The sequence below is a fragment of the Microplitis demolitor genome, chromosome 8 (assembly GCF_026212275.2).
Source record: "Microplitis demolitor isolate Queensland-Clemson2020A chromosome 8, iyMicDemo2.1a, whole genome shotgun sequence".
In the NCBI taxonomy this organism is placed as follows: Eukaryota; Metazoa; Arthropoda; class Insecta; order Hymenoptera; family Braconidae; genus Microplitis; species Microplitis demolitor.
The window spans coordinates 17317202-18305178 of NC_068552.1; the positions used below are offsets into that span (position 1 = coordinate 17317202).

At 33.2% G+C, this 987977-nt stretch overlaps 84 protein-coding genes, 3 long non-coding RNA genes and 1 other non-coding gene across 173 annotated transcripts; 47 read left to right on the plus strand and 41 right to left on the minus strand.

The window, feature by feature from the left end:
• Nucleotides 1-5365: 5365 nt before the first annotated feature.
• LOC103578880 (GATA zinc finger domain-containing protein 11) lies at nt 5366-10073 on the plus strand. The gene has a single exon (XM_053741291.1). It carries the CDS (start codon nt 7054-7056, stop codon nt 8629-8631), a length of 1578 nt encoding a protein of 525 aa, XP_053597266.1. The 5' UTR covers nt 5366-7053; the 3' UTR covers nt 8632-10073.
• Nucleotides 10074-14677: 4604 nt separating this feature from the next.
• LOC103578828 (autophagy-related protein 2 homolog B) lies at nt 14678-23353 on the minus strand. 3 transcript variants are annotated; one of them, XM_008560029.3, is made up of 7 exons: nt 22975-23353; nt 22065-22883; nt 21224-21853; nt 16528-21164; nt 16174-16448; nt 15800-16101; nt 14678-15672 (listed from the first exon to the last, which is right to left on the minus strand). In XM_008560029.3, the coding sequence occupies exons 2-7, from the start codon at nt 22236-22238 to the stop codon at nt 15433-15435; spliced, it is 6258 nt and encodes a 2085-aa protein (XP_008558251.1). In that variant the 5' UTR covers nt 22239-22883; nt 22975-23353; the 3' UTR covers nt 14678-15432. The 3 variants fall into 3 exon arrangements, with proteins under 3 accessions (XP_008558251.1, XP_008558252.1, XP_014298605.1); XM_008560030.3 differs by having other exon boundaries at nt 22065-22903; XM_014443119.2 differs by lacking the exon at nt 22975-23353 and having other exon boundaries at nt 22065-22953.
• A 428-nt stretch (nt 23354-23781) lies between these two features.
• LOC103578826 (transcriptional activator cubitus interruptus) lies at nt 23782-95222 on the plus strand. Of its 4 annotated transcripts, XM_008560025.2 has the most exons (14): nt 23782-25124; nt 25255-25499; nt 25603-26023; nt 26156-26321; nt 41516-41576; nt 42967-43265; nt 84267-84517; nt 84815-84916; nt 86777-86968; nt 88487-88734; nt 90208-90621; nt 90719-90883; nt 91558-92499; nt 92584-95222. In XM_008560025.2, exons 6-14 carry the CDS (start codon nt 43012-43014, stop codon nt 94312-94314), a joined length of 4299 nt encoding a protein of 1432 aa, XP_008558247.1. In that variant the 5' UTR covers nt 23782-25124; nt 25255-25499; nt 25603-26023; nt 26156-26321; nt 41516-41576; nt 42967-43011; the 3' UTR covers nt 94315-95222. The 4 variants fall into 4 exon arrangements, with proteins under 4 accessions (XP_008558247.1, XP_053597158.1, XP_053597157.1 ...); XM_053741183.1 differs by having other exon boundaries at nt 23782-25499; nt 84815-84904; nt 92584-95221; XM_053741182.1 differs by lacking the exon at nt 41516-41576 and having other exon boundaries at nt 23782-25499.
• Nucleotides 95223-95428: 206 nt separating this feature from the next.
• Nucleotides 95429-102881, minus strand: LOC103578825 (cingulin-like protein 1). Of its 3 annotated transcripts, XM_053741095.1 has the most exons (13): nt 102740-102881; nt 101485-101659; nt 101294-101392; nt 100250-100744; nt 99773-100163; nt 99307-99677; nt 98805-99239; nt 97866-98039; nt 97062-97795; nt 96896-96998; nt 96532-96826; nt 95807-96351; nt 95429-95540 (listed from the first exon to the last, which is right to left on the minus strand). In XM_053741095.1, exons 2-13 carry the CDS (start codon nt 101629-101631, stop codon nt 95487-95489), a joined length of 3843 nt encoding a protein of 1280 aa, XP_053597070.1. In that variant the 5' UTR covers nt 101632-101659; nt 102740-102881; the 3' UTR covers nt 95429-95486. The 3 variants fall into 3 exon arrangements, with proteins under 3 accessions (XP_053597070.1, XP_008558244.1, XP_053597069.1); XM_008560022.2 differs by having other exon boundaries at nt 95807-96826; XM_053741094.1 differs by having other exon boundaries at nt 95807-96826; nt 102697-102765.
• A 1529-nt stretch (nt 102882-104410) lies between these two features.
• LOC103578824 (U4/U6.U5 tri-snRNP-associated protein 2) lies at nt 104411-107390 on the plus strand. Of its 3 annotated transcripts, XM_053741168.1 has the most exons (10): nt 104411-104548; nt 104699-104977; nt 105080-105255; nt 105327-105552; nt 105754-106040; nt 106124-106252; nt 106329-106390; nt 106474-106696; nt 106796-106864; nt 107006-107015. In XM_053741168.1, exons 1-9 carry the CDS (start codon nt 104470-104472, stop codon nt 106847-106849), a joined length of 1515 nt encoding a protein of 504 aa, XP_053597143.1. In that variant the 5' UTR covers nt 104411-104469; the 3' UTR covers nt 106850-106864; nt 107006-107015. The 3 variants fall into 3 exon arrangements, with proteins under 3 accessions (XP_053597143.1, XP_008558242.1, XP_008558243.1); XM_008560020.3 differs by having other exon boundaries at nt 106796-107390; XM_008560021.3 differs by lacking the exons at nt 106796-106864; nt 107006-107015 and having other exon boundaries at nt 106458-106566.
• A 993-nt stretch (nt 107391-108383) lies between these two features.
• Nucleotides 108384-187423, plus strand: LOC103578822 (rap guanine nucleotide exchange factor 6). Of its 11 annotated transcripts, none has more exons than XM_053741031.1 (15): nt 108384-108702; nt 109070-109437; nt 124851-125399; nt 128357-128484; nt 129406-129489; nt 159782-159857; nt 173222-173317; nt 176262-176474; nt 176652-177004; nt 177300-177761; nt 177842-179901; nt 179977-180291; nt 181134-181250; nt 182053-182235; nt 184731-187423. In XM_053741031.1, the coding sequence occupies exons 3-15, from the start codon at nt 125331-125333 to the stop codon at nt 184760-184762; spliced, it is 4188 nt and encodes a 1395-aa protein (XP_053597006.1). In that variant the 5' UTR covers nt 108384-108702; nt 109070-109437; nt 124851-125330; the 3' UTR covers nt 184763-187423. The 11 variants fall into 11 exon arrangements, with proteins under 11 accessions (XP_053597006.1, XP_008558231.1, XP_053597008.1 ...); XM_008560009.3 differs by lacking the exon at nt 182053-182235 and adding an exon at nt 183076-183321; XM_053741033.1 differs by lacking the exon at nt 182053-182235.
• A 2503-nt stretch (nt 187424-189926) lies between these two features.
• LOC128667275 (uncharacterized) lies at nt 189927-239027 on the plus strand. Its single transcript, XM_053741468.1, has 5 exons — nt 189927-191262; nt 212061-212160; nt 221734-221867; nt 223772-223862; nt 238990-239027. The coding sequence occupies exons 2-5, from the start codon at nt 212071-212073 to the stop codon at nt 239014-239016; spliced, it is 342 nt and encodes a 113-aa protein (XP_053597443.1). The 5' UTR covers nt 189927-191262; nt 212061-212070; the 3' UTR covers nt 239017-239027.
• LOC103578373 (uncharacterized) lies at nt 218324-221104 on the minus strand. Of its 2 annotated transcripts, none has more exons than XM_008559451.3 (7): nt 220596-221104; nt 220393-220518; nt 220173-220293; nt 219935-220076; nt 219398-219581; nt 219173-219313; nt 218324-219109 (listed from the first exon to the last, which is right to left on the minus strand). In XM_008559451.3, the coding sequence occupies exons 1-7, from the start codon at nt 220975-220977 to the stop codon at nt 218904-218906; spliced, it is 1302 nt and encodes a 433-aa protein (XP_008557673.1). In that variant the 5' UTR covers nt 220978-221104; the 3' UTR covers nt 218324-218903. The 2 variants fall into 2 exon arrangements, with proteins under 2 accessions (XP_008557673.1, XP_053597442.1); XM_053741467.1 differs by having other exon boundaries at nt 220601-220745.
• Nucleotides 239028-246286: 7259 nt separating the features above from the next.
• LOC103578377 (uncharacterized) lies at nt 246287-404428 on the plus strand. The gene is made up of 14 exons (XM_053741581.1): nt 246287-249489; nt 249565-249691; nt 256421-256471; nt 321164-321223; nt 385036-385179; nt 392682-392891; nt 393048-393308; nt 398074-398190; nt 398442-398555; nt 398639-398782; nt 401506-401708; nt 402836-402987; nt 404086-404158; nt 404272-404428. Exons 1-14 carry the CDS (start codon nt 246287-246289, stop codon nt 404291-404293), a joined length of 4881 nt encoding a protein of 1626 aa, XP_053597556.1. The 3' UTR covers nt 404294-404428.
• On the minus strand, nt 403590-403662 carry Trnaf-gaa (transfer RNA phenylalanine (anticodon GAA)). Its single transcript has one exon. It is a non-coding gene; the product is annotated as a tRNA-Phe (tRNA).
• A 2131-nt stretch (nt 404429-406559) lies between the features above and the next one.
• Nucleotides 406560-418338, minus strand: LOC103578371 (uncharacterized). 5 transcript variants are annotated; one of them, XM_053741464.1, is made up of 24 exons: nt 418063-418338; nt 417632-417803; nt 417336-417559; nt 416465-416818; nt 415209-416310; nt 414866-414985; nt 413903-414769; nt 413575-413663; nt 412910-413058; nt 412384-412839; nt 412097-412311; nt 411870-411982; nt 411647-411791; nt 411466-411566; nt 411228-411403; nt 410875-411161; nt 410411-410802; nt 410127-410339; nt 409934-410059; nt 409606-409758; nt 409346-409495; nt 408902-409133; nt 408581-408760; nt 406560-407784 (listed from the first exon to the last, which is right to left on the minus strand). In XM_053741464.1, the coding sequence occupies exons 1-24, from the start codon at nt 418114-418116 to the stop codon at nt 407648-407650; spliced, it is 6207 nt and encodes a 2068-aa protein (XP_053597439.1). In that variant the 5' UTR covers nt 418117-418338; the 3' UTR covers nt 406560-407647. The 5 variants fall into 5 exon arrangements, with proteins under 5 accessions (XP_053597439.1, XP_053597438.1, XP_014298608.1 ...); XM_053741463.1 differs by having other exon boundaries at nt 414899-414985; nt 417336-417803; XM_014443122.2 differs by having other exon boundaries at nt 417336-417803.
• Nucleotides 418339-419440: 1102 nt separating this feature from the next.
• Nucleotides 419441-421907, minus strand: LOC103578370 (cytochrome c oxidase assembly protein COX18, mitochondrial). Of its 2 annotated transcripts, XR_549457.3 has the most exons (7): nt 421337-421907; nt 420555-420692; nt 420329-420476; nt 420136-420260; nt 419960-420070; nt 419566-419848; nt 419441-419482 (listed from the first exon to the last, which is right to left on the minus strand). XR_549457.3 is itself a non-coding variant. In XM_008559445.3 (6 exons), exons 1-6 carry the CDS (start codon nt 421784-421786, stop codon nt 419672-419674), a joined length of 1149 nt encoding a protein of 382 aa, XP_008557667.2. In that variant the 5' UTR covers nt 421787-421907; the 3' UTR covers nt 419522-419671. The 2 variants fall into 2 exon arrangements, 1 of the variants encoding a protein (XP_008557667.2); XM_008559445.3 differs by lacking the exon at nt 419441-419482 and having other exon boundaries at nt 419522-419848.
• A 500-nt stretch (nt 421908-422407) lies between these two features.
• Nucleotides 422408-424778, plus strand: LOC103578369 (uncharacterized). The gene is made up of 3 exons (XM_008559443.3): nt 422408-422674; nt 422979-424315; nt 424392-424778. The coding sequence occupies exons 2-3, from the start codon at nt 423041-423043 to the stop codon at nt 424599-424601; spliced, it is 1485 nt and encodes a 494-aa protein (XP_008557665.1). The 5' UTR covers nt 422408-422674; nt 422979-423040; the 3' UTR covers nt 424602-424778.
• Nucleotides 424779-424859: 81 nt separating this feature from the next.
• On the plus strand, nt 424860-427592 carry LOC103578368 (polyribonucleotide nucleotidyltransferase 1, mitochondrial). The gene is made up of 2 exons (XM_008559442.2): nt 424860-425037; nt 425130-427592. Exons 1-2 carry the CDS (start codon nt 424892-424894, stop codon nt 427258-427260), a joined length of 2277 nt encoding a protein of 758 aa, XP_008557664.1. The 5' UTR covers nt 424860-424891; the 3' UTR covers nt 427261-427592.
• Nucleotides 427593-431088: 3496 nt separating this feature from the next.
• Nucleotides 431089-432492, plus strand: LOC103578367 (ejaculatory bulb-specific protein 3-like). The gene is made up of 2 exons (XM_008559441.2): nt 431089-431345; nt 431922-432492. Exons 1-2 carry the CDS (start codon nt 431159-431161, stop codon nt 432113-432115), a joined length of 381 nt encoding a protein of 126 aa, XP_008557663.1. The 5' UTR covers nt 431089-431158; the 3' UTR covers nt 432116-432492.
• Nucleotides 432288-434554, minus strand: LOC103578366 (cyclin-dependent kinase 10). Its single transcript, XM_008559439.3, has 6 exons — nt 434365-434554; nt 433978-434132; nt 433309-433909; nt 432695-432991; nt 432484-432617; nt 432288-432379 (listed from the first exon to the last, which is right to left on the minus strand). The coding sequence occupies exons 1-6, from the start codon at nt 434375-434377 to the stop codon at nt 432344-432346; spliced, it is 1236 nt and encodes a 411-aa protein (XP_008557661.1). The 5' UTR covers nt 434378-434554; the 3' UTR covers nt 432288-432343.
• Nucleotides 434555-435028: 474 nt separating this feature from the next.
• Nucleotides 435029-436231, plus strand: LOC103578365 (uncharacterized). Its single transcript, XM_008559438.3, has 3 exons — nt 435029-435417; nt 435556-435678; nt 435955-436231. Exons 1-3 carry the CDS (start codon nt 435257-435259, stop codon nt 436130-436132), a joined length of 462 nt encoding a protein of 153 aa, XP_008557660.1. The 5' UTR covers nt 435029-435256; the 3' UTR covers nt 436133-436231.
• A 92-nt stretch (nt 436232-436323) lies between these two features.
• On the minus strand, nt 436324-450112 carry LOC103578363 (uncharacterized). The gene is made up of 12 exons (XM_053741582.1): nt 449834-450112; nt 448520-448677; nt 447498-447606; nt 444330-444572; nt 443619-443786; nt 443283-443450; nt 443034-443195; nt 442749-442956; nt 442538-442664; nt 440407-440615; nt 439099-440149; nt 436324-437563 (listed from the first exon to the last, which is right to left on the minus strand). The coding sequence occupies exons 4-12, from the start codon at nt 444536-444538 to the stop codon at nt 437349-437351; spliced, it is 2517 nt and encodes an 838-aa protein (XP_053597557.1). The 5' UTR covers nt 444539-444572; nt 447498-447606; nt 448520-448677; nt 449834-450112; the 3' UTR covers nt 436324-437348.
• Nucleotides 450113-453552: 3440 nt separating this feature from the next.
• On the plus strand, nt 453553-466090 carry LOC103578362 (myosin heavy chain 95F). 2 transcript variants are annotated; one of them, XM_008559428.2, is made up of 14 exons: nt 453553-453633; nt 459929-460119; nt 460284-460357; nt 460654-460783; nt 460859-461023; nt 461103-461515; nt 461608-463284; nt 463352-463657; nt 463750-463889; nt 464084-464131; nt 464434-464554; nt 464626-464743; nt 464812-465027; nt 465355-466090. In XM_008559428.2, exons 2-14 carry the CDS (start codon nt 459939-459941, stop codon nt 465504-465506), a joined length of 3741 nt encoding a protein of 1246 aa, XP_008557650.1. In that variant the 5' UTR covers nt 453553-453633; nt 459929-459938; the 3' UTR covers nt 465507-466090. The 2 variants fall into 2 exon arrangements, with proteins under 2 accessions (XP_008557650.1, XP_008557651.1); XM_008559429.2 differs by lacking the exon at nt 464084-464131.
• Nucleotides 466091-466171: 81 nt separating this feature from the next.
• On the minus strand, nt 466172-472567 carry LOC103578360 (fatty-acid amide hydrolase 2). 2 transcript variants are annotated; one of them, XM_008559423.2, is made up of 10 exons: nt 472479-472567; nt 468446-468616; nt 468141-468360; nt 467851-468068; nt 467660-467771; nt 467295-467593; nt 467135-467236; nt 466880-467047; nt 466348-466530; nt 466172-466272 (listed from the first exon to the last, which is right to left on the minus strand). In XM_008559423.2, exons 2-10 carry the CDS (start codon nt 468614-468616, stop codon nt 466177-466179), a joined length of 1569 nt encoding a protein of 522 aa, XP_008557645.1. In that variant the 5' UTR covers nt 472479-472567; the 3' UTR covers nt 466172-466176. The 2 variants fall into 2 exon arrangements, with proteins under 2 accessions (XP_008557645.1, XP_008557644.1); XM_008559422.2 differs by lacking the exon at nt 472479-472567 and adding an exon at nt 470530-471085.
• Nucleotides 471925-480123, minus strand: LOC103578361 (fatty-acid amide hydrolase 2-A). Of its 2 annotated transcripts, XM_008559424.3 has the most exons (12): nt 478537-478688; nt 477178-477530; nt 476816-476995; nt 476509-476728; nt 474937-475154; nt 474248-474359; nt 473998-474155; nt 473782-473922; nt 473595-473699; nt 473360-473527; nt 473094-473276; nt 471925-472604 (listed from the first exon to the last, which is right to left on the minus strand). In XM_008559424.3, the coding sequence occupies exons 2-12, from the start codon at nt 477238-477240 to the stop codon at nt 472497-472499; spliced, it is 1656 nt and encodes a 551-aa protein (XP_008557646.1). In that variant the 5' UTR covers nt 477241-477530; nt 478537-478688; the 3' UTR covers nt 471925-472496. The 2 variants fall into 2 exon arrangements, with proteins under 2 accessions (XP_008557646.1, XP_008557649.1); XM_008559427.3 differs by lacking the exons at nt 477178-477530; nt 478537-478688 and adding an exon at nt 479424-480123 and having other exon boundaries at nt 471926-472604.
• Nucleotides 480124-480767: 644 nt separating this feature from the next.
• On the minus strand, nt 480768-484873 carry LOC103578358 (MOB kinase activator-like 1). The gene is made up of 5 exons (XM_008559421.3): nt 484619-484873; nt 483784-483950; nt 483473-483700; nt 482976-483139; nt 480768-482878 (listed from the first exon to the last, which is right to left on the minus strand). Exons 1-5 carry the CDS (start codon nt 484630-484632, stop codon nt 482798-482800), a joined length of 654 nt encoding a protein of 217 aa, XP_008557643.1. The 5' UTR covers nt 484633-484873; the 3' UTR covers nt 480768-482797.
• A 118-nt stretch (nt 484874-484991) lies between these two features.
• Nucleotides 484992-489102, plus strand: LOC103578357 (TELO2-interacting protein 1 homolog). Its single transcript, XM_008559420.2, has 6 exons — nt 484992-485118; nt 485211-485471; nt 485865-486001; nt 486072-486249; nt 486332-486509; nt 486587-489102. The coding sequence occupies exons 2-6, from the start codon at nt 485281-485283 to the stop codon at nt 489029-489031; spliced, it is 3129 nt and encodes a 1042-aa protein (XP_008557642.1). The 5' UTR covers nt 484992-485118; nt 485211-485280; the 3' UTR covers nt 489032-489102.
• LOC103578356 (exosome complex component RRP42) lies at nt 489101-490633 on the minus strand. The gene is made up of 6 exons (XM_008559418.2): nt 490440-490633; nt 490152-490348; nt 489907-490072; nt 489626-489820; nt 489406-489561; nt 489101-489301 (listed from the first exon to the last, which is right to left on the minus strand). Exons 1-6 carry the CDS (start codon nt 490491-490493, stop codon nt 489197-489199), a joined length of 873 nt encoding a protein of 290 aa, XP_008557640.1. The 5' UTR covers nt 490494-490633; the 3' UTR covers nt 489101-489196.
• An 894-nt stretch (nt 490634-491527) lies between these two features.
• Nucleotides 491528-493004, plus strand: LOC103578355 (40-kDa huntingtin-associated protein). Its single transcript, XM_008559417.2, has 2 exons — nt 491528-491621; nt 491707-493004. The coding sequence occupies exon 2, from the start codon at nt 491783-491785 to the stop codon at nt 492692-492694; it is 912 nt and encodes a 303-aa protein (XP_008557639.1). The 5' UTR covers nt 491528-491621; nt 491707-491782; the 3' UTR covers nt 492695-493004.
• A 133-nt stretch (nt 493005-493137) lies between these two features.
• LOC106693818 (bladder cancer-associated protein) lies at nt 493138-494934 on the minus strand. Its single transcript, XM_014443071.2, has 2 exons — nt 494611-494934; nt 493138-494494 (listed from the first exon to the last, which is right to left on the minus strand). The coding sequence occupies exon 2, from the start codon at nt 494395-494397 to the stop codon at nt 494155-494157; it is 243 nt and encodes an 80-aa protein (XP_014298557.1). The 5' UTR covers nt 494398-494494; nt 494611-494934; the 3' UTR covers nt 493138-494154.
• A 158-nt stretch (nt 494935-495092) lies between these two features.
• Nucleotides 495093-496876, minus strand: LOC103578354 (pre-mRNA-splicing factor RBM22). The gene is made up of 3 exons (XM_008559416.3): nt 496682-496876; nt 496549-496602; nt 495093-496466 (listed from the first exon to the last, which is right to left on the minus strand). Exons 1-3 carry the CDS (start codon nt 496733-496735, stop codon nt 495330-495332), a joined length of 1245 nt encoding a protein of 414 aa, XP_008557638.1. The 5' UTR covers nt 496736-496876; the 3' UTR covers nt 495093-495329.
• A 1396-nt stretch (nt 496877-498272) lies between these two features.
• Nucleotides 498273-499167, minus strand: LOC103578353 (neurophysin 1). Its single transcript, XM_008559415.3, has 3 exons — nt 498775-499167; nt 498495-498699; nt 498273-498422 (listed from the first exon to the last, which is right to left on the minus strand). The coding sequence occupies exons 1-3, from the start codon at nt 498919-498921 to the stop codon at nt 498310-498312; spliced, it is 465 nt and encodes a 154-aa protein (XP_008557637.1). The 5' UTR covers nt 498922-499167; the 3' UTR covers nt 498273-498309.
• Nucleotides 499168-499253: 86 nt separating this feature from the next.
• Nucleotides 499254-501423, minus strand: LOC103578352 (rRNA N6-adenosine-methyltransferase ZCCHC4). The gene is made up of 4 exons (XM_008559413.1): nt 501273-501423; nt 500632-501176; nt 499864-500560; nt 499254-499788 (listed from the first exon to the last, which is right to left on the minus strand). The coding sequence occupies exons 1-4, from the start codon at nt 501331-501333 to the stop codon at nt 499292-499294; spliced, it is 1800 nt and encodes a 599-aa protein (XP_008557635.1). The 5' UTR covers nt 501334-501423; the 3' UTR covers nt 499254-499291.
• Nucleotides 501424-501513: 90 nt separating this feature from the next.
• Nucleotides 501514-503727, minus strand: LOC103578351 (isocitrate dehydrogenase [NADP] cytoplasmic). The gene is made up of 2 exons (XM_008559412.3): nt 503089-503727; nt 501514-502927 (listed from the first exon to the last, which is right to left on the minus strand). Exons 1-2 carry the CDS (start codon nt 503308-503310, stop codon nt 501716-501718), a joined length of 1434 nt encoding a protein of 477 aa, XP_008557634.1. The 5' UTR covers nt 503311-503727; the 3' UTR covers nt 501514-501715.
• Nucleotides 503728-504426: 699 nt separating this feature from the next.
• Nucleotides 504427-509771, plus strand: LOC103578350 (H(+)/Cl(-) exchange transporter 5). Of its 6 annotated transcripts, none has more exons than XM_008559409.3 (11): nt 504427-504794; nt 505447-505571; nt 506249-506426; nt 506490-506839; nt 506936-507097; nt 507172-507459; nt 507523-507705; nt 507784-507998; nt 508074-508634; nt 508708-509085; nt 509191-509771. In XM_008559409.3, exons 2-11 carry the CDS (start codon nt 505461-505463, stop codon nt 509279-509281), a joined length of 2517 nt encoding a protein of 838 aa, XP_008557631.1. In that variant the 5' UTR covers nt 504427-504794; nt 505447-505460; the 3' UTR covers nt 509282-509771. The 6 variants fall into 6 exon arrangements, with proteins under 6 accessions (XP_008557631.1, XP_008557632.1, XP_053596996.1 ...); XM_053741021.1 differs by lacking the exon at nt 504427-504794 and adding an exon at nt 504894-505057; XM_008559411.3 differs by lacking the exon at nt 504427-504794 and adding an exon at nt 505663-505934 and having other exon boundaries at nt 505485-505571.
• A 466-nt stretch (nt 509772-510237) lies between these two features.
• LOC103578349 (ADP-ribosylation factor 6) lies at nt 510238-515075 on the plus strand. Its single transcript, XM_008559408.3, has 5 exons — nt 510238-510461; nt 511174-511295; nt 511782-511885; nt 511970-512168; nt 512426-515075. The coding sequence occupies exons 2-5, from the start codon at nt 511214-511216 to the stop codon at nt 512566-512568; spliced, it is 528 nt and encodes a 175-aa protein (XP_008557630.1). The 5' UTR covers nt 510238-510461; nt 511174-511213; the 3' UTR covers nt 512569-515075.
• Nucleotides 510545-511132, minus strand: LOC103578348 (uncharacterized). The gene is made up of 2 exons (XR_549456.2): nt 510824-511132; nt 510545-510696 (listed from the first exon to the last, which is right to left on the minus strand). It is a non-coding gene; the product is annotated as an uncharacterized LOC103578348 (long non-coding RNA).
• A 2607-nt stretch (nt 515076-517682) lies between the features above and the next one.
• LOC103578347 (voltage-dependent calcium channel subunit alpha-2/delta-3) lies at nt 517683-528768 on the plus strand. 2 transcript variants are annotated; one of them, XM_008559405.3, is made up of 25 exons: nt 517683-518885; nt 519091-519296; nt 519981-520062; nt 520148-520258; nt 520401-520623; nt 520799-520930; nt 521000-521578; nt 521723-521859; nt 521958-522038; nt 522126-522206; nt 522312-522386; nt 522472-522486; nt 522639-522749; nt 522849-522920; nt 523273-523414; nt 523511-523732; nt 523804-523903; nt 524815-524847; nt 525387-525491; nt 525683-525795; nt 525868-526010; nt 526074-526237; nt 526580-526776; nt 526928-527216; nt 527759-528768. In XM_008559405.3, the coding sequence occupies exons 2-25, from the start codon at nt 519199-519201 to the stop codon at nt 528036-528038; spliced, it is 3585 nt and encodes a 1194-aa protein (XP_008557627.1). In that variant the 5' UTR covers nt 517683-518885; nt 519091-519198; the 3' UTR covers nt 528039-528768. The 2 variants fall into 2 exon arrangements, with proteins under 2 accessions (XP_008557627.1, XP_053597029.1); XM_053741054.1 differs by lacking the exon at nt 524815-524847.
• Nucleotides 528769-531619: 2851 nt separating this feature from the next.
• On the plus strand, nt 531620-533458 carry LOC103578346 (trans-1,2-dihydrobenzene-1,2-diol dehydrogenase). 2 transcript variants are annotated; one of them, XM_014443064.2, is made up of 4 exons: nt 531620-531915; nt 532239-532442; nt 532508-532799; nt 532882-533458. In XM_014443064.2, the coding sequence occupies exons 2-4, from the start codon at nt 532241-532243 to the stop codon at nt 533381-533383; spliced, it is 996 nt and encodes a 331-aa protein (XP_014298550.1). In that variant the 5' UTR covers nt 531620-531915; nt 532239-532240; the 3' UTR covers nt 533384-533458. The 2 variants fall into 2 exon arrangements, with proteins under 2 accessions (XP_014298550.1, XP_008557626.1); XM_008559404.3 differs by having other exon boundaries at nt 531641-531920.
• Nucleotides 533459-533539: 81 nt separating this feature from the next.
• On the plus strand, nt 533540-534774 carry LOC103578345 (uncharacterized). The gene is made up of 4 exons (XM_008559403.2): nt 533540-533791; nt 534113-534280; nt 534369-534492; nt 534569-534774. Exons 1-4 carry the CDS (start codon nt 533732-533734, stop codon nt 534637-534639), a joined length of 423 nt encoding a protein of 140 aa, XP_008557625.1. The 5' UTR covers nt 533540-533731; the 3' UTR covers nt 534640-534774.
• Nucleotides 534775-535045: 271 nt separating this feature from the next.
• On the plus strand, nt 535046-536685 carry LOC103578343 (uncharacterized). Its single transcript, XM_008559402.2, has 4 exons — nt 535046-535249; nt 535364-535537; nt 535918-536047; nt 536173-536685. The coding sequence occupies exons 1-4, from the start codon at nt 535187-535189 to the stop codon at nt 536244-536246; spliced, it is 441 nt and encodes a 146-aa protein (XP_008557624.1). The 5' UTR covers nt 535046-535186; the 3' UTR covers nt 536247-536685.
• Nucleotides 536686-537572: 887 nt separating this feature from the next.
• Nucleotides 537573-539294, plus strand: LOC103578342 (ribosome biogenesis protein NOP53). The gene is made up of 3 exons (XM_008559401.3): nt 537573-538480; nt 538552-539069; nt 539144-539294. The coding sequence occupies exons 1-3, from the start codon at nt 537671-537673 to the stop codon at nt 539223-539225; spliced, it is 1410 nt and encodes a 469-aa protein (XP_008557623.1). The 5' UTR covers nt 537573-537670; the 3' UTR covers nt 539226-539294.
• A 91-nt stretch (nt 539295-539385) lies between these two features.
• On the minus strand, nt 539386-540737 carry LOC103578376 (uncharacterized). Its single transcript, XM_008559456.3, has 2 exons — nt 540640-540737; nt 539386-540577 (listed from the first exon to the last, which is right to left on the minus strand). Exons 1-2 carry the CDS (start codon nt 540735-540737, stop codon nt 540298-540300), a joined length of 378 nt encoding a protein of 125 aa, XP_008557678.1. The 3' UTR covers nt 539386-540297.
• A 38-nt stretch (nt 540738-540775) lies between these two features.
• On the minus strand, nt 540776-546340 carry LOC103578375 (cilia- and flagella-associated protein 157). The gene is made up of 6 exons (XM_008559455.2): nt 546323-546340; nt 542242-542351; nt 541907-542178; nt 541678-541831; nt 540959-541536; nt 540776-540840 (listed from the first exon to the last, which is right to left on the minus strand). The coding sequence occupies exons 1-6, from the start codon at nt 546338-546340 to the stop codon at nt 540776-540778; spliced, it is 1197 nt and encodes a 398-aa protein (XP_008557677.2).
• LOC103578341 (protein sel-1 homolog 1) lies at nt 542605-546498 on the minus strand. Of its 2 annotated transcripts, none has more exons than XM_008559400.3 (6): nt 545840-546498; nt 545143-545755; nt 544365-545083; nt 544066-544294; nt 543583-543989; nt 542605-543518 (listed from the first exon to the last, which is right to left on the minus strand). In XM_008559400.3, the coding sequence occupies exons 2-6, from the start codon at nt 545582-545584 to the stop codon at nt 542997-542999; spliced, it is 2319 nt and encodes a 772-aa protein (XP_008557622.1). In that variant the 5' UTR covers nt 545585-545755; nt 545840-546498; the 3' UTR covers nt 542605-542996. The 2 variants fall into 2 exon arrangements, with proteins under 2 accessions (XP_008557622.1, XP_008557621.1); XM_008559399.3 differs by having other exon boundaries at nt 545143-545762.
• Nucleotides 546499-546708: 210 nt separating this feature from the next.
• On the plus strand, nt 546709-548820 carry LOC103578340 (glycosylated lysosomal membrane protein). The gene is made up of 5 exons (XM_008559398.3): nt 546709-546974; nt 547295-547552; nt 547619-548053; nt 548127-548407; nt 548486-548820. The coding sequence occupies exons 1-5, from the start codon at nt 546909-546911 to the stop codon at nt 548655-548657; spliced, it is 1212 nt and encodes a 403-aa protein (XP_008557620.1). The 5' UTR covers nt 546709-546908; the 3' UTR covers nt 548658-548820.
• A 2001-nt stretch (nt 548821-550821) lies between these two features.
• On the plus strand, nt 550822-578147 carry LOC103578339 (sodium channel protein para). Of its 4 annotated transcripts, XM_053741066.1 has the most exons (32): nt 550822-550910; nt 556002-556078; nt 556914-557344; nt 557425-557599; nt 560560-560715; nt 561214-561419; nt 561894-562022; nt 563614-563705; nt 563936-564148; nt 564270-564330; nt 564600-564909; nt 565064-565342; nt 566732-567160; nt 567259-567352; nt 567467-567535; nt 568003-568253; nt 568335-568508; nt 568584-568934; nt 569034-569268; nt 570180-570314; nt 570424-570556; nt 570630-570748; nt 570816-571087; nt 571166-571339; nt 571791-571913; nt 573016-573138; nt 574856-574978; nt 575199-575393; nt 575487-575732; nt 575825-576095; nt 576973-577277; nt 577361-578147. In XM_053741066.1, the coding sequence occupies exons 4-32, from the start codon at nt 557456-557458 to the stop codon at nt 578144-578146; spliced, it is 6198 nt and encodes a 2065-aa protein (XP_053597041.1). In that variant the 5' UTR covers nt 550822-550910; nt 556002-556078; nt 556914-557344; nt 557425-557455; the 3' UTR covers nt 578147. The 4 variants fall into 4 exon arrangements, with proteins under 4 accessions (XP_053597041.1, XP_053597042.1, XP_053597039.1 ...); XM_053741067.1 differs by lacking the exon at nt 573016-573138 and having other exon boundaries at nt 569034-569238; XM_053741064.1 differs by lacking the exon at nt 571791-571913 and having other exon boundaries at nt 569034-569238.
• Nucleotides 578148-584298: 6151 nt separating this feature from the next.
• LOC103578338 (U6 snRNA-associated Sm-like protein LSm2) lies at nt 584299-585771 on the minus strand. The gene is made up of 4 exons (XM_008559389.2): nt 585611-585771; nt 585442-585509; nt 585224-585314; nt 584299-584603 (listed from the first exon to the last, which is right to left on the minus strand). The coding sequence occupies exons 1-4, from the start codon at nt 585611-585613 to the stop codon at nt 584478-584480; spliced, it is 288 nt and encodes a 95-aa protein (XP_008557611.1). The 5' UTR covers nt 585614-585771; the 3' UTR covers nt 584299-584477.
• Nucleotides 585772-585826: 55 nt separating this feature from the next.
• Nucleotides 585827-589523, plus strand: LOC103578337 (putative ankyrin repeat protein RF_0381). 2 transcript variants are annotated; one of them, XM_008559387.3, is made up of 2 exons: nt 585827-585984; nt 587580-589523. In XM_008559387.3, exon 2 carries the CDS (start codon nt 587595-587597, stop codon nt 589452-589454), a length of 1860 nt encoding a protein of 619 aa, XP_008557609.1. In that variant the 5' UTR covers nt 585827-585984; nt 587580-587594; the 3' UTR covers nt 589455-589523. The 2 variants fall into 2 exon arrangements, with proteins under 2 accessions (XP_008557609.1, XP_008557610.1); XM_008559388.3 differs by having other exon boundaries at nt 585827-585975.
• A 149-nt stretch (nt 589524-589672) lies between these two features.
• On the minus strand, nt 589673-591471 carry LOC103578336 (protein CREG1). The gene is made up of 5 exons (XM_008559386.3): nt 590943-591471; nt 590714-590868; nt 590441-590560; nt 590277-590358; nt 589673-590205 (listed from the first exon to the last, which is right to left on the minus strand). The coding sequence occupies exons 1-5, from the start codon at nt 591301-591303 to the stop codon at nt 590033-590035; spliced, it is 891 nt and encodes a 296-aa protein (XP_008557608.1). The 5' UTR covers nt 591304-591471; the 3' UTR covers nt 589673-590032.
• Nucleotides 591472-592191: 720 nt separating this feature from the next.
• LOC103578334 (uncharacterized) lies at nt 592192-597300 on the plus strand. The gene is made up of 2 exons (XM_008559385.3): nt 592192-592927; nt 593220-597300. The coding sequence occupies exon 2, from the start codon at nt 593223-593225 to the stop codon at nt 597054-597056; it is 3834 nt and encodes a 1277-aa protein (XP_008557607.1). The 5' UTR covers nt 592192-592927; nt 593220-593222; the 3' UTR covers nt 597057-597300.
• Nucleotides 597301-597551: 251 nt separating this feature from the next.
• LOC103578332 (intersectin-1) lies at nt 597552-610936 on the minus strand. Of its 16 annotated transcripts, none has more exons than XM_053741152.1 (26): nt 610847-610936; nt 610611-610772; nt 610340-610437; nt 609859-609912; nt 609627-609780; nt 609413-609561; nt 609098-609352; nt 608802-608906; nt 608438-608512; nt 605587-608309; nt 605439-605510; nt 605153-605248; nt 604498-604638; nt 604287-604413; nt 603765-603929; nt 600806-600939; nt 600633-600739; nt 600490-600562; nt 600221-600427; nt 599892-600137; nt 599688-599825; nt 599398-599626; nt 599216-599290; nt 598916-598990; nt 598019-598192; nt 597552-597926 (listed from the first exon to the last, which is right to left on the minus strand). In XM_053741152.1, the coding sequence occupies exons 4-26, from the start codon at nt 609878-609880 to the stop codon at nt 597778-597780; spliced, it is 5691 nt and encodes a 1896-aa protein (XP_053597127.1). In that variant the 5' UTR covers nt 609881-609912; nt 610340-610437; nt 610611-610772; nt 610847-610936; the 3' UTR covers nt 597552-597777. The 16 variants fall into 16 exon arrangements, with proteins under 16 accessions (XP_053597127.1, XP_053597129.1, XP_053597130.1 ...); XM_053741154.1 differs by having other exon boundaries at nt 610611-610764; nt 610847-610932; XM_053741155.1 differs by having other exon boundaries at nt 610611-610764; nt 610829-610891.
• A 152-nt stretch (nt 610937-611088) lies between these two features.
• On the plus strand, nt 611089-619920 carry LOC103578333 (organic cation transporter protein). Of its 8 annotated transcripts, none has more exons than XM_014443084.2 (12): nt 611089-611325; nt 611416-611539; nt 616290-616332; nt 616412-616558; nt 616647-616914; nt 617199-617457; nt 617567-617735; nt 617818-618051; nt 618132-618346; nt 618455-618636; nt 618757-618893; nt 618981-619920. In XM_014443084.2, the coding sequence occupies exons 4-12, from the start codon at nt 616416-616418 to the stop codon at nt 619120-619122; spliced, it is 1749 nt and encodes a 582-aa protein (XP_014298570.1). In that variant the 5' UTR covers nt 611089-611325; nt 611416-611539; nt 616290-616332; nt 616412-616415; the 3' UTR covers nt 619123-619920. The 8 variants fall into 8 exon arrangements, with proteins under 8 accessions (XP_014298570.1, XP_008557602.1, XP_053597138.1 ...); XM_008559380.3 differs by adding an exon at nt 611604-611666 and having other exon boundaries at nt 616290-616558; nt 618981-619919; XM_053741163.1 differs by having other exon boundaries at nt 611419-611539; nt 616290-616558; nt 618981-619919.
• A 493-nt stretch (nt 619921-620413) lies between these two features.
• On the plus strand, nt 620414-623413 carry LOC103578330 (probable pyruvate dehydrogenase E1 component subunit alpha, mitochondrial). The gene is made up of 6 exons (XM_008559360.3): nt 620414-620661; nt 621500-621736; nt 621806-622024; nt 622096-622344; nt 622422-622670; nt 622755-623413. Exons 1-6 carry the CDS (start codon nt 620611-620613, stop codon nt 622938-622940), a joined length of 1191 nt encoding a protein of 396 aa, XP_008557582.1. The 5' UTR covers nt 620414-620610; the 3' UTR covers nt 622941-623413.
• A 559-nt stretch (nt 623414-623972) lies between these two features.
• LOC103578374 (uncharacterized) lies at nt 623973-627250 on the plus strand. Its single transcript, XM_053741583.1, has 10 exons — nt 623973-623976; nt 624060-624125; nt 624199-624360; nt 624923-625085; nt 625229-625350; nt 625405-625643; nt 625748-625956; nt 626022-626284; nt 626774-627061; nt 627140-627250. The coding sequence occupies exons 1-10, from the start codon at nt 623973-623975 to the stop codon at nt 627199-627201; spliced, it is 1578 nt and encodes a 525-aa protein (XP_053597558.1). The 3' UTR covers nt 627202-627250.
• Nucleotides 627251-628064: 814 nt separating this feature from the next.
• On the minus strand, nt 628065-641531 carry LOC103578329 (mothers against decapentaplegic homolog 6). Of its 5 annotated transcripts, XM_008559355.2 has the most exons (7): nt 640970-641260; nt 640712-640859; nt 638330-640219; nt 636839-636898; nt 636167-636271; nt 630677-630886; nt 628065-630354 (listed from the first exon to the last, which is right to left on the minus strand). In XM_008559355.2, exons 3-7 carry the CDS (start codon nt 639333-639335, stop codon nt 630014-630016), a joined length of 1722 nt encoding a protein of 573 aa, XP_008557577.1. In that variant the 5' UTR covers nt 639336-640219; nt 640712-640859; nt 640970-641260; the 3' UTR covers nt 628065-630013. The 5 variants fall into 5 exon arrangements, with proteins under 5 accessions (XP_008557577.1, XP_008557580.1, XP_008557579.1 ...); XM_008559358.2 differs by lacking the exons at nt 640712-640859; nt 640970-641260 and adding an exon at nt 641484-641531; XM_008559357.2 differs by lacking the exons at nt 640712-640859; nt 640970-641260 and adding an exon at nt 641312-641473.
• A 2969-nt stretch (nt 641532-644500) lies between these two features.
• LOC103578328 (xylulose kinase) lies at nt 644501-648095 on the plus strand. The gene is made up of 12 exons (XM_008559353.2): nt 644501-644899; nt 645476-645558; nt 645671-645824; nt 646006-646185; nt 646287-646388; nt 646502-646633; nt 646742-646895; nt 646978-647122; nt 647189-647478; nt 647566-647663; nt 647744-647884; nt 648004-648095. Exons 1-12 carry the CDS (start codon nt 644849-644851, stop codon nt 648073-648075), a joined length of 1602 nt encoding a protein of 533 aa, XP_008557575.1. The 5' UTR covers nt 644501-644848; the 3' UTR covers nt 648076-648095.
• Nucleotides 648096-648332: 237 nt separating this feature from the next.
• LOC103578327 (splicing factor 3A subunit 1) lies at nt 648333-651195 on the minus strand. 2 transcript variants are annotated; one of them, XM_008559350.3, is made up of 6 exons: nt 651140-651195; nt 650874-651023; nt 650455-650782; nt 649935-650376; nt 648526-649860; nt 648333-648434 (listed from the first exon to the last, which is right to left on the minus strand). In XM_008559350.3, exons 2-6 carry the CDS (start codon nt 650986-650988, stop codon nt 648333-648335), a joined length of 2322 nt encoding a protein of 773 aa, XP_008557572.1. In that variant the 5' UTR covers nt 650989-651023; nt 651140-651195. The 2 variants fall into 2 exon arrangements, with proteins under 2 accessions (XP_008557572.1, XP_053597384.1); XM_053741409.1 differs by having other exon boundaries at nt 651130-651148.
• Nucleotides 651196-651223: 28 nt separating this feature from the next.
• Nucleotides 651224-653178, plus strand: LOC103578326 (protein Peter pan). The gene is made up of 6 exons (XM_008559349.3): nt 651224-651342; nt 651466-651746; nt 651813-652089; nt 652151-652477; nt 652545-652893; nt 652986-653178. Exons 1-6 carry the CDS (start codon nt 651325-651327, stop codon nt 653129-653131), a joined length of 1398 nt encoding a protein of 465 aa, XP_008557571.1. The 5' UTR covers nt 651224-651324; the 3' UTR covers nt 653132-653178.
• Nucleotides 653179-653226: 48 nt separating this feature from the next.
• LOC103578325 (kinesin-related protein 4) lies at nt 653227-663117 on the minus strand. Of its 2 annotated transcripts, none has more exons than XM_014443117.2 (7): nt 662766-663117; nt 661453-662640; nt 661205-661388; nt 660897-661026; nt 654427-660825; nt 653952-654124; nt 653227-653573 (listed from the first exon to the last, which is right to left on the minus strand). In XM_014443117.2, the coding sequence occupies exons 1-7, from the start codon at nt 662917-662919 to the stop codon at nt 653498-653500; spliced, it is 8304 nt and encodes a 2767-aa protein (XP_014298603.1). In that variant the 5' UTR covers nt 662920-663117; the 3' UTR covers nt 653227-653497. The 2 variants fall into 2 exon arrangements, with proteins under 2 accessions (XP_014298603.1, XP_008557570.1); XM_008559348.3 differs by having other exon boundaries at nt 653227-653576.
• A 3030-nt stretch (nt 663118-666147) lies between these two features.
• On the plus strand, nt 666148-673283 carry LOC103578324 (titin). The gene is made up of 4 exons (XM_008559347.1): nt 666148-666616; nt 666711-670728; nt 670800-670943; nt 673003-673283. The coding sequence occupies exons 2-4, from the start codon at nt 666739-666741 to the stop codon at nt 673153-673155; spliced, it is 4287 nt and encodes a 1428-aa protein (XP_008557569.1). The 5' UTR covers nt 666148-666616; nt 666711-666738; the 3' UTR covers nt 673156-673283.
• Nucleotides 671182-672501, minus strand: LOC103578323 (U-scoloptoxin(11)-Sa2a-like). Its single transcript, XM_008559346.2, has 4 exons — nt 672297-672501; nt 671787-671969; nt 671518-671721; nt 671182-671415 (listed from the first exon to the last, which is right to left on the minus strand). Exons 1-4 carry the CDS (start codon nt 672402-672404, stop codon nt 671215-671217), a joined length of 696 nt encoding a protein of 231 aa, XP_008557568.1. The 5' UTR covers nt 672405-672501; the 3' UTR covers nt 671182-671214.
• Nucleotides 673284-674637: 1354 nt separating the features above from the next.
• Nucleotides 674638-685533, minus strand: LOC103580452 (supervillin). Of its 4 annotated transcripts, none has more exons than XM_014443102.2 (16): nt 685010-685533; nt 684313-684414; nt 684156-684230; nt 683969-684057; nt 683356-683482; nt 683024-683282; nt 680640-682046; nt 679604-680493; nt 678783-679531; nt 678387-678663; nt 678240-678281; nt 677975-678143; nt 677726-677883; nt 675420-677650; nt 675193-675348; nt 674638-674836 (listed from the first exon to the last, which is right to left on the minus strand). In XM_014443102.2, exons 2-16 carry the CDS (start codon nt 684410-684412, stop codon nt 674750-674752), a joined length of 6816 nt encoding a protein of 2271 aa, XP_014298588.1. In that variant the 5' UTR covers nt 684413-684414; nt 685010-685533; the 3' UTR covers nt 674638-674749. The 4 variants fall into 4 exon arrangements, with proteins under 4 accessions (XP_014298588.1, XP_014298585.1, XP_014298587.1 ...); XM_014443099.2 differs by having other exon boundaries at nt 683024-683297; XM_014443101.2 differs by lacking the exon at nt 685010-685533 and adding an exon at nt 684536-684642 and having other exon boundaries at nt 683024-683297.
• Nucleotides 685534-685912: 379 nt separating this feature from the next.
• On the plus strand, nt 685913-690534 carry LOC103578668 (probable WRKY transcription factor protein 1). Of its 2 annotated transcripts, XM_014443077.2 has the most exons (4): nt 685913-686115; nt 686280-686420; nt 686535-689503; nt 689579-690534. In XM_014443077.2, exons 2-4 carry the CDS (start codon nt 686300-686302, stop codon nt 689792-689794), a joined length of 3306 nt encoding a protein of 1101 aa, XP_014298563.1. In that variant the 5' UTR covers nt 685913-686115; nt 686280-686299; the 3' UTR covers nt 689795-690534. The 2 variants fall into 2 exon arrangements, with proteins under 2 accessions (XP_014298563.1, XP_008558038.1); XM_008559816.3 differs by having other exon boundaries at nt 686280-689503.
• A 691-nt stretch (nt 690535-691225) lies between these two features.
• On the minus strand, nt 691226-693823 carry LOC103578670 (uncharacterized). Its single transcript, XR_549471.3, has 3 exons — nt 693737-693823; nt 692936-693212; nt 691226-692857 (listed from the first exon to the last, which is right to left on the minus strand). It is a non-coding gene; the product is annotated as an uncharacterized LOC103578670 (long non-coding RNA).
• LOC103578669 (transcription factor kayak) lies at nt 693238-713555 on the plus strand. 5 transcript variants are annotated; one of them, XM_053741247.1, is made up of 4 exons: nt 693238-693809; nt 693919-694052; nt 711573-712007; nt 712072-713555. In XM_053741247.1, exons 2-4 carry the CDS (start codon nt 693924-693926, stop codon nt 712639-712641), a joined length of 1134 nt encoding a protein of 377 aa, XP_053597222.1. In that variant the 5' UTR covers nt 693238-693809; nt 693919-693923; the 3' UTR covers nt 712642-713555. The 5 variants fall into 5 exon arrangements, 4 of the variants coding, with proteins under 4 accessions (XP_053597222.1, XP_008558040.1, XP_008558039.1 ...); XR_549470.3 differs by lacking the exons at nt 693238-693809; nt 693919-694052 and adding an exon at nt 700108-700590 and having other exon boundaries at nt 712072-712717; nt 712858-713552; XM_008559818.3 differs by having other exon boundaries at nt 693239-694052; nt 712072-713554.
• Nucleotides 713556-714286: 731 nt separating this feature from the next.
• LOC103578671 (ribosome-releasing factor 2, mitochondrial) lies at nt 714287-717381 on the minus strand. Its single transcript, XM_008559821.3, has 4 exons — nt 716689-717381; nt 714844-716612; nt 714621-714767; nt 714287-714540 (listed from the first exon to the last, which is right to left on the minus strand). The coding sequence occupies exons 1-4, from the start codon at nt 716831-716833 to the stop codon at nt 714379-714381; spliced, it is 2223 nt and encodes a 740-aa protein (XP_008558043.1). The 5' UTR covers nt 716834-717381; the 3' UTR covers nt 714287-714378.
• Nucleotides 717382-718528: 1147 nt separating this feature from the next.
• On the plus strand, nt 718529-722359 carry LOC103578672 (neurochondrin homolog). Its single transcript, XM_008559822.3, has one exon. The coding sequence runs from the start codon at nt 719674-719676 to the stop codon at nt 721897-721899; it is 2226 nt and encodes a 741-aa protein (XP_008558044.2). The 5' UTR covers nt 718529-719673; the 3' UTR covers nt 721900-722359.
• Nucleotides 722360-723157: 798 nt separating this feature from the next.
• On the plus strand, nt 723158-723831 carry LOC103578673 (N-acylneuraminate-9-phosphatase). The gene is made up of 2 exons (XM_008559823.2): nt 723158-723566; nt 723644-723831. The coding sequence occupies exons 1-2, from the start codon at nt 723158-723160 to the stop codon at nt 723829-723831; spliced, it is 597 nt and encodes a 198-aa protein (XP_008558045.2).
• On the minus strand, nt 723832-728798 carry LOC103578699 (uncharacterized). The gene is made up of 8 exons (XM_008559857.2): nt 728723-728798; nt 728409-728632; nt 727475-727800; nt 727030-727360; nt 726290-726687; nt 725786-726148; nt 725387-725715; nt 723832-725293 (listed from the first exon to the last, which is right to left on the minus strand). Exons 1-8 carry the CDS (start codon nt 728760-728762, stop codon nt 724983-724985), a joined length of 2322 nt encoding a protein of 773 aa, XP_008558079.2. The 5' UTR covers nt 728763-728798; the 3' UTR covers nt 723832-724982.
• A 548-nt stretch (nt 728799-729346) lies between these two features.
• Nucleotides 729347-754502, minus strand: LOC103578675 (balbiani ring protein 3). Of its 3 annotated transcripts, none has more exons than XM_053741327.1 (8): nt 754438-754502; nt 740976-741127; nt 737181-737611; nt 735628-736427; nt 734907-735175; nt 732937-734733; nt 731837-732294; nt 729347-730660 (listed from the first exon to the last, which is right to left on the minus strand). In XM_053741327.1, exons 2-8 carry the CDS (start codon nt 741079-741081, stop codon nt 730487-730489), a joined length of 4035 nt encoding a protein of 1344 aa, XP_053597302.1. In that variant the 5' UTR covers nt 741082-741127; nt 754438-754502; the 3' UTR covers nt 729347-730486. The 3 variants fall into 3 exon arrangements, with proteins under 3 accessions (XP_053597302.1, XP_008558047.1, XP_008558048.1); XM_008559825.2 differs by lacking the exon at nt 754438-754502 and adding an exon at nt 750487-750727; XM_008559826.2 differs by lacking the exon at nt 754438-754502 and adding an exon at nt 744534-744606.
• Nucleotides 754503-755519: 1017 nt separating this feature from the next.
• LOC103578676 (protein SEC13 homolog) lies at nt 755520-756866 on the plus strand. Its single transcript, XM_008559827.1, has 3 exons — nt 755520-755911; nt 755992-756376; nt 756455-756866. The coding sequence occupies exons 1-3, from the start codon at nt 755670-755672 to the stop codon at nt 756761-756763; spliced, it is 936 nt and encodes a 311-aa protein (XP_008558049.1). The 5' UTR covers nt 755520-755669; the 3' UTR covers nt 756764-756866.
• An 89-nt stretch (nt 756867-756955) lies between these two features.
• LOC103578678 (SKI2 subunit of superkiller complex protein) lies at nt 756956-761111 on the minus strand. The gene is made up of 5 exons (XM_008559828.3): nt 760936-761111; nt 760528-760834; nt 757667-760453; nt 757411-757592; nt 756956-757285 (listed from the first exon to the last, which is right to left on the minus strand). Exons 1-5 carry the CDS (start codon nt 760966-760968, stop codon nt 756956-756958), a joined length of 3639 nt encoding a protein of 1212 aa, XP_008558050.1. The 5' UTR covers nt 760969-761111.
• A 234-nt stretch (nt 761112-761345) lies between these two features.
• On the plus strand, nt 761346-765146 carry LOC103578679 (condensin complex subunit 3). Its single transcript, XM_008559829.3, has 3 exons — nt 761346-761681; nt 762235-764793; nt 764862-765146. The coding sequence occupies exons 1-3, from the start codon at nt 761565-761567 to the stop codon at nt 765042-765044; spliced, it is 2859 nt and encodes a 952-aa protein (XP_008558051.1). The 5' UTR covers nt 761346-761564; the 3' UTR covers nt 765045-765146.
• Nucleotides 765147-765872: 726 nt separating this feature from the next.
• LOC103578680 (dynein axonemal assembly factor 10) lies at nt 765873-767965 on the plus strand. The gene is made up of 4 exons (XM_008559830.2): nt 765873-766234; nt 766299-766799; nt 767368-767465; nt 767537-767965. Exons 1-4 carry the CDS (start codon nt 765968-765970, stop codon nt 767742-767744), a joined length of 1074 nt encoding a protein of 357 aa, XP_008558052.1. The 5' UTR covers nt 765873-765967; the 3' UTR covers nt 767745-767965.
• A 102-nt stretch (nt 767966-768067) lies between these two features.
• Nucleotides 768068-794563, plus strand: LOC103578682 (DNA-directed RNA polymerases I, II, and III subunit RPABC3). The gene is made up of 4 exons (XM_008559832.2): nt 768068-768158; nt 778623-778706; nt 782650-782827; nt 794356-794563. The coding sequence occupies exons 1-4, from the start codon at nt 768086-768088 to the stop codon at nt 794471-794473; spliced, it is 453 nt and encodes a 150-aa protein (XP_008558054.1). The 5' UTR covers nt 768068-768085; the 3' UTR covers nt 794474-794563.
• LOC103578681 (uncharacterized) lies at nt 778713-780148 on the minus strand. Its single transcript, XR_549472.1, has 3 exons — nt 779941-780148; nt 779766-779867; nt 778713-779177 (listed from the first exon to the last, which is right to left on the minus strand). It is a non-coding gene; the product is annotated as an uncharacterized LOC103578681 (long non-coding RNA).
• Nucleotides 794564-799885: 5322 nt separating the features above from the next.
• LOC103578683 (uncharacterized) lies at nt 799886-809991 on the plus strand. Its single transcript, XM_053741105.1, has 19 exons — nt 799886-800021; nt 802398-802531; nt 803174-803259; nt 803575-803836; nt 803977-804106; nt 804175-804326; nt 804387-804662; nt 805031-805330; nt 805879-805974; nt 806056-806797; nt 806867-807426; nt 807552-807730; nt 808053-808192; nt 808320-808469; nt 808605-808694; nt 808773-809172; nt 809262-809443; nt 809511-809642; nt 809725-809991. The coding sequence occupies exons 2-19, from the start codon at nt 802456-802458 to the stop codon at nt 809915-809917; spliced, it is 4146 nt and encodes a 1381-aa protein (XP_053597080.1). The 5' UTR covers nt 799886-800021; nt 802398-802455; the 3' UTR covers nt 809918-809991.
• Nucleotides 809992-817441: 7450 nt separating this feature from the next.
• On the plus strand, nt 817442-827611 carry LOC103578684 (netrin receptor UNC5B-a). 3 transcript variants are annotated; one of them, XM_008559834.3, is made up of 12 exons: nt 817442-818104; nt 818923-819187; nt 819354-820040; nt 820143-820433; nt 821067-821234; nt 821559-821591; nt 821865-822029; nt 822354-822410; nt 822657-822800; nt 824171-824800; nt 825104-826127; nt 826356-827611. In XM_008559834.3, exons 2-12 carry the CDS (start codon nt 819079-819081, stop codon nt 826525-826527), a joined length of 3480 nt encoding a protein of 1159 aa, XP_008558056.1. In that variant the 5' UTR covers nt 817442-818104; nt 818923-819078; the 3' UTR covers nt 826528-827611. The 3 variants fall into 3 exon arrangements, with proteins under 3 accessions (XP_008558056.1, XP_008558057.1, XP_008558058.1); XM_008559835.3 differs by lacking the exon at nt 821559-821591; XM_008559836.3 differs by lacking the exon at nt 821559-821591 and having other exon boundaries at nt 821871-822029.
• Nucleotides 827612-841865: 14254 nt separating this feature from the next.
• On the plus strand, nt 841866-844299 carry LOC103578685 (uncharacterized). Its single transcript, XM_008559837.1, has 3 exons — nt 841866-842225; nt 843688-843849; nt 843937-844299. Exons 1-3 carry the CDS (start codon nt 842159-842161, stop codon nt 844146-844148), a joined length of 441 nt encoding a protein of 146 aa, XP_008558059.1. The 5' UTR covers nt 841866-842158; the 3' UTR covers nt 844149-844299.
• Nucleotides 844300-848078: 3779 nt separating this feature from the next.
• On the minus strand, nt 848079-854631 carry LOC103578686 (protein germ cell-less). Its single transcript, XM_008559838.2, has 8 exons — nt 854130-854631; nt 853161-853284; nt 852710-852806; nt 851986-852355; nt 851617-851889; nt 851142-851360; nt 850242-850332; nt 848079-850164 (listed from the first exon to the last, which is right to left on the minus strand). The coding sequence occupies exons 1-8, from the start codon at nt 854273-854275 to the stop codon at nt 850033-850035; spliced, it is 1452 nt and encodes a 483-aa protein (XP_008558060.1). The 5' UTR covers nt 854276-854631; the 3' UTR covers nt 848079-850032.
• A 642-nt stretch (nt 854632-855273) lies between these two features.
• LOC103578688 (endothelial zinc finger protein induced by tumor necrosis factor alpha) lies at nt 855274-859252 on the minus strand. Its single transcript, XM_008559839.3, has 9 exons — nt 858924-859252; nt 858486-858853; nt 858299-858408; nt 858085-858230; nt 857766-858020; nt 857168-857398; nt 856717-857091; nt 856483-856634; nt 855274-856068 (listed from the first exon to the last, which is right to left on the minus strand). The coding sequence occupies exons 1-9, from the start codon at nt 859248-859250 to the stop codon at nt 855894-855896; spliced, it is 2139 nt and encodes a 712-aa protein (XP_008558061.1). The 5' UTR covers nt 859251-859252; the 3' UTR covers nt 855274-855893.
• Nucleotides 859253-859692: 440 nt separating this feature from the next.
• LOC103578689 (probable glutamine--tRNA ligase) lies at nt 859693-863088 on the plus strand. The gene is made up of 6 exons (XM_053741480.1): nt 859693-859784; nt 860248-860449; nt 860549-860853; nt 860910-861130; nt 861200-862860; nt 862921-863088. Exons 2-6 carry the CDS (start codon nt 860339-860341, stop codon nt 862969-862971), a joined length of 2349 nt encoding a protein of 782 aa, XP_053597455.1. The 5' UTR covers nt 859693-859784; nt 860248-860338; the 3' UTR covers nt 862972-863088.
• LOC103578690 (parkin coregulated gene protein) lies at nt 863076-864028 on the minus strand. Its single transcript, XM_008559841.1, has 4 exons — nt 863927-864028; nt 863555-863867; nt 863318-863467; nt 863076-863236 (listed from the first exon to the last, which is right to left on the minus strand). The coding sequence occupies exons 1-4, from the start codon at nt 864026-864028 to the stop codon at nt 863076-863078; spliced, it is 726 nt and encodes a 241-aa protein (XP_008558063.1).
• Nucleotides 864029-864424: 396 nt separating this feature from the next.
• On the minus strand, nt 864425-869955 carry LOC103578691 (DNA-directed RNA polymerase III subunit RPC1). Its single transcript, XM_008559843.3, has 6 exons — nt 869316-869955; nt 868957-869089; nt 868543-868692; nt 867812-868483; nt 864789-867728; nt 864425-864707 (listed from the first exon to the last, which is right to left on the minus strand). The coding sequence occupies exons 1-6, from the start codon at nt 869357-869359 to the stop codon at nt 864495-864497; spliced, it is 4152 nt and encodes a 1383-aa protein (XP_008558065.1). The 5' UTR covers nt 869360-869955; the 3' UTR covers nt 864425-864494.
• A 104-nt stretch (nt 869956-870059) lies between these two features.
• LOC103578693 (50S ribosomal protein L27) lies at nt 870060-870946 on the plus strand. Its single transcript, XM_008559845.2, has 3 exons — nt 870060-870240; nt 870467-870633; nt 870710-870946. The coding sequence occupies exons 1-3, from the start codon at nt 870153-870155 to the stop codon at nt 870911-870913; spliced, it is 459 nt and encodes a 152-aa protein (XP_008558067.1). The 5' UTR covers nt 870060-870152; the 3' UTR covers nt 870914-870946.
• On the minus strand, nt 870908-872811 carry LOC103578692 (tRNA-splicing endonuclease subunit Sen34). Its single transcript, XM_008559844.3, has 5 exons — nt 872626-872811; nt 871835-872106; nt 871566-871776; nt 871349-871507; nt 870908-871177 (listed from the first exon to the last, which is right to left on the minus strand). Exons 1-5 carry the CDS (start codon nt 872675-872677, stop codon nt 870984-870986), a joined length of 888 nt encoding a protein of 295 aa, XP_008558066.1. The 5' UTR covers nt 872678-872811; the 3' UTR covers nt 870908-870983.
• Nucleotides 872812-872924: 113 nt separating this feature from the next.
• On the plus strand, nt 872925-877565 carry LOC103578694 (splicing factor 1). The gene is made up of 7 exons (XM_008559846.2): nt 872925-873243; nt 873312-873464; nt 874044-874119; nt 875488-875640; nt 875727-875833; nt 875904-876070; nt 876148-877565. Exons 1-7 carry the CDS (start codon nt 873060-873062, stop codon nt 877153-877155), a joined length of 1848 nt encoding a protein of 615 aa, XP_008558068.1. The 5' UTR covers nt 872925-873059; the 3' UTR covers nt 877156-877565.
• Nucleotides 877566-877738: 173 nt separating this feature from the next.
• On the plus strand, nt 877739-879167 carry LOC103578695 (uncharacterized). Its single transcript, XM_008559848.2, has 4 exons — nt 877739-877828; nt 878033-878380; nt 878468-878575; nt 878689-879167. The coding sequence occupies exons 2-4, from the start codon at nt 878040-878042 to the stop codon at nt 879092-879094; spliced, it is 855 nt and encodes a 284-aa protein (XP_008558070.1). The 5' UTR covers nt 877739-877828; nt 878033-878039; the 3' UTR covers nt 879095-879167.
• An 894-nt stretch (nt 879168-880061) lies between these two features.
• On the plus strand, nt 880062-885171 carry LOC103578696 (exostosin-1). 2 transcript variants are annotated; one of them, XM_008559850.3, is made up of 9 exons: nt 880062-880628; nt 880714-880969; nt 881607-882747; nt 882810-883011; nt 883089-883208; nt 883279-883509; nt 883651-883917; nt 884041-884291; nt 884438-885171. In XM_008559850.3, the coding sequence occupies exons 3-9, from the start codon at nt 881864-881866 to the stop codon at nt 884616-884618; spliced, it is 2136 nt and encodes a 711-aa protein (XP_008558072.1). In that variant the 5' UTR covers nt 880062-880628; nt 880714-880969; nt 881607-881863; the 3' UTR covers nt 884619-885171. The 2 variants fall into 2 exon arrangements, with proteins under 2 accessions (XP_008558072.1, XP_008558071.1); XM_008559849.3 differs by having other exon boundaries at nt 880062-880969.
• A 1815-nt stretch (nt 885172-886986) lies between these two features.
• LOC103578697 (mucin-5AC) lies at nt 886987-924490 on the plus strand. 5 transcript variants are annotated; one of them, XM_008559852.3, is made up of 17 exons: nt 888726-889222; nt 889316-889420; nt 910813-910987; nt 913038-913136; nt 914029-915859; nt 916704-916759; nt 917292-917437; nt 917544-917743; nt 917885-917928; nt 918091-918228; nt 918635-918673; nt 919265-919458; nt 921572-921797; nt 922217-922346; nt 922428-922735; nt 922807-923005; nt 923100-924490. In XM_008559852.3, exons 2-17 carry the CDS (start codon nt 889366-889368, stop codon nt 923256-923258), a joined length of 3999 nt encoding a protein of 1332 aa, XP_008558074.1. In that variant the 5' UTR covers nt 888726-889222; nt 889316-889365; the 3' UTR covers nt 923259-924490. The 5 variants fall into 5 exon arrangements, with proteins under 5 accessions (XP_053597189.1, XP_008558074.1, XP_008558077.1 ...); XM_008559853.3 differs by having other exon boundaries at nt 888730-888764; XM_053741213.1 differs by having other exon boundaries at nt 888751-888792.
• A 40571-nt stretch (nt 924491-965061) lies between these two features.
• Nucleotides 965062-972830, minus strand: LOC103572305 (B-cell lymphoma 6 protein homolog). The gene is made up of 4 exons (XM_008550836.2): nt 972538-972830; nt 969515-969747; nt 968998-969254; nt 965062-968912 (listed from the first exon to the last, which is right to left on the minus strand). Exons 2-4 carry the CDS (start codon nt 969707-969709, stop codon nt 967562-967564), a joined length of 1803 nt encoding a protein of 600 aa, XP_008549058.1. The 5' UTR covers nt 969710-969747; nt 972538-972830; the 3' UTR covers nt 965062-967561.
• Between the last annotated feature and the right edge of the window lie 15147 nt (nt 972831-987977).

Consider the following 987977-nt stretch of genomic DNA (forward strand, 5'->3'; position numbering starts at 1 on the left):
AAATGACTATCAAGTTTCTCGTCAAGAGCTTGCGGATCGTATTTTTTCCCATCCACGAAACCAATCAACCATTTTTTTATTCAATTTTTATATGAATAATGATAATAAAGACAGAAAAAGTTTTCAAGGGCTTCAATTAATTAGTAATTAAAGATTTATTCAATCTGTATATATATTTATATATGATCATATATATATGAGTATCCATATAGATATACAGTTAGAAGTATATTTTGAAATTCATGCGTTATTCATGAAGCAGAAAATCATGTATAATAAAAAAAAAATTGTCCCTGAATTTGATCATATATTCTTGCGTGTATGTTATGACTTTATAAATTTTTAAAAATAAAAGTTTGACACTGACCTAAAAATAAAAAGCTCCAATTTTTTTTTTAGGTCAAACACGTGTGTATTTTCAAACAAACGCGTACATGATAAATTTATTATTCCTGTGATTACTTTATAATTTATACAGAGGGTGGGGTCACTCAGCAAAAAGTACTGCGGGTAAAATGGGCTTCGAAAAATAAAAAAAAAATCTTCATTCAAATTAATATCAATTGCCGATTATTGTTGCAACTTTCTTTTTACATTTTTTACAAGAAATTTTTACGGCCCACATTACCCCACCATCTGTATACTGCCCATTTATAAAGTTCTAAAAACAATTTTATAGTTTTATTTTACTCCTCATATTTTTAAGATATTAAATATTTCATAGGCTCATTTTACCCCGTTTCCTTCTCGACAAATTGTTTTTTTTTTTTTTATCAAAGATTCAGTGTAATTGATAGCTCAATTAATAAAGCTGATGATTTAAAGAAGATTAAGAAGCCTCAAAAATAAAAATATTGTGATTATGAATAGTAAATAACGAGCGGGTAAAAAAAAATAATAAATAAGTGTGTTGATGTCGACAGGTGGCGATCGAAACACTTGGGCTGAGTTTAAAAAACACATATGTAGCTGAAATAAATGCGGCTAAAATCCATCGAGCATGTGATATACTGCATCGTATCGTAAAAAGATGAAGAGAATTCAAAAAGTTTTTTTAAGTACCCAATTGTACGTACATACTTTGAAATAAAGAGGGTGTGCCGAACATTCTTCTCTTTTTATTGCTTTTCTTTATTACAAAGACAGATATAGGCTGATAGATAGATATACGTATGTATATATGCCACCCCAACAGCTTATCATTGATGATCTTTCACGCTCGCTCGCCGCACAAAGGAATCATTTATTTCTAACTAGTCTTTTAGTCACGTGTTGCCGGATAATTTTATCGTTTGCGTTTGAGAATTATTGTTGAGAATTAGCATTAGATTTTCGGCTTGACGTATTTTCTCTCTACTCTTTTCTTTCTTTTATATCTTTATATCGTTATATATTTTTCTGTCACATAAATACGTGGCCCTATATAAAGTATTATATTAAGTACAGACGCAACCCTGTGTCTATTCAATTTTGACTATTCACTTTCACTTCGTCCTCTTGTTTCTGACATACACTAGATGAATACTTTTTCCTCTAAACTTCCGAGGCTTACATTAAATAAAGATAAAACTCTTAAACTATGATATGATTTACAACCGGATGGATTATGTCCGCCTCGAGTTCAAAGTAAGTACCTAGATAATTACTCACAATGACCGTCGCGACTAAGAATTTTGTATACAGTAATTGTGTCTTTATTATGCCGGCTGCTAATCAGCCATTACCTTACCGCGTAAAGTACTTTTAAAATTGATGCTAAGAAAACAATATAATAGAAGGTCATTAGAGTATTTGAAGGATTCTAAGAAAGTATACCTGCGATAAGATCGTTCAAGCATCTGTCTAGTCATGTTAATTAGCGGGGATTAAGTAAAATTTCCCTAAGACTTTATTGTTATGCATATATTTACAGTACCTCTACTTAAAGCGGAACGTAAAAATTTAAGTCGGCTAGACAAATTACACTAAATGCGGGCCTGAAATTAATATTTTAATTTTGAAATATAATTTATTTTTGTACGATAGTTTTGTAAAATGGATTTTACTTTTAATCATGTTGTTATTTTGAGATAATTTTATGAAAAAAATAAAAATAAGTAATCGAGTAATTGAATTGAATGATAAATAAAAATAAAACGGAGTATAAAAATAAATATGTGAGGAAAAAATAAACTACTTACATAATAACTTAATTATGTGTATTTATTTTTATCATTTGTGAAGAATTTAATTTTTTGAATAACGTTTGTGGGTCAAATTAAATATTTTTTTTTTTTTTTATTATGAGAAGTAAATTAACGTGAAAGGAAAAAAGTAGAGTGTAAATAAAAGTCATGGGATTTTTTTTTTATCAATAATATCGATCGTGATAAAAGTGAGAGGAAAAATGATAGTAATTTATCCAAGAGGAAGAAAAATAAGAAAAATTTCAATCGATTCCAAGTCTCGATACCGTTGTGAGTATAACGGAGTTGAGAATGTGTCCAGAAGCGATGGTAGTTTTATCCGCCGGCGATGAAACTCCGTTGGACGAAAATTAATCTTACCGGACGTCGTCGCACATTGCCTGTACCATTTTGCTCGCAATGGCATATCACCGATGACCATGTGAGGGGACGGTTTGGTTACTGTCGCTCGCACAACCACATTTAAACAACAACGGCAACAACAAAATACTCAATGCCACAGAGAGAGATATGAGATGAGATGAGATGAGAAACTTCTCTCCTCGGACTCAACTTTCCTGGTGGTAAATAAAGACCGGTCGATCGATTCTCCTCTCAAGCTTGTTGTCCCTCTCACACGCCCCTTGTCCAAGTTTCGCCGAGACAATTCTTGTTTCCCTGCCTCGCCCTCTTACCCTTTTTTTTTTTTTTTTTAAATACTTTTTTCTTTCTGTACTTCCTTCATTTTTCTTTTATTTAACTTTATTTTTTATTCCAATTCATACCCACCACATGCTTGAGAGACTTTAGTAATTTTATTTCGCAAAACTTTTCATTTCTTCCGAGTTACTTAGATAGGTCTTTAACCTATATAAAACTCAGTGAAGACCTTGATCTTGAAGCAACTTGCTTAAAGAGTGTATATAGTATTCAGTAGACGAGGGAGAGAGCGAAGCTGAGAAAACAAGTTAAGATGAGATAGAAGCAGAATAAAAGATTCTGCAAAGAGAAAAGGACACCGAGTAGAACAACAAGGATCGACTGATGACGATATACCTCATACTTTGGTTGCTCTCGTTCCGTAACTTCCGGTAAGGCGATCGGAGCGAGATGAAAAATTTTGCCAACCGTGGGGAAAGAGTCATATATACCTATACAAGATATATAATAAGTGAAGCAGAATGAGACCACGGCAGATGAGAGAACAAGTTGGATAAGAGCAAGAGCAAGAGGAAAAGGAAGAAAGGGGTGATATTGAGTTCGAGTTAGAGAAAGACGTAGAGTAGTTGCGAGTTCGGAAGTAACTCGTCCTCGTATCGAGTTACTCTCTCTTATGCCTCTTTCTCTCTCGACTCAACTTGTCTTCCACAGCCGCTATACCTCTTTTCCTTTCCTCTTTCAATTCTCTTTCTTTATAATTTCGTCTCACTCACGCTCAAACTCATCTCGGTATCTTCCGTCCTGGTTACAGAGATATGAATGAGATAACGGAAACAGTGAATGGATCATTGCGCCTGGAGTACCCACCAGAGAAATACATTCAATCGTCCTGCACACTATTATATACATTGTGTATGTGTAGATACATATATTATATTATATATGTTACGTATGTACATTTATAAAGTTGTAAATGTATTTATATATATATATATGTATCTGTATATGTAGTATATCTTTGTATTGCAGTTGCTTTCACTCTCATCGCCTACAATTTCCATTCATTTATTTCGAGTACGTTTTTTTATATACACTCTGTGTTTTATATATTTACTTATGTATATATGTATGTATATGTAGTATGTGGTATTGTAAAAAGAATGCGATACTTTTATTTTTCAAGTTCACCGATCTGACATTTTAACGTCAAGTACTTGGATTTATATGGCTCAATAGAAAAATAATAAACAAACAAATAAAATAAAAATAAAAATAAAAAAAAAGCTCAGGATATTAAGATATTACGGTAGAGTAATACACTTTAAATACAGTTATAAAAGAGACTATTATTTTTTTTTTGCGTTTACGAGGGGGAGTCAACTTTGTCACTTTTTAAGCGGCGTTTATTCGCTCACCCTCGTATACTTTATTATATATATGAGTGTATAAATGTGGATGTGTTGTATATATGTGTAGATGTATATAGAGAACGTGGTTTACAACAAATGCAAAGTTTACGTTCTGCACACGTGGGTGCAACTGAATTACTATTGCTATATACAATTATCGTTTAAAAATTTTCATTCAAACTATCACTCGGCAATTTTACTCTTTTATCTTTAACCCCTAAGCAATAAAAATAAAATCCCCTATCATCATACAGCAATAAAACAATTAAAGGCCAGAAAATCTCGGTAAATAAAATAAAAACGGCATAAATTGAATCTAGAGTAATAAATATATATATATATAAGGAAAAAAATATAACAATAAATAAGTAACTGTGTCAAGCACGTGTTGGAGTATAAAATAACGAGATAAAAAATATTTCTAGAAAAGATGAAGATAACTCGGTAAAGAAAAATAGAATAAAGAATAAAAGTAAAAGGCCCTGGGGTCTGGGGTCTGGGCTCTGGTCATCAGCATCAACATCAGAGACTGAGCTGTGTTATTTGAAATGGCCTCAGTAAATTTAGGAGCCTTTGCATGATTCCAGGAAATATAACCAGCAGGCGCGAGAGCGATCGTTGTTGGGGTTCGGGTGATTCAGCGGAGCCTCGGTGCGGGCTGTTGGCTCGGAAAGTCCGCGGGTTATTCGGGAATAGAGTGCCGACGATGGCAACGAGAACGACGAGCAAGGCAATGATGACAAGGCAGCAAGGGACGTAAGAGAGGTTCAACACAACGCGGGTAACGAGGGTTTAGTTAGAAAGAGAAAAATACATTGAGACAGAGTGAGTGGCACTCGGGGAATAAGGGGACAGAGCGCGACGCTTGGAAGGACCCGCGGGGTACTGGGAGGTGGAACGGAAAGGAAGAGAGGCCAGAGCAGCGGTTTGCTGGCAAAGAGGGGTGTGGGACGACGTCGGCGACGACAACGGCCGGGTGAAGAGGCGAACCGAGGGACAGGAGAGGCGCAGGGGGAGGGGGAGGAGGAAGAGGAGGCGGCGGTGATGGTGGGTAAAAGAGACGAGAGAGAGGTAACGGCGTCGCGAGTCCGCGGAAAGTCGGCGTCCACCGGCACAGTTGAGCGTCGCGATTCGTCGCGAGAGCATCGTCGAACGGCGCGAGCCTTGTCGCTCTTTTTTTCCCCTTCGCGGCAGTCTTTGTATCTTCCGCACACATACATACATTTATATACATTTATATATATCTATCTTGGTAACCTACTGACAATAGAAGACCAGAGGAGAAGATAAAGAATCACAAGGGCCGAGTGATAGGACATTATAGACGAAAGATAATTCAAGTTAAAATTATCAGAGACAACATATATATAAATTGAGCATTTGTGCGATTGAGCCAATCAGCGATTATCGAAGGGCAGCTAAGGCAAGTGCCGCCTAAGTGAAGGGGCAGGGGACGTGCCAACGAGCGAGTGAGCCAAAGAGAGGGACAGTAACTGCGTAAAGGACAAGGACAGAGGAGAGGGGGCAGCAGTTACTGCACGATATACAACACCCCCCGATGACGAACTCCGCAAGAGGGGATACAAGTTGGTGTATTAGAGAAACGTGTGTGCGTTAGTATAGGCCTCACACACCCGACAGTTTCAAATCAGTTCAGGTCGAGCAGTTACGGAGTGAACACTGACCCGACCGGTCACTGCTTAAATCGCTCCATCCTCGAGTTTAAATAAATCTTAAGTGCTTTCGCTTACTGAGTTTTACTTCAACACTATTGTGTCTAATATTTTCACCGGTTATTTTTCAACACCATCGCGTTGCATTATCGTGTCAACTTACAAAAATATATATATATTTATAATATCAAAAGACGTGTTGCAGTCGCGCTCTTTAAAACGGTCATCGTAAAAATTATTTCGCGACGCATTCCACGGTCTACGAACCTGGATTAGATTGTGTGCTGTGTGTGCGCGTGTATATTTTTTACTTAACTACACACTGGTGCCAAAGACAAGCCGAGTAGCAGTCGGGTGCTTTAGATGCTGATGCGACTGTTGTATAAGAGAGCTTTAGTAGTACGACGAACAGTGAGTAAAGAGAAATAGAACACGCGGGTGAGAGGAAACGATAATCTTATCGTATATGTGGTGTGTGTAGTGAGACGACGATACTCGTCTGGTTTATATGAAACAAAATATTATAATTATTTTATTTTTCTTAGCATCAGTGTACGATATCTTGGATCCTCGCGAGTGTTACCTTCTCTAAAACTGGTGATTTTTTTTGTTCATAATTAAAAGTGGTATTTTTTAAGTGAAAAACAGACAACAAGTGCCGGTCGTTACTAAACCTGGTGATTTTGTTTGTATTTTTTAGTTGCTGGTACCGTTGGTGCACCTCGTGGTACAGCAATAATATTGTTCCCGCGCTGACTTTCGATTGGCTGTTGTAAGGGGACGCGCGGAAGAGGAATCGGGAGTGCCGTTTTACGGGAGACTTTCCTCTCTTACTCCCCTATATACAAACCGCCTGGTGTCTGCTGTGGTGGGAGTTGTGTTCATTCATAAAAAACTCTTTATTACTGTGAGCGCATGTGCTATTCTACTACGTGGAAATATTCTCTCATCCCCCAGTTATTCACTATACTCTCTCTGTTACTTAAACTTGTGCGATTATCAAGTACATCGTTGGTACTCGCGAGTATTTAACATTTGTAGTGAGAGTTGTCGACACTTGTGTTTATCGGGTCTACCGCTACTGTTTATTTTTTAATTTTATGAGTAATTATTGAATTAATTATTGGTTGATAATTGTTCAGGACAATGAAGATGAAAAGCGACAGTGGAAAACCCGGCAAGCGGCCCTTGAGAGCCCTGACGAATGATGAAAAAGTCCTCGCTATTCAACGAGTCCATGACGGCGAGAGCAAAGCATCTGTCGCCCGCGATATCGGAGTACCTGAGTCCACACTCCGTGGGTGGTGCAAATCCGAGGAAAAAATCCGTAGTCTAGCTCGTAACTCATCGCCATCTGACAATGAGCGAAACTCGCCGCTGTCAGTGACCAGCAACCCAGCACCAGTTGCTCCAGTAAGCAGTTACTACAGTGAAGACAATGGCCCAGCTGCCAAAAAACTTAAAACTGACCATCAGTCAGCCAGAATATCGAGCTCTTCGTATGGAATAAATGAAAATCTTGAAAACAACGCGACAAGAATGTCAAATTTGACACAAACTGAGGCCGCGCAACTAGCAGCAGTCATGGCTCGGTTGAAAGAAGATCCCGCGATGCTTTTGCAACTCCAAGGGATGAGTTCGCCGTATGTTTTATCCCATTATGCCAACACCGTTTATGAGTATTCACTGCGGGAAGCTGCCAGACTAAAAAATAACAACAACAATAATAATATTTCCGCAAGTCTTGTTGCAAATGGTTTACAGTATTCTCTTGGTAGTAAAAATAAGAACATCAGTGGAGTTGCTAAACCAAACGGTACTCATGCCTTGAATTATGGACGCAGAAGTTTGCCATTATCTCTCGACGATCCAACGACTTTGGCTCCAGTGTCACCGAGAAAATCACCGGAACTGGGTCGCGAATCGAAAAACAAAATCAGAAATCCTGCGCCCAATAATCAGGCCAGAAATTACTCCAGCAATTTCAATAACAACAATTTGAATGCCATCAACAACAACAGCAATACCTTTAATACTAACAACAATAACATCATTACCGCCAACAACAACAACACTATCCTCAACAACAACAGCAATAGTTATGGATTGAATGATCAGATATTGAGGTACAAAATTGCACAGCAGCAGCAACAGGCTTTGGAGATCACACCAACTGCTGAAGCAAACTCGAAGAATATGAACCAACAGTTGCCGTTTTACGGTTGGTACCAGTCCAGCATAAATGAAATGCAGCCTGCAGTGACGTCTGCACCAACGCCTGCTGAAGATTCTACTCCAATAACGACACCAACTTCGACGCTGGCCAAAAAGCCACTCAACAGCAAGAATCGGGCAACTCTTGATCAAATATTTTTCAACAACAGTGTAAATGTTATGTCAAGTATCAATGCCACAGCTGGTGGTGCTAATGAGGACGCTGGCCACGAATCCGCTCGCGACAGCGATAAAGAAGACGACGATGAAGAAAACAAACCCGAACCTGTTGGTAAGGCAGAAGCTATTGAACACGCTAAGAAATTTTTGTCGTATCTTACGAAAAATATGAATCCTAATGTGACCTTGGTACAGATTTTGCAATTCCAAAAATTACTTGTACAAGTCGAGAATGCTGGCTCTAAATTAACTCGAAAACAAGTCAGAAAAAACTCGACTGTTGTTAGACATTCATCCGCGGGATTAGCATTGTCAATCAATAGCGAATAGAGTCACCGCATTATAACTTTATTTTTTTTTTTTTTATTTTGTAAAATATATTTGGTAAATTTAGTTTTTTTTTTTTTTTCGTGTGACTTTAATCGTTTATTCGAGCATGTAAATATTTAATCGGTAATAATTAATTAAATAATTAATTAATATAGCAATCCAATGATAAATTGTCATTAGTATTAAAAATGTAAATATTTTATTATTTTTCATTATTTATTTTGAATTATTTGTGCAAATATTTTCTTTGATTATCATATATAATTAATAAGTATGTAAATAATTATTTACATTTATTTTATTTTATTATTTGATCTATTATTATTATTATTATTATTATTATTATTATTATTATTATTATTATTATTGATTGCTAGGATTTATAATATCATGTCAATGATATAGTTTTTTTTTACCTCATTTAAAATGTAAATAGAATCATACCAAATTAACTGTACAATCATAAGTAATTTTAAATGAAAAAAATTTAGCGGTTAATTGAATAGTTAATTTATGTAAATAATAGTGATAACAAAGATTTAAAAAAAGAACGAGAAAAAAATATAATGATTTTAAAAGTTTTATAAATTTATATAAATCTAAATTAAAATAGTAATTTATCGATTATTATTTATATTTTATTTTCTCATTCTTTTTCAAGTTTATCAATCGCGACGGTTGTCTGTAAAGGTTGTTTTAATTTTCATTACTTTTCGATTATTATTTTATTAGTTTAATTAAGGGATTAATACTCTGATCTAGTATCCGATCGGGAAACTGGCTTCGATCTCTCACGTTTACTTAATTTTAGTAAATAGATATGCACCTGCATGGAGGAGACGGACACTGGTTTCCTGATCTGGTGCAAGTTATTGTACTTTGCAAAAAAAAATTTATAAAATTTAAAAAAAATTAAAAAATTAAGAAAAAAATTTAAAAATTAAAAAAAAAATTTAAAAATTAAAAAAAAAATTGGTCCAAAGCATCATATCAATAGTATTTAAATGATCGTCGTGATACTGATCTCGATTTCTCGTTTGATTAAAGTAACATGGCTGTATAGTAGTAAATACATGAGATGCGACTAGTTTAAACACTCACATACGTCAAGCACACGATTAAATATTCAGGTGTTACGTATACCTGATCAGGGAACTTGCTGGTCTCACAGGTGGTTAAGATCACGTTTACTAAATTTTAATAAATAAATATGCAACTGCTCTGGGGGATCGGACACTAGTTTTTTGGTCGGGTCGGGGGTGTTTACTTTACAAAAAAAATATATAAAATTACTCTATAAACATGAATTAGTAAATATTCATTGACTTCACTGACTCATGTTCAGAGAGTAAAAAAATATTTTTTTGAACCAAAATTATGAATTAAAAAAAAAAAATTTGCTCCAAAGCATCATATCAATAGTATTTGAATAACCGTCGTGACTACTGATCTCGATTTCTCGTTTGATTAAAGTAACATGGCTGTATAGTAGTAAATACATGAGATGCGACTAGTTTAAATACCGACACACGTATAATCACACACGATGTAACGTATACCTGATGTATATACAATACATATATACAGTATACACACACATCTAAGACGATAAAATACACAGACATACAAACAAGTACAACGAAACATGCAGACAAGTCACTTACCATTGCCAGCGGTCTCTTTAAAGTCTCGAACACAAGATGATCGCTGACAAATCTGGCACAGCCAAACCATGTGTGGAGCTCTGCATAAGACAGTACACTTGGTCTTACACTCATCGATACGAATTTCTGATAACAAAAGTTTAAATTTTTAAAATATAAATAATTATTATTATAATTTAAATATTGATTAATTAAAAATAAGAGATAAAAATATATTCGTAATAAAATATATATACATATATATATATATATATATATATATATATATATATATATATATATATATATATATATATTGGAATGTTGATGATTGTTTGTATATGATATTTTGAAAGAAAAAAAATTTATTGTAAAACTCGACGTGCTAACGCTTCACCAGCTATCATCTGTAAATTGTTAATTAACAGCAACTTTATTATGTAAATAGTTAATTATAATTGATGATTGTGTGATTAATTATTGTCATAATTATATTGGTGAGCGTTTTATTTAGCTTGTGAAAAGTAAAATTTAAAAAAATATAAAATATAAAAAAAAAAGTATAATAATAAAAAAAGTTATTGTAGATTAAAGAGAGAGTTGAATATAAAAATAAAATAATATAGAACGTCGAGTATATTTAAATGATAAATTATCATCATCAGTCAGCCAATTATCGAGTTTACAAATACATATGAATATATATTAATTGCAACTCGTGTATTTAAATTCAAATTATTTAATCAAATATTATTGAAGGTGTTCAGTTTTAAAAAAAACATGCTTTATTATATTTATTAATTTTTTTATCACCATTATCTTGTAGACTCGATGATTATTAATTATTATTATTCTGTATAAGATTTGATTGTTAATTAATTTGAGAGTAAAGAGTGTAATTAATATTATACTGTAATTTATGATGTGGAAACCAAAGCGATAATGTCTGCAAACATTTATTGTGAGGCATTTTATATGTAAATAATAATGGCATGTAAGCTGAGATTTAAATGCAAAGTCAAAAAATAGATAAAGGTACAGAGGTAAATCGATAATAGTTATTGTCAAAGTATAAAGGGTAAATTTTATTAAAGTCGTTAATTAATTTCAACAAAGTAATTGATAATTACTAATTGACGCAGTTATGCGATTAAGTAGTGATTACAAGGCAAGCGATATAAATATATAGCCATTTATTCTATATTTTCTTGGGTGAAATTTAAAATTGTACTTTAATAGCGATTTGTGTTGAGCGATTGCATAAATGGTTGAAAATACATTCCCTTATGATTTAAATAATCATTTTTTGTTTTAACTGACAATTACATTTTCTATGTGACAATTATTATTATTATTATTATTTTCGTCTGTTTATTCTGAATTTTATACTGATGAATGCCTTTGTATATTGTAAAAGTCAAAGTATTTATTTAAATAAATACATCGAGTTGCTGAAAATTTAACTAATATGTTTATTTATTTATTATTATTATTATTACCCACCTCATCCTTTATTTAAGTACACCGAAATAAATGAACTTTTTTAATTTTTAATTCTAATAAGTAATAAATTGACCAGATCTTTTTTTAATTTTGACATTTGAAAAATCATTTTGTATAATTTTAAATTATTAGTAGAGTTAAAAATAATATTTTGAAAATTATAACTACTAGTTAATGGATCAATTAGTATTTTTCAATAGACTATTAAAATAAGTAATTTACTATTATTTTATAGACCGTATTTATGGTAGTTCATTTCCGGTCTGCATATATAGTATATAAGTTTATGAATATAAGTAAAATTGAGGTAAGTGAGTCTTTGTTTTAAATTCAATATTCAAATTTTAGATAACAAAAAAAAAAAAGTTAATTATTATTTTAGATTTTTTACAAAATTCAAATTATTCAAAAATAAAATCCATAAATATTTTACCTGCTGACCTGACAAAAATATTAAAGGTCAGTAATTGCTTGTCATAAAAAAAGAATGAAGGTCAGGAATAAAAGGTAAACGAACGAGGATCATGAAAAAATAATTTCTATAAAATATATATATATATATAATTAAAATAAGAATTTAATTTACCTGAACAGCACATTCATTATCTCGAGCAAGTACGAGGGGTTTGCGGTCTGGATTTAAAGCATGATACTGTTTTCTAAACTTTTCGGCATGACATAACAGCAACTTTTCCTTCTCCGAAACAGTCCAGTAACTTCTCGTCAATTCCGGAAAAACAGAATTTGAAGCTGCGTCATCATCATCAAAAGTTGGCCAAGTCAACCGAATGAACCCCAAATCATAAAGTTTTTTTTCGTCGTTTATTTCTTGATCAGTGGGGTTTAAATCCTCATTTTCAGGCTCTTCAATCTTATTTGCGTCCTCAACGTCACCAAGATTCTGGTGCACCTGCTCCTGATACTCGTTTGATTCGTATTGATTGCACAACAGACTCCCCTCGTTTTCACCGGCGTCGAGGATATCCATTGTTGTTGGTGTTATTGCTATTATTATAATACTTTCTCCACTGTTTTTTGTTTCCCCTTATTGTCTGTACACCACGTGGCTATGATTCACTTACAGAAATATTACGGATGTTCGGTCACTCCCTTGTGAATGTTATTCTTATACATGAACTTTGATCTCAGTTGGAGGTCACGAAATTTCGTTTAATCCGAACCAAATACGAAACAGTAAACAAATAATGCATTGCCATGGCAATAAATCTCTTCTGGTGAATTCCCAATGTCATGAAGCATTATTTTAAATTTGTTTTACTCGGTTGATAATTATACGACAGTCGGTATTATCAAACTCTTAGAAAAAAGTTACCAATTGAAATCCCAGTAGCAGTAAATTTGATTAATCATTTATTCACTGATAGTAAAAGCTTCAATTAGAATTTACCATTCTTAGAAAAAAAAACTCTCCCATTATTGTGTAATAATTAAAAATTTGTTTAATATTTTCAATAATGTATTTTAAAAGTTGAAGAAATCGACTGTCAAACTTGAGTGAAACTGTTGTTGAAAAGCGTCCATTATTTCTAAATTTAATGGCAACGTTTGGCACCTGTGCGAATTTAGCGTCTCATCGAAGAAATTGCGTAATTAAATGGCCTGAATTGATAGGTCTACGTTAGGTCCGTATAGGTCCACCAAAATTATCCTTAGGTCCCCTATAGTTTTTTTATAAATAATTTTTGAAATTTTGCAAAGAAAAAAAATTTATTTTAGCACCTCATTCAAAAAGAAACCAATAAATTTGAACATTTTTGCATTCCTTATCATTAGGTCCGTATTGGTCTTTAGTTCTTCATGCTAAAATAAAATTTTTTTTTTTGCAAAATTTCAAAAATTATTTATAAAAAAACTATAGGGGACCTAACGATAATTTTGGTGGACCTATACGGACCTAACGTAGACCTATCAATTCAGGTTATTTTGATTTCGGAATTCCTTCGATGAGACGCTAAATTCGCACAGGTACATTTTATGTGCAATGTAGCAGATACTGACTGCCACTATTGGACCGCTAGGTTTGAACCATCCGAAAAATCAAAAATTCGCCCGGAATAACGAAGAAATCAACGACTTTCGGTTCAATCGAAATTTAGGGCATGGCTGAATATAAAATTTGGAATTTTTAAAGGTGCTCATTATTAGGAAATGATCTCAGGAACACGCTGGAAAAGGTTTTTTAGCAGATCTGCCCTTTGAACCATCCGAAAAATCAAAAATTCGCCCAGAATATCGAGGAAATTAAAGTCTGTCAATTCCATTGAAATTAGGGTCACGGCTGAATATAAAATTTAGGTTTTCTACGGTACTTTCCAGTAGGAAATCATCTTAGAAACATGCTGGGAACGTTTCTTTGGCAGATCTGCCCTTTGACCCACGTAAAAAATCAAAAATTCGTCTGAAATATCGATGAAATTAATATCGACAAACAAAAAATAACTAAAAATATGGACACGTATAAAATTAAAAAAGCTACAAGTGTAATCATTTTTTTTTTTTTTTTTTTTTTAATAATTTATCCTTTTTAAAAAATTTCAAAAATTATTAGACGGCGGCAAACTTCAGTATTATAATATTATGAGTGTGAATGTAGCTGACAGTAGTGAATTTAAAAAATTTTGATATAATTGAATTAAATGTAATTCGAATAGAATTTAAAAAATGCGCATTTATTAAATTTAAAAATTAGTTTGCGCATTTTTTTTATTTTTCCATTTTAAATTGTATAATTTGTTAACTTGTAGTTAAAAATTTGCCTCATATCTGCTACATTCAAACTCACAATATTTCGTATTGTATATTCAAATTAATTACCGCGAAATTTGAGGTCAGGTAATAATCTTATAAATTTTTTTCACATGTTTTTTTAATAACGCATTATAATTTTTGTGAATAAAAAATTTTAGTTACATTTTGATATCGGTAAAAAAACATCGTTTGAACAAAATTACATATGAGCGATGAGTCTTACCTTGCTTAATTAAAATTTTACACGTACATACATATATATTTATATTTATATAGATATTTTCCAATGTCTTTGAACTCTGTATGATTTATATTATTTATGTCAATATAAAGTATTTATATTTATATATATGTATATAACTAACATTATGTTATATATCGTACTATAACATCACTGGAATTTAGTTATTATGTTAAATAAATCCCCATCAGTTTTTACCAAAGTTCTGTCGCACCATTTTAATATTCACCGACTAATTTCAATAAAAAAAAATTTCGTCATGTGATAAAATAATTTTAGTTAATAAGTAAAATTTATTAGATCGAACTCGTTGATTTTTATTTTCTCTAACAATCAAATCAAACTTTGATTCAATTATCGACTTAAAAAATTTCAATTATTTATTATTAATAATCCTAATATTTAATTACTATCAAAATAATAACGATGCTAATAATAATTAATAAAAGTTTGCGCGATTTAAACGAGATACTGGAGCTCACTCGTGTTGACTTGATAATTTTGCAGATAAGCTTAAAAATTATAAACTTTAAATAATGGTAATAAAAAAATTCATCCTTATACATATATATATATCTATATATATATCGGTATCAATGACGTGGTGTATAAATATTACGGTAATATTTATCATGTCAATTATAATTAATTAACATCACGAGGATCCTGCCTCCACTTTTGAGCGGCTTCGCGTCTTGCGTCCGGCACCAATTGAGATCTCATACCGCCAAGTACATTACTCGTTGCTTCCGTTGCGAGTATTATTGGCTTAACAACCGTAGGTGGTATTTGTCGTAACACACCACCAACAGCTCCACTAACTCCTTTTTGTTCGTGTTCCTCACTTGCAACGCGCACCAATTGATTTGCGGTTTCACCTAAACCCTGAAAATTAAATATAAATAATTTTAAAAATGGTCACTCAGCATCCGAAATGGGAGCAGATTTCTAAATCTTCATTTCGACCATAATTGATATTATCCATAAAATTACTGATAAAAAAACAACGAACCTCTTTGACTAGCATATAAGCATTGGCCATTCCTTCTCGTATATCTAAAGGCTGGCTGTATCGCTTGCGTCGTCCCTTCTGACCTTTAGTTTTTCTACGTACACTGGGACCAGGACTGACCATATCGTAGGCCGTTTCAGCAGTACTCTGAATGACATGGACTAGCCTTGATGTCAGTTCGAGCGCAGCCATCGCCGTTGAAGTTGTAAAACTATTAGCTCCGCGCTGGAGACCTCGTACTATTCGTCCGTCTTTTTGATACTGCTCTATCGGGAGCCAGAATAAATCACGGAAGCCTTGAACTGGTTTAATATTCAATTAGAAAAAATATTATTTTAGATATTAAAATATATTGCACTTGATATGGTGCTTACACAGCTGAACTAGTGAATGCATTGGGCCGACTCCGCCTAATAAACTAGGCAGCTGATTCTTTTTGATATCCTGTAGCCATTCAGCCAACATGAACGCCATGAGTTTATCTATACCCAGTAACCCGTGACGGTGTGTCAGCCGTTTCAGTCTTAATTCAGAACAGTTAAGTTGTGCTAAGCCCATTAATAAACCTGCCATAGGACCGTGAGTGAGGTCCACTCGCTTTCCATGGTAATCTAATCTCACAAGTACTTCTGGCGCAAATATTACACTTCTAAAAATAACAATAATAATTAATTTAATTTATAAATTCAATCAATAATTAATTTAAATACATAAAAATAAACAATTACCGGAAATAAATTGGCTGACTGTCATCCTGTGACCCGCAGTTAGTTTTTATTTTAGTTTTGTTCTCTTTAATTGTCAATTCATCCTCCAAAAGTATCATCAAATTTTGATCAACGATACTATTGTCAATCGGATTCGTACTTTCTAATGATGACAGATCAGAAGTTTCTTCATTGACACTCATAACTGGTGGATGATGAGTCGGCGTACTCTGCTTGGAACCCGGGGATGACTGGGTGGTGCTGGGCCCATTAATGTTGTCCTGGCTTGCTTTCATGTTACCCGTCAACTCCGTAAAGAAATCAATAAAAAATAACAAACTGTCCTGGTCAATATTAAGTCGTAATGGCAAGAGACTCAATTTTAAACAGCACTCTTGAGCGCTGAATTTCGGATCCGGTCTTACGTGCACGGCTTTCATTGCAAACATATTTGCGTGAGTCTGTCTTGGTCGCGCTTCACTGCTGTACTGATACAAAAATTTGTTGATATGCGAAGAGGCCAATCTGTCACGTATTTCAATTTCACTTATCAGTAACACTTGTCGTGATGCTTCTGTCGTATTTTCAGGATAAGTTTCATGTTGGAATCTTACTTTGTTCAGTTGCAATTCCATAAGAACGTCATGCTGGCGACCAGGACCACCCTGAGTATACCAGTCTTTTGAAGATGATTTCGTTTTACCGCAAGGTGAATTTGGCGCACTACCAAATTTTACTTCATGCGGATTCATTTTACTGAAACCGACGACTGCCGATCGGCTGCGTACCGGGACCGAATTGTCGAACCGATAACCCGGATCATCTATTGTTACATTTTTTTTCTTGACCACTTGATGAGGGTTTCCGAAGTCCTTGCCGCCGTACATATGCCAGACTAGTGTCATCTCACACAGCGTGTACCTCAAAACGGGTGCGGGAAAATGTTTCGGAGCTTTTAGTAAATCTGTTTTACCTAATGGCACTGCAAAGTGATTATCTACAACCCGTATATACTCCTGACTAAGCCACCGAATCTCCGGAATACCGTGTCGAGGCATAATACCCGCGCCTGCTTCCTCTCCAAGTATACAAAAGTCTTCATCGGTATCATCAGACTCTGTACCACGTGCTGCGGGTGTTGTGTTATTATTACTATGATTATTATTCATTTCCGGTACCTGAGTAGCTGGATGCGGTTCATCGGGAAAGAAAAATACTTCCACTTGAGCCTTTTCTTCAGGTGATTTTTTACTCAAACTCGTAGTGCTGCCTCTCACAGTGTCTTCCATAGCTTCCTCCATCAAACTATTGACTCGTTCCTCTTGACTTTTGCTCAGCGTATTTATACTTTCTTCGCCCAGCAAACTTTCTTCGTCTCCCGAGCTGGGCACCGCGATGCTCTCGGTGCTGCCAATGTTGGGAGTAAGATCCCCGTCGCTGGCAAAGTAAGTGAGGAGCTGCATCAAAGCGCGACCTGAATCTGCGCAAGTACGCACATGCAGGACATTATTGCTTGCTCGTAGATCAACCCTCGGCGCTCCACCGTACATCTTTTCGTTCAATCTCAATGATAATTCAAACAGCCCCAGATCCATGACACCGACATAGTCGCGCTTGAGGTCCACATGATTGCCCAATTTTTCAGATAAAAAGAGCGCCACGTCCTCAGCAATGAACCGAAGCGTTGATGTGTTTGTTTTAGCGGCAATATTACTGGATACGCTGAAACTACCGAGTGTTATCATTGACCTCAGCGGAAGGAAAAGCGGTCTATAGTCCACCGCGCAGTTCCACAAATGCAGATGAAGTTCTGTGAGTACGCCCGGTGGTGAGTAGCCAGCAACAGGATGATCTATGACATCAAGACAGTCCGTCAATTGAGTGAACCAAGAAGTTTGTGCTGAACACATCCGATGTCTAAGTGTTGCGTTTCTTATTCCCACTGCAACTCGGAAAGTTTTTATGTGATGGGTCTGGTGTGCTGCTTGTATTCTCACTGCAACGGTCAGCATGTCCGCGTCTTCGGCAGCCTCAATATTTTCTTGTAGACCATTGTGACTCCGATAAATTGCCGGCTGGCAGTGACGAGGTATCACGCTATTTAGAGACCTCAGTGGCGGAGTTGTTGAGGGTATCGTCGTTATTCCACAGTGGTATAATGAAACATTTTTAATCATTGTGCAAACGTAGCCCAAGTTGCCGTTACCTTTGTAAGAATTAACACAAAATATTGTAGCATCCTCGACTCGGAGGATTAATTCGCCTTGCTGACCGGGAATAACATTCGACAGACCATCACGAACTGGTGTGTACATTGTTAAGAGACCCTGGTTGATGTTAAATGTCAATGACATTTTACTCTGTCCATTTTTCGGCGCTTTGTTTAAAGTCTGATTGAAACTTTTTCCTGCTGTTGAATGAAAGACGCCGTCGTCGTCACTGTCTGAATCTGAATTATATTGAATACCACTTTTGCACATGCTGAATTTCGGATAAATGGACTCTTGGAGCAGAGTAGAAGCCAGGTCAAGTCCACCGTGAGAGTCGGTGTTGGTGTACTTCGGTCTCGGTGCCGAAGGTTCCCAGAGAAAGAGATCAGTGTTTATTCTATTGTATATCTGCTCGTAGAGATGTTTCGAGGGAATTTGAACAGACAGACAAGGCAAGCTGATGTCAATCTGAACTCTTGACCCATGAGTACCTTCTTCCATAAATTCTAACATTTCTTGCCGATTTCCTGGGATTACAAGCTCCTCTCCTTCACGATGTTCATGATCGTCTTTGTTCGTGTGGCTCTGAGATTCACTGTGCGGAGTATCTGACTCGTGGATCACTCGCTTTGAACTAAAGGGCGACGGCTGGTGTCGCGGTGGCTGGCCCAAAGGTTCATCTAAACTAGATCCAGGTTCTTCTTCCGAGCTGTCTTCCAGCGGGCCACCAAGATGTTGAGGATAAATTGTAAAGACCATTCTTGGCCAGCCGAAACACTCGCCCTCTTGCGGCAACAGGCTGTCCTGTTTGTCATTGACATGGCTGTTGGCAATCTTCACCGGGATGTCCGAGTCTATTTCCGTGTACGTAAGCAGCACTTGCCGGCACTGTATCTCTTGTCGCGAGAGATAGTGAGCCTGAGTGTCCATCGACATGTGAAATTGTGCGTCATTTAGAGTCAGAGTTATAAAATCAGAGCGCACTGATCGTGTCCACCAGGGCGCGCGGCTCATATCATGTAGTGGCCTTAAATCTGGTACCGGAAATCTTACTTTGAATATAGCACGTGATGAAGAAACTTTAATATTAACCCGTGAATCCGATAGAATTGGGCTCTCGACGGCCTGATAGAACATCGCGTGCTGGTTCCAGGTGTCTTTGGCTGTCGACGATGGGTTGTAGGTACAAATTGGCTGGGGATTTAGTACCGATGATATTCTATCAATAATTGTTATGTCAACTTCACTCTGACATGGCTCCAATTGTATATCAATTTCTGTACGTGGATGAGCAAATCTTGTTGTTTGAGCATGACGAACTGCTTTCTCGGTGTATTTGAATCTCATACGAAAGTCGGTTGTGTTTAAAAGTCCAAAGTTGTCAGTAGCCGTTGACTTGTTGTCAAATGTCAGTAACTCAACGTACTCGACTTTTGGAGTTTCTGAATTATTGCTGGTGTCCACTAGACATTCGACTATTTCCAGTGTCGCAAGAGTCAAACTTCCAGCGATAGCTGATGCTTGGGGCGTAGTTTTCTCACTTCCCTCGACTACCAAAGGAGCGGCAAGTAATCTTATATGACTGAGCCGACATGCATCAAGAAAAATTTTAGCAGCTTTATCAAAATTTTTATTTCCATAACCGTCAGCTGCAAATATTCCAAGTTTATTAAAAAATTCTTCAGCCGCATTTTTCATCTGCTCAGTGCTGGCACAAGTGAGTCCACGACTTTCAATCCCCGTTGTAAGAATATCTTCATGGAGTAGTATTACTGCTATGGACGATACTCGTACGTGAAATTGTGACGTTTCTGCAGTAGGATCAGTGTCAGCATTAGCTCGATGTTTATGTGGCTTCGTGACATTTGTTACCGAACTTTTTGAGCTGATACTACTCGCGGAAATGCTTTCGTCCATACTGATGTTGTTTGTCGTTTGGGAATCACTCATTCCTCCCGGTAGCTTCATGGGTAAAAATTCATCCTCGTTATCAGACTCATCTAATGAGGCAGTTGACCATCCCTGGGTGTTGCGTAAATCCGTGGTACGCAGACCGTGAACAGGATGCAGTTGATGCATTAATTCTCTTTCGACTCGACTAAAATCACTACCAGCCATCGGTTTTTCTGTGCAAGTACGGGGTGCCACGTTACTGATGTCTTCAAGATCTGGAGAGGCCAGACCATGTCCCAGTTCCATCAAAACATGGACTTGACGTGGACTCAAAAACGATATGAAAGATCCCAGGGTTACTTCCAACTCAACTTTAGGACCCAGTATACCTTCACCCTGTTTTATTTTCAAACGGATCTCTTGACGGCCTGTTATCTTGGCGCACATAATAGGATTAGATTGACTCAACGTGTTTATTAAATTTCTATCTGGTGGCGTTGGTATGTTATGTTGCGTCGGCGATATTTGTGCGGATGAAAAATGTCCATCTGAATTCTAAAATAAAAAATTTAATTTTAGTATATTAAAAAGTCGATAAAAAAAAATATCAGTACCTTTGAATCAGGCGTTGAACCTCTGCTGGTTGTCATGACACTCCTGGAGAATGTTCTCGCTCTTGAAGGAAATTCGTCAGTATGAAAGGTGACACCTTCAAGATAAAAACGTTTTGTCGTAAATGCAGATACGACGTAACCTTTGGACTGGTTAGCGTCCAAATTAACGTTGCTGGGGTCAGAGCCAGCTTCATCAGAGTACTCTAAATTTTTAATACACATCTCAATGGCAACTCCAGTGGTAGAATCCAAGGGCACGTGTTCCAACCGTATTACCGTGTCAATAAAACGTACTCTTACACGACACAATATCGAGTCAATTGTCTGCGCAAATAATTCAACGCCTTCAAGCGGCTGTGCATTGTTACCTCCCGCATTATTAGCGTCTTGCTGTAAACACTCTTGTGCCAATTGCATACTCGATGTCATAGAACTCCACATTGACTCGAACATCGAGGTTCCCGTTTCGCTTCTTTGTCTCGGCTGTACTGTAATTTTTAGACCTTTGACCTCAACGTAACTCGCCTCGCTGAGTAATGCCGACCAGGGTATGCTGACAGACATTTCAGATATAAACCCGTCGACGAACTCCAACGGCAAGTGCTGCTGCTCTCCCATCTCATTAAGTGCCTGCGGGATGAAAAATAAAAATAATTTAAATTTAAAATTACAGTCAGTGGACAAAAAAAATTAAATTAAATTAAATTAATTGTGTCAATGCATTGATTACTTCAAGTAATTATTTATTTATGCACTTGGCGATTTTATTATAAAAAAAAAAAATAAAAATAATGAGTTGACGTAAGACGTCAGACTTTAAACAAAGAAAATTTTTATTTACCTGGACGTCAAGGCTGACATTGGTGACACGTCCAGTACCATTGTAAAGATCAACAGTAAGCTGATCAAGTGTAAGTTTTTCCTCCAAGAATTGTCCAAGATAACGTTGCAGTAAATATCGACATGCCCGTTTTTTTATGCTCTCCGACCAGGGAAATCGTACGAGCCAAGACATCGTTCAGTCCTGGCTTGCCAGTGTCAACAATAAAAATAAAAAATAGAGTAAAGTAAAGTAAAAAAAAATGGATTATCTCCCGTGATTAAGCATCGATAGTTTAGATTTATTTAAAATAATTAACATTTGCGTTGTTACGCAGCGTCGATTGTTATGCACGCGTAACACGCGCTCGAAAATATAATTCTGATAAATTCATATTCTCAACACGTGTTGTATTATTATTATTTGAGTTACGATTATGATTTGAGACAGATATAGTAGCAAACATAATAAAATATATGATAACAACACAACGAGCTGGTAACTGCGATTTAGATTTATAGAGTTTGAGTCGAAGTTGTGGTTCTAGTACAGAACCGAGAGTTTCAGCGACGTACGATGTGACTGATCAGTCAGAGACAGACGATTATTTATTACAGTACGACAGAGACCATTTAAATCCACAAACAATGCAATTAACTTGTGTTAATATTCTGTACTGTATATTTTATAGATGTGTGTGTGGATGTGTTGTATTGTTATATTATAACGGTGTTCCAGCTGTTTAATGTTTTTGTACCAAGTGACGCTCGTGTTAACCAACGACACAACATTATATACTTTGTTTCCTTTCCATTGATTTAAATCAGCTGATTTCCAAACCTGTAATAATATTTCCAAGGCTGTGAATGGTTAGAATCTATCATAGTATTAAACATTACTGGTTATGTGTGTATGTATAGATGGTATTTACTTTTGTTTCCTTTTTCTATCGATGTTAATTTCACGGCGCACGTTTACCAACTGCTGACTAACTGATATTTTTGTATACCTAAAAAAAAAAGATTTAAAAAATAACAAGAAAACAATGGATGGAAATAAATAACTAGTTGTACACGCGCGAAAAATTAAGTCACGTATTTTAGTCTATAAACATTAACACGTATGATATGAGAACTGATACTCGATATGACGGCATTGAGTCTGTATTTTATATGACTGGTGACTGATGACAATTTTGTACGCAGAGTAGAGGATGATTTTTAGAAAAAAAATAAGACAAAGGATTTATAAATCCCCTCTTTTCAGGCGGCCATTTCAAAAGAGATGTTTGAGCGCGTGCGCGAGAAATATGAAAATTAACGCGGGAATTTTCAAACCTATTGAAAACATATAATGCAAAAGATCGCGTCAAGTACGCACTTAAAAATTTTTGCAAGATAAAAAATGAATTTACTAGAATTAGCATAATATTCAATAATTTACTTGGAAAAATTGATTCTCGTATGATCGATAAAGAGCAGAGAGCATTTCTGCATGCATTCTAATTAATATAATTATTGACACAAGTAATTTTAAATGAAATGATTAAATTTCGATTTTGAAATTTCGCGCCGTTGGTGCTACTGCGCGTCGCTGTAGTCGACGTTCAAATGTTTGCTGGAGTGGGGGCGGTCGAATTAATCGCAAAATCGATTGCTGTGTATCAACTGGCGGTTCAATAGCGGCAGTTAGTATAATCGATAGTGGCAGCAGTAGTCCAGATCCTTCTTTACGTTTGAAATGAAACAGTATTGCAGTTACGTCGTGTAATTATCTATAAAATTCGTTGCTCATAGTTGTTGTTTAATTAAATTGTGGAGTGTTCATAAAATGTAAATTGTGCAAAGTGTCTGTGTTGTCGTTAAGTGTTGAGTGTCCAGTGGTAGTGTAAAGTGTTGCTGATGGCTGATGCTGACTTTCTAGTTCCTGAGCAAAATCATCTGGCATCGTCTGGTGGGGAAATAGCAGTTAAGTGACGTTTTTTAGCTGCAATACACTTGGAGCAATTTAATTCAAATCTCCAAGTGTATTAGGACACCCTTCTGCATATTATTTCCCCGCCAAGGTTTGTTCAAACACTAAAGTGTTTTTTTTTTTTTTTATATTTTTCTACCATATTCTGCCGCCATTTTATTTTGACGTACGAATTTTAATTTGGGTACATTCGGAACTGATAAAATAAAAAAATCGTCGAAGTTTGTTATTTCCATGAGACTGCGTCTCATTAATTTTATTTATTGGAAATGTTCATTACCGACACATGATAATCTGAATTTTTAAAATCGCCGCCATTATTACGGTCGACATTTTTATTGTCTCATTTTTTGGCAGTCGGGATTCAGGTTCGTTATAATCATGAGTTACTGCAAGATTTAATTGATTAATTACGCGACGATATTAAATATTAAATGTTCCAACAAATAAATTTAGTATCCAAGCTAATAAAATATAAAAGTATTATTAGGTAAGTAAGAGAATTAACTCATTATATTATATATAAATTAAAATGAATCGCTGATTATCAAGTGTTTTTAACTAATCTATTCTTACTTAAAAAAAAATTAATCTGAACAAAATGGTAATGAAATAAATTCAATTTGAATAAAAATTAAGCGCCGAGAAAGAAATAATGTCTGCAAAGTGTACGGAAGCTGACTCCATCTTCAAGGCAAACTTTCTCGTCTTCACAATCCGCGTTGTAGCGACCTCTTGCTGGAGTCTTTCACTACTTCAACTCCCACTGGAGTTCGGAGGCCCAGCCCATCGTAGCGAGGACTTTCTCTGGTGGGGACTCACTCGAGGAGAAGTGGTCCAGCATACGAGCGGAGGAGAGTCGACCGTGAAATTAAAACATGATGAGGGCTCTAGATTGAGACACGAGACGCTGAGAAGGAGAAAAGATCGCGAGGGAGAAGACTAAGAGCGAGGGCAGTCGATTGAACCGAGACGAGAAGGATTTCAAGGACGCATTCATCGATAATTTTGTCGGTGCTTGAGAATAAACGAAACAAAATTAGTTTTAGCAACGTCAGTCTAATATCTCTATACACCATAAAGATTTAATTTACCAACAAAAAAAATGTAATAATTTAATTGATTAATTAATTAAATGATTTAATTCAAAAAGTTGCGGGAAGAAAAATTGATTATATATAAAAATAATAAAAAAAGAATTAATTTTATTGCAAATTTTTATTCCTCGACACACTAGATGACGATAAAGAACAGCCAGACGAGGAGAGAAAAATTTCTAGATCCTCATCTCGAATTTCTTGTACTCGAGGAACCCCTGTGGTGTTTAGGACACCCGTGGGCACCTTTCGCCCCACGTCTCAGCCTGTTCTCTTTCACGGAACTAGTTGATAATCCTCGGAAGGATTGCCACGCGCGAACGCGGCCAAAAGGTTCACCCTCACAGCCCAATAATTCTGATCCTAAGCCACACATTTCTCCCACGTACGTTTTTACATACACACACTTGAAACTTTTAACAAAATTTCATCAAGTGAGAATTTTTTGCGCTTCCCGTTGTCTGATTCTTATTTATTTTATTTAATAGAACGCTCATGATCAAGTAGTCGAAGAATTCGTGACCATCGGGCCTGGAATCGGTCTGACTGAGGAGACTCTTCCGGACGATAGACCCAATTGACAGAACCCGAAAAGCCCGATCTATCGGAGATGAGCATGAGGACGCAGGCGAGCGTGAATAAGGGCTCTTTATGTATTACATACCATGGGATAAATTGTCCAGAAGTTTCCGTAGGCCGGCTCGCTTTGTAGGATTATGAGCCCGACTACGAGGAACGGGAACGAGCAACCACCAACAGCAATGGCTACCAGTTACAAATCACTGGGTACCAGTTACCAGTTGGCAGTTGCCACCTCGGTTGATCTCTGTTGGCCTCAATCCACTCGATCAATGTCTCCATGCCGTTCTCGTTAGTTTTTTATTGCTGCATTCATTCAAAAATATTATCGTAAGTGGAACTTAAATATTAATCAACTCTAAGCTTTATTTTTTGCTACATCACTCCCTTTTTCTCTTCACTAAATTCAAAACTATTTATTTAATAATTTATTAACACACTTTTTGTTATTTGTTTTTTTAGATCCATAAATTTAAAGAAATAACATGCGGAATTGACGGGTGAATTTTTATTTGATAGACCAGGACCACGTCCAATTAACAAGACCCTCGTGTTTGTCAACAGTTGACTTTGAATTTTGACACTGATGGAAAACCTGGATAATTACCCTGTAAAATCATAATGTCAGGTATGTAATACATGTATAAGTATATATATTTATATTATGTGCACGGAGGTTAAACGGTTGGAAACCCATAAATGCCAACATATCCTTCGTGCTAAGATTTTCTGTGAAATCCTTTTCACGCATTTGGTTCCACGGCAATACTACAGGCTTTTTCGATACTCGATCCTTGGACATGAGAATTAAAACCCCAAACGAATTGCTGCGAATGCGGAGCAAAACAAGGAAAGAAACATACTACAAGTATTTATAATATATGTAGAGTAAAAAAAGATGTCTGGTGTAGAGTGTAAAGCTAGGGCAATAGATTACAGCTCTCTTCTCCTCTTTTGAAGAAACCTTACAAAAGTTTCTGGCCATTATGCGGCGATTCATTCCTGCCACTGGACCTTTAACAATAGCCGACTTTAAGGCATTGTACGCGGGTGATTCGGAACAGGCTCTCTTTTTTCTCCATTTAAATTTTTTATTTTTCTTACACCAGTTCTCAGCACTCTCTCTATGTCCTTATTCACTAGCAACCTCTCGCCTCCATTTCATCCCACTGGATTTGTAGCTCCTAGTTGGACTTGATATTCAGCCTAGTCCGTTAGCAAGCTGGTACACAAAAATAAACCTGGTAACGTTTTTTTGAAACATATATTTTACGGAGATCTCGAAATTTCGGTAAACCTCAGTTCTGTATAGAAAAGCCCCATTCTTCTCTCCGTCTTCATCTCCATCCCTATCCTGTAGTATAGAGCCCGATGTCTTCATTAGCCGCATAGCGATGAGCATAAAGTCAAGCTCGTCGAAAGTCAGGGATTCCTAGCGGGTGGCTGCAACTCCAGCTACGCAATTTTCGTAGAATAAGCCGACAAGAATCTGGTTTTAGTTTGTCTCTCGTATCGTCCGAAAGCCGCTCATGCCTCTACTTGGGATTATCCGACATTCGGGAATAAACTTTTGGCAATAAAAAAAAGAGATGTTAAAAAAAAAGGAAGTATAAAGAAGATTTTAAATAGGCGGTTTAACTTAAGAATTTCTCACATCCATTCTCAGTAAATCCCTTGTGATATATGTATTTATTAAAATTCGTATTATAACTGCTTTGTGGATTCCGATGATATTTCTGTTGATACGAGTCAGATAATAATGTGTTGATGAGATACCTGAAGAAAAATATTTAAAAAATATAAAATAAAATAATATTTAGCTAGCAAAGAAAAATACAATAATAGTAAATATTAAAATAAAATAGATAAATACATAAATGTCAAAGTTATACTCGTAAAATCTATATAGAAGTACATTAAAAAGATCCGAGTGATTTACCTGCTTGTCATGGGTTCGGATCAGGCTTCTCTACGTTAGAATCTCTGTGTACTCAACAGTAGGAACACTCTTGACTGGTCGGCGACAAAACCAACGCGTTTATTATCCACCTGGACAACGACTAGACGTAGCGCTGTCGACTTTGAGGCTTCGTCTATACCGGAGACCAACTCATTGACAAACCGACAATAGGACCACCGCGAACAAGATCGATAGGCTGTAACACCCAGTTCTTAACTTGCCCAACAATGTCGATCTTCTTTCTTTCTCTTTTTTTTTATTGTTGTTACAACTTCCTGGCAGCGCGTTTTTTTCCAATATTACAATGAATTTTCGACAATGTGCCAACAAACTAGATCTTGTATACTTCTAACAAATGAAAAAATACTGAAATAATCTTGAAAGAAGCTAACAACTGACAAGATCTCTGCTTATTTTCGGATTGTCGTTCATACTCAATAATTCTATACATTGTCAATATTTAAAAAAGTATGAACAGAAAATAATAAGGATTACATTGTGCTGGAGAAATAACTTTTAAAATGATCATTAAAACCTGATGTTTATCATCATCATCATCAGGAACATCTATACAACATCCGTACTATAAATATTTGTATCTAAATATTTTTTACGTGTTAAATTAAAGTGTTTAACTATTATATTTATTTCACGGCGGTTGATTGGTCTTCTGGTCATTAATTTTATGATTAACTGGCGTGTATAGCAACCTGGTGGGTACACCAGCGTCAAGTGGCATATATTTGTTATGCGGGACCGGGATTTAAGAAGTTTTTGGGTGGGAAAAAAAAAATAGTTAAAAAAATAATAAAATAAAATTTCTAAGGTGATAGATGAAGATGATTGTAACTGGAAACTGGTTGGTTGTATTTGGTATGAAAGAGAGAACCAATGGATAGAGAATTGTATTTTGGTTGACCGCGCGAGTGGAAATAACAAGGAATTATAGTCCACGCCTATTTATCTTCCTCTTGAGAATGTCATTATTATTTATAATTTAATATAATTTATATATTTATAGGTATTTGGTTTTTAATATGTAGACAGCATGAGATGGTTAAAAATCTGGCGGAATTGATGCTGCGCAACGACGTTATTAACTAAAAAAGATATAAAACGTGTAAAAGCGTGACTATCGGTTTCACATCAGATGTTTGTATTTTATTTACTTACGGTAATAAAATGCGACACGCAGTGATTGCAGTATTGTCGGTGGCCGTTGTCGTTGGGAATTGACCGAGAAATCGAACTTGTGCCTCTGTAAGACGCAGTCTTGCTAGCAGGTACGCTACTGCATGTTGCTGGATTGATTTTCATGGTGTCGTTAAGTCTTGCTGCGTAAGTGTAAGCTCAAGTGCAATGGTATTGTGTAATTTAACATCTAAGTATATATATATACATATATATATATAATATATATACGTAATATGATGTATGAAAAAGTTTGTGGACGGCTGTGTACATCCGTGAAGGACTCGATTCTCGTTTGCGTTGGGACGATAATCTCGTTGGTCCCACGGCCAGGATGTGGTACGTCACCGGGTCCGGCAATTCGCCACAGCGGCTGGAGCAGGTTCAAGATGCGGCTCTGACTTGCACTCGCAGCTTGTACCCGTAGACCAATCGTCTGTGAGTGTAATTAGCGCCACTACGGTTCTTTGTCGACAATAACAAACTCTTATTCTTGTTGTTGTTGTTGTTATTATTATTATTGTTATTATTGGTGGTGTAGTTCATCTTCTTTTTCTCTTCTGGTGAGTAGTGGTAAGTTGTCGCAGTGGGATGTTGTATAGCAAATTTAGCGATATACTCGCCGTCATAAGAAATCAACGGCGATGTAATGACGTTTGTTAAGGCTTAAGCCAACGAAAAATCGTCGGCATTGTGTCTTTTGAAATCCTTTTTAAATTTAAATTTACCGGTTGCTTGTTGCCGATTGTTACCTTTTTAGGGTTCTGTTGAATTTTTTAGTTTCGCTCTTTTTTACATTTTTTTATTTTATTATATATTGTTATTATTATTATTGGTGCTGTTGTTGTTATTATATATGCGTTTTTAAAGGCATCTTATTAGTTTCTCCTGGCCCGGTTTTGGCGTTTGTGAATTTTGATAATTAAGTTTTAAGAATGAGAGTTAATTAAGAGATAAAAATGGCGGGTGTTGGTAAGCTTTTTGTACCGTGATTTGTTACGGATCGCCCCATAAAAAAATAAAAAATAAAAGAAGGTTTATTGTATATTGGATAGGTATAGGGTACACAAGAAAAGAGACGGTCAAGAGTCAGGTAAAAGTGATTTTCGATCGTCAGCAGCACAATAAAATACTCAATACCGCAATGAAATACGATTCTCACTGTGGCAAATTTAAAGTTGCATCAGCCAATTGAATTTATTTATAACACATACACATAAACGTATTAACGTATTTCTCAACACTTGAGCTATATCATGACAGAGGAGGCTAAAGGCAACCGGAGATTAATCAATTTTAGTTTTTCTCGCCAAGCGGAAACGTCGGGGGGTTGAGTAAATACGGAACAAAAGCAGCTGGATGACTTGCGTAGTTCTCGCGATTTAGATGCCTTGGGATAAATATCTCGCGAGCAGATATCTCAGTCTTGGTCTTGCTCTCGATTTTCTTCTTCTTCTTCTTCTTCTTCTTGGTCTTGGTCTCAGTCTTATGGTCATCGTCGTCTTGAGGCGTGCACAAACTTAGAGTAAAAAAACAGGGAAAACAATGTGAAGGAGCATCAGCAGCAGCAGCAGATACTCCTTGGGATGAAGAAACAAAACCCCAAGAACAAGAACAGTATATAGAGGTCTACTGGTGTTCTCTGATGCTCTCCTCTTATACTCTCATCCCATTCCACTTTACCAACACCGGCAAGTCGGCAAGTCGTAAACGTTTTCGTTCTTTCGTCGTTATGTTATATTCTCGAGTAAAGTAAGAGAGATCAGAGAAACGTAACTGCTCTGTAGACTACTCAACTGCTTTGCTCTCTGCTCAGTATATAGGATGATTTTACTTGGCTGTACAGCAAACCAAACCATCCTGTCCCATCTTCTCTCACTCTCGAGAGCCAAGAGTAAAGAACTACTTCATACCAACCGACAAAAACATACTTTTAACATGTGCCGTGGGGGAAAAATTCACTTCGGCATTCCAATCTTTATTGTACGTTGTTTCAAATGTAACAATAACGTTTCTTTATTATATCTCTTATTCTCGAGCTTACTTTTCGCAGTAAAAATACCAGATACACTTTTAAGGCAGTTATATTATGTACTCATACTTACACTCTTGCGTAGGGTTTTTTTTTTTATTTTAAAAAACGATTTGTAGAGTTTTACAGCTCGGTACAATACATGTCTGAATTTATGTAATAATTTAAAAACTATTTCACAAAATTAAATAATTACATTATTACGATAAATAAATCATTCATTTTTTCGTTGAAGCCATTAGCGCAATCTTTGGTTTCCATTTAAGGTCATCTGGATGCTTGAAGGCAGAAAGTTTAGCTTAGAGTATCGGTATTTAGTATTTTTCATCGGGCGTGAATCCAAGTGCGAATTTGCGTCCTCGCTAATTCGCTCCACCGCGTCCCGCACGAGAAATCTTGGGCTTATCTGGCAGAGATCTCGTTCCGAGGAGCCGTCGAGCTCCAATGTACAGCTCCCGACACCTACTACTCGCCGTGGTAAAGTCCCTGAGTAGAGAAGTGAAGAAGGAAGAGACTGTACATACATACAGTGGAACATACAGCAGCATCGGCAGCAACACCGGCATCACACACTTATACATCACACGAAATGGTGAACAGCATCTCGCTGGACAGGGGACCGAGATGAAGCAAGAACCGGGTGAAACTCACTTGGCTTTTGGTGTCTTGGTTGGATAAAGTCCAGTACAGGCGCAGGATGGAGTTCTTGGCCAGCAAGTTGAGACCACAGAGGGATCGTGCCGATCGCCAGTGAAGATAAGGCAAGCTTATAACCCTCGACTGGCTGCAGCTATTTCTCTGTGTCTTCGGAGCCTCCAGAGCACACCAGATAGCTATATATGTATATGGGAATATGCGTGTATGTGTTTTTATATATAAAAGAGTCGACTTGAGTTTAAAGTCGTAGCAGCCACTATTCTACTACTACTCTTCGGCAGGTAGTCTTGTAATTCATCGTGACTATGGAACCACGATCCCTGGCAATCTTTTTTAGCCTACACCCCCGTCGTTTTCTTTTGCGTTTGAAAAAAATAAATTTCTTCCATCTTTTTTTAGTTGAAATTTTTTTAACTTGTTGAGATCTTGGCTTCTAAATCTAAATTCTAAAGACTGGAACGAAGTGTGTAGTAGTCTGTAATAGAAAAGTATAGGCACTGATGAGGAATCTCGTTATCGCGATTACCGCGACCGTCTACAGCATTTTTTTAGGCATTTGTTTTCTTCATCTTAAAATCAAAGATCGGAGAGACAGAGAGAGGAAAAAATATGAAGAGAAAACACAAGAGGGAATCTGTACACGGTTCACTGTCTCATTTAGTTAGTTGGTTATTTTTTTATTTTATTTAAAAGATTGATAAAGTGACATGAAGAATTTTTCTACGAATTACAACTTTTTCCAAAACGTTTGAGATGAGACGTGATAATACAATTTACTGCTTAACACTCACTATGAATTTCTAGTTTCTAGTGAATAGAGAAGATGTTTTTTTCTTATATTTTTTTTATTTTCGGTGTTTTAAAGGCCCAGAGCTCGAGGTTTTTCGAGAAATCAACAGACTTGTGAAATCTTTTACACAAAAGATTAAATAGCTGACTACTTTATTATATATATATATATATATATATATATATATATATATATATATATATATATATGGGTTTTATACATATATATTATAAGATTATAACCGTAGAATGTGTAGGTCAATCAGTTTGCGTAGCTTTGTTATAAACAATCATTTCCGGTAGTTTGCCGTGCCCAAAAATAAAAATAGTGGGTAAAATCGTCTAATAATGATTAAGTGCCACAAACGATTTTCACGCTGTTCACCTGTCGTTTTCTCCGATTTCCAAATGCCTACTTTTTTAAAACACATACATATATAAATGTATAGGTATGCATACATGTATATCTGTATCTATGTACGTCGTTAATATTTTTTTTTCTTTGTTGCTTCGAAAATTGATGGCTAAATTTTGTTGTTAAACCGACAAAGAATTTCCGAGGAGAGAAACAAGAGTGACGCGTAACTAATCTACAGGATCTGAAAAATGGTCGATAATTACTGTGAAGTTAAGGCAACAAGTCAACCTTGTAATTTTTCACTGTGATCTCGTCTCATCTTCTCTTGCCTTTTGTGTTAAAATGCTCACTATACCAATACAACTCATAAATTCATGATGACTTCTAACTATTACCTTTCTTCAACCTTTTTACCTCAATTTTCATTCGCTCATTCATTTTTTCCGAGTATTTTACTTCATTTTTTAACGGAAAAAATTTTTGGGATACTAATTTACCTAACACGTGCCTTTATTTTTGCTTTTGTAAAATGTATATTTTTTTTTTTGACAGTGTGTTGTTTCTATCTGCGCTAATAAGCACAGAGGGTCCAAAAAATTTAAATCGTTAGAAAAGGGCCATGTCGTCAATAATTTTCCTAAATGTTACTTTTAGCTGTGTTGACAAACTTGGAACAAAAAAAATATTTAGTCTCATCACTGGCCATCTGATTGACTTCTGTAGCCAAAAATAGGATATTTTCAATTTAATATTTAGTGTAATAAATAAACCCCTACATTTGAATGATCTTAGTTAGCAAAAAATGAACAGCTTTTGAATTATTTTTTCAACAATTTCATTTAAAAAAAAAAAATAAAAATATGCACATGTAGAAAATTAAAGAAACTAAAGGTGCAATTTTTTTAAATATTTTTTTTTTTAATTTATCGTTTTGAAAAGTAATTCAAAAATTATTAGACGTCGACTAACTTTAGTATCATTACATTTACAGCGTAACAAAATCTAGGGTTAATCAAAAATATAAATTCAATTAAAAAACATTTTTATTTAAATTTTGAACAATATTGTTTGATGAATTTCCGCATTTTTGGCCTAATTTTCATTTCTTTTCACAGAAAATTCTTTTGCATCGAGAAAAAATATTAAAAAATCTTTAGATATGTCAAAAAATTTGATAATTCATTTGACTATCGTAAAAAGTGTTTCGCATGTCGTTCATGAGCTCGCGCATTTGGCGGCATAAGGAGGAGGGTCGTCAGATATATATCGTCGATCGAGGGACGCCTAGGCCCGTTTCCGCCGGCATTAATAATACGATATAGACGAGCAGAGTCGAGAGAATAAAGTTGTGTTAGAGTTAAGTCTTAAGCTTTAGCAGAACTGCTGTCATCCTCCCACCATAATCTGCTTGTTTTCGTGTGCAGACAGTAACACAGAAACCCACATCCACATCCATACATGCACCTACACTCTTATTCTCTACACAGCTATACCTCAGTCAACATACAGACGAGGGGATAATATACACGTATATATTACACGCGAACACGGCAATCAGGCCCTAGGACGTCTCTATATTCCCCTTATTTCAGGCACGTCGGTATTCTCGACCATGATTAGAGGACGTATATAACGCGCGCGGCGGCCAAAAAGCCGGCTACGGCAACAGCAAATCAGACTCTCAGCCATGTTGAGAGTGTAGAATTGAGTAGAATAAAATAAAATAAAATATAAGAAGTATAATATAAAGAAGTCGAGGCACAGCAATGCCTCTATCAAAGGGTATTGAGATGGAGCTAGTGAAAGAGTTTCTGTCGTATACACTACACAGGAATTAATGCTACCGCTGTTAAACTTCTCGCTGCGAATACCTGGGGGTCCGTTAAACGTTATAAATAATTCCCAACGTTAAAATATATATATATGTAAACTGAAATATATAAGCAACGTTAATTAAGATTCGATGGATTTAATTTATTATTTTTGTGTAGGCGTCAAAGGGATATCTATAAATTCTACAAGAATATGTAAAAAGTTAAAAATATATAAATAATTTAGATACACATAACATGTATATTTCCAAAGACACAAAATGTCCATTGAATAATCAACTGTGGATTAAGTCTCTTGATCTACCGTTTATATCTATTTGGATAAAAAAAAATTATTTATATACATAGAGATGTAGCAATAGGTGTCCCACTGTTAACTTTGAATATATAAATATAAATATATATTTATGTATGTATGTATATGTATATGTATGTGTATGTGAGATAAGGTATTTTCTCAAATTAACTCAATCAGCTCATTTAGCCAAGTGGAAAACGAGTTTCGCGAATGTGAAACGAACGGTACCGAGGCGTCTGGGACTACTCTAAAGCGAAAACCGGGATTAATTGAGTCATTAGTTACGAGTGTGTGCGCGGGCTTAAGCCCGGAGCATATATAGTAATACTCATTCTCACTATATATGTATATGTGAACATCGCGTCATAAGACAAAAGCAGCAGGGTGCAGATTGTACAGTAAATGTATAAGAATAATATATAAACAGTGTAGAGAGTAATATAAGATCCCAAGGATTGGAGAAATGGGTCTTGGAGTTGTCCGAAGTTTGCAGTTTGGTGATGTCTTCTCCCGTCGAGCCCTCACCTCTCCGTCTCTCAGGAGGTCTTCGCGTGGGGGCGAGGCCACCATGTTCCTTCAGGATCACCGCGTCTCACTTGGCTCTATCCCTGGTGCTTTCACGTTCTCTCGCTTTCGGCTCGCTGGCGCGCGAGTACCGGCCACCTTGGGGCGCCTCCGGGTGGCGAACGGACCAACCTGTCTGCCTCGCGCCACCTCCATCCCTTCCATGACTTCTCCATGGGCACCACAAAAGCCCTTTCTTCTCTTTTGATCCTCTTCCAACTCTCTTGCACTCGTTCGTCTTCTCAAACTCTTGTCCCCTTTACGTTTATTCACTCCCCTCAACGGAGAATTGCTCTTGCAATATTTTTATTCGCATTTCCACTCCTGGGCTCCACTCCACCTTCCCCAGATCTCCATAGTCACATAACTCTTACTCTCTCCCAAACTCCTGCACTCTCACTACACACACTAGTGTACCTATAGCAATGCAATGTAATTCTGGTATAGTATGATTCTGATGCTGCACGCAGACTGTACACACGATTCTTCCCGTTAACGATATCGTTAACCAACCGATACTTTTCTCGAGACCGGATCAATTTGATGGCATAAACTTATACTTGTTTACTTTTCGACGTGCGGTATTTTAAGGGGCTCTATATATACATATATATCAAAAGATGTGTTGGAGTTGGGCTCATGTATACCGCGATTAAACGTACGTCCGTGATATGTGCAAACACCAACAAAAAGTATACAAATAAATATAAATACACACGATATATATTTATATAGTTAGTTGGCTGGCTGGTTTATTATTATTAGCATCAGTAGAGTGTGACGATGAAGTAAATGGACAACACAAGGGAGAGGTGTTGAAGTGTGTCTCTCAAATGGTATATCTGAGGCGTCTCTATTAAGACCATCGTTACGCGTTGATGAGTGGGAAAGGCGTGTCGACCCAGACGATTAACGAGACTCTGTTTTCTACAATACTCGAGTCTTTACTTTACTCTACAGTCTAACATTATTAGGATATTTAAGAAGTTGAAATAGATAAAACAATAATGATTATTCAATCTTAACTATGTTGGATAAAGTCTTTTTCGCTGTAATTGCTGTCCGGTTGTCGTCTTTATTCTTTATCCACCAACCGCACCGCGTGTTCATTTTTCCCACGGCACTGGCACTGGTACTCTCCGCACCGGCAATAACGAATAACACTAACTGGACATATATCTTCGGCTATCTCTCCGGCTTGCCAGCTTGTTTTTGTCTCATTCCCAAAATCCCAGGCAACGAGCTACAAATTATCTCGTATATAGTAAGCTAAAGCACACCAGCGGTCAATAGTTAAAGATAAAAAAAAACTATAAGTCTCAATAAAAACTAAAAAGAGAAATTTAAAATCTATTTCTATTTCTATATAAATACATAAATATAAATATCTATATAATACAAGTGGATATCCTAATACTGATGCTGGTTTATTTTTCTTCGACCGACTTATATTTAAGTCCAGTGGAGTTTGTTGTATATATATATACATATATATTTAATACAGGATGTTAAAGTCGATATATAGGAACAAGAGCTAGCACCCTGCGTGTCGGTCCAGGCGGCTCCTTTCCTACCTGATGAGCGGGAGGGCCAACGAGACCAGAGGATGACGGGGCGCACGCACGTCACGCCAACGGCGGCGGTTTCAACGGCAACGGCGGCGGCGGGTCCGATCCTCAGATGAGTAGAGGCCCTTCTACTCAGTAGATCTGAGTTAGAGAGAAAGAGATGCAACCTCGGTTAATGAGCTTGGACCACGGGGGGGCTGAGAAATCGCGCTGCTCTTTGCTCTCAGCCCTTTTCTCTCTCTCTCTCACTTTAGGGAACTGACTAACTCCCCAAACCCCTTGTAGTTATATTATAGCTATATTCATCAGAGTACAGTGAAACCTACTCCGCTATAGATGCCCGTGCCACCCTCAGGGCCCGTTTGTTCCTCCGTTGTTCGGCGATGCCCTCCCGCTTACTCAAACCACTCATACACTTATATTTCTGGGAACCAACCACGCCTCGGGTTTCTCGGGCTCTTTTTGGGAAGGAAATAATGCAGTTCACATGCCAAAATCAACCTACAAATATACTTATTTACAACGCACACAATAATCTTTTAATTTATTTGGGTCTATATTTTTACAAGGATTTTAACTCATTCAAATATACATATATTATAATGCATATAAATGTGATTAAGCAAGACATTAGTATGTGAGATGATAAATTATTAGGTTGGAGTGCTACTTGACAGTAGGAAGATAACTAAATTTTTGGCAGAATCGCGGCAGATCAAAGCTGCTTTTAAAATTAGAGGACTAGGTAAAAAGCATCATCATCATCATCATCATCATCATCATCATCATCAGCGGCAGGACGACTGGCTGTAGAAGGATACGAATAAGATAACTGTTGAGTTTGAGAGTGGGGTTTATCTGACCAACAGGTACCAAGGTGGAAGGGTCCACGACGTCATTGGCTGCCCCACTCTAAACAAAGGGGAACAGCGATCGCGTTCGCGGACCCAAAGGGCCAGACTTACTCTCACGTCTTTCGATACGTGCATTAATGTTTCGCCAATAACATTACAAGTGAACACATATACATTTCTATATATATATATATATATATATATAGGTATCAAATGTTGATGGTAAAAATAGCACAAGTCGGGACAAGAGCTCTCGATTATATTTTTTAGCGAGGCTGTTAGCAAACTGGTGCTGTTTGTAATAAAAATCTTTGGCGTAGGCGAGTTAATTAGTTTTTGATGCCCGAAACCACTTATATTCTCTCCTACAGTGTCCTCAGCTTTAGACATTTTATTTAACTATATATTACTCGCTCGGGACCAGGTTGTGAAACTCAAGATGTAGATGAGCTTGAGTGAGACATCGTATACGACAATATTGATGTCGGCGATTCGAAACGGTCGCCTTTTATCGGAGGACACTAGGTAGAATAAGACTGAGAGAAAGCGAGTGCTGAGCTGTGTCTTCTCATTCTTCAGCAGTAGAGATCCCATATACCTATAACTATATTAAATAGTATAGGACATATACATATAGACACAGATTGGACGTAACGAGCGGCGCGATGTTGCCGAGTTGGCTGTTAATATATAAATGTGTGGTGATGTGATGGGTACGTAAGTGTGTGCGGGGTTTTTTTCATTGACACCGGATTACATGGGAGAGAACTTAACCGTCTTTATCATCATCATCATCATCATCATAATCATAATGATAATAATAATCAGAAGCATCAGTAACCACTTTTTATTAACCTAGTGTGCACGCAATGTAATGCCAGACTGATTGGCCGCGTCTTCGCGGGAGTGCATGAGCTTTTTGTTCCCGCCATTTTCCAGTGAGTGCCGCTCTTGGATACTTCTGTTGCTGCTGTTGCTGATGATGTTTGCACGTAAAATCATTTTATAACAGTGTTTGCAAGACTCATATAAAATATATATATATATATTTTTTTTTATGTATATAATCGTATATAGAGAAGAAGGATTTTCGCTCGCTCAGTCATTCGTTATTATCTGTCTTTTTTCTCGCTCAGACTCTTTCATGTCTGGGATCTCAGGAGTTGGCTGAGAACCAGTTCGGGACACGGATAAATGAGTAGTAGACAAAGACAACGAGGACAGGAAGATGATGAAGAAGAGAAAAAAAGAGGAGAGATATCGTGGTCGCTGTCGTCGAGCGAAAGGTCTCGCGATGCGGTCCAATTAGGGCGCGGTCCATTTAGAAAGAAACATCCGGTGTGCTAAATGGGACTCGGGAGTCCCACGAATCTGGCAAACTGTCGTTTCGCGCGCTCTCATTGGTCATCATAAGCTTATGCTGCGTTATGTTCCCCTTACCCTTTCCTCTGTAGCTCGTTCAACGGTAATTAGGTTGCTCAGCAAGACACTACAGCATCACAAGCTGACTTTATAACACACTGATGTCCCCACAACAGCGAACGGGCAAAATGAGACGAGGATGAGAGACTGCAGCCGTCTCTTGTCTCAATTCTACACCGAAATCAGCAAAATAATGAGCCGAAGTAAAGGTGGACCCAAGTGTTTTATTGTCGGCAAAGTGAGAACGTGAGTGAGAAACGGCTAAGTTATTTCTCATATTGACGACTCGAATGTGAGATGTGATTATTTCAGCAGACTTGGGTATCCGAGTGCTCTGGACCCTCAACTCAACTCAATACTAATGTAACCACATCAGAGACGATTGAGCATCACACAACCGTATCGTAAAAGGAATAAGAAAGAGCGAGAGAAAGAGAGGTGTGGCTGTCGACTCTTGTTCCTCTGGTTCTCGAGCAACAACACATAACACCGCAACGAGCCGACGGCCGCTAGTTAATGACTCTATATGCACTCTCTACTCCATTCGGGTCCCTCTCATTCGAGCGGCGTTGATTATTAGGTCCCAAAACCCGAACCAGACGATTATGGACACAAGGGCGCGTGTGAGACATTTCAGGAGAAAAGTGTGGGCGATTACGACTCTATTCCCAGTACCGCCTGTCTGATGACGGCTCACTAAAGACGACACACATATTTTCATTCATAATTACATTATTTTATTTGTATCCAAACATAAATAATAATAATCATTATAGTACACTATTTATGTCTATACATATATTCCTCGATGAAAAACTATATGTTTATTATTCCTCTTGTAAATATGTTTGTAGATGTGGTAGGTTGTCATTGCGGGAATGAAACGCAAGAAAAAAAAAACGTTAAATTAATGATTTTACAACTAAACTGAAGTTATAAACCAGTTTGTTCGGACGGACAAACACATGTTGATAGTAAACCGATGCAGTTAAGTCGCTCTGCTCGGCAGGACCGCATATTTAAAACTTTTTGGCTTAACTTATTTAAAGAACATGATATGTAGTCACTGCTGCAGTGCTGCTGCTAAGGCTGGTATTACCGCGAGTGCGCCAGAACAGTGAGTACATGTACAGCAAAACTTTGACAGCGTAATTCGATCCGCATTGTCTTACCCAAAAAGTTTACTTACGATTTCCGCTCTTTAACAAACGTCACGGGGAACCCGTGTCAACGCAACTGTTAAACAAGTGGTGATTATATACAGGCCCACACGTGTTCCTTGAAAAACTCAACAGTATACACAACAGACGCCGACTCCCGACGTCGTGTCGGCGGCCTAACGATACTTGAGGCCCGTGGAACTGCGAAAAACGGGAGGAGTTTCGTTGACAGAGGTTCAAGAAAAAGATTTCGAATTATTTTTTTTTATTTTACACTCTCTTTCGGCTTCTTTTAAAAACTCTTCCGGTTCTTTATTTTTTATTCTGTTCAATTTTACGATTTATCGGCTGTTTTCAAATTATTATAATTTTCAAAAATTATCCTTTTTTAATTTATTTTATAGAATTTATTAAATTTCATAGAAAAAATTTTTTTAAAAATTTGGAAAATGGGCAGAGCAGTCCCAAAACTCTCAGGCTCAAAGAGCTCAAAAAATATTTTATTTTGTGTCAGACTAAGAAATTAGTAATAATTTAAATTGAAATTCCTTTTGAAATATTGTTTGCAGGATTTAAAAACAGAATGATATTTTTGGGAATTAAATTTTCTAGAAAAAATTTGAAAAACCGTCGACCCTATGGATCAAATTCTAAAACTTCCCTCTATTTTTGAGCTCTAGAAAAGCATCATTATACTTTTTTCAAGCTCTCTGAAGCTCGAGGACTTCAAAATTCTATTTTCGAGAGTCAAGCTGAAAACAATAACTTCTCGTTTTAAAAAAACTCAAACTTTTTTAGCGGGAAGTTTAAAAATAAATTCGAAATTTTAAAAGACAGCTTTGTTACTCTCCGTTGTGTTACTACTGTGTCATGCCTCTCACATTTCGTCAGTTCAAGGCACGTTTTCGACGACACTAATACGTCGACATACAAAATTTCGGGTACATTAAAAAAAGAAAAAAAAATAAATAGACTCCTTTTTACCCAATCAGGTCACGGAAGTCGAAGTCAATCTTTGGCCTGCCGATGGTTACAATGGTGGTCGGCAACAAGAGTAATTTTTTATTTTAAAAGGATATTTTGACCACCGGAAGTAGCTGAGAGTACTAACAAGCTCCTTTTTTTTTCTTTTTACAGGAGCATTGGAATGTCACCCCTACTATTTCCGGGCTTTGGGTCTTGAAAGAAAAATTATCAGGTACATTGAATCATAATAATTTTTTATATTTTTACGAGCATCAGACGAGTTAGCGGATAATAGTTTCAATAATAGTTCGGTCATTGTACAGCGAACCGTAGAGAAATAAATTTCAAAACTGAAATACAACAAACTGCTATTATAATCGTGAAACGTGACGTATAAATATACGTATATATAAGAATAAGAATAGGACTATAGATATATGAGAAGACAAGTAAAGCGGAGCTGGTTGTTGAAGGACGAAGAGAGCAATAATAGAAAGCCGGGGAAGTGAAGAAGAATCAGTGGGTGCTAGTTGAGTTGTCGAGCTGACACGCGTTCTCGTGGCAATTGTCCCCTCTCTCGTTACTCACTCATCACCTCTTTCAGTCTCTCTCTCTTGCTCTCGTTACTCAATTCCTCCTTGATTCCCCACCAGCATTCTCCCTCCAGGTCTCCGGTCCTCTTCGTCAGCCTCCACAGATCCGAGAGCCCTGCAGAGTTCGCACTGGCGGTAACAGACTGAACCAACAACTTTGAACCTAATCGAGAAGAACCAAGAGCTGAGTCGGCCGAGCCCAATACCACTCGAATACAGTCGAGCTCGAGCAAGAGAGGAGCAGAGCGAAGCTACTTTTTACCCAGCTCTCTTTACTCTCTCGCTCTTATTTAGAGTTTTCCATTCTCCCAACATAACAGCGCCTCCACTCCACAACTAAACTCAACTCAACTCGGTAACTCGGTAACTTGGTGGTGTATCGTACAGTACCTACTCTCTACTCTGTCGTACGCCCACTGGTGCACGAGCAAGAACACGACCAGCAAACGCACGCCTCGCCGTATTATATAGTACTACTATACTCCATCTCCGGTCTTCGTGTATTGCTTACTGTCCTCCTCACTCTCACACAACTCACGACACCGTGTGCTGTTGGCAACCCCTCCGTCTTCTTGGACTACTCAGTACCACCATACCCGTCAGAGGATAAACACCGTGACACTCGCTCAATTCAAACTACACTTTGTTTTATCTTTATAAATAAATATATATACATATATATATTTTTTTGGTTTATATCTATGTCGTGTTAAAGACATTGAAGAAATAACAAAATAATTATTCAAATAAATAGTTAATTTAAATCGCGTCTCCGTCGGCAAAGTTTGAATTAGTGGCGGGATTTTTGAAATTTTGAAAATGTGATAAAGTGTAGGTGAATAATTAGTGCGAATAATTTATAATGATGGATAATTGGATTACGAGATAAAAATAGTGACTTGGACTGTTTAAAATTTTGGAGTTAATTTGAAAATTCAAATATTTAAATTTTATAAACATTTAAGTGGATATTATTTAAAATAAATAATGTTGAGTAAACAGAGGGACAATTCTTGATTATTGTTGAAGGAGCCTGGTATCTGGAGTTGCGATAACTTTTGGAGTAAGTACAAGATGCCGGAGAAGGAGGTGGCTTACCACCAGGAGACCTTTTCCCTGTTGCCGCCTGCACCTCCGCCGCACCACCCCCACTCGGCATTTCATGCGGCCTTTCACCCTCATCCTCATCATGGGCCGCCTCCGCCGCCGTTTCATCCGCACCATGGACCGCCCCCGCCACCCCATCCAGCAGTCACCGCAGCATGGGAACATCACGCGGCCGCGGCTGCTGCTGCAGCGGCTGCTTTCCACGCTCCTCCGCCTCATCCGTAAGTACTTTTGTTTATAATAATAATAATAACTGAAAATAGTTTTAATTTATGTCAGTTGGGCCATGAAATACCATGAGGAAAGTCTGGCAGAAAAATTAAATGTTTGACTTTACATGTTTGCTCAATTAAATGGATTACGGGATAAAGAATCGGTGATTTAGGTATTTTAGTAGACGGTATAAGTTTAAATGCGTTAGCGGATCTTAAATTGTAGAACGACGTGTAAACTCGTCGTTATAACGGCGATTTAGTTACTGAAAAGACACACGATGTCTTGGTGTTAATTCATAGGGACATATTTACTGAGAAAGAACAAGACCAAGACCGAGACCAACACTAAGACTAACACAGATCAAGACGAAGATGAGCTGAGAATGAGGAGAAGATGGTCTGTGTAAAACGTCGTAAAATCACCTCGAGTTATTGCTGCAACCGTCGGAATTCCTGTCGGTGGCTACCAAGGGGTAAATTTATTTGCTACACTAATATAACTTACACTGGGAAAATTCGCGGCGCCGAGTTTCGGGTGCTAAGAAAAACAACCGGATAATTTATAAAGCCCCGAAATTATAAACCAGAGGGGCGTTACTGTTACACATTTCTTTATCTTTTTGTTTCGCTTATTTTGGGTGGTAGGTGCATTAGGAATCGAGATCGAGATGGAGTAAAATACGCAGTGGGATTGACGCAGCGACGGGACTGAAACTCGTGTGATTCCGAGACGCGGTATCGATACTTTATTTTTACTCCAAACTAAAATGCGGCTCTTTATCTACTCGAACTTGCGCTGACTGGTTACTTTTTATTTAAAACACTTTTATTTATTACCTCAAGATATTTTTGCCTAGCGAGTGTAGAGCTGAGTGTAGAGCGCAGAGTATTTTAGTTCTCGCGGGACTTAGATACTCGGAAGTCATTTGATTTTCATTAAACCATTTATATTTAACCGTTTGAAATGAATTTAAAAAACGTGTCTTGTCTTGGTAGTTAAGCTGAAAATAATGGAGTAGGAATGAAAATTATTATTGACACTCAACATTCGTCCCCAGTTGATGCAAGTTATAATACACACCGTGGGTGTAAGTTTGCTCGTAAAACCAACAAGATATACATCTTATAAAGGGAATTCCCTTTTATTTACTCCTTGTACTCTCGTACATACGTATACATATGTCTCCCCATCTCCATGAATATCTTTATTGCGCAAATATATGTACAGTACATACATCCATACATTATATTTGTTGAGCCGTAAAACTGGCGTTGCACTGGATCTTGGTTTCTTGGACAAGATGAAGAACCGACTATGCGGGTTCTCTTCCAGTTCATCGAACGCCTCCTTATCCGACGGGAAATCCGTATCAAATATTTTATTTTCATTTTTATTCTTATCCTCTTATGTTGATGTACATATATACATATATAACAACACAATGCAACACAATAGCTCAGCTCAATATGTTGTGTACCTTCCACCTCATTCTCAATACCACTCTCAGCCCGATCATTTATTTAAATCTCATTAAAAAAATAAAATATAACGCTCGGTAAAAAATACATATATATAAACATCTTACATATGAAAATATATTTCGTGAATAGAAATATGATAGGTCAATTTTTCAACCGTACGGATGAATTCGTTGCCGAGGCATTGAATAACTGACCGAAGAACAACTGCGTGAAAGGGCTTTCTTTGCTAACATAACACGCGTTAAATAAATATAAAAAGATAATATAAAATATGTATATGTATGAGTATGTACACATATATGGGTATAAAGTAAATAGAGATGATATTTAATGTTCCGGGATCGCGATATCGAGCGGAGAATCGTGGAGAGCTACTGTGCCCGGTCAATCTTTTGTTGCTTCTTCTTTAGCTCGTGATATCATCGGTCTCTCACCTTCCACTTTATTCCACTGTGTTGGAATAAAAAGCTCACAGTATCTTCTCCTGTAACATGGTATGCCTACATATAAATATACATAAATATGTAGATAGATGTATGTGCATAAAGCGTAACAAGTTTAGCAGTCGCGGTGTTGGTTCTTTCGCGTTTGCTGGTCTATAGTTTGGGCCTTAACTTGTCTTGAGTTGGCTAGTGTGGAATGGAGTAAATACTCCAAGACTTATAAAATGTTGTTACGAACTGCGGAGTCTCCAGAGTACGGCATGGACGGCGATACGATCCTTGGCGTGCGATTTATCATCAGTCCACCGCGTCCATTGATAAATTCCACGCATTCATAACGTATACGGCACGACGTTAAAAGAGAAACTCTAAAAGAGAGTGAGAATTAAATAAAGAGAGAAGTAATAACGTTTGCGCTCGCAGTGTGTAACTTCATAGCTTACATATATATTTATATTTATGTTTATTTATGCACGTATGGATGTATATGTGAGAATATTTATACGTGTATGTATTTATTGTTGGAAAAGACACGCGATACTCTGAGGAATGATACGTCGCGATATACAATGACGTGACCTGAGTTGTATCGATGCGCGAGAAATGACTTGAGAAACACCGGCCTTTGTGTTTGTAAATACGCTTAAAAAAACTATGGCTCCTTTCAATTATCTCGTCATTAATCTCGAGACAATCAAGCATTCTCGAGTCGTTATGGCGTGATATATAATTAAATATTAGCTTATCTGAAAGAGTGTTTGTTGAATCAAATAGTTTGAATGTTTAACATTTTATTTATTTTTTCGTTCAGTAATAATATATATATGTATATATATAAGTCCTGGTGTTTATTTCTGAGATGAAAAAGTACAGAGAGAAGAGAGACGATAGGCGACCTCGATTATTATTTCGTAAAATGAAAATACCCTGACGTGTATTTTAGGATTTGAATTAACGAGAGATCGCACTTTTTTCTCTTTTGATTCAACAAAACGTTTCGTGATCTAATTACTTAAGTGAGACAATTAACCGATGGTACACGCTGATAAACTTGATTTTAAATCATCCCTAGGGGTGAATTAAAATGTCGGAGAAATTCAGACGCGTGCACGCACTTAATGTTAAAACGTGTTATGCTCATCCTACTACTTAATCTCTGTACCTTGGGTTATATTAAATATACATATATACATATACATTTAATATAAACGCAAAAGGATATCCTCGAGGACTTTATTCTCAGAAAGTTACGGTGCTTTAGTTGGACCAAGTCGTTTTGCTGCGTGTACTCTTGTCATCTTCTATGTGATTCATGTTGACAAGAAATATATATACATATATATAATTTTATATGTATATTCGGTTTAAAGTAAAAGAGCAAACCCAAAAGGAAACAGGATAGTTTGTCGACTTTTCTCTTTAAATTTCTTGAGAAATGTGCCAGCCATGTGGTACTTATTGTCTCATGTATATATATATATATATGTATATACATATACTCACATACATATATTTTTTTTTTATTTTTCAAGTATTTAGTCAGGCTACCAGTATAAACTTTCAAACCATTTTTTACTTTAGTTTCATTTTAAAAAGATAATAAAAAAAAAAAAAAGAAAAAAAAAAAATTTTAATGGGTTGATAATTAAAGTGCATTAATTGGATAGTGGAGATATGCAATGAGAGTTTAAACGAGTGGAGTAGATGAAATAAAAATTAAAAAGTGTGTCCGTGAGTGAGGGTAGTGGCTGTGTACGTTGAGAGAGTTCACATCACATAAAATCTCATAATGCCAGTTGTCCAAACAAACGTACGTTGGCAGTTGTTATGGCGTCTGGAATTTACCACTCAAGAATATCTTAGGCAGGACAGAACCAGCAGCCTAAAGACTGGGTGATTCAGATGGAATCACTGCATCCGCTATCATCATGATTGCGTCTTTAAATTTCTTACTCTTCCCTTACGCTCCATTACTGTGTACTAGAGTAGATACTACGTATGTACATTGCTGTGTACCACCAACACAGAGATCCTTCTTGATGAACATGCGGACCAACAAGTCGAAACGTCTTCATGAAGCTGAATTGCCTCATGAGTAATTGGAACATGAGCGACCAAAAAGTTTTAATGAACATTCTCGGTTATTTTTTTATTTTATTTCAATTTCTCAACTTACATATAGTTTCTTTCTTTCTTTCTTTCTTTCTTTCCTCAGCCTTGTTTTATTTTTTTACAAAAACCGCCGCCGAGTTCTTTACTCATCTCGCGCAATCGTAAAGATAACTACTCCATTAGTACTGGGTAAAAAGCATCCGCGTATAAAATTTTCGATTTTAAAATAGCACATACCTCCATTTACATATATATATATATATATATATATATATATATATATATATATATATATATATATATATATATATATATATATATATACATACATACATACATATGTCTACTCATATATTTATTATTAGCATTATTATTATTTGAAAGTTTAAAATTTATTCACTGTCAATAGCTTAATGACAGTTAGCTGACGGAAGTGATGAAATAAAAATTTTACGATTATTTTAATTATTTTTTTATTTTTTTAACACATAATATATTTTTACAATCTGTTATAAAGACATTTTAATACTTAAAATCCATTGCTAAATATTTCATCTCGGTAATTTTAATAAATATTTAATCCAAGTCAATGTCCGATTATATTTAAAAAAAAAAAATTAGAAGCTTTCATAAAAAATAAAATATAAATTGAGAGTCTTAGAGAGAGTTTCAGCAAAGTGAATACGCTTATAGTTACACACACACACACACACACACACACACACACACACACACACACACACACACACACACACACACACACACACACACACACACACACACACACACACACACACACACACACACACACACACACACACACACACACACACACACACACACACACACACACACACACACACACACACACACACACACACACACACACACACACACACACACACACACACACACACACACACACACACACACACACACCCTTACATGATCACAATAATAAAAGAACTCTGAATAAAGAATACGAAGCGTATCTGGGATGCTTTTGCCGCACGGTTGGGCGTGCATCCGATTATCTTTTGGTAACTCAATCTCTCCTCTTCGAACCACTTCACCGGTGGGTTCTCCCTCTCTTACCTTCTATAAATGACTCTATCCCTTTTTTTAGGACTACCCAGCATCAAAAATAAAAATCACATCGATTCCTCCCCCATCCTCCTCTTATGTATGTACTACAATCTTAAAACTCTTAGCTTTATTATTTATAGCCAAATAAAAAGCATTGCTGTCGATGTAAATTAAAATTATTGCACAAAAGTACTTGTAACTTGTAGTGCGTATCTCAAGTATTCTTATATGTACGTTCAAAATACATATACATCACACATGTTGCCAACGTACATTCATACTTCAATAAATATGTATAGATATATATAGATATATATACGGTGTCAAGTAAGACACAACATTCGAGCCCATCTCCCAGCAGGAGACGACGTCTTCATGTCTTTTTTTTCCACTCTTCTTCTTGTCAGGTGCGAGAACCCGATCGCAATAAGCCCGAAGAACAAGACGAGGATGAGGAAGAATATATAACTCGCGGCTTCTTTACTACTCTCATGTGATTATCCTGTTGGCAACTTTTCTCTCTACTCTCACTTATGCTCATTACCATTACCATTATCATTATTATTATTATCATTATACTTATATTAACTACATATCAGTGGACGATGATTTTATTAGCATAAATCACTATCAACTCATCGATTTATCAAACATAAACGTAAATAGACATAAATTTTACTTTGAACTTTATTCTACAGAATTATCCTCGGGTATGCGCTGTACGGTGTAGATACTTATACTTATACCTTATACAACTAAATAAACCAGACATTGAGACATACAATCGCGGATATATATTTTTAAAATGGTATCCAAGCAAAAGTTGACCTGTAGCCTCGCGTCCACGATTCGACGACGATCAACTTTGCAAACGGAGTAGCGCACGAAGATACGCCGTGAACTGGGCACGACCATGCATCATCCGGCCCAGACAAAACTCTCTCTTGATGTTATTTTATCCAACGAAACAAATCCTATTGGCTGGCCAACTTCAATTCTATATCATCTCTTTGCACATTTATTTCATTATTTTATCTTATTTAAACTTCTTCATGCCCGATCTTTGATGTACGGCCATACATGTTGGCCTCTTTAGTCCCCGGTGTGCCCACAACGCGCCGCCTCTGTCGTCTTTTTCTGGGCCTCGCGCATCCAGGCCCTACACAGTCGGTCTTTACACTTGACCTATCGCCAACTTCTTCAGCAAAGCTTTGACTGCGATATATCAAACTTGCTTTCAAATATTGTACCCAAAATCTTATTTTTCCTTTTCTTTGAATTTATTCCCACAATGCTGCATTAATAACTCGAGCACTTAAATGCACCTCAACTTGCAATAAAATTTGTTTAGTAAAATCTCAGTAACGTTTAACGTTAATGGTAATCCAGTCGTAACTTTGTTTACTCGAGTCCTCGGTACCTCTACTCTACTCGGTGAAATTGAGTATATAAGGGGATGTAAATAAAAGTAATTGTGTTTGTGGCCTTAGACCTCTCTTAAGAATACAGAGTACAGAGTATATATGTAATAACGCAAGTAAGAAAGACTATGGGAAATAAAAAATAGTGAATATAACAGACCAATAATGGTTTTTCTGACGGCTTTACTCTCTCGTCTGTGGGTATTAAAGCTACGAAAATAAAAAAAATGAGTTAAAAATCATACGGTGGATAAGATCTCTGGTATTCTCTTCCTCAGCTAGTGGACGCCGCTGTTCAAGGATAATTTAGTAATTACGGCCAGATGCTTGCCCCACGGGCAAATTTCACTGTCTCTCTCTCTCTCTCTCTCTCTCTCTCCATCTTTATCCCTTGCCTATTTCTTCTTAATTTCTTTCTTCCACACAACTCTATACTCTCTCGCTGACTGGTGATGATGCTGCCGCTTCTATTCTGCTGGTATATAATATACACAGTTTGTACGATGGTGTAATCGGTGGTGATTCCGCGTCTCATCTTCACATCGCCTTTTACTTTAACAACTAATCTATCCGACTATCCTTTAACTCGCACATCCAGTCCTTCCTTATTTTCTTCATCTCAGAAAACATATGCTTCATGAACACACCGACACGTGTTAGTTTAAACCATGATAAATTGTCGACAAACGAGGGTGTTCCTAAACTTAAATAAGTAGTTATCAAAGTCATTTTATAATTTACAACATCAACAATTTTTTTTTTCTTCCAATTACATTTTATACAAAAGTATAATTTGAATAAATTATAAAAGTTGAGCTGTGAATCGGGAGTTAACGAATCAAAGGATGGCTTAATGCTCCAAATGAAATTGAAATATTTAAGTGTAACAAATTTTACCTGCCGTCTCAAATCGGTAGAGCAGCTTTATCAGACGGCAGCGGCTGAGGATTACGGAAGATTTCACATGACACGGCGTAGTAGCAGAGATGAGTAGGATACGGAATAAGGCTGAGTAATATAAAGACGCGTTTATATATATATATATACAGAGAGCAAACAGAAACCAGGCGTGGTTGGGCATTAGCATTAACGCGAGCGAGCGAGGGCATTAATCAGGATTAAACGGGCTGACTCGTCGCGCCGCGGCCAGCAGCACACTTGAGACCAAAGACCAACAGCATCCTCAAACTCAAACCACCACACATTTTAGTTTAAGTGAAAGAGATTTTCGGTACGCCGAACACCTCCAAAACTTGTACTACTTTTTTATCTCTATTCTCCCGGTTGCTTACGTCTTTTATTTTCATTTACTTTTTTTTTTATTATTTTTGTTATTATTCTTGTTCTTTCGCTCTCGCAAGAAATGACTCGGACGTTCATTTGTCAAACTAAACCATCGTCCGCCACGAGATCCTTTCATCAGAATCGTTGCTTTAAGTCTTCAAAGAATCAAACAGCGACAGCCAACATGGATTATAAGAGTTTGCATAATTTTATAGTCGGAAAAAAATTTTTTTTTCTAAATGAAAGATTAATGACATGTAAGATAATTGCGTGTGATTTAAATGTTTTTATTTTTAAAAAAACATTTTTTTTTTTTTTAAATTTCATTCCTATTTTTTCGTGACAACTGTCGGTAGTTCGGGTTACCAATGATTGATGTTAAAAAATAAAATTAACGATGACACCATCATTGGTTTCTGTGTATTCTCATCATCAGTGTAATCATGATCGTCGTCATTTAATCACACATTGCCAGACAAATTCAATGCGAGCACTGTTATATTAGTGGTTTCTATTCATTTATTTATCAAGCGGCCAACAAGCATCGTAGAGAGCTCGTGAGTTCATTGATATCACTCAATTAATAAATATAAATAATTCCCTCTCGTGATACTGCTCAGCATCTCATGGCTCTGTACATCTGCTTTGGAATCTTAATTCGCGCTATTGATTTCACATAAATATTAATAGAAAATTCCCGCGTTATTTATTTATTAAAAGTGTAACTCAATACATCAATAGATTGTATGAGTGTCGAGCAGAGTGAGTTGTTAATAAAAATAAAGGATTGATGAAAAAATAAGACGGAGGATAATAAGAGCGACGTGTTGAGAGTAAGAAATATTTAACGAGTAACGATAATTTCTCGCACATTTTACCCCAGGGAGCCAAACAATTACCGTAAGTCGTTGACAGCCCGCAGAGTGAGAGCTGGGAATCACTCTCGAGAGACTGATGTATAAGAAGTAAAGATGAGTCGGATTGGAACCTGCTGCCTACCAAGAGTATTGAAGAACCGAGGACTTGAGACTTAAACCACCTTGCCGGCACCTCGAAACGCATAAAGCAAATATGGCGGCCATCAATCGCGTCTCGAGAACCTTGATGAAGACTACCTCCACGGGGTGTCTATTAATTTTCTTTCCACTTCCTCTTGCCACTCCAGTCGTTGTTCATTATATCATTACTTCATATTCCCAGGCCTTAATCTCTCTGTCTTCAAAAAAATTATCATTTTTTTTTCTTTTCAAAAAAAAAAAAAAAAAAAAAAAAGTAAATAAACTTTTCTTCCCAGTAGTTTTGGAACTCAATCTCAGGGTTTCTGATTAAAAAATATTTTGTTTTTTATTTTTATTTTTTGTTATCCACTTCTTCTCTCTATTTTGCCTCTGTTACATCCGCAATAATATTCCGTGGTGTAGCCGCGTGGCGCATTTATCTCACGGAATAAATCGTCGGTGATATTTTACCGTCGAAAGTCGACGCCTGGCTCCGGTTACGCTCCCCCGTACGATATTTCATTTCCATTGCTTTGCCTTTGACCGTTATTTATTTTTAATATTATATTAACATAATACAATATTTAATATTTTATTTCACTTCCACATATAAACATTTTGTTTTATATACGAACAGTACCATCAATAACAAACTTTTTTTTTCAAATAACCAGCCAATTAAAAATTCAAACTTTATACATATATTTTACTTTAATACTTCAAAGTACACATAATTTGACAAAAATTATCATCAAAGACTGAAATATATATATATATATATATATATTTACCTGCTCAATTAAAATATTTACTTTTTTATTTGATAATAATTTTTTTTTCCTATAAAAAATATATTATTCAACATTTATGAGAATTTAAAATTGAGCAGAAAAATATTTAAAAGTATCAGGGTGTGACGATCATCAAAAAAATATAAAAAAAAATTATTTGCGACACTTAAAACGTTACAATTATACATACAAATATATTTATATGTATACATGTATATATTTATAGGCTTAAAACGACATCACATCCCTGAATCCACAGAACAGGTTCTCGGGTGGAATGTACACATAATTTCCCGCGTTGATGCCAATAAAAGGAGCGGGTACAATTTTATAAGCGTGCCTTTTTAGCGCCTCCTTCTTCACAGCATGACACACGTACACACGCACGTAATGTCTACGTACACATTCATATGAATACAAGCATAACTTTAACAAAACAGTACAACGCAGAATGCATCGCACACATAATCCAGCCTCCCTTTTGCCGTATGCTTTTACGCGGTCGGTGTGCACGGCTATTCACACTCACTGTACGAGCATTAACGTCGCGAGTTTAATTCCATCCGGCCCTCGTACTCTTAGAACTACGCCATAAGCACTCCAGGTATAACCGGGAATCCCACGAGTTTATGGCACTCTCCATACTCTTTTATTGAACGACTTGAACGGTCTAATGGCGCTGCGTATCCAGATCCCGATTAGGATTTTCAAGATATCTTAGCGTGTTACGCGTTTATGTTACGTCGTATTTTACGTTTAATTAAAATAATTATTTTTAACAAACTTCTTCTGATAATTATAAACTTCCACGACACTAAAGAGAAAAAAAAAAAGAAAACAAATTTTATTCTGTAAAAAATATTAATTGGAACAAAGGATTTTTACAAAATTAGTTATTTCGTACTAACAATCTTATTAGTCGATAAAATAAATTAGTGTATAATAAAGACGCATTTCGCGGCAACCAACAAAGTAACTGACGGTCTTTGATCCTTGATACACTCGTTCTCGTCTCGCGGATACACAAGATCAACCAATTCCATATCAGTCAACTCTTCTTTCTCTTAATACGTCGTGTCGTTTCATTCCCGTGTCCGTGAGGCATTCGAGATATTTTTTAACCGGTCCCCAGCAATACAACTCCGCAGTATGTAATTTCTTACGGAAAAATCTTAATTTACTTTTATCTGCAGCACAAAACAACACAATACTTAGCTAAATATTTAAATCCATTATTTACAACAAATTAACAAGCTACAAATAATCGGATATATATTATTTGCTAAATATGAGTTACGGCTTAACATTATAGCCGGATTGTAGCGATCATAAGTAACGTATATTTAAACCCAGTAGAGCGAGAGAGAAAGTATGATTGGATAATGCTCATAGGGCTTATTATATCCGAGTACGGAACAATATAAATGTGTTCACTTACCTCTTATCTATACTATACTATACTACTATATACATATGTATATATCAAATAGTCTCTTATATTATACATTATTAGAGAGCTTCTAACAACCCACAATAACACACAACAACAACAAACCCAAAGTGGTACAAAGGAACGACCGGCGACGATAAAGTTGCAGATGAATTATTGAACGCGAGCGTTGATCAAAAGCCGCCGCGAAACCCGCGACAGCCAACAGTCTCAAGACGCGTGCACACCAACTTACCCTATCTATCTTTACTGCCATTTTTCTACCATCCCCTCATTACTAAAATACTTCAAATCCAAAATTAATTCCTGTCAATTACTCCAAAAAAAAAAAAAAAAAAAAAAAAAAAAAAAATGACTTGGTAATAAACGAACAAAGAAGATTTTCAAACAATGACAAGTAGATGAGCGGTGTAAAAAAATATATATATTTATTTAACCGTGATTGTTCATTTTATTAAAGTCTTTTTGCTTAGGATAATTGCGGCGGGTTATTTTAAATGAAAAAAGGCTAGGAGAGTTAGCAGCGGGATCGTGACGGGCTTAACGATCATAATCGTTGGAGTACACCCAGTGTATGTACAAGTGAGGGAGAAAAATACGAGTAGAATGAAAGACCCCTCTTAAGCTATTTCCCCTCGTCACTCAGCACCGGCAACAGGTGGCGGCATTATCCGCGCCACCGGCAATCGTTTGCTCTCGAGAGCTCTGCTGCTTCATCTCTTCTTTCTTCCTTGCTCTCTCACTCTCTTCATACATATATATCTATATATATTTATTTTTCTCTACTCTTTATCACGGAGCAGAGTGTTGTTAACGCACTTAACTTCTCTCATAGAGATCTCTTTTTCATTTTCCCCGTCTTTTATTTTATTTTTTTAAAAAATTCATTTCTTCTCTCCTTTTTTGCACCTTATGAGTTAGTCAAGTGTACGTCCGACAGGTGTTGCAATAATATCCTTTATATTTATTCAACAATTAACTTTTTGTTGTGGAATAAAAACACACGGCTCTAATGTGTAATTGTCGGTAAAACATATATTTTTATTTACTAGATTTAAAAAATTTATTTATTATTTTATATTTTTGTTTTCCATTTGTTAAATAAATAAATACTCAATTAAGTATTTAAAAATGTCCACTTGATGTTTTTGATGGCTGATAAAAAAAGGGAAAATTAAAAGTAAAAATTTTTTCGTCGAGTCATGCGTCAATTATTTATGAAATGTCTTGAGTTGTCTGTTAATTAAGCGGCGAACGAAACAATCGAGGTGCCCAAGCGCTAGTGTCCCCCTTGTGGTCGTGGACAAGAAGATGGAGTATGAGATGAAGAAGAAGATGAAGAATAAAAATAAAAAAGGAACATGGACAAGACGAAAATGAAGATTAAAAAAAATAGATATATAAAAATTTTAAATAAAGAAAAAGTAGACAGAGCGAGAATCTCGATGGTTCGCTCCGGGGGTTCGACGCCCCTCGACTCCCTCACCTAGTCTCTTTTCGTCTCACTACCCCCGCCCGATCAACTCTTGTTGTATTGGCTGGTTTTTCGAGAGTCACTCGATGATTATTAATCACATATCTCTTCTCCCGACGGAATAACTCGTGAAACCAGTACGGTATTGATCACGTTGTATCCTGTAATTAATTATAATATCGGCCTTGGAATATTAATTTATATTTAGTCGATAAAAAAAAATTTAATTTAATAACGTCCCGTTTTTCCGTCAGCACGAAAATTAAACCCAGCCTCTACTTTTAGCTTGAGAGTGTTTTGCTGCTATATGAACCAGAACGAATGATTCAACGTCACTGACTGTAATTATGACATCTAATTAAGTTTTTACTGACGCAGCTGATGCTTTGAGATCACAAAACCCGTCACTGTCTCGCGTCAACTTCCGCGGATTTTAAAATTTAAAGATACCTTTTACTGCGAACCCAATCAGAGGGAAAAAAAATAAGTAAAAGTAAATTACTTTTAAAATAATGAATGTCTTCGAGTCTGAAGCAGAAGGCATTGGAAAATAATGAACAAATTGAATGAAGAGCGTTAAATTTTCTACTCAGGCATCGCTGTTTTGTATACAAAATGTTAAATAAAATAAATAGCCGAGGGTAGAACCGAGGGATGAGGGGGTAAGAGAGCTGAAAATTAGCATTGGAACGTAGAGAAGTCTCGTTAGACGAGGTAGCCCTTTCGAGACGTCATTAGGGCACGGCACGTTAAACCGAATGGAGCAAACTAAGGAGGATCTGGAGAGCCCAGAGATCGGGATGACGATAGAGACTCGTCGTCGTCGCTCGAGGGAAACGACTGAGTACTCTCTTATAAGAGAAGACTGGAGAAGGTTGAATTGAATGCAGTCCATTGCATGCAGAACAGCACGCCAGTTTCAGAATAAAACCAACAGCTGACCAGACGAAGACCGATTGAGCTGTACTTGATCTTGAAACTCTTGCTCCAGTCCAATGTCTCGATACTGCCCTCTCTTTCGCTCTCGTTTGACGATCACCTGGTTTGCTGGAAGAGATACTGCACTGATTGTTCGATCACAGTCGGCCAGTGTCTGCCGGTAACGACGCCGTACTCTTTGACACAGCGGATAACAGAAAAAATTTAACACCGCTAATTAGCGATGCCTCTTTATATTCAACTCGCGTGATATCTTTTTCTTTTTTTTTGCGCTGACTGGTTCAAGTTCCTCGTTGTCTTGTACACTGGAAGACTTGATTCACGCGAGAATAAAGTTTACACGGAAAATATGTTTAACAGTATCAGCAAAACCTGTGAGATCTTGTATTATTATGTGCATTTATATGCTATACATTTTATATGGTCGATATTTATAAGAAGAAGAAGAAGAAGACGAAGAAAAGAAAGAAGGTTGTCGTGATTGTGAAAAAGAGGTTGTGGTGACGGTTGAATGTGTTAAGTTGCACTTGCGAATTGGATCTGTAAAACGAGATCGACGGTGCAATCTGTTACTACTGTATACCCGGTCGGTGCACGAACGTCCAAGTAAAGAGCACCAGACCATGCATCAGTATATATATATAAGTACAAGTGCGAGTACGAGTACGAGTAGTATACCTGGCACTACGTAACTCGGGTGTGCACGGCGTAGTCTCGTAATTACAGAGCACAACCCATTCAAATTTATAATGTCTTTGATAACTACCTTACCACTCCTCCAATCTCATTGACACTATTTTAAATATAGCAATTATATCGTTTTTCATAACCACACACCACACTGACAGTTTATTTTATTTGTCATTCGTTAATAATTGCTGGCCATTGCTCATTGTGACAATTAACGATGGTTTTAAAATACGATTTAATTTAAGATTAAAAGTATGAACTTAAATTTTTTTTTTTAATACATATGTAATTACTTCAAGAGGAAATGAATTATTAAATGGTAATGGAGAGATAAAAAAATGAAATAAAATGTGTGCATTAGGTTTGTTATTTCTGAGCAGTTCAAGTTATTATTTAACTGCTATAATATATTTTTTAAATACAAATGTATAATTAAATAAATTATATAACCACAGGCAGGGGTATTGTAAATAAATAAACGATTGTTATTGCTGACATGCAATAAGATATGCATATATATATTTATATTTGTATGGAATGGCGTAGCATCCATCTCGGGGCGATGCACCTGCATCTTAAGAATTACACGAGAGTAAGACAGAGTGTGTATAAAGAAGAGTTTAGAATGAACAAGACCCAGTGGGAAATAAACACAACAGCAAGAACAACACAATGAGGGGGATGATTGTGATCCGAGAGCTTGAGTAGTCTGTTGAACACGATAGAGCCATAGATCATCTCGATCGTGGGCTGAAGATGCTTCTTCTGCCTGTTCTTCTTTTTCTCCTTCTTCTTCTTCTTCAGTATCTTTAATTTTTTCCTTCCACTTTCTGCGGAATATCCCGCTCTTACGAACTACCGGTAAATTCCTGACTTATCGGCTATTAAACAGTCGATTTAATTAAATGTTAACAGCTCTGGGTCGAGGATTTACATCTAAATGTCTCGGGAATCTAATCGATAATGACTCGATGATTTATTTAAATAAATAGCCCGTTAAATTTTTATGTGGTTATAAATTTATTAATATTGTTTTGAGAACCGCTGATCCATTGTGATTATGACATCATTTATAATCTTTAGTACTTTACTCCCAGCTGGATTCTCATCCTCATCCACGGCTCATCATCGAGCATGATTTAGCCGCAGCCCTATCGATCAATCGATCTTTTCTTTATAACTCTTTCTCGATACAACTTCTTATCTCATAGCCTTTAATTCATATTAATAATGAGTAAATCATTGGGCTTTGATAATTTATCTTACTTTCGATATACATATATTTTTATATGCCAAAAATAGACGGACAAACAGTTCTTTTAATTTCTCTTTTGGTTGTCTTTCTTTATCGCACGCTTCAACGAAATCAACGTTGCCAAGTCTCGACTCCCGTCAGAAGATAATAATTTAATTGAGTCTTTAAATGAGTATGGGTAAAAAAAAAATATATTAACAATAACTGAATGAATATTTATTTTTTATAACACAAAATTTAAACATACTGTCGATTTAACGACATAAAAAATAAATCAACACACTAAAATAAATATGTTTACCACCTGCCTCTGTCGGACGAATCTTCGGCATGGAATCTTTGCACGCGAGTCCTTTGTTCCTCATCCATGATTTCTTATTTTATTTTTTTCCTGAAAAAAAGTAAAAAGGACTTTAAAGAAAAAGAAAAAAAATCCAGTGTAACAGGGTAATTGAGAAATCGTCGTACGAGTTTTAGGCCCAATGGGAATGGTATAAGTAGGGAGACGAATAAGAAGAGGCAGAAGATGAGTAAGAGTTTGAGATGAGGCAGAAGTCGAGGACGAGATAGAGAATGAAAGAAGGATAACTAACGAAGGCATGACTACACTTGTGTGTGTAGTGTAGCAAAAACAGAACCGAATGATCGTGTTGTATCTTTAAAGAAGTAAAAGTGGACTCCAGGGATGCGTCTACTGGGACCAGGCTCAGCAACGGCCAATTGATAATTCCCAAGTCCTCTCTTCAATTATAAATCATTAAAAACAACATCAATCATCGTCTCAATCTCAAGAATTTCGTCTTGAAAAAATTTAAATTCAATTTTTAATCATCTGCTCCGATATGTATTTACTTTGAGCTGATGTGAGGAAAAGTTGTTTTAATGTATTAATAAAATGGAGGTTATTTGCGGTAAAGTTGAGGTCAAGATAGCTGAATAGAGTACCAAGTTGCACGGTGGTAGGTTGTGACCTGTTGGTTTGCAGGAGCAAACCAACGAGCTGGACTCTGGTCACGCGCGCCGGCTGTAATCACGTCAGCGCAGTACCGAGGGTTCTTGATTGGCCCGTCCATCGTCCTCGTCCTCGTCCTCGTCTTAGTCGTCGTAGTCTTGGTCTTAGTCTTGGTCTTGGTCTTGGTCTGGTTGCATTGGTCTCATCCTTTCTTTTTGCATTCTCTTTTCACTTGTCCCATTCTCTCTACACACTTACACATGAGCACCGACTTCTCGTGCATCAAAAAGGACCACAGTGAGGAATTTTATCCATACCAGTCTCATTCCTTCTTCGTCTTATTTTATTATTTTTAAATCTATCCAACTCGCTTACTCGTGTCCCCTTTTTTTTTATCTCTGGACAATTTTTTGTCCCGGTCTTGGTCTTGCTCTCAGTCTCTCTCTTTCTCTGTTTCCCCTGCGTGGAAGCCGTCGGGCACAAATGAGGTTGTCGCGTCAGCGCGTGCGTTGAGTTGTTCCCTCCGGACTATTTGGAGGGAACTTGAACGAGTTTATTTTTCCTCTCACTCTATCCTATTCTCATCTTCGTTCCGCGTCGTTCGCGATTGTCTTAATTTTTTTTTATTTTCATCCTCATCCTCATCTTCATCTTATTTTATTAATACACACACTCATATATTTTTATAATTTTATTTTTAAACTTTCTCTCTGCCACTTAAACCATTTTATCTTGAAATATTTATTTTAAAATATTATAATCTAATATAATAAAGATATTCTATACTACAGACACTTTATAGTGTTCTCTCGTGTATTCTCAGTAATAGAGACTGTGATTCTCGCGGCATTAGACTAAAGTTGTACAAACCCATCAGCAGAATAAAATAAAATAAAATAAGACAGAGGCGAGAAATATTCACGCATGCCCAAGATGCCGAACATGGACTGTGGTGGCCGCGGGTTTATGAGGCCTCTGCCATAAAAAGGAGATGTAATACAACTTGCTTGGTATACTCTAAAATAAAAGTCTTAACCATAGCAGCAAAGCAAGACCAGAGAGTCGAGAGCAGTTCCTGTGGACCAAAACTCTTCGGGGCTTTCGACTGCCCGAGCCGCCTAAACCGCGTCATGAATTTTTACCCATTCGACAGCTTAATTATTTTGCTGGCAGCACTCAATAAAATATTGTCATTTCAATTAACTTATTTTAATAATTTAAATCCAGTTTCAGCTTCAGCTTCAGCTCCAACTCAAACTCTGACTCATGTTCAATATAAATAAATCTTAAATATTTACAAGCCACGTTTGGACAAACATTTAAAGTAGTTAATATATATTATCATTTAAAACCAAAATAAATAGCCCGAGAGTTAAGATAAACAAAACAGGATACATATTATAAGTTTGATATAATATTCACGATGTATAACTACATATTTACATGCTGGTATTCATCATCATGTGTAAAGGAAGAAATAAACCCAAGATAAAATGAGAAAGAGAGAAGTAATAACGATGAGGAAAAACTCCCAAGTTTCATTACGTCTCAAGTATAGGTTACATAAAAGATAGCATACCCACGAGGTTAAACAGGATGAAGCAGTTATGTGCTTGCGTGTCAGTACCTCCTGAGATATGGAAGAGAGTAAAGGACCGAGAGAAAATCAAAATGCTTTGCTTTGTATCTGCATATAAACTGCGAGTTTTTAACCGAGGGAGTTAAAAGCAGTCTACGGGCATGTGTTTGGACACACAATTCTTTATATGTACATATCTTTTGCTCAGATTCTTGTCTCTCTACTACAGAGCCAACACAACAATAACGAGTTGCAGCACATTTGTTGGTATACTGAATAATAACAAGTACAGTGCAAGTAAAGATACCAAAGAGGAGCTGAGTGCGTAAAGGAGAAAGAGTTACCACTATTATGCATAAACGCGAGATTGGGGCTCATTATCGGCACGCAGCTGCTTCAACCTTTGCTGCTGTTGATCCTGGTTCTTCCAAGGCTAATAAGCCGTCACAGCTTCTGTGCAAAGGGTCTCGGATCCCAGCAAATCTCTGGGTTCTAGTGTCCAGCATTTTTACTCGCTGTTGCTAATTTTATTAATGGGCCAGATTTATTTTAAAATATATGTGTTTAGTAGGAAAGTACACACTTGAATTGCATTGTACGAGCTGAGGCAAACGTGGGAGGTGTTATTCGAATACGTTTAGTGGTAGGTGCAAGTCAAGAAACCGGTAGTAAAGTTATTCGGAGAGCTTGAGTACGGGCGATCCTTGCAGATAAGGTCAGAAAGGTGTAACTTACTATGCTCTCGGATATATATGTATATATATTTTCTGTACATAATAATATATACATTTATACATACATTTAGATACCGTACAAGTGTGCGTTTGTAGATCCGTAATGTGCAACGCACACGATTAGCGGATTATTAATGTAAGTGGGTACGATCCTTTTCCCCGGTCTTTATCTTTACCACGATGCCATTTTTCTTGTATTTTATTTTATTTATTGTTTATATATATATATATGTATATACATATATATTTTTTTTTCATTTATCTGCATAACGAACCGTGTAAACGTATATTACAGATGTGTAATGTGTGTAAAAATGAATAAGCGGTTAATAAGTTCCTAAATGTGGCAGCGCTTATTGCAGCACAAGACACATTCTCAAGACAATGGAGACAGCTGAGTTGGGAAATGCTTTGTAGACACGTGTTGAGCACGAGGTTTTTTTATTTTACCTGACAGTAAAGCAGTTGGTTTTAAAATTGTCGATAGATTATTGGACGTGTTAAACTAGTATTTATTGTAATGCCAGACAAACAATAGGATTAAGGTGATAGAATTGATTTATCTTTGACAGTTTTGTTTTTATTATTATTTTTTATGTTCCCGTGAGACGACTTGAGCGGAATAGCTGAGCAGATATATATATATATATATATATGTATATATGAGGTATAGAGTAGGGAGGATAGAAAAGAGGAGACAAGTCGACTGATGACTTTACTTGTAACTTTAATCTTTGTTGTGGAATATCTATGTAAGAGGGAACTGACCGACCGCGCCTTTATTATATTCAAAGACACCTTTTTATTCTCCTTCTTATTATACTTAATCTTAACTTTTTTTTTTTACATTATTTAGTTTTTATCCCTCGTGTAACGTCTCAGCGTGAGATTAGTACCTTCTCTGTTCCACTCACACGCAATTTGCGCCGCTCGTAAGTTTTCGGGATTAGACTCTGGAGTCTAAGGTGTATTATTGACTGCAGACTTTCTTATTATGTATATATATACATTTATTTTTTTATTCCTTTCATTAAATATATTTCCTTATGTGTATTACATTAAGCTGCAGGAAAAAACTTGGAGGGCTTGCTAAATGCATCACGAATCCGCGAAGATCTTATTATCCTTTTATTTCTTAAGCGCTTTACCCAAATTCCTTTTGCGGCGTTCATCTTCTTCCTTTCAAATTATAATAACATAATAAATTTTTAAAATTAAAATGAAAAATACGCTTTTGGAGCTAATAATAAAAAAAAAAAAAAAGAAAAAAAAATGATAAATTAATTCTCAGAAAAAATAATAATTTTAAAAATAAGAAAATATTTCAGAGCGTCCTTGAGCCATTGTACCTGTCGTTTCTAAAACTGTTTCCTTTTATTTTTCTTTTTTCCTTCCACGAATTTTTAAAGTTCCGTTTTTCGAGTTCAAAGTACCCAGCCAAGTCTATCTCTGTATCTATGTATATATATATACACACATATATAATGTAGTAGAGTATAGAGTTGTAGTATATTGTCGTAGAATTTCATAATGTAAGCCCATACCAGACAGCAACAGAACTCTCCGGACTTGATGATGGTTATACATATAATACATAGTCGTGGGAATGAACCGGCCATGCGGATTTCGTCGGACAAAGGCAAGGCCGTTAGACTCGATCAGGCCCCTGGGCATTACGTTACGGTAACCAGTTTAGTGGGTGTATAAAACGCCTCTTGTCGTCTTCTTCACCTATACCATAAAATCTCGTATCACGACTCTATAAATTGTCTACTGCTTTAAACTCACATCCCCCAAAGACTTGGCCGATAGTGTCCGGAGCTCCGGAATCTCGATAGAGAGACAGAAGCAAATCTCTGGGTACCTTATTATTATTTTAAAAAAGTAATAATCCAAGCGGAGCATCGGCTGCACTATTGTGCCCAGCTGATTAAGTCTTTAAAACAATCAAGGCTCGAAATTTGGGTACGAGTGTGTGCAGAGTGAGAGTGTGTTGTCATCAATCAAAAGTAAAATTACGAATCGCTAAGGAGGATCGGCAGAATCGCTTACAATCTTACAACTATACGCTGCTGGGATATATACGTGATTTTGAGAACCTGTTACGGTCGTTCCGGACCCACCAAGGTGGTCTACAATTGAAGTAATAACTCAATTATCCTCTCTGAGGTACGTACCCGCCTATCTGCCTCTTTTACTCTCAAATCTCTCACTCCCTGCCTTCTTCCTCCGTTGTTTAATATCTCAGTCTCGCGTTTTCTCGGTTCGTCTCCCAGACTTGCTGGTTCTCGCGTCTCAGTCTCTCTCTCAGACTCCGTTTGCTTATGCTGCCGAGCATAATAATCCCTTCGATCCCATCACGATCTTTCCATCCACATATTATTAGGCTCGAACGCACGCCGCTCTTACTCATCCTACAGTCTTTTATACATATACACATTGATCAACATTTTTGTGTCTTCCGAAACAATGAATAACATTGTTCATCCAACAATTTATTTATCTCCATTAATACTCGATACTTAAAATCGTTACATTGTAAAATCCACAGTATAAATTATTATTTTATTTTATAAAATATATTGTTCCTGGTTGTTTCTGCTTCGTTCTTTAAACAAAAGTTCACTGACTCGGCGAATTTGTTCCCTTGTAACCCAAAACCTGCCAATAAATCCCGGAGGATCCGCACGACGAGAGAGACACTAAACTAGTACGTGCCGAGTATAAGGACATCCCGAGCGAATCGGATATCTCGCGTTCCGTGGAACCAGGTCCCTTATAATATTTATTTTCTCACTAAATGTGTAAGCCAACTTTAGTGAGGTCTCCAATCGACTGTGCCAAAAAAAATATATAAATATATTTATTTTTTACTCTCTTTTAAATACAAAAAGGAAAAAAGAAAAAAATAAGGCCAAAGCACATTGACCTCAGCTGGGTGGACAGGAAGGTTAAGCCAAAAGTCCCATCGATCATGGAGATACTGGACGCGGATACTCGATCTTATGAATTTCCAGTCCGCGTCATCGTGCAAAACCCCGTAGCAGTTTAATGTATGTTATATTTATGTGTATTATATACACACGGGGTACAGTATACTCTGGTAGTAAAGGCGAGTCGCATAAAACGTGGATATGCAGGCCTTGTGTGTCTGGACTCTCAGCACGACGACGTGGAATTATCCCGTCATAAGTGTTCCGTGAGCAGCAGAAAGAGTAGTAAGGTTCACTCGCTGCCATACCAGCCTCAACTTGTTGCGTGGGCGAATAAGCTCTCTCTCTCTCTCTCTCTTTCGCATCAGCTTCCTTAGCACACAGGGCCGTACCTACGACCTTTATTCACCCTAAATGGACCTAAATCTTCTTAAATACTCTACTCCTCGGAGTGAAACTCCTGGAGAACGAAACTGCGTATAGACAATTAGCGTGAAAAAGAATCGTCTAGTTACTTATTTAGCTATTTAGTGCCAATATGCACAATGAGTAGGCTTGTTACTCTTTCACCCCGAGGCTGATAAATTCTCCGTTGAAGTGCGTACCGTACGCAGGCGGCATCAGAGGCACGCGCAATCGTTGACGTCTCCATCTCGGGCCTCTCACCTCAGTCTTTTCGCTTTCACCCATTATTATTAACTCTATTCTTCAAGTTACTCCGTAACCAACCAGCATCCAAAGCAACCAAGGAGCAAAAAAAAAAGTTAAATAAAAAGCAGCGTAAATTCAAGACAAACAAACAAATAAACAAACATCTTTCTTATGGGATTTCGCGTGCAAACAGAACAATAACAAAGAGAAAGGGCACAGTACGTACACGGTTATTCGCAGGATCAATTCACCGCGCGTTTCGTCACGGATAGAACCAGCAGCAGCAGCAGCGAGTGGAGAAGACCAACTCCAGCAAAAGTATCGTGTGTGCACACACGTTACCTTGTCTTTATTCGTGTTGCTCTCCTTCTTGATTTCGCTGCTGCTGTTGCTGCTGGTTATACTCTACCTCTACCTCTATCCCTTCTCCATAAACCGCCCAATCCACGTTTGGTCGTCTCTCTCGTCTTCACGGACATTGTTAATCTGAGATCCTTGTCGCCGAAGCAATCTTCTTCCATCCCCGGAGTAAGACATTGAGCCACGGTCTCGTCTCGCTGTTAGAGTTGGTAGTGTTGTGTGTAGTGTGTAGAGTCCAGAGCTCAATCAGGGCTATGATGCCGAGAGCCAGGGCAATACAGCCAGAGCTGTGGTGTTGTAGTAGTGGGAGCCGGCAGCGCCATACACCGGGAACTGTATCCAAGCTGGGCCCTCTCGGCCGACTGGGTGGTCCTACCGCTTCAGTTGTGTTCGGACTCGCTTCAAGCCAACACTATACAACAAATCACATCATTTTTCGCTTTTCTCGGGCCCGAGTTACTGTCCGATTCAATTTACCGCGTAAACTCGCGATCGGGAACCCTGACCCAAGCTCATCTGATCTGACCCGAGTGTGCCCCGGATCGACCGAGGACTTGGTGCCTGTGAGTCTCACGCGGGAAAATTTAAAAAGCTGACACGTGTTACTGATGTCAGCTGTCAGTTGACAGTTTTTCACGTAAGGTAATAGTGCGAGGAAACAGTTTACGGACCACAAAATACTGAGTAGAGGGTCAGAGTATGAGTTTAAATGTCTGGTAAAACGGTGTAATCAATTGCCGTTGCTGCTGGTTTATTTGAAACGTTATATACCGGCTCGATAAAGTGGTTAGTGAGGAATTGATGTTGCAGTAATATCTATATATAAGAGACCCAGAGAATCGCCGTGGATTGAGGCTCAATCATACCTGATTGCTTGTACGTGAGCTGCGGACCACCGCGCTCACTCGCTCGTGGTACCAGTGGCCAATCTTCAATCGCCCTGGCGCATGCGCGCATTTATCTGTATGCAATAATATACACATGGACGTCAACCACTGTCCAATGAGCTGATCAACTCGAAAGTGACACACAACTAATTCGTGTTCATTGACATAAGATAAATAATAATAATAATAAATATACTCAAAGAATTTGTTCTTTGTTTATTTTATTTTTTTTCGGAGGATGACAATGTGAGATTTCGGAGCAGGCTGCAGGGTGAGTTGTAGAATTTGATTTTGTTTTTTTTTATTTTTTCTCAATCTACACTTGTATTGAGGCTCGTACTCAAGAGTTGCCCGAATAAGACGGAAGAATAATATTTTTTGGTCGTGGCCCGTTTTTCTCTTGTACCCGTCCTACCGACCATGAGCCACCTTTTCTCAGAGCATAGACACCGCAGGTACACGAGGACGTTTTTCATCTTCATTTATCTCATTCTAACACTCATATATTTATAATACCTCTCTGTTGTACCATCCGGGTCTAACCCCCCACCCCACCCGCACTTTTAAATTCCTGGTTTCTATTCCACTCCGAAAATAAAGAGTAGGAGGAAAAAAGACCAAAGACCCTTGGCCCTAAGGCCTTAAGCCAGCAGGTTGTGTTGCTTGTGGCTTTTAAATTCACAACGACCACCAGCTTACCAATACGACGACAAGGTGTGCACATTAATAACCATGTACATGTAGTGTAAAAGTTGTAGTTGTGGTTGTGGTTGTGGAAGTTTAGTGTGTAGCAATACTCGAATACTTTGGAGCAAGAAATATCTCTATTATTGTCATGGAGATGAGGTTATTGAGGAACGTGCGTAGTCACTCGTTTCTCTGTCCTCCTTCGACAATTATCCTCATGTTCTCCATCCACAATGTAAATCACGATAATACATAATAGGAGTAAGATAAATATATGGATGTATATATAATATAGGGGAGCAGAGTGACGAAATGTCTCTGAAGATTTTTCCCTTTCCCTTGGCACAGCAACAAGTGAGTTTAGCTGGTGGTGAGTGTATATTGAGACACGTATCGGCCCGTTAAAAAATAAAAGACAAAACGGTGAAATAAAAATAAATAAAACAACAACATTGAGCAAGACAAGAAGCGGATGATGAAGAGGTAGAAGCGAACAACGAAGGGAATTTAGCTCGTCAGGAGGGCCTATACGAATCCGGTCAGATATTTTTTTCCTACGTTCCATTCCGGCGGCGAGAAGCACCTCCCAAGGGGAACCAAAAGAGTAATATAAAGAGTTTACTGAGAAAGATAGATTAAGAGAGCGACCAGGAGAGACTTGTGGGGGGAGGGGAGGGGGGCAATCGTGTACACACGTACGGATGGACAGACATAACGCGGCGAAGAACCAGTTCTCTCATTTCATTGCGTTCGTTGTCCGATAATGACGCATAGCGTTTCTGCAGCTTATATATATATATATAAATATATATGTGCGTACCTTAGCGGTGGATTCACGAGCGTGAAACCCAGCGACTTGGGGCTTTTTGCGTCCACCTCATCGTAACTACTCTTGAGTACACACTCACACATACACATATACATTTATATGTATATATATATACATGTGTACATACACAAAGTGTTTGTAGATATATATAAATGGACAATGCCGAGAAATCGCTCGTCAGAAGCCAAACCACTGTGTCTAATCCCAATGATTTATGCCATTCGACTGACTATTTTTTCCAACTGAGCAATTAGCTCATTATTCGAATCGCGTTAATAGAGACGCTCATTTCAATTGAGCAATAAGGCCTACATAATTCAATTCAATACCTAATATTACTTGCAATTAGCATAATTCATCGATAAATTAATGCAGATTTTATTGTCGATTTAATTGTGAAAAAAAATTTATTTTTCCCCAATAAGGAGCGACTTTAATTAACGGAGTAATTAAAAAGATAGTTAACAGTTGATAATGATAAAAGTAATTGCTAACAAATGACTGGGTGTGATTATAATTGTAAAAAAAATGATGTATAATTTAATCGGAGCATAATTTGGTTTTATAATTTATATTTTTGGGCGATAAAAAAATGTAATTGCGCTACGAACTCATAACCAAGCGGCCAAGGACTCAACGCATCTTCCAGGTTGTTTGCTCTCCCTCGGATTTTACGGGCCGTACGACCTGGGCCGGACAATTACCGGTTGTTAAACTCGTGCAAGCCGCGCGCGCGATTCGCGAGGCTTTTTCTTGTCTTCCTTCAGCTCTCCTTAGAGTTAACTCCCCGCGGTATCTCACCATATGATACACACATACAGAGGACGACGAGGATGACGACGTAGAAGGCGCCCTTGGCGAGAGGATAAGAAGCCCATGACGCCATTACATACATGAGCGAAGATAGGAGAGAAATCCAGCCGGGATTCTTGCCACACTCGGCTCATCCACACATCACACAGCATACACACCAATTGGTTTCGTGTATCCTCAGCTAAAGAAATAAAATATAACCAGAGAATAAAGCGAAAGAAAGTATACAAGTATAAAGACGATGAAGAAATTACGTGAGCGGATCTCTTAATTCTGATGAGTCGGTATACAACCACTTTATACACACGAGAACGTTTGATTTCTCTGATATAATCCAGTGTTGGTTCATCGGCTGTATGCTCTGTCAGGGCTCACGGTAAATAAACTTTCAGATGAATAACAAAAAAATCCACGAGGGGAGTGTACGAAATGGCGTGGTTTATAGTAAACTTTGATAGGCCGGACTTGGGATCAGACAACCGGCAATTATCTTTACCAAACTAGAATCCCCGTGATTACACACTTACCATCATCTTTGATGCCTTGTTCCAGGTGCACTGTATTTTTTTAAAATAATTTAAATACAACTAATTAACGTTTACACGACATCGTTTCATCAGATTATGTTTAAAAAACAAAAATAATTATGTTATGCACAGCCCAAGCCCGTTATAAGCAACTTTCCCTATCGCGGTTTTCGTTACGACTTTGAAGCTCTCTCAGTCTCGGTCGCTCAAATTTCATGTCGACGATCGTTATAGAATTCATCACCGATCTTTCTTCGTTTTACGTGATTTCAATCGTTGCTTATAACAAGCGACTTGCAACAATTCACACACGTAACACACATGTAGAACGTGCTCAAAAACTGAGATAGAGGGCGAGCCTAAATTTTGGACTTCCCTTGCCAATAATTTTCTACCCTACAACTTTTGACGTTTGCTTTTACCGACTTTGGATTCTAATTCATAATTTTAAGCCCAACAGACACGTTAGCTATACTTTTTATTGCAAATATAAATTAAATACGGAAGTTGTTGTCATCATGTCATGCAAAAGCCTCTATTAGTATTAAGAAGGTAAAAATATATACTATTTATATATGTAACTACCGCGTATTATGGGTATTTAAGTACATCCGCAAACCATTAGCTGCTTAGCAATTCAATTTAAATATAGTTCTCAATTTTTTCTCAATACCGAGATTTATATATAAATGCATCTGATCACGATCGTTGGTTAAATAACAAAAAAAACCGTATAAAACCTTTTTGAGCGTTCGTTAGCCGGTTGTTCGATTCGAGCAGTTGAATCAGATACCGATTTCTGTGATATATCGAGACTTTAAAATATTCTACGGATTGTATGTAAATTCAATACAATTTTTGTTTTTTATTTACTTTTATTATTATTATTATTATTATTATTATTATTATTATTATTATTATTATTATTATTATGTTTTTTATTTATCAAACGCTGTCACTTTTATTTATGCACATTGACACCCTGCGTTAAAACGAGTAATTAAAATAAAAATAAATTATGCAAGACATATATTTCCTGGTGTAAGTTCGTTGACTCAAAACCCGTAAAAACTATAACGAACCACGTGCTCGCGGGTGACTGGTATCTTACTGGACAAGAGAGTAATAAAAATAAAGGATTCGTTGATGCATAACTAAGTCATTGAGACGCATTTCACCGGTTAATATTTTATTTAAAATCAAAGTAGTGGTAAAAGTTTGAGTAAAAGTCAAAAACAAAACCTCAATAATCAAAGCAGAGCTATTATATAAATATATAAATACAAACATAAAAGCAAAACATGAACGCGATCAAGGCGGAGCACGACACACGTTAGCGAACGAAGTTGTTTCCATTGTTTACTTGTTTTTGGGGACACGGAGAACAATAGCAAGAGCTGGGGATCCACACACCACCCGTTGATTATTCAGCTCCGCTCTCCCTTCTCGGCGAACAAGTCCTTTAACCCTTTACTTTGATTATCGAGAATAGGAAATTCATAAATATAAACCATTAAATAAATTAAATGGGTGCATCGATGCGTGGATTTCTTCAGCTATAACTCTGCGGTTAATAGTTTACAGTCTTCTGAACCCTTTCACTGTTTATCCCCGACCTGCGGAGCCATAAGTGAACGGCATTGACGTTCAACACGTTATTTACATTTTTTTATTTACTCATTACCACAGACATTGGAGCAGGCGTCGCGTATTGTCGAGTATTAATAAAGCAATAAACGGTTAACTTTTGATATCGAGAATAAAACGGAACGTGCTCCGTTTATACACTACCCAGTTTGCTCTGTATATTTAAGTACACTGTGGATGTGGACAATGAAGTCACTGGAGTGAGAAATACTTTAGACGGTTTGTTTGGTAAACCTTGGTGGATTGTTTGTCAAACAAACGTACGACGTTACGTCCGCAGTTTAAATAAAAAAGTCAACTTTAAATAAACCCTTTGATGATTTTTTTCACGATATTTCCAGATTAAATGTTTGGATCCGGCCTCTTGTCTTAAAATAGACTATATTTTTTTTATTGATATACATATGGAGGATATGTGGAGGAAAGTGGGTACAATGGACCATTTCAAAAATCAGCCATACAAATTTTTTTTTCAAAATTCTTTCATATCTATCATGATAATTTTTTTTTTTTAATTTTTTCCGCGAAGTTTTGTTAAAAAAATTTATTTTTTGAATAGTGTTCTATCATGTGCACACTCAGGAAAAAAATATTTTTCTGGTCTCAAATCGTCTGTTTAATTTTTTCTGTAAAATTTGATAAATGTAAATAATAATATATGTAAATATTATGAATTATGATAAACATATATTAGCTGAGTAAATTGGATGTTTAAGTTAGCGAGTTGCAGAGAGTAGGCGGCGTTGCTCGGCATCGTCAATAATATGAATAAAGAGTTTAAGACAATTCACCTCCTCACGTGTTGGTTCTGTTATTATCTTGAGTTTTACACTTATACTTACTCTTAACTCAGTAGTGTGTATCCTCTGATTGGTTTGCTGGCTACTGTAACTACTGGTGTCTTTACATTACATTATTACTTGTGTTTTATTCTCACCGGCAATGATCCGTGCAAGCGTGTGCGAGACGTTGTAAATATAGAGTTACGCACGCGACGTCCTCGATACGAGTTTGCGCCACGTGTTTAGCAGCTTGAGAGAACAAGTTGAGTAAAGATACTGAAAGAACCATAAGAACAAGACGACGAAAAATTTTAAGAGTAGACCAACGTACATTTTTTTTTATTTTTTGACTTTTAACGTCCGTACCCTCGATTATAACCAAACATTTTTCATTCTGTTGACTGTTTGCGGATATATATATAGAATGTATACACATATATATCTACATATGTGTGTATAATATGCCATAAGGCTTATTTCAAGTACTCTATACCACGAATTTTTAAACCATCCCAAACTTCCTGGTGTGCGTGTGCGATAGTTAGTCATCAGTTATTTGCTACTGCAGAGAACAGAATGAAGAACAAGAATAAGAATAAGCCAAAGAAGATAAAAAACGTTGTAGTGGTGGTAGTAGTAGAAAATGAAGAAGATGAAGAAGAAGAAGAAGAAGTGATGGTAGTAGTAGGAATGCCAGAAATTGAGAGAGAGGACGGGCGAAATAGGATGAGTTTTTTGCTCTGGGCATAATAGAGATCGCTTTTGGGTCTGTTGGCCTTTACAAGACGCCAGTTTATTTCACTATATATGTATACACATACATACACTTAAGTTGTCTAAATAAAAGCAACTTTATTTTTTATTTATCTAAAATCCTATCGACTACATAATCAAGGACCGCAAATCAAATAAATGACGGGCTCCTTTATTTCTTCATATTGCAAGATCCTGTATAATTTCTTAATCTTGGGCAATTCAATTTGATGCGCGTGAATCAAGGCTGAGTAGAGGGTCCACGGGTCTCTTTGTTACAGCTGGAGATCACAGACCGAGCGAATACTAAATCTTAATATAAAGTGTCTTGCTGCACTTTTTTTAAAGACTTGTAATAAAAAATAATAAAAAATTAGCGTTACGTCAAGCGGTAGATATATTTTCATTTTTTTTGTTGTTTATTTTAAATTGCATTTAAAATTATTTTTTATGGTACATTGTCTTTGCTGATAAAAGGTAAAAAAGGAAATAAAAAGCATTGTAACGACGAAGAACGACGGAAAGTGTCCTCGGAATACTTTAGAAGGAATGAAGTTGTCGGTTGATCGTACTCGCAGCTGGTTCTCATCCAGCGCTGATGCTGATGTTGCTGATGTGTTGTGTTGGTATGGTGTAGAGAGAAGTTTAAACGTGTGGGTAGAATATAGAGGAGCATGTACGCTAGTTAGTTAGACCCGTTGGCCGAGTTGGGAGTTATAAGTTGGGACTGGGCAGCGGCCGTCAGTGACTCCCAGGTAGACACGCACACATGCCCTTGAGCCGTTGATCCTTCTGTTGAGTTAAGCCCACAAGTGTGTGAGTGTCCATACAATAAATGTATCCGACATCCACACAGTGATATACATTTGTTTGAATGTGTGTGTGTCAAGTCTTCTCAACTCGGCGGCGTTACAACCAAGATGAACGAGAGTAGGAGAGAAAGATCGAAGAATAACTTGAGGATAAAAGAAAGGGATACATATTTGTTACGAGACGATGTCTCTCCCTGTCGTGGACGTGATTCGCCTTCGCGATCGAATAAAGACCTCCGCTACGTTGACTTTGTTTCCAGGGGATGTGGACGCGGTTGCTTATAAACCTTCTTCTCTTTCTTTCTTTCGTTCTTTCTCATTCTCATTCCCATTTAATTCGCATCGTCCACTTACAACAGCAACATCCCCATGTGTATCCCCATCCGTCTCTCACGTGCTATTCTACTTTCCGACTTATCCACTACACAGCGACTTTAAAAGCTTGATAAAATAAATAAAATAAAACACTAAAATATAAATAAAAAACAATGCTCGATCGATATCTCTCGGCATGTCTGTAAACCTTTATTTCTACTCTGTTATTATTTTTATCTCACATCGCGCGTGTTAGTAAAAGGCAATTTAAAACATGTTAAGATATATACATATATATTTTTACCGGATTATTTTTTTTACCCGGCGTTGTCTTTACATCCTCACCGACTTTTATATGTGTAATGTATGTATGGACTTTTTACCTTATAAATAACAACGTGTGTGCCTTTATTATGTGTTTTAATTTTGTTTTCCCGCCGCAGTAACCAGACAATTTTATTTAAGCTATAGAGTAATCATCAGCATATATGGATACCTATATACGTGAATTAAGTGCCTGTAAGGAACAGGAGGGAATGGAAAGTTTGAAATAAGAATAAGACTGAGTCCAAGACCGAGAACAAGACGAAGAAGAAGCACAACCGCGGTAGAATAAAGAAACGCGCTACGTAATTAGTGGCACTAACGAGCGACGCACTTCTTCTTCTGTTGCGTGCGCATTACCAACTGTAAATATATGTGCAAATATATGTGCAAGTACTATCTGGAGTGGTAGTGCACGCGTCCACTGTGTACACATGGATAATCATTATGATAATAATGATAATCATGATGATTATGATAATGATGATATTAATGGCGAAACAAACTAGACGATAGAACACTACGATATATATTGCGGTTCGCGGTATCAGTATAAATAAGACGTTAAATAAGGGAGGAATTTAATCAACATGATAATTATTATATTCAGCGAATAGAAGTTCAATTTCAATTGAGCGACATTATTTTTTGCTCCAATCTGAGCCTTAAATTGTCTGCACACATACACATGTTATATATTTGTGTGTGTGTGTGTGTGTGTGTGTGTGGATGTGTGCGCAAGAAGAAAGAGAAGGATTCTCGAGTTTGGAGACCGGTCTGGGTACATCGGTGAGTTTCTTTTCGAATGCAGTGGAGCATACGGGAGTGTAGAGAGAATGAGGAGCCGAAAAACACTACAGGCTCCATCCAGTACATCGAGGCCCGCGCCAACAGAGTCCAGTTTCAGCAACCGAAGACAGAGACAGAGGGAATTATTTATGGTAGTTGATAGAGATGCGGCCGGATGGAAGGACCTGGTTGTCTAATATAAGAGGACTCGAGGAGAAACAACAGAGAAAGATAAATACTAAGAGTGAGACAAGACCCACGCACAGGCATTCCGAATAATCTTTTGTTTTTATTTCTGCGTGAACCGTCCTCCGCTTTAGGCAATTTTAAAGCTTTTAAATTTCTTCGAAAAGCAAACTTTGGAGCTGGACCCAAAGAACTAAATCCACTGGAATTTTCTAAAAAATATAAAGGATTAAAGTAAAAGGTACAATTTAAAGTGTTAACAAAAAATAATAGCCAGCGGTCTTAATGGAATCGTTTCCGACTTTCCGGTCGGTCGGGCCGATTGAAATCAAGCTTAAGCTCAGCTCTCCTCAGTACATCTGAGAAACTATACACGATACTTTTGCAAAACTCTTCTATACACAGACGAGTACTTCACATACTCTTTACTCGACCTTCCACGGGCACTATACTCACCAAAGCGAAACAGCCAGAGTTTTTGTCGCCACTAATTGCCGAGACACCTTCTCCCCCGAGACTTACGGCCTTCATTTCCTCCACAGACTACAACTTTAATGACCGTCCGAATAATCACAGCAAAAATCAAACTACTCTTGGATTGCCGACATTAGCTCTTTAGTTTTATACTCAACATAAATAAATAAATAAACACACAACACACTTAACTTACCTCAGATGATATTATTTATTTCAGCTTTATACGTTTATAAATTTATATGTACATATATATAGGCCGGATAGATCGCCGTCCCTGCTATGCGTTTTACTTAACGCTCGAGATGGTGTCTTACATGCCTCGTACATTTACCCTCGCCATCAACCAAGATTACACGAGCACCTGCTCAATAAAATATCTCAACACATTTTTTACTGTCATTTATTATTCCTCTATACATGTACCGATTACATATATATTTATTATTATTATTTTTCCATACATCAATAATTATTTCGTCAGTACATAATAAAAGTGCTATTTATCAAGTTGTCAATATGAAATGAAATATTAAATAAATGTTAATAACTTAATTATGTCCCGGAGTGGAGGTCGAGGTCGTGGGCCAGTGGCGATAAAAATAACAAAACACTCAGTGCAGAATAAAAGAGATAACGGAAGGACGACAGACTAATGCAAGGGATGCATATACACGAGCGTAGGCGTTTTTTTACTTTTTTTTTCACTCTTCTTTTTCTCTCTTCAGCATCTTCTGCTCCTCTGGTTCTCGTGGAACCCCCCAGGGGGTTTTTTGCGGGGCGGGCCCCTAAGAGAGCCCAGTTCTCTTATTTATTACCCGGAATATTAAGTTACCCACGTTACCACGGGGCAGCAGCAGCGTTGACTATCGTCCCTCTCACAGAGTCAGCATCATCCGACTTGCATAAACTCTTTTCTTATATATATATATATATGTATATATATATTTATATACCTGTGTTACCACATCTTTACTTATTGGTTCCTCTCCACGTCTTACCTGGCGTATTCTCGTATCCACACTAACCCAGACTGGATGCTGAGTATGAGAATAAGACGGTTGGTTCAGTGTATCGTAATCGTGCATATACATATAGCTACAGGGAAAAAGAGCGTACAGGGGTTTTGTGGGAGTTTTATGCCCGTGGAAATAAGGAGAGAAGCCAAAGCGAGTGAGGCTATCGCCGGGACGGGATCTAAATTGATTTTAGATCTCGAAACTCGATTGCGCGATCGAGTAGCGCGCGTTAATTAAGAGATACACCGCCACTGACTCAATAAAGACCACTATCCAGCATCATCGAGCATACTCGCCGATTTATGAAATAATTATTATACCAACAGCAGCCCGATGTCCTTGTCGCTCGATCATCTTTAACATTCTTATCCGAACCGCCCGGTCTTTATTTATTCATGTGCCATATATATAAAACCCGACCGGGCGTAGTAATTGAGTTTTAAGACCTGCCGATCTGACTTTTAGTCGAATCCTCAGCACGGTAAAACAGTTTACGGTAAAACAAGTAGCCGGAGATCGGAGACCTGAAAGTCAAACCCAAACCCAGAGTCAGAGCCAGAGCCTGGATTCGCAGTAACGATCATAAATCTGCTCTCACTCTTTTGTCTTTAGAGAGGTCTTTCACTTTCTTTTTTACATACTCCTTTTGCTTCTCTTCAGCTCTTTCTACTCTACTGTATATATATATATATATATATATATATATATATATATATATATATATATATATATATATATAAATACAAATACGCATATATGTATACCTCGTGTACAATATATCAGCAGGCAAGTTGGCTGCAGCATCCAGCCAACGCGCCTCTTAACGTTCTTATCCAATTTCTTACAACCCCGTCCTCTCTCAACAGCAAACCATTATGCATCCATTTATTTCGCAGGCCAATGTCCTGTCATTAACCCCCTTTCAGCCGAAAAATATTTTTTTCCCACAGGTTTATTTACCAACTTATATTTACCAGCAAAAAAAAGTTATCAAATCTTTACATACATATATTTTTAAATATTTCCTATTTACTTTACGCGGCCTTGCGTCAGTAATCACGAGGTCGCAGCAAACCGTTCCGATATAATTTAATATACATTATGTACTGTATACATACATATATATTTATATTTGTTTTTACAATACATTATGAGTTTATAGACTTGTTGATGTGTAGAGTACGCGTGTTTGTGTGTCGAGGAAAAAAGTTGACTGCAGAATTGTGTGTATATATAAATAAATAGTCAGACGTGGATGTGCACACAAGCTCAGTCGATTTATATATATATAAAAATATATGTGCCGACGCCGTTGTTGGTCAAGTTCGCAACTCGATGCGCCGACCGGGTGGTAGTGGAGGTGTGTCGACAATCAAGATTACGTGGGCGGATACACGGGCAACCCAACGCCGCTGGCCTCCTCGCCCTCATCCGAGACCTAAAACCTCTTGCCATATACATACGTACATATATATTTTCTTCCCCTCGAATGATGCCCAGCTAAGTCTTCCTCCATCCTTTCTACACTACATCTCAACCCTCTGTTTATTTTTCCACATTGCAGACATGTTGCACTCATTCCTCAGCTTAAATAAAATACAGATGAATTTATAAAACAACTTATATATAAATTCACTACATTATTAAGTCATTTCAAAAATTAAAATATATTTATTTCAATCCATTGCTACATCCTTGAATAATTTTTGTTTAAATTTAAAAAAACGACTCGACTTGACTTTACTTAATTTATTTATTAATTAACAAAATTCATATAATATCAGCATATAAATAATTTATATACTTATGCAGCGACATTTAGTCCTTTTTAAAATTTATAAAGTTCATTAATTAATTACTTATAAACGTTAATTAATCAATATATTCGCATAATTATTACCAGCACAAATTTATCCTCCAGACAGTTGTGTTGATTTTATGCAATGGATTTTTTTTCACCATTTAATTTGTATAAATGGCTGATACTCGAGTATAAAGAAATACTGAGGCGCTATAAAGCACGACAGATCGCGCGCCCACATCTCTTCTCTTTCTTAATTAATTAATTAACCCCGTTACATACATATACACTGTATATACATAAATTTATATACAAATTTCACATATACATGTACACAAAATCCCCACACATGGACGGATGCAACAGCAGCAAAGAATTCCTGGGCTCACGGCAAACTCGTTCGATACCTGCTCCGCGATTTAGTCACTTGGCTGATCCTCTTCCCTTGCACGCAGCGATAAAAAGAATAAAACCAAGTTAAATATAAATAAAATAGGAATTCTCAGCGCCGCGGGAACAAAGATCCACAGACTACGTAGACAGAGGAGCAGAAAGTAAACTTTGGCTGCAGTGAGCTGCACAAAAGAGACAGAATCTCAAGATAAATTCATGAGCACGATTCCTGTACACACACAAGGGGGTGACTCGCGTGTCGAACGTGAATCCCAACACGTGAGTCCAAGTCCCGTCTCGCCCAATACAACCATAAGTATCTCTGGAAATAAGAAAAGACTTAACTTACATCGGCTTTTGCTTCTTTATACTAGTTCTCTTTATCACAACGACTTAGACTACGAGATCGCCGTGTCAATGAATTTAAACCAGACTCTGGCTCTGGTCACCCAACAAATAAATGATACTAAGTTTCTCTGGATCGTGTGTACGCATTTTATTACCGACAGCAATCAACAAAAAAAATAAATTTATCGCCTCATACCTAAGACATTTATTTTTAAAAAAATTGTTTACAATTCATTACACGACTAATGAATTAAATTTACCGTGAAAAAATTTATTTACTACTTTATAAATAATTGGCGCGGGTCGAAATGTCAAATGGCTGGTGTTGAAAACACGGTTCTTATTTTAAGTCTCAATATAGCCATTTATAATGTATTTATGTACACATGTACATCTGAAATGTATGTATAGAGCATGCATGTATTGACGAGTGTGTGGTACCTCTCACTTTCCCCGTTGGGTTTCGCGCGAAAGATCGGATCATCTGGTTCCCGGGAACGGAAGCCATTCTGCGAAGCTGAGCCGCTGTAAAACCAACTTTGAATAAAACTTTCCTCTTCTCTAATCCTTTCTTCAGCTTCTATTTATAAAATAAAATAAAATCGAATACAATACAATAATATGTATATATGATAGTATTTATGGTATGTCTTTGTAATGATCGGTGCTCGGTCAATAGAGTCATTAGTCACGGGTCTCATTTCTCCACGATCTCTTGAATTTAAGTCAGCAAGCGCTTAGCGTTCGCTCATTACACACATACCTACCAGAGCTTTAAAAAGATTTCTTTTGCGATCGCGTGTGTCTTTAATCTCCACATGCTTCTTACACTCAACGTACACCGATCACTTATTGCGAGTATCGTTGATCGTTTATTAGCGGTACAGCCCGGACACTGGAATCCCTCTAATTGGTTAATTTTTTAAAATCCTCTTTACGAGCTTGATAAATAATTATCGATACTTTATGTCCTCATTTTTTTAAAACATTTTTTTATACTAATTGCTTTATAACGATTTACTTTTTTTTTTGAAAGTTTTAAATCGTCTAAAAAAAAAATTAAAATTTAATAATGTGCTGGTAAGAATTACTGGTCTGAAATACATAATAACACAATTCTGTAATAATTTCCACCTCTCTTGGGCTTTCGCTGATGACTGTAGCCCAACTCAATGAATAATTCACGGAACAAGCGTGCACACATTTTTGCGCACGAATTACTTCATTAACGCGGCGTGGCATCCTCACACGCATATCGAATCCGTCGATCAAGAATCGTGTCTTGTTTTCCCACTAACTGCCGAGAGCATCCTCTGCCTCCTCCCCGTACTCTGGTCGTTACCCAGTATACAGCCTTAAGCCGCGACCACAGCTTACATAAATTAACTACTAAATAAATGTATATATACATATATAAGCAAATACTCCGTCTGCTTGTATTTATTTAAAATTTTTATCCGCAATTTGTACAAACATATTTTCCTCGATCTACGCTATTCATGTCCCCATGCTCGATACCAAATAGATCTTAATCATTTTATGGAGAATTTAACGATCGTGTTGAACGATAAATTATCGAGGAAAGGAAATCATTATCATCAACTACATCATCTTAGACTTTTTCATTTTTTTTTCTTTTTATCATCATCTCCGTAGCTCATTTTATCTTGTTCATTCTCTCTATAGGGATATAAATAAATATATGTATATCGAATATACTTAATAAAATCATTTTTAAAGACCGACTATAACTACATACTGGTTGTCCTCTTATTCATAATTCGGCTATTCGTATTCCGGTCGATTTTCGTCGCTTTATAATACATGTAATCCAGACAGAGCATGTTGGTAGCGATCGACCGACAACCAACTGAACGCCGATCCAATGAATAACCAAATAAATCGACATCAACGACGACGCACCTGCTTACTGGATTCGACGTATGATAATCATCTGGTGGCTAAAGAAACGATTTTAAATATTACCTGGTATTTAGTCATACACACACACACACACACACACACACACACACACACACATATTTATATATATAAAGAAAAATTTTTCGAGATTAATCTTTGGTGAATATATTTTTAATGCCGCCCACCGCGCAAAACCACAGATTGAGACATTAAAATGGCGGAAGATTGCCCGTGAGATTGGTTGCTATGTTAAAGGGTAAAGTGAGGAGAGGAGGACAGGGGGGTGGGAGGTGGTGATGGAGGGACCGGGGGTGTCTGGCCCGTGACGCTATTTGGTCAGCCGGTGGTCCGACAAGGAACAAAAAGAGTTATTAAAGTTTTTTATTACTTGTAACCAAATGACTGTATCATTTCTCATTATCTTAGAATTCATAATAACTCAAAAATCCTCAAGATCCTCATCCATCCACTTATTTTTAAATCGCGTAAAAAAAATAATTTACCTGGTATTAAATAAAATATCACTGAATAATATAATAAAAAAGTAAATATGGTAATTTAATAGCGTCCTTGGTATCATAATTAGCTAGATTATATTAAGGATCTTACAGGTATAATAAATAACCCGGTTAAGTACCTTAATTAATGCAATCCGCGGTGGCTTGTTAAATCCACCCAGTAGTATATTATATAGCATAGACGAATCTAAATTACGAGGCGCGTGTTTTCGCCCTGGCATCCTTATAATTGTGCGTAAACATCATCAACAATAATAACAACGACAGAGATATTTTTCCGTGCGAATAAACTACAAGTTATTTATACAAACAAGCTCACACTTTTGTGGCTTTGCTCGTTTGTTAAATTAGTAGTTTGTGTAGTTGCCAGCGAATAGTTTAGTGGAAGGATATTATAGACTTATAGGCTGGACATTTATTAGTTTTTTCTACCTCTCTTAATTTTACTAAATTCCCCGTCGGTTAAACTCTTCTCTTGGCATTATTATTAAAAGATTGCCTACTGGCCTCGTCTACCTGCTCGTCGCATTTGGATTAGCTGTAAAGACTGATCGGGATTATTAATATCTTTATTAACGAGGTGGAAAGTTCGTAACCAGTCACGGCACACTTGTCGATTTACTATTTACGGCACTGCAATAAAATTTCGCTGATAAAATAAATAGACAAATTTTCATCAAAAATTACCGAGAAATATGTAGATTCTGTAATTGCTAAGTAATTGAGATGAAAGAATAAATACATGTGTAGAAAAATTCACCAACTCAAAATTAAGCGCCATGGTTACAGATAAAGATAGATGCCCGTAGTTTCCGGTGTGTCGAGTTAACGACTAAAGTTTTGTTTGTTGTAATTTATTATTTTTATTTGTTTTAATATTTTTATTTTTATTTCTTGGTCTTAACTTGTCGAGGCCTTAAGACAAGAAGACAGAGCACGGTACGCATTAACGAGGCGAGGGTGTGCATTCGTGTGCGTGTACAACTCCCAAAGATACCAAATACATATATATAAAGAGTGAGATAGTGTGTAAGAAAGAGACTTGTGCACGAATCGAGTCATCTGGCACTCAGCAGGATTCGAAATAGAATCGGCTTGGTCTCTGTCTTAAAGTTCTCTCCGCTCTGCATACTCTTGCTGTCTGTTATATATATATATATATATATATATGTATGTATGTTAAGCAAAATGAATTAACAAAAAAAAGGCGACGAAGTAAAACAAACAAGAGGAAAAGAAAATTCAAGTCAAGCCAAGTCAAGTAAAGTCTGTAGTCGGGAACCAAAACGACGACATCACATCCAGTATGATGCTGGTGACTTTAGATGCTGCCGCTCTATGTAATCATGCACCCGGTCATACTCGTCACCAATTATCATATGACTTCTTATGTCAAATTATCATTTTTGTCCAACTTATCGCTTATTTGGATTTTATCCAAAAATTTTTAATAATCCGTCATTATCAATTTTTAACGAGGCGGGTTATTAATTATTGCTATTATTACAAATAAAGTTAGTGGACTATGCGCTGTTGGCAGCTGATTAATAGTGTGAACAAAATTAAAAAAAATGACCAACGAAAAAAGAAAAGGAAGTTTTTTATATTTTTTTATTAGCACATCCGGTTATTGAGTTAAGACTTGTCGATTGTCGTGCGAACATTCATTGGTTTATTGACCAACCAGCTAACGCCGGGGGGTTCTTCCTTAGTGGGTAAAGTGGGTAATCGAGATTTGTAGACTCTGGGTAAACATCAAACACCATCCACTGATGAGATTTTTTTTAAAAAATATCTTTACACAGCAAACTTTACAAGTAAATACAAATAAAATGTATGTAATATGTACATATACACTTGTAATTTATATATTTGCCTTTAAGAACTTGTGATTAAACAGTAGTAATAAGTACCAAGTAGTCAATAGTCTTGATACTTTTATCAAATTAAATAATTTAAGAACTCGTCTTGACTTTGTATTTAAAATTTTTTTTTTTTTTTTTATTATTTCGGAGCAATAATTTTTGACTCGAGACAGAAGATTGAGTCGGTCGACGGTGCGTCGAAAGAGATGAGAAATCCCAATAGTGGTTCGAGGTCTCGGGCGGATCTTTGAAGATTCACTTTAAGTAAGACACGCGCCATTTGCATGGATTTCGCGCGTGTCCAATCGTCATCTCTCAAATTACTTTCTTGCTCTTATTCATTTTATTCTTCAGCCTAGTACCTCTATATATATATATGCTTAAACAATATATCAGACTTCTCGACACACAACAAAAAGCTTAATTTCCCCACAAATACAACTAAATATTTATGTTTTTTGTCTCAAACGTCACGCGTTGACGACGTATTCCCTCAACATCACCAGAATTATTAAACAAGACACGCTCACCTTCACTCCTCTCATCGCGTCTCTTTCCTTTCTTTCTACGAAGCCCGACCAGAATTAAATAACTAAATCTGACTCCTAATTTTTTAAATTTAAAAAAAAAATGAATGAAAAATTTGAAATAGTAATTTATTGAACCATTCATTTGTTACAGATTAACTGGAGGATCTCCAGCAATCGGCAGTGCAGGCAGTCCAGGGTGTGGAGCCGCAAGTGGTAACGGAGGTGGTGACCCAGGGACAGGAACACCCGGTGCAAACGGCACTGCGACCGGTGATTTCTTCCGTCGTAGTCATCCACTTTCAGACCATACGCCACTGCACCCAGCCTACCGTATTAACTACATGGACCACCTTTACCACCAGATACAGGCCTCTTCTCACAGTCCCAACGCCTCATTACACGGTAAACTATTTCACTATCATCAATCTCTATACCGAAATGTTATACATGACACGATAAAAAAATCTAGTCTATGTAGTTCAATATCTTCGTGACCACTCGACGACACTCGGATGTTCTCGAGTAGCTGATTGTAAACCCGCATATCCGCCGGAAGGCACGTGGATCGTTTTATTCTTACACTTCCTCTTTCTTTTTTTTTAAATTTAAATTCAAATTCAAAATCTAAAAAGTACTTGAAATTTAAAAAACAACAAAATCCTCCGTATTTATTTTTATTTATATTTTTATTTATTTCAGGGCTGGGTGGATTGGGGCCAGAGTATCTCATACACGCAGCAGGGCCAGCAAGTACCTTAGCGTCATCCGAGTTTCCTTTTTCCATCGATGGTAAGAGTCCAGGTAGTTTATCAATGATTAAACTATACCTTATACTTAAAACTCAGTACTATTTACATGAAGTGATAAAAAATTATCAGGAAAAATGTTAAATTCAGTGGAGTAGTTTACTTCAGTGGTTTTATCAGATAGCGAATTGAGTTAACTGACAAGACCTTTCACAGTAAAGCTCAAAATATACAGGTCCAAGGTATCAGAGAGTCGACAATGGGTGTAAATAAGAGGAAAGTACAAAAGGGAGTGGAAGTTGAGAATTCCAGACGTGCAAAGTTGAGATAGATTTTGATCTTGACTGAAACAGCGATATCGTAAGTAAGATAGGCTAATGTGTATGCTCATGGGAGCCAAAGATACCTGGGGAACAAGAGTCCAGGACACGACGCAGGTACAAGTTGCCAGAGTATGAGTTTGTTGCTGGTTTCTGATCCTCGTCTTACTTGACTTGACTACACTGCACTGTTAGTCCTGACTACTCGAGCTTATAGACCGAGTGCACGACCAGCAAAAGGGCAACCGAGAGAGAAAATGAAGAATAAAGAAGAAATGAGGCTCGTTAGTCGCCACCGTGCGCATAATTGAATCGACTCGAAGCGACACGACCTCATTAACACCTTACCTCGAGCAAGCTACAGGTTGTCTCACGTTTCCAATCCTCTAGTTGTTGCTGCTGTTGTTCCACGATCCTGAGATCGTTCATCACTTTCTCGCTTTCAACTGTCCTTTCAACTAGCCCCTACTAGGCTGCTCTACCTACCCTAGACTACACAGCCACTCTCCTTTGTAGTCTGACACACGAATTAATGTGTCAGGCTAGATCAATTTACACTTACGTTGCTCAACGACCAATCAAACTGCCGCCCGCAGAAAAAAAATTTAAATGGGTTTTACTTTTTAATTAAATTTATAAGCTAGCAGATAGATGAGGACTAGTGTAGCGTAGACGGGCTCGATGTGTGAAAAAAAGTATACTTCAAATAAAAGTTCTTTGTATATAAATATATACGTAGCCTTGGTAGCATGTGGCGAAGTATCACGACCTCGCAGTGCCGATCGGATTGGCCGATTGCACCAATTTACATGTCTTAATCCCCCGTGTGCTGGCTCCAGACTCGCTGTTGCTCCTGCTCAGCTTGCTCGCTCGCTACTCTGGGCGTGTTTCATGAATATGCGAGAACGAGGACCAACTCTTTAGTCCTCACCAAACATGAACAAGTTTAAAGTTTCAAATAAAAATAAAAATAAAAATAAAAATAATAACAACAACCAATGAATGTTTTTAATTGCAAAGGTCGAAGATCGAGGATTTATAATTTTAAAATGAGTTAATGTGGTGAGAAATATAATATACAGGAGGTTTACCACATCGGCAAACGGCCGGAAAGACGGCTATATCACGTTCCTGTAAACGTTTTCTCGGACCACCAGAGTGTGTCTTTTCTTCATACCTAAACCGCATCGAGAATAAGTCATCCACTAAAATTTCAACTTTTTACATCTTTTTAATATCATTTTTTTTAGCTCATTTGCCTCCTCCTTTATTCTCATTATTTCATAGGTGTTCTGTATCAACATTATTACGAAAAAGTGGTTTGCGCATTACGTTGTTGAGTCCGAGTCTGCGGTTTGTAAGCTAATGGATCTTAAAATCCCTGACCGCAGACCTGGGGTTCCCTCATACAATTTATAATTCACGATAATGTATCTCTTTACTAAAGTATAAAGACATTGGTGGACTTAACCACTGGTCATTCATTTTTCCTGACGATTTTTATTACTATTTATTTAATTACTTATATAAATTGCAAGTTGATTTGCATACTAATTGTCTGGCTATCATAATAAACCATCATTTTAAACTTTCAGCGTCTTCAAGACTGGGAAGCCCACGTGCCTCAGCAATAAGAGCGAGTCGCAAACGCGCATTGAGCAGTTCTCCGTACTCAGATCGGTTTGACATAGACAGCATGATCCGATTTAGCCCCAACAGCTTGGCATCGATCGTCAATGGATCGAGGAGTAGCAGCGCCAGCGGTAGTTACGGCCACCTTTCAGCCGGTAAGTCCATACTTATCTTGTTTATTTTATTTTTTTTCTCTTGCTTGTAATGCCGGCTAATTATCTGCATCCTGCTGTTTTAATTTTCATTTAAAAAAATTTAATATTAATGATAAAAATAATAAATGCGGCTAAATTGAGTGATTATAATATATTTATAATTATATTGAGTGTCTTGTTAAAGAGATTGATGCAATTATCGATACATTATTTGTAAATATAAAAAATACTGAGATTGGATTTTTTTTTCGAACTTTACTTCGCGATCTTCATCTTGGTCTTCATCTCTAACGAACCAGGCTCCGGTTAATGCTACAGCTGGGGATGTAATAATATAACTGACAGGCTTTTGATGCAGACATCAGTAGTTATAACGAGTCTTACGTCTCAGCTACCGTGACGAGTAGTCTAGCAGACTGCAGATCCCTTGATCGTTAAATTAAAAACAGCCAATAATCTCTTTGCTACTTTTATTCTCTTCCTTGCCAACTTGACAATATTTTAGTTCATCAAAAATTAAACCCTCGTAATCTAAATTTACTGCTGGTTTTTGTTTCAATTTATGGCTCTATTTAGTAGGAATAAAAGTGTAAAAAAATGAAAAATATTAAACAGTTTGGCGACTGCCAGATCATCTTTACTGACTTCCTGTTTCCTAAAAATGCTATTAAACTCTTTGATCGTTATTCTTTGTCAGGTCATTTACCTCAAATTATTTCTTTCTCTCTCTTGCAATTCCCCTTGTTGTTGATTTTAAAAATAAATCTCTGCGAGCAATATTTAAATTGACGTTTTTTAAAATAGAACATTGTTCAATTTTTTTTGTCGTGTACTCGTGTACTGGTGTCGCGCTAACAATATCAATATTATATGTCATTCCAATTTATAAATTACCCACTCATCTATTTGTCGACATCAAAAATTTTTCTCATTATTTTAATCAAATGTCACTTATAAATTTATTTTTCCACGCGGTGACATCAATTACACGTATTATCAAATATTTATTTAACGCGTTTCAGTTTTCAATTCTTTCTCAACAGAAACCACAAGAATTACATTATCTACATATATATATATATATATATTAAATATCAAATAACACTTCTGCGTATTGATAATAAAACACATCAATATTTTATTTCATACGATAAAATAATTATCTACCTACACCAGACAGTCGAACTATTCATCTCAACTCAGCTCTGTTATATTTTAATAAATAATAAAAATATAAACATATTTTTTTTTAAATAACATTGTAGCTAATAACCAATAAAATTAATCGTCAAGACTCAGCTCCCGAGTCTCAAGTCGAGGACAATAATAAGAGTTACTTAAATGTCTATTAAGATGCAGACTAGAGCTGTGAACCGGAAGTGTGTGGCGGTGCATCAGAATTAGTATCAATCACCTGAAAAAAAATTTATTGTTAAACTCTTTAATAAAATTACTAAATTAATGAATTATTTTAAAAGTAAATGACCATGATTATTAATTATTAATTTTATGTTTTAGCAATGAGTCCAGCACTGAGTATGCATCCAGGAATGGCACCACATATCCAGCAAATCCAAGCCCACCTCCTCCGTAGTGCAGCGGCCCTTCTTCCCCATCCCCTTCAGCCACCAGCTCCACCGCCACCTCATCCGCACGGACATCCACATTCTCACGGTCTCTCGCCGCACAGTCAGCTCTTCGTTCCGCCGCACTCAAGTGCCACGACGACGGTGGGTCCTCACGGTGTCCTGCCTTCTAAAACGGAGGTAAATATCAACCTGTCCAATAAATAAAACAATCAGTGGTACCCGGGTACCACTAGAGTACTCAAGTTACCTCAATAAATAATACGTTGAGTAGAGGAATAAAATTTAAATTGATTGCTCACGTTAAAGTGAGACACAGGCGTGATTGCGTACAGCAAACAAATCGTCGTTTTGGGCTTAACACGAGACCCACGGGCTTCCAGTACTACTTTATTGGTTAAGACTAAAGACTATACTGGGAAAGAGTAGAAGATCGTGTTACACTCACGGTCATCGGATTACTCAACCAATCTCATGTAAATTACTTACGCTATCCGTCGATTATTCTTCAATCTTTAATCTTAAATCTATAATTTTATTATTTTACTCTTTTTTATTATACACTTTTATAAATTTATAAATCGACGTACTTATGAAAAAACTTCCTAAGCCCCCTTATTATCGAAACTACTTTTTTATTTTAATTTTATGTTAGCAATTGCTAACATTGTCGTAATGCAAATTATCTTGACTTCCTACAAGATTATTTATAATTTTTAATTTAAAGGACAGTACCGCAAAAAAAAATTATGAAATATTTTTAGTATGTCCGTATTGGAACAAGTCTCCATTTAAATAAATAAATTAATTTTTCCAAACCCTACTGTAGCTCCAGTTTAAATTTAAAAACCAATTATTTTTATTTAAAGACAAAAAATTTGACACTTGACGGTATGCAAACTTCATAAACAGTTTAAAAAAAAAAATTAACTCAACAAAATTATTAGGAAACACTTGTAATGTACTGACTCACATTTTACTTTTTTTTACCATTAGCCTAAAAGATTTCAACCCTAAACAATCATATCTATATGATGCATATTTAAATATTTAAAAAAATAAAAAACTTGAGTTGAGAGTTTTTATGCTCAGACGTCAGAGTGCTCTATAAGACTACATAGCATGACTAAGTAAGATTAAAATAAAATAATAATGATACCTGGGTAAAGATCAAGAGTTCTTACATGTATGGTTACTTGTTCTCACGCAAAAAATTATTATATACACGTACATATATCCATTATATGTCTATATTGGGTAACAAGTAGTGTATAGTCAAGTGTGGTTGTTTTCTTCATATCATTTATATATACATATATATATGGTTGGTTCACCAGCACTTTATGGTGTCGACTCTATACTACCGAGGATCGATTAATATAAAGCTGTTACGGTCTTAAAGTTAGCACGTGGCTACGGCTAAGTGCTGAGGATAATTACTGAATTGCGTGTTGCAAATTAAACATATATATATTTATATATATATACTTTGACAAAGTAATTAACTCATGATGACAGAGTATTATTTATACAGGGTACTGAGTGTCAGAGACTTGAATTTAAATTCAGCTGTAACTTGTATTAAGTTGTTGGTGATGTTGATGTTGAAGCGGTGTATTTATTATAATAATTTATTTTTTTATTTAATTAAAGGGCACAGAGTCATGTAGAAAGGGATCTGACACGTCAAGCAGATCGATTGCCGCCGAAGCAGATACATCATCACGGAGGCAGACTAAAGTGAAGCGGGAACCGGCTACGACGACGACGGCCACTTCAACGACGCAGCCGCTCACGCATCCCCAGGGGCTAAGTCCCAGCGAGGACTTGAGGGACGAGCCGGGAGATTTTATTGAGACCAATTGCCACTGGCGAGACTGCGGTCTCGAGTTTCCAACTCAAGATGATCTCGTTAAGCACATCAACAATGACCATATTCATGCGAATAAAAAGAGCTTTGTTTGCGGATGGGAGGATTGTTCGAGAGAGGAAAAACCATTCAAGGCTCAGTACATGCTTGTTGTTCACATGAGACGGCATACAGGTGAAAAGCCTCACAAGTGCACGGTGAGTTTGTTTTTATCACAAAAGAAAATATTTTTTTATTTTTTTTTTTATATGTTGTAGATTAATAACTGGTATTTACTTTATTATATTTTTATAGTTTGAAGGCTGCTTTAAGGCGTACTCGAGACTTGAGAATTTAAAAACCCACTTGAGATCTCATACCGGTGAAAAACCTTATACTTGCGAGTATCCAGGTTGCAGTAAAGCTTTTAGTAATGCCAGTGATCGAGCTAAGCACCAAAATAGAACTCATTCTAATGAGGTAATTAATATTTCATTTAATAATCAAATTTTTACGTAAGAGTAATCACTGGATTACAGTAAAAAAAATTATAATTAATTACATATTAAATAGTAAAAGTAAAAGAATGTTATTAATTTTATTTTGTACTCAATTTGAAGTAAAAAATTCCACGTGGCAGTAGCAAAAATAAATTTTAGGGTAACATCAATAGAATTAATTATTATTTAAAAATTTGTGAACCGACTGCTAGTTTTTGAACTGTAAGCTTTGCTCATAGACGCAAAATTTAATTTCGATCTGATATAACTTACAAAAGCTATCGCGGTCAATATATATTTATATATATATATATAGATAAACTTTTGAACTAATAGTATATTTGGAAACTATTTAAATAAATTAGATACTATGGCAAGTTTTTGTCATGAGGGCAATGACAGCTACGAATTTTTATGTCAAAAATTTATCTAAAAATATATAAAAGAAATGAACTCCTGGGCACTTTATTTTTATTTAAAAAATAAATTTCTTGTGTAGTGTCAAATCAGCAATCTACAGTATTGCTATCAGTAGATCGTAGAAATAACTATTTATACATACTTTTATTGTGTTGAAATATAAAATATAATTTTTATTCAGTGAAAATTATTATGTTCAATTGAAATTTAATAAATTAATAATTTTTTTTTTAGAAACCGTATGTTTGTAAAGCGCCAGGATGTACTAAAAGATATACAGACCCATCGTCACTGCGAAAACACGTGAAAACAGTACACGGAGCTGAATTTTATGCAAATAAGAAACATAAGGGTGGCAATGATGGGGGAGGAAGCGACGAAGCGGGTGCTGGAGGTAACAGTCCAAGTAGGAGTGAAGATTTGCATCCGAAAACGCCGAGTCTGTCGAGTCCGAGTGTAAAATCTGAGAGCGAGGCCAATAGTCCTCCGGGAATGATTCAGCAGCAAGGAAGTCCTCTGGTTGGTGGATGCACCGACGAAATGGTGGGTGTTGGTGGTATGGCTGTCGACGGCGTGGTTCTAGACGAGCCTTGGAGCGAGGAACCAGATAATCTGGACATCGCGGACCTTCCAGTCGCTCTACGTGCGATGGTAGGAGGGATGGAGACCCAACAGGTACCTCCGCACTCGCGGAATCGCATGAAGGGTCGGCTTAATGTGAAGGCGATGCCTTCACTGGCACCGGGCGTCGGGATTCGTGGCACCCGGATCTCTGGACAGGCTTCTCAGGGAAACATCGGCGATCTGAATCGCAGAATCACGGATCTGAAAATGGAAGGTGGCAACACGCGGCAGACTAGTCTTGCTGACCTGCAATTGAGGCTGCAGCCTCTGAGCGAGCCTCGGCGTGACAGCAACAGCACTGTCAGCACTTACTATGGCAGCATGAGGTCTACGGACTTTGGTAGTCGGAGAAGTAGTCAAGCAAGTGCCGTAAGTGCTGTGAGAATCGGACCCGCGGGTCCCGGAAGCTTTTACGATCCAATTAGTCCGGGTACTTCGAGAAGGAGTAGTCAAATGAGTACCACTTCCGGCAGAATTAATCCTCCTGGGCCTCTTCAGACTCAATACAATACTAACAATCTTGTTGTGCAAACTCAGAACATGTCTTTACAGGTAATTTATTTTTATTTTTATTTTATTTATTTTATTTATTATTATTTTATAATAATTATTTTCTTTTTTGTCTGTGCTAATCAGGGAGTTCAAGGTATTCCTAGCGAGTGGACAGCAACCAGTCATTGTCTTCCTCAGCCATCCGGTGACCGTAGAATGTCCGAACCCACTCGTGGTTATCAAGCACAAAGAACCTCTCCACCAGTTCCACCGAGACCTAGATCAGCTCAACTACCCGAGCTCCATCCAAACCAAGAAGTCGTGCTGGATGAAGTGGGTGAGGGAGAGATGGTAGAGAACAAACTAGTTATTCCAGACGAGATGATGCAGTACCTGAATGAAGTTCAAGCTGGTGGCAACCAGATTAATTACCGCGGCAGTCCGCTGCCTATTTGCCAGTCACCGATTTGCACAAACCCTCTCCACTATCAGCGCCAGCAAAATTGTAACTACACCAATCAGCACAACCAACAGCAAACCTGCTATCCACCGCAGTCGCCTCAAGTCCAGCAGCAGCCGCAGCAGCAGATGCAAACAAACTGTCAAAATTACCAAGTACCCTCTCCAGCTTACTCGCATTGTCCCAGCTCACGTATGAGCCAGGCTTCCGGCTACTGCCCACCGCAAAACTACGGACAAGTTCAATCTTGCGGCTCTCAAATGCAGCCTAGTCCCGTGAGTCAAGTAATGTCACCGGGATCTCACTACGCGCCCAGTCAAATGAGTGACCAACCGATGACTTCTCCAGCAGCCGGTGCGCTGCCACCTCAGCACGGAATGCCACAGAATATCCAACAGACTTCTGCGCAATTGACTCGGAACTGCAATCAGCAGAACCACCAAGTCTACTATCAAACCTACGGCTGCCAAGGGCAAGTCAACACCAACTGCGCGGGCCAACAAGCTCATCCTCAAGCTCAAAACTGCTCTCCAGTCTCTCACTCGCCCGGTCTCGTCCAGCCTTGCACCCAAATCCGCAATTGCCCGCAGATGTCTCCCCACTGCACGCAAGTTCCAAGTCCCGGGGCGCGCATCAATATGCACAACACCCAGTGTGCTGGCCAGCAAACTCAGACCCAATGCAATCGAGTAAATAATCACGTCATGAATGACATCGCCGTAAGAAACGTTATTCCAGGTAATGACCAGCTACGTGACGTGAATATCAACAGTCCTGCTATAGGCCAGTGCCCGACAATGCAGCACTGTGCCCCAGGCGCTATAAAACCAATGCAAAATATGCAAATAAATCCAGGACAACCAGCACCAGCTTCATCTCCAGCCAACAATCTACAGTGCACTCAACTAGGCGCGAATTGCGTCCATCCAGGTATCGCCCACTCGCCGAGACATAATCATGCAAATCAACAACTCAATTTACCCAAAGGCATGACTCCAATCTGCGCAAGGCAAAATAATTGCCGGGTCCAGTCTCAATGTGGCTGCGAACCAGCAGCCACTCAGTGCGCCCACAACCAGTTCGGATGCAACTGCCAATGGAATTACTCCGAGTGCTTCAACGGCCACAACATGGGCGAGATCCAGTGCCGTGACATCAGCCAATCTCAGCAAGGCTCGCCCGCGAAACCTCCCCAGGGCATGAGACAGGATTCGTACCGCAGAACACTCGAGTATGTGCAGCAGTGTCGCAACTGGTCCGGCACCCAAATTCACGAGACCAACGTCTCCAGTTCCACTCATCCTCTGTCCCTTCCTCAGCCTCTGCCCGCGAGTTCCAACATGGTCGTCAACGACATGACCTCGTCCCTGAGCTCTCTTCTTGAGGAAAACAGATTTCTGCAAATGATTCAGTAAATTTTGTTTAGCTTGAGTCGTTTTATTTTACAATCGATAATCGATCATTATTATTATTGGTCTTGGGAATAAATATATTTTTTTTGACTACCTCCCGGTGGCCCATGTGCCTTCTACGCAACCCAGTGCCTTTATTAAATATTTATTACATTAAATACTAATAATTTTTTATAAAAATAACATTAATGATAACAATTGTAGTTTATTAAATTTCTAAAAAATACTTTAGATATTTTTATCTAGTGAAAGTAACCGTAAAATTTTATTGGAGTGAGAAATATTACGAATTATATTTTAAATAAAATGAATAATTACTCTACTGTACTGTAATAACATTTAAATTTATCGAGCTCAGTTAAGAGTGTACGATGTACGCTGTGATAAATATTAAAAATACAAATTATTATCTATTAAAAATAATAATAATAAGCTTTCTTTATATTATTGTAATGTTTACTAAGTAATTGATCAATTATTTTTATCATATTAATTGCATTTATGTAATTAATGTAGACACTGCAAGGCCAATATTAAATTTTAAGATGTAGATAAAATGTAGATCATATTTTTTTTTTTTTAATATTAACTCTTATATTAATTACAGTGAAACAATCACGTGTTAACATTTTCCATGGATCTATTGTACTAATTAATTAAAATGGTTTTAATTTTTTTTTTAATGAAAAAAGAAAAATTATTTCGTGGAAAATGTTTTTCGGAGAGTTAGAGACTTAGTACCTAGAGGTTTTCTTAAATTTTTATTAATATAATTTAATTTTAAGTGAATTTTATATTTACGTAGACAATAATTAATAATTAATTAATTAAAATATTTTGTGAATATTATACATATCTGTAAATCATTTTGTATCAATAGAATAGAATAGAATATAATAAATAAAATATTTTTAAAAATTAATATTAATTTATATTAATAACAAAATATGTATCTGAGGTATAGATAAATAATTTTTAAAAATGTTGTTAATTTTGTGAAAAATAAATTTGTAAACCTTTTAATGCTCCTTTTAAAACTTGCATTTTATTTATTTCAAGATTTAACTTTAAGTAAAAAATAATATATGTAATTAATAGTTGATTAAAATTAATTAATACATTTTAAAATCTTCACAAGAATTTTTTATACTTAATTATAATTATTATGTACGAAATTATTCTGTTGGATCGTTTGTGTCTTCTGTTGTTTTATTTGTAGGCTCTGCTGTCTGCGAACGGAAAATAGTACATTACACACCAAGGAAGGAAAGTTGGACATTCTAACCCCGGTCCGAATTAATCTGCGTCTAAAAGTTTAAATTTTAGCCTCTGTTCAAGGTAAGAAGGGCGCATGCGCTCATTTTTATCATTTGCTTACTGTGAAAAAAAATAACGACTTTCTTTCCTCTAAACAGGGCAGGTATTTAAACTTCCGGTGCAGATCTGGTGAAAAATATATCTGGTATTAAAGAAATGGAGGAATATTATAAATTACCTGATTAGTATTTAAAAAACTGGGTAGTGTAACAGAAGGCAGAACATCAGGCATTGGAGGTGGTGCTGGTGGTTCACCATAAGCTTCATGAAGTTCTTCGAGCCTGGTACTTAGAACAGAACCTCTGCGACTAGTGGCGCTCATTTTTTTCATTAACCAATCAGCTTGCTCTTCTAATCTTTTTAATCTAGCTGCACGTGATGCTAAAACTTCTTCTGGTGTTCGTGTTGGTTTTGATTGATTTGAATCTGATGCTGTGGCTGTTGTTGTTTCTGATGTTGATGTTTCAGGAGTTAAGGTTTCTGGTGTAGACATTACTGGAGTTGATGGATCTAGTGTTGATGTTTCTGGTGTAGATACTGATGTAGGTACTGATGAAGATGATTCATTACTTTTTTCATCTTCAACAACTGACTTATCAACTTCTTCACTGGGAACTTGATCTAATTTATCTTGCGTACCAAAAACGGTGATTCCACATGATGAATCAATGCCTTTATCAAACTGATTACTGGTATCCAGAGATAATGTAGACACTGAAGAAGCTGGGAAAGGACCAATTGAAAATACAGAAACAGAATTAATTATTTTCAGTGCCTCAGAGGTTATTTCATGCACATCAATGTCTGTGTGATCAGTATCTAAAACACAATGTGGTATGTCTGGTTGTTGAGTGTCCTGAGTAAGTATCAATGATTCTTGATCTTTCGTGTCCGCTTGGTTACCTGGACTTTCCATACATGCAGTTTTATAGTCACTCGCTTCATGCTCACTGTCATCGGCACTGTTTATCTGAATTAGATTCTGGATAACGTTGGCCAGCGCTTGGTCAAGTGGGTCCAGTTCCTCGACCCGTTCCTCGATGACAACTTCTTCTGTAGCAACTTCATGGTAATCAATAGTGTCAGGTGTTGGGGTTCTCTGTCGGTCTGGTGATGGTGGCTCGCTTTTAGTTTCTGATAATTCAGTGTCCGTTGGTTGTTCAGACTCAGTATCTGGTGTTGGTGTCCTTGGACTCTCCTTTAATTAAAATAAATTATCAAGTTAATAAATAAATAAATTAATTAATTAATTAAAAATTGATAAAACCTTTCTGGTCCTTCGACGGGAGCCAATTCTAAGTCTTTCATCCTTCGGAATATCGTCATCATCAGTATCATCACCACGTTCATCACTAAATCCACTTTCAGCACTAGAATATCATTAGTAATTAATTAATAAATAAAAATAAATATTAATTAAATAAATAAATTACCTATTGTTGAATGAATCATCAACAGCAAGAGCTTTACGCGCAGCAAATTCTCTCCTTAAATTTTTCCATTCTATTTCCGTATTACAATTTTTCTGACGCGCAGATTCCCATTTTTCCCGACAATACTCCAACTCTTGTTTCAATTCCTGCAGCATTATTCGTTTTTGTTGCAACTCATAGCGCAATATCTTCTCGTGAGTATGCAGCTGCTGATGTTGGGCCTGCATGCAGCCAACGATGTTCCAAGTCTTGCTCAATTCCTCCGAAACCATAGTAAGCCGCTTCTCCTGCTCGCCCAACTTGCTCTCTAAATGTAAATTCAACTGTTTCATCCGTCCCATTTCTTTTTCCAGACTCTTCTTTTCGAGAATCAGCTCTTTCAGACGGATGTAAGTTTTGCTGACGGATATCACGAGACGCGGACCCGTCGGAGTGTCGACGGACTTGTAGCAGACATTGGGGTCAGTGGACAAGGAAACTGGTTCAGATGAACCCGAGGTAGAGCCTTGGACTGCGTGACAGCTTAATAGTTCCAATAACACGCGCCAGACTTTGGGCAAATTATTTGCGATGTTTTCTTCCTGATCTTCGTCTTTCTTCTCTGTTTCAATGTCACTTGTTTTGGATTTATCACGACCTTCTACTTGTTCTACGAGGTCTAGTAGCAGTTTTGGTAAGGCTGCGGCTTCACTGCCTTCTTCACGTGCCATTTCACTGATTAATTCGTGATTTTCCTGGGTAATTAAATTTTATTAAGTACAGATTCAATTGTCAGTTGATAATTAATTATGTTTTAATAATTACCTGTAGTAATTGAGTTAGGCGATCAAGATCCATGTCAGCAGATGATGCGCTTAGTAGCATTTGTGAGAATAGACTATTGATAACACCCATTTGGTTTTGTAAATCACGGCAATCAGCTTTTGTCAATCCTAGTTGTGACTCGAGGTTCGATATTTCAGTGTCCTGTGTATCAATCTATGGGGAAAAAAGTTCATTTAGTAATTTTAAATATTTTTGAACCATTTGTTGTTTTAATTTTTCTGTTTATCATGATGTTCTCCATTAGGAGAAATCCTAAAAAGTCCTAAGAAAAAGTTTATTTTTGAGTTCAGACTCATATGAGGATAAATCAAGATGGGTGGACATGGGTGTAGATGCCCCTGTCTATGTCTTCCTGTGTAGAGAGGCCCGTAACTTTGCTCCTGTTAGGAATAATCTATCATAATACGAACGTTTTTCGTTCATTATGATGTCCTCTAGTAAGAGATACCCTAAAAAGTCCATGGAAAAATTTATTTTTTGAGTAATCGGCGTCGGGCAGATGCAGGCAGATGCGGGCAGATGAGACTGTCTATGTCTTTTTATCAAGAGTGGCTTGCAACTTTATTTAGGTTGGGAATAACCCTTCACAATACTAACGTTTTTTGTTCATTATGATGCTCTCTATTAGAAGAAACCCAGAAAAATCTTAGGAAAAGTTTTTTTTTTTAACTCATGACTCCAAGTCAGATCAGGAAGGATGACGTCTATGTATTTTTATGAAAAGTGGTCTCCAGCTTTTTTTTGTTGGGGATAACGACACAATCTAAACGATTTTGTTGTTTATATTGTGTGACACAGAATGAAATATGACTTCAAACTTAGTATGAAGGCCTTTAACTTTATCCTCGTCTGAAATCATCATGTTCCATCTCTGCCACACAATATACTGCAAGTCATTTAATTAAATTTGTTTTTTACCTTTTCTTGCGCCTTATTAAAATCTTCTTCCAAAGACTCCTTATCTTTTGTCAGATTCTTGAATTTATCTTTGAGATCAACCAGCTCTTTTGAGCAGGACTCCTTCAGCTCCGCAATAACTCTAATCCGCTCGTCGTACAGACGCTTCAATTTTTTTATATCTTCCATCTGGCGATCGTGCTCAGTCCTGAGGTCATCGGTTACGTCAATATCAAGTTTGTCATCACTAAGACCTGCTATTATCTGTGATAGCATATTTTTCAATCCATTAATTTTTTCCTCGCGTTTACCAAAAGCCTCGCGACTTTTATTAGCAATTATCTTCAAAGTTTCAATGCGCCGGGCATTATTTTCCGGCTCACACTCTAAATGATAACGTAAATCGTCTATTTTTTCAATCTGCTGCCTTATACACGCTCTTAGCTCATCAGAAACCTAGCAAATAAACATAAAAAAATTAATAATCAAATCAATCATCAATCTGCTTATTTATCATAGTTACCTTCAGTACATCAGCAAGTCTTTCAGCATCAAGATGCACAGAGTTAGGTCCCTGCAAATTATTTTTCCAGCCTTCGATTCCTGTAATTCCTGTAGTTGAAGTTGAAGCAGTCGAATCCTCCATCGTCGTCGTCCCAACAGAAAAGGTTTCACTTTTTCTTGACGCATTTTCCGCTTGACTTTTCAATAAATCCAATACTCGCGATGTCTCTGAATGTGCTTCCTTCTCAGCATCCAACTCACGTCTCAGTCGGTCCATTTCTGATGAAACTGCTGCTATTGCACGTTGTCTAGCTTCGCGTTTCATACTTAAATCTTTTTTAAATTCTTCTAAACTAGGACGTTCATTTATGTCTGATTCTATTGATGTTTCTATTCAACAAAAATACATAAAATTTATAACATCTAATTAACTTGAACGCTAGTTCCAATTATTAGAAAAAAAGATAATAAGAATGAGAAATTACCAGGATCTAAAACAGTATCAGTATGTTCTGTTTTTTTGACACCTTCAACAATATCATTCAGTCTTTGAATCTCTCGCAAAGCCTCTTCAAATGCCTCAGTTTGTTTCTTCTTACTAATTATTTCTTCTTGAAGCGTAGCGCGTAATTTACAAGTCTCTTTGTCCTTCAATGCAACAGTCTCCTCTCTCACACATTCCGCTTTCTTCAAATCACTTTCCAAATCTTTAATTCGCATTGTGGCAGTGTCTTTTTCCATATGGAATGCATCCAACTGCTCAGTCAGTCTCGATGTCTCCAATTTTAATGAATCGAAATCACGTTTTATTTCTTCAAGATTTTTTTCTTTTTCACTCAAACGCGACTCGATTTTCTCACAATTACTTCTCGACATCTGTACCAACAAAAACATTAACATTATCATTTTCATAGAAAAACAAACAAATAATTATTTATAATAATTTAAAAAAAACTTCTTACATCATAATCCCTCTTAAGATTTTCAAATCTTTTCTTCTGTCTCTCAACTTCACTTTCATATTTTTCTGGCTCCAGTACGTTTTCCATCAACTGTATCCTGTCTATAGCTTTCTGACATTCGCGTTTATCATTTTCGTCTTTTTCTCTATGCAAATTTTTGCAACACCTTAAATCACCCGTAGCTCCAAAATTTTTAATAAAATTTTCTATGGCTTCAATTCTACTCAGAAGCTGATTATTTAATTCCGTCTGACTGCAACCGTCGACATGCGATACTTCAGTCTTGAGATTTTCTTTTTCTTCCCTCGCTTTGTTTAACTCTGCGTACAATTTTTCCAGCTGCGTCAAAAGTGCGCTGTGTGCTGAAGCCAATTGCTGATTAGCAGCCGCTAAATGTGAAACTGTACGCGTTAATTCCATAGCTTCTTGATTAACTGATGGTGCACTTGCTGTATAATCTGATTGCCAACCAGTCATTTGTGCAGCATACGTCAACTACAAATAAAACTTCTTGTATATATAAGTGTATTAACTGAAAGCCCACTTTGTTATCACGAAATTCAAAAACAATAATAATTATTATAATAAAAAATAGTAAATCAAAGACTTGTTATTCACTTGGAAGACAATCGCAGACTGAAGAGTCAAAACTGTCGAGCAAAGTACAAAGAATAAAAATGAATAAGAGACGGGGACAATGAGCCAAAATGGCACGTGATCTGATCGACTATCGTGGAAATGAATTTTCGTAGCTATGACTCAGCATAAAGACTCAAACTACAGAGCAAAGACTCTGCTTCATTTTTTGGATATATGCCAATACTAAATTGCTGAGTTTTTATTTTTTATTATTAATAATCTTGTTACCATAGTATTAACTACTAATTAAATTACAAACTACCGACATGTACTACAAGTTTATTCAATTTAGCAGAGCCAGAAGCTATGGACCAGTACATAAATAGTATCCAATCGAGATTAAGTCAATGACCGTTTAAATAAATTTGTTCGATAGTATTTAATTGTATATTAAATACAAATTACCAAAGTCTCACGTGGATGGCATAGACTTGAGATATTTGGCGCCGATGGTCTCTGCTGCCACCACTCTTCATTTCTTATGCTTCTACGTAATTGTGCTTCCTGTTATTTGAATGAATAATCAACAACAAATAAATACCGAATAATCTATATAAATTTTACTATTATTAAACAACAATAATAAGTTTTTATACTTGGCCTTGAAGATTTGAAGACTCATCGATAGTTTCAGACGCTCGCGAAGTTCCAGGTGTATATCCAGCCCCCGTATAAAATGGTGGTGGTAATGGTGGCGGCTCATAATTATAAGGGTTATTGTGTAAGCTGCCACTTACTCCCATTATCAATCGTTAATCGTTCGTTATCGGACTAAAAAAAATTTTATCGTCTATATTTATTTATTTATTTATTTGTTCGATAATTAGAAGTTTTATTTGCGAAGCCTGGTGGATTTTTAAATTTACTGCAGACAAATAATAAATACTTTAATAACCGGATGCTTTATTTTTTCAATACGCATATCAAATGAGTTATTTTTGGCTATTGAAAACACACTCCGATGACGACAACACTCGATTTGCTCTACTTGCCCAGTTTATCGTAACTTTGATTGGCAAGCATCTTGTTCTTTGTCAATAGAGCTTGCGTTTACTTTTTTCATCGTTAAGCTTAGCAATAATAATAATAATAATTACTATTATTATTATAATTAGAATATAGTCATTACTATTTTTTTTTTTTTACACACAAAGAAAAATATTGTATTCTAAAAAAAAATTTTAGATATTAGGATAATAAATACCGTGAACTTGAAATGAGCAAATTTGACAGAGGGTAGTTTGGACACCCGAAAAAATAAAATTTTGGATTTTTAAGATAAGGTCTAAACTACCCTGAGTTGGTTGACTAGCAGTAATAATTAAAAATGATTTGCTGGGTTTTCAAAATTGCAAGTTTAAAGACAGAATGTCTCTTCTGGAAAGTAAAAATTTTTGAATTTTCTCGATATACCAAGCAAATATTTCTGAAAAATAATTTTTGAATTTTCTTTTCCTTTTTTTTTTATAAAGATGAAAGGAGAAAAAAAATAAAATGAAACATTATTTAAAAGTGCCTGACACGTGCAAGAGGCCATGGGAAATGTATATAAATAGTTGGTTGATTCTAAATAAGATAAATATAGAATTTTCGTATGAAAACAAAAGAGATTGCTTTTAATACTATTTATGTATTTTAAAAAACAACTCATACTTCCGCCTTTAATTTTTTATTTTTTCTATATTAACACTATATTATATAAATTTTGTATTTTATAGTTTGTAACTCGAGACTTAATTTAATTCAAATATATTCATTTATTGTAGCTTATAATTAATAAAAATTATGTATATTTTAATGAAATTTACAATTAATTTTAAAAAAACACACAAAACACTTGAAGAAACTCACGATGGAAATATTCACATGAATAAAAAGATATTTATTTGTTGTCGTAATCAAACTTAAAAAGTGTCAAGATTTAATACTAAGTATATAAAATATGATATTTGTTGAAGATTTTAGAGCGAGATCTCGCGGTGGTACTGGTACACCTTGCTGGCTTTTAGCCAGTAACCAGCTTCCAGTTTCATTTCAACCAGCATCTCTCTGCAGCTCTATAAATATCTCTTGTAAAACTTTTAAGAAAATACAGACGAATAACGAGCTAAAGACCGACATCTAGTGTCTTCTAGAGCTCTAATATCGAATCCAACAGAGCAATTGGAAGTCCAAGTTTAAAGTCAAATTTTACGTTCAAAATTTATCAGTTGAGTCTGAATTAAAAAAAAAAATTTTATGTATTAAATGCGCGAAACTTCTAGAAATAAATTCAAATAGCGATCTATAAAAAAATCTATTGGAATTGGGGCAGTATTTACTTATTTTAAATCCAAGCCAAATAACAAATTTATTTATTTTTAGATTTAAAAGTTTATCGATTAGTTTAGGACACTGTTTGTATTAAATAAATTATTTAATGAAACGTTCAAACATGTATTCAAGGAAAAGAAATTATTTATTAATTATCAATAATTATTTATTTTTTTATTTGAATTTTAAAAAAGCGCGGGAGATTTAATGACATTCAGGATGAATTAAAGTCCAAAATTAATTACTTGCAATGTCGCTCAGCGGTGGAAAATAAAAATAAAAATTTATCAAATTTATATAAATATTTTTATTTACATTTGCTAGCGATTTTTTTATGAGTAGTTCAGTGTTTTTTTTTTCGGTAGTAGTTCGGTGTTCGCCACTAGATCACGCCTTCAATTTTTCGTGTCCCTGGTAAGTAACTCATATGAGAATTATTAGATTCCGTTTAATATGAGTAATTTGCCGTATGAATATTTAAGGGAATTTTTAAAGTAGAAACAGAAAAAGATTACCTTGGGCAATATTTGTCATAGAAGAAATGAAAAAATATATTTTAATTTATCTATTCACATTTACAAAACATATATTATAACTCACAGCAAAACTTAATTCAGGCAAATCGTCAAGTACCTCAGTAAAAGATGGTGGAGATGTTTCTAGATGGTGGAAAATAGTCGTTTGGGCTATTTGGAGTTTTTAGTTAAAAAAAACTAATTTTCGTGGAGTAAATCAAAGTCTCTTAACTTTATCAAGAAAACAATAACCTGAACTACAATTAATGACATATAGCTGTTATTACTTAAATTTATACGTTTCTGAAGCTTTCCTAATTGAAAGAAACGATTTGCAATGTTAAATACCCCTAAGAAGGGTGGTTCAAATATATTCAAAGTTTTCAAAAGCATTAAAAAGTATTTAAAATTTTATTTTTCTAATCGTTTCAAATCGTTCCTTAATCATTACGTTTAAGTTGTTTATCATCTGTTTAGCTGTATTAGTCAAACAATTTTTATAATGTTTGAGTTAATGACTTTAAAAAACAATTTTTTTCTTTAATTAATTTTACAAAAAATCGATGTTTAAAATCGTTTAGAAAAAAAAATAATCGATATCTTTTAGTTAATCTGAAGGCTTACAATCAGTTTAAAAAATCGACAATCGAAACAAAAACTTCGATTGTTCGATTAATCGATTTCCATTGCGCATCACTACTATACCGATATACTTACCTATAGGTACCGCCAGCTCCGTCCCGTGCTTAAGTTATGGCTTCAAAAACATCAGTAATTAGTTTAAAAAGAAAATTTTCTGACCGCAATAGTGATTCAGAAAATGAAAGTGATAGTGAGTATGACAATTAAAAATTGTCTAATTAAAATAATAATACTGAAATACCTCCAGTATATCAGAACGCTTTAGAACTTTGGAGGTTAGGTCCATAACCTAGCATGTAAATAAAACACTTCATATATTTATTTATTATTTTTTTTTTAGATTACAGTTTGGCCTACAAAAGTAAATCAGATGCACCACGTCTTTGCCCATATCTTGATACTATCAATAGACAATTCTTGGACTTTGATTTTGAAAAATTGTGTTCCGTTTCACTGTCTCGTATAAACGTCTACGCTTGTTTAGTATGTGGGAAATATTTCCAAGGAAGAGGAACAAATACTCATGCTTACACTCACAGTGTAGCAGAAAGTCATCATGTATTTTTAAATCTTCATACGTTGAAATTTTACTGTCTACCTGATAATTATGAAATCGTTGGTAAGTAATTTACTCCATTCATCTACATCCTGCTCATATTACCCAGAGTTTCGTAAATTATAAATATAAATATAAATGTAATTTAATTATTTAATTTTACAGATTCATCGTTGGATGACATCAAGTATGTTTTAAATCCAACCTTTGGAAAAGATCAAATAGCGCAGCTTGATACGAGTGACAAGCAGTCGAGAGCGATTGATGGATCAATGTACTCTCCGGGTATCGTTGGATTGAATAATATCAAAGCCAATGACTATTGTAATGTTATCTTACAGGTATAGTGTTGATATTATATTCAAATCCTTGATGTCTTGAATTTATTATTCATGAAATTAATTTTTTTTAGGCATTATCTCACGTAACTCCTCTGAGAAATTATTTTTTACGTGAGTCAAATTACTCACATGTGAAAAGACCTCCTGGAGACTCGTCGTATCTTCTTGTGCAGAGATTCGGCGAGTTAATGAGAAAACTATGGAACCCACGTAATTTTAAAGCACACGTTAGTCCTCATGAAATGCTCCAAGCTGTCGTCTTGTGGAGTAAAAAGTGTTTTCAGTTTACTGAGCAAAGTAAGTTATTGATAATAATATTTATTATTTATTTTACTCTGAAACAAAATCAAGCTTTCATTTATAAATTATAGACTGTGTATTTTAAATAATACTTTTTTTTTTCAACAAAATCGTAAACTTTTAAGTAGAATAGAAACTATAGATTTGTATATGATATTTTACTTTTAATTATGATAATTTATTTTCGATTTATTTCAGGTGATCCAATTGATTTCCTGTCGTGGTTTCTGAATGCGCTGCATATCGCATTGAATGGAAGTAAAAAAGGTGACTCTAGTATTATCTACAAGACGTTTTTGGGCCAAATGAGAATATATACTAGAAAAATTCCGCCACTTGAATTAGAGGAGAGCCAAAGAAGTGAATTATTGAACACTGTTGAGTACGGAGAGACTGTTACGGAAAGTCCGTTTTTGTATTTAACATGCGATTTACCTCCACCGCCGCTTTTCAAGGATCCCTTTGACGAAAATATGATACCTCAGGTACTTAAATTATTAAATATTTACTCTACAATTTATCTTCAATTTTATTTTCATTTTAATAATGTTACTTAATTATTATTCAGGTCAATTTGTACTCTCTTCTCAATAAATTTAATGCAGTCACGGAAAAAGAGTACAAAACTTATAAAGAAAATTTCATGAAGAGATTCGAAATCACAGAACTGCCACCTTATCTTATACTTTACATAAAAGTAAGCATTCTTAGTAATTGAATAAATAAATTAATTAATTAACAAAAATTAATTATATTTTTATGTTTAATTTCAGAGATTTACCAAGAACACTTTTTTCGTGGAAAAAAATCCTACGATCGTTAATTTTCCTGTCAAGTAAGTTTCTATTTAATTTTTTCAATTATTAAATAATAATTATTCATGATAATAATTATTTAAATAGTTTTTCGCAATTGCAGAAACGTTGATTTTGGTGATATTTTGACGCCGGAAGTAAAAGCGAGACATCCGTACACAGTTTATGACTTGGTTGCAAATATTGTCCATGACGGTGAGCCAGGTCAGGGAACCTATAGAGTTCATATTTTACATCGTGCTACTGGTCAGTGGTATGAAATGCAAGATCTCCATGTCACGCAGAGTTTACCGCAGATGATAACACTCAGTGAGGCTTACATACAAGTAATTATTACATTGAATATTAATACTTTACTCTATTCCGATTTTTATATAAATTATATGTTGATGAATTAATTAATTGGTAAAAATTATTTGTTTCAGATTTATGAACTAAGAAAAAGTGACAGTCCGGAGAATGGGATTGTGGTTAAATGATGACTGAGTGAATCTGTATGTTTAAATAAAATTTAAAAAATTTTATACAATTCATGAGTTAACGTTTGATTTTAATTTAACATTTAAAAAAGACTTGAATTATTGTTTGATATTTATTAGTAAAGAATTTTATGTTTAAATAATTCATACTTGCAGTAGATTAAAGGAACACTCTTTGGAATTCAAACCCAACCCGCGATATGTTCCAATACTTACTGGTTGGACGGAAAAAAGCCGCGCGTGCCGAGTGTCGGTGCATGAGGAAACCCAGTACATGATACTGCCCATAGATATATTTACGAGTAGATAACTTATCAACGTGCATTTCTGATCTGTAGAGAGACGTAGAGTGTGCGGAATAATAATAAATATCGAAAATATTGTGCTTTAAAAATTAATAAAGTAAGAGATACATTTTGAAAAAACTATTATTGTTTTTAACAATGAAGTTTCAGGTAAAAATTATCTTGGAAAACAAGACGAGGAAATTAGTAGGCGATTCAAAAGTTGATATTTATATCATTGAGAAACCTCCAAAAATTAGAACCAGCTAAAAAGATGTCTTTTGGCTATAAAAAAAATCGGTATTTTAATTTTTGAAAGCCAAGAAAATTCGTGATTTTTTTACATTGAAAATTAATCTAAAAAATTTCTCTATTTGTAAATTTTTTTTCAAATCTTGATAACGCTTGCAAAAATTTTCCACTAAAAATTAATCAGATACCAGACTTATATAAACGAACTATCATTAATATACTAATCTGAAATCACAACAATTACAAACAAACATGTTTACTATTATTATTTTTTTGTATAATTACTTAATTTCACAATCGGTGTCAAGTACAATTAACAATAATTTTATATTTACGACTACAAATAATTAAATTAGATTTAATTGTCAAAGTTGACTAAATAATAAAATGAGTATGAATGTAGCAGACATAGCACAAATTTAAAATTATAAATAATTGACAAAATAATATTTATAAAAAATGCACTTATTAATTTCAAAATTTTTTAAATGCGCATTTTTTTAAAATTTAATTTTATTAATTATTTACTCTATTAATAATTTTAAATTTGTCTGATGTCTGCTACATTCACACTCATAATTATAAAAATAAAAAATTGACCTCATTAATAAACTTGATAATTAAAATTTATAAAAAAAATTTTAAGTCGCAGTAATTAAACTAAAATTGAGGATGTGAAACGTAAGATAATTTATTTTAATTTTATTTGCATTAATAAAATTATCTGAAAATTAAATTTCTCGTCTCGACGTTAAATTAATTAAATTACAATAATAATCATACACATATATATATACATATATAGAAGTATACAAGCATAAGCATAAGAAGTCACTGGAACATTCGAGCATGCTCCCCAGTTCAAATTCAAACCGAGTACCGAAACCCGTCACCTCGGCGCTGTATTCAAATTTTCCCGCGTGGAGGGGAGAGCTAAAAGTGTATCGAATTGGAGGGAGAAAAGCGTCGCGCCAAACGAGTCTCGATGGACGGGGCACGACGGCAGCCGGCCACGCGAAGTTGTTCCGAACACTCAATATCTCCAAGTGTAACTTTGCCTGTCTCAACATACGCGCGTTTTATTATTTATCTAAGTAAATACAATTCATTATCATTACCACAATTAATAACCTCTCTCAGCTTATCTCCGTAATTTTAAATTTAAAAATAAAAGTATTAAATAAAAAGTCAGTTATAAAAACCGTTAGCTTCATGTAATAGAGTGAAACTTTTTTAGTGTCGTGAGTGTGTTGTGATGTGAATATTTGTGGATTAGCCGATTTGTTACTCACTATTATTTTAAATTTCCCGGTCTCGGTAAGTCTACTTCTACTCTAGTTATTTATTTTAAATCTAAAACTGGCATTCTTTCTTTTCTTTTTTTTTTTTTTTTTTTTTTTTGCACAATGAGTATCATTAATTTTTTATTTCCTAGTCAAGCTCTTTTCTCACAAGGTGTTCTAAAGATGTTGCCATTCATGATATTTAAAAAAACTCATGTTATCATGATCTTTTTTTAAATGTTTTTTTATCATCTAAAATCGTGTGAGAAATTTGCTTACTATGAATATATATATTCGCCATTGTGAGTTAAATTTTTATAACCAGATGTGAAATCGAGTTTGATATTCAAATTTGAATAAATATTAGGCATAAGTATTATATTTAGATCTCGATGTTTCAGTATAATGCAATCTTACGACAATGACAGCAGAGCTAGTATTGTGTTTATATTGTACCCTATAACTTAACAAACGAGCGTCCACACTCTGGTCTTGTCTACTCCTGGTCTTGTCCTACTCGTTGTATGGTCGTAGTCCCGGGCCCCAGCACAAGCACAAGCGTACAACAAAACCGATACCTGTTTCACGCGATACGAGTTTAAGTAGAGAAGACGAGAGATGAGAGAGCAAGGTATAAAGTAAGCGGACCAGAGGTAAAAAAAGTATCAAAATCCTGTGGCTGGGAGGCCGTAAAAAAGATACGACCATCGCAGTCAAGGAAGAAGAGTAACAGCAGAGCAGAGCAGAGCTGATGAAGGCTGCCAGAGGTGTAAGTTAATTTGATATTCGATGCTGTAGGTTTTTAGTTCCACTTATCTTCAAACTCACGTGCTGCTGATGCATTATATTATTTTTTATCCGGAAGTTTTATTGATGTGTTTTGAATGTTCGGTTATTGATGATCGAGTAAATGGTTCTCTATTGGGACGAAGCGGAGGAAACAAGTGTCTAGGATGTTAAAAAAAAACGTATAGGGCAGGTGGCAGGTGCGTTTCGATTATGGTTTATAGTTTGCTGCATATATATCCATATATGTATAATATGTGTATGTAGATGTGTAATGACAGTAATAGTAATGTATATTGATGTAACGTTCTTTCATTGAGAGCATTCTGACATACGCTATTTAAGTAAGCTATCATAGAGTATTATGCAAGTCTTTTAATTGAATGTTGGAGAGAATCTGGAGTACTGGAATGAGAAAGGAAAAAATTTAATGAGTATCTACGTGAGCTTGAATACTTTTAAAAATACTAGAGTAAAATGATAATCCAGTTCATTTAATGATGGTGAATAATTATCCCGACTCAAAATACAAATTTTAGTTTAGTCCTCAAAAACCTCATTGAAAACTGTGAGACTTAAATCTGAATTTGTTTTTTGACTGGGGTAAGTATTATTGACTCAAGTTGATGCACTAAGTGAATTTTTGGTATTGAATGGCTTTATTTAACTTGACAGACATTCTGATGTCCATGTACTCCATTTTTTATCCTGGGGTAATATTTAAGGACGCAAGGATGGGAAATATTTATGTCTGGATACAAGTATGTTGAATTGACTGCAGCTCGTCTTGAGTTCGCCGTTAGGTGACCGGGGAAAAGATACTATACGGAGGCTCGGTTGAATAGAATCCTTGAGTTCTATGGACCAGTGCAATAGCCATTAGATAGAACTGCTTGATGGTTGTTGCTATTACGGGCTCTGCTGCTGGGACCTTTTTAAAAAATCTCCAGACAATCTATTGACGTCAAACTACTGCTACATTTATTTTTTATGTCTAGACGTAGATGTCTATTAAAATACGTGTTCAATTTTTATTTGGCTTTCGATTGTGTTAGCAGATCTTGTGCGCACTTGTTTCTTTTATTATTTCTATGGATGTACATCCATGTTTTTAATTTTATTTTTTGTAACCGTTGATTTGTAAACGTGCTAGAAAAGTTATTATCCCACAATTAATAATTGTTATCACAAGATCTATTTAGTACAGTGCGGAGTTAATTTATTGTTGTTATTGTACTTTTTTTCTTCAAAACAACCACGTGTGACTTGGGTATGGTTGCTAGAGTATGTACGTTATATTTATATGTTTTTCTCTAACGGAACTGGGCCAGGAGGTCGGGAAGAACGTAATCGGAACTTCGTGTCGTTAAATGCGAGGCTTTTAAGGATGGGAGAGTTTGATATAAAAATACTGAGGGGTGTAGTAAGTTTTTAAACATTGCATTTGGAATATATTATACATATATATGTACACACATTTATATATATATATATATATATATTTTTTTTTTTTTATACTACAGCACATTACACTAGTTGTTCTATCGCATTGGGGCGCGGATGGTTTCAAGTATCGTAGCGCGACGGTATTACAAATATATGTATATGTATATATATTTATATATAAATATAGAGGTATGTAGTAAAGAAGTAAAAAGAAAAAGAGTCTTCACGGTCGGTTGATCAGGAAGGCAGTGTAGGGACACTGGGTTGGAAGATAAATGAGTGTATGCATAGTTACTGGTGATGTTTTGTTTGACGGAGGTGAGAGGAAACAGGAGGATGAGGCCAGACCGAATACAATAGACACAACTGAGGGCTACTCTCATTTATGTAATGCATCTAGAGACAATATACGCATGCCATCAGCGCGAACTATTCTTGATTATGACGACGCAGTGACGGTGAATCCGTCATACATGATCTGTGTGCAAATTCCTGTTCGCGGTTTCCATGCTTTCAAAGAAATGTAATTTATGGATATTGTTTGACAATTAATGTACCTGAAGATCGGAATGTTTTTCGTGAAACGAAAATAAAAAAACGTAATGAAAAGTAGGAAATCTACTGGGTCTAGAGTTTTAAATGTTTCGTACACGCGCTAATATGTCAGCCGAAAATTGTAGGCCACCCCGAACTACCCCTTAAGCAGTCAAATTACATAAATTTTTAATTTCGTTGCGCGAAAAACGTTCTGATCTTCAGGTACATAAAAATTAAACATATATTCAATTGAGTTATTGCTTATTTTTTTAATTTTACTGCCGGGTTTTGTTTACGTACTTTTATTGTCACGGAAATAATTTTTTATGAGTACTGTTATCTCGCGGCAGTAATGATAATTGATTATTTATGGGTTTAAAATAACTTAAATTACTCAATAGTAATAATAAAGTTTAAGGTAATTATTGTTAGTGGCAATTATTAGGCATTTATTATTCGTTTGAAGAATGATTCATTCAAGTGTAACCAAGAGAAGAAACTAAAACGATTTTTTATCTGGCTGAAAATACTTGACTATTAGTCAGTAGTAAACTTCTCAGAAAATAGTATTCCCGCGGCTGGAATCTCCTGCACCGACTCATTATTTTTTTTTTTCAAACTAATTCTTATCATTACGATAATATATAACGAGCTCGCCCTTTTATTTAAACGGTTATCTCACTAAATGCACCTTTTTGTTTGTCTTCTTCGATTTATGTTTATTTATTTTTTTTTCTTTCCGCCTTTTTTATCTTTGTTTTGTTGAACATTTTTTACTGTCAACCAGTGCAGTCGCCACAGTTGTCATTATAGTGCTGCAGACGATGTGCAATATTTATTTGCCGTTACGCCACCTGTTTCTTCTCCGGACACTCTGTTATTTTTTTTTTTAAATTATTTTCTGTCAAAACTTTTGTGCTGCTACACGTTCACGAGTTAATTCGCCTTGTCTTTATTGTTTTCATTAAACAGACACATACTTTTTTTAATGCACATTATTATTAATATTATAATAACATATGACATCTTTTAAAGATGCTCTAGAGAAAGTAATGTGTTTTGTTACACATACATTCATATGTATGTTACTTTTACACCTGTGTTTACGATATTCATTTTCTCTTTACTTAGATTCCTGTGTCCTCTTTACTGCGCTGATTTTTTTCTATCCTTCATAGGTATTTAATAAATATTTTCCAATAAAATATATCAACATGATTTTTGTAGCTCATTATATAAGTTATAGTTACGTCACAACTATAAAAAATATGTAAATATATACGTAGGTTGAAATGTTAAAAAATGAAAGTTGGTGATGACAAAAGTGTTAACACATTTGAAGCTTAGACAAGTGAACGTATACAGAAATATCATGTGTATAAATATCCTTGCATATATATACATATATATATATATATGTTCAAGTAAATTTTCGAGGTCGCTGAAGACCCCTTGGCGGAAGCCGCCGCCGCCACAGGTGAAACAATCTCGATTTGCGTCTTCAGATCTTTTTATTTTTTAAATAACTTTGAAAAAAGCATTTTTTTTGACTGAAGATTCCGAGACTTCCGGTCGAAAACCTCTTCCGGCTTAGAGAGTCACGCATACTTGTGTTCTTTAGGAATTTGTTGAAAAGATTTATTTATTTATTTACGTCCGTTTGTAGTTATTTTGTTTTGTTTTTATTCATGAAAACAAAGTTTTGTTTGTTAACTTTTTGGTTTATTGGGTCTGAAATTTTTTTCGTGTATTTTTGTAATGAATATTCGTTTCCAGTAAATAACTTTTGACGGCAATTCATTCAATTATGTTTTGACGCGTACCCAAAAGTTAAATAGAGAGAAATGAGAGGTAACACGAACACGAGGGTTTAATATTCGTGATGCGCATATCCAAGGGGTTTGTGTCAATTTTCGGGCAATTTCACGCCTATTTCCTTATTCCCGCATCAAATCCTGGCAAGTAGAAGCTTACGAATAAAAATAAAATAAAAATTTTAACGTTATATGTGCGGAGAGAGGCAAGGGCTGATGGTTGATCTTTCACTGTTGGTTTCTGTTGTGAGAATCCCATCTATCCTTGTGTCGTTTAGTGTCGTATATATACGACGAGGGGAAAATGCATTCCACGGTTGGTGAACTTTCAACCGGATGTTTTAGATTGTAAAGAAAAAAATAAAAAATGCCAGTTATCCCGCCCGAAGGGTTCGGGTTCACTTAACGATAACAGACAGGGTGTGATGTTATACTCTCAAGTCATATATATATATATATGTATACTCTCGATCATCACCGCTATATGTTCTCAAAGATTTACCCTATCTCGAAATTGACATCGATTGATTCACAGCCCTCTTGACTCTTGAGTGTCACCCAATATTAAATTTCATTAACAGAAAACTCATCTAAAAATTTTATCATTTTACGGAAAATAAATATTTTAATTGAGTTTTATCGTGAGATTAATTTTTAAATACACGAAAAAGTATTTAATTCAAATTGATTGCCGTAACACGTCTCAAAATTTCAAAGCAACATTTCAAAGTCAAATTTCGTGCAAAACAAATTTTTTTTTTTAACTTCAATAATTATTGACGTCAGATTCTTAGGAAAACTTACAAGGGCCTCTAAAATTCTTAAAAATAGTGAGTGGACGAATTAAAATTCCTTTCCAACCAGGAAATCCTTCAACTTGCCTATAAGGTCAGATCAATTCATTTTTTATTTATCAAAAGAAATAAAAGTTTATTACTCGATATTCTAACGGTCTTAATTTTATTTTTAACTGTTAACTTGTATGAACACATTAAAAGTACCTTTTTTATTTATTTTCTAAATTTATGCTTGCGATGAGTTGGTATTAACGTCACTGCACGTGCGGATAATTGCACTGCAATTATATAGAGTCAAGTTGATGTTATCTAGGTTCTGTATTATATATATATATATATATATATATATCTGTACATCAAGAGAGTGCCGGGTGTTGCAATGAGGAACCGGAAGTAAAACGATCGAGCGACTTGTGTATGCACGATCACGTAGGATCAGTCAGGTTGATCGTACTGAGAACACGAGTGCTGAATTCAAGAGTTTATTTCGCTCAGACAAAGACTATCTTCTAATAAAGTATACATATATATATGTATGTATGTATGTAAGAAGCTAGACAGATCCTCATTTACACTTTAGACTTAACACCTTATCTACTATGACTCTAATGATTGTTCTTGTTCTCAGTTGATCGATCGCTGGCACACGCGAGTATGAGGTCGCGACCTTCTGAAATTTCTAGTTGACTAATGTCGAAGTTCAAATTGATCTTAAAATTACTCCGTCTTCAGTCTCAATTTATCTTGATGACTTTTGCACAATTAAATTATTTAAGCAGTCACCTAAATTTCAAATTTAAATCTAATATATTCAAAATTTGATAAATTACATATTTGTCATATTTATACTTTATCGCAAACAGTATCCTCTGACAATTTAATTATTTTCGTTAGTACACAAACTGTTAATTGAATATTATAATTACATTTTATGTTTTAACGTTAATTGTCTAGTCACGTCCTCGATAATTTAATTTATTGCATAAATGAAACGACAAAAGGCCTTTTTTAATATTTATCTTTAATTAAAAGCAACCGAATTAACTAAAAACCCTAAATATTTATAAATATTGTCGTCATAAAATGTATCTTTACGGTTCCACGCGGAAGCAATCAAATATATTTCACATAATTATCATCTAAAATATAATTTTTGCGCAGGTGGTAACACCTGACCCTCCTGACAGGTGTTTTAACCCCAAAAATACGCAGCTCAACCCTTATTCACCATAGCTCTTGCCATATAAATATGTATGTACAGTTTTATATATTTTTTTCAGTTGCAAATTTTTTTTTGAGCCGCAAAAGTGCTTAGAAATTGGAATTTATTGCCAGTGATATATAAAAATAAATAAATAAATAAATGAAATTAAGAGTGCAAAGGAAACGTTGGCGGATGCATCACACGCAAGCGGTTTTAAAAAAATCGAGAGTACGCTCGGGAAGGAAAGAAGAACGCTTTCATGGTTGTTTCCGAACAGAAGCCGTACACCATATGTCGGAGAATATGGTCCCATGCCTTGCATATTCTACATACACTCAGTGTGTATATGCAAACAGCGTCCATGCTGCCCTCCATACAATACTTATTCCTCCACTTCCAAACGTCTCACTCATCCACCCAGTAAACTCCACATTAAACTCAATTCTACACAAGTTTAATTCTATTCGTATGGCTGGTATCTATATCGGCCATTCTGTTTTCTGTTTGGGCACGGTTTGTTGCTCAACGAAGTACAGTAACTGGTGTAAAGTAAAGACAACTTTAGTTTGCTCCATAATGATAATATGTACCTATATAGTATACGCAAACCACGCTTCGGAAAGTAATATAATAGAAGGAAAGTATATATTGTACATATATTACCCGATACTTATGTTACCATCACTCTTGTTATGTCTTTTGTCTCTTGTCTGTTGTCTTGTTTTACTTGTCTACCGTCTGCTCTGTTCGCTGATATAATGTAAGTAAAGTAAAGCAAAGGTTTACCTGGCGTAGTGCACTGCACTGACGAATCCAAGTATGTAGAAAGAGCGAACCTATGCCTGCTTATACTATGCCTCCGAGCAGCTTGAAACGCGATCCGTATAAAAAGACATGCACGCGCGAAGCTTTATTCATGCTCGTTCGATTATATCCAGCTGTTTTATCGATTTTTACGTTGATATATAGACTCGTCACCACTCGTCAGACAGTCCTTTATGTGACGTAACATGAGTTTGCTGTATATACGCGAATATGTAAACAAAAAACGCCGCTGAGGCCAGTGAACTTGTTTTTTGATTTTCCCTTAACGCCAGACAATTAAAATTCTTCTATTCATGATAAAAAATCCTGGGTTTGTTTTTATTTTTTTAGTTTGAGTCGAAATGAAATGAAAATGGGGCTTCATTTGATTATGGCACGCAGGTGACGACATCGTGGGTCTTTTTGTTCTACTCTACTATTATTTTTCCCAGACCCAGTTGTACGGTTGTTGCTTTTTTTCATATTTTTTGTATTATATTATATTTTATTCGATATATAGCAGTAGGTATAATGTAATAAGTAATAACACACATCAAGAGCCTGTTGTCAGTATTTGGATGATATGATGTTGACGGTAGCACGTCAATTTGGACATTGTGCGTATATGCATGTCACCTCGACGTAATGTGTAACGAAATATATATATAAATATGTATAATACAATATGTGCAATATAATCAGTTGTATTTTAGTGGAATGTTTGTGCAATATACGACAGACAAAACGTTCATGGTAATAATAATTTACAGTGAGAACTATCTCACGCATCTGAGTGACTGATGTATGCATATTTTTTTTTTTTTTTTTTTTTATTTCATTATTTCGGTTTAGTAGGTATAAAAGTGAATATGTTGATACTTTTGTTTGCCGACCTTTTGAGTCCTTGTATTTATTATAGTTCGCAGATCGTATTCCGCTTTGTTTAATTTATAAAACCGGCTGTTCTATAAATGAAAAAAAAAAAATATAAATTATTTTCGAGTGTTTAAATTTTTGCATTATTCATCATATTGATTTATGGTTTGAAAGCCTGATGGGAACGATTTTTTAAAAATTAATTTGCTGATTTGAACCGTCGTTGGGGCAGGCAATCCATTAAGCAGAAACAATAGAAATTAATTAATTAAATTGATAATTAATTTTTTCCATAATTAAAATAATAAGAGAAAAAAAATGAGATTATTAATCGAACTCTTCCGCTCGGCTGCTTTCGATTCGTCATTATCACGTCCGACTTTCATCAGTCGTGTGTCAAATTGCCGAGATTATGATGGATAAATATCGCACGGATAAGAAAGTTTGTGAGAGATATGTGGCTGGTTAATAGACACCGATCCCGCAAGTTCCGACTCATTCGATACTATTATATTTGGTTGATAGTTTTTAAAAGAAAACTTCCGTGAGATTTAAAGCTAGATACACTTGTTATGTTTTGTTGGCACAGACTGTGTGCCAATTCACATCATATATTTTTTATCAGCGCTAGATCACACATCAGTCTAAGTAGGGATATATATGTATATATATGTAACGTACATACTCCAGAGAAAATATATACCTGATGAATAACATCTTGGCAGGTGTTTCGGATAATTTTTGTTGAGTCAGCTTACTTGGGTTTTTTTTTGTAGTAAAAAAGTGGCTAATATGGGCTTAAAAAAATTAAATGGCTGTCAGTCCTGCATAAAAGAAATTGAAAAAGATCCTTATGAAAAATTTTCTAGGCTAGGGTGACATTGCAACCTGCTCACTAAAAATTCTCTCGACGTTTTTGTATCCATATAACTCCTCCCAAGGGTAATTTTATTTTTACTTACCTTTATCTTCTCATATTCTACAGGATAAATATTTTTAACGCGTGATCGGAAATTAAATTTAAAATTACATCTCATAAATTTTATTACACTAAATTCGATTTGCGCGAAACCCTTTGAGGATTTATCGTATTATTTTTCATTGAAATAGATTTTTTTTTCATTTTATTTCCAAAGATTGAAAGCAAACATTCAAATAAAGGGAAAATTTTTTTCCATCCATCAATGGAAGATTGTGGTAACGCGAAATGTAGTTTCGCACGTCCCACTAGGAAATTCGAATTAATAGAGTGTTATGTTGATAAAAAAAAGAAACTACCGCGTAGATAAATTACAGCAGAGTAGAAGAACAGGGACAGGGACAATCCCGTAGGTTTAGTTAATGAGGATGTAACGTGCATACAACGTTTTACACGCGTAATGTGTGGGCAGCTGTGGCAATATATTAAACAGCCGCAAACTTTTCCCGTTCATCACCGCTTTTTCCACGGTTACCATTTTGCTCACCCCGCGAACCCATTTACACATCGTGTGGGATTATTTTGACACGCGGCACTGCAAGTGATTGAGTAACTGAACAGCTCTACTCCAGAAGTTCTATAAGTCAAAGGTTTAAACTTATGATTCCATAAACTTATACTCCGAGTTATCGATTCTAAAAGTAACTTGTATTGGTTATCAATGAAAAAAATATCGTGGTCTTAAGAAATCGAGAAAGTGTCGTGTAATTTAATCGCCGGAGATTAAGTATCACTTTTATTTTCTATCACATTTGATTATACAGCAGACGTATACGTTTGTATGCAGATGTCTGTAATGTAATCATTAATGATTTCTGGTGGCTAATAGAGCTGATACTTAAATCGCGTGGTACTGACACGCAAAACTAAACTAGTAATTGGTGGTGCGGTAAAACCACATCTAAATGCCATATATACTAGCTGCAGATCTTTGCAGACTTGGACTCTCTCAACCAAATCCATTTCCCGTTCTACTTTACGCTCGAGAATATAAAACGTTCAATTTCGATCCACGTGACAATCTCTTCTCTTCTTTTATATTCTAATCCCCTTTTATTAATTAAATTTTTTTCCCTGTTCAAACTTGAATTTTTCTGCTTAATTATATATGACCGCGTCTTGAATGTTACGGTTCTCTATTCGATTTCTATTTCACTGGATGGGTAATTTATTCTTCATACATTTACCTTTGAATATGTATGCATAACACTTGTAATCCATGATATTGTTAATGTTTCAATAAATTTATGTAAAAGTAAACGCGAGAAAATTATATATTTATAAATATAAAATGTAATAGTTATATGGAAGTGTCGTGTTTATATCTACGTCTGTGTATAAATTGTATGTATATATAATAGGGATGATGCTGGTTGTAGTTTTCGTGGTCAACGTGCCGAGTCGCGATCACGGTGCCGTGAATTGCTTAAAGCTGGATACCGTAAACCGAATCTCCTCTACGGAAGAAACGGGTTTCCATTTCCTGAGTACGTAATTTTATATATGTGCTCTTTGTTTAACATTTTAAACGGTTTAAGATCATATTTTATAATTTAAATTTGCAATGCTAATTATTTATTTATCTATGCACATTATTTTAAGTATTCAGTTTGTTTCAGTGGGTCAGTTTAAAAATAATAAATGCTGCCTCTTTACATTAACTTTAAAATGCCTACACAGTTTTCATAAATATCAGAAAATAATCTTGCGTAAAGTCATATTATTATTTTTCAACATCCATAAAAATAAATAACACTTTAATTGAATTCTTATCTTAAAACATGACTAATCTTATTTATATTTTTCCAATTATATTAATCATCGATAAATTTTTCTTGAAAGTAATTTAGGTCATCGGAAAACGTCATTGAGGATAATTAAAAAATGTCACAATCGTTGCAAATTTAATATTAAATAATTAAAGGAGAATAATATTCGAGTTCCGGTAGTGAGATTTAAGTCTCGGCTCGTTAGGCATCACCGACACGCCTTGTGTCGTCACTGGATCCCTCATCACAACTGAAACAATGGTCCAGTCAAAACGAAAACTCTTTATTCTAAACGCCAGAACAATGTCGTTTTTACGTAACTGAAAATTTAAACCGGGTCATACGCGCGATCATAGCTAAGTCACTAAATTCAATGCGAAATAGCATATTTTATAAATAGACATAAATTTATATATAAACATGTTGCGAGATACCACATGAATAAGATGAGGAAATAATACTCGAGTAGAGATGCTTCGATCGACCTTTCTTATCTCTTCGTACATACGCTCCATGACAGTGCAGATCATAATGTCAAGAGTTATCTACACATGTTTCGGATATTCAAACGACTGCACGATTCTCTTTCAATGTTACTAAGCTTACACTGTAAAAAAGTGGTGTAAAAATGGACTTCTTTTAACACCGTTTTCGGGGGTAAATTTAACACCGATAACCTCAACGTGGACTTACGCCGTTTTTTTACAGTGTAGATGTCTGGCGCCCACACAAAGAAATTTTCTGACAAATCTAGACTATTGTTATAGATCTGGCGCCCATGCGCTCTGGCGTAAATTTGATTTTCTGTTTTTCTATTCGCTTTTTTCTCATTTCTTCTCTGAACAAAATAATAAAAATACGATTTGTGAGTATTTTCATTTTTGCAAAAATTCCTTGACGATAAAAAAAATTTTTCAGGAATATAATAAACATAAAAAAAAAATGTTTATTTTTATGTTTACTTTTCATTCGCAGCAACACAAAGCTCCTTGATTTTACTGCCTGCGATAATAATCGCTCGTGTACTTCTTTCAAGTACGCCCTTTGAGATACTCAACTGCTGTAAGTACTTTGTGTACATATATCAGGTTCTGCCAGTATAAGTACAGGTATAGGTACTGGTAAAGGTATATTACATCCAAAGATATACAGATATCTATGTAGTTGAGTTAAGGTCGTTGGTTGTTGGGTTGATGGATATCCAGGCCGCGCAAGTCAGACCAGCAGTTAAATAAACTAGCGTTGATTTCGAATGGTATATTTCTGGTGCAAATAGACTGCGGAATTGCTGCTGTATTCTTGGATTATATTGATCGTTTTAAAGCTTATTAACTATTTTCAAACTGTTTTATTTAGATTATTTTCATTTTACTGCTTTATATACTGAAACTTAGTCCTCCTTTTTTTATTGATATTTAAGAGTTATATGGAGACAGCTATTTAGTTTATTATGTCTAGGTAAAAACGTGCTGAGTTATAAATAAATTTATACGTATAGATTCGAGTATACTTGAAAAATTTTTCGATAGGAACTACACGAGTTATTGTAATGAAAAGATTCGCGGTATACATATTACAAGAGGTGTACATAAGAGGTGGGTACAATGTCCTACATACTGAGTGTATTTTAGCTGGTGACTTGAATTTACGTCCCTCTGGGTAAAAAGACGTCAAGTACGTTATCAATCGTGTTGAAACTGGGTTTTTGAATCATGGTTATTTTAGAAATTCTTATTAATATCTTTTACATTTATTTCTCTTACAATGGAGCCAATTGTTTTCTCTTGATGACACTTGAAATAAAGGCAAATAATAGTTTGCTGGAGTTTTTTTATTTTATGGAGATGCTTTGATGACGAGAGAAGAGTTATGAAGTATTCTTTAACAGTTGTAGAATAATTCTTATGGTTTATACTTCTCATGAAGAGAGTTTATGAACGAGACGCAAACTCAGCAAGTTTCTGGTAGAAAAGATGAAAATTAAAGAAAAAAACTAAAAGTAAATGGTTGTGGATGCTAAATTGAACTCGACTGATGCAAAATTAAACAAACAGTTTCTACTGAAAGTATTGGATTGTTAAAACATTTCTTGAATTCTTTTGACGAATCGGCTTGTTAGGTATTCAAACGTTTAATTTATGAGATTTGTTTGTATACTTTTTATTATTTGGAAAAAATATTAAATATTTATTTAACTATTTTAGCGATTCAGTAAAGTTGTGACTATGTTATGATTAAAAATTCAAATTCACGAGTTATTATAACTTTTTTTTTATCATGGTCTGTTTTTTCCGCAAGAATAATCATAATTTTAGCTGCAGTTTTTTGTCAAATGAGTTGATAGTATTTCTCTCGAGAATTATTTCCTCCAGAGACTACTGGAGTCTGCATTAAATTTGTTGTATCGTATCTTAGCTGGAGAATTTCGAGGTGAATTTGTACACTGTCGATAATAATCTGAAATTGCTTTTGGATTGAAAATACATCCGAGATAGTTGGTGTCTATTGTCAACTCCCCAGCGGCATTTTTAAAATAAAATATTTGACAATGAAGAAACGCTCTGAATTAAACATAATATTATATATAGACTCGGTAGATTAAAAGATTATTTTGTTAGCGAATGTAGCTACTAAACTCGTCGCAAAAATAAAACTCCCAATTACACTGATTATTTATCTTAGACCTCAAAGATATATGTTGTTTTTATATCGCATTAATGTGTATATATACATGTAGTTAAATAGAATTTCTAATGTTTAAATTTAGCAATGCACGTGCAGCTGAGCATTATACAGTAGCTAACTGGACACGTAGTCAGATCTATCTTTAAACGTTTGCAATTTAAATGGTTAGTTGTAAAGCCACAAAGTCGCGCGCTAGACGAGAAAATCCGACGCAATTTCCGCACGTCAGCGGAAACTACCGAAAAAGTGCGGATAGTATGGAAAAAAGGCTTGAGTGGAATCGAGAGTTGGGCTCTGTCGAGTAAAGTAGAATTATAGGATAAAAAATAAAAAATGAGGCTTACAAAATAAAAGAAAAAGCCGCGTAAAAGCTTAAACGGCTGCGCCATAAATTTTACTCGTCATGATCTCTCGTGATATTACGAAAAAATATCGTACCGTCACTGCACTACACCAGTGTTAGGGTACGAGATGTTGACTGACTTTTAGCGGCATGAATTTCACCCAGATATGAATCTGCAATTTTTACTCGAGATTAAAGTGAGTTGCTATTACACAGCCAGGTCGTTGACCTATCTCAGTCACAATTCATATGACACATTTATGGGTTAACGTTAATCGATAATTCTCAAGTTTGTCGGATATTAACCTCGTGTCACTCTACATTGATTTCCTTACACTTGATTAATTTTTACCTGAATACATTTATGTAATTTATGTCATCTACTAAATTATTTATTATAATTTTTTTTTTTTGCTAAATTTGAGTGTTTCGAATTAAATTTCATGGATTTTATGTAAAAGTCTTTTTTAAAAAATTAATAACCGAAATACATCAAATTCGAAGTTTTATTTTATTCACGATCGATTATTCAATTGTTCACGAAGTTTATCGGAAATATTTCTACTTTTATTATATTTTTTTAATATTGAAGCTGGATTTCAAGGAGTTCAAAGCTCTCTTTCAGAATTTCATCAATAAATAATTTTAAAAATACTGCAAATTTCTCCTGCCTGAAAAATAATCCCATTAATATTTCTATAATTATACATACATACGTATGTATATTTCCAAAACTAGTTGTATAGTGGCACATATTTCAAAAAAATTTAATATAAACCTTTCGAATTAAATTGACTTTCGACAATTTACTGCCTCGAAATTGAAACGCGACGTAAACAGTTAACTTTTAATTAACCACCACAAAAATAACGAGATTCTAGTTTAGGAAAAATGCCACTACATCAACTATTCATTAATTACTCGAGCGTTAACCAACCATTTCGAGCTCTTATATTTTTTTTTAAACCAGGCCTGAGTTAAGAATCAAATTAATTTCAATTAAGCCCAAAGTAGCTACGACTTGATGGAAAACCCAATGCGCCGTGAATGAAGAAACGAACAAGAACCCAGCGCAGTATTTCACGTAAGACATACGAGGTGAATAAAACGCGTACAGCAGGAATCCCACAATAATTCACGACTCTTAGGATGGTTACTTGGGTACAAAGAGCCTCCGTATTCACATTGCATTGGGTAGGTCGAGTCACTGATTCTTCTAAAGTGGTTCCACAACTAACGCATATGCATTACATATACTATAGTAGTAGAATACTAAAGTATGTGTGTATATACTGTCTTTATAATATAATCCACAACTTGAAAGCAGTCACCGGTGTACAGCAGGGTGTATACGTATGACCTCGACGTGTAGCTCTCAAGGTAGATCGGAGTGCGCGACGTCACGCGGTTCATCCAAGGTCGGATGATGAACCACGTCCGATAATATATATAAATATACATACACATATATATTTTTCCATTAATTTATACTCATTAATTAACGTTCATACTCATATTCTTATACTTTTCTATCTTATCCCATTATTCGACTCGTCATATGTCATTGTCTATCATGATTTATTCTATTTCAGTGTTTCGTTGTGATAAGCAGCTCGCGGCTGGATCCTAAAGCTCTCTGGTGCTAAAACCACTTGATAATAATTATTTTTCGTGTAGAAGTTGATGTAGACGAGGCACCTTTGGTGATTATCATTCGGGCGTACGAGTTGTACGAATGAGAGCGCAGAATATAAGAAGGAAGCTGTAGATAAAAAGACCGTTAACCTTCCGTTTGGTCGATACTCAACAGCAACCTCGTTTGTGCTTACAAACGAGTTATTTAAAAATTACTTTTCATATTAATTTTGGTACTAAATATTCTTATGTTAATTGCAGTCGCGGTTTATGCGCGAGTTGATTTACTTTTCTTGTTTTTTAGAGGTAATTTTTGAAAGTAATCGTCTGAGTGGGAGCTAAACTTAGCAGGGGTTGTAAATAAAATAATAACTTGGTGAATTTAAATTGCAAATGCGTGGATGATGAGTAAGAGTTGCCGCTGAAAGGACAACTCTTTGTTCTTATGACTCATCGATGTCTAACTTATACTAAACATGTCTTCAACGCTTTGTGTTGGTGTTACAGGTCCGCCAAACCGTAGTGCAGCAGAATGTGATCGATCCATGGAGGGAACTATCGACAGGATCTTGATCTTCAGTTCAACAATCATGCAATAAGCAATTTCGCCGGGTACAGAATCGTCTGAGGATCCAGTAGTCAAAATAAAAGTAAAGTCAGAGGCGTCACGAGTGACCTGGATCGCATGCAATGTTGAAACGGCGATTGTCTGAGTGAAAGTGTCGTGACCCGGGTGAGCCGGGCTCTTCCTTTTTAAATTTCACATTTGTTTTATTTATTTATTTATTTATTGTATTTGTTTTTAAAATCTCCTCATTGAGAAATGCATGAAATTGCTAACGATCAAAGCTACTGATTAAACTAGAAACGAGACGACAAGCCGATTAATTATGAAAGCTTACAAGAACCAGTTCAAAATATCTAATGCATATGATTTAAAGTTTGATTGTAAAGTTGGAGAGTGACATAGCGAGTGTGTGAAAGAGTATGACGGACTATTTGGATTCACATTTTGTCCGGGCGCTCTGCCGTGATCCAGACAGAAGGACTCTACAAGTAAGTTTTATATTTATGGATACATATATATTTTATTAATAGACTTTTTATTTAAATTTATTCATTTAGGATATTGGAAAAGTTATCATCTATAATTCTTATTTCATATTTTTTACCGGCATTTGACTCTAGTAGAGCTAATAAATATTGTGGTCGATATTGTGCACTCAAACCCCCCGGACTAATTAACAATACCCAGGCTATAGTTATATCATGTACAGTAGAAGCCAATCATGAAAGCCGATATCGGTTGCCAAAACCCTCAAATTCGCTGTATGCTATTCACTTTATGGCATTTTGGCTTTTTTATTTTTTTATTTTAATTCCGTATGCCCCATTCCCGTAAATTACTTCAATAAAACAATAAATCATCCGTTTTATCTATCAATAAAAAATACACATTTGCTTTTAGTCACTAAAGAAATAATCTGCAGAGAGATAATCTCAAGTATTAATTTATTTTTTAAAAATATATTATTCATCATTGCTGCGAATTATCGTACTAATTATTAATTGCGTCAGACGCTCTTTAATTTTTTATTTAACGTAAAATTGTAGAGTTTAATGTGTATGGGGTAGAATTAAATAGCTAAAGTATAGAATTATTATAGAACTTTAGCTAAATTATATATTTTATTAAAATCATGCACAATATATTTTTAATTTTATAGAATTGACGTCAGCGCCCCCATTTAAGTAAGAAGTTGAATCATAAATGTCGTTGCGTAATCATTTTTAGATTTAATTATAATTTTTTGGTCACTTTAGGGCCAGTTTTGAACACTTGGAAACTTTAAATAAAATCATTTGCAAAAGACGCAATAACATATTCAATTTTTTCAATATTTTTAAAAATACTGTTATCCCACTATCAGAATGAAAATTTCATTTTATTCTTTTTCATTGATTAAAATAAAATATTAAATGTCCAAAAATAGAGCAGTGGCCACAAATGGTACCTTTATCCCATAGTCAGTTGAAATATTTAGTCTAATTATTTTTATTTAAATTTTAAATCTACAATTTTTTTCGCTGGGTCCATGTTGAAACATTTGATATTTTTTTTGTCAGTCATTCATATTGATATGAAATAATCATTCGGTGACTACGCAGTATAGAAATAGCATCCAAAAGTCACAGTCATCGAATTTTTTTTTCAACAGACCTGTTTTGTCTTTTCTTCTTCTATTTTTGCTGCTAAAGTCTGAAATCTTTAAATGACGACAACTCAATTCGATAACTTTTATTTGCATTCGTCAAAAGTTCCTTGTTCCTGTTTACATAAAATTCCACCCGGGAGCGATAAATACTTTCAAATATTGCTAATGAATAAAAGAGGATATATTTAAAAAATATGCACCTGATGTTGGATTGTCGGATAATAAACACTCTTAGTACGATGAATATAAACCTGCTTGAGTCTGTAGTCTGTACTCTGTACGGAATGCGTGTTATGCGAGTGAAGACCAAGATGAAAATATATATACGTAACGGTACAAATATCCGACGTACTTGCTGTGTATCTTCTATATTTATATTTATATATATATTTTGTTTAACTTTAAACGATGCGAAGCTTTCACGTACACATGCCGCGTCAATTTGTCGAAAATTGTGATGATTGTGTAATTTTCTAGTTAAAACATCTCTGTTTTATCATATAAGTATACATAAATAATCTTCATTCAAGGATCAACCTTTCAATTCAATTTAGCTGCATCAACTCAACTTTGTATAATATAACGTTCTCACTTAATGAGATACAATCTCAAACTTCAAGGTCGCCGAGTACTCGTTTTGTTCCACATTTGGTGGATATCTCTCTTGGTAAAAAGACAGAGACTAAATAAAAAATACATTTAAATAAGAAATGTCAAAATAAAGTTACAATTTCAGTAAATGTTAACGTAAATGGTATATTTACGGCAACTTTATTCCTTTTTTACTGACAACATGACACTTTTATTTGCTAAGTTTCGCTGGACGTTCAAAACAAAATAAAATATTACGAGACTGGAACAAAGTAGACCATTTGGCGCCACTTCGTACTTCTTTTCCGTGACTTATTTTATTTTTTTCATTTTCTCTGATATATTTTTCAACAATAGAGTGCATAGAACATATAGCAGGCATATAATTATTTTTATTTATAAACATAAATATATATTTATAAATATACAGTATGAGTTGTACGGGCTATTGACTCTTTGTATTTGTACACCGGTTTTATTACCTCGATAAGAGTGTACCTGATATGCAAGTTTGTTATAATTCTTCTCGAGTCTCTCGACTGGAGAGTTGATAACAAAAAATAAAAAAACCCTTGATTTCTGCATAAGACGTAAAACTAGATTGTAAAATGTAATTACATTTTATAGTAAAATTATACGATGATAATGAGAGAGCACGGCAATATCTGATAATATTTAAACATTAATCTAAAAGATGTAACCTGGATGGTAACGAGGGAAATTAAAGTGTATTAGTTACATAAAAATTTAAGTATGCAAGTGATAGTACATATTAATAATGTAATTCAAAACTATGCATATACTAGTTTGCGCGTTTTGAATTCATCTAAACATTACACGCGACTGTGTGTAAAAAGTATGCGGCAAAAGTATAGTAAGTAAGAGTTTGTTCAGTTCGATCGGGTGATTTATCCAGCGGGTAAAATATGCAAATAAAAGAGTATTTAGTTATACATATATATGGAGGACGAAGTACGCGGTTGATATATATAAAGGAACAAGTCGCGTTTAAGTCGTAGCCTTTCGATCGGTATTATATGTACATACTTATAGTTTATACTGTAGTTTTATATAGAATGCACCACGCGAGGTCGCATGTCTCTTGACACTCGGTGTAATGCCTGTTAAATATATACTGAAGAAATATATATATAGCTATCTTGTATATTTGTTTTAGCTAACCATTTTGTTTTACTCTGATTTCAGGATCTTCAAATTATTTACTATGGACTTCTTGGACTGGAAGCCTTGCGACCTTGTAGAGATTCGATTTTACGAGAACTATGCAAAGTTGTGCGATATGAAAGACATTACGCCAATCATGTTCTTTATTAGTGAGTATTTCGTTATATTTTATAATTTTTTTAGCTTTATACTAAAGTTGTTTTTATTTAGTCCATTCATTGAATGATAAATGACAGGATAGAAGTACCATTTTTGGTCACTTTAAAAATTTAAATAAAACAATTTGTAAAAGACGCAGTGACATAATTAGTTTTTGAAACAAGTGCAAAGACACTTGTCCTACAACTGCAATGAAAATTTTATTTTATACTTCATCATTAATTAAATAGAGTATTAAATGTCCAAAAATGGTGCAGTGGCCGCAAATGGTACTTCTACCCCATCTGAATTTAACAGAGCAATGTCTTCTATAGTTCTCTTTTTCAAGCCTGTAAATTATTTTTCGTTACGGATCATAGCTTAAATTTTTCTCAAAATTTATGTAATTGAGCCTTCTGTTGAATTTTAAAAGATTTTTACACTCAAAAAGTGACGGTAAATGTTTTTTTTTATTACGGACAAAAATTTTCTTTAAAAAATGTCGTTTTTTTAAAAATTTTGATTTATATCAGAAAAAATGTCTTTGAGTTCTCAATTATTGTATGAACGCTACTAAAATCCATTACTTCCTTTGAGGATGAGAAAAAGGTGGCCGATGTTTTCACTTTGAGGTAAAAAAATTTTTCAGCTGAAATCTAAAAATTTAGTCGAAGTGAAACATCACACCTACCGCCACCTATCGATGGAAACTCGTAAGAGAACTCTGTATTGCCGACTTGAGATAAATACCGACAGTTGCTGCCCGAGAAATTTTAAAGTGCGTTCATTTGCCACCAGGCGACGCGGTCTGTCGGAAAATAAATCTCTAGTTTCAAATAAAATTCTTGTATTGAGTTTTCTGGGCACATTTATTTTAAAGTCGCGACTGATTTCCATATAAAATTGATGTGAATATAAAATAAATTTTACAGCACGGGTGAATTGGCAACGAGTTGGTATATTCTGCTGTCTGGATCAGTATTCATCGATGGGTCCATGTTTCTTCCTCGTTCAAGGTAAGAAACTTTTGATATTTATTTATCCATATTTTCAAAAAATAGTATGATCTATAAATTAAATAGCAAAGCTGTTACATCGCGGTAAATCTATTAGTAGACATTTTCCATGTCTAAATATAAATTAAAAGTTATATTTAATATAAATGCATCTAAACTTGAACACGGGAGCTTTTGTAAAGGTGTTATGTATAATTATTAACGGGGTTACGGTCGTGGTATTTCTGGGTTTCGTTCCCCCTCGTACTGAGGAAATCCTTATTAATTCCGCAACCTCGATTCGTAATTCATGACATAAGCCCAGCAAATTTTATACGAATAACTATAATACACTTCTTCCATAGATTGTTATGCAACTTTCCTGATATGAAACCGGGCCTTCTTTTATTGTGAATTACACAATACCTATAAAATAATTTTTTACAAAGAAAAAATATTTGTAAAGCAATTTTTAAATTGATTCAGTGTCTCGGGCCACCGGTCATCGTAAATAGGATTCTAGAACAGGATGCCAGATCAACTTGATTTCAATTAAATTCCAGTTTCTGGACTGTCCGTTGCTTATTAAATTAGCAAGTGCGTTAAGCTATAGCTGTATAGGTATGCTGCAAACTTCGTTTCATTGTGGAAGTAAAAAATAATAATAGTAATGATAATAAAAATAATAATAATATGATAGAGAATAATGAAACTTGGGTTACCCGGCGACAGACGGTGCTGGTTCTAAGCTAGTTATTATAATAACGCGAAGCTATGTATATATATATATATATATATATATATATATATATATATATATATATATATGTATCATATGTATACATATAGTTTGATTAAAAGAACCGTGTGTCGGAGCAAGAAGAGGGAATGAATCCGTATGAATAAAATGAAAACGGGATATGCCGTGCGTTTAAAAGTAAAGTTGTGGTAGTTTCCGAGGCTTCAAAGTGTTTGAGTTAGTGGTAGTATTAAACTAAAAGTGTATGGAGTAGATGAGGTAGGCATAGCACGAGCTCGATGAAATTCCATGTACCGTGAGCACGAGACGCGGATTAAAAAAGAGACTACTAACTCGTAGCAGTGCCTCAGAGAGGCTGTAAGCTTTATAAATTTCTCGATCGAATCCTTGCTGTCGTATATATAAAAGCTACAGGGATTTAAATACACATATATATCTATATATGTGCATATATATTTGTATTTGCATTTGCATTTATATGCGATGCAGGGTTTTAGTGTGGATATGTAAAAGTGATAGAAAGCAGGGAGAAATGTTGAGAAAGAGACTAGAGTGGTGTGCATATTTGTTTGTCAACGACATCAGTTCTACATGAGCCGGTTCCCGGGCTACAGCGTTACGGGTTTATTTCTTTCTTTATTTTTTAAACAAATTCCTTTTTCATTCTTTCGCGAAATAAAATAAAGGATTTAGCTTGGGCTGTTGTGTGAGTAGACACAATTGCGCTTGTTTCACAAAACTGTACCTACAGTAATATGCTAAATAAAAGTACATTTGACGTTATTGTTGTTGTTCATTGGTAAAGAGGTAAAACGCCACCGACGCATTTCACACGGTGAGTCGAACCGTGTCGTGGAATCGACCGTGAGAAAGAGGAAGTCATAGAGAGAACTTTTTAGTGAGAGGGATATATGCTATTAGAATCATATGTAGGAGGATAAAGACCAAATTGAGGATAAAGAGAGGACTAGAGAAAGACCCGGTGGTGAGTCCGATAGTTGATGGGGATTAATGTAATGTGTAATGCCACGTAATGTTGTATAATGAATGATTGTGTGCGGAACAGGTTAACTATATAAAGACAAAGTTAAAAGTTTAAGGAAAGGGAAGAAGATGCGCTTATTGTACCTCCGGGACTTGGTATGCACACATCGCGGGGTATAATACGGCTACGGAGAACAAATTACGGGCATAAAGGTGATATGCTCGCATGAGGTGATCCACGAATTTGTGTCCCGTGACGAATCAGCAATAGATCAAAAAGACTCTGCCGGTTCAGTTGAGCAAGCCCGACTCTTAGCTGCTGATGCTCAAATGCTCGCATGTCCACTGGCCCGTGTCATCCACCCGTCGTATATATTTTTCGCGAGCGACACAACCATCTTCTATATCCTCAGTCCCCTATACTGATATTCTGGAGTACGTCTTGCTGACTACGACTGTCTGATCGCCGGTACGGGTGGAACTCGTTCTGGCGGGTTCGTAGTTTGTTTGTGTTTAAATAAGTGTGTATAGAGGTTGTTGTTGTTGCATACCGAAAGATTGCGACCAGTGACCCGTGAATAAAATGCGCTTAACGACAGAGAGAATATATATATCTGAGTAGTCGAGTCAAGTGTACGGATAAAGGTTGGGAGTGAGACGGAGTAAAAGAGACGAAGACTAGAGGAGGAGAAGCTGGGGGCGAAGGAGGAGGAAGAGGTTGCCAGTGAGGTTGAGAGAGAGCGAGGGACCGGGGGAGTGACGCCCAACGAGCTTGCCGAAGGATCGCCGCTGCATTCCGCTGCTACTCCTGCTCGCTCGCGACTCAACTCGGTGCGCGGATCGTGCTCCTAGTGGCAATCAGTTACTACGGTGTACAGTGGGAGAAGAGAAGGGACATCGTCAACACGAGTGTTAGTACTCATACCTACACTCAGTCTATTTAAATATTATTATAGACAGGTATCGGTATGAGGAGTTTTACGTTTTATTGCAATTTATAACTTCGTCATCGTCATCGTCATCGTCATCACATGTGTGTGATTACGAGTAGCAGGTACACGCACGATTATTATCGGAAACACCTTGAGCAACCACATGATTGACTGCTAGCAATGCGAGTTTAAGTTTTATCAACTTGTTGGTTGTTGGCTGTGTTGTTGTTGCTGTTGTTGTTGATGTTGATGTTATTGCTGGTGTAGTAGTGTTTGGAGTACAGAGTATAAGAGAATTAAGTTCTATGTACTGCAGTTATAATACAATCTCTTCGCCGGTCGCTTTCACCAATGCGCGACTGTTTAGTTTGTTAGCTGACTGTTAGTCTACGACGACGTCTTTACGACGAGAGTTTATGTATCAGTTGGCTAAGAGAATCTGTGCTGAAGAGTAAGTAGTTTTGCTACTTGCTCAAGTTTCATTTCTTCATTGACATCGAGGTCAGGACATAAGTTTCTAATACTCTGAAAAAAAATAAGAAGAAAATAATAATTTAGTTATCGATCACGTCAAGTATTTTACGTTATTGGATTAAATTATTTTAAGCTCTGAATAATAATAAAGATTAAAAAGTTTAACCAGACTTTTATAAATCGAGGACGAAGGATAAAAATGTTTGCTCAGTGAGTTCGGTGATAATTGCCGGTACTGAAGTGTCAGTGAATAAATAAAATATCCACCGCGACTATTAGCGGTTTAAGTTTTTGTCGGGATAAATATCTTTGAGAGCAGAGGGTGGATAAAACCGGCAAGCTGGATGCGACCGACGGCGCCCCGCCCCTTCCTCCCCCGCCTGACATTACTGTCACTCAGGATGACCGGTGAGCATTTTATAAATTTTATTTTCTCTATGCTTATTTTTACATACGTCGATATCAGTATGTTCGCTAAAAAGAGCCACGTTTAAATATTGTGAGCTCGTATCATTGGATAAATGCACGAGCACGTGTTATATATTTATATATCTATATATGCATGGAAAATATAAAAATTCCGTCACGTATTTAATAAAATCTATGCATACATTAATAATAACACGTCTCGATAAGATTATCATAAATTTTTGTTGCTGTTATTATCATTATTTATGATAAATTTAGTTTATAGAATGTTGTAATGGTAAATTACACTTCTTGAAGAGTAATCTACTACCGGCTGTAAAACAAGCACGCAATAATCATTATAAGTATAAAGAGCGAGAGAGGAAAAAAGCGGAATAGAAATAGACAGAGGAGCTGTAGAACTTAGAGAAATGATCAAGTCCCGGTTTTCCATTATCTCAACGTCCACAATTTTAAATTCCGCAAATAGCCGTCTTATAATACTGTATATACATATACAGTACACTAGATCCTCAGCACTATTATTTAAAGGATAATAAGCCGGCTGCAATAATCAACTCTCTCTCACTCTTTTTATTTAATTTCTTGCTCTTTTATTTTATTTTATTTTATTATAAAAGCAAAGTAATCTCACCGCGACCCAGTAATGAAATTCTTGCGGTACAAAGCAATGAGTACATATATAACAACTCGCGAACATTAAATGTTACTCATCGTCATCTAGATGCTTTGGTCATATCGCATAAACTCGAGAAAAGATAAACGAAACATTGAAACCGCATAAATGTACATAAAGTTTAACCTGCTACTGCTGCTACTGGTTCTGGTACTACTTATACTTTGCCGACAACTCTCTTAATATATAACTTTTCCGTCAGATCTCTCTTATAAAACAACTAAACTCGGAGTAGAGTATCAATTTATTTAATGCTCGAGCAGAGGCTCGTCGTTTATGTGCCAGCAGGTTGTGTTTAGCAACGGCACCCAATTCTCCTGAGGAAATACCTTCAGCCATCATTTAAAACTTATCTTCCTCATGCTATTACTCGTATATACATAACGTACAAGTTATCACATGCCACATCAAAGTTTAACTTCACTATCGTCTATACATTTTTTATTAAAAAAACTTACGTCAGTTTTAATGCCTCATTGCTCATCACCGTTGCTAACATAAAAAAAAAAAAATCGGATTTTTTGGCGCTAAAAATTTTTACTTGCCCTGATAAATTTTTCGTATTTTTAATTGAAAACGAAAAAAATTTCTTGCGCCAAAAAATCCTTTTTATCTGCGAATAAAAAAAATTCACAAGATAAAATTTTTACCAAATTTTCATTTGAATATTTTTTCTTTAAAACATTGAGCTTAACTACAAAGCAAATTATCGATTTCCGATCGCCGGTGAATAGAACAAAACGTCTATTATCCGCGGCAAGATAAAACCCAGTACATATTCATAGAATATGTACGAATTCACAAGCTTCCATAGAGATCTAGGGATAAGTATAATTTTCTTTGCATGGTTTAATTCGATAATGAGGAAGGCCATTTTAATTATAATAATAAATGCGATTATTAATCGCGGTTTTTATTAAAACCATAAATAATTTAATTAGCAAAAGTTATTGAGGATTTATAATGATGATAAATGAAGCTAAGATTTATTTATCATCTCAAGGCAAATAATATAAATGTTGTAGATAAAAATTCAAAAGCGAATCCAATTTATCAGGTTGGCGCCAAGTGTATAAATAAAGTCAAGCTCTCTCGTTCAATTCAGACGGTGATTAATGCATCAAGTCTCGTCCGATAGATATTCCATTCAATTTTTTTCTTTTCTTTCTTATTTTCTTCTCTCTCTGGCTTGATACTGTAGAGTAACGAGCACGACCACGGCAACAGCCATTCATTGATCTCAGTGTGTGCTAATATCTAAAACTTTGTGTTTGTATGTTTATTTTCGTCTTTGTGTTATCCAACGCCCACGTATCTCATGACGTTCGTCAAGATACCAATGGGTAAATTTGCAACCCCTGTAATAATAGACGTTTTGCGTTGTTTCCACCGACAACAAATTTAATACCAATGACAGTGACAGTCGTAGGGTAGGGGTAGGGGTAGGGATAGTAGAGATGCTGATGGTTTGAGATCAACCCATCCTCGCTAATACCACTCGTCTGTCGCCCACTCACAGATATCATATTCATGAATTATGCAGACTCGGCATATAGATGTATCCAGCAAGGACGTCATAATAATAAATAGTTTTCGTGTCGTCAAAACGAGTCTGAGTATCGTGTAATTGATAAAATTATTTTTAATTATATTAATTTTTAGTCTATTAATATTAATTGTAGACAATTTTTTATCTCAAGATTATCATTTTTAACACGTCGGTATTTTAATTGGAGAAATTTTCCACCATGGGAAATATTTTGTCGCACTTTTACTTTTTTTTTTTTTAACTCATAGTTTTAACGAGTCGTTTACTTTTTCTTTTTACTTACAATTTGTTATCTTCTATTTATTTATTTTTATTTTCGCTTAATTGAACAATCTCTTTTATTCATTTAATCAAGTATTTAAGGCCATTTGTTATTCTATTTATTGTGCCAGCGTTAAAATAAATTAAATAAGCCGTATTATTATTATATATAATAGCAGATTGAATTGACCAAGTCATACGTCAAAAACTCTCACACGAGGCTTTCTCTTTGTCATGTTTAATGCCTTTAATATAAATGGAATATCTTTTTAACAAGATACTTTTTTCACTTGCTTGAATATTCTTACACACTTTATTTATAGAAAATGTTTCTGATAAACTCTCGTTGCTTTTAAACCGGAATATACTATTCCCAAAAAAGATTATCACTTTCTCTGTCAAACGCGATGGTTTCTACTCGCGACTTTTACAAGTGTCAGTATGAATTTTAATTATTCTCATTTAAACTTTTGCTCGCTGAAAAAATTTTTTTTTTCTCGTAATAAAAAAAAAAAAAGTCATTATTTGGCCTCATTTAAACATCCTCACAAGGTTTTCTATACATAATTTTCCTCTTTTTTTTTTTTTTTTATCGATTTTCAAACAAGACAAAAGCTCATACGTATTTTATTCATAGGAAAAATGCAACATTTGCAATGTGTGATTCACTCGCACTAAAATAAACTGCATTGCGGAAAAATTTGTGCCAAGAGAAAAATTCACATAAAATCATAGACATTAAAGATTTTTTTTTATTTATTTATTAATTCAAGGAAAAATATTCAGAAAAGAAATCCTTGACATTCATTTAAAATAATACTAAAAAAAACGTTAGCATAATAGTAACAAAGTTGATAAATCCTATAGCAATGTTTCACGTCGTTTACTTCCAACGGATTTACTTGCTAACAATCTAATTAATTAATTTGTCCAATTTAATTTAACTACAGTGAAACAAAAGAGTAAAAAGAGTAACTGAGCAGTGTTTTCAAAAAGAATTTGAAACTTGTGTGCTGACATGGCTCTGAAATCCCACCGATCGATCAACGTGACAGATCGGTAAAAAAAAAAATAAAACTTCCTCTTTCGTGTTTAGTTTCCTCATTCTTTATTTCTTCGTATTGTGCTTTCTCCACCTTATAAGTCTATATATACTTTTATATATCTAAAGTCGAAGAAAAGTTAAGACTCATTCAAAGTTTTACTCGGTAATTTGTAGCACGTGCAGAGTACGATGAACTTTTTTTCTCAGCATCCGTCCACTAGAAAAAACAAACTTTTCCAATATTCTCTCAAGTCGTGCCCGCGAATGCTAAATTATTCTTACTTTCAATTTGTATACCGAGTAAAGCTCTCGACAACTTAGTAAGTAACAAAGTAAGTAAGTAAGCAGACTATTTCACCCTCATCCGAAATATAAAAAAAGTTTACGGTATATTAGCATCACATTAGCGACACCCGACAATAATATAAATATTTTAAAAACTTTTTAGCGTCAACTTTAAAATAAAAAAAAAAATTACCCATTTAATTTCATCGACATTTAACTCCAATATAAATAAATTACAGGTTTTAATGTCATCACGTCATATACCATCCATGTGTATTTTAAAGAGCGCGCACGTCATAAAAACGTACGCTACAACATATATATTTTGATATGTTATCGTGATTAAACGTCTTATCTTGCTACGACATACTTTGAGGATCAGATGACTCAAGTAATGTTACCAAGCGAATTAAAACTCATGTCGTCGTACTTTTATATTTTCTTTTTTCACAAAACCTATGACGTAATAATACATGTAGCAAAAGCGCAACGATGCACAGCAGTACGCACGATCGAGCACGAAAGACTATAGTAAATCGATATCTGATAAATAGGCCAGCGTTAAAATATATAAAACAATCTATATTTTTTATTTTATCGCCCTTTATCTACATTTTTTATTTCAATTTTTTTTTTTTGCTTATCAATGTAGTTGTTTTTGTTGTTGTTGTTATTATTATTAGTAGCATTGTGGTGAAAATTTTATTTAAAACAGCTTTTTCTCATTCGATTCCTCTTATGAATAACCAGATATTATAGACACTGACCCGATGACCCTAGATGCTGACCCTCGGAATACCTCTGATGATAATAAGTCGTGCGTGATACTTGGTCTCAACTTTTTTACTGTCCTCAATCCAAAACTACACATTCCAACAATATATATGTAGACATACACATATATATTTATATATATGACAATACTTTTACCTCATTCACGATACTACCTCTCTCTTATAAAAACTCAATACTACAGCGAGCATAACTTGCGTGTACACATGAACGTAGCACTCTCATGTTTTCATCATCATCATCATCGTATACGTGAGAATGAGAATGAGAATAAATATATAAGAATGTAATGGCAGGCATGAGTGATTAAATAATATTATTATCGGTTTATTCTAAGTCTAAAACTCATTCCGAGAGCAACAAAAAATATTTAATGCCCGAATAATCTGAAACTCATCATAATACTCGTGAGTATCAGCCGGACTATTACTGATTTAGTGCTCGGATATCCAATCCGTCTTTTTATTTTGGACAAAAAATAAATTAGATTTAAGTGTCTCGAGGACCCAAGAGACTGGGATTATTTTTTACTCGGGCAGATAGACTCGGTCCATTAAATACGGCTATTAAAGTTACTACAGTTTTATTAATTTAAAAGATCTGGAGATCGCCGCCGATGAGGGGAAAATAATTTTGTTGGGAATAAACTTTACTTGCTGAAGAAAATATGAATAATACCGTGGGTAATATAAACCTGGCATAATACTTTTACTATAGTTTAGTACCCGTAGATTAAGTTGTGCTCGCGATATATACGGGAGAGACAATACGTTGGGGAACGGCAGGTGGATTTGTGGTGAGGGATGGAAATATAGTGATAGTAGAACTTGAGAGTAACGGGAAAGTTGCGTTATATATAATATTATATATATATCGCCAGGAGATACTTAACGATGTTATATAGCTGCTGACAATGAGGAGGCTTACGATGATGTGTATTCACTGGTTTATATACATTTAAATCCGATCCCTATAGGGCTTATAGTTATGAATCCACGGTCTGTTGCTTCTCGAGATTGTCCAATGGCGCGCGAAATCTTCTTTTCAGCTCGTCGAAAAATCACGTCTTTCATATTTATTTATATAATACATACATTGGTATATTTACTGTCTGTTGAATATCTTGGAGGTTTGGCTACACTAGACCAGTATACTTTTTATTTTCATTCTTCGCTTTATCGCCTCGGGCGCACTCATTGTTATGCTAAAAGGTCATAATTCTGTTTTATTGTAATCTTTTTTATTTTTTAACATATTTATATATATTTTTATAGTTTTTTTTAGCATGGAATATTAACAAAATTTTTTAGCATAGTGAATTATTAGTACACGCGGACGAGCGATGAATTTATCCGACATTCCACATGATTGATTGGATATTCTGGGCTCGCTTCTGATCGATAGAGATTCCGTACAAGAGAAGCGAACGTTCTCTTGGTGTCCCTGAACGCGTTTGCAGAATATTATCGTCCATTCTCGTGGGGAATACATATATAGATATAGATATAGATATGTAATATAGTAAATATGTGTATTCACGTTATAACGTGGGTCTGCAAATCGCTCCCACAGTACTGCGTATTTTGCAGAACCTCATGAAGTTGGGAAACGCCTTGTACAGCTTCATAAGTACTTTGCAGTTGTTGCTTGAAAGGAAAGTTTTGTAATTACAGGCATTGAGAAAACTTGCTGCTCTAACTGCACTCGAGAGTTTTAAATGTTATTAACGTCCACTTTAGGACAGGCTACTAAAACTAATACAATTTATAATTTTTAATTTATTTATCTCCTATCTATTGGCTATTTCTTCACTTTGCATAAATTTACCCATCAGCAAAAGTTTTATTAATTTTTATTGTGTACCGTCTGTCAGTAAAACTTTCTAATGAAAGTTATTTTACCGACTCGCGGTATAAAATAAATTCGCTCATATCTCTCATCGATAAGGCAGGTGCTTTTTTTCTGCTCCGCTTCTACCCTGGCTTACGGCAATGAAGTTGTTTCTGGTTCTGATTCTGATTGAAGTCTGATCTTGATCATGCAGATAGATATGTAGAAAAAATAAATATTTAATGGACAATTAACAAAAAGTAATCCCTTGTTGGGAACAGATGTTTTACCCCTTTGATTTAGTAATACGGAGGGTAATATTATATTCATTGGCACCGATGGCAGGCGCAATCACAGCCACACACGTCGACAATAAGCCGTGAAGGACCTTTAGAAATTGTAGAACCCTCGAGCGTAGTCAGTATTATTCTCTTCTCCTTTTGAAGTCCTCTCAATCCTAACACACTACACCATCATTTTGTCTCGACACACAATTGGATTATGTCTGCCCACCCTGTGTGCTGATAATAATCTTTGATAATAATAATTAGCGATATATTAACACGATACATGGCCTATAATTTAAAAATTTACCAACCAGCGCATCTAATTAGCTAAATTTAACAGAAACTTTCGACATAAATATCATGGAGGGAAAGTGTTGCATTAAAAGTTTGTACCAACAACTCAAATAAAAGCGTCATGCAAGGGTACTTTAATTATTAATTACGTCGCGTGCACTTTAATGAGAACAGGAGCTGTGTGACAGTCCCGCGAGACGTTAATAAATGTGTCTCCGCAAATATATTTCCATGTGCATACACAGTTACAAACGTATTCATTCAACAGGACAATGGTCCTTGAAGTAAAAGGATCGTATGTATCAAAATAAACCCTTTCTGTATCTTGAGGTTGGTTAATGCTCCCCAAGTCCCCGTCCCATAATTTGAATCCTCATATACTCGGCATTAGTTTAGATTTCTCTTGACCGCATGCGATGCGGTTTTAGCCATATCAGCTTTTATGTTTTTTCAATCTACGTTTCCTTGGAAAATTAATTACTTATAGCGAGGGCGGGTATGTGTGTTGTGTGGGCGCCAATCAATTGTGTAACTTATATACTGTGTGTCATATAAGCCACTATACGCAGCGTATGTCATCTTCTTTAGTTGATAAAGTTTACTTGTGAAACTTCTTAAGATCGACGGGTTGTCAACTGCAGTCCGGCTTCCGGGTTCGTCGCACTCGCCCCTCAGTTCCTATACTGCGTCACTAGTCATCCAGACATGATTGACTTTGCACGATGAGACACCGTAAAATGGGCTCGGTAGATATAGATGAGTGTCCTCTATACTCTAGGTCGAGCCCTCTCTATATTATCACGGTTTATATATATATAGAGAGTTTTTTTTTGTCACTCGGTGGTTCGTTAAATTTTTTTATCGTCTCCGATGTTGTTTTATGGCGTATTCGAAAGCGTCGGATGCCAGACGCCATGTCGAATTAATCGATCCATGCGTTGGAATATAAATGAAGGTAAAAATAAAAAAATTTGGATATATATATATATATATAAATATATCTATGTGTATAGTGGTTGAAATATTTGTCCGAGAGAAGGCTGAATGCCAGATGTGCATGTGGGATGTATATAGATGTAGAGATGTGTAGATGAGGATGAGGACGAGGATGGATGGATGGTACAGTAACTTGGTCCTCTTGATGTGCAGTACGAGAGGACACTCACTCGCTGGTTTAGCATTTGGGCGGGTTTGAGTGTTGGCTGTTTGATGGTGATGGAGAGTCGCGGGCTTTGGCTGAACCGGCACTACCACCATGTCATATCAGGAGGGTCGATATCTGCATCGGCATCGCCATCGACATCGGTATATTTTAACGTGTAAGACCACTTTTGCTGTTGTGCAGTGTACTCTCTGAGACACGTACACCACATCATAGCTTTGCTTGCACAAAATCCAGCTCTCGGATATTCTGCTGAAACCTCGGCTCGGCGTCCTGTTCGCTCGTATTTGTCGTCAAAGTCTAGTCGACCGGCGTAATTAAACGACCCTCTAACTTACAAGGAGATGAAACGCGTGCTCCTAAGGTATTAAATCCTTTGATTGCTCCACTTGTAATTTACGAACCTGGATATTAAATTTTAAAGCGTGCAACCAAGTCATTAATTTGCTTAATTTTTAATTTGTATCAAAATTTGTTTACCAGAAATTTTCTTCTCGAACAAACGATGGAAAATAACAGTCGAATGTTAAACTATTTCGTCTAACGCCTTTTCACGGAAATTATAGTATCGATCAATCGTAAAATGATGGCTGTGAAAAGGCACATTATTAAATGGGCATAAGTATCCACAATTTTACAAGATGATTATACAATAGCCATAGGAAATCGAAAATGATGAAATGCTTTTCGTTAAATCATTAATCATCTCTTAATTCTTTTATTCCTATAATAGAATCTATTTAATTTCCGTTGCTTTTTATAAAAACTAATCCAGAAAAAGAAAAGTAATTCATAAATTCACAAATATATATTGCATCTTATCGATCGGTATACTCTTTTTTACATCGATGATGACGGTCGATCAAACTTTTACCCACGAGGACAGGGACATAGCCATCATCACTTTTTAACATCATGCTCTGAATTTATACGGGTACTCATACATAAATATGATTCTGTACTGCTTCGCACGAGTCAATGCCCCCAAGCTTATCTGTATATATTAAATACGTTATTAATACAACGACAACTTTCATGTCCATGTACATAATTTGACACATCGACCCATCATCTACCACTACCATTTCACGCTTACACCTGCCTCAATACCTTTATATACAACTCACTCACACTCGAACCTGCGCTCATCCAAAGGAATACGACATAACACATAATAATCGAGAAAGCCTCATCAGTCGCGAATCCCAGCTCTCGCCGCTTTCGGGAACTCGCTCGCTTCCTTTCGTCGGTTACTTTTTTTTTAAGGCAGATGCTGCCAAAGTATCCGTTCGTAGCTTTACTCCCTAAACCAGCGAATTACGAGTAGAGGGTCCTGTGTACTAGAACGCTGGAAAATTCCAGACTATTTTCATCCACCATTTTCTTACCAATTCTTATCCTACGATTTATTTTTTTTTTAATTTATTATTAAACCGCTTGCATCTCCCTTTAATTTTTCCTTACTCTTAATTGAATCAAATCGTTTTTTTACCACTCGATAATTAAACTAATTCGATTTTTTATTTGCTCATTAAAATTTTTTGAGTTGCAACGAAAGTGGATTCAAATTAATTAGAATTAACTCATTAGCTGCACGCAGTCATACAAGTAATGAAATACATATTTCAAATTATATATTATTTATTTATTTATAAATATATATATATATATATATATATATATATATATATATATATATATATATATAATAAATAAATTTTTTATTCAGAACTTTCACTCTCTTTATTATAACGATTTCTCTCGATAAATGCCGATATGTAAAAAAAAAAAATGTTCAATACAGACACAGCAATTAATCACGAGATGATCGATGTGAATATCCCAGATAAAAATACCGTCGCGTAAAAAAATTCCACGGTGATTTGTGCAATTTGTTGTTGGCTAACTAAAAACGTGCGGGAATTAATCGTTGATGAAGTTGCTAACTTGGCTTTGCTTGCTCAGTTTACTCAATCATGTGTTCAATCTATAAATCTCATACATACATATAAATGCATTTCGTCTGCACATATACCTACATATATGTATTATTCGTATTTATGTATAGTATTGCAGTAGACGAGAAACTGGGCGCCAAGTTGCCGGACGAGGAAACGGAACCGGAAACGTTGTTATAAAGATCAGCGCTACCCGTATCGTTTCATTAAATGATAATATATTGTAGTAAAAAAAAAATATATAAATGAATGAATTAAATTTGCCCGAGTTTAAACTAGATTGGGAAGTAGGAACTTAATTAATTTTCTTAACGGGTATCCGTCGTTAATGAGTGCGCGCGTAAATTAGATTCCTGTTGCTCTCTGCTTCAGTCGCATCAGCTCTGCTACTCCGAGGAGCTCCGAGGATTAAATTGCAATAGTGCACTATAGTTGTTTATTAGTATCAACAAGTTAATTTGTCATACGCATGGATTTATAGCCAGCCTACCGTGTTTTCATTCGACTAAGTTTATTATAAAGCACTCGATGCATATAAGCTCTTTTTTATTATTTTCTACTATCTGGTTATTCTGCGATTCAAACTTAACATGGCATACACACGACCTTGCTCGTTAAATACGTCCGGCACGTATATACACTTGACGTCGTGTCAAGGTCATCAAAGCTCATTGTTAAACATATTTAAATTTTTTCCTGCGCTAAAATTAAAATTAATTTTTTAAATTTTAATACATAATTCACTCATTTATATATTTTACCCAAAAATATGTCAATATTTTACATACATGTAAATTTCAATTAACTTTATGACCAAATTCGCCAACGGAGCCCGACATCTGGGATTTAATTTAACACGTTGAAATAAAATAAACGAAAACATTTTTTTTTCTTTAAATTCCCTCGCGATTGTAATGACGTCAAAAAGAGCATAACAATGGAATCATTGTTATCCTAGCTTCAAACAGCTTTTCTAGAAACTTGAGAATGTGTAAGGACAACGCGACCTTCCGTCTAAGATCAGATAAACGTCTTGAAATTAAAATTGTATTCACTCCCTCATGAGGTAGTTCGTATTCGCACACAGTCCGCCAGTTTTATCTCACTCTAATACTCAGCTACCCGTCCTCTCTTTATTATCACGTGCGCTTTGTCGTCCTCGTACTCTACTCTGTTTAAATAAACTCGTACTCAAGTTCAAGTGACATGATCACACGACACGTTTAAATAAAAAATAATTAATATATATATATATATATATATATATATATATATACCGTGAAAATTAACGGGCATGTATGATCGTCACGCGTGAAAATCATGGGGGCTTTATTCGCGATACATTTTTATGACATGGACCAACAACGATGCTTGTATGCTCATGTGTAAGAAGTATTCTTACATTACTATGTTTATTCACCGAGAATAGTACGGTATTATGTATATGTACAGTAAAGATTACTGTAGTGTACAGAGTGTTACGTTATGTAGCAGTAGCAATTGCAAAAATAACGAAAGACTTTTTGTTCCGAGATCAGCCGCGAGAGAGCGTAATGTCGAAGCCGCGCTTGTTCATATTATTGGGAGTCCTATTCGTGGGAAGCTTAGTGTTGTTTGGAACACCGTGGCGCGAGTTTCGAGTTACCGCGCTTATATATAAATATATAAATATATTTAAATTTATTGAGCTTTTATTTGAAACACCCTCAAGCTGTCCTTCAGCTTCTTAGTTCGGTGCCATCCACTAGCACCATAAATATTATTACTATTTATATAAATATAAATATGGATATATTTACACACCCCCGTTTAATTACATCCGTTTGATATTTATTTATTTTTAATCCATTTTAAAATTATGTTGTACCGTTGGTACTTTTGTGACGTGAATAATAACAGTGTAGTGAAGATATATATTATTTTTACTCCACATGTCTATTGAGTTAATGACACTTTTTTCGCGGCCTGAAACGGAGCACGAGATTTATTTTTCCAGCATACGTATGTTTATATATTTTTAAAATTTGAATAGTAAGGGAGTGTATTAATAAATCGGCACAATTTCTCTCTCAACTTTTGTTTAAATAATTAATTAATTGTCGGAGCCGTAATTTTTATAATTATTGTTGATAACCCAGTGACACAATGGTAGAGGAATCTCCCTCGGAACAATTAAGGGAAAAAAAAATAATAACGACTGTCTAAAAGATTTATTAATTTATTATCGTCAGCTATTATTATTTAGTAAACATCAGGCGTCTACTTATCGGTATCGGTCTTTTTAAGTCTTGCTATTAATAGTGCAGCATTGTATTGCTTTTATTTTATTTTTTAAATCTTTAAGCGTTTGAATGGCCAAGTTAGTATAGAGAGTAAATTTATTGTCGATACTGTTGTTGAAATATAAATATATATAGCGAAAAGAAAAGAGAAATGAAAATAAAAAGTAATTAGCATGTGCATGAAGATAAAAAAAATTTGCTCTACTCCAGAAGAGCTGATGACAGTATGACCTGGATCGTTGTCGTCATGTGTCGAGTGTCAATTCCGAGATGTTCGATATTTTTTTTTTTTTTTTTTGAATTGTAACGCGAGAGCAATAATAAAAAATGAGAATGACAATAAGTAAAAAGTATGATACTACAATGCAAGTATTCTAGTCTACTTTACTATATACGTTATGTAAATATATATGTATTCTTATCATCATCCGAGTTGAGTGTTCTTCAGGTGCTTCTTAGAACTCTTGATGCACACAACAATCGCTTGTATCATTTATCTGCACAAGCTCAAAGTAATTTATCCTCCTTAAGTTTTTGACAAGTCTCAAAAATAATTAATCATAAAAATTGCATAACTTTTGAATAATAATCTCTCATGAAACGTTTCGTTGGCGAGCTGTTTTTTTTTTTTTGTAGATAATCTAATTATTATCATGACTGACCAAGTCAACTGTAGAGAAATTCATTGAAGCTTTGGCTGAAGCAATTTCTCGTCGCTAAATTCGATGTTACGCATAATCTATTGCTTCACAGTTGTCTGAACTTGAGACCATAAATCCGTTATATTCACATTTAATTTGTATTACATACTAAATAATAGTATTCGGCTCAGTACTATGACTAGACTGCTAATGTTACACATTAAATGCATGCTATTGTGCTAAAAAAATCTTAACACAGCTACAAATCCAGTACACGAAAAATATGTTATAAATATATCGATATGCGCGTACATACTCGAGTACATTTAAGCCGGATTATCGTCTCGATATCGACAACTAGGCATACATTTACTTCATCGCTCACCCGGAAACGAGATCTCATGCTCCTGCGATAGTCACAGGCACAGGCTGCCGATCCCGTTTGTCGTGTTCCCCTTTCATCCATCCTGAGTTCTCGCAATTCTCTGTATCAGACATAAGTATACGTATATATGTCTACGTCTTGCTCTTTCTCTTGGTCTGTGTCTACCTCTGTTCCTGTTTCTATGCAATATATCCACACATACACACTTATATATTTAATAAAATCCGTTGCCTAGAAAAGACGTTTGTGACGTAAAACGTAACGCACTTGTACTGGCATTGAGTTGATGCACGCACTCTTATTCAGCTTCTTTTGCTTCCTCTTTTACTTATAGAGAGCAAGATCTTCTGTGCAAGAACAAGAGTGTATACTAGTTCATACCAATACCTCCACAAATCAAAGGCAACACTTTGTGTGCATTTGTGTGCGTATGTGTGTATATAGAACCAGCGACTGGCTGTTTCCTTGCAACGGCCTGAGCGTGGAAAATTATTTTTATTTTTATTTTTCATCCACTTCCTATTTCACAGCAACTGAGGTTATTTTCTCATCTATTGCTCCTTATTCATCGTAAGCCTCTTGGGCTAGCAGCATTAATCTCTCGACGCTTCACGGGCACTTCGATCCTTCGATACCCGCTTTTCAAGTCCACACTAAGCCATATTCTTCCATATTTTTCCCACGAAATCGCACACAAAAAGATTGTGAGTTGAAAAAGGTTAAAGATGTCCGTAAAATTAATCCGAGGGTCTATTGAACTTTCATTGATAATTATCTGGGGTGAATAATGACGTCTGAGAAAATATGTAATTTAATAAACATCTTTTTGTTTACAAAAAATATTTTCAGCAGAATGATGGATAAATGGTGCGGCATTAAAGGGAGGATTTTATACAGCCAGCGAAAATTTACATATTACATATTTTGCTTCGATAAAAGAAAATGTATATATATTTATATAAATTTGAGCTTGAAAAATGATTATTTTCTTGAGCAATGTCAATATTTTCTCAGTAGTTTTGGTCAGGTTTAATTAATGGTCGGCGGAGCTGTTGCCGCTGGGTGATATTGACTTCCGGCCCTCGAGATATACGTTTGACGTGGATTGCATAAGGCAGATGTACATAACTATCCTCGTGTATTACATCTCTCTTTATATAGATATACATAAATATTAAGTATAATATATATATACATATATGCATTGCATGTACATATATATTTAAACAAGCAGAAATGGATTTGTACAGCGGTCGTTCTTTCACTCTCACTCGATTTTCTCTTAATTTATTTTTTACTTTACCACTTCCAATTTAAATAATGAGACATGTTTTCAGTAATCGTAATTCCAACGACAACTCTCGTCTGTCTTTTTCTTTGATGAAGACGAAAAATTCAGTCTTGCAATATCAGAGCTCACTTGGATATGGAATGGTGCAGAGTAAATAAAATATTTATATCCACATAAATATATAAGAGAAGAGAAACGCTTCTGTCATCATTATACAGAGGATTTATTATTATTTGCGTATTTATATTTTGCCAAGTTTGTACTTTTCCCGTTTCCTCACACGCTGAGCAATCGATACAGTAGATGTACAATAATTGAAAATTCCTCGACTCTATTCCATTTGAATTAAAATTATTGCGCTGTATAAATATATAATAAAATAGGTCGGAAAAAAAGTTAATAATTTCCATTTAAAAATCGATCCTAGTATCCATCATCATTAAATAAAACAAATTTAGCGTCCGACAGGTGCCTCTTGCTCTCAATAATTACTCGAGCCCTTGTTCTTTGAACCCGGTCGATTACTCGTGTAGCAACCGGCAACGAGGTCACGGGGAAAAAAATGCGTGCTAAGATATTAAAAAAGTATAACACCACACCCGCGTATCATCGGCTGGACGTTTTGACGTCCTTGCGCTCTTTCTGTTTGACTCGAAAAAAAACCACACGCACATATGATACGTTTTACAAATTCCAGATGTTTCTTACCACCAACTCTCTCTTTCGTTTGTATTTTCTGTTTATTTTACATCCTTCTTCCTTTCAAGCTTCCCTCTCACATTTTGTATACACACACCATATACTTGACTACTTCAACCCCCGATTCTTACATAATGCTTTTATAATACCCACGTTATGTACATTTCCATATAATCCAACAATCCGTACGCATACTAAATCACAAAAGCCCGTCGTACATTTTGAAGAAAACAAAAAAAAAAAAAAAAGAAAATCAATTGTTCAAAATTCTTTCGTAGCCGAAAACCCACCCGCTCTTTAGCTTCATTATTTACTCACACTCTTCATACACACACTCGTAAAATAAAGCGATAAGAGTTTAAGTTGGTCTGGAGATGGATGGAAGGAAAAATCCAAGAATCAATTTGTCTCATTTATAGGATATCTGGCTTTGAGAGATTAATATTAACAGCAAAGACTTCTTCTTCATTTATTTTACTTCGCTTCACTTCACTTGTTAACTTTAAATTGAGACACGGACAAATATATCTGTTTATAGTATAGAGGCGGCAATATCCTCACTGTAATACCGTGTTGAGAAACCTGATGAGGGGAATACAAGAGCAAAGTGAAGATGATCAAATGTTTTGAGTATTCAAGTTATGTGTCTGATAGTTATATATATAAATATACATACAGCTATATCTATCTTAGTATTGGTATATATATTATATGGAATGTTATTTACGTACACACACACATATATATATATATATATATATATAATATGGATTACCATGCTGCGTGGGTAGTAAACTCACTACCCTCCGCCAACAGATTCTCGTCAATTCATCATCCGTTTGTAGCATTATATTCTAGAGAGTATTACATTAGTATATATAGATAGGTATTTTATTCATTGATTATATATTTCACTGTATATATGTTTATATGCTTTGAGTTTGTTGGCGGCAAAGTTTTTATCCACAATAACGAGTATCGTGAATGAAATTTTGAAAAATGTTTGCTTGTAAAACAGGTTATTAATTATATATGTATATGTATATATACATAAATATATACACTAATGCAGGTATAATTATGCAGGCAGTGGGACAATTATATATTTAAATGTATGTCAGTTTGTATTATGATTTGAGATTGGGAACGAGTTGATGGTATTTTTATTTTGAATGCACTTTGTCAGCGGAGAGTAAAAAATATTATGTTTTACTTTTTGAAATATGATGGTATGAGTAACGTCAATGCATCATCTTTTGTATCTATCACTTCACAATTTCTTTTTACTGTACTTTTTTTTCTTTGTGAATAGAGGCTTTTTCTACATTATTTTATTTTTTCGTTGCGTCGAGGTGAAATCTCAAGTGCCTTTGTCTCAGTACGTTCAATCGATCGCATGAACTCGTTCAACTGGATTTTAAAAATGCCTATAGTACATGAGCGAATTTCATTTAAATATCAATAAATTAAATAAATTCAATTCTAAATAGGTTTTATATTTTTGCATCGATTTAGAGTGACTTTGTTCTTCTGTAAAATTGTGTAAATTGTTTAAGTAGCTTTTTTATGCTCCATTAGATCAATGAACACGGGCTGAAAAATTTAAAGATAAAGTGAATCGATTGTGAACGATGGAAAAAGGATAGCGTAAAGGAGATAAGAGATTAGAAGGAAAATTCTAGCTGACCCAGAGAGATTTACCGTCGGTGTATTGGGTATACTTTTCCTGATAGATATATATTTTTCATTCTACATTGATATAAATGATCCTCTTACCGTTACTTCTTAAACAGGTTTAGCAAAAAATATTTATTTAGTAATTTTGTTTTTTTTTTCCAACTCAATAAACTTTAATATAATTTCTAACTAATTTGCACGGAAATAAGTCGAGAAAATAAATTATAAATGAATAAACATAAAAAAGTATTTGTCGTGACGAAGCTTGAGCCAATTTTCTTAATTACTGACGACGTCAAAAAAGGACTAATGTAATGTAGAGAAAAAAAATTGAATTGGCCTATTAAGAGTAAAATGTGACTCGGATTTGACAATAAGATCAAAACCCGGATAGAGGAAATAAATCTCGTTACAATTAAAGACCTCACGACGAGGCCGAATGAATTAACGAGTAATTTTCTTTTTACATAAATTCCAAAGTCATTGGCTGTCATCCAAAATACTCTACTCGGTCCTTCTATAAACTCCCGTAGGACGAGCGACCCACAGCTTGAGCGAATGCAAACAAAAAATAGTTAAAGAGGGAAAAGACCCACGTCGTGAATCGTTATCGGTTTTTTCGAGTGGAACAGTTCACTCGGATTTCCTGGTACTTGAACGCTCGTAACACGTCCTGTGGATCCTCCTGGTAGTACTCTTCTATACTCTGCTTTCTCTCACTACACGTATGATCGTCTGCACGTACTGCGATATCGTCGCTCACCAGACTAAATCTCAGCCGTTTGCAATAATGAAATTGGAAGTACTTCTCATTCGTTACCTATATACAATACCAATACCAATACCAATGAAAATGAAAACGAAAATAAAAATGAAAAAAGAAAAAAGAAAAAATATATAAAACCTATATACCAAATCGCATTGAAACTTGCACTCTATTTTACATTCACTTTCACTATCATCAATTTTCAGTTCTTCATATTCATATCCATATATATTTTTCCAATCTTTTATTTTTTCATGCATTCACACATCTACTCAGCCTACGAAAATTAATATCACGGGATTACGTTATTACTTTTTTTTTTTTTTTTTTTTTTCATGAAAAATCTTGATAAGTTTCAAAAAAAAAAAATCAATTTCTTATATTAAGTGAATATGAAATATATACATGTATCTTAAAAGCAACCCACGGTGTCTGATGGAGGAACACATTGACGATGATGGCGTAACAAGATAATAGCTGTTGATCTCTTGAAGCAAATGCTAATTTTATTGAGAGTCACTGGTTGGTGTGGGTGTTTATTAATAGAGAACGCATTCGAGCGTTTGGATTTTCCATACCATGATAAAAGAATTTTTTTTTCTTTTATTCTCGTTATTTTTTTCCCTCCTGTTCTTCTATGTACACAGTACACAGTACATGTACATTCTCTGTAACCCTTGCGATGTGCTTTTCCTTTTTTTCTATTGTCGTTCACGGGAGCATGCGGAACCGCGACATGACGCTGTCGATTGCCTGCCCTATCAGCACAAGTTTCTCCTTTATAAACACATATCTATATATTTTCACCTTTTTTTCTCCTTCCGGAATTACGGAGCCCGGGATACGGCCGATACGGCAATTACACCTGACTACAATACTCCCAGGTACACGTGTGTATATAATGTATAAGATTGTTTGCTGTATAACGTCGTACACGCTTGACTGCATGGCATTTCACTGATGAGCTCTGCCAAGCTTTTCATTTACGTAACGATAATTAAATACCCGACATGTGTTGAGTTGGATCGCAATAACTAAAAATCATTTATGACATCAATAAACACGCATACGTTCACTTGGATCAACATTTTTATTTTAAAACTCTTTCTATTTTCTTTTTCTTTTTTTATTGTACTCTCAAAGACTCTTTTCATCCATTAACCTGATTCCGCTGGCCAATCACACACGTCACGGAACGAACCCTTGAGAGCTCAGCTACAGAATTATCCGTGTGCTCATATCATATCTCTCAAGTTGTCTGTATAATATCACATGAGTATACGGGCGGATTTTATTTTTTTTTTTTTCGATATTTAAACCATGAGATCATCCGCTATTTTTACTCGTACCCAAAAGAGAATTTTTATATAAATTCATAATTTTAAAAAATACAAAATTTATTTAAAATTTTTCATACGCCATCGCTGCTTACAAAGTTACCGTATTTAGTTTTATCAACCAAAGTTTTTCTATTTTTTCCCAAAGTAAATAACGCTTTGTCTAACCTACTTTGCATACTTAATTTAATAAGATGAATTCATTCGGCAAACTTTTTAAAACTACATTCTGAAACTTGATCAGCAGTAAATTTTATAATGAAAATTTTTTTATTAAAAACAATATATATATATATATATATATAAGATTTTGTTTTATATTGAAACAAAACATATTTCTCACGCAATACAATGTATGATTGTAAAAATGAGTATTGTATGGCTGATCAAGGGTACCTACATTCGACGGAATTGACGATGGGAATGCAGCTCGTTAGTGTTATATACCAGCAACACACACACATACACACACACACACACTTGACTCAGTATATCCCAGAGTTTGTTGTCATCTGTCCTCGCTTAATATAACGATTAAGCTTTTGATACAATAGAACGAGGTAGTTTACCTCTTCGAGGTCGCTGCAAGTATTACAGAGTACTCTAGTTCTCCGATAAAGTATTAGCAGGCAAACCAGCGCCTACATTTGCATACGCATATATATCTGCATAATAGTGTAGGAAGAAAATATAAAAATCTAAATAACAATAATAATAATAAAACAAGCGATTTGCAAGCCCACTTGTTATGTCTTTCGCTCCGTGGTCTGCTTCTCGACTCGTAAATGACGGAATAACATTGTATCGGTGCTTTTGTCCATAGGTATATGTATATATAAGTTGGTTAAATAAAACCGCTAGACTCTTTGCGAATACAAGTGCAGCTTTACTTGAGCACTTTATAATGCATCCTCGTTATCATTGCTCGAGGCGGTAAATAGACTTTGTTGTTTTTGTTTAAGAGTCTTGGGCGGTTTTTCTCGTGTCAGCCGACAATTTTCGCGGGGCCTCTTAAACTCGGCAGTCTATGATGTAGATGCTTCACTTATTCTCTGGTGGTTCTTACATTAATGGTTCTTGCCAAGTGTATATCGTGTTATGTATCTCCCGGGCAACTTGGATGGATATTACAGCCAGTATTTTCCACAAACTATGAGGTTAAATTAACTTGTACATCAATTGGCAGCCGACGATGAGTTTTAAGTTGTAGCGGGATGGATGGATGGATGGATGGATGGATGCTCTCCTCAGTGTGTCGGTTATGTTAGGATGCTCTTTACTTATACTTATAAAATGTACATAACTCAGTTTGCTTTTGCTTGCTTGCAAGTAAACAAAGAGGCTTGTAAGCTGGCTATAGTGTGTGCCGAAAGAGAAAGAAAGCTAGTGAGAGATCATTGTACCGGAAGACACGGTTCGTGAGGCCTGGTGTAAATTGAAATTATCTTATTTCGTTTCTCTTGAAGAATCTTTAAATCTTATTGTAGCCTTAAGCTGCATTTACGTGTACGTGTACGTGCACAGAAGGTTTGTAAGCAGAAGCACAAGCTGGAGCTGAAATAGAAGTAGAGATAATAAATAAAATACACAAAGACATCGAATAGAAGTAAATATTTGTTCCAATTGATGGTAGATTTTATTTAGTGTCGAGTGGGAGCAATGACGCTCGATATCAATGCTCCTTTCTATTCGATATCACACGTGTCTCGCTCAAGTGTAAAATACACTTGTCAGGATCTAGAAAAATACGACACAATGCACACCAGGGGCTGGATCTTTGCTTTTTCTTTGCTACTTTTTTATTTTTGCTTTATTTTTGTACGAGCAGACGAAACGATGCGACTTTATTGTCGCAATATGTATGTATTACATTAAACTTACGCGCTGGGTACTTGGCAAATAAGGAAAAGTTGATATAAAACTCACAAGAAACTAGAAATAATACCATCCAATGACGTTATTTTCTTATTAAAAATTTTATTTGCTATTCAATGAATACATAACTTTGTAATTTTTAAGTTTTTCTTGCAATGTAAAAATATTACCAAGTTAAATTAATTTTTTTCCCTGACAGATTTTTTATTCCTGACTCTTGGAGTGAATTTCCGTAGATAGAAAAAATATATTATAAAGAAATCATGGGTTGCGGATTATATGAAAATGTCAGAGCTAATGAAAACTGGCTGCGAGAGGTCTTTGTTGGTTAAAATTACAATTTTGTCTAGGTATAGACTCTGAATGTAGAATTCACAGTCCACAATTTTGTGAGTTGAACTACAATATACACGGAAGACTAGTGTAGGGTAGGATTTTTTACGTTTTTCCCTGTCAGGCAGATACCTGGGCGTGGACCCTGAGCAACTCGGAGTAAAAATAAAATAAATAGTATAAAAGAATTCGTAGAAAATCTCAGTGCAAGTAGACACTTTAGTTATGCACGTACAAAGTATAGACCGAGACAGGTAGACTCACAAATACCTGGAATGCCTGTAGTCTTAGATCCCCGAGGCTCTTTTTTTACTGTTTTTGTTTAGCTAATTTTTTTTTCTATGCCAAGCTACATACTGCACTACCGTACTCTAGACTAGGGACACTTGCATCAGTCTCCTCCATTGCCGCGGCAATAGCTTCTGAAATAAAACGAACCCGCTATAGATAAGTGACGTCCTATCGTAAGCTGCAAGGGTGTATAATACGTAGATAAAGGGAGTGTTGAGAAAAATAAAAAAAGTATCTGTAGAGTTGCTGCGTGTGCGCCTTCTCAGTACAGTAAAGATACTCTTGGAATAAAGAGTTGTTAGAGAAAGAGGAAAATTCAAGAGCTTTTCTTCAAACTCTTTGAATTTTTATAAGCTAGAAAAGCTGCTTCAAAGTCGTTTGTCTCCTCTCCATTCTTTTTAATAATTTTTACTACGGCATTTATTATTACTTTTTTTCTTCCTATCCCAAGTCCGAGGCATTCAACATTTTTAATTACAAACAAAAAAAAAAGTTGTGAAACAAAAAAAAAATATTCATATAATAAATTTACTGTTAGGTGTTGCAATGACTGTTCCGTTTGCTTGGTAGATAAAATAAAAAGTAAATAATAAAAGAGATTCATTTGTTATCGAGGAAAAGTATATACATAATATACATTAGCATGTGACAACGCAGAGAGCTGACACTGCTGCAGTAGTTCTCTTTTCCTTTTGTCTCACATTTATCATTGTCTTTTACTTTTCCTTGTATTCCCACTTGTCTTGATGGTGTGCATCAAATATATATCTATAACTATATCTGTTAAAGTTAACTTTGGCTTATATTACTGGAAGCTTGTGAGAACGATAGGGAGCACAAAAGTTGAGAGAGAAACGTATATAGTTGTGCGGTTTATAAAATGACACTGCGTAATATATTTTAGTGTCTCGAGAGGTAATTTTGTATTTTTTATTCCCACATGCAGACTGATTGATAAGTATATAATTTATATTCTGCAACGTCAAGTACTTTCTATTGGAAATGGATCATCGCCAAGTTGATTAAACCCAAGGAAATCTCCGCTGATGTAGATTTGGTTATAAACTTTTCCTCTGCTGATCGAGTTAAAACTAGACAATATAGCTGTTAGGAAAGATGGAGGCGATAGAGCGGAATCGAAATCGATTTCCATTTCTATTTTCATGCATCTGCAGAAAATAATTTTCGAGATAACATAAATAAGGGGATTAGTATTTTGGGCGAAATGCACAAGCACATGAACCAGGTGAGAAGTCCAAATGCTTCTCCACCTGTTCGTGGGCAAGTTAAGCGTTGGAACAGTTTTCATGGCGGTGGTAATTTTGAGGCTAATCCGACTAATGGTGATAGATGTCTCAGCCCGAAAAATAATCAAGAGCCCTACAGGGCTGTACCTAAAGCCGTTCAGGTACTTAGAAGTGAAAGTGTAGACCGAGGTCACCGAATTCAGCCGCCCCCACCACCGGCTTTTCCACGACGTCGTTTTTCTGTTTGGTGAGTTATTTATTCTTTAAGTTTTTTTTTTCACCTTATGATATATAGATTTGTTTTCTTATACACGAGTTCACTGCCAAGAGAATGCGTGGTGATAATAAGTTATACATAAAAATAATTGATGGGTTCAATTAAGAAAAAGAGGAATTAATTAAGCCCGAAAACATAGTGCGTATTGAGAATAATAAAAGCCTTAAATATATATATTAGGAAATAGTAGTGGAAGTAAAGACGGGCGAGTGAACTTTGCCAAGGGTAACTCTTGTCACATAGAGTACAAGGCCATCAGAGTAAACGAAACGATTGAGCAGAGTTATATCACGTCGACATAGTAAGTCTGTATTTATATATATGAATAGATGTATATATATATATAAATTTAGGGGTATTCAATTCGTAAAATGAATAAGGGGAGCAACGTAAATATTTTCTCATCACTCAAAGTGGACTGACTACTACGTGTATCAGTCGAAATAACTTTGTCAAGGGGTAAACTGCTGGTCGACGACGTTACAACACTTGCGACGTCGTTTTAATTTAAGTTAATGCTAGCAAACCAGGAAATTTGTTCGTTTCAACATCTATATTACAAAACAGTTAACCAGATGTTTTTTTTTTTGTCTATTTAAAAAGTTTTTACATTCTTTTATTTTACACGTTGATTTAAAAACCACAAAGCACATTTTTATATCTCAACTCACACTTGTGTTGAGCCACAACCGCGCCAGCATCAATCTCAAAGACCGGCCCGGAGATGAGAAAAATTTAAAAACGAGAAAGAATATAAATTTATGTACGTAAAAGAAGATTCTTCAGGGGGATGATTAATTTGCGAGGCGTTATGAAACCAGACAATTGTGCCAAGTTTTAAGTTTAATGTTTCGTGAAAACGGTTTAAGAACACTAGAAAATTTTAATACTACTTTTTAATCATTTTTTCCCTGAGAAAGTGTTTAATTATTATTTTTTTTTTTTTTTCATAGAATATATTATTAACTACATATCTAAGTTGGAAAATAATTTTCTCAGCGGAAGAAATTAAAAATTCAGTCACAGAATTAAAAAAAAAAACTAAATTTTGTGCAATTTAGAAAAGTATTTAAATTATTAAACCAAAAATATATTAAATTCCAAACTTTCGTAGAAATAAACTCCGATGTTTCTAGAAGTTTTTTTTTTGTCTCAGTGTATATAAATTGATTAGGTATATACGTGACAGTAATTCGTAATTAAGTTAAACATTTATATACACATATATAGATTTGAATTTATGGGAGTCAAGGCAACAGTTCAACGCTCGGAACTCTCAGTCCTAAACAAGATAATGGAATTGAATGGCATTGGACATCAACCCCCACTATCTCTAATCAACCCTCGTAGTTTCGACCACATGCACATGTGTGTTGAACCATTACGGGTAAATGCCTGGTTTGAGCTATTGTCTATGTATATTTTGTATATAGAATATAATAGTCTGTATACATATATATTTGAAGCTATTCAATGACCAAACGTATACTAGAGTGAGTATTGAAAAAAGCCCAGGCAACATCAACTGGCATATTGCGTTTCAATGTTTAGTGACGCATCGGACCGATCCCTGTAAATCCAACCCCCTATTAAATTAATTTTCCGATTGTCACCGGTGCTTTTAATGTTTGGAAGTATTTATCTTTGTTTGGCTTGTAAGTGCCGGAGCACCGAACCCATGGTCAATTTTAAGTTTATAGTCGATTCTACTTATTAATAGACAAGCCGTTTAATCGATTGTTGCCGAGAAATAGCCTCTGTGCTATATATATGTGCAGATGTGGAATGTGCTGGACTCTGGCTGGGGTATAATCAAATCATATGTCTGTCGGAACATGGTGGTTATATGGGTGATATAATTGAATAAATGCCGATTGCGTGTCTTGTTATTTTACATGTCGTGACGTTGAATTGCGCATTCGGGTTCTAATCTCACGTTGAATTTACGAATTACTTGTCGATATCTATTGAGTTATATTATTGACGTATTTAAACATATATGCCGAGATATGCAATGACGCGTGCATGATTATTGCAATCATATGCGAAAGCACTCGATAGCTTTATATATATATATATATATGTGTGTGTATATATATTAAGGACACATTAATTTTGATATTAATGACCGTCGAGTTGTTGATGATTTTAGGAGTGGCTTACTCAAGTATCAAATTGCGTGTTTGCTCTTACGTAATATGTATGTTGATTATAACAAAGCTATCGTTAAATTAACTATCGATATATAATTTTGTTTCCCTCATTTTTAAATTAAACAAAAAAATTTCGATAACTAAATTGCAGCTTTGACTTTCATAGATTTAAATTTTTTTGAGCTAAAATTTTATGAAAAATTGATCTGATTTTTTTTTTTTATGAAAAAAATAAAAATTACTTGTGACCTTATAAAATAAGATGTTCGCGAAACGAGTTCGCGTGATTAATTAATCTTCGTTTGCTGTCTATCGCTTCACAAACAAAAAGGTCACAGGCTTTTGTAATATTGTGAAAAAAATAAAAAGCAAAGGTATAAATTGTAATAAATATAAATTGAAAAAAAGGACAAATCTTAATGAAAGAAGAAAATAAATCTGTGGTTTTTTATTTCGAGCCTGATTCATTAAAACACAAGATTTATTGTCGTAAAAAGTAGCTGGAGTACGGTTGTTTGTGATGATAAGTATAGATAACATATTCATAATATATAACTGTGGTTTTGCTAACCTGGAAGAGGTTTCCAAATTTTCATAATATGCTAATAGAAACTGTAGTTGTAGGCACGCGGGGGTGTAGATCGTGACACAGCTCAAAACTCTGAGAAGTTGGTGGCTATTAACGTCGTCGCGACGCCCACTTTGTGGGTGTATATAATAGAACGCGTGCGAGAATCATGAAATTGCCTTGGGAGAAGAGACGGCGCCTCTGGTCTTTGCGCGTCGAGAGTCGAGACGCCGTTTTACTTTCACCATTATCCCTACACAATTATATACATATATATGTATATATATATACATATATTTGTACATATATACGTGTCTATTACGTCTACATATATACAGCGCTACACACTCAGAACACACATAACAGTACACTAGATGACATTGCGGCTAGTGGGCGAACTATTAGCGTATTATATGAATTTTGCGCTAACTAGAGGGTGCCGTTTACCCTTTATTTTAATACCCAGTGAACTGGCAACCACCCAGTTAACCAGCCACCCAGCCAGTTAGCAAATACACGCATGCCTATGTATAAACATATTTCATAATTATAATTATGATTATAAGTTTAGTCTGGGCTCTTTAATTCCTGATCGAATCCTACTCACCCCAAAACTTTTGACGCGCCCACGCAAATATTTCATCGCCTTATGCCTTATTCCCGATCCCTCATTTAAAACTGATGGTTGCCGCAAAAAGTTCCATCCAATTACGATAACATTTTCAATGGAAATAATTAACAAGATGCCCTTGGGGGCCAATCGTTTGTTTCAGCTTTGGCAAGCGGACGGGTGGCAGTGCCAGGAGACCCAACGAGTGCTTCGTTCTCGAGCCCTCCGAGATGATTGTCGTAAGTATTATATATTATTACATTATGCGCTTTTTTTCGAAGCTCTTCTCTATACGCTCAAATTCATTTGCGTTGATATTTAATTACATATTGTTTATATACTTAAGTACCGTTTTAATAATTTCAAGGTTCGAAAATTTCATTGTTTTGTTAATTTAAATATCAGACTGTTGTTTATTAATGCGATCTACTTAAGGTGTGAATATTTGTTTTTATTCAAATTTCCCGCCTTTAATAATCTCTTGATCACAGCAAAAACTAATAATTATAATTATGATTATAATTATTTAATTTTTTTTTTAATTAACAATAAATTTAATAATATGTGAACACAAGTTACACATATGCTTCACACTTTGGCTTTAAATGCAACGCAATATCCTATTTTCTCGGTATGGCTACCGTAGCGCGAACGAAATTATAAAAGTTTCTTCATTACAATTAAAACATAGCTTACATATGTACAATTACGGAATCGTAATTTTTTACTCATGTTATTCAGCTTATTTTAATGTTTGCAACCCAAATGCTAATTGACTATAAATAGACGTGTAATTTATAAATTGGTACACGACAATATGACGTCTAGCTGATGGTATGGCAGTAGTTTAAAAGTTTTAGCCGCAAATGCATATGAAGCATTAGGGAAAATCATCAAGTGGTAAACGTTGCCATCAAACTTCTGATGACATTCCTAAAGACATATCGCGGGCACGAAGAGACGTGACTTGAGACTAGACAGTTAATCAATATTGCCTCGTTGAGTTATGCCGATGTTGCCTTTACCTCCACGTTAATAATATAGATATAGATATATAGATATATGTGTGTGCATATGTATATAAAATAAGGCATGTATTTGTAAATATAACCGGGAACATGTTGAACGGATGAGATTGGTATTGGGTATTGAGGCTCTACTCTGTTTACTGGCATATGCAAAGACAGGCTTCAATACAAGGGCATATTGATTAATTCTGCTCTCATTAATAGCAAACAACGAGTAATTACATTCGAACACACTCAATCAGCTGTTTAAATATCTGATAATAATTCTATTATTATTGTTATTATTTAATAACTTGATTTACTTATAATTAATTGCTTTATACGTATTTCAATTTTGTCCGCGGTAAATATCTACACTGTGCTGCCATCTCTTTGAGGATCACAGGGGAATCTGCTGTACCGATAAAATTTTAAAATATTTTTATCCTCTTCACTTTACCGATTTTAATAATTAAATTTAAATTACACTGTAAAAAGAGCGGTGTTAAAGTGGGGTAAACTGCGTCTGCTTGGGGAATTAATTTTAAAGATTATAGAACACAAAAAATGTCAGTTCTTTATGAAAATTAATAAAAAATATCATTTATTAACAAGAATAGTGATCGAGGAAGTAAAAATATTCACAAAATAAAATATTTTAACACCCGTAAAAAATATCTACACCGGCGACGGCGTTATTTTTACACCGCTTTCGATGTTGAAATTTAACACCGCTGATTTTAACACCTACACCGCTTGGACTTACCCCGGTGATTTTTTACAGTGTAACGATTGACTCGGTTTCATTTTGATGGGAAATAAATTATTTTAAATTTTATCCCTAATAAAATTAATGTATATAGACGAATTTATGTGTAAGCTCAGAGGTATTTTCGATAAAATCAAGTGGATAAATTGCGTGGTTTTAGTCTGGTGAAATGGAATAAATCGTTTTAGTTTTGAATCGACGGGTGCGAAAGCTTGTTCCAGGTAATGCGATACGTTGCCACGAACCAATGAAACCATGGTATATATAATAATGCCGACGATCGAGTAGAGAGTGAACATGTACGTGGACGTGTTCATATATATATATAAATATATATGGGTACTTTTAGTGATGTAACGGTCGATCGGCGTGCACGGGATCGGGTGAGAGCGGCATTGGGCAAAATCAAACCAACCATGAAAATAAATTGATGAATTTTAAAAGAGCGATTTTATTTCACATTGTGCGGTGTTGTATACGCTATTATCAATTGTATACATTCATTGTTGCTGTGCTGAATACAAAACCATGGAAACATTAAATTGCTAAAAAATTTTCAATTATCAGCAAAATACATAAATATATACATTATAAATTGTAAAATGTGCAACAATAATGTAAACAGTAAAAAAAAATAAATCAAGTTGTAGAAAACGAACGTGATTGATTTAGCGAATTTGATTTAAGAAAAATCAGTAAAAAAAAGTCCGTGAAAAAAATCCGATGCGATATCAAGCAGGGATACGTGAGAAGCACAACAATGTTTTTATCCAATTGATCTTTTCTTTTCTTACAATAGGATTTTACGAGATTGCTATGGTATATTCTGTAAATTCGTATCCTATTTTATCGTATCCTCAAGACTTTTTAAGGTCCTGAGCAATCGCCATTGTTGAAAAAGCAAATATTTCTATTTTTATTTCAACTTCTGTATACAATGTGATACAATGTCTACAGCAGTACATGAAAAATATAATACAAAGCAAACGGAAGATAATAAAGTGAAGAAAAGTAAGAAATTAACTGTGGAACAAAGCAATGTCTGCGATGAAAAGTGATAAAACTGGGTTATGTGTAATAGCAAACGGGATGTTGACGTCGTTGTCTAGTGAGTCCTCTTCGATATGACTTCCTGTCGCCGCGACGCCTCGAATAATGTCAATCGTAGCAACCCAACACTACATACTACAACGCCTGCTACATACTGCAAACACAAATCAGAATTACACTTCTGCCCATTTGCTTATTTCTGCTATCGGCCAGCAGCTCTCAGATGCTCAAGCTTCCGTCAAAAACGAGCTACTGCAGTTTGCCAGCAGCAGAGTGTACGATCATTGTTCTCTTAAAATCAGCGATGCGCACGTGGGGTTTCGAGTATCACTCCAGTCTCCCCAGGGACTGTCCGGCTGTATGTTGATCGTAATTCTACCAGTACCAGTACCAGTACCAATACCAGTACCACTGCACTGATACAACAGTACTCACTAGTTATATATGTATATATGTACATATATACGCTCGTGAATCTCGTGATTGAAAATCTCGAGTTACTGTTATCCTGTGACCGCTGCCGGCTAGTAAACTTCTACCGCTGTATTGCTTTTCGTTCGTTCGAACCGAATTGTCGCCGGGTTTTTCATTACCATTGATTATTTATCGACAATCGTGTTGGTACCGCGTTGCACTGGTACCGTGTCACTCAGCGTCACGGTATTTTTTTTGTTCTTTTTCATTTCCTTTCTTTTTTTTTCGTTATACTGAAAAAAATGGTTTTACGGAAATATTAAAGGTAAAGTTTAATTAAATAAAAATGTTGGGTGAATTTTTTAGTTTTTTTGATATTTCGACTGGGATAGCAGTTGGATAGCATAAGTAAAGGTAAAAGGTCACACAAACATGAAGATTGAATGATGAAGAAAGACAAATACAGATATATAGATATACACATAAAATATTTCACAGTGGATAAACATTTAATTAAATTATAAGAGGAAGTATGTGTTTATTATATCCGTAGTTTGTGAGTTTAACAAACATCCCTGGATCCAGTGACTTTTCAGGGCTTGTGAACTTTAACCTCTGACCTCTGGTACCAGCATAACGTACACCGTAAATCCTCGCATTAAATATACATCCATAAGTACAACTAGTATAATACAAACAAACAGGAGAACGAGAGGTTAAAGTTGGACAAAATGGATGTATATTTTCTATTGGAGTTTAATGGAAGCTTGTGTTGATCTAGACGCGTTCATTCGACCCTCCAGTGACATCTAATTAAGGTAATCCCATTACTCATACGAGTTCTGTGTCATACTGTTCTCCACTGTGCTCTACTTGACACAACTCTGGATGGATGGACATATATATCTCTGGTCTCTGACTGACGAGTCGTCCGTCGAGTTTACCTTGGCATCCCGTCACGCTTGGATGGCTTCGATAATACCGCTGACGTCCTTGTCAGGTCGTTATTCTCTTTCGCCAGAAATATATCACGGAATTTCCTCGAGTAATATATATATATATATATATATATATATATATATATATATATATATATATATATATATATATATATATATATATATATATATATTTTGTCCATCCATGATACATAAATAAATATAAATCTAAATCTAAATATAAATATATATAAAAATAAGGAAGTAGTTACGAGGAGCAAGATATGAATCACAAAAATATAATGAGACGGAATAGTGATGATTAAAATAAAAAAAAAAAAGAAATATATATACATATATATATATATATAATGAGATAAGTTTTAGCTCTAATGAATATTTTATGTTGACATATTATTATATGGATTTTAATGATAATGAGGGGCTCAGAGAAGTTCCTTAGTGTATATCAAGGATTTGTTTATTTTTATCCTACTGGGAGCTTACGGCTGTGCATGATATCACTAGTGGGAAGAAATGAATGGAGTGAATACGAAATGAAAGATTTATGCCGCATGACCTTTCCGCGAATGTTTATCTCAAGTTTGTTTTCGGAGCGGAGTAAACGTCATGTGGCTTATTGTAAATATATATTAAACCTTTGGGAGTTTATGGTTATTAACATATAGGTAATGAACCCGAGTTACGTGATTCAAGAAGAGAAATGAGCTTATGAGCTTTATCAAAGGGAGCTAAGGGAGTGGATGCTACGGTGGAATATTGTATTTGCACAGAAACTTTCCGGAGTAACCAAACCGAAGTGAATGTAAGAGTGAACCGGAGGTTGAATATACGTGACGTGTAACTTTAAATTAGAAATAGTCGGTATGAATACAACGTAATATCATACTGTAAAATTTTTTCATATGAAATGCTATTTAAATTTTATTATTTAATAAAAATATGCGATAGTAAAATATGTGGATTGAGGAAGCACGTGATAAAAATATATACGAAAAATTACGTATCATTTTTATATAATAAATATTATATGTGATGAGTGATATATATATATACATATATAGATAAAAGAAGTGATTCATATGTTATATATATAAATATATGTTTTACTCATGGGGTTAGGATAAAATGTGCTGGCACATCCGTTGTGATTTTACGTACGTCATCCCGTGGGATCTACGACGTCACTTTTCGCACAACAAGAAATTCAGTCGCTTGTCCATTGAGTACTGGCGTCTAGTGAGGTTTGAACGGTAAACGGTTTATAGATGCATGAGAGGAAAAAATTGCGGTAGTAAGTAAAGTTAGAGGGGTAGTAAAAATATAAAATTTAAAATGTAGGATAAAAATCTAAAAGAGGTAGAAAGGAATTGAATGACGGTGACTTGGTGTCGATGGTACATAGACTAGACGGACGTGTCCATTACTGGGAATTCGATTTCTATCACGACGTTGAAACTCCATTACTATATTCTGCCGACGACGACGACGTCGAGGCTGAGGATGAGGACAAGGACGAGGACGAGAATGGGAACAGGAATGAGGTTGCGGGGACAAGGACGAACTGCTGGTACTTTGGGTAAAACTCCCTCGTGGGCTCTTGTGGCTTCTCGAAAGCACGCCGTCGAAAGCGCAGTATGTAGTGCTGTGTGTGTCAAGTGTGTGCACAAGTAGAGCGCCAGTCTTTATTATTGAATTCGAGGGTGAGAATTAGTTCAAGTGTTAATTTTTTATTTTAATTAATAAATTATTTCATTCAAATTTTTTATCGAAAAATTTATAATTTCAAACGAACGCTACTTTTTGTTAAAAATAATTTAATTCAAATTTTTTATTCTGATCCGTACAAACTAAATATTGACGCTTTTTATTCAAATTGGAACAAATTTACAAAGCTTTGTTTGTTGAAGAAAAAAAATTAAAAATTGAATCGATGATTTTTTTTTTATTGAAAATAATTTCATTTCATTTTTTTTTTTTTTTTTTTTTTTTTTATGTGAATTATTTGTTTATAAATTCAATATTGACGTGTTTAAATTAAAATAAAAAATTAAATTGGTGATTTTTCTTCTTTAAAAAAAAAAATAATTTAATAAAAGTTTTTTAGCTGTTGGATTGAAGTTGAAATAAAAAATTTTTAATTAAAAAGTAAGTGAAAGTTGACGATTTTCTAAGTATTTTAGTTTGACATTCCAAACAGTAATTATGATGCGATAAAAGGATTTTAAATTTAGAATTTAATTTTCGAGTATTTTACGGACGGCGATAATAATTATAATTATTACTATCTAGCTCGTAGTTACAGTAGATCGCTGACGCAAATAAATTAAATATATCTATTGAATTTATTTATTTATTTTTTTCACCTTGATGATTTATTATTTTATATATTTATTCGCAAATTTTATTACTGCGATAAATTTATTTACCCCTGACTAAAAAAATTCATCATAGTTTTATCGGTTTATCTACGTGTATTTATATGTAACAATAAATTTATTTTATTTTCCCGGAAGAAAGAAAAAATGACAGGATTTTTATATAACGATAGCCCAGGTTGTGTGTTATCTTGCGAATTTTCATCAAAAAAAAATATAATAAAATAAAAAATAAAAGGAGAAAGTAAATCCAGGTAAAGTTATGAGGCTCAAGCAATGTCCGATAGCTATTATTGGGGTCATACCCAAAAGTATATAATATATATTCACGGTTTAGTGTGTAACAGCTTTACTTCTGAAACGATAAAAGGGCGAACGGGAGAAGCCCAAAAATCCAAACAAATTTACCGCCTAATAAAGGCCAGTGTACAAAAAAATTTAAAGACTCAAAAAACAAATTATTTCCACTGGAATATCTAACAAAAAAACATTAAAACGCTACCGTAAATAAATCAACAATAATATATTACCACTGACTTTTTTTTCTGCCAAAATATTTCTGCTCGAGCTCCATTAGAGAGTGCATTAACTCGAGCTCCCACCCTCTGCGAGCTTTATCATAATTTTTAACTTCAACGTCCTTTTTCATTGTATCGTATCGTACTTAAAGTTGGGTATCCTTTTTATATCTTGTTTTTTTCCTCCGTATAAAATTCACTTTTACTTGGCCCCCCTTGACTCGAGTCGTATCGACTTGACTCCACCAAAGAGCCGCAAGTTCATTCATCGTACTCACTGCCGTAACGTAACTTCTGATGACTACACTGAGCTATATAACAACACGTTCCAAGACCCCACAACTTCCGGCGCCTTTTACTTAACGGCTAAAATATATTTGCGTCATTTTTAATTTCATTATTTCACGAAATCTCTTCAAGCAGTTTAATACATTGCGGTGCATAAATCCGTCACTATTTAAATGTTAAAAAAAAAATTACATATTTATTTAACCAAATAATTATTTAATAGACGTCAGACATATTTAATAAATGAAATTATTTGAATAGACGATAGAATAAATAATTGTTAGAACCCGGAAACAATTTATACAACAAAAGAGTCTTCTTTGAATTAAATCAACACTCTATCTATCGAGTTATCAAGCAAACAGACAACGCACGTCCTCTATCTCACAAACTTTAGCTTCTATACCACATATTAACGTACAAATAATCTCAAACAACTGTTTGTTGCTCTTGTCACTCCACTCGTTAAACCTGCGCGCAGATAATTACGTCACTTGCACCTGTTTCGAGAGTAAAAAAGGCCTCTTTAATATTTAATAGCTTGTACACTCATCTGTCCATAGCCGCACATGTCTGCATACTCATATACTCATATAATAAAACACTACACACATTGCTAGACATATAATACGTAACGCAATTCAATAAATGGGTTAATTAGCTCGTAAAAAAAATAAATAAATCAAACTCGAGTTTATTTTTTTCCCATTTAAAATTTCAGTAAGTAGTAAATTGAATTTGCCACGAAAGCTCCGAGTTTTTTAAATCAATACGCCTACGAAAATTAATTAAAAAATATGTAAATGATTAAAAGCAACATATATTACTGTACAATGTTTTTATAAAATTTTAGTGCGAGTGTACTATCGGTTGTGACACACGCGTGGGATGTGAGTGAGAGCGCACTCGATACACTTGAATTAAATTTTCTGTGTAGCTCTCTCGTCTATAATATTGGAGTTTTCTATATATTTATATGTATATATGGATGTATGTACATATATTTGTATACACATGTGATGTATAATGAATTGAAGTAGAGAAGTTCGCGCACGGTTGGACGTCCGTTACCCACACGATCGCGACCAGTGACTATCACATTAATATATATCTATATGTATATCTAAATATATATGTGTGTCTTTACCGGCATGACTTACATTATATTTTAGTTCGACTTTCCATTCATGCCTACGGCCACACGCGGTGCCAGTATTCGACTTTTGTTTTGCTCTATATCCATATCAATAAAAAAAAGTACTTACGTTATATATTACGTTCATGATAAATTTATTAGTAATTTAAAAGCTACTCGGATGAAAATTATTAAAAAGTATAATATCGTGTGTGTGTATATGAAATTTATATTTTCACATACGTTGTTGTTATCTTTATCATAAACTCACACAAACATGAATGAAAAAAAAAAAATAATAATAATAATAATAATAATAATAATAATAATAATAAGTAATGAAATAAAAAAATGAAAAATGCGTTGGCAGGAAGAGTAGAAAAAAAGTAAACTGTGAACTAAGCGTTCGGGCACACATCCGTGAAGGAGATAGTGACGTGCATTATCTCCTACGACGGAGAGGAAGTAAAGAGAGTATAGTTCTCAACTCTGCTGCTCGACTCGAGTCGACTTTACTCGAGACTTAATATTCACTCGCATCACATAACATATACATCCGAGTCAGTCCTATCCCAGTCGGTTTTCGTTCGTCGCGTTTGTACTTTACGTTCTGCTCTACTCTACTCTGTACTCAGTTTAGTGATCTGTGTTTTACTGCAGTGCCTTTACTTTAAAACTCGATATGTGACTAAATTTAACAGTAGCCGTTGTAAACTCTGGCCTATAATTATGATTATAGTCCCTCCACATGGTTGATGAAACAAAATCTGTGTATCACGTGTGAGAAAAGTAAAGGCGTTTAATAGTTTTCGGTAAACTTTAGATGAGGTTTTAAGGCCTTTATCTAAACTTGTTTCTCGGTTTAATTTTTAACTCACGCTTGGCTTTATTTTTTTAAGTGTACAAGATAAAAAATAAGAGATGAGGGTTGAGTTTTGGTCTTGAGAGATCGCTCCTGGTGGTTTTACACCGAGACATGTCTGACTACCTGCCATACCCTCGTTCGTACAACATACCCCTAACGATCCTGACGTACCCTCCACTTCCTGGAAGGACGCCTTGGCTCCCAAGTTCACTCTCGTTAAATAGTAACATTATATATTACATACAAATATACATATATATCATTTACTCCAATATGTTACTTACGTCTTCGATTCGACATTTGGTGTCTTTGAATTTTAAAAAATAAAAAAATTAATAATAGTAATTATTTTAAATTGAAATTTGACATCATTTTATTTTATAATAAATTTTAATAACGACTTAAATTCCCTTCTAAGTTTATTCACTAATATCTTTACTTAAGCAACGCGGGTGGTACCGAAAATAAACTACTCCAAGTGTAGAGTGTTCTGTGTAGACGACACTACGCGAATATTTATATATATATATGTTCCAGGTTTTTTATTCTTTTTGAGTTTAAAAGTACGGAGGATATTCCTCCATGAACACGACGAACAACGGAATGAGAAATTTTTAGCAGCTTGCGGTCGCGAAAATCTCGCTTGTTGTCGCGTCTCGTATCCCTCATCGCATTCCACATTCACCCCAGAGAGACTCGAGTTTAAAATTTAAACACACTGTGTCTGACGATATTATTCCGCATACTTATATATATTTATATTTTATGTACATAAATTTATAAAATTTTCTTGTCAAAAAATCTCAGTCCTCTCAAAGTTTTTTGAATTTTTCTTACATTACATCTCTAAAAACCTCTTGAAAATAATTTTACATTGACCGGTACCGTATCTGGTCTCAAGTCTCGAGTCTCGTGTTTTTGAATAGAGAGTAGAGGACCAAGAGATGTGTATATGTATCCCTGATACGATGAAGTAGACTTAAAACTCGGTAATCCACCACGACGTCTCGTTTCAATTGAGGTCTTGCAACACGTGTGCGCTTAGTTGTCCATGTCACGTGATTCCTTACTCACATTCATCCGTATTCGCTCCCAAGTTGAGTCTTTTTGTACAGTACACAGTCTGCAGTACTATACCTTGTGTATGTATGGATAGGAGTACTTGCATTTGTATTTGTACTTGTATTTGGTTCCCTCTACTTACTCACATCACTCGTTTCTGCCTCACACACTCACACACTCACTTACTCACTCACCACCTCCTCTACTCATCGTGAAATTTCGTATCGTCGAAAGTCCGTTGGGGATAGTGCACGTTGTTGGATTGTACCGTTAACACGATACAATGCTCACGATACCTTTCATATATTTATATATACTTCAAATTTAAAATCTTATTAGCTCGATAAAAAAGTTGTCGCGATAAATCGATTTACTGACCGCGAGACTATTTATAAATAAAAGCCAAGCTGTTAAATTTTATTTCAGAGAAATAGAGATTTAAAACTAATTAAAAATTATTTTTTTATCAAATAAAGTTTATAGTGATGTGATGAAAGCAGCAATTTATTAAAATGATTTTTTTTTGACGGCAATATATTGAAATAAGTGAAGTTGCGGTGGGTTTTAAGTTTTGCTTGTGTGTTACCTGAGCAAGAGATACTGATAGCGCCGAGTGAACTTTCGCCCGATGGAGGACACGCAGGATAGCTCGGTGATTTTTTTATTGACTGAGCATCGACCCAGAGAGGAGGGAAGATATTGAAGACACGTGTGACTCTAATAGAAAGTGACACTAAGTGAATAAATAACAACAACAAAAAAAATATAAATATAAGGAAACAAGTAATAAATTAAAGAGGATAAAAATGCTGAAGCACGTGGGACGTCCTACGGCGCGGCCGCGGTTTATCGTCTTGAGGAAGAAACGAGGACGTTCAGGCTCTAGAAGTTGGCCTGGCACCCCTTATACTCTCTCCATCGCTTCTTCCTCCGAGGTATGGGTATGGGTATGGGTATGGGTATATGATATAGTAGCTTGCTAAATTATACATACCGAGAGAAAATTTCCGCATTGCATTTGAATACTCTTCATTATGCATTCTTGCATAATAAACCCGTTTGTCAAAATTACTCCTCGGCTTTCCAATATCACCATCATTTTCTGATGCCAGTAATGAGCCTCTAAATTCTATCTGATTTGCATTCCCAAACTTACATAAATATTATTATTATTTAGTTTAATATTCAATATAATAAAGAATTAAGGATTCATTTGAATAACTTGAAGCAAATTTTCTAGAGGTTTAATTTATTTAAAAAGTTTCGTTATTATTTTTATTATTAAATATATACAATGCATGATTATGTGACAAAGAATGAATGTAAAAATAAAGCTTGCACTTTTGGGGACTGAGAATGAAAGAAAGAACATCGTTAGGGAGTTTAAAGTCACTGAGTAGTGGAGTCCGGATACGCGATGTAGAATAAAGACATGAACCCGCGGGCGTGTTCTTTTGTCAATGTCTGACGACACATTGTGCCGATACGGTGCTTTCGCCTCCACTCGCTGAAAAAGTATAATCATGTATGAATTATTTCTCTTTTAATAAAAATAACAAACTATTAATAAAACCACTTGATGGATAATAAAAGTCCATTGACTTTGTTAAAAAAATATTTTTTAAACGTTTTTTTTCTTCGATTCACAATAAAAACAATAATAATAATAAAAAAATAAGTAAATAAACAGTCAACGAAATTAACGGAATTTTTTTTCATACATTTGACCTCGGAACTTTTGTTCAACATTGATTATTTATAATTCCAGTGTGATGTTGCACTAACTCTGGCTGTTTAACATTCTTGGTAACATAAACATGTTCATATTGTACGCTGTTGTAGCCTACGGTCAGTTAACTGTTCAATAAATACTTTCCTGGCTTTAAATAAACACGAAAAAAAAAAAAAAAAAAAATTATGCGCCTGTTATTTTTAATTAGCAAATTTCACCCTCGAAGGGTCGGGAAAAAATTCAGTGGCGTTTGAATCGAGATAATTTTCGCTGGGTATGCCTACGAATAATATATAAGAGAGTCATACATTTAACTGTCTCCCTCGGGAGTCCGGCCCGGGAAAATAAAAACAAAACCACCTGCAGTGGTAGAGAATATGCGTGAACAGACTGTTGTAAATTGCGGAGGGAAAAATTGATGACCAACCCCTCGTTTCTTGAACCACATAGATGAAAACTGAGCTGCGGCGATACCTTCCAAGCTTTACTCCACGTTAAATTTATTAGAGCGGGTGTGGTTTGAGCGTTTGACCTCAAATCGACTGCAAAGCTCGTTTATCAAATCGCGAAAGGGTGAAGCGTCGAATAATCACTTTGCCATTCTCTTCATTTCCACTTGTCATAAAAAGCTTTCCCACCAAATTTACAAATTTAATTTTTTTTCTTTTTTTACAATTACGAAAATCAGCAGACAATAAATTGACAGAACTAAACCACCGCGGAACTAGGAAGAGTGAATGCGCGTAAAAAAAGTAAAGTAACAAAAAATACAAACAAGTGTTTGTAATAGTTTTTATCCAGCATTTATTACATTATAAGCAAGTACATTTTGAATGACGAGTATCTACAGGAAGTCCGGCCTACGAGTTCCGGTCCGACATACATTTGCCTCTCCCTCATTTTTATATTTTTTTTTATATAAAATATATAAATTCTCTTATACTTCTTGCCTCTAACTGTCTCCTGTAAAAAAATTTATCGCGATAAATTGCGCCTGTGCTGTAACTTATAAAACAAAACGCGGGTACTTTTATGGATTTATTTTATATGGAGGTTGATGTTAAGCCGGTGAATAAAGGCCTGGAAGGCTTGTCGACAATACAGGAGTTGTATCACTGTACCGAGAAAGTCGAGTGGAGAATATCAGAGATCACTCGTGAGGATCATCTGCTTTTATGTTCTATTCCCTTTATCATCTATATACTCTTCTATTCTGCAACTCACTAATCGGCTTACCCGCTCTACTCGTGGTCGAACAGAAACTCTCTATTGCCACGATAGAGATGTACTCCATCCATCTATACTTATAGATAAGTCTACTTGAAAGTTCAGTTAAGCTCAAATGCAAATGATAAATACAAACTTAAAATAAATCAATATATATATATATATATATCTAAATATATAAATACATCTATTGTTTCAGATCGACTATTCGGAAGTGCACGGAAGGATGCATCGACCTCCGCATCCTCATCCCATTGCCGACCATCGGCAGGTCAATTTGGTCTTCGACGATACGGTAATTATATTTTTCAAATAAAAATATATCTATAACACATATATATTAATATATTTCATTGTTATCCGCAACAGTACTGAATAGAATTGATAGATCAGTATATATTACCTTATATATTCTATTTATTTCACATCGCTTTCGATAAAACCACCAGGAATTGGATTTACGGTGAACAATTGACCGTTCAATAATAATTTTCCAATTCTATATCCCATTCAATTTTCATCTCACTTCTCATTTCAAAAATTTTATTTATTTATTATCCTTTTTTGTTATTATCTCCCGACCGCGGTTCATTTCCATTTTCATTTCCAGTCCATTGTTGTATTAAAAAAAAAAATACAAATATGAATATATACAAAGCTAAGTAGAAAAATGCATAGTAGGTAAATTTGTTTGAAATTGAAAATTTGAAAAATGTTAACATTTTTAGTTAAATTTAAAAAAGATCATTTGTCAAAATACATTAGTGACAGTACCTAAATAAATAGACAAGACAAAAAGGGAGATCAGATATAGCTTATGCTACAATTCTAGCATTTACATTTAAGTTTACTCGTTTGTTGAATGGGCGAATGATTTGGTAAGCATGCGTTCAGCTGTAGCTCTGGAAAAGTGAGAGAGTACAAAGAAATAGTGTACAATAAACAACTATATAACGGATCTCATTCGTTTGTAAATCATACTAAGGCCAGTGGTAGTTTTTTTTTTGCCTTCATGGCCACTTCTTCTTCTACTTCTACTTCAATTTCTTGTACCTCTCCCTGTATACTTTACCTCAAAGCAACACAATGTCCATTTTATCTTTCCCTCCCCTGTTTCTTTTTCCATCTCGTCTCATCGCAATTTATATTTTCCTTGGAAAAATCCCAAAACAATTTTCCAACCTTCATAAATCAAAAACTTGCAATTTATTTAAAATTACGTTTTTAAAATATTTTTAAAATTCAAATTCGTCAGTTCTTATCTCGACACTTGTTCCTAAAATAATAATAATTGTTATTGCAAAAAAAAGTTAATTAAAAAGGAAGCTACAGGTGGAGCCCTTAGAGAAAAGTGATGAGTAAATACGGCCCTGGTATTCCCAGCTCTACTCTAGGTCACATGACTCAACAAACGCGTTCGATGATTGGCCGAGACATCGTGGCAGCTCTGCGACGGCGCATTGTCACTATTGTCGTTCAGTTACTCACTACAGACTACACTATTAACTTTATTCTCGTTCTTACGTTACGTTCGTTAGTTTTCCTGGTGTATGTGTACGGTGTGTGCTGTGTAGTGTAACAAAACCCAACTCACAGACGGAAGGGGAACAAGACAAGACGAGACATTTCAGTTAATCAAATATCCGATTCATGTTCGTCTCTAATCATCACCATCACCATCACCATCGATAACCGCCATATAAATAAATATATAAACACCTAAAACAAAATATCATATTAAATATATATATATAAAATATAAAAATACATGTATGGTCAATGGGTCTCCTACACAAATGGCTACAAGGCACACAATGAAAGTTACACCCGGTTGATACTCACCAACACTATTTAAATTCCAGTCATACTAACAATCGTGTTGTAATTACCAAGTAAAGAGAGTTGTGAGTGAACTAGAGCGACAAGTTATTCATTTTACCTCCGTTAAAGTTATTGTTCATTTAAAATAATATTTTGTTATATTTATTAAATAAAATAAAGTTAAACAAAATGTAACTGCTGGGAAATCGCTGATTGATCATGTCGCTAATTTATTGTGGCTGTAGATGATATTTAGTCCTGGTGGTAAAATTGTCAAGTGACAGCGATGGATGCCTTTGGCATGTATCAAGTGAGTTATATATTTTTTTTATGCACATACATATTTTAATAATTATTTGTGTACATATATATTAATATATGTTGTAAGGAGGCGCGTAAATCTCGTGGCAGCTCAAAATGGCCTTGGCGAGTAGAGCCACGCTCCTTTCACGGTGAATGCTGTGTTATTCAGCATTTAATTCTGTGTCTGAATGTCCAATGCAGTGTGTAGTAGTGTAGAAACACACACACTGTACTATTGTTTATTTATTTATTTATCTTATCTAGATATCAGCTTCATTCACTTGACAATCGTGTTTACGTCCAGGGTGTCAATGGTTTTTTTAAACGAAATTTAAATTTAAGCATAGCAGTGTCATGTGATGTGGGAATATGCGATTCCGCATTCTTAGACTACTCGGTTACACACGAGCTGATGGTTGACAAGCTGTTTTGTTCCGAGCATGTAGGAGCAGCATGTGGGTGTGCTGCTCTCATCAATTGTCATCGTGTGTATATATATACATTAATTTCATTGGATTGTTTTTTTAAAATCTCGTGATGTCACGATGTCCAGGCGTCATAACCTAATCCGCCGAGTCCGATACGATGCACTCTCCAATCACGCCCATTCTTGGTATTTAAGTCGCCTCAATCGGTACAGTCGTCTTGCTTGTCTTTTTTTATTTATATATATATATATATATATATTTTTTTTTTTTTATTTTTTTATGCTAAAATTTAGCGGCTAAAGGTCACGTTTACTTGGGGGTCATTAAACGTCAACTTTGCTTGATTGTTTGGGAAATAAAATTTAAATAATAATTTATAATTACACTAGTATGTGTATTTAATTAAATGGTTTATGTAATAAAGAAAATTAAACGGCGATTTAAGTTTCATGTGTGCGTAAACACAATAAATTAAATTTATATGTATATAGATTGATATGACTGATGATTAATTGGCTGACAAAGCGATTGTAAAATGCATTGTCTTTATTGTGTGACTAAAAGTTCGGTATGATTTATGATACTCAGTTCTGTTCAGTAACAAAATTAAAAATGTCTTAGTGAAATAATTTTTTTATTTTATTGTTGAATGTAGAGGAGTTGCTAAATAATTATTTACTGTTTCAGTTCGCACCGGGCCTGACTGGCAGGCCGGAGCTCTACCAAAAGTCAAACAGAAGCAGCCATTCGAGTGACACGAGCTCGGCGTACAGCGGATCAGACACGATGACATCGGTTCAGGGATCTTTGGACGCAGACAACGACGAGGTCGACTTCTCTGGCCTCGTCGAGTCGATAGTAGACAGCGATGAGGAGGAAGATCTCGCTGAGAGCATGGATGTACGTAATTGATCACTTATCTCGAGTTGTTGTATTAAATTTAAGTTATAATAGTAGTAGTAGTAGGAGCCGTAATCATATAAAGTAATTTCTCAGAGTATAGAGCGCAGTTTAAAGTTTATTATAGAATTTAATGATGAGTTAAATGATTAATAACAATAATTTAATCGGTTCCAGAGCCTAACCGTTCGCGATACCGTGCGTGAGTGCCTGGAAAAAGACCCGGCGGAGCGAACTGAGGAAGACATCGAGATCCTGCTGGAATTCACGCAACATCTAAAGGCATTCACGAACATGACCTTGGCCGTGAGACGTGCACTCTGTGCGGTGATGGTATTTGCGGTGGTGGAGAGCGCCGGAATGATTGTGCTGACTGATGGGGAGGAATTAGATAGTTGGAGTGTACTGATAAATGGTGCTGTTGAAATAGAACACAGCAATGGTGAAATTGAGCAATTGCATCTTGGTGATAGTTTTGGAATTCTGCCAACAATGGAGCGATTGCTACATCGAGGAGTTATGCGGACCAAGTGAGTAAACAAATCTACTGTCTGCTCAGACTCAACTCAACTGGCATGTAGTCTTACTGGTCACGTTTAATTGTCATTACAATTGACTTTGATTTAAATAAATGTTTATTTTCTTATTCTTATTCTTCTTGTTCTGCTTCTCTTCCTTGTTATATTGATTATAAATTATATTGTGTACCAGTTAAACAGTCTGCTGTTGATATTGATGATGATAATGATGTAGATGTAGATGTAGATGTTTGAGAAACATGAGATAAAGTAGCTACAAATTGTTTTGACACTTTACTCGTTTTAGGTGCAATGACTGCCAATTTGTCTGTGTGACACAAGCTGATTATTTTCGAATCCAACATCAAGGGGAAGAAAATACGAGGCGACATGAAGAGAACGGCCGGGTGATTTTGGTAACCGAGTTAAGAGGAGCTCTTGACGGCGGCACCAGGCGCGGACATGTGGTGATCCGTGGGACACCTGAACGGCTTATGCTACAGCTTATCGAAGAAAACAGTATTACGGACCCGACGTACGTCGAAGACTTCCTGCTCACTCATCGAACGTTCATCGACAGCCCGCTGCTGGTCGCTGATCAATTACTCGAGTGGTTCGCACAGCCACAAGTTAAAGATCGCGTCGCACGTGTCGTACTGCTCTGGGTGAATAATCACTTTACGGACTTTGAAACAGATCCGGCGATGATGGAATTTTTAGAAGCATTCGAGGCAGGCCTTGAGCGTGAAAAAATGCAGGGTCAGCAGAGGTAAATTATTTATTACTTTTTTTAAAATTATCAATGATAATGATGATGATTCTTATCAACTTAATTAATATTTCTTTCAGATTATTGAACATTGCATGTGCAGCGAAAGCAAGAACGCGTAATATAACACTCGCGAGGCCGAACAGAGACGAAGTGTTGAACTTCAGTATACTCGGCGGCTACGAACGTGGATTTGGGATATTTATATCTAAAGTCGACAAGCACTCGAAGGCCGAAGACGTTGGACTTAAACGTGGTGACCAAATTTTAGAAGTCAATGGCCAACGTTTTGAGCACGTAAGTCACGCGAGGGCACTTGAAATATTACGTGGCTCAACGCATCTCAGTATTACCGTTAAATCAAATTTATTGGCATTCAAAGAAATGCTACAGATGCCAGATAACTCGCCACGGCCGCGTGGCAGAATAAATAAACCAGAAGTACCAAGAATACCAATAGATCCACGCGCGAGGCTGTCAACGCACGTGGATCCTCTGACACCCGGCGGGCAACTGAATCCAATGGTCGGTGGGGTGCCTCTGCTGATACCCGACAATAATGGATCGCCGTGCAAGGATTCGAAAAAAGAGCACAAGGGATTCATGACACTGGGACCAAAACGACGGTTTCAAAAAGCTCTGATGAAAATGAACATATTGCCAAAGAATATTATCAACGACGGTATGCATGCTGATGATTCCCTGGCACCGCCTCACACGCCACCAGGAACGGGACTACAAAATACCACAAATCTTTATCATTCTCGCAGCAATCCCGATTTAACGTCGATATACTGTTACGATGATCTAAGAGCGCCAGATTATCCTGAACACGTACTAAAAGTCTACAAAGCTGATCAGACTTGCAAATATCTCCTTGTCCACAAAGAAACAACGGCCCATGAAGTTGTCATGCTGGCATTGCAGGAGTTTGGTATCACTGAAAGCAGCTCTAATTTCTCGTTGGCTGAAGTAAGTGTCGCTGAAGGTGGAATGATTAAGCAGCGAAGGCTGCCAGATCAGCTGCAGAATTTGGCCGAGAGAATAGGATTAAGTTCCCGGTATTATTTAAAGACCAACGGTATCTCCGAGACACTGGTCGCTGATGAACAGGCGCCAGAGTTGGTGAGAGAATCTCAAGTACATTTTTTACAACTAAACGCCGTCGAAGTGGCCATCCAGTTAACGCTCCAGGACTTTAGTATATTCCGTCAGATAGAGTCCACGGAGTACGTTGACGATTTATTTGAACTTAAGAGCCGCTATGGGGTCCCGATGCTCAGTCAATTCGCGGAACTAGTCAACAGAGAAATGTTTTGGGTCGTCACAGAGGTTTGTTCTGAGCACAATCTCGTCAGACGGAGTAAAATAATAAAGCAATTTATAAAGATAGCACGTCAATGTAAAGAATGTAAAAATTTCAATTCCATGTTTGCTATCGTCTCGGGACTTGGCCACGGCGCAGTGTCACGTCTGCGCGCTTCCTGGGAAAAATTGCCCAGTAAATATCAAAGATTATTTAGTGATCTTCAAGAACTTATGGATCCAAGCAGAAATATGAGCAAATATCGTCAGCTGGTTGCTTCTGAACAGACACAGCCTCCAATAATTCCATTTTACCCGGTCGTAAAAAAGGATTTGACGTTCATACATCTGGGAAATGACTCGAGAGTCGAAAATCTCGTAAACTTTGAAAAATTGCGTATGATCGCCAAAGAAGTGAGGACACTGACAAATATGTGCTCGTCGCCGTACGATTTGTTGACGATGCTCGAGCGCGGGGGACAGCCTCCGAGTTCCGCGATGGTTGCGCTCAATCAAATGACGACGGGTAATCAGGGCGGACAGACGGCGACAGTTAAGCGACGCAAAAAATCCGCAGCGGCGCCAAATCCGAAAAAAATGTTTGAAGAAGCTCAGATGGTGAGACGGGTCAAGGCTTACTTGGCCAACATGAAGGTCACCACAGATGAGGAACGTTTGCACGCTTTGTCAGTTGACTGTGAACCACATGCGGGCGCGGTAGCTATCGCTGCGGCAGTTCCTCTATCAGGAAGTCGAGGTAGACGGCATCCTTCACCCACACTCTCTACTACTAGTAGTGCCAGTAGCACCAGTGAAGGCAGAAAAAGTATACAAGGTATTTAATTGATAAATTTCATTGATATTTTTTTTTTTTTTTATCAAGGAAATGAGTAAAATAAATTTATTTCAGGTACAAAATTCGGAGCAGCATCTCCACAAGCCGTACGAAAGATGCTGGCTCTATCAGATCCACACAAAACCCGACCTTACCAACCTAAACACTGTCCCGTGCTTCCAGTACCGGGTCTGGCTTTGCACTCGAGCGGACTGGAGCCGAGTCCCGGTGCGCCGAGAAGAGTAGGCTCTGGTAGCCGTATGCCGATGCACGAAAGGTCACACAGCGATACACCCTCGGGTTTGCCAGCTCCAGTTGATCTTAGCGCTGAAAGCAGCAGTGTCACTAGTCTTAGCAATTTACAACCTTTGAGAAAGACACTGACAAGTGGTAAGTCGTGATTTATTTACTCATTAACATATTTATACTCATCTAATAGTAAACCGCGGCTGATAAAAGTAAATAAATAAATAAATAACAACTCGAATCTAGTAAACCATAAACTAATCTAAAATAAAGTAAAATAAATAATTAGCTTAATCTAACAAATTAGGGAACGGCTTACACTTTTGTCTTGAACCATGGTGCACTTTCGTTGCTCGTTCATACACGGTTCGGATCGTACGTTCAAACGTTTCTTTATTATTATTCATTTTATTTATTTATTTTTTTTAATATATTTGTTCTGCACGTTGCACAATTGTTACGCAATTCATATATATTTATTTATTTAAATATATATTTTTAATGTTATTATTATTTAATATTAATATTCATATTAAATGTTTCATGTCATACATTTATAAGCCTTTAGCATCTTGATACCATTCACAACATATATACATATATATATATACATATATATTTTTAAAATCGAATTAAATCGTTTAAGGTCTGATGTTAATAAAATAAAAGTAATATGTGAGCATTGAGAGATAACGATCCGAATGTTGTCACCATGGGACATACATGTGGCGCTTTTAAATTGTCGTCAGGGCTATTAGTTAACTGTATTTACTATTGTATTACTCTGATTTATGATAATGATGATAGTATAAGTGATATATTATTATTATTATTATTTTATTATTATATTAGCATAACCAATATGAAAATAAATCAAAATAATAGATTAGATTAGATTAGATTAGACTATTAAGTATTAGAAGGAGGTGGTATTGGCTGGGCTGAAATAGTCTTGTGATAGAAGTATGTTGCCGACGTCTGCGTAGGTTCGGTGACGAGCAGTGACAGTGGTCACAGTACACAGTTGGATAGCCACAGCGGGAGCAGCGTCGAAGCTGGTGGGAGCCCTCCACCGCCCCAGAGACGGCATTTATCAATGCAAGGTATGTGACTCCGTGTACATCCACCACAAATATCATTTCTTTTTTTTTTTTTTTTAATTTATTTTTATTCTGCACTGAGAAAAAAATGACTTTTGGAAAAACAACTTTTTCTCGAGTAATAGATCGATATAAATTATTTCATTATTAATTCCATATTTAACGCGAAGGATCATTTTCTTGACAGAAGAAAATTTTAATTTATTTATACACAGAGAAAAATTTTTACTCGCCTCAAGAAAATTTTTACTTGAGCCAAGAAATTTTTTCTACTCCTAGGAAAATTTTTTTTTCAATTCATATATTGTAAAAAAAAAAAAAATAATAAAAAGATCAAGATCTTTTACCAAAAAAATATTAGATTAAGATTTTTTTTTGCTACGAATATACAATGATTCTAAAAGAATTTTTTTTCTCTCAGTGTCCGTGGAAACTATTTTTTTGTCTGAAAATAAATTTTTAATTGTCACGTCAAAATAATAGACTCCAGTAAAAAAAAAAAAAAAATTATCGTATGTCCCATGGCAGTTTTATTTTTCTGCCATTCGCGTGTTAATTATAAAATATATATACACATATATATAAAGCTTATTTTTGATCTGTCATTCTACTGCTTTTATGGTATTTGGTGTACATATTTGTCTACTTGTCAAACGAGTTGCTTAAATGCTTTGTCGAACTGCATATATCTAAACCGCGAATTTAAATAATTAACAAATCCCCCTGGGTAATTAATAACAATGAAGCCATAAAAAAATAAAAAGTGTAGAGTAGAGTAGTTGGGTTATTATAAAATGTGGTGCAGGATCGGTCCGAGGTGGATTGCCTCCGTTTCCCCACGCAGTAGCAGTGCTACCTCCGCTTCCAATCAACCATACGCATAATCATCATAATCAACAACAACATCATCATCATCATCATCTCCATCAACTTCAACATCATCATCATCATCATCAACAATCCCAACCACCGCCGCCACCCCCTCGAGGTGAGTCGACAATCCACCGGCATGCATCCTAAAATTTACACCTTACGGCTGCATAATCACTTACATCAAATAATAACTTGTCATCAATCACGCGTCGTTTATTCAACGCACCGAATTATAAATCTACACACAACCATAAACTATAAATATACATAAACATATACATATTTACACTCGTAACACATTTGTGGGACATAAACATAATCGCTTGGCTGAAGAGCTAGTTTGCGCACGCTAACAACCATGTAAATTATCATTATACAAGTTTGCTACTTGACTGAGTACTAGTTGGCTAAGTACTATTTCGTGTGCTGCCGTCTTGTCTTTTATTGTTTATATTATTTTTTTATTATATTAACAACTGCTGCCGCTGGTGCTGCTGCTGTGTCCAGGTGTGTATGTTGTGTGTTGACTGCTGTTACATATTTTTATTCAAATTATTATTATTATTATTATTATTATTATTACTATTTTTATTTTCTTTCTCATCTACTTTCTACTGAGGTGCTTTTCCAAGTCTTTAATTAATCTCGTAATGATATATTTTATTTTATCTAAAATCGATAATAAAAATCCGGTGAGTTGCTGGTGTGTGATAAAATATATAACGGGTTCTAATACTTTTGTTTACTTAAAAAAAAAAATCCTCTTAAACGGGACTACTCGGTGACTCGGTATCGTCGATGATCGATTAAGTAAATAAACTATATTTAAATAAATTTCTCGATTGTCGACTTAGTCATGGTCATGGTCATGGTGACTGGCTTGAACAAGGGACTTAATACTATAATTAAAAAAAAAAATATATGAAGAACAAGACCCAGAGTAAAGGGTTTTCAGGTTGCACAGGAGCTGGCATTGGACTTGGAACAGGACTGCCGGGGCCGATGCACCATAGCGCCGGCACGACTTCCTTTATGCTTGCCGGGAATAATTCGATGGTCCAGCGATCCACAGCTGTGGCAGGTCCTGGCCAGTGTCGGCAGCCACCTGCGTACAAAGTTGCCGCTCAGATGGCGAGATTACACAGGCTAGGTCGTGCCCACAGCCACGAAGGAGTCACTTATCGCACCAGCCACGAAGATGGTACTGCAGTAACGCTACATACACACTTATAACCTTCTTATTAATGTTTTTTACTTCACATAATTTCTCATTCATTTTTGAATAACACGCTCATCTCAGTATATATATATCTCATATATTTAGCGTCAGAAATAGTTTTTTTATTTTCGCGAGCTAAAGCTCCGGTAACGAATAATTACTATCAGCATATATTTATATTCTGTCGTATAAATATTACTCTATAACAAAAATCCGTTAGGTGATGGCCATCCAAGTGTAAACAATCTTTATTCCCGCTATTATTCTTTGCTGAGTATGCAGCAACTTTGTTCTTTATTATTTATTCTGAGGGTAATGATACTTAACGTCATTCCTTATTCATTATTTATATATATTTTTATTATTTTCCACTACTCTATTGTCTGGTCTAGTCTACTTTTTTTCATATATTTTAATTTTACTCTTTTTATTATTTGTTACAAGAGTTGTAAAAAATAATAATAATAATGTAAGGTATATTGTGCATAATATTATCACTCATGACCACGCATTTACAATCGCGAAATGATCGGATGCACTAAATGCTTGCGAATATATATAGACAAACATCACAGTCAGCGCATTTGCACTCACTTAATATATTTGATGCCTGCTTTGTATAGAAGACACACAAGATATTATATACTCTTAACACACTACGGAATAAGTAATTACTAATTTTTCTTTATATATATTTTTTTTTTTGCATTATTTATTTTATTTACTTTGCTAAAGTTAATTACTAATGCAAAGAGGGGTTTTATTTTTTTTTTAATGCCGACATGAATTTATTTTTTCAAAGGGCAGGAATAAAAGTTTTAAGTAAACGAATATTTAAAATAATTACAGTAGAAAATTGATGTTTATTTTTAAAACTTTTTTAATTTAAAAATTCATAAATTTATTAAAATTGTTTTTTTTTTTTTTTTTTTATTTTCTAGTTCAAAAAATTAAATTTTCTAGATTTTTTTTCCAAATTTAAATTCTAAGTTGATTAAAAAAAATAAATTTCTACTTCCTTTTAATAATTAAAGAATTTCCTTGACTGCAGTACACCTTTTTGTAATTAGTGATGCTATTTATCAGAGCCAGTTTTTAAATCCTAGATTTAATAAAATTATAGATTTGCTCATCAATATCAGTTGAAAATATTTACATGTATAAAAATCACAGATTTAATTAAATATCAGATCGAAAAACTGGCTCTTGATGCTTTACTTAGTCTGCATGCATACTCATTGTAATTAAATTACTCATAATTAAAAATTTATCAGTAAGTGTTTAAACATCATCCTTAAAAATTTTACATATATTTACAATAAACAAATTTATTATCACCACTATCAATAACCAGTACAATCATAATTGATTAATACGGTAATTTGTTCTAGATGACGACGAAGCTCAAGTGTCGGCAGTGTAAATGATCGATCTGCAATCAACAATTAAAGACCACTAATTGAACCAGTTAATCCTGACCGTCCTTCATTTGTTTGTTTGTTTATATTTTATTATTTTATACTAATTATTTTTTACTATTTATTTTTTTTTACTCGATTGAGTGGATGAGTAGTCAGACGAGTGAACGGATGGACATATCTATGAGTGATTGTATAAAATTGATAAGAGAATTTAACAAGAGTATGTGTATAAACAAATATATATATATATACATATTTAAAAATTATTAAAAAAAAGAAGAAAAAAAAATGCGAATAAATAATAACCGCATGTTATTTAGTGCTTCCTTGTACTCCGGACCATAACACGCATTGATCTATTATATTTCCTGTATGTGTCACGTACCCGACAATTCATCATATATGTATATGAATATATATTACGACTAATGTGTATTCATTTAGATAATTACGGGCGTAATGATTTAAGGAAAGGGAATGCCTACAAAAGTATGAAAAGAAAATTAAATAAAATATAATGATTGCTTTACTCTAGTACTGAATAAATATGAAGACGAACAAATTTAAATGAGTTTTGAAAATTCAAATTGATTTTTCTGATCATTTTACTATTTTTTTTTTTTTTTAAATGTTAATTTTAATTATTATTAAAACGTTTAAATATATATACATATATATAAATATATATATGTATATATATAAATGTGTAATAAATTGAATCCAAAGATGTTAAATATCCTTTTTAAATGCCGTAAAATAATTAAATCGGCGTCTGTATTATATTAATTTATAAGTTAGTTTATAAGTTAAAAGGAATGAAAAAATTATAGTATGTAAGTTGGTGTAAATAGATTAGCGTAGAATTAAGCTGACATAAATACTGATTATTATCATTAATATTATATGAAAAAAGAATGGAACAAAGTAATAAAGTATGAAAGCCCAGTAATGGCTTTTTATTTAATTTTTTTTTTAAATAAAATGAAAGATTAATTTAATAAGCGAAAAAAAAATTAAGAACGAAATTAAAGTGGTTGAAAGTCCTTGGTTTAATAATTAATGATATTTGATAATTAATGATTAATGAAGATGAGTGTAAAATTATTATGTGAAATTAATAATTTTGGTTACGTATACGATTGTTTAAATTTAACGGACCTAATTTTTGTCCGCGTTTGAGGAGTGATTGAGTCATGAACGGTGTCCACTGTTAATGTTATTATTGTTATTATTATTTGCTTTGTTTATTTTTAAGTGTCTGGTTTGGAAACGGTATTTATGGATTTAGAAAGTTGTAATGGATTATAAATTGCGGCAGTTATTGTTGATATTTTAATGCAAATATCGGAAACGATTTGATTTATAATATTTACATAATAATAGTGGGTGTTTTGAGTGGTAGTTTATTTATAATTTTTTATTATTCAGGGAAATTTAAATTTCGTGATTGGCGATTAAATCACAGTTAGTTAACATATTTAAATTACAGAACGTGGAATTACTGATTGAATTTTAATTATTAATCGTAATCATTATTTAATTAGCTGCTATTTTGTGTTGCACGAAAAAAATTTCATCTTCAGACCTAAATTTTTTTTTATTGAGATATTTTTGAAATTGTAGAGGTCTGTGTAGATTTAAATGAAGAAAAAATCACCAAGTTCAAATTTTGATTTTGAAAATATTTTTCAAATTTTTGGTTTAAAATTCATTGGAGCCAAAGTCAATTTAATGACTGATTAAATAAAAAATTTTTTTTCCAATTGCCTTATTTCGAATCATGTCTAAGCATGAGCTGCCTAATTACAGACACATTCAATTATAAGAAAATTAAATTTGAATTTGTTCTCATAATGATTTTTCAAAATTTGTTAATTGAAACTTTTTGTCTGACTTAAGTCTTGACTTCTATTCAAATATTCAGTGAATAAAAAAAAAATATATGAGGGCCATTAATCAAGACAATTAATATTTTCAAACTAGACACTTATATATAATTATATTATCTAATTTATTATAAAAAAAAAAATATATAAAATGCTCATAACACAGCGCACTTTGAATGTCATAAATAAAAATGATAAATAACATGACTTTAAAGGACACTGTTCGACTAGTCGATATGCCTATAAATATATATAAATATATATATACATCCTGGAATATTAAAAAATCAACATATTAAATTAATAAATATATATCTCTGTACATATCTCTATTCATCTTCACCGCAAAGTAAAAAGTTGAAAATAAATATTGAATTTCTGTCAGTATGAAACGTCATTGATTATATTAATATATATTAATATTTAATTGTACAGATGTAATTTAAATTTCATTATTAATAATACTCTAATAATAATAATTATTATTGTTATTAAGAGTTACAGCGACTAATCGCTTTTCATTTCATTCCAAATGCATTTATTATTAAATGACTTTTGAGTATTGAAATAAAATAATTTTTAAAATTAAACTCATCGTTCAATATCATTGAAACAATAATAATTTTTAATAAAACATCCTTCGCAAATATTTTAAACGATAAAAAAGTATGAAAAAAATAAATTTATAAAATTTATTAGCAAAAATGTCAGCCATTATTTTAATTGTAACAAAAATGAACAGTATCTTTTATAATTAATGCCGATGCAATCAATGACGACGTTCCTCTATACATATTATATATAAAAAATATATATATATATATATATATATATATATATATATATATAATAATAATATATATATATATATTATTTATATATATATATATATATATATATATATATATATATATATATATATATATATATATATATATATATATATATATATATATATATATATATATATAAATAATTATTTAAAAGTATAAAATACGTGTCGATAAAAAATAAAAATCCGTAGAATGCGAATTAATATGACTAAAGGATATATTTATATAAATATAGACAGGTTATATTATTAATTATTATTATTATTCTTCCACACGTTTTTATTAATTATTATTATTATATTATTTAATTTATATAAATGCCTGTTGGTTTTATTTATAACAATCAAGCGACTAGACGACAGTAACTTTCGAAAAAGATATTTGAATAAACACAAGATCTTTTGTATTTAATTTGTTTAATAAAACTCAAATCATAGTACAACATACGACTCTTATTTTTTATTTACCCACACTATATTCATTATTTATTTATTTATTCATTTACTTATTTAATTATACTGATTTTTTTATCAGCGCGGAGATAATTCTAGTGAAATTTAACTGCTTAGTAAAAATTACTTTCAATTACAGTAAACCTGGGGCATTTTTTTCTTTTTTGTTATAAAAATTACTTGAAGTGAAAAGTATTTTATTTAAAGTATTTTTTCAAAATTCATATGAGCACTGGGTAAAAAAATACTATTAAAAAGTTTCTAATTTTTTTACTTGAAAATTATCTGAAATAAAATATTTTAATTTATTTATAAAAGAAAGTTGATACTTATTTTTATTAATTTACATAAATAATTTTTTATTAATAAATAGTAGCAATAAATTATTAAGACACAAATGTATTTTATTAGATTCATTAATGAAGAATTTTTTTTTCACTGTAAAAATACAATTTTTATTTTACGCGGGAAAAAATTCAAATCGCTCCGAATTCAAAATTCAAAATTAATTTATTTTAGAGTCTCGCGATTTTAGTAAATTTTTTAATTAACACCAAATAAAATCCTGCTAAAAAAAATTTATTGACTATTTTTATACCAAAAAAACTTCGAAAGTCGAAAATTAAATTAAAAATTTTAAATAATTGTATTTTTTATACCGCACGTTAAATAATTACAGTATCGATTTCAACCTTCACTCCAATTATTTACATGCAACAATAAGTTTATCCCCATTACCTAAATTACATGTTAAACTCTCAAATTAATTGTTAAAACATCTTATTATTACCCAAGTGTCAGCTTCATGAAAATTATTAAACAAGCAGACGTAATTTTACATTTTTTCTTTGCCTATCACGAAAATACCCAAGGTTACTTTTAATTGCAAGTAATTTAAAAAAAAAAATATCCGTGTCGTTATCAATTCACCAAGTGAAATATATATAAATAATAAATTAATATTTATATTTTGTACGGTTAAATATTTTCTATGTCCATAGTTGTATATGGTGTAGATAAAATATATTAAATAAGTTCATGAGGCGTATCATTATGAGATAGCTGTTTATTTCTGTAAGGTTAATATCTACGTAAAAATGTATATCCACGTGCTGGAAAAAATTTTTTTTCCGCATCGCTAATTATATGTACTCAATAATCTTAATACAATATACTACTTATTGTAATAATATAATATAATACAATTACTGTGTACTCGATTACATATGAAACCGATGTCCTATCCTATTTATTTATTAAATCATCCATCAACGGTAAGTAATAAAAAAATAAATTTCATAATTATACTTTTAATTAAAAGCATGTAATTTTTTTTTCTTCAATTACCAACAAAAAAATGATAATAATATTCTAAAGACATAACTTAGCAATTAAACCCTAGACATAAAAGTACCCTCAGCATTATTTCCGCACTTGTTGTGAACCAGAGTCCTAGTGTGCGCGAGTACTAGTACCAGTACGTGAACATTGAACAAGTTTTGTTAGGTGGGTATAACGTCGGGTTGGTGAGTAACACCTGTTGCACGATCAGGCCATACTCAGACTAGCAACACATAGATATATATAGAGATAGATATAGATATATATACTAGACCAGATGAGAGGAGTTAAACCACTTGAGAAACTACTTTACTCGCGTTCGTTCACGTGATCGTCAATAAATAGATTTTTTATCTCGACCACCTCTTGGCTGGATCCTCAGCAGCCTCTTATGACCATTTTACACCCATTTAAACCGATAATGATAATTTATACAGTTAAAGTTGTGTTTATATTTAAAAATTGAAGGAAAAATATGAAAATGAAAATAAGCAGTAGTGTCAGTATTTGGTTGCTCGGACAGGGACTGAGATCATTCGTCGAGCCCCTACTTCCTCCGCAGCTGTCTCCTCTTCCTCCTCTTCCTTGTGAGCAAAGCGATATAACAGCAGAACGCGTCACTTGGCGGTTTGGTCTCTTGCTCTTTCACTCGTATCGTATCGTATAGTTGAGCTCAGCACACCTTCTGCTGGGTTTACGTTTTGCCGTTTCCCTCTCTACGTTTATATTTAATCCACTACACTACACTACACTACACTACTCTACCTTCCTTCCTACCTTACTACCAACCAACGACTCTAACTCCAACTCCAACTACTTTAATACTTGCTCCAAGTATCTACAACAGCAGACACGGCGATGCATCGTGCTGAGAGAAAGACCCACGGCCACGATTCAAATCGACTCCTAGTTGCTTTTAAATCTCAGCTACCATCGGTCTATTAGTTCGCGAGTGACCGCGACTCCGTTCGCGTTTAATTTTAAAAGAACAAAAAAAAACTCGATTCAAAAATTATTTTCCCAGTGCATTTTTAAATTTAATATATAAAAAAGTGAATTTATCGATTGTACCCATATCTTATCGCGTGTGAGTGTGTGAGGATCATTGAGCCCGACCCTGACCTCCGACTCGTCAAGGTCAGTTGCCAGCGAATTCTCTGGATCGGATGCACTGAATCCATACAATCCTGAGCCTTGCCATTGGATATCTTGTACTATATTTTATTTATATTGCCATTTTATATATATATATATAATTTTTATCACCACGTGGATTGAATTATACGTTAATTTAATTGCCATTATTTATCGTCCGCGTAAAAGGATATTTATGTATCGCGTAAGTTAATTTAGCAGCATCCAGCACAGGTGTGCGCTGATAACAAGTCCAATAAATATGTCATGTGTAAGTGATAACTGATAACAATAAGTACGATTACAATTGAAGGCGAGTGGTAAATGTGTGAGTGCGTGTGCGTGTGTGTATTTTTTAATTTAAGTAAATTTATAGTGCGTGTCAGGAAGACACTTGGGTGTTGCGTCTCGTGTATTGTAACGTCTGCAGGATCTCTTGCCTTGCAGTCGTTACTTCCGGTTGCCCGTGTGTAAATATATACGTTCGTACGTATGAATATAAATATAAATAAATAAATGTGAGGTGGACTTGGAACCTTGGGTTCGTGGGCAGAACACGCATCAACTCTTTAAATCGATCAATCGCTAGACTTTTATTCGATACTTTTTTACCGTAGAGAGATCGATAGACTTAGCAATTGTTCTTGTGTCGTTCATGTGCTCTTTGACTGTGCTAACGAGCCGAGAAATACCTGGAACACATAAATATACGTGCATATATATATAGTTATATACATTTATCGGCGCTCTGTAGTTCTGGATTTTTTTTTAGTGAACTAAAGTTTTTTTTTAAATATTCAAACGCTTGGTTCGCTGATGGAAATTTAATAAGGATATTAATCTCGTTATTATCCAGGTAATTTTACGATAATTTATAATTCATTAAAAAGCGGGGCAACATGGGCATGCATTAAAAAAAATTAATGTGGAGCGAAATGCTGCAAATTTTAAATTTGGTCTGAAAATCATCTTTAGTTTTTTTATCTCACAATAAAAATTATTCCGACATGAAATTTAATTTTTAAAAATTAAATTTATTGATCTTGATTCTATAATTTTACTCACTTTCATTGATCTGAATTTTACTTTGAATTATTGTCAAAATTTGAATTTCAATACAGAAAATTAAAAAATTATTTTTTTAACAATTTTGGGTGGCCCATTTTGCCCCATGGCTCTCATGTTGTCTCTATAGAGTTTAAAAAAAATATGTAGGGTCTCATTTCCCCCCGGTGTTCGATTTTGTCCGTCTGCTTCTGCATTGGCAAATGCAAACAGGAAAATATTATTCTGCGTTAAAGACTTAATAAATAAATTGATAAATGAATAATTATGGTTTCATAATTGAGTATATTAGTGTTAAATTGTAATATTACGTACACTTGTGATTTAAAACGTCGCGTTTAATGATAAATAGTTTATGTCCGTGTTTGGTCGAGGTCGAGTACTGTCCGAGCCCGCAATTCCTGATCAAGATGGAGAGAAAGCCCGGGAGTATTAAATGTACTCTTGTACATATAAATATATACATATATATATATATATAGTACCGACATGGAGGGCCGCGTACTACTTTTGAAGGTCTTACATATTATTACTCTCTCTCTCGATGTTTTATTTTATAAAATCTTGTTTGTTGTTGCATTTAATTTTTTTCGATTATCTTTTCTGCGATTGCGTCTTTATGCCCTAAGCGACCTTTCGGAAGGTCCTTGGGAACTTTATCGATGGTTATGCAGGTAGCAATCAACATTGATTGAGTTTATTGCTCAAGACTTTAGTTAAACTCTAAGCAATCCGACTATAAGTTAAATAAGTAAATTACAGCCAATTTCATTTTTTTTTTGCGAACTACGTATTTAATTTTTTTTTTCGAACGAATAAAATTTTCATATAAAAAATTAATTTAAACAGTTGGAGCAAAAAAATTTTTTTTAACAAACAGATTTAGAGATAAATAAATTTTTTTTTAATTGTTATAATAAAGCCCTAGGTTTATATCCGTTAGAGAAACGGGACGTAAGAAAATAAAATCTCGTGATGCACATCAGCGAGCACTTGTCTTATTCGCCAGCGCTTGTCTATCCGCAATACCGCGAGCTAAAATATAAAAAATATTAAGCTAAAGGATGAGAGAGTATAGTTTTATTTTATGGACAGCACAATGCTCAGAGAATTATTGAGACAATAAAAAAAAATAATAATAATAATAATAAGTAAATACATAAATACATGTTCTATGTACTGTGAAGATATTTTTACGTAAAGTTATTTCGTAATTTTTGATGAGAGGCATCGACCGGAACCGTCGATATTTTACAGTGATCGGTGGGAGGGGTAATCATTGATTTTTATTTATTTGTTATTTTCACTAAATGCCGGAGACAAAGTTACCGCAGAGCAAAAGATTACTGTGGAGAGGAAACGGAAACGGTGGTGGATTTTTGCGGAAAGTTACGTAGTAAGCTGTAATATATTCTTATATGGATTGCTGCAGGGCGTGAGTCTGTTGAATTAGCATAGCGAATCAGACCGAAGATCGGTCTCTGCTTGTAATATGCCTCGGTATATGTTTAACAACCATCGTCATTAGGCTGCGCCGTTACTGTGCTGGCAAATTGTGTGAACTTTACTATTATACATTTATTACTCTAATTATTTTGACTTTTTTATTTTTTACAAAATCTATTATGGGAATTTTAAAAAATTTCTACTGTCACTTTGTTATTTATGAAAAATTGCAAGTAAAAAAAAATTTTTATACAAAGTTTTATGTACTGTAGAAAATCGAAAGTGAATAGGAATTTTATTTAAATTTGAATTCACTCCATCACTCAGAGTTTCAGAGTTTCAAAAAAAATTAACCTGCATAGAAGTAAATAGAGAGTTTGACTTTTCAACGGAGTAATTTTTGAGTAGTCTGAATTTTATTTAAATTCGCATTCACTCCCATTCGAAGTTTTAAAATTAAAATAAACTCCTGGAGTAAATTTCACTCCGAGGGGATTAATTAAATAAACAGCCAATCGCTTCGCATTTACTCCGAATTCGCTCTGCAAATTTCTTACAGTGTAAAAATAAATAAATGAAAAAACTAAAAATTTTTTTTTTTTACTGAGGAATTTTTTATTTGTGAAAAAAATTGCAATAATTAAATTTTTTTTTCATCTATAAAAAAATACTCAGATTAAAAAAAAATTTATATTATGTGTTAATGGACGCATGAGTAGAATAAATAAATTTTAAATGACATAATAAAGAGTAAAAAATAATTATCCACATATTAAACTAATGAATCTTTATGTCGATCAGTTAAAAAATTTTTAGCATATCTGAGAAGCTAGTAAAGTATTTCGCAATAAAAATCTTATTAAATTTGATAAAAAAAAAAAAAAAACAAAGCTTGATAAGATAATAAAAATGAATAGGCTATATAAACAATGTGAATCGTTCGTAATAAACAATAAAAATATCATTACGTGTGCTAATGACCTGAGCACATATGGAGCCATAAAAATATTTAAGTTGCGCTCCATTATGAGAATGATAAAATCGGTGAAAAGAAAAGCATCATAGTGACTTAATATCTCAAGTGAATAATAAATTAAGTAAAATAAAAATAATAATATAACTAAATTGGCCGAACGACGTAGTCATGTGTTAACGGGTCGATCAATATCTTGCCCAGAACTCGTTACTATAAAATTTTCCACCGGGAAACCAGAGATCCTTATCTTGCCGATACTCATCAGCAAAAGCACACGTGTACTAGTTCCATAGGTTATTATTCCCGTAACCAGAGACACAGAACGCAAATAAAACCGTCAGCACGAAACCCCGTCATCATGTTTAATAATTCACCTAATATCTCGAGCTAAAAAGAAAAAAAATAATTTTTAAAAAAACTTATCTCCACACCTCCGCAGACATTAATCTCAGCTTTACGTGTCTGGCAATCTTTTAGATTTACTTTTGAAATAAAACTAAAAATAAAATAAAATTTAAATAAAAAGTATAGATATAATCCTGGTGCCTTGATTTAACAAACGTATTCACGTACTCGTGTACTTGGACTGTAAATCTTGTTTAATTAAACAAATCGTCTTTTTAACAATGCATTAATTGTCAGCTCAAAAAATATCTTTACTAGAATTTTTAACACCTGTCATATGTAAGGGAATGGCGGGCAAAACGGGTCTGCTGAGAAAATAATGGATTTTTTTCGGTGATTTTTTTTTTTGACTTCCATTCGAAACAAATAAATTTTTCAGTTGCCGTAGAGAAATTTTTTTTTTCAGGTACGCAAAACAAGCCACTTCCCAAAAAAAGATTCTTTTGTGTAATAAAAATGGCTACAATAAAATTGTTCATTAATTGAAGTGAGAGATTTTGAATTTTGTTAGAAAATTAAGATCCCGAAAAAATAAAATTATTGAAGATTAATTACTTATATAAAATGTCAACATAGCGAACGAGACACCGGATGTTTGTAGGGGTTGACTATAGATTAAAAATTTCTGAAAAAAAAATTTTGGGAAAAACAAATTTTTGGAGTAGTCCGTTTTTCCCGCCTTTTTCGTATGCATGTACAGTTTGTTTGCTACCTATAGTCTACAAACATTTCTTCACTTCTTGGTAAGCTCAATCGATATTTTAATTCCCTCAAACTTGTTTATGCATATATACATTTAATTGCATTAATGTACAATGTAGATGTAGAGAAGTATATCAAGAGATTCTTTAGTTCTTTAGAATACTTGGAACTCATCAAACAAACTAATTCGTAATATATATGTATAAAAGTTTAGAGGGCTGGCTAAATAAGGTACTGTGGGTATAATGGGTTTCGTTAATTTTTTTAAAAAAAGTTTCAATTTCAATTACTTTTGATAAACTTGCGGAAGGAAAGTTCTATTTATTTTCGCTTGTGAAATTTTTTTTGCGGTCCTAGAGGTTTGATTTATTTTCCAATAGCTTATTTGACGACCGACTGAAAACGTATTGAAGTCAAAAATTCACTACAGATTTTTATATTTCGTGAAAAATTATAATTTTTGAGTCTATTGAAAAAATTAAAAAACTTGGGAAATATGGAACTCGACTTTTGCATTTATTTCAGTTATTTATAAGTAATACAGATACCCAGAAGTTATGTTGCTAGATTTTTTCAAAAACTTTCTTCCAACGCTTTTATTATTGAAATATATTGCGTGATATTTTCCTCTTAAACTTACACGTGACTCATACCTTTGAAATTTTTTACTTTTTCACGGCTGTTCCATTTTTCCAAAAATGAAAAAAAATTTTTCTAATAGAAATCAAAATTCGTCTTTTTTTTTATAAACAAGGAAAGTATTAATGCAGTAATTCAGGATCTAAAAAGTTAATTTTTTAGCGTCCCCATTTTGTCGGGCTCTCCCCTCTAGACATCAATATAGAGTTGTGATGTGATCTTTTACAAACAATTGGCATATAGTGTTGTGGTATCTAGGAGACTCACTCTCAAGTTTATTAGTAGTAGAAGTAGTAGTAGTAGAAGAGTATGAGTGGTGGACATGGTGACAATGGTGGTTGGTGGAGGTGGTGTTAACCTGGTTGATAATGAGGACTCAAGAGAGGGTAACGGTGGTGTGGCGTTGTTTGTAAAGAGAGGGCTAGGGGTAAAGTTTTGCTGAGGGTAGAGGTAGAGGTAAGGATAGGAAGGGGTAGTTTTAACCCCTATTGCGCAGCCGTATTGAGTTTTATTCCATTTCTCTATAATAAACTCCCCTAACAGGACTCGGTAATCCAACAATTGTGGAACCACGACGACGCGGTTGACGACGCTAGTGATGACGACGGGTTAACTCTGTCAGTCAGTCTTCCTCGGACTCCGGTGGTTGTTGGTCCTCCTCACTCAGTAAAGACCGCGATGGCGCACCCTCGTGCCCGTCCTTTTGCGTCCGGCTTATGGCTCACCCGTGGTCAGTCGCGAGGAACGATCGGGGCATTTAAAATAAAGTAAAATGAAATAAAACAATACAACACAAAATAACATAACGTTAACGTCGAGGGCAAATTTAGTCGTCGAGTTATGTTTAAGTTTCGTTAAATAGGGGAATAGGGCGGAAAGGGTACGGAAACAACGGCTGACGAATCACGAGGGACACTCTGGCACTCTTTGGTACGTTGGTATCGAGTTGTGCCAGCCAGTTTTGTTGGTGCTACTCGTGCGATCGGCCACGCGTAGTGCCTTTCCGGTTTTCATTCTCACTAGTTTTATTTATATTTATATTTATACTTAAATTTATATTCAAATTTTTTTTTATTCAGTGAAATCGCCGCGTTCTAGGTCATTTTATTTTTCAAAAATTTGTGTAGTTGATAAAGGAAAAAAAAAAAAAAGAAATTTATATTAACCCACAGAGTTGCTGTGTCAGGGATTTTCATAAAACGATACGACTCCCAGTGTGCTGAGTTTTACTTTTTTATTAGACTTGTATCTCATTCGCAAAAGTTAGCAGCCGGTTAAAAGTATCGTACTGAGTATTATTATATTTATCATTATTATTATTATTATTATTATTATTATTGTCATTGTTTTATAAATTTTTTTTCTTGGCGATAATTTCGCGGCTGCAAGTTCTCGGCACGGGTTCGCGGTACAGCCGGACGGCGTATAACCTTGGAATCTCTCGTAAGTTCTTAAGATTCCTGTACTCGGAAACTTGAAGGAGGCTTAGAAGGCTTCCCACGAGACCCCGTTTCTCTCCTTTTCGTACGCAAGAAGGGACGTTGACGGGAGAAGGACAATCACTAGATGTGCGTCTCTTTGTTCGGTCGTCGACGAGAGCAAGGAGGATCTTAGAAAGTTCATCTTTGGATCTTTAGCTCAAAGAATAGACAATAGAACGTACAAGATCAGAAACCTTCATTCAAGAATAAACGACGCTAATATAATTTATTTGTTCATCATCATGGGAAATAAAATAACCGTCAAAGTAAAGTATTTAAACTCATAAAGAGAGGATGTGAAAAATAATTGATTGTCGGATGGATACTGACGGGTCTTGGCACTGGAAGAATTCACAGATGTGCAATTTATAATCGTGGATCTTGCAATGCCATCACTCGCTGGTATGCCTGTTCAGCCAACTAATATTCAAATTATAAATACACGGGTAAGGTGACATAAGTAATTCAAAGCCTCTCTTACGACAATATCAGTTTTATAAATTTAAATAAAAATTTTTAAAATTACATTCTTTATCAAATATTATTAATCTGTAAATTTTCTAATTAATATTTATTAATAAATAAAATTTACCGCCAATTATTTAACTCAGATAATTTTAAATCCTTTATAACTGTTTTTAAAGAGCACAAAACACTACTGCTTAAATAATGGTTATAATAATAATAATCATAAGTATTTTTAAATTCACGCAATAATATAATATTATTTAACTCCATTTCTTTCAGTTTCACCAACGGCTCAACTACTAAATTCGTTTTTAAATAAAATAAAATAAAATAAAATAAATTAAATTAAACATCTGCTCTGCTGGCTGCGGGTGTCCATAGATTACTCAGTCATTCACCTGGCTGATAACACTCACAACTAAAATTTATATTATTTAAATCTAAAGCTAACCAGAGCGGCCTCCAATGACTCATTTTTAAATTAAACTTGCTGTCCTTGGTTATTATCTAACATGTCGCACAATTACACAACATAAAAAAAAACCTAAAATAAAACATTTATATATATATATATATACATATATATAATGACTAGTCCATAAAGGGACAGACAATAAAACGTGAATGAGGGGATCGCCGGAAATAGTACACGCGCGACCTGGTATTCTCTAGCTCGTCGTTTACTCGAGCTCGGAAACTCTTTATTCAGGATGAGTGCCAAAGTAATACTTGCAATATTCACTCATTTAATACCCACACACACACACACACACACACACACACACACACACACACACATGCGATATCTATACTCACACATAAAATTGGCCATTGACGTAAAACCGCGCGACAGTAAAGCTTCCATATATCACCATTGATATACATCGGGTGTAAAGCCGCGTTATAAATATAAGCGAGGGTGAGTCGAACAAGGAAATAAAACCAAGTCGTAAGTACAATAATACTACGTGTCTTTAGAAATAGGGCTCTTCTCAATAATGATAATAATTACAGCACAGCTAAAGCATTTTAGATCGATAATGATCGCAATAATTCTCTTGGATTCTGTTCGTTATTTCTTACTGCACTGCAAGAGCTTGGTCTTAGTTAAACGTCAGTCGAGGCCCGTTTCGTTTCATTTGAATCAGATCTTTGTGCAGGTACTAGCACTAGTACTCTTTTATATACATATATATTTATATATTGTAGATAGAAGGTGCATGCAAGAGAGCGGAGTAAAGTGCCGGTCGATCGAATGGAGCTTATCTTATGGACGAATCAACGTCGTGGAAACAACGTTAATGTCGAGGCAGCTAACGCCGAATAACACCCTCGTGTGTTATACTCTATTGGAGAATATGCCGCGAGCACGCGGTTCTCTAATACCAATCTACACTCTACACTCTACACTCTACACTTTATACTCTCAGTAGTATTAAACACGTACACCAGTTTACTTTAAGCACATTACATTACGTTAGTGTGGCTAGCGCAGTATTATATACGTGGCTTACACACGGACTGGAGTGAGTTAGCGCGAGTTCGATATCCCAGCGCGATAACGACACCGGAAGCTCGCCGCTCGCGGCCGGCTCGAGCTATTTATCGAACCCGTTGCCATGCCAGCCCACGTGTACACACGTCGACTGGCTCGACAACCGACCTCCCATTGATCACCAACACGTAAATTCGCGTGTGCACCTGTGCTTACCTAAAAGACTCTGACAAATTTTCATTATTTCTCTTCATATACATACATACATATATACATACGTTTACAGGCTAATGTATATGCGATGGCAGTATGGGGTTTGTTTGAAATACTCAAGTTTGTAAACAAAATGTACGAGTGTGCTTGCAACAGCCAGCACATTGTTGGCCCTACTGGTACCACCACTTTCCCCAACAACTTCCTCAGCTAAATTAGTTGCCTGTGTAACTATAACTTACTGAATTATCCATCTCCATTCTACGCTCGCTTAACTTTTATTTATTTAAAAACATCAGAAAAAATCCCCATGAATTTAATAAAAAATAGTTAGCGAGGTGTGCTGAGACGCATTTTAATAACGGAAGTCCTGGGTGATGTCAGCGGAATTTATTTACTTTGGTTGAGGAATTCTGCGGATGAACGAGGGAATTCGCTGAGCTGTCGGTGGCTGGTTGTTCGAAGGCCGATTGTCTGGTGGCGATGGAGACCGACCGAGGTAGAGGATGAAAAGCAAGAGGACTTTGTCTGGTGTTACTGTTGCTGGTAAATTGGTGTCGGTGATGAGGACGACGTTCGTCTGGCAACCCGGGAATTAGGTAGGCGTAGTCAGATGAAACTAGAGCAGGGACAGGTGGCAGGTGGGCTTACCTGTGCTCTCTGTGAACTGCGGTGCTCTCAATGTGTGCACCCGATGCTCGTTTCCGTCTCGCGGCACACGAACCGTAAACTTACGGGCGTGCTTGCGTGACCAGTCATTCGAGTGGAAAAAAATAACCCGCTAAATTAAAGAACGTACATTTTTAGATCCAACTGCTCTCTGTCCTTCTGTAATTCTTCTATTCCTCGAATTAATGTTTATTATTTTTTTATTTTACTTTCGATTATCGATACACTTTTACTTGTCTCCAGTAATGACTTATTAATTTATACTATCACATTTATTTATTTTATTTTTATTATCTTAAGAGAACAAATATAATTCCCGGTATTTAAACCTTTCGATTAAAAAATGTAATATAAAAATAACAAGAAAAAGTGACGTATTGATATTTCCTGAATTCCCTTTCATTCATTGTTGAGTCACCTTCCACTTGGATTCTCCAGCCGTCTCGCTGTCTCGGGTACTCATCGACTACTCACCTCTACTCTCGTATCTCTCGTTTTGCATTCAAACATCTATACACTCAACTCGAGTATATACATACATATACATATATATATCCACAGATCCATTTAACAGCCAACGATAACTGCATACAAGTATTTTAAAGTTTATTTCTATTCCTATATACTTGTTACTCCGCTCCATTCTCTCCTATATATATAAATATATATATACACACAAGAAACATATAAGTTGAGCTGAAGTAAACTCGAGCATCAACTCTGACAGTCTTGGAAGGTTGTAGTACAGCGCCTGAAGACGAACTAACAAGTTAAGTCCCGAGTCTAAGCGTGTATGATATATAAAACGATAATTATATATCATCGTACTTGTACCGAGTGTACGACCGAGTGACCTAAGAACTCGACCCTTCTCTTTATCTTATTCACTTCACCCTTACCTCAGTCTCAGTCTCAGTCTCAGCCTCAGTCTATAGTTATCATCACAGCTCCAGCATCGTGAGAACTTTCCCCGCTTTCTCTGGTACTTACATGAGCAGAGTAAAGCTATAACGAGCACTCAAGATGTGCTAAAACAAAAATCTACTGTCAGATATAAATAAATTTGACATTTTTAAAATATTTTTTTTATGTCGCGATTCATTGAAGCAAAAATAAAAATAAGAAAAGAATATAATGAAAAACAAAGACAATCAGATACATAAATAATTAATTATTTTATTCAAATTACCGGCATATTTTTTTAAGCGATAACGGAGTTATGTTGGCATAGGGGACTAAATTGCTGCGTCGAGTACTTCAATAATGATACAACGTGAGTGACATTTGCGCATGCATAATAAACTCTCTATCGCATCCACATATAGATGGACACCTATACATGGAAAACCACCCACCACCCACTGGCTGCCACCCACCGGCTGTATCTGTACACCGATACATAGTATAGTTGTGACGAGTCAAGGAACCACGGTTGGGTGGAAAAAAAATCTATAGATATAGAGGAGTTTCTTTGGGCGGCACGCTATACACTTGGAAATGGACATCCACCGGTCGATATTCACCCTTCCTCATAATCGAGGAGCTACCTTGCCGTCTCTTTCTCTTTCTATACTTAACTAGTTTAGCTGAGCTTGTCCGCTAAGAAAGCACTACGCGTTCAGAACGAATGGACGTTAAAAAAATAAAAGTTGCTACCCAGTCTATCTATCAATCATTTCACCTAAAGAAGTATCAACTTACACAAAAGAGTAAGACGAAACGATAATCGAACGTCGAACAGTATTTTATTATTTATGTTATTCTTTTATACATAATTTTAGTGTCTGGTTATTTTTTTTATTTTTTATATAATAAATAAAAAAAATTCAACTCTGAACCTTCTGGAAATACTAGAAATTTGAAAATATTTATGAAAATTTTGAAAAGTTTTCAACTGCCAAAATTAATTTAAAAGTTGCGGATCGGAATATTTGTTTAGAAATTAATGATTATTAATTAAGATAAATAATAATTATGATAAATATTAAATTTATAGCGAAAATAAAGTATAAGACGATCATTGACATAAAAAAAAAGAAATAAATTACAACATATAAAAGACCTTTTGTGACATTTTCCGCTCTCGGAATCCGCGGATCGATATTTATGTTTATTTTTCTTGGGTTTTAATATTCACATTAAACCAACGATAAACTTGTTGGCTGTTATTTTTCTGTCCGATTATTATTTTTCACCCTCACTTGATATTTATTTTTATATTTCATTCGTGTGTACATTTATTTACCTTGCCTCGGCGAATGCAATCATGAATATATTAAATAAATATAAAATCGTGTGCATTTGATCGAATTCAAATCTACACTACATGACTAATCGAGTATCGGGATTCTCAAATCGTAATCATACATTACTCTTTTACATTAACGTCCATTCGATCATTACTATTATATATAGTTCTCAGATGACGATCGCTAAAGTGATTCTTCGATAGCGGCTTTAAAATAATAACTCAACTTAAATAATATATGCACTCGTTAGAATCATAAATATATGTATACTACATGTATTTACTATTTTTTTATGTATTTTTTTTACTGATCAAGACACACGCGTGAACACACAAACCTAGCACGTAACACGCCCCCGAAGGTATATACATGTACACACATCTATATATATTTATATATATATATATATTCAGAATGATGCGTGCAACTCTGTAATACGAATGTACATCGAGCCAACCTTCAGGCAAACTATTGATCCGTGATTAGTCACGCGATTCGCTCATATAAAACTATCGTTACTTATTTCTATCTATATTACATATTCCTATTTTGTTATATTTATGTTTATAAGACTATTTTTTGTCTTGTTGACGTTTTGCCTCATTTACTTTTTTATTACCGTCTAATTTAACCTGCAGTTTTAAATTAGAATTTTTTTATTTATTTTTATTTGACTTTTAATAGATCAGTGAGTAAATTTGCTGGCTTACGACCTTAGAAAATTTAGTATATATATATATATATATATATATATATATATAGAGGGAAGGTTTGACGGACGAATGAGGCTGCCAAGTGAATAAGCGACAAACCCTGACATCCAATTAGACCGGTGTGATCTTGGCCAAACAGGAAGTGTGGAACCTGCATTAACGTTGTGATGTGTGTTGTGTGGGGCTCAACAACGTGGGCTTTTGTGGACACATCCAAGCAACAATGTTAGACGTAATTTCAATGTTGATGTATTTCATTGCACCCCTGTTGTCTTCTAGTAAAGGAATGGCTGGCGATAGCAGGCAGTCCGGTCTTTTATGACGTAGTATTAAACTGTGAGTGTGGTAGTAAGGCCACCCTTAACTCACCCGTCTTGTGTGTTCCCTTGGGTTTATCACCTGGCATCGGCACCTCTAGGCCCGACCGACGCCGCGCCTCACGCTCGCCTTATCGGTAATGGTCTTATTTTTGGAATCTCCGCCCATTCTTCGCGTGACCCAACTATCCGAGTAGAGCTTTGCTTCTATACTCTATTGTAAAATTTATTCATTTTACTTTTTTACCCTAATTATCTCATACAATTAAATCCAACGTTTAAATTAATTTAGAGTTACAACTTTCGAATTTAACTCCTGGATATTTTTATTATCAGAAATAGGTTATAAAAGTGTTGTAATTCGTAAAATGTACATATATTTACATATTTATATGTAGAGGCCACGTATAATGCTTTTGCAGAGTACAGCTTATATATATATATATATATATATATATATCTATATCCATATATACTTTTTGAACACAAGAGTGTTGTTAAATCGTAAGAGGGTTGAAAGTTGTCTGGTGGTTTGTACTTGGCGTGACTTGCCGAGCGAATCGATAAGCCAAAAAGCTCCCCTCGCCCTCGTAGATTCTACTACCGCGACTCAACTCGTATCGCAGTTAACTCGGCCTCTACTCAGTCACGAGAATATTTGGTATTTACCTTATATCCAAATGGGTCCGCATTTTTTGACGAGCGGTCCGTTGCGCTCATAAAAGCTCTTCCGGACTTGCTTGAGTGCGTGAGTACCTATAAATATATGTATACCTATATATACAAAGTTAAGTACTGTGAGCTATAAGGTAGACCGAATAAGGGTGTAGTGGATATACAAGTACTTTTATTCGTTTCCCTCATGACGTTGCGAGACCTAAGAAAACGATCGAAAAGTCGAGGCCCTTTCATGGAACTCACGCTATATTATTATTACACGTATATATATCTGTATACATTATATACATACAAGTGGTATAGTTGCATCGTAATATTATTTCACCCTTTTATATATTTTTTTTTTACCTCCCCTAGTAACACAGTATAATTTTTCTAACTCAAGTATTATCGCGTTAAATCTATGCGAGTTATGATCTTATGACTTTGTCCGTACTGCACATTTTAAAAACATAAAATATAATTTTTATTACTTGTTTTATGTTGAAAAAAAATTATTTTTTATACACAATATTTAAATAAAGAAAAGGCGATAAAGAAAATACTGGGAAAATAATTGATCGCGGATAAGAGTTCGCTGTTAAAAAACTTACACGTCAGTCAGCAGTCACCAGTCGGCAGTCGGCAGTCATGGGTCATCAGTTATTACTGACAAACAATTTAAATGCATTAAAGATATTATAATAAGAATAATTGTATCGGCAAATGAACGTTCGTGTTCCAAGGTTTTTATTTTTCTAATGAAATATGCAAGACTTTCTGTTATTTGTCGGTCATAAAAAAACAAAAGTTACATTTTTCTTCCTTTTTTATTTCCGAGAAACTTATCACATATTTGCCATCACCGATAGCACTTGTGTATTCGCAGAAAACGAGTACATTTTTTTGCTTTTAGTTTAATGCTGCACGAACAATAATTGCGGCTACGTGGCTGTTTTTTATTTCGTACCACGTGTTACAACCTTTAGCGCTTGCATTATTTTATCCCTGTTTTTAAGTGATGAGTACAAACACTCTGAGTCACTCATTAATCATTAAATATTTATCAAAATAAGTATTCATATACATATACATATATATACTTATACTTATGTCACCACATATGTCTATAATACAGCAAATCATATTCGATTTCTCAAGTTTTATTTTAAAACTACTATAAATTTTAAATAAAATATATATAGAAAGGGTTGGAAAAAGGGGTTACCCTGAATTTCTTGTGAAAAAAAATTTTTTTTATATTTTCCAGAGCTTTAATTATAAATACGATTATTTTTAAACCCTATGCGATGTCGTGAACTAATTTTTGAAAACGATTTTATATAAAAAAAATTACTGAAATTTTTTCAGTAGTCAAAAATAATTTTTCGAGGCTACTCCACTTTGACTAAAAATAAAAAAATTTTTTTTTGAGAAAATAAACAATCAGTATTTTTTTTTTTTAATTAAAAAGGACTGAAAATAATGAAGATTTTAAAAAACGCATTTTTTTACTTAATGCCCTTAATTAGTCTAGCCCTTCGTGATATATAAATATTCTGGAATATTATCTGGGGAGTATTAATAAAATGCATTAGGCATACAAATGTATACATTAACTGAGGGAAAAAAAAATCTACAGCTGACAATGGCTGAGCTTCGAACCATCACCCTCGTACTTTTTATTACAATTTCCTGTTTTTTAACTGTCGCAATATTTTTAGCCATCATTTTACACTCGACTCACAACATACTTACAAATATATTGACAGATATGAAAGTTCATTATTTTTTTTTTTTACTATTATTATTTTTATTTATTTATTACACTTTTTCCAACAATATTTTAACCTGTCAGTTCGCGCTTGAGGTTTTGCGGTACAGGCCACCGCGTGCAGAAATAACAGCCGCGAGGTATGACGCCCACCTGCTTCCCGACAGTCTTGTCTTCAATAAGAAAAAAAATAATAAGAAAAAATAAAAAAAAAGCACCGATAATATTAAACCCGATTGTATCGGAACAGCAACAAAAGAGCTTGGATTTTAGTTGCGCTTCCGCAAATTTTTTTTCATCTTATTTCCTATCATTAAAAATAAATAAAAGTAAAGTTAAATAAAATCCAACAACGAAGTTGAGTATTTACCATGTGAAGTTTTTTCAGTGATTCCGCATTGCGGAAGACTCAACCGCCTAAATAATTACCATTTTTTTAGTAGAGTTGTCAGCACACATATTCTTAATACTTAATAGATAAAGTGTGTGCAGGAATAGGGACACGAAGAAGAAGACGAAGACGAAGAAGAAGAAGAGAGAGTTAGGGATTGAGGAGGAGGCAGACAATAGAATAAGAATATGCGTCTTCCGCAGTAGGATTATTTACAAAATATAGTTATATAGTTTAGTTGTAGAGGTGCCGTCAACACCACTAGGTATAGGCCGGTTGCCGGTTTCCGGTCCGTAGGATTAGCTACCGCCGGTCCCCGCAGTGCTGGCGCAGCGCCCTGACCTCAAAACACTGCTACGATCGATAGAAAACTTCCTTCCTACCAAACTACTACTAATGCTTTTATATACTTGTGTTTGTGTCAGTATTAAATATACATATATGTTTATATAGATTTATATGTATGTATACCCTCCGTGATGTAGAGCTACACACCCGATGTCTGGCCACTGTATAGGCCCATCCGACTGGCAATGTTGACGCTGACAATCTGCCTTTCCTACATACTGTTGTATATATATACATATTATATATGTGTATTTGTGTGTAGGTGAAACGCCCACGCAAACGGTTCAACACGCGAGATTTCGAGCGATCACCGCTAGACTCTGATCGATTCTCGAGCCGCGAGTTGCGCAGCTGAAATGAGCCACCCACGACTCTTTTTAACCCTCGTGTAAACTGATCTCATGCCAGCATTTATTTTTTGTAATAAAATATTAAAAATATTATGATTATTAAATAAAATAAAAAGGATGGTTAGTTTTTAAAGCTATCGGATGTTATGAAGATACCCCAGATTAACTTTGATACCGGTTTTAAATTTAATATTTTTTCATATTTTTTTCTCAGAGGGTTGCTTGTTAAATCGAGTGATGTGGCATTTAGGTAATGACCTTTAAGGGTAGATATTCATTGCTATTTATTTCGTTGACCATTTTAATTACTAATCGCTGAGTGGTAATTTTTTGAATTGTTTCATATTTTATGGAGATAGAGTATTATCGTGAAGGATTTGCGAGAGTTTAGTAATTTTTTTACGCGGAACAAAAAATAACAAGCTGACAAATTAGTGTCAATCTTGACATGATTTCACATTCGTCAGCGCAATTCGCTCTACTTCGGCGAGCGTCTGGGTCAAGTAATAGTTTGTTGCAAAGTAAAGGTCTTGGTTGATCTCTCAACCTACTTATCGATACGCCGGCACGTTATTTATTTAATCGATCCCAACACTGGCACATTCAACAGCCATTTAATATAATTACCGCCATTTAATCCTCCGTTTATAAATTTGGTAATTAAATAACTTCTACTTTACTCTCACTCACATAAAAATTATTTTCAATATAAGTTTCGGTGGAATACTAAATTGATATTAATCATTAATTTGTGAAGTTAATAAATCAGAAAACTTTCATTATCATATTTAAATCAATGCTAGGTACGACCCGGTACCATAAAACATTCTAAAACCTTCTGTCAGTGGTTACGATTCCTACTATTAAGTGAACCATAAATAATAACAAAAAAAAAATAATACCTGTAAAAAAAAAATTATTTTCAAAAAATTTTGACAGCAAACTCCAAATTTGAAATAGTTCAGAAATTTGAATTGATTATTTGTAAAACTTTCTAAAAATTTCTAAATGAAAAAAAATTTCAACTGAGTGACTTCTCAGTGACGTTTATCGAAATTTTTCAATAAAAAAAATTTGTTCCTAAAAATTTTAACAGCAAACTTCAAATTCCAGATAATTTCAAAATTTTAATTGATTCTTTGTAAAACTTTTGAAAAATTTCTAAATAAAATAAATTAACCTGAATACTTCTCAGTGACGTTTATCGAAATTTTTCAAATAAAAAAAATTCGATTATAAATTTTTGCCAGTCTCAAGAATATTTTTTGACTTTCATCAGAATTAGCAACGAGATCAAGAAATAAAAAAAAAATTTTTTTTCTCGAAATTATCAACTCGAAGTTCAGGATTTTCTAAAATTTTGAAATTTACTGACAGAATTTTTTTATGCAGATGATATTAAATATTAAATATACTAATTCAATGCACCAAATAAATAGACTGCATTATGCAACAGTCAATATTCAGTTATTATCATTATTATTCATATTATACGATAAAGAGTGATGTATTAAATTTATTAAACCGATTAAATCGTGATATGAATTGTTTTAACGTTAGGATTTTAATTCTAATTAATGCCGTACTGGCAGTCCGAGTGATTACTCTGCTTTATATTTTCCTGTATCGTGCAGTTAATTGTGCTGTAGTCTCTTTACTTTATATATATATGTGTGCATGTATATATATATGAGCATGAAGGTGAATAATAAAGTAAATTCATGCAACGCGACAAGTCAAAGGGGTTGATCGCCGTGTGCATATATGTTAACATCTTGGAACAAATACTAAACTCAAAGTACTAAAGTGGTTGATTTGCAAAAGCTCGTTATGCTTTTCACATACATGTTGCATTGAGTATGGGTGTGATGTGGGAAATGGTTTCACGTGTGGGTGTGTGAGTGTGTGGATGGATGAGGATCGAAGTGTGTGAGAGTAACTTAGCTGTACTGCGACACACGCAGGCGCCTGTTCATATAATGATAAGATTTTTTTTATGATATTACGTTATTATCATTCGCCAAGATGACGAGTGTAAATAACGTTTTTATAAATATACTTATTATTTTAATTATTTTAATTTGAAATTCTCTAATTAAATAATTTGAGTTTTTATTGAATAACGAAGAGAATTTAAGTCGAGCTGCCGCCGCGAGTTATTGAATGTAATTTAAGAAATATTAATTTAATAATTAACGATTTTTATTTTTTAAAATTTTTTAATTAAGATAAAATCAATTGATTGAATACTTGGAAAATTTTTAAGCAAAAGACAATTGATAGATTTAAAAAAAAAAACTTAGTAGATAATTTAAAAAAATTTTCCAAATTACTACTGATCAATTAATGGGTTTAATTAAATTTTCTTAGCAACTGTTTTAATATTTTAATTACACAGCAAAAATTCATAAGTACTGCCTACCCAATTAGTAAACTAGACTTTTTGAAAATAATGTTTATTAAAAAATAAAATATTTTATCATTAATAACTTTATTAATTATAATTTAAAAAATTGCACTTGTATACATTATTATAAAATGTAATTTGAGCTCTAAAAAAATATGACTTTTTTTTCAAGTGCGATTGCATTAATAATAAAAATAAATTTCATTAAATTTGATAAATTCGATTAGATATCAAATGATCGACTCAATTTAATTTAAAAAAAAAACTAATTAATTTATTTATATACAGGTTTTATGATTAATTCCAATGATTAATAATATTATCTGTTGGTTTATTTTTAAGACAACCGAAGATTGTAATAAATGATAATTTTTAATTAATTGACCCAAACAATTTATATAAATATATAGATATATCTATTACTAAACCTTTTAAATTACCCAGAGAAATTTTATAAAATTGGCTATTTCTATTTCGATAAATTTATTGAACATCTTTAGTTCCATCCATAAAATGAAATAATTCCGATAATTAAATTTTATTCAAATAAATGTTATTTTATTAAAGTATAAACCGGTATTAGATGCTGAAATTTCAGCATAATAAACCGATTACTCAATACATATATATCAAGTTATAACTTATATATATTTACAGACTCGTTCACTTTTCCTGGTCTTAAACTCGAAGAATTAACCAGCAGTAATCCAAGTCCTTGAAGTAGGTCTCTTTTATCGCTCGTTTTTCTTGCTAACCAAAATAAAATTCCCATTAAAAGCCAATCAATACGCTCACAACAATCGATAAATTAATCCAAATGTATAACATCTACTTTACATCCAACATCGTAAATTACTCGGCAACAAATCCAGATAACCGCAAAGTTTGTAAATAAATGAATATGTTTATATATGTAATTGCTGATTTATATCATTAAATATATCAGGAAAGCGTTTATATTATAAGCAAAATGTGAAAGTGAGGGTTTCTACAATTGCGAGTTTGTAATGAAGATGACTTGTACATCATACATCAAACCCATCATCATCATCAGCGCCATCATAATCATCATAATAATCTTACTATCATTATCATGATAAAAGCTTAGATTAGAAACTGCTGATGAGTTTAAAGAACCTGAAGGTGGGCATCGGGTATCTCGTAGCTCGGAGCTCGCTCGGAATCGCGGATTAAACCAAGAGCGCTATCCAATTGCGATCGGAGTTGAGCTTTGCATTAACTTTAGCATTAACTCTGGCATTAAGTTTACTTTCGAGCGAGCGTACGTATGAGATAGATCCGCGAGTGAGCACGCGAGATCACGAGCAGAAGCAGACGTAACGCGTAGGTAGCCAGCAAGATGGTAATATACCATCGGAATACAACAGTGTAATGTAGTAACGTATGTTGGATGTTGGTAGCGCGTTAATGATCCGTATCTTGGTCCCGTTAGTTCTATTCGCCCCCTCTAACCATTTTAATTCGTTGGTTTTCTTCCTCTTCTCCTTCTTCTACACTTAATACTATTTTTAATCTCAACTATTTTAATCGCCCAGTTTATGTTATGGGTTCTTAATTCAGCACAAAGACGCTAAAACGTTATAAATTTATTAAGGTAAAAAATATAAATAAATATTGAATCGTCCATCGTGGTTCAGCTAAGCTGCATAGTAAACTCGACGAGTGGCTCCGAACTAATACACCGAGTATCGACTTCCGAATGCAAATTATTGTCGGGCGAATGACTAACGTGGGAAGGGAAGCGGGCAATTACTCTTGCAGACGAATGTCTTGCTCGTGATTTTATAATACGGATTGAGATGCGAGGGCTTACTTATTATATTATATATTATTTCCTAAAAATAAAATATATGGAGTGCAGAGAGGAAATAAATTCATAGAAGCTCATTTAGTTGGTTGGTTGGTTGGTTACAGGATCTCGTTTGTCAACTCCCGAAGGAACGTATAAAGTATAAGTAGACGAGGAGCAAGAGCACCAAGACGACATTGACACCGCGGGGTTGTTTATCAAAGTCTGATGAGGACAAAAAGCTACTTCTGTTATAGCTGTGTGAGTGTACCTTTGCTGAGATATGTCGTAATGCTAACGATTCATTAGAAATAATTAGTTGGTAATTTCCACTTGCTTCGTTTCTTCACTCTGTGCAGTTAGTCTTCTTATATATCTATATATTTCTTCCTTGTCTTTATACCTACCCACCTACATATATTCTCATATTTATGTACACAGAAATATAGATACATTTTATTTAAACTCAACAAATTCTGTTTCTCGTCGGAAGTAAGGAGGTAACGGTGTGCTGTAAAATACCGTGTGCTGTCTAGTATTTTATACTGTATATTGTATATATATATAATTTATATATGTGTAAGAGTTTTAAAGCAAGTCGAGGTTATGCACATGCATTGTCTGAAAGATCGTGTGTACTCTTTGTTGTCCTAGGGCATCTCCTTTCGCTGGCTGGTTGACTGGCTGGGTCCTCTATTACTAGGATGCTACTGTTGTAACCTTGCTGGGTTTCCCACCAAAGCCATTAAACCACGGCGACGATGCCTTAACTTTAAGATCCTTGTTCTCTGATCAGCTCTATTGTCTACTAAGCTCAATTAATTTTATTTAATTAAATAATTACACAGATATTATTTAACCGGCGTTATTGTGTTGGCGCTAAAAGTTAAAAATTTATATCGAAAGTGCTGATTGTTAGTCGCTTTTTAAATAATTAAATATTTACGCGGTTGACTCCCATGGTAAATAAAATCAGCTTATGGCTTTTCAAAGTGACATTTTTTTTTCTCATATAAATTGATCAATTTTTTAGAACTTTTTTTATTTAATTTCATTTATTTATTTATTTTTTTTTTCAGATACCACGAGATGGGTCTGGTCGACCGGGAGAATCAGATGCAAGAGCTGCAATCCCAGAGACCAGGAAGGTCGAGGGATCTCTTTGGAGTCCAGCTTGAGGTGAGCGACCGTTTTCTTCTCAATCTTCTTAGCTCCTTATCGTTGCTCTGTGCAACCGCACAATCAACTCTGCACACAAACCCGTAGATATAGATATAGATATAGATATCGATATAGATGAGGAATATAAATACATAAATACACATACTTTGTATTACTCCCATAACCTAGGATATTTAGCCTCGGGCCTGAAAACGCCCACGTGTCGTTCCTCAATCTCTGTTCCGATCTCCATCCACGATCCACGTTACTATTCAGACAGCCCGTTCATCCTCATTTCACTAATAATTTTTATATTTTTACCACAATATTCTCATTTAATATCTACATAAACACAAAAAGTATCTTTCAAATTTTTCCGGGAGTTTGAGTTATTTAACCCAACCATGGACTGAAATATCACTCGCTCCACATTTAGCAAGTAAATAATTTATAATAATATATATCCTGAATTAATATCACACCCAGAATATTGTATTTATACATATATATACACATATATCTTTCAATTAATGAGAAGAGAGAAAGCCATTTAAGTTTCCTCAGCATTTCCGTCTTCAGGCGTTTGAGAAAATTTTATTTGCTAAAAGTGTTGAGAAGTTTTCAAATAAATGCGCGTATATGTTGTGTGCTGAAGAAAGACGAGTGAAATTGTTAGATCAGTTTACTATAGCACCTGTCTGAATGGGATATAACCTTAGTGGTTATTCATTCATGCAACAGTCAAGTGGTCTCGGGTTATATGAGAGGCCAACGGTCACTCTAGTATCGTCTGTAGATATGCACCTGGTCTCGTCTGTTTATATACATATATACAGTCATCATATAGTCGTTAGTGGGCCAGAATATCTACATACTTGCACACCAACTCAACTGAGTGTAGCCACAGTAGCCATAGCTATAGAATATAATACTCAAAGAGACTTATGACCTAGAATAAGAAACCCACTTGGTACTCGTACAGAGTATGAGCACTTGGGTCTCCTCTGAAATCGAATGAATCGAAGAAAGTAGGTTCGAGTATTATATTTTGCTACTCTTACTTATTCAACTCTCGGAATGTTTATGAATATCCTTTTATTTTCACTAATCAGTTTTCTTCTTATCATCATCATCATCATCATCATCATCATTATCATCATTATTATATTATACTGTTATTGTCATGGCGAATCTCGTTAACTGTGAATAATTTTTTATTGATGATTTCTATTTGACAAATTTGTTCCACTTATGTTTGCTAAATAAAAATAGAGAGTTAGGTTTTATTTATTTGTTTGTATTAAAGAGGTTATTTAAATAACTGTTTTAAATTGACATCTTGCTGACTAAATTATTAGATTACATTTGTATTTTTTTTATTTTTAATAATACTTGTCATTGACATAATTTTAGTGCTCTGAAGTCATCGGTATCAAGTTTGTCCATCGCTGTGTATAAACCAGTCGTTACCATTTACGTAAAAATAATAACACCAGTTTGTCCGGTACTCTATTTAACTTTGTGTATTTATTTATTTATTTATTTGGTATCGTGGGGTTTTATTTTGATGGATGTTACGTGGCAACAATGTAGTCTTGAGAAGAAGCTTGAGAAATAATAAATACAGAGGCTTACAATTATAATTTCGTAATGTTACGGAGCATTGCTACAGCTTAGTTTGTGGATCGGTCATCGCGGAATCTAGTCACGGGTCTGTAAGTGCGCACGCGTGGGTTTTCACTTTCGTGTTAATAATTATTCATTTTTACTATTATATTCTTTTATTATAATGATAATAATAATAATTATTATTGCAGTAATGATAAAACATAATGGCAGCGCGTGCGAGAATAAAATATCTTGCAGTAAAATAAAACCGACATAAAAGCTTACTGACTTCTCTCTATACTCATCATGCACGAATTATTCTTTCTCGATCGCGTGTCCGACGTAATTGCTCTGTTTCTACTTATGCACGGTCTCTTAATATAACCTATTCATAGCTAAATATCAAGATACTGATGTACTATTCCAAGTCTATAAATATAACAACTCAAACATAAACTGCCAGAGAAAGTTATTTTTTGCTAAATATATTTATCTTGTCATTAAATAAATACTTATTATCGTCTTAAAATTACTTGCTGGCCTTAAAGAGTCTTTACATTTATGTAAAAATATTTTTTCTCAACAATTTTCTCTTAAAAAAATTTTAGAAGCTTTGGAACCAAAGACGCGGAGTAGTTGAGTTTAAATAAAGCCAATAAATATATTTCGTAGCATAAATCTTATCAGAGCTCTTATAGGTGTATTACAAACATAGGTATCGATATAAATAGAATCTTATGAATATGTTTGAAAGCATATTGAACTCGTATCGAATAAAAATATCAATACAGGGCAGTATGCAAAATAACTTGGGTGGAATGTAAAGTCGCTCTACTTTCGCTGCAACGCGATTCTAGACTGAAAAGAGAGATTATATATTATATATTATATATATGTACACTAAAAGAAAGACATGTACAGAAGAGATTGTCAATTTACACTTGCAAACGTTACACTTCCCGTCAGTAGGAGAATCCGGTCGTCCTTTCATCTCGTCTTGAGTTACTTGTCTTTTGGTTGAGTGGGTGGTATGTTAGTGTTTTATATATATGGATATTATACATGTATATGTATATATATCAGAGTACAGTAACCGCACAGGTCGATGCATAAATCGCGTAAGCGGTTTAGTTCCTGGGAGAGCAAGTGCTATACCACCGCACAAACGACTTTGGAGGTGCACGATCTTGCAAAACGCAGCACACAATGTTGTTTTGCAAGACGTAATGGTGAAAGGTGGTCTCTTGAGTGTAACTTAAGTAGCCTTACTGATCGACAATCAATTGTAGCTCGTGCTCATAAATTTATTTATTATTTTTTTTGACTCATGACTTTCAAGTTCTCTATCATATCAGCAGCAAACGGCGCGAGGAAATAGAGACTTTGATATTGTAACTGAATTTTTAAAACACAAATTGCTTGACGTTGGAATAAATCTTTGGGTGCTAGTAAAGATACGACGAATAATGTGAATCTTTTCATGTGGTAATTTTATGTACGACATGACGGCGGTAGGAATATTATTTGAGTGTCTTGTCGATATTCCGCTCGTGTAATTTCACTAGTGGATGTAATGTCTGTGATGGATAGTGAGGATGAGCGAGCGGAGTAGGGAAGCAGTGGCTTCAATGAGAGAGAGTTTTTGAGAAATCTAAAAATGTGTGGGTATTTTTTATATTTTATAATGTGTGTGTGTGCTAAAAGACGATGGGATTGAGAGTCAACGTCCGCGAGTTTTGTGTCCGGACGTAACGTTTAAGGGCAAGGTAACCGACGGCATCAGACCGCAACCACGCAACCACTTCCAATACTTAATAGATAATGACGCTCTGAGAATAAAAGTGACTGACTGAGTGAGCGAGGGATTCATTTAGTTTTTTTTTAGCATTGAGGACTCTGACATCACGGATGTCCCGTGATCGGCCATTCGTTTTCAGAGAGAGTTCCCAATGCTGGCTGTGGATGAGGATAAAATTAAGGATAATTTTTTTTCATCCTGCTCGACGTCACCAGTTCCCACGGATACTGGTGAGAGTGTTGCTATTGGTTACCAGTCAGCATCGAGGCTTTATCGTCTTTATATGTACGAGCCAGGCTGTACATGAGCTGGAGACGCCGGAGATAGAGCAGAGTTTTGAAGTTCAGGCTTGAGAAGGTCGTCTAAGTCGAAGTCTCTTTACTTGGTTGAGAGATGAGTCGTTATGACGTAATCTCGTCGAAAGTAATTGCTGAGATCCAGCTAATGGTTTACTCGTAAGATTATGCGGTTTCTTCATTTTCCTGTCAAATATGTTTTTAGTTGCTTTTTTACACTTTTTTTTACAGAGATTGATTACTTGCGGTTGCTAAAATTAATTGCTTGTCGTCGTATAACATTACATATATATATCTTTTAGATTAAATTCGAAATAAGGATATTGTCACTTTAAATAGAATTATTACAGTTATTACTTTCTATACTGTAATTATATAGAAGACCTCAAATCACAATATCTAATTTAAATTTAGACAACCTCCTGTAAATCTTTAGTTTGAAATTTTTTACTTGTTTTTTATTAAGTCCCGTAATTTTTTTAAAAAACGTCAATTTTTTATTTTTGTAGTTATCGTCCATGAAGAACTACATAGATCCAAGTAATTAAAGATTTAGATCCGTATTACATATTATGAACTTAAATAATAATAAATTCATGTAAAAAAGAAAATTATGGCATAATACTGTTTAATAACACATAAGTAGTGTTAAATAAATAAAAATGATAAAATTATAATAATTAAACAACAAACATAACAAACATATTAAGACTGTATGGGTAAGAGTTGTTCCGCAAGAGCATTAGACCAAAGATAAACAAATTGCAAAGCGTAGGCGTGATGTTACCACTGGCATAAATAACTGTTACACGATGTAATCATCCTGGCAATGAAGGATCCGTCAAAAGATAAATCTAGTACACAACCCCATGATCGGTAACGTATAAACATAACACCCGGACGAATGCTGCAAACAAATATATATATATATATATATATATATATATGTATATATAATTGCATCAGTTTAATAGTTTACATCATAGAAACCGTGCGCTTAAGTGGAAATCGCGATCCGCATCCGGATTCAAAATAAGTTTCAACAGAATTCACAATGCACAATTCACAAATGGATAATGATAATAATGATAATAATTATAATCATAATAACAACAGTAATACCGATATAGAGGCTGATTGAGAATCAATGTCTGCGTCAGTCAGCGTAATGATTAGACCATTACACTTGATACAACATTTATATGTGCGCTCAAGCCCTTCGCTGGTCATCATTAAATGCATTTGCGTATGCATCTCCATTGTATATATATATATATATATATATATATATATATATATATATATATATATATATATTATATATATCTATATATGACTCGTGAAATAATAACAGTTTAATCGCATAGGAAATCGTGCCTATTCGGTGGCTAATTATGGCACGAGTACATTTTGAGATGATTATCATCGGGATAATCATCATCATTATCATCATCATCATCATTATTATGTTGATGTAAAGACAAGAAATCTACTAGGCTAGCAAATAAAAATACATATGAAAAACATAATGTTATTGTAGCTGTAACGTTATTTGGAATTCACCCACGGGCCGATGCGTACGTGAATTACGGTATACATGACCATATTAACTACACATATATATGTATATATATTGGATAGATTATTATCGTAATAAACAGGAAAGTGAATTTTACAGTGTGACCGCGGTTCGTTAGAGATACATTAAAACACATATGGTTTTGTAGTGTTTTGTCAGCGTGTAGAGCATGTGGATAAATTACTCGATGATATACTGCAATAATACAATAGTTAGTAAATTATAAGACTCCCATAGATCGTAAAGAGGCGTAATAATTATTAATACAAATATAAATCATAAGAATACTTTGTAGCAATAAAATTATGCTTAAAGTATTCATTCTATTTGCAGTAATATTATATATAATGCCTTTTCCGATTTATTGACGCAAATATATATTCGCTGTAAGAATGCAATAGAAGATATTTTAAAGGTATATTCATGAGCTATGGGATTCAGTTTATATTGTTGATATAATAGAAAATTTATTACAAGTGAATGAGTTATTCGCAGAAATAAATATGGTTTATTTTCTGAACCGTTTTTATGGAAATTCTTGTGTGAACTATTTTATTCATAATGTAATATATGTATATAGATATGTATTATCGTTTTATTTACGTAACACATAATATAGTAATTGAATTATCTAACGGTATTAATTGCGAAATATTTATTTTCCTAATTATACTTTGGAATAACGAATTTTTTTTTTTTTTCATTAAAATTCTATTACTTAATTTTTGCATTAACGATTTTTTCATTGTTCAAGTTTATATAAAATATTTGACGTATGATAAAGTAGATGTGCAGTAATCTAAGCAGGAAGTGCGGAAAAGATCTTAGCAACTGTGGATATTGAGCGGTAATATATTTTCTACATTATCAATGGTCAGCAAATTGAATAAATTACCCTGATAGCCAAGTTGGCGAGAAACTTGCAGTCGCAACTGGACACCAAGTTGACCGCCAAAAGTTGGCAATCATAAGTTGACGGTAAGTTTCCTTAAAATTTTCTCAGAAACTTGCATTCCAGTTGCGGCTCCATACTGGCGCCAACTTTCTAAGAAAGTTGGCGGTAACTTGTAGTCAAAAGTTGCAAAAGCTAAAGTTGTCGACAAATTGTCGTCAAGTTGGTCGGAATCTAATGAATGACCAACTTTTTCACGATCAACTCGTGCTATCAGGGTACACATCAAATTTTATTCTGTTAGCCAAGTTGGCAGCAGGATGATGACAGTCGACTTGTCGTCAAGTTGGTCGCAAACATTGGCGATTTCATAAGTTGCCTTCAATTATCCCAGAAAATTGCCGACAATTTGATCGCAACTAATTAACATCAACTTTCTCATCAGAAAGTAACTGTCAGGGCGAGATTATTAAAAGTCTTTCTTATCCATTTATCTAAAATTTTGTGTTTAATATTAATATTGAATTTATTTTTCTAAATAGACACTTTGCAATCGCCGATGTTACAATGATTCTCTTAAATAATTATTTACTCAATACTGTTTTTAGAGATAAAATTAATTGAATAGATTTTGTCGTCTGTAATTGCAATAGTGATTAATTTTTCTTGAATTTCAGTAACTTGCAACCAATTTATCGATTTAGTATGTACGTGATATTCAATTCCTGACTTAAGATCTAACGTTGAATTTTTAAGATGCTCTAAATTTTCTACAGTAAAGATCCGTACATGACCTGTAAATAAATGACAGTAAGAGCTGTACTTTATAGGAAAAATTTTAATTAAACATTGCGTACCCGTTTTAAATCCCAAAATCAAAATTTTTCCGTGTAATATGCCGGAAGTTACTAAATTTTTTGTGCCGAATTTTCGAAATGGGTGATAGATTCTCCACTTAGATCGGTGATCACAAATTATGAGACAACTGTTTCCTTTGGCTGCGAAATGTTTTTTTTTTATTACTATTACCTTACAAATGATTATAGAAATTATTGAAATTTGATAATAAAATAAAAACTAACCTGATTTCTGCAATATGACATTGGAAGTGAGAAAGACAAACTTCGGATTGCTACATTCATAAATAGAGGAATCATCAAAATATGTAACATTCTTTGGAAGCATAACAGTATATCCGTCGCCAGATGTTGAAATTGTGTAATTTTCCAAAGCTACATAATTATTGAACAACGCTACATAAATAATCTGTAATAAATTTAATTATTAACAAAGTATTAAATTTAAGAGAACCGAAGTACAATAAAGCAAATTATTTTTAGGTTTTCGTGACCATAGAAGAGATGATATATAAATATAAATAAATAAATATATATATACTTATTTATTCATTTATATATAGATGTTAAAAATTTTATATATTAACTTTTCTTTCGGATCATACATAATTTTAAATTTTATTATCTAACTGTCAGTTTGCCTGAAGATCTTCAAAATTTTAAGTTTTTTCTGAGTCTTATATTCTAGCTCGATTTTCACTACGTCACAAATCTTAGTTATTATTTTTTTTAAAAATTCATATATTTTATTAGCAACCTTACTTTTTTGTTTTCTATGTGTAATTTTTCGCAAAATCCTTTCGGTATACGAGTTATTGGATATTGTTTTATAACACCATCAGTATAATAATATTCATTAACAACGCCGTTGTCTATACCAAATAATTTATCGAATGTACCGACACTAAAAGATATCGTTATGATAAAAAAAAATATGTTTATTAAAGAATCTGAGCCATATCATCACAATTATTGAGTTTGAAACTAAAGGTTTTTTTACCTTAGAGCATCCGCCTCTGGTACCTTAAAGCTGATACTCGGAACTTCATTCATAGTAGAAACATTCAAAAATTTAATATAAAAAGGCCTAACAATTACAACCAAGAATAAGTCACCAGTAGCTGAAATTATTATAAATATTCATATACAAAAATTATCATTTTTTTTATTAGTCATAGGTAATAAACTAATATTATGGTTAAATAGAATTAAAATTTTACCAGGATACCAAAATTTAATGTCTTTTATACCATCATCAAAATTTACCGTATATGTGGGTTTGTTCATATTATTTGAATCGAAAACATAAACCTTTTTATGTTTAGTTCCAATAGCAAAATATTTTTCTAGAAAATACAAAATAACTATTATATTATATCTATTAAAGTAAAAAAATGGTTTATTAAGATGATTAATACTTTACCACACCTTGCAAACGAGGTAACTGCTTTAGAAAGAATTGTCGATTCAGAGAATTCATAATAGGCCTCGACTGAAACTCGAAGTTTCGAGAATATCATCCACTTTCTATACGAAATGTAAACAGTACGCCAAACCTCTAAGTCATCGAGTTCAAGATAATGTTCGAAAGAAAGCATTGGAAATAATCTTATAATCATAGAGGAGATTTGTTCTGATGGGATTTCATTCAAACATGCCTTCTTCCATATATCCGTTGTTTCAAGAATTTTATCGATTGTTTTTTTCCAATCGATATGAACTCTTCTTAGTTTTTCTAATATTATCGGATTATTTGTATTTCCAAAAATGCATTTAAATACATGCGAGTACAAAATTTCATCCATTTTATACTTTTTCTTCAAGTAATAACTCAATTATTATTTATATAGTAAAAATTGATTAGAAAGTTGGTGAAATAAAACCTACTAACTTTTTAGTGATTACTAAAATGACTTTTCATTCAAACAATAAGCAAAAAGTGCAGTGACATTTACTGAACGTTTAAATTGTATATAAACGCTTTTGTCGATTAGTCATTTTTTTTTTCTCGAACATTTATTATCACAATAACAAATATTCGAGCACATGATAATTGTCATTTTGTCGATAATGAGATCAAATTGATGCTATAATTTACATTCAAATGTCAATTTCAATGTTGTCAATACTATGAAAAAATTACACGTCTTAATATTTTCATACAAAGACAAAGAGGGGTAAAAATTCGAGAATATTTTTCTTTATATTTTTATTAACTTCTCTAAACCGTATTTGCATGCTATCTGGTGGTACGAATATATATTGAAAATGTCAAAAGTTGATGTCTATTGGAAATCAAATTGCTGGGAAATTTCGTTTTCCAACTGTCATCCTACTGCGGCTGCAGATTGACAGCCGTCTGCTGTCCATCTGACGGAAAAACTTTGAAATTACAAGTTTGTTGTCCAATTGACCCCAAATTGGCATTGTTTTTTTGGAAAGCAACGTTTGCTTTGCAGTTCTGTTTATTGAGGGATACTTTTGTTTGTTACTTTATTTAAATCAATTTTTGACATCAGTGTAATCAATTCATTCATATTCAATTGACTTATTTGTTGCAGGTTACTTCCTTACTACTCGAAGGTGAAAGAAGAAAACTAGCTGTCCTACAGAGAGAATTGCAGGTAGCACTTGCCGAAGGAGGGAGTGTTAAAGTGAAAGAAAAACAACGACAAGAACTAATCCACGCGATATCGTAAGTACCAGTTTTAATTTATTTTTAATTATGAGTCAAAAAAATTAGTGACTTACAGTCTTATAAACAATTCCGTCTGGCAGTATGAAAAAGCACTCAGAGATAAATTGCACTCTTGAAATAAATGACAAGTTGATTCGCAGCAACTTGTGTTTCCTTATTTTTTCTTATACTTCTTCTGGATCTTCTGCTCCTATTTCTCCTTTCACTCCTGCTTCCACTTTTCTTTTAGCTACTAGTTAAATTTACTGCTGCTAACTGGAAAGTATCAAGCAGTAAGTACTTGAGCGCGAATTGCAATGCTATATATGTATAGAGAAATCTTGTAAATTAAACTAGTCTGTGTTTTATATAGCCAGGCAAGAGGGACAAATAAATTTAATCCATAAAGCACAGTACGAAATTCGCTCACGGAAAATCATGGATATTGCTCTCTGCGCAGTGCTTACGTTCGCTATCTTCAACTTTTAAGTATTTATGAAATAAATATTATACCCGTTTTCATTTTTCTCCTTAATTCCTCTTTTGTTTTCTTTTTTTTTTGTTCAGTAATATAAAAATATACTGAGAGGTCTGGTGCAGGTTATGAATTTTACAAGGCTGCCTTTTTTCTCATCGTAATTGTCTAAGTTTCGTGAAAAAATAATTCTTTTAACCACGTTTAAAAGTTTCCTATTCGTAAATTATCAAAGTTACGACACGTTTTTACTGTGTTCTGAACCCATAAAGAAGGATTTTACAGATATTTTATATTTATATCCTTTTGTATCAAAGGATTATATTTTACCGGATAAAAAAATCTCGACGACGGTTCACAGGCGAAGTAAATAAACGTGACTGTGCGGATTGAAATGGGGGATGGGGTATTATAGTGCAGTGGAACCGAGACACGGAGCTTGGGATCACAGATTCTGCTATTAAATGTAGTATTAATCTGTGGTTGTACCGTACAAATCAAACGAGATTCAGTGAAGCTGTCTTTATCATTTCTAACGTAATCTCTCTTCAATTTCACTAATTCAACTGCTGGCCGTAAAGTGGACGTCTGGACTCACAAGATCAAAGAGCGATTCGCGTCGATCCAATTAAAATCCAGTTTATCCTGTGATCGGCTTTAAATGTCCGACCACCGGTATCAGTTGATTGGATTTGATAACATTATCATGGTTTAATTTTTACCTCAACTATCGCTACAATAATAAATATTAGAATACACTATTTAATTTAAATTTAAATCCAACGAATAAAAAGTCGCTTGAATTTGAAATTTAAAAATTTTTAGAAAAATATCCGAGCTTTTTTACTTTTTTTAATTGTGGATTTAAAAATAATTCTTTTTTATTTATACTTTTTTTTTTTTTTTTTTTTTTTTTTTTAATAGAGTCTAAAATTAGAAAAAAAGGAAGCTATTGATTTTAGACGAATTTTTAAGAATTGAATTTTCGTTGGCAAACAAGAACCATCTTCCCCATTCCGCCATATGGACATGTGCCACACATTCAATTTTGCTCGACCCTTGCTCATATTTTTTTTCTAACAATGTATTTAAGAAAAAACATTGGGGTTGTATTCGAGGGTATGTCACAAGTTAGCCTCAGAAAAAATAAAATTAAAATGATCGATCAGTAAAAAAATCAATAAATAAAAAAAAAATTGCTAGGTATCAAAATACTATTCTATTTAATTCGAAATTTTAAAATTTGAATCAAAAATTTTTTTAGTAAAAAAGCTACACTTCAAAAGTTGCCTTCGACTATTATCGATTTAAAATTTTAATTGAATACTAGGTACGACAATAGGTAATTTATATTGATAGCATTAAAATCCATGAACTCTTTCATTAAAAAACTATTGGTACAAAGACTTGTAGTATAAATTTTTAAACAATAGTAATTTATTTCCAGGAAAATCCAGGGCCAGCATGAGCAACTGGATAAAGAATATCGTATCCACGCCGCGGGAGTTATTCTCAGCAACACAAGGGGATCTGGCAAGGTACTTTTGTTATTTTTTACTACAATTTATCTTACTCTGATTACACTTGAACGTAAACTTTTGTCTTGCGAATTTGAAATTTGTTCTTCTATAAGCATAAACTACAAGACTATAAGAACAACTCTCATGATTAAATTGAATCACTCTTGAGACAATCTCATTTACTTTTCGTGACGTTGCTTTGTTAAACTTTAATATAAAAAGAATTGAGTTTCTATTCTCCCTGGACCAATAGTCTCACTAGTTCTACAACTACTACTTACTACGACCAACAATGCTCCTATTACTGTAGAGTCGACAATGCGGCCATTTCTTATCGCGAATCTAAAAAAAAGTCATGCAGTCTAGGTCACTTTCATCCATCCATCTATTTATCAATATATATACCAGATCTATTTTCCGGAGATTATTCGTGACGATAAGGTTTAAATTCGATTGTATACATTGCCAAGTCAATACCAATAAGAAAGCTAAGAAAAATTTAGATCGTTCGACTAGACAAACCCTAAGAATTTTCTCCCGCTTTTATTCTTTAACCTCTTCATAGACCCGACCCACAAAATTATTCCCATCACGTTCCGCCGACTCAGTTGGGATGCATTAGTTTTTCCTACATAGTGTACATACAAATATATATATACATATATATATATATATATATATATATATATATATATATATATATATATATATATATATAAGTATTTTCAAATGTGTGAGCAACAGACGCTCGGAAGGTCAGGAGCGTCCTTAAGACTTTTTTTTATTTTTTTTTATTATTTTTATCACGATCTTAAAATCGTGACTGAATTTTTTCTCAGCTCCGTTAAATGACTATTAGTAATCGTAATTGTGTACATTTAATCATTATTAATATTATTGTTGTTATTATCTTGTAAAGTGGAATGAAAATTGATTAGAGAAGTGAAAGAGACTAATTCCACTTTTGTGGTAATGTGTAATTTATTAAGACATCTTATTAAAAAGTATGATAATGACGATGGCTTAAACAAGTCTCGGTACTTAGAGTAATCTAACATTTTAATTAAAAATTCTTTTTTACTGGTCAAAAAAAAAAAAAAAAAAAAAAAAAAAAAAAATATGAGATGATGGTATAAAGAGAATGGTGGGCTGTAGGATGTGAGCTTGCGACAGTCACGCCACAGAGAACACGTTGTAGATTGTTACGCGCGTAAACGATCCTCGTCGACTAGAATAATTAATACTTTTTTTTATACCTCCAATTTTTTATTGCTAAACTAAATACACTTTTATTTTTTTGTTTTTTGTTTACTGATACTGCAATTATGTACTCAACAGTAATAAAGTAGAGTAAAACGGACTACCCAATAATTGTGTAAAAAATTATAAATTATAATTTATTGCTTTAATTTTTTTCTCCAACATTTTAACTCTCGAATTCTATGGCAGGTGATATTTTTCATAGAAACTGGCATGTGAATTTATACATGTTAAATTTTATTAAAAATACGAGAAAATTTTTTTTTCATTTTTTTAAGCCGCCCCATTTTACCGGTAAAATTTATTGACAGGAATCGAAAATTTCTTTTGTTTTCGTAGTTTATATCTGAGAAGTAAAAGATTAAGCGTGATCGAGATTAAAAAATACATTTCCGCAGCGTCCTATTATGCCCACCCTTCTATATATTTTTATTTTATTTCATTGGATTTTTTTCGGTGAGAAAAAGACGTATTACATGTAACATAGATTTTCCGAGGTACGGGCTCTCGATATTGTCGATATGTATTACGACAATAATTCCAGCGATTCCTTGAGAAAATTGACGATCCGTGAGTTTACGAGGGGATAATGAAAGATGTTGGAAGAAAGAAGAGTGAGAGAATGAAATAGATGGTGGGTAATTTTCCTTCCTCGAGTTTTTATCCCACCCAGCAGAACGAAAACTCATCATATTATTTTTATTACTTTTTTATTCTTAATATTTTTTCTATCTTGAGCTTTAGAGGAGCTATGATACTGTCGCCATTGTGCTGAGAAATATTCAACTCATGACAGAAAATACAATCGTACATTTCAGAGATTGCTCAGCTTTCTTTAAAATAACGATAAAGTTATATTTTATATTTTTAAAAATGAAAAGACATCTTCAAAAAGGACAAATAATAAATATCTCTCGAAGTATATAAAAGAATTTCTGGTTTTGACACTCGGCGTTTTTTCCACCACTTGCCCCATCTTTTCACGGCTTCTTCTCAAACTTTTTTTATTCCGAAAATGTACTGCACTACAACTAAAGTCAAGAGCGACATACGTTTTATAAATGTCCTTAAACGCGCGAACTTGTTCACTTTAAAAAATTTGTGTTTTTTTTTTTTTTTTTTTTTTTTCATATATTTAATGTTTTATATTTATAAAAATTTATGTAAATTATAAAAGTTGAGTTAACGATTTTCAAGTCGCAAATCATAAAATGAATTTTACATATGCCTCGGCATGATTAATACCTTGAGGGCTGGTTAAAAAAACGTTAAGTAAAGAAAGGGGATAGAAAAGTTTACGAGTGGTTTTAGCTGAGGGCGTTGGAGCTTCACATCTCAATGAGATTCGAATATGGGAAGAAGGAGAAGAAAAAGAAGAAAAACAAGTTAAGGATCAAGAGGAAGAAGGAGCGGAAGTCTATAAAAAAACGCAAAAGTTTAAAATATAAAAAACTTTTGGAGTTTAACCCTGTTTACGAGGTATCAGAGCGACGCGAGCCTGTCACTTAGTGAAGAGACTTACAAATGATCCTTGCGAATAAAGCAGTTGGGTTGAAAAAAAAAACAGCGATAATAAAAGCGAAACCAGTAACTGATGCTGTTTAAAATGTCCTGAGTGAGTGGGCAAAAAGAAGTGACGGAATTGGCGGAGGTGAAATGAAAAACAAGAGAGGAAAAAGCCAAGTTTTATGTTCTAGACATCGTCTCTTTCTTTTTATATATATGTATACATATATATTTATTTATATATATATATATATATATATATATATATATATATATGTATGTATGTCTGTGTTGAGGTGGCGTGCAACCCTCAGGCAATAAAGGGTGCACGCAAGTTTCTGTCTGAGGGGAGAAAGAAAAAAAGTAAAGTAAACTAGAAGGTGAGGGAAAGGTAGAAAAAAATAAAACAGAAGGTTAATAAAAAGAAAAAGTATGAAGGAACGTGCTGTATCGTCAGTAGATACCGAGTACCACGTACTACCGTTGTTCATCACATCTATTCTTCTTGGTTTTATTTTTTTACTTCTGCTCTCTGAAAGTTTATTAGTAGATGGGCTGCGGCGCAACCCGCAGTGCAGGAACCGCAGGAAACTTCCAACCGAGTCGATCATTTTTTTCTCCTATCATAAGTCTGTTATTTTATATTTTTATTTATTTTCATGTAATTAAAATTTTTAATCGATTTTTTATTTTTTTATTCCAAATAATTATTCAACCCGACGTTCGTCTCGAGTTATTGACCGGGTTTTCCACTATTTTCATCGCAACTTTTCCTCGTCTCTTGCCGGATTTTTTTATCTTGGGTAGTTTTTTTTTATCGTTGTTTTGCTTGCATATTAAGTAATGAATTTTCTATTGAGTAAATTTAATTTCTGTCTTTTATGGAAGACGATAAAACTTTATTTACTTTGTTATATTTTATGTTTTTTTTATTAACCGCTACTGTGCTCTCGCTGGTGGGGTGTCGTTCAGACAATCAAGACTGTACCTATAGTGTAGATAAACAAAGGGAGATAAATAGGTAAGTGGTACAGAACAAAACGATTCGTCTGAGTAGTTTCGATTTTCTTTTTTTTTTTTTATTCGTCTTAACTCTGAATGGAGATTGAAAAGGGTCGAGTTAGAAGATGGGAATTTATACATATTGTACATACATAGACATTTATGTGTATTTATATAAATGTATCAAGCAACGAGAGAATGTGACTGACAATAGACACCGGAAGATACATTTAGTAGCATCTTGAGTTGCTCTGGGGCACGTGAATGTCTCTTGTGTCAAAAGGACTAGACAAGTATTGAAGTTGAACAACTTTGAGTGAAGTGAAATAAATATGCGCAATAAATTTAAAGTTCACACGGTAATATATTTACTAAAAAAAAATTTATGACCAAGTAACCTGAGTACTGTGCGATAAATATTTGCCAAATATATTTAAGCAACTGAAGTTTTTCAATATCGAGAAACGAGTGGTTCAACATTCGGTTTATCTTTTTTATAGCCATTTCTTGGGGAGTTAAAATCCAAGAAATTTGCCGTAACGGCAATACGAGGCTTCGACTGAATAATCGATTGCAATGTCTGACTACTCTTGAGTATTTCTACTTGGAGAATCTCATCGAGAATGTGAGCCAGTAGAAACGGATATTCTACATCAGACCTTCTTGGAACTATACGAGTTTGAAATTTTTCCAACATTTAATTCAACCAAGCCAATATTTTTTTCTCCGAATCCAATAGCTTCCCGGTACTAAAATCCATAAAAAAAAAAAAAATAATAATCCAACCGTTCGTTTCATTAAACACCCAGCATTCTTTCATTTCCATTCACCCAAAGACACTAACCCACAAAGATCTCCAGAACTTTATTCTCTTGTTTGGTTTTTTTCATTTTAAAAAATATCAACAACTCACTTCCTTTATTTAGTCCATCTCGTTCTCTCTTCGGTCCCCCACCTTCTGGGGGATTCGATCGTCGAGCGAGTTCGCGAAACAGCCACCGAGGTCGGCAGCGCGAGCGTCGTATCCCCAGTAAACACTGAAAGTTGTCTGTGTGTGTTCTTCTCTGTCTGGGTAATGTGGACCGAGCATCAGTAGAGCCATTCAGGATCCTCCTCACCAGCACTAGCCCCAGCATCACCACCACCAGCAGCCCATTGGCTCTATACGAATACGCGCTCAGTTTCCTCGTCTGGTCTTTCTCGAGGATCCCACTAGCAGCTATCTCGTTTCAGTGGCACCCTCGTCTATCCATATCCGCTTTCTTGGTGGCTGTAATAGTAAAAGTAATAGTAATAGTAAGCTTGCGCGAGAACCACTGACGGTTTCGAATGCGCGCTGGCGGTGGGCTTAGTAGTGTGTAGTATCAGTACATCAATACAGAGACAGAAGTGGTGATGGTAGTGGTGATGGTGATGGTGAGGGTGAGAGTGTTAGTGAGTCCAATGGTGGTGGTAGTGGATAAGCAGTAGAGGGTGGATCACCCGCAAGTCGTGCGTTCACCTCGCGCCGCGACGACAGGGCGCCGTAACCTACCGCGAAAGGATATGCGAATACAAAATATAACAATTCTTATCTCATAAGCGAAAATGTGCTCTCAACTACTCGACTTTAAATGTAATTAACAATTTGTACTATTATTTCAGTGGTTAAATAACAGAATATTATTTCAGATGTGACTCTGTTACTAATGGATGGAATTTTCTGAGGAAAAATTTTGAGAACACGTGACTTTTTGTGGAATGTCGAGCGAAGTGGATGTTTGATTTTGCTGATTGTTACTTGGCTGTTTAACGAAACATATGGGTGCTCTTACAGATGTGTGTTATTAATTATTATTGTATATGCCGAGTGGGTGTGTGAAGATCTTTAATATGTAAATTAGTTTAGTGCAATTGCTCGTAGAGTTTGCCGTTAACCAGACGAGCGACATTCTCGTCTGCTAGGCTTACCTATAAAAGAGGATAGTGGGAGCTGCTCTGGCAGAAGCTTTTGGTGGAAAGGGCGTTTACCGCACGACGACCAACTGAAGGACGTCACGGGGTTAGTTCCCTCGTGACCGTGGTTAGTGACACACACCTCCCTCAATAATTATTACAACTTCTACAACTGTTACTATTGATAATTTATTTTTATTTATCAGACATATTTATATTTATATATATACACACAGTATATATTTGTTATTCATGTTAAAAAATTTGACGTTCCGATGAAAGTAGTTTGACAGAGTTTGTCTACAGACTCGTAGAAAGTGAGAAATGGGAGCCGGGAATGAAAAGTTGATTGATGAACGCGTGCCAGAATGAACTTAATTAATATTAATGATGAAAGGTGTCGGTAACATCGTATATTAAATAATAATTATCAGGGAGATCGAGGGTTAATTACGTGATACTGTTTAATTTATGATTTAGTCGATGAGTAAAGTAAACAAATAAGTAAATAAATTAAATGAAGGCATTGGTTAGTGATGTTTTAATGAGTTGTGTTTAATTGCCGTGACCGTGTTGTCGGTTCTGTTGCTCCCAAGTGATCAAAAGTAATAGCTATAACTTGGTTAATTTTTCTGCAAACACCCTTGGGAAATCAGTTTACACGATTACTATTGTGATCGAAGTTGTATCGCGGCAGTTATCGGAGCGAGGACGACAACGGGGAGATAAATAAAAGGACTAGTAATATGTGATGTTGTTTAAGTGCTTAAATGTTTATATATATGTATATATATATTGAGTCTAAGTGTTAAAGCTTTTTGTGTTACTCGTGCAACGATTTTTAAACGTGATTGCTAATAGTGATACTGTTTATTTTATTAAATATTTAATGTAAAGGGTTTTAGCGGAGCTATTTAAAGGTAAAGGAGTTAAGATAAGGTGGTTGGGGCTGCTCAGAGGTCACGTTAAGTGACGGTCTGAGAGTCAGCAGTTAAACACGAGGAGGTAGCAGTGAACACTCGTCGATTCGTTCGCTAAAATGAGACATGTGCGACGACCCTTAGCCCTCGAATCGATAAATCAACTTGTTCGTACACTTTTTACATGTACGAGTACAATATATGTATATGTATATATATGTATGTATGTAAATGTACATATACATGTAGATGTTGCGATTCAATGTCGGTTCAAGTTGGGTTTTATACGCGAAATATTCGGTTTCGTTGAAAGAGATGTCAAGTGTTTCAGCTTTTTTTCAACTCCCATAGACCGTAGAGTAGTTGAGTTCAGGGCTGATCTGAATAAGGCATTGAAATGATGCAAGAAAACCTAATATCCTCCGCGAGGAAATACACATTGGTAGAACCTTCGATCTTATCTCAGCATTTTGCTCTGCATATTTTATGTTCGTGTGTTATTTTACGTATATAGGAAGCTACGCTGAGTCAATTGATATACTTATCTTGCTCCATAAATTTTTCGCTTTGACGTCGGTACTATATCATGCTTAAGAAATAGAAAATTTTTAGCATTACTTCAAAATGCTTGAATTTATATTTGTAGTTTTCATGAAAGTACTTTTTTTTTCTTATGTTGTTGTCTAATGAATATTTTTATGGGCTTTTTTATGAATTGACGAGATTGGGGCAAAACTGGCTTATGGAGTTACCGTAATTTTATAGACGATGCTGGCGAAGTTTAAACGGAATTATAATAATTAATTAAATAAATTAAGTTGAAGATTTCTGATGGCAGTGATGTTGATGTTGATACAGATTTTAATTAGCAGTGAGTTTGTTGTCACTAATTAGGATCCTTGAACATTTGACTGATGAAAACTTCATGATCCATACATAAATTTGTATTTTATTGTTGTATGAATTTATGAATAGATTGAGTATAATTTAGATGGGGGTGTGAGATAGAAGAGAGTAAAGAATAAAAATAATAAGTAGGGTGGGTGTGCAGAAATAGGGGCAAGTGTGGTCTGCATTTGACACTCTAATTAAAATCTCCTATCCTTCAATCAGGGCTTACTTAAAGGGGAGTAAGTGTGTTGTAAGAGTATAAGAGTGAGAGTGAGGGCGAAAGATGCAGAGTTAAATAAGGGAGCTTTTCACTTGAAATCATGAATAGAAGGTAGATTAAAATTATAATGAGGTTATTCAATTAGTCAAGGCTATTTCTTAAAGATAATAAATCATAAGTTTTTGTTATTTAACATTTATACTGAGATAAATTTTTTTAGGTCATGTTTATCAGTTTTTTCCTGGCACTCTGTAGGATCTGTGAATTGAAAAATTTTAAATGGGAGAAAGAGGTTAAGACGTTAAATGTCCTCGAGCTAGAGAAAGAGTTAAATTTAATAGGAGTCTTCCTTGGAGTCTAATTAAAGAGCCATCACGCTTAATGATACTATCTGCTAAATTGATTCACTTTAATTTCCTGTACCAACAAGGAATTATGGGTTTATGGATTTTTACTCTGCGCTCTTTTAGGTTAAATAGTTATCAGTTTATTTATTTTTTTTCTTATCAGATTCATTTTAATATTCAGTTTGTTTACAAAATATACGAGCGATTTACATAATCCATCATTTTTACGGATATTAATATGAAAAACTGGAAAAAAGGGCCGCTCAAAAATTACCAACACTGAAGAGAAGATTTATTTGAGCCAAAGATATGTATATTTGGATATGGCCAAATAAATATTTAATTGTGAGAAAGATATAATATATTTGAGTAGTTTAATTGCGTGAAATAAGTGATTTATTTGTGTCAAAGTAATTATCAATTTGCTACAAATAAATAAGGTCTTCAAATATATGTATACTACCGCCAAATTTCGGGTTATTTGTCACAAATTTAATATCTTTGTCACAAATATATCAACTACTTACCACAAATAAATCATATATTTCTGTCAAATTATAAAATTATTTGAATCAACTGTCATATTTTGTTGTACCAAATATATTTATTTGTCATTATGAAATATTTGAAAAAATGCCACGAATAAATTGAATTATTTGGGGCAATTATTTATTTTTTTCAGTGAATGGAAATTTTTTCATTTAGAATACTTTAAGTCGTTGTTTGCTGGTTTTTTTTTAAATTTGAACTGCCTAAATTTGGGAATTATGGTCAAAAGTTGTAAAAGTGAGAAAATTGAGCCCCATTTTATAAATTTATCAATTTTTTTTTACACTTACTTTTCAATGATGTGACAAATCATGTTTTTATATAAATCTTACTTTAGACATTCTGGTATAAATATAAAAAAAAAAATTTTCTTTTCTATCTCTAGAAAAATTGTCGAAATTTTTTTTTGCTATAATAATTTTATCGGCAATAAAAAAAAAAATAGACAAATCGAAGTATAAAAAAAATTGAAATTATTAACGAAATATGAGATTTTATATGAACACAAAAGCAATAATAAAGTTGTCATAAAAAGTCAGAGGTCAAGCGGGCTTTGGAAATTGAAAGAAAAGAACAAACAGTTATTGGATCTTGAGATTCTAAGGTCGTTACTTTTCAAAAAAGAAAATATATAATTTTTCATGCGCAATTTTATAAAAAGTTACGGTGAAAAAATTTGTTATATTTAATAATTTATCATTTTGATGACGCAAGTTTACGTGACGAATTGTCGTAAATTTAAAAATCCATTCTGGTTCACGCTGGGCGACACACTACGGATTCCTTGATAAACCTCTCGAGTCTAGGGTTAGATGTATTTCCTTACGGGATAAAATAGAAGAGATTGTGGAGATAAAAGGAAAAAATAAGAATAAGAATACTAGAGAGTAAGAACAAGCGGACCCTTTTCGATTCCCAGGGGATCCTTGACCCAACTAAAATTAAAGGAAACAGGAGTGTATATGTTGGGAATAGCGTGAATCTACTTCCCGCTTTGTAACAGAAAAATTTATATCGCTTTTTTCCTACCGTTGGTTAATAATTTAGCTTGCTTCCATTTTTTTTATTTTTTCCATTATTTATTCTTTTGTAATCAACAATGACCCATCAAGTTTGTAATCACATTATACTAACATGATTTGTTTGCTACTCATCTCATATCTAATTCACTCATCCATATTTCCACCTCTACATACCCGCTCGTATCATTACTCATCGATTCAACCTCCACTTTATTTGCACTTCGTGAATCGCGATGAGCGGCAACAAAAAACACAAACAGCAGCAGAAATATGAACGGGAATAAAAATTTTAAAAAAAAGTTTGAATAGATCTAAAGTTGAAGTTTGAAAAAAATGAAAAGAAAAAAAAAATGTACGTAGATTTTTTACTCATGCAGGTCATCACCCGAGGCACTGAATATTTACGCAACTGGCATATAAAATTTTTTTTACTCGTGCGTAAGAATTACCGCCGCTGGCTGATATATTAATATGTCTGCTCATACGTGACTTAATTTTTTCACCTAGTTGTTTATTACCTTTGCCACTGGAGTGATTACACTGAAAATTTTAAATTAGATCACCATATCAAAGGGTAAAACTTAAATTACTGGGGGTAAAAAGTGTTTTACCCGATTCTCGGGCATAATTTCGAAGCTAGGAACCTAGATAGGAAATCTGTACTGCTACAGACAATTACTTGGTCACATATACGTGATATATGTTTCACGGATGCTTACACGCATGTGTAATATTCGTGTGCATATCATTTGTGGGCGTGGACTTGGGTATGGGTGCCGGTATGTTTGGATGAGCAACACGACATATCTAACGCGTGATAGAGATCATTATATGGTTATTTTAATGGTGTAGTCATCCACAATCTCGACTTTGTCTCGGGTGTCAATATAACGGATGAGTGTAACCGCGATTAGGCTGCAGAATGGATTTTGGTCTAGAGGTATTTCCAGTTGAGTACGATTCAATTTGACGTACAACAGACAATCGATAGTTGTGTGCTTTTGCATATGTTTCACTGGACTAAATTCTATTCTACTCTATACTCTCAATTGTTATCAGGCTTGTGGATACTCAACAACAGATTGATTTATATATTTTTTTATTTTATTGTTAAATCTTTATCGTTTTATTCAATCACCGGTTTCTGATTACTACTCACTGATTAACCAAATATACGATTTTATTACAACATTAATTAATATATATTTTGAATATTGATTTACGAGCTTTTATTAAATATCCATGTAAATTACATGAAATTCAATGGATATTTACTATTAATTGTTATGATTATGAGGGGATTAAACGTCAGTTTATATTTATGGGTTGTTATATTAATTCAGAAAATGGATGGTTATAATTTATATAAATTTAGGAAATTCAGTGAGTAAGTTGTTATAAACAGCAACAATAAGTTTACTAGCTCATTAATTCACGGGAGGCTCACTACTACAATTAATGTTGAGTAAAATAGCCTCCAGGTTGACCGCAATGTCTGCAACTACTGGCATTGCCCGGTCAGTGAGTTCGTGTTCTCTCAAGCTCGACGACTTGTAGCCTTGAGGCGGAATACGGATATCCCGGGTTTATATATCTGTTAAATTCAGCAACGTGCTTCCGAAATTAATTCGTTTATCTCTGGAATTTTTTTTTCCTTTGGCCTTTTAAATTTTATCGAATGCAAATGCTTGGAAATTTTTAAAATCGAATTTAAATTCAAATACTTGTACGTAGTTGGGTCAAAATTACTCGCAGTTGGACACTTAATTTAATAATTTAATCATTTGAGGATCAGAAGAAAAAAAAAAATTTCTTACGTCGAAATTGTGATCTTTGTTTTGTCAAAAAATGAATAAAAAAAAATGAACGACAGCCAGTCCTTGGAGTCTGACGATACTGAATTAGATTATTTAGCGCAGATGGGCTGTAAATTATATTAGGAAAGTTGAAAAAGTTTTTGGCGTTAAGTTGATATTGAAACGGTTAACGGATGGGTTGGTAGCTCGTAGAGTTGGCAAGAAACAGAAGTAGGCAAGTGTGAATTCCATTATTTGTAATATAGACATAAAACATAAATGTGGGGACGTGGAGCCAGTGGTTGTGGTGGTGAGGGTACGGGGTGTCGAGGGTGGAGTACAAAAGGTTGTTCAGCCAGGAAATTATAATGCGGTTGGCTGCCAAGTGGGTGGAGGATGTGTTGCAAGGGAAGAGAAGAGGACAAAGTCAAGGCGATAATGTCGATAGTGTAGAAGCAACTTGCCATGACGCCAAAAGTTTCAGAGTTTCTTACTCCTCTAACTTTACCCATGTCAGTCTAAAGATGGGACTTGAGCGGATGGAAGAGTCGTCGGCTGCACCCGTCCGATCGGGCGGGCTCTGTCTCAAAGCATAATACAACCTAAATTAAGGCTGGATGCGTTTCTGAGTTAGTGCTGCCGGAAAAGCTTCCTCGCTTTCTTGTTCCTTTGGTTCAATACAACTCAGACTACATAAAGATAGAAGTTGAGTCTGTTTGCCGTCTCAGCGAAACTTTTTCAATCTTACTAATTGCTTGACTTGTATTGTTATAAAGATTTATACTTTTGTGGGTGTTGTGTTCTTAAATAACTTCAATTGTTGTTCCGAATCGGCAGCCTAAAAGTACGTTACGTTGACCCAACAAAACTACGGGGCTACGGATTAATTTGTCCGGGAAAATAAATCAAATTATTTGAGAAACAAAAACTTATCTGGAATCCTATTGAAAGTATTTTTTATCGACAAAGACTTCTATCAATGATTCCAAGTGCTTTTATTTTGAATTGCCCCTAAGTTGTAAGAAATTTTTTTAGTTTCAACTCAACTCAAACTGTTAATAAAAATAAATTACGTTTTTTATTTCTACTATTTTTTTTTTTTTGTTTTTTTATGGTTTCTTATACGACAAATTATTGCTGGCGTTTAACTATTCTGATTCGCCGGCGCTTTATTGCTTGATTTAGTAAATGGTTCGTTGGTTAGGTCTTTCATTATCATTTTATGGAGAAGAGGCGGGTCAGATGGGCTTATCACGAAAAAAAACTTTTTTTTTCTAAATGCTAGAATTTTTTTTCAAAAATAAAAAAAAAATTATGAAAATTTTTGGGTACCGTAATTAACCCAACCCTCTCCTATTTCCTGTCAATATATCAACTGAATAATTAGCTACTACATATTTCATGTTATCATAATAAATAATTAACTTGCATTAATTATTTTTACATTATTAAACGATCATATGATTAAAAGTAAAATTAAAAATGAGCTAAATATAAACTCTAATTATTTAAATAATAAATTTTATTTTATTATCTGATAGTACACTCACTAAACCTGACAAACTAATGTACTCGTAATAAGTAATGGTAATAGTCACAAAGTAGCTTAATAGTTTGATCATTCAAATTTCAGAATGATGGAATAGTAAATGTTATTACGGAAGTATCGATATTAGCTGGAGTAGTAGCGATGTAGTAGTTTCTAATAATTATAATAATAATAAAATACGTGTTGTACGTAGTTGTGGTCGAGGTGATGATATAAAAACGAGTGAATTGTAATAGCGTTGAGTGAGACAATGCATTAATCGATAATCGATTTGCTGTAAAAGGCAAATGGGCTCTAATGACGCGTATGCGACTCGACGAGCTTCGACACCAGAGTTGAAGTTCATCGGCTTTTACTTTTTCATTATTATTATTTTTATATTCTCATATATTTTTATATCCGCACAAATCTATCGAAAAATTTTATTTCATTTTGATTATTCATACTTGTCCGTACGAGATAATTTTTTTTAGACGCCTCATTATTTGCTCCATTTAATTCTATGCCAGAAGTGTGATATATAAACTGACAAATAATTCTACGACTGAAAATTATTTTAAATTTGAACTTGATCACGCGGAAACAATATTTTAATCGATAGAAATATTAGAGTGCGATATATTTGCTATAATAAATTATTAAATTTAAAATTTGATTATTTATTCCGAAAGTGATGCGTTTTAAATATTATATTCTATGTAGAGGTGCATTAGTCTGTTGCCTGATGCTCTTCTGCTAATAATTTAAGCCGATTATTTTATAGAATATAATGTGAAAAAAGTAATAATTGATGAGCTGAGTCGAATACAAGTTTTGCGGAAAATTGAGTTGAGAGAAATTACGCGATACGTCCGGGTCGAGTACATCACTTGATATATATATATATATGAAAAGGTTCTCTGTAGATATAGATGTGCACAGAGTGAAAAAAGAGCAAGCATCTGAGTATAGTTGTAGGTATACATCTCAGATAAAATAGTTTTGTCTCGTTTGGTACATCGTCTTGCATTACATGAGGACTCCTGAGTGTTGAGCTTTTAGTTTCCACCCATTCTTCTTCCTTCCTACGTCATCTTGTCTCAGACTAGCTCTTCTTAGCTACTTCCAGTTTTCCCAACAACATACTTTTTATATATTTTATTTTATACTTCATTTCACCGTTTATATTTAGAAAAAAAAAAAATTACGACCCTGCCGGTCTGCACAATTAACATAAAAAAATATAATAATAATAACAACAACATTGTGTGTATTTTTCGTAACAAACTCCAGCAACCTGTTGGTAAAATGTATATTTAATCTGGATAAATTATTAAAGATGAAAAAATGTAGGCATGCTGGGGAAGATTTATTCTCGAATGAGGATGAGGCTAGACGGGTTTATGCGTGACCTCAACATCCATCTTCGATGTTGGTTGCTTTTCTATAGACCATAGACTCATCCATAATTCTTATTCCCACGGTAATAGTGGAGCAGGTATGACGTGGGAGGGCCACCGGTGTCCAGAATGTCCGGTTGGTTAACTTATTGCCCTCATCAACGCCTGATCCTGATGGGACATCGGGAATACCCCGAGTGCGGCACTGAATGTTGGTTGGGTTGATGGGGGGTGAACTTGAGCTTGGGCTCCATCAATCTTTCGGTATTTCTCCACCATATCCATGCCGAAGTTACACGGAGATTTTTATATTCTGCCGAGTTCGTCTATCAACCACTTTCTTCTTCTTCTTCTTCTTCTTCTTCTTCTTCTTCTTCTTTCTCCACAACTTCGTATTTTTATTTCAAAATAGCATAGTAATATCTCCTCGATCATTGTCATACTTAACATTACCCTGTAAACTAACATGGCGAAGTAAACCACCTTGAAAGCTCTTAAAACTTTTTAATGCTGCCAATTCACATGTTTATATTCATTAAATAGTCGCATAAAAATTCCAGGTCGTTAAGCGAGCTAAAAAATTTAAATAGCCTCAATTCAGAGTCTAATATAATGCATTTCTTACAATATAAAAAAAAAATTTATTATAAAATCTTTTAATTTTATTTTTTAAATTCACTAACTCGCTATTCAATACGAACTGAAAGCCTTTTTTTATTCCTTCTATCGAATTTTTTTTTATTTTCTATTTCCTTTTTTTTTTCATGAGGAAAATGCCGGACAGTGGATAGAGTGAAACTATAAAGCTGAGAGACTAGAGCGGCCGTGAGCCGAAGGATTCGGTGAATAAAAAAAATGCTGGGGTTTTCCAACGTTGCTGTTGTCATCGACGTAGAGCAGTACATATAGAACTGGTTATAGTACAGCAGTAAATGGACTCGTGTGTGTGCAATATCTAGATGCAATGCACGTTTATGCGGCTTCGTTGGATGATGGCTCGGAGCCAACGTTACAGAATAGCAAGGTGAACGTTCCAAAGTAGGATGACGACGACGACGGCAGCAGTAGTAACCGAGGGTAATCGACGTTCTCCAGGAAGCCCAGCTGTAGTTTCGTCGAGGCGTGTATAATTATCGAATCTTGAACACTGTGAAAGGACTAGGAGGTTTATACCGTGGCTTTTGCTCGGTTGTTAAGTAGACTGAGAGTTCTGAGGGTTTTGGACCCCCGTATATTGAGCTTACACGAGTGCTCGTTTACGTTACACAACTACACTGTGGCCATTCAGAGCCCCGGAAATAAATGAAAAGAAAAGGGCTGAGAGTGGTAAAGTTGAGGTTAAAGAGTTACAGGGTGTAAAGGCTTTCGGAAGTTTGAGAGTCTCCAATAGCCGGATTTCACCCGCCCAGGAACAAAAGACGTTTAATGACCACGAGTACGAAGCACTTTTTTTAACTCAAGTCCAACTGCGTTTTCACGATAATAAAGATCAAACTAATCCACAAAATACTGTCTTTAATATTCTGATTTATTGACGCAATCGATTTTTCTCAGTGTCTCCAAGAGTCCAGTTTCCGAGGCATCCTTTATTTTACCTAAAGATAATTTAACTTTGTATTTTTTATTGAACCAAAAGGATTCACGAAGTACTTTAGTCGTCTGCTAACTTTACCCCCGTGTCAAACGTGTTGTTTTTAATTGTTATTAGCGACTGGTCTCTCATTCTCGTTGGGTGCGCATTCGTCTTCAGTCTGAGCTCAGCAGTAATTTGTTCTTTTGAAACTTTAACGACTTGGAGAAAATTCTCCTGCTTTGCTTTAAAACTCGCTTTTCTTGTTTTATTATTATAACAGCAGGAGTAAACTTCTTACTCTGCAATTTTATCTTACCAATGCCTTTCAGAGATTACACATCATATTTGTAAAGCAGCTTGTTATTGTTACAAGCTTTTAAATGAATCCATCTACCAGCAGGTATAATATTTCAAACACCAAAGCTCTGCAAGAATTTTTATGGAAAGTTAACTTTGTGAATTATTAAATAACAATATTGTAATGCAAAGTTTTACAATTTTCCCGAGAGTTTTTTAATTGACGATGAACAATAAAATCGCAAGGTCCGTGGTACCGGAACTTGGTGGTGGTAAGATAATGCTGTTGCTTGCAAGTTCTATGAGCAGGTTTTAAATTAGTGCTTCTTTGGGTGTGGTTTTAACTCTCTATCTATCCATATCTCTGTCTCTATTTAATTTCACCTCTTTCTCTTCATCTTTCCAAGTCCTTCGTGGACTTCCGCATGAAAGCAGCCGTGATTCTCCAGGGATAAAAGTCTGTACAGTTGTTGAGTAAGAAAATAAGATGAAATAAAAAAACACAAGTTTTGAGCAAGTTAATAAATATGGAAATTATAAAACTCCGTTAATAGTAAACTTGAGGTGAGCTGAGAGTTTTAAAGAATACCCTGATAGCTTTTTCTGCCCACCATAACTATTATCTTTATTCAGAAACCCGCGAGTCAAGATAACGCGAACATTCGATATAAAAATAATCCTTTGAATGTAGTAAAGGAGCTATAATGATAATCCGAGAGTTTTAAAAGTAAGCCCAGTGACGTCAAAAGTACTTTTTAAATTCAAAGCTTTAGTCATTTAGTTAAATTTCAAAGTCGCATTCTCGAAAACTTTTTTGTTTAATGTCGACTATTTTAATGATGATGCGGTAACTGGCTGTACCACATAAAATAAATGAATGTGCATAGATGTGAATAAGTGAAACGGTGAATTAGGTCACCGGAATGGTTATATGGTAGATGCGACGGACGTATGAATCTGCGGTCCACGTGTATTAACATGTGCCCGTGTAGGATCAAATCCATCTGGGAAATTTAGGTCAGCTGGGTATTCTGTGGACAGTATATAGTTATATATTTTTTCATTTGATTTTGGCGTTTTTTTAAAATTTCTCTCCGTCCACGCATGCTGTCTTTTGTTCACTATTGGTTTTGGGAATTTGTTAATTAACGTCTATAAAACATATAACGGACTACTGCAACAGATCTGATCGAGTCTATACATCCTGATTGAAAACTGAGAGTACCGATCAATAACAAACACGCAAATCCCAGTGTTTCTACTACCACTACTAGATGTATAGTGTTGTGTACTCGGATTCGAAAACGTACGCGCAAACCATTGCCCAGTTTAAACTACGATAAATTGATAAATATATAGTCCGCTGAGAATTATATCACAAACTGTTTCAATGAATTTGATTATCATCTCATGTTTTGTTGCATTATTTTATTTCATTTTATCTCCCTCTCTCTTTATATAATTATTATTTTGCTACCCTGACATTTTAACATACATATACATGTATATATTATGACATTATCAATAATCGGCTTTAAACTATTTTCGAATGATTAATTTCTGGTGTTAAAAATATAAATGCCGCTGTGGATTTTCCTCTAGAAATTTTAATATATTTCAAAGCGTGACTTGAAAATCGCTGTCAAAATTTTATAAATCATAAAAATGTATACTGTTGTCATTAATTCTATAAAACGAATTTGTAAAAGGATTTTCCGAGCGGGAATTTTGAGTTGATTTTTTTAAACTGCGGATTTAAAATTTTTCGTGCGAGCTTATGTCTCCTCGAAATGACATTTATCTATTCTAATTAATTCGTTGCATATAAACTGAATGGACAAACTCTCCATCGTTAAAAAAGTTTTGCGCTAACAAGCTGGTCAAAATAGCTTAAACCGGCTTTTTGGTATACGGATACTATCCCAAGCGAGGTAACTTGCTAACGTCTAGTTAACCATAGCTGTACTCAAATATACGTAAATGCTCGGTTTTCGGTTAGTCCAGTTCGTGAACCCATTGCAAATTCCCTAGACCAAGATGCTTTGAGAATACCGACTGACATGTTTTGTGTAAAGATAGATTAGGAAGAGCAAACTTATAGTTGTTACAGACGAGACACTGGTGTATAAGACCTCTGCAAATACACCAACAAAATGAACAATTGGTACAATAGGGCTGCTTCGAATAATATGTACGTAACTATTAGCTTAATTGGGAATCGGAAATTTTACACTGGAAGTATAAAATTTTAAATAAAAATTTTGATTGAAATTCCGGGCGAGGTAGTTTGCTGTGTAAATTATTGAACATAAAGTTCATTAATTTACGTATCTATAGAATTTTTATTTTCGCTGCAGTATTATGTTTGCATACACGAGGCATTTATCTTAATCAGGAAATGAAAAATAGGTCATACATATGAAAATGTAAATAAATTAAATGGATGAGTTGGTTTTTCTTGTTTGCTGAAATGTCCTTTTGCATGAGAAAACATGTAGAAATTTACTTCAGCTTCGCTCGTAAAAAATATAAAACCGCTGTCGAGTAAGAAAATTTAAGGCGTCCAACAATTCAATTAAATCATTAGTTTACTCATGAGTAGATAAATCTAGTGATTGGACAAAAATTTATTCGGGCTTTACCGGAAATCGTTGGTAGTTTTCGAGGGGTTTCAGCTTTAGGGTGAGACTGTTTTCTCTGTATACATATATATATATATATAGGATACAGAGGGAACGGAAGTCACGAGAAAAGTCTTGTTACTATTGGGTTTGACGATGTGACAACGCGACAACATATAACAGTGATTCTTTTGAGGTATGCTGTTGACGGGAATGTTTTCTTTATATTTTTCACTCACTTCCGAGGTAAAGTATAAAATATTCATGGACAAAGACTTTGTGCGAGCGCAAAACAGAAAAAGCGTTCGGTTGTATGAATGAAATAGCTACGGAATTTTATTCATGTATATATATATATATATATATTTTTTTTTTTTTTTCATATATATATTTTTACATATGAGAAACGATGAAATATCAATTTCTCGCATGCATACGAGTTTTCTGGGAGGAAAATATCTACGGTCGTTTTATCAGCTATTTCCGTCTGTGTCATGGGCTCATATGCCATTGAGGTGACGGTTGTTTGTGCCTGATAGAAGATATTCACGTCAATTTATTGCAGTCATAAACATAAATTTATATTTTATTTATTTTCTGATAAAAAAAAAAAAGCATTAAAATCCTTTATTGCTAATATATATTGCCGTGGAATTATATTTTCATAAATTTTCTATCGATTTATATTTTATTACTCGAAAAAAATTTAGTTCTCATAATACCCGAAAAAAATAACCATTCAAGGATAAAAAATTTCGTATATAGGAATGAGTTCGAGGAAATGAGAAAAAAAATATATAGAAAAAAAGCATGTATTGAAAGCGTAGATGAACGAGTGTGTACCCAGGGGATCGAAAAAGTGGAGCATTTGTAGAGGCGGAAAAAAAAATTACATGTAATATCTCTGAGGGTGAAATGTATGATGTTTTCACATATCATCAAGTTCGTTGAAGGGTTTCTCGTTGCTATCAGCTATTTGCGTTATTTTACAAATGGGCAAGCAAGAGCCGGCCGAGCATATCGAATCTAGGAGTTCTCATTACCCAGTAATGAGTCCTAAGGCAGTAAATCTTGTACTGGTTTACGATAATCACCGGAACATCATAATGATACTGCACTGTAGTATGCTACACTATATTATTATATGAAGCACTCAGTGCTAGAGAATTATAGATCTACTCGAGAGAGATTTTCATTGAAGCGATCCTTATTAAGAAACCTCGTGAGCCCACACTGGAGAGGATTTCGTGATATAACTGAATTTCTCGATGCTTTTTGCTTATTACCGTCAAGTTCCTATTCATTAGATCACGTCGTTCTATTCGAGCCGTCATCTTGCACAAATACCCCCGTCATGTAAAATAGATTCTATTATTAATCTTTTTTACGAGCATAAGTAAAAAGTGGAGTTATGAGTTGGTTTTCCATTAGGACATAAATATTCTATAGATCATTCAAATGGAGTAGGTTTCGATTGAAATGGATTCTCGTATAGAAAACAAAAAATGAATGAATGAAGAGTAAAATAGGAAAAAAATAGTGGAAAAAGCTCGTGAAAGTCAATATACGCGGTGCAAACATAGATGACGTATGTGCCGCCGGAGGACCAACTGGTATAACGATCTCCCGCTGGATGACGTACGACATCACTGTGGAATTACCATGATATCGGTGCGCCGGATCGATAGATCAGTGGTCCCGGCGATTAATTGGGATTTAGACTGGGGATCCGGTGCAAGCGAGTAGATATTAGGATTGTATGTTGCTCGCTAGCTGGTTGGTTGGCAACCAGGCTGTTTGTTAGTCCGCTGCCCGACAGTTGCCGTAACTACTCCGGGGATATTCGTTTGCCGAACCGAAGCTCTGACATTTCCAAGTTCACATTATCGGGTTTAATCGGCTTTGCTGATTGGATCACGAACTAACTTGAATTTTGCCGAATATCGCGTTGAAATTATTGCTTGGCTTACATATTCAATGACTGAATAACTATCCAACTTCTCGCGCCGAGTCTTAATCATTCTGCTAGGTGTCAGGTATAGTAATGCTTGCTGGAGTTTGTTTATAAGATCGAAGGTTCCAAGATTCTCAGCAATTCTAATGATGAATTTCAATTTTTAGAAAATATTAATTAGTTTAGTTTTGGTGATATTAAGACTATTATTATGATTATGATTACGATTACGATTATGATTATGAATGAACTAGCAGCACATTGTGCTGGGGCAGTAATTAACTCGAGTTGATTTGTTGGTACGGGGAGCTTAGGATTAAGGATGAATGAAGTCTTATGTATATTGATAGCTAGAGCACAATCAGCACATAACGAGTCGTTTTACTGTTACTGCTACCGCCTCGTATGAAGAGAGAAGTATATAGGCATTGATATGAGCAACGCAAATGTTTGTTATATTTTACAGATAAGCTCGTTTGGGTGTGGCTGGGAAATTAATTTGAAGCAACGTCAATCTAGTGGACGTTGTCGACTGTGACAAGAGTACGCGATAAGAAATTAAACATGATTGACAATGACATTGACTGAATAGTGAATGTGTTACTTTATCATAACTGAAAATGAAAAAATCAAATCAAAGTGCATTTATTGATTAAGTATTTTATTGTTTATTTTTTTGTACTTTATTGGGTTAAAGTGCGCGGTAATGTAACGAAATTATAGTATTGGAAAATTATATAGAGCAAAAAATGTCTAGTGAGCCATTAGTTTGATTCAATTTTGACTAATTTGTGGTCATCACTCATGAAAATCAATCAGTAATTTATATATTTATTTATGGAGATATATTTAAATACATCAAAAAGTTTAGTTATATATTACGATATTAATGAAGAGCCCATTGGAATTGAAATGTTTATTTAAGTAAAATATTTGCCAGTAAATTGAATAAATTGCAGATTCTCTTGACTGAACTCGTTTCTATTGATACAGTAATTATTGGAAAATAAATTTATAAACGGATAATATACTTTGAAAGCTATATTTAACAAATAGTAGTAAAACAAATAAAAATGAAAGAAGAAATATCAGTCGAGTGTAAATTTAAAATCAACTTTATGCTGTTTACAAAAGCATGAAACTTTTTACGACAAAAAGCATTCTTCATAAATCCATTTGTGCGTCGAAAAAGGAGACGGCTACTGTGAGCAAAAAAAAATCTGTATGATAAAAAAGTTGAACAAGATCTTCTACTATCTGTCTTTAGAATTGAATCATTCTCTTTACTTGGCGTACGTTTGAACAGCAGATATTCTCTGAAGCACTGAATCGTAAAGTCGGAGAATCGATGAGAAAGTTATCGTCAAACTGAACGTGGTCCAGGGGAAGTCTAGATAGCAGCGAGAAGAGAATTATTCTGATAAAATATATAAATAGTAATAGTGATATTAATAATAATAATAATAATAATAATAATAATAATAGTATAAGTGGGCTTAATAGTTTCGCTTTGTTTATGTTGTTACGATAAATTGCTTCGAGTGCCTCGTAAGCCGCCACAGTGTGCGGATTGGGGCGAATCCTCGGCTACATCGGCGGAAGACCGTCGGTGGGGGCCGCAATGTCACAATCCGGTTCTGGAGAACCCCCTAATGGCACTATTCAAAATGAAAACGCCGGTGAAACACAGCAGCAGCAGCAACATCACCATCAATCAAATGGGCCCAATCAAAATGGCATTAAAGCAGCTGAATCAAAACCTGACTTATCGAATGGCTTTGAAAATCGTACAGTGGATTACGAGCGCATGGGATTGGAACGAAATCCGGCTGTATCGTTGCAACAGCCATCACAAACGGCAGCAGTATCTTCGCGTTTACAACAACAGTATCCACATTCAGAGGTTTCATCAATGGATTATCCATCAGTATCCCAAACAGGTATTTATCCCACTTCCGGGAGATTACAGTCAACAATGGGTCAACCAGAGGATCGACACCCTGTCGTCGCTGGACAACTTCCTGTACAACACCAGCAGTATCCATCAGACAAAGCTGGCTTGGAACACGCCCATGTATCTCAAACAGCTACTCAGACACTGCCAGTACAAATTCAGCCACACTTTGTACCGGATTTTGTACCCGATCAGAGTCAGTATCCACAAGCTCGCGGTCAATTTGAGGTCAGATCGCAGATGTACGCCCAGCAGGCGGGTCAATACGGCGATCGCGTCGGCTACGTGACAAGAGACGTCACGTACAGAGACTCATCGCTTTATGCTCACACTCAGGGTACCGGTAATCCGGTGTTTAGCGGACCAACTGGTGGTTATGTAACAGTCCAGCATAGTTCTCAGTTGCCATCGCAATCGGCAAGTCCGCAACCACCTGGTTTTTATCCGGGTGTTATAATGACGGCTCAACCCACAGTATCTCAGAGTTATGGTCAATTTGCTGGACAATCACAGTATACGTACAGTCAATATCCACAGACTTTGATGAATCCGATACCCTATAATCCGCATGCCCCTATCTACACGGCTCAACAGTTTAATCAACAAACTTCACCTAATCCCCAGAGATACTCCCAAGAGGTGTCTCAATATCAAGGTCAACCTATCATTCAGCCGATCGCACAAAACGTTATTGCATCGGGAACTGATAGATCTGTTAATAGTAATACAACACGAGGTCCTAAACCAATGGTACCCCCTCGCATTAATTCTAAGATCACCAGTGATTCGGGAAATCGAAAATCAATTACTGATATGCCAGTAATTAAACCCATGACTACTACTACTACTAATGCTAATACTCCTGGAGCTGGTATTAGTACAGCAAATACTGGCGTTGTTAATCAAAATGTGCCTCCTACATCACAGGAACCAGCAACTACACTTACAACGACCAATGCTGTTCCCGTATCAGACGCTCGATCTTTTCCAACTCCTGTTAATCAAACACCAAGAACACGCCAGGACGGGTTATACGTTGATTCAACCAATGATCAGTCAACGAGAGACACGATTGTCGACACGATAGCAAGCGACTGCGGTCTCTATGTGTCGCGCTCCGAACACCGCAAATCTGTATCTGTAGACGTGACTACAAGTTTTCCCAGACGAAATGACACTATTACTTTTACGTTCCCTGGAGATACGGGAGACACGTCGACGTTGACTGCACGGAAACCTCCGTCGGGGTTGACCGACAAAAAGTGGACTACAGAGAATAATCAAGTTTTTCAAAATGATTCTACTAAACGAATTGAACCAGTTCTCCGAGTATCCGCAATGCCCTACGATGTACGACAGGATAATAGAAAAAGCGTCATGTCTGATATAACAAATAGAAAACCATCCGAATGGGGGAACATTAGTCCAAATCAACGTCCAGTAATGCAGCAAGAAAACCGACGTTCAGATTATTTTGAAGAGCATCGACGTTCGCCAATGCCTGTAGTTATTGATCCGAAGCGGATTGAAGATGTGAGAAGATCGCCTATGCCATTCATGGCTGTTCGTGATAGTTCGTGCGAACGAGCTCCACAAAATAGTCCGTCATACGTCGCTAGTCAGAATTTTGAAAAAACACGTCAAGAATTGGTAATTTGGGCTGAGCAACGTCAGCGTCACGATGTCGAGCGCACTATGCTTCCGAATCAAATGTTCACAACGAGTCCTCGTTCACGAAACCCGTCCGAGGAACGCCGAGATCCCCGAGTGATGATGCCTCTTGACGAGCAGCAACGTGGCAAAGACATCAGAGTTCCCCAAGTTGCATTTCAGCCGATTCCTAACATCAGCCAGAACACGATAATGGAACAGCGTCGTCATCTTCGTCATGTTAGCGCGGATTTGACCAAACATATGGAGCTCTCTCGCAAGGATTTCGAGGATCAACCAATCACTGGCTCTGTAGCGAATCTCGGTCCTGGGATAAGTACTACATCGTCTCAACGTGCTAGTCCAAACTTGTGTCATCAGTTTCCTGCGTTAAGTGAAGCCAAGCTTGACACTAAGACGCTGCTGACTGTTGTAACAGATTTCAGTGGTGATAATCCGATGAAACCGCTTGAGCAGAGTGATCACATAATACACAGTCACAAGAAAAGCCACAATATATCTGCTTGTTTGTTAACACACAGTAAGAGCCAAGCTGAGAATCTTCAGTCTGCTTCGGGAGATTTGCTTACTGATAAAACTGAATACAATCATTCTCAGCAGCACCTACAACAACAGCAGCAGCAGCAGCAACAAATGCATAATCAACAAAGTCTTGATATGATTGCCGAGAAGCTTAGCCAATTTGAACGTCAACAAAGCGATCTTCAGGCACGACTCCAGTGTCTACAAAATCAAAATCAGCTTTTGGATCAAGTTGCTCAGTACCAGCACCATCAAACTGATTTGCAGTCACGCCTCCAGTGTCTGCAAGACCGACAGGCGACCGAAAAATCGATGCGCCAGGCTATAGAGTTACAGCAGAAAAACGTCTTCAACGACATGCATCACATGCAAATGAAAGCTTTCGCGGATCAAGCTATCGACCAGCAACAGCAGCAACATCATCATCAGTCCGAGCACAAGCAAATAATCGATCATCAGCATTTATTACACCGTAATTCTGGTAACGCATATCTGTCAGCCGCGGGTTTTACCAATCAAATGTGTCAATCACTGACATCCGATAGATTATCGCCTCGCATTCAAGTCGAGTCATCTGAGCTAGAGCGAGCATCGCAAATTACATTACCAACTAACTCACAGTTTGAAAGGAATGACGGGACACGCGGCTCCCAGCACCAGTATCGATTGATGTGCCAGTCGACTGCAGACGCGCCAGACAACATTGTTGCTAGTTGTCCTTCTTCTTCTTCTTCTTGCTCATCTTCCAACACAATAAACGTCACCTCTGCCAGCAGTCTCACCGCACCCACAGGGGTCACGTTTTCCGGGACTCTCAAGAAAGTACCGCCGGAGAAGCCTCCGAGGACTTCGCTCATTGTCCAGTCGCCCGAGGCAGAGGTAAAACAACCGCCAACCGGCAACAGTTATATTATATAATACCATCATATTATTCATACATTTATCTATATATATATATATATATATATACATATATACACACGTATAGACTTGAGACTCTAGACACATCCCTCTATACCCAGAAATAACAATGCATGCACACCTGTGAGGTTTTATCCCCAACAGTGTCTTTCGTTACTGAAAATCGAGAATGCTGAATAAACACTAACTCATACTGTTCCTTTGTAAGCTCTCGGTTGTATTATCTGGCAAACCTCAACCCGGAATGGTATTTATAGTCGAGCAGTACGTAAAATGAAACGGGAAAATGTAATTTATAAAATATATATATATAAAGTATAGAATGTAATAAGATTTAAAATGAAAAAATTTTGCGGTACGAAAATATATATTCTCGCGAATTTCGTTGCGAATGTCAGGTTATTATTCAAACTTCTCGACAGTGTAAATAGTTTTACATTTTCGTCTCTCCCTTCTATTCGGTATCTTGCTCTCGCTTTCACTCGGCCCCTTCTCGGCTGTATGTGCGCAGTTTAATACACATAAAAGCTGAATTGTTAAATGTCAAAAAATGCTCACACATTTTAAAAGAGTGTTTAAAGTTAACACGAGTGTCGGACAGTAAAAAAAAAATTATTTGACACATTTTTTTTCTTTTTTAATAATATTTTTTCGGCTTTGTGTCTCTAATACCCTCATTGTTCCTGCTGATCCTTTTTTGTCATTCGGTACTACTGAACAAACACATTATTTTAGTGACAATTCCACGTTATAATTTCAGTAGCTGTCGTCGGCGAGCTTGTATAGGGGCTCTACAAACCCATGAGTTTGTCGACGGCAGGAGAATAGCCGTTTAAATTTCAGCCGACGTTGCTCCGCAAAGCACTGGGCGGTACGCAGACAACGAGTTTGCGGACGTTATCAAGGGACGAAAGTGTTGCGCGAATGCGTTCTGTTCCATGAATTAAATATGAGCAAGTACTACCCGGTATGAGCAGAGCTCCAAAAGACCGAGGCGATGGCACACGTGCTAGTTTAAACCGTCCACTATCATTCGCTAAAATTCACAGACTCCCAGCTTAAATAAATTACCCGGTTAAATTAAAAATTATTAGATATACATATAAATATTTAAATACTTTTGTAACAGTCACAATAATAAGAATAATTATTTGAATAATTGAAGGGAGCTTTGCATAAACCACAAAAAGCTACTGACGGTTTTTTAAACCGTCGCTGTAACTCGGGGCTAATTCTCAAAGACCGAGAGTTTCACCAGAGTCTCCTTAGTCAAGACCGCGTGTACTAGCACAGTCTACGAGAATATTACATACCACTATAATTCTAATAAAATTTTACCCAGCTTCAAACTCATTAATTACAACTTAATTGTTACGATAATTATCATCATCCCCTTATACTACTTATGCTCATCCTCAATTTCTCAGATATAATTACAATAATTAACCATAATCATATTTTTTTATTGCAATAGCCTTATGATTTTCATTAGGATTTAAAAGTTATGTTTTTCATAACCCATTGCCATGGCCGTTGTAATATTTTAAAATAAAACACTTCATAGAATGGTGTCTCTACAAATGGATTTTTGTTCGGTGAAAGAGCTCATTAAAGATAACAGGGTCGAGAGTTCCGACGCAATTTCCCGTGAGCCATAATATAATCCTTCTTTGTTTCATCCTTCTTCGATAATAAATTATCTTCGAAAATTTTTATATTTAATATTTATATTAATTCTCATCCTTATCCTCATATTCATGTTGATCCCATGTACTGTAGATTTATATCCGAACTCGATAAGTTTATAATAAGTGTAATACAGAAAATTGTATCTTCGGTGCGGGTTATAAAACATGTGTGACAGAATATATTGACTCTCTTTTAACACGAACCGAGTCGAGTGTGCTCGGACACAAAAAGTTTGCGGAACGTCAATTTTAGTTGGAGCTTTTGAATAAGTGGCTGACGATGACGTAAGGTCTTGCTGGTTTATATATGTCTGTATATATCTGTATATATATGGAGGTGATATATGAAGCTAGCAAAGTGTATCAGATAGTCTGAGAGTACGTTTATTCACTTCAATAGGTCAATTACGTGTGGGTTCTTTGAAAGTTTCCTGAATGAAACTACGACTCACAGTGTTTTCATTAGCTTATAACCCTACGGGCACACTGTACACACAGTATAGTTGGCTCTTGAATTTTCTTTATTCACCGTGATGTTAATTATGTTTGCTTTGGCTTCAATACTATTATTCACGACATCTAGAGTTAGTTTAGAGTAGAGAGGATAGAGAGTAGAATGCAGGGAGTGATGGGTGGAGTGTGGAGGTAAAGAGTAAAGAGTAGAGGGTGCAGAGTGAAGGGTAGAGTGTGGAGGGTAGAGAATAGAGAATGGAGAGCAGAGAATATAGCGAGTGGTTGGCAAGGATTCCCGATGAGATGCGATAAGAATAAATTTCCCTTTAATCCAATCCAATTCAATCCAATGAAATCCAATCGTATCAATGCTTTGGGAATATTACCGGCAGCTGTAGTAAGAGGGGGGATGAGCAGCCCAATTGATCCAATTTCTTGAGAATATGTATAAGTTTTCGATATAAAAATAGTGGGTGAAAAATTTAACCGAGAAAAGTGGGATTAAACGAGGGAACAAGCGAGCTGGTAGCAGAGTGTAGTTAAGTGGAAAAGGCGTGCAATCGAGCGAACGAACAGGATAAATAATCGTAACGAAATAAAATCCTCGATAAGTGTAGAGCTGAATTAATGTTAAGAGGGTGGAGCTGGTGTATGCGCACGGGCAACTGTAAACCGGTCCTAGGGGTAAGAGAACTGATAAATAGAGCTCGTTCCCGGCTTTACAGACTTTATATATATACATACATACATACAGATATATTTTATGGATATATATGTGTATGCATACATATAGATGTAGTTAGCACACCCGGAGTGGCGATGAGTACACCGACAAGTATAAGATATCAAATGAAATGGTGAATCAAACAATCTCTTGACGCGAATTTGCATCTTTGCATCCGAGAGCTTCCATCAAGTTTAAGTTGTTTTTGTTATTCTGAATATTTTAAGTTGAAGGATCATGTTAGATTATTAACATGACTACATTTTTGCTTAATTATTTATTTAAATACTTGTCTGATCTTTTATTTAAATAAATTTTATCAGTAATTATTCTAAAAAAATGCAGCTTTGGCTTCTCGAATTTTTCATGCCCGAAAAAATTCTTAAATAAATTATTTTAATTATTTTTAAAGTAATGATACGTTAAATTAATTATCTAGGACCCAATAGAGGTTAATTAAAATTACAAGTACTGACATTATTTATGCACAATTTATAAAATAATTACTTTTGATTACTTATATATAAAAAAATATAGAGATAGAAATTTTCCGTTTTATTATTTTTGCTTCTTTATTTGTATTCAGATGGAATCGGGTTAACGGTGTAAATACGATTGCAGAGAATAGTAACCGCAAATATATTTCCGGACAAATTAGAAATGAAATGACTAGCAAAGCTAGAAAATAGAACGAGAAAAACCACAAAATCGACAGGTGCAAATGAAAACAAAGAGAATAATGCGAATCACATGTACAAATTTCTATAGACGGCTCTTGTGAAAATGCAACTGCTACTAGTATTGATGTTGATGTTGATGTTGGCGTTGTTGAGAGCCAAAAGTAACTATAGAGAGTCCAAATAAAAATATAAAATAAATAAAAAAATAATATGAAACAAAATATAACACAATAACTAGAGAGGCATCCGTTTTAATTTGCTCACTGTTGCACTAATATTTGCGTATGCCTGAAATAATTAGTAGCTCGCACACACCAGCGGCTATGTTGCTTCGGAATAAAATAACAAAAAAAATTCAAATTGCACATTGCATTACATTATCTTCGCACATGTGCGTGATTTGTATCCGCGTTAAAATTTCCCATTTAATATTTTTTACAACAACATTACTATCGCTATTGATTACCGACTTTTTTCGTCAGCGAGCGCCAACTTTTGAGTTGAAAAATAAAATAATGAAATGTAAAGTAAAGCAAAGCCAATCGTGCACATGAAACTGGACAAGCGCATTGACAGCCGAGTAGTAAAACAATGACATTGTAGATTGAACGGCAATAAAAATTCGATACGATCTCCTCTCGTAGCTCCATATATTTTTATATTACATACCACACATACTCTAATATCTCTACTCCGGATAACCCATAAAGCATCACTCAAACAAATTTTCCGTTACCCGGTTCAGACCAGCGGTTTAAACTGACGTTAGTTTAATTTTCCGTTGCGGTCTAAATATAAATTGAATTTGCTATTTATTTTCCAGAAATTAAATGGAAAATTAATTGAACACATATGCAAAACCACGTTCCTAATAGAAATAGGTTAATGTATGTGCACTCTGCAGTACACGTTATTGCTGGTGGGGTCGTACATCCAGATATAGATATAGATTTAGATGTAAATGTGCAAGTACGAGTGATATTTGTTGCATTGACAGAATAGTTGCGATATTGGTGAATACATGACAGTATTTTGCTTACTGTTAAATCATTTTAAATGACAATTTTATCGACTACTCGTAGGATTTTATATGTAAAAAGCACGCAAACGGGTTTCATCCGTGCAAGTCGTCGGTTGGATATTGATTACCTGTCGGCTATTTTTTTTTGCGCAACTCGCTTCTACTTTCATTCGTTCGTCAAATTTTGAATACATTTTTCGTACACTCTTTTCACTTTAATGTTATCACTACTTTGATTATTATTATTGTTATTATTATTATTTTATCGAGAATATCATAATTGAACTGCTGCGGTGTCAAAGTCCACCATGTTAGATAGATGTCCTGACAGTTAGTGGAGTAAGCGGATAATAAAATAGAAAAATTTCCTATTAAAGTCCCGGGTAAATATTGATCAGTAAAAATTTTTAACGTAAAGAATTAAGCAGCGCGGGTACTAAATTTGTTTAATTAAAAGTTGAGTCGGTTTGTTAATTATTTGGATCAACAATTTTATTGTTTGAATAGAGTTTTTTTATCGAGGTATTAGCGAGTCTGTTGTTACAGGGAACAAAAAGGTAGCTTTTCGTCATACGATAAGAAAGGGGTTGGGATAAAGTAGTGTATGGAGAGCAGAAAGTATGCCGCTGGGTACGTAATTACTAAAGTAGGTCGAGCACCTTGGGCACTTAATTTTCAACTCGGTAACGTCGATAATAGCAGGGCGAACTCCCGGGCAAATATTGGTACCGGCGTCACAACCTACAGATCACTGACTAATACTCCTCTATAACCAGGGCTACAAAAAGTATTAAACCCATTTGCATATGCCAACGGATTTTTATTTAAAGTAAACCTGTAAAAAATTCATACTCGAACGGTTCCTTTGTAGCGCCCGAGTACTTAATAAAAAAATACAGATACCAGTGTTACAAAAGACACTAAGATTATATCCCGTTTCAGTTTACACCTGACTGAATATTTATTTCCTAGCGACTCGTCTTAAAACTCCCAAGCCATAATACCAGCTATCTTCAATCTACAATCTTCAATCAACTTCTCAGTTTTAACTTTTAATGTAATCTCCTTCTGAATGAAAATCGATTCCAACGCATCATTAAATCACGACTGTAACAAGACAATATTTAAATGAAAAATTTATTCGATTCCTTTGATGACGTCAGACTATTCCCTTTGGTGTAATATCTCCGGTTGTTCTTAATTACAAACCGTCGAGAATATCATTTTGCAAATCTCAAGCTCAGCGCTCTAATCTAGCATAAGCATCCATACTCTTGTGCTTTCTCATCAAATACCAGTACAAGGAAAGTTATCGTCTCAGTTGGTTCGGTCTCCTAAGAATTGATGGTAGACCAACACGTTAAGGATAACCGTAATAATTGAACTAATTGCGAGATGCAATTATTCGGAATTAATTGGTATAAACCGCTTAATTATCACGTAGTACGAAACTACTCGAGGACACAGCGAATCGTAATGCTTGTGCAGACAGAGACACACAGAGGCAGAATGGCAGAGATAGTACTGGGGGGTTCTGGCTGTACATCGTATCACAGCAGACATTATATTGCATTCAGGCCTGGTCCTCTCTGTCCGTCATATAATGGAGATAACGAACCTGGTGCTCTCTCACTTGCGGCCGTTAAGTCACGAGGGACCGTACAGTCCAGGGTAATAGTAACGCTAACGGTAACAGTAACGGTAACGGTAACGGTTTGTCCGCCCTTGTCTAGTACTGTCTCGTATTGTATACATCGCATTCATCCCCTTCGGCCTATTTCTATCCTCCTTCTACCCTCATCCCTGATATACAATTTCACTACGTGCTCAACATGCTCGGGCTCACTCGTTTGTCCCGACGGATCAATAAAGATTTACGCGGGTCCCCGCGCTTCGTGACAGTAACACCAGGACATTTTTCTTCTACTCTGCCTATTAGCTTCAACATAATTACCCAAGTGTTTTTTTTTTTTTTTTATAATTTAGTAGCTCGGAGCTGATGTAAAATGATTTTTTGTTTCAGCAATAAATATTTATATCTACCAGGTTGTTTTATTAAATGTTTTTATTATTTTATCACTTGTTTTCAGTGAAGACTTATGAAAAATTATTTATTTGCAGAGCAACCGGAGCCAGCCTGCTATTGGACTAAAGCAAACACCGAAAGCAAGGGTAAGTTTTTTTAATATATTTTTATAACAATTCTTACCCCGTATCTCATATTTCTTTGGGACAATTTCCTGGCGTCTTGTTACTTGTTAACAATGTTTTTATTTTATTTTATAATATTGTTCTCTTGACAACAGAATAAATATTAAATGTATATATTATTAACAATAACGAGTGAGTTGGGCGTTTGACAAAAGTTCGAGTCCAAATTGCAAGTTTACAAGTTACAATTTACTCTGAAACACTGCGGGGCTAGACATTCTGTGGGCGGAGGCTGGTTTAAAATGAAATTATGCAGAGCAGCCGTCATGATTAATTCAAGGACTTGTCAAGTTTTCGCGTCGCGTCTCCTGTCTGTGGCTAGATCTGAGACAAACCACGAGACGGCAAGTTCGCGTTGCGAGTGCGCCGAAAAAATTATTTAGCGAGTGAAGAAAAAGTAAAAGGAGTAAAGTTTAAATTTAAACAAGAAAGGAATAGGTTGTGAGAAAAGCGACACGTAACCACTGACGTGAATTCAAATTCCTGCATGAGTGCCCTCACATTTTTCACCAAACAAAGCCGGTGTCTTCTGTACGAAGGTTCAACGATGTATAACTCTTTTTTACTCGCTTCTATATGTCTCTCACTACACACTTTATTTTTATATGAATATACATAGACACATATTTATATAGAATACAATAGTACTTTTTTTACAAACTAAACTCTTCAAGTAGTTTCTATAGTTTCGATCTGTTAAAACTTAATACCAAGAATGATGGAAAATATTTTCTCATTTTTTTTATGCAAAGTCATATTATTTTTTTACTTTTATGTCTTGAATTTCTCGTACTCGATACTCAAGAGTATTTCATTTATTTATTTTAGATAAATATAGAATAGATCTTTCTATATATATATTTATTTGTTTTCGAATTTTAAAACGGAGACAAACTATTTACTTTATAAAAATAATAAAAATGTTTTTTTATTGAGTATTGTTTGTACTATTGTTTCGATTCACTACACAGCATACTTTTTATTTTCTTAACTTATGATTGTGGGAATTTCAAATTTTCAAAAAAAAAAAAAAAAAAAAATGAAGTCATTGTTCAAGTCCAATTTTCAAAAGATTTTTTGAACTCGCCAAACGATTGTGACTTTCCATTTCATGAAAATTTCAGATTAATCGATGGAATAAATTTTGAAATATTCAAAAAATTTTAATTTTGAAAAGAATTTTTTTGAATTAATATAAAAATTATTTGAGTGATAAATTCTAAAGTCTAATCAAATCTGAATTTTAAAAAATCGCATTGAATGCTGCAATATTTGTCTGAATGGGTAAATTTTGAAAGTTCATTTACAGAAATTTTAAAAACTCGCGGAAGTGATCTAGAAAGTTTTCAAAATTTTTTGAAACAAATTTCAACTTTTGACACAAAATTCAAACTTTTAATAGTTAGATTTAAAAACGTTTTTATAAAAAACAAATTTGAATTAAAAGTAATAAGTCTTATAAATATAAATATAATACGACGTCAGCCAACAAACCCAGAGGAAATATTATGAAGAAAATGAATAATTAAAAGAGAAGATTGAATAAAAAATAATAACCAAGTTTCGCTCGGCGCAAAGAAGTAAAATGTCGGCGATTATTCAGTTCGCCAGGCTGGTACATTTCAACCAAGCTGTCATCCGTTTCATTTTCCGGCGCTCTTCTGAGTGTACCAGAATCCAAAATGTCTTTTTCACTTCATCATCTCTCACATATCATGTTTAACATTATAATTTATAATATCATACGTACATTTACTCCAAGTAAAGAGCAAGCATATCGTCTTTGTCTGGTACCTTTCCCACCGTTTCATATCACAAAGTTCTGCTATTTCATTATCATACCATTCGCCACCATGTTGAAATCTCTGTATGTACTACCAAAGAAAGTAGAGGCAAAGGGTTGAGAGTTAACATAAAATGTCTCCATATCAGTATATTTATAGTTTAAAGTTGCAAGTTGACAACTAAAAATATCAATAACATAAAATGTCTAACAAACGAACAATGTTAAATAATTTGTTTGTAAAATGCTAATTTACATTGGCTAGTACTGGATAATTGTGGATTGTTGCCACTGGCGAGGAATGTAAATGAGTAGCTGATGTACTGTGGCGTGTGTCCTTTGCGGGCCAACAAATTGGTACCCGGCTTGTAATTATCATTACAAATGGTACCCCCGGCGCCGGCATGTATATATACATATACATACATATATATATAGAATGCAAAGCAAGTATAGTCGCATTTCTGTATTATGCTCTTCTTGAGATTCTCCGCAATCATCTCTACCTCTGCCTCCACCTTCATCGCCATCTCTATTGCGACCTCAGCTCCTCCTTCTTGCCGTGAGTATCCTTGCGTTCGTAGAGTACCGTTACTCTCAGTTATGTGTTCATAGATATGCAAATGCTTTCAAACATACTAACGTTACCATAGTAATATTGTAATGTATGGATCCGCATGATTGGTTATTCCTCAGCAAACTAATACAAATTCAATAACCTTTTATTTATTCATATATTTCATATTTTTATAACAATATTACACTATTCATTTTTTAAAAACCAAATTATGTGTATAAACGTTCGAAGAAGAGTTCGGTAAAATGGGATTGATTTTTTTAATCGTGAATTCGTTAAATATTTTACTGTTTTGTAGCCTCGAAAAAATGGAAAAAAATTTCTTTATATTTTTAATAAAATTATTTATTTAATTGTAGAGTGTAAATAAATATTTTAGCCATTTATTTTTTTAATAATATTTTGTATGGCTTTTCTCTCTATGGTGAAAAAGTTATTGACTAAAAAAAAAAAATCTGTTCATTATAAAAAAAAGTTTTAATTAAAAATTTTGTTTAAATATGAAATGGAAAATTTACTCAAACATTCGTTGAAATGAATTAAAATAAATATTATCAAACGCGAGTGTTTGAAATTTACTGAGAAGAGTCTTTGCAATAAAATTATGTACTGCAAAGGATTTATGTTGAACGGATCAAGGTTTAATGAATGATAATAACCGCGATAAAAAAAATATCTGATGTAGCGGCTATCCTTTTGGAGTATTGAATGTTTTAATTGATATGCGAATGGCATTCTATTGGATGTATCGCTTTGTGAATAGTCCATCGATTGATTTGACCATCAACCAATTGTGCGCAGCCAGGAGTCAATGTCCTCTGCCAGAGGCGCGGGAACAAAAACATACAATAAAAGAATAAAAGAAAAAAAGAAATGAAAAATAAAGAGGACGAGTAGGAGTTGAGTTTGTAAACTGACGTGGGGATAAAAACACGCGGGAAACGTGGTTCGCCCATTCATCCATAGAATAGAGACGGAGTAAAAAACATAACGAGTGAGTAAGTGAGTAAGCGAGTGAGTGAGTAGCTCTCTGGCAGACTTTTTGTAACAAACCGAGCTTAAAGCTGATGTCTGTCAGACTTGGAGTATCAATGTGCGCGCATGTCTCTCAACACCCGCGAAAACTTTTCGTCGAGCCTGAAAAACATTATTTTATATTTTTAGAACCAATCGATTCTTATAAAAAGTAATTCAGAACTCAGAATAACTCGGGATAATTAAAAAATTTTCGTTCATTCAACTCTATGCTCATCCTTATTTTCATTCGCTGTTCATTTCTTATTTTTTTTAATCTCACTTTGAATTGACAAAAAACTCCCACGCAATACACACTCGTCTATTTTTCACATTCTACTTTGATATCTTTTTTTTATTTGACATTCATCCAGATCTATTTTATCGGATTACATACAATGCCTCTGTAAAGGGTTTTAACTCGTGTTTCTATTTTTTAATTAATTTATGTCACGCCGTGATACTAATGTGCCTTAGAATAAATCTCATTGTACTTTTTTTTCATTACTCGTTAATTATAGATCTGTTTTTTTTTTTTTTCTAAGCAACTTAGTTGTCACTAAAAGTCCTCCGGGAAATTCGTCCAAACGGTCAATTCCTGATATATATCACACGATTGGCACAGCCCCGAGCCATCGAATCTGTGGATAGTTCAGGCACTAGAGAAAGTTTTGGTCGTCTCGTCAGAGAGTTCGGAATCTGTTTGACAAGAGTGACGTATAACTGAAAATAACTTGTAATGTTTACTGACGTTAATGGAATTTTTTTTCGACTACTAAAAAAACCATCAAAACAGATATTTAAATTTTTATTTTCTTCATCTAAATATTCTGCATTTTGCTTTTTAAATTTGAGAATAAAAAAAATCTTGTAATCTGTTAAAAAGTATGAAATAAATAGTATGATTTATTATACTTTTTTATCTAAACTTTTAAGAAGCCACTCACGAGCCATTGTTGGAAAAAAAAAAGTTTAAAAATGTCTCTGCGGACTTATTTAGCTGTAATGTCTCTTCTCTAGCTGTGGAGCTAAACTCGACGAAAGTTTATCGTTTTAGCGTTAAAGTCTTCTCTTAAGTGATAAAACCCATGGTGTATTGGTGATGTTAGTAGCGCGAAAGTTCTTGAGTCAGACATAAACTTGATAAAATTACTTCTTGAACGATGTCAAATAGTTTTATCTCTTGCATTACGACAGTTATGATGGATTGAATCAACGACATTCATCCTCAGACACTTGAAAATAAATGATTGGTTTTAAAAATAAAAAACAACTTGTTTGTAATCAGAAGCTGATGAAATTTGATTGCGAGCTTGTAAATAATTTTTTTTTAGTTTGTTTAAAAAAAATTAATAAATCAAACGTTACTTTCCGGAGAGGAAGTTTCTCTATACAAGGTAAATTGGTTTTAGGCGAACGAGGGTCGAATAGACGTAAAGATCGATTGGTAGACTTATCGATAACTCTTATAGTACGTGGACTTTGTAGAATATTCAAGCTAAAGGTAACCGAGAATGAGAAAATGTTGGATCGTGCTTTGAAACTAGTCAATGCTGTTATATCTTAGCTGATGGTGCTTCTGCTTCTGGTTCTGCTTCCACTGAAGCTGCTGCTGATGGTGATTGTAATGGTACAAGTGGTGTTAGTGGTATGTGTGTATACCAACTTTAAACGCAACTCGTGTCTTGTTCAGACAGCTCAAGAATTCACCTGTTCACAGACTTGAAGAATTTCATCCCCGTCATTCTCTCTTACTCTCAAGTTGTTCTGTAGTACACCGGTGGGAGTACCCGTAGATGTAGATGTGGATGTGATGTAGATATAGATGTAGTTGCGGTGGATGTGTAGTTGCTGAAGCTGACTGCATTTTAATACCAGCAGCATGATATCCAACACAGATGTGCTCTGCCTTTCATATTTTATACATCCATCAAGAGAATATCGTGTCCGGAAATATATATTTTATATATGCATAAATCAGCATATATATTTAGTTTGTTTATTTATTTAATTTTATATTTTTGTTGCTACTTAGAACTTTTTATTCCATGGCAATATGTTTTTTTATTTGCAAACAATATTTACGTAATTTTGTTTGAAAATATTTTTATTAAAATTTAATATCGGAATACTTACTATATTAAATTTTCTGTGGGAAATATTTATATATAGGATTTTATTGAATCAAAAGTATTGATGAATTTTATAAAATTCAAAAACTCCTCGGTTCAAATTCTTGTATAGACGTGGGGCAAAATAAAATACGAAGAAAAATGTGTTCTGTCATTAAAATATTAAAAAATTGTCAACTTCTTATTGACATATAGAAAAAAAAAATTTTAAATTACCATTATAATGATTTTTAAATTTTTTGGCAAACTTGGCATGAAAGTAAAAATAATTGTAAAATTTGAATTTTTGAGTTTTCTGAAAAACATCAAAAATTGAAGTTGTGATAAATTGTAATAAATAAAAAAATTGATAAAAATCACATAAACACTTTGAATAATAAGGAGCAGCACGAGGTATAGGCAGTGCTCGAGCTCTCGTAAATACAAGTACGCAGACAACATCTCATTAGCAGTGAAATTTAAGTAGTGAATGTATCTAGAAAGTAATAACAAGAGTTTCAGAACGGTAAAGTTATAAGAGACGTTGATTATGGGGGAGAGTGCACGGCAGAATTGTGTAAAACTCGTGTTTGTTTACAGTTTGACAAAGAATTAAGAGTTTAAACTCGACTGGAATAGGTTTCGACATGGAGGCTGAGACGTTACCGAGTAATCGACTTTCCTGACCCAAATAAGCTGGGAGAGCTCTTCCTGAATCCTTTCTCATCCTTATCTTGCACTTCTTCAGCATATTCTTTTACTCATCTATTCAAGTTCTACTATCCTACAGTATCCCTTTCTAGTGCCACACATTTCCAACATATTCGTTGGTTTTCCGACAACCTGCATCACTTTTTATTCCAACTTCTCTTTTTTTCACTTATCCGACCGAAAGCGCCCTCTCCGCTTCTCTACCCGGTAATCCCACTCTCTTTGGCTCTTAACTCAGTGCTTTCATTTTTTTATTTTTTTTTTTTTACATTACTATTACTATTATTTTTATTCACTTTTTTCACCCGTCCGCCTGCATATTCGCCTCTGACTCTTGACGGAATTGAAAGTATATAGTTATAATGGTGCATTGACCCAAAACTTCAATATCCTCCGCTTTTTTAGGACAAAGAGAGTGTCGTGTACTTCAGAGCTGAATAAGTATCGGATTTTATCTGAAAAACATTTTAACGCCCGGTTATAATTCATGTGTTTAAATTTTTATATATTATTAAATATATTTAATGGAGAGGGCTGAGAAAAATTGGGTATCCATAAATTTTTTTTTAGAGGGACTTACAATGCCATAATGCCGGGAAATTGCTAAAAAAAATAATATTTTTTTACTTGACTGCCAAAAAATTTGGATGTAGATATCAAAATTATGATTTCTATCATCTGATTAGAAATTTTTTCGACCCAACCTATTTATTGAAAATAATTTTTATCAATTTTTTGAGAATACCTAATTTTGCCAAAAAATGAAAAAATATATTTTCAATGGTAATTATTCATTTTTTTTTTGCGTAAAAGAAGAGTCAAAAATAAAAGATTTAAAATATTCAGGATAAAATGAAGTTCACTTGTTACTTAGCGCTCATTTGCAAAGCCCTTTTCTATATGTATATAAACTATGATGTGAATTATGGCAAGGAAAGGGTGAATGATGAAGGAAACAGGATACATTTAGATAAAACGGATAACACAGACTTCATTTAAGAGGGAGGGGTAATAATAACACACTGGGAAAACTACCAAACTTAACGGATTAATTATTATATGAAAATTCCGCGCATGAATATTTCGACACCCATTTTCATGTATACATATATGTATATATATTTATATATATTGAGAGTGTTGGTAAACAGTACATGTACATGTATATTAATATGGATTTTGTACAGAGATTTAGCGTCACATGTACACTTTTATACGCTAGATTGATTTTCATTATTCCCGTCCTTTTAAATGCAACGAAATGAAAATAAAAAAAAAAAATTTATTTGGTTTGAGTAACAAATATAATCGTTTGTATTTCATTTATTCATAACCAAAAAAAAAAAAATTTGTGTAGTTACAAAACATATTTTATTTAATTTACTCGTTTTATCTGGTTTGATTTTATATTTCGCGGAGTGAAAATATTGATTGGAGTATTTTTAAAAATAATTTAGTAAGCCAAATTTAATGGATTATTTTATGGTCGTGAAATAATTGTTATGAAAAGGAAATAACAATATAATAAAATATTGTGGGGAAATAAATTTGACCGTAAACGACGTATAGAATAACAATGAAAATTCATGGATATATGAGAATGTTCTCTCTCTTAACATTGCGATATAACACTTACGGTTTTACTGATATGATCGTAATTGAATATGAAGCATCAGCAAAGTGCACATCAGGTGAGCATTTCATTGTAAAGCTCTATCAATAACCACGTAGTTTCTGCAAGCGCGCTGATATCCGCATTGTGGTTTAAACAATTGGATTTTAACATAAAAAGGTATTATATCCGGAGTTAATATATATTTATATATATATATATATATATATTTTATTATTGAAAGGAACAGTAGATTCCATATGCGGATTCGGTTAAATCCTGTGTATTCCGTCCTATTGAGAGAGAATAATCATTAAAGCTAATCTGATTATTAGATCATTGTGGTTGAATCATAACAGTGTGGTCACCCGTGACCTTATGCTTTGATACGCCCGAAATAGAGAGCGACACTGTTGTTAAGCAAAATAATTCAAACAATTTGTGGACATACATCGGTAGGGAAAATTTTCACGCTTTACTATTTTCTACTGAAAATATTTCAATATCTTATTGAAAGGAATTTATGTAAAATAGTTGACCAGCTTAGTTCAGATCTGAGCATTAAATTTTTTAAATAATTGTTTTTTAGTAATCTGACATGAAGACAATTAGAGTAAAAATAAGTCGGTGATATTCCTATTCAAAAATAATTTTTAAACTAACAAAAAATGTTGGAAAATCAAAAGTTGCGCAACTCAATTACTGCGTTGTAGTGAAAAAAAAAAAAAATAAATTAAAATTTTTTATGAACAGACGAAACCTCTCAGACAATTTGCCGAGAAGAAAAAAAGTCTCATAAGCTGTAGGCTATATGAGCCGACCTCAAAACTTGAGGCCATTTATTTAATCGTCTCTATTTTTTATTTCATAAACTAATAATAATGTTGTCCGCGTCACATTTAGCAAGTGAATACGGGAGCCAAGTAATTATTTATTAAAAATTCAGTGCTATTATTACACGAATTTAAATCAATATACTGGTAAGTACCTCCTACCATTATTTGTTTCAAGTTCTATCGAACTAGTACTTAATTTTAATTGATATCTATGTCTTTTATGCTTAGCAATAGATTCCACGCCTTTAACTTAATGCAAGTTATTATTAACTAAAAAAAATTATGATAACTTTATAATTGTAAAAATTCAAAGAGTAAAAATAATTCAAAAATTTCCCTTCGATAAATCAATATATGATTTTTTCAATAGGAAGTTAAAAGTCCTTCTAAACGAATACCAACATGACATATTTATTTTTGAAAGTTTAAAAAATGTACATATCAATTTATTTTATGAATTTAAATATATGTACATCTTTTGAATTAATAAAAATAACTATGTCATGTCAGTACTCAATTGAGAAGACTTTTTATTTTTCATAAAACCACACAATCAGAAAATATTGTTTCAAGAATTTATATACATAGTTATTGATTATTGATTGTTTGAATTACAATTATTCTTATAGGATTTTTTTTAAAGGGAAATTAAAAGTCCTCCCGAATGAGTACCAACATGACGTCCTTTTTTTGTTTAATATTTAAAACATACATATTTATAAATGTTTTTATACCTATGAAATAAAATATATGTATATTGTTAAAATATTAAATATAAGTAATGCTTGTTGGTATTCGTTTTAAAGAACATTGAATTATCTGTAAATGTATACATAAAATTAATTATTTTTAAATTGTTAATAATTATATTTATTTACATAAATTAATTACGGTAATAACTTACTTGACACCTAAAAATTATTTTGTCAATCGTCAGTTAGTTAATAATTAATTATCTCAATTTTTTCAACATAATTTTTAATTGATTATTCATATCAATGCTTTTAGTTAAATAGTATATATTATTTATATCCATTTCATTCCATTGATTCATATTTGTAATTAATTCAGTGATTATTTAATAAAAAAAATTAATCAACCTGTCAAGTTTGTTTACAAGTACGCCATTTTCAATAGATCAGCCTCTTTTAAAACGCGGGAAAATTTGAAATATTATTTTCCAAATAAATTGAGTAATTATTTTTATATTGAATAATTAAAAAATATTATTATAAAAAATAAATTACGCATTATTTTTTTTTTTGTGAAAAAAAAATTGCAATTTAAAAAATTTTTAAATTTACTCACTCTTCCCGCCATTTTCATTCGCTGCAGCAGTGCTCGTACATACTCGGCGCACAAATTAATTCACTTAACATATAAATACTCACTAAAAATAATAAACTGACACAAAAAACTAATCACTACATCACATCAATCACTTGAGAATATTAATTTCAATAAAACTCACAAATTTAAATACTTTAAATTTCCCACTAAAATTCCGACAACCAACATGGCGTAAAATAACACGAGAGCTAAGCCGGCACTGAATTTAATTTATTTTTAAACTGACACTCACTTACACACAATTTAAAAACTTTAAATATTCCTTATGACAAAAAATAATAATTTAAAAGTAACATTAAATTAATAATAAAGTGACACATTAATTTATTTAATTAATTATTTTAATATAACGCGTTTACATGAGATCGATGTCGAGACGCTCGATTCAACGGGAGACTGGCCCCGAGTATTTTGAAAGAAGCGTCAGGCGCACGCGCAACCCAATCTTTCCAGTACTGCGCAGTTCGTTCTAACCGACGCCACAACTGCAACTGTTTTGTATCCAACTTCATTTCGCTGCCATTTCAGTAATTCGGACCCTTTTTGCTCGTGAATAAATAATTAAAATTTACGGTTTTTTCGTTTAAATAAATTTTAACTCGTGTCTCTAAATATTCTCGACCATCCGATAGTCATTTCGTGATAATAATTTAGTCGGTACTCGAAATATAAATAGTCAAGAAAATAACTTAAATAACTCGCAGCATCTTTTACATTGTTCGGCTACCGGTGTTCATTGTCGTTCGCTACAAAAATTTATAATCCGTGTAAATTACTTTTATTAATTAAAATTTGTGAAAAAAAGTGTTTAAAAGTTGTCAGTGTTCATTAGTGCATAGTTGTTCATTTTTTTTTATTCAGTGATTAGTGTTAAAATAATTTTTTTTTTTTTTACATTTTTTTGTGCCGCCATTTTGAAAAAGTTTTTTTAAATTATTTTTTAAAATTACAAATCGCGTTTCGTGAGTGAGTGTTGAGTGTTTCATAAGTGAGTAGTGTTTTATAAGTAATATCAGTGTTTGGTTTGTGTGTATAATTTCAATCAGTGTACTTTATAATAAATAATTATGAAATTATTTAAATTTCGTTTTCGTGCTGAGCGATCGATTTTCCACAAAGCCGACTAATGTGAGTTTTTACGTTTTTTATTATAATAATGATTACTTACAATTATTGATTTTTTTTTTTAAGTCAAAAAATTCAAAAAAAAAAAAATTCGATGAAGCGAAAAAAAATAATATGATACATATTTATGACACTGGTTAGCGGATATCTAATAATTTTTGGACTTTTTATTAAAAAATAAATTATAAAAAAAAAAATATTTTTTGAAAAATTGCACTTGTAGTTTTTTAAATTTCCTATACGTGCATATTTTTAGTTTTTGTTTTTTTGTAATTGGTTTATTGAAAAAATAATCCGAAAATTACTAATTGTCTGCTAACTTTAGGATCATTACATATTTTAAATTAAGTTCCATTTTTATTGTCAAGTTTTCGTTCCTACATGTGTGAATATGACAAACATGAGACACTTTTTATATTTCATATAAAAAAATTAAATAATAAAAAAAGAAAAAGTAGACATTCTCTGAAAATTTTAAATGATACTGAAGATAGCCGATGACTCATTATTTTTTAATTTTTTTTTTAACGATAAATTATAGAAAAAAAAAATATTTAAAAATTTGCACTTATAGTTTTTGTAATTTCCTACATGTGCAATTTTTTTTTTTTTTTTTTCTGGTAAATGAATTGTTGAAAAAAAAAACTCAAAAATTTTTAGTTGTCTGCTAACTTCAGGATGATAAATTTTTATTGACTAAATGCGCACTTTTTTATTTTAATTTTTTTACTTACTTGCGAGTCAGTACTTTGGAAATAATATCTGTAGACTAATGGAATGATATAATCTGTCAGTTCAATTGGATGTGACTATTACCGATAACTTTTAATCTAAAATTCAAAAGTTACCCTCTTTATATTGTTGGGGTTTTTCGTGTGATTGGTCCATTGCTCCTCCGTTAACTTTTTATTCCCCTTCAAAATAATTGAGTACTTAATAATAGTAAAGTGGGTCCCACTGTTTGACCTTCGACAAATGGAGAAACCACAAAACCATTAGGTTAATTATGCAATTAATTGACTTTTATTAATTATATATCTTCTAAATTTATAGTGGAAATAAAATTATTCAATCAGCATTGGAAATTAATTGCGCAATTAATTTATCGAAGTCTAATTATTTTAAAATAACTCATTGATTTTCGTGACATTGTAGTAAAGTAAAACAACAATTTATCTGTACTACTGACTGATTTATTTAGAACCGGAAATCGTGGATAGAAATTTTGTATTCAAATGTAAATTTAGAAAAAAACAAAACGGTTTTTGGTAAAAAATTTAGGGAGTAATTTCGAGTCATTTATAATTTTTAGCCCTCATTACTTGGCCTAAATTTTTTCGTTTAATAGCGGAGATGAATAATAAATAAAGACTCCAGAGCAATAGAAGAGAAAAGGCCGAGTAATAGAAAATAGTTGAGCCGACGAATTAAATGAGAAACAGGGTAATGGCAGAGCTTAGCAGTCCGATATATAGTACGTTCTTTACTATCCAATGACGACCATTATCTTGCTCTGTTTCTCCGTTTCTGCTTGATGATACCATTATTTTTTTATTATTTTTATTTTCCTCACGACTATCAAACTTTACAAAAGAATAATCAAAAGAATATATAAAATGTATAAAACTTCGTTGGATATATATACATATACATATTTAATACCGCTTTGTTGCTGATTCTGATGCTGTATCGTCAATTTAAACGAGATGATGCAGGTATGAAAGCCATAAAAATAAAAAAATACGTAACTATTCATCCCCGAGGTGTAAGGAATATAAATTTTAGCGGGTTACTTTTTTTTCTTTAAGAATAAATTAATTTAAAAGTGTCATTATTAGTTGAAAGTACTTTAAAAACATCTAGATGTACTTGTTGAAATTTCAATGAGGTCAACATGGAGTTTAAGCTTTCGTAAAGAACGAAAGGAATTTTGGTATTGACCGAGCGATAGAGAGAGCTAGGGAGTTAAGGTTGCGATAAAAGCGCACTCGATATTTTTTATGTACCTTTTTTAGTACATAAAGAGAATGAGCGGAAAAGTCATTGACGATGTTCATTGAAGCTCATAGGGGGCGTTTCCATGTAAAGCTTTTTAAAGTTACTTACTGTTTTCTTTTAACTCTATCCACCTTTTTCAGTCTTTTTTACCTAACTCCGTCTATCTCAACTACTTTTTTTTCCGGCTTAATTACTCGACTGTTCTCGTTCTCAGTTGCAATTTGTTTGCGTCCCTTATTCGTTAATTTACTTTTTTTTTTTTTTCTTTATTTTCTGACTCTTTGTCTTATTTAACTCCTCTCGGTTAAGGACTACGGTGCGTTGCCAAGGAAGAAAAATAATTATTGCAACTCGTTCCAGCTTCCAAGACTGAAACTTTAAAACTGAGTCTATTCCCGTTTGAACTGGACAATGCGAGAAATTATTTTTTATTAATCTGAAAAAAATTTTCTCGGTTTTCATTAATCCTATTGAGTTAAAGTAAAATTAAATTAAATTTTTAAGTGCCGGTAAATTAAGTAAAAAAACTTAAAGTGAGATAAAAAGTAAATTTAATAAATTAAATATAAAAGTTTGTGATAAATTCACTCCTTATAGAAACGATCAAGTTTTAAAGTGCCGGCAAATTGCCAGATTGCAAACGTTTTGATGAAACGTCCCTTCCTAAAACTATTTCCACGTTCAAAGCTCAAAACTATACATCAAATATTAATCATCTCATCAAAGTCACAAATTATACGGAATGTACCTTTGCAATAATGAACATACTTGAAAGTTACATATTACTCAAGCTGTTAAATATCTCTATCAATATTAATATTTCAAAAGTTTTCAAATCAAACTCTTACTAACAGCTGATTAATAATTTTGAATTAATAATTAAAATAAAAATATTTTATTAAAAACACTCGAATTATCATAAACGTGACTAAAATTATAATAAATTATTATTTTACGGAGCGCAACAATAAAATCAGAACAGATAAATTAAAATTTTCGTATTATTGTTAACTACAGTAAAGTTTGCTTGTCAGAATTGATTATGAAACTTATCATCAATTTATCTAAATAGATTTGCATGATGAATATAAACTGTAAAGTTGAGCTCGGATTTCTGTTGGATGAGTTCACTTTCGTTTGAATCTAATTTGCGTATATAATGAACTCGTACCTGTTTCTTCTGTTCCTGCCGCCCACGCTGCCCTCGCGTTTTCTTCTCTTCTGTACCGACAGTCGCCAAGTCTTCTTTACTCCCTACCTAGTGTAGATAACACGGATTGTCGGTTATCTCACGCAGCTCAAAGATTCTCAGTCACTCATATCACGACTGCTGTCAAAATCAAACTCTATATTAAAAACATTTCAAATTAAAAAATCAATCACCTTGAAATAAATATATAAATTTAATTTCTAAAATCTTATAAAACTATTTGGTTTTTTTTTGTGTTTCATAATCTTTAAATAATTACCAGTTTTCGTTATCAAGTCGGAAAAAAATATTACTTTTGTAATTAAACTAATAATTTTGTCGTAAAAAAAGTTAATTACGTAAGTTTTTTAATTACACAATTAATAATTAGTTTATACTTATGGTAATATATTTCTGAGTAAAAATAGTTATTACCTTATTACCTTAAAAAAATTTTAATTATATAATAAAGTCATAAAATTCAAATACATTTTATTTGTAAATTTTTTTTCTATTCTCAAGTTGGTAAAAAAAATATCATACGCGTGTACGAAAGTAGTTTAGGGTCGAAATAAATTTTTTTTTCAAGTTCGAAGGGTTCTTATAATACGTAGCCAAATATATATCTATATATATATGTGTATCGGAGAATCGAATATAAGGAAGACGGAAAAAGAATAATATTAATGTTTAGTTTAAGAAGGGAGTGGAACTAAACCCATATCCCGACATTACACGTGAGTTGATGGAACCGTGAGCACAATATAAGCGGGACAGGGGGTAAAGGATGCGTGGGTGTTAGGCTGCTTTCAGAATGAGAGGTTCTCCATTTGGGTTTAGTTCTACTGGTTCTATACTACTGTAGCCTGTAGTCTGTAGTTGTGTTGTTAAAGTAAAGAGCCGGTGGTGGTAGTGGTTGCGCTCGCCGCCCGGTTACGGCGGTTACTACTTCCACGGTACTGTCACTTGTCAGTTGGCCGCGAGCGCTCGAACCGTAACGTTCATGTCATTACTGTTCATTTTTAACTATAGTCATTAAAACCTAAAGGTTTATGATCAAGTAAAATCCAATTAAGTAAACAAAACTCGATTGTCAATTTTAAATTATTTATTTATTCATTTTTTTAATAAAAATAAAGTCGGAGTTAATGTAGTTAATTTCAAAATTAGGCGGTTTTTGAATCGCCGTTCGAGCTACGCTCGAAATTACGTTTGTTTACATTTAAAACCCGGAAAATTTTCTGGCATGTGGTTTTAGTTTTATACATATTCGGAGCGGGAATTTAAAAAAAAAAAAATACCGGTGCGAATTGGTATTGCGCGGAAAAAAGTAATTATTGAGTGGCCGTGAATGCAATTGCTGCTAAATCGTACGTGATATATCCCAAGTGTCAACTGAGTTTATACACAAAATATAAGCGCTAAAGGGTGTGTTTACTTCCCGGAAGTTATTTGCAAGCTGTGTCAACTTCAATTATTATTTAGCTTACAGTGCATTTTTAAAAATTTTTTTTTAGCAGTGTTTTGTTGTTGTTTATTTTGTGTCCCAATATTGGAGTAGTTTTTTTTGTTAAGTTTTTTTTTAAATAAATAAATTTACGTGACATCTGTATTCTTATAGATTTGCCGGTGAGTTTTAATAAATATTTAATTTAATGACAATGATAAATTTGTTGTAATATTCGCTCCGTTCTCAATGGAGACACGATATAGCCGTGGGATTTTAAAATGTCGTCAGGGTCATACTGAGCCATTGACGAAGGTGGTTTGTGTATAAAGCCCGCGCCAATTTATCCCCGATGAAATACATATACAATAAAAAATAATAATCATAATAATGATGATAATAAATGCGTAGGCGACATTATACATATACATATATATGTATATGTAAATTTATCCCACGGCTCGTCGTTTATGATTTATTCACCAATTTATCGCTTTACGAGATTGTCAAAGTGTAGAAAATTTTACAAAACGTCAAAAATTGAAAACTTCTTTTTACTTTAAATAAAAAAAATTAACGTAGTTCATTGCAAGGGTAGTAATTTAAAATGTTTATATTTTTTTTTTGTACACTTTGACATGCAGGAGAAATGAAACTCATCGAGGAGAATATAATTTAATATTAAAGTTACAAAAGAAAATTTTTTACTGGCAAATGCAGGCAAACATTTATATTTATACATATTTTTCCGTATATATAACACATACACCTGTTGTAAATAAATTTATTCACTAAGGAATTTAAAAGTTATCCTTTCATCGTTTAAACTCAACCGTGAAAATGAATATAAAGTTAAACATTTGAATTATGCATTTTTTTGAATTTACTCCAAAGTCTTTGAGTTCGTTTTTTTCACTTAAATTATTATGAAATTACAATTGAGCAATTTTTTTTTATATTTAAATGAGAGTGGACGTTGCAGAGAGCATTCAAATTTTTTTTTAAACAAATTTAAAAAAATTTGCAAACATATATGCGATATATATTCAGTTACGTGACCATTGTCAGCTTGGGATTATTTAAAATCTAGGATATTAAATTCAAATCAGTACACCGTGAATTCACGCGATCTAAATCCTTTATTTGTATTTTTTTAAAAAAATAAATTTTTGGTAAATACTCAATACATCAATATAAACAACTGCGCCTTTTTATTACTCGTATTGCGCAATCAGACGCACGCGGTACGTCACATTTATTCGCGAGAGTTTAAGGTTGTATATATATATATACAATATACACATACATATATATGTTTCGTACATAATAATACGGCCTGGATACCGGTCTAACCATCAAGTCCATTGTCAGAGTTGAAAGCCGTTCTTTTATTTACCATCGTTTTTTATTTCCACCGGATGGATGTGCAGAATTTAAGATCGTTTCACTTCTCCCATGATTCGCATTCTCTGTTATTTCTTAGACCTATACCAGGCAATATATATTTACAAATAAAATAAAACAACTGATGCTGATTCTCATCACATCGCCAAACTAGGTATTCAAACGTCTGCGTTTGCCAGCGCGATTAATTCTCCACTTCTACTCAAATGACAAACATCTCCTCGACGAGTTATTCTCCTACCGCTATGCTTTCTCTATTTTATTATTATAAATATAAATACCAGTACCCTCGTACGAATATTAATCAGGAAATAATGTGTCGTCAAAACAAACTCCGAAAAAAATAAATATTTTTCTTTATTAAAATTTAATTTAATTTCCTGTATATGGCAATTAAGTTGAAACGACAGAGGTCGACTAATATTAATAAAATATTTTATATCAATTTATATGAAATATGAAAATACCAAACGAAGCATAACGTTGCAAAATTACTTGCGCGTGTATGTGCGCTCACAAATAACACAAATTGAAATTTTTCAAGCATAAAAAATTTAACAAAATCATCTTTCCAAAACTGTATGCATATGCATGCTTATATTCACTCAAATATATATGTATATATTTATGTGTGTGAAGAAAATCGATAGGTTACATTTGTTCATAAGGGCTCTTTAGAATTTTATTGTACTTTCCGTATTGTATGAGAGCTTATCAACTTTTAAATCGAGGCGATAAAATTTTATGTGCGCCGACTAAAAATGTATTTATAAATTTAAAATTGGAGTAGACTTTAATCTCGAAACAGAATCATTTGTACTGCATAGAACGAGTTTATAAAATATGGGAGTAAAAAATCGTAAACTTGATTTCAATGAATTTATTTATTTTTTTTTTTCGTCTGCTGTAGCGAAGTAATGAAAATAATTATAATGATGATGATAATGGTGATTATCATTAAGTTACATATCAGATTGATGCAATTGAAAAGTGCTTGAACTATTAAATGACCGGCTATGTGCCCGCGGATATCCGGCTCGGATTTCCGTACGAGTGTCGTATGTACACATCACGTATATTACATATAATTAATAATTCGGAGGACGGCATACTGCGCAGATTACGGACTACCCTTTTATTATATAGAAACCATACTTTTTATTCCATTCCGAGCGACAGATTTTTTTTTTATCCCCTGCGGCGGATGTTGTACTCTCAATTTCTATGGGGAACAATGGCGACACGCGTGAGTAATATGGCCTACGAAGAGTGTAAGTGTGTGTGAGCGTTGATGTATGGCGATTGAAATGATGAAATGAAAGAAGATGAGAAAGCATACCCGAAAAAATTCACCTGGGGCTCACGTTTCATAGAAATCAGCTTTTATGGGGTTAGAAAAATTAGTCTGCTTTCGATCTTGTTTTTTACTTTGTTCCTATACTATACTCCATTCAAGGCCTATTACTACACGCAAAAGCCATATATTGTATAGTATACAGTATATAATATATATGAAAATACTCCGTAAAGACGTAGTTTTTTATTTTTATTTTTTTTTTTAGTGTCGAGTTAAGAGCATGACCTCGAGATTAAATATTCTCGGAAGTAAGATTTAATATGATAGTGTTACAGTATTGATTCGTAGAAGGAATTATCAACTAATTCTTTATAAAGTCATACTTTTCTCTATTAAATAAAATACACATATATAATACCCAACACTTTTTAATATTTACTGAAGTAAATACACTCGCGTTGATCAAATAAAATTCTTCAGCCACACTTTAATAATATTAGTCCCTCGATTGTAGAGGAAAGTCTGTCTGAAAAAATGCTGCCCATCATTCTGCAGCTGGTCCATTCGTATTCGGTCTAAAGATTCCAAAATCAAGTTTTTTTTTTTTTAAATTATCCAAATAATATTTATTAACAATTTTTGTGATCAAATTCCGATAACTTACGAACCGTTAGTTTGACGAAGAAATTTATAAGAAACAAAATTTTCCTGATAAAAAAACGTACAAAAAAGGTCTTAATAATTTTTTTCATATCTCGATTATTTACCGAGATCAGAGGTCTTGAATGGGCGCCAAATTCATGCACTTTTTAAATTACAAAAATTTGAATACCGGCTTTATAATTTTTACATAAACTTATCAGTTTAATAAAAAATTTCAATAGAATTTAATTTCTCAATACCAAATTGTAGACATACTTAAACATATATACATATATATATAGCTATTTTATATTTAGTAACTCCCAACTAATATAGAACCATTGTACAGCCTGTAAAAAATTTCAGTCTATAAAATAATGATTTATGCGGTGTAGATTAAAAAAGTAAAAATTAAACCGTTATTTATTTAACGTGTAGACGGCTTTCATTGAGATCAATATTTGATCGTAATGCCCAAAGAGTAGTTGGATTTTACGACAGGCAATTTATATCCTCTCGGCAATAACATGTCCCAGGTGACACGCGTGAGTAACCACCGCCGGTACCAGTAGCTCTACGTACACTTCATATAAACTCACTCACATGTATATACATATATATAGATATATATTGTATCTATCTGATGTAGTTCGTCCTCGCTCTCCCCTGAATCTTGTTACGTAGTCAAATAACACGCATGTACTTGACGTCATATATATACATGAACAATATACATGTTCACTTACATTTGATACACATATGAAAGCTAAGACTGTATTTACTACGTACATATGTAACACGCGTGCAAGTATAAATGAACATATGCCGTACATATGAATATAGTGGTCTTTATATTAAAACGCGATCGGAGGTTACGAAGTGTATTATCGGTGTAACGAGCTCACGATCAACGCTTACGGCGCGAGAATACTAAGAAAATAAAAGTTATATCACTACATATCTATTTCTGCTCTACTTCTGATCATTATTCATTAGCTCAAGTATTAATTGATAGTAGAAATAGTATTCAAATTATTATTATAATTATAATTATAGTACATGTATACAGCCCGTTAAAAATTTATGACAATGGTAATTAATTATAATTTATGATAAGTATATATATGTATATATATATTTTTTTCTTATTATGGAGGTGTAATATTTTATTTTTATTGGACAAGAAACCGGTTTTATGATTATTTCAATAATTTTTATTCAGCTTTATGTCGGTATCTGTTATTCTTTTCTCGAGACCAGGGACCCATTTGTGTATCGCGGAATTCGATCGTCACTCTCTACTCTCTACTCTCACCTCTCACTGTACGCTTGAATTCATCTATTCGAATTCGAATATGAAACCGAAGGCAAACCCGGCACCCCTCGATACGATTCTGTTATAGAGATTTAAGGGAGCGAATTTCAGATCGAATCCAAGTACAGTTCGGTTAAAAATTTTATTACGCAATGAAAAATGAATTATTCTATTAAATAATAATTACTTGGAAATACTTTCACATTTTTTTATGGATAGTAATTTGTACTCGGTTGAGTGAGTTTTACATTTTTTGTTACCGACTTCCTAGGATCTGGTCTAGTCCGATGTGTAGTATATATATTTTACCACAGTGTTTATAGTGAGGTCATATCATATACTCGCCAGGAAGTTTTTGGGTAATGTATTACGTAAGGACAATTAGCTGACATGGAAGTTTCCAAGTGAAGACGTAGGATGTACAGGACGGTAGCTATGGCCCAAGACTCGGGTCTTGTATTCTGAATACTGACAAAGTGGATAACAAGTTGGGTTCATGGGTTCTGAGCACAAAGACTTGTACGCAAGTTTTTTAAAAACTATATAAATATACGTTGTCTAGGACAGGGACTAAGTATAGAGCTAGAGTACAGTATATTAGAGAATAGAGAGTAAAGTATAGAGAAGACTTTATGGTAAGAGAACTGAGTCTCAAGTATGTGGTGTTTATGAAAAAGTAATGAAGAGTATACTTGACAGTACAATGCCAGGGTGTTGAGAGCACAGAGATGCTTATAGAATTTTCCTAGCTATTTATATGTATTATATTTTACTTTTACATACTTATTTTACATATATTTTTTATTTGATAGTTTTAAAAACAATTATTATTGTCGTAATATTTCAAATCCACATTTACTGGCTTTTATTTGGGGATTAAAAAAAAATTTTTGAGTGAAAATTGAATACTGTAAATTTGTTAAACTTCACTAATAAATCTGTCGGGAAATCTGACAGAATATTTTTTACTTCACTGAAAAAAATAATTAACAAATTAACTTTATTTCTACTCATGCGAAATTTTATTTAAATAAAATAAATAACGAAATATGTTTGCAGAATTTCCGCTAGAATTCAATGATCAATTAAAAAAATAAAATTAATTGTCAATTATTTATTTTGCGTTTAAAAAACTGAATTTCGCAACGACAAATTTTTTTTTATCTGAAGGTATTTCTAAAAAAAAATTTTTTTTCTCTACCGAAATTTTCATAGGCGTAATTGGGTTAATTATCAATTCATTAACTCTGATTATCACGTTCATTATAATTGTGATCTATAAAATTCTCGTTAGTCTTTCTAAAAGTAAAAACTAAATTATGATTAAAAAAAAGAAACTTTGAGTGAATTTCGAGGTCTAAATTGAGTAAACTAATTCAATTTAATGGTCGAAGAATAAATTTTATAAAAAAGTTCGTTCGTATAATTTTATTTAAAAGAATTTTTAAAGCTTATAAGATTTAATAATCAAGTTTTCTCAATTCATTGACTACACGTATACTTTCTTGAAGCCAGCAACACCCAAGTTAACTTGTTTCTCACGATATGTAGCTACTACATGTTTAAATCCGTATATATATATGTCTAGAGAATATAAAACCCGACTAAACACACGGCTTCACTTATACTCTCGCTCAGTATTTATCTCGTCGCAATCCGTCCCTGTCATCCCGTTATCCACGGATTTAATCTTGACACAGAGAAAATAAAAACTGAAGTCTGTGTTATATTAGTGCACAAAAAAAAAATAAATATAGAAAAGGATAACGTTAACTTTGATAGAGTGTTTGGAATCTCTCCTTCAAAGACGAAACTCGTCGCCAGGACGACTAACGAGGATGTTATGTGAGATGAGTATGAAATTTTCGAGAGCTCGAGGGAGCCTCGAGAAGAAGAAAAAGTAAATTGGTCAATTATCACGTCAGGAAAATTCTTTATTTTATTTTCCTGCGTTACATCTTATTTTTATTTCTTCATTTAATTTCTTGGGTTCTTCTTCTCGAATAAATAAAGTCGAAAAATTATTATTCATAATTCATTTCAGTAAAAAAAAATTTTTTTTTAAATCACTTCTGGTATTTAAATATTTTAACGTCAGCGTTAATAGAAGTCAAGACACTTTTATTGGGTCACAGAAATTCCGCAAAGAATTTTAATTATATTAAATAAACATAAATACACATTTTTCATTTTGTTAAAATTAAAAACATTTTAAATTCTCGGGTTTCCCGGCTTATATTTCATATAAAATGTTATCGCGTTAATCAGTCACGAAAAATTTTTTAAAAAATAAAAACACATGATAAATTGTATTTTGATGCTAATTTCATAAATATATCATATTATATATTATTACTTATACGTGTGTAGCGTTTTCGAATGGATCTCAGCGGGCTAGAGGTCGCAGGGCACGAGAATTGTTTTAATTAATAGCTCGATCTCCATTTTCGTTTCTACGTCTGCCCAAAAATTCAAATTTAATACTAAACTTTTTATTAAAAAAACAAAAAAAACATTTTAAAACCGTTGATTGAAATATTCAATTTATACAGTTATCATAGCTCTATTGATTATCGGAATGTTTAATTGGTTTCTATAATAATTTTGCTGATATCAAGCTATTTCAGTCGACTGAAATTTAATCAATATGTTTTTTTTTTTTTTTTTTTTTTTATAAAATAAACCGTCAATTCAATTGAATAAGTTTCAAAATTAAAAAGTGCCTGTTACTCACAAAAAACATCAAACTAGATGTTTAATAGAGTTGATGCACTCGGAATTGAAGCCCAGATATGAATTTTTTTTTCACTCAGAAAAGAAAAATTGGAGGCTGGTTGGCTGATGTGAGTAGATCTGCATAAAAGGAGGATAATATTTTCCAGACCAAGTTTTGTTTAAGTTTTATAATATAATCTAAGCAAGAGTAAGATATAAATATGAATATAAATATACTTTTAATAAAAGTTTAAGCCATTCACTGCGCTTGCTTGATATTCTGTACCATGAACTAGTCCGAGCACGGCATATATCTCCGAGTTATAAACTAGACGAGATCGGCAACCGGTGATCTGTTCAAAGCCATTAAATTATTTGCATCACATCTAGAGCACCTACGTCTAGACAACCCAGACAACTTTGAGAAAGATAGTATCGTAAATAAATGAGTAAGCGTCGGCCTTAAAAGTAAAGGGTGTTTGGATCGATAATTATCGATTTGCACAGCGTACTCAGCAATAATTACCCATGGCGTGTCTGGACAGTCTCACATTTCTCAACTCCGCACTTAAGACCGAGTCTCAACTTATTCTCTGCTGTGTAATCATCACTTTTTGTTCATTATTTTCCGCAAATTGCTCTCGAGTACTGCATTTACTTACCCCATTGCATTAGCTGGACATTTTCAAACCAAAACATATACATTCAACTTTTTTGGCTGACAATATCTCTTTTAATAATCCCACGGCAGATTTTACTTCGCTTCTCTCTTCTATTCACTGTCGGTTACATTCATTACTCAATAAATATTTTTTCTGCGGTCTGTCTCTTGTGTTTCACTGACCGCGTTACACTTTGCGGTTGGGAGCTTCCGATATTCGTGAAAAAAAAAGTTAATACATGTATTTGCTTCATCGTAAATCATTTTTTGGCCTGTTTTCTTTTTATTTTAGGTTTAATATCGAGTTTCGGTTTCGAAAACTCGCCACAAACTGCTTAGGGCCGTTAAATGTTACTGCCGATCCGTGAAAAAAATTTAAGCGTAAAAGATACAAAGTTACTTTGTGTTCATTCAGCTGAAGATTTTAGCACGTAGGGTTCAAAAAATGGTAATGACGTTAAACAATACTATCAAGTGGCTTATTGGCGTGTTCTTAAGTTCAATGACCGTTGTCGCTTTCGTCTATGCCTATATATATTCATATATATAAGTATATCTATAGTTATAACTCAATACCCACCTTGGGGAAGCAAATGGGATAATCGATTGTTGGTAAGTCCCTTCCGGTTTCAGTGTACTGTATACTGTATACTATAAATATACATATATACATACATACATATATATCGTAACCTAGAATATAAGGATTGGTGACTCATTTACGGTTGGGCTTACAGCGTAATTGCAAAGGGAGAAGATTCGTATCTACGATCACTCAGCCGATGTGACTCAGCTGATAATTCTTCATTCCGACTCTCTCTAATCTCCATCCATCTTCATCTACAAAATCCACAGTAATTGCAATAGTGATAACAATCTTCGCTGAAATTCGGCAAATATTTTAAAAAAATATTCCACGTACTTTTTTTTGTTATTTTATTTGTGGGGTAAGAGTTTAATTACGGTGCGAAAGGCAACCGCAGGTTTTTATACCCGTTCTCCAGTGGCCGGTTTCTGTTTTAAAAAACCAGTTCATTGTCAAGGACCACCAGTCGGACAGTGATTTTTTATTTATTTTTTTTTTTTTTTCTGGGACCCAAAAGCGCCGACGAATCTTCACGCACCAGTTTCGTGCTCTGGATATTGCTCCATGCTGCTAGAGTTTGTTTATTAAAAATATTTTTTAGTCACACAGCGATTAGATAACCCGTGTTCTCGAGGGTGTTTAATTTTCTCCACTTGTTTGATCATTAAATAAATAGTTGTGTAAAAAATTAAATAATTTGTCTCGTACACTATTTATTATCGATAATGATACGAAACTATTATATTTAATGCTCTGCTTATGTGTACATTGGCTTATATTTGTACAAGATTATTTCAACGAGTTTCCGACGTAGCACATAAACGCCTCGCCAGAGTAAGCGATCGAGTTAAAAGATACAGCACAGATAAGCCATTTCCGGGGCGAAAACTTTGCTTAAGGTACACATGCATTCATATATATGTCTACTTTTTTTTTTCTTCCAAGTCTAAGTATAAAGTTCAAGCTAATTCTCTTTAGGTTCAACTTCTACATGACTTGCTAATTTTTATATATTCTTAGCACATTATGAATTTTATGTGTCCGTAAAAGTTTTTTAATGGCCTACGTAAATTAGCACGTGGAGAAAAATAATTTATTTGTTAAAAAAAAAAAAAAAAAAATGGTTACTAATTTTTTATCACGACAATATGTTTTTATTATTATGATTTTTTTTTGAGCTGCAGTACATTAAATGTTCATTGAATGTGCACTTAAAAAGTATGATATATTCTCAAGTTGAGTTTATTGTATACTGTTGGCAAAGGCGAGATAACGATAGAGGCATGACAATATGGAACTAGCGAATAGTAGAATGGAATAATAAAAGAAGTTACGTTTATGCTGGTAAGCGAATACTCTTATGTTCTATATCTATGTACACTGGGTTTGTGATATGAAAGACTGGCATAAGAGGACCGAGGATAGCGATGCCAGAGAAAGTGAGACGTGTTATAGTGGCAGCATTATGAGCATGCATATAACAATACTGTTATCCGGCGCCAGAGACGCCGGTTTGTTTTCTCTTGCTAGCTAAGTCTGATATGAATAAAAGCTTTATTACTTAGAGCGATTGTGAATTTCGAAGCTCGTGTCTATGAATAATATATATATTTTTCTAGAGCAATTATTTTTAAATTTAAAATAGTCGCGCGTAAAAGTTTCCAGACATGTTAATTTTTCTTTGATCTTTTATTAATCTAATATTCAAATTATAATTAAACGGGAGGGAATTTATAAATATTAAAGTCCATTGACTTGAAGTGGCGTGAAAGTTAATTAAGAACAAAAATTTAATAACTATTTGACGAAAAAAAAATTAATAGAGGATGGAAAAAAGTAATCTGACGAGACGATTCTAGTGCCAAAGCTATTCAGTCTATGGAATTATTTAGTCTGTGAAGGAGCAAGCGAGCAGTCCAAACACTCCCCCGCTTCGTAATTATTCTTTCGACAAGAGAGACGGAATAGTACGAATCGGCAGCAAACTCTCGTCCTCGCCCTTCGATAGCTCGTAGACATGCAGACCGTCATACCGTCGTAGTATCCCATAGTTTCGACGTTGCGTCCCTTCACTGGAATTTCCGCGCATACTGAAGATGACTCATCAGGACGATCGATCACGCTTGCATAGACTCCCGAGTTGAGCAGGGATACATTTATACCGAGAAATAAAATATAACTATCAAGATAAAGTAAAAGCTTTTATTTCGTCGTTAGCTATGATTTATTTTATCCGTTAACTTCTTTTTCTCAGACAGATGTAGACGTAGAAATAGACATATATTATTATTATTATTATTATTATTATTATTATTATTATTATTATTATTATTATTATTATTATTATTACTATTTGCTTTTACATTAGAGAAAAATTACTTGATAAAAAAGTTTTGCGCGGAAGTAAATTCAATGAAATTATTTACTAAATGTCTTAAAAAATTTGTTTTCCATAAGTTTGAAGTTCTTGTCGGTATTTTTTGTGAGGTACGAATTGGCTGGATGCCAGAGTGTTTAACGGAGCGAGTATGATGTCAAAGCAACGTGGAAAATCAGAAAAACGTTGACCATAGTCACCATGGTGTGGACGGAATAGAGGTGAGAGGAGAGAAGAGCCATCGCGCCGAATCCACATCACCAGACTAGATTCTGTGATGTGTGTTGGAGTGTAGAGGACGCCGTGGAGCTCGGGGATGTGCAGAACCAACAGGAGATCGATAGCATAAGAGCGTAGCTGAGAGAAGCAGAGAGAGTCTGTGTACAATTCCCGCCACGACCCGCGCAATCTCGTAAGCCCTGGACCTGTATTGGAGACTGTGTTGCCCTCTGTTGACAGTGTCAGACTCCCATCAACAGATTTTACACTGACCTGACAACATAAACCCTTTTATGTTTTTCTTTGGCTCTATTCATGCTCATATGCTCGTGTCCATTAATTTTTTCCGCTCACTTTTTATTTCGACCCATTCGTTATCAAGCTTCTGTACTTTTCATCATAACTTTTCCCATGTAACGTTTTAAACTTTCACCCCAGAATCGATGACATGTTCATTATTGGAACAAATTTTTCCCACTGCTAACTATACAGACTCCATGATATTGCAGTCAATATGCTCACAAATAAACCGTAAGCTTTTCAGAACTTCATTTCCTGTTCAATGATTAAAACTCACCGGATATTGGATTTTTGTACGCTAATACTAAACATCGCTATTGAAATTTTGCTGACAAACTATCAGAGTCAGCGACACAATAGAGTCAAAAAAAAAACTTGTAAAAATGTATTTTATTCGGTTACTTTCATAGAGAGGAAATGAAATTTTTGTGAGTGACTTTACTCATAATAGATGGCAGTAATCACGTGGCTCATCTCGTTCCTTTATACACTTCCCCCGATGCGGCCATGTGAGTAATGAAAATATTGATGCAGAGGATTGCTAACCCAGCCAGCCCTTAAACCAACCACCTATAAAATAACCAAGAGCTTCACTGCGCTTATATAAATTCTGGCCGCTGATGAAATTATCCTTTGGCTTAATAAACTCACCGTCTATCAAAACATTCTGTAATTTTATTTATTTTCTCTCCATAATAATAATTATTATTGTTATTATTATAAACACAATCGAATGTATAGTTATCAGTTTGATTTTGTGTGTTGATATAGCTTTGTAGTATCTTGACAAATGTTTATTCGAACAATTCACAGTTTATATATATGTAGAGAGTGAGAGAGAGAGAGAGAAAGAGAGTTATAGAGAAAATTTAACTGATGATGTTTATGTGTAATTCACAAAACGACTACTCCACAGGGAGTCAATACACAGATACAATATCTCGGGATATATAGAGAGCTTGGTAAACTATAAACTCAGTGAACTCTGGTAATACTCTACCAGCAAATAGTTACTCGTATGTTGCAATAGAAATTTTTTAGTATGTATTAAATATGCGTGTCCGGTAAAATTACTTCCGTTGTTATTTCTAGTCTAACTTGGTACCTCAAAGTTCATAAATATATACATATATATATGTGTTTATATATTTATATGCATTTAGACTTCAAAAGTTTTAAAATCTTATTCGCAGAAACACTTGTACAAAATAATTTCCTGCAATTTATCTCGATATTTTGCAGACACCTATTTAAAAATATCTTTGGCCTCATTGTAATTTAATAATAATTATTTATCATTAAAATTAAATTTACGAAGGTGAAAAATTATTTTAAAAAGTGTAAAAAAAAATTAAACTCAATTTACTTATTATTTACTTAAAATTTTTCTTTCCATTCGCAAATAAAGTTGTCGATTATTTCTCCAGTTTATTCTTACACGCAGAGGACCATGAAATTGTCACAATCCCCATAATTCAGAGTTAAAGTAATACTTTTATATTTTACAGTGAGTGCACAAAAGCATAAGAAATATTGTGAAAATTTTTTATAATCCCAGGTGTAATAAAACTTTACGATAAATAATTTATATTTTCTCTTCTTGGCAACAAAACTTTATGAGAATAAATCTTGAAGATAAAGTTGATAAAACAAGCATCAGATGAGTAAACAATTTATTTATTTGAATAAATTGACAATAGAAGCATTGATGCATATTTAAAATGCAGATAGATGATGATCAAATGAAGGATAAAAAGTAGTATATTTAACCTCGTGTCATATATTCAAGGCACAGTGTCGTCATTATTCACCGCCAAAATATCTTAGTGATGTACTTATTATTGTAATTATATATTTATCTCATGGACGATTGGATTATTCAACCAACAAATGTAGCGTAAGCTCATTGATCTGTCTGCTAACGTGTACCATCTTCACTCTCATCTTATCTACAAACATAATACACACACACATAGTAATGCACACATATGCACACATATGTAAACACAACAGCAAAGCACAGGACAGGAAGATAATTATTATTGCTATCATCTGCTGTCTCTCGTCGACACCCTCCCCCACATCCCGATGTCTCTTGCTCATAATTTATGTACAAGTATATTTATTCGACCGTATATATAGATATGTATATATATATATATCTATAAACATACATAACTAAATGACTTACGGATATGCATCGTAGAATAAAACATCGATCTTCCAAATCGATCCAAAATTAAATTTAAATTATTTTTAAAAAAATTTAAATAAGCAATTCATTAGAAGTAAAAGTGTAGCGCACGTGGTAATTTTTTTTTAACAGACACACGTCTTTTACCAAGTGATAGAATAGAATGCAGAGGCGCGAAATACCGTAGACTACACTTGACTACTAGTATAACGTATTTACGAGAATAGACGAGACTGGCATGAATACTATGCAACGTATTTCTAGTCAGGAATTTCGGGTGTTAGGAATAGTGAGCTTCACGGGTTTTATTACACAAACTTATCACGTTTAACGCAATAACCGTCAACATGTGGCTTTAGTAATATTTTTTTTTTTTTTGTTTACCGGACTATTTGTTAAGTTGTTTATAGACGTCTTAAATCCGGGCTCTTGTCGATTGAGAGTTTTATTGCAACATTTTATAAATAATATTTATTACTGAGTTAATATATATTTACTTTTATGATTATTACTTTTTTTTTTTACTGTAATAAATTATTTTTAATCACTCGAAATTCTATCAGCGTAAAAATTTATTGAAAATATTTTTTTATTGTTATTCAGCATTCAAATTACGTACAGAGAGAAGGCGGGAAAAATGGACCACCAAAAAAAATTTTTCCCGCTTTTTTTTTTAAATTTTATTCTAAATGAAATTTTCAAATTTTTTTATAAATACAAAAATAAATTTTTTTCAAAAATGACCCATTTTTCCCGGAAATGAAAAAGTTAATTTTAAGTAATTTCGACGGGTTTTCTCTGTCATTAAATAATAATTGTAGTACAAATTAAAATAGTTTGAATATTTTCACATGACTGACGTGATGCAAATTTAAATTTATGTTGATGTTGATGTTGATACTCGAGAGAAATCTCACTGCGGTCATTATGTTCTGTTAATATAATATGCACGAGTATGTAAAAGAATTACGAGTCGAGAGTGTACTTGCTAAGCAATGTAATGTCGCATTAGAAGCCCATGTTCATTTATGTTAGGCCATGTGAGGGCACACTCTGCTTCCGGAGATTCAATCACAGCCCAGTAGTTAGACCATGACCTAGCACCTCGTTTCTTCCCTTCCTTCGTATACCTTTACTCCATTCCTGAGGTTTTTTATTTTTTTTTTTTGTCCATGTATTATATATTACAACTCTTACATTTGATTACACGGTATACATAATAGATCCCAGCCATAGTACGTGAGTGAGGGACTTGTGACTCGAAAAAACATTTGAATTTTTATTTTTACATACATTATATATTACTTGTACCTTTACGGCGGTGTAGATGTTAATGTACATGCACAGTAAACGCGCAGATGACTTGTTAGAATCATTTTTTTTTGCTCAGCGATGAGAGCACGAGTGCATTGTTCGGAGAGAAAGAATTGCTGTGAATTACAATTAGCGCCATTGCAGGATAATTGAGCGTAACGAAATACTGCAATTTTAAATTGTCGTTATGTATATGATATTATATTATATATATTTGTAGCTGTTATTAATTATTTTTCGGGTCAGTGGTGGTATTAATACAGAGGAACAAACGAAAATAAAACGGCCATTTTCAATAGAATGCAATTAATTATATATTTTTTGTTACAATGAAAGTAAATTTAACGCTTGGAAAAATAAATTTATGTTTTACATTCAACGGGTTTGAATATTTGAATGCAATGTTAATTTAAAAATTTTTGAGTGTTAAAAAATGATAAAAAAGAGTAAAATAAAGTAGAGTAGAGTACAAAAGTATGCACACTGAGGGTGTATTGTAATACACAAGCTTGGGAATTTAAATTTCCAGGCCTGGAAGTTCGTACAATTTTTACTCGAGATTGTGTTGCTCGTGCGGTCTGCACACAAACTTTTATTTATTTTTCCTCTTTACTGATTTTTTATCTATTTCTCAGCTTTTATTACAGTCGAGACTTGGACAGCCGCCATTGTTATTATAAAAAAAAAAAAAAAAAAAAAAAAAAAATTAACAAAAAAAGTGGACTAGAAATTGGCCGTTTTTGTGTTTCACACACGAGTAAATAATATTTTATAATTTATCTAAAGTTCAGCTCGTGCCAACTTGTTGCTTGTTAAATAAAAAAAAGTATGAGTTTTTACAATAGAGCTGCCGGGTATTTTTAAATTCTTTTTTTTTTTAATTACTATAATCTCTCGTTTTATTTTTTATTCTTGAATAGACTAAAATGACAATCGCTGCTAAATTCAGATTTTTTTTTCCACTCGGTATTATTGCAGGTTCATTATAATCGCCTGTACTTTTCAAAACTTTTTTTAAATTTTTTATTTTCTCCCACTACTACTTCTACATTTATACTGGTATAAGTATAAGTTGATTTTTTTTTTACACTCTATTATAAATCCCAGTAGTTTTCAATAGCCTTGAGTGATAAAAATGGCGTCTTGAGTATATACATATATATATATATATATATACCACAGAAGCTTTCACGTTGAGTCTTGTTGACTGAAGAGCTTGGCCCTTTAGCCCTTAGGGATTGTAGGAGAGTAGTACTATTCAATCTTGGTTGCTCTTGCTTTACTACGACGGTTCATATATATACATATATATACTATATACATTTATATACACATGCAGATGTGCTATGAGCTTTCTCGGTAGTATGGGACCACAAAATACGTTCTTTTATATACTAAGACACTCTAAATAGGAAATATATGACTAAGACTAAAACTATATGACTACATTTTGATGAAAACTTAAGGGTATGGATGTGGATGTATAGGTTTTATGTGTCTGGAAGGTCTGGAAGTATCGGCGAATGGCGGTCTTGTGCTTGAGTGAATCACCCAAGCACCCGAGAATGAGGGTTGAATGCTGTCGTAGACGTCGAAATTTCAGCGAGTTAGAATTGTGCCAATAGAATCGAATCTAGACAGACATACAATCTTGTGTGTACTGTGCATGCACTTTCGGCTGTCGATACCAATCCTCCAGTACTCTATTTTGTATGTTCCTGCTCTGTCTGGCTCTATCTATTGTTCATCAAGACGTGTGACATGTGGAAAAATCAATTAGGAAATAGCTACGGGAAATGGGTGTCAAATTCAAAATTATTAAATTCATTTATTGATTTTAAAATATAAAATTTATATAAGACTGAAATTTTTTTTTATAGACAATTTTTTGACCTCTGAGCTGAACATTTTTTTAAAATATTTGACAAAAAAAAAAATTTATTTTCTGTTTTGACACAAAAACTACTAAACTTTTTTTTACTCAAAATTTTTGATTCAAAAATTTAATTTTTATGTAAATTAATTATTTAACGTAAACTTTCACCGAAAATATTCGGAGTTTCTAATTAAATCCCATTGAAAAAACTTTTTGTAAATAATGTACACTGAGATTGATGTAAACAATAGCATCATTGAAATAAAGTGTACGTGCGTAGTGAAAGAGTATGTGACGAGATTTAATGATGAGTTAAATAAAGTGTGAATCACCATGGAGAAACAGAAACAGTTCAAGGGCCAGACCTTCGACGCGATCACCGAACCGTAGCGTGTTGTAATAACGATACAAATACGAATAATATCATAAATATAATGCGAGTAAAAGCTGTACATTACACTCAGACAATCCAATCAAATCAAATCTCACAATCATACAGGATTTGATTGATGGAAATCACAGTGAGTATGTATCAGTAGCAGGTGCCTCAGCTACACTCCACTCCAGGCATCATTACATCTATAAAAGATCATTTCTCACGATTCAATTTTAAATGTCAAGGCTACAACAGATTACAACCCCTTAGGCTCTGATTGGTCTACAGCTGATGCAGTCGGAGATTGTCGGTATCGAAACCAAACGAGTTATGTCGAAATCGTTCTAGAGGCCTGTGCGCTGTAGTTTGAGCATAACATGTGGGGGAAATCCACTGGGAGATCTACATAATTCATTCCTACAGACGGATCGGCTCTATAATATAATACCACTCTGATATTAACACACATTGTATTAAAACAAGTTCCGACCGAGCTCTCGTTTTATTTACACCCAGAAAACCCTACGGCCATCCTATAAATTATTTTCACTGTATGCAATTTTAAAATCCATTACAGAATATTTTTTTATTTTTTTCTTTTTTAAAAATTTTATTTGCACTATCAAAAACTTGTAATTATTTTTTATTAGTAGCTTTGATGGTACAAAACACTTAATTGTTTATTTCTCAAATTTCTTAACTCAAAGTGAATCTTGTTAAATGTGATGCGCATAGCCTTTAATCTTGTGATCTCGAAAATGCGCAATTAACTCGAGCCCAAGGCGTCATGTCGACAGCTTGGTGAAGGAATTACGGTACGGAAGATGAGATAAGACATAAAACATTATATTAGGAGCGAGTGAGTGAATGAGTAAGTGAGTAAGTGATGTATGTAATGTGTACAGTGAGTATATTCTTGGAGGTCATTGAGGAAAATTAGTTCAATCGACGTGATTACACTTTAGTTATGTCACCAACGAATTTGTCTTCACGTCACTTTATAGTTTATTTATTATTTTTATTTTTTTAGCCTTCAAGTTTTTTATTTTAATTTTTTTTTAATTAAAATTTATTTGAATTTCAGTTTGTTTGTATACAGAAGTCGTTTAAAGATTTTTAATTAATTTTGTTGCGTCAATTTTATATGCAGAGTACGGAGTTACAATGTTACGGAAATGATGTCAAACAAATATATATATATATATATATAGTAGTTAGAAAACCGTATGGTAAATGTAAACGATATGAGGAATATATATTTTGTAAGCCAGCAGCTGTTTCAGAAAAAAAAAAAATTTCACGTGTGCGCTAGACACTTTTGCGGTTATACATAATATATATTTTTTAATAATATTAAATAAAAACCGACTGTGATATTTAAATCTCTATAGCGTCTTTAACGAAGTAGGAATATATTAAAATACGATAAAATTTATATTGCGAAATAAACAAATGTAATATATAGAATTTGAACGTTGAATTCGCTGGGTATAATTATATGTATAAAAGGATATTAGATGTGTGTGATTTTTGGCTCGAGTGACTGTGTAAGTGCGATTGGTATTCAGTGAATATATGAATGATTAATTAACACCTAATCAGTTGAATTCAAATTCCGGTACATGGGGCACGATCAATTATTAACGAGCCAATTAGCAGTTTTAGCCATGCTCGGTCCTGGCAATATATTTCGATGTGTAATATATTATTTTAAAAAACAGACTGCCGGCAATGTGTACTGTTGTAACTTTAGTTGAGAATTAGTTTATGCGCGCACAGCTGTCGGTCAATACAACACCCCGGCTTCATTATCTGCGTAATGTTTAATTACATTTAATGCTTAATGTGTTTTAACGTTTGAATTTAATTTGAATACAATTATACTCTATTATTTGAAATCAATATACATTGATATTAATAGTAATTAATATGATGAAAATTCAGTATAGAAAATCACAGTTTGTATGAAATTAAAGGATAAAAAATTTTTTAAAATTATATCTTTCAAGTTTTGACTCAAAATTTTTTTTTGAAATAACATTTTTAAAAAACTATTTTAAAAAAAGAAGAAATACTCATTTTTTTACTTTCAGAGAACTTTATAAATTCAAAAAAAAAAAAATAACGTCAAATTTGTGAATGAATACCTTTAATTTGATCTTTCCCTAAAATTTAAATTGCTGATAATATTAGTAAGATCATTACATTTCAAACAAACTGTCAACTTAAAAAGAAAAAGAAAAAAAAATTTTCTTTCACTTTGACATTTAATAACTTATAAAGTAACGATCATACGAAAACTCTAAGTATCTTTATAAAAAGTTCAAAGTACGCTCTATAAAAACGTGTAATCAGTTTTTTGCCAAAGAAATTTTTCTGTAGTAGGTAATGATCATTTTTTTATTCTATGCAAAAAAAAAAAATTACATACCATGAATACTTTAAGGCTTCCAGAGATTAGTTTACAAAAAAAAAAAAAGTAGATATTTATTTATCGATTATTTATGGTAAGCTGATGACAGTAAATTTAATATCTTAAAATACATTGTAGCGTAACAAGTGAGATTATATTGATCCTTCAGAGCACCTGGTAAACGTATCACGTAAAGTTTTACACACATGTTTACTTATAAAACCTGTGGCGCTTTCAACGTTGTTTGATCCCACCTATAAAAGTATCGTATCAGATTTGTCGTGATTTAATGCACATCAGGTTCTTTCCTTCGCCGATTACGATAAAGCGTTATATATTTATATATATATATATATATATTTTGTTATTCAATTCGATATCCCAAAACTATTTGCTCAGTAATTTGATTGTATAATCTGCGCTTGCCGATTTTAGTACGATGTTGGACATTTATTGCGGTAGTAACTGAGCCATTGAACTGAACCCAAAGTGCTCGTAAGTACCAATATACATCAGCTTAGATTGTTAGAACAACCGCACAAAGCGAATTGTATACAGCAGTACAATTACCACCGAGTTGATACTCTTGAAATCTCTTAACCTAACCGCGTTCCTCTTTACCTTTACTTGAATTCAATAAATCGATTTTATTGCTAACATTGTTTCAAATCCTCTTATTGTATTCCAACATCTCAAATTCTAATTGTCTATAACCTTATCATGTAGACATTTATAAGTTTCAACTAATAACAGAGCCTCTGAATTTCAAATTTTGAAATTTTAAAATTAAATATTTGATATACAAAAAATCTGAGTAACTTTGACTCGAAAAAAATTTGACATTCGAAATAATTGAAGTTATATTTTTGTCATAAAATTAACCGTCTGTTGATTACGTGTATGATAAAAATATTACTCAAGTCATGCCCAAAAAAAATTTTTTTTTTTCGCGGAAATATATACGGTGACAGGCCAAAATTAACCTGGTCGACTGTATTAAAATATTTATTTATTTCAAATCCTTGTTTACCTTGACACATATATGTATATTTATAAACTCACACTTGACAACAATTGAAATAAAACAAAAAAGTTATATATTTTTATGAAAAATTTTTATCAACGTGAGAGCATCGCGATAATCATCAAGTCATTTTGAAGATGTCGTACTACAGCTCTTTCTCAAAATTTTCAAAAGACTGCATTGCAATAGTGTTGACAAAAAAAGCTTGACGTTCTATGTTCCATGTTTGTGAAATAAGTTTTTTTTTCTTTTATTTTGAGTTTATTCATCCTCAAGTTCTTTTATACTTGGGCTCCTTCATTTCTGGCCTTATTTGTCATCGTGGAGTGGACTTTAGCTCGATGTTACTTCTGGTCTCTACACCAAACCCAACACTAGTTGCTATAGCACGAGACGAGCTGATGTTTAACTAAAATAAAAAACTGTCTCGCGTGCGCTTGCTCTGTCCTTATTCATTGCTATTTATTTTCAGATAGTTTATTCGGTTTCTCTTTCTCATTTATGTAGCATACCGCTGTCTAGACAGAGCTATTGGCGATGCGACAAACGATCGACAGACTACTCTATACTCTTTTTAAATATATTCTTCTATATACTGCCATCACACATCACATATCACTTCTATTCAAGGCCACGTCATCGACCGATCGATCCCGATTAATTTTACTTCGAATCATATATACATATAAATATATATATCTTGTCTAAAAAAATACAAAAAAAAAAAAAAAAACAAACTAAGTCTAGCGCAGAAAAATGGAGCGTAGAATTTTTTAATCAAAAGCTTCTGAATTTAAAGTCAGCACAAAAATTTTTTTTGCGGCAATTTAATTATTAGTAGAAAATAAATTTATCGAATAGTGACAGGCTTGAGAAAAATATAATGACCAATGACTAATGACCAGTTACACAACTTAACAATGTCCATTTAAATAATTATACAAGAATATCATAATATTTATGTGCGCTATTCAATATATGATTCAAATCAAATGACGTAATAGAATTATATGAAAAATATTGTGAAGATGAGAGCAATTGCTGTACGGTAGGGAGAGAAAAGCTGATAGAAGCTTCTCACTTTTTCCGCGAGATGGCCAATGAGAATATTTTGCGCGTGTAGGCACACGTAGACTAAAGTGAATAAATTTGATTTAATGATTCATTATTAAAAAATACTAGTACTCATAGATCACGAGGTGAAGTAGAAATTTTAAAAAAGTAATTAGAAGTGACAGCATGTAAAGAAACATCGCGGATTCTAAGCTTTGATATCAGTGTCCCGGTTGATTTATATTCCCATCGGTTTTATTTCCCATTGTACTACAAATAAGTGACGCCTGAGGACATGCAATGTAACAACAAGAGCCAAACGTTATGTAGGCCAACGGCAGAGTCACGGATTCAATGTTTGTAAGACTCGGAGATCGCCCACATCGAGATTTATACGAGTTTTTTTTTTATACATTTATTTATAAAACACAACCTCTTATTTACTTTAGAATAACAGGACTATTCATTTTTCATTATGACTTATATATTTTTGTCGATAAATTAATTTAATCGAACCAATTGTTTCAATGAAAAAAAAAAGTAAAGTAACTATTAAAAATATTTTTCCATCAAGTTGATGTAGAAAAAAATTCAATTTAATTATCGATAAAAGAACACAATCCCCGTGAAGGGAATATAAAATGAAGGGAAATAAAATAGAGTATTAATATAAAAAACTAAAAGGAAATAGGAAAGGGAAATAAAAACAAATCGATCGTAGAATTAATCGATAACAGTAGTATAACCGCGTGCTCACGTACAAAGATCGTTACCGTTACAATTGCGTCTAATGGCTGCAGTTTAATAAGAAACTGTTGGACACGTCTCGCCATGTCTGGAAAAACAGGCCGCGGGCGTTTTGCTTCTCGCGGTCCAAGTAAAGAGCAAGTCGAGTTGAGTGAAGCCACATCAAAGTTAAGAGTGCAGCAGACTCACAACTAAACGACATAAATAAATATATATATATATAACCATCGTCACAATTTTCGACGAAATTCTATTACGATTTTATATTTTTATATTTATTTCGATATATATTAATATAAGAACTGAGTACTTGGTCTACACATTTTCTTATGGTTTATCACAAATTTATTTTTTATTAAAAAAAAAATAATTGTCAACTTTTTATTCGAGTAAAATTTTTTCTAATCATTGGATTTTCAAATTTTCCATTCAAAAATTCTAGACCGTTCTTTTTCTCACTAGACTTATTTTGGTCGTTTTGAACTTAAATATATATTAGCGCGAAAAAAAAGTTTAAATTTGTTCCCCTCTCCCATGACTCTTGACAACACACGATAAAATATTTTCATAAAATATCCTTACGAATTCTTATCTAAGATTTTTAACGATGCATTAATTGTTTGCTACCGTAAAATATTAACTAAAAAATAAACTAGTTTATAAAACTTTTTTCTGGTTTTCTCTCAAGTGAAAATAAAAAAAGTCGTTAAATAGAGCTTACAGACAAGTAACGGCTATTATGTTTAAATTAGGAATTGCGGTAAACATGATGTACTGAGAATAAAATCCACAGCTAACGGATTTGCGGTTATCCATCAGCGTCTTTATTTTTCATCATCGTCAGATAATATTGTAGTTAATAATATATACAGCGTCATACTAAATATATGATAAACTCAGTCGTATATAGTTCGTAGGGAATAATATATAACCGTAAATGTTATAGCAAACTTAAAGTCAGTCACGTGCGACATGCGCTCTGGGACTTTAACTACATTAATATTATCGTAAGCACACACATAAATCTATACATAAATTCATATTTATATATGATACATATATGTTTTTATCGCAATGAGTGTAGTTTTAACAAATGCCCTCACTTCCTGTATTTTAAAATTTTCGCAATCTGAATACTCATCGAGAGTTTTAGCTCGTGTGCAAATAGCGCACATCGTTAAACTTTTATTACCTAATCTCAGTCCATACTTTTATTTACTACTCTATATATATCTAAAACCATAACTTTAAATTTTATTTTTTACTTTCCACTTTCATCCTTAAATTCACATTTCGCTTTCTGCTGATTATTAATTTCCATATTAATTTATAACAATAAAAAAAATATAAACGTATATATTTTCATAAATGCATACAAATAGAGATAAGATTCAGATACTGATGCCAGCGCGATTTGAACCGATTGAGTGGACCGTAACAAAGCCGGACCCACTTCCGGTCAATATGGGATTGGTCATATTTTTAACGGCTATTAGATATCTATATATATATCTTTATATTTATCATAAATAATAAATGATAATATAGCGCTTTTTAACACTACACTTATCCCCATTTCTCGAGATATCGAAGATTACGCGATTTAGTGCCGATTAATCCTAATAGCGATACAAACGTTCCTTTGTTTGTTTGTTTTGGAAATAGAGCCGATGCAAAGTCTGATGGGCCTCGAAGGCAAAGAGAAAGTTTTATAAATAAAGAAAATCCAACTTTCGAATTTGCGATGAGTGGCTTAGTTTAGCTTTATTACACACATACACACTCACACATTTATATTAAGTCTGACCAGTGGTGAGTCGGCTGTAGGACGCATAGATTAATTCGTTTAAGCTGCATCAGCTGAGCTCTTTTTGTTGTTGTTTTTATGCTGTGCTGGTTATCTTCATGTATTTGTGCCAATTATTAGCGTCACCGCGCCGCCGTATTAAGGCACAACAGCTGCATTGTACTTTCACGGGTTTGATAAATATCTTTATTCGTTTAATCCTCTTTTTGTAGAGAATTCATTTATAAAATTATAATTTTAATAATTGCACGCGTTAAATTGAGTCAAGTACCGTGTTTAACTAAAGTTATATTTTGTAGATTTATCTTAAAGGATAATTGTTTAAACTTGTTGGTTCTAAGTTGTGAAGAACGTCATGTGTTTCTGACGTGGGTTAGCGTGTAACTGAAAAGGGATGTCAGCATGGATAAACTTTTTAAACTTTAATGGGGCTGAAAATGCAAGCTCGTGCGGTATGTTTGGAGCAAAATATTATAAAAATAATTATTCATTACTTAATGCAGTATTGTGGACTAATTATACGGGTTTAATGCAAATTTAGTGTAAAATGGGCACATACAGCATCAAGACTATCGATGAAAAATTAAATCTTGGGTTACCGCGGAACGAATGAGGTCATTGTGCTTCTATTCTCTCTGAGTACTTTCGAGTGCACTCAGCTTGAGTCTCAAAGTAAGGGTGTTGCTAGGACTTGCAGTCTGCACCCTTTCATCTCGTGGTACTTTACACCCTCTTTTACTTCCAGTGACTATAAAGCGAATGAGTAGTTGTAGCGCAAGTAAAAGCTACACCACAGCTAAAGATATGTGGGACAATTTATAACATTCATTGTTACTCGCTGAAAAAAAAATCCTAACTATTACCATCTTGTGATAGGGAATGATTACCATCGTGTATGTGATAATAATTATCATACGTTTCTCGTATAGTAACAATTAATATTGCCGATAGTAGTAGTTACCATCTAGATCGTAATATTTCTTATGTCTGAAAAATTTTTAATTTTACCTTCTAAAATAGTAATGGTTATCATCACGGATAGGAATGGTTTCTATCTAGATACGAATGCTTACCATCTTCGATAGTAATAGTTAATGAGAATCATTAAAATGTAAGGATAAGAATAGTTACTTCGTTAAGATGTCAAGTATTACCACTTTTTTTTCAGCGTGTATAGTTTTAGTTTTTTTGTCATTTATTTATTTATAAAATTAACAACGAGCTGAGAATCTGATACTGGGTCGGTTTTGATTGTCGATTCTATTAGAACTTCATTTAAGAAATCAAACCAAATTTTTGATCAAAATATGCAGAAGTGACTTCATTTATTTTGACTTGTAAGTTTGAGTACCGGGTTTTAGAAATCAAGCGGCAAATTTTGAACTTTTTTCAAGAAATAAAATTTATCAATCACTTGAAGTCAATTTTTATTTTTATTTGAAATTCGTCTGAATAAATTGAACTTACACTAGGTCCAGAAATTTTTTTTTTTTGAAATAAAAAATATGTAAATAAAAAAAAAGAGACAATTGCGAAGTCATAGAGCGTAAAAATACACAAAAAAAGTTCAGCTATTATTGAATTTCGGAATTGAACATCAAAACAGATTTAGTATTTTTTTTTATCGCCAAATTGGCACTTAAATTTAAAAAGTATGAAATACTAGAACTAGAGTAAAAACGGCAATTGTTAAACAACCAAACGTTGAAATGGTGAAAAATATCAAGTTATTGAGGCAATCGTGCATCCACTTCATACAACGATAGCATATCCATATCTATATTCATATTTGTATGTATATATGTATCGACAGATGTATATACGTACTTTAAGTGCAGAAGTATACCTGGGGCAATAACTCTCGTTGTAAATTTGTATACAAGGGAAAGGGTATTTATCGCGGTGCTTGGTCGGGTAAACGAGTGCATACATCATCCATATTCCCCCACAATTTAGGATATGAGTAACGAACAACGAGTTAACTTTGTTCCTCTAGGGCTCTCGGCAACGTTTTATGATTTATTTACATAATATTGAGGCTACGAGTTTACGGTTTCATTTCTTATTTATCAGTATTTAGTACTCAATAAAAATAAATACCCACATAAATTTACATGTTATAAATTTAAATTTTTATTAGCAATAAAAATAGTATATAGTTTTAAAAAGTAATAAAAAAATGTAATATTTAAGTTGAGTAAATAAATATTAAGTGTAATAGGGTGATGTTTGATGTGGTGAGCGGCATTAAAAATTCATAAGTGATACTCGAGACTGGCAAGATGTAAAACGCAATGAAGGCTAAACCATTTGCATTGTAAAGTGAAACTGACGTGATGAAAATTAAGACAACATTTATTTATATTTTTATGTCTTTTTCGAGGTTTGTTTTTTTTCAAACAGCAGTTATTTTAATTTTATTTCTCATCTGGAGATTGCTGGTAAAATTAATTTTGCTCATTGCTCATTATAAGTAAATGTAGTTAAAATTTATCAGGTAGTTTTACGTTTTGCCACAGTCAAGTGATATTATAATTAATATAATTTGAACTGCTGCTCAAATACAAGAAATTTATATCATCTTCAATGCGACTTTATTACATTTTAATGCCCGTTGATATGCTCATTTAAATTAAATAACTTTTATTATTATATTAATTAACTTCATGATTTGAATTTGGTATTTTGAAATTACCGCTTATATACATTATAAATTATTTAGACGTTTTAATTACTCATAACGTGTTTCCATAATTTAAATTCATAGTTATGAAATTTAATTATTCAAGGAAATTATTCTGGTTTGTAATTACAAAATTTTTTTTTCTTCATTTTAATATTATTTTTTTTTTTTTTTTTTTGGTAACAATTTATTTTAATTTAAATAAATTTTTTATTTTTATTAAAATTATTTTTTTATACTTTCGGACTAATTCCCGTACAAAAAAAAATATATATGAGGGCAAATTTCGTATATGAAACATATATGCAATTTGCCCGCATATATACTTTTTTTGTATGGGTTAGAGGTGTCTCGAAAAATTATGAGTCGTTTGAAAAAAATTTTAAGGCCCCATTTTTCTCTCGTCATAAAATTTATTTTAAAAATATGATAAATAAATAAAAAAAAAAAAAAAATATTTGAATACTGACACCTTTAAGTAAATTTCAAAAACATGCAAACAGATAAAACGCCAGGTAGCAGCTGAAAACAAATTATTCGGTGTAAAATATATATAACATGAGTTATTATTTTTATGTCGTCTATTGCGACAGGGAATATCCGCAAACACCTGCTCTTCAATTAAGGACACAGACGATTAATTTTCCATGAAAGGGCCCGGCTTACCTCACTTTTCGCGTCATCCCAGTCCCCACCGTTCCTATCTAAATAGAATACAATAGTGCTTGATTCTCACGAGATCTACGGCTCTGGATATGGCACACACGCGATCGAATTATCTCGTCCATGAAATCGGTCCTCGGGGACTCCAGAACATTTACATACCAAAGTTAAAAAAAGTACACTAGCTTTAATTAATGTCCCAACCTTGGCCTTACTCTCGATCTTGATACCGCATCTTAATTGATCGTAATAACATCTCAAGTAATTAATAGTCTAATTTATATTTTGACACTTGTCATTTAGCATCCAGTATTATCTAAACATAACAGATCGTGAAAGATATGTCATAACACACATATATAAATATATATACATATATACACGTAGAATTTCCTTTTTTTCTTATAAAAGATATTCTCACTTTTTCTCTTGACTGCTCCCTTATTTAATCTAAAAATATATATCCAGTTTTCGAATGATACCGTCATGTTCACAAGCCTGAAATAATGATAAAAAAAATATATAAATAAAAATAAGCTTGTAGAAGGGAGTATATAAAAATATAAGTACAACTCGATAGTCGGACCAGACGTTTCCGATACAAGATTCAGCGCACAATGTGCATAATAAAATAAAATTCATGTCTTACATGCTTGTTTCTCGAGTCTCAAAGCATGATCTGACTTGATACGGTTTTGTTTAACGTTTCAATATAGAATTATATATTTTTATTCCTCATTCTCGGCTGTCTGTTATTCTTTCTCTCAAATGTTTTCGTATTTTATTTCTGTGAGCGCGTTAATGTTTTCCCAGTGTGCATATACGCGTCTCTTCTGATTGGACTCAACCTTTTACTCAAAAATCAACATCCGAACAAAGAGGGTGTAGGATTTTGATAATAGACCGATTAAGCCCAAGTTAATTCACGTCAGAATAAATAAACTTTGGGTTTGTTGATGCTTCTGATATCCGCTGCATTGACCGGCATGTCGATTTTTAGGATTTATATATTTTTGCGCCCACGTGCTCGATCGTGGGTGTGAGCATCGCAAGACAACCGGGCCTTGATGCTCTTACAACCGAGAGCTTCTATATTCTGTTCTATTGTATGGCTCGAGTATTGTTATATTATTTATTGTGACACGACATTGAATAAAAATAACTCAATATAGACATCTCTGTTTGAAATTGGAGTACTCATATTTACATATTTTTTTTCTTTGCATTCTTTGTTATTGAATTTTTGATGACGCGATGAATCACTTTCTCGCTGAGGCAAGAAAATAATTGTTAATTTGTTGTAAAAAATCAATTGTCTGTTTTCTGCGGAAGTAATAAAAATGCGACACATTCCTGATATTTTATTCGTACGAGCGTATTTTTAAAAATAATTGAGCTGAGTGTGGGTTAATTTGAATAAAATTGACCTTATACAGAGATGGATGACCATGAGATCCAGTCGACAGTGGAATCGATTCTCGGACCCGGGGTAAAGGTCGTCGACTGCGAGAAAAAGTCATCTGTGCAGGAAGAAGAAGTGCTGCTGATAAACGGCGTGCCGATAGCACTGGAGGGTCCCGATGGCATAGCAATTCGCGAGGCAATGCTGACCGGTCAGATACCGCCTTGTGATCTGCTCAATCAGATCCTCGTTAGGGCTGGAATTTTGAGGTAGCAAAAAATAATCTCTTTTATTTTCTAGTCTGTTATTTAAATATTTTTTTTTTGTCTAATTAAAATTGTAAAAGTGCAAACTTTGAGTATTTGAGTTGGGATTATTTTTTACTACCTCATAAATGGTAATAAGAAAAAGCTATAAATAATTTACAAGGGCTCCGGTGCGATTGGAGACGTCGTTGAGTGTAAAGTCAAGCGTGGTGACAAAGGAGGAGGTGACAGTAGCACGAGCGGGCAAGGTTGTAGACGAACGTAGTCGTGAGACCAAGGATAACAACTACTACACATCCTCGACAAGCGAAATCTGGGAGCCCGTCGGAATAATCCACCGGGCGAACAACAAAAATATTAAGCCGTTTGACAGCTCGGACGACTCGAGACCCAATTCTAACGCGAGCTCCGATCAGGGCTACACGACTCACAACAGCAGCACTCATGTGCTCAGAGAACGCGGTGGTGCTGCCGTTGGCTGTCCTATCTGCGAGGACAATGATCCTGATTGTGCGCAGCGCTGCCTCGGCGGACTCGCCGGACTCGGGGCCAAGGTACCGGGAGTGCAAACTACAACATCTGCGGTAAGCAACCCATATATTTAAACATCATCCTATCTCTACTTTTTATGCAACAATCCACCTTCCCGCGTGTCTTGTAATCTAATTACCAGTAATTAGGGCACGGTTAAAGCCCTTCTGTACGTCACTGTGTTCCACACGTTCACCGAACCGCGAACTTTAACTCCCATTTGCTATTTATATACATATACACATACATTTATAAATAAATATTCATATATATGTATATATAAGCACCAAAGTAGGTAAGAGGGTCCCAGTTATTTATTTATGTTTATGTTTTTTATTTTCATTACATTGCCTTCTACGATTTCAAATTTACATTCGCGTACTATTTTTATCCTCCGTCGAGCTTGGCTTGTAATTATACCATTTATTTTTTAAATCGTTTCTTTTGCACTTTCTCACTCTATTAATTCATTTAAATATATAATTTTATTTAATTTATTTCTGAACTGCTTGATCAATTTCTTACACGGAAAATGTTTCATTGTTTCAATTTGTGCAAACTGCTGCAATTTCAACCATGCCTACGTTACCTACGGCTACTAATGGATAAAATATCTATTTTATCTACGAACGGTATTGAATTTGAACGACCGCTGATAAGGTATCTAGTGTTGGTAAAATAGATGCGCGTTTTATCAAGAGTTGGTGAGTGAACTCTTATGATAAAGTAGAATTTTACTAAAGATTTGGTAGATTGCAACGTAACTCTCTAGATAATTAATTTTGTGGTTTCCATTCATCGGGACATAGATGCCTACTTTTACTTGAAACAGTAAATTTGAATGTTGAATTAGCTATTAATTTTTGAAAATCATGTGAAGTGAATTTATGAATCGTATAGAGAAGAAATCACACAAATGACTTTGTCTTATTCTGTATTGAAATTGATGTCAGGATAAAAAAATATTTATGATGCATAAAACTCTGTCATAAGGATATTCCCTGATGACATGTAGAGAAATATGTGGGAAGTCATCTCAGTGAAAGACGAATGTAACGTGTAAAGACACGGTGGCAGATCGCGAATTTCAAAGTGCCAGAAATGCGACAGCAGGAGAGACGTGATCAGCCTACGACGTGCTTCATCATACTGAAATTTCAGTCACCATTCTCCTTCTCCATCCCCGAACTAAACTCGAGGCCGTATGTTACAACCAACACCGACGTTCCGACATTTCCCTTACATCCCTCTGCTTCCACCAAAAATTTTGTCTCCCATGAAATTTATCGCCTGGCAACACATCTTTCACTCTCGTCTCTTACACTTTCAACACCTCTGTCATCCCTTTTTATATTTTCTATTCATCTGAGCCCTATAACCGCAATTTGTCTGTCATGAATTTTATAAAAAAAACCAAACGCTCGGTCCAGGTTGTTTCGAATTGTCATACATATTTAATATCATCGTTACTGAAAATACGGATATTTGTTCGCCAATAATTAAAAATAAATAAGGAACACGCCCGAGCATTTTGGTTTAACCAATAAGATAAATACAAACAGACAAAATAAATTACGCTGTCGTTGGTGAACTATTTTCACAGATGATAGTTATTTTCCATTTATACAAACGAATGCCCACTATGCAGCGTACACCCGACCGAGCACCCGTAGAATTGAGAAACCGATCGATAAATCCAATTAAATTTGGCAACAGTCGCATCATCGAATGAACAAGCGAGATGAGATGAGATGAGATGAGTTGAGTTGACTCGAAATGAGAGACGAGAACAAGGACACCATCAACCTGACACCCAACGAATTGCATTTTATGCATCCAACCCCTCAACTATCACAAACCAACTTACTTTCATACAACATACATATACCATACATTTCAGAATTAACGTTTTTTCCTTCTCTTTCAACCTGTCCTCTACTCACCGCTATCCGCAAAGTTTAACCAGACCCTCGAATTCGCTTCCCAACTTTTTTTCCATTCTCACGTGATGCAAATAAAAACGCAGGGGAAATCTGTTTTACTGCGCTTTCGGTTATTAAACTTATCCACTAACCTACTCTTCGCTCTCCATTTAGATTGTCTCGAAAAAAAAAAAAAAAATATTAAATAAACGCAATCTCATTTCATATAAAAAAAAAAAAAAAAAATATTCTAAATAAATTGCTGCGGAAAAATTTTCAACGAAATGTTTATTATATTTTACTTGAATATCGCCTCTTCTAGTTTATGAATCTATTTATAAAATCAATTGCGCATTGGAGGGCAAGAGCTCAAGAGACTCTACCCGAGTAGACTAGTAACATTCTCCGTTATTCCATTGCACTGATTACATACTCGTACTCCCGTATTACTTGCATTTGTTAATTAAATTTATAATTAAAAACAAAATTAAAAAAAAAAAAAACTCGTGTAAATTTATAAAAGTTGTGATAGTTATTCGTTCCACGGCATAGTCTGGTATCTACACATAAATATCTATCTATATACAGAAGCTATTGTCCAATCGTCTGTTTGCGGTATCGCTGGATCCATCATACGGCGTTGAGCATCGGGATTGCAAATTTTCGTTAAAATCCGCACGCATATCGACGAGCTGGATAACCCTCAACTGACAACCCACGAGTCAGCGACGATCACTCAGGATTGTTGTGTGTCGTCGACAAAGCGTCAACCAGTAACATTTCAGTGCTTGTGTTGTCGTTACATTTCCCGAGCTATAATCGAAATCAAGAGAGAGGGAAAGGTTGATAGAATCAGCAATCCTCATCCTCATCCTCGTCCTCGTTCTCATGGTTGATGGTATATGACATTTATATCTATGCCTATATCTATATAAATACATATGTACATATATATCAGGGCATAGAGGTTCCATATCCATCAATAGACTAGGACAATCAAATTTCATCGGTCCGCATTCGAGTACATTTGATTAAACTAATACGCGATACAAGTGTTGTGGCACGTGTGCGTTATTGACAATAGTCTTGTGGGTTTACTGACAGTTGTGTAATATATATTTATATATACGAGGGACATAAAAAATAGCTATTTATAAAAATGGGACAAGAAAATGAACCGGATGCATTACCGACTGCGTATGGTGTTATGATAGCTGTCATCACGGGTCTGCTTGGTTACGTTTTGTGGGTGAGTTTTTGATAAATTTATTTCTGATCCATGTTCTACTGAATATTAACAACTGCGGGCCATGTAATAGGACGGTTTTATCGTAGCAGAGAGTGGGTTGCTGCAGAGAAAGTAAAGGCATTAACTTCAAGTACATAGACACGTTTATGAGTATATGCTGCCCATGTGCGCGGATCTATTTCTGCCATGGCATCTCTAAAGCTGAACGAGAGAATAAGTAAGATGTCTGGTGTTTTTAGCAGGCGTAATTTTCACTTGACATTAGCTTCTGAAAAACGTCTAGAGGTTTTTTTACTGAACGATTGAATGCGCGGCGAGATTAGCATTAATGGATTATTCATTAGATACTTTTTTGATGATCTGAGTGTTTTAAGTGGAGCCAGTAACTTTGTTATGAGTATGAGGGATATAAGGGAACGCCATCAATAAGTGATATTACAATTTCGTAACAGCAAATTGCTAGGGAATTCAATTGAGAGATTATACATTTCAAGCTGATAGGCTACGGCGAATGAGATATAAAGCAGATTGAATTAATTTAGAGATTGAGATGTGATATAAATGAAACTGGAGTTGCCGAGTGTCGAAGTTGAGGGATAGATTGAGAGTTTGTGAACTCCATAGCATGGCTCAACTCCAACAGCACCGACAGTGATGCTATTTTATAGCCGCCGTCAGTAAGAGATAGGGAATTTTAGTTTCATTGATCACTCAGTCCTCAGGATTAAACATTCTGAGTTATTTGCACCGTGTCCTTTTAATTTCTGTGATCATAAACCATCACCGCAGCTGTTTAGGTATTTTCGATTACATGTTACCATTTGCTTCCAATTTCGGCTGATATAAATGCACAATTTGAATTGCTGTATGTGGAAGAAAAGTACCAATAACAACGATAGCTCATCACCATCCCAAAACTCGTACATCTCCAATTAAATTCTCCAATCAGCAGGCAAACGTTCGATTTAAATCTCGTTTTAACGCTCAAATATCATCGTTATTTATTTATTTTATATTTTTGTTTTCACTTTTCTCTCGTTCCACCGCCAATATATTTCGATCAATAATTTTGTGCATAAAGCAATTAATTCGCGTCACGAATCAACAGCATAAAATGAATGTATATATGCCTGTATATCTATATATATGTGTGATTGGATTTGCTATGGAATTATTAGATTGAATGGATAGGACGCAGTATGAATGTTTACTCATTCATCGCCATCTGATGGGTGTTAAACATGAGCCGACTGTTACTCAAACTAAAAATGCTGGTACTGAACTGGAGTTGGTAACAGTAGATATTTTCGTAAAATTTCTATGTCTACAGAGCAAGTGAGTAAGATTATTTGTCAATATGAAAAATAAATTTAAAAACTGAAAATTTAGTGAATTCGTTGGAATGGAATCTGTGAAAAAGAATGGAAACGTAGACATAGATGCTCGAGGGAGTGCAGAAATAGGTGCAAGGAGTAATAGTAATAGTAAGAGGAATGTCACGATGGGGGTAGAGGTTCCAAGCAGGCGTCTGTAGGTCTTAAGTTTACGAGCGAGTGGCGCGAGATCCAATAGATGAGATTACGGTTTTGCGCTTGAGCTCCAACACCACCCGCCACTTATTCTCTTCTTTTTTCACCTCTTCTGCTCGCTACACAATTCACGGCTCTAGTTTACGAGCCAACTTGGCTTCTGAGGAGAACAAGAAGAACGTAAAGTCGTGAACCAAAATAAAAAAAATATAGAACAAGATATTCCCCGGTCTATTACGGTTTCTCTTTCGCAAAGCCTTGTCGATTTTCGTGAACGTCTAGGTTCTTTCGCTCCCTTTATTTATTTTGTTACAAGTATATCTTAGTTTGTAGCAAGTATTGATTTATTTAAACTCAACATCAAGACATATCTTCGTCTGTATTGTAATTTTCGCGCACATCCTTCTCCAAGACGTCAATTTGATGTTTCAAAAATCTTATCTGCCGTAAAAGTTTACCCCCGATGCTGCAGTTACATTCGTCTACTGGAGAAGATTCTTCTTCACTGCTGTCTTGGCATTTCCTGTGCCCATTTCTTCTTCCACTCTGAATTAAACACTCGAGTTATTAACCATAATACATTAATCAACCAATTAATCAATAAAAAAAAATACATACTTGGTCCATATTCGATTGAGAATTTCGAGGTACAATTTTTTGTATCATGTCACGCAAATCTTGATTCCGCTTAAATTCCTTGAACTTGCGATCTCTCCATCGATCATCTCGGGACTTTTTCAAAAGCTTATTCTTCATTTTCGGCTGGAAAATAATTTACAAAAAAAATTTAATCCAGCTAGATAAATAAATTAGTAACCTACTTGAGTCCACGGAAAATTTCCATTGAGATTCTTGTTAATATTGACGTTATACTGGCTGTCGAAATTATCAGCATCCGCAGCAGATTGTGGAAATAACTGGATTCCATAATCATTCAAATCAAATTCGCTATCCTCAAAAAAACGTCTCCCGTTGTCGTTAAGAGAATTTTTATCACTCAACTGAGCGATGGAATTCAATAAAGGTGCCATCGATGAAATTAGCTGGGCATTCATCGAATCATCGAGGCAATAAACTGCGTAGAAAATATTCATAACTATTTTATTCACTTATTATTGAATTGAAAAAAAAAAAAAAAATAATAAAAATATTATCTATTAATATCAGTTCTATTTAAATGAAATATCTGTTCACTCACCGTGCCCCGAAATTGATAGAAGTGCACCGAACAATAATAATTGTAGAATCGAAACCATTCGGATCCGTATTTACAAGCAATAATAGAGTGAAATTCAAAACCACATACAATACCAATTAAAACCTTTACTTTCGCTCATGTATGGAGAGAAACTATCGAATCTAAAGTTTGCATCAACGTAATTACCGTCTATCTGGCCACTGGTAACCATCAACTATCATCCATAAACCAAAAAGAGCTCGGTGTTTAAATAATACTCTCACAATACAATCTATTGTTTATATATAACTTTAAACAACAGTTACCGCATTCATATATAGAGTAAATTTGTGAAAACATTTTTAACCATGTTGTTATTTCATTTTTTACGTTCACGTCTTGGTTATGCTCACAAACACTATTATCACAATCTGCCGCAGCAGAGTATATATAAACCGTGGATAAATGAATTTTTCCGGTTATTTTATAACAAGGCGACTATTTAATTGGGAAATATATCCGATGCTATCCGTAGCTAGGCTACCACTGTAAAAATCTTTACCCGTTTTTTTTCTTCGTTATTAAAACAATATTCAGTTATTGCTCTGCATATTTTATTGCTGGAATATAGAAGCTCAATAATTTTATCCTGTAATAGGATACCGGTAGCTCGCATTAATACATTACTAACGCACACATCTATTGAGCACATTAGAGTATGTTTAATGTACGTAATGTGTATTATAACAGCGGAAAGAGTAAATATATTAATTACCAGCTTCATTATTCCACAGTAAATAGTCATGTTCCCAAAAGTAAATACTCACTATTTGATATAATGTTATTATGTAAAAAGCTCTAGTGAATTATACATAATATATTTGATATTAGTCATTAATTATAGACACTGACTATTTTAATTATTTAAAACAAAAGTTTAATTTTGATTTTTGAATTTTGCTAAAGTAAATTAACGTTAGTTAATTTTTGTGATATGCAGTGTTGTAAATTTTGGTCACGATGAAATTATTGTAATTAGCTCACATTCGAGAGTCTGTAAAATCGTTTGAAAACTGAAGAGTGTAGTGGTTGGTAACGAGAAAGAGAGAGAGAGATGGAGGTAGAGGGCGACGTCCCCTTTCACACAGAACTCGAGTTCAATTGGGTACCCACATTTACACCTACCAGCTACCAGTGCTTTCCAAACTCCGAAACTTTTGTTGGTATTCCCATTAAAAGTTTCATTGAACAGACCTGACCCGTAATATCATGGCCTTATGCCATTCTCTACTCAGCAAATTGCAAATCCACCGTTTTATCACTTGGACCAACGATTTTACTTGTTTGGGCCAATACTTATTGTCAAATGGCTATTTATATTTAAAAGTAATTTGAGTATGATTTGCGATTTAGCATAAATATGAGCTGATTGATGTGCGGTTTAGTTTTTTGCAGTTGGTTATTTTTACGTACATCAAAAACGAAGCCTGTGTTACTTCCGCTTTGAAAACAGGCGATTATAGAAAGGACACTATAAATCTGATGCATAGAATCTTTATTTTTGGTCCGAAAAAAACCGGTCGGACTCGACAAAAATGCAGATCTGTTAGAAATTTAGTGACGTTAAAGATACGTTGAAAGTTTATGGGAGAGCTTTTTAGATTTTTATTTAATAACATAGAGTGAAAAATTAAATCGAACTAGAAATATTTTATGGTTTGAGGATTTTTAAATATTTATTTTTATTTTCGTTAAATAAATGGAAATGGTGAACCAATTGACATTGTCAGGTAAATTTTTTGACAGCCGTAGTCTATAATTTTAACGTGAATTGAATACATTGATGTTCCTTTGTAATTTTACCGTTCAATTGTTTTTTATTGGTGTAAAACGATGCGATAAAGTTCCATGTGCTAACGAATTTACTGTCACTTAGCCAATTTTAGTTAAACTGCGAAATAAAAAAATTTTACTACATTGTCCATCTCTATAAGAACAAATAAAATACAACTTATTATCAAAAAATATTAATAATTTTTGTTATCAAAATAAATTTTTATCATTGTAATTCAGATCCCTTATCAGGGTTCTCAAAAATTTTCAATTATACATCGCTAACTTAAAATTAAAAATTTAAAAAAATATATTTTAATGTCATCAGTTGAAATTTTAATTTATCTCAATTTAATTTATTTCTCAATTATTTTAGTATAGAAACTGAAACCCACGAACTACAAAAACGAGCCGTTAATTCATCAGCGCGACAACCAGATCAAGTATTTCTTTGTGAATCTATTAATAAAGTTATTCAGAAGCTGTTTTAGATTCAAAAATTGAATTCATTTCAGTGGTAAATTTTAGCATCTCAAAGTACTTGATCGGAATTCCTTTTGTTCTGACTCAAAAAAAATTACTTTTATCTCTCACATGTCCTCGTTCTTCACGAACTAACTCGTTTCCCTCTTATAGATCTTGTAGAATGTGAATATAATAGTCATCTAAAGCTTTTTTTATTCCCTTGGATCTTTAATTCATGGACTTCTTCTAACGTGGCCTACTTTGAACCTTAAATGTACTATCTATTTTATTTATAACAGTCTTTACATTTCCTAATTATATTTAAATTAACACTAGTATAGATTTGACAAAATAGATTTTTTTCAAGTTCAAATTTAGCGCCTGTAACTCCCTCCCAAATTTGGTAGTGCGCTAAACCCACACTAGGGCGCGTATGAGTCCTGTCGCTACTCGTGGCCAGACACTTGCTCTAGAGGTTACAAGAAACGTAAAGCTTAAGTTTAATTTTCTTACAATTTAATTTATCAGATCTTTTTGAAAAAAATGCAACAGATCAATGGTAACTTTATATTCTGAATAATTCATTACTATATTTTCCAATCAAATAAGTGCGGTGATAGGTCGCAAACTTATTGCCCAATAAACACTTTCTTATTTTCTATTAACCACAACAATGGATCGTATAGATAACGTTCAATTTTAAGTTTTAATAACTCGATACTCTTAAAAGGACACTAATTACTTTACAAATCGTCGGTCGATGTTGACATGAATAATTAAAAAAATTATTAGTTGGGTTGCATGGGTAATAAAATGATAAATTATTAACCATAAACCTTGACAATTAACCTCTGTACAATATATATGTACATACTTATTTATTTATGTGCGTTAATAGTGTTTGATTAAAAAGTTTAAACATTAAAGTATGCGAATTATACAACTTAGAAGCATTTACGCTCAATGATCAGAATAATTCGGTTAATTGGAAGATTTTAATTGAACGTTAAATTTATTCCTATCCGTGAAGCTCAACAAATAGTTATTAAATTTTATATTTGTATTAAATATTTTTCTTTTTGATAAAATTTTATTTGTATTCATTATAAAAAAAAATCGGCTACTGCTGTTCTAAAAATATCAATTAAATTTATTATTTCTGCTGCGATGAATATCAATTTATTTTATTATTTCAATAAATAACATTTTATTTAAATGTTCCGACTCGTCAATAACTGTTTGATGTTGTCGGCAAATAAAAATGTTTATCTTCATTTACTTGATGTTAAATTCTGTGTTTTATTAAGTTAATTACGGAAATTGAAAAAAAAATATTTACAAACAAATGTCCAACTAATTTTTTTTTCCGGTTCTTTTTTTTTTTTTTTTTTTTTTTTTTTCATAAAAAATATTAATAAATTTAATATTGTATTAAACACTCGAATATTAAAATTTAAAAATATTTTCCAAGTGTTTTTATGCTTGTAAATAGCATTAAAATTTTCGAAATAGTTCAAAGAAGAAATTAAATTTTTTCAAAGCAACTAATTCAAGCAATTTTGAGAAAAAAAAAAATGACCATCTAAAAAAGGCGGCGTCTCGCTCATTACGCGACCGACGTAGAGTTAATGAGATTTAATATTTACATTCACAGAATCAACAAATGTTACTAAAATATTTAAAAAAATTTCTCTTAATTTCATAAAATCGTAAAACATATATTTAATTCGAAAGATTAAAAATTTTTTACTTCGCACTTGTAATTATTTTTGAATATAAACGCGAACTGAAAGCTTTTTTCAAATATTTGACTACTTCTTTAATAAATTATCTTCCATTTTACATTTTATACATCAACTAAACTCGCATCTATTTTAAGAAACAATAATGATAATTCTTGATATAAATCCATTTCATTCCAAAAACAAGTAACACACGAAATAAATTTAAATTTTCGCTTTGCATCGTCAATCACTTTAACAAGTTATAGATGTAGAAAATAAATTTAACATTTTCTCATTTCTTTCATTGGCAATTCCGTTTTATGCACAATTTTTATACTGTTTGAAGTTGTATGTTTTTATATATATTTGATTTACGCAGAATGTAAAAAAAATATTTTCTCATAGAACATAAAAACGTAATGTTTAATTTATTTTTTAGTAAACATAAAAAATAATTAAATAAAAATAATGTTATTAAATAGTTCCATCGAGTTTGCCATGGCTGACGTAATTATAAGGCAAGTAATCGAGAAATATATAAAATTACGATAAGAGTAATAATGCTAACAGTTATTACGATGTCTGAAGTTAGTAATAAAATACCTCCGATAAAACTTGACCGTGTCGTTTGAATTTAGTGTAATTATAATTATTAAATTGATAAAAAAAAAAAAAAAAAAAAAAAAAAAAAGAGTAATCATCTTTACGAAATTATCAGTAAATTAAAATCTTGTGAATAATTCCAGGGAAGCAAATAAAAATTTTTTCATTAATAATTTTAGACACCATGTAAAAAAAATTTTTTTTTTTTTACTGTGTGCTTATCACGAGCCCTTCCCGACTGCTTTAATATCCTATTTCAGCTTTTTCACGTACGCTGAAAAATAAAAAACAAGATAGTAAAAAGCTTACTATATATGAGTAAAAAATACGAGCGATATTGCGATGCTCAAAGAAAATAGAAAATGTTGCAGCAGGTACTTGCAGTATCAGGAGCTGGAGCAGCAACAGTAGTAGTAGAAGTAGTAGTAGTAGTAGTAGTAGTAATAGTGGTAGATAGAGTCAGTATAAAGAGTCATACGCTTTAGCAGCAGCACTATATACCGTCAGCGGTCACAGTTAGAGGCTAAGACCTGGATTACGTCTGCTCTGAATAGGAAATTAAGTATTTGCTCTCTGCAACATCAAAATGTCTGAGGATTAACGAACCGCATTAACTTGAATCTTTTAAGCTTTCTTCATATCCTTTATGAACAAATATTTTCCGTTCATAAAAACTTATTTTTTTATTCATCCATTTTATTATTTTCTCTCCATAAATAACGAAAAAATTAAAGAAAAAAAAAACATAATGTAGTGGAGTATTACGGAAATCCTGATTACTCTATTAACATGCCTATAAATTTATAAAACTCATTGCGTCAGTGACTGCATAAATTTTTGTGTAAATAAAACCGGTGTTTTATTTAAAAAAATATTTATTAAGTTAATCAATAATTAAATAAATCAGTAATTTATTACAGACTACTATTTAAATATCGTACCACATCTGAATTTAATTATAATAATTATCTTGATCCTTGTTTTCATAATTATCTGGGTCGGAGGACTTAGCGACACGAGTTTGACCGATAATTGTTTTGGTATTCATTAAATGAATATTTCTCAACGGACTTGTCTCAGTCTCTTTCTCCGTCTCATTATCTTTCTCTTCCTCTAGTGGTTCTGGTAATTCATTTGGAATAATTCCAAGTCGTTGTTTTAAATTAATGGGTAATTTTAACGTCCAAAAACTCGGACCGATAATAAAAATTGGTGATAATGTTCTTGTTCTCGTGTTCCGCAATTCCAATGTCAGATTATCTGTTCGATTATGAGCTCTTCTTAATCTAGAATCTTTCTTAGAGTTATCAGCAACCTCATTAGTCAGCACTCTGGCAGCCTCAGTGGGTCCACTGGTAATTTGCGGAGCCGATAGTCCAGAACCAGAATTATCAATAGACATTGGAAGAAAACGATTGGATGATATTTCCCTGAGGAATTGCTCTGGTGGCGAGGATACGCTCATACCCCACCGATCGCTTGAAAAATTATTCGCTGGTTCGAATAACTTTTCATCTTTATTCACTATTTCTTCTTCTTCTTCTTCTTCTTCTTTATCAACTTCTTTGCTTTCGTATTTTCTTCCTTCTTCTCCTTCTGCCTCCCCACGATTTATTTTAAAATTTTTTTCAAGCCCCACGCCTTTACGGTCTTTAAATTTACTTTCGTCTCCATCATCGGCCCTCGATATTGCCATCAAAAAATCCACCGGGGGATTTTTCATACTCATGCCCCACCGACCACTTTGGTACTCAATTCTTTCATCTTGGGTTAACCCATTGGCTTGAGAAGTTCCTGACTTAGAAGAAGAATTATCGAATTTCTCAAAGTCTAATTTCTTGCTTAAAGTTCGTCGTGCCTCTGTCGAGTATTTACCCGCACCTCCAACCCCACTCCCACTTCCACCCTTTACCTTCTTATCCTTTGCAAGTGTATTTGAAGAAAAATCTATTTCCGATAAATTCACTTCCCCTTTTACACTTGATTCATTTTTATCAACATAAGTTAAATTTTTCATTTTTTCTTTACTATTTTCCTCAACATTTTTCCACTTTTCTAATCGTTTTTTAGTCAACTCTTGCATTTCTTCATCCCACTCATCTTTTTTATTTTCTTCCTCATTACTCTGTAGCTTTATTTCCCTCTCCCACACTGGGGGTGGCCTAAAAATTAACCCAATTAATTTATCTGTCGACTTTCCCAACCCCCAAACTTACTTAGTGCCGTCGTCTTGCTCCAGCGGTTTCAATGTGTAATTTTTCAGCCAGTCAATATGGTTTTTAAATTTTGAATTGGCCAAATTTCTCCTCAACTGTCTCGACTCGATAAATTCTGTAATAATTATATAATTAATTAAAATTTTAATTACCTCGATATCGAATGCCCACTCTAATTATTCAGACGTTTAATTTACTCAATATTTGAGCAGGTTTAATTGATAAAAAAGACTAGTCCCTAGTGAGTATTTTACAGCTGAGTAAACGACTTCTTATTGAGTGGGTCGTGATCTCTCTCGTCTGAAGAATACGTGAGCTCCTGACTCCAGTAGAATAAGAAAATTTAATGTCAGACAAAAAACCCAAGTGAAAGGTAAACGGTAATCAATTGTATCAATAGATCAGTGACTCATAAACGACCTTTGAAATTTTCACTAAAGACAATTTTATAATTTATTAATTATAACTATGCACCAATAAATGTAAAATCAAAACATTTCAATTTCCGAGTCGGTATTAATCAGTTCAATCGGAAACTATTACGCAAAATTTAATCGTTACACTGTGAAAAATTTCCAACAAATTTTACTATGGGTGCATTGTAACACCGGACCATACGAAAACTGGTACAAAATTTACAAGTGTCCCATAGTAAACGGTATGCGCAGACGACACAATTGGGACCTATGCGCATACGTTTACTATGGGACACTTGTAAATTTTGTATCAGTTTTCTTATGGTCCGGGGTTACAATGCACCCATAGTAAAATTTAATGGGAATTTTTCACAGTGTACCAATAAAATCGTGAATTTATGATAAAAGCTTCATAATCATAATCAGGCATAGATCTCACAGTCGCAAATAACTCACCAGCGCTCACTTGAGCTCGTCATACATTTTTTATATTCTTCCGCTCTCGTCTACACGTCTCGGTTCAAAACTGATGCATGTATACATATACATTGCACTATTTTCCACTTGTCTTCGCAGCATTTAATAATTTTATGTTCGCACGCTCTTGCATGTTAATTTATTACTACGTTTTCATGTCCTCCAAAACTGTACTTATATTTTGCCTATTTACTATTTCCTTTTCCTTCTTCTTTGTTCTATTAGAACTACAACAATGACAACGACAAAATATTTTTTTGTTGTAACGAGAAAAAAAGTTAAAAGTTGTATTTACTCTGGGGTTTCGTTATTTTAAGCGACTCAAGGGGTATGAATAAAATTATCCTGTGTATCGTGAAATCAATATCCTACTACAGCTTTACGTCAATGTCTTACGTCGTCTTATACACATCAAGTATCACAAAAAGTTGTTCCACTATGTTTATTTTTAAAAGGGATACTTTATTGCGAGCATGTACAAGTTTAAGCTGTTGTTATGATGATGGCTACATTTATATTTTTATTTTATGGTAGTCCATATTTTAAGATGGTCATTGAATAAATATATTTATGAAAAACAAGTCATAAATAAATTTAATAAATTTGAGGATAAAGTACTTATCAATAATTCTGTATTACGAAATCCATTTCCGTGATATTTTATTCTATTAATTTTTCATTTTATAAATATTTCATTAATATATTAATATTTTATTCTAAGGAGTCATAAGAATATATAAAGGATATTCGAGTAAAATTACCAAATTCTCATTTTACGGTTTACAGATCTAGTAAATTCTTTAGTATATAAAATGATCACTCCGAAAATTCAAGTAATTTTTTTTATTTTATTTTAGATTTTTTTTAATCAACGTCTTGATTAAAATGAAATAAAAATTTTAAAAAATTTCATTACAAATATTTATTGCCAGTAAAATCATTCACATAAAAAATTAATTAAATTTTTCAAAATCATTAACTCACGTCTGATTCAACTAAAAAAAAAATTTTAGAATGACCATTTGACCTCATCAGTGTAAAAAAAAAAATTTTTACATGAATAATTTTATTTGCTCAAAAATCGAGAATGTTCATTTTGCCTCAAATGTACAATTCGCTCAACTAAAAAATTGAAAATTTATATAAATTAACAAGATTGTCATTTTTTAAAATATTTTTTTATTTTGCCTGACACAAAGTTTATTTAATTTCATTTTGTCCAAAGCTCCCAAATTTCACACACAAATATTTGAATTTAAAAAGAATAAATCACATCATCCGATTACAAAGTGATGCATAATCTAACTAATTTATTAAAATATGAGCGCGAATGTGTAAATGGCATTGAAATAATCAGCTTACCGGGTAAATCCTCCGAATAGGGAGCCGAAGTTGTTAACAAAAGGACGTCAAAAGTGATGAGTGCGGTAATCCATGCGCGATAACTGTGTCTTGCATTCATCTTGATCACCAGAGTAGAGTGCAGTCCGTAGTATACACATATTTATTAACTTATACTATACATTATAGTTATATATATATATATATATATATATATATATATATATATGTATGCATGTATGGATTATATTGAAAGCAAGTGGGAGAGTTTATAGTGTAATCAAAAGCACGAGCCACGATCTATGTTAATATCTTGACTGTAGACGTACCGAGATACCATTTCGATCATGACAATTTATAAATTTTAACTGCCAGTAAAAAAACTTTTATATTATGTTTTTAATTAATAAACAGCAGTTATATTTTTTAACGACATAAAGTAAATAAATAAACAACTTTGTTGAGAAAATAAATATATATTTATTATTATATTATGAGTTATTAATTTTTAAGAGATATATTGAAACTAAATCGTCCTGAATTTATATCATTTTTATTTATCTTAAAAAAAAAAGTTATATATTTTATATTTTTTACGCCCGATAAAAGTTTAAATAAATATTTTTATGTTTCGAATTTATATTTTGAATGAACGATTATTTTTATTTTTTTTTTTTTTAACGGTAGAGTTAAATTTAGTGAGCTGACGAGGAAACGCGTCAACGAGAATCGATAGTTCGATATGAAAAAATAGTCAATAAAAATTTTTAAACTTCGTGACTGATAAATTACGCGTTTTTATTTGGAGCGCGAAAAATAAAAAAAAATGTATATTTCGTATAATTCAGTAGTAAAAATTGAGTTGACATAAAAAATGCAGGAGATATTGGATGTAGTATTGATTTTTTTTACTAAAACGGAAGACCATTTCGGTGTAAGAATAAGTTTCATGTAAGAAAAGTTTGAAGGCGATTCTCAATTGGACCATGATTCCATACACTTTGAAACTCAATCTTCTTGGCGCGCTCCACTTGAGATTTATGTTCGTGAGAGCATATCGAGGACTTTTGATATTTGACAAAGACGTGTCGTCTTGCTATTGTCCTCTGACACTGTATACTACAACATCTTTCGGATCCGATGAAATTCTTTACTGAAGAATTTACAATTTGCGATCTACGGAGACATAGAGATCTAATTTAAAACAATACGCCAAATTATACCATTGTCATGTGAACCAATTTCGTTTTATAAATAAATAAAAACACAAATTTATTTTTTTTTTCAAACGTCGCAGAACTCAAATATCAAAAATATAAAAACTATATGTATATATATGATAATATAAATTTTTGAGTCATGCGTATCGAAAAATATTTGTATGAAAAAGTCATTATTAGACTTTTCACTCCATTTACATACTCAAGAAATAAACCAAACTTTTCATATTAAAAAAAAAAAAAATGGTCGAATTCGAGCGTCCGAAAAAAAAAAAAAATTCTGACAGAAGTAAATTGTGCGCATGAGTCTGCTGGCTATATCTAAATAAATTAAAAAAATTAATCTCATATATTTAAAATTCTTATTTATAATTCGTCCATTATCCCTTCGCATAATTAACATAATGCATAAATCTATCGAGGGAGAAGGCAAAGGATTATAATAAAAAAAGTACAGGAGTAAAAAAAAAATTATGAACCTTCAGAACTTTAGTAGTATAGTAATTAGCATACTGGTAACGTCATGTTGGCTAAAAGGTTTGCTTATAAAATTTTCGCGTAGTTAATATGTATGATAAATATTAAGTATAAATTATTTTAAGCAGCCGGCATTTTTTAATTATTACTGACGATCAATTAAATTATGTTTTTATCGACTATCGCGGTAATGCCACCGTGCATTTGGATCGATGTCATATATATACTAGAAATAATTTATTGATGATAAAAACTTGAAATTAATCTTGATAACTTAATTTATATTTCGATTGACATAAAATATTTGATTGTTACAGAATGTAAAATATATTCGATGAAAATCAATTAAAATGTCATTTATATTAATAGTGTGTGGTTTTTGGTTTCGACATTCATGTTAATTTCCTTTGTGCGCAAGCTCTTGTCGAAAAATTGAAAAACTATCAATATTCATTTGACGATATTCGTTATAAAAATAAAACAGCTAACTCATCAAATGCAATTATTATAAAATAACAATGAGTTTGTATAAAAAAAACGCAAACCAAATTTACCCATACCTATATATATTGATATAGTTTGATGAATAGTAAAGATAAGCGTGACAGTTTGATCGAATTGTTCTTCCATTATTTATTGTCCTTCTGACCGGTCTAAAATTCAAAAGCTATGATTCATTGCATATTCATATGTGTGTGCATGATTTAGCATAAAAAATAGTTTCAGGTATAGGTAAAATTAAAAAAGTAAATTAGTTATTTATAAAAGCCGGATCCAACATGACTGACATTACATATTAGACATTAATAATAAATTTTCCAATTATGACCGACGCCGTTATTCCCGAGTCCATTTGAACCGACCAACAATACACTGATCGATACCCATAGACAGTTCGCATTCCTTTTTCAACGTCCAATTTATTTTTCATCTCTCAGCACTAAATCCTTCTATCGACCAGCAACTCGCTGACAATCGCGTATCAAAACATCACGAACTTTATGACTACTTTATAATCGTACATTTTTATACTCAACATAAGAAGATTATTACCATTTCTATAGTTTTCTTCCCTACCTATTTTCATTTACTGATTCAACAATAGCTGAAACAATATAGCCCGAAAAATATAAAATATATGTCATCATAAAACTGCACATTCAAACCTATTCTTGTCTCGATAAAAAATTCTTTACATCATTACTTTTTTAAATCCTTGTAAAATTTATCACTAATTAAATTTTGCCTTTAATATTTCCGTTACAACAGTATTAATAAAAGTAACTTCCAACTTTCCAAATCCGAAGAAATTTTAGTGTCACGTGGGCTTGATAATTCCAAAATTGGCTAACTTTATAAATATATATATATATATATATATATATATATATATATATATATATATATATATATATATATATATGACTCATTTAAGCGTACGTACTAGCATTCTGCCAAAAAATGTCGTCTAAGAAATTCCATTGAAAATACAAAGAAGCGTTCTTCTACCTAATATACCAAAGATCTCCAAACATCCACCGGACACTTTAATTTTGATCAGGATCAACTGTTTTTTAAATTTTTTTTACGAAAGCTTGTGGATCAATTTCCATAAATAACTCACCAAATTTACTCTAAAATACAATTTTATTTACAAATTGTTAAGAATAGAAAAGAAATCTTTATATTTTTGAATTGCTACAGGCAAATATTTAAATAATAATGTAGCATTAAATTTAAAAAATCGAAGTTAAACTTCTTGAAGTACAACAAGACATACAATTTAAAGTTGTATTGGATAAAAATTTTCCGTAATTTCGTTCAACAAAGTCTCATATTTCTTGTCCTTATATAAATAGAAAAAAATAGTTGACAATTATATAGACAGATTTGAAAAGTTGAAAAGTATAAGTCTTTAAATCTCAATGTATATGTCTGTTCATTTAGCTTTCGGCGATGTTTCAGGGAAGCGTATCGAGGTATAACCACACCTCGGGCAATGGCATAAATCTCTTGAACGTAGCGTACATAATGCCTCACATAATACCCCTTGTGTTTACACTCACGTGTATGTACGTGTAGTTTCATCCAAGTGCGCGAGTATGTGGGTGGTTGGACGTACAGGTAGATGCTTGTGTGTTGACTTGTCCCCAGTGCTCACTCGCTGGGAACTCTAGAACGTTAACGTGGCCCCTGCTGTCTGGTTTATTAGCTCGCTGCTGCGTACGTTGTACGGGAAAATTATTGCCCATGTTCGATTTTGAAATTAACTGAGATTGCTAAAGACCCAGTCCATACAGTCCACGAGCATTTATAATTATAAATTATTGTTCGAATAAAATTAATGACCCTTTTTATTTATATTTTCATTTATTTTTTGTTACAGCCGACAATATTTGGTACCGTAGCATCAGACCTTAATCCTAAGGATGGCAACAGTCGAAGGGTAAGTAGCTTTTTTTAAATAATGGCTCAAAAATTCTTTAATAAACCCTAGACTTATGATAAAATAAAAAAAAATGTATATTTATATACATTAATTATTTGACGAGACATTTGAAATATTAAAAGTCATATAATAGGTTCATGCACGGAATAAATTTGTCTCAAGCGAGTAATGAGTAAAAATCGTCGCCAAGTTTACTTCTCTCGAGTCTGTGCTATAACACGCGTTGATACGCGCTCCTGGTTACTCTGAAGGTTAGGATAATTAAAAGTTATAGCCATATCAAGTACCCGAGTTTTCACCGTGTGATGATGATTTTTTTTTTTTTTTTTCACATTTATTATTTTTAATTTTGCCCTAATTGTCAAGAATTTTTAATTTTAATTAAATTTACAAGCATACTTTTTTTCTATGTACGCAAAAAAAAAATTTTGTTTAATTTGCGAAATACTAAATTATTACTCGACTACATACTCGGCTATTAATTATTTCATAATTATTATAATTACCGAGGGGACGAACTATGAATGTATAGTTTTAATTAGAGAGGAAAATAAAAAAAAAATAAGTTTGAATTATTTTCAAAGGTAAAGTTGTGTAGCGGTAATTTTTCGATGGTCGTTATCGGTTGTCATCTGGGTATTGATAGACAGGGAGAAAAGACCGAGTGAGTGAGAGGTAGCAAGCGACGATGTCGAAATTAACGATCGTCGAGTAGACCGTGTGCGATGGGTAGTTTGTAACAATTAGTAGATGAGATAATGCAACGGCTGTCTCTTCTGGTATCTATCGGCCGACCGAATACTCGATACACTTGCACTCCTGCTATATCGTTGGCATCGATACCAAGTCCACGATCCATCGATTTCGTGATATGGCCCTTGAGAACTATCGTTCCCAATTCTCGGTTCACCCAAGCATCCTCTGGATCTCTCAAGTACTCTTGATGTCTATATAGTATCAATAGTCCTTAATGTCCGTACACGTCTATTAGTCTTGTAATTACACAAAAAATTTACCGATACAATAACCAACTAGTTCAATAAAAACAACTTTCTGTTTTATTTCGTCTGCATATGGAGTTAAGAGGCTGACAAAATGATCCGGTTCAAAATTTAGTCTACGAATTTTTGAAAAAATATTTTTACGGATTTGGATTTATTTAATTATTTTATTTCGTTGAATTTAAAAGCAATTGTTCTAGAGAATTCCCACAAGATTAATGGCAGGGATAGTGGTAATAAACATCTTTATTATCCAACTAAAAGAGATGCAGTGTCTAGCTTAGGGCAACGTAAATGGAGATAATAAATCGCGTAGAATCACAACTAAATTTTAAGTCTATTCTATTGTATTTAAACCATTTATCCCAAAAATGTGAAGAAAATTCTTCATTGCTTTACATTGGAAGAAAATTTCAATTACATAACCCACAATTTTTTTTTTTATCTGTAATTAAATTACATGAATAAAATGGAGCTGTTGAAACCACTTACAACAGAGAACCTGTTAAATGTATCACAAACACGTAATTTTACAAACGATTGCGTCGAGTACAAGGGCAGTATAACAAATAGCCCGAAAACATTATCAGGTATGCGGTCGAAACGTAACGAGCATTGAGTTTAGTGCACCGACGCTACCAATAGAGGTCAGTGCGTCCACGGCGCGCCATTAGTCGCGTCACCGTCGGGCATTAGAGTAGAGCGTAACCTATTGTCGTTGGCGTAAATCCGTCCGACAGTTTGTTCCTACTTAATTGCCTCATCAGACATGAGATAATCCAGAGAGGACAACGTTCAATGACGATGGGGACTACGACGGTGATGACGATCACGATAATAATGATACGGGCAAGAAGATAACCAAAGATGATGGCTTATAGACGTATATTGTGAGTCATTACTCAGCCTGATAACAGATTAGGATTAAGCTCTGCAGTATGTTTGTCTCAATCTTAAACTTTGATCCCTATTTATCTTGCGAGTAATGAAACAATAGCGTCTCCCTTTGTCACTTTCAGGAGCTATGTTTTGCGCTAATGCATTGTTCGCACTAATTACGCACATCTATTAATACTTTTAGTGTTTATATTTATACAAACTGTTTGTTTAGGAAAATTCCTGGGCATTGAGTTGATTCGCCCCCAAGCGATAAATTAATTGAATGTCGTTAAATTACAAGAGCAAGTACAAATGCTGTTAGATAACCAGAGGAGTATTAAATCCTCGGGTGGTCGCGTGGTGGCTTCTTAAACTTCTTATTACTTTGTTTCTCTTTTTGTCTAAGAAGGAAAATCTTCTTTGGGTCTTTCTCTCCTACTGGCACGTCATCATGAAAAGATGAAAATGTTAAACGATAAATTAAAGAGGCTCACGAAAAGCCGAGGAAAATGAGGGCGAAACTTTGGTCTTTGCCCGGTGGCGAAAACAACACAACTACATTTACACTTGCTGTTTAAGTTACTTTTTACCAAAAACTTTTTTATTTTCTCTTTACTTTATCCCTTGAGCACTGTAGTAGTCTACTTTCTCTTTTCCATTTATGAAAACTTGTAATTACAGCACTAAATTTGCATACATGTATTTAGGAACTCTTTGTGTCTGAGTGCTCAACACATTAGTTCAAGGATTTTTACCATCAAGATTTAAATTTTGCTAAATTGTTTAAGGGATTCAAAAAGGCGTTTAAACTTTTTCTTATTAAATTGAAATGTTGTGGATAACTTTGTAATTTGTATTTACTTAGAACATTTCGATACTCATTATCGCTTTTTGTCGATGATAATATATGTATATATATATATATATTTTTTTTTTTTTCGAGTTTTCGATTTTCTTGGATATACTTCACGCCAAGGAGAAAAAAGTAAAGAGACGTAACAGCTGCCGCTGCCAGGCAATTTCCCTCGACGAGTACCTCCGTGACTTCCTACTACTATTTAATACATATATGTATGTATATATATTCTTTCTTGTCATATTATGACAAAGAGCTCGATGCTATCGGTAAATTCTTACCAAACTTTTTTGCAATTCATAATATTTTTTACTGACACTAAAAGTTCACATAATATCACTTAATTATTATTTTATAATAATAAGTACTCATATTTTTCAAATCTAAGCTACTCATATATTTTAGGACGAATATATTATCGGGAATTCAATAAACCCAGTGGATGTTTGACCGACGTAATTTTAAACTGGAATAATTTGTCAGTCAATTAACCCGCGGAAAAAATCTATTTATTTTTTTATGGTATTTAGTTGGGGTGTTTTACAAAAAATATATGTATGTATTTACAACCTATGAATATACAGTGAAAAAAAGAGAAAAAAAACTATTGAATAATATTAGCTATTATTACCGTGTAATTTATTAAGTCGCGGGGAAATTTGTTGAACTCTCCCGTCGTTTCGCGCGAAGATTTATTGAGCAATATGTCCTGGCGTGTATAATAACTCCACTTTTATGTTAGTTTATTTATTTATTTATTTGTAACTGCTAGCAATGTTAAGTTGAGCTCATGACTATGACTCACGTCTCGTCCTAATGCGAATAAAATTACCATTTGAATGCCAGTTGATAGCACAATCCACATTATTTCACCCCACGGTAATTGAGAACTGATGGTTTATTTACTTCCGTTTGTTTATCGCATCGTTTTTATTTACAAAAGACACTATTTTGTTTTTTCTCCATTTTCGTACAAACTGAAAATTTACTCGACTTATTTTATTTACAAAAAAAAAATCACACCCGATTATTTTAAAAAATAAATAACTTTATCTGCAGTCTGGAAATTTTATCTCTCTATTTAAAATAAATATTGAATATATTTTTTTGTAATGAAATAAATGAAAGGTATTCAGGCAGTCAAAATATTTTTTTTTTTTTTTTCAAGTTAGATTTTTTTATTCGCTTTCACAGTTCAAAAAATTAATCCATGGTAAAATAAAAAGCTCTTTCTAAATTTGAATTAAAAAAAATTAAATTTACCAACTGACATAATAATTTTTTAAATTTTAAAAATACTGAAAATTGAATTTTTATTTTTTTACTTTTTTTTTTTCATTATGAAAAATTTTACTACACAAAAAAAATTGACCTCAAATTATAAAATATAAAATTTTTGGAAGTGGCGCAGAATCGAAATTTCGCGCGCGACCTCTTAAATTTATTTATATCAGCTCTGAAAAGTGAGATCGAAAAACAAAAAAAAATTTTCGAGCGATTCATATGTATTTAGCATAAATGAGCATGATAATAAATAATACACCACAGAGTAAGTCATGAAGCATAGTTTAAAAAAGTTTGGAGTTAACAGAGCGCAGGTGATGGTTGTAGCAAGTGCGTTTAGCCGGTGATTGTGATGCTGATGCTGATGTTGATGCTGATGATGATGATGAGGATGATGATGATACAGTTAGGTCGGGGGTGTGCACGTGTGTAGCTGGTCGTAGCCAGTGGGTACCGGCATTTAGCTGCGGGCATCAAGGTAATTTGTCATCTGTAGTGAAACCGACGTGGGGCAGCGATCTGCTCGTTTGATGGGCCTAGATTAATTAGCTTAGCTTCGAGAGAGTTTGATGATGCAGACTACCAACAATTTCACGAGTTTGGGTGCCTGGTGCACGATACTCCCGTGTTACACGTGAATTCCCAAGCTTATATTATATATCCATACATTAACTTATGCAAGCATGTAATCCGATTAATCCACATTTAAGTGAGTTTATAAAATAAAAATCTTCAGTGTTTACAGCGGTGTGTAGTATCCAGACACTAACAGAAATAAAAATAACAAAAAGTATACTTTAATCTGTTAGTTTGCAATTCCGATTTCTTTTAACACAAAATAACGTGCATACATATGTTGAAATAAAAAAAATGTTTTAACAAAAAAATATATAAATGAAATACATTTCGCAGAGGCTTTAGTGCTTGACGAAGTGGAAGATACGTTGCAATGTTCACCACCATTTTCTCCCTTTGTTTTATTTTTCTACCAATTTCCACTTTACTCTGCTCTACTCTACTCCACTCCACTCCACTCTGCTCTACTCTATTCCACACAACACCAGATACAGCAATTCACCAGTTGGCAATCGTCGAATTTCAAGAACGATTTTGGCTTTGTTCTATCCAACAGCTGTAATAGATCTGAACGATATTCCACAATCCGAAATACACACACATACACACACACACACACGCTGAATATCAGAGAGAGCTACTGATTAAACACAATCTAATTTTATCCTCTTAAACTACACTATTGTGTACTCGTTTTCTCTGTTTTAATTCCGCGACAAATACTAATACTTTGTCTGCATTACGTAGTTACGTAATTTTTAATCTCACCTTGGAATAAAATGTCAGAAGACTGAAATAGACTAGAGTGAAATAGAGAGCTATTGATACGGAATTTTCGACAAAATGAATGGTTTTAAAATAACAAGTAAAGTTGACGGAATTAAAATAGTTTTTAACGGCATTGACTTTGAGCTTTTTCTGTTAGAAACAAGTTACAAGATAGTTGTAAGACCTGGGGTTGGATTTCTTTGTCAACAAAGTTGGATTAGACCGAAAGGAGAAAATGGGTTATTTATTATTAAAATAAATTTTGTGACAAAGTAAAAAGCCGGGATATTTCGAGAGTTTTTCCAACAGCTTTTACCGTTTGATCATGTATATCTTAACGTTAAACCAAGGGATTACGGGGTTTTAAATATTACCTTATAATTTAACTCTCTGCTCGTGAATATTCAAATATATTCAGGCATTTAGTAAAATATTAATGTCTAGTTTGAATAAAAGAGAAATAAAAATTAAATAAATGGTAAGCTTTTAGATTCATTTAAACGATCAGTTTAAAATCGTCTGATAAATTATTTTTAAGTAATTTAGTTGGAAAATAGAGAATAGGGAATAGAAAATAAATGGTTTTATTTATTTTATTTTTCCGATAGTTAAAACATCGGATCTGATTTTCAAAAAGTTATGCGTTAACTTTTAACTTTCGAGCTTCAACTTGCGGTGGGATAACGCATGGGTGAGTATTGGAGGATGCAAATTGAAAACCAATACCTCGAGTCCTCTGTGTGGTAGAGGCTGCATGAAAGGCTCAAGTTATCGCGTGAAATCGTCAAGAAGACGTGCGATTTGACTACAAGAGCGCAAGTAAAATAATATATATACATGTACATGTATAAAAGTGAGTGAGTGATGAAAATCAGAGAAGCAAGTAACTGAAGCAAGATGAATTGATGCAGATGCTAGCAAGAAAGACAGATCACTATATAGATTGTAAAGTACAAGAGTGGTCGAGGCTAAAGTGCTTCGGGTCGGTTGCCATTAAAGATTCGCCAAGCTGTTCGATACATTGAAAGTAAATCCGATGGGTAACTTGGGTAGCAACTATTCTGGCAGCTACCACGGCGACGAAAGTGTCTTTCTTGAAACAGTCTGACTGGCACTCGATAATTCCGAATGTCGATAATACTTTAAGATTTAAATTCCAAGGGAATAAAAAATCCTGATAAACTGACACAGATGTCACACATTAGGTCAAATTTAAAGTGACAAAGAGTACTTTTAATCCCTGGTGTGTTTCAACCTGAAAACTCAGTCCAATGAAAAACCTGCTGAAATTTTTCTAAAAATTACTGTGTTATTTTTAGTACGAAATTTGAATAGAGAAGTGAATAAAATAATAATTACTTTGAGATTATGACGGGTTAATTTGCAGACTAAAGTAGAGTTGTTGCAGAAGTTGCATTACAACCACAAGATCTACCTCAAAACAGTTTCTGTTGGGGCTGCAGAATAAATATTCGGGTATCTTGTTTGCAGCCCCTTGCTCCTTCGAGACAACTTTTTTGTCACGTTTATTTTTCTCACCATCTATATTTAGTTGGCAATGCGACCACTATTACACCGCCTCTGCCACTATTATCACCACAACGTTTATACAATATTTAGTATATATAGAGTGTATTAAACTCACTGACAGAAACTTCATGGCAAACTTTCGTCGGCAAACCCGTCTGCAATTTTGTAACGTCCAACTTGCACGTTCATCTACACCGCACCGTTCTCAGCACAGAATCGCTTAACTTTAGTGGAGTTGATGCTTTCCCAGTTACAAGTAGTGTAAGGGCAAAGAGATTGCGAGTGTAAAGACAGACATGAAGAAAGGCATTCGCGGTGTAAATACTCCGAGGAATGTTAAAGACATCTTACTTACAAGTTGGATTGGATTATCAGCAGAAAAAGAAGTTGTATTTGTACTAAAAATTATAAAACGTCGAAACAGTTTTCCGCTCAACTGAACGGTATAAAAAATAAATGGAACTAAAATGAAGCCATTAAACGTTATTTCAAGTTGACTGATTGAATCGCGGCAAGGTAAGAGCTACGGACATCCGACCACGATTTTGCCAACCTCCCGAGCGATTTAGCGGACGATTGTCTTACGGTCGGTCGAATGCCGTGGTGCTTCGCCGGATATTCAATTCCCCGCTTTTGTCCTGCTGGATTGAGAAGCGTGACTCGAGAACAATGGAGCTCAGTAGACTTGCCCGGCTACGACGACGATGAGATTCGCTTTCATCCTGTAGATGCATAGAGAGAGTATTGCCGATTAGTCGAACTGATTAAACAACCTCCTCCAATATCATTAAATTTAAATGATGTATTCACCGCCTCGGGCAACACTGTGTCCTATGTAGTCTAGAGTACATACAATATATATTCAGTCACATACACCAACCTCGGTGTTTTATATTTTGTTGTGACATGCTAACCAATTTATATTCACTGAATTAATGCGAAAGTGGTTAATTATAACGTAGCTATGAAAATTGCCAGGGACATGGATGGAGGATACTGGGCGGGCTGGATCTACCTCTGGCCACAATGCATTTCTCTCTTGGCACGTGCACAGGAAGTACCGAGAACGTAATTAAGCACGGCAATATATATTCCTAAAGGGGGCCTAGTAGCTGCTGGTTCAAGTAGTGACTCGACCTCTTGTCTTTCGGCTCCATCTCGGCATTAAAGAGATGGAGCAAGTGAGACAAATAGAGGATCTCTGACGGTATGAGAGTCGAGTGGTTGATGTCTGTTTTAGAAGCATCAAAAGCTGGATATAACAACAACTTGAACTACATGCACTGGGTAAAAACAACGGCACATATACAGACCAGCTCCTCGGCTCGCCAGTATCCGAGTCAGTTCTTCAGTGCACTCGATCTTGGAGTCATAACCGCAAGCTTTACTCGCTGATCACCCAGATACTAAATTGTCTTCTGTCAACCTCGTCTAATCTCAGAAGTAATCTTCCTGTCGAGAGCAACTTGGCCTTGCATCTCGACGCAATATTTCCAACAGAGTTTCTCTCTTCGCTCATTCCTTCCTTCGCTTCTTCGCAACTCTACTTACTCCTCGTTTGACTATTCACCTTGAGTTTGCTTACTACTCAATAACATCCTCCTTCTCAGTTACGCAGAGCGCATGTACTTTACTGACATGTTGTATGTACCAAGTGCATGTTGTAAACCCAACTCTTGAATCGTAAAATCCCACACACGTTTCGGTAATAAGTAATGCAAGATTGATACGACCAAGTATCAATTATGTGATACGATCTTTTTTTATGTTGCAACCAAGATTGATCGATTTAACGACAGATGACAACCTCAATGCCATTGTACCCCGATATCGTTCGTAAAAAAGTTTATGTCACACGTTAAGTCTAGTTATCGATTTCAACACCATCATCTAAGTTTACGAATTTTTTTTTCTTTTTGATATATGTTAAGTTCAGATCAAAACCAGACGCTGAATTTTTTTTATATTTTTCATATCGGTAACAATTTTATACTACCTTACAATGATTTTTTTTAACCCCGTTAAGAAAATCGTTGGAGTCTTTTGGAAAAATGTTCGCATAGAAGTGGAAACAAATTTTTTTTTCTCGAGAATTTCTTGTAGGGTGACGAGTCTTGATTTTCTATAGATTTTTAATTTTTCGCTAACAAAATCGATTTTCAATAAATTCGAAAAGTTATTGTTTTGACCCAATTTTTTTTTTTTTTTAATATATAATTATCATTTTAGTAAGTTGTTTTAGAGGTTTATTATTCATTTTATTTTCGTTCATCCAACGAACGAGAGATTATTTGGCTGAGAAATATTTGCAGTCGTGCGATATGAGGTTTGCACATTTCAAGTCCTAAGTACTTACTGAAAGTGCTATATATACATATATATATATATATATATATATATATATATATATATATATATATATATATATATATATATATATATATATATATATATATGAATAAAGAGATGCCTGAGTCAAGTGGCATCTTCTCAACGACGGAGAAATCCGCCCGGCTATTGGTGTGCACATCTACTTACTATACCCACTAGTTTATATATAACTCAACCCGACTCATTTTATACAGCCCCCGTGACTCGTGATTGCGTCTGCCTCTGACGTTACTGACTTTCAATAAAGTCTCATATAATAATAACAAAAATTTTCATTAAACGTATTTAATTATTCTATAGAATATAAGATAATATTATCTATCACAGAGAACCGCAAAAAAGCAATTAGTAAATTCAAAGTTTTATGAAACTTTAAGTAAATTAAAAATAAAAGTTATTTAAATTTAAAATTCCCGAGTAGACTTTTAGCAACTTGTAGGTGTAATTCATTTACACTTTTAAACCGCTTCTTCAAAGACTTACAACTATAATCTTCTGTAAAATCTAATTGAAGTTTATTATTTATTATTTTTTTAATTATAATTGTAATTGGGATCCTATAATGGCTGCACGGAGGATGTTATAATCCATTTTTTCATCCTGAAAATGAACTGAAGTAACTTTAATTCATTGGCAGGATATATGTATGGGGAATTAGATAAAAGAGATGAGCTTACAAGCGTACAGTAGATAGATCAGTGAGACGTAACTATATATAATAGAGTCTCGTTTTCATTCAACCGTATTTCCGTTATTCATTTGTCTCTTTTCAATCTAAAATACGGTTTATCTCCCTGCTGATTTAAAAACCTTCGAAACTGGAATATAATCTTTTATTTGAAACGATATTAATTTTCATTTTATACCAAATCGCTTTCCCAATTTCGAAAGACCGTATCCTGAATTTGAAACTTTTCGATGTAAAAGAGGGAAAATATTGAATTGCATGAAAAATCGATTGCTAATTAGATCTGACGCGATGTTTGGCGACATATTGAAAATGCACTGAAAATTTAATTGCAATGAAATTTTCGGGTGAAACTTTTAGGATCGAGTTTTGATTTTCGAAATAGCTTAATACAAATTGGAAAAAGCTAGTTATTGTGAATAAATCAAGCCGAAATAAGTGAGCTTTCCGAAAAGAATAAATTGGAGCCGAGACGTCGATTTGGTAAAGATTTATCAGTTCTAGAATCCGCCTCTTGCGGTCCATTAGATTCGCAAATAACCTGTCGTGAAAGCCACGAATTCACAAACGGAAAATCATTCCTTTATTTTTGTTTTTTCATTTATTTCTAGCTCCTTTGTTCCTGGGTTTCTTTTATTATGATTCCAATGGGTTTGCTCTATTTTTTCTTTTTCGTTTACATTTAAATTAAACTCGTTTAATTATCAAGGATTAAGAGCTGATCCGCTAATTGTTGAATCAAAAGAATATGAATAAATAAATACGAGGGATTTTAACCAGTAACTAAAAATTTACAAAATGGATTTCTAGGCTGTTTTTGTTGGAGATTTTTTATTTTTACATTTTAGCATTTTGTCTATTTGAGTGACGTTAATACGTATCATACGGATTACGTGGATTTAAACATGAGAATAAAGACAACATGAATGCAAACGAGAGAGCCGAAATGATGGTGGGTGTATGTGTGTGTGTGTTTGAGTGCGTGGATTCAGTACGGCAGGAATTTAAATGAATACATCCCCCGTACATGTTTCATCGAATTTTTATCGGTTTCTGTATCTTTTTTCCTTTCTATGTATATCTAATATAATTATATTTTTACGATCAACACAATGTACTCGAAAAGCTTCTATTTATTTGTTTTCATTCGAATCATCAATGGAAACCGCATCCGGAAAATAGAATCACGGATTTCTTCCACGAAACCGTTTGAATTCCCTCAATTCGAAATAATTGGAAATTGAAGCCGGTTATCAAAAAATATTTAACGTTTTTCAATAAAATTATTTTGTGTAATATAAATATTTAAATCGTAAATGTCGAACAGTAAAAGTACCAGTGTCTCGCTAATAAAATTAGCAAACCAGCAAGAGAAAGAGAATTCTTTCACACAACACAATTCTTTTAATTTTCTTTCTCAGAATTTTTATCGCTGTTTTTTGTAAAGTCGACGCCAGTTTAATTCGTTGCCGGTCCAGTTTTTTCTGCCTTTAATCTCCTTTTTAAGTGAGTAAAGGTATCGTTTTTTTTTTTTTTTTATTCACTTCTTTTTTCGCTCCCGCTGTTACCTTTTCCTGATGTTCTATTCGTCTGCACTTGTACCTCTGATTTAAGCTATTTTGAAATTCCCTCAGTAAACAAAAAAAAATATAAAACAAATGGAAACAAGCATAAATGAATAATTATAAAAAGAAAAACAAAAAAAAATGTGCATAGCTTTGTTTTTTAATGAAATTCAGCATCAAAGTTCATTTAATGATTTATTTCAACAATTTTCGACTCGTTTGCCATCAGATGGAATTTCGTAATTAACAAGCTGGCGACCCATTATTGCCGCGATAGCTTGCCGGTGTTTTTTCAGGGCCAACAGTGAAACTCGGTCTGCCTATCGTTAACATGTCAAAATTTCTCTCTAACGGGCAATCTATCGCGACAAACGGTTTCCGTCGTTGATCGACCGCTGACGGAACCTATTTTTCGACGCGTCGAGCTTATCCGGCTTGCAATCAAGCGCAAGCTATAGTCGCGCCACCATCGAGGACGGACATTTCCGGGCAGGGTGGTACAACTATCGACACATTTCTTTTTCGCTTTTGTTCGAAAAATAATAAATTCGGCATATGAAAAATGGACCTTCTCTATTGTCCGTCACCCACTTCTTCCAATATATCTCTCGCTGTTGCTTCCAAAACTAGTTACATTTATGTCCAAAATATCTACATCTATATCCATGACCTGATGCTAACACACATAGATACATATATATATATATATATATATATATATATATATATATATATATATATATATATATATATATATATATATATATATATATATGTATATATATATATATATATTTACATAGAGGACGAAAGGAAACATGAAATTCTTGAATTTTTAATTTTCATATTCGTCAAATTCGACGAGTGAAACGACAAATCATCAGTAATTCTCTTGTCTGTTCTATATATTTTCTTTATTTCCAGGCAGTATAAACTCGTTCTCTGAGTTTACTCCTATCCACACAGGATTCGGTAGCAATGGATATTTTTCATGAATAGAAAAATTTATTTTTTTTCCTGCAGTATTTCTATTTCTATTTAAATTTTTTTTTCCTTTCCTTTCTTTATTATTTTTTTCAATGCTTCCATCATAAATATAAAATGATGCACTCACTTTTATATCACATGTTAACTTTCAGATATATACTACTGACACGAAGTCTATTTATCTATCATTCTCTGTAAGATATGAAATTGCTGAATGTTTTTATTATTATTATTATGATTTTTTTTTTAAATATAAAGAAATAAAATAAAAGCAGTGAGAGAAAAACAAGTTATGAAGACCCGCCTACCGCCTCTTGATCCTCTTTCCCCATTAATGCATCCCGCAGTCTCTTTGTAAGTCACCGCAGGGGAATAGAAAAATAATAAATTTAAGTTTCGTTGAAAACTTTGGTTTTAAAATGATATTAGCCGTCGGCGCGGGTATCAGAACGACGAGTAGCGACAGTCAGGGAGAAAACAGAGAGCAAGATGTTGTCAACAGAAAAAGGTGAACATGAAACGCGAAGAGAAGGAGCTCAGGAGAAAGAGTCAGAGGCCCAAAGAGGAGGCATCTCTCGACATACAGAGAGTACAAAGTAATGATAAACTTTTAAACAAGTCCCACGACCGGTGAAAAACTTTCTTTCATTCTTTCTTTCTTTATTTATTTTTCTTGCATTCCGTTTTTAAAACTTTGTTTTTTTTTTTTTTTTATTTTTTTCGTTTATTTTCCTAACGGAGTGACGGGGAACTACCGAACTCGTGGTTGCTTTTCTCAATGCTCCTTCTACTCAGACAACTTGCTCGTTTCTCTTTTCATCGGCAAGTTTTGTCGCGTCTCGGGAAATTCATCCACAGTCCAGCAGAAGCCTTCAGGGATTTTACGGACGAACGTAACAGTTTTCGGGACTTTCAGTCGCTTGGCTTCAACTGCTAGATCCTCCGAGTGGTTACAAAACGAACCTATGACTCAATCTTATTACTATTTTTTTGCTCCAAAAACTTTCAAATTTTATGTTTTTTTATTTTTACCGATTCTTGCGAAAAGTAAACGGAAAAAAGTGCAATAAACTCGATATCTGATACTTGTAACGACATTTTTAAACTTTGCTTGTTAGCTATTGAATAGTTGTAAAAGCATATGATTATTTGACAGCTTCAAAATCAAACCGTCGTCTCTTTCGTTTCATACAACGTTCCATTAGTAATAAGTCCTGGTAATTAGCTAATTGCAACATATAATGAACTTACTCTTCAAAGTAACCGCTTAACCAACTTTGGATACTTTGTAAAACATTTCGTAAACAAGAGGAAACAAAATAAATAAATAAACCAGTAAGAGCTTTTCAACAGTTTTATTAAGCAAGAACATAAAATAAATAAAAATGCATAAATAAAAAAGTTTTTGAAACTACAGTGTAATCATATGGTAAAACTAAATTCATATAAACCAAAAAGTTTATATGAATTTCACTCGTAACTGATGTGCATAAAATTGAATTTTCTGTTAGCAGCCGTCGGACGTCTTTTCGCTCTTTTTTTTTTGATACCCCAACGGCGAAAAGAAGGCATTCCGAAAAAGAAGGTACGATTCACGAATAATAATATATCAGGATGATGCAGGCAGGCAAGTCGATTTCAAGCCAAAATTATAAAAGTTTCTGCGGGACATGAGTCTACGACGTAGACATACATGCAAGCCAACCAATATTTTTCGATAGTATCATCAGAACACACGCTCTTTCTAGTTCTTATTTTATTTTTTTATCTTTTTCTTTATCACTTTCTTATCTGTCAGTTCTCAATTTTCCGATCAGACTTTTTTCTTTATTCAACTTTTGGCGAGGGCGTCGGACTTGACAACTGAATAAAATATTTTACAGAAATATTATAAAATTTAAATTCTTGAAAAAATTCCAAACATTTGCCGTTACTTGGTGACATCTAAAATATTAAAATTTACATTTTACGACTCGAAACTTTTATGGTAAACGCTTAGCAACAGTTGTTGCGTAATTTGCCAGATAAAAAAAAATAAAAAAAGACGGGACTAGTTTTAGTAGCGATTGTTTCGAGTTTAACGAAAATTTCTTTAGCCATTGAAAATACAGTATCTAAATTGTTTCCGTCTGTTTACAAACCGAGACACGTCGGTTGTGAAACAGTGTCACCAGATCTCGGAAGCACTTTCCCGACTGTCCAGTCAGTATCTCTATTTATTTATTTTTTTTCATTTATCTACCAGACAGAGTTTACCAAAAAGTTCAAATGAGAAAAGCTTTTCCATTTTCTTCTCAAACAACCAAACGCCACAATGCAATTCTTCCCACTTTCCGAACTACAAAGCTTTCTTCAATTTATATTTTTTTTTTCTCACGAGATTAAATGGTCAGCAATAAAGACACGTGTGTATCTCGGCTATCTCTCTCTGTCTGAAAAAAGAAAAAAGAAAAAAAAAATTAATTAATTTGATGTGTACGTGATGCAGCCGATGCCGAAGTTTTATTTCTTAGCAAATAGAAAGTTGATGGAAAGCTTTTCAGATTGAGCTACTCGTGAGTGATAGCTTGACCCAGAACCATAAGAATCCAAGTACCAGAGAGCTGGATGGATATCTGTAAAAGGGCAAGTCACTGCTCACATTCCCTCGGGCGCTATTTGAATCTTGATGACCTGCAATCATTTCCTTGTACTCTTAGCACAGTGTGTCTTCTAAAATTTATGCGCATTTCCACCAGTTGGAAACTTACAAGAGCGAAATTGCCCGGGGGATTAATCAAAGGGGAGATCCATCAAATATGTTGCCATGCTTCAATTACAACTTGACTCGTGACTTGCCAAGCCCTCGAACCCAAACCTTTGACAGACGGATTCAAGTATTTTGAGCATATAGAGTAAAGCTTCTGATAATGGAGACGTCTAAAACTATATGCAGCAGTCTTGCTAGGGTGGATGCTACAGAATAGAGAAGAGTTTTAAGTGAAGCCTGAAAAGTCGTACTTTACGTTGCTGTATGGATAATCCAAAGTGGTCACAGCGTGACGGTTGATACATGGCGGGTCAGACAGGACATTGGTCAACTGGACATGGATATATCGCACCGGCTGTATTACTGTTTCACACTGGGCTCTCTACCTACATTTGTATAGATATATATGTCTATTATATATACATAGCCCGCAGTTCACAGAAATCCTCTACTTTGTCGCCAGAATCTACAGCGACATTATTTAAAAGCAATGCAGATGAGCTCCGTAGCACAAATGCTTGAAGCTTTTCACCAACCCGACTCTCAGCTCTTTAAACTTCTCTCATGCATGTTACAGATACCATCTATAGACATTTCATCGGGCTAATGCAATGCTTTAAATATTTTTCATTCATGTGTTTGTTGGAAAGATAAAAAATTGCGTCCAGTTTACTAAAACAGTTAACTTTAATTAATGGTCGCTGTGCTGTGGCAAAAAGAAAGAGAAAAAAAAAAGCAATGAACCCCGTAAGACATGTCGGAGCAGATGTTTTGAAGGGATATTCTGCGAAAGCAAAATCCTGAGTGGTTAAGTCTGCTATTGTTGGGTACACGAGTTTTGCTGTAAAGACACGAGGAAAAGAAGAAGTAAAATAAGAAAAGAGGTCGTTGAAAAAGCTTTAGCTTTAGCTTTCGTTTTAGAATTGCTGCTGCGGAGTTCATGACTTTGTCCGGTAATTGGAGATCCTTAACGATCCTCCTCTCGAAGTAACAGGCACTCAGTATCTATTTCCTATGAGTGAGATTCGGTATCGTCAAGAGTTGTGAAGAAAAGAACACACTTACCGTTTTAGTAATTGTTTTTCTCCGGTATCTTGATTGGAGCAACGGTATTTCAACTTTTTTACCTTACAAAAAACATGCACGGAAACCTGATACACTTTTACAGCATATGCTCGTTTTTTGTCTGCCGTTTTATCGTTTTTCGATGGAATAACAATCTTTTGCCATCATTACACAGCTTTATGTCTTATTAAAAATTACTCTTTGTTTTCCTTCAATATTTTTCGCATCCATAATTCCGGTGTCTTTTCGATAAGCCGCGCACTGGGTTAGAGGTCAAGAGGCGTGGGTAAGATTTATCTGGTTACAGACGGAATGAACAAGGTTACCCTCTTTTGCCATAGAAATGCTGCAGTACTCAGCTGCAGTCTTAATGCACTAAATCACGGTTCGCTCTCGGTTGGCTATTACACTCCTCTATCTCACTATTCCCAGCACTTTGGTATCTCTTCTTGATTCCCCGAGCAGAGATCGAGGGAAGCCCCGAGCCCTCGGCTGAACCAACTGGTTCTAACATTTGTGTTATACCTTAAAGGTATTCTCAAAATTACCTCAGAAACTCGGAGAATCCATTAAACTTTTGGAAGATTGATACAAAATTTAAATGATTCAACGACAAAGTCAAGAGTTACTTCAACTTTCTTGGGTCCGCCGAAATTCAAGACAAATTTTAATAGTTAATTCACAAGAAAAAGTTTATTTGTTAGTTACATTTCAGTGGTCGCTGAATTCAATTGAAATGAATTTTAGGACAGCGTCTACGAACCACGAGGTCTTGACCTACTCTAATACATGAAACTTAGATCTGGGCTTATTCAGTGACGCTGAATCTTTTCCATGTAAACTCAACTTTTACTTTATTTGTTTCCTACCCTCTTTGTGTTACTGCTTCCATCTATACTCTCTTTCTACTCATGTCAGCAATTTTAGCTAAAGTGCATTTTTCTTTACAACCGACTTTAATCCGAAGATTGTCTAGACCTCTACTAAAAATTGATTTAAATCCATGTTCCGCTAAAATTCATTCGCAAAATTATTGATCCCACAAAGCATATAAGAATTAACAACAAAAGCCACTTTAATCCAACTCTTAAATGTATACTCATTTTTAAAAAACACTTCTAAATGACAAATACAGATTGATTATTATGTCATAATCATAACGATCAAGTGGGATGACAATAAAGGAACAAAAATTACGAAATTATAACGGTTCCACAGACAGCAAAGACCTTTCTCTCTATATGGGCTTGCTGCACAATCGGTTGCAGAATTCTCGGAAGCTCAGATCCTTTGTTTGACACGAAGCGCTTGGCAAATGAAAATTAATTGCTCTCAAGTACTAAATTGCAGTCGTATATGCTTGCGTAAGGATCCAAGTGTTTATACATATATATGTATATACATATACATATATAAACATTTATATATACACATACTTGGTTACCCATACATCCTTGGTGTACTTTGGTTTCAACAAAAAATTAACAGTCCTTCAAAGCAATTATCTTTTGTTGTACGTCATGTACGTCAACACGTAACTCGAACGAATCGTTAGCATTTGTGTGGTCCACAGCACGAGATATTTACACAATTGGGCATTAAATGTGAATACACAATTAACAATTAATAATTATCTACGGCAGAGCAGTGTTATCCAACACTGAATAAATATGTATAGTTAATGTAGAAATTGGTGATAATATCTCCGGAGCACGAACATGGAGTTTCTTGTTAGTAGTATGGACATAGAGTCATTCAATAGTTTATCAAATTAAGGGATGTTCGAAAGGGTTTATGAGCTTAGCAAAACCAGGCCATCAGAATGCATTAACGATACGTTAGAGCACGGCGAACATCGTGCTCTCTACGGATACACACACTCAAGACTATCACACTCTGTTTCTTGTTCAGCTTCTGATCCCGGTGGACATCTCCGGAGCAGTCTCTTTCGACATAATCCCTGGCAATCTCCTTAGAAACGACTGTAACTCTTATAATCCTGTATTATATGTCTTGTGCACTCAATATCGATATATAATGCACGGAGAAACTCTGACAGCTATGACCTAGAGAGCATTAGTTATTTATATATAAATGATCAGAAAAGAGAAAAAAAAAATGAGGCAACTAATTTACATGTGGAATTTAATAACCAGCTTGAAGCTAGAGTCTTGTAGCGGTGGCGGTGACTGCGTAGACAAGTTTTAGAGAAGCTTTTAGCCCTGGCTATCATCTCCAGGCAACTCTAATGGTGTCAACCAACAATCGTGTTAGCCGTACTATACAGGACAGCCCTCGTGTGCTGAACGAGATATCCCTGTTTTAAATGGACGTTGGCGAGAGTAATGAAGCCATCCTGGAAACTAGCCTCTACCTCTACCTCTACCTCTTCCTCTACTTCTGCATCTGATTCTGCCCAGCCTCTGCTGTTACCTCAGTATCCCTGGCAGTGGCTCTTTTACCCTCGATCTCCACCCGTCTATCCATCTCTCTCGTTCTCTTATCCGTTCAATCTGGAATTTATATATCCACAAGCACGTTCATGAGAATCGTGGCCCCGTGAAACTCAATCGTGTTCCATTTTAACGCTCGATACCAACGCCTGCTGCGTTTACCCCAATAGCTTACACGACATGCGTGATAATCTCGAATTAATCAAATTAGAAACAGGGCATTTGAAATAGTTCTCTCACCACCATCGCGATTATACGTTACAGTCTATTAAAATAGTAACATCAAGAACTTGTGCTAACAGATATTGATTGGACATTTGATCAAATAATCCTGTGTAAGCTACTTTTACGCGCTGATGTTTCGACCCAACATATCAACAGATTCTTGCTGAGGCGAGCCAATTTAATGCTACGGTAATTATCATTTTCGCCACAAATATTTAGCAATCAAATGAACCAGGCTCCGAACTTCGACTCAGACTTATACTCAGACTCAGACTCTGGGGTACGGTTTCATAGAACACAGGAGTTTGAAATCGCTTGAAGGCTTCATGTACACAGGGTGCTTTTAACACCAGTCCGACAAGTGAGCCTGGTTCTCTCTCGACTCTGGCAGTGTCCCGGGGCTGTGTGACTATAAATTCGAAGATAATGATCGCAGTACGTCTACGTCCGCAGAATCTACAGCGCGCTATGGGAGTAATAACTTATCCAACGTACCACAGTACCACTGGTGCCACTGTTCTAGTGCAAGCACGGATCTGCTTTGGTTCGTTCATACGCACCATACATTCGTTGGTTATACACATTGTTAGCACATGTATGGAGCCTCGGTGGATGCCAGCGACGCGCCCGTTTGCGCTCCAGAGCTCTCTCGTGCATTCGTACCTTCGTACTCGTGGGCTCGTACATCCATCCCGCTATATATATTCCGGTAGAATGGCATTACGTGCGATACGACAGTAGTCCGGATGTTGGCCAGCATGAGAACAATTTATGGGACGCCTCAGCATAGGAAGACCCATTGTCACACCTATTTTTACGCGTATGCATGTACCTATGGATTGATTGTTTGCACGGGCATAAAAATCTATTCCGACCGTTTGTCATAAGCCCTTGACAAATATCATCGTTGAGTGATTACTGGACGTATTTATTGCCTACGGAGTGCACTAGAGCCAGTTATTTTCGTTTTTTTTTTTTTTTTTTTTTTTTCATCATCAGTAAGTGAATTTCCCTTTTTGTTCCTGGAAATTAAATTTATAAAATGGAAAATGGTATACGGATACGACGTTTCTCTCTATTGAGTTCGCAGATTATATTCTGGCGTACGGCCAATTTAAACACAAATGTAAATTAAATTAACTAGAAACCAAGAGATAACGGAGTTTCGAGCTCAAGTACCGGCATTCAATTGACACGAAATTTTACTTCGACAGTTCTTGATTGCGAGAAAGGGCTTGAGTGTTGAGATTATAATTGTTTAATAAATGCACAAAGTTCTCGATACTAAATGATAAAAATCCACCACCTAATTTTTTTATTCAATTGCCAAATAAATAATTATATTATTTATTTAATTTATCAGGTAATCTAGAGGTTAAGTTTTTTTTTAATCTGCATTTGCGTGTAAAATTAACGTCGTTTTGTGGAAAACAGAGTACAGGTAATGAGGTTTCTACTTTTAGTTTTTTTTGGGTCTCATTCTTCTCTTTTGTTTTCTATAAAATTAATTGTCCCAGACTACAGGGCTGCTCACTCGTAAACTAGAGATGGTTAAAAAGTTCAACCCTCTAGATGGCTTTACCTCCCGTCAAATTTAAGTGACGGTGAGCGTATGTTAATATAAGACTTAAGTTCAAACGCGAGGTGTAAAAAAAATTAAAACCAAAGAAAATCGTTGGTACGAAAAAAAAAAAACTTTAAAACTTCGGCCATTCTTTATTAATGATCTTATTCTAATTGAGCTCCTATTAATATTGATGATTAATCTCCCCACTGAAAACTTAACATAACTTTAAAAAAGTTCACCCTAGTGTCAAGTAATAAATGAATTTTTTTTTTCCGACATTGTATCAAAGATTAAAGTTTATATACACGTCGGTATCAAATGCAAGATCATACAATTTTTGAAATACGTGTTTGCTTTTTCCGTTGAAATATATATAATTTTTTTTTTTCAATACTTTCATTCTTCGAGCCGGTAGCAGGATTTTGGCTGGTGTCCAAAGTGGAAATTAAATCCGAGTATCGGAATAAAGAAACAAACTTTAAAAAATTTTTAAAAATTCAACGTTTCAGTAGTCACTTGACTAAAGATTTTAAAATAATAACACAAGTACCGAGGGTAAGTCGAATGTACTTGCAGTCATTTAACATTATCTTACGAATAATAACCCCCCAGCGCCGAGATACTTGCGCTGGCATCTATGAATTTACAACCATGAATTTACAGGTGTTCTCTGTATATAATACATCACTCGACATTTCTACTCCGGTGCATATAAATCCTAGGTTGTTAACGGTTCGCTCGGAGAATATCCCTACCCAGTTGTGGAATATCATATTCAAAGCTTGCATATACCGTTACTTGAATAGTAGAATATATATTTGCAATGTTAGGTTCAAACTCATGGCTACTGAGCTATCCTATGGCTTCTTATGACAGAGCTTTCTCCCAGCGTTTTACTCGCTATATAAACACACACACATACACACGGATATATATGTCTATATGTTATACACATATATAGATGGATGAATAAGCAAGGAAACACGACCTTGCATTCGCGATTACCCCCGCGGCATTGACTGTGAAACCCTATTATGTTTGTTATCATTATGAGAGATGTTTGTGTGCCTCTGATGTCTCGGATATTTCCTTACTATGATTAATAAACAAGAGATTATATTTATTATCTCAGGCTATACCAACATCTTCGGGTATTTTATTAAAAAAAAAAAAAAAAAAAAAAAAAAATTACTGATTTATACAATGGAAAAAGGACGATGTTAAAAATGGACTCAGTTTAACACCACGTGGTGTTAAAATGAAATAACGCCGGTATAGACGGTGTTAAATCGGTGTAAAAAAAATCCACGTCTAAAAATTAGAAAAGAAAAATGTATGACATGATCCTGAAGTTAGCAGATGATTAAAAATTTTTGAAAATTTTTTTTCAACAAATCAACTGCAAAAAAAAAAATCTAAAAAAATGCACATGTAGAAAATTCAAAAAACTACAGGTGCAATTTTTTAAAATATTTTTTTTTTTAAGTTTAGAGCCTGGAAAAAAAATTCAAAAATTATTAAACGTCAGCTAACTTCAGTATCATGGGTATTACATATAAAAAAATGACATAATTTGAAGCCCACTGAACACCGTACACCGTAAAAAATTTAAGACCTACACCGCCTGAACTTACCCCGATTTTTTTTTACAATGTAAAATTTTTTATTCGGAAAATTTAAAACTAGTTATGGTAAAAGCAATGGCAATGAATGCAAATCAGGTGTAAAGTTAATTGAGTAATTATTATGAGACTTTTGGTGACGGAAAAAGAGTGGGAGAAATAAGAATAAGAGTCGAGGTTAGAATTGATGGAGATGAAGATGGAAATAAGGAAAGGAAGTAATTGCAGGAACTTTTTATATTTTATAGTAAAATATTAAGTTTCTTGATGAAACTCGGACTATATTTGTTGTATCTATAGGTTATTTTTGATTTAGTGTACGCGTTGGTGATGTATATAGTGGACGCGCGCAAGAACATAACGCACGCGCGGTGCCATCAGTTAAGCTAGGGGTGGCACCCCGTGGAATGAGGATCCAGACTAGTCAGTTCCGTCTTGTCTTCACATCGGGAAAACCGGATATTCGCGATCACCCAGGTCATAAACTCTCGAGTTATCGGATACAACCGGCACATTCGAGAGCTTGTGAAACAATTTCAGCCGTTAATTTTCGGGATTCTAAGTGGTTTGTTGTGATTATTATTAATTGTGATAATTGAGATTCTTGTGTGCTCTCGACAGTATGAACCAACAAAATGTGATTTATTGTTAAGTTTTAATAATAATTATTTAAGAGGTATAGTTTGTCGTTGATGGGAGTGTGGCAATCGAGGAAAATTTAATCGGAAAGTTTTAAAAGCGCTGTTGATTTTTTACCTCATGTTGTTTAGAATTTATATTGTCCCTCGGGCTTCAATCAGCTTCAAACTTTTCATTACGATGTCCGTAACACGAAACTAATCAATTTTATTAATCTCCAACAATAATCAGAATATGTCGTAAATCCGATAATGATACATTTTATGGTCCAGTGCTTGATAAAAATCATAAAAATTTTTCTTCTTTAGTTTTATCAAATACATTTTTCTCACCTTGAATTATCGGATTTCAAAAAAATGATTAAATTTATCAAGTACAATTACCGTAAATAAAAAAATTTATTAAATTTAATAAAGTAGTTGGTAATTTAATTTTCAAAAAGTTTAAGTATGAAAAATCTTTAATACCATCAGGACAAAAGTATTTTCAAGTTTAACTACAACAATGTATAGTAAGAAAACCAAAAAATAACGTGAGTTAAAATGCAGAGGATCGGACACAAACTCAATTTTTCTCAGTGAAAATTTTCCTCAACAAATTTCCGCTGAGTTGAATGAAAATCAAAGTTTTATAACTAAAAGATGTCTCTTTTACCCCAAGTCTCACCTTATTTATCTTCTCGACTCTGCCTTAAACTTTCTTCACTTTATTTTATTTAACCATCCTTTTCCTTCCCTGCTCTTCAGTCTTGACTCTTTACCCTCATCCATTTTTTTATGTTTAACTTTTTTCGTCCAATGTCCTCGTTGAATAATCCATGTTTTAATGCAACTTACCAACGTTCGTTGCGTTCATTACAAACTTAATTTCCGAGCTCTTTGTCCCGGCTAATAATTTAAAGGAAACGTGTCTCTACTTAATAAAATTTTCAAACATTTGAAGTCCCAAATTTTAAATTAAAAAAATAAAATTACTCTCTAGCCGAGCGAGCATAAGGCTTAAGAGTTGAATTACTCTCAGTGATAAAAGTACTGAGTTCCATTGATCTTTTGTTAGTTCTCTTAGTGTTCCGCGAATAAATTACAAAGATGTATAAGAGATAGAAAGGAGGACAGGGTGGTCGGTAAATCAAATGCTAACTCAATTGGCACTAAAGTGCTCTCAATACCCGTGGAAAACGAATCAAAAGCTAATATTAAATAAAGTCAACATTTCACCAGACTTTTATTTATTTTACCTTTCATTATCTATCACATCAAGTCATTCTATTATTAATTTGCCCAATAAGTCACTCGGGACCAAAAATTATTCGAATAATTTCGTTGAAAAAAAATTAGCATTCAAAATTAATTACGCGGGAAAATTACGTATTTCAAACTTCGCTCCGCTGTATAATTTTAAATCATGGCAAGAAAAGAAAATATTTTTTTTTTACAAAAAAAGTTTAAAAAAAGTCTATGAATCGTAATGCGTAAAACGTGAACGGGTTACGTGATTCAATAATGCGGTCTTGTGAAAACCATTCTACCTTATTTCACTTCATATCTGATATATTTCCGTACACTCCGAGTTCATGTACTTATTTCAATTTATCTCACGCGACAGATGAAAAAACTCGGGCCTTCATAAACTCTAGTAGACTAAAAAAATAATAAGTAAATATATATTTTAAAATACAAAATAAAAATTCATAAAAAAATATATATATATTTGTGTTTTTAAAATTTACAATCTCTTGCGAACGGAGCTTTCAATCGATGATATTTATTTAGCTCTGAATGATTTTCTCAAGTCAAATACAGTTTGTGTAAATAGATAAGCCTTTTGCTGATAAATTACTTTTTCTTTCGAAATATTTGTATTTGTATTTATATATAAATATATATGTATACAAAATATAGATATATTATAAACATTTCTCTTATACTCACAGACTCTTGAACTATATTTTATTTTTATTTATAAAAACTGAGCTAGTAAAGTCTCGAATCAACTCATGCCTTACAACATCAGAGATTGCGCAGGAAAAAAAGCTCTTGTACTCCACTCATCCACTGGCTTCGTTACTCCATAAAATTTGTGCTTAAAAAATAAAAACAGAAGGATAAAATAAAATGAAATATACTTAGCATCATATTCTTTGGCAATTTCATCCTTGGATTTATTCTCATTGACCTGAATTACGAGAGACAGTCGTCGCTTATACGGAGATACAGTCGGGAAATAAAAATTAGCAGCTGACGTATTTGTCTAAACCAGTGTAAAATGAGACCCGTAAAGTAGGTAAAGTATCCAGCCCTCGGTGGCAGCAGTGAAGAGGGAAACGGCTTTGACAAGGAAAACCGCAAAGCAGCGCCCAATGGCTAGCTGCGTTCTGTTACACCTTACTCTCGTCTATCTATCCATTTGCCAACAGCACACTCACCGAGAGTACACTAGTTGTTGAGTAGAGGTATAGAGGATAACTATTTGCTCAAGTTTCTCTCTTCCATTTGACCTTTTACCTTTTGCTGAACTTTATTCAACACATGTTTCCATTTTAAAACATTCACTTAATTTCTCTATTTACTCATCAACACTTGCCGTAATAATAATTATAATAATTTTTAGTCAAAATCTTGTTCTCGATCTCTGTAAGACTCAGAATTTTTTTTATTTTTGTTCAAAATAAATTACTAAAGCCCATAGAGCTTTGATAATTATTCCTTTCAATTTTAATTAATCTTTAAATATTTTCTAAGAGCACTGATGTACATCTGGAAGTCACCTCTCTGACTTTTGAAGTAATGAGAAATTATTATGAATCTGTGACTCAAAGTAAGACGCATGTATAATAGATGACTTGAGAAAAAAATCTCTTATGTAATTTGAATTTTAATTTAAGTAGAGTAGAGAGAAACGAATAGTGAAGTTTATTGACACTGAATTGGTGCGCTCGGTCCAAGTCGCTCATAAGGGTTGCAAATTAATTCGGTACTTTACATACGACATTTGGCGTCTGGGCTGCCAGTACGTAGCGCAACACTTGCGGTAACATATACTGAATTCAGTTGCTGGTTAGAGTTATCGTTGTCAGTTATGTGAGCAAACAGAACAGAATTGTAGTTTTAAATAAATTCAGAAGACTAAAAAGTAAACTTATAACTTGCATTGTAGCAACACGTGGTCCAACACAACTGGCGAACTCCGAACCCACTAAATTCCATTGCCGATTTATTTTTCTGGCTCTGATGTTTAAAAATAAATAAATAAATTAATTAAAAATTTGTTAATAAAAATAATACCGCGGGAATTTATAGTGAGTTGCAAATTTAAAAATATTAAATTAAAAATTCTCAAACGTGTAGCGAGTTGAGATAAAAGAGCTGAGATTTTTTTTTTATTTTTAATTCCAAACATTTTTGTTGCCGGAAGCTTGTATACAGTAGACTGGCTATGAAACTAAATTACTGGGCGAATTCACCAGCAGTAACCGGAAGGTGTCATACTTAAAATTCCTCTTATATCTCGGTCTGTGGAGTATTTTATTTTATGCTTTCATATAAATTGACAAAGACTTGGTTTAAAAAAAAAATGAATAAATGAAATCATTAGGGTGCATAGAAAATGCGCATATTTATGAGCTTTGATAGTTGTCTAAGAAAGCAGAGCAAATAAACACTAGAGTTAATTAAATAGCTTGATGTCACAGCCACCGTAGCTTTTGTTGTCGTGTTGTGTCTAGCTTGGTGGCCTGAAGCTACGCAAGCAATGCCAGTGGCACCATATCCAAGAGCCCAAGTTAAGACCGACGTGAGGACTGGGGCTGGAGGCAGAGGGAGACCGCGTAGTCAAACGATTCAGTTCCACGATCTGGGAGATTCCGCTGATGCAAATTGTCGAGACTTCCGGGATGCCGTATCCAGAGTGTACAATATCACCTCACTAGTCTAATACTATTGGGTACTCGCTCTTAGCATCTATACAGAGACTGTAATGGAGGATTCTATGACCTATGTATGCTTTATTACAGCATCCATACATAGGGTACTTTGTGAATCCTGCATCAGCGAGAAACGTCCGGCAAACAGTTGTAGAGCATACTCTTCCTTTATCCTACATCTAAATCCTTCTCTCTTCATCTCAAACAATATCCAGACAAAACTGTCTCTCTCTCACTCGGAAACTCTCTCTTTGCCACAACGATTACTCTGATTGTCGGATGCAGAATCTCCAGAGCGGAATATATGCGGCGAAGCGTATATCTAACCAGTACTTTGAATTCCCTAGATGAATATCGTTGTGGGAAATCGAGAGAATTTCATTACGATAGATCCTAAGGTGAACTGATTTCATAAAAATATTTTTTTGTTTTACCAGTAAATTATTACTGTTATTATTTTAGTTTAATTTCGAAGTAGAGATTAAATTATAAATTTAAATGTTTGGAAATTTTCTGGTACCACGGATTAATGTATAAAATAAATGATATTTATTAGATTTTTACGCACGATTGACTCAAATTTCGTTAATAGACTGACTGGTATAGTAGCTAAACAGAATCGCTCATAGTTAATTAGTTTTCACTCACATCAATGAGTAATTTGTCTTCATTTCACTCACTCGCTCATATGGGGGCTATGAATTTACTCGAGAAGCCGGATACAATTCCCGCATTACTGAAACCCCTTTTGTATATCGCGATTTCAATGACTGAACATATTCAGACCGAGATACAGCCTGACTAATTGCGCTCGCGAATTCAACTCCGGAATCCGGCACCTTCGGTATTCGCTCTTTCATTTTATTTGCAATTATTAGATACATTTTATTAAATTCATGCCCAGCATTAATTCCCGCTTTCACTGGAAAAATTATTCGCTACTTCGAAATTTTGTTAATAAATTTCGTGGTATGGCAATTAATTGATACTCTCATTGTCATGAGACTTTTATATGTAGCCGTTTGATAGAATTTTTCATAACTTTTATTATTTTGATAGAATTCTTTGAGTTTTGTTTGCACAAAAAAATACAATTTTTTCAGTGCAATTCAATTTTCGAGGCATTTTTATATATTTATATATATTTTTTTTTTATTGTGAGTTTATATTTATTGTATATAAATTTTTTTTTATTCAGCTTACATCGTGATAGATATTTTTATTTTTTTTTTTTATAAAAAAAATTTTATAAGTCTTGAATACAAAAAATGTATATATATGACATGGAACACATATTTTTTGGATTAAAAAGAGGACATATTAAAACGGATCTAAAATATTTTTTTTTCTAATCAAATTTTTTCATTAAATTTCATATTTAATTTTAATAATGAAATACAACTCATATATAATATCGATCAAAATTTCCATAAATCCGCAATTACATAAAATACTGAAAAAAAATGTCATTAAATTTGTCAGAGTGAAAGCCTTAAATTTGAATAGCAATTGAAAATAATTACAAAATATATTATTGAAATCCTAATTTCCTCGGGATAAAATTAATTTCCGTAGTAATTAATTGATGTTAATTCAATATTGCACCGAAATTAACTCTCATGTTTTAAAATTAAATTCAAACATCAATAATGAATGAAATTGGAAATTAAGTATTATTTTTGCTGTATAAAAATGATGATCCCGTATCGTGAAAACAGTCCATATTGATAATAACAATAATAATAAAATAACATAATGAAATCGTTAAAAATCGATCGAGTGCGCACGCATTGAACAGTTAATCGGGGCGTTGCAAATCGGCGATAGCATAAAATCCATCGAACCGTTGGTTTCATTTAATTTTCCGCAGATGTCCTTTTATTCGAGCACATTATTTACTATATATATACATACCTATATATCTCAATAACTGTATGTAAATTCAAACCTCTCTCTCAACATACCTGCTAATTTTCCTGCCATCAACTTGATTTTCAAACGTCCAATAAATAAAATAGAACAACCTAAAATAAATATACAAATAAAAGGAACAAATTCAATCAACACAAAACATCAACAATAAATGTCATTAATTAACTCACTATTTTATTTACAATTCATCCATATTTCGTTATTTAAAACTGTACACAGATCTACAAGCCGCAATAAGAGTCCATGAAACGATATCAATCCTCGTCAAAGGGACGATTGAAAACGTAAAACAAAAAAAATTAAAATAAAAATAAAGGGAATAGTGTCGAATTAAATACTCTAGCGCTTTGGCTTTATTCAAACGTGACATTTTTGTCCAGTCTATTTGAAACAAAAAAAAAAAGCCAAGAACGCTTATGGATCTCTCGAAACGGTGAACATAAAACTGAAAATTTTCCGGTCTCGGACCATCGACTCGCCGATCGTTAACGTGTGATATTTCCCACGGGCTCAGTCAGATCGTTAATTTTTCCCGATACCTTTTTCACACTTGCAAATTATTCTTGACACCCGACCATTTCTCATCTGTATCTGTAGCACATACATATGAATACTCATATATTATAACTTATAACATAAAATTAATGATCACTTCGATATCTCATTTTTTTTCTAAATTATTTATCTAATTATTATTATTATTATCTAGACTCGAGTTTTTGGATATTTGAAAATTTTAAATTACGTGTAACTTCTTCGAGATAAAAAAAAATTTCCAAACGATTGATTGCAAATTTCATCATCCAATTGCAACGAATACTCATTTCATATCTACATGTATAAATAATGAATGGTATTGTAACTAAAATTGTAACATGTTTTCCTCTGATATTTTCCCTGTTTACTTAGCAATCCATGTTTTATTATGAAAATATTAGCAATGCATAAAATTATTAATAACGATCGAAAAAAAACGATAGTAAACTAAAACAAATATTGTGAATGGTAGTGCCGAGGACATAAAAACCAAAGTAATCATATCGAGTAAGTGAATGGAGAGGCAAATTTGCTCATGGTTTACTGGCAATTATTGTCATACGTTTACTATATTTTCGTGATAATTAATTGATATCGTAATCCGTTGTTGGTGCGTTAACCGAAAAGAGGGTCACTCTACAAGCATATCCGCTATCAGTATCAATTCCTATACACGCACATATATACGTACATATATAATATGTAGTATATACATATACATATATATATATATATACATTATTCATTATAAATACATAGGAATGTTTGAATTGGAATGAAGAAAATCTCATTAGAAATTCCGATAGAGAAATAGCTAGAGGATGTTAGTAATCACAAATACACTAATGCGATGTTTTATGCAAACATAATTTGCCAAAGTTCCTCTAAGCAGTTCAGCAAAGTATAATCAATTTTCTCATTTCCACTCGTTACCTGGTTTATACTTTTCATTTTTTTCGCTCTACAACTTTCATAATTTTTTTTCCAGCTTACCATTAAATTCAATAAAATCTAATCTAATTCCGCGATAAATAAAAACCTGACTTTCATAATTGATTTTTTCCTTTGTCTGCGGGTATGCGATGAGCGAAAAGTGTTTTTTCATATTGTTTCGTCGTTAAAAACAAAAAAGTAATAATAAAAATGTTGGATTAGATTCGTGCGTAGTTAAACGCTTGAAAAGCTGGTGTGTAGGCCAGTAAATTATTGAAGAGCCATTTTTAACACATGAAAGCTCGTGTCCCTTGCGACTCCCGAAAAATTCACTGGGACTTTTATAGACACGGGGGTGATATTTACGAGTATTTTTACTATTAATGCACACTCGTGAGAGAAAGGCCATTCGTAGGTGATAAACAACGCCTAGTTTTTTATCGAATCGATCGATCGAGCAGTCGCCCTCTTCCCCTTCTCCCTTTTCTATTCAACATTTTTCTCTCTCGCTAACTCGAGCTCAATGTTCGCTTGTACATTTCTATGTTCGATGATATTTTTCTCATGGTGTTTGGACACTTGGCTCACAACTTGTCGTATTTTTCATTATAAATTTTTTCATCACTCGATGTCTTCAGTGCACTCTGTCATGTTATTTGTTAACATTGTAAATGTAATTTATCGCGATGTATTTTCGGCAACAAATCACTTTTTAAGTACAGTAATATTTTATTTGAATCGCTGTATTACCAAACTTTTGTTATTTCGTACGAATTTTATCAAACCAAACTAAATAAATTTAACGTCTATAAAAAATAAATAAACTCATAAAACTTGTGCACAATGCGGCTGAAAACAATCGAGTGTTATTATTCGATTATTGAACGAAAAATAATATAAACGATTCAGTCTTCACTCGAATCCACTGGAGCTTTCGATTATCAATAGATTTTTTTTTTTTTAAGTATTCATTCGTTTGTTTTAGATTTAAATATATACCAGTACAGTGTTCTACTCCAGGTGATTTTTATTAAAATTATTTTAACAAATAAAATTAACCAGTGACAGTTATTGTGACTTTTAAAATATTTAACCCAAGTAAAAATTAAATTATCCGTCGACCCATTTTTTTCTATTGTTTTTTTAAAAATAATCTTGACACTTATTGATCCTGTCTATAAAATAACACGTGTCCTTAAAAAAAAAAAAATCATAAATTTTATCTCAGGACCAAGTGAAGAATTAAATTAAAATAAATTATGAATTATAATTAATTTCGGAATTAATATTAAGGATTAAGGAGCGTGGGCTGTATTAAAAATAGGGGCGGGAATTTGATCAAAATTTCAAAGACAGCTGATGATAGTGAAAGAAGACAAGTAAAAAATATTTCAATAAGTGCTGAAATAAAAATAATTAAGGGAAATTTGGTGAGGTGACCTTCGGCTGAAAGCAGTGACATTACTGACTGTTTATAAAAGAAATTGTTGGATAAAACCAATTGGCGATCGACGTCAGTGATGACTGAAGTGAGGTGGCGTTCGGGCCGTGGTGTTAAGCTCTCACCGGATAAATGTGCGCGATGTATTTTTACGCCAGCAAGCTGACTGCGGCGGCACTGAGCGCGGGTCTGCGGGGAGGCGGCGGCAGCGGAGGACATTCCACAAACACCGGCGCGGTCTGTCGCTGCCATGAGACATCAGCTAATGAAACAAGTGTTAACAAAATTAGCAATGTCGCCCCCGCGGAATTACGATCCCCGGGCCCGTCGTTACGTCAGCTGGGCAATTTTTCACCGCCGCCATCGTCAAAATCGACGCAACGCCCTCCTCAGCAAAATTATCACCCGAAGTCGAACATGAGCGCGGCCATTTCATCCCCGGGATTTGGGCCCACGACCTCGGAACATGTTTTTGTGACTGCCAATATTGAGCATCGCAGTAATCATCATCAGCACCATCGTCATCGTAGTAAACACAAGGTATAATTATATATTTACGTCGGACTGAGATATTTATAAAAAAAGGTTTAAATTTATTTGAACTCGAGAAAAAAAAATTAACAAAAAAAAAGTCATCTTTTCAGTAATTAAATTTGAATTTTTCATTGAAATTTGAAAAACTGGCAAAAAAATTTTTACCATATAGACAATCAATTTTTCTGCATGTTCATAAAATTCAGTAGCTAATTAAGAAATTGAGATTTTTGGGGTAATTTCATAGCAAAAATTATTTTCGTGTTAAAAATATGATACCTTGAGTGATGTAATAATCACAACAAAGCTTTTGTAGTTCACTTCACCTTTTCTAAAATCGTAGTAACTTTAATTATATCGGCAATTGTTAAATAACTGTCTTTCGTCTAGGAAACTTGTATTTCGATGATAAACATGGCTCAGTAAATTACGTAGTGAGATGATGACGAGTTACACGTCGTCTGGATAGATACAGTTGGGTGGCAGGTGACGTAAATTTGTATATACAACCCCAATTAAGAGAAAGCAAACTTCGTCACAAGGACTATACATGATTAATATAAGAGACTCTTATACAATCAGAAGTTACAAGATTTCTGTATAAAACCTTTGTAAATTATTCCGTGCTATTGTACCTCAAGATAGCTTACTACATACAATTCAGGCGTTTTGAAGACGTTTCAAGTAAACAATGTTTACTTACTGCGCTTCTATCTCTATATATTTTCATTTATTCGATTAATTTTATTGTTTAGTTTTTATTTAAATTCGATATAAATCAAGTAGTCAAATTTTGAAAACCCGATTAAATTAAATTGTGAGACATATATATTTTTGATGTACGTGTGATGTGATAACCCAGGCCTATAACCGCAGTATAAAAAAAAAATAAAGCATCAGGCGTTCTGGCACTTAATAGGATTAAGGAAATTGCTTTCTCATTTTTGACGGCAAGCTGAAAGTATCGTTAAGAGATTTTACTACTTACCTCTTGCTACATTTCCTTCTAACTGAATTTTTTTTTTACTACACACAATTTACTCTTTTTGCTTTCCTCCGCGAATTCACTTATTTACCTATTATATCGCGTGGAAATAAAGTTTTATGTTTAACCTTACTATTAGAGCATAAAACAAAGATTAATAATTTAGTATTTACTCAAAAGTTTGGGTAAGAAGTATATATATATACATATTTATCCTACTGTTATTCCTGGGTTTCATATTTATTCAGTATATTTTATAGACATTTCAAGTAGACGAGAAATACTCATGAGTCAAAACATACGATGTTGTTTTTAGAGCGAAAAAATGTTTTTGCTCAATGTCATAAAATTTTCTCCATTAGATTTATTTTCTCCATTTTTTTTTTTTTTAAATCTGAAGATTTTAATACACAAATTAATGATTATTTTTTCTTTTACTGAATTTTTTTAACTCTTATAAAAAATAATTTGTCAGAAAAACTGTAGTACGCAAAAGGTCAACTACCCCTGTGACAATATTATCTTAACACATTTTTTTTTTTTATGCGCGATGCTGTACTGTACAACACATGGTATTTTTCCGCAGAAAATTAACTCAGCTCGTTGTACGGATCACAGAGTACATGAACTGCGTCAATAGCTACGGACAATTAACTACTGAGTTGTAGGGTCATTGTAGTGTCATTGAAAGAAAAAAAGAAAAAAATTTAGGGGAAAAAACACGAGGTAGATGAAAAAAAATTCATTCTGTGCACTAATGACGAGCTTACGCTCAAAAACTCAACCTTAGAGTCAATAATTCGTCATATATATATTCATATATTTTTTTTCCTGGATAATTTTTTTTTTCATTATTGACTTCTACAAATAAAGAAAATATTCACGATCAAAACTATTGAAATTCATCTGAATGGACATGATTGACAATAAAGAATGCGTTCCTTATTTTTCATTCTCTCCGAACATTATACATATTTATACAGCTTTCGTACTCTGAAGCAACACATTTCTCATCAGCAATCTACAATCTAAAAAATCAATAAATATTTATTTGAAATGAAGATTTAATGCCGGTTCGGCAAACTTTTCAATACTACAATTTACCCTCGCAATCTGCTGAACGAAAAAAAAACATTGCCATTAATATAAAAATATTCCTCTTCATTTTTTTAGTAGGGAAAATTCTGCTGATTTCAGACAATTATGCAAAAGAGATCCCGAAATCTATTCCGAGCCCTTAAGTATTTTTTTCTACCCAGTCGTCAGCAGGAAGGGGCTATCGAAATTACGGAGGCAGACCACGAAATCGGGCGGCTCTGCGGTGTACTCACAAACTGGCCATAAAACCAACTTCGGTCTCGGGTAGGTTATTGAATGAAGCCTTATGAGTGGTTTCCTTGATCTCCGTCATGAGATTCGATACAGATTTACCGAAACACAGCTCGCCCCAGGCTGTGGATTATGATGGCACATAGATCGCATTGCTACTGTCCTTCACTCGGATCAAATTTACATTCCAGAGCTCCAGTATTAAACCCAAAACTATTCTTGAACGATCCATAAGCCCGGTAAAACTGAATTTTCCTTTCCCAAATTTAATAGCATCGTATCAATTGTCGTAATAAAATATGATCAATGTAAATTTTAAAATAAAATTATTTTTTTTAGAGCGGAAATATTTTACGAGTTTATTTGAATAAATGAAAGTATCTGGCGGAGGATTTCTATCACCTGAGTCAAGGTTCAAGACTAAAGATCCAAGATTTAAGGGCTCGGTTTAATTACTTGTAACACGAAAAGCTCCCGGTCATATAAATCAGACAAGCCCCGAGCGAGGGAACGGAATTGTTCATTGAGTTATTATCCAATCGTAATCAATCCCTGACAAAGGGTTAGTGTCTCGAATGTGTCGCTGAGTAGAATTGAGGCCAGACCAGGCGAGACCGAGTGGAGGAACTGTATGCACAGAATGTTAGGTCCGATCCTTTGTGTTCGACACCTTTGGAATAGTGTCGGTGGCATCTGCGTTCATTCCCGTTTGGGTCGTGCTCCATCTGGAACGCCGGGCATTCAATGAGAGAATGGCTTTGAACCTTCTGCCGAGCGATACGCTCGTTATAATCAAGTTGAGTGAGACTTAGTTACCTGTATCAAACCACCAGCGTGTTTAGTTGATGCACATTCGCTTCTTGTCGAGCTGTACATACATATAAACACACATATAATTCATGTATACACACATCGTGAGGACAACGAGCTTCCGGCAGCGGAAGCTTGCAGTTCCTAGTTTTGGAACTTTCATCATTATACGCCGAAGCTCATGTCAATAGATTATGTGTTGCTGGCATCATTATTGCCGCTCCTGGTGATGCTTCAGTTGTCTTCCTTTTCTTTAGATCCCCATCAAACTTCTCTTTATAGACACTGAACATTGATGCTGAGCTTCATAATCTTCAATCATTCTCCGCATTACGTAATTAATTCAAGAGTTACGTATTATCATGTGGTTTAATTTGTTATGCTCTAGGAACTTTCAAGCGCATTAATTAATTCCATCATAATTATCTATTTTTTTTTTTTTTTTTTTTGCCCTCATTCATTTATTTTCATATAATTTATGAGTTTAATTTGCACAATGCGCAAAGTTAGTCTTCCACATTCACTTGATCGACAAATTTTTCAAACACAAAATTGCTTTTGTGCTGATTGATTTATCGGTACCAATAGTTTGGAAAAATAATGATCTATGTAAATTTCATCGCATTTTTCTACTTCGCGACCCGAAATTTTTTGAAAAGGAAAAAGTTTATTTTCGGCTTATTGTTGCCCGTGAATTTTCGGTAGGGATCAATAACCGCTTATTCAATAGCTTAGACTGATAGAATTTATAAAAAATTACCAGAAATAAATCTAATAAAAAAATTTGTTAGATTTAGATAAAACAGAAAATAGTGTATCCATAAATCAGTATTAAGGTAACCCTCTGGGAAAATAGGCACAGTAAATTTGATGTAGCAATTTGAACGAAAAATGTATTGAATTTATATAAGTTATCACGGGAATTGTAGGTTATAACTTTTTAAAACATTTTTCGTATTTCAGATCTGATGTAGCGTAGATTGAAAGTATTGGAAAATGGTTGATTTTTAATTCAGATTGACTTAAAGAATCAGATTGCCGAAGCGTTAAACGTACATCTCGATTCAGTTTCAGTCTTTCGTTTCGATATAAATTTGAATTGCAAAAAGTGATCAGTATATGTACTCCCGGCAGTGTCTGCTAGGGTGGTGCTTGCTCCCAATCTTTATCCTATGAATGGAAAACGCTTTGAACTGGAAGTAGATATTCGTCTCCACTCTTCCTCTCCCCTTTTATATACAATTCCTTCATTTCGATTATCCACTTTTATTTCAAATTCAATCCTACCTGTGAGTGAATTTGAATTTTTTGACACTTTCGAATCACGGCACAGTTTATATTGAAATAAAGGGGAAGTCCAGACAAAGACTCCGATAAATTTTAATTTTAAAATATGTGTTAATACACTTTGAAAAATTCCTATTAAATTTTACTACGGGTGCATTGTAACACCGGACCATACGAAAACTGGTACAAAATTTACAAGTGTCCCATAGTAAACGTATGCGCAGACGACACGATTGGGACCTATGCGCGTACCGTTTACTATGGAACACTTGTAAATTTTGTACCAGTTTTTTTATGGTCTGGTGTTACAATGCACCCATAGCAAAATTGGTTGGAAATTTTTCACCGTGTAGATTAAAGTGAAAGTTAAAATTTTTAACTGACAGACGCCAAAATGGTGACAAAAAAACTTCTGCTGTAGGTATTATCTCCAGTCGTTTTTAATTGCGCCGTGTAATTACAATAAAAAGATAACTAAAAACTAGAGTCTGGTTGTTTTAAGTTAAGGCGAGTTTTTATTTCCTACACAACAGAATCACATGTCTAATTTTTACTCTCTTTTTTCTACTCTACCCTACACTTTTTGCATCTGTCTTTCTCAAGCTTTAATACCGTAGAACCGCGAATAATTTTACTAACAAAACCATAAAATTACGACTAAAACACGTACTTATTTTTTATCATTCGTCATTCGGAATTTTTATCTCGTTTATTAGCGCAAAAAAAATCTACATGAAATATAAATTAATAAAAATATACGAATGTAACTATTTCCATTAGAAGAATAAATTTTTTTTTTTGAGCAGACGACTGCGATGACACGATGGCGAAAGAGATGAAGAGAAGCGCCAGGAAGAAAATAAACGAGTTTTAAAAGTTTTATATTGCCGTAAACGAGTTACGCAACGACAGTTTTCAACTGTCAGTAAATTTAATTGGGCTTTAGTTAATTCGTTGAGTTATCGTTAGTACTTGTTGAGAATGATTAATTTACCTAGTGAATATAAGGAGTTGTCTGTATTTTATTTCATCATTCAAAACCCCGTGTAGGTACAAGAGTTTCTATTGTTCGGAACTCTTATACTTAAACTCGATAATTGTTTAGACTAAAGTATAATTTTGTTAAATATAGTTACCGACAAGACCTATTACCTCTGCGATATCAAATTACGATGGTTAGAAAATTCAAGTTATAATTTATAAATTAGACGTTTCAAGAAATTGATAACGCAAAGTTTATTAACTCTTTAGTTATAAGAGACTCGTATTCCCTCGAGTGCGTGTTACGTCATTGTAAGTCTGTAAATTACGGGAAAACTTGAAAGAACTTTGGCATGAGCTTTACTTTAGCTTCCTTACTCACTCACTTACTTACTTCCTGAGTCGTGATAAACGTAATTAACCCGCATCTTGAGTCTCTTGTCTGAGAAGATGGCGCCCATCACATCTGCGACGATGATGTCTAAATTTATTAGATGACAGCGGGATTAATTTGATAGATTCTGCATTATATCATTAATTATGTCACTATTTGATAATGAATAGTGATTATTATTATTATTATTATTCAGTAAAAGTTTTTGAATTTTTCATTTTGCCTTTTAGAGAGAGTGAGGGAATGACATAAAAGAGTAATAAAAGTAGGGACTGAAAGCTGAGGTGACAGCAGACTGGAAAATCTTTAAATACGAGACAACAAAGGGATCAAAAGTAGGAAGAGAAGTGTGAAACATAAATAAAAAATGAAGTAAAGTAAAAAGAGGATAGTGTGGAAGAGTCACTTTTCTAAAGACAGGAAAATAGTCACCTCAATATCGCTGCCAGCGAGACTTGTTTTCCGATTGCAAATGTTCCTCCTCTAAGGAAAAACTAGTGCCGGATTTTCTGAGATTCCAGTGAGTGGACCGAATTGCACGACTTGATGATGTATAAAAAAAAAAATAGTGTGAGCAGAAAAAAATGTCTTACAATCTCTTGGTCTCAATTTTTTTTGCATACATTATATCCTTTTATCAGTAAGCCGGGTAGAGTGGCTCAGAGATAAACACCGGGTATTAAGATTGAGGGATAAATGGGTGAGCAGATTTTCATCAAGTTCCGTGACTTGCATAAGCTACTAGTCTGAATCTCGGTATAAAAATAAATTGTGTACAATACATTCGGTTGGTCATTAATTCAAATCAACTTTAAAATGAAACTCATCAATAAAAATTATTAAACAATAGTAAAATTAACAAACAAAGTTATATAAAGATATGACGAATTTTAATATAGATATTGATATTGATTGCTGTGTGAAGACAGTTTTGAATTTTTCATTTGGTGAACACAAAGCAAAAATGAATACGTCACTTGTTTTTCTGGCGTTTAATCTGTGGATCGGCAATTAATTCACAAGAATCTCGGAGTAACGATGAGACGTGACAAATCATTTGGTACAAACGGGACATGATAAAAAATAAAGAGACAGGAAAAAAGAGTTTCATTTATCGAGCTTCGGGGACTGGGGTGCGAGAGATTCTTTTGAATGGGCAGCGTGTAGCAGCAATGTGTCAGCGAAGTAGGTGTCGAGGATGAGGCGAGCTGCTATCGGAAATTAGGAAGGGGTGAACGCCAAAGGGTGATAGACGTGTCAAACGGATGACAAATTACCCTCAACGGACACCTCAGGCATCTATGGATCCTTGTGTCCCTCTTTCGCTTCCTACTTATTCCTCTCTAAGCTCCAGACGTCCATGGCCGTCTTTGTCTTTGTCTTTATCTTCATCTTTGTCTTGGTCTTTATCTTTGTCTCGTCGCTTTAACAATTAAAGACTAAACATTTGAACTGTTGAACTTCATGAGTAATTACTAAGACAGTTGAATATAAAAGAAATGAAATAAATTTGTCAAGAATAAAAGATATCCAAATACAAGTAATTTTTATGACGTACCCTTTGCATAGTAATGAGGGTACTAACGAGGTCTATTCATATTCTCTAGAACCCCTGGAGACTACGATCTAGACTGAGAGAGCATCGGGCTAAACTATACTACACTAGGCTAAACCAGATGAGAAGAGAAGAGAAGAGCAGAGAAGAGAACAGAGCAGTTGGTCGGCTGGATCCCTTTTACACGGGTCTAAATCGTTAAATGCGTCTCAAAGGTACGAGAAGAGAATCGACGTCAGCAACACCATGTTCCCTCGTTCACCGATAATTCTACAGTTTACACATGCTCTCAATGATTAATTTAATTAACATACACGCTGGGTTCTGCTCGAGGCTTGTTGATGATCGATCCGAATAATCAATACAATCTCATCAGAATTTTCGAACTGACTAAATATAACTTAACATCCGAAGCTTTTAACGTTTTTACCTGCTCTCATTAGCTTTTATTGGTAATTCAGCTTATTCAGTCCACTTGTCCTCTTGTCCTTCTATTGAGACTTATTTTTTGACAGCATAAAGACGGATTTTTTTTATTAAAAAAATTTAAGCCATTAAATCACTTAAATTATTTCCAGTTATTTATCTCAATTTTCTTTCATCCGGGAAAATAAGCTTGTCATCATATTTCCAGAGGATTCGTTGAATGCCTCCGCTGATGTCGCTTCAGCCTCAGAAAGAGAAAAAGGAAAAATTTTCTGTTTAGTTGAGAATAATAGCTCGAGTTCTTAATATATTTCTTCAGGTAGTATCTCCATAAACCCACTTTTCTATGGAATTTAATGAAATTTCGGTTACTCATAAAGAATAATCTTCTTTTTGCGAATTACTATAATCGGAATTTTTCCCCGTTACATAGATAAGATATTCATATTCAAAGTTGGCGCTTTTTTTCATGTCTTCAATATAGAGTTGACCAGAGGTTACAAATTTTACGTCATAACTTGAAAACTTTTCAATATATTTTTCCGAAGAAAAACTGATTTATAAATTAATTTTTTGCAAATATTTTGAATGAAAATAAAAAAAGAATTTGTGCCATCCAATTTGTTGAAAAGATAAAAATTTATGGAATATACGAGTTTAAACTTTGCTGGGCAAGTAGAGGGAATGCCGTGAGTATGAAATGTAAGAGTTCATTTTTAGATGAAAAGTATGAAAACTTAACAAATAAATATGCCAGGAAAATTATATTTACTGTGCTGACTATTTTGTTCAATTTGAAATAATTATTTGAGATTCATTAATATTTTTCAATCAAATTTCTTTTTGGTCTACTGAATTTTTTCGTATTTTGTTTGCGTTGTTCTTTATTTACTATTTTTTTTAATATTTCAACATAGCGGATCACAATTGGATTTTATTTTATTATTTTCCCGACGTTATATATCGTTGTTATATTTTTCATAACACGTTATTTGTATTGTCGTCATAAGTCACAATATAATCAAATCACTTTATGAAATGTGCAGTGAGGATATTCTTTTCATTTTAAGCTCAAAAAACAGGTTATATAATATAACATTCCACGTTTACTACATTTAATATAATTTATTATTGAAAAAAAAATGCTTACTAAAATAAAATAATAAAATTTAAGAAATATTCATGACATGAATTTTATATTCGCGTATGTTATCAAAAGGAATTTCCATCGGGACGAGTATAGTGAGGAGCTTTCTTGTTCTGACTTATCGGTAGATGCTCGGAAAAGGAGCGCGGGGAGGGGATGTTGAGGTTAGCTTCTATTTTTCTCACCGAACCGGGCTTAGAGCCAAGTTCTTGAGCCTCAAAAGAAAGAAAATGACCGAAATAGAAAAAGAAAAAAAAATAATAATAATAAAAGAACTAGCAGCTATTTCGAATAGTCACTGGAACAAAGCGCCAAATATCTCAAAATTTCCATTTTGCTTATATTATATAATACTTGTATAAAGAATTTGAAAAAAGATATATTTTTTTACATGAAACTTTTTTATGAATTCAATTTCAAATTCCGCGGCACTTTTTCTTTTGCAAACATTTTCCTGGATTATTTTTTTTAGTGAGTTAATTTCCATTTACTATGCAGATAATATTTCTGACATTAACTTTCTTACCTGTCTCAACATTTTTTTTTCTCTTTTTGGTCGTTTTTTTTTTTTTTCATCATCATTTCCCTCATCTTGCACGGTTTTTGCCTTTTTTGACTTGAGGTTTCTCAAGTCCTCAAGTGGATACAACCTCCGGAAAACTCTTGACAGGACGACGCCTGAGGGAACTGCATATTTTAACCAGCATCTCGCTCTTCTTATGAAGCCGTGTCTGATGATCAAGAGAAAGAGCGAAAAAGCGTTAAACATGATTGCAAGTTCTTTATATACATATATTTTAACTCGTTATTTATCATTCCAGACTTGAGAAAAGCAACATTACTTACGTGAAATATTAATATTCAAGAAATTTTATCTAAAAACTAAATTTGCTATCATTGAAAAAAGAAAAAAAAAGTAGTAAAATAATTTGAAAGTATAAAAATTTTCAGTCTATTTATTTTTTAATAACTCGATAGATGAAAAATTTTATGATAAGGATTTCCAAAGTAACTGAATTGACGGAAAAAAAAATGAACCGTGACGAGAGCTAACGACATTGGAACATTCCGTAGGTTTCCCGCAGAAAATTACACTCGAAGTAATTTCCTCAGCGAGACATTTCCTCAATTTGAAGATTTCTCGTAGTTTGCAGGCTTCGTCGTCTGAAATCTGCTTTATTGGTTCCCTACTTCTGAACTTAACTTCCTTACAAAATGTCTCTTTTAAATCTTTTTAGCTATGATTTGACGAATTCCGACTTTTTTTCCAAACAACTTTGATAAAAAAATCTAATTTTGTCCACTTGACCTTTTTCCTTCGCTTATTTATATTTTTCATTCGAAAAGATCCAAATACCCAAGCAAATTGATTTATTTTCTTGTTTGCTTTATTTGTTATCGAATAATATTTTCCTTACAAAAAAAAATAATAATAATAAATCCAGCCAATAAACCATTTTTAAGTGAGGTATAAAGTTAAGATGTTTATTGTCTTAAAGTAGTAGAAAGAAGTAATGACAAAGGCATTAAATTTACAAAAGCTAAGGCAACTTGAGTTGCTTGCTAAGTGATGTAGAAAGATAGGGAGTTAAAATACTTAAAATAAAGAGCTGAAATACAGTAACAAAATAAAAAATATTACAAGCTTAGTGCACTTGAAGAATAATCATCAAGTTGAGAGAAGAATCAAGTTGCGCAAGCTTTATGGCCGCTATATATTTTCATTCACACAAAAGCCTTAATTTAATGCACTCTAAAGTAACTGACGCAAACACACCAAGTCCAGGAGTAGAGTTCATGAAGACAAAACGCGTACTAACATTTAAACGGATTTGTAAGTCATAGAAGAATTCAAAGTGTTTAATGTTTGCTCCACTAGAATTCCAGTTATTTATAGTTTGCATTTGTATGTTTGTATACAAACTTATTCATATCTACTACAACATCTTTTGTGTGCATCATATACAAATTTATAGCGCGAAAACTCGAGCATGAGATCTTGATTTGAAATCTCATTGATATGCCAGCGAATAATGAATACAAAAAGAATAACCGTGAGGGAAAAATGAAGGCAACTTTTTCATGGGATAAAATATTCGTTGATAAGTCTTGACATCGTCGAAAGGTTTTTTTTTATCGTTTATAACTGCAAGCTGAGTTATTTATGATAAATGTTTGAAAACTGTGGTTTCACTTTTTCTTTATCTTCGTCTTCGTTTCTCTACTACTGCTACACTCTATCATATAATTCAACGGGATGCTGACTCGATAAAGGTTTTTAAAAATGATAAGTATTAAGTTCGGGATTATAAATATAAATCATGAGCTTACGAGAAATTACTAGAAAAAGGTGGTGCATTTAAGTGACGTTGGAAAAGTTGGTTTTAGAAAAATCTATCGAAGATTTTTCAATGACAACTAAAGTACTCTGCTGTGTACTAATGAGTTGGTAAAGTTCTTTACAACTTTATTTATAAAAATAAATAAATTATTAACACAATGACCTGCGCAGAAAATTCTTTTGAAAAACTTGACGGCAGTTTCTATTTTATATATATATATTTTTTTTTGTTATCAAGTTTAAAAATCATATTTATTTTTATCAACTCACAATAGAAAATCTCTGACTAATTTTATTTTTATACTGAATAGAAACGAAGACGACAATAACAAACACGACAAATAAGTAACATTATTCTTGTACTTCTTTACAAGTAACATTCATTGTTGGTACAAACTTGTTTTTCAATTTTTACTTTACTTCCGATCGTAACTCTGCAGTCCCTTCGTCCGTCTTCTCTCCAAGCTCCTCGTAAAATAAATAGCTCGTGTTATTCGACAAATTTGTAAGCACAAACGCCTCTGGTACACTTCCGTACTTTAAACTGTAGCTCTAATAAAATTAAACCCTGTCCTCGGCGATATTTCTTCTAGTCTTCGACACTCACCCGGAATCATCGTCTCGGAAAGCAAAAAACCCGAAAAATAAAACATAACTTAACGCTAGAAAATTATCTATCCAATTTATCGTTAGTCCAACTCAACTTAGAAAAGTAAAAAAAGCGTAAATAAGAAACGGTTTGGAAAGCCATTGATACACAAAGGAAAAATCACTTGCTCGACAAAGATAAAGATCGAGAAACCCGTGTTATCAGAAGCTGAGAGTACATAGCTGATACAGCTCATGGCAATCTATTGAACTCAAGTACTGTACCGGGTGAAGAAAAAGTGCGAAAGAATATCGAGATCCAACGGATTCTGAGACGGAACCAACTATAGGATATCTCGTCCCCCGACTCGCCGAATTCTTCAGGTCACTTCGAGTTTCCCATCCCAATCGATTGCTCCAGACCCTTGAACTAAATTCGGTTACCAAAGGATCCAAAGACCCTTCAGGCTTCAGCATCGGCGCCAATCCTCTCGATCTACCGACTTTCTTTCCAGTACATGACCCCAAGATCAAACACCATTTCCAGGTTATCAGATTTCCTTTCATTGTCCCCCGCCCCCACTTCAAGCAACTCGACGACCCCCTTGTTGACGGACCCATTTCTCTGTCTCAACTCGACAATAACAACAAACAAACATCACTTCAAAAATGAACCCGTAATCCAACACCATCTAGCTCTAGGAAAAAAAATGCATTTTTTTGCCGTTTCTTGAATTTTTTCATCTCAACTAAATATTTAGTTACTAGTTACGAGTTCTATACAGAGCCGAGCACGCAGTTATGCGCCAAGACCCACTCGTCATCACATAAACTTTGTATTTGATTATACGGGAATGGGCTGAGGATAAGACGAAAGTCAGCATTTAGCGGGAAATTCAGTTACGCTTCGTATAACAGGGTTAGTTTTCAGACACTCACTAGTTTTCATCCTCGTGCTCATACACAGTCATAGCCATAGTCATAGTCGTGGTCGTTGTCATTGTCGTTATATCCACGAAACACGGTAGTCTACACTACTCTTCTTCTTCTTCTTCTTCTATTCGTTCTTATTCTCTTCTATTTATACTGAGCTACACTATGAAACTACGCTCAGCAATGCCGCACGCAAACTTTACAAATTGAGTTAGTTTATACGACATTCCAATTACCTGTAAACTTTCATAGCTACGACCAAGTGATATCATTTCTCTGAAACACGCTTAAAGTTGTCTATTTTATAATATTTTATTGTTTACTTAAAGTTAAGTCTACACGAATTTTTCCCACAGCAATATTTGCAATAATGCCAATGAAAGCACGCATAGGTGATGCTGCAATTAAACTGCCGATGTTAATTACTCAGTCAATAATAGTCCGAATCTTTGATCAAGACAACTGTTATGTCACCATCAATGTACTACAAACACCGGTTATTGTCTCTATGTAATCGTGCAACTGACACCGGGTTAAGATCTTGTCATTTCCAATGTTCACTTACCCCATGGCATGCTCTCTATTATCTGTCAATAACTGATAATATAATTTCCCGTCAGTTACTGTAAATACTGACACTGATACTGAAACTATTACATAAACAATGTTTTCAAAATTTCCTATTTATTATTCATTATATTCAGTCTTGAACCAATGAATAAACTTTGAAATACGCCGAGGGATTCGCCGAGGAAATAGTTTGTGCTCGAATTGAATTTATATTTGTTTAAAATACTAAATGTTTAGCAACAGAACTCGAAGACAGAATAGTCGTCATCACTTATAGAATAAACAATGACCGTCAAGCACAAGGGACTGCTGCCGAGGATATGTATATATATATATATATACCTATATATAGATAAACTACAATTGAAGAGCTAGAAACAGTGGTGGTATCGAGGGAGTTGAGACGACGGTACGTATAGTTGGACGAAATCGTACCAATCGTCCTCTCAACAGTCTGAGAAACCGATCTTCTCTCCAAGTGGTCGATCCGCCATACCGACCGTAATTCAAATTTGCATACTATCAGAAATGCATCACAGACGAAACCGCACATAAACCCCACTATCGGCCCTCTGTTCTTGCATAATAAACCAAGGATTTACGAGAGAGTATACCGTGAGATCTAGAAACCATCGTTTCAACTCTATCTCTCTCTCCTTCTCTTTTATTGTCTCTATCGCTCTTTCACTTATTTCCTACCTCACCCAGTTCCCTTATATCCTTTCAGTGTCCTCTTATCTAAGATGTCTCTAGCAAGCAGCCTCGATCCCTTTGTTTCTGTGCATCGCCAACACTCGCTCAAGTCTTCTATACACACCCGTAAATATAACCGGCTATAAAGTCATGCATATTCTGATTATTATATAAAATTTTAATAATATGCCCTTTTGAAGTAAGCATCCGGTGTCTGAGATCTGAGACAATAATATATTACTTCGGATTCACTTGATGAGTTTAGAATTGTTGGTCATGTTGATAATTATATCAAGATATTACTGAGGAAACTTTTGGGAACATAACCCTCTTATCCTTCTCCTTTGGTTACAATTTATACGTTGTACCAGTTGGATTTGGTGGTGTGTGTTTGAATAATTATTATTATCCTCTATTAAGGAACAACGAGGATGTCTGCTGCGACGATGGGGATATCATTTGCGCTCACTGGGAATTAATAGCAGATTAGTGGATTCGCGAAATTAGATTTTAAAGTCAAATAACTGATACATATGTATTTGGGAGTGGGTGATAATCGTGAGATCTACTCATGTTAAACGTGATTATGTATATACATCATTAAGTTATTGGGATTAATTATTCATACGAGTATTTAGTCGATATTACACTTCTAAATTGATAATAACCGTAATATACAATTAGGTATTTCTGAACACATTTATCGGCTTAATATTTTCATACCAAAAAATAAGATTTTGATTACAGATTCGAAAAATGGAATTAGTTTTGAAAAATATCAAAAACTCCTCTTATTATTTAATTTTTATAGCAAAGAGTAAAATCAAAATATCAAAATTTTGTTTTTTCAAAATTCCTAATTTCGCGCAGCCTAACCAGTAGATAATATCATATATGGTCAGACAAACTCCGAGACTGTCGGTGAATTGATAAAATATTTAAAATAACTGAGGTTTTATTGGACATATTTGTTACAGAAATATGACATTGAATGACTCAATGACTATAGTGTTGAAAAATATTGCATTTTATTTAAATATCAAGTAGAAAATATCACTTGCATCAGCTGAACATGTTTATTGCTCTGATAAAGTTTAAATCACATTGTGTATCGCTAAAAAATATCAATTGTTGCGGTACTTTGGCAAAGTAGGAACGAGAGAAGACAAAATATAAATAAAAAGTAAAAGTTCGCGTTCCCATTCAAACAAGACAGATAATGGCATGAGATGGAATTTTAAGATTTATTTATAAACTTTTCTCGCAAAAGTTGCTTCGAGAATTCGACTACATCAGCATGACATGCGAATCCATTTTTCCCATCCTAGCGCTATTAAACAGTATTTAAAATTTTTTTTTGTTCATTTACTGGGATTTCCTTTGATGCATTCTGTTTACGAAAAAGCTCGTTATCGCAGATGAACGTTATGTGATTTAATTAAGCTCTGAATAGAAATGGTTTTTGAAATAGAAATGCTTTAATGGATGAAAAGCTAAACAGATAAAGCCAAAAGTAGATTAAGTTAAAGTTTCAAACTAGTCGGGGCGAATTATTAACATTGTGATGGTCACGTTATCAAATAGACGTTTTATGAGAAAAGAGAAAGAGAACCATAGGAAAAGGTAAATGGAATGATGTTCGTAAACTAGTACCAATGTGTTTATTATCACATCCAGTCAGTACTATAAACCGCAACATTGTCTCTCATGAAAGATAATGCTCAGCTGCGTAAAACCAGTCGTGCGATGAATTTTATTGCCATTCTCTCCAAGGCTTTAATCACTACCCCACTCTAACGAGTATCAAAATAGATTGTTTGTGTTAACTGTCGGATGAATTGAACGATAACTGACGATTTGTACTGGACATTTCGTCCAGTTCATGCAACTGTTCTGAATTTACATCCACGGTTTATTTCAATTTTACACTCCAACTCTTGTCAACAACGTCCGTTTTTTATATTTTTTTATTTTTCACTACATCGTTACATAGCAACTAATTTTTCTCGTTGTTTTTTTTTAATTATTGAAACAGGAAAAAATATTAAGTTCTAATTTTTTTTTTAATTTCAAATCTACGCAGATTTTTAAAAATTGTAGAAATAAAATTTTTTAGGTTATGAAATTTTTTCTAAAGTCAAAATTTTGAATTTTCGAAAATTTTGTTAGAAGAAAAGTGTAAGATTACTGAAATTATGCAAGTATGTTTGTTTCTTTTTTTTTTTTGTTTTTTCAAATTTGTAAAATAAGAAAATGACAAAGTGTTGAAATGAAAACGGAAATGCAAAAGTTAAAATTAACGCCATTGCTGAGTAACCAGAACTTGGTCGTGTAAAATAATATCGCAACTTGAGGATCTCCAATTTCGTTGTTTCATTTTGGGAAAAAAAAAAATTACTTATTGATTTAGTAACTTTTCAGTTTGTATTTAATTGACTTTGTTGTCAGGACTTAATTATACTTGAAATAGCGTTTAAAAAAAAAATACTATAGAATAATAAAAGTAACAATAGACTGTAAGCTGCTAATAAGTTATTTTTAAGAAAGGAATTTAATCTTTTGATAAATTAAATTTATGTTAATGACTGAATATTTTAATTTTAAATAAAATAAATACAATACCCGGATTTGAAAGTCAATAAATAAGTTCTTAGCGCTGTTGTTATTATTTATAATTAAAATAATGGGTAATAAAGTATAAATGCCAGTGACTGTTGTTTATTCTGCAGCCAATAGCTCTTACGAGTGATCGTTTTGATTCCGAACCATTAGCGCCCATACAAAAGACACAAAAGAAACAAAAACAAGATAAAATAAAATAAAAAAATACGATACAGTACTTTAGTGTCACGCTTCAATAGCACAAAGCCTTTTTCCTTGAAAGAGGATAAGAATTTTATTTCGTCTATTTATTTATTTTTTTTCTTCCCTACCAAATGGAAATCCACTCTAAGAAATTTGACCTGCATTTCATTTATTAACTTATTTATTTATTTCACAATTCTATTTCAAATCACCAGTTTATTACATAATTTAAGTCACCCAGTAAATCATCCGACGAAAATGTCATTTCCCACCCTCTTTCAAAGTTCGCGCGCAAACTTATTATTCTCCAAGAATTCCCAAGTTATATATTTACAAAGCACTTTGCATTTGAACAAATGATTAATTTCAGCCTTTTTTTTTTGTTTCAGGTGAGCATCAGCCGATATTTTATTTTCTATTCCAAAAATGCCGAAGATTATTTATTTTTTATTTTTTTACCTCTTGACTTGGAAACAAAAAAATAGATCATGAAAATAACAGCGGAGGGTAAAATAAATGAACAATATGCTAGCGAGATGCTAAAATATATTTATTTTGATGGAGGGTTAAGTTGTAAGTAAATGAATTTTTTTTTTCCACTAAATGAATTTCCAGTGGTTGAAAGCTCTTGAGTAAAATACCAAAAACACTCATGCATAAAGTAATAAAATTTATCCATACATATACATGTGATACAGCATACATTTATGAAAACACATGTTGTTGAAAAAATAACGCGTTGCTGGTGAGTAACGACGTCGCGTGTAATATCAATTTTAGCAAAAATGGGTTAATTGAATTGTCCTTTTACTGTTAGCATTCTCGAGCAAACATTTTAAACAATATTTCAGTGCTCTACGGTTTTAAATTTTTACCATAGAAACGTACATATTTTCACATCTCTGCCAAAATATAAAATACATGTCTAGTTTTTGTTGTCGTTTATAAAAAGTTTTTTTTTTTTCATTTTCACGGTAACAGAAAAATTTATTCTCTTGTAAAAATCATTTTTTAAATTTTCATAGAGAATTTTATGCACTGAAAATTTTTCAAAAGAATGTCAAATTTTTCCGTCAATTTAAAAATTTTTGGTTTTAGTAGAAGTCAGTTATGGGAAATTTCAATTTTTTTGAGGCTACTTGTGGCTTTGATAAAAAAAAATCACATTCAGTTTGAAAATGGGCGGGAAATAGCTAAAAATTTAATTGATCTCTAGTTCGGTTTTGCGCAAAAAGATGCAGAGCTACGAAGAGAAATAAATGGAACAGTGAAACAAAGAAAGGGTATAGAAGTGGATAGTGTGTGTCATACTATACTTTTCAATATCACGGCTCACAAATCTAACCTCCAACTCGTAAAGGAGCACGACAGTAAGAAATAAAGAAATGTGTTCCAAAATACATGTACGATTGCTATGACTACGACTGTGGGAACCTTTGGTATATATTCGAAGAATTTCACCACTGAAGCCGAAGCGTCTAACTCTTCTCTATACGTCCCATTGGTTTCCATTGGTTCGCCGCCTTTATTTTCAGCTCGCACTCCGTGCATTCAACGTTGCGTTGTAAAGAAAAGAAAACTACAGAATACGCTTCGCAGGACAAATCCCTTGATATATGGTCCGACAGTCGTATATGTACTTCCGGACGGAATCATCAATTTTATTTTTTGCCCCTTTTTTTTAATACTTTTTCGCGTTGATTATGTAGACCCTACAAGTCCATGAACAAAATTTATTACACAGACACAAATTTTTTGCCTCATTTTCATTCAAAGCAGATTTGGTCATCAGAAAATCTTTAAAGTACCTCTCAGATTTGTTCATTAAAATTTTAATTTTTTTTGGTAATGTAGTTTTTGAAATTTTGCGGTTGCTGAACATTACAAGGCAAATTGTTAAACTGAAGCGGCGTGTTTTAACAAAGCTGATTAGCAATTCACGCAGACAGCAGTTCACCGTAAAGTTTTATAACAAAAAAAGTTAAAATTCTAACATCCGGACTGAGGTTAAAAAAAAACAAAGTTAAAAAAAAAAAAAGAAACACAACTTTACCAGAATCCTGAGTCAGGAAAAATGCCCGAGGGTCGTAAAAAATATTTTTCTTTCTTCTTCAACGGTTTCATTGCTCGATGTTATTTTTTTTTCATCAACTAGTAAAATTTTTTCAGTTAACAATGCGGAGGTTAATTCCCTTGTAAATCAGACACTTGAGGACTATTAATTTCCGACAATTGCGGAAACTTTTTCGCATAATCTCATTAGAATACACAAGTTCAAGTGTAATTGTCGTAATTTAAAAGTTTTAGTGTCGGAATTTTTTCCCATGAGCATTTACGCCACACGAGTAATTGTTTAGTAAATTGAGTACGAAACAGGGGAGCTGCTCGACCAACGGATGATGTCCGAGTAGTTAGCACACGATCTCTCACTCATGGTCTCGGAAGGATTTGGGTCGAGAGAGAAAACGGTGTGTGGTTGGGTGGATGCGCATCGGCTCGTGTCAATTACCTTGATATCGGTGACACAGTAGCAATTGGATGTCGATGATCCTGTCCATCCATTCAGACTGCCTGTTCGTTCACCCTTGGGACACACACCCCACAATCATACGCTATAACCTGCCACACATGTACTGTCAAACTTTATAATCCGATCGAACATCAATGCCGCCCAACAAACAGCAGTCTTTTCATTTTTTTTCAATGTCTCTCCACAAAACATTTCATTTCAAGCCCGTCAAAAAAAATTCCAGTCTCCCTATTTGCCTCAATTATCTCATTATATAATCTGCAACGAACGCTGCTTCGAAATTGAACAAAAAAATTCAAGCCAATCCACTTTCTGAAATAAAAAAAGCTCTGAAATATTTCAAATGAATAAATGGAGGGCCATAAATAGCCGGATATTGAGCAATTGGAAATTGGCAACTGGAGTACACTTGGAAAAAAAAAGAAAAGGCTTAAGCCGAGAGACACTGATCCCTCTCTTTCACTTGACGTCAAACACACCCGGCGGATGTATACATGAGCCCACGGATAGTGTCACGGTGGATCTAGGTCGTCGAGCCAGCGAATCCAATCGAACCTAGACTTTAACGATAAGCCGGTGCACGGACGATGTTATCGACAGCTCACGTCCGTGGAAACACTGCTGATCGGTACCGTCAACACAAGTTACCAATACAAGTAGCCGTCCACCTACTGGGGCAGCGCCCCATCCGCAGAGTACATTATTTAGCGGCTGTATATACTCGGCTGTCGTTACCTTCACCGAAACCCAGCGTCTTGTATCCGTAGCCCAAGATAAAACCCTCTATCCAGATAAATACTATTTGATGCGAAAACCCACCCTGTTATAACAATAATAGTGAAAATAATATTAGTTTATCAGTTTTCCCACAGTAAGCTTTCTCGCTCAGAAGGGCTTTTATGTGTCATTTTATTATTCTCACGCCCGCGTTTAGGCATTACATAAAGCCTGCACGTATATCGAATATCATTTGGGGCGAAGGTGTCGTCTGAACGTCGAGAACAGTCCTGAGGATTGTCATCAAGTCTGTCGTCGAATATTTTAATACTTTTTTTTTCACCTCACCCATGCACATGCTCGCGTTTTCCACATCCTCTTGTGCCTCATTCCACTTACAAGGTTAGCAGGCGCAGTCACTGCTACTGCTACTGCGTGGGATCCTGACGGGAGAAAGAGAACAAGAAGAAGTATAGGATCCCAAGCACACCGAGCTACTCCCGGATGCATAATGCAGACCCTGGGGTCGCCCATCTGCCCCAACCTTCTCCCCAATCCTCCTGTCCCTGCTCCCGTTCTCTTACTTTCCTCACTCTGTACAGTTCCTTCCGCTCACACTCTCAGTAGAAACCACCAGTCCAACCTCACCTCGTGACCAGGCTGTGAACTAACACCACCGGCTTTACTAACTCATCCTACAGATATACCTCTAGCTCTTGTTCTGGTTCCCTTCCATCGCCACGGTGGCTTACGTGCTCTACATTTGCTTGTCCGCATGCCAGCATCACCGCCGACACTACCATCGTCTACCAGACACCAGCATCACCATCACTAAACTCAAATGTAACCCACGTTGTTCACTCTTTTCTTCATCCATCAGCCACTACCCCAACTCTTTTGCTTCCTGCTTCCTCACTTATACCCACTCGTACTCGCTCAACTATAAGTCACGGAATATGAAATTGGAAAGAGTTTAGACGACGAGTCATGAGAGATATCATGTCGATAAGAAAGGAATAACAAAAAGATGGTAAAGTTTGAGCATAAAGAGATTCAGATTTTCTTAAAAATAAACCCAAGACTTCTTGTCGGAGGATACTTGATGTATTCAAATGTAAAAAAACAGGAAAAGGGATAACGATGTCAGGACGAGGAAAATATTATTCCACGGATAAATGTTCGGATAGATATGCAGACATCTTTTTCGCTGACCTCGTTAGTTAATGGTCGGATTACAGCAATAAAAATAAAAGGAGAGTAAAATAAGTATCAAACAAATTCGATCGTTAATTTTTTTACGGCTTCATGAATACAAATACCTGTTTATTAATTAAAACAATATTTACTGGCGCGAAAATAAACATCAAAGTACGGAAAATTTCTACGCTGTTAATGGACTCTTTTAATGTCATTTTTCTAAGACCGGGGATTAATAGTTACAGTGTTTGTCAACAAACATGTTGTTGAGAAAGTAAATAAAGGCAGGAGAAAAAATGTAAGGAGAATTTAATGGATCCGAGAATATCGTCCGAGGCTTCGAGTGGTTTTATTCTATTAGCCAACACCATCAGTCTTTCGGATAGCATTTTCATGGTTGAAAGGTTGAAATCTCCTATGTACCGCAAGCCTCGAGTCCCGGCGCTCCTTCACCTACACTCTTGGTATTTCCCGTGTTCGTTTATACTTTAGTGAGCTCACTGGACAAGACAAATAGTCCTCTTCATCTTGCTACGCTTTTCTAAATTTCCTCGTACGTTACACAGTACTTCCTTTTTTTTTTATTTTTATTTTTATTTTTTTTTATCACAACTATTATTATTTCTACTTCCCTCGGACTTGGCAGTCGCCGCGATCCATTTATCCAATAGCCCAAAGCAGGGCTCACTAAAGTGCAACTTGTCCGATAAAATTACAACCGGCTATTCGGCTATCAAGACAACCATCTTAAGTAACAATATCCAGCACAAAAGCACAAAACTTTATTCTTTATATGACTCTTTATCGTTACAAATTTATCGACACAAATAATCCCGCAGACTGACTTTCGCCGCGATCACGTTTCACTCTTATCTTATCTCAATTACCGATGGCGGTTTTACCTCCTGCATTATGCACTCACACGTTCGCTGTAAGGCCATCACGTATCAAGAGAATCGGAAAAAAGTTGTTACGATCAGTTGCGTGTTCAGTCTACCACCTGCCAACAGAAATCTTGCCGATACTTTTTTTTTTAAATCCTCTATGCAGCCCACAAACAAACTTACGAGCATCATATGCTGCTTTATCGGCAACGTGCTTGTTACCATTATTCCCAAAAGACAACGTGTCTGACTACACATCGATCTCTACTACTACCTCTACTTTTACTGCACTCGTTTAATTCAACTTTATCTCAAACTTGCTCGCTCTCAAGTATTAACAGGAAGATAAATAAATAATCAGTTTGGCCGTTCAAAATTCCACTTTTAAAACTTATATACAAAACCAAAAATTTATTGGATGTATTGTCAAAATTTATTAACTTTCAATAAAAGACTTTCGTGTACTCAAAACGTGACGTCGCATTCGTGGTCTGGGAACTATTTATCACGATTATCGAATGCAAATTCATAAACCGCCAATTGAAATTCAAGTAACCATTCAATACAATTGGCGGTAATTTTAATGCAGAACAATTGAAAGCCAGGAATTTCTTGAAATTATCTAAGATGGGCGTAGATGTACGCGCGGTAGTAAATTTTCGACAAAGTTCTAGTCAGTAATCGTTGAATAATGGAACAGCGCTGATAATAGCCGGAGGACTAGTGTGAGCAGATATACGTATACATTTTGATGGGAAAGGCGCCTTTGGACTGGGTATGCACTATAAGGAATAAGAAACTCGACGGGAGGTACAAGGGTGTTAATCGCGGTGACTAAACTCAGGACACTTTATCTGACGGAAATCAGCGGGTCTGCCTTATCATCGGGCTACAAACTCTCCCATGATTATCCTCGGGCAGTATCCATATAAGCCGGACTACTCTACCAGTTCCTAATACACACAACATATATGTATATTAGACACACATGGGCATAGATATAGAGTACAGACACATGCCCACACACGTACATTATAGCAGACAAGAATTTACTGCAGTCATATACTATAAAATTACGTAGAGTTATCTGCCCTGTTTAAATTCCGGACACGTTTATTTTAGTAATTCATATTGACACAAACAATTGAAAATAATTGTAAAGCAATGTTTGGATTATGCATATAACCATCATAGCTAAACCATAGTGAACGTGTAGCGGTTAGTTTGTTTGACAATCTCAGTGATGTAGAGCGCGAAATTTAATTGAATGGGTAAAGCGCCATTGAAAGCAACCCCCGTCTCTGACGTAAAAATTTCTGAATCAAGATATAATTTTCAATATTTACGATACTGCGTTCGCATTAATTATTAAATACTCTGTGCTCACATAAATTGATTTAAAAATATTGTTAATTACAACCTAGTTGGCTAATACGATTTACCGAGAATTTTATCAGCATTGTGTACATTTTATTTAATATATTATAGATAGGATGTATAATGAATAATATGTAGCCTGGTGTAGACACGTGCAGGAGGTTGAGTAGGTTATACATGTGAAGAGGATGATGCATATCTCGTTGAATGCTTCAGCACGAACACGAAGGAATGAAGTGGTATGAGAAAAGAGGCCAAAGAGAAAGACCCTCTCTAAAGCGTCAAAGCATCGTTCCGGTCGTAGATTCCTCTATGATGCACTAGAGTTACTTTTACATAACTATATCGCTACTCCCACTGCTATTGCTACTGATACTGATACTGATACTGATACTGATACTCATATATTTACGTTACGCCAAATAGATAAAAAACTACAGGAATTATTTTCAGGCCATCTTTTATCAACTGAAAGGATTCATTGGATTGATTTAATTTTCCGCGATTATTATTCTCAATAAAATTGTGCATTTAGATAGTTCGAGTGTGTAATTACTAATTAGTAATTACTAAGCTTAAGAATAGACTTAATTAATTGCTTAGCTATCTGGGCAGTATGAAAATTAAATTTCGAATAAAAATTCTCAACAAAAAACTGTAAAAAAATTTCAAAGAGAATTTAACTCCGGAAGTTTTGGAAAATATTAATTATGAAAAAAACTCCGCAGAATATATTTCTATTAAAAAAGTTAAAACTCCGGTCCGAAGAGAATGCGGGTTGAGATAAAATTTGCGTCACTCCGAAATCACTCCTTAAAAAAAAATATCCCTATTTACTCCACATGCAGAGTGATTTTTTTTTCATGCTCTGGAAGTCCGAGTAACGAAATAAATTCGAATTGAAATAAAATCCGTATTTTCTCCTGATTTTGTACAGTGTATAGTAGCTTATATTTTTAAAATATTGGCTTTGTTGGACTCTGTGTGTTGAAAAATGCATTCAGCCACTACTACTATTCTAAAGATAATAGTGCATTGTAGTTGAGTTTTTTATATTTCCAGTATTTCTTTTCTTTTCAATTTGAAATCATACTTTCAGTACTGTACTCTTTCGTAATTGTCTATTTAAAATATTTTCTCGAGTAGTTTAATTATTTGAGCTTTTATTTTAAAATAAATTATGATGCTGATAATTATTATTCAACATTTAATATTCAAAAATTAAAAAAAAAAACGCTAACAAAGACCTGAAAAAATAATTAGTAAGAGAAATAAATGAATGTAATAAATAGTGACCTAAAACCTTGACGAAAGCTCGCATTTAAAAGTGCATTACGATATTCGCGAACAAGTACGAAGGTACTCGACCTTTTTCCCGTTATCTTAACTTCGACTCATACTACTCCGTCTGCCCTTATCTTTATCCACTTTGTAACTTGGTCACAAATTGCAAGTCGAATAATATCGCCCGTTCATTCGTCGGTTCCTTCACTCGCTTACTTTTAGACTCTGCACCTTGGAAAACTTTTAAATTCAACAACCACCTTGTTCCTAGATCCCGTGAGATCCCCCAATAACCGCGGCGAGTATGAATATTACATTGGCCTACCCGGCAAACAAATTGCATTTCATTCTCGAGTGGAAGATTGTTTAAAGCAGTCACGAAGAAAAATACTAACAATAAGCGACTGAAATTGTATTGCATTTCTATCCTGTTATATATATTTCTTACCTCTACCTCTATCTCCTTCCCAGTTATTTTTATTTTTTACTCAACATTTTTCCAATTTCTTTAAAATCCTTATGCGGTAAATTTTATATGAACTCTTGAAAGCCGTTGCAAGAAATTAAATATTCACTTTAATATTTTAGTCTTAAAAAAAAAAAAAACTTTACTGAATTTTTGATCAATATTTTGGTCATTATTAATATTATATTCAAGTTTTACGCGATTACTGACCTCATTTAATTTATACTAGCATTAATAAATTATAATAAATTATTATTATCATCATTTTTAATGAAAAGTTCGTAATTCAAGTCTCGATTCATTATCACAATGATTATTTTAGCTTTCGAACTTGGCTGATTTTCAACATACCAGCAGAATGTGGAAAAGGGATCAAGTAGAAAGAGAAAATGGGATCATTTCTCACGTATAAATTCTCTCTCATGTTCCGCGAATACTACTGCAACAACGTGTCTGCTTTTTTTTTTTTTGTTACACATTTTTTTTTATTTTAAACTCTTTTCAACAAAACTCGGCCGTCTCCCATGAGATTGAAAAAAAGAACTAGAGACTTGCATAGAGGCAAGTTTCTCAGATGACTTTAAAGCTCGGCAAACACGTCTCGTTGGACCTCCTCTAGTGAAAAGTACACCAGAAAAAAGAGAAATATATGTAAAAAAATTTTTAAAAAAAGAGGTTTAAAAAAAAATTAAAAATCGGTGTCACATAAGATGAAAAGGAGAATGAGAAAGAATAAAAAAATAAACTAAAGCAACTCATTTTCGCGGACAAACAGGCTTAAATTATTAAAGTGAGCTCTTTTTGGCGTTAATAATAGACAGGGCTCATGAAGGCAGTTTTCCACAACGGACGCGCTGAACGTTTGAATAATTTATAAAATTTGTGCAACTACACGAAACCCGCTTTGTTACATCATTTGTGTGTGTGTGTGTGTGTGTGTGTGTGTGTGTGTGTGTGTGTGTGTGTGACTATCATATAAAGTAACTCCATTGATCTTCTGCATTATTCCATCCTCTTGTTCTTCCTCTCTCCCTCAACAATTTTAAATATCTCACGTATTTCAATGATACTGAAACTCGATTTTCGTGTGCGAATGTGCGACTATTCGCAACCTTAGACAATATCACTTCAAGCTATCGTGGTTTTAAACTTCGTCGCGGGATTAACCGGAGATGGTGGAGCGTTCAGCAAAGTTTCTCCATCTCCAAAGATTATCCCTTCCTCTACTTCTTTACTCCCTTCTTCACTCGTCTCTTTTCTTCTTCGCTTACTTTGACTTCTAGCCCGGAGTGGATGCTGTTCTAGAGAAAAACTTTTAAACTTTTCTTACAACACAAAAAATTCTTCGTAAACAACTTTTTTTATTGCTCCTTATTTTTGCGATATCATTTTTTTTATTCACCATAACCATTATTGAACATTTTCCGATCAATTTCAACACTCGCGTTATCTTTATTATTAAATTTTATTTTTCAATAAATATTTTTAAACTGAGAAAATTACGATCCCACTTTCTTACAACTTTTCGTTTATTTTTCAAAAATTTCGGTCTACATCTGAACCTGATCTGATACTGAAATCCTCAAATTCAGAGCACCATATATTTTAGTGATTCACCATATTATCAACAAATAGATCACATGACAACTGAGACAAGGGTCAAGTAATTATAGAGCTTCCTAAATTATTAAGTCTTCATTATCAGATCATATGTAAGATGAAACATTAATCCACGAGCTAAATCTCTCAGAAAAAAAAATTTAATAAAAATAAAATTCATTGTTAATTGAAGAATTTTCAAAAATTTTCCATACTTGTATCAGAACAATTTGTCTTAGAGCTCAATAACAAATTTTCCCTCGTGAATTTCAACCGAATAATTTAGTATTCAAGTTGCAGTTACAATAGACAATTGAATTAAAAAAATGAGATATCAAATATTAAGTTACTGTGCATAAATAAATAGTTTGCCAAAGAGCAACATTGCCAGATATAATACAACCCAATGTATACAGCTGAAAACTCTGCTCATCAATTTTGAATATGCCTGTTCATTACAATTACCCTGCCCTATTAGATGATAATTAACAATGAATAATGCATTAAATGATTGAGTAGTCCTCGGAGAATGGAGAACTGTAACTTAAAACCGCCGAGCAGAGTACAATAACATCATTAACAATGTACAAACTTTAATTTTTCCACGTCTTACATCCCTTTAACAATGCAAATATTTTCTTTCCCAGCTCTATTCAACTCGGTAAATAATAAAAAAAAAAAAAAAAAGGGAAAATGTAAATAAAATAAAATTCAGATCTACAGCTTCATTATCCGCGCGTACTTGGAATATATTTAAACATTTTATTTGAAAAGTTTAAAGAAGACATATTGTGGAAGTGAATATAATGCCGCGAGCTCAACAGCCGGAAACGTTTCTCCATATTCTCTTTTTGCGTTACATTGAAAAGCCATTATGCGGATCCTTTTCCATTTACTCTGCGGTAGCCTGCCTACACAACGCCTTCAAAAATGTATCCATATATATTTCAATATTTTACAATTCTACTCATTTTTAGTGAAAAAACATTTAGAAAAAAACTCGAGAATTATACTCGCAGGGAATGAAATATTAAATTTTTTTTTAACTTCGCGAAATAAATTACCGTGACGTATTATCGTATCTTCCGATTGAAATGTGATATGTTCATTAGAATTAACGTTAACTTTTAGTCACAGAAAATTATTTTCCAACGTACGGTAAAACATTTTTTTTTTTAATGCATTTTTTTTGCCACTGAAAATTTTTTGAAATAAAAAAGACATTTTACAATTCCTTTGAAAATTTTTCGCGGTCGTGGGATCGTGAATGCTGCGGTAATTTTGAACGGAAAATTTTCTCCTCATGTAATAAAAAAAATAATAATTAGTTAACGACTTAAGATGACAATGTTATTATTGTATTCAAAAAGAATAAAACTTCAACAAGTAGTCGGTATTGAAATAGCCTCAAAAACCGAGACGACTTGGTATCTGTGATTGTTGAAGCAAGTTGTTAAAGTTACTATTCAAGTACTACCCACCGAATCCAATGGGCTGCTGGTGCACTTTAGTCCAACACTTTTCATCGAGTTTTATTCCTATTCATTAAACATCCACTTTTCAACATCTCTCCTTCCCGTTTCCTCTTCTTACTTTCCTCCTATCCCTCATCACTTCTATGTCCCGTGTAGTGGCTGTGCCAAAAGTTTGTAACAATTTAAAGAGGCAAAATACGCCAGACTAAGCTCGACATTTCTTAGGTAATTAAACTTTTACGAAACACTATAAGAACGACAGTCAGTCTTCTCTTCTCGTCTTCTTCTTTGTATAAGAAAAAGTACCACGGAGAAAAAAATATATATATATTTCAAAGTTTTTTCTTAATTATATATATATATTTTTTTATATCTGTCACACTTACTTGCACAATTCTGCTGCAGAAGACGACAATTTAATATATAAATAAAACTAACAAAGTACATTAGTAGAAATAAATTAATAAAATAAAAGTTTAATTATAACATTAACATCTTGGATTTTTTTTCTGTTTAAAGTTTAATTAAAATTTTATTTCTGCTCGAATTTAATTTTCCATCGTATTTAAATTCAGTTAATTAAAATCGATGCTTTTTATTTTTTTAGGCTCTAGGTAAATTATTTTTTTTTGTTTTAAATATATCATATTAATATGAACATTACTTTCAGTGTACTTATATATATTATAAATAGTCTATAGAGTAATATTGAAATTCAAGCATTTAGTTTTCCCTCTGGATGTTATTTAGCGGGAAGCTCAGGAAAATGCACAGAATATTTCGTAATTACAAATCTCATTAAAATCGCAAGCATGATCTGCAGAGAAGCCATTAGCGAAAAAGCTTTCCCCGTGTTATTTTAACCGTCATCTATTTTATTATATATATGGAATACATACATATTTGTATAAATTGATAATCATAATTCCGGACATGACATTAAATTGAATTTCCAACAATGGAATCGTGTTACAACTACTGGCTTTTCTAAATTATCATATTAAATCACCGAAAAGCTAGAAAATTTTCGATTGAGTGAAAAAAACCATGGGTTGATATTCGAAGCCGAATAAATTCCATTGCTCTTTTTATTTTCATATCATAGTTCCTTTTTTTCCTTCCTTCAACCCTAGACAGCATCACCCGGCTCTGTCTCTCCTTTATCAGCTCTGAAACTCACAATCTACGAGAAAGTCAGACCGAAGTGAGTTACTAAGTCTTTTACGTTGCACTTTACAGTCTTCCGAAGGTAAAATTTAGTTTTCACGACAAGTTCTCCTCTTTCATCGTCATTTGCCGCAGGAAAAAAAGTATGATGTTAAGGTTAGCTGTAGAATGGGGCAAAAAAGTGAATCACTGAGCCAAGCTTTATATTTTTTTTTTTTTTTGCGAAGGTAAGAGTAAGGGCTCAGGTTATTACAAAGCTCTATGTAGAATTTCTTCAAGAGCTTTGTCACTCTCATTTCCTTGCCAACGAAAAATAAAATAAATAATACGAGTATCGAATAAAAAATGAAAAAAAATTTAAGATTGCTTTTGGCATATTGTTTCACTCTGCTGGAGACTAGAAATTTTATGGCAACACTTGTTCTTCTTTGTCTCTTCTCTTTATTCTTGGGTTTTCTGTTTTCCCACCCGAAAGGACCAACAGCAAGTGAATTTAAAAATATAGATTCGAAATTCAAGAATACGAGGATGAAATACTATCAATATAATTCGATAATTCAACGGCAGAATACAATCTCATATTTTCTGCTCTTACTAACATATATATAGCTCTCCTTCAATATACTTAAGTATATCCCGGGAGTTTTATGAACATTTGCATCTTTTCCTCGCATCCTTTTGTGTACATAAGAATGCGATGAAAAAGTGCTTTCCGTATTTCGTATGCGAAAGTTCATGAAAATACATGGACTCTCACATGCACACATGCTTCGCTCGCTTCGCAATATTCTTATCTTAACTTATTTGCCTTTGCGTTCACTTATAAAAACGTAACTACACTTGAGTTTTGGCGTTTTCCATCATCATACACTCAGCGTCCCGCGATTATAATCTTCTTCCATGAATTTTCAAGAACAGCCAAAGCACTTTTGTTAAAATAACGAAGACTGTTGTGTCAAGAGCTAAAACGTGCACAAAATCCGTTAGAAAATTTGTCACATAAATTTTTAGATCATACTACGAATTTTTACAAATATATATGTAGATACATAAATATCTGTGCTGTAGTCGCGAAAAAAAAATCTCATAAAAAAATCCAATGAAATAGCGAAAAACATAAAGAAAGTGAGTGATACTCGAAATGAGTTAGAGCTTATGAATATTTTTTTAAATCTTAAAAAAAAATATAGCACTCGAGCTCGTTAGTCGAAATATTATTGCACGTGCGGGAAATTCAAATTTCGCCGTTGAAGAAAAAATGAGAATAAGGGCCAACGGAAAAGGAAAAGATTAAAAAAAGAAGAAAGAGAAAACTGGCCGAGTCGGAAAATAAAATCAAACATGATTTGGAATGCTGAGACGAGCATCAATACAGAGGAACAACTTTAACGAAAAGTGGCCGAAGTTGAGTAAAATTTATAAAAAACGAAAAAAGATAACTGGAACAGTCCGATGTAAAGAGCAACCTTCTTACAAGTTCTTTATAGCTTATATTTCTTTGAAAGTGAAACACTTTTCGTTATTACCAATATACTATCGGGGTTATAAAAAATAATAATAACAATAATGATGATGAAATAAAAAATAAATAAAAATATAAAAGCCAATGTCGATTTCCAATGATCAACTTCCTTTGGTTCGAAAAGCCTCGTACCTATTTCTTCTTCTTCCTCTTTCTCTTTTCTTCCTCTTATACTTTATAACCTTATTATTTCTTAATTTTTTTTCTTTATTTCGCCTTCTCCGAGCATTTTCTTTCTTCATAAAATCGATCTGCGGCGATGATGGCGTCTCGTATAAGCTTAAACTTTCATCAGATTACCCAACTTTGCACTCCATAAATACTTTTAGATACTCAAAGAATCATCTCATAAATGTTTTAAAAAGTTTTTTCCTCTTATATAATCCCCCCAGTGACAACAAAGGCTCGTGTAGTTATAAAATATAAAAAAATCCCTCCATACAATAAATTTAAAATTAACATTCCCTTGATTCCGCGGAAACAAAACTAAATTATGAGTTACACAATCAGTAAAAAATGAATAGAAACAAACAAACAAACAACTTGGATTAACTTTGAACAAGGAAAAAACTCAATGTCCTCGGATTTTTTTTCCCATTGCAGAGCTTGCCACAGACTCCAGCCGGAGGCGTGGGTGGAAAGGGACTGGGAAGTGGATGTGGCGCCGGCACAGGTCCTGGAATGGTCAACGGTGCAGCCGTCGACCATCAGGACGTTCGGGACGGCGTCGCCATAAACACGGAACACGTAAGTGCCCTCTTCCTCTTAACAGAGAAATCCCTATTCGCAGTCTTTTACGGTCAGAACATTCCCAAGTACAACACCGGTACAGCTCTAGAGCGTCTTTGTTCTCCTTGAATATTCATTGTGACCGGGGGCTTCCGGAAATTACCAACGATACCAACTAGAGATTTTATGTCATTTGCTAACCAGCCATTTAACCATTTACATTTACTTTTATATTTATATTTACATTCTCTTTAACGCTTTATCTCTTGAATTTATTCGTAACACTACACTCTAAATATTTACTATTTCTTTTAAATAAATGCCCGAGGTTTTTTTTACTCCCGCATTTTACTTTGACTTCGAGGTCTTGAAATATTGGAATTCCGGACCAAAGTTCTTAATAAAAAAAAATATAAAAGGGAAGCTTATAGTTTGAATATTTAAATAAAATGGAAATAAAAATAAGAAAAATTTTGTTTGCTTTTGAAATGGCTATTGAACGTATTCGGAGTTAAATCCTCCGGGAATGTGATACGTGATCTATGAAATATGTATCGAGGAATAATAATTATTGTGTTGTATTGACGACAGACAAGAGTTTATAGGCTCGAATGCGCGACTCCCGCTTAATATTCGTCTGCACGTATAAAGTTCCGATAAGAACTGTCGATATGCTTTTGACTTGTAGCCATATATATATATATATATATATATACTGTGAATGTATTTATATATGTATTCAAGTATCGATACAATGTAGGAAATGTTGAACGCACAAATTCCAATGAGGCTATGACTATCAATGATTAATTAATATCCCGGGCCGTCGGTCTGTCTAGCTGTAAAATCGATTTCACGTCTCATGCACCAGCACAGGTACTCTCGGTGTCGAGTATCGAGTCGTTAACTATACATGAAAGTATTTAATTTTAAATATTTTTTATGAATTTTAACCGATAGACTATCGTATATCTTTAAATATATAGATAAATATACGGCGAAAGCTCGTTTATATTCATAAATGTCATTATCGAGGTGATAAAAAATTATCTAAAATAATAATTGCGAAGCCATGAATTTAAAAAAATTATATCCTTGGAATAACTCAATCGTTAAAATGTATGATGATTAAATTTGCAATTTATTGCCATCAAGATATGAACTACTTTCTTTCAATAAAATTCGAGATTAATAAGAAAAAGTATTTAATTAATAGGGAAAAAAAAAAATTCTTAATTATAAAATTATAGAGAGAATAAAATGTTAAATATAATTATCTTATAAAATTTTCTTTCATAATTTTCGATTACAAAAAAGTATGAGATATTATATCGGCAATAAAAGTTTTTTAATAATAATAATAATAAATTATTATTATTATTATTATTATTATTATAAAAAGTTATAACTTGAAATTAATTTTTGGTTGAATAATTTTACTGAAGCATTGTTCACACAAAATTAAAACTTCTATCAGTTTTAAATTGAATTATGGACACTGAAGATAGGTACTCTGTGTAAAGTGAGAGCAGACCGAGGCTGGGTCCTCAGAATTGAGATTGAAATGGTGAAAAAGTGTAAAAAAATAATGGCCGGACGATAAATGAAAAGAGAGAGGTAAAAAAAGGGATTGTCGGAAGAAGAGAATGGTCACGCTGTTGAGGATAAATGAACGGCCACCAATCGCCAGCACTCGTTTTCACTCTGATAAACGTTAAGCGCCAAATCTGGTTTATTTTTTATAATTTCATTACTTTCGCGGACTTATCAAAAATTTTTGAATGGCGTTTTTTTAATTACCAATTGCTCTTTCGACGGACTGAGAAATAAAGTAGACATAAATATATATTTTATGATAAATAAATTTATAAATATTTATTGTCAACTTTATTTTTAATATTCAGAAATTTTAACTTTAAAAAAATTATCTGGGATTAAAAGTTAACTAAAAGAGTTAAAATGGTATAATATGAAAATGAAGAACTCAAAATAACAACCTTTGAAAATTTGATTGAAAAACCCCAATTTCGACACAAAATTTTTTTTCCACTTTTTAAAATTTCAACATGGAATTTACAACAAAAAATATCAGATTTCAATGTAGCAAGAAACTTTTTTGCAAAAACAAATTATACACTAAAATTTAAAACTACTTTGACACTTTTCTTTTGAAACTTGATCATTCTTTCTAATAAAAACTAATTAAGATTTTTGTTGGAATAGAGTTATATTTAACTAAGCTGTGTTTTTAACTAGTTCAACGAACATCACGAATTAATTTACGTGAAGTTAACGTCACGTAGGTCATGTGATGCAATGGCTATAGCATAGGAGATGGGGTCGTCCAAGCCCCCTTTAAATGCAGACGAGCGACTCATAATTACCTTGGACCACGGATCGAAATGCCATGCTACGCTCTGGTAAACATGATTCCAGAGCCATTGAGCGAGGCATGGCTCCTCGTACTAACACATTATACACACATATATATGTGGTACACATATAGAGATATGTGATGCATCCAACAAGATGCTAGAAACGTTAAGTTTACCAGATTACCATAGCTAACCTGATGTCCCTAATTATCTCTTTCTTTATTCTCTCCACCCTTCTCTTCACCACATTTTTATTAACCGAGTAAATAATCTACGTGTAATTAAAAGGGTCAAAACGTTGATTGCATCCTTTCAAAGTCCATTTTATATAGAAAACATGAAATAATTATTCTCAAACTCATTCATTCACAAATAGTTGCCTTTTTTAGAAAACCATCAAATAAAAAATCCCACTATTTAATGTAAATTACATGCTTTCATTTCAAAAAAAATTTATTCACGTAATTAAATAATTTTTCCATCTTGGTCTTTTGGTCCGCGATTTTTATTTTAATCAATGGTTTAAGACGTCTAGTTTAAATTATCATCGAAGTTTTACATTTATAATTTTTGATACTTTTCCAAAAATCTAAATTGACACTAACATGCTTAGTAATTGCACAATCAACTCTGAGCCTCACACTAAATTACTGTTAGACCAACTACCTCAATCCTAATCCTCCCCTAATTGATCCATTGATCCCTACTACTAAGACTACTCATGATTGGTTTGGGTATACCCGTAATTTCGCATAAAATGAAATATTTTACGGCAAGGATTAACAGAACATTGCTTATATTAAGCTGGCAGTTCATTATTTTGAACTTTACTTCCCATTTGTACAAAAATATTTTATTAACAAAAAGAAATTTAGGAAAATTCGCATTTTCATGTACATTCATATACTTCTCCATACTCTATTTTGAAAATGTATTTAAAGTGGCGACCATTTTTCAACTACCATTCAAATATACGCGTTCAAAATTGCTAACAATGCTTACAGAAGTGCTTGGATGAACGCAAAATTTAACTCCTTTTCAACTCAAGTATTACAATATTTCATATATTTTTAATTTTAATTAATATCATTCTGTTGCAGCTCGAAACAGACTTTTCATTCTTGTATTTTATTAAATAAACGTGTTTATATTTATAACACAATATACAACAGAGTTTTAACTACCAAAATGGCTTTGTGATTTCGAATATTTCATGTATATTCAACAAATATTTCAATGGCCAGCTCGGTTAATCTGCAGCTCCGCTATACCATACATTTCATAAAAAAAAAAAAAAAAAAAAAAAAAAAAAATCCAACTACTACTCTGTGTATTCAGTGTATATGTGAAAAATTTAAAGTAGTAATCACCACAATATTGTGTTTATACCGCTATAAATCCATTTTTGTTGTGTACAATTACTACATTGAATTTGGCGATAGTAACCCACGATAAAAAAATTTGAACTCTACGGAATATTCAGCTTCAAAAAGTTCTCTGGTGTTTGCGGGCGGGTTTCCATCACCGAAAACAATATACTTTTTATATAGCACAGTCACTCAATACAATGAATACTTTATAGGGATTTTCTTGCAAAACCCACAGTAGGGAAAAAAATAGAGCCAAAAATTATAGTAGCTAAAAAAAAATGTATATTTATATAATCACAATTTTTTTACTGAGTCAAACTCAAAGGGTAAAAAAATTTTTACGTCGGTTACTTCCTTGCTACACGAACGCAGTCCATTTGAAAAGATTCGTAGATAAAGAAAAAACCAGCACAGAATAGCGCATTGTAGCAGAAAATTTTTTTCTTATATATTTTTTTTTCGACATTCAACTCGTAGCTATTATTTCAAAAGTATAACCGCCATCTTTATAATAGAGTGACTGGTGGGTAAAAATAATGTACTTTGTCATCAATCCCGAAAAGAAAAACCAAAAATTAAGCTACTGAAATATGTATATACATTTACGCAGAAATATAAATTTATCGCGCTGTTTTTTATGGCAGAGTAAAAAGCGCAATGAAAAAAATTTTTAATGACGTAATAAGTATTTATATGAGCGTGAATAGTAAGCTACATTGAGCAATAGTGTGAATGCTAAATTATCAAATTAATTATCTAGTGCAAAGGTATTCTTCCTTCACTAATTGAAACAACTTTTACGATCGTTAATCGCGATAATAATTGCTATTTTTATTTAGATTAATGTGCTGTGATATTTATATGTGTATTTATGGATTATGTGTATGGATACCTAGCGCATTCATTCGTTTATTTTCCAGCGTTGTTCATTTAATTAAACAAGTTATGCCGAAAATTTTTCGTTTTTACTCGATTCCATTATTTCGGTCCTCGAAAAAATATTTCAGCTATTGCACAGTAATTTTACTGATAGAGAAAATTTTTTCATTAATTCTCAATTTAAATCAAATTATCTTTTGATTGTCAATAAAAAAATATTTATTGAAAATCTCATTTAGATTAATTTGAAATTCATTTTAAATGAAAACTATTTTTTTGTCAGGATATTTAATAAAATTTCACTGCGCAATTTTTCCATTTCATCTAAAATTATTTGTTGATTATCAATATAAATGTTATTTTATTAAAAATTCTTCAGATAATTCGCAATGTAAACTATTTGAAATATATATAACGCAAAGGAAAATTAAAAAAATGAATGTACTAACTAGGAAAAGAGCTTTTACGCAGAGAATATTTTTCAATCACGCACTTATATACCATTGACATCTCAAGTCCAGCGCTCCTGTATAATGGACCAGCCGGGAATATCCTCTGCAGGAGCACTCTCGAGTCAACGGGTCAATTTGTCACAGCGGATATTAATTTTCCCGTTGGATGGCCGTTAATCGTCTGCTTGGTGAAATTTTGATGAGACTCGAATTATGTTAGAATCACTCACTAATATATGAACCCATAAGTCGTGTATAATTTAAATTCTCAACCACCTAAAAAATTTAAGTAAATGCTTTTCGTATATTAATTTCATAAAGTGTATAATTATAATAACATATACAGGATTTAAAAAAATATAAAATATTACATAAATTATAATCTTGAAGGTAACATTATTCGCTTCGAAACGTTATGTTCCCCAGACGATGCAACATTTATTTACTTTCAGAAATCCCTCAAGACCCAGTTGAACTCGTACACCACCGCGGTAGTCGCTACCACCCATTTTCTCTTGATGCAGCTTCAATTCTCGGGCTCTCACGCCATGAACGAAATCTCGTTTTCTCCTCATCTTTCATGCTCGCCTTCGGCTCTGAGACATAACATTAATTTACCCAGTTAACATGGACTTTGTAAATATTATTTAATATAATAATTAATTATTTATTTTATTTCAACCCCTTTACATTATAACTTCATAAAGCAACGAAAGTCTGAATTCAAATTGAGCCTTAAATTAAATTAAAAAAAAAATCAACATTTATGTAGCAGATCTAATGATATGGGCATTTTTGATATCTTTTTTAAAAGTACAATTTTAGAGTAAGTGTCTGACAAGAGACAGAGATAGGACTCATGCGTACCCTATTGGCGGTCATGCGCAATATGTCCGCTTGCCGCATTAAGTAGTTCAATAGACCGCCACTAGGATCTGCAGAAGCTTCAGTACTGTCTCTGATCAGACACTTGACAACCCATTCAAATGACAGTAATGATTTTTCTACCGGTAGAATATTTAAATCAGCAAATTTGAAGGCAAATTCTCAATCAATGATTGTTCTGATAAGGATTTGATAAACAATTATCTCTTAGTATTCAATAATTTGAGTAAATACTCGGGCAGTTTTTAAAAAACTGCAGATTGCTAGGGTTTATTTAAAAAAAAATATATGAAAGATCTATGAAAAATTAGATACAGGCAAACGTGAAAAATAATTGAAACACTTGGGCGCCATTTTACAGGCTATTAAATTTCATTTTATTGCGACTAATTAATCAGCACAAGTTTCTATCACGCAAACAAAATAAATGCCTGTGAAGTAAAACTTAGACAGCAACAACAAGTTTAAGTTTGAGTCTAAGTAAGATTCGCGAAAGCTGAGTGAATAAGAATGATAATAAGCGCAATATATATTAAGTAAAGCAAAGTGAAGGAGTGAATACGGAGACTTCAAAGCGTCAAGTTACATTGTGGGTTTGCGTTGTAAAGTAACAAGTTCTATATACATGTGTACCCGAGTGCTTGTTATCCTTACAACTAAAACACAACCGTTAAACATATATATTTATATATATATATATATATAGTATTAAATAAACATACAAAACATGAGTTTTGTGTTTCTGGCAAGCTAACTGATCTGTCTGAGGGTGCTCTATATCTTACCTTTAGTTATGTTGAGTCTGAGAAATGTCGCTAGCTAGATGTCGTAAAGCCTGGATTTAGTTTCCTTACCGCCCGTAAACTAGGATTTTTCATTCGAAATACAAAAACTCGACGTTCATCTCTTATACTTCTGATGCCACTGCTCCTGCTCCTGCTACTGCTACTTCTGCCACTGCTGATCTCGTAACCATTTTATTTGCAAAATGCGACAGATTATTATGGCTTTACTCGTGACATTTAACTGACATCAATCTTGTAATTTATATAAATGTATTTTCTTACTCTTATCTTCCCTCAAAAAAATACCGCGATTAGAAAAACTTTGAACAATTCATTTCATTCTCATGTTGGGAATAACCCATCACAATATAAACGTTTTTCGTTCATTATGATGTCCTCTAGTAGGAAAAGCCATAAAAAGTCCTGGGAATAATTTATTTTTTGAGTTGAGACCCATATTAGGATAAATTAAGATGAATGAAGATAAATTAGGATGACATTTTTCATAAAGAGTAGCCCGTAACTTTGCTTCTGTTGGGAATAACCTATCACAATATAAACGTTTTTCGTTCATTATGATGTCCTCTAGTAAAAAAAATCATAAGAAGTCCCAGGCAAAATTTATTTTTTGCGTAATCGACGATGGATAGATATGGGCACGGTCTGTGTATTTTTTAAAGAGTAGCCCGTATCTCTTATCGTGTTAGAAATAATTTAAAGTTCAGACAATATATTTCATTAAATATTAATCGAAGTAATTTTTTTCTGTTGCAGGCATTAGTTTATCGTGATGGTAATCTCGTGTCAGGTTCTTTGGAGGCGCTAGTGCAGCACATGGTACCAACAGAAGACTATTATCCAGACCGGGCATATCTCTTTGCGTTTTTGCTGAGTGCACGGCTCTTCATCAAGCCCCACGAGCTGCTCGGCGAAGTTTGTGCACTGTGCGAGCATCAGCAGAACCTCAATGGCGAGGGTGGAAAAGTGAGTGTCCAGCTCCTTTTATATATATATCTATCTCTTCATTCTTAATATTAATTCGCGTCGATGACATCCGGCGTATTTATGTAATAGCTTCTGTCCAACCTAAAATATTACATTTATTTTTTTTCTTAAAATACTTATCCTAATCCTTGGCAGGAACGACTGCAGCGTTTTGTCCCACGACTGGTGCAACTTCTCGCAGAGTGGACGGAAACTTTTCCATATGACTTCCGAGACGAGCGAGTTATGGGTCACGTGAGGTCTATCACCCAGAAAGTGGCTGCCGTGGACGCTGCCGCACGACAAGAAGTATCAGCCCTTTTGCAAAATTTATTGCTACGTCTAACGGCACTTGAACGCTACGAGGAGGGATTGTCTAGACTTGCCACCGAAGCTGCCACAGAACAACTCACTCAGGTGAGCAACTTATTTTAACCCACATAATGCTTCGATAAACTTGCAATAAAATAACCATACACTTCATTTTACTTTTTAATAATTTTCCTAACGACTAGAGTATTTACTCAACTGTTTACTGTCTCTTGTAATTTATTTTTATAAAATATAAAAATATTTATTTTCAATAATCGAAATATTTTTCAAATCAACCCGCGGGAAAAATATTAATTTAAAAATTTTTAAAACCAAAGATTAGTAGTCTGTTGCATAACTACAAAAATAAATGATAACTAAAAAGTAAAAAATGAATTTATAAAAGGAAAAAATATCAATAAATCAAACTGTTTATAATAATTATTATAAATGACTGAGATATTTGAAACAGAGTGGACAGTAGTAAACAGTAAACAGTTAATTTGATTATTGTTCATCCATTAAGCGCATCCTAAATTCACTAATAGCTCATTTACAATTTGACTAATGTGATTAACAGAGCCAGCTAGCTAATTACACTTTGATATCATTGTCAGTACACTTACTACACTCTCACTCTTCTATTCCTCTTCCTCTCCCTCTCCATCTCCTTTTCCTACCCAATGTCCCTGCCTAACAATGACTGGGTTAGGTATTATTTTAAATTACTCGGTGGCTATTAACCCAGTATCATATCATCGTAATAACCAATCATCAATTCTCATACACCAAAATTAATTTTCCTTATCACATTCGTGCTTCAATACTCCACGCCTTCCATTTCCGTTTTATCCAATACACTATCCACTCTAAAATCTTCGATACAGTGAAATACAACTTTTTAGCTCCCCCTCAATCTCGCCGACTCGATCTTATCCAATTACTAATATGTACAAAAAAAAAAAAAAAGTAAATAACGATTGCAATTGACGTAAGGTTTCAACTGTCAAGTGATTACTCGTGACTGATCAACCGTAAGCTAGACAATCGATAGATTATTATTTTTTTTTTTCCTACTAACAACACTCGACTTTATTCAGTTGAGGATAAGAACATACCGTAATTCGTTGTTTATTCAGTTAAAAAAAAAAATAAAAAAAAGTTTCCTCAGTTTTGCAACTCATTACTCTAGACACATTGTGGTAGCATACGCGAAAGCTTGCTTGCAACTTCTCTTTTCCAACAGCTGCCACTTGCACAATTCCGCTGAGTATGTACGTATATATATATATATATATAGATATTATATGAATAGAAAAAGCTATTTGGAGTTAGTAAGGTCGTTATACAATGTTTATTGTAGTCTTTTATTATTTTTAAAATTAGTACTTTAGAGCCAACAAGTTCGAGTTATAAAATTAATTTTTTTAAATACCTTAATATAATCTTTTAATTCATTAAAACTCAGGCTGCTTGCTGTTTTAAAAGAGCTCAGATTTATTTAGTATTTATTATTTGATATTTTCACTGCGTACAGATTGCGTTTAATTTTATTATTCTTGACAATTAGCAAAATTTAATAATCCTACTTACGTTAATATGCTTTTTTATTTTCAGTAATCAGATTAGTTGTTATCATTATTTATTTAATTTTCCCGGTTTATTTTTAACTGATTTTTTTTTTCTAGTGCATGCGCTAAAAAAACGCTATTTTATAAAAGCTTCAGTATTTTAAAATTAAATTAGCGAATGCTTTTAAAATTAATTAACAAATAATAAATGATACAGAGTACAAAAATTTGAAAACAGAGCCATCAAAAAAAACTTTGAATATATATTAGTAATAAAATATACTGAAATTTTTTATAAAAATTATTACCAATAGAATTTTCCTTAAGTATATTTAATAAATAGTAAATAACATTAATAAAATATTTTTCAATATGCATCAAAGCTTAAAAGCTCTCGTTTACCGTCGCCGCCGAGTGAAGCGTGGCTCCATTTCAAGAAAGACTCTTTCCATAAGTCTAAAAGACCCGTATTTATTTTTTTATTTTTTATTTAACTTTCTTTTTATTTATTTTTATTTTTTTTTTTTTTTTTATAAAGATCTCATGCACAGCAGCCATTTTCGTCTCTCGATTTCGCACGCTTTTCCAGAATTGCGGCTTTAAATTTTTCTCTCATCTACACGCAATTCTATGTTCTCTTTGTATTCCTCTCTTGTAAAAAAAAAAAGTTCTATACATATATATATAAAGGTATGCAAAACTCGCGAGTTTTTTTTTCCTATGCGGTGTCTTTCAATTACAAAACCTACTTTTTCTATTTATTTTCATCTTCCACCAAACTTTTTTATTACCATTATTTTTATCTATTTATTTTTAACTTTCGTAATCAAAAATTTTAGTGGTTTCACTTAATAAATAATTTAATTAAATATAAAAAAATTTTAATAAAATTAACAGTGCACTTAAACTTGTGACGTATGATGTGGTATATAAATTTAATAATCTACGTGTTAATTCAATTAGTAATCGCAGTAATAATAAAAAAAAAAAAAAACTTATTTTATTTAATAACCTTATTTATCATTAATATCAGAACACTTATCACATGACACTGAAAAAAATCAGGAGTGAATTTGGAGTAATCACGGATTTTATTTCAATTCAAATTTTCTCCGTCGGAATTTCGGAATTTTAAAAAAAAATCACTCCGCACACGGAGTAAATAGAGTTCGCTTTTTCGACTGATTTCGGAGTGATTTGAATTTTATTTAAATCTAAAGGGATTAAATAAATAAATACACAGTCATCTGCTCCGCATTTACTCCGTGTTCACTTAAAAAAATTTTTAGTGTACTAAATTTTTAAAAAAATAATTTAATACTTGAACGTTTGTGCTGATTTTAAAAAGATCGGGCATTGATAAACGTGAGCATTATCATTAGATGTAAGATCAGCACACACGGGACAAAAGTACTTACTCTCGAGAAAAAGATGCACTTTCAGAGACACACGTTACTTTTTTATATATTTTTTTTGTCACGGTCATGAACAAGTGAAAGACAAGAAAATGAAAAGAGATGTGAGATGAAAGGACACGTATAGGATAAAAAAATAGAGGAAACAGAGCGTATAAAAGTGCATTTCATCCTAAGATGGACATTTTAGAGAACTATTTTGCTGCACTAAAAAAAGCTTTCCGTCTTTTATAGTACAGTAGTTAGCTATTTATGTATATATGTATATATATATATATATATGTATATTTATCCACGGTACTCTTTCGTCTTATTTTTATTATCCTGCATTGTTCATGATCGCATGCCCAATCTCGCGGCTATGAATAATATATATCGCAATAAAACTATCTCGGTCTCAACTTTATTGTTATCTTAATGGAAATCTAAATATAGACAACAATTTATTTTTGTATTAAGATAAATTATGAGATAGTTAGTATTCAAATAATTCACATTTATTTTCGTAAATTTAAATTTAAATAAAAATTTTTTTATTCACTCGTAATTACAACCACGTCGTCAATGGATTCATTTTTCATGACGTAATAAAAAATAAAAAAATATATATATATAAAGTAAAAGAATAAGTCACAGTACGTGTCAAAGAGAAACGTTCCACTTCACTCGTCTTTTACCTTTGAAACCACTCAGCTGGTTCTCTTTGAGCGGTTTCACCGCGGCACCAATATCATTTTTAAATCGAATGGAATAAGACGACTGTGTTAAAGAAAAAAGGCTGTAAAAAAAATATAGATGGATTGCCATAAAAGTAAAAGGCAAGCGTCGTGTTCTCACAATGTGTCTTTGCTGAGTGAGTCGTCTTCAAGTATTGCTTTTTGTCCCTCCTGACACGCCTCTACTCTACTTACTCTACTACACCAAATAATACTGATTGTAAAATCACTCTATTCACCCCCGTGCTAACTATTGTTCTATTTTCTATACAAATTGCTATTTTGTCTTTTCACTTCACATACTCACATATTTTATTTACCAGTAATTAAATTCTGTAGAAAAAAAAAATTAATTAAAAATATATTTTTATTACTTGACCTACATTTCAAAAATAATTTTTCTCGATACATCAAGTGAAAAATGGTAGAAATAAATTCAAGTGAAGTTGTAAAAATAATATGAGTTACGAGTAATATTTTTCTTACCATTTTTTACTCTAGAATTTTTTTTTTTTTAAGTTTTCAATCTCAAAATAAATCAAATTTATTTATTAGTTCAAAATTAGGAAAAAATTTTAATATTATATTCAAACTTATTTCTCAACTGCAAGTAGTCAATTGGCGGCTCGGAAAAAAATATTAATAAAAAATAAAAATTATAGGAGAGGGGGGGGCAAAATGGGGTACTTATGGAAATAATGTTTTTGAAGACTTAAATGCGCTAAATATTTGTTTTTAATTATGTTCAAAATAAATAGAAAAAATTGTTCATTGCCAATAAAAAAAAATCTGGATATTAAATAAATTTGATTAAATTAAATTTTTTGTAAGTAATTTACATAAAGAAAAATTACAATTTTCACAATTATTAGTTGCAACGGAAGAAAAAAAAATTGTAATAGTTTTTATCATAAAACAATGGTAATTAAAATTTTTCTTCAGACACTCGATTTTTGAAAAAATTTAACAAAAAAAAAATTCAAAATTATGTTCAATTATATTCACAAAAATGATTTTGTAATTTTAAAAAAACATTTAAAAAATAAAATTTCTTTTATAAAATTTTTGTGGTACCCCGCTTTGCCCCCCCCCTTTCCTTAACAGTTAGTAATTATTTATTAAATTACGATGCAAATACATAATTGTATTATAAATATTATTGTTTCAGGTCGATGTAACAGAATTATGTCCATCGGCAACAGTACTGGCACAACAATTGACCCACGTTGAGCTCGAGAGACTCTCGTACATCGGACCCGAAGAGTTTGTACAGGCATTTGCGAAGGTGAGTTCATCGAGCACCCACCGCCCACTTTTGTGTGTCGGCTCAAATGGATACTACAGATCCTACTCCCCTAGTGTACACTGTAGTTCTCCACCGTAGTGTAGAGAATAATAGTGTGTTACGAGGATAAACAAGCGATACAATGACAATACAAAGACTAAATGACAACGACTACTACAACAACAATGTCACAATTTATCAGTCGGTGTATTGCTGCAGCAATTAAATTTTATCTTTTGTTTATGTTGCAGGAATCGCCCCATCTGGAAACCTCCTTCAAAGACATGAAGAAGACGAGGAATTTAGAATCCTACGTTCAGTGGTTCAACAGACTGAGCTACTTTGTCGCAACCGAAGTTTGCAAAGTAATCAGACAACTTTTCTTATTAAAATTAAATTATATTTTTTTTATTTTTATTTATTTTTTAATCCATATATTTTTTACCAGCACGCTAAGAAGAAACAGCGAGTCCGCGTCGTGGAGTATTGGATCGAAACGGCCAGGGAATGCTTCAACATAGGCAACTTTAATTCCTTAATGGCCATTATTGCAGGATTAAACATGTCTCCTATTTCACGGCTAAAGAAAACTGTAAGTAATTTATTATTATTTTTTATTTTAGTCTGCGACAATAAGCGGATGTTGTTGAACGGTTTCATTTAATTAAAAGCGCGCGACTTTTTTTTTTATAAGTCGTAAAATTTTTAATTTTAATGGGGGGATTGAGTTATTTTACAAGAATGTTATAAATTAAGAGCGTAGTCAGTTGAAATGATAAAATAAAATAAAGACAGAACAGGGTGTGAAAGTCATCGAAATTAATCTGTAATTTATCAGAGTGACGTGTCGAGATCGTGAGAACTACGAGAACAGAGATCAGTCTTGAGGAACTTTTAATTATGTTTAAGTTTCGCCAACTATCTCTGGGGTTTAATCGAGATAGCATTGAGCCGGCTTGAGGTCGGATGTACGCTCAGGATCTAGCCAGGATCCACTGGTGTAGGTTATGAACCATGAGCTTTGGGGAAGCCGGGATAAAAGCTTGGGAGTTCGTGCAATGCAGCAGCCCCGCCTGCGAAAACACCCTGGACGTTATTCGAAGTTCATTTGGCTGGTTGACTTGATTTATGAGACAACGCGACGGAAATAATTGCAAAAACGTTGTTACCAACATTCGTTCCTGGGTAAATTCAAACCTCGTAATTTTCGTTAATGGAAATTTACCACCGGTAGTACCTACGCCGCTTATCGCGACTACTTCCGTTGGATTTTATTCACCGGTTGTTCGTGTACATGTGCACCCGTATATATATATTTATGTACATGTGGATATATGTGGACACATTTATTCCCTGTCCACTTCTTCGAGCTCTCGAAGTACTCGTACCGGTACAATCGAAAGCCTTAAATCACTAGTGAAAAAGCTTTTACTCTTTTCCTATTGTATTCTACTATTCTTTACTTTTGTTATTGTTATTATTATTTTTTCGTTCATTTTTAATAACTATTAAATATCAAACATCACGTAATTTTTTAAAGTTCGCGCTAGGAAAAAAAATCCATAAGGAATAAAGTTTTCTATTACTACATTGTACAAAATTTTCAGAGTGAACGCAGGTTAAATCTGGAGTGAATGCGGGTTGAAATAAAATCCAGATCACTCCGAAATCACTCCCTAAAAAGACAAACTTCCTATTTACTCCGTATGCGAAGTGATTTTTTCTAATACTCCGAAATCTTTTAAATAAAATTCGTAACCACTCCGAATTCACTTCCAATTTTTTATAGTGTATTATTATTATTACTATTATTATTATCGGGGTTGAATTTAATAAATATTTAGTAATCAATTAAATTACTGATATGTTTCCAGTGTCTCATATTAACAGACAAATTAAATTAAATAGTAAAATTTGACAGACAGTATGTAACATATATATGTGTAGACTTGACATGAAAACAGAGTGTATGTATATATATATATTTACATATATATATAATTTGAACTGATGCAGAGCAGTGATCGTTCGACATTTAACGATGCTAATTTCTCGCGTGATAAACCCTCGTGTGCGCAGGCCACATGGTAATAGCTGAATTAAATCCCTCGAGAACGTATGATGGCGATGGCCCTGGTGATCCTGGTGATGCTGATGGTGGGAGACAGTCGGAATTAATACTGTGCATCGGAGCCGCGTGCGAGTTCCGCGACAGTTTCATCCTCGAAGTTAATTCAATTACTGTCGTAGTCAACTCTTGCTCACGCGCCCACACTCATATCTATTCTCTGGCCATACAAACCCTCTGGTCTGCTCATACCACCCGCTAAATTATTTGCCCCACGTCAACCTCATACATTAACCCACTAGCCATGAAATTCCATCCTGTACAAACTTTTCATACTACTACTTATACATATTATAAATTAAAACACTCCGCGGCAGTTTGTTTCGTTCTACTAATTCAATAATATCGCCTCGCCTTTTTTTCACTCTGTAAATTGATCGTTAATTCCACTTGTCAATTCATTATTTTACATCTCGTGATAATAAATCTGGTAATAAATTCTAAGTACCATTGAGTCCTTAATTAAATTCGACTTTTAATGGGAAATTACATAAATTTACCAAATAGAGCATTCATTAATTATTTAGTTTTATTTCCTCGATACGAGCCAATTTCAATATTAATATTAATAATAATAATAATTAAATTAATTATTCTATCTGCATAAAATAAATAATTATTAAAAGCTTGAATTATATATATTTTTTATTAACCAATAATTATAATAATAAATACAATACGGCTGTAATTAAAACACTCATGTATTAATTAAACTGAATTTTATTTCAGTCATATTAAAATTATCATTATTTAAATGAAAAAAAAAAAAAAAATCCACAATTCTGGGTGAAAATTTATTTATGACCCTGCCAATAAGCAGTCGCTGTGTACTTATATACTGCCCAAAACATATGTTTTATTTTAATGCTTCAAAATATCAATCTCCTTAAATTTTTAGTCCCTCCCCCATGGTGTTCGGTAATTTATGGGTGACTCCTACGCTGTAAAAAATTTTCAGAGTGAATGCGGAGCAGATGATTGGATATTTATTTAATTCCTTGAAGTAAAATTCACTTCAAAGGAAAGTTTATTTAAAATAAAAACTCCAAATCAGAATGAATTTTAAATAAAATCCATAATCCCGAATTCACTCCCGATTTTTTCAGTAAGAAGTTTCAAACTCATGATATAAAAGTAATAGTGAGTCTAAAAGACAAATCTGAATATTTATTTGTTTATTGAAACAGTGGTCAAAAGTACAGTCGGCAAAGTTCTCAATTCTCGAGCACCAAATGGACCCGAGCAGCAACTTCAGTAGCTACCGCAGCACTCTAAAAGCAGCAATGTGGCGCAGCGTCGGTGCTACCGACGAAAGGCAGCGAATTGTCGTACCTTTCTTCAGTCTCCTTGTCAAGGACCTCTATTTCCTCAACGAAGGCTGCAGTAACAAGTACGTAACTCAATTACACCAATAATTTTACTAATCTACAAACTGAAACTCGATTTTAAAAATCGATTACTCCAGTGCAAAACTTTGCAGCCCCACTAAAAAAAATATAAATAAAAAAATTTCCAACTGCCAAAAGTTATTTTGTGATCTAACATCAAAGCTTGTAATTATGATAACTACGCATCACCGCGCATCAAACTTCCTTCCACCCCTTTCTTCTCCGTTCCCTCATCTCGCTTTAGCATTTTCATCTTCAGCTTATCTTCAATATTAAAGACTAATTTCCTCTGGTTGGTGGCAACAGTACCTGAATTAACTTATTAAACTCGTAATAGCTAAAGTTTTCCCACTAGCTATATAGCAACAAGTTAAATGTATATTTTCCATTCAAATGTTGTATAAATTCTTGGGAAAAAAATTTAAATAAATAGTAATAATATTCAGTAAATAGTCGCAGCATATAATTTAACATGATTTAAAGTTAATGTTCAGATTACTATTGTCGATAGTAAATATCGATATTCAATTCACGATCCAACACACAACTATATTCATGTAAATTTTATAACTTTGGGTATGGTACAGTAGCGTTACTTTGCCAAAACTTTAACGCATAATTTACACAGAATTTATTGCTCGTTATTCTTATCTCGGTTACTTGGATGTGGAACAAAAAAAAATTATATTTAATGTATAAAGTAACAAGTAACAAACACACGAGATATAACTTGATGGTGACACTAAACATGTAAAAAGTTGATACGATTTATATATTTTTTCTTAGCGTATGTATGTATATATATATATTTATAAATAAGAAAGTTGTTAGGAAGAAAATTGTAGGAGAATCCTTAGCTGTCCTTACACGACAAATTGTACAACTTTTCCAACTAGTAGTATTGAAGCAATCTAAAGTGTAACTATCTGTTCCATCTGCTGCTCCTTTTATCTCATTTATTTTGATACAATTTTTATTGAAGATTCTTTGTTATATTTGTTTATTTTTGTTTTATCGCAGTTTGTTTTACTTATTTATTTATTTATTTATTTACTTTATTGTTTTTATTTTTAATGCACTTTTGATAGTAGTTAGTGACGTTAAAGTTATCAATCCGTGTACTTTACAGACTTCCAAATGGTCACATCAACTTTGAAAAGTTTTGGCAACTCGCCAAACAGGTGACTGAGTTCATAGCATGGAAGCAGGTGGCTTGTCCTTTTGAAAAGAATTCACGGGTCATTGCTTTTCTACAAGCCAGTCCAGTGCTCACTGAAAATGGTATATATACAACTATTTTCTTATAATCTTTAATCATTTTGTTTTTTTTTTTTTTTTTTTTTTATTTAAAGGGACTGTCACCTAAAATATTTATTTGCTTTTTTTTTTTCATATTTCTACAGAAAATTTGAATCTGAGCAATATACATTATTATTTATGTTCAAATATTTTTTACTATTGAAAAGTGCGGATAAATAGTAAGCTTTGAATGCTTCTCGACGTGTTTTTTTGAACCGCGTACTTTAGTTTCGAAAAATCAATAAAAACAGTCGCAGAAATTTTTTTTAATTCAAGAGAAAAAAAGTATGAGGAATTCCGTCATGAAAAATAAAATGGCGGGTAAAATTCGTGCAATAATTTGAATTTTTTCCCAGTCAAAAAATAGCAGCAATAAAAATATCGAGACAAAAAATTTTATATGAACTTTTGTAACTCAAGGGGTCGAAATATTTTAGTCGACTCGAAAAATCAACTGATAGGAATCACGATCGATTTTCTTAATATCTGAAATAGTATTAAAATCATTAAATTTAAACTGATTATCAGAAATATTATCTTTACAATTTCAGATGAAAATAGACAAAATAAAAACAAAAAAGATTTGCCGAAACCCGGGATCGAACCGGGGACATTTAGATCTTCAGTCTAACGCTCTCCCATCTGAGCTATTTCGGCGCCTTTAATTAACAAAAATAAATGATCTAGTATAGAAAAAAAATGCAGAAATTTCTGGATAGATGCAAAATCAAATATAATTATTTAAACAACACAAAAAAAAGTTATTGAATTGAATACCCGCCAATTTTGAATTTTTAAAAAGCTGCGGTCCCCAATTAGATAGTTTTTTAATAATGCATTAATTTGTCAGTTTGTTTTATCATTTTCCAAGTACAGTTTACTTGACAACAATAAGAAAATTACGTAACAATTATAAAAATTTTTTATTTTCATAAATCAATTAACATTATTCTAGATAACCGAATGAAATTTCTCATCTAAACTTTGTAAAAGAAATGTCGAGTTGATATTGATTTATAAGATAATACATTGAAAGTGTAAAAGAATATTTTAATTGTGTATTGATTGATTTTTTTTTAGCTCTTGCCTTAGCTTCCTTTGAATGCGAGCCACCTGACAACAATCCAGAGAAGGAACGTTATAAAGCTTTAAAGTAAGTAAAAAAATAAAAAAAAAATTATTGAAGAGTTAAAACGAGAAACTTGTTCCATTTCTTAATAGATTGATTGATTAAATAATAAATTACATCACTTTGTGTTGTTGCAGATCTGATTTAAATGCTCAGTGAAAAAGAGCTAGCGCTACTGAGTGGGAGAGATACTGAAGTAGACACGTATATATTAATACTAATATATATAAGAACATAATAATCATAAATATTAAGATTAAACATAAAGATTTAAGTACGACAGGCTGATCAAAGTAAGTCGATTAAGCCAAATTTAAAAACTCCTGATTCTAAACTACAAACACATCCTACGATTTTAAAACAGTATCAACTTTAATATGCATTAAGAATTTTTATTAAGTATGCATTTATCCGCTTGGAAGTATCTCAAAGTTTATATTTTTTATTACTTTTACCCCCGCCCCTCCCACCTTTTATTAAAATTAAACGAGAGAGTTTGTCCTTTTAAATAAAATCTTGTTTTACATTTTTTTAATTATTTTGAGATACTGTCAAGTTGATTATTTAACTGTACATAGAAATACCTTTTGATATACACTCGTTTAATATATTAATATATGAATATATGATAGCAATTAATATTTAAAAAAAAATAATATTGAGTGGATCTTAGGATTTTTGAAATCCAAAAATTTATCCAATCCACTGGAAATATTTATAAAAATAAAATATTTAATAGTGATAAAAAAAAAACAACTCTCTCGACTAAGTATTAAAATTAGTATTATAATTTCTATTAATTACTTTAATTAATATAAATATAAAATTAATTACTATTCAAATATTGATCATAAATAAATCGACAGACGATTTGTTTAAAATTTGAGAAAAAATAAAATTAATCCACGTAAAATTCAACAGGAACAAAAAAACGGAAACGATTTTTTTATTACAAATAGGGACCAAGAGTTTACTCTCCTTGGGATTTAAAAAATACGTGGGATTAAAACCGTGATTACAAAAACGTAACAACGAGATAAATATGTCTAAAAAAATCACTACCAAACAACAACAGTAACACCAGTCAATCGTATTTCAAATAAAAAAAAAAGTAATCAATTATTTAAAATGTGCGCCGCTGCATCTTGACACGAAAAGGCTGCAGAAGAAAGTATTCATACTAAAAAATATACAAACTAGATAAAATAATTCAACTGGTTTGAAACTTGTTTATAAATAATTTTCTAGTATTTTAAATTCTCAAAATTTTTTTTAATAATTTTGACTGTCAAATTATCTGGCGCGATGCCAATATACTTTTAACTTAAAAATTATTGCGCCCAACTAATCATATGCACGTTATCGAGTATTTAATTCAAATTATCAATAACAAGAGACCATTTATAAAATATATATATCGTTAACTGTAGACATGGATAATTTTCCATTGTCCGTATTAATCACGGCGTATCAATGTAATCCCATTTTATTTTTTTAATCATTTTACCCTCCTTTTATTTTAAATTTTATCACAATTTATTAAGCAATAATTTATTGTTTTTTTTTTTTTTTAACAAAAGCTTTTGAACCTGAATTTTAATCTTTTATTACATTTACTATTTTATAAAGTGATTTTAATTTAAAAACGCTTCGCTAAATCCGCTGCGTTTTGTATTAACGGACTGCTAAAAATATTAATTAAGCAATTACGTCAATCTCTTTTATTATACAGACGCAAAAACAAGTAATAAATAATAATAATAATAATAAATAAAATACATGTCTTATAGTACTGAATTATAATGAGACACTTACTATTAGTTCCACTGTAAATAGTAAAAAAAAAAAAAAAAAGGAAAAAAGAAAAAAAAATTAAACTTACGTGTACGTATTCGTAATCTTGTGGTAATGGAGCTAAAAAATTAGTTTATGGTCGAATGAAAGAGTCTGTTTAGAGTATATACACAATTAAATATATATAATACTTGTATTGACGTATGAAAACTTGACTTATATATAAAAAAAATATAAATTAGACAATTATAATAAATCAAGTATCATAAACTTACGAGCATTAAATAAAATGTCTCGTGAACATGAAGAAGATCTTAAATAATTGTTTGTTTTCTAGTCACTAGTTATTAGTTATCGATAAATTTAAAAGACAGCCAAGCGAAATGTTTTAAACAATTTATTTAAATCCGGATTTTAAATTTTAAAACACAATTATATATTTTAAACTATTTATATTTATAGATATTTAAATAAATTGAGTTGTTTGAAGGAAAAAAAATTTTATTAAGGTTTTATTTAAATTAAACACACACAGAAAAAAATAATTTCTTGGCGCTAAAAATTTTTACCCACCTCAAGAAAATTTTTTCATTATTTACTAAAAAAAAAAAAAAAAACAATTTTCTTCGGATGAAAAAAAAAATTTTTCGAGGAGAGAAATTTTTTTCAGTCCTAAGAAAGTTTTTGTCTTGAAGTAATGGTGCAAAATTTTTCTTACGTCAGAAAATAATTTTTTTCTGTGTAATATTTTACCCCACATTCCACGTGAGTGAAACTAATCTATTTAAAAAAAAAAAAATAAATAAATACAAAGTGTTTAAATATTAACGATTTAAAATTTGAAAATATAAATTGTTCGTTTGCACGTACAAATAAACATTATTATATACATTATGGATGTTGTTATTTATATCTCATCGGGAAAATGATATCGTTGAGAGTTATATGGACAGAAACTTTTAATAAAAACACCTCATACAGTTGCCGATAAATGGAATAATCTATATACATTTACATTTATATATACAAACACATAAACGAAAAAAAAAATTTGTTTTCATTTTTAGACACGCGAGTAACTCAACCAATCATAATATATATACAAATATATATTACCACGTATCGATCATGATTTTTCCTGTGTCTAAAAGTGAGAAAAGTCGTAATTATTTATACGAAAAATTTTAAGTTGTGTTCAAATATTTGTATCAATTGAAATAAAAATGTTCGCACGACACATTCATGCACTAAAAATATATATGACTGTATGTTTGTAAAACATAAATAATATTAATAATTATAATAATAATAATAATAATAATAATTATAAAACTTTTTACGTTTTAAACCCGTCCTCAGTGTAAATATGTCAATTTACAATAATAATGTTTTTACTTGCGCTGTATTACGACCGAATACGTTGGGACTTGTACATATATACTTTTTCGTTATATATTATTATTATGATATTATATAAATATATATATAAGAAAAATTAAAATGAATTAATGATAAAGAACAACTAAAATTATTGTAGAAAAAGAAACGAGAGAATGAAATAAAAACTTAAATAGAAACTTAAAAATAAATGTTTCACATAAATTATTTATTTATTTTTATGTCTATTAATTATCGATAGAACCTAAAGTATCCTTGTTTCCATGATGCGGCTTTAAATAAAAAACCAACTCGGAAGTTTAAGTTGCAGTCGTGCATGGTCTACCTCCCAGATAACGAGTCTCGTATTTTTCTATCGATCCAATCTCGGTAATGAGCAATACGTACGTAAACTCCGGGCTTGTTTGCTTTCCCGCAATGCTGACCCCAGCTGGTGATGCCGTAAAGGGTGAACACGCCTGTATCGATATCAAGACATCATATTACAAGTATCTGTGTAAGTTGGATCATATTTTTAAAATACTCGTTAATTTTTTTTATAGCAAACAGTTTTTCAAACTCAAAAGTTCAACTAACTATGGACTGTCATTAAAATATGCAATTTAATTTATAAAACAAATTTTTTTTTTACCCTTTAAAGGTCATCTGAGATACGTTTTTTTTTTAATACTTTTAAGTACCTTCCTAACTTATTAATAAATTCATCTTATATATTCTTGTAATTTATTATTTGTGACCTTTCATTATATTTTTTTTGTAAAATTAATTAGAATTTTTTTTTAAAGCAAATAAGAATTTTTTATTTGATATTTAGAATCTCTATTAGTAAAAAAAAATTAAATCAAAAGTCAGTAACCGATAGCCTTTAAATAAAAATCAAGAGTTTTTCGTCGACCGGTTTTATAGCCTTAATTAAAATAATCAAGAAAATGTATAATTATTTTGAGTAATTATCGATTATAATTCAAGAGGATTTTGATAATTTGCTAAGAGGATTACAGACTAGTCTGAAGCTTATGAAGCGAGTGAAGACAAGTCAATTAATTACGTAATACGGATTTAATCATGTTTTCGCACTCCCGTAGTTAGCGATGGCCGAAATAGAAAACTCACTTAGCTTTAGTGGCTGATTATTAAATTCAAAAATGAGTATAAATACAAAAAGAGCTAGACGGTCTTGATAACAAAGACCAGAATTTGAATTGGTAATAAATATTTATAAATTAAATTAAAAATTAAAATGAATGGAATTACCATTATGATGACATGCAAGTGGTCCGCCGGAATCTCCATCGCAAGCATCTACACCTTCATTTAAATATCCTGCACACATCATACCATCACTTATAGCGCCTTCACCGTAAACATAGTCTGCACGGCAAATATTTTGGTCAATCAGTGGAATCCATCCGAAACGCAAATCTCTCGAGTGCGCTATAAAATCAAGGATCTCTGTGATTATAATTCACCTACTGACGTTGGACGTGAATGTGGAAATGGAAGAGGCGAACAAGCGGAAATGGAAGAGATGGAAGAGGGAAATAGAGTCAAGTAACGCATGATATGCCAACCTACCAGATTTTCCAGTCTCGATGCTCCCGAACCCACTGATCGTACAGTTCAACCCATCAGAATATTCTGCGTTTCTCGGTGGCAGACAAATTGGCATTATGTGCTTACCGAGTGGAATACCACGACCTTTCAATAACACCAAAGCAATGTCATTGTTCATACGATGACCCTTGCGGAATTCCTCGTGAATGTAATAATCTTCTATATTTGCCTCTGCCTCGGTGCCTTCCTCTATCTATTAAAAATTTTAAATTAACTACTAAATATTTTACTTAAAAAAAAAATGATTGCTCGGAAAATGCTGGGTAAAAAATTTCATCGATTCCCCGACGCAAACTTTTAAAAGTTTAAATCCTTATAAACTTTTTTCCAACGTAATAAGTAATTATAAGTTTATTTTTTTTGTTTGCGAAAAAAATAAATATAACATATAATATTTTTTATTACCTCAGTATTGTAATCTCCAGCGCGAACAAAATAAGTACCCTTGTTGTAGCCCTCGAGACAATGGGCCGCTGTCAAGACATGCAAAGGAGAGATAACGACTGCACCGCACCAATGATTTGACCTGCTGTGACCCCGTACTCGTATACTTGCCTAGATAAAAAAAATATTATATTATCACTGCATATATTTACATCACTCTGCTATCATTTATTCGTACTAATAATAATAACAATAATAATAGCCATTATTTTTTTAATTACCTGCCACGGATACGAGTCTTTCGGGGCCAATGAACCGTAAACAACTTTAGCAAATATTTCCTCTTCATTATTAAAATCTTCTGCCCGTTTTCCGCAATTACTCGGCAGAATGTCATTGATATTTATCTCCGTAACCACGCGGTTAATATCGTCCTATCAAAAAATAATACTTAAAAATAAATAACGCAAAGGATCAATAATAATAGTGACATTAATTCTGTTAAATTATTTTATTCGTACAAAATTTTCTGGTTTTATTATTTTGTTACATGAGTATTATGTCAGTAATTGACTAAGTAATAAATCAAATAGAAATATCATCAGTTACCTCTTCGATATTTACTGAAACGTCTTGGCAAATTACTCCAACGTCTTCTTCATGATTGCAATTACTTCGACCCCATGGGCTGTGCTCGCATCGATGAATTTGTGTTTCATTTCCGTAGCAGAATACCTGCAATAAATATTTACTTGTAGTATTTTCTTATCAATTAGATTTTATTTAATTTAAATAAAATTACTTCGTCAAGCCAAATCGGGCCTTCGCCGGATCCAAAGAACGCATCTTTTTTAGCGATTGCGGAGCCGCCGAAACCCAGTGATCGGCAAATGACTTTGGCAGCGGCGTGACTGAAATCATCATCGCAGATGGTACCCCATACACCGTGATGGCGAATTTCCACACGACCCTCGGATGGATTAGTTCCGTTAACTAACCGTACTTCGAATGGCGCCTATGAAATAAAAAAAAAATAATAATTATCTTATTATTTAATCAATAATTATTTTATGACTGAAAATTTACATCACAGTGAGCAGAACTTTCGTCGGAAGAATCAGGACAATCAACGACTTCGTCGCAAATAAAGGGAGTGGGAATGCAAACGGGACTGGTGTCACACTTCCAGTTTCCCTCGGGGCAGGTGTCGACGGCCGTTTTGCAGACGACACCGACGGCTTCTTCAGGCGAGCAATCGTGGACTCCCCATCCGTCAAAGTCACACTCCCTTAGAGAAGTTTCGTTGCCTCTGCACTTCAACTGGTCTACCATAAACCGCGTCGGCGGATCCATGTTACCAAAAAATCCTCCCGGGCGAATTTCTAAAGCTCCCAATTCGAATCCTATCTCCCGGCAAATAACGTCAGCGTCAATCATACCGAAACCGTCATCACAAACTTGTCCCCAGAGACCCATTACTAAAAATAGATTCAGATTAAATTAATAATAATAATAATAATAATTTTATATTAATAATTAAATTTCTTTACTTTTAACTTCAACACGACCTTCGTGTTCATTTTCCGAACCACTCAGCCGTATTCCGTAATCCAATTTTTCTGGCTTACAAGTGCTTTCATCAGAGCGATCATTGCAGTCATTTTTACCATCACATACTTGTGTTTGATTGATACACTTTTTATTATTGCAAACGAACATGCCCGTGCAATCAACGCTCAGATCAATCATCTCGTAATAATCGAAACCTGTGACGGCTTCTAACGCTCCAGTGGCTCCGATATTACTGTCACTCAGCAAACATAAATTTTCATTTATCCTAAAAAAAATTAATTAATTATCAGTCCACATCTCCTCCACCCCCTTAATTAATTCCGTGAATTACTTGTGAGAAAACGAGCGGCAAGTAAATTTAGCTTCTTTGCAACGCAAAGCACAAGTCTTTGGTGGAGTGTTGAGCCATTTTTCTACATCGTGGCCAGAAAGTCGGTGGTCTGGGGTCCGTTTAAAGAAATCTAGGTGCTCGGAACACAAGAGCTCATCTCTACCATTCGTACAATCCTGGAAAATTGATGAATATTTGAAATAGTTGATAGCTTACTAAAAATTTTAGCAAAACTTACAGCTTCGCCATCACAGACCCAATGAGACGGAATACATTCCTCAGGTAAGCATTCAAAATGTCCTTCTTTACATGTCCCGCCTACTGGAGACCTTACTGTGCCTATTGATTTAAATGAATATTAATAAAATTATTTACAAACAAAACTATGAAAAATTTATCATTATTGTTCTTTTAATTACCGATATGACCGCAAGAAGGAATGTCACAATATTCTTGTTCTCCAGACACTCCAGTAAAGCACCAAGGCTTCGAGTCTTTCATAGGGTTCGGATTTCTGCAGTAATTATGAGTCTTCAATTTTTCTCTGACCCCGCGATCCAAGACCTGAATTTAAAAAAAAATCGAAACTAATTTATTTATTTATCTGTTGACTTTAAAATTCAAACATGTACTTTAACATACGTTTACAAGAAGAGGATAAGCCACGGATGTATGGTTCCAGGGCAAACAAGGTTTACCCGAAGCCGCAACGCTGGCTTTACCTAGATACTGATGTCCTTTACCGTAAACACAACCTGTAAATATTAAACCGTTAAATATTGAGACAGTTATGTATACTATGGAGTTGGAAGTTGATAAGAGAGATAAGCAGTCAAATATTGCAGTCTAGGATTTAATAACAAACGTACTTATGTCATCATAAGGTCTTTTACAAACATAAGCGTGGCCCTTCATGGAGGCCGCGCAGTCTTCAATGTCCCAGAAAAAGTAATCAGACATGCACGTGGAGTCAGGATTATTGTAACAAGGATATTTTTTTTTCATTACTATACAAACGGGTCTTGACCCCGCCCACGGTGGGATTTTTTTCTCATCTTTCCACCCAGGCCACCATTTCGAAAATCTACAAGTAGATTAAAATTTTTACTTTACAAAAGTAAACTTGCTATTTAATTATATGTAAAATAAAACCAACTTGAATTTAGCTTTGGCTGAGTCTTCCCACAACCAAATAGACCGATTAAAAGTCGTAAACCCAATTCCCGAGGTCATAATTGACTCGATATCCGGGTGACTTTGAATCAACCACTCGGAAATAAAATTATTTTCGCCCTGACTCGTGATGTCAACGAGTCTGGCATTCTTCGAGGCGCAGTATTTCAATGCCTCGGCGTGATTTAATCCCGAGCTTGAGTCTGCGAGGTGGTAGCAGTTCCCGTCATGGGGTGTCTCATCACCTCGACAATAAGCAACTCGATTAGGCAGACAACTCACTCCGACTGCGTCCCGTTCAATGTCGCACTCACTTCCGTGAGTAAATTTACATGTCTGGAAATTAGTCTCGTTCCCCTGACATTGGACACTCGTCGCGGCAACCCACTCTGGTGTATCATCCTTTTTAGTTCGTCCTTGCCAAGCTGTTTCCGCGCCTCTAAATAATTCACTCGTCAGTAATTATTAAAACTAATTGTTAAATTAATTAATTAATTAATTAATTAAACCTAGTAAATCCGAGTTGACGACACACTAAATTGGCTTCTTTTAAAGTCCATCCAAATTTAGTATCACAGATAAGTCCCCATCCAGGTTCGATACCTTGAACTTCAACGTATCCGTCTCTGTTACTGGATCCGCCTCGCAGTCTTAAAATCTGCAGTTAAATATTAAAACTTTTAATTAAATGTTAATCTCACTCAGTAATTAAAGAAAATAAAATTAAGTTCAAGAAAACTTTTTTGCTTGATTTATAAAACTTGAAACTTAAAATTTTCACTAAACTTAAGTACAATATTTCTTATTTTAATAAAAATTTCTTAAACAGATTTCCTGTTGCTGCTACAGGGCAAGTCCTGTAATTTTTATTACAATTAAAAAAATATTTTCTTGGCGCTATCCAAGAAATTAAAAATTTGAATTCAATTTTTTTTTGTAAAAGATTAGTGATTTTAAAAAAAGTTTTATTTTTAAAAAAGATTAATTATTTTAAAGCTTACGCTTTTAAAATAAAAATATTGAAACAATAGAAGCTGTTAAAATAAAATTTATTTACAGAATATAAAAACATATGTATATATATATATATATATTTTCATAATTTAAAAACGTAACGGCGCCTTTTAATATTTAAATTAAATAAAACAATCAAACAAATATTAAAACACAATACCTGGCCGGATAAAGGAGTAATTAATTTCGTGTCCGTATGACCGAGTGAGTGAACAGGCGGAACATAATAAACCGGGAAGGCCCTCTCGACTGTTGAATAATAAAAAATTTTTTTCGCTTAATAATAGAACAAAATGGATAATAAATTACAATAAATATTAAAACGTTGATTGGTGCCGCTAGCAAGCAGTGCTAAAAATTCATTAAAAGCGTCGACAAAGACCAGAAAAGTAACGACAAAAAAAAAAACAAATAAAAAACTCAGTGCAACTTTTTAATGTACATTTACTTACTTTACTTACTTACTTATTTATATTAAAATTACTTACTTTGCTTCCAAGGCGCAGATTCAGCATTAAAAATATCTAGATCCACGGTCTTTACATCAATCTTCATTACGCTGCTGGTACTCTCAGTGGTGGTTTTATTTTTGCTCTTATTTACAACTTTCGGCTTCCACGTGTCGATATCCAGGACATCGACATCATATCTATCGATGCTGGGTTCAACAGACACTGAATTTATTTTATTTTCATAACCCAGCTCGTCGTCGTACCCGTAATTAATGTTGTCTTCATCAATCGATACCGTCGGCGCATTTGTATCCGGCTTTTCCCAAGGCTCTGATAAACCGTCAGGTAAAATTCTCTCTTGTCTATTTGTCGGAGGAGTAACAGGCGCAGAATAAGACGGAATAAAAGCATCAGTTGTAGTACCAGGGCTTTCATTGCGAATATTATAATTACCGACATCGTCGGGTTCTTCGTGAGGATGAACCGGCTTCGATGTACTCGTGGGTGGAATACGCGTCTTATGGTTGTATAAATCGATGTTTGTTTTGTTCTCAGGCTTCCACCCGATGTGAGACTGATTAAAGTGGTTGTTCACGGTATATTGCGTCTTATTATTGTGCTTAATGGGCTTCCATGACGGGTTGTTTTGCTGGTAATGGTTCGTAGGATTCGACTGACTGGTCGAATGAGGATGAATGTCTGGGTATGAATTATTACCAGGCTTCCATTTAGATGCATTAATATTTGTATTATTATAACCCTTCGCACCGTAACCGAAATTAGGTGATTTTTTATTCGTATTTGTAGCATTTGAATCACTCTTCAAAATATAATGCCCGTAGACACGAGTCCCATTTATGTTGACGTAAACTCCAGGTGACTTTGACTGCGTAGATGGAGTGGCTAAAAGTACAGCAATAGGTATTGATTTATATACTTTTAAAAAAAATAAATATATGTATATATAATAATACTTTGAATTTAGGAATCTATTCATACCTGACGGCTGACCTTTAGCTTGATTATAAATACCTGCATTACTTGACCAGGGATCCGTCTTTGAATTATCTGGTATTGGCGGTCGGTAGTTGAGCTGATCCGTCAAACTTATTGGAAGTCCTTTAAAATTTATCAATGCTGCTAAATTAGTATTTGCTGTTCAATTTGGATTAACTGAGATTGGATTTTCTTAATATAATACTTTTTTGTGATTGTAAGAAAATAGACATATGTAAGAGCGAGTATTGGTTAATATGCTGAGGAAAGGTTTTAGTTACAAGAGCTTCAAAGAAGCTTGTAGAGCAGCTTTACGCACTGGTACTAATATAAATGCGTTACTAACCTTGATTGGTTGGATTTGGCGACGCGCTTCCATCAGGCCACCGGCCAGGAGTAAATCTGTTAGAAGGTTCATATCCATATCCGTGGCCATTCAATACAGTGGGCTTTGTTGTTGAGTCAGAATAAATAGGTCTCCAAGTTGGTTTGTTCCATTGGTTATCCGTAATGGGTTTCCATTGGTTATTACCAGGACTTGGGGAATTTCCTCTGTTTGCTTCAACATAAATGTTGCCTTGATATGGCGGCAACTCTCTTGGCTTATTATAAATATCATGATTAGGGTGATTTTGATAAATATTTGGTGTATTTTGTGACGGATTATAAGAATTTGTTCTTGCAGGTGGTCTGTTGTCAATAACTGGTGGGTAATTTTGATGACTTGGTTGTCTTGGTGGAAATCTTCCTTGTCCATATCCTTGACCTTGTACTTGACCCTGTCCTGGATTCGAACAACCCGGATATGAACAAGGACGATTATTTTGATTATAACTCGGACGATTTTGACTGAATCCATTGTTCAAATTTCCTTGAGCACTATTCCAAGAATCTGACTCTTGTATACGGCCCTCACGTGCTCCGTTACTTCCGGTTGTTTTATCACAGCCTGGTACATTGTACGGCCAATCGCAGACACTGACACTGGGATTAAAAACAGTTCCCGGGCCGCAATCCATTATGAAAGTTGATCCATGATCGCATTGTAAAAATTTACCACAATCCGTGGGATGCTTCAGGAGTCCCGAGAAATCGCGCGGACAAACTACCGGTTGAATCACTTGTTGTCGAGCTGGTATTGGTCTCCAAGTATTTTGATTATTTGGAACTGCATAACTTGACGAACTATCTCTGAGGGGTGACGACATTGGTGAGGATCGCGGCGGAGACAAATACAGAGACGGTGGGTCTTGGGTTTCTTCGATGACATTTTCGCACCCCCATACATTCTTAGGCCAATCACAGAGACCATTTATAGGATTGAATACTGACCCAGTGCCGCAGTTTTTAATTATCGCTCTCCCATTGACGCATTGAAGAAATTTTTTACAGTCATTCGGATGCGGTAGATAACCAGTCATTTGTTCCGGACATTTCGGTTCATATCTCTAACAAAAATAAAAAATAAAGTAACTGATTAAACTGTAAACTAACAGATAAGTAGTAAGTTTTAATCTCTACAAATTTACAAAAGGAATTATCAATAGATTTACAAACTTCTGAGTGAGTTTGATCAAACTTAAATTCTATAATCTCACATACATTAAATTCAGCAGTAATTAGTGTAGAATATTTATCAGACAAAGGCTCTCGTGCTCCTGGAATTTCCGGTTGGGAGTAATCCGATCCAACAAAGTCAGCCAACTCTCCACCGTAGCACTTAACTTTGTGGGGAAAATCGCACTCGAGGGTTTCGGGATTGAATCTAGTTCCAGGTGCGCACGGCTGAATAAAAGCACGTCCCTTCCAACAATTCACAAAGAAATTACAATCGACTGGATAAATAAACTGGCCAGTCGCTTCCGGATACGGACACTCAACTCCTACCACACGATCATACTTGGCTACGTTTGAAAATTCACCTTCAGATCTAACTATCGCTTCCTTACGTGGTTTCTGTCGAAAGAAATTCCTTTTAATTATTCAATTATCGCCCATTAGTTTGCATGCCAAATCTTCGATTCAAGCTCAACTTTTCTACTCCGATTCCAGCAGAAGTTAATTTTCATTCAAAAAATTTGAAATTTAAACGGAGACCGATGCAATGCAAAGCGTTTAATTATTTCACTAGATCAAGAGTTAGTAGTAAATGAAACCTTTAAAATAATAATCAATACTGGCAATAAATCTTTTCATTGGGTGATTTAATTAAAAAGTTAACTCCTGTTTCGCATCATGCATTAATCGATTAAATATGTATTATTAAATTTAATTGTATCACATTTTCCAGAGGTAAAATTAATTCATGCCATTATTAAAAATTTAAATGTCCAATGCGTGCAATCATAGCATAATTTAAATGTTAATTGTTTTATTAAATCAAATAGTTTTTAGATTTTTCTCGTGAAAAATTTTTTTAATAAATATTAACAAGCATTCGTTAATTATTTATCAAATAAACGTGCAAACGTACATTTAAATCGTCGGTTACTCCTTCATAGAGACTCTGCTCCGGTACAAGTATTTTATTCTTATTTATATATATATTTTTAACACTTCCTTTGACATCTTTCGATTTACTTTCAGCCAAATTTCGGTCGTACAAATTACCATTTAAATTGTAAGATGAAAATTTATTTTGAATTTTACTGCCATCGTTAATTGCAGGCTGCGTCTCTTGATCGTTAAATCTGTGAGCTTTGTCGTAATTTAAATAATTATTATATGAAAGTTCAGTTCGCTGTTCAATATCACTTGCGGAATTCTTACGCCAATTGCTCTGAGTTTTACCACCGGGCAGATTACTCAGTGTCTGGGTTTCCGGTTCTCTAGGGGGCAGGATGAATTCCGCGGGTGGTACGGAATCTTCACCTGACAAATACCAAGGCAAAGATTCTCGGCGCTTTGGTGGTTTTGTTGTCGTTAATGCTGGATCATAAATCTACAATAATAATCCCAGAACACATGTTTCATTCTTTTTTTTTTTTAAATTACTACCTTTCATTACTATCTTATCTTTTATCTTCACTACGCTTAATATTCATGCTTACTTGGTTTTACATATCAAACAAAAATTTTAAAAGCATTCATTCAGTCTCTTAGTAGTAAAATTCAAACTCAAATTTAAATTTAAATTAAATTTTATTAATTTAAATAATTTTTTTCACTAACTCATTATTAAAATATAATAAATTACTTACTCCGTAAACAATTTCCAGGAAAAAAATAAATATAAAAATAATATGAAACCTCATATTTAAAATAATTTGATCACTTAAATTTTATGAATATATTCATGACACTCTTGCACATGTCATAGAGCTACTGAATGAAGCAATTGAACTATCGGAATATTTATTAAATATATAGGAAAATATATATCTATATCTATGTAAAATAAATATATATAAAGTAGTTTTATTAAAGACACTTGTCAGTGTGTCTACTTGGTAAAGCGTTTAAGTCAACACTGCTCGCTGTCTTGCTGTCTTGTGACGAAAAAACGTCACGATAATATTGATATTAATATAAATATATATATTGTTAGATATATGAAGCATTTCCCAGCAGAAGGTTATCAGCTAAGCCGAGGGTAAAGGTCCCGCGTTCGGTTCAATGCTGGAATCAGTCTGTTTCCTCGTGTCCATTAAACACTGAGCGCTTTATTTTAAATTATGTGCCCTACTTTTGCGCAGCATCTTCAATTACATAAACTAATTGTGAATTACTACTGTACATCATACATTGACAATAATAAATTTATTAATGGAATTGAAGGAATGATAAATTACCAATTGACCGGCTCACAACTCCAGTCAATTTAATATTTCACTTTACTAGTAATGCAGATGCACGTCTCAAATTGATTTAATTAAATTTTTTTACTCATAATTTTTAAGGAATATACACTTAAACATACAGAAATTTGATAAATATAATTTTTAGTAGTTAATGTTGCACAGTTGCTTTTGATTTATTAGCAAGTGGTTACCACATCTGGATTTTTATTTACAATTATTCGTCGGCTCTAGATAATAAAATATTTCTCGGTATTTATTTCTTAAAATCAATTTATCTTGGGTTTTTTTTATTACGAATTGATGAGTAATTATTGTGATTAAAAGCGCGATCTATTCAATTAAAATTAATTCAAGTTTAATGTTGATAAATTTTTATTTAAAAATTATTAAATATTAGATAACAAGTTTGTAAATAAATAAATCTTTGAATAGTTTTTAAGTGACGGTAAAAGCAGCAGGCGTCTATTAATTTTTTTGTAAATAAATAAATTCAAATTAATTAAAAAAATCTTTAAATTAAATTTTTGTTTTTTGTCGTGGTTTCAATAATTAAATTTTGTAATTAAATATTAAATAAATAAATTAAAATATTTAATAGTAAGATGATTGACAAGTTTTTGTTAAATAGCAATTAAATGCTTTAATTCATAAGTAATTATTTTGTTTACATCTTGCATTTTACTCACTCTTCAATTCCAAGTAATTTATGAAAGTAATTATTCAATCATTAAACAATTCAAATTACGTAAGTAATTTTTTTTATAAAAATCTTCGAGAAGTTTAAACAAACCAACGAAAACGTCATTTGCTTAAATAATACCTTGAATGTAAAAATTAATTAATTAATTAAATTGTTAAGTAGAAATTTCCAACAATATATTTCACAATATATATACAAATTACCTTTCGGTATATTGTTATCATAAATGATAATTGATAATAAACTAATGACATGATATTAATAAATTAATTTGACATTGATTAGAATGTTTTTTTTTTAAATAATAACTTAAGAATTTTTTAAACCGATTCTTTTTTTGATCTTGTCAAAAAGAAATCGGTACGGGTGCTCACGATCTTCTTCTGTCTCGGGAATTCTAGAAAATCTTCGGAATTTTGGCGAGACTATTAACAAATTTTGAAAGATACTATATGCGCTGCTTGTTGTCCAGTAAAGACTCATTCCCTGCAATAATAAAAAGTAAAATTAATCATTTTAAAAAAGTATATTACACGCTTAGGTGTGTAATGAACTATTAATTAATTGACTGATTAGTTGAGTAATTAATTAACTTACAGATGGAACTATACAAGCAAGAGGTACTATTATCAATGATATCGCTCTTCCGAAGTAAAGAGAAAATTTTTGCGTCTTTGAAGGATCTTTTGTTTTTAGCATATGTACGATCTGTAAATAAAAACATTAAGTTAATAAAATTATTTCATATTTAAATTTCCTAAAAAAAAACTTACCTCAATGTTGGCTAAAGTAAAAACTCCGACTAAAATGGGCAAAATATAATAGCTGTCGACAGCAGTGAGATTAGAAATCCATCCGAATCCTTCAACTGATAGCTCTAGAAATGTCTGTTGAGCAGCTGGAAATTTTCAATTATTTAAATTGTAAAGTAGATCAATAAACTAGTAAGTAAATTGACAAACTTACCTGTAGTAGGCTGAGGTAACATGAAACATAAATTCCTAAAACTGGCAGACAAGATAACCCACAGAGGAACCTGCGCTAACATCAAAATCAGTCCTTTCATTGGATGACAATTATCGCGAATAATTAATTTGTTCCATTGTTTTTTTAGCTGCAATCAGAATTGAGAAATAAATTTTTTGGAACTCAAGTAACATATAAATTATTTTAGTAAGTAGTCAGTACTTACAGATCTATTGTAAACACTTCTGCCATACGCTTCAGTCCATCCATAAATAGTAACAGCGACATTTGTTTCGTGTTTTAAGTCCTTGACAATTTCATTCATTTCATATTTAAGATGTGTCAATTTAGCAAATATATATTGCTGGAATATTTAAAAATAATTAGTTATCATTTAGATGCAGAAATAATTTTGATAAATAAATAATCGGGTAAATACAGGAGTGGGACTCCCAGTTTTCCTTTTTCTAAAATCTTTCTAACTAAACTTCAAAATTGAATGTTTGCGGGCTTTTTTTTTTCAATTACGTGTTTGATTAAAAATACATCAATGTCAGTTCATTTCATGCCTGAGGTTCAAAAAAATTAATTTATTTCTAATTTGATCGAATGAGGTATGAAAAATAAAAATACTAGACGTCAATAATTTATTTGCTTATAAAAATTTAGGGAACTCCTCAGTAATTAATTTGAATTTTTCTACAAAAGACTCAATAGCTATTGACCAGTAACAGGGTCAGCAAGGACACAATTGACAGCAAAGTGTAACAATAATGAAACTAAAAAAAAATTTGAATTTTTTTCAAATTTTTCCAACCAATCTTAAACTACTTTATTGAAAAATAAAAAAACTATCAGTTGTCTGCTACCTTGACCCACATAAAACATAAAATTTCTCAACATCCCAACAAAATTTGAATAGCTGGAGTCCCATTTCCGTGTGCTAACGAAATCCAAGATTTGAATTAGTCGAGATAAAATAAATAAATTTATATAAAGTATAATAACCTGGTACAATGCACAAGGTAAGGTGACAAGTGTTCTGCCAGTACACGTGACAAGCACAATAGTAGCCCACCAAGGTAACCCAGTGCTTGAATGCAATGACACCAATGATTCTTGACAAAATTCAATAGGCGGACTGTCAACAAATAATTTCATAATTCCCTCGTATCGAACAATCGGTGGGCTGAAATCAGTGTCATCCAGCGGCAATGGAGAACTAGCATACGTTCTTGATTGATATAATTTATTATTAATATTAACATTCTTACATTTAAACAATCCATTACTTCTTCCCAATCCATCCTCATTTTTTAATTTATTAAAATTTAAATTATTTTGTAAACAAATAGATCTGCAATTCTTAAATCCTTCATTTACACTTCCAAAGTTTTTTTTCCTAATTAATATTTTGTAATCATTTATAATTATCCTTTGAAGTTTTAAATTATACATTTTGTAATAAAGTACTTAATAATTTATTATTTTAATTCATCTTTTTTAAGTTTATTCTCAGGTTTAAATTTTAAAACTAAATATTTTCAAATCCACATCTAGGGTTAGGTTAGGGTCCAAGAATTTTATCACCAACCAGACTATTTAGTTGCTGATGATAAAATAGTATTCTAATTTCTAATTATCCGATAGTCTTATGACTGAACGTAGGAGACATTTGGAAATTATTATTTTTAAATAAATAAATAAAACGTAAATTAAATAAAAATAAAAAATGCGCACCTGTAGAGTTAAAAAATCTGTATTTTTATAAAAATTGTTTAATTCAATTTATTAATAATTTAAAATTTGATTCATATCTGCTACATTCACGCTCTAGTCATGACTGTAAAGTAGCCATCAGACAAATTTAAAATTATAAATAATTTAAAAAATAATATTTATAAAAAATGCACTTATTAATTTCAAAATTTGTAAGCGCGCATTTTTTAAAAACTTTATTTTATTAATTATTTACTGTATGTATTTATAATTTCAAATTTGTCTGATGTTTGCTTCACTCTAGCCTTTTAAAAAATAAATCTCAGCTAAGGAAATGGAAAATTTCTGTTTGCACTTCCAGTAAATTTCATAACCAACAAGCAGCGAATTCTATCATAATTTACAACAGAAAAATGGCTTCATAAAACTTTAATTTGTAATTTTGTTGACCAAGTGCCTTGTTATCATGGAATTATATAAATTATCAATTAAAAAGTCCTCATATTTGAACTGTATATCAAAAAATATTTTAATTGATTGTAAAAATAAATTAAAAGCTGAATTATTTTTTACTTGTTCATTATTTGGTGGCATAAACACACGAAATTTGGAATGTCTTTAAAATGGGTAATTATTATTAAAATATATCATAAGTAAACCCTATTAAATACTTGATATATTATTAATAATTCATAATTTATCATAAAAATATTAATTTTAAATATTTTTCAGTTATCACGTGCTCAAGTTTATTTACGACATTTATTTACTTTCACTTTCCGCCATATGCTTTTATAAAAACTATTGCATCAGAAAATATTTAATTATTTTTTTTTATCATAATTACTTTAGTATTTGTCTACGTTATCATTTTATGTCCCCAATAATGTCCGTTTTGTTACAGTTTTAGTAAAATAAATTTTTGTTCCAGGTGTTGATAGGAAAATAAAAATTTACCAGAAAATTTAAATCTATAAATTTGTAAATTTAAAAATGGAGAGCTCTCCAAGGAGATCAAGGTCCCTGACTCTAGACATCCCGATACTCTTGGGGTCATCATATCCGCCTGCAATAAACTTTTTTTCAAATGACAGATCTGGAATTATAAAAGATTCTCTGCTGTCACTGGGGTCTAAATGCATTTCCTCGAACTCGATGTTTCAATCCTCGAGTACCGATGCTTCATCAGCAGAAAATCATGGTAGTGAGACGGGTTATAAAAAAATGAGTAATAGTATAAGCAAAAAAAGAATAATCCAAAGTATGGTGGGTATGTTTGGTTCAGTTAAAAAATTAGTACGTAAGTTACCAAATGTAGTTCCTAATTTTGATGAAGAATTGTCAGTAACAGTCGTATCTAATGGTGATGTCATTCCATCGAAAAATTTGTATGTTAACGTACCTTTTAATAGTGAGGAAAGTAACGAAATAAATACAGCGGACATGGATTTGAGTATGAGCATGAGTATTAATAGAGATATAGACATGAACAGTAGTTTGGATTCTTCTAGAAAATTCCAGGATAATAAAATCAGCACGAGTTATTTACCAGAAATATTTACAAGACCTGGTAAATTGTCGGATAAAAAATTTCTGAGTATCGACAACATCTACCGGCACACCTGGACCGAGCATCTAAATCACGCTGAAGAATCATTTGAAGATATTTCTCTGGAGCTGGCTATTGAGGAGAGTATCAAAGAGATGAACAAGTGCCAGTTTTGCAGGAAACCAGAAATAGTTGATGGCGAGAAGAGTCTGTGCGGAGAATCTCCGGAGATGGAGATTGAAGAGTCAATGGAATCAGATGATGATCTGGTAAAATTTTCGTGTCCGAACAGTGTACCTGAGAATTCACAGAATATTGAAATTACCCATGAGTCCTTGGAGAGCTCAAAGTCAATCCTTAGAAAATACACTTCTGTTAAATGTGAATTCAGCTCCAGAACTCGGCGCTTATCAGAGAGTTCTGTTGAGTCTGACTGTAGTTTTATTGTTTTTGAAGAGTCGCATGTGGAATTAGAAACTTGTTCATCAAGCGGCGATGAGCAAGATGATAATAATGATAATGATAATGATTCATTTGATAAATTCACTAAAGAATTTACTTCTAAATCTGATTATCGATCCAGACGTTACTCCGAAAGTTCTGTTGAGTCAGACGGCAGTTTCATTGTCTTTACTGATGACTTGCCGGCTCAATGTCCTGATTACGATCAGTTTTCACTCAGCGAGGAGTCAGATGATGATGATCCATCTAGTCATAAAGTAATTATACACTTTTACTCAATTAATTATTACTAATAATTAGCAAGTACTAATTAGTGTTTTGTTGATGTTCTAGGTACGTTTTAACTTGAAACCGTTGGTCCACACGATGATTAAATGGAATTATGCATATCGTGCTGCACGTAAAGGACCCTGGGAAGAAATAGCACGAGACCGGGAACGATTCCGCGGTAGAATAAATTCAATTAGTCATATTGTTAACCCAATACTTTCAGCAGATCATCGGCAGAGCATTTGGCAGGGACGTTTTGCTACTCAAGACTGACTACGCGAATAAATGATGATAATTACCCTCATAGGAATAAATGAAGCCTTTTTAATTTAATGCTAGCAAATAATTCAATTCAAAATTTAGTTTAAATTGCAATTTAGATACTAATTATTAATTTATACTTGAATGTAAAGCAATTTTTTGTTAAAAATAAAAGTTTAATTAACATTATTATTTTTTTTCGTTTAAATTTTTTTATTTCCTACATTATCAGTCCATGATAAAAATTTATTCATGCCTAGAAGGCGAGCACGTGCTGTATTTTTATTTACATATTAAATTAAATGGCGCATCTAGTTAATTTACGATTGATTTTAAATAACAAAATAAAATTACTGAGAAATCATGGAAGGTGTCGGAGAAAAATACAGGTCAGATACCTGGGGAGTGACTGGAGTACAGCTCAAGTTGACGTATCACTGGGAAATGGGTAAGAAAAATATTTTTCTCAGGACTTAGGTTAGAAGCTGGTGAAAGTCAGCTTCTGGATTAATTATTTAATTGAATAATTATTATTATCAGGAAACAAATGGTAATTTCGACGGGAAAACTTGCTAAGATGGCTAACGGATGCGCGATGGTATCAGCGGGCAAGACATCAGTGATGGTAACATCAGTATGTAAGACACAGCCATCATCGAGCACGATAATGCCGCTGATAGTTGACTACAGACAAAAAGCATCAGCGACTGGTCGGATTCCAACGAATTTTCTGCGCCGAGAACTAGGGTCTACTGAAAATGAAATAACTGCGGGTAGACTTATTGATCGGACTGTGCGTCCAGGGTTTCCTAAGGGCTACTGCTATGACACGCAGCTGATAAGCAACACCTGGATGATTGACGGCGAAAATCTGCCGGACGTCCTGGCGATTAATGCAGCGTCTGCTTCTCTGGCTCTGTCGGACATCCCGTGGAAGGGACCGATGGCTGCGGTGCGCGTTGGCTTCGCAGACAATGAGGTCTTGATTAACCCAACCACCCGGGAACTGGAGCAGAGTTCCCTGAACTTGATTGTGTCTGCTGCTGATCAGAGTCTGCTTGTCATGATGGACGGGTATGCCAACAGAATTCTCGAGGCGGATTTGAAAAAAGCTATAGAAACTGGAGTACGAGAGTGTCAAGAAATAATTCGGGCTATTAAAAGTTTAGCTGAGACTCACGGGAAGCCAAAAAGATCTTTCGAAGAGGTCCTTAAAATAGAGGAAAATCTTCTGGATTCAATAAGATCCCTGGCGGAAATTAAATTGAGAGATATTTTTACTGATTACAAGCACGACAAAGTGTCCAGAGACAACGCGGTTAATAATTTAAGGAACAATGTCATGGAGACGATGAAAAAGAGCGTCGATGATTTGAATTTACCTGCAGTTGCTGAAGCATTCAATATAATAACCCGGGAAATTTTTCGTGAATTGATATTTGAAAATAATATGAGATGTGACGGCCGTAAATTGAATGAGTTGCGAGAAATTAAATGCGAAGCTGGACTCTTTGAGCTGCTTCATGGGTCGGCGTTATTCCAACGTGGACAGACTCAAGTTGCTTGTTCAGTAACTTTGGACTCGCTGGACAGCGCACTGAAAATGGACATGGTGTCGATGCTGACCAGTGGAGTAAAAGACAAAAACTTCTTTCTGCATTATGAGTTTCCTCCGTACGCCGTAAATGAAATCGGACGGGCCGGGATTGTTGGCAGAAGAGAAATGGGACATGGAGCACTAGCAGAACGCGGGTTACGAGCAGTGATTCCTGAAAATTATCCATTTACTATCAGACTGACAAGTGAAGTACTCGAGTCAAATGGATCCTCCTCCATGGCTACAGTTTGTGGAGGCAGTCTCGCGCTTCTGGATGCTGGAGTACCGATTTCTGAGTCAGCAGCCGGTGTCGCTATTGGTCTTGTTACTAAATACGACGATAATGATACTATAAGTGATTACAGAATTCTTACGGACCTTCTTGGCATCGAAGACTACATGGGTGACATGGATTTCAAAATAGCTGGAACGAAAACCGGAATAACTGCAATACAAGCGGACATAAAAGTATCTGGTCTTCCACTGGAGATTGTTATGCAATGTATCTCTGATGCCATTACTGCCAAGAATAAAATAATAAATATCATGAATGAAACATTATCAGCTCCGCGGGTTGATAAGGCCAACATGCCCATGACTGACGTAATCGAGGTCCCTGTTCATTTACGCGGTCAGTTTTTGGGAATCGGTGGGGCGAATTTGAAGAAAATATATTTGAAAACTGGAGTCAACATTCAGACGCAGGACGACAACACGTATTTGATATTTGCGCCCAACGAGACGGCGATGAAAGAAGCCAAGGAGATGATCGACGCGCTGCTGAAAGAGGAAAAGGCGCCGAACTTGGAATTCGGGGGAATTTACACTGCCAAAGTTAAGGAACTTAGGGACAATGGTGTTATGGTCACTCTCTATGAAAATATGAAGCCCACACTTTTACACAACACCCAGTTGGACCAGCGGCTAGTCGTACATCCTAGTGCTCTCGGTATCGAAGTCGGACAAGAAATAAAAGTCAAATATTTTGGGAGAGATCCAGTGTCCGGTGTGATGAGACTCTCGCGAAAAGTTTTACAAACGACTTCACTAAAGCCGAAGAATTTTTTTGATTAATTATTAATTATTATTTAATAAAAGTTTGTAAATATTTTTTTTTAAACATGTAAATAATTTCTACCTCGCTTAGTCTGTTGTAAAAAAAAATGACTTTACGAATGTGAATGCAGCAGATATCAGACAATTTTTAAATTATAAATAAATAAAGTAAATAATTGATAAAATAAAATTTTTAAAAAATGCGCATTTAAAAAATTAAAAAATTAATAAATGCATTTTTTATAATTATTATTTTTTAAATTATTTATTATTTTAAATTTGTCTGATGGCTACATTCACACTCATGACTTTTTTTAGAAATAAAATTGTTCGTATAATTTTTACATATTTATTTTAATATACATGTTAATAATATTTTTTACTATCACTGATACTCCCGGAAATAGATTATTAAGAGATTAAAATAGAAAGTTACTCATCAATCTAGGTCATCCAGGAAGTTATTTATTTTACATTTAATTTTTGATTTTTATTGTAGGACCATTTAATTATATTTAAAAGTAAACATTATTTATTATCAATAAAACTTTTATTTATTTACAGAATTAGTATTTATTGGTGGTCTAGGTGTTTGCTAACTCAGCTCAGTACCACACAAATGACGTGACTAAAAAAATATATAGTTTTCTTGGTTGCATTTACGCGAGTGCGAATGCATGTCAAAGAGGCGGCTATAAAGTATTTAAATACCGATAATATAATCAAAGACTGTTAGGAGCTGCTGTCAATCAACCTGACAGTCTTTGATCTCTAGCGATAAATAATTTCCAGCTAAAACGACGTCGTACAAAGCATTAAATTTAGCAAGAAAAAAATAATTCTTTTGCCAAAGTTATTTTTTAAAAACCAAAATATTTTTTTGTTGCTCGTCATCAACTGATACAAGTCAGCAAAGTTATTATTAAATATTAAAACCATTTTTATATCGGCTATCATGAAAAATAAATATAAAATTGATAAAAAGCCAAAGTAAAGAGTTTTGTTCGATGACAGTTTAAATGCACATCACGTCAGCTGCATTGTTGTGACTTGGCACCTCGATGTAGTTCAATGTCCGTTTCTTCGCGACCTTGAGGATCGTCATCATTCCGCGACAGGTTGACTGGATCAGTTTCGAAGAACAAACAGCTCTTTTTTTACTAAACGCTTTTTAAAATCTTTTATCTTTCTCAGAAGCTTTTGCTATCAGAATAAAACTCCTCTGGACTAGTGTTAGTTTAAACATACCGACGTCGAATTCTCGAGGTCCCGAAAGACGTCGGGATGCCTTAATATAACTCGAGTGCGTCTCCATGTTTATAAGATCGTACAGCAACGGATGCGTAGGCGTTTTTGACGTTTGCCAATCCTAGTTGAAGATCGACGATTTAAATGCCAGTGGTGGGGTTCACCCGGAGGAATTTTCATCGGGACACTCGGATTTATCTGGAGCAGTTATAACTTCCAAGTCCTTCTAAAACAATCAGTTGGATTATCATCAGCGCTATCACCGTAGTGAGAGTTTTCGCTTAAATAAATAAATTAATAAATAAATAATTTAAAGTACCAACAAAGTAACGATAGTTTATTTAAAAGGCACGTGTTCACCAGATCTACTGTGTTGGCAAGTGAAAGCTCCAGAGCAAAAACACGCAACGATGCCTGCAGCAGCTCACGAAACTAAAAGTCTTTTAACAACGTACTTAATTCTTCTGGGATTGTTAATAAGCCTGTGGTTATTGTACTCGGGTATATTTTAATGGAAATTTTATTATTCATTCTTTGGCAGTGATGGTAAGTAAAGTAATTGTCTTCATTACGATTTCCATTTAATTATTTCTTCGCCATCGTATTCATCATCTTATAATTATTCTTCACTACTCTCCTCTTATCTGGCATTGAAATCACTGAGACGATGATAATTAACATGTAATTTACTTGACCTAATTGACATTATCCACTAACTTATTGTAGGGCTAGTGTATGGGAAACATGACCTTCAATAATCTAGAAGTGGACTCATCTCAGCTCCAACGACCACCAGAGCCGGCAAGCCAATGAGTTTTATTGAAGTCTGTTCATGTGCGATTGCGATCGGTTTATTGATAGCGAAATCTGATCATCAGTCAATAATTTTGAATTAATGCCAGTATAATTAAAGGAACTTATCAGTGATTATTATTATTATTCCCTTTAATTGAGTATGTCCACTGTATGATTGCCAAAGTCACGGTTGCGTAACGTCTGCAATGTCTATAAACGTGATTCAATTAATAAACATGCTTTTATATATATGATTTATAATACATAATTATTCTAGTGATGTACGAGTGTATGTCGATGTTTTTTTTTACTGTTTACTACAAATAAAATAAATATTTCGTTTTAATAATTTTTATAAATTTATTTAAAAATGTCTATTCTTATCTCATGTTCCACATCCAAACGCTTCCTGTGGTGGTTTCGTTAATACGCTACGTGCTTATCTTGCACTTAAAACTTGTCTGTTTTTTCTCTCGCGGGAGCGATGATACTCTGAAATAAAACCTCCGGTAGTTGGATAACTTTAGTATGCGTAAAATAAACGATTGAATTTTGTTTGCCAGTTTGAAAATAACTCTCGGATTCCAGTTCTGAGATTCAAATTCGCCGATAGACCCAACGGTATTTTAGGTGAATTCCTAAATAAATATCTCGTAAACTTTTTATTTTACTGACGAAACAAATTGTCTGTCAAATTGTTCTAATTGATAAGCTCAATAAATTTAAAAAATTTTTTATCTTCTTTTTTATACTGCTACTAAAATTAATTTTTATTTTTTAAACAACTTTCGTCGTTTTTGTGCTGAATAGGCGGGCTAAGCCCATGGGTCTTAGAAAGTTTCAATTTAAAGACGTCATATTTTTATATAAATATTTAAAACAATGGGATTATTTTTAAATTTTAAATGCCGGTTTTTAAAATGAGTGTTTAAAATAAACGCGGGAAAAAGGAGTACCGGCGAATTTCTACAAAGGACTTATAAGAAGAAAAATTTTCGTGTGAAGAAACTTGACAGGTGGGATATTTTAATTCCGAAAAAAAAGTTTCTACGAATGTCATTAACTTGCAATACTTCTTTAGATTAGAAAATTTATGGAAAAACTTTAAATAGGAAATTAATGCCACTGGAAAACTATGGATCGGATATCTCTGGAAAATTTTCTAGTTTAAAGGAAACTATGAAAACAAATTTCTATTCTTCCATGGCAGGAAAATGTCTCGGGTAAAATTTACTTATTTCTGTCATTACTAAAAATTTCTTATCCTTTTTCCGGATGAATTTCACCTTCATCCAATCAAATAAATAAAGTCAATAAATCAACGCATTATCTTTACTTTCGTACTCATACTAATAATAAATATTTATTAAAAAAGCACTTCCTTTGTGTTTACACTCTGATAAATAGCCAGAGTAGAAGTCCATTAGTCTTGCAGTTTAAAATAAAATCAGCATCTGCGCAACATCACGGGCGAGTAGTTGCCGGTCATCAACTCTCTCAAAAATGAAACGATATAAAAAAAGCAAAAAAAGGCATTAAAGAAAAGCGTTTAATGTACGTACGTACACATTGATAATATTGTAAGACATTGGGTCTTTTAAAAAAATGATATTTTATTTCTTTTCGTTAACGGTTGAGCGAGCCAGATTAATATGTCTTTTCTTTACGAAGAAAAAAATACTGGTGGGTTATTTATCCTTAGCACGATACGATGTACAGGTAAAGACCCAAAGAGTCGCGTAAGCCCCTCTCCTCGAGTGTCTTACAGCTCTCTCCTATATAAACGCTGTCATTTCACCAGCTTACACTTGAACGTTCACCTTCCCAATAACTTTTCATCTTCATTGTGTTTATTATCACTTCCAAGTTTGCCATGAAGATATTCGTGGTCTTGTTACTGGGACTTACATTGCAAGAAGCAATTGCTGCCTATCAAACTATAACACTTCCACCAAATTTGGACCTCGACGCGATGCTTGGTAATGATCGTCTTATGAGAAATTACATTCAATGTTTGATGGATGAAGGAAGTTGCCCTGCCGTTGTTAAGAAAGTAAAAGGTAAGTCTACTATATTTTTAAAAATAAATTTAATATTAGTAATTGTAATGATGGCCCAGAATTTTTTTCTTAATTTAAAAATAACAATAAATAATTAATAGTGTCAAATTTTTAATATTACGGCAAAAATATTGGTCGTATAAGAAAATCATAAGAGACATTTTTTTTAGAAAATTAAATTTCCTACAACTTTTGTTTAAAAACTTTTTCTGTAACACCAATATTTTCGACATAATATCAAAAATTTGCACCATTCGTTTCAAAATTAAACCAAAAATTTTGTCCCTAATAATTAAGAATTAATTTTTTTTTTTAATGTTTACTAATTATTTAAATTATTTTGTCAAAATATAGTAATATTTAAATTGATTGATGACTAAAAAAGAAAGTTTTAAGTATTATGATTACGCAAGTACTTTCTCGATTGTTTCTAACGCTTGAGTAATTCAACGTCGATTGCTTACGCATTATTTCTTCGGGTAAAACCCGGGACGTGTACTTCATAACAATAATGTATTATTGTAAATAATTATTACATGACTAGTATAATAATCAGTGTCAATAACTTTTTTTTAGGCGTAATTATAAGCAGCCTGAAGAACGATTGCAGAAACTGCGATTCAGAAGTCAAAAAAAGCGCTGAAAAAATGATCAAATTCTTGATTGAAAGACGTCCGGCAGATTGGGCAAGACTGACTGCTAAGTACGACCCGTCTGGACGAATCACGAAGAAGTACAAGACTCTGACCCAAAATCACAAGGGCGCCTGATAAAAGCCAATTTATAATTTAATAAGATAATTTTAATCGTTAATTATTAAGAAGAAATTTAATTTTAATTAATTGTAGCTGTGGTATACAAAATTTTTTATTATTCCGTTTTAAGTCAGAAGTCTTACTAATTAAATTTTTTTTTGTAAATAATGATTATGTGATTAACTGAATTTAATGTCAATGATGAAAAAAATTTTAATTCGGCTTTCTTTTGATTACTGGCGATCATTCGACGCGTCTCTTTTTCACCAACGACCCGAGCTAGAATTAAAATAATTTAAAAATATTAATAACGATTTATGTACTTGTAATTTATAACTGTACTAAAAATCAAGTAACAATAAAATAATCAGTATTTCACTTACTAAATCAGATATAGCTGGTAGATTATTAGTCTGGTCGCTGACAGGCGCTTCTGGTTCACGAACGTCTCTGGGCTGGCTCGTCTTCTTCATGTTTCTGTGCTGTGGAAAGGTCGGCATCAACTTTGGATCACATGCTGTTAATTAATCAGTAATTACTAACGTGTAATTAAACTGTTAAATTGTATAATAAATAAAATTTTAGTAAACTTACGTAGAGGCGCTTCTTTGAAGTAACTACTTTGCAAACACTCTTCAGCAGTAGCACGTTTTTTTGGGTCGTACATGAAGAGGAAGTTCAGTAACCTGAGACCAGCTGCACTTAGCCAAGGAAACCTCTGCTTTAAATTATTGTAAGGCTGTTGTTTAAGCGTGAAATTTTGTAGAGCTGGCAGTGAGTTGAATTCTGGCCAAATTGCCTCACTCGGGGTGCCGAGTAAATCGACTATCAACTCTAATTGTGCGATCTCTGATCTTCCTGGCAAGAGTGGCTTGTGTCCAAGTAATTCACCTGCAAATTGCAATAGTAATTCAAGTTAATAATTAAACTTCTAAGAGCTAATTAAGAATAAAATTAAGAAAAGTTATTATTTAAATATTTATATTATTCACTTGTATCAAATTTGTGTTTACAAGACTCAACATTTCAGTCTCTCCCTTGTTTTTACATACTTTCAAACCTAGTCTCTCTTACTTCTACTTTACTACTACGCTTGCCTTTAACGTGGGGCTGTGACCCAACATACTGCATCATTACCTGATACCCTACGACTCACCCTGCGGTGGAAATGTAGGAGCATATAAAATTAATAATAAAAATAAATTTACCTAAAATACAACCAGCTGCCCACATGTCGACAGAAGTAGTCTGTGTCTTGGCTTGAAGAAGTAATTCAGGTGCTCTGTACCAAAGAGTAACGACTCTTGGTGTCATTGGTTTCAATGGTAACCCGAACCACCTCGCAAGACCAAAGTCAGCGATTTTAACGCATCCTTTATCAGTCATAAGTAAATTCGAAACTTTTAAATCTCTATGGACAATAAAATTATGGTGTAGATAACGTAATCCTTTTAATACTTGTAATACAATGCACTTGACTTGACTCTCCGAGAACGGTGCCTGCATATTATCTAAAAGACTAGCTAAATCTTGCTCGCAATATTCCATCACCAGGAATATGCTCTCTAGACTTTTACCAACAACAACTTCCTTCAACTGAACGATATTTTCATGGCGACATGACAGCAGGACACTTATTTCCCGCAGTCCACTCACTGGCAGCCCGTCTTTCTCGTGCTCCATCCTCACTTTCTTCAAGGCCACAACTTTGTCATTTTTAGTATCTCGCGCTCTGTAGACGATTCCGTAGGTACCTTCGCCAATGCGGTTTAGTTTTTCAAACTCTGATACAAATCTGCATTTTCCTAACTGAAGATTATAATTAATGACTAGAATAAGTTATTAATGACATGAAAGAAAGCTTGTAGAATAATTACAATATCCTGCTCGGGTATTTCCATCGGTTTTCCAGTCAACAGAGACGTTAAAATACCGCGACGTGTTATCGGAGCACTTGGATCCGATCCCATTTCAATAGAAGATCCTTTCTTATCAACATCATTGTGGTCCAGCTGCTTGCCGATGTTTTCATCTAAATATTAATTATATTAATTAGTATTAATAGTTTTAAAATAAATTATATTCAGTGTAAATTACTCAGGTCAAAGTAATCGTAACTCATAACTCAGCTAATGAGTACAGTGTAAAATTTAAATCAATAAATAAAATAGTCAATAGCTGGGTAGTAAATAAATAATTAATAATAATAACCTACAATACCGGTAACCTCCATAAACAAATGTATAATTTTATCATCAACTCACCTTTTGCAACCATTTTTGCATTTAATTATAAAACTCGCAAATAAATAATTGGTAATTATTTTTAATTAATTTATTGTCAGTTGATTCATTTAAAAAATATCTTGTAAAATATACTGCAGAGGTTATTTTTTTTTGTTGTAACTAGCGTACATGTTTCGCGCGCAAGCGCGGCTTGTCGTTTTTCATATATTTATTTGAATGTATATTTTCGTACCGTTTTGCATAAGTGTGAATGTGGCAGAGATCAGACAAATTTAAAATTATTACTAAATAATTAATAAAATTAAATTTTTAAAAAATGCGCGTTTGAAAAATTTTGAAATTAATAAGTCCATTTTTTGTAAATATATTTTTTAAAATTATTTACTCTATTTATTTATAATTTTAAATTTGTCTGATGTCTGCTACATTCACACTCACCGTTTTGCATATATTTTTTTGCTTTCGACGAATCAAGTAATCGGAAAAGAGGGCTTCATTCATCTCATGCCTTTTTTATTTAAGGATTAACATCGGAAAAAAAGAATACCCAAAAATATGGACCGGGTTATAATTTTTAATGCAAGGTAATTATTTTTCTGGCCTGCATGACCGGACGAGCCTACGGAAGTGGAAATGGTGAACTACTGTAGGTAATTATAGAGCTACAGTAGACAAAAAAATCTATTTTAAAAAAAGAGAGACAGAGATAAAGCAGAAATTTTATTCCTCGTGTTCTTGTGAAAATTTTCCTGATGCAATTTACTTATTAATTAACAAGTTCTTGTAATTAGTGAATTTTCTTTAAAAAATATATAAGAATTAGATATTTATAGTCCGGATAAAAAATTCACTGAGTGAATAAAAGCAGTGATACGAAAAAAAAAAAAATAGTAAAGTCGTGAGTTAAATAATGGCCAACTCAGGAAATTCATCAGCAGAATCAGCGCTGACAAAACTTGGTCTTCAGCCTGTGACAAAATGCAGCCTTGCTAAATTTTATGTTCCTGCATTTGGAGTCACTGCTTACACGGGACTATGTCTCAATGTCATGAACCCCAACTTGATCACCAGGTATTTTAAATATTTTAAAATTTTTAACCTCACTTTCGATCCATTCATTGGACTGCCACAGCTCTGGGTATCTTCAACTATTACGTAACCACGTGATTTTTGATGTTAAAATAATTATTTAATTTTTGAATGTTAAAGAATTTTTCCAAAGACCGACGTGACCAACTTCTTCCTGGGGACTTCACTCGTCGGCGCTGGATCTTATATCTACACCCGGGAGCACATGAAAGCCGCTGCTAAGAGTGCTAGGATTATTTACAGGTATATATTTTTATTTTATTTATTGTTTATTAGTTTAGTGCCACCAATTTGAAATAATTACGCGCATTCTCAGATAGTGCCCCACATTTTTTAAAAATTTTCAATGACAACTGTCATAGCGTATCAAAATTTTATCAATTAATTTAAAAAAATTAAAGCATTCATTGAAAAAAGAACAAAGTAATTGAGATGTCGATTTAAAAAAAATTTGCTTTACTTGTTTTTTTTTTTTTTTCAATTTGTCAATAATCTAATGATAAAAATTAATTAATGTAGTGTCGCTGGAGCTGTACTGCTGAACTTTGGATCCGTTTTGCTGTGGGCAGTAGTCCGATCAATTGTCCCACCAAATCCAGCAGCCTGCACAATAGCAGGAATCGGTGCAGGAGTTGCAGTAATCAAGGCCGGTCACAGTTACCTTGAATTCGTCGACAGCCAGGTCGCCAAAAAGTAGCCGGTGTTTGTTTATTTATATTGATACTCGTTAGATTTTCTTATTAAATACACACACTAATACTTCAATAATTCTATAAAAACGTTTACAAAAAAAGTATTCAATATTTTTTCTTCAAACCCCATGTTTAAATTTTTTATTAATTACAGCTTTCAATTTGTTTCCTCATTAATATTTCTCACTATTTTTTTAAATTTACCATTGACTGTTCCTTCGAACTTAATTAATTATTAATTACCAATTATAGTTATCAAATTAAAGGGAGCATAATTTAAATAAACTTTTTAATTCGCATTTACTCTTTTTATTTTTCTGGCGGCTTTAAATTAAATTATAATTTATAAAATATTATTTTTTGTTCACCAGATAATTATATATTACAATCAGCACATATTTAGTTACATATAATTAATAAATAATCCTTCGCGATGCTTAATAATTAAAGATTCAATTAATTTTTTTAATAAACGCCTGCTCATAATTAAATTATCCTGACAATTATTAATTAATATATAAAAAGTAGAAATATAATTATAAATAAAAATCTATACATACATACATATATATGTATATATATATATATATATATATATATATATATATACATATTTATTGGTAAATTAACAGTAATATAAATGAAAATAAATTCAAATATTTACATTATTAAAAATTAAAAAAAAAAGTTATTTATTATCAAGTATAAGCTCGTAGATTTACTTTTATTTATTTATATCTCTATCTTTATCTCCATAATTATCGCTATCTATAAATTTATTGTCACAAGTCATTTATCGGTGTATAAATATTATTTATCCATAGGATAAATTATAAATTAATAAAACGTATTCATGACTAAATATCATGAATCGTTACCGTTAATATTTCAAACTTTCGTAATTAAAAAAAAAGTCTAACGCACTTGTAAAGGTCTTATAATTAATTAAAGTATAAAAAAAAAATAACTGGGTATCTGCTTCTGCTCAGCAGATCCTAATTTCGTAATTAACTTTTATAAAAACTAAACTTAGCAATTATTTATAATTATATATTATTATTATCATCATTAATCACTTATTTTATCGTTGATAACTCGGTATCACGAGTAAATAAGCAAATGATAAGACGTTTAAGTTGAGTTTCTATAAACTCAACAACTCAAACTTTGAGTATTGTCTAAGGAATAATAAAATTAATACTTAAATATAACAATTATATTTTAAGATTGCCCTGCCTCGGTGCTAGGTGATACTGTTGAGGTCATGATTGTAGTAACAGCTTCCGTTACTGTATTAGATATCCTATTGATACTATCACTAATTGACGTCATTGAATGATCGTGTTCCGTGTGATCATGGGCATGATCCTCTTCAACGCCATGTGAGTGCCCGTGTCCATGTCCATGCCCGTGTCCATGAGAGTGTGCATGGGAAGCTATAATTAAAAATTTAAATTAGCAAATAGATAAAATGTTACAGTAATTGATAAGAATAATAATGAGATAAAGTTGCAGTAGTCAGCAAAAGAAAGTAAAATAAATAAAAATAAATGTTGACGCCAACGCTTTCCGGATTTACCAAAGTAGGCATAATTTTCTCTCCGCTGCCGGGAAAACCAGTAGAAGTAGTGAGACAACTAGATATATGTAATTCACGAATAGTAATTTAGGAATATGAGAAAGCTGTCGAAAGTCGGTCGATCAACTGGCCAAGTACGTCGACCTCAACTAGGGTCCACTGTCAGTACTGGAGAAAGCACCGCTTTATATAACTAGGTCATCTATTTACTTATAATTATATATACATATATGTAAACTAGATCTTTGAGTCTATGAGGTAATAATAATTGTCTATATCAAATTACTCAGTAGTGTGATAAGCGAAAAATGAATTGACACGTTGATTAGTTTTGCTTATCAGAAATATTCATCCGCAGATGAAAGCACGCGAGCTATGCACCAGGAAGTGTTGCTGGTTTTATTTATATATCGGAAGTACCGAGGACAATGTCTAATTACGTAACACGCATCCGGAATTATTTGAATCAAGAGAACAGAGAATAGAGAATAGACATTTCTAATGATCATCATCATAATGTTGATAGCACAATGCTACTGGAAAATAATTGTGTGGCACAATATTCGCGATGAAGATACATGTTTTTAAAACAAAGTGACTAATATTATTTATTATTTAGCATGAAAATCAATACCGTGCTATGGAAATAGTAGAACCACTTGAATCAATAATACTCTTGAGTTGAGAGCTTTAAGTAATTTTTTAGTCTGCTCTATCGTGTACGAAATATTCACCAATCATAATGATTAGATAGATGTATATATATAATATGTAATAGAAGAAATGAACGAGACGTATTCGTAAGCGATTAATGTAACGGTGGATCAATGCCAAACATTCATCAGCACGCGATCCACGTGGCCGTGACCCCACCTCCCATTGCTGTGACCCAGCGCCGGCTAGTTTAAGTTTAAGTTTCGTGGATGGGAATTGTATGTAGTGTAACATTAAGCTTACTCTTTCTCCAGCTGTCTCACTCTTTACTTGCTTTTTCGACTCATCGATCCACGCTTAAATCTCTTTACTTCGCTAAACAACAACTACCACCTATCGCGATGCACATACATATGTATGTAGTGCATGTAACTAAAAGTAAAATCCAAGGACGTGCATATCTTGAAATAGCACTGGGTTTAGATGCTAGTTCATCGTTAACGCCAGCAGTACAAAATGAAATGAAAGGCCTAGTATCTTTGACCTTTAGTCATAAAAATTGCTATTGCTCAAGTGAACCTATTGTTCTAGATGTTAAGTTTTTTATAAAAATAAAAAAAAGTTGAATAAATACAAGTGACTTTTCCTTTCTGTCACTTTATCGGCCTGAGTTAATTATTTTTAAAAATATTTTAATTAACAATCGGGTCCTTAGGTGTTTTTAAGATACAAACTCACTGGCTAATTGAAGTCCCAGCATTAGCATGAATCCAGCAATTATAGCTGCTAGTTGTAGCAGCCCACTTTTATCGTTGGCTCGCTCCCTCGCGAGAACTTCAAAAAACACGACGTACAGAAGAGTTCCTGCAGCCATACCCTGAAGTATCGTTGGTGTTGTCCCGAGATTTTCGCTGTCATTTTTGAAGTACCCGAGAGCAAGTCCTGAGACGATACCTAGTGGCGTCACCAGAGAAAATACAGACATGTAGCCGATTATTGTTCTGGTGGAGGCGCCGGTAACATAAAGTTCCATTCCAACGCAAAAAGCTATCACCAATTTATGGGTAGCGATTGCGGCTGCCAGGTAGACCACTGACCCAACAGAAGGTTCTAAACCTACCGCGAGACCTTCGAATATCGCATGGAATGACAGGGCGACAACTGTCAGCAGTCCGCGAACTGACGTGTCCGCGTGAGTGTGACTGTGGGATCCGTGTGCGTGGGAATGGTAGCTAGGAGGTGCAACGAACTGGTCATCTTCGCGACCTGCGTCCACTGGTGGTTCCATTGACGGTGACGACTGAATAAACACTGCCGGCAGCACATCATTTTTGTTTACTTCTCCTCGGCTAGTCGGCGATTCGCTATTTATTGTTTTGCTGTTACTGTTTTTATCTTCATCCTCATCGTCGTATCTCAATTTTCCAATATTCCAAGAGGTTGGAGACGAGGCTTTTTTGCTAGTCGCGACAGTTGTTATTGTGGTGGTTGACGCAGAGACGGGCGCTTGTTTGTTGCATCTTCTTACGGAAACAGTTCTATAGAGTAGATCCTCTGAAGATGAATTTTTTCCAGTCAAAGTCGCATGGACGGTCTCCTCGACAAAGTACACCAGGAAAAATCCAATGCAAAAAAGTAACTCGGCCATACTTAAAGTCCCAATGCTGACCAGTTGTCCGTTTGACTGATGTCGTTCTACGCTCTGACGAACTTCTGGTGCCAAATGAAGAAATGTTGTGAATAACAAAACTCCACCGCCAAAACACAGTAATAATGATGTCAGCAAGCCCTAATTAAAATATATCATTTATAAATCTTAATAATATTTTTTTTAAAGATTAAATTTATGTAATTTTAAGTCTTTTAAATTTATTAGTTTCTTCGAACGTTGGACTTTCGTACGTTTTATTTAAACGTATCAGTTGGATTAGATAAAAATATCTTGAGGAAGATATTAATGGATCTTACGAGCGATCAAAGTGTTCGAAGAAACTCAACAACCGGCGATTTAAAAATTTTAAATATTATTTTTAAAATAATTTTTACCTGCGCTGTCTTGTCAATTGTCGAAGAGGCTTCGGTAGAAGTGCTAGAGCAATTTGAAAGAGCGCATTTCTGTCGCCGTCTGAATCTGCAGCGTCCAATAACCAGGGGCAGAATTCCCAATCCCAGTGAACCGATTCCGAGAATAAACATCGCGGCTATTTTCGCGAGCAGTAAAGACGTTTGAGTCGTCTGATACGACACCGCAGCTTCTGAATTATCCATTTTTTAATTTGTATGTTTATTTAAATATTATCAGCAACAATATTCTCTTGGGTGTTTTATTTATAACTGACACAGTGAACCCGGAGGAACAGTTTTATTTCTCAAACGTGCGTTGATCGCCGTCAAGTTATCACTGCCCGTTAAATTCCCCTCGGACTGTGCGTTACATGAATCAGTTTATTTAACTCGATAGTGATATCATCTTGAAACAACACATCCTAGACATTCAAAACGTAAAGTTGACAACAACGCTCTGTCAATAGTAACGGAAAAAAATATTAAATTAATATAAATCGTTATCTTCTGCTCATAGTCCGTCACTACCGATTTTCTCACTTATTTCCTCCCACATATTTAACTCGGATATCTCATAAAAGTTTACTTAACAATTCTTGTCAACAAAATATTAAAATAAAAAAAATCATATACATCTATGTGATACCGCTTATCTTACGACGAAATTACATACAGAGTCGCATTATCTTCAAAGTCAATTGTCGACGTAATATATATTTTGAATTTACCTCTGTTGCATTATCAGCACAGTAGTAGTTATCAGCGCATTAAAAAATAACTTATATAAACTTTACATCATGATCTGATCCTTGTAAAATGTCCTCCAGACCGCAAATAAAAATTTTGATTCACCAAAATATTATTTATTGTCTTGGTAAAAATAAAAATCACTGACACGTGTCCTTATTGAGTAATTTATGAGTCTATCCGTAAAAGGTATTATGACATCAGCAGACGGTCCAGAATCACCTGGTGGCTCATTAGCTCATGCCAAATTCCATAACCCGCGAGTGTGACGTGGGAACGTCCTCGCGAATAATCGAGCAGCGAACTAAACTGAGTGTCGAGACTACTCGTGGTGTGGGTCGCGAGTCGGTATGCTGTCGAGTAGTCAGAGAGTGCCTTGTTGCGGGCTATCCCTTCGCACGTCTTACGTCGCCACATCCATCTATCCACTCCCCTTCCACGATCAAAACTACGTTTTCACGACAAATCGCGTTTCCCCTCCTCTTCCTCCTCCTGGTTGGCATCCTGCACCTCGCGAATTCCCCTTTCTCACTTTGCTTGCATGTATGTAGAATATTTCTCTCTCTAGTCACTCTCTCTCACATCATCCTCCTCCACAGTCAACAGTCCAGTCCTCAGCGACTCACACACGTTCCAGCTCATCACTGTCGGTCACTATTATTACATCGTACACATATATATAAACTATATAAACTTCCATATCTCCACAGCCAGAGCTATTGTTTCCTCATTGTTTTTATGTCCATTGTAATACTAAAAGTCGGAGAGCGTGAATCAAAACACCGATGTTGTAACAATCATTTAAGATATGTAAATAACTTTAAATTATAAATTTCCTTGTACAAAATACCTGTGAATTATATATTTATTTTTTTATATTTTTTCTTTTTTCTTCTCAATCCATAAACTCTATTAATAAGTAAATAGGACAGATGACGTTTAAGATTGCCACTGACTTACTTATTCTTCATTGTCGATATTCACCTACATTATTTAACTAGATCCAAGTATTTTATTGTCATTTCTCAATTATCATTTTAACGACAATTTAATGCCACGTATATACACGTATTTTAATATTAAATAATAGTGTAGTTCTCAGCTTACACTTTTATCAGATATTTATCTAAATTTTTTGCTTACTTAAATTAGTGACGTAAAAGGGGATCTCGATACCAGTATCATTGGGTTCTATTTAGAAGTGACGTACTCAGATTTTAGTAAACAAAATTAAAAACCCATACAAACATCTCATATGTTTTTTTAATCCGCGATACCTCTTGGAGGACCGGTTCGTTGACGTCAACTCAAACCAACAACTTTAATATTATTGTTATTTAAAATAAAAAAACGCTGCGTAACTTACTTGCTATCTGTAGTCCGAACATGAGTATAAACCCAATGATGATTGATAAGTACTGATGGAGACCATCGCGGTTGTGATGTAATATCTCGAAAAATACGACGTAGAGAAGTGTGCCCGTAGCTATTCCCTGTGTAGCATTTTATTTATTTAATTTTAATTTGATTTTTTTTTTAAATATTTCGTAATGGTTCTTACTGATGCCGAAAATTACCTGAAGAATTACAGGAAGAGGTCCGCTGGCTGCTGGACTATCCCCGCCGACGAGAAGCATTCCGATACCAATACCCATTGGTGAGACAATTGCGAATGTACAGACGTAGATAATACTTAAGCACTGGTGTGTCCTTGAAGCAACCAGTTCAATTCCAATGCAGAAGGCAATGACGAATTTGTGAGCTGCCACTGCGGCAAACATGTACCTGCAGATAATTTATTTAATATTATAATTATTTTGGTCTTAAGACTGATAAAGTATTTAGCTTAAGGTGTCAATTACCAGACGTCATTGGCAGATCCTTCTAGTCCTATTGCGAGTCCTTCAAATAGTTCATGAACAGACAGGCCGAGTACTATTAGCAAACCTCTCAGTGAACTTATTACAAAATCATGATGATCGTTTATTGCTGCTGCCGGTAAATGGGTATGACCATGACCGTAACTTTAAGGAAAAAAATAAAATAAATAAAAATATTATTGAAGATGCCAAGTGTTTACATTTATGAATTATTTATCAATTTATAATTACCCGTGAGAATGACCATGATGTGTATGTCCAACAGCACAGCCTTGGTTATTTTCAACCAAATCATTAGTACTGTGATTAACATCTTTTTCTGGATGATGTGCTACGTGATTTTCACGGTGGCGTAATTTTGTGTGAACTATTTCCTCCACTAGATACATTATGAAGAATCTAGAAATATTTATAAATTACAATCGCGTATGTTTTTTTTTTTTTTTTTTTTAATTAATATTCTGACTTTGAACTTGAATTGCGATTGTAATAAACGAGGACATAATTATTATTCGTGAGTGAGTTGGGTTTATATCGAGTTGTAAAGATAAAAATTGCGTCACTTACCCAGTGCAGACGAACGCTTCGGCGAGAGGAAAATTGAACTTGGGAAGTTCACCGCGTTCGGAGAGTAAGCCAACGCTTTCTACGACTTCTGGCAGCATGTGAAGAAATGTGGTGCAAAATAAAACACCTCCACCAAACCCTAGAAGCATTCCCACTATTCTCGAGGATCTGTTTAAAAAAAAAATATTTTATTGAATATAAGTATGGATTTCAATTCGAATTCAGAGTTCTGGAGTTTAAAAAAAAAAAATCACTTCGCATACGGAGTAAAAAGAAATTTTTTTAAGTAGAGTATTTCGAAGTGATACGGATTTAATTTTAATGTTCAACTCCTTTCTGGAGTTAATTTTACTCTGGAAGGGATTAAATAAATAAAAAATCATCTGGATAAAATTATAATCCTGAAGTTAACGATTGGAGATTTATGGATTTTTTTTCAGCAAATCAATTATAAAAAAAAAAAACTAAAAATATGCACATGTAGAAAATTTGAAAAACTATAAGTGCAATTTTTTGAAATATTTTTTTTTTCATTATTTATTGCTTAGGAAAAAATCTAAAAATTCTTAGACGTCAGCTAACTTCAGTATCATGATGAAATTCTCATTCATTCGAAAATTTTTTACAGAATACATTTACGAGAGCTTTAAAATTGAGAACAATAAATTATTGCGACACATTGAAAGTAGATAAAAAAAAAAAATTAGTTACCTTGGATTTCCAGTTTTGTCGGAGGTGCCCCACTTGAAACACTTGCCCAGTTGGATGGGAATAATGCCCATAATGGTACTGACCACACACAAAACAACCATGGTCACGGCTTTTGCCGTAAGCACCGTCGACGGGTTGAGGACATCCTCCACGTGTATGTTAATTTTTTGACTATCAATCCCGGCGATGTCTTCATGATGCGGCGCCATAGCTTACTAACACCTCCACTGTCGGGCAGACTTTCTGTAAAGTTAAAATAAATATTAAAAATCGTTAAAGTAAAATCCTTGAAGATAAACTGATAAAATAAAACCACCTGGGGCAAATATAAATTTTACAAGTACAATAAAGTGTGTGTGTATAGTTGGTAGTGGTACTTGGAAATAATTAAAATAACTCGGCTCAAACTATCATCAGTGTAACGCAACGAAATAAAATATTTTTAAACGCTTAATAAAACTATTTAGTAACAAGTTATCATGCTCGTGTCATTAAGTATACTGATGAGTACTTAAATACAAATGATAAACGTTTAGTTGAGGTTTAACATCAGCTGCTGCTCATACAGTTGTTCAGCTGGTCCGCCAATCATTTTTATTATTCAATAAAAATATTTGGAAATGGTTACACACTTCAATAATTTTTAATTTAAATATTTATCGTATAGTTGATGTCATCTGGCTAATAAATTACCCACAAAAATATCGATATAAATTGTTATTAATCAAATTATACTAATAATAAATTTTTAACTTGTGTGGTAAGATAATGACTGGTGATAAATCATCCCAGTGATGAGTATTTTAAATATATAAATAATTAATTTTAAATTAATAAGATGTAAAACTCTACGCGGTTCAATTTTTTTTTATTTTCAAAGATAATTGTCATGAAAATTTAGTAAAATTTAATTATTTTAATTTGATATCGACTTTTTGACAATTCAAAAAATTAGAGCATAATTTTTAATGAAAATAAAATGTGACTTGAGTATAAGTTTGATGTCAAAAATTTTTAAAATACAGTTCTAATTTTTTTTTTAAAAACTTAAATGAATTTTTGGTAATTGCGAGTTTATTAAAGTCTTGCTATGAAATTTCTCGTATTTAATAATTATACATGAAAAAAAAAAATGAATTACAATGATAGTTTTTCGAAAAATATCAGCTTATGATTTGAATTTTTGACATTTATCACCTCGAAATTTAGAGTAAGTAAAAATGAGGTATACATATAAATAAATTTATTAATTTGTTAAATAAAAAAAAAAATTATTGACAGTGTAAAAAAGTGAAAAATATATATAATGTACGTTATAGAGAGCACTTGTTTCGGGTTAAATTTAGTCCGGAAGAATACGATTTCTCAGCCATACTGTAACGATTTTTTTCAATCAGCCAAATGAATTGCCAAGAGACACGAACACTGGCCATAAGTTATCAAGCATCAGCATCAGCATCAGCATTAGCATCAGCATCAGCAGTCGCTCCGGAATGGGACGGAATATAGATGACAATAATAAAGAATAAAGAGCGAATGAACGTGGACACACGAATTGAATTGTCTGATACAGTAAAGAGTCTTGATTACACATATATATTATTATACACATAGCAGGGCAGTAAAATGCGAATCGGCGTGGGCAGTAAGTACATTCATCCGGGAATGGACATTTATAATAAAGAGAAAAGTGAGTAAGAGTACATACGCAATCGATCTTCAAATTATTCCTATTTATTTGTCTCTGTTCTTTCCGCCTATCCCCACTGTCTTTTAAATATTTAATAAATATTAATTTATTATTTTTTTTTTCTCAGCGGAGTTGATTTAAATCACCGCGGGAATCGCGTAATTACTACTAACTGTCTCCGTCCGTGACATATTCAGATATATACGTATCTGGTATCATCTCTCAATCTTCCTAATCGACGAGTACGTGGTGATAAGAAGTTGACATTTATTGCTGGGCAATAATAACCGCGTCAGCTGTACGGCTAATCGTTTTAATTTGTTCTATAATTATGCGCTAAGAAAAACATAATATTTTATCTAGAAAAAAAAAAATGAAAATTTCTAAATAATTTATTACAGAGTCGGGTATTTTTTAAATTTAACGCCTTAAGCGCCACAAGGTTATGTAATATTTATGACATAAATTTAACCGTGGAAGAAAAAAAAAATAATTTGATGAAAGACTCGCGTAGATATTGCGGTCAGAGTACCGGACCAGTGACTTTGGCTTCACAATTTTGCGATGTAATTCAATAAATAATAATTTAAGGTCGCGACAGCCGTTCAATCATTGGCCGCAAAGGTCGTCGATTAATAAAACGCAAATAGTTTTGTTATTTGCAACCTATTATAAAGATTGTTGCAGTAGCATGTGTGTCTGGTTGATGCAGTGAAAGTATTCGCGAATAATCAGCGAAGGGGAAGCCGCGAGCTACTTTAGCAGAGAATAAATATGTCTTTATATATTTAACAGATTTGTTCAAGGCAATCGTCATGACTGGCATACAAGCTTGTGAAGTTTACAAGGGATAAAATATATATATATATATATATATATATATATATATATATATATATATATATATATATATATGAAACAGTTGGGTTGAATCTCGTCCAGCGATTCCGGTTTTACTTGCTGGTAATTGCCTGTCTATTTGGACAATCGCTGGGAAGCCCAGGACGATCGGGGAATTCCGTAAAATGAAGAATGCACTACGTATCAGACTGGAGAAGACTGAAAACCATTGGCTGCCGACTACAGACAGCGTTATTACACTGACGCATTTATAAATATATTATTATCTTCCTACGTGATAATTGTGTTAATAGTAATAATAGTTATTAAAAAAAAAAATTTATGATCAAGCGGAAATAATTATTGTTACAATTATGTATTTGTCTGCTGATAAATATTGATAATAATCATAATAAAGGGAATTTCTGGAAGATCGATTTTGTAATTCGATTTCTGATTTAATATCAATGATCAATTTCAAATAAATTTAATACCTTGTTGACAAAATTAAATCTAATTTCACAAATCTCGAGTATTCTTTTCACAGAAAAGTCTTGATACTTAAATAAATTTGGCTTTTTTTTTGTAGATAAGTGTAAGAATTTAGCGAAAAAAATTTTTAATATAAAAACACTCACGTGAAATATTTCTTAAGCTTCGATCTCAAATATTGGAGAACGTTCGTCAGCTATGATCGAGTTATATCAGACGATTAGTGTGCACTTATTAAAGCAGAAGTTATATTGCCTGTGGGATGATTCAGGTGTAAACTAAATTGTAAAGTCGTGTGTATGTATATATATAAATATAGTAAGACTTTATTTGTAGTAATTCTGACATCATCGAACTAATAAAATTCACGATAAATTTAACTAGATTATGCACAGCTGCATTAAAATATTTTTTTTTTTCTATTTTTCAAATAAAATTTTTGTCGATTCGGAAAAAAATAAATTATTTAATTAATGCACTGAAATTTTTTTGAAAAGTATAACAATAGTTGTTATTTAAAAATGAAAATTAAAAAAATGTTTTTGTATTTCGCGGACCATTTTGATAACATTATTTTCATGCCAATTAATTACTTGCGTGTATATATATATATATATATATATATATATACATGTATACACGCTTTGTGTCTTGAGAGTCTTAAAGAAACAAAAAAAAATATTTTTTTATTTTCATTACTAAATTTAATCTCATGGTCATCACACACATAAAGTGTCGCGATAAATATATTTTGTTACAGTTATCGGTACTTAAATTTTCACGACAACTTGCGGGACATTTCTAACAGTATATAATGTAAATTATTAGAAAACAAAAACGAAAAAAAAATTTTAAAATCGACACGCATGACTCAGGTCTGTCAGAATCAAAAATACATTTATCAGACATACACAAACCTGTCGTGAATACAAATGAACAAAAAAAATTGTTTACTATATGAAACACACGCTGTTGTCTTCACGGAAAAACCGATCTTATACTATCCTCATCATAATTAATTCAAACATCTGTGAGCATCTTCGATTATTTTACAACTCATTGCTTAATGACCATTACTACTAATAAAAAAAATTATGACACAACTATCTGACGACAATTTACTATCATAATAGATTCGAATAATTTTAAAAAATATTGTACTACTCACAAAATGTATGACTAGCGTCTGGACGCCAACTGTTGATATTAGCAAACTGACCAAATGTTCAAAAGTTTGCTTGTGAAAATTCTGACCTGTTCCGGTTTGGCTCAGAGGGCTTAGTGTGACCATAAACCGTAGTACTGATAGACCCAAAGCAATTAGACCTATCCCGTATTTATATTCACAAAATTACTTAGAAGCCCTTTTATGAGTACCGACAGTTGTTACGTGTCAGAGTATACTTATTTTTAATTTTCAATGTAAGTGAAAATTTTTTTAAATTTGAATAACTTCCCGCTCAAGACAATAATAGAAAACTAAACAAAAAAGAGTGGGAGTTTAAAAAGAATGACGAAACTTCCCTATAGAATTACTCCTTCTATATATATATATATATATATATATATATATATATATATATATATATATATATATATATATATATATTGTAAAATATTGAAATAGATAAAAAAAGTATAAAAATAAATTGTCAAGTATTTAAAAGGAATAATAAAGTATCGGTACCAAGCCCAATAGCTCAAAGCAATGTTCTTATTACAGATGATTTACATGAGAAAGCAACGGATGACTGACTTGCTGTCCATCTAACATAGCAGTTATAATGTATAGTATTGAGAAACAGCTTGCGTCCGCTTTACGGGGATTCACGCAACGTGGATTAGATGTTTAGTGATATGGTGATTGTGTAGGCGCACAAACCACCGAGACTTCACTTATGCACATTATTATTATGTACTAGGGAATCCACCGAGTCTGCATTCTAAGAACTATATTATATATTACCCGTAAGAATTTAACTACATAAGCAAAAAATGCTTTTTTGCTAAACGTCAAAACAATTGTGATAATAATATAATAGCAATAGATGTTAATAATTATATAAATTGCGCGATAAAAAAATAATTGACGGTGATAAATTTAAAAATACACGGATTTATGTAGAAACAGGAAGGACGAAAATGTAAATAAACACGAATTTTGCAATACGGAGATACCTGTCACTCAACCGCAAATTTAATTTTCTTATTTCAATTAATTTGTTAACATGACGTTTAAATTTTTTAGCGCGAAAGTTATTTTAAAATATTTATCGAAGGACATTTGTCATACTTTATTAACTTATAAATGTTATCGATAAATTTCTAAAGACAATCGAGCGGAGATCTTATGAAATCTTTTGTTGGATCTTTATCATCTAATACTCAGAGTTTAAAAATTTAATCTAGAGCAGATCAATCGATAATTTATTTTCTGGATTATTTATAACAATCAATTAAAATATTAAATAGTAAAACTCACGTGTAATGGGGTGGTGTCCAACTATTTTTTATGTTCACTATTTGAATCACAATAAATAAATTTGAAATAAAAAATATAATTTACTGGGTGGGGGATTTATTATCTGTTGTCGATGCAGGTAAGTTTGAATTACAGAGACGCAATATAAATGTTGTTTTTAGTTTATGTTGTGTTGTTGTTGCGGTGAGACTGAGATATATAAGAGGAGAAGAATCTTGTTCAAGTCACAGCAAGTTGATGCGCGAAATTGCCGCCGCGAAGAAGAATAAACGGCTTATGGACTCTCTGGGACCTCGTCTCTTACCTTTCCACGGTGAATTCCCCCGTTCGCATCATAATGCATTGCCTCAGGACCAATTGGCTTCACTTCACCCTGACTTCCCCACTCGTCTATACCCCAACTCACCAATTCCTTTCCTCAACCAGCACATTCTATTTTCCAATAAACTTTGATATATGATATTTACGTATCAATATTTATAATTACAGAACTTGTGCGTAGGCGTCTCATAATTAATTAAGCAAAAGATATTTTTCAAGTGTTTCCTTGTTTCTGCAAACTTTCAGTCATTAGATAACTAATTTACTTATTTATTTATTTATTTTAAGTAAATATTAGTAATTGTTTAGGAGCAATGTTCTATTGAATGTCGCATTATGCGAAGAAGAAATAATTACAAGCTGATTATTGATGTACTTACATGTTGTACGCAAATTTCAAGGCCGCAGAGGGTAATGCGATGCACTTGTATAAATTTGTAATGAGATGCCACTATAAATTTATTATTTTATCATATCTGCGGATGATTAAATCGTCAGGTCATTTTGATAACTCAAATATTTATTATTATGACTGCTAAACAATCTTGATTGTTTGTTAATTCATTAGTAATGAAACACTGAAAGCTCTCATTTTATAAAAATAAAAGGGGTTTTGAATTTACTAACCAAGGTTACGAAAAAAGTGTAGAGCGCTCGAGAGATTGAGAGGCAAGTACGGTTGAATCACGTAAGAGAGCGCATGGTCGAAAAGTTTTCTCTATTGCAGACACTTTTTTTAGACACAATCACACGTGCGAGTCTTAACAAGAAAAAAAATCAAACTTTAAGAGGTACTACCAATAATATTTTAAGCCAGCTTAGATAATGATGTCACAAATATTCGAATTCTGACCAATTTTTAATTATTTTTTAAAAAAATACGTTAACTAAATTTGTATCGAAAGAAAAAGAAATCAATCTGTACCACAGTTTTTTCACTACTGTATTCAAGGGCCAAGGTGTCTCTCCCCGCTTTCTCGCGCGTTAGTTTAATTAAAATTTAATTACTGACCGATTTCCATGTATTCGAAACAATTTCAAAACGAAGTGAATACTCAGTAAAATTTGATTTAAAAAAAAAAATTACTGACGACGGTACAAGAGGATTTCAATTTGTTCGGTTGAGAATAGACATAGCTGGTAATTTTTTTATTATCCGTCTGTAATTTATATATTAATGCCAAGTAATTAACTAAAAAAGATAAAGATACACTTAAAACAGCTAATCACTACATATCTTTATCACTAGCACGTAAGCGTCACGTTGCTTGTCTTTGTTCTATAAAACAATCTTCTGATCAAATTGAAGTTTGTAGGATTTGAGCATTTAGGCATTTTTTTAAAATTTCAATTCGAGTGTGGCTCATAAATTCCAGTGTTCAAATAAAACAGTAGATAAGCAATTTAGATAGGTAATCTATACAGCTTTTAATGACCATACTCACCTCATATTCTCTCTTTTTCAACTTATATACCGATATATATTTTTATTTCACTTATAAAACTTTATTTCTACCTGCTAATCATTCTATTATTACCATAAATTATACTATTTTTCTAAGAATTAACGGATTAATCTATAAATAAATACGAACAGCATTAATTTGATCCATTTCTTTACGTACAAAAAGGCCTATTGTATAATCAGATAGTATAATAAAATATATAAAGGTCACATAGAAAGGTACAGCGTGTGAGTTTGTTGTTAAATTCTCGAGTTCAAACCGCTCAAAAGTTTAAACCGCTTGTGAAATCCTCTCTCATTGGCCACTCCCACGATATTCTCATTCATTCGAGTACTTATATTTATTTAAATACTTATATATTATATATGTGTATGTATATTTATATAATCTAATCCTCAGCAAAGATCAATCGATTTTTCGACATCCGTTTTAAGATAAAGAAAACAAAGGACTTTTTTCTTATCAATGTAAGCTTCAAATAAATATAATTATATTATTTTTTTCCTTGTAGAAATTATTTGACTGTTTAAAATTGAGCAAAATTTGCTTTACAAAGTAATCAAAATAAAATGTAAAAATTTTTTTGTAAATCAAAATTTTATTTTGATAACATTAATAACGACAACAGTGAATTCAAATATTATTTTTATCGTAAGTCGATTAATTAAAAATCATTGAAAATTACTTATATTATTGTACACAAGATATATATTTGAATGAGTGTGAAAATAAAAATCGTTTAGTGTAAATGTACTGTAGAAAGCATTTGAGAGTTTTGAAAACATAAATCGTCAAATACGCAGTAATGAGTCATAAAAATAAGGAAAATAATTTTATTAGCGAAATTTTTATTGATTTATACTGACAATGGTTTTTATACTGTTATAATTATTACAGAGCTGGGAATAACAGAAAATAAGCAATATATTTTTAATGATAAGACGGTAGTCTAGGTTGTTAACTTCTAAGTATTGCGCAAAAAATATAAATATATCAATAAATTATATTCGAAAGCAACAACTTCAACAAAGTGTCAGGTGGCAGGAAATTCTTGTTGCGGTTACGGTTCGTATAGTAACTTTATAGCTTCAGTCTTTACTTCTAGGCTTCTTAGATACTTTGATAGTTGATTACTTGGTCCAATACAGAACTGAGCTGGGTAATTTCAAACCCAACAGACTGTATCAGTCTTCTATTCCCTTTACACAGCTTTCACAAGTTTTTAATTGAGTAATTAGATTTTTTCCAGTATTCAAAAATTATAATTTCGCGGGTATTTTAATTTTATTTTTATTTTATTGCAATAATTACATGTAAGTAAATTATGTGTTCAAAAAAATTATAGATCGTACTGTCAGTAAAAATATTTAAAAATTATATTTTGAGAAAAATTACCAAATAATTTTATTTGAAAATTTTTCAAAGTAATTACAAATTAGGAGGCGGTAATTCAAAAATTTATATATAATAATGAAATATTATGTATTGTCGGTAAGAACGCTACAGTTCAAAAGTTCTTCGCGTACTTGTACTCCATCTATGTCTTTTTATGAGAATTTCTTATCACTTTTACCTGTTTACTCATTTGATAAGAATTCAAAAATGTTATCGAGCTCCAAATTAAATGGGTCAGATAAAAAGCAAATGAACTGTCAAATTACACAATAACTGACAGCAGTGATCTATAATAAAAGATCGCGTATTATTGATCTTTAAAAAATTAAAAATTTTTTGTTTTTGTAGAAGCAGAGGAAAACAAAAGAAAATTTTTTTTGAATGGCAGGAAAAATTTTTGAAAGTCAAAGTTTGCGCGGGAAATTTTTTTAAAAAATAACGAAAAATGATATGATTACTGGAGCTCAGGTATATCCGCGTGGCAGGTACGAGGCGGCACGAGAAGATCCGAGACCAAACGAACAGAAGGATCTGAGCGGCAGTTGAGCGCGGAACCTCGTGCTGTTTGTGTCGGGTGTTTATCACAGTGATTACTAAAGTTATAAACTCAACTTTTGAGTAAGTACACAACATAATTTAACTTACATTACAACTACTCGGTAAAAAAAAAAAAAAAATTTTATTGACATTTGTAATTTTGAAAAATCAAAAAATTAATCGCGGGTAATTAAGTTTACCTGTTTGAATTTATTTTCCAAATGGTTCTCAACCGTTCATCTTTGTTATGACTAATGATTTCGAGACACCTGTACCGATACGCTTGTCAAGGACAACGGAAACTCAGATACAACAATTTTTTTCATATACCAAAATATTTAAAACCTAAATAATCAAATAATAATCACACGTAAATTTTGATCGCTGTGTAATTTCCAATTACCATGTAATGTTTAACTCCAATTTATTTCTTATCTGATAAAAGCTGAATTACAATGACTCTAAAAGTAAACGTTGACATAAAAAACTAATGACCGATAATAAATAACTTAACTTTAATTTCTGCCATTTATTTAACGTCACCAAAATTTATAAAAATGTCGCGACGAAAATTAATTTCCCCAAAAAATTTGACAAATATCTCATTACAAATTTCATATTCTTTTATTACAAAAAATATAAAAAACTTTTCTTTAATGAAGACATAAGAATATCAGATAATATATATAATTAATAAAAAAAAACTTTTAATCAAATTTCGCATCTTAGATAATTAAATCGAAAGTTATTTTTTAAATTTCACTGACAACTTTCATCTAATTCATTTATAAATCAAACAGACCGTCTTATTACATTATATCAAGAGTAAAAGTACAAGCCATTGATCATCTGATAAAATACAAATATTTTATTACTATTATTATTATTTTTTTTTTTTTTTTTTCAATTCACTGAATTCATGTAATAGGACTTTGCTCACTTGGATTACTGTCTACTCATAACAATAGTCAGAACATCTATCTTTTTTAAATATCTCATATCTTTTCTCATATATATTTTAATATATAAAAACGTTGACACCAGTTGCCTTATCGTTCAGTTAAAAAATATACCGGCAAGTGTACGCTAAAAGTTTACAGGTGCAAGACTCGATATTTGTATCATGGTCTCTTATACCTACTTTTAAATATGTATACATATATACACATGTATAATTAAATTAAATTACATTAACATGGGTGTATATACTTATCCATATGTACATAAGTTAGCATGTATTTAAAATGAAGCTAAAAAAAGTTTGCATGGTGCAAGATACTAAGTCTCGTTTCTCTGATCTCAATTAACCGAGTTTCAAATAATAAACAAGCCAATCTCTTGCATTAGTATTGTTGTAAAAAAAAAAAAACAACAAGTATATCAACGTTCCGAGATCTCTGTGCCCTATATTAACAATTGTCTTCTTATTTTCTTCCTCATCACTTAACTGTAATACAAAACAATAAAACATTCTTGCAAGTACCAGATACGAGATATCGATCAAGTTGACTATAGTCAGGATAAAAATATTAAGAAGACTTATCATAAATAAGAAAAACACCTAGATCTGATGAAAACTCGATTTTCAAAAATGAGACCGAAACCAACACCTTCCGTTTTTTTTTCTTCGAAAATTTCAAATTTCCACAGAAAAAATGGATTTCCCGGCGTAAGAAATTTTCATTCACTCAAAAAAAATTTCTACCGCCTAAGAAATTTTTCGCATTATAAATTGAAAAGAAGACAAATTTGTGCAAAGATAAAATTTTATTTTGTCAGAAATTTAAAATTCAAAAAATTTCTGGCGCCAATAAATCTTTTACTTCTGTGCACAGCGGGAAGTTAAAAATTTTAAAAACCATAGTAAAGATAATCAAAAATTTTTTTATCTTCGACAAACTCTCACCTTGCACAATGAACGAGTAGCGAAGGAGTTACACTTTCATTCTCATCATTATACACCTCTTATTGTCTTGATTACAATTTTTAACGTATACTTAATACTTAATACTCACTTTTGTCTAAACAAAAAAAAAAAACCGCTTTTGTACTCAACTTTTATTTCATTGTTCCCCCTTTATTAATAATGTCTATTTTATCTACCCAAATTATATATATTATATATGTACTACCATAATATATAGTTGGTTTTATTGTAGGTACTATTATCAATTTGTAACATCACACAATGCGTCTCACGACATCATTACGAAATAATTTACAACATTGTTGAGACAATTATATACGATTTAAATAAATACTGTCAATTTTTTATATAAATTTAATTTATCTTATTTAACAACGCTGACATTATTGTTTATTCAATAAAATAATCATCGAGTTGTTTATATATTTATAAAAGTTCACATGATTTATTTTTAGTAACATAATCTTGGAGTCTCTCCTGTCTTTGGTATCGCGATCAATTTACTTACTGTACCCATGCCCATATGTTGCTCCTGCGGGTTTGTTAACAAACATAAGTAAGATCCTTCATACATATTGAGTTCTTGCATAAGAGTCTGAGCCTGGATCCGAACCAACACTGAATTATTACCGTCACGGCATGTGATATGATGAGCGCGGAGAAGCGCGAAATAATGTAACGTTAAATATAAAACTAAAACAAGTATAAAATATATATATATATATATCTATGAATATACATATGATAAACTACTGGTATGAGTTGTATAAAACTACATATATACGGTGAAAAGAATAGAATGGAGTAGAGAAAATAAAACCGTAAAAAGGATGAAAGAAAATCCACGTCGGGCTTCTCAGTTGCATGCAGCCTACTTTTATATCATGATTTATTTAATCCATAAAATATAAATAAAATTTATATTAATAATGGAATGATGAGTTTTGAATAAAATAAATTTACTTTGATGATCGATTGTCATAAAAAAATATAACAGGTGCTTCGAATTATTATTATTATTATTATTTATTATGAATAGTTTCAAAATATATGTTTGTAAAAATATATGTGGTAAAAGATGATATTTATATTTTAGTTTAATTTAGAGCACATCCGATCCATTGCAAACAAAATTAAATATTTCACGGGTCCCTTTTACCAGCATCCGTAGACCAAATTCTACAATAAATAATACAAAGTAAATTTTTAAAAAGTAATACTATTTTTTTACATAACTAGTTTTAGAACATTGCATTAAAGGGTTCAATTAGTAATAATAAATTGACAGTTACAGATATTCTACTTACAAATTTTCTAATAAATAAATTATATTCGATATGGATCAGATGTGTCTTTAATTACACTAAAATTTTTACCATTATTATTATTATTGTTATTATTATTATAATATAAAGATGAGTCAGTACATCCCACGCGTTATTCGCAACATGACTCTGACCATGATCGCGCGAGAAGGTTGCACCAATTAATATTAAACGATAGTTCATTCGAGCAGAGCTTTTATAGCCGATAGGGGATCCTACGCATTACAACCGTAACGTAACATCATAAGTTATATATTTTAATCCAATTCAACACCATACATTACAACATTCAATAAAAATAATACATATATAAATGATGTAGAGGCACAAGAATAATTAAACTTGAGCAATCGTCTCGGCAATTACTTTCTCGCAGAGCAATTTAATAATTACCGAGTTAATACTCGTATTATATCTGCACTTGGCCAGATTAATATTACTTTATTGCAAGTCCTCTAAATTGATATAAAATCCGCGATATGACCATGCACTCTATCAACGCACTTTATCAATGGGGTCATCAATCAATATTATTTTACTTGACATTATTTTTTTTATTTTTACTAACTAACTAACATAAATAATTATCAAAGTAGTCAGTAAATATTTAGAGAAAACAGTTCATAAATAATAACAATAATAAATATATTTAAATATTAATAGTGTTACGAAACATGCACATCCACGGTCATTGAAAGTGCATGAACAACTTCTTGAATAATATACTTAGAGTGCTTCTCGACGCTAACAATTACTATGATATCCATGAGCAAAGAGTTAAGGACGACGTCACTGTATTTGAAGCGCGACGAGCTTCGCTGCGTCAGCGGCCCATCGCTATTATTTTTTCTTCCATTTTAAACATAACTGCTGGTAGATTTACGTGGCCTACACTAAACAATACCATGCTTACATATATGTACATACATATGTATATATATGTTTATATTTAAATATATATACGCATGCGATGCGTGATACCAGGGTGCTCACGGGTAACTGGCTGTCCCGGGTTCAGTGGCCGTGACCAGGAGATACCAGCTCTTACTTTCTCGCTGACTAACGAATCGAAACCCACAGGACACAGGAGCACACTTTTTCCTACAGCAAAGTCCCCGGGGGTCGAGTTCTTTTTTAAGTTATTTAATAAATAAAATATTACGTATTCCGTGGGTATTTATGATGATAATAAAAAAATAAACATAAGGAAAGGCATGTTTGAAATGAATGTACCCGTCGATGCGTATTTCCCTGTTAGCGCCTCACCCAACGTATTTCCTGCTTCCATCACCTGACGACTTGACGCTCAATACAACACAACACATATGTTTTTTATTTATATATAAATTTTACCCATTTTACTATTACATTCTCACTCATATTTTAATTCCTAATTTCGTTTCGTGTACTCCCACTTACACCGGAAGTGATAGGGTTAGAATTATCAGCGGCAATGATTCATTTTAGAGCTCAGTTTTTTTACTCACGTTTATCTATTGACTCATATCAATTCTACTGTAATCAATAAATTATTGTAGTTTTATATTAAATAATATTTTATGTTACTATATATGTAGTTTCTTATATCATTGACATAATTCTTTTATTAATACAAAATGTGTCATTGAATTTTTTTATTAAATAAATTTATCGCAATGTCAAATGCGGAAAATGTTTTTTTTTTTTTTTTTAATGTGAGAGCTGACAAATTAACACTTAATGAAAGCCTTGTAAAATTAAAAACCTAAACCACTGCAATTACAAATTAAATTAAATGAAGTTTAAAAAAATTAGCATTGATATTTATAGTACTGTAAGTACATAGTACACTAAGCATTAATATGAAGGGTCCGCAGTTAAATTACTTTCATTAGAAGTAAAGACTGTCCAGTAGTTGCTGAGGACTAAAAAGAGTCTTACAACAGCTGGTAGTTACGACTACTCGAGTACAACGAATGTAAAGATGAAAAAGAAAAAAAAAGTAGAATAAAGAAAAATATAATAATGAAAGGTGAATGACCTGTTGGTAAACATTTTTATAATATTTATTTTCATCTGGATCTTTATTCATCCGTAATCTATAGATCTATAGACTCGTCGAAAATATTTGATTTAGTATAAATTTAAGTGTCGGCAATAAAAAAGTAAAATTTATAATCTTTAAATATTTAAAAAAAAGTATAAACATAAAGTTGTCATGTCTATGAATTTATCCTGTAGAGTAAATACTAAAAAGTCGATACAACATGCATACAAGAATCGTTTCAAAAGTGTTTACGTGATGGCGTTTACCGTTACGAGATCTTTAACGGGATGCAGACGGGAGAAAGAACAAAAATTGAATAGTGGTAAAAAAAAGGAGCGGACAAAATAAGAGGAAGATAAAACAGGATAAAATAAATTGTACAGTAAGGAAGCTACAGATTTAAATAATTATCCAGCTGATTCGAATTTTTTTTTTATACTCAAATGTTAATCCGTATACTGCTCTGAGTTAAATTCACAGTGACCGTATTAATTCCCCAAATGTCACCGTACTGTCTTACAATCCTATTTAATGCTTTTACTCTGCTCTACGGTAAACTTCTTAATGTCAAAAGTTCATCACATGCATAAAACAAATTACTTTCCTTCAAACGATTTAATTCTCCTGAGAAAATTATCCAAAACTTCTAATTCTCTTCAATTTAAAAATTAAAAAAAAAATGCAATCGCTATATGACATTTGCTATCGCGATAACGAATGCGACTTGATAAGCGACAATAAACCACCAGTATTCGTAAATAGAAATTCATTTTATTTATTTATTTAAAAATTAATAAAAATTTATTTATTGCGTAATTTATCTAAAAAAAAATGTCTACTAGTACTTAGTAGTTAAGTAATATTTATTCTCGTTACCGATAATTTTTTACAACAGATTAGCCTTGACAATCTGCAGACTTGTCATCATATTAAAGAAAAAACAATACTAGCCAATGCTACGTCATATATTACTCGTACCAGTGAAGCACCGACGACCGCTGCAACACTTCTAGTGTTTCCGAGTCGATAACGAACATTTAAAATAATTATTCATTCTTGTAAATGTAAATTTTATAAATATACATTAAATTGTTGCAGAGTAATTACAATGGACAACCAGCAAGTATGGGTCCGTGACCAGAAAGAAGGTTTTATAATCGGAAAATTCACGGACATGGTCGACGGTGACGCATTGATTGTTCCTCTGGATAAAAAATATCCTCAACGCACGTGCCCACTCGACGAAGTATATCCAGCTGGAGAATACACCAAAGACGTCGAAGACAATTGCAAGTACACTGGCGCCTACGCACATATATATTTAAATTGTTACAGCTCAACAAATTTATATATGCTTTTGTCTGATCGAATAGAACATGTCTACTTATTAAATAAGTTATACTTAGACTTTTTGCCAGGAGTTAATTAACTCGTACTGTTTTGTCTTCCCCAGGTGCCCTGATGTACCTGAATGAGGCGACTCTCCTCAATAATATACGCACTCGCTACTTCAAGGACAAGATATACGTGAGTAAACAATTCTAGCGTGTACTTATGCTAACACTCGGTGTAAAAAAATGTAGCCAGTGAAAATAATTCTCACACCCAAGAGATCCTGCGAAAGATTGCTCGCTCATGTAACGAAATAGTGACTGATGACTTTCACCTTGCTATTTATTATTATTATTCATTTTTAATACCTTGTTGAACGATACTTACTCCTCTCATTAGCAGGAAACTCCCACATGAGAATTTGAAATTGAGATTACGCTCTGAACACGAACTTAACCGCCAATGATTGATGGTATTTATTATTTTTTCAGAGCTACGTTGCTAATATCCTTATTGCAGTAAATCCTTACTGTCCAGTTAAAGACTTGTACTCACGACAAACCATAAAAGCTTATCAAGGAAAGTCACTTGGTGAAACACCTCCTCATGTTTTCGCCATAGGTATCTAGTATATTAATTTATCCAGCGAAGCTTTAAACAATTTTTCTAAATATTTTTTTTTTGTTACTTTTTAAGCCGACAAGTCTTTCAGAGACATGAAAGTACTGAAACAATCGCAAAGTATTATTGTGTCTGGTGAATCTGGAGCTGGGAAAACAGAATCTACTAAATATTTACTCCGTTATCTTTGCGATTTATGGGGATCAACTGCTGGCCCTATAGAACAAAAAATTCTAGATGGTAAATTATTTTATATTAATATTATATTTGTAATTAAGTATAATATGTAGTATAGTAAATCATTGTTTTGTTTAAACAGCAAATCCAGTACTTGAAGCCTTTGGAAATGCTAAAACAAAGAGGAACAACAACAGCTCTCGGTTCGGTAAATTTATGGAAGTGCATTTCGATAACAAGTGTCAAGTTGTTGGTGGTTTTATATCCCACTATCTGTTGGAGAAATCCCGCATATGTCTGCAGAGCCCAGACGAAAGAAATTATCATATATTTTACATGATGTGCGCTGGTGCGCCGACGGAATTGCGTTCTAAACTTGGTATCACCAAACCTGACGACTTTCACTATCTACGAAACGGATGCTCGCAGTATTTCTGTAACCAAAAGTCCGAGAAGAAGCTCAATGAAGCTCAAAAATCACGAAACCACCTCGAGAATGGAGGTCTCTCCGACCCAATTCTCGATGACGTTGACGGTTTCGATGCCGTTGATCAGGTTAATTTAATAATTTAAAAAGTTCAACACAAATTTACCATAAAGTAACTGCGCCAGGATATACTTTAACATCTTATTATTTTTTTTAATAGGCTTTCACTCGTCTCGGACTCACTGAAGTGGAACGAATGGAGATCTACACAATGGTAGCAGCTGTTCTTCATCTAGGCAATATTGTCTTCGAAGATAATCCCGAAGACACGCGAGGCGGCTGCAGAATTGCCGGCACTACTGCCAAGTCCGTTATAATGTCAGCTAAACTTCTGGGTGTCGACCCAGAAGAACTAAAAGAGGCGCTGGTGTCCAAAGTGATGCAGACAAGTCGTGGTGGGTACAAAGGAACTGTTATCATGGTGCCTCTCAAGATATACGAGGCGAACAATGCCCGGGACGCTCTAGCTAAAGCAATATACAGCAAACTGTTTGATCACATCGTATCCCGCATAAACAAAAGTATTCCCTTCAAAGCCTCCAGTTACTACATCGGCGTACTCGATATCGCTGGCTTCGAGTACTTCAAAGTAAACAGCTTCGAGCAATTTTGCATCAATTACTGCAATGAAAAACTGCAGCAGTTTTTCAATGAGAGGATTCTGAAATTTGAGCAGGAGTTGTACGCCAAAGAGTCGCTGAACATTCCCAAGATTTCTTACGTCGACAATCAAGACTGCATCGATCTCATTGAAGCAAAAACCAATGGGATATTTAGTTTACTAGATGAGGAATCGAAATTACCAACGCAGAGCTTCGCCCACTTTACTAGTGAAGTTCATCGCACATGGAATGGACACTTTAGAATAACGTTGCCGCGAACCTCGAAGCTAAAAGCTCATCGCGAGTTGAGAGACGATGAGGGTTTCGTTATAAGACACTTTGCCGGCGGGGTTTGCTATCAGACAAATCAGTTTATTGAGAAAAATAATGACGCGCTGCATGCTTCGCTCGAAGGGCTGATACAAGAGAGCGGTAATAATTTTTTGCGCACTCAATTTGCTAATCACTCTGCGAGCCAGAAGGGAAAACTTACGTTCATCAGCGTGGGCAGTAAATTTAAAACACAGTTGGGTGAACTTATGGATAAATTAAAGAGTAATGGAACTAATTTCGTACGTTGCATTAAGCCTAATAATGAAATGGTTGCTCATAGCTTTGACGGCAGCAGCATACTCGGACAATTACGCTGTTCTGGTATGACTTCAGTGCTTGAACTAATGGAACACGGCTATCCGAGTCGCGTTCCCTTTCAGGAACTCTACAATATGTACAAGTCGTATCTACCGCCGGAGTTGGCTAAACTCGAGCCGCGATTCTTCTGCGAGGCTCTGCTGCAGAGTTTGAAATTAAATAATAAAGACTTCAAGTTCGGTATCACTCGGGTGTTTTTCAAACCCGGTAAATTTGCTGAATTTGACAGGATTATGAAATCAGATCCGGAGAACTTGAAGAAACTGGTGGCGAATGTTAAAAAATGGCTGCTCAAATCGCGATGGAATAAAATACAATTCTGCGCGCTATCGGTTATCAAATTGAAGAATAAAATAATTTATCGGAGAAATCATCTTATCGTGATACAAAAAAATGCTCGAATGTTTATTGCTATGAAACAACACCAGCCGCGTATCAAGGGAATTATGAAAATAAAAAATTTGAAAAATCAACTTATAGAAATGCAAGAGATAGCAAATCAATTAAAAGCCACAAGAGATAAGAGTATCGATGACATCAAAAACTTACAGTCGGAAATTGATGTTTCAATGAAAAAGATTAAAGTAACAACTGCATTATTTATTTATTTGTTTATAAGCTTAAATTATTAATGCCAGATATTTTTCACAGATGGATCAAAATATAAAGGCCACGGAAATAGATAACTTGTATGCGAAACTGAGAACTGCTGTCAATAATGAAATGACCAATCTGCAAGACAAAGTACAGCAGCAAAAAATCGAGGAGCAAAAGCTGCGTAAGCTCCAAGCGGAAATGGAGATTGAAAGGAAAAAAAAAGCCGAAGAATTGGCTAAGAAGAAAGAAGACGAGGACAACAAAAAGAAAAAAATGGAGATTGAAGCGAGAAGAAAAGCCGAGGAGGAGCAAAGAAAGAGACAAGAAGAGGAAGATCAAAAAGCTGCGCTGAGTCTCCAGGTGCGGGGTTTTACTCATAATTTTCTTCCGCTAAATTTTTTACTGCCCGTTGTTCTCTAGAACAAAAGACTCATCCCGATAATTGCTTACAGGCTCAACTGGAAAAAGAAGCTATGGAGGAGAGCCATTACCGTGAACTGATGGAACAGGAGCGGCGCGATCACGATCTAGCTGTCCGACTTGCCCAAGAGTCCAACGGACAAGTCGAAGATTCACCTCCGCCTATCAGAAAGTAAGTTAATTAATTTATTAATTTATTTATTTATTAAATGATAAAATATGAACGGCATGTAAATGATCGAACATACAAGTCAAGTTGTTCGTACAACGCTGGCGTTTGCTGGTCAAAAAAAAGCCATAGTCCCAAAAATTGTACAAAGATAAACCTATATATATTCACATTCCAATTTTTATGTAATTGCACAGTGGCTCAGACGTGCGGGTTACCACAACAAACAACAACAGGCTCAACAGGTATCAAACTTTTCAGGGTCTTGACACCAACTTAACTAATTTTACTAACTTTTAATTTCTTTTTTATTCCTTTTAACCTATTGAATTATAATCATAAATAATTATTTATTTTATGTACAACAGTGTAATTTGCATGCGTCCGTTTATGTGTACCATAAAATATCCTTGTAAATTAACTCATTAAATTAATTTATATTTTTATTTTTAAAAAAAATTAGGATCCAGTATTGCATGCTAAAATTTATTTGAAAACTTACTCCATTGTTGAGAGCTAAATAATTTTATTGGTTTACTTAATTTAGGTCAGAGCAAGTGAGAAATCATCAGGCAATGATGGCTAATAAAAAATACGATCTATCAAAATGGAAATATTCAGAGTTACGTGACGCTATCAATACATCTTGTGACATTGAATTACTAGAAGTAAATAAATTATGCTTGATATATTTCTTTAAATTTATGAGAAACGTTAATTTATTTGTTTACTTCTTTAGGCATGTCGTCATGAGTTCCATCGCAGACTGAAAGTTTATCATGCATGGAAAGCGAGGAACCGCAGACGCACAACGATGGATGAAAACGAACGTGCTCCGAAATCGATTATGGAAGCAGGTATTTATTAGATTAATTTTTATTTATGTTTAATAGTTAGTATAATTGTTATTTCATTATTTTTCAAGCTGCTAAGTCGTCGCGCAATCCATTGAAACACCAGATAACGGAGTCGTCACAACGATACTTTCGTATACCATTCGTTCGTCCAAACGCAGCAGGACAAACGGATAATCCTAATGCTGGAAGCAAACGTGGCTGGTGGTACGCTCATTTTGATGGTCAATATGTAGCAAGACAAATGGAATTACATCCAGATAAACCTCCTATTCTATTAGTAGCAGGTAATTTAGTAAATCCATCGGCATTCGAGACCATTCTTAAACAGTGACCCTCATTTTTTTAAAATATTCAATTTCAACGTTCAAAAGCGAATTAATAATCGAAACTTTTAAAAAAGTGGAGGGCACTGTCTGAGAACCCCCTTAGAGCCAATTTTTAAAATCGGGTTTATTTTAATCCGGGCTTAAATTAATATTACTAGTGTATCTATACATTAATGATATGTAGATATACAAGCAATAATAATTTAAACGCGAATTAAAAATAAACTTGGTTTGAAAAACTATCCCTTTATGATGAAAATATTAAACAATAATATTATCCTACAGGAATAGATGATATGCAAATGTGTGAATTAAGTTTAGAAGAGACCGGTTTGACCAGGAAACGAGGAGCCGAAATTCTCGAGCACGAATTTAATCGCGAATGGGAACGTCATGGTGGCAAACCCTATATAATTCCCGGTGAACGTAAGAAATGAACTAGATTAAATTTTATTATCGCGGTTTATCGGTTTAATATATATATATAAATAATAGTATATCTCATTGTGCACTTCAAAACACTACATGACCATCGATATACCATTTGTTCATACGAACATAATCTTTTATTTTCAATTCAATACAATTCAATTATTATTTGCTTTACCTTCATTATCTTTTTTGTTATCAATATTATTACTGTCAATTATCCCATGGGAAACGAGGTCGTATGTTCATATGGCGAAGAAGCTGCATAAAAATTACTGCTAAGTATTTTTCCGTTATTTTTTTTTTTTTTTCAAGAATAATTTAAATAAAATAAATATTTATGAGCCACAAATTTAATGAGACATCTCAATGTCTTCGGTACGTTACTACGTACGTATATAATTATTATTGCTATGTATAGTTAAATTTATATTTGCTCGCGACATTAATATATTATTACACAATAAATAATAAATAATTTGATGAGGGCCAAAAGTAAGACTAAAAAAAAGTTTAATTATTAAGAGTAATAAAAATATGTTATATTCTGCATGATGTTTTGTCTAAATAAAATATCAGTTTCACATATGAATTCTTGTTATATCTGTACAAATTTTACAAAATATATCTATGGTGATAATTAATAATAACAATTATTGTAATTTATAAATTTATAAACTAGACTTTTGATGGTGGAATCCAGCCACCGAATGCTTTTTCCAACTCTTTGGCTACCGCTAAACAGAGTCTGTCTTGATGAGGTGCTGCGATCACCTGTTAATTTTATTTATTATTAATAATCTATAATAATAAGTAACTAATTTAAAGTAATAGGCGTAAGATTTAAACCTGAAATCCTACTGGCAGGCCTTGCTTATTTAATCCCATTGGTACTTGAGTTGATGGCAGACCAAGAACATTACATATGAGACAAAATACACCTGCTACTGTTAATAAAACACACTGACCAATAGCTGGAGCTGGAGTTATAAATGTTGGGAAGAATAATACCGAAGTATCATCCAAAATATTCTGTTGAATAAAAAAATTTTTTTTTAATAACGGTAATTAGGACTGGTCGAACTGTAGTGTCCATTCAAAAATTAATTTTGGGAATCCCACCAACAAAGCGAAGTTTTTTTCCATTTTAATATAACCAGAAATTTCAAACTGACAAAAAAAATTTATCCTCAAATGTAAAAAAAAAATTTCTGCTCTTTGAGCTCGAAAAACTGTTAGATACGACAGTAATATAATTTTTTGACGATAACTATCAAAAGAGCTCACCAAGACTGAGAACTGATTTTAATTTGATGCGTCCCTATTTCCCTTATTTTCTCTCATTATTAGTATGTAAAATGTACAATGAATGATTTATTACCAGTAATTTTTCTTGTAATCTTTTGAATTTCTCTTCATAGTATGGAAATTTTGATTCAGAAACAAAACCATTCATTTCTTTGACAATAGCCATAAATATCGCTGATTTTGAATATTTTGAAAGTCCTACTGTTGATTTTGCCAATTCCAAATATGGATTTATTTTTCCCTACAACAAAATTTATCAACACAATTTATAGATCATTATCACTATAATTAATTTCATTATTACAGCATTTTAAAATAAAACACATACTTTTGGATCTCTTGGATGGATTAATATCGGGGGCATATCAGACATCGTAAAAAGCTTCGTCACGGTTATCTCGCAACTATCACTCAGCTCTTCAATAACAGGCTAAAAAATATTATTTAATTACTCACTACTTAATTACTCATCACATTAAAAAACTTACTCTGCTAATTTTAGCACCGCAAGTCTCAAAGTATTTAGCGGCACGACGAATCGCGTCTCTGATATCTTCACTGGTAGTATTGATGCCAAAATTGTTATCAATATCTTCCAAATAGAAAACATTTAACTTCGCAATATCAACCGGTTCATCAAGACGTAAATTTTTTTTACAATCTTTCGTCATAACTTTTACCGCCATATGAAGATCCTCCGCGTATCTGGTCATTGGGCCCAATGTCAGATACCGTTGGAATTCGCTATTTTCCACCATTGGAAAGTGTCCTTTGATCGGAATTATTCCTGAATTCAAAAAAAAATTTTTCTTCACAACTGCATCTGCAATTACAGAAAAATAATAATAATTACCAGGGGTTGGTTTGTGTCCAAAAATTCCGTTAAAAAGCGCAGGAACTCTAATGGACCCGCCGATGTCTGATCCAATTCCAATAAGAGATCCACTGGCAGCAATCAATGCGCCCTAAAAATTGAGATGAATTATATTAATTAGAATTAACAAAACTAAGTCAAATTACGAATAAGTAAATGCGTAAACTCACTTCCCCACCAGAAGATCCGCCCGCGGAATGTCTTCCATCATAAGGATTAAGAGTTGTACCATAAATTGGATTGGTCGACTCAAACCCGGAACACAATTCCGGTGTATTCGTAACACAAAGGGGAATACCACCAGCAGCCCGCATACTTTCTACAATGAGACTGTCTTCATCAGCTTTGATTCCCAAACGCACTAAAGTACATCCCGTGTAACTGAGACCTTAAAAAAGTACAAAGACATTGAAGTACTCAGGATAATGGACTTGGGTAAAGAACAATGTCAAGGACAAACCTTTGAGCCCGCAGCTTTCTTTAACAGTGAATGGTACACCGTAAAAAGGTTTTTCCAATTCAAGCTGCATTGTCGTGACTATTCCAGCCTCGAGCATTTTATCGCAATGTCGGGCTTCACGCAGAGCATCTTCGAAGCGGTTATCAACTACCGAATTTATGAAGGGGTCAACTTCTCTTATTCTTTGGATGTATGCTTCTACTACGGACTCACTTGATATCTTTAATTAATTAATTGCAATAAGTTATAAATTTCAAACTCATTAGTAAAATTTAAAAAAAAAATAATTATTAAAGCCAACTAACGTCGCCTTGTCTTATTTTTTTTGCTAATTGACAAGCTGAGAGTTCAAACATTGAATCTGAAGTCGGAGGTAATTTTGGTGGCGATATGCAGTCGCGGTACCAAAAAAACGGCTTCAAAAGTAGTAACAGCTTTGCTGAAATCCAGGCTGCAAAACGCAGTATCAGTTGCATCTTATAAAAAAAAAAAACGAATTATTTTTTATAATATTATTACGTTGCATAAAGACGTCTCACGCTATCAAACAGCATAACAGATATCGTGCAATATTTTCCGTGTTCATAAAAATATAATAATAATAATAGAGGACAAAGAACAAAATCAAGATGATTGACTTTAAACAATAATATTTACTGGCGGTCATTATAAATTTTTCATTGTCATCGTACGATAAAATTTTGATAAAATGGATAAATATAAATTTGCGCACTTAAGTCGAGTATAATGTTACATTATATTATAATATGTAAGCACTGTGTGCATTACAATGTACTTAGACTATTACATCGATTGATCCTACCATTAATCAGGATCGTGATGGACAATACGTGACAATACTTTAGAATTATGTCCAATGCAATTCTTCTATTATATACATGCGTTAAGTGTGGGTTTTAAGTGATAAAGTAGGCGACAAAAACTATCACAGTGGTCTCAAAAATAAATTCACATTTATACATATATACAGAGAGAATTTTTTGATAAAATTTACCCTACAATTAGAGTAAACCTGGGCCAAAAACAAAATAAATACGGAAAGAATGAAAGCTGATTACTTTTGTTTTATTTTTTACTCTTTTTCATTTCAAAATTACTCGAAATTAGATTTTTTACTTCATAATTTAACACTAATCTAGAAACGGAAGAGTAATCATTCATTCAGGTCCAGTTTTACTTACAATTAACAAGTAAAATTACAAGAAAGATTACGGATTTTATGTAAATTCAAATTTACTCCGTCACTCGGAGTTCAGGAGTAAAAAAATTCATTACGTCTGCGGAGTAAATACGGAGTTTCTTTTTTAACGGAGTGGTCTAGATTTTATTTAAATCCGCATTCACTCCGATTTGGAGTTTCAATATTAAAATAAACTCCCCTTCGGAATGAATTTCACTCCGAGGAAATTAAATAAATAAACAGTCATCTGCTTCGCATTTACTCCAGATTTAATCTGCGTTCACTCAAAAATTTTTTACAGTATATGTAACTTTCTTTTATAAATAATAATAATAATTACTATAGTTATTTAGTTTATTTTAAAAAATTATATATATAAATCAGAATATAAACTAGAAATAATTTGAATAAATAGAAAAAAATGAAATGGGCGTGAATTAATATATTTCTTTATTTATTTATTTATATATAAAATAATGACATTAACTGTTAAGTTGTTTTATAAAATAAGATAATCTCGTCCCGATGGACATTTATGGTTTGTGAAAATAGGTATTTAACCTGAATACCGTTTTAAAATTGCAAAAGTAACACTATAAGTATACGTTACGAGTGTAACAAACTCTTACTCAAGGATATCATTCTCATTTTATTTTCATACAACCGTAATCATTTCCTTCTTTTCCCGCACATTAATTGATGTATGGATGATTTATGTATAAAATTGCTGTCAATATGTTCTTTCTGCAATAGAACCTTGACAGTTCTTAACATCTACTGATTATTTTTACTCATATATTTTTTTTAATCACATACTTTATCTCTTTCAATGTTGCTAATCATTTTTTCCGTTCATTAGCTCGATCATTAACTAAAAATTCTTGTCAATTTCATTCATATTTTTTTTTATGATTTAAAAAAGTGAAAATTATTTTTTATTCATGTTTTGTAATATTAATTTTTGTTAATCACTTCCTAAAAAATTAAAAAAATTTTTTTTTCAAATTCGAAAATTTTATCACCCGTTTAATTTTTTTTTTAAACGTAAGAAATTTATTGCCAATTTAAAATAAAGAAACTACGCATGAATAAATATAAATAAATTTCTTTTTTTTTGCACAATAAATGAGGAAAAATATTAAAAACGGATTATAAGTAAGTTGTGAAATAAAAATAAAAATTACTTACTTTTGTAATTATTGGCGGAGCAAAAAAAAGTGCCGGTCAAAAACGAAATAAAATAAATAATTTTTCTGATAAAAAAAAAAAAATAAATACAAGAGTCAATAAAATAATTTGAATGAATTGAATGAAATGAAATAAATCTCGTTGTGGCGAATGAGTATATGCAAAAGAAGGTAGTGAGTGCTCTCCCACCAGTGGCAATGTAATGTCCACTAGTAAGTCTGGACCACAAATAAAACGAATACTACAACCTACACAACAAAACTATCGTGTCTCCCACAACGTCCAATTACACACTGACCGGTTCTTCTGATTATGGATCGTACGTAGTATTATGTATTTGTCGAGTTGATTACAGATCGCCCAGTCATAACATACGCAAAGTGAAAAATATAAAATATATTCGATAAATAATTAAACGTTTGCTGCAAATGTATCCAATGAGACCTCGACATTCGACCTAATTATTTGAATATTCCAATATGTCAATTTACATTTTGTTTAAACTCACAATTTTACGTACGCGGTAATTTGACTTTACGGAGAGAATTTTATTGTAAATACTATCATCCAAATATTACAAAAAGGACTAACATATTTCAATGGTAACAAATACTACTTTTTATTAATATAAATATGATATGAATAATAAAATTTACCTCCTGTACATTGATTTTTACTATCTATGTTACCATACTATTGTGACTTGAACTATCAACTATTATAAAATTAAATATTTGAATAATACACTGTAAAAGTCCAGATGATAAATCCTAAAACCGAGCTACCATCAAAAGTAGTTAAAGTTATCAATCTTATGACAATAATTACATAGTAAAGACACATAGATGCATATATATATACATACGTATATATATTTTTATTAAAAAAGTTCACTGCTTGTCTTTACTGTGTAGTTTTTATCATAAAATTGGTAACTTTAACTACTTTTGATAGTAAATGTAATCATCTAGATCGTAAATTGTACGATCGTTAGATCTTAGGAATTATCATCTTATTGATGATATATCACTGATATATATCACGGTATTGATTATGATATTTATCATCTTGACTTTTATAAATTTAATTACCATCTAAAATAGTAGAATCTACAGAAGAAATATCGTTAACGCTAATATAAAATTCTCTCCGCGTTTTATCAATCGCCGGCTAAGTTTTTACTAAAGAAAAATATAATTTAATAATTTAAAAGTATATATTTATATAGTATATTTATTATTTTTTATAAATATTTTACAATTAAAATAAAAATATTCGCATAATTAAATTCTTTTAAAATTTAATTATTTATTTAAAGTTCTCGTGATAAAGACAAAGTTCAGAATAATCAATATTTACAACATAATTTAAAATTCACTTTGTTATTAATACGCGAGCTTAACAAAGATTACAAGTAATTTATTGTGAGGAATGAAATAAGTAACAAGATTAAAGATTATTTGTAATAATTATTTGAACGTGACGAAATTCGGTGGTTATAAATTAATTTTAGTAGATAAATATATTTATACTTATACTTAAAAACTACTAATGATAAATAACAAGCTTATTCATTTATTTAATTAATATTATAAAATTATTTTAGTGTATGGCTTCGTTAATATTAATCATTTTTTTTTTTAAATGTAAAGTTTGATTGTAAAAATTTTAATCGCGCGACATAAAGAGTCAGTACACTTTAATCGCACACATCACAGATTTATTTATTATAAATTATCAATAATAGAGGTAGAAAATACCACTTTGCCCCATAAAAATACACACGACAATAAGTTTCCATAAATAATTATAATTTAAAAATTTATAAATTAAGTTATTAATTAGAAGTTCAAATCTTTTATTTTTTAAATCTGCTAAGAAACTTAATGCCGTAAGTGTACTATGGGAATAATTTAAATAAAATTTATTTTATCGTAATTAGTATTTACTTGGTCATTAAAAAATTATCAAACTTCTTTTTCAAGACTTGGTGGTGGTTGCCAGCCGCCGAACGCCCGCTCGACTTCACGAGCAACTGCAATTGTTAAACGATCTTGTCCCACATTTCCAACCACCTAATTAAAAAAAAAAAAAAAAGTTAGTTCAATCATTTCAAGTTACAGCAATACTTCAAACCCTCATTGCCCGGTCACAGATCGATCAATCAATTAATCAAATTTATTTAAATTTAATTTACCATATCGGACATGAAATATAATTTTTAAATTACGGTAGAAAATTTTTGGGTATTACTGACACTTGAAAAAATAATCAATAGATCAAAAATTATAATGGAAAACTAAAGTTTTCTGCATCGCGGATCATATATGAACCTCACCATATTATTACAAAAAATTTCAATAAGAAAAGTTTTATGCTCACGGGCCAAATATGAACCAAAGAGAAAAAACGGTATATTTTCTTTTTTTTTTTTTTTAAATAAATAAAAAAAATGCTGAAGCGCGTCTTTTTTTTTTTACTTTTCATCATACATATTTTTTTCATCCACAAAAAAAAAATTTTGCGGTAAAGCGTGAACTAATATTTAAAAATAACAAAAATACCTGAAATCCAATAGGAAGGCCATTTTTATTAAACCCCATAGGGCATTGAGTTACTGGAAGTCCGATTGCATTGAAAATCATCATGTAAGTAACATCACATACTCTCGGGTAGATTTCATATGGGTAATGTGATCCGTCAATAAAAGTTGGACATATTATTACACCATTATCACCAAGAATTTCCTATAAATAAATAAATAAATAATAATATCGACATATATATTTGCAATGAAGTAAATGATTTAATAATAAACTCAATGGATTACCTGAAATTGTTTTTTAATAGACTCATTTTTTTCATTCAGCCAATTGTAATGATTTTTTGGAAATGAGTCGGTTATTTTTTTTAGAAGACCATAAAGAATACTGCTCACAGAATGGGAAGATCTGCAGGTAGAATACTTGAATATTTCTCCAAGAACGCGCTTCCATTTCTAATAAGTCAAAAATTATTTTAAAATTAGATAAATACTTAAGTAAAATTTGATAAATGTTATATACCAAGTCGGCCTTTGTTTCGTCATCAAAAATAGTGTCTACGCCATCCAAATTAAGGAGCATTGTTGATGATGTTTCAAAAGCGTACTTAAGATGCGGAATGACTGCCTGAAAAAAATTTCAAAACATTGGTAAAACTATTTCTATAAAAATTTTTTAGTCAGACAAAAAAATTTTAAATACCCGTTACCTTTTGGGCTTTAATTCCTTGAGAACTCTCCAAGTGTTGAATGAACTTATGAATCCCAGTTATTATTTCCGAGTCTATTTTGTGAGTAAGAAAAGATGGTATTTCTTCAAAGTAGTAAAATTTAATATTATTTATGTGAACCTTAAAGTTAATTCAAAAAATATATTAAATGCTGGTTTAAATTTAAAAGTTCGCAATTCAAAAAAAAATATTTACCTCTTCATTAAGCTGAGATTGGGATATGTCTGACTGGATCATTACTTTCAGATAAAACAAAAGGTCTTCAGAGTATCTGACCATCGGAGCAACGGTCAGAAATGAAGGCCACATTGGGTCAGTTGAGTCCGGCATATGCCCATCAGTTGAAACCCATCCTTTAATAATTTTAACAAAATTATTTATTTTGAAAACCCAAATACATGGGAGTTAAATTACTTATAATCATTTTTTATTCTTTAAGTCTTACCAGGAGTCGGTTTGTGACCAAAGACTCCACAAAACATCGCTGGAAGTCGTGCAGAACCTCCAATATCTGAAGATACACTCAGCAATGACGCTGCTGAGCCCAAAAGTGCTGCCTAAAGTCAAAAGAAAAGAAACATATTAAAGTAAATGTAAATTGCGAAATATTAGACAAAATATTTTTAAGAACACGTCTGACACTCTTATAGATTGCGACGAATTGAGGCAGCAAAAGAGAAAGTCAGTAAAAGTAATGTAAATTTTGAATATCGTCAAAAGAACTCATAATAATAATAATAAAAGAGACCATAACTTTCTTACAATACTATAGATAAAATACTTGAATATTTTTATATCCATCAGTAAATTTTTAATCGAATCCACTTTTAAAATATTAACATATTTATTTTTTATAAGAAAAGTTTTTATTATTTTAGTTTTGATTTCAAATGACATTAAATTAATTATTATTATTATTATTACAAATCAATTACAAAAAAATAAAAACAAAAAAATGCACGCGTAGAAAATTTAAAAAACTATAGATGCAATTTTTTCAAAAAGTTTTTTTCTTATAATTTATCATTTAAAAAAATATTAAAAAAATATTAGACCTCGGCTAACTTCATATCATAATTAAGATTTAAATAAAATCTATTAGACATATAATTATAATTAAAAATAATTGAATACCTCCCCACCAGAAGAACCACCAGGTGTTCTACGTGTGTCATATGGGTTCACTGTTGTGCCGGTCACGTTGTTATAAGTCTCCCAGCACATGCACATCTCCGGGGTATTACTAACGAGGATAATTATACCACCGGCTTTTTTCACACGTTGCACCGAATCCGCGTCCTTTGCCGCTATTATCGGCTCCTTTGTTTTCCGTCCAGCAGCATGGCTCATTCCTGTAAATTCATATTGATAATTGCAATGATTATTTAATTTTATAAATTCTTCTATATAAATTAATTTAACGATATATTATTTTAACAAACACTATCGGGATATTTTCTATGAGGAAAGAGATAACGGGTTAGATTAATCAACTGCTATCATCGTCAATTCCAGTCAACAAGCCAGTAGCTCGAGTTGAGCTTCGAGCTAAATTTATCTACCGTCCTACGGATCAAACCCGTTGATGATAAATTGTAATTGCATGCAACTATCATATATATGTTGGACAATGAAACGACACATATATCTTGCGTGAAGCTCAACAAAGTCCTCTAATAAAAACAATTACATTGATATTCGCCCGACAAATGTCTCACGATTTTTCTGACCTGTCATTAATTTAATCAATGTTTAATGTATCTGGAACTTGACCATCATTCATTTTCTTATTTACTTACTCAAGTGACAGAAAATTTTGACTTTTTAAATTTTATTATTTATAATCTTATAAATATTTAATGCATATACATAATATTCAAATGTTTGCAACAAATAAATTTAAAAATGTTATTTAACGTCCGTCTTGAATATTATTTCTATTACTAAGTACACATGACAAAGTGCAGCTTGCAAAATATGACTCATTGTTTGTCTAAAAACCTGTTTTTTAATATCGATATGTTTGGCTAAGTGGCTAAAAGTACTTTGCCACTTGTTGAATTATATGAATTTAATTATTCAAATTTTTATTTAGTTTTTAGCAGAGTACGGAAAAAATGGGCACTTTGGAAAATTCTGACAGGACTATTTTTAAAACTGACATATCATTTAAAAGTTTTTAAACAATTCTTTTATTATTTTTTTTTAAAGAAAGTTACACTGCTATCATTTTTGAAAAAATAATTAAATAGATTTTTTTAAAAAATTTTTATATACTCTCTCTTTAATGCTCATATATATTTTTATTTTTATTTTTCAAATAAAATTTTATCATAAAAACGAACAATTAAATTTCCCATGATATTTATAATTTACTTGATATTTTTTTTTCCAGTGGCATAAAATATTAAAAATTTTTTCTTATAATTTTGAGAAGTTAAATTTACAAAAAAAAACTTAATAGGTCAGATAAATAAAAAGTAATCTTATATCATATATTTAGACCTGAATACATAATTTCAATTACTGGATATTGTCCACATTAAAAATTCCGATTAATGCTTAAACTTTCATTGAGGAAATGTTTTTCCTATATTATAACATATGATTAAGCGAGCGAATTATTATAAACGAGTTGTAAAATAAATAATAATTATTTATAAATAAGTATTAAATGCAACATAGTATAATTAAATAACTTTTTACCTTTAACAGCAATACTTTCTTTAACAGTGATGGGTATACCAAGAAGCGGGGTATCTTGAGCAAGTAATTCCTCAGACTTAGCACCGGATTGCACAAACTGATCGACTTCACGTGCTTCCTTTATCGCAGCTTCGAAGCGATTTTCCACTATTGCATTTAATACCGGATTAACTTCTCGGCATCGTTCTATATACGCTCTTACTATTTCTTCACTCGTTATCTGCTCGACAAATTAATTAAAAAAAAAAATTACTTAATCGAAATATTAAACGTCAGTGATGACAATATTTATAGACTAAAAAAATACCTCTTTTCTACGAATCTTTTTCGCTAATTGATTAGCAGGTATCAATAATAGTTTATTTGAAATAGCCGGGCATCGATTTATTTTTCTAAAAGCTGCTAATTTTAAAAACGGTAGCACTGCACAAGATACTATTACTACAACCGATTTTATAAATACTTTCATTGCACCATTTACAAACTCCTGTAGAAAAAATAAGTATTAATAGTTTTCCTCACAATTATTTAAAAAAAAAAAAAAAAAAATTTTTAATTTAAAATTTTTCAATGAACTTAAAATTTTAATATTTCATTATTGTATCGTGAACTAAAAATTCAATGTCAAGGTTGTGATAATTATAAATTATAACACACGTGTTAACTCACCGCGTAATCAAATCTTCGTACATTAACATACAGAAGAGTTAATCCAGACAAAGCCAATTCCATTTTATTTTTTTATTTATATAAAATACAATTTATATATTTATTATTTTGATTTTTAGTCAAAGATACTAATTTTTTTTTTTTTTTTTTCAATTCTCTGCACTTTTCAAATTTTCAATCTCACACTCACACGTGTTTTATTTTAAATTAATTGTCTGTATCAAAAAATTTTTTTATAATCCACTTTGACAATAAAAAAAAGTGAATGGCTAGTGCGTTATTAAGTTCAAAAATTTAGTATCCAGTATTTCCTAATCTGTTACATGTCGCAATGTCACCGATCCGTTGAAGAACTTGTTTTGTGTAAAAAGTAAAATAAAAAAAATGGTAACAAATACAAATGCGGTTTTTTATTAAAGTATCTTGTAATTCGTAATAAATGTTATATATTAGACATTGATTGTGGATTAAGTATGCGATTTATTTTATTATATTTATCTTAAAAAGAGGATATTTTTCAAAGCGAAGATGATACGATACTACGCGTAGCTTAGATGGGTGTAAGATATTTAAAGGCAGAGAAGATATATAACTCTTGCAGAGCGTTATGGACAACTCTGACAATGTAATACATGTACAGTCTGAATAGTATTACAGTGAGTAGGGGGACCATACACAATGTTAATTTACCATGCCAATACAACCGCAAACCTTGACAGATCACGTTATGAAATGTTAAAGACACCGGTAGATTTTAATGATGAGTCAAACCGTCACTCTCTTTAGTCTATTATATTTCTTATTTTATTTATTTATGACAGAGATAAATCATTATTAACTCAGCGGGTTTAAAAGTAAAGAGAATTATAATTTATGTAACATATATTTTTTTAAAATTTGAATAAATACTTCGCTGAATCGCGAGTGTATGTAAAAAAATAAATTGCAATTGCAAGTAAATGTTATTTGATTTAAATAAATAATTAACTTATTTTAATAAATTTTATGGGAAAAAATTAATTAGAAATTAAAATTAAATTTTTTGAGATCAATGTCAAGTTAAAAAAAATAAATTGATTAAATTAAACTTGAATTATTTAAGTTATTTAATAATCATAACTGGGATTGCACAATTAATTAATGGAGTAAGTGAATTGCGATAAATGTTACATTAGTGACGGAGTTGTTGAGTATAAAGAGAAAGATGATGTAGAAAACTTCTAGAAGGGAAGGTGTTGGAAGGCTATTCCAACTACTGGATATTATGCAGGTGTAAATTTTTTTAACCGCTAAATTATCCGTCACGCCTACTGTTTAAGCACCGCTGGAATATTACTCAATATATAATATGACAAATACTTTTTAACAGTCGTTGAATTACACTGCGGGAATACTGTAATTTTTTAAAAATTTAATTGCGAAAAATTGATTTTTTAAAACACAAAGTATATTTCTATAATATATAATATAATATATATTTTACATTGTACAGACTAGCTTATACTGCTCGTAAAAACAGAAGGACAATTTTTCAATCAGATAATTGCAGCACATTATTTTGTTGAGGTAAGTAACTGATAAAATAGTGCAATTGTCTTTAGAAGCAATAAAAAAAAAAAAAAAACGATAAGACATCGATAGTTGATAAATGAAACTAGTTTAATTTTAAAAGTACACATTCTCATTAATTCGTTAAAAAAATATTCTAAAAGATAATTAATCTAAAGTTTAGTTCTTCAACTGTCAAAAAAATATAAAATAAATAAGTATGAATTTTTTAACATTTTAAAAGTGTAATTGAAGAGAATTAATCATTAATGATTTGAAATTCATACAAAATATACAAGATGCAACGATTTTTATTTTTGGATTCACATTTATACTGAAATGGAGTTTTGAATTCTCATATTAACATTTTTTAGCAGCCACTTTACGTCATACTTATGTCTTATGCATTAAGGATTCAACAATAATGTCATTTATACTGAAAAACATCTTGACATTGGAAAAAAAATAAAAAAAAATTGAAGAAATTAAAACTTGTAATTTAACTTATTAGTTACAGTAGAATTATTTTGTTATTCTTATTCAGTTAATTTTTATTCACATCACGTGTAAGACAAATTAGTTTTTTTTTGTTGTGTTAATAATTAAACTTATAATTAACATTTATTTTGATGTTAATTAATTTTTGACAATGACCCGAGCTCTTTGGCTCTTAAGAAAAATTATTCAAATGTACTCACCATTATAAAGTTTAAAAGTTAATGAAATATGTCAATCAAAGTTTGTAATATTGGCTTGATAAATCCTTATTCTGCTTTATAGAAAATTAATTTTACTCTTTCCCTCTTCTTTAATTACTAGTACTAATATTTTACTCATAACTCATAATATTAAAATCAAATATTAAATTTAAAAAAAAATCACTTCTGATATTTTCCAATCAGTAAATTTTTGAATGTAAAATATTTTTAAAAATTATTACAGAATTTCTAGAAGAAAACGCGTCACGTGTTAGATAATTTATTGAGCACCGGAATGTCTGATTTAAAAAATATTAATCGAGTTGTCCGAACCCGGTGAACGGTTCGCGACGACTGAAATTATGTATGAAGAAGAGAGAAAAAGGCTTCTATAAAGTTTGCTGTTTAAACCAAGTGGGGCAGCCACAATAACAACTGAGAGAAAAGAAACGCTTTCTTGGCTTCATTATTTCACCTATTAGTACGCTTATCGTCCATGACTTAATTATTGTTGTGACCATTCCGATTATTAATTATTTATATCATCCATAACGTTACACAGCAAACAGTCTTCTTACAGTTTCGTACCCCTCTATTTAATACCGCCACAACCTTCATAAATATACATTTTAATTACTTATTCTTCATTCAAATTCATTATATAAAATTTTAGTATGACGTTAACTTGACTATTCAAAAAAACAGTAGACGAAAAAAAACAACTGAATCAACAAAATGAATAATTATTTTTTTTATTAAAATTAATTTTGTGACATCTATAAGATAGCAGTTTTAAGGATTCTTTTGACTTATTGATGACACCAAAATGTTGACAAAAATATCAGAAATTGTCATCAAAAAAATATCTGCTTAAAAGGCTTTAAAGGGCGGCAAAATGTTTATTTATAAATAAGACGTACAGATGTTGGTCCGAGGAATCATAGAAAATTGGTTTGTTTCCCGTTGAAAAATTTTGAGAGGACATTTGACAATTATTTGTAATTAACTTTTTGCCGCCATTTGTATCAAACCTTTTAAGCAGATATTTTTTTGATGACAATTTCTGATATTTTTGTCAACATTTTGGTGTCATCAATAAGTCAAAAGAATCCTTAAAACTGCTATCTTATGGATGTCACAAAGCCAAGTGCGCTACTTGGGAATTACTATTATACTTTACAAATAATCACGTGTATGAGAAATTTAAATATTCAGAAATTTATGCAAAAATTTCAAAAGTTTCGTAGCAAATAAATGTATAAAAAATAATTATTTAAGAGCTACTTTTTGAGAAACTTGGGGACTGGATATTTTACTCTATTGAAATAAAATAAATACTACAAATTACATCGAGCCATTGTTTAATTTTATTTGAAAAAAATACTATTTACATTGCACAGATATCACTATTATCGTTAACGCGAAATAACGATTTGTTTTTACACAAGATAAGCAACTTGACGCATATTTTTTTTCTATCCCATACCATTGAGCCTCTATTTTATTTACTTGCCTTCAGAAGACGCAAGTAACTCATTTTCATTTTTTTATAATTTTAGAACAGTCACTCCAATTAATAAAAGTTTTTTTGATTTTACTAGTATAATTCCAGCGGGAATACATCAGGACTATAACTCCTATCAGTACATTAATTTTTATTTTGATAAAAATAAACTATACTATTATTTAAATCATCTCAAGCAGAGATTTGTCGTGTATTAATTGTCAATATAAATAATAAATAAATAAAATAAAATAAAAATTAGTTGAGTTCAGTGTTTAAGTGACGACGTTCTAAAATAATAACAATAACTTATTCTTAATGCTTATCCTTACGTGACAATCCATTGCGTCTTGTTTAATTAAGTACTCATTATTATTACAATAATAATTAATAATTATTATTAGTATACAAATTGTTAAATTCACTTTTTTTTAATAGTAAACAGGTAAAAGTACACTTAACGGGCATCTGAAATATGAGTTTGAATACAAAAAAATAATTATTCACATTAGTCATTATCGTATTCAAATTTGCATTTTAAAATTACTCATCCGCAAAAGCTTTATATATAAAATATAATATTTCATTATTATTATTATTATTATTATTATTATTATTAATATAATAGTAAGGTTTTTTATATTTTTTGTTTCTTGTTTAGCATGACCGTGATCAAGTATTTAAAAGACGTACAGAAAGATATCTAGTATTTTGTTGTATAATTTTTTTTTAAACTGAATATTTAATGATCCTGAAGTTAGCAGACAATTAACAATTTCCGAATTTTTTTTTCCAACAATTTAATTAAAAAGAAAAAAAAAAAAAAAATGCACATGTAGAAAATCAAAAATACTATAGATGCAATTTTTTCAAACATTTTTTTTTTAATTTATCGTTTTTAAAAAAAAATTATTAGACGTCGGCTAGTTTCAGAATCAGTTTCTCCACATTATTTTTTTTTTTTATTATCGACATTCGTCTCGTAATAAATACATGATTTTTTTTTTCTCGTTAAAATATAAATTACGCTACGTAAAAATAATCTCAGATATAAATGCGCACCAGATTATTTATAAAATAAAAAACTTAAAGGCAGTTAATAATTAAATAATAATTAAAAAAAAAATTGTTTCTAAAATATACACTAGCGGTACGCATTATTTGTGCATGACTGTCAACAAAATGCAAAAAAATCATTATATATTTAAATTAATCTAGAATTAATTAATTAATTAATTAATATAAAAACAAAATGTATTGAAAAAAATATATAAAACAATAACTAAATACCCTTACAGGATAAATTTAATGCCTATCCTTTTAAAACCCGGTATCATTAATAGTCTAGAAAATAAAAACAATTAAAATACTTAAAAGTAAAAAATATTGTTTTAAAAAACACACAATGGTAATAAATTATAGTATAAGTAATATTTTAATATTAATTAGAGAGTAATTACGTTTAAAACAATCTAACCATACAACTATATTACAAGAATAACGTTAACGAATTCTTAATAATTATGCTAACGCTAAAAAATTCATCATTTGTTACTTATTAATTTATTTTTTTTAATAATAATAATAACTACTATTATTTAATGATACGTCTCGGATTAAAAGCTCTACGAAATAAAGCCTGCTTTGCAGACTGATGATTACAGAATTCAAGTGCAGCGCAAAAGCGTATAAATATCAACAACCTATCGGAAACGATGCCTAGCAAATTTTCGGATTTATATAAATTTTAAAAAATAATACGCAAATAGCCAGGAGATAATGATGCAGTTGGTTTCTTTGGAGGTTTTGCATATTTGTTCCACTTGTTATTTAAAATAAAAATTTATTTTTCGTTATTATTTATTATTATTCATCGCGCATCTTTAGCAGTTAATTTTTCAATTAGCTCTTGCAGCGGCGCTAATTCTCGTCTCTCAATTAAATTAAATTCCTTTCAAATAAACAAATATTATTAGTTTTTGATTACTGGTACTTGTTTTTATTTCAATTATATTCAGGTTAATTAACTATTTAAGGTAAAGACTTACTTGGACAAAGAAAATAAAGTGTTTGAATGATGTATTTAAATGTGCTTCTTCTCCCAATTGAACAACTTCACTAAAATGTTGATGATATATGTGCGCGTACACTCGAAACAGTCGTTTCAATATTGTTTTAGCAATTGAAAGAAAGTTTTTAGGAAAAGGAACACCTGTAACATTTAAATATTTTTATTTTTTATATCTTTTTACTCACTATCAATTAAAGTGGCGATTGAAATAGCGTGCAGACATTTCCTGATAACGGAAAAAATTCTTACACTATTTTCGAAGTCTCATATTTTTAAAGATAGTAAAAATTTTTATTAACTATTATTTATACTTATTTTCAAAATTTTCTGTTAAAAAATTTATAACTATAATTATTTGTAAGCAAGTATAAATAATTAAAAAATTCCTGTGACTTTTTTAGATCAATCGCCACACTGTTATCAATAAAAATAATAATAATAACTATTATTATTAATTAAAGTTGAATGGAATACCTATTTTGGAAGGAAAAAGAGTTTCATCATCAAGCTGATCTTGAACCCAAGTCATCAAGTAGTCAATGTACTTGGGCGCTGAACATTTTATTGGTTTCTTAACAGTATGACCATCAGCCCAATGGTACTCATACTTTGGTCCAGCTGACATTATCGGACAGCTTTCTTCAGTACAAAACTCCGTGATGGTACCATACAGCATATTTATTTGATTAAAAAAATCTACAGCTAAATAAAAAATAGTAGTAATTACATGGAATTACAATAATTACAGCAATCAGTTTATTAGTGTCAGTGGATAAATTACTTACTATTAACTGCCACCCACTCATTAAGATCTTCTCCCTCAGGTAACATGACAGCGAGTCTCAGGTTGCCAGAACCCAGTGTCGCAGCCGCATGTTTCATCAAATCATACTGGTGGGTCCCCTCAGGAATATTTTTCTTGGGTTTGAATGTCTTAGAAGACCGGCTTCCACTGCAATCCATTAATTTAAATCAACATACGCTCATACTTGATAAACTTTATTTATTCTTCACTTATTACTAAATACATGTATGCTAAAAAAATCAGCATAACAATGCACTCTTACAGAGTATTAACTTACTGACAAGTGAGTCATAACATACTATATTTGTGATTATGACGTGAGTCAACTGCAATATAAATAAAAAAGTAAAAACCAAGTAGGAAAATCTATTGAGGATAAATAAATAATTTAAAAAAAAAGAGTCCAAGTCTAGTCTAGTCTAGTCTGATGGACCAAAAAATACATAATTGTAATGAGACTCAATTGGTGGTCTATTTTTAGAAAAACTATTGGACTTGAGAGAAATGAATTCATGTAGACAGGTCAAGAACCTAAATTACCAACAGTTATAAATTTATTTGAATTCAAATTTGAATATCAGTAGATAATTAGTCTTCGATAAAGACGAGTGCTCTCTGATGTCAATTGACAAGAGGAAACTTGCCAAATAAATACTTTCAGGATATTGATCAATGACGTGCTAATAAACTTGACTAAAAAATAAATATTTACATGTTGCCTAACAATAATAAATAAATTTAAATAAATAAACCAGCTGAGGAAATATGTATAAATAAAATATCACTGTAATAAATGAGGATATAAAATAACTTACAATAGGAAGCTCATTTTGCTGATGTAGTTGTCGCGTCAATGTGCGACTTGGGCTGTTGCTACGTCGATTTAATATTTTTTAGTTTAAAAAACAGGACATTTAATAATTGACACTTATTATTGTGGCGGCTCACTGACGAGTGACACTCGATACACAATAAGTTTTTATTAAAATTCAAAAATTACAGCAACGATGGAAAATGGCAGACCTTTTTTTTTATTAATTTTTTTTGTCAACTACCTCGTCAAGAAGAGAGACGATCCCATCGACTGAACACACTCTCTACCTCTCTCTTGCTGCAGGTCTTTCAACGCACTATTTCCTTTCTGTTTTTCTATTGGTCTTTCTCTTGGAGCCCACCGAGTTACGTCATATCCGCAATTGGACTGTAAATTTTACGGCTCTGGCTATTGGTCCGAAGACACCTGTCACGTGACTCCAGCTGTCAAATTAAAGTTAATAGACACGAAGGAAAATCGCAACAACAACAATCTACACATGTAACCTCTAAATATATAAATAACATTTCGCATGCTCCAATATTTTTTTTACTCAGTCGCTCTAACCTAAAGACTTGTTTATTTACTTTTAGTCACCATAAGTTTTGCCGGCGAAACTTACGAATTATTATTTACGTAATTGATGTATTTATTTATTTAATAATGGAAGAAGTAACAATAAGACAAGCGTTTTTGAAATTAAAACCGCTCTGTGATTGTTTGATGAAAGAACCAACTGTCAGAAATGCAATTGATGTTGAACAATGTGTCAAAAATTTACCCAAGTCAGTAATTCAAAATTTAATGGAATATATTTTATTTCCAGTAATTATTCATCTGCAAAGTAATACTAGGTAAATTTATTTATTTATTTACGCAAATATTTTATTTATGACACCGAAAATATTAAAGATAATGAAAGTAACAGAAATCAGAGTTTTTTTTTTTTATATAAATAAATTATAGATTATTCAAAATTATGCGCGTAATTTTAAAAAAAAAATTTTCATTTGAATTTTAAAAATTTTTTCCTTTAGTATAGATTGAATATCAGATATCTGACAGTTTTTTAAAAAAATAAACTACAAATTATTTGAAATTGCGCGCGTAAAATTTTGAAAAAATTCTTCATTTGAATTTTTCAAATTATTTCTTTTTAGTATAAATTTTAATTATTTAAAAATAAAAAATTGTTAATTATCTGCTGCTTTTACTGTCATTTATTTACTTAATCATTTTTTTTTTAGCAAAGATGTTAAATTACACTTGATATACATCGTAAGAGAAGTAATTCCTAAAGTGCGATTTTATAAACTTGAATTTTTTAATAAACTTTACATATGTTTGATTGCATCTATCTATGATTCTACACAAAATACTTTAGGTAATCAAAGCATCAATTATAATTTTTTCACATGTGTAAAAGTGTTATTAATCATTAATCGATTTTCCAGTTATTCAATCACATGAAGAATTGAAAGAATGCGTTGTTGATTGTTTGAAATATTTAATTGTCAACGCATCGATGGATGTAATTGAAGAATTTTATACACGCGATAATGCTGCTAAAATTAGCCAGAGTGTTCATACTTGTTTATCAATTGCGAGAAATGAAAAATCATCTTTATTAAGGTAATTAACAATTAGTACAAAACTTCTGATTATTAATTGATTGTTACAAAAGTTTTGACGTATTAATTTAATTATAAATTAGAGTTGCCGCCTTGGAAGCGTTGATATCTCTGTCGTACGTCCACGATGGTGTTGATCCAGCGGAAGTTGTCTTACGCAATGACGTAGCAAACATCATAATGTTATTTCTGCCTGGCATCGTAAAAGGGCTGCAGGAAATTTATCAAGGAAGTGACATTCAAAATCATCAAGTCACGATGGTATTTTATAAATAAATTAATGAAATATATTTGGGAGGAAATTTTTATAAGAAAACTAAAATAATAAATTTTTTCAGACGGCAGTAAGAGCACTGGGGCGTATCGTAGCTCTAGTGATGGAGGATTTAACTAAAAATACAGAAGTATCAAACCTTTCAACTCTGTCACTAGCTCTGAAGTCTACATCAGATCCTCTGGGGATTCAACTTAATCAGGAAGGACGTCAGGGTATGGAGAAGCATATAAAAACAGTAGTGCGTAATCAGGAATGGCTGGATGCCGCAGCAGAAAAACTTAAAGCGCCGATGCGCGACTTGATGAATTTAACAAAACACTCGCACTATAAAGTACGGAAGGAATTAGCAGTAGCGGTAATTTTGTTGATCACAAAGTGCCCGGTAAATTTGTATAGAAGTTTTGCCGATCTGACTGAAATTTTAATAACGCTGACAGAGGATGATGTTCAAGAAGTACGAGAGCTAGCAAATGCATCATTGAATCAAGTTAACAGTATGGTAACTCAGTACAAAATGAAATCGATTGTCGAAGTACTTGAGGGAAGATTTTACAAGCTTCTGACAGAATTGCCCCGAATTATACGAAGATCAGACGACGTCACGCAGTTGTCGTACTTGAATAAACTGGCCGGTTACTTGAGGCTTTTTGGAAAGGAACGTCTTCCTCATGTAATGGCTTTTATCGATTATTTAAGACAGTTAATTTTGGCGCTTGTTTATGTAGCCGAGCTTGACTGCAGTGACGTTACTATTCTTGAAGAAAACCAATTACGAACCATCGAAGACACTGTCGACTCACGTCGTTCGTGGAAGAAGTTCAAGTTAATTCGCGACTCGACCACTGAAGATAAATTAATACTAATTTGTAATCTCCTAAGTACTCTTGGTGATTTATCTCTTTTAGTCGACAGAATCTTTGATTTAATGACCGACATGCCTCATTATCGGAAAGAATTAATTTTGCTGTTAAACTGGATACTTAAGTCAACTCACAACGAACATGTGTCTTTACATCGGCAAGTTGTTGAATACTATACAAATCCTGAACTTTGGTATCTCCCTACCCACGGAAATTATCCACTTCGCAAACTGCAGTACAATATCGTAGAGTCTTGCTTGGTGACAGAAGGTCTAGGCATTGTAGCATCGGTACTTGGAAAAAATTACCATCAGTTTCTTCTGAAGACTCTGTACTTGGTGATTGAGAGAGCAGGCAGCGGGCACGGGGTGATAAGCCTCGTGGGTCTTCAAACTCTTGACCACATCGCTAATTCCCAAGGGAATATGAGTATCGCTGACCTAATTCGCGACAACGTAGACTACGTTTCTTACCACGTTACCAATAAATTAAGATGCGTTAATAAAAACCCTGGGGTACTTAATGTCGTCACGGTTGTCATGAAGTACAGCACGATGGACGTACTTCCTTGTTTGAAAGAAATTGTTGAAGATACTTTAGCTCAACTGGCTGCTAATAACGAAAAGTCAACAGTTTATTCACTACTCAAAGTTCTTTACACGTTTACCGTTTGTTTGAAGCAGTTACTAGGCATCAGTGATAGAAAAAGTCAAAAGGACCAAGGGAATGAGACAAATATTGCTGAGAAGGTGATACAAGAATTATTGGAGCACCACGAGTCAAAAAGAGTGTCCGAGCAGCTGGAAAATGATGATCTGGGCGGCAGTCCTGAGGACATTTTGAAAGAAATTGAAAGTAAAGAGTATGAAAGTACGGATTATAATGAAGCAGAAGAAAACAAAGAGCCTCCGATGCATGTAAAAATAATAGAGAGCATAATGAAACAATGTTTGCATTTCCTGCCGTCAAAAGACACAGCCCAAGTTCTACTGACCATGCAAACGCTTCAAGAAGGACTTTGTATTCTTGCTGATTGGACTGATCAGTTGCTGCCTACTGTCCACGAAATTTGGCATCCTCTAGTCGACCGGTTTCAAGACTCAAATGTGCTCATTATTAATCGCGCATGGCAGCTGCTTTACACTCTCGCTTACCTGTCAAAAGATTTTATCAGAACCCGCGCTCTCGAACAAGTGTCTCCGGGTCTGGCGAAATTCCTAGACAAGTCAGCTAAAGAAAGTTACAGAAAAAATTCAAATAACGCATACAAGTTTACCCAAATGTTTAAAGTACAGAGATTACTTCTCATGGAAATGGGACAGGTCGCGCGTTATCTGAAGCTCCAGGAGCCGGATCTCTGGAAATTAGTTACCATTACCGAGCCTTATTTAAACTGTTACCAACATCCAGAGCTGCAGGAATGTTGCGTTAATTTGTACAAAGAAATAGCTGATTTAAATGGCGACATTGTTTGGGTCAAGTGCATCAGCCTTTGGCACTCCCACGTACAGCCGATCCCGGATACAGATTTTAGTATCGATAAATTAGAATTTGAAAAATTAAATGACAGTGGCAATATATATGTTAAAAATTTAAAAGAAATATTTAGATATTTAGATGATAAGACACGAAGTATTGACAGATGAAAGTTGTAATTAAATAAATTGTACAGTTAATTATTATTAAATTAAAAATTTAATTGATTTTCGTAGCACTATGTACAGTGTAAAAAAATTATTTTTGATATTTAAATATTTTTCTTATCAACCAAAAATAATTGTTAAAAATTCATTTAAATTATAGTTATCTAATTAACGTAGAAAACTAACAATCGATCTTTTAGGTCCCAGTGATTCCTCTCTTCTCAGGGCGTCCATCAATGATTCGTTTAATTTTTTTCCAACAGTGATCGCAGTCTAATGAAATAGATAAATTATTTTTAAACACAAATACATACATCTATATACATTTATATTTATAGTTCTTTATATTGGAGATAATTCTGAAAATAATTAATTACCTGGAGAGTTTTGATAAAAGTCGCAGGTTGCAGACTTCCATATCCTGTTTTAACCACAGACGTTATCTCCCCTGTAGGAATTACTGATATGACCACACTAGCTGCGGCACAAGCTTCCTCTTCAGCAATTGGATCTACAATGCAGTTGTCGCCAATCTGAACAATAATTAATTTATATTTTTATCAATAATCATAATCAGAACCAATGATTGATAATTACTTTGCATAATGTAACGAGTACTGGAAAAGACTCGACATTTAATCTGACGCAATCGAAAGGGTCATCAGACACTTGAAGATCAGCTTCACCTCCGTCTAATGTTGCAGCCGTTACTCTTGGAATTTCTGTGTTGAATAAAGCGGCTTTTACTGCAGCGCCGATTGCGTCAAATAAATTTCCACCGCACTGTAGAATCTATTGATGACAGAACGTTAATTAAATAAATAATCATTCATTTGTTTGTTAGAAAATTAAATGATTTACTGAATAAAAATACGTACCAGAACATCAACGTACATCTTCCAGCACTTTTTATGGGGTAATATAGTCAAAAATTTAAGATCGAAAGTTTTCTGTGACTGATACGCATTCGCCAGGACGTTACTTATCTCTGTGGCGAGATCGTCTCCGCCTTTGCCTTCAAATTCGGGGGCTGCGTTAGCAGAACTGATATAAAAAGAAATAAATTACTGAGTGATTAATTTTTGCTGATTAACAGAATAATTAAATTGACTAACTGACGTACCAGTCAACAAAAAATTCTAATTTTCCTTCGTGAGGTCGGTCTGGGAATGGAGTATCGACTTCAACTTTGACACCAACCAGGACGTCGGTGTTTCCAACTCGCAACCGCGCTGACCCATTTGTCTGCGGCATTAATTTTGTTTCGATTTCAATGGAACGGTACTCGCACTGACGACGTCCGTCTATCCTCAGATCCGCCTGTTTACATGCGGAAAAATGGAAGCACAATTAGTCAGTAATAATTATTTATTAATATTTTGGTAATTTATGGGTGAAAAAATATTCTTACGTCTACTCCGTGGAGAATGAAGGTCTTTTCAGCCAAACTCAAGGGGTTTTCCATGATTTTCCTATAATAAGGATGCCAGACAAGCAGATTGACACTTTTTGAGGTGAGTTATTTTTGTGTACAATGGAAGGTTATGTTCGCAACACGTGCTCAGTAAGAGTAGTTTGTTTATTGGCTTGAACTGTGTAGTTCATTTATGGTCTGTTCGGATTCTCCGCTCAGCGCACTGGGGCTTACAGTCACGGACCCAGTATTGGGTGGAGATGGGTGAAGATGATTTTCTACGAAGGGTAGCCTGCTACTTTGCTCCTGTTGGGAATAACACATCACAAAATCAACGTTTTTTGTTCATTATGATGTCCCCTAATAGGAAAAGCTATAAAAATTCCTGGAAATAATTCATTTTTGGAGTTGCGACCCATATTTGGATTGGGTGGAGATGAGTGGAGATGATTTTCTACGAAGAGTAGCTCTTAAACTTTGCTCCTGTTGGGAATAACCCATCACAACATTAACGTTTTTTGTTCATTATGATGTCCTCTAGTAGGAAAAGCTATACAAAGCCGTTAGAAAAATTTATTTTTTGAGTTCAGATTCATATGAAGATGAATGAAGATAAATAAGGATGAATGAGGATGGCACTTTCCATAGCTTCTTATGAAGAGTAACCCGTAACTTTGCTCCTGTTGAGAATAACCTATTATAATATGAACGTTTTTTGTTTATACCATGTGTCTTAGTGAGAGAAACCATAAAAACTCCTGAGATTAATTTATTTTTTGAATTTAGATTCATATGGGGAAAGCCGGAGATGGGTGAAGATGCTTCTGTCTATGTCTTTCTTTGAAGAGTAGCCCGTAACTTTGCTCCTATCGAAAATAACCCATCACGATAATAAAGTTTTTGAACAGAAGAATACTTTTTTATCACTATCTTATCCATGTATCAATTCTTAATTATTCTATATGGAAACGATAGTTATTTCGTTTTATTGATAACCATTACACCTCTTAATAAATCACGTTCAAATTTACCGCGTACAATATGACGTCGGGTTTTTAGACAAAAAAAGTAATCAGCGAGGAACGTCAGTTCGACTTCCTGTCAACTGATATAAATATTTACATCAAGTAGTTAAAGAATTGTCTATTTACATCTATATCAGTGAATTTCATATGAATAGTATTTATTATAAATTCAATTTTCCTAGTGTTTAATCTAGTCTGTTAAAAAAACTTAATTTAATTTATTTCATTTTACTTTTCAGAATTTTTAGTGGGTTAAATTACTTGACCCACTGAATCAGAATAATAAATTAGAAGTGTGAAAATTCAAATAAAATCATGTCAGATTTAAAAGAACCACCAAATCTGATGGGTAAATATCACTTAATCAACAACAAACTCAAAAAACGTTTTATGAAGAATCCAAACTATTCTGAAATCAGCGAAGAATTTATCGCATTAGCAAAAGAATGCGAGCAAAACCAGGCTTGGCAGTATGCTGGGTTGTGCTACACAGCAGCCTCAAAGTGTTATCACACAATGGGAATCACAACATCAGAGATAAACTCATTGATGCAAGCGGGGAGACAGTATTTAGTCGCGGAAAAACAAAATGCGAACATCGGCTGCCCGTCTATGGGTCAAGAAAACATAATAGCCGCAACCAAAAGCTTCCTCGACGCTGCAGAACGGGTTCCTGATGCTCCAGAGTTCAACGTCCTGGTTTCCGAGTGTCTTAGAGAATTAGCGAGCTTCCAAAAAGGCTCTTCAGCTTGCGATCAGCTGCTGAAAAAGTCTATCAGCATGTTCGCCACCGTCGAATCTCTGGATGAGTTGATACTAAACTGCATAGAGCAAGAAAGTTTTGTTGAAGCCTTCAACGCGATCAATGAACAAATCAGTCTGATTGAAAGCATTGAAAGGAATACGCTGTCTCGTTATCGTCATTCCTTACACGACGCCGAAATCAATAGGCTGCTGCTGATATTGATAATGTATCCGACCTGTGTCAAGGTTCAACCTGCGCATAGAAATGTCTTGGATAAATTTATCGCCAATGAAGAGAATACCAAAAATTGTCTGTGTTTGAGTGACGATGAATTTATTCTCCTGCAGTCACTGATCTTCGCTTGTCAGTCAGAGGACATCGGAGCTATCGTTGATTTAGAAACTGAGCTGTGGGATTATTTGAATGCCAATCAAAAGTGTCTTCTACGAATGCTAGTTAGAATTGTTACTAATGAATGTTAATTTATTTTTATTTAAATTTTTTTGCTCGTGTTGTTTGAACAAATAGGAATTTATTTTCAAAATTTATAGGTTAGAGGTACCATTCATGGCACTGCTCCATTTCTGGACATCTAATACTTTTTAATTACTGAAAAAGAGTAAAATCAATTTCCATTTTAATAGTGGCACGAAAGTATCTCTAAACATATTTTAAAACCTAGTTACATTATTGTGTCTTTTACAAATTGGATGATTGAAAATAAAAATGAATAATTAAGTTAACAAATAAAATATTTTTATACGATAAATTAATTTGAATAATTAACAAATAGTAAAGTCTTATTTTAAAAATAAAAAAATAAATTTTAAATTATAATAAAAAAATATTTATTAAAAAAAATAATTTTATTATTATTTTTTCTATAACTATTCATTATTACACTTCAATTATTTAAGTTTTTCATATTTTATTATTTATAATTTATCATTTAAATATAAAGAAAATTTTTTTATCATACAGCATCAATATGTATATATGTTTACAATAAATTGCTTTTAAAAATACGTTATTATGAATATTTAATGGTAAAAATATTCATAACTGAGTCTATTATTGTATTTATTGTTGGAATCATTGTTATTATTATTATATATAGACATAATAAAAAAAATTATTATTTTAGTTACTAATACCATGTACATAATATACAATAGTTATATAAATGATTACAAGCATAATTAAAAATTCATAGCTACGAAAGTGTCGTGATAAACAATTCAAGGCAGTAGTCGATAATAAATTTAAAAAATATTCAATATTACATTACACCCGTATGCAAACAGGTATCGTATCATTATAACAGTATTCAAATCTAAATAATCATAACTACATTATCTAAGCAATGAGTTTGGGTAATTTGCACTCATCAATATTTATTATTTCAATTATAATAAATAACAATCGCTGTCTTACGTACTCTGATACCAATTACCAACTAATAATAATTACAATCATTTAATTAATTAATTATGCTAATGTAATATTTACAGTGAATATTTTTTTATGGCTACCGTATCAGTGCGTAAAATACTAAAACGAAATTACACGTTTCTCACGATTCAACACCTTTCATACTTATGTACATTATGAAAATTTTTTGATACATTTAATTGTTCAATCATTGTCATCATTACTATCTATTACCTATAGTTCTTCCTTTAATTATCATTATCGCTATTTAATTCAATTATATAAATCATGACTTTTAAAAAATGACCCTAAAGTTAGCAGACAATTTAAAATTTTCAAATTTTTTCCAACTCATCAATTACAAAAAGAAAAAATTTTAAAATATGCACATGTAGAAAATTAAAACTTGGTGCAATTATTTGAAATATTTTTTTTTTATAATTTATCACTTTTAAAAAAATTCAAGAATTATAAGACTTCCGCTAAATTGAGTATCATTTAAAAAAAAAGATCAATCACTCTGGCATTTAATTAAATCGCAGGTATTACTCCAAAATAAACAATTACCAACACCACTGTAACAAATTAATGATACGGCAATAAAAAATACAAGGCTGCATATAATGCATGGTCGTCGCTCCAAAAAAAATCCTATGAGGTAGAGCACCATGAACATGACATGAGTTGGAAGCAGTGCAGGATTCACTGGTTTTGGAATCAGCAGAACTGGTATCAGCCACTGTAGACAATACATCCTTTTCCAGTAATATATATGTATATATTTTTATCTATCTCCTTAATTATAACCTCTTGGAATTTAATTTTTTATCGATAATCATTATCACCTAAATCTAAAATTTAAAAAAAAAATAAAAATATTTAGCTTGTAGATTAAATATTATTTATCAATACAATTTATATAAATAAATATAGATATAGATATACATAAATATATATTTCGTGATACCTGGTGATGTCCATGGTGTAGCACATGTTAATTGTTTAAATGTTTACTCCAATAAACTTAAAAAAATATGTATCAATTGTTGGTTATTTATTTATTGAGACAATCAAAATTTATTTATTTATTTAGTATTAAATATTTATCGCTGCATGATGTCTATAAAATTTTATCAACGGAATATTCAAAAGCGAAAACGAACAACTTCAATAAAATTATCATGACGGAAGACTGCTTATGCTTACAATAACAATGAGCAACAATAGTTAGAAATTTTTTAATTATTACCTTCACTACGGCCACTAGTTAATTTATGGCTTTAACCTTTGGTTCATTATTTAACTTCAGTAGGTACACGAGTTTTTATTTAAGTAGTGACATCTTTAGCAGCGGATTAATTTTAAATTACTTGAGAAAAATATTTACTCATTTTCGTTTATAATAAATTTTATTTATAAACAAATACATGTATTTATATTATTGTAACATAAATTTATAAATTTAAAAGTAATTAGTTAATTAATGAGTGTGAATGTACCAGACATCAGACAGTTTATAAATTTTAAATAAATTAAAAGAATTAAATTTAAAAAAATGCGCGTATTTTACGTACATTTTATTTATTTATTCAAAAATTTAAAAACTTGTCAATTGTCAGTGCGCAGTTACATTGACACTCATGATTATTAATACATTGATGATATTAATGTAAATTAATACTATAACTAATCTTCGGGCCAGGGTTTTCCTATACCTTGACTGGCACCCATTCTTGATGGATCCTGGCTGGGATAATGTATGGGCGTGGTTCCTGGTGGAAAGATTGGAGTCGCTGCAGTAGCTGCTGCAGCAGTTGCGATTTGGGACGGGAAAAGGAATTGCGGAGCAACTGGAGGCGGTGGAATTATCATGGGAGGCATGATACCAGTGGCACCTTGAAGGTTGAAGAAATTATTTCCCAGAGTTTCGGGTGGAGGCAGTGGCTTAGGAAGCCCGGGAACCGGCTCCAGCATCTCGCGAGTCGCTTCCACTGCGGAAACGGTCTGTCGTCCTTGAGAACGTCCCCACTTGATAGTCAATCGTCTGCCTCCAAGAATAAGTTTGTTGAAAGTACGTTCAGCAGCCAGTTCAGCGGCAGCTCTCTGCGTGTACTGAATAAAAGCACACTGTTGACGCGGAACCATCGTCACCGAACGTATTTCTCCATACTGATAGAAATGATCTCGCAGCTGCTTCTCTGTGAGAATGTCACCCAAGCCTCCGATGTAGAGAGTGGTGATGGATTTGTCCTCTGGTGGCTCAAGTGTTGGCATTGCAGCGGCGCGTCTCATCAACTTATCAGCAACTGGATCATTTACACCGTAGTAACGGTCCTTAATATTTTGATCAGCAAGTGGATCATCTGGATCTGTTGGTTTCTCATGACGATACGGACACTCTTCCCCACGTTTACACTCTCCTTTGACCCAAAACGAACAGATGTGTGGGCGATTCCGTTTGTAATAAGGACTTGTCCGCGCTAATTTCATCAGCAAATCACTCGCGGCCGCCGATTTACCAACAGCTCCTGCTGGACTTGTTGGATCAATGTTACCTATTTCTTTGTCAATGTTCTGAACGTAATACTCTTTATTGACTTCAGAACGTGGCAAGTCGTCTTTGACCTTTAGCGCAGCGTCACGAACCTGAATAGGCAGCCCGTACTCCAAGTCAAGCAGACATGTCTGGCACACATTTTTTAACCTACTACATGTTTGACAAACTTCTGTCTTCTTGAAACGCATTCTCGCACCAGGACACCATCTAAATACAGTGAATGGACGCACGCAAATTTTACATTCCTTTCCATATTTTTCTTTTGTCTGCGAAAAAGTTAAAAATAATTTTCATCTTCCGTTACTCCAATAGATTTTAAATAAACAAAATTTAAAAATCACAACTTACCATTCTGATGTAAGGATTGTCTCCCAAACATGTCTGGCATAAAATTGGAAACTCCTACATAAAAAAACAATAATTGATAAATAAAATAAATTTTAAAAAAATTATGGTTATCAAATAACGATAGGTTACTTACAGCATCTTCCCAGTTTTGCCTATTATAAGTATTCGTAGTCTTTGAAGTCGCCATAATAATTACTTATATTTATTATTAAACAGTAACAATTATTTTAATTAATATTTACTTAATTACTTAGACGAGCTTGTTGCTTTTTGCTTACAAATTACAACTACACGTTGCACCAGACTATGGGCTGCTTGGACTTAATGATGTGCAATCGAAATCGATTAATCGAACAATCGATGTTTTCGTTTCGATTGTCGATTTTTTTAAATCGATTGTAGGCCTTTCGATTAATTGAAAAAAATCGATTCTTTTTTTTGAAAACGATTTTTAAACATCGATTTTTTGTAAAATGAATTAATAAAACAATTTGTTTTTCAAAGTCATTAACTCAAACATTATAAAAATTGTTTGACTAATACAGGCAAACAAATGATAAACAACTTAAGCGAAATTATTAAAGTTAGATATCTATTTGTAATTTTATAGAACAAAATTTTACGCTATTTGAAAAATTTAAAAATAATCGATTTTAACAATCGATTTTTATTCAAACGATTCTACAACTTTAAAGTTGCGATGAAATAATCGATTTTTCACGAAAAAAATTATTAATTAAATACAATACTCCATTTATTGAGAAAATATTTTTTTTTCTGAACTGTTTTTTACTGAAAAAGTTTAAATAAAAAATTATTAAACATAAACAAAGTATTTTATTTGTTATTATTTTAAATATAAATGACCATATGAAAATTTCATACTTCGAAATACAAACTTATATTTATACGCGGTGATATTTAACTTTAAAATAAAATTTCGAAATCGATTTTTCAAAATAAATTGTTAGGTGGTCGATTGTGCAACTTTATAGTTGTGAGCAAATAATCGACTGTCAAATAATGTAAATATTAATAATTTTGAATTTGTGATTTTTGACCCATATTCGTTTTTTTTATTTTGAACAAAAAATTATAAAATCGATTTTACACAATCGATTGCTAAGCTATCGATTCTGCAACTATAAAGTTGAGAGAGAAAAAAATCGGTTTTTTTTTAAATCGATTATGTCAATAATCGATTGTTCAGAAACGATTAATTACCACAATCGATTGTCTTCAGTCGATTCTATTCGATTGTGAACAATCGAATAGTTGCTTCGATTTCGGCAACACTACTTGGACTTGCTAAAGAATTTTCTCAATACTGAATTATATAAAAGATTTCCTCTCGGAATTTTCCGACAATTTCTTCTTCTATACCAAGTGACTTGAACACGATGAAGAGGGAGAAAGCAGCTGGGTCGGAAATAACCGAAGGCGAATACTCTTTTGCTAGTTTTACTAAAAAACTGCCGCCGCCATCTTGTTCTTAAATTCAACAGGCTGCGTTCTAAATTATCGACTGATGAAAGAAATTACTACAGAATTTTAAATTACCAACACTTATAATTGATTTAAAAAATATAATTGATGTTTTAATTACTTAAAATGGATAAAGTTTTTTGAAAGAAAAAAAAATTAATGATTGAAATGTTTGTAAGTGCAGCAAAATTTTAATTTATTTATAGTGCAGTATAATTATTTATAATATCATGGGCTCGGTAATTAATAATTGTCTTAAGTTAGTTAATAAATAAATTAATTAATCAGTTGATCATTGTCGGCAATTAGTCTTGAAAATTCCTGACTGATTTTACGTTCGCTCAAGTATTCGTCTCCGACTCTGCATGATGGATCCACATGACAGCTTTCTGAAAATAAAATTTATTAATTATTGTTGTCTGTTAATGTCTAAGAATTTAAAAAATTTAATTTAAAATTACCTTGAGAACAACAAATTCCATTGGCGGCACATCTGGCCGTATTATCACGACACATCGCAAACCCGGAGACACAAGGGTGCGAGTAAAGACTTTCTTTACGGCATTTATAAGTTTCTGGGCCTTTTATGTAACAGCCGATGGTTGCTCCACAGCAAATATGAGGCCCGAAACATTGCCCTTGATCATTGGGTCCACAACTCGAACACTGAAATTATTAATTTAATTATTTAATTAATCAGAAAGTCAAAGATATTTAAAAAATAGCAGCTCCTTTACATACTTCCTTAATCAAACTTGGCATTGAGAGCAATGGAGATTCGCCTCGCTTACCACCACGTGGGCAATTAGTGATAAGACACGCGAAACTAGTACTTAGTAAAAAAACAACAGCGAAAATTTTACGTATCATAGTCCCGGGTAAATTCATTGTTCTTTTCTTTTCGATTCTTCTAGAACTTTAGCAGTAAATTAAAGGAGCGCTCTAAATTTTTAGTTACCGCAGACTCAACGGAAGAAGATGTTCTGCTCGTAACTGTAAGAGTCTCGAGGTTTTTATATATTTCACTAAAATTGGTTGTTTAAAATTCTGAAAACGTTCACTACGAGAACGCCGGTATCTCAACTCACAATAGGGCACTCTGAGGATTATGAAAATTATTTTTTTGACGCCTAAAGAAATGCAAAGATATTATCTTACGCTCTACGTCATTGTATAACAGCCGAGATTTACAATAATAAATAATAAATACACATCACGCATACATTTTTCAAAAACATTTTTATTTATTTATTTATATTTATTTAATACTCTTCTTCTTTAATCCCAATTTACAATTCGCATTTATAACTTTTTTCTTTAAAGTTATTTTCGAATCACCTTTCAGTTCCTGTACCTTCATTTTTATTTTTTTCTTTAAAACAGACTTTGAATCATCTTTTGATTCCTTCACGCTCTTGTTTATGTTCTCATCATCCTTTTCTTTCACCACCTCTTCATTTTCTTTGCCAACTTTTATCTTTTTAACTTTCATAGTTTCCACTTCTGAATTTTCTTTTTCTGCAGCAATTTTTTTATTCTTCTTTTCTTTTTTCCCTCCCGCTTTCTTCATTACTTCTTCCTCCTTTTCATGTTTCTTCTTATTTTTCACGACTCTTCCAATCACACCCGAGTCATTCAATTTTTGTTTCTTATGATTAAAATTGTTACCAGAATCATTCTTCCGTTTTCTTTGTGATTTAATTAAAATTTTACTACCAGCATCAACTATTTCAGGACAATCATTACTAATATGATCTGTAATTAAAAAAAAATTACATAAAATAAAACAAAATAAGAACATGAATAAATTTATTGGAAAAAATTAATCACCTGTCTTATTGCATTTACTGCAATGACCGCTGACTTTAGGTTTTGCCCCGCAAGTATGTGTTACTTTAGCACAACGTTCACACTTCTTGCAATGCTCCCACGCAGGTTTAACACACCGATTACAAATCTTACAGTGCTTATACCGTCTCCCGTCCTTACTTGTACAAGTTTTACATAATTTGCAGTGTTTATTTTCCACCGACACCCATTTGTCGCACCTCTTGCAATACTTGTACCCGTCGTCTTCCGGTAGCTTCAATAAATTCAAAGGAATGTTCGTAAAAATACGAACAGGGCTTCCAAACTTGCGTCCAGTGGACCCAGACCTGAACAAAGAATGATTGTCATAGTCGACTCTGTAGTCGGACATCTTCAAGTCTTTTAAACCGCCATCCACACCGGCAGGATTCGACTTGAAATGCATTATCGGTTCCATGAAATACGGCAAGATGAAAATTATTTTCAATTCATCTTTTTCTGACAGTCCGTTCCACTTTTTATGCAAATCGCTGATCATTTTCATAGTTTGCGACATGGGTTCAACTCTACCACCAAATGGTGGATCGCATACAACATAAATGTCTTTGCCATTGTCTTGGGTAAGGAAATCTTTAAAAATTTGTTGAGATTCCTTGTTGAAGAAGTGATGATTGAAGAGATTGTACCAGCAGAAACTCAGAGGCCCGAAGAAATCATGCTGCAATTAAAAACGATTAATTAAACTAAGACTAATAACTTATCGGCTACAAATCAGAACAAAATACTAACAAATCTTCCGTCGAAATCCAACAAAAGACTAGACATTTTATCATCATAATTTTGGATGATGTGCTCATGAATTCTAGGCGCTCCGATGCACAGAACATGTTTGGCGCCAAGATTTATCAGCAGATTGGTGATGTCAGTTGTCGTTTTCTTGGAAAATAAATACTGAGCTTCTTTTCTAGAGTCAGTTAAAGGTTTCAACAGAGTCGTAGGGTTGTACATTTGGTCATTGGACACGTCTTTGGTTACCTCATGCTCTGAATGCTTTGGAACCTCGTCAACGGACATGAGTTTTTCACACGTGTGACAGTAAGCACGCCTACTAGGTTGCTCAGAGAGCAGTTCATTGAACCGTATGTAACTTTTCTGATGATTGTGCTTGTGATTATATTTTTTAATCTCTCCTTGCCACCTTTCTTTCTGGGCCTTGGTCAACTCCTCGTCTTTTTTTAAATAAAAGTGACATATCTTGCGGTCCCGACATGCTGAGCAGGCGTAAAAATAATTAAGATCTTCGTTTATACGTCTGGCGAACAATAATGTTGGTCCTAATAAATAAATACAATTTTTTTATTGTTGGTTTAGGTTATAAAGTTTACTCAGCTTAAATAAATATTTATAAATATGTTGGTTGTCATAAATACCATGCGGACACTGAGGATGAGACTTTAGATTACTCCAAAAACATTCAATATTACTTTCCATTATTATTATATTACTTATCAATAAATATTAAAAATATATATCTATATATATATCAGTATCAATAACACGTGGAACTGATCCTCACGTTGTCGAGTTCATTGGGCTACTGAACAATCGATAAGGAAGATTACAATTAATCGGCAGATTCAAATTAAATTTGAAAATAAACAAACTCATTAATAATTTATATTTATATTTATTTATTTATATATTAAAATTCTACAAATTCATATATTTTTCATGCGACATAATAAAAATTTATATAATTTCACAGGGAATGGTAAAAATATTTCAAAAATGTAAAAAGTTTTAAAAAAATACATAAAATTAACCAAAAATATATGAATAATTATAAATGACATTTAAAACCAGAACTTTGGCTTCATTTACCAAGACTTTTTTTAAGATTATCAGCGAGCTTGTTCATGAATTCAAAAGTCTCAAGATAATCTGATCGCTTGACGTTATCCATACCCTTGATACAAATCGCCAAGTCTTTGGTCATCGCGCCCTGCTCAATGGTATCGATACAAACTTTTTCAAGAGTTTCAGCAAAATTTTTCAAAGCTGGATTGTTATCAAGTTTCGCACGATGAAGGAGTCCACGAGTCCAAGCAAAAATCGAAGCGATGGGATTGGTCGAAGTTTCTTTTCCCTGTTGGTATTGACGGTAGTGTCGCGTGACTGTGCCATGAGCAGCTTCGGCTTCGACAGTCTTGCCATCAGGACAGATCAAGACCGAGGTCATCAACCCAAGTGACCCGTAACCTTGAGCCACCGAATCAGATTGGACGTCCCCGTCGTAATTTTTACACGCCCAAACAAATCCGCCATTTGATTTCATGGCATAGGCGACCATGTCATCAATCAAACGATGCTCGTACCAAATTTTAGCTGCCTCATACTTGCTCTTGTACTCAGCATCATAGATCTCCTGGAAAATATCTTTGAATCTGCCATCATACTTCTTGAGGATCGTGTTCTTTGTAGATAAATACAGCGGGTACTTCCTGGCAAGTGCGAACTGGAATGAGCTGTGCGCAAAGGCACGTATGCTTTCATCAGTATTAAATTGGGCTTGAGCAACACCAGCTCCTTTGAACTCATGCACAGTGTGCTGTATTTTACTGCCATCAGTTCCCGTCCACGTTATCTCCAACTTACCCGCACCAGGTACCACAAAATCAGTAGCTTTGTACTGATCTCCATAAGCATGTCTGCCAATTATTATCGGCTCATTCCAGCAGGTAACCAAACGAGGAATGTTTTTACAAATAATTGCCTCACGGAATACGGTACCACCTAGAATGTTTCTTATAGTACCATTGGGACTCTTCCACATTTGCTTGAGTTTGAACTCCTCGACTCTCTTCTCATCAGGAGTTATTGTTGCACATTTAATACCGACGTTGTACTTCTTAATGGCCTCCGCACAGTCAACCGTTACTTGATCGTTCGTAGCATCGCGATGCTCTATACCAAGATCATAAGTGTGTAGTTCAATGTCTAAGTAGGGAAGGATCAATTTATCTTTTATTGACTCCCATATGATACGAGTCATTTCGTCACCCAAAATGTCCACTACTGGCCCCGCCTGTTGATAAAGATAAAAATGTCAGTCTTATCAAGGTATCAATTTTTACGTCACACTGACTGTCATTATTTAGAGCACATGAACAAATAAAATAAAGCAAATATATTTATAATTATAAAAATGAATATAATTAAATAAAATAAAATAAATAAAATGGATACCTTTATTTTAGCCATGGCAACTGAAGTTCTACTGAATGATCTAATAAATGAACGTGAAGTTAAACACCGATCAGAACAGCTAAGTAATGTTTTTTTAAATTCCGATCGTTTTATGTTCAAAGTCCTGTTGTTAATGAAAGTATTGCTGGAGTTTGATGAGAAGGTAGAGGTCGAACGAACGATATAGCTGTTGACGAAGCGGCAACGGGGAAAGACAGACATGACAATTCACACAACAACTTCCACAACCTACTTTGCCGGTGCAACTATTTTTTTCTTGCTTCCACTGATGGAAACTTAGAGGTTTTGTCTCTTGTCTACGTTTCCAATCCCCACCATTGACTTTACTGGTATGTAACTGGTATTTTCCCGTCCCTTTCCTCTTTACTTATTACAAAACTCAAGAAATCATCACTACTACACTTACATTGTATTACACGCACTTTTATAACCTATACATACATTCAAATAAATATATCTGTGAATATTAAAATTGCTGGACACCAATTTCCTTTACTTTTAACCTCGTACATTAATCTTATTAATTATCTATTCATTGATCGACTTATTAATAAAACCTGAATACACTCAGTATTTATTATTACACATCACTGATAATTTTTATCAATTATCAGTTTCGATGTTTATTTTTTACTCTAATTACAAACCATACAAAACTTTAAACGTTTATGTTTACAGTGGGTTAATAATTTTTAAATATTTACAATTAATTATCATTGCAATTCAATCATTTTTTTTTTTATTGTTTTTAAATATCTTTACCATGACCTAAATAAAATCATAATTATCTAGTAACTTTATTTATACATTCACTTTACAAAAAAACGAAATTACTTAATAAATATATATCTAATATTTCATTAATAACATGTAAATTTTTTAATTTTTCTGATTAGTAAAAAAAAGTAGTCACGTGATAGTTTTCTTTTTCTTTTTTAATTTTATTTGAAAAATTATTTTAAAAAATGCGCTAAAAAATTTATAGTACCATAAATTTAAAAATTCATTTTCAAATAATATTGATTTTATAAATTCAAAAATTTTAATTTATTGTCTGCTGTTTTCCCTGTCATGTCATTTAGTTTTTTTTCATTTTTTATTTCTGATAAAAATATAAATTTGAAATAATTCGCGCCATTTAATTTAAATACCCTGGCCAATGACACCTGCGCACGCGTAGTGCATGTGCACTTGTAATTGTCGCTGTGATTGAATTAAAGGAACATTTTCATGAGACATAAATTATTGTTACGTCTAGTTGTCAAAAGACTGTCGAAGAATGTTTTAACAATAAAAAAAAAAAAAAAAAAAAAACAGCATTCATTTTTCCACCCACTAATTTGACAGTGTCTTTGTTGCAATACTAGTACGCACTGGTACGTAGGTGATTTGTATGTGTGTTCCATCTGTCACCGTCTAGCACACACTGAACCTGTATCACATGATCAAAAATTTTTTTATTAAAAGATTTGTGTCTAAACGTATGTTATCTCCAACACCCACAAAATTACAATTGGAAAATTTTTTAACCTGAAACATTTATAAATTATTTATAAAAAAAAATTTTTTTATCATCAATTCAAATTTAAAATGAAGCTATAAAGCTGCACATTTAAATCAGTAATTAATTTTGAATGTTCCAAAGTGGAATCGAGGATTATCAAGAGCATACGACGTTAGAAATGGTGAGTTTGTATAATTTAGCGAATATATCGCGTGGGTGTCAAATTGATCTATACATATATTTATAAATATATGAATACACACATACGCGATGCATGAATGCGCTGTCATACCCATGGTCAAGGTAATTGTTCAGCGCTTAACCACATTTAACATGACAGCTCCATTACTTCTTAAAAAATAATTAATGATAAGAAAATTTAAAAACCATCAGAGCGCCAATTTAATTTTTCAATCTGTTTGAATAAATATTTTATTAACACAGGTAGTATTTTAATACATTATTCGATAATGCCAATCCAAAGTACTAATCACCACTATCGACACTATCAATTGATTAGTATCAGTAAAATTTATGAAATAAAATAAACTACTGATATGAAATGAGTATTCACGTGTGCAGAAGGTCTGGTCAAGACTCAAAATAATAATAAAATTAATATATAAAATTCAAATCCTTATAGTTAAGCTGGATAAGATTTTATCTGCTTGTCATATCTCAGTAATCTTCATAGCGACTTGAATATTTATTAAGTTAAATAGTACTGTGTTGTGCGCACTTACTTGTTGACTTTATTATTAAGAACTATTTAAATGTTTTACTTAAATAATAGCCTAAGAAAATGAAATTATTTATCCCGATTTACAAACTAGATCAAGGAAACGATATGGAGAAGTTCCCATTGAAAGGTACATCGACACTGAGTAGTTTTACTCATAATACTGCGGCTTCTTCAGGTGTTTCTGGTACGACATACAACTCTGTATCAGCTGCCAAGGTATGGATATGTAATTAATTTCCCTTTAATTTATTGATATACAAATGTACTATGTGTCTAAATACTTGCTGTGCTTTTATATTTCTTATAGTGATCTATAACGTAGACCTGCATTCATGTAAATCCTATTTCAGAGTTAAACTGTATGAAGAAGCTATTAGTTTACTCTACCTAAATACTAAGGACTAAGGGCGCATTTAGACTAAGTTGGATTGTACTAAAAAATAATAATAATAATAAGTAATTAATATTATTTGAAATTAATAACAATAATAATAAAGTAACAAGACGTATCTCGAATTAAAATTGACTAGAAACCGCTCGAGTGCTGGAGATATCAGCAGTCAGCGGTTAATACCAGAAGTAAGAATAATAACACACGTTAATTATATTTAGGAAGCACATTTATTATTTTATTTTTTAAACACTAGATTACTTTTTTTATTGCTGATAAAAAATTTACTTTGTTTATTTAAATACTTTTTTTCTTATCTTGATAATGACCCTCTGCACGCTTTTTTTTTTACTTAATAAATAAAATTTTTATTGGAGATTGGCTAGATATTTAATTTATTCGCATGTGTAATCACAGAGAATTGTAAATATTATTCGGTAAACATATTAATATATTTATTGGATATTTATTTGATTAATGGATGAATAATTAATTCTTTTAGACGACGAATGGTCTTGATGGTAACGGTGATGCGAGATTGAGAAGCAGTGTTTTAAATCGTGCTGGAAGTTTGAGCAGCGAAGACGATATGGGTGATCAGAGTCATCAAGTCAGCTCCAATACTGGGAACAACGCCTACTTAGAACGTAGTCTGCGTCTAGATGATGCATCATCACACTGTAAGTATTTTTTTGTATTTAAATTTACATTTAATTTGTGCATTAATTTGAATTTCTGGACAGTCTCGGCAGAATCTGATGACATACCAGGAATCGGCCAGTATGAAGATTTCCATACGATTGATTGGCAGCGAGATATCGCGCGAGATCGGATGCGACATCGGTACATCGTCAAGAAGAAACATGACTCGATTTGGGACCTAGTGAAAGGAGCACACGACGCATGGTCCGGGTGGCTGTGCGTTCTCTTGGTCGGATTGTTCACTGGAGTTGCTGCTGGTGTCATTGATATTGGAGCTTCTTGGATGACAGACCTAAAATTTGGTATTTGTCCCGGCGCCTTTTGGCTAAACAAAGAACAATGTTGCTGGAGTTACAGTGATTCGATATTTGATGATGGAAACTGCTCCCAGGTATTCATTTTTACTAGTATTTATTTACAGTTACAATAGTAATTTTATGATACGATTTTTAACGGGTATAAATGAAAAATATGTTTTTATTTTTAGTGGATGGAGTGGTCGGAAATATTTGGCCAATCAAAAGAAGGTGCAGGACACTATATTATTTCTTATTTCTTTTATATAGCGTGGGCTTTGCTATTTGCATCACTCTCGGCATCACTTGTTAGGATGTTCGCTCCATATGCATGCGGTTCTGGTATTCCAGAGGTTTGTATTTGCATATAAATAATATTTTTACCATATTCCAATATATCAATATTATTATTATTATATTTTCAAAGATAAAAACAATTCTAAGCGGTTTTATTATCCGAGGATACCTGGGCAAGTGGACACTGATAATAAAGTCTGTTGGTCTAATACTCTCAGTGTCCGCTGGATTGAGTCTGGGTAAAGAAGGCCCGATGGTACATATCGCATGCTGTATAGGAAATATATTTTCTTACTTATTTCCAAAGTACGGAAGAAACGAAGCTAAGAAAAGAGAAATTTTGTCTGCCGCCGCAGCAGCTGGTGTTTCTGTCGCTTTCGGAGCACCTATTGGTGGTGTGCTTTTCAGTCTCGAAGAAGTAATACTTTATTTGCTCTCAATATACTCAAGATAGTTTAATAATTAATGTTATTAATTTCAGGTCAGTTATTATTTTCCTCTAAAAACATTATGGCGGTCATTCTTTTGTGCCTTGATAGCAGCTTTTGTATTGCGTTCAATAAATCCATTTGGCAATGAACACTCTGTATTATTTTATGTCGAGTACAGCAAACCCTGGATATTTTTCGAATTGATACCATTCGTGATGCTTGGAGTTATTGGAGTAAGTTATTATTTTTATTTAAATATTTAGTATCGTTCATTTTTAATAATAAATTATAACAAATCTCTAATATTTTAGGGGGTAATTGCGACACTATTTATAAAAGCTAATTTATTCTGGTGCCGCTATCGAAAAACATCAAAACTTGGTCAATATCCAGTGACGGAAGTGTTAGTTGTCACTGTAATAACAGCAGTGATTGCATTTCCAAATCCGTATACAAAAATGAGTACCAGTCAACTGATATACTTATTGTTCAGAAAATGCGGAGTGTCAAATAGCGACATGCTGTGGTAAGCAAAAAAAAAATTATTTGCCCACGCAATAAATATCAGTTAGTAAAATAAAGTTATTAAAATAATTTTCAGTGACTATCAGCGTAATTTTACAAATTTCAATTCCACAATCGAAACTGCCGGAGCTGAGCCAGGGGTTTACAAAGCCGTGTGGTTTTTAGTTCTCACATTGATAATGAAACTAGTCATGACAATATTTACGTTCGGTATTAAAGTACCATGTGGTTTATTTATACCGTCATTGTGTCTTGGTGCGATTGTTGGACGTATTGTTGGAATAGGAATGGAACAGCTCGCTTATAATTATCCACATATTTGGATGTTTAGCGAAGAGTGCACTATCGGCACTGATTGTATAACACCTGGTTTGTATGCTATGGTTGGTGCAGCAGCTGTACTAGGGGGTGTTACACGTATGACAGTGTCTCTTGTTGTAATAATGTTTGAATTGACCGGCGGAGTAAGATATATTGTTCCACTAATGGCAGCTGCTATGGCCAGTAAATGGGTCGGCGATGCACTCGGTAAACAGGGAATATATGACGCACATATTGGACTAAATGGGTATCCGTTTTTGGATAGCAAAGAAGAATTTCAGCACACGACACTTGCCGCTGATGTTATGCAGCCAAAGTGAGCGTTCGTTTTATTTCAAATAAACGATTCGTTATATTTTACTTTTAATTATCCATTTATTTAATTGCAGGCGTAATGAAACATTGCATGTACTAACTCAAGATTCAATGACAGTTGAAGATGTAGAGAATCTTTTGAAAGAAACAGAGCACAACGGATTTCCGGTGATAGTGTCTAAAGAATCCCAGTATCTTGTAGGTTTTGTTTTGCGACGTGATTTAAATTTAGCTATTGCTAATGCGAAAAAAATAATGGACGGCATCACAAGACAGTCATTAGTTATATTTACTAGTGGTAATAATTTACCAGTCCATACGTCAACGCCATTAAAATTAAAGAAAATACTGGACATGGCTCCGATTACTATTACTGATCAAACTCCAATGGAAACAGTTGTCGATATGTTCAGAAAATTGGGCTTACGTCAAACACTCGTCACTCACAACGGGTAAGTACTTATACTTAATACTTTATAAATCCTGTTTATTATAAATTATAATAATATAAGTAATTGCAATGTCTGATATTAATAATGAGATTTAAATAATTACAGGCGACTGTTGGGAGTGATTACGAAAAAAGATGTTTTGCGACACGTCAAACAACTAGATGATGAAGATCCTAATTCAGTTTTATTTAATTGAAAATAATCATAACTTCATCTACTCATTATTTTGCATGTAAAGAAATTTTTTTCGAAAAATCTATTTTTTTTACTTCATTACATCACACTTCCGGGAACGCATTACTTCCGTATATTATTTCATTTTTTATATTTATTTATCGATCAAGTTCATTGTCTATCGATCAACAATTAAATATATGTAGCAATGATATTAATTAATTAATTAATTACTCTCAATTTATTTGAATAGTATTTTACAGTAATTAACATTAAAGCGATCACGACACTTAAAATTCATACTTTAAAATGCTTTGATCTGAAAAATCAATTTCGTCCGATATAAAATAACTAATTAGACTTCATTAATAATTATAATTATATACAAACATTATATAGTAATTAAAGTGTGTGTACAGATGCACTGACAAATTAGAATGAACAAAAATTTTTTCTTCATTATTCATGTTATATTAATTATAAATAAGTAAATATCAATTGCATACTATATTGTAATATTTTAAAAATTGTACATAATAATTGAAATTAAAATTGTCCATTAAATAATTAACATATTCATCATGTATTATATTTATTATTATAATTAGAAATTATTAATTTTAAGTTTTAAATCCTTTTCTATTTCAAGTCCTGGCGCTGGCGAATTCGAATTAGAGTAAATTACGGCAATTCACATAATTTACCGTAATTCAGATCCGTCATAAAGGTACAGGACCCAATTACTGACACTATTTTACTTAATTAATTACTTAATTTAAAAATTTTTAAACGTCAAATATAAATTACATTTGAAATTCTTGTTGGTGTCAATAATTCGGACTGTCACCTCACTTAAAAAAAACAGTTTTAAAAATACCCGCGTTAAATTTGAGAACCCGCCATGCTGGTTTTAGTCGCACAAAAAACGATTTCTCGAATAGGATATTTTGAGCGTAAAACTCGATTTCAGTGAGAATCGATAGTGAATGTAGGTGGTGGTGTGTTGGGGCTGGGACAGTTGTGTTGGATGTTGAATTGAATTGAAGTAGGATATCCATCCCGCCCCAGCATAAAGTAAACCAGCAATATCCAGTGTGTGTCATTGATGCACATTATAGTTACATAGTAAATAATTGCGAGAATGTGTTGTGATGTTCCTGTTTGTTGATGATAAATTACTCACTCAGTGTAGATGCTTTTTGGTGAGTAAAGTGTTTCATCCGTTAACATATTACAAAATAAAAAAGAAATATACATATACATATATATATTTTTATCTTCACCAGCCGCACGAGCCGATTTGAAAGGTTATAAAATTTTTGTTAGCGGTTTTTATAAACTACTGTTACCTGACTCTGACTCTGGCTCTGTCTCAGGATGTCCTCGTTGTCATTTAAATTAACAGAAATTTATGCATCATTCTTCATTATTACATACCTACATCATACATAACAAGTATATTATTAGCCAAAGTTAATTACTTATAATAATAATTACTTAATTTTTTTTTTTTAATTAAATCTATTTAATTTCATTGGACGCCATCGACAAACGACAACTTAACCTTTTCTAACCCACGGAATTATTTTACTCGGCAAATCGGCTCGTATTTCTGCGATACTAAAACATTTTTTTTATTCCCACTATTTTTCATCATCTCAATCATCATGATCATTATTATTATGATGATTGATTTCACAGTTTGAATTACAACCTCAAGTTTTATCTAATTGCGAAACAGCTACTGGTATTTTTTTAAATTTACTTAAAAAATACGTTACGGTGAATAAAATTATATAAACTAATAAATTTATAGTGTGGGTATATATAAATATGTATAGGTATATGTATATGTGGAATATTATAAATAATAGTGATGTAATGTATTAATTATAATAATTATAATTTGTGTAGGTAAAGTGTATATAGACAAATTGGTGAGCCGGCAGGCAAGATGGGCAAACTCTTGTCAAAAATATTTGGCAATAAGGAGATGCGCATCCTTATGCTGGGCTTAGACGCAGCTGGAAAAACTAGTATCCTTTTTATTTATAATTTGCTGATACTGAAGTAAACCGACGTTGAATAATTTTTGGATTTTTTCCAAAACAATAAATTATAAAAAAAAAAAAAAAATATTTTAAAAAATTGCACTTATTGCTTTTTTGAATTTCCACATGTGCATTTTTTTAGTTTTTTCTTTTAATTGATTTATTGATTAAAATCCAAAAATTGTTAATTGTCTTCTAACTTCAGGATCATGAAACTGAAGTTAGTCGAAGTCTAATAACTTTTTAAATTAAAAAATAAAAATTTTAAAAAATTGCACTTATAGCTCTTTTGAGAGTCTACATGTGCATTTTTTTAGTTTTCTTTTTTTCTTATAATTGATTTGTTGATAGAAAATAAAAAAATTGTTAACCGTCTGACTTCAGGATCATTACAATTTGTTAGTTTAAATTTGAATATTTATGGTAGCAATGATGATAATTAAAATATAATTCCTTAATAACAATAATTAGCAATATTGTATAAACTTAAATTTGGACAAAGTGTCACAACAATACCGACAGTAGGATTTAATGTAGAAACAGTAACATACAGAAACGTTAAGTTTAATGTTTGGGTGAGTTAATTATAAGTATGATTAAAAGATATTTCTGTAATTACAATGGCAATAATAATAATAATTAAAAACAAATAATTGTAGGACGTGGGCGGCCAAGATAAAATACGCCCGCTCTGGCGTCATTATTATACCGGAACACAAGGACTTATTTTTGTAGTAGATTGTGCGGATCGTGATCGAATTGACGAAGCCCGTCAAGAATTGCATCGAATTATCAACGACAGAGAAATGCGTGACGCTATTATTTTAGTATTTGCCAATAAACAAGATCTTCCAAATGGTAATATATTGATATTTTATTTAAATACCGCTAATAAAAAAACCATTACTATCAATCTGTTGCGCCACTTAAATTTAAAGTGACGTTAAAAACAACTTTTAATTTCTATGGAAAGTAATACGGAAAAGTAAACGTTAGCTCCGTTTTAAGAATCACTCAGTAGATAAAAGTGAAAGTAATTAGCGAGTAGTTGGTAATTAACGCTAATGATGTTGGTTGTTAGATAAGAGATTAAATAAAATTTAATTGTTGTTTAGCTATGAAGCCACACGAGATACAGGAGAAATTGGGTCTAACGAGAATACGAGATAGAAATTGGTACGTGCAGCCCTCATGTGCCACGACGGGGGATGGACTCTACGAAGGCCTTACTTGGTTGACTAGTAATCATAAATTATGAATAATTAGTTAGTCTTTATTCCTCGTGGTTTATAAAACTAAACAAGATAAATAATGATAAATAATTTAAATAATAAGTTACAACTACAACATTAACATCATATACAAAACGCCTGCCATGTGATTTTACCTTACGCCAACAATGTTGAGACTCAGCGGTTATAATAACGCGTAAAAATATAATGATTGTGAATAGTGATGTGATGTGTGATGTGCTGATGTGATGGCATAACATACAACATTCATACATTCATATTACATACTCGTCCGTCGCTGTGTGGAAGCTAACTTACGAACGTGATGGAATGTGAATCTAATGTACAATGGCTTGTTTCAATAATATATGTATAGAGAAGGAGAGTAAGAGTAAGAGAGATAAAGAGGGAGAGCAAGGGAGAGAGTGGGCTGCTAGATAGACATCCCCATTCATACAGTAGTCTATCGTTCAACAATCACCCGCCAATGTCTCTCTTATCAAAATTACCGGTTCTATCTCTTATTATTATTATTTTTTATTTTATTATTTCGTTGTATAATTGTACCCGAGGTTTATCATAGAAAATTATTTTTGTTCAAACAAAATAATTATATATATATATATTAAATTTAAAAGAAATTAAATTAAATCGTAAAAGAGTTTGTAAAATCTGACAGTTTATTTGGGTGTGAATTTGTTTTTGTTAATTGTAGAGCAGATTGAGAAATTTTTGCAATATTGATTATTTGAAACTTACGCAGATCCAATTTATTTGAAAAAAAAAAAAAAAAAAAAAAAAAAAAAATTCAATATTTTTTTACTATTATTATTTAAATTAAATTGGCGGTACTTGTAATTTTAAAAATATATTATGTTCACAAGCTTGAGCCAGTAAAAAAGTAAACAAAAATTTATTATATATTATAAATATTGATATTGATTAAATTGCGATAATATTATTGATTATTTTAAAAAAATAAATCAGCAAGAGCTTTGTTCAGCGTTTAAATTAGTAACAATGAGATGTAAAAATTTATTGCTTATTGCAAACGTTTATTACGTTATAGTTTTAAGTAATAATTATTAAAAATCACTTAAAGCAATTTAAATAAATACCACACTGGAATTTATTTATTTAATAATTAAATAATATATGATGAAATAAAATAAAATAATAATTGTGGCTTATGTCAGTTAATTTATAATAATAATAATAATAAATTTAAGTAAAATGATGTATCGCCACGAAATTTAATTTATTAAGATTCAAATATAATAAAATTATTAAGCTTAAAAATTGAAATAGTTTTTTTATAAAATAATAAATAAAAATAAAGTACAACAGCGACGATTTAGTTGTAATGGTCAAAAAATTTCTGCAAATAATTGAACTTACTTATTATTATTATTATTATTATAATTATTATTATGTCTAACGCTCAAGATGTTTTATTTGCTAAAAATATTAAGTATTTTTTAATTCAATTGTCAGCAGAATTTTTTTCCCACTTTATTTTTTTTTTTACATGTAACAGCATAAAATAATTATCGAGCACATGAGCAAAATCACAAGCGACGTTAAATGAGCATAATAAAAAAAAATATTTTATTAATATTATTATTATTACAATTATTTTTGATCAATATATGAGTGTTCATATTAAGTAGGAATTAAATAAATTAAATTATATAGGGAGTGGATACGTATCTTCTTTGATGTTGCCAAAGCAACGTTGCAATTGCATTCCGTAGTATAAAAAACATTTTAAAAAAATCATTTTTAGACATCTAAAATATTCACTGGTTTATAAAAATAATTCCAATATTTTTTACTATTACTAAAATAATTATTATTAAAATACTTGTTGCCAATTTAAATAAAAAAAAAAAAAAAAAAAAAAAAAACAAAGTTGTGCTTTTGTGAACAAACCGTACAATTATAAATGTTCCGACTAATAGTTTTACAAAGAATTAATAAAACTAATTAATAATATTTTGTAACTAACAATTCAGTATTGCTTCTTAAATTAGTCGACAGTCAACTAATTATGAAGTAAATGGAAATAATCCATTTTTGTGGTCAATTTATACGATCCCTCAATATTATATATATATATATTATATAATATAATTAAAAAAAAAAAAAAACAGGTGTACTGTATAGAAATGACTGAAAAATTATCATTATATTGAATGTAAATTTTATTTTAATTCACAGTGTGTACTTTAAAAAAGTAACCCGTCGAAAATTATTTTTTTTCGTAATATAACACTTTTATTATTATTATTATTATTATTATTATAAATATTATTATTATTATTATTACTATTATTATTAATATACATATATCTTTCTACTCATGTTTTATTTTTCTCACATACTCATCGTTTCTTTTTTACTTCACTAAAAAATCATAAATCAATAATAGACGGACCATCGTGTGTTATATGTAATCGCGATATTTAATGTCACTATTTTCGATAAATCAATGAAAAAAAAAAGTAAGAATAAACAAAAAATTTTTAAATTACTGTGTTGTTTTTTTTAAAACGTTTATCGAGTCTTGCATGTTATGATAAATTGGATATATGATAAATGATTCATAGTAATGATAACGGGCCCAAAGGTAGCGGGATACTTTGATCAAGATTTAAAAAATCCTATTGCAATTTGATCGGATAAAATTATTGTATTTTATTTAACTGATGAAGACTAAAAGTTTATTTAATTAAATGTTTTTTTATTTTACAAACTAAAACAACTAATGAATAAAAATGTATATAAGTTAAATCGCATCAAGTGGGATTAAATTAAAAACTCAATCCCATCTGTGCGAGTGGGATTTACAAAATTGTATAAGACAATTTGCGCAGTAAAATAAAAAAAAATTTTTTTTATTCAATCAGCGTCCATACAACATAGATTGGCTGTAATGAAATAAATTCAATGAAATTTAGTTTAAATACCCAAGTATAAATCCGTGCGGGTGTTATACGTAACCATGGGTCAGGGTTACTCCAAGGTTTCCACCCATTTTTCCGGCCTCCCTTCCGCTATTTTACAATGCATTCATCCCGTCTCTAGGCTTGTTTATCGTACCCGGATCTGTGTACACCAAATGGCTCACAAAAATAAATAAAAATATAAAAACAATATTAAAAAAACACAAGGTAAAAAACCGCCAGCAATCAATCACACAAGTACCACGAAAGAAATAAAAAAAAGCAATATATACTGTACAGATATTATCATACATACTGAAAAAAAGTATAAAAAAGAATTGAAAATTCTAAATAAAAAATTTAGCCGTGTCATTCTTATCCAGCGAGTGTTTTTTTATATTTATTTTCCTTTTCTTCTGTACATTATGTCATCGTGGGCGACTGAAAACTATATATGGAATAAGAAAAAGTATAAGAAGAAGAAGGCGATATCTATGCAGGAGGTCGAGTATGTGCCAAAAGTTTTTGAGCGATCGGACGGGGGTACATGGACTCTGGTATCCCTAGTTATAGTCCTTAGCATCATACCGACATATTCTACTGGCGTAGTCTTATAGTGTAGTAGTCTAGCCGTAGGATTGGGCAGACTAGGGCACCCAGCCTCGCACATGACCCGATGCTATGTAAAGTGATAAAAAGTTTTGTTCTTATATGTAGTAAAAATCGATTCTACAGATAGATACCGAGGAATTGGTCACGCGTAAAGCCAAAGGCTTATGACCCGTGTCAAGAGAGCTTAGATCTTTGTAAGAGCAATAAATGTTTTAATAACGATAAATAAATATTTAAATAGCATAAATGCTTGGGATAATAATGATGATAACAAAGAAGTAATAATGGTTATGATTATGATTATGATAATAATAATAATAACGAAAACATGAGGTAGCCTTTCAGCCAGACGTCATTACGGTAATCATCGGTCTGCGACGAAAGAATATAAGGCTAAAGAAATGGCAAAGTAAAAGGGGGAGAATTGGCTGCGTTCCGGAAAATGCGCAAGGACTTGCATGAGAGAAAGGCGAGAGGGTGAGGTCGTGAGCGCGTGATGCCAGAAGAAGTAGTTGTAGCCCTTGTAGTTGTTGTAGTAGTAGTAGTAGTAGTAGTAGTAGTAGTAGTAGTAGTAGTAGTAGTAGTAATTTGGGGGATGGGGGATAGGGGGTGGATAAAGAAAAGACGGAGACAGAGGATAGGAGTAGCCGAGGTAAAGGAAGAAAGGACCGTCAAGGGGCTGAAGCAACGGAGACGAAGCAAAGGAGCTGGTGCTTGCGAGGAGCTTGCGTACGGGAGATTGGCAAAGGTTCTTACTAGGACTTGGTGGTATTGGTGGCGGTGATGGTGGTAGTGGCGGTGGGCTGAAGGGATCGGCCTCGCGCCATATCGAGAATACGAGGAATATGGATATCTATATATGTTTGGCTCTACTCCTTTGGCCTGCTTGGCGTATAGTATAACTAAACGTAAAGGCGTACATGTTGTACATGTTAAATCAATGATGTTGAGCTTGCGCGTCGCGACAGTCTCGGCTGGGAGTCCTGGTCAACCGTAGTCTGGGGTGTATAATATGAGGGATGAAGGGTAGACTAGGAGTGGAAGGAGAAAGAGAGCTGAGGGAGTGAATAGAAGGAGAAGAGGGAGAGAGGAGGAAAGCGTGGAATCGTGTGAGGGTGATGATGATGTTGATAGTTGTAATAGTGGAAGTGCTGGTGGGTTGAAGTAGTGGTGAACTGGTGGTGTTGTTACTACTACCGGCACACATACTACTGTTGTCTCACTCTGCTGGCGAGACTCTTGCGCGGCAGCCTCGACTTCCTCACCCACTCCACCCACCCACCCGCCACTAACACACTCCCGGAAAAGCTGAGCGGAGACTGCTCTCTCGCGTCGTCTCTCCTGTTAAACGGCACTACACAAACGAACCCCGACTTGGATCCTCCTCCACCCCAGCAGCCCCCAACCCGCACCCCCCGGTCCCACCACCGCCTACTACTCTGACTACTCCGACTGGCGACTCCGACAACTCCTCTGAAGTCTGAACTATATCATATAGGATCCAGTTTTCTCCCAAAAGCCCGCTCGACGTGCTACTCCGTGCTTGTAGACGTAGTAAGAGTTATGCGCGCGCGCGACTCAAGGCTACTATTGGGAGTAGTAGGAAGATGCTTATATTTTCCGTCTCGTTACTTGACTCCCGTTACAAAAAAAAACGCCGCGTATTTAACGGCAAAGAATAATATATAAAAAGGGACTGAGACGTGCTTTGCTTGGTGAACAGATATATATTCAGCTTAATACCAGGTGTAAAAGTGTGGGGGCGAGTGTGTGTGTGAGTAACTGAAGTGAGCAAGTGCGTTTTGTTTCATCTCCTCTTGCCTTATATTGTTATTCTGGATTAAGGGTGCTAACAATATATATACATATTTACATGTATACAAGAGACAAGACCAGAACAGAGGTGAATAATATATTTGTACAATTAAAACTCCAAGGAAAGAGTGAAGGAGAGACATCAGCCCAGACACGAGTCAGAGCCCATCATCCGCTCATGGCAATTGGATATCATTTTTTTTTATTATTGAATGCAATTAAGCTGAGAGTGCTGTAACAAACCTGGGATAATACGATAATAACATTTGCTTAGGGATTTCTTCTTCTTTTTTTTTTCTTTTTTTTTTCGTCGACTAAACGAGTAGTGTAGACGAGTGTGCGTGGAAAGAGGGTGCGAAGCGTGGATGAAGGTCGTGGATGCAGGGTGTAGTAGAGGGCGAGGATCGTTTTGTGGTGGCGTTGAGAGTACGCGTAAACGCAGAACGTAAAACACCAAAAGTATAGGTGGTTAACAATTTTTTTTTTAATATTTTAGTGGGTGTTGTACATACAGACAACAGTTACACCGTAAAGTATTGATAACAATGATAATAAATATTATCAGTATTATTGGAGTTACAATAAGTAAAAATTGATGGTGAAATAAGAGTAGTATTAACTGAAGAAACGGAAGAAGAAAGTAGTGTAACAACTTGCTCAATAGATTGTGTGTTAAAAAAACGCGGCGTTACACGTCTTTTTTACGAGACCTATGGATTTTTTGCAGCGGCCTCTTACTACTTGCCGAATAAGAAAATTCGTCTCAGTTCTTGGTACTTTTTATTGCTTACACCATAATCATAACTGCTACGTCTGCTACTTGGACATGGATCACTGGATCTGAAGCTGGAGGTGTCACTTGCACACCCGAGTTAACGATAAACGACAGCGTACAACATAGACCTCTGCACGAGATCCAATTTTATCATCATCAACAAACATCATCGTCCGGCTGTGTCCAATGAATTAATGTGAGTTATGTATCTATGTATATAAATATATATAATTGTATGACGTTGGTAAACTATTTAAATAAATAAACGATTTATTAACGTCGTCTTAACATGGAACAAGGGTGACGTTAAAATATCGACACCGCTGTCTATGGGCAGTAAATAATAACAAAAAATATATAGCAATCGTAAGCCGCGGATATTTATTAATTTTTTCCATCAGCAGCGGAAGATTACACCGACAATAAGTTGAGAAGAACAACGGGGGTGAGCGCCGCTGTAAGATAAATAGTCTGGAGTATAAATATAAGAAGCGGGAGAAGATAACGAGATGTATCGTTACGTTAAAAGCACGTTGTACATCAGCATACTTTTTCTCATGAGTATTGGAATCAGTCATCAACAGGAGGAGGACATTCCACACAATGAGTAAGTTTGGCTTTTGTTTAAAACTTTTGAAATGGGGCTGCGGCCGTGTTCGATCGTCGCGGTCTTTCTCTCTCTCTCTCTTTTTCACTCGGTCTCTCATTCACTCACTCACTCATTCGCTATTTCGCTCCATATATATAATATCTATGTCTGTCTGTCTCTGTTGGTGAGCAATGATGTAACATTTGTGCATCATATACATACCGGAAGAATTTCACAAAGTCAATAGAGACGAGACACGGTGTGTGATCTCACGCCACTGATAAATCTGTAATATATGATGATATGATGCACACACATCTCCTCTAGAATAATATATATCCTATCCGCGGGATAGAGATGTTTAAATGCATGAGTATTGGCGCCGGTTAGGATAGGAGATTAGATCGTCCCGTATATATGCGGTGTGAAGAATATTCTTCCTCCATATATGTATATATTATAAATGTATGTATGTATGTATAGATATATATGGTGCGATATGGTATGGTATTGTATTGTATTGTATTGTAGTGCCGTATAAGTATTTGTGTGTAGTGTGAAGATATGAGAGAGTGGGAGAGAGATAGAGAGATTGAATTAAAGAGAGTAGAGAAGAAGGAGGTGGCGGAGGTGGTGCTGGTGAGGTGGGGCCAAATGGTTATCGATAGTTTATGCGACAACCTGCTGCTCTATGTGTTGCAGAGTGAGAAACTGGGCACTTAAGTTTGGCGTCGATCTGTGGGAGTTTGGACGACAAGCAACTAAACTTAGCGAAATACAGAGGGCAAGTTTTAATATTATTTTATATAACTTTAATTTTTACTTTTTATTAAATTTCTTTTATATTTTTATCATCATTATGCTTTTAGAATTACCATGGGATGGAAGCAACTGTAAATAAAAAAGACGGTTTGGTCCTGGTACGTGAAATGGCCGCTGAAGTTAAAAATATGATGGACTTTAAGATGAATGCTGTTATGGTGAGATTTATTTACTGAGCATTGGGGCTGCATTCGTATCAATGTATATTTTTTTTTCTTTTTTATTTGTTTATTTTTATGGGGTTTTATTTTACCACGGAGTGATGAACACGAATGTAAAAAATGCTACTGACTGTTATAGAGATTGATGGAAAGTGCGGAGCAAGCTGCAGTATCATCGCCAAGGGATTCAACAACATCACCCCGATACTACAGTTCCCATGAGATCAACAGATTCACTGATGATGGTAAACTCACACCCGGTACACGTGAATTGCTACTCTCGATGAATCGTCACTTTGACAATTTACCCGTCAATTTGAGCATGTCTGCAGTACTTTTTCCTCCGGGTGTTGAGGATTCTGGTTTGTATTTTGTTTTTATATTTATTCGACCGTATGAAACTCACCCTCTACCACATTTTATTCGCCAAATTACTCTCGAGTTATTAAAAAGAAAAATAAACACTATAAACTCATAATTCATAATTACAAAGAATATTAAAAGTTTTAATAACATCAAGTTTAATTGACATTACAGACAGTCAAGTCTCTTCTGGACTTCAATGGAGTGATCACTTGGACCCACTTTTTGTTAATAATTATGAAAATGATCCGACTTTGTCTTGGCAATATTTCGGAGCAACTTCCGGTTTCTTAAGGCGTTTTCCAGGTGAATATATCAACATTGAGAATACTAGCTTGCACTTATCGGTTGCTGTGAAAGTACATATTTTTCCAGCAATATCATGGCCGCCGAGAGGAAAAGGGTCAAGACCTGACCCACCGGACGTCCACGACTTCCGTATGTCGGACTGGTTCGTCGGCGGCGCAACCTGCCCCAAAGACTTGACAATATTAGTCGACAGTACAAGTTTTTCATCTAAAAAATTGCGTAAACTGACAATAGCCACGACAAAAAATATCTTGGACACATTGTCAACAAACGACTATGTAAATGTCTACCGTTACTCCGAGAGTGTTGAAGAGACTGTTCAATGTTTCAAGGATTTACTGGTCCAAGCATCGCCGGAAAATATACGTCAACTGAAGAATTCATTGTACTCAATACAATCAGATTCAACGGCAAATGTATCAGCCGCAATGGCCACTGGGTTTGAAATTCTCTATAAGTACAATAGAACTGGACAAGGTGCACAGTGTAATCAAGCCATTATGTTGGTTACATCTAACACTGAGACTGCATCCTCAGACCTTATTAAAAAATATAATTGGCCCCATATGCCCGTAAGGATATTCACCTATCTCGTTGGTGGTGACAAAAGCTCTGAGTTGCAAGAAATGGCTTGTGCTAATAAAGGTACACTAATTTTTTTTTCGCTCATTATTTTTCTCCATATTGATTTCTACATAAAAAAGAAAAATATAGATATAATAATAATATATTACGACACAATTTATATATTTTATTTCATCTTATTTACTTTTACAAACTCATAAAAAGGTTTTTACGCCCGAGTGACGTCAATGGAAGACGTTAAGACTAAAGTTTTTGAGTACGTGAAAGTTTTAGCACGACCTATGGTTTTGTATCAACATGATCATCCAATTCATTGGACACCTGCTTATGTAGGCGGCGAGGTATTGTGTCTAAACAATTATATGTACAATGAATTATCTATATATTTATTTTTCGTACGTCAATAAATTTACTTTCGTCTCTTTATTCACAATAACAGAGCAGTAGATACGGGGAAGAAAGACGTGGTCAATTAATGACATCTGTAACAGCGCCTATTCTAGATCGCCGTAATCACACAGTGAGTTTTTAATTTTTATATTCAATGGGCATTAATATTTATAGTTTTTTTTTGTTCGTGATAAATTATAACTGATATGATCTTCAGGTTAAAACCGCCAACTTGTTGGGAATAGTTGGAACAGATGTACCGATAGACCAAGTACAAAAGCTCGTGCCACCTTACAAGGTAACTTTCGAATCATTTAGCTCCATTTTTATTATTATTATTATTTTTTTTTATTCTATTCATACACACAGAATTTATCGAGCGACATTTTTTACTCTATTTCAGCTGGGTGTAAATGGCTACTCGTTTATCGTCGACAATAATGGTCGTGTCTTGTATCATCCAGATCTACGTCCTTTGGTAAGATTGATTTACATAAAAAAAACTAAAATAAATAAAGTATAAAGTCATTTAAATAATATATTTTATTTGTTTAAACATACAGCCGACAAGTCAAAATGTAAGTACCGTCGACCCGCTTTAAGTACAAAAAGTTCTTTTTTTTTACTTTATTGTAGTATTGATTTACTCAGCTATCATAATGTTTTTCAATAATATATGTATATATACACATACGTATTTATTTTATTTTATTTTTTTTTTTTTTTTTAGTATGAAAACTCATTGCATCCTAGATACACGAGCGTTGACTTGTCAGAAGTTGAACTAGCAGAGTTTGAAGGACCTAGTTACATTTACAATAATAACTCACTACTTTTTGATGTAAGTTACTAACGCCATTGTTGAGGCGTACAAAAGTTTTTATTTAACACAATGCAACGCTAATAATAATTATTATTATTTATTTATTTAATTTTTTAGTTAAGGCGCGATATGATTGAACAAAAAGAGGGAGAGACAAATTTCCCGGTGAAAATTCATTACGATAGTATGGTAAGTATTTAAAAAATATACTGTCAAAAAATTGGAGTAAATTCGGATTTTATTTCTTTCCGTCACTCGAAGCTCGGGAGTTTTTTTTAAAAATCACTCTGCATACGGAGTAAATCGGGAGTTTGTTTTCAGATGAGTGATTTCGGAGTTCACTGATCCGCAGTCTTGATATTAAAATAAACTCCGTTTAGGAATCAATTTTACTCCGAATCGAAGTTTTAATATTAAAATGAACTCCTATTCGGAGTAAATTAAATAAAATAAACAGTCATCCGCTCTGGATTTACTCCGGTAATTTTTTATATCGTAGTTTGTCTCGGTGATAATAAATAAGTAAATAAATTTTTAACAGAAACGTGTGACGATTCGTCGACACAATTATTTTTACGAGCCTATTGTCGGGACTCCGTTCTCTCTGGGGTTAGCATTGCCGGAGGGCTATGGTATGCTAGAAGTCCACGCTGAACTGGAGCTGAAACACGCTATTTTAAATGGTAATAAAAAATGTATAACTCAAGTTCACATTAATATAAATTGTTTTAAATATAAACCAAGATATTAATATAATACTATTTTAATTTATTATTCAGTGTTTGACTATCTGAATGGAAGTAATTGGAAAGTTCATCCAGATTGGGTTTACTGTGAGTACAGTTCAGCGTCCGATAAGCAATTTTCTACCCCTGAGGAACGTATTCTCCATTTCCTCGGTCGTACTCGTATGCCGGGTTGGAAGTGGATGTCTATGAGACCTAAGAGTCCCAGCTCGCATCATAATCAAGCGAGCAAGCCCGATAAAGATGCGCATTACTGTACGTATTAAATTATTTTTATCAAGTGGACTTGTAAATTCCTTTATTTTTATTAATTTATTTAATTACAGGCGATAAAAGATTAGTACAGTCACTAGTTATGGATGCAGTTGTAACTGGTGGGTTCAATAAAAGAGACACAAACTTGATGCACAGGGAAGATAATCAGAAGTAAGTGACAGGAATTATGACTGGAAAAAAAAACCTAAAAACGATCAAAGAAAAATAAATATATATTTTTAATACAGACAAGTAAATGATAACTTTTAAAAAAGCATGCACTGCAATAATTACTTGTTAACCCAAGCACCTGTAAATGCACAGAGCACTTATATATATATATAGATATTAATATATATTTATATATTTATGATCGATAATAATAATAATAATAATAATAATGATAAAAATATTTTCTCGGCAATTAGCAAAGACGTTAGAAATAAATCGTGTCAAATTGGGTTTAAATAGCAACAATTATTGTGCATTACTAAAACTAATTGTCACGGTTATTATTGATAAGACATATCGTTCCGTCAGATCAATTGTTTTGTATAGATATCCGTTGTACGTGATTACCACAAGTAGACACTGAAAGAGAGATAAAGAGAAAGGGAGAGAGAGGGAGAGATAGAGAGGGTGAAAACGATCTCCGCAATTATCTACTGCTCGGCGTAATTATATCCGGGAGTGGAATATGCAAAGGAGCTTTGTTTCTCAGAGTTAAAGGACGATATTGGTGGTAATGATGATGATTATTATTATTGTTATTGTTATTATTATCATTATGTCCAAATAGTGATGGCCGATGTGTGAGACAGACATTGAGACATAAATTATTCAATATTGAGAAGCTCTCTGGGGATGAAGTTGATATGAGCGAGGAATAATATAGTTAACTAATATTTAAATATTCTATTATATTATATTATGATGTAATAAATCGTATATATTAATACTGCTTTTATAAGACACATTTTGCACCTTTTTAAACGACACTTTTATAATTTTTATTTATTAATATTTATACTTTCTTGCATATATTTTTATTACATTTTATTATTGTGTGTCTCCACCGCCAGCCCCATTGCCATACTGATGGCTCTTCTGCACAGGTAATTTATTATGCACAATTATATGTTTTATCCTCACTCGCAGTTTTGCACGGTAAATATATTACCAAATGTTTACCTAATTCACGGTCATCTATAAGAATTATTGTGTTCCTGCGTCTCCCGATAGACCTAATCATTGTCGCCGATTACTCTCATTGGGATTTTTTTATATATTTTTTTTTATTATTTTACTTTTATAACAATCATTAACTGCCAATTAACTATCAAAATAATAAAAAAAAAAAGTCATTCACCCTGCTGGATTTTCATATCAATTTTTGTACTGCGGTTGAGTTGAAAAAAGACAGCGCGTCTTTTTTTTACTCAACCGCGCTTTTGTGCAAATAAAAAAAAAATAGATGTTGCTGATCATAATGCAGAAAAACTATTTAAATACATAAATAAAAAAAAAAAAAAAATAATTTGTGGCTAAGGTATTAATGAAAAGGAGACTGATGATGATTAACAGCAGTCTCTATAGCTGTCGAACAGTTAAAAGTAATTATAAAAACTAATAGACTGTCGTTGAAATTTTGCAGCCAAGGAAAGGGGAGGTTCGACGTCGTCCGAAGTTTCATTGCGACAAGGAGTGGCCTCTTTCGATGGCACGACCATCAAGACAATAAGGAAGCCGAAGACGAACCGTAAATGTCAATGATCATGAATTAGTAATTAAATAATTTGAAAGCGAAAAAAAAATTAAAGAATTTAAAAAAAAAAAAAAATTTATTTAAATGTCATCTGAGTAGAGTTTAAAAAAAATTCGTTTATTGACAAGCAATAATTATGTTTATGAGAATGTTAAACGGGAAAATTGAAGTTTTTAATTGACCAGGCATTTCGCTGACATGAACAAAAGAGCTATGGACACATCATGGTACAAAAGAGCCGCGGAACAACATGCTGTGGAGCCTGAGAGTTTCGTGTTCAGTGTGCCTTTCAACGCTGGTAATTTATCATATTCATTTAACTCTACTACATAAATTACCACACTCTAAAAAATCTAAATAAATAAATTAGCGGAAATGACGGAACCACTTGTTACGGCAACTCACGCGGTCTTCTTCGAGGGTAAAAATCAGCATAAGGCACCAGCTGCTGTTGTTGGTATCCAACTACAGCATTCGTCATTATCATCGCACTTTATGAATATTACATCGACGGTAATAATTTATATTTATTATAAAAAAAAAAAAATGATTGATGACGTGTTTCATTATTTACAGTGCGCGTCTTGTAAAAAAAACTGCGCATCCACAGACCTAGACTGTTATATTCTCGACAACAGCGGGTTCATAATTATAAGCGAGAATAATGAACACACGGGTAAATTTTTTGGTGAAATTGACGGCACTATTATGGACTCCCTTGTGCAGGACAGGATCTACAGGTATGCCAGCCGATTTTACTGTCTAATAAAAGTAAAACCTAAAACCCGTGAATATGTCGCGGAGTAGTTTTCCTTATACGATTACGATATATAATATAAAATACATGTACATATATACATGACATATGTGACATGAAAGGGTGGCTTTGAAGGCAAGTCTTGTAAAAATTTTATTACCGTATTGTGTTAGGATGTATCAGATATTTTTTTTATACTTATATGAAAATCACACATTTTACGATCTGTAAAAAAATTTGAAAACCGGGTTATTAATTTTTCACTCAACAAGTCGCTAATATTTTACTGATTATTAATAAAATTAATTGTGTGGTTTATTTTTAGGAAAGTGACGGTAGTGGATTATCAGGGTCGTTGTCCTCCTCAAGAGTCCCATTTATCGTCAGCACCACGAACAGTATCCGGATCAATTATCAAGACAATTGTAACAGCATTCGGTCTTATCTGGTCTTCAATACTAAAATTAAACATCTACGACGCAATTAGCCCGGCATTTGCCTGGCCAAATGACTCTAATTCCGGTAATTATCGGTCCAATTAATCGATTATTAATTAGTACAAAAAAATAATCAATCTCTGCATTTATAATGAATGAATTTATAAATTTATTATTGTGACTATAATGGTAATAATTGTTACTACGTATGAAATATATTTAACGGTCGATTACAGATGACGATATTAAAATCGATGACGAGACAAATTCTTACGAATCGAAAAATTTGTCGGAGGAGCCAACGGCTGGAAAAGATAAAGGATCTCCATTTCCGGCGGTAGCGTCTCCACCAACAGTTCCGCCTGCCACTCACGCAACATCAGCTCAATATACGATCAATAAAGTACGTCCGTGTGAAAAGAAGACAGATCTGTATATTTTGCAACCCGAAAGATTGAACACAAGTGGTCAGAGCAATCCGCTCAAGGGTAAACTGACGAACTGCCATGTAACCGGATGCGAGAGGTGAGTTTTTTTAAAAAAACTCCACTAGCTGTGCAGTAAAAAGTTTTTGTGATGAAAGGAATCTGTGTTAAGTATTTTATTTTAAATATTTAACATTCTTGTATGTTAATTTTTACAAAAATTTTTTTACTGTGTCTAGGGTAGAAGTACCGCTTTTTTTTTATCCCTTTAGAACTAATTTTGGCAACTTAGAAATTATAAATAAAATCATTTAAAAAATTTTTTTTTAATACTTTTTATTAATTAAAATAAAATATTAAATCTCCAAAAATGGAGCAGTGGCCACAAATGCTATTTCTGCCTTTTACGGAAAAAAGTCGAGACAAAAAATGTATGAATTTTTGTTATGCCGTCGACCAAACTTGTAACAGGAAGTTAAGCATAATAATTTTTTGGCTTAACTTCCTTTTTAAGTTTGGTCGACAACATCATAAAAATTATTAAATTTCTTAAGCCCATTTCTCCGTGTACATAAAAAGTAAATATTTTGAATCTCCATTTTTTATGATGCTTTCATTGACTTATTTATCAATCTTCCTCAGGCCTTTCAGTGTCCAAAAGATCCTTCACACAAATCTTATTCTGCTGGTGGTGGATACCCTCTGTCCGTGTGGCAGTAAGCAGCTTAGCATTGAGCCTACGGAAGCTGCCAACGAACCAGGAGTTTGTTCAGCCCGACGTGATCGGCTCTACCGACGACGGCCACCAAAATGTATTAATTATCATCCCGAGGAAATGGAAATAAAATATTGCGGTAGCGGCAGCAAATTAAGTTTATCGTACGGTCTCATCCTCGCCTTGTTGTCGGTCTACTTTACGTGACTCGCTCCGTTAACTATCTCGCGATTCAACGAGTAATTTACGCATTAATATATGTATATATATATATGTACATATATATATTTACGTATTTCAGTATAAATATATAATATATATTTATTATTATTACTATTAATATTATATAATTATAATTATTATTGATATTATTTATATTGAGTTTACATGCAGCTATTTTACGGCGTAGTACTCAGAGCAATAGCAATGACGGGGAACAGGATAATAATTTAAAAATAACAATAAATAATAAACAAGTCAGTGTGGATATTTTAAAAAATAATAATAATGATAAATAGGATTTTAATAAATTTATTTCATTGATTGTCCATTTATAAAACGGCTGTTAAATAAACGCGTAATTAAATGCAAAGTAAAGAGACTAATTAAAAAAAATATCCAATTCTGCGAAGATGTTATAACTCTTATTATTAAATTAAATTAAATAATAATCAATAATAATAATAATAATATTATTATTATATTGAATTGGGAGATGAATTTCAAATAAAAAAATATTTATGAGAAAAATGATGAAAAATTTAAAAAAAACATGAGAGCGAGAGAGAGAAAGAGAGAGCGAAGTGTAATGATGTTTGAGATTGATTCGCCGTCCGAGAGTGCGACTCCCCTATATATATATATATATACATATATATAATAAATAAATAAATATTGATCCGTGGTTTAAAACGGGCCAATAAATGTTTAGACAATACAATTTGGATGCAAGATTTTTTTTCCTTGCGCCAAGTAACATACATATGTAAATATGTATGTATATGTATATATATTTATTATGATAAATATATATATGTATATGTATTAATAGTTATTGTAACTTATTAATATTTATAATATATTTATATAAATATATATTATTATTTAGAGAAATAAATAATAATAATGGTAATGAAAAATAAATAATTGTTTTTCGCGCGTAAAATTTTAAACCGGCGGGGCTGAGGGTTATTTTAAATAACTCGAGGGATTGTGTGCGTGGCTCACTTTTCCGCGCCTTACGTCTTTTAAATAAATTTATATAATATTTACTTTGTTTTAATGTATATTATATATATATATATATTTTATTTATTACTTGAAATTAAATTTAATAGATAATTCGTAATAATAAGCTTTCATTTATTGTTTATCGTTGAGCACTCGTACTCACTTTTAAGAGCTCGTATTATCAAATGTATCTAAAAAAAAAAAAATTGAGGGTGTGTTTTAAAATAAATAAATAACATTATTATTATTATACAGTTTAGATGATATTATTTGTTGTATAGAGAATATATGAAAATTTTATTGCAATTTAGTAATGAGGAAAATAATAATAATTAACAGTTTGGAAAAATAAATTTTTACAGCCAATTCTTAACGATTGTCAATATATAATATATATATTAAAAAAATGAAAAGAGTTCAATTACTTGAGTAATTTAAAATCAATTTAAGAAAAAATATAAATAAATGGTAAATCGTTATATTGTTCAGATATGAACCAAATGATCGTATTTATAATGTTACGAATGAGATAGATCTTCATGTATAAAATACTTTTTGATCTTTTAAATGTAATTATTATTTGTAATTGTTTTATTTATTTTTTTTTACAATTATATCATTCCATTACAAGACCATTTTTTACTGTGTCTTCCACGAAACGGCCTTTCTTAATGTGGATTACGAAGATACGTATGAATAAAAATGATATGTGACTATTTAAATGTGAATGTTTTATTCAAAATAATAAAATTAAATAATACATATCGGCTTACTGGATTACAATTGCATGATGCTACAAAAAGGAAATGAAAAAAAAAACAAAACATAAAATAATATCAATACATTTTTATGTAAAGAACGAGTCTACATGTATGTTCTTATTTAAAAATAATAATAATAATAATAATAATAATAATAATAATAACAGTAACAAAACCTACATTCTTATGTATCTGTAAGCAAACGTAGGCGGTAATTATACAAATAATATGATAAGTTTAAAAAAATAAAAAATTAAAACCAAAAATCTTTTCAAAAAATATTCAAAAAAAAAAAAAAAAAAAAAAAAAAACATAATTAAAAAATAAAAACGGTTAATGTAAACTATATTTAATGATGAAAAAATAAAATAAAGTCACTCTGTATTTTCGTGACGAAAAAAAAAAAATAATAATAAATAAAATAAAAAAAACGAACTTATAAGTTTTTATCTTCCATTTATTGTGAATTTCAAAGCGATCAAAAACATAATAAAAATGCATTTATAATTATTATTAATATAATTACGCAACTCAGATCTTTATATAGATTTAAAATATCAATTATAATTATAATTAAAATTAATGAGATACGTCATGACAGGAGGAAAATTAAAAATAAAATGATAAATATATAATGACTGTTTATGGATATTTAATAATAAAATAATAATAATGAGTAATTGGGGGTTACGGGGGGACAATAATTAAATAAATAAACGTCAAGCATTTGATTGCCGAAATTTAATTCTGTGCAAACAATCGCTGATAACGAATAATTACAACAATTAAATACAATTATTATGCTTTTGTGATTGTTATCTTTTACAGATTACTTGATAAAAAATGAAAAAAAAAAAATATAAAAATGAAAAAAAAATAAATAAAAAAAAAAAAAAATGCATATGAATATTTTAAATAAGAATGTATACAATTTATTGAGGCATTTGTATGAACGCGTTTCAAGCTGGGCCAAAAATGAAAAAAAAAATAATAATAATAATAATTAATATTAAATAAATAATGATAATGAAAATTATGTTTTCCCATGTAATTTATTCCAAGTTTGGCTGTTGTTATCTTGAATATCGACTAAATATGTTTATAGAATATGAGAATAGTTAAAAATAAGCCAACTAAAAACAAAAAAACATAAATAGTTATTATTATTTTTAATTATTATTACATAATTAACATTCTTATTGAATTTATTATGAAGTAGAGCAGTTTAAATTTAAAAAAAAGATTATGAAAACATTTAGTTCTCTGCCCAAGTGCGTCCGCACTCTTGAATGTGTAAGAGAAGATGGCAATCAAGGTCAAAAAAATAATTATCAATGTTAATTAAAAATTTACGCATCTGAAATAGATCATGGCGCCCGAAAATCCTTAAAAACAAAACTTATTTAAATATTTAAAAGAAAATTAAAAAAATTATAATAGTATGAAATGCTATTACGTCGATTGTACATTACTATTATAATTAATTAATATTATTACAACTAAAAAAACAAAATAATTGTGTACAAACATCTAGATTTATCCACAAACCTTCTGATTTTAAATTTAAATCCTCTGATCCTTTTGGCGCAATTTTTTTAAAAATTCAAAAGCTATCCAAGTCTGATCAAAGTTCGTCTCTTTCTACTCTATCGCAATTATATATATATATATAAAATATAATTTATTATATTTATATATAACATATCATTTGTTTTTAAAATATATAATATAAATACGGGTATGATACTAATCGATTATTTGAAATAAAAATAATAGATAAATTTATTGACACTAGATAAATTCAAATAAACATCAAGTGCTTTTTTTGCTACAATACACTCCAGTATCATTATATTATCAATGGACGCATAACCTTGATAAATATATATATATATATATATCTAAGTTCTCCGATGTAATAAATTGCGATGCTAAAGAGATGAGACGAACTTTGATACAACCCAGTAATAAGTAATAAAATTGTTGAATAATAAAGTATAAACGTATTTAAAAAACCGTTTTAATATTCTATCATTTGTCTTGTGGTATTTGCCATCACTAATTTACGAATTTTACCAACAAAAGTTCTCTAGGTTAAGTATGTGTTTTTTTTTATATAAAATTTGCAATGACAGTAAATCCAGCAGACAACTGAATTTTTTTTTAAAAACGCATTTAAAAATTTTAAAAAATCTGTTCTTATTTAAAATTTTTTTTTTTTAAATATGTTATTTAAAAAAAGAAATTACTGGTGTCTGCTATTTTCAGTATCACCAATAAGCAAATATTTAAATTACGTTTTAAAAATTATTTATTTAATTGACAATTTTTCAAATAATTTTTGTATCAATCGCGACTGCTTATAATTATTGAATTAATTCATAATTTTAATTAGTATTTGATAAAATTTAAATAGAAATGGCAACACGTTGGGGTATAGCTGGTGCAGGAAAAATATCTCATGATTTTACAAACGCGACTGCTACATTGCCTAAAAATGAACATGAAGTTGTAGCTGTTGCTGCCCGTGATTTAAATCGTGCTAATGACTTTGCTAAGCTACATCACATTAAAAAAGCCTATGGAAGTTATGCAGAGTTGGCTAAAGATCCTGATGTTGGTACGTCACATTATTTTATTTTTATCTATAAATTTTCCAGTTTATAAGTTTTTTTTATTTTCTAGAAATTGTTTATGTGGGAACTTTGAATCCTCAGCACCTGGAAGTCGCCAAGATGATGCTGAGCCATGGAAAGCATGTCCTCTGTGAAAAACCACTGACGATGAATCTGAAACAGACAAAAGAACTGATCAGTTTTGCTAGATCCAAAGGTTTATTTCTGATGGAGGCAATATGGAGTAGATGTTTCCCGGTATATCAAGCTGTCAAAGATGCTATAAAAGCTGGAGAGATTGGTGATGTCAAACAAGTGATCGTATCATTTGGATTTGCTATGGAGCATGTGGATCGTTTGAAGTACTGGGTGTTATTTTATTTATAGTTTCAATTTGAATGACTCTAGTCTATTGTATTTTAATCTTAAATCTTTGACTTTCAGTATGAAAGAACTAGGCGGTGGTACAATCTTGGATCTTGGAGTCTACACACTGCAACTGGCCCAGTTTATTTATGATGGTGAGAAACCGATAAATGTTAAAGCTGGAGGTTTTTTGAATGCTGATGGCGTTGATACGTCTACGTCGGCTACTCTTTTGTACAAAAATAATCGGACTGCTACGGTAATGACACACTCGGTGGTTACTTTACCAAATGAAGCTGTTATCATTGGCACTGAGGGTGTGATAAAAATACCGACATTCTGGTGTCCAGTGACCGCTGAATTGCCATCGGGTAAAATAAAATTCGATTTGCCCAAAGCTCCGCTTCCTTTTAATTTTATCAATAGCGCAGGACTTCGTTACGAAGCTATGGAAGCACGTGCTTGTCTCCAAAAGGGTTTGAAAGAGAGTCCAAAGGTGTCACATGCTGAGTCGCTGCTTATTGCTGAGCTTGAAGATGAATTACGCCGACAAATTGGAGTCGTTTATCCGCAGGATTAATGAAAAAAATATTTAGTCAATAAAATATTTGTATCAACATTTATTTATATTAAAAAAATAAACTTTTAATTTTAATTACTAACGATATAATTTTATTATTGTTTATGAAGGAAAAAAAAGATGTTTTTATATATTTTTTATTAACTATTTTAATTGTTTAAGTGGAATTACCAATTTCAACATTAAAAGTTCAAAGCGGTCAACAAAACAACTAAAAATATTTTTGAATCCCACTTTTCATTGAGCAAATTCACATAAAAGGTGACTTTGTTTTTTTTTTTAACTACAAATAGTTTTCTATTCCTCCCAAGGACTTACGGTAAATTATAAAGTAAAAATAATTTCACAATGCGTATATTTTTGATAATTGTTTTTGTCCAACTGGCATCAGTTATGAGCATACCACCGGTAAGTTTATTAAAATATTTAATGACTTTTTATATTACACTGTAAAAAATCGCGGGTAATTACGAATTTCATTTAAATCCGGATTTGCTTCGCCACTCAAAGTTCTGGAGTTTAAAAAAAATCACTCCGCATACGATGTAAATGGGGAGTTTTTTTTTCAGATGAGTGATTTCGGAGTGATCTGGATTTTATTTGAACCCGCATTCACTCCGCACTAGAGTTTCAATATCAAAATAAACTCTTCTTCAGAATGAATTTTCCTCCAAGGGAAATAAATAATTCACTCCACAAATTTTTTGTAATTATTATTTTATTTATAAGAGAAGGCATCGACATCATGATCCGGAATTCGCTCACTGCCCAAAGTACCCGAGTTGTTTTGAGGTAATGCTATCAATTTTGAGTAACACGCCGATAGACACATCATCATTAATAGTCAATAATGACTATAAAGCTACTGCTTTGTGTCTTTTAAATCATCATGGTGTCGTAAGTTTATGATTTTTTTTTAATGATCGCTAAATTTAATTCTATTGCAAGTAATTAAGGAGAAAAATTATTTTAAATTATTCAATAGTTCGACATTGATAAATCGATGAACTTTGATATAATGTGTAAGATATCGAAGGAGAATACAATAAAGAACATTGGAATTCCGACTATTGAGCAAATGCATGCTTCCCGTCATTGTTTTCTACTAAGTAATATACGAAATATTTCATTTTTAATTATCAAATTTTTTTTAAAAGTAACTAATACATTTATCTTTTTTTACAGAGGGTGCTTCTGCAGCTGAAACTTTCGATATGGTCAGCAGATGTGTCCAAAAAGATGTCGAATATAAATGATCATAAATATTTTGTATGACTACAATCTGTGTTAAATAAACACTTCCAATGAATTTAATTTTTGAATCATAATTAAACCTGACTACTGAATTAAAAGAGATTTTTGATAAATTTCTTGTTTTTAAGCTTTGAAAAAATAAAATTATAGATAAAAAAATTAAGATTCGTATTTCCGATGGAATAATTTATCAAATAAAAAAAATAAAATTTCCCAGCGTAAATTAAAAACTATTATTGAAGTAATTTGTATTTCTTTGTACTAATGACGTTAATGTAGTTCAAGATAACTAATTAAAATTACACATAATTTACTTATATTTTATGACTTGGATTTTAACGAATTAATTATTAGTCTGTTAAAAAACCTAAGTAATTAAAAACAGTATTTCTGTACTGTAATAGAATTAATGGATTTTCAAGGTAAATAAATTAATTTAGTCAAAAGTATATAAAGGCTCCGCTTTTATCGTATTGGAAACACAATTAAGTGATTTGCTCATAAACAAGCAGCGGTAGTTTTTAAAAAAAAGTATTTTAATTATTCACAATGAAAATTGCAATGTATTTGCTTTTAATTGTTGGTTTTATACAACTTTTGTCAATTGAATCGGTAAGTTGATTCTCAAAACACTAGTACTTAATACCTAATTTACTTGTTTGATATTCGACTGACTATTTACTATTTTCTATATAAATCATGATTATTGTTTTTTATTTATCTAAGGCACCGGCTCAGCGAACTAAATTTAGCTTTGATCAGTGTCCGAAATTCGCGAGTCATTTTTCGCTGTTATATACAACTATGACTGGACAAATAAATAATATATCATCCCTATTATTGGGTCCAGAAACTCTAGTTCCTTTGGGTCTGCCATGTCTATATAAGAAATTTGGTTTGGTAAATAAACTTATTTATATTTTATTGCGAAAATAGCAGACCATCGATGGAAGGAAAAGTGGGGTAAAATGAGACGCTTTACTATTGATCCTTTGATATCAAAAATTTCAAATTGGCCGTCCGGTCGAATTCCCTTTCCCACCTTTTTTTAAATTTTAATGTATGGTATCTCATTATTTCTCATTGTCTCGATTTGCCCTACTTACCCCTATAAATTTTATATTATAAACTTAAGAAATTATATTGATTGAAAAAAATATTTAAAAATGCATACAAATAATAAGTTCATTGTTTATGAAAAAAAAAAAAAAAAAATGCGGATGTCTGCTATTTTCAGTACCATATTTAACTCATGTAATTAAAAAAAAATTATGTTATAGTTTAATGACGATAAATCAATTAATTACAATTTATATAAAAAACTGATGTTGGAGACTGTTGGAATAATGGGTCAGTCCCAAGAAAATCTTGAAAAATATTTAAGTCTTATCCAACATTGCTACTCAAAAAGTAAGAAAATTAATTATTAACTGTAATATTTAAATATGACAACAATAATATTAAAAAGATGAATTTTTTAATGCATTAATTACTTTCCATTGAAATTAATATTTTATTTTATTTATTTTTTACAGAAGGTGCTGATGAATTTGAAACTTTTACGCAAGTAGCGGAATGTGTCAATAAAGTAGAATTTAGTCCGAATTAATAATGTCAAAACTAATACATTTATTCATTATGTAAAATATCATTTTTTTTATTTATTGATCCCCATTTAATGATTAATGCGTTGTAAAAACTATTTAGAATCTTCAACTAGATTAAAAAAGTAAAAAAATTAAGTAATTAAAAATTATTATTATGACACCGTATTATCGACATATTCAAGGTAAAATAATTAATAAAATAAAAAAATGAACTTGTCATTAAAAATAAAGCTCAAAGATCATTTGAAAACAAACGTATTATACTTCTTCTTGCTGGCAGTGCTAGTGCTAATGTAATTAAAAATGATTAATTGAAACAAAGAAACACAAATGACTTTGTTTTTTATTTCTTATCAAATTAATTGTAAAAAACTTGTCTAAGCCAAAAAAATAAAGTAATTAAATTGAAATAAAGAAACACAAATGACTTTGTTTTTTTCATCTCTGAATTAATAATTTTCGATCATTTTATTGCCTTTTAAAGACGATTGGAAATTTACAACTAAATTAAAAAATTATGTCTCTCAAGAAATTATTGAGGATAAAAAAATAAAGTAATTAAATCGAAATAAAGAAGCGCAAATGGCTTTGTTGCTTTTTATTTCGAAATTGATAAATTTTTTGATGACAAAAATACATTATAGTAAACTGTAAATATTTATTTATCGACACTGAGGGCCAGTTTTTCAACCCAAGATTTCGTAAACCCAGGGTTATAATACTATTGTAAGTTTATCTATATATTGTAAACATATACTTACAATAGTATTTTAACTCCAGACTTAAGAAATCTTGGAATGAAAAACTGGCTGTCAGTAAATATCATTTGTTTACTATGAATAAAAGTTTTATTTAAATAAAATGAGAAACATACAAGTAAATAAATATACTTCCGGCCCGTGACTGCAAGACAATCTACAAGGAGTAGAGGTTGCAGACACGGGACTATGATATCGCTTAGCAAAGCCCCTCAATTTTTCTAAGTCCGTCTAAGCTTTGAAATCAGCAGATTGTCGTGAATTTCTACCGTCAATAGGTATTGAAAATTAATTTATTTGTTGAGTTATACATAAAATGAGTTTTGTATTTTTTATTGATAATAATTCATCAAATGTTAATTTTATGACTGGAGCAATTGTGGATTCTGAAAAAGCATTTTGAGAGCAATTTTTTAGTATACCGTTCATTAAAATATATTAAATTTTCGCGCCAACTTTATAGTGGTTCAAAATTTTCTTTCAACTTTAAGATCTACGGTCGGTTAGTAAGAAAGTCAACGCCATCTAGTGAATCGACTTGATACGATTTCATTATAATAAATATAACCTTATAATTTATTATATTTATCAAAAACGTGTTCTTTGACATCAACAACGTGTTGAAAATATAATAAAATAATAATATATAAGACAAGTGATTAATAAAAATGAAAATAATAACCGAAAGTGAAGGTGTCAAAAAACGCAAGAGAGTTTCAAAAAAAAATAAAATATCCTGGCGTAAAAATATCGATATCCAGGATGTCGATGACTTTCTTGAAGACAAAAGGTTAGAGGAACGTCTGGGTAAACCATTTTCTAAAAGAACAGCCGCTGAATTATTTACCGTTGACACTAAACCCGACGACAAACTCGGAAATCTAGAAAATGTTCCCGAGATAACCAGCAAAGCTGCTTACAGACTCGCACTTCGTAATTCGGAGCCGAAATGTTATTCCTCATTGAAGTCAACTTCAGCAGTACCAGATCCCATCGCGAAACGAAACCGCGTCAGGACACCAGAGGAACGTAAGAATCCCATAACACGACGAATTGAAATGCTGAGAAGAATGAACGGCCAGTTGAAGTTGAAAGAAAGAAACGCTATTGAGAATAAACGTTTGGCTGAAGCTAAAAGAAAAAGTAGACCAAAACGTGGTGAATATAAACTTGATGCCTGGGATATTACACCTGAACAAGTCACGGAAATAAACTCCCAAATGGACACACAGTGGCTGAGTTCTGATACTATCAGACATACTCTGGCTAACAAGGGATTAAACAAACGTAAAACTCCTGGTTCCGTTCATAAAAAAACTTCTGTACTACCAGCAATTGAACCTCCACATCCTGGAATGTCTTATAATCCATCGTTTGAAGACCACCAGGATTTACTAAGGAAAGTCGCTGAAAAAGAAATGAAATTAATCAAAGAAGAAAAACATCTCGAGAGAGTCACCACCAAAATGTTTAAAAAAGTGAGTAACTTGATGATAAATCATTTAAATAATTATATTAAATTAGTAATTTTTAAAATTATTACTTGTAGGTAACACCGGAACAAAAAGAAGACAATTGGCTGAAAGAATCATCTGAAGGTTTATCACTTGGAGATAAAGAAAAGACTGAGAATGAAAAAAATGATGATGATGATGATGATGGCGTTTTGAAATCAATAAACCCGCCGGTTAAGAGAAAGAAAAAGACACTTGTGCAGAGACGGAAACAGAAGGAACAGAGAAAGTTGAAGCTGGAGTTGAAGAAAGGAAAGATGGAGAAGAAGAAAGTCAGTGATTTGTACAGACTGAAAATGCTGAAGAAGAAGATTGAAGTGATTGAACACAAGAAGCAAATTTTACATGAGAAGAGAGAGAAATTAAATGCCAAGAAAGCTCTTGAGCCGAAGGTCCTGTCCAAGACCAAGTACGAAGAGCCGGAGCTTGACTTCCAAATGGGACATGAGCTGACTGGTAATTTACGCAGCACCAAACCCACCACTAGTTTACTCAGTGATCGGTTCAAGTCTTTGCAGCAGAGAAGTATTGTTGCGCCTAGCAAAAGAGTATTGTACGTATTTGTAATTTCATTACTTGATTGCAATTTATTTTTGTATAAAATAATGACAATTTTTTTTTCTGCAGGGGACTCAATAAGGCGAAAGTTAAAAAGTTTATTAAAGCCGACCACAGAATTACAATGCCCAAGACTAAGAAAAATAAATAATTTTATGTTTTTTTATTGTATATTATTGCTGGCGATTAAATGGAAATTAAATTTTCTTTGTTTAATTTACGACTTCTTTAAATCTTTAATTTATTAGCTAACTTTGACAAATGAGTGATAAATTGTGTCATCGTTAGAGACAAAATTTCAGGCCCGGTATCTTCAATCTGCAGTCGAATGAAAATTAACATAGTAAACATATTTATAATTTAAATAATTAAAAGTAGATAAGTAAACCTCAAGTGCGCATGCAATGGCATATTTTACATCATACAGAGCATCAGAATATTTATCAATATTACGACGGATTTCGTCATGAAATTTTTTTGTTTCTGTCAGCTGACAAGTTTTACGGTGCAGTAAATATTTTAATTCTGCTATTTGTTCATTGGAACAAGAGATTGCGGACTGTAATTTTTCCATCCGAGTATCGTAGTCATTTAATATTGTATCAGAAATCGGAGTTACATTATTGTAGTTTTTAGCCATTACTTCAATTAGTTTTTTTTGTGATTTTAAAGCCGTCAAATTATTGTTCGTATTCCACTGACTCTGTCTTATAGATTCGGAATTTCTATTTAAAAAAAAAATACTTGAAAGATCAAGAATTATCAGTCATAAATGAATTCATTACTTGATAATTGAACTGTTATCTTTTTTATTAGTCATGTATAAATTAATAAGATCCAGTTCGTCGCGTATTGCAGCATTTTCATTAAATAATTTATTTATAGAATACGGAATCCTCTTCACATTATCGCAGGCTAATGACTCAGACAGTTGGAAAATTTGTGTCTTTAAATCATCCATCAGTCTAAAAAAAAAATTCATGTCAAAAATAAACATTCTTTCAATTTTACACAAATTTTTACTTTGCGTGAAATATTTTAGATTTGACATCAATTTGATTAAATTTATCCGCCAGCTTCTTTTCTTTCTCTATTAAAAAATGATCATTTTCGTTTATCTTTTCTCGAATCGCTTCTTCATTATTATGAAAGTCTTCCAGAGAATTTATTTTTGCATCTTAAAAAAAGCTTTCAATAATTTCGAGACTTTTTTAAAATTAATTTTATTTACTTGTGATTTTAATCTGCGACAAAAGTTCTATGCGCGTAGTCTCGTGCATCTGTTTGATGAAATTAATTTTACAGTCATGCCGATTTTGTTCATCGACCCGCTGATTAATCAAAGTGTCAATAGCTTTCTGTGCATCAGCTATTTTAGATAATTTAGCTGATAAATTTCTATTGAGTTCGGCGATTTCGTTTGTCGTGTCAATGTCCTTAGAAGTTATGTCCCGTTCAGTCTCGTCGTGGATCTCGGAAAGTTGTTCATTTCGCGTCTCCAACCTGCGGAAACCATTAAAGCAAACATAAAAATTAAAATTATAATTAATATTGTCATAAATTACCTTTGGATGCGTTTTTTAATGTCATCAATTGTAATTTCATAGAAAATTCTCTCGACATTATTCGGATACTCGAGAGGTTTTTCATTTTCTTCAGTCATTTTTCATTTTCATTTAATATAATAATCTATATATATATTTAATTGGTTATTAAATTTAAATAAGCGCGTACTTCAAATGATTGAGCAGAAAAAAAAATTGAGTCTTCATAAAAAATAAAAGATAAATTTTTATTCAGAAATTAATTCAGTGGAAGCATTTAATTTTTCCAATAACTCATAAATATTTAAAAGTTTTTCTTTGAAATTTCCATCAGCTTCACAAACTTTGCAATCAACGGTTTTAATTTTAACCGCCAAATCACTAATTAATTTTCTAACAGATCCCAAAAGTTCATCAAGTTTTTTCATGCGTCTGCTGTCAATCTGCGCTTGCTCCAAAATACTTGTCCTGGAATCCTCAGCTTCTGTGACATTTTTCTCCAGCTTATCTTTCTTCTTAAAATTATCTTGATACTGATCTTCGTAGCTTCTTACAAGATCCTCTTTGCTCGCGGCGTGGGATCTTATGCGCATATTATTGGTCTTGATTCTAGAGGCACTCAAATGATCCTCCAGCAATGATTCTATAATTTTATTCCTATCCAGAACTTTATTCAGCGCAATCTCTGCTTCCTTTTCAAATAGCGAAGCACGTAGACGTGCATTTTCTTCTTTTTCTTTGCAACTCTGCATTTTGTCTTCCAGATCTTGGCAAACTTTCAACATTTTATCCAATTCTAAATGCAGAGCAATGTTTTCACGAACTGCACGATGAGTCGCATCAGCAATACGGAGGTTTGTTGCTTCTTGGAACTTTAATGCCAGCTCATTTAAACGTTCTTCCGTTTCCTTTTGCATCCTAATTTATTTTACCCGATTAAATAAATAAATAAATTGATTAATTACAATAATTTATGGAGGGAAGGGGGGGGGGAGTCTAAAAAAATAAAATTTTGCATGAAGTATTTTATAAACAGCCCGCAATTAATAGAATACTTACTTAGCTTTACCAATAATCAAAGATTTTTCAGCTTCGTAAAGAGTATCAGCATGTCGCTGCTCTTGTTCAGCCATTTGTTGTTCCTGCATCTCAAATTTCATCGTCAATTCAGCACGTGCATTCCTCCACTCCTCCAATGCATTTAATTTTCCGGCTGTTAATTAAATTGTAGTGAATTATTTAAAATCTTATAAACTTTATTATTAAATGAGTAATTTATTAAACGTACCAACTAATTTAACTTCAGCATTTAGAGTAGTTTCCATATTATGATAGTCTTGTAACATAGTATTTTCTTTTAATTTAAATTCATTCTGTTCTTCTTTGCGTAATTCTTCCATAGCTAAAAGTCGTTCGCTTAATTCACGCGCCTCTTCAGTTTTCTGATGTAAAATTCTTTTTAAATGCGCGATTACATCAGAACGATCATCTTCCAATTGACTTAATTTATTTTTTAATGTCTCAACTTCACCTTCAAGAACTTCATTACGACTACGGAGTCTAAAAGTAATTAATAATAAATACCAATAATAATAATAATAAATAATAATTAATAGACAATACCGTGCAAGTATTCGATTATTATCAACAATCTGCTGCTCAAAAAAAACAGTATCGCGTTCACTGATACTAGATTTTTTTCGAGCTTTTTTTTCTTTATCCTTCTTCTTTTTCTTCGGCATCCCGCTCTAATAAAATTATCAAATATTTTTAAAAACTATTTATAAAATTTAAATTAATAAAAATAAATAATAGAAAACGCAGAAGGTTTCATAAAACACAAACTCATGTTTCTTGGTTGCCATGGTAAATAAATAATTCCTATCGATTGGCTTTGATTTTATTTTTTATTGATAATAAATTCAAAAATATATATATTTTTTTATAAGAATTTATTCATTTATTTTATTTTATTTTTTTTTTTTTTTCTACACTCTTTTCTATCATAATACAAACTTCAGTCATCAACAGGTATTTGGTTCTTGACAATAATTTTATTTATTTTTTTTTACTTTATCGCTTGATAACGTCGAAGCACGAGAGTATAATCATAATTAGTTTTTCAAACTAATGTAATCCGACGTTAATTTTCTTTAGAATTAAGTTTTAAGTCAATTTTAATAATTATTACACTGGAAAATAAAATTAGAAAAAAAAAAAAACGAGTAAAGATTTTTCAACAGCCGAGTAGTACGTTAGCGCGCGAAATTTAATTATAATTAAAAAATATACATGAAACCACTTCAGCACGTGTACAAATTCAATTAAAATTTACATTAAACGCGTTCACTCGCTTCCGTACGTAGAAAAAAAATCAATTAATTAGTAACAGGAGGAACGTTAACTTCGGCTGCTGGTCCGGGTCCTGGAGCAGCTCCAGTTCCGACTCCAGTTCCAGTTCTTGCTGGTGCAGCGCCGGCTCCTCGTTGCGGTTGCGGAGGCTGCGGCCTGCGGAAGTAAATCACGAGACTCAACATTCCCGTCAATACACCAATCACATATAAATCCCAGTTCTGTCCTAGAACCTGGTCCCACTTGGCCAAGTGTTCATTAAAACTAAACTCTTTGAGATAGTCGATGCCAAATAATAGATAGAGTTTTATAAGAGCCAAAGCAACGGGGATTCGCGCATCGGGACTCGCTTCTGCCGCCAAATCGTAGCAGCGTTTAGCTAAATGACGATCTTGGGCTAGACCGAGTCCACGTTCGTGCATGTAACCTAGGTTGAATATTGCCTGCGCATTGTGCTGTTGTTCGGACGCTTGTCGGTAATATCGAGCAGCTGCTTCGTAGTCTACTTTCGTTCCTCGTCCATAGTAATGCGCGTCACCCAGTTTTACCTGTTGCAGCAAACGATAAATAAGTAATCGATCAAAAAGTTATCTGGGTTAAATAATTATTTACCTGAGCTGGTGAGTAACCTTGAGCTGCAGCACGTGCCCAGAAAGCCAGCGCCATCACAAGCCCTTCCTCAGGAGTCAAGACAGTAACTTCACCCTTCTCCAGGATGTACGCGGAATTACTTTGAGCAACTTCGTAACCCATTTCCGCGAGGAGTGCGTACCGTACGAAAGCCTGATCGACTCTTCCTTCCCGGTAATCCGAATGCGCTGTCATCATTTGGTCACTCCACTTACCGCGTTCGCCGACGTTTTTGAATAACTCAACGGCTGCTGAGCAGCTTCGCATCATTCCCGTACCCGTTGCGTGCATCTGAGCTAAATTATAAAATGCCAGCACATGTCCAGACTGACTTGCGAGGTTGAAGTACTTGTTTGCCATTTTATAATCACGCTTTACACCTGTCCCACCTATTGGACAATTAATTGAAGGCATCAATGACAGTGTACTGAGCTGAATTAAAATTTAAATAAAAGTTTTACTTACTGAAATACATGTTCCCTAATTGTAATTGGCCATCAACCCAACCTTGATCAGCAGCTTTGCTAAAATACTCCAAAGCTTTTGTGGTATCACGTTTAACTCCTCTTCCATACAAATACATCAATCCTAGACCACTTTGTCCTACTGGATTACCATGTTTTGCTGCTTTTGAAAAATATTTATAAGCTGTATCGTTATTCTGTTCTACTATATCACTTCCTTCTAAATAAATCTATAAAATAATTAATGACAATTATTAATTATCAAACATATCCTAAATAAAAATATATTTAATTACACACCTTTCCCAAAAATGCCATAGCAATAGGATTACCAGCGTTGGCGGCGTGCTGGAAGTAGTTAAGAGCTCGTTGATGATCCAGCGGAACACCTCTGCCGCCTTGATAATGCAGCTGACCTAGTCCGACCTGGGCCTGAACATCTCCGCGTTCTGCCAGCAACTGATAGTACTCAATCAAATCATCATCCAAAATACCAGAGTTATACTCAGGATTTTCTTGCTCGTCCAGTAGTCTGATCCGCTGAACAACTGGACCTCCACTCAGTGTTACTTGGTCCGCAACTTTATTGGCGACTTTCCGGTAAAAACTCAACGCACTTTCGCACGACGGACGAGTCGACACACCGGCCCAGTATCTGTAGCCAACGGCCATTTGCGCCCGGGTATCACCGCCTATGGCAGCGATCGTGTAGTGCAATAGAGCTTTTGCTTGCGACGCGTTCACTCCACCTAGACCCATCGCATAGAAAAATCCCATCCCCATGTGTGCTGATGGTAATCCCGTTTCTACAAGCTCTTTAAATGTTTGCAGAGCCGCTGGGATGTCTTGACTAGCTGAAGGCAGACCAGTTTGCGTTCCTAGTAGCTGAGCCCACGCCAACATCGATCTCGCTTCCGCATGGCCTAAAGTTGCTGCTCCAGTTATCAGTTTGTATGCCTCTGCTTTATTACTTCTCGTGGCATTCAATATAGTCTGTGCTTTATGAAACAATTCCTGAGCTAAAAAAAAATAAAGACTCGTTAATAAAAAAAATAATTTTTAATATTTACTGCAGTACCTTCTATTTGCTCAGGTGTCAAAGGCTCTTTGACTTGTTCTTCCTCATCATCTTCAAGGATACCCTCCTCAACGTCTTCCTCCCATGCCGGCGATTCTTCATCACTCTCTTTAGACTGTTTCGTCGTTATTTCCGAGAGGAATGACTCTGTCACCGGTACTAAATTAAGAATCGAATCTCTGAAAGCTTTAAGCTCACGTAGTCTTTGATGCACATTCTCCCAATCATTCAAACCATCATCATCATTATTAACAGTACTATCATCCGAATCTTCATCATCTTCAATAGCCGTCTCTGTAATATCATTTTGCGACAGCTGTTCTCGATGAGACTTTCTTTCATTACTATCATCAGTTTCATCCTTGTCCTTGGTAAGTTCTGCAGTGGTAAGCATCAATAATGCTAACCACAGCAGAAACACAAACTTATGGCTCGGCTTCATTTTAATATTTCTAATTACTACTTTTATAAATTATTTACAATTTAATAACACATCGACGTGACGTCCATCGATCTCCAATATTGTCTTTTTTTTATCAAGTCACTTATCATCAGCAATTGTCAATGCATACGTGGACATCATAGCCTTTCTTTTTTTGTTTCTGTATGACATCTAAAAACTTAATCATCACATGTCGATTTATTTTAAATTTTATTTACTAACCAACCAAATTATTTTAATTCAATTATTCAATACCTTATTAATTGTCAAGTTATAACAATTAGTGTTTGTTATTGTGCTTCAATAAATTATTGGAGTGAAAAAAAATAAAAAAAATAATAACAGAGAACTGACCATCCGCTGAATCAGCTGTTTTTTTAAGTGTTCCTCAGATTCGGTATAAATGGGAATATTTTTAATGGAGGAAATTTATTTATTGCGATGATTTTATTTTTTGTCTCTATTTGTCGTCGCTGTATGATATCACGTTGACTGATTTTTAAATAATTTTTTTTAGTTGCATTTCTGGATGATATGACGACACGTACTTCTTTTTAAATGACATACAAAAGACACATACACGTTGAGCTTCCTGATTGGTATAAATGATAATTTCAGTATTTAGCACTCACATAAAATAATAACTTTGATCACATGATAAATTTATGTCAAAATCCTAAAATTTATCATTTATAAATTTTTAAAATAATAAAATATTATTTATTTTTAACATTTGACTTTTTTTAAACGGCGCATGGATAAATTTTAATTTGTATTTTTTAAAAACTCCATATTGTTGTTTTATTTTATTTATTTTTTTTTAATTATTTTTTTGAATTATCATTTAATAATAAATTGTAATTTATTATCACAAATAATCAAAATGGGTTAGAATAATAAATTATAGTCATTAGATTGGTAGCACTGTGCGAACGTGGCCATTTTTTAAATATTTAAACCTTGGTGGCAGGGGGTGCGAACTAGCGGGAAAATTTAAATTTTGAGTTGTGCGAAAAAAAATTCAGAGCCGGAAAATTTTTAAAATACACCAGAGATGTCGCCGCTGGACAGAAAAATGCTGCTGTCTAGCGGAAAATATGAAAAATATTTTCAATGTTTTCTTATACACAAACATATGATCTGATAAATATATGATATGTTAAATTAAATACATATACGAGTAACAATAATTACACGCGATAGTATGCGTACTGTATTAGCTGTCAAATGATAATAGTGGAGTGAATAAAAAAAAACAGACGATTGTCCAGATTCTAAACACAATAATGTGACAGTTGAATAATTAATAATAATTAATTGTAAAATGCATAATTATTATTTGTTAATATTTATTTATGTTGTAAATACGTCTTCAGGATCTCCAAGAATCGTAAGTTTAATAAATATTTAAATAATGTCAAACGATTTTTGTTATTTTGCCTTGTTCTGTTTTGTTTAAAAAGTAGATCATGCGAGTTATCAAAGTCCATTAGCTTATTTCATTTCTCTAGCTGTCACTTTTGCTGAATAATTAATTTTAATTTGTTAAAATTTTGAATGAGGTTAATGATAACGAAATTTCAGTAGCACCTTGAAAGTCTGTCGTTATGGAAACAAAGACTATACATTGTCATTTTTATTTTTTTCACTATAACTTTATAACTACATGGGAAAGTTTTTTAATTAATTATGTAATTTTATTTGTTCCAGCTTAAGTATGAACTGAATCCAGGATGCGGGAAAGTGTGCGATGAACGAAACTCGACAACTTTTCACTTGAGAGCCGAAGGTTCTAATGATACTTTGCATTACTTATGGGATTTTGTCGGTAATCCATCAGTACTTTTAGCAGTTACTTCAAAAACAGCTAAATTGAATATTGACTGGGATAAATATTTAACTAGACAACCAAAATCTCTTAACTTTACTGAAGATCCTTTTTATACATTTGGTGTAACAATACAGAAGGTTTGTCTTTAAATTATTAATTAGAAATTTTATTATCACTCTAATAATTATTTTTTACATTTACAGATTATTGAATTCAATGATTTGAATGATAAAGGATCGATAGATAACATAAATAATAATAATATAAATATATTAAATCCAGTTTATTTTAATTGGACAAGAAAAAGTAGAAAGCAGAGTAATGAGTTTGTAGAATTAGATATGTCAGGACATAATTATGTTGATCCTGAATTAAATATATCAAGAGCGGGAGAGATTGAAATTATTTTAAATGGATTTTGTACGTTGGAACACTCGGATGTCATACCACACATGCTGCACTCAGAAAACTCAACGCAAGTGGATTTTATAATAAATCATTTTCGCGGAAACTCGTCCTTCGAAAAAAGTCGCTTTGGATTGGAGCTCATGATTGTCAGCATGGGAAATCCTAGTTCAACTATGATGATTGACACGAAAAAAAGTTTGGATGACGAATATACTCCGGGGATATTCGAGGTAATGTTTTTATTATACCCATTAAAAATATGTAAATTTTAATTAATTATTAATTAATAAATTAAAATCACAGACTGTCGAAATGAAAACTCCGGAATTAAATACTAAAAACAAAAAACGTGAGTCCGGTTATTTACAATGGAGACCAGTCTCATATTTAACATCACATCGGGATGTTACCAGTTCAACAGATACAATTTATTATAATTTAGTAAACTGCTCAAATATTTATAATAACTCACTTTTATATGCCTTCTATGGTGACGAAAGCAATAATTTATTAATAAATAAAATAAATGTCACTATCGGTTCTTCTGGGGATGGATTTTACAAGAAAACAAATTACGCTACTTGGTAATTTAAATTTATAATTATAATTATTAATTAATATATGTTGGAATTTTTTAAAAATAATTTTTGTTTTTTATTCAGGACCTTCCTTGTTGGCTATGGAAATCCACCAGGTGAACAGTTTTCATACCTAGTGATCTTGATAATATCAATAGGTGTTGGATTACCATTACTAATAATGTCAATCGCTGCCATTTATACTTGCATACGCAGATTTCCAAGACGAGAGGCTAGTAGATTATTAAATACGTAGTAATAAGATATCTTATTATACTTAAAAAAAAAAAAAAAAAAATTGACGAATTTATATTTTTTAACCATCGAAATTAATTTTATAAATGATAATTAGACTATCATGACAACTTTTGTATAATTACGTTAAAAGGCTGACGAATGCATTACTATTAAGCATTTATAACTAAAAAATATTAATTACTTAGTTTAAAAAATAAATTTTACTATTAAAAAAACGAAAACAATGTGTTGATGGTAATTATAAAAATGTAAATTAAGTGTATAGTAATCAGGTGGCCATGAAATGATTTGCGACAAGACGACGAATGTCGTGAGTCGTGTGTCCATCAGCAAGTATATGGGCGAGCTTACTGACGTGGTCATGGGTATGGTCGGGGGTGTGATCAACGTTTTCAGGTGAAGATAGTAATAAGAGTGCCGCGGTGTGGTACCGTGTTCCTGGCAAGCGACTATAAAGAAAAGCGGGGAACTAGGTGGAGGAAGTAGGGGAGGAGTATTTCGCACTGGCAGAGGAGGGGTGGACTTTCATTGATCCACTCGCAGCACACACTCGTCGATGGTATATTCACAAATCCTGCTTTGGTATAATATTAACTCAAACTATTTTTACAAAGGTCTATTAGCCTATCATCATTTAATGCCCCTTTGATAAATTTTTATCCGGAAGATAGACTTAAATTTATTTACTGAAGGAATTTTTCGCGCGCAGGTTTAATATTTAAAAAATTATCCAGTTAGTTTTTAAATTCAGGGAGTTTGCGGGTGTCATTGCTGCTAGATTATATAAAGTAATATATAATAAATATAGTATAGAGAAAATATATAAAAAAAATGGTCAGAAATAACGTGTATTAACGTTCTGTACAAAATCAATGGGCAGCTTGAGTGGGGGATGATTCGTCCGGATTTGGAATCGCGGATGCGTCACGGGGTGGTTAGAGAACTGAGTGGGGATTGGGAGGGTTGTAATATAGTTCGTGGAAAGTCCGCGGAGCGATGTTGGCGCAGGACGATGCAGTAACATCCGTGCTCGGGTCGGTTTGTCTCCCCGCGATTTGGACACCAACCTTCAAGACTGCCTCCGTTTAAAACAAATATTTAAAAAATATTTTATTTAAATCCTTAACACTAATAACAGTAACTACTAAACCAAGTTATTTATAATAATAATAATAACAACAATAATAATAAATAATAAATAATAACTTCAGCAAGAGAATAATCGTCGGGACTCTTAATTATTTTTAGTGGATTAATAAAAACGTAATCTAGGCAATGGTTGGGGTGCACACGCGGTGATTACACAATTCGGTAAAAAAAAAGGACTCTACTGCAGAACGGATGGAGAACGTAACTTAGGAATAAATAAATAAAAGTAAATAAAAGTTTAAATAAAATGAAAATAAAATAATTAAAAATGTGTCCGTGACATCTCAAAGTAAAAGACAATCTCTCCAAGCACCTGGTTCCTGAGTGAACTGACACTTGGTAAATTACTATCGAAATAGGATTCGCTTCTGTGACATGACACTGCTGTGAGAGGTGTGACTATCACTTTATTTAAATAAATAAATTTTAAGTACGTTTAAAAACCACGCACACAGTAACGCACCCTCTCACTTGTTATGCGTACGAAAAACTCTGATAGCTAAGCTGAGCGGTTGAGGATTTAAGGGTTGATCGTTAGGTAGTCGTACATAAATATTAGCAGTGCTGAGTGAAAGTAATGACAAGCCATCGATGAGAGCCTGAAATGTTAACACAAACCGAGTTTTATGCTCTATTTATTCACTACACTTTCGTGTAGTATGATAGGGGGCGGGTCCTTGCAGCTGCGATGAAGGTGACGGACGAAATAATGGATTATTTCGGGGACTGCTCGGGACACCAAGTGTGCTTGTTCTCTTATGTTTTTGCTTAAGTGCTGTGCTAAAAAATAGAGTGTTGTGCACCGTAAGAGTAAGAAGAGGAAGAGAGAGAAGTTGATAATTAAGAAAAAAAAAAAAAAAAAAATTAGATAATTAAATAAATAAAAGAAGGGAAATTTAATAATAAACCCAGCCAAGGCCCGCGGATACATCTCCAGAGCCCGCCCCAAAACATCAGTGCCTATTCTCCTCTGTATCGCTTATTTCCTGCATTAAACCTCAACTGTATATATATACATACATTATATACCTATATACATATATAGATACATATAAGTATATATATTTATTTATATATGTATGAAAAAAGTGACACCCGTTGTGTAAGTACTCTTTCTCTATCTCTATCTCTGTCAGTATTTCTCTTTACGTTGCGTTACGTTGCAGTATTACGTTATTTTATTTTTATATATATTGTTACAATTTTATATATTTTTTTTACACTCCTAAAGTAATGGCGCAACCTTTTGACCTTCCTGCACGAGTCTACCGTCGAATCGCTGGTCAATACGACAATACGGTTTACAAGACGCGTATTGATCACGACACGCGTATGAGAATGAAGTTAAATATATGGAAAAATATATTAAATAATAGTAATAAATAAATAAAAATACAAAGTTATGAATAGAGGCGGTCTGACGGTAGAAAATATAATAAATATGCTAAACTGTAAAGTAGGAAAATGTAACTACTTATGGCTATTTACAGTAACTATTACAATCCAGGCTATACTCGACACTTTTTGCCACAGACTTATGACTTAAAGTGCCTCGTTATATTATTTATTTATTCGATATGTTAAATTTACGCTGCCCTAACAGATTGTAATAGACATTGTGAATCATTTATTATTATGTTACATCGTGAAAAGTCTTGCGGGCAAGTGACTAGAGGCCAATCGATGTAAAAATACGTCAATTATTTTGCCCTATTGAACCTATCAGCTGATTAAACCTTATATATATACATACATACATACATATATATATATATACATCCGCTTCTCAGTAGTAGTCAAATTAAAGCTATCAACAAATAATAATAATAATCATTAAAGAAATGAGCTCAACAAAGGATAAAAACATGGGCAAGTAGTTTGAAAGTAGTACGAGTACACATAGCGCCAGCCGGTGAAAGGAGTGCAAGTTGAGTGCAAGCGTACTTAGATCTGGTCATTGAACGAGAGTGCGGCTACTGCGCCATCCGCATCTATCATCGTTTGATCTTTTAAACTAATATCATCTTACTTTTGCCAGGGTTTTTGCCTCTCCACCTCATCTCCATATCCATATCATTACTATACCTCTTGCTCTATATATATATATATATATATATATATATATATATATACATGCGGCTCTTAATCTGTCTCACAATTCACGTCCGATAGACGGTAGGGTTTTACGTGGGCGCTGATTAAAGGACTGTCTCATATCGCACATACGCTTCCACTCGACTCGGGTGAACTTTCAATGAGCTTGACTACTTGGTTACTTGGTTACTTGCTAACTTGCTACCCTCTAGCTTTAATACCTCAGCGGGAAGAAATGCCAAGAGTCTATTAGAACGGATGATTGGCTTCGACAGAGGCCAAGGCTGCGCGCGCTTTGTCAAGCATGCCACGGTTATAATATTATAGATATATACATATATATATGTACATATACATATATATATATATACATACCTCAGCAGAAGGATGACACTAAACAATGTGCCGTGTGTGCATACATGCTCACGATACATGTACATGTATATTGATATATTTATGCATGTATGTATAAATATGTTGATATATATGTAGCCAGTGAAAATCGCCGAGAGAATTGTCACGAGAGCGTGTGTATGTACTCTTGGGGGCTTGGTAACGAGAATACACGCTTCTCGAGCTATCGAGCTTATTGATTTCATCCCTGGCCCGATGTTTCTGTCATATTTTTTATTCTTTATTTATTTATTTACCCGTCTATTTATGAATTTTACTTTTATTATTATTGCGGCTATTATTTTTATATTATTTATTAAATTAATTATTTATTCATTTTTAAAAACAAGTTACATGCTCGGCACAACATATCAAATACGTAAACAACTCACGACAAGCTTATAATAATTATCATTATCCTTATTGCTGTTGTTATTATTGTTTTAATGTATCACTGTCGTGATTGTGAAACCGTAATTCCAGTGAATCGTTAAAAAGTCAATTAGAGAGACCCAGCATTGTGTGTATGTTTTATGTATTTTTTTTTTTTATTTATTCTTTTTTTTTTTTGTTTTGAATGTACAGTGGCAACAAGAGTGGAGTAACGAAGCAATAGCAGGTCAGTAGGCCGCGCGCAGACCCTCAGTCGCGTAATTCTTGTGAAGTGTATGTATATATGTTGTGTGTTTAATGCATATAGAGGGCAGAGTCACGCGCATGACCCCGCGCTATGGGATCGGGGCCGGCATCAGCCAGCGTGTTTTCAGCCTAGACTACTCTATACTCTATACTCTGCCAAGTAAACTCTTGGCTCTGTTGTGTAACCCCACTTATACTGTACCATTTTATTGTTTCACTCTACTTGTCATTGTGTGATACCTCAGCTCACCTCTACATTTGAATTCCCGCCAATGTCATGCCGCGGCACCCCATACTGACACCATTATTTTTTAATGCTATGGTCACCTGTCACACGATTTATTTATGAGTAATTAATTGTCTTCACTAAAGCTGACTCTTAAGGCTAGATATTTTGTTCAATTAGATGTCAATTAAGTTTTTCGATGACTAGAATAGTAATTATTATTATTATTATTATTATTATTATTATTATTATTACAACGACAAGTATGAAGAATAGTTACAAGTTTCTTTGAATCAGAGAGTCAGGTAAACGTTAATGCGGTGCGGGTGGCATTATGACGCTATTGGTGGAAGGGTAAAGAGGGGATTGGGTGGTTGAAATGGCCATGCGGATAGAGGTAGTAACTGGGTCAAACCGGTATTTATATTTCGCTTGTATTGAGAACAGCAAATAATGTTTCTATTAAATCGAGTGATAACTATCGCCGCTGTAACGTTTAATCCCTCATATAAATATACATAGGCACACAAAAAGTGTCAAATTAAATAAATAATTGTTTAAAAAATACTGAAAGTAATATCAGGAAGTAGTAGACTTGGGGTGGTCTATTGAGGCGAGCGATCGGTTGTTCGTAACTGATAATGACGGACTATTGAGCGATGGGTGACAAGGTTCGGTTGGTTCTATTGAAGACGAGCCGAGTTATTTGGTTTGAGAGGATCGATAGGTAGGTCTCTGATGTATACCGAGTCTTAGCTCCTCTGGATGGGATTTAATGCAAGTTAAAAAAGTCAAACGACGGAAGGAACGGAGAGCAAGCAACTGCACTCTGTTCCGCAGCCCCAGGCGACACGGTGATGCATTTTCCTTTTCGTCTCTCCTCAGATCTCAACTGTACTCGGCTCAGGGTTTCCGCCACTGGATAGGGCAGAATAAAGCACTGGATGTGTGTAGTATAGATGATACAAGACCAAGTCAGAGGGTGTAGTAGTAAAGAGAGCAGAGTAGTCAGACAGACGAGGAGCCAGCGGTTGAAGTGCGGTATAAGCGCCGGCGCCATTTCAAATTCTTTACCCCTTTCCCATCGACCAGATGAATCTTTTATTTTGGTTTAAATATTTCCCGTAGCCTTGCACAGTTGCCCTCTCAAATCACTCGCTATTTTTATACTTTTTAATTTCTTTCTTTGTTTTTTACTTCTATCGATTGTTTAAACTTTTTTTACACAGATTTATTTCAAAAAAATGTTACAATTTCTTTTTTTAACTGTTCCAAGTTTTGCATACCGTATTTATGTGTCATATATTTTACTATAATAATAATTTAAAAAATGAAAATTGATACATCAATAGACATGAGCTAACAAGTAACAAATTGATTTTGACTAATTAACAGTTATTATAGCAAATGTATCACTATTATTTATTCAATTGGATTATAAATTCTGAGAAAGTGGCTATTGTATGTCAGTACCATTTACAAGGTTCATGTTGTCATGACAACATTTTTCTGCAACGTCCGCGCGTCCTAATTCATGACGTCACGTTAGTGGCATCGCCGTTCACCGCGTTACCACCCTCTACCGCGTCCTCCCATTCTCTCTCTTTCTCTCTTTCTCGCTAATACATTTCTGTACCTAGTATCCTCTTTCTCGTCCCAACCCCCTTTCCTGTACACTTGGCGACGCTGCCGTCGCGATAAATACGCTAAGATGGCGCGCTACGTTTCTATCCACTTCCGCCAATGCGTCTCAAATCTAATTCCTCCGTATCAACAACAAACTTTAAATATACAATTCCTATCATCATACATTTACATACAAAATTTATAAAAATACAAATATCATATCCGATGCATTTCATTTTTTTTTTTTTTATCATATTAAATATTGATCTGACAGCCAGCAATTTAACTGATAACTTTACGAAATTATTTATTTTATTTTGTTTTCTTTTTCTTATCGTAATCAAATTGCCGAAAATAATTTGATTGACTGAATAAGGTAAAAAAAAAAAAAAAAAAAAAACAAAAAATAAAAAAAAACCATAAGAGACAGAGTCTGGTCACTGCAGATAATGAATTTTTTATTATATTAAATGAGTGAGAGGGTATTTAGATTGTCAGATAGTGATGGTTATCATTAGATAATAGGGTGTTACAAGTAATAGGGAAATAGGTAAATAAATAAAAGGTAAAAAAATATCGAAATGTGAGGGTGGAATCGGCTGACTGCTCGGCGTGCCACGATCGATATTGTTGCAAACGGAACACACCAGCAGGCTATGGAATTGCACCGACTCTCGTTCGCTACCACCGTCGGGCAGTCTGACTCGTGAAGGACTGTAGCTACTTGGGCACTGACTGTAACGTGTTCACCTACTTTCCATTGACACGCGATCACCTAATCGCTTTACTATATGCCATATATACCACCAGTTATACTATACGCTACTCTATTCTGCTGCCACACTACGGCTAAATGCTATTTTTTTATAATATTTTATTACAACATACAGTAGTACAGCAGTTTAAGTTTACCGACAATGTGAATCTATATCCGTAACTTCTTATTCAACGTCCGCTTTAATTCACGTAAATTGGCGACTGATACCTGCATACAAACTTGCCTAGTCTACTGTATGTATATTTGATCTTTCAACAATTCCCCAGATCATTTTATAATGTTTACATACTGTGTTTACGTTTCTCGGTGGGTTGGAACGGAAACTTTTATTAATGCCATTTTTTTATTTCTTTGTTCTTTGCTTATTCATTTTTTAATTGCTAATGAGTACTAAATAGTTATTGAAGTTGTTTTTTTTTTGGTTGTTGTTTCGGCAGTGACGCGTAGCTTCAAAGTCCAGGCTATGATAATTCTAATAGCAGATTGAGCACACTCGTCGTCGCTTCATGTATATGTATGTATTTTTTTTTATTATTATTATTGTAATAATGTAGTTTCTAAAAGTAAAAAAAAATTAATGAAGAAATTTATCTATTTACTGAATGGAAAATTTATTATAAATAATTTATCGCTAAAATTGCCAATTAAAATTTTTTTTATAAATAGATTATCTTAAAGTTCAAGTGGTTATCTCAAATAAATATAAGATAACATTTATATTTTTATTTTTAAATAAAAGTAGTTTTAAAAAATATTAAGTCAATAATTTATTTAATATTTAAATTATTAACGATAAGCAATTGAATAAAAATATTTTTATCAATTGCGAAAAACAATGAGATAAAAGTCATACATGCAGATAAATTTTCAGTAAAAATTACCTAAAAAAATATAATACTGAGGACATGTAGTAAATATATAAATTTTTTTCATGCACATTGAAAAACAGTAAAAATTTAGTTACTGGCTAGATGTCCTCACAGTACTAAAATTTATGTGTAATTTTTACTCAAAAATTATCTGCAAATAAAATAAAAATAGTAAATTTATTATGATACTGAAGTTAGCCGACGTCTAATAATTTTTGATTTTTTTTTTAAATGAAATTATGAAAAGAAAAAAATATCAAAAAAATTGCACCTGTAGCTTTTTTAATTTTCTACATGCGCATATATTTAATTTTTTTTTTTGGTAATAAATTTGTTGAAAAAAAATATCAGAAATTTTGAACTGTCCGCCAACTTCAGGATTACAATTTATTAATAGATTTAAAAATGAGAATAAAGCAGGTTGTGATTAAAGGATTAAATGAAATGAATCGTAATATTGAGGATGATTGGATGTAATAGGTCGGACATGAAAAATCTTGGTTCACGTTGGACTGGCCCCAACATACCACGCACTGCCGCAGCGCGCTCACTACTGGTCGCCGCAATTTCACCTCTACCGAATAATAACAATACCGGGAGACGCAGGCATAACGTGAGGAGTGAAAATAATCAAACAAGACGACGGAGTATAATTATCGCAAGCGGCGAAAAAAAAGAAAGCGAGATAACGAGGAGTTACGTGGTGCAACAGCCGCATTTATCCGTCCGATCCTACAAAACTTCTTTGTACACTACTACAACCGCGCATTCAAAATTTAAGAAGCACTTACTTGTAGCCAACATTTCAATATCTCGCTTACAACTACACTACTCTCGCCATCGACAGTTTTATTCTTTTTCACCTCAAACACACAGCCGTCATTTAAGGAAGTGTTAGCACCTACCGTAAGGTAACGTTGGCTCGACTACCAGAGCTTTCACGACCATTGATTAGTTAATTTAATCAGTAATTATGCAAGTGTTGTTACAGGAAGGTGCCGTTGTCGTGCGCAGCGTAGACAATGTCCGAGTTTTCTGACTCTATATCAGAAGAACGAAGTTTGTTCCGTCCGTTCACGCGGGAATCTTTGGCTGCTATTGAAGCTCGAATTGCTGAAGAACTTGCCAAGCAGAAGGAGCTCGAAGCTAAGAGAGCACTAGGCGAGGTATGGAAAATTACAGTATTATATTCACATATTTTTTAAATAGTCTTATAATCATTAAGTCAGGCCGTGATAGTTTAGTTTCAATAAAAGTTAACTTACCTGAGTATTGTTTAATACGAAATTAACGACTCATTAAATTAAAAATTAAAATGATAGATATTAAAAAGAAACAACTAATAACTTGATAATAATAAAATATAAATCTACTTTATGGGAAAGCTTTAAAAAGTTTAACGCGCTCGCTGTATATTGAACAGGTGAAAGTGCTTTTTTTTTATTGCAACTCTGCCTTACGCATAAATATCCGGTGTTGTAAATTACAGTTTAATCAATCAATGTCTTGTTTATTTATACTTTTTTTTATTTATTCATTATTATTTAATGTAAAGTTTTAAAAAAAAGTAAATAATGATTTTATGTTTACAATGAAGCAAAGTAAAGAGCACGACTGTGTGTATATATCGGCCAATATTATCAGTACATATTTGTTTATTTAAATTGTCTTTTTATATTTAAATGTGACTGTTTATGTGTTCCGTAAATAAAAATTTATAAAATAATATTTTAAAAAAGTTACCGCGTTTAAATTTTTAAATATTGCTACAAAAGTGTTAGGTGTGTGCTTGACTGTAATATTAGCAGTAGCGTCAGTGGGATTTAATTATTTCTCTCTCTCTCTATATATACATATATATTTAAATAAACTGTAAAGTCAATACTTATGTATACAGTTTTCTAAATGTACTATTTTCTTCTACTGGTTCACTACTACCACTACTGTTTTCTCTGTACTTTAATTCTCTCTTTGTTTCACTGTCTAAAAGCATACAGTATTATAAAAGTCGCGTGCGAAAGCTCGATGTATGCAATGTCATATTTATTATCATTATTATTACTATTATTATTATTGTTATTATTATAATATATATGCTGTGCCTGATTCTATCTCGTATCTTCTTGTTACACTTATAATCTTCTGCAATACCTTGCCCTATAATAACTAATTTAATTACTTAACTTAACTTGTCTACTTATTGATCCTGTAGACTAATTTTAAAATCGCATAAAAATTTTTAAAATAATAAACAGTAAATAAATTTATCACTAATGTATGCTATAGATTAAAAAATAATAATTTCAGTAATTTTTTTTTCCAAGTAATCAATAGAACTTTCGAGAGAGAATTCATTACACTGTAAAAAATCGGAAGTGATCATGGATTTTTTTAAAATCCGCATTAACTCCGACTCGGAGGAAATTTTACTCCGAATTAAATAAATATACAGTCATCCGGATTTAATCCGCGTTCACTCCGTAATTTATTTTTACAGTGTAAATTACATTATTATTTATAATTTTTTATATAAATTTTTTTTTATAAAACAATTTGTTTTATTATTATTTTTTTTTCATCTCTTCCTACTTTGTATGTCTGTATGTATGTAACTCTTTCCCTGTTGTGCAATTCCAGGGTGGTTATGGACGGAAGAAAAAGAAAAAAGAAGTAAGATGTTGCATCATGCCAAGTAATAACAAGCTAATCACACAATTTTCTCTCTCTATCTATTTATTTTTATTTATTTTATTTATTTATTTAAAAAAAAAAAAATTTATGAAAATTTAATTTCCATTTTTTTTTTTTTTAATTTATTTATTACTCAATCTCTCTTGTAAATCCACAGCATTTAGAGCCATAGATAAAAATATACATATATATAAATAAAATATGTATGTCTATATATGTATATGTGTATTAAAATGAAAGACTAGAGCTTGTTTTAAATAGAATATATATAGTTTGACACGCACACACAGACACACATACATTTTTAATCAATTTAAAACCACACTGGGGAACAATAAACGCTTTTGCTTCATTCAATATTTAAATTATCTCATAATATTTTTTTTAAATATTAAACTCAACTCCATAATTGTTCAACTCCTATTAAAGTAACGATTTGTATACATAATTATAATAATAAATAATTTTAAAAATATTATGGGATAAATGTTATGAGCAGTGTTAAATAAACCAAACGCTTTGAAAATGAATGTTAATTATTATAATTATGAATTATGATATGTTATGGTATAATTTTAATTAATAGAAAATGCTTATTAATTAATAGATTAGACAACAAATAAACATACGGTTATTATACAAGTAGCAAAAAAAAATAAATAAATAAATAATTGACCTGCTATAATGAGTCACCAATTAACAAACAACCAATCCAATATTACGATTACACATTTATTTTGATGGTTTTAATGATTAGATTGCCTGCACGCGCAATACTATTATCACGAACTAATACGTTAGTCCTAAAAAAATCTATATATTTATTTATCAATTATATATTAACACACTTTATTGTAAATGAATTACATGATTATTTCACGGCTGAATAAACAATAGTTAATAGGCTAGAATGTGTAGGTATATAAATAAATTAGTATATAGAGTTTAATGTTTATATATAATATACATATGTATATATTTATATATAAATAAATGTCTTTTTTTTTACAGTACACATCGCTTGTTACTGTACACATGTTTATTTAAATAATCACTATTTTATTTCCTAGGATTTATACCAATGAAAATCCACAATTCCAGATGACGAAATATAAATATGAAAAAAAAAAAAAAAAAAAAAAAAAAAAGCACAATGTTGTATATTAAATTTCAGGATAAAATACAAATATGGAGTAACTGAAAGCATGTGAAATTGTTATTCTATATTTGTAAAACAATATTTTCTTTCCATTATTAAAAAAATTAAAAAAATGAACCATTGGTATATTTAAATTGAAATAATATAAAAATATGTAAATAAAAATTAAATGACAGATTATTAATGACATGATTAATAATTTACTCAATTAGATTTTAGCGTAACAGATAAGGGGTGAGGGTTTTTAAAATAAACTAACAAGTAATTATTTCGCAGACCCGTTATGACGACGAAGACGAAGATGAGGGTCCACAGCCTGATCCGATGTTCGAACAAGGGGCGCCCATTCCAGTCCGATTGCACAACGAATTTCCCCCCGAGCTGGCCTCGACGCCTCTTGAAGATATCGACAGCTTTTACCACAATCAGCGGGTAAATTATTAAAACTCATTACTCGTTACTTATATTTTTATTATCTCTCGATATTCAACTTACGATCGATGATGATCATAATCATAATTATTAAAAGTCTCATTATTAAAGACCGTCTATTTAATAATTGATAATTGACAGTTCAATGATGCCGCGACATACATCATTAATTTAACACAATCAATTGAGTTTATTTAATGATAAATATAATTTATAATTTTATAAATAGAAATATGTAAATGCATTAAAATGTATACTTAGTTTTAAAGTTTTTAAATTTTTTTATCGATATATAAATATTTAATTTTATGTACTTATAACTTGTATTGATGTATAAGTCGCCTTGATCTACTATAAGTCCTAATGTTTTTTTAATAGCACTTACATATTTGAATAAGAATAAAAAATATTTAGTTTGAATTGTTTAAATGTTGATTTGAATGTATGGAGCAATTTTTAATGAAACAAATAATTTATTTAAAAATAATGACATTTCAGACGTTCGTGGTTATCAGCAAAGGAAAGGATATATTCAGATTCTCGGCGACGAATGCGCTGTGGATCCTCGACCCGTTTAATCCAATACGACGGGTGGCCATATATATTTTGGTCCACCCACTCTTTTCCTTGTTCATCATCACAACTATTTTGGTTAACTGCATACTCATGATTATGCCCACAACGCCCACCATCGAGTCCACTGAGTACGTATTTTCTCATAATCACCCCCACCCCACGGTGCACCTCCCATATAAATTTTTAAAAAAATTAATTAAAAAATACACACACTCGATAAACAAAACTAAATAACAAAAATAATAATCGCTAGCAAAAATAGTATCATAGCATTAATTTTATTAAAAATATCTTTTAAATGTCTAAAGTAATCTAGGATTTTTTTTTCAAATGCTAAAATTTTTTATAGATTTATTAGACTCGATCTTTAAATAAACAAAAATAAATATCGGTAAGTTTGTAAGTGAAAAAAATTAGAACGATAGTATAGATTATTTTAAAAAATATATTTATATATATTATATATGTGTTAGATAGTTTTTTGATGTGACTGTTGATTAAAGTGAATAAATTAGTATATTATTTTATATTTTAAATAAATATTTTAATTATGTAACAAGTAATAATTGTGTAATTTTGAGCGTTAAAATTTATGTTTTCAGAGTGATATTTACGGGAATCTACACATTTGAATCCGCCGTTAAGGTGATGGCGAGGGGTTTCATTCTGCAGCCTTTTACCTATCTTAGAGATGCATGGAATTGGCTCGACTTCGTAGTTATAGCTTTAGCGTGAGTAGTTAAACAATTCATTGATTTATTGATTTATTATTTGTAAAAAAAAATACATCACACATATATATATGTACATATAAACTAATTTATTATACTGTAAAAAAATTTCGGAGTATATACGGAATTAATTCGGAGTGGATTTTTTTTTCTAAAAGAAAATATTTTTTTAACTTTAAAATTTCAAATTGGAGTAAAGTAATAGACCCAGTACTCGATCAGAGAACTAAATCTTTTAGTGTAAATACGTATGGAAATAAAATCTATATGACTCCGAAATAATTTCGTCGAAAACAAAACTGCGTATGAGTAATTTTTTTGAATTTCCGGAAGTCTGAGTATAGAGTGAATTTGGATAAAAATAAAAAATAATATTCACTCTGAATTAACTTCCGATTTTTTACAGTATAAATAAATGTATATAAATATTGATATCTATATTACATATATATGTGTTTATATAAAGCAATGAATTAAAAGAAAAAAAGCATTTATTACACAATAACCATCTTCATGAGTTATGTAATTAATTAATGTATTTATTGTTAATTATATTCCCCGGTCGTAACGGATTTGTTTTTTAATTATAGTTTATTGACTAACAGACTTGGTGGCGACTAGTATCACTCGTTATATTAATTACGGGTGATTTAAACGCTGGACATATATACATATCATACTTAATAATATATGACAGAGTATTTAAAGTTTAAATACCAGTAACAATAATACTAAATTTATTATAAAAGTATTTAAGAATTATTTTTATCCTCTAGCTAGTATTCAATCGATGCAATCTTACAATCGCGACATCGATATATTATAATAATTAGGTATCAACAGGATTATACATATAGAATATAAATATAAATGGAGCTTATATTTTATTACCTCATAGACAAGTAGTTGTCCTATTAAGCTGATGGTAGGTTTTCAAAATTCACTACGACACACACTGATTAAAAATTTTAAATTAAAGATAAAAATATAAATTTTTAAAATAATTATTAAATATTCACACGACAAAGTCATACATATAAACAACACATATTATCGAATTAATAAACGAGTAGTGAACAAATTAAATAAAAACATTTACATTTTTAAAATAAATTAGTTAATTAGTGAAATTTAGTTTATTATTCATCGTAAATAATATTTATTAATTAGTTATCTATAGAGAGCGATAAAATAATTTATTGTGTAGTATAGTCTATACATATATATTACATATATATTTATTATTATTATTATAATTATTATTATTACGTTACGTTAATTGTTGATAGAATAATTGTTATTAATAAATTAAGAACTAGGAAGTTTTAATTACATAATTATATATATCTATATTTATAAAATATCATGCATGGAATATATACATATATAATTATGGTAATTTTGTAATAATTTTATTAATGAATCGCGGTAGATATTAAGTAGATAATTAGTTTGTAATTTAATTCAATTAATGATTTATTCATTTAAACATCTTATTTATTATTATTATTATTATTATTATTTTTTTTTTATTGTTTAAATTGTTTATTTTGTATCACTGTAATGTATGTGACGTTCGGGTGTATTGCAGTTATGTGACGATGGGCATAGATCTAGGCAACCTTGCCGCTCTCAGGACATTTCGAGTCCTCCGAGCCTTGAAGACTGTCGCTATTGTACCAGGTATGCTTAGAGAGTATTGATCAGAGTAGTAAACCAGAGATTAATACATTAGAATTGCTATTTAGTATCGATGAGTCGTGCTTGTTATCCACATTACCATTATTATTATGTGATAATTTTAATTTTCATAAATAAATGTCACATAAAAAAATAAATTCCGACATAAAGAATACTCATAAATATATTTACTTATTTATTTATTTACTTAATGTTGTGTACTTTGTATGTAGGTCTGAAAACCATTGTCGGCGCTGTGATAGAGTCAGTTAAAAATTTGCGCGATGTGATAATCTTAACGATGTTCTCCCTTTCCGTCTTTGCGTTAATGGGCCTTCAGATTTACATGGGGGTCCTAACGCAAAAATGTATTAAAAACTTTCCGAATGATGGCTCTTGGGGAAATCTTACTGATGAAAATTGGGAAAAATTTGTTAGTAATAAAAGTAAGTTTATCTGAAGTCCAATTTTACGGTACATTCACTTATATATATATTTATTATCACACATATGATTACGGTGTGATGATAATTGTCTCTGAATAAATTTGTGATAATTTTATTTTAGCCAATTGGTATGTCGATGACAACGGTAATATGCCTTTATGTGGTAATTCATCGGGTGCTGGGTAAATATTTTTTTTTTTTATTATTATTACACTGTAAAAAATTTTTGGACTCGGTCTAGTGTAAATGATTCGGTGTAAAAATATTTGGTAGGAAAATTATACCAAATGTCGTATTCAAATTACGCGGATATATAATTTACACCGAAGATTTTTTACACTACATGGCCGTGTAAAGTTTTCGGGCCATTTATACAAAAATTTTTTACTGTTTATATAAAAATAATAAAATAATTTTCAAAGTAAATAATTGAATTATAATTAAAATATAGGATGTGTGAACCGGGTTATACGTGTTTACAAGGTTACGGTAGCAATCCAAATTATGGATACACGAGTTTTGATACATTTGGATGGGCATTGTTGTCGGCATTTCGTTTGATGACCCAAGATTATTGGGAGAACTTGTATCAACTGGTGCTGAGATCGGCTGGTCCGTGGCACATGCTCTTCTTCATCGTTATCATATTTCTTGGATCGTTCTATCTTGTGAATTTGATCCTCGCCATTGTAGCGATGTCATACGACGAGCTGCAGAAGAAAGCTGAGGAAGAGGAAGCTGCCGAGGAGGAGGCGATAAGGGTAAAATTAATGTTTGCAATTAACTCGCCGTGTTGTATAGAATATTAATATTACACTGTCATATATATATATATATATATATATATATATATATATATATTGTGTATTATATATACAATGTATAGATAATAATTGGATGTAAAATTTAAAACAGGAAGCTGAAGAAGCGGCCTTGGCCAAAGAACAAAAGATAGCGGCTCATGCGGCAGCCAGAGAAGCTGCCGCTGCGGCCGCGGCTGCTGAATCAATCGTTAAATCGCCCTCAGACTTCTCTTGCCACAGTTATGAATTATTTGTTGGCCAAGAGAAGGGAAATGACGACAACAACAAAGAGCGCATGAGCATTAGATCTGTCGAATCTGTTAGCGAGTATCGGGTCAGACAAATCAACAACAATCACAACGCTGCTAATAAAGTTCGAAAAGTCAGCGCTGTAAGTATACTTTGAAAATTAATTATAAAAATAAATATAACAATTATTTATTTTTAAATTTTTATTTGTCCGGTAATTATTTCTTTGAAATTAATTACCGGTGATTAATTATCAATAAAATTATTATACATTTTGAATTAATTATTTGATAGTATAATAATTATTAGTAATTGTGGCTGCTTTTGGTGCATACAGAGAATGCATATTGTCAAGTAATAATTAACACCGATATTATTTTTATTTAATACAAACTAATATAGTTTTTTTTTTACTTCACTATTAAAATTACTGACCGAAGTATTAAATATAATATTTTGTAACTCTAAAAACTCATAACTTGTGAAAACATATTTGTTTAACACAATTTTATAAACAAACAAACAACCAAATTGTCTATGAAATAAATTTACTTTTTTATTTTATTTCATTGGCATGATATATAAATTTAGCAGACGTATATAAATATATATATGCATGATATATATAACTTAAATTGGTGCATGCGCTAAATTAGATAATAAAAATAAAATAAATAAACACGACAATATAATTCATTACACCAACAAACAAACAAGTCTTCCAGCGGACCGAAAATTTACACAAATTTTTTTTTAACAAAAAATATCTAAAAGAATTTTAATAAAATATCCATAATGATATTAAAATATATGATGAACTATTTGTAGTAAAAAAAAGGGTAAAAAAAAATTCAGATATCTCACAAATAACGAGTACGTGCATGCAAACGGTGCCATTAATTTGCATAAACGATTATTATAGATTCAAGTATAGCAGAAAAAATTTTATGACTTTACATTTGTACCTTATCAACAGTAAACTTCAATCCACGTAATACATATTATAAAATAATAATAACTTTTTTTTACGTTATATAATTATTACATGTGCTTTTGCAAGAGTAAGTGATGCCTACATATTATTATACGTTGGTGTAAAGTTAGTAGCGTAAAAAAATAAAATCAGCCCATATATTCGGTAGGAGATACCTTTTCTTGTCTTTTTTTTTTTTTTTTCTAAAGGTCTCTCGCGCCCCTAATGGCCAGTTTACTTGTGCTTACCGGGAAAATCTGAGGAAGGTACGTGTACGTGAAGGGATGACGGTCGCAACCGTACGTACTTAAATTGTAATAGGATAAAAAAAATAAATAAATCTACAACATCTGTCTCTGACTATATATTTGTCTGTATTACGAAATATCACGCAAATACATCAGTCATTATTAAAGAAAACAATAAAAAAATCCTGGGTCCTTTTGTACATTGACGTGAATATTGAAAAAAATTAAGTCTCGTCACTGATAATTATTAATTAATTTTTGTTAATTAATTGTGCGATAGGACTTGCAGTAATGGATGAAATTTTTTCAGGCAAGCCTTAGTTTACCCGGGTCGCCGTTTAATCTCCGAAGAGGAAGCAGAGGAAGCCATCAGTTCACGATTCGCAATGGCCGAGGCAGATTCGTCGGACCACCGGGTGGTGACAGAAAGCCGCTGGTACTTTCGACGTATCTGGATGCCCAAGAACATCTGCCTTACGCGGACGACTCGAATGCCGTGACTCCGATGTCCGAGGAGAATGGCACGATCGTCGTCCCGGTTTACTACGCGAGTTTGGGCTCGCGACACTCGTCTTACACCTCCCACACCTCGAGATTATCTTATACGTCCCATGGTGATCTGCTGGGCGGTATCGCCAATGCCGGTAAACCCATGACCAAGGAAAGCAGACTGAGAAGTAGATCTGCTAGACAACCGTCAACCAATGGGCATCCAGAGCAAATGCAAAAATTACATCATGTTAGTATTCTAAATAAATTTAAATTCATCTACAAAATAATTAAATTTTAGTGAAATAAAGGGGATTAATTTCCTTTGATGGATGTTTTCTGATACAGGATGTGGACATGGAAGATCCACTGGGTAAAAATAAGCAACAAGACAACCCATTCATCGAGCCTTCTCAGCAGAATGCTGTTGTTGATATGAAAGGTCAGAAGTTAAACTTATATTTAGACGCAGACGTACCTGTACAACACTATTGTTGTCTTGAGTATAACTTTCTATGCTAAACTTTGTATATTTTGTTTTATTTGTGTGCTGCAGACGTTATGGTTCTGAATGACATTATTGAGCAAGCCGCTGGGCGGCAGAGTACATCATCAGAACAAGGAGGTAATTTTTATTATTTTTTTTTCTTTACTCCAGTGCGTCACTTGCTCACTGCACGTAGACGCTGTTGTATTTTAGTATGACAGTAAATTGATGAGTGCGTTATTTATAACAGACAATAGATAAATTTACAAGCGTTGTAACGTTTTGTATATTTTTTACGTTCACGTTCGTGAGTTAAGTATTGATCAGTACAAATGTCCAGGAACGTGATGAGTTGTCACGTTTGTTGATGAGTTGCTTTAATTAATAGTTGTTTTATTTTGGGGAAATAGAATTCTCATATTGATTTAATGGATCAATTTCTCTTAATTAGTATTTTTGTTGCATGATATTGCTCAAGAATTATTTTAAATAAAATAATTTAAAATTTAAAGAAAATTATTTCCTCAAAATAATTTTATGTTTTATATAAACACATTGGTAATATCAAAAAAAAAATATAGTTTCTGTTTATTATTTTTCAACAGACGACGACGAAGAAGGACCAACAATAAAAGAAAAAATACTGTCAGCAGTAATTAGGGCGATTGATTTTTTGTGTGTATGGGATTGCTGCTGGGCATGGTTAAAATTCCAAGAGTGGGTTGCGCTCATAGTATTCGATCCATTTGTCGAACTTTTTATTACTCTCTGCATTGTAGTCAACACCTTATTTATGGCCCTCGACCATCACGATATGGACAAAGACATGGAGCGGGTATTAAAATCTGGCAACTACGTAAGTAAATTATTATCCAGTTGATACTCAGTAAATTTTAACTGAAATATAATATAACAATATATGTAAATATAATTGCAGTTTTTTACGGCGACATTTGGTATCGAAGCTGGACTCAAATTAATAGCAATGAGCCCGAAATTTTATTTTCAAGAAGGCTGGAATATTTTCGACTTTATTATCGTAGCGCTGTCACTTCTCGAGTTGGGTCTCGAGGGTGTCCAAGGTCTTTCAGTATTACGTTCGTTTAGATTGGTAAGAAAATTTCGACATAAACCATCTTGTGATTTGACTTTCAATGATAATAATAAATTTTTTGTATGTTAACAGTTGCGAGTGTTCAAATTAGCTAAATCGTGGCCGACTTTAAACTTGTTGATATCGATTATGGGAAGAACAGTAGGAGCCTTGGGTAACTTAACGTTCGTGCTGTGCATTATAATATTCATATTTGCCGTGATGGGTATGCAGCTGTTTGGAAAAAATTACACCGATAAAGTTGATCTTTTTCCCGACGGTACTCTGCCAAGATGGAATTTTACCGATTTCATGCACTCATTTATGATTGTGTTCCGTGTGCTGTGTGGAGAATGGATCGAATCGATGTGGGACTGCATGCTGGTCGGTGATGTCTCGTGCATACCATTCTTCCTGGCTACTGTTGTAATCGGTAACTTGGTCGTACGTATCATCCAATTTACCTGCCGATAATGACTGAGTCATATTATATCGTATAAACTTTAAGTTAACGCTTTTAAAACTGTGTCATTAATCCAAAAGGTTCTCAATCTCTTCTTGGCGTTGCTCTTGTCAAACTTCGGTTCGTCAAATCTGTCAGCGCCGACGGCCGACAACGACACCAACAAAATAGCCGAGGCAATTGACCGGATAGCAAGATTTATAAACTGGATCAAGCGAAGCTGTTCAAATCTCGTTAAGATGTTGAGAGCCAAACTCACCAACCAGATATCCGATCAGGCGCCAGGTGAGGGACCGTCCAACAGTTGGAAAGAAGGTTTATATCCAATCAGATCGCTTGCTGTGTGCGCTGTGTAGTTATTATCATCATTGTAATCGAGTTGGTCATTGGTCATTTATTTTTATTTAACTCCGTCGTGCCTATCAATCATCATTTTATTCAAATACCCATACCTATTATTTATCATTACTTCCATCACCTGATAATATATACAATTGACAATCATTGATAGTCGCTAAATGCTTTTCTTATTTGGATTTGAAGTGGATATGACCGATGTAACAAACATGTAGTCTATTCATCAACGATTTTTAACACCCACTTATCCCCCCTTCGATCACTTGTTTACTTTTGATAACGCGCTCATGAGGACACACTTAATCAGAATGTAGCCAATATGTCTAATTATTTTTTTTAATTATTATTATTATTATTATTACTACTATTAGTCACTTACTAGTCTCCTTTTTGGTTTTATTTAATATTTTTTCGGTTATATTGACTAATATATACTACTATTACGTGTACTAATTCACAATCACGCACGCTGTTTTGCACAAAAAAAGTCCCGCACTATATATTATAAATATAAATTCATTCGTGATCGAAAAATAAAGTCTTTGTTCACTCGACGTCATTAAAACATTTTCATTCTGATTAATTATGATACCAAATGAGTGTGCATGTGTTACAATAAAGAAAAAAAAATTTTATCGTTTTATTTGAGGAAGTCCAAAAATTTTAATAAAACAAATAACATTTTTTTTTATATACAAAAAACGATAAAATTTTTTTTCGTTAACATTTGAGGCGATCATAAAATGAAAAAAAATCAGTAACGGTGACACGGCTCGTGTAAAAAAATATTTAAACAGTTATCCGATATTATTTTTCGACCATGAAAATTGGTAACCCGGATGGGTTAGAGATCATGTGTAACTGCGCAGATGGAATTGACCGGGACGGAGATCGGGATCTTGCAGATGGAGAGCTGGACTGCTATCGGGACAAGAAAAGCGCCAAAGAGTTTAACAACCAGTTGGAAGTTGCCATCGGTGAAGGAATGGAATTTACCATCCATGGTAATTAATACTGTCATTAATAAATTTAAAAAACAAAAAAACAGAAATAAATTTATTTTTCAATGCAATTTATTTACTTGGTTGGATGCTTTTGCTTATTTTCTAAAAGGAGATCTGAGAAATAAATTGAGAAAGGAAAGGTTGAGCATGAACAATACAAAGGCTATCAGCAATTCCATTAATCACTACGACTGCCGGCTAGACCATGACTACATCCATCATCATGACGACGATACTATTAGGTAATTTAAATTTCTTTATTTATTTATTCATATAAATTATTTATTATCAATAATTAATTATCGGTTTACACAGTAACAAGTCATATGGAAGCCATAAAAACCGACCATTCAAAGACGAAAGCCATAAAGGAAGCATTGACTCGCTGGATGGTGAAGAGAAAAAAGACGCGAGCAAGGAAGACCTTGAAGAAGGTTTGAGTATAAAATTTATTTCAAATATTGAATTGAAGTAAAAACTTTTACAATGATGTTTCGGTAGATCTAGATGATGAAGAAGACGAAGATAAAGGCGAAGATGAAGGAGAAAATGGACATATAATACTAGCCGATGAAGACGTAATCGAAGCAGACTATCCAGCAGACTGTTGTCCTGACCATTGCTACAAAAAATTCCCCTTTTTGGCGGGTGATGACGACGCTCCGTTCTGGCAGGGCTGGGCCAACTTGCGACTAAAAACCTTTCAACTTATCGAAAACAAGTACTTCGAGACGGCTGTGATTACTATGATTTTACTTAGCAGTATGGCATTGGTAATTTTTTTTATAATAATCAAATTAAAAAAAAAAAATGAAGCAGAGTAAGATGTACTAAAAATAATTTTTACAAAGGCGCTTGAAGATGTTCATCTTCAACAGCGGCCGATTCTTCAAGATATTCTTTATTACATGGATCGTATCTTCACGGTCATCTTCTTTCTTGAAATGTTAATAAAGTGGTTGGCGTTAGGTTTTGCAAAATACTTCACAAATGCTTGGTGCTGGCTCGATTTTATCATTGTCATGGTAAGCAAAAAAATATTTTATATTTTTTATATAAATAACTTTACACAACAACAAAAATTTATCCCACCCATAATAGACGGCGATCAACATCGAAACCAGTACCGCAATCCAAACTTTATAATTATACTTTATAAATTTTTCCAGACTTCAATTCAATTCATTAATTTATCACTAAATCATAAATAGAAGATTTTTAAGTAATTAAAATTTATAAAAATAATATTTATAAATATTATTGATGATTTTAAAAATAAATTTAAAAATCTTCAATGCAGTAGTTAAAAATAATTTATAGCGGTTCGATAATCAATAATGAAGACTATTCTCTGAAGCAGCGCAATGACTGGATTTTATAAAAATAATGATAATAAACAAAGCTCAAGTATAGAGTGTAATATTATCGCAATAATGAATGTCTGTAGCTCGACTAATTATGAGTTGATTACACTAGCTATCGCTGATCAATTTGGGGGCGGTGTGGGCTGGAGCTGATGACATCCCAGCGTTCCGTTCAATGAGAACTTTGAGAGCTTTGAGGCCCTTGAGAGCAGTCTCCCGTTGGGAGGGCATGAGAGTAAGTGAAGGGCCTTGCGACGAAAAAATACGTTATTAAATTTATCTAACATGTATTATTATCATTATTAATATTGATTTACACGTTATCATTGAAAACGCCTTTACAATTTTTAAAATTACTCCTAAAGTGGTGGGTTAATGATGACGTTAAGTCACTATATAATAAAAAAAATCAAGTAACGTAAAACAGTAACGGCGATGTGCTTATTAGGGCGCGAAGATGCCCTGCCGTCTTGTCAAAATTTTCCTACTGTGTGTTATTTAATTATATGAATGTACAGAGTACATATTTGTTTAAATTATTAAATAACACAACTTGTATATGAAAAAAAAAAAAAAAAAAAAAATAAAAAAAAAATATATGTCGTACTAGCTATTGCCATGTACGCCTTTTGAAGATTTGAAGTGTGGATAAAATTTTTGGTGTGCAGAGTATGCTTTTTTGTGTATAAACTACCTTCTGTGTCTCTATCCAACAAAAAATGTATGCGAATTTTTTAACGTTTTTCTATCAGGCCTTCACAGAATTAACAGATGAAAAATTTTTTCTTTTTATTACGAGCCAAGGTTTTGTTTTTTTATTTTTTTTAAATAATTACCCGCAAGTTTATTGACAAATTTCGAATCAGATAGAAACCATGTCTCGTAATAAATAAAACGTATGAAAGAATTAATCTGTTTCAGGATGGAGCTGATTATTATTAATTATTATTTTAATTTAATATTAACTTTTTCTACTAATCGTTTACTGCTACATTGTTGTCTTCTGTATTTATCTACTGTATCTATATTTATATATTTGTATAAAACTAATGTCTCTTCATCGTCTTTTCGTCAACATCTGATCCGAGGGCTACATATATTTGTCGACAATAAAATAAATTATTATTATTATTATTGTTAAATTTTTATTATAATTTTGTAAACAATATTCTGCAAAAAAATGCTTGTTAACCAGGTCCGCAATTATCAGATGACTCGATTCATTTGAAAAAAATGTAACAAAAAAAAAACTGTTTCACTTTGTCCCTTTGTAGCTTTTTTAAAATTCTTTAAAAAAACTCTTGCTGCTACAATCGTATCTCGTTTCTCGCTCGCAGGTTTCGCTCATTAACTTCGTAGCGTCGCTCTGTGGCGCGGGCGGAATTCAAGCCTTCAAAACAATGCGGACCCTAAGGGCCCTAAGGCCACTCAGGGCGATGTCTAGAATGCAGGGGATGCGGGTATGTAGCCCACCGTCTCAGTCGACCTCGTCTTACTTACTAATTATTACTATTTATTATTAGTTATTACTGTCCTTATTATTATTATCGTTCATTATTTTTATTCACAAATTAATTGAATTTTTTTCATTAGTCACTAGATTTTTTAACTAGTACTTCATCGCGTTAATTGCATCACATTTTAAATTTTAATATTCAATTACATTCACTTGAACAATTTTTATAAATGTCATCACTTCATCTATTTATTATGTAACTGAAGTTTTGAACGTTCGTACTGACAATAAATAAATAGGGCACAGGTACCGTTTTTGGCCACTTTAGACCCAGTTTTGGACACCATAAATTTTAATAATAATTTTTTGTTAATTAACATAAAGTACGAAATGTCCAAAAACACGGAAAGAAGAATAGTAAAAAAATTAAATGTCTATCCAAAATTTATAAACTATAAGTCAATTTTTACAGTTTCTTCTGTAATCTATAAATTTTTAAATAAAAAACAGTTTAAAAACTATAAGTAACTGACATTATCAAATTTCATTCAACTAAAGTACATTAGAAACTGTAAAAGTTGGTATCTAATTGTAACTACTTTATTACAAGAAGTAGCTTCAATTATTCCAAACTATAATACTTGGTTTTTTATACTGCTCTTTTTTCCGTGGATGGTGAAGTGGCACAACTGATACTTCGACCCTAATTTTATTTTAAAAAATATTATTCAACATTTAGATCTTCAACTACATCTGCAACAGTAGTTAATGCTTTGCTAGAACACAATTACAGATAAATTATTTATTTTTAAATATTTTAAACAAACAGTTCAACAATTTTATAATAATGCTGTGCATTGTTAGTGATTACTTATTTTATATTAGATCTAGTTTATTAAGTTAAATTATATACACGTAAATAATTGATAAGGTCGCTGAGACATTGGGTTTGAAACATAATAGTCATGCCCATACCCCGACACTTTTATCCACTTATACTCATTTTTTATATCAATAAACAACTCTATTGCATGAAAATGCCTCAACATTATTATTATTATTTTAATTAAATGTAGGCAAGCATGTTCCGCTGATTGTATGTTTGCAAATACTGGAATTAACACAGACAATAGCAAGATATTTAATAAGGCATGAATATATTCATAATTGCATAAATTTATTTTTTTTTTGCAGCTTTGGCAATTAATTCTCATGTGCTTTAATGCTTCTTTGCTCTTGTCACGTCACTAATTCTAAAAGAGCATAATTTTATACGCTCTTTTGGCTTCAAAAATTTCCTTAAACCCAAAAGGGCGTAAAATTTTTTTTTTTATTACCAATCGTTTTGAGAACTTATTTTGAAGTTTAAAATTTTAAGCTTTTTTGAAATTAGTAACGCGATGTGTTCAATGAATTAATAATAATATAATTGTATTGCTATTTCGCTAACACGTAAAGAGTTTTTGAATCTAGTTATTAAATACACGATACGTTGCTTTAAAAAATTAAGCCGATTTAATAAAAACACAAACACATTAGAAATAAATGTAGACTTTTTATATCGAGCTTAGTCAAAATGAGAAATTGATTGTACAGATATATAATTATAGTAAATAGTATTTAATCTATTAACAAAAAACTATTATATTTGAACAATCAATTTGATTTATTTATTTTTTATTTTAAGGAATATAATTAAAATAATAATAATATCTATGTAGGTGGTGGTTAACGCGTTGGTCCAGGCTATCCCGTCCATCTTCAACGTATTGCTTGTATGTTTAATATTCTGGCTTATTTTCGCCATCATGGGAGTTCAATTATTCGCCGGAAAATACTTCAAAGTAAGTTATTGTTTTAATTAATTTTTAATACCTGCATTTAAACTACGAATTTAAATTCATGCTCAGCCAATTGAAACAAACCGATTTCAGACTAAGTCCGGAAATTAATATTTTAAGTTTCAATGCAGGCAGTTGCGAAAGATAAAGTCTGTCTTCCTTTAGCGCTCGTTATACAAAAATTATTTACAGAAATTATTGATATAAATATGATTTTTTTCAGTGTGTTGACATGAACAAGACTACATTAAGTCATGAAATAATACCAGATCGTAATGCCTGCAAAGCTGAAAATTATACATGGGAAAATTCGCCAATGAATTTCGATCACGTTGGAAAAGCTTACTTGTGTCTATTCCAAGTGGCCACTTTCAAAGGTTGGATTCAAATAATGAACGACGCCATCGACTCTCGAGAAGTAAATTTACATAACCATATACTTTTATCAATTCATCAAACATCAGTCATTACTTATCATAAATTAAACAATAAATCAACCCCGAAATTTCAGATTAACAAACAACCAATTCGTGAGACAAATATATACATGTATCTATACTTTGTATTCTTCATAATATTTGGATCATTTTTTACCCTCAACCTGTTTATCGGAGTTATCATTGACAACTTCAACGAGCAGAAGAAGAAAGCCGGTGGCTCGCTCGAGATGTTCATGACTGAGGATCAGAAGAAGTATTACAACGCGATGAAGAAAATGGGGAGTAAGAAACCACTGAAAGCCATTCCACGACCAAGGGTGAATTTATTTATTCCAACCGCTAGAATTTTTTACGAAACTGAGTAACCAATTGAATGATAAATTATTTTTTTTCTTCTTCTCGGTTGCAGTGGAGGCCACAAGCAATTGTGTTTGAAATAGTGACAGACAAAAAGTTCGATATGATAATTATGTTGTTCATCGGTCTGAACATGTTAACGATGACACTCGATCATTACCAACAGACTGCAACATTCAGCAATGTGCTTGATTACTTAAACATGATATTCATTGTGATATTCAGTAGCGAGTGTCTGATGAAGATTTTTGCTCTACGTTATCACTACTTCAAGGAGCCATGGAATCTCTTTGATTTTGTTGTTGTTATATTATCAATATTAGGTAATGTAACGTGATGATTACTTCAGTCGTATGACCCTACTGAAACGAAACCTTTGATGTTTAAACTGTGATCCTGTTTGCTTTCCAATGCACCTAAATTATTTAAGAAAAAAGAAAAGAATATCATGCTAATTATAAAAAAGACAATTTATAATTAATCTGGTTTATGGTTTTCCGCATGTTCATTTTATAATTTATATTTTTTACTGCACCACTAAAAAACACAACAAAAGTGAACAGGTGTAACCCAAATAAAAACGTTTCAATTGAGTCGCAACGACTGATGGTTGTCATTACGTTATGTAGCCTCACATTGACGTTGTATATATGATATATGTGCTTCAATGTTGTTATTATTACTCTCATTTCAATGCATCAATAAGCCTCTCTCTCTATCTCTGAAGACTTTCGTGTAATCTCATAGTCATTAAATATGATAAGCTTGTACTCCAAGCGTTTTCATAAATGACTTATGAGTATTTATAATAGAATGTATAGTAAGTATGTGTAGCATGCCGAGAACGGTAATTTCAAATTTTGTAATCAACCCATACACGTTGGGTAAGACATTTATTATGAACAATATTAATTAACATACTACATTTTTTTTTTCTGAGTACTCTAATGACAGAAATAATTTTTTTTGTAAACATAAAACAGTTAGTAAATTAATAGAAGTAAATTAAAGTGCACACGTTAGATAATTTAATAGAAATAGATACTATAGATTGAGAGAAGATAAGACATTTGAGAAAAAAAAACTAATAAGCCATAACTAGAGGCCCGCATGTTTTAGTTTTTGATGCATCGTGAAATAGACATGATCTTCAAGCATCGGTAGGGGTGTAAACTAATATGGTATTGACATACTTTTTAGGTTTGGTCCTGAGTGACATTATTGAGAAGTACTTCGTCTCACCTACGTTACTTCGAGTGGTGAGAGTCGCGAAAGTCGGACGAGTACTGCGTCTAGTAAAGGGTGCCAAGGGTATAAGAACGCTGTTGTTTGCCCTGGCCATGTCATTGCCGGCGCTCTTCAACATCTGTCTGCTGTTGTTCTTGGTGATGTTTATCTTCGCCATATTCGGCATGTCCTTCTTCATGCACGTGAAAGACAAGAGTGGCCTGGATGATGTCTACAACTTCAAGACTTTTGGACAATCAATGATTCTGCTGTTCCAGGTAGGTTATCAGCAATTTGGGTGATAAAGATCTTGGGGGTTCGAAAACCTAGCAAAGGATGATGGGTTTGGTGAAATTTTCAGATGTCAACGTCCGCGGGTTGGGACGGCGTGCTCGATGGTATAATAAACGAGGAGGACTGCCAGGAGCCTAACAATGAAATAGGATATCCTGGTAATTGTGGCTCGTCGACTATTGGAATTGCATACCTGCTATCGTACCTCGTCATCAGCTTCCTAATCGTCATCAACATGTACATCGCGGTGATATTAGAAAATTACTCACAAGCGACAGAAGATGTGCAGGAGGGATTGACCGATGATGACTACGATATGTACTATGAAATTTGGCAGCAATTCGACCCGGACGGTACGCAGTACATACGATATGACCAGCTCTCTGACTTCTTGGATGTACTGGAGCCCCCTTTGCAAATACATAAGCCGAATAAGTACAAGATCGTGTCGATGGATATTCCCATATGTAAGGGTGACCTTATGTTTTGCGTGGATATCCTCGATGCACTCACAAAAGACTTCTTCGCAAGAAAGGGTAATCCCATTGAAGAAACAGCAGAGCTGGGAGAAGTACAAGCCAGACCTGATGAGGTTGGCTATGAGCCGGTCTCGTCGACACTGTGGCGTCAGAGAGAGGAGTATTGCGCCAGGTTGATACAAAATGCCTGGCGCAAACACAAACAACAACGACTGGGAGGTCCCAGTGAGGAGAGCGACGACCCAGACATGGACCCGCGGGTAAGACAAACCGCGGTCCTCGTTGAGAGCGATGGATTCGTCACGAAAAATGGCCACCGTGTGGTCATCCACAGCCGATCCCCAAGTGTCACATCGCGAACAGCGGATGTCTGATTATCACTGCGGCAGCCGTCATTATCACTACCCCACCGTTGACCATTACAACGACCACCTCTCGACCCACCACCACCACCACCACCAACGCCACCCGTCAACTCCTCCTCTAATTAAATCTCACTGTCGTGCTGCTGCTATGAAATTCAACAGCCTTATTCATATAAATATTTATATATATTATATATATATATATATATATAAATAAAATAAATAATTTAATTAAATAGTTTTATAAGCAACGTGACTTTGTCCTCGAGTTGCCTTTCGTCGGACCACTGCAAAAACTGTCACGTATATTAATTCTCGCCGTTAAAGAGCGATCGTCAGACACTTGGATCGTCAGTCCATGTTTATAAAAATAATAATAATAATAATAATAATAATAATAATAATAAATAAATAATAAATAATATAAATATTGAAGTAAAAAACCTCGAGCACGTCTCGATGTGTGTTTTGTTGTCAAAAATAATCTACATAACATCCGAGTACACGTTTTTACTCAATTGACTATCGTGCCCTTCCCCGACGGTTACTCTTCGCTTGCTTGTGTTCTATCTGCTATTATTATAACTTATCACACTTTGTTTTATAATTATCATTATGTATTATATATTATGTATTATTATTACTGGCAGCAAGAATACAGCCTCATCATAAATCGTAAATCATCAGTACGTATTTCGCGCTTCTTGTTTGCTCACCGAATTCGCTTCCCCTAAATATGGATTCGGATGACCAACGCACTAAAAAATCGGCATGCAACAACAATATAAATAACTGTGTGTTAATTAATAAGTGTCAAGATCTAATTGTGTGATCGAAGCGCGACTTAACGTATTATCAGTCATCTGTGAGCGACGTAGCAAGAGAATCGAATTGTGTCTCGACGAGCACCATCTCCACGTATCATCTCGGCCGATTGTCCGATTGCAACATTCAGCAGTTAATAGACAAATTAAATAAATATATAAATAATATATATATAAAAAAAAAATCTATCGTCTCTGCCGCTTTGTCCAGTGTTTTTTACATTCTTTTGTTATTCTTGTTACTTAATATTATTTATGTTATTGTCATTATTATTGTTATTATTATTATTATTAATTATTATTATTACTATATCATTATTATTATTATATGTCTTAGTCTTGTTGTTGTTACTATTATTATTATTGGTGCCACCATCATCGTGATGTTGAATCAATAAAATCACGCGTATAAATACACATAATAATATGTCATATATATTATATATATTTTGCAATATTTACTTTGTAAAAAAAATTTTAAGTACTCATGTTGTGTGATTTTAACGATTTAATTTATTTGCTTTTCGTTTAACGGATACCGTTTTCTCGTTTTTCAACGTAACGCAATCTCGCAATGCATTAAAAAAAAAAATATATATATATATAAATAAATATATGTATAGCTCTAGCTTTTTCTATTTGAATGAATGAATGGTTGCAATAATGGCAAATAAATATAAAAATAAAATACACGGTCGCGAGTTTTAATAATTTATTTAAAAAATAAATATGAAAAATTTGCTGTTATTGTTTGTAATATAATTTTTGGTATAATCGTAAAAAAGTATAATAAATAATAATAATAATAATAATAGTAATAAAGCTCGCGAGGATATTGATCAGTGAAAAAAATTTAATATAAAAGACCGTGAAAATGGCGAATGCTTAAAAGTGAAAATGCGTAATAGTAATTTAAATAATTCCACTCAACGATTGCCAGCATAATTAAATAAATAAATAATTACGAGATTGAAGTTACGTATGAAATAATAACGTGGACTAGTAAAAAATTTTGAGATAAAATTTAAAAGACAAACAACAAAAATACATTTAAGAAAGAGAAAAGTCTTTTGCGTGAGCAAAGTTACGGATTAATTAGTTAATTAATAAATTAATTAATTTATTATAAATATAACAAAAAAAATATATATATATATAATTTATTAATAATATTAAGTGTAAGATAGACGTGTATGATGAAAAGCTCACTCGTAATGAGTAATTGTCGCACGCGAACTATCGGCCGCGCTTATTAATATTTTTAATTTATTATTCTATTCAATTAAATATTTTTTATATCATTTTTTTACAACTTACTCTCTCGAGACACCGGTATAAAAAATAAAACGAAAAAAAAAAGTTTCTCCATTGTCACGGTAATGCTAACACACGACATAATTAGCTTTAAATTAATAACAGCGAATTAATTACCATTAGCTTAATTGACCTCTATTATTGTTATTATTTAATTAAGCAATACACCATGCATACTAAATGCTACTTAAATTATTTATTAATCACACCATGTATCATTTCATAATACTTATTATGATTTAATGCTAATTATATAAGTGCATTCATTAAAGTTTAATAGATTTTAATAATTATATTGCTTTATGTACACGCTAATTCATGACGATTGTTAATTTTCTATTTTATTATTTGTATGTTCAAATTTTAATTATATAGATATTTATCATAATGTTAATAATTTTGTTATTATAATTATAAAGAAAAAAATTTTATCATAAATTCTAATAAAAAAAATAAAGGAAACGCAAGACTAATTGTTACTGACTTACAGGCTCTAGTTAATTGTTATAAAATTCATTTTTATAATTTACATTCATGAGTAACTAAAATATCTTGCGTTTCAGTAAAAAATCTAGGCTTAATTAAATAAAATAAAAAAATTAATAAAATTAAAAAAAAAAAACATTTATATAAAAAAAAAAAAAAACACATTGTAGGATAAAAACGCTTATCTTACAACAAGCAAACCAATGTTCATTACTCTATAAGCTATAGAAGCTCAAAAAAAAATAAAATAAATAAAAATCATTTTGAATTAATCGTACAAAAATTATTCTCACTAAACGTTAAATCTGCTTACAAACTTATTACTACTGTAGAATAATAATCATTAAATATAAATCGAATCTATATTCCTTTTTCTACGTGCAGTAGTATTTTCTCTACTCAACATCTTCAATATCAGCAAATGAATATTTTTATTTGTTTATTTGTTACACGGAGAAATTATTTTTGTTTTAAATTCCATGGTGTCATAGTAAAACAGGATCATGTTACCCACCTGATAGAAATTGTAATACACACATGCAAATTTTACAATGGCTACAGTAATTTGTCATTTTTACAATTTCCATAGTAATTTTCATACGTGTCTACATGAATTTCCGTAGGTGGCCAACATGGTCCAGCTCTACTATGACACCATAAGATTTCCCTCAAAAATTTACTCCATGTACCAATCAATCAAACAAATAAATAATTACTCCAACCCTTCGTCATTCCATCGAATTTATCACAAAGGAGGTTTCACACAATCATTTAATAATTTAAAATAATAAATAATTAACAAATAATAAATGAATAATTTATATATATATATAATTATTTGTACAATTAATTTATTTAACAATAAGAGAATAAATGGGAAACCTTCTTAATTATCGACGAGATTGCCTTGATTGCGACATGCTCGAATTAAAAATATAAAATCAATAATAATAATAATAATAATAATAATAATAATAATAATAATAATAATAATAATAATGATAAATAAATTGTGTATTGAGTTTTAGATGCTGTAATATGTGCAAATAATTCTTATCACGTCATTTGTATGCATTTTCACATACACATGTATATTTTCGGTAATTAGCTTAAAAAACATTCATGCATATATACATAAATATATATGTATATATAATCATCAATAGAAGCAATAAGTAAAATAAAATTTATAATAATAAATATATAAGTAATAATAATAATAATAATAATAATAATAATAATAATAATAATAATAATAATAATAATAATAATAATAATAATAATAATAATAATAAATGCGGTTGTTTATTGAGTGTCGTATAAAAATGATTACCTGATTTTTCCCCAAATCATTTGAATCAATTTATGGACACGCGATAAACGAGCGCACGCAAGTGTTACTTGCCAATAATAATGACATTAATATTAATAGTAATAAATAATAATATTAATATTAATATAATGATATAAATATAATAAATACTAAAATAAAAATCCTCGATATTTCCACATTTAACGATTTCTAGGTAAGTTTCGCGCGTGTATGATATTTAAAAATATATAAATAAACACTATGTGATTATCTGAAGGCTTTAAGTGTGAATATTTCGAAATATCAAGGAAAGAATATTTAAAAACAATTAAAACAAATAAATATATATATAAATATATGAAAATGAATGAGGAAGAATATTAGGCACGAGCTGAGAAATTTTAACTTCCCCTAAAAAATTATTAGCTCGCGTAAATAAATTTTATCTCGGTGTTTTAATATTTTTCCTGGCTCTGATTGAGGAATCGTGAATATATAAATTATTTATGAATACATATCTACACATACGTGTTTGTGCATGAGTATATATGTATTTATAAATTTATAAGAATGTTAAAGGATTGAAGTTTTTAAATATTTGGCTTATTAATTAACCGGTAGTAGCGATAATGGGGAGAGTATGTCTATCGTTTGATGATATCGTTTTATCTATATAAATATGTTGGCTTGTATTTTTAAAAAATTTACCTTTTATTTATAAAAAATATATTAAAACCGTAACGCTGAGAAAAATATATATATATATATATATATATATATATATTATAAATCAACGTACTTTCTCCGTGAACGATACTGCCGTTATTCATAAGTTATTGTCACAAATGATTATAAAAAAATAAATAAAAATAAAACTAGATGACTTGGAGTGGAAATGTATCAAAGAATATATATAAATTATAAATTTATGAGTATTAGTAAAAAAAATATGCGGACTCGTTGAGCGACAGAAATAAACTTGGACTTAAAGTGATTAAAAAATAAAAAATATTATAAATAAATAAATAAAATATAATTATATTATAAAAAATAATCCGGACTGTCGATAAAACGATATATCAAGAAGCACCTTTGAGCTTTCTTACAATTAAATTTATTCAAAATCTCTCATTGCAATCATAAGATAATAAATAAAAGTAAAATATTAAAATGATAGACAGCTAATTAATGTAATGTGCAACGCTAAAAAAAATCAGAGCCTGTCGGCCAGTAATTTAAAAGCAACTGCCATGGGTTAAGCTAAGCTAGCTCGGCTGAGAATTAAATTTTCAACAAACTAGCTACGAAAATAATTAATAAACTTTTAAAAGTTAACAAATCACGATGGTAACTATAAAAAATAAATGAAGATTTTTAAAAAAATATATATATTAATTGAGATACTGTCCATTATAAACACGTTCTGTTACAATTACGAATTACTGTACTGTAATGAACAAAAAATTTAAAAAATGGAGTTTATTATATCGTGGTATGATAAAAAATAAATAAAACAAACAAACTATATAAATGAATGAGTAAAGAAGTAATTAATAAAGAGATAAATAAAAAAAAGGCAAAAACCAAAAAATAAAATATGAGTTATTTGCACAATATTATAAATAATTAATGTTTATTACGATTAAATGAATTTAAAGAGCAAATAATGCAAAGAAAAAAAACGTTGTTAAATAATTAATACAAGATGATGAATTAAAAATAAATTAAAACGAATAAATAAAAAACGAGCAAAAACAATAAATGATTTTAGTGAAGGATTGATATTGGATCAAAAAATAAAATTTGTTTGTTATTTATTATAGTTTAAACGATTCGTATATTATTAGTTACTGTAATTATGTAATTCCTACGATTAATATAGTTAACAATTAACAAGTTGTTACCGCTTTGTTATACACAATATAATTAATACATGATAAGATTATAAAGTATGCCAATGCATCGTTGATTGGTCCTTTACTTTAGGCTATAATTAATATTAAATAATGTCTTTACTATTTTTTCTAACAACTTTTTTTTATTTTAGCTAAGACTTTAGTTACTTCTCGTCGCAAATAAATGCGTGTCAAGATAAACTTGTCTACGTGTACATTTAGCTTTCTTCTTACAATCCGATAATTGGTTGGTTGATTCGCGTGGTCGACGGATGAACACATTTTACAGAAATATTTTCAATAAATGATTTAAAAAATAACACACTGTCCTTTATATTTATTTTTTTAAATTTATTTATCAATCAGCTCCCCCAGGAAAAGGTTTTTCTGTACATTACCGAGCTCTTTTTATAATAAGTCAATTTTAAATTTATTATTTATAATTTTTAATTCAAATATCATTAAGTGTTTTATAAAGTAATATATAAATATATAAAGATATTTTTTAATTATCGAGTTTGGACAGTCGTTTCTTTCCGTGCTGCATCTTGCAACAACTGGGTGTCAACTTCATCGTGAGGCAGTTGCACGTATCGGACAACGGATCCTCGTATGAAGCAATTTTTCACTGATTGCTGGAGTAATTTCAAAAGTTACATACTTTTATATATTATTTTCTAGTTTCATGCATTTATAATACTATTTGCGCATTTACATGGGTCATAAATAAGTCTGCCTAAATTATAAGTCCACTTGCATCAACAAATGGATTGGTTACCATTTTAGGTCACTTTGGGCCAGTTTTGGTTACTAATGAAATAATTGATACAAATAAATAGTCATCCAAGTTGCACACTTGACTTTGTGACATCTATAAGATATCAGACTTAAGTGACGACAAAAAGTAAATTACAAATAATTGTCAAGTTATCTAAGAAATTTTTTAATTGAAATGAGTTTTTTGAGACGGATATAAAAACGCGAATTTTCAATGATTATTAGGATCAACATCTGTATGTCTTGTTTATATAAAAAAGCTTGAATTTAAGACAAAAAAAAATTCTTATCCTTTTAAAAGACATCTTAAAGTTGTCTCTGTACTACTTGGGAATCAGTAGGATCAAATGTCGTAGGAACACTTGTTGGAGATCAGTTGACATGGAGCCTTTAGGTAAACCCGTTTATGATAGAAATGTAAATGCGCTTTGCAAATTAATGTTAATTAATAAAATTAATAAAAATAACAGTATCATACCATGTGTGGATATTTATCTGGATCTGTGACACTGATATCAGTTAATTTAATATTTAAATACTGATCTACTGAGTGAAGAGTACCGCAGATACTGAAAAAAATTTTTTTTAAATAAATAAATGGATGCTGGTGTTTAATTATCATTGCAGACTGAAGCATTGATGCTTTTAAATATAAAAAAAATAAGTTATGAATTAAAAGTATTGATGATTTATTACCTGAGGTCATTTTTTAATTCAACCACTACGTCTTTACCGATCAGGGATTTAAAAAACGAGTAAAACAACTGAAAAATAAAATAATATAAATAGAATTATTGATGTTTTGAATCGTCTTATAGGTTAGAATAAATAAATAAATAAGTTTAATCAAATAACGAGTACTTACCATCTTTCCGGTGAATTATTACTGTGAGTATTGACAATCAGTTTATTTATATTCAAACTTTCATAAAATATTTTAGTTACTTCGCGTATTTTTTAAACTATTTTGACAAACGTTAAACAGCACTAACGTTTGACCGCGAAATATGATTGGGCAGAGAGACAGCAAAGCGAAATTCTATATGACCAACGACAGTAACATAGAAAGTGATTCTTATGCTTACAATTGATGTCATTACTTTCATTTAACAATGTAAATAAATATGTTGTGTTAATTGTTAATTATTTTAATTATTTGTTCAAAAATATTAACAATTAAAAAAAAGAAAATTGGACTTTCTATAAATCTTTGTTGCTCACTAAATTAAAGTACGCATAGTAAGTTGATTTTTAATATATATTATATAAGAGATAAACAAAATAAAATAGAGGTTAGATTAAAGTAATTAATTAATTAATTAATATTTTATCTAATGATGTTTGATGCTGAAATAGCAGTCATTAAAAAAATTTAAATTTCCATAAATAAATATTGACAGGCACAAAATTAAAAAAAAAATTTCTTGTTTATATTTTTTAAAAAAGTTTCTGATGACAATTAACTTGGTAATTAAAACATTAAAATTGTCAGATGTCAGTTACTTTCAGCAACATAATATGAGTAGTAATTTAAAAAATTAACTTATTCTAAGACAGTAAAATCAGCGAACATTTGACAATTTTTAAAACTTTGAAATCACAAAATAAAATGATTATAAAATAAAAATGAAAAAATGCATGTTTAGACATTTCAAAAATCAGTACATGTATTTTTTAAATTTTATTATTCTAATTATTTTATATGCAATTTAAAAATTGTCTTATACATGCAGATGTCTGCTACATCTACACTCATACTCATTTTCCATAACTAAAGTAAATATTTCCAGGTAAAAATTAAAAAAAAATGCATGTATATTTTTTAAAAAATTTTCCGATGACAATTAAGTTGGCAACGCTTAGCTAGAACTAAAACTAGAACACTTCCGGATGCACCCAGACTAAAAATTTATTTGAAATTTTTTGTTTTTGTTAATAATTTGTTAAGTATTCTCATTACTTGCGCGGTAAATTCAAATATCTGAAGAACAAATTATTAGAAACTGTAGAAAAATTTAAAATCGTACGTCAAAATCAAATGGCGGCAAAATATAACAGAAAAATATTTAAAAATTAAAAAAAAACACTTAAGTGTTTGAACAAACCTTGGCGGGGAAATAATATGCAGAAGGGTGTCCTAATACACTTGGAGATTTGAATTAAATTGCTCCAAGTGTATTGCAGCTAAAAAAACGTCACTTGACTGCTATTTCCCCACCAGACGATGCCAGATGATTTTGCTCAAGAACTGGGAAGATATCAGCATCAGCCATCAGCAACACTTTGCACTAGCACTGAACACTTAACACTTAACGACACCACAGACACTTTGCACAATTTAAATTTCACAAACACTACACAATTTAATTAAATAATAACTATGAGCAACAAATTTAATGGATAATTACACGACGCGACTGTAATACTGTGCGTTCAATTCAAACGTAGAGAAGAATCTGGACCCAACTGCCATTATCGATTATACTAACTGTCGCTATCGAACCGCCAGTTGATACACAGCAATCGATTTTGCGATTTATTCGACTGCCCCCACTCTAGCAAAAATTTGACGAAATTTCGACTACAGCTACGCGCAGTAGCGCCAACGGCGCGAAATTTCAAAATTGCAATTTAATCATTTTATTAAAAATTATTTGTGTCAGTAATTATATTAATTAGGGTGCATTCGGAGATGATCTAGCTCTAGCTGTCGATACATAGCAACGCTTGGCTAAAGCTAGAGCTTTTCCGAATGCACTCTAAAATTGTCAGTCGTTAGCTACTTTCCGCATCATGATGATTTTTTAATAGTAATAAATTTTTTTTTTTTTTAGATTATAAATGAAACAATGGAAGATATAGATCTCTATAATTTACTGCGAAATGCAATCACATATGATGATATTATCGTTGTTGAACATGTACTAGGTATTATTGATGTCAACATAATAAATAAATCACTGGAAAGTTTATTTGATCTGGCAATCGACCACAAACGTTATGAAATTATAAAAATATTAGTGATCAATGTGAGTGAGGACAACTTTACTCCAGAAATATGGGTGAAATTACTCCCTCATTTACTGCTAATTCAAATAGGAGCTCATCGCGCAGAAGTAATCTTGACCACGTGTCTTAATCTTATGATCGATGATCAAATAATTAATCAATGTATTTTGTATCTTGCTGTCAAATACCAACTTTACAATATCGTTGAAATAATTTTGCAATGTAAAGTTGATGTCAATTTGGTTTACCATAAAAAATCAGAATCTAAAACCCCATTATTGATAGCATGCCAAAACAATGATCTCCAAATGGTAAGACTGCTTCTGGGCCACGGAGCTGATCCAAATGTTGGCGTGTTTTCAAATTCTAATTTTTTGTACAACGGCTACCCAATTCACACAGCAATCAAGACTGGAAATCTTGAGCTTATAGAAGAATTGATAAATCATGGTGTTGATTTAAACCACAAGTACAAATACGGCCGCTGTTATTATTCGATTCTCCGTTTCGCCTGTGGAGCGGCGAATAATTTAAAAATAATAAAACTGCTCGTAGAACGGGGTGCTGATGTCAATTCAAAAGATAATTTTGGTCTGCAACCAATTTGTCATGTTCTTCACCCGAACTCCCGCGAAATTTTCAAATATTTTATTGAATGTCAAAATTTAAAGCTCGGTTTCAAAAGTGTTGAGTCAATACTGAATGTTGGTGTTCAATTGAATTATCAGGATAATGTTTATTGTTTATTTAAGCTGATAAATAATTTAAATCCACATGATTATTTAAGGTATCAGATAGATGGTCATTTAATAAATAATAATAATTCAAAGAGGCCGGTGCTCCATTTGGCTGCTCGGTATAATAACGCAGCCTGCATTGACATACTTGTCAGAAATGATGCTGATGTCAATTTAAAAAATAAGTACGGAAGGACGCCGCTCCATGTAGCATTCCGTCATAAAAATTATGATTTTATTAACAATATTTTGAAATATGGCGCCAATATTAATGTCCTGTGTAATAAAGGGCACCTGCCACTGGAATATATTATCAGTAGAAAACTTCATGAGACTAGTTATGGTATAGATGATGAAGACCGAGTCAAAGATGATGAAGATCAAGTCAAAGATGGTGACGAAGACCAAGTGGATGATGCTGACGAGGAGAATCAGATGGAAGTTGATGACAATAATGAGGAACAGTTTGATAATGAGCTGGACAATGAAGTTGAGGGTTTTCTTCAATATATTGTAAAGATGAAGGCTCTTAATTTGTATGTAAGTGATAAAAATTATAAATATGCGATCTGCAAGTCCAAGAATCCATTTGAACATCGAGATGTCTATCTTAGAGAAATTGAAGCCATGAAAAATGATGTTATCAGTAACGGCATTACGTACTATGACATTGTGAAGGCTGATGTGTACAGACTTGTTAATTATTTGAATAATCGTAACATTTTTGATACTCTCAAAGACACGAGTAATTATGATAATAAATTTCCCCAGTACGCTGATATTATCAGTGGAATTTTCCAAGCAGGATTTGCTAAGAAAAAACTGCTAGATGCAGTCTACGCGTGTCCTATTTTCGATTATTTGTTCCAAGTGCTGCCGTACACTTTTATGAGGGAAATGATTGAACATTTTGACAATCTTGAATTAAGAGATGTCATAAACAAGCATAAATATTTTCAATAAAAATTTTCTGTTGTTATTTTTTTAAATTGTAAAATATTTATATAATTTTTAATAAAGTGACTTCTTTAGTTTAAATAAATTATTTTTCAATCTTAGCAATTTTATCAACAGTGATATATTTATATTCGTCATACAAATGTTTATCAAAAATATAACGTATCGTATTTCACTGATTATATTCAATCAACTTTAATTTCTAAGAAATACTAGCGCATCACTACCGGAAGTGAAATTAAAATTTTATTTATTTATTATTAACGTATCTTATTTTTTTAAAATTCACATTTAGATAAATAATTATAATAATAAATATCAGTTTCTTATACATTTAGAAAAATAATTTTTATTATGTTGTAAAGTACACATTAAATTTCATCATTAGAGTGCTCGTTCTCTGCATTGCACCTTTTTTTAATAATCAACAATAAAATCAAGAATTTAATTAAATAGATAATGAAAAAAATATTTAATTACTTTACTTATGAGCATGAATTCAATAGTATAAAAATATTTTTAGTTTTGATTTGAAATAATAAAATTAATCATTCAGTAATCAACATTAATTACAAATATAATAATTAAAACTGATTAACAGATGGCACTTGATAATCATAACTTTGATGATTATTGCGCCCAGGTGACAGAGGCGGTGGATTAAAATAATCTTTTACTGACACAAATTTCGCACCTCCAAACATATCGAGCACCGCGATAAAGAATATCTTCAATTTCGCAAAATAAAAGTCGTGATCTAAAAATTATCAACATTAAATATAAATATATAATGATACGTCATATACTTTTATTTTAATTTATTTATACCTGTTGGCATGTAGCGCAAACTTGGATGACGTTCGTAAATCGCGTTCTGCGCAACAGCAAATTCCGAGCTCTTTGGGTCAATCTGGATCGAAATAATCAATCAATTATTCAATTTTTCAAATCTATGATTTATCCCCATAATTATTAATATAAAATATACCTACTTTTTTAACTTTCCCGCTCAAAATAGTACGCGCGCACCGTGGGTCTATTGGTTCCATGTCTTTCTGAGTACAATAAGAACCTTGAGCCAAGGTTACCATGAGCGTTGCACGTGGGTCTTCCTGATGTCAAAAACAGATAAAAATAAATTCCTCCTTTCACTTTAATTACAGTTAATCTCATTATCATTAATCTTATCATGATACTTAACATTAAGACAAAGTAACTTGATTAAAAAAAATAAAATTACAGTTATTGAATAATAATTTACATACTTTAAGATCTTTTGACGTAAAATCCAAAGGTGTAAGGAACATATAAGGAACTCCAGATCCATTACCCCGAGGTCCATCACTCAAAGCGACGACATTAACAAAAGGAAATGAATTTATTCCCTGTTGTCTACTGATTGTAGCAACGGATGTCCAATCTATCAATTAAATACAATATTATTTTTAGCTCTACTTTTATAATTACAGTAAAAAATAAATTATGGATATTTACTTGATTGATTTACGACATACCGGCCTACCAAAGCCGGATGATCATCCGGAGGAACATCACCAGGTGAATTATTTATGTCTTTCAAACTTGATCCATCATAATCGATACTTTCTCTCCTTGACTCATCAGTATAGTAATTATTTTTATCCTGTTTATAGTTATTATTTAATTTTTTAAATTTTTTCCACTCTTTAAAATCCTTAAATTCTTTGAATTCTTCAAATTCACGCCAAAGTTGCTCATCATTCTCGGACTGTCGTGGTGAATATCGTTTTTTCGCGTTGGCAAAATGTAATTCCATATAAATAATATTTATTATGAGTATTGAAACTAAAAAAAATTTATTTAATTTATAACCCATTGTTTTTTTTAACGAAACAGAAATTTAAAAAAAAATAAGAAACGAGGAAATAAACGGCTTCGATAGCTGATACGTGACAAATGACATAAACGTTATGAATTCCGACTGCTAATGACTGTGAGAATTAATTACTAATCATGTTGTGAGTGACAGTGACAGATGTAAGTATAATACAAAAATTTTCATTGGGTCAATGATGCCAGTAGTTATTTTATCTAGAGATTTTAAGTTTCAGTAAATACCATCTTGCATTCAATCAGCGGCGCGCTTATTATTTTGAATTTAATATCACAAGTATTTTTTAGCCATACTTATTATTTTTAATATCTCAGTACTGCGTATGTATATATACATGCATATATATATCGGTCAATAAACCGTTATACGATAGATTTAAAAAGTAAAATAAATAATAATGTAAAATGTTTTATGTTGAAAGTTATATTAGTCATGATGACTAACAACAGGTACCAGGTGAACAACATCCGCGAGCTAGGACTTTTTAAAAATAATGATCCTGAAGCTAGAAGACAATTAACAGTTTTTGGATTTTTTTTTCAACAAATCAATTACAATAAAAAAAAAAATAAAATAAAATAAAAATATGCACATGTAGAAAATTAAAAAAGCTACAGGTGCAATTTTTTCAAATTTCATTGTATTAATTCATTAATTTTTTTTTTAATTCCGAAAATGTCTCATGTCTGCTACATTCACACGCTAAAAAGTAAGTAGACAATTAATGATTTGTTTATTTTTTTTCAACAAAAATCAATTACAAAAAAAAAAATCTAAAAATATGCACATGTAGAAAATTTGAAAATCTATAGGTGCAATTTTTTCAATTATTTTAATTTTTTTAATTGATCGTTTCTAAAAAATAATTAGACATCAGCTAACTTCCAACCAAAACATTAAATATTAGTAGAAGCAGAAAATGTAATGGAAGTAGTAGAGATAGAGGTAGAGGATAATATATAAACATAAAGAAATGAAGAAACTGGCACGATGTCCGGGGCGTCGAATGGGCAGGTCTGTATGTATGTAGGTCATCGTCTAACTGTTTCACGTACCGTTTCAATCCTCAACTACTCCCTCGTCATTTATATCCCGCTTGTAACGTCTCTTTTATGCCTGCTCCAACAAGTTAGTTGTCTTGTTGTTTTTGGTGGCATCTTGCTCTTGGTGGTGCTTCGGGTTTTGTGCGTGGCCACATGCCTTGCCTTGTTTTGTCCAGTCACACATCCATTTCTTCATCTACTCACACTCCGGCTCTCATTTTTACTCGGGCACTTCCTCTATCTCTGGTCGTACCTCCACCTTCTCCAGCTCCTTCTACTTAATCGCATTTGCTCTCCCTCTCACCCGGTGGCAATCAGGTTCGAAAGCAACGGATGCAGTTCGTACTCGCACTGCCTCCAGCTTAGTCTTCTTCGACAGCTTGCCAAGGACGCGTGACCTTACCCGAGTGTAATAGTCTTCTATTTCGACTGATATAACGAGTTGAGAATAAAAGTATCCTGAGGATGCTTTCGGTCGTACACAAGTCAATGTACTTTTAATTACCAGTGATTCAAGACTTTTATTCAACACTTTCAAGTATTCTATTATTTATTCACACCAGGTAATTAATTATTTAATAATTTATTTGTCATTTAATAAATTAGTTGCTGATAAAAATTAAAGACCAGAACCTGAGAGATCATGTCCTAGTTCAGGACCTGGCTAATAGTCTTTTCCACTAAAAATTAAAATTTCAAGTCACGTTTTCTTTGTAGCCAATAAAAATTGTTTTGATAATTGACTAAAATAATAGACATAATTATTCAATTTAAAATCTTGTGCTTGAATTTTTAAAATTAATTGCCTGTAAAAAAATAAGAGTATAATTAAGTGTCGAAATTTATTTTATTTAGACAATGAAGTACCTGACAGCCATGACGATGTCGGCAGTGTTTTTACTGGCAACAACACTAGTCGCTGGAGAATCACTGATGGGCGGTCATTTGAATAATAAAAAGTCAACAGGAGATACCGGAAATTCGCTACGTTATAGAATTTTGAACGGTCCCTATGCTTTTAATGGCGGGCAGCCGTTCTCCTTGGAGAAGGATCCCGTTACCGGGCAAATTGACTTCAATAAAGCGCCGCCGTTGACGGCATACAATTATACCGGTTCGTATGATATTAATAACACCGAAGATGATGATAATAATAATAATGACAATAACAATAATGAAAATGCTGATGGTAATGGTGATAATGATGACAGTAAAATGGAGAATGAAGAAAGCGAGAATGGACAAGAGGAGGAGGATAATGACACACATTCACCAGTGAGATCCTCACTCGATGACGAGGACCAACACCATCCGAACGAAATAAATCCGTACTCGCCAAGTTTCCATGACTTTTTAAACTTACCCGTACGTTATTCTGATCACGAAAAATATCACAGCGATAAATACCCACTTATATCTAGCTCGTATGCTAATACTAAAGTACAAGGTGGCAGTGGAAACTCTGCTTACAATGCATACATTATAAATAATCATAAAAATTATCATGCTGGTGGTGAGGCGTCGACGTCGCAGTCTTATTCAATGACCCGCAAGCCATTTGTACCGAGAACCACTACCCGGAAACCAAATACGACTGTCAGGACAACACTGCCAACTACCACTACTTTAAAGACCACGACATCTACTACTACTACAACGACAGCTAAACCAACGACGACTACGACAACTACGACGACAACTACTCCAAGTACAACCACTAAAAAACTTACAACTGAACAAGTTACTACCTGGAAGCCTCCCAAGATTCCATCCAACTTTGATCGGTACGATGTTGACTATGAAGATGCGCTGCTGCCAATTGAGAAAATCCAGAGTACGGGTAATAGAAGAGATGAAATTTTAGTTCATGACTCCAGTGAGTACGACGATCACTATGATGAGTATCTTATGATTGAGCCGACTCAGAGTACTTCGAGTACGACTACGACTACATCAACTACTATGACGACACCGACCAGTACGACAGCCGCACCGACGACTCAGACATCACCGAAACCTACTCCGCAACCGGACCCTGTGAGAAGTAGCCCCGAAAATGTGGAAAGTAAGCGACCGATGCCGGTAAATAATCTTGGAGACATGGGATACGGAGAAAATAATGAAGAAATTAATAGGCCGGGGCAGATGATTAATATGAATGGTATCGGGGATACCGGATACCAGAACCAGATGATGAATCTTCCGAGTTATTCAGGACTTGTCGTAGAAAGTGCTAGCAATATTATCGTCCCTCCTGATCAGGACACGATATCATTTGTCCTTGGCAACAAGCAGAATGTCCAAGGAACGTACTACGCGCACGGGAGTGCTATTCCTGAATCACCGTATGGAGATGGAAGCTCGATGAAGCCACTGGAAGCGGGTCATACTGTCGATTTATCTATAGGACGCCCGGCAATAGCAGCACCGATAGCGGCAGATGCTCATGTTAATCAGTATCCCAGTCAGGTGATTAAAGATCGGTACACGCCGCCTAATGACAATGGACAGAAGTGGTGGTACAACAATGAACACGCGGAGAAATCGCAAAGTGTAGCTGAGAAAGTTAAAGATGACAATGTCAACGTCGCTGCTGGATATCGTGTAGTATTTCCTACTTCAGCCTCGGAAATTTCTACGGAGTCAGTTCCAGTGTCGGAGACTTCAACGTTATCAACGACACTGATGACCCCTAGAGAAACTGCGCAGTTGTCAGAAATCTTGACACCTCCAGCGGTTGATGCCTCGAGACCTTTGATTTTAGGACAACGACCAGACTATCACCATCCGCACTATCATCATTATCATCGAAGACCATCACCAGAAATCCCTGCGACCCACTTACGGTTGCCGCTGGCTCCTAATGAAAATGCTTATAAAATTCGTCCGATGTCTAGTAGTCTGCCAAATATTTTACCGCAGTTCCGACCGGGTTCTCAGCGACGTGGTAGTGAAGTTATTGGTACAATGCTCGTGTCCAGTCATGGAAAATATCCGCAAAGAGTTCCAATAAGAGGAAACCCACCACCACAGCAGCAGCTCCATCGTGGGCCACAAAGACCTCGGCCACCTGTACCACCATCATCACATTTGCAACCAGCGTCACATTTACCACCGCAATCACATTTATCAGCACAGTCACATCTACCCCACTCTCACATACCATCTTCAGGACATTTATCACCACCATCAGCACACCTTCAAAGATTAAGTCCTCCACCTCCACCTCCACCAGTCCATGCACTGAGACTACCTACTCCGGCAGCTCTTATTGGTAATCCAGACATACGTGGTCCAGTAACAGAAAGTGTTCCTCTGTCAAAAGAACCTCTGCCACTTCGTCGCAATGGAATTAATGGTGAAGGAAAGATTGACGAGCGTAATCGATTATCTTTTTCAAACGGCCAGACATTGAAATCCCGGTTGAATGATGAAGACATGGAAAAATTATCTGCTGAATCACCAGCGATGCCACCACGAGCACCACTTTTTCCCAAGCGCAAAAATGGCAATTCCAGCGTAGCGACACTCCAGATGATTCAGCATCTGGGCACTCAATCAGCAGAAAGTGGTGATGAAAAAGGTCAGGGTAATGATAATGACAATGATACAGCAAACCGCCGCGGTGACGAAGCTCCGGTTTACGTCGTTTATCCGGTGAAAGGTTCCATTGATATAAATGATGACACGGATAATACTGCGGACAGCCAACCGATAGATGAGAGCGTTGTAATTGGAACTCACGGACCCCAAAGACCTTTGCCACCAGAGAATTTAACTCACGACGAAGATAATGATGAGATAGTACCAAGCTCTCCGCCTTTGCCCGTTCGTTTGGGCTCAGATTTCCCGTATCCACTCGAGAAACCTGACCCTTCTTTATTTATAAGTCAAGTACACGAGACTCCTTTGCTCGTACCTACAGAGCAGCACGAACAGCAGACAGAGGACGGTCCATTCGACGAAAAAGTAGGAAATAATCAAGACAGAGATACCAGTATTAACATAATACCGTATCTTCAAGATCATCAGCCATTTGGTATCAAACCCAATACCATTTCAACAACTCTCCAACTTCTCTCCGGGTCACCTGCTTCCTCATCATCATCTGCGTCATCATCCACCGCAAATCCCATCGCTTATGTGTACACACCAACAACCCGCGCTCCTCTGCGAAGACAAAGCGAGTCTTACGAAAGAAATCCAGTTCTCCTGCCATCGCAGCAGCCGTCAAGTTCATCCAGTTCCGCGCCGTCACCGCAAAACTTCATGGCACCTTTCGTAGCGAGTATAAGTGCTGACACATCTTCTCAAAACGGGTGGAGTGTTGTAACAGGTGGCCATTCTATTTACAAGACAGAATCAAATGACAGAATTGACAAAAATGACGACGAAAAAAACAATGACGACAAAAGTAAAGATGATGATGCTGATAAAAAAGATACTGATGAGCGTAACAAAAATGCAATAAGCAGTACGACGGCAGCTGATGAAAATGATAAAAATATAAATGAAGAGACTGAAACAGATGCCATTAAAAACTCATTCGATTCCGACAATTTCAAACCGCAATTGTTCAGTGGGTTCCAACCGATCTATGAGTTTCCTTCCGACTCCGAAGAAATGCCCGGTGACATCCGGACGGACACGGCGATGATGGAAAAGCCGCGAGGTAAAGAATCTGATCATTGATTGGTATCTTAGTAGACTTAATTGGATTAGCAACTTGTTTTTTTTTTAATTAATAATTATTTATATTTATTTATAAAATATTTTTCATTTATGGACTGATATTTTATAATAGACAATAACGTGCAATCTGAAAATTAAACATCCATTTGGGTAAATAATTTTATGATCTCTGCACAATCATTAAAAAATTTCTATATATACATAAATAATAACTATATTTATATATATTTATAATTATATTTATTGTTTAGTGGAATGTTTATTTTTGTACGTGCGCAGTAGTATCAATTTTTCATAAAAAAAAAAATTTCATTGGTAGTATTTGCTTACGTACGAATTTATAATTTAATTATAATTATAATTATAATAATAATGGAATAATTTCTATTAGATCTTACTGTATATATCTTTTTGCTTTATATATGTATGATGAATATTAATAAAATAAAATAAAAAATAAATCATACATATATAAGTGCGACTAGATATTAATTAAATGTAATTATAATTTCGTGTCGCATAGTTTCAAGAAAAGTTAATACTGAACTATGACTTGTTAAAAAAATAAATAAGTATATAATAAACGTGATTAATTAAAATATTAAATCCTTTCTCTACTTGATAAATGCACTTTCCCCAAGAGTATTTTATAAAATTGTGTACTAAGCACTTTGTCTAATAGTTATTAAATATTTAAAGTGGATAATTATAGTCAATTATTTCAACTAGCAAATAATCGGAGATCAAGTTTCAATACTACTTCACCCGAGTCAACTTCATGTAGTTTTATTCTTTTTTGAATGGGCCCACATGAGTCCTTGCAGTCCTTCATTATATCTGAAACTCTTACTTCCGCTCGGCCGAGAAAATCTGCGTTAAAAAGAAAGACAAATAATTGTGATAATATTTGTATTTAGTTGAAAGTTAATCAAGTAATTAAGGTAAAATTATTATTTCTTTACCGTCTGGAGTATAATAGCCTTTGTCAAAGACTGTTATGCAGAGAGTATCCTCATGAAGATCTTTGACTAAAAATTGCATCGAGGTATCCCACAATGGACAATTAGTACCGAGGACAACGGGAGTTCTTTCTTCTTGCGATCCCATCGAGACATTACAGAATGCATTGCACTTACCTATTAATTAATAAACCGTGTAGTAATTGAAGACATTCTCAGACAGTGCCCCCCCCCCCACTTTTTTAAATACTCAGTGACTGTCATACGAATTTATAATTCGAATTTTGTAGACTAAAATTTATTTACGAAATTTCGTTTGACTTCTAATTGATGACAACTGTGAGTAATTTTTTTAAAAATCTTTATTTCGGTGAAATTAAAATTTTAAACTGGTCATGACAGTTGAGTAATTTAATATTTTTTAAAATTGGGGACACTATCTGAGAATACTCTGAAATTAAATAATTAAAGGTATGACTATTTGCAGTTAGAGGTTTTATGTACCAGAGCCCCTGTGGTATAAAATCTCTCCCGCCAATCTTTCAAATCTTATGTGATAACTCAGCGGTGAAAACTTATCAGTTACTACCATGCCGAGGTCACTCATCGAGATCTCAATCCAGTCATTTAATTTTTTAAAATAAAAACTAGTAAATCAGAGCAATTAAAATATTTAAGTCGATTTTATATTGGACATCTCAATAATTACTCTAGCAATTTTTAAATGAAAATGAAACTGTGAGATAGATTTATAGTAAAAGAATCTTGTCAGTATTTAAAAAAAAAAAACCGCCAAAATAAGAGAGATAGTATAAAAAACTTGCAGTTAGTGCGCGTGCAAAGTAATAATTTAAAAAATAGTATTTGCATCTCAGTGAAATAAATTAGTCCCGTGATTACCTTTTTTAGCAAAGATTAAATCTTCAGCTTCTACAACTACTAGAGACAGGCGTCCTTCTGGAGGTCTCCTGCGAACTATAATCATGCCATGCTGTGTGTTAATAAGATGCTAATGTGCTACGTGTGCAAAATTATAAAAGTAAATAAAAAGAGATTTAGAGTTGTAATTAAACTTAAATTTAAAATAATAATTGTTTTATTAGTAAGTAATTTCTTGTTGAGTTTAATTAAGCGAAAAGCAAAGCTAAATAAATTATACAGCATTCCTTGTAATAAAATGGATCCATGCATCCGGCTTACCAGCTGGTGCTTTCAAACTGCTTCCTTGGAGTACTGTAACGAGGATACGACCACAAGAGCTAATTTGCGCTTGTCCTATATCAACGCACAATGCGACACATTTTACAATAAATATCGATATTAATTTTATTCATTAGGAATTTTTATTTGCGTTATTAAAATCAGACAGTGGATTGACTTACTGGAGCGTTGACGTTGCAAAAGATTTTTCTCGTTCTTGGCAAACTGTTTTCTCGCCTCGCGTATTTTTCTAGCCCACAGCGAACACTCGCTCGTCGATGGCGCCAGCAAAATAATGGGCCTCTTTGTGGAATCTCGTAAGCCGAGAGTCCTAGAAGCGTCTGACGTAGGAATTATGTTGCCATTTGGTTCACCGTCACCGATCATTGACAACTCATTTAAAAATATCGGCTGGAAAAATTATTTGTTCAATATTTCATTTATTATAGACTTTTAAATTATTATTATTTACCTTTCTGTATAATTTGAATTTATTATTTTCGTTTCGCTCAAATGAAAATTGTTGTCCAGAAGGCAGAGTTTTCAATGGCTGAGCAAATAGTAAAAAATCATTGGTGAGAAATGCAACGAGTTCTTTGCCACTTTTAGCCTGAAAAAAAATAAATAATAAAAATATTATTTATGTGAAAATAAATCTAAGCAAAAAATTGAATACCTTGTGAAGAATTCCATAGTGTAATAACTTTCTTGGGCCAGCGGAGTTTGTCAGAGAATTGAATACAAGTTTTTCCTGCAAAACATCTTCATTATACGCCACATGAGTCTGTAACCATTCCAGTCTATCACTGTTCTCTTTTTCTCTGACACCTTCATTCACTTGTATACAGAATTCCTCAGCTTTTGCCAAGGCTTCTTGTAGATATTGTCTGTCTGGATGCTCAGTCGGCGTGTACTCTAATATCTAATAATTAAATAATTATTTAAGTTACAGTCTGCGGTTTAATTCTCTAGAATTCCCTTGATACCAAAAGATATAATAAATACCTTACTAATAATGAGAGGGTATTTGGTAATTCGCTGCATGGGTTTTATAAGAAATGAACTGAGAGGCATTCCTTTGGTACGAGGATCTTGTTGGCATGATTGTGCAACAGCCACAAATTCTGGCAACGTTTCAGTCAAACTTTGTAAGTACACAGCAGCTGAAATCTGACAGCTGCAGAATCTGACATACGCAGACATGCGCGGTATCTAAATAGTGAAATTATTAATTTTTTATAGAATATTATTTTTAAAAGACAATAAAAACTCACGTTTTCACATAGAATATCACCAATCAGTCTTACAACACCATCTTCACTGTTATCTCTTCTTATTCTCAAAGTTCTGATAGTGAAAGTAAATAATTAAAAATTATTTTCAAAGTAACGATTAAATATTTGATATGAAATTTTACCTGAGAAAATTGTCATTACAAGCAATGATATCTCTCCAGTTAACGAAAATTCTTTCGACTTCATCGACAGTGAGAACTAGACTTTGAATGAGTGGTTTCTCAAACACCTAGAGTAATAAATAAATAATAATTATTTATAGTTTGCAGATCGTAAATAATAAACGTCACTTTACCTCATGGACGAGAATCATATCATTGATGTAGGCCTCCTCAGTAGCAATAAGTTCCTTAATATACTCCTGTCGCTTTCTCTCCATCGGATCCAGCATCGAAATCGAATAATTGTCCAGTCTCGAGTTATCATCATCTAGACATAAAACAAAAAATCCTTACCGATTCTTCATGCTCAAATAATCATCTCCTCACTTACCAATTATTCATCGAGGAAGAGAACTTGAATATCTATTTTATATTTTCAATTTCATCTTGATATTCATCATTTTTTATAAATACTTAAATACATATATACAACAAATAACTTTAACTTGTTATTTAATTTAATTAATTTTTTCTAAAGGATCAATTACCAATAAAGCTACCAATTATTAATTAATTAATGATCCTGAAGTTGACAGAGAATTTACGGATTTTTTTTCGACACATCAATAATAAAAATAAAAAAATGCACGTGTAGAAAATTTAAAAAATTACAGGTGCAATTATTTGAAAACTTTTTTTTTAATAATTTATCGCTTTGAAAGAAATCCAAAAATTATAAGTCGGTTAACTTCAGTATACTAATTAATTATTTAAAATTAGTGATTAGAAAACAAAAAAAAAAATAAATAACGTGATAAAAATAAAATGAAATTAAAGACGGATTTAATTTTGCAACAGTTAGACACTTTATTCGAATCGTCATGTGCGAGTTAGCTATACTTTTATTTAAATCATTTATATTTTTTGTTCATATAGTTCTTTGTTTTTTTTTTAAATGCATGTGATATATATGATATGATCTATGCGTATATCCGCACCAGGAAGGATATTTTGTATACAATTTAGATAAATGTCAACAAATATCATGAGACAAATAATTTTAATATATATATATATTAGTAATGTAATAAATATATCAATAATAATAATTACTATCCAGTTGTCTCATTAAATAATTTTTGTTCACACCTTAACAGTACGACGTTTCAGTATCCATAATATATGTATGTATATGTTTACATATGCAAATAATTATTTGCCGGAGCAATAATTTATTTATTTTAGTTCCAACGATACAAGACAAACAAACATACGTATAGCTTTTCAATAAGTAACATTTTTTAAGGAATGAAGAACAGAGGTAACGCGCGACATGCTCATATAATTTTTTTTTGGATTTTTTACTTTTTTTCATATATATTTCTAATCATTTCTACTATATAGCACAGTTATAGGCATATATATTTACGTCTCATAAAGGTATCAACACAACTTTCCCGAAACGTTTTGTATATTTATTATTATTTTTTTTTTTATTCTATAATCGACTAACGGGCTTATATTAAACTTTTTTGCATAACATATATTTATTGTTCTGGTATATTGTATTGTTATTGTTATTGTGTTGATGTAGCAGACAATTGCCAATTTAAAAATTTTAAATAAGTAAATTAAAAGTAAATTGGATAAAATAAAAAAAATGCACATTTCTAAAATTTGAAAATCAGTATGTGCATTTTTTTATTTTCATATTTTTAAATAATTCATTTATTTTTAATTTAAAATTTGTCTCTTATCTGCTACATCCACTTATGTTATTATTATTATTGTAATAATGTTTTTGTTTATTTTAATAAGAAAGCGGGCCATGATTTTGTGTTTTAAACTTTGCACTATAAAATGAACGTAGTGAGACATGAGTTACTTGATAAAAAATAAAAACCAGATAAAATAATTTTAAAATTCATTTGGAAAACAAAAGGAACTTTCAATTATAATTAATGCTAATGAGCACTCAAAAATCCTATATAATATAATAATAATAAATAATAATTATATATAATGTAACATTATAGTAACAAGATCCAATAATTGATATATATTTTGATACTTTTATCAATTAAACCTGACGGTCATAAAAAAAAATAATAAATTAATTTTAAAAAATGTCAGGTTACTTAAATAAAATTAAAAAAGATTCTAAATTTAATTCCTTGAGCTTCAATTAATAATTGAAAAAAAAAAAAAAAAAAAAGTAAAAAAAAATACATAAGACAACAATGATCTACTTATGTATGAATAATTATAACAAAACAATACAAAATTTTGTTGTTTCAGATCTATAAAATACTAATAATAATATAGTGAGCTAGAGTTCATTAATAAATAATTTAATAATTTATGGCATATATAATTCTTTGTATATATATAGTTATATATTTTTTCTATCCTTTCTTTTTCCTTCCGCGCGCATAAACGATGCGCATAATGGCCATTGGATAATTGTCGTTGTAGTTTTTTTCCCATTAACTTTTTATTTATTCATTAACTTTTTTGATAAACGCAGAAGCTGGCATTTGAATAATTCACTTATTAGTATTATTATTTAAATAATTGTACTATTATAGCACAATATATTTATTATTGTTTTTAAACTGCGATGATGAGTTCTCTCCGCTGTTATCCTTAGGCTGCATGTCAAGCAGAGGCGAAATTTTATTTAAATTAGTGATAATGAGAATTGACAGAAACGTCATGCGATAACAATTATTGTCGTCATAATTATAAATTATAAACAATTTAAAGTCACCGATAATTATTTAGTACATTTGTTAAGTAGTCTCGATTATTTATCGGGAGTTTAAAAACGAGAATGCTTATTTACCCTGTAGAGAACGGACGGACAAGCAAGCAACTGACGTATTTAATATACAAAAAATTAATAATTACTATTTGATAATAATTGTAATAAATAATAAATAAATAAATATACAAGTAAAGAGATTCAACTCTTGCTCGGTTATTTTATAATTTATCTCTCAAGTTCATTTAAATTTAATATTATAGTTATTATTTAATGGTATCATTCTATCGTCATTATGACGCTTGTCCGTCTATCCGTAATTACTCCTATGAGATTCTTTTAATCATCAATGATGACGGTTATAAATTGCCTACTAGTGGACTACTCACACATGGGTGTCACGTAGTTGCTAGGAAATATGCCGCATACTCCGTTAAGTTCACCTTTCCACCAAGATTCTTCTTGTTTTGATAAAACAATTATCACATCTCCTTTTTCAAAACTCAGCTCGTCATCGTTCTGAGCTTGATGTGGATACAGTGCCATCACACGTTCTGTAATATTTTATTTTATTTAATATTTCGTCTCACTAATTCCAAAAGGACGTAGAATTTAAACTCATGCTCTATAGGCTTTCAAAATTTTTTTTTTCCAATTTTGAACTATAAAATAAGTCTACAAAACGATTGGCAATGAAAATAAAATTATACGCCTTTTTGGTCTTAGAGTTTTCTAGACAGAAAAAAAATTTTTGACTGAAAGTAAATATTCTTGATTCAAGAAAATTTTTTTTAAAACTTCTATTTTCTCAGCTAAAATAGAAATCTTCTCTTACAAATACAAATTCTCTTGGCTCAAGAAAATTTTGATTTGATTCTCGAAGACGTTCGTCTTAAAAAATATTTTCTTACCGACATTAGGATCCGTTGGAGAATCTTGATAACCATGAGACACTGGAGTACTTCTATTACTGCTACTTGTTAATGGTTTTACATACGACGCAGGAAACCATCCAATCTGACGTTTTTTACCTCGAGCCTGCAATTTATTGAGTGTAAACATAAATATAAATAAATAATTAAATAGTACAGTTAAATTTATTAGTAGACAAATAAAAAATACCTGTAGCTCTCCTTCCCACCACCCAGAATCAGTCTTCTTCCTGATCATAATGAGCTGTCCTCTCTGCAAATCGAGTTGTTCAGCACTCGTTGCTTGGTAGGGTGCAATTACTTGGACAATCTCCGGTTTCTTTCCTCGAGTCTACAAGCGTTATTTGAATTAAATATCACAGTAGTAATTTTAAATAAAAAAAACTAAAGTAAAAAAAAAAAAAAATTAATCAGCTGTAAACATTAAAATAAATTGTAAAAATTAATTAGTAAATTAAGGAAACAATTAAACTAAAAATTAATAAATTAAATAATGATAAGCACAAGTGATTACATAAAAGCAATTTAAATTTTATTGATCTGGAGGATAAAATGCTACCTTGTAGTACTGCACCAGTGAGCAATAAGGACACGCAGGAATAATCGATGGGGATCCAATAAACGCAGCATCCAAGAAAACAACATTGGAAAATCCACCATAGTCAATTAATAATTCGCGTAAATTTATATTTATTATATTTATTCCATCACCGTGACTATTTATCTTCATTGATTATCATGCATTTAATTTAATCAATTAAATAATTTTTATTTTACGAATTCGTTAAAAAAAATCGGAGTAAAGGAGACAAGTTTTTTTTTTTAATTTATTACGATATCATTACCTGCTGAGATGCCATTGCTGTAAAATCGGGTAATTCAGCACGGTCTTCAGCAGCTTGTCGTTCATCTTCAATCTGTTCTGCGGTTTTTTCCGCTGACTAAACATATAAATGTTATACGCATCTAGCTCAGCATGAGGGTGCTCGGGTGTATGAGGATCGTTAGTGAGGAAAAATTATTATTTATTTTTATAATTACGCACACACTCACAAAGTGTAAGACAATTACTCGTAAGTAGACAAAAAAATGATAATTAAAGATCAAAGTAAAAATTTTTAAAATACTCACGGGTGTTCCTTGCGATGGAGCAGCATCAGCAACAGCAGCTGCCACAGTTGACGCAACAGTTTCTACAGGAACCTACAAATAATTAATAATTATAATTATTTTCAATTATTAACCTGCTAATAATAATAATAATAATAGTTTTACTAACCTGATTAATATTTGGTTGACATTTTTCAACGTAATTAGACGGGAAGAATCCACTTCTGTTACCAATAGTTCCAGTCCACCAGTCGCCGTCTTTTTTAGTCACCGAAATAATTTCGCCATCAACGAAATTCAAATCATCTGGTTCTGCTGATGAGTAGGGATAGAGAGCAACATAGTAATCATCACTGGTGTCGGCTAAATTTGTAGTAGCAGTAGGAGTAGCGGTAACTGCTGAAGTAGCATCAACTCGTGCAGCAGGGGCTTCACCTAGAGATCCCGCGTCAGAAACATTCTCTGGTACCTCGGCGATTTCTTCAAGCGGCCTTTTTTCTACACTGTCCTGCTGGACGAACGCTCTGTTGTCATCGAATCCGATGTCAGAGTCCACTGGCTCAACATAAGACTCGGGGAACCAGCCCGTGTGTCCACGTATCTCTCCAGCCATCCATCCGGGTTCTTGATTCTGGACTGGTGGTACTAAAATAATGTCACCTGGTTGGAAGGATATCTCTTCCTCGTTTCTGGCTACGAATTCATACAGCGCGCGATATTTTCTGACACCTCCTGGTTCATCGGCAACAGCAGTAGTAGCGGGCGCATTGTCAACCGGCCATTCATCTTCATTGACAGCGGGATTTTGCTCATCAGTCGATCCCCAAGCACTTTCAGCCCACGCGGCGCTTGTATAATCAATCCCACCGGAACTTACGACTTGTTCACGCAGTTCCAATATTTTAGTACGTTTATTGTCAAATGTTGAGTAGAGATTTTTGCAATCATTAATAAGAGTCTTCATACGATTTCTCACATCCTCCAATTGTCCGTTATTATTTTCAATGTCTGACATTTTCTCATTTATCTGCTGCTGCAAATCAGATATTTTATCTCTCAATTGTTTAAGTGTTATTTGTTTATTAGCGAATGCCATCTTCATGGCTTCTTGTCCAGCAGCATCATGAGAAGAATTTATTTTATTTTTAGCGTCTATTTTAGCTTTCTCTTGACTCAATGCGAGCAATCGCTGATTCTGCTCCCGTAATTTTTTCTTCAACTCATTCATTTCTTGGAGCTGACTATCGCGGGTTGAACGCATGCCGTCGATGGTTGTTTTTACACCTGATACACCATTACGAGTGTCACAAATTTTTTGTGAAAGTTCTTTGACACGTTCATTAAGTGATGTCAGTTCAATGGTCAATGTCTGGTTCTTAGCTTTTAGTTTTAGTAAAATATCTTTTTCTTTTTGTCGCTGTGCTTGAAGCTCTTGAGACTTCTGAGTTTCCCACTCGAGTTGTCTTTGTCTCTCCATCTCTTTTCTTGCAGCTTCTCTTTGTTCCTGTGCTCTCAATCGCTGCTCCTCTTTCTCCTGTTCAATTTCACGCTGTCGCATCATTTGTTTTTCAATTTCAGCTTGTCGACGTCTCTCCTGTTCGAGCCTGATCTTCTCCAGTTTTTCAGCTTCCTCACGTTCTTTACGCTCTCGTTCCTCCTGCTCTTTACGCTGTGAGTCCTGCAAAGTTTTACGACGACGTTCTAATTCAGCTTGACCTTTCTCAAAGTTTTCTTTTCTCTTGTCCTCGAAGGAAGACTGCGGCATACCTGCCGAGGGATCGACAGTTTCAGGAAGACCCTGGGATGAAACACTGCTCTGACGTTGACGACGGAAAGTCGGAGGTATCAAATCCGGTGGTAGACTTGCTGGTATATTTTCTCCAGCTTTGGCCATGTCACAAAGATGCATCGCCAGCACAAATTCTTCGCATCCTAGTCTACCATCTGAGTCCATGTCAGCAAGAGTCCAAATTTGGGCGAGAATTTTCTGATGTAGTTGAGATTGGACCATGATATTTCTTGCTTGTGGTCCTGACAAGTAACCAGTTCTCGTTCTGTCCCAAGTATTGAACAATTGTGTGTATTTAAGTCTAGACTGTTGAGGAACAGCCCAGTCTGGTGGTGAAGTAACAGAATTCTGACTATGCTGACTGTGTTGGCTGTGCTGACTGTGTTGAGAATCAATAGACCCAACTCGATCCATACTTGGTGGTCGTGCTGTTGTACTGAGTGGAGTATTAGTTGACACTGGAGTCTGAAGTATACCAGCATTACCATTCATTGCAACGTTTGCTTGACTCAATGGTTGAACAGAAGGAATTACTCCATTTGTTGGAACCTGAGGTATATTTGGCATAACTCCAGGTATTGATGGAATAGTTCCAGGTACAGATGGAATCATTCCAGTGGCTGGTACCGTTTGTATACCTCCCATTGTATTATAAAATGGAGCTTGTGGAATAACTCCTGGTACCGATGGAATAGCACCCGGTATTGATGGAATAGTACCTGGTACTGATGGAATAGCACCTGGTACTGATGGAATAGCACCTGGAACTGATGGAACAATTCCAGCAGATGAAATAACTCCTGGCATTGAAGGCACAACGCCAGCTGTAGGCATAACTCCTGGTACAGATGAAACAGCTCCGGTTGCTGAAATCGGTTGAATTAATGGTGCGACAGTTTGTCCCATTCCAAAAGCTGCTATAGGAGTAGGATTAGTGTTAAGTGGTACTATCGGAGCTGCTTGCGCTAAGCCCATTGTGGAAGCTACTGGAAGTGGTTGCATTGAACCGGCAGTTATTGACGCGGCTACTGGACTATTTGGAAATGAAGGCGGTCCGGGTTTTGGCGGCGGTGCTATACCAGTTGTTGCAGCGAATCCACTGCCTATAAATAAATTTATGTATGTCAATATTATTCCACAGTAAGATTTTTTAAAAATCACGATAATTATTTACGATAACAGTGGGCATGTTAGTGGATGCACAAGGTGTCAAACAATATTGGGGACATACCAATACTACCAGGAGGTGCAGGTCTTTGAGGCGGTGCTCCAACGTTGGTAGTTGTTGTGACAGTATTTGCATTTCCTTCGTGTAGCAAGAAATAATATTTGCATTTTAAATTGTGAAATTGTGCATTTTGTGTTAGAAAAAAGTTTAAATATAATGAGATTGATAAATACCAAGTTAAGTTATTCAATAAAAAATAATATTATTTACGAGAATAAATAAACTAGAGTCAAACGGTTAGAGTGATAGAAGCAGTAAGAGTAATTAGTTAAAAATATATAATAATATTTATATTTATACAAACAGACATAGAGACACAGACAGATAGACACATAACAAACAGATGATGTAGAGATTTATCACATACCCATGAAGGGTGGTGCAGGCCGAGCAGGTGGTTTTGACGATGTTTTATTAATTGTGCCGAGCACCACACCACTAGTACCCTTATTATCCCTAAATTGACGTGAGGCTGTGTTTCATCATGCAAATATAACAAAATGGCGTTGAGGATTTCTATATTTATCTAATATATCTTGTTACAAGTGCAAACTAATTTATTAATCAGTTAGTTTATTGGTGTATTATCTAATTATCTAGCCGATATCATTATCCTAGTGACCTTAAGGGTCAGCTTGTAGTTAGATTACTAAAATAATTTACCAGCGGGCATTTGAACTGGAACGATAGGTCTCACTGCTGGATTAACAAGAGGCATTGCTGCCGCTGGTGCACCTGGTACTAAAGGACGTGGGACTGCTGCTGGTATTCCTGGCACCACAGGACGTGGTACTGCTGCTAGTGGTTGTGGCACTGCAGCCAAAGGTTGTGGTACTGCACCTCCAAGATTTACGAGTGACCCTGTCTGTATCTGAGGTTGAGCTGGTACTCCACCGTTTGCTACATTGGGAACTGTACCTAGTTTTTAAAAAAATAATCATCATCATATAAATCTTGTTATTGATTTAGTATTAATACCTGGGAAAGGAACTTTTAAGCTTTGAACGAGCGACGGTGGCAAACTGGGAGGAACTTCTAGACCTCGCAGTTTCAAGTGAATCAATTTACAGGCAATGCTGAACTCATTGATGTCCATTTTTCCATCTCCATCGGTGTCGGACAGTGCCCTTTGTTTATTTAAATTACAATTATTGATAATACTAACAGTATTAAAAATATAATAATTTTTTACCATATCTGTCCGAGTATTGATGGTGGTAATTGTGATCGTAGCAGGAATCCTTTAGCTTGTTCTCCAGTAACAACTCCATTATTTGGCTTAAGAGCATCGAATTGATCTTTAAAGTGTAATCTCTCGCGAGGTTGAATCACCCATGGATCAATACCTTAAAATAATCATTTGACATTTGAATATTTTCTTAAATAATAATAATTATGATTATTATTTAATTAATTATACTCACCCGGTGTTTGTGACATGGCCATTGTGTCAGTAGTAAATTTCTTATTAGTAGTACCTGTAATAAAACACCAATAAACGTCAGATAAACTAATAATTAATATTGATTTTTTATAAAATAATAAAATGATCTGACGTTCGGAGAATTTGACCCTAACCTCTGTCCTAAACGAACTAAATGTCAATTTATATTACAACAATTACAATACCAAAAAAGAACAAAATATAGGTCAATAACTAAACGATATCGAGGTTGAAAAGGGGGCGTTATCGAGCATGGGTCAACTTGTCGAAATAACTAAATGGAAATACAACAAAATAAAATGTATAACTCATAACCGCGTAATGTCAAAAGCCATTAAACTATAATGACGTTAATGATCAGCTTATTGACTTATAACCAGGACACCAATCACTCAAATAAAATAACACGCGTTCGACAATTAACGTCAGATCGATATATTGTTGTACTTTTTTTCCAACACCTTCAAATTACACCGACAGGTTAAACAGCGTCATTCCATCAACTTGTCGTCACAGTACTCAAGTGTCGCTCTCTAATTTTCAGCTGCTGTATTTTTTTCTGAAACAGTACCCGCAATTATTTAAATATAAAAGTATTCAAATACTTGTAGCGCAGCAGAGTTTTGTTATTTAAAAAAAAAAACTACCACCGCAACTCATTAAAATTTTCTTACTAACAAATAAAAAGTATTTAATGATTTTTTTTGCTTAGAAAATTGAATTAAAATGAACCTGTGCTGCTGACGACCACTGCCCTCGTATCACAATTCACTGGTTGCTGAGTTCTCTCTCTTTACCTCAGCTTTCTCTGCTCTAGCTGACTTGTCTCTCCTCGTTATTCTGCTTCTGTCTTTTACTATTCAGTCACAATCATCAGAACACCAGCCTGCAAAACTTTTTTCACTTACATTAGGTTCAGATATTAAATGTTAATGTAAATGTACTTGTACTTGTCACTATCTCAGTACATTTGCAATAATAATTTTCATTGGAGGAGCAGCCGCAGTGGCAAGATGACGAAACTTTTCGTTGGCTGTTTTGATCGCACGTTATAGGTATACCTAGAGCCACAGCTGTAATCTACAAGAATCGATATACGGTACAGTCGACCACCAGCAGGTCGATTTAATTCATACCACTCTTTCATATCACGTTTGAGTTCAATCGCTGGTCGTTGCTGCTGCTTTTGAAGACTCGAGTTTGCCGGCTACTCGACTGTCGCGCTATTATTTTTGTTATTATTTCCGCTAGTATCAAGTATCATCACATTATATCCCACCTCTACATCACACGCACATTTATTTATTTATTTTAAATATATTTATATATACCAACTTTTATTTATCATCTAAAGTTATAAATTAAAAGTTTTATTATCATTAATATTATAAATAAATTCTAATAAATAATATACGCAACCCATGTGTTCAATGATTACTATCACTAAGTAAGTAAAATATAATCAATAATATATATAAATATGAATTAAAAATCGACTGTCAGCTTTCGTAACTTTACTAATTTATTTTAATTTCAGCAGATAATTAAAAAAGCCGGTAATCGAATGTTAAAAGCATCCACGTGGAGATTTGATCATCACAAACGTCAATTACTGATACATGCAACTCTAATCATTTTAAAATAATTACTAATCATTGGAGGTAATGATCGTCTATGGAATTTTTAATTATTTCAATGGAGATAATGTGAATTATTTTATTTCAGAGCGCATTTATTATTATTATAATCAGTCTATATGAATGCCCTTGCTTACGAAATATATGATAGGTAATAAGTAATGATATGCACTGACGTTTAAATATTAGCTGTTGTTAATAGATAGAGTGGATCCTCACTAAAACTAGTACATTATTGTAATGTATATAAATAACGCGCTTGCGCGTGTAATTCTGAATGATCAAATGTCCTTTACATTTTTATATACATATACTTGGTATATAAATTGTTGTATTATAATATAACTTATAATATACTATTATAGATATATATATATATTTATACATATACATATAGATATATATACACGATACGATACGACTGTCGGTTTTACAACATAATGCCTACAAGTCATTCGACGCGACTCGTTTGACAAAACGCTTCCGTGAAAATCAATTGTCCTACTCTCTTTAGCTTTCATTAAAAAAAAAAAATTAATTATATTTATAATACATATATATATTCTATTCATTGACATTTTCATACTCTAAATATTTTAAACAAGGTAAGAGACCCAGTACCCGATCAGGGGACTAGTTAGTACCGGATCACTCATGTATTTGTGTATCTATATTTAGTAAAATAGATATACAAATACATGAAGTAAGTGAGTACTAGTTCACCGATAAAATACTGGGTCTTTTACACCTCAATGCCAGTTGTTTTTTTAAATTTTTTCGCGCAAGCTTGAATAAATTAATTTATTTCGTTTGTAATTTAGCGCCAGTTTTTTCAAATCGAATTTATTTTTATCCGAGTTCAAGGACGGACAGTACAGGCTAAATTTTCGAATTTTATTCTTCTAATAATAATTGCCACGAATGATAAAAATCTTCCGAAAAAATTTGACTTCTACATTTTTTGAGAAGCTATAAAAATTGTTGTAATAAAAATTGATTAATAAATTAAAAGAAAAGTTAAATTCATAAATTCGGTTACAACCCAGCTTTAAATTAATATTTATAGTATTTATTTATTAATAATATACCAGCAATAATAATTTAAAGCCGAATTAAAAATAAACTTTTAAAAAACTGGCCCTTATTAAGGGCTCAAAAATTTGTGAAATTAAAAATTTATATGATACTACAACTATTTTTATTTGTATAGATGCAAACTCATCACTTACATTCCTTGTTATGTGATAAAGCAATCTTATGATTCGATTTATTGATAGCAAGAGTTATCAAGAGTGTAAAGTAAAAAAATAATTCTTATTTAATAATGAGTTATGACTGAAATTTAAAGTTATATGATAATACATAAATAAAAGATAAAGAATTTCTTTTTAATAACATGAGTAAAGTGTAAAGTCTATTGATTTTATTTATTATTTAGCTGCCTTACAAGTAAATAAAATAAATTTAGCTAAATTTGTACAATCAGCTACAATGTGCAATAATAACAATATCTATGCACACATATATATTTATACAGTTTAGTATGTTTAGCTAGACCCGTATAATGGCGTTAATAATTTTTCGACACAAATTCGTTGATAAGTTTAGTTATAAACCAAAGGAAATACAATCGAGATACTCTAGTTTAGCGATAGATATAAATAATTTAAATAAAACGGATGCAGCAGTTTAACTTGTAGTCTTTTAACTGCGCATGTTTTTCACACTTAATGGGAATGAACTTTTAGCTGTTTTGCGCCTCTAGCATAGTCACCGTCGTTTTACCCCAGGGTGGGTCTGAGTCGTCTGCTCTCGTAGCCAGGCTTTATATTTGCCGGTATATGCCAATAGCAACAACAATATATACAATTACATATTCTATTACTTATATAAAAATGTAAAAAAAAAATAGAAATAGAAATTTGTTTGCGCGCCAACATCTAATGTAAGCTTTTAAAATTAACTCCATATATACAGTTTATTTATTTTTATTTTCGGTCTATTATTTCACCACACAAACAAATACAATAAAATAATTCATCACAACAGCATGTGTGAAATAAAAAAAAATACTCCGAGTGGGTGAGTAGTACAAAGTAAATCGAGAGTGGCATGACTTAAATATTAATAGCGTTAAATTTATATTGTGAGTTTGGAATGTCGTTTGGAGCAAGATTCCCACGCGAACACATTCACGTACACGATGATGATGATGATGATGATGCCAAGAGTAATGTTTGTGTGTAGTACGCATCCACATACTTACCATATCATCGTGCAACGTGTCGTCTGTTATTGTCAGTGTATATAAATTTATAATATTTAAAGCCCCAGTGGTTCCTCATTGCAAATATTTTAATTCAATACTAAATAATAAAATCTACTAACCAGCTGCTGCCGGGCACGCCGCTTTGATGATTAATATATATGTCTATCTTATCTCTATCTCTTATAAATTCCCCCTCTCTTACTTTAATCTTTATTATTATTTGCTTGATATATAGTACGATACGTATATAAATATATATTTATATATTTATTTGAGCTCGTTATCTTTTATATCCATGCGATAGGATTGTAGTGAAACGCGTGTCGAGGTACATATATGCATACCCTAGAGCCTGCAGCACCGGCATTACATGGATTGATGCTGGGGATGTTGATGAGTACGTGAAACCACCGGCGCCATCGATAATCATTTTACGGTCATTCGTTGTTGGTCATTATAGATATAATAAGCTTGTTTTTATTAGAGCTGCAACTTGGATATTTATTATTTTAATTCAGCTCGCTGATGAATAAGTAGGGAGTGGAGATAATAATAGCCGGTAGGACAGTGCAGGTAGATGCAGAGCATCATCATCATCATCGCTGGCACCAGTGGCAAAAACTCGTCTCGTAGAATTTGTATTTATAATTTTTTTACTGTACTGGTTTATACATATTTGCTGTTCTTAAATGCTTTCCCATAATTTGTACTCTAGCTACTGCATTTAATCAAGGTCAGGGGGCTGTTTTGTTCAAGGCTACGGCCCTATCATCAGATCATGTCGTACGATGTGCCACGACCGTACAGCACAAGGAGAGTAGGGGATGATGCTTCGAGAAACTACTGCGGTGGTCCATAAATTCAACCCCTACTCCATCATTTCTCAATCACATTTTTTTATTTTTTTTTATAAATAATTTTATCCTAAGAGCAAGCTCTTGGAACACTAGAGTTTAATTATTATTTTTAAAATTTATCCAATTGTAGATACCACGTGGATTTAAAATAATAACGAGCTCATTAATATGGACAAGCGATGACGAATGAACGGGTGGAAATAGATTGAAGAAAATAATTTTATTTATCTGATGATAAAGGATGGACTGTCTTCTCTGTGTGAATATATGTTAAAGATGAACAAGAAGAAAAAGAAGAAGAAGAAGAAGGGAAGGGGAAGAAGAAGATTATTCTCTGGCCCCCTCGGGAGGATGCAGAGACACTGATGATGCACTTGGTGTACATATACTTTTTTTTTTATATTATTTTTTTTATTTTTCTTTGCATTCGGTCGAGGCGAGGAGAGAAACCAGTTGAGAAGATTTTTCTCGCGGTGGGAACCTATACTACAACCTACTACCGAGCAAGAAATTCTCGCCCTTCACCTCCCTCACGGTATCCACCGCCCCTTTTATATATATACATATATAAATTCTGATCCACTGGCACTCTATTCCAGAAATAGCTTTCGTTATAAATGTGGACTCCGGTCATCTAAAAGGGGATAATGCTCGCGAGCTGTGGAATTTTTATATGGTTAAAAAATAAGTTGAATAAACTAAACTTTTAATTTATTTATCTTTTGTTGCACCTCAAAGGCGCCAAGGTATCAGTGAGTTTTTTGCTAATTTTTTTTCTTCCCAAAAAGAAAAATGAGTGAATTATTGGCTAAGCAGACAAGCGGAGAGACAAAGCAGAAAATATCTCACATGTACGTATTGTACCCGGGGTATGTGTGTCTTACGGTCGATGCTGATCATGCACATTAATGACTTGACCAACCTCTTGCCTGGCTGGCTGGTTACCTGTCGAGACCACAACGTGGGCCATTGACAAGTAGACACACGGTTCATGGTAGGGCGTGTTAAGACGGTAGATAATAATAATAAAGAATAAAAAATAAATAACAAAAGTATAAGTAAAAGACAGTAGACAATACTTGATGCTTAAGCTCAAGTCTTGACCGATGATACGCATTAGTATGAATGTGTATGTATATACATGTATGTATTGGTATATTAAGCCGACCAAGGAATAGACATTGTTGCTACACACACCCTGGGTAACTACTCACTCTCACTCTTACTCCCGCCCTCATCACAACTTACTCGTCGTGACTTGAGAGTCTCTGAGCCGGTTGAGATGCTACCAATGCAACGAACCGTAAGTTAGTCGTTAGTCGGGTTTAAAACTTCACGAGGATCATATCTTGGTCCTATATATTGGTCCATAATAACATTTTACAAACAATATTCAGTACTGTTTAATTATTTATTTCACTCGCACTTAGGTAATTATCAGCAGTTTATTAATTAACTTATTTAATAAATTTGTCCAGGATTTATTAATTAAACGTGACGTTGATTAAGTAAATCAAGAGATTTATTTTTAATTAGACTACTACAGACACTTCAATTTATCATGATAATTTGTTTGTTTTAAGACACCGTCAAATATTATTATCGAGATTGTAAATTTAATCTACAGTAATTTTTTTTATGATTGCAGATATAGGAGAAGAAATAGTATAAGTTACAGAAGATTATTTAAAGTAAGGACCCAACGAGTTGTAGACTTATTTTTTGGTATTGAAAAGGTTTAAAATTTTAAATTTGAAAATTAAATTTGAGGACAATGGCCTACGATGATGTTATTTTACGGATGGGAGAATTCGGGAGATATCAACGTAGAATTTATGTACTTCTGTGCCTTCCAGCAATTATTTGTGCTTTTCATAAAATGGGTGGAGTATTTCTAGGGCCAAAAATGACTACGAGGTAAATAAATATAAATAAAATATTACCAGTTAATTATATCTAGCAATTAAAGTTTGCCTGGTTTTAATAGTTAAATTAATTTTTACAGGTGTTTATTACCTTGGGAAGAAAGTAACGCGTCATTTATAATAGATCCAGTTATTATGAATGGAAGTTATCCCTTGGATGATAAACAGCAGGGACGATCTCAGTGCACGAGACGAGTAAATTTGACGGGATACGTCCCTGAAGGTGCCGAAGGCGGAGGAAATACTGGAAGTAGCGGCGATCCAACAAGGACGTCCAGCGACGGGCTTATGACCTGCCGGGAATTCGTCTTCGACACTAGCATTTACAAAAGTACAACTACCTCGGAGGTATAATATGTTATTAATATAAATATTTTAAATATGAGTAGCAGTAGTCGTAATTACACGTCATCGGCTCGCAGCCTATGCGATCAAAGGATTTATTATAAAAAGTAATTAATTATATATCCTGGGTATGTTCAAGTAGCATGCGATCGTTTCAGATTGCGTGAGAGAAACTGACATTGGCTGCTTGAGAATAAAATAAATAAAAAATCTAAATGAATGAATGAATGAATGAATTGATGAATGAAATATTATAAATATTTACATGTGTGTGTTGTTTGTTTCAGTGGAATTTAGTTTGTGATAAAGCATGGCTGAGAGCTGTTGGAGATTCACTTTTTATGGTAGGAGTGATGCTTGGCTCAATAATATTTGGTGGTTTGTCTGATAAATTTGGACGTAGACCTATTTTCTTCCTGTCTCTAGTAATTCAACTTGTCGGTGGTTTACTTGTTGCTGTTGCGCCGGAATACATTTCCTATGTTATCTTTCGATTGATTGTCGGTTCAACAACGAGCGGTGTATTCTTGGTAGCCTACGTAATCGGTAATGTATAATTGTTGGACACAACTAATTTAAATTCCATAGATTAACTGATGATGATAATGATAACTGATAAGCCAACTTTCTAAGTTTGTTTATTAAAAAATTTTAGCTCTGGAAATGGTCGGCCCGAAGAAACGGTCAGTTGCTGGTGTGGGTTGTCAATTATTTTTCACGCTCGGTTACATACTGACCGCTGCATTCGCTTACTATATTCGTGACTGGAGATATTTACAAATAGCCATCACCTTACCGAGCTTTGCCTTTCTTGTTTACTGGTGGTAATTGTCGTCATCAAACTTACAAACAAGTAATTAATCTTGATGACAATTCATTTTAAATTAATTGATGATTGATGTCTAGGTTTATCCCCGAGTCAGCGCGTTGGCTTCTCACTAAAGGTAAAGATGAAGAAGCTAAAGAATTATTACAGCGAGCCGCTAAAGAAAATGGTATTGAAATACCTCGTGATACATTAGATTGTCTTCTACATGAAAGTAACGGAGATAATGTTCTTGTAAATAGTCAAGCGTCGTTGTTTGATTTATTCCGTACGCCAAATCTCAGAAGAAAGAGTCTGCTTCTTTTCTTCAACTGGTAAATAAAATAATTTAAAAAGTTAGATATATTTATATTTTTAAATAATAAATAATACAAAGTATATAATTTACTTATAGGCTGGTAAACAGTGGAACTTATTATGGTCTTTCGTGGAATGTAAATAATTTAGGAGGAAACGATTATGTTAATTTTGTTATACTCGGTGCTGTTGAAGTACCAGCATACTTATTTCTCATTTTTGTACTAGAACGTTGGGGAAGAAAGAGTATTCTTTGTGGTTGCATGGTTGTTTCTGGTCTTGCCTTAGTAGGAACAATATTTGTTCCCGAAGGTATTTATCCAACTACATTCATTTTATATTTTTTTTAAACACCATTGTCTTGAATTGATAATATTTATACTCTACTCATTATTTATTTTTTTTTTTTTTATTATTTAGAGTATCCATGGATGATTGTCGTACTTGCAATGATTGGTAAATTGGCAATAACATCCTCATACGGTGGCATATATGTTTTTACTGCTGAGCAGTTTCCTACGGTTGTACGAAACGTTGGCCTTGGTGCCTGTTCAACTTTCGCCAGAATTGGCGGTGTCATTGCACCCTATGTTAATTATTTAGTACGTACTTTTTATAGAATTAGACAGCTTGGTATTATTTTGTAAATTAACAATATCTTGATTATGAAAAAAAAAATTCATTAATGTGTTTGATGTAAACTTTTTTTTTTTTAATTGCAGGCTGAAATATGGAAACCTTTGCCTCTAGTTATATTTGGAGCGTGTGCACTTGCTGGTGGTTTGATATCACTCATGTTACCTGAAACACTCAATAAAAAATTACCCGAGACTATTGAAGACGGTGAATTATTTGGATTGTTAGTATTATTTAATTTTGTTAATTAATTATTGTACATTTTATTATAGTTAATTAATAATTTTTTTTTTTAATTTATTTATTATAGAAAAGACAAAACTTCAAAATCGAAGAAAGACAAAAATCGTGAACTAAAGCAGCTTGATGTTCATCATTTAAATGACACCGACTCAATAAAACCATTGAAGCCAGTAGAAAATGGAATTCATGATTCGAAGCAAAATGGATGACGTTCATCAGCTTATTGAAATTTGGAAAAGATGTTTGCAGTATTCGAGGATTTTTTTTAATCTACCAAGCGTTAAATACGTTTTTTAAAAAAAATAAATAAAAAACAAAAAAAAAAATAAGTAAATAAATAAAAGGAACAAATGCCAAGTGTACCTTTGTACCGCAATTGTTGTCATTAGGGTAATACAGAACATTTGATTGTTCAAATTTATCACAAGCACTGCGCTTTGATGCTAAAAATAAACAATTATGGTTGTGTGACTAAATTTTACGGAAAGTTTTTTAACAATGTAACTTTTTTGTTTTATATAAATATTTAAATTGCAAATGACAGATGAATGACTGATAACTTTATAATCGTAATAAAATAAGAAAAAACCAACGCGCACTTTTATATTACTATACATCACTGAATTGTTATAATAAATTAATTTGTTGTATCATTTTGACTACTGCTTGTATAGCAGTACTAAAAATTTCATTAAATTCCTTTTTATACAAAATAAGTACATGATTTTTTTAACAATTAATTGTGAGTCATTTTTATTTTTATTCAATTACCCGAGCATATTATTTATCTACAAAAATTTTAATTTTAAATGAAATAACAGAATAAGATACCGTCCAAGTTTGCTCGAACTTGTCCAGGTTTTTTAAAAAAACTTTCTAGCAGCTGAACTTTTTGTTCGCATGAAAGATTATTTAATTTACAAAAAGTTGCTCTTAATTATTAAAAATTAAATGAGTGTGAATATAGCAGACATGCGACAATTAATTTTTAAAAATACCCGCACTATTATTCAATTATTTAAATATTTACGTATTTTTCAATTGTTATTGTACTTATATTTTATTTATTTATTTAAAAATTTCAAACTGTCAGCTACAGTCACATTCATAAAAATTAATTCATTTAAATGAAAATAAAAAAGTATTTTTCTTCAAAAGAAACAAAGTGTTACGATTTCATTTATTTTACTGCAAATTTAAAAAATTCAAGCCCGAGTTTTTTTTCAAAATGTCAGATTTTTTAAATTTATCATTCCGCGGTTCAAAAAATTACAGTTAATAATTCTAGCACAAGATTAAGATTAAGATAAGCCGGTGATCAAAATGTCAGATGAATTATTAATCATATTCAAAATTTTTACTCAACATCTCCAATCGGTTACCCAGAGTCATCTGCTGTTAACTTTTCCAACTTGTTCCTTATCTAAAATTGATGATAAGAGTTACCTTCAAAAAGAAATACAGAAACAGACTTGCCGTATATGACGTAAAAATATATATTTTTATCTGTTCACTGACTATACTTGCAAAAATATAACCTATATATATTTATGTGGGTATATATTTGCAAGTATTACATAGTTAAGCAGTGTCACAAGTGTGGTCGTACTAGTTGTCGATCAGGCGATAGATAAAATAAATTTAGAATAAGAATAAAATTTGAAAAGAATCTCATACTATAAAACGATCATACGAAAATGATGGCGAACTGTGTAAAGAATATTGGCCGTGAGGCTTCACGACGTAATGTAAGCTTTTAATTAATAACATTTACTCCATAGTTAATAAATAATTACTATTTATTTTTTATTAATTATTTTATATTTCTTACTGCATTTAAATTTATGACCTTCATTCACGTATTGAAGGTGCATTTACGAGACTAACTATTTATCAACATGACTATATATATATATTTAGTTATCAGTTAAATAAAAAAAAACATTTTTTTCCCTTTATTATGGTTTAATCATCGATGATCTCTCTCTTGCCTTTTATTGCTTGACGAATCTTGGCCACGGGCAAGTTCGCAACATGGAACGAGGTAAATATACCTCTAAAATGTTATGTGTGAATGTACCTGACAATCAGCAATTTTATAATTTAAAAAAGAAATAAATTAAATGTAAGTAATAAAAGATTTTAAAAATGCGCTTTTAAAATATTGAAAAATAAATTCGCGCATTTTTTTAAATTTCATTATTTTAATTTATTAATTTATTTATTTATTCAAAAATTGTCTCATATCTGGTACATTGACTTAAAGTTTATGATACTTGTTAGCCGAAGTCTAATAATTTTTTGATTTTTTTTAAAACTATAAATTATAAAAAAAAATACGAAAATTGTTAATTGTCTTCTAACTTCAAAACCATTTAAATGTTAAAGAATTAAATTAATTATTTTTTAAAGCACTTGTGTAATTTATTTATGTCAAGTATTTTTTGTATGTCAGTGTTAGAATTTCACGCGAATCACTAAAAAATATGTTTCTCACAAAATTAAAAAATTTTATTTTTACTGGGATCTGAGTAACAATCAGTTTTTTTTTGTAATTAATGTAAATTGTTGATTAATATGTTACAGATATTCTCAGTATTTTCTGGTGGACGAAACAATTACGCTACAGAAGCTTCATTTGAAACAAAACCATTCAGACTACATAAATTAGACTCCGGACCATCAACAAAAGTATCAGTGACACGAGAAGATGCTTTGGATATTTATAAAAAATTACATACCATTAGACGGATAGAAACAGCTGCTGGTAATCTTTACAAGGAAAAAATAGTCCGCGGTTTTTGTCATTTGTATTCTGGACAAGTGAGTTTTTAAAAAAATTATAAATAATTTTATTGTCAAATAATATTTAATAATTAATTAATTAAATAGGAAGCATGTGCTGTGGGAATGACAGCAGCTTTACGGCCACAGGACTCCGTAATCACGGCTTACCGTGCCCACGGCTGGACCTACTTGATGGGAATCCCACCAGTTGGAGTACTTTCTGAATTGACAGGCAGACAAAGTGGAAATGCTCGTGGTAAAGGAGGTTCTATGCACATGTATGCTAAAAATTTCTACGGAGGAAACGGTATCGTCGGTGCCCAGGTACTTGAGTCAATCATCCGCGAGTTACAACGTTATTTAAATTATTTTAATATTTTTAAAATAAAATTCAGGTGCCACTTGGTGCTGGAATAGCTTTTGCACACAAGTACCGTGGAGATGGAGGCGTATGTTTGGCGTTATACGGTGACGGAGCCGCCAATCAAGGTCAGATATTCGAAGTTTACAACATGTCTAAACTCTGGGACGTACCATGCATTTTTATTTGTGAAAATAATCAGTATGGAATGGGTACAAGTGCTGACAGAGCTGCTGCTAATACAGAATATTATACACGTGGTGATTACATACCTGGAATTTGGGTAATTACTTTAAGTAAATTAGGACTAATAAATATTATGGTAGTTGATACAGACAATTAATTGATTAATTGATTCAGGTTGATGGTATGGATGTATTAGCTGTCAGAGAAGCTATGAGATTTGCTATTAAATACTGCACATCTGGTAAAGGGCCTCTTGTGATGGAAACAATGACATACAGATACAGTGGCCACAGTATGTCAGATCCTGGCACAAGTTACAGAACTCGAGAAGAAATTCAAGAAGTTCGACAAACTCGTGACCCAATTACTGGCTTCAAGGAGCGCATTCTTAATGCAAATCTTGTTTCTGCTGATGACTTGAAGGTTTGTTCGATAAAATATAAAAAAAGACATCAAATTTTGATTTCATTCAATTATTATTATTAATATTTTATGTATCTATCCCAGCAATTGGAGTCAGAAATAAAGAAAGAAGTTGACGAAGCTGTGAAAGTCGCCAAGAGTGATAAAGAAATCGATGATCACGAACTGAGTGCTGACGTTTATGCCAACTGCTTAGAAAATGAAATTCGCAATGTAACACCATTCACTTCACTGAAGCACAGTAGGATTGGACCAGCTGTCAATGCTTGAATCATATCGAAAATTTTTTATAGTTAAATTTTTTCAATAATTAAATAATTTAATTATTAATTAAATAAATTAATCCGGCAGTACATCTTGTCGTGGCATCTTAGCTGGTGCATTAAATTAAAACAATAAATCTCTCGATAAAAACAAATCGACATAGTTAATTTAAATAAATTATTTTAAAAAATATCAGTTCCTTGTTGTCCATTAGATTGAAAATGTAAAATAATTGAACCGATTATCAATTGAATTTAAAAATAAATGATCACTGTAAATTTATTACTTATAATGACTCGTTAATTTATGTATTGTAATTGTAAAACTGTTATAACTCCAGTAGTGTTTAACGACTGTATGTTGAAATTAAGTGAACAATTTTTTACGTAACAATTAATTGTCGCTTAAAATTCAACAAAAAGTTAATTTATTTTTCCTGCAATTAAATTATTGATGAATTTAAAATGATAAAAAAATTATTAAGCATGCGCATTAATTTATTAAAACATTTAACGAAAAGTCAATGTGGCATTTTTGTTCCTCGAAATTAAATAGGGAACGAAAGCGAAGTTTCTATCAACGTGTGATTAAAATCATCATTTATTGATATTAAATAAAAATAATATTGTATTCAGTTCTATTTGTTGATAGTTGGAATAAAATACGGATTTTATAATTTGATAGGTACAATATTGTCTTACATTATGTAAAAGAATATGTGTATGAAAATGTATCGGTACGGAAAATTGTTACTCCGTTCTTTAAATTACAGCGAATAATACAAAGACATAAATAGAAAAAAATACTAATTTCCGGATAGTAATAAAAATGATATGAGTAAGGATTTTTTTTTTCATCAGGACGTAGGGGAATAAAAAATTTTTGTTTGTAATATCATCCCATGAGACTTTTTCTCATCAGTAGTTTCCGGACTGTCGTAGATAAATCTGTTGATTGCTATCATAATTAATATCACGTATTTAATTTAATTTTATTTATTTATTTATTATCCAGAAAACTCAAGATTATTTTATCGCAATGGGTAAATTACTTCAATTACCTTCTTAGTATAAAAATTTATTTTAAAAATACAATTAAAGATAATTGATATTTAAAAAATTTCAGACAAGAAAAGTAAATCAGACATAAAAAACAAAAGCGTTGATTTCGAAACGGCTATTTCATTGTGCCGTAAGTTTTTAAGTAATTGATTTAAATAAATTACTAATTATTTAATTATTACTCTTTTTTTTTTTTTTGATAGAATATGGAAAATTTCATTACAGTATTGTATTTTTGTGCGGTCTTATATTTTTATTTGGAGGAAGTCAGAGCGGAATAAATGCTTACATTATTCCCGCAGCAGAATGTGATCTAAACTTAAACTCTCGCCAAAAAGGACTCATCAATTCAGCATTTTTAATCGGTAAAAATTATAATTATTCATTAGTATATAAATTCAAAAATTTTTAACTTAACATTTTAATCCCATCTTTTTATTTTAAACAAGTTTTCTCAAGTTCATTTTCAAAGTCATTCTAAATCCCACGTGACTTTATTATGATACTCAAGTTCACCAATGTCCAATAATTTTTGAATTTTTTTAGAAACAATGAATTATTAAAAAAAAAGTATTTCAAAAAATTACACCTATAGGTATTTTAATTTCCTACATGTGCATATTTTTAGTTTTTTTAAAAATTGATTTGTCAAGTGTTAACTGGTCTTCTAACTTCAAGATTACACTTAATTAATTCAAATTTAAAAAAATATCTACAATACGACTAAAATTTAAAAATCTAATTCTCACTGATATTATATTTTATTTTTATCCGAGCATGCAATAGAAGAAATGACATTACAACTTTTTTTCTGTCAATAAAGACTATAAATTTGTCTCGAGTATTTTTTATCATCGAAGAAAACACTTATAAAGTTTATAGACCGTAGACATAAGAGTATTGATAGGAAATATATTTTAATTTAAGGCGGTATGTCAAGTTCATTTCTTTGGGGGATATTGGCTAATGCTTATGGCCGGAAGAAGATTCTTGTTGGTACTTTATTAACTGATAGCCTTCTCACGTTTTTATCGAGTCTTTCTCAGAGCTTCGAGGTTCTCGTTGTCTTCCGAGCACTCGCTGGTTTTTTGTAAGTCTTGTTCCTCACTTGTTGATCCATCAAAGTATTTATACTCATATATATATATATATATATATATATATATATATAATACGCCCATAAATTTATTTTATAATTACAAAATATAAATAATTTATTAATGTTTTTAATAGAATTGGTGCTCCAGGTTCATTAATTTATAATTATCTTAGTGAATTTCATCCATCTAAATTACGCGTTAGATGTATTTGCATTATTGGTTTTTTTTGGACATCTGCATCATTATTATTACCAGGTAATTACTGTAATAATAATTAATAATTAAATATTTTATTTATTAACTTTTTAGGTCTCGCATGGTTTATAATTCCTCTTAAATTTTCATTTGAATTCGCGGGTTTTATTTTAAATTCATGGAGAATTTATCTCGGATTAATCGGAGTTCCAACTTTTATAATGGGATTTATACTTACGATGTACCCGGAAAGTCCAAAGTATTTATTATCTCGCGGTAGAAAACAAGAAGCCCTTGAGATTCTTGGGCAAATCTATTCCGTCAATACTGGACGAGACAAGTCCGACTATCCTGTTAGTACATTTTGAGTTTTAAAACCAGCCAATTATATATTTTTCCTCAATCTAATAATTCCGATCAACAATTACTCGGCTCTTTCTTTTACTAAATATTCAAGGTCAAGGAACTGAAAATATCCAGCGATGAGATTGATGACAAAAACGCACTGGCTGTTATAGCTGCAGATTGTTGCAATGATCAGTCTAATTTACTTGTCATAAAAAAACTTTTAGCGGACGCATGGCGACAAGGAGCTTCTCTCACGACTCCTCCTCTTGTAAAATGGGCTGTCTTATGCTGGACTATTTATTTTACTAATTTATTTGGGTAAATATTTTTTACATACACGATAAATAGTTAATAATAATAATAATAATAATAATTGTAATTAGATGGTATGGACTCGGCATATGGATGCCAGAACTATTGAATCGGTTTGAAAATTTCTATCTTCTCCATCCAAATGTGACGACTGCAAGTATAACTGAGTTGGTATCATTAAACACAACATCACCAATTCTTAAATACGACTGTGAAAATCATAGTATGAATGAAAAAGTATTTATTAACACATTAATGATAAACGCCGCATGTTCAATAGGAAATATTATATGTATTTACTTATCTAATCACGTCGGGCGACGTACTATTCCCGGTAATTATTTCAATAATTGGATAATTTCTGTTATTATTTGTCAGTAATCTGTCATTAGTTATAATTGTTTATTTTTTACATTTATGAAGAGCGCGCGAATACTTCGGCCTACGAATTTTTCGCGCCAAATTTAAATGTTTGAATTAGTGACCAGTTTTCAAAATATGGAAAGAATATTAATTATTGTGGTAAATTTTTTATGATCACAAGTTTGATAAAAATTTTACTCAAACTTTGAACCAAATATTTGAATTATTTAGATGTCACAAAGACAAGTGTGCTACTTGGGGCACGCACTGATTTTTCAATTATTTAAATACGAATTTCAAAATTTTTATTCGTCACATTTTATTTACTTATTTGAAAATTCAAAAAATTGATAATTGTCAGTTACATTTATACTTATTTCTTTATATTAATATATATAATATTAAATTTTCCCGCAAACTCACCTTATATTAATATATTTTTTTAATTTTATTTGTACAGTAACAACATCAATCGTAGCAGGAACAGCGGGAATAGCTTTGTACTTCGTTAAATCCCCTACACAAATCATAATCATAGCTGGTATATTTTCAGTAGCAATGACTGCTGCAAATATTGTTCTGAATAGTATAATTGTTGACATATTTCCAACTCATGTAAGCGCACTCGCGGTAAGTATGAATTCATGTTTCGGTCGCATTGGTGCCATTGTTAGTAACGTTGCATTTGGATTGCTTGTTGACGTCAGCAGCGAAGTACTAATTTTTCTTGTGGCTGGTACTATTATCGGTAAGACTTTGAATTAATTAATAAATCAATTAATGAATTGACTGATGATTAATTAAAAATAAATTTAAAAATTTTCAGCGGGTGGTCTGCTGTCGTTTTTACTGCCGGGAAAAAATAATCCTAAAATAATTGAAACTTGATGAGTAAATAAATGAATAATTAATAATCAAAAGTAAATAAAAAATACAAATATTTAATAGTTAATCTCATGTATATTTTTTGTTTAAAAAGTTTTTTTCATTTTTTTAGTTTTCATAAAAATCAATAAAATAATCCAGTCAACTTTGTTTCATCTTACACATATATATACGTCATTTGTTTTAGTATATTTATTTATTTTTTTTTTAGTCATCAACTGATACACCAGATAACTAGTAAATTTAATACTAGTGATCTAGGTACATTGCGCGTGCCGCAGTCAACTCGATTTAAAACTTATGGAAAATAAAAATTTTTTTGTTAAATAAAATAAAATAATTAATCCGGGTTTAAATAAAATAACACCCGGTGCAATTTGTTCGTAATCGCATAATCACGTTTCGTTAATTAATTATTTTCGTCTGGCCTATTGCTTTCTTTTTAAATTTATTGCCGCCTTAAATTCGACACATCGCATTTACCGCGATGACGAACAAGACTATCGGCGCAACTTTAATTTTTTTTTTTATCTTTTTCAATATACACATTACTCTAAACTGTTATAAATAAATATATATGTATATATATATATATTTATACGCACAATTAATAATGATATTAATATTTATAATAATAAGAATAATAATAATTAATAATAATCGTAATTGTTACTATCAATATTAATATTAAAAAAACCATACAATATACAAGAGTAATCCGCCTTTGTTAATTAAATATTTATATGAATACAAAAATTTGCGGACAAATACATTCAACTTTCCCTTCTTTATATTTTAAATTTTTATTTTTATTATTTTGTTGCAACAATTTATTTAAATTATTATTAATACTTATTAATTAAGTATAAATTTATTATTGCATTTTATTCCGATGACAAACGTTTTTTTGGCAGGTATAAAAAGTCAAGGCATTAACATTTAATTACAATTAGTCAATTGAACATTAATTATAATTATTACAATTAATAAAAACGGAGGGATTATTTAATTTTACATTGGTATAATTTATACGGAAACGGCGGATACCAGAGACTTTTATTTAAAATTTTTTAAATTGGGTAAACAGGCCAGAATTACAAGGGCACTGTTCTCTTAGGTATTTTCATATTTGTCTGTTTTTAAATAATTATGTCGAATACGTTGCGTCACAACGCGTTACATTGTTTATTATTATTATTTATTTTATTTTTTTCTTAATTTTATTACTAATCTGAGATGACTTAGTCGTCATTATAATCATTATCAACATCATAAAAGGCACAATGTTTCACCGAGACAATTTTCAAGCTGAACATTTAAAATTTAAAAACTATTTTATTTAAATTAAAATTATAACTTTGTTCATAAATACAATTAAAATAAATCTCCCGCGTTTTAAAACAACAAACACAAGTTTTAACTTTTTTAATACAGTCTTAAATATTTAAAAACTATTGCCGATTGACCCGAGTTAAATAAATTATAACACGGGCCTAAATACCTGAGAGCCCAAGGTCTCGTCCATCAAGAATCCTTATGCCGAGTATGGTACATACTGGACATCAAGAGACTGAACGAGACTCACCGAGTACTCTATAGGGAGTTTTCTTATATTTTCTATCTATCATTCGTTATTATTGTTATTATTTAGCAATGGCACGGTGACGCAACTCAACCAGTTTTTAGTATTTATTTATTATTTTTTTTTTTTTTTTCATTATTTTCCTTTTATTATTAAACTTTATTTTTATATCTATCTATATATATATATGTATATTTATATGGATGAAAGCGCAAACCATACATACATCATGTATGCGATACAACAACAATATCGTACAAATAAAACAGTCACGCGCTTTTTAAAATAGTCTCAAGACGTTCAGAAGGCAAAAACTGAACCGACTTACCAAGCAAACTTGTACTCATACTTTTACACATTACATTCTCACTCTCTTTTATTTACTTTTTTTTTTCTTACTATCCCTCTACTCTTTCTGTACAACACTCACTCATCGACCACATTATATGGCAATTAGCGTCGCGTTTATTGGCATTTTATTTTATTATTATTATAATTATATATATATATATATATATATATATATATATATATATATATATATACGCTGTATAAATAATTTTATTTACAAATGTGTTTATCTTCGTAACTACAAAATCTTAATAAATAAACAAAAATATTAAAGCACGAACCACGGTCAATCGTTTTTAGTTTTTTTTTTTTTCCGGGCACGTCCTATTACTTTATATTATAATTATTAATTAATATTTATATTTATAAACTCATGATTTTGTTTGTTTACTTTTGAATAATCTCTTATTCAGCAACGTGTACAATTACGTGATTACGACTCCATTAACGATACGGAAATGGACTACAATGAGGTACAAGCCATTCGATTAATCGACTAGGCTCAGTCTAACAACAGAGATAGTCTCCTTCGTATATCAAATACGATTGACCATTAATATTATCATTATTACAATTAATGTTTTTTTTTTTTTTTATACAAATTATTTAATAGAATATATTTATATATGTATATATTTATATTTGTGTTACCGCGAATTACTGAAATGCGAAGGCAATAAAGAAACAATTGGCTTTGTGTAATGACTCGAAAGAAACGGGTCGTCTGGTTGGTTATTGTAATTGTTATTATTTATTTAATTTATTTATTATTTATTATTAAACGAACAATTTATGACGGCCCTCTCTTTGTCATTCCCTCGAACGATGAGGAAGGCACGATCGGTAACGACGTCGCGCGCCGACGACGTATAAATGACAGGATCACCTGCATGGTGCTAATAAAACTTCAAGCCAGCATGGACAGGACGTTATCTCTTGACGTTTGTATCTAGGACCCCAGCCTTTTACGAAACTTATTCTCACGGAATAAATGTCAACAGGACCTCCTGAATTAGCTCCTTCGTTGCCTCCACTGCTGTGCGTACAACGTGATGGTAAATTTTTAGCCCGATCAAATATATTCAAGCATGATCCTGGTGGCACACGATAGACCAGCAGCGTACGTGACTCTGGATCATCGAGTGTCGGTGAATTTACAAATATTGGATTGCTTGATCTGTTGTATGCCCATACGCCATCATCCTCTTGACTCAATAGCAGACCTACAGCAAACAAAATAATAATAAAAATATGTAACATAATGATTATTATTATTATTATTATTCCTATATATATATATATATATATATATATATATATATATATATATATATATATATATATATATATATATATATATATATATATATATATATAATTTTTTCATGCACATAAGCTTAGTCGAACGAGTTCACGATACATTATATATAAATATAAAAATAAAGAGTATAAATTATCGTGTACACGCAAACTGCTCGACTACCACTGACGTAATTATGTATGTGTATATGTATACATGTGTATATATATAAATAATATACATACCTAGACCAATTTTACTGCGTGTCGTTTTCGCATCATCCACGGAGTCGTGGTTCTCAGCGAGACTGGCTAAGCAAAGTCCATCGCCGTCGTGTAAAGAGTCAAAGACACTTATTGTCGATGACTCCACGGGATAAAGTCTACCAACACGACCACCGAGTTCCCAGTAAGCAAGAGTACACCACTCTTTTCGTTGATGCCCGTCACCACGTTCTGCAATAAAACAAAAACAATAAAAAATTATTATTAACCATTAAAATAATCGTTTTAGTGCTTCACGGCGATAATACGCCGACGAAAAATACCCGAAAAAAAATTAAATAAATAAATAAATAAATACAATAAATCGAGACCTGTGGAGGATTTAAAGCCGAAGGTTGCTGAGGCTGTATAAAGATAGAGATGATGATGGTGGTTGTAGTTGGTAAAGTAAAGTGGTGAAGATAGACAGAGAGAGAAAGAAAGAGAGTAAGGTAAAGAAGTGGCTTGTCTGGATGGGCCACTGCGGCCCACGGTTCAACTCGACCCGTTCTTCTACCACCGTCATCATCATCATCTTGGACTACGGCAATCATCTCATCGTTTTCATCCTGCCGCAACCCGCGCGACCATCGCCGCTCCCGCCCGCCACTGCACCGACGTTGTAGAAAAACTGCTCGTCTCGCCGCGAAAATTATAATGCTCGACCGAGTGGCGGCGGCCTAACAACCTACGCGGATCACGCAAATTGCATACGGCTGGGGCTGTTGCACACACACACACACACACACACACACACACACACACACACACACACACACACACACACACACACACACACACACACACACACACACACACACACACACACACACACACACACACACACGCGCGCGACACAATGTATTTTATATATATTTATATACATACATACATACATACATACAACACTCTCCCTCCCTGCTCTTCCCTTTTTGCCATCCATATTATTATTATAATTATTATTACAATCATTATATTACAACGTGTAGAGTTGTCTTGCAGGAAAATAGTTTCATAGTCAACGAAACTGTCTTCTTACTAAATAAAACGTCTGCTTTTTATATTTGAAATTTTGGTAATACATATATATGTAGTGAGTAATATATATGACAATATCATGCTTTGTTTAGTCCCCAAGTGCCATCGATGATAGTTTATCCAACGTCTTGTATCTGTATGAATATATATATATGTATATGTATATATATATATATGAGACGCGTAAGAAGCATTTAACCGTCGCGCGGTGCTTCCATGAGATAAAAATAGATATTACGAGTTTAACACGGCGCCAAGATTGCGGGCTATCGTGATTATTACGTCATCGTGGGACGGAGGAGCGGAGCGCAAGGACGATCGTCGCGGCGGCGGTGGCATCGGCGCCGACGTCCGCCATCATTATTAAAACTAATCGTATCATACTGCCGTATCGTATCGGTAAAATACGCGACGACAATAAGTGCTGATTTAAGTGTCAAGATACATACACATCTCAATCTCCACCTCCAACATCCATCATCATCATCAACTGTATCATCAACAAGTGCAGAGCCACGAGCATTAAAAATAATATGCAACACATTTATGTACATATTTTATTTAAAAGAGCGCAAGACCGCGAAAAGGTCAAGAACCCTCAGGTTACTTAGATAAGCCACACATGCGACCGAACTTATACTCTAGTATCAAAACTATACGCCGGTAATCGAGCGTTGATAGTATGAACAATAAGTTTACGCACGATATAATCATTACGAGGAGAGTAATAATTCAACTCGACGATTAATTGGCTAATTGATAACGAAAGTATAATAGTAGTGAGTTGTCGAATCACATAACACACATACAGGTGACCTCTGTCCTTCGAACGGCCTTCTTTCCGTACCGCGTACCGGTACCAGTAACCAACCAACCAACCGCCCACCTTTATCTCGACTACTTTGCGGGCAACATGTTACTCTGTATAAGTGTAACAAAATAAATAAACGAATGGAATGAAATGAAAGATCAGTGTCGTCGTAGCCGTAGTTTTTGCGTGGTTGCTGGCGTTGCCGCTGGGAGGTATCTAACTCGCTTAAAGACTTGCTAAAAGCTCAATTCTTATCTTCAGCGACCCGTCGTTATCGCGTGACGGACCGGATCGAATCGCGAACGGCCATTGTCGAGCATGTGTGGATGGAGCTATAGGCCTCTGCATGATACACACACACTCCACATGTGTGTGTTATATAGCCAAGTATAAGCATAAGCATATATATATATATATAAAGCAAAACCGATACGATACGAGTTGTTCTTGGGTTAGCATAGCAGGCAGGGAGTCATTGACGGCGCGAGCTGAGATATGGGACCTACACCGGTAGAGATAGCATGCTTGTGGCCACCGATATAAAGTAAAAGATGATTCTACGCCAGTGGAGGCGCCACATACCAGGCGCCGGCGAACCTCTCTCTTCTTACCTCTCTCGCCCTCCTAACCGCTGATTCTACTGAGCTCGACGGTCGCTTAGCTTGACTTGGTAAGGCCCGAGGCTGCCAACCAACCAACCGACCAACCGATTGGACAAGCGCTTTCGGCTCGGCCTACGTCTGTACACACACTCTAAGTCTAACCGGGCAATATACGCACGTCAATGTACGATAGAAAGGAATATCCAGCAAGCACAAGTCTTAGCTCTACTCTTTTCTCTCAGCCGTGTGCCTGATGATGCTTTTTATTTAACCAACAGCTATAGAGATATACATGTTTCTATATCTATATAAATAATAACGCTGATGCCGATAATAATAATGTGTATATATACTTTTTAACGTATACACACTCGGCACAACCACTCGAGTATAACCGAGGCGAGTTGAGTGTGTGCCGTTGTTTGTTTGTAATAATAAACCAACTGGCGATATTTCGGTTCTCTTTACTTTGCTCCAGTGCCGACTATAAGCGTCATAACTTGAGTGCGTCTGGATATACAACATACATATATGTACACGACATATTTAGATAAATATATGAGTGTGTGTGTGTGTGTGTATACACTCAAAACGGCAAGCGTGCTATGGCGCCAAGACACATTCCTCTTTGGCGCTGGATTAACGGCGGACAGCGTGCAGCAGCAGCAGCAAAAGCAAAACCAACGTCCGCTATGCTGCTACTATATACTCAGACATATACCCGATCGCCGACTAAAATAATACCTCCATAAATACGTGCAAGATGCCACTGCGACAACCAGCGGTTAAATATTTAACGTCTTAAATATGTACGCGGTTTAAAGAAACCTCGCGAATATCTATAGCATTTCCACACACATGTACATACATATCCATGCATATGAGTATAAATTTAGGCGAGTGTGTGTGTAAGGAGATAGGGTCTACTTAGAAGTAATGGAATAGAATAGTGGGCTAGAGAGAAAGATTACAAGGAAGAAGATAAATAAAATTAGAGGCTGATAAATTAACATGGCATGGTATGTGATGCATAACCACCGCATTCCCCACAAGACTCATTGAGTTTTTCCCGGAAAATCCAGGGTTTAACTGGTTGGCCGAATTATACACACGCGGTTCAGCGCCTGCGCTTTATCCATCATCGTATACGCGACGACCTGTTGCCCGTCCACCTCCGCTTAAACTAGACGACACGACCATTCATGTTATGTGACTTCTGATGATGGATTTCCACGCGGTTTCGCTCTCCGTATTATTATATACTTCTCCGCTACTATACGCTTATTCTCTATCAAGTTACTTAAACCCCGTGTTGGCATTTCATCTCCGCCAACATACATATCTATATGTATACTCTATAAACGAGTTTAATACAAAGCTGAATTGTGAATCAATGGGAAGTAAAGTAACTTATTTAACTTGTTTCTCTCCTTCGCTTTTACCAACTTACTCTTTTTACTCAAACGTCAAAGGTTTGTGTATGTGAAAATGAATGGATGTATAGAATAAGTTAAGTATAGTAGGATAAACTGAGGTATACAACAGAGAAAGAGAATGAACGAACAAGAAGGCAACACAGTCGAGGTCGCAAGAGAATACCGACGAGACACGCGGCAGCTGTCTGGCGCCATACGAGCCTGCCCTCCATTTCCTCAAGCCTCCAAAGTCCGTACAGAGTGTGCCCCTATTCGCTACACCGCTTGTTCACCTTTCAGCCGAAAATTTTTCTACCCTCGTGCACACCTACATATAAATATATATATCAACATATGTGCCATTCAATCGATCATCACGCTATCAAGTTACGCGGGCGGCGCTTGAGTCTGTTTGATTTATGTCTAGTTGATAAATAAATAAAATATAAAAAATAAAATTATATCACTGGCGATAAGAGAGAGTGCGGCATATGCCAACTTTCTTCTACCTTTTTCATGACTACTTGAATAATAACTACCAAAATAATTTAATTTCGGAGTTTATTTTAAATCTAATACCCGTGTAAACGTCGTTACTTAATGGACGTAATTAGTTTTAATCTCATAAGCTATAAATTGCCGCCGACACTTATCTGCAATAGTTTATGAGTAAGTTTTAATTTGAGCTAGAAAAATCCTAACGGATATTTATTAACATTTAAAGTTAATAGAAAATAAAAGGGAGAAAAAAAATATGTGCGGTATGTAAGTGGAAAATTTAGATGGAATTGATAAGTCAAATAGATTTGCTTTAATGGATATAACTGTCGAGGCGCGAGTGTGTAACGATAATTGCTCGTTTAAATCATTAGTTTCTAATGAATATTTCCTTATACTTTTAAAAGTGCTCATTAAGTAATCATCGTCGTTAGAAAAATAACCATTTGTTTGTTTAAAAAATCTATAAATAATTTTTTTTACGGAGCAATAAATATTTAAATTGAAGCGAAAAAAGTTTTGCAAATTATTTACGTTAACAGATAAAAAGTGTTTACGTATTATACGAAAAAAAAGGTTTCTTTAAACAAAATTCAATTTACGGTCTATTTTTTACAATAAATTTTTCATTGGATTAATAATTTACTCAACTAACAAGTAAATAAATAAATATTTATTTACGATAAATATATATAAGAGATATATATATTTCATATAAATATTAATAAAAATGTCTATCATCTGTATAAATATGAGTCTGTATTGTAGTTAATCTACAGACTAAATTAATATTTGTTAAAAATAAATATTTTTAAAAAATTAATTATCTATTTGTCAAAAAAGTTTTTTTTCCAATTCACGTACTTTGGGATACGTAGATAATTATTTGTTGAAATTTTACCAGTCTTTCGTCTAGTCAGTCTACTGGTAGTATTTAAGGATGGGGAAAAAAAAAAGAAAAAACCCGAAAAGGAATAGACTAGACAGGTAGTAAAAATTATTGTGTATAGTAGAATTGTCGGTCAAGGTAGAAGATTGTCGCCAACCGTAATAGCCAGTGATTCAAGTTTGAATGACGTCCTTTGTCTAAAAGGACAATTGGTTTTACCTTCTCCGTCGGTGGTAAGCGACTCCGGAAGTCTTGAAGGCACTATTGTATTATTCCCACAGTGTCGTGTGTCTTCTTGGTTTGTTTTAATGGCACAAGTTGAAGCTGAAAACAAATAAATAAATAATACATTATTATAACTTATTATTATTTTTATCATCATCAACGTTGGCTTGCTCGTCATCCTCATCATTGCTATTATTATCATTAACATAAAAATAAATCGCGAAAATGTATCGTGCTGCTATATATATATATATATATAATACATTAATAAAATAATATGCTACTATACGGTAGAGACGGACAAAAACATTAAGAGTTTGGTAGCACATATCATAATAACAAAGATATATAATAATGTGTATACATATCACGTAGTTTACATTCCACGCGTTACGTTTAAACCAACGTTTGACCCCCCGCTGATGGCAATTCGTATACATAAACCAAACCGTGTGGCTGCTCAGCACAACTGGTATATACATATGTGTAAAAATTTACATACATACGGATACGTATGTATATTTATATGAATGTATGGATGTATATTATAGTCAAGACCGCGAAAAAGTATGTGCGCATAATCGCATCGAGAGCCACCGTCGTACGTGTAATAATAGCCGCTCGCGGGAGAATCCACGACGACTAGGCGCCGTTTAAACTGCTTACCTTCGCATTTTGTTGCACCTCTATTCGCTGGGATAAGACAATACGGGGGTGGTGGCGACTCTGAAACATAACAACATCATTTATTTACTCATACAATTCACAATATTATCATATAAATTACCGGCGCACTACACCGTTCTCATATAAATATAAATTTATTGTAATTATTTAAAATTATATGCAGTCAACAGTTAAGTAAATATCTCGTCATATGTAAAACAAAACATGACTAAATGGAAAATAATAAAAAATAAAGACAGAGTGAGAGGGAGAGATGTAAAAAAAAAAATATAATGAAAAAATTAATAGTCTGAAGGAAGTTTCGGTTGGATTGTCGCGAAAAGAGCCGGTATCCTCGCGCTAGCGCCGGCTGGCTGGCCTCGACAATTAGCTGGCGCCAGCAATGACACGCGGCGTCGGCAACGACGGCGGTATTCCCCCTTCTCTTTGCCTGGTGCTGCTGCTGGTTCTACGGTCATGCCTGCCTGCTTGCCTATACCCCGTACCGCAGCTTACTCGGCTTGTCCTCCTGCTGCTGTTTCCCGTATAGTTGCTTACATTAGCTTGCATCGACAACTACGACGTCGAGCATCCAACCCAGCAAGTCACTCTATCCGTACATTCATATATATATTCGTACATACATATATATATACATATCTTTACCCCACCTCCATACTTTCATCGCCTTTCCCTTTTCTTCCTGTGCAGTATATATCTAACGGCCGACGACTACTATATCCACAGACATACAGCCAGGGCGATAGACGATGACGACCCTCCTCTCTCTCTTTTCCTCGCATACTTTTTTTTTTTTTTCTACTTAACACAAACTACATTTATGTATACCCGCTGGTCTTATTGTTTCTTGTCCGATACTTTTCCTTGTTCTCATGTAACAATTTTAAAAAAGTCACATTTCCACGAATTACAGACTCTTAGGTAGTAAACCCAAAGAAAAATACTTTTAAAAGTATAAGAGAACACCAGCATTAGGACCGGGATTGGGACCGGCACCAGCAGCAGCATTAACAGCCGTACCGACAACATATACATGGAAAAGGAAAAGAAAATAAATGGGTCTTGGCGGCGACAGTGCAACAAGGGTCAGACACAAAATTTAAAACCAGACAAGGATTATCGGGTAAAAGAAAAGTAAGTCTAGACTTTAGTCGTTTTATACCTGCACTGATGCCTATATAATATAATACCTATTAACGACGGCGACGACGACTACATACATGTAATGAGTATATGTATATATATGTATGTGAATGTGTATATGTATATGTATACAGTAACATGACAAGAGAGACAGATATATACAAAGTTAAACGGGACGAACATTACGTAAAGGAAGTAAGACTGGCGCCACTCGTCGTATGTTGTCTATACATTAGCTAGAATTTACTGCAGTAAATTTAAATAACCACAAATGACGTTAATGAGTTTGTTAATTAATGTTTTTAAATAATAAAAATACACACTTACCAGGTTTGCAAAGCCGGCTCCAGTGATAGGGATTGCAGCAGACATACGACGGATCTTTTGTGGAATGACACAGTGGTAATTTTTTTAGCTGAGTCGTGAGACAGATATCAGGCCATCGCCAAATTTGGCAGGAGAGAAGGTGCGCTGATGATGTTAGCAGGAAATCGGTACGTGGATCTGGTGTAGAGTGGACAGCCAAACATCGTTCGTCGTCGTTGGCGGCGGTGCAACCGGTACCAGCGAGACTCGAAGACTCATCCAGGACTTCGGTATCCTTGTTGAAGCCCTGGTGCAACTCGTAGCGACGGCATCGCGAACGCACCCGGGTGAATTGGTGATGAGAGTGACGAAGTCTCAGGGGATGATGATAGTGCCGAGATTTTCGTTTGGAATGACGACGTCGGTATGGATCCGGTTGCTGCTGCTGCTGCTGATCAGTATTTATGTCCGACTGAGAAGAAGAGTTGAGAATGGGCCTGCGGGCAACGACAACACACGAGCCGAGATCGGCACCGCAACTCTCTATGGCCGTGAGCAGCATCTCCAGCTGGTTTTCCTTGAGATTTTTAAGGAGCTCTTTACAGCGATTCAAACGCTCGCGGGCTTCTCTCTCAATCTTTCCGTTCAAACTGTCCTCGTTATCTTCTAACTTGTCGTCGTCCTCCTCGTCTTCGTCACTTTCGTCCTGGGAATCGGCACCTCCACAACAGACCTGGTGTATTTTAGCTCCAGTTCCTCCTCCACCCGATGACGATGTTTGTCTTTTAGCTTGAGGTTGACTCACTGGCACACTTCCTCTGTGCCCCGGTAACGATTTAACCGTTTTGGCGGGTCCACCGAGTACCGCGTCAGAGCAAGCTGATGCCTCTGCTAATAAATTACTCACGCGAGCAATGCGTTGCGACGTATTCTCTTGAGTCTCACATTCGGTTTCATACTCTCGACAAACCTGAGCCTTTAACAGACGTTTAGTCAATATCGTCCGTTTGCTCCAGAACATGAACATGAAACACGAGAATACGTTTGTGCATTTGGGGGCCAGTACTTTACAACTTTGCGACAAGAAGATAATAAATCTACACACCTGGTACGGTGTGTGCAATACGTTGCTGATTATTTTCGCACACGTGGGTGTACGAGGAAGAGATGATATTACGATAATAATATTAATAACAATTAAAATAATAATAATAATGATTAAGTTGACTCAGGAACACACGTTAATGCCGACAGACCACGTTGTGCACGTTGTCGGACTACCGGCGATGAGGAAGATCGTTGTACCGTCGCTGTGCCACGGTCGTACTCTCGAAATAGCGTGTGACGATACTCTCTGGAACCAACAAACTACAAAACTTGTTTTTATTTTCACACACGTCGAGTTTTTCTCCTCTGTCTCTTTCTTTTCCTCTTCCTCTCTCTACAACAGCAGTCTCTTTAACAGGAAAAGTTAACGATAAATAAAAATGAGTCTGAATGTAATGACCAACTACTTGCACTGCTCCTGCGCTACGGCCAGCTGTTGCTTCTCCACTACCACCAATCCTAACTGATGCACTAATAGATAGTTTCTCCTTGTTCTCCTTCTCGTTCTTGTACGCGTTCTTGTTCTCCGCGTTATCCTCCTCGTCGTCGTGGCTGTCGGCGGTTTGGCACCGCATAACACTGATTTACAACAATCACTCATTCGTTTTCGACTAACAGCGATTGACATAATTCCTCGTGTCCACTTTAGTAATCATATTTTCCCGTTTGCTTTGGTAACTTTAAATATATATAATATATTTTTAAAAACTTTTAAAAACTTAAAACCAACACACGTCGCACTGCGGCACACTCTCGTATCTCACCGGCTAGCTTGGCCTTGTCTTTCTCTTTCTCGCTCGTCCACTTGAAAAATAAGAAAAAAATATATAAAATTACACATACATTTAAACATTGACAAATACTTATAACTATATATATACTACATATACATTTGCCATATCTCAATATCAATCTCAATATAAATTTGTCTATATATTTATCATAAATTAATAGTTAGAATTTGATGTAAGCTACTTTGTCGTCAGTGCGCGAAAACGATGATCCGTCCACTGGATCGTACGAGTGAAAACGACTACCGCGGCAACGACGATCGCACACACACATGGTAGTAAATATGGGATAGGTATTCCCCGCGCGCGCAGCACGCGAGTAAACCAACAAGTATGTACTAGTCGACTACTCGGCGACGTTTAAACCGACAAGAGAGGTCGACGCGTGTCGAGTGCACCGACGTCGCGACGCCGCCGCGTTCGCAATCGCATTCGCCACTTTATATATGGACACATACTAAAAAATATATACATCGCACACACACACACACACACAAATACTTACAACAATCACTCGTTTCTCTCTCACTCCCTCTTTTACTCGATCAGTTGTTTGCGATTGAACACAATCGCGATAAATGTCGCCGAGAAGAAATTAAACTCTCGTCTTAGCCGCTACTAAAGACTTAATGATAGCCGACATCGCTCCTATTCTACAAATAATAATAATAAATTATGATAATAAATGTTGTGTTAACTATCGTACTCTCTTACATTTAATAATAAATTTAAATTTAAATAGTAAGTTGTTATAAACACGTACAAATTTAAAAACACACGTTGACGAGGTCTTTGGTGTGTCGACCGCTGATTAGCATAAACTAAAACTCAACTTTATAAGAATAAATAAAAAATAAAACTAATATAAAATATAAAAAAACACTGGTCCGATACACACTCTAGTGTGCGGACACACTGGCGATAAATAACAAGCGGCAGATACGCGCTGGTCAAGCTCTCGGACTTTACTAGCGAGTAGCGGCACACACGAGGTCCAGGGCCGTCACGAGCCTCCGCCCCCCTCTCCACACTCACTCTTAGAGGCGCTAACTCACACAAGTCAACTCGGACGCGCGCGCACTCAAACTCAGTAGCACACACTTACAGTGATCGACACCGTAGTAGACCATACAATTCCCATTAGCACACGACACACGTGTTTTGTACTAGTGCTTATATGTGCATACAGTACGAGTACTTATACTTAAACATGGCCGTTATTTTTCTCTGATCGTACTACTACTTAACTTTTAAATCTTAACTCTTCGCTCACTTACCACTCACACTACGACTCTCTCGCTTGCTCGTTTTTAGTACTCTCGATCCTCACCCACGACGCCAGCTGGCTTCCGTTCTCCAGCATGGCGGTCTTCTCGTGTTTAAATTTTTTGGCGGTATTTGAATATTCCCGCTCGCTGAAAAATATACGTATGCATGTATGTATGTAAAAAGTATGTGGCTTTTTATTATTCCTCGAGTTGTAAAATGACAAAAGTAATTTAAAATGCATAAGCTTAAACGAGGATGAGATGTTTTAAAATATAAAGGATTAAGAATGTATGACTGGAATACATTAGCGAGTTATTGTTATTATTTATCGCAAATGTATTTAGTGTGTGATTTGAATAACGATAAAAATAAGTCGGTTGGACTTTGATTTTTACGAGCGATTGAATTGCACAAATAAATAGATGGCGCCTTGGGATGATTAGTTGTTAAATTGGGAGGGGCGGACGATTGGCGCCACAGAGTGTGTGTTGTATACTGAAGAACTTTGGATGATGAGGAACCGCGGAGACGAGGGGGAGAAAAAAACAAGGAAAGAGATAAGTGGGGGCGAAAAGAAAGGCATTCGTAGGTCGTCGCTCATAAATTGGCTAATTTTAGAAAACTCGTTTCGAACAGGGAGCCGCTGGTACTTTTGCTGCTGCTGCTGTTGCTGTTACTGCTGCTGGTGATGCTGATGGCTGGCTGGCTGGCTGGCTCTTAAACGATATTTTGTAATGCTTGGAAACGTGACGCGATCGAGGATTTAATGATTGGTAATATTACTTGTTGTCAATTTTTTGCTGAGATTTGTATGCGTCTGGCGGTTCTTGTCGCTGTTCTTTGTTGCTGTTTTTGTAATATGAATAATCAAAGATACTGATCGAGTTGTTGATACTACGACGGCGGAATAAAAAATAATTAAGTGTAGAGAAAGCAGCCGCGGATGTTAAGGATGTTGGGGCAAATCGTAGGAATAGAGGGTCCCGGTTTAACTGGTGCCGATGTTGCTTGGCATCCCCTATTTGTAAGGGTGGTATAGGCGCCGCATGTTGGCAAGTTGGCGCCGCAAGCCATTCTTGCCTCGCGGATACAGGCGCCTTCTCCCCCGCTTTGATGGCTCCAACTAAACTTCCCACTCTTATTTCCATCGTCCCCCTTTCCTTTTCTTTTCTATATCTATATCTATATATTTTCAACCGACTCCTTTTCACGTCTCAATATATGTCGCCCTATATTTTTGTATCGTCAGACGACATGCGACTATGGCTCTGCCTGTGGGAGCCGGCCGGTCGCTTACTCGGTGACGACTGAATCAAAAACACCGTGAGTAAGCGCGACGACGACGTCGACGACTAGACAGATGAGACGACATTCAGGATAGAAGAAAATAATAGTATAGAGCATGGAAATAGAATGAAAAATGAATTGTCGTCGGGTGAATAGTTGTGTTGTTGTTGTTGTTGATGTTGTTGCTGGTTTTCCGCTCACTCGGTAACGAGATTCGATGTGTGGCAGTGGCTCATCAGCTACTCAACACTACAATGTTTGCTGTGTACATGACATGTTAGCAGCCGTTTAACATCACCAGTGGCAACAGGACAACAAAGTAAATTAAACGCGGGACAGCGTGCATTTGCCCACACACTCACACCCAAATGATATCCAAGGCATACACACATGCTCGCACATAAATAAGTTGACTCACGAGTGGATAAAAGACAAGTTTAACTAAAAGACCAGTCTGTCGACAACGACGACGACGACGATCACGGTGGAGTCGATCGAGACATAGGGATAGGGATTGCAGTTGATGGGGTGGGGTGGTCTCCAGTGGCTGGCCCGACTGGCGACTTGGATCTCCTTGTTTATCATCCTGCTCCCCCTGGAAAATGTATAATATAAGAACCGTAATATAACAAGCGTCAAAACACTTGGCGTCCCATGATCACCCGTATCGCAAAGAAAACGCCGGGCGCCAATTTGTCCCTCTCAATTCCGTCAACCGTACATGGGTATTATTTTATCTCCCTTAATCGTGAGGAGGGATACCACTGCTGTTGTTGTCGTCGTCGTCGTCGTCGTCTTAGTCGTCTTCCTAGCCGGAGCCGATCCTAGCCGGAGTTTGGTGCCAACGCGTAGAAATCATAGATGAGGGCTATATATATCCTGTAACTAATAATATATATATACATATACATATATGTAATATAGTATATTTTTCAGCATTGGTTATCGTATCGTATGGTATCGTATCGGGTAGAAGCCGAGTGAAGCAAAAGCACATCAGCAAAAGTACTCGCAGAGCAGCAGAGGAGTATCATACAGGGAAACAACCAACACGGGAGTCGCCTGTGCGGCGCGACGGTTTAGTTGGCGTCAAAGCAAAGTCCAATCCGCGGCGCCAGTCAGACAGCCTCGTCCGTCGGTCCTCGGTACTCGTCCCGACGGCGTTGCGACGCCGACGGGAGTCTCGACGCCAGGAGGGTGACGCCAACAGGACACCCCTTGTCCTTTTTTTAACCCGCACCACGTTGTCTCCGCACAACTGTTTTCTTCCGTTAGTTTTCCCATCCCCAAAAGGGTGCTACCACTGGTGATAGCTCTCCCCATGCAGATCATCCTGATGCTGATGCCCACCGACTTCTTTGCACTCGATTCAGTCCTTGTGCCTCCGCTCTTTTGATACCCCTGGTTCTAGTTCTAATGACAATCTTTCTTCAGACCACGACAGCGCCAGTACATCAACAACTCCTTAGCTCGACTACGCTCCCGTCCCGGGTGTTTATTCAAACTCGCAACGTGCGCTACGATAACTAGCTTGCGTAACAAAACTGCTGATAAGATAACGCTAAAACATGAGCCCAATGTTTTTATTATTTATTAGTCTACCATTATCATCATCATTATTATCATTATTGTTATTATTACCATTATTATCATAATTCCGGTGAATTATCGTCATTTTTATCATCGTTATCATTACTACCATAATTTTATTATTTCTCATGTATTGCAAACGACCTCGTAATCACTTAGTCGTCTTCTAGAATCCGTCACGTAACCACCAATAGCAAGCATACTGAAAAAAAGTATCCACAACACACGAGTTATTTATCATAAGTAATAAGTAATGTCAAATGTGATGCTCTCAGATAGTAAATGAAATATAAGATCATGAAATAGAGCATCATTGTAGTAATATATATAATGTAGTAGTAGTAGTAGTAGTATAATATATCATTAAATTGGGTACATAACGGAACACAAGTAAAGTTTCGTACGAGCCGCGGCGTGCTCTGCTGCCGCTATTTCTTTAGTTCGTCTGTCACGACGAGGCTCAGCCCGGTTCCAGACGTTCCAGTCAGCCAGAGCAATGGGTGATTCGGGCCCGACATACCTGGGCTTAGACCTCAGCACTCAGCAGGTTTTCTTTATACTTTTTTTTTTATTTACTTATTTATTAAACTCACCGTCATCAGCTGCCCACCATTTAAATAAATTACTTATACTCTAGTCTTTTGTAAATATTATTATTAATTATTACAAGTTTTCTTTCAGTTGCTTTTATTCGTCCTCTATCATATCATATCGTATCGTACGACATACGAGTATCTGTAGTTTACGTTGCTGTTGTTGTTGTTATTGTCGTCGTAGAAACTAATGTATTGTATTGTCAATTATAGTTGATTGGTCATCATGACGCATTTTTATACTTTGACACTGTCGCGGTTATTTTTTTTATTGACGCGCAAGTCTCTTTTAATTTATTGAACATTAAAAAGCATTAATGTCATGCATATTATTTATTTATTTTGTTTATTTAAATGCATAATTAGCGTTATTTTATTTTCGACAACAAGCTACAGTGACATTGGAACATTTTTTTTTGCTCCAACTGCTTGGTCTATATCGTACGCACCTGCCGCATTTACCTGTCCCACACACGTGGCGGTAAATTTAAAAATTAATAATACCACTGGTTATTTTATTCTTGTTGCAGCTGAAGGCTGTCGTCGTTGATGATCAGCTGCAGGTACTTGATGAGGCCTATGTCCAGTTTGACAACGATCTGCCGGAGTTTAGGTAAATATATGTCGAGTAGTCCATTAGCATTTAATTTACGACTGCCTATAAATAAGTAAATAAATAAATAAATGAATAAATAAATATATTTATGATGAATATTAATTTATAGAACATACGGTGGGGTAATAAATAAAAAAGAATCACCAAGTATAGCCGTAGCGCCATGTCTCATGTGGGTAAAAGCATTAGATATGCTCCTGGACAAGCTCCGTGTTTGCGGTGTCGATTTCGCCAGGGTCCAAGGCATTTCCGGTTGCGCCCAGGTAAATATTTTAAAATTTAACAAGAGAAAAAAAAATAGTCTACCTGAATTCTTTTCTTGAATCTCTATTCTCTCAACCTTCTTCTCGTCCTCGTTCTCGTCTTCATCTTGATATTCCCATCTCACGCGTTGATCCTACATTACGTCATCATGTAACGTTTTTTTTTTACCTGTACAAATAGCAACACGGGACGGTATACTGGAGCAAAGGGAGCCGCGAGTTGCTGAGGAATTTGAGCCCGGATAAATTTTTACATCAACAACTTTGTAATGCCTTTGCTACCAACTATTCTCCAATTTGGATGGACTCGAGTACGTCTGCTGAGTGTGAAATCCTTGAGCAAACTGTCGGTGGTCCGCAAGTGAGGGAGAGATTATTATTATAATAATAATAATAACAATTACAATTACTTTAATTAATTAATTAAATAAATAATTATTATTATTTGTTTCTCTTGGACAGAATTTAGCACAAATAACAGGATCAAAAGCTTACGAGAGATTCTCAGGCCCCCAAATAGCAAAAATTTGGCGAACTCGTCCAGATGTTTATGCTAATACGGAGGTACAATATAAATTTATGTTATATATATATTTTTTTCTAATTATAGACCATATAAGTTAATGAATAAATAATTTATTAATGTGTTGTATGTACGCATGATTGATTTATGACAGAGAATATCATTAGTAAGTAGTTTTGTGGCGAGTCTACTCGTCGGCGACTACGCACCAATTGATTATTCCGATGGCTCCGGCATGAATCTTCTTGACATACGCACAAAAGATTGGAATGATCAGCTCTTAAAGGTATGTATATTTTATGTATTTTTGACAAGACGTAAAGAGACATTTACATGATTTACTAAATGTCTTGATGACAATGTCATTAAACTGACAATTATTGCGGCGACACAGGCTAGTGGACCAGATTTACGAGTTAAACTTGGCGAGACTGTACCATCGCACACAAATCTTGCTACGATCTCAAATTACTATGTCGAGAGATTTGGCTTTTCTGATCAGTGCCGAGTAATTGCTTTCACTGGAGACAATCCCGCCTCATTGATTGGTAATTTATTTATCAAAATCATCATATAGACAAATTTATTCATTTATTTAATATTTAATTAAATAATTATTCATATTTTTAGGCATGAGACTGAGCAAAGATGACCTAGCTTGCAGTCTAGGTACAAGTGATACCTTATTTTTGTGGCTTGATGATCCTAAGACACTTCCTGAAGGACATGTTCTGTGTAATCCTATTGATCAGGATGCGTATATGACCATGCTGTGGTAAATTAATTTAAATAATGAAGATATTTATAGAAATTTTAAAAATTAAATTTATTTTTATTGTAGTTTTAAAAATGGATCCTTTACTCGCGAAAGAATACGAGACAGTGCAGCGGGTGGTTCATGGCAAATATTTAACGAATTACTCGACAGCACACCGCGAGGTAATTTTGGAAACATCGCTCTGTATTACGACGTTCCGGAAATAATTCCAGCGCTTGTTGGTGATCACAGATTCAACAAAGCCGATGACAAGATCTCGAGATACAGCTCTAAAGAAGTGGAAGTACGGGCTCTTGTTGAAGGTCAATTTATTGCTAAAAGAGCGTACGCGGAAAATTTTGGATTTACCGTTGGTTTGTATAAGTGACAAGATAATTAAACAAGACAATCTAAAAATATAATTTAACAATTTAAAATATATGACATGATCTGCATTGTAGCTTCCAACAGTCGTATTATTGCTACTGGTGGTGCGTCAGCAAACAAAGCGATGCTACAAGTTCTTTCTGATGTTTTTAACGCTCCAGTTTACACAGCCGTAAATATTTCAATTACATTAATTATTTATTGGTATAAAACTATTTAGAAAAATAAAAAAGTTTCATATTTATTATCTAGGAAATAGCTAATTCTGCTGTACTGGGGGCTGCTTATCTAGCTAAATATGCTCTGCACAAAGATAAAAATAATTTTAAAGAAATTACCAAGTACATTCCTGAGCCAAAACTCGTATGCTCGCCTTACAGTGATGCCGAAAGTGTAAGTTTATCTATGAAAATTAATTGACGACAAAAATTACAGTTATTACTTATTTTATTATACAAATTATATTTATAAGAGTATATGTTCATGTTATATATGTAATTTTTTTTTAATAGATATATAAGCCAATGGTGGCGCGTTATCGGAGAATTGTTGCACAACTATTGGAGCAAAATGACAGTAGCTGAATTTTTTTTCAATACTAGATAGAGATAATTTTTTTTTATTATTAACGTACTTCTAAGCACGTGGTGATAAAATCAGTGGCCTTTGATATTAACATTTATTTTTTATTTGTATTAAATTTTATAGGGTTATCAATAATTAAGATATATATGTATATAAAAAAAAAAAAAAATGATCCTAAATAGCAACACACACCTTAAGATACAGGGTCAACATTTTCTGCTTTCGCGAATTTCATTCAATAATCGAATTTATTACTTTACTTTTTTCGCCCTCCTCTTTCTTTTGGCAATAGATTAACAACATTGCCGCTGATAAGATTGTAATAGGCAAGCGTATTGCTGTCTTTGAAAAACATTCCCTGTAAAAAAGATAATTTATGTTTTTTTAGTATGAATTTGTGAATTATATTTATTTAAAAAATGAAAAAAAAGGGTGTTTATATACTTTACCTCGAATTGTAACTTTTGTTTGCCGGGAGGCATTCCAGTTTGCTCGTGAATTCTGGCTTTCACGGTAGCAATCGTCTCATTGGGCTGCAAAGTGATGGCAAGAGTTTGCCCATGAAGTTTCCACTCGGTCTTTTCGGTCATTGAAGGCACGGCAATATTGAGCTGTACTGGACCTTTGTTGCGTGCCAAGAACTGCTGCTCGTTGATAAGCGAGTCTTCGGTGCGCAGTTTCTTGGCTTGAGGTTCGTCTTCCATGGGCATGTCGGCTGGATGTTTCATGGCCATGGGAGCAGGCATTGGCGGCTGCATAGTCGGGGGTGCGGGCATGAATGGAGAGATCGCTGGTGTCATGAGCGGCGGAGGTCTGATTGGAGGCATCGGAGCCATCATCATCATCGGCGGTTGTGGAATCATTGGTGGCTGAGGCATAGCCATTGTCGGAGGAATAGCGAGCTGCGGTGGCGGTGGAGGAGGTTGGGTTGGTACAGGCATTGGTTTGGGTGCCGGGGGTTTCGGTGGTGCTTTCAGAGTTGCTTGAGGTTTCGAAGCAGCTGCTGCCATGTGTGACAGCTCACTCGCACGACTGACGACTGGTTTAGGTCCAATCTTCTCCTTCTCCTCGTCCGGAAGCAGTCCTTTGACTTTGTGGATCTGGTGAATCTGCTCTTCGAGAGTAATATTCGCTCGGGCAGCTCGGGTTGCTGCTTCAACACTGGAAGTATGACCGTCCCAAGTAACTTTGTCATCTTTCTTTTTGTCTTCCTCACCAATCTTTTTACCAATAGCTGTTTCCTCATCTCCAACACCAAAAATATCAGTACGACGCTCGGCAAGTTGTTTCAAACTGGCTTCGATCGCGGTACCAGGAGCGAATACTGTTTCCTGTGCAAGTTTGTCAAGGTGCTTGTCGCGCTGTTCAACCCAGCGTGGATCCAGCAAACCGATTCTCATGTGCTCTTGAACTTTACTTGCTGGAATACGTTCACCAGTAATAGGCGAAATAAGATATTCATCAGTAGGCGTTGGTTTCGCGGCCTTAATACTGTGTTGTTTTGGATCGTATCCTTTCTTGACGACCACGTTGCCTGGTGTAGGTGGCAAAGGCGGTGGCTGCATAGCGTCACGATTAGCACGAGCATCTCGGGCCTTCTGAGAGTCCAGTGATAGCATTTCCATGGTGTTGGACTCGTCATCACTTGAGTCTTCCTCCATATCCTGCACTTGATTATTGTCCTTGGCCGTACGTTCCTTATCCGCATCACTGCGATTCGGCATTTCATCATCACCGTCACTTTCTATCTGCATCTCCACATCCTCTCCTTCTTCAATACGTTCCTAAAAAATAAAAAATTTATAAATAAAATTATTTCGTAAACTACAAATATTTAATTTCTATTGATTCATTTTACCTGCATCAAAACACGTGCGCCGACTTCATCTGGAGTAGTCGGAGCCGGAAAATTACCAACTTCAAACTGCTGGTAGTCAACAGTTTCAACGACGACGAAATCGTGCCAATCAATCTGTGCATAAGCAACCCGTTCACGTTCCAATTCTTCCTCTTCTTTACGACGCTGTGCTTCCTGGTACTTCAACCACTCAGATCGATACTTTACCTCCTCCAATATCTTCTCCATATTATAGGACTCATCTCTCAACCGCGGTAGTAAGTCCTTTGGTGGAATCAAAACTTTAGTATACTGTTCCAGTAATTTAGTAAAGTACTGAAACAACGAATGTTGCGGTCGTAAAAAATCAAATTGAAAATTACGTTGTTCGCGATTCATCAGATTTGTCAGAAATTGACGTCCGTTTCTTGCAACAAACTGAGCCGTTAATTTTACAATATCTCTGTAGCAAAAAAAAAAAAAAATAAACAATAAATAGTTTACTAATTAAAATTAACGAAGTAAAAAATAAAAATCTTACAAGTCAAGCGCCGAAATTGACGGCGGATCAGCAATAAATTCAAATTCAGTTGGTGGATCTTTTGGCACAAACGGTTGTTCCACAGACTTTAGGATTTCCTGCTGCTTCTGATGAGTACCAAGAGCTACTCCTCGCGGCACATTACCAACACTTGGCTCCTGAGCTTTTCCTTCTTTGAACTCCTTCACTTTGTGCTGATAGTAAGCATGATATGGGTCGCCAAAGTTCAAGAAATTAAACTTGGCATTACCCAGTTCGTTTTGACGAATCCTCGACTCAAACTCTGGTCCATTTCTTGCCACGAAACTCGCGGTCTTGTCGACAATATCTATTAAACTGTATAAGAAAAATACAACGACAACTTACCAATCTTAGTAAATTATTATAAATAAATATTCATTTTTTATGAGAAAGGATACTTCTGACCTCCGGTGGAGGATAAATTATGCCAACAATTGGCTGCGATGAAGGTGCTGAAGGTTCTTCAGGTTCTCCTGGCGGTAACTGAACCGCTACAGCGTCTTGTCCAGGCATTTTTTTAATTTATTACTCTACTTATAAATGCACTGCTATAAAAATATTAATTTATTTATTTATTTTATAAATAAATATATGAAGTATGATAATTATATTTATATAAACTAATTATTGTAGTAATTAATAAACACTAAATACATTTGCTTACTATTTACGAGACTGGTGATGACGACAAAAATTTATAGGTTATGATTTTAATTCAAATTTATTTCTCTAGGGCGCGCTTTTTAAAATTTAAAAAAAGCTGGCATTGATATTTGTGAACGTGAGATAAACACGTGTTTGGTTAAAAAATTAGTATTTATAGCGTTACTAATTGTAAATTAATTAAAAATGGGTCGTCATAAGAAGGTAAAGACTTTTCATTAATTAATAATTTAAAAGTCGTAATTAATTGTAATTTAATTTATTTATAAATTATTTTTTTTGCCGCTTATAAATTAGTGAGGTTATTTATTATTTTAAATATTTCAGGGAAGATGTGTAAGAAAAAATAAACAAATAGATTCCAAGGAACCTGATGACATCGTAAGAGCGCCTCATTCATTTGTCATCCACCGCGGGCTTCCTGGTGACCATATCGTTGAGCTCACCAAGGATTTCCGTCGAGTCCTGGAACCATTCACCGCATCGGCGCTCAAAGAACGCAAGAGAAATACAATAAAAGATTTCGTTTCTATCTCCAGTTATCTCCACGTTTCTCATATGTGTATATTTAGTAAAACTGAGCTAGGAATGTATTTGAAACTTTGCCGGTAAGATTTCGTTGCTTTTGCTGCTATCAAGTACATGACAGAAATATTGAAATGACTTTTTTGCAGAATACCAAGAGGTCCAACGTTGACATTTAAAATAATAAATTTTACATTAGCAAGAGATGTAATATCTGCGTTGAAAAAACAAATGGTCTTTGAAGAGGCGTTTAAAAATTTTCCATTGGTTATTTTGAATAATTTTAGTGGAGCTGCTGGTAAAGATGAAGATAATAAAGACAATGTTCTCAATGGAGATGATGATGATGAAGAAGAAAATGATGCGCATATTAAATTAATGGCGACCACTTTTCAAAATATGTTTCCTAGCATTAATATTACTAAAGTAAATATAAATATATTTGTTTATTTAATTGATATTGATATTAATTGATCATTTATTATAGATAAATTTAAGTACAGTAAGACGCTGCGTGTGTCTTAATTATAATCCAGCAGACAAATCAATTGATTTCCGTCACTACGCTATCAAAGTTGTCCCTGTTGGACTTTCGAGAGGAGTCAAAAAACTGGTCCAAGCTAAAATACCAAATTTAGCTAAATGTCAGGATTATTCTGAATTTTTAACAAAAGCTACACTGTCAGAAAGTGAAGCTGAAGATGACCCTGAGAGTCATGTTACTTTGTCACAGAATTTATCATCGCGTGGTAATCATGCTAAAGGAAAAAGTGCTATCAGATTGTATGAGTTGGGGCCAAGATTAACAATGCAGGTAAATTATTTAAATTAATGATGTAGATAATTTATTTATTTATTTATTTTACTTTTATTTGTTTCAGTTGATGAAAGTTGAAGATGGTTTGCTAGATGGGCAAGTTATGTTCCATGAAAATATTCATAAAACTGAAGAAGAGATTAAGAAGATCGCTAAATTGCGTGAGAAAAAACAAAGATTAAAAGAAAAACGTAAAAGAACTCAGGAAGAAAATAAACTTAAGAAAGAAGCACTCAAGGAAGAGCACAAAGAAAAGTCATTGGAGGGAATAAAAAAGAAACAAGAGATGTTGAAAAAGGAGAGCGATATTCTGATGCGTAAGTTTGCGAAGGAGTCGGTTCAAGAAACTCAGCAGGAGGATGATGATGATGAGCAGTATTATCGCGATGAAGTTGGAGAGGAGCCAGATAAAGGTATGGACATATATTTTTTTTTTTTATGTGATTGTAAGAAATTTATATGATTAATGACAGCATTCACGTGATTTATTTTTTGTTCCTTTCAGATCTTTTCCAGAGCAAGTCTTCGGTCAAAAGGAAAACCGACTACACACCGAATTACAAACCGAAGAGTAAAAAAATGAAATTTAATAATGATGGGAAAAAACCCAAAAGTAAAAGAGTTAAATTTAGTAATGATGTAAAAAAATAAATATTTTTTTTTAATTAAATTTAATTAATGGAATTATAAAAATAATAATCTTTAATTATTAAGTAAATTTATTTTTATTTTTTATAAAATTAACTTTTATATTAATTATTATTTTTATAAAAATATGAAAATATATAAAAGTTTTAATTGAAAATCATTTTTAAATCATAAAATTTATTAATTTAATTTAATTATTTTTATATGCACTTTTTTCTTAATGTGCATCCTTTAATCACTCAATTATCAAAAATTAATGAAAAAAAAATTATATACATTTATAGATTGCTTATTAAATAAGAATATACATATGTCACGGTAAATGAAATATTTATAAATATAAAAATAATTATTTGATGATGCTGGCAATTATTCGTACCAGAATCGATGCGGTATTAATTGCGACTGTCCCAAAACGTTGACGTGAATATTTTCCTTACTGGCGCTGCTTTAAAAAATAAATAAAAATAAAACTGTTATATCACAATATCATTAAATTAAAATATAAAAAGTGATAAGTGCAGATTAGCTGTCACTAAAAATTCAAAAGTGCAGTTGCGCAAACATTTTAAATCAATTTTAAAACTACAAGCAATTAAAAAAAGTAAGCAGAGTTAAAAAAAAATAGATTATTTTAATAAATATAGAAGTACAAAGTGATTCTTTTATAATACTTGTTAATTTTTACATAATTAGTTCATTAGTATAAATGATTTGTCAATCCAACGAAGAAGAAAAATAAATACATAGATCATAAATTATTCTCGTATATAAATATCTTAAGCGTCATGCATTTATTAAACATTTTTTTATAATCTCTCACTTTTTATTTGTTTTATCTGGAATGTTTGGTTTACGAAGCTCTAGCTGATTTTCTAAGTGCTTGATGTACGCCTTGTACTCTTGTGATTTGTCAACACGTTTTTGTAGAATTTCATGGAGTTTAGCTTTCTCGGCTTTTAGTTTAGCGATCGTCCTCGCTTCTATTGCAGACTCCTGTAATGAAATAAAATAATTATCATCTCAAACAAGTAAAGCAACATGTAGAGTAACTCGAACAGTAACCGAATAAAAAATATTCGCGGGAATTTTTTAATTTTCAAATTAACGAATGCCTTTTCTCCCTTAAAAAGTAAACTAACGTATGCGCTCTTATATCATATGTATGATGATATATAAATATAGACACATACAAATGTATAGCATTGGGTAAGAAACAGCGTAGCTCGTAGTGGGGGTCAAGATTAAGAAGAAGTTAATTAATTTAAATAATAAGCAATTTATTCATGAATAATTACCGTGACTATTCCGATCCCGGCACCATCCATCCACTTGCTAAGATTTTTCTTCTCAGTAACGATTTCAGCGTCAGTTTGAACCCCCATTTCTCGGTGATTACTCTTCCATTTGGTGCATCTCTCACACTCGGCTTGCAATTGTCCTCTCAATTTATCCCTCAGAACCTCATTTTGTTTTTTATATGCTTCGAGAACTTCTTCATACTCTTTGATCTTTTGTTCGTATGGGAAGAATCCAGCCTGGAGTTGCATCGAGAGTGCCGTGATTTTAGCATTTCTCAACACCAAGACTGCTTCAAGTTCCTGGATTGTCTTCTTCAAACGTTCACATTGACTGTCACTTGTATCATCAACCAACTCATCAGCAAGTTCTAAGGGACGATTCTGATTGTACAATTCACTCCTCCTGCGCTGACGCGAAACGTTGGCCAATGTAGGACTGGATGTTCTAGAACTAATGCTGTCAACATCACATTTGCTGTTCAACTTTAATTTGAGATCCTCATTTTCTTGCTTCAGCTTCTCAACAGATTTTCTTAGCATCTTCAGCTCATTGTTGATGTCCATCCCCGACTCTGCATTACTCTGAGGCTTCTCATTCTCCATCTGATAGATTTTATCCTGCAGCACAGTGTTCTCTTCATCCAGCTCATTTATTTTACCCAACATGTCATCCATCTCTTCGTCCAATTCTTTATTCTTCTTCATCAGCTCTTGGTTCTTAGTCATCAGTTCATTTATTTTTTTCTCATACTGCCCGACCGTCGATCGTTTCTCTTCAAGCTCCAGAGCAACAAGATTTTTTTCCATGATCAACATGTCATATTTACTACGCAACTCAAAAGTCTCCGAGCTATTAACTGTAGCTTTGTAAGTATCCAGCGTAATTTGCAAGTGATTCCTCTCTTGACACGTGAGTTCATACTTTCCTCTCAACTCAACATACTCAGTCATCAACTGAGTTTTGCTGCTCTGTAAATCTTTTATACGATTGCTGGCTCCTTCAAGATCATTAGCCAGTTTTCTATTTTCATCTTTCAACATCTCCATTTCCCGGCTGACAGTCACCTTGCTCGTGCTGTTTCTCACCTTCCTAACAAGACGTTCATTTTCCTTCTCCAACTCCTCGTACTTCACCTTCAACTGATCCAGCGCTATTTGATTCGCAGTACACCTATTTGTTATTTCTGCCAGCTGCTTGGTCAGTCCTGCGGACATTATTTGCTCAGCATCCAGCTTGTCCTTCAGCAAAGTGACCTCCTTGTTATTCTGCTCTCTCAAACTGTCTACTTCACTCTTGTACTCTTCGAGCCTGATTTTTCTTTCGAGAGCCTGCTGTTTCAGCAGCTCATAATCGGGACCAATGGTCTCCAACTGAGTCTTGTACTCGGACATTTTATCACATTTTATTTTCAGTAACTCGGTTATTTCCTCAATCTTACTACTCTTACTCTGATTGTCCTCCTTCGTATGATTATAAAGTTCCATGAGATTTGCCAGTTCTGTTTGCAATCTCTGGATCGTCGAGTTGGCTTTGTTCAACTCTGCAGTCTTCATATCAATGATGTTCTTCCACTGCTGGTCATTAACTTCCAGTCCTTCTAGACTCTTAGCAAGATCAGAGTTCTTGGCTCTACAACACTCGAGCGCATTCTCCAGTTCCCTGAGTTTATCATAATACTTTTGTTCCTGTTCTTTCAGTTTCTTTTGATGATCAGCGTCTCGAACCTCAAGAGCTTCTTGGATTATTTTTTCACGTTCCTGGGCTGAGCTCGTGGACCCAGTTTGCGCTATTTTATCATAATCTTGTTGAAGAGTATTAAAATCTGTCTCCATAACGGTCATCTTTTCATTCATTAGTTGCTTTTCGTGCTCACTATCCATCAGCGAGCTCTCGAGTTTCGAAATCTGGTTCTGCAGTAAATTTATCTTGGTCTCATGTTTAGTCAAGTCAGTTTGCAGTCTTTCGTTGTCAGCTTCCAGCTCCTTGGCCCATAAACTCACACGTTTTTCAGCGTCAATCAGTTCTTTTTTCTCTTCCTCAAGTTTATTTTTTTCCTGAGCACTGCGTCGATTTATCAAGTGAATTATTTCTTTTTCCTTTGACAGCAATGACTCGAGGAATATACAAAATACGTCACCAACTTTTTTGTTATCAAGATCAAGATCCTTAAGTTCATTGGCCGGCTTCAGAGATGATATTTCTTTGATCAATCGCGACCTTAAAGCTTCCAAGTCTTCATTATCTTTATTTTTGTCTCCACTGAAACTCTCATCACAAACTTCCATTTTATTATCAGTGACATTTAAATCCTGGGATTGTATCGTCGCAAGTTTGTCAGCGAGCTCAATGTTTTCTCTGGCATAGTGATCGACTTTCTCACGCAAATCTTTGACAGATATCTCCAGTGACTCGACTTTCTGTTTGTACTCATCAATAGTCGTAGTCAATAAATCAATTTGCTGGCGTTCAGGCGGAGGCGTAGATTTCACGAGCTCTAGCTCTTCCTTCAACAACTCCTTCGAGTCTTCAGAACTTCTCAGCTGGTTCCTGAGTTCCTGGACCTGAGCTGCAAAGCTGTCGACATCTTGCTTATATTTATCCAACTCAATTTTCAAAGGTGATTCCTCTTGATTGGTAGCTTTTAATTCTTCAACTTGAGTCTGCAAAACAACATTTTTATCTTCGACTTCTGCAAGCAGTGAACGCAATTCCTGAATAGTCTTTTCGTAATCTTCTTTCGCTCTCTTCAGATCATCAACTTGGCACTCCAACTCTTTTGTTACTTCATGCAGATCCTTGTTGTCAACCCCCGCTTGCTCTAATTGCTGACTCAGTCTGCTAATTTGCTCCTCAAGTTCACTAATACGAGACTGAGCTTCCGCGGCAGATCTTTCAGCTCCCGCAAGTTTATCTTCCAGCATTTCTTTCATTGCTTTCAGAGAATCCACTTCTTTCTCCATACCCATTTTCACATTCTGGAACTTTTTCAATTTGCTCTCAATACTACAAATACTCTGATTGACTTGCTGGAGGTCATCTTTGTAACGCTGAAGATCATTTTGAATTTTTTCAAACCTCCCGTCACGTTTACTTGACTTAGGCGACACGGTAACCGACGGAGAGACGTCGACTCCATTCCCATTGTGGAGTTTATCAGTCTCAGAACATTTTTCTTCATATAAATTAGACAATTTTTGATAATCTCCACGTATGCTCTCCAGTTCCGATGATATTTTCTGTATCTCAGCTTCAGCATAAGAGACATTGACGTCTTCAAAGATACTTTCGTTCATGGTGGCGTGAAAAACACTGACATCAACGTCCTCTTCGACTTTATTCCTGAGTATTTCACCTTCAGCGCGTTCTTTCTTGAATTTATTTTCCAATTCACGGTAACGTTGGTTCATTGTTTTAATATCACGTTTCATAGTACGACGACACTCATTGAGTTCCGCTAGATGAGCACAGTTTTTACAAGAGGTCAACTTAATATTCGCTAATTTTTTATTTAGACCCTTTAATTCATCAACTTGACTCTCTAGTTCACGGGCTCGCTGAACTAAACTTTCATTCTCGTCGTACTGCTCTAGAATATTATGAATTGATTTATCCAGCGACGGAGAAGGTGAGCAACTCCGTCTTGCTCTGGCATTTGGAGACTTTACCAATAAATTTTTATCCGGACTTGCTAGTTTATTGATATCCAATTTACCTGCCAGTGAATTAGCTCTCAGATTGTCGTATGTATCCTTGACAGTCTCGTACTCATCAATCAGCTCCATGTATTTATTTGACAAATCGATGTTCTCTTTCTCCAGTATCTCAAGTCGCTGAATGTAATAACTAAATTGGTCGCGATACTTGCACTCGTGATCAAACTCCAGAGCTTTCATCTCCTGAATTCTACTCAATTCTTCAAGTCTATCAGTCAAGTCGTTAGTCAATTCCAAATTTTCAGTCACTAAATCTTTTATTTTGTCTTCGTTATTTTTTATAATATTTTCCATTGATCTGTTTTCATTTACCAGTCTCTGGATTTCGGCTTCAAGTTCATTTTTCATCTGATTATATTTCAATTCCATTTCAGTGAGCGCGTGATTTGACGCTTCCAATTTAGTACTGGTCTCTTCATTTTCGCTATTAAGCGCATCAATAGTTTCTTTCAAACTCTCCATTCCCGATTTAAAATCAGCCATATCACGATTTATGGCATCAAACTCATTAGCTTTAGCTTGTAAACTATTTTTTAATTTATCATTATCTTCTACAAGAGTATTTTTAATTTTCAATAATTTGCGTACAATATTTTCACACTCTTTGGCACTTTTTTCTTTCAAAATATTAATCAACTCGAAATCAGTGGCATTCAAATTATTTTGCGAGTCTTCAATATCTGATTTGACTTCAAGTGTTGTCATGTTGACAGAGTAGCCAAGGCTTGAATAATTTTGCGAGAAATTTGAATCAGTAAAATTTAAATCACTTTGGGTACTTGATATATTTAAATTATCGAAATAACTGCCGTTGGCAAAGATACTGCTGATTTCAGCATCATCTTGCGTCGTGTTTTTTGAAATTTTGATTTCTGATGTGGACTCACTGAGTGGTTTCGGAGCTTTAAGTTGTTTTACTTCTGAAATTCTATAATTATTTTTAGAATCATTAATCATCTGGTGGTCGCCAGTCCAATTTTTTTCCAAAGGACTTACAGATGAGTCGGGAGTATTTTCAAACGCCTCAGCATCATGATCTTGAGACGTCTTATCAGTATCGATCTTCAAAGACACATCGACTTTATCAAGCTGTTGCTTCAAATTATCATTCTCAATCTGCACGTCTCTGTACAAATTCTGCAAATTCGCAGTGTACTCTTTGAGATTTTTTATTTCACTCTCAAAGTCGTGGCGTTCTTTCTCTTCAAGCTCCAGTAATTTTTCATTGAGCTGCTTGCGGAGGTCAGTTGTTATTTTCTCCAGCTCTTCATTCTGGGATATAGTGAACGCCAACTGGTTCTTTACTTTCAAAAACTCCTGCAGCTCTTGTTCTTTTTCTTTAAGCAGCAGCTGCATCGCGGTTTTCTCGCCTTCGCTCAGAGTCTTTTCACTCTGCATCCCAGATAGTTGATCCTTCAATTTGTCATTGGCCACTTGAAGCTCATTGATTTTATCTGAATAAGACTCGATTGTTATTTTCAGTTCAATAGACTTATCATTCAAAAGTTTCTCCCGTCTCATCAACTCATTCTTCTGATCTTCTAGAAGTGACTCAAGCTCAGCGATTTTGATCTTTTGTTCTTCTAATAAATTGGAATCTAATAAATGATCTTCATTACCAGGCATCTCAATGACTGATTTGAATGAATTATCTAGCATATTACCGAGACTTTCCTGTGAATCCTGGGTAGCCAGCACCAATTTGAACTCTTCATCATCATCTTGGATCAAATCTGATGAAAACACCTGCTCTTTAATAACATCCATCTCCTCAACCCGAGCTTTGAGTGATAAAATTTCCGTAGCCTTCAACTCAACGTCAGATTGTAAATCATCAACAAATTTCTTCATTCCGTCAATGGCATTTTCATTATTTTTTATTTTTTCCACCGCCTCCGTCAACTTGCAAGTTAACTCATAATTTTTGCTGACCAAGTCTTCATTCTCTGCTACTTTACTGGCAATCGTTTCTTCCAGTCCCGCAATACGTTCAAGATGTTCTTGGATACGTTTTTCATAATCAGCGACCAATGATTCCTGTTCATTACCCGAGATGGTCGTGGCCTCAGACAGTTCTGTCAATTGACGAGAGAATTCTTCCAGCTGATCTGCCAAATTTTGTTTTTCTTCAGCAGACCGCTGTAACTGATTTTCCATTTCCATTAATCTAGAAGTCAACTCATCATTATCAGAAGTGACAGGCGATGACGGTAACTGACCCTCGAGTTTCGCAGTCAGATCATTGATGACTGATTGCAGGTAAACGACGTCAGTTAACTTTTGTTTCTCACTAGGATCAATGAAATCTTTCCAAGCGAGAGTTAATGATTCTTCAAGTTCTTTTTCACGCTTCTTATGCTTAACCTTCAAAAGTTCTAATTCATAAGCATTTGAATTGGCTTCATCTTCAAGGATTTTTAATTTTCTCAAAGCTTCATTCATTTTATTTTTGTACTCATTTTTCTCAGCTTCAACTGACGGATAATTGTCACGCAGAGTTTCCAATGATTTTTTTTCTTCACGAAGTAATTGACATTCTTGCTGGACTCGTTGATGATCTTCCGAAAGAATCGCATGCTCGCTTTGTAGTTCTGAATAATTTTTTCTCAAGTCCATGCACACTTGCTCAGTGTCTTGCAGACTTTTTTTGACAAACTCCAACTCACGTTCATATTTTGATTGCTGAAAAATAAATGTCACATATTGAAGGCAATAAATAAATATTAGTTATTAAAATTTTTTTTCTTATTTACAGTCATCGCAGCAAGGCCGTCTTCTTGGAACAGCTGTTTCTCCAACGTCGAAAATTCACGCAACGTATGGTACTCTGACTTCAGCATCTCCAACCGCTGACGCAATTCAATTTTTGGTGTCGATGGCGACCTGTAAATTAAAAAATAAATAAAAAATGTAATTAAAAATAATTAACGGCTAAGAGGTAGAGTAACTGGAGTGTTAAAAAAATTTCAACTTTATCTTATCAGAACAGTGTAAAAAAAACAATTAATTTTATCTTCTAAAAATAACAAATTTTTACCAATAAATCCGCGTCATATCTTACCTGACACATTGACATTTTTTTTCTGGTGATGGCTCAGGAGTTTTGTCATCGTCTTCGAAATTTTGATCGCGGACGGTAACAGTTGGCAAGACTTCACCATCATCACTCACTGTTGAAAATCTGTTCTTCTCATTCTGGTCCTTGATGAGTTGGAGTTCAAAATCAGGGTATATTGTGTGAAATGCTGCAAATAAATTAATAAATATATTGAATGAATAATTTTGATGGTAATTAAATAATATACTTACATTGGTTATTCAAATCAACGTGATTAATACTCTGATCATGAATTCCATGCCTCCTTTGATGCGAATCAGATGAAAATTCAGCGATAGTCGGTAGCCCAAAATCAGAACTTTTATTCGTAAAACTTCTCATCGAATTACCAGGGGCCCAAGTTCGTCTTCTGCGAGCTTTATTTTTCTCATCTTCAGTTACCGGCTTAGAAACGATGGCTCTGCTCAGAAGTTCAATGCGCTGTTGCAGCATGGACTTTTCATTCTCCGCAAGCTTCGTCTGAGCTGATTCTAACTCTGCTTCCAGCATCGCTTGATGCTTCATCAACCGTTTCAGCAGCGCCTTTTCCGAAACAGTTTCATTTACTTGCGGTTTGTTCTTGATTCCCTTGGCTCTCACTGCAAAGTCCAGCGTGCACTGGGTTTCGTCGATGGCAGCTGGAGTAACAGCGCAGATTATTGTCGTAAGAGCGTTTCCTCCCAATGATGGCTGCAGAATTCTCGTCAGTTTGCTGTCACGGTAATTTATGAAACTGGTACCCGGCTCACTGAGTTGTTTTATCACCAAAGCCAGTGCTGAGAGAGACAAGTTGATGTGCTTGCCCTCATTAAAGCGTTCGCCAGTGGCACCAGTTTGTCTAGCTCTCTCGGAACCCGCCAAATCAATCAGATTTAATTGAGCTTCCGTTGTTGCGCCGTCCGGGTCGTCAACTCTGCAGCTCTCGATGGTGAAACGAAAAATAGTGTGACTTCTACTACTGCGTTCATTCATATTCGTCTCACCAATTCTACGTGACTTCTCGCCCTTCCTCATAGCATGCAGGACACATTCCGGGGAATTAATAACCTCTTCCTTGCAATCGACATTAATACGACCTTGAAAATCCTCTTTCACTTTCAAATCTTGATTGTTTTTATCCAATAAATCATTTATTTTCTCGTTGTATATTTCGATGTACGACACACGCAGTAAATATTTGCGGGTGGAGTCATTATGAATATAATTAAATATATAATTTACTGTGAGGGGAATCACACCACGTTCTTCTTTGTTACCCATCATCGTGTAAGTTTTACCCGAGCCGGTTTGTCCATAAGCGAATATCGTCCCGTTGAAGCCATTCATCGCCGCTTGGACGATTGGCTTCACCGTCTGGTCGAAAACGTCTTGATTATTCGCTTCCGTTCCGAAAATATAATCTAAAAATTTAAATATATTTAATATATGGAAAATAAACAAACAGTACATCCATCTTTGTCTAGAGAAAAGTTTTCATAACAAGGCGAGCTTCCCTCCATCTGTTTAAATTAAAAAAAAAACTTACCAAAGTGAAACCTGGCATCGGCTCTTCTGTTTGATTCCGGGTCTATTTGCTGGATACAATTATTTTCCGTGATCCATTGCTCGACAAGTCGGTCATCCTTCTCACGTTTTATCAACGGACGGACTTTAATTGCAACTTTAATATTATCGGACATTTTTAACCTCACTAATTAATTTGTTGTCGTTAAAATTATTGGTAACAAACACAGCATTAAAAAATGTAAATAAATTATCAATTAAAGACACAAAAAAATAGACATATATGTATATATAGATATATTATTTATAAATGACTGTGATCATGATGAAAAAAAATTTTTGTCTTTGTGGATCAACAGTCGTCTGACAAATGACGCCGATTATGAATTTACGGTTATAATGTTTGAATTTAAATTTAAATACTCTGATTGGTTTAGAATTTTTATCAGAAAAAATAGTTTGGAAATTGGCCGATAGGTGGCATCATGTGTAGACAAAAATGCCAAGGTTTTTCAAATTTTAACGAACAGAACGTTGTCTTCTTTTTATTTATGAAAAAAAAAGTTTATGAACGGTTGGAACTGATTAGATTTCAAAGTCGATCGATCGAATGGTTTACGAGTTATCAAAAAAATAAAAATAAAAAAAAATTCTGTTTTTTTAGATTTTTCTCGAATAACTCGTAAACCACTGGCCCAATTCGCCTCAAAATGGGATCAATTCTTAGTCTCGGTAAGCTCTTTTTATTGCCACCAAGAACGGTTGAATCAGTTGACTCTTTCCAAAGACATTATCGGAAAAATTTCTTTTTTTTCAGTGGTATGTTCTGTCGTGTAGAACAGTTTTTTAAACTCGAAGAGAGGAGATTTTCATTTCTCCACGTCTACATGCTAGTGTTCATCTAAATGACTTGTCTGATACCCACGAGGCCTTTAAACATCCAACAGACGTTACAATTTTGATCAGGATCACTGCCTAGCGGTCCATAACACAAAAGTGGCCCTCTGAGAGGATGACCTAGCACCAACTTTTTTTTTTGGGATCAATTGATTTAAAATCAATTCTTGATCATTCGTGGGCACGAAAGTAAGTAAAATAAATTCAATTGATGGTTAAAAAAAATTCTAATGTGACCCTAGATGAGTCACAGCGGCTCACAACACAAAAGTGGCCCTCTGAGAGGGTGACCTAGCACAAACTTCTCTTTCTGGGCATCCATGATTATTTATTTGAAATAGCAAATTTTAAATTTTATCTGTAATTACTATTTAATTTTGAGCTGCATTTTTCTCCGTGCATTGAAAAAAATAACTTTTCGCTATAAATTTGCAAATTTTGAAAAAGAAGGTAAGATGTTATGGGTTTTAATCCGATTTCCGGAAATTGAGTTATTACCAGATGTTCACGTTTTAGAGTTTTCGGAAGAGCTTAAAATTTATCGGCAGTAATGTTTCCGGATTCTTTGAGATCTTTATCAGTTCTTGTGCGTCAACAGGTCATAGTGGGGGCTCATATTGAAAGGAATCAGTTTTTAGGCATGTAATTGCTGTACGTACACAGATAAAGCCCTATACGAAAATACTTCTAACTTTCTCCCTCAATAGTCTTCGTACTCTAATGCAGTCGGTTCGCTATTATTCCAATAGTAATTGTCGTACGGGCTTCATACTGACGTTGTCCTGTTGTTTCCTTCGTCTAAAGTTCAAATTTTGTGGCTGTAAGATTGAAAATTTTTTTATGTTTGCATATTCATAATTCATACCAAGTTCGTTTTGAGTTTTTTTTATTCGCCGTTAAACAAAGGAAAGATGGTAAAGATAACTAATATTTAATCAACGGATTATCAAGAAAAATTCACATAAATTAATATATTATTATATTTTAGGAATCATTATGCGAGTGCACGGAATTACATTGTTTTGCGAAGAACGCAAACCGAATAAAAAATATAAAGAAGACGTGCAAGTTGATCATCAAAGGGTTTACTACGGCTAAAAAACTTCTTGAGAAGATCGAAAATGTAGAAAGAAAAATTTACCTGAAAAAAAAAAATCTAGAGAAGTTGAATAAAAAGTTGGAGAAATACAAGTCATCTAAAAGAATGTATGATATATTTTTGTGGAGGGCGAACTATTATTTAGATGAGTGCAGTTGGGCATCCGAAATGCTCGAAACGTTGGATATTGGTCTCGATTACTGGGTTGAAAGAGTGTATCACGAGAACTGTATCAGCGACTTATCAGGGCTCAGCCCAGGGGATATAGAGATCAGTCTCAAGTCGTTGAAACGATTTTTCTCTTCTTCAAGAATATTTAGTTTATAAATTTGTTTCCAAGGTGCACAAAAAAAATTTCTTACTTATTGTTGGATATAAACTTAACAATTGTTTAGTGGTGACAAATTGTCGGCTTGAATTAAAAAAAAAATCAACAGTTCCTTTTTGTGCCGCTTGGATATTAATTACGATATATTTTTCAGTATTTTAATTTTATTTATATAAGCTTTGTATTTAATATGACAATAGCAAAATATCTTTTTTTAATGTATTTTTATTAATAATAAATAATGTAAAATTCAAAATTTCCTACTACATGTTATGTCTTTACAATTTATTCATTTATACCAGCAGGACTCACTTTTTTTATTAATTAAAAATTATAAATTGTCACATCTACTACATTTATCAATAATAACCCTGGTTAAAAACTCCGATTGGAAAATCCTAATCTGAAAGTTCCGAATGAATTCGATTGAAAGTTAATCTAAATCGGAAAAAATTATTATTTTCCGATTGAATCTGATTAAAAAAATTTCAGCCAGACTCAATCAGAAAATAATCGAAAAATAATTTTATTACTTTCCAATCAAATGCTTGAAAACTGACTACGTGCAAAAAGTCTGTTAGAGATGTATCGAAAGTCCGGTTAAAAGTCTGTCGAAAATTTGTAGAAAGTGTCTAAAAGGTGTCTGGAAAACTTGTGAAAACACTAATTGCACATAAAAAAAAAATTTCAATTAATAATAATATAATTTTATCAATTCCGAACGTTGCCGAGCAATTCCAATTTTATTTTTGTTTCCCATTGAATCTCATTGAAACTCAATCGGATTTCTATCGGATTCAATCGGAGTTTTTAATCCGGGTACATTCGGAAATTCTCTAACTCTAGCTCTCGTTAGTTAGAGCTAGAGCTAGATCATTCCCGAATGCACCCAGGAAATATATTAATTATTTGAATATTGGCGCCAAATTCTATTTTTCATGACATTACCAACCACACCTCAGAACTCACTACAATATATTAGACATATTTATATCTATATCTATAGTTTCACATGATGACAGTCATCACCATTGGGCAACAGAGTCATCATCAACATCATCAAGTTTGCGTGTGATGTGGCAGGCCTGACTTAAATGGTTGATTGCATTGCCGATGTCGTTCTCGGCAAAATAATTGTCGTGTGTTGTCGTGAGTCTCATTTCCACCCGATTAAAAATAACAATAAAACCCCAAGCAATTTACTGAGATTATAAATAATCATTTACATAAATCACTCACATAAATGACCCACTCATTAGTATAAAAACAAGTTACTTAAATAATTAATTGTTTATTTAAAAAAGGGTTACTGGGCTGGTTGCTGTTATCAGTGATGATGGTCTGACCCTTCATCATAACGTTCCATGTAAACATTGCAAATGAGCTTTGTGCGTTTCAATTTTATTTTATCATCTTATTTATTATTTTTATAGTTACTGTTTTTTATTTACTGATATTTTTTTCTATTTATTGCCATAAGTTTATTGTTATTTATACTCATAAATATGAGTTATGATTTTTGATACTCCCAATTATGACCACGTTTATGGTAAGTTTACATTCGGCTTTTGATATTTTACTTGATTTATAATAAAATATTACTTAGTACTTAAAATTAAATAACAAACGTCATTTTTTTACAGATTTTCTGATAATTTAATTTTTTATCTGATGAAAATAATAATGGATCAACAAAATATCAATGAAATAAATGTTGATCAGTCGGTTTCAGAGGCTAGTGAACTTTCTGCTTCAATTGTTAAAGAAATAGCCGATAGTGAAAAAATAGTTGATACAAATGATGATACGAAAAATGATGGCGAGGTTATGGAGCAACTAAATACGCCGGATAAAATTGATCAATTGCCGGACAATTGCGTCGAAATTAATAATTCAACTGGCAAAGAACTTAATCATGATGATAAGAAAGAAGATGGTGAAGCAGAAAATATCAACACGACTGTAAATGAAGGTGGTGATGATGATGAAGGAGAGAAAGCTGATACATATCACGTGGATGATGGTAAGGATCAAACTGATGATAGTAAGGATCAAGCTGATGATGGCAAGAAACCAGATCAAGTACGTCCAGTGGAAAGTAAAATGGATGTTGATGGTGAGGTAGAGGAGACCAAAGAGTGCGAAGAGGCTAAAGACAATTGCAATTCAGTTACTACTGAAGAAGTGGTTGATAATGACCCGGTGGTGGTGACTGAAGAGGAGGCTGTTGGAGATACGATAGATATGATTGAAGAAACGATCGTTATTCCGAGCGAATATGAAGCTGGGGAAGTCATTAGTTTACAGAATGATAAAGTTACTGTTGTCTCTACTGACCACATGAGTTCTGAGGACACCAATGATGATGAGGAACAAACGACGGAGACTATTGAGTTCAATGTCATTGAGTACACGGATGTCGAAGGTAATCAGGAGCTGAAAGTGGAGAAGGTTGAGTCTTGTGAGTTTGTAAAGACGTCTGGTGATGCGGTGGCTTCTTTGGTGGTTGATGAATCTGCTATCCAGGACAAGGATGAGCTGAAAGAAATTCAAGAGTCTTTGGTGGAGTCGATGGAGGTAGATGGGGCTCTGGAGAATGGTCAGTGTGTTGAAGAGCACATTGAGTGTATAGAGAACGAGGAGTCGAGCGAGAGCAAACAGGGTTCGGAAAAAAAACGTAGTGTTATTCAGGATATCTTTGATGACTGGAGGGATGAACATGTTGAAGAAGACTCTACTTCTGTTCAGTCGCATGATACTGTTGAGTTGGAACTCAAGAGTCTGCTGGATGATGATAAAAGTTCTTCGAAACCAGAAGAGATGGAGGAAACTGTCATGGTAAGGCCGAAAAAAAATGCTGGCTTGTCTCCGACAGTTAAAACTCCGTCTGCGTCGCCGAGTGTTGATTCTGCGGTTAAGAAAATTGTTAAAGATGATTCTGTTAAACCACAAATACAAAAGCTGACACCACCGAGAACGCCAGAGTCGACGAAAGTCGCGAACAAATTATCGACTCCGCAATCTGGGACACTTAAGTCTGCGGGACTTACTGATAGTTTGTCATCGCCGAGTGACGGCTCGCCGGTAGTCTTCAAGGGCTTCAAGAGCAAAGAGCTCGAGACAGCGAAAAAAGAAATAATTATTGTTAAAAAAATGAGGAAGGAAGCGAGTGAATCAGTGACGTCTACGCCGACATCAGTTTCTTCTCAGGCTTCGTCAGCGCCAGAAAACCGTCTGATAGCCCCGGTGTCGAGTGAAAAAACTAGTACTGATAAAGAACTTTTGGCGATTCTTGAAGGCGACGTTGATCCTGACTGGTCGGACTTGAGATCTCCAACGCTGGTTCAAGAGCCGGAGAAAAAGAACGAACTCGTTGTTCAACGGAGTTCGCCGACTAAATTGGATCCGTTGATGGAGCGTGAGCTTGCTTTGAAGCAGCTTCTAGAGCTACCGGCGACTCCTAAAAAAGCGTTGCCTCAGAAAAAAAAATTTACGCCCAAGTTGATCCGCCCGGCTAAACCTCACAAGGAAGTTAAAGAAGTTTCCAAAGAAGTTAAAGAGGTTCCGAAGAAACTAGTGAGTATTGATTTGGTTGATAAAGATGCAAAGGAGATGGTTCAGGAGCAAGAACTTGTGTCAATTGATTTGACAAGTTCCGATGATGTTAAGACTGATGAAACTAGATCAGGGAGAAAAAGAAAACCCACTGAGAAGGCACGCGAGTATGAAATCAGTCCCAAGCGCCAGAAGACTATTAAGATCAACAAGAGTACGACGAGCAAGAAAACAACTAAAGATAATTCTAGCGCTGGTAAGTCGAAAGATTCTGTGGAAAATAATTTAAATAATGCTGCGGACAATGCGGAAGTGGTAGATAAGAATAAAGATAAGGATAAGAATAAAGATAAAGAAGATAAAGATGAGTCAGAAGGAGAAAACACTGATTCTACTGTTGTGATAGAAAATGATGTAGAAGAATCTGAATCAAAGGCTGATAAAGTTCCTGATGAATCTGCGAAGAAACCAAAGGACACGACGAGCAAGAAAGCCGCCCCTTCTAATGCTAAAAAGAAAGTCACCAAACCTAAAGCTCCAGCTCCGAAGAAAGCGCCACCCAAGACGGTGGCTAAAAAATCACCAAAAGTCACTAAGGCTGTGAAGAAAAGTCCTGACGGAACTGAACCCAGACCCAAGAAAAAAATAATCGCTGAAATAGATCGGCTGCTCCAGGATGAAGGGGTTGTCAATTTGCTGTACGACGTTGAGCAGCCGAGCAAACGTCTTGTTCCAGTGACCAAAACTCAGGCTAAAGTAATGGACATGCAGAAAGTCCAGCGTGAATTAAAAATCCGTACTAAACTTGTTCGCAATGCTGTGCTGAGACTACGAACCTCTGGAACTTCTCCTGCAAATGTCACCTCGAGATCCAAGAGACACGAGCAGCAGCAATCGTCACTTCATTCAACGCCGGAAAAAAAATCCGACTCGTCAAAGTCACCGCGTTCTTCGATGGCATCACCAACGGAGTTTATGTTCCCCGCGAAAATACGAAATGCTGCGCACGAGTCTATTATCATCCGCAGACACTCCTCGAGTTCCTTTTCAAGTGCTTCAGGCAGTCCGCGGGTCAGCATAGACGGAGTCGAGAGACATTCGAATGCGGACAGTGGCAGAATGGATGATCATACATTGAGATCCAATAAGAGACGTCTGTCGCAGGAGGATAAGAAAAAGTTAATGCCTGATTCCAAGAAAAGTAAAAAAGATATTGATAAAATAAATGATTTGATGGCAATGTTGCCTAAAAATAAACAGCCTCAATCGCTGGCCAAGGCTGTCAAGAAAGCGGCGATCGATAAAAAAATAAAGAAGCAGATTGCTGATGATGAAGATGAGAATGAGGAAGAGTCGAAAGCAACTAAGAATGGAGCTGCTGGGAAAAGTAACGTGAAGACTAAAAAAATAACAAAGTCGAAAGTTTCTTTTGCTAAGGAGGAAGTTGACATCAAAGAGGAACCAACTGAAGAGGACGACGCACTGTCAGCTTGTCTTGCTGAGGCAGTGACAGCGTTGGCCACTGAAAATACCGGTCGTACGAGAGCTGGTGCTGTCAATAGAAAAACAAAGTCGCGCAGCGATGCCGAAAGCATCAAAGCTAAAGATAAAATCCAGTTTAGTAATAAAGAAATAATTGTCCAGAGACACGGGAATCTCGTCCAGCTGATTCTGACACCATCTACTTCTTCTAAAATAAGAAACGGCGTGACGTTGCAGATGATGCAGGAGTTTCGCGAAGCTCTGACGATACTCAAAAAGGATGATGACTGCAGAGTTGTCTTACTCACCTCCACAGGATCGAGCTTTTGCGAGGGACTCGACTTGTCTTCGCTTCTTCAGGATAACAAAGACACCAGGCGGCTCCGAGCGCAAGAATTAGCCAACGGCGTTAAAGATTTCATAAAAAGTCTGGCTACTTTCAACAAGCCCATTGTCGCTGGTGTCCAAGGGACGGCTGTAGGTCTGGGAGTGACGATGCTGCCGCTCTTCGACCTTGTGATCGCAAGTGATAAGGCTACTTTCAGTACACCCTACGGCAAGCTGGGGCAAATCGCCGAAGGCGCAGCTGTCTTTACTCTGTCCCATGTACTTGGTAGCGCGGTGGTGAGTTTTTTAAATAAATAAATAATCATGGATTTAACTGTCATTTAATTTTTTTATTTATTTAAATGCAGACGAGTGAATTACTGCTGGGCGGAAGGACACTTACGGCGAATGAAGCTCTGAGAGCAGGTCTTGTAACGAGAGTCCTCTGGCCTGATCGATTCCAAGTCGAATTACTGCCATCACTTCGCGTAATGAGCGAGCAATCATCTCAGGTAATTAATCTTCTTATATAATTATTCAAATCGCAATTACGTTAAAAAAATTAGATTTTGGTAAAAATGTCAAGAGACCTTTTTTGTAGAGAATTTTGTCAGCTACAAAATTGTATATATGAATTTTTTTCGTATCTGAAGTAATTTCTCCAGGATTTTAATTTTTTTACAGCAACTTTGAGATGTAAATTTGGATATTTAAAAAAATTTTCGTTGGGTCTTGAATTTATTTGTAAAAAAATATAAAAATAACTAAAGTTTAGAATCAGTACTAGTATACTCTACTAGTTTTATTCCACGGGTCACAGTAAGCTTTGTAAGCTGACCCTAAGTACATTAACTCCTGGACCATCTCCGTAGTCTTGTACTCGGTGATGCAGAGATTAGCTCTTGGACATGCGCACCGGTAATAAATTGAATATAAATCTGGTCGTACGTATCCACAGAAATCGTAGCTGTAGCATATTCTTTGCTGAAATATATACAGATATATATTTTGAGATAAATATTTAATAAATAAATAAGTAGATAATATTTAAAATAATAAAGAGTTATTGTATTCCTGATTCATTACTTTTGAGCACTTGTACGATTGGTAAAGTTGATTGTCCATGTACTCATATTTTTTCAATCTCCAGTAGTGAGTCGACGGACATATACAGTCGACCGTGACATTATGAGCAATCATATGTGAATTGTCATCATTTATAAATCCACGTACAACAGCGGCTATTTGTTTGGGTTTACATTCATCTTTTTCTTTTATCGGCGCACAAAACTATTGAACAATATTTACTATAATTATTATGTTTTTAAAGTAAAATTTAAATTACTAAAATATACTTTTAAAATAGCCCGATTATTGAGAACTATAGATGAGTTGTCAGCTTCTTCAGACCAAGGACATTCTACTCCATCGGGACATCGGCAAAGTCTTTCTGCCAAATTAGGCATCCAGAAACGTCGATGTACAACATTACAAACTTGATCTTTACCACATTCATCTAAAGTTAATTCTCCAGTTGTCTGTATACAGGAAAAAAAAAACAGATTTCTAAATTTAGTTATAATTACTAGTGGAAAATAACTCGAAACTAATAATGAATCCGATAGTTTTTAATTTTGACTCAAGTATAAAATTACAAACGTTTTGTAATTTTTAATTTATGACAGCATATTTTACTTACAGAATAGTAATTTTGAATTTTTGTCAAAAGTAAAAGCTTCGGGTTATTTTCTCATAGTAATTTTTGCCCACTTTTTTTCGTGTAAAAAAAAAAAAAAAAAAATATCAGTCTAGTAATAACTACTCAAGTAATAGCATGTAAATTATATGCTGAAGTTGATACTTACACCTTCGCGGTATTTAAAAATAATACTACTTGGCTTACTGCTAATCCTCGTGTAATTTGACAAACACAGTACCGGTAACACAAATAGCAAACAAGTGATTTTCCACATAGTTTATAAATTTAGCTTTGAACTGTTTCAGTAAACAGTAACGGATGATTAATAGAAAATTTTATCGGATTATTTGTAATAATACAAAATAATAGTACTGGTGATCATCCTACACAACGCCTACACCCGACATATTCCATATATCGAGAGAGTGGCGGATTATTATTTTATTTTAAATATTTACAAACAAAGTCTGTTTTTAGAAACACGCGAGCAGATTTCTCTTGAGGCTTGATGACAACTGAATAAATTAAATTATCTGATTAATTTATTAATTAATCAGCCCTCGTATAAATTTAATTTATAAAACGATTTTAAAATCAGTTGAATTTAATTATTTATGCAAATAAGACTCGACAAAGTTCGCTAATTACAAGCTCATTTAACAGAAAAAAATAATCATTAGAAGTGTGCGAATCGCGTTTGAATTATTCGCTCATTAATGATAATTAAAATCACGGCTGATTGACATTTTGAGAAAATTTTATTTATTTTTATTTTCCAAAAAAATTCTTAATTATAAGAAATAAGTTGGATAGTTTTGTAAGATACTTAACAGTAATTATAAATTAATGAATTAATTAATTTTATTTTTTAGTCAATGGAAGCTACGAAAGCGCTCCTACGTCACAGTCTTCGTAAAAAATTAGACGCCGCCTTGGAGTCTGAGAGTTATCTGTTGATCCAGCATTGGTGTTCGATCGAGTGTCAGGAAGCAATAAAAGCTTATTTGGATGAAAAAGTTCAGTGAGTTACTACCATGGTATAAAAAAAATTTTAATATAAATGATAAAAAGAAAAAAACAATAAACGATAGCGTTAATGATACTTGTTATCGGTGAATAAAATAAAAATAGTGTGTGAGAATTTAAAAATGAATATATTGTAGTGAGATCTTTTTTTTCTCTTATATTTTAGAGCTGTGTATATTGCATAAAAAATTAATCACTAGAGTCCGTGCGCTGTGAAAAAAATTTATTTTAGAATCGTGTATTTAAATTTTTTAAAATTCAAATCGCAATAATGTCACTGTAAGTTATCAACCGGCTTTCAATTAATAATTATTATTATAAATATCATCTTATAAAACTCGATGGAATTAATGCCTTCTGATTGCCTCGATCTCGAAGTACATCGCGCCGGGGTTAATTACTAATTAAAATTAAACAAAATGAAGAACAAAAAAAATTTTAAATAAATATTTACGTGTATTAAAAATCATTATTTCTTATTTGGTAATTAGAAATAATAATTATTGAGCAAAACGGACTTAATTATATGGTTTAAAATTATTCATTTTCATTAGTAATTAATATTTTAATTATATCAGACAATCTTATACGTATTACTTAACATGTACTCTTCATGTTTTATATTTTTTCCTCTTATATTTTAATTAATTAATTATAAATATTGTTAAAATTATAAAAATTAATTACGTGTACGAGAATCAAATTATTGAATTTTTTTCCGTACAAAAAAAATAACATTGATATTAATATTCGTAAAGAGAAAAAATGTTTATTAACAAAAAAAAAAATATTCATAGATAGAAATATAATAATGATAATAAATAAGACTATTGATATCAATAGTTTAATAAAAAGAATTTATTAATTAACTTTGTCTTGTTTTATTTTTTAATTGATTAATTATTCGCTATATAAATATGTATTCATAGAATTTAATAATTTGATGTATTGATTATTTTAAATTAACTATTGATTGCAAAGCAAAATCAATTAATATGTACAATCAAATTTATACGCAACTGTATTTCGGGAATCAGGCAGTTAAAAAAAAACAACCGTGTGAATATGGAATTATTGTAATAAAATAGAATAGAAATAGAAATATTAAAATTTAAATGTTTGTAATGATAGATGGTAATTATTTTGTCGGTTGAACGTGAAAATAAATTAATGGATTGTATTGAGGATTAACAATAATTAATAATTAATAATTGTTGTGAGAAAGGACACAGAAATGTCTTGTAAGATTTAACGGTTTAAAACACATGTATTATTTGATAAATATATATAAAACCCGTACAAATATAAATGAAATATTCACAAGCCAATTTACGATTATTATTTTTTTTTGTTAGTGTATTAAAAATATATTTTTCGGAATAATACTTTAGCCTAAGTCTTTTTTATCTTCATTTTTCGTTTATCAGCTCTTGAGTTTGCGTGAAAAAAAAAATCAACCATTTTAAAAAGACGTCTTGATATTAAAATTACATAAATTGCATTGGCAATTTAATTATTTGATTTTTGTATATAAAATAACATTTTTTTAAATTACTGTACACATGTTTCAGTAAATTTAACCGTCGGTATGTATCAAAAAAGGCCGATTTTCTTTTTAATATCTATTTGCTTCCATGCCGGAAGTTCTTTAAATTCTTCTATGCTCATACCCAGTAGTTCCTGGTAAAAAAAAAAATTTTTTAATTATTTTATTTATTCAAATTTATATAAATACTAAGAGGCTGTTCATAAAATAGTGGGAGGTCTAAGCGAAATTCAAATTGAAAATTTTTTTGGTTTTTTTAAATTCGATTTTTTTGCTACGAGTCATTTATTTCATATTTTTAAATATATAAATTTGTGTTTTATTAATTCTCATGTACAATTACGGGACTGGGGGATTTAGTATTTGTGATGCAAACTTGATAAGGGGAGTTACAGAAAATGTGACAGGGTGACGAAGGGGTGGGGGTTTAAAAAGGTAAAATTTTTCGTGATATTTTATGAACAGCCGCTAATAAGAATATAAAACGTACCAAAAAGTGTTGCGGAGACAAATATAATTCTAATGAAGTCGGATCAACACCTTCAGGTAACGGTCGTTGTAGTAATTGAGCAGGTGGATAAGTACGTTGCATTAAACGAGCCAGCTCGCTTTCAACAGAAAGTATTTCACCAGGAGCACGACCATCCTATTTTTGCAAATTACTTTAATTATTAATTCATTCAAATATATATTAATAATAATGATAATAATAAGAACCTTTATATTTAATTCAGCGATGTCATCACGATCAGTCCAAGTGGGAAAAAGATTTATGAATTCAAGCGGTTCCAGCCCGGCCCACACGAGATAAACGCAACATTTTTTAATACTCGAGTGTGTCTGCATCTTTTTCCAGTAGTCAATAGCAACTGTCATAGCAGCTTTTCGTTCAGCTTGCCATCTTACAGCGCCACTTCCTGTCTGATCCTCTTCGCCGGTGTCGGGCCACCAGCCCTGCCACAGCCAAACTTCATCTTTGTTGTCCAGCAAAAATAAAGCTGGCTGGTTTACTTGGTACAGCTCCTCTTGTAAAAACGGAAAAGGCGTCGGCTCCTTGGATCGATGTGGGCACAAAATTTCAGTCGCTGTAAATTCTCCCGACAGGCTCGAAAAGTGAAAGAGTCTTGGCGTATGGTGCGGGATGCTCTTTCTGTTGAGAGTCATGTGTAATTTTCTATTCATCACGCCATTTAAAAACTCCTCGGGTTCTTCACCTTCGTATATTTCACAGATACTCGGGTTACAATCACCGAGCCCGGCTTCAGGCGGACAATTATCTTTCAGTTTCCCAGCAGCATGTAAAGCATTTTCACGAATATGAGAAAGCGAATGCCGTCCATACCACACGGAAATTTTTTCAGACTTACTGTCAAGGAAGACTAGAGATCCCCGACTCTTTAATTGTCGCGGACTACATGGAACTTCAATTAAACAAGTTTCGGATTTTTCAGCGCTCCGACTAACGTAAATACGTAATTTATTGTAATTGCGTTTGTCGGATTTTTTTCCCGAGTGAATTACCATACCGCCTTTAAATAAATTAAGAAAAGCCGCGGGTTCATTGCCTTCGACTACGCGTATTTGAGGGCCTTGCTCTTTGTCCAGTTCGACGGTGAGCAAGGCAGCAGTACCCTGTTTATTAAGCGAGGCATTTCTGCCTTGCCAAATAAAATACGCGCACCGATCGCGGCCTTCAACTGCGTGTTTTGATGGCAATCCACTCAGTTCGCGTCCCGTAACGGTGATAGTATACATCCACCGAACAATGTAACTATCACCCGTGAAAAATTGTCCAACGGAACTATCATTCAACTGACTATAAGAGTACTCATCAATGTGCCACACAGTAACATTCGTGGTCATTACCAAGTACTGACGACTGAATTCCTGGTCGAACCAACCGCTTCCGCGGCCCAGATGACAGCCTTCGAGTATCAAATCAACAGGCGTATCATTTGGCTGAAGCATTAAATTAACATCAGGTGGTTCGACAATTATTTTACCATCAACTTGTTCTTTTTCTTCCGGCTTTTTAACTTTTATAACTCCAGCGGCATTTGGCCAATCAAGAAATTTTTCACGGAAGAGTATCGTCTCAGTGTGCTGAGTTAATTTAGCAATCAAACACCACTCGGGACGTTTTATGTTTTTCTTTACAGCAGCTGGCGTAACAGCGCGCCGTCCAATTATTTTAGCAGCATCTATTGGACAGGCAGTACAGTCCGAATAGTCGTACCCTTCATCCCACAGATCTTGTGCTAACCGTGTTGCCACCCTACGCTTCTCCATGGAAGCTATTTTTCCATGCCATATGTACATCTCGCTACCAAAATCAAAGACTAAAATTTTACTGGGATCAAGTATTTTTATCTTTGGTATCGTACCCCAGTATTTATCCAGAGGTATCAGTTCATCATTGACAACTTCGTAGACAACGTTGGTAGCAATTAATGCCGACTCGTACAGTTCATCTTCATCAGGATGTCCAGCTTCAACGACATCAGCATTAATATCCTCCTCGCCTAGAAGTCTCCAAAAGTTCTCCGTGTCTGTCACCGCTCCCGTCGTCTTGCCCTCGTGTATTGTCACCACACGAGCAGCATGACAGCCCAGGTCTTTGTGTCTCTGTATCCTCGATGCTATGTCAGCAGCTCTAGACTTCTCAATGACGTTGCTGAATTTTCCTGAGTAATGATACAGCTCTGATCTTGTTACCAGAATGTAATTGTCACCAGAGTTTACGCTCGCAGCCACAGGTTCGACTAGACGGACTTGAACGTGTCGGCGACCTTTCACTAGTATCAGCATCAAGTCTTTGTAAGAACGTAGTTTACTATTATTACCAAACGCAACCTCATCACTGACATTCTTCAGAGTTATCGCATTGAAATTTTCCGTCGAAGCTAGACCGGCTAGTGCTTCCACAGCCAAAGTTGAATTTTGAGCAACTGCAATATCAAATTAAATCAGTAATTTATAATTTTTTAGTAATAAATTTATTTAAACCACATATTTATTCATACGTTTTTCAATGTTTGTCATCTTCATAACTCTTTCAGCGACACCAGTATTTATTTCAGTATATTCATCCTTGATATCCGTCCGCGCAGCCAATATTTTAATTGGATTTCTTGAAGAAACATGTCGCCGTTTAAATTTTGTTGTTCTTCGTGTACCGAGTCTGTTGATAAAACGTTATCTTTTACAATAAATCCATCCAAGATTAGCTATCTATTATAATAAAGTAAAATAAAATAAAATAATAAGCTTACAACTCAGAGTATGGAGTAATGACATCAAAGTCACTTTCATCAACGTCGATACTTTCTTCCCGACACTTTTCTACAGAGAGACTGTCAAAAAACGAAGTGAAAGTCTCATCATCGGGACGAGTAACGTATTGGACTGTGCTCGGTCTGCCATTTGTCTTTGACTCCTCGCCTATTGAGAAAAAAAAAAACAATATAAAATAATACAGCCATTTAACTGTTACGTCATTTTTAATTAGCGAGAATAAATAAATTTGTGTTAACATACCGCTATCCTCGCTCATTACTGTCGCTGTGTCTTTAGCACTTCCTACGCCAGGTAAAAAAAATAATGACAATTAATCTCTTGGTATTATTATAATTAAAATAAAAAATGTCTATTAATCACCAGGTGATTTTTATAAACGTGTCTTACCTTTCCTGTGGTCAGGCCGAGGAATTTTTTTCTTGCCATCAGAAACACAAGAGTTGCCCATTGAATCAAAGAGCTTAGGATGTGAGTTAAGTGAGTCAGGTAATTCCACTCTCATTTTACCGGCGACTGAAAAAGTAAGCGCGTCTGTTACAACGACCCGTTTGCGCCAGCCTTCAGCCGCTGATTCCAATTTTTCCAGCCGATCAGCTAATCTCCGTTGCTTAATCGCCAGATCCTCTTTCTCTGTTTGACAAAGATCGCTGCTCTTCTTGGAATCCTACATAAAAATAGCAACACCTCTATCATTATTATCTTTCAAGATTACTATGATTATCGCGCGGCAATTTTAAAGTTATTAAATAAAACAAATATAATTTCAAAAAAAGTAGCGCTCACATTGTCCATGGACTTGTCGGCAATAATTAGAGGCACAGTTTCAGTTGTCACTCGGCGCTTCCAATCAGTTGTGCCGCTGCGCTGAAGTGCAGCCAGACGGTCGGCGATACTCATGCTCGGAAAATCAACAGAATTTACAACCGATACTGGTCTGAGATTTTTTTTACTTGCTAAAGTATTGTCTTCATTTAAAATACTCTCACTTTCAGATTTACGTCGGAATTTGCTGGTATTTAAAATTCGCTGTTTTAGATTTTTCTTTAATTTATCACTGTCGATTATCGTATTACTGCTGCTACTGCTGCTACTGGTAGTGTTACTTATACTATTGCAACTATTATTACTATCAATAAACTCTGATGAAGGCACTGTATTGTCTCTCTTGACACTGTTGCTGTTCATCACAACTACTCGAGTTGATTCACAAACACGACTAAAATTTTTATTCCGTAAAATAACTCCATCGTTTACGTCTGTGCAGTATTCATTATATGACTCACTCTCTTCACATTGCTTAACAATCCGTGGTTCTTGTTCTCTCGAGTACGATATTTTATTATTATTTACGCAACAAGCAATATCTACATCTACATCTACATCTGATGATGAGCTTGAAGAGGATCCAGATACTGGAATAAAATCTTGCTGCTTTTGACGAATTCCTAGTGCGTGTAAACTTGAAGATTTCAAAATTCCTTTAGGCTGATCGGTATTTGACAGCGAAATAGTTTCCGGTATCGCGGCAGTTCCTGTAAAATAAAATATAAATAATAAAAATTTAATTTATCCCAAGATTATGATTAAAAAAAAAGTTATTTTACCGAGAGATTCATCAGGAAGTTTTTTAAAATTATCCGTTTTTGATGGAATGCTTCTTGACGCGACCTCGACCTCTTCTAAAGTAACTGGCTGAGTTCTAAACCGACTGTTCATTCTCCTTTGCGCCCGATCGAGTGTAACGTCAGATTTGCTGATGGTCTCAGTGGCAATGCGCCGATTAAAAAATTTAACTCGCTCAGCAAGGCTCAGTTTCGACGGATCGACGTCATCAGTTTTTAAATCTTGCCTCCGGACAGGAGCAGCGTCAAGCGATTTCATACCAGCAATTTTATCAATTCCCTGATTCTGGAGCACTGCTTCGTGCACCTCCTGATAAGTAACTGGCTGGGTAACAAACCTGTCATAAAGATCTCGAGAGTGAGGCTGCCCTAATGCATCATTGCGCTGTCGTTGTTGGTGGCAGTTACGCCGTGGCAACTTGCTCTCCTTCACACTCGTAATTTTAACCCGTTCTTCTTCCACAGCCTTGAAACGTAACGCCATTTGTGATACATTCCTACCACTGAGAGTACAAATCTGTCTTCTATTTTCCAATGTCGACGAATCTAATTTTTCTGTATCCTTATTTATTCCGATGACATGCATTTTTTCAACCGCCGGCTTCTCGTCTGCCTTCACCTTCCTCAGCTCCAATAATTTAACACTCGGGCTGCTGTCTATTACGACAGTACTGGGCAGTGTTTGAAGGACGTCAATGGTATTAGTTAATTCTTTACGATTTCTGTAGCGTCGTGATATATGACGTGCACGACGTAACTTAACAATATTATCATTTAATTTATTATTGCTGTTGATGTTTGTTGAATTTGTTTCGTCATCGTTGGTTGCACTGTCTTCAGCATTTGAATCACAATAAATTACTTCGTCTTCTCTGCAATAACATAAATAATATTATAGACAAAATAAATTTAATAAGAAACGTTACTTATAATATTAAGTGGTACTACTAATTAAAATAATATCGAGTAATTGGTAGACTGAAAATGAAACGGTAGGAAAAAGCAGACAATGACGTACCTACTGGGTAACTTGAATGAGACTATAGGCGCAATGGATGAAGTGAAATTGTTACAACGTAATGATGAACTGATTGAAGTGGGTCTACAGTCAACGTCAATAATATCTTTATCAGTATTATCGTACATTTCACTCCAGTCGTCGTGGGACGAGTGCTCGTGGCCAACGGACCGGGCGCGTTTCCTCAGACACAGATCCCTCGTTGCGTCGATGGATCGCGATCGACCGGAAGATGAGTTCTTAAGTATTGAACGGACTGCATCGCACTCTGGCAGGCTATTGGTGCGACGTTGCAGTGCGCGATTTTTCAACACTGAAAGTTTTTTTGGCGAAACAGCCTCGGATTCATTGCTAGAATCTTCGGAATTTTTTTTCGATGATTTTAATATCGTCTTGGGTTTGTCTTCGTGCTCGTCGGACTCAGTGCTGGATTTTTTTTTCAAAATCGGCCGGGGTTCAAGAGACGGCGGGTCACTAGATGATGATTCCTCGCGGCTCATTTTTTTTTTGAGAATCGGACGGACTTGGGTACAAGCGCCGCCATTCAGAAACTCCGTATCCCCGAGGGTCTTGGCAACGGCAGCAGCAATACTGACATGATGACCAGTGGAATTTAACTTTACACCACCAGAGGATGGTCGCTTTAAGATACTCTGTGGCTCAGTCGAATAAATATCTTCACGATCATCTTCTCCAGAAGTTTTACGTTTTAAAATAGACGTCAGATGTGACTCCGGGCTGCGTGGACGTTTTACGAGCTCGTCTAAAGACGAACGACGTTCGTTTGTAAATATTGGTCGATATTCTAAACTACTTAATTCCGCATATACATCTGGAGAATTACTTCGTCGCCGTAATATCTCGTTTTCATCTAAACTACTTCGTTTTTTTAATATCCCGTGTTTTTTATTGATAACTTTATCACTTTCTAGTGCTACTGTAACAAGTGGACGAGACTCAACCGTAGTCGCGGTCTCAGTATCAAATGACTTGTGTTTAAGTATAGAAATAAGCGCTGATTGATGTCGACTTGATGATAGTGTTGATGATGATATGACTTGGACCTCGTCGTTGATTGTCTTGAGAATAGACGATGATAAATTGGACGTCGTTAATAATGACGGCGATGCAGCCGCACTCGATGTGACAACACACCCAGTCTTGGACGATTGCTTGGCACTGGTGCGCGATTTAGACGTGACCATTTGAGGTATACCAGAGATTTGATAGTCACCAGGTCTTATACTGACAGTTCTACTCTCAATGGGTGTAATCGCGTGGGAGGAAGATGGTGATGATGATGATGAAGTCGAGGAAGCGAGCCTTTCTACACGTTCCATGGTAGCTCTTGTGCGTGCCGTCAGCGCGTCGACCCGCTGCTTCAAAACCTCACTGCTGTCGTGACCGCTACGAATAAAAATAATAATAAAAAAAAATAAAAAAAAAATAAAGTAAATAAAAAACAAAGTCATTTTGCTACTATCAACGTCCGCGAAGCGCACATTGCTCTTTCCCTCGTGTATATGTGTGTGTATGTATGGATATTTTTGCCCCGAGTACTTGATATTCACTCAAGTCTTGTTTTGGAACACCAGCTCTCCTCATTCTTTCTCCCTCATTTTCACTTTCCCTCTTTATTCTACTCTTGCATTCTCTCATTTTTATATTTATATATACACACATACATATGTATACATATAAATATGTGTTTTCACTCACCGCAAACGAGCCAGTTAAATTGCTAACCGCCTTCTCATTATTATAAACGATATCATTTTATATTTTTCTTTTTATTGTTTACTTATTATTTTATTATTTTTTTCTTTTATCATCATCATTATTCACATAAAGGAAGTGCGTCAATAGCAATCGCACTAACCAGATATGACAGTAAGCCGTATGCTAATAGTAAATGCCCACGTGCTACAGGTAATTGTAGCTGAGGCGTATAAATTAACGGCATATTCGGGTTTGTATGAAATAAAAAAATGAAATATTAATTTCCAAGTCCTAGTGTACAGTTAAATACACAAAGAGAATGTGATAAAAGAGAGAAAAAATGATAAATTTATAAACATGTGTATGTACATAGACATGAATTGTGTAGCTTTAAGCATCGTGACAACGCAAAGTAAATAGTAAAAAGCATTTGAATATTATTATGAATAGAGATCTAGTAACTAGACAGTACGTATTACTACGCGGGGCATTAGATCAATTAGATTGTTTGTAGAATGTGTCGTGCGTGAGTTATATTGGCATGTTGGCGCACTAATTTATTAATAGACATAAGTGTATTTGAGTATATAATAGATAGACAACTCTCAACTACAAACACAAACACACGCGCACTTAACAGAGTCCACATAGACGCAATTACATACCCGAGTCGGTTTGCAGTGGAACGTTTCGTGCCGGATGAGGAAGCGAATGTCGTTGATGTAGATGACGAGGACGACGCACGTACTGCTACTGAATCGGATGTGCTTTGATGATTACTGACCCGTCGCGTGTCTTTTGAATCGTGATGATGATAATGACCAACGCCTAACGGACACTGATTTAAATCGCTAGAAGCTGATGACGGTTTTGTCCCGGCAGCTCTTAGTGCCAATCGTTTTGAACGACGGATATTTTTGTCACCTGTAATATTAATTACTTATTATTGGTCTTTAATTATCGCAGTTGTGAAATAATTGTAGTTTTAATCACTCACTATTTTGTGGATCAGCAAATCTCTCTTCGGGCTCAGTCATTTTTGTGGAATATCGCCTCTGGTGATATTTGTCTCTGTCTCTCGGCGAGGTTTGAGAAAGGCTGCTACTCGAAGACATTGGACTTTTCTGTACCCAATAAACACTTATGTAAATGTTATAACTTTTTACATAATTTATATATATACATAATACTTGAAGCTTGAGCTAGCGAGCTAGTTGAGAAATTTATTCACGTGTGGCAATATAATAAAACGCCAACAGGCTTTAATAAATTTTTAAATACACTTCAGCAGTCTACCATGAATAGACTTGACTTTGTTTTTTTACTCTAGCAAAATAAAATAAAAAAAATTGAGTTAATAATTTAGTGATAACGATAATGTAAGCGCGCAAGGTAACTCAGCTATTTAGTATTCAAGACTAAATTATTTAAGAAATGAATATTTATACTCGACGTAGTACCGGTAAAATAATGTACTTTATATTTGAATAATAAATGAGTTCTCTTGGTGATGAATCATGTTAACGACCGTAGATTGACGATTATTAATTAAAACCAGTGCAAGCTACTGGAATTTAATTTAATAAAGAAAAGAATGTTTTTTTTTTTACTTGTTTATTGTACAAGGTAGCAGCCGAGTGTGAACTCCAGGCCGGCACACCGTCGGAAAATCCTGTTTTTCTTGGCAAACTTGAGCCATCTATAAATAAAACAGACAACAGAAGTAAGCCAAACAAATAATATATTTAAGGATTACACCAGCAGTTACCGGTTTTATTATTGATATAAATATATTACCAATTGGAGATACTATTGATGCAGCACGAAGTCTCGACGCCTTGGTTTCGCGGATGCTGGCAGTCTTTTTTCCTACTGAAAAACAACCAACCGTCAGCGATTTAAATTAATTTAAATAATAAACTTTATCATAAATTGTAATTAAAATTTTTCTTACTAATACTGTTTGAAGTACTGGTTCTTGGTCTTCTGGCCAGACTATCAGATGAGCTGCCCTCATTAGCAGCCATCAAATCATTAGCTCCAGCTGCTACCATATCTATTGTAAAAATAAAATTAATAAACAGTAAATAAATTTTTATAAAACTTTTTTTACGACACTTTCAACGGCGTATTGTTTAAATAAATAATAATTATTATTTTTTAATTGAATAACTAACAATCACTGTGTTATTTAAATGGTAATTTAAATGACTGGAATTAAACTTGTTCCTGGTATGAATCATAGAAAAATACCAAAGCATCCTGATCCCCCACTCCCAGAATGAAGAGACTGGAAAATAGCATATCCTACACCAGTACAACACAACTTGGTCAAGGCTTTTTTCGTTTATTTAATTATAGGTCTAAACAATTGCTAACCCATTAATTTAATTATCGTTATGATATCCAGGTTAGACAATTATTGATCCATTAATTTGATATTTATTATTTAAATTTAATATACTTTAGGTTTATCGCTCAAATCTCCAATATGTCATATTTGCCTTTCAGGTGATTGATAAATTTAATTAAAATAATAATAATGGTAACAATGAAAGTAATAGTAATAAATTTTTTATTACTATTATTATTATTATTATTATTATTATTATTATTATTAATTCTATTGTTATTAATGTTTGATAACTTACTGGATTTATTAAATGATCAGACTTGTCGCCATAATATTTTGTCTTGATGATAAAAAATAAACTATCAGCTCATGGGCAGCGTAAATTATTTATAAATAATAACAGTAATAATAATTAAGTATTTTTAAAAAATAAAAACAATTAAACATTGACTTGTACTATCGACTAAATTTTTATCACAGGAGTCATATTTCGATGAACTCACTACCACTGGTGAAAGTTATGTAGCTGAGAAAAAAAAAGAATATTACATTTCTCTTTTTTTATATAATTTTTAAAAATAATAACGGAGATGAAATGTGTAACATAAATAATAAATGTACAATATGGTTTGATAGAATATTAATTATTGTGGAAAACTTGTTGTATGAAACTAATTATTGACACGGAAAAATATAATAATAACAGAGGAGAGATAAGTTAAATCGCGGCAATTTGTTCTCTCCCACATTGCGAATTAGAGTTCGCGACTATTATAGTTTTTTACAATGACATTTGTGTGTGTCCAGGTTGTCATTTGCGGTTTCCGTCGAGATGGAGCTACGAATATTGTTATGGATGTTAAACACACACGCGTCATGTTTTTTATAAAAGAAAATCCGAGTGTGGCGCCATTTTAGTTTTTTTAAGCATCAGTCGATAAATTAAATTTTTTAAATTATTATTTGTATTTAAATTTTTTTAATTTATAGGCGGGGTAAAAAAAATGTATACACTTGTAATTAATTTCATTACTAATTATTCTTCACGTTGTTTAATGATTTTTTTTAATTATGAGTGATTCCGTTGTAAATTAAATTATAAATTTTAAATTTTAAGTGGCGCGCCTGGTGTTGGAAAATTTAAAAAAAACAGTTTGAATGCGCGCGCAACTTTTGCGTGTTACGCAGTTGCGCACAACCGCCATGATGGAATAGTCCGAGAAATTTCTTGGTCGGTTACTACAATTACGTCGTATGTTAAATAAATAATAATTTACGCGGTAAATAAAACGCAATTAGGCGGGAAAGTAATAAATTGTAATTAATTATATTTAAAAAAACAGTGATTAATTTTTAAGGGAAATTTTGAATTTTTAAGAACTCAAGTTTATGCCGAAGACGTTGGTAAGTTTATAAAGAACTTGTTTGAACTTGTTTTGTTTGATCATAACAAAGAATAGAGGTTAGATTGTCGTTAGTCAGGAAGTTTAATTTTCAAAATTTAGTTAGTGAAGTAATTGATAAGTACAAGTAATTGTGGTAGCAAATTGACATGTTTTTATTTTCAGGAAGAGGTTAAACTGGAAAAATGCCTCGATTGAGATCGAGGCTGACTTCAAAAGAAAATACCAACGGTGATGTGGAAACAAAGAAACCAACAAAAACTCGCGGGACAGTTGGATCCAAAGTTGTGACAGCGAAAAAAAAAGGTAATGATGATAAATTGACAGTCGTTAATCCCCTAATGACATTACGATCACCAGTTCTGCGGGACAGAACAAATTTGACATTAGAACCCACGAAAGTTGATGTTTTGAAAAAAGGTATCGAGGACAAGGCAGCTGATGGCATGAGGTCCAAACCTGGTGAGTCTGTGGCGATGAGGCGGAAGAAGAGCGAAGATTTGGAGAGTGGCAAAGCAGCTGTCAAGGATATAACTAAAAATTCGAGGGGAAGTAAAGGCGAGGAGATTAGTCCTAGACCATCGTCTTCCAGTAGCACTTCTGGTACTGCTGTCACTGATGTCAAGAAAAAAAATCTTCTGGCTAAAGCAGGTGAGAAAGTAACTGCCAAGAGTGAAGAAGTCGCTGGAAAAAAAGTTCATGTGAAGAAATTAAAGAGACTGGTAGAGCCGAAACCAGAATCTAGAGTCAGTACTCGAGCAAAGAAAACTGATGCTGCTGCTGCTGCGGATAAATTAAAACCTCCATCTAAGGTCTCTAAAAATAAACCTAAAGGTGGTGAGGAAAAATTATCTTTAAATAAATCAGATACTGAATCAGAAATTCCAGCAGCTAAAGTTTCTGATGAACCAAAAGAGGTAAAGATAAAATCAGTTGTTAAAAAATCAGCTGACGTTTCTCCCAAAAGATCTTTACGAGGTCGCAAGAGTAGAGAAGCTGATAAACCTGCAGAGAAAAAATTCTTTAAATTAAAATCTAAAATAACAGCTTCTGCTGCGCATTCAAAAATCTCTCCAACAAAGAAACCGGTATTGGGTGCGAAGCAGAAAATTGGTGGAGGTAAAAGAGCTGGTGGAAAAATTGGCGGTCCGAAAGTGAGTACTTCTTTCCGTTTGCGGCAGACGACAATCAAGGAGTCGTTGGCTAATCTTTCCAAAAAGGCTTTAAGACCGCGACCGCCCCAGAAGAATTACAATGAAGCATCTAGAATTAATAAAAGTATCTCGCCGACGAAGAAAAAGGCTGGCTTTGAGAAAAAAGGACCAGTTTACAAAGAAAAAATGAATGAGAGTAATGGTAATAATAAAGAAGATAATCCTGATAAAATATATGAATTTAATTATGATTTAAATGACTCTCAGGAACGTGCGGGTAAACGTAAAAAGAAAACCCGGAAAGCTCCAGTTAAAAGAGTCAAAGCTAAGGCAGCGATAAAAACCAAGACTGCTGCTACAAAAGGACCGAAGCCTGCAGTTACTTCATCAACAAAAGTACCAGAAAAAGTTGTTGCGACAAAACCAGCAGCTCCTGTAAAAGCAAATGTAAAACCTGATGAAAATAATCGAGTGACTCTGACAGTAGCAGCTGAAGTTTATAATCCTCCGAGTTCACAGCCGGTTGTTGATAACGAGCCAGCCAAAGTACCAGAGAAAAAACATCCACGGCCTGTTGTAATTTCTTGCCAAGAACTGTCTGGTGAAAATCGTATCAACTGGACAACTACTCCAGTACAACCGAAACCTATGGAAGAAGAAGCGTCAGGACCATCTCGTCCTTACAGTCAAAGACCGTCGATACAAATGAAAACTATGATGAACACTTCACTACTCAGACGATCTCTTTCGCCGATTTCTAAGGAAACTCCTAGTCCTTTTATTGAAGACACTGGCAGTCCATGGCGTCCTATTCCGCTCAACTCATTCTCACGTGTGAGAAACGTCTTTCAAAGTACACCTCAGGGTAAAAAATTCAGTAACCTGCTGGGCAAAGCATCAGCTGCTGAAAACAAACGTTTGAGCACTAAGATGGACAAGATTGCAGAAATTATTGATGAAAATTCAGTCTCGAAGAAAAATGAATCTTCTAAAAATATTCAAATTAATAATTCAAAATCCCCGAGGAAGTTTGGTACTGAGATATCTAATATCGACAATACTATCACCAGCAATCGAGAGGGAATGAGTACGTCAAAGTCTCCTCGTAAGTTTGGATCTGACATTTCAAATTCAAATAATTCATTACCAGTGAGTCCTGTTAAAAAGAAGCTTTCAAAATCATCGGTAGTCAGTAAAGAAAAATCCTCAGTGTTTAATGAAAATAAATTATCTGTCTCAAGTACCAATTCAATTGACAGAGGAATTTCAATCCAAGAAACTCCAGTTGATGAAAATTTAGACAAAGAAAATTCAGCGCCAAATTATCAAAGTCCGAGCAAAACTCCAAGAAAAATAAGCAGATCACCCGGTAATACTCCTTTCAAAGGATTTCCTAGCAGTAGAGTTCTTCAAGAGTCTACTACTAGTCCTTTCAAAGGATTCCCACGTCAACTACAGGCGCCAGTAGTACCTGAAGTGAGACCTGAGCCTCAGCCAGAATTTGAACCTCAACCAGGTCCATCGGGTTTGCAGAAAAATACTCCTCCCACTGATACATGGAAGCTTAAGCAATCAAATTTAAATAAATATTTAAATTTACCGGAAATGCCAACGAGTACTCGGATCAGTACAGCTCATGGTCTGTTCGAGGACATGCATACCTCGCCAATTGAAGGAAAGGTAGCTAAGAAAACCATTCCGGAGAAATTGGATGTTGATAATGCATTTGGATTTGATGATGATGACAATCATTATGATGATTCTAATGCTAGCTATGGTATTGATAACTATGATATCGATAACACATCAGCTCAGATACCTGATAGTCCTAAAAAAGAATCCGAAAAAAATGGCGCGAAAACTCAAGCACTTGAAAGAATAAATAATAATAATAAAATTAATAACAATAACAATAATAATGAAATTAATATTAAGAATAATAATAAAAATCATAATAATAATGACCCGGAGCTTAAAAAAGCAACGAGATTTTCTCTAGGAGAAATAAAGAGAACTCTGAGATCTAATACGGACGATAATAAAAATGCAGAGCAAGGAAAAAATATTCCCGAGGCAGCGATCAAAGGACACCAGTCACCGACTAAAAAAGTTGTCCCCGAAGTTGTTGATTATTCAAACACCTTTGATATTTTCAGTGACGAAGAGACTGACAAACAAAATAATGATCAAACTGTTGGATTATTTGAAGATCCTCTACCCGTTCATTTTCACGCGGTATTTATCCCCTTGTTTTAAATTATTTAACTTTTGCTAATAAGTATTTACTAATCTATTATTTTTTTTAATCAGCCACCGAGATATTCCTACAAGCGTAAACGCCGCAACCGTCTGACGTCTTGCGGTCATACAGATGATGAGGACGATGAAGAGGAACATAAGCGGGTGGTCAAGAAGAAGAAAGTCAGTAAAGTCGAGCGAGAACAAATGAAAAAATTGGAAGACTGGGCCAAGAATGTTAACAAAACGTTCGAAGAGATTGAACATTTTGATTTAGTTGTCGAGTAGTTTTAAATATTTATATTTTTTAAAATTATTTATTCATCATTTTTTATTCAATAGATTTTATGAGTATGAAATAAGTAACACTGAGTCTGTGAATATACTTAAAGTTATCAATCACACGGATGAAGTAACCACTTCCTAAACCGTGGATTTACGGTGTATATATTTAAAAAAAAAAATCTATGACATTTTTTTATTCGTACTGATAAGAGTAAATATTTAGAAATAAATTAATTATTTTATTAAACATTTAAACTTAAATAATAAAAGAAGGCAATATTTTTTGTATTAATTATCCAATTAGTGCTTAAAATTAAATACTATTAGTAATAAATATTTTTAATTGACAATAAAATGTTTAAAAAAAAATTTATAAACATATTTAAGTTTGTCTTAAGTTTTAAACAAAAATATTTCTTTTATAAGATCGTTGTTTAAATTCTAGCACGTGGTGTTTTAAAAAGTGACAGAGAAATAATTATTAAATAATTAAATATTTTAATTTGTCGAGATATTTAAATTGTCAGTGTCTGGCAGTGCCTAGTGTACTGCTATCGGTGATTGTGGCTCATGGTACAAAGCTTATTTTAAAAATAACTAACGTCTAACAGAAACATGGCCAATGCTTATCTTTAAACTTACTCATGTACTTTGATAACAATATATTATTATTATATATTAACTTCATACGATCATTGTTTATTTCAACAAATTAAATTAAACATAAACATTTTTATAATTCATTGATATTTATATTTATTATTTACCCGTTATATTATCAATTATATTATACTAATTTATTACACATATATTTACAAACAATTGCGATAATTTGTATTCCGCTGTAGACTTTTTTTTTAAATTTGCATTAATATTTAAGCTGACTAATTTTTATTCATAAGTTAAAACCGTCGCGTGCCTTAAAGGACAATCTTGATAAGTTAAAATTTAACTTTTACAATGTATCAAATGTGTTTTTTTTTTCTGTCCTTTGTCAATAGACCGGTCTTTATGTACAGTAAATAATATAACAACGTGCTTAACATACAATGACCAGTTAATATTTGATTTGAAAACGTAAATACTTGAGAAAAAAATATAAATATTAAAAATTTACACGGCAGAACTCAATGATGTCTTTGTAAGTATTAAAAATAAATAAAAAATAATAATCGCTGATATACTAATACCATAATTACATTTATAAATAAGTATATATATATATATGTTTTCAGTGCACAATGGAATAAAGAACAAAGGATGTCAATTGCATTTCGTCATCTTCCAAGTTGGCTCTCTCTGGTAATCGCGGCAGTAAAAATGTCTGATTACTTTACATCAGCGACGGAAATAAAATTGATAAAGAAGCTCACGCGATTCGATAAGACGTCGCGCACCTGGTAGCTCGCGCTTTTGTTTCTAAGGTCTGTTTTTTTTATTACTACCTCATTCAATCTTAAATGTATCACGACAATTTTTCTTTATTCAAACTTTTAGTCATTACGATCTCTGGAAGTTATTTTTCATATGCTAATCTTAATGTTTAGGTTTTTAAAACCGCTAATAATACAAATACGGTGGTCTCGCGGATTATTTAGATTTTTTCCTCACAAAAGAATTTGTTTCGTAAGAAAATTCGATACGGATTTCATTCAAACACGAGCTAAGTCGTCTTGACAGCATATGCGATATAACGGATTATTTTGCTGCTACTGGAGCCCTTTGTCTTGAACCAGCGGCTCAAAAGACCAGCCAGCTAGTGTAGATCGTGTGTGGTCAGCCGTGTCGCACGTGCGTACATAATTTTTTTTTTACACTCAACTTATACACAGTTGACTCATTTTGCTCGACTTTAACAATTCCACACGCTCGGTTTTGTTCCATATACAATTTACAATATAAATATATATATGTACTGGCTCCTCAGCTGGATAACAAAGTCTACTTTTGTTGTTACTTTATTTAGAGTCCATGTATGCAATACTTTCTTTCTAAATTTCTTTAAGCCTTTACATATTTTACTTATTGCAGGAAAAGATTTATCTATTTTTAAAACTAGACGTATATGGTATCAACTTTATCGGTATTCATCGAAGATATTTCTCTGTTGTTTATTGTTATTGTTTATTATCTCGATTCCGCAAAGTCACCGTGCATACCAGTGACGCAATTATTTTCCACGCGTGAGAAACACTTAGAGTTTATATCTCAGCAAAAGTTACTTTTAATTTTAAAATCTTAGTAGTCGATATGAAAAATTATATAGAGCTATAACTGTTTAAAGATTTACAATAGATGTCTTATCTAAACTATTTAGCTGATAATAATTTTCAAGGCCTCCTTAATCTTAATTTTCACAGTTCCACGATTTTAAAATAGCACGACATGGAAATTAAATCATAAATAAATAAAAAAAAAAAACTGTATGGACAAATTGTTTTAACAACAATCTTGCTAAAAGAAAAATATGTAACTCGTGTTTTGTATAAAATTATGATAAGATACGAGGAAGTGCGACATAATGTACTTATTTTCTTTGTGACAGTAAGTAGCCTTTAAATGAAAAAGTAAATTTAGTTTTTCCATTACACCAACATGAGGTCTTCAGTCTTTCAAGGTCCAGATTGTCAATTTCCTTCAAGACTAAACGGGTATTTTATTCCATTACCTCCATCAGCGGCAATGAAATTCCTCCTCGGATGCCACATTATTTATCTATAATTTTTTTCTTTTTTTTTTTCATATATATAAAATACTTTAAATCAGTTTGAAGATAAATCTTTTCAGTGTAGCATCAAACCTTGAGCTAGCGTAAAAGCTAGTCCAAGGATACCTTGACCTTAATATGTTCAAATTTGATATTTACGCTTTAAACTAGCCGCTCTCTACATCCGTCTGTCAGATTACATTTAATAGTTAATTAATTAATTAATTAATAAATACCAGCTGAAGTGTACAAATGACAGGAGTAAATAAACAAAATATTTGTGGTCAATTAAAATCTTCCAGTTGCTTGAACTTGGGATTTAAATATTAAAAATATTGAATGTCATATTAACGAGCCACCTGTAAAAGATAAAGGGTGATATAAAGTGGTCAGAGACAAGATTGCATGTTGATCTGGATGAGTACCCCAGTAGTTACCCGCGCAAATATTTAGCATACTAAATAAATGAGTCATGCTGTCGTTCAATATGTTCCGGATACCCGGTCCGGTCATCCTAGTCTACCTACCACTCTTTCTAAAGTATATATATTTATACATATACATATATATAATATACAAAAACGCCCACTTAAACCCGCCAGTAAGTCTATGAGTCATCTTCACGATTCTGAGAAAGGCTCACGTGAATTCGTTGAATTTTTCATAATTACCTCTCATTTATCACGTCACTGTTACGCAACATGTCCAAGTTACCTGTGAAATTAAATGACAAGATAATTTATACTTCCATCATCGTTATCAATTCCACAAAATTAAATAAAAGCTAGAATGAGACTCTAGAATCTAGAATTTTCCGTTATCAGTCAGTTGGAAGATTTAAAAAAAAAATTCAAAGTCGCGGGCGCGAAAAATGTTGAGCCGTCACTGGCTCAATGGAAGCTCGTGATTGGTCCGCGTAGACCAGCAGTAGTGAAAATAGCGAATGACATCATCCAGGAGACGGTAGTGTGCGTTCGGGCGTGTTCGGGTATCGCACACTCGTGTTGATGTCGAAGATACCCGAGTGCCCCGAGGTATTCCCCCACACTATGAGTCATCGCGGGCGCAGTTTCACGGAGATTCGAAGTGTTGAATGTGAGGATTTCGCGGTATATTACAATTCCTTAACACTCCAGTAAATAATTAACACATATATTAATAATTACATCAGTATCTGGTAATTATACAATTAATAATAATAATCAGAGTTTAAAATAATATTGTTTATTAATACATACCGAGGACACAGACCCAGTGATCGTGAGCGTCAAGTGTATTTTATTTAAATTTCATATTCAATACATTCAAAAAGTAAGATAATATATACATATATACCAGTATATAAGTCAATCAAATAAACGTACTGGGTATTGTGCTCGAGTACTGACTTTTATTGTATTGATAAGAGTTTGCTGATCAGAAATAATGAAGCTGGACGTGTCGGACGTGATGTATGACAACTCGAGCGTATCAAGTGATAGCGGGACATCCGAGAGTTCCCATGCTAGTCATGATTTTCTTTCAAATATTGCCAATGCCACGATTCCCAACAGTGTAAGTACTTCACTTATTCAAATACTGCTAACTGTTATCCAACATATGTGTATATATATCAATAACAAATACACACATACATATATGATGAGTATGTATGTCATTGATTATGAATATTTAATGCTGTTAAATTTTTTATGACAGCTACTTAACAGGAAGTTTAAATAATGTTAATTTGCTTGTTAAAACGTAATGAAATTAAGCTGCTGTGACGTCTTGGCCGTGACGCAAGTTATTATTTTTTTAACTTGTGTATGTCGGCACGTCTCCATATATTTTTAATATTATTATTATTGTTATTATTTTTAGGAGTGTATGTATGCATAGATGCAAGTGGATATGCATTCAGTTGACAATAGGTGTAGGCAATTTACGCGTGGTTTTGAGGTTAAGAATTCCTTTCTATGTCTGAGCATTGATATGAGTACTTGCTACTTACTACTTAGTAGCTACTTTGAGAGTAAAAGTACGCTGATAATATTTGATTGTTAATAGAGGATTTATTTTTTATCACTGGGTGAAATACGGCGGAGATTACGACTGATTTATTGAAATAATCTTGATATTTTTTTTATTTACTTGGGGACGTATTTAAATAATAATAACAAACTAAGATAACGATACTTTGCTTGTAGATTGTAGATTATTTTTTTTTTATAAGAGTGAGAGTTTAAAAACAATAATTGCTAGGCATAAAATGTACAGTAGTATTCTGAAAATATCTCGGAATCCGGGGACGAGTATAATTATAAAATTGCGAAATCATCGACAAAAAATAGTTGGCTCGTACTTGAAAAATATTTTAAAATAATATTTTTAGAAATTTTTTATTTTAAATGCATTTTTTAAATGATGCTAAAATTAGACAATTAAAAATTTTTATATTTTTAATTATCAAATTAATTGTCATAAATTTTTTTAATGAAAACCGAAATTTTCTTAGGACTAGAAAATATTTCTTGGTTTTAAAATTTTTGTTTTTAATTTAAGATGCAAAAAAATTCTTAGGGCAAGTAAAAGTTCTCTTGGGGGGAATAGAAATTTTTTACTCTAAGAAATCCTTTTTCTGTGTATATATATTTATATATGTGGAGCTAATGGTAGAATTGAACATTATATGAGTAAATCGTGTACGCAGAGTCGGATCGACGACTTTCATACCGGTTTTATCTTGTCTAACCTTTTAAGGGGGCCACGTGTATTATTCACCATGCAATGATATCAAGTAATTTAACATGCTCGTATCTTATCTCCATATTAAATAATTATTTGCGGGACTAGTCTGATACCGTATTTTAATTTTAACGTCTACTGTCTCGCTAAACAACTTCTAGTTATTATTGTCATTAGTTATTTTAATTGCTATCACTAACGAGTGTCTAATAAAACCTAGTATCTAAGCGACTCTATCCAACGCTCGCGTTCTATAAACCATCTATAGTAAACCCTACAAGTCATCAACAGTCTATTGTAATTATGCAATACTTATTTCAAAATTAAATACTAGGGCCAACCTAATTTGAAAGAAAAAAATACCACGAAAATAAATTGATTTTTTTAACCCTCAGTAAAAATAATCCCCAGAAATTATAATTTTTCTATCGATTGCTTACAAAAATTTTTACTCCAACTTTCATTAAAATAAATTATTAATTAATAAATTATTTAAAAATATTTCAGAGCTTCGGTCGTGTAATAAAATTGTAAGAAAGTTTAAAAAAACTTTCATAAGAATATATAACGAGGCTACTTATTCTCGAGACAAACCGGAGACTTGGAATGAAGTAAAATAGAATTAAAGTCCGAGCGTGTCTAATCTTCGTCGTGATTACTAGGAAAGAGTAATAACTGAAAACTGAAATAATAATTCAATATTTAAATAATTGTATGGCATTATCCGCGTACTTTGTTCAGCTCATGATGTGTCTTATTACATAAATTATTGTTTTTTATGTTGACCGCACATTGTTCGGCGTACGTGCAACTGCAGTTGTCTTGGGGGTCGTTCAGGAATTATTGATCGGATATTCAACGAGAGGAGCCCAGCTGTTTCACGATACGCATATACATATTGTGTTACCTTTCCCTAACTTTGTTCAGCCGTCACTCGATATACTGTATAATATTTAGATAAAACTTAAATTCACATATACATTTATATAACATATATTTATGTATACTGAATATTAGTTCGTGTCCCGGGTGAATTTATTTTCACGTGGTCGCACGCGCTCGTTTGCTCACACGTGCCTAGTAGTCTGTTCTCATATCACTGTTTTATTTTATATCCGGCTCTTGTCTCCATGTTATATATGCAACAACGTGTTCATATATATATATATATATATATATATATATGAATACTACGCAGCAATAATTTAGTAAACAGACACATCAAAATAAAAACTCACATATGAACAATTACCAGCTGCAGCTGTTGCCTAAAGATCAAATCATTATCATCATTATTATAATTTTATAATTATCGATAAAATATCAAACAATTGCTGGTATTTTGTTTTTTGTTTGTTAAACAAAAGAATGTAACAATGAAATTTTTAAAAACTAAAAGTCAACGGGATGATTAATTTATAAATTAATTGGTGATCTTTTTAGGTCGATAAACAAAGCTAATTAATGATCATTAAAAGTTGTTTGTTTTGTCGTCAATTAAAAACTGTATTTTTTTAGGGAAACAAAACAAAAAAATAACAAGTATGGGTTTAAATAATTGGTTTTTTGAAAATAATCTACGAGGAAATGCCACAGGAGTAACGCGAAGACACTCAAGGTCACGACACGCTTCCCAGGATAGGATAAATAAAACGTCACAACGATTACTTGGACGAGGTTGAGGCTACGTACTCTCTTGTCAAGCCGACAAGGCCACGTGCATTTGATTGCTCTAGTCGCGAATCGAGTTTCGACTTCGGAGTATAGAAAAATAAAAAAAAAATAAATAATGGACGGTAGAAATTAATGAAATCAAGGCTCTGCACTACATATATAATTTTCCCATAGTTTATATACATACATATTTTTTTTTCATAAAAAAATTTTCATTAGATTTCAATTTTAATCAGAAAAAATTCTACCGTGCATTACATTATTTATTTTTATATTTAATATTTAATGAACATTTGGTATTCCCCAGGGTAAAGATATATTTATTTTTCTATGGTTTGGTCTACCGCAGGTTATTTTACGTGATGCGTATTATAGTACCATTGATATAAAATTTATTATTTTTATAAATCCCGGCGAGCGCAAACAAAATCACGTAATTATCAAACGGATCACGTATGTCTGTGGCTGCGGGAGTATCCACAAACATTTTATTAACCCCATAGTCTTTTGCTTGTCTCGACGCTGTAACAATATATATACATATACATATACATATCTGCATGTGTATGTAATGAAACACAATAAGCAATAACTCCAATACGATACAAGTGAAATGTGTAGGAATGAACGGACGTTCATTAGAATGTTCTCTTTGTTGTCACGAACAAAAGGCCAAGACGATCCTTTTGGAGACGGAACAATTGTATACGCGTGTACGTTAAACTTTAGTTATTATGTTAAAACCAAACTGCGTAGTCAACCGACACAAACTCAACGCTTTTGAGTCTAAAGTATATAGTTTTTTAAGGACTTTGATCATGTCAGCGTAAAATATAAATCCATTGTCCTCATAAACCCCCGCCGTTATCTCCTACTGTTTTCTATTCGGTGACTCTCGGGTGTCATTACGAGACCGACTGTTTTTGAAGATTTCAAAAACTGATACTCTAGTTATTGACAGTGGACCCTATGCTAGATCTTCATCACCACTTTTTATTTGCCCCCATATCTACTCAATGAAGACATTAAATACACGAAATAAGTAAACGGTAAAAAAGAAAAAATATATATATTTTTGTTCAATAGCTTGAACGAAAACCTTTTTATATTGTTGACATGTCTACTTAATACTTATCTACTGGACACTTCACAGACTACAATTAGAGGGCATTTAGATTAGTTTAGCTGAGTTATGGATTCTAAAATGGTAAAATAAGACATTGGATGCTATTATAAATGGACTTTACTGTCTATTAAACTCGTGTATTTATTTTTTCAGCCGTAAGCTGTAACTAATGAGGACATATCGTGTCGTTTACTTGGCTTTAAATTCTTACGTATTTAGATAAATTTATTTTCTAATACCAAGACATTTTTTTTTCACTGCCATTTAGGTAGATTTTTAAATTTATTGTTTATTTACTCGCTCAAACTACTGACAGTATCTAAGTAATTTTTTTTTTATCATTAACGTTCTTAACAAATGTACCTTATAATGGCGAACAAATACGATAAAATTTTTCGAGGTCACTGAGCAAGGGAAATTTTTATTATTCAAGGTTTTTACTTGGACTTAACTTTGGGCCTCACTTTATTTTCTATTCAATGTAAATACAGAAGATATATAATTTATAATGAGCAGTAGCTTTCTTTTTTTTAAATGACTCATTTGATTGTTTAAATATTTTTCGGTTGCTTGAAAAATAAAGCCATAAATAATGAAAACTGATGCTGCCTGCCGGTGATGATTCGGCTGCTGTCTAAATAAATTTATAGCAGCACATATATTTGTCACTTTGAATTATTGTATTTTATCTTATACGTTTAGTAGCGCCCGAGGTTTCTCAAGATCAGCGTTAATATTTTTATTTTGTTCTGCACATAATGGCGCGTTATTAAAAAATCATTTTCACAATCACTCCTACGCAAGATAAGATAACAATCGAAATTTTCACCACTGACTTACACATTAACATCGACATTAGGGCTGATACTACGTCGCAATTATCATTTAAAAACCATTTATTTTAACAGCTGAAGTTGATAATAATGACACCTCTTTAAAAAAAAAAAAAAAAAAAAAAAAAAAAAAAAAAAAAAACTAACAATAATATTTTTGATTGTAAGTTCGACGGACAATGAACCGTAAGCGCAAATGTGCTAAGTGTATTATTATATTTGTTTGCGTATTTAAATGCTCGTTAACTGTCAGTTTGAACAAAGAAAATTATTAACAGGCAATAAAATTCTAAGTAATTCGCGCCGCGGGGAATCCCCATCAAAAATAGAACCTCCGAATTAAACGCAAATAAAATAAAAACATCTGATGATGGTAGAAATTTCATAAAATATATATATGTGTGAATAAATATATAAATATAAATATGTTGGGTGCTAAGTGAGGCCTATCAGTGTGGTCACCATCGCGCTGGGGCATCACTTTTTATTAACCGGGTCTTTAACCCACGGGCTGCAGTGGCGCAAAAAAAAACGGTCCTGAATCATCAGGAAATCTCGCGGATCAAAAAACTACGCGGTTAGTTAACTCCGGAGTATAGTAATAATTGCTTGAATAAATTAAGATGTCTATCAATAATTTTACATCGCCGTAAATTTAAATTGAACAATTTTAAATATGCAAATTTTGAAAACAATTTTTTTTTTGAGTCCGCGGTGTAAAATAAAAAAAAAAGTTTGCGCGTAATTTTATTATCTTAATTTGTTATTTAAAATTAATGTAATTAAAATTGTCATTTCAACTGTAATTTATAAGTTTATTTTAAGAAATTCAAAGAACCGCAATATTTTTTTAGTAAACAAAAATTGTTTAATTTATTTTTACTGGGAAAAAATGTGACTAAAATTCTTAAAAGTGATGCTGTAATTTCCGCGAAATCACATGGTATTTCTAGGTATATATAACACTAGTGATATTCGTAGATTATTATTAATAAAAAGTGACAATTTATAAAGTTATTTATCGTGTAATCGAACAATCAAGATAGTAATGACGTCATGGATAACCGTGCGACGAGACTTATCTCGTCGCGGTTATTTCAGTCTCACTTTTTTTTGTCACATACACATTACATCGGGATGTGTTGTGTGTACTTACCGGTCTAGTTGAAGTTGTTGCGCGCGCGTGTCGCGTTTCCTCGAAACCGACCCGTTGATTGGGGCACTTGGTGCGGTTTTTTCAGTAGTGGGAGGTCGCTCATGTCGTCCGTTCGCTATCTATATAGTTTCAGAGTCACGTTGGCGCGCTCAGTCAACAGCGACAATCTTCATCGAGTTACTACTCGTTGTAAATACTGTCAATAAATTTTATTAGCTACTGTTGCTATTACTATTTTTTTCCCAGTGACAACTTGACAAGTGTCATTTAATTAGCCGCTAACTTGGATTACGAGACAAGTTTCAAGTTAAACTGCAAAAAATTTTTTTTAATTTTGTTGTTGATTTTGTCAAGTGTTGAATCGTTAGTGCGATTTTTTATTATTCATTACGAATGGACACGGATAATTGGGATTCAAGTAATTATCTGTTAAATGGACAATTGATGTCACAACGTGTTCCCAATACGGGTTTATTTGACGTTATGGTTGACGATCATGGTTATTATACTTCGACACTTTATCCAATGTCTGATCCTATTGACTCGTGGCAATTGACTAAAGATGAAAATGTTATGGTAGGCAATAATTTAAATTTTAAAAATAAATTTTTAATTTTAATTTTAATGATCCTGAAGACAACTAACAATTTTTTTATTTTTTCATATAAATTACAAAGAAATAAAATTAAAAAAAATATGCACATTTAGAAAATTGTAAAAACTACAGGTGCAATTTTTTAAAATATTTTTTTTTTGATAATTTATCGTTTAAAAAAAATCCACAAATTATTAAATGTTGGCTAACTTCAGTATCGTAAATTTAAAATAGTTTAAAGTTGAAATGTAAAAGTCAACTGTCTGTTTACTTGTAAAAGCTGCCTTGGAGTATAATTATAAATTATAAATAATTCACTTTGTTTAGAATAATTTAATTATTATTGCAGTGTAATAGAGTGCTCGCGAATTTATTTAAATTAGGTTGATCTAGAAAAGTCAAACTTTCGTTCATGTATCTTACAAAATGTCTTTGACCGTCATTGTTATTTGCATTGAACCAGCATAAGTGCTATTTAAATGTTAAACATAATTGTTCATTCATATATTTAAGTTCAAGGTGTCCGAGGTCAAGATTTGCGAATTTTTAAACTCGTGATATTTTTAGTAAATTTATTTCTTCAACTTGCAAATATAAAAATCTTTTTTTTTTATCTTCAATCATTGAAATTATTTTTAATTGTCAATTTCAATTGTCAAGTATTTTTTTTTTTTTTTTTTTTTTTTTATTTTTTTAAATGAGAAATTTCTTTGACACCTACAAGATACCGCATTAATTCCACATTCGATACACTTGAAAGCTATTTATATATGAAAGAAAAATATTTGCTATTTGTATAAGAAACTTTATCTTTAAGGAGTGTCTTTTAATGGGAGACTCAATATTAATACATATAGAGCCAGTTGAATCGAGAAACCCAAGGAAAACGTTAAAATCTGACAGGAAGCGAGGAGTTAACGCTCGTTAACCCGTCAATTAGAGGGTTTAGTTTAACAAACCAGGGTTAAGTTTTAGTCGTGAGTTACTTTAGCGGGTCATAAGCCAAAAGGTGCCATCCTGCTTTATCTCCACTGTCTCAAGAAATGCTCTCGATATATTAATTACATCTTTAATCCCTCACCCTCATTTCAATCATTCCCACAAAATTAATCTGTCTCAATCCCACAAAAAATTATTCTACTCCAATGACTTTACTTCCGGTCGTAAATGTATATCAATTAATTAAATTGTCAATATTTATCATGACACACTTGTTCGCGTGTATCGCTCAGCCACGTCAGTATGAGCAAACAATAAATAACGGGGAAATCAGGGGCGAGACTCCACTGTTGAATTAAATTTTCCCAGTTTAAATACGAAGGTTCAGTAATAAATGAACCCAATAAATAAAATGTGAAGAGTGAGCGAGATAAATTGTCGAACACATTTAATAAATGTCTCTGCTCAAGTGTTCTTGTTTTATTTTAGTCGCGATTACCTCAGATTCGCGTACACGTACCGCAGCACGCTCTGATGAGTCATCTTACTTTACTTGTACTTGGTGGCAGCCTCAACTCAACTCGGCTCAATTTATGAATGAAAATCTACTACACGTTACACCTCACTAACAAACCAACCAACCAACACTAAACAACTTCTTATATTTATATTAATATATATTTACTATACACTTGCGCTCTTTGCCTCTCGGCCTTCTTTACATACCAGACTCATTGTACCATTATTAACATTTGATATACTACGAGCCTTACGGCCACGGAAGTTGTGATTAGTCATTTCGCGGCCGAGATTTCTTTGATGACTGTATCAAGTGTAAATAATAAATCAAAAAAATTATTTCATAATTTAATAATCATAAACTCAAAAATTAACAAATTAATTAATGAGACAGTAATTTTTTTTTTCCTTTATCTGTAAACGTTTTGAAATCCCAGTGACGTCAATGCGCGTTAACATTAACACAGAGAAAATAAATTTCCGATGAATTTTTCCTCCCTCTCACTCTCAAACTCAGTCTCTGCTTCTCTTTCTTTCTCTTGTGCCGTTATGTGCTAATATGAAGTGTATGACGTCAGAGACGTCTGTTGCCTCCTTTCTCTGTTCCCAGGATTTCCTTTTAAAAGTACATATATATTTATATATATGTGGAATAAGGACACCAAAAACCCGGATTTTTTAATTCCACTGATACCACAACAGTTCCGGAGTTTCGCGAAATCGATTATCTTTAAATGTTTTTTTATTTTATTTTATTTATTCGGCTGTGATAAATTTAAAACTGTGGTGTAAGCAAACGTGTTTCGACAAGTTTGGATATGAATGGACGCGTCTGTTATGCTTGTTAGGTATTTCCATAATTAATTATTTAACTTCTTGTTAAGCGATAATTAAGGCTCGGATTAATTTACATAAAACTCTCACGCTCGAGTATTTATTTTTCTTATTCACTATTAAAAAAAAAATTTTCATAAACTTGATATTCGGTTACAAAGAATCGGGTGGTAATCCATCAAAATTATCAACTGGTCCATTTAACCATTTGTTATTTTTAAAAAAAACTGAATTTGTGTCCAAGATAAATGGCTGGCTATTATTATTATGCTACTAAAGTCGGAGCCAGTTTTTAAAAGGGTGTTATGATAATTCGAAAGATGATGAGACTAAATTTTTCACGGGACAAAAGACTTTTTTTTTCTATTTTCATTTTTCATTTTCGTTGGACGAGGGCGATAATAAAAGATTTTGTAAGGTGAGAGTTTAACCGCATCACATATCTCTAACTCATATTTATCTATTCTTTAATATTATTCTCCGTACTACAGTCCCTGTATTAGGATACTGTATAATAAAAAGGACCAGACAAGATTATATTTTAGGTAGACAAATATAAGGATCGTTATTTGTATTGGTTTGGAATATAGATTTATTTTTTGACACGGGAGGTCGGCTACACGTTAACATATACATCCCCAACACATATATATATATATATATGTATATGTATAAATGCGATTATATTGTGGTGGCCTTCTCTCAAAAGAGGAGGTTGTCGAAGAGTGCAGCATACGCGTCGGAAATGCCTTCGAAGTTGCGTCAGAACTGTGGAATTCTCGGCCGTTGTGCCCAGAAGACTGAGAAAGATCATCCTGGAGAAAATATATTTAAAAAAAAAACAATTAAAATTAAAATTAAAATTGAAAAATTCTTACTCCAACTAAAAGTTATTTTTTACTAGACTAATTTTCTCATGTCCTTGAAAAAAAGTATGCAATAGTAGAAATATTTATTGTACGTGATGTAAAAAAAAATATTGAGAAGGCCAAGCTTTGCATTACATTATAAACAATTATTTTATGTACATTAGCTGCGGATAAATAATATTGGTATATTTCTCAGCTTCAAATGCTAACGCTGATGGTAATGTTGATGTTGATGTTAATGCCAAAGTAATAATAATAAGTGAGCTGAAGGTATAATATAAAAATGAAAGGTGGCTTCTGTTATATTACATTCATTTTTACTGGGAATTACCGCGACTCAATCGTCCACACTCGATTCTTGGTATTACACATCACCTCCTCTTTTGCCATTCGCGCCAATACCGTACCAATATGACCATCACATATACATATATATATATGAAAATTATTTAGCCCACATGATACCGGTACTGTACTTAATAATACAGAGCTCAATACAAGAGATTCGATGTACCGGAAAGACTTGGACTTGACGCCAATGACGTAAACTCGCGGTTTTTCCGCGTATACTAATTGCGCGATGTTGCGTGTTAATTTATTGTAATTATATATTTTTTATTAAAATTATCGGTTGTTGCGTCAGCTATTTTTGATGATAATTAAAAATTTTCTTAGTACGAATAAATAAAAATTTTTTTCCGCGGTGTTATTTTACTTTTAAACTGCGGTAATTTAATTTATTAGTGAAGTGGGATTTGCTAATAATTGTTTTCTCGCAAGATCCAAGTAAAAAACATGTTGATTGGTACGTCTGCGGTTATATATGTGTAGAATTATAACTCACACTGATATTATTACATATATATGATAGTTTAAACACAAATAAAGTAGTAAAACGGATACGAAGTCCAACGAGCGTGAGCGTAGACACCCGAAGCCGCGGATTCGCCGGGCCGCGGACCATGTGGTGATAGCACGATGACAAAAGCACTGTCAGTGTCACTCGGCGCGTCGTGGTGTTAAGATCATAATCCAGTTGCTGTATTTTATTTCATTATATAATTTAATTACTACACTATATTATATTTGATCAACTCAATTAAAAAACCCAAATTACTCAGTTAAACCCGGCTTAGTATTTTAAATATTAATTTTTAAAAATCAGCGGATTTTCGTTCGCGTCTTCACAAGGTCAAAACTCTCCATTGTTAATATTTTTATTTAAATTATTACAATAATAAAATCAATAATTCCAGGAATTCAATACCGTTTTTTAACATCTGGTAAGTCATGATAAAAATATATATTGCGTTCAAATTAATAATAAATATTATCTGTATCATGTTACTAAAATTATTATTTTTTTTTTAACACGTGTCTTTTTATTCACTTTGAATCGCTATCAATTTAATTTTATCTACATATATATACATATATATTTATATACTATACCATAAATCAAAACCGATTATCTCTTAGTAAAATATATATTTATTGCAATAGTGAAAAAAAAAGACAAATTATTATTTGTTGAAATAACTTAACGCAGTTTAATCACGAACAAAGACAATTATATTTAACTTTAGCAGTAATAATTGCACGTGGATTATTATCATCATTATGTGTATATATATATATGAATATACGGGCATAAATGCCGCGAGCATAATGAGAAGAAAAATAATCTAGCGGCTAGTTTATTGTTATTATTTTTTTCTGATATATCACCGATGTATATAGTCTGTATTGGCTCATTATTTTCCCGCGCAATACGCGTAGTAAGTAAACATGCACATACATATGTATATAACATATATGTGTATATAAATGCGAATGATGGCCACGAGATTGTAAATGTAAAGTGAGATAACCAATGAGTCGATTAAAGTTTCCAACCGATACTTATTTTATTAAATCTTTATATATATATATACATATATTTAGTACATAATAGAGTAGAGTAGACCAGTGACGCAATGATAAAATATTTTTTGCTCTTTAACGTCATGCTATTGTCAGATTATTATGAAATTTACCAGCGAGAAACTTAACATTTAAAGCAGGACAAGATCGTTTATAATCGCGAGGCTGTTGCATTACTTAAAAATGACGTGTGTATATATATGGAGTATAGCAGTATACTATATATGTATGTAAAATAACCATGGAATGAATTTGTTTATCGGTAAACGTGTGAGTTAGCGACCTTGAAATCGCCCACACCAAGAGACATATGGGTTGACTGCTCCCGTGATCTTGGCCTGACATTTTCGTCAGAACTGTTTCATACAGTCGCGACGTGAGTTTGCTGTACCCTTTTAAACTTCCTCCAACACTCGTGTAATTTTCTTATATATATTACTTGTGTAACATACATATTTATATACATATACTTGTTTTTATTTCTCCGCGACAGTTCAATGAATTGCGTATTGATTTAAATACACAAAGAGTTATTATTTTTTAAAGAAAATGATTTATTGATTTGCTGGAAAATGTTTTAATGTTATCTCTCAAGTATTTTTTTATTTTTTTTGTTTTATCAATTTATTAAGTTTACTCCCATCTGTGATTTCTTTGTTTGCTTTCCAGAGCTACATTAAGTATTTCGAAAGACTGGATATATATATAAATATATGTATGTATATGTAATAATACAGTTGTGTTGAGTTTTAGAGCTTGAGCTGCTGCCGACTAAGTGAAGTGTCTCGGGGTCGTCGGACGAATTATATTTGAGAAACGATAGCGTTTTCTTTGTTCTCAGTTAACTTGCGTTGTTAACTTACACTGTTTTAGAGTTTCGCTTTAACAGGAGTGCCTTGTTATATTCTTGCTCGTTGAAATAAGAATAAAGCTAAGAATTGTCGAGAATGAGGTGCCGATAGTGCTGGTACTGGTGGTGGTAAAGAGTCTGAAGATGTGTTGAGGTCGCGAAACCAGAGCAATTTTAGATTTTTATTTTCATTCTATAACAACAAATGCCTTTATTCAAAAGTACTATAAATATATATATATATATATATATGTAATAAATTATTTAGATATTTGTTTTATTTATTACTGCAATAACAATCATTAATAATTTAATCTTTCCTTGCAGGAATTAATAGTAGAATTATCCGGTCTTTATACTCTGACATTATTTTATTATGCGGGTCAAATTAAACTCATTCTATTTATGACTACTCGGATTTATTTTAAATCCTATTATTATAATTAATTGTTTTTTTTTTTTTGGTTTGAATTTCTATTGCAATAAAAATTTTTCAAAGTGTATATGTTTGAGCATAAATAGCCGCGATAATGAGGCTGGAAATATTTTTAAACGCACGAATGGTTGGTCGAAAAAATGAAAATAATCGGTAGTGTTTGGAGTTGAATAAAGCGGATTGTTTATTGTAATCGGGCCGTCTAGTGTTTTCATATCAGCGACTGAGATAAGAAGCTTTTCAATGTCCATATCGTGTTTCATGTGAATTGTTTGTAGAGCATTCGACCGAGATACATATATCGCATGAACATACACATTTACAGTATTATTGCCTGTGATGTTTGCCATTGGACTCATAAAATCTTAAATTCATTGTCACGATTCTGTCATTTAATGGCTCTATTTAACACTTTGTCTTCGCAATAGGAAATTTATCTTTGGAAATTTTGTTTGTTTTTGTCATAAATTTTCATGATAAATAAATATGTTTTTTTACACTATAAATATTAAAAAAGAAAAAAAAATATGTATGGATAATTTATGGATGAAGAACAGAAATTAACTCTAAAGAGTCGGCTAATTTAGATTAAGAATTTGTGTTGACTTCCGGAGCTTAATTCTATTATAAGATTGGGATTCCCTCTCTTAGAGGATCATTAAAATTTTGTGGCTTTCCGGTGGTCGTATTTTTGTGGAAAAAAAATATATGAGACTGTTATAATTTTTATTAGATATTATAAATAATAAAAATAGATGATGGTTTAGGAAAGTCATGTCTTTTTCCGCGAGTAAAAAAGATAGCGTTACATCCGGTCAAATCTCTGATAAATTTCTGGCGTCAGGATTTATCAAATAAAAATGAAGAGAAAAAAAAATAATTCATTATTAATATTATATATATATTTGCTCACAAATATAATAAAATAATAATTTAAGTTAATGGGAGTTGATAAAAACATTTTAAGTGCGTTTTCTTTCCCAATTAGTTTCATCCCGTCTGTATGTTTATCATCGCTTTTCGTTAGTCTCTAAATTGAAGTATATTTTGGCGGGTCGTTTGCTACTCGTATATGACTGCGACGATGAGTACCCTCGGGTTGGCAACCGGCCAGAAGGAAATAAAAAATAAATAAAATACAAGTGGAGAGCGAGATGATTATTTGGAGTCGCTCGTAATTCTACAGGTGTTAAACTTAGAACTTTTGGTTAATCAACAAACCAATGGTCATTTAGAATCAAATATTTCATTGCCTCATTAATTAAAAAAAAAAAATAATGATAATTAAAATTTTTCTCACGTTCCCGGTTCAGGAACTGGGGGGAATTTTTTTTCTGCAATTATTTGAAAACCTGAGGGTAAAAAAAAATTTTACTACTCAGTACTTGGCGGGCTATTTAAATAAATACGCGGTAAAATAGTTACGAGCTTTTCTACCCTAAATTTTTTTTTCATTTGCACTATCAGGATGATGTGCCACACGGGGATGCTTTTATGACCACAATAATACCCTAAAATTGAGTCTTCCTGGCTCATCTTAATACCTCCCAGGAGAGATGACGGGAGGGGAGTAAGTGTAAGCATAAGCATAATAGTAATCGTAAAGTAGTTTGCCATCTGTAAACTATCTCTCGTCTTGTCTGAAATTCGATAGCGTAAGCATTCTTCAGGGACGAATTTACGTGGTTAATTGGCGAGATGTGTCGTCGTGAATGTCGTCTTGGTCTCGGTTGTCGTCGTCGTCAACGTTCTCGTTGTCGTGGTGATCATCTCGAGGGGACGCTCTTGCGTACTCTATTTATTCTCATTTCTTCTTCTCTCTTTCTCTCTTATTCTATTTTTCTTAAACTCACCATGCACATGCTCAAAAATTCGCGTGTCTATTTTCGTGGCTAAGATGAGACGCTCAACGTCGTCCCGACGCTTACCTCGTCTTAGTCCGTTGCCCAGTGTTAGACAAGCGTTGGTAGACGACGCAGCGAATTTTCGAACGAGTAAAACGCGTGGCGACAGGGCGCGGACAAGAGCCGACCGATTTTTAATATTTTACATATATTCATATATTTATATTATAATAATATCAATAAAATACACAATAAATTTAATCGGAACCACGACAAGCTAACAAAAAAAATTAAATTAAATTAATAAACAAGAGGAAGCTCTTGATTCCGACGCCCGATTTTAAATTTACGAACGAACGATAAATTTTATTATCAACCTGATAATTTAATTATCAATAAATTTTTATTAGTTGCTACTATATTATACTTATTTATTATTATCGACAACGGATTAATTTAAATAGGTTTAAAACGAATACGAAATGGCAACCGCCATCGACCCAGTTGACATTGCTAATATTCTTGCACAAGAGTTGCTTTTCCAACAGGTAAATTAGACACAAAAAAAAAAACTATTTTTGTTACTCAAAAATTTTTTTTAAAACTAACACTTGACTCAACACTTAAAAAAAATGTATATTTTGCGGTGAACTTGTTGTTTAAAAAACTTCTCAGAACTCTGAGCACGTGGCAGATGTCGTGTATGTATTATGTTTAAAAAAGAATCGATATCTATCTTTGTTGGTCGCGGTGCCGCTCAAGGGGTAGACCTTGGCATGTGTGTGTTTACCTCCATCACTGTATTTGTATTGTATGTCGACATTCGACATCTATTTTATGTTTTTTATTCATTTATGTACTACCAATTCGGTCGACAAGGCCACGCTGAGGCAAAAAGTTTTTAAAATAAAAAACTACGTACAATTAATTAATTAGATCCTTAACTTCTCAATTACGCCAGTCGATTTTGAAATAAACGCGCCAGCGATCAGAGCTTCTTATCATTAGTTTTAAAATATGTGGTGATATATTTCACAATGTTTTGAATATTCTGGATACGGTATCACCCTTTGCTTAGTGTCGAATGCTGCAACAACAAACGCGTGTTGCGATGAAAATGCCAGTTTGTTTTATTAATAGAATTTACGAAGAGATGGCTCAAGAGTCGTGTTAACTAATGTAATATAATATAAATATAAATATCTATATACATTAATACATTTAAAGCCTTTTGTATTAAATGACAAACAGTAATTAGCTCATGCGGTTTATTATCAACATTTAATTGAACTAAAAACTCAAACAAAAAGGACATTCACCTGTTTATTGTCCGACATTAAGGTCAAGGCGTACAGCCTCTCGTTTTAAACAGCACTCACCTTTTAACAAACTTTTATACTACAAAATTAAACTGTCTAAAGATTGCTGTTCAGTTGAGTTTTGGTATCAAGAAGTTGAGCGCTAAATTAATCAGCCGATTGTGTAGGAGTGGATGAATATTTTTTTTTAAACTTTATGCCAATTAAATATTTCACTTTATATATATATGTATAATATATATTCTTACTGATGAGTAATTTTAGCGATGACATAAGTCCGGTCTTTTAATTTTACCACGGAAATTCCGTGGCATTCCAGTTTAAAGTTGCCGCGCTCCCTTTTATACCTGATCTGTTATTCTGCTGATGATTTATTCAAAATATATGATATTAACATATAACATATCTCTATTAAATGTGGATTTTAAGTATGTCTTCCTATTTAAGCATATGATTTTATTATACTCGTTAAAACTAACGGAAAATTTTCTGAAACACTTAGAAAAAAAATAAATTTTAGAAACTAATTTGTAATTTAAAATTCTCTGTATTGATACCCAGGTTCCGGGTTGTAATTTCGAACACTCTTAGTTTTTTTTTCTGTAAAAGAAATTGAAAATTTAAAATCTCATAAATTTTTAGTGAAAAAAATTTATGACTATTAAAAATTATTTTCTTAATTCAAAAAAATCTAATCTTAGCTCGAGATTTGCTGATTTTTTTTTGGAGTGTAAATAAATTTGAATTTTCTTCTGTCAAAAAAATTATTCTTCACTTTAAACATAAAATTAATGATGTAATAATTTATAATGATTTACTATTTAAGAAAATGTTTTTACTCAAGTAAATTTTTTTTCAGTGTATAATTGAATTAAATTTACAAGTGATAAAATAATTATATGATATGATATCATGGTTAATTTTATACCTTATTACCACGAAATGAAAATGATCCTCAAATGTGTAAATAATAAATATAAATATATGTACATATATATGTATCTACATAAATAATATTGTCCTGTGAGATAAGACACACTTGATTCGTCATCGTCACGTTTAAAATTAGACTACTCAAGTCGAGTCTCGATAGTCGTGTATACATTTTGTGTTTTTTTTTATTTTTCTTTCTTTCTCTCATCATCTATATGTATAACATAATTATTATCGCGTTTATGTTTCAATGTACGGTAAATGGTTTTAAGTTCAGCCAGAATGCACACGTGGTTTAAATTATTTACAGCTTGTTAGCAAACGTGCGCGATGCATTTTGACGCGTCTTTGTCTGAAAAAAAAATATTAAGTTGAAGCAAAAAAAAAATTGAATATGAATATGAATAAATTATGAGCGTTTATATTTTTAAGTCATGAAAAAAAAAAAAAAAAAAAAAAAAATGAATTGACAGAATTTTTTTTTGTTAATTTTATAGCTGGCATCTCTAGACGGTCTGCACAGTGGCGTGCCCACGAGGACGACGCCTACACTGACACCGACAACCCTCCGCAGCATTGAACAGACGTTCCTCGAATTAACGAACGAGCCGGCGTCCCACAGTCGTGAGGCCGGTTTCGTACCACCTCTTGTTGAGCCGTCCCAACCGACACCAGCTCAGACCCAGAATAACAGTGTAATCACCGGTCAAAATCATAATCACAATCATCATCATCACTCGGTGCTACTGGAAAATCAGCAGACTCGGCCCCAACAACAAGCCCGCAGAAATATGGGAGGCAGAAGACCCACCAGGACGATTGGAATATCACCGGAGGAAGAAGAACGTCGGCAGGTTAGACGTGAAAGAAATAAAATGGCTGCTGCTAGATGCCGAAAACGGAGAATGGATCATACCAATGCTCTGCTAGAAGTAAGTTCTGGTTTATTTATTTATCAAGTGGACAAGGATATTAATTATCATTTTTTTTTCTTAGGAGACTGAGGGCTTGGAAAAAAAGAAACAGACATTACAGAACGAAATCACGCAGTTGCAGCAAGCGAAGGATGACTTAGAATTTTTATTGGAAACTCATCGAGCTGTATGTCGACTGCGTTCGTCATCGCCACCTGACATAAAACCTCTGATAAAATCCGAAGTTACCATCGACAGCACTCCATTTCTCCATCCAAATAAATGTGAATCAATAGACACAAGACCGAATCGTCCAAACTCATTGCCAGTTGGTTTTGAAAACAACAATAGACCTAATTCATTGCCGATATTTGCCGCTAATGAAACAAAAGATCGCCCGGATTCATTGCAGTTTAAAACAGTTGAGACGCCCTCGTTTATGAAGACTTCAAATGAAGTTGCTGGGGTACCAATTACGACACCATCCAGCGGCATTCCCTTCAATTTTGATTCTCTGATGGACGGCGGAACTGGATTGACTCCAGTATCAACGCCGCTCATACCCTCGTGCTCCACCCAACAGAGACACAATTTGTCCGCCGTTGATCTCAGCTCTCCGGACGCGAATCCACCAAAACTTGTGAGCTTGTGACGCCAGGATGATCTTGACTACGGCTCTAATGAAAATGAACCAGCGTAAAATTTTAATTATACGATTATTTGTAACGGTAAATACTAATTGTCTTGATATTTATATTTTTATTTAAAATTTTAACTGTAATACCGATGATTTTTATTGACTTTCATTATTTTTTTTTTTTTTTTAATGGTTCATTATTTTGAATTTTATATTACGACGACATCGAAGAGCTGCTATTTCTTTGCGTCAACATCACAAGTTGCCATAAATGTATTTTTGTCGTTCCCGTAACCACTAGAACGACTGTATTTAATTAAATATTATTACTATTGTTACAATACGTCTATTTGCAATTTATCGAATGATATTTTTAGGAAATAATTAAAATAATAATAGTAAAATTACTATTAGATATCAATTATTATTAATTATTACTCTAGATGAGCAAAGTTTTTTAATATAGAATTGTCTTTCTAGTGTCATGTAAAAAAAAAAAATTGTGAATTTAAAACGCGTTTGTTCACGATTATTTTAACTGACATATTTTTGTACCATTAAATATTTTGAATAAAAAAAAAACTTGTGCTCTTAATTGTATACATTTTTAAACATTAATTTTTTTCGAGTTTTAAAATTGCTCAGCAACTCGAATAAAGCCAAAAGTGAATTATTTTTACCAGCTCGTTACCAATGCGAACTCTGGTTTTTTAAAATAAAATAAAATATAATTATCACGATATTAAAGTGATTAAATTTCACTTTCGTATAAAATAAAATTTTAAAAATGGAAAATCGTACGAAAATGTACAAGTAAATTTTTAAAATATTTTTTTATTAAAAAATAAAGTTTGAACAAAATTTTTCTACTTATACATTTTCTACGCTTGGAGTTTGCGATCAATTTATAAATATTAAGGATTTGATATATTAATATAATATATTTCTATAAATATGTAAAGCGATAATTGATGAGTCTTTTTTATATTAATTAATAATTAATAATAATTAATTGTGTTAAATAATAAAGACATTTTAGCTCAAGCTATCGAGTAAGCCATCGATCGAATTATTCTTTAATAAAATAAATACATAAAAATACTTATGTCTATTGATAAAATAATTTAATTCGAGGCAATTCATTCCCGAGTGTCTGCTCAATTTGATAAAAAAAAATTTGAATCTTACTGAAAATATTTACAGAATTGCGAACAATTTTATGATGGAAAAATACTCGAGTTATTTTTTAAAAATTTTTCTGACATTTGCCAGTGAACTTTGTCTACTTTGAAAACAAATCAAATGAAATTAACGAGTTTTTTTTACTAGCCTTAGATTTAAAGTAAATAATTTTAAATCCCTCCATGTATCTAAAGAAAAAAATATAGACATATATTTTATAGCGAAAAAATTTTGCATGAACTTCAGCAATATTAATATATACATATATTTATATTATACTTGATGTGATAATTTGTCAAACTCAATTTACAAAGAAAAAAAAATATTAAACTATCATAACATGCTCTCGTATTTTATTATATTGTGTAATAATATTTAAGTATAATACACGATGCAATATATATTTTTAGTCAAAATAAAAGTCATACATTGTATAAGAAATGATATAGTTATTTTTAATAATTATTTATTACAACTTATCACCTACTTTGATTTTTTTTTTTACTATACATAGAAAAATTTATCAATAATCATTTACATCAAATAAATAAATATAAAAATAATATATTTTTAAAATCCAGTTATTTGTTTCATAGCTTCTTGCTCTTCTACTGCGCTCATAATCTGGTAGCTGTCGAATTCAGATGAAAAATTTCCATTACCAGACGTCAATATTCTCAAAGTTGTCGAGTATCCCATTAATTCACTCAACGGTACCAGAGCTCTAAGTACCTAGAAAATAAATTTATAAATTAATCATCTCTCCTATTAATCAATTAATTAAATAATGTGCACTAGTTATAATTAATTACTTTATATTGCCCGCGAACTGTAACTTCTTGTATCTGCGCTCTGCGTTTGCTGAGATCGCTCATGACTCTAGATGAATATTCTTCAGGCATAACGACTTCTAGTTTCATTATCGGCTCCAATAAAATAATTCCCGCTTGTTCGAGCATCTATAAATAAATTCAAATCAGTATTAATGATCTGATCAGCAATCATCAGTCAGTAAGTGTAGAAAAAATGAATTACCTTGCGTATGCACTGAGAGATAGCGGATGCGATCATGGTGTCAGAAGTGCCTCTGCCGACTTCTAGCCAGTGTAATTTTACCCCGACATCAATAACAGGACACCCTAGCTTGGGTCCATGGTTTAGTGCCAGGACGACACCTCGTCTGACGGCGGACATCACCTTGGGATGAATGTCCGCGATATTGGAAGCGTTTTCCTTTGTTTTATCAAACAACAAAAGATCTTTGCCTTCATAGTTGGGTATCAATGACATGGTGACGTTGACGTTGTGATTAGTCGTGCCTATTTTATGCTGAGAAACGAATGTATCCTTGATTTCTTTTACTACCGTTTCTTTGTAAGCTATCTGCAGCGGACCTAGATCAACATCTATCTTGTACTCAGTCTTTATTCTCTCTTTTATTATATCAATATGAAGCTCGCCCATTCCACCGAGAACAGTTTGCCCAGTTTCTTCATTGAGAGTGACCCGGAGACTTGGATCTTCGCGTTCCAGTTCCTGGAGCGCATTGTCGAGAGGAACCTGCGCGGACAACGACGGCGGTTCTATTGAACAAAAAAATACCGGATCTGGGATTTTAGCAGCAGCGAAAAATTTTTCCTTCTCTGCGTCATCGATATTCTTGATCTTTTCCAAAACACTTTTAGCGCGACTGACCATCGTTGGGCCGCTGGTTAGTAAATCCCCAGTGACTGTGAATTTACACCCGGCCAACCCGCCGATATTTCCTTCCGTCACCTCATTTATTTCTTCATAGTCATCAGCATAAGCTGCGTAAAGTCTTCCGCCCTGTTCCTGCTTCTCTCTGGTAACGTTGTAAAATTTCTGGTTCTTCTTCAAGCTCCCCGAGTAAACCCGGAAAAATGTTATCGGTCCGCGTTGCTTGTCATGAATTATTTTGAATGCTCGTGCTGATAAATTCTTCTCAAAGCAACTGTACAGTTTAGCTTTCATATGAAGATCCGGTGAGGGCAAGTAAAAAATTACAGCATCCATCAGAGGCTGGACTCCAATATTCTTGTAAGAACTTCCCAGCAAAACTGGAATACCTTTGCCTTTAATTGTACACTTACGCAGTGAATTCAAAATTACCTGAGTCGGTATGTCATCCAGTGACTCCTGCTCAATAATATAATTAGCCAGTTCATCATCAATCGTTGACAATTTATCAACCAACAACCGACGTTTTTCCCTAGCGCGCTCTAGCAGAAAACCATCTTCTGTCTCCGTCAATTTTTCTCGCAAAATTTTATTCCCCTGAGTGTTCTTATCAAAAATAATTTTATCCAACGTCAACAAATCAAGAATCCCAACAAAGCCGCTGTCATTTTTAATCGGGAGTTGTACCGGCAGTGAAGTTACTTCAAATTTTGACTCCATTGACTCCAAACACATGTGGAAATTAGCGTCAGCTCGGTCCATTTTATTAACATAAACAATTCGCGGGATGCTGTATCTGTCAGCCTGCTTCCAGACAGTCCGAGTCTGTGCTTCTACACCAGCAGACCCATCAAGAATCACCACCGCGCCGTCTAAAACTCCCAGTGTTTGTTCAACGCCCATCGTAAAGTCAATATGTCCAGGTGTGTCAATTAAATTAAAGCGATGGTCTTTCCAATTAAACGTCACTGCAGCAGACACTATCGTTATTCCTCGTTGACGTTCCTGCTCCATGTAGTCTGTCACCGTGTTGCCATGATGGACTTCTCCCATGTTTTTAATACTTCCTGAGTAATACAGCATCCTTTCCGTAGTCGTTGTTTTTCCTGTTACACAATAAATTAATTAAGTAACTTAATAAATAAATTATAAATAATTCTATTTATGTAATAAAATATTTACCTGCGTCTATATGAGCCATGATGCCGATATTTCTTATCTTCGATACCCGACATTGTTCTTCACTTTTCGAAACGCTCTCTTTTGAATAATATCGAGCGCGAAATTTACACCAGGTTAATTTATTACCGAGGTTACGTATCAACATTTTGAATAATCATTTATCATCACGTTTAAAGTCTTATACTTATTACAATGGCGGTGTGACCTCTGCGTCACGTGTTTGCCGCAAAAAATTTAAATATTTTAAAACCCCGCTTTTTTTCTTCGTCTTTTAAAATTAAAATATCCGCGCATTTCTTAATAACTAAATAATTAAATAAATAAAACTAAATTTAAATAATTAAATATCTTCTTATAATTACAATTAATTACTTAAATTAACAATTAACTTTTTTTAATTTAGTGACAACACTTTTTAAACGTTTGTGCGAATAAAAAATGCAAAAGACGTACAAAATGCACACGACGTAAAACATGATGATTTATTTGAAATTTAAACTGACGTTTAATTTTTAAAAAGTAATACGAGTTGATAAATTTATTTTTTTATCAAATAATTATATTTATTATTAATAAAACACTTATTTATTTATTTAAGTACTCGGTTATTTGTAAGTACATGCACCGCAACTGCTAGTTAGACTTTAAATGGTGACAGGATGGTTTGAAGCATGAGTAAAAACTATCAGATCTCACGTGTACGTGCTAAAAGTCACGTACACACTAAAATTATTATTATTATTTATTATTATTATTATTATTTGTTGGTATGGTCATAAAACCTAAAGTGGCTTTCATTTGACCTGAGTCTAGGACAAATAGGAATCTGTAAAGAAGAGGGGGAACAGAGCAAAAGTCTCAGCAGGAGAGGAGGGAGAGACACGGGATTGGTGAGAAATAAAGTAACGGGTTCTGACGTAGAAGCTAAACGGAGCGACATCATCTTGTAAGTTGAAAACGTTGAATTACATGGAGACGAAGCTTAATTTGATGTATTGATTGTCGTCAATGAAACGGTGACTTTAAAAACCTGATGACGTCAAATGATCCGAGGGTGGTGTTTTTGTGTCGAGCGACTGGGACTGGACGGACGGTGATCGTCATCAATAGTCCCCCACCTGATTGGTGGATACACTTTTATTGGACTTGGAGATTTAACGAACCAACAACAAGGTACTAAATTCATCATCACCACATCGACATACAAAGAAAAAAATACCAAGTCCAAGAGCGATTGCCAGCTATCTCTCCACTTGATAGTCGTCTCATGCACACCGTGGAGATTGTCATTGATCTATTCAGAGCAACTATTTCAGCAGCAGCAACAGCAGTCTGGTTATTGAACGTCACTTGAGTGTGAAGAATAATACCAACAGGTGCCAACAAAACCAACTACTTTTTAAAAAATCTTAGTCATTGACAAGCAGGATGACAATGGCAGCTTATGGAGTCAGAAATTCAGCCATCACTACTATTTTATTCGACCTGGATAACACGCTGATCGAGACAAGAAAGGGAGACAGTTTAGCTTGTAAAAAGGTACTGAGTGTATGAATAATTTATAAATAATTTATTTCCTTAATTTATTTTATTGTTTTATTTTTTTTAAATTATTTTATTTTATTATTTTTTTGTTTTGTACTTTTTTTAATTTATAAGTAGATGACTGTTTTTAAATTTGTAATAATCTAGCAAATATAGTGTGCGTGGAAACCAATAAACCAATCGCAATACATAAAACCTTGAAGAGAAGTAGACGAAAGGGCGCGAGAGGTCATGTCATGTCGTCAGCAACTTCACGATCATGTGCGCACAATGCAGGCAGTAACCTCGTGTTTACTACTTTGGTAATTTATTAAAAAATGCGATTTAAATAAAAAAAAATACTCGTATACGTTTTATATACTATTAATTAATACATGATTGATTGATTGATTTACTGATTTTTTTTACTTATTTGAATATTTAACGCGGGTTTTAAATATTTAAAAAAAAATATTTATCACAGTGAGTGCGCGACGCGTTTTGGTTTTGTTCGTTTTAAAAAGATTGAGTTTTAGTTTGAGTTTATCGACGTGCCACGAATTCGCTGAATCAACTGAACTCCGAAGAAAGTTTTGAGCTAAGAGTCAAGAACCCGCGAGTGAGAACCGAGGATTTTATAGTGAGGAACTAAAATAGAACAAGAGAACATTCTGTGTGTAACCTGATACGGTTTCCTGATATAGCTGTTTCTTGATAAACCAACCACGTCGACGGTTAACGACGAGAACTATTTTCGACGGAGAATATCCGACGGATACTCCTAAGTCTTCATTGTAGATAAGGAACTACGGATAGTTGGTTGCTGAAGAAAACGATAAACAGAACTAAGAATAAGAATCAGAATAAAAATAAAAGCTGGAGACTGTGGGGTAAAAGTATCTTTACTTGGTGTATTTATCATTTATATTTTAGTAACTTATACTATACTAGTTCTGCTGATGTTTTATACAACTCGGGTGAGTGCGACAAGTTATTTTTAACACACGAACACTTAGACACCACGTATTGGAATTATTTTTGGTGAGAATAAACCGTCAGTTAAGAGGATTACCAGCAAACGTTTCAGTCGTCGTCGACAACGTATTGCTTGTTGGTTATGTGTATATTTATTTAATTGATTGCTGATAAATATTTGTTTGTGTATATTGAAGATTGAAGATAAAGAATAGGAAGATTAGAGTGAGAATTAATTGTTTTTTTATTGGGTGATAAAAAGATAATTTGAGAGTATCAAAGGACAAGGCTAGAACGTAAGTTGGGAGTGATGCCAATTGGCTTTGAATCCATTTTAATTTAATTCGAAAGTGGTTAAATTATAAAACTTTATTTTGTTTCATTGAGCGTTGGCATTTACTTGAGTTTAAACTCGTCAACGTCTGTTAATTAAGTGGCGGATTTTTTAAAATTTCTGTATTTGGGTTTTTACTTTAAATTGTCAAGATGAGTATCCCGGAAGGAGTGACCAAGTGCGTTGGAATTCTCAAGATGGTGACGAGCGATTCTGAAAAATTTGCGGCACTTTTTATGGTGACCAAGCTGGTGGACAGCAAAGACTGCAGCTCAGAGGCCAAGAAAATGATCTTCGAAGCTATTGGGTCAAAGTTTTTACGGCGATTGTTGGTCAGCAATGATGTACCGGTTGATTGTCCGCCGCAAGTCTACAAATCAGTCGCGTTGTCAATTCTTACGGCCTTTTGTAGTGACTCGGAGCTGGCTCGCCACCCGGACATGGTCGCACATGTGCCAGCGCTGCTGGAAATCGTCTCTCAAGCTGATGAAGACGCTCCTGATGACACTCTGATTATTGTAAGTGAGGCGTACAGGTGTCTGCAGAGCATAGCGCAACATCCGGCTGGACAGAAGGCTCTGCTTGAGCAGAAAGCCATTTCCAAGATGTGTGAAATATATTCTGAGAAGAGTTTCCAGACAGACCAGGCGCTAAATATCCTGGTGACTTTGGTGAGTCAGTTGGGAGCAGAGGCTTGGGACCCCGTTGACCCGGCGCCTTTCCACGCGATCATGAATAAAATAGCACTGGACTTTGAGACAGATCATTCAGAGAGGAAATTTGAATTGTGTGGTATTTTACAAGCTCTGATAAATTCATGCCGTAAAGAACAAGTTGTAGACACGTGCAAAGAAGAATCGTGGCCTCAGAGTCTGTACAAAGGACTCTGTGATGTACTTGGTTCGAAGATTGGTAAAAATCAGCGAGATCCGGCGTTAAAATTGGCCTCAGCTGTACTCGAATTTTTTGGAGTTGAATGGGCACTTATGGATGAAGAAAAGCCCAAGGTGTTCTTTTTATTATTAATTCAATTGGCGTCTATTGAAGTGCGAATGCAACTTGAAGGCAAGCAATTGAAAGCCGTTATTCAAAATGCCGATTTAATAACAGCCTGTTTTGTTATTTTGGAAGTATCCTTGCAGTACATCACCACAGACCAATTGGACTTGGAGCAAAAAGAAAAACAGTCATTGTATACAGCACTAAAGGGAGCGTTTTCTGCGGTCATTGGTTTGCTTACTTCAGTTTCGAAAATGAAAGAGCTCACGGACATAAAAGATAAAATATTTGTCTGTGCAATGGTAAGAGTTTTAGCCGCCTGGTTGGTTCAAGATACGTCATCAATGCGTCCTCAAGTGTACGCCGTTCTTCCTTACATGCTCACCGTCGCCAAGGATACGTTTTACGCCTGCCGCAATCGTAAGATGTCGGAAAAAGTAAAAGCCAATAAGACTGATGAGTCTTCGTCGTCATCTGAACCCGTCGTTCATGATCCTCTCAGCGAAGTCGACATACTCCGAGTTCTGCTGCCGGCTCTGTGTCATCTGGCGGTTGAAGAAGACGCCCGTAAGATTCTGCTTAAACACAAGCAAGAAGAAATTCTCTTTGACTGTTTGTCTTATCACTGGACCATAGTGCAAAATAAAAAACCACCGGTACCCAGGTCAGAGCGCCTCAAAGCAATAAAAGAACCGCAGAAAGAACTGGAGCCCCGAGTCCTGGAGGAAATGAACGACTCGCGCGCTGCGATGGTCTCCATCTGCAATGTCCTCATGAACATTACAGTCCTTGAAGCTAAATTGGTCGAGCAGTCGCCCACTTTCGTGGCTCTGCTCAAGTTCATCTTCGACAATCTGCCGATACTCAAGCAGGCCAGCGAGAACCTGGTCCTTCATGGCCATCTTGCTGTTCTGGGTCTGCTGCTGCTCAAACAGCAGGCGAAGCTCGCCAAGAAAAATGACTACAGCATCACCGGGTACATCAGAGCCACAATAAGATTCCTCTGGGATGCTTACAACGTCGACGAGAGCAACAACCCCACGGAACTGGTCGTCGCAATATCTTACAAAGAACACTGGATGGAGATAATGGAGCTCTGGTTCCTGGGAATGCAGACGATGGCCAGTGTCTTGCAGCAGATTCCCTGGCTCGCGGAGTTCGCCATCGAGTCCGGGTGGGTCGAGGGCATCATCGACGTACTCAAGAAGGTCAAAATAGGCTCCCTGCCTCCCAATGTTAAATCTGCGTATGAAGATCTACTTTGTCATCTGGTGAAAGCTGATCCCAAGGTCGCCTCCGAGCTTAAGAAATACGACGCACTTACTGTTTGCAGAAATCACCGTATGATGGAGTTGGGAAAAAGTTTATTCGGCGATTAATTTTCTATCAATCATTTTTTTTTTTTTTCTCATTATTAACAAAAGTAATTAAAAGAATTTAAAAAAATGTTTTTGACACTGGCTTTTTAAATTAAAATATTAGAGCCTAGCATTTAAATTAATTATCTAATTATAAATTAAATAATTAATAATAATTATTGTTATTAATAAATAGTCATAATTATTTTGTTGATTTTTTTAAAAATATTGCAGGTCATACATTTAAAAATATGTACATTGGTCATAAATATTTTAATAAGACATCAGACCTAGAAATAGTTCCTGGCAACTGAGACGGTGCTAAAAATATTATTTATTTAAATATCAAAAGTGTAAACTCATATTTATTATAATTTATAAATATTTAGTTTATATTTTGTATTAATTAAAAAATTAATTATTTAATGCAAACAAAAATTAGCATCGTTTCCGGGCTGCGCTATTTTTATGTTTAAAAAAAAATCTACACAAGATTTAAAATTTTTATTATGCTAAAAATTAATTAAATAAAAAAATGTACATCAATAAATTGTTGTAAAAAAAAAAATAAATAAATAAAAAGAGAGTGAGCTATAATTGTAACAATATTTAAAAATTAAACGAATGTTTTTTTATAAAAAAGAAAATTGTGTATTATTAATCCGCAATAATAATCCTGCCTAAACAATCTGTGCTATAAACAATTAAAAATTGTTAATTAGACTTAGTTGGAAGAAATGAACAAAAGCAACTACCAATTAAGTCTGTTGTTGGCACAACTGATTTTGTTGTGATTACAGCAGTGCCCGTGGGTGCGTCTTCAATGTGTGTCCAAATATATCGGCACGAGTAATATGAAAATGAGTCAGTGCAATTATTATAGGTAATCATTAACATGAATTAAGCGATCTTAATTTTAGTTATTATTTTATTTTTCACTCTACCGACTGATGAGCCCAATTTTAGACTGCCAATTGCTACATTCAACAATTACACTCGTCCTTTCGTCTCATATTTTTATTAATATTAAATACGTACACATGTACATGTATATATTGATCTGCAATAAATTAAATTAAACAAGAGTATAATTAATTGAACGTAGCACTGTCTAAATTGTTCCCTCTTAACTAAACATGTGATGACGTATGATAAAAAACTAGACAATTAACTCTGATGAATTAAAATTTTTTGACTCGAGTAGCTTGCCGATGAGTTGACGACGCAGTACAACGTCCCGCATGAAGTCTCGTCGAAGATATGCAGCACCTACTTGAAGATGTTCAGAAATTGTCCCGACAACCAGGCGTATGACTTGGACACCTGGCGCACTTCCCTCTGGACGAAAGCACTCGGGGACAAGTACTCGTGCATCGCGGATAAAATATACGCAAGGTGGCTGTACTTGAGATACCGGTACCTCGCCCTGACCCCGGAGACCCAGTCGATGCTGCTGGAGCTCAGGAAGAAGTACCTCCTGGGGTTGATAACCAATGGGTGCTCGAACGCCCAGTGGGAGAAGATACGACGGCTGGATGTCGCCAGATATTTCGACGTTATTCTCGTCTCCGGAGACTTGCCATGGGAGAAACCTGAGTCGAGGATTTTTCTCGAGGCCTGTCGCATCCTGGGTGTGCTGCCGAGCAGCTGCATAATGGTCGGCGACAAATTGGAAACTGATATTCAAGGTATGGATTTACATATAATACACAATTTTAATTATTTTATATTTTATTTAAATAAATATTATTTGATTTTATTTCAGGCGGTGTCGGAAGCGGACTAGGTGGCACAGTTTGGCTGCCAATATCCGACAAAACACGATTGTCCGCTGATGATCCTAAGCCAGATTACACAATAAAACGCGTTACCGATTTAATGAGTATCTTAAATCGACGTCCAGGTGCACCGGAGCTTGAGGATTCATCATCAAATGCCTCTGATGGAAGCTGATGGGAAAAAAATACTAACGCGTATTATTGGTTGTACGTAAAATATTCACATCTATGTGAATATTTATAAATACACATATAAATGTATATTTTATATATATATACAATAACTATCGATGATTTATAATCAATCAATGATTATTGATTATTTATTACAAGGCAAAAAATTGTAGACGTCTCACATTTCTACAAAAAAAAAGAAAAAAAAAATTAATTGATCTCTATCACTTGATTGTATAATTCTGTAACTATAGATCTAGTACACAAAAACTATCAAGTAATTAACATACTAATACCTATAATTATAATCAATATATATATGAATCCATGTATAAATTATATACATATATATAGATATATAAATATATATTTGGATCATGTACAGTTTGGGTGCGTATACTGGTTATACACACGCATGTTGATACACTATATTTTTTCACAATATATTTTATTGTTTATTGATCCCGACATTGATTTTTAAAGGACTCAATAAACAGACTAAGTAATTAAAAATAATTATAGTTATTAAAATAATTAATAATAGTGATTAATATTAAAAACAAATAGTACTGATTGATGGTGATAGAAGCTTATATCCAGAGCACTGCGTAATGTAACGAAATATTTTATCAATAAAATAAATAGTCGTAAAAATTAATCTTCATTATTTCTGTCAATTAATTTTAAAAACTGCAGACTATTTATTTTCTACTTAATAATACATTTTTTTTACAGACTGCTCGCATGAGTTGCATAGCAACATGTCGCGTAATTTCTTTTGGGGTAAATTGGGACACACTGCTGCGCAGTTCGCGGGATGGAAATCGGGTCTGGCGATAATTTTTTCCTGAGTGTGTGTTCGCTTTGGCTGATGCTCTGAGTCGGAGGAATGCAACTGAAATAATAATTTTTTATATTTTTGCTGATTTTAATTACGAGTGATTAATTTCAAATTTAAATTACTTGTCTTTTTCTAGAGGCTTTTGGTGACTCAGGTCTCGGCGCTTCCTTGTGCAACAAAAATTCGTGCGAGTCATCGTGGAAAAATTGAGAGTCTAGATTTATCTGCACGTGATAAGTTTATAAAAAAATGATTATGAATAATAAATAAGTTTTTGTGTTTATGGTAGATAGTAAATATTAAGTTGGGGGTTATCTGTAATTTACATCAACTTCTTTTTCGTCATCTTTGACCTCGGACTTTACGGAAGAATCATCGTCGGAATAAAACTCGGCGATAGACTCGTCAGTATCGTCTTTATTGCTCAAATTACTTAAGTCGCTATGTGACATTCGCAATTGTAATTCATGGCTTGTAGATTCGTCAGCGGTAACGGAACTTTTCATTTCTTCAGCTTGACTTTTTTTTATGTCAAGAGAAAGTCGGGGTGTGACGTCTCGGTCCTCTGTATCTCTAACAGCAGGAAACGAAAGTCGAGTTACTTGTGACGCACTTGAGTCTTCTAAAAAACATAAAATATCCATTAACTTATTTTATCAATCATTTAATTCAAGTAATTCATTAGATTTCTATTTTATTTTTTAAAAAAACAAACCTGTCCCACTTTCCTCGGATTTTTTTTTATCAACCGATTCCCCGGCAAATAATTCTAATTTTTCTGACACTTGATTTAATTCTATTGATTTGGATTCTCGTAGCTCTGATTCTCTAGACATTTCATCATCAATTTCTTTATTTGAAACTTTTATTTTATCTTCGGATTTTTTTTTATCACATTCTATTTTATTTTTACTATCCTTCAATTTTTTTTTCGGACAATAACATTTATTACGATTTAATTTATTTTCATTTACTATTTTTTCCGCCTGTTTTTTTTTAGCCGAGTAGCCGGATAAAATTTCGCAAGGTGACTTGGCTCTGAGTCTAAACGTAAATAAATAAATAAATAAAATTGTTTTTTTTTTTTTTTTTTTTATAAAATAAAAATCTTTACCTTGAGTTACAAATACATTCTATAGTTTTTTTCTGAATGCAATCATTCTGTACTGTATAAAAAGTATTTTTCACAGAAGAACATTGAGGAGGATGAGTCATAGAAGGATGGGCCTTCAAAGCGTAGTCTGGACAAGTTAACAATTGAATTTTGCTTCTATTGAAATCTTTCTTTGATGTTCCAGTATAAGTAATATCATACTGCCGTTGGAGCTGCTGATGCTGATACTGATGATACTGTTGCTGATGATAATGATGCGAATGACCGACTTGGCTACGAGATCCTTCGGGTCTGGTCGCTGAAGCAATAGGAGATATCCCCGTGTCCTTTCTCCCTGCGTGCACCTGGCCGAGCGTTCTTTCTCTGAATACAATATAATCTGGGCGATTTTTCTCAAAGGATTTTCTCGAGGAAATTGCGGATTCACCCGAGCGACCGATGAAGGAAGGAACCAACCAACCGAACCAACGAAAACTTTAAATAAAATAAATCTAAAGACAATACTTTACCATCTGTAATGTATGCAAATCTTTACTCCTCTTCAGCAGCCGCTTGCAGGCTCTGTGCGCTTGATCGGGATCAATATTCATCTCCATGAGTGTTGCAAGGACGTCTCTCTCGGTGATTAATAACTCGGGATTTGCGTCGACGAGCACGACAGTATTCCTGCCGCTGTGAGGTGATTTGCTGTAAGTTTCTTTCAGTTCTTCTGGATTCATCAATTTGTCCGTCACTTTGTTTTCGTCAAGAATTTTCGGAGGAGTTGGAGGTTTCAATGGTGATGCTGATGAATATTTTTTAGATTTTATAAATTTTTCAATTGTCTCTTCTTCGTCTTCGTCTTCTTGATCAATTATATTTAATGACAATTTTAATTGGTACAATTCATACATCATTTTATTCTGCACCAATTGTTGATAATAATTATCAGGTTTTAATTAAATGAAAAGAAAAGTTTATTTAATTAAATACGTCTTGAAAGTGTGGGAAAAATGGGCTCTTGAGAAAAAAATTTCAATACAATCTAATCATTGAAAAAATAAAATTTTTAATGCGGGGTAAAATGGAACTCTTTAAAAAAATTTCAAATTTTTGAATTTAGTTTTTCTGTAAAAAATTTTTGCTGGTTCATATTGTCCATGTTACCCCTCAATAATTAAAATAAAAAATGTATCGGGTTCGTTTTACTCCAGATGCCCATTTTTCCAGCGTTGTACATATATATTCATATATTTATATATTACCTTATCAAGTATACTAGAATTTCTTTTAATATGTTTCTGAAATACTTTTCTCAGCTCTTCATCTTTGTAATAACCATTCTGAACAATCTCTTGAGTAATATCGTACAAAAATTTCGAGTACTTCGTTTCATCGGATGTGCTAACGAACATACAATCAGGATTCTCTCTGGTTTTACGAGTACTCATTAATGAACTCTCGTTACTGCGGCTCGAAGCCGAGTCCTTGGAGGCTGCGGAATCATGCCGAGAGTGAGAACCCTCCGAGGGTGATTCAAAACTCGATCCATACGCTGAACCGACTCGATCATTTTCACCTTTACTTTTAGCTGACCTGCTGACCCAGTTTGCGCCAATTAAATCAGACACTTCAGTCAGCTCATTAAATTAATAAGCAGCCGGATAGGAAAATATGAAAAATAATAATAATAATAATAATAATAAATACCTCGGAGATGAACGTACACTTGAATTACCGCTGTATTCATTACATTTTCCACCATAGCAAACTTCTATTTCTTCTTCATCGTCATTATTTTCTTCGTCTAATTCCCCGTCATGCTTATCGCGAGCTTTTAAATTCTTTTTAGCAAACGAGCCAGGACTTGCCGAATGAAATGACAAACCGGATGTGTATCTCGACCTTGATCTCGAGCACACGCGGCCTCGTTCGCTTTCAATCGGTCGCCTGCTTGAATTCAAACGCGTTTTCGGGAAATCAATAACTTGGGATCTGTTGTAATCGGTTACATTGAGGCCCATCCTCAACACATCCTACGTAATTTTAATATAATTATTAATTTTTAATTATTAAACAGTACATTCTGAAAGTACTGTTAAAAATTTTAAGATTTTCTGGAGATCTGCAGACATCCAATAAATTCAATGTAACCTGTGATTTATCATGGGACTCAATTTTAAATGCATGGAAATTCAAATTTTACTGATTCTGAAGCTTGTAAAAAATTTCATTGAATTTTTTATTATCATGATCTACTTATATGTCAAACTTCATTACACTGGAAAAAATTTCAGAGTGAAAGCGAATTAAATCTGGAGTGAATTCGGAGCAGGTGACTGTTTATTTATTTAAATCCCTCGGAGTAAAGTTTATTTAAATATTAAAACTCCGAATCGGAGTGAAATAAAATTCAAATCACTCCGTTGAAAAGACAAACTCTATTTACTCCGTATGCTGAGTGATTTTTTTAAAAAAACTCCGAAACTGAGTGACAGAGTGGATTCGGTTTTAAATAAAATCTGTAATCACTCCAAATTCACTCCTGATTTTGTGCAGTATAAGTTCTGAATGATTATGAAACCGACAGTACTTCCTTAAATTTTTAACAGTATATATAAATATATATAAAAAAATATTAAACCAGTGGATGATGTTCAGTATCATAAGCAACCCGATCAATAAATTCTTGTGACGGAGTTTTATCTGTTCTTACTCTACCAGCGGACATACTTCTTTTTTTTGATAAATAATTTTTATTTTTACTGTCAACTCTACTTTTAGCTAAAAGTACACGACGTAAATGTGCAGACATGTGATTGTATGCCGACAATTGTTCAAAGTAACCTTCTCCGTTTTGATTGTAAACTAAACAAGTAAATAATTAATTTAATAAATTAATAATAATAATAATAATAATAATAATAATAATAATAATAAATTAATTAATTTACGTACCAGAACTTTTGAGATCGGAGAAACGGCAACATGCCGTCATTTTAAATCTTGTTTCTCAATATATTTTAAAAAATTTCTATTATTTAATTATTTAAATTTTTACCGCCAGAACTTTTGATAGAGACAAGTGAAGCTGGATGACAGCCAAAATAATGTACATAATGGACCAATTATTTAAATTTATATTTTAACTAATTGATGTGTCGAGGTAAATTTACGTGCGATGATAATTTAAGCCATTGTTTATACCTGAGTAATTTTTGTTTAGTCTTCGGTTGCTAGGCGACGTCAACACGTGAGAGTAACTCGACATGACACATAATTATTTACATTCAAAAAAGAAATAAACAACTTTATTTATATTTTATTTATTTTTATTAATTATTAATATATTAAATTGTTAATTAAATAAATAATAACTAGTACAATAAACGATTACATTTATACCAGACATCCTTTCTTATTGCTAATAAATGATAAATTTATCAGCAATAATATTTAATAAAATTAAAATATAAAGGGTGTTTGGATAAAATAAAATCCTGTAAAATTTTCTAAATTTATTCATCATTAATCTTCGTACACTAGAGAAGAGATGTAATTCTTAAATCATAATGCCGAAATTTTAAATAAAAATTTAAAAAATTGGCGCCAATTTAAAATTTTATAAATAAATAATTTAGTCGGAGTATTAATTTAAATTACGATTACAGAATTACACCTGATAAATAAATGAATAAAGTACAAAGAAAAATGACAAAATATCATGAGTATTAAATTACATTTAATAATAATATATATATAAATATATATCAAAGTATAATTAAAATTAATGCGCAAGTTACTGCGCTGGATATGTACATTTCTATGCTATTAGTTGTATATTATATCAAGTTTATGTATTTAACGATTTAATTATCATTAATATCAATATCAATATTAATAAATATATATATTTATATATATATCACTCGCATTTCATGAATACACGATATGCATCTACATAAGCTAGTGACAAATTTTCCAACGCGCAACTACCGGAAATAATAATTATTCAATAAATAATAATTATGTCCGTCAATCAGCGTCGGAAAATCGTCATCGCGTGTACTTTAAGTACTTGTGGGTAATTATTAATAATATAATTTAAAATTCTGTCACTCTTTACAATAATGATACAGAAATAAAAAACGGCTGTGGTTTTCTACAATAAGTACGTTCTCCTAGACTGTAATTGACTTTAAAGATCGTCAGTTACGTCATAATAAATATATAAATTTATTAATTATAACGTTACCGTCATTGGATTATCTATCAAATATTACGTACAACAAATACTGACGTGAGCTATCGAATTATCGACAGTCTTGAGTTTAATAATAAATCGATAAAATGAAAACGCTAAGTGCTGATATAAATAAAAATAAAATGAAGGAAAACACGAAGCCGCTTTACAAAAGAGATCGATCATACATATGCTGCTAAGTTGAGATACTTTGCTAAATAAATCTATTATTTATATACTTGAGTTTAAAATTTATTATCGAGGATTTTTAAGACAACATACGTTAAAACGTATCCACTTTAAACGCTTTTATTCCACAGGATTACTGATTTTTAATGGTAGTTTTACTCTAAGTGCTGGTGATGTTGGTGATGCTGATGGTATTGGTGGTGATACTTGGGTTTCTTTACTTCAGAATGTTATTCTTGAAGATGACGTCAAGTACGATCTATGTTTTAACTCGAGAGTCACGAAATAGTTTATGTCTGAGCAATTTCCTTTGCTGTCGAGTGACTCTCGCATAATTCTCTCACAACCTCTATATCCTTGTCATCTTTATCTGCACCGGATATCACGTATACAGGTTGTTTGTCGTACGCCAAGTAACGTTCATCGGTTTCCTCTGTTTTTGGTCTGCAATATCTTACTTTCATCTGCATTCAAATTTTTTATTTTCATTAATTTATAATTTATACTAGTAATTTAGGATGTATTTAATGTGTATTGAATGTGTATTTTCTGTTGAAGCTTCAGACGAAGTCTTCGGAAATAGCGCTAGCACATAGAAGTGAAGGAGAATAGTTTTTTTCCAACACCGAGCTCCGAGTATGGATCGAGTATGTATTGAGTATGTATTGAGTCTGTATTGAGTCTGTACTGAGTATGTATTGAGTCTGTACTGAGTATGTATTGAGTATGTATTGAGTCTGCATTTTCTATGTAAGCTTCAGATGAGGGTTTCTGAAATAGCTCTAGCACATAGAAGTAAAGAAAAAAAATTTCTCTAGGATTAGTCTAGGATTTCTCTGGGATTTGTCTAGAATTTGTCTAGGATTTCTCTAGGATTCAGAAAAGTCTTCTGATATAGCTCTAGCACATAGAAGTAAAGAAAAAAAATTTCTCTAGGATTTGTCTAGGATTTGTCTAGGATTTCTCTAGGAGTTGTCTAGGATTTCTCTAGGATTCAGAGAAGTCTTCTGAAATAGCTTTAGCATATAGAAATGAAGGTAAATCATTTTTTTCCCAACACCGAGCCCCGAGTATGGATCGAGTATGTATTGAGTCTATATTGAGTCTGTATTGAGTCTGTATTGAGTATGTATTGAGTATGTATTGAGTCTGTATTGAGTCTGTATTTTCTATGTAAGCTTCAGATGCGGGCTTCTGAAATAGCGCTAGCACATAGAATTGAAGGCTCAACCGCAGACAGATTTTTTTAAAAATTAATCACAGCCAAAACTTTTTAAAGTGAATCCTAAAAATTTTATCATTTTTTTTGTATCTTAATATTAAAAAAATTAGAAAAAATGAAAGCTACCAAATTTCGACGGTAATAAAGAATTAAAGTGCATGATTTTTTTTAAATATTTGAAAATTATTCACTCATAAAATTCAATAATTTATAGGACAGATGATAAAATTCGCACTAAATTTTAATAATAATAAAAATCCAAGAGTATTCAAGACTTGATTACTAATCAAAATTAAAACGTTTTGAATAATTTAATCAGCGGTTGCTATTAGTAATTAATAATGAAACTAGAATGATAAGCAATTTAATGGATGATAAAACAATTATTGTAATTGAGGTAATAATTCACAGAACTGACCTTTCTACGATAAATAACGAATAAAGTAATAAAACTGGTGATGATAATGGCACTTGTAGCGGCAAGAACAACCGTAGTAGTCTGATAAATTGGAGTTTCTGCGTCAGTGAATACTTCCCGTTGTTCAAGAGCCATTATCTTGTCCTCAGCCTCAAAAGATAAGGGCCGATGGATAAATCTTGAAGTGGTAGCATCGGCGATAGATCCGAGCAGTGCTAAGCTTCGGCTGCGAGTTAGCTCCTCGAGATGGAAAGCGACGTCAACTTTGTTGTCTCCTACTATTTCGAATCCAATTATCGCTGCGTCCAGGTCTAATTCAACTGCGATACCGTCTTTTATATTCGCGTTCAGATCACGCAGCAGGTCAGCTGTCGCCCTAGTAAAGCGATTCGTGTCCTCATTTACAAAGTGTCCGGGAAAACGCAGAGTTACTTCTACAGCCTCCACTGCTGTCATTACTGCAGAAAAAAACATTTTTTTTGCTATTATAAATCTCCATTCACTCCGAATAAATAAATTACAATTACGTGGAACTTTAACTTGTCCCGTTATTATTTGCAATCACTGACGTCAATAGTCAACAATAAATTTAAATAAATTTTAGCAGCTTAAAGTTTTATCTCTGCAAATATTTTAAAATTTATTTTATAAATAATTATGTTATGCCACTGAAATTTTTCATTTTAAAATATATTTCACATTTTTACGAGACATAAATGCACACTAATGATAGCTGATTTTACGTGGAATTTAATATACCCGAAGATTCAAACCGCGAGTCGAGTTATTTTATTTTCAACAATGAAATAAAAATTCATTTAAAAACTTTATTAAGCGTGAGCATAAAAATTATTCAGGTTAAATATAACATATTGTATTATATGTGAATTCATTATTTAAATTACTGTGCACTATGTATGCAGACATAAATTTTAGTAAATTATTCAGTTCCCTCAACTATAAAATGTATTTCTGCCCACGGAATAAATTAAATATACATATGTAATTTTCATCTCGTTAATGTGAATATACTTCAAATTAAGCGTTAAATTTTTAAAATTCAAGTCAAATATTAAATAACAAAAAATATAAATACTTACAGCACATTTGTGTGCCCTTGAAGAAGGGCTCGGAGCCAATAATTTGATTGCCGGCCTCGTCAACACACCAGCAAGTTTCCCCGGCGCATTGGGTTGGCTCAAATTTGCCTTCCTGGTCGCAAGTTGTGGGCACATGACCACGTTCCCTCATTGCTTCGCATCTCGTTATCAGAAGTTTTGGTATGGGTTTCTCTTCAACTCGTTCCTCTTCAATTTCTATTTTAACCAGGGAGTTTTCCATGTACGCAGCAATTTCTGGGTCTATTTCAATGAGAGAGCTTTTGCTTGCGCCTTTTCTTGCTTGTCTAAAGTTGCACTTGGGCTCTTCACCACGTACTAGAGATCCTTTTATCGGTACGCCCTTTCTGTCGACGCACCAGCAAACTCCCACGTGATCTAGACACTGAATGGGCTCCCAAGCCCCGGTGTCTGTATTGCAACGCGGCAGAAACACCGATTGCTTAAGCCGCTGAGAGTTTTTCAAATTACGCTCGCGTTGCAATTCGCAGGGTGTCAGAACAGGACATACGTCATCGCAAACAATTTTGCTGGAGAAATCATTGTGCCCAACAGAGCAACCAGATTTTATCCTGCATTCATTTAATTCTGGATCGAAGTACCATCGCTCAGTATCGTTCATTCGTCTGTTAGGTGGACACTCGATAAGTCTCGGAGGTTCGAAACAGACATCTCGAGGTTTAGGACAACAGACGGCGTATTCATCAAGCGGCGACAGCTCGCATTTGTGTGTAGTGGGGCAATGTTGACCATGTGGGCCGCAAAGAGCGGGAGATCCTTCTTGAGTTAGCAGTGGAGATCCATTGGGACACGGATTGTCTTTTTTCGGTAGACAGACGGGCACCGGTGGACAGGGCGGTGCACTGCAAGCCACCTCGACCATTCTACAAGCTTCGTTTTCTCCTCGGCAATTTACAGCTTTGCAGGGATCCCGACAAGCGCATCGAGGACATCCAGATGGATCTAAATCCAACCCGTCTGGACAATCGAGACGGCATTCAATTGACGGACATATTACTGGCTTATTGCATTTAGGTTGGGTACCATCTGGCACTCTAGTACCAGCAGCTTCTCTCCCTTCTTCATCTACACACCAGCAAGTGCCCAAGTGACACTGGACTGGCTCAAAGCTGCCTTTGTCATCGCAACGTGGAATGTAAATTCGTCTAGCCGGTTCACCGGACTCACGCGCCGCGTGTTCGGCAAGTGATCTCGCATGCTGACACCCTGTCGCGACTACCGGATCTACACATGCAGTTCCACAGCCAGTTGAACAGCATTTGCGGTCTCCGGTGCATTCTTGGTCGTTGCTGCAGTGAACTTCACAGCTGGATGAACTTGGAACCAAGTAAGGACACTGACCTTGCTTCACTGCCAAGCATGCAGGTACTTGAGGGCAATTTTGCCCTTCGCCACAATTAACATCAACCATTGAACAGATTTCACGCGGGCCACAGGCTACTCCTTGGCACGGATCACGACAGCGACACTGCTCACATCCAGCCTCATCAACTTCCCGGCCATACGTGCATTGCAAATCGCACTCTGGTGGTTCGCATGTCTTACTCAGTGCACGTACTTCATCACAGTCAACATCTGCTGTGCTAATATTTGTTCTCAGAGATACTCCTTGCTCATTTACGCAGTCACAACGTGAATCATGACACTGCAGTGACTTCCATGTCCCATCTGATGCGCACTTTGGGGGAGGTATCGCCAAAGACATCCCCTCTCGTGTCCCCTCCATGCGGTTATTGAAGTCTCGTAGGTACTCACACACTATAGAATTTATTTAGTAATATAATTAATTAATTAATTAAGGAAGTAAAATAAAACTTATTAGCAGACAGCAATTTAATTTTATAATTTACGTAAACTAACAAAAGAAAAAAGAAAGGAAATGTTTTTTGTTTGCGGAGTTGTGTGTCGGTAAATAACTTTTGATTACTCACTTGTTGGCGGAGTCGGGATGTTCAACATTGGACAGCAAACAGACTGCCCGGCTTCGGGGACTGCGGTACAAATATGACTCGAGGGACACGTGCTGTTTGTACCGGTACAAGTAACAGCATTTCCACCCTCATCACTTAATGGTGCTCCAGTTATACAAGGACTCTTGTACGACTTCTTTGGTCGGCATTCTGGTGTCGTGGGACAAAGAAAATCCGGACAACCGTTCTCACGATTTAATGTACACTCTTGATCATCCGGGCATGGGAATCTAAAAATGATTAATAAGCAAAAAAAAAAAAAAGATGTTATGTACCAATTTATTTTTTTTACTGTTGATAATAAATATGATTAATGTATTTTTAGATATAGTTTTGACATTTTATTATTTTTTTTTACGACCGGTTTTAGTTTCACGGCATCCAATACGACCTACTTTTTAGAATGACATTACATTATTAAAATTACAGGTTTGAGAAAAATAGTTTACTCGAAATAGAGTTCATAACATGGATTTAAATCAACTTTTAAAATAAAAAATACCGCTGAAAAAAAAATTACCTCCATTTTTTTTCAATTTTTTTTATATATTTTTTTATCAAAGTTTGCAAGTTTGATTTTATGTTGGGAAAAAAATCTCTGAAAAAAAAAATCGTCGAATTTTTTCCATTGACGAAATTCCGTAATTTAAATAAAAAAAAAGTATAGAAAAAAAAAAATTACCCTTCACATGGATTATCACATTCACAAGTAGAGCAGCCAGATTCATCAACTTTAAACCCATATTGACAGACTTGAGCGCAATGATATAGTGGGCAAGTAGAAGGTAATTTTCGTCCTTTAGATTTATTGATGACTTGATTACAATTAACACTCCCACCAGGTCCCATAGTGCCGGAGACTTTTTTGCCATCGGTGTCGACACACCAACACACCAACCCATTTCTCGAGCACTGTTTTGGCTCGTATCCACCAACATCAGTACACTGTGGGATGTACCCACGACCTTGCTTCTCAGAAACGCTGAGCATCTCGGCGAGCATCCGGTTCTTACGGCAAGCGCTGAGTCCAACAGGAAGTAAACAAACTCCGCCGCCGCAAGACTCGCTGGCACAGCACTTTTGTGGTCCAGAGCAGTCCAAGTCGTGCTGACACGGAGGTCCGCAGACAGCCGGTTCTTCCGGTGGACACTTTCCAGGTCGCTCCAAGTTGAGACTCGACGGACAACAGACTCCGTACTCTTGATTGTTCTCGACTAGGCACCGGTACATGGGTGGGCATGAGGGTTTGCCGAGTGAGTTACCGCAGAGAAAAGGCCTCGGCGAGTCGGTTATCTGGAGCGGCTCGCCTGCTGGACAAATTGTTGACAGCGATTTGGCTTTACGGCAGCTGGGTATCGGTGGACACGGCGGACGCGCACAAGAAGACTCAATCAGCTCACATGTTTGACCCGCTCCTGGACACGTCACGTTCCGACACGGGTCACGGCACTCACACTTTGGACACCCAGTGTCTTCGTCTATCTGTTGAATATTTTAAAGTTCGTTCTCTTTATTATTAAATTCAAGTTGAATTTATTTAACCGTATCTTTGATTTTATTTTTGAATAAAAGTTTTACTTGACTCGCTCCTCTCATGCAAAACTTTCAATAGAATTTTTAAAGTTAAAATTCAGTTTAATTTTAAAAATAAAATCTTTAATAAAAATTTCATATAAAATATTTAATATAAAGTTTAAATAAAATTATTTTAGCATGAAGAATTTTATAAAATCACTCGAATATCATTTAATATCAGATCGATTATCATAAAATTTATCTTAAATAAATATCTGTAACTCCGAACTATAGCCAATACTTATACTTGATTTCGAAAGTTTGCTTCCACTGAATAAAACTTTTAAATCGAAAAACAATAATTTGTAAGTAAGTGGTATTAAGTAATGGTGTTTTATAGATAAAGTCATGATAATAATAAGAAATGTCTTAACGATATTACTTTATATGCAAACTTAAATTTTTATTTAAAAATCTCTTCAAGACTTAAAGTAATATCAAAGAACCTTGCAATTATACTGCAGGTAATAGTGTGGCATGGAAGTGAATTTTAGTTTTGGCAGTAGACAAACACAGAGAAAGATAAAGAGAAAGAGCAAGAGGAAGAGCAAGAGGGAGAAAAAACTGCAGAGATGAAAGAGACAAAAGCATCATCAGGCAGTTTCCCAGCGCAGCATCATAATTATACGGTTTAATAATAAACTTTCGTCAATTACCCACCTCAAACCCAAGAGGACATAGCATACGGCAAGAGTGTGCTTGACACAGCCGTGGATTATTGCAATCAACGAACTCCCGTCCCGCAGATCTTGTTCCTGGCAATTCGCTTCCAAATTCATCAACGCACCAGCAATTTTTTTCCGTGGCTTCACACTGGACTCTCTCGAATTCACCGGTTACGTTATTGCACTGCGGAATAAATTGAGCAGGTCCACGTGTCCCCAGAGCACGTGACCGCCGGGTCGCCGCCAATGCCAGTTGCTCACATCCAGTTAATTCACTTGGAACGCATTTCAATCCGCACACCGTCTCGCAGCATTTTTCCATCGAGCTCGAACACTCGAAGCTGCTGGAACATGGGGCAGCGCGCGCTGGACATGTACTTTGTTCATCTAAACCAGGACAACGACCTGGAGATCTCAGCAGCGGTTCTAAAAAATTTCATAAATTATGGTTACTCTATCGATTATCGTTTCGTTAATTTTCTACCATTTGAAATGAATAAATTTTTTTTTGTCAGTAATAAATGTAAATATGTAACGAAAAGAGAGATCTAGATAGTGTTTGTACAGGGAAATCGCTAAAATAACTACGAGTCAAGTTAACGGTTTCTCGCATCCTACTGCCACACTTATCACACGCCCGGCTTCGGGCTTTATCCAACATTATATATAGATCTATATATACATATATATATATATATATATTTTTATTGTAAACCGCGCCTCTGTACCATTTTATTCTTTCGGCTCCATTTATTACTCCGCTATTCAATTATCCACAGTACAATATAATTTCATAAAAAAATATATATATATATTTATCTATAACTATTATCATTATTATGATCCTTTATTTATTACATATAATTCACGTTAAATAAAGTAAAGAATGCTATTAAAAGTTTTCATACTTTATAGCATTTATCAACAGAATCTTATAAAAGTTTAGTTTATAAAAGCTACCATCAGATTAACGAAAAAATAATGGAGAAGCTATATCTTTTATTTTTTTTATGAGAGCAAGTATTATATTAATGTTTTCGAGTTTATTTCATGAAATTGTATGAGACAAGGTGGGAGGTTTTATTATATGTGGTGTATATTTATGATAAGTTATGAGTGCCAGCATAAAACATTATTTTGTTAATCCAGGAAGGTTTTTTTCTTTATTTGGAACTTCATCAGACTTACAACTCGGAGGATCGTGTTTTGAATCGACCTATTCAGGCTAATGTTTTTTTGACAACTGACCTAGATTTTAAGTTTTAAAAAGTTGCACATTAAGTTAATGTTTTATGCGTAAGATAAAAAAAAGTCTTGTTTGATAAAAAATAAAGTGTCTTAAAAGTATTTTTATTTATTTATTTTATTTTTAAGTGTATTGAAAGTCGATAGACATATGGAATATTGGAGCGCGTTGACAATTTTCCTTACGGCGCAATCTATAAATGCAAGTTTATAAATTTTATTTTAGTCAATTGAGCGAAATAAAAATTTAAAAAGCAACAAGAGAGATAAGAAATGTAAAAGCATTTTTTAAAATTTTTTTATTTTCATTTGATCGATCAAAAGCTTGAATATATTTTTTATTTACTTGCCTTTAAACTATTTTTATATTTTATTTTATCTCACTGTGGCCCTCTTCAGACAATGAAAACTTTTCCAAAAGCTTATTTTATATACTAGATAAATATATAAAATAATTCGAGAAGTTTTAAGTCAATAATAATAATAAATTGATCTTCTTAAAAGGTTCCAATTATAACTCGTTATCGCTTTGATAATTTTATTATTATTATTATTATTTTTAGTATCAAACGACTGGACAAATTGTCAAAGGGAGAGATGAGTCTCATCTTTCGAGATGTTTACATCCCTCTTATAAAGAACTTGAAAGGCAATAAAAAAAAAGTTTACAGAAAGTAGAAAAGAAGAAGAAATTGGTGAGGGTGGGAGGAAGAAGTATAAGGGAGGAAGCAAAGCCTAAAATACAGTGATAAGGAAAGAAATATTCGTTAAGCTGCAAGTTCGACGGTATAGTTTCTGATTTTAATTTCGAACGAGCGCACGTACTAATTGGCTCAGGGAACCTTCTGAACCAGCCTCAAAGCTTCACTTCTATAACCCGCCTCTCTACCACCATCAACTACCACCAACACCCTCCATTTCTCTCTTTACTTTATAAATATATACATATATAGACATAGATATACAGTATGTAGAGCAGAAATTCTCTAGACTTGATATAGACCAGAGTTTTCAGTACTCGGTAGTCCCTCTTCCCTTTCTCTCCCACTTTTACATTCTGCGTTTATATATTCGTTGAGTATGAATCTTTATGAAAGAAAAAACTAAACAAAGAAGAACAAACCACCAGAGAAATGTTTCAAAAGATTACTAAAAACCCACTACCCGGCAGCACCACCAGCACTCTCCCTTCATAAAAATTCACCGTTTTATTATTTTTTTTACTCTCAACTTACTACTTGTAATCATTTATGTCTTTCATTCAGTACGTCAATTTTTTTTTATTTTTCACTGCAGTTACGCGATTCGAGAGCTTTCATTTAATGTTTTATTACGCCCCTTCTTTTTGTTTCAATAACTTTTTATTTTTTTTTTTTTCACTAATTCTCATATCTCATTCCGTCTCTCCCCGATTTTTTCAAGTCGCCAGTTCAATGTAAAAAAATTTTTACATATATTTCTTTACTTCGCTTTTGTGGCTCGCTACTAGTTTAATTGGCAAAAAAAATCCACCCCTTTTTATTCAGAAAATTAAAATTATAAATTCAGTTATTTCCGCTTTCCGTTATTTCAGGAGTTGATTAAACTACTCTGGTTAAATATTTAATTAGATTTGTTCAATTATAATTACAATTATAAATAACTTTACTAATAAACTTATAATTGTCATATTCATATATATTTATATTTTTAATTCTGATTTTTTCCAAATGATAAATTATAAAAGTCAAAAATATTTTTATTTTATCATATTAAAATATTTATCAATGGGTTTTTTCAAGATAATTTTTTTTTTCTACTTGAAAAAAAAAGTCATGTCTTTGAGACTTGAAGATCAAAAGTTTAAATTTTTCTGCATATAAGATATATCATATTATTATTATTAACCATTGAAAAAGATTTTCATCTAAAAAATCCTTGAATATTTAAATTACTTGGATAAATATGAACTTTATATTATTCTGATTGACTTCCACATGGATAATATAATAAATTTAATACCATCGAAACTTGAGAAATAATATTTTATCAAAATGAATATGAAATAAACTTCACTCCGTATATAAATATATAGATATACATATATTATAAGTATATTACCATATAATAACTATCAAAAACCCTCTTAAGGATTTAAATCGGATTAAACTCATATAGGAAAATACTCCTTTTTCTTGGATAACACCCTAATTATCTCCGGCGCTGTGGATTTTGCTTAAAATAATAATGATATATAATTAAAGTAAAAAAAAGTAAATCCCAAAAATAAATTTATGCATTTAATATTTTTAATTAAGTAGATTATTAAGTTTTTCCGTGCGTTGATCCATGCAGACAAAGTGGAATATAAGGGAGGAAGGACTGGAGAAGATAAAAAAAGTACTTGATTAAATTTTTAAAAATTCAACCCTCGAACACGTGCGGCGATAGTTCGTTAGTTCTCTTGAATAATAATTATTGCTTGGGGCTATTTTTTCTTTTATTATTTTAGAATTTCAGCTGATTATTTAATCTAATAGAATATTGTAATGTAATAAAATTTTACCTGTGTCGATCGATAACGAGGTCGTGATAGTGTCGAGGAAGAGGAGCGTGAGGACGGATGTCGCCCAAAGCGACTTGCCGCTTCTCCAGAAATCGCAGCGCATCATCAGCGCATCAAATTGATGTTATTTATTTATATCTTTCTTGCAGCACCTGCAACACAATTATTATTATTATTATTATTATTATTATTATTATTATTATCATTACATTGTAAAAATACGGGAGTAATTCGGAGTAATTAAGGATTTTATTTCAATTTAAATTTACTCCATCACTCAGAATTCTGGAGTTTTTAAAAAAATCACTTGGCATAAGAAATAAATCGGAAGTTTTTTTTTCAGATGAGTAATTTCAGGATCTGGATTTTATTTAAATTCAAATTTTATATGATTCGGAGTCTTGACATTGAAATAAACTCCGGAGTAAATATCACTCCAAGGGGATTAAACAAGTAAACAGTAGCTCCGTATTTAATCTGCACCGCAAATTTTTCTATATAAGCTCTTTAATTATTCATATTTATGTATATCCATCTCAGGACTTTAATTTTTAATCTATTATAATTGAAATTATTAATATCAGGGAAAGTATAGACAATTTCGCTTCACGTCCATCTTTAATTTAATAAATGTCATTTTAATTATTTGAAGGGACGTCTGATAAATTTCCGAATCCACACACGACTCGACAGTCTGACGTACATATTTAATTAAATATATTTTGTGTAGGATACTTTTAAAAAAAGTATTAAAAATTTTATTTAATTAAAAAATCACTTCCTGAGCGATATTGATGAAAAATTAGGTTACTTAAAAAATAATTTATATTTATTTTTGTGACTATCGAAAAAAGTTAAATAATCTAATGATAAATCAATACCAGGGTAAAAATAAATTTTAATTCCATCAACTGATATGTCGATTTACGGTAATAGCTAAAATTTTGTGACATAATTTGAATGAAAACTTGAATTATTATTTTTTAAATTATTATTAACGAGTAGAGATAAAGAAATTGATAAAAAAAGTGAAGAAAAAAATTATGGGATTTTTTTTTTTAAACTTTTCCTTGATCTGTAAAATCGTTTTCTTTTCAAAACTTTTTAATCAACAATGGAAATAAAAAAATAAGTATTTAATTAAATTAAAACTTTATACTATCGTTACTACTGGCCAGTAACGAGATTTTAAAAATAAAAAAATTTGTGTCCGTATACTGAAAAAAATTGTGAGTCAATTCGGATTTTATTTAAATCCGCATCCACTCAAATTCAAAATTTTATCATTTAAAAAAAATTCCCCTTTGAGGTAAATTTTACTCCGAGGATTAAATAGACAGACAGTCATCCGCTGATTTAATCCGCGTTCATTCCGCAGATTTTTTACTGTACATATGTATATATAAAGTAAAAATTTTTTTGTTAATTTTTTTTCAGTATTTGTCTTATTTGAAGATCTAAATGAATTTCTTATGTACTCAAACGACACGACGGAGTAATTAATTAGTAGCTTCTATGGGTATCCAGTAGTGATGGCACAGAGTTAAATGTAAGTAAGAGAACAGATGGAAATGCGAGTCTTTGAGAATTTTAGTGAGTAGACAAGTGCATACTTAAATGTTTTAGTAGTTGAGTAATTTCAATTATCATAAAACAAGTTGATAAAAATACAAATGGAGTAGGTATATATATATGTATAATTTAAGATAGAGATAAAGATAAAGAGTTTGGAGAATAAGATGGGCAGATAGTAAGATAGTTTAAATGCATAAGAGCAAGGATGGGAGCCGGAAATGAAAGATATGTAAAATGGTAAAGCAGAAGTCGTTATACTATACGAATATTTAAAATTCTAACTCCCGCATGTACTTTCTCTGTCTCTCTTTACTTCTCTCTTCACTCTTCTTGAGTAGAATCGCGTTATTCATGAGACGAGTAGACCGGAAGAAGCCTTCTCGATTGTTGAAACTGCCGTTTTTCATCTTTTCCCTTTACTATAAATTTTTATTTATTTTTTTACTTCACCCGCATTTCCTCCTCGCGCTTACTTCTGTTTTTCTTTTTATTTTATTTCCTTTTTTTTCTAAATTTACTCTTTTGGGCCCGAGGCGACCGCTTCAAGCGCAAAACCTTTTTACACGTACGCAAATATCCCACTCTACTCAGTGCTTCACACTGTGTGTAACTTGGAATAAAAAAATTTATTCTCTCCCTTTCAACTCTCTTGACACAAAAAAAAAAAAAAAAAAGATTAAAAAATATACTGTATAAAGGGTAAGTAAAGTTTAAAATTACACAGAAATACTCTGTTAACTTTTTTTTTTTTTTTTTTTTTTTTTTAAATAATAAACTCAGTCTCTGTTGTCTAAAAAAAATCGACCCTGTCTATTATTGATTAATTATATTTTTAATTTTAACTCTTTTAAAAGATTTACTCACATGAATAAGCGATGAGTTATTATTCTCAGATTCATCATTTAAATTTTTAAAAATATCCCGCTCTTTAAGAAGGAAATCAGTTTCCTATTTTAAGCTTTACAGGAAATTACCTAACAATAAATATATCACGAGCAATTATTGATTTAAATGAAAGAGGTCACAAATAAACGATTTCAGCATAAAGTGCCAATTAATAATTAAAAAAACAAAATGCAAAACTCAATTACGAATTAACGACTTGTTAAAACCGTAATTTATTATTTAACTGTTGGAATAGTATATTTATTTGGAAATTTATTCCATGTTAAAACAGTAGGATTCAGTAAAAAAATTAAATATTTATAATCCCATTATTTTTTATCAACTTGGAGCCCTGGAAATCATTAAAAGTAAATCAGTTTAATTAATTAACAAATTTCTGAATAAAATACTTTGTAAAAGTATTGATTGTTTTAATTGACCGGATAGTCGATTTTGAATTTTTAAAAAATAAAACTCGTGAGATGGAAGCAGCAGAAAATAAAATGGACAAATATTTAATGATTATACTTATTATTACTCAAGTTTAAAATAAGGCAGGTAACAACTGTAACCACGAGACCAACCAGTGAAAGATGAAATATTAAAATATATATATATATATATTTATATATATATATATATATATATGCGTGTATTTCATAAAATATAATACATATAATTTCTTAGCGAGCTCATTATTATTCGAAAGGATAATCTGCCTCACGATGAACCAGGACATAAATAATTCACTGGTGTTTAATGTTTTAAAGCGCAAGACCTCAGAATATTGGTGTATTCATAGACACGTAGACTGATAAAATTTTAAAGAAAATATGTACACAACCCGAGAAGAGGTCACAGAAGTTACAAAAAAAAAAAAAAAAAAAAAAAAAAAAAAAAAAAAATAAAAACCCGAGGATCTAAAATAGTTTGGGCACCAGATAAGAGAGAGAGAGACCGTGTTGTCTCTTGACATTTGCGATCGATATATCCGCAAGCATTTTATTTTTCTCTTCCGTCTTGAAACGCCAACTTGAGACACGTCAATTTCTCAGCAGAGCTTTTTATTTTATTTTTTAAACCCTCTTCCTTACTTACTTTCCGTTTCGGTCTCTTATTCATCTTCTCTACCAACAGCTTCTTCATCTTCTTCTCCGTTTACTTTATACATCTCTTGACTATTGGACCTTCCATCACCTTGTTATACAGTCTGACGGATTATTTTATTTTTTTAACCCATATTATTAGATCTCTCCTTTTTTTCATTAGCTTTTCTTTCTTCTTATTCCACCGTTCACTTTTTTAATTTAATTTAAATTATTTATTCAAATTTTAAAACCCTGTCGCTCCAGTGTCTGCTCCATAATTATTATTATTAGTATTAATTTTCAGATTAGATAAATTAGATTGAGCAGTAGATGGGCGGAATAATACACGGAAGCCAAAGTTGTTGTGTTTGTACAAAGTTGTATTGACTTGACTGTATAATATCACACACCTTTGGCTTCGCGTGGGTGTGTGATGTGTGTGATATGCGGTATTAGATCTCAGCAGTACTATCTCAACTCTTTGGTGTAGGTGGAGTGTGATAGAGCGATGAACGCAGCGGCTGTGACAGTCGTTCACCAGCACGACCCCCAACACAAACTGAACCTCGTGCTATGCTATACCGGTCTGTGTCGGGATCTAGCCGGATGGGATAGTATTTTATATGACGCTATGTATCACACGCAATGTTTTATTTGTATCACATATATGTGTACTATTGTAGACTGGGGTCGTGTGTATCTGTATCGGATCATGTGTCGGTCGGTATGATGTATCACACACATGAGTGAACACTGCAAGCCGACTAACACCGGATGTAGGTCAGCGTGCTGATGGTGTGCTGGTGTTCCTTCCGGGTCGGCCAATCAACCGACAACTTTCTATTATTATTGTCGGTGATGAGTTCGCATAACTATACATAGTAACGTTGTTCTTTTTATTCACTTTGCCGCGCTGTGATATGAATTTTTTTTTTTTTTTATGGAAAATAATATTGCAGTTAAATTTTTTTTTTTATTTTTTTTTTTACTATACCGTAGCAATATTTATCTTGCGTAATTTCGTTTTGCTCTTGATAAATATTGGAGCTGCGTTGAGAATTTTTTTTTTTTTTTTTTTGCATTTAAAAACTAATTTATTCATGTAAAGGAGTAATATGCTTGCGTACAATTTGTTTAATTATTTAAAAAATATTCAAAAAGACTGCTTAAACTTTTTTTTTATCTCCAAACTTTTTATTGAGATTTATTTTCTATTCACTTAGTATACTTTCAAGAGTAAGTAATAAAGTTTTATGGATGTATGAAAATAAAATTAAAAAATGTTTCTTGCAAAAAAAAAAAAAAAAATAAAAAATAAAAAATAAAAAGAAAATGGATAAATTTATGTTTTGATAAATGAAGTCGATATTTTTGAAATATTATTTTCTAGCTGTATAGACATATATTTATATCGGAGTCGGGAGCGCGATGGAGGCACGTGTTGCGATACAGACCATATTTCATTCGGCGAAACGCGAAATAAAAAACCCAGTAACTAACACAATTAAAAAAAAAAAAAAGTAAAAAAAGTGTAACAATGTCGTAGAAAAGGAGTGTGAAATCGTTGACATAAAAGCTCCAGCATCGCTGATCCAACTATGCCTTTTTTCCTGCTCTCGGTACATTTCTCTTTGTTGTTTCATTCTCATCCTATCACTGATACATGTTATTTATTTGTTTTTATTCTGCACTACCGTATTTACGTTTTACTTTTATTGTCTCGTACGTGATGTGATGTGCGATGCAGCTGGCTTTACCTCTGCGGTACTCATCTCGCGTGTCCAGTTTAGTTTTAGTCCTCAGAAGTGAAAAGCATCGCCGCAACATAACACACAACAGTGGCAGGCCATTGTCTACTCGGGCACTACAATAGCCTGTCCAAGAGCGTGACTGTCGAACTAAAGAAGTATATACATATATATATATATATATATATATTCCCCGTTATGTTACGTCCTTACGGTACGGATCGTAAAACTTTGACCTCGAGATTACCTCAGGATATCTTTCCTGGCACTTTGCGAATACTATTATACTATTACGATTATTATTATTATTATTACTATTATATAGTATTACTCTGACTATTGTCACTACCACCAGCTGCGAAAGCTCTACTATATAAATATATATATAGATATATATAGACACATATGTATACAACAGCCATTTTCTCATCTCTCTTTTCTTCTTTACCTCATGACAATTTAAAGTTATTTTATTTTATACTGCAAATAGAACTACGAAATTGAGGATGTATATATGTATATATATATGTACATAAATCATAAAAATGAAATGTCAGTGTAACGAGTTTTTATGATAATGAAATATTTTTATTATAATTTAAAAAATGTTTTTTTTTTTTTATGCAAATAAAAATAATTGAATTTAAAATAAAATATGGAATTTGTGTACTTGAATAGTAATTGACTTGACTCGATTTAGTTTTGTTTGATACAATAATTAAGCAGGGTTTATTTTAAAATAAAATCAATATGTTGTCAATTATTTAAATATCAAGAGACTGGAATTATAAATCAATCACTGGCTCGGAGCGTTTATTAATATTTGGTTGTTCAATTTTATGGGAATAACAAAAAATTTTGATAAGTTAATAAGTTTAATTGGCTGTTAATTAAAGCCTTTGATGAATTAAAAAATGATATATTTATTTTATCAATTCACGTTTTATATCAAATTTATTTGAAAACTTTTTTTTTAAAAAAAGTCTCACCTGAGTAATTAAATTAAAAAATAGAGATATGAGTCGCCCGAACTATTTGAATAATAAAATTTAACTGAGAACATGAATTTCATCTAAAAAGTGCTCAATAGTTCAATAGGTAAAAAGTTTTTCCATTCTGTCAATTTAGTAAAATTTACAAAATTAAAACAATGAACCGTATGAAGAATTTTATTGAATAATTAATAAGAAATCTGTCATGTCAATGCAATAGAGTATAATTAAATTATTAACTGTCAGACAGTATAATTAGATTTGATAGGAGTAATTAATAATAAATAACGCGAGGAGAGCAACGTCCTGAGTAAAAACAAAATTATGTAATAAGTGAGTAAACCGATAGGTCACCAAACCCCCATGGGTTAAATAACTTGTCCATCGGAGTAAATTGTATTAGCAAAACTTAGTTTGGTGTATAAGTTGTCTTGTGTGGATTACCGCCAGGTTAACGAGAGAGTGAGCAAGAGGATAAGGGACAAATCTAGCTCACAACTTCCATATCCTATATATAACTCCCCTACTGCACAGTGTACACTGAACTGAACTCTACTTTGTGTACACCAGCCCAGGTAATATCGTTTCTCTGTGTCGTTGGGCTTTGAATTTATTGGACAGTAAATAGACTTCTATTCACATTGGAAAAGAGAGTTTGGTGAGTCGAGTGGATTGATGGTCACATTGCGGTTTTAAGCTGATAGATATTTTATGTAAATAAATATATATTAACATATATATTGCCTATATATGTATTTACATTGATTATTGGTTAAATAGACACGGTATTTAGGTAATGGATGTTTTTAGCTAATTAATTGGCGGTTTTAATGAAAACACGAGAAATTTAATTGCTAATTTTTTTTTTCCTCATTTACTTTCTCTTGAATTATTTTCTATAAATTTTCCGTAACTTCTAAGCTCTTTATTTTATTTGGATTCGAGTGAAATTTTTTTCGGAAAATTGTGGTCTGACTGATGCGATATTTACTGAAAATTTATCGCTAAATGTATAAAAAATTGTAATTGTAAGTAAACTGAAACTCGTATCACTCAACATAATGACAGATTTGTTTATTTTTGACATTTCATGAAAAATTTATCTTCACTTATATTTAAATATGAAGTGGGAGAAGTTTCTTATAGAAAAATTTTCTCGAAAAAAAAAAAAAATTGCCGCTGAAACTGGTATTGAATTAAAAAATGATTGTCGGTCAATTTTTCGCCGATTAATTGACGTCAATTGTCTGACAATTCCTTTGCCTTTCATCACTAGTTCTGACCATTTTTAATTGAGTGTAAAATTGAAAATAGTTAATTTTTTAAATAAAAAATTACTTATTTTGACTTTGAAATGTTTGAATATAAATAAATTTATAAAGAGGAGATACGAACTGCTAGAGAAATTTTAGTTTTTCCATGAGTTCATGTGGATCAGGCTCACATGATTTTTTTTTTTTTTGATGGAGGTTGTAATGACGTTAAGAGAAATGAGGTCGAATTAATAAAACTGTGAGACAATGATTGAATTAATATGAGATTTGTCGGCGGAAATGTAAAACAAGATAATAATAATAATAAGAAAAGGAGTGAATTAATTATCTCCGGTATTATTTTCTCAGTACACTTATCTGGTAGATCCTCGACACGAGTTTCGTTGGAGTTTCTACTTGATTTTAGTAGAAGTATCACGGTTTATAGTCGTGTGCAACAGTAAGTCACGTATAAGATTTTAAACCGCGCGAGTGAGGTTGCGGGAAAATAGAAGAATAGAATTGGAAGTAGCTAGTGGTGGTGGTTGTGGTGAAGATGAAGAAGAACAAGAAGAATAAGAAGGAAGGGTGGCGGGATGTCATTCAAGACGAATACAAAGTACCGTCACTTGGGGTCTTCCCATGGGAGAAACAAAAGAGATGACGTGGTTCCCATTTCCGTCAGAATCGACTTCGACGCCTCGTTACCGATTTTACCACTTCTACTATTCTCTGATGTCACATCTTTATCACGATTTAAAATTTTCCGAGAACAAAAGGAAAGCTGATTTATTACGGCTTATAAATTTATTACATGACAAAAAACTTTTAACATAAAATAAAAAAAATTGACTTTTTTTTATTTATTGTACTTTCAATTACTTTTTTTTTATTATTTTACCCTCCCAAACTGAAAGCCTCTAACTCTTCAGCCTCTGGGACGAATTCCCATTTATAATTTTTTGCAAAAAAAAAATTGATTTTTTTAATTAAAAAAAAAAAACTACATTTTTTATTTATAACTCTACGTTTAAATTAGATTATTATTTTATCGTAAAAAAAAATATTTTTTAAAACTTTTTCATTCAACTGTCAATTATAATTTATTCAGAATAAACTCGACTAAAAAAAATAAAGTAAAAATGTTTATAATAATATTTACGTCCTACAAAAGCAATATTTATTTTTGCATATGAAAACTGTCATATGAAATATCGCGGGAATAAATTAATACCCTTTGAATGAAAACCCTTTAATTTATCAGCATCCTGCAGCGGAATTCAATTTATCTAATAATAATAATAATAATAATAATAATAATTATTATTATTATTATTATTATTATTATTATAAATATTATGATAATTATTTTGAAATGAAATTTAATAACTAAATAGTCTGTTAATTAATTTCTCTTTGAGCACTCAATCGACGGGCATAATAATTAAAAAGAAAAAGTTCCAAGCTCTCCATCATGTGTATCGCGTATATTATTATCTACATACATATGCACATATGTGTGTGTGGGACTAAACCATAATAAAGACTTTACTCCAGAAATTCTCTCTATTTATGTACACACATGAGTGTGCGATGACATGGAATATTCTCGACTGGTGAATACACGACAAGATATTTATTAAACATAAATGAAACTATACCCATGAGTTTATTTTAAATCAGCACATGTCCCGTGAAATCTCCTGACTAGCTTTTACCTACAGTAACATACTGTGTCGTCGAACTTTCTCGCCGCGTGGATTCAATTGTTCATGCAAAGTACCTGTCGATATTCTGTCAAACTCGAGCAGTCGATTCAAACAGAAATCAATCGGCATTGTTAAATATTAATCCAACTAACGACAATGAATAATAATAAATAATATATGATAAATATTATACATATATATATATATAAATATTATCTCGATAACAAATCCGCGCTCCAAAAAAATTAACATCAGACTTACCAAGTTTTTTAAAAAATCCAAAATAAAACTCACGGTTAATAAAAAATTTTGTAATTAATTATGAAATTTAACGGGTGATTATAATCAAATAATGTTGTTGGTATATTGTAATTATCAGCACACGTTTGAGATAACAGTGATCAAAGTAAAACGGTAATAAGCACGTCAAGTGTGTGGTATGTCTATATGTCGAACGGTTCAGAACGATGTCGGAGAATAGACTGACTTGGGTACGGTATATTCCGCCGACTAAACTTGTGCACGAGTTGGTATGAAAGCGGGAGCATCGTCGATGCGGCGCGGTAGTAAACCCGCTCACGCGCCCGATGACCCCCTTCTTTTTGAACCTCATCATCATCATCATCTTCTTCTTCTTCTTCTTCTGGATATTTTGGTTACTCTTTTTTTTACATGATACATGTATAAAAAATTTTATTTTCCCATACTGAAATTCTGTCTCGCTCATCCGTGTCTGGTGATATCCTTACCGAGGGTTCTGGATTTAGTTGCTCGTTTGGGGTTTGGCTTCAGCTCGGGCTTGGGAATGAGAATGGTTCGGGTTTGGGCTACAGCCCGCTGGGAGAATAAGGAAGAGCGGATGGGATGTAGGGCCACACGCGATTTCACGTTCGATTAAAGTTCCTGGTGCATCTGAGCATTCAAGTTAAGGCAGTGGAGATACCGAGGGTCGTTTTACACATACGTCGGATCTTATCTGTATGTAAACTCCTGGGTGGTGGTGGTGTTGGAGAATGGAGTATCAAAGAAGTGTACGTGCGGATACCGAGCAATACGGAGTGCGAGGACCTCGTGAATCCATGAGGGAACCTTTTGGCATTCCCTCTGCGGTACAGTGTAATGCGACTGGACCACTGTAGTCAGTAAAAAAAAATTAAAAAGACTAATGTCCATCTTCCCAACCGTATTTTTCACTGGGATTTTTTCTCGCTTCAGAGAATTTATGATAGCTTTTGTACTTTTATGTCTTGTTCTTTAGGATCGCTGAGTTTAATTGCACGGAACAATTTTATTTTTATTTATATTTATATATATATATATTTTTTTTTTTTTGTACTTTTTCTTTAAATAAAAGTTGTAGTTGTGAAAATGAGTGGTTCTTTGGCTAAGAAAAAGTTTAAAACTTGTAAACTTTAGGTTCTGTTTAAGAAATTTTTTTTTTTCATTTCACTTAAAATTTTCTTTAATTATTTTTATTTCATAATAAGCCAATTAATTTTTCTTATTTATTAGTTATGATAATTTAAAAAGTTTAAAGCAATAAAAAAATAATTCAAAAAATATGTTGGCATAATTTTTCACTTTTTTTCCCTAAACCCATAAGTTTTTAGGGAGTTGTTAACATTTTAAAAAAATAAATAAACAGGGGTTTTGATAGTCCATGAACGTGTTAAATTTTATGTTTTTTTATAATTTATTGTATTTTATATAATATTTTCCAAGGGTATAAAGTGGTATGGGAAGCGATAAAAATGCGCGGTTTAAATTCTTAGCGGGGTTACGGGCTCTGAGGACTAGTACACAAGCTGTTGTGAGCACCGAGAAGAGAACCGAGTACGAGGCGATAATGTACAAAGCTAAGGTGGAGTTTAAACAGAGAAGAGGGAATGTAAGTGTATTAAGAAGGTGGTAAAGTGAATAGCGGCGTATATTAACGCGAGTGCGGTTAACGTTGGATAATCGCATAGCAGAGGTAAGGCCGAGGTTTAAACTACCAGAGGCCCTAGTGACCGACATTCCCATTACCATTTCTTCCTGATCCTCCTTCTGAGCTCTACTCACCGGATGCTCTACTAGACGGCTTTATAAATGCGGTCTCAAGGAGAAAGGAACAGCGACTGGATACTTACATATTTTTTATATTATACATATATGTATTATTATTATTATTAATTTGAATAAGCGACATTGTACTATACTTTATACCACGCGGTATTTTTTTCTTTTGTGTTGAATCGACTATGACGTTTTTATTTTTTTTTTTTTCACATTCTAGGTCAGTGAAATTTTTCAATCGATTAGATTATACACATATGTGTCTGTTTTGTATTTATGTATAAATAGAAAATGGATTTAAAGTAAATAGAAAAAAAAAAAAAAGATATATAAGCGTCAATAACACAAGACATATGAAATTGTATAAGCAAAGTTGGCCCGGAGATACGTTTGTGGATTGTGAGATCAGTTTTGCAGATGAACATACCTTTGAAATGTGAAAAGACTGTCGGAGAAAAGGCTGAAAGAGGACGAAATTGAAATTCAATATTCACTGGCTCAAGTCTATTCACTATTACACAATAAGCTTTAAATCAATTGTGTTATTGTTGTTATTATTTATACTTTTATCAGTAAACCAATTTCTTATTATTGTCAAATAAGTTATTAGTAGATATGAGATTACTATTTTTTTTTTTTTTTTTTTTACTCCTGGTATTCAATAGTTTATTACCAACAAGACGAGCAGATTTAGATTGTTACTCAGAACCAAATTCGAATAAAAGAAGAAGATGCTGTAAATTTGTAAAGGGCAATAAATTTCCATAAGTATTTTAAAAACAAAATTTAGGAGCAATTTTTCACAGTAAAAATGCAATAAATTAAATTATTCTTTATATTATCACCGTTGAAGTTGCCTTAACTTTCAAGAAGTCACACAATTCACGTGAATTTTGTATCTACGAGGGCATTGTCTAAGTACTAGCTCTTCTTGGCTTCCCAAGGGAAGTGATGAAAAATTCGCAACACCTGTCCTTCCTACATTTTTATTTCACATCCGGACAGTCTTGAATAAAATAAGAGCGACAGTGCAATGAAGAAAATAATAAACGAATAAAATAAAAAAAAACAATGAAAAAAAAAAGATATATATACATATATGTATATATATTTTGACATAAAGAAAGAGTAGAATGGTACGGGAATGGAAATTCGCCAGCCTTCATAAATATCTGAGCACATCCATTTTGTCCAAAAGACCAAAACACCCATAAATTTTTCATGATTTTTTATTTTATTTGCGGAAACAGTATGGACAATTTACGAACTTCCGGTCCGTAGGCTGATGCCAAAATTGTCGGCGTATTAGTAAGCTACGAGGTAAGCATACAATCACCTTTATGCCGAGGGATTGTACCAATACAACATACAGCCAAATTCTCTCATTCTCATGTTTGCTCTCTTTCTCTCTCCCTCATTCACTCACTCACTCACTCACTCACTATGTCCCCTAACAGCTTGGATCGATAAACTATTCTCCGTAATTTAGTTACGGCAATGTACGCGAGATAGAGGGAACAGAAGGAAGTGGAGGAGGAAGAGGAGAAAGAGGAAGAGTTGGCAGGCAAGCGGGGGCGTAAAGAGCCGAGTGGAGCCTGATGGTTAGGAGTAGGAAAACGGAATTACCGTTAATTGCAATCACGGAGGAGGACACGAAGGTCTCATACTATCTGCCATCTCTCTTCATCACACCCTTCGGTGTAATATACATGTAGGTTAGATTGGTAGCAGACCCCCGGTTGTTGTGTACACACACCTATACCTCCACCTATACCTATACCTATACCTATACCTATTCCAACATAAATTTCTATATCTATGTCTCTATAGCACAAGAGCCAGAGCATATAGAAAATTTCACGGTTGCCAGAACGACCTGGCCAAGTCAACGATGTCTGCGGCACAACCGGAAGACCAGCACATTGGCCCCGGAAGCCAAAAGTTCGGCACCGTTGCGTCCCAATATTCTGCTGCATTGCCAGATGTGCCTGAAGCCATCGTACCCTTTTGATGGGAGATGCGAGATGCGATATGTGATATATATAACGAAAACTAATACCCATCCTCGGTCAGGATACGCAACTTTTTAATATCCTTTGTTTACGATATCAACTCTCGGGAAAGTTAGTCGAGAGTATTATATTAAATTTTGCTTACCCGCGAGATATTCACAGTCTGATGGAGTCTATTTGATCATCGGGAGCTCGGGAATAATCTATTTGATTGAGTGCAGACAGAGATCTCCGGCGAGAATAGTCATCAGTTTCCATCGTCGTCAGGAAGTTGATGTCATGTTGTTACACATCCTCTGTGGATATAGGATATAGATTTACGTTTTGATCAAGTATTTGGGTGAGGATAAGCTGCTACTAACCGGTTTATGTGATGGCTATTTATCATTCAAGGTCAGCTGACGTCATTATATTCAGATTGAGGTAGATGCACCCGGAGCCGTGCTGGATTATTACAACTTATTGGCTGGTACCTTCTCACATACGTACTGAGTTATTGTAGAAAGTAGTAGCGAAGAAAGTCAACATACAGAATTACCGTTGGGTTTTTGAGGTCGGCTACTTGATATTTTTTTTTAAAACTTCCCAAGACGTCATTGCAGTCGTCATCTCTCTCAATATTCTCTATAGATATTTCATGTTTTTGCACTCTTGTTAAACTAAAAATATTTTAAATTTATGAGTTTTGTTTTATTTATTAACAAAAGCATCTGTCCGTGACGTTGCTCGCGTGTTCTCTATAAATTTATTCATTTTGTTTACTATTTTAGTTAAATAATTTTTCTATGAAATAAAATTTTTTTAAAATCTATAGAAAAGTTATGAGCTTTAATGTAGCAGCAGACAAATTTAAAATTATTAATAAAGTACAGTTGTCTCACCAATTGCTCCGTTTTATTCTCACTGATTGCAGATTTTGTGCAACGTCAGAGTGCTTACAACAAATAATTAACGGTTATCTCAATTATTAATTTCCGTGAATAACTATCGATTCTCTGTGTACTAAATTATTTCTCAAGCATCAATAAATCAGCGACAGCCGATTTGTAGCGCTTAGTTTTTAATCGATAAATTTAAAATTCGACAGGTCGATTAATAAATTAAAAAATTTAAATCTTGGAGATGCTGCTGCTGTACCCATTACAGTTTTGGAGCACGAGCTTTTAAAATTCGCCGGATGGCGCGGCGATGGGCGCGCAGGCGCACATATTTAAAAAAACAGTTTGCGCACGCGTCACTGATGTGTTCCTCCACGTATGACAGACTGACTTAGCCTTAAAAATACAAGATTATCAACAGAAAAACGGCGTTAAAAATTAAATTAATTATTAAATAATATTTATATTCCATTAAAAAGTTTAAATAATAAAAAACAAAATGGTGTCGGTATTAAATACAGTTGATACGGGGCACGAAGACATGATCCATGACGCAGAAATGGACTATTATGGACTGAGGTTAGCAACATGTTCCAGTGACAATTCTGTTAAAGTATTTGACCTAAAAAATGGATCACAGAGTCTGGTTGCTGATCTCAAAGGTCACGATGGACCTGTCTGGCAAGTGGCCTGGGCGCATCCTAAATTTGGTAACATTCTTGCGTCTTGTAGTTATGACAGGTAACTCATATTTTAATGACAACCATCAGTATCATCATCAGCAGCTTGTAAATATTTATTTAATATTTATTCACATTTAGGAAGGTGATGATTTGGAAAGAACTTGGAGAATGGACAAAAATCTATGAGCACACGAGTCATGACTCATCAGTAAACTCCGTGGCCTGGGCACCTCATGAGTTTGGTTTAATTCTCGCATGCGGAAGTTCTGACGGTTCAATATCAATACTTACCAACAACGGTGACAGCTGGAGCACCCAAAAGATACCAAATGCTCACACGATTGGTTGCAATGCTGTCAGCTGGTGTCCAGTCATTGACCCGACTTTTGACGCAGCTTCACATCAGAGGATTGGAACCATCAAGAGACTCGCCACCGGTGGCTGCGACAATTTGGTAAAGATCTGGAGGGAAGAAGGTGACCGTTGGATTGAGGAAAATAAATTGGAGGCTCACAGCGACTGGGTAAGTGACAGATACTTTTTTGGCACCTTGAGTATGACCTGGACCAGCATCTTTACTAATTAAAATTATAATTTCTAGGTTCGTGACGTGGCATGGGCACCAGCAGTCGGGCCACCACGAGCTGCCTTAGCTTCCTGCTCCCAAGACAGACGTGTCGTCGTCTGGACATCCTCAGACTACGCCAGCTGGAAACCCAACGTATTGAATGTCTTCGACGACGTGATCTGGAACGTCAGCTGGTCGTTGACCGGCGGCATACTCGCGGTCAGCGGTGGAGACAACAAAGTGTCGCTCTGGAGAGAAAACTCCGAAGGACAGTGGTCTTGTATCTCGGAATTAAACAAAGGACAGGGCAACCTCAACAATGCTGACCAACGAGTCCTATAGTACCACATATTAGCTTACAATATCAATTAAAATGTATCATAATTATTTCTTATCCTTATTTTTGTTTTCTTTTTCATAAATGTACGCTTTTAATTAGAGAATAGACTCTAATCTTTATTATTATTATACACAATCGGTAGAAAAAATTTTCTTTATCACGTTCAGCTTTAAAAAAAAAAAAATCTTTATTTTTTAGTCCTGAGTGTAGAGGGAAGCCGTGAAAACAATATCACGCTTGATAGCCGTTGAGGCTTCCTCCATTTTTTCTTTCAAAACAGTCTCGCCGATTCTATTTGCTGCTGTTTTAACATCCTTTAGTGTGTCGTTTAATTGCTGGATGCAACGGACAATAATCCCTTCTTGGACCTCTGTTAGCTCCATTATTTTAGCAAACGACTCTTCTCGAGCCCACTCATAAACAACCTCCACTAGACCGAAGTTAAGTGGCTCTACTGTTTCCATTCCATACTGCAGTTCTATAGATTCTATCTCATGACGTATCTCTATCATTGTTTTCATTGTCTAAAAAAAAAATAAAAATGTTAATTAACTTATAACTACTAGGTTTTATATTTATAATAATAATAATAATAATAATAATAATAATAATAAATAAATATGTTGATAATTAAATAAATGTAATTTACTTCTTTGAGTACTGATAGTTTTGGCTCTGGGTCGTTTTCTACTTTTTGCTGGAACACTAGAGCAGACAGAAGGGCGGCTATCTCTGCTGGCTGCAAGTTTGTTAGAATATTACGGTAAACTAATTCTGTGATCAATAACTCATGAGTACCCATGTCTAATGCCACGCGACCTTTCAAAGTGACTGCAATTAAAAATAATTATCGATAAATTTTGAATTATCAGCAGATATGCAAAATAAAAAAAAATGAAAATGACCTCTGTCGTCGGTGTCAATGTACCCCAGTCTCTTCAATACCTTGACTCTGTTGACGTACTCTGGGTAAAGAGCGAGACTTTCGTCACTTAATTGGAACTCTAGCTCGCGTCGACGACGTTCGAGTTCGTTGCGTTCGAAGACGGCTTCAAAGTGCTGCTCCAAATTCGGCAGCTCGGACACTTTTGTCTGGGCGATATTCTTCTCTAGCTGGGCGAGGTACTTTGATCTAGGAACGAGCTCTGGGTGGGAAACCGGTGGCTCCAGGTAAGGCTGGAGAACCTTCGGAGAGGAGCGAGTCATCAGGGACAGGGATATCAGGTCCTGGATAGCAGCCTGGCACGATGGACTAGGTGGGTCGTTTTGGAACCGCGATATCTTGCGTTTCTCGCAGTCTTTCAGTACCAGACTGCAGTCGGTACCGATCACGCAGTTTGTTATTTCATTTATATTTTCTGCTTTAATTACTAAATACTCGTGTGACGGGACTCCTTCAGGTACAAAGACAGTTCTTCTAGTCAGGGATAATATTCTGTACCAGTTTTCTGGTTTGTTGAGTTTCTCCCGGGACTCATTTGAATTTTTTAAACACAGCACCCCGTACTCCACCTCCTCCCGTTTCTGACTTACATTCAGCAGCACAGCCAGCTTGTAATAATGATGTCTGTATGATATGATCAGTACTTTACCAGGCAACAAAGCTTTTGAAACTTTTTTTCCCATGAATAAAAGCGGACTGAGTGTTCTCCACTCGGTGATGTACTCCATCGCTAGCTTATAGAACTCGGACAACTGTTTCTGGAATTCAGTCTCCGGTGGGAGTTTAGCCAGCGCTTCTTCCACTTCATTCAACTCGGTCTTCCGCTTAGTGATGTCAGTAATTAATGAGAGCTCTTTGAATGACCTACGCATCATGTCCTCAACACTGACCGACTCACTGACTCGTCTCAAGTTCAGTACCATAGAGTAAGTTATTTTAAATTGTGACTGCAGGTTCTGCGGCTCGCCGCACATCATCGCTCTCAGGTCCATAAAATGCGGTACCTCTGTCTTACACATTATTATTACGGTACCCGACTTATCGTGTCCACGTCGGCCAGCACGACCGGCCATCTGAATATATTCCGTGGGCAGTAGTCCGCGGAATTGTTTGCCGTCGAATTTCCGTATTGAGTCGAAGACGACAGTACGCGCGGGCATGTTGATACCCATCGCAAATGTCTCTGTAGCAAACAGTAATTTAACAACACCGTTTTGAAACAATAACTCGATTATTTCTTTCAAGATAGGCAGGATCCCGCTATGGTGGACACCAATACCCCGTTCCAGCAGACTTTCCATCCGTTTTATTTGCGGCAATTCACGATCTGCGTCATTCAAACGCTTGATACACTTTTTAAAGAAAGCTCTCACGTGTCCTTTCTCAGTCTCCGTAGTCAGGCAGACTGACGTCAGAGAATCTGCGTTCATATCACACCGATTTCTCGACAGAGTAAATATGACGACTGGTAATTTCTCATGCTCTTTAAGATGAGCTATGAAAGCTTCCCACATTGTCTTCTCTTGCTTCGGCGTCATCTGTATGCGTCTGTTGTCTTTCTTGGGGTCCCGGTTATTTTTTTTCTTCGAGTCTTTGAGCTGCTTCACTTTGTACCAGGTGTCCAAGTTGAATTGTCCTTCGCCATCCAGCACTAGGAACCTGTCGTTTCGTGTCTTGCCATCAGTACCAATGTATAAGTAGTGTTTCAACGGTACCGGCCGTTTCAACGTACTTATTACGAACATTTTACGCTTCTTGATATTACCAACCCAGTTGGCGAATATCAGAGGATTTGGAACAGTCGCTGATAGCATAACAATATTGACATTTGGGGGTAAAAGAATAACAATTTCTTCCCAAACATGACCGCGGTTCTCGTCGTTGATGTAATGGACTTCGTCAAAGATTACGTACTCGAGATCACGCAAGACTTCTGACGCGTTGTAGAGCATCGTCTGCAAAATTTCAGTGGTCATGATTAAACAGTTTGCTGTCTGGTTGATCTGCATGTCTCCGGTTACCAAACCGATGCTCTCAAAGTGTTTGTTACGTTTAAAGTCCCGGTATTTTTGATTTGACAAGGCTTTTATTGGAGATGTGTAGATGACACGTGTCATGTGTCTCTGACTGAGGGCAATAGCGTACTCGGCGACGGTTGTTTTACCAGCGGAAGTGTGAGCAGCGACGAAGACATTGCAGCCCTCTTCCAGTTTAATAATAGCCTGCTTTTGAAATGTGTCCAGCTCGTAATCAAAAGTGATAGCTGGTTTTGGCACACGTTTGTCAAAATCTGGAACAGGTATCGACACGTCCAGCTGTTCAGCCCACTCGGCTTGCATCGATTTTGGTTTCTCAACGAGTTTAAGCACTGGGATATGCGAGTCGTCTATCACCAAGTCGTCGATGTCTTCAAGATTCGCAACAGTATCGTCGAATTTTTTAACCTGCTCCGTTTCTGAGGAACTCGACGACGACCAAAGGCCCAATTTGTTTCCCTCCTCATTTACAATCGCCATCAAATTGACTTTCTCCAACTTAAGCTTTGGTTTTTTCTTATGCTGGTTTTTGAAATCATTTTTGACGGCATCCTTGGGGGTGAAATTGTCACTGGAAAATTCTACACCCGCCTGGAAACCTTTTGCCAGAGTCCGTAAATTATTTTCTAGGTCCAGGTCCGACACCGAGACTGTCTTCAGCACCTCCGGCTCATCGAAACCACCAGGCCAGAAGGGAAAGTTACTCGAATTACCTGCGAATTAAATATCAAGAGCTTAAAAAATAATAATTAACGACGATGATTGATAAACCGGGCTTCAATAAGACCTTGGACTCCTTCCATCGGTGGACCAGGTGCTCGTGACATAGACATTGAATTTTTAGCATTTTCCCCAGCTCCCTGCAGAACATCTTCCCTCATGTGCGTAATGCGTCCAGTTATCGGGTCCCGGTCATACTTGAGCACTGTACCAACCGGAGACAAATCGTACTCAAGAAGCGACAAAATATCTGGCTCACGTGGCCAGTACAGCTGGACATTCTCTACCTGGTGAATCGGTAGTTTCTCTGGACACTCGATGTACTCACAAAGTTCGTCTCTGATGTCCGATAAAATTGGTGGCGGACCACAGACCTTCAAAAATTAATTATCAATTAACAAATTATTTTACACAACAATATATATATTTACATATTGTTTATTTATATATATAACTATTAAATTTAAAAAAATACCTCTGTTAAAAATTCCTCTGTCGATATACTCATGTTGTTTAATTTAATAAAATATTCAAATTCATTATTTTCTTTTATCAAAAATTTCAAATAAATAAATAATATATTTATTTAAAAATAATAATATCATATATATTTTTGTCTGCAACAAAACTCTGAAGTTGTTTACCATCATAAATATTTTTTTTGGCGCCACCTACTTTGAACGTGTCTTCAAAAAATTTAAAAAAAAAATTCTCAAGTTTAAATAAATTTACAAATAAATAATTTAATTACTGAGTGATCAATTAGAAATTTAATTAATAATTTACTTTGATTATTTATCTGATAGATAATTATTCAAATAATTATTTAAAGTATTGATTTTATTTAAAATGTCAGAAATTAATTTACTGAGCAGTTGGTAGCATTAGGATTTTATTTGAATTTTTTTAACGGACTTTGATGTTTGGAGGCTAGTTCGTGTAAGCAATGACGCCGGGTATTTTTATGACAATAAATAGTAAATATTGATAGAAATAATTAATATATATGTTAATAAAGTAGCGCTAATGATTAATTAAAAACTAGTGATTATTTATAAGAAGAATAAATAATTTTTTTACACGAAATTGGCATAAAATATCAAGATGAAGGCAAGAGTAAATAGGATCAAAGATATAATACAGGAGACTTTTGCAAATGTCCAGGTCAGCAAGACATGCCACAAAAAATATGTAGAAAAATTAACAAAAGTCTTAAATAATGTAAGTAATTTTTTTTTGACATTAATTATTTTTGACACTGACAGTAACCGACATCTGATAATTTTATTGTTTCTAATTCATGAGTGAATGTAGCAGACAGTAGACAAATTTTAAATTATTAATTAATCAAATAAATATTAAAATAAAATTTTAAAAATTTAAATATTAATAAGTGCATTTTTTAAAATTATTTATAATTTTAAATTTGTCTGATGTCTGCTACATTGACTCTCGTTTTTAAATTCCGTCGTTTGTCATCAGAAAAATTTACAAAAATACACAAGAAAATTTTAAAAAATTCTCCCATGCATTTTTAAAAATATTTATTTTGTTAATTGAAAAAAAAAAAAAATAATTTTTTCAATGGCTGCTACTTTCAGTGTCATAATTATTTACTACCAGTTTTTCAAACCAAATTTATTCTTAACCCAGACTTAAATTACTATTGCTGGTAAATCTAATGTATAAATACCAGCAAAATTAATTAAAACCCGTTTTGAAAAACTGGTCATTGAACTGTATGATGAAAATCTAATCATAACCTATTTTACAGAATGATCTCAACAAATTTACTGAAATATTCATAAAATGTATGCAAGTATGTTTGGCAGTGAAAGACAACAGCAGAAATGTAATCAACACATTGGATTTTGTGGTGACATTCGCCATGAGTTTACCTCCCGACCCAGATGCTGAAGACTCTCGAGTTGATGATGAGGATGACGCCGAAAATGTCTCTTTGTCGGCATTTGCGTTGAAGATACTGGACCACTGCTTAAAAATAGTCGAGGCAGTAAGTAAGCATGTGCGGTACCACGTGTGTCAGCTGATTGATAAAATGTTGAAGTCAATGCCGGACAACGCTATCGTCGACGACTATGTCTTGGACAGCATTCAGAAAGCAATGATAGCACGCTGCACAGATAAAGCACCAAAGGTACGCACGCAGGCCATGTATGCAATGGGACGTCTTCAGGAGCCCAATAATCCCGACTGTTGTATCCAACGTCTGTATAAATTCCACATGAATCGCGATCCCTGTGCTGATGTACGCGCTGCTGTCATTCAATGCATGAGTGTAACCCGAGATAATATAAACCAAGTTATCCGTAGGGTAGATGACATCAATAATAATGTTCGGAAAGCAGCATATTTATATCTGAGCAAAGTTTCTGTTAATGTATTCTCTATAAGACATCGTGTGGAGTTCATGCAGAAGGGGCTGAGTGATGATTTTGCTATGGTACGAACAGCGGCACTGGGTATGCTGGACAAGTGGTGTGATCATTATGATAACAATTATTCAAAGTTACTTGAAGCTCTGGAGGCCCAGACATTTGAAAGTACTTCGATAAAGGTATTGAATGTGATATTCGGAAGATCGGAACGAGACAAGTTGATCAAACAGATTCCGCTGGATAAAGAGAGAAAATTAATTCCTATTGATGAGTTGACGAGCGAGACTGCTTTGTATTGGAGATGTTTGATTGAGTATCTTAATAAGGAATCTTGTGAAGAAAAGCTCGATGAGTGTCGTCCTGAATTGTCGAAATTTTGCGCTTACATTCTTGAGTACCAGTCGATGATGAACAGCACGAGTTCCAATGCCACGAAACAGAGCTGTCAAGTATTTACTCTCTGTCAGTTGTACAAAATCGCTATGGTTTACGACCTGAGTGATGAAGTCGGCAGAAGAAATCTCGACAAACTGATCCGGGAGACTTTGCAGTCTGACAAATGCCCAGTTAGTATTATTGAGCTGATTACTCTGTATTACGAAAAAGTTGAACCGGATGTTGACAAACGCGTGGAACAGCTGACGCACATCATCAGCGAGATACGATCGCCTTCAATGAAACCAAATGTCGTGATTGAACAACTGTCTGATGAAGAGCAGCATCAACGTAAAATGTTACAGTCTAAAAAACAGCTTGAGTTGCGTTCGCTGGAAAATGAAATGTATCGCAAGACTGCAGAGCAAGATTTTATCGAAGCCCAAAAAATAAAAGAGAAGATAATCGAACTGCAGAAGGAAGTAAAAGAGTTGGCGGTAAATCCAATTGTTATGATGGAAGAAGAAAATATTGAGCAGAGGGATGATCCAGACACGATGATGAGATGTTTGACAATTGCTTGCTGCATGGTGCAAGTTAGGTCAGTGACTACACTTAATTCAATACTGAGAAGTCTTTATGATAACTTGGTGCTTCCTAGTCTCAATCATACAGACGCGGAGGTTCAACTGCTTACGCTGAAAACAAATGGAATATTTTTATGGCTAGATGAGCAGTTAGCTAAAGAACGTTTCTGGCACTACCTTCTGATCTTCACCCATGAAGAAGTCAATGTTGATTTTTGTATAGTATCTTTGAAAGTTGTCTTTGATTTATTGATCCGCTATGGTCTTGAAACATTTGATTGTATAAATGACGATACTAGTACGAATGATACCACCACTGACGTCAGCAGAAGGAGCAGAAAAGGACGAACGTCTAACCGCTTGCATACCCAGACCTCGGAAAGCATATCGGGGCTGAGTTTGCTATCGGAAAATCAAGATAAAAATTTCATTACCATCATGACTGCTTTGTGTGATAACAGCGACGATAGCATCCGTACTATTGCTACGGAAGGTCTGTGCAAATTGCTACTGGCTCAAAGACTGTCCAGTGTTAATTTGGTATCACGGCTGGTTATCATGCTGTTCAATCCTGCGAACGAGGGCGCTACTCAACTCCTCAAAGCTCTCAGGACTTTCTTTTCTTTGTATCCTAATGTTAAAAACATCCAGGACGTATTAGAACGAGCCTTCATGCCGACCCTGCGGACAATCAGTCATGCGCCTAATGAAAGTCCTCTTCTTGCCATTGAATTAGAGAACGTCGCAGGTTTTATTTTGCAAATAATTGACTACGCGCGTTCAAAATCAGCAGCTCAGGATCATAGTGCCCATAATAATTTGGCTGTTGCCATTCTTGCTGAAGCGCTCACTTCTGATAATGATATTGATCGAAGTGTTCTTCTCAAGTCTTTGAAGCATCTTAATGTTGACATCACCAGCGATCAGATGAAGAAAGATTTAATTAATACGATTGATGAGATTGCAGCTGATGTAAGTAATTTTTTTTTTTAATGATAATTTTTTTTAATACTCTGCTAATTAATATAATTTTTTTGCAGCTGAAGAGGAATGAAAAAAATCTTATGATTTGTCTAAATCATTTTAAAAAGAAAATTGAAGGTATCCAAGATCCAGTTGATGAGCAGGGTGCTAATCCTCAAGAGAGTGAGGGAGATGATCAAGAGCAGGAAGAGGATCACATGGACATTGAGGACAGTGATGATGATGATGAACAACGATAGTTAGTTTCTTGGCATTGTAAAAAAAAAATCGGCTAATTTTAATTTTTAATTAATTGATTAATGTATTATTATAATAAATTTTTTACTTATTTTGTAAATTTATTTCTCATCACTACTGTCCAGGATTAAATCTTTAGACTTATAGATCCAAGTAATTTAATTATTACTTTGTTACAAGACGGCTATGAAATTTATTTTTTTAACTGTAAATGTAGCAGACAGACAAATTTAAAATTATCAATAAATAAAGTAAATAATTAATAAAATAAAATTAAAAAAAAAAACGCGCATTTAAAACATTTTCAAATTAATAAGTGTATATTTTTATAATTATTATTTTATTAATTATTTACTCTATTTATTTGTAATTTTAAATTTGTCTGATGTCTGCTAAATTCACACTCGTTCTCAAAAAATGAAAAAATTCTCAACTTTTCTCTACCTTGAGATTTTAAATTAAATTATTTTTTTTTTTCAAGTCTAAACCAAATTTGTTCCGGAGTGACAAAAAATTCTACGTACCACCATAGGATAGTAATTAAAAAAATTTATTTAAAAACAAAACCATGACAATTCGCGTCTAAAAAAAATTGATTTTAATTTTTAAATAAATTCGCAGAATTTTACTGCAAAAAAAATTATGAAATTTTTTTCAATGACTAATAATTTAAATAGCAATTTAATTTTCACATTAACATTTGACAAGTTTTTTCACAATAATTAGCGGCCATGTTTGATAACGACGCTGCGCGCTAATTCTACTCTAATCGCGCAACAAATTTCCCGCACCAGATGGCGCTAAAATTTGTTTTGTTATGGATGCTTAGAAACTTCAAACACAAATAACTGACACTTAGATTTCTTGAATCGATTTCAGTATTTCTAAGAAGACCGGATATCTATAAATATATAAATTAATAATAATGAACAAATTAGATAAGCCACAGATAATTTGTCATATTGAAAAGTCTGTCGATTACTCGCTGTTCGACGCAAAATGGATACCCTGCAGCACAAAGTTTGTGGTTATGGGATCGAAACCTCGTGGGTCTGGAGTAATACAAATTTACGAAGTCTCCAGCGGACAATTGAAACTTGTAAAAAGTATTGAACGTTCTAATCCAATGAAATGCGGGACATTCAAAGCGTCCAGTTTACGAGACCGTTTTCTAGCAACTGGTGATTTTAAAGTGAGTAGAGAATCTCTCCCTCTTAATTATCAGTTTTTTAAAAATTTATTGTTGATTTTTCCAGGGCAAATTGAATGTATATAATCTAGAGGAGCCTTCGGTACCAATTTATTCAGCGAACGCTCATAGCGAAATAATAAACGCGATTGATGGCGTAGGAGGACAGAGTGTCGGCCACGGAGCGCCAGAGATAGTCACCGGGTCTCGGGATGGCAGCGTCAAGGTCTGGGACCAGAGACAAAAAGGCCGACCTGTCGCTGTATTTGAACCCAAAGAAGGTGACAGCAGACGGGACTGTTGGTCAGTCGCTTTTGGCAACTCTTATAATTCTGAAGAGCGTGTCGTTGCTGCTGGTTACGACAATGGGGATGTCAAGATGTTTGATCTCAAAGCAATGTCTCTACGCTGGGAAAGTAATCTGAAAAATGGAGTCTGTGCTCTGGAGTTTGATAGAAATGATATTCCGATGAATAAACTCGTCGCCACGACTCTAGAGTCGAAGTTTTATTTGTTTGATCTCAGAACCCAACATCCGAAAAGAGGATTTGCTTATTTAACTGAAAAAGTAAGTCCTTTTTATTTTTCGTTCACTTTAGTCTGCTTCTAAAGCTGGAAATTTTTTTTTTTTATTAAATTAGACTTTGAATAAATTTATAAAAAATTTTAAAAATATACTGACATTAGTTGACGTCTAACAATTTTTGAATTTTTTTAAAAATGATAAATAAAAAAAATATATGTATTCAAACAAATTGCACTTGACGTTTTTTAAATTTTCTACATGTGCATATTTTTACTTTTTTTTTATATCAAATAGTTGAAAAAAAAAATTCAAAAATTGTGAAATGTCTGCTAACTTCAGTATCATTAAAAATGATAATTAATAAAGAGGTGAATAATAAATTAAAATTTGTAATTTAATTTTTACCATTAATTGGAAGTTTCGTCCCTATATTGGGACTTCTTTAGCAACTTGATCGACTGCTGAAGAAGTCCCAATAAAGGGACGAAATCCTAGTTTTTGGTAAAATTAAATTCTGAGTTTTAATTCATCATCTATCTCCCTATTAATTTATCCTTTTTTTAAGTCAATCAGGACAGGATTTTAAATAAATTTTAAAAATATTTTTCAGGCCCATAAATCCACAGTTTGGTTGGTCAAACATTTACCTCAGAATCGTGAAATATTTATGACATGTGGCGGTGGTGGTTCATTATGTCTTTGGAAATAGTAAGTAATTAATTAATTATTGGCGTTTTAATTACAAGATAAATAATAAACTTAATTTATTAAATTAACAGTAACTATCCAGAGAAAAGAAAACAAACGGATGCTGATGGTGTAGCCCATGGAGTAGTCGGTAGTGTCGATTTATTACAAAATAGTGTGATATCATCCCAACCTGTCAGTTCACTTGACTGGTGTCCGGACAAAATTGGTCTTGCTGTCTGTACAGCATTCGATCAATGTCTACGAGTACTAATTACCACTAAATTAAATCTCTATTAACTTAGAAATTATTTTATTATTTACTTTTACTAGCTTCAATTAAAGACCTATATAATTTTATTTATCTACAATTAGTATAAAAAATTTTATCGAATTTAAAAATCAAATAATAGAATATTTAATTACATTTTAATATTTTTCACGCATAATAACTTAGTTTTGAATTAGAAAATTTTTATAAATTTTATTTGTTTACTTTATTAAATAATAACTTGTGTTAATTAATAAAAGAAATTTTAAATAACAATTATCAATGTGATGATCAATATGATAAATATAAGTACCGGGTACTTTTTAAAATAAATACGGTTTTGAATCAGCTGATAACAAAAGTTTGTAAAATGGCGGGCGTCTTGTTTGAAGATATTTTTAACGTCAAGGACATCGATCCTGAAGGGAAAAAATTTGACAGGGGTAAGTTTATTTTGTTTTTTTAAATTTATTATTAATGAGTTTACTGAGTTGCTGATGAGTAAAAATCGCTGGTTGTTTTTTATTTCTGCCGGAAAATTACGATTGTGTCGACAGTCGCCGGGAACGCGTCATTTTCTGGTAACAACCGCCCACGTATATACATATATTTGTATATGTATATAAACATATTCAAATATATATGTATACATTTTATGTTTGAATACATTCCAGTAACCTTGAACTAAATAATACAGGTTTTTGTTTTTTTATATTTGTAAATCATGATCCTGAAGTTAGCGGCCAGTTTACAATTTTTGGATTATTATTTCTATCACTTAATTTAAAAAAAAAAAAAACTAAAAATATGCACATGTAGAAAATTAAAAAAACTACAAGTGCAATTTTTTTAAATATTTTTTTTTTTAATAATTAATCGTTTTTCAAAAATTTAAAAATTATTAAATGTCGGCTAACTTCAGTATCATTTGAAAATCATGATTCAGCACTTGATATTTTTTTTTATCGTTTAAAAGTCTATTTTGTGGTATCACTGCCACATGTTGACTTTAAATTAAATGTTACGTTAGCTACGGAATTTTTTATTATTCATAATTATCCTGTAATTTAATTAATCATTATAATTTTTTTTTTTCACATACTTTTAATTATGATACTAAAATTATCGACGTCTACTAATTTTTGGATTTTTTTAAAAACGATACATTTAAATAAAATTTTTTAAAAAATGCACTTGTAGTTTTTTTAATTTTCTACATGTGCATTTTTTTAGTTTTGTTTTTTTTTTTTCAAATTCAATTGTTGAAAAAAAAAATTCAAAAATTCTTAATTGTCTTCTTACTCAAGGATCTCTTTTAATTTACACAAAAAATCTAAAGTGTATTTGTAATTAAAAAATATAAAATTTTTTTTTGAAATATATATCAAAGAGTCTCAAGTACTCAGAATGCAAAGTTAAACAAAAGTCTCTTGAAAGCTCGACCGGAAAAGTTAAAAAAAAAAAAAAAAATTACTTTAATGATTAAAGAGAAATTGTATCAATAACTTTTCGATTTATTTTTAGGCGACTAAAAATAATTATTTGTTTGAAGTTTATGATAAAAATATTTAAAAAATTAATATCCGTTAATTTGAAAGGTTTTTCCGCAAAGTAAACATTTAAGATTGCGCAATGATGCACAACTGAATCGTTAATACTCTGGCTCTTGCGTCAGTTGAGTGTAGGCGACATTACATATATATATATATATATATAAAGATTAAATAATCCTGTGGAAAAAGTCTTAGTTGGTATAAAAAAATTTTTCTTCCGTTACTAAAATAAACGGAATAAAATAAATAACACAATATAAATATAAATTTATGAATAATCACAACACAAGTAGTATAAATATATAAAGAGAGAAATATTAAAAATCTCAGGGGAGTCTCGCTCGTTATCATACGACCCAGTGAGTCACGAGATGGAATCTAGTCAATTCGATAGACATTCTGATACATATATATATCTACATCTACATCTGTATTCATGTGTACATATATTTATATATACATCTATATCTTAAACTATTGACATAAATACAAAAATTTTTCGCGTCGTAAATTTTTTTAGTGTCTCATTGCGTCCCCAAGGAGGGTACGTATATAATATATGTTTCTTCTATTTCCACGTGTAACCTAGAATCTTGAGCTCGATGCACACATAAATACACATATATATGTGGTTAGATGGGTGTTAGTGGGTCTGGCTAGAACCTTACAGAGGGTGGTCTGATGATAGAGAGCGAGGGAGGAAGGAAGGAAGTATAAGACGAGGGTTAGTTGTGTATATTCCTGGTGGTATAGTTGTGTCTTTGGTAGTTCTTGGCAAGCGTTTACGTTTTGCTTTATCTGATATCATTATTGTCGATGTGCTGGTGCTGGTACTGGTACTGGGACTGGCATTGGTATTGGTACTGGAGTTTGTATTCCATATGCATGTGATAGTGAGGGTGGATAAGGGGGAGAGATCGGCTGGACGGGGGTTACTGCGGGCCGGTCGATGCAGCGATGTGCCCGCAGCAGCGCATAGCATCAGCGCCAAAGCAACATCGCATTTGCCGTTTTATGTACCGCGGATATGTGTACGTATGCTGTACAGTACTCTAGTGTTGGGGTACACATTGAGAACCGGTGGCAAGGAGGAAGGAGAGCGAATTTAGAGAGGGGTAAAACTCGTATTCGCCAACGGTGTACTCGTTGCTGCTGCTGATGCTGATGATTCTGGTGGGGACTGACACGGTCAAGGTCACACTTGGCTTTAAGGTCGCACTGGAGATGTCATCTCGACGGGGAAATGCAGAACCGGGTATATTATTATTATTATTATTATTATTATTTTATATATATATTGATATTACTTGTGTGCTTAGAGTTTTTTTATGCTCTTAATTTTATTTAAATTTCAAATCATCGACTGCTTAATGCAGTGTTAATATTTACTTTATTTTAAAAAAATTATTAAATTAATTTATTAATTGAAATTTTTAATGGGGATTAAAAAAAATTTACTCCGTTTTATTTTTCGCTGGCTTATTAAAAAATTATGTAACTAAATAAAATTCAAAGAGTATTTTTTTTTTTTCAATTAAAATTATTACTGAGTATTAAAAAAATTTTTTTATACGGTCGATTTTACCTTAGGAAAAAATAAAATAAATTATTTAAATTTAATCCTTAATAAAGTAAATGCCATATTAACATTAAACGCCAGCTTAAAATCAATATAGTTTACAAAAATTAACTTAAAAAAATAAAATTTTTCTTACAAATTCACTTGTTAAAATTAATTATCTCGTTACCGTAATTATACGATGCAATTTTTATTATTATTATTATTACTATTAATTATAATTATAATTATAATTAATATCAAAGTTTCTGGTACGTTGATTGTGTGATAATTTGTAGTTTGCACAGGATATCGTGTAATTAAGTTGCTTTTTCTGCAAAAGGACCAATGTCGCGGTTAACCGCAGGAATATTTAGTGTTTTTAAATTTAAAAAAAAATATCCATTTGCAAATATTTTTTTACTAGCATGTATACTTAAGTGATTAAGATGTACTGACTAGACACTAGTAAAATAGTCGTAAAAATTAAGATCGAACATAATATGTGAGTCGGTAACATGAACCGTGAGCTTTAAGTCACGTGCTCGTGTCGTAATGTGATCCATGTTTTCCGTGTTTTTATTTTCATTTTTTTAATTCTCGATTCCTACACGAGTACTGATCTCTAATAATATATCAGTCCACTCATACCTACATGCATTACAATTGTATTTAAATCATACTATTATATAGTCAACCAAAGTCTCTATATTCTGCGCAATGACGTTAGAGATCGAGATGGGCGATCGAAAGATAAAATTTTATTTTTCTCAGATAATTTTGTTACAACATGCAGGTGCCGTATGGACTCGATACATTTATTCAACTATTCTGTGCTTTAGCAAAAATATTTTCTTCATGATAATGTATACAGTTTTTTGCTCTATGTATTTTTTTAGTTTTTGAATTACGTCAATATTGGATAAAAAATTAGCGCGTATAAATGTACCAGACATCAGACAAATTTAAAATTATAAATAATTAAAAAAATAATATTTATGAAAAATGCACTTATTAAATTCAAAATTTTATAAATGTGCATTTTTTTTTAATTTTATTTTTTTAATTATTTACCCTATTTATTTATAATTATTTATAAATTCGTCTGATGTCTGCCGACGTCTAATATTTTTTGATTTTCTTAAAAACGGTAAATTTGAAAAAAAAAAAATATTTTCAAAAATTGCACATACAGTTTTTTAAATTTTCTACACGTGCATATTTTTAGTTTTTTTTTTTCTGCAATCGATTTGTTGAAAAAAAAAATCAAAAAATTTTTAATTGTCTCTTAACTTCAGGGTCATAAAAAAAAAATTAAAAAAATTACATGAGGAGAATTTGTAAATAAGATTATTGATCTAGTCATGTGAGAAAACTGGGACAGTTACGGGGGAGAGTAAGAGAGATAATTTCTCGTCGTTCCATCATGGATGTACACAAGAGTATATAATAATAATAATAATAACAATAATAAAAAATAAAACGAAGGGTGCAAAGGCCGGTTTTAGTGACGGACATAGGGTTGATTTGAGCAAAACTGTACCCTAAAAAAAGTATTCATGTACATATACTCCTATTAAAAAATCTCCTCATATATTTCATACAAAATATAGTAGCAAACTCGTTGACAATGTTTTCAAAAAATTATCCAAGTAGAAGTTGCTTTCACACAGGCACACATGACAAAGGATATATATGTATATATGTATATGCATATAATAGATGAATATGAACCACTATAGTACATTAAGTACATATATATGTATAACTTAAGCCAAGTTCTGAAGGTAATAATGCAAAAGCCCGTGAAAGCTGACGTTGATTCGTTCAGACAACTCTGAGAGCACCACTCGGCACTCATTATAACCTTGTGAATTTATGATAAAGAACATTTAATTATCCGCTCTCATATACTTATGCCAAGCAAATTACTTTAAACATAAATGCGTTTATAGAAATCCTTTAAATTTTTCTCAAATCTAAAATCTGCTAATTAGCTAAATTAGAGTGTCGCTGGTATTGATTGCAAATGTATGCAAATATCCGGGAGGGCAAATTGATAAATGATTGATAAAAAGATGAAATCTTTGAATTAAGCAGTGAATGTGACATATGTTACGTGTGATTATGTGCACTGGCGAATGGTAGGGACAAGTGTGTGTGCAAATGCGATTCGTTGGACAGAACCAAGGCATTGAAGTGATGTCCCATATATGTGGATATATATAAGCAATACTAATGCTAAAATGAGTGTGGTTTAAAGTAGAAGGGGACAACGTTGAACCAGCCGGCTGGTTTCTGTTCCGTGCTGCTCACCGTCACAGCAGTTCTGTTCGGCCTTCGTGTTGCTAGGCGCGAGGGCCACTGTCAGTGCCAAGGCAGCCGGGACTATCATCTTCGCGTTTTATTCTCTGATCTCTCATATATTATTTCTCTTGTTCATCTGGTTCTTTATCTATTCTACCTCTTCCTCAACTCTACTCTCTATATACTAGACGATACACTCTAAAGTTTTGTTGTCTTCCTCTTCCTCAGCCTCATCATCATCATCATCATCATCATCTCTAGTTCCCTCTCTCTCTTTTTCTCCAATTTAAACTATACTACATATCTGTACAAAATATATACCGCATTATACATATCATAACACACATGTTTAAGTATACATATGCGTTGTACATATGCGGCTTTTTCGCCGTGGCGTGCCGGTGGAGCGAAGCCGAAACCCGAAACTCGTCAGTGTTTGCCGAGTCTTCGAAGAGTTAACGCCCAATAACAACGACAATATTCATATTAATTAACTTGGCCGCTAATTACTTGATGTAAATTATAAAAATAAATTCGCGACTTTGAAACACCTTTGATATACTTATTGAAAATATATATCATGTCTGTTGGAGGATGAAATACGGTACAGTAAGGTACAGAGTATAGATCCGGCAGCGCCGCTCTTATTTTCTTTCTCCTTCTCATGCTCCGTCTTCGTTTTTTATATATTTTTTAACGTGCGTGCGTCGTTGGCCAAATTGCGTCTTCTGTATCCTCGTAACACTCGACGAAAGTGCTGAGCCGAGAGGAGAGACAGTCGGGGTAAGAGCGTCCAAGAAGATGGATCAATTCCTCCAGGTACGATAAATAAACATTATTTACATTTAAACTTGGATTTTTATTTTACAACTAACTATACAATACATGGTAAATTTATTTAACTTTTTTTTTTTTAATAACTCGACGTTTTCCACAGACATTTTTTGCTCTTGTCGGTCGTATTGGTTTATGAGTCCCGCGGGAGGTCTACTCATAAAAGCATGTGCAATTCGCTCGGGGCTCAACACACACACACACACATATAATACAAATACACACATGGTAGACTATCGATCTGCAAACATTACTAACAATTATTTATTATTATTATAAACTTATAAATTTAATAAAAAAAATTTTATTCCAGGCCTGCGTCATTACTCATATTTATTGCTGCTCATTATTATTTTTTATAGTGTGTCAAGTACAAGGAAAAATGTTTTGACAAAAAAAAAAAGTATGTTATGTATAAATCGTGACTGGATTTCGCTAGTAATCGCGATGATCCTCGATCCACTCGACAATATCATACGCTATTGGCCTATCGCTTAATCTCTAAAAAGCCGTTTGATGTGACTACGAGTCTGTTTATTTATTTATTTTTATTACAAACGACGTATGGTGTCTGTAGACCGCGATATCATAACAATATCCAAGAATAATGTCTTTTGTTCAATAGGATACCTATCGATGGACAATCAGAATCTTAGTGGATTTACTAAAAGGATTTATATTTTTGTCCTGCTATTGTTGCTTTTTAAACTCACATTGTTTTGTACCTTTTAAAAAAAAATTTATCCATATATATATATATATATATATATATATATATATATGTGTGTGTATTTTTTTCGTCTGTCTTTATGTCTGATACAAAGCGACTAGATTCCACGGGTTATTTTTTAGTTGTTGTGTATTGTTTCAATCGGTCACGAAATAAATAACGCTCGTAAAACTCGGCGATAAAATCGTTTCAAACTAAATGAATCATCACGTGGCCGAGTACTTTTTATTGCTTTAATCTGTTCAAGTTTAATTTTTATTATTTTTTATCACTTATTTTTAACAATATCGATTTTTTAAATTAGCTGCTGATAAAGATTTACAGTAATCATTTATTTTTTATTTTGGAGTAATTAGCGAGTAAAATATTCATTACTAAATTTTTTTTTTTTTCGCATTGTCGCATATGTATTTTTTTTTTCTTTATTAGCGTATGCTTTTTTGATACACACTGCGTTGCTCTTGGTTACGAGACACGGTCGAACGCTCACAACTGCGTCCGATAACAGAGATAAGAATGAATTATCGTTTGGTGCTGCGACGTGACCTTGTATTAAATGTTACGCAAGTTCCCGCTTCTGTCCGCACGACAACTGTCCCCTTTTGGCATATTTATTTTTTAATAAACGGAGTAAATCAAATAGTTTTTTTTTTTATGATCACGTAGATTAATTATAATTAATTCATTAAATTTATGTCTACTCCGTTTTTAAAAAAATGTCATTTTAAAATTCTAATGACCAATTTATTTATTTTTGAATTATCGCGCTAAATATATATATAATTTATGAGTATAATTATAAAGTTCAGGGTGAATTGAAATAAATTGCCGCCATTTTTTGAAGTTTGAACTTCACTTCTGACACAAAGTGCATTGTTATGTCGAAGCGCTTTAATGGACTGCAATAAATTAAAAAAAAAAATTTATTTGTGTATATGTATTATATATAGATAACTCAAGTAGATAAAAATGAGATTGTGTTATCAGTGTAGTTTTTAAAATGAATTTCAAACGGTTAATTATTCCGAGTAATGATAATAAATATTATAATATTTTTTATTAGAATATTTGTTGCGTAATTGAACGAGGAATAAAAAAAATAAATAAATTGATACAAGAGATGTTGAGTTCGCTGGTTCAGATTCAATTTACAGTAGACTTGAGCTTTTGAATTAGTTAATTATACAGCTCACTTGTTCAATGTTAGTTATTTGTAATTACACAATCAATTGTTGCTTTAAATTCTTAAGCAAATATTTTTATTCATACGTAAAAATATATTTTTTATTTTACAAACTGACTTTTTAATCCAATGAGATTTAATTTTTTTTTTTTTAATTAAAAAAAAAAAAAAAAAAAAAAAAAAATTACAGATTATTGTTTTTGTAAAGAAAAAAGTTTTAAAATATTTTGCTAGGTCAAGTTGACACGCAAATGCTATTTAGAGTAGTTACACCCGTAGCAGTGCAGACACTTGATATTGACAATTTTTATTTATATTTTTAATGTCAGTGGAACAAAATTAAATTTATAATAAAAGAATGAAAGCAATGATCGATATTTTAAAATTAATTAATCTAAAAGCTGTCAATAATTTTTTGCATGTAAGCGTAGTAATTTAATTATACATCTTCCAGGAGCGAGATTGACGTTTATTGAATACCCTAGTCTCATTTTACGGGATCAGTAAAAAAATAGCCGCAGGGTAAAACATATATTTTATATAAAATTATAAATTTCAACGGATTAAAAATGTTAAACATATTTATTTATTCCACGGCAATCACTTACTTCCGTTACTCCTTACATGCTCTCCCCTCGAGTAATGGCTAGTTGTAACCAACGTTACCGTCGAATTCGGTCAATGGGTTAATAAAGTAGTCGGAACCACGGCAAAATCTCCTTCAAAGGCATCATATCCTAAGCTCAGTGTTTATATTAACTCGCAGTAAATTTTGTGTAGCGAAATATTATTCAAGCCCGCAAGACGTCATTCTCGCGCGAAATATTTCAGATAAGTTTTTTCATAAAAAAAAAATTCCAGGAATTTTTTTTTAATCTCGGGGTAACTAAAAAAAAAAAAAAACAAATACAAAGTAAACGCGGAATTATTTTTGAAAAGAAGCCAGATGGGATGAGGATTTGAGCTTTAGAAGTGGACTATATACAACAGCGTAGTCCACTTCCCCTTGATTGTTAGTTGAAGGTCAAGGTTTTCCACCCCGTGAGTTACCCGGGATGGCCGGGAGGCGGCACGAGCGAGTAAGACCGCGAATGCGCGAGCGAGCAAAAGTGCCGCGGGGTGAGAGTAATATCGAGGGTGTAAGCGCGGGTGAGGATGAAGGTAACGGTGAGGGTGAGGGTGAGGATGAGGATGAGGATGAGGAGCAGGGAGAGTGTTGGTGAGGGTCCAGGGGAGGACCGAGTGAGTGGGCGTTCGACACTAGATTGTTGGGTGAGAGATAGAGAGGGACAGGGGTAAGGATTCAAGGCACACGAGGGATAACGAGGGTGTATGATGAGAACCCGGTGCCCAGTATTTATAGCGGCAGCCAACCGGTCGATAACGGATACGGCCGTTGCGCAGTTGTGATATATATCCCGCGCACTCTCACTCACTCGCTTTCTCACTTTATTATTATTATTATTATCTTTCTATTCTCTCCCTTTCATTTTTACTCTATACATATATATATACTCTGTATATATATGTATTAGTTGTCCGTGAAAATTTTCTACCTCTATTTTTACAATCCTAGAATGTCGTTCGCATTCTCTAAAAAGTTTAAACTTTTATTTTTATTTCCATTACTATTTTTTTTTTTTTTTCGACTCTTGGGATTCTGCCACTTTTTAGTCCCAACATTTTTATCTAATACGTGTTTTTATTTTAATGCCGGTAAATGCCTGAAATTACATCGAGTTGAGTAATTTATTTAATTATATTTATCCAAAAGAATGTCAAAATAATTTAGCGTACACGTGGTGGTAACAAGTCCTCAATAAAAGACGATAATAATTATTATTGTTATCGTATCGTAATTGTCGCAGTAATTGTTATTTTTATTATTATTATTATTATTGTTATTACAGTTATGGGATAGTGAGTAATGAGTAAAGAGGGGTAAGTGCATCAGTAGGTCCCTCTAGATCCTCCTACCCTTGGAATTGACTGGCGTGCGCCGTCTCGCCCAAGGGCTGGGGGTGTGCGTGGGCGAATGTACACTCCAAGTGGGAGAGAACCGGGTCCCGAGGAAGTACTCTACCGCGAGGCAGCTGTAGATACTCGTCACGGCATTCGTAATCGTGACTTATAGTTTCCTTTGTCTTTTAAAATAATTTAATACTTTAAATAAAAATTATTGTATTTACCAGCTCGTTCTCATACACCCGCGTACTGTCCATTGAGGAAAAAAATTTGTTAGCACTCTGAATATTCTACCTGTGTCGGCGCTCAAGGTCACCACTAACATATGGTCAGTTTGTTAAATTTTTTTCCACTTAAAATTATTTTCCATTTTTTTTTTATCAGCTAAACAACTTTCGTCAAGTGTTATATTTTTTAAAAACCAGACATTTAATTTTTTCACTGAAATATATTAAGAAATTACGTCATTGACTGCGTGGATTGGGCGTCAAGTGTAAAATACTACTAATAAAATAAAATAAATTTTTTATTATTTATTATTAGTAATTGAAAATAATTTAACTTAACTCTCGACAGTAATTTAAAATTAAAAATTAAAATTACACAATAAAATACATACTGGGAGTAAATATTACCGATAATATAGAAATGACTCACGAGTAAAAATATCACAATGAAAAATAAAAAAAAAAATTAAATAATAATCCATAACTCTTTCAGTGGTCATTAAATGTAAATAAAAAGCCATTAATATGTCAGGTATATTTTTTGTTACAGTCAGCCGTCTGCACTGTGAATCTGAATCCTTTAAGATGGACCTCATTCTCGACATCAACAGCTGGCTCTATCCAATGGAACTCGGTGAGTCATTACTTATATTTTTATCTAGTTTTATATTCTCTCAGTCACATTCATCTCTATTTTACAACACATTATTTTTAATTATTTAAATAAATATAACTCACATACATTACCCACTAATAATTATTATCATTGACAAATTAATGATAAAAAATAATAGCTCGTATTGTATGAAGGTTAAAATAACATTACCTTAGATAGCATACATTAGTTAATACTCCACACTGTCTACATATATATACATATATATATAAACATATATATACAATAGAATAAGCCTTGTTTTTAGTAGCACGTCGTAATGTTTGTTTACACCGTCAGACGATGACGACTCCCATGCGGAAATTATCGACCGAAGACTAAGTCTTACGATGTCGTATCGCTGGTCATGTCTCATATGTCCCCACGTGCTTTCACTCCATTTTATACCATGTCAATTTGACCCAACAATTTCATTCAATCAGCCTTCACCTAAAAAAAACCAAATGAGACATTAAAACCACCATGGGCACTTGTAATTATCTTTACTTTAATTTAAAAAAAAAATAATAATCTTAAACCGTAAAACCATTAATTAAAATGCTTCATATAAATCGAGAATAAAAAACAAATTCAAGGTCAGCTTGATATACTCAGCTATGTTCGTGTTATTCGTTGGTTAAGTCGGCACGCGATTACTCCCCTGTTGTATATATAAGTACGACATAAAAAATATATATATACATACTCTTAAAAGTTACGCGTTGTTTTTATTTCCCCCCAGCGCAACACGGGAATCAGAAAGGTTTCTTCCGTCTACGACTTACATAAAAAAAATATTTAAAAATAGTGTGTATAGCAGGTGTTACATATATTCTTCCGCGTCTTTTTTACCCCCACTACTGTAGTAAGAAAGCCTGCGTCCCCATAAAACCATCGACCCAGTTACTACCAAACCAACAACTGCGTCTTCATTCATACAAATCACCGGCATTTCTTTTTCATCTCTACTCCCCTTAATAAATAAAACATAATATATAATAATTCCATCCATACATATATACATACATATATACCTACATCATATTAACATTAGCTCCACATTTTTGACAAATTGATCCGATAACTTCTCTATCGGATCCGCGGCTGAAAAATGGCTGGAAAAATTTCCATGTCCGATTGCTGAAACATAATTTTAATTACACATATGGGTAAGAAAAAAAAAGTACAGGTAGGAAATTAAAAATCGATATACCTCGAACGTTTGATCTAGCCACCGGCGCCTTAATATAAATGCTGGAGCGGTTTTTATTTGAAAATGATATTTTTTTTATTACTTGTAATGGAGTGTGTAGTCTAGTATATCCATATCTGGCGCTATATGTATATGATAATACTATAAATGCATGATACGATGGGCAAAACGAGGAAGGTTATAAAGTCATGGGCTAGGCCGCTGTATTGACGCGTGGCGGTTCAGACTTGCGCGAGGTGACGCAACCCTTTCCTCACTCCCCCCAGGCACCGCGTCGCCATCCCTACTCGCGATCGAGCAACACCAACATACATAACGTATATATGTCTATTCACGTATAGGGAATGAGTTTCCACACACTGTCAGATCGTAGCCTCCCACCGAGGTCTTATCCGCGTAGAACTACCCGTGAGGCTCTTCTCCCGCTACCGCAAGTTCAATGCCAAGGTCAAAGCTGGTACGACTTGCTGTTGGCCACTAGAGTCGCTCTGGCTCGCTCAGAGAAAACGCGATAGTTATTTTCTTCATAATATATACGTGAGTTGACGTTACATTACATTACTTCCTCATTCCCTTTAATTTTGATTTTTTTAAATTCAATTTCATTAAATTTTTTTTTTTTTTTTTTTTTTTTTTTTTTTTTTAATTTCGATGGATAAGTGCTCATTACTACTGCCACTGTAATTATTATTTTTTAATTATTAAATAGAATAAATAATTCATTAATCAGTGATAATAATACGACGTGTGTTAATAAATAAAACGGAAGTTTTTAAGTCTGACGTAAATTTTCTCAACTCAATTTACCGGTTGCATAATAAATTTTAAGTTGCGACGTAGATATTTAAATTAGCCTTTTTTTTTACTTTGTCTTGAGTAAAAAAAAAAAAAAATAAGTTATTTCCGAGTGCCAGGTTCGGAGCTCAGAGCTCGGAGGTCAAGGGCAGTAGAACAGGAATGGGGGAAAAAATAGGATAAATTTTTCAATAATTGGGATATATATCTTTGGATAAAAATAATATGTAACTATAAATGCAATTATATAAATGAGGGAGGAAAAATACAGAGGGTAGTATTACCAAGGTCGTGACGTCCTTTGAATCGAATGACAGTACCTAGTGTTGGTGTATGAAACGATCGATAGCTCGATGTCGTCGCTCATGTTCGGGCAGCTCGAGCTCGGGTGGATTCGGTCCAGAGTCTATTATATATTATACATTATATATACATATATATATTCAATCTCGTCATTGTCGGTGTGTTTTTTCCGCTATGCGATGTTAGCAATACACATATATATATATATATATATATAAGAGTAAGAGAGATATAAGTCGTGACAAAGAGGGGAGTGACGTGCGGTTACATTAAAGAAACTCACGCCATCCAATTGCGTCGTACAATTTTTTAAACAAAATTTCTATATTTTAATGATAATAAAAATAATTATTATCAAGAATGAACACAATTACTTGGGAAATTAAAATCCTATAAATTGCCATTAAGAAAAAATTGTAGACATATAAAAATAAATTAATAGATTTATTAAAATGAATTAGCAATAATTTATTTATAACACAGGTTACGTAAACTCTGTAATTTCATTTATTTCCTCGGTAGTATTAACGCCAAATGTTGTATTGCGTGTATAGTGTGTTTATTATTTATTGAGTATGTGATACAAGTGGATTTTATTTTCCAAGTATTAGTCTCGTCATCTATTTCTTAAGCGGATGTACAAGAGACGACTTTGTTGGCTATAAAACCGCCAGATAAATACCCTCTTTTAGACTACACGTATATATTTATTTTATTTAACCGCACAGAGCTCCGTTGTCTATTAATTTAAACACATGCAGTCTTAATAATTACCGCCGATGGACGCGAATTTATATTTTCGCTGACAAGAAAAATTGATAGTTTTGAAAAAAATTTAGTGTGGAAGCTATGACAAAGTGTAGCCATACATAACGACGGTTTTTCGCGGTGTTAACTTTGTCGATTTAACTCTTTTTATGTTATTATACATACTCTATTCTATTCCATCTCCGCCGGGTTCTCTATTCCAAGCTTTTTTACTTGTGTCAACTCCACGGACTTGGATCTGCGCCAAGAGATTTCCGTATATACGCGAATCAGGAAAAACACATCGACATCTCCAGTTTTATTTTTTTTTTTTTTTACGATCCATCACTCAGTTACTTTTTTTTTCAAACTTTTCACGTCGTCTTGAGTCTTTATACTTTTTTAATGTCTTAACAATTTATTTTCTACAAAATTTTTCAACATTTTTCGTCATCAATACTAACATATATATATATATATAAAATTCATATATTTATCATGTAATAAAAATATAAATGTCATTAAAAATATAAAAAGCCAATTGCTTTTATAAATTCTCAAGCATTAAATTTTTACAGCTGCTATTAAAACTAGAAAATATTGAATTTTTACAATCAATTTAAATTTATAAATTTGAAAAACATTTTTATTACACAGTAACAGTAAAAAAAATCATATTTAAATCCGTATCCGAGGTTTTAATATTAAAGTCAACCCTGAATTTCACTTCGAGGATTAAATAAATAAACAGTCATCCGGTGTGCATTTACTCTGAAATAAATCCGCAAACTTTCTCTAGTCTAATGAATATATTATTAGTAGTATATATTAGTAATGTATATTAACAATATTAATTATTTAAAGGGGACAAATTTCGACTGGTTCTTGCGACCACCTTGAGAGAAGATGGTTACCCCGATGGCGGAGATTGGAATACTATCGAGCAAGCAGGATCCAGAGCAGACAGTTTTGAATACGTAATGTCCGGAAAGGTTTACCGCATCGAAGGAGATGAACTCAGCAACGAACCTGGCAGCCGCTTGTAAGTATTTATTTATTTAAAAATTTATTTATTCTCAAAATTTGAATAAGCAATTAAAATAACTCCCGATCCTCCTGACTTGAATCGCGATTCGACAGCTGATCGTTTATCAGATTCAAACGACAACCGATTTATCATGATTTTACATAATATATCATATATATAATGTATGAATATATTATAAAATAGCATGATATATATATATATATATATTTATGCATATATATATAACGAGTATTACTGGATGACAAAACGTCTTTGTTCGGGTTTTAGTATGAAAACTTTAGATAGCTTTTCTATGAAAACATCGTAACTAGGTCATGAATTAATCAATATATTTTATCAAGATTATACTGATGATAATCCTATCGAGCGACTCAAGTAATTGATTGAACCTTTTTATTCATTCAGATCAGCTTTAGATTACTCGTCTTATATTTTAAATTTAATAACAACAACAAATATATTATTTAAAAATTAAATTCAAAATCGATAAAACAATTAAATTCCTCAGTTTTAAATTTTTATATTCAAATTTAAAATTTACATATTTTATTAATTAAATCCGGGTGTAGTTTATAATTTAATTGAATGCATTATTACCGACAGCTGTAATTTTCTATTGCGATGCATCTGCATCTCTGTAATTACATTTATCAATTATATATGAATGACGTTTAAGATGGCAGCACCATCCAGCTCACTGGGATTCCCGGGCTTTAGTAAATTTTTTATTATTTTAAATTCCAAATTTTGATAATTATAATCGATCCTTTTGGTTTATTGTAATTATTAATTAATTTGAGGATTTAATTGTGGAGTGAAAGTGTAGTTTATTTGTTATTTTTTTAGCAATTAAAATTTTTAAATTGTGAGTGGTATTGATTGATTAATTGATAAATATGTTAATTATAAATTGATTAGCAAAATTTGCGATCGGAGAACAGGGAGCCACTCTGCGTTCACTCGGTAGATAAAGAAGCGGGTGAACACAGCTGGTGGTATCTCAGTTTTCCGAGTGCGTTATCGACGTTTTCGTTTATGCCAGCAGTTAAAAATATATATGTATGTATATATATAAATATATATGTTTTATTGAGCACAATGGAATGGAAGCTACTGATAAGAAGCCCAATAAATGTAAGCAATGAAGAAAAAAAAAATATTAGCAAACCTGTCGGACATGTTCCCGAAAGAGATCCAGGATTTAAAAAAGGAAAGTAATTAAGCGGATCATGACGTCCGTTGATTGAGTGGAGGAGTATTTAAAAGTGAAATAAAAAACGCTAATGGATGTAAAATAAGAACAAGAGATGATGAGAGACATTGAGATGGGCGGGAGCTTTAAATAATCCAGGAAAGCCGTCGAGCGATGGTAGTTTACTGGTTGCAAGGATTTATGGGGGCGTGACAGCCGGTAATGAATTATTGATCAAGGACACTCTGGAATGTGTTAGTATTGCCGGAGCTGAAGCTCGAAGCTCACACAGGATGAATGTGACTAATCCATGGCAACCCCGTTATGTGCTTGGACCTTCCGCCATCGTCGTTACTACACCGGAACCAATGGCAACCCCACTTACTCACCATTATATAAACTTTATCTCGAAACTACCAATCGCAGATCGCTTAATAACTTTTACAACCAATTATCACCTTAATTAATTTAAAATAATTTAAAATCTAGCAAAGCTGAAATATTCATAAAGGAAAAGAAGGACGCAGACGCTATTGTATGCTTTTTAGCGACTGAGTAATTGAAGAAAAATCAACGACATGGAAAATATATCTTTGTCAATTATTCGAGGTTTTATATAAAGTCGTTATCGTAACCCTGCAGTATTTTAAATTTCCTTTATTTTTAGACTATTGTGCAATTATTCGCATTTTAAATAATTGTCGACTTTATTATTATTATTATTTTTTTTTTTTTTTTTTTTTGCATTATAACAGGAAATGTTTTATCGCTGTCACTAAAACTTTATTTTTCCTCAAGAATGAAATTCAATAATAAAACGGACAGAGCAATAATAACTTAGATAAGCATGCAAGAGAACGTTTAGTGTCAAAAGCATCTGAAATGTCCTCTTGAAATAGTATTTTTATATTAAACTTTATCCGGATCTATACTACGGCTTCTTGATAACGTTAATTCAATTCTTGTGAAAAATATAATAGTATTTTATTTTTATTCGCAGCTTCTTCTTTTTTTACCCCTCAATAATTTAACGGACTTCTATTTATATCAATTTTTTTTTTTAGTATTCTGTGAAAGTGGAGAAAGTAGTTACGGTAATTTTTAGTCAGACAGAATTTTTTTATTTTTTTCTTCCCCAATATTTACTTGACATTCTACGGAAAAAAAAATATTTCTTGATGTAAAAAATTTTTATTTTACGCCAAAAAAATTTTTTTTTCTGTATAAAATTTCTGGTGGCCTATTCCTGAACTATTGTTGTAAATTTGCTTTCAAGAAGATTCGATTTATTGCAGGAAAAAAAATTCTATTTACCCGCCCGAGCGCTGAAAGCTTTAAGACGCAACCCATTAATGGTAAAAGTGATAACACAATTTTAATTTAAAAGACAATAGAATCATGTTTGAGTACTCATATTTTAAGGACATTGTAAATAAGTTATTGTTGTTTAACAGAAATGTAGGTTAAATCAGCGTAGTTTACCATCAGCTGAATCCTTTTAGCTAAAACTCGAGAGATGTTTCATGTTGGTTGAGTAGATTGTACGCTTTTGTTCTCTCGCGTACTCATGCACACACACACACACACTCACACACTATAATAAATTTATAAAAGTGTCTATTTGCCATAATGTGTGCAGTAGCGAGTGATAAAGGAGGAATAAAACACAAGTCTTTAAGATGAAATAAAAAATTCTTATCGTTCCTCTGACTCTTTATTGCCACGGGTTTTAAAAGACAATCGTCTCTATTGTTTATTTTATTTCTGTCCTTTATTCTGCTCTTGGCAATCCAATGACGTGATTTTTTTATTTCTCAAGAATGCCACTCGATGAGAAAAAAAAATGCTGGCTTTGGAAGTGTGAAAATTCGAGCTGGGCTTCAATAAATTCGATATCAAATTTGAACTTAAGCTTAAGCAGACTCTAATAAGTTGTAGACAATTAAGGTGGCAAGCCGCCGGAAGGGAGTGGTGTCCTTGTAACTGGATGACTAGAGTGAGAATCTCTCGAGGAAACCAGGTCAAGACCTTGGAAAAGAGGAAAAGTTATTTCCTTGTCTCGAGTTTTTTTCTTTTTATTAATTTATTTATTTATTATTATTATTATTATTATTATTATATTTTTTTTTTCAATTTGGATTCATTAACACGCTAATAAATAGAATAACTCGACTATTATTCAGCTCTTTTTGTTCTTGTAGCCCTGATGCAGTCACAGTGGGCGTTGGAAAAATAATAAATTGGCTTCATTGATTTTTTAGTCCCACGGGATTTATTAACTGCAATCATTTTTATAAACTTTTATTAACAATACCAGTAACATATTATTCTAGTAAAAAAAAATTTATGTTTTTTCAAAAGTTATCGATATGAAAAAAAATCTCAGACAATAAAGCGCAGGTTTTATTGATAAATATTTTTTGAAGCGAATTTCACAGATAAAAATTTAAAAAAAATGTTATGTTTAATTAAAAATAATAGTGTAGCATTTGCGGTTGAAAAGGTCCTGAGGGAAAGTTGTAGTCGTGTAAGAGTAATAGCGAAGCCTAAAAGCCACTTGCTCGTGAGTATTCGCAGGCTCTGGTTGTAGTTTGTTTCCAGGACACTCCAGGCACCAACGACCTTCTCTTGGTTTGCTCATGCCCCATCAGTTCTTTCCTCTTCCACTCCAGGGTTGACCCAGTTACCTTACGTCCTATATACGATCCCACCTGGCTTCCCCTTTGCCCCTTGTGACCCCACGCGAGCTTTAAAGAGGACAAGGGGAATCGAGTTTGAGTCATAGTCACATCCCGAGCCAGAGCTAGAGCCAGAGCTAGAGCCAGAGCCAGGGTTTGAGTAGAGGGTAGAGGGTAGAGGGTGAAAATAGTGCGGGTGGTACATCCCTCCTGATGTGCTCCCGTATTGCATTATAATGTCCAGAAGCCGGGAAAAGGTCAGGCGCGAGCGGGGAAATTTAGCCTGTGCTCTCAGCCTCCTCGGAGCTTACAAACTGGGTCATCCCCTGTTGCCCCAATCAAGAAGAGGGAGGAGATTTTCACCCTTCTGTCTGATGCTGCCAGTCTCTGGTTTTCTCTTCCTGTCGCTGTGCTCTCTTCTCTCCTGTTGCCGACACAGGACTTTCGCTCACGCCTTCAACGCCAGAACATTATCTTGCAAAATTCATCTTATCTCGCTTTTGCTAATTCTATTATCCGTCAAATATAAATTTATAATATCGCGGTCTTGAATTTTTTTTTTATCACGTGTGTTCACGTTTGTGTTCAGTGATTATTGAATTTAGAGGTTAGTAATATTTTTTAAATTTAAATTACTTTTTTTTTTAATTTCACCCCCATTGGATTTAAACAAAAAATTAACCCGGATTGGGGAGTGAGAAATGTCAAATTATTTTATTATTTCTCGGGCTTAACTCAGCAGCCCGTAAAATTGACAATTCAAATTCACTTAATTGTCGTTATTACATACATACTGATTGATATGCATCGATTTATGTATATATCGCGTAATAATTGTACCAACTACTGTACTAATGTAATTTCACAATTTTAAATTTATCAATACTGAGAATTGAGGATGCGATAAAATAAAATTAATAGAAATTTATTAATATCTCAATAATTTTTCCGATAAAACTTAAATGTAAAATATTAAATATCAACTGATACCTAATTTAAATAACTTTTTATTTGAATTTAATTAAATGTTTTAAATTATTCATGCTTGGGCTGGTATCTTAAAACTTTTTAATTTCATCAAGTTCTCTCTACATAAATTATGAATTCATTAACATTAATTTGTATCAGTAGTTTATTAATCTATCATATTATTAACAATTTAATTAATGCATAAATTTCCTCAAAAGTTTTTTTTAAAATTTTTATATTATTTTCTAAAAGAAAAATTCACTTTAAAAATTTCCAAGTAAAAATGGTCTATTTTAATTCCAATTAAAAAAAATTTATTGTTAAATGAAATTATTAAACTCGAGAAATTACTATATATATATATATATATATATATATATATATATATATATATATATATATATATATATATATAGAGGCAATTATTTAACTACAATCTATCCAATGATCATGAAGCTCTTTAGCTATGAGTGGCACAGAGCCGTGACATTGAATGCCATTGTGTTTTTCTAATATATATCTATACACACACATATATACAAATATATGTATATATATAAATACAACAATTTTACAATGACCAAGACAATTAACGTCATAGCAAATTTCTGACCAGTCAGTTTAGTGCATTAATACCACGTGTTGCATTGCAGATAAACTTTGTCAATCTTAGTCGCGTGACTAAAACACTCGTATGTCATAACAGGCTTTCGTCTGACCAGGAGCGTACACCTACTACTTATTTCATAAATTAATTCTACACAAAAAGAAAAAAAAATTTGACTTGTCCCAAGAAATTTTTTGCATTATAAATTTAAATTAAAAATTTTCCCGGGCTAAGAAAAAATTTAAATAAAAAATTTTCTAGTCCTCAGAAAATTTTTTTCTTCACTTTATAATTCAAAATATTTATTGAGGCAAAAAATAATTTTTTTCTGTTCGGTCTATAAAAATCCCAGCCTCCATCAAAGCTCTCATGTCATTTCAAATAAATAAATTACCAAAAAATCTAAAATGAAATTTTTTGTTACTGTCATGTCAAGAGTAATGACAATAATTGAAATAATATTATCCAGTTTCTCGATACCAATACAATATCCATATAAACCGCGTGCATATAATCCTAGCGTGCAGTAGATTGCGTAATGATTGGTACGATACGACCACAGATTGGCTGCCAGGAGCGGCTATAGCCATGACGATTGAGTTTCTTGTGTACCAATAGTGATACCAGCAAACTAACACACCCGCCAATACTCAATACCATTGTGCATTATTGCCTAACAACTCTCATAGTAGGGATGGGCGGCTAATATAATCGAGAGGCAAGAGGATTTAACATTTAAATTTAATTGTTTTACATGTTTACTCGTTTTTCCCTTTCCACTGTCACCGTGATTTCCATTAATACTTTTTGTCATATTTTAGCTATTAGCATTAAGCCTTAATATAAATATCTGGATGTTTATTTAGCGAGTACTGAAGTGAGTAATGAGATTTGCATTGATGTTGGAGTGGGTGATGTGGGAATGCGTTAAGTGTCGATGAGAATATCAAGCCAAGTTTAAATTGGAACAGGGTAGATTGAACACCTGGCAAGCTGACCTGGCTGGGACACCCATTCGTCCTCCCTATTTGTCACCTGTCCTTTTTTTAATCCTCTATTTCTCTTTCTCTTGAGCTCTGGTTTTTATAATTACATAATTATCGTTATTTATTATAAATCGATTTAAATAAAATAAATTAAAATTGTAATTACGTAAAATATGAGGCAGTAAATGGGGATCAAAGAGTTATAGTACATAAATAGTCGTCGGGCGATTAAAAGGTGCAGGTGTGAGTCATAGCAGTCTAGTTTCTAACTTAACATACAGCAGTGGTAGTTGTTATATTATAACTACTGTACGGCTTTCCGGGTCGCTCGTCCACGAAAAACAAGGACACATTCTCGCGCTTGAAATGATATATAGTATGAAAGAGTTTTGTATTTGTTGTATACTTGACAGCATATTACGTTTGTATATACACTCGCTGGGAAATGTGTCGGTGTAGTTTATCCTATATATATATATATATATATATATATATATATATATACAAAGTAGTGTAGCAAGTGAGGCAGTTACGCAACCCCCGGCCATCCCGATTTATTTTTGTCATAGAAAAACCAGTGCACCGGCCGAGAAACGCGCGTGCCTCCTCGTGCTCTCATACTTTGTCCCCCTTTTTTCGTCTTTTATTTACTCATGTCGTAACGAAATGCTAAATTTAAAAAAAAAAAAAAAGTCAATAATAAAACATTTATTTAGATATCAATTAAAATTTTAAATCCCGCGTCAAAACTCGGGCGTAATAATTTTTTATTCGACTAGAATGTCTGGGTGAAGGTGCAAGGACGCGAAAACTGAAAAAAAAAAAAAAATTATTTTCTCTCAATACAAGTCGAGTTTAAAATTAATGATAATAGAAAAAAATAATATATTTACGCGGTATTAATTTAAAACGCGTTATAAAGATAATTATTATTCATGTGTCGTCATTGACGCAACGCATTCATCAAATATGCGGCCTCGTAATTTCTAAAACGCTTTATGCAAACTACTAAATTATATATTATATGTATATTTAAATATAATAAATAAATTTTTAAACGTTGATTCATAAATTTTCTCATGTCGCCAATAATTGGAAATAAATCGTAAAAAATTTTGAATTATTTTCCCGCGAAATTTGAAAATTGTGAGCGTAAAAAAAAATTGATAGTAATTATAGTAAATAAACTCCCTTGAGTAACTGCACTTGTACTCTTTGACAATTTCCCAGCAAAGTATGAGCAAATCAGAGTAGCCTAGCTCGTCCTCGACACGTGAGATCGTTTTCGATCATGCAATTTCTGATGATGCTCCCTTATGCGCGTATATATAGAAATGAAAATGTAGCAGGACCGTCAGTCGATCTGTATCTCGCGTCCGCGGACTAAACCCGTTCATAATACAAAGGCTAAGCTCGTACTCAACTTTTGTCAATTAAAAAAACGTTAATTCAACAGCGTCTTGAACCTTTCGCTGCTCATTAACATCATCGTTATCGTTATCATTATTATTAAATTAACAAAGACCGAGTTGCGTGTCGGGTAAAGTAAAAAAATAAAGTTTGAGAAAAGACTTGCGTGGGTAATTTAAAAAGTAAAAACAGTGTAAACTTAATATAGTTTAGTTGTTTGATAGTCACTCAAGCTGAAACTTGGCAGAGTATCTTTTCACATAAGCCAACTTAACTAGGATTGTGTAATAACGTCGTGTTGGTTGTCTTAGTCGTCGGTATCGTTGTCGTTGAAGCTGCCGTTTCTCGTAGTCATAGTCGAGCTCGTCATTTGGCCTCGCACGCGCCACGGCGCTCAGTGCGCTTTATTATACTACTACTTTGCTAGTACGCGATCGCCACCTCTTAACATCCGCGGGTCTCGCACACAACGCACACGTAAAACATGATCGTCTCCCCGGGATCTCGCGACCAACAACCAACTGCTCAACTCTGTACTGATCGCGTTCTCACTTACGCTCATCTAGTATTAGTCTACTCGGACTCGCGGTAACGGTTACTCATACGCGTAATTTTTTAATATTTTTATTTTATTTAAATATATAAATATATATAGTAATTTAATTTCGTTGAAATATTTGAAAAAAAATTTATTTTAAATTTAAAAAGAATAATTTTTTTTAAATGGCAAGTGATAGTGAGGATAGAGTTTAGGAATGTGCAAGTGAAAATAATAATGAGGGTTAATTAGTTTTTTAAATTTTTATATTAAAAGAACAATCGGTAGATTTATGAGTTTTTTTTTTTTTTTTTTTATATGATCGCGAGTAGTTAATAGAGAGGCAACGAAGAAAAGGCGTAGAGTGCATGCCGGGTGGGAGGGTAAAGAGGGTAATTGAGAGAGGGAAAGAGAAGCTGCAACGCTATTATTAGTGTAGAGATGTGTTCTCTTTCTGAGCCGCGATCATGCCAATGGTGTCGGAATCATTTGTTATTTTTTGTTAATTAACGTCAATTTGTCAGTTTATTATTTTTCGCGGTAAGAATTTTAGAATTTTAATTGTCGTTGCAATTGAACTTTCTTTTTTTTTTTTTTCTTTTAATAATAAACGTAATTAGTAATTTCGTCAGCTGACTTTCCCTCTCTAGTTGTTTTGCTCAATGAAACAGCTGATCGCGATCGTGATCGGGATTTTTTAAATAAATTGCTCAGTGAGTTGTGACTAACAAAACTCAGATAAATTCAAAAAAATTATTTATTAGACTAAAGTGACTAATTTCGTAATTAAAAAAAAAAAGAAAAAAAAATGTATTAACGTCAATTGAGTACGAGGTTAGACCGTGGGAGTGGTCGACCGGAAGTTGAGTCGTTCTCTTCGGGTGATAGACGACTAAACACAGGGACAGGGAAGCTCGGAAAAAATAAATTAACGTATAAATAAATATATAAATAAATAATTAGGACTAATTAATAAATGAGAAATATGTAAAATTAGGGCGGGAAGTGGAGTGAAAGAGAAAGAGAAATAGAATAGCGGCAGTTGGGGCTCGTGCCAGATGCGCGTTTACACGGGCCCTGAATACTGTAAATGCACTATCTGGTACGACATCTCTTCTGTCATTGTCACCAAATAGCGTCAACCTGGCCTACACTTGGCGAATCTTCTCAACTCCTTTTACCTTCATCCCGCTATAAACCTCCTCATATTTATTTTCACTCTCTATTGTCTTGTACTTTATTGCTTACTTACTTTTATTATTTTATTTTAGTATTTATAATTAGAAAGGACGAACATCGTCCTTGCCACACCCTTCAATCCACTCTGTTCGTAATATTTATCATCTGTAATTCATTATGATATTGAGGTCATGTTATATTTTTATTTATCATAATACAACTATATATATCGTCTATTTATCAAACTTGTACCAATTATTGATTTAATTTCTTGAAATTAATTGTTAATTGTCATATTTAATTTTAATAAAAATTGTAATCTTCATAAATTTATTTACTGTCTGTTATTTTATTTATTTTTAAAAATTACTCGAGATTATTTACAGATTTAAGCAAATCAAGATATCACTGGAATTATAATTTATGGAACCGAGGAGTTAACTCCGAAAAAATTGTATAATAAATATGTAATAATAATAATAAAAAAAAAAAAATCCTATAACCGTTTATCTCAATCATTTCATTTCACCCGCTTTTGTGTATTCAATAAAATTGCAACGACCTTTAAAAATAAAATAAAATTATAATATAAATATAAATCACTTATACGGAAATGAATGTAAATATTTATCATTAATTGAAATGCATAAATAAAATATAAATAAAGGATTGTTGCCTCATTTAAATGCCTTTTCATTTTCGATTATTTTTATCACTCCATTTTCACCCCATATATGTTAATATTTATATCTATATATATTATTATTTTTATATATAAATTTAACTAGACAATAATTTATAAATAAATATGGGCTACTGGTATAAATTTAGACGGCAGATAATTGGTAGCTAAATTAAGGTGAAGGTTCGGGACAGAAAAAAAAATTAGATATCGATATTGAGTAAAAGTAAGACATTGAGTTTGTTTTTAATCTCTAGTATCAGTTGGTAAATAAATGATAGACTATAAATATATATGGTTATATTTATATAAATAGATTGATGTGAGGAATCGGCGGTGAAAGCCAAAATAAAATGATAGCGCTGCCAATAAAAATGATGAGAGCTTTGGGGTTAATGGGTGGCAACTAAATAAAGCTTTTGCTAAAACACGATGACGCGTACAAGCTCTCGGGCTTTATGTTAAATTTTTAGATAAACAGAATGGGTATTTAATATATATTAAATATATAAACTTTTGAATATTTAGATAAATCATAGTATAAAGTAGTTTTTGTTCGCTAAAGGAGTTGAAGAGGACGAAGGAAGATGTCGCTGAAGAAGCCATCGAGTATGAGCGATGACCTTGTAGTGCTGGAAGACGTTTTTGGGGTTTTCTTGATAATGATAACGATAATGATTATGATATTGATAATGATTTTAAAAAGTAAAGGCGACTGGCGTGTTGGCAGTGTGGTTAGCTGGTTGTGTTATTCCCTAAAACACGACCGCTATCGACACTGCAGTTACGACAGTCGCAATAATCCATCAGGATCCCGTCATCTCGTATTTTCTTCAGCCTTCAACCTCTGCTTCAAAAAATCTTACATTCAAATATTTATTAACGAAAAACACGTGTCTACTTAACGACTTCAATGGATCACATCGCGGGATTTTATTGAATATTTAAATATTTTGGTCTTTTAATTTATTTGAATTATTTTTCATTAAAATGTCCATCGTCACTTCATCTTCATTTAGCAAACAATTGGCTACTTTTTTTTTTATTAAATTTGCTGAGCCGTAAAAAATTTTGAATTTAATTAAAATATTTTTTTTTTTATGAGAAAAAAAATATTTTTATCTTTGCTATAAATTTATCAAATGAATCAGCGAAAAGTCAGTTTCCTCATCCGATCCATTACATTCGCTCACGATAATAATTAAATATTGCAGTAAAAAAAAATAAATATGAATATCTGTTAATATATTTAAATTGATAATTGTCATTGTCTACTTACAGATCCGCCTACGTATCCTTTGGAGGACTTTTGATGAGATTACAAGGAGACGCAAACAATTTACATGGCTTTGAAATTGATCAGAATATGTACCTGCTTATGAAGAAACTCGCTTTCTGAATAAACATTAAAAAAAAAAAATATTTCATATTTTTATACTTTTATAATTATTGGATAAAATAAAAAATAAAACTTAACAGAACAAAGGAATCATTGTGTTTTACATTCCAATCGATTACTCGATATCGCGTGCAAACGACGTAAAAAACTTTCTGTTGACTTTATTCTAGTTAAGCATTGCAAGTGTGCGTTAATATTCAAACCTTGCAATGCGGCCCTAGAGTACGTGAATACATATATATATTTACATATGTACATCACGTTTTGTTGACTAGTAAACATTAATGTTTCTCATTGCCAAATGTTGCCGTTTTATGTCAATATTAAATATTGTAACTTATGACATATGACTTTAAACTTCAAACAAAAAAAATTCAAACAAAAAAATTTTATAGAAAGTCGATAAATTATGGCATTCAAAAAATATCTAAGAAAGAATAAGTAAAAATATGAATTTTTGACATTTTGAAAATTTTTGAATGCTATAACTTCTAAACTAATTGACCGATCGAGCTCATTTTTCAGGGTAATCACCCACAAAATACGTATACCAAGTTTCAAGGAGATCGGTTTGAAATTGTGGCTATAATCAAAGTGAAAACATAAATAAAATTATTTTTTATAATTTTTGGTAAATTTTCAAAACAATTTATCTATTAGATAAAATGGTTAAACCAATGAGTTGTATAGTGAAAATTGAAGGCAATCGAACGAGCTTTCACATAGAACAAACTAAAATGAGCTATCTCTTTTCGTTCAAAAGTTACATCCAGTTAAATCAGTGAACAAATTTTTTTTTGAAAATTTTACAAAATTTAAATTAACCCTAACTTCTAAACTTATTGGCCGAATTAGCTCATCTTTGAACTCATCCAAGGTAATCGTCCATAGAATAAGTATACTAAGTTTCATTGAGATCGGTGTAGAATCGTGGATTATATATATATATATAAATACATATATAAACTTTTGAACCAAATGTATTTTCTGACTCAGCTTGTCGAGCTGAGTTGAGAGATAGCAAAATTTTTTGAAAATTCCATTGAGGACAAATGCAATAGTTAGATTTCTATGAAATTTACTAAAAACTATATGACACTCAAGTTAGCCGACGTCTGATAATTTTGGAATTTTTTTTGAGAACGATAAATTGAGAAAAAATTTTTTTTGAAAAATTGCACCTGTAGTTTTTTAAATTTTCTACATGTGCATTTTTTTAGTTTTTTTTTTTTAAATTAAAATTTAAAATAACTCATAATTCCTCTTGCAAAATAAATAAAATATAATAATTTGGTTAGTTTATTTAAATTTAGTATGAAGCAAGATTTGAATAAATTAATATAAGTAACGTTAAATTTTTGGATGTACACCAATCTCTAAAATAAATACCCGGTGCATCATAGAGTATAAATGTACTGCGTAAATCTGATTAAAATAGGTGCCAGGCACATGCGCTGCATTCTTAATACGCTGGTGCAACAAGACCGCGACTAACGAGCGCGATGACTGCAACCCACGATCCCGGTGATGATATGATCTTCGCACACACATCAAACCTGAGAACAACTCGATTGCCGTTAAAAAGACATAACGTTATATTTAAGATGATATTTATTTGCATACATGTAGACATTAATTCATCTAATTTGTTTAGATTACGGTCTTTTAGCCGCTTCTTTACTCATGATCTCAAAGAGCTACTCAGTTCGCGACAAGATATATTTTGTTTATATAATATTTCAAAATAACTAAGTAAATAAATAAATATAGAATTAATAAATATGAGCGAAGAAAATTTATGGGCAGATTGTTTGTAAAAAATATTGAGAAAAAAATGTATGAGTTAAGTAGGGAGTAAGAGAGCTAATTTATGTAATTAAACTCGCGACACGTGACCTTGTACGGTTGATCGCGAAGCCCTCGTACAACACAATAGGAAAACGCGTGGGTTCGCGCACGCTCTTTGCCAGTTTATCTCAGCCTGAGAGAGAGTTTATGTCAAGTAGAGGAGCAAAAAAGACCGACACCGACACCGACATACAAGATGGCATCCGCGAGTTCTTGCAGAGCAGCTCGTGGTAATATGTGTAATATATATATATATATATATATATATATATATATATATATATATATATATGTAATGAGTAAAGCTTTTGCGTTGTGCAATCGCAAAATGGCGGGTAATAAGTGTCTGATCCTAAATAGATTGCCCCAATGACATATAATTCCCCCTTATCTATTTCTTGGCATTACGTAATTTATATAAATTTTCAAATCATCGATTCAATGCTAATCATATTCTTCATGCCGCCATATTTTCCCTATTCATATCCAATAATTTACTATGGTTCTATTTGTTAATTAGTTTTGTACAAGTATGACCTTGCATTGTTATTATAGATCTGTTAATTCAATAAGACATTTAATTTATTTATCTGATTATTGCTAATTACATTTACGATAAAATTCAACTTTATTTTGTTAAATTTTTATTGCATGGAAAAAATTTTTCGATGATGGCCTAGTAGCTGCTGCCACCTGGTTGTGTTTTTTTTACTTAAACCGAAGAAAATTTCTTTATCGCTTGTTGTATAAGTAAGAAATTATTTTATTTAAATTTTCAAAATTTTTTTTTCAAATTTAGTTTCGTAGAAAAATTAATGATTTATTTTTTTGAGAAAAAATTCGCGTGAACGTGGTTTAAATACAGAGCGGGTAATTTTTTTTTGATGCTCCCCTCGGAGTAAAAAAAAATTTACATCACTCCGAAATTACTCTTCTGAAAAAAAAAAACTTCCTTTACTCCGTAAGCGGAACGATTTTTTCACTCCCGATTTTCAAACATAAAAACAAATTTTAGAAAAAAAATACACAATAGGACCTCGTTATAAGACTATTAATTTCTCTCTCAAACGATCGCGATACCTGGTTTATAAAAAAGACAGAATGATAATCTTATAACGAGATCCAACTACTAAAATTGAAATTTTTCAAAACATAAACCCATTAAAATATTTTTTTTTTCATATAAATTAAAAAATTAAAATAACGAGCGTATAAATAAAACAATAGATTTAGCCTAAAAATATTTACAGAGTTCTGAAAATAGAAGCCTGATCCTAAACCAACATGATAGATATATGATAATATATACGTCAGAATTGACCACACAGATCTGGGGTTTCAGAAGAGCGTTACAAAATACTAGGGTATAATTTAATTCAATTGTCGAGTCACTTGGGTCTCAAAGCTCTCATGTGATCCCCCGGATTATTGAACAACAATCGTATGTCTTCCAAAAATACTTTGAGTCACTTCCTGTGTATGATTAACACAGGAATCGCAGTGTCCTAGTCTAGGATGTCTACCAATTGCTGGTTGAACAGAAGATTAATGAGTGTCTATATCTCAATGTGAGTTTGTTTCTACTTAGAGATACAAACAAAATCAATAAATGACTCTTCGTCAGATAGCGATAAATATATCATCACTATTACATATCCATGTATTCCAAGTGGTGTGCCAGTGTTTCGGTTGATTGCTTCGGCGAATCCCAAGCGCCGCTGTACTTGGTAGTCATAGGGTATACATTTGTTCCAAATCAGTGCATCATGTCAAGGGAATGGATAGGAAGGGAACACGCAACTTGGTACATCCACATCCACACACTCACACATCAAAGCATTATAATCTAATGGCTTTCACAGCTGGAAACATTTTTCATCGTTATTTCTGATTTAATAAATATAATCACTTATGTACTATAAATTTTTATTTTTTTTTTTAACTTTTTTACGCTCTATTTTTTTTCAAACACCATTTCATTATTATTTTTCCATTCAATCTAAATTATTATGTTTACTCCTTCAACCATATAGTTTATCTATTCTTTATATTTAGTCATTAATATTTCGTCTTTCAATTTTTTAATGTGTACAAAATTTTTTATTTTTTTTTATTTTGAAATTACATTGAGTATTTTCATGGGCTGTTTAATTTATAAGTGGGTTGTGTTTAATTAAAATTATTCGGTTTTGATAAATGGGGTACGTTTATCAGTCAGATGATCGACGATATAAAACGGGGAAAAGTGGGCTGGTTAAAAAATTAATTTTTTTATTTAAACGTCAGATAAATTTTTGGAAAATATGAATGATAAAAAATTAAAAAAAAAAATTATCGGTCATTTGAAATTTTTTTTTATTTTTATTTTTATGAAAATGAAAGTTAGTCCGAAAATAATTTTTTAAAAAAATATGAAGGACTGAAAAATTTCCAATTTAAAATATTTTTTTATTTCGAGCTTTTTGATAATTTAATATTAATTCAGGAATTAGTCTCATTTAAATTCAACACATTATATAAAATGCCAAGTAAGTCGAATCCGTATGGGGATTAAGCTTTTCGGATTTAAATTAAACCCTTGGGAAGTAGAAATAACAGAATTAGGAAAGTTTAAATTCGTTTAACCCTCGGATTTTTAAAAAATTCAACCATTTTACTCTACTCTCTTCTCCCCCTGCCTCTCCCCCTGTCCGTCGCCTACTCATGCAATAAAAGCAATAAATCCAAAATATATTGTGAAGCGATTCAGAAACTAGGTTTTCATCAATAACAAACATTGACAATATATCCGAGATTGACCGTCACGTCCGTTCAGAATCTCTAATCCATGATTCCGCCATTACACTACTCATGTCTCGTTCAATACACACAGCATTACATTTAGCTCGATCCGAATCTCATCTACACAACAGAACCTCCTGCATACACCTACAGAGATGTCTATTACCCCATTACACTCTACATATATATCTATATATGTATATAGAATCGAGGTTTATTTGCTTAGCGAGTCCGTGGGGAGCTATCGTTATCCCCGTTAGTGATCGACCGAGGCATCGACCGATGAGCGTGTTCGTGCGCTTTTTCCCGGATGTCGTGCGGAAACCGAAAACAATGAACGTGCTTCCGTTTTGTCCACAAGGCCAGAAATCCATCTCACGTTAGCCCCACTCGCCGGCTAGGTGTCCGCTGCTACAAATCCTACTGCCACTTTTCAATTGGATTCCTATGTCATGTCCTATGCCCAGAGTACACACCATCCTATCTATCTGTCAGCGAACCTATCGAGTGTTACACACATAAACCAACTTCTCGCGTCAGAGGGTACTCCCATTACCATCACCATCACCATTTACATGTACACCTACATGTCATACTCCAGACCACCGACCATGGGATTATTTCTGCCCCCAACGAACCTCTAAAATACCACTTCATACTTATGTATCCTGGTTTTGATTCTCTCTACTCAACTATCATTACGTTCACACCATTTTTCACCGTCAGTTTGATTACAGGTGTTACGAGTGTTCAGTCGCACTCTTGTCTGTCAACACGCGACTTTTTTTTTTATTATTTTACCCTTTAATAATTTTTTTAACTTGTAATTATTACTGTAATCACTAATTAAATTGGTTTTTTTTTTACTGGTGTCGCGAATGCATGGAAATAAAACGTATCGCTGATTTTAAAGTAAGAGGTAAGTTTACTATTATTATTGATTAATTAATTATCGATAATTAATAATTAATAGTCTTGTCTGATTGAATTGTGAGGGTGAAAATATTTGAAGAATTTAATGGATAATTAAGAGCTTGAAAGTACAGTAGGGAAGTAAGAGAGATTGAATGGAGTAAAACGATTTTTTTCTCACGTCTACGCATGATTGAGTCTGGCATATCCGATTGAGGACAACTCCAATGGGAATTTCCCAGTTCCGATGGAAGATAGCCTGTCAATTGCAGAAATTGTTTCTTTATATTTATTTAACCATTTTTTCTTTTTTTACTTCACTTTACTTTTATTTTTTTTCATACAATCGAGTAACTCCACTTGTTGCGAATCAATAGATTATCACCTATTGTAGTCTCGTTTTTAAAAACTCAATTGTATTTCCATCAATTTAAATTCACAAGTCAAGCAATTAAAGGATAATTATAAATTTAAATCTAGACTTGCCATTAAAAAGATTTTTTTTGTTTGCATCCGATAAAATAAAAAAAATCTAGATCTGAGTCTCAGTCTCAGCCCGTTCTTATTCTCAATCTCAATAAATAATACCCCAGTCGATGAACGTCACGGCCATAAAAAGAAATACATTTTATCCAATACACTCATAAACTATAATACTCAAGCTGCTTTACTTTACCTGGCTTCGATAATGGAAATAAGAAAGCTCTTAACTCTCTTTATAGCTCAGTTACCTCAGTTACGTAAATCAATAATTTTATTTTTCAACCCCCAAGTTATTGCAATGAATTTAATCATTCGGAAATAGAATCTGAAACTCAATACTCATCAATTAATTAATTATATATTTGATTAATTTGCAGCATTAATTGAAAATGTAAAACAATAAAATTACTAGACAAACGAAGTTGTAATTAAACAATTAAACCAAGCAGTTATGATTGACAGAGAAAATAATAGGGGTGTAGTAACAAGCGTGTGACCACATTTGATCACTGAATAACCATCAAATGATTGAGGTACAAATAAAATAGACAGAGGTAGAGGTAGACATAGAGCTAGAGTTAGAGAGAGACAAAAAAAGATTTGGCCATTGCCGGACGTACATTGTTGTACAACGGAGTTTACAAACGGTGTCGGAACAAGGGCTACGTGGGATTCCAAATGAGCACTCACCCTGAACATTTCCACACACGAACCACCATACTGACCAATGTATTTGTCGTCATCATTTCTCCTACTGATATAACTACAATATATACATATATGTATGTGTAATACCTATAAACAGACATGCATTGCATTGCTATACCGTGTAGTGTGTATTGGACATTGCCGTGTGTCGAGTGGAATCGAATTTAACTTGTAAAGAGAGAAGGACCGAATTCACATTGCACACGCCCGTATGGAGGCAACAGAGCGTAGTTCCAACTTCCAGGCTTCGCATTATTAACTATCCATTAAACTATAGATTATCCTCTATTCTCTGCTAGACGAGTTTTTGAATTACTCAATAGTAAATTTTATGTAATTGTTTTTGGGTTTTATTTCGACGCAATCTTCTGCTTCTGCTTCTACTTCTACTTCTACTACTTGTTCTTTTAAAAGTCTGGTAAAAAAGCTTGTAGATCCTATCGGTGATGGTTATCATCTGACCATTTTATATTTATAAAATTCTATTGACGGTTCTTGTTTTCAGGGATTGCTCAATAATGACATTATAATTAGAGGTTTTTGTTTTTTCAAGGACGGAATTATTAGAAATTTTATAACTGATACTTGTTTTTTTTTTTTTTTTTTTTTTTTGAAGTATTTAGTGTGACTAATAATTAATTTGAAATAGTTACCGGAACATGATGATAAAAATCGTCAGCTCGAAGTAAACATCCGTTTCATACATTTTTGCATTGTCTGTATAAATAGGAAATCGTAAAGTTTTTTTTATCTTTTTATTAGAAATAATAATAAAAAAAAAAAATTTCATTTTTTTTAATATTATGGAATTTCTGACAGTAAATTGATTGCATGGAATTCCTGTGCATAACAATAGTTTGTACCCCACCTCAAATACCTAACCAGTACAACTGATGATTCTTCCACGGGTTTTCTCAATTCCCCATTTAAAATTAGTTTTGTCGAAACCTTCGTATTGTTCATAACTCTGTGAATTTAATTTTAATATACATTTATAATATATCTCTATGGAATTTAAATACAATTCAGTTTATTAATTTCATTATTAATATTAATTTATTATAAAATATTCAAATATTATTTTCATGATTAAATTTTATTCAAAAATGATCAAATCCATGGTAGTCAATTTTGTTTTACTTAAAAAAAATTTTTTTCTAAAAATAATAAAATTTTTTTTTTATTTTTTAAGTATCTGCAACCAAGTGGTATGACCACTTGACAGTATTTAACCGTATCTTCAACTCAAAATGAAAAGGAACTTTAACATGGTCAGTATGGTTCAAGCTATTACGGTTCTGACAATTCTCAAGATGCTCGCTAATGGTAAGTAATTTAAATAATTATATTCTTTCAAAAATTCGCGAAGTGAATGTGGGTTAAATCCGGAGTAAATGCGGAGCAGATTGTTTATTCATTTAATTCTCTCGAAGTGAAATTTACTCCGAAGAAGAGTTTATTTTAACATTGAAACTGGTTCAGAGTGAAATTGACTTCGAAAGAGAGTTTATTTGAATTGAAACTCTGAATCGGAGTCAATGTGGATTGAAATATAATCTAGATCTTTAAAAATTACTCCGCTGAAAAGACAAACTTATTTACTTTGTATGCAGAGTGATTTTTTCAAAAAACTCCTAGTGACGGAGTGAATCTGGATTTAAATGAAATCCGTAATTACTCTGAAATTATTCCCGATTTTTTAAAGTGTAAATGAATATATTAATTAATTAGTGATAAATAAATAAAAACAAAAAAAATTACCATGACAAAGAAATAAAACAGACACTGAATTCCGAATAAAAACAACACCCGTAATGAGACTTAGCGACTGCGAAGGTCGTGATCATTGTCCATAAACTTTTTGTTGCTCCAACTCATGAATATATAACTTTATTATTCTTATTCTCGGACAATCACTTGCCGCCATAAATCATCAAATTTTTTTTACCCTTTCGTATTATTTCTCAGCCCAAACTACGTGTAACGGCGGCGCTGGGAGAATAGTTTATGAAAGATTACCGGATCAACAGCTACAAGGGTTTGATGATGAAGTGGTGAGATTATTATTTTTTCGAAAATTTACATTAATTTTAATATTCATATCAATTTCAACCCATCTCTGAAATCTACTTTTGAAAAAAAATTTAAGAGCTCAAAAGAAGTTTAAGTTTTGGATTTTTTTTTCAACAAATAAATTGCAAAAAAATAAAAAATAAAAATATGCACATGTAGAAAATTTAAAAAAGTACAAGTGCAAATTTTTCAAATATTTTTTTTTTCATAATTTATTGTTTAAAAAAAAATCCAAAAATTATTAGACGACATCTAACTTCAGTATCATTTATTTTTTGAATTAAAAAATAAATTAGGTGAGAGATTCAGCACCGCCATTCCGTGTTTTGGAAAAATGTCAGGACTTGTGTTTACGTGACAGGACTGCAGGGAATAATTTACCGCGTGCCTGTGCAAGCTTTGATTTTCAGCCTGGAAGTAGAATCGCCTCATTCAGCGGTACGCCCGAGTATGAAGAGAGCACGTGCTATTTGACCAGAGAACAGGCTCAACCCGAGGGAATTGGCAATTTAATGCTCGTACCCAATAGCGTACACTTTACTGAAGTCTGTCTCACGTGTGAGTAAATCGATTAATGTCCGTGTTCGCATTGCCCGTATATTAAACCAATAATCAATAGTCTATTACATTTGTAACTAATAGCACTAACTAACGTACATTGTCAATTTGTAATTTTATTTTTTTTTTAATACAATTAGCTAATAGAATCGAGAGAGATTGTCCAAACAGACGGTATATTTTTGAGCGGCATCCAAGGAAAAAGTTGAAATTGCCGATGACTGATGTCAAAGAAGTCAGTGCTGCCAATAGAACCGTTTGTGAAGAGAAGTAATTGTTTGTTTTTAATTATTTTCTGTCTATGTATTTATGAATTTATGATTTAACTTTTTTTTTAGTTGTTTGAATGAGTATCGGTTTGTTTGCCGGTCGGCAACATTTGATTCTGCGAGCAGAAGTTGTTTACTGAGTCGATTCACCAGGAGAACGCACCCAGAACTTCTGGAAGACGATCCTAATACTGATTATTTAGAAAATACTTGTTTGAATGGTAAGTAATGGGAGTGAATTAGTAAAACTGGTTTTAATATTTTGGTTTTGTTTGGGATAGCGGAGAGAAGATGTGATGGGCTGACGGTGTTTGTTAAAGAAGAAAACAGAAGACTTCGAGGGCCATTTGAAGTTGACATCTATACAAACTTAACGTTGGACGAGTGTCAAGCTTTGTGTTTGCGCGCTGAAAAATATTTTTGCCGCAGTGTTGAGTTTGATGAACAAACACGGCAATGCGTTATTTCTGAGGAAGATTCAGTGTCGCAAAAAGATGATATTGGAACGAGTAGTAGTCCATCTTATCATTTTTATGATCTTGTGTGTCTTGATAATCGTAAGTTTTTTTATTTTATTTTTTAATAAATTAAATTTAATAATAAAAATTTTAAACTCAGTACACTGTCAAAAATTTTGCATTCACTCCAATTTGGAGTTTTAATTTTAAATTAAACTCGTAGCTCTTCGGAGTAAATTTCACTCCAAGAGGATTGACTCCATGTTCACTCTGCTAATTTTTTACAGTGTAGTAAATAAAAAAAAAATCAATAAATAAATTGAATTTATTATTGTTATTATTATTATCAATAATTATAATAAATCCATGTAATAAAATGTGGAGCTATTGTTCTAGCTGACATTTACTTAAACTGTCAGATAAATGTCCAACAAATGCCAGCTTACAAAAAGTAGCTTCTTCCACAGCACGCGGCTCGGAGTATCCGGACAACAGCGTGTCAGGTCACCTCTATCCGGACGGCAGACGTCCAGACACGGCGTTCCAGCGTTACAGGAACTCACGTCTGAGTGGTGAATTTCACTCGGAGATAACCGGAAGGAGTCTCAGCGAGTGTTTGGATGAGTGCCTCAGACAGACGAGCTTTCAGTGCCGCAGCGCCGTCTACTCCGAGCACTATCACACCTGCCGTCTCAGCAGATTCAATCAGCGTGACGGTCACCGTATCATTTACGACGCCGACTACGACTACTACGAGAACCTCATGCGTAATTTATTTACTCTCATTTATTTCTCAAGCTCTGGCCTTTGCCTCTGCTCCGAACCCCTTCAGAAATTTCTAATCAACTGTGAAAAAATTTTCCCGACAGCTATTCCGATAAAAACACTTTTCCAATCTTCAGAGGTAACATAGAAAAATATAAACTCCCACTGAGGCCAGTCGCTACTCACTTTTACTACCACAACTACACCCGTCACGATAAAAATACTTTTTCAATCTCCACTCTCAACGATCCTGCATTGAGTTGAATGAAAACTTTTTTCCACTTGACACATTAATCATTTTTTCTATTTTTACTTTAAAAAAATTTTTATATTTTTTGTTCAATTTAAGATTAAATTTTTTATCCACGCTCGAAAGCGCATACTTTATAATTTACTTTAAAACTTGCCGGATAAATTTATAAAAATAAAACTTATAATTTATTTATTATTCAATACTCTGTAAAAATTTAATATTCACTTAAAACTCAGCATAAATGAGTTTTAATTTATATTTTAAATAAAATAAACTCGTAATTTTATTTTACCGCAGATCAATATTTAGATGGGGACAAAGATAATCCGAGCTACCGACCAGATCCCGTAGGGCAGGACACTAATTTCGGAAAACCGTTCCTCGGGCGACCCGGTAACACACTATTTCATTTAATTAACAACTACTTTGAGATAAAAATACAATAATAATTAAATAGCTATTTAAAATTACCAGGTCATCCAGACGACTACGACAAAGGCTATCCGGGTGGTTCCCATGCCGAGCGTTATCCAGATTACTATCCGCTCCCAGGAGACCGATACCCAAATAGCAAATACCCAAATCAATACCCAGACGATCGTTATCCAGAAAAATATCCGGATCGTTACCCCGAGCGACCGGATCGATACCCAGCTGATCGTTATCCTTCAGACCGGTACCCGCACGATCGTTACCCTATTCCTGGTGATCGTTATCCTTCAGGAGATCGCTACCCTACGGGTGATCGTTACCCCACGAGCGATCGTTACCCTTTGAATGATCGTTACCCTACGGGCGATCGTTATCCCAGTGATCGTTACCCAGTAGGTGACCGGTATCCTCTATCAGGTGACAGGTATCCCGTGTCAGGTGATCGCTACCCAGTACCCAGTGACCGATATCCATCGGGTGACCGATATCCAGTAAATGGCGATAATTATCCACTAATAAGTACACCAGGCTATCATCGGTATCCTCCACCTCCGCCACCTCCGTCCGCAGGACATCGGTATCCTAGCGGACCAGGAAATAGATATCCCGTAAGCAATGCAGACAGATATCCAGTGAAAGACGAGCCTTATCCGGCAACTGGCGTTCGCTATCCGATTCCGGATGATCCTTTAACGCGGTATCCAACTCCCGGTTCCAACAGAATACCACCAAGATATCCCAGTGATAGATATCCAGACAAAGAGATTTTTCCTAACCGTGACAGGTAAGATTGACCATTAATTAAATTTTATGGCAATTAAAATAAAGCTAAGTTAATTTGATCTGTTATTAGATATCCTGGATCCTTTCCAAATGGCTACGATGATGATGTAAGAGGTACAAAAGGTTATATAGATAGGCCGGGATATTATCCCCCAGGAGTTCCAGCACCCGTACGACCGATCGGATACCCAGAACCCGCACCCGATGGCTTCATGGGCGGCGTCGGTTCTGATAGCGATCCATATAACAGTGTACGGCCAATTGGCACTGGCGGCGGACCTATTATCGGGCGACCACCGTTGCTTTCACGCTGCGATGAGCAAGAGAACTTTCGTCAAGTCAGCCAGCGTACTCGTGTCCGCAAGCCCTTTGTCCGCAGATACACCACCGCTTCTACATTGACCGAATGCGAGCGTGAGTGTGCCGATGCCAGAGACTTTGTCTGTAGGTCATTTAATTACAGGCCATATGCCGCGCCCTACGGCGCCGAGAGAGATAATTGCGAGCTGAGTGACAGAGATTCTCGGGACATGGCCATGAATAATCCGATTTACTACGACACTTCCTCTGATTACGATTTCTATGAGCGAAACAGCGCGAGACAGGGTGCCGATGGCGAATGTCTAGATGGTAATTCACCTCCATATTTTTATTTTAAACATTTAAATTAAATTTTTAAGTATTATTTTTAACTTAACTACCAGTTAAATATTAATATTTAAATAATTTCAACAATTTATTTATTAACTTTACAGTCAGCCAAGTATGCAGCGAAGACGGCATGGAATTCACATTAAGAACTCCCGATGGTTTTATTGGACGCATTTATACCTACGGTTATTACGACCGTTGTTTTTTCCGTGGTAATGGCGGTACTGTTAATGTATTGCGTATAAGTGGACCTCAGGGTTACCCTGAATGCGGAACTCAGCGAGTAAAATATTTCGCTTATTGATTTACTTTTCATTTATTTATTACGATTGTGCGAATATATTTTAAAAAATCTGTAATTAATTAATACATAATTCAAATTTACTGCGGGCGCCGTAACTGCAAAATTTCTGTCAGCGGAATAATTTAAAATTTATTTAAATTCACATTTGAAAATTCACTTACTCGTAAATTTTCGGCTGTTAATTTTTTAACTCGTAATAAATGACTAACTTTTTTTAAAAATAATCTACAGATTATTCGCTCTCTCGTAATATTTATTTATTTATTAATTTGTCTTACTAATTAATAATTTTATTTACTAGTATGGAGACACGATGACGAATATAGTAGTGGTACAATTTTCCGACTACGTACAGACGGGCAGGGACAAGCGGTTTAATCTAACATGTCTATTTCGGGGTCCCGGCGAGGCAGTTGTCACCTCGGGATACATCGGAGCTGGGTACGAGTTAATCTCACGTTAAATATTTCGAGTATTACTATTCATGTACAACGACTGCTGTCGAAATATCAATGGCTTAACTTATTTTTATTCTTTATTGTTATTATTATTATTATTATTTTATTAGCAGATCGGGTTCGCCGATACCTATTGAGTACTTGCCAGCTGAAAACACCCTCAGTTCACGCGTTAGACTGTTGATTCTTTATCAGGGTCGCCCGACGACGACAATTGCCGTCGGTGATCCTCTTACTTTCCGACTTGAGGCTCAGGACGGGTAAACATTATTATTATTATTTATTATTTATTATATGAATGCACAAGAACACAATAAATATTTAATTCCCCGATCAATAAATCAGACTCGAGTACGTTAAACTCGATAACCATCTGACCGTAAATATTTTTTTAGCTACAACTATGTGACGGACATATTCGCCACGAATGTCATCGCGCGAGACCCCTACTCAGGACGCAGCGTCCAGCTGATTGACAGATATGGGTATTTAATTTTTATCAAAAGCTATTAATAACAGAATGCACGCTTATGATTGACCGGTAATTGATTTTAAAACTTTAGCTGTCCAGTAGACAACTACGTGTTCCCAGGACTGGATCGGCTGCGCGAGGGTGACAGTCTCGAGGCACGTTTCAATGCATTTAAAATCCCGGAATCAAATTTCCTGGTCTTTGAGGCAACCGTGAGATCCTGTCGCGACGGATGTCAGCCGGCTTACTGTTCCGGAAGCGCTGGCAGGAGTGAACCTTCCTTTGGTAAACGCAGACGTAGATCTTTGAACGATACTACCGATGATGTATTATTGGATGAGCATGAGAAAGTTTTGACGTTAAAGAATGACACCAAGTTAATAGAAGACGGTAACGGAGATAGAGACGGAGACAGCAAACAAGAGCAAGACCAAGACCAGGATCAAGACCCGGAGGAACATGAAGAGGAACATGTACGAGAAATGATTGAAGTGAGTGCTTAAAGTTACGACTATTGGACTTTATTACATTTTATGAGATTGCGAGAGATAAAAATATTAATTTTTCTTTCCATCACAAGGTCTTGGATTCCCGTTACGACATGGATGATTATAATGATAACAGTAATATTGTACAGAAACGAATAGCGCCAATAGAAACAATTTGTATAACTCCGAATGAATATTACGGATTAGTAACAGCGATTGTAGGACTGGCTGTTTTATTATCTTCTGTTGTCGTTCTTTCACTATTAATATACAGGTAATTATTTTTAAAATAATTAATTAACCCATTTAAAAAATGATATCCTTATTTATTTGTTTATTAGAAAATACGGATACTCGATAATGCGCAAGAACAAAAGTGTCGACAAAGTATTGCGTGGAGAAGACGCATCGAGCTCACGATCAAATAATTTTTCATTTATGCGATCTGGACTCCACAAGCCATTCCAATCAACGTAAGTTGTATTTGTAATATAAACTGTCTCTATTTATTTTGATTAGACGATTAAATAAAAACATGATAAATTATTTACGCAGGTCGTTAAGTCAAATTTTTAATCACCAGCTGACGTCGACAGCGATGGAGGGCGCAGTTGGATTAACTGTTAATCGACGGACCGATTTCGATCCCAGTGAGCCAATCTACACAGATCCATCATTGTTTGAAGTATCGCCCGATTCGTTACATCAATCAAACTCTGCGCGGAATGAAAATTTGCATCTTATATGACGTTTATTTGATCTTGATCCCATTACTTAATTGATTAATTTAATTAAACTAATTTTAATATTACGCATTTATAAGAAAATCCCCATAGATTGAATTTATAAATATATTTATAAGTAATTAGTAATAATAATATATAAATATATATAACACATAGTTATGTTACCTAATTAATGATTAGAAAAATTAAAAATTTTTCATTTAAAATTTAAATTTTTAAATTGTGTACAAATAATGAATATTTAATAACGATATACATCGAATCGAACTATTCGATTCGAACTTGGCATTATTCGTAAATTTTTCTAATAACTAATAATCAAATTTTTTCCGGAGATAAATAAAATTCAGACACGAAACTACGAAAAAATAATTTTCAGTAACTTTAAAAATAAATATTTGAAAGCTAATCATAATTTTCACGATTTAAAAAGTTACAAATAATTCAAAAACTTTTGGATGATTATAAAATTTACGAACAGTTATAAAATTTTGTAATAATTCGATTAGCACCCGATTCACACACCCCTAATATTTAATTAAAATTTATCTGCAGCTGTTGTAAAAGTAGTTTAATAAATTTCCGGTTAGTTATAGATTTTGCGGGGAGAGACAAAAGTTCGCTGTGTTACTGACCGTCGAGAAGATACCGAGTGGAGTGTTAGGTTGAGTTGTAGAGCAGAGAGTTGAGTTGAGAGTAGAATAGATGAGTGGGTGAATAGCAAGTGGTATCGGGAATTACCATAAGTAGTTGAACGAACGAGCCCGTGTCATCAGACAACTTCCAAAACATCTTCATATAATACATACTTTAAACCCAGGAGATATCTCTCTGTAATTCCGCTCACGTAGCGACCAGTTGTGATAATTCAAACTTCGATTGGGATCTTGGAAACTCTCCAAATATATAAACTATATAAGCTATATATATATATCTTATATACATTTCTATTACATATACTTGTATATATGCATTGTATATATACATAGTATAGATATACATTATACATGCGCATTCTAATTTATTCTCAACTGGACGTCTCATGGTAATGTCCCCAAGACATCCATGATCCGTAACGTTATATTCCAAGGTAAACTATTTGGTTCAACGTTCCATTGGTAATGTAATGAGATACAGCGGAATCGATGTATTAAAAAACCAAAGAAAAAAAAAACAAAGCGTAAAAAAGGCCACGTATCCACAGGCTGACAAAAAATTAAACAGAGTTTTTTTTTGTTTTTATGATTTTTGAAGCCAACGTCAATTTTTCAATTTTTTGTCACGTCAAAATAATTTATTATCTTGCTAATTTTTCCGTGACAGTTGAAAATGTCTCGGGCTGAGGCAAATGTGATAAATTTAAACAAATTTCATGTGAGTTTCTTCAAAGGAATGCCATAGCCGTGAAGCGCATGATAAATATGTAACACGTGTGGATGAACTGGGTTGTGTGTACGTATACGTTTGTGATAGAAAGAAATAAAGAGGGCGAGAGTGAGCCGGAGACGGAGCGTCAGTGAGTATGAGAGTGAGTCTGCATCACGGTGTGTTGACTCCACGTGCTTATAAAACCCAAAGTCACCACCAGCTCGCAATTAGAAGGATGTTTAAGCTCCGTCCTCATCCTCTGGCGCTTTGCCCTCCACTCTTTTTATCTCTCATCCTCATCCGCTGGTTCATCTTCAGCTTCTTTATGTCGGGTCTCGACACACGTCTTAGTCAAGTGGACATTTAAGTGTGTGAAGGTGAAAGACAAATGGCTAAATTACCGATCCGAATATCGACGCAAGCCCTCTTCTGTATGTACACCAGCAATTACAATGAATGACATATCCTGGAGTTAAAAGAGTTGAGCTTGAGTGGATTGAGCCAAGTGTGGATTGGGTTTACGGATGTAATGGGTGTAAAGACGGGAATGAGATATCGGGAATTGGACTGTTGAGATTGAGGTAGACGTAAACGTAGACGTAAAACCAGACGGAGAGCAAGAGGAAGTGGAAGAGGATGAGGATGAGGAAGAGGAAGAGGAGGAGAATGTCGATGGCGCCAAGAGGCTGCTGTCGGTGTCAGGTCCAGCTGACATTCAATACCGTTTTGCGCGACACTACGTCCACCAGCATTTTGTTCAGTCTAGTGGACGAGTTTTGTCACCTACCATCTATTATATATCTATATATACACATATATAACAACCAATCCAATTCTCACTATCACGGTTGCTGTTCATCGACATTCAATCAGGTGACGAAAAATACCGCGTACGATAAACGCCCCCGTAACGGACAAATTGAATGCTGCTACATACAACTACAAAGTAACACATGATGTATTCATATATACCCATATATATGAGCTTGAAAGTATTTGTTTGTAATAGTGTAGCGGGCTCATTGGAAAGCCGCGTTGGGTGCTTTGGTGATATCGCGTTGCACCCCACAGTAAAGTAGAACAATGGGTCTTTGTCCTACGCAGCATCTATACAGACGCCTATATACCTATATTGTGTTTTATATATGTATATACAATAGGGACAAACCAATAGCGACAAACCTACTCGCGGATCCAGTTCAAACAAGCCGGACGGCAAACACGGTTGTTTAAATACTCGCTGATAAATGAGAGAGTGTAGCGGGCGTATGAAGAAATAAAAGTAATAATAACAATAGTAGTAAATAGAAATAGAAGAAACGGAATGGAAGGGAAGGGTTGGGGAAAATGATTGAATGAAATTAAAACAGAATCGAGAGGGGAGTTAATTAATAATGATGTGATAATAATTTATTATTCTTAAAGCTGGATGGTGGCTGTGACAGCGGACGGCGCTGGTGGGTTCAGTAGTGCGGTGGGTAACCGTTTTGTGTGTTGAGCCTGTTCATAAATCGCAAATGGAGATGCCGGAGGGGTAGATTTAGTGTCAGTGTGCACATCCAATACTCTTGGAAACCACAGAGCACGAGTTAAATGGCTTACGCAAGAGCGAGTGTACCGCGGCTGTGGTAATCGAGTTTTCGCGCCAGCGTCCAGGATAATCTACCTACGTTGCAATTTATTCCTCTTAATCGACTATTTTTGCGGCGCTTAAATTTGAAAACCCCTATTTTTTTTATTTTTATTTTATACTATTCATCGCGTGACTATTTTAGTCCCCATTCTCGAAATAATTGTGAAACCGATCCCAGAACTCAATAACAAACTTGCCCAATTATTTATAATTTATTTATCTCAGTATCTTATTTTTTGAATAAAAAATTCATCGAAAAAAAAAAAAAAATAGTTGGAAATTAAAATTAAATAATATATGTGTGTATAACAAGTTGGGGTAAAAAAGTATTTTTAAACTTGGATTCCATAAAAAAAGAGCAAGAATTCTGAGAAAGTTTATTGTTTCGTGAGTTCATTTCTTTTTCACCTTGCTCCCTAGGCTGTGCACTAAACTACACATAATCCACATAATACACAACATACCTATTACAGATATATATTTTTAGACGATATTTTAGCTCCATTATTTTTTCCTCATGCATTTCTACGACGTGCGTGCTGACGTGGCGGCACTAGACCGGTCTCAGTGGTATAATAATAAATATATACCGCGGTATATCTTGAATAATCGAAACGAAAATGAATATCGATATGTAATGTAAGGCGTGTATATAGAATTCAACCCCTTCATCAGATGACGTGGCCACATGTCTTCCTGGTCGCTTTAGTTGTCTTGTGTCCGCGCAACACATATCACCCGTCTCGGGCATATCGCGGGGTTGATGTACGTACCAACGTGCTCAGCCCATTATATATAATATACCTTACCTCTATCTCTACACATATTCACATAAATATTACGGATATCATATATAATACACAACTATATATCTAACCCTGTTCCATTTCCTCGGGACTATACTCTTCCTCGACGGCGAACCAGTGAGTAGCATACTCGGAAGAGTGTAGCAGGGATGTGAAATATTAAACCAACCCGAGCAGACCCAGCTCCCAACGCCCAGTACCCAGTACATACACCAGTACAGTAAACCGCTGCCGGATGTTGGGAATAAAAAATGCCCCCGATACCCAACCGGCGCGGCATCAAGGGCCACAGTGGAGCGAGGATAGAACGACGACGACGACGGCTGGAGGTTCTCTTTTAATTAATAGACTCAAAGCCGTAATTTTTCTAGGTACTAAAGGAAAGACAGAAAAAAGACCCAGTAAAAAATAAAATAAAAAATAAAAAACTATAACGGGAAGACATAAAAGGCCGAAAAAAAAAAAACCCACGGAGATCTAAGTTGGAAAAATGTGAAAGAGCCACTAATACTTATATTACAACTGCTACAACCACTGGCTGGTGGAAAATGAGTCTTGTGACAAATAAGTTGTCTTGGTTGTCATTCGACACTTCTTTACAATGCCTGCACTGTGCTCGAGGAGTTGAGTCTTTTCATTCGAACCAATACTATTTCATCTCACTAGACTACGACTGGGACAATACCAGGACAGGGCGGACTGTTGGTGTGACAATCTTGCCCATCATCAGATTGATTCGTATCGCCGGAGCCGTCGATAAGGCTCAAGATACAACTGATTGTGAGAGTGAGCGAGCTTTGAGAAACGGCTTTGTGGCAATTCGTCGAGGCGTGCTTCCCAAGCTGACTCATATATGCGGATGATGACGAGCCTCCGGGTTGTTACGTACCACCGTACAACTTACGACGTAGTAAAAGATAAAATGAAATGAAATACGAAAAAAAAAAAAAGAGAGAGAGAGAGAGATAAAAAAAGGAAAATGAAGCGGCTGTTATTCAACAGTATAACTGTATAGTGAGGATTTTAGGATGAGCTTTCTCCGAGCTACTTAAAGGTCCTGCAAGTAGATCCGAGATGAGAGCCGTCTCATCTGGCAGCCAATCCCTCAAGTCGTCGGCATCAGTACAATCTATATATACATACACATATATATACTTATAGACTCAATCGTCCCTCTTTTTCAATCGAACACGAATGGAAGCTCTTTGCCCGTCGTTTTCGCGCGCGCGCGAGCAAAACCTTCACCACCAGCAGTAGCAGCAAAAGCAAAAGCAGAAGCAAAAGCAGATCCTTTATATACCTATATACGAATATATATATACCCAATATATAATAGTTCTTTTTCTCGAGACTACTGTGGGCAACGATCCTTTGTCCACTCTCCATCTCATATATCTCGCGCTTCCATTCTCCAGCATCCCTATCCCCATATCCTATATCCTACATCCTTAGTCCTCGGCGCTGGCAAGCATTTATCTTGGACAAGTTCTCTACTAGCTCCTTGCTCGGTTCTCTATGGGATGAGTATAGAGTGTGCCACCGAGTTTATACTTACGGCGTAGACTAAGACAGTGGTTGTTTTTATGTCGGCACAGTCTTACTGCCCGGCACACAGACTCATCCATTATATAATACTATATACACATATATATATACATATATATATATACAACCATCTATCTAAAAGTACTATTTATTTCTCATTCTATTCCGTAGTAAAAACACTCAACTGCTATCTGGTATCCGCGGCACTTATTATCGAGCAGAGGTCCAGTACAATCCGAATCACTCGGGCGAGCGAACACGTGGTGGTCTTAGTGAGTAGTCTCTATATGCGTCATTTCGAGCAATTTCCTCTTCTGGTCCTTTCACTGGCGTTTATTATACTGTCGTCGTCGTCGTAGTCGTGAGCGGTGGCGGTAACGGCAGTGGAGGCGGCCAACGAGTAGGTTCTTTGGTTGTTACTCGTGCTGGCTACACTACTCTGCTCAACTCGTCTATGTAGATGTGGAGTGTGGTGTGGGGTACATATTGAGAGTAGTCGGGTTGAGTCGGGTGACGGTCGTGTATGTCGTGTAGCAGAGGCAAGAGGCATCAACATCGTCAACTCCTTTGCGGCACCGGCAAGTCCGTGCAAATGCCACTACTCCGGATGGTCCATAAAGACCCTAATTGTCTCCACTCTAGTGAGGGCGTGTCGCAGTGCCCCCTGGGTCCCCTAGAGCTCCCAGAGCCCCCTCGGTGTCTCTCCCCCTGAGAACTCATTTACTTTTTATTTTTAAAAACTAAAACTCTTTCTCCTTCTTCTACTCCTTCTCCTCGTTATCGTTATCGTTCTCCTTTTTTTTTTCTCTTTCTTCTCCTCGTCGCTCATTCTGCCTATCGAGTCTTTATCGGTATGCATAGCCCGGCTTCGGCTTCGTTACTTATACTCTATACAGTAATATAAGTTAAGAGGAGAGCTGAGTGTGCTGGTGTATAAAGTTAAAGCGGCCTAACTCATCAGGACTATTTAAAACTTCAAAGACTCATAAAAGAAATAAAGAATAAAGAAATTAAAAGATGAGTAGAGTCAAGAGCTGAGAATGAGGATGGCAAGTTAAAATAAAAAATGTATTTTTCAAACAAGACAAGCCACGGATCGTGGCATCGATTAGCAGTCAACCAGACAGCCCAGCTTGCAACTGCACTCGAGTAATCAGATCATGAATATATAATAATTTGTCAAGAGTAATTCGCGGCATGTACCGAGATGTGTGTCTGTTTCCCTCTCTGGTTATCCACTCTTGCTCACTCTCTCCCAGCGAGTCCAAGACGTACACCAGAATACACCAGAATACATACACAACAGTCCGATGGTTGTAAATCCGAGCAAGATAGAGATGTAGACGAAGAGGGTTTCAAAGACAAGCGAGATGGTAATATCAAGCGCAGCATGAGACCCCAGCCTCTTATTCAGCAGCATCTCTTGCGCTCTTTACTCGACTCTTCCTTACGCTCTTCCTTCTCATCTTCCATTCTGCTATGCCATACACTCGCAACACAGTGTAGTTGGTGTAGTTCCTATCCACATCCACGGTACATAGCATAGCTGAGTATGAGGCTGTGCCGAATGCCGTTGTTAACTTTCTCCCTCCTGCTCCTGCTCCTGCTTCATCTCCAACTCCAACTCCTTGCTTTTCTCTCTTTCTCTTTCACTCCTGCCATAGCTCTCGTTCCGGCGCCGTCGTTCCCGTCCCTGTTTCATCCCACGGTTGCCCTTCCTACTGTACCTCGAACGAACCTCGACTCTCCACTTCCCCATCACATGGGCTTACCACCACCAACATCATCGTCACCACTACTACTAGCAAAACAAACCCTGTTATACATCCATACATACATATAATGCTGCTGTAGAGTTACTAGTATTACATTTACCAACACCATAGAAATTCGAGATACTTGTACTGTATACTGTGAATTTTACACATCGACAGTCTACTACTCCGTCATTTACACTCCAACACAACTTGATGCCCAACTGAAACTCAGCATTTGTTATATTACACGACCACCACCATCGCACCATGAACGCAGTAGTATGAGTGTACGTGTGTGCGCTCGTGGTAGTACACTAGAGTAGAGAGTAGTAGAGAGTAGGCAGGCGAATACGAATGGAAGGCATAGCAACGTTTATAACGTCGAGTAGAACTGTAGTACAGAGAGCCAGCGGAGCCGAGGCTCGAGGAGGTTTGAGCACCGCGAGCTCACTCAGTCGGCCGCCATGAGCCACTCGCGTTTCCCTAGTTGCTGCTACGCTCTTACTCCTTCATTTACACACGCGACTACCTACTACACGTCTTTTCATTACATCCATTTCTACTTAAACACTTTTCATTGACTATTTTTTATTTCATTACTCGTTGTCATTATTATTATTATTATTTTTTTTTTTTTTTGCCCACCGAACTGTCAATTCACCTGTGTCGGCATTTTAAAAATAAATGCTATGAAAAATTTATGAAAGTTTATCACCCGCAGGTGATAATTGCTAGTGACATGCAGATTGTGCTTTTTATGGAGTTGATGATAATTGTTAACTGTGATTGTTTTACAACTTACGTGAATAATTAAACACGCTTAAGTTTTTATAAATTTTCGCGATAATAAAAGGGCGGGTTTTTTTTTTAAATTTTTTATATTTTTTAAACTGATTTTTAAATATTTTTAAGTGGTGTAATAGTGCAACACTGCTATAAATAATAATAATAATATTAATAATAGGAGTGTATACAACTGGTTGTTATGTTGTTTGTTGTTATATTGTTGTATGAAGTAAGTGCCTGAAATATTACTTGATGGATATTGCAGTTAAACGGTCTCGTTATCTACTCGTCTAGGTAAGTACAATTTACAGAGAAAAAAATATAAATAAAGGAGTAAAAAAATCACCCATAGTAATAACAATAATAATAAAAAATAAAAAAAGTAGATTTTAGTCTCGCGGCGATACCGCGGTTCAAATGGAGCGCGTCAAAACGGAGCGCGAAGTAGCGTAAAAATAATGTTCTTATTTAAAAAAAAAAAGAAAAAAAAATGTAAATGATGGAAACCAAATACAAGTAAATTTAAAAATCCAAAAGTGTAATTTTAACGCAAGTAAAAAAACCCATGGACGTAAAAACATGACGGAGATCAAAGAGTTTCGGGCGAGCGCATGCAGGAATAACATGAAATAATAAAACATAAATAAATAAACAAGGGAAACACACGATGATCCTGTTGGGGGTTTGTAGTTTTAGTTTTAGTTGTGTACTTGTATGCAGGATAATAAGCCGGAGGTTGAGGATCGGAGTATTGGCCCCTCACCGCGAGCGTGCCATCGGCATCAGAACTCTAGTATCTAGAGAGTGTAACACGATCCGGGAAAAATAGCCGTTCACAACAAGTATATATGTATATATGTATGTATTTTTATGTATATAGGTACGTATATATATATATGTATATAGTGGAGAGTGTCGCGCAGGAAGTTGAACGACGCACGTGATGTGAATGAAGACTCTGATTTATATATAAATACACACATCTTCGAATGTATATTATATAGCACTTTACGTATTTATAGCCTTTTTATTGTCGTTAAAAAATGTATTGCCGTCATCCATACATAATCCTCAGCATTACCAATGGATGTTGTTTTAAAAATATATTTCAGGTACACTGGCGACGGATAAAAGATTCCAAGGAAAAGTAAAAAAAAAGTAAAAAAAAATAATAAGGTATAAAACAAAAGTCGAGGAAAGGAATGCGTGAGATGAAATTAGTGGCTGGATAACGTGGCGGCGACTTTTTGCTCGGTGGGGCCGGAGAGATGAGGCGAGATTCCTTTTTGGTGCTTTTGATGTTTTGCATAGGCCCGCTGCTGCTTCTCTTACATGCTGGGTTAGTCTTTGCGACAACGTTGGATCACGATGTTAATGGTAAGTGACCTGCTACGGGATCCTATTGACTATTTGAGTGTATGCTGAGTGGCTGAGGTTAAGACCGCAAGAGTTAATTAAGAAGGAGAATGAGTATATATAAAGATTTAAGTTAAAAAAAGGTATAAAGTTATGTTACGGTGGAGGAGTAAACTGGAATCTCCAGTTGCAGAGTCAAATGCAGCACTCGGACTTGGAGCAGTCGGGAGAGGAGGCATAGGAGCTGCTGCGATGACTGCATCTGGTATGATGCCCGATGAAGATTCCGAGGATCAAGACAATGAGGATGTGGATGAGGAGGACGAGGAGGAAGAAGGGGAAGAGGAGGGAGAGAGAGACACTGGTACTAATGACGACTCGTACTTGCTCGGGGAGGACGAAGACGATCCGCCTCTGGCGACGATCGCGGGCGGGGGCAGCAGCATCTCCAGCAATTCCAATCCCAATGGCAACACCAACAGCAACGGCAACAGCAACGGTGGCGGCGGTGGAACCGGCAACAGCGGTAGCATAGGAGATACCGAACTAATCTCTGAAACGGGCGGGCATCTGCCTGTCTTCTTAATGGAACCCCTGGATGCCTTTGTCGTTAAAAACAAACCGGCGACTCTGCGCTGTAAGGCCGCCCACGCGCTACAGCTTTACTTTCGGTGCAACGGGCACCGCGCCGAGGAGTCTCATCAAACTGATTTCGTGGACCCACACACTGGCACACGCATCGTTGACTCGGAATTAAATATCACCCGAGATCATATCGAGGAATACTTCGGCAAAGATAAATTCAAGTGCGAGTGCATCGCCTGGGCCGGTTCTGGCTCCATCAAGAGTCAGCCAGCAGTTGTCGATGTTGCATGTAAGTATTTAATATTTATTATTATCATTATTTATATCAACAGTATCAGGCTGGATTACAATGACCGTAATGCTGTGTTGTGTTATTTATATGTGTACACAGATCTGAAAAAGCAATTCGAGTCCCCGCCGTACTCAGTCTCGGTCGAAGCCGGGCAGAGCACCGAGCTCAGATGTATACCACCCACCGGGGTGCCGTCTCCGCGAGTCTACTGGCTGAGGAATGGAGCGCCAATCACGACCGGCTCGGATGCCGACGCGGCTCTTCTTGTTTCAAGCGAGGGCCATCTTCTCTTGGGTCAAGCCAAGATCACTCACCAGGCCAATTATACCTGCGTTGCTGAGAACATTGCCGCAAAACGTCTCAGCGCCCCAGCGACCATCACTGTTTACGGTTAGTTACATTTTATCCTACCTCTGCTTCACAACTTTACTCATCTTCTTGTACCCTGCCATCATGGACCAACAAAACAAAGGAAAAAAAAAAATAAAAAAACAAAGATAAAAAGATACTGCCACTACAACAACATTTTTTATCTTTTTATCATTATAATCTACTTAAAAACATTGTCACTCAAATATATATATTGCCGTGAACTTCCGAGAAACGGATTTTTTTTTCTTTATCGCTCAACATTTCGCGAGAGCACTTTTCAAAGTTAAATTATAAATAAACTTTTAAAAGATTAAATTTCTTTTGTACCCGTAATATATATATTTTCCCATCTATAGCTAACCTAGAGTTTTCATTCTATATATTTTACATTACACCCAAAGTCAATATACAAATATATAAATAGGTGATAAGTGTTTGAATAGTAACACAAGTCATGAAAATATTATTACTTGGCATGACCGTTGGTTTTATTTAACCTCAAGCTATTAACTTTATTTTTTTTTATCATCCTCTGTCCATTACCCGGTGATGACGCTGATCATAATCATAATCACCATCACCAGATCCCAGTGTGCTGTTACCCCTTGCTCTCAGAGTTCCCCTCGTCATCCTGCTGTCTTGTGTCCACAGTTAATGGCGGCTGGTCCGCCTGGTCTGCCTGGTCCGAGTGTCACTCACGTTGTGCCAAAGGCGGTCAAAAACGTACGAGAACCTGCACCAATCCAGCGCCCATTAACGACGGACAGCCGTGCCTCGGTCCCGCAGTCCAAAAGATGGATTGCAACGCCGCATGTCCTGGTGAGTGTAACGCCTATATAATTTTAAAAACTTTTTAAAAACTTACCCGCCCTTTCTTTTCTACAGAACAAACTCAGCCCAGACTATACCCTACTACACTCCACGAAACTACATCACTACAACTTTACCTATTGAAATAAATCTATAAACCACATGATAGACTTTCAAACAATACAAACCACCAAACTATTATAAGCTAGAGCCCCTACTTGAAAATAACTCTCTCACAAATGTTTAAAATTTCTTTCTATTTTTTTTTTTTTCATTATTATTATTATTACTATATATCGGCAATGTTACTTGCGCACGCTTGCTTTGAGACAGACCGGGTCTCGCAGGGAACAGCCATCGAGACAGGTGAGTCATCGACTTAATCCATTCAAGTGGTTTTCTTTTATACACTAAACTCCTGTATCCTCTGCATATAATGCCCTACACTGTATGAACATGAACACAAACACGAACAGGAATATTATTATGTATTTATGGATGTATTACACACATATATTGTAAGGGGACTACTTGTGTTCCCTTTCTGTGAAAAGAAAAAAGGAGATTAGATTTAAAGAGTGAGATAAGTATTTACACGGAGAGTATTAACGTTAATCCTCTGGTCTGGTCTGTCGTCAGCCGTAGACGGTGGATGGTCCAGATGGTCCGCTTGGTCGATCTGCGGGAGCGACTGCACTCATACGCGCACAAGGACCTGTGATGAACCCACTCCAGCTCATGGTGGTCGTCATTGTCAAGGAAGGGACACTGCCGTCGCAAATTGTACCGGGGGATTGTGTAATGGTAAATTATTTTTTATTTAACCATGACAACAAGTCGACAACAGCCACATACATACATTTATATGTACGTGATAATATATGAGTACAGTAAACACTTTACTGGGTATTATATCGAGACTAAGACAACGAACAAGACAAAATGACTCTTGTAAAACTATATATATATATATATATATATATACATACATATATATCTATATATAATAGTGATGAGACTGACATTGACGACAGACAATTGATCGCAAGTCTAAAGAATAATTTACTTTTTATTCATTATTGTTATTATTATCATGTTTTTTTTTTTTTTTTTAATTTATTTCCGTAGTGGACAGAGGAAAAATGGGAGGCGTACAATTTACCACGACCACGACTACACAGAAAGGTAAGTTATGAATTTTAAAAGTATCGTTTTTGATATTAGAGTAGCGCGTATATTTGCAATATTCTATAGAGAGCTAGGTGCGTATGCCCAGAATGTATGACGTACTTGTATAACTCTTGTGGTGCATAATATTGCGAATATGCGGGCATATGCGATAGAGTATGGAGGTAAAAAAATTTAAAATTGTGGATGGATGAAAAGAAAATAATAATAATGATGGTAAATTTTTTTTGCATGACGTTTCAGCGGCTAATCGGCGAATGGACGTGGCGCTGTATGTTGGACTCGCGCTCGCCTGCGCTTTTGGCGGCGGGCTTGCACTTCTTTTAATCAGACTTGTAAGGCGAAAAGGCCGAGACCATGCTCTTTACTCTATGGCACGTAATGCAGGTAAATAATTATTATTATGAATCCCTTCAATCGTATTGTAATATAAAATATATATAAATATATATGTATGTGTGTATATATAAATTGCATATATGAATAAATGTACATTTATTAAATATGTCGTTTATACTTACATATATTTTTATATATTTATGAACTGAGAACCGAACAAAACGAGTACTTCCGTTTATTTTAAAGAGTTAGGAAATAAATAATAAATTTATTCGGTTTTTATTTTGCCGGCATGTGATTACGGTCATTGACATATTTATAATTATGTTAGAGCTCCTCGGTAGGCGTTTATTATAATTTTTAATTTACGTTTGTGGAAGAAAAAATTTTTTAAAATTATGAAAATTGAATATTATTAAAATTCTTGCCCATTTATTTTTTAAAATAATTTATGTTCGCTGTTATTATTATTATTATTGTGATTATAAGTTTAAAAGACAGTGGGTTATTTATTATATAATTTTATTTACATTTTATTTATTTTTCTATGTCGACACATCGCAGTCGTCTTTGAATTATTTAGTAATATATTTCCGCCCATTTTTTTTCTTTCTCATTCATTTTATTTTTTATTAGAGGTAATTAAGATTATTTTAATCGATAAAGGTTAAAAGCAAACATTTTGTATTTACATTTTATCAGAACGAACGAAACTACATTTCGAAATGGATTTTTTGATGTACGATATATGTCGTATATATATATTTATATAATATAACGGCACTCGTGCTCGATTGCCGACCACTTAAGCCCGCGCGTCTCTCGTTAAACTACACAACACACTGAATTTATTTTTAAAACAAATTTTAAATATTAAATGCTGACTGCTAACGTCAAAAATATTAATAACGATATTTGAAATTATTTTTTCCCTCGAGCATTAAAAGTTAATTTTTTTTTTTCACGCAGCTGTCAATTATCGATCGTTAAATGAAAGTATCATCAATTTTAAAAAAACCCCAAAATTATTCTGTCATACATATATATATATTTATAGTTTTACAGAAACTCTAAATTCTCCGTTACCGAAAACCCTCAGAGACTAAAATAAAAAATAAAAATAAAAAATTGTTTATACCGGACGTTTAAAAGCTCAAAAGTTTATCCGTAAAAAAGCTGAAAACATCTTTTGTTCGTCAGACAGTCCACATATAAATGTCAGAGTTGTTGTACTATTTTTTATTCTTTTATCTTGCTCACAATTCCAACATGCCAGCGGTAGTAGAATAATATATTTATATTCAGTGTTGTTTATGTACAGCGAAACTAAGGAATAAAATAATAAAATAAAATGAAATGAAACGAAACGAAACGAATTGCAATGAAATACTAAAATGTGTGTATGTGTGCGCATGAAGATTTCCAGCCGGAGTACTTTCCAGAACACGATAAGAAAATGTGTCTCCAGCCGGATCTAACAGCGGGAACAACAGTCCAAGCCTCCTACGAGTATCCCTTCGATCCCAAGCTATCTCTGTCCCGCTCTCTCTCGGAGCACCACTACGACGTGCCACATCTTTCGATAGCGCTCACTCAACAGCAACAGCAGCAGCAACAGCCACAGCAACAGCTTCACCATCACCAGCAACACCCATCACCGTCAGTGTCATCGCCCAGCCCGAGCGTTCTCAGCAGCCAGGAGTCCTGCAGCGGTGCCGGGGGTCCCGGTGCCAACACTGACAAGCAAATTTATTCCGGCAGTGAAAACAGCGGTACAAGCGTCGCCAGTTGTTCCTCTTATCCGTCCTCGGACTCGACGACGACGACGTACAACGTTGCCTCTGAACGCGTGAGACTCGCGGCCGCCAAGTTGGAGCAAACCGGCAACGTGGCGAGGGCCGCGGTCAACGCACGGGGTGCACTTCTGGTTCTTCCGGACTCTGGGGTGTCTCTCTCTGTCCCGGAGGGCGCAATTTCAAAGGCCCAAGGACGGCGCCAGCTCGACCTATCTGTTCTCGATGAGGACAGGTTCCGTCCTCGATTGCCAGGTGATTAACAATTATTTATCACTATCACAACATATAAATTTATCATAATAACAATATCAATAACCAGTAGTAGTTTAAACCGGTAACCTTCAGTAATAAAATTCCAATTATCACATCCCATTGTCGTCCATGTCATTCATCACATCCATCATCTTTTCTTTGTACAATCCGATGATGATGATTTTATGATAAATCTCAGCTCCATTGTTATGCTAATATGTTAATACATTTAATACTATACTATCTATTATTATTATTATTTTTTTTTATTCTCATACGAGTGTTGTTGAATGTTGTTCACAGAGGGCATGACTCAACTGTCCGCGGCGATCTACTGTGGCCCACCTGCTGTCACCTTCGACAAGCCCGTGATCCTGCAATTCGAGCACGCAGCAATGCTGCACCCTGCGGGCACGTGGGAACTGAGTATCTGGGCGTCAGACGATCAGCCTGATGGGCCAGCTGACGAGGAAAACGACGTGAACCAGGACAGCAAGGGCCTGATACACCATCAGCACCATACGGCGACTGACTCAAGTGCCGACAAGCTAAAGCCAGTCACGTGGACAAAAGTGCTGACTCTGGGTAGCGAGACAATAAACACACCGCTTTTTACCCAGCTTGATCATTCCGAGGCCTTTATTGTCACCGAGCAGCTGCGCAGCTACGTCCTGGTGGGCTCAAGTGCCGAGGACTCAATAGCCGCGAAACGGCTTCGCGTTGTTTTGTACGCGAGTCAATACTGTGTGCGTGTTTATGTGATCGAGGACACTAAAGCCGCGATGAAAATAATCGCGGACCGCGAGACTCAGATACGTGGGTATCTGCTGGACAAACCGCGTCCGCTGTTGTTTCGCGACAGTGGTGAAAATCTTTGGGTGAGCTTAGAGCAAGTTGGTAACGAGTGGCAAAGTAAATCTCCCACTGAGCACCAGGAAATAGCTTTTCCAGATATCTGGAACTGTCCGAGTAATTCGAGTCATGTCGCTTTCACGTTAGACGAAAGTTTCGATGCGGTTACGACAACCAAAAGTTACAAACTTCAGGTATGTCAGGGACGAACCTCTGACGCCCAGAGGCAGGTATTTCGTATTGTGTACGATGTTATTAAACAACGGGTATTTTCGGGTAGTGTTACACGTCCGTTGCGCGAAGTCACCGTTGTCAGCAGTGTTGGTGCCAATAATATTACGTCTACAGACTCATCTGCCCGCGGGCCATTTAGGTTCACAAGATCGCTCAGGAAACAACTTTGCCAGTGTCTCGATCCACCGAACGCACTTGGCAATGACTGGAGAATGCTCGCTCAGAGATTACAAGTTGACAGGTTTGTTGTTTTGGACATTCAAATATTTATACTCTCGACGTCTCTCCTCGACTATTTTTTTATTTCTCATGTCAAATCTTTTATCCTTTTAATCTTTTATAAAATACAACTTTGCTCATTTCTTCGCTTCTTTCTCTCCTCCATATTATCCTACTTTTTTTTAACTTTACTTGGCATTGACAAATAACAGATTAAAATTTTTTTTATCCGCCGTTTGTTGTCCCATAGATACATCAATTACTTCGCCACAAAAGCCAGCCCCACTGAGCACATTCTGGATCTCTGGGAGGCACGACATCGCGAGGCAAGCGCAGTTACCGATCTACTTAACCATTTACGTACAATGGGAAGAACCGATGCGGCGACTATCCTCGAAGCACAATTGGGAGCTTGGCTTTAAACTGCCGTAGACTGTTTCATTTTTTTAAAATCCATTTAATTATTTACTCTTTTTTTTTTTACCAACCGACAAACTTTTTTTCCCCCTCTCTCTCTCTCTCTTTAAGCTTTTTATTACTAAATAGTATAACTGTTGGCGCATTCCGATAGATAGTTGTTCGCACCGTGCCAATTAAACAAAAAGCGATTTTAAATAAAGTATAGTAATAGAAGTAATGATAATAATAGTAATGATAAAAACAAAAAAAAACAAATCTAGTAGAAAATACGAATAAAAACGATTAAAGTGAGGGAGATTAAACACTAAGCGAAATGAATTTAAAAAATAAAGAAAAAGTAATGAAATAAAAATTAAAAGAAAAAAATAAACGAGTAAGCGAATGAAAAATTTAAAACTCGTGTGAGATAACACGTGCCAAATGGAATTAAAATAAAATATAAAAAATTCCGATGGGGTCTATCGAAACATTGCCTTAAACTCGGTGCGGCGACACGCACTGGATCTCATCTCTTGCCATCTCCCTCCTTATATAAATTGCGCTCTCTCTCTCTTTTATTTTTAAATATTTAAATATTTAACTTAATAAATATTTAAAGTCCTCATTGTTTCCCTGTAAATAAACTCGACCCATCGAATTTACCATGTAGAGTTACGACCGAAATAAAAGTAAAATTATAAATATTGAATATATATAAATAAATAAATAAATAAATATAAATATATATAGATATATATGATAGATATTAAAAAAAATAAAACGACGAATCGCAACGATACCAACTTTTGTAGTAAGTTATGAAAAGTTTAAACGAATCGGTTGTTAAAACTGATACTTTAAATAGAGAATTAATTTAAAATAAATATATTAATTAATTAAAGTAAAGTATATACGTTTAGATGAAAAATATATATAAATATAAATATATGTGTACATATAATATTAATAAATAAAAGATAAAGTTATATTAAACATTTTTTATTATTATTATTACTATTATATTAATGCAGACTGAAGACAGATGGCCAGTCATTTGTGAACCGCGAGTTTTTCCGTTTCGTACGTAACTAAGTAATAAAAAACGGATTGTGCCAAATTTATTAGTTTTTTTTTTTTTTTTTTTTTTTTTTTTTAATAATGTATACATACACAAGACAAATATTTAAAAAAAAATGATTTTTTTTTCCTTTTTTTTAATACACGTTTGTCCTTGACTATGACAAATGCGATAAATTTATCATTTGTGTAATTTAAAACCATTTGTAGTAAAAAAATAATTATGCTCATAAATAATAGTCATTGTCATTGTCATTGTCATTATTATTGTTACTGTGAGTAATAAAAATTTTGTATCTTTATTATTTATATATATATAAATATATATATATATATATATATATATATATATAAAATTACATTAAATTACTGAAAACGGCCTGTGTCACCGCATTTATTTGAAAGAATTGTATATTTGTTACTTTGGATGAATAAAATATTCTTGTATACTCAAACGCATAAAAAAGTATTTAAGAAAAAATATAAAAATATTTAAAAATATATATAAAGAAAAAAATAATAAGATACACTTGAGATTTATTTGGACGTAGTATTAAATGAGCCGACGGCGAAGATAGAATTGGGAGTCGGGACTGGATGCGGAGTCGAGTGGTTCTTCACTCAAGCAACACTAAAACCCTTGGGTTCTGCTGGCTGTGATGTTTCTATCCGTGACGTTAAACCGTCTGTGTGCCGTCGTCAGAGGGTGGTGTTGGTGATGGTGCTTTCTGTCCATGTGTGAGAGACGTAACCACGCATGGAATAGACGTAGAGCACGAGGAATGCGCTCTTGAGAGTGTTGCTCAAGTGCTTCAACGTGTTACTACAGTCGTCAACTTGAGATACTCATAAAAATAGCTCTCAAGCGGTTGGTTACTTTTCAACGACGTCCAGCGCACCATCACCACTGCACGAGCATCATTACAAATTCTTAGCGTTTAACCCAAGAAATTTACCATCTGCCTCGCGATATCTCCCATACGTATCTCCACCCATACTTCCATCCCACTTCTTACATTTATACATATACATATATTTATATTTATTCCACATACATATTTATGTTGTGAATATATGCCACTGCATAAAGTGTAAAAGGTACCGAGTCTAGAGTGGAGTGTCGAGCTTTGGGTCCATTCTTCATCCGTCATCTCGACAACTGTCTCCTGTCTCGGGCTCTTGTTTTCCAGGGAATGGCCCACACTGCAAATGTCAACAATGTTTGCTACTAAACACGACGCCACTGACGTACGAACTGTAAATATACTACTTGCTACTCATATATATACATTTCACCCTGTACTTAATATATATTTATATTTTTTATATTTAAATAACTGATGTACGCGGAAAGGTGAAGAGTAGACAGAAATAACCGGCCACGCAACCAACCAACGACATTTATTATATATATATATGAGCAAGTAATGTGAGTTAGTGTGCGACGTCGCACACACTAATTTCCAAGAGAATTTCCCGCTACTACGACTGCTACCGATGGTGCTACTGCTACTATTACTTTGGTATGACCAACGTAACCCTCCCTGTAATTAAGAGACTTTGTCATCCGAGAAAAAAGCCCGGCGCCACAGCTTCCGATCGTTGATTGGTTTCGTAATTGGTTTGATTGTCCCGTGGCCCAATTAATTAAATTTCCTATAATTGCATACTCTGCAATTATTAGTATTTTTTATTTTTATTATTTTTTATTTGGATTTTTTATAATTTAACTAGGGTATAATTTTAATTCTATTGTTGCTGTCGGATGGACAGCCTGCACTTAACATGTCATACCTTGTGTAGAGTCGAGACGGGGTGAGGGTGAGGAACAAGAAGAAGAGGCCGAGGGGTGAAGTGAATGGTAGGTATAGAGGAATAGAATTAAAAATATAGTTTATTAACTGTTGGTTAAATACTCGGTCTCAGTCTTGTATTGGTCTCTCGAGTTTAAGGAGAACGCGGCCGGCGATCTTGGTGGTCGCTGTAAACAAAGCGCGGTGGAGTCACGGGCTTGAGTGGATCATGAGAGCATAGAGGAATAACCGAGTCGCTGGACCAAGTCTTAACAAACCGGTTTCTGTGTCTGAACGTTAAGAGACTTAGCATTTGAGAGCTGAGAGCCGCAGGAGACGGGAACGACGACTAATGTTATGTATAAGCAGAGTTCAGAGTATAGAGTATAGAGCTAGTATAGGGACTAAAGAGTTGACTTGAGTTGAGTTGAGTTGAGTTGAGTTGAGTTGAAGGAAAAAGAAGAGAAGAAAATAAAAAAGGAGTAGAGTGGAGTAGAGTAGAGTCGAGTGAATTCGAGTACATTATGTACAGAAAATAAGTAACTGCTCGCAAGTAGAACAAAACAGAGAACAGGATCACGCTAACTAGGATCCACGAGACGTAACGATATAATACGTATTTTGTTTGAGTTAATTTATCGATGAGTTTATTATGTGATGGCGAGCTCAGATGCTCTTCTTGGAATCACGGACTCACGTAAGGCATTCAATTTATTTTCAATTATACAGCCACGCGGCAGGAGACGTTAAAACCCTACAGTATACTCTGCTGTGTATAGTAGTAAATACTAAGTCATCTTTTTCTGTCTATATAATGCCATCAGTTTATATATTAATGGTATATACAGTAAATATATAGCATGCAGCAGATAGGGCTGGGTCGGGTCGGGCTGATGCTGATGCTGACTACCGCTGGATAGGAGGTTATAAAGAAATCTAAATGGAATTGGGGTAGAGCAAAAAATAAATATAATAAATAAATATACCGACGTTTGCTGACGTGTGTTTATAGCTTGATACATTCGATCATCGGTGAAAGAAGATGCGCATATAAATCGTTAGGGGACCGGACGTAACCGCTCTTGTCTCTTGCCATTATACTGCGGCTGCATCTATCCTCTTTTTTTTTTTTTTTTTTCCTTTTTTTTCCTCGGCGCACTATATAGTGATATCTATGAGTCATCTAGAAAGAGCAAAGTCACCAACAACAGACAGTGAGCGGCGAGCGAGCAGAGGGTTGTGACTTTTATACTCGCGGAAAAGTTGGTAGTTCCCCTAAATTCCGGATGACTCCTTCCTCAGAACTTCTCTATTTTCCGTTTCCCAGTTCCGCCGTAAGATCTCACAGTCATTGTGTCCCCAAGCCATTAAACTACGATTCCTTGACGTTCCTTCTTCTCGGTAGTAAGCCAGTTGCCTATACCAGGACCAGGATGAGGATAAAGATGAGGATGAGGATGAGAATGAGAATGAGAATGAGGAGGAAGAGGAAAAGAAGTAAAAGTATATGGAATGGAATGGGTAGGTGGATATTGTGTGGATGGCTGCGCGATGAATTGTCCGCCAGCGAGCGAACGTGCTTGGAAGAGCGTCACGTCGTCGCGTGCGATTGCTGAGAGTGAAAAGGCCAGATAGCAATGAGAGGAGACAGTAGTTGTGCTGGTAGAATAAAAAATAATAATAATAATAATGATGATAATAATAAAAAGGTATAAAAAGAATAAAGTAGCTGAAGAATGGGAGTGTGTGGGAGAAGGAGGAGACTTATAGCAGCATGAGAATAAGAGGCTGCCAGTGATGAAGGAGTTGGCTGTGGGGTCGCTGAGGATGAGCTGAAAAGTAAAGAGAGGGGTCCAAAGCTCAACTCACCGAGCAGAGCAGAGGGCTCTTGGCCCACCGCGTGGTTAATGATTCGTGCTCTTCCACGGCTGCTTCTTTACGCCGAGATCCGAGGATCTAGTCAACTGAGACAACGCGATATGACGCATCACTGTCTCTTGTACGCACTATTATCTACACATGTACTATTGCTATATAATATCTCTATATATACATGTTCATAGTAATAAAAAAATATTTTCGGAGACTTATATCGGGCTCGACTCAGTTGGGTGTAAGACTAAAGTTTTAAGTAGCGAGGAGACGACAGATAGAGACACGCGGTGATGAATGTAGCGAGCGTGTAAATCCGTCGTCGATGCATGACGTTTATCGCGCCGACGGCAAACAGGCATTCACGATTCAGATTCTCCTGCTATGCTGTTATACTACTTCTGCTTTTGCTTCTACTTCTGCTACTGCTGCTGCTACTTCTAGATGTGGATGGAGTCGAGTTGAAACGAGAGTTAGTTGTGTGTCGAGGAGTTGTATTATATAGTTGTATGTAAAATAAAAAAGTAGGTACGGCAGTAGGGCTTACGGCTTATGCGATGAGCTGGGAGTCGAGTAGTAGGTAAATATAACTCTCTCTTTCTCAAGTGTACGGATATATAGATATAGAAGGTAGTTAAAGTCTGGGCTGTATGATGTGTGTGATGGTCGTCCTCTTAAACCAGATGTAACGTTTCACTTCCGTTTTTCCCGACACACACCACCTATAAACCCGACGTCTACGCCTCGTGTCTCTCATGTCTCTCAATATTATCCGCTTCTTCACTTTAAAAGTTATTATTTTATATTTTTTTTTATTCACTATTATTATTTTTATAACTTATTTATGGGAATATAATTATGTGGATGTATTTTGAGCGGCACACGTCAAACTACCACTCATGTTTGCTACACACTCGACTCAGCTGAAAAGTGTAGCCGCGTATCAATCATACGATTAGTGGCTGTTTGTTTATGTAGTACACTAAGTAAGCATTTACTATTTTTAAGTTCATTCTTTCTTCATAATTCTTTTACTTCAGGTTTCCCTTCCCTATTACCCCTCTTCTACTAAAACTTAAATTTTTTTTTCTGCCGCTTATTTAAAATTTTTTACTCTGTTAATTTTATTTTTATTTTCTTGTTAAACAAACAAAAAATAAAAAGACGAGGAAAATAAACGTGACAAAAAAAGAGTGTGTGGCTTGTTTGGGATATGGCGTTGGCGGAGATAGCGATATGAATTGTGTGACACCAGACAAAGATAGACCCGCAGTACAAGCTGAGTAAAAAGTAAAACAAAAACCCCGCGTTTGAAAATAAAAAAAAGAGGCGAACCCGAGAGAATGTGTGTACATGTGACGTGGCCACATCACCGCCCCCGTTCGCACCCGGCTTTAATAATGACTGCATACATACACACATATATATATATATATACATATATACTATAATAGAATAAAATAGAATATAATATAGCGGGAAAAGTAGTAGTGCCTTGGTTAAAGTTGGAGTACGTATCACAGAGAGATGATATTTGAGGAACGTGCCACGAGGATAGGCCATCAAGCTTTTCAATGTAAAAATAGCGGAAATTGCATTTCACGAGAAACACGAGGGTGTCATGCTCTCGCGTTCGTTCACTCTCTCCCATGGAACTTAGCTCTCAAGCACACATGTATAGACATACAACAGCGAGTTATTATAAATTGTATTGTATATAATTCTAACTAGTTAGTCATATCTAGTGACCATTAAGGCATTAAGTCATATTAAATTGTCCAACCAACACTCCATTGTATATTAATAACAATGCTTGCTTAAGTTTATTTCCGACTTGCCGGATACTGCACTCGTCGTTCTCTTTCTCTGCTCCTTTCTTTTCTTATACTTTTTCGTCTTGCGCTATCTCTTATTATTAGCATTATTAGCTTCATTATTATTATTATTATTATTATAGTAATAATATTCCGAGCGACACGCAGGGAAATAAAGTGGTCCTTTTTCGCCTCGCTATGCACTTGGCCTCGTATCCGCACAAGAGAGCTTGCACATAACACTCTATACTCGACACAACATATATTCGTTATTCAACACGCCATTAAGCGTGCATACGTCGAGCAAAGGAAAGTGTACGGTCATAAATCGTAATTACGAACCGGCGCGACCGAGAATTTGTCGCAGGAGCATCCATCAGCTGCATCTGACAACCCGACGCCCTGTATTAGTATAATATAAGAATACTTAAACTATATAGATGTTATATATATAAAAGAAGAGCGCGGATGTCTGCGCGGTCTGCCTGTATGTGTGCCGGGCAGCGAAGAAACGCCAAGAAGCATTGATCCAACTTTCTGTCATACTCTGTTAAAATATTTGACATTATATTGTCGAGAGCAAAGACAATTCATCGCACACGCGTATCCTCAATAGATGTAATATATACGTTTTTCAGTACATATGTTCATTTGATGTTAAGAGAAAGGAAAAAAATAAAAAAAGCCTGTCATATCTGCGGAGATGCTAAGCACTCATATATATGATATATATATAGAGGTGAATGCATGCTCATTGCTCTAATCAAGCGCCACCAGCTGATGACTGCGGGGGACTTGAGCATTGTCAAGACTTCATCTCGGTTATATATATTTTTTTTTTTTTTTTTATTTTTTCGTGTTATTAAAAAAGTCCTACGTGGTGAAGGAAAAAGAACAAAGGATATTTTGAAGGTAGTTGGCGTATTGTCCTGTCAACGTGGCTTTTGTTTGCCACACTAATATCTAAAACTTTTCTCCATTCCATAATTTTTTCTTCCCTAGGTCCCTTTTTATCATCGCCTTTTCCCTTTATCTATTATGTTTTTTTTCCTTTTTTTTTTTTTCTTTATAGATATTACATACTTTAATATTTATGCTGAAACATATGAATGCGTACATGTGTAGAGCGGAAACAAAAAGGCGTTTAAATAGTTATGACAAAGGAAAATAGCCAAGCAAGTTAGTTAATGGTAATTATAGCGGCGTCGGACGCAATCCCATTAGCACCGACGCAATTTAACCGATCTATCACAGCCTATTAGGTACACTGCCGGCGTGGCGATGCTCTAGCCACCCCCTAAATAGGACGACCCCCATGTTCCTCATTCCCGTGACCGGCGATACCCCATCCACATTCCTCCACTCTCGACTCTCCATTCCTGTGTATCTAAATCTATATCTATGTTTACTACAGCCTATAGCTACCGCATACTATCAACATTCAACACCGATACACACCACTACTAGTACTAGAACGGTACAGTGTAATCTAGTCATCATTTTTCATCGTACCGTAATTTTTTCCTATATTTTTTGTTCCTTTTTTTTTGTTCCCGTAACTCGATGACGGCTCGAAAAAGACCTTGTTCTTTTATGGACTACCAATGTGGGACGATTTAGAAAAAAACCCTGAACATAAGACGCCCGTATCCTCCCACTTGTACATATATACATATTTTTCTCAGTATATATCTTTATATACGTTATATATATATATAATAATAATAAAATGGTATACAATATACTAGGATATGTCGCTCATTCTGTCATAGCCACGTGCGGTTTCGTGTTACACTTTAATTCAGCCAATTTTAAACTAGCGACACATATATATTTTTTATATATATTTAATCTAAAATGCACGTGCGCACTCATCGTCATCATCGATTTATCCTGCGGGCCACGAGATGCTAATTGGACCAATTGACATAGCCCGTGTATTTAACTCTATGACAGTACAGTGACGGCGGTCCCCGCTGGCCATGGCTTATTCGCATCCCGCACACATTTCGCAGCACGCATGGGAAATGAATTTAAATATCAAATAAAGTCTGAACAAAAAAAAAACTTGTATATATATATATAGACACATAGAACTTGAAATAAAATGGTGTAAAAAATAACAAGCGAGCGATTACTAACTACAACAACGCGTTCGGCGAAAGGCTGTTATTATTGGGCAGGGTAAAAAATATTGAATATAGCTTACGCGGGGTTTCACATTGCTAATATGAAATGAAAGACCGAAATACGAGTAGAGCCAACGAATATGCGGCGTTCGGCGTACGAAGGAAGACCTACCGAAGCGAAGCAGTATATTCTTTTCTGCATATTGCATATAACCATCTACGGCGTGCCATACCGGGAGAATATTGTAAGTAAGACGAGAGAGAAACTTTTGAAACGTGAAGCCCCATAGCTGAGTGCTGTGTATGCTCATGTATAATATACATGTTGCATATATGTAAGCGGCACCGCGCCCAATGACTAATGTAAGGGACAAGGGCTCGAGCCCGGAGCTCGCTGCTGGCTGCTACTCGACTCTGGGCCGTATATAATACTCGGATAAAAAATTAATAGATTATACATTCGAGTGGATAGGCGGCAGAAGGAATTGAAAGGGGAAATGATCGAATGGCGTATTATATCACAGGATGATAATAGTGCCCGTGGTAGTGGTGATGATGATGATAGTCCCGGCTCGAAGGACCACTCAACTACACCAGCACAGTAGCCGAGAGTTCCAGTGCGGATAGTTTGGTTAGCAGTCCCCGGTACGGGCTTTTGGCATATATAAACGCGTTACTATACTTGCGGGTATACTCTCGAGTACGCCTGCGGTTAACGAGCTCCCTACCAATTCAGTCACCGCCACTTCACCCGATCCTATCCAGAACACACCACCAGCCACCAGCCAGCATCAGAGTCAGGGTACGCTCGACGTCCGTGGCTTATATATGCCGTACTTATATATATAAGCCATACTTTTATATACATATATACCCACTGAAAGAAAGAGAATAAAAATTTCCACCCCGTATTATTTATAAGAAATGAATATATGCCGGGTTGGTGTTTTTGACGGGGAGATTGACGGCAGTTGAAACTGTCTAATTCACCAATCTATAATAACCGCTGAGCTCTATATACCTTTTACATATGCGCCCATATGTATACATTTACATTCACATCTACTTCTACATCTACATCTCCATCCACATATATGTATATGTATATCAATGTGAAAGGATCTCTCCTTCAAGTGGTCCAAACATCCCGGCGGACAAAGCCGAGTTAATGCTCGTGCAATTCTACGCTACTCTCCCCTCCCAAAGCGATTATCCACTCGCAAAGCAAGAGGCCCTCCATGCCGGCTCGACAACTAAACTGAACGTCGCCACCGAGGAAAGTGCGCCCGCCAACTCGCTATATCTAATCGTTGGGGATTCAATCGACGAAAGGAGACAAGTACATCTACATCTACATCTACATTTACATCTACATATGTATATATATACACACAAATAGCAATGTATCAAATGTATGTAGATGTAGATGTCGACTGGCGACTGTTGAGTATGAGGGATTGAAATCGCGTACGTAACGAGACGTATTGTGTGCGCCAAGTCCAGTCAGTCAACCAGCCATTGCCGGATGGACTGCACGGATGTGAATAAGCCACAGGGGGATGCAGCTACTACCGTGCCGAGGATCTTTCTGGAGGGATCCTCTGATGATGCCGTTACCATAAATTCATCTCTATTTCTACTTCTACTTCTACTTCTACTTCTACCTCCATCTCTATCACCATCTCCATCTCCAGAGATATACATAAACATATAAATGTAAATATCGTAGGAATAAAGATACATATACTGGTCGGTTTAGTTAGAGGTTGCGTGATTGCGAATTCAAGTAAAAGTTGTCGACGGGAGAACCACGCCCGTAACGCTTCCTATCCCAAATTGCCGAATCCTCAGTGTAGTATTATATAGTTTTAAGATCGCATGCGCCAAATGTATCGTCGTTCGATAGCCTACTCTCTTTCCCGTTGGTACACTTGGCGATGATGAATAAGAAATGAGTTTAAGAATTTCAGATAATGGAGACGCTTCCTCGGTTGCTGCGGTGATGCTCCCGGTGGGAGTGGGTGTCCTCCATACTCTTCGGCAGCCTCCCAGCCCGCACCGAGCGAGCAAACCGAACAACGGCGGTAGTTGTCGCCATGAGGTCTCCAGCACGAACGAGACAAAAGAAAGGGCGCTCGGGTTAGGCGTTCAAATGCACTAATGCCAGAGCTTGCGAAGACAACAGCTGCTTGTCCGTTCAAATATTTAAGAGCCAACATACACACACCATAAACTCCTTTTCTCCGAATGCAAATGTCTTTGTTTGTTCGTAGGTTGGTTGGTTGGTTGGGAGCAAGGGATGTAGGGATGTTTGTATACGTATTAATGCTCGCGTTCATTATACATACAAGCATACAGTACACATATTACATATACATATATATGTAGATAAATACAGTAGTTGAAGTAATGTAGTACCAGGTATTAGGTTTACTCGCTTAGTCGCCAGCACTCATGACTAACAAACCCGGTAGGCTAGTGTAGCAAACAGTGTAGAGTGCAAAGGAAGAACGTAAATGTCAGCAATGAAGCTGGCAGACGACATCGTACACCCAACAGTACGGTAGTAGTGTACGATGAACGATTACAACAACCCCTTTGGGGTGTGCTGGCTCTGGTGTTAGCTGCTGGGTGCTACTACTAGTGTGGTGCTACTACTGCTTCCCATTTCCCATTTCCCATCGCGAGCAGAGAGTGACGATCGATTTATGCTGCGTGCGCCATACGAGTTTAGTTTTAAATCACTCTTTATATAGACCTATATATCTGAAGCTGTTGGTGGGTGTAGAGTGGATTGGTGTTGAGAAAGAGGTAGGATAGGTTGTTAATGTAATGTAACGGTGGAGCCAAAGCCAAGTTGCTTGGGGAGCTCTAAAAGGTTATGGTCTACACTGGATGGGTATTGAATAATGACTTGACGGCTCCGATAAACGCACGGCTAATCGCACAATCGATTTGCGTATATAAGATGCTATCTAGTAAGTTTATGGTAGTGGGGGGTAGTGTAGAGGGTGGTAGGGTGATGGCTGGAGAATGAGGCAATTTATTTTCATATGGTTGATGGCGGGGTTTTTTTCCCGGTTGTTTTAATTTTACGAGGAGGATGTTGTATATACATTTATTAAGCAAAGACAGATGACTGGCGGGTTATAATTAAGATTTACCGAGTGCGAGATCGTTTGATACTTTATCCTTTTTAATTGGGTTTTACGAGGCAACTTTTGCGCTAGATGTGATTTATGAGCCCGAGTCACTTGCTGAGTTCTCGCTGTCTGACTTCTTTTATTTTGCTATCGATCGCTCTTTTAAATGTAAGCCCGGGTGCTTATGGGGACGGTGCTGCTACAGGATATTCTACATGTTGACTGTCGGTAAAGTGACAATTTCAGTAGCAGCAATTATTTTATCCAGCTGAGGCTTACCAGAAACTTGTCGTTAAGTTAGCCGAATTTAGTATTTATCAATCGCCCTGATAGCCAAGTTGGCGAGAAACTGACGAGAAACTTGCAGCCGCAACTAGACGCCAAGTTGACTGCCAACAGTTGGTACCTCCAATAGTTGATAGACATTTTCTGAGAAAGTTGGTGGCAAAAGTTGTAAATCCAAAAAGTTACCGCCAACTTTCTCAGAAAATGTCTATCAACTATTGGAGGTACCAACTATTGGCGGTCAACTTGGTGTCCAATTGCGGCTGCAAGTTTCTCGCCAACTTGGCTATCAGGGATATTTATGAACCACAATTTTTAATTTAAAAAAAAACTAAATTTTAGGTGCATTCAGAAATGCTCTAGCTCTTGCTCTCGTTAAGTGGTAACGCTTGACTAGAGCTAATTTAAATATTTGAAGAATAAATTATTATAAACTGGAGAAAAATTGAAAGAACGTACATCAAAATCAAATGGCGGCAGAATATAATAGAAAAATATTTAAAGCATTGTAAAAAAAAAAAAAAAAAAAAAAAAAAACACTTGAGTGTTTGAACAAACCTTGGCGGGGAAATAATATGCAGAAGGGTATCCTAATACACTTGGAGATTTGAATTAAATTGCTCCAAGTGTATTTCAGCTAAAAAACGTCACTTGACTGCTATTTCCCCACCAGACGATGCCAGATGATTTTGCTCAGGAACTGGGAAGTTATCAGCATCAGCCATCAGCAACAGTTTACACCAGCACTGAATATTTCTCACTAGCACTGAGCACTCAATACTTAACGACACCACAGACACTGCACAATTTATATTTTATAAACACTGCACAATAATTATAAGCAACAAATTTTATGGATAATTACACGACGTAACTGCAATTCTGTGTTTTAATTCAAACGTAATTAAAGAAAGATCCGGAATACCACTGCCATTTTCGATGATACTGACTGCCGCTATCGAACCGTCAGTTGATACACAGCAATCGATTTTGAGATTCATTCGACCTCCCCACTCTAGCAAAAATTTAAACCTCGACTACAGCGACGCGCAGTAGCCCCAACGGCGCGAAATTAAAAAATTGAAATTTAATCATTTTATGAAAAATTATTTGTATCAATAATTATATTAATTACACAAACACTCACTGATACTTTTTAAACACTGGTATATTAATAATAATTAATAAAAGTTAATTATATAGATTTTAATGATCTTGAAGTTCACTTGAATTATGTAATCACGACTTAGATACTGTCCGAGTTAATACATGATCCTGAAGTTTGCAGACAATTTAATATTTTTGAATTTTTTTTTAACAAATAAAATACAATAAAAAAAAAAAAAATGCGCATATAGAAAAAAAAAATAACTGTACGTACAATTTTTAAAAATAATTTTTTTTTTTAATATAGTTCTTAAAAATATTCAAAAATTATTAGACGTTGAGTTACCTCAGTATCATGGATTTTAAATTAATAAAACGAATGACGACGAACGCCGGTAACCGAACGATAAAAAAGATGCGACGATTTAATTAGTTGTTATTTTTTATTATTTATAATTTAATTACCGATAAAATTATTATCACGAAATGTTCGTTAGGTAATAGAGAATATTTAAAGACGAGAGTTTTAATTTATTTAAACAAAAAAACCGTAAATTTATTTATTTAATCACAACTTAGATACTGTCCGAGTTAATGCAATGGCGTCAGAGTGAAGTTTGACTCAGAACACTCGCGCAGTTGTAGAAACGGTTGGTACGACCTGCGCAGTAGAAACAAAATAGACATACGCGTGCGCAGAAGCCACTCAGTCTCCCGCGTGATGGCTGCTCTCATTGTCTGTGTCATCTAAACTCTGTAAAATAATTCGCTTAATTATTGTGTGGCATGATTATGAACATATACATTTTTTTTAATTATTTAAATATATCAAATTATGTGTGTCAGTGAACATGACTTGAAAAATAAATTAAATTCAGTACCGACGTTCTCGTGTTGTTCTACACCATATTGAGTGTCGGAATTTGAATACACAAATAAATATTTAAATGACCTAGTTCTATTAAAAATATTATTTTAAAATTATTCTTGTGAGTCGGTGATTAATTACTTGTGTAAATTAAATTTTTTTTGTAAGTGATTATATCTTTAATTTATTTAGTTGGACACCGGTGATGCGCAAGTATTGACAGCTGAGAATAAAAATGGCGGGAAGAGTGAGTAAATTCAAAAAAAATTTTTTTTTTTTTTTAGCTAGAACATTATTAAGAAATTACAGAATTATCATGATGATTTTCGTTAATTTATTTCATATTTATACAACACATTTATTCAATTTACTTGAAAATTAAATTTTAAATTCTCCCGCGTGTTTTGTATACAAAGAATTTTCATAAATTCACAGAAACACTTCCTACAATTCCTGTGCCCATGAATAAATATTTCTTTTAAAAGACAATATTTATAAACAAAAGTCTTATCACGGAAAAAACAGTTTTGAAAAAATTACAGAAAAATATCTGCAAAATTTAATGATTATATTATCTGTGACATTCACAGATAAAATATGTCATTTGTATAAATTTATAAATTTTACTTTTGCAAATAACTAAATGTTACACTAGCAGATAAAATTATGTAAATATTACATATTTTTTCTGTAGATTCATTATTACTTTATGTAATATTTACTGATTCTTTATTTAAAATCTCCATAAGTGTGACGTTATCATTATATACAGAATAGTTTTATAATTTTAGAAATTTGTTTAAATTAAAAAAAAAAAAAATTTCGAAAATATTGAATGTTTTTGTTGGAAATTTTTTTTTGCTTTGTAATTTTTACAGCCTGAACTTTTTTTTTTTAATTATGAATTTTGTCAAGTTGAATTTTTATTCGGCGAAGATAAAAATCTTATGTCTTATCATCAAACCTCTGAAACCTGCCGAAAATTAAAAAAAAAATTATTTTGTAAAATTACTAATACAAATAAATTAAAAAAATTGAAGAATTTTGATCCACAGTAAACGTAAATAAATATTTTTTTATTCAAGTGATAAATAAAATTTGCCGATGGCCGAGTCGATGATACAGGGGTGGCTGGAATCACCAGACAACCAGAGATTTAGATCACGAGTGTGGGTGGCCGTAGTCGACTGGCGCATGGAAAAGTCAAATTGCACTGCGCGTCTTGTCGCATAAACCGCGGAGATACGTTCAAGTGTACAGAAGTACCCGCGATCCGATACGACCAACATCACACCACGTGCTCATTTACTCAACGTCAAATCATCCCCGTATGGCCTACAGTAACTCACTCCACCTAAAACATTTATTCCATCCATTTTTTTTTTCTATAACAAACTAAATAACACATTCCGTCTAAACCTAGTGATTAATTACTTTACAAATTACCAGCCAAAAAAAATTTTATGTGATTACAAGTGTAATTAAGTATTCATCTATTAATCACCAATCAAATTAAAAAAAACCGCACACTTATCGCATTTGATAGCATAAAGTTTATTTTGAAAAATGATTTGTCGTCAAGTTGCATCAACTTTAACGACAATCGTCCTGTTAATTTCATTCATCTCCTACGGTAAGTTTTGATTCTTCTTCAATACAATAAATTATAATTCCTCTTGATTGTCTCTCTATTAATTATTACGGGTCATATACAAATTAAATTAACAGGGTGGCTTTAATTACTGAGAAACTCGGACAGTAAAAATTGATTAGAGTGAAGCAGATTATGTAACAATTGCCCAGGTGGCATCGTTCCAATTTCGTAACAGTCCTTAAGATCAATGATTCAAAAATCATCTCGAAAAATTAAGACGAAATCAATAAAAACCTGGAAATAAATAAATTTTTGTAAATCACTTGGAGATTAAATTTGATAATATTTTTTTTTTTTTTTTAATTTTTTTTATTAATCGTTAGAGTAGAAGTAATAACATTTAAATATTTAAAGATTTATTTAAATAAAAGTTATAGAATGAGGGCAGGAATGAAGGTGTCACTATAATACATTGGGTAGTTTGCTGAAGTCATATAAAATATTGTCAGCACTTGTATTACTTCTCACGGCTTACCTATTCATGTGTGTTTTAATTTTTCCAATATTGCTATTGTATATATATGCATATATATATAGAGACAATATTACATGGTATTGTGAATTTTAAAATCCATTTCATCTAATTTATTGTCGGGAAGTAAACCCGGATTTAATTAAAGACAGCACGCGAGCTGGACTTTGGTTGACGTTGGAGAAATTTGAAAAATTTCTGCAGTTGCTTACTGATGATTGATTGAAGTTCATTAACTTGTAATAGGTCATGACTCGAGGCAGTAAATATTTAAAAATTGACAGGCAGTGGATAAATTACCTGTGACCTTCACCTTGAAATTCAATTCATAGAATTGGCTAGACTTAGGGGTCGTAAATGTACTGTATGTATTTATCTCAGCCTCTATATATTTGTAAATGTATGTATGTGAGAGGAAGATTGGGATAGGGTACTGGGTCGATAGAAACTAAGTGACGTCATGATACATTTTTGCCCTAGTTCCAGCGAGATAATTTGAGCAGACTTGGTACCGGTGAATTTTGAAAATTATCATGAATTGTCTATTGTAATTTAATATTCAAATTTTGATTTGTGTTACAGTTCAATTTGTATCTATATTATGTTTGTTTTATTTATTATATATTTTGTTACCATTGACTATTGATTTTTATAGATGATAGAATTTAAAATTTTATTTTTATTTTTAAAATTTTGAATTTTAATTTGTATAAATTTTTTCATTTTAAAAAAACAAATTTACAATTTTTACAAATAATTTTATTCAAAAAAAATTGAACTCTAATTTTTATAAATTTTTTGTTTTAAAAAATCGACAGCATTTTTTTTTTAATATTGAAATTTGATTTTAATAAAAATTAAACAAAAAATATTAATTACGATTTTCGTAAAAATTTGTATTTAAAAATTTTTCAGTCTAATTTCTAATTGATTTTTTAATTAAAAAAAAATATAATTACCAATTTTTAGGAGATGCAGTCGTTTGTTACGAATGTAACAGCGCATTCGATCCAAGATGCGGTGATCCCTTTGATCCTTACAGTCTTGGTACAGTAAATTGCAGTTTCCAAGAGCGTCTTGAGCACATTAACACAATTGAGCCGACAATCTGCCGTAAAATTTCCCAGAAAGGTAAAGAAAAAATTATCAAAAATTTATCAGTCCTTTCACTTTTCAAATAAAAAACCCACAGCTAAATAAAATAAATTTTTGACATAGTTTACGGTAAAATAAGAGTGGTAAGAGGCTGCGGATTCATAACAGATGTAAGAGATGACGCCGAGTGTGTAAGAAGAAGCGGTACCCATGACGTAATGGCGTATTACTGCTCATGTACTACAGATCTTTGTAACAATTCAAATTACGTAATACCCAATTTTGGATTACTGCTGTCTATTTTTAGTATTGTCTTTATTTGGACAATTAATTAGAGAACCGTCCCACATATCAACTGAATACTATTAAAATAATAAATATTTTAATTAATTAATTAAATAAATAAAACAGATAACTAAAAAATCCATTTAATTAATTAAATTAGCCGTTAAGTAAATGAATGTTTTTATGATCAGAACAGGCGCGTTTTTACATATATACATCATCAAATGTATGTATATAATGATATTTTTGAAATAATAATTGTCATATCAAATTGTGAATTGATGATTAATACACTGTAAAAAATTTATGGAGTGAACGCTCAGTAAATCCGGAGTAAATGCGGAGCAGATGACTGTTTATTTATATGATCCCCTTTGAATGAAATTCACTTCGAAGGGGAGTTCATTTTAATATTGGAAATCTGCTTCGGAGTGAATGCAGATCTAAATAAAATCCAGATCACTTTGGAATCACTCAACTGCAAAAACAAACTTCCCATTTACTCCGTATACAGAGTGATTTTTTTAAAAACTCCGGAACTCCGAGTGATGAAGTAAATTCGAATTTAAATTCACTCTTAATTCTTTACAGCGTAATGTTATGGAATTTAAAGATTTTAAATGGTCTAAGCCGGTTAAATGAAAATCAAAGATAAATATTTATAAATAAATGAATAATTAGTCATACATGTCAATTTTACCTCAAGTGACTAGTCTCTGATTTTTTTTTTTATTTAATTTTTTTTTGTAACTGAAGACAAAATGATTGAATTAATGACTTGGATTAAAAAAACGCACGATACGACTCTTGATCTGCTCAAACGTTTGCTATTCCGTAAAGATGGACGATTAAGAAAAAATAAATTGAGTCGGACGGATCACGCGTCTGTTCAGTAAATTTAAAAAAAACTGCCAGACTATTTGAAAAAAAAAAATAAAAATAATAAAAAGCTTTGTCGCTTTTGTCGCAATATTAAATGAGAGAGTCTAGTCGTTAATGCTAATTTAATTAGACCGATGGTAGTTCGGGGGAATTTAATTCGTTAAATTGATTAGGAATATTTAAAAAGTATATATATATATATATATATATATATATATATATATATATATATATATATATAAATAATTTAAATTACGAGGAAAGAAATGTTTATATTAAAGATTTGGAACACCAATGACCTTTTATTGTTCGTCCAATTGTTATTATTATTGATTAGTTTTTTTGAGCTAACGTCGTACCTCAGCAATTGAAATATTGTCTACCTGCAATAATTAACGAGAGCAATGAATGATATTTTAGGCAATTAATTAATTAAAATTAAAAAAATTGATTTTATTAAAATATAAATAAAGTTTTAAAATATTTGGAAGAGTTGGATTTAAATCGTGATATTAAGGAAATATTTAATCCATTAACGCTCATAGTAAACTCTGAAAATTTTTGAGGCTGGAAAAAAAAATTTAACTTACGAATATTTCGTCTTTATTGAAATTCTCCATCGAATTTTTATTAATGAACATTTTAAGTTAATAATAATGACTTATTTAATAAATTCAAAAATATCTCTGTCGAGTTAATTATGAATTTTAATGGATAAAAAAAATGAAAGTGACTAATTGATTAAAATAAAATTAAAAGTGATAAAAGCAATGATTTTACTAAAAATAAAATTGTGGACTTAATAATTATTATAATTAATTGTTACGGTGTACATAGATGTTCGCTTAATATATCAGCTAAATTAGGTGAGGTCATCTCTTTTTTCAGAGAAGCCTTCGAAACGACGTGACTGCATCGGCGAGATTTTTCTTTGTCTATTGTAAGAATTTGTAATTTACAGTTCCCTAAATTAATTATTTAATTTTCTTTAAATTATAATTTTAAGTGTTTTAGGTGTGTTATCTTCCAATAATTTTATTTAATGAAATTTAGTTTCCAAGTATCCGCTAGATGGTTTTGTTTCAAAGCGTTCTCCCATGTGGAGTAGAAAGGCGGCCAAATAAATATGCTGGCAAATAATTGTTAGATGTGACTGTCAATAAATATGATAATTAAGGGCATTCTCAGACCCCCCTCCCCACTTTTTAAAGTATTCAATAATTTTTAACTGTCAGCTATTAAAATAATATTAATTAATTAAACAAAAATTACTATTTTTCCAAGATATGGATTTTTGAAAAAATTACATAAAATTGTTAATAAATTTTAGCCTACTAAATTTGACATTTCGAATTATAATATTGGCATAAATATTTCATTAAAATTTATTTACCAAATTTTGTTTGACTCCTAATTGATAATAACTAGAAGTAATTTTTTTTAAAAATCTATACCTCGGAAAAATTATTGTTGTATGAAATGTTATGGTGTTATAAACCTCACAAAATTGAAATAAACGGAAAAATTTCTGTGGCCATAATAAAAATGACAGCGATTTTATCACAAATTACTGCAATACTAATATAAAATTTCAAACGAAAATAATTTTCCGCACAATTTTTTTGTCGTTTTTCTAATAAATGCTTTAATTTTTTTTAAATTAAATATCTAAAAGATCATTACGGTTATGACAGTTACAGTTCATTGAATATTTTTAAGAAGTTGGGGGGGGGGGGGTATTGACTGAGAATTCCCTCAATGGTATATATTTATAAACTATAAATTAATTTTCACTGTTGTTAAGCTATTTAGTAGTAAATAAAAAATTATCAATGAAAAACAGCTCAAAATTATGCCAAAAGTTATGTAATCTATAAAATTATTTGTTAAATAATAAATTTCTCGTCGAAACAGTCGCATATGCCTTAAAAAATTTAGCCTGTAAGATTTAGATATTAAATGAGAAAAATAAAACATTAAATATCATTTTATTGTAAACTTATTATTATATATATATATAGTACGAATTAGATCCGTTTGTTGATATTTCTTGAATTTTTGAACCGATCGACAATTATGTGGCATTCTATTGATACTATGTTGATGGTAAAAAAAAACATATCGTGCTAGTAGATTATCATAATTAATAAACGTATAAAAATTTGTTTTTTTTTTTTTTTTTAATTTAATTTACGAATAAAGCGTTAGAATTTTGAAAATAATTATTTTCATAAAAAACAAAGTGGGAATAACGAGATGAATATTTTGTATGGAATATATTTTTGAATAAATATTAAAAGTGAATGTGAAATTAATATGGTGAAATAAAAAAAAAATTGAGTATTGTAATACTTGTAATAATAATAATATATATGTGTCATGAAATAAATATATTTAAAGCAGTATTTTTTTTCATCATTTGTGCGGTATCAAAAGAATGTCAATGTTTTATCGGAGAAGATTATTTCTAACGATAATTATAAAATTGTATAAAATAATACACGAAAATCAACATCATGTGTAGGAATGATTTACTAAATAAAGCGTTGAATGATTATGAAAATTATTGTGTCATTATATATGTTCCCTGTCTATTAAAAAAAGAATATTCATACTCTCTATTGTCTGATTATTTTCAACAGGAGCAAAGTTACGGGCCACTTTTCATGAAAATACATAGATAGTGTCATCTTCATTTATCTTCATTCATTTTCATATGGATCCGAACTCAAAAAATAAATTTTTCTAAAAGCTTTTTTGAGTTTTTCCTACTAGAGGACATCATAATGAACAAAAAACGTTTATGTTGTGATGGGTTATTCCTAACAGATTCAAAGTTACGGGCTACTCTTCATAAAGAATCATCTCCGCCCATGTCTACTCATCTCCACCAAGACTTATACGGCTTGAAACTCAAAAAGTAAATTATTCCTAAGACTTTTTATGGTCTTTACTACTGGAGGACATCATAATGAACAAAAAACGTTTATGTTGTGATGGGTTATTCCCAACACGAGCAAAGTTACGAGCCGGTTTTCAAAGAAGTATATGCACTAGCGTCATAGTTCACAATGAATAGACTTAATAAGTAAATGAAATTAATATTAAATTTTATTTTATGAAATAAAAATATACATCTCAGTAAACTTTTTACATGCATTCGTTGGTTCTTCAAATTTCTCCAGACCGTACGACTATTTTATTACTGTATAACTTTGTATACATAAATATTACAGGTACAAAATACAAAGTCACAGCCTCGGGATGTTGAAAATCAAAAGTACTGTAAAATGCAGTTGTTACAATTTCAAGTAAATAAAATAGCTGTCTATAAATTCCAACGGTAATACATTTTAACAATTTATATTATTACATATATATATATTATATCTATTACCAATTGTCATTGCCAATAATCCTCTCAAACGTCTACGCACCCTCATAATATACGTAATATAAAAAAATATAAGTAAAGGACATATCAAAATCCATAAAAAAAGCCGTTAATAGTTTATGTGTAATGACAAATATTTAATATGACTTACAAACAGTAAATATTTATTTGCTATCATCTACAAAGGCACCTTTTTAATGATTGATATAATTATTTTTCCGAGATAATTAATCAAAGTAGTTATCAATTTTACTGGAATGTTTCATTTTTCATCTTAATTAAATTCTCAAATCACTATAAAGTAATTTACTTCAATGTAAATAATTATCAATTTCTATAAATAAGTCGTAATATTTTGAATAAATTAAATTTCAATTATTCATATTTTATGGCACTAATTTAAATAACGACTTACTAAAATTTACTACTGAAAACTTTTAAAAATATTCCGAAAGGAAGACTCGTTTATTGAAGTAATAAAGATTTTTTCGAAAAAATTTTGCCAAAGTATTTTTTTAGAGTTGCAGTCATTAATTTTATTTTATTATTTTGCTACGAGTAATTTAATAATTAATCGTGAAATGGAGAAATTTTTTGAATATTGGCCATGATTTAATCATTTGATATTTGAAAATATTAATCCTTACAAATTGCATCGCTTATTGAAGACAATTTCAGACAGTGCCCCAGCTTTTAAAAATTTTTAATGACAACTGTCAGAAACGCATCAAAATTTTATCAAGTAATTGAAAAGAGGACAATTTTGCCGCGAACTTGAATTTTAAAAAATTGGTTACAGTTGACATCAATCGGGAGGTAAACGAAATTTGAAAAATAAATTTCAGTAAAATTCTCAACAATTTTATAATTCAAATCTTCAAATTTTGTCGACCAAGGGCCAGTTTTTTTACCGGATTTATTTTCAATTCAAGTTTTATTTATTATCGCCGGTATATTTATATATTATTAATATATAAAGACTGGATAAAAACAAACCTGGTTGGAAAATCTGGCCCTAAAATTTACCCAACAAATTTTGTTTGACTCCTAATTGATGTCAACTGTAAGTAATTTTTTTTAAATTCTACACCCGGCGAAATTTTGTTTTTTAATTAAGACTTCAATTTTTTTTTTTTTTTTAATTAATTAATTGATAAAATTGTAGTACTCTTATGAGTCTAGTCATTGAAGATTTTCAAAAAGAGGAGGCACTCTGAGAATGGCCTTAATCTATAATTAATTGAAGGTTAAACTAACGATTTAATTAATGAGACTAGAAATCTACTAAAAATAGTCGAAAGATTTTTATAAATAGAGAACTAATAGATTAGTAGAGAAAAAATTAAACTTAGTGATTTATAATATATATTATAAATAAATAAATTTAGTAATTAATTTTAAATCGCTATTATTTATATAATAATTAATTTAAATTTAAATCTTCATGTCTTACGCCCTCGTGATTTATTTTTATTCATAAATTTAAATTTAATTAGCTGTCCGTTTTGAGACTTTCAAGACTAGATTAATAAGGAAATCGTGAATACATGTTCCCAGCACTTTAGTACTCACATTCTTGATTTATATAAATATATATGTATTTATATATATATTTTGATTAATTAATCATCGCTGTTGTTATTTTTTTCAAATTCAAACTACGTAGCGGACAGCGAGGCAATACCACTCGGTTTTTCTTCATCGGATTTTGAAAAAGGCGTCACGACTTGCATATTTACTGATATATAAAGTGGATAAGTTAATTGTTTATCTAATGACATAACTTGTTTCTAAAAGCAAAAAAATATTAATTATTAATAATTAATAGTTCATACATTGTTTAAATTTAAAAATAATTAATAATTACCTCTTCATTTTTGTGCAGAGTTAATCTTAATACCCCTGAATTTTGACTATGTTTTATTTGTCTCTGTTCATTTAATGAAAATAAACAAACCCTGAAAAAAAAAAACAATTTTTAATGAATTTATAAGATAAATCTGGCTTTTAATCAAATAATAATTCAATGGATTCAAAATAGCCGAGTAAGAAAATCAATAGCTATTTTATTAATAAAATATATAGGAGAGAAATACTGGGGTACTTTACTCTACTCGATATCAATTAATAACTGGGTATAATTTTTACAATTTACAAAATTAAATTATAATAAATAATAAAATGTAAAAGTTAAATTTAAAAAACTCCTTGGCCCTTTTTCCCCGATCGATTATTTCCCACTTGGTAATTAAATCAAGCTGATCAAAGTTAGCAAGGGCTAATAAACCCTTTGAAATTAATATTAGTTTTAAAGTAATTAGCTCAGTAATTACTCCATAGTTAGAGATAACTTTCATTGAATTATTTCGTCGAGTCATAGTTTACTAGTCTGCTTATTAAGTTAATTCTATACATGCAATTAATATTAAGTTAATTTTTCCCTCTACAACTACTTTAACTTCCTAGAATTTATTAGGCTTAAAGTAGTTCATTCGCGACCTACAGCTTGCTTTTGCTTTCTCTTTCACTTCATATCACTTATATTAGTTTTTGAAAAGATTCTTAATCCGATCTGCTGCATATTAACTGTGTGCACTTTAATTATTAATATCTCGCTTAACAAACGGTCAAAAATTGTAATTTTTAAAAACTACACGCAGGACATCTTTGATTTCATACTTCAATTACATGAAATTTTTATAAAAAGTAAACTTGCGAGTGAATTTCCTTAAATTTAATTAATTAAAAAAAAAAAATTAACACATACCTAATAATAATATTACGTTTACTGTGATTAGCACTAATATGATTAGCATCCATACGATTATTTCGTCTGATCCCGAGCGATGTGGTGTCAAGATAAACAACCAGATCCAATCCAAATTGAAACGCCGTCCATCTCCAAATATGTTCTCCAGCTTTCTCTATACACCTCCCACACCTGAAACATTCTTCCGCAAATTCTTCTTCGTTCATTTGCTTGGGTCTAAAATTACACAAAAAAAAAACTTTTAAAACCTCACACGTATCAATAACACAGTAAATATTATCTGATCCGACAAAAAAATATCAAAATGTACCCAGAGACAATCGCTTGAAACGGATATAGGACCGAAATATTGAGAACGGTGTCGAGTAATCTGAGACAGGGAAGAGGAAGGATAAGAGTTACAAACAGTCACTGGGTTTGGGTTTTAATGAAAAAATAATCAGTAAAATAAAAGCACAGGAGACCCACTTACCCACAGTCAGCGTCTTTGTCAGCGTCAATTCGCAGCAGATGCAGCCACTGCTCCTTATAGGCATCATGTAGCCATTCAGCGGGTATCAGATTATCCCCGTTCAATATTTTAACATCTTGATCATGCAACAACAGATATTTCATACGCAAAGCTTTGAATGGCTCTGCGTATTCTTTACCCTCTGCTGTATCAAACAGTGCCTTTGTCCACGTATGCTTTTTAAAATACTCGTCCACTTCAGTTTCCTCTTTATTCTGCATGTGAATAAACAACCTGTCAAATAAATAAATAATTAAATTAAATTAAACCGCCAATTGAATTAATTTCTCCATTACAAAATTGATGACTGATAATGTAAATTAAATTTACCATACACGCAACATCATATATATACAAAATTCCGTCTGTATAGCGACCAGTTCCGGGCTCTTAATCAGTTCCACCATCAACTCGGGTGTTATTTCCTTCAAAAATCCAGGATACCGCGATCCGTAACCGAGTAAATTAACTTCCAGCCAACGCTTCGCTGCAGTTTTAACAGTAGGCACTCCATAAGACACCGCTGCATTGTAATAAGGCACCACTGTCTTTATATTTGTCGTCTCTATCATTATCTCAGTGCACTGATCTATGAGACCTTGCAATTGAAAGAGTGTCGATGTCGCTAGTATTGAAATAACATTTTTAGGTTCAATACTAACTTCGTCTTGGTAAAATGATCCTAGTACTATTGACAATGCTGTAAATATATATAAATATGTATACATGTATGTTTTTTTTTTTAATTAATCGTGAGGTAATGACCCAAATAAAAGCCAAGAAAACAAAGTTTACAATTGAGGTAATTAATATAAATAAAACCAATAGAGCAAATATTTTACATCCATATTTTATGGATACAGCCGTAAAAGGTAAGCGGTTTCTAAATTTAGATAAGTGGGTCAATCACAGTAAGACGTGTGAATCTACACAACAAAAAAAACTTTCACTTTTCAATGCTCCGTAACATATTTACTTAAAATTTATTTGTATTATTTTTATAACTCTATTGACTTATTTAATTATTTAATTTTAAAATTTTTTAAATTCTTACAGTCAAGAGTTATGTTGGAGTCGGTTATTTCAACCGGTACAAATTTTTGATTCGTCTCTTTCCATGATCCAGAAAACATGCTTGCGAAATAAGGGCTCTGTAACATTTTAAATTTTATTTTTAGTTTAAATCTCGGGGCTGGAAAAAAGATATCGTTAATATGAATATCGTTTTGTCTCTTATTTAGTGAGACTTTAAATTTTAAAAAAATATTTACTTATTAATTTAATTGTTTGTATATTTTTTTTTTACTTTCAGTCACTGGGTAAATTTTCAAAAAATACGTTATTGATTTTTTTAAAATTCAATTTATAGTTTTTTCTTCGCGAGAAAAAATTAAAAATGATCCCAAGTATTAATTTTTTAGTAAAAGTAAATTTCAAATTTTTAAAAAATTCATAACTAAAATAAATTAATAAATAAATAATTGGGAAACAAAAAATAAAAGTACCTGGCTTATATAAACTTTGTGCAATCGCCATGGTCTTCCTAGCATATAAACAGTTATATCACTTCCTTTTTCTTCTTGAAATAACGTCTTGTAAATATACTGTGCAGTTGTTAGCAACTTTCTTCTGCAAAAAAAAAAAGTCATCACATTATTATTATTTCTACAAATAAAAATTCGTTATCGTTAAAAAAATAAAGCCGGGTTATAAAAAGTGTAAATATATATCCACATATATTTTTTTTAATAACGTCATAAAAATGTAAACATTATCTAAAAATTTTTAAACTTTTATCAGCGTGTAGTAACAATGTCGTAATAAAAAAATATTTTTCTTTCAGCAGTTCAGGTATTCCATGAATAGAACAATCACAAGCACGTATCGCACATCAGACATGATGACATCATCTGGTAAAAAAAGAAATGTCTCATCCTGTCGATAGCCATGAATACAAATTAACCATATTATTATTTACAAACTAATTATCCACCATTACAACGTTCATATTTATTTTTAATAATAAAAATTACGTTGCCTGACGTTCATTATTTTATAAAAAGTTGCTATGATAGTAAAGTTAGCAGACATTTGAGTTTTTAAAACTTTTAAATAATTAATTGAAATGTTTTTAAACTAAAAATAAAAAAATCCATGTTTAGATAATTCAAACTACAGTACATGCATTTTTTAAAATTTATTTTTTTTAAATATAATTTAAAAATTTTTGTCTGCTACATTTACACTTGTGAAGCTGCTATCGACTGGATGATCACTCGATCTATAAATACAAATATAATTAGTAATTAATTTATATGAATTTAATTGGGGAATTGAAATTCATGATAACGGATGCCATGATGACGATAATTTAATTAATTAATTAAGTACTCGGGTGGTATTTTTTAGATGATGGAGTCTAAGGAATGGAGAATACTAACAAATAATTTAAATTAAAAAATAAAATTACTTACTTTTTAGGAGTTTGAAGAGTTTTGTCAATGAAATCTGAATCCGAGTCACAGTCATCTTCTTCGATGCATTTTCTTTTGCGTCCACGATAAACAGAATTGACAGCAGAGTTTGACATAGATGCTATTTTACTCACATAACCACCCATTTTATGTATATGTTTTTTTTTATGATAAATTTATGCAGTTGCTGATAAATATCAGCTTGATAAGTGATAAATGATGAATAATTCAAAAAAAGTATTTCCAAATGTTGATTATTATTTGATGTCATGGAAGTATAATTATCTTAGCCAGCATGGCTCGATAGAGTATTTTAAAATATCGGAGAAACGTTTTTAAAATTATCAAGTTGCTGGAAGTCTCTGCACCAAAATGTAAACATTTTGTGGCAACCTGCGACGCACGGGGCAGCAGCTGTTGAACACCCACACACTTAAATTATCGTACAGAATATATGCATTTCGTATGTATACACGTGTTTTTTTTGCTCCTGTGTTTTACGATGCGCAAATGGTGTTTTTGTTTTTTTACTCCAGCTGATATGATGTGCGTTTGAATGTTCCGCGCGTGCGCGAGCTGTCACGCGGGAAAAATTAAAATTTTAAATTGTGATACTGAAGTTAGCCGGCTAATAATTTTTGGATTTTTTTTATAAACGATAAATTAAAAAAAAAATATTTTTAAAAATTGCGCCTGTAGTTTTTTAAATTTTCTACACGTTAATTTTTTTAGTTTTTTTTTTTTAATTGGTTGAAAACAAAATTCAAAAGTTGTCAATAGTCTGCTAACTTCAGGATTATTTTTCAATGATACTGAAGTTAGCTGACGTCTAGTAATTTTTTAAAAATCAATAAATTATAAAATAAAAATATTTTTAAAAATTGCACCTATAGTTTATTAAATTTTGTACATGTATATATTTTTAGTTTTTTTCAAATGTTTTATTAAAAATATGTAAGTATAATAAATATCTTGCCAGTAATTGAGTATTTTTAATTTAATTCTTAAGTTTTTTATGAAATCCAGTTAAAATGTTTTTGTTTTATAATTTTTGAGATTGAAAATCAAAATTTGAGATTTAATAATTCAAATAATAAATTTAAAAAAAATCATTTATTATTTATTATAACAGTAATAAATACATATATATTTATATTATTTTCTTCCATCATGAAATTAAATATTTATCGGTATTGTCAACATCGAGAATGGAATGAATATATATATAAAGTCTTATTATCAACATTAGACACATCTTAAGTTAGAAACCATGTTTTCAATCAGTTATATATATATTTATAAACATTATAATTTAAAATATTTTATATAAATCAACTTTCGGAGCACGAGGGAATTGATCAATACTTATATGCAGTCATTAAAAATATAATCTAGTATTTCCCGCGCACCCACAATCTTTACAAATTATATTCTTTTATCAAGTCGCTATATTTATCAAAAATATAATCTGTCCTGCCTGATTCAACCAACATCTTATATATATATTATTTCTTAGTCATATTTCCACTTCAACTATCAACAATTTACCATTAGAAATTATTAGTTGCAAACTCCTGAAATGAGTTAATTAATTACTTAGTTTAAATAAAAAGAAAAAAGTAAATGATAAAACTTGAGATCTTCGCTTAAATAAATAATTCGATCAACAAATTTTTAAATAGCTAAAAAAAAAAAACAATAATTTTAATAATATGAGTCTTAAAGTAAACGGCTGCGTTCCTGAGTTCAATTATTAATTACTAATTATCCTGTTTCATTTGGATGACTTGTTTTAATATGATGAGTAAATGTATACTGGGTTGTAAAACGTTCTTTGCAATATGGACACTGGTACGGCATCACCGGATGCGCTGATCTCAAATGCGCTACTGCTAAATCTCGCAACACGAAGGGAGATTTGCATACTCCGCACCGGTATCTTAAAAAATAAATAATTCATTAATTTTAATTAACTTAAAATCAATTATTAATAATAATAACTAAGTATTTTAATTTTGGTAAATTTAGTCGAACTCCATTAACTCGGACCGTCTACAGAGGAGCGGAAACTTTTAAAATTTCCGAGTTAACGGATGCCCTTTCGTTCTTAAAAACTCAACTATAACGCATGCGCTCTTACATCTACATGTATGATGACATATAAATATACAGACACATACAAATGTATAGCATTGGGTGGGAGACAGCGTAGCTCATAATGGGGGTCAAGATTCAGGGGAAGTTCTGAGATAATGGAATCCGAGTTAACGGAGTTCGACTATAAATTGAATGGTATAATAAAAAGTAATGGTGGTTCAGTATGGGAATTAGAACCAGATCTTTTGATATTTACCCCCCAGCAGTTTTAATGAGCGTTCTTTTTAATGGCACAGTATAATTTTGTTCTTCAATATTAACATTAGGCTCCACCGAAGACGGCACAGTAGACGGTTCCGGTTTCAATTTAGGCATCGGCTTAATTTCATCACTACTAGTATCCTGTACCTGTAGATTCATAATTAAATAATCAAATTATCGTTAATAATTCGATGAATTAATTTATTTAAATTTAAAAATTTAATTTTGCCTTTGGCTCGATGTGTATCCTGATATGTAAATTTCTCAACTGCGAAGTATCAAAGGTCGACGGGCACTTGGGACATTTATATTTTTTGGTTTCATTCGCTGCTGGTGTTGTTGTAATGGTGGGTTTAGTTGTCGAAGAATCCTTGATCGCGGTTGATTTAATTGACGGATTTTTTCGACCGAAAGAGGAGACTCCGCTGCACTGATGAGTAATAAGTGAAAGTTCTTTAAAGAAAATTTTGTCACACTTTGCGCACCGATATGTGCGATCGACAACGTGAATTTTTTCATGACTTTCAAGCTGTGATTTATCAGCAAATGATTTATTGCAGACGGAACACTCGTAGGTAATTACTTTTGCGCGTTTATGAGACAGCTAAAAAATAATAAAATAATAATTAATAATTAATTATTTACAAGTATCATAAAATTTAATTATTACAAGTCACTACCTCATGCCTCTGTAATTGCCATTTTTCTCTGAAACTTTTTTTGCAAGTACTGCAATTAAAATTCTTTGTTATTAAATTATCCGAGTGTGTTTGCAGATGATTAAGCATCGTCGTATGATCATTGAACCATTGTTGACAAATTCCACACCGCGCGACATTCTTCGCATTTGAATTCAATAGCGCGTTACGTTTTGTTGGTCTCTCATCAGCCATTTCGTTGTCATCTAGAGTCTAAAAAATAAATTAATAAATAAACACCCGCTTCTTTCAATCAATCCATCGAAGAATTCAGAGAAGTTGGAGTGGGAATGAATCTGAATGAGAGTCTGAGTAATAGAGGTGATGAGAGCAATATAATGGCTAAGGGAAATTTAAAAAATAAAAGGGGAAGGACAGAGATAAATGATGGAGGAAAGACAGAGAAGAGAGACATGTGATTGAAGTATTTATATTTAAAGTAAAAATATATATATATTTAATGTATGTAATAAAAGCAGTCCTATTTCAAAACCACCAGTCAGTAATATACTGAATAAATAAATAAAAATGTATCAACCCATCGAAAAACAATCGATCAATTAAAAAAAAAAATATTTACTTCAGAAAAAGTCCGACAAAGATCCTTGACTTTAACTTCTCTCGCTTTCCTCGCTTCTCTCTCATCATTGAGCGCTTCTTCTTGCTCAATAGTACTGACTTCCGGTATAATAGAAGGCTGCTGATTATGTTCACCCAGTTTATGCGCAGCTAATCTTATAAATAAACCAAAAGATCTACCGCAAATATCACACTTGTGTTTCTTGGGCTCGTGAGTCCGCATATGATTCGACAGCGCACTTTGTTGGGTGCAAATCTACAAGCAAAACAAATTACATTAGCAACTACTCAAATTACACACCTGGAAGTAAATAAAATACCTTGCCACACGTAGGACAAACGAGATTTTTAATCCCATCACTGGGCTCCCGTTTAAATCCTTCCAAGTCCGCGTTTACTTGCATCAAACTGCCGTTCATTTGCTGGTCATCAGCTTTGATCTCATTTCTATGACTGTGGTACACTTCTGCGATAAAAAAAAACCAATTGCTCCTGATAGCAACACTTTAAACGTACAATCATTATGATAATTACCTTCATGATGAGTTAATTCTCCAAAACTCTTAAAAATAATCAAACATTTCCCACACTCATACTTCCTGGGACAATTAAACTGCATGTGTTTCATCAAACTCTCTTTGCTCCTACAAGTAATTAAATAAAATACCATCAATAAAGTTAATTTACATCAAATAATTAGTTAATTAATGAAGAAAATTACTTGTAGTAACTATTGCATGGTGAGCAATTCCACTGAGAGTTTTTAGTCTTTGGTGATCCATCTTTGCAATCATTGGCAGTCAAGTCTCCTTTCAACACACGTTCTAAAATACTAGTTTTTTTATCATCATCATGACATCCATTTTCTTCAACTAAACCCAGAACATCAACAAAACTTTGCTCGCTGTCCCCAACTCCAGATTCAAAATCCATTTTTTCAAATCCGTCTGTCGGCTCTTCCTTTATTTCAACTTCGCAGGGTAATTCCACTAGAGGTTCTAGAGATTCTTTTTCCACCGGGGACTGTGTTCTCACTGGCAGTGGAACCAATGGCGGCGGAGCTCTTTGTTTTATCATACACAGCTGGACCTGCATCAAACACCAGCAAATAAATGAATAAAATAAATTATTTATGACAATTAAATAAATAAATAAATACCTGGCATGGATCAGGAGAATTAGACATAGCATCCAAAAATATCTTTACCGTATTTGAAGTTTTATTAGCCAATAATTTAAAATGCATGCTCTTGTAAACATTAAGACAGTACTCCCGGAACTCATAGACATCGTCCAGCCTGGCAGCACAAAACTGACATATTTTTTTAGGCAGTGGGTCACTTTTGTACACCATAACTGGCAAGCAAACCCGTAACTTTTGTGCAACTCGTCTACGGACGCCTTCATCACCAAATATATCAAACATGTCAGTTTTATTTTCCGAGCACAACCGGCATGAGTGCTCCCAGTCCAGCATCGGGGCCATATTTATTTACTTGCTCACTAAATATATAATTAAATATAAATCAACTCAATATATAAAATAAATAAATCCGCAATATTGTCATGCAGAAGCGAGCATTTAAAATTAAGGTTATTCGGCTCAGCTCGGAGTTATCAGTAAATATTGGTGGTTAAATATCACAACTGCTATCAGCATTGATGACATTCTGGTTAATGACGATAAATTGTTCGGGTAATCAATAAATTATATTTTGTCACACTAGATACTGATAGTGAGCGAGTTTTAGATCAGCAACATTACAGCTTTTGACTTTCACTTGACATCACTTCTAATATGTATAAATATATATAATAAAACTTAACCACTCATATATTTATGGACAATTGGACATTCCACCGAGCCACCATTCAATTTTTTTTATTGTTCCCGAGTCTTCTGGGCCTTCAGCTGGTTCTGTTTTCAGTTCATGACCAGATCACCACATTGCTAACCCAGTGCAAGTGTCTGAGGAACTTATCAAGTGTAACGACATCTGGATCTGGGATTCTGCTCTTGGTAAATTAAAGAACCGGTTCCTGCACCTCATTAATACCAATACTTTTTAAATAATTATATATATTTCCACACACTAATTGCATTATTATTATATACATTGTATATACATTCACTTACACATTTAATTTATAACCATATATTATATATGCATGTATAAATATACATATAAACACATACATTTATATATATGTATTTATAAATAATTTAAAATAGGGGGTATGATAAAATATTTAAATAAAATATTTTTTCTGTATGACACTTAACTATTTTAATTTTTATTGCTGTCATTAAAATTAGAAAAAAAATTTTTAATTTTTAAATTTGTAAATTAATGACTGATTTTAATAATTTATAATTATATATATAAATAAATATATGATGTAATTTAAATTTAAAATTAAACACTTTCCATGTGTTTGGACACGTGAGCAATTTTTTTAACCTCTTACTGTTTGTTTTTTAGCGTCTGGCAAAAAAGTCCAGCTGGAAATTTATTTAAAAATTTAAAAATAATAATTTTTGAATTAATTTTGAATTTGTAATTAATTACAAATATGGGAGAGCTGGAGTTACTTAAAAACACTATTGGTTTAAGTGAACAAAAAGCTAAGGAGACTTTAAAAAATGTCCAGGTTACTAAGAATTTGATGACTTGTATTGCTGAGGTAATTAATTTTTTTATTATTATTATTATTATTATTATTATTATTATTATTATTATTATTATTATTATTATTTTGTAAGTGTAACTGAATTATTTTAAGGCTGAGAAACATGGAAAGATTGATAAAGACTCGGGAATTTTGTTGTATCACTTGGCCTCGAAGATCAAGGCACAAATAATTGATAAGTTGGCTTTTGTGTCTGAGTATATTGTCAAGAAAAAGTTGGACACTACTCAGCGAGTTGATGCTGCACTGAGTTATTTGATGAGCAACATCAGAGATAATGTTGATGTTAAAGAGTTTGAAGATGCTTGTGGAGTCGGAGTTGTTGTCACTCCGGAGCAGGTTGAGGCTGAGGTTGAGAAATGCATCAAGAAGCATTTGGAGGAAATTAAAGAGAAGAGGTAGAGAGATTTTATTGATGGGTACTAGGTGGGATGCTAATTGTCGTTAATTGCAGGTATCGATTTAATTCTGGTCCGCTGATGCAAGAAGTGAGGACTGCATTGAAGTGGGCGAGTGGCGAGTCTATTAAAAATGAAATCGGGGTGCAAATGATTGATATTCTGGGTCCCAAAACCGCCGAAGACGAAGCGCCGGTTGGTAAAAATCAAAAGCAAGCTAAAGTTAAAGTAGATAAGGAAAAATATGTTAAAAAAGATGACAAAAATGATAAGAAAGGTATATAATTTATTGATACTTTTAGTTTTGTTGTTTGTAAATAAAATTATTGGTTTTTTTTTTTACAAGAATCCAAAGCTGCTGATGACAGTTCAAGTGACTCAGCGAAGACAATAAGCGAGTTGATGAAAACAAAAGTACACTTTCATAAACCCGGTGAAAATTACACGACAAATGGTTACATTGTGACACCAAACACTCACAGACTACTAGCCGAGCATTTGAAAGTAACTGGCGGCAAAGTAAGAACGCGATTTCCACCAGAGCCCAACGGAATTCTCCATATTGGCCATGCGAAAGCGATAAATATTAATTTTGGGTACGCAGCAGCCCACGATGGCATCTGTTATCTACGTTACGATGACACGAATCCCGAGAAAGAGGAAGAGAAATTTTTTACTGGGATCCGTGACATGGTCGGGTGGCTGGGCTATGAACCCGCGAAGATAACGCACTCGTCTGATTACTTCCAGGAGTTGTATGAACTAGCAGTGAAGCTGATTGAGAAGGGACATGCGTATGTTTGTCACCAGAAGAGCGAGGAGATGAAGGGGTTCAATCCTCCGCCAAGCCCCTGGCGCGAACGTCCAGTTGCTGAAAGCCTCCAGCTGTTCGAGGACATGAAGAACGGAATGCTTGAGGAGGGAGAAGCCACTCTGAGGATGAAAGTGACATTGGAGGAGGGTAAGCAGGACCCAGTAGCATATCGGATCAAATATACTCCACATCACCGGACTGGTGATAAGTGGTGCATCTACCCGACTTATGACTTCACTCATTGTCTTTGCGACAGCATTGAAAATATCACGCACTCACTCTGCACGAAAGAGTTCCAGTCCCGTAGATCCTCGTACTACTGGCTGTGCAACGTCCTGGATCTTTACTGCCCAGTCCAATGGGAGTATGGTAGATTAAACATCAGTTACACGGTCGTGTCTAAGAGGAAAATCGCTAAATTAATTGACGAAGGGATCGTCGCTGACTGGGACGACCCCAGGCTGTTCACTTTGACAGCTTTGAGAAGACGCGGATTCCCAGCGGAAGCTATCAACAACTTCTGTGCGCAAATGGGAGTCACTGGAGCCCAAGCTGTCGTAGATCCAGCGGTCCTCGAAGCTGCTGTTCGCGACGTTCTCAATAACACGGCACCTAGACACATGGTCGTAATTGATCCTATCAAAGTCACGATTGCAAACTTCAAAGACAACTCACCGACCAAAATTGACGTTGCCGATTTTCCTACTGATCAGGCGAAAGGCCAGCATTCAATTGCCTTCGACGAAATTGTATACATCGAAGCCTCGGACTTTAGAGAACTAGAGGAAAGAGGTTTCAGACGATTGACTCCCAAGCAGCCGGTGGGTTTGAAGTATGCAGGAGTAGTTTTAACTCTTCAGAGAATTGAGAAAGATGCCGCTGGAAAAATTACCGGTCTGGTGGTGCGCCAAGAGCCGGTCAGCGACAAAAATAAACCCAAGGCTTTTATCCACTGGGTCGCCAAGCCTAAACTAGCTTCCGTGCGTCTCTACGAGCGATTGTTCAAACACAAGAATCCAGAGGATACCAATGAAGTTCCCAATGGTTTCCTCAGTGACATCAACTCGCCGAGTAAGAGAGAAGTCGTCGGCTACATCGACACAAGTCTTGAAAGTATTTCCAAACCATTCACTCAGTTTCAATTTGAACGAATCGGTTTCTTCTCTATCGATCCCGATACACGTCCAGGAAAGGTAATTTATTTTAAATACCAATAAGTTATTTATTTATTTATTTATTTAAATATTTTTCAGCTTGTCTTCAATCGGACAGTGACACTTAAAGAAGACGCGGGAAAAGTATAAATTACAAATTGAATTTTTAAAAAAATTATCAATCAATAGCTTTTGTACCAATTAAATTAATTAATTAAATTATTGTTTTGTATGACGTACAATAAATAAAATAATTAATTCATCATACATGACTCATAAGTAGGTACCATATATTTAATATTTATAAATGCATCTTCACCGCCATATCTTTCTAATACTTCCAAAGTCTCTTGAATTAAATCCGCTGGATTTTCCCCTCGTTGTTGGGAATAATCAATACCTTCTCCAAGATTAACTGCATTTAAATTAATTATTATTTATTAATTAATTAAAAATAATTAATGTCTTTATTAAAAGTACAATTATCAACAATTACCATTTCTATCTTTAAGTAAATTAGGAATCGGAAGAATTTGTCTGAAGTACGGTACCAAAGATTCACCAACACAGTCAGCAGATCTGACGAGCCGCTGGAGCGCTCGCATTGTCGTGCAAATAATTTCCGGTACTTTAGTATTCAAAGCATCTGCAATAGTATATTATTACCATATATATATTTTTATTACTGTTTTTTATCAGAAGCTAGAGTGGCATGCAAATATCTGACTATAACTTTTAATGGGTATAATTAATTGTGGAACGACCGGTAGTATTTTGGGACCCCCATGTTCCAGCATGTCTGATATTCCCTGTTCGACTAAAAACTTGTATGGGTGCTCGGTTTCAGTCAGCCCGTCGAAGAACATCGGCAAGTAGTGATGGAAATCCAGTTCCTCAATGTTTACCTTCCAGGTTATTGATGACGCGTCATTTTCTATGGATATCGGAAACAAACCGCGCTCGTAGAACTTACGAAAGTTTGACGGTTTTGGCGGATTCGGCTTATAGAGACCGCACTTCGGAGGTCTTGCTACCACAGTATTGTCCTATAATTTTTTATTTTATAATTAATTAATTCATTTTTTTAAAAAATATTTTTATTTACCTGAAGAGCCTGAATTGTAAAGGCTGGAACAACTCGAGGTTTTTTTTTATATTTGGGATTATTTTTACGTATCTCTGCCCAAAATTGATGTTGATTAACCATTATTAATTCTAATTAATTAATTAATTTATGTACATTTAGTTTATAAAACTAATAATTGTTTTACGAGTAATTTTGCTGGTAGTCTATTGTGAACTCATCAGCTTTAGGTCAAACAAACGGTTAGCAACCATAGCAACCTACACGCACTGCGTCATAGTTTATAATTAAATAAAATGTTGCAATTTAAATTTGGTAATTAATTATTACAAGACTATCAGATGTCATTTGATAAATAAATTAATCTAGTCTGACTTCGGGTTCAGGAAACTCTGAACTGTTTTCGAGCTCAGAGAAAAATAAATAAATTTTAATATCATTATGATTATTTTTGTTTTTAATTGGAGGCAGAGTTGTTACTAAAAATTAATTAATTTTGTTAATAATCGAGAGTTGTATTTAAAAATATTAAATTTCATTTTATTAAATAGCAATAATTATAAACATAAATTATAAAATAACACAATTACTATGAGTTAATAAGATTTTTGTGAAACTCTGGATCATCGAATAATAATTTACGTTCTTTGGGTTCATCCTTGTCGTTTTTATGAAGGAGTTTAAACATTCCAGTTCCGATTGGCGCGGGAATTCCCATGATTATTGACTCAGATACACCACAAATAGCGTCTGTTTGACCGTAATATGCCGCGTCGAATAAGTGGTCTGCTGTTTTTTCAAACTATAACAAAAAGTTTAATTAATTAACCGTCCATCATACTATTTACTAAATATCAATTATTAATTAAAAAGAAATACTTACAGAAGCTAAATTAAGAACGGATTCTTTCATTTTAGCCAAGCCCTGTCTAGTGATACCGAGAACTTCGCCCCTGCTGGTCATCAAATCAGCGACGAGCATCGAGTGCCGGCGATCTATACTCATACCGTGATTTTCCATCACCAATTTTATTTCCGTCATAATTGTCGAACGTGCGGCTTCAATACCCAGAGTTCTGAAGACCTCGATAGTGTTATTAGAGCTGGTTTTTTTGCTTACAATACCCGAGGTCGCCATGACGTCGCGCAGATTGTCACCTTCGACGTACAACTTGAATAATTTTTTCCCTTTCTCCTCTTCCTTCTGGATGACCGCCCTCGAGACCGAAGGCATTCCCTTGATGACCACTTTAGGTACCGCTTCTTTCAGCAAACTCAGGGAGTGACTCAAGCTCTGCTTGCTATTTGCAGCCGGAGTGATCGTTATCACCGAATTGCTGTGAACCCTCACGTTCTTGAAGAGCGACTTGAGTTTTGACGTGCGCAGAGTGTAGTAGATTGAGTTCGCGTCGACTTCCAACATCAGCAGCTTAATCCTCTCGATAGCGAGCCTGATAAGAAGGAAACACTCGTCAGGAAGGATAACTTCCTCAAAGTATTCAGTGACTTCTCCAAGAGTTGTTTTTTCAATTCTTCCTTTAACGCGACGTGCAAAGTCCTCGTTTTTGTCGTCGGTCAAATACGCGGTGATAATTGGCGTACTTATTTTAGGATTTGCATTTATTATTTCTTTGATACGCGGTACACCCTGGGTAATATTCATAGAAGCGACACCGGCGAAGTGAAACGTCTTCAGGGTCATCTGCGTACCAGGTTCTCCGATACTCTGGGCCGCCAGAGCGCCCACTGCAGTGCCGGGCTCTATTTTCGCGTGCATAAATTTTTCTTTGCACGTGTGAATAAACTCAACCAGCTGCGAGACTGTTATACGATCTAGCTGTTTAGTTACTGGTAGTTTACTAGGATGAATATGCCGCCAGCGTATTATCTTACATGAAATACCTTTGAGGAATGTTATCAACTCTTGTTTGAATTCAGTACTCAAGCACTTGAATTCTTCCGTGGCAAGTAATTCGGTGGTTGCCGTCATAAGTTCTGCCCCTTCCAATGGGTCTTCGTTTTTGTACGGAGACTTGGCGCACACATGGTCCAGCACACGTTTGTAGTCAACCGGACAGTCTTTGCCTTCCATGTAAGTGGGGTCCATGGCATCGCCGCCGTATATTACCTGGACGATATCACCAGCCGAGTTCCTGACAGTCATGTCGTAGTGCAGACACAAATCCTCGAGATTTTTAACCAACCGACGCTGCATGTATCCGGTCTCAGCGGTTTTTACCGCGGTATCTACCAGACCTTCTCGGCCACCCATTGTGTGGAAGAAGAATTCGGTTGGTGTGAGACCAGAGTAGAAGGAGTTCTCGACGAATCCTTTGGCAGCGGGAATTTTCGAGTGCCGTTCGAAATGGGGGAGCGCGCGGTCTTCGAAACCGTTTGGCACACGGTGGCCGCTGATAGCTTGCTGTCCTACGCAGGCAATCATCTGCGATATGTTTATGTAACTTCCTTTACTCCCGCACAACGCCATTATAAGGGGACTGTTGCTGCGGTGGAGTTCTTTGAGACAGGCTTTACCAGCATGGTCACGAATTTGAGACAGTTCCTTAAGAATCTTAGCCTCTAGTGTTTCTTCCATTGAGCATCCGGGCTCGAGCTTCAACTCTCCCTCTTCCATTTGCTTTATTAAATCTGTACAAGTGTCATACCCCTTGTCCAGCAGCTCCTGCTTTGCTCTAAGCAATCCTGGACCTGGAGTAACGTCTCCGATGCCAATGGAAAATCCCCGATTCATCAGGAACACGCTCGCCATTCTTGCCAGCCGCCACATGGCAGTGGTAGCTGCGTCCTCACCCCAATCTCTCAGCAGTACGTAAAATATATTTTGTTTAGACCCAGATCCAAGTGTCGCTTTGTCCATTGCACCGGCCAGCAGTTCCGAGTTTCTTATAACGACGTACCCATCCCGGACACACAGCTCATTGTCTGCTGTGGCAGCCTTACCCTGAGTTCTCAAGTTGGCTAATATTTTACAGCTTTTGTTCGGACGCAATATCAAACTAAATATTTGCTTTCCCGTCCACAGCTCGTACGGCTTCAATATCGCCGGCTGCGGCAACTCTATTTGCATGTTTGAGTCTGGACCCGCCAGAAGACAAGCTGCCAGTTGCCAGGCCTCGGATTTATTTAAAAATGTGTCTTTCTGCGTCAAAATAAAACCTCCGGTTATAAAATCCTGGGTCGCAGCGATCAGCAACTCACCGTTACGCGGCGTTACAAGATTTGATTTGTTTCCCATCAGAACTAGAGCTTCCGCGCGGGCTTCTTCTGTCTGGGGTAAATGTAGATTCATTTCGTCACCATCAAAGTCAGCGTTGTAGGGCGTGCATACGCACTCATTGAATCTGAATGTCCTGTGCTCCAGCACTTTGGCTTTGTGCGCCATGATACTCAATTTGTGAAGCGAGGGTTGACGGTTGAACAAAACTACATCGTCGTCACGCAAATGGCGCTCCACGATGTCTCCATACTGTAAATCTTGGGCGAATTTATTTCTGTTACCATATTTCAGAAATCTTTTATTATTCGTTCTTTTCGAATACAAGAAATTAGCACCCGGATGTACGTCAGGTCCATTTCTGATTAACTGTTGCATCAAAGCGATGTTCGCTTTATTAACCCGTTCGGGATACGTCAAAATTTTAGCCACGTGAACTGGTACCCCCACCTGCTCAATCCGTAGATTTGGATCCGGTGATATCACAGTACGACTTGAAAAGTCCACACGTTTTCCCGATAAATTACCACGGAAACGTCCCTGCTTTCCTTTCAATCTCTGCACAAGACCACGACCCGGTTTTGTTGGCTGAAAAATAAATTAATTGCTGAGTAAATTTTGAATTTAAATCTAATCTAGAATAAATGAAATAGAATTGAATACGTATTTACCTGTTTGTCAATAGGAACTCCAGTCAGTTCACTGTTTATATAAAACCCAGCGTGAAACTGAATAAATTCAAACAATTCATTGTACTGCGGAATCTTCATCCCTCTTTCTCTAGATTGTCTAATTTTATCATTAAGCAAAATTATCTGACTCAGTCTCATCGTTAAATTGTCTTCATTTGTGCCAGCTTTGAAGTCCGAAGACACGCTGGGTCTTATGCAAATCGGTGGCACTGGTATCCGCGTTATCAACAAGTCTTTGGGCATACCGCACTTTGGATTCATCAGCAAAAGCGGGACATCACACAGTGGTATGCGTTCGAATATTTCCAATACCTCAAGTGGAGTCAATACATAAGCAAAATTAGTAGAGCGAAGTGTACCCTCCAATTCTTTATTACTCTTTATAGCAGAATCATACTCTGCTAATTTATCCAGCACTACTTTGTGCTCTGGTTTCTTTGTTTTAAATTTTTCGTGTATTATTTTCAACGCACTCGCTTTCTTGACCGTACCGTTAAGCTCATGACAGTGCGGACATACTGAGACTTTCTTCAGTTTCTCTAGTATTTGTTTCCTAAGAGCTTTCCGTGTCAGGTAACCGATATTTGGATTCGACACACGGTTCATGTACAAGGCTTTGTCTTTTTCATTTAACATGACATGAGAACATTTCTGTAAATAAATATTTTCATTAAAATTCATATAAATGTTTCCGAGCAAATGATAATCACCTTGCAAATAGATTGTAGAATACCGATGACAGATCTAAAATATCCAGGATGAAATACCGGAAACTCCAAATCGATGTACCCGAAATGTCCGGTACATTCGCTGAGTGGCTTCCCACAAGTAACACATGAACTCGCATTTGAACATGTGCCCTAAATTAAATAACAAATAATTTAATAATTTATTTTTCATCATACCAGCATTGGAACTTAGTTTCAGTGTCTCTTAAAGTGGCAGCCAGTCGAAAGAACTTAATTTTAGTTTTTTCTAGTTTTAGTTCCTTTTTAGTGTTTTCACCATACTTGCACCGGAAGCTTACATTCCTACTCTGTTTAGAGAGTAGACGTTCGTTCTTTTCGTTTATAAGAAAAAAAAATGATAAAAATTATACGTAAGAATTTAAAATAAAATATTACCATTCTAGGATCCAGTACACCGTAAGGCATAATCGAGTGATCCTGTTCTGAATAAAGTTGTTGACAAACAACATTAATATGCGCTTGTCTTGCAATGTCATGATGACTATTAACTCCAAATGTCACATGAGATCTAAAGAAAATAAATTTTAAGTTACAAATTATTATTTTTTATCATTAAAATTAATTACCACTCAAATTGAGTAGTCAATTTTTTAAATTTACGTTCAAACTCTAGTTGAAAGTCAATTGATCAAATAAAATTTTTTGGGTACAGAATCAAAACTGTACAAAGTCTTTTAGATCCTGTTTTTAAATTCAAATTTACTGAATAGCAATGAACAAATAAATATACTTACATTTTTTTGGCAACGTCAGTTTCTCTGTACTGTTCCTTAACCATCTTGAGGTTATAATTTAACAATTTTCTTAAAACAAATAACAAGACATTAAATAATTTCTATATATTTAATAATAAAAATACCAAGTTTTTATAAATAAATGTTTAAATAAATTCTATGTTAACATGTTTGTGTTTGGAGCACAATGGCGGTGATTTAATTAACAAAAAACACGTGTTGGCATGCCGACTGGTCCGACAGATACCAAACAAGTAACAGTTTAGCTTTCGTTCTGATGTAACAATGCATCTTATCATTTTAAATGGCCATGTTTACAATGGGTCGGGGTATATTTTCGCCATACTTCAGTCTGACATCAGTTTAGAAATAAAAATAAATAACTAAACAAAAAAGTAGTAATGATGAGAAAGAGAGCTTATGCCGAAAAATTGACTCTGGCGTTGTAATCGATACGGCGAATACTGATAGAGGCGCACGTGTCGCATCCTAAAGTTAGATAATTTTCGGATTTTTTTTTAAACAAATAAATTACAAAAAAAAAGAAAAACTAAAATATGCACATGTAGAAAATTTAAAAAACGACAGGTGCAATTTTAAAAAATTTTTTTTTTTTAATAATCTATCATTTAAAAGAAATTCAAAAACTTTTAGACGTCAGCTAACTTCAGTATCAGTGTCGCTCTTTTTATCATGTGATATTATTAAAAAAAAAAAAAAAAAAAACAATTTTATCGACTTGGAGTTTGTAAATAAAAAGATCGAGTTCTAGTTACTGTAAAAATAATTATCATCCTGTTTATTAATTATTTAAAATTATAATTATTATAAATAAAAATGTCGATGATATCACAGTTTGCATTTTCTAAGCTACAAAATATCAAACAAAATTTATTAGTTCCTGTTAAAATTACTTACGATCATGGTAAGATTTATAAAAAAAATATTTTATGAGTGAATGTAGCAGACATCAGGCAATTTATAAATTTTAAATAAGTAATTTTTCATTGATTTAAATACAAATTTTTATTCTACTGACAGTTTATTTATTTAAAAATTTTTAAAATTCCCACTTGTCAGTTACATTCACTCTCATAAATATTTTTTTCATTAAACTTTAATAATAATTTATCTGATAATTTTTTTTTTAGTTACTGTAAGAAACGCAGCTAAAAAAGTGGGAACGACAACTCAAAATAGAGGCGGTAATAAAACAAGACCTAGACATCGGGGCTGGAAACGTCAGGACGGTGATATTGTTACTGCAGGAACTTTACTGGCTACTCAATTAACACCACGATGGCACCCTGGTCTTAATGTAATTAATTAATTAATATATTTATTAGTTACAAGTAATTATTTACTTTATGTTGGTCAATAATTTTGTTATCTAGGTTGGGTTTGGTAAAAATGGAACACTGTTTGCAATAGTACCGGGAAAAGTTGTCGTCACTTGCGAAAAGTGTAATCTCAATTGGGACCACACTTGGGTACAGAGACATTATTCTGACAGAAAAGGCGAAGTCATTTACAAGAAACACTTCAATGTCATACCGGAGAAACAGCATGACCGTTTTAAACTAATAGATGCTATTTAAAAGTAGTTGATAAATAAATTTCTGTTAATTTTATTGCAATAATTTATTTTTTACACGAGCTTATAATTAATTATATCATAGATGAGTTTTCATATTGGAATGATTGATAGGTAACTTGATTGTCATCAGAAAAGTATGCGTAGACTTGAGTTTTCCTGACGTGACAAGCGACTCGACATTGGCCACTTAGGTCAAGAATTGGAATCTCTTCGTCAATATTCGTGCACAGGATAATGAATTGTGAGTGGAACATCAAAGGATCACCTGCAATCAAAATTTCTATTTATAGATTTAGCTCAATGTCAGCTAGAGTTGTCAGAATTGTTTTGAAATAAGATCAGAAAGTTTTTTTATTATCAACCATTTAGATTCAGATGCCTGAACGAATTGGAAACCAGGACATATCCTGCCAATTAATTAATAATTAAAATTTACCTGGATATGCAAGAAAATCACCACCAAATTTCTCTCCGCTCGTTAAAAAGTATCCTTTGCTCCATAAGTCCTTGTAAACTTGACACCTCAATTTTTCATCATCAGACCGAGGATAATTCCAGGAAACTTCTTTGACATTATCATTTTTCCAAGGATAATCTAGGACAATTAAAATAAAAGTATTTATACTTCCAAGTAAAAAAATTAATAGACTCACTTGTATGGATTTGAATCAAGGAATCATCAGGGTCAAGCTTGGGCAGCTTATCAAGTTCCTCAGCCACAAGAGCATCGCGATCTATTTCTATTTTATTCGCCGCTTCTGCTGTGCTACCGTCCAAGGACTTCCTCATATACTTTTTCGAAGTTTTCAACCCCAATATCTTGCGTCTCTTCCCCTCTACAATGGATTCGATTTTTCCAAGTATCTAAAATAGATTGCGTCTGAATTCCACTAGAATAATAAAATTGTAGCGGTCTACAAACCTGCAGCCTTTTTCCTTCCTTCAAGCACTCATCCTGCTCAGCAAACAGCCTCCTCCTATGTTCTTCAAATACTTTTTTCAAATCGTCATCCGGCTCTTGTCTTAAGCACGGATACTCAATCAGTCTAGCTATTTTGGTCTCCAACAACAAAGTTACTTCTTCAGGCATCAGCATCAGAGGAAGTCCATGTAAAACTTCTTGTCGTGGTAGTGTAGGAGTACAACCAATTGTCGCACCAATTATACGATGTTGTCTTCTTAATTTCAACCAATCTAAATAAATTTTAAAAATTACTGTAGCTATGAATTACAAAAAACATCAATGTGAAAATTTTTAAAGTTCGTACTCATTTTTTAAAATTATTTATTTGAAAATTTGAAAATTTCAGCTGACTACTGTCATTAATTTTTTTTTACACGAGTTTAGAAATTTTTGTTCGACTTTTAAGAATTAAAATTTTTAACTAGACTAACAATTTAAATTTTGATAATTGCTATCAAAAAAATTAATTTTATTTAAAATTTTGGAGTGACATATTTTAGAGAATGTAAATTTAAATAATTATTCATTTTTTAAAATTTAAATTGTTTGCTGACTAAACTGTCATGAATTTTTTTTTTTAAACTCATGAGTTCAGAAATTTTTGTTCGATTTTTATGACTTAAAATTTTTAAATAAATGCGTAAAAGACTGACAATTCAAATTTTGAAAACTGCTATTATAAAATTTGAAAAAGTTATTTTCCAATACATTTTGGAATGACATTTCCTAGAGGACGTAAATATAAATACCTTCAGCACTCCAAACAAATACATTTCCATTAGATAAAATTAAATCAATCATTTTTCATAAAACAATTATTCAAATTTCTTTTCAAAATTCAAATAATTAATAAATATTTGTTTTTAAAAATAGTCAGCAGCTATAATAAATAAACACGTGAATTATTTATTTTCATTTTCATGACTGAGGTGTAATGACAGCAAACAAAGTATAGATGGAACTAGTTGTAATTTTTATTTATGAATACGTAGTGTGACTACGAGCTTAGTTATTGGTTATCGTCACCATCATCCTGTCCATATCCATAGTGTCGCCATTTTTGTCTACAAGGCAAGGCAGAGTTGTCGACCTGGTGTGGAAGTATACATTTTATTTAAATAAAATCAAATTAACTAAAAAAATAAATTTTAATTTAAAACAGTAATTATTAAAGAGACTGATAATGAATCAGTCGCGTAATTACACATCATTGTTGAACCCAAGTTACTTACAAAATGCTCAAAATGCTTCAAGTGCAAATGCAGCTGCGGCTGCTGCAGCCGCTGCTGCTGCTGCTGTTTCAGCAGCGATCGCTAATGGGACAGCATTAAATAACTCAATGTCCTCGAAAAAACGCGAATCCGAAGGTATTTATTTAAAGTTTATCATTTTAATTAATAATTTATCCTAAAAAAAAAATGTTTTTCTTTTGCAGACGATGGCAAGTCGGAGAAAGAATCAAAAGAGGAGCGGCGTAAAAGGAGGAAGACGAGATGGGGTGGTAGTGAACATGACAAAACTTTTATCCCTGGGATGCCTACTGTCCTACCAACGAATTTAACTGCCGAACAGGAACGAGCTTATCTCTGTAAGTTGACTAATTATTTTAATTAGTTACTTGATTCATTAACTTTTTCTTTTTAATTACCTTTAATTTTATCAATTACTTTACTTTTTTTTTTATTATGATTACTCTAATATACATTTAAATTTAAAAATATTTATTACTAAGCTTTTAATTAATTTTATATATTTTTTTTTATGCATAATTTCGATTAATATTTATAATAATTATACTTGTGCTTTAAATGATTATTATAAAAGAAAAAAAAATAAGTGCGGAGGTAAGAATGTTTCCATGTATATTGAATTTTATAATTCAATATACAGTAAATAACAACCTGGTGGTATGTGTGGTACTTTTGAATGTAAATAATTTAAAAATTTTACAGAAAATTTATTAACTGACTTAGTTTTTTTTATAAACGAGAAAAAAAAAGACAGCTAATGATTTAGTAATTAGCAATTGATTTATTGAGATACCTCACATGCTTCAGAGTAAAAATGGAAACCAAAATTTCGGTTTATAAAATGTATTAAGTATTTAGCATATAAACTTTTGTCTAACTGTTGGGGTTTCTGCCCCCTCTAACCCATTGGTTTACAGTTCAGCTGCAGATTGAGGAAATCAGCAGGAAACTAAGGACCGGAGACCTGGGGATTCCACTTAATCCTGAGGAAAGGTTTGAATGAAAACTATACATACAACAAAGTGACCGTAATCTATCCACCTAAACTACCTAGTGACCATTCAGCATTCTACAAATAAACGCCATTAAATAATCAATTTAATCAAAATGGCTAAAATTAAGGATTTAAAAAAAAAACAATTCGTATCTTCATGACTCAATTCAGTATTTTTAAAAAATGCCAAGGCTCAGATTTATTCTTCACAAACACACAAGCAAATGATGAATTTGATAATATTGGTTTGCCCTAATCAATTTATATTTTTATTAATTCCTTTTTTTTAAAAAAGCGTTTAATACACCGCCTACATGCTAATCTAAGCATCGAATAATTATTTACGACAATTCGTTGCGCGTTTACTGCATTCATTTACATTTATCTTTATTATTTCCTTACTTAAACGAAAAAAATTAAGTAATTTATCTGTTGACCCTGAGACCAAGAGTCAGAGCTTAGATTCCGAGGTTTTTTTATGATAAAAAAAATGATTTGGAAGCATTGTAGTAATAATTAAATTTCGCTAGGTCTTTCTACACTGATGACTAATTTAAAATATTTAACGAGCTAATTACAGGAAAAAAATCAAATTAAATTAAACAAAACTAAATTTTACATTCAATTGATTATTACTTTCAGGTACATCTTAATTATTTCATTAATTCTATCCTTTGTTAATTTTCTTTAATCAATTGATTTATTCCAATAGGACATTACTTAACATTTATTATTATAATTATTATAGCAGGACCTGTTGCTCTATTTTAATCATCGTACAGTACTTAAATTAAAATTTACAGTCAAATTAATTATGATAATAATGATAATGATAATAATAATAATGAAACATTAGGTATTTTTCTAATAATCACAGGATTTATCTTAGCAGCTGACATCATACCCAAATCCGCCGTGTACAATCGTGCAGTCTTCCAGTGGTTTATCTACAATATTAATTTGAATAAATGATCAATCACACTATTATATTCACAGCAAGTGTGACTCCTCATACTTGACCTTAAAACACGGGCAATGTTGGAAATTTATTTTACAAAAAATAATAATAACAATAAATTACTATTTTATTATAAATAATTAATCACTTTCCGACATAGTCGGCGTTTATTAGAGTATCGAAGTTACAACTGCACATTGCTTTGATTTTTTAAAATTTTTTTTTAAATTATGATTCTTTTAATTAATTTTTTTTTTTTTATTCTTAACGAGCCACTATTATTTTTTCAACTCGATCTGCGATTAGCTTATCATTGATTCAGGCTAAATCAATAGAATCAGGTCGCTTATAAAATAGTACCTTCTTCGTAGCGACATCGTTGCATGACAGTTATATATTTTTTTTTCAGATCACCCTCGCCTGAGCCCATTTACAGTAGCGACGGTAAACGGTTGAATACCAGAGAGTATCGTACAAGACGTAAGTTGGAAGAAGAGCGACATAATCTTATTCAAAAGATATTGAAAATCAACCCTGACTTCAAGCCTCCGCCAGACTATAAGTAAGCATTCCTTGGAGGAGGAAATTAAAATTTTTATTTACTTGGGCGCTTTAATTAAGATACTGATTATTACTTATTGATTTCAGGCCTCCAATTATCCGCGTGCATGATAAAGTTATGATACCACAGGAAGAGCATCCGGATATTAATTTTGTGGGACTGCTTATTGGACCACGTGGAAATACTTTGAAATGTAAATATTTTATTTTATTTTTGCTGGAGAATTTTTTTTTTTTATTTTATTTATTTATTTATTTTTGTAGCTATGGAAAAAGAAACTGGTGCTAAAATTATAATCCGTGGAAAAGGATCCGTGAAAGAAGGAAAAGTTGGTAGAAAAGATGGACAACCTTTACCGGGTGAAGATGAACCATTGCACGCATATATTACTGCTAATAATTTGGAAGCTGTCAAAAAAGCAGTCGAAAGAGTAAGTAATTATTACTGTCACTTTTATAATTTTACTGTTGAATTATTTTGATAACTTTATAATTTTTTTTATTACAGATCCATGAGATAATTAGACAGGGTGTAGAAGTACCCGAAGGACAAAATGATTTGAGACGCAATCAGTTGCGTGAGCTGGCTTTACTCAATGGAACTTTACGTGAAAATGACGGTCCGCGGTGTACGAACTGCGGAGCTTCTGACCATAAATCATGGCTGTGTCCTGATAAGCCAAATGTCACAAACAACATTGTGTGTTCAAGTTGTGGTGGTGCGGGTCATATCGCCCGTGATTGTCGTTCGAAACGTCCAGGTCAGGGTGGTCCAGCAGCCGCAGGAATGACTGGAATGGGTCCAGCTGGTGATAAAGCGAAGATCGATGAGGAATATATGTCACTTATGGCTGAATTAGGTGAAGGTCCACCGCCAGACAGATCAAAGACAACACAGCGCACTAATGCAACCGCGAATCCAAATTATCCGGGTCTATTTGATCGTCAGCAGGCACCTAGAGCTCTGATGGCTTCACCAGCACACCCACCACCGCAAATGATGCAAGGCGGTCCTCCACCAATGATGCCACCACCTGGTATGGCACCACCACCTTGGACTCAAGGTGATCCCAATAGTATGAATGGAATGAACATGCAGTGGCAACAACAACCAGTGAGCATGCCTCCGCCACCAGGAGTTATGCAGCCCCCACCTCCACCACCAGGGTCTACGCCAGCTCAGACAAATATTCCACCGCTGATGCCGTGGATGGCTGGCAATAATCAACCTCCACCACCGGGACAGATGCCTCCAACTCAAATGCCACCACCGGGCATGGGAATTCCTCCCTGGCAGCAGGCTCAGCAAGCGTCCATGCGACCTCCGCCACCAGGTACTGCGCCTCCACCCGGTTATCCAGGGTGGCAGCAACCTCCCATGGGAAGTTGGCCGCCAGCTGCTCCCGTCCCTCCGCCACCGCAGCAGCAACAGAATCCAGCACCACCTGGCATCGATCTTAACTCTCTACCAACTCTTTTGGCTCAACCGCCACCACCTCCACCACCAACTAGTTAGTCGATGGAATTATATTAAATTAAATATTTGTAGATTTTCACAATTTTATTATTAGATTGATAAAATTGAATTCGAGTTATATACTTAATTTTTATGTCTGTTCGTAAAATTTAAATGTGTTTTTAAAAGTTAATATCAATCATTGCTACATATTTCATAATTTTCTTTACATATTAATATAAATTATGAGTACTACACATTTTTTTCCGAATTGTGACACACAGCATAGTTTATTGCAATTATTTTAGGTCTCTTTGCGATTTGAGTACAACGTTATACTTACGATATATTTGATATTATTTCAAATTGGCTTGTATGAATATACTTTAGTTTGATATTTCTACATTAATACAAAACTGTAATGTGTATTGTAATAATTATACACAATAAAACTTCTTGATTTGTTTTCACACCAGAATGTTATTTTTATCATTTGCCTGCATTTTATTTAATAAAATATTAACCCAACTGTTTCAAATACTGGCGCTTAAAGAAATACGATTGAAAATAGCGCGCATCTATATTTGCGCATGAGGAAAAAAATTTCTAACGAAAGCGACCAAATCTTGAAAATGCCCCCAGAGTATTTTTCAACGCGGCCTTATAATTTGACTGAGACTGAAAAACTCGTGTGTTTACACGTGGGTTCATATTTTACAAAATTTAAATAACAGTAAGTTGCAATAAACTACAAAAAAAAATATTTTCAATGATAATACTTTTTACAAAAAGTATATAATCTACTAAATATATTAATTTGTGATTTTTAATAAATTATCAAGTCTTCTAATCTCTATAAATGTTTTTTTTCTCCAAATTTGTTGAGGTTATAAATTTAAATGAACTTTCGAATTATTATTTATTAATATTTTTTCAGAAGAAAAATGAAATCTGAAAGCGGTGAAACAATGACTGAGGAACAAGAGAGAACTTTGTATGTTAGGTTGCCACATACAATTCATAACATAGACGAAGTGCGCGATTTGTTTGCCGGAGATTTCAAAGTAAAGTTGCCTCGACAGTCCGGACGACACTGTCATGTGATATTCTCAAGTGTCGATGAGAAAGTTAAAAATTTAAAGGGTATCAAAGATAAATTGATAAATAATAAACGTATTGTCGCTTATCCGCCACGAATTAAGCCGCCGAAAACTCCGAAAATTAAACCAGACAAGAAAGTCGTTGTCCCTGTACCCAAGAAGCCCGAGAAGAAACTCACGAGAATGTATGTACAATTGTTTTAATTATTTAAATTATTAATAACTTTGTGAAACTGAGATCAGTCATAAGCTATTTTAATTAAAAATTTCAGTTTATTTGTATGCAATATTAATCCGAGGTCGAAAATCCACGAAGTTGAAGGAGTTTTTGAAGGAGTGAGAACTAGTGCTTTCATCAAAAGCAGAATAAAGGGCAGCAAGTAAGTTTAATATTTTTTCAATAAGTTTTTTTTTTTTTTTATGTCCATTTAACAATTTTTTAAAATTGTTGAACAAGTCTGCTCTCTTTAACTCTTATTTAACGTTTACATAGACAAGCAATTATAAAACTTGAAGATGCTAAAGTCGCTGCTGAGTATTTGACAAAAGAACGTCCGGCGCCTATTTTACATGGCAATAAACTAGTGATAAAGTCGGACACTAGAAAACAAAAAAAGAGTAAAAAGCCTGGACTAAAAATGTTGGACGGTGGAGTCGATATTACGGATAAGGTGGCATTCGAGGACAAGACAGGAGTTAAAACAAAAAAGAAGAATAAGAAGACTAAAGAAGATAAAGTTGAAGAGACGGATTGTGTCGATAGCGAAGAAGCGAACGCGGAATCGGGGCTCAAGGTGTGGGATGGCGATGATGATATTACTGACAAGGTCGAGTTCAAAGATAAACCCCCGGTTAAAAAGGGTAAGAACAAAAAAGTTAAAAAAGATGCGAGTTTGTGAAGATTATATCGATAGGAAATTATGTAATACAACTTTTATTATTTATAATAAATTTTAAAAAATTGTAAATAGATTTATTGTTTTATTATTGAGTATTTTTCCTACGGGACATGAAATCTGGTTCTGATAAATTTCACTCCAGGACATAAAGACTTGAAGTCATTTTATTTCTGTTGCTGCTATGAATTTTTGCGCTTCTAGATCAAGATATTTACTGCAAATAGAATTTTACTTGTTCAAATAAAAATAAATTTACCAGCATACCTAAGACCTGACATCTTGAGATCCTACGAACTGCGTAGTAAATAATGCAAAAATTTGCTATTAATATTTAATAGAATAAATACAACTAGTTAAGAGTAGTTTTATTGCGCAAGACATTTATATATATTTGCTGATGACTGATGACATTAATTATCATAAACATCAACATTGTGCATACAAAAGTTTATTTGTAATTGATTCCATCATCAGCGCAAAGTACAACTTTCATAATAATCGAACAAGCAGCTAAGTAGTGAAGATCAAGAGATTGTCCAAGTAGCCGCGTTCATCTTCGATACGCGCAGTGATAGACCAACATTGTCTAAGGTGTTCAAGTTGGTGTCAATTTTTTTATTTTTAATTTATTATTTCAAAGTTTTTAAAATTATCAGATGTCCGCTGACTTTAACGAGTGTACATGCAGCAACCAGCAGACAGACAAATTTAAAATTATAAATAAATGGAGCAAATAATTAATAAAATAAAATTTAAAAAAAATGCACATTTATAAAATTTAAAAATTAATAAGCGCATTTTTTCAAATTATCTATAATTTTAAATTTGTCTGATGTCCGCCACATTAACTCTCGTATAACTCAGATCTCGATAAGTTTTTTTTTTTAAATAAAAAAAAAAAACGCGGGTATTTTACTCGGTAAAATAGATCGCCTTCAAATAAACATGACCGTCGGAGTGTTACCAGAAACTCTGAGAAATGATAGCGATAACCAGTTGCGGGTACGTGTGATAAGGATATAAAACAACGTGATACACATTAGCTGAGATAAGAAAGAAAAATAAATGAGAGAGGGTTCAAGTCTAGCTGATAGAGTTGCCAGAGGAATCAAGAGTTAAGAGGTGAGGGTATAAAGCTATTTTCAATCCTACATAAAAACGTCATGGCAGCTTGCAGAGTGTTTTTTAAAAAAGCTGACCACTGTTTGTTAAACAATGTCCTGTTATTAAATTAGCAGAGTTACTAATGAATTTTAATTGAAAATTAAGTGGACATGAGTTATTTGTTGTTAAAAATGTATCTCTGTGTATGCAAATTACCGGCAAGACGTTCAAAGTCCATGTTTGTCAGGACTAACCTAAAATCGTCATGCTCAATCAGCTCAACACAACCTTTGGATTTAACGTCTGTATTAAACGTCTTCATGTAGGAACTACGTGTGATCTTTTATCTGGAGTATGTATAATGGATTTATTTAATGTAATTACGATAATCTACTCGAATACATGGAACCTAAATTGATAAAAAATATATGTATGTACTTATGTATACATTAAATAGAGGGAATAATTTTATTAGCAACGACAATGACGTTAAATATAAAAATATATGTCAGCAGTTTGGTATCAGAGTTGGTGATGGTGCTGTTGGATTTGTGAATAAAATTAAAAATAGTGATGAGACTTGAATTGGTGATTACAATTGGCTATGAAGAAATATTCACCGATATATACCACAAGTTTTAAATACGTAATTGCTGAGTCTGCATATATGTATTGTTATTATAAAAAGCGGATGCTACGTGTCGTGTTTTGTAGCCTACAGAAGTCAAGTACTTCAGGGACTACTGAATATTCTGCTTCGATTTATCAAAGGTAAATTATCATTTATATTTACATTTTATTGGGGTTTTTATTTTTCATTAACATGTCCGCAAAGTTTACGCGAATTTTTTTATGAAACTGAAAGTACCAGACTATTTTTGTTTTTTTTTTTAAATAATTTACTTGTAAAAAAAATAAATTTTTAAAATATGCGCACAGATTTTTTAATGATGCTGCAGTTAGCCGACGTCTAATACTTTAGATTTTTTTTACAAACGGCAAACTATAAAAAAAATTATTTTTAAAAATTGTACTAATAGATTTTTAAATTTTCTACATGTGCATATTTTTTGTAATTGATTTTTTAAAAAAAAATCCGAAAATTCTTAATTGTCTGCTAACTAAGTTCGTAATTTTTAAACATTTTCGATATAAGATTTTGATTTTTCGTAGTGAAGAAGAAGAAGTAGAATTTTTTTTTATTTACCAACATATATATGCTTATATTATTCAATTTAAAAAATAAAAACTAAGTATTGTTATGATAGTTTAAATAAGATGTAATAAAGCAGCTCTCGTGTCTGTGATTTATTTAAAGTGCTCTGCTGTCGTATGACCGAGAAGAAACAATCAGCTCTCTGTTTAAAATGATTCACTTTATAATTTTTTTTAACTTTTTATGTTACAGCAATATCTCGCAATGGAGTCAATTTTCATCTAGTATAATTCAATCGCCATCTACTCTGAGATTATTAATATTAATACTCGCAATTATTTTTTACTATAAATATTGCAATGCATTTTCAATATAGCACAGTGATTTTAAATATTATTATTATTATTATCAGTAATAATATTAATAAAAAACGACAGACAATACTATAAATTAAATGTAATCGTGAGTGTAAATTAACGAGTTAAATAACAAATAATTAATAAATAAATATGCAAGCCAAAAAACGGTACTTACTACTATTTGTCACGTGCGCGTTTCTTGGCTACTGCTACTTTGGTGGCTACAGATTAAAAAGTAAAAGGCGCAGTGAAATAACACACGATTACTGGGAAAAATTTCCATCTTATTTGTCTATTAATGAAGAATTTTATGATAAGGATATTAAAATTTCAAATGGTAAATTGTCAGTAGTTCATCCTGCCCGACAATGCCGCATGGAGACTTGTTTTGACTACACGAGATGCAAGCAAGGATTTACTGTTTACGTTTATCCTATAGAAGACACCATCAGTCCTTTGTACCAAAAAATATTAAATGTTATAACCGAGTCGCGTTACTATACGACAGATCCAGCACGCGCGTGCATACTCGTACTGGCGCTGGATACGCTGGATCGTGATCCTCTGTCTACTGAGTTTGTTCACAACTTACCGTCAAAACTTGTGCGCCTCCCGTACTGGAACGAAGGACGCAATCACCTCATATTCAATTTGTACTCCGGGACTTGGCCGGACTACGTCGAGGATGCGTTGGCTTTCAACATCGGGTACGCGATGTTGGCAAAAGCCAGTATGTCCACCAGCGTACTCAGGCCGAATTTCGATGTCTCGATACCGCTCTTTGGTAAACAGCATCCGGAGCGCGGTGGGGAACCTGGTCAGGCGTCGGAAAATAATTTTCCGAGCAACAAAAAATACCTCGCGGCATTCAAGGGTAAAAGATACGTACACGGCATTGGTTCGGAAACGAGAAATGCACTTTATCATCTTCACAATGGCAAGGACCTGGTCTTCGTTACGACTTGTAGGCATGGTAAATCCTGGAGAGAACTACAGGATGAACATTGCCAGCAGGATAACCAAGAATATGATACGTAAGTTTACTTTTAATGTACATATTGTAAATATTTTTAATTATTGTGTTTTAAAATTTCAGGTACGATTATGAGGTTTTACTGTTGAACTCAACGTTTTGTTTAGTACCGAGAGGACGTAGGCTTGGGAGTTTTAGATTTCTAGAAGCTCTAAAAGCCGGATGTATTCCAGTTATTCTGAGCAATGGGTGGGCCTTGGCGTTTCACGATCGTATTGACTGGAATCAAGCTGTTATATTTACAGACGAACGATTGTTATTTCAAGTTAGTATATTATATTTTTTTTAACCATTTTTTACTTCTAGTTCTTGACTCCGATACCATAATAAATCTATTTTTAGATTCCTGACATACTGCGCTCTATTTCAAACACGCAAATTCTTAAATTAAGACAGCAAACACAATTTTTGTGGGAGCGATACTTTTCTTCAATTGAAAAAATAATTTTCACAGTATTTGAAGTAAGTTTTTATTTATTTATTTTTTTTTAACGATATCAAGTAAAATAAATTCATTATTATTAAATTAAAGAATATTCGTGAACGGTTGCCTTGGGAAGGCGCGCGTGAAAAATTAATGTGGAATACATATCCTGGTGCATTGGCCATCCTGCCTCAGTTTGCTGACAGTCAGCAGGAGCTTCCGTTTTCTAATAATGATCCGGGCAATGCATTTACTGCCATTATTTATTCTCAGTTAGGATCCACGGCTGTTCTTTATCGCTTACTTCGAAGTGTTGCCAAGAGCAAATATTTAGATAAGGTATGCAATCATTCTGATAATATTTATCAGTTTAAGATAACTTATAGTATAAACTCGACCTTTATTAATTCATCGATCCACTATTAAATGCCATCTATTTTTAATCAGCCTCAATAATAATTCCTCTCAATTTTATTGCAGATTATTTTAATGTGGAATTCTGACATTCCTGTACCAAGAAGACCGCGCTGGCAGGGCATAAAAGTAACGATCACAGTGATAGTAGCGAGCAGTATCTCCCAGCGCTTCTATCCCTATCCTCAGATCGAAACTAGTGCCATATTATCGTTGGACGAGGACGTAACTCTCAATACAGACGAAATAGACTTTGCATTCGTCGTCTGGCAGTCATTTCCTGATCGGATAGTCGGGTATCCGGCGAGATCTCACTATTGGGACGACTCCAAGGTTATTAATAAGCAACTTAATGATTTAGAAAGTTCATAATTATATTTAATTTACTTTTTAAACACAAAAAAAAAAAGATAATTGTTTAATAGCTTAATAACGACTTGATGTATGCAATTCCAGAGATCGTGGGGCTACACCAGCAAATGGACAAACGACTACAGCATAGTGTTGACGGGAGCAGCTTTTTACCATCGTTATTATAATACTCTATACACGGAATCACTGAGCTCGACGCTACATAAAACGGTCGAGCAGTCGCAGAATTGCGAAGACATACTTATGAATTTTTTGGTGAGCCATGTGACAAGACGGCCGCCTATTAAAGTGACTCAGCGTAAACTTTACAAAGATACCACGGCAGCTGGAATTAGGTAAGCCATTAACTTTAGTCGCTGAGCATGCTTCCTTTTAGTTTATCAACATTACACGGCACTTGAACCGCCAATGGTTTTTATTATTCTCGTTCCCGACGGCCTTGACTTAAGATTATATTTTTTTGCTTTAAATTGTTTTCCAGGTCCTCGTGGAATGACCCAGATCACTTTACTCAGCGGCAGACCTGCATGAATACTTTTGTGGCCGTTTTCGGTTACATGCCTTTGCTGCGCTCCAACATGAGACTGGATCCTGTGTTATTTAAAGACCCGGTTAGCAATTTACGTAAAAAATATCGACAAATTGAATTAGTTAGTAACTGAATTTATTAACGAACAAATTAATAATAATTATAATAATAATAATAATAATAATAATAATAATAATAATAATAATAATAATAATAATAATAATAATAATAATAATAATAATAATAACAGTAATAATATAAATTAAATGGAGATTACTCAATGAAAGGGTATCGCCGGGTGTTTGCTGGTAGAGCCATAATTAACTTGTCAATAATAAGCTCGATATCGCGAGTGAACTGATAATGATAATGATAATGACGTTGATGGATAAGATTGTTCGAAGAAACAATGCATTTTTTAATATGAATATGAACAAAATATTTTTTTCGACACATTTGTTACTATGAGATTAATACACTTCGATCAAAAAATCATTTTAATCATTCCGCGACTTTGTTATAAATTTTTTCATTGCTAAATATAAATAAATATATATATATATATATTAATATAAATATAAATACACTAATTTACGGTGAAATATATGTCCCGTGTGATATTTCATCAGGGCCATCATAATATATTAAGTTGTGTAAATAAATAAAAAATCGTTTCATAGCCATTATTATTAATAATAAAACAATATTATATTATTTAACAGATACGAGGAGTGATGATTAGCACCTGGATAATCCTTGTCCCGATCCACCGAGTTGTGAGTGATGTCCCTGATAAATTTATTAATTATCCTGTTAAATTCCCATCACTCGCGTGGTAAGTTCCTACACTATCCTTTTCATCTCTCGTTTTAATATCGCCATAACCAGATCACTATCCTACGCATATTTCATATCCGCAATGTCCTTATACTGTTGAGAAAAAGGAAAAAAAAGTGGCTTGTGTGAGTGTGACTGGCGTTAAATATTTCATAAGTAGTTAATATTATTCCGCTATCAGTTGAGCGGCAGTTAATTTTTTTTCTCTCCCACTCTTTAGTCCTTTTATAATCGCTCGATTTCTGATAGTAAGTAATGCGAAGGCCAGTTGATATTAATCCATGGCAATTTTTTATGTAAGTGTGTGTTGTGATGCATTTGCGTGTGAAAAAAAAAACAATAAATACAATGAGCGTTGTACGAAAAATCACGTAACGGGCGTTGTATAGTGAACGGGCTGACTCTGGGTCCGTTTCGTCCCACGCTGGGGCGGTAGGTAAGAGCGGGAGGACACGAGCTCCCTTGCGAAAGCCTCAAGTATTATATATATATTCCCCGTATAAGTTTAATTTTATCTAAACACCGCTCCCATGATTTCTCAGGCGTTGAGACTTGTCGATAAGTCTAGTCTTTGTTATATTTTTATTTTGTTGACGTAGTTGCTAATATTTAATTGTGATTACTCAGGGTCATTGAAATCTTAAGTATCATTACCTATACAAAATGTAGATAATAATTGCAATGCGTGAGCGTTGACAGTAATTCCTTCTAAGTCGAAAAGAGTCGTGAGATCTAGTCAATTAACTATCAAGACAAATACAATTTAATGTTAAGTTATGACGTTACTCGTCAAATTTGGTCTACGATAATTATGACAACTGTTTGTAGTACACAGTACATGTTGCTTTTTTTAAAATTTATTAACTATTTTATTTGGTAATATCAATTATTATTTTTACCTTTTTATTTTCATCATTCAATAAATTTGAATTGAATGATTATCAAAGCGCGTTGTAGCAATATTGTAATTAACGAGGATTCACAAAGCTATTTGAAAGCGGCAATTAACGTTTAGCTCGAATAAAACACAACGGATTGGCAACCGGCGAACGTCACGCGTCAAAGAATTTAAAGAAAAATCTTAAATCAAAGGAGCAAAGCTGAGTATAAATAAAGTTAATAAAGGGAGGAGGGAAGAGTTGGGAAATAGCGATAAAATAATATTGTTACTGGTATCGTAACTCCCTTTGACACAATATAATCGATCAATCTACCGGTTTTCTCAATCATATTTATTTATCTTACTTATTGTTATTTCTGTTCCTCAATGATCTACCTAGCGATCAAGTCACTCACTTGGAACATGAGTAGATAAGATTTAACAGCAGCATAAAAAAATGAAGTAACAATAATAAATAATTCAAAGCTACCTCTTATTTCCTCTGTTGTGAGTAGTCGGTAGCTCCCGCTCACTGTTTCGATGTCTGGATTTACTTGAGAGCAATCGTCAAGGTAAAAAGAAAGGTTACTATATCTTAGGTAATGTGTGTTACTGGGCAGTTATTATGTGCCGGCAGGACATGTATATTTAACATACATGTGTTTTATTCTGAGACCTGGGAATTCAAGCGCTGGAATACCACACAAGACTACTTAACACCGTCTACTGCAGTAGCAGTTCACTCTATAAAATCACTGTAATTGACTCTAGATTCAATGGACATCCGGTTTTAAATATTGATACAATAAATTAATGTTTGCTCTTTTACAGATTTGAGAATTTGAATTGCGGACTCCACAGGTTTGATAAAGGGTTGAAAAGTCGGCAGGTTCTTGATGTAGAAGAGATAACGGAAAATAAAAGACTCTCAGGCTGTCTTGTGGCTAAGGTACTCGGGTACAAAAGTAAAAGTACAATGATTTAAAAGTAAAACAAGTATCAATGGACATTAAATGCGTATCAGGAATAAAACTCGAGGTAAGAGCTATTGAAGAATTTTTAGCGAGGGCTTTTAATACACCGCGCGTGAACCGGGGCATAATAAATTACCCGGACGCTGAGAAAGAATATATTCTGCGTGCATTAATCTCTCTATTTCCGTCTCGCTTATTTTTTTCCTCTCAATTTATTACTGTTTCGTTCTTTATTTCTCATTTGTGTTGTTCCGCTTAATTTCCTCTGGTGAATTCCGTAGCGTTTGATTGATTAATAAATTAGAGCCGGGTTTAATTGAGTCAAAAATACTGGACAGTCATCTTGATCAATCTATGTGTGTCATATACATTAGATATGTCGTAAAAATTTTATGTTCAATGTATCAAGTTATTTAAATAACTTTAGCTTTCGATATATTAATTATTCAGTTATTTGAGCCATCTCTCGATTTCTAACGCACGCCGGGAAATAATTATGCAAGGGACAACTCGCGTGCCTCGTTTTACTTCACGTGGTATACTCAGTTATATTTATACATATATACTTATTGGATAGATTTAATATTAAAGTCGTAAGCGTTGCAGCAATAAATTATTTGTGCAGGTGCAGTACCGAAGCGTAACGGAAAACTCTTCTTCTCGCTTTCGGTTTCGCGAGATGTCTAAATTTAATTTGCTCCCAATATTATTTTATTAATTACTCACGTCCAGTAGGTCGCAATATGTTTTTTTTTTGCCACAACTATTATTATTATCAATAAAATTATTTTTAGCTGACGGATATATTAAATCTTGTCGATCAGAATTCGTACATTCAATTTTTCAAATCAACACTACTGTCAATAGTCTAAATTATTCTTACTGTGGCATGTTACGTGAGCTGTTGTAATTTATAAATCTATAAGTAAATCAATGTCGGTTTTATAAATTTATATATATGTATAAAGATTTCTTAAAAGAGTATTAAAGTCCTCGGGGCATTGTAATATTTTTCGACTCCTAAACAATCATTGTAATGTCTGTCAAGCAATTAATCTCAATCTGATATTTATAATACTAATAATAATAATTACAATACTAGGAATGAAATAAATAATTCGGATAGTAATAATTTTGCTAAGAAGGCTGTGGCTTTTAATGCAATACCGACTTGTCACTTGGACTGTTATACAATGAGATAAAAATCAAATTTCTCGATATACTTTTGATTTTTTTTTTTTACGAAATTTTTTTCGGGTACACTTTGATTTTATTGTATAATTGAATGGGTGGGTGTTGAAAAAAATGAGTAGTAACATAATGAAATAATAAATGATGAAAAAAAAAAATAGAGGAGAAAGGTTTTATATTTTATTTGTAAAATAAAATCCATGGATTTCAAGATCGAGGCGGAGGTGGGAAGGAGTAGATCCAGGTGGGGTTTTTCTACCCAAGGAAGGAGCTGGAGAAGAGTGATAGTGGTGGCAATAGGACTCGGTGCGTTGATATCCCCGTACACATTGCTCTCAACACTCCCTTCTTAGTCGGTCGGCCGGGTCTACTCCTTACTCCGGCGATAGATAGAAAGGTGACTTACCAGTAAGACAGGATAGGAGGTATTGAGTACAATATACAGAATATATACACTCAGTCACCTTTCTCTCCTCGTGACTGAAGCATATGTTTTGCGACCGTCAATGGCGCTGTCTCGTGGATCTAAACTGAGCATCGCTTAGCTCTAAGTCAAACCAGTAGCAGCACCTTTTTACCAGTCAGACGAGACCGCATTATCTCGTCGACACGTCAACCTACATTTGTATAAACACATATCCAATATACATATCACGATACCTTCGTCTATACAAATCAATATATATTATAAAATAATAAATTTATCTCATGAACAATCGAAATTTGTATCGCGTGTTCAGTGTTGAGTGAAAAATTTATAAAATAGATTTTTATTGTCAGATTTTATATTTTAATCATATTCACACTTGGAGATCGCGCGCGAAATACTGTCAGCAATTGTTTCGAGTTTCACCTGTAATTTCACGTGCTATTTTTATGACGCGCGAGTGCCGCGAATCGTAGATAATTTTAAATAAAAAGTATTGATTTAAATTTTTTTTTTTTTAGTACGAAAAAGCAATAAACTAGGTTGTGAAAAATAGAGTTATTTAATTTTCATGATGATACTGGTGAGCAGTCTACTGCTGATATTGGCGGTTGTCTCCAGAGTGGGTGAGTGGTGAAAACATTAATTCATAATCCTTGACATATATTTACGTTAAGATCAACACGTCGTGTTGAGTATTAACATGTAATTGTTTATTTTTATTACCAACAAATTCTTTAACTATTTTCCAATTTAAAAAAAAACAATTTCTAACATAAATTATATTTATTTATTTACTCACACAAACTTTTCATCAGTATTCACTTACCGCGAGACATTAATTTATTTAAAACTAGTTTTTCTCGTAGTTGCTTTTTAAAAATCCCGTTTATTTTAAATAAAATATCATTTTAATGTCTAATAAATTTTTCATACATTGTAGTAGTATCATATATTTTATCGCATGCATGCAAGAATAAGTAAAGGGACAGTGGAGAGAGAGAGGGAATGCAAGCGAAAATGTCACTTTACGTAATCGCGAAACGTGTGCTGTTGGATAACCGGTACCGATAATTAAATTTAAGCTGCCTAATTACCCTTACGGGGTCGCCTCGGGGCCAACCCCCAGGGCGACGTAAATTTTTTATCACTTGAAATATTTTAAAAACACTTCCCTTTGCCGACCCAGTGTATCAGGGACTGTGATGGGATTAACCGGTCACAGATTAGCCAATAAAGTACGTGAGAAAATTATCGATAATTTTTTATGAGTTTTATTGTTGTGTTATAAAATAATTATTTTCCAATGACTCAATTTAGCTAATTGATTATGTAAGACAATTATAAAGTAAATAATAAATATGCATTGAGCGCAATTTAAAGGTCAGTGAAAAAATATATTTTACACAATTAATTTATTGTAAATTCTGAGAAAAGACTCATTTATCAGGCTATAGGCTATTGCGTCGTCTTACTTACTCTTTAAATGGTTATTACCATAAATGCCGATAGTCCACAGATAGAACGTTAAATTTTATGGCGTTTAAAATTCGAGTTAACTATTTTTAATTTAGCTATTCAAATTTATATTCATTTTATTATTTAACCATTTTTTCTAGAGAGAGAGAATCGATTTATTTTTATTATCATATTGTAAGTGCATCATTGAGTCGTTGAGAACGTGGGATAACTCGCGAGCTGTGTAGTAGTTAGTAAACATAATATATAATATGGAGCAAGAGAAAATTTTTTTATTCGCTATCCAAAAGTGTTTTGTATTCAACACTCGCTTGGTTTCTGTTTCGCTCGATTGTTCCTATTATTTCGTTTTCTTCTCTTAACTTACTGATGGCTTTTGCAATCCAACGGTTGCTTTATTTAAACTTGTCTGTAAATCCTATGAAAAAAATTATTTCTTGGCGCAAAAAATATTTTTCACTATAAATTAAAAGAAAAAATTTTATTTGCCCAAAAATTTGCTTTACAAATTTTAAATTATAAATAAGTACAGTAAATAATTTAAAAAAAAATATTTATAAAAAATGCACTTATTAATTTTTAAATTTTTAAAATGCCCGTTTTTTAAAAATTTTATTTTATTAATTATTTACTCTATTTATTAATAATTAAAAATTTTTTTTTGTCTGCTACATTAAAACTCATAAGAAATTATTTTTTTTTTCTATGGAAAAATTTTTAAGTGACACTTACAAAATTCTTGTCGGTAAAAAGTGTAACATTTCTTCCTGTTAGACTATAAATTCGTTAGCAAAAACAAAAAATAAAATTTTTTTTTACTTATACATATTTATATGAAATAAATAAAAATATAAGCGAGTTAAGTACTGGTATCTGTTCGATTTTCTTGATGATTAATTTCGTGATAATTTATTTTCCGTTTATAAGGCCAGTCTGTCATGATAAACTAAATATATATAATTAGTATTTTTACTCAGCTATTATTTTACCGTAAAAATTGCTTATTTATTCATAATACTATAGTATAAACATATATTCATATATATGTAGTAGTAGCGCCATAAAAAATTGCCGTTCGCGCAAGAATATCAGAACATTCCTCAATAAAATGTAATTGTGTTGTGTTTACTCACTGTTACATATATATACATATATACATATAAATACTATTACAAAAAAAGTATTTAAGTAAACATAGATACTAATTACTGATAGCATTGTTTTCATTACTATAAAATAATAAACTTAAACAATGTCCGAATTAAAAATTATCATAATTGCTTAATTTTTTCCTGTTCGAAAAAAAAATACTTACTCATGGGTACATATATTTAAACGGTAACAGCAGCTACTGGCAGTGAGAAAGTTTTTAAAATAAAATTAAGACAATTGACATTCTTTCCGTGATGGACAAAGGACAATTCTGTTACACCTTGTCATTATCCCAGTGAGTTTAATGCTTAATGTCTCAACTCAGCATTACTCTTACAGAGTTACGTTATTATTATTATTTTTATAAATATGACCTCGCCATAGTTTGCGCAAAAGCCACATTACCTTTTGCCTTTTTAGAAATAACCCTTTTATATTCGATCTATTATTACTATTACTATTACTGTTATTATTATTTATATTTTATAATTATCAAAACAATAACAGCACGTAGAGATGACCTCGATCCACAGCAACACAGTCTCTTTTATAATGCCTAACTCTAATAACTCAGTCTTGTAGTTCTGAAACCCAACTATAGATAAACTGTACGTCTTACAATAGCTAAAAAAAAAAACGTCATGTAACTGTCGGCATCGTCTATCAACACCACTAATTATTTCGTGCCACGTGCCGACTTAACACTAATGGTTCATTTAATTCCTCTATAGAATATATATACATTTATCTACCTGTACATAAATAATTCTAGCCAACAAATTTTTTTCCTCTGTACTGGTACTCTTATTTCTTTCTGATTCACTATCACTCGGACAGTCAAGAAAAGTGACCTCGAGCTTTTATCGTTTTCTTTTCCCTTCACATTACATTGCACATTGGGTAGTCCGTAAATCCTCCAAGTCAAGGTACGCGTGCTTGGAACTTTTTTTTATTATTTATTGTATATATATATATAAACATATACGTTATTGTTGTTGAACATATCGTGATGTCTATGTGGAATTCCTCGTGCAATGTAGTTATTTCTTTTATTCCCCATCTTTGTCTGAGTCAGTCCTAGTCTTTGTCTTTTTGCTGTTTCACTACACCTTGGATAGGGGCCCAACCTCGAGAAAAGTCTGGTGTACAAGCAAAGTAAAGATTCCCCTTGGTGATAGTCATAAGCGTTCCGTCTCGAGCAATCGTGGCCTATGAAATATATTTACAGAGGTTCACTCGTCCTGTGTGTTGGTATGTATTGTGCAGATATATTGAGGGGCGGTGATATAAGTATGTATCGCGGTGCTGTAAAATAAAATTATTGTAAGAGAGGATAGAGAATATAGTGTTCGAGAACTGGTTTGTCTAGGTGAGGTGTTGCATTGTTTGCATACAAGACACAATCAATCATTCGCGATGCACAAGGCATTCTATACCCTGACATCATTTACCTGTCCGACGTATCCAATAATTTTCCTCTCTAAATCGATAAAAAATTTTTTTTTTTTTTTTTTCATATTTATTTGAATCCTTTTAAAGACTCATTCGTATTAAATTTTTTTTTATCGAAGAACTTTATAAAGGAATTTTATAATAATACCTTGAGCCGGCTCCTGATAATAAAATACGAGTAGACGTTCTTGAAGCTGGCACCCACGCCCGTTGACGCGTTTCACCTCCGCAGATAAGACCACCAAGTCATTATGCGCTCCAGGATATTCTGCTGACTCGTGGATAGATCCAAGAGCTTTTCGCCCCGTTTAAATTCTTCCTTTCTCTTTTATTTATACTTGCTGATGTCCTGACCAGACAATCCACTTCGTAAAACAATTTATTGCAAACGCATCAAAGGGATGACAAAATTTTAAATTCCACATTAAATATTTATTTTGAATCGCCGATTAATTTTTTATTTCTTGCATAATTTTTATCCGTCATAATTTCGCATAACTCATTAATTATTTTTTCTCACATGAATAATTAAATTATCTGACGCAGAAAATATTAACATAAAATTTATAATGTGCTAATTAAAAAAATGACTTTTTAAAATATCAATAAAGAATATTGTTATAACCGGATATTGTTAAGATAACACTTTTTCCAACGATAAAAAAAAAATTCTAATGAGTAATTAATATGGTAATTTAATTGAACTTTAAACTTTTATACAGAATTGTCATTTATAATTTATCACATTTACATTAAATTATACCCAAGGAATTATTTGAGTGGCTTTTCTTTCATACGCGATTCAATTTTAAGAATATTATTATCTCCATTGAATAAAAATTTTTTTTAGCAAGTCGCTTTCGTATTATTCATAAGTCAATAGCTCGGGGCAAAATCCTTACCTATAAATTAACTCCCCACGTATTTACATTCCGATCACAACAAATATCGACACATATCAAAATTTTGATTTTTTCAATGCATATATACACTATATATTTACAAATATAATTTATAAAAAAAATGATTATTGTGATTTATAAGCAACTAATAAATTTAAATAAATTATACTTGTAAATGAGTTTAAAAAATATGCTAGTGAAATTATAATATCGTTATCTAACAACAATTATTTTAACACAATGGATAAAGGATATAATGAGGGTTATTGAGTAATAAAAAAAAGTTTCTTAATATGTAGATAAATATTTTTAGTATATCAATTATCAAATCTAAAATTTCATTTTATTTTATTTAATTATTTAACAAGACTATTTAATTTATTTATTATGAAAACAGCTTTTGACTTTTAATGAGTCACGTTCTAGTCCCCTACTTAATTTAGTGAATAGCCCGGTTGACATTACCTTCAACAATATTGGAAAGTGTGATATTAAATTTTTAAATTTATACAAACATATATCCACGTACATTTATGCTTAATAATAAAAAGTATTCGATGTACTGATGAAATCCATCGAGTGCCCAAGTGGAAAGTTCATTCGTTTAAAAGATTACACTCATCCGTCTTGCAATTTTCCGTAAGCAGTGCTAAATCAACTTACTTACCAACTTACACTTACATATTTATATATATATATATATTGGAAGTTGATGCGCAATTGGTAATTAGTGTCGGTTGATCAGAGACGGCGCAATACTACTGGCAACTTGCAAAATATTATTTTAAAAATGCAGAACCGAGCATTTAAGATGTTATTATATTTCCCTCGATGCCAGAGGTCGAACAGAAGGAAATTGTGAATCGAGATTATGGGATGGTATCCGATGTATGTTATGATATTATCAATAACTATATTTATATATATATATATACGTGTATATTATAATGCTGAGTGTGGCCTATTGCGTCAGATCAGAGAAATTTAAACCATGTGAATATAAGAGTAAGAAATTATATTTATTGAATGATAAAAAATATAAAAATAACCGTGGACTTTAAATTACAAGACTTTCTTTGAGATCGAAAATAGCCGAAGGTCGCCATTGTGAGAAATGAAAACATCATTTTGAAATATAATTTAATATTTAATTCCTTATAAAAAATATGTAATTATCGCTGCGGTTATTTTCAGTAGCGAAGTTAAAAAGTAATAGACTCTATTAACGACCTGATAATTGTTATTTTACAATCTGCGTATATGGTATGGAATAATAATAATAATATAAATATATAAGTATGAAAATTGCGTATTATACCATATCGGTGAATTTATTACTCACGATTTATCGTTTGGGTTTTTTAAAAATAACCTTCGCATCAAACTCTCACACTTACATTTGCTACATCAATCATTTTTTTATTAATCAAAAATAAAAAAAGACTTTCTCTAAAAAAAATACTTTCTATATCTATCGGTTAACGACGCGGTTTTTTGCCACGAAATATATAATTCCAATCGCTGGTTTTACCGGTTTCCAAAAAGTACAAAAAATGATTTTTAAATTTTGACTATCTATAGAAATGATTTTCCTGTTTTTTTCTCCAACACCGGGTTGGCGCCAGCCGATGCCTACTTAATCCAAAACTTTATGTGTTAAAAAAGTAATAAATAAAATGAGCCCCTTTACATTTATTATACATCATGATTTAGAAATAAAAATTCCATGTCCAAAATACCAATGCCATTAATTTTGTAAATTCACCAAAACAACTTGTCGTTAAATTATCTTAAAATAAATATTGATCAGTATCTCCATCAAAGTAGCCTTAACGTCCCTTATTTTTTACGATTATTATTTAACCAACCCACTCCATAAAACTTTCGCTCTTTTATTCGAATGGAAAGTGACCGTATCCCGTGGCCGCGGTTTTATCAAAAATAAACGAGCTATTCGTCCTCGAGGAGGTCGCGCATTTATTTGTCTCCATTAAATGAACCCGGACCTTACCTCTTTTGAATCCGGGAGTCCAAGGACCCTGTTCTCCACAAGTATACACTGGGACTAAAATAAATAAAACCCAGCTTCACATCCATAATAATGAAAGTCTCCAATGACCTTCTGTAACAATTTACCTGCAAACACTCTTTTTCATTATTTGTATTAAACAATCAGGCTTTCGTTCCCGCAGCAAATGGAATGGAAATCCGGCGGAAAGTCTCGTTGAATGGACAATTACCCGGATAAAAGGGCGTGATTGAATGATCAACTGCTCTAGTACATATATATAGAGTCTAATATATATACTTATTATTGTTATCGAGTAAATAAATAGTTAATAAAAAAAAAAACGGCTGTTGATTGAATCTCGCGTGAAAAACCTTGATCAGTCCTGCCGTGGGATCGATCAGCAACACTCCCACGGCAATTCGAGATTTCTCGAGCCTTATAGAGTATCATACGTCACTTATATACATACATATATATATATAGATATATATATGTATGTATATCGATACGCATACACCGTGGCAGCGAAAATACAACCTGTCGGGAAAGGTGAATTACGTCAATTTTCCAAGCGTCACGTTTTAACCAGCTGATATATATATATATATATATATATATATTTATAAAATAATACTTATCTAATATAATACATTCCGGTTAAATTAATTTCATTTATTATTTTTTCTATATATACTATACTGAATTATATCAACATTTACAATGTAAACGATGCATAATAACACAAAGTACTTTTCATTATTTCGCATGATATATTTTAATACTTTTTTTATGCAATAAATTCTGTTGTAAGTTATGGATAAATTATATTGAAATAATGTTTGATAGCTAACGATATTTATTGTTATGTATTTTATTATATATATTATCTTATATTTTATTATTAAAAAAAAAAAAACAATATACTTTCCGTGCGAGAGAGATATTTTTCATTCATGGAATACTAAATTCTCTCAGGATTATCGGTAACAATGAAATTATCATGACATAATCACGGCAATTTAAAGAGAAATTGATCGATTTATAATGCAATATATTGTAGTCGATGTGCATAAACTCTCAGCCTATTATGTTTGTTATAAACTGGTGTTATTACGTAGGAACGCAGACGGAAAATATCTGTGAAATTAATTTCAAAATTTAAAAGTATGTTTCTGTCTGCAATACAAATTTTAATGGTCACTTGTACAAACTGAGATATGGTTACTTTTATATACTTGCGTGTATTTTATACCTTTGGGTTTACCGATCCCAGATAGTGGCTGTCTGAGTGTTAAAACGGGTGTTCGTAGGCGCGAATGGTGTAGTCTGATATTGTTAGTGATTTTGCGCGTTCGCAGAGAACTCGCAGGACATTATCGTCCGTCGTCCTTTGCGGCCTCGTTTACTTGTCTTTTATTTCTTCACTTCTATTTAAACTTTTAAATAAATATATTTTTTTACTCATAGAATTTCCTATTATCGAGACATTTTTTTTTGTGATTTGAATTTTCTTGAGTTTTAACGTCAGATAAATTTTTCATTTTATTTCAAGGCCAGAATTTACTGCCGAAGAAAAAGTAAGAGGCCGATGACTTATTCCGTATGTAAAAGTAACATGCATAAAAATATTTAAATGGATTTATTTAAATGATTTTGGGATTTCTAATAACGATCTAAGTCGAGTATGGGTATATTTTAATGAACAATTTAAATACTCTCACATTAAGTGATTATCTGCGCAAGTAAGTACGTCTATTGGTCACGAGTGCACTTATAATACATTAACGCACGGCCAGTGTACTTTCTAGAGCGCAACCGAACTCTTACGGGTACGTAGTTTTGGTGAAAATCCCGGCGGAATCGAAAGTGAATTATAATCTCGATTGGGATAGTATGTTATATGTGCTGCATATACCTCTTCTTTGCATTTCCCTTTCCTTTTCACCGAAGGAAGCATTACGCTTGCACTAAAAATAAAACAAAAACTCAAATCTATAAGAGTGTGTGTGCATTTCCAGTCTTACCCGTGAGAATGATCGTAAAGTTTCTTATGCATCCATAAAACTCCGAAATCCAGTATTGTAAATAACTTATTTTTCATCTGAGTGTTCAAATATTTATCTTTTACCTTTATTTCCACATAAAAAACAAAGTAAATCATAAATAATTACACGTGTTTGTAAATATTTATTGGCTGCCCTAGGGTTACCGTAATTTTAAACTTCCCGCTGAAAAAATTGAAAATTTTTTTATCAGATTTTGATGTTTTGAGGTTCTAGGAAGCTATCCTGACTAATTTCACGACGATGTCTGAGTGTATGAGATGATATTTAGAGTTGCTCATCGACATGCTCTCGAGATGCTCAGACTCAGGTTTCTGTGGATGTTCTAGGGCTCAAAAATTTTTTTCGCGAATATTTTCAACATTTTAGCTTTGGAGGCCTTTAAAATATCAAAGTGTGATTATAATATATAAGCAAGTATACTTGCACTTAGAATGAGATAAATTTTTCTATCCCTCACATAACAAAACCCAACTGACTCCTTCAGAAAATTTTCGGGACAATTTCTGGACAGATGCCCTAATATTCGTATCTGTTGAGCATTTGAAACGAGATACATTTTTTTCCAAGTATTTTAGCTCACGGGATTTCAAAAAGTATCAAAATATGATTACTCTTATATAAAATAATTAATTGATTCAAAAAATTTGAAAAAAAAAAAAAAATTGGGCGCCAAAATTTAAAAATCAACGCATGCGCATGTAATTAAATCAACATGATATACTTTGTATTCGCGTATGCTTTCCGGTGTAGTAAAACAAGCAGACATTGGACTTTCTATATGTAGTATAGACCTCGGCCTCTAGTAATATAATTTTCTTGGTTATTAGGTGGAGGAAAGACCGCAGAATTGAAAGTAAAATACACCCAATATATGTGTACTGTGAGTGCAACGCACTTGCGTGTTATATGTCGTTACGTCTCATACTCTATCAAGTACGCGGCTACATAGTTCTTACTCTTGTCAATATTTTAATTAATAACCAGGTAGTACATTCATTTGAAAACTGCCCAAGGTTCTCCGAAGGGCGGCCACCAAAATATCCCGGTGTCCTCGGTGGTTATTTTTATTTATTTCAAATTATCAGTCCTTGAGTTTTTATCGATATTGCTCAAATACTTAACTTTATTCTACTTCAATTAATATCCATATATATATATATATATATATATATATATATATATATATATATATATATATATATATATATATATTATAAACACATTAGGATTTAATTTAATTTATGTCGGATATTTGTCTATATTTAGTATTTGGTATTCAAATTTATATAAATTTGAATAAAATATTGCGAAAGATTGTTCCTGAATACTTGAACCAAGTAGAGCGTACAAGAGATACATGTTCGATCTTTTGAAGATTATCAGCTCAAATACTTTCTTATAAATCCTAAAAAATAATTTATTTTATAAAACTTATATATTTTACTTGAACAAGTTTCTTTCCATATTTAATATATGTTTGTACAAGACTAAAATTATTATTATTATTATTATTATTATTATAGAATGGAAAAATATTTTTGCTCTAATGACAACTAACTGACGAGAATGTGACATACTCAGACGAATTGATATAATATCGGCAATAAAATCCGCTCGATTTGCGCAATTGTAATCGGGAAAAAGAAACAGAGGATAAATTTTTTTTTTTTTTTTATACCGGTAATGATACGTGTACTTTGTGAGTTTAATCAAAGCTGGGAAGGATAATAAAAGTTTTAGCGGGTAAATTTGAACGTGAGGAAAATATCGATTGCGGTCTTTTATTTTTTCACGAGAGAGACTAGAAAAAATATATATAATAGATCAATTCTTGAGAATTAATCTAGTAAAGAAATAAATAGAACAAAGAATGATAAAAAATTTATATATATATATAAATATTGTAGGGTTACGTAAATATTTTGTGATTTAGTTTTGACAAAGAGGTAAAACCGAGTGAAATAATCAAATGGTTGAATCTGTTTTATTTTTATAATATTATATATATAGTGGGTAAAATATATATATAACGAGCGGTACGTGATTGAAGTTAAATGATCGAGGTCTTTATAAAATAAATAACCACACCCGGGAGGCACATACACGAGATAAAGAGATATTTATTTCGATACATGAGTTAGCCGTAGCATTAATATTAAGCCCTCCCGTTGAGATTTTAATTAACTAATGAACCTCGTTGTGTCTGGATAAAAATAAATTCACATTTACTTTTATTCAAACCCATTATTCAGCCATTCTATAATTTATTTAACTTTTATTTCCCATTATAATTATTCATTTTGTAACCTATTACTTATTCTTATATAATTTTAATCTCGTTTCAATTTAAACCTAATTGCTAGATATTTAATAAACAATTTTTACATCAAAATTTTTTAACTTATAACTTAACTGTAAAAAACGTACGTTTATTATTATCGATATATTATTAAAAATAATTGATTTAATTATTAGATAATTAACTTTTAATGATTAATTATTATTATTAGGTGAAAAAATTTTGATATTACTTGAACTATTTTTATCGCGACCTTCAGAACTTACTTGGCGGATTCGAAAGCTCACGAGTAACACTTGTTAATATTATTTCACAATCAAATGTTATAATTAGCTGATAAATAAAAAAAGTAAACAAGTACGATCGTAATAAATTGTAAAATATATAATTAATTAAAAAAAAAAAAAAAAAAAAAAAGTACAGAAAGGTAAAAGATAAAATATTAGCCTAACAATGGGCGTCCATTACATGGATGGAGAGCTGAGAAGTAACTTCACGCCTCATGTACACACATGGATGATCATAGACCGAGGAGCTGGCCTCTTTGCATACACTTATTGTTTACGGTATCAACGTCAAGCCTGGTTAGAGCTCTTAGTAAAGCTAAATCCTGTATCGTTACGTCTTAGTCGTGAGTACTGGAGTCTGATGTTGTACCCACTAAACACACTTCAATTATTCACTTACTCCTACATGTCGTTCTCAGCAGAAAACCCTCAGACTCCTTTTTTGTAAATTATATAGGAGAACTAAAACAAAATAAAACATGTACGTATGCAAACACTTTTGATCAGGATATAAATTTTTTTACTAACGTGCATAGAAAAATTTTTATCTTCATTTTTGAACATTTTGATTCCTGGGTCAAAAAAATAAAAAATTTGACTTTTTTAATTTAAATATATACTAAGTGGACCATATTATCCAACTTTGACTTATTTTTGATCAACTTGACGTACCAAGTATCCATTTAAGTCAAATTTGTCTCAGTTTTGGCTCAGTTGAGTTATAATCAAGTCAAAAATTCAAATTTCGGGTTTCTTTTTACCCGGTCTCTCCCTCAATTTGTGTTTGAACTACGCGGTTTTCGCGCGAAATCTTTTATAATTTTAAAATTTTAAAGAAATGTAAATCAATTGACAGTGTGTATTACGACGATTACCAACCGGAAGTGGAAAAAAGTAATTTTTCAAAAAGTGAGTTAGGCGGTTTTTTTTTTTAGAATGACGATATATAATGGATTTATATGCTAATAGAATGGCATAGAAGTAAATAACACAATAATAGTAATTCATTATCCCTACGCGTATAACATTTACTAATATATCACAATTTTACGGTATGTAGTAACTATAATAGTAGTTGAGATTATAGGTGATAGTTATAACATTCGCAACTCCTCCCACAATCGGTGTAGGGGCACGTTGACGTAAATAAGACAAGAGTTCACATATATATGTATCTATGAATATATAAATGTATGTATTCAGTTGTGTTGTGTTTATAAAAAGGTTAGATACAACCTCGGGATTGCGGCACACCCTTAACTATGAAACGCGAAAAAAAATATTAAAAAAAAAAAAATAAATAAAAATGTTCAGCTATTGCTGTTACTCCTAAAGCATTCGCCAACGCACACCACACGATCTCTTTTTATTCCCACCATTTAAAATCTATGACATACGAACTTATAATAATAAATTATATCTATAGATAAAATTTATGTTCTTTTATTAAATGGTATTTATTGCTGGTTACATGGGAAAAAAATTATTGATACTGAGGATTTAAGTTCAATCACTGTCTATTATCATTAGCGGTTTATTTGCTGATTGAAGATTGCTGTAAAATAATTTTAATTAAGTTTATATTACATTGATTAGCTCGATCGGTCGAATGAATCCGGGTAAATTGCCTGACCTGGTTAGATTTTCTTTTTTTTATTAAATCAACACTTGGATTTAAGTATACGTTTCTGTTGTTTCTATTTTATGTTGTTAATTTATAAAGTTTTTTTATCACACCAGAGCTGTGTTGAAACAATGTTTTAATTATATGCTCATGTAATTTAAACAAAACATGGCTCGGTCACGCGAATTAAATCTCCATTCTTGTCGTCTCAAGATTCAACTGAGTCCTCTAAGAAAAGTAATATAATAAGACATTCAACAAGTCTATCCTGTCGTCATATGTTCCATGTCCGAGTGACAAAAATTCTTCATTTATTCTCACAATGAGTTTTTACTTTTATGTAATTATTGTATAATAAATTATTATGTACATGTATTTATATCATACATGGTGTGATTATTGTCTGGCATAATATTTATCCATCACCAAGCTGTAATTGTTTGTTATTTTTAACAAAACTCATAAAATTACTCGCGTGACGGTTTTGATATTTCTGATAGAGTCGTGACTTTATTCGTCTGAGATCGTGAGATCCAGCGAATGCCAGCTAAATATTACAGAGAGCTATACTCGTTCGGTAGTTCTGTTTGCTGTCTTATACTTTGTCTTCATATATTATATATATACAATAAATTCAACATAAATTTTATTAATATATATTAGCGGTAGTAATATAATCTATCAATGAACTTTAATAGTTTTTTTTTTTTTTACTATAAAGTTCATATATATATATATATATATATATATATATATATATATATATATATATATATATATATATATATATATATATATAAGCAGAAAAATTTTACTTGCCCCGATAAATTTTTTGTATCATAAATTGAAAAAAAAAAAAAATTCTTGGGGTGAGAAATCTTTTGTTTTTTGTACTGCAAAAAATCAGGAGTCAATTCGGAGTAAATTTAAATTTTATTACAATCCGAATCTACTCCGTCACTCAGGTTTCTGGAGTAAAAAACAATCTCTCTGCATACGGAGTAAATTAGGAGTTTTTTTTTCAGCAGAGTAATTTTGGAGTAATTTGAATTTTATTTCAATCCGCATCCACTTTTGTCCAGAGTTTTAATCTGAAGAACTTCTTTTTTGAACAAATTCCACTTTGGATTTAATCTGCGTTTACTCTGGAAATTTTATACAGTATATATGTATATATGTGTGTATAAGTGAAGCTAGAGTAAATTAATCTTTTGAATTTATATGGACATTAAATTTATTGTTTTTAAATTGTATCGCATTGGTTTATTGACTTTCAAAGAACTCAAGACATTTCGCTGATGGAAAAAAAATGTAATTATATTTATATATATCCTCGATAAGTTATAGAGAACACGCGATTGAGAAAGGGCTCGTGGATAGGCGTGCCGAGTGGAAATAATATCTCTGTAGTCAGACAAAATGATGGAATTATTATTATTATTATTATCTATACATATATATGTGTGTGATTACTTTGAGGTTGTGGTTAATTTAATGCCTTTATGTTTATTGCTTCAATTACAACGTACAAACTATTAGATAATATAAAGTATTTTATAAATGATTATAAAATAAATATATTAAATAGCGTTTTAAATAATTCAACAATAATATAATGACGTAGTGTATGTTAACGGTCGTTGGCTCTTGCGTTTCGGCATCAGTTAAAACTTAAAGTATATTCGATCGAAAACATCCAGAATGAAGATATCAAAGAGAGTGAGAGTTAGGTGACGACGTCAAGTGTGTTGGTATCTCTTAGAGATGATTTAGGATACAAAGTACTTAACGGGTTGTTGAGAAAGCCAGATTCGAATCATCGTCACGCTAGGGTATGTCTGATTTCTTTTCCACGTTGACCTCAAGACCGACGATTGTGATAAACCAGCATTGCGAAGTAGTTGGGAGTTATTGACGAAAGACCTGGAAAAAGTAAGGGAGAGGTTGTCTGTGAGCATTAGATTTATCCTACTACAATAATCATCTTTTTCTTTCATTATTATCATCTTGGTATTCATCACCATACAAAGATGTCGTAAAAACTCAAGGAGGTTGGAAGAAAAAGTCAGGATTTCCGTTATAAATAGTTATTCAAATTATGTCCTTGTCTCTTTTCTTTTAATATTCGGCGCGAATATATCTGCAATTTTAAAATTTTTAAAAATACGGCTTTACACTGGAAAGAGTCGATAGTATATTCAAAGTGATTCCGGATTTTCCGTCTGAATTTACTCCGGGAGTTTGTGAATATTAAAAAAAACTACACCGAATATGGGGTAAATAGGGAATGATTTCGGAGTGATCTAGATTTTTTTAAAATCCGCATTGACTCTGAATCAGAGTTTCAATATTAAAATATTCCTTGAATATTAAAAAAAAAAAAATTAATATTTTAAATAATTATGAATATGAAATTCTTGTTTTTATGTCAAGGTATACATGAAAAATACACTATATCCTTTATAACGAGTGCCATATCCTTTTTGATGTTATTTGCAGGTATATCTAATTTTGTCACAAATTTCAAATCCAACTCCACCGCCCATCTTACGGCATTAAATTTTACTCCAAAGAGATCAAATAAATTCACAGTCATCTGCTCCAGATTTACTCCAGGTTTAATACGCAAATCCTTTGGTATATTTAACATAAAAAATCAAATAAAATATTTTTTATCAGTAAAAAAAACTGATAAAATTTTTTTCGGAGCGTAAGAATTAAAGGCAAGTTGTTAAAGGGTAAAATAAAATATACTCAGTACGTTATAGCTCGTAAATTTATTCATGCATCAGTAAGATGCATGATAACTTGTCTTGTTTCGACGGATAATCGATCCTACGTCGTGTATATAATGATTATAGCCCTTCTCTTCCTTGTACAAGATCAACGTGAGAATCATGCTAAGATTTATGGTGAAGTATATGTATTCTGGGAGGTGGAGAACTAGCCAATGACTACTCATAATGAGAAGGTACTCCAAACATTAAATATCTCTTTATTTTTTTAAATTTATTTTATCGCTTTTAATTTACTTTATTTTATTTTTCCACACAACCGAAACTTTAATTTCATTACTACCTTAATACATGTATCCAATATCCAATGGATAACTATACAAGTACACCTTGTAAATTGTGTAAAGTTTAATAAAAATATTAAAAACATTTGAAGCCAACAAACGTTCATGACATTTTTAAATAAATGTCATCATTAATCATTTACATTTATATATTATTTTAAATTAATTTAAACAGTTATTTATTATTAAATATATCTTGTTTTTGAATCATAATTAATTAGAGAAATGAAAAAAAAAATTATCGTTCCTACAAAAGTATTACAAGCTTTTCATATATATATATTTTTTTTTCATCAATAATTCAGCGATAACAATCACTATTGCGTACGTAGTAATGAAATCACAGCATTAATTTTTCGCATTTTTTATAAAAACGCATTGAAAATCATAAGTCCATTTTGGTCTTCATATATTAAATTTTCAATTACATAATTTCGTATGTGTAACAAATTCCACCGAGTCACGAAGAAAGTTAAATTGAAATAAAAAAAAAAAAAAAAAAAAAAAAAAAAAAAAAAAATGTCTTATCTTTTTTGTGACAATCTAACTTAAGAAATGCAGTAGACTCTGTAGTGATACGCATAAATAATTTCGAAAGTGAAAATACAAATAAAGTGGTCAATCAATCGAAACACACACACACGCACGTAAATTTAATACCATGCTGATATATTTTCACGGTAATTCTTGAAATGTTGATTGTCGATGGTCATTATGAACAAAATTGATCCCAGCTGTAAATTTTCGATGATATTAATCTGAAAAAAAAAAATGGATTAGTCAACATGGGGCGTTAAGAGCCGAGAAACGCGAAACGTATATGCACGTATGATATATATTTACACACACACGGAACGCCTTAAGCCGTTTACTGTCCAGCATTATGCAAGCAATGCTCCAGTTTCAAAGTTCCCTGCTTGAGTATTCCAACTCACTTTCACTCATTCACTCGTTACTTATTTTATCCTGCATACACCCAACCGATTCTTTCTCCTTCTCTATCCTTCGCTTCCGTATTGCCTTTCTTTTTTTCACAGCCGTCTCACTTGCTCTTCTTGCATTATACATATACATACATATATTGCACCGTAAAACCTCTTGTTCACTCTCATTCGCATTACTTTCACTTCTTCAAAGTTAAGACAGAGTTTTGATAATACCCAGTCCTGGAATTGTGACGACAATCTACCCGCTCTTCCACGTGGCTTTTTATTATTTCTATAATAATTATAATTACAATAATTATTCTTCTGTAAAAAATCCAAAAGTCACAGTATAATAATTCAATCAACACTTTAATAGTTGTCATAAAAAAAATGAATTGCTAATTATTTTCAAAGATTATTATTAGCATCGCAATATATAAATTTATTTTATTTTATAAATAATTAAATCAATGAGACTGCTGATGAGAGAAAGGCATTACGAGGCCGTTCTCGAGGTCGTTTGATATCGATCGATTTTCTTCAGATCACTCTTTACAATTTCATTCAACTCGTACATAATTTTACCTTCATAACATATATCTATCTATATATATATATATATATACTCATCCTAGAGATCCACGTGTGTAAGTCAATGTCGTTCATCCTCAAGTTCATCGTCATCTGCGATTTCACTCAGATGTTTCATATCAATGGATAAATTATTCATCAGTTTAATTGATCGATTTATCACTGATTTTTTTTTAATTGATTATCTGGTATTTAAATTCACGAGCGCATTAATTATCCACTATTTTTATCAGTGGTTTTTATTTTAAAACTCGAGTTAATTGTCAGTGCGAGCTCTCTAACTACATATTTATATTTCCTTGTTAAATATATTTACTAGACATTGTTAAATAACTTTATTTGTGTAATAAGTGGATTTAAAGCGATCGTTTATCAGTTAAAAAAATAAAAAAAAAGTTTACAATAATTACCTACTCATTAGCTCGTTATTCCCGGTATTCATATACATGGGAAGTAAAATAAAATGAATCTTCGGTAAGACTGACATGAGAATTTGATATAGTTATTAAATTTTTTTTTCTTTATTGTTAAATTATCTAGTTATATATTTTTATTATTTATTTATTTATCGTAAAACTCTAATTTATTTTTACAATTATCGTTATTTAATACTCGGTATAAGTACAGTAAATATTTTAAATAATTTCTAAAGTATCGGAAAGAAAGTGAGAAGAAAAAAAAAACTAGTAATCAATGCGAGACTGATTGTCTATTGGAACTCGAGTTTTATTTGATTTAAATTACCGCAATTATATTTTTATTTTTACTTTTTTTTTAAGGATCAGTCTACAGACAGTAAACTTTTTATTACTAAAAAATTTGAAGGCAAAAAAAGGTCGGGATGAAAAATAAAATAATTATTTAATTAAATCGAAATGTTAATATCAAGAGTAATGACGAAAGACTTGAGTTTTAAATGATTTTAAAAAAATATTATTTCTATTGTTTTAAAAGTGTTTCTTAATACACGGTAACTACTTAAGTAATTTATTAATAGAGAGTAAGGAAAAATGGTGTATAAAATAAAATTGACATAAAGACTATTATAATTTATAACTTATTATATGCACGTCCTACTAACCCGCTTTGAAATCCAGCATAATCTTGTATACTTTTCTAAGGCATTACATTTGCACATTTTGCAGATGACGAGAAAATTGTTTTTTTTTTTTTTTTTTTTTTTTTTTTTTTTTTTTTCAAATTTAAATTTCTTCTTAACTAATAGAGAATGTTGGTTTAAATATTCATTAACTTTACTTGTATATACATTTAGAAATTTATTTGCTAGTGATATTTTTCATTTTTTATTAACATCATAATAGATCAGAAAATGGCTGCTGGTCGGTCAAAATGGTCACCATTTGAAATTTTTTTTTATCTTCAAAAGACAAATAATTAATTTTTGTAATTAAAAAAAAAGTATCGATATGCAGGTGGCTGTCCATTATGACCGTAAAAAATTTGATATATTTATTTATTTATTTATTTATTCATTCATTCATTTAAACTAATATATATAGATAAAATATATAAAATCATATATGTTTGCAACGAAAAAACATATAATATATTATCAAAACAGGGAATTTCGTCTCGTGACCAAGATAATTTAAGATTGTAGACTAATTCAAATAATTGATTGATCAAAAAAATTATTTCCGAACTTGAACTTTTGAATTAGTCACAGTTCGGAAATTAAAAAAAAAATTTGTATATACTTCTGTATTTTTAACAACATTTCAATACTTTTTTTAAAAATATTTAAATATTTTTTAAAAAAATAAATATTTATTTAAGTAAAAAAAAAAAAAAAAAAAAAAAAATCTGGTAGCTGGTTTATTCCCTTAGTCTACTTCTTATCCACATGGTATACACGCCCATGTCTTAAATATACATAACACAGTAATGTGTAAGTAAGAAACAAGGTCGACCAAAAATCCAGTTACTTTTCACTGCAGTTACGTAACTCAAGATCACTTATAAGTATACTATATATATATATATTTTCCTGTACATTTGAATGCTGGCAGGACACGTTTGCAGTGCAATCGAAAGGAACTGCAAGTGGACAGCAAATTCAAATAAAAACATTCTCTCAACAAAAAATAAAAAAATAATAAATATTCCACGTCGTTTATTTTGCGTATGACTTATTATTATTATTATTATTTTTTATTATTAAACAGTTAATGTTATTCATGCATATCAATATTATTCAACCGAGACCGCCTAGATTGACGGATTTGCATCAAAATTCATTCCACATAATTATGTAATAATTTATTAGGTTGATAGTTTTATAAAAAGCCAGATAACAGTCGATAAATACCTGTGTAAAACTTTAAGTGCTTAACATTAACACTTTGAGTAATTGCTACATAATAATAAGTGTCTAATAGCTGTGATTAATTTTTCGATTAGTGTAATTCATTAATCTTCATTGTATTTAAATTCCTCGTTACTTTATCATTGTATTTAATATTATAATAGACATTAACCACTAATCCAGACAACCGTGAATATTATTTCAGTAGTCGTATATTCCTGTACAATTACAAGCACAAGAATAACTACAAGTACTTTTAGTAGTGACGCAACACGATAAATCCCGTTCGATTTCTTATAGACTTTATCTAAAGCCTGTTTTCCTTCTATTCGTATCGTGTAACTTTTCTCTCTTAATCTTTGTCTCTCCCTGCCCCCTGCCCCCTCTATGTCTCAGTAGACTCATAAAACAGGTGTCTAAAGCCACACTCTCATAATTATATCAAGTCAACTTTATAAATTTCAAAAAACAATATCACTTTTTACGACATTACGCAATTTATTAATTTCGCCTGACGTTTATTTATTCCTTATTGATGTCAAATAGTCAGCTGTCAATTAGTCTCGTATTTTATGATAAATATAGTGGGTGGTGGGTGGAGATGGAGATGAGTTACGGTTATGATAAGGAAGTGTTATGGTATTGTAAAATTATTAATGACAGAATAGGAAAACCTGGTTGATTCTCTGAAAGCAAGATGGGCGTCGATATATATATGGTATGATGGAATATAATCATAGAATAACCTGCTGACGCCCAATAGAACCACGGAAATGAGCTATTGAATTTTTGCTGTTCTCTGAAGCGATGCGAATGCCCTCGGGGAGCGAATAAGTTACGGGTTATAGATATATTTATATTTATAAGAAAAGGCAAAGAGAAATACCAGCTTGTAAGATATATATGATGGCTACATAAGCTTGTACGTGTGAATTATTGTGGAGTATATATAGGAGAACAGAACTTGTTAGGTCAGACAGAAGTCGACACGGATGAGCAATTATGATTTCGCTCACTTTATCGAGGTTAATTTAATAAAACTTTTGTTTTTATTGTATCAAAATGTCTACTATAATTCGAATTAAATCGACAGTAATGATCATTTATTTATTATGTATATATATTAATATAATTAAGTCAAAATTTTTTGACATCAAAATTACGCTAGAAATTAATTGATGTCAATAATAATAAAAAAACTTTGATTGAATTAAATGCCGGGATTAAAATATAATTTTTCAAAATTTTTTTTTTTATTTATCAAATTTTAGAGTAATAAGAATTTATTGTCTTATTATTTATTTTTATTATGAAAGAACAGATTTATTGATGTCATTTTTAACATCAGTTTTATGTAAAAATATTTGCTAACTTTCGCGGATTGTGTGGACAAAAATACTTATTTATTAGTACAACTTTCAAGTCTTAAAAAATATTTTTATTTTATCTATAAAATAATTGCAATGATCTGTAAAAAAAAAAAAAAAAAAAAAAAAAAAAAAAAAAAAACTTGGGTGAAATAAATGTCTGGATTAAAATATACTTTTTATAACGCATTAATTACACAGTTCTCGTCTTCTTTTACTGTATATTTATTACAGGTTATTAGAATTCATCATTAATAATTCATAGACATTTATAATCGTATTAACAATAAAATCGTAATTAAATTGTTTAATTACTGGAATAATTATATGACTTTAAAAAAATACTTTTGATCGTTATCAGTATTTTTAATTAAAAAAAAAAAAGTAAATAATATCAGTAATTTTTTTTAGCAATAATATATACATATGTATGATAATTATTATTAATTTGTTACAGAATGTCAGAGAAATACTCCAAGAAGTCCTCGAGCAAGTAGAATTGACGGAGCACTTGAATTCGAGTGTCCTGAAGAATTCGGTTACTATCCCCACCCACGTGACTGCACTCAGTACTACGTATGTGTATTCGGCGGTGCACTTTTAGAGTCATGTACCGGGGGACTTATGTACAGGTATACATAATATATATGCATGCATAAATATATATATAAATTTACTTATTAAAAATATTTAAATAATTCCAGAAAAAAAAATAAAACCAGTTGTGATAAAGTAAGTGGACAAATTCAAGTCCTTTCACTTGTCACATTTCCACATGTTAAAACAATTTCCTCGGTCCCTAAAATACCGTGTAATTATTTTAAAAACTACATTTACTTTTAAATATATTATCAATGGAAACATAGTACGGATCCACATACGAGCAAGGATGGATGTAAAAAACAGAGTTAATGATACTCTGCTCCGAGTCTTGAGACCTAACATCAGCAGAAGTTGAGAATGAAAGTGAGAATAGAACTTGGACAAGTTTTAACATAATATTAGACTCTGGTAATCATAAACGCGAGTATTCTTTAGACTCTCATGTACAATAGTCTAGAAGTTAACTTGTCCGTATTGAGGATCGGTTTCTCATTCCAGCTATTGTTTGGACCCTCTTTACTTAACAGGTCGTGAGACCAGTCCCTCCATCTTTGCATTATTATATGGACATATCGCTTAATAAAAAATAAAGCAAAAAAAAAAATAATAACTGACGTACGTGCGAGTTTTTCCAGGCGAGTAAAAATTTTTTGCATCAAGAAATCCTATTTTTCTGTCGTACCAACAATTAATTATGAATTTATTAACTGAAAATAAAAATAAAAAATAATAAAATGTAAATATTTATAAATTTAGCATCCGGTTGACTGAATAATTTTAACCAGTCCAAAAGTCTCACGCGCTTTGAATAGTAAAAGGATATTTACCCGTACGTATCCTACCCCTGGAAAAAAAAATGATGGTTGTCGTGGCCACACCCAGGTCACCGTCGAGTCGAGTCACGACGCGTGTTCGGAGTAATGTTATAGTCCGTCGTTATATTCATTTTATATAAAAAGTATCCAGGCTCAATATATAAATATATGGGTACACAAGTATTTATTCAAAGGATACACGTTTAAATATTTGTTTGCTTATATATGTAAACATATGTGCAACTGGAAGTGTGACGTTCAGGTAGCAAACATTATAAATGTTTTTTGGTACGGATAACATGGTCCAATTAAGGATAATCAAAGCGAGTTATCCCTGAAGCAAGTCGTGTAACTCCAAATACACGGTATCGCAATTTATTTCTTAAACCATTCGTTAGATTAGTCTACATGAGAAAATTAGCCCTGGGGTATTGATTATTAGCTATTTTTATTTAATATATTATTATTTTTGAATGGTATTTTATTAAATGGCCTTTTACATCCACGGTAATGACAAAAAAGTTAAATGTGAAATGTGATTAAATTCCAATTGTCGTCATGTTATTTATTATTTGTCAGGTGGAATTATTTACACCGGATTATGTTTTACTAAATTGGAAATATAGAAAGGAGCTGGGTCTCGTTTTTAAAACCCGCGATAAAAAAATAATTGTTTTAATATTTATACAATTATATTTTATATAATATATCGATCAGCTGATCTAGATCCCACGCAACGATTGCGACACATCAATAAGTATATGCGCATAAATATTTATTGATTTGGATCACGTATTGTTCTCAGTGTTGTTGTTAACAGCGAAAAGGAATCCGAAAGTCAAAGAAAGCAAGGTCGATTTGTGATCGATTGGTTCTCGAAGGCACGCGGCTCGATATAAATCTAGATTGTTGTACTGTACACCCGGTTTTATAAATAATAACGCAGGTCCAACCATCAACTGGACTTGCAACTATTTCTTATTAGATTTTTATCACGCTCAATGTTTATTTACATTTTTTATTAAGCCCATAAGACTTTCAACGCAACCTTTGGTCTATTAAATTTTTTACCTCAATAATACTCTTTAATTAATTGTTTTATTCTAATAAATTATACGTCTCAATCATGGTATTAAGCGACTTTGTATCCGGTTGGAATAAATACCCATTAAAAAAGCCATTAATTAATTTAATATATTTAATTACAACAGCTATACTTTTATATTTTTATTAAAGATATTTTTTATCATTTATTTTTTTACAGCCATGAATTGCAGACCTGCGATTGGCCGCGTAATGTCGGCTGCCAGAGCGGTGCGTCGTCTAATCAGGATGTCGAAGATGAAGATCCTTTGTTGGAACGGTGAGCTGTCAGCTTATTTTATTTTTTGCTCAATGTTTCAAAGAGACCCGCTAATTTAACCAGAGTTTATACCAGAATTTGAAATTTTGTTAAGTAATTTGTCTCGTTATGTAAAAAAAAATAATGATGATAATAAAAACAATAATAATGAAGCTAAAAAAGTTGAGCAATAAAGTCTCAGTAGTCATTATAAATTGCAGACAAAAGTGTATACTACACAATTTCTCATAGCGCATTATTTTTGAATGAATAGAGAAAAATACATAAAGACCGACAATAATACACTATGGTATACATAAAACGATGACTCGTAATTCATTAATGTGAGTGAAACTGTCGGAAAATTTAATTCAATACGAGCAAACTGAGCTCACAGACAGTTAGTGTTGGTAGGATGTAGATGTGGTGGTTTGCAAGAGCTGAAAATTAGGTCCAGTTGCATTATTAAGAAGAAAAAGTTTTAGTTATTTTTTTTTAAAAAGTTAATCGTGGTAATCTACCTGGAGTAAGTGTTGGTGTGTTGCCGGAAACATTTGCCGAGTCATGAGTATTATATAGCAGGGTCTGATTATAGCTGAGTACTCCTGGGAATTAAGGCAAAACTATTCCAAGAGCCTTTTGATCTCACTAATTTTCTTCCTCGTACTGGTGGCCTCTTGCCCTCACTCCCTCGTAGCTACTTGCTGAACGATGCTTTTTGCATTCAATTATCGCACCCTTTTCCTCAATAGCTCTTGAATACATCACATTATTAAACAACATAATTGCGGTCATCGAGCCCCGTTACTAATTCTTAATAAACACTGTGCTGTTATCCCATAACTTGCTTACTACCAATATCTTCATCAAAGAAACCACAGATTTGATAAATTTCTTTTGTACTTTTTTTCAGAGCCGCTAAGGCTGAATCGCAGCAACGCCAACACCAGCAACGCCAGCCAATCCAGCGTCAACAGGTACAAATAACGTCACCATCGCCGTCATTATCTCAAATACCAGAGCGTCAATCTCGTCATCGTCCACAGCAGCAGCAGCAGCAGCAACATCGAACGTACCCTGATGAAGAGTACGAGCCAGCATCGGAGATTGAAAGTGATCGTCAGCAGCGCGTGTACCGCGGCCAACCATCGACGATTGGTCAAGTCCAGCGGGACCGCGACGGCCTCAGGAGGAACATTATTTCCGTAAGTTCAACGCACCCGTCTCACCCTGCTTCCATCACAACTCCACCAACACCACCACCACCACCACAGCTGTCGTCCAACGGGGACAATGATAGTGTGGGACACGAGACAACCGCGAGTCAATTGACAGCCTCTTCCACTACAACTAAAGATCGTGATATTACAACTCTTACATCAATGACAACAACGTCTTCATCCTCACCAGCTGTAGCGAGCAACCCGACAGCAAATCTACCGGCCAAGTCAAGTCTCGGTCAAACACGCGATAGAAAAGATTACGCGATTCATGAGGCAACGAGACGTAATTACGTTATCGTCAGTTCGCCTTCACCTTTCAAGCTGCCGCCTAGAGAAGACAATAATGATGATGATGATCTAACAGTCGTAACAACACCTGAATCCATTAGAACGTCAGATGATCAGAGTGATCAAGCTTTCCAAGTAAACTTTATTCCCGATCCAAGTGTCAGTTCGCCAGCGGAGTTCAGTAAATTGTCAGAAATTGAACAGCGGATAGACTCGACGGTGACTCAATCAATCGGAGTAACTGATGATCTAGAGCAAAATGAAATTTCAGTGAGCCCGCCAGCGACTCGAAAACGCCCGATCTATGACTTTTACGATGAACCTATTGGCAAAGGCGATTATCTTACTGGCTCCTCGCCTCTGAGACCCAGAATTAAATCACGATTTACAAACCGAGGAAAGGAGAGGTACCATGGCTCAAATTACGTTACCATGAAGGTTGTCCGCAAACGTCCGGTCATTGACCGCGACCAAGATAGCAAGGACTCATTTAAAAGTGACGTGACAGTTCCACTTAGTCGTTCTACCACTCCCCAAATGCCTTCATCATCATCATCATCACCATCGCCATCACCATCATCAACGCCATCACCATTACCATTAACGTCAGCAGCACTGGCAGCGGATCACCGTAAAAAAATGCTCGCTCCTCAAAAGGTCCCAGTGCCAACTGTTAAATCTGACCGGTTCGACGATACGCCTACGACTCTAAGTCCACTAAAACGAGCCTTCATTATGAGCAAACTTCAGCAGCAACGGGATCAGGAAGACGTCGAAGGCAATGAAATATACCCGACGTCAAGCCTACACCAGCAGTATAAGTCTTTTGAGTCCATGAAACATGACATCAGCTCGCCCCAGACCTTGAAGAGCACCAGTAACATGTCAACCTCCACAACTTCCACTACCACAACATCAACATCAACATCCACCAGGATTGCTGCCGCTAAACTGGAACTATCAACAACACCGACACCATTCCGACGTCACGCTACCGCGGGAGCCCGCGATGAGATCGAGAGGAATGAAATATCAGCGACATCCGCGAGCGTCCCACCAGCAGTACACTCGCCGGCGGTAAATCAACTGAGAACCCGTCATGACAAAAAAGATCTGAGCCTCTCCGCAGACGGTAGCAGCTCTACAACCGCTGCTAGCACTACTACTACTGCTACTGCTACTGTTTTACACCAGCATCCGTACTCAGGACAACGTAGGACCAGCACGACACTCGTAAGTCAAGTCCAACACGTTCCTTCAATTGGCTCTGACTTCTTCTATCGGCCTCTGAAACCTTCAATTCTAAAAACCATCAATTCCATCGACATCAAGATCTTGATCTTCTTGGCAAATTTATTAATATAACAGTAATATTAATAATAACAGTAGTAATAATAATATTAATAATATTAATAATAATAATAATAATAATAATAAAAGTATTATTAACATAAATAATAAAATTATTGAATAAGAAAAAAAACTGATCGATTGCCGACGTAATCGATTGTGTCACCGATCCATCAATAATTAACTCGTCTGGCAGATGTCTCGTGTTTCCTTACGGCAACGGATACTTAACATATAAATGCCTCTCTGAAATTTTCTACAGTAACTTGTGAAATAATTATGCAAAGTAACATCTAAAAAAAATTTAAGTAAACTAAAGAAAAGAGAAAAAAAAATAAATGTTAAAGAGTGGAGACCGCTGTAGGATTAATTATGAAAAAGTCAGCGAGTGCTCGTCGTCATTGTCGAGACGACCCGTGAAATCGCGTGGGCACGTGCGTGACGGTTTAATCCATTTACCAACTTTGAGAAAGAGACTAGACTACTATAAATTTAAAAATATTTAGTACTGAGTAAATAAATTATCTCCATTAAAATTTTTCACTCTATTTCATGTATATGTAACTTGACGCGTTACTTTACTCAACCATTATCTTTCATTCTTTCCATACAAGCTAATACCTATACTCTTTTTCTCTATACCAACCATGAAGGACTTCCTTTATGGCCACTGTGTGATAGTCAATTAAATTCTATAATTGAACCTGTCTTGTTTTTTTATTTTCAGGAACGGGAGAAGGAGAGTTTTAATACTGCGCGCTCACAAACTGACAGTCCTTACAGGTAATTTTTTTTATTTATAATTTTAATTATAAATACAAATTTCAAAAAATTTTTTGAGTAAATGCAAATTAAATTCGCAATTAAATTCCTTTATAATTCATTTTACTCCCAAGGAGAGATTTATTTTTAAAAAAAACCCGCGAATTAAAAATTTCCAAAGTATTCAAATTTTTTAAATTTTAAAAAAAATTATCCGCAATTTTTTTCATTTAATTCCTTCTGAGTTCATTTTATTCCGAGGGAGAGACTTATCTAGAAAAAAAAATTCCGTGGATTAAAAATTACCACAGTATTAAAATTTTATAAATTAAAAAAAAAAATAACGTTCAATTATCGATAATTAAATAAATAATTTTGCATAAAAAATTTTTAAAATTCCAAAACTTTAAGTGACGGATCTAATTCGGATTATCTCGGGATTTTTCGCAATATATAAGTATATATTTATATATTTAATGACATTTTATGCTCATTAGTAATTATTAAATGTTAAAGATAATTAAAATTTTTGTATAATTAAAACTTACCACAGAACTATTCCTTCGGAGAATCCACGTGTAAAGACCACAGCATCAACACCTGCCGCGCCAGCCCCTACTATTTCAAAAGCCTACTACGATCACGATAGTTATCCTTACTATCTCTACGACGATGATGTATCTATATATAAAGACGACGGTAATATGACGAAATAATATTAATTATATTTATTTATACTGTGGCAACACCTAAATGTAGCTCAGCTATTTTATAACCTCAATAACTTGTACTTCTTTATCTAAAGATTATCCCCAGTACGCGATTAACCAGTCGGTGGGTATCCAGTCTCATCCTCCTCAACAACAGACCGTCCGCATCGCCGAGGTCACGCCAAACTCTAAAACATACACGCAAAAGTCTAAGAAAGTTCCCGCCAATGATGTTAATAAGTACAACTTTAATTCCGAAGTCACCGCCGCGGATTACGACATCTATGACAACCAGGTAATTATATCCGTCTACCAAATCGATTTTTATTTTCTCATTATTAAACACCGATTAAATCTTAATCTCATTCTCTTAATTTAATATCAGAGCGTTCGTTATTTTATTTAAATTTATTCTAAAAAAATATTTTTTTTTCAGGGTCACAAGAACAAGTTCCACTTAAACGACGGCCAGTCTTACAGGTGATAATATAACTATACATTATCGACAACAATTCATCCAATTATTTATATGAACTTTCATACTGTAAATTCTACCCACGCTCAAAATAATACCGTGTCGTTGAACTCGTTTATAAACCTCTACATAAAAATTATAATTTTCTATTTGCAATTTACCTGCAGGCCAAATAGCATCAGTCCTCAATTGGTTCACGTGACGACACCAAATGCCATCGTCGATGCCTATGTACCATTAACGACAACAACCAAGGCGCCACCGACAACAACAGCCCGTCCTTACACTCCAGTAACAGTACCAAGGTGTGTACTGTTTATTTTCTTTAAAATAAACCCGCATTTAAATTCATACAAATAGCGTCCAATCCACGTCAATATCAATGATGATATCACTACCAATGCGTAAATATAATGACTCTCGTATTTAACATCGACCGAGACCTAATTTCACAAAACGCACATCATGCAATCCCACATTAATACAACGTTATTTAATTGTGATTCACTAACGAAATCGAATCAACGTTAATCGCTCTCTTTTATCCACTTTCACCCTCATACTGACAAATAAATACATATATATGTGTACTCAAATGATATAAAATATGTACTTGCACATGTGTATATTTATAACTATATATAAGTTGTATTATTCACTTTCGTTTTCCATCCGGAAGTTGTATTAAAATAAATTAACTTTATTTTGCAGCCGAAGCAGACCACACGTCAACCGAGGAACTGCACCACCGTAAGTTCAAATAATTATTTTTATATTTACCAAAAAAATAATTTTACGCCATGAAATGAAGAAAAAAATTTTATCAGGAAATTATTTCATGGCACAGTAAATTTTTTATTTTTTAAGTCATGAAAAAAATTTCTTAGTTAAAGTAAAAAAATTTTTCATGTAAAATAATTTTTTAAATGTGCGCAATAACAATAGCAGTTATTTATATGTTGCTCATCATCGAGTGACCTATTGAGCAATAAATATATGCGCATCACTCGACGACATATTAAATCGTTGTTTATCTCATTACTTATCTTAAGTTAATTGATCCTCAGGATGTTTGACATACTAATTATATAATTACAACAATTTATTATCCTCTAAATGTTTACAATAATAACAGCACTGCAATTATTTTGAACTCGTTAGCATTTTATTTACACTACTCACAATTATTTTTGTTTATTATCTAAAGGATTTGCCGGTACTTAAATTTTGATTAAAAAAAAATAAACCGTCGATCTGTAGACCGAGTTAATTACTTACGGTAAATAAATAAAGTTTATGTTGACAAGCTTAAATTTATTATGTATTTTTTCCTACGCTCAGACGACTACGCCCAACTCTTAAACCATCTACGGAGATAGTCTCAAAGGCCCAGGAGTACGTTGACATCTACAGGTATCCAGCATTGAGACCGGCACCTATTTATCCAACGCCTCAGGTGGACAAACCAGCAGCCAAATGCCGCAAAGATGTTTGCTTGCTTCCGGATTGTAACTGCGGTGGACCCGACATTCCAGGTAACCCATATATTATTTTTCCCGCCACAATTCAACCAGCTAAAAAATAATTACCTAACAAAAAAAACATATTTTAATTTATCTAGGATTACAAAATATATTTTTATCGATTCGACGGCTATTCATAGGACTGTCGTAATAATAAATGGATTGCGAAATCGTACGTCATAATGGACATGACAATTTATAAATTTTAAATGTACTCGGTTATTCAGCGGCTTAAGATGAGTTGGTGTCTTATTCATAAAACTTTTTTTATTTTTAAAGACTTGATATAACGGAAGATTTTTAAAATAACTATCATACATTTACCGATTTACTTCGGTTACAGTTTACAATAATTGTATTCATCCATCCACGTTCATTATTATCTAAAAAAAAGTATATATATATATATTTTGCTAAGATATTTAACACAATGTGCGATAATGATGAATAGCAAAGACTTTCATCGTTAGCCAATGTAAAATTAAATATGGTATGTCCAAAAAACATTAAGAACGTCAATGAAGAACAGGCATGTCAATTGTCTACATCAATGTGTATTATATTGCAATGCTCATGCCGAGTTACTTTCACCGATTCTAATGTTACATATGCTACGCATTGCGCGGGACATTCGAAAGTGAAACAGATCCCTGTGTATGTGCTACATATATACATAATACATGCTGTTCACTGTGTACGTACATTATTTATATATACATATACATAAATATACTGATGTAGAGCACAGTAGAGCCTAATTAACGTTTTATTCGTCGCACGGCTCTGTGAACGTTCTCATGCGTACAAAGACATTATGTCTCGTAGACAACTCAGATGTATACTGGTAGCATTTCAGCTTAAAGTCAAAAGCTGATATATATTTTAAAATTTGAAATGATTAAAATTTGTTTATCTCAAGTCTTGTAATTTTAAAAAATTTCTCTTCGAGCTGGAGAGTCATGGTTCGCGGACGTTTGAATAAAACCGCGGGAAAGAATGAATTGATCGATAAAAAAAGAGCGCGGACTTTCGAAGGATTGAACTTTTATTTATTTGTCATTGAGGTTTTGTAAAAATGATTTTTTATGGATTATGTTTATTTATTAATAAATTTATCTGATGGATTATTGTTGGTGGATTATGTCCTGAATGCTTTTCCGCGTTGTCTCGGTTGTGCAATTCGTCATGAGATTAATGTATAATATTTATCGACCATGAAAATACCGTACCCGCGGTTTCAAAACGTCTAATCAACAATAAGATCTATTGAGACGTTTTTATTATTGTACCGCGAAATGCCTAGTTATACAATACATATAAATATATATAATAAGTATAGAATATATAGTACTCTGGAAAGTATATAGTGGGTAATAAATAAGTATACTTATCGCGCGGTTTATATAAAAATATATATCTGTATAAATAAATAAATAAATAACTGAGAAGGAGGTTGGATTTAAATTTAAAAATTAATATTTTCGAATGATTAAATAAAACTGTAGATATTTGGGTTTTGGTTGAAAAATTTCGAGGGTGAGAGAAAGAAAAAATACATGATTTAAATTCAGGTGGACTCGCTGTAGAACAGACGCCCCAAATAGTCCTCGTCACTTTCGACGACGCAGTGAACGATCTTAACAAACAGCTGTACGAGGATTTGTTCGAGCGAGGACGTAAAAATCCAAATGGATGTCCGATATCAGCGACTTTCTATGTGTCCCATGAGTGGACGGATTATAGCCAAGTCCAAAACCTTTATGCTGATGGACACGAGCTCGCTTCTCACACAGTCTCGTAAGTCCCGGTCACTCCGAGGCTCGAGGCTCTGAGATTCCTGGTCTTCTGTCACTAATTTTTATATACTTACTTATCGCTTTGGGACAAAACAGACTCATAGGAACCGAAAAATCCCGGAAAAAATTTAAACAATTTTCTGGGATTTTTAATTCATTACTTTAATTCTATCAAATCTTTATAACTAATACTGGTACTAAAAAAAATGACTTTTTTTTCTGTTTTCTCTGGATCTCACTCCCAACCAACTAACAATCCATCAAAAAAATATCATCGCACGTCCTGGTGATTTTGAATCCCCGTGATCCCGAAACTCCAAACAATACAGGAGACTATTTACCTGAGGAAATACCGCAAATAGTCTTGCTGACATTTGATGACTCGGTTAATGATCTCAACAAGGGACTCTATGCGGATCTATTTGAGAAGGGACGTAAAAACCCAAACGGCTGTCCCATCGCCGCGACATTCTACGTTTCGCACGAGTGGACTGACTACAGCCAAGTACAAAATCTTTACGCTGCTGGTCATGAGATTGCTTCTCACACGGTGTCGTAAGTATCGCGTAATACTCATCATCATCATCATCATCATCATCATCATCATTATCATAATCATAATTTCGAATCAACCATTACATATACCGCGCACTGTTAATTTATTCACGCAAACGAGCCTCACAATCGTCTCATTATTATTTTACTTTGGTCTTTAACGCTAATGGTTAAAGTTTTAAGCAAACACTAATTACACATTGCAACATTTTATCGGTTAATAATTAAAATAATTAAGGAGAGAATAATAAGACCAGTTTCTGATAATGCTTCTTTATTTTATTTTCTTCATTAATAATAATCGTAAATAATCTCGAATGATGAATCGATCAGCCTCGTGCTCGTATATTCTGTAAACAAAACTATAAAATTAATTAATAAATCATAAGGCACGTAATAATACGGTTAAAAAATAACAGACACAGCTTCGGCGAGCAATTCTCAGCTAGGAAGTGGGCCAGGGAAGTTGCCGGTCAACGAGAAATTCTCGCTGCTTATGGTGGAGTCAAATTAGAAGATGTCAAAGGAATGCGTGCTCCGTTCCTTTCGGTGAGTTGTTTTTTTTTACGTAACACTTGACTTATTTTTTTCTTACTCTGCATTTTTAATGAAATTTATATTTTTTTGTAGGTCGGAGGCAACAATATGTTCAGAATGCTCTGGGAAACGAACTTTACCTACGACTCATCGATGCCGATTTACGAAAACAGACCACCCAGCTGGCCGTACACTCTCGACTATAAATTATTCCATGACTGTATGATACCCCCCTGCCCAACGAGGTCTTACCCAGGTCTTTGGGAAGTCCCGATGGTCATGTGGCAAGACCTCAATGGCGGGCGATGTTCTATGGGTGATGCCTGCAGCAATCCTCCAACTGCTGACGGCGTTTACAAAATGCTTATCAAGAACTTTGAACGTCACTACACGACCAACAGGTCAGTTGTGATTTAAAAAATTATTTTTATAACTACTTGTATTCTTATGTAATTAATTATAAATATTGCAGAGCGCCATTTGGTCTATTCTATCACGCCGCGTGGTTCACGCAACCGCATCACAAAGAAGGATTCATTTCCTTCTTGGACACAATCGTTGCCATGGATGACGTCTGGGTAATAACCAACACCCAAGCTATTGAATGGGTCAGAAATCCAACCCCTCTTGCTCTGTTAGATACTTTCGAGCCATTTGGATGCAACTACCAGGTAATTAATTTTACTTCCTAATTATCTGCCTATTAAAAAACAATATAAATTTCTGGCCTTGAATAATAAATTTAAAATTTTAAATTTGAAACAGGGCCGCCCGAAAAAGTGTAATAATCCAAAAGTGTGTAACCTCTGGCACAAGAGTGGCGTGAGGTACATGAAAACGTGCCAACCCTGTCCGGACATCTACCCCTGGACGGGCAAGACCGGGATCCGCAGTAGTCGCATTGACAACGAAATCGAAAATTAAAATAACCAATAGATAATAATTAATAATTAATGAAAAAAAGAAAAAAATTTTTATTTATATACAAACAACAAAAAACAAAAAAAAAAAATGTATAAATACACACGTGACATTATAAGTTTTAAGTATTGATAAAACCCACCAGCAATTTTATATATTATTTATATCAAGCAAACGATTACTTTTGAATTGTTTATCACCGATTTGAGTACACAATATTCTTATCACCATAAATTTGTCCACGTGTGTATTCACGCGGTATTACGGACATCTGCGGACAATTTATCAAGGCGCTGTGTCAAATAATAGCCGAGTTCGTCAATGTGCTTTTAAATATATATATTTATATATATATATATATATATATATATATATATATATATTTTGTAATATATAGTAATGATTTCCTCCATTGAGTCTAAAATTGGTTTATCTCCATTTAATTCTGAGTTGAAATGAATATATGAATATAAATAAAGAGTAATACAAATAATATTATACAATTGCCATAAATATATTCAACAAAATATATATATATATATATATATATATATGTATATTGGTAAGAACTTTCGAAACTATATAATCCGACGCTTATTAATATATTCATTAATCTATGACTGGTATTAGAGTTACTAATGCAAGTCATCGGTAAAAAATTTCAAAAAATCGCAGTATTTTTTGTTTGTTTAATCCGTCGATTTTATCGGGATGATTAAATCAAAAGTGTTTTAGTAACACATGTGTTTATATATTTGTATATAGAGATATTGGCTTAAGACCTGTATCAGCTGGATAGAGCAAAGCCTTCTTGACGCACTCGGCAAATTAAGTAGTAGGTAAATTACTAAATAAAAAAATTAAAAATCAATTAAATTGCGAACGTACACTTAAATAATCGGGTGTCGTAGCGTGAAAGTTATAAAATGAAAGTACTTATGCTTCATGTCTGTACTTTAGCAGATAAATATGATCGAGAGTAGCTGAGTTATGATACATAAATATGTAGCGTTCGATAGCAGCCACCAATGGGGTGTCAATTTGTGCCGATGTAACATGAGATTTTAAAATACTTATCGCTCGCAATGTTAAATTACGGGCTATGAGACGCAGATAAGACGAGGGTGGATTTTTCGAGTGACCGCTGGTCGCTGAAAAATAGTTAATGTGTCTCGTTAAGACATTATTGCAATAATTAAGTTAAGTACTTATAATTTGTTCATGTCTTTAATAAATTTGTCTATAAACTTCTCTTTTTTTTTCTCTGAAAACACTTGCCTCCAAAAATTATAACGAAATAGTGTTTAAATATTCATAGACAAGAATCTGGAGGCGGTATGAAGAATAAAATAGACGACCATGCTTTCACATCAAACTCGTGGATATCTCGCCAATTAAAACTGTCAACGCAGCTCACGTTCTCCATCCAAAAGTTCGTCGTGTTATTAAACTCCGGTCTCTTCCACATCTGAAAATTAAATTATTGTTTAATACTCCTTTATCCAAGCAATCACGACCCATTCATCAAGGTATATACAACTATACAAATATATATTACCGGTAATATAAAATATACTGATATATTTAACGAACCTTTTCATTAAGAAGGATCCAAGACAGCAACATTTCATTGCTCTGTAAACTTGCATACTTTCTCGCCTTTTTCAGCAGCCTCATTGCTGAATGTTTGTCTCCGTGTGCTATTTTTAAGTACGCCTTGAACATGTAGAAACGAGGTTTTATAAATCTAGAGTTGTTTGAATGCCGATCGAGTGTTTTCAAGATTAATTTTGTGTTTTCGAGCAGCTCTGCAAGCTCATCCGCGCGCTTAATGTTAATGCACCGTCTCAATACCAGGAAGTAGGCCTCGAGAGTCTGTGAAGTTATAAAACAACGATAGTAAAAGGTAATAGTATCAAGTAATTAAGAGACGTGATATAATGAGTAATTTATTTGTGCATGGAATTGAACCTTTAGAAGATTTAATAGCTGCGCATAATTATCTGGCTTAACATTAGTTGCATATGACGCACATCGCTGTGCAAATGTCGCTGTCACTGTGGTACCTCTGACAATTATTATTTTTTAATTGAATTTGATTTATTTATTTTAATTGTATTTATTTAATTACTTACGATCGGAGCTGCCATATCCACAGGCAACTTGATAATCTTTTGAGACTTTCCGGGTCGCGTAGAACGCACGATTTATTTTTATCGGCTGCGGACATTTAAATTGTTTTTAAATTAAATTAAGTTATTAAATTATTTATTTTACCGATAATTGTTTTAGCATGCTCGGCACATTTTTCAAAAGACTCCAAAACCATTCCGGCATCTAAAGCCAGGTCTAGAGACAGTGCGTAGTACCAAGTGATACTCGAGTCATCGATATCTTGAATTGATAAGTAGTATAATTCTTTCATAAGATCTGCAGTTTCATAAATTCGCTTCATACGAATCTTCACCCGATACAATTTCGAATAATTTAATTAGATAAGTGATTATTTGTTTATAAAAAAAAAGTAATTACCGTAAGATTTATTAATAAAGGCAAAATTTCGAGTTGGACTGCAGTCACTTGCAAGGATTTTGATATTTTAAATAATTTAACACCGATTTCTAATGCGTCTCTGAACTCTCCCATCAGCAATCTATTTGAATAATTAATTAATCAAAAAATATTAATTATTATTATTATTTATGAGATGTTCTGCTGCTTTAAGTAGATTTGTTGTCATGATCAACGAAAAGAAAAGTCAAAAAATAATTTTCAGAATTTTTCGGGGTTGCTTTGAGCAGCCGAACACACCATTAATTAATTAAATTAAATAGTAAAGACCTAATTTCGAACATTGATTTAAAAACACGGAGTACGCTGACTATTTCATCGATGTAAGCCCACCAGTATTTCTTATTTATGATGGTCAAAATTTTCTTGTCAAGTTTCCGGGCAGTTTCTAGTTGACTGCATGCTCGAAAAATTTCACAAGCTTTGACATAGAGCTCACACTTTTGGGTAAAACCTTCTGAGCTCGACAAGCCGATGCTCAATGCATTTAAAGTTATTAATTCTGCTCGATTATGGTCCCCTTGTAACTTTTATTTAAAATATTTGTCATCTTTACTATTGAAAAAATAAATAATTAGTTGTATATTACCGAAAAAACTTTTGATAGTTTCATAAGATGATAAGCGATAACAAGACGCCTTGACATTTCATTTTCTGTAAATCTGTTAATCGAAAATCTGTTTATAAATTTTCTATTTATTTTTTTATGCCAGAGCTGACTGATAACTTTGGGCCTGACACACAATATATCGTAATGTTTGTCATTAGTTTGAAGTCTTATTGCTTCTTTGAAATACTTTTTAGCTTTTGAAATATTTCCCAATGCCACTGAAGCGTCGCCTATTAAATATAATTGAAGTTAATTTAAAATCAATTAAATAATTACACAACGTACCCATAAGTCCCCAAATGATATATTTATTTTTCCATCTTTTTTCAAGAGGCAATTTATCATTTATTTCTTTAGCGATAATTAAAATATTTGACGCTTCGTAATATCTACAGATTAAAATTAATCCCGCGCTGTATTCCATCATGTACTCAACAAGTTTGTTTGATAAATCTGTAATTAAATATTTTTCATACTTTATTACTGTAATTTAAATGTATATGCATATATATTTAACCAGTTTGTTGGAGATGCCACAGCAATTCCTGAAAAATTCCATTTAATACATTTTCACACTCGCAATTTCTAAAATCAATCAAATTAAATTTTTTCAGCTGTGATCTTCGTGAAGGATCACATTTTTTAAATAAAAATACTTCAGATTTTTTTTTAAATTTGTTTGAAGGTGTTGACATGTCGTCTGTAGAATACTGAGACTCTTCTAAGAGAAAAAATTAAAATTAGTATTCAACATTTTTCCAATATTTAAATAGCAAATAAATAAAATAAAATTTACCTTCGGCTTCAAAATAAGGCGGCAAAATTGAAATTTTTTGATAGTGAATTCCTTCCTGATTGCCTACACTTTCATTTGACGAACTGCGTTTTCGGAATTTGAATTTACTGAAGTTAATATCGTCTCTCGATAATGATCTTCTGACAATTGATGGTCTTAATGCTCTTGCATCAGCTCCAATCTTTTAAATTACAAATATTTGAATTAATCATACAGAAAAAAAAAAAATTTCTTGTATTTCTCAATCTAAGAAATTTTTTATCGCCCAAAGAGGGATTTTTGATTTAAAATTTTTTCGCGCCAAAAAATTCAATTATAAAAGAAATCAGGCATGCGCTGTAAACGAATAATTTAATTTAAAAAAAAAGGAACAAACCCCTTGTACAACACCCAAAATATTTAAAAACGATCCTCCGCCACATGAAATACACGTTTTAGCTTGACGTTCATAAATCTCAGCAGCTCTTGAATGTAATTCTCTTTTCTGACTTGGCAATATTTGATCATAAACAAAACGACGAAAGGCCTTAACCTTGAACTCGAGTAATTTGCAACCGGCATAACTAGGTAACTGTTCATCTCTGACAGCTACATCTGTATTCATTAATTATCTCAAAATTTCAATAAATAAATTTAAAAAAAAAAAGAAAATAATAATTTTTGTGGATGAGAAAAGTAAGTTAAAGTGAAATGTAACAATAAAAATTACTTGTTCGATAACATGAGCAATGAAGAAGATGATGCATATCAGAAAAAGTATTCCGCTTCGCGTAAGGCGAGAGATTGTAGTTAAAACGCTGAATGGATGCGCACTCCAGTACTCTGAGCTCCATTAATCGAGTTATTGCTGGTAAAAAAAAGTTATAAGACTCCGTTACTACGGCAGTAACATTTAAATATGACTTTATTACAAGTTATTAAATTCTTACCTCGTGCTGTGTGAAAGTCTATTGAATTCGGTACAACATTCTCGAGTGTTTCTCTCGTAAAAATATCCCCGAGCACTGCTGCTGATCTCAATACACTTTGCTCGTAACTTGTGAGTCCGTGGAGTAATTTTTTGTTGAAAATTTCAATGTCAAGATAAGTGTCGTCGTTCATAAACCGGGCGTTTGCTACTTTGATGTCCAGTATGTGTAATTTATTTTGTGGAAGATGAGGATTTATCTCTTCAGGGAAGACACCGTATGGTACTTTGATGACAGAAACGAGTGGAGGTGAAATCAGGTCTTGCAGATTTCCTTTCGCATCGTGATAATAAAAATTAAACCACTTTCTTTCGAGTGTTAGGGATATGAAAGCCTCACACCAGCCTGCGTTTATCCAGTTCGCATTGTTTAGGATTCTGGAATTTTTTGAATTTATTTGAATATTAATTATTTTTTTTTTTTTCAAATTATGCAGACGCTCAATTACTTGTTAACTTTTTTTGATACTCCATGAACGTTGAGAAGTTGACAAACTAGAGAACACATTTCCTTAGGATTCAAACCGTCGAGTGTGCATTTAAAAAGTCGTGAATCGTTATAATGATTTGCTGATAAAGTGTACTTAGAGTTATCGACTGTCATTGCTAGAAAATAATTTTTACAATTCATTATACGGGATACAAATGGCCAGGAATCAAAATCCATGAAATGGATGTCGTCAATGAAAATTCCCGTTGGATTGGGAACCTGGAAAATGATTAATTAGTAAAGAGAAAAATAAAAGTAGTGGACAGTGTCGAGTATTTAACTGATTCTAATAATTTATCAAAAAGTATTAGACTTTTTGAAAGACGCTGCTCTTCATTTTCAGACAAATAAACTGAGGAATGCTCGAAGTTAACGTTCATAAGAACGTTTATGTAACAAAATTTTTTAGATGAAAATATGTGTCCTAGATTTTTTATTATTAATTTTTTCCTCTGTTCGACGGAATAACAATCGTGTATTTGGAGGATCTGAAAAAATTTTGATGAATTTAACTGAAGGAAAATAAAATGGAGGTTCTTACTTGGAGTAAAATGTGATAAATTGTATTGTAGGCTCTGGTGGTGTCGAAAAAAGTTAATGAGACAGTACAAGTTGATAATTGACGGGACTTTGCTATCAGAACACACTCGTCGAGCAGACGAGACTTTCCCACTCTATCGGAGCCCTGTGAAATTAAAAAAATTGTAAGTCATGGACAGAAAAATATGGAAAATGATTTACTAACTTCGATAAGGACACCGCAATAAGTTCTATCAGGCACGCAAATGTCATCTAGGATGTCAGAAAATTTGTCCAGTTGATAAAAGCATCCGATAATTGGATAAATGTTTTCGATTTTTCTGACTATGCGGTATTCTTTTTCGTTTCTAAAGGGGATAGTAACTTATTAGGTATGAAATGACTAATTAATTACGCTATAATTATTTTTTTCATCTACACAAAAAATTTTCATCCTTTACTTTTTATGTGCAGGCGATATTGTAGGAGTTTACTCTGAATCCTAGACAAATCCAAGACTCAGCCTAGACAAAACTTAGAAAAATTCATGTGCCAGCGTTATTAAGAAGTTTTCTCTGAATCCTAGACAAATCCTTGAGAAAATGCTAGAGAAAAAAAAATATCGAGCCCTGAGTCTGTATTGAGTCTGTATTTTCTATAGAAGCTTTAGACAAGGATTCTAAAATATCGCTAGGACGTAAAAATGATAGAAAATAATTTTTTTTCCGAACATCAAGACCTGAGTCTGTATTGAGTCTGTACTGAGTCTGTATTTTCTATGGAAGCTTTAGACAAGGATTCTAAAATATCGCTAGCCCGTATAAGTGAAAGATAATTTGTATATAGATTTCAAAGTTATACTCATTAATTGACACTTCGAGCAGACGTCGGGTCAAATATAAAGGCTGTCAACGCAAAGCTGGTTGAATTTAGGTTTTCTCAGAGCTTTTATTTGCTTACTATACTTACGAATTGATTCTGAACAATTCATTCCACTGAGAATCCTAGACAAATCCTAGAGAAAACTTAGAAAAATTCACGTCGCTGAGAATCCTAGACAAATCCTAGACTTATCCGAGAGAAAACTTAGAAAAATTTATTTCACTGAGGATCCTAGACAAATCCTAGACAAATCCTAGAGAAAACTTAGAAAAATTCATTTCGCTGAGAATCCTAGACAAATCCTAGACTTATCCGAGAGAAAACTTAGAAAAATTTATTTCACTAAGGATCCTAGACAAATCCTAGAGAAAACTTAGAAAAATTTATTTCACTGAGAATCCTAGACAAATCCTAGACAAATCCAATGAAAACTTAGAAAAATTCATGTCGATGAGAATCCTAGACAAATCCTAGACTTATCCTAGAGAAAACTTAGAAAAATTCATTACACTGAGAATCCTAGACAAATCCTAGACTTATCCGAGAGAAAACTTAGAAAAATTTATTTCACTGAGAATCCTAGACAAATCCTAGACTTATCCTAGAGAAAACTTAGAAAAATTCATTTCGCTGAGAATCCTAGACAAATCCTAGACAAATCCTAGACTTATCCGAGAGAAAACTTAGAAAAATTCATTACACTGAGAATCCTAGACAAATCCTAGACAAATCCTTGACTTATCCGAGAGAAAACTTAGAAAAATTTATTTCACTGAGAATCCTAGACAAATCCTAGAGAAAACTTAGAAAAATTCATTTCGCTGAGAATCCTAGACAAATCCTAGACAAATCCTAGACTTATCCGAGAGAAAACTTAGAAAAATTCATTCCCCTGAGAATCCTAGACAAATCCTAGGCAAATCCTAGACTTATCCTACAGAAAACTTAGAAAAATTTATTTCACTGAGAATCCTAGACAAATCAAAAAAGTTTGGAATTTTCGAATTGGTAAAAACTTTTTTCAAATTTTCCCTCATACAAATATATGAAATGATAAAAGAATATTTATCAAAATGACTGATGACTAGAAAATTTTTTCTGTCGATGAAAAAATTAAACCTACAAATTATGATGAAATTCATAAATGTGAAATTTTCCAATTCCAGTAATTCCTTTGACACTCCGTAAACGAAAACAGTTTCTTGATAAATCGCTATACAATATAGTGTCAAAATCGCAATTTACCTATAATTAAATATATAATCATTAATTTTAACAATAAATATAATAATAAAAATCTACAGACGTATTGACTGGCCACAGCGACAATTTTTTCCGACTTTTCACAGGCTAAACCTGAACAAACGAATGATTGTCTTATTTCATGACCAATCACTCCGCAAAATACCATCCCCGTAGAAATTCCAATCGACAATTTGACAATATCTTCAGTATTTTCAAAAATTCTACGAAATTTTTCACCACAAATCAGACTATTTTTATTGCAAAGTCTTGAGTCGCTCTGCAAACCGAAATACACAGTGAAAAATATTTTCTTCGGATAAACCTCCACAGTGTTGATAATTCCCAAATATTTGACCGTCAGTCTGTATAATTAAAGTACTCAATCATTATTCTAATTACTCATAATCACGATAATCAAATTCAAATACATACTTGTAGAGATAATCAAAATATTTTTCGCTCAAATCCACAATTTTTTTAGTTGAGCTTTTATCAGGAATAATGTTTATTGATAAAATTGAGACCCGTCGTGTGTGAGTGAGCAGTTCTAGGGCACGATTATTATAAACTTCATCTCTAATCAACGGGATCAAAAATTTGTTCAATTTATTTCCTAACTTGAGTGTCATGGCGTCAATCAAAGAAGGTCTGCCTGCATCAAAATTCAAAAAATCATGAATTTGCCCAAATTTCATTTTAGTTCTTTTTGAACACAAATATGTTCATATAATTTGAATTTGATGTTCTACTTTACTTTCAATCAATTCATTCGATGTTTTTTCAATCTTCGGCTCTTCGATTTCTTTTATAACCTTTAGAAAATCAAATTATATTATGATTGTTGTTATTATTATCAAAAAAAAATAAAAAACTTACCTTTATATTATGTGAGTCCACAAGAACATGTTCATATTTTGTCGGAGCTACATATTGCCAAGTATTTTTTGTCAGAATTAATTCCCCGGCATTGCAGATTTTTGTTGCCAACTCAACTTCGATTATCGGCTGACCAATCAACACCCACTTTCTATACTTTGCATTACCGATTACAGAAAATCCAACATTTCCGGTCGAAATAGTCATCTTTACTATAATTGAAGTAACAAATGCCAAGTAAAAAATTAATTTTGCTTAATGTAAAAAAAAAAAAAGAAAGAAAAACTTACATTTGATTTGAAAATTCATAGAATTTGAAATATTTTTCCTGCATTCCTGAGATTTCAATCCGCATTTGATAACTTTTTGAACGATTTCCGACATTGATTGATAAGCCTGCAGTTTCCATACCCCGAAAATTCCATCGGCTTCTAGTTTGACAACATCTCCGTCATAAATATAAATTCTTTCAATTATCGGTCCCAGATATTTGTTCAGCAAAAAGTTGAATCCATAACTCGCGCAATTTTCCGTCGGAGTAAATTTGTCCCAGATTTCATGAAAGTCTAGTGAAATTTACATGAAATAATAAATTTTAAAATTATGGTAATAAACAATGTACTTACTAGATATTTTGATGAACAAAATTACGGCGAAAAATTCATGCAATTTTTTTTGACTCAAGTCTCGAATGTAAATTAATTCATCAGGAACAAATGTTGATATTACTTTAGCTCGACGGTATTTTTTATATGCGTAATAAGACTAATTAAATATATAATTATTTAATAAATAAATTTTGATTATTATTTATAAAGAAATATTAACCTTGGAAAAAGATATCCTTTGAGTTTTTAAAACAGGACCGAAAAGTTCTGGCGTCCAATGAATTATCTGCGATTCGGTACTACTTTTAGCAGTCAGTGAATCTTTTCCATGCAAAAAACTCTCTTTGTAATTTAACGATTTTCTCATTATTTAAACTATTATTAATTACTAAATTAATGCCTTAAATTTTAGGGTTATATTATAAATAATAAAAAAAGAATACAGTAAAGTATTTTTTTATGTTTATTTATTCACTCATAAGAATTACAAGAGATTTCAAGTTATAAAATGTCATTACAAAATACATTTTTTTTTCTCATTATAATATACATTTTTTGACTCGCTTTCTTAATGAGCGTATATAATATTTAAATTTTTACTTAGATCTCTGACTCTGAGTTGCAAAATTACAAATTGTGAAACTCAATGCCAATGTGTTTATAAAATGAAAACGCATTGTCATAACGTTTGTAACAAAGATTGCACTTACGTGGATCACCGATAGTGTGAAAACACATGTGATTGTTGTACAAGACGCGAAAGTCAAAAGTAAGTTGGCAGTGTTGGCAATGGTTATTTTCGATTTCGGGTTCTGGTTCCTCAGCGACGTCCACGGGCTCCTTCTTGATTGCAATAGTGCGCTCAGTTTTATCTTTTACTTGTTTCACTGGAGCGATTTTTCATTTCGAATTTGAGTGGAACTATAAGCTAAGTAATTTAAATTATAATATTTAAATTTTTACCTAGATCTCTGACTCTGAGTTGCAAAATTACAAATTGTGAGGATCAATGCCAATGTGTCTATAAAATGAAAGCGCATTGTCATCACTTTTGTGACAAAGACTGCACTTACGTGGATCACCGATAGTGTGAAAACACATGTGATCGTTGTACAAGACGCGAAAGTCAAAAGTAAGTTGGCAGTGTTGGCAATGGTTATTTTCGATTTCGGGTTCTGGTTCCTCAGCGACGTCCACGGGCTCCTTCTTGATTGCAATAGTGCGCTCAGTTTTATCTTTTACTTGTTTCACTGGAGCGATTTTTCATTTCGAATTTGAGTGGAACTATAAGCTAAGTAATTTAAATTATAATATTTAAATTTTTACCTAGATCTCTGACTCTGAGTTGCAAAATTACAAATTGTGAAACTCAATGCCAATGTGTTTATAAAATGAAAACGCATTGTCATAACGTTTGTAACAAAGATTGCACTTACGTGGATCACCGATAGTGTGAAAACACATGTGATTGTTGTACAAGACGCGAAAGTCAAAAGTAAGTTGGCAGTGTTGGCAATGGTTATTTTCGATTTCGGGTTCTGGTTCCTCAGCGACGTCCACGGGCTCCTTCTTGATTGCAATAGTGCGCTCAGTTTTATCTTTTACTTGTTTCACTGGAGCGATTTTTCATTTCGAATTTGAGTGGAACTATAAGCTAAGTAATTTAAATAGGCTGCCATATAATAGTTAATTACCTGAGGTAATTGATAGGTGGAATGAGAACAAGCGCTCATTTGAAGGTATGGTGATAGGTATAGAAGTTGTGGAGGCACTGATAATGATAATGGATATCCATATGGAGATGGCAATGGTAATCCTAGAGCACCACTAGGTTGTGGATCACGTTGTGAAGCCGAAGCTACGGGAGCAACCTCTACGGATTTTGCAGTGGTGTCAGATTTTATTTTTGCTGACATTCTGGGTCCTCTACGATTTCCGTAGACATCAATTATCTTACAAGATGGGTAACCTTGTTTATTGTACATTAAACGTTGTCGATTTCTTGAGTTCCTGAGATGTTTTTTCATTTCATGGTAGAATTTTGATCTCGAAGGACAGTCGGCACATTGGTATTTGAAAACGGAAGAGTGCGACTTTTTGTGACTTTGTAGCATATTTTCGCTAATGCAACTATAATTGCACTGGGCACACTTGAAAGATTTTCTTCCTGAATGCAAACGGCTGTGATATAACATATGATGTTTTAGGTCCGTCACAAACCCACAGTAGTCCTCTGAACATCGAATTAACTTATCTTTTTTGATGTGCATCTCTTCAAGATGCTTCCAATAGTCTACTTTGAGCTTGAAGACTCGATGACATTGTTTGCACTTGGTGTAGTAGTCTGTTCCGTCCCTATTCACGCGAGGAACTGTCCACCCCGGGAAGTTCTTGTAAGTTTCGCGATTTATTATAGTTATGCGAAGTTTTCTTGCTACTCTAGTTTTACCTGAGTTATCTTGAGGTCCAGATTCACCAGTAGCAACTTCTTTATCGGCAACATTTTTCGTACGGGCTAGAAAACGTTGGTTGAGATAGCCCATGTAAAGTGGACTGTAAAAAATAAATTAATAATTAATTATTTGTTTTTACAAATAAAATATTGATAATTAATAAATAAATAAGAGGCAATACTTACGTAGTTTGCATTATAAAGTCATATTGTTCGGGTGAACTTGAAGGCGGCCTTGCTGTTAAATTACTCGTGCGACCAATTTCAATACCAAAATTGATTGGACCCTGTGGCCAATTACCATTCCTGTAATTAACTCCAGGATAAGTTGAACTGCTTCGCGAGAGTGCTGGAGACGTAGGAGTCAAAGGCGCGTTATTCACAGGTTCGGGGAGTAAATTCGGAGGTGTAAGTTCTCTATTTTCAGATCTATTTAAAGTGGGTCCATTTTCTCGTCCAAATTCGGAATTATTCTGTAAAATTTTTGAATTAAATAAATTATTTTATTTTTTTAGGACTATCGGGCATGGATCGAAAGATGAGGGTTGAGTTTGAGAAAGAAGAGTAAAAATACAGCAGAATGATAGTGAATTGTGCAGATGAGTTTTGGAGGGAGTAATAGAAGAATTGAAAAGTAAACAAGGAGTGGATGGATTGAAGTAAAAAACTACAGTTCAATTACTTACATTACGATTATTGTTCTCCTGGGATTCCAGTCTCATATCACCATTTGGTAGTTGAAATGATGTGAAACATCGTAGTAATTGCTCAGGTCTCGGTTGCCCTTGATTATCGTTATTTCCGTTCATCTTGGATAATAGAATTTCTTCGAAATAAATGATTATGTCTGTAAATAAAGTAAATTTTTAAAAATCAGTATTTTAAAAAATTTTAATAGTTTGAATACTTTTTTTTTATAATCCACCATCCATAGTATAAAATTTATAAAAATTTTTTGTCAGTTTATTAACGTACATTGGCACTTTTATATTAATAAAAATAAAATTCTCACACAGGATTTTAATTTTTTATGCAGATTTTCTATTCTCAAATTTAAATTCAATTTTCCTTTCACCGGGTGAAGGATAAAAAAAAGGTTACGAAAAAACGAAAAAAAAAATTTTTAATATTTAAGAAAATACGTTTAAACTTAAAAATACAAATTTCTTTAAGCTAGTGGTTCAATGACTTTGTTGACTACTTCACACCTGTGTGTTTGAGTGACCTTCACAAGGACAATTGGTCAAAACAAGGGCACGTGTATTCAAATAGAGCAATAACTACAAGTTTTGACACCATTGACACCTAGTCAGATAACGAGTCTTTCAAGGTATTGCTTAAAGCATTTCTAAGTGATGAAGCCACTGATATGCTACTTTGTACAAAACTATCTGAACAGTAATAAGTACATTTTTACAGCAGGATCACCTTCTTTCGACACAAAAGACCTTAGACTTTTAGGACAAATTTACTTATGGTTTAACTATTACTTGCGGAAGTCTATACCCGAGAATAAACAAGAGTTTATTATTGTTTGTATTTACTTTAGATTACTATATTTCTATTCCTAATGACATTTAACAATTTTCTTTTCAAAATGAAAGAGAGTCACGGAAAAAATGAAGAATATAATGATCAATTGATCATACAAATTAAAATTTTAAATTAAAAGAAACTTACGATGCAGCTGTGCAGATGAGTTGGTTGAATGGGCTGGATGTCAACGAAAAATTTTCATTAACTGATGGTTTCAGTGTAGAAAATTTGATGATTATGAAGTATTGTTCAGTTTTATGAAAAAAAAAAAACTGAGTTTAAATTGTCTTCTATCAGTTGCACTGAGCACTATGACTTCAAAAAGTAGAAAATAAAAAAAAATGTTATGGAAACTAGTTGAAGCTAAGATTGCCAAGCGGTAGACCGAGTTACCCTTTGCGCTCTATTAAACTTCAACCAATCAGAGAGGCGCAGTATTGAAGCGCATAGATTCGAGCAATCGGAATCCTCCTTTGCTACATCCCCTTCTCCGTTCAATCTACTACTTCGGATCCATCTATCCCCTCTTGCGATTCTTTGAACATGACATCATCCTATCCCCTCCCACTTTAATTCATTATTTTTTTCAGATTTTATAAAAATAAAAATAGTGATAGTATGAATTTATTAGAAATTTAAAAAAAAAAAAACTTTTCTATTCAGTATGAAAATATATACGGCCAAAATATTAGATAAATCGCGTTACTAAAACCATAAGGGCGTATCTCAAAATATACGCCCTTTTAGTTCTGCAGAACCAAGAGGGCGTATATTTTTAGATACGCCCTTTTGGTTTTAGTAACGCGAAATATCAAAAAAATATATGTCGCCAATTTAACTATATTTTCTGATACATTTTTTTAACTTCCCGCTAAGAAAATCGATGATTTTCAAAAATTTTGGGAAGTTATTGTTTTCACCCCGATTTTTGAAAATCGAGTTTTCATCAGATGTCGACGTTTTGAGGTCCTAGGAAGCTATTCTGACTATTTTCAGAATGATGTCCGAGTGTGTGTGTGTGTGTGTGTGTGTGTGTGTGTGTGTGTATGTATGTATGTAAACTCTTTGCAACTTTTCAACTAATTAATCGATTTGGATGGTTGAGGTGGCAATCGGAAGAGCTTGTTGGCCATCAACTTTTCTGAAAATTTCAGATCATTTGATCGAATAGACTCGAAAATATTTGCGAATTACGAAAAAAAAAAAAAATTTTTTTTTTAGTTTTTTATTTATTTCTCAGAAACGACTCATACGATCGACTTCAAAATCTAATCAGCTCTAGTACTCAATAAAACGCGTCGATTGCCACCTCAAACATCAAAATCGGATAATTCGTTCGAGAGTTATCGCGGGAGAAAGAAATGGTGAAAAATGGTTTTTTCTAAATATTTTTCAAACGACCGACGCTATCGATTTCAAATTTTAATCAGCTCTAGAATTCAATAAAACGCGCCGATTGCCGCCTGAGGCATCTCAATCGGTTCATTTGTTCGAGAAATATCGCGGGAGAAAGAAATGGTGGATAATGGTTTTTTCCAAATATTTTCGAAATGACTGACCCGATTAATTCCAAATTTTTTTTTTTAGTATTTTGAAAGTATTTCAAAAACGACTTGATGAATCAATTCAAAAATCTGATCAGTTATAGAACTCAATAAAACATGTCGATTGTCGCCTTGAACGTCTTAACCCTGGTGGATGCGAGCGACACCAAAACGTCGGTCGCTTTGTTCACGAAAGCGTCGACGTTTTAATAAAAAACGACGATGATTTAAAATATAGATAAATAAGCTAAAGATAATGAAGAATGTAGGTGTACTGATTATAGGAATTTTTTTTGAGACGAGGAGAGGGATAAAGTTCATATATGAATGGGTTAACAGTAAATAAAAAAATAAAAACGATTAAACGAAATAAGTCGGACATATATTATACTAAGCGTGTAATATGTAGGATCGCATGACAGCTGACAAAGCCAATAGCGATATTATCGACACATAAGGGTACGACGATGAAATCAGAGATGGCGCAAGGACTACGGAATTTCAGTCAAGAAAATAAATATCAATTTAACATGATGTGCAGAGTTGTTGATCGATTGCGAGAAAAAAAGCGTCGTCGTTTTATTGTGGGCGTCGAAAATAATGACAAGTATGAAATATACGAATTTTTATTTCTGTAAAAATTTTGTTTTTTTTTTTTCCTCGCCAATAAATATGCAATCTGGTTTCGAAATAATGCTTTCGAAAATTATATCGCAAGCGAGAAAAAAAACGTCGTCGCTATAATGTAGTGAGCGTCAAAAGAAACGTCGGCTCATCAATTTACTAATTTTTCATCGGTTTGATTTTTGTTTTATTACTTTTTTATTCTCTCGCTAATAAGTATGCGGTATGCGTTCAAAATACCTGCAATAGTCAGCACTACGGATGTCATTATATTGCGAAAATTCTAAAATAAAAATTGTATCACGAGCGAGAAAAAAACGTCGTCGTTTTATTGTAAGCGTCGAAAAAAAACGTCAGCTGACACTTTTACTAATTTTTTAACTGTAAATTTCTGATTCATTCCTTTTATTTCCGCTAATAAATGTGCGATCTGCTTTCGAAATACCTGCAATTTTTGGAACTACGGATATTATTATCTTGCGAAAATTTTAAAATCCTAATTGTTTTGCAAGCGAGAAAAAAAACGTCGTCGTTTTACTGTAAGCGTCGAAAAAAACGTCGGCCGACAATTTTACAAGTTTTTCCTTTGTTTAATTTTTGTTTTATTTTTGTTTTTTGCCCGTCAATAAATATGCAATCTGCCTTCAAAATACCTGCAATTTTTGGCACTATGAATGCTATCATCTTGCCGGAATAGCTAAATCAAATTGTTTCGAAGGCATGAAAAAAACGTCGTCGTTTTACTGTAAGCGTCGAAAAAAACGTCGGCCGACAATTTTACAAGTTTTTTCTTTGTTTAATTTTTTTTTTATTACTGTTTTTTGCCCGTCAATAAATATGCGATCTGCTTTCGAAATACCTGCAATTTTTGGCACTATGAATGCTATTATCTAGCTGAAATAGCTAAATCAAATTGTTTCGAAGGCAAGAAAAAAACGTCGTCGTTTTATTGCAAGCGTCGAAAAAAAACGTCGGCAGACACTTTTACTAATTTTTCAACTGTTAATTTCTGTTTCATTTCTTTTATTTCCGCTAATAAATGTGCGATTTGCTTTCGAAATACCTGAAATTTTTGGCACTATGAATGTTATTATCTTGTTCATATAGCAAAATCAAATTTTGTCGAAGGCAAGAAAAAAATGTCGTCGTTTTATTGTAAGCGTTGAAAATAACCGTCGGCTGACATTTTTAGTAATTTTCGAAAATTCTGCTGGGCTCTGGGCGCGAACTGCCGCCCGTCTGATTGCTGGGTTTGAACTCCTGCTACTGGACGAACCTACTAACGATGAATTGAAACTTTTATATGTTTTACTTGTTCATTTTATTACAACCACTCGGTTGGATGAAATATAAAGTATAATTTAATTAATATTTTCGATCAAGAAAAAAAAAATAATGATTTCGTATTATTTATATAATAATTACATAATTTTTTTAAATAAAATTTATTAAATTTAATTGATTATTTATCAAGAACCCAGCTTAATTATCATACTCTACCACCATTATTGAATATAACATTTATTATAAAAATTCATGAGTAATTTTTTGATTACATTTATTTTTATAAGTAAAATTATAAAATTACGGTTGTTGATTATAAATAACAACGAACTAAAAGATGTATTAATTATTAGTTGTTAATAATTTTAATCGGAATGTTTAAATATTTATTCATTAAAACTTATTTTAATTCAAAAATAAATAATTATTAATTTCAAAAACCATGATAATAAGTTGATTGACTATTTTATAAAAAACTAGGATTAGCCAATTTTGGCCCAAGGATGGGAAACTATAGGTATTCCCGAATTTGGATAATACTATCTTGGCCCAAGTCTGGGTTGCCATCGAATGATCAAGGTAGAGGAACCTTGCTATAAGACTTATTTATATAAGGTGCGAATGCTAAGCTAGAAAAATAAAAAAATAAAATATTTTTTTTCCCATGTTATTTAAATGGGAATTGGAAAATTAGAAATAGGCACCTCTAAATTTCAATATTAAGAGCTCTGCTTTTAACAGGCTTCTTTTCTCACCTTCCTGCGAGTTTTCAGCCTGTTTTATTGTTGAAAAAAAAGTCGCCTCAAAATGGTACACCCTAATATACATATTAGGGTGGCGCAAAAAAACCGATCATTTTTTTTTCGAGTCTTTTATGAAAATTTGTTGGTTTACGATGTTTTAAGAAGACTCTTCAAGAATCAGCTCGATGAAAAATTTTTAAGAGGTCGCTCACGAATTTAGAAAATATCAAAAATGATCAAAATTCGAATTTTTTATTTAGAAATTTTTTCTTTCTCGTGGCAACAATAGTTTATATTTGTAAAATCATGACTATGCTGAAAATTTCAGCCCAAAATTTTAATATTTAATCCTCGCTCAAAAATTTTGAATGTTTCCGAGTGCTGTCTTTTGAACGTTTTCGAGCGACCCTTGAATATTAAAAATAAAGCTTCTCGAATTTTTCACTATCAATTTGCATGACAATAAATGAAAATATAACCCGAGAAATAGAAATAATAAGTTATTTACATACTTTTGTTTTTTAATTCAATTTGTAGGTTTTTCCGCTTATTCAAAACTTACCAAATTTTATTGCTTAAGACTGTGGTGTATATTTTTGGTTATGCAAAAGATATATTTTACTGAAGTAACAAGAATTGAATTATAAAAAAATTCAAAAACTAATTCAAAGTAATAGTTACATTTTATCCGTTAATGTTTAAAATTCTTGAACACCGTTTAAATATTTGAATTTTGGTTAGAAATTTTCAACATAGTCATGATTCTACAAACATAAACTATTGCTGCCACGACGAAGAAAAAAATTTAGAAGTAAAAAATCCGAATTTCAATCATTTTTGATATTTTCAAAATTCGTGAGCGACCTCTTGGAAATTTTTTATCGAGCTGATTTTTGGAGAGACTTCTTAAAACATCGTAATCTAACAAATTTTTATGTGAGATCGAAAAAAAAAAAATAGTCGGTTTTTTTTGCGCTCCCCTAATACATATATTTTTACATTTAGTAGAAAACTAGTTATCCATATTTTGGTTTTCAGAGATTTTTTTTCTCTCGAAGCTATACTATCCGATAAGATCTAATGGCCAATATTGTATATATGAATGAATAAGGTGGTTAAATTACGAAGCATGCGCACTACACTCGTAAATTCTACTCGACTCTCCTCAACTCCCCCCACTCTTTAATATATATGAGGCTTGCTATACAAGCAATTCCCCTACTTCTTGCCTATTCTAAACTTTCACTCAATGTTTCTTTTCTCGCGCTACCTCCCCTTTTCCGCCTCAAATCGTTCAATTTTAGCCTCCGTAAAGAAGTTTCACTTCAAAAATAAAAAAATTTTTTTCTCGTTATGCCTAACTACTTTTGAGTCTACTTGATTAAATTATCTGAAATTTTTAAGAAAGTTGATTCATTAGTTGAAAAGTTATAGACCGGTTACACACACACACACGCGCGCGCGCGCACGCACTCGCACATCATTCTGAAAATAATCAGATTAAGTATCTAGGACCTTAAATCGTCGAAATCTGATGAAAACTCGATTTCCGAAAATCGTGGTGAAAGCAATAACTTCCCGAAATTTTTGTAAATTATTGATTTTCTTAGTGGGAAGTTTAAAATAGTTTTTTTATGACTATCTTTAGTTTTCTTATGACTATCTTGTGATAAAAAAAAAAACAATTAATGATGAATATATTCATTTAATATATTGATCAGTATAAACAAGTCCGAGAAGTGCTATAAATAGAATAAGATATATGTGCAAGCAAGCCCTATTTTCCTCAGTTAGAATGGCAATAAATGTAAATTGCATTAGTAAACCACCCAAAAGTGTTAAAAATTTGACACTCAGAATTATAACACACGCTTTTTTTACACTTTGACGATTCGTTTTTTACTGTGCACGCTCAATACATGTCTATTCTGTAATTATTCGATAGCTAAATTTCTGTAATACCTAAAATTTAAACGCATTTCGAAATTCGGGTCTTTGTTTATTTACGACGACAGGAAAAAATAAAAAAAAATTTTATAGATGAAATATTAGTACACTGTGAAAAATTCCCAAGAAATTTTAATATGGGTATAGTAACACCGGACTATAAAAAAAACTGATTCAAAATTTACAAGTGTCCCATAGTAAACGTATGCACATAGGCCACAATCGTGTAGTCTGCGCATACATTTACTATGCGCATACTTATAGTCCGGTGTTACTATGCACCCATAGTAAAAATTATTGGGAATTTTTCACAGTGTATAATGATTACCGGACTTTTTTTCTCGACGCTTAACTTAAAACGTCACCTTGCTTTGTCTTATTCCCTTCCCGTAAAATTTTGCAATCCTTCGATTAGTTTATGTCCATAATATCAAAATTTTGCGTATTTCTAAATCTTAGTAAATGTTGAAATGTGCAAAGACATAAGAAAATTTAATAGATAAACTATTTATATAAATATTAGCCAACGTTTCTTCAGTCGCTTACGACAAAACCTCACCGCTTTTTGTAACAAACTCTAACATTTCTTCGGAAATGTTTTTGAAAATTTATGTCTGTAAGGTTTAGTTATTTTTCAATTCATTTACTTTAGTGATACAGGGAATTCTACGTATTTGTAAGGTTGAGTGCATAGTAATAGACGAGGACAAGAAAAAGAAAAAAAAAAAAAACAAATTTACCAGATAGTAATTCGTATAATTTTTACTCGGCTTTTTTTCGACGCTTAGAATAAAACTTCACCGCTTTCTCTGAAGCTTGGTGAAGAAATTTATAGGAACGGAGAAGCTAGTGTGAAAAAATACGAAATTTACAAACAGAAAATTCGCATAATTTCTCATGTTCTTTTTTATGAGTCTACTAGAAGATGACGTTTTTCAGTTACGCTCTCGACACAATTTGATTTCGCAGTTTTTTCAAATTAATAATGTCCGAGGTGCCGAAAATTCTGGGTATTTCGAAAATAGATTGCATATTTATTGGCGAGAGAAAAAAAAGTAAAAAAACAGAAATTGAACAGACGATAAACTAGTATAATTTTTAGCCGACGTTTATTTCGACGTTTACAATAAAACAACAACGTTTTTTTGTCTCGCTCTCAATACAATTTGATTTAGCAATTTTCCCGAAATAATTGAGCCCGTATAAAAATAACACGTATGGTCAAATATATGATAAATATCAGAAAATACATATAGCCAATTTAACTATAATTTTTGATATATTATTTTTTATATTAAAAAATATAATATTCATCATATACGAGTCCGTATAGTAATCGGGCCCTTACCAGGATATTCTGATCAAATTCTTATCAGGGTTGTCTTGTTAGTAATTATTTAAAAAAATATATTAAATTGCGAAAGAAAAAAAGAGAATTTGAATTCGATCGATATTGTATTAAGAGGATTAATTAGATGAAGAAAACATATTTTTTATTGATGAAAAATCCAGAATGAGTTCTAGGCTCAAATCTGCGTCCTTCCAATTCAAAGTCCTTGATGCTATCCACTGCGCTGACATACATATGTGATCTTGTAAGTGTAAGTATTATATTCATTATGATGGTAAAGAATAACTGATGGAAAAGTAAAAAATCCGTGCTGCAATGGATGCTGTGATTTTTCTATAATATTCGTTTGTACTTTGTTTAAATTTTAGCCTGTAAATAAAATATTTGAAGGGATTGAGTAACTTTTTTAACTTCCCCCGAGTCAAAATCAAAAAGGTGATTTGAACCTCAAAATCTTACATAAGGGTAAGGAAGTTCAAATCATCTTTTTAGAATATGAAGATCCATGCATTAAAAAGGTAATTTGAACCTAAACGTGGTAACTTGGTCTGCTTTTACCAAGTTTAGGTTCAAATCATCTTTTTAAAAAGGTAAAATAAGCCTCCAGAGCCTAAATTTATAGATTGAGAAAGACTCTCATCGGATCGCGTACAATTGTTGAAGAAACAGAAGGGGGCCACTAATTATAAATGACCACTATGATCGAAAAAAATTTGAAATTTAAAAATTCAAAAAGTAATGTCTCAGTAATAAATGTTTTGTTGTGAGTTAAAAAATAATAAAATTTTAAATATTAACAATAGTAGCTAAAGTTATACAAGTAAGCGTTCGGAATCGACTAGTACTGTCATTCGAAATTTGAATTGAATAATTAGAGCCTTTGACTTATTAGTATATGATTAATTAATTATTTTATATGAACAATAAATACGAATAATGTATTGAATAACGGAAACTGTCAAAGAAATTGAAAAAAACTGCTGAAAAATAATCTGCTGCTTCCGGGATTCGAAACCAAGACCTACGGAATATGAAGCACAACTACTGCCGCACTGCGACTCGGACGCTTACGACCAGTTAAATATCTTTATCTACTTTGAATACAGCGATTATTATAACAATAATATCATGCTAAAGAATTGAGCTCATTCGAAGTTACAGATTAAAAGTATGGTAGGCCTTGGAGGGTTAAAACATCTTTTTAAAAAGGTGATTAAGTCCTCTATGCGCTTCGTTTAGGGTATTGAGGAATTGAATAGTATTTTAAAATATATGGTAGGCCATGGAGGGTTAAAATACCATTTTAAAACGGTGATTTACTCCACCATACGCTACTCTTAGGACATCGAAGACTTAAATAACATTACATTCAGCGGCAAGTCCAACATCAAAAGAACTGAGGCTTTGGAGGCTCAAACTACTGTTTTAATTTTGACTCGGGGGCCCGCTAAGAAAATCGATGATTTTCTAAAAATTCGGGAAAATATTGTTTTCGCCCCGATTTGCGAAAATCAAAATTCCAACAGATGTCGACGTTTTGAGGTTCTAGGAAGCTATTCTGGCTAAATCCAAGATGAAGTCTGAGTGTAAGTATGTATGTATGTACGTTGGTATGTAAATATTCGGTAACTCTTAAACGGATGAACCAATTTTGATCGTCGGGGTGTCGTTCGACGCAGCTTGTTAAATACAATAAACACTGAAAATTTGAACTAAATCGGTAATGTACGTTCGAAGATATTTCAAAAATAAATTTTTTTTTTAAATGTTTATTCGGAATAACTTTTAATCCGCTCAATGGACTGATTCCAAAATCTAATCAGCTTTAAACATCATCTAAAACTTTGTAAGCCGCGTCGAATGTCACCTCATCGAAGTCGATCATTCGGTCAAGAGAAACCGTTAACGAAAAAATTAAAAAAATTTTTTTTTTAGTTTTTTTGAGATTTTTCAAAAATATCTCGATATATCAATTTTCAAATTCAATCAACTCTAGAACTCAATAAAACGCGTCGATTGCTACCTCAACCGTCTCAATCGGTGAATTCGTTCGAGAGATATCGTTGTAGAAGAAATGGTAAAAAACGTGATTTTTCAAAAACAAAGGCATACAAAAGTATTTTCGAGCTCGAAGAGCTCGAAAATGTATTCTCCCCAATAATTTTGAGCTCGAGGAGCTCGAAAACAGTAGGAAGATTTGGGGCTGGCCTGCATGGTCAACTGACAGACCGATTTTTTAAAATAAGGACATCCTGAAAAAGTCCTGACAAAAAACTTGTCAGGTCGACCCGATATCAAATGAGTTTTTTTTTTTATTAAGGATATCCTCCCGACTAGAAATTTTAGTTAGGCAGTGGTGTGGCCCGAATAAGGCATGCCGAATTCCAGACTTGCGCCAAATGAGGCAACCAAACTAGGTCGAGATCCCGAAAGTAACGCAGTTGCGAGGCCCTGCCTAATTTGGCTGCCTACTTAGGCAGTGGTTTGGAAACCATACTTGCTGGTAATAGCTTAAGCCGAGTTCACGCCAAATGAGGCAACCAAATTAGGTTGAAATTCCGAAAATAACGCAGTTTCGAGACCCTGCCTGATTTAGCTTCATTCTTAGGCAGTTGTTTAGAAACCATACTTCGCATACGAGCTTTACGCTTATACATAGAAATCGGCAATATATAGTCTTGTATGACTGTAATGATCATATAATTTTGTTTAACTAAATCAAAAAATTTGTTTTGTTTTTTTTTTTTTTTTTTTCGCTTAAAATTATTTTTGCACGGCAGTTATCATCGGATGTTCTAATTTAATGTTATTTTAATTTCCAATCAAATGAGAAATTTTTAATTCAAGGAAAAACGCAAAACTTATGAAGGACCGACATTGTGGGATTCGAATCCAAGACCCTACGCACGAAAGACTGACGCTTTAACTACTACGCTACACTACCGATTGTGGCTCCCAAGTTTATTTATGCTATTTAAATATTATTCGGTATCAGTCAGGAATTCCAAAGATATACCTAACTTAGGCAATGACGAAGACTTTCCTAATAATAGCCAAATTTTACATACCTTACTTCGGCAAACCTTTGGTCATCCCAATCCGATTTTAGTCAGGAATTCCAATATTGGGCCTGAGTGTGACTTGCCACAGACATTCCTAGTTTCGTCTGACTTTGGCATACCAAACATCGGCAAATCTTAGGTTATCATTGCTACCGACTAGTTGGGAATCCCAATGTTAGACCTGAGTGCGGCCTTGCCACAGACTTTTCTAGTTTTGTCTGACTTTGGCATACCAAACATCGGCAAAGCTTAGGTCACCATTGCTATCTACCAGTCAGGAATTCCAATAGTATGCCGTACTTCGGCAATGCCATAGTGTTTCATGATCACAGCTGAATCTGGAATTTTTTCGGCATGCCAATGTTCGTTTTGCCTCATAAAGATCAGATAAGATACGAATTAGGCTGGCCTTAGTTAGGCAAGCCTAATTCGGGCCAAACTGATTCTTCGGCAAGCCTCACCAAAATTTCTAGTCGGGCTGACGAGGTCCTGATCGGAAACTCGTCACGTGTGCTTTAATAAGGCAAACGTTATATTAACCTAAAAAAGTCCTTATAGTACTTCAGGCAAATCAGGAAAAAACTCGAGTCAGGAATACAATTTATAATATAGTTTTTTTGTTGCAAACATATATGACTTTGTATGATTAAACCATACATTGCTTTTGTATACAGAAGTCCATGATAACGAAAATTCCGCGTATTTCGAAAATAGATAACATATTTATTGGCGAGCAAAAAAAAAGAAATAGAACAGAAATATAACAGATGAAAAACTAGCAAAATTTTCAGCCGACGTATTTTTTGACGCTTATAATACAACGACGACGCTTTCTTTCTCGCTCTCGAAACAATTTCGATTGTGCAATTTCTGCAAGATTATAACATTAAAGTGCCAAAAATTCCGGATATTTCGAAACTAGATTGCATATTGATTGGTGAGGATGAAAAAAAGTAATAAAACAAAAATTCAACAGAACAAACACTAACATAATTTTTATCTGACGTTTTTTCTCTACTAGAAAACGACAATGATTTGTTGTCTTGCTCTCGATACAATTTAATTTTGTAATTATTTCGAATTGATTAAGTCCTCTATACGCATAATTTCGCGTCTTTCGAAATTTGACATCAATTTATTGGTAAGAAAAAAGGAAAGTAATAATACAAAAATTTGACAGAGAAAATAGTTTAAATGAGTTTCAGCAAACATTTTCTCCGAGGCTTACAATAAAACGACGACACTTATTTTCTCGCCTTTGATACACTTCCATTTTTTAAATATTCGAAAAAAAAAGAACGTCCATTGCACCGAAAATTGCAGGTATTTCGAAAGCAGATTGCGTATCTATTGGCGAGGAAAAAAAACGTAATACAACAAAAATTCAACAGATGAAAAACTGGTAAAATTTTCAGCCGACGTTTTTTTCGACGCTTACAATAAAACGACGACGTTTCTTCTCTTGCTTTAGATGCAATTTGATTTCGCAATTCCCACATGATAATAACATTTGTATTGCCTAAAATTGCAAGTACTTCAAAGAGTATTGCATATTTATTGGCGTGCCGTAGTGCCGAAAATTGCAGATATTTCAAAGGCAGATTGCATGTATATTGGCGGGCAAAAAACAGTAATTAAAAAAAAATTGAACGAAGGAAAAACTAGGAAAATTTCCGGCCGACGTTTTTCTCGACGCTTACAGTAAAACAACGACGTTTTTTTTCGCGCTTGCAAAACAATTAGGATTTTAAAATTTTCGCAAGATAATAATATTCGTAGTGCCAAAAATTGCAGGTATTTCGAAAGCAGATCGCACATTTATTAGCGGAAATAAAAGAAATGAAACAGAAATTAACAGTTAAAAAATTAGTAAAAGTGTCAGCCGACGTTTTTTTCGGCGCTTACAGTAAAACGACGACGTTTTTTTCTTGCCTTCGAAACAATTTGATTCTGCTATTCCGGCAAGATAATAGCATTCATAGTGCCAAAAATTGCAGGTATTTCGAAAGCAGATCGCACATTTATTAGCGGAAATAAAAGGAATGAAACAGAAATTAACAGTTAAAAAATTAGTGAAAGTGTCAGCCGACGTTTTTTTTCGACGCTTACAGTAAAACGACGACGTTTTTTTCTTGCCTTCGAAACAATTTGATTCTGCTATTCCGGCAAGATAATAGCATTCATAGTGCCAAAAATTGCAGGTATTTCGAAAGCAGATCGCACATTTATTAGCGGAAATAAAAGGAATGAAACAGAAATTAACAGTTAAAAAATTAGTGAAAGTGTCAGCCGACGTTTTTTTTCGACGCTTACAGTAAAACGACGACGTTTTTTTCTTGCCTTCGAAACAATTTGATTCTGCTATTCCGGCAAGATAATAGCATTCATAGTGCCAAAAATTGCAGGTATTTTGAAGGCAGATTGCACATTTACTGGCGGGTAAAAAACAGTAATAAAAAACAAATTAAACAAAGAAAAAACTTGTAAAATTGTCGGCCGACGTTTTTTTCGACGCTTACAGTAAAACGACGACGTTTTTTTCTTGCCTTCGAAACAATTTGATTTAGCTATTCCGGCAAGATGATAGCATTCATAGTGCCAAAAATTGCAGGTATTTTGAAGGCAGATTGCATATTTATTGACGGGCAAAAAACAAAAATAAAACAAAAATTAAACAAAGGAAAAACTTGTAAAATTGTCGGCCGACGTTTTTTTTGACGCTTACAGTAAAACGACGACGGTTTTTTTCTCGCTTGCAAAACAATTAGGATTTTAAAATTTTCGCAATATAATGACATCCGTAGTGCTGACTATTGCAGGTATTTTGAACGCATACCGCATACTTATTAGCGAGAGAATAAAAAAGTAATAAAACAAAAATCAAACCGATGAAAAATTAGTAAATTGTTGAGCCGACGTTTCTTTTGACGCTCACTACATTATAGCGACGACGTTTTTTTTCTCGCTTGCGATATAATTTTCGAAAGCATTATTTCGAAACCAGATTGCATATTTATTGGCGAGGAAAAAAAAAAACAAAATTTTTACAGAAATAAAAATTCGTATATTTCATACTTGTCATTATTTTCGACGCCCACAATAAAACGACGACGCTTTTTTTCTCGCAATCGATCAACAACTCTGCACATCATGTTAAATTGATATTTATTTTCTTGACTGAAATTCCGTAGTCCTTGCGCCATCTCTGATTTCATCGTCGTACCCTTATGTGTCGATAATATCGCTATTGGCTTTGTCAGCTGTCATGCGATCCTACATATTACACGCTTAGTATAATATATGTCCGACTTATTTCGTTTAATCGTTTTTATTTTTTTATTTACTGTTAACCCATTCATATATGAACTTTATCCCTCTCCTCGTCTCAAAAAAAATTCCTATAATCAGTACACCTACATTCTTCATTATCTTTAGCTTATTTATCTATATTTTAAATCATCGTCGTTTTTTATTAAAACGTCGACGCTTTCGTGAACAAAGCGACCGACGTTTTGGTGTCGCTCGCATCCACCAGGGAATCGGTTTATTCGTTCGAGAGATATCGTCTGAAAAAAAATCGTAAAAAACGTTTTCTTTCGAAAACAAAGGCATACAAGAGTATTTTCGAGCTCAAAGAGTAAATGTATCTACAACAATTTTCTGAGCTCAAGGAGCTCGAAATAGGCGGGAAGTTTTGGGGCTGGCCCGCAGGGTCAACCGACAGACCGATTTTTTTTAATGTATTTGCGCATCTTTACCCCTACACAAGACACCTGGGGCAAAATGGACCAGCCAAAAATGATTGAAAAATGATTTTTTCAAATTTTAACGTGAAATTAAAAAAAATTTAATATATTTCTGCATTATAAGCGCTACCTATTCTCACATATATCAATATGAAATTTAATATACAGTAATATTCAAATTTAAGTCTTTGGTCCCTATACTCTACAGTAATGGTTACCATAATATAATGGGAATGGTTACCATAATATTATAGTAATGGTTACCATAATATTTAGAAATTATAATAATTTTTTTTTGTTATAAGCGTTTTTTTTGTATACTTAATCTTTTTGTGAAACTATATTACAATAAAATATTATTTTTGGTCAGATAAAAATTAATTTATAAACAATAATAATAATAAATAACTTCATAATAATTTACACTGCAAAATTCTATAGAAAAAAAAAATTATTATAATTTCTAAATATTATGGTAACCATGCCTAAAATATTATGGTAACTATTCCCATAATATTTTGGTAACGATTACATAATATTATAGTAACGATTACCATAATTCCATAGGAACTATTTCGATACCATATGGGAATTATACCCGTAATTATAAGAATGGTTACTACAATATATATATATATATAGGTGCCGTTCCTATAACCAACATTTCAAAAAAACTGGTTACCATGCAGTATGGGAACCATTCCCATGATATATATTAACTGTTACTATAATTTTCTCTCCGCGTACAAAAGATAAAGTGAAAAAAAATTTACAATTTTTCTCTGAATTTCTACTTTATTGATATATATGCAAATATATACTCGAATGATAAATATCTTCGAAAACTTCCCGCTTTTTCAGCTGTCGATAATAAAATTTTCTAATGCGATTAAAGAAAAGTTCAAAACGAAGATCGTAACTCGGTTTTTTGATAAGCGAAGCGTTGAAGAAATATTTAAATTATCTGTAATGTATTTGAGCTCAACTAAGAAATACTTTCTTCGAAAAACAATATAGAAGGAGTCTGGGGCGGCAGCATGACACCTCATGGTTTTTGAAAGGCATATATATATTTTGTGTCATAAACAGAGCATACATATTCAAAATTTGTCAAAGGGATTTTATGAATTCCAGGTATACTTAATACAAAAGTTTCGTAAAAGATTTAATACAAATAGTGTTTAAACTTTCCTTTGCATGTTAATTACCGCAGCTGTGAACTGACTGTCTCTTTTCAGGTACCTCAGATACACTAATGTACATTTAAATGAGGTTTTTCAATGATCTTTTCTTTTTGATAAAATAATGTGAAGAAAATAAACCACCCCATAGACACTTTGCAACAACAGGGCGAATGATTATCGGGTTCATGAAGAAATAATGTACTGTATAAGTATTAAATTATGTATTTTAAAATATTTGAAGCTTAATTATTAATGCGTTAACTTTTGAATAAACATAAATAAATATATGAGTTTAAATTATATTATTTAGTATTTGCAAAAAATATTTTAGTTATATTTAAAATAAGATGAGCTGAGGAAGGTGAAAATAAATAATAGAGTTGTTTTTAAAAGTGTCCGATTTCCGCTGTGATCTTGGGGTTGAAAGGTGCTCAGTAAACTTCAAGTGCTCGACCCATTTCCTTATTTTTGTCGACTCTTTTACAAGGTCACTGGTTCTTTTTTTCATAAATTTACAAGTATTAGTTAAAGAAAAAAAAAAATATTTCTAAAAATTTATTTGAATATAAATTTACACTCAACAAATTTTGTATTGACTCTTGAGGGTTCTTGTTACTTAAGTCACAACCAAGGTACGAAAAGTATAAATTTCTAAAGAAAATTTAACATAGACATGGAGATTTAATAATCCAATGGTTTCTCGTCTGTGATCTTTGGCAATTATCTATAGAATATTTTATAATAACAGAGGCACAGAAAAAGTAAATTGACAATTTTTAACAATAACATGAGGGTTATTTAATGACTACCGAAAGAAAGCGCGCTCAGATAATACCCTTTAGATATTTTTTTCTCCTGTCAGGTCAAATTCTTGCTTTAATTTAAAATGTGTCACTAAATAAATTTATGGCTACATAGGCTTAAGGGAAAAACCCACTATAAGGTTATCTAGCAGAGGGATTAAAGTTGAGAACTAACATTCTTCTTTTATTCATTACTAATGACTTACGTGAAAATTTGAAAAAAAATTTGAGTATTCAAAAATTGTTTGTCGGCCAACTTTCACTTAAACAGACAATGGTCGGGGTGAAATATGAGAAGTACAATAAATGTTCATTATATAAAAGCATCTACGTCTAGACTTAACAAAATTATAAGAAACTAACAGCTGTCAGGCAACAGTAAGTACTGAAAAAATTAAAGCGCGTCTTAAAACCATTTGCGTCGGAGATTATGACAGTAATTAAAAATTTTTCTACTTTACTTCTATTTAATATGTTGAATATTTATCGATCTGCGGAATCGTTTTTTTAATCTTCAGCTGTGAGATTTCGTTTATAATCTTTAGGAAGTAAAATTATTTATATTACTATTTTTAGAAAAAATAAAATATTTAATTTTAAATTATTTGAATCTACAAAATAATATTCATATTTTTATGGGAGTAAGAGTAAAAAAATTAAAATAAAATATTCAATGTTCGCAAATGGAGCAGTGGTCATAAATATACTTCTTGTTGCCAAGATACTTCTTGTTATCTCAATTTATAGAATGTTAGATCAAAATACATAATTTCATTTTAATTTTTTCTTTGTTATTGTAATATACATTTCTCACTTTAAGTCTCTAATCTATTATAATTATTCTATATTAATTGAAGGAGTGAGAACTGAAGGAATAAAAATGACAAAAAAAATTTTGATTTCAGATGCAGGTAATTTTAAATTGAGATTTTTTTTTTTTTTTTTTGGAAAAATAAATTTTTTTGTCACTTATACTCCTGGAGTTCTGACTCATTCAACTAAAAAATTTTGACTTAAAGATGTCTAGTCTTCGCGAATTGAATTCAAAATTTTGAGCGAGAATTCAAAACTTGAAAAACTAATGGCCGTTTTTGGCGGAAGTTAGTCATGAGTAAACTTAGCGATGCTTTTATTATACTAGTTCTTACTAAGTTTAGTCAATGATTCAGTTCAGCCGAACACGTCCAATGATTGAATTTCGGTGAAAAAGAATCGATTCTTTGCTCAGAGAAATCGATTGAAAAAGCGATTAATTTTCGGTGAAATTCACTCAGTATAGAAATTGTTCTCTATAAAAAATTTCTTTAAGCCAAAACTCATGATCAAATATCGAATATCTCCGACTGAACTTTACTGACGAATAGACGTCCAAAAATTTTTTAATAAAATTCAGTCAAAGCTCGAAGTAATAATATTGCAAATAATATTACAAGCTAATTAATGAATTGCAATGCTGACATAATGAGTAAATTTCAAATAATTTACATTTTTTTTACTTATATTACAACACTATAGAAAATATAATTCTATTCATCATATTAATATTTATAAATACAGATTAAATATTAATATAATGATATTAATTTTATCAGCATTGCAAAAATATAAAAGTTCAACTTAAGTTTAATAGAAAAATTTTATAAAATATATACAAAAATTTATCTTTATACAAATTATATAAATGTAATTAATTCTTTACATAGCAACTTATTATAATATTTAAGAATATATATCTATATATATATATATATATATATATATACATTTTCTATTTATAGTAAAATTTAGAACATAAATGATTTTATTCCTCCTTATCATCTCATTGCATAACAATAAAAATTTAATTATTGTCTCTTGATTTTTTTTTTATTTTTATTGTTTTTTATAAATAATTTTTTTTTAATATTTTGTTTTATTAGTTTTTTTTCCCACAACCTGAAATTTTTACTGATAAATCATATCGAAATAATATATTATTTTAACCCCGAAATTTTTTCTAAGTTCCAATTTTAGTTTGATTAAGTACCAAATAATATTTGATTTAACTAGTTAGTATGTGTTGTAACCACTAAACTTTTATTGTAGCGATAACTAAAAATAAATAACAAACTAATTTTAGCTACTTCAACTATTTTTTTTAAGGCATCTGAATAATAAATAATTATCATAACTATTTAAAGTAGTTACAACAACTAAATAAAAATAGTTGGATACAACCATGTAAAATGTTTTACCACTACTATCTGAAACTTGTTACATCAACAGCAAAAATATAGTGATATACGGATACAACTTTAAAAAAATCGTTGAATCAACTATTTCGAAATAGGTAGAAATATATAATTACTGCTACGATTTTTTTTAGTTAAATTGAGTACCAAAAAATATTTGATTCAACTAGTTAGTATTTGTTATAACTACTAAACTTTTATTGTAGCGATAACTAAAAATAAATAACAAAATAATTTTAGTTACTTCAACAATTTTTTTAAAGTCATCTGAATAATAAATAGTTACAATAACTATTTGAATTCGTTACACTAACTAAATTAAAATAGTTGTCTCTTTTTAGTTATGGCAACTACTGAGATTTCTTTCAGTGTAGGCTTGGGGCAGCTACCCTTCGCGCGCTTTAAAATTTCAAACAATCAGAGAGGCGCAGTATTGGAGCGCATAGATTCGAGCAATCGGATTCCTCCTTTGCTACATTCTCTTCTCCGTTCAAACCTACTACTTCAAATCCATTTATCACTTCTTGCGATTTTTTGAACATGACATCATCCTCACCCCCACTTTAATTAATTATTTTTTTCAGACTTTATTAAAATAAAAATAGTGATAGTATGAATTTATTAAAAATTTAAAAACATTTGGGAAATCCAAAAGTGCATGACTCATAATGCTCATTTATTATGAAATAATAAAATAATAAAAAAATGGCGGGAAGCACGAATAAATTTAAAATATATACAATTTTCTGTCATTAAAATTTGTGTTTTTTTTTTTTTTTTTAATCATATTAGCCATTTTTTATAATTATAAAAGAATTTTTTCAAAATATTCCGGTTTATAACAAAAAGAAATATATGTAATTAAAAACAAATAAAAAAAAAGAATTGAATTAAAAAAATTCAGGCTTACCAATTAGCAATAACACAAAAAAAAACAGCTGTACTAGGATGGTAATGTGCAAGCGCCCTTGGTAGAATAAATGTACGTATAATGTATAGATATATCACCATTCATGTTAATTTATACATATATATATATATATATATGTAGTTATACTGCCTTTCTATTCTTTTATTAATTGTAATTAAACGATACTAAGTTATCTAGCCATTTTCAATAGGCGATCTACAAATCTTTCAAATAATTATTTAAAAAAAAATTCAATTACTTGATTTTTTCGCAAGTTATCGTGTCTACGGGATTCATACCTGACGGACAGGAAATTTTTTTAAACTATTTTGATGTTTTGTCGGTTTTTATTGAACTAAATAAATTTTTGAAAAGTATAGAATTAATCTCCTTTAAATTATCTTCAAAATGGTGTGCAACATATATCTTAATTCCGTGAATCAACAAAAGTATAATAATAGAAATAGTTGCTAAAGTGAGGCGAAAAAAATTTTTCGATCGTAAAGCACTCTCTGATGCTTCGCATCATGAGTCGTGCAAAAAAAAATAGTTTTCCTATTCAGTATGAACATATATACGGCCAACATATATGATAAATATCAAAAAATATATGTGGCCAATTTAACTATATTTTCTAATACATTTTTTTTTAAATATGTAGGGGAGGGGGTAGGGCAGCCAAATTTTCGTCTAATTACTACAGATCCGATGGATTTGCGCATCTTTATCCCTACACAAGACACCTGGGGCAAAATGGACCGGCCGAAAATGATAAAAAAATGATTTTTTCAAATTTTAACGTGAAATTCAAAAAAATTTAATATATTTCTGCATTATAAGCGCTACCTATTCTCACATATATCAATATGAAATTTAATATACAGTAATATTCAAACTTAAGTCTTTGGTCCCTATACTCTACAGTAATGGTTACCATAATATAATGGGAATGGTTACCATAATATTATAGTAATGGTTACCATAATATTTAGAAATTATAATAATTTTTTTTTGTTATAAGCGTTTTTTTTGTATACTTAATCCTTTTTTGAAACTATATTACAATAAAATATTATTTTTGGTCAGATAAAAATTAATTTATAAATAATAATAATAATAATAAATAACTTCACAATAATTTACACTGCAAAATTCTATAGAAAAAAAAAATTATTATAATTTCTAAATATTATGGTAACCATGCCTAAAATATTATGGTAACTATTCCCATAATATTTTGGTAACGATTACATAATATTATAGTAACGATTACCATAATTCCATAGGAACTATTTCGATACCATATGGGAATTATACCCGTAATTATAAGAATGGTTACTACAATATATATATATATATAGGTGCCGTTCCTATAACCAACATTTCAAAAAAACTGGTTACCATGCAGTATGGGAACCATTCCCATGATATATATTAACTGTTACTATAATTTTCTCTCCGCGTACAAAAGATAAAGTGAAAAAAAATTTACAATTTTTCTCTGAATTTCTACTTTATTGATATATATGCAAATATATACTCGAATGATAAATATCTTCGAAAACTTCCCGCCTTTTCGGCTGTCGATAATAAAATTTTCTAATGCGATTAAAGAAAAGTTCAAAACGAAGATCGTAACTCGGTTTTTTGATAAGCGAAGCGTTGAAGAAATATTTAAATTATCTTTGAGTTTCTACTATTTCTAGGCTTAAATCTATATACGTCATACAAGCCATCAAGGTAACAACCCTCTGTAATGTATTTGAGCTCAACTAAGAAATACTTTCTTCGAAAAACAATATAAAAGGAGTCTGGGGCGGCAGCATGACACCTCATGGTTTTTGAAAGGCATATATATATTTTGTGTCATAAACAGAGCATACATATTCAAAATTTGTCAAAGGGATTTTATGAATTCCAGGTATACTTAATACAAAAGTTTCGTAAAAGATTGATTACAAATAGTGTTTAAACTTTCCTTTGCAAGTTAATTACCGCAGCTGTGAACTGACTGTCTCTTTTCAGGTACCTCAGATACACTAATGTACATTTAAATGAGGTTTTTCAATGATCTTTTCTTTTTGATAAAATAATGTGAAGAAAATAAACCACCCCATAGACACTTTGCAACAACAGGGCGAATGATTATCGGGTTAATGAAGAAATAATGTACTGTATAAGTATTAAATTATGTATTTTAAAATATTTGAAGCTTAATTATTAATGCGTTAACTTTTGAATAAACATAAATAAATATATGAGTTTAAATTATATTATTTAGTATTTGCAAAAAATATTTTAGTTATATTTAAAATAAGATGAGCTGAGGAAGGTGAAAATAAATAATAGAGTTGTTTTTAAAAGTGTCCGATTTCCGCTGTGATCTTGGGGTTGAAAGGTGCTCAGTAAACTTCAAGTGCTCGACCCATTTCCTTATTTTTGTCGACTCTTTTACAAGGTCACTGGTTCTTTTTTTCATAAATTTACAAGTATTAGTTAAAGAAAAAAAAAAATATTTCTAAAAATTTATTTGAATATAAATTTACACTCAACAAATTTTGTATTGACTCTTGAGGGTTCTTGTTACTTAAGTCACAACCAAGGTACGAAAAGTATAAATTTCTAAAGAAAATTTAACATAGACATGGAGATTTAATAATCCAATGGTTTCTCGTCTGTGATCTTTGGCAATTATCTATAGAATATTTTATAATAACAGAGGCACAGAAAAAGTAAATTGACAATTTTTAACAATAACATGAGGGTTATTTAATGACTACCGAAAGAAAGCGCGCTCAGATAATACCCTTTAGATATTTTTTTCTCCTGTCAGGTCAAATTCTTGCTTTAATTTAAAATGTGTCACTAAATAAATTTATGGCTACATAGGCTTAAGGGAAAAACCCACTATAAGGTTATCTAGCAGAGGGATTAAAGTTGAGAACTAACATTCTTCTTTTATTCATTACTAATGACTTACGTGAAAATTTGAAAAAAAATTTGAGTATTCAAAAATTGTTTGTCGGCCAACTTTCACTTAAACAGACAATGGTCGGGGTGAAATATGAGAAGTACAATAAATGTTCATTATATAAAAGCATCTACGTCTAGACTTAACAAAATTATAAGAAACTAACAGCTGTCAGGCAACAGTAAGTACTGAAAAAATTAAAGCGCGTCTTAAAACCATTTGCGTCGGAGATTATGACAGTAATTAAAAATTTTTCTACTTTACTTCTATTTAATATGTTGAATATTTATCGATCTGCGGAATCGTTTTTTTAATCTTCAGCTGTGAGATTTCGTTTATAATCTTTAGGAAATAAAATTATTTATATTACTATTTTTAGAAAAAATAAAATATTTAATTTTAAATTATTTGAATCTACAAAATAATATTCATATTTTTATGGGAGTAAGAGTAAAAAAATTAAAATAAAATATTCAATGTTCGCAAATGGAGCAGTGGTCATAAATATACTTCTTGTTGCCAAGATACTTCTTGTTATCTCAATTTATAGAATGTTAGATCAAAATACATAATTTCATTTTAATTTTTTCTTTGTTATTGTAATATACATTTCTCACTTTAAGTCTCTAATCTAATATAATTATTCTATATTAATTGAAGGAGTGAGAACTGAAGGAATAAAAATGACAAAAAAAATTTTGATTTCAGATGCAGGTAATTTTAAATTGAGATTTTTTTTTTTTTTTTTGGAAAAATAAATTTTTTTGTCACTTATACTCCTGGAGTTCTGACTCATTCAACTAAAAAATTTTGACTTAAAGATGTCTAGTCTTCGCGAATTGAATTCAAAATTTTGAGCGAGAATTCAAAACTTGAAAAACTAATGGCCGTTTTTGGCGGAAGTTAGTCATGAGTAAACTTAGCGATGCTTTTATTATACTAGTTCTTACTAAGTTTAGTCAATGATTTAGTTTAGCTAAACACGTCCAATGACTGAATTTCGGTGAAAAAGAATCGATTCTTTGCTCAGAGAAATCGATTGAAAAAGCGACTAATTTTCGGTGAAATTCACTCAGTATAGAAATTGTTCTCTATAAAAAATTTCTTTAAGCCAAAACTCATGATCAAATATCGAATATCTCCGACTGAACTTTACTGACGAATAGACGTCCAGAAATTTCCTAATAAAATTCAGTCAAAGCTCGAAGTAATAATATTGCAAATAATATTACAAGCTAATTAATGAATTGCAATGCTGACATAATGAGTAAATTTCAAATAATTTACATTTTTTTTACTTATATTACAACACTATAGAAAATATAATTCTATTCATCATATTAATATTTATAAATACAGATTAAATATTAATATAATGATATTAATTTTATCAGCATTGCAAAAATATAAAAGTTCAACTTAAGTTTAATAGAAAAATTTTATAAAATATATACAAAAATTTATCTTTATACAAATTATATAAATGTAATTAATTCTTTACATAGCAACTTATTATAATATTTAAGAATATATATCTATATATATATATATATATATATATATACATTTTCTATTTATAGTAAAATTTAGAACATAAATGATTTTATTCCTCCTTATCATCTCATTGCATAACAATAAAAATTTAATTATTGTCTCTTGATTTTTTTTTTATTTTTATTGTTTTTTATAAATAATTTTTTTTTAATATTTTGTTTTATTAGTTTTTTTTCCCACAACCTGAAATTTTTACTGATAAATCATATCGAAATAATATATTATTTTAACCCCGAAATTTTTTCTAAGTCCCAATTTTAGTTTGATTAAGTACCAAATAATATTTGATTTAACTAGTTAGTATGTGCTGTAACCACTAAACTTTTATTGTAGCGATAACTAAAAATAAATAACAAACTAATTTTAGCTACTTCAACTATTTTTTTTAAGGCATCTGAATAATAAATAATTATCATAACTATTTAAAGTAGTTACAACAACTAAATAAAAATAGTTGGATACAACCATATAAAATGTTTTACCGCTACTATCTGAAACTTGTTACATCAACAGCAAAAATATAGTGATATACGGATACAACTTTTAAAAAATCGTTGAATCAACTATTTCGAAATAGTTAAAAATATATAATTACTGCTACGATTTTTTTTAGTTAAATTGAGTACCAAAAAATATTTGATTCAACTAGTTAGTATTTGTTATGACTACTAAACTTTTATTGTAGCGATAACTAAAAATAAATAACAAAATAATTTTAGTTACTTCAACTATTTTTTTAAAGTCATCTGAATAATAAATAGTTACAATAACTATTTGAATTCGTTACACTAACTAAATTAAAATAGTTGTCTCTTTTTAGTTATGGCAACTACTGAGATTTCTTTCAGTGTAGGCTTGGGGCAGCTACCCTTCGCGCGCTTTAAAATTTCAAACAATCAGAGAGGCGCAGTATTGGAGCGCATAGATTCGAGCAATCGGATTCCTCCTTTGCTACATTTTCTTCTCCGTTCAAACCTACTACTTCAAATCCATTTATCACTTCTTGCGATTTTTTGAACATGACATCATCCTCACCCCCACTTTAATTAATTATTTTTTTCAGACTTTATTAAAATAAAAATAGTGATAGTATGAATTTATTAAAAATTTAAAAACATTTGGGAAATCCAAAAGTGCATGACTCATAATGCTCATTTATTATGAAATAATAAAATAATAAAAAAATGGCGGGAAGCACGAATAAATTTAAAATATATACAATTTTCTGTCATTAAAATTTGTGTCTTTTTTTTTTTTTAATCATATTAGCCATTTTTTATAATTATAAAAGAATTTTTTCAAAATATTCCGGTTTATAACAAAAAGAAATATATGTAATTAAAAACAAATAAAAAAAAAGAATTGAATTAAAAAAATTCAGGCTTACCAATTAGCAATAACACAAAAAAAAAACAGCTGTACTAGGATGGTAATGTGCAAGCGCCCTTGGTAGAATAAATGTACGTATAATGTATAGATATATCACCATTCATGTTAATTTATACATATATATATATATATATGTAGTTATACTGCCTTTCTATTCTTTTATTAATTGTAATTAAACGATACTAAGTTATCTAGCCATTTTCAATAGGCGATCTACAAATCTTTCAGATAATTATTTCAAAAAAAATTCAATTACTTGATTTTTTCGCAAGTTATCGTGTCTACGGGATTCATACCTGACGGACAGGAAATTTTTTTAAACTATTTTGATGTTTTGTCGGTTTTTATTGAACTAAATAAATTTTTGAAAAGTATAGAATTAATCTCCTTTAAATTATCTTCAAAATGGTGTGCAACATATATCTTAATTCCGTGAATCAACAAAAGTATAATAATAGAAATAGTTGCTGAAGTGAGGCGAAAAAAATTTTTCGATCGTAAAGCACTCTCTGATGCTCCGCATCATGAGTCGTGCAGAAAAAATAGTTTTCCTATTCAGTATGAACATATATACGGCCAACATATATGATAAATATCAAAAAATATATGTGGCCAATTTAACTATATTTTCTAATACATTTTTTTTTAAATATGTAGGGGAGGGGGTACGGCAGACAAATTTTCGTCTAATTACTACAGATCCGATGTATTTGCGCATCTTTATCCCTACACAAGACACCTGGGGCAAAATGGACCGGCCGAAAATGATAAAAAAATGATTTTTTCAAATTTTAACGTGAAATTCAAAAAAATTTAATATATTTCTGCATTATAAGCGCGACCTATTCTCACATATATCAATATGAAATTTAATATACAGTAATATTCAAATTTAAATCTTTGGACCCTATAATCACAGTAAAATATTATTGAAAAAAAGACATTAAGATCTTACACGTGACAAGATAATCTTTCAACACCTAGGCTCCAACGCTAGTCATTAAATGTCATATTATTTATTGCATACCTATATTTTATGTAACGCAATTAGAACAGCTTAGCCGAGGTAGTCTGGCGCGTATCTTTCTCTAATGACCATTCGAAGGAAAAATTTAGATTTTAAATAAGATTATCCATCGATGCTTACTCAAATTTAAGGTAAAAGTAGACAAAGAAATATAAATTCTCTACTGAAAGTAAAAATTTATGATTTAAGAGGTTTTTCGAAATCTCTCATTTTTTTGGGTAAAGTAGAAATTTTCTTTGACCAAGACCAATTTCTGTCTAAACAACATCGACTTGGTTCCCGAAGACGTTTGTCTTCCAAAATATTTTTTTTACTCGATATCTTTTTTTTTTCTGTACAAAAGATAAAGTGAAAAAAAATTTACAATTTTTTTTTGAATTTCAACTTTATTATTATATATGCAAATATATACTCGAATGATAAATATCTTCGAAAACTTCCCGCCTTTTCGGCTGTCGATAATAAAATTTTCTAATGCGATTAAAGAAAAGTTCAAAACGAAGATCGTAACTCGGTTTTATGATAAGCGAAGCGTTGAAGAAATATTTAAATTATCTTTGAGTTTCTACTATTTCTAGGCTTAAATCTATATACGACATACAAGCCATCAAGGTAACAACCCTCTGTAATGTATTTGAGCTCAACTAAGGAATACTTTCTTCGAAAAACAATATAAAAGGAGTCTGGGGCGGCAGCATGACACCTCATGGTTTTTGAAAGGCATATATATATTTTGTGTCATAAACAGAGCATACATATTCAAAATTTGTCAAAGGGATTTTATGAATTCCAGGTATACTTAATACAAAAGTTTCGTAAAAGATTTAATACAAATAGTGTTTAAACTTTCCTTTGCATGTTAATTACCGCAGCTGTGAACTGACTGTCTCTTTTCAGGTACCTCAGATACACTAATGTACATTTAAATGAGGTTTTTCAATGATCTTTTCTTTTTGATAAAATAATGTGAAGAAAATAAACCACCCCATAGACACTTTGCAACAACAGGGCGAATGATTATCGGGTTAATGAAGAAATAATGTACTGTATAAGTATTAAATTATGTATTTTAAAATATTTGAAGCTTAATTATTAATGCGTTAACTTTTGAATAAACATAAATAAATATATGAGTTTAAATCATATTATTTAGTATTTGCGAAAAATATTTTTGTTACATTTACGTCTAATCATCTACGTCTAGACTTAACGAAATTATAAGAAACTAACAGCTGTCAGGCGACAGTAAGTACTGAAAAAATTAAAGCTCGTCTTAAAACCATTTGCGTCGGAGATTATGACAGTAATTGAAAATTTTTCTACTTTACTTCTATTTAATATGTTGAATATTTATCGATCTGCGGAATCGTTTTTTTAATCTTCAGCTGTGAGATTTCGTTTATAATCTTTAGGAAATAAAATTATTTATATTACTATTTTTAGAAAAAATAAAATATTTAATTTTGAATTATTTAAATCTACAAAATAATATATTTATATTTTTATAGGAGTAAATAGGGTAAAAAAATTGTAATAAAGTATTCAATGTCTGCAAATGGAACAGTGGTCATAAATGTACTTCTTGTTGCCAAGTTTATTTTGTTACAATTAATTCTAAACCAAAAAGTTCTGACATCTAATAAATTATCTGCGATTCAGTACTACTGTTAGTTATCAATAAATATTTTCCATGCAAAAAACTCTTTCGGTAATTTAATGATTTCCTCTTTATTTAAATTATTATTAATAAAAAATGTTAATTAATTACTAAATTCATGCCTTAAATTTAAGATTATATTATAAATAATAAATTTTAAAAACAGTATTTTTTTTAGTTTTTTTTTTATTTATTCACTCGTAAAAATTACAAAATATCTCAATTTATAGAATGTTAGATCAAAATACATAATTTCATTTTAATTTTTTCTCTGTTATTGTAATATACATTTCTCACTTTAAGTCTCTAATCTATTATAATTATTCTATATTAATTGAAGGAGTGAGAACTGAAGGAATAAAAATGACAAAAAAAATTTTGATTTCAGATGCAGGTAATTTTAAATTGAGATTTTTTTTTTTTTTGGAAAAATAAATTTTTTTGTCACTTATACTCCTGGAGTTCTGACTCATTCAACTAAAAAATTTTAGCTTAAAGATGTCTAGTCTTCGCGAATTGAATTCAAAATTTTGAGCGAGAATTCAAAACTTGAAAAACTAATGGCCGTTTTTGGCGGAAGTTAGTCATGAGTAAACTTAGCGATGCTTTTATTATACTAGTTCTTACTAAGTTTAGTCAATGATTCAGTTCAGCCGAACACGTCCAATGACTGAATTTCGGTGAAAAAGAATCGATTCTTTGCTCAGAGAAATCGATTGAAAAAGCGACTAATTTTCGGTGAAATTCACTCAGTATAGAAATTGTTCTCTATAAAAAATTTCTTTAAGCCAAAACTCATGATCAAATATCGAATATCTCCGACTGAACTTTACTGACGAATAGACGTCCAGAAATTTTTTAATAAAATTCAGTCAAAGCTCGAAGTAATAATATTGCAAATAATATTACAAGCTAATTAATGAATTGCAATGCTGACATAATGAGTAAATTTCAAATAATTTACATTTTTTTTACTTATATTACAACACTATAGAAAATATAATTCTATTCATCATATTAATATTTATAAATACAGATTAAATATTAATATAATGATATTAATTTTATCAGCATTGCAAAAATATAAAAGTTCAACTTAAGTTTAATAGAAAAATTTTATAAAATATATACAAAAATTTTTCTTTATACAAATTATATAAATGTAATTAATTCTTTACATAGCAACTTATTATAATATTTAAGAATATATATCTATATATATATATATATAAACATTTAATTATTGTCTCTTGATTTTTTTTTTATTTTTATTGTTTTTTATAAATAATTTTTTTTTAATATTTTGTTTTATTAGTTTTTTTTCCCACAACCTGAAATTTTTACTGATAAATTATTTCTTACTTAAAAAATATTTTTTTATATTACTTTTAAGAAACACTTTTTTTTTTTTTTTTTAATTAAAAAAAATTTTTTTTTTCAGATTCCGCGAAATGAAGCGAACAAAATAATATTAGGTGGTCAGCACGAAAAAACGAGCGATGCTAATACCGACTTAATATCATTATTGTTCGTATACTTCATTTTAAACAATCGCGCGAGAAGAATTTTACTATCAGTCTCAAGTTCTCAGCGAGATCCCTCGACTACGTTAACTATATGAATATTTTTTTTATCAGAACATCCACGTTATTTTATATAACCATTAATATCTAATACATGTCTCGAACCATTAATCTAATTTTTTTTTAATAATATAATTTTTTAATTTTTTTTTAAAATTATAAGACTAATTTTCCACTGATTGAAAAAATGAAACTTAAAAGAATAATCAATTATAATATTAAACAAATCACCAGAAATTTCTAATTATAGAAATTTAAAAGTAAAATCTTATTTTATAAACCTTAAATTATTTTGTACAAAAAGAACATTACTGTTTTTTTTCAAGTTCTTTTTTGTAAGTGCTCCTATCACAAATACTTATGATTGACATTTATCATCATACGGTTTATTAAAATTTAGTATGCAAAATTATGAAAAAAAAAAAAATGAAAAACTTATAAAACAAAAATATTTGAAATGTACATTACATTTTACTTTTACCAAAATTGAATCCTCTTTCAATTCTCATAAGAAAATAAAAAATAAATTAAAGTAAATAAAGTAAATTCAGAAAAAAAAAATAATAATAATAAATATAATTTAGATTTTGAATTTAAAATATTCTAGACTTAAATCACGATATTAATGATTGATAGATAATCATTAGGAAAAAAGCTATTGTTGTAATACTGCACTGAATAATATACATTCAATACATTGTTAATTTATTTTTTTACTACGGTTGTGATTACCTACGCAGATAATGCTAATTATCATTGCAAGTAAAAACAAGGAGGCTTATAACAATGTATTAAGTGTATATTGTTTCAGGTCCGACTAGATAAACTTTGATGTTTATTTTACTGTCACAACTGGCAGCTGTAAAATAAACAAACAAAGTTTATTTTACCGCCGCAGTAAACAGTTATAATAATGGTGATAATAATTACGACAGTAATTTTAATAGAGATAATTTCAATCAGTGGAATTTTTCGACGCTTTCTTAATGTGCGTATATAATATTTAAATTTTTACGCATATCCCTGACTCTGGTTGCGAAATTACAAATTTTGAAACTCAATGCCAATGTGTTTATAAAATGAAAACACATTGTCATAAAATTTCTAACAAAAATTCCACTTACGTGGATCTCCGATAGTGTTATCAATAGTAATTTCCGATTTCGGGTTCTGCAACGTCGACGGGCTCTTCTTTGATTGCAATAATGCTATTGAATTCATGATTTTTATGTTCTACTTGTTTGCGGACACACTTGACAGCTTTACCCTTGCGTTTGCTGGCACCAGAAACTCTCGGTGAGCTTTCGGTTGGAGTGGCTACAGTTTCAACTGTAGTTGGCCTCGAGTGAATTTCAGCTGTAGATGGCCTCGAGTGAATTTCAACTGTAGTTGTACTCAAGTTAATTGCGGTGTTATTTGAACCCTTTTTACTAAGATCCAGGGGAGCGTTATTGTCATGTTCGACTTGAGCTGGGATAGCAGCCACTGGTTCTACGGTGGTATCAGATTTTTTCTTGGTTGCCTTTCTGGGTCCTCTACGTTTTCCGTAGACATCAATTATTTTATCACATAGGTTACCATCTTCGTCGTACGTAAGACCTTGGCGATGTCCTGTCTCCTCGAGATGCTGTTTAATTGCATGATGAAACTTTGACCTTGAAGGACAGTCAGCACAGTAGTAGTCGTAATTGGGAGAGTGCGATTTCTTATGACTTTTCAGCATAGCTTTATTAATGCAACGATATGGACACTGGTCACACCCGAAATTTCTTTCTCCGGTATGCAAACATACGTGATATTGTAAATGATGTTTTACGTCCGTCACGAAGGCACAGAATTGCATAGTACATGTAACCAACTTCGCTGGCTCAATGTGCTGCTTTCTAAGATGAGTCCACATCTCGACTTTTGTCTCAAATTTGGAGTCACAATCTCTGCACTTAATCATACACACTTCTCCCTTTTTATCGATCTTTGGAACGGACCAACCCGGTTCCGTTTTGTAAGCCTTTTCATCTATTATTTTCACGGGAGCTGTTCCTCCTCCATCAGATTCACTTACGCCATCTGAGTTTTCGTTACAAAAAGAATCTTGCTGCCCATCATTCATTGGACTCAAAGTATTTTCATCCATGATGTTTTCATCCACATGAATATCAGCAGACGCGTCTTGGCCTGATTGTGGTAATTGTTGTATCTCGACTTGTTGTTGTTGCTGTTGTCGTTGATACGATCGTTGTTGCTGGACTTGTTGACGCTGTTCTTTGTACATTATTTTGCGTGCTATTATGTCATTTGCTCGCATTAGATAATTCATATACTGCTCTTCACGAGGTCCAGATTCACCAGTAGCGTTACTCATACGTTGTTCTACTAAATTTGATCTCTTTTTGATTTCTTTTTTTTGACGTTTCTCCTTCTGTTCGGCAATTTTTTTAGCGACATTATTTTGAGTATCAGGCAGAGAACGGTTGTAATAGTTTTCGTAATGTTGACTGTAGAAAATAAATTAATAATTAATTATTTGTTTTTACAAATAAAATATTGATAATTAATAAATAAATAAAAGGAAATACTTACGTAGTTTGCATTATAAAATTATATTGTTCGAGTGAAATTGAAGGCGGCCTTGCTAGTAAAAAATTACTCGTGCGACCAACTTCGGTATCAGAATTGCATTGGCCCTGTGGCAAATTACCACCCCTGTAATTATCTTCAAAAGTCGAACTGTTTTGCGACAGTGCCGGAGATGTAGACGTCGAATACGGAGGAGAGGGCTGCCCATATATAAATCCATTTGAAGTGAATCCATTTTGTTGTCCAAGTTGGAAATAATTCTGTAAGATTTTTAAATTAAATAAATAAATATATAAATTGTTTCATTTTTTCAGGACTATCGAGCATGGATCGGACATTTTGTTTGGACGTTACATGATGAATGAAAACGATAGATGGGGATTGAATTCGAGGGAGGAGAGTTAAGACAGGGAGAATGAAAGGGGATGTGCGGATAAGTTTAGAAAGGGAGAGAAAATGGTAGAAGGATTGAAAAGTAAAAAAGTACAGGGTGGATATTGTCAGCAGTTTAATTACTTACGTTATTAATATTATTATTATTATTATTGGACTCCTGAGATCCCTGTTGCAGCATGTAACCATTCATTTGTCGAGGTGATATCGAGAGGTGATTATTCAGGAGAATGTGCGGGAATGGTTGTATGCGACCCATCATCATTTGCGGGGACATGTTGGAAGGTAGCGGTTGCCCGTAGCCTGCTCTAGGGTTGTTCATATTGGATGATTGAATTTACTCGAAATCAATTCTTATATCTGTAAATAAAGCAAATTTTTATCAATTAGTATTCTGTAGTTTTTAAATTTTTTAAAATTTTTTTATTCAACATTAGGAGTATAAAATTTAGAAAAATATTCCGTCAGTTCAATAAGACGCAAAAAATACTTTTATATGTATCAATAAAAGAAAAATGAAACCCTTACACATGAATTCAATTTTTTATGCAGATGTTCTATTCTCAAAGTTGAATCGAATTTTCCTTACACCAGGTGAAGGATAAAAAAAGGGTTTTCCAATTTCTTACTCTACTATTCAAAACTATCTATTGTTACGGCAGATTATTCTTTTCGTCATATAATAACGAAAAAAATTTTTATGAATGCCAAAAAGGTAAAAAAAAATCTATTTCATCGAGTTTAAAAATTCTCAAGGTAAATTCATATGTCGAGCTTGTCGAAATTTATGTATGACGAGTGAAAAGGGGTTGGACAGTGACATCAACGATTGTCAATATACTGCGTTAACGGAAAAATATTTAAAATATTCAAATAAAAAATGAAAATTTTCTGAGCTCATGGTTTAATGACGGCTACTTTACGCTTGTATTTCAGTGACCTTCAGAAGGACAGCTGGTCAAAACGGGCACGTGTATTCAAATAGATCAATTGCTACAAGTGTCGTCACCACTTATACCTGGTCATATAACAAGTCCTTCAAGGTATTGTTTAATGCATGTTTTAGTGTTGGAGCCTACTGAACCTACTTTGTATATTTTTCGATACAGTATTGTACAATCATATTTACAGCAGTACAACCTTTTTCTAAACAGAAGATTTTCGTCTTTTATGGCAAATCATGATTTGACTAACTTGCGGAAATTTACCTGATCATAAATAAGAGTTTGCATTTGTCTTTACTTTCGTAACTATACTTCTATTCGTAACCAAATTTAAAACTTACTTTCTAAACCCAAAAATATCATATCTTTGAAAGCTTGTATTATGACCAAGTTTTTTGTTTTAGATTCAGATGTACTCTAAGGGTAAGGTACTGGCATGCTTAAACGAGTTTTAAATTTAATCCTATAATTTTCTTTCACGCTGTAATGGAAATGTCTAAACAAAAGCTGTGGGATACCTCAAGTAAATATTTTTGCCACCGAAATTTTACACCCGTATGAATTTTTATTTTTGAATACGCAAATTTTAAATAAAATTTATTTTACCGAAAAAAAATTAGGCAGCCAAATATATTTATTAAAAATTATTTTTTTTTTATGAGTATAAAATTAAACTAATCCGTATCAATAAAAATAAAGAAAAAAAAGATAAGAGTTTGTTTGTTTGAGAATTTTCAAAGCCGGCACGTGGAAAATGAAAACAAAAACGACACGTGTGCGATAGTCGAGTGTCCGGTAATGTGCAAAATAAAAATAAAAATTATCAAACGAATTACCGCTTTAACGGTCTTATTGATGGTATTAAGTATATATATATATAAATATAAATGTATTTATATGGATAAAAAGTGGGATTAATGTTTCAAACAATTGCCTTCCGTGCAGTCTTATATTTTATTATAAATTTAATGTTCTGTTTGTTGGATCGAAAAAAACAAAAACCATGAAAATAATAAGAAAAAATGGAGCTAACGATTCATTTTATTTATTTTTTTGCTCCCTTCGCGTCGTCTATTCTGCTGGATAATGATAATCACTCTCCGGACAAACTGTCCCTCTTGATTAACCGATCGATCGATTCGAGTTCACCCACTTGGTCTCAACATTTTATTTATTTCATTTCTTTTACTGCTATTTTATTTTATTTTTTTTTCTCTTTCTAACGATACTCGTTTTCCCTATTGTCGTTAGCCCGAAAGTACTTTTACGATAAGATTATCTGCAATCATTTTTTTTCGGACAATAAATAATCAAATGATAAGAAAAATTGCAACAATCAGGTGGAAAATTTTTTCATGCAATGGAAATTTAAAATTATTGCTAATTTTCGGATTTTCATTTTTTTTGAGAAACTTTAATAGAAATCTAATTATAGAAAAAGGATTTTCTATTAGAAATTATAAAATTACTTATAAAAAATACATTTTTTTAAGCCGGAACTCAAAATTTTTATTTTTACGGGAAACAAACCGAAAAAAAAATTTATTTTCTCATATGAAAAAAAGTAAAAATGTTATCAAGCGAATTCCGTACAACAAAATAAAAATACTCTTAATCTCTAAGAATTTTTAAGCTTCTTATAATAAAATATAAGTTTGATATTTGTCTCTTCAAGATAAACAAGAATTAAAAATTTCATTGCTAATTATCAAGTTTTTGTATTCTAAAAATTTTTTTACTTAAGTGACTCATATATTTTGAATTATTTTACATCAATGAAAAAATTAAAAATATAATCTCAAAATTTCTTAACTAACAAAAAAAATTACCTTTCAAAAATATTAACAAATTTTTTTTGTATAAAAATTAAAATCATCATGTAGGTAAACTCGAAAAATTTTAATTCATTGAACATAAGTAAAAATTTTAATCTAATGAATTTTTTTATAATCAACAAAAAATGTATGTTTCTCTTGTTATCGTTATCATGTTAATATATATTTTTTTTTTTAACGAGTATGTCTATAAGCATGCATCGGTAAGAAATGTCATAAGATTAGATTTAAAAAAAAATGAATATTAAAAAAACTATCATGTTAGACATTTATATCAATAGATCGTTGATCAAAGTTCGTCAAAGTGTACAATTAAATACGGAACAAATGATCACAAAAATTAAAATATTTAAATTAAAAAAAAAACATACCTTTGCTCGGGTTCAATTCACGATGAGATGAAGCAAATGGGATGGACGTCAATGAAAGAATGTTCATCAATTGGTGGTTTAATTTTGGAAGACACTATATCCAAACCGATGTTCACTTTTAAGAGAAAAAAACAATTAAGTTTAAATATTTTTCAATCACTTGCACTGAGCACGATCACTTAAAGAAGTAGAGAATCATAACAGAAGTTAAGAAAACTACTTGAAAAAAATGGGAACGAAAAACTTTCACCGATCAATCGAGTGATCTACCGAAGACTGGTGCTCATCGCAGTCTCGACAAAGCTTATGTAGCCCAGGGGCAGCTACCCTTCGCGCCCTCTACTGTGTGCGGCTGTGGTTTGTAGAGATCGACCAATCACAGCCGCGCACAGTACTGACGCACGTGGTTTCTAGGGAATCTTCCCTTGCCGCGTTTCTTTTCTCCAATCAGCCCTTCCCCTTTTACTCCATTTATTTACCCCCATTTTCATTTTTTCACTTTATCACTACTCACCACCTCCTACTTTTTTTTTTACATACTACTGCTACTACTTCCAATTTATTCTTATTTTTACATTTTGTTAAAATAAAAATACTTAAGGTAAGAGACCCAGTACTCGATAAGGAAAATGATTTTAAAGTTAGCAGACAGTTAACAATTTTTGAATTTTTTTTTTTTCAACAATTTAATTAAAAAAAAAAAAATCTAAAAATATGCACATGTAGAAAATTAAAAAAACTAAAAGTGCAATTTTTTTTATGTTTTTTTTTTTTTTTACAATTTGTTGCTTTAAGAAAAATCTAAAAATTATTAAACTTCGGCTAACTTCAGTATCAAAGAACTAGTACCCAATCACTCATATTTGTATATATATATTTACTAAATATTGATATATAAAGACATGGAGTGATAAGGTACTAGGTCTTCTACCTTAATGATATTATAATTCCATTAGAAATTTTTGCTAATATTTAGGTACGGGTCAGTAAATGGGACTTGGTGAATTTACTACTCTACTTACTAATTATTATTATATATCGCGTTACTAAAACCATAAGGGCGTATAAAAAAACTTTTTTGCTTCAATCAATGTAAAAATGTTGACAACATTAGAATCTATTGAAAAAACGAAAGAAATTTTTTTTTTTTTTTTACGCCTTTTTGGTTTTAAGAAAAAATTTTTTTAAAATCATAAGGGCGTATCCTGTTTTTTCGATTTATTGTCAATTATAGGTAAGAGTAAGAAAAAAAATTGCCAGCGTAATAAAAATTATCACTCCACAATTTAATTTATATGAACAAATATTTATTTAAGTGAAAAAGCAAATAAAAAATAGAGAAAAAATAAATTCATCAGGGTATTAGTCCTATACCATCTCCATCGTCAGAATCATCTGTAGCTAAGAGTATGAAAAAAATTTTTTTAATTTTTTTTAGAACATAACTTGACAATAATAAAAAAATTTATAAACTATTACCATCGCTGAAAATTAATCTTTAATAATATTGATAATATTTTTGTGGGACGGTGCCTGATGCACAAAAATGATTTAGGTCATTAAACTTGCTTTGATATATTGGTATTCTAGAACCATAAAAATTCTCAAGAACAACGGTAATTGATTTTTGAAAATAAAAATAAAAAAAAAAAACAGGAAACAGAAAATGAAACTTTGATTGAAAAATGAAAAAATGCACCTTTGAAAAATTGAACAATCTAAATGTGCATTTTTTTAATTTGATTAAATTAAATTTCACAGCACTCATAGAATTTAGAATTTTTTCGTTCCCGAATTATACATATTTTTTACATTAATTGTTGAATTAAAAAAATTGTGACAAACTTAAGATTCGATCAAAATTAAATAAAGAAATTTGGTTTTTTATTCAAATAAATATTTGTTCAGATAAATTAAGTTGTGGAGTGATAATTCTTATTACCCTTGCAATTTTTTTTCTTACTCTGACCTATAATTAATAATAAACCGAAAAAATAGGATACGCCCTTATGACTTTAAAAAAATTTTTGCTTAAAACCAAAAGGGCATAAAACAAAAAAATTTTTTTTTTCGTTTTTTCCATAGATTTTAATGTCTTTAATATTTTTACATTGATTGGAGCAAAAAAAAAAATTTTTATACGCCCTTTTGGTTCTGCAGAACCAAAAGGGCGTATATTTTGAGATACGCCCTTATGGTTTTAGTAACGCGATATTTGCTTAATAAAAAAAAATTAAATTTTTTTCACAAGCTATAAAAATATTTCTCCAATAGAAAAAAATGGAATTTTTTCTCTCATTTTTTTTCTGTTTTTTTCCGAGGTCTTGTATATGTGTATGAGAATTTTATGTACTCGGACTTATATGAGGGGAAGAGTCAAACGGGCTTTCTCGTTTCGGTTGAAGAAACCCCCGCGATGGTATTTCGCCCTGTCGCAAAAGTCCGTTTTTTTTATTCACATGTGCGTCTCCATGTGTAGTATAGAGTGAATAAAGAAAAGCGGGATATGTCTTTGCTACTGCATAACCACCCTCTTTTATCGCTCTCTCTTCTTGATTTCTCCCCGCTTTTTTCGCCTCATTTTTTTCTCTTTTTTTTTTTTATAGATACGTATACACATACATATATTTATTTTTTTCTTTTTACTATTTTTACTCCGATTCCTTCATCCCCATTATATCGCATCCGTTTGCCTGACAACTCTAATCTCACCACGAAATCTCAAGACTCGAATCAAAATTATGGAAGGAAATTTTTTATTAAATTTATCCTGCCAGAAAATTTTAAATTTTATTTTCAAATTTTTTTTCGTTTAAAAAAATTTTTCTTATTTACTTAGACGGAAAAAAAATTTCTATAATCCCAAGATTACCTTGAAATTTTTTTTTCATTAAAAAGAGAGGAAAAAATTTTCCAAGTTGAAAATCATCTGGACTTTAAGTCTACCGTCGGATTTGCATGATTTTTCTCCAAGTACCGAAACTTGAGGTGCAATAAAATTAAAACCCTTTTCACCATCTGTTTCTAAAAAAAAAACCGCTAAGAAAAACACTTTACCGACGGAAATAAAAAAAAGGCTTAACCCTTTACAGAATTTCGTGTTGACACTTATGATTATCTTTCTCTGCTTATTTGAGCTTCAGGTTCAACTTCACAAGGAGAAAGCTAAAAAAAAGCACATTTATTTTCAAGCTCTTTTTTTATTTGAATAAATTTCGGGGCACGTGCTGACCGACAAAAGTACGAAAGTTGTAGAAAAGTAATAGTTACGTCAGCGTGACCAGAAATATGAAAATTTAGTAAGCAATTTTATGAAATATGTTAGTTTTCTTTAAAATAAGCTGTAAATAATCCAACCTTCAATTTAAAAGATTTATATGCAAAAATATTCTCGAAAGATATATATATTGCTTTAAAAACTTTCCAACCTTTTCAGCTGCAGACCATTAAGTTTTCTAAAGGGATTGAAGAGAGGTCAAAAATGAAGATCGTAAATCGGTTTTTTGGTCAGCAAAATCCTAAATTATTTTTAAGTCAGTGTTTTGCATACAAACCCTCGAGAAAACAACCTTCTGCACTGTATTTTAGCTCAGTTAAAAGACACTTCAACTTTCTTCAAAGGACAATGGTAAAGGAGTCTGATGCGGGCAGCATGACTCAATTTATGGTTCATGAAAGGCATTTCTATATATATATTTTTTTTTTTTTTTTTTTTTCAGAAATAGGCCGTATAAATATTAAATTTCTCTGGAAAATTTATTAAATTTTAAAAATATTGTACTCAACTAGTTTTGTAAATTACCCATACCATGTTAATTACCGAGGCTGAGCATTATGTCTGTCTCCCTCTGGGTGTCTCAGGTGCGCTATTGTGGATTTAGAACCTGAGTTTTCTTACAATCCTATTTACTCCACTAAATATTGTGAGGAAAATAATCGATCAGTTGAGAGACACTTTGCAACAACATGACGAATAATTATCGGGTTAATGAAGAAATAATCTACTGTATAAGTATTAAATTATGTATTTTAAAATATTTAAAGCTTAATTATTAATGCGTTAACTTTTGAATAAACATAAATAAATATATGAGTTTAAATTATATTATTTAGTATTTGCAAAAAATATTTTAGTTATATTTAAAATAAGATGAGCTGAGAAAGGTGAAAATAAATAACAGAGTTGTTTTTAAAAGTGTCCGATTTCCGCTGTGATCTTGGGGTTGAAAGGTGCTCAGTAAACTTCAAGTGCTCGACCCATTTCCTTATTTTTGTCGACTCTTTTACAAGGTCACTGGTTATTTTTTTCATAAATTTACAAGTATTAGCTGAAGAAAAAAAAATATTTCTAAAAATTTATTTGAATATAAATTTACACTCAACAAATTTTGTATTGACTCTTGAGGGTTCTTGTTACTTAAGTCACAACCAAAGTACGAAAAGTATAAATTTCTAAAGAAGTTATAAAAATTACGACGTTGTAAAATTTACAGGATGGAAAATCTGACTTTTCTAACTCAGTATTGGCACGGGAAGTCAATATATTATGACAGTACTTTTTCATCTGTGTACTTTGGCAATTATCTCAAACATATTTTACGAGTACGGAAATTTTAACAATAGCATGAGGTTTACTCTATACCTACCGAAAGGAAGCACGCTCAAACAATATACCCTTTTGATTTTTTTTTACTTAGGACAAATTCTGGCTTTAAATTTAAATACGACACTAAATTAATTTATGACATAAGCCTACGGGAAAAACCCAGTATAAGATTATCTAGCAGAGGGATTAAATTTGGGCCCTTAACATAAGCTTCTTCTATTCATTACTAATGACGAATATGCAACTTAGAAAAAAATTAGAGTTTTCAAAAATTGTTTGTCGGCCAACTTTCATTTAAACAGACAATGGTCGGGGCGAAATATGAGAAGCACAATAAATGTTCATTATATAAAAGCATCTACGTCTAGACTTAACGTAATTACGAAACCTACAATTGTCAAGTGGAAGTAAGTACAGAAAAAATTAACCCGAAAAAAAATTTTGTAATTCTCTGATTTGAAAAAATGAATTTTTTTAATTTTTTCGTCATTCGACCGCTTCTTTACAAATATCGATAGAATGGTCAATCGTTACCAGGCTTACAGCTTGATGTACCCCTCAACGCCCTGTAAATTTTCAAATTTATCGAACCGTTTTTCCAGATCTATTTATCAAATTTCCACAGAACAATTATAGGAAGAAATATTGCTCCTTTAATTTTGATTATCAAAGTAGAAAATTTATTTTTTTTCAACTTTTCTTAAAATTTTTCATCAGCTGCTAAAATTTTAGAAACACATAAAAAATTCAAATTTCCGAATTTTTTAGTTGAAAAATGTGAAAAATGTTTTTTACTCGCAATGACGTAATGATACTTTTAGTTTTCAAGACAATATGTATATTTAATATACGGAAAATAATTTCATAGAATTTTATCTTGTAGATCAATGATAGTATTTTTTTAATATTCAAAAATTTGATTAATTTCTGACTCATTACCTCATACTTCAAAAGTATAAAATTAATTATCAAATAATTATCAACCGTAAAAAAGAAATATTTACTTTCCCTATCAGTGTCAATTACAAAATCTCTAATTAAAAAATCATTTAATGATAAAAAAGTGTCTTCAACATTTATATCACTTCTAAAAGACACTAATTAATTTCTAAATCTTTTTACTAATTACAACATTAATTAGATGTTAAAAACTTAAATTTTATTAAAAAAAAAATCATGTGTTTATTATTTTGACTTTTTTTTTGTCCATTCGCTTCTCCCTCTTTTTTCGATCTCGTAAAACACATTTCCGCCTCGTAGAAATATTTTTTCCCCAGAATAATCTCTTTTCGTTTGGTTTTTCCGAAAGGGGTTGGTCACAGCTGTTTAAACGCCGCCCTAGCTCTCATGCTCTTTCTTTTTTATTTTTCTATAACTTTCATGAGTGATGCTCTCATCGCTTTTGCTCAGGTACACAAACCAATAATACATCCATATATAAATAGACGATATATATATATATATATATATATAATTCTCACCATCATCCAGACTGATATATTTAACTCATTTTTAACAAAACAAAACAAAAAAAAAAAAAATTTCCAACCGTATGGTACATCAGCCCCCTTTCTGCACTAAGAATATTACACGCTCGAATTGATCAATAGATACCAAAATTCAAATACATATATATGTGTATATATGGAAAACTAACAAAAAGGGGTTGAATTTGCGTTCGGTTAGTTTTTCCTTATAAATAGACCATGGTCGTTGATTTTCGACAAAAATACATAAACTTTCAATACATATAAAATTCATCCAAAGAATAATCGAACAGAAAACGATGAAAAGGGGTTGAAAATGTGATATCCAGAAAAATGAAACTGCCACGTGCTGGTGTGGATGTTTTTACACCCTCGCCCATCGTCATCGCGAATAAATACAGCCAGAGGATGTACCAAAACCTAAAATAATCAAGTCAACCCTTTTTTCTAGCTCTCACAACCGACATTGGATTCCAGTTTCAGTTAGACTCTGGTTTATTTCTCCGAAAAAAAAATATACATATACATTTTTTTTTTTTTTTCACAATACAATCTCTCTTCTATTCTTAATTAAATTTATTGACCATTTTGGATCAACGAAAAAAATGATTTCAAGGATTTTTATGTGTGTAGTTTTATTAAAAAAGGAAAAAAAATTATAAGGACAAATCGTTTGCCCGCTGCGAGGAACGAAAGTCGTTATATATCCGTGTCTCCAACGTGAAAAAGCTTCCGTTTAACACGGGGGTCTCTATCATCAGAGGGTCAGAGAATTCCTATAGAAAAAAAAAACGGAAAGACGAGGGATAAAAAAACGTATGGTCCGAGTAAAAGTCGGTGGCTGGTGTGCTCGTTTTAGAGAAAGGAGCACGCGCAGCCTGCATTGGACTCGCAAATGGTGTTCGTTTCGAATACATATATATATATATATATATATATATATATATATATATATATATATGTGTGTATAGATTTTACCTATACGGTCGGACACAAGGACAAACAACTGACAGCTGACCCAAACTCGTGCGGGGTTGACCGATACTTATGGTTCATCTGCTAACACCACCCTTGTATTTTTTTATACGCGGAATCTTGATGTGTATCCTTATGCCAAGTTTTTTTAGACGCTTTCCAATAACATAATATCTCACCATTAGCTCTCGGGTAAATTAACCTTTTTTACAACACAGCTACCATGACACGTGCAAATATTTTAATTGATTCTTATTAACGAGCCCCGACTATTAGTTACTACTAACTACTAATTAAAAAACCATCTGACGAAAAATAATTAATTACCTAATTTTCAACCGTAACAAAATATCATTTATTTTATTTACTTTGATGACTGATAATTTTATTCAATGACGCAAGGATTTATTTTTTCCCATTAAAAAATAATAAATCGATTTATAATTAATTGAAAAAATTTTACTTAATTTATGAATAAGGGTAAAAAAAAAAAAAAAAAAAAAAAAAAAAAGAGTAACAAGTGCAGAGAAATGTAATGCATTTTTTTTGAAAATCCACTTGTGTAGATTTTTTGTATAATTTTTTATTGAATTTTTTCTGCGTTTAATTTTTTTATTTAGGGATCTGAATATCGGAGGACGGAATCTCGACCCGCGGTCTCTCCCCATTGTGTGCTCGGTGTCCTTCTCTCAAACATTTGTTCGCTGATAGAACTTTCTCTCTTGGTCCTTCCATATCCTCTCACTCGGTCATATAGACAATATATGAAGAAAGAAAGGACTGGATGCTGGAAGGGTCGTTTGGTGCCAGAGTACCGACGTAGCTGCTGGTGTAGCGCGTGGCGCAACTCAGCGGTTATAATAAACACGCGGTTGTTAGACGGCTGTCAAGCACCTCTTTTTATTTAAAAATCTTAAAGTCTTTCTTCAGTCACTCTTTTACGCACACGACAAAGTGCTTCCTATCAAGAAAAAATAATAAAACAGACTTCATTTAATCTTTCTCTCCCTCCCCTCAGGCTGAAATCCGACAAAAAAAAATATTTTTAAACTAATTTTAAATTTTTTTATTTTAAAAAAATTTATTTCCTCTTAAATTATCATTTAATAAATATTAGACAATTACTTTTATCTAAATTTCTTCCCTATATTTATTTATTTTTTTTTTTTCACAAAGAAAAAAAATTCAGAAAAAATGATGACTCATCATTTCAATGACTCATGACAATTTTATCCAATAAAATCCTTTTCTATCTACGGCTTTATTTCCTATATATATATATATATATATATACATATACATATTTAAGAAATATACGACAGCTGTAGACGCGCACAGTATTTTAAAGGACCGTGTCTCATTTTCCATGAGATCGCGCCCCGCGATTTTTCGCTCTCCATATACATCAGCTTGACATCGCGCCCCGTATTTTATTTTTACATAAATACATATGTGTATTTTTTCCATGTATACCTCGTCCTACATGCATCTAAACCGAATCTACTGGATACAAAAATTCATTGAAAATTTAATACATATATATTTTTGAGCCGCGTTAAATAGAGCATTTGTTCATGACACGATATACATAAAAATATCACACGCTAACTCCCAACCGTCGTATACTGGGTTTTATAGCGTCAACATACATAAGCAATAATATAATAAAATAAAATAAAATAAAATATAGAGAAAAATGTTGGGAACGATTGATTTGGATTGGTCACTGGCTTAGTTGCTTAAACTTTTTTCTCTTTTGCAACCTGATAAATAGTAGACGCCTGTAAAATAAGACGAGGGGTCAGCTCACATCAAGAGGGGTCAGCTTCTGAACAATGGCCAGTGCGCGGCCTTTGCACCCCGGGGTTAATATGCGGGCAACTAAACACTGCCGATGGACAATACAAGATTTATAGCTGGACATTGCACATACGCGAACGTGCGACACTGGGCATTGTCCAGCGGCCATCACGTATCAGCAGCAAACACCGGTACCACGCTCACCCCTAGCATCTATTCCAAAAATTAAACCAAAAGCCTACGCACTGTTTTCCTCATGATCGTACATGCACTTCCTCCATCTTTTTCGTCATCAAACATTTCAAACATTTTATATATTTGTACGCTTTTTCATCCCCTGATAAAATTTTTCTGGGACACGCTCAAAATTACGGCCACTGCTTGTTAGCTCAATTCTTAACGACCGGAATTTTTTTCATTACAAAAATAAAACTTTATTTTCTGGACGTACGTTGGTGGAAATTCTTTGTGCTAAAGTAAGTACATAAACCTTTTTCAATACGTATATATACGCTTGCATTCAATTCATTATATATCATTGGTTTATATTTATTAATGGTACAGGGAAATGGGAGTAATGATGATAAATCCAAAAGGGCGATGCTTTTCTGCACCACAATTCATTTCGACAATTGGATAAGTCTCATTACTTCAGATTATTACAATGGAAATTTTTTTGCTAATTAAAATTTTTTTCAGAAAATTTTCAAGGAGTTTCACATGACAGTTTTATTTTGGACACTTTTTTTTCAAGAGACTAATAATAAATGTATAAAAATATAAATTCAGAAATTTGAGATAAAAGACCAAATTTTTCCAACTGTGGTTAATCGTAAACTGGACCGCCATAAAAGCAGCTGTATAACTACCAAACATCTTGAAGTATCTATAAATATAAAAAACTTTATTTAAAAAATATAAAACCCCATGTAATTTTTTTTTTCACTCGGAAAATTAAAGAAAAATTAAGCTTTAGACTTTATCTCTTTTTTTTGTCTCATATAATTTCCAAAGGGCTTAATTTTGAGTTTGATATGTATAAATTAATATACATATATATGTATGTGGAATGATAGCCATCAAGATATAGATGTACTCGAAGGTGAATGAGGGAATTGAAGCGTGAGATAGGATTGGTTTTGTCAAGAGTAATGTAAAGAACAGACGAAATCGGATTTTTTCTAAACAGAGAGCCCATAAAGCCTCGAGCACGCGGTCCATCTCGGTGTGGTGATCATTTTCATTTATGGTTATTTTTTTATTCGTATTTTTTTTGTATCAGCTTTCCAAGGGGCAAGCGAGTCTTTCATTTAAAACCAGAGGCGGAGCGACAGAGAACGCCTGCGCGTGCACCCCTTGTCCCCGAGATGGATCTTTCAGGGGTGAGGAACCCTCTGGCACGCGTTAATTCCGGCCACTTTTCAAACCTTGCTCGCCCTCTCTCTCTCTCGCTCCCTCGACCCCTTGGGATTTTTTTTATTCCTCCCTTATTATATATTTTTTCTCATTTTTATTTTTTTTATTCATACTTCCCTATTTATATAAGTTTTTTTATTTTTTTACATTCATCTTTTCTAAAAAGTTCACCTTAGACCTACCAGTAGTCACCCGATACGCGATGGGACGCGTGAGCACGCGTCGTCGCGATACTTCCGTCTGTTCAATTTATATATTTATTTTACAAAAAATATTTTTTCAAAAATTGCCGCCGCTACTTTATAATTTAATTTAATATTTTTTTTTAAATTATTAGAAAACCCCGGGGTAAAATTAGACCATTTTTAAAAAATTAATTTTTTTAACCCTTTAGTTCTCAATTAAAAAAAAAATTTGCCGATACGGTGACGATCTTGTCAACCTATAAAAAAATTCAAAAATTTTACCCGCCTTTTTTTTAAATAAAATCTAAATGAGATAAAAAAATATTAGTTAATCTTTAACGTCAAATTATTATTTTTTTTTATTTACGGTAGTCTCCCTATGGTTCTTATAATTTTGCAAATCACTGACGCCTTTATATAAAAAATCCGTGTGTACAGTATCTATATATATTATAACGGTGTGCGCATTAAAATAGACCAACGTACAATAGAAAAAGAGCCTATTAAGACTGCGTTTTAATGCACTGGCGTTTAAACACAATGACCAGGGGTCTATGAATAAAAAAATGAAAAAAAAAGTAGTAAAAAAAAAAAAAACGGGGGTAAAATAAGAGGAAATAGATTTTAAAAATGAATAGAAAAAAATGGACGCATCAGTTATTCGGTTGGCATCACACCCGGTCGTGTTTTTTGAATACGACATTCTTGAAACTACAAGTCAATTCCTTCGAGTCCTCTTCAGCTCGTCAGTCCTCTTAAAAAATAAAAAAAAAAATAAAAATACTACATATATATAAAATAAATTGTTGATCAATCCACCACAATGCTCATACTTTGTCAATGGTCGCCCGGAAGTGCGTGGGCCTTTTCAGGACAATATAAAAAACTAAATAAAAGTTCAGTCTCTCCCCTGTCGTGATTTGCAGATTTTTTTCAGACAACAAATAAAAAACCTAAATGCTGATTTTTAAAAAATACTTTTGAAAGCCGGGTTTAATTGATTGTTTTGATGTCCCGTATTCATATATCAGGGCTTATATACATCGAAAAATGATGATGTGATGATTGAGTCAATAAAAAAGGTTTAAAACCCTCGGGTGTTTTTTAACCCTTGTATTATTTAAAATAGCGTAACATCAGATTACACAAATCCTTAAACACCCAGAGGATATTAGTGGGGTCGAAGTTAAACCGTGGCTTTTAAAAAGCCTGTTACACGCCCGGTTCACAAAGGAATCATACAGTCAACCTGTTGAAACGAAGGGGAGTTTTTTCACGCGTTTTTTTCTTTTTTAATAGCTCTATCAATACGCCGTGCAGTGGTTCACATTACCTACACAACCGGTACATCTACTTATGTTGTTTTTTATCCCTCTTGAAACACCTAAAAAAAAAGGGGAACCTGTTAAAAATAGGGGAGTTTTTTTAACAGCACTCGTATCAATTCCGCGTCATGTGCATCAAGATCAACGAGGGTAAGAGTATTTTTTTATTAATTTTTTTTAGCCGAGCCAAAAAAAATTACATGGCACAAGTGCGTCTACCTGTTGAGTAGAACTATTTCCTTTTTTTTTTTTTTTTTTTTTTTTAGTGTAAAACGAATTTTTTAGTTAAATTTTCTAAAAATTGTCAATTGGGACCTAAATTTTTTTACTGGGACAATTTTTTTTCTCACAGTTTTTATTTACACTATGGCTTAAATTTTTTTTTTGTTTGAATTTTCACAAAACCTTCAAGTAAAGGTTTTGAAAATTTTAGTCCGCCTTTTTTTTCTTTATTTTTTTTTTTTAGTATTAAAGACTTTTTATACAAGCAATGTACAGATGAGAAAACTAGGAAAGGTTGAAGGTATGGAAAGGATTAACTAAATAACCGTGAGGTCACTCGCTATTTTCTAGAAAAATTCAACAGAATAACCAAGAGGTGAAGAAACAAAAAAAGTTTAAGCATAGATAGAAAGTGCATGAACCTGTGTACGATCTTGGAAATACTGGATGTAAAAATTCAAACAGAAAGGGGTTGACTACTTAAGTAAGTTGTCGGCATTATTTTTGAATAAAGTGGCCTAGGTAGACCGATCTTAGTTTTTTGGGATGTTTTCCTCAGCTTGTAGTGTTTAGCTCTGGGTGACGGGGGTGCGTAAAATAAAATGCGGGTCTAAGCCAACAATTACCGGAAATTTCTTGTGTACGTAATCCGGTTACGGGGTTTTCCCACTTTCCAATGCTCATTTTTGCTTTATACTATTATTTTAAGTTTTCAATTACCATAATTCAGTGAAACAAATCCCCTTAAATATATACTGACAATAAATTATCAAATGTAAAACTTCAAGATCGCCATAAAGAACCTGGGTTATTTATTTTAAATATTTCACGTGACTTGCATACCTTCAATTGTTTATAGGTATCCTTAGAACCCGTGAATACCTACGTCATACTATATTTCTATACGAAATGTAAATTTTTTGTCTGATGGAGATTTACAACACAATCCTCTAATTGTCAGTGGGTAAGAAAAGACGAAGGGTAGTGCTCCTAAGCAATTATCCTCGAAGCTAACTTAAATAGATAAGGACATATTACAGTATTTATGTATGTCTATACATATACACTGTAAAAAAGAGCAGGGGTAAGTCCAGGTGGTGAAAATGCATGAAAAAAAATAAAGCAAATTTTACTTTGAAATATTACTTAAAATTACTAAATTCATATTATAAATTTAAAAACGCTATTGAAATTGGGTGATTTATATTTTTTTTAATTTTTAATTTTTATATACATTTAGTAATTTTTATTATTTAAATATGAAAATAAATATAAACTGCAATTTTTGTATTTTTTTTTTAAGTACCCATTTTTTTTTTCTGATTTTTGTTTGTGGAATTTTTTTACACCGATTTTAACACCGCCTACATCGGTGTTATTTAATTTTAACACCGCTCTTTTTACAGCGTAGAAATATATATTTTTTGGACGTAGCCATAAAAATCCTTTGGAGTCATAAGGGGGAAATAAAAAAAAAAAGACCCCATGGGAGGGTGGCTTCAATCCACTTCCACCCTCGCACGTCACTACCGTTCCCCATACGGTGTAAGTTCCACCCCTTGCCAAATCACAAATCTGCCGTCTGCGTTTCATCCCAATGAAATGGGAATGGCCGCGGTTCTACTGCCTTATATATATATATATATATATATATATATATATAACTATAAAAGCCTGCATCAGCCCTAATGTCAAATAATAAATAAATGTATTTTTTTTCTCTCAACTGCGAAACTCCCACCCGTATTTTGATATATCGATTTTTCGTTTTACAAAAAAATAAAAAACATTTTTTTTCCTCATGTTAAGACCGTAAATTATATCTAGTGATGAGAAAACAATTAATGGTGTCAGAAGAGAATGCCGACGGGAGATATTTATCATATTATTAATTACAATACTAAAAGTATCATTTAAGTTAATTCTTCCCGCCGTTAACGAGGCTGGCGGTTTTAATTCTGATATAAATTCCATTTTTTTTTCAGTGTACGAAGACAACAATTAGAATTGTAAAAATTTTATAATTTATAAAAATAGAATTTAATAGTAAAAAAAAAAAGACTTAAAATTTTTAATGTATCTTCGTTAATGACGGAAAAATACTTTTTCTGATTATTTATAATTTTTAGTTAATAGTTGTTAAAATCTGCTACGTAAATCGTCATTACCATTAAGACTTGTTAAGTAATTAGCATTGCAGCATTATATTAGGGCTCATTATACACAAAGTATTATTCTTTTAATGATGCGGACGGTCAATTACTAGTTCTTTACTTAAGTAAGTAAAATAATGCGATTTAAGACATTATAGCTAACAAACATTTACAGAACTTGATAATAAAGAAAAAATGACCGTAGCAGTACCGTTAAAACGAGATAGTTGATGTACATGACTAAATGTAATGCTAAACAAAATTATTTAATAAATAAATTATGATAATTGATCAGAATTTGACCGTGGTCATATTTTTTGAGATAAAATTAAATATTAAAAATACCCATAAAAATAATTTTTCTGGCGGTACCAAATACGGCAGAGGGTAAAAACATCGAGTAGTTCGATGCTAATTTCTGATTGGAAAACTTTTATAAAAATTTATCGGAATGTTTAAACAGAACGTCTATTTGAATATTTTTTCCATTTACTGTAAATATTATTTTTTTATGCATTACTACTTTTTACAATATTTTCAAAATTTTTTTCGAGTTCCTTATTAATTTTTATGTAAATATGACAACATTGCAAAATTAATTTATTTATTTTATTTAATTATTTATTTAAAAAACCACAAAAATTGCTCGGGCGTCAATTCATTGGCCGACTTACCCCACATATATTTTATATTTGTATTATTTATTACATAGGGCAGAATAAACTCAAAAACTTAACTGAAGAGCCCTCTGACGTACGCAAGACGAATCTATCTCCGCTATATCAAAATTTCAAAATACATAAGATTTTATATGACTTAAATATATAAGTAATAAAATATTTGATACTTTGTCATACCAACAAATATATAAATATAATAAAATACTTGTAAAAACCCAAACCTACCCCTAAACTACCCAATTAAATATTTTTCAAAATTTATCCGGGTCATTACAAATAATCAAAATTTCAAATTTTATTATTAAACTGACAATATTAAGTAATAACTGTTATGTAATATAATCTAATTAAATTCTAATTTAGATATAATGTCACTGACACTATATATTAATCGTATACGTAATTAGCGGCTTTATTACAGCCCATACTTTTATTTAGTTGACTAATCATCGTGATCTAACAACTTGCTTTAATTTATCGCCTTCAAATAAATCTACTTTATTTATAACACGAGATATCTAATTCTAAATTTACTTCTAAGGAAAAAAACAGTAGGCTTAAATAAAATAATAAATATATTATTTTTGTAAG

Bases quoted from the DNA above. Each gene is read 5' to 3' on its own strand.
- LOC103578880 (XM_053741291.1), top strand. From the start codon at position 7,054: ATGAAGATGAAAAGCGACAGTGGAAAACCCGGCAAGCGGCCCTTGAGA.
- LOC103578828 (XM_008560029.3), bottom strand. From the start codon at position 22,238: ATGTCTTGGCTCGTACGATTTCCCTGGTCGGAGAGCATAAAAAAACGG. The intron at 21,854-22,064 runs GTAAATAAAAAT...TTCATCCCGCAG, and splicing joins ATGTCAGCCTTGACGTCCAG to GCACTTAATGAGATGGGAGA. The intron at 16,102-16,173 runs GTAAGCACCATA...ATATTAAACCAG, and splicing joins GCATTCACTAGTTCAGCTGT to TTCAAGGCTTCCGTGATTTA.
- LOC103578826 (XM_053741182.1), top strand. From the start codon at position 43,012: ATGCCGGAGAAGGAGGTGGCTTACCACCAGGAGACCTTTTCCCTGTTG. The intron at 84,917-86,776 runs GTAGTTTATCAA...TTAAACTTTCAG, and splicing joins CATCGATGGTAAGAGTCCAG to CGTCTTCAAGACTGGGAAGC. The intron at 90,884-91,557 runs GTAATTAATATT...TTTTTTTTTTAG, and splicing joins ATAGAACTCATTCTAATGAG to AAACCGTATGTTTGTAAAGC.
- LOC103578825 (XM_008560022.2), bottom strand. From the start codon at position 101,631: ATGGGAGTAAGTGGCAGCTTACACAATAACCCTTATAATTATGAGCCG. The intron at 98,040-98,804 runs GTAAAAAACAAA...TTTTCCCCATAG, and splicing joins TTAATAAGGCGCAAGAAAAG to ATTGATACACAGGACACTGA. The intron at 95,541-95,806 runs GTAATTTATAAT...TTCCGTTCGCAG, and splicing joins GTTTTTTAAATACTAATCAG to ACAGCAGAGCCTACAAATAA.
- LOC103578824 (XM_008560020.3), top strand. From the start codon at position 104,470: ATGGCTTCAAAAACATCAGTAATTAGTTTAAAAAGAAAATTTTCTGAC. The intron at 106,041-106,123 runs GTACTTAAATTA...ATTATTATTCAG, and splicing joins ACGAAAATATGATACCTCAG to GTCAATTTGTACTCTCTTCT. The intron at 106,253-106,328 runs GTAAGCATTCTT...GTTTAATTTCAG, and splicing joins ATCTTATACTTTACATAAAA to AGATTTACCAAGAACACTTT.
- LOC103578822 (XM_008560009.3), top strand. From the start codon at position 125,331: ATGACGGACTATTTGGATTCACATTTTGTCCGGGCGCTCTGCCGTGAT. The intron at 125,400-128,356 runs GTAAGTTTTATA...CTCTGATTTCAG, and splicing joins CAGACAGAAGGACTCTACAA to GATCTTCAAATTATTTACTA. The intron at 180,292-181,133 runs GTAAGTCGTGAT...ACGTCTGCGTAG, and splicing joins GAGAAAGACACTGACAAGTG to GTTCGGTGACGAGCAGTGAC.
- LOC128667275 (XM_053741468.1), top strand. From the start codon at position 212,071: ATGGGTCTGGTCGACCGGGAGAATCAGATGCAAGAGCTGCAATCCCAG. The intron at 212,161-221,733 runs GTGAGCGACCGT...TATTTGTTGCAG, and splicing joins TCTTTGGAGTCCAGCTTGAG to GTTACTTCCTTACTACTCGA. The intron at 221,868-223,771 runs GTAAGTACCAGT...ATTTATTTCCAG, and splicing joins GAACTAATCCACGCGATATC to GAAAATCCAGGGCCAGCATG.
- LOC103578373 (XM_008559451.3), bottom strand. From the start codon at position 220,977: ATGGATGAAATTTTGTACTCGCATGTATTTAAATGCATTTTTGGAAAT. The intron at 220,519-220,595 runs GTAAAGTATTAA...TGTATTTTCTAG, and splicing joins TACCTCGTTTGCAAGGTGTG to AAAAATATTTTGCTATTGGA. The intron at 219,110-219,172 runs GTACGCAATGTT...ATTTATTTACAG, and splicing joins GATTTTGGGATTTAAAACGG to GTCATGTACGGATCTTTACT.
- LOC103578377 (XM_053741581.1), top strand. From the start codon at position 246,287: ATGTCACAATCCGGTTCTGGAGAACCCCCTAATGGCACTATTCAAAAT. The intron at 249,692-256,420 runs GTAAAACAACCG...ATTTATTTGCAG, and splicing joins TCCAGTCGCCCGAGGCAGAG to AGCAACCGGAGCCAGCCTGC. The intron at 402,988-404,085 runs GTATATATACAA...ATTTTTTTTTAG, and splicing joins TCCAGTGCTCACTGAAAATG to CTCTTGCCTTAGCTTCCTTT.
- LOC103578371 (XM_014443122.2), bottom strand. From the start codon at position 418,116: ATGAGGTTTCATATTATTTTTATATTTATTTTTTTCCTGGAAATTGTT. The intron at 417,804-418,062 runs GTAAGTAATTTA...TTATTATTGTAG, and splicing joins TCCTGGAAATTGTTTACGGA to ATTTATGATCCAGCATTAAC. The intron at 414,986-415,208 runs GTTAGTAACGCA...TAAATTTTAAAG, and splicing joins GCCAAATCCAACCAATCAAG to GACTTCCAATAAGTTTGACG.
- LOC103578370 (XM_008559445.3), bottom strand. From the start codon at position 421,786: ATGTATAATTTAAAACTTCAAAGGATAATTATAAATGATTACAAAATA. The intron at 420,071-420,135 runs GTAAGTTTTTTT...TTTTATTTACAG, and splicing joins TTACTTTAGCCAACATTGAG to ATCGTACATATGCTAAAAAC. The intron at 419,849-419,959 runs GTAAGTTAATTA...TTATTATTGCAG, and splicing joins TTGCTTGTATAGTTCCATCT to GGAATGAGTCTTTACTGGAC.
- LOC103578369 (XM_008559443.3), top strand. From the start codon at position 423,041: ATGGAGAGCTCTCCAAGGAGATCAAGGTCCCTGACTCTAGACATCCCG. The intron at 424,316-424,391 runs GTAATTATACAC...TTGATGTTCTAG, and splicing joins ATGATCCATCTAGTCATAAA to GTACGTTTTAACTTGAAACC.
- LOC103578368 (XM_008559442.2), top strand. From the start codon at position 424,892: ATGGCGCATCTAGTTAATTTACGATTGATTTTAAATAACAAAATAAAA. The intron at 425,038-425,129 runs GTAAGAAAAATA...TATTATTATCAG, and splicing joins GACGTATCACTGGGAAATGG to GAAACAAATGGTAATTTCGA.
- LOC103578367 (XM_008559441.2), top strand. From the start codon at position 431,159: ATGAAGATATTCGTGGTCTTGTTACTGGGACTTACATTGCAAGAAGCA. The intron at 431,346-431,921 runs GTAAGTCTACTA...ACTTTTTTTTAG, and splicing joins CGTTGTTAAGAAAGTAAAAG to GCGTAATTATAAGCAGCCTG.
- LOC103578366 (XM_008559439.3), bottom strand. The intron at 432,618-432,694 runs GTAAGTTTACTA...ATTAATTAACAG, and splicing joins CTTCAAAGAAGCGCCTCTAC to CATGTGATCCAAAGTTGATG. The intron at 432,380-432,483 runs GTAAGTGAAATA...TTTTAATTCTAG, and splicing joins TACCAGCTATATCTGATTTA to CTCGGGTCGTTGGTGAAAAA.
- LOC103578365 (XM_008559438.3), top strand. From the start codon at position 435,257: ATGGCCAACTCAGGAAATTCATCAGCAGAATCAGCGCTGACAAAACTT. The intron at 435,418-435,555 runs GTATTTTAAATA...TGAATGTTAAAG, and splicing joins AACCCCAACTTGATCACCAG to AATTTTTCCAAAGACCGACG. The intron at 435,679-435,954 runs GTATATATTTTT...TAATTAATGTAG, and splicing joins AGTGCTAGGATTATTTACAG to TGTCGCTGGAGCTGTACTGC.
- LOC103578363 (XM_053741582.1), bottom strand. From the start codon at position 444,538: ATGGCGCCGCATCATGAAGACATCGCCGGGATTGATAGTCAAAAAATT. The intron at 442,957-443,033 runs GTAATTGACACC...AATTATCTGCAG, and splicing joins GGATCTGCCAATGACGTCTG to GTACATGTTTGCCGCAGTGG. The intron at 442,665-442,748 runs GTAATTTTCGGC...AATGCTACACAG, and splicing joins CTCTTCCTGTAATTCTTCAG to GGAATAGCTACGGGCACACT.
- LOC103578362 (XM_008559428.2), top strand. From the start codon at position 459,939: ATGGACAACCAGCAAGTATGGGTCCGTGACCAGAAAGAAGGTTTTATA. The intron at 463,285-463,351 runs GTAACAACTGCA...TATTTTTCACAG, and splicing joins TTTCAATGAAAAAGATTAAA to ATGGATCAAAATATAAAGGC. The intron at 463,890-464,083 runs GTAAGTTAATTA...GTAATTGCACAG, and splicing joins TCACCTCCGCCTATCAGAAA to TGGCTCAGACGTGCGGGTTA.
- LOC103578360 (XM_008559423.2), bottom strand. From the start codon at position 468,616: ATGCAACTGATACTGCGTTTTGCAGCCTGGATTTCAGCAAAGCTGTTA. The intron at 467,237-467,294 runs GTAAGTTTTTTA...AATATTTTTTAG, and splicing joins GCGGTGCTAAAATTAGCAGA to CCTGTTATTGAAGAGCTGAG. The intron at 466,273-466,347 runs GTTTAAATCTTA...TAAAATTAACAG, and splicing joins GCCTGCCAGTAGGATTTCAG to GTGATCGCAGCACCTCATCA.
- LOC103578361 (XM_008559424.3), bottom strand. From the start codon at position 477,240: ATGGAATTGGCTTTGTCTGGATTAACTCTTCTGTATGTTAATGTACGA. The intron at 474,156-474,247 runs GTAAGACTTAAA...AAATTATTAAAG, and splicing joins TGGTCACAAACCGACTCCTG to GATGGGTTTCAACTGATGGG. The intron at 473,277-473,359 runs GTAATCCATTGA...ATTTATTTATAG, and splicing joins CTATTAAAAAACAATTTCAG to GAAATTCTTGGTGATAATGG.
- LOC103578358 (XM_008559421.3), bottom strand. The intron at 483,701-483,783 runs GTAAGTAATTTA...TTTTTTATTTAG, and splicing joins TGAGTGGGTGGCAGTTAATA to CTGTAGATTTTTTTAATCAA. The intron at 482,879-482,975 runs GTAAGTCTTTAC...TTTATTTGAAAG, and splicing joins ACTTTATTTTCTTTGTCCAA to GAATTTAATTTAATTGAGAG.
- LOC103578357 (XM_008559420.2), top strand. From the start codon at position 485,281: ATGGAAGAAGTAACAATAAGACAAGCGTTTTTGAAATTAAAACCGCTC. The intron at 485,472-485,864 runs GTAAATTTATTT...TTTTTTTTTTAG, and splicing joins CATCTGCAAAGTAATACTAG to CAAAGATGTTAAATTACACT. The intron at 486,250-486,331 runs GTAATTAACAAT...ATTATAAATTAG, and splicing joins GAAAAATCATCTTTATTAAG to AGTTGCCGCCTTGGAAGCGT.
- LOC103578356 (XM_008559418.2), bottom strand. From the start codon at position 490,493: ATGGAAAACCCCTTGAGTTTGGCTGAAAAGACCTTCATTCTCCACGGA. The intron at 490,073-490,151 runs GTACGTCAGTTA...TTTTTATATCAG, and splicing joins TTAGAATTTTTTGTTGACTG to TTCTGCTAACGCAGCCCCCG. The intron at 489,562-489,625 runs GTAATTATCAAT...ATTATTGTTCAG, and splicing joins TACTCGTTACATTATGCAAA to ATTGGCGACAACTGCATTGT.
- LOC103578355 (XM_008559417.2), top strand. From the start codon at position 491,783: ATGTCAGATTTAAAAGAACCACCAAATCTGATGGGTAAATATCACTTA.
- LOC106693818 (XM_014443071.2), bottom strand. From the start codon at position 494,397: ATGTATTGTCTACAGTGGCTGATACCAGTTCTGCTGATTCCAAAACCA.
- LOC103578354 (XM_008559416.3), bottom strand. From the start codon at position 496,735: ATGGCGACTTCAAAGACTACGAATACTTATAATAGGCAAAACTGGGAA. The intron at 496,603-496,681 runs GTAAGTAACCTA...TTTTTTATGTAG, and splicing joins GGCAAAACTGGGAAGATGCT to GAGTTTCCAATTTTATGCCA. The intron at 496,467-496,548 runs GTAAGTTGTGAT...ACTTTTTCGCAG, and splicing joins ACAATCCTTACATCAGAATG to ACAAAAGAAAAATATGGAAA.
- LOC103578353 (XM_008559415.3), bottom strand. From the start codon at position 498,921: ATGAATTTACCCGGGACTATGATACGTAAAATTTTCGCTGTTGTTTTT. The intron at 498,700-498,774 runs GTATGTAAAGGA...TAATAATTTCAG, and splicing joins TGCCAAGTTTGATTAAGGAA to TGTTCGAGTTGTGGACCCAA. The intron at 498,423-498,494 runs GTAATTTTAAAT...TTTTATTTTCAG, and splicing joins TGGAATTTGTTGTTCTCAAG to AAAGCTGTCATGTGGATCCA.
- LOC103578352 (XM_008559413.1), bottom strand. From the start codon at position 501,333: ATGGAAAGTAATATTGAATGTTTTTGGAGTAATCTAAAGTCTCATCCT. The intron at 501,177-501,272 runs GTATTTATGACA...TTTATTTATTAG, and splicing joins TCATCCTCAGTGTCCGCATG to GACCAACATTATTGTTCGCC. The intron at 499,789-499,863 runs GTGATTAATTTT...TTTTAATTACAG, and splicing joins CAGTAAATGCAATAAGACAG to ATCATATTAGTAATGATTGT.
- LOC103578351 (XM_008559412.3), bottom strand. From the start codon at position 503,310: ATGTCTGTCTTTCCCCGTTGCCGCTTCGTCAACAGCTATATCGTTCGT. The intron at 502,928-503,088 runs GTATCCATTTTA...CTTTATCAACAG, and splicing joins TTGCCATGGCTAAAATAAAG to GCGGGGCCAGTAGTGGACAT.
- LOC103578350 (XM_008559409.3), top strand. From the start codon at position 505,461: ATGGAGAAGTTCCCATTGAAAGGTACATCGACACTGAGTAGTTTTACT. The intron at 505,572-506,248 runs GTATGGATATGT...TAATTCTTTTAG, and splicing joins ACTCTGTATCAGCTGCCAAG to ACGACGAATGGTCTTGATGG. The intron at 507,999-508,073 runs GTAAGCAAAAAA...AATAATTTTCAG, and splicing joins TCAAATAGCGACATGCTGTG to TGACTATCAGCGTAATTTTA.
- LOC103578349 (XM_008559408.3), top strand. From the start codon at position 511,214: ATGGGCAAACTCTTGTCAAAAATATTTGGCAATAAGGAGATGCGCATC. The intron at 511,296-511,781 runs GTATCCTTTTTA...AACAATAATTAG, and splicing joins AGACGCAGCTGGAAAAACTA to CAATATTGTATAAACTTAAA. The intron at 511,886-511,969 runs GTGAGTTAATTA...AAATAATTGTAG, and splicing joins ACGTTAAGTTTAATGTTTGG to GACGTGGGCGGCCAAGATAA.
- LOC103578347 (XM_008559405.3), top strand. From the start codon at position 519,199: ATGTATCGTTACGTTAAAAGCACGTTGTACATCAGCATACTTTTTCTC. The intron at 522,207-522,311 runs GTAACTTTCGAA...ACTCTATTTCAG, and splicing joins AGCTCGTGCCACCTTACAAG to CTGGGTGTAAATGGCTACTC. The intron at 523,733-523,803 runs GTACGTATTAAA...ATTTAATTACAG, and splicing joins CGATAAAGATGCGCATTACT to GCGATAAAAGATTAGTACAG.
- LOC103578346 (XM_014443064.2), top strand. From the start codon at position 532,241: ATGGCAACACGTTGGGGTATAGCTGGTGCAGGAAAAATATCTCATGAT. The intron at 532,443-532,507 runs GTACGTCACATT...TTTATTTTCTAG, and splicing joins GGCTAAAGATCCTGATGTTG to AAATTGTTTATGTGGGAACT. The intron at 532,800-532,881 runs GTACTGGGTGTT...TTTGACTTTCAG, and splicing joins GAGCATGTGGATCGTTTGAA to TATGAAAGAACTAGGCGGTG.
- LOC103578345 (XM_008559403.2), top strand. From the start codon at position 533,732: ATGCGTATATTTTTGATAATTGTTTTTGTCCAACTGGCATCAGTTATG. The intron at 534,281-534,368 runs GTAAGTTTATGA...ATTATTCAATAG, and splicing joins TTTTAAATCATCATGGTGTC to TTCGACATTGATAAATCGAT. The intron at 534,493-534,568 runs GTAATATACGAA...CTTTTTTTACAG, and splicing joins CCGTCATTGTTTTCTACTAA to AGGGTGCTTCTGCAGCTGAA.
- LOC103578343 (XM_008559402.2), top strand. From the start codon at position 535,187: ATGAAAATTGCAATGTATTTGCTTTTAATTGTTGGTTTTATACAACTT. The intron at 535,538-535,917 runs GTAAATAAACTT...ATTATGTTATAG, and splicing joins TATATAAGAAATTTGGTTTG to TTTAATGACGATAAATCAAT. The intron at 536,048-536,172 runs GTAAGAAAATTA...TATTTTTTACAG, and splicing joins CCAACATTGCTACTCAAAAA to AAGGTGCTGATGAATTTGAA.
- LOC103578342 (XM_008559401.3), top strand. From the start codon at position 537,671: ATGAAAATAATAACCGAAAGTGAAGGTGTCAAAAAACGCAAGAGAGTT. The intron at 538,481-538,551 runs GTGAGTAACTTG...TATTACTTGTAG, and splicing joins CCACCAAAATGTTTAAAAAA to GTAACACCGGAACAAAAAGA. The intron at 539,070-539,143 runs GTACGTATTTGT...TTTTTTCTGCAG, and splicing joins GCGCCTAGCAAAAGAGTATT to GGGACTCAATAAGGCGAAAG.
- LOC103578376 (XM_008559456.3), bottom strand. From the start codon at position 540,737: ATGACTGAAGAAAATGAAAAACCTCTCGAGTATCCGAATAATGTCGAG. The intron at 540,578-540,639 runs GTAATTTATGAC...TGGTTTCCGCAG, and splicing joins ATTAAAAAACGCATCCAAAG to GTTGGAGACGCGAAATGAAC.
- LOC103578341 (XM_008559400.3), bottom strand. From the start codon at position 545,584: ATGAAGCCGAGCCATAAGTTTGTGTTTCTGCTGTGGTTAGCATTATTG. The intron at 545,084-545,142 runs GTACTGCAGTAA...ATTTTTTTTTAG, and splicing joins GACACCTGAGCAAATAGAAG to CTCAGGAATTGTTTCATAAA. The intron at 543,990-544,065 runs GTAAGTAAAACT...ATTGTCCAATAG, and splicing joins ATTAGGGAACATGTATTTCA to GTGGGACAGGTGTAAAGCGT.
- LOC103578375 (XM_008559455.2), bottom strand. The intron at 542,179-542,241 runs GTATTGTCTATT...AATTACTTTTAG, and splicing joins AATAATCGAATACTTGCACG to ACTCCGTAGTCGTAATGAAG. The intron at 541,537-541,677 runs GTAAGTATTCTA...AAAATAAATTAG, and splicing joins TTGATTATTGGTAAAGCTAA to GATGCAAAAGGAAACGGAAG.
- LOC103578340 (XM_008559398.3), top strand. From the start codon at position 546,909: ATGCATAATTATTATTTGTTAATATTTATTTATGTTGTAAATACGTCT. The intron at 546,975-547,294 runs GTAAGTTTAATA...TATTTGTTCCAG, and splicing joins CTTCAGGATCTCCAAGAATC to CTTAAGTATGAACTGAATCC. The intron at 548,054-548,126 runs GTAATGTTTTTA...TTAAAATCACAG, and splicing joins ATACTCCGGGGATATTCGAG to ACTGTCGAAATGAAAACTCC.
- LOC103578339 (XM_053741066.1), top strand. From the start codon at position 557,456: ATGTCCGAGTTTTCTGACTCTATATCAGAAGAACGAAGTTTGTTCCGT. The intron at 567,536-568,002 runs GTAATTTTTATT...ATTTTTCAACAG, and splicing joins TACATCATCAGAACAAGGAG to ACGACGACGAAGAAGGACCA. The intron at 570,749-570,815 runs GTTTGAGTATAA...ATGTTTCGGTAG, and splicing joins CAAGGAAGACCTTGAAGAAG to ATCTAGATGATGAAGAAGAC.
- LOC103578338 (XM_008559389.2), bottom strand. The intron at 585,315-585,441 runs GTAATAAATCAT...AATTTTTTTCAG, and splicing joins GAATTAAAAAATGACCTCAG to TATCTGCGGTACTCTTCACT. The intron at 584,604-585,223 runs GTATGATACTGT...AAATTACTCCAG, and splicing joins CAGATAAATATCCACACATG to CAATCAGTGAAAAATTGCTT.
- LOC103578337 (XM_008559387.3), top strand. From the start codon at position 587,595: ATGGAAGATATAGATCTCTATAATTTACTGCGAAATGCAATCACATAT.
- LOC103578336 (XM_008559386.3), bottom strand. From the start codon at position 591,303: ATGGGTTATAAATTAAATAAATTTTTTTTAGTTTCAATACTCATAATA. The intron at 590,869-590,942 runs GTAAATATCCAT...TTTAATTGATAG, and splicing joins GTATGTCGTAAATCAATCAA to ATTGGACATCCGTTGCTACA. The intron at 590,206-590,276 runs GTATAAATAAAT...GATAATTTTTAG, and splicing joins TTTGCGCTACATGCCAACAG to ATCACGACTTTTATTTTGCG.
- LOC103578334 (XM_008559385.3), top strand. From the start codon at position 593,223: ATGAAGTACCTGACAGCCATGACGATGTCGGCAGTGTTTTTACTGGCA.
- LOC103578332 (XM_053741152.1), bottom strand. From the start codon at position 609,880: ATGGCCATGTCACAAACACCGG. The intron at 608,310-608,437 runs GTATGTCCCCAA...ATTTATTTATAG, and splicing joins TGCACCTCCTGGTAGTATTG to GCAGTGGATTCGCTGCAACA. The intron at 605,249-605,438 runs GTGAGTATTTTA...TTATATGTTTAG, and splicing joins CTCCATCGCAAGGAACACCC to TCAGCGGAAAAAACCGCAGA.
- LOC103578333 (XM_014443084.2), top strand. From the start codon at position 616,416: ATGGCCTACGATGATGTTATTTTACGGATGGGAGAATTCGGGAGATAT. The intron at 618,347-618,454 runs GTATTTATCCAA...TTTATTATTTAG, and splicing joins AACAATATTTGTTCCCGAAG to AGTATCCATGGATGATTGTC. The intron at 618,894-618,980 runs GTTAGTATTATT...TATTTATTATAG, and splicing joins GACGGTGAATTATTTGGATT to AAAAGACAAAACTTCAAAAT.
- LOC103578330 (XM_008559360.3), top strand. From the start codon at position 620,611: ATGATGGCGAACTGTGTAAAGAATATTGGCCGTGAGGCTTCACGACGT. The intron at 622,345-622,421 runs GTAATTACTTTA...TAATTGATTCAG, and splicing joins ATTACATACCTGGAATTTGG to GTTGATGGTATGGATGTATT. The intron at 622,671-622,754 runs GTTTGTTCGATA...TATCTATCCCAG, and splicing joins TTTCTGCTGATGACTTGAAG to CAATTGGAGTCAGAAATAAA.
- LOC103578374 (XM_053741583.1), top strand. The intron at 625,644-625,747 runs GTTAGTACATTT...TAAATATTCAAG, and splicing joins GAGACAAGTCCGACTATCCT to GTCAAGGAACTGAAAATATC. The intron at 626,285-626,773 runs GTAATTATTTCA...TTATTTGTACAG, and splicing joins CGGGCGACGTACTATTCCCG to TAACAACATCAATCGTAGCA.
- LOC103578329 (XM_008559358.2), bottom strand. From the start codon at position 639,335: ATGTTCATGTTCTGGAGCAAACGGACGATATTGACTAAACGTCTGTTA. The intron at 636,899-638,329 runs GTAAGTGTGTAT...GTTATGTTTCAG, and splicing joins GAGCCGGCTTTGCAAACCTG to AGTCGCCACCACCCCCGTAT. The intron at 630,887-636,166 runs GTAAAACCAATT...GTTTTATTGCAG, and splicing joins GCTTACCACCGACGGAGAAG to AACGTGGTGACGGGCATCAA.
- LOC103578328 (XM_008559353.2), top strand. From the start codon at position 644,849: ATGGGTGATTCGGGCCCGACATACCTGGGCTTAGACCTCAGCACTCAG. The intron at 647,123-647,188 runs GTAAATTAATTT...TTTTTATTGTAG, and splicing joins GCGTATATGACCATGCTGTG to TTTTAAAAATGGATCCTTTA. The intron at 647,479-647,565 runs GTTTGTATAAGT...TCTGCATTGTAG, and splicing joins AAATTTTGGATTTACCGTTG to CTTCCAACAGTCGTATTATT.
- LOC103578327 (XM_008559350.3), bottom strand. From the start codon at position 650,988: ATGCCTGGACAAGACGCTGTAGCGGTTCAGTTACCGCCAGGAGAACCT. The intron at 649,861-649,934 runs GTAAAATGAATC...TTTATTTTTTAG, and splicing joins GCGCACGTGTTTTGATGCAG to GAACGTATTGAAGAAGGAGA. The intron at 648,435-648,525 runs GTAAAGTATATA...TCTTTTTTACAG, and splicing joins AACAAAAGTTACAATTCGAG to GGAATGTTTTTCAAAGACAG.
- LOC103578326 (XM_008559349.3), top strand. The intron at 652,478-652,544 runs GTAAATTATTTA...TATTTGTTTCAG, and splicing joins GGCCAAGATTAACAATGCAG to TTGATGAAAGTTGAAGATGG. The intron at 652,894-652,985 runs GTATGGACATAT...TGTTCCTTTCAG, and splicing joins TGGAGAGGAGCCAGATAAAG to ATCTTTTCCAGAGCAAGTCT.
- LOC103578325 (XM_008559348.3), bottom strand. From the start codon at position 662,919: ATGTCCGATAATATTAAAGTTGCAATTAAAGTCCGTCCGTTGATAAAA. The intron at 660,826-660,896 runs GTAAATAAGAAA...TTTATTTTTCAG, and splicing joins ACGGCCTTGCTGCGATGACT to CAATCAAAATATGAACGTGA. The intron at 653,577-653,951 runs GTGAGAGATTAT...TATTTTTTAAAG, and splicing joins CCAGATAAAACAAATAAAAA to CAGCGCCAGTAAGGAAAATA.
- LOC103578324 (XM_008559347.1), top strand. From the start codon at position 666,739: ATGAAAATAATAATGGATCAACAAAATATCAATGAAATAAATGTTGAT. The intron at 670,729-670,799 runs GTGAGTTTTTTA...ATTTAAATGCAG, and splicing joins ATGTACTTGGTAGCGCGGTG to ACGAGTGAATTACTGCTGGG. The intron at 670,944-673,002 runs GTAATTAATCTT...TTTATTTTTTAG, and splicing joins TGAGCGAGCAATCATCTCAG to TCAATGGAAGCTACGAAAGC.
- LOC103578323 (XM_008559346.2), bottom strand. From the start codon at position 672,404: ATGTGGAAAATCACTTGTTTGCTATTTGTGTTACCGGTACTGTGTTTG. The intron at 671,722-671,786 runs GTATATTTTAGT...ATTGTTCAATAG, and splicing joins ATAATCGGGCTATTTTAAAA to TTTTGTGCGCCGATAAAAGA. The intron at 671,416-671,517 runs GTAATGAATCAG...TATATATTTCAG, and splicing joins AATCGTACAAGTGCTCAAAA to CAAAGAATATGCTACAGCTA.
- LOC103580452 (XM_014443099.2), bottom strand. From the start codon at position 684,412: ATGGTAGCAGCTGGAGCTAATGATTTGATGGCTGCTAATGAGGGCAGC. The intron at 683,483-683,968 runs GTAAAAAAAAAA...TATTGGGTACAG, and splicing joins CTACCTTGTACAATAAACAA to AAAAGTCCAATGTCTTCGAG. The intron at 678,664-678,782 runs GTGAGCGCTACT...ATTTTTATGTAG, and splicing joins CCGACAAGTCCATGGACAAT to GATTCCAAGAAGAGCAGCGA.
- LOC103578668 (XM_008559816.3), top strand. From the start codon at position 686,300: ATGCCTCGATTGAGATCGAGGCTGACTTCAAAAGAAAATACCAACGGT. The intron at 689,504-689,578 runs GTATTTATCCCC...TTTTTTAATCAG, and splicing joins TACCCGTTCATTTTCACGCG to CCACCGAGATATTCCTACAA.
- LOC103578669 (XM_008559817.3), top strand. From the start codon at position 700,408: ATGGACACGGATAATTGGGATTCAAGTAATTATCTGTTAAATGGACAA. The intron at 700,591-711,572 runs GTAGGCAATAAT...TTAATTTTATAG, and splicing joins CTAAAGATGAAAATGTTATG to CTGGCATCTCTAGACGGTCT. The intron at 712,008-712,071 runs GTAAGTTCTGGT...TTTTTTTCTTAG, and splicing joins ATACCAATGCTCTGCTAGAA to GAGACTGAGGGCTTGGAAAA.
- LOC103578671 (XM_008559821.3), bottom strand. From the start codon at position 716,833: ATGTTGATACGTAACCTCGGTAATAAATTAACCTGGTGTAAATTTCGC. The intron at 716,613-716,688 runs GTAAATATTTTA...ATTGTGTAACAG, and splicing joins CATGGCTCATATAGACGCAG to GAAAAACAACGACTACGGAA. The intron at 714,541-714,620 runs GTAATTAATTAT...TTTATTTTCTAG, and splicing joins CAGTTCGCGGGCAATATAAA to GTACTTAGAGCTCTGGTACC.
- LOC103578672 (XM_008559822.3), top strand. From the start codon at position 719,674: ATGAGTATCCCGGAAGGAGTGACCAAGTGCGTTGGAATTCTCAAGATG.
- LOC103578673 (XM_008559823.2), top strand. From the start codon at position 723,158: ATGTTCAGAAATTGTCCCGACAACCAGGCGTATGACTTGGACACCTGG. The intron at 723,567-723,643 runs GTATGGATTTAC...ATTTTATTTCAG, and splicing joins ATTGGAAACTGATATTCAAG to GCGGTGTCGGAAGCGGACTA.
- LOC103578699 (XM_008559857.2), bottom strand. From the start codon at position 728,762: ATGACGGCATGTTGCCGTTTCTCCGATCTCAAAAGTTCTG. The intron at 727,801-728,408 runs GTTTAATATTTT...AAAATTACGTAG, and splicing joins ATACTGAACATCATCCACTG to GATGTGTTGAGGATGGGCCT. The intron at 727,361-727,474 runs GTATTTATTATT...CTGGGTCAGCAG, and splicing joins AGTGTACGTTCATCTCCGAG to GTCAGCTAAAAGTAAAGGTG.
- LOC103578675 (XM_053741327.1), bottom strand. From the start codon at position 741,081: ATGATGCGCTGCGATTTCTGGAGAAGCGGCAAGTCGCTTTGGGCGACA. The intron at 735,176-735,627 runs GTAATTTTTTTT...AATCATTTTTAG, and splicing joins TGTGATAATCCATGTGAAGG to ATTCCCATGCCCGGATGATC. The intron at 730,661-731,836 runs GTCAGTTCTGTG...ATTTGAATGCAG, and splicing joins TCGTTATTTATCGTAGAAAG to ATGAAAGTAAGATATTGCAG.
- LOC103578676 (XM_008559827.1), top strand. From the start codon at position 755,670: ATGGTGTCGGTATTAAATACAGTTGATACGGGGCACGAAGACATGATC. The intron at 755,912-755,991 runs GTAACTCATATT...ATTCACATTTAG, and splicing joins GCGTCTTGTAGTTATGACAG to GAAGGTGATGATTTGGAAAG. The intron at 756,377-756,454 runs GTAAGTGACAGA...TATAATTTCTAG, and splicing joins TGGAGGCTCACAGCGACTGG to GTTCGTGACGTGGCATGGGC.
- LOC103578678 (XM_008559828.3), bottom strand. From the start codon at position 760,968: ATGAGTATATCGACAGAGGAATTTTTAACAGAG. The intron at 760,454-760,527 runs GTCTTATTGAAG...TTTAATTCGCAG, and splicing joins ACCGATGGAAGGAGTCCAAG to GTAATTCGAGTAACTTTCCC. The intron at 757,286-757,410 runs GTAAATTACATT...TTTTTTTTTTAG, and splicing joins AACTATCAGTACTCAAAGAA to ACAATGAAAACAATGATAGA.
- LOC103578679 (XM_008559829.3), top strand. From the start codon at position 761,565: ATGAAGGCAAGAGTAAATAGGATCAAAGATATAATACAGGAGACTTTT. The intron at 761,682-762,234 runs GTAAGTAATTTT...CCTATTTTACAG, and splicing joins TAACAAAAGTCTTAAATAAT to AATGATCTCAACAAATTTAC. The intron at 764,794-764,861 runs GTAAGTAATTTT...ATTTTTTTGCAG, and splicing joins TTGATGAGATTGCAGCTGAT to CTGAAGAGGAATGAAAAAAA.
- LOC103578680 (XM_008559830.2), top strand. From the start codon at position 765,968: ATGAACAAATTAGATAAGCCACAGATAATTTGTCATATTGAAAAGTCT. The intron at 766,235-766,298 runs GTGAGTAGAGAA...TGATTTTTCCAG, and splicing joins TAGCAACTGGTGATTTTAAA to GGCAAATTGAATGTATATAA. The intron at 766,800-767,367 runs GTAAGTCCTTTT...AATATTTTTCAG, and splicing joins TTGCTTATTTAACTGAAAAA to GCCCATAAATCCACAGTTTG.
- LOC103578682 (XM_008559832.2), top strand. From the start codon at position 768,086: ATGGCGGGCGTCTTGTTTGAAGATATTTTTAACGTCAAGGACATCGAT. The intron at 778,707-782,649 runs GTGAGTCATTAC...AATTATTTAAAG, and splicing joins GCTCTATCCAATGGAACTCG to GGGACAAATTTCGACTGGTT. The intron at 782,828-794,355 runs GTAAGTATTTAT...GTCTACTTACAG, and splicing joins AACGAACCTGGCAGCCGCTT to ATCCGCCTACGTATCCTTTG.
- LOC103578683 (XM_053741105.1), top strand. From the start codon at position 802,456: ATGAAAAGGAACTTTAACATGGTCAGTATGGTTCAAGCTATTACGGTT. The intron at 804,663-805,030 runs GTAAGTTTTTTT...CTTCTTCCACAG, and splicing joins TCTTGTGTGTCTTGATAATC to CACGCGGCTCGGAGTATCCG. The intron at 808,193-808,319 runs GTACGAGTTAAT...TTATTTTATTAG, and splicing joins TCGGGATACATCGGAGCTGG to CAGATCGGGTTCGCCGATAC.
- LOC103578684 (XM_008559834.3), top strand. From the start codon at position 819,079: ATGAGGCGAGATTCCTTTTTGGTGCTTTTGATGTTTTGCATAGGCCCG. The intron at 822,030-822,353 runs GTAAATTATTTT...TTATTTCCGTAG, and splicing joins TACCGGGGGATTGTGTAATG to TGGACAGAGGAAAAATGGGA. The intron at 824,801-825,103 runs GTGATTAACAAT...TGTTGTTCACAG, and splicing joins GTTCCGTCCTCGATTGCCAG to AGGGCATGACTCAACTGTCC.
- LOC103578685 (XM_008559837.1), top strand. From the start codon at position 842,159: ATGATTTGTCGTCAAGTTGCATCAACTTTAACGACAATCGTCCTGTTA. The intron at 842,226-843,687 runs GTAAGTTTTGAT...ACCAATTTTTAG, and splicing joins AATTTCATTCATCTCCTACG to GAGATGCAGTCGTTTGTTAC. The intron at 843,850-843,936 runs GTAAAGAAAAAA...TTTTTGACATAG, and splicing joins CCGTAAAATTTCCCAGAAAG to TTTACGGTAAAATAAGAGTG.
- LOC103578686 (XM_008559838.2), bottom strand. From the start codon at position 854,275: ATGGGTGGTTATGTGAGTAAAATAGCATCTATGTCAAACTCTGCTGTC. The intron at 853,285-854,129 runs GTAAGTAATTTT...TTTTTTTTGCAG, and splicing joins ACTCTTCAAACTCCTAAAAA to AAGAAAGTTGCTAACAACTG. The intron at 850,333-851,141 runs GTATGTGTTAAT...TTTTTTTTTCAG, and splicing joins AAACGTAATATTATTATTAG to GGTTTGTTTATTTTCATTAA.
- LOC103578688 (XM_008559839.3), bottom strand. From the start codon at position 859,250: ATGGCCCCGATGCTGGACTGGGAGCACTCATGCCGGTTGTGCTCGGAA. The intron at 858,021-858,084 runs GTATTTTATTTA...TTTTGCTTGTAG, and splicing joins TTTGTCCTACGTGTGGCAAG to ATTTGCACCCAACAAAGTGC. The intron at 857,092-857,167 runs GTAGTGACTTGT...ATTATTTTTTAG, and splicing joins GGCAATTACAGAGGCATGAG to CTGTCTCATAAACGCGCAAA.
- LOC103578689 (XM_053741480.1), top strand. From the start codon at position 860,339: ATGGGAGAGCTGGAGTTACTTAAAAACACTATTGGTTTAAGTGAACAA. The intron at 860,450-860,548 runs GTAATTAATTTT...AATTATTTTAAG, and splicing joins TGATGACTTGTATTGCTGAG to GCTGAGAAACATGGAAAGAT. The intron at 860,854-860,909 runs GTAGAGAGATTT...CGTTAATTGCAG, and splicing joins GAGGAAATTAAAGAGAAGAG to GTATCGATTTAATTCTGGTC.
- LOC103578690 (XM_008559841.1), bottom strand. From the start codon at position 864,028: ATGGTTAATCAACATCAATTTTGGGCAGAGATACGTAAAAATAATCCC. The intron at 863,468-863,554 runs GTTATAGTCAGA...ATACTATTGCAG, and splicing joins ATTAATTATACCCATTAAAA to ATGCTTTGAATACTAAAGTA. The intron at 863,237-863,317 runs GTAATTGTTGAT...ATTTAAATGCAG, and splicing joins TTTACTTAAAGATAGAAATG to TTAATCTTGGAGAAGGTATT.
- LOC103578691 (XM_008559843.3), bottom strand. From the start codon at position 869,359: ATGGTTAAGGAACAGTACAGAGAAACTGACGTTGCCAAAAAAAT. The intron at 868,693-868,956 runs GTAATATTTTAT...TATTTAATTTAG, and splicing joins GTGTACTGGATCCTAGAATG to GGCACATGTTCAAATGCGAG. The intron at 864,708-864,788 runs GTAAGTATTTCT...TTTTTGTTATAG, and splicing joins CCGTTCTTAATTTAGCTTCT to TTTGAAAAAACAGCAGACCA.
- LOC103578693 (XM_008559845.2), top strand. From the start codon at position 870,153: ATGTCGATGATATCACAGTTTGCATTTTCTAAGCTACAAAATATCAAA. The intron at 870,241-870,466 runs GTAAGATTTATA...TTTTTTTTTTAG, and splicing joins TAAAATTACTTACGATCATG to TTACTGTAAGAAACGCAGCT. The intron at 870,634-870,709 runs GTAATTAATTAA...TTTGTTATCTAG, and splicing joins GATGGCACCCTGGTCTTAAT to GTTGGGTTTGGTAAAAATGG.
- LOC103578692 (XM_008559844.3), bottom strand. From the start codon at position 872,677: ATGATTGATTTAATTTTATCTAATGGAAATGTATTTGTTTGGAGTGCT. The intron at 871,777-871,834 runs GTTTGTAGACCG...AATCTATTTTAG, and splicing joins AGGAAGGAAAAAGGCTGCAG to ATACTTGGAAAAATCGAATC. The intron at 871,508-871,565 runs GTGAGTCTATTA...TAATTGTCCTAG, and splicing joins CTTGATTCAAATCCATACAA to ATTATCCTTGGAAAAATGAT.
- LOC103578694 (XM_008559846.2), top strand. From the start codon at position 873,060: ATGAATCAGTCGCGTAATTACACATCATTGTTGAACCCAAGTTACTTA. The intron at 873,465-874,043 runs GTAAGTTGACTA...ATTGGTTTACAG, and splicing joins ACAGGAACGAGCTTATCTCT to TTCAGCTGCAGATTGAGGAA. The intron at 875,834-875,903 runs GTAAATATTTTA...TTATTTTTGTAG, and splicing joins ACGTGGAAATACTTTGAAAT to CTATGGAAAAAGAAACTGGT.
- LOC103578695 (XM_008559848.2), top strand. From the start codon at position 878,040: ATGAAATCTGAAAGCGGTGAAACAATGACTGAGGAACAAGAGAGAACT. The intron at 878,381-878,467 runs GTATGTACAATT...TAAAAATTTCAG, and splicing joins GAGAAGAAACTCACGAGAAT to TTTATTTGTATGCAATATTA. The intron at 878,576-878,688 runs GTAAGTTTAATA...ACGTTTACATAG, and splicing joins AGCAGAATAAAGGGCAGCAA to ACAAGCAATTATAAAACTTG.
- LOC103578696 (XM_008559849.3), top strand. From the start codon at position 881,864: ATGCAAGCCAAAAAACGGTACTTACTACTATTTGTCACGTGCGCGTTT. The intron at 882,748-882,809 runs GTAAGTTTACTT...TTAAAATTTCAG, and splicing joins GATAACCAAGAATATGATAC to GTACGATTATGAGGTTTTAC. The intron at 884,292-884,437 runs GTAAGCCATTAA...ATTGTTTTCCAG, and splicing joins ACCACGGCAGCTGGAATTAG to GTCCTCGTGGAATGACCCAG.
- LOC103578697 (XM_008559855.3), top strand. From the start codon at position 889,366: ATGATGATACTGGTGAGCAGTCTACTGCTGATATTGGCGGTTGTCTCC. The intron at 917,744-917,884 runs GTAATTATATCC...TTTTTTTTTCAG, and splicing joins ACGACATCTATGACAACCAG to GGTCACAAGAACAAGTTCCA. The intron at 919,459-921,017 runs GTAACCCATATA...ATTTAAATTCAG, and splicing joins CGGTGGACCCGACATTCCAG to GTGGACTCGCTGTAGAACAG.
- LOC103572305 (XM_008550836.2), bottom strand. From the start codon at position 969,709: ATGAACAACCCTAGAGCAGGCTACGGGCAACCGCTACCTTCCAACATG. The intron at 969,255-969,514 runs GTAAGTAATTAA...AAAATCTTACAG, and splicing joins ATAATAATAATATTAATAAC to AATTATTTCCAACTTGGACA. The intron at 968,913-968,997 runs GTAAGTATTTCC...TATTTTCTACAG, and splicing joins AATTTTATAATGCAAACTAC to TCAACATTACGAAAACTATT.